This window comes from Cervus elaphus, chromosome 9, assembly GCF_910594005.1.
Source record: "Cervus elaphus chromosome 9, mCerEla1.1, whole genome shotgun sequence".
NCBI classification, from domain to species: Eukaryota; Metazoa; Chordata; class Mammalia; order Artiodactyla; family Cervidae; genus Cervus; species Cervus elaphus.
Genome location: NC_057823.1, coordinates 68,402,666 through 69,485,659, shown reverse-complemented (window position 1 = coordinate 69,485,659; position 1,082,994 = coordinate 68,402,666). Strand labels below are relative to the sequence as shown.

General features: G+C 39.9%; 9 protein-coding genes, 6 long non-coding RNA genes, 1 other non-coding gene and 2 pseudogenes across 19 annotated transcripts; 11 read left to right on the top strand and 7 right to left on the bottom strand.

The window, feature by feature from the left end:
• Window positions 1–24,990: 24,990 nt before the first annotated feature.
• LOC122700489 (60S ribosomal protein L37a) lies at window positions 24,991–25,366 on the bottom strand. Its single transcript, XM_043913401.1, has one exon. The coding sequence runs from the start codon at window positions 25,334–25,336 to the stop codon at window positions 25,058–25,060; it is 279 nt and encodes a 92-aa protein (XP_043769336.1). The 5' UTR covers window positions 25,337–25,366; the 3' UTR covers window positions 24,991–25,057.
• Window positions 25,367–30,419: 5,053 nt separating this feature from the next.
• On the top strand, window positions 30,420–45,920 carry LOC122700811 (hepatitis A virus cellular receptor 1-like). Its single transcript, XM_043913853.1, has 6 exons — window positions 30,420–30,463; window positions 33,063–33,382; window positions 34,419–34,514; window positions 37,535–37,590; window positions 43,061–43,097; window positions 45,683–45,920. Exons 1-6 carry the CDS (start codon window positions 30,420–30,422, stop codon window positions 45,685–45,687), a joined length of 558 nt encoding a protein of 185 aa, XP_043769788.1. The 3' UTR covers window positions 45,688–45,920.
• A 154,374-nt stretch (window positions 45,921–200,294) lies between these two features.
• Window positions 200,295–228,548, top strand: LOC122700486 (hepatitis A virus cellular receptor 1-like). The gene is made up of 10 exons (XM_043913397.1): window positions 200,295–200,402; window positions 203,510–203,567; window positions 205,445–205,774; window positions 208,925–209,140; window positions 215,449–215,664; window positions 216,618–216,713; window positions 219,612–219,667; window positions 223,400–223,472; window positions 224,347–224,383; window positions 226,615–228,548. The coding sequence occupies exons 2-10, from the start codon at window positions 203,522–203,524 to the stop codon at window positions 226,715–226,717; spliced, it is 1,173 nt and encodes a 390-aa protein (XP_043769332.1). The 5' UTR covers window positions 200,295–200,402; window positions 203,510–203,521; the 3' UTR covers window positions 226,718–228,548.
• An 18,036-nt stretch (window positions 228,549–246,584) lies between these two features.
• LOC122700485 lies at window positions 246,585–250,206 on the top strand. Its single transcript, XR_006342784.1, has 3 exons — window positions 246,585–246,711; window positions 247,429–247,484; window positions 250,126–250,206. It is a non-coding gene; the product is annotated as an uncharacterized LOC122700485 (long non-coding RNA).
• Window positions 250,207–257,886: 7,680 nt separating this feature from the next.
• Window positions 257,887–282,670, top strand: LOC122701012 (hepatitis A virus cellular receptor 1-like). The gene is made up of 8 exons (XM_043914034.1): window positions 257,887–258,382; window positions 260,402–260,734; window positions 267,642–268,013; window positions 270,690–270,788; window positions 276,340–276,395; window positions 278,904–279,012; window positions 279,893–279,929; window positions 282,168–282,670. The coding sequence occupies exons 1-8, from the start codon at window positions 258,337–258,339 to the stop codon at window positions 282,268–282,270; spliced, it is 1,155 nt and encodes a 384-aa protein (XP_043769969.1). The 5' UTR covers window positions 257,887–258,336; the 3' UTR covers window positions 282,271–282,670.
• LOC122700484 lies at window positions 272,788–273,202 on the bottom strand (annotated as a pseudogene).
• Window positions 282,671–324,237: 41,567 nt separating the features above from the next.
• On the top strand, window positions 324,238–351,230 carry LOC122700483 (T-cell immunoglobulin and mucin domain-containing protein 4-like). The gene is made up of 8 exons (XM_043913396.1): window positions 324,238–324,363; window positions 328,580–328,921; window positions 331,122–331,391; window positions 332,990–333,076; window positions 347,044–347,090; window positions 348,640–348,733; window positions 350,097–350,136; window positions 351,075–351,230. Exons 1-8 carry the CDS (start codon window positions 324,306–324,308, stop codon window positions 351,145–351,147), a joined length of 1,011 nt encoding a protein of 336 aa, XP_043769331.1. The 5' UTR covers window positions 324,238–324,305; the 3' UTR covers window positions 351,148–351,230.
• A 32,503-nt stretch (window positions 351,231–383,733) lies between these two features.
• LOC122700482 lies at window positions 383,734–387,440 on the top strand. Its single transcript, XR_006342783.1, has 3 exons — window positions 383,734–384,408; window positions 384,831–384,892; window positions 387,403–387,440. It is a non-coding gene; the product is annotated as an uncharacterized LOC122700482 (long non-coding RNA).
• Window positions 387,441–410,917: 23,477 nt separating this feature from the next.
• Window positions 410,918–426,497, bottom strand: LOC122700479 (annotated as a pseudogene).
• Window positions 420,163–430,478, bottom strand: LOC122700480 (hepatitis A virus cellular receptor 1-like). 4 transcript variants are annotated; one of them, XM_043913392.1, is made up of 4 exons: window positions 430,216–430,478; window positions 425,880–425,937; window positions 423,522–423,854; window positions 420,163–420,710 (listed from the first exon to the last, which is right to left on the bottom strand). In XM_043913392.1, the coding sequence occupies exons 2-4, from the start codon at window positions 425,923–425,925 to the stop codon at window positions 420,691–420,693; spliced, it is 399 nt and encodes a 132-aa protein (XP_043769327.1). In that variant the 5' UTR covers window positions 425,926–425,937; window positions 430,216–430,478; the 3' UTR covers window positions 420,163–420,690. The 4 variants fall into 4 exon arrangements, with proteins under 4 accessions (XP_043769327.1, XP_043769329.1, XP_043769328.1 ...); XM_043913394.1 differs by having other exon boundaries at window positions 430,240–430,478; XM_043913393.1 differs by having other exon boundaries at window positions 425,880–426,075; window positions 430,240–430,477.
• A 10,659-nt stretch (window positions 430,479–441,137) lies between these two features.
• Window positions 441,138–445,030, top strand: LOC122701056. The gene is made up of 4 exons (XR_006342907.1): window positions 441,138–441,193; window positions 442,748–442,841; window positions 443,951–443,989; window positions 444,929–445,030. It is a non-coding gene; the product is annotated as an uncharacterized LOC122701056 (long non-coding RNA).
• A 16,944-nt stretch (window positions 445,031–461,974) lies between these two features.
• Window positions 461,975–566,813, top strand: LOC122700478. Its single transcript, XR_006342782.1, has 3 exons — window positions 461,975–462,097; window positions 462,517–462,580; window positions 566,726–566,813. It is a non-coding gene; the product is annotated as an uncharacterized LOC122700478 (long non-coding RNA).
• Window positions 564,830–565,761, bottom strand: LOC122700477 (exosome complex component RRP43-like). Its single transcript, XM_043913389.1, is given in 2 exon segments — window positions 564,830–565,644; window positions 565,647–565,761. Coding segments are annotated over 2 exon segments (825 nt in total). The 5' UTR covers window positions 565,759–565,761; the 3' UTR covers window positions 564,830–564,931.
• Window positions 566,814–596,193: 29,380 nt separating the features above from the next.
• Window positions 596,194–1,022,239, bottom strand: SGCD (sarcoglycan delta). Its single transcript, XM_043913387.1, has 8 exons — window positions 1,021,951–1,022,239; window positions 999,476–999,664; window positions 835,842–835,943; window positions 758,677–758,764; window positions 751,522–751,641; window positions 708,948–709,020; window positions 606,082–606,205; window positions 596,194–604,709 (listed from the first exon to the last, which is right to left on the bottom strand). The coding sequence occupies exons 2-8, from the start codon at window positions 999,662–999,664 to the stop codon at window positions 604,536–604,538; spliced, it is 870 nt and encodes a 289-aa protein (XP_043769322.1). The 5' UTR covers window positions 1,021,951–1,022,239; the 3' UTR covers window positions 596,194–604,535.
• On the top strand, window positions 626,730–639,449 carry LOC122700476. Its single transcript, XR_006342781.1, has 4 exons — window positions 626,730–626,806; window positions 629,732–629,911; window positions 632,115–632,187; window positions 639,335–639,449. It is a non-coding gene; the product is annotated as an uncharacterized LOC122700476 (long non-coding RNA).
• TRNAC-ACA lies at window positions 769,550–769,621 on the bottom strand. Its single transcript has one exon. It is a non-coding gene; the product is annotated as a tRNA-Cys (tRNA).
• LOC122700475 lies at window positions 864,398–865,514 on the top strand. The gene is made up of 2 exons (XR_006342780.1): window positions 864,398–864,699; window positions 865,368–865,514. It is a non-coding gene; the product is annotated as an uncharacterized LOC122700475 (long non-coding RNA).
• Window positions 882,867–883,872, top strand: LOC122700474 (NADH dehydrogenase [ubiquinone] flavoprotein 2, mitochondrial-like). The gene has a single exon (XM_043913388.1). The coding sequence runs from the start codon at window positions 882,892–882,894 to the stop codon at window positions 883,639–883,641; it is 750 nt and encodes a 249-aa protein (XP_043769323.1). The 5' UTR covers window positions 882,867–882,891; the 3' UTR covers window positions 883,642–883,872.
• Window positions 1,022,240–1,082,994: the final 60,755 nt, after the last annotated feature.

Below are 1,082,994 nucleotides of genomic sequence, written 5' to 3'. Positions count from 1 at the left end.
AGTCTGGATCCTCAGAGATGTTCACGGAGTTACACAGAGAAGAGAACAGGGAGGAAGGAGACAGGTGGCCAGGAGGGTGAAAGGGGGAATCAAAAGGAGAGAGACAGATCCAGCCAGTAATCAGTTCCCTAAGTGTTCTCCACAGCCCGGAACACACAAAGAGATTCACATAGTTGGGTAGAGAAGAGAAGGGGGAGGGAGGAGATAGAGCTGACCTGGTGGAGAAAAAGGAGAGTCAAAAGGGGGAGAGAGCAATCAGGCCAGTAATCTCGCTCCCAAGTAAATATGGGTACTGAAGATTGGGTTCTTAAAGGTACAAAATTGATAACAATTACCAAAATGCAAAGATTAAAAACTAGAGGTTACAGTCTCAAAAATACAATATTAAAAAAACAAAACAGTCACAAAGATTATAAAAAATATATATATACATATGAACTTTGCTTTAAAAATTGAGTCTTTTTTTTTTTTTTTGCAAGGTAATAATAGGTTATAAAATGAAAATTAAAGGGGTAAAGGAGGAGTTGAAAATTAGAAAAAAATTTAAGAAAATTTAAAAAATGATAATAGTAAAACATATATCTAGGACTTTCTCTGGAGCTGTTGCAGACAGTGTGGGGTCAGTTCATTTTCAGATAGTTCCTTGATCCAGCTTATACTCCTCAAGATCTATAGGCCCCTTCCTATGGAGTCAGTGGTAACTACAGGGTTTTAATCTATTGCACCTGTCACTTCCAAAGTGGTTACCTCTGTTTATTTTAGCTTCTTCTGTTTGCTGGTCTCTTCCTTGTCTAATTTCTGCCCTGACACAAGGCGGTGGTGGTGGTCACTTTTTTAGGCTCACTTGTTCATTCGTGCTATGACGAGGGAGGAAAACTGCAAACAAGTATCACTGGCCTGTGTGGGGAGTGCTCGCAGTGTCCTGCCACACTGGGTTTGCCCCTGCTCATGGTGTGTGTGCTTTCCCAGTCTACACTGCTCAGCCTCTAGGTTGCTCTGCCGGGAACTGTCTGTGGTGGGCCCTGGGTTGCATGCACTTCCCAGGTCTAAGCCGCTCAGGTTCAGGTTCTGGGGTACTCCACAAAGGCGCAGACTTGGTTTGGCCTGCGTTTTCTGCCCTTCCCAGGTCTGAGCAGCCCAGGTGGCCAGGTATTTGGAGAGCACAGTTGCCAGCCCCCCATTGGGGGCTACGTCTTAACGCCTCCCCTGTCCCAACCCCTTGGTTTTCTGGATGTACAAGGGGCGTGCCTTCTCAGGTGTGCTGTGTGTCTCTTCTGGGGAGCTGGTCTCTGGTTGTGACCCTTCCAGTGGATGTCAACCATCCAGAATCCCAAGAAGTCTTGGTTAGCAATGAAGCCTGCTTGCAGTTTGGTAGAGGATGCCTTTCTGGGGGTCGCGATTGCCCCCTTCCGGCTCTGGCTGCCCTCGCCTGCCTGTCTCCGGTGGGGATGGGCCAGTCTATAGTTGGCTATTTCTGCTCAGTCCTTTGTTCTGTGAGGGGGCCTGGTGATGTCTCAGGTTAGGGCTTTTCGCAGGATAGCTATCCCACAGTCTGGGAAGCTATCTCAAGTTCAGTTCAGTTCAGTTCAATCACTCAGTCCTGTCCGACTCTTTGCGACCTCATGAATCGCAGCACGCCAGGCCTCCCTGTCCATGACAAACTCCCGGAGTTTACTCAAACACATGTCGATCGAGTCAGTGATGCCATCCAGCCATCTCATCCTCTGTCGTCCCTTTCTCCTCCTGCCCCCAATCCCTCCCAGCATCAGGGTCTTTTCAATGAGTCATCTCTTCGCATGAGGTGGCCAAAGTACTGGAGTTTCAGCTTCAGCATCAGTCCTTTCAATGAGCACCCAGGACTGATCAGCTTTAGGATGGACTGGCTGGATCTCCTTGCAGTCCAAGGGACTCTCAAGAGTCTTCTCCAACACCACAGTTTAAAAGCATCAATTTTTCGGTGCTCAGATTTCTTCACAGTCCAACTCTCACATCCATACATGACTGCTGGAAAAACCATAGCCTTGACTAGACGGATTTTTTTTTGGCAAAGTAATGTCTCTGCTTTTTAATATGCTATCTAGGTTGGTCATAACTTTCCTTCCAAATTAGTTCCCTCAGATTGCCACTGGGGCATGTAGGCCTGGTCCTTACCCTAAGCAATGCAGCCTGCGCCTCCTTGTCCAGCCCCTGCTAGCCAGTGGCCAGTGCGAGCATCAGGGGTGCTTCTCTGCTGGGAGTTGCCGTTAGGCATGTAATCTCCTTTTGAAGAAAATGGGCTGCCTTTCTGGGTGCCTGATGTCCTCTGCCAGCATTCAGAAGTTTTGTGGAATTTGCTCAGCCTTCAGATGTTCTTCTGATGAATTTGTGGGAGAGAAAGTGGTCTCCCCATCCTATTCCTCTGCCATTTTACAACTGCCCCCAAAATGTTTTTTTACTGGCTCTGATTCTTATCTCTAATGGTTTAATTCTCAAATGTAAGTTATTTGATTGTACTTCTCTTTCCCTATGATAAGGAACTGTTAATATAGGAACCAACCCAAAACTAGATATTATAATTATTAGCTTATATCGATTAGAATGAATACTCTTTAGTCCTTTCAAACCACAGGATTAATAATAGCTCATTATTAGTAATAGCTCACTGATTAAAAATCAGTGCTTACCATGTAACAAGCATGTTTTTATATTTATCATCATCACCCTCTTATAAGGTAGGTAGTACTGTTATCCCCATTTTTTACAGCAGAGGAGAGTAACACTTAGAGATGGTAAACTTTCAAGGTTTTTCTCAAGGTTTCAGAATCAGCAGGTGGCAAAGCTATAATTCAGATTCAGGCAGATTGATTCTAGTACCTGTTTTCTTATTTTGTAAAGAACATAAATCTTTTAAATTCATGAATCAACAATCACTTCCTTCTATGCATTTTCTATCTTATTTATTTCTTATGTGTGGTTCTTTAAAGAGGGGTAGCAGGTTCCTTTAACACTGGGTCATGGTCAAGGTTGCAGCATTTGTTATTTTCCTCCATTGTGGCACTCAGCAAACGTTTTACTTCTCAGTTACTTATGTTTATTTTTAAAAAATAATTACAATTTGTATGAGATAAACTGTATATTTAAAATGTGTCACTTAATGAACTTTTGTAGATGATTTCACTCAGGAAACCATCACCACAATCAATGACCAAACACTTCCATCACTCCGAAAGCCTCACGGACTTTAATAATTGTGATATATTCTCTTCTCTTTGGGGCAGAGGCCAAGGCCTTGTACCTCTATTATTTTAGTAGCCTTTCTTATTCATCAGTAAACATCAACTGTGTGTAGGATTACAAATGATTCCGAAACTTCCCAGGACTGAAGAGGGGGTCCTAATATGTGGGTTTTCAGTGCTAAAACTGGGACAGTCCAGGGAAAACAGGGATGAGCTGCTCATCCTGTGTGGCTTAAAGCTTCCAGATGCTTTATGTGCATGAAATCCTCATAATTACCATGTTGAAAAAGGTACTAATATTATTCTCATTTACCAGTTGGAGAGCCATTGTGTTGAAAGGTTAAGTAACTTTTAGTGCAAGGTGACAGTTAATTGATTAAGGATTTGAAACCAAGGCTATCCTGCTTACCTTTTTTGTTATTCTGCTGTTAATGGTAAATGAATTGTTCAGAAGAATAAGCTACTCACTCCCACTTACCTGAGTTTATAGAGAGGTAGCAGTGGAGTTTGGGAATTGACCACATAAATATGGAGTCTACAGGTTGATAAGGAGCATTGATAACACCCACTTTTTTCAGTTCTGCCAAGGGCTGTTTATTGGGAACCGTTATGGTTTGTGTAAAAGGGTTTGGAAAGAGGTTGATGAGGAGTAGGAGAAGTCATGTTTTGTACACACATGTGATTACTGCCAAAACTCAAAACATGACTACTTAGAAGAATAGATGGGAAAGTTGTGTACAATTTGCAGTCTTTTCCCTAGAAGCTGCTAGAGAAAATCACACAACTGGGGTGACATGTTTTTAATCATGACATCAAAGCCATAAATTGGCACTAAGAAATGTGCAGCAATCTTGTATCTTCTTATTGCAGTGTCTGAGATGAGCATCACATATTTCACTGTTGCTCAAACCTCCCTGCCTTCTCACTGCACTGATGAAGTATTAAAAGCCTGTTTCAACTACTTTGCCATAGCCATCACTTTCTTCTCCCTTTGATTACTTTCTCCAGAATCATCTCTCTCTCCATTCCTATTTATGCTTTTTTTTATTAGTGTAAAAATAAGATCTAGTTCACACATTTCTCTCCAGCTACTCCCATTTCTCTCCTCTCCTTTACAGGCATATTTCTCAGATGAGTTATTCCTACATTTCATTCCTCTGTACTCTTCAAACACCCCGAACCCCATTTAGCTTCTATACCTGAATTGCCATGGAAGTAGTTTTAGTTCAAGCTCAGTGATCTCCATTTTGATAAACCCAGTAGATACCTCTGTCTTCAATGCAGTACATCCAGCTTTCAGTAATATTCAACTCAGTTGACCCCCACTCATTCCAAAAATGTCTTCCTTCTCTCGACTTCTGAAGCACCACTCTTACTTTGGCCACTCCTTTTCAGTCATTTTTATTATTTTCTCTTCTTCAGCATGATCTTTAGTTGTTGAAGTTCCCCAGAGCTGGTGTTTTTCCTCTCTCCATACCCTCTGGTTGATGATAACCTATATTTCCATAGACTTAAATGTCATCCTTAGTTTCTGTCTTCAGCACTCAAGGGTGTTGGTACTGATTGTCCAGCTGTTCAGGTGTCATATCCACTTATTTGTCTCCCACCTTAATGTGTCCAAAAAGGAGCTCTAGAGTCTATATTCTGCCTTTTTAAAACCCTACCCCTCCTTGCTGGGTCTTCATCATAGTGTTTCACTAGCATCCAACTGGTTGCCTCAGCTAGAAGTCATCCTTGAATTCTCTCCTTCTTCACTCCTAACACACAGTCCCAACTACACGCAATCCACATTCACTTCTTGCACTTTTCCCAAAACATATCTAAAATCCATTCATGATTCTGTGCCTGTCTGTCACTACCTTACTCGGAGGCAGTTCATGACTTACCTGCTCTTTTTTTCATACGTCCTTTTAGTTCATTCTCCACATAGCAACCAAAGTGATTTTCTTGAAACCCAGTTATATCACATTTCTGGACTTCGGTTATTTCTTATGTCTTAGGATAAAACCCAAGCTCCTGATTATGACTTCTAGGGTCCTGTAGTATCTAGCCCAGCCTCCATTTCAGACCTCATCTTGTGCCACTCTTTTATTCCAGTCATGCTTTCAGTTTCAGCCACTTATCACCATCTTTACCAGGGCTTTACTCAATCCAGATGCTCACCCTGGTTCTTCATTTGGCTGACTCATTCTCTTCTTTGAGAACTGAGCTTGAAGGTCATCTTAGTGGTATGTATCTGTTCATTCCATACTCCTAATTTATCTCTCCTCCCCTTTTCCCTTTGGCAACCATAAGTTTGTCTTCTGTGTCTGTGAGCCTGTTTCTGTTTTGTAAATAAAACTATTTGCAGTGTTTTTAGTTTTCACATATAAATGATACAATATCTGCCTTTCTCTGTCTTATTTCACTCAGTATGATAATCTCTAGGTTAATCCATTTTGCTGCAGTACTTTTCTTTCTGTCACATCACAGTTTGACATTATTTTATTTTTTCTATTTACTTTTTTTTCTTAAATGCCTCCCCACTGGAAGACAAGCTCAATGATATCAGGGCTCATAATTCATTTTCTGTGCCCCTGGTGCTTAGCATCCTACCAGATATGTAGTAGGCAGTTGCTATATTTGTTAAATATGAAAACACATCTTTATTACTTTCTATCATGGTTTAAGTAATAAACCAAGACACATATCAGTGGTTTGATGTAATTCAATCTTAACTGGTAGACCAGATTTCCCTAAACAATCTTTGCCTCCAGTTAGCCCATTTTGTTTTTTATCTCATTTATTTTACTAAAGCTTTTTAAATTGACTATTCTTTGCCTTCCTACTTAAGGTATTCTGATAGAAAAGTGAAGATACAAAATTCCACGTAAGAATAATGTGTAGGGGAGGAGAAGGTGGGAATCTTGGATGACCCTTCAGCTGATTGAGCACCTACAACACCCAGGTTCTAGGTAGCCATTGTTTCCAGAAGTGAATCTACTCTCAGAGCTTTTTATAACCCAGCCTGGTTCTTCTTAACTCTGATTGCCTATTAGAATCACCTAGGGCACTTAAACATATTTGTCTACCCCAGAGCAAATGAATCAGAATCTTTGGGGAATAAGGTCTGATCATAGTGAAAAAGTGAAAGAGTTAGTTGCTCCATTTTGTCTGACTCTATGTGGCCCCATGAACTGTAGCCCACCAGGTTCCTCTGTCCTTGGAATTCTCTGGGAATGAATACTGGAGTGGGTGGCCATTCCCTTCTCCAGGGGATCTTCCCAACTCAGGGATCAAACTCGGGTCTCTTGCATTGCAGGCGGATTCTTTACTATCTGAGCCACCAGGGGACACTTATTGTTCTAAAGACTTTCTAGGTAATTGTAATGTACAAACAGTTGGAAACTGCTTGTCTATAATATTGCAGAATTAGTCTCCATTCCTAATTTCAGTACACTACACACACACAAAGCTTATATAACTTTTACTGGGTTTTTGTGACATTTGGTACATGGGCAGAATGAAATATATTTTAAGAAAAAAAATGATTCTGTCCACTGAATACTATCTGAACCACTAGTAATTTTAGACTAAGTCCAGGTGGTGCTCGTGGTGAAGAACCTGCCTGTCAGTGCAGGAGACATAAGAGATGCAGGTTCACTCCACGGGTCGGGAAGATCCCCTGGAAGAGGGCATGGCAACCCACTCTTGCCTGGAGAATCCCATGGACAGAGGAGCCTGGAAGGCTACAGTCACTAGGATCATAAAGAGTTGGACACGGCTGAAGTGACTTAGTATTCACACACACTAGATGGTATAGTTAGGAGGACAAAATAGCCTGCAGTAAAAACGTCAAATAAGACCAAAGAGAACATTTAATCATCATGTCTTTAGATGATCTCTAACCAGTATTTATAAGAGCTGAAACCTGAAATGTTGTAATATCACTTGGTAATATTTACATTTACATGTACTACCAGTTCATTCTTTATGAAATTATTGGGTTAGTGTTGTATTTCTACCTATAAATGTAAACTCCATAGAAAATTAGGAACTTATCTGCCACATTAACAACTGTGTTTCCTAGTGAATACCTCGTTCTTAGTACACACTTCATAAATATTTGAGGATTAAATGGATAAATGTTCCTTACAGCAGCCCTGTGAGAGAAAATTAATTCTTCCCATTGCATAGATGAGGACCCTAACACCTAAGTTTACTGATATACAGCCTCCAGGAGCTTTCTATGTTTTGTTCACGGTTGTATCTCTTGATGCATGGGCTCAGTGTGTAGCACACTAAATAGTTCTTGAATGAATAGATGGAAAAGGTAAATCTGACAGCCTAGATCATATGGATGGTAAGGCAAAGGTAATGGCAACCCATTCCAGTACTCTTGCCTGGGAAATCCCATGGACAGAGGAGCCTGGTGGGCTATAGATCCAAGTCTCACTGGATCTATACACATTCCTTTCACTTTTTGGAATTGTTTAATCCCACATAATAATTAAAATAACAGAGCAATTTGAGCATGTTCTTTGATATTTTGTTACATTTACTTTGTTTCTCTCTTTACATATACAATTTTATTATTTTTCTGAACCATTTGTACAGGTGTTTCAGACATCTTGACATTTCACATAAACACTTTAGTCTGTACTTCCTCAGAATAAGTATATTCTCTTAGATAACACAATTCCACTTTTATACCTAAGAAATTTCAGATTAATTTGAATTTGTACAGATTATTCCCCAGACTATTTCATTGCTATTTTATGTTTTCCCTTCCTAGTCAGGACCTGATCAAGGATCGTATACTGCCTTAGTTGCTAACTCTTCAGCAAAGCCCGTTCTCTCAATTCTATTACATGTTGTCCAGAAAATGCTTAACTCAACTACAATACTTTATTTCCACAGCTTCATCACTTTGGCCAACCTTTCTCCTTCAGGGTTGGCAAATACAGCAGCAGAGTGGAGGCACCCAGAGGAAAACATCTATATCATTGAGGAAAACGTATATGAAGTGGAGGATCCATGCGAGTATTACTGCTCCGTCAAGAGTGGGCAGCAATCCTAACAGCCTCTGGGCCGCTGTCACCTTTCAACGCCACCAGACTCAGCCACTTCATTTTGGGGCTTGGTGTTGTCTTCTTTGAAAACGTGAGATGGCTCAGCTGACTGATTTTAGAAATTCTGTCCTTGGCCACCAAGCAGAGTTTTTCCACATTTTAAAGATAACTAGCTCACTCGAGGATTGAGCTGGGACCTGTGTGGTAATACACAGGCACTACATTGCCTCTGTGTTCCATCCCCCCAACTCAGAGACTGCTAACTGGGACATTAGCGCTCAAGTGGGCTTTTACAGAGAGTAAGAATTCTTAATATGGGAATTCTGGAATTCTAGATATTCAATTACATTTTTGTCCATCAAACTCCTGAAAATACAGGGGAAATTACGTGCTGAGATATATGTGTGTCTTTTTCCATGCAGGAAGTCTAAAGGGGTCACTGATTCTCAAAGAGCTCTGTGATCCACAGAACAGGTTAGGAAACTACTGGAGTAGGACTAGATCGTCTTGATTCCCTAAAAGCCTCACGTTTTATACTTCTTGAATGTTGACTCTGCAACAGTAAGTGCCAATGCACAGTTCTCCTTGGTTTCAGTTAAGAAGATGGCCCAGCAAGGCCTGTGGTGTGGCAGATGCTCCTGGAGAAAAGGGAAGTACGATCAGTGTGTGTTGACCAGTTTTGCCTGGGGAAAGGGAAAGGGATCTTGAAAGATCTCTGACTGACTTCTCCATTCATGGAGAAACATGGAGCAGTGTTTTCCATAAAAGAAGAAGCAGTGACTGGGACAGAAATTCTGTTTCCTGGTGGAAAGTAGGTAAAGGTCTCTAGCCATCTTTATTTGTCAGAGTCAGATCCCTTTGTGCTTCGACAATGGTCCTTAAGCTTCAGTGCCAAGATGGTAGAGAGTAGGTCCATCTTGCCTGTTTTTTTCCTCCCCAGTTATGGCACAACTCTTTGTTGTGCCATATGGCACAACATAATAGAGATTTACTTAATACCTTTGGAGTGAGAAAATTAAATAAGCAGAAAGGTAATTTTCTGGAAAAACTTTTCCATTGGAGAGTTCAGATAGAGCTCTTGTTCACTTGTTGGGGAACTCAAAAATACTCTTAAGCCCCTGTTTCTGGTCTTGTCCAGCTCTTAGTTTCTCAGCATCTTCTTCCAGCTCAGGCCCTGGAAGTCTGTTACTCTCCTGTCTTTCTCCTTTCTGCTGGATGAATCAACAGTAGAGATCTGCCTGAAAATGGCCATCTCCGGGTGATGACTAAACTGCTACTGTGTTGCATGCAGGAGATGTTGGTCACCAAGGATGCAGGCAGCCTGTTGTTACAGTGTCCAGGCTGCATCTAGACAGGATTGGGAAGCATTGGTTTTCTACTGGAGATTTGAAAGGGAGATCATTTTGCAGAGTTTCAGTCAGTGGCTTTTAAACAAGCTGAAAAATTAATCTTAAGTGTTTTTAATTTATGAAATTCTAGATGGAAGAGGTTTCAGAACACATTTAAACCAGGTCAATGATTGCCCCACAAAAGGGATTCTTTCTTTTTTTCTTTTTTTTTTCCAAAAGGGATTCTTATCCTAAGAAAATCTTTAAACAAGGATATATATATATATAAGAACAACTATTGCAACATTATTTGTGAGAGACTTTTTCCATGATTTGGGGGATAGCTGGTTATTGTGGTATTGTTAACACACTGGAACTGTTAAAAAAAAAAAAATTAGGTGGCTTCATCATTGAGTTGTTTTGCTAGTTCAACAGATACTAAGTGCTTACCTTGTGCCAGGTTCTCTGGTGCTGGGATCACAGAAACCAAATAGACACATCCCTGACCCCATAAAATTTGTGACTGATCTGATAGGAAGGAGGATTTCATTCATTCATGCAGTGAACATGTTTTGGCACCTACTTTGTGCCAGACAGTGTTTTTGTTCCTAGAAATATAGCCGTGAAGGAAACAGACAAAATCCCTAGTTTCACAGAGCTTATGTTACTTGTTAAAGGAGAAATCTATATTGCTAATAAAAAGAAAAAGGTTCTAGAATAGTATAGTTAGTTCTATTTTTTTCTTTTACTGTAAAATATTCCAGAAGTAATTCCAAAGTTAATATGGTTATTCCACAGGGGCAAATAGTCAAGAGTTTCACTTTTTCCTTTTATGTGCTTCTATAACTGATTGAATCATTTTCTCCATTTTTTTGTAAGAAAAACATTGATTAAGTATGATCGCAGTGTTTTCCTGTCCACCCTCCTTCTCATAGAAAGAAATGAAGACTTTGGATAAGTTCAGGGTCACAGTCAGCAGTAGTGTGTAGCATCACTCTAGATGTGTCAAGAGTGGTTCCAGCAGGGATTGGGACCCTGGTTTTCAGGGTAGGATCAACTCTGTATCAGTCATTTGTAATGAGGAAGATGGCAGAAAGATAACAAGCTATCATGGAACCCCCAAAGGGTCTGGGTGATGACAAGTAGTAACTTAATTAAAAACACTTCTTAGAAGTGACTTAGAAAATTTTCTCCCAGATCTCTGCCATAGACACCCACAGGGCCTGAAGAGGTTCCCTGATCTTTTCAGACTGAAAATGTAAGATATTGCCATATTTTATCTGCCTATCACTTTTAGTGTTAGAATTCCCAAGGCAGAAATTCCAAGTGGTTTGACTTGTCATTCATTTATTTGGGAACATCCCCTGATGCTTATTTCCATTTAAATTTAATTTTCAATTAAGTTTGAATTTTTTTTAACTGCATACAAATTAGTTTTGTCTCTAGATTTCTACTGAGAAAGTCTTTCCAGAGGTAAGTAGAGATGCCCTAGATCTGTAATTTTAAATATTTTCATCATTCTTTTCTGGAACTCAGCTGGAAAGAGGGGAAAATGAGAGAGGCAGCTGGAACACATGGTCAGAGAATTCTCAAGTTTAAGGAGAGCTCAGATTTTAACCAGTTTTCAGTAGAAAAGTTGTGCAGTGGAGAATGAGTCAGAAATGTGACTTTCAAGATTCTAGATCCTCTACATCTTTTTTTCAGTTGTATTGCCTGTAATTATAAAGGTCACTCATTTACATAGTAGCAGTTTTCTTTCGTAAATTCTTAGTCAAGCTCCTTCTGCTTATGGTGTGACTCTTTTTCCAGAGAAAGTAGTGATGTTTAAAAAAATTATTTAAGCTATGCAGGTGTGGTTGTGGTGGTAGAATGTCTGTTTAAACACCCACATTATTTTTAATATAATTGGTTTGTCAGTGGGTCACCTTTGGAAAATATTTTGTTAGAGCTTTATAGTCTATACTTAACAACATGTTTCATGATAATCTGACATGTTGTCCTTTGTAATTTCTACATTTCATGCCTTTTAAACCTACCTCATGTAAAATAAAAGTATTTTTACACTGCAATTCTGTGTTTAAATTTATCTTCATTTGGCCAGTTCTGAAATAACCATATATCTATATATCTATATCAAATCTGTTTTTAATTTTGTTATCCAGTTTTACCTGCCATTCCTACTCATTTGGATGCTGAGTTTAGTTCTTGTTCTGGAAACCTTTAAGTAAAAAGTAACACCTGTATAAATATAGATGAAGGTTGTTATACTAATAATATTGATTTTTGATTGATTTTTTAATCTCGAAGTTCACGATGACATCTTAGCAAAAATCTCCTGACCTTGGTGTTGCTTTAGTCCGAGGGCTGAAGTAAGGAGCCGATGAGGCAGCAAGGAGAAAGTGAAGGAGCTTTGCAAACTTCTAGCTGCCCAGGCCTCAGTGAAGTCCTTGGAGAGGTGGCACTGTTCCTGTTCTCTGAGCAAGCCTCCTACTCCAGCAACAATTCCTGGTACCTAAGCAGTAGCCAGACAGCTTCTAATCACCAAGGGAGAAACGAGTTTTCTGAATTGTCGGAATTTCAGGTGGGAGCTAAGAAATATGATATTTTGTAATCCTAGCTGCCTTGTTTGAAGCAAATGTGTTTACAAGGAACTGTGGGTAGGTGAATTACTTTACAGCAAGTACTTTGAGACTCCTAGTAAGAATCTCTAAGCAGAAGATACATCTTGTTAGAGTGCTTGTTTTCCTCACTGTTGTTTTTTTTAAGATTTTATTTTGAACTAATTTGAGATTTGCAGAAAAATTACATTGATAGTACAGAGTTCCTGTATTCAGCATTTTTTTTTTTTTTTTTTTTTTTTGCTGTTGTTAACAGCTACAACCGTGGTACCATTTATCAAAACTAAGAAATTAAGACTGACACATAATATTAACTAAACTATATATTTTGTTTGGATTCCTTCTCTGATTTTTAAAATTTTAAATTAAGTGCTTTCTGAAAAATAATTAAAGGTGCAAATCCCTATTTCCTGTCCTCTCCATCAAAATTTTTCCCCAGTACCACTCCCTAGGAACAGACCTAGGTCAGCACTGTCGAGTAGAAATGCAGTGTTTTTGTTTTCTTTCTTGTTGTTGTTCTGTTTTTTTTTTTTTTTTTTTCCCTTCATTTTAAGTCTTTACAGTTCAGTGAGTATTTTCCACTTAGAGGACATCTCCATTCTGACTAGTCCCTTTTAAGTGCTCAATAGGCACATGTGGCTAGTGGCACTAGATTTTGGAAAGTTCTGGGCTATTCTCTTATTTTCTCTCTCTCTCTTTCATTCATACACACACACGGTAACCTAATTTTTTCAACTACTTACAGAAGCTCATCATTCCCTGTGAGAATGGGACAACAGCCTTTACTTAGACAGCTATATGGTATTAAGTAGGACAAAGGTGCTTAATCTATTAAATCACTTCCCCACACATAGATGTTTAGTTTTTTTTTCCCCCCATTTCAAATATACAAAAACCTATGTGCATTTGTATACTTCCAATATTTATGATTCTGGACATGGAATTGTTGTGTCAAAGGATGTGATTGTATTTGAAGAATCATGATAATAGAACAATAGCATATTTTTAAAGAAATATACCATTCAGTATATGACTAACTGTATGTTTTTTCTGAAGGCAGTCATTTTTGAAAGCAATTTATTTCAATAGTATTCCTTTCACTCGAAATAATTCATTTTTGATTTTTGACGTTTGAAGATTTGAAATTTTAAAATGTCGACATTGTTTAGCAACATAGCTAGTTAACAAACAGAGGGTTCTGTTGTCAGTGTGGTAACTCCCAATGTTCACTACAAATGTAGTGCCTTGACAAAACTTTTGACAAAGCTCAGCATATATTTTGAATAACTTCTACTAGCACAGGAGTTGAACAGGTGTGCAAGTCTTGCAGTGGGCTTGGTTTGGAAGAGTACTGAGTCCTGCAGAAAATTCCCTTAACCTTATCTGATGAAAGCCCAGTGCTATCATTTTTTTTTTGTTGTTTTTTGATCCACCCATCTTCCCTAATGGATGCAGAGGAAATGACTTACAATCATGTGATAATGCAGGAAGGAACATAGCTAAAAGTGAAAGTTTTCATCCCCAAACAAATCACTGATGTCAGTGTTTTTAAGTAGAAAAGATTGCTTGGATTTTGGGGAGGAAGAAAAAGGACCCATCATCTCATAATTTGGGGAGATGTTCTGTTTTACACTAGGCAGTGCCCTCTAGCTGTGTGAGCAGGAGCTCACTTAGCTCACATTCCATTTTCTGACATCCTCTCACTCACAACTGCAAAACCTGGAATGTCAATGGACATGGTATTAATATGTGAGAGAGGTATATAAATTGTATTGGGACACAGTGTAACTCGATTCCTTTATTTTAAATTGAAGTACAGTTGATTTACAGTATTATGTTAGTTTCAGGTTTATAGCAAAGTGATTCACATATGTGTCTGTGTGGATGTATTTCAGATTCTTTTCCAATATAGTTTATTGCAAGACAATGAATACATTTCCCTATAGTGTGAAATGTAAGTCACTCAGTCATGTCTGACTCTTTGCAGCTCCATGGACTGTGGCTTGCCAGGCTCTTCTGTCCATGGGAAGAATACTGGGAGTGGGTAGCCATTCCCTTCTCCAGGGAATCTTCCCAACCCAGGGATCTAACCTGGCTCTCTTGCTTGCAGGCGAATTCTTTACCATCTGACTCACCAGTTTCCTATGCTATACAGGTAAAACTTTGTTGCTTGTCTATTTCAATATAGTAGTGTGTATCTGTTAACTGCATATTCCTACTGTAACTCCACCTTGCCCTTTGGTAACCATAAGCTTGTTTCCTATGATGACTTCATTCATACTGAAAGTGGTGGCTTGTTTTACTAAACTTTGAAGGGTGGAGATTGTGGGTTTGCTTTGTCTACTTAAAATGTTCCATTGGTTAGTATGGGATGCTTGATGAATATTTGGTGAAATAAATGGGAATTCCCTGGCAGTTCATTGGTTAGGACTCTGAACTTTGCTTGCAGAGGCTGTGGCTTTATATCCCTGATTGGGGAATTAAGATTCCACAAGCTGAGTGGTGCAAACAACAACAACAAAAAACATTGGTGAAATAATGTTTGTTGAGGAAGAGGAACAGTGGAGTAGGGGTAGGTGAACCTGGCTTTCACTTCTATATTGGTCCCGAGTGACTTCTGTGAGTCCTCTCCTCTATTTCTCTCTGGCCCTCAGTTTATTCACATACAGATCAGGAGGTTTGGCCCCACGTAGTTAAAGTCCCTTCTTGTATAAACAGTCTCAAAGTTCATATGACCTCTCAGGCCTAAAGTCTGACCCTAAATCAAGACCTGGACTGAATCTTTTAAAAATAACCTAGCTCAAAAAGAATAAAATTCCTAGAATAAAACTGCCTAAGGAAACAAATGAAACAAGTCAGAGAAAGACAAATACTCTATTACTGAAATAACTTACATGTGGAATCTAAAAGATAAACAGACTAGTCAATATCACTGAAGAGGAAACAGACTCACAAATATAGAGAACAAACTAGTGATTACCAGTGGGAGAGGGAATGGGGGAGAGGAAACAGTGGTAGGGGGTTAAAAGGTATTAACCACTAGGTATGAAATAAGCTACAAGGATATATTGTACAACACATATTGTACAACAGCCAATACTTTGTAATAGCTGTAAATGGAGCATAACCTTTAAAAATTGTGAATCACTACGTTATACACCTCTAACTTATATAATATTGTACATCCACTCTACTTCAATTAAAAAATAAAAGCAGCCTAGCAGAAAGTAAATTTTATTCCAGATCACTAAAATCTCCCGTTAATCTATTTAGTGACTGGATCAAATCCAGCCAAAAGACTGGCAGAGTAGAGTTTAACTTCTAAAGATACTTCCCAACATTCTCTGGAAAGATGTGGCAAAGAGTTAAGGACTAACTAGAATTCCATCTTTATCCATAAAGAGAAAAGAGACAGAATCAGTGACAGACCACCAGAGAAGCTGGAAAGCTACCTCCTAACTCATCTGTAAGTGCAATCCTCTGGAAAGTACTGTACTTCTCTTCAGCTCAGCAAAGGGGTGTATTGACTGAGTCACACAGCTTTTGTTTGTTTTTTTGGTCCCCCTGCATGGCTTGTGGGATTTCCCAATCACAGATCGAATCCAAGTACATCGATGGATGTACTTACATCCACCTGTAAGTACAATCCTGTCTTACGCTGAAGAGAAAACTGGAACTTTGCTGCTTGAACTTTCTCAGTAAAATATGGAATCTTCATACAATGATGAATGAACCAATAGAAATTGGGTAGTTCATATAAAATGGATTTGTATCTCTTGAGAGAGGAATCCTCATTTAAATAGAATCATGGACTTACACATTGGAATTGTTCAAGCTTTTCCTGGGCAACATCAGTGAGGGAAAGAGAGAGGAAAAGAAACCTGAGCAGAAGTGTGTGGTACCTTTGGAGGAAGGAATACTCACTGAGGCTCACTTGAAAGCTGTGTGGGAAATTCCATGAGGGTTCAGTGGTAGGACTCAGAGCTCCACTGCAGGGCCGTGGATTCAATCTGTGATTGGGAAACTAAAATCCCAGGAGGCAGGCAAGGGGAACAAACAAACAGAAGCTGTGTGAGTTAGAGTCAATACATCCCTTTGCTGAGTCTCTCCTTATCTGTTAGATGGGTGTTATATAGTATAAAGGAAATGAGAAGGAGTATGTGTATCTCTGTGAACAATTTTGTTCATCAATCTGTGGTTTGTAAAGTCAAATATTTCTAAAATGTAAAGGGGGAGCCTGATATTTTCTTCTGGCTTTTTGCAGGTCCCATTGATGGGATTATTTAAATACTGGAGAAGATTTAAAAAATAGCTATCCTCTGATGTGAGTTCTTCCTCATAGTTGGCAATTGCAGATAGCTGGAGAGCATTGGCCTCCTGGGCTGGTCTTGCTTTCATGACCCCTTGGTTTCTAGTGGCACCTCAGCACTTCCAAATGGTCATGTTTGAGTCCCTCGTCCATGTGCTCTTGAAGATGTGCTATCTCCAGTCATGTCTAAGTAGAATCCCCTAGTTGGACAGTGAATTCTGTCCCTCTGTTGCTCCATGCATTTTTTCCTTGCCCATGTCAATTCTTCCACTCATTCATCTCCAGATCATACAAACATGCTGTTATTTTTATCATCTTTCTCTTAACCCTACTTCCAAACTCCCCCTTCCTTTTATTTTTTGTCACAAAATTCCTTGAAAGAGTTCCCTGGCTTCAATTTTTAGTTCTCTTTTGATTTTCCTTTTCCTTGTAAACGCTTTTCTTGAGATGTAACATAGATTGCGAAAGTGGACAGTCATTCAACTATTCTTTACTGAAACTGCTTTTATGAAGTTCATTAATGATCTCCAGCTTGCTCTGTCCTATACACAAATCTCATTCCTTATCTTTGCGGCATTTGATTCATGATCATTGCCTCTTTGTTAATGCATTTGTTTCACATGGCTGCACTAGGATCCCATTTACTTTTTACATTTCTTCCTGCTTCATGGGCTTGTTTCTATGTGTGTGACAGTGCCTCTTCCACCTCCACCTTTTGCACAAGGCCCCAGGCCCTAGTCCCTAAGCCAAGGACATTCCCTGAGCATCAACTCTGGTTCATGGCTTTAAAATCCTATTTCTATGCTGATGTCTCTCAAATAAGTATTTTCAGCCCAGATCGTCTCTCCTGAACAGTTTTCACTTGGGTGTCTGAGAAATCTCAAACACAACATGTCTGAAGTCCACAATATTTCCTCCCAAACTGTTACACACAGCTACCCCGATCTCATTTGGTGGTACCTCCAGTCTTTCCAGTTACTCAGGCCACATCGCTTGGAGTCATCTTTAGGCTGTTACTCCACACTCTGCAGGAAGCCCTGCTGGTCCTGTGTTGAAACAACCAGGGCCTGAGCTGCTCTCCCTCCTCTCCTCTGTTAAAAACATATAATCATACGTCTTGGTTTTATGGAAGGGTTGATTTTTAGCAAGTAGTTCAGGGCACAGCATGTGTGAGGGCCCAGCAACAGGAGGGAGCTTGTGTTCAAGTAGGTCGAGGAAGCTATAAGACTTGGGCCTCCTCCAAGCAAGGCCTTCTTCAGACTGAAGCACCCCCAGACAGAAATATTGCAGTAGGTTCCAGACAGGTCCTCATGCTTCTCACCATAGTGGCCCCTGCATTCCTTCTCAAAGGTGAATCTGATCCTCTCATTCTCTGTGCCTGCACTGGGGCTTCATTACCTGTGGAGTAAGCAGCTGGAAATTCATGTCTGCTGCCTGAGCCTTAACCCTCAACTGGGATGTATATTTAAGGGGTCTAGAAAGTTGATTCTAGAGTAGCTAGAATAGCTGTTGAATAGCTCAAATTGAAAAACTCCATTGTGCTGTTTGGGAGCCTTGAGGACATAGTGGGTGCTCCCAGGGGAGAGAGCTTGTCAGAAAACTCTGGCCTATGGAATTGTACACTTACTGCACATCACAGAGCCTTGGTTCTATGTCCCTGTCTTGGCTCTTACTCATCATTTCTTCCACTTAAAACACCCTTTGGCTATTTCCCATTCTCCAGTTGTGAAGCTCTTATGGCACATTTTGAAGAGACTTCCCCCCATCCAAAACCCCAGCCCCTGCCAATGAACAGTCTCTCTCTGTGCCATTGTACTTTCATACTTTATTCAGTCAATACCTGTCAAATCCCTAACAAGTTTTCAGGGATAGAGAATGAAAGGGGGAGGCCTACATTGAAGGGGTTTATTTATAGTCTATGTCGAGTGCCATCCAACATAGCAACCATGTTTGTCTATTTAAACTTAAATATAAATCACGTTAAATGGAAGAAATAATTAATTCTTTGATTGTAGTGGCCACAGTACAAGTGCTTGCACAAAACCCATAGAGCTTCAGCATCATAGAAAGTTCTATTGGATATTACTGTAGAAGAGGGAGGAGAGATCGATTTCTCTCTTTCTCTCTGTCTCTCTCTCTCACACACAAATACATCATAGGAAACAAGGTAAATAAATGCAGAGAACTGAATAAAAGGCATTGACTGGTTGGCTACTTTAGATAGAAGGGCCAAGGGACTGTCTGAGAAGGTGAGATTTAAGCAGGGATCCTAATGAATAGAAGCGATTTGAAAATGATGGGGTGAAAGAATTGGGATCTAGGGAGAAGCACCAGTTGGGAAAAGGTCCTAAAGTAGGGATACACTTGAAGGAACTCCAGTTGTTGGAGTCCTGTGGGCAAGGAGAGAATGGTAAAGGAAATCTGAGAGATTGGCGGGGGCTAGGGCTTTGTAAATCTGAGTAAGTAGTTAGATATTTTTTTTTTTTTCCCCTGAAAGAACCATAGGAGGGTTGTAAGTCAGGTAGTGATGTAGTCCAATTATAAGTTTATCATTTTTATCATTCTGCCCAATTTTATTAGTTGCTTCCTTATCCCTGTCTCTGCCTGATTGCACAATTCTGGATATTTTTCTTCCGTGAGGCAATGAATCATGCCATGTTACTGTCAATATATTATTAATAAGAATGTTAGAATTGAATTAAATTAGAACATTTTTATCACTGATATACTGGGCTTTGGCCATGTCTCCCAGATAAATAAGGCATGGCCTACTTTTGTATGAGGCCTTTCAGATTTTCTCCCCTAGCCTTTGGTGCTGATTGAAGTGGGGTCAAGAGTGTCCCCTCCAAGAGTATAGAGGCACTGAAAAAGAGGAAAGCGTGTATCCAGAAATACGCTACTCCTTGGCAGAACGCCGCTCGTCGCCTCCTTGAATTCCCGTGCGTAGCCCATAAAGCTGCGCTGTGCTTAGTTGCTCGGTTGTGTCCAACTTTTTGCGACCCCTCGGAGGACTATTATAGACATATAATCATACCTCTTGGTTTTATGGGAGAGTTGACTTTTAGCAAGTAGTTCAGGGCACAGCATGTGAAGGCTCAGCAACAGGAGGGTGCTTGTGCTCAAGTAGGGCGAGGAAGCTTTAAGACTTGGACCTCCTCCAACCAAGGCCTTCTTCAGACTGAAGCACCCCCAGCCAGGGCTCCCACAGCCTTGTTTCTCATAATAAAAATTCTTATGAACTTTTATAAAATAGAGATAGAGCAAGTATTTTCAGTGCTATTCTCCAAATGAGGAAATCTAGTGACAGAGCTGTGATCTGAACCTGTCTAGTCCAGACTCTGCTTCCTGAAACATTCTCCTGATACCACTCAGTAAGATGTGGCCTGAGACATCCTGTAGAATGAATGGGTAGGTGTAATTATTTGCATTTTTGCTTAATTCTTGTGGCTTCTAAAGAATGTTGCTCCCCACTTGGCTCTACCAGGATTGAATCTGTAGCCACCACAATAGCTGACTTTCAACACACCCTGAAAGGAGTTCAGGGCAGAGATCAGGAATGAGGCATTCTGTGCTCTGGGAAAACTGGCAGAATGGGCCTTCAGATGATATTTTTGAGAGAAAATTTTATGAATCCTAATTTCTTTCATCTTTCCATCCTTAGAAAAGCACTAAAACCAGTTAACTGAGATGTCTGTTCCTTGTGACTGGCAACCTTCTACTGTGTGCCCTTGATGGCACAGCTTCAATATCACAGACATGCCGACATCCCCTCCCTCCACCCCACCTCTTTAGAGCAGTTCTTCAGAGCTCTCTGAGAGGCCATCTCCTTGTACTCAGTAAGTCTCCAAATAAAACAGAAACTCACAGGTACACTGTGCATTATTATTTCAGTTGACCGTTTTGGGGGCCATGAAGAGACACAGACCAGACTTTCCTTTGCTTGAACTTTATGAGGATCAAGAGCCCTTGGTACTTCCAAGACCAGCAGGGTCTCTTGTGTCTGTCTTCATCCTCGACGAGTCCAGATGAATTTGAGTAGACCTTTCTTGGTTCTCACGTCTCCTGCTTATTGACTGATGATCCTGAGTTTTATTTGGCAGTGTATAACTGATAGCTGCTCCCCTCTCCCCCACCTCCCCAAAGTTGGAAGACACTGGGAGTTTGGTTGAAAGAGACTGGAAAAATCTGGATTGGCTGATTAGGAGGGAAGTTGGACTTGTTCCTCCTAGGAGAAGTTTGCATTTCTCTTCTGGTGCCTTGAGATGTAAAGACTTTACCAGGGCCCTCAGGAGCTAGTATCTAGGCCATCTTTAATTTCTGAGACTAAGAAAAAAAAGGGAGAAACCTTTTTAAAATCCGGGCAAGTAAACAACTTATTCCAACCGTTAGTTATTGTAATACCTGATTCATGACTAAGTTTTAAAAATGAAGCTATGAAATCTCCAGTTGTATCTGTCTGTATGTCTGTGTGAGCCTTATTGATATGATATGTCTACCTCTGGAGAGCATTACCAAATTTAACTTGTAAATGAATTCTATTCACCTGACTTAAAGAAAATTAAATACTCACATAGATTCTCAGAAATATAAAAGAAATTAACCTGAATGAATTTTAGGCTCATGTGAACTAAGAAATACTCAGTATTTAATATTTGAAGTAAAAGTAAAAATGTGTCAGTTTAATTAATATAGACATGTTTTTAGAGCCATCAACATTAAATGTAACACTTTTATTATACCTAGATTTACTATAATAAGATCTTCTTGTCAGCAAGAAAAATAACTTGGTATGATGAAATTTTTTTATAAAATATAAGTCTGTTAACTGTAAATGAGATAAGAAGTTTTAGGTAAATTCTTCAGATATAATCATGTTTTAGCAATGTCTGCTTATAACTAGTCTCTCTAAAATTTGGCAACTTGAAACTTTAGAATTTTCCTACATTAAATTGAATGTAGAAAGTTTATTAAATATCAAGTCCCCTTCCAAATTAAACAAGGTAGCTGAAACATTAATTACTGAATGTAGACATCATTTTGCAGAGAAACTAAAGATTCAAGACTATTAATAAATGCATTTGGTGCCACATTGAGACATTTCTCTAAGAAAGCACATGTATTTTAGAAATTATGTTCTTTAGTAACTAAGTCTAGTCCAACTCTTTGAGACCCCATGACTTCAGGACACCATGTTTCCCTGTTCTTCACTATCTCCCAGAGTTTGCTAAAATTCATGTCCATTGAGTTGGTAATGCTATCTAACCATCTCGTCCTCTGCTGCCTTCTTCTCCTTTTGTCTTCAATCTTTCCCAGCATCAGGACCTTTCCAATGAGTCAGCTCTTCACATCAGGTGGCCAAAGTATTGGAGATTCAGCTTCATCATCAGTCCTTCAATGAATATTCAGGGTTGATTTCCTTTAGGTTTGACTGGTTTGATCTTCCTGCAGTCCAGGGGACTCTCCAGTCTTTTCCAGCACCACCATGTGAAAGCATCAGTTCTTCAGTGTTCAGCCTTCTTTATGGTCCTATTCTCACATGACTACTGGGTAAACCACAGCTTTGACTATACGGACCTTTGGCATCAAAGGGATGTCTCTGCTTTTTAATACACTAAGTTGGTCATAGCTTTTCTTCCAAAGAACAAGTGTCTTTTAATTTCATGGCTGCAGTCACCGTCCACAATGATTTTGGTACTTGAGAACGAAAATCTATCACTGTTTACCTTTGCCCCTTTCTGTTTCCCATAAAGTGATAGGCCTGGATGCCACGATATTCAGTTCAGTCTCTCAGTTGTGTCTGGCTCTGCAACCCCATGGACTGTAGCACACCAGGCTTCCCTGTCCATCGCCAACTCCCAGAGCTTGCTCCAACGTGTGTTCGTTGATCTGTGATGCCACCCAACCATCTCATCCTCTGTCGTCCCCTTCTTCTCCTGTTCTCAATCTTGCCCAGCATCAGTGCCATTTCTAATGAGTCAGTTTTTCACATCAGGTGGCCAAAGTATTGGAGCTTCAGCTTCAGCATGAGTCCTTCGATTGAATATTCAGGACTGATTTCCTTTAGGATTGACTGGTTGGATCTCCTTGAAGTTCAAGGGACTCTCAAGTGACTTCTCCAACACTACAGTTCAAAAGCATCAACTCTTCAGCACTCAACTTTCTTAATGGTCCAACTCTCACATCCATACATGACCACTGGAAAAACCATAGCTTTGACTAGATATACCTTTGCTGGCAAAGTAATGTCTCTGTTTTTGAATATGCTGTCTAGGTTGGTTATAGCTTTTCTTCCAAGGAACAAGTGTCTTATAATTTCATGGCTGCAGTCACCATCTGCAGTGATTTTGGAGCCTAAGAAAATAAAATCTGTCACTATTTCCACTGTTTCCCAACTATTTGCCATGAAGTGATTGAACCAGATGCCATGATCTTCACTGTTCAAACATTGAGTTTTAAGCCAGCTTTTTCACTCTCTTCTTTCACTTTCATCAAGAGGCTCTTTAGTTTCTCTTTGCTTTCTGCCATGAAGGTGGTGTCATCTGCATATGTGAGGTTATTGATATTTCTCCTGGCAATCTTGATTCCAGCTTGCGCTTCATCCAGCCCAGCATTTCACATGATGTACTCTGCATGTAAATAAGCAGGGTGACAATATATAGCCTTGATGTACTCCGTTCCCAATTTTGAACGATCTTAGTCTTTTCATGTTGAGTTTTTATAAATAGTATTTCAAGTTTGCCAGTCTATGGGATGCTAAAGTAAAAGACAGTATGTAATTGCTTGCTTCTCAGTTTTCACTAGAAATTAAGGTTTTTGAAAGTGGATAATTTCAGGACTTCTCTGGTGGTTCAGTGATTAAGATTCTGTGCTTTCAATGCAGGGGCCTGGGTTTGATTCCTCGGGGAACTAGACCCCATGTGCCCCAACTAAGAGTTTGCATGCTGCAACTAAAGATTCTGCATGCCCCAATGAAAACCCAATGCAGTCAAATAAATAAGTATTTTTAAAATTTTAATAATTCTAAGTATTAGACCATAAAGTTAATATGGAAAGCAGCTTTGTATGCAAATAAGAAGATATAGGAAATAAAAATGCATTTTATTAAGGAAAAAGAAAATAATTTGGTTCTAATGCTAGTTATTTCTAAATAAGAAAGAAGACACAGATTATTATAAGTATAGAAATGTGTAGGGTTGAGAGGAAAAAAGAAACTAGAAAGGATTTTATGTTTGGGCAGAATTAAGGTTAGAATTAATTTAATTGGGCAAATGAATTTCAATATTAAAGGTAAAATGGCACAAAACCTGAATTTGATTTCTCTCTATTAAGAGGGAAGAGTTTTCTTAAGAATATTGATCTGCCTTTTGTAACAGATTGTTAACTTTCTTTGTATTTTAAGTAATTTTTTATAACTTTCTGTATTTGCCTTTGAAATATTTTATTGTTTCTTGGTTAAGTGAATAAGTATTGTTTCACAGTGATCTCTGATGCCACCTGACAAAGTGTTTTTTTAAAGTCTTTCGATATTTTTGGCAAACTTGTGAGAGATCAAATTCTACTTGAAGTTCATTTGACCTTTAGCTTACTTTGAGATTTTCCAGAAGGTCCTGAAACACCTAAGGGAATTGTTTTCTCTCTTTATCAAAGATAAAAATATTAAACTAACTAGGCCTATAGAGTATGTTAGATTGCATGGGAAGCATGTCAAAGGGATGGTGATAAACGTCATCTTTAGGCTATATTGGACAGGAAAATGTTTTAGAAACTCTAGAAATTATTGGAATTCCTAGGAATCTGGTATCTTAGTAAAATGTTATCAGTCTTAATTCTGATTGTTATCTTAAAGCGTTCTGTCACAGGAGTAAAAAATTTGCCAATTGCATTACAATTGGATCTTTAACAATGTCTTTAAAAATCTTTGTTGTTCAGTTATTGTTTGATCCTGATACCTTTGCAAAAATGCTTCATTTTCAAGAATATTCACAGAAAGGATTTTTAACAAGTGCAGGCTTTAAAAAGATTTTAAACTGCTAACAAAAGATAAAGAATTAGTTACATAGGACTGAGTGAACTGATGAACTTTGTTACAGATTTTATGGTTTTTCTGGTCTGAGATATTACTGCTTGTTAATTTGTTTTCCAGATGTAAGGAAACCTTTCCCCTTAAACTAATTATGACTTACAGCAATTTGGTTAGTGATACCTTTGTAAGCAAAATTGAAACATTTATCTTTTATTTCCACCTGATCCCTCCAAAATTGTAAACCCTTAGGTTGCTAGCAGACTTATCAAGTATATAAGAAAGTCCACCTCCTGACAGTTGTAGGAATCTGAAGACACTCTGGAACACTGAGAAGAGAGAAATTAATCCAGATCTATAGGTATCACAGGTAGGATCTGATGGCATGCCCTTGGGATGACTTTTCTCGCCTTAAGAAAGAAGCCTTTTAAAAATTCAGTCTGAGATTCTTTTTTTTTTGTTACATAAATTAACCCATTTATTATAGGCTAGCAACATTATCAAATGGTGGTGCTTCTACTGGTCCTTCAATTCCTTCAGTCTTCTGATGGCAGACTTTACTGTGACAGCAGAAGTGGTGTTGTAGGTCCAGGCACCACCAGCTACTGTTTTCATGCAGGAACCACAGTGCCAAATGCCCACAGCTCTTCTCTTCATCTTGGTTTTGCCACAGAAAGAGCAGGTATACTTGGCGTGCTGGCTGATTTCAATTTTCTTCACCATTTTCCTGAGGGAGGCACCATAACGGGTCCCGTATTTGCCCACGATTCCAACCTTCTTGGTGCGTTTCGCCATGTTAACGCAACCTAGATCCGAGCCCAAGAGCTGAGATTCTTTATTAATGTTCAACTTAAACCAATTTTTAAAAGGATTGTATGATCAATTACACTTATATAAGTAATCAGGCCAAGTTTACTGAAAGCAGACTTATTTTTGCAAAAAAATTATTCTTAATTTCACTATATTTGATAGATGTCAGCATAATTTTAGACAGAAAAATTACATATATGGATATTAAATTCTAGTATTGTTAATTTTGGTCTGTACTTACTGACCAAGACTCACTTTGGAGATAGACCCCTGTTGTTGGTTTACATATTTGTAAAGATTGATTGAATTATTAAAAGGATACTGTAGGTTTGTTTTTGAATCTTATCACTGTAATTTGTCTATGAATGAATATCAGATGCCGCTTGAGCTATAACCAGAAAATTATGCATTTTGGAAAGGCATCATTTAAAGGACTGTCTCCAACCTCGATCAAAGGACACTTGTTAGATACTCTTGATTAGCTCATGAACAGAACAAACGAAAGAAATTGATTTTTGGATTTGTATTTTCCACTTAGGATGATTTCTTGCACTGGAGTCCTTAGACTCACCTTAAAACAAAGTTCAAACAGAGGAGAATCTACACTCACACCAAGACAAAGAGAAGACAACATCAGAAGTGGACAGCTATCCCTAGATTCCCGATCTGACCTGTATGATTAGTTATAGTGTTTTCAGCATAATAGTTACATTAGATAATAATGTCATATTATATAATTATAGAAATATGGATATAATTATATAATTATTTTTGATAATTACTTGTACCTTTTCATAAATGCATGTTTTTTTTTTATCATGGTATAAGTCTCACACAGAGTTTAAAAATTAATCCAATTATTAGGCTTATGATCAGTTACCTAATCTAGTACTTCTGGGTTACCTTGGTGGATTTCTCCTCTCCACAGGTCTAATTGGATGACCCTTAGGAAATTGATTCCAGAAGAAAGCTATAGTTCTGTTTGGGTACTATTGATATTCCTAGATAGAACTCCCTCACTTGGCCAATCAATGGTGCTTTCTCTGACCATGGTTATAATATGAATTTTCCTTTAAAGTTACTCAAGCTGAATAATAACAAACTAAATTTCAGTCAGCAAATATAACTTCCTTATTATTAGGAGGGACCCTCCTTCAGTTACAGGGTGGATTTATATGACTCCCACCAGATTATTTAAATCATTTAAGCTTAAAAGCTCCCTTACATTGGGAACAGTTAAACTAAGGATAATCAGCCTAATAACACTAGAGGGTTAGGCTGGATGCCTTGTGAACAATACAAGTATTTCATTACCTTTAAGACAGTGATTTGTACAGGACAGATTGAGTCAGATGAGCTGGTAATATACTGGATCACACCTAATTGAAACTCTTGGCCTGAATATTTACTTATGACCCTATTAATGCTACTAGGTATGTTATTTGCATTTGCCTATTTTACAAGATTGTGATTTCTTGCATTACTAAATGTGTGACTAAGTCTCTGATAAAAATGATGACTAGGCAACTTGGATATATACATTTGTTTAAGAGCTACACATGTGTATATTTATTTATGAACTCAAGATTGTTATGGTGTAGCTCTACATACAGGAAGAAGCAACACGGGATTCTGCTTGGACTGAAACAGATTTGAAAGACATGTGGTCCAAAGACTTTTGTCTACTCTTAGCAGTGCCTAGTCCAGTAATACCACACTGAAGATCATCAGAATACTGGCCTGACTGAGAAAAGGTATTCTCTGCACTATGGGATAGAGTGGCCATGAGCTGCTTCCTAAATCATGGTTGAATTTATGACCATGAGGGGGTACTGGCAGCTAAGGAGTGTCTCTAGCCATCTGGATCTGTAAGAATTAAGTCACTAGCCCCTGTAGTCACTGATACTCCATTTACCCTGAAAGGAATTCAGTGCAGTGATCCAAAATGAAGTCCTCTGTGCTCTGGGAAAACTGGTAAAACAAGCCTTCAGATAGTTAGATGTTTGCAGGAGAAACTTTTATGAATCCAAGTTTCATCTTCCTGTACTTAGAAAAATGCTAAAGGCATTAATTGAGGTATTTGTTTCTTGTATCTAGTGGCAACCTTCTACTGAGATGTTTGATTGTTCTCCACAATCACATATAAGCTTATCTCTCCACCCCTCTTGGGCGTGGTTCCTCAGAGCTATCTGAGAGGCAGTCTCCTGAGCCATAAGTGAAACTCACAACTCTGAGTTCTTAGCTCAGTGGACATTTGATTGTTTGACTAAGGCTGGGGAGTAGCCATTGTGACCACAAGGGAAGAAGTATCCTTCTCTCGCCAGAAAGCCAGGTGACTCACCTTCAAGGCTAAGGATAAGTGTAGCTTTGCCATGGGAAGTCTGGGCTTTGCTCTGGTGTCCCGCTGAGCCTTCCTCTCCTTTCCTTTGTGTTTGCTCCATTGTCTCCTCTCCCTTGTCTCTTGCCTGTCTGTTGGAAGGGGCAGAGCTCTCAGTCACCTGGAGCAGACAGAGAGCGGAAGCATTTGCAAGTGTGGTCTTGCTTCCAGCAGGCAGGCTTGTGGGATTCACCCTGTAAGGGTGAAAGGAGAAGCTGCCATCTGAGAATTAAGACTTGTTCTGATCCCATCTGATTGAGGGCCACACCAAGCAGTCTGCTTTCTCTTTCCTTCAGGCCAATAGCATCATGCATCCTTGGGTAGCCATCCTGGGCCTCCTACTCCTGCCAGGTAAGTGAGTAAGTGGATTGTGCTCTGGAACCCCAAGGATGTAGGGGGAGGCGAAGGGGGTATGTCGGTTTGGTGTAGGGGGTGTGTGGGTGCGGTGGAGGAAGGTAGAGGTTAACACCTAGGGCTTTGTCAAAGGTAATGGGATCCACTAGTGAGCAAAGAACCAAGCTGAAAATTTAAGTGAAAGAAATTGCTTAATGCTAAGAATTTAAAAATCTATGGGTAAGTGAATAAGGCATGCTGCAGTACAGTACAGCTTATGTTGCCATTTGTGTTTAAATTAAAAAAAAGAGTAGGTAGATGGTTGTGTATGCACGAACTACTCAAGTATATTTAAGAAAGCGTAACTGTGGACGAGGGTAGGAAGACGAAATGGGGATGGGTGGGAAGAAGACGAGTCCTTTATTGTACCTTTTGTACTTTTTGATTTTTTTAACCATGTGTAACTGTTTCTTTTAAAAAGAAATGATATTTTAACTTCCCTGGATTTCCAGTGGTTAAAACTTTGTGTTTCCAATGCAGGAAGCACAAGTTCTATCCCTGGTGGGGGAACTAAGATCCCACATGCGGTGCTGTGTGGCCAAAAAAATTTTTTTAATGAATAAACAAAAAAATTTAATTTTTAATAAAAACAATTATTTATCTCATATCTTAACATTCTGTGAGATAGGGGAAATTTTTAGGAATAAACATAATCATTAAAAAAAATCTCTAGAGGTAGGAATATGAGGAAAAGTACATTTTAAAATTATATTCTGCAACAAATTTCTATAATCAGCATAAATTACCTTTATAATTCAAAAATTATATTAAGCAAAATTAAATATAATCAGAATTACGGTAATGAAAACTAGACTTATTTTATATAACAATGAATGTTTTATTCCCAGAGCATTTTCCAGGCTTACAATCCAGTTCTAACTATGACTGGTTGTTGAATCTCAGATTTCTTTTAAGGACCACTCAGACTTCATTTGGCAATACAGTTTTTTAAACCACTAGTGCAGGAGAGAGTTTTCCTGCCTGTTTGTGTTTAAGAGGTAAAGTTTACTATTTGAATGAATATTGTCCAATTGTTTGATTTCCCCTGGCTAACTGGACAGTGCTCCATTGCAGGACAGTCATCAACTCACAAGAAGGGATCCCTGCTTGAATGTTTTTTAATCATCCTAAATCCCATGCTGGGCTTCCCAGGTGGCTCAGTGGTAAAGAATCCACCTACCAATGCAGGAGACATGGGCTTGATCCCAGAGTCGGGAAGATCCCCTGGAGAAGGAAATGGCAACCCACTCCAATATTCTTGCCTGGGAAATTCCAGGAACAAAGCAGGCTGGCGGGCTACAGTCCATGGGGTAGCAAAGAGTCCAATACAACTTAGCAACTAAACAAAACCAACAAAGACCATTATAAGCCTCATTTCCTTCTGAGAGTATTATAAACCCTTTTTTCTAAAAACTGATTTCTAAAGAATTTACTCGGCTTCTGCCTTCTAGCCAATGATGCTGTAAGTAGAATATTCGCTGTTTTTTCTTTAACTTAGAGAAGATTTGTGAGGTGAAATTTTTTGCATAGCCATTTAAAAATTTGCAATGAAATTGAAAATCAAAATTTTAGACGCAATACAGTTTTTAAATCAGATTTCAACTGAGACTGTGATTGAATCTAGGGGAGAGGAAAAACCACCTGTATGTATTAACATTTAGTAAGCAGATACCTGTCAAACACAGGATGAAATGCACACACACTGATGCATTACTGGAGTGTTGTTTGTTTCACACCTTTTGGAGAGGAATTGGAATCATATTCACCAAAAGACTGAACATATTTCTGCCCTTTATCCTGATACTTTCTCTCATAAATCTGTCCTATTAGGAAGTAATCCTGAATACAGAAAAATGTTTATAAGATGTTTCATCCTCAAATATATCTGGTTAATAATAACACTGCTAAAGAATATGTTTACAAGAAAAATGCATATATTAAATTCAAAAACTCAAGATATGGTTAGATAATTTCAAACCACATAAACTATATAAAGAACAAAATGAAAATAAAATTAAAGTTAAAATTTTGAGACCGCATGCTCTGGTATCTCTTTATTTACAGATGGTGTAACCTCTTACCACCGAGTGACTGGAGTGGCGGGTCAGTCTGTCACTCTACCCTGCTACTATAATGGTGAAGTCACAAGCATGTGCTGGGGCCGAGGGGCATGTCCTTGGCTTAATTGCGGAACTAACATCATCTGGACTGATGGTTACAGAGTCACCTACCGGAGGGATGGACGTTACCAGCTAAATGGACATATTGGTGGAAGAGATGTGTCTTTGACCATAAACAATGCTGCCCTGTCTGACAGTGGCTTGTATTGTTGCCGAATTGAGGTGAGAGGGTGGTTCAATGACATAAAAACCACCCTAGAGTTGAGGGTAAATCCAGGTGAGCTTATCTTCCTACTTCTTTGATCACTTCCTGTGGGTTCCCAGAAATAAGAGTTTTTCTGTCTGATATTAACTTTCTTTCCCTTTAGTAGGGAAAGAAAAGTTCCCTATGATATTGTTTTCTAATAACTCTTCAACTGAATATCTTGTATTTGTGTAGAGTGAAGTGTTAAGACTATCTTGTATTTGTATAGAGTGAAGTGTTGAGTAACCTTGATTCAAGACCATAGGCTAGAGGATCTTCCCAGTCAGCAAACTGTCTCCTGAGCAGTGCTTCAGGAATAGTAGTTGGTTCATGAAAAAGCATTCACTGTTCCACACTGAGATATAGTGAGTATTTTTATGGAGCTGAATTTCTTCTTCTTGAAAATCTGACCTTTTCTCTGAGGTCATTTCTTCAGAGATTTTTCAAATATTCTTTGTTAAGAGTTTAAGACTCAGAGAGAGTTTCACACATACAAAACAGGTAACATAAGGTCCTGTCAAATAGATGTATCATTTGGTTTTGACAATTGTCAATGCGATTTTGTGGCATATACATTGAAAGAGCCTGTATAGTTTCATCCCCTGCCTCTGCCCTTGGATTTTTTGAAGCAGAATTCACACCATATCATGGCTAAGCTGGTTAAGAATCAGCCTGCAAAGCAGGAGACCTGGCTTCGATCCCTGAGTTGGGAAGATCTGCTAGAGAAGGGAATGGCTACCCACTGCAGTATTATGGCCTGGAGAATCCCATGAACTGTATAGTTCATGGAGTCACAAAGAGTTGCACCCAACTGTGTGACTTTCACTTTCACTCACATCATATCACTAAATGGCTTGTTTAAAAATTAAAATCGCCCTATTGCCATATGAGAATATTTTCATCTCATGAGCTGTTCACTTTTGGCTTTTAAGAATTTTGTGAAATGCAAAATCTGGGAAGTTTATGTTTTTCTATGTTGATGTAGACATTTTAATTTTTCTTACCACTTGGTGAAAGGAGCAGGTTCTAAGGATTTCCTGGTTTCTGGTGCTCTTTTATAGTAAGTATTCTCCCACTAAAGTTTCTAATGAAAACAGAACTCAATACTCAGAGCCTTTATAAGCTAGTTCTCTTTTTTAATCTAAATGAAATTGATATTTCAACTTCATAATTTTTCCTAACTTCATCAAGGACACTTAGGTTATTTGATGAAGGCAAGTAAAAGAAGGTCAATTCTGATGCAGAAAATAGCTGACTCTGGGGAAACATCTTAGAGTCAATTTAAGACAGCCAAAAGAATCTGGGACTATACAAATGTGGCAGAAAGCTGTGTGTGGAGAAGAGATTATTTTTGGAGTTGTGAAATTATATGAATGGTCTGGCAGAAGAAAGAAATTAATAGGGGACATTTATAGTGCTTATAAATTCTTTAATAGATGAATATTTGCAAATTTACCGCTGTGTCCAGTGGGAAACGGGTTCATAACTGAGCCAAAATGACTTTCTGCCTCCAACCCAATACTTTACTTAAGTTTTCTTGCACTTTTCACAGAGTGCGCTTACTTTCAACCTCTCCTAGTGCTCTTCCTCAGCAGCTTTTCCTAGCCTTAGTTTCCTACCTTCTTGCTTAGGAAATATTTACTCCTGAGCAAGACACGTTAGTGAAACAAACTGATTAAATTTCCTCCTTGTTATACTCCTTTGATCAGGTTTTTTTCTTGCTTCTTCTTTTTTTTTTTTTGCTTTCATTTCAAAATGAAGGGAGAGGATGGAGACTGCACTGTTCTTCAAAATCTTTAACTACACTATTAGACCCAGGTCAGCAAACAGTAGTCATAGGACCAGATCAGATTATAAAATAAGCTCACCAACACTTTTTTTTTAATAAATAAAGTTTTATTAGAACACAGCCCCATCCATTCATGTATATACTATCTATGACTCTTTTCAGGGCTTCCCAGGTGACAAATGGCATCTGTGTTATCCAGCGTATGTTAATGATGTGGATTAATCCACATTTAGGATGCAGATATGTTGGGGGGGTACCCTTAGAACTGACAGAAGCAAATACTATTTACTTGGTCAATATTCTGGTCCTTGAGAACTACTATTGGGTTCTAGTCATGTACTGCTGAGTGGACAAAGATAGCTTCATGCTCTAGACACTTTTTCTCTCCCTTACAGATGTTTATGAAGATATGTAAATCTGATATGTATGACTGGTCTTTACAAAGTGCTTCAACACAAATCCCATGTGTCATTTTTTAATATCAACACTCCCGCAATATCATCCTTTAAGTGCAGCTGTTGCCTTGTTGTGACCATGTCTAAACTCCCTCCTCAGTCACAGGTTCTAGTTGACCAATGACTAGAACTTGGAGTTCATGGGAGATAAGTGCTGAGTTCTACCTGGGGACAGTCTCCTTGGTTGTGTTGGTGCACAGGCCCAGCACTAGTCTCTTGTTTCATGCTGCTTGATGAATCCTTGCTTTCATGTTGATTTCTAGCTCCACCTACAACAACCACCACCACCACCACTACTACTACTACAACAACAACCACCACTACTACTCCAAGAACCACCACAACCACCACCACTACTCCAAGAACAACCACCACTACAAGAAAGACAACCATCACTACTACTCCAAGAACGACTACCACTATTCCAACAACCACCACTACTACCCCCCAAACAACAACCACCACAACTTCAACAACCAGCACCACCACTACTCCAACCACAGTGGTCACCACTGCTCCAACAACCACCACCATTGCTATGCCATCAACAATCAACACCACCACTCCAAACCTGACGGTCACCACTGCTCCAGTGACAACGAGGTCCTCTACTTCTCTTCCAGTGCCAGCACCCACAAGGGACCTCCAGCCAGGTAAGCAAAAGTACTTCTAAGTGCAAGAGTTTTTAAAGGAGAGGATATACTACATCCAGGGCACTATGTTAAGGCAGATGTACAATCTAGGGTAAGGATTCTTAACAGGTTTCCAAACCTGGCTTCACAGAATCTGTGAACCACTTGTACCCTCTTATATTCATCTTTTGTATCTTTAAGCATTTTCAGAGTGAGAGGGATCTGTGGGTTTTATTAGATTCTCAAAGGAATCATTAATAGCAAAAAAAAAAAGCCAGACCACTGGTCATGGACATCTACAAAGGATGGTGCATTCAGCCCAGTTTAACATAGAATTATGAGGAAAAAATAAGGGTGCCAGAACAGGGCCAAGTGAATCAGATTCTGTCTTACAAGGAGCTCTGAATAGAAAACATTTAATCCATTTTGAAGCCTAACCCAACACTTGAGGATAAGATTTCAGTGAAGTTAATGTTTACTCTGTTTCCAATGTCAGGAAACATGCTAACTGCTTTATAAGTATTAAGCCCCTTAATTCTTATGACAACCCCAGGACTGATGCTAAAGTTGAAGCTCCAATACTTTGGCCACCTTATGTGAACAGCTGACTCATTGGAAAAGATCCTGATGCTGGGAAAGTTTGAAGGCAAAAGGAGAAGAGGGTGGCAGAGAATGAGATGGTTAGACAGTATCACTGACTCAATGGACATGAGTTTGAGCAAACTCCAGGAGACAGAGAAGGACAGGGAAGCATGGCATGCTACAGTCATGGGGTTGCAGAGTCGGACATGACTTAACAACTGAACAACAAAAGAAGTATAAGAAGTGAAATAATTAATTCTGTTGTTAAGCTCTCAGTTCATTATCTAGATCAGATTTATTCATGATAATGAAATGCCTACATAGCAGGGTCATACGTTAAGGGCATCTATTAATATATTTCTAAGAAAGAGTCAAAGGGTAATTTCTGATTTAGTTCTGTTTGTTATTTCTGCTGGGGGTGTAAGTTTTCCTCCACCAATTGAACACTATTTTTCCATTCTTGTCATTCCTATAGCTTCTTTATCTTCTCCAACTCAGACAGCAGAAACCCAGCCTACTACCGTGTATGAAACAAACATAACCAGCTCACCATGGCACTCTTGTTCAACAGGTAACTTCAGTTTCTTTCCTGAACACCTGGGAGCTTTCAAATTTTGATAAGTATTAGCACATTGTTAAGAGCACATATTCTGAAATAAGAGAAGCGTGACGTCAATGCCATATGACTATTCCACTCAGCTATGCAACTTAAACAAATATCTTATTGCCCTCTTTGAATCTGGTTTTATCCTTTGGAAAATGGATGGAATATCACTTATTCTTACAAGCATTATTTGAGATAAAGATCTTGGGACACAGTTACAGGGTAAGTGATAGAGTGGCCATTATGACTGTTACTTAGAATGTCTGGAAATATGTACATTTGAGTGACATAGGCAGCTTGTATGATTTGGGACCATCTACATGCATATCCACATTTTTCTAATAAAATGAATCAGCCTTGCCTTTAAACTTATTTCTAGGCATACTTCCCTGGACAGAGCCTTAAAACAATTAAATCCTAACTAGTCCAGACCAAACTGGTCATGTGTTTATGTTTCCTCTAAGCCCCAGAAACTACACAGAGCCAGGAGGCTCCCCTGCTGCTGTGTCAAGCTTTCATTTCACATGGACACTTTGCGTTGGGTTGAAGACATGGACACCAGAACCAAAGAGGCAGGTCCCACTAGGATTGTGCTAGTCCACTCCGAAAGTCTCCCAGTTCTCCCTTGTTTTGGAAAGTCCATATTCTTTTGAAATGTAAGATTAGTCTGTTTTTCCTACAATGGAGAAAGATGATATTGAATTGTCATCTTTCTGAGCTAACTCTGTTACCCATGGTGGCAAATTTAGAGAGCACCACATGTGACCCCTTTGTAATGCAGAACTGGCTTATTTGTCCATGTGCCTGTGAAACATCCAAACAAGGTCAGACTTTGTAAGACCTGTGGGTATGATTTATCATGCTCAGGAGTTGCTAATCTGTAGCAAACACCCAGGGTGGCCATCTTTGCAAATCAGTCAAGGAAGCTCTTAATTGAAAATGGACATGCAGCAGGACTCAGAGAGGGACCGATTTAATTGGGATTAGCTAATAGTGACATTTGATTTTGAAAGTGGAATCCTTGGTGTGAACTGTTTCTGGGCACAAAAACAAAGAGAAAGCAGATAAAAATACATGTTAGAGCAGGTGGAGCAACCGTACCCCACTCTTTTAGGCTAAGAGGAAGAACAAAGTAGGAAATGGGAAATTGTTCTCTAAAATATGTCACTAAAATCTGGTCAAGGTAGACTTGCCAGCATGAAACAGACATTGGAGCAGCTGTGTCCCCACGACTTCTGTGACTGCTACTGTCCTGGCAGCATCACTGAGGCCCTTCAGCCAAATCCTCACAGTGTCCAAGTGGTAGTTCAGTGGGTTAAAGCCTCACAAAGCAAAGAATGTTAGTCCAGAAGGAGTTTTGGTTTCATATGGCCTGCAGCTACCTTTTCAGATGCATGTGCCAGCAAATTGTTGTATAGTATCTTATTTAATTATCTCAGGCAGGTTTATTTCTTGCTATTGTTAGACTGACGAGGACATTTAGTTCTACTTTGGAGACAAACAGCTTCCAATTCAACTATCCGCCCATGGGCAGTTTCAAGCTGCATGCCCATGGACAAGTTGTTTCATTCCTCACTACATGTTTGTAAGGAATGAAGGACATGATATTTGGAAAATCCATTGAATGGTGTCCCTTCCCCATTGCTCCTACTGTTATATAAAAACATAATTGTGATACCTGATATTTGTTTAACATGGTGTTAAGCACCTTACATGCATCATCTAATGTGACATATATATATAATGTGTATGTAAAGGATATTGATCAAGGTCACATTGGTAAGTGACATGTCAGTACTGAAGTCAAGTTTTATCTGACTCAAGTCCTTGCTATTTTTTTTTACAACATCACTCATTCTATAGCTTAAGGATTTAAGGTTATAACATAAATCATACCCACAGACTAGACTGTAGGTACTGTCTTTATCTCTTAAAGAAGTAGTGTTGGAATGTTTCAATTGTAGATACAGTAATGTAAATTTTGAGAACTTAGGGGGATGTGGTTAGTTCATTTTCACTACCATTAGAAAATGATGGTATTATAGCTCTGTCAGTAGTATGGGAATCTCTGAGACCTGCAGTATTTTCATTGAATGGGAATATAATGAGTGTGGTGGTTATGAGCTGAGGCTATTGTCTTTTAGTAGAGTTGGAAACTTCAACCATTTCAGCACCTCATCTAAAATTTTGGATTAAGAAAATTGGTATAGGGATGTAAAGTGCTTGTATATAATAGATACTCAGTAAAGAGAGAATTCTGTATTAGACCTATAATTGCTTAGAAGGGCCAACAGTATATGTTCTGTGTGACAAAAGAGATATTTCAAAACACTATTAAAATTTGGACATTCAAAACTTGAAGAAATAATATCCTTTTATATTGGGATTTTAGGTATACTGGTGTTGGAAGTGATGTAACATATTTTCTAAAGCAGATTTGGATCAGTGTCTGGGCACACAGGCATATAATGTAGGAGTTGGATGCCACCTGTTTGAGGTATCTTAGTGCATTTCACTCACATTTTGAGTGTAAAACCAATGTAATGTTCATTTTGAACAGAGTGGTTCTGCTCTTTGGATGTGTAATGACCTCTGAGCACTCACTGGAAGTTTCTGAGCTGCCATGAAAATATTGATTATTTATCTGTAATTGGTAATTTTTAACCTAGTTCTGAGAATGGGTTACTCTGACTTGTCTAAAATTTCAGTAAACTTTCTGTGAGCATGCATTTTTTTTTCCCACAGGGAGAAAAAAAAGGGTTCATTTTCAAAGTGTCCATGACAAAATGGTTAAGAAGCACATCCTTACTACTTAAATTAATAAATGTTAGTAACTTGGTTTTAGTCTTGGGATGCCTACAGCATTAGGCCATATGATTATTCAACTTTCCCTTCGTTCCCAGAAGACAGTGTGAAAATATTTGGTACTTGCAGGGAAGTTCAATATCTTTTTGTAATTCTTTTTAATTTTCTTTCATGTTGAGCAGATGGAAATGGCACTGTAACACAGTCTCCAGATCCCCATTGGCATAACAATCAACCTGTAAGTATATTCCTTCCTATTTTATTAGCCTGATTCACTTATATGTCTCTTCTGGAATAAAGTTACATTTAGAGATTATTATTGTCAGATTAGTCCACAGATTGATTTTTTCTAATTTAAAAAATAAAGGAAGAAAATAATTTGACTCTTCAATAGGGATACTTTAATTAATTTTAAAACTCTATATAGATGCACTAGTTTGTTAGAAATACCTGAAAAGTGATATTTTACTCTACACACACATATACACCCACAACAGAGTTTCTCCTGACAAGAAAATAAGAAAAGAGGAGTGAATTATTTCAGGCATAGTGAATCAACATTCAGTTCAGTTCAGTTCAGTCACTCAGTTGTCCGACTCTTTTCGACCCCATGAATCGCAGCACGCCAGGCTTCCCTGTCCATCACCAACTCCCAGAGTTTACTCAAACTCATGTCCATCGAGTCGGTGATGCCATCCAGCCATCTCATCTTCTGTCGGCCCCTTCTCCTCCTGCCCCCAATTCCTCCCAGCATCAGGGTCTTTTCGAATGAGTCAACTCTTCACATGAGGTGGCCAAAGTACTGGAGTTTCAGCTTCAACATCATCCTTCCAATGAAAACCCAAGACTGATCTCTTTAGGATGGACTGGTTGAATCTCCTTGCAGTCCAAGGGACTCTCAAGAGTCTTCTCCAACACCACAGTTCAAAAGCATCAATTTTTTGGCGCTCAGCTTTCTTCACAGTCCAACTCTCACATCCATACCTGACCACTGGAAAAACCATAGCCTTGACTAGACGGACCTTTGTTGGCAAAGTAATGTCTCTGCTTTTTAATATGCTATCTACGTTGGTCATAACTTTCCTTCCAAGGACTAAGCGTCTTTTAATTTCACAGCTGCAATCACCATCTGCAGTGATTTTGGAGCCCCCCCAAATAAAGTCTGACACTGTTCCCACTGTTTCCCCAACTATTTCCCATGAAGTGATGGGACCAGATGCCATGATCTTAGTTTTCTGAATGTTGAGCTTTAAGCCAACTTTTTCACTCTCCTCTTTCACCTTCATTAAGACGCTTTTTAGTTCCTCTTCACTTTCTGCCATAAGGGTGGTGTCATCTGCATATCTGAGGTTATTGATATGTCTCCCAGCAATCTTGATTCCAGCTTGTGCTTATTCCAGCCCAGTGTTTCTCATGATGTAGTCTGCATATAAGTTAAATAAGCAGGGTGATAATAAACAGCCTTGACATACTCCTTTCTCTATTTGGAACCAGTCTGTTGTTCCGTGTCCAGCTCTAACTGTTGCTTCCTGACCTGCATATAGTTTTCTCAAGAAGCAGGTCAGGTGGTCTGGTATTCCCATCTCTTAAAGAATTTTCCACAGTTTATTGTGATCTACACATTCAAAGGCTTTGGCATAGTCAATAAAGCAGAAATAGATGTTTTTCTGGAACTCTCTTGCTTTTTTGATGATCCAGCGGATGTTCGCAATTTGATCTCTGGTTCCTCTGCCTTTTCTAAAACCAGCTTGAACATCTGGAAGTTCATGGTTTACGTATTGCTGAAGCCTGGCTTGGAGAATTTTGAGTATTACTTTACTAGTGTGTGAGATGAGTGCAATATACGGTAGTTTGAACATTCTTTGGCATTGCCTTTCTTAGGGATTGGAATGAAAACTGACCTTTTCCAGTCAGCTATTTCAAATCCTGAAAGATGATGCTGTGAAAGTGCCACACTCAATATGACAGAATATTTGGAAAACTCAGGAGTGTCCACAAGACTGAATTAACATTACACACCAGGAAAGACTTAGATCATTGTTAGAGAAATGATATGCCTTGAATTGATGTAGTGGCATTGGGGCCATCCCCACCAAAAATATGTCAATGAAAGTGTGATTCCTTAAACATAGGCCTCCTAATATCCTTTTCCAACCCATTTTTCCTCCTATAGAGAAAATTTGAGGCCACTGCTGAGTCTTTCTATATAAAATCCTACCCATATGATGACATATTAAGGTCCTAAGGTCTTCAACAACTTTGTGATTCTATAATTTGTTCTAACACTTTTCCCGCAATTAGCTTGGGAAAAATCCAAGGGACTATAGTCTCATGATGTTCATCAAAACCTCATCTTTGTGTGTAAGTTAGAAGAATTTATTAATGAGAGTTTTACTTTTGGCTCCCTTGGGTGAAACAACTTTCCTTTCACTTTGTGCAAATAACTCTTAGAAGCAAAAAACTTGAACAGATTCAGGTATGAGAGTAATCTTGATTGCAAGTGGTGAGAAGTTGCAGCATGGACATTGTAAGAGAAATTCAAGTTCAAGCAAAGTGGGGTTAATGTGACATCAAATGGCCTTATATTGCATAACTTAGTGACAAAGAGAACACTACCACATAGGAATGATATGAAAGATTAATCACTCTGATGATATGGGTACTGATTGATCTGATGGATATGGGCTGAATTTGTTTGTGCTTGTTAAATAGCAGAACTGCCACCATGTAAATGTCCTGTCAGTCAGACTTATGCTAGTTTAAAAAAAAGAAACAAACACTCTGAATGATAAGATTGTTTCTGACCTCAGTTATCTGCAGGACAGGTATATTTAGTAGCAATTAATCTCTTCTATATAATATAAGCAAGATAGAAGCAAGTTCACAATAGGTGGTGGCCCAATCGTGGGCTTTTTGTGTCTTTACCGTGAAGATATCAAGGTGTCTCCCAGGTATCTTGAAACCAAGCAGCATATATTTCCACGCAGTAGGTCAACTTCTTGAGCTGCATCTTAAGGAGAGAATGAACATATACATAAAGATGTATAAAATAAGATATACATTGCTGCTGTTTATTATCATGAAAATGTGACAAACAACCTAAACATTCCATAATAGGAGATTAATTACTTATCAGTTAAGCATGCCCATTTATTGCCATTAGCAATGTTGTCACTGCAGTGTACTTACTGCCATGAGAAGACAGTGTCAATTGTTAAATGAAAAAACTAAGTTTTCAAATAGCATTGGGACTTCCCTGACAGTCCAATGATTAAGAGTCCATGCCTCCAATGAAGTAAGTACAGGTTCGATGGCTGATCAGGGAACTAAGATCCCACATGCCATGTAGCATTGCCAAAAGTGGAAAAAAAAATATATATATATTTAGTATATATAGGTTATAGATACAAAATAAATGATGTTACACTGTAGTATACATTGAATACGGTAACTGTGTCTGTTAAGAAAAGTACTAGAAAGATAAAATTCTAGAAGTGTATGTAATGAAAAATGGTAATAGTAACTATTTCTGGATGTTGAAATTATGGTTGATTTTTGTTTTTCTTTCTTTATCCTGAGCTACATACTCTAAAATAATTTCCAGTTTTTATGCAACATAATATTTTTTAAAAAGCAAGCAAAGACTGCTTCCTGTAACCCTGTGTTCTTTCTAACTGCTTTACCTCCCACAAGGAAGGTGATAACACAGCTTTTCCCTCCCAAGGCACTGACTGTTTTCCATTTAGGCAAGGACAGCTCAGAGGCTAGGCCACCCTCCTCTGTATTCCTCATAGTGTTTATCACGAGGTACCTAAAGTACCTTTCCCAAAACCCTATTTATTCTGTATTTGACAGAAAAAGAGGTTTGGAGAGGCTAAATAACTTGCTAGGGTCACAGAGCAACTAAATAAAAGTTAATCTGGGATTCTGACTCCAGAGATTAAACTCTTATGCAGGAGGAGACTTGAGACTTAATCTTTTTCTCTGATTTTCCACTTCCTTTCTGTTCAAATACCTACCTGGTGGGACATCTTTAGAATTAGAATTAAGCTATGTAAAGGAGGTAGGCATGATGGCCTGGTAAGTTTTGGGTTTACTCTAGGACGTGATGATCCCTCACACTAGGAATTTTTTTCCCAGTTGCACAGCATTTTAATTGTTAAGCAGAGCCATGAATCTGAGCAGCTACTTTCATGCCCATTTACAAAGACACAGAATCTTGAATTCTAGTTCAAAAAAGTGTTTTAATTAATGGCCAGTTTCAGGAACTGAACACATTCAAATAGCACCACCATGGCAACTTATATAGGGACCAAAATTGTTTTTTATTAGCATCATAAGAGGATTATTTATGAAAGGAGCTTATTATTTTTACAATATGTATAAACTATAATAATAAAGCACACTCATTTGAAGCATACGGTTTGAGTTTAACAAATCTGTACCCTTCTCTAAATACCACCGCAAGTAAGATGTAAACATTTCCACCACCCCCAAATACAGTTTGAATTTTGCATTGTCTTAGAATTTCATCATAAGGCTACAACTTTACATCATCTGTACCTTTACCCCTCATGATCCAGAACTAGCCAGGGGCCAATAAACAATAATGTGTCTGGGTATATTATTTTCTGAAATGTTTTCTGCCTATAACTCTAACAAGATTGTTTAATTTTTCTGTTTTGTGTTTGATCTGCTGATGTTTCTGTAGCCTGCAGCGCTGGCACAAGAAACATGGATGAACACCAACAAGGGAGTCTACATTGGAATCTCTGTTACTGTTTTGGCATTATTGCTCATGTTTGTGGTTTTCTGGATTAGGAGAAGTAAGTCACCTCAGGACTGAAATATTGAGGAATATTCTTGAGCCCACAGGAGTATTCTTGAGCCAAATGCATGTAGCTGTACATTCCATGTGATATCAGTTTCATGTAACTTCCTTGGTTCTTACCTTGTTCTTTCCTTATTTTTTATTTATCTGAAATTTACTGTTCCATAAACATGATATTTAAATTATTCATAGGAGAAATTAAATATGGAGAAATAAGCACTGGTTGTGTAAAGCTGATTTTGGAAGTCAAAAACCACTGTAATAATACAAAATTTGTTCCCTCCCATTTTGTTCTTTTCCAATTCCATCAATAACAAATTTTTAACCCTATGGGTTAAAACTGTTGATGGTTTTATAACACCCACTTAATAAAAGAAGCACAAGAGACATTTAGAAGGGTACATGATTTCAGTGCTAGGAGAAGAACAAAGGGTTTCAGATGACAGTCATCCAACACCTCCTGGTCTCCTTTCACTAGTTGTGTGTGTATGTGTGTGTAAAACCTATCATCTATGAGAGAAGTGCAATATTCAGGGGTTTTTTCGGTGAAATATAATGGCATAATGTAAGCTAGGGCATGTAGGTCAATACACTAAACCTACGAATCACAAGATACTTTATACCAAGGGGCTTACTTGGCTCCTGGAGATTCAAGAGAAGTTACCTGGAATTATCAGGTTAGGGTCCAGATTGATTTTTTTCTCTTTCTTTTTAAAAATTTTCTTTCTTGTAAATGACATTTTTTTTAGACTCTGAGAGCTGCACTGATCTTGCTCATATTAAAGTAATAATCATAATAATATATTGGTTTGAAAAAAAATTCATGAACTCTTTGGCTTGCATGTTTAATTTTCTCTTCATTTCCCCCTCAATTTAGGGTATTTTTGCCTGGGTAGCAAAGTGGAGCTACTACGGTAAGTTTGAAATGGTTTGTGCTAGTAATGTCTTTTGATGTTCTTACTCTAGTAAACATACAGAAAATTTCTCTGTCCCTCTCCTCTTTTCCTTCCAAGTTCTCCATTTTATACTCTGGATCCTGAAAAATCTAGTATATAGAGCACCTCCATTGTTGTTCAACCTTCCAGTGATGATTTTAGCATCTCTATGGTGCTGCTGCTTCTGCTGCTGCTGCTAAGTTGCTTCAGTTGTGTCTGACTCTGTGCGACCCCGTAGACGGCAGCCCACCAGGCTCCTCTGTCCCTGGGATTCTCCAGGCAAGGAGACAGGGTTCCAGGGTTGCCATTTCCTTCTCCAAGCATCTCTATATTTCCCTGGAATTGTGTCATAACTACTACAGAAATAACACCTCAAACCTTATCTCTTAGAGCACGTGAACTAAATTTCAGGTATTGTTTCAGGGATCATTTGAATGGGTTGTTTAGTTCAGTGCTTCGTTTATTGCATGTCTATTGAATCTATTATATTCAGAAAAGATGAGCAGAACAGACAGGAAACATATAAATGAATAAGCAGGGCCTTATAGAACTTCCAGAGAAATACCATGGGGAATACAGGAGCAGGGCAGTAGGCTATGTGAGTGAGCTCCAAAGAAGCAGAAGGCAGCTCTGCAAAAATCTGGAGGAAGACACCTCCAGGCTGAAGACCTGTGAAGGCAGGAGGTAGGGACATCCCTCCAGCTCCCCACAGTTCCCACCTCCCCTATTGTTCTGTAACCAGCCTGCTCTGTTCATTTACGTTAGCTGTCTGGCCTCACAGGCATTTCAATTTACAGTTTTTGCAAATTTACCCCTTCACGCAATAAAAAATTAAATCTTCTTTGTAAGCATCCCTGCAGTCATTTCCCCAAACATCTGTAAAGATAGGAAACCACTACCTACTTCCAACCATATAAACTGCTTCATCTGGTCCATCTTGGGCCTTAAGCTAAGTCTTTCTTTGATTCTGAATTCGTCCCTCTTTAACTGCCATCCATTATTCTTAGTTCTCTTTCATTGAATGTTTGTACCCAATCTTTCCTACATCTGAGTTAATCACATGAAGCAAGTAAGTAAGTAAAATCGCTCAGTCATGTCCAACTCTTTGCGACCCCATGAATTGTAGCCTACCAGGCTCCTCTGTTCATGGAATTTTCCAGGCAAGAGTACTGGAGTGAGTTGCCAATTCCTTCTTCAGGGGATCTTCCTGACCCACGGATCGAACCCAGGTCTCCAGCATTACAGACAGACGCTTTACCGTCTGAGCCATCAGGGAGGCCCTAATCACATGAGGCAGTACACAAAATACGCCTTGAATAATCACCAGCAATAGCAAGTGTTCCATAGACACTGGATTTTATATTGCAGACATGCCCTTCACAGTAATAAACCTGTGGCACAGGCAGTAGTATTATTCTCAGTTTACAAATTAAAAAACAGTTTTACAGATGTTTAGTGGCATCCAAGGTCACATCACACAGCAGGTCTCTTAGAGTCCAAAACCAGACTTTTAGGAGTTTTTGGCTGTCGGCTTCCAAGAGTGGAAAAAACATAAGCACACCCTACAAACAGAAAAGCATGAATGATAACATACTTTTAGTTCATTTTTGTTCTTTCAATGTTTGCTTCTTTAAAGTTTCAGTTTTTAATAATCTAATTAGAAAAGAAAATATTTATTGTAGAAGATGCTGTATAATATAGAAAAGAAAACAAAACCGAAGCAAAAAGGTGTATTTTTTCATGATGTTATTTTTCGGGCAGCTATATCAGGTTGACTCATTTTGAGCTGCTGACACCTAACCTGTTTCCACACATGTATGACTAATCTGTTTAAAGATCGGAGCTGAGTGAAGATTCAGTGCATTTCATATCATTTCTGGACAGGCTTAGGTAATAAAAATAGTGACTACAGGCAACTTCTAAAAAAGCATTGATATCAAAACTCCACAAATGACCTTTGTGTACACTTGATGTGTGAGTCTTCATGTTATAAAACTCACCTAACCCAGGGCTTTCTAATTTTGACTGTTAAGGCAGGCTGTGAGTTTTGACCCTGTGATCTAGAACACACTTAGGTGAAGCAATACTATTTTACTACATCTGATATGCTCTGATATTTTGTATACTTATATGTATTTATCTTAAATACAGGATACATACCACTAAATAATATTTGCTACAGGGTCACATTCCTCAGCTAGAAAAACACCAGCCAAACCATTTCCTGCCCATCTTTGAGACTGTGCATCCTGGTTTAGTACTTCAATTTGATGTGTGGTATTTGTCTTCTTGGATTATAAATTTTTGTGTTCTATTGCACGAGTGTCTTGAAAGAGACCAGTGTGAGTTTTTTGAAACCAAAAGGTGTGACTTTCTACCTCCTTATAAAAAATTATTTCCTGTAACTTCATATTCATAATTCTGGAACTTCTATTCATTTCATAGGATGTTTGAATGGGGCTCTGAGAAATGCACATACCCAGGCTTGAATGAAAATAAACAAATATGCTGCTCATACTTAAGAAGTGATCTTCTTTTCTCTTACTCATGTTATTCTTTTACAGCGTGATTCCATTGAAAGATTCTCACATTGGAGCTTTGAAAAATGCAGCTCTGAAGCCTATCCAAGCAGAAGACAATGTCTACATTATTGATGACTATCACTAAGTCCTGGATCCAGATTCTAAGGTGTTATCCCTTGACTGTAGAAGACAGTGACCAGATACCGTGTCAGAGTCCGTTCAATCAGCTGCATAATTTTCCAGTCAGTTTCCCATGGCATTGCTATGAGTCAGGGACACTGGGTAGAGTGTTGCTAGCTCAACTGTGTAAAGTCAACCTCTGTCACAGAGTTCTAATTTTTTATACTAAATTGGCTCCAACCTTCTGATCATTGCAGAGGTCTCTTCAAAAGATTAAACATACTTCTTAGAATTGTACATTCTGTTTAGATCTCATGAATCTTTCCATCATGAATTCTCATTGGGAAGATAGAAAAAAAAAAACAAACACTTCTACCTCAGTTACCAAGGCTGTCAAGAATATCTGAATTCAACTTAGAATCAGGACATGTAGTCTGGGACTTAAAGAATGTAACATGCAAGCATTTCATGATTGTCCATTTTTCTTTCTTTAAAATCCAAATGTGATAGTGCTCAGGGTCCCAAAGGTTTCAATTCATATTGTGTACAGATTTTTATTTACCCAATAGAAAATGGAGGTGAGTGTGATTTTGCCATTATAGACAAATTTGGTTTCTCAGGGTTCTGAAATACAAGGCATTTTGCTTTCTTTGGGAGGAGGATGGTATTTGAGCAGTTTGAAGAAGCAATGGTATTGAGTAGACCATGAATACACCAGGCGAAGAAAATCAATAGCCATATAATTTATGATATTTTGCTATATCAGTGCCACAATTCTAGGTGCTTATGTTGATAACTGGCAGGCTCTGAATTTTAGAATGAGGCAGGGCAGAAATAAATGCAAGGAAAAAAGAGAGGGAGGGAGTAGCAAAACAAGCTTTGTGTTTTAGAAAATAGAGTTTGCAAATATAATAGTATTGTTTGAGAGTGTTACCAGTTTCTACAAAATGCTAAACTGTCCTCAAACCACTTTGATTTTTAAAATTGTTTTGGAGGGATAAAAGGTCTTTTTCATATTGAATCAATACCTGTGTTATATTTCTTTCTCACAACTCAATTAAATTTTGGTTTTCCCAGAAGTATTAGACAAAGGCTAAATGTAAGGATAATTTTAATCATTTAGAAGCATTTCTACATGAGCAGTTAAAAGACTGGAGATTAATTTCACTTTTAGTAAACCCTGAAATAACTCATGCTTGAGTAGTTTGGGGGACATTCAAAGCTACTCACACCAAAGTGGTCCGTGAGGGCTGGATGCTTTTTTTTTTTTTTTAATATAAATTTATTTATTTTAATTGGAGGCTAATTACTTTACAATATTTTAGTAGTTTTGCCATATATTGACATGAATCTGCCATGGGTGTACATGTGTTCCCCATCCTGAACCCCCCTCCCACCTTCCTCCCCATCCCATCCCTCTGGGTCATCCCAGTGCACCAGCCCCAAGCACCCTGTCTCATGCATCGAACCTGGACTGGCAATTCGTTTCACATATGATAATATACATGTTTCAATGCCATTCTCCTAAATCATCCCACCCTTGCCCTCTCCCACAGTGTCCAAAAGACTGTTCTATACATCTGTGTCTCTTTTGCTGTCTCGCATATAGGGTTTTTGTTACCATCTTTCTAAATTCCATATATATGCGTTAGTATACTGTACTGGTGTTTTTCTTTCTGGCTTAGTTCACTCTGTATAATGGGCTCCAGTTTCAGCCACCTCATTAGAACTTATTCAAATGTATTCTTTTTAGTGGCTAAGAAATATTCCATTGTGTATATGTACCACAGCTTTCTTATCCATTTGTCTGCTTATTTAGTATATCTAGGTTGCTTCCATGTCCTGGCTATTATAAACAGTGCTGCGATGAACATTGGGGTACACGTGTCTCTTTCATTCTGGTTTCTTCGGTGTGTATGCCCAGCAGTGGGATTGCTGGTCATATGGTAATTCTAGTTCCAATTTTTAAAGGAATCTCCACAGTGTTCTCCATAATGACTGTACTAGTTTGCATTCCCACCAACAGCGTAAGAGGGTTCCCTTTTCTGCACACCTTCTCCAGCATTTATTGCTTGTAGACTTTTGGATAGCAGCCATTCTGACTGGCTTGAGATGGTACCTCATTGTGGTTTTGATTTGCATTTCTCTGATAATTAGTGATGTTGAGCATATTTTCATGTTTGTTAGCTATCTGTATGTCTTTTTTAGAGAAATATCTGTTTAGGTCTTTGGCCCATTTTTTGATTGGGTCGTTTATTTTTTTGGAATTGAGCTGCAGGAGTTGCTTGTGTATATTTGAAATTAATTCTTTGTCAGTTGCTTAATTTGCTATTATTTCTCCCATTCTGAAGACTGTCTTTTCACCTTGCTTATAGTTTCCTTTGTTGTGCAAAAGCTTTTAAGTTTAATTAGGTCCCATTTGTTTATTTTTGCCTTTATACTAGTACTCTGGGAGGTGAGTCATAGAGGATCCTGCTGTGATTTATGTTGGAGAGTGTTTTTCCTATGTTCTCCTCTAGGACTTTTATAGTTTCTGGTCTTACATTTAGATCTTTAATCCATTTTGAGTTTATTTTTGTGTATGATGTTAAAAAGTGTTATAATTTCATTCTCTTACAAGTGCTTCACCAGTTTCCCCAGCACCACTTGTTAAAGAGATTGTCTTTTCTCCATTGTATTCTTGCCCCCTTTGTCAAATATAAGGTGTCCATTCGTGCATGGGTTTATCTCTGGGCTTTCTATTTTGTTCCATTGATCCATATTTCTGTCTTTGTGCCAGTACCATACTGTCTTGGTGACTGTAGCTTTGTAGTAGAGCCTGAAGTCAGGCAGACTGATTCGTCCAGTTCCATTCTTCTTTCTCAAGATTGCATTGGCTATTCGAGGTTTTTTTGTATTTCCATACAAACTGTGAAATTATTTGTTCTAGTTTGATGAAAAGTACCGCTGGTAGCTTCTTAGGGATTGCCTTGAATCTATAGATTGCTTTGGGGTACTATACTCATTTTCACCATATTGATTCTTCTGATCCATGAACACGGTATATTTCTCCATCTATTTGTGTCCTCTTTGATTTATTTAACCAGCATTTATAGTTTTCTATATATAGGTCTTTTGTTTCTTTAGGTAGATATAGTTCTAAGTATTTTATTCTTTTCGTTGCAATGGTAAATGGAATTGTTTCCTTAATTTCTCTTTCTGTTTTCTCATTGTTAGTGTATAGGAATGCAAGGGATTTCTGTGTATTGATTTTATATCCTGCAACTTTACTATATTCATTAATTAGGTCTAGTAATTTTTGGTGGAATCTTTAGGGTTTTCTATGTAGAGGATCATGTCATCTGCAAACAGTGAGAGTTTTACTTCTTCTTTTCCAACCTGGATTCCTTTTATTTCTGATTCTGCTCTGATTGCTTTGGCCAAAACTTCAAAAACTATGTTGAATAGTAGTGGTGAGAGTAGGCACCCTTGTCTTGTTCCTGACTTAAGGGGAAATGCTTTCAATTTTTCACCATTGAGGATACTGTTTGCTGTGGGTTTGTCATATATAGCTTTTATTATGTTGAGGTATGTTCCTTCTATTCCTGCTTTCTGGAGGGTTTTTATCATAAATGGATGTTGAATTTTGTCAAATGGTTTCTCTTTATCTATTGAGATAATAATATGGTTTTTATCTTTCAATTTGTTAATGTGGTGTATTACATTGATTGATTTGTAGATATTGAAGAATCCTTGAATCCTTGGGATAAAGCCCACTTGGTCACGATGTATGATCTTTTTAATATGTTGTTGGATTCTGTTTGCTAGAATTTTGTTAAGGATTTTTGCATCTATGTTCATCAGTTATATTTGTCTGTCATTTTCTTTTTTTTTTTAATCATTAATATTTGTGCCTATTTATTTATTTTTTTTAAATTAATTAATTTTAATTGGAGGCTAATTACTTTACAATATTGTAGTGGTTTTTGCCATACATTCACATGAATCAGCCATGGGTGTACATGTGTCCCCCATCCTGAACCCCCCTCCCACCTCCCTCCCCATCCTATCCCTCAGGGTCATCCCAGTGCTCCATCCCTGAGTACCCTGTCTCATGCATCGAGCTTGGACTGGCAATCTGTTTCACATATGGTAATATACATATTTCAATGCTATTCTCTCAAATCATCCCACCCTTGCCTTCTCCCACAGAGTCCAAAAGTCTATTCTTTACATCTGTGTCTCTTTTGCTGTCTCACATATAGGGTCATCATTACCATCTTTCTAAATTCCATATATATGTGTTAATATACTGTATTGGTGTTTTTCTTTCTGACTGACTTCACTCTGTATAGCAGGCTCCAGTTTCATCCACCTCATTAGAACTGATTCAAATACATTCTTTTTAATGGCTGAGTAATATCCCATTGTGTATATGTACCACAGCTTTCTTTCCATTTGTCTGCCGATGGACATCAGGGTTGCTTCCATGTCCTAGCTATTATAAACAGTGTTGCGATGAACATTGGGGTACACGTGTCTCTTTCAGTTCTGGTTTCCTTGGTGTGTATACGCAGCAATGGGATTTCTGGGTCATGTGGCACTTCTATTTCCAGTTGGTTTTTTTTTTTTTTTTTTCCAGTTTTTTAAGGAATCTCCACACTGTTGTCCATAGTGGCTGTACTAGCTTGCATTCCCACCAACAGTGTAAATGGGTTCCCTTTTCATTTTCTTTTTTTTGTGGCATCTTTGGTTTTGGTATTAGAGTGATGGTGGCCTCATAGAATGAGTTTGGAAGTTTACCTTCCTCTGCAATTTTCTGGAAGAATTTGAGCAGGATGGGTGTTAGCTCTTCTCAAGATTTTTGGTAGAATTCAGCTGTGAAGCCATCTGGTCCTGGGCTTTTGTTTGCTGGAAGATTTCTGATTATAGTTTCAATTTCTGGGCTTGTTATGGGTCTTTAAGATTTTCTATTCTTTCTGGTTCAGTTTTGGAAGGTTGTACTTTTCTAAGAATTTGTCCATTTCTTCCAAGTTGTCCATTTTATTGGCATATAGTTGCTAATAGTAGTCTTTTATGATCCTTTGTATTTCTGTGTTGTCTGTTTGGATCTCTCCATTTTCATTTCTAATTTTGTTGATTTGATTCTTCTCCCTTTGTTTCTTGATGAGTCTGGCTAATGGTTTGTCAATTTTATTTATCTTCTCAAAGAACCAACTTTTGGTTTTGTTGATTTTTGCTATGGTCTCTTTTGTTTCTTTTGCATTTATTTCTGCCCTAATTTTTAAGATTTCTTTCCTTCTACTAAACCTGGGGTTCTTCATTTCTTCCTTTTCTAGTTGCTTTAGGTGTAGAGTTAGATTATTTATTTGAGTTTTCTCTTGTTTCTTGAAGTAAGCCTGTATTGTGTGAACCTTCCCCTTAGCCCTGCTTTCACAGTGTCCCATAGGTTTTGGGTTGCTGTGTTTTCATTTTCATTCATTTCTGTGCATTTATTTTTTTATTTCTTCTGTGATTTGTTGGTTATTCAGCAGCATGTTGTTCAGCCTCCATGTGTTGGAATTTTTAATAGGTTTTCTCCTTAACTGGTATCTAATCTTACTGCATTGTGGTCAGAAAAGATGCTTGGAATGATTTCAGTTTTTTTAAATTTACCAAGGCTATATTTATGGCCCAGGATTTGATCTATCCTGGAGAAGGTCCCATGTGCACTTGAGAAAAAGGTGGAATTCACTATTTTGGGGTAAAATGTTCTATAGATATCAGTTAGGTCTAACTGGTCTATTGTATCATTTAAAGTTTGTGTTTCCTTGTTAGTTTTCTGTTTAGTTGATCTATCCATAGGTGTGAGTGGGGTATTAAAGTCTCCCACTATTATTGTGTTACTGTTAATTTCCCCTTTTATACTTGTTAGCATTTGTCTTACATATTGTGGTGCTCCTATGTTGGGTGCATATGTATTTATAATTGTTACATCTTCTTCTCGGATTGATCCTCTGATCATTATGTAGTGTCCTTCTTTGTCTCTTTTCACAGCCTTTGTTTAAAGTCTATTTTATCTGATATGAGTATTGCTACTCCTGCTTTCTTTTGGTCTCTATTTGCATGGAGTATCTTTTTCCAGCCCTTCACTTTCAGTCTGTATGTTTCCCTTGTTTCGAGGTGGGTCTCTTTGTAGACAATATATATAGGGTCTTCTTTTTGTATCCATTCAGCCAGTCTTTTTTGTTGTTGTTGTTGTTGGGGCTTTCAACCCATTTCCATTTAAGGCAATTATTCATAAGTATGATCCCATTGCCATTTACTTTGTTGTTTTGGGTTCGAGTTTATAGACCCTTTCTGTGTTTTGTGTCTAGAGAAAATCCTTTAGCATTTGTTGAAGAGCTAGTTTGGTGGTGCTGAATTCTCTCAGTTTTTGCTTGTCTGTAAAGCTTTTGAATTCTCCTTCATATCTGAATGAGATCCTTGCTGGGTGCAGTAATCTGGGCTGTAGGTTATTTTCTTCCATCACTTTAAGTATGTCCTGCCATTCCCTCCTGGTCTGGAGAGTTTCTATTGAAAGATCAGCTGTTATCCTTATGGGAATCGCCTTGTGTGTTATTTGTTGTTTTTCCCTTCCTGCTTTTAATATTTATTCTTTGTGTTTGATCCTTGTTAATTTGATTAATATGTGTCTTGGGGTGTTTTGCCTTGGGTTTATCCTGTTTGGGACTCTCTGGGTTTCTTGGACTTGGGTGACTATTTCCGTCCCCATTTTAGGGAAGTGTTCAACTATTCTCTCCTCAAGTATTTTCTCATGGTCTTTCTGTTTTTCTTCTTTTTCTGGGACTTCTATGATTCATATGTTGGAGCATTTATCATTGTCCCAGAGGTCTCTGAGGTTGTCCTCATGTCTTTTAATTCTTTTTTCTTTTTTCCTCTCTGTTTCATTTATTTCTAACATTCTATTTTCTACCTCACTAATCCTACCTTCTGCCTCCCTTATTCTACTGTTGGTTCCCTCCAAAGCTTTTCTGATCTCATTTATTGCATTATTAATTATATATTGACTCTTTTTTTTATTTCTTCCAGGTCCTTGTTAAACATTTCTTGCATCTTCTCAATCCTTGTCTCCAGGCTATTTATCTGAAACTCCATTTTGTTTTCAATATTTTGGATCATTTTCACTATCATTATTCTGAATTCTTTATCAGGTAGATTCCCTATCTCCTCCTCTTTTGTTTGGTTTGGTGGGCTTTTATCCTGTTCCTTTACCTGTTGGGTATTTCTCTGCCTTTCCATCTTGTTTATATTGCTGTGTTTGGAGTGGCCTTTCTGTATTCTGGCAGTTTGTGGTTCCTCTTTATTTAGAAGTTCCTCTCTGTGGGTGGGGTTGGACGGGTTGCTTGTCAAGGTTTCTTGGTTAGGGAAGCTTTTGTCAGTGTTCTGGTGGGTGGAGCTGTATTTCTTCTCTCTGGAGTGCAATGAAGCGCCAGGAGTGAGTTTTGAGATGTTAGTTGGTTTGGTGCGACTTTGGGCAGCCTGTGTATTGAAGCTCAGGGCTATGTTCCTGTATTGCTTGAGGATTTGTGTGGTATGTCTTGTTCTGGAACTTGTTGGTCCTTGGGTGGTGCTTGGTTTCAGTGTAGGTATGGAGGTTTTTGATGAGCTCTTATTGATTAATATTCCCTGGAGTCAGGAGTTCTCTGGTGTTCTCAGGATTTAGACTTAAGTCTCTTGCCTCTGGTTTTCAGTCTTATTCTTACAGTAGCCTCCAGACTTCTCCATCTATACAGCACCAATGATAAAACATCTAGGTTAATGATGAATAGTTTCTCCACAGTGTGCGACACTCAGAGAGGTACACAGAGTTACATGGAGAAGAGAAAAGGGAGGAGGGAGATAGAGGTGACCAGGAGGAGAAGAGGGGGAATCATAAGGAAGAGTGCAAGCTAGCCTGTAATCACCTCCCTATGTGATCTCCGCAATCTGGATCCCTCAGAGATGTTCATGGAGTCACACAGAGAAGAGAAGAGAGAGGAAGGAGACAGAAGTGGCCAGAAAGATAAAATGGGGAATCAAAAGGAAAGAGACAGATCCAGCCAGTAATCTGTTCCCTAAGTGTTCTCCACAGCTGAGAACACACAGCTGGGTAGAGAAGAGAAGGGGGAGGGAGGAGATAGAGGCGATCTAGTGGAGAAAAAGGAGAGTCAAAAGGGGGAGACAGCAAGCAGGCCAGTAATCTTGCTCCCAAGTAAATATGGGTACTGAAGATTGGGTTCTTAAAGGTACAAAATTGATAACAAATACCTAAAAGCAAAGATGAAAAATCTAAAGGTTAGATTCTCAAAAATACAATATTAGGAAAACAAAAAAAAGTCACACAAATTATAAAATATATATATATGTTTGATTTAAAAATAGGGTCTTTTTTAAAATAGGTAATGGTTATAAAAATGAAAATTATAGGAGTAATAGAGGACTTAAAAATTTAAAAAATTTATGAAAATTTAAAAAATGCTAATAGTAAAAAAATGTATCTAGGACTTTCTCTGGAGCTGTTGTGGACATTGTGGGGTCAGTTCATTTTCAGATGGTTCCTTGATCTGGCTTATACTTCTGAAGATCTGTAGGCCCCTTCCTATGCAGTCGATGCTAACTACAGGGTTTTAATCTATTGCACCTGTCACTTCCAAAGCAGTTCCCTCTGTTTATTTTAGCTTCTTCTGTTTGCTGGTCTCTTCAGTGTCTAATTTCTGCCCTGACACAAGGCGGTGGTGGTGGTCACTTTTTTAGGCTCGCTTGTTCATTCGTGCTATGGCGAGGGAGGAAAACTGCAAACAAATATCGCTGGCATGTGTGGGGAGTGCTCGCAGTGTCCCGCCACACTGGGTTTGCCCCTGCTCATGGCGTGTGTGCTTTCCTAGTCTACATGCTCAGGCTCAGTTGCTCTGCTGGGAACTGTCTGTGGTGGGCCCTGGGTTGCATGCACTTCCCAGGTCTAAGCCGCTCAGGTTCAGGTTCTTGGATACTCCACAAAGGCGCAGACTTGGTTTGGCCTGCGTTTTCTGCCCTTCCCAGCTTGGAGCAGCTCAGGTGACCAGGTGTTTGGCGAGCACAGTTGCCCCCCCTGTTTGAGGCTGCGTTTTAAAACCTCCCCCATCCCAGACCCTCTGTTTTCTGGGTGTACAAGGGGCGCGCCTTCTCAGGTGAGCTGTGTGTCTCTTCTGGGGAGCTGATCTCTGGTTGTGACCCTCCCAGTGGATGTCGACCATCCAGAATCCCAAGAAGTCTTGGTTAGCAAGGAAGGCTGATGCAGTTTAATACAGGATGCCTCTCTGGGGTCGCGATTGCCCCCTTCTGGCTCTGGCTGCCCTCATCTGCCTGTTTCTGGCGGGGGCGGGCTGGTCCACAGCTGGCTAACTGCTCAGTCCTTTGTTCTGTGAGTGGGCCTGGCAATGTCTTTGGTTAGGGCTTTTCTCGGGATAGCTATCCCACAGTCTGGGAAGCTATCTCAAGTTAGTTCAGTCAGATTGCCCTCGGGGCATGTAGGCCTGGTCCTTACCCTAAGCAATGCAGCCTGGGCCTCTTTCTCCAGCCCCTGCTTGCTAGTGGCCTATGTGAGCATCTGGGCTGCTTCTCTGCTGGGAGTTGCCGTTAAGCATGTCATCTCCTTTTGAAGAAAATGGGCTGCCTTTCTGGGTGCCTGATGTCCTCTGCCAGCATTCAGAAGTTTTGTGGAATTTGCTCAGTCTTCAGATGTTCTTTTGATGAATTTATGGGGTAGAAAGTGGTCTCCCGTCCTTTTCCTCTGCCATCTTAGGACCGTCCCCAAAATGTTTTTTCCTGGCTCTGATTCTTATCTCTGGTGGTTTCATTCTCAAATGTAAGTATTTGATGGTGCGTCTCTCACCCTGTGATAAGGAACTGTTAATATAGGAACCAACCCAAAACTAGATATTATAATTATTAGATTGTATCGATTAGAATGAATACTCTTTAGTCCTTTCAAACCACAGGATTAATAATAGCTCGTTTTTAATCAGTGCTTACCATGTCACAAGCATGTTTTTATATCTATCATCCTCACCATCTTATAAGGTAGGTAGTACTGTTATCCCCATTTTTTACAGCAGAGGAGAGTAACACGTAGAGACGGTAAACTTTCAAGGTTTTCTCTAGGTTTCAGAATCAGTTAGTGGCAAAGCTGGAATTCAGATTCAGGCAGATTGATTCTAGTACCTGTTTTCTTATTTTGTAAAGAACATAAATCTTTTAAATTCATGAATCAACAATCACTTCCTTCTATGCATTTTCTATCTTATTTATTTCTTATGTGTGGTTCTTTAAAGAGGGGTAGCAGGTTCCTTTAACACTGGGTCATGGTCAAGTTTGCAGCATTTGTTATTTTCCTCCATTGTGGCACTCAGCAAACATTTTACTTCTAAGTTACTTATGTTTATTTTTAAAAAATAAGTATACTTTATATGCATTAAACTGTATGTTTAAAATGTGTCCAACTTAATGAATTTTTGTAGATGATTTCACTCAGGAAACCATCACCACAATCAGTGACCAAACACTTCCATCACTCCGAAAGACTCATGTAGTTTAATAATTGTGATATATTCTCTTCTCTTTGTGGCAGAGGCCAAGACCTTATACCTGGTAGCAGTTTTCTTTCGTAAATTCTTAGTCAAGCTCCTTCTGCTTATGGTGTGACTCTTTTTCCAGAGAAAGTAGTGATGTTTAAAAAAATTATTTGAGCCATGCTGGTGTGGTTGTGGTGGTAGAATGTCTGTTTAAGTACCCACATTATTTTTAATATAATTGTTTTTTGGGTGGGTCACCTTTGGAAAATATTTTGTTAGAGCTTTATAGTCTATACTTAACCACATGCCTCATGACAATCTGACATGTTGATCTTTGTAATTTCTACATTTCATGCCTTTTAAACCTACTTCATGTAAAATAAAAGTATTTTACACTCCAATGCAGTGTTTAAATTTATGTTCATTTGGCTAGTTCTGAAATAACCATATATCTATATATCTATATCAAATCTGTTTTAAATTTTGTTATCCAGTTTTACCTGCCATTCCTACTCATTTGAATGCTGAGTTTAGTTCTTATTCTGGAAACCTTTAAGTAAAAAGTAGCACCTGTATAAGTATAAATGAAGGTTATTATACTATTAATATTGATTTTTGATCCATTTTTTTAATCTCAAAGTTCACAATGACATCTTAGCAAAAATGTCTTGACCTTAGTGTAGCTCTAGTCCGAGGGCTGAAGCAAGGAGCCGATGAGGCAGCAAGGAGAAAGTGAAGGAGCTATGCAAACTTCTAGCTGCCCAGGCCTCAGTGAAGTCCTTGGAGAGCGGGCACCGTTCCTGTTCTCTGAGCAAGCCTCCTACTCCAGCAACAATTCCTGGTACCTAAGCAGCAGCCAGACAGCTTCTAATCACCAAGGGAGAAAGGAGTTTTCTGAATTGATGGAATTTCAGGTGGGAGCTGAGTAATATGATATCTTGTAATCCTAGCTGCCTTGTTTGAAGCAAATGTGTTTACAAGGAACTGTGGGTAGGCAAGTTACTTTATAGTAAGTACTTTGAGGCTCCAAGTAAGAATCTCTAAGCAGAAGATATATCTTGTTAGAGTGCTTGTTTCCCTCATTATTGTTTTTTTTAGATTTTATTTTGAAATAAATCGCGATTTGGAAAAAAATTGCAATGATAGTACAGAGTTCCTGTATTCAGCAGATTTTTTTAGGTTGTTGTTAACAGCTTAAATCACCATGGTACCATTTGTCAAAACTAAGAAATTAAGACTGACACATAATATTAACTAAACCATAAATTTTGCTTGGATTCCTACTCTGATTTTTAAAATTTTAAGTTAAATGCTTTCTGAAAAATAATTAAAGGTGGAAATCCCTATTTCCTGTCCTCTCCATCAAAGTATTTCTCCAGTCCCACTCCCCAGGAACAGTCCTAGGTCAGCACTGTCCAGTAGAAATGCAGTGTTTTTGTTTTCTTTCTTATTTTTGTTTTTTTTTCTTCATTTTAAGTCTTCACAGTTCAGTGAGTATTTTCCACTTAGAGGACATCTCCATTCTGACTAGTCACTTCTTAAGTGCTCAATAGCCACATGTGGCTAGTGGCTCTAGATTTAGAAAAGTTCTGGGCTATTCTCTTATTTTCTCTCTCTCTCTTTCATTCATACACACACACGGTAACCTAATTTTTTCCACTACTTACAGAAGCTCATCATTCCCTGTGAGAATGGGATAACAGCCTTTACTTAGACAGCCATGTGGTATTAAGTAGGACAAAGGTGCTGAATATATTAAATCACTTCCCCACACATAGATGTTTAGTTTTTTTTCCCCCCCATTTCAAATATACAATAACCTATGTGCATTTGTATACTTCCAATATTTATGATTCTGGACATGGAATTGTTGTGTCAAAGGATGTGATTGTATTTGAAGAATCATGACAATAGAACAATAGTATATTTTTAAAGAAATATACCATTCAGTATATGACTAACTATATGTTTTTTCTGAAGGCAGTCATTTTTGAAAGCAATTTATTTCAATAGTGTTCCTTTCACTTGAAATAATTCATTTCCTATTTTTGACGTTTGAGGTTTTGAAATTTTAAAATGGTGACATTCTTTAGCAACATAGCTAGTTAACAAACAGAGGGTTCTATTGTCAGTGTGGGAAGTCCCAATGTTCACTACAAATGCAGTGCCTTGACAAAACTTTTGACAAAGCTCAGCATACATTTTGAATAACTTCTACTAGCACAGGAGTTGAACAGGTGTGCAAGTCTTGCAGTGGGCTTGGTTTGGAAGAGTACTGAGTCCTGCAGAAAATTCCCTTAACCTTATCTGATGAAAGCCCAGTGCTATCATGTTTTTTTTTTTTTTTTTTTGACCCACCCATCTTCCCTACAATGGATGCAGAAGAAATGACTTACAATCATGTGATAATGCCGCAAGGCACATAGCTAAAAGTGAAAGTTTTCATCCCCAAACAAATCTCTGATGTCAGTGTTTTTAAGTAGAAAAGATTGCTTGGGTTTTGGGGAGGAAGAGAAAGGACCCACCATCTCATAATTTGGGGAGATGTTCTGTTTTACACTAGGCAGTGCCCTCTAGCTGTGTGAGCAGGAGCTCACTTAGCTCACATTCCATTTTCTGACATCCTCTCACTCACAACTGCAAAACCTGGAATATCAATGGACATGGTATTAATATGTGAGAGAGGTATATAAATTGTATTGGGACACAGTGTAACTCGATTCCTTTATTTTAAATTGAAGTACAGTTGATTTACAGTATTATGTTAGTTTCAGGTTTATAGCAAAGTGATTCACATATGTGTCTGTGTGGATGTATTTCAGATTCTTTTCCATTATAGTTTATTGCAAGACAATGAATACATTTCCCTATAGTGTGAAATGTAAGTCACTCAGTCATGTCTGACTCTTTGCAGCTCCATGGACTGTGGCTTGCCAGGCTCTTCTGTCCATGGGAAGAATACTGGGAGTGGGTAGCCATTCCCTTCTCCAGGGAATCTTCCCAACCCAGGGATCTAACCTGGCTCTCTTGCTTGCAGGCGAATTCTTTACCATCTGACTCACCAGTTTCCTATGCTATACAGGTAAAATTTTGTTGTTTGTTTATTTCATGTATAGTAGTGTGTATCTGTTAACTGTATATTCCTACTGTAACTCCACCTTGCCCTTTGGTAACCATAAGCCTGTTTCCTATGATGACTTCATTCATACTGAAAGTGGGGGTTTATTTTCCTAAACTCTCAAGGGTGGAGACTGTGGGTGTGGGTTTGCTTTGTCTACTTAAAATGTTCCATTGGTTAGTATGGGATGCTTGATGAATATTTGGTGAAATAAATGGAAATTCCCTGGCAGTTCACTGGTTAAGACTCTTAACTTTGATTGCAGAGGCTGTGGCTTTATATCCCTGATTGGGGAATTAAGATCCCACAAGCTGAGTGGTGCAAACAACAACAACAAAAAACATTGGTGAAATAATGTTTGTTGAGGAAGAGGAACAGTGGAGTAGGGGTAGGTGAACCTGGCTTTCACTTCTATATTGGTCCCGAGTGACTTCTGTGGCTCCTCTCCTCTATTTCTCTCTGGTCCTCAGTTTATTCACATACAAATCAAGAGGTTTGGCCCCACGTAGTTAAAGTCCCTCCTTGTTTAAACAGTCACAAAATTCATATGACTTTTCAGGCCTAAATTCTGACCCTAAATCAAGACCTGGACTGAATCTTTTTAAAACAGCCTACCTCAAAAAGAATAAAATCCTAGAATAAAACTGCCTAAGGAGGTGAAGGACCTGTACTTGGAAAACAACTGAAGATAATACAGATGGAAAGTTATATCATGTTCTTGGATTGGATGAATTAATATCGTTAAAATGTTCATACTACCCAAGGCAACAACATTTGCAACAACATACTACCCATTTACAACAACAGCTTGGATGCATTTGGAGGGTATTATGCTTAGCAAAATAAGTCAGAGAAAGACAGATACTCTATTACTGAAATCACTTATATGTGAAATCTAAAAGACAAAACAGACTAGTCAATATAATTGAAGAGGAAACAGACTCACAAATATAGAGAACAAACTAGTGATTACCAGTGGGAGAGGGAATGGGGGAGAGGAAACAATGGTAGGGGGTTAAAAGGTATTAACCACTAGGTATGAAATAAGCTACAAAGATATATTGTACAACACATATTGTACAACAGCCAATACTTTGTAATAGCTGTAAATGGAGCATAACCTTTAAAAATTGTGAATCACTACGTTATACACCTGTAACTTATATAATATTGTACATCCACTCTACTTCAATTAAAAAATAAAAGCAGCCTAGTAGAGAGTAAATTTTATTCCAGATCACTAAAATCTCCCGGTAATCTATTTAGTGACTGGATCAAATCTAGCAAAAAGACTGGCAGACTAGAGAAGTTTAACTTCTAAAGATACTTCCCAACATTCTCTGGAAATGTGTGGCAAAGAGATAAGGGCTAACTAGAATTTCATCTTTATCCATAAAGAGAAAAGAGACATAATCATTGACAGACCACCAGAGAAGCTGGAAAGCTACCTCCTAACTCACCTGTAAGTAAAACCCTCTGGAAAGTACTGTACTTCTCTTCAGCTCAGCAAAGGGGTGTATTGACTGAGTCACACAGCTTTTGTTTGTTTTTTTGGTCCCTCTGCATGGCTTGTGCACAGATCGAATCCAAGTACATCGATGGATGTACTTACATCCACCTGTAGGTACAATCCTCTCTTACGCTGAAGAGAAAACTGGAACTTTGCTGCTTGAACTTTCTCAGTAAAATATGGAATCTTCATACAATGATGAATGAACCAATAGAAATTGGGTAGTTCATATAAAATGGATTTGTATCTCTTGAGAGAGGAATCCTCATTTAAATAGAATCATGGACTTACACATTGGAATTGTTCAAGCTTTTCCTGGGCAACATCAGTGAGGGAAAGAGAGAGGAAAAGAAAGCTGAGCAGAAGTGTATGGTACCTTTGGAGGAAGGAATACTCATTGAGGCTCACTTGAAAGCTGTGTGGGAAATTCCATGAGGGTTCAGTGGCAGGACTCAGAGCTTCCACTTGGGGGGTGTGGATTGGCTCTGTGATTGGGAAACTAAAATCCCACAAGGCAGGCAAGGGGAACAAACAAATAAACAAAAGCTGTGTGAGTTAGAGTCAATACATCCCTTTGCTGAGTCTCTCCTTATCTGTTAGATGGGTGTTATATAGTATAAAGGAAATGAGAAGGAGTATGTGTATCTCTGTGAACAATTTTGTTCATCAATCTGTGGTTTGTAAAATTAAAATATTTCTAAAATGTAAAGGAGAGGACTGATATTTGCTTCTGACTTTTGCAGGTTTGATAGTATTCTTGTATGTGTTAGCAACTTGATCTTGCAAAGATTAGCAAGTACAAGTTTGCCTTGGAGTTTTGTTAGGCTTGGGATAGAAGGAAGGGTGTGGCTAGCTAGGTAAGTCTTTTTTGGGCAGCTTTTACAGTTTCAGCTTTGGTCTTAGGAAACGCCTGAATGCTTTAAGATGGGGAAGATAAATGATGGGATTATTTAAATACTGGAGAAGATTTAAAAAATAGCTATCCCCTGATGTGGGTTCTTCCTCATGGTGGGCAATTGCAGATAGCTGGAGAGCATTGGCCTCCTGGGCTGGTCTTGCTTTCATGATCCAGAGGCACCTCAGCACTTCCAAATGGTCATGTTTGAGTCCCTCGTCCATGTGCTCTTGAAGATGCGCTATCCCCAGTCATCTCTAAGTAGAATCCCCTAATTGGACAGAAAATTCTGTCCCTCTGTTGCTCCATGCATTTTTTCCTTGCCCAAATCAATTCTTCCACACAGTCATCTCCAGATCATACAAACATGCTGTTATTTTTATCATCTTTCTCTTAACCCTACTCCAAACTTCCCCTTCCTTTTATTTTTTGTCACAAATTTCCTTGAAAGAGTTCCCTGGCTTCAATTTTTAGTTCTCTTTTGATTTTCCCTTTCCTTGTAAGCGCTTTTTCTGAGATGTACCATAGATTGTGAAAGTGAACAGTCATTCAACTATTTTTTACTGAAACTGCTTTTATGAAGGTCATTAATGATCTCCAGCTTGCTCTGTCCTATACACAAATCTCATTCCTTATCTTTGCGGCATTTGATTCATGATCATTGCCTCTTTGTTAATGCATTTGTTTCACTTGGCTGCAGTAGGATCCCATTTACTTTTTACATTTCCTCCTGCTTCATGGGCTTGTTTCTATGTGTGTGATGGTGCCTCTTCCACCTCCACCTTTTGCACAAGGCCCCAGGCCCTAGTCCCTAAGCCAAGGACATTCCCTGAGCATCAACTCTGGTTCATGGCTTTAAAATCCTATTTCTATGCTGATGTCTCTCAAATAAGTATTTTCAGCCCAGATCGTCTCTCCTGAACAGTTTTCACTTGGGTGTCTGAGAAATCTCAAACTCAGCGTGTCTGATGTCCACATTATTTCCTCCCAAACTGTTACACACAGCTACCCTGATCTCATTTGGTGGTACCTCCAGTCTTTCCAGGGCTTCCCTGGTGGCTTAGAGGGTTAAGCGTCCGCTTGCAATGTGGGAAACCCAGGTTCAATCCCTGAGTTGGGAAGATCTCCTGGTGAAGGAAATGGCAACCCACTCAGTATTCTTGCCTGGAAAATCCCATGGACGGAGGAGCCTGGGAGGCTGCAGTCCATAGGGTCACAAAGAATTGGACGTGACTAAGCGACTTCACTTTCAGACCACATCGCTTGAAGTAATCTTTCAGCTGTTACTCCACACTCTGCAGGAAGTCCTGCTGGCCCTGTGTTGAAACAATCAGGGCTTGAGCTGCTCTCCCTCCTCTCTTCTGTTAAAAACATATAATCATATATCTTGGTTTTATGGAAGGGTTGATTTTTAGCAAGTAGTTCAGGGCACAGCATGTGTGAGGGCCCAGCAACAGGAGGGAGCTTGTGTTCAAGTAGGTCGAGGAAGCTATAAGACTTGGGCCTCCTCCAACCAAAGCTTTCTTCAGACTGAAGCACCCCCAGACAGAAATATTGCAGTAGGTTCCAGACAGGTCCTCATGCTTCTCACCATAGTGGCCCCTGCATTCCTTCTCAAAGGTGAATCTGATCCTCTCATTCTCTGTGCCTGCACAGGGACTTCATTGCCTATGGAGTAAGCAGTTGGAAATTCATGTCTGCTGCCTGAGCCTTATCCCTCAACTGGGATGTATCTTCAAGGGGTCACAAAGTTGATTCTAGAGTAGCAACTGTTGAATAGCTCAAATTGAAAAAAATCCATTGTGCTGTTTGGGAGCCTTGAGGACATAGTGGGGGCTCCCGGGGGGAGAGAGCTTGTCAGAAAATTCAGTCCTATGGAATTGTACACTTACTGCACATCACAGAGCCTTGGTTCTATGTCCCTGTCTTGGCTCTTACTCATCATTTCTTCCACTTAAAACACCCTTTGGCTATTTCCCATTCTCCAGTTGTGAAGCTCTTATGGCACATTTTGAAGAGACTTCCCCCCATCCAAAACCCCAGCCCCTGCCAATGAACAGTCTCTCTCTGTGCCATTGTACTTTCATACTTTATTCAGTCAATACCTGTCAAATCCCTAACAAGTTTTCAGGGATAGAGAATGAAAGGGGGAGGCCTACATTGAAGGGGTTTATTTATAGTCTATGTCGAGTGCCATCCAACATAGCAACCATGTTTGTCTATTTAAACTTAAATATAAATCACGTTAAATGGAAGAAATAATTAATTCTTTGATTGTAGTGGCCACAGTACAAGTGCTTGCACAAAACCCATAGAGCTTCAGCATCATAGAAAGTTCTATTGGATATTACTGTAGAAGAGGGAGGAGAGATCGATTTCTCTCTTTCTCTGTCTCTCTCTCTCACACACACAAATACATCATAGGAAACAAGGTAAATAAATGCAGAGAACTGAATAAAAGGCATTGACTGGTTGGCTACTTTAGATAGAAGGGCCAAGGGACTGTCTGAGAAGGTGAGATTTAAGCAGGGATCCTAATGAATAGAAGCGATTTGAAAATGATGGGGTGAAAGAATTGGGATCTAGGGAGAAGCACCAGTTGGGAAAAGGTCCTAAAGTAGGGATACACTTGAAGGAACTCCAGTTGTTGGAGTCCTGTGGGCAAGGAGAGAATGGTAAAGGAAATCTGAGAGATTGGCGGGGGCTAGGGCTTTGTAAATCTGAGTAAGTAGTTAGATATTTTTTTTTTTCCCCTGAAAGAACCATAGGAGGGTTGTAAGTCAGGTAGTGATGTAGTCCAATTATAAGTTTATCATTTTTATCATTCTGCCCAATTTTATTAGTTGCTTCCTTATCCCTGTCTCTGCCTGATTGCACAATTCTGGATATTTTTCTTCCGTGAGGCAATGAATCATGCCATGTTACTGTCAATATATTATTAATAAGAATGTTAGAATTGAATTAAATTAGAACATTTTTATCACTGATATACTGGGCTTTGGCCATGTCTCCCAGATAAATAAGGCATGGCCTACTTTTGTATGAGGCCTTTCAGATTTTCTCCCCTAGCCTTTGGTGCTGATTGAAGTGGGGTCAAGAGTGTCCCCTCCAAGAGTATAGAGGCACTGAAAAAGAGGAAAGCGTGTATCCAGAAATACGCTACTCCTTGGCAGAACGCCGCTCGTCGCCTCCTTGAATTCCCGTGCGTAGCCCATAAAGCTGCGCTGTGCTTAGTTGCTCGGTTGTGTCCAACTTTTTGCGACCCCTCGGAGGACTATTATAGACATATAATCATACCTCTTGGTTTTATGGGAGAGTTGACTTTTAGCAAGTAGTTCAGGGCACAGCATGTGAAGGCTCAGCAACAGGAGGGTGCTTGTGCTCAAGTAGGGCGAGGAAGCTTTAAGACTTGGACCTCCTCCAACCAAGGCCTTCTTCAGACTGAAGCACCCCCAGCCAGGGCTCCCACAGCCTTGTTTCTCATAATAAAAATTCTTATGAACTTTTATAAAATAGAGATAGAGCAAGTATTTTCAGTGCTATTCTCCAAATGAGGAAATCTAGTGACAGAGCTGTGATCTGAACCTGTCTAGTCCAGACTCTGCTTCCTGAAACATTCTCCTGATACCACTCAGTAAGATGTGGCCTGAGACATCCTGTAGAATGAATGGGTAGGTGTAATTATTTGCATTTTTGCTTAATTCTTGTGGCTTCTAAAGAATGTTGCTCCCCACTTGGCTCTACCAGGATTGAATCTGTAGCCACCACAATAGCTGACTTTCAACACACCCTGAAAGGAGTTCAGGGCAGAGATCAGGAATGAGGCATTCTGTGCTCTGGGAAAACTGGCAGAATGGGCCTTCAGATGATATTTTTGAGAGAAAATTTTATGAATCCTAATTTCTTTCATCTTTCCATCCTTAGAAAAGCACTAAAACCAGTTAACTGAGATGTCTGTTCCTTGTGACTGGCAACCTTCTACTGTGTGCCCTTGATGGCACAGCTTCAATATCACAGACATGCCGACATCCTCTCCCTCCACCCCACCTCTTTAGAGCAGTTCTTCAGAGCTCTCTGAGAGGCCATCTCCTTGTACTCAGTAAGTCTCCAAATAAAACAGAAACTCACAAGTACACTGTGCATTATTATTTCAGTTGTCCGTTTTGGGGGCCATGAAGAGACACAGACCAGACTTTCCTTTGCTTCAGCTTTATGAGGATCAAGAGCCCTTGGTACTTCCAAGACCAGCAGGGTCTCTTGTGTCTGTCTTCATCCTCGACGAGTCCAGATGAATTTGAGTAGACCTTTCTTGGTTCTCACGTCTCCTGCTTATTGACTGATGATCCTGAGTTTTATTTGGCAGTGTATAACTGATAGCTGCTCCCCTCTCCCCCAGCTCCCCAAAGTTGGAAGACTTTGGGGGTCTGGGAGTTTGGTTGAAAGAGACTGTAAAAATCTGAATTGGCTGATTAGGTGGGAAGTTGGACTTGATTCTCCTAGGAGAAGTTTGCATTTCTCTTCTGGTGCCTTGAGATGTAAAGACTTTACCAGGGCCCTCAGGAACTAGTATCTAGGCCATCTTTAATTTCTGAGACTAAGAAAAAAAAGCAGAAACCTTTTTAAAATTCAAGCAAGTAAACAAGTCATTCCAACTGTTAGTTAAAATACTAGTGTATTGTAATACCTGATTCATGACTAAGTTTTAAAAATGAAGCTATGAAATCTCCAGTTGTATCTGTGTGTATCTCTGTGTAAGCCTTATAGATATGATGTGTCTACCTCTGGAAAGCATTATCAAAATTAACTTGTAAATGACCTCTCTTTACTTGACTTAAAGAAAATTAAATACTTACATAGATTCTCAGAAATATAAAAGAAATTAACCTGAATGAATTTTAGGTTCATGTGAACTAGGAAATATTCAGTATTACATTAATATTTGATGTAAAAGTAAAAATGTGTCAGTTTAATTAATATAGACATATTTTTAGAGCCATCAACATTAAATGTAATACTTTTATTATACCTAGATTTACTACAATAAGATCTCCTTGTCAGCAAGAAAAATAACTTGGTATGATGAAATTTTTTATAAGATATAAGTCTGTTAACTGTAAATGAGATAAGAGGTTTTAGGTAAACTCTTTAGATATAATCATGTTTTAACAATGTCTACTTATAACTAGTTTCTCTAAATATTTGGCAACTTGAAACTTTAGCATTTTCCTACATTAAATTGAATGATGAAAGTTTATTAAATATCAAGTTCCCTTCCAAATAAAATAAGGTAGCTGAAACATTAATTACTGAATGTAGACATCATTTTGTAGAGAAACTAAAGGATCAGGACTATTAATAAATGCATTTGGTGCCACATTGAGACATTTCTCTAAGAAAGCACATGTATTTTAGAAATTATGTTCTTTAGTAACTTAGTCCAACTCTTTGCAACCCCATGACTTCAGGACATCATGCTTCCCTGTCCTTCACTGTCTCCTGGAGTTTGCTAAAATTCATGTCCATTGAGTTGGTGATGCTATCTAACCATCTCGTCCTCTGCTGCTTTCTTCTCCTCCTGCCCTCAATCTTTCCCAGCATCAGGACCTTTCCAATGAGTCAGCTCTTCGCATCAGGTGGCCAAAGTATTGGAGATTCAGCTTCATCATCAGTCCTTCAATGAATATTCAGGGTTGATTTCCTTTAGGTTTGACTGGTTTGATCTTCCTGCAGTCCAGGGGACTCTCCAGAGTCTTTTCCAGCACTACCATTTGAAAGCATCAGTTCTTCAGTGTTCAGCCTTCTTTATGGTCCAATTCTCACATGACTACTGGAAAAACCACAGCTTTGACTATATGGACCTTTGACCTCAAAGGGCTGTCTCTGCTTTTTAATACACTGTCTAGGTTGGTCATCTTCAAGGATGGATTCTCCTGCTATCTTCTAAATAAAACAGAGCTGTAACACTGATTTGTCTAAGAGCTATGACACGGTTTGTCCAAGACCCAAGAGCTGTGATGCACCAAGGTCTTTAATGTCCATTGCTCCAAGTTATTGTTATGACGAGACAAGAACCGAGGAACATACACTCGCCTGACATCTATGGTGCTGTGACTTGGGTTTAACCTGGCTGAAACAACCTCTGTGTAGAAGAGGCCAACAGCAGGAGCCCAACTCAGTGAAGCTCCTGTGGTAGAAGCGGGACACGAAGAAATCCCAGAGCAAGGGAAGTGACAAGAGGCCCATCGTGCTGGAAATTGGGACAGCGAAAAACGAACTCAGCAGAAAGCTCATGCGGCTCAGCCTCAGATTCCAGACCTCCAGTTAAGGTAGGAGGTCCTCGCTCCTATGGTTGGAGGGATATGCCTAACAAAATCTTAATTCCTTTACAATCTCTCGTGTCTTGTTTCCTTGAACCCCTCGTGAACAGCCATGCAGCAGTGGGTGCAATTGAGGGACTCTGGAGAGGCTACTCTTTGGCATGTCCCAAAGGCACTATCTGCTGGTCCCCAGTAGCTGTTACCCAAGTCTGTGGGGGTACTTCTGTCCTTACTCTTCTCTGTGCCAAGAATCAGGCCAATGAAAACTGTGAGCACTGGTCAGATATTTAGCAAATTTTCCGGCAGGCTATGGAGGGGATTCCTTGGCATGTTTTTCCCACTGCTTTTTTGTTCTGTCATTCAGCTTTATCCCAGGACTCCAGCCCAGTCAAAAAGTAAGAGGTAGATTTGTTAAGATTTAGAGAGAAGCCATGCTTCAGGGTGTGGGCTATTGCAGAGGGGGAAGGGATCAGGCCATGGAATGTGGTCTGGATAGGTTTTGCAAGTGAATTCATATGCTAATGAGTGGGAGGATCATCTCAGCCATTGGGGAACAACCCACTCCTCCCTCTTTTGACAGTGCCCAGCAGCAGGGCTTCCCTGGTGGTTCAGAGGGTAAAGCGTCTGCCTGCAATGCGGGGGACTGGGGTTTGATCCCTGGATTGGGAAGAGCCCCTGGAGAAGGAAATGGCAACCCACTCCAGTATTCTTGCCTGGAGAACCCCATAGACAGAGAAGTCTGGTAGGCTACAGTCCATGGGGTTGCAAAGAGTCGGACACGACTGAGCGATTTCAGACTTTCAGGTTGGTCATAGCTTTTCTTCCAAAGAGCAAGTGTCTTTTAATTTCATGGCTGCAGTCACCGTCCACAATGATTCTGGTACTCAAGAAAAGAAAATCTATCACTGCTTCCACTTCGCCCCCTTCTATTTGCCATAAAGTGATGGGACTGGATACCACGATCTTCAGTTCAGTCTCTCAGTTGTGTCTGACTCTTTGCAACCCCATGGACTGCAGCACACCAGGCTTCCCTGTCCATCACCAACTCCCAGAGCTTGCTCAAACACATGTCCATCGAGTCTGTGATGCCATCCAACCATCTCATCCTCTGTTGTTCCCTTCTCCTCCAGACCTCAATCTTTTCCAGCATCAGAGCCTTTTCTAATGAGTCAGTTCTTCACATCAGGTGTCCAAAGTATTGGAGCTTCAGCCGCAGCATGGGTTCTTTGATTGAATATTCAGGACTGATTTCCTTTAGGATTGACTGGTTGGATCTCCTTGAAGTTTAAGGGACTCTCAAGTGACTTCTCCAACACTACAGTTCAAAAGCATCAATTCCTCGGCACTCAACTTTCTTAATGGTCCAACTCTCACATCCATACTTGACTAGAGGAAAAGCCATAGCTTTGACTAGATGGACCCTTGTTGGCAAAGTAATGTCTCTGTTTTTCGAATATGCTGTCTAGGTTGGTTATAGCTTTTCTTCCAAGGAACAAGTGTCTTATAATTTCATGGCTGCAGTCACCATCTGCAGTGATTTTGGAGCCTAAGAAAATAAAACCTGTCACTGTTTCCACTGTTTCCCCAACTATTTGCCTTGAAGTGATTGGACCGGATGCCATGATCTTCATTGTTCGAACATTGAGTTTTAAGCCAGCTTTTTCACTTTCATCAAGAGGCTCTTTAGTTTCTCTTTGCTTTCTGCCATGAGGGTGGTGTCATCTGCATATGTGAGGTTATTGATATTTCTCCTGGCAATCTTGATTCCAGCTTGCGCTTCATCCAGCCCAGCATTTCACATGATGTACTCTGCATGTAAGTTAAATAAGCAGGGTGACAATATATAGCCTTGATGTACTCCTTTCCCAATTTTGAATGATCTTAGTTTTTTCATGTTGAGTTATTATAAACAGTATTTCAAGTTTGCCAGTCTATGGGATGCTAAAGTAAAAGACAGTATGTAATTGCTTGCTTCTCAGTTTTCACTAGAAATTAAGGTTTTTGAAAGTTGATAAATTCAGGACTTCTCTGGCGGTTCAGTGATTAAGACTCTGTGCTTTCAATGCAGGGGCCTGGGTTTGATCCCTGGTCAGGGAACTAGACCCCATGTGCCCCAACTAAGAGTTTGCATGCTGCAACTAAAGATCCTGCATGCCCCAATGAAGACCCAATACAGTCAAATAAATAAATATTTTTTAAAATTTGAAAATTCTAAGTAATTAGACTATAATGTTAATATGGAAAACATCTTTGTATGCAAGTAAGAAGAAAATATAGGAAATAAAAATGCATTTTATTAAGGAAAAAGAAAATAATTTTGTTCTAATGCTAGTTATTTCTAAATAAGAAAGAAGAGACAGATTATTATAAGTATAGAAAACTGTAGGTTTGAGAGGAAAAAAAGAAACTTTAGAAAGGCTTTTATGTTTGGGCAGAATTAAGGTTCGAATTAATTTAATTGGGCAAATGAATTTCAGTATTAAAGGTAAAGTGGCACAAAACCTGAATTTGGTTTCTCTCTATTAAGAGGGGAGAGTTTTCTTAAGAATATTGATCTGCCTTTTGTAACAGATTGTTAATTTTCTTTGTATTTTAAGTAATTTTTTTATAACTTTCTGTATTTGCCTTTGAAATATTTTATTGTTTCTTGGCTAAGTGAATAAGTATTGTTTCACAGTGATCTCTGATGCCACCTGACCAAGTGTTTTTTTTTTATTTTTTTTAATTTTTTAATTTTTTATTTTTTATTAGTTGGAGGCTAATTACTTCACAAAATTTCAGTGGGTTTTACCAAGTGTTTTTTTAAAGTCTTTCGATATTTTTGGCAAACTTGTGAGAGATCAAATTCTACTTGAAGTTCATTTGACCTTTAGCTTACTTTGAGATTTTCCAGAAGGTCCTGAAACACCTAAGGGAATTGTTTTCTCTCTTTATCAAAGATTAAAATATTAGACTAACTAGGCTTATATAGTATGTTAAATTGCATGGGAAGCATTTCAAACGGATGGTGATAAACATCCTTAGGCTATATTGTATGGGGACATGTTTTAGATACTGTAGAAATTATTGGAATTCCTAAGAATCTGGTATGTCATAGTAAAATGTTATCAGTCTTAATTCTGATTATTATCTTAAAATGTTATGTCACAGGAGTATAAAAGTTTGTCAATTGCATCATAATCGGATCTTTAACCATGTCTTTAAAATCTTTGTTGTTCACAGACAGTTGCTGTTTGATCCCAATGCCTTTGCAACAATGCTTGATTTTCAAGAAAATTCACAGAAAGGATTTTTGACAAGTGCAGGCTTTTAAAAGCTTTATAAAACTGTTAACAAAAGATCAAGAATTAGTTGCATAGGACTGAGTGAACTAATGAACATTGTTTTAGAGTTTATGGTTTTTCTGGTCTGAGATATTACTGCTTGTTAATTTGTTTTCCAGATATAAGGAAACCTTTCCCCTTAAACTAATTATGACATAGCATTTTGGTTAGTGATACCTTTGTAAACAAAATTGAAACATTTATCTTTCATTTCTACCTGATCCCTCCAAAATTGTAAACCCTTATGTTGGAGAAGGAAATGGCAACCCACTCCAGTACTCTTGCCTGGAAAATCCCATGGATGGAAGAGCCTGGTAGGTTACAGTCCGTAGGTTGCAAAGAGTCGGACATGACTAAGCGACTTCACCTTCACCAGGTTGCTAGCAGACTTATCAAGTAAATAAGAAAGTCCACCTCCTGACAGTTGTAGGAATCTGAAGACACTTTAGAACACTGAGAAGAGAGAAATTAATCCAGATCTATAGGCATCACAGGTGGGATCTGATGGCATGCCCTTGGGATGCCTTTTCTCGCCTTGAGAAAGAAGCCTTTTAAAAATTCAATCTGAGATTCTTAATAAAAAGTTCCACCTAAACCAAATTTTAAAAGGATTGCATGATCAATTACACTTACATAAGTAATCAGGCCAAGTTTACTGAAAGCAGAGTTATTTTGCAAACAAATTACACTTAATTTGACTATATTTGATGGAAGTTAGCATAATTTTAGAGAGAAAAATTACATATATGGATATTGAATTCTAGTATTGTTAATTTAGGTCTGTATTAACTGCCCAAGACTCACTTCCAAGATAGATCCCTGTTGTTAGGTTACATTATTGTAAAGTTTGATTGAATTATTAAAAGGACTCTCTAAGTTTGTTTCTGAAGCTTATCACTGTAATTTATCTTTGGATCAGTATCAGATGCCCCATGAGCTATAAACCAGAAAATTAGGCATTTTGGAAAGGCATCATTTTTTTTTTTTTAATTTATTTGGCTGCACTAGATCTTAATTTTGACACAAAAACTCTTACTTAGCATGTGAGGTCTAGTTCCCTGACCAGGGATCGAACCTGGGCCCTCTGCATTGGCAGCGTGGATTCTTAGCCACTGGACCACCAGGGAAGCACCCAGAAAAGCATCATTTAAAGGACTGTCTCCAACCTTGATCAAAGGACACTTGTCAGATATTCTTGATTAGCTCATGCACAGAACAAGGGAAAGAAATTGACTTTTGGATTTGTATTTTCCACTTAGAAAGAGTTCTTGCACTAGAGTCCTTAGACTCACCTTAAAACAAAGCTCAAACAGAGGCGAAACTACACTCACACCAAGACAAAAGAAGACAACATCAGAAGTGGACAGCTATCCCTATATTCCCGATCTGACCTGTATGATTAGTTATAGTGTTTTCAGCGTAATAGTTACATTAGATAATAATGTCATATTATATAATTATAGAAATATGGATATAATTATATATTATAATTATTTTTGATAATTTCTTGTACTTTTTCATAAATGCATGCTTTTTTTTTTTATCATGATGTAAGTTTTAGAAAGTGTAAAAATTAATCCAGTTGTTAGGTGTATGATCAGTTACCTAATCTAGTACTTCTGGGTTACTTTGGTGGATTTCTCCTCTCCACAGTTCTAATTGGATGACGCTTAGGAAATTGATTCCAGAAGAAAGCTATAGTTCTGTTTGGGCAACTATTGATATTCCTAGATAGGACTCCCTCACTTGGCCAATCAATGCTGCTTTCTCTGACCATGGCTATAATAAGAATTTTCTTTTAACGTTACTCAAGCTGAATAACAACAAACTAAATTTCAGTCAGCAAACATAACTTCCTGATTATTAGGAGGGATCCTCCTTCAGTTACAGGGTGGATTTATATGACTCCCACCAGATTATTTAAATCATTTAAGTTTAAAAGCTGCCTTACTTTGAGAACGGTTAAACTAAGGATAATCAGGCTGGATGCCTTATGAACAATGCATATATTTCATTACCTTTAAGATAATGATTTGTATAGGACAGATTGAGTCAGATGAGCTGGTAATATATTGGATCACACCTAATTGAACACAGGACAGATTGAGTCAGATGAGCTGGTAATATACTGGATCACACCTAATTGAAACTCTTGGCCTAAATATTTACTTATGACCCTATTAATGCTACTAGCTCTGTTACTTGCATTTGGCCTATTTTACAAGATTGTGATTTCTTGCATTACTAAATGTGTGACTAAGCCTCTGACAAAAATGATGACTAGGCAAAAATAAAAAGATGACTAGGCAACTTGGATATATATATTTATTTAAGAGCTATACAAATGTATATTTATTTATGAACTCAAGATCGTAATAGTGTAGCTGTACATATGGGAAGAAGCAACACAGGGGATTCTGCTTGGACTGAAATAGATTTGAAAGACATGTGGTCCGAAGACTTTTGTCTACTCTTAGCAGTGCCTAGTCCAGTAATACCACACTGAAGATCATCAGAATACTGGCCTGACTGAGAAAAAGGTATTCTCCGCACTATGGGATAGAGTGGCCATGAACTGCCTCCTAAATCATGGTTGAATTTATGACCATGAGGGGGCACTGGCAGCTAAGGAGTGTCTCTAGCCATCTGGTTCTGTAAGAATTAAGTCATTAGCCCTTGTAGTCACTGTTACTCCATATACCCTGAAAGGAATTCAGTGCAGTGATCCAAAATGAAGTCCTCTGTGCTCTGGCAAAGCTGTTAAAACAGGCCTTCAGATAGTTAGATGTTTACAAGAGAAAATTTTATGAATCCAAGTTCAATCTTCCTGTACTTAGAAAAATACTAAAGGCATTAATTGAGGTATTTGTTTCTTGTACCTAGTGGCAACCTTCTACTGAGATGTTTGGTTGTTCTCCTCCAAAATCATATATAAGCTTATCTCTCTACCCCTCTTGGGCGTGGTTCCTCAGAGCTATCTGAGAGGCAGTCTCCTGAGCCATAAGTGAAACTCACAACTCTGAGTTCTTAGCTCAGTGGACATTTGATGGTTTGACTAAGGCTGGGGAGTAGCCATTGTGACCACAAAGGAAGAAGTACCCTCCTCTCGCCAGAAAGCCAGGTGACTCACCTTCAAGGCTAAGGATAAGTGTAGCTTTGCCATGGGAAGTCTGGGCTTTGCTCTGGTGTCCCTGCTGAGCCTTCCTCTCCTTTCCTTTGTGTTTGCTCCCTTGTCTCCTCTGTCAGCACCTAGAGTCAGCGTGGGCTCTGAGTGCAGGAGAGGAGCTGTGTGAGTAGGGATGTTTCAGAGGACAGCTGTGCCTGTCTGTTGGAAGGGGAAGAGCTCTGTCACCTGGAGCAGACAGACAGCAGAAGCATTTGCAAGTGTGGTCTTGCTTTCAGCAGGCAGGCTTATGGGGTTCACCCTGTAAGGGTGAAAGGAGAAGCTGCCATCTGAGAATTAAGACTTGTTCTGATCCCATCTGATTGAGGGCCACACCAAGCAGTCTGCTTTCTCTTTCCTTCAGGCCAATAGCATCATGCATCCTTGGGTAGCCATCCTGGGCCTCCTACTCCTGCCAGGTAAGTGAATAAATGGATTGTGCTCTGGAAGCCCAAGGATGTAGGGGGAGGCGTAGGGGGTGTGTGGGTGTGGTGTAGGGGTTGTGTGGGTGTGGTGGAGGAAGGTAGAGGTTAACACCTAGGGCTTTGTCGAAGGTAATGGGATCCACTAGTGAGCAAAGAACCAAGCTGAAAACTTAAGCGAAAGAAATTGCTTAATGCTAAGAATTTAAAAATCTATGGGTAGGTGAATAAGGCATGCTGCAGTACAGTACAGCTTATGTTGCCATTTGTGTTTAAATTTAAAAAAAAGAGTAGGTAGATGGTTGTGTATGCATGAAATACTCAAGTGTATGTAAGAAAGCGCAACTTTGATGAGGGGGGAAGAAATGGGGATGGGTGGGAAGGAGACAAGTCTTTTATTGTACCGTTTTGTACCTTTTGATTTTTTTAACCATGTGTAACTGTTTCTTTTAAAAAGAAAATATTTGAACTTCCCTGGTTTTCCAGTGGTTAAAACTTTGTGTTTCCAATGCAGGAAGCACGAGTTCTATCCATGGTTGGGTAACTAAGATCCCACATGCGGTGCTGTGTGGCCAAAAATTTGTTTTTAATCAATAAACAAAAAATTAATTTTTAATAAAATTATTTATCTCATATTTTAACATTCTATGATATAGGGGAAAGTTTTAGGAATAGACATAATCCTAAATGAAAAAAAAATCTCTAGAGGTAGGAATATGAAGAAAAGTACATTTTAAAATTATATTCTGCAACAAATTTCTATAATCAGCATAAATTACCTTTATAATTCAAAAATTATATTAAGCAAAATTAAATATAATCAGAATTATGGTAATGAAAACTAGACTTATTTTATATAACAATGAATGTTTTATTCCCAGAGCATTTTCCAGGCTTACAGCCCAGTTCTAACTATGACTAGTTGTTGAATCTCAGATTTCTTTTAAGTACTACTCAGACTTCATTTGGCAATACAGTTTTTTAAACCACTGCTGCAGGAAGGCGTTTTCCTGCCTGTTTGTGTTTAAGAGGTAACATTTAATATTTGATTGAATATAGTCCAATTTTTTGGTTTCCCCTGGCTAACTGGACAGTGCTCCATTGCAGGACAGTTATCAACTCATGAGAAGGGATCCCTGCTTGAATGTTTTTTAATTGATCCTAAATCCATGATGGGCTTCCCAGGTGGCTCAGTGGTAAGGAATCCACCTACCAATGCAGGAGACATGGGCTTGATCCCAGAGTCGGGAAGATCCCCTGGAGAAGGAAATGGCAACCCACTCCAGTATTCTTGCCTGGGAAATTCCAGGAACAAAGCAGGCCGGCGGGCTACAGTCCATGGGGTAGCAAAGAGTCCAATACAACTTAGCAACTAAACAAAACCAACAAAGACCATTATAAGCCTCATTTCCTTCTGAGAGTATTATAAACCCTTTTTTCTAAAAACTGATTTCTAAAGAATTTACTCGGCTTCTGCCTTCTAGCCAATGATGCTGTAAGTAGAATATTCGCTGTTTTTTCTTTAACTTAGAGAAGATTTGTGAGGTGAAATTTTTTGCATAGCCATTTAAAAAATGTCAATAAAATTGAAAATAAAAATTTTAAATGCAATACAGTTTTTAAATCAGATTTCAACTGAGACTGTGATTGAATCTAGAGGAGAGGAAAAGCCACCTGTATGTATTAACATTTAGTAAGCAGATATCTGCCAAACACAGGATGAAATGCACATACACTGATGCATTACTGAAGTGTTGTTTGTTTCACACCTTTTGGAGAGGAATTGGAATCATATTCACCAAAAGACTGAACATATTTCTGCCCTTTATCCTGATACTTTCTCTCATAAATCTGTCCTATTAGGAAGTAATCCTGAATACAGAAAAATGTTTATAAGATGTTTCATCCTCAAATATATCTGGTTAATAATAACACTGCTAAAGAATATGTTTACAAGAAAAATGCATATATTAAATTCAAAAACTCAAAATATGGTTAGATAATTTCAAACCACATAAACTATATAAAGAACAAAATGAAAATAAAATTAAAGTTAAAATTTTGAGATGCATGCTCTGGTGTCTCTTTATTTACAGATGGTGTAACCTCTTACCACCGAGTGACTGCAGTGGCGGGTCAGTCTGTCACTCTACCCTGCTACTATAATGGTGAAGTCACAAGCATGTGCTGGGGCCGAGGGGCATGTGCTTGGTTTGATTGCGGAACTAACATCATCTGGACTGATGGCTACAGAGTCACCTACCGGAGGGATGGACGTTACCAGCTAAATGGACATATTGGTGGAAGAGATGTGTCTTTGACCATAAACAATGCTGCCCTGTCTGACAGTGGCTTGTACTGTTGCCGAGTTGAGATGAGAGGGTGGTTCAATGACATGAAAACCACCCTAGAGTTGAGGGTAAATCCAGGTGAGCTTATCTTCCTACTTCTTTGATCACTTTCTGTGGGTTCCCAGAGACAAAATTTTCCATTTGATATTAACTTTCTTTTCCTTTAGTAGGGAAAGTAAAGTTGCCTATGATCTTGTTTTCTAATAACTCTTCAACTGAATATCTTGTATTTGTGTAGAGTGAAGTGTTAAGACTATCTTGTATTTGTATAGAGTGAAGTGTTGAGTAACCTTGATTCAAGACCAATGGCTAGAGGATCTTCCCAGTCAGCAAACTGTTCTTGAAGCAGTGCTTCAGGAATAGTAGTTGGTTCATGAAAAAGCATTCACTGTTCCACACTGAGATATAGTGAGTATTTTTATGGAGCTGAATTTCTTCTTCTTGAAAATCTGACCTTTTCTCTGAGGTCATTTCTTCAGAGAATTTTCAAATATTCTTTCTTAAGATTTTAAGACTCATAGAGAGTTTCACACATACAATACAGGTAATATATGGTCCTGACATATAGATATATCATTTGGTTTTGACAATTGTCAATGCGATTTTGTGGCATATACATTGAAAGAGCCTGTATAGTTTCATCCCCTGCCTCTGCCCTTGGATTTTTTGAAGCAGAATTCACACTATATCATGGCTTAGCTGGTAAAGAATCAGCCTGCAAAGCGGGAGACCTGGCTTCGATCCCTGAGTTGGGAAGATCCCCTAGAGAAGGGAATGGCTACCCACTGCAGTATTATGGCCTGGAGAATCCCATGAACTGTATAGTCCATGGAGTTGCAAAGATTTGCATGCAACTGAGTGACTTTTGCTTTCACTCACATTGTATCACTAAATTGCTTGTTTAAAATTAAAATTGCCCTATTGCCATATGAGAACATTTTCATCTCAATAACTGTTCACTTTTGGCTTTTAAGAATTTTGTGAAATCCAAAAGTTTGGGAAGTTTATGTTTTCTATCTTGATGTAGACATTTTAATTTTTCTTACCACTTGGTGAAAGGAGCAGGTTCTAAAGGATTTCCTGGTTTCTGGTGCTCTTTTATAGTAAGTATTCTTCCACTAAAGTTTCTAATGAAAACAGAACCCAATACTCAGAGCCTTTATAAGCTAGGTCTCTTTTTTAATTTAAATGAAATTGATATCTCAGTTTCATAATTTTTCCTAACTTCATCAAGGACACTTAGCTTATTTGATGAAGGCAAGTAAAAGGAGGTCAATTCTGATGCAGAAAATAGCTGACTCTGGGGAAACATCTTGGAGGCAATTTAAGAAAGCCAAAAGATGCTAGTGCTATACACAGGTGGCAGGAGGCTGTATGTGGAGAAGAGATTATTTTTGGAGTTGTGAAATTATATGATTGGTCTGGAGGAATACTTTTTTCAAGTGATGAAGAAAGAAATTAAGAGGGGACAATTAAAGTGCTTATAAATTCTTTGATAGATGAATATTTACAAAATCACAGCTCTGATAAGTGGGAAACAGGTTCATAACTGTGCCAGAATGACTCTCTGCCTCCAACCTACTTAAGTTTTCTTGCTCTTTTCACAGAATGAGCTTACTTTCACCCTCTCTTAGGGCTCTTCCTCAGCAGCTTTTCCTAGCCGTAGTTTCCTAGCTTCTTTCTTAGGAAATATTTGCTCCTGAGCAAGACACATTAGTGAAACAAGCTGATTAAATTTCCTCCTTGTTATACTCCTTTGATCAGGTTTTTTTCTTGCTTCCTCTATTTATTAGATTTCATTTCATACTGGAGGGAGGGGATTGAGACTGCACTGTTCTTCAAAATCTTGAACTACACTATTAGACCCAGGTCAGCAAACAGTAGCCTTAGGGCCAGATCAGATTATAAAATAAGGTCACCAACAGTTTTTTCTTTTTAAATAATAAAGGTTTATTAGAACACAGCCCCATCCATTCATGTATATACGATCTATGACTGTTTTCAGGGCTTCCCAGGTGGCATATGGCATCTGTGTTATCCAGGGTATGTTAATGATATGAATTAATCCACATTTAGGATGCAGATATGTTGGGAGGGTACCCTTAGAACTGACAGAAGCGAATGCTATTTATTTGGTCAATATTCTCGTTCTTGGGAACTACTATCTGTGTTCCAGTCATGTACTGCTGAGGGGACAAAGACAGCTCAGGCTCTAGAGACTTTTCCCTTCCTCACAGATGTTTATAAAGATATGTAAAACTGATATATATGACTAGTCTTATGAAGTGCTTCAACACAAATCCCATGTGTCATTTTTTAATATCAACACCTCCCGCAGTATCATCCTTTAAATGCAGCTGTTGCCTTGTTGTGACCACATCTTCACTCCCTCCTCAGTCACAGGTTCTAGTTGACCAATGACAAGAACTTGGAGTTCATGGGAGATAAGTGCTGAGTTCTACCTGGGGCAGCCTCCTTGGTTGTGTTGGTGCACAGGCCCAGCACTAGTCTCTTGTTTCCTGCCGCTTAATGAATCCCTGAATTCATGTTGATTTCTAGCTCCACCTACAACAACCACGACCACCACCACCACCACCACCACTACTACAACAACCACCACCAGTACTCCAAGAACCACTACCACCACCACCACTACTCCAAGAACCACTACTACCACCACCACTACTTCAAGAACAACCACCACTCCAAGAAAGACAACCGTTACTACTACCCCAAGAACGACTACCACTATTCGAAGACCTATATCTACTACCCCAAGAAGAACAACTAATCGACAAACTATTAGAATGACCACTACTACCCCAAAGACAACAACTAGAAGGACTCCAACAACCACCATGACCACTATTCCAAGACCAACCACCACTATAAGAAAGACAACCATTACTACTACTCCAAGAATGACTACCAGTATTCGAACAACCACCACTACTACCCCCAAAACAACAACTACCAGGACTCCAACCACCACCACCACCACCACCACCACCACCACTCCAAGACCAACCACAACTACAAGAAAGACAACCATTACTACTACTCCAAGAATGACTACCACTACTCCAAAAACCACCACTACTACCCGAAAAACAACCACTAGGACACCAACAACCACCACCACCACTACCCCAAGAACTACCACGACTACAAGAAAGACAACCATTACTACTACTCCGAGAATGACTACCACGACTCCAAAAACCACCACTACTACCCAAAAAACAACCACTAGGATACCAACAACCACCACCACCACTACACCAAGAACAACCACCGCTACAAGAAAGACAACCATTACTACTACTCCGAGAATGACTACCACTACTCCAACAACCACCACTACCACCCGAAAAACAGCCACCGCTACAACTCCAACAACCACCAGCACCACTACTCCAAGAACAACCACCGCTACAAGAAAGACAACCATTACTACTACTCCGAGAACGACTACCACTACTCCAAAAACCACCACTACTACCCGAAAAACTACAAACACTATGACTCCAACAACCACCACCACTACTATGCCAAGAACAACCACCACTACAACAAAGACAGCCATTACTACTACTCCAAGAATGACTACCACTTCTCCAACAACCACCACTACTACCCGAAAAACTACAACCACTACGACTCCAACCACCACCACCACCACTACTCCAAGAACAACCACCACTACAAGAAAGACAACCATTACTACTGCTCTGAGAACGACTACCACTACTCCAAAAACCACCACTACTACCCGAAAAACTACAAACACTAAGACTCCAACCACCACCACCACCACTACTCCAAGAACAACCACCACTACAAAAAAGACAACTGTTACTACTACTCTGAGAATGACTACTACTACTCCAACAACCACCACTACTACCCGAAAAACAACAACCACTACGACTCCAACCACCACCACTACTCCAAGAACAACCACTACTACAAGGAAGACAACCGTTACTACTACTCTGAGAACGACTACCACTACTCCAACAACCACCACTATCTCCAAAAAAACAACCACCACAATTCCATCAACCACCACCACCACCACTCCAAGAACAACCACAACTACAAGAAGGACAACCATTACCACTACTCCAAAAATGACTACCACTACTCCAACCACCACCACCACCACCACATCTACTCCAAGAACAACCTCCACTACAAGAAAGACAACATTTACTACTATTCCAAGAATGACTACAACTATTCCAGCAAACAAAACTACTACCCCCAAAACAACACTCACCAGGAATCCAACAACCACCATCTCCAGCACCACTACTCCAAGACAAACCACCACTACAAGAAAGACAACCATTACTACTACTCCAACAATGGCTACCACTCTTTCAACAACCACCACTACTACCCCCAAAAGAACAACCACCATGACTCAATCAACCACCTACACCAGTACTCTAAGAACAACCACCACTACAAGAAAGACAACCTTTATTGCTACTCCAACGATTATGAATATTCCAACAACAACCACCACTACTACTCCAAAAACAACCAACACTACTCCCACTACCACAAACACCACCACCACTACTCCAAGAACAAATACCACTACAAGAAAGACAACCATTACTACTACTCCAATAACGAGTACCACTATTTCAACAACCACCGTTACTACCCCCAAAACAACAACCACCACAACTCCAGCAACCACCAACCCCACCACCACTACTCCAAGAACAACCACCACTACAAGAAAGACAACCATTACTACTACTCCAACAATGACAACCACTATTCCAACAACCACCGCTACTACCCCCAAAACAAAAACCACCACAACTCCAGCAATCACCACCACTACTCCAACCACAATGGTCACCACTGCTCCAAATACCACCACCACTGCTGTGCTAATGACAATCACCACCACGACTCCAACCATGATGGTCACCACTGCTTCAGTGACAGCGAGGTCCACTACTTCCACTCTTCCAATGCTAGCAACCAAAAAGGACCTCCAGCCAGGTAAGCAAAAGTAATTCTAAGTGCAGAAGTTTTTAAAGTAGAGGATATACACCATCCAGAGTACTGTGTTAAGGCAGATGTACAATCTAGGGTAAGGATTCTTAACAGGTTTCCAAACCTGGCTTCACAGAATCTGTGAACCACTTGTACCCTCTTATATTCATCTTTTGTATCTTTAAGCATTTTCAGAGTGAGAGGGATCTATGGTTTTTATTAGATTCTCAAAGGAAACATTAATAGTAAAAAAAAAGGCCAGACCACTGGTGGTGGACATCTATGAAGGATGGTGCATTCAGCCCAGTTTAACATAGAATTATGAGGAAAAAATAAGGGTGCCAGAACAGGGCCAAGTGAATCAGATTCTGTCTTACAAGGAGCTCTGAGGAGATCATTTAATCCATTTTGAAGCCTAACCCAACACTTGAGGATAAGATTTCAGTGAAGTTAATGCTTACTCTGTTTCCACTGTCAGGAAACATGCTAACTGCTTTATAAGTATTAAGTCCCTTAATTCTTATGACAACCCCAGGACTGATGCTAAAGCTGAAGCTCCAATACTTTGGCCACCTTATGTGAACAGTTGACTCATTGGAAAACATCCTGATGCTGGGAAAGATTGAAGGCAAAAGGAGAAGAGGGTGGCAGAGAATAAGATGGTTAGACAGTATCGCTGACTCAGTGAATATGAGTTTGAGCAAACTCCAGGAGAAGGACAGGGAAGCATGGCATGCTACAGTCATGGGGTTGCAAAGAGTCGGACACGACTTAGCAACTGAACAACAAAAGATGTGTAAAAAGTGAAATAATTCTGTTGTTAAGCTCTCAGTTCATTATCTAGATCAGATTTATTCATGATAATGAAATGCCTACATAGCAGGGTCATACGTTAAGGGCATCTATTAATATATTTCTAAGAAAGAGTCAAGGGTAATTTCTGATTTAGTTCTGTTTGTTATTTCTGCTGGGGGTGTAAATTTTCCTCCACCAATTGAACACCATTTTTCTGTTCTTGTCATTCCTATAGCTTCTTTATCTTCTCCAACTCAGACAGCAGAAACCCAGCCAACTACCGTGTATGAGACAAACATAACCAGCTCACCATGGCACTCTTGTTCAACAGGTAACTTCAGTTTCTTTCCTGAACACCTGGGAGCTTTCAAATTTTGATAAGTATTAGCACATTGTTAAGAGCACATATTCTGAAATAAGACAAGTGTGAGTTCAATGCCCTAATGGCTATTCCACTCAGCTATGCAACTTGAACAAATGTCTTATTACCCTCTTTGAATCTGTTTTTATCCTTTGGAAAATGGGTGAAATATTACTTATTCTTCCAAGCATTATTTGAGATAAAGATTTTGGGACACAGTTATAAGGTGAGTGTTAGAATGGCAACTATGACTGTTACTTAGAAAGTCCAGAAATGTACATTTGAGTTACATGAGCTTATGTGATTTGAGCTTATATTATTTGGGACCATCTACATGCATATCCACATTTTTCTAATAAAATGAATCAGCCTTGTCTTTAAACTTATCTCTAGGTATACTTCCCTGGACAGAGATTTAAAACAATTAAATCCAAACTGGTCGAGACCAAACTGGTCACCTGTTTATGCTTCCTCTAAGCCCCAGAAACTACACGGAGCCAGGAGGCTCCCCCACTGACTTGTTGAGCTTTCATTTCACATGGACACTTTGAGTTGGGTTGAGGACATGGACACCAGAACTAAAGAGGCAGGTCCACTAGGATTGTGCTATTCCACTCCAAAAGTCTCCCAGTTCTCCCTAGTCTTGGAAAGTCCATATTCTTTTGAGATGTAAGATTAGTCTGTTTTTCCACAATGGAGAAAGATGATATTGATTTGTCATCTTTCCCAGCTAACTCTTTTATCCATGGTGGTAAATTTGAAGAGTGCCACATGTGAACTCCTTGGTAATGCAGAACTGGTTAATTTGTCCATGTGCCTGTGAAGCATCCAAACAAGGTCAGATTTTGTAAGACTTGTGCATATGATTCATCATGCTCAGGAGGTGCTAATCTGTAGCAGACACCCAGGGTGGCCTACTTTGCCAATCATTCAAGGAAGCTGTTAATTGAAAATGGACATGCAGCGGGACTCAGAGAGGGACCGATTTAATTGGAATTAGCTAATAGTGCCATTTGGTTTTGAAAGTGGAATCCTTGGTGTGAACTGTTTCTGGGCACAAAAACAAAGAGAAAGCAGATAAAAATACATGTTAGAGCAGGTGGAGCAACAGTACCCCACTCTTTTAGGCTAAGAGGAAGAACAAAGTAGGAAACGGAAAATTGTTCTCTAAAATATGTCACTAAAACCTGGTCAAGGTAGACTTGACAGCATGGAACAGGCATTGGAGGAGCTGTGTCCCCACGACTTCTGTGACTGCTACTGTCTTGGCAGCATCTCTGAGGCCCTTCAGCCAAGTCCTCACAGGGCCCGAGTCACACTTCAGTGGGTTAAAGCCTCACAAAGCAAAGAATGTTAGTCCAGAAGGAATTTTGGTTTCATATGGCCTGCAGCTACCTTTTCAGATGCATGTGTCAGCAAATTGTTGTATATTATCTCATTTAATTCTTTCAGGGCAGGTTTATTTCTTGCCATTGCCAGACTGAGGAGGACATTTAGTTCTACTTTGGAGACAAACAGCTTCCAATTCAACTGCCCGCCAATGGCAGTTTCATGCTGCACACCCATGGGCAAGTGGTTTCATTCCTCATTACATGTTTGTAAGGAATGAAGGACATGATATTTGGAAAATCCATTGCATGGTGTCCCTTCCCCATTGCTCCTAATGTTATATAGCAACATAATTGTGATACCTGATATTTGTTTGACATGGTGTTAAACACCTTACATGCATCATCTAATGTGACAACTTTATGAGACGGGTGCTATCAACAGCTTGTAGTTCAAGGTTACCCCAGGTAGAAATATAGATACATACATTTACATGAATATTTATGTAATGTGTATGTAAAGGACATTGATCAAGGTCACATTGGTAAGTGACGTTTCAACACTGAAGTCAAGTTTCATCTGACTCAAGTCCTTGCTATTTTTTTTTTTACAACATCACTCATTCTATAGCAAAGAATTTAATGTTATAACTTAAGTCATACACAGAGACTAAACTGTAGATAATGTCTTTGTCTCTTGAACAAGTAGTGTTGGAATGTTTCAGTTGTAGATACGGAAATGTAAAGTGTGAAAATTTAGGGTGATACGGTTAGTTCATTTTCACTATCATTAGAAAATGATGGTCTTATAGCTCTGTCAGTAGTATGGAAATCTGTGAGACCTGCAGTATTTTCACTGAATGGGAACATAATGTGTGCGTTGGTTATGAGCTTAGGCTCTTGGCCTTTAGTAAAGTTGGAAACTTCAACCATTTCAGCACCTCATCTAAAATTTCAGATTAAGAAAATTGGTATAAAGATATAAAGTGCTTGTATATAATAGATACTCAGTGAAGAGAGAAGCCTGTATTTGACCTTTAGTTGCTTAGAAGGACCAACAGTATATGTTCTGTGTGACAAAAGAGATATTTTAAAACACTATTAAAATTTGGATATTCAAAACTTTAAGGAATAATATCCTTTTACATTGGGATTTTAGGTAGTATAAAGTATACTGGCCTTGGGAGTGATGTAACATATTCTCTTTCTTTTTTAAAAATTATTTATTTTATTTTATTTTGACATTTCTCAGTGATTTTATTTTATTTATTTTTCTTTACTTTTTTTTTAAGGATCTGATTGATTGATTGATTGATTTTTTTACTTTACAATATTGTATTGGTTTTGCCATACATTTACATGAATCCGCCACAGGTGTACATGTGTTCCCCATCCTGAATCCCCCTCCCAACTTCCTTCCCATCCCATCCCTCTGGGGCACCCCAGTGCACCAGCCCCGAGCACCCTGTCTCATGCATTGAACCTGGACTGGTGATTCATTTCACATATGATAATTTACATATTTCAATGACATTCTCCCAAATCATCCCACCCTCGCCCTCTGCCACAGAGTCCAAAAGGCTGTTCTATACATCTGTGTCTCTTTTGCTGTCTCACATACAGGGTTATCATTACCATCTTTCTAAATTCCATATATATGTGTTAGTATACTGTATTGGTGTTTTTCTTTCTGGATTACTTCACTCTGTATAATAGGCTCCAGTTTCAGCCACCTCATTAGAACTGATTCAAATGTATTCTTTTTAGTGGATGAATAATATTCCATGGTGTATATGTACCACAGCTTTCTCATCCATTCATCTGCTGATGGACATCTAGGTTGCTTCCATGTCCTGGCTATTGTAAACAGTGCCGCGATGAACATTGGGGTGCACGTGTCTCTTTCAGTTCTGGTTTCCTCAGTGTGTATGCCCGGGAGTGGGATTGCTGGGTCATATGGCAGTTCTATTTCCAGTTTTTTAAGGAATCTCCACACTGTTCTCCATAGCGGCTGTACTAGTTTGCATTCCCACCAACAGTGTAAGAGGGTTCCCTTTTCTCCTCACCCTCTCTAGCATTTATTGTTTGTAGACTTTTTGATAGGAGCCATCCTGACTGGCGTGTAATGGTACCTCATTGTGGTTTTGATTTGCATTTCTCTGATAATGAGTGATGTTGAGCAGCTTTTCATGTGTTTGTTAGCCATCTGTATGCCTTTTTTGGAGAAACTTTGTTTAGTTATTTGGCCCAACTTTTTGGACCAAAACTTTTTGATTGGGTCTTTTATTTTTCTAGAATTGAGGTGCAGGAGTTGCTTGTACATTTTAGAGATTAATTCTTTGTGCATTGCTTCGTTTGCTATTATTTCTCCCATTCTGAAGGCTGTCTTTTCACCTTGCTTATAGTTTCCTTTGTTGTGCAGAAGCTTTCAATTTTAATTAGGTCCCATTTGTTTATTTTGCTTTTATTTCCAATATTCTAGGGGGTGGGTCATATAGGATCCTGCTGTGGTTTCTAAAGCACATTTGGATCAGTGTCTGGGCACACTGGCATATAATGTAGGAGTTGGATGCCACCTGTTTGAGGTATCTTAGTGCATTTCACTCACACTTTGAATGTAAGACCAATGTAATGTTCATTTTGAACAGAGTGGTTCTGCTCTTTGGATGTGTAATAACCTCTGAGCACTCACTGGAAGTTTCTGAGCTGCCATGAATATTTTGATTATTTATCTGTAAGTGGTAATTTTTAACCTAGTTCTGAGAATGGGTCACTCTGACTTGTCTAAAATTGTCAGTAAATTTTCTGTGAGCATCCTTTTTTTTTTTTTCCAATAGGGAGGGGAAAAAAAGAGTTCATTTTCAAAGGGTCCATGACAAAATGGTTAAGAAGCACAACCTTACTACTTAAATTAATAAATGTTAGTAAATTACTCTTGGGATGCCTACAGAATTAGGCCATATGATTATTCAACTTTCCCTTTATTACCAAAGGCAGTGGGAATATATTTGGTGTTTGCAGGAAAGTTCAGTATCTTTTTGTAATTCTTTTTAATTTTCTTTCATGTTGAGCAGATGGAAATGGCACTGTGACACAGTCTCCAGATCCCCACTGGCATAACAATCAAACTGTAAGCATATTCCTTCCTATTTTATTAGCCTGATTCACTTATATGTCTCTTCTGGAATCAAGTTACATTTAGAGATTATTATTGTCAGACTAGTCCAGAGATTGACTTTTCCTAATTTAAAAAATAAAGGAAGAAAAGAATTTGACTCTTCAATAGGGATACTTTCATTAATTTTTAAAGTCTATACAGATGCACTAGTTTGTTAGAAATACCTGAAAAGTGATATTTTACTCTAGACACACTTATACACACCTAGGACAGAATTTCTCCTGCCAGAAAATAAGAAAAAAAAAGAGTGAATTATTTCAGGCATAGTGAATTAACATTACATACCAAGAAAGACTTAGATCATTGTTAGAGAAATAACATGCCTTGAATTGATGTAGTGGAATGGGGGCCATCCCCACCAAAAATATTATGTCAATGAAAGTGTGATTCCTTAAACATAGGTTCCCTAATATCCTTTTTCAACCCAATTTTCCTCCTATAGAGAAATTTTGAGGCCACTGCTGAGTCTTTCTAAATATAATGCTCCCCATATGATGACATATTAAGGTCCTAAGGTCTTCAACAACTTTGTGATTCTATAATTTGTTCTCACACTTTTCCCAGTTAGCTTGGGAAAAATCCAAGGGACTATAGTCTCATGATGTTCATCAAAACCTCATCTTTGTGTGTAAGTTAGAAGAATTTATCAGTGAGATTTTTACTTTTGGCTCCCTTGGGTGAAACAACTTTCCTTTCACTATGTGCAAATAACTCTTAGAAGCAAAAAACATGAAGAGATTCAGGTATGAGAGTAATCTTGATTGCAAGTGGTGAGAAGTTGCAGCATGGACATTGTAAGAGAAATTCAAGTTCAAGCAAAGTGGGGTTAATGTGACATCAATGGCCTTATATTGCAAAGCTTAATGACAATGAGAATACTACCACATAAGAATGATATGAAAGATTTTAATCACTCTGATGATATGGGTACTGATTGATCTGATGGATATGGGCTGAATTTGTTTGTGCTTGTTAAATAGCAGAACTGCCACCATGTAAATGTCCTGTCAGTCAGACTTATGCTAGTTTAAAAAAAAGAAACAAACACTCTGAATGATAAGATTGTTTCTGACCTCAGTTATCTGCAGGACAGGTATATTTAGTAGCAATTAATCTCTTCTATATAATACAAGCAGTATAGAAGCAAGTTCACAATAGGTGGTGGCCCAATCGTGGGCTTTTTGTGTCTTTACCGTGAAGATATCAAGGTGTCTCCCAGGTATCTTAAAACCAAGCAGCATGTATTTCCACGCAGTAGGTCAACTTCTTGAGCTGCATCTTAAGGAGAGAATGAACATATACATAAAGATGTATAGAAAAAGATATACATTGCTGCTGTTTATTATCATGAAAATGTGACTAACAACCCAAACATTCCATAATAGGAGATTAATTACTTATCAATTAAGCATGCCTATTTATTGCCATTAACAATGTTGTCACTGCAGTGTACTTACTGCCATGAGAAGACAGTGTCAATTGTTAAATGAAAAAACTAAGTTTTCAAATAGCATTGGGACTTCCCTGACAGTCCAATGATTAAGAGTCCATGCCTCCAATGAAGTAAGTACAGGTTCGATGGCTGATCAGGGAACTAAGATCCCACATGCCATGTAGCATTGCCAAAAGTGGAAAAAAAAATATATATATATTTAGTATATATAGGTTATAGATACAAAATAAATGATGTTACACTGTAGTATACATTGAATACGGTAACTGTGTCTGTTAAGAAAAGTACTAGAAAGATAAAATTCTAGAAGTGTATGTAATGAAAAATGGTAATAGTAACTATTTCTGGATATTGAGATTACGGTTGATTTTTGTTTTGCTTTTTTTATCCTGAGCTGCACATTCTGAAATGAGCTTCCAGTTTTTATGGAACATAATATTTTTTAAAAAGCAAGCAAAGACTGCTTCCTGTAACCCTGTGTTCCATCTAACTGCTTTACCTCCCACAAGGAAGGTGATAACACAGCTTTTCCCTCCCAAGGCACTGACTGTTTTCCGTTTAGGCAAGGACAGCTCAGAGGCTAGGCCACCCTCCTCCGTATTCCTCATAGTGTTTATCAGGAGGTACCTGAAGTACGTTTCCCAAGAACCCTATTTAATCTGCATTTGACAGAAAAAGAGGTTTGGAAGGCTAAATAACTTGCTAGGGTCACAGAACAACTAAATAAAAGTTAATCTGGGATTCTGACTCCAGAGATTAAACTCTTATGCAGGAGGAGACTTGAGGCTTAATCTTTTTCTCTGGTTTTCCACTTCCTTTCTGTTCAAATACCTACCTGGTGGGACATCTTTAGAATTAGAATTAAGCTATGTAAAGGAGGCAAGCATGATGGCCTGAAATGTTTTGGGTTTACTCTAGGATGAGATGATCCCTCACACTAGGAATTTTTTCCCCAGTTGCACAGCATTTTAATTGTTAAGCAGAGCCATGAATCTGAGCAGCCTTTCATGCCCATTTACAAAGACATAGAATCTTGAATTCTAGTTCAAAAAAGTGTTTTAATTAATGGCCAGTTTCAGGAACTGAACACATTCAAATAGCACCACCATGGCAACTTATATAGGGACCAAAATTGTTTTTTATTAGCATCATAAGAGGATTATTTATGAAAGGAGCTTATTATTTTTACAATATGTATAAATTATGATAATAAAGCACACTCATTTGAAGCATATGGTTTAACAAATCTGTACCCTTCTCTAAATACCACCGCAAGTAAGATGTAAACATTTCCGCCACCCCCAAATACAGTTTGAATTTTGCATTGTCTTAGAATTTCATCATAAGGCTACAACTTTACATCATCTGTACCTTTACCCCTCATGATCCAGAACTAGCCAGGGGCCAATAAACAATAATGTGTCTGGGTATATTATTTTCTGAGATGTTTTCTGCCTATAACTCTAACAAGATTGTTTAATTTTTCTGTTTTGTGTTTGATCTGCTGATGTTTCTGTAGCCTGCGGCGCTGGCACAAGAAACATGGATGAGCACCAACAAGGGAGTCTACATTGGAATCTCTGTTACTGTTTTGGCATTGTTGCTCATGTTTGTGGCTTTTTGGATTAGGAGAAGTAAGTCACCTCAGGATTGAAATATTCAGGAATATTTTTGAGCCCACAGGAGTATTCTTGAGCCACATGATTTCAGTTTCACATAACTCCCTTGGTTCTTACCATGTTCTTTTTCTATTTTTCATTTATCTTAAATTTATTGTTCCATAAGCATGAGAATTTATATGTGGAGAAATAAGCACTGGTTGTGTAAAGCTGATATTTGGAAGTCAAAAGCCACTGTAATATACAAGATTTGTTCCCTCCCATTTTGTTCTTTTCCCATTCCCTCAATAACAAATTTTTATCCCTATTGGGGGTAAAACTGTTGATGGTTTTATAGCATCCACTTAATAGAAGAAGCACAAGAGACATTAGGAGGGTACATGATTTCAGAGCTAGGAGAAGAACAAAGGGTTTCACATGACAGTCATCCGACACCTCCTGGTCTCCTTCCACCAGTTGTGTGTGTATGTGTGTGTAAAACCTGTCATCTATGGGAGAAGTGCAATATTCAGGGTTTTTTTTTTTTTTTTTCAGTGAAATATAATGTCATTAAAGTAAGCTAGGGCATGTAGGTCAATACACTAAACCTACGAATCACAAGATACTTTATACCAAGGGGACTTACTTGGCTCTTAGAGATTCAAGAGAAATTACCTGGAGTTATCAGGTTAGGGTCCAGATTGATTTTTTTTCTCCTTCTTTTTAAAAATATTCTTTCTTTTAAATTAATTTTTTTTAGACTCTGAGAGCTGCACTGATTTTGCTCATATTAAAAGAATAATCGTAATAATATATTGGTTTGGAAAAAAATCTCATGAACTCTTTGGCTTGCATGTTTAATTTTGTCTTCATTTTTCCTTCAATTGAGGATATTTTTGCCTGGGTAGCAAGGTGGAGCTACTACGGTAAGTTTGAAATGGTTTGTGTTAGTAATGCCTTTTGATGTTCTCACTCTAGTAAACATAAGGAAAACTTCTCTGTCCCTCTCCTCTTTTCCTTCCGAGTTCTCCATTTTATACTCTGGATCCTGAAAAATCTAGTATATAGAGCACCTCCATTGCTGTTCAACCTTCCAGTGGTGAGTTTAGCATCTCTATGCTGCTGCTGCTGCTAAGTCGCTTCAGTCGTGTCCGACTCTGCGACTCCATTGACGGCAGCCCACCAGGCTCCTCCCTCCCTGGGATTCTCCAGGCAAGAATACTGGAGTGGGTTGCCATTTCCTTCTCCAAGCATCTCTGTATTTCCCTGGAATTGTATCATAACTGCTACAGAAACAACACCTCAAACCTTATCTCTCAGAGCATGAGAACTAAATTGCAGCTATTGTTTCAGGGATCATTTGAATGGGTTGTTTAGTTTGTTATTTGATTTCATTCAGTGCTTCGTTTCTTGCATGTCTATTGAATCTCTATTATATTCCTAAAAGATGAGCAGAACAGACAGAAAACATATAAATGAACAAGCAGGGCCTGATAGAACTTCCAGAGAAATACCATGGGGAATACTGGAGCAGGGCAGTAGGCTATGTGAGTGAGCTCCAAGGATGCAGAAGGCAGCTCTGCAAAAATCTGGAGGAAGACACCTCCAGCCTGAAGACCTGCAAAGGCGGGGGGTAGGGACATGCCTCCAGCTCCCCACGGTTCCCACCTCCCCTATTGTTCCATAACCAGCCTGCTCTGTTCATTTACGTTAGTTGTCTGGCCTCATGGGGATTTCAATTTACAGTTTTTGCAAATTCACCCCTTCACCTTCATTTAATTTAATAAAAAGTTAAATCTTCTTTGTAAGCATCCCCGAAGTCATTTTCCCAAACATCTGTAAAGGTAGGAAACCACTACCTACTTCCAACAAAATAACCTGTTTCATCTGGTCAGCTTGGGCTTTAAGCAAAGTCATTCTTTGACTCCAAATTCCTCCCTCTTTAACGGCCATCCATTATTCTTAGTTCTCTTTCATTGGATATTTGTGCCCAATCTTTCCTCCACCTGAGTTAATCACATAAGCCAGTCCACAAAATTCACCTTGAATAATCTCCAGCATATTGCAAGTGTTCCATAGACGCTGGATTTTTTTTATTGCAGACATGCAGCAATAAACCTGTGAGACAGGTAGTAGTATTATTCTCAGTTTACAAATTAGAAAACAGTTTTAGAGATGTTAAGTGACATCCAAGGTCACATCACATAGCAGGTCTCTTAGAGTCCAAAACCCAGACTTTTAGGAGTTTTTGACTGTCAGCTTCCAAGAGTGGAAAAAAAATAAATACTCCCTACAGACAGAAAAGCATGAGTGATGATATCCTTTTATTTCATTTTTGTTCTTTCAATGTTTACTTCTTTAAGGTTTCAGTTTTTAATCATCTAATTTGAAAAGAAAATGTTTATTGTAGAAAATGCTGTATAATATAGAAAAGCAAACAAAACCAAAACAAAAAGGTGTATTTCCTCGTGATGTTATTTTTCGGGCAGCTATATCAGGTTGACTCATTTTGAGCTGCTGACACCTAACCTGTTTCCACACATGTATGACTAATCTGTTTAAAGATCGGAGCTGAGTGAAGATTCAGTGCATTTCATATCATTTCTGGACAGGCTTAGGTAATAAAAATAGTGACTACAGACAACTTCTAAAAAAGCATTGATATCAAAACTCCACAAATGACCTTTGTGTACACTTGATGTGTGAGCATTCATGATGTAAAACTCATCTAACCCATGGCTTTCTAATTTTGACTGTTAAGGCAGGTTGTGAGTTTTGACTCTGTGATCTAGAACACACTTAGGTGAAGCAATACTATTTTACTACATCTGATATGCTCTGATATTTTGTATACTTATATATATTTATCTTAAATACAGGATACATACCACTAAATAACATTTGCTAAAGGGTCACAGTCTTCAGCTAGAAAAACGCCAGCCAAACCATTCCCTGCCCATCTTTGAGACTGTGCATCCTGGTTTAGTACTTCAATTTGATGTGTGGTAGTTGTCTTCTTAGATTATAAATTTTTGTCTTCTATTGCACGAGTGTCTTGGAAGAGACCAGTGTGAGTTTTTTGAAACCAAATGTGTGACTTTCTACCTCCTTATTAAAAATAATTTCCTGTAACTTCATATTCACAATTCTAGAAGCTTCTATTCATTTCATAGGATGTTTGAATGGGGCTCTGAGAAATGCAAATACCCAGGCTTGAATGAACATAAACAAATAGGCTGCTCATACTTGAGAAGTGATCTTTTCTCTTACTCATGTTATTATTTTACAGTGTGATTCCATTGAAAGAGTCTGTCATTGGAGATTTGAAAAATGAAGCTCTGAAGCCTATCCAAGCAGAAGACAATATCTAAATTATTGAAGACTAAGTCCTGGATCCAGATTCTAAGGTGTTATGCCCTTGACTGTAGAAGACAGTGACCAGATACCGTGTCAGAGTCCTTTCAGTCAGCTGCACAATTTTCCAGTCAGTTTCCCATGGCGTTCCTATGAGTCAGGGACACTGGGTAGAGTGTTGCTAGCTCAACTGTGTAAAGTCAACCTCTGTCACAGAGTCCTGATTTTTTATACTAAATTGGCTCAAATTTTCTGATCATCGCAGCTGCTTCTGCTGCTAGTCGCTTCTGTCGTATCGGACTCTGTGCGACCCCGTAGATGGCAGCCCACCAGGTTCTCCTGTCCTTGGGATTCTCCAGGCAAGAACACTGGAGTGGGTTACCATTTCTTTCTCCAATGCCTGAAAGTGAAAAGTGATAGTGAAGTCACACAGTCGTGTCCTACTGTTAGCGACTCCATGGACTGCAGCCCACCGGGATCCTCCATCCCTGGGATTTTCCAGGCAAGAGTACTGGAGTGGGGTGCCATTACCTTCTCTGGATCATTGCAGAGGTCTCTTCAAAGCATGAAACATACTTCTTAGAATTGTACATTCTCTTTAGACCTCATGAATCCTGTTTTCCATCAAGAATTCTCATTGGGAAGATAGAAAAAAACACTTCTACCTCAGTTACCAAGGCTGTCAAGAATACCTGAATTCAACTTAGAATCGGGACATCTAGTCTGTGACTTAAAGGACTTAACATGCAAGCATTTCATGATTGTCCTTTTTTTTTTTTTAAATCAAGTGACTCCAAATGTGATATGGCTTAGGGTCCCCAGTTTCAAATCATGGATGTGTACAGGTTTTTATTTACCCAATAGAAAAATGGAGGTGAGTGTGACTTTGCCATTATAGACAAATTTGGTTTCTCAGGGTTCTGGAAATACAAGGCATTAAATGCTTTCTTTGGGAGGAGGATGGTATTTTAACAGTTAGAAGAAGCAATGGTATTGAGTAGACCATGAAGACACCAGAAGAAAATCAACAGCCATATAATTTATGATATTTTTGCTACATCAGTGCTACAGTTCTAGGTGCTTATGTTGACAACTGGCATTCTCTGATTTTTAGGATGAGGCATGGCAGAAATAAATACAAGGGAAAAAGAGAGGGAGGGAGTAGCAAAAGAGGCTTTCTGTTTTAGAAAATGGAGTTTGCATATATAATAGTATTGTTTGAGAGTGTTACCAGTTTCTACAAAATGTAAATTGTCCTCAAACCACTTTGATTTTTAAAATTGTTTTGGAAGGATAAAAGGTCTTTTTCATATTGAATCAATACCTGTGTTATATTTTTTTCTCACAACTCAATTAAAATTTGGTTTTACCAGAAGAATTAGACAAAGGCTAAATGTAAGGATAATTTTAATCATTTAGAAGCATTTCCACAAGAACAGTTAAAAGACTGGAGATTAATTTCATTTTGAGTAAACCCTGAAATAACTCATGCTTGAGTAATTTGGGGGACATTCAGAGCTACTCACACCAAAGTGGTCCATGAGGGCTGGATGCTTGTTTTTGAAGGCAATATTTTTGACATTTTTGTTAAATTCTTGGCAATTAAAATAGGACCTCTGAGTAAAGGTTATATGGTCAAAGAAGATTGCTAAACATTGTATACTAGTTTTCACAAATGGGGCCAGATTAATCTGATTAAAAAAAAATTATGTTCCAACTACAATGTGTGTTTTTTTTTTTTAAACCAAGACAGCATGCATAAACATGCAGATTTCAAATTAAAGCCCAGATTTGTAACTTGTCAGGAAAACCCTGACAACCTTGGGCGGCAGCCCTATGCAGCCAGGGCCCCACTAGATGGCACCACATCCCTCAGGCCTTGCCTTGCCTGCAGCCTCGTTTGTTACCTGCTTTGTGTTTTGTGGGCCTTTGAATTTATGATTCATGCTCTATTTTCCGTTTCCTTCTGGAAGTTTTGTGATGGAACATTACAGGTTCAGGGAATCTGCTTAACTTGAATTGAGCATTTTCAAAATGTTGGAAACCCCTGAGCACAATGACTACTGGCATACCCGTAGCATTCTGTGAAACAAGTCATGCAGCTTAGTAGAAAGCAGCTGGTACACAGAATTAGAGACTGTCCCTGAGCTCTCATTCTGTCTTACCAGGAACATTGGATGACATTAGAGTGCTGCTGCTGCTAAGTCACTTCAGTCGTGTCCGACTCTGTGCGACCCCATAGACGGCAGCCCACCAGGCTCTCCCGTCCCTGGGATTCTCCAGGCAGGAACACTGGAGTGGGCTGCCATTTCCTTGTCCAGCGCGTGAAAGTGAAAAGTTAAAGTGAGGTCACTCAGTTGTGTCCGACTCTTCGCGACCCCATGGACATTAGAGTAGGTCATTCTTAATGCCTAATTTTTAATATATTTTTAAATGAAGTATAGTTGATTTACAATGTTGTCCTGATTTTTTTTACACCTATTAGAAATATTTCCACACATACATTTGTGTAGTAGTATTTCCAATGACATGTTATTTGCGAGAAAAATAGAAGTAAAACAAAAGAAAAACACTACAGAAATTCAGATTGTGTCTGTGTGTGTGTGTAGCTTGTAGTATAGGAGATCTATCATCAGTGGTCAGTATATAATTTCTGTGGTATTGCATTCAGAGGTCTCTTGCTATATGGTCCCTTATTTTTTTTCCGGAAAAATGTATCTGGTTTAGAAAAACTGATAATGGGTAATTTGGCTATCATAGTGTAGACAATTTTTTTGATAACTGAGGGGAAGAATGGGCTTTTCAGGTGGTGTTAGTGGTAAAGAATCTGCCTGCCAATGCATGAAACTCAAGAGACACAGGTCCCATCCCTGGGTTGTGAAGATCCCCTGTAGTAGGAAATGTCAACCTGCTCCAGTAATCTTGCCTGGGAAATCCCATGGACAGAGGAGCCTTGTGGGCTACAGTCCATGGGGTTGCAAGGAGTTGAACACAGCTCACTGACTGAGCACACACACTCAAGGGGAAGAATGGGTTAGAAGGAAGGATGGTAAGGTATTTAGCTAATATAGCATCTGGTCCCATCACTTCATGGGAAATAGATGGGGAAACAGTGGAAATAGTGTCAGACTTTATTTTTTTGGGCCCACAGTCACTGCAGATGGTGACTGCAGCCATGAAATTAAAAGAAAATTAAATTAATTATTAAATTAAATTAATTTAATTAATTAAAAATTAATTTAAAATTATTTAAAATTAATTAATTAAAAATTAATTTAAAATTATTTAAAATTAATTAATTAAAATAATTAATTTAATTATTAAATTAAAAGGAAATTAAATTTCCTTCCTTGGAAGGAAAATTATGACCAACCTAGACAGTATGTTAAAAAGCAGAGACATTACTTTGCCAACAAAGGTCGATCTGGTCAAGGCTATGGTTTTTCCAGTGGTCATGTATGGATGTGAGAGTTGGACTGTGAAGAAAGCTGAGTGCCGAAGAATTGATGCTTTTGAACTGTGGTGTTGGAGAAGACTCTTGAGAGTCCCTTGGACTGCAAGGAGATTCAACCAGTCCATCCTAGAGGAGATCAGTCCTGAGTGTTCATTGGAAGGACTGATGCTGAAGCTAAAACTCCAGTACTTTGGCCACCTCATGCGGAGCGTTGACTCATTGGAAAAGACCCTGATGCTGGGAGGGATTGGGGGCAGGAGGAGAGGGAGATGACAGAGGATGAGATAGCTGGATGGCATCACCGACTCGATGGACATGAGTTTGAGTAAACTCCGGGAGTTGGTGATGGACAGGGAGGAATGGCGTGCTGCGATTTATGGGGTCACAAAGAGTCGGACACGACTGAGCGACTGAACTGAACTGAACTGAACTGAAATTATTTTCTGTGGGTATGCCAATAATATAGAATATATTGACCTTCATTTTTGTCTTTTGAGATCATCGAGATTACATTTTCTACAATCTGCTTATGACATTAGGATACTGGTATAATTAAAACCAGGGCTATCCTGGTGGCTCAGTAATAAAAGAATCCATCTGCCAATGGAAGAAATGTGTGTTCGATCCCTGAGTTGGGGAGATCCTCTGGAGAAGGAAATGGCAAACCCACTTTAGCATTCTTGCTTGGGAAATCCCATGGACAGGAGTCTAGTGGGTTACAGTTCCTGGGGTCACAAAAGAGTCAGACACAACTTCGCGAGTAAGCAACAACAACAACATAATTAAAACCATATATTTGAACTTAGAAATTTTGCACATTTTTAAATGTAGAGGAACCAGTCTTTCACTGATGGCTATAAAGATATTTTTGTGAGTACATGAAAGCATGAGGGACTCCTCATCACAAGTTTCATTTGTATGAACACGCATTAATTGAACACATTTTTGTTTTCATTTTCTAAAGTGACATATTTTCTTTTCCTCATCATTTACTTGAGGCCAGTCATCCTCAACTTGCTGTGGACTCTCAGGACAAGGATAAACGGGACCAGATTTGAGAGTCAAGGTGCCTGGCACTCCTCTAGGTGCTGAGATGAAGCAGAGAACAACCCTGAGTTCCAGTTCCCGAGGAAGTCTATTCAGTAGGAAGGAAACCCCAACCTCATCAGTTCTGGTGCTGATGATGAGAAGCAAAAAAATGTAACACACTGATAGAGCTGAACTTCTCAAACATGGCATTTGGGTCCAGATAATGCGCTTTAGGAGGGGACTGTACTATGCATTATGGATTGTTTATCAACGTATCTGACCTCTATTCGCTAGAGGGCACTTGTTTTCCCCCTACCCCAGCCCCACCCCTTGGTAGTGACAACTGCAAAAGTCTGTAGACATTACCAGTGTCTCCCTTAGAGAAAATATCACCCTTGGTTAAAAACTGCTGTGATAGAGGATGCCTGGAGGGCATGGGGATGTGGCGAACTGGTGTAGCTTTAGCTGGAATGGTTAGGAGCTGCCTCTGGGAAAGTGGGCATTTTGAGATGAAACCCAAGGAATGTGTAGATGGCAGAGATGTGGAAGAAATCCAGCAAGTGCAAAGGTGCTGAGGTAGAAAGAGCTTGTACATTAAGAGGGAGAAAGTAAGGTGTGTTTTAGTGTGGCTGAGGCAGAGTGACTGAGGAAGACTGAAAAGAAATGAAGCTGGAGGATCATGTACTGTTTCAGGTACTGATGCAAAGGGCTGTATGAATGTATCTGTTGGAGGAGAATCCCATTCTTGGAATAGAAAGCACTTTTGCTATCAAGGATTAAGCCTGCAGAGTATATTTTAACATTTATTAACATGCTTTAGGTGATACTGTCCTAAGTTCAGATGTAAAAATCCAGTTTGATTGGCGTGACAGGAGAGGGTACCTGAGGAAAGACAGGGTAGGGTCCTGGCAGTGTGGGGCTTTCCATAGGACTGTGTGAGGATGCCAGGCCTATGAAGGTGGGTCCTGGAATAAAAGGGCCAAAGTTTGACTCCAAAGTTTGAATCACATGGACCTGGAAGCAGCTGACCCAGTCTTCCTAGACTTACAGCTTTGAATCAGTAGACTGGAGTAGGTGCTGCCTCAGCTAATTCATGATGGATTTTTAAAATAGTTATGTGTTTTAATTGCATTTTTAGAAAACAATGCATCAAAATTATGATTTAATGGATATTATTTAGGATGACTACAATTTTAGTTAACCTAAAACAACTTGAGTGAATAATGGCAAAAAGACAATGTGAGTTTGGCAAAGGTTGTGCTGATGCCTGAAGCCTAGGAGACCATGAGTTAGATTGGGGTCCCAACCTCTGGACCTTGCACTGGCACCAGCAGGAGTCCTGTTAGGAAACTGGCCACCCAACAGGAGGTGATTGGCAGCAAGCTTCATTTGCTGCTCCCTATTGCTCCCCAAGAATTGTATTGCCACCTAAACCATTGCTTTCATTGCTGCCTAAACCCTCCCCTGCCCCTCCACCACAGAAAAATTGTCTTCCAGGAAACCGGTCCCTGGTGCCAAAGGTTGGGGATTCTTGAGTTAGATCAACTGGGAACTCATTAGAATACAGATTCCTGGGGTCTGCTCCTGGTGATTCTGATTCAGTAAGAAAGGTGGCACCTGGGATTTTATTTCTTATTTATTTAAATTATAGAAGATAACTGTAAGTAATAATTTAACAGCAAAGAGTCTGAAAGAATAAGCTTTCTTTAGCAATGCAGCTCCAGAAGTTTCACTTCTTCCTCTTCCTTTTCTCTTTGCTAGCTAGAAATCTCTTAAAATACTTGGACCCTGTTGAAAAGACCTTTTAGATTAGAGGAGGGGTAGAGCTATTGACAGGGAAGGAGCCAGTTCAGTAACCAGCAACAATGACAACGATAAAAATTTAGTCTACTTCTTCTGTCAGAGTCCATTCTCAAATTGTCTCTGTGCTGTCATATGTGCTAAACTTACTCCTTTTCAGTTCTTACAATAATAACTCTTCTCAAAGCCTCTTTGCTAGAGAAACCAATAGAATAAGAAAATCAATCAGTTCAGTTCAGTCTTTCAGTCGTGTCTGACTCTTTGCGACCCCATGAACCGCAGCACGCCAGGCCTCCCTGTTCATCACCAACTCCAGGAGTTTACTCAAACTCATGTCCATTGAGTCAGTGATGCCATCCAACCATCTCATCCTCTGTTGTCGCCTTCTCCTCCTGCCTTCAATCTTTCCCAGCATCAGGGTCTTTTCCAATGAGTCAGCTGTTCGCATCAGTTGGCCAAAGTATTGGAATTTCAGCTTCACCATCAGTCCTTCCAATGAATATTCAGGACTGATTTCTTTTAGGATGGACTGGTTGGATCTCCTTGCAGTCCAAGGGACTCTCAAGAGTCTTCTCCAACACCACAGATGGAGAAGCATCAATTCTTCAGCGCTCAGCTTTCTTAATAGTTCAACTCTCACATCCATACATGACTACTGGGAAAACCATAACCTTGACTAGACGGACCTTTGTTGGCAAAGTAATGTCTCTGCTTTTTAATATGCTGTCTAGGTTGGTCATAACTTTCCTTCTAAGGAGTAAGCGTCTTTTTATTTCACGGCTGCAGTCACCATCTGCGTGATTTTTGAGCCCCCCAAAATAAAGTCTGACACTATTTCCACTGTTTCCCCATCTATTTGCTATGAAATGATGGGACTGGATGCCATGATCTTAGTTTTCTGAATGTTGAGCTTTAAGCCAACTTTTTCACTCTCCTCTTTCACCTTCATCAAGAGGCTCTTTAGTTCTTCTTCACTTTCTGCCGTAAGGGTGGTGTCATCTGCATATCTGAGCTTATGGATATTTCTCCCAGCAATCTTGATTCCAGCTTGTGCTTCCTCCAGCCCATTGTTTCTCATGATATACTCTGCATATAAGTTAAATAAGCAGGGTGACAATAAACAGCCTTGACGTACTCCTTTTCCTATTTGGAACCAGTCTGTTGTTCCATGTCCAGTTCTAACTGTTGCTTCCTGACCTGCATACAGATTTCTCAAGAGGCAGGTCAGGTGGTCTGGTATTCCCATCTCTTTCAGAGATTTCCACAGTTTATTGTGATTCACACAGCCAAAGGCTTTGGCATAGTCAATAAAGCAGAAGTAGATGTTTTTCTGGAACTCTTGCTTTTTCAATGATCCAGCGGATGTTGGTAATTTAATCTCTGGTTCCTCTGCCTTTTCTAAAACCAGCTTGAACATCTGGAAGTTCACGGTTCCAGTATTGTTGAAGCCTGGATTAGAGAATCTTGAGCATTACTTTGCTAGTGTGTGAGATGAGTGCAATTGTGTGGTAGTTTGAGCATTCTTTGGCTTTGCCTTTCTTTGGGATTAGAATGAAAACTGACCTTTTCCAGTCCTGTGGCCACTGCTGAGTTTTCCAAATTTGCTGCCATATTGAGTGCAGTGCTTTCACAGCATCATTTTTTAGGATTTGAAATAGCTCAACTGGAATTCCATCACCTTCACTAGCTTTGTTCATAGTGATGCTTCCTAAGGCCCACTTGACTTCGCATTCCAGGACATTTGGCTCTAGTGATCACACCATCATGATTATCTGGGTCGTGAAGATCTTTTTTGTACAGTTCTGTGTATTCTTGCCACCTCTTCTTAACATCTTCTGCTTCTATTAGTCTGTACCATTTCTCTCCTTTATTGAGCCCATCTTTGTATGAAATGTTCCCTTGGTATCTCTGATTTTCTTGACGAGATCTCTAGTCTTTCCCATTCTATTGTTTTCCTCTATTTCTTTGCACTGATCACTGAGGAAGGCTTTCTTATCTCTTTCTGCTATTTTTTGTAACTGTGCATTGAAATGGGTATATCTTTCCTTTTCTCCTTTGCTTTTGGCTTCTCTTCAAATCAATGGAGGAGATTAATTTACAGTTAAAACTATTTTTTAACTTCTACTTGTTTTATTTTCTAAAAGAAATATTTTCTGAAACTTGAGGTAGCAGGAAGTTTAGATATCATTGTGTACAGTCTCCTCATTTTACAGGAAGTAGATGGAGACTATATTGTTTAGGTTTCACTCTGATCTTTTTTTTTCTCTCTAAATTGTGTTTTTCAGTTCTTCTATTATGTAACTATTCTTGAAAAGAGTTGTTGCTCTTTGATTCACAGTGTCTGGCTTGGGTTTTTGTAATAGAAAAACATTTTCTTTTTTCAAGGGATGAGGTTCAAACTCATCAGGATCATTTCTATTTGAAAAATAAAATGTTTGGCTTCCCTCACTTAATGCACTACATTTTCCTATATCTTTGGCCTTTCTTGTGTCACTCTTTCTTTTTTAGGGGAAGAAATAGCCTTATTCCTACTAAGGTAAACTTTTCATGTGTGTTCATTTTCCCCCTTTGTTTTATAAATTCTTTTAAACAAAGTAATCTATATTAATATAATACAAAATAGAAAGTAGGGATTTCCTGATGGTAAAGTGGTTAGAATTCAGCAATTTCATCACAATAGCCTAGATTCAATCTCTGGTCAGGAAAATAAGTCCCTGCAAGCCATGTAGCATGGCCAAAAAAAAAAAAAAAAAAAAAGTAGCTGTCAACAGCAATTGCTATCTCCACACTAATTTTCTAGAAATTATGAAGTATAAGTTAATTAGCTATAGAATATATAAGGTTATAATTACCCAAATCAAGGATGCACAAAATCTTTATGAAGAAAAATTTTAAACACAAGTAAGCTTGACATACTAAATTTCTGACTGAATGACTTAACATTTGTAAGATGTCATTTATTCCATATTCTATCAGGTCATTCAAGCTATTTCAAGAAAATTCAAGAAAAATCTAACAGGAACTTTTCTCCTCCAATTTTATTGAGATATGGTTAACACATAGTATTGTACTAGTTTTAAACATACAACATGATGATTAGTTATTTGTATATATTGTAAAATGATTACCACAGTCAGTTTATTTAACATTCATCACCTCACATAGTTATAATTTATTTCTTCTGATGAGAACTTCAAAGATTTACTCTATTAGCAATTTTCAGATATATAATATGGTATTGTTAACTTTTCTCACCATGTTGTACATTACACCCTCAGAATTGACTTATCTTGTAACTGGAAGTTTGGACCATCTGACCACCCTTGCCCATTTTGCCCACAGCCCATCCTAACAGGACTTTTTTTAAGTACTCAACAATTGAATCTAGAATCTTCATGGAATTATAAAGTACAAAATAGCTTTAAAATATGTTTTAAGAGCTAAGGGAAGTGGGAGAGGTTAGCGTCACCCTTCTTTATATTAAGAACTGATACAAAGCTGTTATAATAAAGAATGTACAAGAACAACAACAAGAAGAAGAAATCCCAGTGCATCAGCGTGAACAGAACACACACATATTTACATAATTTATCTCCTTACCTAATATTCTACATAGCTTATGATAGAGATAGAATCACTAATCAGCAAAGAAAGAATGAAGTTTCCGAAGACAGTAGTCAGAAAACTAGATTACTATATGCAAAAAATAAAGTTGAATCTTTATGTCATATGTCATACCATTTATATGATGAATTCTAGAGGAATTGAAGACCAATTACAAAGGTGAAATTATAAATAGAAAAATTATAGGCAAGTATTAAATAATTTTGGAGTAGGAAAGGAACTCAAATAAGTACTTCAAGGCAGAAGCCATGAGGATAAAACTTGATGGGTTTTAATATATCATTAATTAGGATTTCAGTTCAAAGAAGTCTTCAATGGACAAAGTTGGCAGAAGGGTGATGTAGCAGAAGGAATTACTTGAACTCACTAGTCAAAGAACTCAAAGGGACAGAGAATCATTTTACATCTGTCAGCCTGGCAAAAATTCTAGAGGGATCATATTGTTAGCAAGGCTGTGGGGAAACTGGTGGGAGTAAAACTGCAGTTGTTCTGGAGAGAGCTTTGTCAGTAGGTGTTGAAATTAAGTGACTAGCCTGTAATTTAACAATCTCTTATGTGGATTGTTGTTGTTTAGTTGCTAAGTCATGTCCCATTCTTTGCTAACCCCATGGACTGTAGCCTGCCAGGATCCTCTGTGCGTGGGATTTCCCAGGAAAGAAATCCTGGGTTGCCATTTCCTCCTCCAGGGGATCTTCCTGTCTCAGGGATAGAACCTGTGTCTCCTGCATTGTAGGCGGATTCTTTATCACTGAGCCACCTGGTAAGTCCCTTGTCTGGATACTTACCCTTATTATAGTCATCAGTTCTCTTAAGGATGAAAAGCTAGTTTACCTACAACTCCCTACTAACACACACATACAACATAAATGTTTCAATAAACAACCTCATAAATGTCCTGACAAGGACTTGAGAAAGAGTTTCTTAGGGGTAGGTATCTTGCATGTGTTAGTAGGGAGTTGGAGGTAAACTAGGTGTTCATCATTAAGAGAGCTGATAACTATAATATGGAATATGCCTACAGTGATATTTTATGCAGCAGTTATAAATTGTAATTTAAGATAAATGTACTTCTGGCATGACAGTTACAGCTAAAGAACATTGAGTTGAGTAAACAAGGAAGCAGAATGAGATCTATAGCCAAATATTTTCCGAGTTTGAAGCATAATATATAAAGCAATACTACATACCTTTCATGTATAAATCCAATGATATTTATATAATATATTAAAGGAAAATTGGAGTAGGTGTGGCGATAAAAGGGAAAATATGAAAAGACTTAACAGACGTGAAATGATATTGTGCCTTAAACTAGGGGTCCCCAGCCCCCCAGGAACTGGGCCATGGAGAAGGAGCTGAGTGGTGGGTGAGTGAGCAGAGCTCCATCTATATTTATAGCTGCTCTCCATTGCTTGCATGACCACTTGAGCCCTGCCTCCTGTCAGATCAGACACAGCATGATAAATATAATGTGCTGGAATCCTCTTGAAACCATCTCCAGCCCACAACCCCTGCCCCTGGTCTCTGGAAAAAATGTCTTCCACAAAACTAGTCCCGGCTGCCAAAAACATTTGGGACTGCTACCTTAAACTGGACAATGAACCCAACTCTGCACGTGTGAAAAACTATACACATTTACTCACACAGAGAAAATTTATTCATTCAACAGATACTTGTTGAGCACTTGCTTGAAGACAAATAATATCACCCAACCTCACCAGACAGAAGTAACTATTTTTGACATTGTGTACACCTGTCATATTGTGTACCTCCTTCTCCTATGTTTGAATCTTTGACTAACAAAAACTATACTTTTCTGCCAAAACACATTTTCTGTTTTGAATATAATTCCCAGTGCTACAGAACTGGCTTTTCCCCCATCCTCAAAATAACCCATTCTCTTGACCACTGTCATCTGCCTTTCCTGACATGTTTTTTGTGTCAAGACAACATCTTCAAATAACTTACTTTCACATTTACTTCTCAACCTGAAACAGTTGTCTTATCTTCCCAGGTTCTGTGAATGCTGTTTTCTCAGAGATTGCCAATGGTTTCTTAATTTTAATCAAGTGGAATTTTCTCCATTTAAATAAATAAGCATTTATTGTTTATACATTTTGATATATAGCATGATGCCAAGATCTAGGTGTTGGGGCTACAGGAAGACTTTAGTTCAGTCCCTGTGTTTTGGCAGATCACACTCTGTTAGGAAAGTAGAGGAGGAAATGGAAAATATTATGTGATGTTCTAATTACAGAGATCAGATGTGTCCAGGTTGCTACTGGAGCTCAAGGGGGAACTTTGGATTTAGGAGGACATTTTGGAGAAGATTCACCCTGAAAGTTGAAGGGTGAACTGGTTAAATAACGTTAAGGAATTCTAGATGATTAATAAGTAGCTCTCAAACCTACCTGCACATTTGTTTTAAAAAATACTCATGCTTAGGCCCCATCCAAGACCAATGAAACCACAGTGTCTGGGGTAGAAGCTGGGCATGTATTTGATGTTCCTCTTGTGATTCAAAGGTGCAGACAGATCTGAGAACACGAGCAAGGATAAAGGAGTCAGAGTGGTAGTAAGTGTCAGAACTTCTAATCCTGGACTGTCTTACTTCAAATACATTTTTAACCCCTTCCTTTGCTGCTTCCACACAACTGCAGTAGTATTAGGATGCATGATTGACCATATCAAGTCAAGAGACTATATCTGACATCATGGAGGTGGAGCAAGCTCCTTCACCGTGAGTTAGCTGAAATATTTGTAAAAGCAACTATCAATAAGTTTTCTGTATTCAAATTGAGTTCAGTTGCAACAGACAGCCAGCTATATTCAACTGCAGTTCCACAATGTAGTGGAGCTTGAAAGTGGTGATTTCACTACTATATTTGGGCTGCTTCCTAGGTGGTATAGTAGTAAAATATCCACCTGCCAATGCAGGAGATACAAGAGGTGTGGGTTTGATCCCTTGTTGGGAAGATCACCTGGAGTAGGAAATGGCAACCTCATCCAGTATTCTTGCCTGGAGAATCCTAAGGACAGAGGAGCCCCGCAGGCTACAGTCCATGAGTCTCAAAGAGTTGGACATGACTGAGCACGCATGCACACACACACACACACACACACACAGGATACCTCCAGGGGAGCTGAATGGTGTACTTTTTTTTCTTACATCTAATGCTCCCACTTATAATTTGTTAACCCAAATTCTGGACTTGCCAGAAGAATGAGTTGAATTTCAAAGATTTTAGCACTTCCTGTGTATTCAGATGGAAGCCATCTTTCATCTTCAGAGGTTAAAATCGATGTAACAATAACTCCTTGAACTAAATCAGAGTATGTATATGCCCAGGGTCCATTTCTCCTTTCTATTTGTGGAGTTCCCCATGTTTAGGATCATTTTTAAGGCCTATTGACTCTGGCCAGTTTCTTCCTGTCTTTGGAGGAAGCCATTGCTTGTAAATTGAAACAATGTTTCCTAATTCTTTGTGTTTTCAAAGTTTACCCATAAATAGTTTCATTTAATCCCCAAATCAACTTTAGGGCAAATGGATTATTCAACTTTATTTTACAGATGAAGAAATTAAGGTTCAGAGAGGTGAGACAAGATTTCACACATATTTCTGAAATATTTTTATCTCCTGACAGCCATCCTAGTTTTCCTTCAACTTGGTATTAGTTTCTCTTTCATGGGTAAAATATTCATTCATTCTTTCAAGAGGAACTTATCTGTTAGAAGCATTGGAAAAGCTGTGTGGAGTGCGTATAAGTAGTATCTTGTCTTGGAAGAGGGATCTGTTAAAGAAGGTGCTGTAGGACTTCCCTGGTGGTACAGTGGATAAGATTCTGCCTGCCCGTGCAGGGGACTTGGGTTTGATCCCTTGGTCTGGGAAGATTCCACGTACCCGGGGCAACTAAGCCTGTATGCCACAACTCTAGGAGCCTGCACACTCTGGGGCCTGTGAGTCACAACTAAAAGTCCTGTGCCACAACTACTGAACCCAAGTGCTGCAACTACTGCGACTACATGAAGCCAGCATGCCCAGAACCAGTGTTTCTCAGCAAGAGAAGCCTCCACCATGAGAAACCTGTGCGCCGTAATGAAGCTGTGTACGCCTGCCCACCGGAGCTGGAGAGGACCCTTGTGAAGCAAGCAAGAGACAGAGCAACCACAAGCAAACAAAGAAATAATTAAAAGAGAGAGAGAAGGTACTCTTTGTTGTTCACTTAGCAGCCTTTCTCCTCCTTATACTTGACCTCAGGGGCTGAAAGTCCTTTTCCCTGGCTCAGGTGATGTTACTGGTTACTTTAAATCAGTCATACACGTCTCATAGGTTGGACTTGAGAATTGACCGGTAGCCTTGTTGAGGATAATAAGTTATCAGACGAAGTTTGCTTAAAAGATCTTCCCTTCTCCAGTGAAAATAATGGAATGCTGAGGAGAAAGCGCTTTGAGTCCCCTTTCTTCTTAAGATGACCTTGATGTCCACAAGTACATCAGCCCTACTGGGACCATGTTATGATGAATCAATAGGGAAGAACAGAAAGAAAAGAGCCTGGGTCCTTGATATATTTGAATCTGTGGGTTGTCTACATCTACATAGAGATGAGTGGATTCAACTGACTATTTTGGAAACAAATATATAAACAAATTCTTATTTGTGTTAGAGTTCTCTTTCATTGCTAGTTCACCCCAGCCATTTCTGAGGGACTTCACTCCATTCATAGCCCTCATTGCTCAAACTGCAAATGGAATTATTGTATCCTGCACAGTCTTTCCTCTCATGACCCTAGGGTGCCAACCACAGACTTGCCAGGGAACTTCAACTTAAGTTCTGCCATGGGAAATGAGAACCAGAATTCTCTTTCAGGGCCATGGAACTTATAAATGAGAGAATGAGTCACAGAGAGGTGACTTGAGAGCTGAGTTGAGGGTCACAGAGAGGACGTGGGGCTGGGATGTGTGATGTGGACGAAGAGCAAGCTGACGTCATGAGGAGCCTGGTAACAGGGAGAGGTTCAGAGAGGAGCAGAGAGAGAAACCTGAGAGAGAGCAGGGCAAGAGATGCCTTGGAGGTTCCTGATGGGATAGTGATTCTAGATCAGGAGCGCCCTTGTCAGGAATTAGCTCTTCCCTGGGGCAATATGAGTGACTCTCTGTTCTTGTCCTCAAGTAAGCTCTAGCTAATATACTAGATAACAAAAGTTATATTGTGAGTTAAAATTTTGATATTTGTAGTGCCCCTTTCTTTGCATATATAGTGTTAAAGGTAATACTTCTTTACAGGTTTGTAGTTGGGATTATATGTGAACAACACAGTACTTGGCACATAGTGGCAACTGAGTGTTATTAATAGAATACTATTAATATACTCCCTTTCCATTTCTCTAACAATTAGGGCTGTATGCAGTTAGAAAGGACTACTTGGAAGAAAGATGCACGCAAAGGCTTGACCACATGTATCAGGTGTTGGATGGATGGTAAATAGTGATCTTTCCTTTGCTGTTCTTTCCGAAGTTCATGATTCTCCATATCTCTTAACTATACTCTTCCAGCAAACTATCTATTTTCTTTGCCTGTACCAATCCCTAAAAAGGAATAGGTTAAAATGATTGGTTGTACCCAACTACTCAGATGCTGGACTGGATCCACACAGATTGAGGAAGGAATGGTTCCACAAGGAAGAGCTATTGAGTAGACAATGAAAAGATACACACTGCAGCTGGTCACTTTGTCTTCTGTGCTCATCCAACACTGCCTGAATAGTAGCTACTTGAATAATAATTAACATTTGTTGAGTGCTTACTGTTTGCCTGGAACTTTGCTAAATGCTTTCCATGAGCCATCTCATTTAGTACATTTAGCAATCCAAGATGTAGGTAACATTATCTCCATTTTGCAGACGGGTAATTGTACACAGAGTTTAAGTCAGTTGCACATAGCCACACAGCTAGTATGTGATCAAGATGAAATCCAGGCAGTCTGATTTCTCATCCTACAGGAAATCACAGAAAGTACAGAAGCGATGCCAGGGTCATGGATAAGAGGAAGCTTGCTGAAGAGATCCTCATGGTTGACAATAAACAGGATAGGCTACCCTTCTCCTCCCACTAAGAGAGCCCATAAAAATAGCCTCCTTCTCAGGTTAAAGTCATTTCGTGATCTCAAGAGTCATAGACTGTACAAGGTGGAAGAGACTTAGCAATCGTATAACTAGTTAATTCTTAAAAATGCTGCCAATTGTGTACTTTTTTTTTTTTTTTAATAAGTATTACTTTCCAGTCCAAGATTCACACACAGTAGATTCTCTGTCCATGGAATTTTCCAGGCAAGAATACTGGAATGGGTTGCCATTTTCTTTTCCAGGGGATCTTCCCAACCCAGGGATCGAACCCAGCTCTCCTGCATTTCAGGCAGACTCTTTAACCCCCTGAGCCACCAAGGAAGCCCATAATCAACTATACTATACATTAATTTTTTAAAAAATAATGAGTTCCTTTTTGTACTCATGACAGTGTCCATACTCCTTCATGTGACTTTGCAAACCTTGGTGATTTGAACGCAGCCTATGTTCCAGACCAACATCCACTGGATCATAGAAAACTCAAGAGAATTCCAGAAACATATCTACTTCTGCTTTATTGACTATGCCAAAGCCTTTGACTGTGTGGATCACAAAAAAACTGTGGAAAATTCTTCAAGAGATGGGAATACCAGACCACCTGACCTGCCTCCTGAGAAATCTGTATGCAGATCAAGAAGCAACAGTTGGAGCTGGCCATGGAACAACAGACTGGTTCCAAATTGGGAAAAGGTACATCAAGGCTGTATATTGTTACTCAGCTTATTTATCTTATATGCAGAGTACATCATGGGAAATGCCAGACTGGATGAAGCACAAGTTGGAATCAAGATTGCCAGGAGAAATATCAGTAACCTTAGACACATAGATGACACCACCCTTATGGCAGAAACTGAAGAGGAACTAAAGAGCCTCTTGATGAAAGTGAAAGAGGAGAGTGAAAAAGTTGGCTTAAAGCTCAACATTCAAAAAATGATCATGGTATCTGGTCCCATCACTTCATGGCAAGTAGATAGGGAAACAATGGAAACAGTGACCGGCTTTATTTTCTTGGGCTCCAAAATCACTGCAGATGGTGATTGCAGCCATGAAATTAGAAGACGCTTGCTCCTTGGAAGTAAAGCTATGACAAACCTAGGCAGCATATCAAAAAGCAGAGATTACTTTGCTGACAAAAGTCTGTATAGTCAAGGCTATGGTTTTTCCAGTAGTCATGTATGGATGTGAGAGTTGGACTATAAAGAAAGCTGTGCACTGAAGAATTGATGCTTTTGAACTGTGATTTTGGAGAATATTCTTGAGAGTCCCTTGGACTGCAAGGAGATCAAGCCAGTCCATCCTAAAGGAAATCAGTCTTGAATATTCATTGGAAGGACTAATGCTGAAGCTGAAACTCCAATACTTTGCCACCTGATGTGAAGAACTGACTTATTGGAAAAGACCCTGATGCTGGGAAAGATTGAAGGCAGGAGGAGAAGGGGATGACAGAGGATGAGATGGTTGGATAGCATCACCGTCTAGATGGACATGAGTTTGAGTAGGTTCTGGGAGTTGGTGATGGACAGGGTAGCCTGGCATGCTGCAGTCCATGGAGTCTTGAATTGGACATGACTGAGCAATTGAACTGAGCTGAACTATGTTCCAGGCTCTTCAGTTGGTACTCACACTTTTTCTTTCTGATTTCAAGCCTAGCCATAGTGAAATACACACACAAACATACAACACTTCCCTGATAGCTCAGTTGGTAAAGAATCCTCCTGCAATGAAAGAGACCCCAGTTTGATTCGTGGGTTGGGAAGATCTGCTGGAGAAGGGATAGGCTACCCACTCCAGTATTCTTGGGCTTTCCTTGTGGCTCAGCTGGTAAAGAATCCACCTGCAATGTGGGATACCTTGGTTCGATCCTTGGGTTGGGATGATCCCCTGGAGAAGGGAAAGGCTACCCACTCCAGTATTCTGGCCTGGAGAATTCCATGGACATAGTCCATGGGGTCTCTAAGAGTTGGACGCGACTGAGTGACTTTCACTTTTCACACACACACACACACACACACACACACCCCAGTCATAAACCTTGGATCAGTACAAGGTTTATGATGTCAGTGTTAGTCTACATAAAGCCCTGTTTTATTTGTTAACTTTTTGGGAGAAAATGTTTAAGTTGTACTTTCCCTTTTTAATATTATAATATACACCTTTAAAAGGTTTAAGTGAAAGTAAAAGTCATTTAGTCGTGTCCGACTCTTTGAGACCCCCGTAGACTGTACAGTCTGTAGAATTCTCCAGGCCAGAATACTGGAGTGGGTAGCCTTTCCCTTCTCCAGAGGATCTTCCTGACCCAGGAATCAAACAGGGGTCTCCTACATTGCAGGTGGATTCTTTACCAACTGAGCTATCACGGAAGCACTTAAATGGTTTAAGTTTTTTAATAAACACCTAAAAAGCTGAAATTCTTCACTTAGTCTGAAGTGCCTTGCAGCTATCACCACAGATATGCTCCTCCCTCTGCCTGAAATTCTTTCTACCCCACCCCAGTCCTCTCCAATGTCACTTTAGGTCTAGACTTAGATAGTGCCCTTGACTCTCCTTCCAACTTTAAGACTGGGCCAGGATTCTTTTTTAATCTTTTCCAGAACACTAGTGTCCTGTCCTTTCCCTATCACATCTTATCATAATGTACTCTATTGTCTATTAACTTGCTTGTCTCCCATTAGGAAAAAGTGAAAGTGAAGTTGCTCAGTGTCCAACTCTTTGTGACCCCGTGGACTGTATCCCAGCAGGCTCCTCTATCCATAGAATTCTCCAGGCAAGAATACTGGAGTGGGTTACCATTTCCTTCTCCAGGGGATCTTTCTGACCCAGGGATTGAACTCAGGTCTCCTGCATTGCAGGCAAATGCTTTAACCTCTGAGCCACCAGGGAAGACCCCTCTCCCATTAGGAAGCACTAGCCTTTTATCTTATTGAGGACAAGGATGGCTGGGCTAACATTGCAGCCTGTCACATAGTAAGAAGTAAATATATAGTTCAGAGGTTGACAATTCTTTATTGTTAAGACAAGATTGTAAACAATTTTGGCTGTGTGGACCCTACTGTGGTTTGCATTTAGTCAGCTCTGCCATTTCAATGTGAAAGCAGCCATAGACAATAAATAAACACATGGGCATGGCTGTGTTGCAATAAAACTTTATTTACAAAAATAAAGCTGATGATGGGCTGACTGTGGTCCATGCACCATAGTGCACTGAATCCCCAAAATAATTGATGAAGAAATGAACAAATGAAAATGAACAAGTGGGATTACATTTAATGAGTTGAATTACTGGCTACTATAAACAGCCCTTTATCAGAAAACTTGGATTCTATTTTCTTTCTATTGCTTAAAAGACTTGTATCCTCTGTGCCTTCAGGGCGTTGTGTTTAAAACACCCTGATAATTATCAGTATTACCTGATAATACTGCTTCTGCTTAAACATTTGAAGCTATCAGGTCCTGAAGGTCAAAATCTATGTCTTATTTGTCTTCACTCCCAGAGCCTAGAGGCTACAAGAAATCCCGCCTGCCTAGAGTAAAATAGGTGAGAAACTATAGTTGGGGTGAAGCAGTTTATTTGGTGAAGCAGGTAGTTTGACCAGATAATAGTGTAAACTCTTACAGCTGGGAAAACTTTAGTCATCCAGCCAAATTACCACTCTACAGTATTCCTTCTAGGTTTAGACTTGGGGTCTTTTGATTCCAGGTGATAGAAGACTCAACACAAACTGGCTGAAGCTCCAAGAGGATTTTATTGTCACAGTGATGTGCCGTTTTTCAGGAGCTCAGACCGTGTCAGAGTTCCAGGGTTTCTCTGTATCTCCACTTGCCTCCTGTTTGATTAGTTCTCTTATCAGGCAGACTTCCCCTGTTGGTGGCACAATGACTAATATTGGCTTCAGCCTCATGTCCTCACTGTTCAAAGCCCAGTGGGAAACAGGGAAGTCCCTGCTTCTCAAAAGCTCCAGTGAATGTGACAAGACTGTATCCTTGCCTTTGTTTGGATCACCTGTCCATCCTTGAGCCAATCACCACAAATGAAATCAATGCCAACTCAACTTTGTTGACTGCTAAAGAGGGAGAGTTGGTTCTCCAGATGCAAACTGTTTACCACAGAGAGAAGGTGGCAAGCACATGAAGCATCTAGGATTGTTATAGCCCCTCTCCCAAAAATAGTTTGCTTTCATACAATGATAAAATTAATCATTCAATATTAGGATATTTGTGAATTCCCTTAAGTCTGCCCACTGATCTTAGGAAGAGAAGGCAACCAAGCTTATTCCCTTTTTCCAGTGTGTGACCCCTTCTATTTACTATTAACATTTTCATTTCTAAAATAAAGGTATATTTATTCTTTATTTATTCTTTAAAGTATATTTATTCTTTAAAGGTTATTCTTTAAAAGTTTAATTCATTTTAGAACAGCTTTAGGTTTACAGTAAAATTGTGAAGAGTATCCAGGGAGTTTCCATGGACCTAATACCTAGTTTCCCTTATTGTTAACATCCTCCATAAATACTGGTATATTGGTCTTCCCTGGTGGTCCAGTGGTTAAGAATCTTCTTGCCAATGCAGTGGACACAGGTTCAATCCCTGGTCTGGGAAGATTCCACATGCCATGGGGCACCTAAGCCTGTGGGCCACAACTACTGAAGCTTGCACGTACTGAAGCTTGCATGTCCTGCAGCCCATGCTCTGCAACAAGAGAAGCCACCACAAGGAGAAGCCTACACACTTCAGCTAGAGAGTAGCCCCCATTCACCCCAACTGGAGAAAAGCCCGGGTACAACAAAAAAGACCCAGTGTAACACAATATTTTATCAAAAGTGGTATATTTGTGACAATTATTGAATGAACATTGATAATTATTATTACCCAAAGTCCAAAGATTCCCATAGTGTAAACCTGTTAGCCTTTTTCTCTTCCAAGATTCTATTCAAGATAGCACATTGCATTCAGTCATCATGTCTCCATTGGCTTTTCTTAGCTGTAAGTTTTTTTAGATCTTCCTTATTTTTGATGACCTTGACAGCTTTGAGAAACTCTTGTCAAATCGTTTGTAGAATGCTCCTCAGTTTGGCTGTGTCTGATGGTTTCCTAGTATCTAAACTTAGGTTGTGGTTTCTGGGGGGAAACCACAGAGGAAAAGTCCATTTACCTTACATCTCTCAAACTATCAACATGACTTACCTAGGTTGATGTTGCTCTTGACTGCCTGCCTCAGGCGGTGTTTGCCAGGTTTCTCCTCTGTAAAATTAGTCTTTTTTTCCCCTCTCCATTCTGTATTTTTTGAAAAGAAAATCACTGTGATCAGCCCACACTTGAGGAGGGAAGTTTTACTTCACTTCACTGAGGAGGGATATCAATTATTTGGAATTCTTCTATGAAGAAGATTGATCTCATCCCCCACATATGTATTGATTTGATTATTTATTGTATCATTATGGACTTTTTATTTATTTATTTTATTATCTATCTGAGGTTATAATTCAGTGCTACTCAATTTTGTTGTTCAGAATTTTCCAGCTCTGGTCATTGAGAGTTCTTTTGGCTATCTCCTCAGCCCCTTTAACAATCCTAGTGTTAAGTTATGGATTTTTTTTTTTCCTGAGCATGCCATACTTCTTACTACTGCAAGTTACTTCAGGCTCATCTTAAATATTTGCCTTAGTCCCAGAATCAGCCATTTTCCCAAGGCACTCTAGTTCCTTTTGTTGGAGAGCAGTTTTGGAAATGAAGATCTGGGTGCTAGTTTTGTTCAATATGTAATTTAACAGGTACTATAAATAATATAAATAATTCATCTAAGTTATTTAGGGAAACATAGCTAGTTTAAAGGGCTACTTAGTAAAAATATAATAAGTCCTTTTCCTATTCCTTTTCATAGAATTTTAACTCTAGTGTTTTCTTCTGTTTTTCACCTCCACATTACTAATCATGTGTTTATGCTAGTATGGGTTGGTCAATTTGAACAATCACTATTGACATCTTATAAAGGCAAACAGGATTTGATTGTGTTGCACCACCACCTGACTTTCTGTCTGCCCATCTTTCCAATGTCATCAAATTATAACTTTGTGTTAAACCTGTAAATCAGAGTTTCTATTATTATGAACAACTTCCTGTGACTTTTGAGAGCATTCCTACATTATTTTTTCTTGTCTATTTAGAAGACCAATATTATTCTGATTCTAAATCCTTTCAATGAAATATCTTTTTGTTTGTCTTCCTTCTGGAGTCTTTTAATGTCTTCTTTTGTCTAATATTCTTATATTTCATGATAGTTCACTATTTTTGTGAGGATCATTTAATTCATGAGTTTATCATTTGGTTGGCTGTCCCAGTTTGGAGACTCATGTCTTTTGGGTATGAGAAATGCAAAAAATTTTTTTATTAATTTCTTCCTCTCTATTTTTGGTTTTAATATTCTGAAACACCCCTATCTCTTTTTAAGTGCTGATTTTTTAGCTCTGATTTTTTAAAATAGTTTCTCTGTTCCTTCTCTTTACTAGTGTTAGGTTTTGTTTGTTCTCTTCTGCTCTCTGTCTTCTTTCTGTATCTTTTTATTACTGAAGACTTTCCTGAAGTGTCTGGAGATCCTCAGTTATCCATTCATAGCTTAAAGTGACATCCTAATCACTAATTAGGAGAGATGTATGCATGACTGAAGGTTTCCCAGGTGGTCCAGTGATAATTTGCCTGCCAATGCAGGAGATACTAGAGATGCAGGTTTGATCTCTGGGTCGGGAATATCCCCTGCAGCAGGAAATGGCAACCTGCTCTAGTGTTCTTGCCTGGGAAATCCCATGGACAGAGGAACCTGGTGGGCTACAGTCCACGGGGTCCCGAAGAGTCGGATACAGCTGAGTGACTGAGCCCAGCACATGCATGATTGAGACTCACGCTCTGGTGACTTTATTGAAGGGGGCTAGGTCGATATTGTTGGGGGCATGCAAATTTCAGTATCTTTGAGTTTTGTGCTTGGGCCATTCAGTTTATTCAGTGATTATACCCCCTAGTTTCCTGGGAATGGGGTAGGAAAAGGATTCCATAGTTTAGTGAGCATTCAGTGGAAAGACTGAATCTCTCTACTTTCATCTATTTCCCCCTGTTATGGCTTCTCTGAGTCCAGTGCCTCACTCAAGATTTGTAATTTTATGAATCCTTCAGTGTAAGAAATTTGAAAGTTAAAGGCTGATTTGACTGGTTTCAATCAAATGAGGTTTGATTGTAAATCAAAATCTAGAACATTTTTACATCCTTAAATTCCCTCCCTGAGCCTAGATAGGAGCTAGCCACTGATATGCTTGGTCTTGTGGTACATTGCCCTGAAGGTCACAGATCAAAGGAGTGTGTAGTGATTAAGATCAGAGGCTTTGGGATCAGAAAGTTTTGGCCTTGAGTTCTGTTTCTGAAACATTTTTGCCATGAATGTCAACTAAAGCTCCCTTAAGCTTTAATTTTCTCATCTGCTAAATGTAACTAAATTATTTTCTTCTTAGGATTGTCATAATTAAATAATACATCTATATCACATAGCAGAGTGCATGACATATGATTAAGCATTCAATAACTAATGATGATGAGATAAATCTGTTTTAGAAAACACCTCTGATAGGTAAGCTTTGATTTTATTCCTCCTTTAACTGATTCTGTGATCCTGGATATATCATTGACTTCAAAAAGTCCAGAAGGGTCATCAATATCATCTAGTTCAAGCCCTGAAATCTAGCTCTTGAGTTGTCTTGTGTGGTCTTCCACATCAAGTGGGTTCTCTAACAAATGGTGGAATTGGGCCCAGAACTTGGGCTTGTTTATTACCTGAGCCTGCCTGGTAACTATTACCGTGTGTGTGTGCCAAGTCGCTTCAGTTATGTCTGACTCTGTGCTCCTATGGACTGTAGCCCACCAGGCTCCTCTGTCCATGGGTTTCTTCAGGCAAAAATACTGGAGTGGGCTGCCATGCTCTCCTCCAGGGGATCTTCCTAACCCAGGGATCGAACCCACATCTCTTATATCTCCTGCATTGGCAGGCAGGTTCTTTACCACTAGAACCACCAGGGAAGCCCAACTATCACCATATACTTCCTCTATTGAACCTGTTCTTTCCTTGTCCAATAAATTCTACCAGTGTTTTTGGCTTATGGGATGGTTGATGACAGCCTTACTTTTATTTCTCTATTATCAGGGCAAGGAAACCAAGGGATTGGATGAGGGAGAACCCAAAATGGGAGCAAAGCCAAATTCCCACATAACTTCCCTTTGGCTCCATGAGGAGTTTGTGTATGAGCGGCCAGTGGGGAGGGTTAATTGCATATGATTGTGAGCTGCACAGTAGCTGCGAGGCCCATGGTTGATGCACAGTTTACGAGCATGCATACACACAGAGTAGGTGCTCATGTACATGTAGGAAAACCCCCTGCATGAGTGGACGAAGGAGGACATGCATGCTCCACATGTCTGCACACACACTAATGGCCAGGAGGAAAGCTCAGCACATTTGATCATACATCCCAGATTGAGGGAGGCACTCGGGAAACGGAAGATTGTGAGGCGAAAAGAGAAACGAAACCTCAAGGTCCTGCCCTGTCAGCATTAACTGCAGTATACGAAATGGAATTTAGCCAGCCAGCCAGACTTCTGGGGCCTGCCATCAGCCAAAATGTCCAAAGGGCCTCTGATTCTCTGGCTGGTGATTGAACTTGGGTGGTTTTGTCTGAGTAAGTGTTCTCAGTCCTTCCATCCAGGAGTCCCTGGAGGCTTGGCACCCTGTTTTGGATTTCCATGGCTGATCTGTAAAGCAGAAGCCCATTTCATCCCTGCACCCACTCAGCTTCTCTTCTTGGAAGGTCTCTCCCCCTGTTTGTGACACACGGTTTATCCTAAGATTGGTTTGGATGTTTTAGGATGGGCTTATTTACATTCATACCAGAAATGGTAATTTAAAAAGGAACATAGAGATAAGGGGTGGGATAACATGGGGAAAAGAGACATCCCTTACAGATGCTACTAGCACAGCCAGAGCCAGAGGAATTTGTTCTGCTAAGAGCTCTTACTATAGTACTTGTTTCTCTTTTATTTGGGGGATTCCCTGGTGGCTCAGATGGTAAAGAGTCTGCCCACAATGCAAGAGACCCAGGTTCAATCCCTGGGTTGGGAAGATCCCATGGAGAAGGAAATGGCAACCCACTCCAATATTCTTGCCTAGAAAATCCCATGGCACGAGGAGGAACCTGGCAGGCTATAGTCCATGGGGTCACTACAGTCCATAGGGTTGATCCTCATTTTCTCTTTATTTTTAGGAGCTTTTTGTTTGCTTCTGGTTTGTTTTATTTTGCTGGGTGTTAGGTGTCCAGGTAAGGTTTACATTTTCTGCACATCATTTCCAGGTTTTGGATGATGCAAATGTACATACTCAATGTGTACCAGTACAGATCTTCACATCTTGATGCTATAGGATAGGATGCTCTGGGCTGAACTGAAGTCACATCTTGGCTAATTATCATTTGACACTAGCAACTATGGCTCTTCCAGGTAAGAAATGAGGAACCTGGATAAGACCAGGTTTTTTGTTTGTTTGTTTTAACAATCAATGATTCTAGGACTAGACAATATCAAACATCCCCTGTTGGGGTCCTTTAATGGACCGGAACCTGGTGGTACGGAGTCGACGATAAAAAAGTAAAAGAGAGAAAGAGAGAGAGAGAGACAAAAAATGACCCGGGGACCTAAGCTCTGATGGAGCAAAGGTGCTTTTTTTCTATGAGTATATATCGGCTGTGGTACAAGAAACTTCTTTCGGGAATGATAGAGATCAGAAAACCAAACGTACAGCAGCCGTTACCAAGGGAACAAAGGGTAATGTTAGTCACAAGGTCAGGAGACAATCCATATCTCAAGAAAGGGGAACGAGACTAAGCAGTTTTGTCCTAAAGAGAATGTTTACTAAAGGAGACCCAAGCCTGCCTCACACAATGACTTCAGTCCCTGGGAGCAGCGTGCTGTTCCGCTTGAAGAGGGACAAAGGACTCATGAGAGACAGCATGTAGGAATCCTCTGTCAAACACTCCCTGACAATCCCCTTCAATTTTAAATGTTCATAGTTTATTCACACGAACCTTCAAAATTTCTACATGAGAAAACACCTACATTCCAAAAAAGAGAAGGCTTTGTCCTACTGTTCATTATAACTTTCCTTTATAACCCTATGCACCCTCAGGTCTCCACCTAAGTCAGGCTTTTCCTGTCTACCTGTAGCTGCCAAACTGGCTTAAGTGAGTCTGCTATGAGATCCTGTCCTTCCTGGAGTCCCTCCATTAAAGAACTTGTCACCCTGTAGTAATTGCTCATTTAACTACCTCAGATACCCTGTGGGAGCTAATGGAATGAAAGCAGTTTCTGTCACTTTCTTTATCAGTGTTTTTGCCTGGTCTAATCTTGTCCTGGGGACTGGAGGTATGCAGAGTTTGGCAATGCTGGTGGTTGCTATAATCACCCTTCCTGCTACAGACTAGACACTAAGTGAGTGAGCCTCTTCAACTCTACTTGAAGAAGGCAGTGCCTGGTGGATGATCTGTTTTTTTATTTTTTGTGCCGTTTCTAAACTGACCATTTTCGAAAACAATGTCTGCTCAGACTCAACAAGGATCAAAGCTGAATATGCTCTTCAAAGATGGCAAATCAGCTTGCCTCAGGGACTAAGGATTCTTGGGCTCTGTTCATAGCTGGACTAGCATCTCAGAAGGCAGGGTCTTGTTAGCCATATGCATAGAAATTTTTTAGGTGATTCTCATAGGCTCTAAAATTTGAGAAGAACTAATGTGGATACTCCTAATTAGGGAAATATCATAAGCATTAGTGTATTTTTCTCCCAAAGAAACTTTGTGAGACAGTAAGTATTGTTTGGGTATGTGGAAAACAAATGATGCAAATCCAAGTCTTTGCTTTTGAACACTTATATAACCAGCTGTTGGCATTGCTTTATAAAATATGGATTGGCCTCAAAACACCATGAGGTCATTTCTAAGTTCACTTGAAACTAATGAATCTTTCTGGTCTATTAGGATTAATGGAAATTTGGTATATTTAAGAGATGGTGGCATGTGTAGAGGAACTGCTACTAATGAACCCAAATTCACATGTTTAAGGGGTAAGTTGTTCAGGCATGACCCAACTTTTAATCTGAAAGAGACTACATTTTCACCATACATTACACAATTTGAACTCACTCTTTTTAGATTTTGATTTTTCCTGTGGAAATAACACCTAGCACGAGTTTTATCCTCTTCATGAGTTTTTCAACTTTGCAATATACTGTTGTTAACCACGGGTATGATGTGTGCAGCAAGTTTCTAGAGTTTATTTCTCCTGGTTGACTGAAATGTTATTTTGGACTCACTTTTGATGGGCTCATTCATTTACTAATTCAGTCCGTATTTTGGAAACACCTGCTATGTACAGGCCACTGTGGTAGGTATTAGATTTGTAGCAGAGAACAACATCAGTTTCAGTTTTCCCCTTGTGGAGCTTACAGTGCACTTGGAGAAGCAGACATCACATAACAATTTATCATTTTCAAAGATTATTCTAGCCAGTATATGAAGAACAGATTGGAAAGGCCAAGACTAGACTTAATAATCACAGTTATCATTGGCATTTTAATGGTCCAGGCTTGTGGACTAACCAGATGAGGCAGCAGAAACACAGAGAAATGGACAGATGCCAGCTATGTCGGTGGTGTTTCCCTCTTCCTCCATCTCCACTTAGTACCCGATGTATCTTGTATTGGTTACAGCCCCCACAAGTACCCGCTCAGTAACCATTCACTGTCCAACCACCACCACCACCACCCCTGGCATGAGGACACCCACAGCTGTTCTTCCAACACACCTGACCTGACTACACCTGACCTCAAAACCACACCACCGATTCAGATGAGAACCACTGCTGTGCTCGCGAACATGGCCTCCACATGCTCTCTGACAGCACCGAGCCCCTTTCCTAAGGAAGACAGGATGCTGCTGAGCCTGAGCCTTCCATCAAGTGCCCATCCTCATGGCAGGTACCTGGTTCAACTGTCCATTCTTTCCCTTCTGCTGCTCAGATGTACCTTGGATCCCTTAGCAGACGGTTCTCCTACTGAATGGGGCAGGCCCACAATTTGGTCTATGGCATGCGTGTCTGTGTGTGAGTTTTCCAGCGCTGTCATAACAAATACCACAGTCTGGATGACTTAAACAACAAATGTTTATTACAATTCTGGAGGCTACAAGTTTGAGAACAAGTTTCATGAGGGTTAATTTCTTCTAAGGACTTTCTTCTGGACTTAAAGATAACATTTTTCTTCCTGTGTCTTAATGTGGTCTTCCTCTGTGTGTTTGTGTTCTAATAATCTGTTTTTGTAAGAACATGAACATGAGTCATATGTGATTAGGGCTCATCCATATGACATTGTTTTTAACCTTAATTACTTCTTCTGAGGTGCTATCTCCAAATACAGTCACATTTGAGCTACTAGGTGTTAGGGCTTCAACATATGAATTTGTGAGTGGGATGCAGGCCACACATTTCATCCCATAACACTGTGTGTGTGTGTGTGTGTATATAGTTTCATAAAATTGTTCCTTTTTGTTGTTTTTTTATATTCTTTTTTCCTTTGTGTTTCTGAAAAGCCACCATATTTGGTGTTTTTTTGTTTGTTTGTTTCTTTTTTTAATTATTATTATTATTTTTTTATTTGTTGGAGGCTAATTACTTCACAACATTTCAGTGGGTTTTGTCATACATTGACATGAATCAGCCATAGAGTTACATGTATTCCCCATCCCAATCCCCCCTCCCACCTCCCTCTCCACCCGATTCCTCTGGGTCTTCCCAGTGCACCAGGCCCGAGCACTTGTCTCATGTATCCCACCTGGCTGGTGATCTATTTCACTATAGATAATATACATGCTGTTCTCTTGAAACATCCCACCCTCACCTTCTCCCACAGAGTTCAAAAGTCTGTTCTGTACTTCTGTGTCTCTTTTTCTCTTTTGCATATAGGGTTATCATTACCATCTTTCTAAATTCCATATATATGTGTTAGTATGCTGTAATGTTTATCTTTCTGGCTTACTTCACTCTGTATAATGGGCTCCAGTTTCATCCATCTCATTAGGACTGATTCAAATGAATTCTTTTTAATGGCTGAGTAATATTTCATGGTGTATATGTACCACAGCTTCCTTATCCATTCGTCTGCTGATGGGCATCTAGGTTGCTTCCATGTCCTGGCTATTATAAACAGTGCTGCGATGAACATTGGGGTGCACGTGTCTCTTTCAGATCTGGTTTCCTCAGTGTGTATGCCCAGAAGTGGTATTGCTGGGTCATATGGCAGTTCTATTCCCAGTTTTTTAAGAAATCTCCACACTGTTCTCCATAGTGGCTGTACTAGTTTGCATTCCCACCAACAGTGTAAGAGGGTTCCCTTTTCTCCACACCCTCTCTAGCATTTATTGCTTGTAGACTTTTGGATAGCAGCCATCCTGACTGGAGTGTAATGGTACCTCATTGTGGTTTTGATTTGCATTTCTCTGATAATGAGTGATGTTGAGCATCTTTTCATGTGTTTGTTAGCCATCTGTATGTCTTCTTTGGAGAAATGTCTGTTTAGTTCTTTAGCCCATTTTTTTGATTGGGTCATTTATTTTTCTGGAATTGAGCTTCAGGATATAAAATTAACACACAGAAATCCCTTGCATTCCTATACACTAACAATGAGAAAACAGAAAGAGAAATTAAGGAAACAATACCATTCACCATTGCAACAAAAAGTATATTTAGGAGTATATTTAGGAGTATATCTACCTAAAGAAACAAAAGACCTATACATAGAAAACTATAAAACACTGATGAAAGAAATCAAAGAGGACACAAACAGATGGAGAAACATACCGTGTTCATGGATTGGAAGAATCAATATTGTCAAAATGGCTATTCTACCCAAAGCAATCTATAGATTCAATGCAATCCCTATAAAGCTACCAACGGTATTTTTCACAGAACTAGAACAAAGAATTTCACAATTTGTATGGAAATACAAAAAACCTCGAATAGCCAAAGTAATCTTGAGAAAGAAGAATGGAACTGGAGGAATCAACCTGCCTGACTTCAGACTCTACTACAAAGCCACAGTCATCAAGACAGTATGGTACTGGCACAAAGACAGAAATATAGATCAATGGAACAAAATAGAAAGCCCAGAGATAAATCCAGGAACCTATGGACACCTTATCTTCGACAAAGGAGGCAAGGATATACAATGGAAAAAAGACAACCTCTTTAACAAGTGGTGCTGGGAAAACTGGTCAACCACTTGTAAAAGAATGAAACTAGAACACTTTCTAACACCATACACAAAAATAAACTCAAAATGGATTAAAGATCTAAATGTAAGACCAGAAACTATAAAACTCCTAGAGGAGAACATAGGCAAAACACTCTCCGACATAAATCACAGCAAGATCCTCTATGACCCACCTCCCAGAATATTGGAAATAAAAGCAAAAATAAACAAATGGGACCTAATGAAACTTAAAAGCTTTTGCACAACAAAGGAAACTATAAGTAAGGTGAAAAGACAGCCCTCAGATTGGGAGAAAATAATAGCAAATGAAGAAACAGACAAAGGATTAATCTCAAAAATATACAAGCAACTCCTGAAGCTCAATTCCAGAAAAATAAATGACCCAATCAAAAAATGGGCTAAAGAACTAAACAGACATTTCTCCAAAGAAGACATACAGATGGCTAACAAACACATGAAAAGATGCCCAACATCACTCATTATCAGAGAAATGCAAATCAAAACCACAATGAGGTACCATTACACTCCAGTCAGGATGGCTGCTATCCAAAAGTCTACAAGCAATAAATGCTAGAGAGGGTGTGGAGAAAAGGGAACCCTCTTACACTGTTGGTGGGAATGCAAACTAGTACAGCCACTATGGAGAACAGTGTGGAGATTTCTTAAAAAACTGGGAATAGAACTGCCATATGACCCAGCAATACCACTTCTGGGCATACACACTGAGGAAACCAGATCTGAAAGAGACACGTGCACCCCAATGTTCATCGCAGCACTGTTTATAATAGCCAGGACATGGAAGCAACCTAGATGCCCATCAGCAGACGAATGGATAAGGAAGCTGTGGTACATATACACCATGAAATATTACTCAGCCATTAAAAAGAATTCATTTGAATCAGTTCTAATGAGATGGATGAAACTGGAGCCCATTATACAGAGTGAAGTAAGCCAGAAAGATAAACATTACAGCATACTAACACATATATATGGAATTTAGAAAGATGGTAATGATAACCCTATATGCAAAAGAGAAAAAGAGACACAGAAGTACAGAACAGACTTTTGAACTCTGTGGGAGAAGGCGAGGGTGGGATGTTTCAAGAGAACAGCATGTATATTATCTATAGTGAAACAGATCACCAGCCCAGGTGGGATGCATGAGACAAGTGCTCGGGCCTGGTGCACTGGGAAGACCCAGAGGAATCGGGTGGAGAGGGAGGTGGGAGGGGGGATTGGGATGGGGAATACATGTATTCCATGGCTGATTCATGTCAATGTATGACAAAACCCACTGCAATGTTGTGATGTAATTAGCCTCCAACTAATAAAAATAAATGGAAAAAAAAAAAAAAAAGAAGAAGATAGTTTGAGTGAACTACAAAAAAAAAAAAAAATCAGGGAAGTTTACATTTTTCCATCTTGATGTAGACATCCTAATTTTCCTTACCACTTGATGAAAGGCACAGGTTCTTCAGGATTTCCTGGTTTCTGGTGCTCTTTCCTAATAAATGTTCTCTCACTAAAGTCTTCTATTAACAACAGAACATGATATTTTTGGCCTTCATAATCTGTTTCATTTTTAATTTAATGAACTTGATATTGCAATCTCCCAACTTTTGTACTTGGCTTGTGCCCTTGATGAAGGCAAGTAAAATGTCACTTCTGATGCAGGAAATAACTGACTCTGGGGAAACTACCTCTAGGGGGCATTTTAAGGAAGCCAAAAAAGGCTGGTGGGAGGAGGCCACATGTAAAGAAGAGAATTTTTTGGAAACTGAAATTATATGATTGTTCTGGCTGAATATTTTTAAAAAATAACATAGAAAGAAATTAATAGGAGACTTTTAGTGCTCAGAAATTCTTTAGTAGATGAATATTTATAAAACCACTGCTCTGTTCAGTGGGAAACAGGTACATAGCTGAATCAAAGTGACTCTCTACCTCCAACCCAATTCTTTGCTAAAGTTTTCTTGCACTTTTCACAGAATGAGCTTACTTTTCAACCTTATGTTAGGGCTCTTCCTCAGCAGTTTCTTCTACCCTTAGCTTTCTAGCTTCTTTCTCGGGAAATACTTACCGCCAAGGAAGACAAATTAAAGAAGCTGATTAGGTTTTTTTCATTGTTACAGTCCTTTAATAAGATTTTTTGCTTGGTTCCTTTTTTCTCTGTATTTTATTTCAAACTGAGTGGATTGGAATTCACACTTTTAAAAAAACTTCTGATTACGCTATTAGAACAGGCTCAGCAAACTGTAGCCCCAGGACCAGATCATATTATAAAACACTTCCACCCACAGTTTTATAAATAATATTTTATTGGAAGACAGCCACACTCATTTGTTTATATTCTGTCTATGGCTGTTTTCACATTGAAAGATTTGAGCAATTACCACTGAGATCACAGGACCCCCAAAGCCTAAAGCATTTACTAATGCCTTGTACATAACAGGCACAAATAATTGTGGAAAAAAAGTTTTTCTTCTTTAAGGCAAAAATTAGCTAGTTCCCAAATTAATTTGACTTGATCCCTCAAAAGATATTCATGTCAATTGTCCCCTATTCAATAAACTTGGGATTCTAGTTTATAGTTTGTAGGGTTGAAATTTAAGAATACTTCTTGTAGGCAAAAAAAGATATCTGGTGAATAAAAGCTACACATTCTTGATTCAGGCCTGCAATTTTGCCTTTATGCCAGCAAGCACAGTGTTTTGGCTTAATCCCAGTTTCAATTTTCCCTGGGTAGCTCTGAGGACTTCAGTAAGTGGTTTGGAATCCTATACCATTTCTAACTCTGAAAAAAGTCTAAATTATTGCCTATTGTTATTATCTCTCCAGTAGAAAAGAGCCTTAAAATGTCTGGCTCACTTTCTATCCAAAAGCCTAAGGCATCTATTATCTAGCATATGGTGTTTGTGTGTGTGTGTTGTTTTTCTTTTAAGTTGTGATGTAGTTGATTTACAATGTTGTATTAGTTTCTACTGTAACGAGAAATGAGTCAGCTATATGTATACAGATAACCCATCCTTCCTGGTCCTTCCCCCCATCCACCCTTCCATCTTACCCCTCCGTCACCACAGAGCACCAAGCTGAGCTCCCTGTGCCACATAGCAGGTTCCCACTAGCTATCTATTTTACACAAGGTAGCGTATATATGTCGACCTGAATCTCCCAGTTCATTCCACCAACCCCCACCCCTCCCTCTGTCCACTTGTCCATTCTTTACGTCTGCATCTCTAATCCTGTCCTGCAAATACGTTCATCTGGACCATTTTTCTAAATTCCATATATGTTTTAATATATTATGTTAATATTTGTTTTTCTTTTTTTGACTTACTTCACTCCATCTGACAGACTCTATATCCATCCACCTTTCTACAGATGGTAATGGTGTGAATTAATTTGCATTTAGGATGCAGGTCTATTGAAACAGTACTTCTAGGACTGACTGAAGTAAATGCTATTTATTTGGTAAATATTCCAGTTCTTGGAAACTACTATTTAAGTCCTAGTCATACACCACTAAAAGGACAAAGACAGTTTCAGGCTCTAGACATTTTTTCCTATCTCACAGATGTTTATGAAGATACATAAATCTGATATGCATGTCTAGTCCTTATGAAGTGCTTCAATACAAATCCCAAATGTCATTTTTTATATTGACACCTCCCGCAAATATCATCCTTTCAATGCAGTTGTTTCCTTGTGACCATGTCTTCATTCCCCCCTCAGTCACAGATTCTAGTTGACCAATGACAAGAACTCAGAGTTCATGGGAGATGAGTCTGAGTTCTGCCTGTGGACAGTCTCCTTGGTTGTGTTGGTTTACTGGCCCAGCACAAGTCTCTTGTTTCCTGCAGCTTAATGAAGCCCCGCTTTCATGTTGATTTCTAGCTGCACCTACAACAACAACAATAACTACTACTACTCCTCCAACAACAACCACTACTTCAACAACCACCACTACTACCACCACTGCTCCGACAACCACCACCACTACTCCCACAACAACCACCACTATTCCAACAACAACGACCACTACTACTCCAACAACCACCACTACTACCACCACTATTCCAATAACCACCACCATTCTTCCAACCACCACCACTACTCCAACAACAAACACCACCACTTCTCCATAAACAGTCACTACTACTACTCCAACAGCAACAACCACCACTCCAAACTCCACCACTACTCCAGAAACAACCACCACTACTCCACCAGCAACCATCAGCACTACTCCAACAGTCACCACCACCACTCCAAAAACAACCACCACTACTCCAGTAGCAAACAGCACTACTCCCAAAACAACCATTACTAGTCAAACAACCACTACCACTACCATTACTCTCACAACAACCACCCCTACTTCAACCACCACCATTACCACCACTCCAACAACCACCACCACTACTCCAAAAATAAGCACTATCACTACTCCAACAACAGATACCACCACTAAGACAACAACCACTACTCCAACAACAGCCACCACCACTCCAACAATGACCAGCACCACTTCTCCAGCAACAAGTACCACTATTACTACTCCAACATCAGTAGCTATGATGAGGATCTCAACAGCAATGACCCCTACTACTCAAGCAACCATGACTACTCCAACAATGACCAGTGGTATTCCAACAACAAAGTCCACCTCTACTCCAAGAAGAACCACCACTATTTTAACAACGATTACCACCACTACTACTCCAATAACACATGGAGTATGTTGATGAGAATGATGATACATACATGGAGTATGTATGAGAATGATGATAACCACAATCATTCCAACAACGACCACCACTATTACTCCAACTGCAACCTGGAATAGTTCCACCACAATTACTCCAAAAATGACAACCACCACAACTCCAACAAGGAACACCACTACTGTAACAACCACAATGGTCATCACTGCTCCAGAGAAATGAGGCCCTCTACCTCTGCTTTTTTAATGCCATCACCCACAAAGGACTTCCAACCAGGTAAGCAGATGTGCTTCTCAGCCCAGAAGGCTTTAAAGGAGAGGATATAGACCATCCAGGGGCACTGTGTTAAGGCAGAAATACAATCTAGGGTAAGGATGCTCAACAAATTTCCATACCTGGTTTCACAAAATTCTGAAACTCCCTGCCCCCTCTTACATTCACAATTTTTATGTCTAAGCATTTTCAGAATGAGGGGGACTTATGGCTTTTATCTGATTCTCAAAGGAATTCATCAATAGTTAAAGAAAGCCAGACCACTGATTTGGATGTCTATGTATGATAGTGAATTTGGCCCAGTTGAATATAGACTTCAGAGGAAAATATGTGGAGTGCCAGAACAGGCTCAGGTAAATGAGACTCTGTCCTTACAAGGAGTTCTGAATAGAGATGGTAATTTATTTTGAAACTGAAGCCAACACTTGAGGATAAAATTTCAATGAAGTTAATTTTACTTTGTTTCCTGTATCAGGAACCATGCTAACTGCTTTACAAGAATTAAGCCACTTAATTCTTATGACAACTCTATGAATTGTAGGTGTGACTCAATCATATTATGTATTCCTGAGGCCCGAGGAATGAAATGTAACCTCATTGTTGACAGTCATATGACTAGAAAATGGTTGAGTCTAGATGTCCCCGTTAGTTTGAATGTTGGGCCTTTTCTGCCTTCTATTATGAACATAGAGCTTATATTTGGGTGAACTTCTGATCTGATATCATCACTGGAAAGGACTTCATATTGAAAAGCCCTATCTTTTCAGATTGTCAGTAACTTACATAGTTTTACATACTTCATCACTGAAAAGCCTTGTCTTTCCAGGTTGTCATTGACTTACATAGTTTTGCTGCTAGCATCCTTTAATTAATTTATGTAGCAGAGAAATGTTATTTATACTGATGAGAATGTAAACATCAGTACTAAGGACTTAAGAAACTTAGAATCCATATGTTTGTTTTTTCAATTCAGGCTACATGATTCATGCTTCAAATTTTAGTTAAATAAAAGTTTTGGTTTAATAGAAATGGAAGTTAATTTCCCTTATGGGTTGGGAAATAGCTTCTCATTCTGAGGACATGTTTACATTCAATCATTCTATTTTTAGAATTAAAAGGATAATGTTTTAGTGAACATTCTCTCTGACATGGCTCTAGATTCAGAGGAATAACAGAAATGTCACAACCTTTTAGCTAAAAAAGTCTGATGGAGCATATTGATTTACCCTCACTCCCATTCAACCATATGTGTATTCAACTTGAGAAATCTGAAGGATTAGATTTTGGACAGAGTTTGGAAGAGAGGTCTTTAGGTTAAAACTGGGATTTTAGAGTCATAAAAGTTTGTAAAAAAAAAAAAAAAAAGAAAAGAAAAGAAAAGAAAATCTTAGTTCCAGGCAGCAAACACACTACATCTGTTGACTTTCTCAGTATTGGTTTAGCTTCTTAATAGTTTGTGCTGACAGAAGTAGATGGATTAGTGTTCCTGGTTTGGGGGACATGTGTAAGCTATGGCCTTTGTTTAAAGCAGAGTTTCAGAAGGAGAGTGTTAGTGTATTTGTCCATGTGACCTCCTGGGGGGTATAATTCATTGAGTATTATACGTATCCTGCTGGAGATGGTTGGATGGCATCACTGACTCAATGGACATGAGTTTGGGTAAACTGTGAGAGTTGGTGATGGACAGGGAGGCCTGGTGGGCTGCAGTTCATGGGGTCGCAAAGAATCGGACATGACTGAGTGAACTGAACTGAACCGATGATTTCCTGAAGAGGTTGAAATTAGAGTTGAACTTTAGCAGATCTAGTTTTGCTAGATCTAGTGCAGGGTCATTTATGTTTACATGCATTTCCTCTCTGTGCTCTGTGCATCTGTCCATACTAGTTACCTAAAGTATTTCTGTAATAGTTGGAAGTAAACTCATAGGAGCAAGGAAGAAAAAAATGCCCACAAAGATGCAAACTAGGGAAAGAAGTTAAGCTCAAGAGTTCTTTTGCACAGATTTAAGAGGAATGAAGGCTCTGATCATCTGATTTTCTTTTATTGTCCTGTCCTTAGTTCCTAAAGAGAGTCATATCCTGTTATAAACTTGAGAATTAGGGGAAAGCAAAAACAAAATTAAAAAGCCATTACCTTGGAGATTCCTTTAAAAACTAGGAATAAATCTACCATATGACCCAGCAACCCCACTACTGAGAATATACTCTGAGAAAACCACAGTTTTGCAGGAGACAAGTGCTCGGGTCTGGTGCACTGGGAAGACCCAGAGGAATCGGGTGGAGAGGGAGGTGGGAGGGGGGATCGGGATGGGGAATACATGTAAATCCATGGCTGATTCATGTCAATGTATGACAAAAACCACTACAATATTGTAAAGTAATTAGCCTCCAACTAATAAAAATAAATGGAAAAAAAATAAATAAAAGAAACGGGTACCCCAATGTTCATTGCAGCACTATTTACAATAGCCAGGACATGGAAGCAACCTAGATGTCCATCGACAGATGAATAGATAAAGAAGATGTTATACATATATACAATGGAATATTAGTCATAAAAAGTATGAATCTGAGTCAGTTCTAGTGAGGTAGAAGAACCTAAGCCTGTTATACAGAGTGAAGTAAGTCAGAAAGAGAAAGACAAATATTGAATGTTTACAAATATATATGGGATCTAGAAATATAGTATTGATGAGCTATTTGCAGGGAAGGAAAGGAGATGCAGAAGTAGAGAATGGGCTTGTGGCACAAGCTGGGGAGGAAGAGAGTGGGACGAATGGATGAAGTAGTACTGACATGTGCACTATCATGTGGGGCATGGAGCGCTGGGGAGAAGTTGCTGTAGAACACAGCGAGCCCAGGCCTGCACCGTGTGATGACACAGAGGGTGGGACGGGTGAGGGATGCGGCTCAGGAGGGAGGGGATGTGTGTGGTTGTGGCTGATCTGTGTTGCTGTCTGGAGGAAGCCAACTCAACATTGTAAAAATTAAAAACAAACAAAAGAAATGACCAAGAAACACACACACACGAACAAAAGACAGCTCAGAATAAGAGAAGAGGTGATGCTGAAATGTGAAGTCCATGGTGAGGAAGTGGAAAGAGGAAGACCAATGAGGGGCAATAAAAGAAGCCCAGCTCTAAAATTCTGTGGCACTCTCAGAGGAAGAGATATAAAGATCTTATTAAGAGGCAAGGGGTCAACTCTTAAGGTAAGGTGAGAGGTCTGATGGAAAATAAAGAAGAGATTTCAAGAAGGGAAAAGGAAATATAGCTCTGAGAATTCTTACTGAAGCTTTTTGTTGAGAAGTGGAAGATTAGTCAGATAATACAGGAAATCATTTTTATGAAAGGAGTGACCAGAACACAACTGCAGAAGGATCCAGGGTACCAGGGACATTGCTTCATGGCTCATTACCAAGACTGAGACATTGGACAGTACTATTACCTGGAAGGGACCTCAAGGAATTGAATAATTTTAGTATGTTTTCTGTGCTGGTCAATGTGTGCATCTCCCTGGAAAGACGTGTGGATGGATAGTTAGGAACTTGAATAAGGTCAGCAAATCCAGATTGGGTTTCTTGTGAAGGGAGGAGTGTGGATTAGTGCAGGCTATTCTCCACAAAAGTGAAATGTCATTAGTATGAATAAAAGTTTAATTGCGAGTCCTGATTACAATGCACTGTTGTAGACCTTAGGGGGATCCTAGGAGTATAAAAAGTGAAATAATTCTGTCTGTTGGTAGGCTTTCCAGATCATTGTCTAGATCAAATTTATTCATGATGATGAAATGCCTACATGTCACTGTAATGCCTCAAGGTTATTTGATATTTCTCTAAGAAAGATTTGAAGGATAATTTCTGATTTTAGCTTTGTGTTTTATTTTTGTTGGAGGTGGAAAATTTCCTCCATAATTGTATACCATTCTTCCATTCTTATCATTCCAGTACCTTCTTTATCTTTTCCAACACAGACAGCAGAAAACCAGCCTACCATAACACATGAAACCAATATAGCAGGCTCATCATCACACTCTTGCTCAACAGGTAACTTCTGTTTCTTACCTGAACACCTTGTTTAACCATTTCAGGTCAGTGTTCTCATCTCTAAAATGGGACTGAGGAAATTTGTATAAGCATGTATAAAGTGCTTTGTATATGCTAGATAATCAGCAAAAAGAGAATCCTGTATTTGACCTATAGTTGCTTATGATGTCCAACAGTATATGTTCTATATGACAAAACAGATATTTCAAAACATTACTAAAATTTGCACATCAAAACTTCATGCTATAATATCTTTTCATACTGGGGTATTACGTCATTTAAGATACACTGGCCTTGGGGCTGATGTAACGTATTTTCTAAAGCAAGTTTGGATCAATGGGTAAGCTGGCATATAATGTAGGACTTAGATGTCGCCTGTTTGAGGTATCTTGGTACATTTCATTCATGTTTTGAATGTAAAACTAATTTAACATCCATTTTGAAAACAGTGGTTCTGCTCTTTGGATGTGTAATGGCCTCTGAGCACTCACTGGCAGTTTCTTAGCTGTCATGAAAAAATTGATTTCTACCTGTGCTGTGCTTAGTCACTCAGTCATGTCTGACTCTTTGAGACCCCATGAACTGTATCCCATCAGCTTCTCTGTCCATGAGATTCTCCAGGCAAGAATACTGGAATAGGTTGCCATTTTCTTCTTTAGGATTTGCCATTTCCTTACTTTATCTACCTATAAGTGGTAATTTTTAACCTAGTTCTGAGTCTGAGCTACTATGACTCCCCTAAAACTATATGTAAACTTCCCATGAACATGCATTTTCACAGTTAAGGAAGGAAAAAAAAAAAGGTTCATTTTGGAAGGGCCCATGATAAAATGGTTAAAAAGCATAACCTTCTTAACCATTGATTTTAAGTTAGTAAATATTATTAATTTGGTATAACTCTTGCAATGCCTACAGCATTCGGCCATATGATTATTAAACTTTTCACTCATTACCAGAAGGCCTGTGAATGTATTTGGTTTACAGTGAAACTTCAGTATTTTGTTGAGCAGATGGAAATGGCACAGTGACAGTCTCCAGATCCCCTTTGGCATTGCAATGGAAGTGTAAGCATATTCCTTACTGCTTTATTAGCCTGATTCACTTGTATGTTTCCTTGGAAGCAAGTTACATTTAGAGAGTATTATTGTAAGTCTTGTTCACAATTGATTCTTTCTCATTCACAAAGTAAAGGAAGAAAAGAGTTTGACTCATAAATAGCAATGCTTTCATTGATTAAAGCATTCATTAATTTTAGAAGTTTATATAGATGTATTAGTTTGTTAGAAATACCTGAAAAGGGATATTTTAATCTACCTTTCCCTTCTTCACACACGCAGTACAGACTTTCTCCTGACCAAAAAAATTAGCAACAAAAGAGTGAAGTAATTCACAGATAATCAGATACTATCAAGGAAGATTTTAATCATTGTTAGAGAAATAACATACCTTGAGTTGATGTGGTGGGATGGGGGCCATCCAAACTAAAAATATTATGTAAATGAAAGTTTGCTTGCTTAAACATAGGACCCCTAATGTCCTTTTCCAACCTTATTGTTCTCCTATAGAGAATTGTTGAGGCACTGCTAAATCTTTCTATATGTAAACCTTACCATATGATGCCTTATTAAGATACTAAGGTCTTGAACAACTTTGTGATTCTGTAGTATGTTCTCACACTTTTCCACAGTTAGCTTGAGAAAAAGCTCAGGATGTTCATCAAAGCCTCATCTCTGTGAGTAAGTTACAATAATTTCCAGTAGGATATTCTGGCTTCCTTGAGTGAAACAACTTTCCTTTCATTATATGCAAATAACTCTTAGAAGCAACACAAATGAAGAGATTAAGGAATGAAAATAATCCTGATCATAAGTGGTGAGTAATTGCAGCATAGCTATTGTAAGTGAAAGTCAAGTTCAGGAAAAGTGGGATTATTTAGTGTGAGGGCAGGTGGCATTATGTTGCATACCTTAGTGGCAATGAGAAACCACCACATAGGAATGATATGAATGATTCTAACCACTCTGATGGTATGGGCACTGATTGGTCTGATGGGCACTGATTGGTCTGATGGGCACTGATTGGTCTGATGGATATGGGCTGAATTTGTTTATGCCTGTTAAATAGCAGAAGTGCCACTGTGTAACTGACTGTTACGCTCCTGAATACCCAGATTCACCCTGGATTAAAAAGAATTCTGAATGCTGGAATTGTTCTTAAACTCAGTTACCTGCAGGACAGGTATGTTTAGCAGCAAGTAGAAAGCAGTTCACACTAGGCGGTAGCAAAATCTTGGACTTTTTGTATCTTGACTCTGGAGATGTCAAGGTGTCTCCCAGATGTCCTAAAGCCAAGCAGCATACATTTTAACCCAGTAGATCAACTTCCTGAACTCTCTCTTAAGGAGAGAATTGTACAAATATGTGAGAATGTGTAAGAAAAGATGTCCATTAGTGCTATTTATAATTATGAAGGTGTTATAAACACTCTAAATGTTCAGTGATAAGGGATTAATTACTTTAGTCACTTAAGGATGCTCACTTATTGCCATTAATAATGTTGCCACTGCAGTGAATTACTAACATAAGAAGACAGTGTCAATTGTTAAGTGAAAAAGCTAACTTGTTAAACGTTATATATACTGTATATTGAACATCGTCACTGTCTGTGTTAAGAAAAGCACTAGAAGAATAAAGTCCTGAAAGAGTATGTAATGAAAAATACTAATAGTGGTTGTTTCTGGATGTTGAGTTTATGTTTTATTTTTGTGCTCCTTTCTTTATCTTGAGTTGCACATTCTGAAATGAACCTGCAGTGTTTATGTTAGTATAATATTTTTAAAAAGGAAACAAAGCCTGCTTCCTGTAACTCTTTGTCCCACCTAACTACTGTCCCACCTTCACAAATAAGGTGATAAGACAACGTTTCCCTTCCAAGACACTGGCCTTTTCCCCTTTAGGCAAGGACAAGTCAAATGCTAAGTTACCCTCTTCTCTATTCCTATTAGTTTTTATCAGGAAATACCTAGTGTACCTTACCCAAGTACCTTCTTCAATTTGCATTTGACAGACAGAGAAACAGAGATTCAGAGAGGCTAAATAACTTGTCCACGGTCACACAGCAACTGAGTAAAAGAGCTGGGATTCTGACTCTAGAGTTTAACCTCTTATGCAGGAAGAGACATGAGACTTAAATCTTTCTCTGACCATTCAGTTTGTTTCTATTAACATCCTACCAGTGGGAACTCTTTAGATTTAGAGTTAAGCTATGTAAAGGGGCAGAGCATGATGCCTGGTCTATTTTGGGTTTATTTCAAGAGGTGATGATCCCTTATGAACCACACTAGGATATTCAAATAAACTGTATTTTCTTCAATTGCTCAGCATTTTAATTGTTAAGCAGAGCCATACATCTGAGCAGCCACTTTCAAGTCCATTTATGAACCCATAGATATTATCTTGAGTTCTCCTGAAAAAAAAAGTGTTGAATCAAGAGCCAAATTAAAAAATTGAACACATTCAGATAACATTGAATAATACCACATCAGTTTATATAGGAACAGAAATTGTTGCTGCTTTCTAATAAGAGGATTATTTATGAAAGTGGCTACTGTTTGTTGCTCAGTTGTGTCTCACTCTTTGTGACTTTTTGGACTGTAGCCCTCCAGGCTTCTCTGTTCATGGAATTCTCTAGGCAAGAATACTGGCATTTGTTGTCATGTCCTTCTCCAGGGGATCTTCCCAACCCAGGGATCTCCTGCATTCCAACCCAGGTCTCCTGCATTGTAAGCAGATGCTTTACTGTCTGAGCCACCAGGGAAGCCCCCTTATTTATGGAAATACCTTATCAATTTTTTAAAGTATACATTTAAAAATACATATAATAATGCATATTCATTTGAAGCTTAGAGTTTCAGTTTTGACAAATGCATAGACTTCTTTAAGTACATTTACATATGTATATACAACATACATATAGTGTATGTTGCAAAATATACAACATTTCTACCATCCCAAATACATTTTGAATTTTAAGTTGTCTTAGAATTTCACCATATGGCTATAACTTCAGATCATTTGGTCTCACCCCTCATAATCCAAAACTAGCCAAGGGCCAATAAAATAAATATGTCAGGGTGCATTGTTTCCAAAAATGTTTTCTACTCATAATTCTAACATGATTGTTTTTTTCTTTTAATCTGCTGATGTTTCCTTAGGCTGTGACACTGACACAAGATACTTGGATATGCATCAACAAGGGAGTCTCTATTAGAATATCTGTTACATTCTCGGTATTATTCCTCACAGTTTTGGTATTCATGATTAGTAAAAGTAAGTCACCTCAGGACTGTGCCCACAAGAGTATTCTTGATCTAATCTGCCTATAACCCTACATTCCACATGATTTCAATTTCATGTAATTTTCTTGGTTGGTTCTTACATTATTCTTTTTTCTTTTTTCTTTCTCTTATTGTCCCATAAAGAGAAACATGTTATTTAAATTCTCCATAGGAGAAATTAAATATGGAGAATTAAGAATTGGTTGGGTAGAGCTGGAATTTGGAAGTCAACAAAGCAGTATAATATATAAGATTTGCTCACTCTTCATTTTCCCCTCCCCTCAAGACCAATTTCTGTCCCTATAGGGGTGAAATTGTTGAGGGTTTTACAACACCCACTTAATAGAAGAAGCAATGAGATATTGGGAGGGTACATGATATCAGGGCCAGGAAGAGAATGAAGGTTTTCGCAAGGCAATCATCCAAATTCTCCTGGTTTCCTCCTACCAGTTGAGTGTGTGTGTTTAAAACCTGTCATCTATGAGAGAAACACAATCTCCCACTTTTTTTTTTACAGTGAAATATAATGGCATTAAAGTAAGCTATGACATGTGGGTAAATACACTAAATATTTCATAAATATGTGTTGCTTTACATTAAGGGGCTTATTTGGCTCCTAGATTAAAAAAAAAGTTACCTGGAGTTGTCAAGGAAAGGATCCACAATTATTTTCTTTCTCTTTCTTTTTAAATATATTCTTTCTAAAAATAAATTAAAAAAATATTCTTTCTTCTTAATTAATTTGTCAGGCTTTGAGATTTGTACAGATTTTATTCATATTGAAGTAATAACAGAAATAAAATACTTGTTTGGAAAAAACATCTCATGAACTCCTTGGCTTACATGTTTAATTTTCTCTTTATTTCTTCCCCAATTTAGGTAATTTATTCTTGGGTAATAAGTTGGAGCTACAATGGTAAGTTTTAAATGGTTTGTGTCAATGACTCTTTTAACAATTCTTACTCTAGTAAAAATTTCTCTCTCTCTCTCCTTCCTCTATTCCTTCTGAACTCCCCATTTTATACTCTGGATCATGAAAAATCTAGTATATAGAGAACCTCCAAGGCTTTTCAACCTTCCAGTGATGATTTTAGCGTCTCTGTATTCTCTGCAAATGTGCTAGAACTGCTACAGAAACAGCACCTGAAACCAGACCTCAAAGAGCAAGAACTAATTTGCAGGGTTTTTTTTTTTTTGATGGGCCATGAGAATGGGTTGTTTGGTACATTATTTGGTTTCATTCAGTACTTTGTTTATTGAATGTATATTAGATGCCTATTCCAAAGAGATGAGCAAAAGAAACAGAAAACATTAATGAATAAACAGTATACTTTTAGAACTTGCAGAGAAATACCATGGGGACTAGAGTAGCAGGGCAATAGGTTATGTGAGTGAGCCCCAAAGGAGCAGAAGGCAGCTCTGCAGAGATCTGGAGGAGGACAGCTCCAGGCTGAAGATGCACAAAGGCAGCGGGTAAGGACGTGCCTCCAGCTCTCCATGGTTCCCACCACTCCCTGTGGCTCCACCCCAGCCTGCTCTGATCAATTAGTTGCGTGTTCTCATAGGCATTTGAATTTACAGTTGTACAAATATACTCCACTTCCTAATGAAAAGTTAACTCCTCTCTATGCATCCCTGTAGTCATTTCCCCAAACACCTGTAAAGGTGGGAAACCACTACTTACTTCCAAATCTAAACAGCCTGCAGCATCTGGTCCAGTTTGGGCTTTAAGAAAGGTTTTTCTTTGATAAAATCCACCCCTCTTAGTCCATCATCCATTATTCCTAGTTCTCTTTCTTTGGATATTTGTACACAGCCTTTCCTATGTCTGAGTTAATCACATGAGCCAGTCCACAGAACATGCCTTGAATAATCCCCAGCATATTGCGAGTGTTCCATCGATGCTGGCTTTTATTATTGCAGTCATGCCCTTCATAGCAATAAACCTGTGAGATAGGAACTAGTATTATCCTCAGTTTACAGATTAGAAAACAGGATTAGAGATGTTAAGTGACATCCAAGGTCACATCACAGAGCAGGTAAAAGACTCCGTCTTAGGCCTATTAGAGTCAAAAACACAGATTTCTTGAAGTTTTTGACTGATTCCAAAAATGTATGAAAAATATATTCTCTATGAGAAGAAAAGCATGGAAGATAGCATCCTTATAGTTCATTTTTGTCCTTTTACTGTTAACTTTTATTAAAGTTTCACCTTTCATCACCTAGTTAGAAAATACTTATTTTAGAAAATATTGTATATTATAGAAAAAAAAGCAAAACAAAACAAAAAGGAGCATTTCCTCATGATGTTACTTTTTGGGAAGCTATATCACGCTGACTCATTTTGAGCTACTAACATTTAAACTGTTTTCACACATATATGACTAATCTGTTTAAAGATCATAACTGAGTGAAGGTTCAGTGCATTTTATATCATTTCTGGGCAGACTTAGGTAATAAAAATAGTGACTGTGTACAAATTCTAAAAAAACATAGTTGTATGAAAGCTCCACAAGGCCTTTTCATACACTTGATGTGTGAGCGTACATGGTATACAGATCGTATAAACCGTGGCTTTCTAATTCTCACCATTAAGACACAGAAAGATTTCTGATTCCATGATCCAGTATAGACTTATGTGAAATAATCCTATTTTACTATATCCAGTATGCTCTTATATTTTGTATACTGATATATATTTTTCTTAAATACAGGATATAGATGACTAAATTACCCTCGCTAAAGAGTTGCAGTCCATAGTTGGGAAAAAAACCCAGCCAAACCATTTCCTGGCCATCTTTGAGAATGTGCATCCTGGTTTAGTACTTCAGTTTGACGTCTTATATTAGTTTTCTTAGATTTTTCCATTTTTGTATTCTGTTACATGAGTCTCTTGAAGGAGACCAGTCTTGAGTTTTTTTAAATGACTGCTGAGGGTTTCTACCTCCCTATTACACAGACTTTCCTGCAACTTCATGTTTACAACTCTTGAAGCTTCTATGCATTTCATAGGCTTGTGAATGGAGCTCTGGGAAATGCAAATACCCAGTGTGCCTCAACATAAACAACTGTGTTGCTCATACTTGAGAAGTGGTCTGCTTTTCTCTTATTCATGTTATTCTTTTTGCAGTGTGATTCCACTGAGGGGCTCTAATGTTCAAATTTTGAAAAATGCAGATGTGAATCATATCTGAGCAGAAGACAGTGTCGACATTATTGATGACCAACTTTAAGTCAAGGATTAAGATCCAGTGGCCTTCTAAGGTGTTATGCCCTTGACTGTAGAAGACAGTGACCAGATATTACCATATCAGAGTCCTTTCAAGCAGCAGGACAATTTTTTGGTCAGTTTCCAGTGGCATTTCAAGGAGTCAGGGACACTGGATGTAGCTCATCTGTGTACAGTCAAGTTCTGGCACACAGTCCTAATTTTTTATACTAAAAGTGTCTCAATCTTCCTTGTGATTGGAAAGCTTTCTACTAAACATGCAATGTATTCTTTGGAATTGTATATTCTCTTAAGTCCTTACGAATCCTGTTATCCATCAAGAATTCTCATTGTGGAGACAAAAGACACTTCTATTTCAGATATCAAGGCTGTTCAGAACAGCTGGCTACAACTTAAAATCAGCAAATCCAACTTGAGATTAAAGGATTTAACATGAAAGCATCTCATGATCCCTTTCTTCATGGTTTTCTTTTTTTTTTAATTAAATGACTTCAAATGTTATATTCCTTAGGACCACTCAAGGGTTTTAAATCATGGGAGTGTGCAGGTGTTTTTTTCTTTTTTTAACTTTACCATTCAAGTACCACCTTTATTTTATGTTATTACACACACACACACACACACATAATGATATTAGCATTTTAATATAATGACATCCAATAAGGCAAGTCCTCACACTATTCTTTTTCATAATGTCCCTGCCTATTCTTGTTAATTTCTTTTTACAAACAAGCTTTTGATTATTTTATAAAATTCCAACATAGTAAATCCTGTGTATTCTAATTTAATTTAGAGAGATGATTCTTTGTGATATTAAATCTTCTCATCAAATAACATGGTTTATCTTTTTATTTATTTATTTTATTAAATTAATTTATTTATTTTAATTGGAGCCTAATTATTTTACAATATTGTAGTGGTTTTTGCCATACATTGACATGAATCAGCCATGGGTCCCCCATCCTGAACCCTCCTCCCACCTCCCTCCCCATCCCATCCCTCAGGGTCATCCCAGTGCTCTGGTCCTGAGCACCCTGTCTCATACATCAAACCTGGACTGGCGATCTGTTTCACATATGATAATATACATGTTTCAATGCTATTCTCTCAAATCATCCCACCCTCTCCTTCTCCCACAGAGTTCAAAAGTCTGTTCTTTACATGTAAAGGACCATAAGGGCCTTTCTAATTTTGAGTTGGCATTTTTGGTGATCCCAATGGTCCCTAAATTTTTTTGCACACAGCCACCAGTGTAATTGGAACCAGGATCTGATTGTGCTATGGGAGTTGAAAATCCTCCCACTGGTCCCCAGTGGGTACAAGTCCCTACTCCATCACAAGCCCCTCGAAGTTTCTCCCTTGTCCACTTCATGCAGCCCCTCCATGCGGCACTCCGGCAGATAGAAATGCCTCAAAACCCACTCTCCACTCTGTAGGTCAACATGTCTTGGGGAGATGCTTGTCACCTGTCTCTCCACCAGGCATGCCCTCCCTCAAGGTTCATCTCAGCCTTAGCCTCTTCATACTTTCTCACCTCATCCCTGTAGACAGAATGCATCCCCTCCCCTGAACCCTTCTGTGCAGCCCATTGTAGTCTCTCCATGAATAATATGGAGCACTCCCATGTGCCAGGCATGGTGCCAGCGCCTAGCTCAGGTCCCTCTGCAGGAGGCCGGCACCCCACCTAGCTTGTGTGGCACCTAGGGGTGAATTACAGAGAGGCCCCCTCCTCCTTCTGGCTGACAGAGCCCTGGAGCCAAGGCAGAGATGTGTCAAATAGAATCTCTAAAACTGTAACCATAAATAGTGACCCTATAACCTGGTCCTGTAATGTGAGAGGTGTTCAGGTCATTGATGCTTGTTATACTGAGCTCTTTGAGGGAAGTGTATGTAGTTTCCTAGTATCCAGTTTACACAATACTTATCCATGACAATTAATGAACACATTGACTAAAAAAATGTTCCCTAGAGCCTTCTAGTCAGGGAACGGATAGTTGGATGGCATCACCAACTCAATGGACATGAGTTTGAGCAAGCTCCAGGAGTTGGTGAGGTACAGGGAAGTCTGGCCAGCTGCAGTCCATGGGGTCACAAAGAGCTGGACATGACTGAGCAACTGAACTCAGAGCCTTCTTGTGTGTGCTGGGGTGGAACTTGCTGGAGTGTGAGAGCCTGTGTGAACCCCAGCGACTGAGACTAGTAATTTTCAAACTTGATTGCATATTAGAATCACCTGGGAACTCAGACCCTGACCAATCAAATTAGGATCTCAGCAGCTGGGGCTGAGGTAGTGTTGTAGTAGTCCAGTTGGAGAGCCCGTTGAAAGAAAATTTCCAGGGGCAGAGTATTACAGAAAGTGAATTTACTAAGAAAAAAGAGCAGAGATAATGTAGGCACTGGGAGCACAGTGGGCCAACTTCCTAACAGGTCAGAGAGAGGTGACTGTTAGAACAGCAGGCAAGCTCAAGGGAAAACCAATGCTTTTCGTGGGTGGGCTAGTAGCCAATTTTTATAGCCTCTAAACAAAGAAAATTCCTGCTGGAAAGATGGCATCATCCTTGGTGACTGGTCAGGGTGCTATAGGGTGAGTACCAGAGTGGGTATTTTTGCCTAATAGGGGTAACGGAGCTGGCCAGTAAGAAGCAGGGGGTTTTTGGCAATGGTTACAATGGGACTTGTGGGATTTATCCCTGGGCTGGGAAGATCCTCTGGAGTAGGAAATGGCAACCCCCTCCAGCATTTTTGCCTATAAAATTCCACAGACAGAGGAGCCTGGTGGGCTACAGTCCATGGGGTCGCAAAGAGTCAGACAGCACTAAGCTAATGAGCACCCCCCCGCCCCCCCCACACACACACAGTGGGGCTCAGTCACTTCCAGAGTTGGCCTTAGTACAAGGCCTCACACCTGTAACCTTCATATGGGACGCCAAAGGTAGTGTTAAACTTTTCAGTCTCCCCAGGTGATTTCAATGTGTAGTCGAGGTTGAAAACCGCTGACCTAGAGACTTGGAAAAGGCAGATGACAGCAGATTTTCTTGTTGTGTGTGACAAATGCTCTAGAAAAGTGTGAAAGATACAAACTAAAACAGGAACACATCAACACCGTCTGGTCCGGGGCAGGTGAGCCACCAAATGGGGAGAGGGCAGGACGCCGGGTGACAGCAGGTCTGTCCTCCATCTGGCTTCCTTAGCAACCACATGATGCTGGTGCAGCCCTGGGAACGAGAAGTCTGGATGCTGCCATGCTTTTGTAAGGCTTCTCCGGAAGCTGGCCCACAGCTGTCTCCTTTGACCGTCCCTGGACCTCCAAAGTACTGAATGTTTTCTTCCAGCAGTTGTAGAAACAAGCAAAGTAGAAAGTCCCCTTTGGCCTGTGAGGAAGTGCTCTAAGGTAACCCTCTGTGTTTTGTGCTGTCGATGCTGAGATGGCGTGTGCTCTGTCTGGCAGTTTCTGCACCTGCTGGAGCCAAAAAATACTTGGGTTATGAATGATTCACGTATTTCTCAATAGACTATTTTTTAGAGCAGTTACAAGGTCACAGCAAAACTGAGCAGGAAGTTCAGGGAGTTCCCATATGCCTGCCTCCCTCTCCCCAAAATACACAGCCTCCCCACCATCCACATGTATCCCAAGCCTTGTGTATCAATGTTGGTATATTGATGAACCAATATTTACACATCATAATCAACTGAAGTCCATAATTTATTGGAGTTCAAACTTTGTGAGATGCTTTCTAAAGGTTTGGACAAGTGTATCATTATTTGTATCCACCATTACCATATCATGCTAAACAGTTTTATTGCTCTATTTACTGCTCTAAAAATCCCCTCTGCTCCACCTATGCTTTCCTTCCTCGCCTCAAACCTGCAACAACCACTGACCTTTTAATTGTCTCCATAGAAAGATCATATGTTTTCTGAGATTTCATGTCGTTGGAATTACAGAGTATGAGCCTTTTCAGATTGTCTTCTTTCACTTGGCAGTATGCAGTTAATGTTCCTCTGTTTCTTTTTGTGGCTTCATAGATCATTTCTTTTTATTGTGGAATAATATTTTTTAGTTTAAATGTAACAGTTTGTTCATTGACCTATAGAAGGACATAATAGTGGCTTTCACATTTTGGTAACTATGAATAAAACTGCTAAAAAAATTCATGTGCAGGTAAAGGAGCACGATGGATGGGTTGTATGGTAAGAGTTTGTTTTGTAAGAAATTGCTAAACTGTCTTCAAAAATCGCTAAATAGCAAAATAACATTTCTTAATTCTCATCAGCAATAAATGAGAGTTCCTTTTGCTCCACATCCTTGTCAGCAGTTGGTCTTGGATTATAACCATTCTAACTTCTTTTTTTTTTTTTTAATTATTTTTTTATTGAAGGGTAATTGCTTTACAGAATTTTGCTGTTTTCTGTCAAACCTCAACATGAATCAGTCATAGGTATACATATATCCCCTCCCTTTTGAACCTCCCTCCCATCTCCCTCCCCATCCCACCCCTCTAGGTTGATACAGAGCCCCTGTTTGAGTTTTCTGACCATATGGCAAATTCCTGTTGGCTATCTATTTTACATATGGTAATATAAGTTTCCATGTTACTCTTTCCATACATCTCACCCTCCCCTCTGCTCTGCCCATGTCCACAAGCCTATTTTCTATGTCTATTTCTCCACTGTTGCCCTGTAAATAAACTCTTCAGTACCATTTTTCTAGATTCTGTGTATATGTGTTAGAATACGGTATTTATCTTTCTCTTTCTGACTCACTTCACTCTGTATAATAGGTTCTAGGTTCATTCACCTCATTAGAAATTGACTCAAATGTGTTCCTTTTTATGGCTAATATTCCACTGTGTATATATACCACAAAATCTTTATCCATTCATCTGTCAGTGGACATCTAGATTGCTTCCATGTTCTAGCTATTGTAAATAGTGCTGTAGTGAGCATTGGGATACATGTGTCTCTTTCAATTTTGGTTTCCTCAGGGTATAGGCCTCAGAGTGGGATTTCTGGGTCATATGGTGGTTTTATTCCTAGTTTTTAAAGGAATCTCCACACCATCTTCCCTAGTGACTGTATCAATTTACATACCCACCAACAGTGCAGGAGTATTCCCTTTTCTCCACACCCTTTCCAGCATTTATTGTTTGTAGACTTTTTGATGAGGGCCATTCTGACTGGTGTGAGGTGATATCTCATTGTAGTTTTGATTTGCATTTCTCTAAAAATGAGTGGTGTTGAGTATCTTTTCATGTGTTTGTTAGCCATCTGTATGTCTTCCTTGGAGAAATGTCTGGTTAGGTCTTTTTCCCACTTTTTGATTGGGTTGTTTGTTTTTCTGGTATTGAGTTGTATGAGCTGCTTGTATGTTTTGGAAATTAATCCTTTGTCAGTTGTTTCATTTGCTATTATTTTCTCCCATTCTGAGGGCTTTCACCTTGATATCGTTTCCTTTGCTGTGCAAAAGCTTTTAAGTTCAATCATGTCCTAGTTGTTTACTTTTGTTTTTATTTCCATTACTCTAGGAAGTGGGTCATAGAGGATCTTTCTTTGATTTGTCATCGAGTGTTCTGCCTCTGCTTTCCTATAAGAGTTTTATAGTTTCTGGTCTTCCATTCAGGTATTTAATCCATTTTGAGTTTATCTTTGTGTATGGTGTTAGGAAGTTTTCTAATTTCATTCTTTTGCATGTAGCTGTCCAGTTTTTCCAGCCACATTTATCGAAGAGGCTGTCTTTGTCCCGTTGTATATTCTTGCCTCCTTTGCCAAAAATAAGGTACCCATAGGTGCATGGATTTATTTCTGGGCTTTCTATCTTGTTCCCTTGGTCTATGTTTCTGTTTTGTGCCAGTAACATACTGTCTTGATGACTGTTGCTCTGTAGTATAACCTGAAGTCAGGAAGCTTGATTCCTCCAGCTCCATTCTTCTTTCTCAAGACTGCTTTGGCTATTTGGGGTCTTTTGTGTTTCCCTATGAATTGTGAATTTTTTTTGTTCTAGTTCTGTGAAAAATGCCATTAGTAATTTGACAGGGATCACATTAAATCTGTAGATTGTGTTTGGTAGTATAGTCATTTTGACAATATTGATTCTTCCTACCAAGGAACATGGAATATCTCTCCATCTGTTTATGTCATCTTTCATTAGTGTCTTATAATTTTCTGTGTACAGTTCTTTTGTCTCCTTAGGTAAGTTTATTCCTAGATATTTAATTCTTTTTGTTGCAATGGTGAATGTGATTGATTCCTTAATTTCTCTTTCTGATTTTTCATTGTTAGTATATAGAAATGCAAGTGATTTCTGTGTATTGATTTTGTATCCTGCAACTTTGCTAAATTCACTGATTAGCTCTAGTAAATTTCTGATACTATCTTTAGGGTTTTCTATGTACAGTATCATGTCATCTGCAAACAGTGAGAGCTTTACTTCTTTTCCGATCTGGATTCCTTTTGTTTCTTCTTCTTTGATTGCTGTAGCTAGGACTTCCAGAACTATGTTGAATAATAGTGGTGAAAGTGGACACCCTTGTCTTGTTCCTGATCTCAGGGGGAATGCTTCAGTTTTTCACCATTGAGAATAATGTTTGCTGTAGGCTTATCATATATGGCCTTTACTATGTTGAGGTAGTAGGTTCCTTCTATGCCAATTTTTTGAAGAGTTTTAATCATAAATAGGTGCTGAATTTTGTCAAAGGCTTTTTTCTGCATCTATTGAGATAATTATATGGTTTTTATCTTTCAATTTGTTAATATGGTGTATCACATTGATTGTTTTCTGTATATTGATGAATCCTTGCATCCCTGGAATAAATCCAAATTGATCATGGTGTATGAGCTTTTTGATGTGTTGCTGATTTCCATTTGCTAAAATTTGTTGAGGATTTTTGTATCTATGTTCATCAGTGATATTGGCCTATAGTTTTCTTTTCTTGTTTCGTTTTTGTTTGGTTTTGGTATCAGGATGATGGTGGACTCATAGAATGAGTTTGGAAGTATTCCTTCCTCTACAATTTTTTGAAAGAGTTTTAGAAGGGTAGACATCAGTTCTTCTGTAAATGTTTGATAGAATTCTCCTGTGAAGCCATCTGGTCCTGGGATTTTGTTTTTTGGGAGATTTTTTTTATCACAGTTTCAATTTTAGTGCTTGTAACTGAATTTCTCATAACTTCTATTTCTTCCTGGTTCAGTCTTGGAAGATTGAACTTTTCTAAGAATCTGTCCATTTCTTCCAGGTTATCTATTTTATTACCATATAGTTTTCCATAATAGTCTCTTGTAATCCTTTGTATTTCTGTATTGTCTGCTGTAACCTCTCCTTTTTCATTTCTAATGTTGTTGATTTGATTCTTCTCTCTTTTTTTCTTGACAAGTCTAGCTAAGGGTTTTTCAATTTTGTTTATCTTCTCAAAGAACAAGCTTTTAGTTTTATTAACCTTTACTATTGTTTCTTTCATTTCTTTTTCATTTATTTCTGCTCGGATCTTTATGATTTCCTTCCTTCTACTAATTTTGGTGTTTTTTTTTTTTCTTTTTTTCCCCAGTTGCTTTAGGTGTAAAGTTAGGTTGTTTATTTGATGTTTTCTTGTTTCTTAAGATAGGATTGTATTGCTATAAATTTCCCTCTTAGAACTGCTTTTGCTGCATCCCATGCATTTTGAGTTGTCGTGTTTTCATTGTCATTTGTTCCTAGGAATTTTTTTTCTTTTTTGTTTCTTCAGTAACCTGTTGGTTATTTAGGAATGTGTTGTTTAATCTCCATGAGTTTGTGTTTCTTACAGATTTTTCATATAATTGATATCTAGTCTCATAGCATTGTAGTTGGAGGAGATGCTTGACACAATTTCAATTTTCTTAAACTTACTGAGGTTTGATTTGTAACCTAAGATGTGGTCTATCCTGAAGAATGTTCCATGTGCACTTGAGAAGGTCTATTCTTCTGCATTTGGATGGAATGTCCTGAAGATATCAATGAGATTCATCTCATCTAATGTATTATTTAAGACTTGTGTTTCCTTATTAATTTTCTGTTTTGATGATCTGTCCATTGTTGTGAGTGGGGTGTTAAAGTCTCCTACTATTATTGTGTTACTGTCAATTTCTCCTTTTATGTCTGTTAGTGTTTGTCTTATGTACTGAGGTGCTCCTATGTTGGATGCATAGATATTTACAATTGTCATGTCTTCCTCTTGGAATGATCCCTTGATCATTATGTAGTGTCCTTCCTTATCTCTTGTAATCTTTATTTTAAGGTCTATTTTGTCTGATATGGGGATTGCTACTCCAGCTTTCCTTTGTTTCCTATTTTCATGGAATGTATTTTTCCATCCCCTTACTTTCAGTCTATGTGTGTCTTGAGGTCTGAAGTCAGTTTCTTGTAGACAGCATATATAGGGGTCTTGTTTTTGTATCCATTCAGCCAGTCTGTGTCTTTTGGTTGGAGCATTTAATCCATTTACATTTAAAGTAATTATTGATATATATGTTCCTATTGCCATTTTCTAATTGTTTGGGGTTGATTTTGTAGACCTTTTCCTTCTGTTGTATTTCCTGACTATATAAGTCTCTTTAACATTTGTTGTAAAGCTGGTTTGGTGGCACTGAATTCTCTTAACTTTTGCTTTTCTGAAAAGCTTTTTATTTATCTATCAATTTTGAATGAGATCCTTGCTGGGTACAGTAATCTTGGTTGTAAGATTTTTCCCTTTCAGTACTTTATATATATATCCTGCCACTCCCTTCTGGCCTGCAAAGTTTCTGGTGAAAGATAAGCTATTAAGCATATGGGGTTGCCTGCCGGCAAATGAACTGGTCGAGAACTCAATTACCAGAGTACCTAGGAAAATAAGACTCAGAAAGACGGGGTTGAGAGGGACGGCGGAGTCCGCTTGCGTCTGACTCCGCAAACTTTATTAAAGAATACCACGCCTATATATATGCTAACAGGAGTTACTAAGAATAGATCGAGGGTTTGCATCGTGCAGAGCTACAGATGTTTTAAATTCCCACACTTAAGATCAGTAAAGCATTAATTACCCTAGCGCCCGACATGATTAAGATCAATAGAACTAGATAGAAAACAGGCTTCATCAATAGAACATTAAACAGATGGAAAACAGGTTTTGAGCATGATGAGTTTATCAGCACCAGGAAAACAGGCAAAAGCTCACTGGGGTGTTTTTTCCCTGAAGGAGACAAATGCCAGTCTATACTTTAACAAGAAGGGGTGGCAGGACAAAGAGAGACCTTTTGTTCTCTCTTAGGGCCGTAAGGGGCCTGTACGTTCAGGCCGGCTCCCTGCAGTTTCCCTTTTGTTACTTGTTGCTTCTACCTTTCTGCTTTTAATATTCTTTCTTTGTGTTTAGTCTTTGTTAGTTTGATTAGTATGTGTCTTGGTGTGTTTCTCCTTGGGTTTATCCTGTATGGGACTCTTTGTGCCTCTTGGACTTGACTGACTCTTTCCTTTTCCATGTTGGAAAATTTTCAACAATAATCTCTTCAAAAAATTTCCCATACCCTTTCTTTTGTTCTTCTTCCTCTGGGACCCCTATAATTTGTATGTTGGTGTGTTTGGTATGGTCCCAGAGGTCTCTGAGGCTGTCCTCAGCTCTTTTCATTCTTTTTAGTTTTTTCTGCTCTTCAGAAGTTATTTCTACCATTTTATCTTCCAGCTCACTGATTCGTTCTTCTGCTTCAGATATTCTGCTATTGCTTCCTTCTAGAGTATTTTTAATTTCAGTAATTGTGTTGTTTGTCTCTGCATGCTTATTCTTTAATTCTTGCAGGTCTTTGTTAATTGATTCTTGCATTTTCTCCATTTGGTTTTCAAGGTTTTTGATCATTTTTACTATCCCTATTCTGAATTCTTTTTCAGGTAATTTTCTTATTTCCTCTTCATTTATTTAGACTTCTGTGTCTCTAGTTTGTTCCTTCATTTGTGCAGTATTTCTATGTCTTTTTTTTTTTTCTCTCTCTTTTTTTAAAATTATTGTGTTTGAGGGCTCCTTTTCCCAGGCTTCAAGGAAAGTTGAATTCTTTTCTTGAAGAAGATTGAATTCTTTCTTCCTTTTGGTTTCTGACCTCCTAAGGTTGGTCCAATGGTTTGTGTGAGCTTCATATAGGGTGAAATTTGTGCTGAGTTTTTGTTTGCTTGGATTTTTTCCTTCTGATGGGCAAGGCTGAGTGAGGTGGTACTCCTGCCTGATGATGATTGGGTTTGTATTTCTGTTTTGTCTGTCATTTAGATGAGGCATCCTGCACAGGGTGATACTGGTGGTTGGGTGATGCTGGGTTTTGTATTCAAGTGGTTTCCTTTGTGTGAGTTCTCACTATTTGATACTCCCTAGGGTTAGTTCTCTGGTAGTCTAGGGTCTTGGAGTCAGTGCTTCCACTCCAAAGGCTCAGGGTTTGATCTCTGGTCAGAAATGAAGATTCTGCAAGTGGTTTGTTATGGCATTAAGGAAGAGTAAAACAAATAATCCAAAAAAGATGAACCCCAAATGGCAGTTAGAAAATCAGGCAAACATTAATTAAAATAATGGAATATACACATATACATATATACCCATGAGCAAAGTGAAAACAGTCCAACAAAAATAAAGTGCTGTAGATTGATCTGGCAAACAAAGGAAATAAAAAATTTTACTTATCAGTTAAGAACAAAGCTAACTTAAGCACAAAATGGAAAACAAAACTAAAGCAGGTGCCAATTGGGGAATAAAGCAATGAACACAAAACTAACAAATATGTTGAGAGGAAAGGAAATAAAGAAAAGAAAGAAAGAATAGATATGCAAAGTTAAATAGAGATAGATGAAGATTTATATACATTAAAGATTAACTGCAAGGGGGAAAGAACAGTTGGAAAGGCAAACAGGGAATAAATGTAGAAGAAATATAATAGGTTTAAAAAATTAAAACTTACAATTATAAAAAAGAGAAAAGAAAAAAAACTGAGGAAGTTAGAAAAAAGGGGGAAATAAAGGAAAACTCCACAGAACTGCAAAAGCCCAATGTAGAGACAGAGGTTTATAATAACAGTAGAAACTGACTGAATATACACATATACAAATACACCCATAAGCAAATCAAAACAGTCCAACAAAACTTAATTACAATAGATTGACCCGGGGAACAAAGAAAACCAAAAATTATATCTACCAGAACAAAGCTAATTAAAGCACAAACTGGAAAACAAAACTAAAGCAAGATGCCAATTGAGGAATAAAGCACTGAAAATAAAACTAACAAATATGTTGAGAGGAAAGGAGAGAAAGGAAAGAAAGAATAGATATGCAACATTAAATAGAGGTAGATAAAGAAGATTTATATACTTTAAAGTAACTGCAAGGGGCAAGGAACAGTAGGAAAAGAAAACAAAGGAATAAATGTAGAAAAAATAATAATAGGTTTAAAAAATTAAAGAGAAAAGAAAAAAAGGAAAACTCTACAGAACTGCAAAATTCCAACGTAGAGGTAGAGGTTTATGACAACAATAAAAAACATGACTGAAGAAAAAGGGGGGAAAAAGCTCAAAAGATTAATTGAATTTCATATAGTGCCGATAAAATCAACAACTACAACAGCGTGGGGAGAAGAGGAAAAAGAAAAGAAAAAAAAAATCCAGAAGAATCTACAGAACAAGTCAAAATATAAGAATGATGAAGTTTTTCTTGAGTCACTGCTGTCAGAGTCCTTTCCCACACTGGGAATCCCAGTTCACCTCACCTCCCTAGGATGCCCTCCAACACTATACTGATCTCTGGACCTGCTGTGGGGGCTGCTCAGATTCTAATCTGGTCCCATATTCTGCCTCCAATGTCCACAGCTATCAGAGCTAGTGCGTTTTCTTTTGTGGGAGCTCTCAATGGCCTTTCATATACTCCATAGACACAGTCTGCTTAGTTGATCATGTGGATTTAACCATGTGCTAAAAGCAGCTTGTGCAGCTGGTGGAAAGGTTTGGGGTCTTCTTCCTTAGCCACACTGCCCCTGGGTTTCAAATGTGGTTTTAGTTCCACCTTAAATGTGGGCCATCCACTGGGGTTTAGCTCCTGAGGCTGCCCTGGAGGACTTGGGTTTGACCCTGTGAGGGCCAGGTGTGGAGGCGGTGCAGTTTTTTGGGTTGCAGGGATTCTTGCAACACCAGGTACTCAGGGGAGTTGGTGACTATGGCAGCAGGAAATATAGTGTTCTAGAAAGGTATGGCAACCAGTATTGGCCAATATGCTCCAGTATTCTTGCCTGCAGAATCCCCTCTCTGACAGAGAAGTCTGGCAGGCCACAGTCTACAGGGTTGCAGAGTCGGACAGGACCTAAGTGACCCTGTGCACATAAACACAAGACTTTTTTTTTTTTTTTTGCCTGTGGCAGCTCTGCCCCAGTGAGAGTTGAGCGTGAAGGTGATGCAGCTGCTTGGCTTGCAGGGACACAAACTGCCTCCGTGGCAGGAGTTATGGCCCTATCAGAGTCTTTTTTTGAGCCTCTTGTAGCTGGCAATCAGAATGCCTCTTTGGCCAGTCTTTCTCCACAGCTCTGCCTGTTCAGGCACTTAAGAGGGCTCTCTTGCCTGGGGTCCTTCTCTGTTGTCCAGCACGTCAGGCACATAGAGGGGTCCCCCTGGCTGGGGTCCTACTCTGTAGATTGGCACATCAGGAACTTAAAGGGGCACCCTGGGTGGAGTCCTACCCTGAAGTTCAGTGCGTGAGGCGTTTGATGGGCCAGTCTCTCTATTTTTCAGCTGCTCATGCTGGCGTGTGGGGAGAGAGAGGCTATGGTGATGGCTCCACCTCCTACGCATGACTCAGCAGCATCCTCTTGCTTCCATGGCTGCCTGGTTTTCCTCCACAGGCATTTCCCATCATGATCTCCTCCCTCAGATCCCCTCGATCCGTCTCTCCGCAGTCAACAGCAGCCCTCACACTGAGATTGTTCCACAGTCCCTAAACTCCAGCTCCCAGCCATTACCCCTTCCAGAAGACCCACCTTCCTGCCCAGCATATGTATGGCTGTGGCAAGGACTGTCTGATTCTCATTCCATTTAGGCTGCCACAGATCAGCTGTTTCACTCTCAGCCTTAAATGTTTCTCCTCTGACTCAGACAATTGCTCCACTGTGGGGATCAGATCCCTGCTTCAGTTCCCCCACTGGCCAAGGGTAGGTCCAGTCCTACTAATACTCCTGTTTTTTCCCCTAGTTCCTTCCTCCTACTGAGTTTTGCATGGTTCTATATTTTTTTTTCCCTCTGGTCAGGTCCTCCTGTCAGCTGTCAGCTGATGTTCTGCATGCACTGCTGTGTCTGAAGGTGTATTCCTGATGTATCCATGGAGAGAGATGTACTCCACGTCCACCTACTCCTGCGCCATCTTGTTCCTCCTTTAACCGTTCATTTTTTTCAATTAGCATTCCCTGATAACATATCATGTTGAACACGTTTTCATATGTTTATTTGCCATCTCTATATCTTCCTTGGTGAACTATCTATTTAGGTCTTTTGACAATTTTTAATTAGGTTGTTCATTTTCTTATTGTTCAATTTTAAGAGTTCTTTGTATATTTTACATTACAGTTCTTTAAGAGGTTTGTTTTTGGCAAGTATTTTCTCCAAACCTGTGGCTTGTCTTCTCATCCTATTAACAGTGTCTTTCATAGAGTAAAAGTCCTTAATTACAATGAAGTTCAAGTTGTCAATTTTTTTTTCCTCTCATGGGTCGTGTCTTTGGTGTTGTACTTAAAAAGTCATTGCCATATATAAGGTTATCTAGATATTCTCCCATGTTGTAATCTAGGAGTTTTATAGTTTGGTATTTTACATTTGAGCATATGATCCATTTTGAATTTTTTGTGGCAGGTATAAGGTCTGCATCTAAATTCATTTTTCGATGTAGATATCCAGTTATTCCAGCATCATTTATTTAAAAAAAAAACAACCATTTCTCCATTGAATTGCCTTTGCTCCTTTGTCAAAGGTAATTTGACTTTATTTGTGTTGTTCTCTTTCTTGGCCCTCTATTCTGTTCCTCTGATATATTTTTCTATTCTTTGGCCAGTTGCATACTGTCTTTGTTGTTGTAGCTTTATAATAAATCTTGAAGCTGGGGACTACCCATCTTTGGACTCTGTTCTTCAGAATTGTTTTGACTATTCTGAGTCTTTTGTATTTCCACATATACTTTGGAATCAGTCTGTTATTATCAATAAAATAACTTTCTGGGATTTTTTTTATTGAAATTGCATTGAGTCTAAGATCAATTTGAGAGAAACTGTCATCTTAACATATTGAGTTTCCTGATCCTTGAATACGGACTAGCTCTCCATTTATTGAATTATTTTATTTTTTTCATCAGAGTATTATAGTTTCCTTATATTGATCTTATACATATTTTGTTGATGCCTAAGTATTTTTTGTGTTTGCTAATGTAAATTGTATTGTATATTTAATTTCAAGTCCTGATTTTTCATTGCTATTATATAGGAAAGCAAGACTTTGGATATTAACCTTGTATCTTGTAATTTTTATTTAATCGCTCATTAGTTTCAGGAATTATTTGGTCAATTCTCTGGAATTTTCTATATGCGCTATCATGTCATATGTGAACAAAGAGAGTTTTGCTTTTCTTCTGAATCTGTATACCTTTTATTTCTTTACTTGTTTTTCTGCATTAGCTAGGATGTCAAGCATGATGTGGAAAAGGAGAGCAGATAACCTTACCTTGTTTCTTAACTTAATGGAAGATCACCTCGTTCAGGCTTTGAACAAAAGCCATGACTATGAGAACTTTAAATAATATATCTTCATATATGCACATTCCGGTCTCATGTACATCTCCAGCCTTCTCGGGTTTTTTTGGGAGGGCAAGAGGAGGGGGTTGTCCCCTCTGCCATTTGAGCATAACAAACAAAGGCCCTTAAAAACTTTCCCTTGATGATTTGATGCTTTAACAATCTCTAGGTAACCCCCTTCCCCTTTCCTTTACATCTGAGTCAAATTTTCTGTCCAAATGTCCACTTCCTTGCCTCCAGTTTACTCCTGAAACTAATGCAACTGACTCTACTCCTCCACAGAAGCCATGAAGCAAAAATTTAATGAAAGTGCAGTGGGTATTTCTCAGTCTTCATCATATTTGACCTCTGACCAAGCCATACTTCCTACAACTCTCTTTCCTTTTGCTCTCAGGAAGTGGTGCCATTTATCCTGATTTTCTTCCTAACTTTCTACATTTGTTCTTACTACCTGTGGCTGGACCCTCTATCTCTATCTGCCTAAGTGCTAGTGTCCCCAGAACTCAATCCACTCCTTGCTTCTTTCTTGTCAGCTCCCTCTTTACTGGAGATCCCCAGGTATCTTATCTGTTACAGTCATCTCTCTCTCCTTAGCTTTAGGCCCAGTTGTGAACTGCTGACCGGGCTTCTCCACCAGTATATCTCAAAGGCAAGCTACAGTTACATTCCCACCAACAGTGCTCAAGGTTTTCCTTCTCTCTCCAGTACTTGTTATTTCTTATTTTTTGATGATAGCCATTCTGACAGGTGTGAGGTAATATCTCATTGCAGTTTTGATTTGCAGTACCCTGATGATTAGTAATGTTAATCCTCTTTTTATGTTTCATTGTTGGCCATTTGGATGTCTTGGAAAAAATGTCTGTTCAGATCCTCTATCCATTTAAAAATTGAGTGCTTTTTGCTATTGATTTCTATATGTTCTTTATATGTTTTGAGTATTAACCCCTTATCAAGTTATCTAAGTTTCCCATTTGGTTCCAATGGTCTGTGTTTCTATCCCTTTGTCAACACTGCACAATCTTTTTTTATTCTTAATTTCTTTTAACTTTTTATTTTGTATTGGGGTATAGCTGATTAACAGTGTTTGATAGTTTCAGGTCAACAGCAAAGGGACTCAGTCATACATACACATGTGTCCATTTTCTCACAATCTCCTCTCCCATCCAAGCTGTCACATAACATTGAGCAGAGTTCCATGTGCTATATATTTGGTCTTTGTTGATTATCCATTTTAAATGTAACATTGCATAATCTTGATAACTGTACCTATGTAATTAATCTTGATATGGAGTAGACTTATTCCTTCCACTTTATTTTACTTTTCTAAAATTATTTCAGCTATTCTAGTTCCTTTGTCTTTTCATGTAGATTTTAGAATAATCTTCATTTTTACAAAAATATTGCTGAGATTTTGGTAAGAATTGCATTAAACCTATATATCAGTCTGGGGAAAGAGAAATGACATCTTTACTCTGTGGTCCAACTCATTAACACAATATGTTTCTCAGTATATTGACATCTTCTTTGATTAGTTTCCTCAGCATTTTTGTAGTTTATAGCATACAAGCCCCATATATATGTATATGTGTCTCTGTGTTCCTTGGTGGTACACAGAAATAAAATGGTGTATAGGAATAAAACCAATTTTTATATATTTATCTTGTATTTTGCATTATTGCTGATCTCAGTAATGAGTTCTAGGAGTTGTTGTTTTTAAAGATTGCTTGGGATTTTCTATATAGACAGCAAATCATGTTATCTAAAATTGGGACAGTTTTAATTCTTCCTTTATAATCTGTATAGCATTTGTTTCCTCATCTTGTCTTATTGACCTGGATAGAATGTTAGCTCTGTAGCTTTAGAATAGACTTCCCTGGTGACTCAGACTAAGGAATCTGCCTGCAATGTGGGAGACCTGAGTTTGACCCCTGGGTTGGGAAGAACCCCTGGAAAAGGAAATGACTACCAACTTCAGTATTCTTGCCTGGAGAATTCCATGGACAGAAGAGCCTGGAAGGCCACATCCTTGGGGTCACAAAGAGTCAGACGGGACTAGGCGATTAACACACAGCCTAAGTACAGGGGGAATAGGCATCCTTCCCTCCTTCCCAATCTTCATGGGGAACATTCACACTTTCCCCTTTAGTATGATGCTATTTTTAGGAATTTTTTTTGTACATGCTTTTTATTATGTTGAGAAAGTTCTCCTCTCTTCCTATCTAAGAGCTTTATTCACCCATGGGTGTTTGAATTTTATCAGAAGCTTTTTCTGGATCAATTGATGTGATTTTATTATTTTTCTTCATTAGTCTTTTAATATGGTGAATTACACTGATTTTTAGTGTTGAATCAGCCTTGCACCCTTCAAATAAACTCCATTTGGTCATAGTGTCATAGTGTATAGTTTGGTCATAATGTATAATTCTTTTATATGTTTCTGAATTCTAGTTTCTAATATTTTATTAAGGATTGTTGTATCTATATTTTTGAATGTAGCTTTCTTTTAAATTTTGGTATCTCTGTGTTCCTTGATAGTATATAGAAATAAAATAATACATAGAAATAAACCAATTTTTATATTTTTTGTCTTATATTTTGCATCTTTGCTGAACTCACTTCCAAATTCTAAGAGGTTTCTTTTTTTTTTTTTTAAGATTCCTTGGGATTTTCTATATAGACAATCAATCATGTAATCTACAAATAGGGACAGTTTTAATTCTTCCTTTTGGATCTGTGTATCATTTGTTTCCTTGTCTTGCCTTCTTGCCTGGATAGAACTTTAGCTCTGTGTAGCATAGGAATGGGGAGATCAGGCATCTTTCCCTCCTTCCCACCCTTTGTGGGGAACATTTACTTCTTCCCCATTACTGTGATGCTATTTGCAGGGACTTTTTTCCTTTGTGCATGTTTTTCACTATGTTGAGTAAGTTTTCCTCTATTCCTATCTGTCTGAGAGCTTTATTCATACATGGGTTTTGAATTTTATCAAATATTTTTCCTGAATCAATTGATGAGATTTTATGATTTTTCTTCTTTAGACTTTTAATATGATGGGTTACACCAATTGATTTTTTAATGTTGAATCAGCCTTGTGCCCTTGAAATAAACTCTATTTGGTCATAGTGCATAATTCCTTTTATATGTTGCTGAATTCTATTTTCTAATATTTTATTAAGAATTTGTGTATCTATAATCTTGAGTGTATTCTTTTTTGTACTCTTTATCTGGCTTTGGTATCAGGGTAATACCAACTGCATAAAATGGGGATATTCTACTTTCATTTTTTGGAAAAGATCATGTAGGATTAATGTTAGCTTTTCTAAGTGTTTGATAGAATTCTCCATTGAAGAGACAGAAAGTAAAGTTAAAAAAAAAAATGAGAGAGAGAGAGAAAAGAATTTTCCAGTGAAATCTTATGTGCCTACAGATCTTCTGGAGACATTTTTAAATTATAATTTCAATTTCCATAATAGTTGTAGGCTTATTCATATTATCTATTCCCATTAGGGTGAGATGTGATAGTGTTTTTGAGGAATTGGTCCATTTCATCTAATGACTAGTTTATCTATGTAAAGTTATTCTTAGTATTTTCTTATTATCATTTTGGGGGTTCCAGGGCCTATAGTGATATCCTTGGTTTCATTTGTGTTGTTAGCAATTTGTGCCTTTTCTGTTATTTTTTCAGTTAGTCTTGCTAGAAGTTTGTCAATTTATTGACCTTTCTAAAAAGTCAGCTCTTTGTTTCCTTGACTTCCTGCATTGCTTTTTCACTTTAAATTTCATTGATTTCAGTTCCTATCTTTATTATTGTCTTCCATCTTTTAGCTTGGGTTTGTTTTGTTTCTTCTGCTCATCTTTTTCTAGGTTTTTGAGGATTGTCTTAAATTACTAATTTGAGTTTTTTTCCTCTTTTCTAATGTATGCATAAAACTATTATAAATTTCCCTGTCTGTGTTGCTTTAGCGCTATCCCACAAATTCTGACCTAATTTTTATTCAGCTCAATGTATTTTTAAAATTCTTTTGAGACTGTTTCTTTCATCTTTGGATTATTTAGAAGTGTGTTATTTAATTTTTAAGTGCTTGAAGAACTTCCTGTAATCTTTTTATTATTAATTTCTGGTTTGATTCCATTGTGAGCAGGGACTATACTGTGTATGATTTTAATTCTTTTAAATGTGTTGAAGTTTGTTTTATGGCTTGGGATGTTCTCTGTCTTGATATGTGTTTTGTGGTAACTTGATGAGAATGTATTCTGCTATTTACAGATTTTCTGAATGTTGATTATATCCTGTTGTCTGATACCGTTGTAGAATTCTATATTTGTGATGATCTTATGGCGAGTTATTCTGTTAGTCATTGAGAGGGAGTGCTGAAGTCTCCAACTATAATCATCAAATTTTCTACTTCTTTTTGTTCAGTCAGTTTTTCCTTCACATATTTTACAGCACTGTTGTCTGATGCATATGGATTTAGGATTGCTATGTCTTGCTGAGCTAGCCCTCTTATCTTTATACAACGTCTTTTTGTGTGTCTGAATATTCTTTTGTCTGAATTCTACTTTACGTGATGGTAATATAGCCACTCATACTTGCTTTGATTAGTTTAGATTAGTGTTTGCTTGATAGATATCTATGTTAGTTTGCTAGGGTTTCCATAGCAAAATACCATAACCTATCTTTAGAAAGCATCCTGAGATATAGAATGTTGTAAACAGAGTGTGATGGAGGCTTAGTCACTAAGTCATATCTGACTCTTGCAACCCCATGGACTGTAGCCCCCCAGGCTCCTCTGTCCATGGGATTTTCCAGGGTGTAAACTTTGACTTTCTGCAGGTTCTTCAGCCTCTCCAAACCACTTTCTTCAATGATAGAATGCCTGGCCGGCTTCAGGGTGTTCTTACATTAGAAGCCCAAAAACCTGGGAAAGGAGGCAAAAGATAAATTAGAAACAACATGTAGACATTATAGTTGAACAAGTAGGGTTGTTAGACACTCCTTTTCAATCCAGAGATTCAGGAAGCCCTCAGCACAGTAATGTCCACCCACTAACTGAGACACACTGGGCAGTCACCCTAGGCACAGTTCAGATTGTGTCATGTGGGCACCCTCCCCCATGCCCATGGTAAGGGGCACCCGAGGCTGGGCCAGGACACAGCTGTGAAAGGAGGACCTGACTTCTGGCACCTCGCCTTTTGCCCTTTGGGTTTCTTCTCCTTGTGTGGCCACCCTACTTTTTCCACTTCTTATTTCCAAAGGACTTCCTCCTCCTAGACACCTCACCATCTTCTCACTGGTTCTTACTATATATTTATTTGGAGTTTTTGTTTGAGGGGGGGTGGGTTAGTGACCAAGTGTCCAAGCTCTAACCTGACAGTAGAATCTGACTCTGCTACTTATTTTATGTGTCTTCGGGCAAGAAATTAACAATTCTCAGACTGTTTCTCCAAAGTCTTATTAGAAACAGAAAATGTGGACTTGAAGGATTTCCAAATATTTAATATGACTGTTCTGCTGGGTTTCCAATGGTAGGATTTGGGGCTGAAACTGAGGAAGTTTTTTCTTCTCTCCTTTCTCCTACTTTCCAAGTATTTAGCAGAGAGCAGTATTAGAGTAATTTAGAGGGTATATGTTTTCTGTGAACTGTTATGTAAAGTTTAACACAGCTAAAAGAAATCAAAGCAACAGAGAGCAATTTATTTTTGTCTTTACTTATACCCACTCCCTCATTTATGCAAGGGAAATTATCATGAGCTGAATGAATTTCAAAGTTGTTCATGGGAAGATGTTTTGATATCAGAAAAACCTCTGTGCCAAAGGAAGGCAGCACTTCCAACTTTATAGAAAAGGGAACTGAGGCACGGACAAAATTTGGTGATTTACTCAGACTTTTCTACCCTTTAACTTGTGACATGCTAAGCCTGTGCTGTGTATCTCTAATACTCATTTGTCTTTGGTTGGTTTTCTGTTTTCTTCCTTTTTAAATCTGTTGCTTTTATACAAGAACATAATTGTTATACAAAAATTTAAAATGTGGATTTTTGACGAAAAAAGGAACCCAAAGTTGCTTGTTTCCTCTGCTCAGAAGAGGTTATTGTTAACAGCTCTCATATTACTTCAGGCTTGTGTCTATGTAGGTTTCTTCTTACAAAATGGGTTAAGATTGTGCATGATCATTTGTATCTGGATTGTCACACTCAACCATGAGTCAACTTCCTCATTCCTATTGTGGAGAATAGTAAGGATGCACTTGTAAAAATCCTTGTAAATGGTTGATGAATCTTTATACGGATGATTCAGTCTGACCCTTCATGTTTATGGCACATGCCACTCAGGTTATTTTCAGTTTTATGTTATTATTTGTAATAGTCTTATATTTACTTTTAATAATTTATTTGTGTCTCCACTTATTTCTAAACCATATTTTTACATTTTGAGATGGTCACGTGATTTAAGTTTTACTGTTTTTCAGAAGCGTAACTTTGGTTTCTTTCCAAGTTATCTTGGAGATCTGGGAAGGGAACTGGACCTGATATAGAAAGGAGGAAAGGAGAAATGGAGCTCATCCAGGTGAAAAAAAAAATCTGTTATTCAAGACACTCTAGTGATGGACTTTGTACTTTGTCACACTACTTTTTTATTTGAATGGGTTGTGGGGGGAGTCTTACCTCACCAAAGAGGAACTTTGAGTAAGAATTTGACAGCAAAGTGTCTGAAAGAATGAGCACTTTCTTTAGCAATGCAACTCCAGAAGTTTCACTTCTTCTTCCTCTTCTCTTCCCAAGCTAGAAAACTCTTAAAATACGTGGACCCTGTTGAAAAGATCTTCAGTAATACAGTAGGGTTAGAGCTGATGACAGGGAAGAAGCCAGTTCAGTAACCAGCCACAATGACAGCGATAAAAATTATCCAATTCCTCTCCTAAGAGCCCTTCTCAAATTGTCTCTGTGCAGTCATATGCACTAAACTTACTCTTCTTGAATTCACACAAGGAATAACTCTTCTCAAAGCCTTTTTGCTAGAAAAACCAATAGAACTGGAGAGTCAGTTCTCCTCCGATGGAGGAGATTCAGTTCAGTTCAGTCACTCAGTCATGTCCGACTCTTTGCGACCCCATGAACTGCAGCACACCAGGCCTCCCTGTCCATCACCTACTCTCAGAGTTTACCCAAACTCATGTCCATTGAGTCAGTGATGCCATCCAACCATCTCATCCTCTGTCATCCCCTTCTTCTCCCGCCTTCAATCTTTCCCAACATCAGGGTCTTTTCAAATGAGTCAGCTCTTTGCATCGGGTGGCCAAAGTATTGGAGTTTCAGCTTCAGCATCAGTCCTTCCAATGAATAATCAGGACTGATTTCCTTTAGGATGAACTGGTTGGATCTCCTTGGTCCAAGGGACTCTCAAGAGTCTTCTCCAACACCACAGTTCAAAAGCATCAATTCTTCAGTGCTCAGTTTTCTTTATAGTTCAACTCTCGCATCCATACATGACTACTGGAAAAGCCATAGCCTTGACTATATGGACCTTTGTTGGCAAAGTAATGTCTCTGCTTTTTAATATGCTGTCTAGGTTGGTCATAACTTTCTTTCCAGGGAATAAGCGTCTTTTAATTTCATGGCTGCAATCACCATCTGCAGTGATTTTGGAGCACAAAAAAGTCAGCCACTGTTTCCACTGTTTCCCCGTCTATTTGCCATGAAGTAATGGGACCAGATGCCATGATCTTAGTTTTCTGAATGTTGAGTTTTAAGCCAACTTTTTCACTCTCCTTTTTCACTTTCATCAAGATGCTCTTTTAGTTCTTCTTCACTTTCTGCCATAAGGGTGGTGTCATCTACATATCTGAAGTTATTGATATTTCGTCCAGCAATCTTGATTCTAGCTTGTGCTTCACCCAGCCCAATGTTTCTCATGATGTGCTCTGCATATAAGTTAAATAAGCATGGTGACAATATAGAGTCTTGACGTACTCCTTTTCCTATTTGGAACCAGTCTGTTCCATGTCCAGTTCTAACTTTTGCTTCCTGACCTGCATACAGAGGCAGGTCAGGTGGTCTGGTATTCCCATCTCTTTCAGAGGGGATTAATTTACACTTAAAAATTTTTTTTCACTTTCACTCTTTCATTTTCTTAAAGGAATATTTTCAGAGATTTGAGGTAGAAGGAAGTTTAGATATCATTTAGTACAGCCTCATCATTTTATAGATGAGAAAGTAGGTAGAGAATATATTGTTTAGATTTCATTCTGATCATTGTTTTCCCTTTTGCTCTAGAGTTTAAATTGTTCAGTTCTTGTATTATATAACTCATCTTGTAAAGGCTTGTTGCCCTGGTAATTCTTTGATTCACAATGTCTGACATCAGTTTTTTCTAACAGAAAAGCACTTTCTTTCTTCAAGGGATGAGGTTGAAACTCATCAGGCTTATTTCTATTTTGAGAAATGAACTGTTAACTTCCCTCATGTAATCCTCTACATTTTCCTATATCTTTGACCTTTCCTGTGTCACTCTTCCTGTTGCAGAGGAAGAAATAGCCTTATTCCTACAAAAGCAAACTTTTCACGTGTATTCTTTTCCCCCATTTTGTTTCATAGTTTTTTAGCAAAGTAATCCATGTTCAGTTCAGTTTCTCAGTAGTGTCTGATTCTGCAACCCCATGAATCGCAGCACCCCAGGCCTCACTGTCCATCACCACCTTCCGGAGTTTACTCAAACTCATGTCCATCAAGTCGGTGATGACATCCAGCCATCTCATCCTCTGTTGTCCCCTTCTCCTCCTGTCCCCAATCCCTCCCAGCATCAGGGTCTTTTCCAATGAGTCAACTCTTCGCATGAGGTGGCCAAAGTATTGGAGTTTCAGCTTTTGCATCAGTCCTTCCAATGAACACCTAGGACTGATCTCCTTTAGGATAGACTGGTTGGATCTCCTTGCAGTCCAAGGGACTCTCAAGAGTCTTCTCCAACACCACAGTTCAAAAGCATCAATTCTTCAGTGCTCAGCTTTCTTTAGTCCAACTCTCACATCCCTACATGACCACTGGAAAAACTTGAATACAAAATAGTAGTGGGGATACCCTAGTGGTCCAATGGTTAAGATTTGGTACTTTCATCCCTGTGGTCTGGGCTGAATTCTTGGTCAGGTGTATAAGACCCCACAAGCCACATAGCACTGCCAGGAAAAAAAAAAAAAGGTAGCTAAAGTGTCAACTGCAATTTCTATCTCAGCAATAATTGTCTAGAAAGCATAAGGAATAAATTACATTAGCTTTAGGAAGTATAATGTAGTAATTAACCTAATCAAGGATGCAGAAAACCTTTATGAAGAAAAGTGTCATGAAACATAAGAAAAACTGATGTACTAAGTTCATGGACTGAATGACTTAACATTTATGAAGATATCATTTCTTCCTTAATAAATTATCATTCAAGCTAATTCAATAAAAATCTAACAGGGTCTTTTTCCCTCCAATTTTATTGAGATATAATTAACACATAGTATTGTACTAGTTTTAAATGTACAACTTGATGATAGTTATTTGTATGTGTTATGAAATGATTACCACAATAAGTTAACAATCATCACCTTACATAGTTACAATTTATCTTTTGTGATGAAACCTTTTAAGATTTACTCTCTTAGCAACTTTAAGATATACAATATAGTATTGTGAACTTTTTTCTCCATGATGTACATTATATCCTCAGAACTGATTTATTTTATAACTGGAAGTTTGGACCTCCTGACCACCTTTACCTATTTTTTCCACTTCCCATCCTAACAGAGTCTTTTTAAGTACTCAACAATTATATCTAGAATTTTCATGGAAATATAAAGTATAAAATAGTTTAAAAATTTTTTAAGAAGACCAAAGAAAGTGGGAGAGTTTGGAGTTACTCTTCTTAATATTAAAGCTTGATACAAAGTTGTGATACTAAATACTGTAGAAGAACAACAAAACCCCCCAGCACATCAGAAACAGAATAGAATACACACATATTCACACAATTTATCTATTTGTCTAATATTCAACATAGCATATGATAGAGATGGCCTCACCAATCAGTGAAGAAAGAATGAACTTGTAGCAGAAAGTAGTGAGAAAATTAGATTACTATACAGAAAAAATAAAGTTCAACCCCTACCTCATACCATGTATATGGTGAACTCCAGAGGAATTAAAGAGCAATTTCAAAAGTAAAACTGTAAACTTAATAGAAAAAATAATGGGAAATATTATAGTAATTTTGGAATAGAAATGGGACTCAAATAAAATCTTCAAGGCAGAATCCATGAGAACAAAGCTTGATGGATTTTAAAATATCATTATTAAGGATTTCAGTTCAATGAAATTTTCAATGGACAAAGTTGGCAGAGACATTATGGAGCAGAAATTACTTGTAAATTTCAGAGATAACATTATACACACACACACAGATTAAGAGAAAAAGAAAATAAATAGAAAAATGGGCAAAGATAAGAGAAGCCAATTCACTAACCAGGGACCATAAAGTGATCAGTAGTGAAGAGATGATTGACCTCACCAGTAGTCAGAGAAATTCGAAGGGAACACAGTAGCATATAACATTCGTCAGCATGGCAAAAATTCTAGAGGGATCGTATAGAGGGATTCTAGAGCTGCTCTGGGGAAGCAGCTCTCAAGCAGAGCTAGTAGCAGTAAAACTGTGCATTTGTTCTGGAGAGAACTTTGTTAGTACCTGTTGAAATTAAGTAAGTGACTAGCCTATAATTTAACAATCCCTTGTCTGGATACTTATCCCAAGAAACTGTTTCTCAAGTCCATGTCAGGACATGTGTGAGGTTGTCCATTTAAATGTTTTTTCTACTAGTGGGGAGAGCTTCCCAGGTGACTAGGAAATAAAGTGATAAAGAATCCGCTAGTGGTAAAGAATCTGCCTGCCACTGCAGGAGATGCAAGAGACACAAGTTCGATCCCTGGGTCAGAAAGATGACCTGGAGGAGTATATGGCACTCCAGTATTCTTGCCTGGAGAATTCCATGGACAAAAGAGCCTGGCAGGCTTACAGTCCATGGGGTCGCAAAGACACATGATAGATCAACTGAGCACATGCAGGGAGGTAAACTACATGCTCGTCATTAAGAGAATGGTTGACCGTAATAGGGAATATGCCTACAATGACATAGCAAAATATTTTGTCAGTTTGAAATATAGTATACAAAGCAATGAGCTTCCCTGGGGGCTCCCTGATAAAGAATCCACGTGCCAATGCAGGAGACTCAGGTTCGATCCCAAGGTCAGGAAGATTTCCCTGGAGAAAGAAATGGCAATCCACTCCAGTATTCTCACCTGGGAAATCCCATGGACAGAGGAGGCTGGTGGGCTACAGTCCCCGGGGTTGCAGAAGAGTCAGACACAACTTAGTGACTAAACAAGAACAGCATACAAAGCAGTGCTATGCATCTTTCAAGGATACTTACATATCCAATGACATTTACACAACACATTGAAGAAAACTTAGTTATAAGGGGAAATATGAGAAGGCTTAACAGACCTGAGATTATATTGTGCCTTAAACTATACTATGAATTCAATTCTGCACCTATGAAAAAATATACACATTCACCCACAGCAAGAACATTTATCCTTTCAGTAAATACTTATTGAGCACCTACTGGAAAAGAGTATCACCCAAACCTTACTTCAGAAATAACCATGTGTGACATTTTGTATACCTGTATTCTTTTCTTCACTTTGTTTTTCTATTTCTGAATCCTTGGCTAACAAAAACTATACTTTTATGCTGAAACACAATTTTTCCTTTAGAATGATACCATTTCCAATGCTACAGAACTGGCTTTTTTTCCCATCCTGAAAATGACCCATTCTCTTGGTCATCATTATCTGTCTTTCTATTTCTCATGTTGAGACTGTGTCTTCAAATAACTTACTTTCACTTCCTAATTTAGAACAGTTGTCATTTCTTCCAAGTTTCCATTAAAAACCACTGTTTTCTCAGAGGCCACCAATGGTTCCTTAAGTTTAATCAAGTGGCATTCTCTCTGTTTAAATAAATAAGCAAGTATTGTTTATACATGTTAATATTTAGCATGATGCCAGGATTTATTGCTGGGGTTACAGGGAGATTTTCTTACAGTCTCCGTGTTGTGGGAAATCACACTCAGTTAGAAAGTAGATTTGGAACTCTTATGTGATGTTCTAATTACAGAGATCAGCTGTGACCAGGTTGCTACCGGAGCTCAAGGGGCTTTGGATACAGGAGAACATTTTGGAGAAGATTTCAGTCTGAGTTTTGAAGGGTGAACCAGTTAAACAACATTAAAGAATTCTAGACAAGTAGCTCTCAAACCTAGCTGCACATAAGGTTTTAAAAGTGCTAATGCCCAGGCCCCATGCAAGACCAATAAACTCACAGTGTCTGGGGTAGAAGCTGGGCATGTATTTGAGGTTCCTCTTACTATTTGAAGGTGTAGCCAGATCTGAGAACCACAGATCTAGGCTGATAAATGAACACAAGAAAGGATAAAGGGTGCAGAGTGGTAGCACATGCAGTTTGTAAGTGTCAGAGCCTCTAATCCTGGACTGTCTTACTTCAAAGAATGTTTTAACCCCTCCTGTTGCTGCTTCCATGTGATCGCAGTGGTATTAGGTTACATGGCATTAGGTTGCAGTGACACAGTTTAGTGATTTAGAACAATACCGCTTTGTTTGTGTTTTTGTTTGCTTCCATGGAGGGTCAGGAGGGAAGGGTTCCCGCTTGATGTCGTTCTCACCCTGCGACTGAGGCTTGTGGAGCTTCCACTGTTTGGAGCCAGTTCCTCTGTCAGCAGAGGGAGAATAGTGAATTGTACACCAGTTCTCATACTTCTACCTGCATGTGACTCATGACGCTCCTGCCCACATGCACAGGCCAGATCAAGCCTGGTGGCCACATCTGATATCATGAGGGTGGGGAATATTCCTTCACCATGTGCCTGAATTTAGCTAAAATACTTGTAAAAATGACTGTCACTAAGTTTTATGAAATCAAACTGAACTCGACTGGATGACATAACCGACTCAATTGACATGAGTTTGAGCAAACTCTGGGAGATGGGGAAGGACAGGGAAGCCTGGTGTGCTGCAGTCCATGGGGTTTCAAAGAGTTGGACATGATTGAGCGACTGAACAACAACAGTTGCTCCAGGCAGCCAGCTATACTCATCTGTGATTCTACAATGTAATGTAACCTGGAAGTAGTGATTTCATTATATTGGGCCAAATAGGATATCTCCAGGGAAGCTGGATGCTTTAGTTTTTTTATCTTATGTCTTTCAATTTCTTAATCCAAGTTCTGGACTTGCCAGAAGAATAAGAGTTGGGTTTCCAAGCTTTCAGCACTTCCTAGATTATTCAGATGGAAACATCTTTCATCTTCAGAAGATAAAATCAACATAACAATGACTCTTTCAACCAATCAGAATATGTATCTGCCCAGGCTCCATTTCTGCCTTTCTGTCTGTGGAGCACCCCACTTCCCCGTAAGGATGATATTTCTAAGGCCCGTTAACTCACGCTGGTTTCCTCCTGTCTTTGTTGTCTGTTTCCATTGCTTGTAAATTAAAACAATATTTCCCAATTCTTTATGATCTCAAAGAACATAAGTAGTCTTATTTAACCCCTAAATCAAGTTTATATTCAACCTTATTTTACAGATGAAGAAATTGAGTTTGACAGATGTGAGACTTGATCTCATGAGATTTCTGAAATATTTGTATCTCTTGACAACCACCTTGATCTTCTTTCTACTCTATTAGTTTCTCCCTTTAATGAGTCAAAGTATTCTTTCATTCACTCTGTTGCTCATCCCACTCAACAAGAAATTATTATTTATTGGAAGCATTCAGCCAGCTGTAGGGGGAGTGCATTCAGGGTCTCTTATTTTGGAGGAGTGCTCTGTTAAAGAAAGTGCTGTTTGTTGCTCCACTAACAGCCTTTCCTTCTCCTAATTGAACTTCTCCTAATTGTACTTTTTCAGAAAACCAGCATATTCCATCCCTTGATCTCTGAGACCATAAACCCCTACCCCAGGCTCAGGGGATGTCGTTAACTGGCCTAAATCAGTCATAGACATCTCATAGATTGGATTAGAGAATTGACTGGTAGCTTTGTTCTGGATAAGTTATAAGAGGAAGTCTGCTGAGAAGGTCTTCCATTCCCCAATGAAAGTCATGGAACAATGATGTGAAAGCACTTTGACTCTCCTTTCTCCTTCCCACAGATGAACTTGATGTCCAGAAGTATGTCAGCCCTACTGTGACTATGTATTGTCATAAATCAGTAGGGTGGAACAGAAAGAAAAGAGCCTGGGTCCTTTTCTAACCTGTAGGTTGCCTACATCCAGATGTCTTCTAATGAGAAGAAAAACAAATACTTTGTATGTTTAGGCTTCTATGAATTGGATTCTCTACTACAGTTGAATGGTTTCAACTGACCATTTTGGTGACATACATAAACAAATCTTATTTGTGGTAGAGTTGTCAGTCATAGCTAATTTACCCCAAGGGACTGTACCCCATTCATAGCACTCATTGCTCAAACTACAAATGGAATGATTGTATTCTGCCCAGTTGGGTCTTTCTCTTCATGGTGATGGCTGATCCTAGGGTGCCAACCACAGACCTGCCAGTGAACTGTAACCTCAGGTCTGCCATGGGAAATGAGAACTGGGGGAACTGGAGTCCTCCTTCAGGGGCGTGAACTTATAAATGAGAGAATGAGTCATTGGACTCAGAGAGCTGAGTTAAGGGTGGCAGAGAGGACTTGGGGCTGGGGTATATGATGTGGACCAGGAGCAAGCTGAAGTCATGATGAACCTGGTCGTGGGGAGAGGTTCAGAGACAAGAAGAGAGAGACACCTGAGAGAAATGCAGAGCAAGTTATGTCTTGGGAGTGCCTGATGGGGCAGTGATTCCTGACCATGAGAGCCCTTGTCAGGAGTCCCCTCTTTTCCGGGTGACTCGTTGTCCATATAAGTGACTCTCTGACCTTCTCCTCATAGAAGCTCTAGCTAATCTACTAGAAAACAAAAGCTATACTGTGAGTTAAAGTTAACAATTCCAACCCTTCTTTCTTGCTTATAGAGTATAAAAGGTAATACTTCTTTACATGTTTGTAGTTGGGATTATATGTGAACAACACAGTACTTGGCACATAGTGGCAGCTGCATGAATGTGAATTCCTTTCATTTCCCTAACAACTAGGACTGTGTGGAGCCAGAAAGGACTACTTGGAAAAAAGATGCAAGCAAAGGCTTGACCACATGTGTCAAGCTTGGAAGGTTGGTAAATTAGTGATCTTTCCTTTGACTTTGTTTCCAAGAGTCATGATTCTGCACATCTCTGAACTAGCTTCTCCAAGTAAATCAATCTGTTTTGTTTGCCTTGTACCGATCCCTACAAAGGAATGGGTTAAATGATTGACTCTGCCCACCCTCAGATGCTGGACTGGATCCACACAGATTGAGGAAAGGATGGTTCCACAAAGGAAGGTCTGTTGAGCAAGCAATGACAAGATACATACTGCAACAGATCATACTGTCTTCTGTGCTCCTCCAACACTACCTGAATAATAGCTACTTGGATAATAAGTAACATTTTTTGGGTGCTTACTATTTGCCTGGTAGTCTACTAAATGCTTGCTTTTTTTTTTATCGTATTTTTTTTCATTTATTTTTATTAGTTGGAGGCTAATTACTTTACAACATTGTAGTGGTTTTTGTCATACATTGACATGAATCAGCCATGGATTTACATGTATTCCCCATCCCGATCCCCCCTCCCACCTCCTCCTCCACCCGCCATGGACCATCTTATTTAGCACTAACAGCAATCGGAGATATAGGTAATATCATATAATAGATAATATTATATAAACAGGCAATTGTGCACAGAGAAATTAAGTAAGTTGCTCATAGCCACACCACAGCTGGTATTTAGTCAAGATGGAATCCAGGCCAGTTGGATTTCCCACAGGAAACCACAGAAATTACAGAAGCTGATGCATGGGTCGTAGATGAGAGGAAGCTTGCTGAGGGATCCTCATGGTTGACAAATAAGCAGGAGAGGCTACCCTTATCCTCTCACTAAGCAAGCCCATAAAACAGCCCTCTTCTCAGGTTAAAGTCACTTCCTGATCTCAAGAGTCATACTGTACAAGATGGATGAGATTTAGTGATCTTGTAACTAGTTAGTTCTTGAAAATGCTTCTAGTTGTGAAGTCCTTTTTTTAAAAAAAAAAATGTTTTATTTTGAGGTTCAAGGATCATACATAAATGACAGAAATCAACCACACTTCAGTTTAAAAAAAAAATGAGTACCTCTTCACTCTCATGACAATGCCTATACTCGTTTACTGTGGCTTTTCAGGGCCTTGATAATTGGACTTAACCTTGGAACTCAAGTTGGAAGTATTCCAACTTCCTGACTTGGCACTTCCACTTCTTCCCTCCTGATTTCAAGTCCAGTTATAGTGAAATATAGGCACATATGTATCAATCATAATCCTCGGATCGCTACATGGTCTCAGCATTAGTCTACAGGTGTGCTAAGTCACTTCAGTCGTGACTGACTGTGCCTCTACGGACTGTACCTCTCCAGGCTCCTCTATCCATGGGATTTCCCAGGCAGAAACACTGGAGTGGGCTGCCATCTCGTTCTCCAGGGGATCTTCCCGACCCAGGGCTCAAACCTGCATCTCCTCTGACTTCTGCACTGCAGGCAGAATCTTTACTGCTGAGCCACCAGGGAATTTTTAAATTTTTTTGAGAGAGCATTAAGTTCTAGCTTTAAAATTACAATATACACCTTTAAGTGGTTTAAGTAATATAATAAGTGTCTGAAAACCTGAAATTCTCCTGTTAGTCTGAAGTGCCTTGTAACTATCACCGCTGATAAGCTGCTCCCTCTGCCTGAAATTCTTTCTACCCCACCCCAATCCTCTCCAATGTCCTTTAGATCTAGACTTAAGAGTGTCTTTGACTCTCTTCTACCTTTCACACTGGTAGGTTTCTTTTCCTGACACTCCCATAGAGTTCTGTCCTTTTCCTGTTACATCTTTTCACAGTGTGCTCTAGTGTTTGTTAACTTGATTATCTCCCTCTAGGAGGGACTAGCCTGTGAGCTTATTGAGGACAACAATGACTGCCTAACATTGCAGTTTGGCACAAAGCAAGAATTCAATATGTGGTTCAGAGATTGACAGTTTTTACTGTTAAGATTGTAAGCAGTTTTGGGTATGTGGACCATACAGTATCTGTTTCATTTACTTAATTCTGACTGCAGTATGAAAGCAGCCATAGACTGTAAGTAGACACATGGGCGGGGTTGTATTGCAATAAAACTTTATTTACAAAAATGGAGGATGGGCTGGATGTGGTCCACGGGCCATGGTGTGCTGACCACCCCTCTACTATAATTGATAAAGAAAAGAATAAATGAAAATGAATGAGTGGAGTTAGATTTAACCAGAGAGGAATTACTGGCTACCACAAAGAGCCCTTTATCAGAAAACTTGGATTCTATTTTCTTTCTATTACTTAAAAGACTAAGATACTCTGTGGCCTCCAGGACCTTCTCTTTAAAATAGCACCTGATAATACTGCTTCTTTTTAAAGATTTGAAACTATCAGGTCCTTAAGGTTAAAATCTATGTCTTATTTGTCTTCACTCCCTGAGCCCAGAATGTAGAATTCCTACATGCCTAGAGTATAAGAGATGACAAACACTAGTCGGAGTGAAGCAGGTGTTTGGTGAAGCAGGGAGTTGGACCATGTAATAGTAAAACCCCGTAAAACTGGAAAAACTTTAGTCATCCAGCCAAACTGCCACTATGTAGACGTCCTTTTGGTTTAGACGGGGGTCTTTTGATTCCAAATGATGGAAGACTCAACAGAAATTGTCTGAAGCCCCAAAGGGAATTTACTGGCACATTGCTATACCTTGTTTCAGGGGCTCAAACCACGTCAGAGATCCAGGGTCTCTCTTTGTCTCCACTTGCCTTCTGCCTGACTAGTTCTCTTATCAGGCAGGTTTCACCCATTTGTAGCTTGATGACTAACATTGGCTTCAGGCTCCCGTCCTCACAGTTCAAAGCAGCTGCAAAGACAGAATTGATTCCATTAGCTATTGCTGCCTAAGTGCGTGGGTGCTCAGTCGTGTCTAACTCTTTGCGACCCCATGGACTATAGCCTGCCAGGCTCCTCTCTTCATGGAATTTTTCAGCAAAAATACTGGAGTGTGTTGGCTTTTTCTCCTCTCGGGAATATTCCAGACCCAGAGATGGAACCTGCTTCTCTTTTGTCTCCTGCGTTGCAGGCGGATTCTTTACCACTAGCGCCACCTAGGAAGCCCCTTAGCTATTGCTAGTAATAAGTATTTGACTCACTTGCTGTAAGGAGAGATGCTGTGAGGATCAGTGCTATACAAAAACCCATTCAGAGAAGTACAGACGTGGCAGGTCAAGGGGAGTTCTCTAATGCTCTTAGTTTTGGAGTCTCCCATGTTCATACTGGTTTAGTAAATCCAGAAAGTATGCTGGTCATAAAGAGAGGTACATTTTCTGAAGTAATCAGCTTCTTCCAGGGAGTTACCTATAAATTACATACAATACTTCCAAGCCAGCCTAGAGAGCTGAGAGGCTAGGGAAAAGAAATTGGCTTCTATGGAGAAATGGTGTCTTTCTAGATGTGAACAAGCTTTCTCTAAACTCAGATCCACTTATTTCTCGAGCACTTTCTAAGAGAAAATATGAAAATAGTTGTATGTTCACCACAAACTTCTCAGCTTATTTCTGGGATATTATTTGAGAATATCAAAATTGAAGAATTATGTCACAGATTATGTTTTTAATGCACTTTGAAGGAATACTATACAATTGATAAAGTGACTGATATTTTCAGATCTTTCTATTATTTCTTTTGCTCTGAATTTTCTCAAAACGGCATCTTTGTCAAGTTACAAATTTGGATCATGTTAAAACATTTGAACATGAACCAGCATAGAGTATCTGAAAACAATCATAATTTGTTTTCTATAACAAGGATTAATTTGTTTCAAATTATGCTCATCTGTAGTAATATTAAATTTTACATTATATTTTCTAACCTAAAGTAGGAAGCAATAGTTTACCTTACTTAAAGAACTGTTTTGAAGCATATTTGGTAACTTTGAAGTTAAAAGAAAAGCTCAAAACATCTGCAGAAATGTAGGAGCTGGATTATCTCTGGGGAGCTCAGTCTAAAACCTTAAACCTTATTTTCTGGATACTGAATCTGGAAAATTCAGCTCTTCAAATTTAAATTCGTCAAAGAGGGAATTACTTGGGTGACATTAGATGAATGACTTTTCACCCCTTGCTAAGGTAAGAGTGTCAGTATGGTAGACAAACATAGTAGGACCTGCATGGTATAGAAGTGAGACTGTTCTTTAGAAGAGAGAGATTTTAAAAGACATAATTAAATACAGAGATATACCATATTCATGCACTGGAAAATTTAATGTTATTGTAATGCCATTTCTGCATTTCTCCACAAGTTGACTTGTGGTTTTAATTCACTCACAATCAAAATGACAGAGGACTTTTTGGGTTTTTTTATTGTTGTTGTTCATTTATGGAAATTGAAACATATCTGAAATTTATATAAAATATAAGTAAGAAAAGCCAAAACCATCTAGAAAAAGAAGAATGTTGAAGAGCTCATACTACCTAATTTAGTGTAAGCTACAGAATCAAGACAGTATACTATTCATATACTATTCATATATATTAATAGTATATATATATTCATATACATATGAATATATGTATACATATATTGCATACATATACATATTCATATTCATAATATACTATTAGCAAAAGAACTGCCATGTTGAATGATAGCACAAAGTAGTAAATCCAAAAAAGGACTCAAGCATATATAGCCAGCACACATAGACTCAGTTGACTTTTGATAAGGGTGTCAAGGCAGTTTGAATGGGGAAAAGAAACCTTTTTTTCTACAAATGATGCTGAAAAAACCTTATTTTTTTTTTTTTATTTTTTTATTTATTTATTTTTTTTTTCCAGTGGGTTTTGTCATACATTGATATGAATCAGCCATAGATTTAACCACCTCATACCACACAGGAAATTAATTTAAAATAAATCAGAGGCTAAAAATTGAAACCTTAAACTACTAAACTTCTAAAAGAAAATAATTTGGGATAACTATAATCTCTTTAAACTCTAAAAGCTTTCCTTTTCTCTGATTTTTCCTATTTGTGTGGTTTCTCCCTTCCTTCTCTTTTTTCTTAGAAGACACTAGTTTTGTTGTTGTTTTCTGTCTGTTCTCTTCTGCTCTCCCTGTTGTCTTTATATCTTTTTCACACTGTATACTCTCCTGATCTCAGAGATCCTCAGTTCTCCATTCATATCTCAAAGTGATGGCCTAAACACTAATTAGGAGGGGTGCATACATGACTGAGACTCTTATTAATCTGATGACTTTACTGAAAGGGGATTGGGTATATTGTGGGGAGTCGCAAATCTCAGTATCTTTGAGTGTTTTATTTGGGCCATTCAGTTTTCTCAGAGATTACATCCCCCAGGTTCATGGGAGTGGGGTGGGAAAAGGATTCCACAGTTTATTGAGCATTCAGTGGAAAGATTTTCTCTGAATCCCTTTGTTTTCATCCTTTCCTCACTGTTTCTGGCTTCTCTGAGTCCAGAGCCTCACCCAAGATTTGTATTTTCATGAATACTTCAGCGTGAGAAATTTGAAAATTTAAGGCTCATTTGGCTGGTTACTATCAAATGAGATTTTTTTTTTTTAATCTAAAACATTTGTGCATCCTTAAATTCCCCCTCTGGGTATAGATAGGAGTTAGGTGCATTGCCCTAAAAGTCACAGATCAAATGGGTGTGTAGTGATTAAGATCAAGGACTTTGGCATCAGAAAACCTTGGTTCAGCTCTGTTTCTACATTTTTGCTGTGAATATCTTTACTTGGTTCCCTTAAGCTTCAGTTTCCTCAAGCTTCAGTTCCCTCATCTGTTAAATGGGAAAAATAATTATATTTATTTCTTAGGGTTGTGAGAATTAAATAATACATCTATATCTCATAGAGTACCTGACATAAAGTTAAGCCTTCAATGACTAATGATGATGAGATAAATCTGTTTAAGAAAACACATCTGGTTGATGAACACTGATTTGATTCCTCCTCTGATTCTGTGGTCCTGGATATGTTGTTGAATCCATAGAGTCCAGAAGAGCCATAAATATCATCTAGTTCAAGCCCTGAAATCTGGTCCATGAATTGTCTTGTGTGCTCTTCCCCATCAAGTGATTTCACTAGAAGTGGTGGAATTGGGCCCAGACCTTGGCTTGTTTGTTACCTGAGCCTGTCTGGTAACTATCACCATATGCTTCCTTTATTGAACCTCTTCTTTCCTTGCCCAATAAAATCTAATGGTGTTTTGGCTTATGGGATGGTTGATGGCAGCCCTGCTTTTATTTCTCCATTATCAGGACAAGGAGGCCAAGAGGCTGGGTAAGGGAGAATCCAGAATGGGAGCAGAACCAAATTCCTGCCTAATTTCTCTTTAGCTCCATGAGGAGGAGTCTGTGTGTAAACTACCGCCAGCAGGGAGAGTTAATTGCATTTGAGTGTGAATTGCTCAGTAGCCAGGAGGACCATGGCTGATGCAGTTTACAAGCATGCATACCCACAGCATAGGTGCTCATGGATGTGTGGGAAACCCCCTACATGTGTGGACAGCAATGCCCACGTATGCCCACACCATCATTCCACATGTCTGCATACACCCTAATGGCCAGGAGGAAAGTGCTCAGCACATTTGATCATACATCTCAGACCGAGGGAGGCCATTCAGGATAAGGAAAGAGAAGATTATGAGGCAGAAAGAGAAATGAAACCTAGAGGTTCTGCCCTGTCAGCATTAACTGGAGTGTAAGAAATGGAATTTGGACAGACAGACAAACTCCTGACATCTGCCAACAGCTAAAATGTTCAAAGGGCTTCTAATTCTCTAGCTGGTGATTGAACTTGGGTGGGTTTACCTGAGTAAGAGTTCTCAGTCTTTCCATCCAGGAGTCCCAGAAGGCTTGGCACCCTGTGATGAATGTCCATGGCTGATCTGTAAAGCTGAAGTCCATTGCATTCCTGCATCCACTCAGCTTCTCTTCTTGGAGGGTCTCTCCCTTTATTTGTGATATAGGGTTTATCCCGAGACTGGTTTGGATGTTTTAGGGTGGGGATATTTATATTCATACCCAAAATGGTAATCGGAGACACGGAGATATGGGGTCGGATAACATGGGAAAAAGAAATGGCCTTTGCAGGTGTTGCTAGCACTGTCAGAACAAGGGGAATTTGTTCTGCTAAGAGCTCTTATTATAATTCTTATTTTTCTCTTTATTTTAGGAGTTTTTGTTTGCTTCTTGGTTCCTTTTATTTTGCTGGGGGTCAGGCAACAAGGTGAAGTTTACCTTTTCCGCATATCATTTCCAGGTTTTGGATGATGCAAATGTACATACTCAGTGTGGACCAGATTAGACCTTCACATGCTGATGCTATAGGGTGAGATGCCCTGAACTGAGTTGAAGTCACATCTTGGTTATTATCTTTTGACACTGACATCCATGGCCCTTCCAGATAAAAAAGGAGGAACATGGATAGAACCAGTTTTAATAACCCATGACTCTAGGACTAGACAGTATCTAATGTCCTTTGCAGTTTTAACAGTTCATAATTCCTGTACATGAATCTTTCGGATGTGCTGCATGAGAAAAACGGGTATTCCAAAAACCAAGCCCTTGTCCTGCTGCTCTTTGTTCCTTTCTTTCCTCTGTAACTCCATGCATCCTCAGGTCTCCATGTAAGGCAGGCTTTTCCTGTCCACCTATAGCTGCCAAAGTGCTCTGAGTGTGTCTACTATGTGTCTGCTGTCCTCCCTGGAGATCCCCCATTAGAGAACTTGTCACCCTGAGGTAATTATTCATTTAACTGCTTCTCTCCCCAGATACCCTGTGGGAGTTAATGGAATGAAAGCAGTTCCTGTCACTTTATCGTTTTTTTTCCCTGGTCTATATATTCTCCTATGGGCTGGAGGTGTGGAGAAAGGTTTGGTGGTGGTTGAACACTGATTGGGCTTCTCCAACCCTCCTTGAAGAAGGCTGTGCCTGGTGGCTAATCTGTTTGCTTGTCTTTTGTGCCTTTTCTGAAGACAGTGACTGCCTGGGCTTATCAAAGATCAGAGCTAAATGTGCTCTTAAAAGTTGCAAAATCAAACCCTTCACTAGGTAGATGATGAAATTGAGACCCAGACTGGGGAAAGGACTTGGTTAAGTTCACCAGCTAGAGAAGGAACCCAGCTGGCCCCAGAACCGAGGTTGTACCCACCATTCTGGGTAATTCCTGAAAAGAGAAATTGATTTAACATCCTTGATTCCTGCACTCCAGGATAATTTTGCAGCTGAAAAGAACAGTTTCTTTCCTATTTCTGAATTCTGATATGCTTGGTTATTTGTACTAATAGCTTATTTGTTTCATGTGGCATTTAATACTCTACCTCATGTGAACCTGAGAACTATTTCTGAGGCAAGCATGATCTCTCCCCTTTGCCACATAATGAGGTCAGGATTATTGTGGCTTTCCTCCGGAGAACACAAAAGCAGTAACTGGCAGAATGAGGTTTTCATTGTAAGCGTAATGGTTTTTTTCTGCCACACTTGCTTCCTTTTTTAGCATTAATTTTTAATCAAGTCAGTAATACAGAAACACCCTTGGTGAAACAATTAAAATGTTATAAAGCTAAAATCCTCTCTGACTACTACCCTCAAGCCCAGTCTCTTTCCTCTGATCAAGGAGATGCTGACACAGTGAGTTGGGTGTCTGTCCCATCAGCCACTTTTCTATACATTTACTTTTATATGTCTGTGCCTGCAAATCCTGCAAATTGTTTATGTTTTTTTTTTTTTAGTGGTTTTGTATTTTAGGTGACATTTTGAAGTCTCCCTCTCTATGTGATGTTTTCAAATCTCCTGTTTTCAGTAAGGCTTGGAGTTTTCACGCCAGTGGATACAAATCTGTCTAATTCTCTTATCCTTGTACATGCTGTTCCTTGGAAGAACTGTGCCATAGGTAAGCCACTCCCCATATACACATATTCATTCCATTCCCACACATATGACACTGCTGGTAACATTTGCAAATAGGTTTCCTTGTGCGTGTGTGCTTTTCTAGAATAGATAACAAACCATAAAATTGCTCTGGCTTAGCTAGGTCATGTGCATGTCAAGTATTAACCAAAACTGCCAAATTGCCCCAGAGTGTGGGTGTACAAATTCATACCCCAGTTTACTCCAGTTTCCTCCAGGAGGCCAAGTCATTTTCTAGGCCTCTGTCAGGCCAATACTTGATATATCAGTGTTCTAAATTTTTTCCAGTCTAATAGGTGAAATTTACTGGCTGCTCATATTTCCTTATCTATGAATGGGGACTTAAATAGGTACTCCTCCAAAGAAGATACGCAAATGACCAAGAAACAGATAAAAATGCCATTAGCCATTAGTGAAATACAAATCAAAACCAAGAGATATCACTTCACACCTACTAGAATGGCTAATTTTTTTTTTTTTAAGGAAAGTAACAAGTGTTGGTGGCGATGTAGAACAACTGCAACCCCTGTACATTGGTGGTGGGAATATAAAATGGTGCACCCACTGAGGAAAATTGCGTGGTAGTTCCTCAAAAAGCTAAACATAGGATACCCCATGACCCGACAATTTCATCTTTGGTGTAAAACTCCAAAATTCCTAAGCAGGGAGTTTAACAGGTACTGTACACCAGTGTTCATTGCAGCATTAGCCACAATACCCAAACAGTGGGAAAAAACCCAAGTGTTATCCAACAGATGAATGGATAAATAAAACATGCTGTGTACACAAAAAGGAATGTTATTCATCCAAAGAAAGGAATGGAATTCTGATACATGCTATAACATGCATGAAACTTAAAACATTACACTGTAAGAAATAAGCCATATGTAAAAGGACAAATATCATATGATTTCACTTATATGAAATATCTAGAATAGGCAAATTCAAGTTAGAGTCCAGGTAGAAACCAGGGCATTTTTCATAGAGGCTTCATCATTTGGTGGAAGTGGAAAGCCCCTACTATAAACTAAGATATACAAGATGGATTTAAAATTCAAATAGAAAATAGCCCAGTTAATATTTACATAAACATTCAATGCATTGTCTACATTGCACATTCCTGATGTTCTAAAATCATGGTTCAGGTTCAAAATGGTGCCCTTACCATGGTCCAAGATTCTCCATCATACTGGAAATCCAAAGAGGTGGCTGGTACCAAAGACATAAATGAGAGGCAGGAAAGGATAGCAGATGATAACCATCAACAGATGCACAGAAGCCGCAGAGTGTCAGCATCAACTTAGAGTAATTTATGATGAAAAACAGAATGAAGCCAAAAGCCAAATCTCAAAGGTATTCAAGAAAATCAGCTGTGAATCAGGAGGGATAGCTGAGTAAGAACCACAGACAAAGTGGGCAACTCCCTGGAGTTGACCATGGTAGACCACAGAATAGCAAAATCAGAGCCAAGCACCGGGCCCAAAGATAAACAAAGATAAAGCAGGGTCAGAGTTCAGAAGAGGCTGGTGATGCAGAGGGGTCAGGAGTTGGGAGGGGTAATAGCAGAACTGTGGAACATGGGCGTCTGAGCCACTCTAGATGGTCTGTCGCCCCCTGCTTCAGAACTCCACCTAGGGAGGTTATAAAAACACAAGTAACAGGACCCAATTCCATATTCATACACTCAGGATCTCCTGGAGGTAGGAACCAGGTATATGCATTTTTAATATGTTCCCAAATGGTTCTGAGGCTCCTTAGAGTATGATAAATGTAGATAAGGGGACATTCCCCCAGCTTCTCAGATAGACCACCAGTCCCTAGGTTCAACATTAACCCACAGGATCAGTCTTCATTGGGGGCATGCAGGTCCTGCCAGCAAGTTTTAATAAACACAGACTCTGAGCTTGTGGGGCTGGAGAGGGGACTATGACAGTAGCACCTACTAGTCACGGGGCACCCACCCTGTGCCATGCTTTCCTGGCATTGCTACACTTAATGCTTACCTATGAGGAGAGCCCCATGATCAGGCCCAATTTATAGATGATGAAGCTGAGACTAACAGAAGAAACGCAGTGTATCCTGGGCCTCCTGGCCAGGCTGGAGCAGCTTCAGGTTCTGGGCCAGTTTGACTCCAAGACTCTTTGTATATACCGAGGTGTTACAAAATGTTTCAGACATCATTGTAAAAAGTTGGGGGAAGAAAAAGGTGGGAGATCAAAGAGGAGGTTGCAGTATTAGTTGACTGTGAGTCTTTGGTTAATGGAAAAAAATGTTTTTCACCACAGCAAACCCAAGGCATTAATGGGGAAGCAAGACTCTGCTGTCTTTTCTTGATCCTCCAGCCAGAGGTATTGTCAGGTTACATAATCTCTCTCTCTTTTTTTTTTTTAATCTCAGTGAAGAAGGGTCTAAGATTAAGTTTGGGAAGAGATTGAAAACCAAAGCTCAGAGGAATAGATTAAAATGATGCTGAGGCATCCTGAATCACGAGGGGAAAAAATGACAGGACTTTGTTGATGGAGCTGCTGAAGGAAGATAAGATGCTGAAGGCATCTCAGAGGGATAGGAGGGCTGGGTTGAGAAAGAGAACAGCAGAGAGAAGAGATAACTGGGTGGAGAGCAGAGATAAGAGGCTGGGTGAGGCAAGGCCAGGGAGGAAGACCAGACTGGATTTTCCAGTCTGGAGTCTCTCCAGCACTCTGCCTTTCTCTTTCTTGTTTGTCTCTCAGAATATATCTTAAAAGGGAGGAAGGAGACCATATTTGTTGTATATTTGTACTATACCTTAAATGTTCAATTCTGATACTCAGTCTCTGTGCTTGAAAACATAGTCACATTTGCTGCTAAATCTAAACTCTCATCTCTTCAAGACTGTGAGGCCCAGGCCCCAGACCCTCTGGCATTGTGTCCTTTACACGCCCCCCTCCTCCCATTTCCAGCAAATTTGGAAAACTTAGCACTGGCCACAGAACTGGAAAAGATCAGTTTTCATACCAGTCTTAAAGAAGGGCAGTGACAAAGGATGTTCAAACTACCACACATTTGCACTAATTTCACATGCTAGCAAGGTAATATTCAAAATCCTCCAAGCTCGGCTTCAATAGTACATGAATGGAGAACTTCCAGATGTTCAAGCTGGATTTAGAAAAGGCAGAGAAACCAGAGATCGAATTGCCAACATCCATTGGATCACAGAAAAAGCAAGAGAATTCCAGAAAAACATCTACTTCTCCTTCATTGGTTACACCAAAGCTTTTGACTGTGCGGATCACAACAAACTGGAAAATTCTTAAAGTGATGGGAATACCAGACCACCTTACCAGCCTCCTGAGAAACCTGTATGCAGGTCAAGAAGCAACAGTTAGAACCAGTCATGGGACATGGGACAACAGACTGGTTCAAAACTGGGAAAGGAGTATGTCAAGGCTGTATATTGACACCCTGCTTATTTAACTTATATGCAGAGTACATTCTTCACAATGCCAGGCTAGATGAAGCATAAGGTAGAATCAAGATTGCCGGGAGAAATATCAATAACCTCAGATATGCAGATGACACCACCCTTATGGCAGAAAGCAAAGAGGAACTAAAGAGCCTCTTGATGAAGATGAAACAGGAGAGTGAAAAAGCTAGTTTAAATCTCAACATTCAAAAAACGAAAATCATGGCATCCGGTTCCATCACTTCATGGCAAATAGATGGGAAAACAATGGAAACAGTGACAGACTTTATTTTCTTGGGCTCCAAAATCACTGCAGATGGTGACTGCAGCCATGAAATTGTGAGGACCAGATGGTTGGATGACATCACTGACTGAACGGACATGAGTTTGAGCAAGCTCCGGGAGATGGTGACAGACAAGGAAGCCTGGTGTGCTACAGTCCAATGGTGCCTCAAAGAGCTGGACACGACTGAGCAACCAAACAGCAATGACTACAACAGCAACAACCCATTTCCAGGTTGGTTTCAGACAGACGTAGGCAGAAAGAACACCTGGTTTTGCTGAGGTTATTAGGGGGAGACCTACAACTCCCAGCTGACTATCTATCCTTCCGACCTCACACACGAGCGTAATCACTGGGAGGTCACCCTAGCACTGTGTGGGCCTGGAGGGGCCAGGGCACAGGGCGGAGCTTTGGCTTTGGAGCTGTTCCGCAGCTTGAGTCCCAGTATCTGAGCTCGCATTTCCTTATCTCTCAAGCAGGGATCAGACTGGCAGCTCCCTCACAGAGTGCTTGTTATGATGAAATAAAATAATGCACATACAGTGATTAGGGCAGTGCCTGGCACACAGAAGTGCTCAAATCTTGTTCGTCTGACTGCTGGCCCTGTTAGTAGGTGCAAGTGCAAAGGTGGGTGCACATGGCAGGCACCCCATGAAGATGATACTGACCCCCTGGGTTGAGGAGTCAGGATGCTTGATTCTAGTTCTATCTCATTCACCATCGAGGGAACCAGGGGTGTCACTGGAACTGTCTGTGCTTCCATTTATCTCCTCTATAAAATGGAGCTGTGCCCTTCCTCTGATGCAGACTGCTATGTGTTTGAAAATGCTTAGGAAAGTATGAGACAGCATAGAAATACAGAAGTGGTCATTTCCATTACTCTAACACTGCACTTTTGCCAAGCTGACCACTGACTACTGAGCTTATCAAACTTCCTGTAGCTAAGAATTATTAGTTGCTATAATTTGCCTTCACCTTCTAAAGTGGAAAGTTTCCTCTTTCTTCCTTTGACCTGGATACTGGCATCAAAGGCACAGCTGCAAGGAAGTGTGCAGGCAGAATTCCAAACTTTCATTCTTTTTTCTCTCATCATTCTTTTTGCTTCTCAGGTACATTAGAAGTGATTCAAGTCTCTATATTATGCACTTAGCCTAATAAAGCCAGAAACGGCTTTATAGACTATAAGATGTCTGGAAACAAGGACTAGGTCTGTCTAGGTCGTTCTTAGACGCCAGTACCTAATAGGGCCCTTGGCACATAGGAGACATCCAGCACACTTTTGTCAGATGAATGAATGTGGTTGAAATCAAGATTGTTTACCCAACAGCCACCCCCAGTTTCTTCCATACAGACTGATCCTAAGTTTTGGCTGAATGGCAATGTGCACAGCCTGTAATGATTCTTGTAAAATAGTTCCAGATAGCTCAGTCCCCCTTGCTAAAAGGTGGGTCTGTGACCCAGTGAAATAAATGGGCAGTGAAATATATGGGGAAGTCTTCTTGTTGATTCTAGGAAATATTTCTCTTTTGGATAAAAGGTAAGTATCATATTAGAGGAAAAGTCCCATTTCCCATCTTCTTTTTCCTTTCTGCTTGGGATGCTTTTGTGGATGGGTATACTACAGCTCTGGCAGCCATCTTGGGACCAGGAGGGAAGAGTCTAGGAAAGTCAGAGAGACTCTAACATCTCATTGTCAACTAAAGAATGTCACTCCCCATCTGGCTCAACAAGCATTGAGTAACTGCTCCTCTAGCTGCTGACCTTCATCAACACATCCAAAGGAAGTGCAGGGTGGAGATCAGGAATGAGTCACTCTGTGATCTGGGGAAAAGGGCAGACCAGGCCTTCAGATCGATACTTTCAGGAGAAAAATTGTATCAACCAGGATTCTTGCATTTTCACGTACTTAGAAAAGCATTAAAACCATTAAGTAAGGTATCTGTTCCATGTGACTAGCAGTGACCTTCTACAGAGATGTGGGCTTGGTTGACAAACTCCTTCACCAAATTCACATATACATGGGGACTCCCATTATGTTTAGGCACCAGAGGGCACAGGGTTGCCCTTTGACCAAGCTCCTTCTTCTGCACAAAGCTTTCCACTGAACCCTTCATCTACATTTGTCTTATCTTGGTGCCATCTCCTTACTGTCCCTCTCATATCTCTGAACAGATTAGTGGCACCACCTTGTCCCCCTAGACATTCCTTCTCTGTTGATCTTTGCAGTTTTCTCATTATCACTTTCCACAGACCAACTATTATATCTTGGGTTTTAACTACTTTAATGGGTCTCATCCACAGCCGTTGGGACATTGAAGTCATTACCTTGTCTCCTCAGATCTTCCTGAGCAATCTTATTGATCATTTCTTGGAGCAAAATCACGTGGGGGTATTAGACCCATGTAAACTTGTAACTTGGCCGAGCGTTATCCTGATTAATTAGCAACACTGCTTTCTGGTGCAAAGCCACCCTCCCTGCAGACCGCGCTGTGCTGTGCTGAGTTGCTCAGTTGTGTCCATGGACTGTCGTCTGCCAGGCTCATCTGTCCATGGGGATTCTCCAGGCAAGAATACTGGAGTGGGTTGCCACGACCTCCTCCAGGCCCCTAGGGACTGGTGCTTTGCAAACATGTCTATATACCAGAATTACCTGAGGTGCTTTCAAAACTCGTGAAGCCCAGGACATGTCAATTAAACCAAGAGAGCAGAGGTCAATCCAGCTTCAGGATTTTTTTAAGTTCCCCACAAGATTCCAGTGTACAGTCACATTTGAAGATCAGTGCTTTAGACAAGTACTTCTTGATCTTTAATGTGCATGTGAATCACACAGAGGCCTTGTTTAAATGCAGATTCTGAGGGTCTGGGATGCCACTGATATTCTGCATTCCTGACGAACTCCAAGGTGATGACAACAGTTGTCTGATGCCCACATTTTGCAGAGAAAGGGTCTTGAATCTAGATTTAGTAGTCTATTCTAATGCTGGATCTGAAATTAAATTCCCCTTATGTCCAATTGCAACGTCACAGGAAAAAAAAAATACATTGCCTGCAATAAAGCCAAGGGCAGGGGCACTGAATTGAAAAAGTCAGGAGTGTTGTTGATCTCCAATTTGGTTATGGACGTGGGTTGACAAATTATCCCACTCTATGGGGGACTGAGGGAGGTTTTCAAATGCCAGGATTTTGAGTCTTAAAACTGGAACAAGTTCATCACCATAGTTAGAGGTAGCGTCCCAAAGAGCAACAGCCAAGTTTTGCACTTCAGCATCTGATTCCTCTTTCTTGGAGCAGGAGGGAGTCCCATAGGGTCAAGTGTTTGCTAGGAAAGACAGCTTAAGGAGAAGAAATGAGAGTTGCAGGCCCAACAAGAACTTAAAGAATGTGACTTCAAAAGAGTAAAGAATCACGCAGATCCAGATGGAATTAGAAATTTTCAAGGACAATATTATCGCATGGCCCTAGAGATAAGTCTAGGGTACATGGTTTAGGTTTCTGCTCTACCATTCCTTTCCTGTGTTTCCTGGGGTAACTTATTCCCCTTCTCTGGGCCTCAACTTCATGAGCTAAGAAATGGGTGTTGAGTTGAAGGATGTGAAGGGTCTTTCCTGCTCCCATACCCCCTAGCTCCTTATGCAACATGGATAATACTACCATTGCAGAAGTACATCTTTACAGTGTAATTAGAAAATGAACCTTCAGATTTGGGAGCAGCCGTCTCTAGGGCTCCCCAGGCACCTCCACAATGGCATTAGAATTTATCATATTCAGGAACACTTCCCTTTTCTGACCTCTGATGTTCAGAGCGCCAAGAACTCATAGTGCTTTTTTTCCTTAAGACTGTAACATGTATACAAATCTAAATGAAACTCTATCTCAGATACAACCTTTTGGTTACAAGTGGCTTCCTCTTTCTGCTCTTGCCTCCATCACAGGGAACCCACTTCTCAACATTTTTTCTTTAGATGGACAAAGAGTCTCCCCAGCCACCCATTGCAAGATTCCAGTTAACCTTTCATTAAGTTTGCTAACAGCTAGCTTCAGCTCTTTATAACTTAGTTCAATACATTCCCATTTCAATGGGTCCCACCTGGCTTCCTTAAGGTTACTGCCAGCTTCTCCACTAGCAGCTTCCTCCACAAATGCAAATAGACTCTGAGTAAATAATATGGGAGCAGGGGAAGACTAAGCTATAAAGGGGTTGGCATTGCAGAACCAGGGTTTCCCTGGTGGCTCGGTGGTAAAGAATCTGCCTGCCAGTGCAGGACCTGGGCTCTATCCCTGGGTCTGGAAGATCTCCTGGAGAAGAAAAATGGCATCCCACTCGAGTATTCTTGCCTGGGAAGACCCATGGACAATGGTGCCTGGCAGGCTACAGCCCATGGGGCCGCAAGAGTCAGACAGGCTTTAGCAACTAAACCACCACCACAGGGAAGTGATTCTGTCTTCTAGGCCCCCAATACAGTGGATATTAGGAGGTTGTTTGTAGATGCTACCAATTCATCCTGATGGCCCAGAGAGGGAAAGAGGAGCCAGCACCCCAACCGCCTGCTCTGATCAAGGAGTCTCAGCGTAAGAATTCTGGATGTATTCATTTCTTTATCCTGTGACTCCCATCCTCCACCCCCTCGATCTTTGAAACTCACACTGGCTGCCTTTATCCAGTTCGAGGATGTTATTTACCAAGTGTGGTGTGAGCGCCCGTAAGTGGACACACAACATTCCATGTCAGTCTAGGCCACTTCGCTCCCACATCTTCATTCCTCCGTATCAGCTGCCCGGCCTCTGAGTCCCCCACTGCAGCCTGGGGCAGAGCCTAAGGGTGTTTCCTCTAAGTCCCCTTGAGTGGAAAATAGGAGACTGGAATCTCACGTCTGCATTTGGAAGATTCCTCTGCCACAGCATGGAGGACAAATTGGAGAGGGAAAGGAGCGAAGCTGGTGAGTGTAGTTAGAAGCTACCCTAAGGCTCCAGCAGAAAGTGATGCTAGCTTGACTGAGGGCTGATGACTCCCCTGGGACCTTGGGCACCGGTTGCTGGAAACTCTGCCCCTATCCTCTACTCCACCTCCGTGGCCATGCCAACCATCATGGGGCCCTGGTTACAGAAGAGTCTTTCCTTAAAATCTCCACCCTCCTCTTAGGGATTATGTGCAGCCAGAGTTCTCAAACTCTAAGACTCATCTTAATCACTTGTTAAAGTACAAATCACTGGGCTCCAACCTGGGGTTTCTGAGTCAGTAGGTGTGGATGGGCTTCTCAGGTGACTCAATGGCAAAGAACCTGCCTGCCAATGCAGAAGACATAAGAGACACAGGTTCAATCCCTGTATCAGGAAGATCCCCTAAAGGAGGGTATGGCAACCCACTCCGGTATTCTTGTCTGTAGAATCCCATGGACAGAGGAGCCTAGCTGGCTACAGTTATAGGGTCATGAAGAGTTGGACGCGACTAAAGTGACTTAGTAAGCAAGCAAGGTGTGAGGTGGGGACAAGAATGTGTGCCTAACAAGTTCCATGTGATGTTCAGGCTGCTGGGCTGAAGTGCCCTGTTTGAGAACCTCAGAGCAACAACAGTGGTTCTCAGCCCTGGTTGCATGTTAGAACCACTTGGAGCATTAAAAATAAGTAAATAAAATAAAATCAGATGCCCTGGCTACACTCAGACCAATTACAAAAGAAACTCCTAAAGGGTGGGACTCAGGAATTGACATTTTAAAAAAAAACAATCCAGGTAATTACAGCGTTCAGCTAAGGTTGAGAGCTACTAGGCTGGAGGCTACTAGGAGGTTATTACTAGTTGTAAAACACTATGACTATGGATTTAAGTGCTTATAAATCCGACCAAGGCGTTTCAGAAACATACTTGGTAAAGACTGAAGATGGCCTCTTGCGAAGATACTCATTGAGCTGAGATGTTCTGTTTAGGGAGCATGGGATTTGCTGTCATCCCTTCTAGCCAGACCCAAGTTGGTGGTGGTATTGGTGGTGGTTTGAGAAGGTGGGTAGGGAGCATGAGCTAAGTTAGGATGGGGTGTCTCATTAACCCACAACATATTAAAACTTGACCGTTTGTACAAGGTCATCTAGTCTCACCCCATTTTCCACACTGGGACACTGAAGCCCTGGACATGATTCTAGATCCATCACCCCCCATCCACCCATCCCCAGGTTCTAAATCTGAATTTAGCCTGCTTGTCATTTCCAATATTTTGAGTTAACATAGAGCAGAAAGCCAAGCAAAATAAAGCAACCTGTGTGCTGCTAGTTATTTCCTTCCTTCCTTCCTTATTAGTCCAACCCTGCCACTCATCTTGGCACCAGGTGAGTGAGGCAGAAGGCTTGCTGCCCTTGGCAGGAGGTTCTCCAAGTGCTTGGGTGGGAGGGGGTGCTTTTATTAACTGCTCTATTTGTGTGAATTAACATTGGAGGAGCCTAGAGGCTGTTGTGGATGAGTCATAAAACTGGTATTTTTTTTTACCTCTCTTTAAGTAATGTCAAGAGAGTAAAAATATAAAGCATGGCTACCTGGAAAGACTGTGCACCTATTTTGTGAGTGTGTCTACTGCCCCAAACATACCAGGAAGTATTTCTGGCAAATTTCTTTCAGACCCAGTTGACTTCCCACATTTCTTCCCAGCCGGAGGCCTCTCACTGAGGTGCACATTCTTTCCATTCAGTCAATGACTGCTTGTTTTAGCCTCTCTCCATGGTTCCTCATGCTACTGGCTCAGAAAGTGTTTAAATAAACCTGTTCTTATTGCAGAGCCAGTTCCCATGGACTATATACTTAGAGAAACTGATCTGGACTGCCTCACAGTTATAACTACGGGCTGGCTCTCTATGAACATCCACATCATTCACCTTAGTGTACTCTGATGACCTCTTAGCTATTTCCAAAATTAAATTTCTCAAGCAAGAATTAAGATGTGACAAAATATGAATGGAAAAATAATAGAAAATCTGGACCTTTTAGAGGTCAGTCAAAATGATGGTGTGATTCCATGTTGTTTCATTCACTATTGAGGACAGTCAATAACCCAGGGATGCTCACACCACACCCAGAGTGAGGCACTGAATTCTTAATGCTGGGCATAAACAGAGATCTAAAAGCAATATAAAGCAAAGTTAACAAGGGTAGGGAAGGGGCCATAAGTCATGTCCCATAAACAAGGCAGTTTAGAGAAACATGAGGTTCTCTAGGTACCAGAAGCACTGCTGCCAGGTAGTAGAGAGTTTAGACCTGTTCTGTGTAATCACAGAGTTCAAACAGGACCAACAGGCAGATACTGTCTAGACACAGAGCTTGTTTTAAATATTTCTAAGTCTCAGAAGTGCCCCTAGATTGAATGGACTTCCTTAGGTGTGGTAGTGAGTTCACCATCACTGGAGGCATTCAAGTATACTGTGGAAGATAACTCATTAGTGATGCTACATAGATTAAGCCATGAGACAGGCAAAGTTTAGTCTCTAACTTTCACTTTGTGAAATTAAAGCATGACTGGATTAGGGACACCAATATGATAGGTGGCTATTTGTTTTTTAAACAAAAACTTCTAAGACGTATTTTGATGATTCACATGTCATACCTGCATCATCAATCCTAAGAAAAAAAGGTACATTACAGTGTGAAAAGACCATCTTTATCCTCACTTCCACAGAGGACATTTTTTACCTTCTCCAACATCGTCTAGCCTGTAAAGAGAGAAGAGAGCCTACTGATGAGAACACAAAGACCAGCAGCCAGTGGATGCTGCTAAATTACAAAATGACTAACCAAGGGCTGTTAGAGTCAAAATGGCTCAGAGTCCATCCAGTCCAAGCCTCTCATTTCACAGATGGCAAAACTGAGGCCACGGGAGATAAAGGGCATTTGCCAATCTAGTATAATAAGGGGATTTAAAGTTTCTGTATTAGCAAAACATAAAATCATGATCTTAATGTGTCTCTTTACCAGGAGGATCTTCAAGTATGACTTTGAAAAGTTACCTTTCCCTACTTATTAATATTTACTTGCTAACAGATACTGTGGTATTGGTCAGTTATTAAGAAAGGAAGGTCTTTATCACAGTTTATACCAAATCCTTTCATTTCTTTTCTAAAAAGCTATATAGGAGAACAGGTATGCAAAATCCCTTTCCAGAGAGTTTTCAAATTATGTTTTTTTAAAAAGACAAAACAAAAAATCTGCTCCCATTGCCTAATTTGGTAGGGGACTTAAAACCCAGGAATGACACCGTACATGTTTTTTCATTTTCCATACTGCTAATGCTCCTTCAATGAACTCCAGTTTAACAATGACCTTTTGAAGTGAGTCACCCAGAGTTGAGCAAATAATGGGTAGAATGGCATATCTCCTTCCTTCTTTTGCGTGTCATACTTCTGTCAACGGAACCTGCCACTATATTTGCATTTGGGGCAAATACCACAGTGTTAACCAAGACAGGTTAATGTGAGCTGAATCCCCACATCTTTTTTTTTTTTACCTCTAAGGCCACCTCGCCAACTCTGTCTTTAATCAGAATGCAAGCCCAAGGCATTAAACCGCCGAGTGGTGCTTAATCATTGTAACAGCTTGTACAGACATCACAGCAATCAGGCATGCAAGATGGATTACCTGGTGTGTTTATGGAAACAATTGGTTTTCATGAACTTCCCTGAAAAGACAAGGCCGTGTTAGAATCAGAGTAGCTGTGCTTATGTGAACGAAATGCTGGGGCATGCACAGAGCAATCTTATGAAGAGCAGAAGTGGTCCAAAGATGGGAACTTAGGAAGTGGATTTGACAGAGAAAGCCACTCCTTTCCAAGATCAGATGATTCTTCTTTTGGGTTACTGCCCACCAGCTGCAAAGTTGTCTCAATATTATAGACAATGGTGTTAAGCTGCTTTTGTGTAGCATGCAGGGATTGAACCTGACCAGGGATCGAACCCGTGTCACCTGCAACGGGAGTGCAAGTCTTAACCACTGTACCATCAGGGAATATTCTTGATTTATTTGAATTCAAGTACTCACTTGGGTTTTAGAACACTTCCTGTGCACATGTACCCAGAATTTCCCAAACTGTAACATGTGTTTGTATTGAGAGTTAATGGCACATTTCCACTAAGCTCCAAATTTCCCTCTACAGTATTCACTAGGGACAAGTGTGGAGGCACACAAGTTTCACTATTGTTGTTCAAACAGGCTGAGATGGTTACTAGTAGTCAGAACTGCTCACTTACTACTAACTTCTGTTAGTGACTACAGAACAATTTTTTCCCCCATTTTTAAAGCACCATTTCACATGTTCAGAGATGTGGAGTGATTTGCCTAAGATCACACAGCAGTGCAGAGAGAGCTGGGACTCACCCACAGGTTTCAGGAATATTATTAAACTGTGTCCATGGTATCCTGGGCTTCCCCAGTGGTGTAGTAGTAATAAATCAGCCTGTTAATGCCAGAGTCCAAAGACCCTGGGATTCAATTCCCAGGTCAAAAAGATCCGCTGGAGTAGGCAATGGCAAACCACTACAGTATTCTTGTTTGGAAAATCCCATGGACAGTGAAGCCTGGCTGGCTACTCTTCATGGGGCCAAGATGGAGTTGTCAGTGGGTAAACTTAGGGGGGAATGCAAGAACCACCTGAAATTATATATGTGTGTGTATTATACAAATATACATATATATATACACATATACATATATACATACATATACATATACTATATATGTATACAGTGTGTATGTATCCACACATTTGTCTGTGGAAAAAGTCTAGAACTTCTGTTAGATTCTCTAAGATTTCTGCAAAGCCCCAAATAAGGAACCATAATTCAAACACAAACAACAGGAACAACCACAATTAAAATTCTCATAGGTTTCCTACTCCCAGGTAAAGGCAGTCTGTTAAGGGAATATGAACTCTTGTCCCTCTAAGTAGCTGGGAATTCAGATCATTGTGTCGAGCCTGAGGATTAATTTCATTTCTCACTTGGCCACAGGAATGTGTGGAATGGTCCCAAATTGCTTCTTATAGTCCTAGCTTCCCTCTTGGGTCCAGACCCTGAAGACAGCACGAGGAGACCCATCTCACTAAGTCATTTCCTAAATAAAATCCAGTGACACGAGATTAAATCTCTTATGATTATGCCTTAGCCTCACTTTTACTGCCTCAATAACATCCCAAATCCTTTTTGTCTAGTCCTTTCCCCTCTCAGTCTTCTGAGTAGCAGTAGGTAGAGGTTAAAAGACCTCAGCTGGCAAGTGTAAGACTCATAGTTATGTACCAGCTCCACCATTGTATGCTTTTTGTTTTTTAGAATCTCAGGTTCTTGTTCTAGCCTTTTCGAAATCTATTTCCTGGTGGTGAATGAGAGCCCTCATGCGGGACTCCTATCCCCTCTCCTCACTGCATCTCTGCTGCTCTTCCTACTCACACACCTTCATTCTCAGGCCAGGCCGGCTGAGGAGCAAGAGGCCACATCTACCAGCTCCCAACTGAGTTGGTTCCTTCCAAGTTCAGTTCAGTCGCTCAGTCATGTCCAACTCTTTGCAACCCCATGGACTGCAGCATTCCAGGCCTCCCTGTCCATCACCAACTCCCTCGGAGCTTACTCAAACTCATGCCCATTGAGTCGGTGATGTAATCCAACCATCTCACCCTCTGTCATCCCCTTCTCCTCCCACCTTCAATCTTTCCTAGCATCAGGGTCTTTTCCAATGAGTCACCTCTTCATATCAGGTGGCCAAAGTATTGGAGTTTCAGCTTCAGCCTCAGTCCTTCCAATGAATATTCAGCACTGATTTCCTTTAGGATGGACTGGTTTGATCTCCTTGCTATTCAAGGGACTCTCAAGAGTCTCCTCCAACACCACAGTTCAAAAGCATCAATTCTCTGGTGCTCAGCTTTCTTTATAGTCCAACTCTGATATCCATACACTACTGGAAAAACCATAGCTTTGACTTCCTTAGAGCTTCCTTCCAAGTACAGAGACATTTTTTTTGGTTTTATGGCTTTTTGTTTGTTTGTTTGTTTTTACTGCTGATCACACCAGGGGGAAAATCAGTGATGAGTTGGCAAACTTACTTTCGCTTACGGAAGTGAAAAAACCTTTTTAAAAAACATGGTAGTCATTCTTGACTCACTATTAGAATAAACTTGAGGTTCTGAAAGGTTTTCACTGACTCCTTTTTGCATGGCTCTACAGAACTCTCAGTTACAGGTTTTGTTTCTCTGGGTGGACATCTTTAATCTTCTGATAGCCCTCAGTTTTTTTATAATATTCACATGACTCAATCTAGAGGCCTGTGCTCTATAATTTGGGCTTCCCAGGTAGTACTAGTGGTAAGAACCTGCCTGCAGGAGATATTAAGAGAGACAGGTTCAATCCCTGGGTCAGGAATATCCCCTGGAGTAGGAAATGCCAACCCCACTCCAGTATTCTTGTGTGGAGAATCCCATGGACAGAGAAGTCTATAGGGTCTCACAGATTTGGACAGGACGGAAGCAAGTTAGCACACAGGCAGACACCACTCTATAATTTAGGCTCAGAAATCAAGTTTTGCTTGAAAAAGAGCTGTGGTCAAGTGTGCCATGCAAGGCCTTCCTGATTTGTATTATTTATTTTATAAGACATCTCCAAGTATGGATCTCCTGCTCCAGGGCCCTCCTCTGCTTTGAAGGTGTTTGGTCTGCAGACACCATCTGAAGAAACCCTACCTAGGCTGGCAAATCCTCACCTCCGCTCTGTGGCTGCCTAAATGGAGCTCAGGGATGTGGAGTGACTTTCCCAAGATCACACAGCAAAGCAGAGGGAAAACTGAGACTCATACTCATGTTTCAGAGGCTTTAAATTTGAGTCTAGGGACTCCTGGGGGTGGTGTTGTCAGTGGGAAACTGATGCTAAATTGAGGCTCAGACAAGGCCACCGGGTTGAGAGAGGGCTTGCAGTGAGTCAGGGAGATTGCAGATTAGAGGCCAGTTCTCTTATTCCACATAGTTAACCTTTGTCCCAGGACTAGCAGACTCTCTCTCTCAATGGAGCTCCCTGAGGGCAGATTTTCCTATTTGCTCCTCAAATATCAGGCTTCAGTTTTTCTCAGACACAAGGTGTCTCATTATGCTCATCAACAGCAAGAAGTCCAGGCAGTAAATCATTTCAAATCCCACACATTCAAATACGCATGAGGACTTGGCTGTCCACCGAGGAAAACTGGAAAAAAGTGAAACCTGCTCTGGTAATCATCAAATTTTCCTTTCTTTGTGATTGTTACAGTAGTTTTTTCTTGGTCCCAGGGTTGGATGGTGGGGGAGTGGAAATGGGGGACTTTTAGGAGCATTTGCTATCTTACTGTGTCTTTCTGTTTTACAAAACCAGCCCAAGCTTCATGGTCCAGAGAAAGCTGTTTTTTTCCAGCAAATCGAAGGATTCTCAGAGGGAAAAGTGGTTGGAGATGAGATTTTTATATCTTTATCTTGGCATCTCATTTGGATACATGGAAATAGGTTGCATGATACTTGGTAATGGCCTTTCAAATCTATGATTCATTAAACATGGCTTAACTGGTTGGTTCTCCGTGCAGGGCCCAGACATACCCAAATGAGGAAGCCTTGACGTCTGTCCTTAAAGAGGTTTAGAGACAGGCTGTGTACAGCCAACAACCATCCTGTGGGATTTACTTTGGGGCAGAGTTATGAAAAAGTGCCCTGGGGACCCAAAAAAGGGAGAGAAGTGTTCTAAGTGGGAAAGGAGGGCCAGGATGTTTCTCTCAGAGATCCTTGAATTGATTCTTCATGGATGAGAACATTTCATTGAGCAGAGAGAACACAAAGGGAGAACAGCCTGAGCAGGGATAAAGGGACGGATAAGAGTGTGAAATCTTTGGTGATTGATTAAGAGCCTAGTTTAATCTAATGGTGACTAGGGAGCCAGGAGTGGTCTCGGTTCTTAAAGGACTTCATTGATGGGCTGAAGAATTTAGATTTTATTCCAGGGTCTTAAGGAACCATTCATGTGTTTGGATTAGGGAATGGTATTTTCAGTTCTGTTTTTGGAAAAATTGCTCCTGTAAAGTCTATGGAAGCTATGTTGGAGTGGAGAGGATGGTAAACAATCTGCCTGCAATGCGGGAGACCCGGGTTGGAACCCTGGGTCGGGAAGATCCCCTGGAGAAGGAAACGGCTACCCACTCCAGTATTCTTGCTGGCAGAATTCTATGGACAGAGGAGCCTGGTGGGCTTCAGCCCATGGAGTCCCAAGGAGTTGGACAAGACTAAGTGACTAACACTTTCACTTTCCATAAGCCTCTATGCAGAGAGGCTCCCCAGGAGGTTCCTGCTTTAATCCAGACAGGAGAGGAGTGTCTCCACTAGAGTGACAGCAGCAGTAACAGCAGAGAAGGGACAGAGCCAGAGCCATTAGGACTTGGAATTGTGAGGACTTAGTGGCTGGAGTAAGAAGGAAGGATGGGTGAGTCTCTGTACTTGGGAGATTAGCTGATGTGATGGGTTCACTGGTAAAAGAACCCTGGGAGAAAAAGTGAAAATAATTTGGATTTTCTTGAGTTTGAAGTGCCCCTGGGTGATGTTGAGCAGGCAGTTGGAAATGTGGGGCTGAGTGGACTTATGGATGCCTAAGTGGGGTTTGGTGTCTGATGATTGGCACCTCCCTCTGATCAAATAATCATTACTATGATGATACAGTGTAATTGTGAATAGGGACTTCCCACTATACCAAAGCTTTCATAGTTATTATCTCATAGGGGAGAGTTCTGGGCTATCTATGTAATTCTGGGAGTCACTGATAATAAAAAACAATTACTGAGTGCTTTTTATAGGAAAGGGCTGGGCCTGATGCTTTTGAGGGCATTATCTTGTTGTGAGGCCTCATCCAAATGTTTGAGGAAGATTCTATTATTACATTCATAATAAAGGAGAAGAAACTGAGGTTTGCAGAAATTAAGATATTTGCGAGTTAGAAAGATGACGTTTCAAAGTGGACTCTCTTGATTGTACTGAGACCTGAAATGAGTTTTCCATACTGCCACACCGGTCCTGGACGCACGGTATAGGGTTAAAACTCTCTCCTTCACGTAGGAGGAGTTAGTGATGGAAGACTCAAAGAATAAAGAAGGTGGTCTTCTCCCCTCCTCTCTCTTCCTTTGATTATAAAAATGTCACCCACTAAATACTCGGTACAGCACAAGACTCGTCTGTCAGCTTATGAGTCTCACAAGCATCCTATTCTTGTGAACCACTTCTTATTTATCCCTTTTCAGCCTCTGGCTGAATTCTTTCTGTGCTATTTGGAGAACAGGAGCTCCTCAGAGCGCCCAAAACACCACCTAGTGGTTTCAACTGGCAACCACAACTGACAGTAGATAAGAAGGTCACTGATGGGTCCTAGTGGGGCCAAGGGACAACGGAGTCCAAAAGTTCTGGGAAGGACACTCTGCCCATGGCCAACAGTATTAAGCAGGCCGATCACCCCTGAATGATTTGGGACTCTGATTGGGTACCTAGGTACAGACTATAGAAATGATGATTCGATGTGTAAAGACAGGGAACCAGGGGAACAGTTGGAATCAACTTGGGTTTTCACAGAAAGGTAGCAGGTATATTTGGAGATGTAAAGGGGATCTTTTGGTTGGTACATGTGACAAGGGGTGTGATATGTTAAGAGGAAGAAATTTTACCTTTTGGGTTGCTTCTGACAGGATTTGGCAATCTATACTCATCTTCCTAATTCTAAGAGTTTTCTTCTACATTCTGTGTGTATCCCTGATAAAATTCAAGTCTGTAAACTTACACTTTTTAACTAATGCAGACATATTTTTAGCATCATCAACCTTAAGTATAATACTTTATTGTACCTGGGTTTTCTAAAAGTTAGTAAGTTCACTTTATATTTGTTGTAAAATTTGAAAGCAAGAAAATTAACCCCTTATTGTCAGACTTTTGCCAGTCTGATGTCCTTGAAGCATGACTATTATCTGCTCCTAAATGAGAAAAATTAAGATAGATTTTTAAAAAGCTGTAAATTAAACAGTCAGGAATGTGGGAAATCCAAGACGGCCACTTGTCTTTTCCCGGCTCCGTGGCAAACCCCATTCTTCATTTAATGGGTTAAAGCCTTTTTTGGCTACAAGACTGGTATCCTCACAGTGAAAACAGAATGATTAAAAATGTGTTTTTCACTTGAGGTATACTTTGACTGTTTTTAGCAATCAAAGTACCTACCTTATTGGAAAAATTATACAGGCCTATGTGATCAATCTGGCAGTCTTATTTTATGAACAGATTAATCTTAATTTGGCTATATTTGATAAAAATGAGGGTAATTTTAGAGAAAAAGATTGTTTTAATAGGTATAAAATTTTAGTTTTGCTACTTGAGGTATGTATCTACTGTCTGAAACTTACTTTTCCAATAGTTCTTTGTTGCTATGTTATATTGTTATAAAGCTTAAATGAGTTATTAAGAAGGTATTCTAAGCTTGTTTCTGAAGCTGGTCTTTGGATTGAGACTAGATGCCCATAGTCTATTACCGGGGGATTACACATACTATCATTTAGAGGACTGTGTCCAACCTAGATGAAAGGCCTCTTATCAGTTTTCTTAAGTATATGATGTACAAGGAAACTGATGGGAATCATTTTCCAAGACTTAAGGTCCTGCCTGCCTGCTAAGTCGCTTCAGTTGTGTCCAGCTCTATGCGATCCTGGGGACTGTAGCCCACCAGACTCCTCTGTCCAGGGGATTCTCCAGGCAAGAATACTGGCGTGGGTTGCCATGCCTTCCTCCAGGGGATCTTCCCAACCCAGGGATCGAAACAAAGTCTCCCACATTGCAGGCAGATTCTTTACCAGCTGAATCAGCAGGAAGTCCAAGAATAATGGCTGGGTAGACTATTCCTTTTCCAGGGGAACTTCCTGACCCAGGAATCAAACCAGGGTCTTCTGCATTGCAGGCGGATTCTTTACCAGCTGAAGCTACCAGGGAAGCCCAAGACTAAAGCTACTTCCTCCTAATTACTTGAAGTGCCCAGCGGAGGACTTCCTGAGCCCTGATGTCAGTCTTCCCCTCCCTCCAACCCTTATAAGCGCTGATCCTTTATTTTCAATTTTCAGCAAGACCAGTGTCTGCTCACTGTCAACACCACTGGGACACCTTCTCTACTATTCCTTTGCGGCAATTTCTCAGGGAGTAACATCTGCTTGGGAGACCACTTTGGAAGGAACAACATCTAAAGTTGTAAGTACAAATCTTGGTTAAATTACACAGTGGATTTTGACATGGGAAGGAAACTTTTGGATAGCTAACTACTGCTCGAGTGCACCCCGCTGCTGCAACAGGAGCTATCTTACAGGCAGGAGCCCTTGCTCTAGCAGAGGCTATTATCCCCGGGGAAAACACACCCAAGGCTGAGGAATGACCTCCACTAACAGGAGCTCCTAGGTACCCCAAGTTACCCAAGGGACTCAATCCCAGCCTAGCTGGCTGAGAGCATACCAGAGCAGTATGTTACCAACCAACTGCTCCTATGGTTCTTCCTCTGAGAGGACTTTCTCATAAAAATCAAGAAACAAACGTGTTTTCTTTGCTGTTTGATCTAAGTCTGGCAGAGGATAAATTGAGAGGTTTTTCTGAGGACTCTGAAATTTTCACAAAGAAGCTTACCTGGGGGGAATCTCACCTGGGGGGATTTACAGATTTTATCCCACCGCTACCCTCCTAAGAAAGAACAGCACACAGTACTGGCAGCCAGAGCCCACGCTGACCGAGTGGAAGCCCAGGCCCAAGAGGGCCACGCAGTACACCAGGTGGAAAACAGTGCTTTCCCTGAGGCAGATCCACACTGGGGACCAGATGAATTGTAATGATAGAAATAAGTAGGACCATAGGATTAATTATTTATTAGTGGGTATGAAAAAGCTTATAGTGAAACCCATCAATTATGAAAAAAGTGAAAGAAGTCCAACAGGGGCCAGAGGGAAATCCTGCAGCTTTTCAAAGGAGATTAGTGGAAGCTTTTAAATAGTACCCAATGTGGATCCCTCCTCTCCAGAGGGACAGGTCCTTTTGGCTATACATTTCATAACCCAGTCTGCCCCAGACTTCAGATGCAAAATTCAAATAGCAACTGCTGGAAGGAGGAGGTCCTCAGACCTTTTGAGCAATTTGCTCTAGTTGTCTTATTTGGTTTTCAATAATAGGGATATGGCCGAAAAGACTGAATGTGTCCAGAGAAATACACAAAAGGCCCAAATGATGGCAGTGGCCCTGTTCACTCACAGACCATGAAAGGGAGGCCAGACTTTCTGGGTCATTTGACTGTGCAAGACCGATGGGTATCCAAAATCAATGTGCCAGGTGTGAACAGAAGGGACACTTGAAGGGAAATTGTGATCAATGAGCTTTTAGAAAACATCCAGGACATTGAAAGAGAGAATGCCCCAGATGCCAATGAGTGACAGGGGGCCCTTGGCTATTGACAGTTTCATGATCAGAAGACTGAGGTCGCCCGAAGCCAAAGCTGACTTTGCCTAGAGAGACCATCTACATAACTAATGCCAAACTTCAGGTGGTCATTGATGTGGAAGGCCACTTAGTAGAATTTCTTAGAGATACTGGTGGAACCTTCTCTGTCTTAACCCAGAGGGTTAGAAATCTTAACAACCGTAAGAAATATATAATGGAAGTGTCAGGAGAGAGACAGAGGTACACTTTCCTAAAAACCCTTTTGTACAACATCAATGGCCAGTTGTTTTTGTATTCCTTTCTGTTTGTGCCTGATTGTCCTATCTCTTTAATGGAAGGTGGTATGGTGGTTTAATTGCTAAGTTGTGTTTTATTCTTGCAACCCTATGACCCTTGCCAGATTCCTCTGTCCATGGGGTTTCCCAGGCAAGAATACTGGAGAGGGATGCCATTTCCTTCTCCAGGGGATCTTCCCAACCCAGGGATCAAACCCAGGTCTGCATTACAGGCGGATTCCTTAATGACTGAGCCACCAGGCAAGTCCTATCTCTGTAATGGAAGGGACTTAACTAAATTAGGGGCCACTCTGTTTCCTGAGGGACAAGGAAGCAACTCTATCACCAATTGATATTAATAGAAAATAAAGAACAGATTAACAGAGATAGAAGACTTAATAAGCCCTGAAGTATAAAATATTAAGATACTGGGCCTAATAAAAAAACAAACAGATTAAGGACTTAAATGACCCTTTTCCAGATTTAGAAACTGTTTTGGAAAAATGTTTTGGATCACCAAATCATGGTTATAATCTTTTTTAATGCTTAATTTCTTTTCATTTTTATCTTTTGTAAATCCATCCTCCAAAGCTTAACATCTAAGAGAACTAAAAGGATGATACTAATTGGTTTATAATTCTTACAACAGAAAAGAGACAGTCAGCCAGGTGTTTTAGTCCTTCCCCAGGCAGGCCTACATCCAATCTCAGAAGGAAGCAATTAATGATTCATTGTTACCTCTTACCCACTTTTAAGCATAAAACAGTAAACATCTGGAGTAGGAAATCATAGGGACAAAGTAAAGGGACATGATAGTGATTTAATAGTTAATCCCATTAGGTAATTATATGTAAAGAAAAAAGTAAGAGAGACCTCTGTAAGTTAATGATCACCCAAGAAAAAAATGGAAAAATCCTGAAACAATGTGGGCTTCCTTGTCTCATAAAGCAGAGCAAGTCACTTAGCAGCATCAAAGCCAGACCTGCTTGCCAAACAACAAATCCAAGCTAACTCGCTTAGCCATAAAACCGTTTAACAGGAGCATAAGACATGCCTTCAAACTGTATAGCAATAGTGGAAAATAGGGCCTAAAACCTGCCCAGTGACGTGAACAAGGTAATGACCCCTAGGACATGCTCCCAGCACACACACACACACACACACACACACACACACACACAGAAATAATTTATGGAAAGGTGACATTTCAAAGTGAATGACCCTCACTGTTCTGAGACCTGAAATAATTTCTCCATAGTTCCATGACAATCCCAGATGCACCATATAGGGCCAAAAACTCCCCTACCCAACTTGTAGGAGGAGTTAGTGATGGAAGACTCAAAAAAAGACAAAGAAGGTGGTCTTCTCCCCTCCTCTATCCTCCTTTGATGATGAAAATGTAACCCACTCAGTACTTGGGGTGGCACAACACTCACCTGCTGGATCCGATGCCTCACAAGCATTCTATTCTCATAAATCACTTCTTTATCACTTTGCCTCTGGCTAATCCTTTCTTGGAGCCCCCAAAACATCACCTAACTGTTTTGATTCTGATACTATATGGTGGCAGGACACACTAACCAGTTTGCTTTCTCTTTCCTTCAGGACAATAGCGTCATGCATCCTTGGGTAGCCATCCTGGGCTTCCTACTCCTTCTGATAGGTAAGTGAACAGGTGGGCTGTGCTTTGGAAGCCTGAGGATGGGGGAGTGTAGGGGCTGTGTTGGTGATGAGGCAGCGGAGGTGTTCTAGGGCTTTGTCAGAAGGTAATGGGGTCACCAATGAGCAAAGAACAAGGCTGAAGCCTTAAGCCAAAGAAATTGCTTAAATACTAAGACTTACAAAATCTGTGAGTGGGTTACAAGGCATGACGCTGTACAGTATGGTTTATGCCACTGCCCGTATTTAAACAACAAAAAAATATGGAGGGATGGGTAGGTAGATGGCTATGTATGCATGAACTGCTCATGTGTAGGTAGGAAACAGTAGCAGCTGTTATCACAGTGTAGAAGGGGATGAGAAGAAGAAATGGGGATGAGGGGGGAAGGAAAGAGTCCTTTACTGTACCATTCTGTGCTTTTTGATTTTTTCAACTGTGGGCAAATATTTCTGTTAAAAAGAAAATATTTTAATTTCCCTACTTTTCCAGTTGTTAAGACTCTGTGCTTCCAATGCAGGGTGCAGGGGTTCCATCCTTGAATGAGTAATTAAGGTCCCACAGACCATGCTGTGTGACCAAAAAAATTTTTTTAATAAATAAAATATTTTAATTAAAAATATCCTATGAGACAGGGGAAATTTAGGAATACACATATCCTAAATTTTAAAACAATCTCTAGAGTTGGGAATATGAGGAAACATATTTTTTTAAATTATACTTCTAGAACAAATTTTTATATTTAGCCTGTATTACCTTTGTAATCCAAAAATGATACTAAGCAAAATTAAATATTACCGGAATTCCAGTGAAAAAACTAGACTCTTATTTTATGTATCAATGAGTGTTTTATTCCCAGAGCACTTCCCAGAGTTACAGCCCAGCCCTATGATTAGTCATGAGACTCAGATTCTTTTATGGACCACTCGGACTGCATTTGACAATGTAGGGATTTTTAAGCCACTGACTCAGGAGAGAGGTGTTTTTGTTTGTTTGTTTTTTAAGAGGCAACATTTAGTATTTGACTGAATGTTCTCCAGTTTTTTGGTTTCACCTGGGTAAGTGGACTGTGCTTCCTTATACATTGCTCAAGAAGGGATCCCTGCTTGAATTTATCTGGTTGATCCTTAAGCCCATGATAAGCTTCAGTTTCTCCTGAAAGTGTTATAAACTCAATTTCCTAAGAATTGATTTCTAAACAGCTTAGCTTTGGCCTTCTAACCAATAATGCTTTAAGTAAAACTTTATCTCTGCTTTTTTTTTTTTAAATTTGATTAAGAGCAAGGTTATGAGGTGATTTAATTTGAAAGAGCTATTTATTTATTTATTTTTGTTTGTTTTTGTTTTTTTTGAAAGAGCTATTTAAAAACTTACAATAAAGACAAAATCAAAACTAAAAATGCAAAAGAGTTTTTAAAAGAGATTTCAACTGAGATACTGACAATCAGGGGAGAAGAAAAGCTACATGTATGTGTTACCTATTTCATAAGCAGATACATGTCAAAAACAGAAAGAAATACACACATATTCATGTATTACTGTTATGGCATTTATTTCAAACCTTTTGGAGAGAGATTTGGTCTTACTACCAAGAGATTGAACATATTTCTCCCTTTATCCTGAAACTTTCTCTCAGAAATCTATCCCATTAGGAAGTAATTCTGAATACAGAAAAACATTTATATGATATTTCATCTAGAAATATATCTAGTAAATGATAATGCTGCTAAAGAATATGTGAATGTAGAAAAATGCTTATCCTAAGTTTTAAAAACTCAAGATGTTAGTCAGATGATTTCAAACCAAATAAGCTATATAAAGAAAAAACTGAAAGTAAAGTTAAAATATTGAGACCCCATGCTCTGGTTTCTCTTTATTTACAGATGGTGTAACGTCTTACCTACATGTGATTGGAGTGGAGGGTCAGTCTGTCAGGCTACCCTGCTCCTATAAAGGAAAAGTCACATCCACGTGCTGGGGCCGAGGGGAATGTTCTTGGTTAGACTGCAAAAATACCATTATCAGTACTGAGGAATACAAAGTCACTGAACGGAAGAATGAACGTTATAAGCTCAAGGGAAATATCGGTGGAAGAGATGTTTCTTTGACCATAGAGAATGCAGTCCCTTCTGACAGTGGCTTGTATTGTTGCCGTATTAAGAAATGGTTTTTCAATGATGAAAAAAACATCATAAAGTTGACTATAAAGCCAGGTGAGCTTGTCTTCCTACTTACTTTGATCACTTGCTATGGGTTACCCTAGATAAAGAGTTTTCTATTTGATATTAACCTCTTCTTCCTTGAATAGGGAAAGAAGAGGCTCCTATAATCTTGTTTTCTAATAACTCTTCATAGGATAACTTGTATTTGTATAGAATGAAGTGTTAACACTAACCTTGATTCAAGACCATAGGCTAAAGAAACTTCCCAGTCAGCAAAATATCTTCTAAGGCAGTGCTTTAGGAGTGCTAATTGATTAATGAAAAAGCATTCACTGTTCCACTGAGATATAGTGAACATTTTTATGGAGCTGAATTTATTCCACTTAAAGAACTGCCCTTTCCTCTGAGATTATTTCTTAGAAGAATTTTTAAATGTCCTTTCCTAACTTTTTAGGAGTTATAGAGAATTTCAAATGTATAAAGTAGGTAATATAACGTCTGGTCAAGTATTTGTATAATTTGGCTTTAATAGTGGTCAATTCAATCTTGTTGCATATATATTGTATGAGCCTTTATACTATAGAGTTTTATCCCCTCCTTCTGCCATGTCTTGGATTTTATGAAGCACATTTCACACCATATCACTAAATTAGTCAGATGAGTCACTCAGTTGTGTCCGACTCTTTGCAACCCCATGAACCGCAGCACGCCAGGCCTCCCTGTCCATCACCAACTCCCAGAGTTCACCCAAACCCATGTCCATTAAGTCGCTGATACCATCCAACCATCTCATCCTCTGTTGTCCCCTTCTCCTCTTGCCCCCGATCCCTTCCAGCATCAGGGTCTTTTCCAATGAGTCAGCTCTTCGCATCAGGTGGCCAAAGTATTGGAGTTTCAGCTTCAACATCAGTCCTTCCAATGAACACCCAGGACTGATCTCCTTTAGGATGGACTGGTGGGATCCCCTTGCAGTTCAAGGGACTCTCAAGAGTCTTCTCCAACACCATAGTTCAGAAACATCAATTCTTCAGTGCTCAGCTTTCTTTATAGTCTAACTCTCACATCCATACATGACTACTGGAAAAATTAAAATGGGCTTATGTCAGTATGAAAACATTTACATCTCAATAAATGTTCACTGGTAGCTTTTAAGAGTTTTGTGAAATAAAAAAATCAGGGAAGTTTACATTGTTCCATCTTGGTGTAGACATCCTACTTTTTCTTACCTTTTGATGAAAGGACAAGATTCTTTAGGATTTCCTGGTTCCTGGTGCTTTTTCCTAATGAATGTTCTCCCACGACACAGAATCCAATACCCAGTCCTACATAAGTTATGTCTCTTTTTTGCATTAAATGAAGTTGATATTGCAGTCTTCCAACTTTGTATTTTGCTTGCATCCTTGATGAAGGCAAGTGAAATAAGGTCAATTCTGATGCAGAAAATGCTGGCTCTAAGGAAACTGCATCTAAGAGTCAATTAACAGAAGCCAAGAGAGACTGACCCTAGAGACATGTGGAAAAGAGACAGCTTTTCAAGAGATCATTTTGGAATTGTGATATTATATGATTGGTCTAGCTGAATATATTTTTTAATGACATAGAAGGAAATTAGGGAAATTTTGTAGTGCTCAGAAATCTTTAAGAGATGAATATTTACAAATTCACTGCCCTGTCCAGAGGGAAACCAGTCCATAACTGAGCCAAAGTGACTCTCTGCCTCCAATCCAATTCTTTGCTTAAGTTTTCTTGCACGTTTGACAGGATGAACTTACTTTTCAACCTTCTGTTAAGGTTCTTCCTCAGCATCTCCTTCTACCCTTAGCTTCCTAGCTTCTTCCTCAGGAAATATTTTCCACCAAGGAAGACAGTTAGTTAAAAAAGCCAAGTAGACTTCCTCCTTGTTATAGTCCTTTGGTCAGATTTTTTTGCTTGCTTCCTCTTTTTGTCTAGATTTGATTTCAAAATGAATGGAGGGGATTGGGATTGAACATTTCATCAAAACCTTTGACTATACTCTTAGACCAGGCTTGGCAACCTGTACCTCCAGGACCATATCAGATTATAAACAGGCTCAATAGTAGTTTTATAAAGTTTTATTGAAACACAGCCTCAGCTAGTATATATATGTATATATGCCTCAGTTTATATACTGTCTATGACTGTTTTCACACTGACAGATTTGAGTAATTATCACCGAGATCACAGGGCCCCCAAAGGCTAAAATATTTACTAATGCCTTGTACATAAATACTTGTTGAAAAAAAAGTTTTTCTTCTTAAAGGCAAAATTGACTAGTTTCCAAATTAAGCTGACTTGAATCCCTCAAATGAGTTTTCACAGCAGTTGTCTCATATTCAAGAGACTTGATGTTCTAATTTACATTTTGTAGAGTTGAAAATCGAGAATACTGCTTGTGGGCAAAATAGATGTCCCTTAAGAAAAAAAGTCCACATTCTTGAGTCTACCCTAAACTTTTGCTCTTGTGCCAGGCACTGTGTTTTGGCTCACTTCTAATTTCAGTTCTTTCTCTGGATGTCTCTGAGGACTTCAATAAGTGGTTTGGAATCCTACAGGATTTCTGGTTCTGGAAAGCGCCAAAGTTTTTACCTGTGGTTATTATCTCTCATGTAGAAAGGAACCTTAAAACATCTAGTCCACCTTCTAACCAAGTGCATAGTGCATCTGTGTTGTCTAGCGTATGCTCTTGGTGTGAATTAATCTGCATTTAGGATGCAAGTCTTTTGGAAGGGTACTCATAAGGCTGACTGATAGAATGGCATTTCTTTGGTAAATATTCTGTTTCTTAGGAGCTACTATTTAGGCCCTAGTCATATATCACTGAAAAGACAAATGCAGCTTCAGGATCTAGACATTTTCCCCTTACTCACAGATATTTATTTAGATACATAAATATAATATACATGACTAGTTTTTACAAAGTGTTCAGCACAAATCCCAGGTATGATTGTTTTCAGGTCCATACCTCCCCAGATTTTGTCTTTTCAATGCAGCTGTTTTATTGTTGTGGCCATGTCTTCACTCACCCCTCAGTCAGAGATTCTAGTTGACCAATGATGTGAACTCCGGGTTCATGGGAGATAAGTGTTCATTTCTGCCTGAGGACAGTCTCCCTGGTTGCATTGATTTACCGGCTCTTATTTCCTGCAGTATGATGAATCCTTGCTCTCATGTTGATTTTAGCTCCACCTACAACAACAGTGAACCCCAGTATTACTACGGAAAACACGAGGACCAATACTGAGACTCCAAGAACAACCAACACCGCTACTCCAAAAGGGAACACCACTATTCCAGAAAGGGACAGCACTACTATAGTAGTCACGAATCCTCATATGACAACGGGGGCCTCTACTTCTGCCCTTCCAATGCCCACTCCCACAAAGGACCTCAAGCCAGGTAAACAGTTGTGATTCTGAGCCAAGAAGCCTTTAAAGGATTGGATGTAGACCATTCTGGGCACAGTGTTAAGGCTGAGGTATAGTCTAGGGTAAGGAGTTTTAATAGGCTTCCATATCTGACTTTAGAGTTTCTGAACTCCTACCCCTGATAGCTCAGTTTGTAAAGAATCTGCCTGCAATGCAGGAGACCCTGGTTTGATTCCTGGGTTGGGAAGATCTGATGGAGAAGGGCTAGGCTACCCACTCCAGTTTTCTTGGGCTTCCCTTGTGGCTCAGCTGTGAAGAATCTGCCTGCATTGTGGGAGACCTGGGTTCGATCTCTGGTTTGGGAAGATGCCCTGGAGAAGGGAAAGTCTACCCACCCCAGTATTCTGGCCTGGAGAATTCCATGGACTGTATAGTCCATAGGGTCACAAAGAGTCAGATGACTTAGTGACTCTCTCTATCACTATACCTTGTTACATTCACCTTTTGGAAGTACAAACATATCAGAATGAAGGACTTGTGACTCTTTATCTCATTCTCACAGGAATTCATTAATACAAATAAAGTTAGACCACTGATCTTGGACATCTAAGGAAAGGTGGACTTGGCTGAGTTGACATGTTGTTATGAGGGAAAAGTAGAAATGCCAGAACAAGGTCAGGTAAATGAGAATCTGTCCTTACAATGAGCTGTGAATAGAGATCACTTCAGCCATTCTGAGGCCTAATCCAACACTTGGGGAGAAAATTTCAGTGAAGTTAATATTTATTCTGTTTCCTGAGTCAGGAACCAGGCTAACCACTTAAGTATTAATCCACTTAATTCTTACGATAACCCTATGCACTGTAGGTGTGACTCAATCCTACTTTATATTTGTGAAGACTGAGACACAGTGTCTAAGTTCATCGTTGGGAATCATATGAATAGAAAATGGTTGAGTCTAGATTGTCCCATTAATTTGAATTTTGGGGCCTCTCTGCATTCTATCCTGATCATAGAGCATGTATTTGGATGAATTTATCCTGATCTGACATCCTCACTGGAACCACCTTTATACAATTACCCTGTCTTTTCAGGGTGTCAATGTCTTACACAGTTTTGCTTCTAGCACCCTTTAATATATTTATGTAGCAGGAAATGTACTCATGCTGTAATAAAGTAAACATCAGATTTAAGGACTGAATAGATTTAAAATGCACGCGTTTGTTTTTTCAACTCAGGGTCCAGAGTTTATACTTCAGATTTCTGTTAGTTAAAAGTTTAGGTTTAATACAAATGGAGAATAATTTGACTTATGGGTGGGGAAATAGCTTGCCATTCAGAAGACCTGTTTATGATCAAATGTTCTATTTTTTGGATTAAAAAGATAGCTTTTACCTTTGGAGATTCCTAGAGCCTCCCCAACTCTTTGACACTTTGAAGTGACTCTGGAATCTGAGAAGTAACAGAAATATCACAACCTCTTAGCCAAACACGTCTGTTGGAACACATTGATTTCCTTTCACTCACACTGAACCGTGTGTGTATTCAACTAGGAGGGATCTGAAGGACTGGTCATTGAACTGAGTTTGGAAGAGAGGTCTTTAGGTTAAAACTGGGAATTTAGAGTCATGAAAGTTTATTTTTAAAAAAGTTTTCTTCCAGGCAGCACACTAGAGCTTCTGTTGACTTTCTCAATATTGATTTACTTTTTAAATTGATTTAATAGTTTGTGTCTACTGAGTGCATGGATTAGTGCTCCTGGTTTGAGGAACACGTGTAAGTTATGGCCTTTGTTTAAAACAGAGGTTCAGAAAGAAAGTCTTGGTGTATTTGTCCATAGGACCTCCGGGTGGATAAAACTCAGTGAGTATTACATGTATCCTGATAATTTCCCTCAAAGTCTGAAATTACAGTTGAGATTTACAGGGTAGAAAGGAGGAGAACACTGAAGAAGATCCACTGCAGGGGCATCTGTCCTCACATCCATTCCCTCTCTCTGCTCTGTGACCCTGTCCATGCTGGTCACCTAAAATACTCCTGCACTGGTTGGATGTGAAATCACATGAGCCCACCTGCTCCTCCCCCGTGCTGTGTTAACAAATCTCTTCTCTATGTCTGTGTCTCTATTGCTGGCCTACAAATAAGTTCATCAGAGTCATTCTTCTACATTATCTTCTGATTAAGATGAAATGTATTTTTTTTAATAAATAAACAAAAATTAAGTCATTAGGAGCAGTGGAGAAAAGAAAGATGCCCACAATGACCCAAACTAGAGAAAGAAGTTAAGCCAAAAAGGTCTTTCACAGATTTCAGTTGAATAAAGACTCTGATCATCAGACTTTCTTGTTGCCCTGTTTTTAGTTCCTAAAGTGAGCCACATCCTGTTGTAGATTTGAGCATTTGGGGACGCAAAAACAAACAAAAGAAAAAACCGAAATGCTACTACCAAAAGCAATGACTAAACAAAGAAACGAAAAACTCCACAAAAAAACAAAGACTGCTAAGAACAAGAGTAAAGGTGATGTTGAAATGTGAAGTCCACGGTGAGCAAGTAAAAAGAAGACCAATGAGAGGCAATAAGGAAAGTCCAAGTTTGGGAGCTCTTGTTCAGGCAGCACCACTAACCTGCCTGGAAATTCTTCGGTTCTCTCAGGGGAAGGGATATAAGAATCTTACTAAGAGACAAATGATCAACTCTGCACATCAGATGAGATGTCTGATAGAAAGTGAAGGAGAGATTTCAAGATAGGAGAAAGGAAACATAGCCCTGAGAAATCCCAGTGAAGTTTTTTAGTGAGAAATGAAAGATGAGTTAAATAACACGGGATATCTGTCCTGTGAAAGGAGTGACCAGAACACAACTGCAGAAGGACAGGGTACCAGGAACATTGCTCTGTGGCTCTTTACCAAGACTCTAACTTTGGACAGTACTTTGCCTTAATGTAACCTCAAGAACTTGGATATTCTTAGCTGATTTTCTGTGCTGGTTAATATGTGCATCTCCCTGGAAAGATGTGTAGATGGATAATTAGGAACTTGAATAAGGTCAGGAAATCCACATTGTTGTTCTTGTGAAGAGAGTGTATTAGTGCCAGCTCCAAGGCCCTGGTCCATGAACATTTAATATCACTGGTATGAACTCAAGTTTAACTGGGTGCCCTTCTTAATATGCACAGTTGTAGGCTTTATGGGAATTCTAAGAGTATAAAAAGTGAAATAATTCTGTCTATTGTTAAACTCTCCACATCATCATTTAGAGTAGATTTATTAATAATAATAAAATATCTATATGGCAGGGTAATACCTCATGGCCATCCTTAAATTTTTCTCTAAGAAAGTATCAAAGAGTAATTCCTGATTTTAGTTTTGTTATTATTGTTGGAAATTTTCCTATGCAAATTATACATTATTCTTCCTTTCTTGTCCCTCTTTATGCCCCAAATATTTCTTGTTCCAAACATTATGAGCTAAAAGGAAATATTTGTGAAATTAATATTTCTTTGAGCACAGAGAGTGCAGTTCTTCTTGACAGTGGCTTGCATTGCTGCGTATTGAGAAGAGAGGGTAGTTCAATGACATAAAAAAACATCCTAGAGTTGTGTATTAAGACACGTGAGCTTGTATTCCTATTTACTTTGATCACTTGCTGTGAGCTTCCGTGGTTTTTTGTTTGATATAACTTCTTCTTTCATTAACAAGGAAAAAAGAGGTTCCTGTAATCTTGTTTTCTAATCACTCTTGGTATAAAATAAGTTTATCTACACAAATAACTGTATTTGTGTAGAATGAAGTGTTAACACTAACCTTGATTCAAGACCATAGGCTAGAGGAACTTCCCAGTCAGAAAGCTATCCCCTAAAGTAGTCCTTTAGTAGTGCTAGTTGGTTCATGAAAGAGCATTCACTGTTCCACACTGAGATATAGTAAAAATTTTTATGGAGCTGAATTTATTCCACTTGAAGAACTGTCCTTTGCTCTGAGATTATTTCTTAACAGAAATTTTAAATATCCTTTCCTAACATTTTAGGACTTACAGAGAATTTCACATGTGTAAAATAGGTGATATAATGTCTGGTCAAGTATTTGTATAATTTGGCTTTAACAGGGGCCAATTCAGTCTTGTTGCACATACATTGTATGAGCCTTTATACTATAGAGTTTCACCTCCTCCCTCTGCCATGTCTTGGATTTTTTGAAGCACATTTCACACCGTATCACTAAATTACTTCTTTAAAAATTAAAATGGGCTTATTGCAATAAGAAAACACTTGCATCTCAATAAATGTTCACTGGTAGCTTTTAAGAGTTTTGTGAAATAAAAAAATCAGGAAAGTTTACATTGTTCCATCTTGATGTAGACATCCTACTTTTTCTTACCTTTTGATGAAAGGACAAGATTCTTCAGGATTTCCTGGTTTCTGGTACTCTTTCCTAATGAATGTTCTCCCACAAAAGTCTTCTATTGCAAACAGAACACTATATCCAGGCCTACATAAGTTATGTCTCTTTTTTGCTTTAAATGAATTTGATATTGCAGTCTTCCAACTTTTTATTCTGTGTCCTTGAGGAAGGCAGGTGAAATAAGGTCAATTATGATGCAGAGACCATGACCCTAGCGAAACTGCATCTAGGAGTCAGTTAACGGAAGCCAAAGAGGCTGACCATAGAGACATGTAGGAAAGAGACAGCTTGGGAGGAGATCATTTTTGGAGTTGTGATATTATATGATTGGTCTAGCTGAATATATTTTTTAATGACATAGGAGGAAATTAGGGAAATTTTGTAGTGCTCAGAAATCTTTAAGAGATGAATATTTACAAATTCACTGCCCTGTCCAGAGGGAAACCAGTCCATGACTGAGCCAAAGTGACTCTCTGCCTCCAATCCAATTCTTTGCTTAAGTTTTCTTGCACTTTTGACAGGATGAACTTACTTTTCAACCTTCTGTTAAGGTTCTTCCTCAGCATCTCCTTCTACCCTTAGCTTCCTAGCTTCTTCCTCAGGAAATATTTTCCACAAAGGAAGACAGTTAGTTAAAAAAGCCAAGTAGACTTCCTCCTTGTTATAGTCCTTTGGTCAGATTTTTTTGCTTGCTTCCTCTTTTTGTCTAGATTTGATTTCAAAAAGAATGGAGGGGATTGGGGTGCACTTTTCATCAAAACCTCTGACTACACTTTTAGACCAGGATTGGCAAATTGTAGCTCCAGGACCAGATCAGATTGTAAAACAGACTCACCAACAGTTTTATAAATAAAATTTTATTGAAACACAGACTCAGCTATTCACTTATATACTGTGAATGGCTATTTTCACACTGATAGATCAGAGCAATTATCACTGAGATCACAGGGCCCCCAAAGGCTAAAATACTTACTAATGCCTTGTACATAAATACTTGTTGAAAAAAGATTTTGTTCTTGAGGGCAAAATTGGCTAGTTTCCAAATTAAGCTGACTTGATCCCTTCAAATGTGTTTTCACAGCAGTTGTCTCATATTCAAGAGACTTGATGTTCTAATTTATATTTTGTAGAGTTGAAAATCGAGAATACTGCTTGTGGGCAAAATAGATGTCCCTTAAGAAAAAAAGTCCACATTCTTGAGTCTACCCTAAACTTTTGCTCTTGTGCCACTGTGTTTTGACTCACTTCTAATTTCAGTTCTTTCTCTGGGTGTCTCTGAGGACTTCAATAAGTGATTTGGAATCCTACAGGATTTCTGGTTCTGGAAAGCGCCAAAGTTATTACCTGAGGTTATTATCTCTTATGTAGAAAGGAACCTTAAAACATCTAGTCCTCCTTCTAACTAAGTGCATAATGCATCTGTGTTATCTAGTGTATGCTTTTCGTGTGAATTAATCTGCATTTAGGATGCAAGTCTTTTGGAAGGGTCCTCATAAGGCTGACTGATAGAATGGCATTTCTTCGGTAAATATTCTGTTTCTTAGGAGCTATTATTTAGGTCCTAGTCATATACCACTGAGAAGGCAAATGTGGCTTCAGGATCTAGACGTTTTCCCCTTACTCACAGATGTTTATTTAGATACATAAATATAATATACCTGACTAGTTTTTACAAAGTGTTCAGCACAAATCCCAGGTATGATTGTTTTCAGGTCCATACCTCCCCAGATTTTATCCTTTCAATGCAGCTGTTTTATTGTTGTGACCATGTCTTCACTTACCCCTCAGTCAGAGATTCTAGTTGACCAATGATGTGAACTCCGGGTTCATGGGAGATAAGTGTTCATTTCTGCCTGAGGACAGTCTCTTTGGTTGTATTGATTCATAGGCTCTTATTTCCTGCAGTATGATGAATCCTTGCTCTCATGTTGATTTTAGCTCCACCTACAACAGTGAACCCCAGTATTACTACAGAAAGCACAAGGACCAGTACTGCCGAGAATCCAGGAACAACCAACACCGCTACTCCAACAGGGAACACCACTATTCCAGAAAGGGACAGCACTACTATAGTAGTCACGAATCCTCATATGACAACGGGGGCCTTGACCTCTGCCCTTCCAATGCCCACTCCCACAAAGGACCTCAAGCCAGGTAAACAGTTGTGTTTCCAAGCCCAGAAGCCTTTAAAGGATTGGATATAGACCATCCTGGGCGCAGTGTTAAGGCTGAGGTATAGTCTAGGTATAGTCTAGCCTATTAACAGGCTTCCAAATCTGGCACTACTAACTTGCCTGGAAATTCTGTGGTGCTCTCAGAGGAAGGGATATAAGAATCTTTTTAAGAGACAAATGGTCAACTCTGCGGATGAGATGAGATGAATGATAGAAAATAATGGAGAGATTTCAAGAAAGGAGAAAGGAAACATAGCTCTGAGAAATCCCAGTGAAGTTTTTTTGTTGAGAAATGAAAGATGAGTTAAATAACACAGGATATGAGTCCTGTGAAAGGAGTGACCAGAACACAACTGCAGAAGGAACCAGGGTACCAGGAACATTGCTCTGTGGCTCTTTACCAGGACTCAGACTTTGGACAATATTTTGCCTTAATGTAACCTCAAGAACTTGGATATTCTTAGTTTATTTTCTGTGTTGGTTAATATGTGCATCTCTCTGGAAAGATGTGTAGATGGATAATTAGGAACTTGAATAAGGTCAGGAAATCCAGATTGGGGTTCTTGTGAAGGGACTGGCTTAATGCCAGCTCCACGGCTATGTTCCACAAACATTTAATATCACTGGTATGAACCCAAGATAACTAGATGTCCTTCTTAAGATGCACTGTCGTAGGCTTTATGGGAATTTTAAGTAAATATAAAGTGAAATAATTCTGTCTTTTGTTAAGTTCTCTAGCTCATCATCTAGAACAGATTTCTCTATGACAATGAAATAGCTATATGGTAGGGTAATCCCTGATGGCCATCCTTGATTTTTTCTCTAAGAAAATGCAAAAGGGTAATTCCTGATTTTAGTTCTGTTATTTTTGTTGGTGGTGGAAATTCTCCTCCACAAATTGAATCCCATTTTCCATTCTTGTCATTCCTGTAGCTTCTTCATCTTCCACCACGCAGACTGCAGGAACCCAGTCTACCTGCACACGTAAGACAAGTGTAACACACCCACCAAGGCACTCTTACACAACAGGTAACTTCAGTTTCTTTTCGGAACAGCTGGGAGCTTTGAAGTTTTGATAGATATTAGCACATTGTTAAGAGCACATATTCTGGATTAAGACAAGTCTGAATTGAGTGCCAGTACTGATTACTCCAATTAGCTACGCCACTAGAGCAAATATCTTACCATCTTTGAATCTGTGTTTACCCTGTGGAAAATGGATTGAATGTTACTTATTCTTATGAGGATTAACTGAGATAAAAATCTTAGGGCACAGTTAAAATGTAAGTGATAGAGTGGCAATTATGATTATTACTTAGAATGTCTAGATGTATGTACAACTGAGTATATATGAAGCTTGTCTGACCTGAAAATATCCGCATGCATATCCATATTTTTCTAAATTAAATGAACCAGCCTTGATTTTCAACTTATTTCTTGGCTCACTTCCCTGGACAGAGCCTTAAAAGTATTAAATCCAAACTAAGCTGGTCCAGACCAAACTAGTCATCTGTTTGCATTTCCTCTAAGCTCCAGAGACTACACAGAGCCATGAGTCTCCCCTGCTGTCTTGTCAAGCTTTCATTCCATGTGGACACTTTGAGATGGGTTGAGGACATGGACACCAGCACCAAAGATGCATGCCCCTCTGAGATTCTGCTATTCCACCCCTAAAGTACTCCCTATTCTCCCTAATTTGGGCAGGTCTATATTCTTTGGGATGTAAGATTTGTCTGTCTTTCCTGTGATGGAGAAAGGTAATGCTGAGTCCTGTCGTCTTTCCCAGCTAACTCTGTTACCCATGGTGGTAAATTTGGGGAGTGCCCCATGTGAACCCCTTTGTAATGCAGAATTGGCTTATGTGTCCTTGCACCTGTGAAGCATCCAAGCAAGGTCGGGCTTTGCAAGACTCCTCATGAATATGACTCATCATGCTCAGGAGTTGCTAATCTGTAGCAGACACCCAGTATGGCCTACATTTTGCCGATCATTCAAAGACACTCTTAATTGAAAATGAACATGCAGTGGGACTCAGAATGGGACCAATTCAAATTGGGATTAGCTAATAGTTACATTTGGTTTGGAAAGTGGAATCCTTGGTGTGAACTCTTTCTAGGCACAAAAACAAAAAGAAAGCAGATTAAAATACAGGTAAGAGCAGCTGGAGCAATTCCACCCCGCACTTTTAGGCTAAGAGGAAGAACAAAGTAGGAAATGGGAAATTGTTCTCTTAAATATGTCACTAAAACCTGGTCAAGGTAGACTTGCCCGTGTGGGACAGACATGGGAACAACTGTGTCCCCATGACCTCTGTGACTGCTGCCGTCTTGGCAGCATCACTGAGGCCCTCCGGCCAAATCCTCACAGTGCCCGAGTCACACTTGAGTGGGTTAAAGCCTCACAAAGCAAACGGTGTTAGTCCAGAAGGAATTTTGGTCACCATATGGCCTTTTACCTACCTTTGCAGACAAATGTGCCAGTAAACTGTTGTATATTATCTCACTTAATTCTTCTAGGGCAGGTTTACTTCTTGCCATTGCCAGCCTGGGGAGGACCTTTAGTTCTGCTTTGGAGCCAAGCAGCTTCCAATTCAACTGCCCACCCATGGCAGCTTCAAGCCTCATGCCCATGGGCAAATTGTTTCATTCCTCACTGCATGTTTGTAAGGCATGAAGGACATGATATTTGGAAAGTTCATTGCATGGTGTTCCCCGCTCCATTGCTCCTATTATTATATAACAACATAATAGTATAGATAGTATAGTTGATATTTTTCCAATATGCTGCTTAGCACCTTTCATGCATCATCTAATGTGACTACGCTCTGAAACAGGTGCTATCAACAGCTTGCAGTTCAAGGTTACCCAAGTTAGAAAATTATATATTTACATGCATACATATGTAAATGTATATGTAAAGGACCTTAATCAAGGTCACGTTGGTAAGGGACATTGTCAACACTGAAGTCAAATTTTATCTGACTCAAATCCTTGGTGTTTTTACAACATCACCCATTCTGTAGAGTGCTTGGTATAGAATAGATACTCAGTAAAGAGAGAATTCTGTATTTGGCCTATAGTTGCTTAGGAGGGTCAACAGTATATGTTCTGTGTGACAAAAGAGATATTTCAAAATGTTATTAAAATCTGAATATTCAAAATTAAGACATAATATGTATATGGATACTACCTAAAACTTTAATATAAAAACACATTATATTACAGGATAGTATGTTATATTTATGATATATGTTATCTCAGCCCCAAGGCCAATGTAGGATAACTATATACATATATATAAATAGTATATATATAAATATATACACACTATATATACACTATATTTGCCTTGGGGGCTGATGTAGCGTGTTTTTTATAGCACTTTTGGATCAATATCTGGGCACATTGTCACATAATGTAGGAGTTGGATGCCACCTGTTTGGGATATCTTAGTGCATTTCTCTAATATTTTAAATGTAAAACCAATATACCATCCATTTGCACAGGGCAGTTCTGTTCTTTGGTATGCAGTGGCTTCTGAGCACTCATTGGCAGTTTCTCAGCTGTTGTGAAAAATCTGACTACCTACCTTAAATGGTAATTTTTAACCTAGCTCTGAGAATGGGCCACTACGACTCCTTGAAATTGTAGGTAAACTTTCTGTGAACCTGCACCTTTTTCCACAGAGACAAAAAAGGGTTCCATTTTGGAAGGGACCATGATAAAATGGTTAAGAAGCACAGGTTGCAGGTTAAATTAGTAAATGTCATTGACTTGGTATAACTCCTGTAGTGCCTACAGTATCTGGCCATATGATTATTCAACTTTTCTCATTCATTACCAGATGGCAATGGGAATATACTGGTGTTTGCAGTGAAAATTTAATATTTCTTTATAATTCTAATTAATTTTCCTTCTTGTTTAGCAGGTGGGAATGCCACTGCAATAAACTTTCCAAGTGCTGTTTGTTGTAGCATTCAAACTGTAAGCATATTCCTTTCTATTTTTTTAACTGGGTTCACTTGTATGTCTCCCTAGAAGCAAGTTACATTTAGAGATTATTATTGTAAGACTAGACTAGTCCATAGATTGATTCTTTGTAATCCATAAAACAAAGTAAAAAATGAATCTGACTCTTAAATAGGGATACTTTGTGCTCAGTCACTGGGTCATGTCTGATTCTTTGCAACCCCATGGACTATAACTTTCCAGGCTCCTCTGTCAATGGGATTGCTCAAGCAACCCCCTAGAGTGGGTTGCCATTTCCTCCTCGAGGGGATTTTTCTGACCCAGGGATTAAACCTGCATCTTTTGAGTCTCCTGCATTCGCAGGCAGGTTCTTTAGCACTGAGCCACCTGGGAAGCCCAGAGATGCTTTAATTAATTTTAAAAAGTTTATATAGATGCACTAGTTTGTTAGAAACACCTGAAAAGTGGTATTGTACTCTACACACACACACACTCTATATACACACCCTCTACAGACTTTCTCCTGGCAAGAAAATCAGGGAAAAAAGAATGAATTAATTCAAGGATAATGAGTAACATTATTACCAAGGAAGATTGTGATCCTTGTTAGAGAAGTAACATGCCTTGAAATGATGTGGTGGAATGGGGGCAATCCCAACCCAAAATTTTATGCTAATGAAAGTGTGCTTGCTTAAATATATGCCTCTAATATTTTTTTTCCAAGTTAATTGTCCTTCTAGAAAGAAATTTTGAGGCCACTGCTAAGTCTTTCCATGTACAATCCTCCCCATATGATGACTTATTAAGGCCCTAAGGTCTTGAACAACTTTATGATTCTGTAGGATGTTCTCACACATTTTCACAGTTAGCTTGAGAGAAAAATCTAAGGAGTTCTAGTCTCATGAAGTTCATCAAAGCCTCATCTTTGAAGAATTCTTTGAAGAATTTATTAATAGGACATTTTCTTTTGGCTCCCTTGGGCGATACAACTTTCTTTTTATTGTGTACAAATAACTCTTAGAAGCAATAAACAAAAAGAGTTTAGGTATGAAAGTAATCGTGATCATAAGTGGTGGGTAATTGCAGCACGGCCATTGTAAGAGAAAGTCCAGCTCCAGAAAATGGGGTTATTTAGTATGAGGTCAAATGGCCTATGCTGCATGCCTTAGTGACAGAGAACACCACCACAAGATTTTAATCACTCTCATGGTATGGGTACTGACTGATCTGATGGATATGGACAGAATTTGCTTATGCCTGTTAAATAGCAGAACTGCCACCATGTAAGTGACTGTTGTATTTTTATATAGTCAGATTATGCTGAATTTAAAAAAGAAACAAATATCCTAAATGATGAAATTGTTCTTAGCTGCCAGGCAGGTATGTTTAGCAGAAAGTAAAAGCTATATCTGGGCTTCCCTGGTGGCTCAGTGGTAAAGAATCCACCTGCCAATGTGGGAGATGTGGGTTTGACGTGGGAAGATCCACTGGAGAAGGAAGAGGCAACCCACTCCAGTATTTTTGCCTGGGAAATTCCTTGGATGGAAGAGCCTGGCGGGTATAGTCCATGAGGTTGCAAAAGAGTTGGACTCGACTTAGTAACTAAACCACAACAACAACCAACAAGCATTATAGAAGCGAGTTCACAACAGGCAGTGGCAAAATCATGGGCTTTTTTGTGTCTTGACTCTTGAAGGTGTTATAGTGTCTCTCAGGTATCCTGAAAACCACGCAGCATATATTCTGTCCAGTAGTAAATCCATTTCCTGAACTCTACCTTAAGGAGAGAACTGAGCAAATATGTGAAGATGTATAAGAAAAGATGTTCATTGCTGCTATTTATAATCATGAAAATGTTATAAACAACCTAAATGTTCAATAACGAGATTAATTACTTAGTCAATTAAGCATGCCCACTTATGCCCATTAACAATGTTGTCACTGCAGTGTATTTACTGACATGAGAAAACAGTATCAATTGTTAAGCGAAAAAAATAATTTTTAAAATAGTGTAGGGACTTCTTTGATGGTCCAGTGGTTAAGACTCCATGCTTTTTATATAGACGTCACAGGTTTGATCCCTGGTTGGGGTACTTAAACCCCACATGCTCTGTGATATGGCCAAATATATATATATATATATATATATATATATACACAAAAATAAATGAAATACTGCATATGCTGTAGCATATACTGAATATGGTCACTGTTTCTATTAATAGAAATATTGGAGAAATAAAATTCTACAGGAGTATATTTAATGAAAAATGGTGATAGTGACTTTTCTGGACGTTGGAATTATGATTGATTTTTGTTTTCCTCTCTTTATGCTGAGCCACATATTCTAAAATGAACCTGAAGAGTTTATGTAACATAATATTTTTTAAAATGAAGCAAAGCCTGCTTCCTACCATCCCATTTTCCATCCAACCACTTTACCCCCAACATGTAAGGTGATAACACAGCTTTTTCCTCCCAAGACACTGGCCGTTCCCCCTTTAAGCAAGGATCGCTCAGAGGCTAAGCCACTCTCTGGATTCCTCATTTTGTTTGTCAGGAACTACATAATGTACCTTTCCCAAGAACCTTATTTAATCTGCTAATGACAGACAAACAGAGGTTCAAAGGGGTTAAATAGCTTGTCTAGTGTCACACAGCAACTAAGTAAAGTTAAGCTGAAATTCTGGCTCCAGAGTTTAAACTCTAATGCAGACTTAATGTGAATAAACTTCAGACTTAATCTTTTGCTCTGGTCTTCCACTTTTTCTCTGTTAAGATACCTTTCCTGCAGGCCATCTTTAGGATTAGAGTTAAGTTATGTAAAGGGTCAGACATGATGCCTGGTGTATTTTGCGGTTTACCACAAGAGGTGATTCCTTATAAGGCACACCAGGAGGCTTAAAAAAACTGTATTTTTTCCAATTGTACAGAATTTTAATTTTTAAGCAGCACCATATATATGAGCAGCTACTTCAAATCTACTTATAAAGAAATATATAGAATCTTGAATTCTAGTTTAAAAAAAATAAAGAGTTTTCTAACAAAAGGCCAAATTCAATAACTGAGCACATAAATGTAATACCACCATATTAACTTATATATGAACAAAAATTGTTTTCTAGTACCATAAGAGGATTATATATGAAAATACCTTATTAATTTTTAAAAATATATGTAATTTACATATAGTAAAGCAGACTCACTTGAAGCTTATAGTTTGAGTTTTGTCAAATGTATACACACCTTGCATGAGACAAGTGCTCCGGCCTGGTGCACTGGGAAGACCCAGAGGAATCGGGTGGAGAGGGAGGTGGGAGGGGGGATCGGGATTGGGAATACATGTAAATCCATGGCTAATTCATATCAATGTATGACAAAACCCACTGGAAAAAAAAATAATAATAAAAAAAAAAAGAGGAAAAAAAAAAATGTATACACACCTGTAAATACTACCCCAAGAAAGATATACAACATTTCTACCATTTCCAAATACATTTTGAATTTTAAGCTGTCTTAGAATTTCCCCATATGATTATAAATTCAGATCATTTGGTTTCACCCCTCATGATCCAGAACTAACCAAATATTAGTAAAGATAAATGTGTCTGGGTACATTATTTTAAAAAATGTTTTCTATCATAATTCTAACAAGATTTTTTTGTTTTTTGTTTTTTTTTTTTTGATCTGCTGATGTTTCATTAACCTGTGGTGCTGGCACATTATCCATGGATGATCGCCAATAAGGGAATCTACATTGGAATCTCTGTTATTGTCTTGTTATTATTGCTCATGGTTTTGGTATTCATGATTAGCAAAAGTAAGTCACCTCAGGACTGTGCCCACGGGGGTATTCTTGAGATAAGCTGCCTGTAGTCCTACATCTCACATGATTTCAATTTCACACAACTTCCTTGATTATTTCCTTGTTCCTTTTTAATCTTAAAAATATTTTCCCATAAAGAGAAACATTATATTTAAATTCTCCATAGGAGAAATTAAACATGGAGAGTTAGCATTGGTTGGGTAGAGTTGGGATTTGGAAGTCAAAGACCAGTATAATATATAAGATCTATTTACTTCTCTTTTTCTCATTCTCTCCAGAACAAATTTCTGTTGTTATAGGAGGTAAAATTGTTGAGGGTTTTACAGCACCCACTTAACAGAAGAAGCTCATGAGACTTTGGGAGGGTACATGATTTCAGAGCTAGGAGGAGAACAAAGGGTTTCACAAGAGTCATCCAGCGCCTCCTGGTCTCTTTCCACCAGTTCTGTGTGTGTGTGTGTGTGTGTGTGTGTGTGTGTGTGTGTACAAAACCTGTCATCTATGGGAGAAAACAATCTCTCATTTTAATTACACTGAAATATGGTTGTATTAAAGTAAGCTAGGGCATATGGATGAATATACTAATCATAATAAACACAAGATACTTAATAAAAAGGGGCTTATTTGACTCCTAGAGATTCAAGAAAAGTTAACCTGGAGTTATCAGAGAAGGGTCCAGATTGATTTGTTTCCTCCTTTTTTAAAGCATTCTTTCTGTTAAGTTAACTTTTTTAGGCTCTGATGTCCATACAGATTTTGTTCACATTAAAGTAATAACAGAAATAATATGCTTGTTTGATTTTTAAAGAAATCTCGTGAACTCTTTGGCTTACAAGCTTAATTTTCTCTTCATTTTCCCACAATTTAGAATCTCTTTGCCTGGGTAACAGGATGAGGCTACTACGGTAAGTTTGAAAGATTTTTTTGTCAATGCCTTTTGATGTTCTTACTCGGGTAAAAATGCGGAAGATTTCTTCGTTCCTCTCCTCTTTTTCTTCTGAGCTCTCCATTTTATACTCTGGGATTCTGAAAAATCCAGTTTATTGAGCACCTCCACTGCTGTCCGACCTTCCAGTGATGATTTTAGCATCTCTATTTCCCTGAAATTGTGCCAGAATTGCTACAGAACAGCACTTCTCACCTAACCTGTTAAAACAAGACACTAAATTGCATTTTGTGTGATGGGCCGTTTGTACGAGTTGTTTGGTTTGTTATTTGACTTCATTCAGTGCCTTGTTTATTGAATTCTTATTATATTCTCTGAAGAGATGAGCAGAACAGACAGAAACATATAAATGAATAAGCAGGGAACTTATAGAACTTCCAGAGAAATACCATGGGGAATACAGAGACAGACAATAGACTATGTGAGTGAGCCCCAAAGGAGCAGAAGGCAGCTCTGCAAAGATCTGGAGGAGGACAGCTCCAGGCTGAAGATGCACAAAGGCAGCAGGTGGGGCCGTGCCTCCAACCCTCCGTAGTTCGCAGCCTTGCCCTTTGTTCCACACCCAGCCTGCTCTGCTCAATTACATTAGCTGTGTGGCCTCATAGGCATTTGAATTTACAGTTGTGCAAATCTATCCCTCTGGCCAATGAAAAGTTAAATCCTCTTTGTATGCATCCCTGTAGTCATTTTCCCAAACACCTGTAAAGGTGGGAACCCACTACCTATTTTCAAATCCAAAGAGCCTGCTTCATCTGGTCCAGTTTAGGCTTTAAGCAAGGTCTGTCTTTGATAAAATCCATCCCTCTTAGGCTCCATCCATTACTCCTAGTTTCCCTTATTTGGATGTTTGTATACAGCCTTCCTTATGTATGAGTTAATCTCATGAGCCAGTGCACAGAACATGCCTTGAACAGTCCCCAGCATACTGCAAATGTTCCATAAATGCTGGCTTTTTATTGCAGGCATGACCTTCACAGCAATAAACCTGTGAGACAGGCACTTGTATTAATCTCAGGTTACAAATTGGAAAACAAGTTTAGAGATGTTAAGTGGCATCCAAGGTCACATCACACAGCAGGTAAAAGATTCCATCTTAGGTCCTTTAGAGTCCCAAACCCAGACTTTTAGGAGTTTTTGACTACCTGCTTCCAAGAATGGAAGAAAAGAAATACTCCCTATGGGCCAAAAAGTATGAAAAATAGCATCCTGTTAGTTCATTTTTGTCCTTTCACTGTTAAGGTTTTTTTAAGGTTCACTTTTAATCTCATAATTAGAAAAGAAAATATTTATTGCAGAAAATAATGTATAATATAGACAAACAACACAAAACAAAAAGGAAAAGTTCCTCATAATTTTATATTTGAGGAGCTATGTCACATTGACTTATCTTGAGCTACCAACACTTAAACTGTTTCCACAAATGTATAAGTAATTCATTTAAAGATCAGAGTTTAATGAAAATTCAGTGCATTATATATTATTTCTGGGAAGGCTTAGGTAATAAAAATTGTGACTATATATGCATCCTAAAAATGCAACGATATCAAAACTCCACAAATGACCTTTTCACATACTTGATACATGAGTGTGCATGTTACAAAATCAGGTAACCCATGACTTTATAATTTTCCACATAAGACATGGTTAAGATTTTTGACTCTATGATCCAGTGCAGATTTATGTGGAACAATACTGTTTTATTATATCCAGTAGCTCTAATATTTTGTATACTTAGATATATATATTCACCTTAAATATAAGATATAGATGACTAAATAGATTTAATTTGACCCTCACTAAATAGTCTCAGTTCACAGTTGGAAAAACACCAGCCAAACCAGTTCCTGACCATCTTTGAGAATGTGCATCCTAGTTTAATACTTTAATTTGAAGCCTGATATTAGTCTTCTTAGATTTTTCATTTTTTTATTCTGTGATATGAGTCTCTTGACAGACACCAATTTCAGGGTTTTTTTAAATTTTATTTTAATAACTGCTGAGATTTTCCATCTCATTATTAAGACTTTCCTGCAACTTCATGTTGACAACTCTGAAAGCTTCTTTCACTCCATAGGCTGTGGAATTGGCATCTGGGAAATGCAAATACCTGATCTTGCCTGAACATAAACAACTATGCAGCTCATACTTGAGAAGTGGTACTTTTCTCTTACTGTGTTATTCTTTCTGCAGTATGATTCCATTGAAAGATTCTCAGATTGGAGCTTTGAAAGATGCAACCATGAAGCCTGTCCGAGCAGAAGACAATATCTACGTTATGGATGAAACTCTCTAAGTCACGGGTTGAGATCTGGTGGCCTGCTAAGGTGTTATGTCCTCACTGTAGAAGACAGTGACCAGATATCACCATGTCAGAGTCCTTTCAAGCAGCAGGACAGTTTTTTGGTCAGTTTCCCATGGCATTCCAAGGAGTCAGGGATATTGGGTAGAGTGAGTCTAGCTCATCTGTGCACAGTCAACCTCTGTCACACAGTCCTAATTTTTTATACTAAAAGTGGCTCAGTCTTTCTGGTCATTGGAGAGCCCTCTCCAAAACATGAAATGTACTCTTTAGAATTGTACATTCTCTTTAGACCCTTTGAATCCTATTATCCATCAAGAATTCTCATTGAGAAGACAGATAACACACTTCTACTTTGGTTAACAAACTGTCAAGAAATGAATACAACAAAATCAGCAAACCCAACTTGGGACTAAATGACTTAACATGAAAGCATCTCATGATTCTTTTTTCTATTTAAGTGACCCCAAATGTTAGATTCCTAAGTACATTAAGGGTTTCAAATCATGGGAGTGTGCTGGTTTTTATTTACCCATTGGGAAAATAAAAGTGAGTGTGATTTTGCCATTAGAGGTAGGTCTGGTTTCTCAGGGCTCTGGAAATAGAAGGCATTAAGTGCTTTCCTGGGGACCAGAATGGTATTTTAGCAGTTAGAAGAAGGTAGGGAAGTGAGTGGTCCACAGAAACACCAGGGGAAGAAAATCCATTGCCATGTGATTTACACTGTTTCTGCTACATTGGTACTACAGTTCTAGGTGCTTATGTAAACAACTGGCAGGCTCTAATGGAATCTTAAGAATGTGGCAGGGCAGAAATAAATATAAGGAAAAAAGAGGGGCAGAGTAGCAAAAAAGGCTTTCTGCCTTGGAAAAGCGTGTTTGCAAGTATAGTAGTGTTTTTTGAGACTAATCCAGCATTTCCAAAACTTGTTTGAAACCCCTAAGCACAGTGACTGCTGACATACCCAGTAGCATTCTGTGAAACAAGACCTGGGGCATGGGAGAAAGCAGGTGGTACTCAGAATTAGAGACAGAACTTGAGTTCTAATCCTAACTCACACCAGTAATATTTGGATGGCATTATGGTAAATCCTTCCTTATGCCTAAATTTTTAATATATTTTTAAATGAAGTGTAGTTAATTTAGAGTGTTGTGCTGATTTTTTTTTTACACATATTAGAATTATTTTCACACACACATTGGTGTTCAGTGGTAATTCCAGTGACATTTACTTTTGGGAGAAAGATAAAAGTGAAAAAGACTACAGAAATACAAGGTTTTGTGTGTGCTTGTGTGGAGTCTGTAGTGATAGGAAGGAGATCTACCATCAGTGTTCAGTAAATAATTTCAATAGTGCTGCAAATCTCTTGGCATATGGTCCCTTTTATTATTTTTTGAATTACATTTCTGTTTTGGAAAAGTCTATACTGGGTAATTTGGCTCTTATCTTATACTGTAGAAAAATTTGTTTACAACCAAGGGGAAGAATGATTTATAAAGAGGGAAGGGGAGGTATTTAGTTAATACTAAATTATTTTCTGTATATATATCAATCATATAGAAAATACTGACTTGCTTTTGATCTTTTGAAATGATGAGCTTACATTTTATACAGTTGATCTTGGGGCATTAGGAGACTGGTGTATTAATAATTAAAATCATATATTTGAACTTAGAAAATTTTATGCATCTTTAAAAAGTAGATGAACCAAGCTTTCACTAATGGCTATGAAGATAATTTTATGAGTACATGAAAGTGTGAGAGACTTCTTATCACAACTTTCATTCATATGTACACTCATTAATTAAACACACTTCTGTTTTCATTTTGGAAACTGACTTGTTTTCTTATTTTCATCATTTACTTGAGGCCAGGCATCTTCAACTCCTTGTGAAGCTCTGGGCTTCACAGGACAAGGGCAAGTGGGACCAGAGTTGAGAGTCAAGGTGCCTGGAACTCCTCTAGGTGCTGGGGATGGAGCAGAGAACAACCCTCAACTCCAGTTCGCAAGAAACTCCATTCAGTAGGAAGGAAACTGTGGCACCATCAGTTCTGGTACTGATGATGCTAAGGAAAAAACAGGTACACTGACCGAGCTGAACTCTTCAAACATGGCATTTGGGGCCAGCTAACCATTTGTGGGGGATTGACAAGGGGTGCTAGTGGTGAAAAATCTGCCTGCCAGTGCAGGAGATTCAAGAGACGTGAATTCAATCCCTGGGTTGGGAAGATCCCCTGGAGTAGGTAATGGCAACCCATTGCAGTATTCTTGCCTGGAAAATTCTATGGACAGAGGAGCCTGGCGAGCTACAGTCCATGGGGCCACAGAGAGGCAGACACAACTGAGCGACTAACCACACACACACACACACAACCCACAGTAGGAGGGCTGTGCTGGGCGTGTGGGACTATTTGTTAGCATTCCCGACCTCTGCCCACTAGGGGGCACTTGTGTCACCCCAGGTAGTGACAACTGCAAACGTCTATAGGCCTTACCAATGTCTCCTGTGAGGCAACGTCACCCTCGGTTAAAAAATGCTGTGATAAGCCTAGGCTGGATGCATGAGACAAGTGCTCGGGCCTGGTGCACTGGGAAGACCCAGAGGAATCGTGTGGAGAGGGAGGTGGGAGGGGGGATCGGGATGCGGAATACATGTAAATCCATGGCTGATTCATGTCAATGTATGACAAAAACCACTACAATATTGTAAAGTAATTAGCCTCCAACTAATAAAAATAAATGAAAAAAAAAACCCAAAAACTATGTAAGCCAAAAAAAAAAAAAAATGCTGTGATAGAGGATGCCTGGAGGGTGTGGGGGTGTGGGGAACTGGTGTAGCTTTGGCTGGGCTCATCAGGAGCTGCTTCTCAGAAAGCAGGGACTTTGAGTGAAAGCCAAGGAATGTGTAGGTGGCCCCTGAGGGAAGAAATCCAGCAAGTGCAAAGGTACTGAGGTAGGAAGAGCTTGTATATTAAGAGGGAGAAAGTAAGGTGTGTTCTAGTGTGGCTGAGGCAGAGTGAGTGAGGAAGATTGAAAAGAAATGAAGCTGGAGAATTGTGTGCCGGTTCAGGAGCTGATGCAAAGGGCTGTATAAATATATCTGTATGAATGTATCTGAGGAGAATCCCATTCCTGGAAATCAAAGCCTTTTGCTATCAAGAGTTAAACCTGCAGATTACATTTTAACATTTATTAACCTGCTTGGTGATACTGTTCTAAGTTCAGATATAAAAATCCAGTTTGGTTGGGGTGACAGGAGAGGGTACCTGGGGGAAGGAAGGGGATGGATCCTAGCAGCGAAGGGCTTTTCAAAGCACTGTGTGAGGGCGCCCAGGCCTAGGAAGGAGGCTCCTGAAAGAAGAGGGCCAAAGTTTGAATCACATGGGCCTGAAGGCAGCTGAATTCATTCTTTCTAGACTTACAGCTTGGAATCTGTGGAATGGAGCCATTGCTGCCTTCAGCTAGTTCGCGATGGATTTTTAAAATAGTTACATGTTCTAATGTACATTTTTAGAAAATAATGCATCAAAACTATGATTCAGTGGATATTTTTTAGGATGACTAAAATTTTAAAGTTAACCTAAAACTATTTGAGAGAACAATGGCAAAAGACAATGTGAGTATGGCAAAGGTTATGCAAATGTCTGAAGCCAGAGAGGCAATGAGTTAGACGAGTCGTCCCAACCTCCTGGGCCATGAACCAGTTCGGTCCAAGGCCTCTTAGGAACAGGGCCACAGAGCAGGAGATGAGAGAGAAAAACTTCATCTACTACTCCCCATTACTTCCCATAGATTGCATTACAGCATGAACCATCCTTCCCACCCCATCCCTGGAAAATTTGTCTTCCAGGAAACAGGACCCTGGTGCCAAAAAGGCTGGGGATTGCTAAGTTTGATCAACTGGGAACTCGTTAGAATACAGATTCCTAGGCTCTGTTCCTAGAGATTCTGATTCAGTAAGAAAGGAATTTATTTCATGTTTGTTTAAATAACAGAAGGTGACTTTAGAAGTAAAAATTTGACAGCAAAGGGTCTGAAAGAAAAGTTTTCTTTAGCAATGCATCTCCAGGAGATTCATTTCCCCCTTTTCCTCCTCTTTTCCCAAACTAGAAAATTCTTAACATGCATGGGCCCTGTTGAAAAGAGCTTCAGTAGTAGAGTGGGTGTAGAGCTGATGAAAGGGAAGGAGCCAGTTCAGTAACCAACCACAATGACAGCGATAAAAATAATCACGTTTCTGTCCCAAAGTCTTCTCAAATTGTCTTTGTTCAGTTGTATGTACTAAACATATTCCTCTTGAGTTCCCACAAAGAATAACTCTTCTCAAAGCCTCTTTGCTAGAAAAGCCAATAGAACTGGAAAGTCAGTGGAAGAGATTAATTTACAGTTAAAATTATTTTTTTCATTTCTACTCTTTCATTTTCTAAAAGGAATATTTTCAGAGCCCTTCAGTCCAGTTCAGTTCAGTCGCTCAGTCGTGTCCGACTCTTTGCGACCCCATGAATCACAGCACGCCAGGCCTCCCTGTCCATCACCAACTCCCGGAGTTTACTCAAATTCATGCCCATCGAGTCGGTGATGCCATCCAGCCATCTCATTCTCTGTCATCCCCTTTTCCTCCTGCCCCCAATCCCTCCCAGCATCAGGGTCTTTTCCAATGAGTCAACTCTTCACCTGAGGTAGCCAAAGTACTGGAGTTTCAGCTTCAGCACCAGTCCTTCCAATGAACACCCAGGACTGATCTCCTTTGGATGGACTGGTTGGATCTCCTTGTAGTCCAAGGAGTCTTCTCCAACACCACAGTTCAAATCATCAATTTTTCGGCACTCAGCTTTCTTCACAGTCCAACTCTCACACCCATGCATGACCACTGGAAAAACCATAGCTTTTACCAGACAGACCTTTGTTGGCAAAGTAATGTCTCTGCTTTTTAATATGTTATCTAGGCTCAGATGACACCACCCTTATGGCAGAAAGTGAAGAGGAACTAAAAAGCCTCTTGATGAAAGTGAAAGAGGAGAGTGAAAAAGTTGGCTTAAAGCTTAACATTCAGAAACTAAGATCATGGCATCTGGTCCCATCACCTCATGGGAAATAGATGGGGAGACAGTGGAAACAGTGTCAGACTTTATTTTTCTGGGCTCCAAAATCACTGCAGATGGTGACTGCAGCCATGAAATTAAGACGCTTACTCCTTGGAAGGAAAGTTATGACCAACCTAGATAGCATATTAAAAAGCAGAGACATTACTTTGCCAACAAAGGTCTGTCTGGTCTCAGAGCCCTTAGGTAGAAGGAAATTTAGTTATCATTTAGTACAGTCTCGTCATTTTATGGATGAGAAAGTAGGTGGAGAATATATTGTGTAGGTTTCATTCTCATCTTCGTTTTCTTTTTTGCTCTAGAGTTTAGATTGTTCCTTCTTATATTATATAACTCTTCTTAAAAGGGTTGTTGCCCTAGTAACTCTGACTCACAATGACTTTCCTGGGGTTTTTCTAACAGAAACATATCTTCTTTCTTAAACAGATGAGGTTCAAACCCATCAGGATTATTTCTATTTGAGAAATGAACTGTTCAGCTCCCCTCACTCAACCCACTGCATTTTCCTATAATTTTTATCTTTTTTGTGTCACTCTTCATATTATAGAGGAAGAAATAGCCCTATTTCTACAGAGTCTAATTTTTCACTTGTGTTCCTTTTCCCATTTTGCTTCATAAATTTTAAAACATTAATCTATGTTAATTGAGTATAAAATAGAAAGTACCAAGGATTCCCTGGCAATCAAGTGGTTAGAATTCAGTGCCTTCCTCATGCTGGCCAGGATTCAATCCATGGTTGGGAAAAGATTACCCTGCAAGACAATCAGCAAGGCCAAAAATTAAAAAAAAAAAAAAGTAGGTAAGATGTGAATAGCAATTGTTAGCAATAATTGTCTAGAAAATATAAGGTGTAAGTTACAATAGCTATAGGAAGGTGGTGTTAGTGGTAAAGAATCCACCTGCCAATGCAGGAGACACCAGAAACATGTGTTCAATCTCTGAGTCAGAAAATGGCAACACACTCCAGTATCAGTGCCTGGAGAATTCCATGGAGAGAGGAGCCTGGTAGGCTACAGTCTGTGGGGCCGCAAGAGTCAGACACAAATAAGCGTCTGAGCACAGAGGAAGTATAAGGTAGTAATTAACCTAATTAAGGTTAAAATTACTCTCTTAGCAACTTTCAGATATATGATATAATATTGTGAAACTTTGTCACCATGTTGTACATTATATCCTCATAACTGATTTTATCTTACACCTGAAGTTTTGATCGTCTGACCGCGTTTACGCATTTTGCACCCCCATCTTAACAGGATCTTTTTAAGTACTCAACAATTGAATCTAGAATTTTCATGAAAGGTTTAAGTATAAAATAGTTTTAAACTTTTTTAAAGAAGACCAAAGTAAGTTGGAGAGTTTACAGTTACCCTTCTTTATATTAAGTCCTGACACAAAGCTGTCATAATAAAGAATATGTAAGAGAAACAAGACAAAGCCCCAGTGATTCAGAGTAAACAGCATAGAACACACACACATTCACACACATTTACTTACCTGTCTAGTAATCTATATAATATATGATAAATTTTCGTCACCAACCATTGAAGAAAGAATGGACTTATATCAGAAATTAGTGATAAAAATAGCTTACTATATAGAAAAAAATGTTGAATCTCTACATCATACCACATATATCGTGAACTGGACTGGAATTAAAGAACAATTTCAAAAGTAAAACTATAAACTTAATAGAAAAAGTATAGGGAAATACTACAGTAAGTTTGGAGTAGGAAAAAATACTCTTAAATAAGACCTTCAAAGCAGAAGGCATGAGAATAAAGGTAGATTTTAACACATCATTATTAAGGATTTCAGTTCACTGGGAAAAGCTGGCAGAGGGATGACAGAACAGAAGGAAGTACACTTGCAATGTTCAGAGTGGACACTGCTAGTGTTGCTTAGTTATTTCAGTCACGTCCAACTCTGTGTGACCCTATTGACTGCAGCTTGCTGGGATCCTCTGTCCATGTGATTCTCTAGGCAAGTGGACTAGACTGGGTCTCAATGCCCTCCTCCAGGGAATATTCCCAGGGGATTAAACCTGGGTCTCCTGCATTACAGGCAGATTCTTTACCTCAGAGCCACCAAAGAAGCCCAGAGTTGACATTATCCATACATAGATTAGAAAAATGGGCATAGAGGAGAGAAGTCAATTCACTGAAGGGGAAATGCAAGCAGTTACCAGTAAGTGAGGAGATTATTAAAGTCACCAGTCGCCAAAGAATTCCAAAGGGAACACTGTAGCACATTTTATCTGTTGGCATGGCAAAAATTCTAGAGGGACCATGTTATTAGCAAGGCCATGGGGAAACACAACTCTTATGCTCAACTGGTAGGAGTAAAGCTGTGCGGTTGTTCTGGAGAGAAATGTGTCAGTATGCGTTGAAATTAACTGCTTGACTAGCCTATAATTTAACAATCCCTTTTCTGTATATCAACCCCTATGAAACTATTTCTCAAGTCCATGTCAGGACATGTATGAGGTTTTCTGTTCAAACATTTTTTGTGTGTTAGCAGAGAGTTGGAGGCAAACTAAATGTTCATCCTTAAGAGAACGGATGACTATGTAGGGGATATGCCTACAATTATGTATCAAGCAGCAGTTAGAAACTCTAAGATAACTGTATATATGGTAATCTAGCTATAGCTCCGAAGAAGGCAATGGCAACCCACTCCGGTACTCTTGCCTGGAAAATCCCATGGACGGAGAAGCCTGGTAGGCTGCAGTTCATGGGGTTGTGAAGAGTTGGACATGACTGAAGTGACTTAGCAGCAGCAGCAGCTATAGCTCAAGAACGTCTGTTTGAGTAACAAGGAAGCAGAGAGATCTATACATATCAAAATATTTTGTGAATTTGAAAAATTGTATACAAAGCAATACTATGCATTTTTCAAGGATAGTCACATATTCAATGACATTTAACATGACACATTAAAGAAAAATTGGGGTAAGTGTGGAGATATAAAGGAAAATCTGAGAAGGCTTAAGGTAATATTGTTCCTTAAATTGCAAAATGAACTCGACTCTGTACCTGTGAAAAAATACACACATTCACACACAGAAAGAACATTATTTATTCAATAAATACTCACTGAGCACTTGCATGAAGACAAAAAAAATCACCAAAACCTAACCACATAGAAAGAACCATTTTTGACATTTTGTATACCTATGCTGTTTTCTCTACATCCTTTTCGTATTTCTGAATCTTTGACTAACAAAATTTTACTTTTCTGCCAAAACACATTTTCCCTTTTGAATAATACCATTCCTAGTGCTATAAAACTGACTTTTTCCCATCCTAAAAATGACCCATTCTCTTCATTATTATCATTTGCCTTGTATTTCTTGTGTCAAGTCATCATCTTCAAATAATTTACTTTCAGATTCACTTCTAAACCTAGAATGGTCATAATTTCTTCCAAGCTTCCATTTATTTTCTCAGAGGTCACCATCAGTTACTTAATTTTAACCAACTGTTGTTTTCTCTGTTTAAATAAATCAGCATTTATTGTGTATATACCTTGATACGTAGCATGATGACAAGATCTAGGTGCTGAGAATACAGGAAGATTTTAGTACAGTCCTTGTGTTCTGGGAGATTGGGAGATCAGACTCCGATTGGAAAGTAAATGTGGAAATGGAAAATCTTACGTGATGTTCTAATTACAGAGATCAGATATGACCAGATTGCTACTGGAGCTCACGTGGGAACTTTGGGTTCAGGAGAACATTTTGGAGAAGATTCAGTCTGAGTGCTGAAGGGTGAACCAGCTAAATAACGTTAAGGAGTTCTAGACAAGTAGCTGTCAAACATAGCTGCACATTTGGCTTTAAAAGTGCTAATGCCTAGGCTCCACCCCAGACCAATGAAATCACAATGTCTGGGGTAGAAGCTGGGCGTGTATTTGAGGTTCCTCTTGTGATTTGAAGGTGCAGCCAGATCTGAGAACCACAGATCTAGGCTGATAGAGGAACACGAGCAGGGCTAAAAGGCACAGAGTGGTAGGACATGTGGACAGTAAGTGTCAGAGCCTCTAATCCTGGACTGTCTTACTTCAGAGAATGTTTTAACCCCTCATATTGCTGCTTCCACATGACCGCAGTGATGTTAGGACATGTGACATTACGCTGCAGTGAAACAGTTTAGTGGTTTAGAATAATACAGTTTTGTTTGTATTTCTGTTTGCTTCCATGGATGGTCATAGTGGAGGGGTTCTTGCTTCACTTCATTCTTGTCCTGGGACCCAAGCTTGTGAAGCTTTCACAGTTTCAAACCAGTTTCTCTGTCAGGGGAGGGAGAATAGTGAGTTGTACACCAATTTTTACAAACTTCTATCATCTATTGGGAATACTGGGGTAGCTGTAAGGGGTACACATGCATGGCCTCTTGTCTTGGAGGAGTGCTCCACTAAACAAGGTGTTATTTGTTGCTCAACTAACATCCTTTTTTTCTCCTATTAGAACTCTAATACTTATTCAGGAAGCTAGCATATTCCATCCCTTGATCAGAGACCCTAAGTTCCTACCCCAGTTTCAGGGGATGTCCCTGCTTGGTCTAAACCTGTCATAGACATCTCATAAGTTGGATTAGAGAATGGACTGGTAAACTTGTTCTGGATAAGAAGTGACAGAGGAAATCTGCTTAGAAGATCTTCCTTTCCCCAATGAAAGTCACAAAACAATTATGTGAAACTGCTCTGACTCTCCTCTCCCCTTCCAAAGGATGAACTTGATGTCCAGAAGTACCTCAGCCCTGTTGTAACAATGTTGTAGCAAACCAATAGGGTGGAACATAAGGAAAAGAGCCTGGGTCCTTGGTATTTTTTAATCTATAGGTTGCCTATATCCAGATCTCTTGTTGTGAGAGGAAAACCCTCTGTGTGTTTAGGCTTCTGTGAATTGGATTCTCTGTTGCTCACGTTTGAATGGATCCTTAAGTGACTTAACTGACTATTTTGGTGACAAACATAAATACACTCATATTTTTGGTAGAGTTCTTGGTCATTGCTGGTTCACCTCAACCACTTCTGAAGAACTGTACCCCATTCATAGCCCTCACTGCTCAAACTACAAATGGAGTGATTGTATTTTACTCAGTAGGGTCTTTCTTCTCATGGTCATGAATGACCCTGAGGTTCTAACCACAGACCTGCCAGTGAACTACAACCTGAGGTCTGCCATGGGAAATAAGAACTGGAGAGACTGGAGTCCTCTTTCAGGGCTACGGAATTTATAATTGAGAGAATGGGCCACTGAGCTCAGAGCTGAGGTGAGGGTCGCAGAGAGGACTTGGGGGCTGGGATGTGTGATGTGGAGTAGGAGCAAGTTGAGGCTATGAGAAAACTGATGATGAGGAGTGGTTCAGAGAGGAGCAGGAAGAGAAAGGCAGAGCAAATGATGCCTTGAAGATTCCTGATGGGATAGTGATTCCTGACCATGAAGGCCCTCGTCGGGAGTCACCTTTCCCCCGAAACAGTATGAGTGACCCACTGTCCTTGTCCTCAAGTAAGCTGTAACTAATACACTAGAGAGCAAAAGCTACATTGTGAGTTAAACTTTTATCCAATCCCTCTTTCTTTGCGTACATAGTATAAAAGGTAATAATACTTCTTTATAGGTTTATAGTTGGGATTATATGTGAACAACACAGTACTTGGCACATAGCAGCAGCTGGGCGAATATTACCTCCTTTCCATTTCCATAATAATTATGGCTGTGTGGAGCTAGAAAGGACCGCTTGGAAGAAAGACACAAGCAGAGGCTTGATCACATGTATCAGGTTTTGGATGGATGGTAAATTAGTGATCTTTCCCTTGACTTTCATTTCCAGGATTCATGATTCTCCATGCCTCTGAACTAGCCTCTCCCAGTCAACCAGTGTATTTTCTTTACTGTATACTAGTCTCTACAAAAGAATGGATTAAATTATTGATTGTACTCATCGACTCAGATGCTGGACTGGATGGTTCCACAAAGGAAGGGCTATTGAGCAGGCAGCGCCCACTGCAACAGGCCACTCTGTCTTCTGTGCTCTTCCAACACTACTGGAATAGCAGCTACTTGGATAATAATTACCACTTGTGAGGTGTTCACTATTTGCCTGGTAATCTGTCGAATGCTTTTCAAGGACCTTGTCATTTAGTACTCACAGCAATCCAAGAAGTAGGTATTATTATCTGCATTTTATACAGGGATTATTGTGCACAGAGAGGTTAAGTAAATTGCTCATATCCACACAGCTCATGGGTGGTCAAGATGGAATCCAGGCAGACTGATTTTTCATCCCATAGGAAATCACAAAGTACAGAAGCAATGCAAGGGTCACAGATGAGAGGAAGCTTGCTGAGGGGATCCTCATGGTTGATGATAAGCAGGAGAGCATACCCTTCTCCTCCTATTAAAAGAGCCCATAAAAACAGGCCCCTTCTCAGGTTAAAGTCATTTCCTGATCTCAAGAGTCATAGACTGTATAAGTTGGAAGAGATTTAGAGATCTTACAACCAGTCAGTTATTGAAAATTCTCCAAAATGTGAGATTTTCTTTTTTTAAAAATAAGATATACTCTCAGGTTCAATTATAATATTCAAAATATAGAACTCAACAATACTTCAATTAAAGGAAAAAATGATGAGTTCCTCTATGCTCTCCTAACACAGTCCATACCACTTCATATGGCTTTTCAGGCCCTTGGTGTCCTGACCCCAGCCTGTGTTCCAGTCTCTTCACTTGGCACTTCTACTTCTTTCTGATTTCAAGTCCAACCATAATGACAAACTCACAGCCATCAGTTGTAATACTTGGACCACTATATGATCTCTTTGTTGCTTTACCCATAGCTCTGTTTTATATTTTTAGCTCTTTATTTTGTACAAAACATTTAAGTTCTACTTTTATTTTTAAATAGTATAATACAGATATTGAATGGTTTAAATACTATTATGAATACCTGAAACCTGAAATTCTCTAGTTCGTCTGAGGTGCCTTGCAGCTATCACCACTGATAAGCTCCTCCTTCTATCTGAAATTCCTTCTACCCCCGCCCCAGTCCTCTCCAATGTCCTTCTGGTCTAGACTTAGAAAATATTCTTGACTCTCCTTCCACCTTTGAGACTGGGCTAGGATTCTTTCCTACCACTCCCAGTGTTCTGTCCTTTCCCTGTCACATGTTATCACAATGAGCTCTGTTGTCTGTTAACTTGCTTGTCTCCCACTAGCAAGCACTAGCCTGTGAGCTTATTGAAGACAAGAATGGCTGGGTTAACACTGCACCCTGGCACAAAGCAGGAACTCAATATATAGTTCAGAGGTTGAGAATTCTTTACTGTTGAGACAAGATAGTAAACATTTTTGGCTGTACGGGCCATGTTTTATCTGTTGGATTTACTCAACTGTGTGTACAGGCTTAGGTGCATCACGACATGTGGGATCTTCCTGGCCTAGGGATCAAACCTATGTCTCCTGCATTGGCAGGTGGATTCTTTACCACTCAGTCACCAAGGGAAACCCTGGACTGTCTTCATTTTTGATGACCTTGAAAGTTTTGAGAAACATTTGTCAGATGCTTTGTAGAACACCCCTCAATTTGGTTGTATCTGATGGTGTGTTCTAGGGGGAGATTGCAGAAATAAAGCTCCGTTTACCTTACATCTCTCAAATGTCAACACCTCTGTTGACATTGATCTTGACCGTCTGCCTCTGGCAGTGTTTGCCAGGTTTCTCCACTGTAAAGTTAGTATGTTCTTCTCCCTCTTCCTGCAGAACTTGTTGGGAAGAAAATCACTGTGCCCAGCCCACATTTGAGGAGGAGGGGAGTTTTGCTTCACCTCTTTGAGGAGGGAGTATTTACATCAATTATTTGGTACTCTTCTGTGTAGTAGATTTGTCTCTTCTCCCCCACATATGTATTGATTCAATTATTTATCAATATGGACTCATAGTACACATTGTCTACTAAGGATTATAATGCAGTACTACTTTATTTTGTTGTTCAGACCATTCTAGTTCTGGTCACGGGGAACTCTTCCTATTGTCTCCTCTGTCCCTTTAATAATCCTATTGTTAAATTATGGATTTTTTTTTAAACATTTCCTACTTCCTAGTACTGCAAGATGCTCTGGAGACTTTTAATATTTTTTTCCTTATGTCTGAAATTCTTACATTTCACGATAACATACTACTCTTGTGCAGTCCTTTTTATTCATGCAGGCTTCCCTCAGAGCTCAGTTGGTAAAGAATCTGGTTCAATTCCTGGCTTGGGAAGACCCGCTGGAGAAGGGATAGGCTACCCATTCCAGTATTCTGGCCTGGATAATTCCATGGACTATACAGTCCATGGGGTCACAAAGAGTCAGACATGACTGAGCGACTTTCACTTTCACTTTTTATTCATGAAATTTAGCATTTGGTTGGCCATCCCAGTCTGTAGACTCATGTCTTTTGGGTATTAGAATTAAGAAAAATATTTCTTTAACAATTTCCTCTTCTATATTTTCTATTTTAATATTTGGAACACCCCTAGCCATTTGGCTTTATAGATGGGTTATATTTTCTAGAAAATTTCCTTTATTTTTCAAACATTCCATAAAATTTGGGGATAAGTACAAACATTTTAATTTCTAAGAGTTCTTTCTTTTTCTAAGTTAACTTTTTCTTTTTTATTTTTAAAATTTATTTTTAATTGGATGATAACTGCTTTATAATGTTGTGTTGGCTTCTGCCATATAACAATGTTAATCCTTCATATATATACATATGTTCCTCCCTCTTGAACCCCTTCCCCACTTCCCATCCCACCCTTCTAGGTTGTCACCGAGCACAGGTTTGATTTCCCTGTGTTATATACATCAATTTCCCGCTAGCTATCTATTTTACATATGGTGTTGAACATGTTTCAATGCTACTCTCTTGATTCATCCTACTCTCTGTTTCTCTTGTAGTGTTCACAAGACTGTTCTTTATGTCTGGATCTCCTGCCCCTCAAATAGGTTCATCAGTACCATTTTTCTAGGTTCTGTGCATTTGTGTTTAATATATGATGTTTGTTTTTCTTTTTCTGACTTAATTTCACTTTGTATAACTGGCTCTAGGTTATAGTTTCTCTGTTCCTTCTCTTTTTTTTCTTGGATGAGACTAGTTTTGGGTTGTTTCTCTGTCTGCTTGGTTTCTTCTACTCCCTCTACTGTTTTTTATCTTTTTCATACTGAGTATTTTCCTGAAAAGTCTGGAGATCCTTGGTTGTCTGTTCATATCTTAAAAGTGATGGCCTAAACACTAATTAGGACAGATGCATGCATGACTGAGATTCATGCTCTGATGACTATTGAAGTGAGATTGGATGATATTGTTGGGGGGCAAAGAAATCTCAGTATCTTTGAATGTTTTATTCTGACCATTCAGTTTATTCAGAGAATATATTCGCCAGGTTCCTGGAAATGAGGTGGGAAAGGATCCCACAATTTAGTGAGCATTCAGTGGAAAGATTTTCTTGGAATCACTCTATTACCATCCTTTCCCCCCTGTTCTGGCTTCTCTGAGTCCAAACTTCACCCAAGATTTCTATTTTCACTAATCTTGAAGTGTGAGAAATTTGAAGGGTTAAGGTTCATTTGGTTGGTTACAATCAAAAGAGATTTTTTTTTAAATGCTGGAACTTTTGTGCATTCTTATCCAATAGCAAAGAAAAGCAATGTGAAAGAATGCTCAAGCTACCATACAATTGCACTCATTTCACATGCTAGCAAAGTAATACTGAAAATCCTTCAAGTTATGCTTCAACAGTATGTGACTGAGAACTTCCAGATGTCCAAGCTGTATTTCAAAAAGGCAGAGGAACTAGAAATCAAATTGACAACATCCATTGGATCATAGAAAAAGCAAGGGAAATTGAGAAAACCATATACTTCTGCTTCATTGACTACACTAAAACCTATGACTGTCTGGATCACAACAAACTGGGGACAATTCTTAAAGAGATGGGAATACCAGGCCACCTTACCTGCTTTCTGAGAAACCTGTGTGCAGGTCAAGAAGCAACAGTTAGAACCATACATGGAACAATAGACTGGATCAAAATTGGGAAAGGAATACATCAAGGCTGTATATTGTCACCCTGCTCATTTAATTTACATGCAGAGTACATCGTGTGAAATGTTGGGCTGGATTAAGCACAAGCTGTAATCAAGATTGCCAGGAGAAATATCAACAACCACAGATATATGCAGATGTTACCACTCTAATGGCAGATAGTGAAGAGGAACAAAAAGGCCTCAGTTCAGTTCAGTTCAGTCACTCAGTCGTGTCTGACTCTTTGCGGCCCCTCGCAGCATGCCAGGCCTCCCTGTCCATCACCAATTCCTGGAGTTTACCCAAATTCATTTCCATTGAGTCAGTGATGCCATCCAACTATCTCATCCTCTGTCGTCCCCTTCTCCTCCTGCCTTCAATCTTTCCCAGCATCAGGGTCTTTTCAAATAAGTCAGCTTTTTGCATCAGGTGGCCAAAGTATTGGAGTTTCAGCTTCAGCATCAGTCCTTCCAATGAACACCCAGGACTGATCTCCTTTAGGATGGACTGGTTGGATCTCCTTGCAGTGCAAGGGACTCTCAAGAGTCTTCTCCAACACCACAGTTCAAAAGCATCAATTTTTCGGTGCTCAGCTTTCTTTATAGTCCAACTCTCACATCCATACATGACCACTGGAAAAACCACAGCCTTGACTATACGGACCTTTGTTGGCAAAGTAATGTCTCTGCTTTTTAATATGCTGTCTAGGTTGGTCAAACTTTCCTTCCAAGGAAAGAGCCTCTTGATGAGCGTGAAAGAGGAGAGTAAAAAAGTTGGCTTAAAACTCAACATTCAAAACATGAATATCATGGCATCCCGCCCTATCACTTCATGGCAAATAAATGGGGAAAAAGTGGGAAAAGTGGTAGATTTTCTTTTGGGGGGCTCCAAAACCACTGCAGATGGTGACTGCAGCCATGAATATAAAGACACTAGCTCCTTGTAAGAAGCTATGACAAAATTAGCCAGAGTATTAAAAAGCAGAGACATAACTTTGTCAACAAAGATTCATATAGTCAAAGCTATGGTTTTTCTAGCAGTTATGTACAGATGTATGTGTTGGACCATAAAGAAGCCTGAGCACCAAAGAATGGATGCTTTCAAATTCTGGTGCTGGAGAAGACTGGTTTGCTGTTGCTAGACAGAAAAGAGATCAAACCTGTCAATCCTAAAGGAAATCAACCTTGAATATTCATTAGAAGGACTAATGCTGAAGCTGAATCTCCAATACTTTGGCCACCTGATGTAAGAGCTGACTCATTGGAAAAGACCCTGATGCTGGGAAAGACTGAGGGCAGGAGGAGAAGGCAATGACAGAGGATGAGATAGTTAAATGGCATTACCAATTCAATGGACATGAGTTTGAGCAAACTCTGGGTGATAATGAAAGACAGGGAAGCCTGGCATGCTGCAGTCCATGGGATCACAAAGTGTCTGACATGACTTAGCAGCTGAACAAATTCCTTCTCTATAGCTAGATAGGAGCTGCCACTGATATACTTGGTCTCATGGTGCATTGCCCTAAGGGTCACAGATCAAAGGAATATATAATGATTGAAATCAGGAGCTTTGGGATCAGAAAGTCCTGGCTCGAGTTCTGTTTCTGAAAATTTTGCTATGAATGCCAATTACTTGGCTCTCTTAAGCATTAGCTTCTGCATCTAATAAATGAGAAAGCAGTATTATCTCTTTCTTAGGGTTGTGAGAATTAAATAATACTTCCATATCATGTACTAGAGTGCCAGGCATGTAATTAAGCATTCAATAACTAATGATGATGAGATAAATATGCTTTAGAAAATACATCTGATTGGTGAGCATTGATTTGATTCCTCACCTAACTGATTCTGTGGTTGTGGATATATTGTTGAATCCATAGAATCCAGAGGGTTAGAAATATCGTGAGATTTAAGCCCTGAAATCTGGTTCATGAATTGTATTATATGTTCTTCCCCATTAAGCTGTTTCACTAAAAAATGGTGGGAATGGGCCCAGACCTTGGGCTTGTTTGTTACCTGAGGCTGCCTAGTAGCTATCACCATATGCTTCCTCTATTGAACCTCTTCTTTCTTTGCTCAAAAAAAATCTAATGGTGTTTTTGGCTTATGGGATGGTCGATGGCAGCAGTGCTTTTATTTCTCTATTATCAGGTCAAAGGGCCCAAGGGCCTGGGTGAGGGAGAACTCGGGATGATAGAAGACCTAAATTCCCACCTGACTTCTTTTTGGTTGTCATGAGCAGTCTGTGTGTGAACTCCTGCCAGTGGGGAGAGTTAATTGCATTCGATTATGAGCTGGATGGTAGCCAGGAAGACCATGGCTGATGCAGTTTGCGAGTGTGCACATGCACAGTGTAGGTTCTCACGTACATGTGGAAAACCTGCTACACGAGTGGACAAGTGCACATCCACACCACTCTACGTGTCTGTTACACATAATAATAACCAGGAGAAAATTGCTTAGCACATTTCATCATACATCCCAGATTGAGGAAGGCCATTCAGGATGGGGAAAGGGAAGATAATGAGGCAAAAAGAGAAATGAAACTTCAAGGTTCTGCCCTGTCAGCATTAACACGAGTGTAAGAAATGGAATTTGGACAGACAAACAGACTCCTGGGGCCTGCCAACAGTCCAAATGTTCTAAAGGCCTCTGATTCTCTGGCTGGTAATTGAACTCAGGCAGCTTTATTTGAGTAAGAGTTCTCAGTCCTCCCATCAGGAGTCCCTGGAGGCTTGGCTCCCTGTGATGAATTTCCATGGATGATCTGTAACACAGAAGCTCACTGCACTCCTGCATCCACTCACTCCACTTTGGAGCCACTCTCTCTCTTTGTGACTCAGGGTTTTTCCTGAGACTTGTTTGGGAATTTTCAGTTCAGTTCAGTTAAGTCGCTCAGTCATGTCTGACTCTTTGCCACCCCATGGACTACAGCCCTCCAGGCCTCGCTGTCCATCACCAGCTACAGGAGTTTACTCAAACTCATGTCCATTAAGTCAGTGATGCCATCCAACCATCTCATCCTCTGTTGTCCCCTTCTCCTCACATCTTCAATCTTTCCGAGCATCAAGGTCTTTTCCAACAAAGTTCTTCACATCAGGTGGCCTAAGTATTGGAGTTCAGCTTCAGCATCAGTCCTTCCAATGAATATTCAGGACTGACTTCCTTTAGGATGGACTGGTTGGATCTCCTTGCAGTCCAAGGGACTCTCAAGAGTCTTATCCAATACCACAGTTCAAAAGCATCCATTCTTTGGCACTCAGCTTTCTTTATAGTCCAACTCTCACATCTATACCTGACTACTAGAAAAACCATAGCTTTTACTAGACGGACTTTTGTTGGCAAAGTAATGTCTCTGCTTTTTAATATGTTGTCTTGGTTGGTCATAAATTTTCTTCCAAGGAGCAAACATCTTTTAACTTCATGGTTGCAGTCACCATCTGCAGTGATTTTGGAGCCCCCCAAAATAAAGTCTGTCACTGCTTCTACTTTTCCCCCATCTATTTACCATGAAGTGATGGGACCAAGATGCCATGATCTTAGTTTTCTGAATGTTGAGTTTTAAGCCAACTTTTTCACTCTCCTCTTTCACTTTCATCAAGAGGCTCTTTAATTCTTTGCTTTCTGCCATAAAGGTGGTATCATCTGCATATCTGAGGTTATTAATATTTCTCCCAGCAATCTTGATTCCAGCTTGTGCTTCATCCAGCCCAGCGTTTCTCATGATATACTCTGCATATAAGTTAAATAAACAGGGTGACAATATACAGTCTTGACATACTCATTTCCCTATTTGGAACCAGTCTGTTGTTTCATGTCCAGTTCTAACTGTTGCTTCCTGACCTGCATACAGATTTCTCAGGAACCAGGTCAGGTGGTCTGGAATTCCCATCTCATTAAGAATTTTCTACAGTTTGTTGTGATTCACACAGTCAAAGGCTTTGGCATAGTTAATAAAGCAGAAGTAGATGTTTTTCTGAAACTCTCTTGCTTTTTTGATGATCCAGCAGATGTTGGCAATTTGATCTCTGGTTCCTCTGCCTTTTCTAAATCCAGCTTGAACATCTGGAAGTTCACAGTTCATGTACTGTTGAAACCTGGCTTGGAGAATTTTGAGAATTACTTTGCTAGCGTGTGAGCTGAGTGCAACTGTGTGGTAGTTTGAGCTTTCTTTGGCATTGCCCTTCTTTGGAGTTGGAATGAAAACTGACCTTTTCCAGTCCTGTGGCCACTGCTGAGTTTTCCAAATTTGCTGGCATATTGCATGCAGCACTTTCACAGCATCATCTTTTAGGATTTGAACGAGCTCTATGGGAATTCCATCACCTCCACTAACTTTGTTTGTAGTGATGCTTCCTAAGGCCCACTTGACTTCGCATTCCAGGATGTCTGGCTCTAGGTGAGTGATCATACCATGTGGTTACCTGGGAACTTTAGGGTGGTGATATTTATGTCCATATCAGAGATGGTAATTTAAGACACAGAGATGAGGGGTCAGATAACATGGAGAAAAGAAATGTCCTTGGCAGTTGTTACCAGCAGAGTGTTCTAGCAGAGGAATTTGTTCTGCTAAGAGCTCTTACTATAATCTTTATTTTCTCTTTATTTATAGGAATTTTTGCTTGCTTCTTGGTTTGTTTTATTTTCCCAGAGGTCAGGATTCAAGGTGAGCTTTATATTTTCTTTAGGATAACACAAATGTACACACTCCGTGTGGACCAGTACAGACCCCCACATCCTGATGCTATAGGGTGAGATACTCTTGGCTGAGCTGAAGTCACATCTTGGTTATTATCCTTTGACGACTATGGCCCTTCCAGGTAAGAAAGGAGGAACCTATATAAGACCAGTTTTAACAATCCATGACCCTAGGACTAGACAGTATCTAATGTCTCTTGCAGTTTAAACAGTTCATAGTTTCTGCATATGAAACTTTCAGATGTGCTGTATGAGAAAACACCTGTATTCCAAGAAAAATTAGCCTTTGTCCTACTGTTCTCTCTGCCTTTCTTTCCTCTATAACTCTCTGCATCCCGAGGTTTCCACCTAAGTCAGGCTTTTCCTGACCACCCTTAGTCTCCAGACTGGTTTAAATGTTTTTGCTGTGAGTTCCTGTCCTCCTTGGAGGCCCCCACTTTAGAGAACTTGTTGCCCCATAGTAATTACTCCTTTAACTACCTCTCTTCCAAGACACCCTATGGGAGTCAATAGAATGAAAGCAGTTCTTGTCCCTTTTTTTTACCATTGTTTTTCCTGGTCTATATATTGTTCTTGAGCTGGAGGCATGAAGGGTTTGGTGATGCAGATAGTTGCTATGACCACCTTTCCCGCTGTTGGCTGGACACTGATTAAATGGGCATCTCTAACTCTACCTGAAGAAGGCAGCGCCTGTTTTTATTTGGTGCTTTTTCTAAAAGACGGGTTTTGAAGTCAGTGACTACTCAGACTCATCAAGCATCAGAGGTGAGAGTGCTCTTGAATGATGTCAAATTAGCCTGCACCAGGGACTGAGGATCCTTTGTCTTTCTCCCCAACAGGACTGGCATCTCAGGAGGCAAGGTCTTGCTAGCCATATGTGTAATAAGCTTCTCAGGTGAGTCTCATACACTCTAAAATGTAAGAAGAACTGATGTGAATGCTTCCAATAAGAGAACTTTCATAAGCATTATGTATTTTTCTCTCAAAGCAACTTTGTGAGATAGAAGGTATTATTTGGATTTGATGAAGATAAATGATGCCAATCCAAGTCTTTGCTTTTCATGCCTGATATAACCAGCTAGTAATATTATTTTATAAAATACTGGTTGACTTCAATACTGTATGACGCCTTCAATATTCTATGAGTTCTAAGTTCAGTTGAAACTGATGATAAGTTTCTGGTCCATTAGAGTTAATGGAAATTTGGCATATTTAAGAAAGGGTGGTATATGTAGTAATGCTAATTCAGATGTTTAGGGGGTGAGTGGTTTTGACATGAATCAATCTTTAATATCTGAAAGAGACTACATTTTCACCCTATATTATAATCTTTGAGCTTGTTTTTTTTAGATTTTGATTTTGATTGTTGAAAGAACACCAAGAATAAGTTCAACTATCTTCACACATTATCAACTATACAACAAACTATTGATAACTATGGGTACAATGTGTGCAGTAAATTACTAGAGCTTATTCATCTTGCTTAACTTAAATGTTATATTTAGACTCACTTTTAATGGGCTTGTTCATTTACTCATTAATGTGGTGTTTTGGGAATACTTACTAATCTACAGGACACTTACTATCTATTATCTACCAGTATCCTGTAGATTAGTAGATTAGTGTCCTGTAGATTAGTAACAGAGAACAACATAAATTTCAGCTTTTTGCTCATGGAGCTTATAGTGTACTAGGAGAAACAGGCATAAAATAATAATTTGTCACTTTCAAAGATGACTCTAGCCACTCTGTGAAGAATAAGTTGGATAGGCCAAGACTAGAATTAAGAAAACCAATTTTCATGAACATTTAAAGGTCCAAACTGTGGACCAGATGAGGCAGCTAAAACACAGAGAAATTGAGGGATGCCAACTATACCTGTGGTGTTTCCCTCTTCCTCCATCTCCACTTGGTACCAGACATACATATCTTCTATTGGTTATAGCCCCTACAACCACTCACACCCAACTACCACCACCGCCGAGATCATGCCCACAGCTGTGTTCCCAAAAACAGTCATGACTACACCTCACAACCACAAAACCACTTCAGAGGAGAACTACAGCTGCGCTCGCAGCCATGGCCTCCACATGCTTTCTGACAGCATCAGGCTCCCTTCTCGAGGAAGAGGTGACACAGCTGACCCTTGAGGCTTCCACCGAAGGGCCCATTCTCCCCGCAGGTACCTGGCTCACCTGGCCATTCTTTTCCTTCTGCTGTTCAGATGTATCTTGAATCCCTTGGAAGAAGTTTCTCCTACTGAATAGGGCAGCTCAGCAACTTGCTCTAGGGTCTATGTGTGTACGTATATGTGTACGAATTTGCCAGGGCTGTCATAACAAACACCACAGACTGGGCCACTTAAACAACAAAAGTTTACTTCTCACAATTCTGGAGGCAAGAAGTCTGAAACCAAGGGGTCAGCAGGATTGGTTTCTTCTGAGGCCTTTCTCCTTGATGTCTGCCTTCTCCCTGTGTCTTCATGTGATCTTTCTCCTTTGTGTGTCTTTGTTCTGATTTCCTCTTTTTGTGAGAACATCAGTCATATTCAAGTAGAGCCCATCCATATAACATCATTTTTACCTTAATTATCCCTTTTAATGTGCAGTCTCCAAATATAGTCACATTCAAGGTCCTAGGTGTCAGGGCTTGAACAAATGAATTTGTGGGTGGGGGCCACACAATTCATTACACAACTCTGTGTCTGTGTGTGCGTAGTTTCATTAAATTGTTCTTTTACATTTCTTTATGGTTTCCTTTTGTTTGTTGCTATTTTTTTTAACCTTTGTACTTTTGAAAAGTCAGCATTTTGGGTTCTCCAGTTGCTCTCCCTCCAGGAGACTTGGAGATACTAGTAAAGAACCAGGAAATGTTACCCTCGGTCAGAAGAGTTCCATCCTGCCAGGGCTCAACTGTTTACTTAGGCATTAGAGGAAAGACCTCTAGATGCCTTAAAATATCCCTTGATGAACTGATTCTACTTGTCTTTTTTCTTTCTTCCTTTCTCTCCCTCCCCTTCTCCCTCTCTGTCTCTCTCTATTCTTCCTCTGTCCCTCCCTTCCTCCTGAAACCTTCTTAATACTCTATCTTGGAACTCTCACTGAGTCACTAGCTCCATTAATTATGAGGACTTACCAGAGCTCCCACCATCTTTCAACCTCTGATTCTGAGGTAAGATTTTCAGAAAAGAATCATGAGATAGCTTGAAGACTTAGGCATTTTGGCTGCCTCAATAGGGGCTGGATTAATTTAAACAACTTTATAGTGTTGAATTGGATAATTCCATTATACTATGAGTAGTGACCTAAGGTCCAATTTTTATATGTAAATTTTATTCCTTTGGTCTTTAAAATCATCATCTTAGAATACAACATTTGCAGTTTTTCACCTAGATTCTAAAAATTACTTAAAATCATTGGGAAAAAAATTAAAGTAAACATTGAAAAGTAAAAAGACAACTATAAAAATAGTTCCAAATCCCACCACTCAGCACAAATACTTTTTAACTGCGTTTATCAAACTTTTCTCTCATCCAGGATCAGAAAGTGTCCTCTCCAGGACCTCTCAGAGAAGCACAGAGGCGATTTCGGGAGACACTGCCTTGCTCACATCCAAGGGTACGTGGATGTGGTTCTCTTTCTTTCCTCTCCCCTTGGATTGAGGGGAAACACTGAACAGAGTGTCACGAGTCAGATGACTAGGGATGACTGTTGGGTCCTGTGAGCCATGAAGCCCTCCTGGGACACACTGGTGTCAAGACAGTGTCTGTGGCTTATTCCTCCTTGTGGATTTTAGAGAGTGAGGGAGACCATTGACTTGATTCATTTGTGCAGTTCTCCATGGTAGATCATCTCTAGAATATTTGCCTGTCCACTCTAGGCTGGGTGGAGCTCGGCTATCTCATCCCATTTCCAAATATACTGGTCTTCTTCCTTGAAGCCCCAGAGGGTGAACTCACTAGACCCCTGGACTCTGATAGTAGAAGGAGCGTTCTTTCATTCATTTGTCCTTTCCTCCCTCTAGCCAGACTTTTTTAGGTGTTTACTAGGGTCCAGGGGCAGAGAATATCCTGAAAATAATTTAAATCCTTGGAGGTGCTAGAGGGGACTGCCTGGGTTTGATTATCAGCTGCTACTACTTTCCCCTAGGGGTCTCTGGCCTCTGTTGTGTAACCTCACGCATACAAAATTTAGATGAGTGCCTGGCTAGCTAGTAGACATACAAAAGGTAGTTGTTACCTTAGTGAAGCTTATATTCAGGAAGAGGAAAACAGACTTCCATGAGGTAAGTAAATCAATGCTTGTGAGAGTAGAATGTAGGGGGGCAGTGAAGTAGAATGGTTCATGTGTGTTCTGGTGTCCACTGCATGATGCCTCTTCTCTGCTGTGATTTTGGCAAAGTTCCTTAATCTCTCTGTGCCTTGGCTTCCTCACTGGTCAAATGGGAATAATGAAACCCCAGTCCTTATCTCTTTCTGGGGATTAAATGAGAGAATGCATGTAGATCACATAGAACACTGTCTGCCATGTACTAAATAAAAGGTTTACTCAGTAAACCTTTGCTCTTCTTTTTTTTTTATGACAGAAGTCAGTTTAGGGCAACTGTGGGGCCCCCCAGATAGGAATACAGCCATTTACCTAAGTTTGCTTTCTCTTTTCCTTTTTTTCCCCCAGTGTCTAGAGTTTGGGTTCTGCAGTTGAAATCCCAGACTTTGATGCAGGAAGTGAATGACTTGGTGACTTCTGAGTCAGGAGATAAGGGGACTGTGCTGCTGTGAGGGATTTGCCTTTGGCCATGGGAATAGTCTGTCACCTGCCTGCTTGTCTAGGATTCTGCTTTTTGGGTAGCACTGTGGTCACAGCCTATATCCTCCTGCAAGTTGGGATAAGAGTGAAACAGGCTAAGAACATCAGCGCTGGCTCCTTGCCTTCTCTGCCTCATTTCTGAAACCAGTCTTGGGATTTAAAGCTAGGACTGCTAGTAGGAAAAACCCACATTCATCTTTCAAAATGTTACTAATTTATTTTAAATTATACAGACAGTTCAAAAATATATTTTCGTTAGATAAATGTCTTTAAATGTAGAAATAGCATGCTCTTTGACTCCCTGTCTTTAATCCCAGTTCCTCTCCAGATTAATGATGGACATTAGTTGAAGGTGATGACTGTTCAGATCTTTTCCTAGTCCCTGATGTATGGAGTTATGGAAATATACAGCATTATGTGTAAAGTTCTGAAATATACTTTCAGCCTTCTGCATGTTTATTCACCTAACATTATACATTGGACCACTTTCTTTATTGGTCCATGTCGAGCTTCATCACTATGTTAATTTGCTGTGTAGTCTTTTGTACTTCCCTGGTGGCTCAGAAATAAGGAATCCGCATGCAATGCAGGAAACACAGGAGACACAGTTTCGATCCCTGGGTCAGGAAGCTCCCTTGGAGGAGGAAATGGGTTGCCATTTCCAGTATTCTTGCTGGGAAAAATCCCATGGACAGAGGAGCCTAGCAGGCTACAGTCCAAGGGGTTGCAAAGAGTCAGATAGGACTGAGCCACTGGGCAGGCATGCTGCCTCACCCAGGCCATTTTTTCTTACTATGGATATTTATAGTATCCATTGTCCATTGAGGGGCATTTAGTTGTTCCAAAGCTTCATTCTTAAATAATCTGCACTGAGCATCCTTGTAGGTATCTCTTTAAGTGATTAAGCAAGTGTCTGTCTAGCTAGGACAATGACCAAGAAGGAGAAATGCTAGGTTCAAAGAAATGTGTGCTTTTAAATTTAATATCTTTTATAAAATTTTTCTCCTGATAATTTCATTTCACTTGATAAACCCTGGGAGAGAGAACACTTGTGACCATACCCGTAGGTGGCACTGTTGAAGAGGCGGTCTCTTGGTCCCTTTGTGACATCTACTCAACCAGGGCTTACTGAGCACAGATCATGTGCTGGTGTGGGGTCAACTGTTCTCATGGGCCATGTCATCAATCCCTCTTAGCAATGCTTCTGTCTCTCTTTGACATAGATTTCTCAAGGCTGCATAACTCTTGGTTGCCAGATCCAGGAAGTCTTGCTCTGATTCCATACTTTTAGGTATTATTTTATTTTGCCTTATCCTCCAGTCTGAAATAAAACATTATATTTTTGTCATTGACCTTCTTTTTCCCCCACGGTATTTGTAATGAAACATTTATAATCCATACTGAGGATTTAGGTAGGTGTTAGCTGTTGTATAAGTGTTTTAACATGTATTCTCTTATTTACATCTCACAATGACCTTCTAGCCAGGTGCAAATATTATTCCCACTTTCCAAGTAAAGATATGGAAGATCAAAGAGTTTATTAGAGAAGCTAACACATACTGAAGTCTGTCATTGTTTTAACATTATACATTTTACATATATTAGCTCATTTGGTTTTTGACAAAATATTATGAAATAGATATCATTATCACTTACATTTTAGAATTCATGAGGGTTATACAGCTTGTCTGGTAGATGATAGACCTTGATTTAACTCATGTCTGCTCAATTCTGGTGCCATTCTGACATCATGCCAGTGCCCCTGCCCAGTCTACTCTCTGGAACCACTTATTGAATAAAACTTCATTTGCATAAAAATGCTTTCAGCCTATTCAGAGAACCTGCATGCCTCTGTGGGATTTTTCTTGCTTTGGCTAAATATTCCCAATACCTTCCTAGTTTCTTCATTCAGTTTTTGGGTGGCAAGTGGATGGTTGAAGGCCACTTTAAACATAAACACACACACACACACACACATATATAATTGTGTATGTATAAAAGTCTAGAACTCTTATTAGATTCTCCAAGAATTCTGCAAAGCCCCAAATGATGAGGAACCTAATTCAAACACAAACAAACAGCAATACCAAGAACACAATTTACATTCTCATAGGTTTCCTAGCCCCAGGTAAATGCAGTCTGTTAGGGGAATATGAACTGTTACACCTCAGTTAGATGGGAACTCAGATCATTCCACTGAGCCTGAGGATTAATTTCATTTCTCATTTGGTCACAGGATGTGCGAAATGGTCCCAAATTGTTTCCTACAGACCCAACATCTCTACTGAGTCAGGAGCCTGAAGCCAACATGAGGAGAACCACATGACTAAGTCATTTCCTAAACAAAATCCAGTGGCCTGAGATTAAATTCCCTGTGTTTATGCCTCAGCCTCACTTTTACTACCTCGATAATATCCCAAATCCTTTTTCTCTAGTCCTTTTCCCTCCCAGTCTTCTGGTAGCACTAAATGGAGGTTAAAAGACCTCTGCTGGCAAGTGTAAGTCTCAGCTCCACCATTGTATGCTTTATTTTTTCTTTTAAAATCTCAAGTTCTTGTTCTAAGCTTTTCTAAATATCTTTCCTCAAAATGTACCATGGAGATGATAGTACATGTTTCACAGGGCTATTGACTTAGGAAATGCATGAGGCCAGTGCCTGGTCCATAATTCCTGGTGGTGAATGAGAGCCCTTGGGTGGGACTCCCACCCCCTCTCCTCACTGCATCTCTGCTGCTCTTCCTACTCACACACCTTCATTCTCAGGCCAGGCCGGCTGGGGAGCAAGAGGCCACATCTACCAGATCCCAGCTGACTTAGTTCCTTCCAAGTACACAGACATTTTTTGGTTTTATGATTGTTTTTTTCCACTGTTCATCACACCAGGGGAACAGCTGATGAGTGACAAAATTACAAACTTGAAGAAGTGACAAAAAAAAAAATTCTCATGGTAGTCATACTTGACTCACTATTACAATAAATCTGAGTTTCTGAAAGCTCCACTGACTCCTTTTTACATGGCTCTACAGAACTCTCGGTTTTGTTTCTCTCTAGGTTTTATTCCTCCGGATGGACATCTTTAATCATCTGATGCCCTTCAGTTGTTTTGTCCTTCTCACATCACTCAATAGAGAGGCTCCATTCTATGATTTAGGCTCAGAAACTGGTTTGTTTGTTTTGTTTTGTTTTAAGAGCTATGGTCAAGTATGCCATGCAAGGGCTTCCTGACTTGTATTATTTATTTTATAAGACATCTCAAAGATGGATCTCCTGCTACAGGGCCCTTCTCTACTCTGAATGTGTTTGGTCTGCAGACACCATCTGAAGAAGCCCTACCCAGGCTGGCAAATCCTCACCTCCGCTCTGTGGCTGCCTAGAAATGGAGCTCAGAGACATGGTGTGACTTTCCCAAGATCACACAGCAAAGCAGAGGGAGAGCTGAGACTCATTCCTCGGTTTCAGATGGTTTAAATTTGGGCCCATAGACCCCTGGGGGTGATGTTGTCAGTAGGAAACTGATATTAAATTGAGGCCCAGAAAAGGCCAGTGAGGTGAGAGAGGGCTTGCAGTGAATTAGGGAGACTGCTGAGACCAGAGGCCAGTTCTTCTGATCCCATGTGCAATTACTGTTTGTCCTATGACTGGCAGCAACTATCTCTCAGGAGAGCTCCCTGAGGGCAGGTTTTCCTATCTGCTCCTCAAGTATCAGTATTCACTTTTTCTCAGCCCTGAATTGGATCTTCATGCTCATCAACAGTATGAAGTCCAAGCAGTTTTTAATGCACCCCAAACGTGCATGACTTGGCTGTCAATCTAGGAAAACTGGAAATAAAGTGAACACTGCTCTGATAATAGTCACATTTTTCTTTCCTTGAGGTTCTTACAATAGGTTTTTCTTGGTCTCAGGGTTGGATGGTGGGAAGTGGGCATGGGGAACTTTTAGGAGCATTTGTTCTCTTACATGTCTCTCTGTTTTACAAAACCAGCCGAAAATCCACAGTTTGAGCAAGCTGGCCTTTCCAGCAGATCAAGGGATTCTTAGAGGGAAAAGTGGTTGGAGATGAGATTTTATATCTTTTTCTTGGGACTTCATTTGGATAAATAGAAATATGTAGCATGATACTTGGTAAACACCTTTCAAATCTATGATGCATTAAACATGGCTTACCTGGTTGCTTCTCTATGCAGGGACCACAACATGTCAAATGAGGAAATCTTGACCTCTGTCCATAAAGGTGTGGAATACACAGTCTGGGGTGAGCAAATAACCAGTCAGTGGGCTTTGTTTGGGGGTAGAAGTATGAAGAAGTGCCCTGGGGACCCAAAGAAAGGCGAGAAGGATTCTTTTTTTTTTTTTCCCTCTGACTCTTCGCCAGGACTAAGGAGGTCACTGCTTATCTGCAAGTCTCTACTGAAGGGCCTTTTTCCAGCTTGGGAGCACTTTGGGACCATAGTCAAGGCAAGTCCAAACCCCTGGATTCAACCTTCAACTGGTGATGGATGGGGAGCTGGGAGATAAATGCCCCAGTGCCTTTGTCTGTGAGTTGGAACAATTCTGTCTCCCACCACTCTAAGCAGCCAAGGTGCCTAAGCAGTAACTTGTTAACACAGTTTTCATTGGCTTCCTTCCCTCTCTGTCTCACTTCTTCACTATTTTCCTGGGATGACTTATAAAATAAACTCCTTCCACTCAAATCCTTCTCAGAGTCTGCTACCAGGGAATCTAAACTATGACACTTACCAGAAACATCCTTCTAATTACTGAAAAATATATTTACTCCCTGGAAATGGCAACCCACTCCAGTATTCTTGCCTGAAGAATCTTCATTGACAGAGGAGCCTGGCGAGCTACAGTCCATGGTGTCACAAAAAGTTGGACACAGCTGAAGTGACTTAGTATGCATGAACCCATAAAATTCCTAGCTAATACTATAAACCCTGGATTACCCCATATGGTAGCACTATCTACATGCATGACAATTTTGAGGACTTGAAATACATCTGGTCCAAATTTGAGATGTGCCATAACTATAAGATAAGATACACAATAGATTTCAAAGACAGCAAAAAACATCATTTGTCTCATTAATGATTTTTATATTGTTTACATGTTAATATAGTATTTTGGACACACTTGTGTAAAAATGTCTTACTGATATTATCTTTCTTTTAAAACGGCTACTACAAATTTACCTTTACAGATGTGGTTCACTTTACATTTCTATGGACAGGACTGCTATAACCAACGGCTCTGGCACCACAAATCTCTCACATTCAAGAAAGTGAAAGGTTGTTGCTGAACGATAAGACGCGGGATTCTTGGCCTCCGGAGGAGATGAATTCAATCCAGGGCCAGAGACGAGGCTGGATCGCTCAGAGCTTTTGTGTAATAAAGTTTTATTAAAGTATAAGGGAGATAGAGAAAGCTTCTGAGATAGGCATCAGAAGGGGGCAAAAGAGTACCCTGAGAAGGATTTTAATTGAGATAGGAGGGCCGGGATAATTTCTCTCAAAGATCCTTGAATTGGTTCTTCATGGATGAGAACATTTCATTGAGCAGAGTGAACAGGAGGGGTAACAGTCTGAGCAGAGATAGGGGGACTTATAGGAGCATGGAATCTCTGTGATTGTTTAAGAGTCTAGTTTAATCTAATGGGGACAGGAAACTAGGAGTAGCCTAGGTTCTTAAAGGCTTTGATTGATGGACTGAGGAATTTAGATTTGACCCCAGGGTCCTAAGAAACTGTTCATGTGTTTGGAGAAGGGAATGGCACTTTCAGGTCTGTTTTTGGAGGTATTGTGCTGGCAAGACTGTGGAAGCTGTATTGGAGAGGAGGAGGCCTGGAGGCAGAGAGGCTCCCCAGGAGGCTCCTGCTGTTACTCAGACAGGAGAGGAGTTTACAAGCTAGAGTGACAGCAGCAGTAACAGCAGAGAAGGGACAGAGCCAGAGCCATTAGGACTTGGAATTGAGATGAGCTGGTGACTGGAGTAAGAAGGAAGGATGACTGATTCTCTGCACTTGGGATTGTAGGTGATGTGATGGTTTCACTGGTAAAGGAACCCCAGAAGGAAGAATGAAAAATATTTGGGTGATCTTGAGTTTGAAGTGCCCCTGGGTGACGTCTAACAGGAAGTTGGAAATGTGGGGCTGGGTGGATCTACAGATGCCTTGGTGGGGATTGGTGTCTGATGACTGGCACCTCCCTCTGATCAAATAATCATTACTGTGATGATACAGTATAAGTGCTGAATAGGGACTTGCCACTATACAGAAGCTTTTGTATGTAACATCTCATAGGGGAGCATTCCGGACTATCAATATTATTCTTGGAGTTGTTGATAATAAACAATAGTTACTGGGTGCTTATTATAGGAAAGGACTGCGTTTGATGCTTTCAGAGCATTATCTTATTGTGAACCCTTGTGCAGATGTTTGGGGTGATTCTATTATTACATTCATAATAAAGGAGAAGAAACCGATATTTGTAGAGATTAAAACATTTGCCAGAGTTGGATATGTGACATTTCAAACTGAACAACCGTCATTGTCCTGAGACCTGGAATAATTTTTCCATAGTGCCATGACAGTGCTGGATGCACCATCCAGGATCAAACATTCTCCCATCCAAGAAGACTAGCAGTGAAAAGGAAGCTGGTCTTCTCCCCTCTCTTTCTTCCTTCGGTTATACAAATGTAACCCAAAGTCCTTGAGGCAGCACAGTGGTCACCTGTCTCCTTGTAAGTCTTACAAGCATCCTATTTTAATGGATCACTTCTCATCTATCATCCCTCAGGCTCTGGCTCAATTTTTTCTGTGCTGAGGCATAAGGAACCTGAGCTATTTGGAACCCCTGGAAAGGCACCTAGTGGTGTCCAATCTGATACCATCTGCCTGGGAGCGTACAAACCAGACAGCCTTCACTCTCCTTCAGGCCAGTAGCATCATGCACCCTTGGGTAGCCATCCTGGGCCTCCTACTCCTTCTGACAGGTAGGTGAACAGGTGGGCTGTGCTTTGGAAGCCCTGAGGATGGGGGAATGTAGAGGGTATGTAGGTATGGTCAAGCAGGGTAGATTTCTAGGGCATTGTTTAAAAATAACGGGGTCAACTAGTGAGCAAAGAACAAGGCTGAAACCTTAAGCCAAAGAAATTGCTTAAACACTAAGAATTATAAAATCTAGAGCTAGATGAACAAGGCATGATACAGTGCATATGCTGCCATTTGTGTTGTTCATGAGTATGCATGAGCTACTCATGTGTATGTAGTAAACAGTAACCATTGTTATGGAATGGAAGGGAATGGGAAGAAGAAATGGGGATGGATGGGAAGGAGACGAGTCCTTTATTGTACCATTCTGTGCTTTTTGATTTTTTTTAACCATATGCAACCATTTCTTTAAAAAGAAAATATTTTACCTTCCCTCTTTTCCAGTGGCTTAAGACTCCATGCTTCCAATGTAGTGCGTGTGGGTTCCATCCCTCACTGGGGAACTAAGATTCCCCATCTGTGCTATATGGGAATTTTTTTTTAATAGATAAAATATTTTAATTCAAAACATTCTATGAGAGAAGGGAGAAAATTAGTGATAGATATATCCTAAAATTTAAAAACAATCTTTAGAGGTGGAATATGAGTAAAAGTGCAATTTAAAATTATACTTCTATAACAAACTTTTAAAATCAATATGTATTAGCTGTGTGACCCCAAAATGATATTAAGCAAAATTGAATATTATCAGAATTCCAGTGAAGAAAATACTCTTATACTATATAACAATGAGTGTCTTATTCCCAACGCACTTCCCAGATTCAGCCTAGTCCTAACTATGAAAAGTGAAAGTGAAGTTGCTCAGTCGTGTTGGACTCTTTGCAACCCCATGGACTGTAGCCTACCAGGCTCCTCCATCCATCCATGGGATTTTCCAGGCAAGAGTACTGGAGTGGGGTGCCATCGCCTTCTCCAGGGGATCTTCCTGACCCAGGGATTGAACCCAGGTCTCCCACATTGTAGGCAGACGCTTTTTTTACCATCTGAGCCACCAGGGAAGTCCTGACTGTGATTAGCTGCTAAATCTCATATTTCTTTTAGGAACTTTTTGACAATGCAGGGTTTTTAAGCCACTGCCACAGGTGAGACTTTTCCTGCCTGTTTGTTTCTAAGAGGCAAAATTTAGTATTTTACTGAATATTCTCCAATTTTTTGGTTTTGCTTCAGTAAGTGGACTGTGATTCATTGTACATAGCTCAAGAAGGATACTTGCTTGAATATTTTGGGATGACCCTAAAGCGTATAAGACTCAATTTCTCCTGAAAGTATTATAAACCCATTTTCCTAAAAACTGACTTCTAAAGAGTTTACAAGACTTCTGCCCTGTAGTCAATGATTTTTAATGAAATATTAGACCTGTTTTTTAAAATTTAAATAAGAGAGGGTATTATGAAGTGACTATGTTCAATGGCCATTGGAAAATTCAAATAAAAACTGAAAATCAAAACTTTGAATGCAATAGAGTTTTTAAACCAGATTTTAGTTAAGACAGTGATTAAATCTAGGAGAAAGGAAAAGCCACCAGTGTGTTTTGCATATTTAATAAACAGATACCTGTCAAATACAGGATGAATATCCACATACTCATACATTACTAGATGTCATTTGTTTCAATCAAATCTTTTGGAGAAAAGTTTGATCATATTCACCAAAAAGGCTGAACATATATTTGAGTTTTATCCTGATATTTCTCTAGAAAATCTGTCCTATTGTGAAGTATAGGATGTTTTCATCAAGCAAGAAAAATGTTTCTATGATCTTTCATCTTCAATCACATCTAGTAAATAGTGATGCTGCTGAAGAACATGTTAACATGGAAATTTGCTTATACTAAATTCTAAAAACTCAAGATACAGTCACATAATTTCAAACCAAATAAGCTATATGAAAAAAATTAAAATTATTAAAATTAAAATATTGAGACCGCATGTTCTCATGCTCTGGTTTCTCTTTATTTACAGATGGTGTAACCTCTTACCATCAAGTGACTGGAGTAGCGGGTCAGTCTGTCAGGCTACCCTGCTCATATACTGGAGAAATCACAACCGCATGCTGGGGCCGAGGGGAATGTTCTTTGCTGGGCTGCGGAAGTAACATTATCTGGACTGATGGATACAAAGTCAGTTTTCAGAAGGACAGACGTTATCAACTAAAAGGAAATATTGGTGAAAGGGATTTGTCTTTGACCATAGAGAATACTGTCCTGTCTGACAGCGGCTCGTATTGCTGCCGTATTGAGAAAAGAGGGTGGTTCAATGATATAAAAATCATTCAAGAGTTGAGTATAAGGCCAGGTGAGTTTGTCTTCCTACTTCCTTTGATCACTTACTGTAGGTTCCCAGAGATAAGAGTTTTCTGTTTGATATTAACTCCCTCTTCCTTTAATAGAGAAACAGGAGGTTCTTATAGTTTTGTTTTCTAATAAATCTTCAGTAGAATAACTTGTATTTGTGTGGAGTGAAATATTAAGACTAATCTTGTTTCAGGATCATGGGCTAGAGGACCTTTCTAGTCAGCGTCTCCTAAAGCCGTTCTTCAGGAGCTCTAGTTGCTTAATGAAAATGCATTCACTGTTCCACATTGAGGTATAGTGAACATTTCTATGGAGCTAAATTTATTCCACTTGAAGAACTGCCCTTTTCTCTAGATCATATCTTAAAAGAATTTTTAAATGTTCTTTCTTAAGAACTTTTTAAGACTTACAGAGAATTTCACATATATAAAATAGATATTTTGAAAACAGTCAACACAGTCTTATTGTATATACATTGTTCAGTTCAGTTCAGTCGCTCAGTCGTGTCCAACTCTTTGCCACCCCATGGACTGCAGCACGCCAGGCATCCCTGTTTAACACCAACTATAGGAGTTTACTCAAACTCCTGTCCATTGACTAGGTGATGCCATCCAACCATCTCATCCTCTGTCATCCCCTTTTCCTCCCACCTTCAATACTTCCCAGCATCAGGGTCTTTTCAAATGAATCAGCTCTTCGCATCAGGTGGCCAAAGTATTGAAGTTTCAGCTCCAGCATCAGTCCTTCCAATGAATATTCAGGATTGATTTCTTTTAGGATGGACTGGTTGGATCTCCTTGAAGTCCAAGGGATTCTCTAGAGTCTTTGCCAATACCACAGTTCAAAAGCATCAATTCTTCAGTGCTCAGCTTTCTTATTAGTCCAACTCTCATATCCATACATGACTACTGGAAAAACCATAGCTTTGACTAGACAGATCTTTGTTGGCAAAGTAATGTCTCTGCTTTTTAATATGCTGTCTTGGTTGGTCATAAATTTTCTTCCAAGGAGCAAGCGTCTTGTAATTTCATGAATGACTGCAGTCACCATCTGCAGTGATTTTGGAGCCCCCCAAAATAAAGTCTGTCACTGTTTCCACTGTTTCCCCATCTATTTGCCATGAAGTTATGGGATAAGATGCCTTGATCTTAGTTTTCTGAATGTTGAGTTTTAAGACAACTTTTTCACTCTCCTCTTTCAATTTCATCAAGAGGCTCTTTAGTTCTTCTTCGCTTTCTGCCATAAGGGTGGTGTTATCTGCATATCTGAGGTTATTAATATTTCTCCCAGCAATCTTGATTCCAGCTTGTGCTTCATCCAGCCCAGCATTTCTCATGATGTACTCTGCATATAAATTAAATAAACAGGGTAACAATATACAACCTTGACCTACTCCTTTTCCTATTTGGAACCAGTCTGCCTTTTCATGTCCTGTTCTAACTGTTGCTTCCTGACCTGCATATAGATTTCTCAGTAGGCAGGTAAGGTGGTCTGGTATCCCCAACTCTTGAAGAATTTTTCACAGCTTCTTGTGATCCACACAGTCAAAGACTTTGGCACAGTAGCTGTTCTGTAAAAGCAGAAGTAGATGTTTTTCTGGAACTCTCTTGCTTTTTTGATGATCCAAAGGATGTTGGCAATTTGATCTCTTGTTCCTCTGCCTTTTCTAAATCCGGCTTGAACATCTGGAAGTTCACAGTTCATGTACTGTTGAAGCCTGGCTTGGAGAATTTTGAGCGTTACTTTACGAGTGTGTGAGATGAGTGCAATGGTGCATTGAGTTTGGGCATTCTTTGGCATTGCCTTTCTTTGGGATTGGAATGAAAACCGACCTTTTCCAGTCCTGTGGACACTGCTGTATTTTCCAAATTTGCTGGCATGTTGAGTGCAGCACTTTCACAGAATCACCTTTTGGATTCGAAATAGCTCAACTGGAATTCTATCACCTCCACTAGCTTTGTTTGCAGTGATGCTTCCTAAGGCCCACTTGACTTCGCATTCCATATGTCTGGCTCTAGGTGAGTGATCATACCATCGTGGTTATCTGGGTCATGAAGATCTTTTTCGTATATTCTGTGTATTCTTGCCATCTCTTCTTAATATCTTCTTCTTCTGTTAGGTCCATACCATTTCTGTCCTTTATTGTGCCCATCTTTGCATGAAATGTTCCCTTGGTATCTCTACTTTACTTGAAGAGATCTCTAGTCTTTCCTATTCTATTGTTTGCCTCTATTTCTTTGCTTTGATCACGGAGGAAGGCTTTCTTATCTCTCCTTGCTATTCTTTGGAACTGTGAATTCAAATGGGTATATCTTTCCTTTTCTCCTTTGCTTTTTGCTTCTCTTCTTTTCTCAGCTATTTGTAAGGTCTCCTAAGACAATCATTTTGCCTTTTTGAATTTTTTTCCCTTCAGAATGGTCTTGATCCCTGCCTCCTGTATAATGTCACAAACTTCCATCCATAGTTCTTCAGGCACTCTGTCTATCAGATCTAATCCCTTGAATCTATTTCTCACTGCCACTGTATAATCATAAGGATTTGATTTAGGTCATACCTGAATGGTCTAGTTGTTTTCCTTAATTTATTCATTTTAAATCTTAACTTGGCAATAAGGAGTTCATGATCTGAGCCACAGTCAGCTCCCAGTCTTGTTTTTGCCAACTGTATAGAGTTTCTCCATCTTTGGCTGCAAGAATATAATCAATCTGATTTCAGTATTGACCATCTGGTGATGTCCATGTGTAGAGTCTTCTCTTGTGTTGTTGGAAGAGGGTGTTTGCTATGACCAGTGCATTCTCTTGGCAAAACTCAATTAGCTTTTGCCCTGCTTAATTCTGTATTCCAAGGCCAAATTTGCCTGTTATTCCAGGTATTTCTTGACTTCCTACTTTTGCATTCCAGTCCCCTATAATGAAAAGGACATCTTTTTGGGGTGTTAGGTCTAGAAGGTCTTGTCAAATTTCATAGAACCATTCAACTTCACTTTCTTCAGCATTACTGGTCAGGGCATAGACTTGGATTACCATGATATTGAATGGTTTGCTTTGGAAATAACAGAGATCATTCTGTTGTTTTTGAATTGCATCCAAGTACTGCATTTTGGACTCGGTTGTTGACTATGATGGCTACTCCATTTCTTCTAAGGGATTTCTGCCCACAGTAGTAGATACAATGGTCATCTGAGTTAAATTCACCCATTGTAGTCCATTTTAGTTCACTGATTCCTAAAATGTTGATGTTCACTTGTGCCATCTCCTGTTTGACCACTTCTAATTTGCCTTGATTCATGGACCTATCTTTCCAGGTTCCTATGCAATATTGCTATTTACAGCATCAGACTTTACTTCCATCACCAGTCACATCCACAGCTGGGTGTTGTTTTTGCTTTGGCTCCATCTCTTCATTCTTTCTGGAGCTATTTCTCCACTTTCTCCAGTAGCATATTGGGCACCTACTGACCTGGGGAATTCCTCTTTAAGTGTCTTATCTTTTTGCCTTTTCATTCTGTTCATGGGGTTCTCATGGAAAGAATACTGAAGTGGTTTGCCATTCCCTCCTCCAGTGGATCACGTTTTGTCAGAAGTCTCCATCATGACCCGTCCATCTTGGGTGGCCCTACGTGGCATGGCTCATAGTTTCATTGAGTTAGATAAGGTTGTGGTCCATGTGATCAGATTGGTTAATTTTCTGTGATGGTGGTTTTGTGGTTTTCAGTCTGCCTGCCCTCTGATGGAGAAGGCTAAGAGGCTTATGGAAGCTTCCTGATGGGAGAGACTGACTGAGGTGGAAACTGGGTCTTGTTCTGATGGGCGAGGCCATGTTCCGTAAATCTTTAATCCAATTTTCTGTTGATGTTGTGGGGCTGTGTTCCCTCCCTGTTAATAACCTGGGGCAAACTAGGTGGAGGTAATGAAGATAATGGTGACCTCCTTCAAAAGGTCCCGTGCACGCACTGCTCTGCCCAGTGCCCCCAGGCCTGCAGCAGGCCACTGCCAACCCACGCCTCCCCCGGAGACTCCTGGACACTCACAGGCAAGTCTGGGTCAGTCTCTTGTGGGCTCACTGCTCCTTTCTCCTGGGTCCTGGTGTGCACAAGGTTCTGTGTGGGCCCTCCAAACAACAGTCTATTTCCCAGTCCTGTGTAAGTTCTGGCAGCTCTATGGTGGGGTTAATGGCGACCTCCTCCAAGAGGGCTTATGCCATACCCAAGTCTGCTGCCCCCAGAGTCCCTGCCCCTGCGGCAGTCCACTGCTGACCCTTACCTCTGTAGGAGACACTCAGACACAGTTTTGTCTCAGTTTCTGTAGGGTCTCTGGGTCCTGGTGCACACAAGGTTTGTTTGAGCCCTCTGAGCATCTCTGGCAGGTATGGGGTTTGATTCTAAATGAGATTTCACCCCTCCTACCATCTTGCTCGGGCTTATCCTTTGCCCTTGAACATGGGGTATCTCCTCAAAGTCGTTCCAGTGCCATGCAGCTGCTGCTCCAGCACCTACCATCTTGCTGGGACTTCTCTGCCCTTGGAAGTGGCGTATCTCCTCGAAGTCACTCCAGCGCTGCGCAGCCGCCGCTCTACTGGAGTGGGTAGCCTTTCCCTTCTCCAGGGGATCTTCCCAACTCAGGGATCAAACCCAGGTCTCCCACATTGCAGGCGGATTCTTTACCAGCTGAGCCACAATGTAAGAGCCTATATAGTTTCACCCCTTCCCTCTGCTCTGTCTTGGATTTTTTGAAACAGGTTTCACACCTTATTGTTAAATCACGTTTTAAATTTAAAATAGCCTTATTGCTCTATGAGAACATTTGCATCTCAATAGCTGTTGACTTGTGGCTTTTAAAAATTTTGTGAAATTCAAGAAACTAGGAAGTTTACATTTTTCCATTTTGAGGCAGACATTCTAGTTTTCCTTACTGTTTGATGAAAGGATCAAGTTCTTCAGGATTTCCTAGTTTCTGGTGCTCTTTCCTAATAAATGTTCTCCCACTAAGATCTTCCATTGACAACAGAACCCAATGCCCCTAGCCTTCTTGAGCTATGTCTCTTGTTTAATTTAAATGAGCTTGATATTACATTACAATCTCCCATCTTTTGTACTTGGCTTGTGTCCTTGAAGGAAAGTAAAATAAGGTCAAGTTTGATACAGCAAATAGCTGACTCTGAGGAAAGTACATCTAGGAGGTAATTTAAGGAAAATAGGCTGGTGCTAGAGACATAGTTAAGGAGGTAGCATATGGAGAAGAGATTATTTTTAGAGTTGTAAAATTCTATGATTGGTCTGGCTGAATATTTTTTCAATGATACAGAAAAAAATTAGTAGGGGACTTTTATAATGTTTAGATATTCTTTAATAGATGAATATTTAAAGTCATTGCCTTGTACAGCAGGAAACTGGTCTATAACTGAGCCAAAGTGACTCCACCTCCAATCCAATTCTTTGCTTAAGTTTTCTTGCACTTTTCACAGAATGAGCTTACTTTCCAAACTTCTGTTAACGCTGTTCCTCAGCATCTTCTTCTACCCTTAGCTTCCTAGCTTCTTCCTCAGGAAATATTTACAACCAAGGAAGCGACATAGTTAAACAAGCCAATTCAATTTCCTCCTTGTTACAGTCCTTTATCAGATTTTTTGCTTACTTCCTTTTTTTGTCTAGATTTGATTTCAGACTGAACGGAAGGGATTGAGATTGCTCTTTTCGTCAAAACCTCTGACTACACTCTTAGACCAGAGTCAGCAAACTCTAGCTCCAGGGTCAGGTCAGATTATAAAACAGGCTCACCAACAGCTTTACAAATAAAGTTTTATTGGAACATAGCCACATCCATTTGTTTATATTGTGTCTATGGTGGTTTTCACATTGACATATTAGAGCAATTACCACCAAGATCTCAGGACCCCCCAAAGCCTAAAATATTTACTAATGCCTTATACATAATAGGACTCACAAATACCTATTGAAAACATTTTTCTTTTTTAAGGCAAAAATTAGCTAGTGTCCAAATTAAGTTGGCTTGAATCCCTCAAAATAGTTTTCACACCAATTTTCCCCTATTTAAGTGACTTGAGGTTCCAATTCATAGTTAGTAGAGTTGAAATTTAAGAATACTTCGGTGCAAAAAGATGCCTGGTAAGAAAAAAAAGTACTTATTTTTTATTCAACCCTACAATTTCTGCTTTTGTATCAGGCACTGTGTTTTGGCTTAATTCTAGTTCCAGTTCTTTCTCTGGGTAACTCTGAGGACTTCAGTAAGTGGTTTGGAATTCTATACCATTTCAGACTCTGGAAAGAGTCAAAGTTATTACCTACTGTTATTATCTCTTAGGTAGAAAGGAACTTTAAAATATCTAGTCTCTCTTCTAACCAGATTCAAAATGCATTTGTGTTATTGAGTATATGTGAATGGTTTAAAGTAATCTGCATTTAAGATATGGTTCTGTTGGGAGAGTACCCCTAAGACTAATCAAACTGAATGCTGTTTTTCTGGTAAATATTTTGGTTCTCAGGAACTACTATTTAGGTCCTCGGTGTACACCACTGAGAGGGTAAAGACGGTTTCAGGTTCTAGACATTTTCTCTTTCTCACAGATGTTTTTGAAGATACATAGATTTGGTATGCACAACTAGTCTTTACAAAGTGCTTCAATACAAATCCCGTATGTCAGTTTTTTTTCTTTCAGCACCTTCTGAAATTTCATCCTTTCAATGCAGCTGTTTCCTTGCTGTGACCATGTCTTCACTCCCTCCTTGTCACAGATTTTAGCTGACCAATGATGAGAATTTGGAGTTCATGGGAAATAAATACTGAGTACTACCTGGGGACAGTCTCCTTGGTCATGTTGTTGCACAGGCCCAGCACACTGCTCTTGTTACCTGCAGCTTATTCAATCCTTGCTTTCATGTTCATTTCTAGCTCCAACTACAACTACAACAACCACAACAACCACTACTCCAACAACTACCACCACTACCACTACTCAAAGAACAGGAACCACCATTACTCACAGAAAAATGACCATGACTACTACACCTCGAAGAGAAACAACCAAGGCTATTATTCCAACAACGACCGAAACTAATCAAACAAAAACTACTATTCCAACAGCCACCATGACCAGTACTCCAATGACAACCACCACTATTCCAAAAACGACTACCACTACGACTCCAGTAACAACTACCACCACTACTTCAACAATCATGACAACGACCCCTGTTCCAATGACAGCGAAGGCTCCTACCTCTGCTCTTCCAATGGCAACACCCACAGAGGACTTCCAGCCAGGTAAACAGATGTGCCTCTGATCCTAGAAGGCTTTAAAGGAGAGGAGATTTAAAGGAGAGGAGGATGTCAGAACAGGTCCTGGTGAATGAGATTCTGCCCTTTCAAGGAGCTCTGAATAGAGACCTTTTAATCCATTCTGAAGCCTAACCCAACACATGAGGATAAGATTTCAGTGAAGTTAATGCTTACCCTATTTCCTGTGTCAGGAAACATGCTAACTGATTTACAACTATTAAGCCACTTAATTTTTATGACAACCCTACCCATTGTCAGTGTGATTCAATCCTACTTTATATTCCTGAGGACTGAGGCACAGAGTCTGGGTTCATTGTTGTTTCTGTTCAGTCATATGAATAGAAAATGGTTGAGTCTAGATTGTGCCCATTAATTTGAATGTTGGCCTTTGCTGCATTCTATACTGAACATAGACTTTATGTTTGGATGAGTTTGTTCTGATCTGACATCCTCACTGGAAAAGTTTTCATACAATTACTCTCCTTTTTTCAGGGTGTCAGTGACTTACACATTTTGCTTCTAACCTCCTTTGTTCATGTATCAGAGAAATGCCATTTATACTGATGACAAAGTAAATATCAGATTTAAGTATTATGCAATTTAAAATGCATATATTTGTTTTTTTCAATTCAGGCTACAGTGTTCATACTTCAAATTTCTGTTAGATAATAGTTTAGGTTTAATATAAATGGAGAATATTTTTTAATTATAGGTGGGGAAATAACTTCTCCTTCTGAGGACATGTTTGGGTTCAAAGTTTCTCTTTTTAGGATTAAAAAGATAACTTTTATATGGAGATTCTCAAAGCCTCCACAACCCTTTGGCACTTTGAAGTGGCTCTGGAACTGAAGAGTAACAGAAATATCACAAACTCTTAGCCAAAATATCTGAGGGAACACATTGATTTCCCTTCACCCCTGTTGATCCATGTGTGTATTCAGTGAGGAGGGATCTGAAGGATTTTCAAGTTGAATTTGGAAGGAGGTCTTTAGGTTGAATGTGGGATTTTTACAGCCATAAAAGTTTGCAAGAAAAATACACTAGAGCATCTGTTGACTTTTTCAACATTGATTTAGCTTAATAGTTTGTGCCTGCTGAGGTGGCTGGAATAGAGCTCCTGTTTTGAGGGCATGTGTAAGTTATGGCCTTTGTTTAAAGCAGAAGTTCAAAAGGAAAGTGTTGGTGCATATGTTCATGTGACCTCCTAGAGGGAGTATTAGTTGAGTCTTATACATGTCTTGATAGCTTCCTAGTGAGTTTGAGTTTAGAGTTGAACTTTACAGTATAGAAAGGATGTTAGCACTGGAACAGATCTGTAGCAGGGGCATTTGTATTTGCATTCATTCCCTCTCTGTCCTCCTCGCCCCTGTCCATGCTAGTTGCCTAGAATACTCCTGAACTGATTGGAAGTAAGGTCCTAGGAGAACAGGAGAACAGGAAAATGCCCACAAGGACCAAAACTACAGAAAGAAGTTAAGAACAACAGGTCTTCTGCACAGATTTAAGTTGAATGAAGACTGTGATCATTTGATTTTCTTTTATTGTCCTGTTCTTAATTCCTGAAGAGAGCCATATCCTGCTACAAATTTGAGCATTAAACAAAAGCAAAACCAAAAAAAAAAAAAAGAAATCTACCATCAACAACAGTGACCAAAAAAATCCCATAAAAACAAAAATTTTAACAGAAAACAAAAGATAGCTCAGAACAAGAGAACAGGTAATGCTGAAATGTGAAGTCCATGGTGAGAAAGTGGAAAGAAGACCAATGAGAGGCAATAGGGAAAGTCTAGGTTTGGGAACTCTTGCTCAGCCAGTGCCACTGCCTTGCTCTAAAGTTCTGTGATGCTCTCAGAGGAAGGGATGTAGAAATCTTATTAAGAGGCAACTGGTCAACTCTGCAGGTCAGGTGAGATGTTTGATAGAAAATAAAGGAGAGATTTCAGGAAAGGAAAAAGGAAACATAGCCCTGAGAATTCTCAGGAAAGCTTTCTGGTGAGAAATAGAAGATGAGTCAGATAACATAGGAAATCAGTCTTACGAAAGGACTGACCAGAACACAACTGCAGAAGGAGCCAGGGTACCAGGAACATTGCTTTGAGGCTTATTACCAAGACTCAGACAGTGGACAGTACTGTCTCCATAAAGTGACTTCAAGAAATTGAATAATCTCAGTATGTTTTCTGTGCTGGTCAATGTGTACATCTCCCTGGAAAGATGTAGATGGATAATTAGAAACTTTAATGAGGTCAGCAAATCAAGATCAGGGTTGTTGTGAACAAGGTGAATTAGTGCCAGCCCCAAGGCCATGCTCCACAGAACTGAAATGTCATTAGTATGAATAAAAGTTTGGTATGAATAAAAGCTTAATTGAGTGTCCTATATAAGATGCTCTGTTGATAGGTTTTAAGAGGATACTAAGAGTATAAAAGGAGAAATGATTCTGTCTATTGATAAGCTCTTCAGATCATTATCTAGGTAATATTTATTCATGATAATGAAATACATAAATGGCAGGGTAATGTCTCAAGGGCATCCTTGAATATTTCTCTAAGAAAGAGTTAAAGGGTAATTCCTAATTTTAGTTTTGTTTGCTATTTTTTGCTGGAGTTGGAAATTTTCCTCCATGAATTGAACAACATTCTTCCATTCTTATCATTTCAGTACCTTGTTTATCTTCCCCAACGCAGGCTGCAGAAACCAAGCCTACCACCCCATATGAAACAAATAAAACTTGCTCACCATCGTACTCTTGCTCAACAGGTAACTTTGTTTTCTTTCCTGAAAGCCTGGGAGCTTTCAAATTTTGATAAATATTAGCACACTGTTAAAAGCACATATTCTATAGTAACACAGGTCTGACTTGAGTACCTACAAAGGCTACTCCAATTAGCTATACAACTTGAACAAATGTCTTACCCTCTTTGAATCTGTGTTTATCCTTTGTAAAATGGATGGAATTTTACTGATGTAGAATTCTTTCAAGGATTTAAATTAGATAAAGATTGGAACATAGTTAAAAGGTAAGTGATATATAGACTGGCAACTATGACTGTCATTTAGCATGTCCAGAAATATGCACACCTGAGCAACATAGATAGCTTGTAAGATTTAGGAACATCCACATGTGTGACTGCATTTCTCTAAATTAAATGAACCAGCCTTTTCTTTAAATGTATTAGTAGGTTTAATCACCTGGACAGAGCCTTAAAAAGCTTAAATCCAAATTAATCTGGTCTAGACCAGACTAGTCACTTGTTGATGTTTCCCCTAAGCTCCAGAAACTACATAGAGCCACAAGGCCCTCCTGCTGCCTTGTTAAGCTTTCATTTCACATGGACACTTTGAGATGGGTTGAGAACATGGGCAGGAGAACCAAAGAGGCATGCCCTACTAGGATTGGGCTATTCCACCAGAAAAGTCTCCCTGCTCTCCCCAATTTTGGAAAATCCATATTCTTTTCAGATGTAAGATAAGTCTTGTCTTTCCTGTGATGGTGAAAGGTGATGCTGAATCCTGTCATCTTTCCCAGCTAACTTGCTACCTGTGGTGGTAAATGTGGGGGTGTGGCACATGCTGAACTCCTTTGCAATAAAGAGCTGGCTTATGTGTCCTTGTGCCTGTGAAGCATTCAAACAAGGTCAGGCTTTTCAAGACCCCTCATGCAAATGACTCATCATGCTCAGGAGCTGCCAATCTGTAGCACACCCCCAGTATGGCCTACCTTTTGCCAGTCATCCCTGGAAGCTGGTTAATAGAAAATGGGCCTGCAGTAGGATGCACAGAGGGACCAATTCATTTGCGAATCAATCTCTAAAATATGTCATTAAAACCTGGTCAAGGTAGAGATTTTCAGAATGGAACAGACATTGGAACAGCTGTGTCCCCGCAACTTCTGTGACTGCTGCCATCTTGGCAGTGTCTCTGAGGTTCTCCAGCCAAATCCTCACAATGCCCAAGTCAGACTTCAGTGGGTTAAAGCCTCACAAAACAAAGAATTTTAGTATGGAAGGAATTTTGGTCATCATACGGCCTGCCACCCATCTTTTGACAGACAGATGTACCAGGAAACTATCACTTGTCATTCATTAGCTACGTCATGTCTGATTCTTTGTGGCCCCATAGTCTGCAACATGCCAGGCTTCCCTGTCCTTCACTATCTCCTGGAGTTTGCTCAAATTCATGTTCAATGAATTAGTGATGCCATCTAACCATCTCATCCTTTATCACTCTTTTCCTTTTGCCTTCAGTCTTTATCAGCCTCAGGGCCTTTTCCAGTGAGCCGGCTCTTCACATCATGTGGCCAAAGTATTTGAGTTTCAGTCCTTCCAATGAATAATCAAGATTGATTTCCTTTAGGATTGTCTGGTTTGATCTCCTTGTAATCCAAGGGACTCTCATGAGTCTTCTCCAGCACCACAGTTCAAAAGCATTGATTCTTCAGTGCTAGTCTTTATGGCCCAATTGTCACATGCATACATGACTACTGAAAAAAACCAAAGCTTTGACTCTACTCACCTTTGTCAGCAAAGAGATGTTCTGCTTTTTAATATGCTGTCTAGGTTGGTCATAGCTTTTCTTCCAAGGAGCAAATATCTTTTAATTTCATGGCTGCAGTCACCATGCACAGTGATTTTGGAGCCCAAGAAAATAAAATCTGTCATTGCTTCCCTTTTTTCCCCTTCTATTTGCCATTAGGTAATGGAACTGTATGCCATGAGCTTAGTTTTTTTTTTTCCCCCTCTAAGGCATTGTATTTGTACGTATTACATCCCTAGAAAAAGAATCCAAGGATTTTCCCTCCTGTATGTTTTTGTCTTGCTTCTTCATGGTCCATGATACCAACTGAGGTTGTCAGTACAATGAAACCAAACTGACAGGATGGGAACAGGTTATTTTGCCATTTTTCTAGATCTTTGAGTTGCACATCAAATCTGGGGCTGATCACTCCACACTTATTTAGCCTGCCTGTGAGGTTCACAACAATTTTCCCAGCCCTGTGATCATCAATGATTTCAAATTCACCAATGTAACCATGCTTAATCATCACTGTTAGAAACCTGACGATGACCTGGAGCACGGCCGAATAAGGACCTGGCGTTTGCCTCTCTTTTCGGCATTGTTGATGCTCTTGAGAGCATCAGCCAGGACATTCATGCACACCATTCTGGCGGCACGGAAAGATGGGAGCTTAGTTTTTCAAGTGTTGAATTTCAAGCCACCTTTTCAATCTCCTCCTTCAGCCTTATCAAGAGGCTCTTTAGTTCCTTTTCAGTTTCTGCCATTAGAGTGGTATCACCTACATATCCGAGGTTGTTGCATTTCCCCTGGCAATCTTGATTCCAACTTGTGATTCATCCAGTCTGGCAGTTTACATGATTTACTCTGCACGCAAGTCAAATAAGCAGGATGACAATATGTAGCCTTGTCATACTCCTTCCCCAATTTTGAACCAGTCAGTTGTTCAATGTGCAGTTCTAACTGTTGCTTCTTAACCAGCATACACATTTCTCAGGAGACAGATAAGGTAGTCTAGTACTCCTGTCTCTTTAAGAATTTTTCACAATTTGTTGTGATCTACACGATCAAAGAAGTCAAGATCAAACCAATCAATCCTAAAGGAAATCAACCATGAATATTCATTGGAAGGATGGATGCTAAAGCTGAAGCTCCAATACTTTGGCCACCTGATGTGAAGAGCCGACTCATTGGAAAAGACCCTGATGCTGGGAAAGATTGAGGGTGAGATGAGAAGGAGACAACAGAGGGTGAGATGGTTGGATGGCATCACTGACTTAATGGACATGAGTTTGAGCAAACTCTGGGAGGTGGTGAATGACAGGGAAGCCTGACATGCTGCAGTCCATGGGGTCACAAAGAGTCAGACATGACTTAGTGACTGAACAATAACAACATAATCAAAGGCTTAGCATAGTCAATGAAGCAGAAATAGTTTTTCTGGAATTCCTTTGCTTTCTCCATGATCCACCTAATGTTGGCAATTTGATCTCTGGTTCCTCTGCCTTTTCTAAACCTAGCTTGGAACGTCTGGAAGTTCTCAGTTCATGTATGGCTGAAGCCTAGCTTAAGGATTTTGAGCATAACCTTGTTACCATGTGAAAGGGTTATCCAAGTCATTAAGACTTTTTTGTATCATTCTTCTTTTGTATCATTCATCATTCTTGCCAACTCTTTTTAATCTCTTCTGCTTCTGTCAGGTCCTTACTATTTCTGTCCTCTATCATGCCCATTCTTGAATGAAATGGAGAAAGGGAAGATATACCCAACTGAAAGGGAAAGCTATATCCAACTGAATGTAGAGTTCCAGAGAATAGCAAGGAGAGATAAGAAGGCCTTCTTAAACAAACAATGCAAAGAAAACATCATCTCGTTTAATTATTTCAGGGCAGGTTTATTTCTTGCCATTGCCAGACTAAGGAGCCTGTTGAGTTCTGTTTTGGAGACAGACAGCCTTCAGTTCAACTGCCAGTTACTAGCTGTGTACCCATGGGCAAGATGTTGCATTCCTCACTGCAAGTTTGTGAGGAATGAAAAATAAGATGTTTGAAAAGTCCATTGCATGGTGTCTCTCCCCACATTGTTCCTATTGTTATATAATAACATAATAGTAATAGCTGATATTTGTCTAACATGGTGTTAAGCACCTTATATGCATCATCTAATATGACTGCTTTATGAGATGGGTGCTATCAACAGCTTGTAGTTCTAACTCTTACCCTAGCTAGAAACATAAATATATACATTTATGTGCATGCATACATAAATGTGTATGCAAAGGACCTCGATCAAGGTCACATTGTTGAGGGACATTGTCAACATTGAAGTCAAGTTTTATCTTACTCAAGCCCATGCTGCTTTTAGAAATCACCCATTCTATACCTGAAACACTTACCTAAGGTTATAATACAAGTCATGCACAAAGCCTAGACTGTAGATATTGTCTTTGGCTCTCTAAGAAGTACTGTCAGAATAATTAAAATGTAAACACAGTAATGTAATGTGTAAAACTTTAGAGTGGATATGGTGGATTCATTTTCACTGCCATTGCAAAATGACATGCAAAAGTTTTGTTAGTAGTTAAGGATTTTCTAAGACCTTCAGTATTTTCATTGGATGAGAATGTAACTTGTGTAGTGGTTATAAACTGAAGCTCTTGTCCCGTTCTATAGTTGGAAACTTCAACCATATCAGGACTACTTCCTCGGCTGTAAAATAGGATTAAGAAAATTGGTATAAGAATATAAAGGTCTTGGTATATAATAGATACTCAGTAAAGAAAGAATCCTGTGTCTGACCTATATGTCAGATAGGTTGATTAGGAAGGTCAACAGTATATGTTCTGTGTAACAAAAGGCATATTTCAAAACACTATTAAAATTTGAACATTCAAAACTTTAAAGCATAATATTCTTTTACATCAAGATTTTAGGTACATAGCATCCTTGTGTGTGTCTGTATGTGTTAGTTGCTCAGTTGTGTCCAGCTCTTTGTGACACCACGGACTGTACCACCAGGATCCTGTGTCTGTGGAACTCTCCAGGCAAGAATACTGGAGTGGGTTGCCATTCCCTTCTCCCGGGGATTATCCTGACCTGGGGGTTGAATCCGGGTCTCCTGCACTTCAGGCAGATTCTTTATTATGAGCCATCAGGGAAGCCCATATAGTATCCTTAGAAATTCTGCATATATTGGATATGAGGATATTACATTAGTTTTGGGGCTGATGTAGCATATTTTCTAAAGCTCTTTTGGATCAACATCTGGGCACACTGGCACATAATGTAGGAGTTGGATGATACCTGTTTGGGATATCTTAATGCATTTCACTCACATTTTAAATTTAAAGCCAATGTAACATCTGTTTTGAAAAGTGTGGTTCTGCTGTTTGGTGTGCAGTGGCCTCTGAGCACTCACCGGCAGTTTCATAGCTGTCATGAAAAAACTGGTTACCTACTTTAAGTGGTAATCTTTAACCTAGTTCTGAGAATGGGCCACTATAACTTCTAAAAAATTGTAGGTAAACATTCTGTGAACATATACTTGTTCCCATAGACGGAAAAAAGGGGGTCCATTTTGGAAGGGTGGGTGATGAAAATGGTTAAGAAGCTTGGTTTACAGGTTAAATTAAATAATGTTAGTTATTTGATTTAACTCCTGCAGTGCCTACAGCATTTGGCCATATGATTATTCAAGTTTTTATTCATTACCATAAAGCAATGTGAATATATTTGGTGTTTGCAGTGAAAATTCAGTATTTTTATAATTCTAATAAATTTTCCTTCTTGTTGAGCAGATGGGAATGACATTGTGACAGAGTCTCCAGATCCCCTTTGGCGTTGCTATCAAGTTGTAAGCATACTCCTTCCTACTTTCTTAGCCTGATTCACTTGTATGTTTCCTTGGAGGCAAGTTACATTAGAAAGTATTATTATAAGTCTTGTTCAGAGTTGATTATTTCTAATTCATAAAATAAAGGAAGAAAAGAATTTGACTCTTAAATAGGGATGCTTTAATTAATTAAAAAACTTATATAGATGCACTATTTTGTTAGAAATATCCAAAAAGTGATATTTTACTCCACACAATCACTCTACAAAATGTCTCCTGGCCATAAAATTAGAAAAAAGAGTGAATTAATTCAAGGATAGTGAATTAACATTACATATCAAGGAAGACTTCGATCATCATTAGAGAAATGGCATGCCTTGAATTGACATGGTGGAATGGGGGCCTTCCCAACCAAAAATATTATGCAAATCAAAGTGTGCTTGCTTAAACTTAGGCCTCCTAATATCTTTTTCCAACCCAATTGTATCCTCCTATTGAGAAGTTTTGAGGCCACTACTGAGTCTTTCTACATGTAATCCTCCCCATTTGTTACTGGTGTTTAGCCACTAAGTCTTGTCCAATTCTTTGTAACCCCATGGATGGTAACCTGCAGGCTCCTCTGTCCATGAAATTTTCCAAGCAAGAATACTGGGGTGGGTTGCCATTTCCTTCTCCGGGGAATCTTCCACACCCAGAGATCAAACCCATGTCTTCTGCTTGGCAGGCAGATTCTTTACCAATGAGCCACTTATGAAGCCCTGATCCTCCCCATATGATGACTTTTTAAGGTCCTAAGGTCTTGAACAACATTGTGGTTCTGTAGGATATTCTTATACATAGTTTGAGAAAAAATATAAGGAGCTGTAGTCTCATGATGTTCATTAAAGTCTGATCTCTGTGAGTAAGTTCGAAGAATTTACCAATAGAATATTTTCTTTTGGCTCACTTGGTTAAAAAACTTTTCCTTTTACTATGTTCAAGTAACTGTTAGAAGCAACAAACAAAAAAAGTTTAGGTATGAGAGTAGTCCTGATTGCAAGTGGTGAGAAATTGCAACACGACCACTGTAAGGGAAAGTCAAGCTCAGGAGACGTGTAGTTATTTAGTGTGAGATCAAATGGCTTTATGTTGCATACCTTAGTGACAATGATAACACTACCATACAGGAATGATATAAAAGATTTTAGCCACTCTCACCAATCAGCTATGGGCACTGATTAATCTGATGAATATGGATAGAATTTGTTTATATCTATTCAATAGCAGAACTGCCACTGTGTAAATGACTCTAATATTGTTATACAGCTAGATTTATGCTGGATTTATAAAAAAAGAAACAAATATTCTGAAAGGTAGGATTTTTTTTTTACCTCTAGGACAGGTATGTTTAACAACAAGTAGACTCATTACAGAAGCAAGTCCACAATAGGCAGTAGCAAAATTGTGGGCTTTTTGTGTCTTGACTCTGAAGATGTCAGTGTCTCCCAGGTATCCTGAAAACCAAGGAGCATATATTTTGTCCTAGTAGTAAATCAATTTCCTGAACTCCACCTTAAAGAGAGAATTGAACAAATACATGAAGATGTATAAGAAAAGGTGTTCCTTTGAGATGGGGAATACATGTAAATCCATGGCTGATCATGTCAATGTATGACAAAAACCACTACAATATTGTAAAGTAATTAGCCTCCAACTAATAAAAATAAATGGAAAAATAAATAAATAAATAAATTTAATTTAATTTAATTTAAAAAAAGAAAAGAAAAGATGTTCTTTGCTGCTATTTATAATCATAAAAATGTTTCAAATAACCTTAATACTCAATAATAGGGATTAATTAATTAGTCAATTAAACATGCCCACTTATTGCTATTAACAATTGTTGGCACCACAGTGTACTTACTGACATGAAAAGACAGTGTCAATTGATAAGTGAAAAACTAACTTTTAAAATAATGTAGGGACTTCCCTGGAAGCCCAGTGGGTAAGACTCCACACTTCCAACGCAGGGGTTCGCAGGTTCCATCCCTGGCTGGGGAACTAAGATCTCACAGGTTGTGCAGTACAGCCAAACGTGTATATATATTTTTAAAAACATCAGAACTAAAAAATGTGTCAAACTTACATGAGAAAATTTTTTTTTGTTTTACTATCATCAGAATAGTACATATGGGAATAACTTATTCATTTTTAAAAGTATTTATAATTTATATATTATAAAACAGGCTCATTTGAAATGTACAGTTTGAGTTTTGACAATTGTATACACCACTATAAATACCATCACAAGCAAGATATACATTTCCACCATCCCCAAATATATTTGAATTTTAAATTGTCTTAGAATTTCACCATATGATTATAACTTCAGATCATTTGGTCTCACCCCTCATGATAAAGAACTAGCCAAATGTTAATAAATGTATCTGGGTAATTTATTTTAGGAAGTGTGTTCTACCCATAATTCTAATAATATGGTTTTATTCTGTCGTTTTTTATTTTGTTTTTGATCTGCTGATGCTTCTTTAGGGGCTGGTAAAAGGTCCTTGGATGAGCACCAACCAGGGAGTCTCCATTGGAATCTCTTTTGCTCTCTTGGTAGTATTGCTCGTGTTTGTGGTATTCTGGATTAAAAAAAGTAAGTCACCTCAGGACTGTGCCCACAGGAGTATTCTTGTGCCAAACTACCTGTAGCCCTACATTCCATATGATTTTGGTTTCACATAACTTCCTTGGTTCTTACCTTGTTCTTTTTTATTTTTATTTATCTTAAAATTATCTTCCCAGTGAAGAGAAACATGATACTTAAGTTCTCCATAGGAGAAATTAAATATGGAGAATTAAGGATTGGTTAGGTAGAGTTGGGATTTGGATATCAACAAACCAGTGTAATATATAAGATTTGTTCACTCCTCCTTTTCCCCTTCCTTCAATAACCAATTTTTGTTCCTATAGAGGGTGAAATTGCTGAGAGTTTTACAATACCCACTTAACAGAGGAACCAAATGAGCCATTAGAAGGATGCATGATTTCAGGACTAAGAAGAGAACAAAGGGTTTCACAAGGCAGCCACCCAGGGCCTCCTGGTGTCCTTCCACCAGTGTGTGTGTGTGTGTGTGTGTGTGTGTGTGTGTGTGTGTGTAAAACCTGTCATCTATAGGAGAAGCACAACCTCCCATTTTTTTGCAATGAAATATGATTATATTAAAGTAAGCTAGGTCATGTGGGTGAATGCATTAAACTTAATAATCACAAGATACTTTCCACTAAGGGGTTTATTTGACTCCTAGAGATTCAAGAAAAGTTATCTGGAGTTATCAGGGTAGAGCCCAGATTGATTTGTTTCTCCTTCATTTTAAAAATACTCTTTCCTCGTAATTAATTTTTTCAGTGTCTGATATCTGTACCTATTTTTCTCATATTAAGGTAATAATAATAATATACTTATTGGGGAAAAAAATCTCATGAACTCTTTAGCTTATATGTTTAATTTTCTCTTCACTTCTTATCCAATGTAGAATATCTTTGCCTGGGTAACAAGGTGGAGCTACTACGGTAAGTTTGAAAGAGTTAGTGTCAATGCCTTTTGATATTCTTATTCTATTAAAAATAAGGAAAATGCCTCTGCCTCTCTCCTTTTTCCTTCCGAGTTCTCCATTTTGTACTCTGGATTCTGAAAAATCTAGCATATAGAGGATCTCCATTGCTGTCCAACCTTCCAGTGATGATTTTAGTGATGTGATGAGAACACAGGTCTGTGTTTACTGCAAATGTCCTAGAACTGTACAGAAACAGCACCTGAAACCAGACCTTTTAGAGCAAGAGAACTAAACCAGATATTGTTTCATGGGCCATTTGAGTGGATTGTTTGGTTTGTTATTTGATTTCATTCATTGCTTTGTTTATTGCATGTCTATTGAATCCCTATTATATTCCAAAGAGATGAGCAGAACGGACTGAAAACATATAAATGAATAAGCAGGGCACTTATAGAACTTCCAGAGAAATACCATAGGGAATACAGAGCAGGGCTATAGGCTATGTGAGTGAGCCCCAAAGGAGCAGAAGGCAGCTCTGCAAAGATCTGGAGGAGGACACCTCCAGGCTGAAGACCCACAAAGCTGGGATGTGCTTCCAGTTCTCCACAGTCCCACCATCCCATATTGTTCCATACCCAGCCTGCTGTGCTCAATTACATTAGTTGTGTGGCCTCAAAAGCATTTGAATTTACAGCAGTGTAAAGCTACCCCACTGCCCAATAAAAAGTTAAATCCTCTTTGTATGAATCCCTGTAGTCATTTGCCCAAACACCTGCAAAGGTGGGAAAACACTACCTACTTCCAAATCCAAATAACCTACTTCATCTGGTCCAGCTTGGGCTTTAGGCAAAGTCTTTCTTTGATAAAACCTATCCCTCTTAAGCCACCATCCATTATTCCTAGTTCTCTTTCATTGGATGTTTGTACACAGTCTTTCCTATACCTAAGTTAATCACATGAGCCAGTCCACAGAACATGCCTTGAACAATGACCAACATATTGCAACTGTTCCATAAATGTTGACATTTATTATTGTAGGCATGCCCTTCACGTCAATAAACCTGTGAGACAGGCACTAGTATTAGTCTTAGTTTACAGTTTGGAAAACAGATTTAGAGATGTTAAGTGACATCGAAAGTCACATCACACAGCAGCTAAAAGACTCCAAGTGTAGGTCTCCGAGAGTCCAAAACTCAGACTTATAGTTTTTGACTATCTGCTTCCAAAAATGGAAGAAAAATAAATACTCCCTATAGGCAGAAAAGAATGGAAAATAGCATCCTCTTAGTCCTTTCACTGTTTAAATTTTTTAAATTTTCACTTTTTATCCCCTAATTAGAAAAGAAAATATTTATTGTACAAAATACCTTATAACACACACAAAAAAACCAAAATAAAACAAAGCTGAGCATTTCCTCATCATGTAATTTTGAGGGTAGCTATTAATTTATCACATTGACTTATTTTGAACCACAGACACCTAAACTGTTTCCATACATATGTGACTAATCTGTTTAAAGATCAGAGCTGAGTGAAGATTCAGTGCATTTAATACCATTTCTGGGCAGGCTTAGGTAATGAAAATAGTGACTGCATACAAGTTCTAAGAAAGTAGCTGTATCAAAGCCCCACAAAGTACCTTTTTGTACCCTTGATGTGTGAGTGTACAAGCTATAAAAGCCACCTAATGCATAGCTTTCCAATTTTGACCATTAAGACACAGTAAGATTTTTGACTCCATGATCTAGTACACACTCAGATGAAGCAATGCTATTTTATTATATCCAGTATGCTCTGATATTTTGTATGCTGATATATATTTATCTTAAATATAGGACATAGACCACTAAATAGATTTAATTTAGCCTTCTCTAAAGGGTCACAGTTTTCATTCAGGAAAAACCAACCAAACCATTCCCTGGCCATCTTTGTGAATGTGCATCCTGGTTTAGTACTTCATCTTGATGTCTGATATTTGTCTTCTTACATTTTCAATTTTTGTTTTCTGTTACATAAGTCTCTTGAAGGAGACCAGTCTGAGATTTTGAAATGACTGCTGAGGATTTCTATCACTTTATTAAACAGACTTTCTTAAAACATCATATTCAGAAAATCTGGAAGCTTCTGTTGACTTCATAGGCTGTCTGAATGATGCTCTAGGAAATGCAAATACCCAGTATTGCCTGAACATAAAGAACTGTGCTGCTCATCCTTGAGAAGTGCTTTTCTCTTAATCGTGTTATTCTTTCTGCAGTGTGATTCCCTTGAAGGAGTCTCATGTTGGAGCTTTGAAACATGCAGCTCTGAAGCCTATCCAAGCAGAAGATAATGCCTACACTATTGATGACTCTCACTAAGTCGAGGGCCCAGATTCCAAGGCATTATGTAGAAGACAGTGCCCAGATATCACCATGTCAGAATCCCTCAAGTAGCAGGAGAATTTTTCCATCAGTTTCTGATGACATTCCACGGAGTCAAGAACATTGGGTAGAGTGAGTCTAGATCATCTGTGCACAATCAACCTCTGTCACACAGTCCTAATTTTTTATACTAAAACTGAGTCAATCTTTCTGGTCATTGCAGAAATCTCTCCAAAACATGAAAGGTACACTTTAGAATTGTACATTCTCTTTAGATCCTATGAATCCTGTTATCCATCAAGAATTCTCATTGGGGAGACAGAAAACACACTTCGACCTTGGTTAATAAAGCTGTGGAGAGGAGCTGACCACAACTTAAAATCAGCAAATTTAATTTGGTACTTAAAGGACTTAACATGGAAGCATTTCATGATTTTTTTAAATTGACTCCAAATGTTATATTCCTTAGGACATCAAGGGTTTCAAATCATGGGAGTGTACAGGTTTCTATTTACCCATTGGGAAAATAGAAGTGAATGTGATTTTGCCATTATAGGTAGATCCGGTTTCTCAGGGCTCTGGAGATAGAAGGCGTTAAGTGCTTTCCCTGGGACCAGAATGGTATTTTAGCAGTTAGAAGAAGGTAGGGTAGTGAGTGGTCCTTGGAGACACCAGGGTAAAAAAATCAATTGTCATGTGATTTACACTGTTTCTGCTGCATTGTTGCTACAATTCTAGGTGTTTATGTAGACAATTGGTAGGCTCTGATGGAATTTTTAGAATGAGGCAAGGCAGAAATAAATACAAGGAAAGAAAAGAGGGAGGGAGTAATAAAAGAGGCTTTCTGTTTTGGAAAAGCCAGTTTGCAAATATAATAGTCTTCTTTGATCATGTTACCAGTTTCCACCAAAAGACTAAACGTCTTCAAACCACTTCAGTTCTTAAAATTATATTGGAAAGATAAAGGGTCTTTTCCATATATAATCAATTCCTGTGTTATATCTTTTGCACAACTCAATTAAATTTTTGTTTTTTCCAGAAGAGTTAGTCAAAGACAAAAAGTAAGGCTGGTTTTAGTCACTTTGAAGTATTTTTGCATGAACAGTTAAGAAGGCTGGAAATTAATTTCACTTTGCATAAACCCTGAAATAACATATTCTTGAGGTTTTTGTTTTTGTTTTTGGTGGGGGGAAGGGTAGTGGTGTTCAGAGCTGCTCACACCAAAGTGGTCCATGAGGGCTGGAAGGTTGTTTTTGAAGGCAATGTTTTTTAAACTTCTGCAGAGTTGTAGAAAATTAATAGGACCTCTGAATAAAGATTACGTGGGCAATGAAGAGGTGATGCTAGTGGTAAAGAACCTATCTGCCAATGCAGAAGACATAAGAGACGTGGGTTCAATCCCTGGGTTGGGAACATACTCTGGAAGAAGGCATGGCAATCAACTCCGGTATTCTTGCCAGGAGAATCCCATGGACAGAGGAGCCTGGCGGGCTAGAGTCCATAGGGTTGCAAAGAGTCAGACATGACTGAAGTAACTTAACAACATGTGTGCATGGGCAATGAAGATGGCTAAACATTGCATACTAGTTTTCGTAAATGGAACCACACTGATCTCGTTTAAAAAATAATGTTCCAACTACGATGTTTGTTTGTTTTTTAATTCAAGACAACATGCACAAACATGGAGATGTCAAATTAAAGCCCAGATTTGTAACTTGTCTGGAAACATTGGGCAACATCCCTATGCAGCCAGGGCCCCATTAGATGGCACCACATCCCTCAGGCCTTGCCTCGCCTACAGCCTCATGCTTGTTACCTGCTTTGTTACTTGTGGGGCTTTGAATTTATGATTTGTGCTCTCTTCTCCAAGTCCTTCCTAAAGTTTGTGATGGCACATTACAAGTTCTGGAAATCTGCTTAACTTTGTTTAATCCAGCATTTCCAAACTTTGTTGGAATGCCCTGAGCACAGTGACTACTGGCATACCGAGTAGCATTCTGGGAAACAAGACCTGGGGCAGGGGAGAAGGCAGGCAGTACTCAGAATTAGAGACAGGCCCTGAGCTCTCATCCTAAAGTGCACCAGGAACGTTGGATGACATTAGAGTAAATCATTCCTTATGCCTAATTTTTAATATATTTAAAAATGAAGTATAGTTGATTTACGATGTTGTGTTGATTTTTTTTTTTTCATCTATGAGAGTTATTCCCACACTTACATGGGTGTACAGTGGTAATTTCAATGACATGATATTTGTGAAAAAAATGAAAGTGAAAATCACTTCAGAAATACAATGGTTTTTCTTCTGTTTATAGAGTTTCTTGTGATAGGAAATCTAGCATCGTGCTCAATAAAGAATTTCAATGGTATTGCATTCACAGGTTTCTCATTATATGGTCCCTCTTATTATTTTTCTGAATAACAGTTCTGTTTTAGAAAAATTCATATGGGTAATTTGGCTATCATTTTATGCTATAGAAAAATTTGTCAATAACTCTCTCCTCCTCTCCGAGGGGGAGAATGGATTAGAGGGAAGGAAGGGGAGGTATTTAACACTAAGTTAACATTAATTTCTTTCCTTTAAAAATGCCAATTAAATAGAATGTATTGAATTTTTTTTTTGAGACCATTGAAATTCCATTTTCTCCTGTTGGTCTAGGGACATTAAGACACTGGTATAATTAAAACCATATATTTGAACTTAGGAAATTTTGCTCTTCTTTAAAAGCAGAAGAACCAGTCTTTCACTGATGACTGTGAAGAAACTTTTGTCAGTCCTTGAAAGCATGAGGGACTCCTCATCACAAGTTTCATTTGTATGCACTCTCATTAATTGAACACATTTTTGTTTTCATTTTCTAAAGTGACATATTTTCTTATCCTCACCATTTACTTGAGGCCAGGCATCTTCAACTTGCTGTGGGCTCTCAGGACAAGGGCAAATGAGTCCAGATTTGAGAGTCAAGGTGCCTGACACTCCTCTAGGTACTGAGGTGGAGCAGGGTACAGCCCTGAACTGCAGTTCCCAAGGAGCTCCATTCAGTAGGAAAGAAACCCCAACACCATCAGCTCTGGTACTGATGATGAGAAGGAAAAAGCATAACACTGCTGCTGCTGCTAAGTCGCTTCAGTCGTGTCCGACTCTGTGCGACCCCATAGACGGCACCCACCAGGCTCCCCCGTCCCTGGATTCTCCAGGCAAGAACACTGGAGTGGGTTGCCATTTCCTTCTCCAATGCATGAAAGTGAAAAGTGAAAGTGAAGTTGCTCAGTCGTGTCCAACTCTTAGCGACCCCATGAACTGCAGCCTACTAGGCTCCTCCATCCATGGGATTTTCCACTGACAGAGCTGAATTTCTCAAACATGGCATTTGGGTCCAAATAATGCATTGTGGGAGGGCACTGTGCAAGCATTATAGGATTGCTTATCAACATACCTGGCCTCTATTTGCTGGAGAATATTTGTGCGCCGCCTCCCCCCAACCCCCCCAACATAGTGACACCTGCAAATGTCTGTAGACGTTACCAATGTCTCCTTAGAGGAAATAACACCCTTGGTTAAAAACTGCTGTGACAGAGGATCCTTGGAGGGCATGGGGATATGGGGAATTGCTGTAGCTTTAACTGGGTTGGTCAGGAGCTGCCTCTCAGAAAGTAGGGATTTTGAGTTGAAACCCAAGTAATGTGTGGGTGGCAGACATGTGGAAGAAATCCAGCAAGTGCAAAGGTCCTGAGGTAGGAAGAGCTTGTATATTAAGAGGGAGAAAGTAAGGTACGCTCCAGTGTGGCTGAGGCAGAGTGAGTGAGGAAGACTGAAAAGAAATGAAGCTGCAGAAATGTGCGCTGTTTCAGGTGCTGACGCAAAGAGCTGTGTGAATGTATATGAGGAGAATCCCATTCTTGAAAATGAAAGCATTTTTGCTATCAAGGGTTAAACCAGCAGATTATACTTTAACATTTATTAACGTGCTCTAGTGATACTGTCCTAAGTTCAGATATAAAAATCCAGTTTGGTTGGGGTGATGGGAGAGAGTGTGTGTGGAAAGAGAGGGTAGGGTTCTGGCAGTGAGGTGCTTTCCATAGAGCTGTGTGAGGGCATCCAGGCCTAGGTAGGTGGGTCCCGAAATAAGAAGGCCAAAGTTGGGACCACAGAGACCCAGAAGCAGTAAACCTGCTCTTCCCAAAACAGCTTTAAATCAGTGGAGTGGACCATGTACTATCTTCAGTTAGCCCACAATGGACTTTAAAATAGTTATGTCTTTTAACATGCAATTTTAGAAAACAGTGCTTCAAAACTCTGATTTAGTGGACATCACTGAGGATGACTACAATTTTCAAGTTAACCTAAAACAACTTGAGTGAACAAAGGCAAAAGGACAATGTGAGTATGGCAAAAGTTATGTAGATGTCTGAAGTCAGAGAGGCAATGAGTTAGATCAACTGGGAGCTCATTAACATACAGATTCCTGGTCTCTGCTCCTAGAGATTCTGATTCAGTAAGAGAGATGAGACCTAGACATTGTTTTTGTTTGTTTAAATTACAGAATATAAGTGTCTACAAATTATTTTACATTTTTACATAAACATTCAGATTTCATGAAAGAATATACAGAAGTAGAGCATGCAATAATCCTTTATTTCTACTTTATTTGAACAGTAAATTTCAGGAAATGGATATTAACCCTTTATATTTAGACTGAGTGGGTATTCTGATGGACTTTAGAAGGTAAAAGAAATTGCTCTGAGTCCCTAAAATTTAGGAACACCCTAACAATGTAGGGGAAGCGTATTTTCTCTCTGGTTTTCATAGCCTAGCTTTGCAGAATTATTTCTTCTAGGTTCCTAGTACTCTCTAGAAGGAATAACAGTTTACCCTTTGTTCTCTGTCTGATCAAAGTGTTTTTGCAGTTGGTTGTGGGCAGCTTTGAGGGAGGAAGTCTTAGGATACAAAACTTCTCTAGACTTTGTTTCTTCTTTGACTCTTGATTACATCAGAAGATCTGAAGAAGTAAGACAAAGTCATTGCTGCACCTACTGCAAAGGTAGTGACAGCTGAGAAAAATTCAAAATTTACTAGCATTGGTGTAGAATGTGAGCAGGGTGGATATGGGGCTGCAAGAGGAATAATCTAACACTAGAATTCCCAAGGATCTAACTGTAAACTTCCCTTGGCAATTCTCAAAGAACCTAAGAAGCTTTGCAACTCTGTTGGTGTTTTTGATGATCCCAATATCCCCTAATTTTTTTTGCACACAGCCACCAGTGTAATCGAAGGAACCAGGATCTGATTGTGCTATGTGAGTTGAAAATCCTCCCACTGGTCCCCAGTGGGTACAAGTCCCTACTCCATCACAAGCCCCTCGAAGTTTCTCCCTTGTCCACTTCATGCAGCCCCTCCATGCGGCACTCCGGCAGATAGAAATGCCTCAATACCCACTCTCCACTCTGTAGGTCAACATGTCTTGGGGAGATGCTTGTCACCTGTCTCTCCACCAGGCATGCCCTCCCTCAAGGTTCATCTCAGCCTTAGCCTCTTTACACTTTCTCACCTCATCCCTGTAGACAGAATGCATCCCCTCCCCTGAGCCCTTCTGTGCAGCCCATTGTAGTCTCTCCGTGAATAATATGGAGCAACTCCCATGTGCCAGGCATGGTGCCAGCACCTAGCTCAGGTCCCTCTGCAGGAGGCCGGCACCCCACCTAGCTTGTGTGGCACCTAGGGGTGAATTACAGAGAGGCCCCCTCCTCCTTCTGGCTGACAGAGCCCTGGAGCCAAGGCAGAGATGTGTCAAATAGAGTCTCGACAAACTGTCACCATAAATAGTGACCCTGTAACCTAGTCCTGTGTATGGGAGGTGTTCAGATTGATGACACTTTTTATTTATTTTTTTTATTTATTTATTTATTTTTTTTTATTTTTTTTTTTAGTGGAATGCAGTTTATTACATCGGCGGGCCCAAGGCAGAGTCTCCTCTTAGCCAAGGACCCCAACCAGCATTTGTGAAAATCTTTTATACCCCATGTGTCCAAACCCACTACCCCAATTCCCTTGAGACTTACATAAACAAAGGAAGGGTAAATACAACTACAATAACCCCATCATTCACGTGTTATGTGTTCAAACAGTCAATAATCAATAAGCCCGCAGTTACATTCCAAATAGTTAATAACTGATAAGCCTGTGCTTACATTCTGATAGATAGTGTCCGGAGGCAGGGGTGATTAGTGTCTGTTTTCTCTTCTTCAAGATTCCCTGCCCAGAAGGGGCTCTTATCCTTCCATTGTCATTCCCACAGGCACTAAGCACAGAGTTCAGAGTCCACTGGAGAGGTGGCCACACACGATCAGCACAGACAGGCCTGAGATGGAGTCCAGGCCCTATGAATTCCTTCTTCATTCCCCCCTCTTGATGCTCTTAGTTTCCATAACGAGCATCATTTATTGAGATATATTGTACCTTAGCCCTCCTGCCACCCACATGAGAGAATGCTATCAACCTCTGGGTTACAAAATTCACAAGGCATTGTAGGAAGCAGGGCCCACAAAGCAGTATGATCAAGATTACTATAACAACAGTTCATTAGACATGGCTTTCACTTGATTTTGCATATCCTCCAAGGCAGCAGATACATCTTCAGACAGGTCAGGGATGTACACACCATTCTCCAAAGTCCCTCCTTGGGCTGCTGTGAGTATGTCTAATGCCATCCTATTTTGAATTACTGCCTTCCTCATCTGAATCTGTTCTTCATTCAAAGCTTGAATGGCTTTCGTACTGTGATGACACTTTTTATACTGAGCTTTTTGAGGGAAGTGTATGTAGTTTCCCAGCATCCAGTTTACACAATACTTATTCATAACAATTAGTGACTAGGATAGAATAGACTGAAATAATGTTCCCTAGAGGCTTTCTGTGTGTGCTGGGGCTGAGATGAGAGCGGAAGAGTGTCTCAAAACTAGAAACTAGCCCTCTTTATGACCGACTGGGGTGTAGGAATTTGTGTGAATTCCACTGGACTCTGAGACTAGTCATTTTCAACCTTGATTGCACATTAGAATCACCTGGGAAGCCATGCCCTGACCAGACAAATTAGGATCTCAGCAGGGGGGGCCCAGGTAGTATTAGTCTTTTCAGTCTCCCCAGATGATTTCAACGTGTAGTTGAGGTTGACTGGAAAAAGGAGATGACAGCATATTTTCTTATTGTGTGTGTGAAGCCCTCTAGAAAAGCCTGAAAGATACAAACTAAACAGGAACACATCAACACCGTCCGGTCCGGGGCAGGTGAGCCATCAAATGGGGAGAGGGCAGGACGCCGGCGACAGCAGGTCTGTCCTCCATCTGGCTTCCTTGGCAATGGCGTGATGCTGGTGCAGCCCTGGGACCAAAAGTCTGGATGCCGCCACCCTTTTGTAAGCCTTCTCAGGAAGCTGGCCCACAGCTGTCTCCTTTGACCGTCCCTGGGCCTCCGAAGAACTAAATGTTTTCTTCCAGCAGTTGTAAAAATAAGCAAAGAAGAAAGTCCCTTTGGCCTGTGAGGAAGTGCTCTAAGGTAACCCTCTGGGTTTTGTGCTGTCGACTGCTGAGATGGCGTGTGCTCTGTCTGGCAGTTTCTGCACCTGCTGGAGCCTAAAAATACTTGGGTAGTGAACGATTCACATATTTCTCAATAGACTTTATTTTTTAGAGCAGTTTCAAGGTCACAGCAAAACTGAGCGGGAAGTCCAGGGAGTTCCCATATGTCTGCCTCCCTCTCCCCAAAATACACAGCCTCCCCACCATCTGCGTCTCTCCCAAGCCTTGTACGTTTGGTACAATTGATGAACCAATATTGACACATCATTATCAACTGAAGTCCACCGTTTACATTGGGGTTCACTTTGTGAGATGTATTCTACAGGTTTGGACAAGTGTATCATTACATGTATCCACCATTACAATATCATGCAGAATGGTTTAACTACCCTAAAAATCCTCTAGGCTCCACTCATTCATTTGTTCCTCACCACAAACCTGTGATAATAACTGACCTTTTAATTGTCTCTATTGTTTTACCTTTCCAAGATTTTGTGTAGTTGGAATTATAGAGTATAAAGCCTTTTCAGGTTGACTTCTTTCACTTAGCCATATGCTTTTCAGTTTCCTTTGTTTCTTTTTGGGGCTTCATAGCACATTTCTTTTTTGTGTGAATAATATTTTATAGCTTAAATATACCACAGTTTATTCTTTGACCTATTGAAGGATATTTTGGTGGCTTCCAATCTTGGTCACTATGAATAAAGCTGCTATTAACATTCATGCTCAGGTTAATGAGCATGTTTGAGGGACTGTATGGAAAGTGTTTAGTGTTGTAAAAAATTACAAACATGTCTTCCAAAATCGCTAAATAGCAAAATAGCATTTTTTCTTCCTACAAACAATGAATGAGAGCTCCTGTTGCTTCACATCCTTGCCAGCAATTGGTGGTAGATTATAATGATTCTAATAGGTTTGGTCACCTGATATGAAGAGCCTACTCATAGGAAAAGACCCTGATGCTGGGATAGACTGAAGCCAGGAGGAGAAGGGAGCAACAGAGGATGAGATGGTTGGATGGTATCACCGACTCACTGGACATGAGTTTGAGCAAACTGGGAGATAGTGAAGGACAGGGAAATGTGGCATGCTGCAGTCCATGTGGTCACAAAAAGTCGGACATGACTTGGCGGCTGAATAACAACAATAGGTATGTAGTGGTGTCTCGTTTTTGTTGTTGTTGTTGTTTTGTTTGTTTATTAGCTGTGCTGGGTCTTTGTTGCTGTGTGCAGGCTTTTCCTAGTTGCAGCGAGCAGGGACTATGCTCTAGCTGCTGTTCATGAACTCCTCATCGTGGTGACTTCTTGTTGCAGAGCATGGCCTCTACGCATGCAGACTTCAGTAGTTGTGGACATGAGTTTAGTGCCCCATAGCTTGTGGAATCTTTCTGGACCAAGGATCAAACCTGTGTCCCTACACTGGCAGGTGAATTCTTCACCACTGGACCCTCAAGAATGCCCTCTCATTGTTTTAACTAGCATTCCCAGTAACACATGATATTAAACATGTTTTTCTGTGTTTCTTTGCCTTCTTTTTATCTTTGGTGACATTTCTATTTTGATCTTTTGACCATTTTTTAATGAGGTTGTTCATTTTCTTATTGTTGAGTTTTAAGCATTCTTGTATATTTTACATTAGAGAGAGAGAAACATGTGTGCTCAGTCATGTCTGATTCTTTGCAACCCCAGGGACTATATAGCCTGCTAGGCTTCTCTATCTATGGAATTTTCCAGGCAATAATAATGGAGTGGGGTGCCATTTCATGCTCCAAGGATCTTCTCGACCCAAAGATCGAAACCAAACTCTCTTGTATCTTGGAAATTGGCAGGTGGGTTCTTTACCACTGGCACTGCCTAGGAAGCCCAATATTTTACATTATAGTCCTTTATCAGATATGTTTTTTGCAAAGTGTTTTCTCCCAATCTTCAGCTTGTCTTCTCATTCTCTTGACAGTGTCTTTCACAGAGTAGAAGTCTTTAATTTTAATGAAGTCCAGCTTACCATTTTTTCTTTCATAGGTCATGTCTTTGGTATTGTACCTAAAAATCCATTGTCATATACAAGGTCATCTAGATTTTCTCCTGTGTTATAATCTAGGTTTTACATTTGGGAGTGTGATCTATGTCAGGTATAGGGTCTGCATCTAGATTGTTTTTTTTTTTTTTTTTTTTTTTTTATGTAGAGATCCAGTTATTCCAGCACCATTTATTGAAAAAAGTAATTTTTTTCATTTTCATTTGTCCATTGAATTCCTTTTGCTCCTTTGTTAAAGATAATTTGACTTTATTTGTGTTTTTCTCTTTCTTGGCTCTCTATTCTGTCCCAATGATGTATTTTTCTATTCTCTGGCCAGCAGCATACTGTCTTGATTCCTATAGCTTTATAATAAATCTTGAAGTTGGGCAAATTCAATCTTCTGACTTTGTTCTTCAATATTGTTTTGTCATAATAAAGGATAGAAATAGTATAGACCTAACAGAAGCAGAGATATTAAGAAGAGATGGCAACAGTACACAGAACTATACGAAAAAGGTCTTTAGGACCCAGATAACCACAATGGTGTGATCACTTACCTAGAGCCAGACATCCTGGAATGCGAAGTCAAGGGGACCTTACGAAGCATCACTACAAACAAAGCTAGTGGAGGTGATGGAATTCCAGTTGAGCTATTTCAAATCCTAAAAGATGATGCTGTGAAAATGCTGCACTCAATATGCCAGCAAATTTGGAAAACTCAACAGTGGCCACAGGACTGGAAAAGGTCAGTTTTCATTCCAATCCCAAAGAAAGGCAATGCCAAAGATTGCTCAACTACCACACAATTGCACTCATCTCACATGCTAACAAACTAATGCTCAAAACTCCCCAAGTCAGGCTTCAACAGTACATGAACCACAAACTTCGAGATGTTCAAGCTGGGTTTAGAAAAGGCAGAGGAACCAGAGATCAAATTGCCAACATCCATTGGATCATCGAAAAAGTAAAAGAGTTTCAGAAAAGCATCTTCTTCTGCTTTATTGACTATGCCAAAGCCTTTGACTGTGTATATCACAACAAACTGTGGAAAGCTCTTCAAGAGAGATGGGCATACCAGACCACCTTACCCGCATCCTGAGAAATCTGTATAAAGGTCAAGAAGCAACAGTTAGAACTGGACATGGAACAATAGACTGGTTCCAAATCGGGAAAGGAGTACATCAAGGCTATATATTGTCACCTTGCTTATTTAACTTATTTGCAGAGTACATCATGAGAAATGCTGGAATGGATGAAGCACAAGGTGGAATCAAGATTGCTGGGAGAAATATCAGAAACCTCAGATATGCAGATGACACCACTCTTATGGCAAAAAGCCAAGAAGAACTAAAGAGCCTCTTGATGAAAATGAAATAGGAGAGTGAAAAAGTTGCCTTAAAACTCAACAGTCAGAAAACTAAGATCATGGCATCTGGTCCCATCATGTCATGGCAAATAGATGGGGAAACAGTGGAAACAGTGGCAGACTTTCTTTTGGGGGGCTCCAAAATCACTGCAGATGGTGACTGCAACCGTGAAATTAAAAGACACTTACTCCTTGGAAGAAAAGTTACGACCAACCTAGACAGCATATTAAAAAGCAGAGACATTACTTTGCCAACAAAGGTCCATCTAGTCAAGGCTATGGTTTTTCCAGTAGTCATGTATGGATGTGAGAGTTGGACTATAAAGAAAACTGAGCACTGAAGAATTGATGCTTTTGAACTGTGGTATTGGAGAAGACTCTTGAGAGTCCCTTGGACTGCAAGGAGATCCAACTGGTCCATCCTAAAAGAAATCAGTCCTGAATATTCATTGGAAGGACTGATGTTGAAGCTGAAGCTCCAATACCTTGGCCACCTGATGTGATGAACTGACTCATTTGAAAAGACCCTGATGCTGGGAATGATTGAAGGTGGGAGGAGAAGGGGATGACAGAGAATGAGATGGTTCGTTGACATCACTGACTCAATGGACATGAGTTTGAGTGAGCTCCAGGAGTTGGTGATGGACAGGGAAGCCTGGCGTGCTGCAATTCATGGGATCGCAAAGAGTCAGACACGACTGAGCAACTGAACTGATCCTGAGTCTTTTACATTTCCATATACACTTTGGATTCAGTTTGTTATTATCAATAAAATAACTTTCTGGGATTTTTATTGAAATTGCATTGAGTCTAAATCAAGTTGAGAGGAACTGACATCTTAAGAGTATTGGGCTTCCTGATCCATGAACATGCAACAGATCTCTGTTTATATAATTCTTTCTTTTCAGAGTATTGTAGCATCCTCATATTGATCTTATACATATCTTGTTAGGCTTATGCCTAAGTATTTCTGTGTTTGTTAATATAAGTGGTGTTTTATTTTTGATTTCAATTCTTAATTTTTCATTGCAGTTATATAAGAAAGCAACGGACTTTGGATATTAATGTTGTATCCTATAACCTTGATTTAATTGCTTATTAGTTTCAGGAATTATTTGATCACTTCTTTGGAATTTTCTATGTGGGCTATCACATTATATGTGAACAAAGAGAGATTTGCTTTTCTTCTGAATCTGTATACCCTTTATTTTCTCTTTTTGTCTTTCTGCATTAGCATGAATATCCAGTATAATGTTGAAAAGAAGAGCAGATAACCTTACCTTGTTTCTTATCTTAATGGAAAAGCACCACGTTCAAGTTTTGAACAAAAGCCATGACTATGAGAACTTTATAAGATATATTCATATGTGCACAATGCCAGTCTCATGTATATCTCTAGCCTTCCGCTTTTTATTGGAATTATCTCCTCTGCCTGTGAGCGTGACAAAAGCTCTTAACAGTTTTCCCTTGACCATTTGATGCTTTAACCATATCTAGCTAACCCCCTTCCTCTTTCCTTTATATCTGAGCCAGCTTTTCTGGTCCAAATGTCCACTTTCCTGCCTCCCATTTACTTTTAAGCTAATGCACCTGGCTTCTGGCTCTACTCCTCCATTGAAGCCATCAAGCAAAAGTTCATTGTGAGTGCAGTGGTTATTTCTCAACTCTTACCACTTCTGACCCCTTTGTAGCATTTGACCCCACTGACCAAGCCATGCTTCTCACAAGTCTCTCTTCCCTTTTGCTTTCAGGAAGTGGTGCCATTTATCCTGATTTTCTTCCTACCCTTATGCATTTGTTGTTACTACCTGTGGCTGGATCCTCTTTCTCTAATTTGCAAAATGTTAGTACCCCCAGAACTCAATCCACTGCTTGCTTCTTTCTTGTTACCTTCTCCCTCTTTACTGGAGATCTCTGAATCTCTATTACAGTCGTATCTCTCTCCTGAGTTTTAGGCCCAGTTGTGAACTGCTGACTGGGCTTTTCCAGCTCTATTGGGCTTATCTGTGTGTGTCTATTTCTGGGTCTTCTATTTTTTAATTGAGATAATGTTAACATATCATTATATTAACTTCAGGTGTACAAGATAATGACTCAATATTTCTATATATTGCAAAATGGCATACACAGAAAAGATTTTTTTCTTGTGATGAGGACTTTTAGGGTCTACTCTCTTAACAGTTTTCAAATATGCTGTACAATATTATTAACTGCAGCCACTGTGCTTTACTTTATATCCCCAGAGCTTAATTATTTTGTAACTGGAAGTGTGTATTGCATCTTTTTCACTTTTACCCCTTTCTTCTGTCCCCTAACCCCCATGTCGGGTAACCACCAATCTTCTCTGTATCTATGAGCTTTTCTGTTGTTTAATTTGACGTATAAGTGAGACCATACTTTGTCTTTCTCTGTCTGACTTATTTCACTTATCACAATACCTCTAAGTTCTATCCATATTGTTCTAAATGGCAAGATTTATTTCTTTTTTATGGTTGAATAGTATTCCAGTGTGTTTCTGTGTGTATGTGTGTGTGTAGTGTAAATTATAAATATATATATATATAGATAGATAGAGCACTTATTTTTAGGTGACTTTATTTATCTAATATTTATTTATTTGGTTGCACATGGTCTTAGTTGTGGCATATGGACTCTTTGATCATTGCAGCATATATGTTCTTTTAGTTGTGGAATGAGAACTCAAAGTTGCTGCATGTGGGATCTAGTTCCTAGGCCATGCCTTGGGAGCATGGATTCTTAGCCACTGGATCATATCTTTTTATACATTCTTCCACAGATAGACTCTTAGGTTGTTCCATACTTTAGCTATTGAAAATAATGCTGCAGTGATCACCGGGCTGCATATATCTTTTCAAATTGGTGTTTTCATTTTCTTCAGATAATTTCCCAGAGTGGAATTGCTGGATCATATGATAGTTTTATTATTTTTAATTTATTTGAGGAACCTCCATAGTGTTTTCCATAGTGGCTATACCAACTTACATTCCCACAAATGGTACTCAAGATTTTCCTTTTCTCCACATCCAGTCCAAGACTTGTTATTTCTTATCTTTTCCATAATAAGGTGTGATGAGATTTTGATTTGCATTACTCTGACAATCAGTAATGTTAATATTGCTCTACTTGTTGGCCATTTGGGTGTTTTTGAAAAAAATGTCTGACAACATCCTCTGCCGTTTAAAAATTTGTTTTTTTGCTATTGAGTTTTATGTGTCCTTTATCTGTTTTGGATATTAACCCCTTATCAGATATCTGAGGCCTCTGTTTGGTCCCAGTGGTCTGTTTTTCTATCCCTCTGTCAACATTGCACAATCTTGATCACTGTAGCTTTGAAATTAATCCTGAGATTGGATAGGCTGATTCCACCAACTTTGTTCTACTTTTCCTAAATTGTTTCAACTATTCTAGTTCCTGTGTCTTTCCATGTAAATTTTAGAATAATCTTCATTTTTTTGCTTTTTATTTATTGATTTTAATTGGAGTCTAATTACCTTACAATATTATATTGATTTATACAGAGTGAAGTAAGTCAGAAAGAGAAACACTAATACAGTATATTAACGCATATATATGGAATTTAGAAAGATGGTAATGATGACCCTATGTGTGGAACAGCAAAAGAGACAGATGTAGAGAACAGTCTTTTGGATTCTGGGAGAAGGTAAGGGTGGAATGATTTGAGAGAATAGAATAATCTTCATTTTTACAAAAATTTTGCTGAGATATTGATAAGAATTACATTAAACATACCAATTTGGGGAAAAATAATTAACATCTTTACTGTGTTGTCCAACTCATTAACACAGTATGTCTCAATATAATTAAATCTTTGATTACTTTGATTACTTTTGATTACTTTGATTACTTTCCTCAGCATTACCTGTAGCTTTCAGCATACAAGTACTATATATATATACATATATATATAATTCAACCCTCATGTATGAATAAAGTTTCATCATATATATATGTATATATAATATTTGCCCCATTCCTTTTTTTTTTTTTAGCAATTTTAAAGTTTGATGTCTCTGTGTTCCTTGCTAGTATATAGAAATAAAATAATACATAGAAATAAACCAATTTTTGTATATTTTTTATCTTGTATTTTGCATTTAGTTGAACTCACTTCTGAGTTCTAGGAGGTTTCTTTTTTAAGATTCCTTGGGATTTTCTACATAGACAATCATGTAATCCACAAATAGGGACAGTTTTAATTCTTCCTTTCGGATCTGTACATCGTTTGTTTCCTTGTCTTGCTTTATTACCTGGATGGAACTTTAGCTCTGTGTAGCGTTGGACACAACTGAAGTGATTTAGCAGCAGCAGCAGCAGCATAGGAATGGGGAGGGCAGGCATCTTTCCCTCCGTCCCACCCTTTGTGGGGAGTATTTATTTACTCCTTCCCCATTACTGTGATGCTATTTGCAGGGACGTTTTTCCTTTGTGATGTTTTTCACTATGTTGAGTAAGTTCTCCTCTATTCCTACCTGTCTGAGAGCTTTATTCATAAATGTGTGTTGAATTTTATCAAATGTTTCTTCTGAATCAATTGATGTGATTTTATGATTTTTGTTCTTTAGCCTTTTAATATGATGGGTTACACCAATTGATTTTTTTTGTTGAAGCAGCCTTGCACCCTTGAAATAAACTCCATTTGGTCATAGTGCATAATTCCTTTTATATGTTGCTGAATTCTATTTTCTAATATTTTATTAAGAATTTGTGTATCTATAATGTTGAGTGTGTTCTTTTTTGTACTCTTTATCTGGCTTTGGCATCAGGGTAATACCAACTTCATGAAATGGAGATGCTCTCTCCACTTTCATTTTTTAGAAAAGCTCATGTAGAATTAATGTTACTGTTTTTTTAAGTGTTTGATAGAATTCTCTATTGAAGAGACAGAAAGTAAAGAAAATTTAAAAAAAGAGTGGAAAAAAAAAGAATTCTCCAGTGAAATCATCTATGCCTATAGATCTTCTGGAGGCATTTTTTAATTATGAATTCAATTTCCATAATAACTGGAGATATTCAAATTACTATTCCAATTTGGGTGAGTTGTGATAGTATGTTTTTTGAGGAATTTGTCCATTTCATGTAATGTCCAGTTTATCTGTGTAAAGTTATTCTTCAGTTCAGTTCAGTCAGTTGGTCGTGTTCGACCCCATGTACTGCAGCATGCCAGGCCTCCCTGTCCATCACCAACTCCTGGAGCTTACTTAAACTTATGTCCATTGAGTCGCTGATGCCATCCAGCCATCTCATCCTCTGTTGTCCCCTTCTCCTCCCACCTTCAATCATTCCCAGCATCAGGGTCTTTTCAAATGAGTCAGTTCTTCACATCAGGTCATCAGTCCTTCCAATGAACATTCAGGACTGATTTCCTTTAGGATGGACTGGGTGGATCTCTTTGCAATCCAAAGGACTCAAAATCTCAAGAGTCTTCTCCAACACCACACTTCAAAAGCATCAATTTTTTGGCACTCAGCTTTCTTTATAGTCCAGCTGTCACATCCATGCATGACCACTGGAAAAACCATAGCTTTGACTAGATGGACCTTTGTTGGCAAAGTAATGTCTCTGCTTTTTATTATGCTGTCTAGGTTGGTCATAGCTTTTCTTCCAAGGAGGAAACGTCTTTTAATTTCATGGCTGCAGTCACCATCTGCAGTGATTTTGGAGCCCCCCAAAATAAAGTCTGCCACTGTTTCCACTGTTTCCCCATCTATTTGCCATGAAGTGATGGCATTGGCTGCCATGATCTTAGTTTTCTGACTATTGAGTTTTAAGACAACTTTTTCACTCTCCTATTTCACTTTCATCAAGAGGCTCTTTAGTTCGTTGCTTTTTGCCATAAAGGTGGTGTCATCTGCATATCTGAGGTTATTGATATTTCTCCCAGCAATTTTGATTCCACCTTGTGCTTCATCATACTAAAGTTATTCTTAGTATTTTCTTATTATCATTTTGGTGGCAGTAGGGTCTATAGTGACATCCCTGGTTTCATTTGTGTTATTGGTAATTTGTCTTTTATGTTATTTATTTGTTTATTTTGGTTAGTCTTACTAGAAGTTTATCAATTTTGTTGATCTTTCAAAAACACAACTCTTTGTTTCCTTGATTTCCTATATTGTTTTTCTGTTTTAAATTTCATTGATTTCAACTCCTATCTTTATTATTTCCTTCCTTCTTTTGGCATGGTTTCCTTCTGCTTCCTTTGGGTTTTTTTTCTCAACTTTTTTTAAGGTTCTTGAGGTTAGAGTTTAGATTACCAATCTGAGTATTTTTCCTCTTTTCTGATGTATGCGTAAAATTCCTATAGATTCCCATCTCCTTGTAGCTTTAGCTGTTTTCCACAAATTCTGACATAATTTTTATTCAGCTCAATATATTTTGTAATGTCTTTGATCCATGAATTATTTAGGAGTGTGTTGTTTAATTTCTGTGTTTGAAGATTTTCCTGTTATTTTTGGCTTAGGGCATTTTCTGTCTTGATGTGTGTTTTGTGGTAACTTGATGAGAATGTGTATTCTGCTAGTTATGGGTTTTATAAATGCTGATTACATCCTCTTGGATGATAGTGTTGTTGAATTCTGTTATATCCTTAATGATTTTATGTCTAGACATCCTTTCAGTTATTGAGAGGTGATGTTGAAGTTTCCAACTAGTATTGTGAAATTTTCTTTTTCTTTTCTTTTCAGTCAGTTTTTGCTTCACGTATTTTACAGCTCTGTTATTTGATGCATATGCATTTAGGATTTTTATGTCTTCCTGGGCTGGTCTTCTCATCTTTGGATAGTGTCCTTTTTGTGTGTCTGGTAATATTCATTGATCAAAAGTCTACTTATATAATGGTAATATAAGCATTCGTGCTTTCTGTCTTGATTGATATTTAGATTGGTGTTTGCTTGATACATATCTTTATTCATTTGCTAGAGCTGTCATAACAAAATGCCATAGAGCTGGGTGGCTTAAAAAATATAAATTTATTTATTTTTTCACAATTCTGGAGTCTAGAAGTCTAGGACAAGACATCACCAGCTTTGCTTTTTCTGAGGTCTCTCCTGATTACAGATAGCTGCCAAATCTCACTGCGTCTTCACTCCATCTCCCCTCAGTGAATTTTTGTGTCTTAATTCCTCCTTTTGGGATATCAGCCATATTGGGTGAGGGTCAATCCTAAGGATCCTCTTAACTTAGTTTTCTTCTTTAATGGACTTATCTCCAAATACTGTTACGTTCTGAGATTCTGGGGATTAAAACATCAACATTAACTTGGGTGGTAATACAATGCAGCAAATAACAGTGTATTTTTCCTATCCTTTTGTTTTCAACCTGCTTATATTTGTACATTTGAAGTATAAACAGCATATAAAAAGAAGACCTTTTGGAGGGGGCTATGTTGGGTTGTATCATGTGGGATCTTTTCATGTGGTGCGTGGACTCTGATTGTGGCACATGGGCTCAGTACTTCTGCTGCTCAGGCTTAGTTCTTCCTTGGCATGTGGTCTCCTAGTTCCCTGACCAGGGAATCTAACCCATGTCCCTTGCATTGCAAGGCAGATTCTTAACCCCTAGACCACCAGGGAAGTCTTCAAACTGGTCTTGCTTTTTAAATCTACTCCCTTCTCACCTTTCTTTTTAAAAACATGTATTTAGGCCATTTTTACTTAGTGTTATTATTGATATGTTAAAGCCTAAATCTCCCATTTTGTTTTTGTTTTCCTTCTCTTCTCTTTTTTTCTATTTTCTTTTTTTTTCCTTCTTGTGGATTACTTGAACATGGTCTAGAATTGATTTATCTATAGCATTTTTGAGTGTATCTCTTTGTATAAAGTTTTACTGGTTTCTCTATCTATTGCATTATGCATGCATAACTTATGGCAGTCTACTGTTGTCTTATTTTATCAATAGTGTAGAAACCTGAACTTCCTTAACCTTCTATTTCTGTTTGTCTGAAATATTTCCTTTACGTTAGCTAAGAACCTCAGCAGATAGTGTTATAAATTTGATTCAATAAATTGTTAAGCAACAGAATATTCATCAATATTTTTGGTTAACTTCTTTCTTCTCTCTGATTTTCCTTCATTTATTACTTCCTTTATGCTTAGATAACTTCCTAAGTCATTCTGTTAAAGTAGATCTGCTAGCAACAGATTTTCTTTCATTTTAGAGTGTATTTCTTTTCCCCTTTGTTCCCATAAGTATTTTTTCCAGACACCGAATTCATGTTTGACAGTTGTTTTTTTATCACTTCAAAATGTCTCACTTTTTTTGGTCTCCATGGTATCAGATGAAAAATTCACTGTCACTAAAATTTGTGTTTCCCCATAAATAAACATATCTCTTTAGCTGCTTTCCAGATCTTTTCTTCATAATTTCAGAAATTTGAGTTGATTTTTCTTGGTGTGGAATTATTTTTTTTATTTCCCTCCTTTCAGGCTTTCTCAGTTATTGGAATCTGCAAGGTTATGTTTTTGCCCAGTTGGACCATTCCTTTTTTTTTTTTTTTTTTTGGCTGCTATGGGTCTTTGTTGCAGCACACAGACTTTCTCTAGCTGTGGCCCTCAGTCTCTAGGGCACACAGGCTTAGTAATTTCAGCACACAGGCTCCTCTAGTTGCAGCAAGTGGACCTAGTTCCCTAGGCATATAGGATCCTAGTTCCTGGACCAGGGATAGAACCCTTGCACTGGAAGACAGATTCTTAACTGCTGGACCACCAGGGAAGTCACTGGGCCTTTACTTCTGCCCATTATTTCAGTTCCGCCCCTTCTGTCCTATCCTTTTGAAATTCCACAGAAGTGATTGTTGTGATCAATCAGGCCACTGAGACTCTGTTATTTTTCAATCTATTTTCTCTGTGTTACTTGGACTGGGTACATTAATCTATCCTCAAGTTCTCTGCTTCTCTATTATCTCCACTCTCATATTGAGTTCATCCATGTGGCTTTTATTTCAGCTATTTTATGTGTCATATTTTTCAATCCCCTGGTTGTCATTTGGTTCATTTATGTAATTTCCATTTATTTGTTCTTAATTCTAGACATTTTTAGGGACAAGGATACTTCTTTAAATGATGGCATTTACTTCTTATTAGGCATTTCAGTACACATCTCTAAAATATTAAATAAAATTTGTGTGCAGTTACCACTATTGCACCTAAAATATATAGTGGTAAAACTTTAATATCAGCCCATATTTCTTTATTTCTCCCAACTATCTGTTTATGATTGAGTGATTCAAATCAGTACTCAAGTAAGACCCTCAGATTGCAGATCTTTTAAGTTTCTTGTCATCGAGATCAGGGACTCTCCCTTTATTTATGCCTCTGATCTGTTGAAAAACGAGATGAGCTCTTCTGCAAAGTGTCCTACGTGGTGGGCTCTTCAGACTGTTTCATTCCCTTTAAATTGTAAGTTAGAGCTAAATGCTTGATTAGATCCAATTTCAATATTTTTGTTAAAAGTATTTCAAAAGTGGTGTTACTAATATGTTATATCTAATAACTAAATATTTGAAGGCATTGACTAACTATCCAGTAAATAAGGCTTATTTGTTATGTAAATAAGTTATAACATATCCTTACAGTGTGCAACTAATCCTGAAGATATTAAAAATATAACGTAAAAGATGATTTAAAATTAAAATTTGAGACCATGAAACATGTTCATAGTGCAGTAAATTTTAAAAGCTGGTCACTAGAGCATAGGTGGTGAGGTGGTGATTATGACTGGCAGGATCTGCATCACAGCACTATCAGTCAGTGGTGGGATCATTAGCTATTTGTCCTGTATTCCTTTGTAGGAAATAAAACAGAGAGACATAATGATCATACATTACCTTATAATAATCCCGATATTATACCAATGCAAGTTATGTTTAAACCACAACCCCAGAAACAGAATGGTATAAAGAAAGTGTAAACCTTGGCTTCCTGCAGGTTCCTCAGCTCCTCCAGAACAACTTCTTCAAATGCAGAATGTCTGGCTTGCTTTAGCGTGTTCTAACATTAGGAGCCCATAAACCTGGGAAAGGAGACAAAAGATGAATGAGAAATGACATGTAAAACAACACGTAACCGCTCCTTTTAACCCAGAGATTTAGGGAGCCTTCAGCACACAAATGCCCACCTCTCCCCACCATGATTGAGACATGCTAGGTGGTCCCTGCACCCTAGGCACCATTCAGACTATGTCACATGGGCACCGCCCTCATGCCTACGGTAAGGGGCATACATGGCCAGCCAAGACACAGCTGTGAAAGGAGGACCTGACTTCTGGAGCCTTGCCATTTTCCCTCTGGGCTTCTTTTCCTTGTGTGGCAACCCCACCTTTCCAACTTCTTATTTCCAAAGAACTTCCTTCTCACCATCCCCTTATTGGTTCTTTGTCAATGTTGTTGTTCAGTCACTAAGCTGTGTCCGACTCTTTGTGACCCTATGAACTGTGGCCTGCCAGCTTCCTCTTTCCTCCACTATTTCCCAGAGTTTGCTCAAATTCATGTCCATTGAGTTGGTGATGACATTCAACCATCTCATCCTCTGTCACCCTCTTCTCCTCTTACCCTCAATCTTTCCCCACATCAGGGTCTTTTCCAACAAGTCAGCTCTTTGCATCAGGTAGTCAAACTTTTGGAGCTTCAGTTTCAGCATCAGTTCGTCCAATAAATACTCAGGGTTGATTTCCTTTGGGATTGATTAATTTGATTTCCTTGCAGTCCAAGAGATTCCCAAGAGTCTTCTCCAACACCACAATTTGAAAAGTATCAATTCTTTGATGCTCAGCCTTCTTTATGGTCCAACTCTCACATCTATACATGACTACAGCAAAAACTATGGCTTTGATGGCAGAGTGATATCTCTGCTTTTTAATATGGTCTTTAGGTTTGTCATAGTTTTCCTTCCAAGCAGTAAGGGTCTTTTAATTTCATGGCTGCAGTCACTGTTCACAGTGATTTTGGAGCCCAGGAAAATAAAATCTGCCACTGTTTCCACTTTATCCCTATCTAGTTGCCATAAAGTAGTGGGACCAGATGACATGATCTTAGTTTTTTGAATGTTGGTTTTTAAACCAGGTTTTTCACTCTCCTCTTTCACCCTCAACAAGGGTTTCTTTAATTACTCTTCACTTTCTGCCCTTAGAGTGGTATCATCTGCATATCTGAGGTTGTTGCTATTTCTCCTGGCAATCTTGATTTCAGCTGTTTCATCCAATCCAACATTTCACATGATGTACTCCACATTGAGGTTAAATAAGCAGGGTGACAATATACAATCTTGACCAATTTTGAACTAGTCATTTGTTCCATGTCTGGTTCTGTTGCTTCTTGATCTGCTGTTTTTCAGGAGACAGGTAAGGTGGTGTGGTACTCTCATCTCTTTAAGGATTTTCCGCGATTTGTTGTGAACCACACAATCAGAGAAGGAAATGGCAACCCACTCCAGTATTCTTGCCTGGAAAATCTCATGGAAGGAGGAGCCTGGTAGGCTACAGTTCATGGGGTCGCAAAGAGTCGGACACGACTGAGCGACTTCACTTTCACTTTCACACAATCAGAGGCTTTAGTGGAGTCAATGAAGCAGAAGTAGATGCTTTTCTGGAATTCCCTTGATTTCTCCATGGTCCAAGGAAAGTTGGAAGTTTGATCTCTGGTTCCTCTGCCTCTTCTGCCTCTTGGAAACCCAGCTTGTACATCTGGAAGTTCTCAGTTCATGTACTGCTAAAGCCTAGCTTGAAGGATTTTGAAAATGACCTTAATAGCATGTGAAATGAGTGAAATTGTGTGGTAGTTTGAACATTCTTTGGCATTGCCTTTCTTTGAGATTGGAATGAAAACTGATGTTTTCTAGTCCTGTGGCCATTACTGAGCTTTCCAAATTTGCTGGCATATTGAGTGCAGCACTTTAACAACATCATCTTTTGGGCCTTAGCTAAATCCTCAAATAGCTCAGATGGAGTTCCATCATCTCCACGAGCTTTGCTCATAGTGATGCTTCCTAAGGCTCACTTGACTTCACTCTCCGGGATATTTGGCTCTAGGTAAGTGATCACATCATTGTGGTTATCTGGATCATTAAGACCTTTCTTGTATAGTTTTTCTTTATATTCTTGCCACTTCTTTTTAATATCCTCTGCTTCTATTATATCCTTACCACTTCTTTCCTTTATTGTGCCCATCTGTGGCTCAGCTGGTAAAGAATCCACCTGCAATGCAGGAGACCTGGGTTCTATCCCTGAGTTGGGAAGATCCCCTGGAGAAGGGAAAGGCTACCCACTCCAGTATTCTGGCCTGGAGAATTCCATGGACTGTATAGTCCATGGTGTTGCAAACAGTTAGACATGACTGAGTGACTTTCACTTCACTTCATTTAGCATGAAATATTCCCTTGATACCTCCAGTTTACTTGGAGAGATCACCAGTCTTTCTAAAAATATTGTTGTTTCCCTCTAGTTCTTTGCATTGTTCATTTAAAAAGACTGTGTCATGGGGCTACCCTCCCCCACCGAAGGACACCAAAGGCCAGTCATGATACAGCTGTGAAAGGAGGACCTGACTTCTGGCTCCTTGCCTTTTGCCATTTGAGTTCTCCTTGTGTGGCCATCCCACCTTTCCCATTTCTTATTTCCGAAGGACTTCCTCCTCACCATCCCCTCATTGGTTCTAACTGTATATTTATTTGGAGCATTGGTTTGAGGTGGGATGGAATAGTGACCAAGTGTCCAGGCTATAACCACACAGTAAAGTCTAGCTCTATCATTTGTTGGCATGTGTCTTAAGGCAAGTAATTAATTCTCAGACTCAGTTTCTCCAAAGTATCATTAGAAATGGAAAATATGGACTTAAAAGCTTTCTAAATATTTAATATGCTAGTTTCCAATGGTAGGATTTGGGGTTGAAACTGATTAATTTTTTTCTCCTCTCCTTTCTCCTCTCTACTCTCCAAGAATTTAGCAGAGAACTGTATTAGAGTAATTTATAAGGTATATGTTTTCCTTAAACTGCTATGTAAAGTTTAACACAGCTAAAAGAAATCAAAGAATAAATAGCAGTTCTTTTTGTCTTTGCTTACACCCAATCCCCAAATTATCCAAGGGAAATTCTCATTAGCTGAATGCATTCCAAGGCTGTTTCTTTGTACTTTGTTTCATTTTAAAAGAAATGCCTTTAAGAAATATTTCTTACATTTCTATAAAACTTTACATTTTAAAATATATTTTCACAAACTTTATTAGATAGTGATTATTTTAAGTTCGCTGTTTGCTTTATTGCAGTAAAATTTGCATACAATAAGATTCACCAATTTTAAGCGTTGGTCATATTGGCAAAATGCATACAATTATGTAAACACCACATTCAAAATGCAGACATGCCAGCACTCCAGCAAGTTCCAATAAGATTCACCAATTTTAAGCGTTGGTCATATTGGCAAAATGCATACAATTATGTAAACACCACATTCAAAATGCAGACATGCCAGCACTCCAGCAAGTTCCCTTGTCCCTCTATGCAGACAATCCCCACCCCCCTCCCCTTACTTCCATCCTCAACTAAGCCACTACCGACCTAATAAACTTCTGTCTCTGCTGTCACATGATTTTGCAATCTGGGTTTTTCACCCAGCATAATATTTTTGAGATTCATGTTGCACATATTGGTAATTTGTTCTCTTTTACTTTATTGATGATTCGAATTTTAGAATATGTGAACAATCCAGCTTTGGGCTACTGAGAATAATGGTACAGACATTGATGTATTCATGGACATGTTTGTGGACATGTCTGTGGATATGTTTTCATTTCTGTTGGGTAAATACCTAAGAGTGGAATTGCTGAACCTCACAGCAAGTGTATGTTAACTTATTAGTAACTGTTCATGGGAGAATGTTTTGACATCATGAAAACTCTGTGCCAGAGGAAAGCAGCTCTTCCAATTTTACAGAAAAGGAAACTGAGGCATGAAAAAAAAGTGGTTATTTACTCAGACTTTTCCACTCAGAATTGTGACATGCTAAGACTGGGCCATTTGAAAGATATACCCATTTGAATGCAGAGTTCCAAAGAATAGCAAGGAGAGATAAGAAAGCCTTCCTCAGTGATCAATCTAAAAAAATAGAGGGAAAAAATAGAATGGGTAAGACCAGAGATTTGTACAAAAAAATTAGAGATACCAAGGGACATTTTCATGCAAAGATGGGCACAATAAAGGACAGAAATGGTATGGACCTAACAGAAGCAGAAGATATTAAGAAGAGGTGGCAAGAATACACATAAGAACTATACGAAAAAGATCTTCATGACCCAGATAACAATGATGGTGTGATTACTCACCTAGAGACAGACATCTTGGAATGTGAGTCAAGTGGGCCTTAGGAAGCATCATTATGAACAAAGTTAGTGGAGGTGATGGAATTCCAGTTGAGCTATTTCAAATCCTAAAAAACAATGCTGTTAAAGTGCTGCACTCAATATGCCAGCAAATTTGGAAAACAGTGTCCACAGGACTGGAGAAGATCGGTTTTCATTCCAATCCCCAAGAAAGGCAATGCCAAAGAATGCTTAAACTACCGTACAATTGTCCTCATCTCATACACTAGCAAAGTAATGCACAACATTCTCCAAACCAGGCTTCAAGAGTACATGAACCATGAACTTCCAGATGTTCAAGTTGGATTTAGAAAAGCCAGAGGAACCAGAGATCAAATTGCCAACATCTGCTGGATCATAGAAAAAGCAAGAGAGTTCCAGAAAAACATCTACTTCTGCTTTATTGACTACACCAAAGCCTTTGACTGTGTGTATCACAACAAACTGTGGAAAATTCTTCAAGATATGGGAATACTAGACCACCTTACCTGCCTTTTCTGGGAAATCTGTAGGCAGGTCAAGAAGCAACAGTTAGAACTGAACATGGAACAACAGTCTGTTTCCAAATCAGGAAAGGAGTACATCAAGGCTGTGTATTGTCAGCCTGCTTATTTAACTTATATGCAGAGACATCATGAGAAATGCCCGGCAGAACAAAGCACAAGGTGGAATCAACATTGCCGGGAGGAAATATCAGTAACCTCAGATATGCAGATGACACCACTCTCATGGCAGAAAGTAAAGAAGAACTAAGGAATCTCCTGATGAAAGTGAAAGAGGAGAGTGAAAAAGTTGCCTTAAAACTCAATACTCAGAAAACTAAGATCATAGCATCTGGTCCCATCATTTCATTGCAAATAGATGGGGAAACAGTGACAGACTTTATTTTCTTGAGCTCCAAAATCACTGTAGATGGTGATTGCAGCCATGAAATTAAAAAACGCTTGCACCTTGGAAGAAAAGCTATGATCAACCTAGACAGCATATTAAAAATCAGAGACATTACTTTGCAAACAAAGGTCCATCTAGTCAAAGCTATGGTTTTTCCAGTAGTCATGTATGGATGTGAGAGTTGGACTATAAAGAAAGTTGAGTGCCAAAGAATTGATGTTTTTGAACTGTGGTATTGGAGAATACTCTTGAGAGTTCCTTGAACTGCAGAGATCCAAGCAGTCCATCCTAAAGGAAATAAGTTCTGAATATTCATTGGAAGGACCCATGCTGAAGTTGAAGTTCCAATACTTTGGCTACCTGATTCAAAGAACTGACTCATTGGAAGAGACCCTAATGCTGGGAAAGATTGAAGGTGGGAGAAGAGGGGGGCAACAGAGGATGAGATGGTTGGATGGCATCACAAACTCGATGGACATGAGTTTGAGTAAGCACCGGGAGTTGGTGATGGACAGGGAAGCCTAGCCTGCTGCAGTGCAGTCCATGAGGTCGTGAAGAGTTGGACATGACTGAGCAACTGAACTGAACTGAAGGCTGGGCCAGTAGTTCTAGTATTCATTTGGCTTCAGTTTATTTTCTGTTTTCTTTAAAATATTTTGCTAATGTAAGAATATAAGCTAAATGTTACAGAAAATTTTTAAAATATAGATTTATAATGGAATAAGGAACCACAAATCACCTTTTCTCTGCTCATAGAAGAGCATTGTTAACATCTTTTATACTACATTGCCTGGGAAATCTCATGGACAGAGGAGCCTTGCAGAATACAGTCTATGGGGTTGCAAAGAGTTGGACATGACTGAGCAACTAATACTTTATGACTTCAGGCTTATGTCTGGGTGTGTGTTTTTCTTCTTACAAAATGTGCACAATCATTTGTATCTTTAATGTCATACTCAATCACAAATCATTTTTCTCACTTCTTTCAAGGAAATCTTTTTACCTCAATAAGGGTACACCTGTAACATCCTTTTAAATGGTTGCTGAATCTCTATATAGATGATTCAGTCTAACTCTTCATATCTATGGCACATGACACACATTATTTTCAGTTTTGTGATGTTATTAGCAATAGTCTTGTATTTGTTTTTAATAATTTATTTGTATCACCACCTTTTTCTAAACCATACTTTTGTGTTTTGAAATGGTTATTTGATTGAAGAGTTACTGTTCTTCAAAAGTGTAACTTTGGTTTCTTCCCAAGTTACCCTGGAGATGTTGGTAAAGGGGTTAGATCTGCTATTTTAGATGGACTAATGAAAAGATGGGGCTCATTTAATGGAAAATATATTTATCTGTTATTTAAGACACTCCCAGTGATGGGTTTTGTACTTGTCACAAATATTTTTTTAACTTGAATATGAATAAAAAGTTTTGCCTCACAAAAGAGGAACTTTGAGTGAAAACTTGGCAGCCAAGTTCTGAAAGAACAAGCTTTCTTTAGCAATGCAACTCCAGAAGTTTCACTTCTTCCTCTTCCTCTTCTCTTCCCAAAGTAGAAAACTCTTAACATATAAGGTCCCTGTTGAAAAGACCTTCAGTATTAGAGTGAGGGTAGAGCTGACGACAGGGAAGGAGCCAGTTCAGTAACCAGTCACAATGACAGTGATAAAAATAATCCAGTTCCTCTCCCAAAGCATCCATTCTCAATTGTCTCTGTGAGGTCATGTGCACTAAACTTACTCTTCTTGAGTTCCCACAAAGAATAACTCCTCTCAAAGCCTCTTTGCTAAAAATTCAATAGAACTGGAAAGTCAATGGAAGAGATTAATTTACACTTAGAATTTTTTTTCACTCCCACTTTTTAATTTTCTAAAAGGAATATCTTCAGAGACTTGAAGTAGAAGGAAGTTTAGATAACATTTAGTACAGTCTCCTCATTTTATAGATGAGGAAGCAGGTGGAGAATATATTATTTAGGTTTCATTATGATCTTTGTTTTCTTTTTTGCTCTTAAGTTTTAGTTTTTCAGTTCTTGCATTATATATCTCTTCTTGAAAGGAGTTGTTGCCCTAGTAACTCTGACTCACAATTACTGACCTGGGTTTTTCTAATAGAAAAGCATTTTCATTCTCAAGAGATGATGTTCAAACCCATCATAAATTTTCATAAAATTTTTAAAGAAATATAATCCATTTTAATTGAATGCAAAATATAAAGTAGCTAAGATTCCAACAGCAATCACTCTCTCAGCAATAATTGTCGAGAAAATATAAGATAGAAATCATGTTGGTTATACAAAACATAAAATATGTAGTAAGTAACCTAAGCGAGGAGACACAAAACCTTTATGAAGAAAAAATTGAAAATATATTATAGAACAGAGGAAAACATGATGTATAAGTTCATAGACTGAATGACAACATTTGTAAAGATATCATTTCTTTCTTAATCCATCAGACTTAGCATTTGTAAATATATCAGCTTCCTTAATCAATCAGGTCACGAAAGCTAATTTAATAGAAACATAACAGGATGTTTTTTCCTCCAATATTATTGAGAGATAGTTAACATATAATATTATATCTAGATATTTACATACAATGTAAAATGATTACCACAATAAGTCTAGCTAACATTCATCATCTTACACTGTTAGAATTTATCCTTGTGATGAGGACTTTTTAAGATTACTCTCTTATAGAAACTTTCACATATACAACATGGTATGGTTAACTTTTGTCACCATGTTGTACATTATATCCTCAGAACTGATTTATCTTATAACTGAAAGTTTTGACCTTCTGACCACCTTTACAGATTTTGCCTACCTTCTGTCCTAACGGGATCTTTTAAAGCACTTAACAACTGAATCTAGAATTTTCATAAAATTATAAAATATAAAATAGCTTTACTTTTTTTTTAAAGAGAACCAAAGGAAGTGGAAGAGTTTAGAGTCACCCTTCTTAATATTAAGTCCTGATGCAAAGCTGTTATAATAAACAATGTACAAGAACAACAAGAGTCCCGAGTGCACCAGAGTAAACAGCATAGAACACACATAGATTCACAAACATCATCTGTCTAATATTTTACACAGCATATGTTAGAGATGGTGTAACCAATGAGTGAAGAAAGAATGGACTTTTAGCAAAAAGTAGTAAGAAAACTAGCTTCAGTTCACTTAAGTTCAGTCGCTCAGTCATGTCCAACTCTTTGCAACCCCATGGACTGCAGCATACCAGGCTTCCCTGCCCATCACCAACTCCTGAAACTTGCTCAAATTCATGTCCATCGAATCAGTGATGCCATCCAGTCGTCTCATCCTCTGTCATCCCCTTCTTCTCCTGCCTTCTATTTTCTCCAGCATCAGGATCTTCTCCTATAAGTCAGTTCTTTTCATTAGGTGGCCAAAGTATTGGAGCTTCAGCTTTAGCATCAGTCCTTCCAATGAATATACAGGGCTGATTTCTTTTAGAATTGACTAAAACTAGCTTACTATATATAAAAAATAAACTTTAATCCTTACCTCATACCATATATATGATGAAATCCAGAGGAATTAAAGACAAATTTCAAAAGTAAAACTACAAACTTATTAGAAAAAAACAGGCAAATATTGTAATAACTTTGGAAAAGGAACTCTCAAATAAGATCTTCAAAGCAGAAGTCTTGAGGATAAAGTTTGGTGGACTTTAATAAATGGTTATTAAGTATTTAAGTTCATTGAAGTAGGCAATGGGCAATGCTGGCAGAGGACTGATGTAGCAGAAGATATTACTTGTAAATTTCAGATATGACATTACAAACACACACACTCAGATTGAGAGACAGAAAGGAAACAATTTGAAAAATGGGCAAAGATAAGAGAAGTAAGTTCACTGAAGGGGAAACACAAGCAGATGCCAGTAGGTGAGGAGACTATTAAAGTTAATAGTAGGCAGAGAAATCCAAATGGAACAAATACATTTGTCAGCTTGGCAAAAATTACAGAGGGATCATATTGTTAGCAAGGTAATAGAGAAACAACTCTCATATACAGCTGGTATAAGTGAAACTATGAGTCATTCTGGAGAGAGCTTCAATACATGTTGAAATGAAGTGTGTGACTAGTCTATAATTTAACAATTCTTTGGATATCTACCTCTAAGAAGCTATTTCTCAAGTCCAAGTCAGGCCATATATGAGGTTGTTTATTGAAATTTTTTTTGTGTTTCAGGGAGTTGGAGATAAACTGTGTGTTCTGTCATTAAGAGAACTGATGGCTATAATATGGAACATACTATAATGATATACAGCAGTTAGAAACAATGAGAAAAATGTACATATGATAACATAGTTATAGCTCAAGAACATCAGACTAAGTAAACAAGCTGAATGAGATCTATGGCAAAATATTTTGTGGGTTTAAAATATAATATACAAAGAAATACTATATATCTTTCATGGATACTTATATATCCAATGACATTTACACAATTCATTAAAGAAAAATTGGGATCCATGTGGAGATTAAAGGGAAGAGCTGACTCATTGCCTAAGATCCTGATGCTGGGAAAGATTGAAAGGCAGGAGGAGGAGTGGGCGACAAAGTATGAATGATTGGATGGCATCACTGCCTCAATGGAGATGAGTGTGAACAAATTCTGGGAGAAGCCTGGTGTGCTGCAATCCATGGGATCACAAAGAGTCGTACACGACTTAGCAACTGAACAATAACAACAACAGACCTGAGATGATATTATGCCTTAAACTGTGCTATGAAATCAACTCTGTGCCTGTGGAAAACATACACACATTTACTTACACAGAGAACATTTATTCGTTCAACAACACTTATTGAGCATTTGAAGACAAAAAAAAATCACCAAATCTCACCACATAAAATTAACCATGTTTAACATTTTGTATATCTGTGCTTTTTTCTCCACCTCCTTCTCCTATTTCTGAATTCTTGACTGACAACAATTATACAATTCTGCTGAAACACATTTTTTTCCTATTGAATAATATCATCCCCAATGCTACAAAACTAGCTTTATTCCCACCCTGAAAAATGACCCATTCTCTTGACCACCATCATCTGCCTTTCTACTTTTGGTATCAAGACAACATTTTCAAATAACTTACTTTCACATTCACTTCTCAAGTTGCCCCTTCTTCCAAACTTCCACGAAAGTTGTTTTTTCAGAAGTTGACAATGGTTTATTTTTTTTTTTAATAAAGTAGTATTTTCTTTGTTTAAATAAATAAGCATAGTTTATATATGCCCTGATACGTAGCATGTTGCCAGGATCTAGGTACTAGGGCTACTGGAAGATTTTAGTACAGTCCTTGTGTTCTGGGAGATCACACTCTGATTGGAAAGTAGACATGGAAATGGATACTTCTATGTGATGTTCTAATTAGAGAAATCAAATGTGACAAGGTTGCTACTGTAAGTCACCTGGTAACTTTGGATTCAGGAGGACATTTTGGAGAAGATTCAGTCTGAGTGTTGAAGGTGAACCCCTTAAATAATATTTAAAAATTCTAGACAAGGAGCTTTCAAACTTAGTTGCATATCTGGTTTAAAAAATATGAATACCTAGGCCCTACCCAAGACCAATGAAATCACAATGTCTGGGATAGAACCTGGGCATGTATTTGAAATTCCCCTTGAGATTCGAAGGTGCAGCCAGATCTGAGAATCACAGATCTAGGCTGATAGACAAATATGAGTGAGGTTAAAGGGTGCAGATGGTAAGCCATGTGGATAGTAAGTGTCAGAGCCTCCAATCCTGGACTTTCTTATTTCAAAAATGTTTTCAACCCCTCCTGTTGCTGCTTCCACACGACTGCCGTGTTTTTAGGACACGTGACATTATGTTGAAGTGAAGCAGTTTAGTGGTTTAGAACAATACAACGTTGTTTGTGTTTCTGTTTGCTAAGGGTCATAGTGGAGGGATTCATGCTTGATGTCATTCTCGCAATGGGACCCAGACTTGTGGAGCTTCCACTGTTTGGAGCCAGTTCCTCTGTCAGCAGAGGGAGAATAGTGAATTGTACACCAGTTCTCATACTTCTACCTGCATGTGACTCATGATGCTTCTGCCCACATGCACAGGCCAGATCAAGCCTGGTGGCCACATCTGACATCATGAGGGTGGGGAATGCTCTTTCAGCATGAGCCTAAAGTTAGCTGAAATATTTGTAAAAGTAACGATCACTAAGTTCTCTGATATCAAATTGTGCTCAATTGCCACAGGAAACCAGTTACATTCATCTGCCATTCCACAATTTAATATACCCTGGAAGTAGTGACCTCACTATATTTGGGCCAACTAGGATATCCCCAGGGGAACTGAATGCTGTACTTTTTCTTTCTTACATCTAATACTTGCACTTTCAATTTTTTAATCCAAGTTACGAACTTGCCAGAGTCGTGTTTCCAAAATTTCAGCACTTCCTGTATTATTCAGATGGAAACCATCTTAAATCTACAGAGGGTAAGTTCAGAGTAACAGTGACTTTGAACTAATCAGAACATGTATCCACATAGGCTCCATTTCTGCTTTTCTATTTGTGGATTGCTCCCACCCGCCAACCCATCTCAGCCAAGGACAATTTCCAAGGCCTGTTGACTCATGCCTATTTCCCCGTATCTTTATTTCCTTTGCTTGTAAATTGAAACAGTATTTCCTAATTCTTTATGGTTTCAAATAATTTACCTATTAGTAGTTTCATTTCATCCCCAAGTCAAATCTATAGTGAATGGATTCTTCTTCTTCTTTTTTTTTTTTTTTACAGATGAAAAAATGAGGTTTAGAGAGGTGAGATAAGATCTCAGGAGATTAGTTTCTCTTTTTCATGAGCCAAAACATTCTTTCATTCATTCACTCAACAAGAAATTATTATCTATTAGAAGTGTTTGGCCAGCTGCAGAGGGAGCGTATTCAGGGTCTCTTGTCTTAGAAGAGTGCTCTACTAAAGAAAGTGTTGTGTATATTCTGCATAGTGGGGTCTTTCTTCTCATGGTCATGACTGATCCTAAGGTTCTAACCAGAGACCTGCTAGTGAACTACAACCTAAGATCTGACATGGGAAATAAGAACAGGAGGGACTGGAGTCCTCCTTCAGGGCTATGGAATTTATAATTCAGAGAATGGGCCACTGAGCTTGGAGAGCTGAGGTAAGGTTCACAGAGAGGGGCTGGAATGTGTGATGTGGACCAGGAGCAAGCTGAGGTTATGAGGAAACTGAGGAGGAGGAGTGGTTCAGAGAGGAGCAGGAAGAGCAGAGCAGAGCAAGTGATGCCTTGAAGATTCCTGATGGGGTAGTGATTCCTGACCATGGGCCCTCGTCGGGAGTCACCTTTTTCCTGGGACAGTGTGAGTGACCCACTGTCCTTGTCCTCAAGTAAGTTCTAACTAATACACTAGAGAGCAAAAGCTATATTGTGAGTTATATTTTTACCATATCCGACCCCCCTTTCTTTGCAAACATAGTGTAAAAGGTAATACTTCTGTACAGGTTTGTAGTTGGGATTATATGTGAACAACATAGTACTTGGCACATAGTGGCAGCTGAGTATTACTTCCTTCCCATTTCTCTAACAAGCAGGGCTCTATGGAGCTAGAAAAGACTACTTGAAAGAAAGATGTAATAGAGGCTTGACCATAGGTATCAGGCTTCGGATGGATGGTAAATTAGTGATCTTTCTCTTGACTTTCATTTCCAAGATTCATGATTCTCCGTGCGTCTGAACTAGCCTCTCCCAGTTAACCAATTTTCTTTACCTTGTACCAGTCTCTACAAAAGAATGATTTAAATGACTGGTTGTACCCATGAACTCAGATGCTGGACTGGATCCACACAGGCAGGGATGGCTCCACAAAGGAAAGGCTGTTGAGTAGGCAGTGATGAGACACACAGTGCAAGAGGTCATCATGTCTTCTGTTCTCAACACTACCTGAATAGCAGCTACTTGAATGATAATTAACATTTGTTAGGTGTTCACTGTTTACCTGGTACTCTGCCAAATGGTTTCCATGGATCATGTTGTTTAATACTCACAGCAATCCAAGATGTAGCTACTATTATCTCCATTTTACAGAGATGTAGTTGTGCTAGGGACTTCCCTGTAGCTCAAACGGTTAAGAATCTGCCTGTAATGAAGGAGCTCAGGGTTCGATCCCTGAGTCGGGAAGATCCTCTGGGAGAAGGAAATGGCAGTCCACTCCAGTATTCTTGCCTGGAGAATTCCAGGGACAGAGCAGCCTGGCGGGCTACAGTCCATGGGGTCGCAAAAAATCAGACACGACTGAGCGACTAACGCATCCACATTCATCATTCACAGTTGTGCACAGAGAGGTTAAGTAAATTGCTCACAGCCACACAGCTGGTTGCAATTGAGAAGGGATCCAGGCAGTCTGATTTCCCATCCCACAGGAAATCACAGAAAGTATGGAGGCTAATGCAAGGGTGATAAATGAGAGGAAGCTTCCTGAGGAGATCCTCATTGTTGACAATAAGCAGAAGCTACCCTTCTCCTCCCACTAAGAGAGTCCATAAAAACAGCTCCCTTTTCAGGCTAAAATCATTTCCTGATCTCAAGAGTCATAGACTGTATAAGTTAGAGGAAATTTAGAGATTTTACAACTAGTTAGCTCTTGAAAATATTTCCCAGTTATGAATTTTGAATTTTTTTATAAGTTTTACTTTCAGGTTCCATGATCATACACAAAAATTAGAAATCAACTATATTTCAGTTAAAAAAAAAAAAAAAAGACAATGAGTTCCTCTTTGCTCTCATGACTCCTTCATGTGGCTTTTCAGGTCCTTAGTGATCTGACCCCAGCCTGTGTTTCAGCATCCTAACTGGTGCTTCCACTTCTTTCCTCTGACTCAAGTCCAGACATAGAGAAATACACCACCACCCCCACCACCCCCGCCAACCCCTCAACACATATCAATAATACTTGGATCACTCCATGATCTCACTGTTAGTCTACAAAGCCCTGTGGGTTTGTTTGTTTGTTTTTTTTTTTAATCTTCTTTTAGAGAGGATGTTTAAATTCTACCTTTTCTTTAAAATATTATAATATGCATATTTAAGTGTTAGTAGCTCAGTCATGTCAACTATTTGAGACCCCATGGACTTTAGTCCGCCAGGCCCCTCTGTATATGCAATTCTCCAGGCAAGAATACTGGAGTGGACTGCCATTCCCTTCTCCAAATATTCATCTTTAGATAGCTTAAATAATATAATAAACACTTGAAAACCTGAAATTCTTTAGTTAGGCTGAAGTGCCTTGCAGCTATCACCACTGGTAGGCCCCTTCCTCTGCCTGAAATCCTTCTACCCTACCCCAGTCCTCTCCGATGTCCTTTAGGTCTAGATTTAAAAAGTGTCCTTGACTGTCTCCTTCCACCCTTGAAACTTGGGCTAGGAATCTTTTCCTAACACCCACATAGTGTCTGTCCTTTCCCAGTCACATCTCATCACAGTGAGCTCTGTTGTCTGTTAACTTGCTTGTCTCCCATTAGGAAGCACTAGCCTCTGAGCTTGTTGAGGACAAGAGTGGCTGGGCCAACATTGCAACCTGACACATAGTGAGAACTCAGTATATTAATTTAGAGGTTGACAGTTCTTTACTGTGAAGACCAGATAGTAAACATTTTTGGGTGTGTGGACCATATTATATTTGCCACATTTACTCAATTCTGCCTCTGCAGTGTGAAAGCATCCAGAGATAATAAGTAAACACATGAAACACATGAGCATGGTTGTGTTGCAATAAGACTATTTTTTTTTTTTTGCATGGGCTGGACCTGGACCATGGGCCATAGATTGCTGACTCCCACTATAACTGATGAAGAAATGAACACATAAAAATGAATGAGTGGGATTACATTTAAACAGAGAGGAATTATTAGCTACCACAAGGAGCCCTGTATCAGAAAACTTAGACTCTATTTTCTTTCTGTTACTTGAAAGACTTGTATCCTCTGTGGCTTCCAAGGCCTTGTCTTAAAATGGCACCTGAAGATACCACCTCTCCTTTAAGATTTGAAACTATCAGGTCCTTAGAAGTAATCTGTTTTATTTGTCCTTACTCCCAGAGCCCAGAGTCTAGCAGAATTCCCACATGCCTAGAGTAAAATAGGTGACAAACACTAGTTGGGGCAAAGCAGATGATTGGTGAAGCAGATAGTTGGACTAGATAATAGTATAAACTCCTAAAACTGGGAAAACTTTAGTCCTCCAGAGAAATAACTGCTATGCAGAGGTCCTTCTAGGTTTAGACTTGGGGTCTTTTAGTTCCAAATGATGGAAGACTCAACACAAACTGGCTGAAGCCCAAAGGGAATTTACTGGCACATTGATGTGTGTTGTTTCAGAGGGTCAAACCGTGTCAGAAATCCACTCTAGGGCTCCACTTGCCTTCTACTTGACTGGTTCTCTTATCAGACGGGCTTCATCCATTGGTGGCATGATGACTAAGATTGGCTTCATTCTCTTGCCCACACAGTTCAAAGCCAGGTGGAAAACAGGGACCTCCCTGTTCTCAGAAGCTCCAGTAAACGTGACAAGACTGTATCCTTGGCTTTGTTTGGGTTGCTGCTCCATCCTTGAGCCAATCGCCACAAATGAAATCGATGCCAGCTAGAACTTATTCTCCAGAGGCAAACTTCATGCCCATGAAGTGCATACACTGTATACACAGAGGAGGTGGCAAACACATGAAACATCTAGAACTGCACCCCTCCCCAAAATAGTATGCTTTCATAAGATGATACAAGTTGCTGCTGCTGCTAAGTCACTTCAGTCGTGTCCGACTCTATGCGACCCCATAGATAGCAGCCCACCAGGCTTCCCCATCCATGGGATTTTCCAGGCAAGAGCACTGGAGTGGGTTGCCATTTCCTTCTCCAGTGCATGAAAGTGAAAATTGAAAGTGAAGTCACTCAGTTGCATCCGACTCTTAGTGACCCCATGGACTGCAGCCCACCAGGCTCCTCCATCCATGGGATTTTCCAGGCAAGAGTACTGGAGTGGGGTGCCATCGCTTTCTCCAATGATACAAGTTAACCATCCAGAATTAGGATGTTTAAGAATTCCCTGAAGTCTATCCACTGAAGCTATCTTAGGAAGAGAAAACATTCAAGCTTATTCACATTTTCTAATGTGGGCACTTCTAAATACCTAATTACTATTAACATTTTCACTTGTAAAATAAAGGTACGTGTACTTCTTTAAAAATAAACTTAATATATTTTAGAACAGCTTTAGAGTTATAGAAAAATTCTGAAGAGTGTAGAGGGAGTTCCCATATACCCAATATTGAGCTTCCTCTATCGTTAACATCTTCCATAAGTGTGGTGTATTCATGAGTTACTGAGTGAACACTGATAATTATTATTACCCAAAGTCCAAAGATTTCCTTAGTTTTTATGTAATGGCCTTTCTCTCTTCCAGGACTCTGTTCAGGATACCACATTACTTTCAATCACCATGTCTCCAGTGTCTCCTCTTAGCTGTAAATTTTTTTAGACTCTCCTTATTTTTGGTGACCTTGACAGTTTTCAGAAACACTTGTCAGATCCTTTGTAGAAAGTCCCTCAGTTTAATTGTGTCTGATGGTTTCCTTGTGTCTAGACTTAGCTTGTGAATTCATGGGAGGAGACCACAGAGGTAAATTGTGTCCCATTTACCTCACATCTCTCAAACTGTCAACATAGTTTCTCTCTCTTGACATTTATCTTGACCTCCTGCCTCAGGCAGTGTTTGCCAGGTTTCTCCACTGGAAAGTTGGTCTTTTTTTTTTCCTCCCTCTCCATTCTGTATTTTTAGGGAAGAAAATCTCTATGTCCTGCCCACACTCGAGGAGGGGAGTTTTGCTTCACCTCCTTGAGGGGTGAGTATCTACATCAATTATTTGGAATTCTTCTGTGAAGATTTGTCTCTTCACCCCCACAAATGTATTGATTCGTTTATTTACTATATCAGTATGGACTCATAGGTTTTTATCATTTACTACTTTGGGTTATAACACAGTACTACTTTTGTTGTTCCAGCTTGTTGTTCCAGATTGTTCCAGCTCTGGTCATTGTGAGCTCTTTCAGTTGTCTCCTCTGTCCTTTTTTAATAAGCCAACTTTAAATTAATCGATTTTTTTTTTCTTGAGCATTCTCTACTTCCTAGCACTGCAAGAAGCTCCAAACTCATCTTAAATATTTCCTGCCTCACTCCCAGAATCAGCCATTTTCCCAAGATGCTTTAGTTCCTTTTGTTGGAGAGCAATGTTGAAAACTAAATTCTGGGTGCTAATTGTGCTCAATATGTACACTTAAGAAAATGTATTCTAAATACCATAGAGTATGCTAAACTATTTAGAAGAATCTAGATATTTTAAAAGACTTATTGCTAAAAATGTAGTCAATTTCATAATTCCCTTTGCATAAAATTTTTTTTTTTTTTTTAAATTTTTTTATTAGTTGGAGGCTAATTATTTCACAACATTTCAGTGGGTTTTGTCATACATTGATATGAATCAGCCATAGATTTACACTTATTCCCCATCCCGATCCCCCCTCCCACCTCCCTCTTCACCCGACTCCTCTGGGTCTTCCCAGTGCACCAGGCCCGAGCACTTGTCTCATGCATCCCACCTGGGCTGGTGATCTGTTTCACCATAGATAGTATACATGCTGTTCTTTTGAAACATCCCACCCTCACATTCTCCCACAGAGTTCAAAAGTCTGTTCTGTATTTCTGTGTCTCTTTTTCTGTTTTGCATATAGGGTTATCATTACCATCTTTCTAAATTCCATATATATGTGTTAGTACCTTTGCATAAAATTTTAATTTCTTGAGATCTTTCTTTTCTTCTTGAAATATTGTTTTTACATCTGTATTACTATTACTATGCTTATGCTGATATTGTTTGGTTAATTTGGACATTAACTATTGACCTCATATAAGGGCAAATAATGTTTGACTCTCTTCCACCACCACCCTACTTTCTGTCTGCCCATCTTCCCATGATGCCATATGACAATTTTCTGTCAAATCAGTAGCAAGATTTTCTGTTATTGTGACCATCATTTCCCCCTCTGACTTTTGAAAGCATTCCCGCATTATTTTCTAGATTATCTACTTAGACCAATGCCTTTCTGATACTAAACATTTGCAAAACAATATGTATTCTTTGTTTTCACTCTGGAACCTTTTAATATCTTCTCCTTATGTCTAATATTCTCATATTTCATGATAACATACTATTTTTGTGGGGCTCTTTTTTCATGAAATTTAAGATTTGGTTGGCCCTCCCAATGGAGACTCCTGTTTGTTAGTTACAAAAATTAAGAAAGCTATTTCTTTAATAATTTCCTCCTCTCTGTTTTCTGTTTTAATATTCTGAAACATCCCTAACCATTAGACTTATAAATAAGTTATGTTTTCTAGAAGACTTAAGTTTGTTTTTCAAACCTTCCACAAAATTTTGGTGTGAGTATAGTCTTTTTAGTTTCTGAGATCTCTCTCTCTTCTCTGATGTTTTCCTTTTTATAGTTTCTCTGTCCTTCTCCTTTTTCCTTGAAAGATACTTGTGATTTTTTGTTTTGTTTTCTTTTGCTTTCTTTGATGTCTGTGTACCCTTTTCATATGGAAGACTTTCCTGAAATGTCTGGAGAAGGAAATGGCAACCCACTCTAGTACTCTTGCCTGGAAAATCCCATGGACGGAGGAGCCTGGTAGGCTGCAGTCCATGGGGTCGCTAAGAGTCAGACACGCTGAGCGACTTCACTTTCACTTTTCACTTTCATGCATTGGAGAAGGAAATGGCAACCCTCTCCAGTGTTCTTGCCTGGAGAATCTCAGGGACGGGGGAGCCTGGTAGGCTGCCGTCTATGGGTCAGACACGACTGAAGTGACTTAGCAGCAGCAGCTGGAGATCCTCAGTTGTCTATTCATACCTAAAAGTGACGGCCTAAACACTAATTAGGAGAGGTGCATACAGGACTTAAACTCATGCTCTGATGGATGGCTTTATTGAAGGGAGATTGGGTGATATTGTTAGGACAATGAAAATCTCAGTATCTTTGAGTGTTTTTTTTTTTGGACCATTCAGTTTATTCAGATATTATATCCCCCAGGTACCTGGGAATGAGGTGAGAAAGGGTTCCCCAGTTCAGTGAGCATTCATCGGAAATGCTTTCTCTGAATCCCTGTATATTCATCCCTTCCTCCCTGTTCTGCTTTCTCTGAGTCCAGTGCCTCACCCAATATTTGTATATTCACTAGTCCTTCAGTGTGAGAAATGTGAAGGTTTAAGGCTCATTTGGTTGGTTACAGTTAAATGAGATATTTTTTTAAAATTCCAGAACATTTGTGCATCCTTAAATTCCCTCTCTGAGGCTAGACAGGAGCTAGACACTGATATGCTTGGTCTTATAGTGTATTGCCCTAAGGGTCACAGATCAAAGGAGTGTGCAGTGATTAAGATCAGGGGCTTTGGAGTCAGAAAGTCTTGGCTTGAGTTCTGTTTCTACTATATTTTTGCTGTGAATGTCTTTCTTTAGCACCCTTTAGCCTCAGTTTCCTCATCTGTTAAATAGGAAAAATAATATCTATTTCTCAGGGTTGTGAGGATTAAATATAATACATCTACATCATTAGCATTAGCAGAGTACCTATCATTTAATTAGGCATCCAATAACTAATGATGATGAAATAAATCTTTTAGAAAACACATCTGATAGGTGAGCACTGATTTGATTCCTCATCTAACTGATTCTGTGGTCCTGGGTATATTGCTGAATCCATAGAGTCCAGAAGCGCCATAAGTATCACGAGATTCAAGCCCTGAAATCTGGTTCATAAATTGTCTTGTGTGCTCTTCCCCATCAAGTGGTCTCACTAGAAGTGATGGAATTGGGCCCAGACATGGACTTTTTTACTACCTGAGCCTGTCTGGTGACTATCACCATATGCTTCCTTTATTGGCTCTCTTCTTTCCTTGCCCAATAAACTCTAATTGTATTTTGGCTCATGTGATGGTTGATGGCAGTCCTGTTTTTATTTATTTTTTTAAATTTAATATTTTTTCTTTAAACTTTTTAATTTATTTTTGGCTGTACTGGGTCTTCATTGCTGCACATGCGCTTTCTTTGGTTGAGGTGGGTAGGGGCTACTCTCTATTGTAGTGTGAAGGCGTCTCATTATGGCGATTTCTTGCATTGCAGAGATCAGGCTCTAGGGTGAGTGGGCCTCAGTAGTTGTGGCATGAGGGCTTAGTTGCTCCGTGGCATTTGGAATCTTCCTGGACCAGGGATCAAACCTGTGTCCCTGGTACTGGCAGGCAGAATCTCAACAACTGGGCTATAGGGGAGTTCAACCCTGCTTTTACTTCTCCATTATTAGGGCAAGGGGGCTAAGGTTCTGGGAGAAGGAGAACCCAGAATGGCATCAGAGCCAAATTCCCAAGTTCCCACAGTGTATGAGTATGCATGTACATAAGCATAGGTGCTCATGGACATGTAGGAAACCCCCTATATAACTGGACAACGGAGTACATGCATGTCCACACCACCACTCCATGTGTCTGCACACACACTAATGGCCAGGAGAAATGTACTCAGCACATTTCATCATACATCCCAGATCGAGAGAGGCCATTCAGGAGAAAGAAAGGGAAGATTATGAGGCAAAAAGAGAAATGAAACCTAAGAGGTCCCACCCTGTCAGCATTAACTGGAGTATAAGAAATGGAATTCGGACAGACAGACAGACTCCTGACATCTGCAAACAGCCAAAATGTCCAAAGGGCCTCTGATTCTCTGGCTGATGATTGAACTTGGGCGGCTTTGTCTGAGTAAGTGTTCTCAGTCCTTCCATCCAAAAGTCCCTGAGGACTTGGCACCCTGTGATGGATTCCGATGGCTGATCTATAAAACAGAAATCCATTGCATTCCTGCATCCACTCAGCTTCTCTTTTTGGAAGGTCTCTCTCCCTATCTGTGATGCAGGGTTTATCTTGAGATCTTTGGATATTTTAGGGTGGGGATATTTATGTTAATACCAGAAATGGCAATTTAAGAAGAAATATAGATAAGGGATGGGATAACATGAGGAAAAGAAACGTCCTTTCCAGGTGTTACTAGCACAGTAAACGCCAGGGGAATTTGTTCTGCTAAGAGGTATTATTATAAATCTTATTTTATCTTTATTTTTGGGATTTTTTTATTTGCTTCTTGGTTTATTTTATTTTGCGGGGGTTCAGGTGTCCAGATAAAACTTACATTTTCCACACATGGTCTCCAGGTTTTGGATGATGCAAATGTACACACTCAGTGTGGATTGGTACAGACCCTCACATCCTGAGTTATAGGACGGGATGCTGTGGGCTGAGCTGAAGTCACATCTTGGTTATTATCCTTTGACACTGAAGACTATTGCCCTTTCATGTAAGAAAGGAGGGACCTGGATAATACCAGTTTTAACAATCTATGACTCTAGGACTAGACAACATCTAATGTCCCTTGCAGTTTAAACAGTTCCTAGTTTCTGCATATGAATCTTTCAGATGTGCTTCATGAGAAAACACCTGTTATTTCAAGAAAACAAACCTTTGTCCTACTGCTCTTTGCTTATTATTTTCCTCTATAACTCCATGCATTCTCAGGTCTCCAGCTAAATCAGGCTTTTTCTGACCACCGGTAGCCTCCAAACTGGTTTAAGTGAGTCTGCTATGAGTTCCTGTCCTCTCTGAAGTCTCCCCATTAGAGCACTTATTGCCCTGTAGTAGTTGTTCATTTAACCACCTCTCTCTCCAGATACGATATGGGAGTTAATGGAATGAAAGCAGTTCCTGTCACTTTCTTTATCATTGTTTTTGCCTGGTCTTATCTTGTCCTGTGGACTGGCAGTGTGGAGGCTTTGGTGATGGTTGCTGGTCACCTTTCCAGCCACTGGCTGGACACTGAGTGAGTGAGCTTCTCCAACCCTACTTGAAGAAGACAGTGCCTGGTGGATGATTTCTTTTGTTTTTTCAATTTGTGCCTTTTCTAAAATGACCCTTTAGAAGACACTGACTACTCGGACTCATTAAGGATCAGCGCTGAATCGCTCTTCAGAGATGCCAAATCAAACCCTTTACTCTGTCAATGATGTGATTGAGACCCAGATTGGGGAAACACCTTGGATAAGGTCACCAGCTGGAGAAGGAACCTGGCTGGTGCCAGAACCTAGGTTGTACCCACCATTCTGGGTAATTGCTGAAAAGAGAGATTGATTTAATTTCTTTGTTCCAGGATAATTTTGCAGCTGGAAAGAACAGTCTCTTTCCTATTTCTACATTCTGATATGCTTGGTGATTTGTCTTAATGCTTATTTGTTTCATGTGGCATTTAATGCTCCACCTCATGTGGACCTGAGGACTATTTCTGAGGCGAGCATGTTCTCTCCCCTTTGCCGCATGAAGATAATGAGATCAGGATTATTGTGGCTTTCCTCCAGAGAACAAAAAAGCAGTAACTGGCAGAATGAGGTTTTCATTGTAAGCATAATGGGTGTGTTTCTGCCACGCCTGCTTCCGTTTTTTAACATTAATTTTTAACAAATAAGTAATACAGAAATACCCTTGGTGAAACAATTAAATTGTTATAAAGCTAATATCCCCTTTGACACTACTACCCTCAACCCCAGTCTCTGATCAAGGAGATGCTGACTCAGTGAGTTGGCTGTGTGTCCCGTCAGCCACTTTTCTATCCATTTACTTTCATATGTCTGTGCCTGCAAATCCTGCAAACTGTCTTTTTAATGGTTTTGTATTTTAAATGTCATTTTGAAATTTCCACTTTTCATGCATTAATAAGCCTTGGAGTTTTCACATCATTAGTTATAAATCTGTCTCATTCTATTAATCTTGTATGTGTAGTTCAACGGAAGGATTGTGCCGTAGGTTAGCCGCTACCCATATACACATGTTGATTCCATCCCACACATATGACCTGGCAGTAAACATTTTCAAATTGGCTTCCTTCTGCCTGTGTGCTTTTCTGCAGTGGAAAACACACCATGCAATGTTTCAGGCTTAGTTCCATTCTAGTGTTAACCAAAACTGCCAAATTACCCCAGAGTGTGGCTGTACCAATTCACATCCCATTTCACTCCAGGTTACTCCAGTCATTTGCTTGACCCCTGACTGGGCAACACTTGTTATTATCACTCTTCTAAATTTTTGCCAGTCTGATAAGGGAAATTTACTGGCCACTCGTATTTCCTTATCTATCTATGAATTGTCTGTTTTGTCCTTTGCCAGTTTGTTTCTATCTGGAAGAGGCTTTCCTTGGTGAATATGGGGTGCCTCCTTCTGTACTGTGATAGTTGGGAAAATAAACTGTTGAATCTCCAGTGGAAATAATTCTGTCACTTATTTTTCAAATTAATGTACCAACTAGTTCTGAGAACAAGCTCATACTTTAGAAATTATTGGGTTTTGGTGCACATGTTCTGCACTGCTATGACAGTTGAGGATGATGACAATTATTCCCCACCCCGCCCCCCACCCAGCCCACCCCCACCCCTCAGCTCCATGGGGTGGGGCAAAATGGGCTTCTATAGCATGTACAATGTGTGGACTATCTCCACTGCAGCAAGGAAAAGAGACGGCAGGTTAAGAGAAGGTCCCAGGCAAGTCTGAATTTACAAGGACCTTTCATCCTGAGAGCAAACTTTGGAAAACCCAGTGTGCACATTGTTTGGCTTACTCCCTGGGCAATTGTTAGGACTCATGCTCATCTTCTCTTAGATAAGGACAGCTGGAAGCTGCTGACTGCTATGCCAGGGAGGAACACGCTGCTGCTGGCCATGTCGTACACAATTTAGCCGTCAGGGTTAACAGAGGTAGTGAAGACTACCTATAAGAGGTAGTCTTATAGGAGGGCACCTTGAAGAAAACAATGAACAGAGATCTAGGTACCCAAGAAGGAGCGGGATGTCGTCCTGACGATCTGGAGCTATGGCCTGCCTGGCTGTCCCTTCAATAGCTTGGTTTGATTGAGAACAATCACTGATGCTCAGTTAAACCAGAGGGCTAAATATTTGTAGCAGTGGAAAAGTTTCGTAGATTCTCAGAGATGGAAGTTATCTTAGAAAAGGCACAGAGCGAGTGTTCAGTGACCTTGGTTGTATACATTGCCATGGGCCTCAGTCTTGAGACTCTGACTCAGGGTTGGGCAAGATAACAGGTATTTTTAACAAGCTCCCCAGGCCATGCTGATGATCAGTTGAAGCTGGGAAACACAGATACTGCATTTTTAAAATGGTGATATATTCCATTGCATATAGCTAACACGATCAACCTAATCTTCCAGCATCTTTAAGTCACAGCTGCCATTCTAAAGAATTCCTATGATTCCTCTCCAGTTCTAACTTAAAAAAAAATCCACAAACTTCCACCTAATTTCATACTCTCTAACAACAAACAAATGGTCTAGAGCAATTAATTTCCAAGCAAATTCCAGGAGATAGTGAAGGACAGGGAAGCCTGGTGTGCTGCAGTCCACGAGGTCACAAAGAGTCGAACACAACTTAGTGACTGAACTAAGTACACTCTGCCATAATACACTCTGGGGTAGAAGACAGAGGGAGACCCATCTGAGGCATTCGCGTCAGCAGTACACAATCACTGCCTATTGACATACACTGGCTAGAGTGCTACTCACACCTGTTTATATGAGTTAGGGCAGTTAGATTAAAGGGTCAGAATTTTCCACTGGAGAATTTGTTTTATTGAATGGTACTCAAGATCAGCAAATCCACAAATTAGCAAATTAATCAGCAAATCTGCAGCAGAGATGGGTTCAGACTCGGGTAGTCAGCTGTTCCCACTTGAGGGATAGCAGAGTGTGAAGTTTGGAGTTTGGTGGCAACAAAGGACAGGCCAGAATTTGGGCTAAAGAAACATATACAGTACAACCCTCTTCATCTTCCTGGAAGCATCTGCATGCATGATCCCTGTGCTCCTGTGGAGCATATTTGAGAGATTTCAATACCTCACAGCTTAATTTTCTCATCTTTCCTCACAGCTCCAGCGGCATCACAGACTGTCATCAGAGGATTTTTGGGTCAGTCAGTGACTCTGCCCTGTACATACTCATCCTGGTCTCCGAATGGTAATAGTATGTGTTGGGGCAAAGGCGAGTGTCCCAACTCCAAATGCAATGACGAGCTTCTCTACACCGATGGGACAAAGGTGGTCTCGAGAAAGTCGTCAAAATACCAACTTCAGGGGATTATCCAAAGAGGGGATGTCTCCTTGACCATCATCAACACCAGCGAAGGTGACCAGAGTGTGTACTGCTGCCGCATAGAGGTGCCTGGCTGGTTCAATGATGTGAAGATGAACATCCGCCTGGATCTGCGGAGAGGTGAGCACCCGGGGCTGTGTCTGTGGGTGGAGAAGTTCGTGTTCACGGGTCATGGAGTCAGAGGGTGGCGGCAGAGAGACCGAAGCTGCTTAAGCAATGAGTGGACTGATTCAACCTGAGACGTGTTTGTGATTAGAGGAGCCACAGTCTGGAGCAATTGCCTGTGGGAGCTGAGGAACCCACAGAAACGAATGAAAGGGTGGAGGGTGAGGAGTAGGGGGTAGGGAAAAGAACCAGTGAAATTCAAAGTCAATCTGAAGAGGGCAGCTGCTTCTTATCTAGGGAACTGAAGAAATTTGGGCCAAGGGCTTTCAGATCTGTCAGTTTTTATGTGGACTGTATTGATTTTTGCATGTTGGCAAAGATTACAAAATTTTTAAAAACACTGGGTGAACAAAATAAAATGTTTTGTTCATGCATTAGCTTCATCCATAAACCAATGGTGGGCTACTTCCAGTGAAGGAAAAGGGCAGAAGATTTGGAGACAATCATAAATAGCAGTTTTCAGGTGGTCTTTCCTTCTGCTACTATCAGCTGCTTTTGATAAAATTTGAAATATGGCAGAACTCCTAAAGATTTGAGCTGCATGCATGCATGCAGGGTCTATGGTTGAATTATGTAAACAATAATCACCATTCCTGCTAGTCTGGAATGGAGCCTCTCAAAGTCAGCTCTGTGCTCAGCCTGCACCAAGGACCAAGGATTCTTGGGCTCTGTTCTTAATTGGACTGGCATCTCAGAAGGCAAGTTCTCACTAGCCATATGCATAAGAAGCTTCTCAGGTGACTCTCATGGGCTCTAAAATTTGAGAAGAACTGATATGGATGCTTCTAGTTAGAGAACTTTGATAAGCATTAGTGTATTTTTCTCCTAAAGCAACTTTGTGAGATAGAAGGTATTATTTGGATTTGTTGAAGATAAATGATGCCAATCCAAGTCTTTGCTTTCCAAACCTGATATAACCAGCTATTAATATTATTTTATAAAATACTGGTTGACCTCAATATTCTATGAAATCATTTCTCAGCTCACTTGAAACTAATGATGTCTTTCTGGTCCATTAGGGTTAATGGAAATTTGGCATATTTAAGAAAGGGTGGTATGTATAGAATATCTGTTGCTAATGAACCCAAATTAAGAGGTTTAGGGGGTGAGCAGTTTTGGCATGAATCAATCTTTACACTCTTTGAAATTGTTTGTTTTAGACAACAATTTATTTAGACCTTTAGAAATTGCTTGTTTTATTGTGGAAAGAACACCTAGAATGAGTTCTATTCCCTTCACATTTTCAAGTGTACAATAAACAATTGTTAACTTGGGTACAATGTGTGCAGCAAATTTCTGGAGCTTTTCATCTTGCTTGACTGAAATGTTAGGCTTGGGTTTCCTTTTGATGCAATCATTCATGCCACATTTTTGCAACATCTACCAGGTAGATCTACTGTAGATCTACTAGGAACATCTGCTAATACCATGATAGGTAATAGATTTGTAGCAGAGAACAACATAAATTCCTGCTTTTCGCTTGTGGAGATTACAACGTACTAGGAGAAGCAGACATTATATAACAATCAACAAAGAAATGTATCTTTAGGAAATGCTACAAAATCTGTGGTCAAGTATGAGTGTGCAGAAAACATTGTTATTGTAGACTGTGGATGACCTCTTTGCAGAAGTGACCTTTTAGCTGAGACATGTGGTTTAAGGAGGAGTCAGTCTAAGGAAGAGAGGGGCTAGGAAGCAGTTGGTACAAAGTTCCTCCAGAGGGAAGGTCAATAATATAGTTGAAGAACTGAAGAAAGGCCCATGGGCAAGGGAATGTGAGAAGAATTGAGTGGAGGCATGAGGTTGAAAAGAAAGATCCAGATCAAGTGGGGCCCTGTGGGTGGGGTTAGGGATTGGATCTTCACCAGAAGGGCAAGGAGAACTCAGTTAAAACAAAGTTTTAAGTTGGGGGACTGACATAATTAAGTTTGTCATTGTCAAAGATTACTCTAGCCAGGGTGTGAAAAATAGGTTGGAAAGGCCAAGGTTTTGAGTTTAGAATCCCAGTTTTCACAGGCGTTTTGATGGCCCAGGCTCATGGACCAGGTGAGGCTGTAGAAATACAGGCAAAGGGATGGATACCAGCAGTTATCTGTGGTGCTTCCCACTTCCTCCGTCTCCTCTTGGTACCGGACACATCTTCTGTTGGTTATAGCCCCCACAACCACGCGCTCAACAACCACCCGCCACCCAACCACCACCACCGACACCACCGCTGCCGTGACAGCATCCACAGCTGTGCTGCCAACAGCAGTCGTGACCGCCTCTGAGCTCACATCCACACCACCACCTCAGATGAGAACCACAGCTGTGCTCACAACCACGGCCTCCGTGTGCCCCCTGACAACGCTGGGCTCCCTTCCCGAGGAGGACACGACACTGCTGACCCTGGTGCCTTCCACCGAGGGGCCCATCCTCACGGCAGGTAGCTGGCTCACCCAGCCATCCTTTCCCTTCTGCTGCTCAGGTGTACCCTGGATCCCTTGGCAGAGGGCTCTCCTACTGAATGGGGCAGCTCGGCAACTTGTTCTAGAGCCTGTGAGTGTGTGTGTGTGTGTGTGTGTGTGAGTGTGTGAGTTTGTCAGGGTTGTGCACCACAGACTGGACAGTTTAAACAACAAAAGTTTACTTCTCACAATTCTGGAGGCAAAGAAGTCTGAGACTGAGGGGTCTGCAGGGTTGGTCTCTTTCGAGGCCTTTCTCCTTGATGTCTGTCTTCTCGCTTTGTACTCACATCCTCTTTCTCCTTTGTGTATCTGTGTTCTGATCTCCCCTTTATGTGAGAACATCAGTCATATTTGAAGAGGCCCATCCATATGGTATCACTTTTACTTGTTTAAAGGCTCTATCTCCAAATACAGTCATGTTCTGAGTTACTGGAGATTAGGGCTTTAAATATGAATTTACAAGCAGGGGTGGGAGTGACGTGGAGGTGGGAATTCATCCCATAACTCTGTGTGTGCATGTGTGTGGGGGTGTGTGGTTTCATTAAATTGTTCCTTTTCATTGTCTTATGGTTTCCTTTTTTGTTCCTATTTTTTTCCCTTGTGTTTTTGAAAAATCAGCATTTTTAGTTCTCAACTTGACCTCCTAGGAATCTTGCAGATACTTAGTAAAGAATCAGGAAATGTTACCCTGGGTCAGACACCAGTTCCATCCTGCCAGGGCTCAACTCTCTGAAAGACCTCCAGATGCCTTAAAATATCCCTTGATGGTGAACTTCCTTCCTTCCTTTCTTTCTCTCTTCCATCCCCTCCTCCCCTTTCTCCCTTTCTCTTCCTCCCTCCCACCCTCTCTCCTGAATCCTTCTTGATCCTACACCTTGGAACTCTCACTGAGTTACTAGCTCCATTAATTATGGGCCCTTGTCAAAGCTCTCACCACATTTCAAACTCTTAATTCTGAGGTAAAGACATTAGAAAACAATCATGAGACAGCTCGAAGGCTTAGGCATTTCAACTGCCTCAGTAAGGCCTGGATTAATTTAAACAACTTTACAGTAATGAATTGGCTAATTCCATTACACTGTGAGTACTAACCTAAGGTCCATGAACCCTAAGCAAATTTGTATGTTTTATTCCTTTAGTCCTTAAAATAATCATCTTCAAATACAACATTTACAGTTCCTCTAGATTCTAAAAATTACTTACAATCCTTGAAAAAAAAACTCGAAATATATGTTAGTCGCTCTGTCATGTTTGACTCTTTGCAACCCCATAGACTATAGTCCACCAGGCTTCTCTGTCTATGGAATTCTCCAGGCAAGAATACTGGAGTGGGTAGCCAATATGTCCCTTCTCTAGGGGATATTTCTGACCCAGGTCTCCTGCATTGTAGGCAGATTCTTTGCATCTGAGCCAGCAGGAAAGCCTCAAAATATACATAGGGATCGGGGGCCATTTTTATAGTTGTCTTTGTACTTGCCTAAAATAAACATAGAAAACTACAAAAACAACTATAAAAATTTCTTGGCACAAGCACCAACTTTTAGCTCCCTTTCATCAGACTTTTTTTCTCTTCCAGAACCAGAGACTGTCCTGCTCCCCAGGACCTCTCAGAGCAGCACTGAGGCGACTTCTCACCGCAGCACTGCCTTGCTCACATCCAAGGGTACGTGAGTGTGGCTCTCTCTTCTTCTTCCCTTGCCCCTTAGGTTGAGGGGGAACTCTGAACAGAGTGTCATGGAGTCTGATGACTGAAGACGACTTTTGGGTCCTGGGAGCCATGAAGCCCTCCTGGGACACACTGGTGTCAAGACTGTGTTTGTGGCTTGTTCCTTCCTATGGATTTTAGAGAGTGGGAGAGACCACTGACCGTGCTTCATTGGTTCAGTTCTCCATGGTAGATCATCTCTAGAATACGTGCCTGTCCACTCTAGGCTGGGTGGAGCTCTGCTATCTCATCCTATTTCCAAACACACTGATCTTCTTTCTTGAAGCCCCAGAGGGTGGACTCACTTGACCCCGTGGCTCTGTATAGTGGAAGGAGTGTTCTTTTGTTCATTTGTCCTTTCTTCCTCCTGCCTGACTTCTTTAGGTATTTATTAATACTAGGGTCCAGGAGCAGAAAAAGGGCTCCTCAGGTCTCTCAGTGGTAAAGAATCCACCTGCCAAGCAGGAGATGTGGGTTTGATTCCTGGGTCAAGAAGATTCCCCTGGAGAAGGAAAGGGCAACCCACTTCAATATTCTTGTCTGGAAATCCCACAGACAGAGAAGCCTGGTGGGTTATGGTCCATGAGGTCGTGAAGAGTCAGACACAGTTTAGAGACTAATAGCCACAGCAACAGCAGCAAGGGCAGAGAATACCCTAAAATTAATTCACAGCTTTGGAGTTGCTAGAGAGGACTGCCTGGGCTTGATTATCAGCTGCACTACTCTTCCCTGGGGTTCTCTGGCCTCTGTTGTGTAACCTCATGCATATAAAAATTTAGATGAGTGTCTGGCTAGCTAGTAAGCATGCAAAAGGTAACTGTTATCTTAGTAGGTAACAGGAGGATTCTTTACCACCGATTCACTTTTTCTTAGCCCTAAGGCAAATCATTATGCTCATGAACAGCATGAAGTCTAAGCAGTAAAATCATTTCAAATTTCAAGCACCCAAATATGTATGAGGACTTCTCTGTGAACCCAGGAAAACTGGGGAAAAAAAGCAAACCCTCCTCTGGTAATCGTCACATTTTCCTTTCTTTGAGATTTTTACAGTAATTTTTTTTTGGTCCCAGAGTTGGATGGTGGGGTAGTGAGGATGGGGGACTTTTAGGATCATTTGTTCTCTTACTGTATCTCTCTGTTTAATAAACCAGCTCAAGCTTGACAGTCCAGAGTAAGCTGGCCTTTCCAGCAAATCAAAGGATTCTCAGAGGGAAAAGTGGTTGGAGATGAGATTTTATATCTTTATCTTGGCACTCCATTTGGATACATAGAAATATGTAGCATGATACTTGGTAAAGACCTTTCAAATCTGTCATTCATTAAACATGGCTTACCAGGATCAAAATGATGAAGTCTTGACCTCTGTCCTTAAAGGAGTGGGAGAGACAAGCTTATGTGGAGCGAGCCACCATCCAGTGGGCTTTGTTTGGGGGTAGAAGTATGAAGAGGTGCCCTGGGGACCCAAAGAAGGGAGAGAAGGATTCTAACTGGGAAAAGAGGGCCAGATGATTTCTCTCAAAGATCCTTGAATTGGTTCTTCATGGATGAGAAAATTTCATTGAGCAGAGTGAACAGGCAGGGAGAACAGCCTGAGCAGAAATAGGGGGACTTATAGGAGCATGGAATCTCTGATTATTTAAGAGTCTAGTTTAATCTAACAGAGATAGGAAGCTAGGAGTAGCCTAGATTCTTAAAGAACTGATTAATGGGTTGAAGAATTCCGATTTCATTCCAGGGCTCCAAGGAACCATTCATGTGTTTGGAGTAGAGAATGGCATTTTCAGCTCTGTTTGGGGATAACTTGCTCTGTAGAAAGTTTTAGATGTACAGGAGGGGAGTAAACCCAGAGGCAGAGAGGCTCCCCAGGAGGCTCCTGCTATAATTCAGACAGGAAGGAGTGTCTCGACTAGAATGATCACAGCGGTAACAGCAGAGGAGGGACAGTCAGAGCCGTTTAGGACTTGGAATTGAGGAGACTCAGTGGCTGGAGGAAGAGAGGATGACTGATGCTCTGTACTTGGGAGATTAGCTGATGTGATGTGTTCACCAGTGAAGGAGCCCCAGGAGGAAGAGTGAGAATCATTTCAGTGGTCTTGAGTTTGAAATGTCCCTGGAAGATGTCTAACAGGAAGTTGGAAATGTGGGGCTGGGCAACCTACAGATGCCTTGGTGGGGATTGGTGTCTGATGACTGGCACCTCCCTCTGGTCAAATATCATTACTGTGATGATACAGTGTAAGTGCTGAATAGGGGCTTACCACTATACCAAAGCTTTCATACATATCATCTCATAGAGGAGAGTTCAGGATTGCCGATATAATTTTGGAAGTCATTGATAACAAATGACAGTTGCTGAGTGCTTTTAGGAAAAGGCTGGGCTTGATGCCATCGGTACATTATCTCATAGTCAGGCATTGTCCAGGTGTGTGAGGAAGATTGTACTGTTACATTCGGTATAAAGGAGAAGAAATTGAGGTGTGGAGAGGTTAAGACATTTGCCAGAGTTTGAACCCCAGGTCTCCTGGCTGTTGAAACTAAGCTCTTAAACCCTTCACTCTATTGTCTCATTAGCAGAGGGGGTAACTGAAGATCCTTTGGCATTGTCTGAATGCCCTACGGGAATGGAAGGATGAAGGCAGACTCCCCACCTCCTTTACAGGAACAAGTACCTTGAGAGAGGATGTAGTGAAGGCAGAAAAGCCAACTGAGGATGCAGAGAGAGCCAGCAAAGGTACAAAGGTCTCTGGGAGACAAAGGTTATGGAGTGTATAGGTAAATGTGAGGAAATTCTAAATGCTGGTTAGTAGGATGAGGTGTTTAGACAGTGACCATGAACTATGGCCGGAAGACCATTAAGGAAACAGGGTAAGCTTGTGGGTGGACACCCTAAAGTCCAATGCTGAGCAATTGTCAGAGAAGAAATGTTAGGTGTTCTTTCAAGGAGTTGGAGGGTGAATATTTAGAGAGGAGGCAGGGTGAGGGAGAAGGCTTGTCCTTGTATAGGAGAAAGAGAAGCAAAAAAAAAAAATGGGAGAGGCAGGGTTTGCGTCTCGATGTGGAGATAGGAGACAAGGGAGCTAGGTTGGTATAAATGAAAGGGGAAGCACAATCAGATCTCATGTTGACCTCCCAGGGAGGTAGGAGAAGACTGGGGAATCAAGACCTTGAACTTTGGGATCATCCAGCCCATCTACACCAGGCCTGGCGATGGGCTGGAACCACAGGGAACTTATTCAAAACATAGATGGCCCTACTCTGTCCAAGACAGAGTAAAGTAAGTCAGGAAGAGAAAAACAAATATTGTATACCAACGCATACATGTGGAATCTAGAAAAATAGTATTGATGAACCTATTTGCAGGGAAGGAATAGAGACACAGACATAGAGACACAGTGGGGGACTGAGAGGGTGAGATGAACTGAGAAGGTAGCATTGACATATATATACCACAATGTGTAAAATACATAACTAGTGGGAAGCTGCTATGTAACACAGGGAGCCAGCCTGGGACTCTGTGATGACTAGAGGGGTGAGATGGAAAGGGGCAGGGAGGCTCAGAAGGGAGGAGATGTGTAAATACATATAATGTGGCTGGTTCACACTGTTGTAAGGCAGAACCAACACAACACTGTAAGGCAATCATGCTTCAGTTACAGACAAAGCAAGCCAGAACAACAAAAGATTTGCAGAATGAGGACCTCTAAGGGTCTCGGGCTAAGTCCAAGGACCTGAAGCCCAGCCCTGGCCCCAGAGGGCATATAGGAACTGCCGGTGTGGTAGACTCTCTTTATTCTGCACGGAAGGAAACAGGCACAGAGGCACAAAAAAAATCAAATAGAAGATGAAGTAGGTCATACGTAGGACTCTCTTCTGGCTCCTGAATCAGAGCTGTCCCGCCTTCGCTGCACTATTTCCTTGAAGCCAAAATTGAGCCCCGTCAGAATTTGACACTATCTGGGCCCTCAGTTTATCAAGGGCATAAAGGACTTGTAGGAGGAATTGGCACCAAGTTCTGCAGAAGGAGCAAATGAAGACAGGGGAAAGAAGCTAAGCTCATTTTCACTCACAAATGCCAGGGTTAGGAGGAAAGAAATTGGATGCAGCTGATTTCAAAGGCAACATCTTTCGCGAGGCATTAGCCGATTTGTTTTCTCTCAGGCCCCGTGCTCTTCCTGCGCTGGAATCAGTCGGGAGGCCGGCAGTCTGGGGATAAAGGGAAAAGGACAAAAAGTGGATTCTCAGGATGCTTCTCTCAATAGTGTTACACTGTACCAACCGTACAAATGGTTTTTTCTTTCATTAATAAAGTTGGAATTGAATTGTGTAATTCTAGCATGTTCACCTTCAGAAAGGTCAACCAAATAAGATGAAACAAAGTTGCCAAGCTCTAGGGGAGGTATGTCCCTGGTAAGGCAATCAGAGAGTGAAAATGAAATTACATACCAGCCACTGAAACTAGAACTTGAGGCTGGCTCTAAGAGGGTCCTCACCCACGGTCAGCCAGGTGAGCTGGGTGATCACTGCAGACCACACTGTCCCTCGGACACCAAGTCAGGCACTGGAGACATTCCTGGTTTCACAGGAGGGTGGGATCAGTGGATAAACCACAGCGAGCTCTGTGAAGAGGTGAGGAATCCGTTCTCCCACTGTGAACAAATCAATGAACAAAGGTACCAATGCCCCTTGGCGAGAACCTCCCCACACTTGTGGAATCTTAACTCCTGTGATACCCAGACGCAGAAGAGGAGAATGGAAGTGGAATTTCTAAGCAGACACAATTGTTCTACCTTTAGTAGCATTTGGCACTAGCTTTGCCCCTTTGGGCAAAATACGAGACCTCTCTGGGCTTCAGTTTCCTTCTCTTTCAATGATTCTTCCCAAGTTTACTTACCTCATAGATTCATTTTGAGGTCCAAATATGAAAATAAATGTGAAAGTGCTTTGTGTATTTTCAACTACTTCCCTTACTGTATCAGCGGCAGCAGCAATATCAATAAGAATAATTTTTAGAATCTCTTTCCAGAAACTGCACCCATCTAGACAGCAGAGGGCTAGGGTTCCATTCCAACTGGGCCACTTGCCACTGCGCCGTGCAACAGCGTGGTCAGTCACCCTCCAGCACTGATCTTTTCAGAGCAAGTGTGTGTGAGCTCTTGCTGTATATTCCGAGGGCCACAGCACCCGGAGTTTTAAAAGAGCTTGGGCTCTGCAGGTGGAAAATCCTGGCTCTGAAGTTTGCTTTCTGCTTTGCTAGCTCTGTCAGTTGGGCCAGTTGCCTGACTTCTCGAGGCCATGACTCCCGCTGTGAGATGAGGACAGCCATGGTGTCGCACAGAACACTCTGAGATCAAACGTGGAAAAACACCGGGCACTGTGCTGGGCATCAAGGAGGCACTTGGTACCTGGTATCCACTTATTACAGTTGTTGCTAATAATCCAGAGGGTTCTCTGTGAAATGTGCACCTTGCCCGCTCCCACAATAAAGATCAGCTGGTGGGGGCAGAGCAGGGATAGGCGTTGCCCTACAGAGAGGAGTCCAGGGGGGAAGGAATAGGGATGAAGTCTTGTCTGTGTTTCACCGAGACATGCAGATACCAGCACGTGAAAGCAGTAGCCTGAGGTGGTGACTCTGGGCTCTCATAAGGATGAGGACGCTTGTGCTGCTGGGGCATCCTTGGAGGCAGTGGAAGTTGGAGGCACAGTTTGAAACTGGGTGACTCTTAAATAATGATGTTCTAGAATCTCTGGTGTCCTTCTGTTACCTCATCTGTGTGAAATGCGAAGTCATTGTTTCTCCCCCTTTATGAGCCACTTTGGGCACCGATATTTAATTTGCTTTCTGTTTCCTTTCAAAATTAAGTAGATCCTACCCAATTTTGCCCTTGGAGGTAAGGAATGCCAGGTTCACATAGGTGATGCTCTCTTGATTGATTGAAGTTCACAGTACACTTGTAGATTATTCAGAGGTCTCCAAAATTTAAAGAGAGCATGTGAATTCAGTAGATGACTCTTTCTATTTTCAAAACGTGTTTTGAGATTCCAGATCTGTCTTATGCTGCCAAGTGAGGTCAGAAAATATGGGTTCTGGTCACTCACTTTCATTGTTACTCATCACTGTGAAACCTTGAGTGAGTGACACTGTCTCTCTAGATTTAAATTTTTCTCGATTAAAACAAGGGAACCAGAGGAGATAACTTTGAATTTCTTTCAAATCTAAAATATTCAGACTTTGGGATCCTTTTGCTGTCCTTTGGATTTTTAAGGCCATACCACAACTAGTCCACAAGGTGGCAGCATAAGCCAACTGTTACCTATGAAAGGTAAGAAACTTCTCTGAAGTCTTGAGGTTGTCACTTGTAAAATTCTGTGCTGCTGCTGCTGCTAAGTCACTTCAGTCGTGTCCGACTCTGTGCGACCCCATAGACGGCAGCCCACCAGGCTCCCCCGTCCCTGGGATTCTCCAGGCAAGAACACTGGAGTGGGTTGCCATTTCCTTCTCCAATGCATGAAAGTGAAGTGAAAAAGTGAAGTGAGGCCGCTCAGTCGTGTCTGATGCGACCCAATGGGCTGTAGCCTACCAGGCTCCTCCGTCCATGGGATTTTCCAGGCAAGAGTACTGGAGTGGGTTGCCATTGCCTTCTCCTTTAAAATTCTAGGGGTGTGTTAAGATTGCACCATGGAACTAACTTATTTCATAGTTAAATTTGTTTTAAAAGTAGAAACAGATGAGTCCCAGTGTCTATGAATTCAGTAACGAGTCAGCATACATAATATATGCACTGAGAAGATAGTGCCAGGTACTTTCTGGTGTGAAATTCAATGGTTAGAGCGTTCATGTTTTCAAATACTATCTTAATATGCCCTTATTCTTTTCTATCAGAGTGGTTACCATCATGATTTTTTGAGTCATTCGGAGTTGGGTTCAAATTTCCCTTTATTATCTGTGTTACCTCAGGTGGAGTGGTTTAAATGTTCGGCCTCAGTTTACACATCTGTGAAATGGGTTTCATAAGCACCGAAATGAAATAAGTTATATGAAGTGCTCATCCCTATGCTAGGCCTGCTAAGGTGCTCAGTAACTGATTCTGAGAAGACGGTTCTAGGAATTTGGAAGCACATTTCTGCTAAAAGGCTAGAAATAGGGGCAATTTTCAGAATGGATTCTTAAAAAATTTTTTCTAGCCTAAAAATTCAATGCCATTCCAGAACTGCATAAAGCACATGATTTCATTTGAGTAAGAGAGTGGGGTCTAGTCTACCCCCTCAGACATAAAACCACCTTCAAAGGAACTCTTCTTATCATCTTAGGGTCTGAAGGCTTTCAAAATTGTGCTCAAAACTCATGGCATTTACTGCTTCCACAGATGTTGTTTCTGCACTGGTAGATTCACTTACCAGTAGTCAGCAAACCTTTCTGTGAATGGCCAGCTAGTACACCTTCAGGCCTTACAAGCCCCCATGCTGTTCTCTGCCTCAGCTGCTTAACCCTGCCTTAGCACTGCAGGAGCAGCTGGAGACAACACATGTGCAAATGACGCCTCCAGGCTTCCACAGCACTGTCTCAGTGGACACCGAAATGTAAATTGCCTGCAGTTTTCATGCGTTATGAGTTCTTCTTTTGGTTTTTCCCCTCCCAACCATTAAAAAATATAAAAAGGATTCTTGACTCTGGGGCTGTGCAAAGACAGGTGGCAGGGGAATCTGGCCCTTAGGCCATCCCTTGCAGGTAACTCAATCCAGACTGTCCAGATAGTAGATCTGGACAGTTTCTTAGAAAGGGCAGCTGTGAGTTTATTTCCATAGGTTCATTTTCCAGAGTGTGCACTAAACATCACCCCCTACCCTACTAGATGAGAAGCCCTCTGAAGGGAAGGGATATTTTCATGCCATACTGTTTAAGTTTAAACTTTATTTTTCATGTTACGAAATAAATACATGCTCTCATAAAAGAAAAAGTTAAAACTATAAAATGGAAGTTTCTTGTTTTTCAAATATTTCCCCCAGTCCTCGCCCTAATGATTGAGATCAAGGGATAATTACTGTAACAGTTTGTGTTATGTCCTCTCAGATCATTTTTTTTCCCTTAACAACGTAGTATAACAGCAATTTTTAAAAAAAGTTTTTCAAATTGTTTTCATAGTCATTCTCTCTATATTCTTTTAAATCGTGCTTTAAAGTTCATTCAACATTTTTTTTTCAATAAGTCTTTACTGCCAGGCTACTACATATCATGCATAGATTAGATTGAGCTATATAAAATGGCTGGTATTTAAGTCATTTTTTTAAAAAAACTTCTTATTTTGAAATAATTTTGGACTCCCACAGACTTGCAGAAAACAGTACAGAGAGATCTATACATTCCTCCAGCTTCCCCTAGTGGTAAGATCTTACATTACAGTGAATTATCAAAAAGAAGAAATTTACATTATGATAATACAATTAACTTGACTACAAGTTCTACTTGGATTTCACCAGTTTTTATAGGCACCCATTATTATAAAAAAAAACATATTTGACCTGTTAAAGCAACTGATATGTATATCCTATTTCACCTTTATATTCCTTAGTACTCAGATCTTGAGAGGTACCTTTTTTCTAGTAGCACCACAAACCCCTTCTTTGGCTGCAGGTAAATGAGTTTCTAACAGCTATCTTCAAAGTTTCACTTAGAATATCACTGTGGTCCAGCTTCAGATAAATGACACACACCCCAACAGTTTTCCCTTAACTGAGGCATTTTGCAGAGTTTCTAGTAATAGACCTAAGATACACAGACTATTTTGAGCTTCCCTGGTAGCTCAGTAGTAAAGAATCCATCTGCCAATGCAGAACACAAGAGTTCGATCCCTGGGTTGGGAAGATCCCCTGGAGAAGGAAGTGGCAACCCACTCCAGTATTCTTGCCTGGGAAATCCCATGGACAGAGGAGCCTGGCAGGCTACAGTCCATGGGGTCACAAAGAGTCAGACACGACTTAACGACTAAACAACACAGAACATTTTATAAAGTTTTCACATTTGAGAAAATTTAGAAATCATTTAAAGTATTAATAAAAAAATTGATTTGCCTACAATATTTCCACTCAAAGTCAGATATAGTTAGCCTTTTGGATTTCTTTTTAGGTTTCTTTGGGAAACAAGAGCTATTTATGTGTTTGTATATATATTTTGAGTATTTATGTATTCATTCCCTATACTAAGTATAGCTTTATATCCTTAAAAAAAAATTAGTATGTAATAATTTTCTCAGGTCATTCAAATACTTTGTAAAAATTCATCCAGAGATATAAAGGTTAAATGGGACATAACAAAATCAGTTGGCAAAATAGCAGCATTTTGAGATGAATAAACTGTGGCTTAGAGAGAGAAAATATCTTGCCCAAGGTCAGAGAGCCAGGAAGTCTAGGGGAAATATTTAGTGGTGGTAAAGCATTAGGGAGGCTGATTGGTAGTCTCACTGTCCTCTGAGGTCTAGGGCTGATTTTTTAACAGAAATTCCATTTTATCAGAGTACCCATGCATACCCAGAACTCAAGAGCCTAAAATTTAACCAGAAAATCATACTAACTGATAGTGAGAATCTAGCTGCCAAGGGGTCCCAATTTGGTTTTTTTTGTGTGTGTAGATACATTCGCACCTTGTAGGAAAATCAGATATTAATCAGAAGCATTGGTGAGTGCCTTTACCTGGGAAAAGCATGGTTAATTTTTAAGATTCTTTTGTTGTTGTTATTACAATTTTACTAATTTAAGATCGATACTACACATATGTGGCCAAAGTACAAAGCGTACAAAGAACTTGTAAAGAAAAAGTAACTTTCCTTTCATCCCTTGTGCAGACCCACTGTTGTCCAGGAAGATCTTCTAGGCCAGTGTCTCTGTGTTAGCTTTCTGTTGCTATTATAACAATTTACCAGAATGGTAGTCCCACGGACGGAGGAGCCGTCGGTCCCTGGGTGGCAAAGAGTTGGACACAACTGAGTGAGTGAGCCTGAGTGGCTTAAAACAGCACAGATTGTTATTTACAGCTCTGGAGGTCAGAACCTAAAATCAAAATGTCGACTGGGCCACTTTGCTTCTGAATTCTCTAGGGGAGAATCGAATTCCTTGTCTTTTCCAGCTTTTAGATGTCACTTACTTTGTTTGGCTTTGGACCCATTCCTCCATCTATAAGTCAACAACAAAACACCTCCAAATCTTTCTCTCTGACCTTTTTTCCCATCATCACATAACCCAACTTTGGCATTTTGACCTTCCTCTTATAAGGATACTTGTGATTGCACTGGGGCTGCTGGCTAACCCAGGGTAGTCTTCCCATCTCAAGATCCTTCACTTACTTGTATTGCAAAGTCTCTTTTGCCGTGTACATATCCCAAATTTCAAAGATTAGAACATTATTTCTTTGGGTGTCGTTACTCTGCCTACCACAGTCTCCAAGCAACTCATTCTTTCCCTCTTGACCAGAATAATAATGTATTACAAGCGGTAAAACATTTATTGACAGTTTGTTCAATCACACCTCCACCTAGCATGTACATGCTGAAATATATCCCTCTCGGATAAATGTTGCAAGGATTCAATTTAATTAAATATAAACAGGAGCTCTCAATTTCCTCACTCCCAGTGGATGGCCTTGCACAGTCCAGGTGAGCACTGAGTCCTCTCTGGAGACCATTGTTCTGGACCATCCCTTTTCTAGATTGAATGCAAATCATTATACTGATCATTCCTTCTTGCTCAATGTGACATGTGGTTTCTAGATTACAGTTGTGCTTGAACTCCACTGTAATAAGAGTTGTTAAGAGCATAGATGTTGGTGTCCATCTGACAGGTTCAAATTCCAGCCCCACCACCTTCTACCTGTCTGATCTTGGTCACATTGCTCAACCCTTGGAACCTCAGTTTCCTCACTGGCAATATGTGACAACATCTTCCCTGCAGGGTTGTTCCTGACGATTAAATTTTCAGTGGAATGCTAGTAATAATATGATATTAGATTAATGCTCTTTTGAGCTTAAATGCCAGGCCTTTCAATTCCATTTAGTCTTCTTACATGTGCTCAGCACCCATTTCCTGATTCCTTCTTAGGCTCTCTCATCCTTTTATGTCAGTTCCCTTTCATCCCTGCATCAGGTTCCCAGGGCTATGGTAATAGTATCCCAAACCAAGTGGCTTAAAACAATAGAAATTTATTCACTCACAGTCCTGGAGGCCAGCAGTCTGAAATCCAGGTGTCAGCAGAGCCCTGTCTTCTCTGAATTCAGGTTCTAGAGGAGAATATTTCATTGCCTCTTCCAGCTTCTGGTGCTGTAGGGATTCCTCAAGACAAAGAAAATTCCTGCTGGAAGGTTGGAGTTAGGTGACTGGTTGGGGCACTAAAGGGTGCTTACTGGAGTGTGCCTCTTTGCCTAACTGGAAGTCAGGAAGCTTGTTAGTGATGATCAGGGGTACTTTTGGCAACGGTTACAAAGGAGCTCAGTCAGTTTCAGAGGTCACCTTGGTTCTGGGCTCTACTTCTAAGGCCTTGGTGCAAGGCCCTGCACCTGTGGTCTGGGGCAGGATTCAACAAGATTTTGGGAGGTGTGGGGACAATATTCCACCTACTACAGTTGCCCCCTGACAGAATTACTTTTCTGGCAAGTTCTGGGAGGGCCCTGCCTTCACCTGAATGGGCTCGTGGCAGGATTCAGGGCCTTGAGAGTATAAAGCCAGCAGAACCCAGAAGACAAGAAACAGCAGTCTGCACCTGACTCCCACCCCTGCCGTTAGCATCGCTGCTGTTCACGAGGAAGAACAGCCAACCATACACGTGTATTTCTTGTTGCTTTTTGGTGTATAACGCTGCAGTCCTACGAGGGCTTCCATTCGGGTTTCTGGCATTTTCAGAAGAAAAAGGGGGAAGAAAAGGAGAAAGAGAAGAGAAAGTACTCTTTGGTATCACTCAACAGTGTTTGTCTCCCTTGAGAAAACTCCAGTTTAAAATACAGATTAGCTCCTACAAAACCAACCCAGGCTGACTTTTCTCTTTGATGGTTTCAGTTTGGGGCTTACCCATCAAAATGATTGTAACACAACAGGATTCTGTCAGACCAGGGTAGGAATTTTGAATATTTACCTGCAATTTCCAGCTCTAGGGAATAATAACTAGGAGAAAAACAGCATTAACTAAATTGCAGGATATGAAAACATGCTGAATATCCCCCCTCCTAGTTTTCTGCTCCTAGGCATTCTACAAGTCACTTTCCCTTGAAACATGCTCTCTTGTATGAAATTATAAACCTTACAAAATCTGTCACATTTCTCCTTTTGCCTTGAGTGCGAGGAAGCTTGGGGGAAACAGTGATCAACTTCAAGAATGCTTAGCCTGGATATTTGTTACATTCGGGCCTCCTCTGTGTGTGGCTCTGTATTCTGCTTCTCTGGGAAGTTTTCCCGCACAGGTGCCTTTGCCCCCCTGCGGACGTTCTCCCCGCCCTGGGACCCCACTCTCACTCCTGCTCTCTGCCTGCCTCCGATTCCTTCTCCTCCACCTCCTCTGACCTCCTCTTTCTGGACAGCAGCCCTGGGTTTCTTGTACACTCTGAGGTCCTGATGACTCCCAGAGCAGGATCTCCAGCTCCAACCTCTTCCCCAGTTTGATTCTGATTCAAATCCGTCAGCTGCTTATTATGCAAATTGTGTTTGCATGTTCCTGGGGTACCTTCCATCAGTGACTCTAAATTTGAGCCCCTAACCTTTCTCCCCCTGCCTTGCACATCTGCTCTTCCCAATCTGCTGACACTGGGTCAGGCAATGGCCCAGTGTCACGAGGAGGAATAAGCTTCAAGTTATCTGAGACTCATTTCAGTTCTGAGACTAACTCAGCTTTGAGTTATCTGAGACTTATCTCTTCCAGGAGATAGTGAAGGACAGGGACGCCTGGGGTGCTGCAGTCCATGGGGTCACAAAGATTGGACACGGCTTAGCTACGGAACAACAACAACCCTTCTCTAATGTGCTGTAAATTTCACATGGGTGGGGTCATGCCATATTCATCTCTGCATTCTTATAATGCCCAGCACCATGCTTAGTCCTTGGTAGATTCTGTTTTCCTGGTTGAACTCAACTATGTTACAAATAAATGATTCCATGTCTCAGCTTAAATTTCACATTCTCAACAATGTGACCCTCGAGAACAGGTCAGCCATCCTTATGATATATTCCTCTGATATCTTATACTATTTCTGCCCAGAGTTTTGCACAATTACTTTTCCTGGTATTCACAGTATTTGTTTAAATTTGGCTGTCTGTACTAAGTTGTAAGGGACTTACTAAAGAGCCTTTACTGATGGCTCAAAGGTAAAGAATCCACCTGCCAATACAGGACACAAGGGTTCCATCCCTAGGTCAGGAAGATGCCGTGGAGAAGGAAATGGCAACCCACTCCAGTATTCTTGACTGGGAATTCCCATGAACAGAGGAGCCTAGCGGGCTGCAGTCCCTAGGATCGCAAAAGAGCCAGACAAGACTTAGCAACTAAACAACAACTAAGTTGTAAATTCCATTGAGAAGGCCAACAGTACAGCTGGAATAGTGCATGGCCTATTATAAATGCTTAATAAAAATTTGTTAACCGATAGACCGAAAATTTTTCTTTCAGGATAAAAGTCCTGAATTTACCACTGGTGGTTAAAGAAAAATTAGATTTGATTGCCTGGTGGCTTAATGACTCACTCTACCCATCTATAAAATGGAGATGCTCCTGGGGGATAATATTAGACAGCAGATGAACTTTAGATAGAAACATATCAAAACAAAAATGGATAAATAAATTATGCAAAAAAGGAAAACCAGGATTAAAAGATTAAGCACATCAACTAAAATGTTTCAGGATGTAGCATTTTATTCTCCCATAGGAAATATAAGCATTATTTTCTCTTTCTCCTCAGCACCTGAGACATCATTTCTTGTGCAAAATGAAATCGAACCAGAACAGGTAAAAACTTGCATGAAGTATTTTGAAGTATGACTTAGAGTTTTAAAATCCACAATAAACGTTTGCAGAAATGGATTAGGGGACGCATATCTGTCCAAGGGCAAAATGCATTACAACTGTTATGAAATAGTGAAGGAATCTGTAGACACTCTTGGCAGAAATGACATTGATATCATCAATTCTAGATGTATAGATGCTTTGAAAAGAAAAAAAGAAATATATATATATAAACGTCGAAACCATTCTGCGGCCCCTCTGGTGGCCCGGGATTAGGGACATCCTACAGCATCAACACCGGTCTCCAGCTTTCCTCTTATTCCCTGAGCTTATCCGCCATTCATTTTTATTATCACAGAAGTGACTCAAACTGCTTCACGGGAATCCTTCAGGCAGTATAAACAGCCTATAAAGGAAAAGTGAAGGTCTCACCCCTGCTTCCTTCTTCCCTTTCTCTCTCCTCAAAGAGAGGCGACTGCTCTGCCTTTACTGCCTTGTAAGAGAAGGGACTGGCAGTTGAAGGGATGCAGGCTGGCCTGGCCAATGGGACCTGGTGTAGCCCCCAGGGAACTGGATGCTGCCCATAGAGCGGTGCTTCTTAGACTATTTGGCATCAGGACCCCTTTATATTCCTAAAAATTAGAACTGAGAAATTAAAAACTATGAATTCATTAAAAGGGATAACAAATATGTTAACGCAAATAATATTTTATGAAAAATAAGGACGTTTCCCAGGACTTCCCTGGTGGTCCAGGCATAAAGACACTGTGCTTCCAATGCAGGGGGTGTAAGTTTGATCCTTGGTTAGGGAACTAAGATCCCACATGCTGTGTGGCGTGGCCAAGAAAACAAACACAAATAACCTACTTTTTCCTGAATGAAAAAACTATTAGTGAGGAAAGTGGCATTGTTTCATTTTTGCAAGTCTTATTAATGTCTGGCTCACTAAGGGATAGAGGATCTCATGTCTGCTTTCATATTACATCATCAGAGCCTCAACACCCTCACATCACAGGTCATAGAATCACAACCTCTGGAAAACTGGAATGCAGGTCTCATGAAAGAATGACAGTAAAAATAACAAATAATGTGTCCTGAAAATCATTTTGATCTCATGGAGAGATCCACTGGCTATACTTTGGGAATCACTGCTGCAGAAAACTTGAAATTGAGTTCCACTTTCTCTTTTACCTGGTTACCTCTAGAAGTCTAAGTCAGCCAGGAGAAGAACTGAACAGGGTAGGTTGAACTGAAAGGATTTAGGCAATGGCCAGCAAAGTGACTTGACAGTGGAGAGCACAGCTCACAGCAATCTGCCTGATGCTGAAGAGTTAGGAAAATTGGGGGGCTCTGGGTGAAATGTTTCAGATACTCCAAGATTTTTTTTTTTAAGTTTAACTTGTAAGGCTGGCTTTGTTGTTGAGATGCGTTGGGCAAAATGTGGTGGGCTGCAGGGAAAGGGGGACACCACTGGCAGGCGTGCTGGTGATGGCAAACAGGGAGGATGATGTTGGGAAGTGAGTGGCTAATGCGCCTCCCTGTGTCTCACCAGCTGAGAATGACCAGCAACAATGAGCTGCTCATGATCATTGCTCCCTCCCTGGGATTCGTGCTGTTGGCACTGCTTCTGGCGTTTTTCCTTCGAGGTAAGGAGGGCAGGACCAGGTGGGGTGAAGCCTTTCAGAGCTTTGGAAGCTCCAGGAGGATCTGAGAGTGGATGGATTTTGCTTCCTGCCCCTGTCTGCTCTCCCCCACCCCATTCCTTAGAGTCCCACTTCTATCATTACCCTCATCTATCAAGGAGGATAGCAGGTAAACTCATTCTCCCTAAGATGCCAAAGGCTTTGAGCATCACCTCCTGATAGAGTTTATGTTTTGAGAAAGAAAAACAACATAAAATGAGAGCATCTTTGTTTATTGGACACTTACTTTGTGTGTTTTCTGATGCTGTATTTTTGACATCTCCTAATTCATTTCATCCTCCTGACTCCCTTAAGTGGGAAGTACTGTCTTATCACTGTCTTGGGGTGGAGGACTCTGCTGGTTGGGAATGTCTTCAGGAAGAGAGCCATGAGTCATCCTAGTCTTGTATTTGTTACCTTAAAGTAAAACTTCCTAACCTAAGACTCAGAGAGAGAACCTCAGAGAGAACCAGCAAACTCTTTGAAATGGTCACATCTGTATTTTTCAGGGAGTAGGGTCCATGATTGTCATTAGATTCTCCGGCTGGTCCACAACCTTCTATCTTCCCTCCCCCATCTTCAAAAAAAAAAAAAGTTTTAAAGCAATGCATAAGGAAGTCATGAACCAGGGTTTATTGTTTTCATGCAAAGTACAGGCACATAAAATGGTCCTGGAAAAATGGGGGAAAAAATTTCTCTATAGTCATTAATAGAAGCTGGTAGTAAGTGAGGATCTCTGACTAGCAATAATCATCTCAACCTGTTTGAGCAACAATAGTGAAACTTATGTGTCTCTACACCTATCCCTAGTGAACCCTGCAAAAGGAAATTTGGAGCTTAGTGGACATTTGCCATTAACTGTCATACAAAGTCATGTTACAGTTTGGGAAATTCTGGGTATATGTCCTAAGGCAGTGTTTTAAAACCCAAGTGAGTAACTGAATTTAAGTAACTTAAGAATAAATCCGCTTAGGGAATTCCCTGATGATCCAGCGGTTAAGACTCTGAACTTCCAATGCAGGGTGCACAGGTTCAAACCCTGGTCAGGGAACTAAGATCCCATAAGCCATGCTGCATGGCCAAAAATAAGGAACTTAAAACCGTTGTCTATAATGTTGGAACAATCTTGTAATTGGTGGGCAGTAATGAGGGGCCAAAAGAAGTAATCATCTGATCTGGGAAAGGAGTGGCTTTCTCTGCCAAGTCCAGTTCCTAAGTTTCCACCTTCGGACCACCTCTGCTCTTCATAAGGTTGCCCTGTGCTTCCCCAGCATTTTGTTCACATAAGTACAGCTACTCTGCTTCTAACATGGCCTTGTCTTTTCAGGGAAATTCGTGAAAGCCGATTGTTTCCAGAAACACACCAGGTAATTCATCTTGCATGGCTGATTGCTGTGATGACTGGACAAGCTGTTGCAAATGATCAGATACTATTCAGTGGTTGAATGCCTTGGGCTTGCATTCTGATTAAATATAGAGTTGGAGAGATATGGCCTTAGAGGTAAAACAGTTGTGGGGACTCAGCTTACATTAACCTCTGCCTTGGATAACACTGTGGTGTTTGTCCAATATGCAAATATATTAGCAGCTTGCATTAACAGAAGTATGACACACAAAAGAAGGAAAGTGATATGCCATGCTCCCCATTATTTGCTCAACTCTGGGTGACTCACTTCAAAAGGTCATTGTTAAACCGGAGTTCATTGAAGGAGCATTGGCAGCACGGAAAATGAAAAAACCATAAACAGTTTCATTCCTGGGATTTAATTCCTCTACCAAATTAGGCCACAGGACCAGATTTTGTTTTGTCTTTTTGAAAAAAACAGTTTGAAGAGTCTCTGGAAAGTGATTTTACATATCTGTCCTGTTACATAGCTTTTATGGAAAAGAAATGAAAGGATTTTGTGTAAACTGTTATTAAGAACTTCCTTTCACTTAATAATTGCATCAATATTACAATATCTATAAATAAGTAAATATTAATAAGTAGGGAAATTGAGGGCTAGCAAGGTAACTTTTCAAAGTCATACTTGGAGATCCTCCTGGTAAACAAACACATTTAGATAATGGTTTTATGTTTTGCTAACACAAGAACTTTAAATCTCCTTATTATAATAGATAGGCAAAAAGCCTTTTATCTCTTGTGGCCTCAGTTTTGCCATCTGTGAAAGAAGAGGCTTGGACTGGATGGACTCTGAGCCATTTTGACTCAAACAGCCCCTGGTTAATTATTTTGTAATTTAGCAGCATCCACTGGTTGCCGGTCTTGGTGGTCTCACCAGCAGGCTCTCTTCTCTCTTTACAGGCTAGACGATGTTGGAGAAGGTAAAGAGGTCCTCAATGGAAGAGAGGATGAAGATGGTCTTTTCACACTATGATGTGCCCCTTTTTCTTAGGACTGATGATGTGGGTAATGACACGTGAATCATCAAAATAAGTCTTAGAATTTTTTTTGCATCCATCTATTGCCCTGGTGTCACTGATCCGTCCTGCTTTAGGTTCACAAGGGGAAGTTAGTTTAGAGACCACACTTTCTCTGTCTCATGGCTTAACCTCTGTAGTGTCACTGCTGTAGTAGTGACATGTAGACTTAGAGTGTCACAAGTCCACTTGAATGCCTTCAGTGACGGTGAACTCACTATTGCACCTAAGGAAGTCCATTCAATTTCAGGACACTTCTGAGACTTAGAAACATTTAAAACAAAGTCCCCGGAATCACACCATCATTTTGACTTACCTCTAAAAGGCCCAGATTTTCTATTATTTTCCATTCACAATTCTGTATCTTTAAAGATGACCATGGTGTCACATCTTAATTCTTGCTTGGGGAATTTAATTTTGGAAACAGGCAAGAGTTCATCAGAGTAAGGGAAGGTGAATAACATGGATGTTCAAACAGGGCCAGTCCCTGGATGATGTGACTGAGGCAGTCCAGATCAGTTTCTATGAGTATATAGTCCATGGGAACTGGCTCCTCAATAAGAACAGGTTTATTTAAACACTTTCAGAGTCAGTAGCATGAGGAACCATGGAGAGAGGCTAAAACAAGCAGTCATTGACTGAATGGAAAGAATGTGCACCTCAGTGAGAGGCCTCTGGCTGGGAAAAAATGTGGAAAGTCAGCTGGGGCTGAAAGAAATTTGCTGAAAATACTTCCTGGTATGTTTGAGGCAGTAGCTACTCATGAAATAGGTGCACAGTCTTTCCAGGTAACCATGCTTTATATTTTGACTCTCTTGACATTACTTTAAGAGAGGGAAAACGTACCAGTCTTATCACTTGACCACTACAGCCTCTAGATCCCTCCACTGTTAGTTCACACAAATAGAGCGGTTAGTAAAAGCACCCCTCCCATCCGAGCACTTAGAGAACCACCTGCCCAGGGCAGCCAGCCTTCTGCCTCGTCACCCGGTGCCAAGATGAGTGGCAGGGTGGGCCTAATAAGGAAGGAAGGAAGGAAATAATTAGCAGCACACAGGTTGCTTCTTTATTTGGCTTGGCTTTTCCCTCTATGTTAAATTAAATAACTTAATAACCAGCAGGCTAAATTCAGATTTAGAAAACTGGGAATAGGTGGCTGGGGCTATGGATCTAGAATCAGGTATAGGGCCTTAGTGTCCCCATCTGGAAAATGGGATGGGACTAGATGACCCTGTACAGATGGTCAGGTTTTAATATTTTGTGGGTTAATGAGACATCCCATCCTCACTTAGCTGATGCTCCCTACCCACCTTTTGAAACCACCACCAGTAACACCGCTGACTTGGGTCTGGCTAGAAAAGATGACAGCAAATACCATACCCCCTAAACCTAATGTCTCAGCTCAGTGAGTATATTCGTGTTTTGCCAGGAGCCATCTACTATCTTTTCCCAAGTGTGTTTCTGATCCTTGATCAGATTCAGAAACACTGAAATGAATAATCACAGTATTTTACAAATAATAATGTCCTCCATGAGCCTCTAGTAGTAGCTTTCAACCCTAGCTGAACACTGCAATTATCTGGGGAATTTTTATGTTGATTCCTGAGTTCCACCCTTTTAGGAGGTCTCTTGGTAATTGATCTGGGATGAGTGAGCTGGGCATCTGATTTTATTATTTATTTACTTATTTTCAATGCTCCAAGTGGTTGGCAAGAACCACTGCTCTCACTCTGGGGTTCTGAAACTGGGCCCGTCAGACCAGCAACGCGAGCATCTCCTAGAACCTGTTAATGACACGCATTCTCCTCCCCACCTCACACCTACTGACTCAGAAACCTGAGAAGAGCCCAGAGGTCTGTGTTTTAATTTGTTTTAAGTTAAGATGTGCGTTAGAATTTGAGAACTATGGCAGCATATAATTTCTAACAGGAAGGTGGAGATTTTAAGGAAAGACTCTTCTGTAACCAGGGCCCAGTGATGATTGGCATGGCCACAGAGGTGGGGTGGGGGTGGGGTGTTCGTTTCCAGCAGCCAATGGCCAAGGTCCCAGTGGAGTCATCAGCCCTCAGTCAAGCTAGCATCACTTTCTGCTGGATTCTTAGGGTAGCTTCTAACTACACTCACCAACTTCTCTCCTTTCCCTCTCCAATTTGTCCTCCATGCTGTGACAGAGGAATCTTCCAAATGCAGATGTGAGATTCCTGTGTCCTATTTTCCACTCAAGGGGACTTAGAGGAAACACCCTTAGGCTCGGCCCCAGGCTGCGGTGGGGGACTCAGAGGCCGGGCAGCTGATAGGGAGGAATGAAGACGTGGGAGTGAAGTGACCTAGACTGACATGGAATGTTGTGTGTCCACTTACAGGTGCTCACACCACACTTGGTAAATAATATCTTCGAACTGGATGGCCACAAACTGGAACAAGGCAGCCAGTGTGAGATTCAAAGTTCTAGGGGGCGGAGGGTGGGAGTCACAGGATAAAGAATGAAAACATCCAGAATTCTTACGCTGAGACTCCTTGATCAGAGCAGGCGGTTGGGGTACTGGCTCCTCTTTCCCTCTCTGGGCCATCAGGATGAATTGGTAGCATCTACAAACAACCCCCTAGTATCCACTGTGTGGGTGGCCCAGAAGAGAGAATCGCTTCCCTCCAGAAGCTTAAAACTTTAAATGAGACAAAGCCCACATAGGAAACGCAATAGGCGGGAACCAGTGTCATGTTTCCCTTTCCACAAGGAAAGACTTTAGTGGAGACAGGGCTCTGACAGTTGTTTTTCCACGGTAGGACCACAGTCAGACCTGGAGGATTTAGAGCAGCCTAATTCTGCAACCTGGACCTTGGCCTTTCTAGGCTAAGTGAAAGAGAGAACATCTCATCCTTAGAAGCATTTGCTGTGTTCCAGGGTCTCTACCACATTGAAACATATACATGACCGTGTGTAAAACAGGTAACTAGTGGGAAGTTGCTCTATAACACAGGGAGATAAACCCTTACTCTGTGACAACCTTACAATCAAGAGGGGACATATGTATACTTACAGCTGATTCACCTTGTCCTGCGGCAGAAACCGACACAACATTGTAAAGCAATTATCCTCCAATTAAAAAATGAAGGCAGGGTCACTGGATCCTCACAACCGCCCAGTGAAACAGGTCTATTATTCTCCAGAAAACAGAAAAACAGAAAGAGCTGAAAGAATTTGCTCATAGTCCTACGCCTGTGACAGAGCTGGTCTGGAACCAGGCCTGAAGGACTCCATGCTCTCACCACTACCCCGTCCTTCACCATGACATCCCTTGTTTAAGACTTCACACATCTAAAACTGAGGCATTGACCAGAGTTGGTCTGAATTAGATTTTAGTTGACTCAGATCACCAGGGCAACCTGAGAGTTATGATGGTTGTCCAGCGCCAACCCCTTTATAGCTCAGTCTCCCCCAGCCCCCATGTTATTTACTCAGAGTCTATTTGCATTTGTGGAGGAAGCTGCTAGTGGAGAAGCTGGCAGGAACCTTAAGGAAGCCAGGTGGGACCCATTGAAATGGGAATGTGTTGAACTAAGTTATGAAGAAATGAAACCAGCTGTCAGCAGGCTTAATGAAAGGTTAACAGGAATCCTGCGATGGGTGACTGGGGAGATTCCGTCTCTCTGAAGAAAACAAAAGGTTGAGAAGTGGGTTCCCTGCCTGGAGGCAAGAGCAGAAGGAAGACACTTGTAACCGAAAGGCTGGGTCTAAGATAGAGTTTCATTTAGATTTGTAAACATGTTACGGTCTCAAGAAAAAAAAGAAATAAAGACATGTGAGTTCTCGGCTCTCTGAGCATCAAAGGCCAGCAAAGGGACATGTTCCTGAATATGATGAAGCTATCACTGCCGTGCAGGATCCTGGGGAGCCTCAGAGATGGCTGCTCCCAAAACAGAAAGTGGGCTCACTATCTAATTGTGCTGTTCGTGTGTACTTCTACCGTGGTAGCTTTATTCATGTTGCATAAGTCATTGGGGGATGGGGAAGCAGGAAAGACCCTTCACATCCTTTGATTGAACTCCCATTTCTTAGTTGCTGAACCTGAGGCCCAGAGAGGAGGAATGGGTTACCAACTGGGCTATACAGAAAGCCAGTGCTAGAACAGAGAGCTAAACCACAAACTCTAGATTTATCTGTATGTACTACGTGCTATGCTCACTCATGTCTGACTCTTGCAACCCCATGAACTGTAGCCCGTCAGCCTCCTCTCTATATGGGATTCTCCAGACAAGAATACTAGAGTGGGTTGCCATTTCCTTCTCCAAAGGATCCTCCCGACCCAGGGATCAAACTGTGTCTCCTGAGTCTCCTGCATTAGCAGGCAAATTCTTTACCACTGGGGAGCCCCAGGTGATAGGATAAGAGTATCTATGGCCAAATGATAATCTTCTCAGAATTTTCTAATTCCACTTGGATCTGCTTGATTCTTTACTCTTTTGAAGTCAGATTCTTTAAGTTCTTATTGGGCCTGCAACTCAGATTTCTTTCCCTTATGCTTGTCTTTCCCAGCACACACGTGACTCTGTTGGACTCCCTCCTGTTCCCAGAAAGGAGGAATCGGACACTGAAGTGCAAAGCTTGACTGTTGATTTCTTAGAGCTGCCACCGTTAACTAGAGTGACCAATTTGTCCCAGTTTTAAGACTGAAAATTCTGGCATGCAAGAACCTTACCACCTCGGTGTCCAAGAAACTGGGATGGTTGGGCAGCCCAAGTACATAACTAAATTGGAGATCAAAAGCAACACTCCTCTGAGTTCTATAATAAAATGTCCTTGCACTTGGCTTCACTTCAGGCATTTTTTTTTTCTGTGACTTTGCAATTGGACCCAAGGGGAGTTTAATTTTGGAATGGTGGCCCAGACTGTAAAGAATGTGCCTGCAAGGATCCTGTGTCAGGAAGATCCCCTGGAGGAGGGAATGGCTCCCCAGTCCAGTGTCCTTGCCTGGAGAAGTCCATGGACAGAGGAGCCTGGCAGGCTATAGTCCATGGGGTCTCAAAGAGTTGGACATGACTGAGTGACTAACCCTTTCACTTCCAGCATTGGAATAGACTACTAAATCTCTATTCTAGACCCTTGTTCTGCAACATGTGGGCCTCAGACAGCTGTTGTCATCACCTGGGAGCTTGTTTGGAATGCAGAATATCAGTGGCACCCCAGACCTTCAGAATCTGCATTTTAACAAGACCTCTGTGTGATTCACATGCACATTAAAGATCGAGAAATACTTGTTGAAAGCACTCATTTTCAAACGTGTCTGTACACTGGAACCTTGTTGGGAACTTCAAAAAATCCTGAAGCTGGATTCCCCTCTTCTCTTTTGGGTTAATTGCCATGGGGGAGACCTGGGCTTCAGGAGTTTTGAAAGCACCTAGGATAATTCTTCTATACAGCCATGTTTGCAAACCACTGGTCTGCAGGGAGGGCAGCTTTGCACCAGAAAGCAATGTTGCTAATTAATCAGGATAACTCTTGCCCTAAGTTACAGGTTTATGTGGGTCTAGTACCCCCATGTGATTTTGCTCGAAGAAATGATCAATAAAATTTCTCAAGAAGATCTGAGGAGACAAGATAATGACCTCAATGTCCCAATTACTGTGGACAAGGCCCATTAAAGCAATTAAAAACCAAGATATAATATTTGGTCTGTGGAAAGTGATAATGAGAAAACAGCAAAGATAAACAGAGAAGGAATGTCTGAGGGACAAGGGGATGCTATTAGTCTGTTAAGAGATATCAGAGGGATAATGAGATGGCAGTAAGATGACAAGGGAAATGTGGAGAATGGGTTCAGTGGAAACCTTTGTGTAGAACAAGCAACTTGGTCAAAAGGCAACCCTGTGCCCTCTGACACCTAATTGTGATAGGAATCCCCATGTATATGTGAATTTGGTGAGAAGAGTACAACAACCAAGCACGCATCTTTGTAGAAGGTCACTGCTAGTTACAAGGAATGGATATCTTAGCAGTGACATCAGGTCCCTGTTGGTCACGAGGAACAGGTAATGGTTTTAGTGCTCTTCTAACATGTGAAGATGCAAGAATCCAAGTTCATAAAAATTTTCATAATTAGATGAAAATATCTAATTATCAGAAGGCCTGTTCTGCCCTTTTCCCCAGAGAACAGAGCGCCTCATTCCTGATCTCCACCCTGAGCTTCCTTTGGATATGTTAAAGATCAGCAGCTGGAGGGGCAGTTACTCAATCCTTGTTGAGCCAGATGGGGCATGACATTCTTTAGCTGACAATGAGATGTTAGAGTCTTTGTGACTTTCCTTGACTCTTCCCTCTTGGTCCCAAGATGGCTGCCACAGCTCTAAAATACCCTTCCACAAAAGCATCCCAAGCAGGAAGGAAGAGGCAGATGGGAAATGGGACTTTCCCCCTAATGTGATACTTACTTTTTATCAAAAAGGGAAATATTTCCTAAAATCAACCAGAGGACTTCCCCATATATTTCACTGCCCATACATTTCATTGGGTCACAGAGCCATCCTTTAGCAAGGGGGACTGAGCTGTCTGGGACCAATTTACACCAATTATTATAGGCTGTGTACACTGCCATTCAGCCAGAACTTAGGATCAGTGTGCATGGAGAAACTGGGAATGTTTGTTGGGTAAACAATCTTGATTTCAACCACATTCATTCATCTAACAAAAATGTGCTGGATGTCTCCTATGTGCCAAGGGTCCTATCCAGTGCTGGGGTCTAAGAATGAACTAGACAGACTTGTTCCTCATTCCCAAACACTTATAGTCTCTAAAGCCAATTCTGTCTTTATTAGGCTAAGCGCAAAATACAGAGACTTGAATCGCTTCTAATGTACCTGAGCGGCAAAAAGAAGGAAGAGAGAAAAAAAAATTAAAGTTTGGAAATCAGCCTGCACACTTCTTGCAGCGGTGCCTTTGTGAGGCTGTGCCATGACAGGCAGCCTAGATTAGGAGTAGGCCTGGTTTTCCAGGGTAACATGATTATCAGGCCACCTGGAGCCAGCCAATCAATATGCACCCAGTAAGGAAAAGGGAACCTATCAGGGGAAAGCTGAAAAGCCCACGAACACCCAAGTTTGAAAAAAGCCCTTGAAGGTTTGAGCCAATAAGATTACTTTGCAAACATGTAACCAATCCGCTTAAGCCAGCTACCAACTGCTTATGCACACCTTATAAATTGGGTAACAGCTAGGGCTCAGCACTTTCTGACCCTGCACTACTGTGTTGGTTGCGGCAGTGAGCCCTGACTTGAGTCAGCAATAAACTTCCCTTTTTTTGTGAGTTGCATTGTCTTGGAAGCCTTCTCTCTTCCCGCTCGGGGATTCGGACATCGGGCATAACATTTGGGGGCTCGTCCGGGATCCCTTGCCCTGGGAAGGAGAACACTTTCAGGACAGAGGGGAAGGATAAATAATAGCACCGGTGCTCAGTCAGTTCAGGAAAGTCCAGTGTAAATCCGAGGCCCTGCTGAGAAGCAGGAAGGTATCTGGCGCAGGAGAAAGCTTTCTATAAAAGGGGAACAGATTGGACGTTCCAGCCGGCACAAGACCAAGGCCAGCGAGCGCGCTGGAAGGCAGCCAGCTCTGCAGGAAGGAGAGTTCCTCTCCTGATCCCGAGTCTGGTGAGCAGTGGACGCCATTCGGTAAGGTAAACCTTGTACCGGGGGGCAAGAAAATTCAGGGGGCCCAAAAACCCAGCGCTGTGTCGTCGGCCGACGTTTATCTGTCCGTGTGTTTGTCTTCGGCTCTCCGTGTTTGTGTGTGTGCTGGCATTGTCTCTGGTCTCCCTTTTCTGGAAGCCCAGGGAAAAGTCCTGTAATGCCTGGGTGTCTGTAGGTGGCAGGAGACGTCTGTAAGTCCACCCCTTTTGCCCCCCTTTCCTGCCTCCTCGTCCTCCTTCTTTCAACCTGGCTTCCTTTCCTCCTTTTGAAATCTTTGGAGACATCTGAAGTTTTGTGTCTCTATAGAAGGTTTTCTGAGAGACTGTATTCTTGTATTTAAGGGAGTGTCTGATGAGGACTGCCAGGTTTATATGTGTGTGTTTTAACTCTGTTCTGTGTTGTGATTTGTGACGGCCATTTTGCTTTGTCTGGCCACCATTTGGACCTGCCGCCATTTTGTTAGAACTTGATTTTCTTTTCCTGTGCCGTGAGACCATGGCTCTCAGGAACACTTATCTAGACCATCTCTAACTCCTGAGACTGAGAGAAAAAGGAAAAAAGCCTTTAAAAATGTTATTTATTTCAACTTTTTTAATAAACTAGTAAATTTTATATTGTAATATCTAATTCATGACCAAACTTAGAAAATGAAGCTAGATCTTGCACTGTGTCTGTCTAAATATGTTTTGGTATGTCTTTGTCTCTGGAAAATATTTTTTAGGTTAATTTGTAAATGAGCTCTATTTAATTGGCTTAAAAAAAGGGGGTAAGTGCTTACAAATGAAATAATTCTAAATTAAACAATAAATTCCAGGTTTAGGTGAACTGGGAAATATTCAGTACTAAATACCTGATATTAATGTTTGTTGACCTATCTAATATAGACATGTCTTAGAGTAATTAACATCAAGTAGAATATTTTCATTGTACCTAGGTTTAATAAGTTAAATATTATACCTATTACAAGTTTGTCAACAAGGAAATTACCTCGAGTGAAAAAAACTTCTAAAAAATGTAAATGAGGTATGAGTTTGTATATAAACTCTATTAAGAATAATTATTCTTTAAGAATATCTGTCAGCAACCTAGATGCCCATCAGCAGATGAATGGATAAGGAAGCTGTGGTACATATACACCATGGAATATTACTCAGCCGTTAAAAAGAATTCATTTGAATCAGTTCTAATGAGATGGATGAACCTGGAGCCCATTATACAGAGTGAAGTAAGCCAGAAAGATAAAGAACATTACAGCATAGTAACACATATATATGGAATTTAGAAAGATGGTAACGATAACCCTATATGCAAAACAGAAAAAGAGACACAGAAGTAAAGAACAGACTTTTGAACTCTGTGGGAGAAGGTGAGGGTGGGATGTTTCGAAAGAACAGCATGTATATTATCTATGGTGAAACAGATCACCAGCCCAGGTGGGATGCATGAGACAAGTGCTTGGGCCTGGTGCACTGGGAAGACCCAGAGGAATCGGGTGGAGAGGGAGGTGGGAGGGGGGATCGGGATGGGGAATATGTGTAAATCTATGGCTGATTCATGTCAATGTATGACAAAACCCACTGAAATGTTGTGAAGTAATTAGCCTCCAACTAATTAAAAAAAAAAAAAAATCTGTCTACAATGGTCTCCCCAGATTGGCGTAACTTGAATTTCTAAGGGTTGTGCTAAACTAAGTATTGGAAGTCTATTAAATAATTAGGTCATTTCCAAATGAAATAAGATTTTGAAACACTTACTACTAAACACTGATTTCCTTTTACAGAAAAACTAAAGATATTTGGGACTATAAATGAATAATGTTCGATGCCATCCTAAAATGTTTTAAGAAAGCAAGAGTTTTAGAAATTATCACTGGTATTTATGCTCACCAATCTATAAAATGCTAATATAAAAGTTAGCTCTTGATTGCTAAAGGAAAGCAGGAAGTGTGCTTTCAGTAAAGTATGAAAAAATACTAAAAAGAGTTAAGCATGATCAGGATTTTCTAAAATTGGATTACAATTAGTTAGATAAGTGGATTTTGTTAGGAATGACATGGTTGTAAGAAAACTGCTTAGAGCCAGTTAGGTCCAAGATAGCTGAGCTGACTTTCACTCGACCTTGAGCCTTGGTATTTACTCCCATTGTGACATATCAACAAGCTAAATGATACACCCATCAACATTGACTAAATCTGACCAAATGTTCTAAAACTTTTAATTGATCTTTTCAATAAAACTTCCTAAACTGAATTCTTTTGAAGTTCCTTTGACATCTAGCTAACTTTGGGGTGTTTCAGAGGGCCCCTGAAACACCCCAAAGAGGGATATTAAACTGTTTATTTGGTTGGTTAAATTACATGAAAAAGATTATCAAATGAGTAATAAATCCACTCATGTTATAATGTATGAAAAATTACTAATACAGATATCCTAGAAAGTATATGGAGTTCTTAACATTTTGATACGTCTTGGTATTCTAATGAAAAACCTGATGACTTCACAAAAGTTAACAAAGGACTGAATGAACCAGCGAATATGCTTATAACTTTTATGGTTTCTATCTGAGAAATTACAGGTTTAAATCGTGTGTTTTCCAGGAATAGGAAAAACCTTCCTCTCAAACTAGTTATAAAAATAATTTGGTAAAATTACACTGAAAGGTTGGGCATGTTGAGGCATGCCCCGGAAGAGTGCTGCAGACAAGTTCCGGAGGCTGGCTAAACTTCCGGGGGCCAACCCCCTGCAGCCCGGTCCAATCAGGTGCCGACACGGAGCCCTTGGACAGCAACTGCCGCTGTAGCCCGCGCTTTCTTCCTTATATGGGAAGACCTGGCTTGGACCCCGGCCCTGGCTATAAAACCTCTCCCCACCCCTCATACCTCGCAGACTCCCTTTGTCTCCTCGCTCACCGCCCCACCCCGGGAGTTCTGCCCGAGTGCGACCGCCCAATAAAGGCCTTCGTCAATGGTCCTTAGAGGTGGCCCTTTCTTCCCGTGGTGTTTTCTAACATCTGGCGCCCAACATGGGGCTCGAGGTGAGGGCCCCCGGCACTCGCCGTTGAGGCCCCCTCGAGCTCCACTGCCGCGGTAGCCCCGGACCCAGGCGGCTGACCAACCCCCTGGACGGCAGGATACGGGGTAAGTCCCTTCAGCTTTGGGGCCTGCCCTCCCTGGCAACCACCTCCTAGGGCCCAGTAATGGGTTAGCACTTACTGGGCCCTCCCGGTCACCAGCTGGTGGGGAGACGTCCCCAGCGGCTGAGTAGACCTCCGGCTTCGGCCTTTTCCGGTCACCAGCTCGTGAGGAAGACGTTCCGAACGGCTGCACGGACCTCCGGCTTCCCTTGACATGTCCGAAGACGTTCGGGAAGCGGGGGTTGCTTCCATGCCCCGTTGTCGCCATGGGATCGACAGCCTCCAAACCCGATCCCCAATACTCCACACCCTTAGAGTGCCTGCTGGCTAACCTGTGGACCCTAAGACTAAAGGGATATATCCGCCCCAAGCGGGTCATTTTTCTGTGTTCACAGGCCTGGCCTCAGTATTCCCTAGATAATGGCTCACAATGGCCAGCCACAGGGACACTAGACTTTGACGTCCTCCATGATTTAGATAATTACTGCCAGAGAACGGGAAAATGGTCTGAGGTCCCCTATGTTCAGGCCTTTTGGGCGTTGCACTCTCGACCCACCCTGTGCACCACGTGCGCTCCCAGCCAAATCCTACTCACCATGGCTCACGCCCCCCGACTCCACCCTCCTGGGCTAAGCCAACTCCTCCCGTCTCTGAGTCCTCTGCTTTCTCTGTTCCCCTGGAAGATCTGGTGGCCCCCCCTCCCTATATCTCTCCCACGGCCCCCACCCCTTCCTCTCCAGTTCCTGCTCCTTCCCCATCCACTCTGACCCCTTTTGCCTCTGCCCCCGCCCCTGAGACTCCACCACCGGCCCCGGATCCTCCGGCCCTTAACCCTATTTTGTATCCTCCCCTCCCCCCCGTCACTCCCTCCCCTTCTCCGGTTAGCTCCCACACTCGCTCTCACAGCAACCCTCCAGGTGCCTCCCCTCCCCCTCCCCCAGCCCCGCTACTCCCTCTGCGACAAGTCGCTGGAGCTGAGGGTCTAGCCCAGGTCCACGTCCCCTTCTCTCTCCAAGACTTAGCACAGATTGAGGCCAAACTGGGATCCTTTTCCTCCAACCCCACTCAGTACATTAAGCAGTTTACTGGTCTGACCCATGCCTACGCCTTAACATGGCAAGACATATATGTCATCCTGGGGTCTACCACCACCCCCGAAGAGAGGCAGCCAAGGCCATTTGGATGGCAGCCAAGGCTCAGGCCGACCAGCGGCACTGTGCCAACCCCTCCCCCGAGCGCCCCCCGGGAGCTCAGGCAGTTCCTGACACCAACCCTGATTGGAACTACCAAGAAGGGGGTGGCGGCCAGCTGCGGGTACACTATATGATAGAGTGTATCCTCGATGGAATGGAAATGTCCTCTCATAAGGTAGTAAACCTCCTCAAACTAGATGAGGTGACTCAGGGGCCCGACGAAAACCCAGCCATGTTTCTTAATCGGCTGACTGAGGCCCTTGTTCAATACACCAGACTGTCCCCTGAGTCCCCCATTGGAGCAGCTACCTTGGCCAATCGTTTTATCTCCCAATCCACACCTGACATCTGAAAAAAACTGGCCAAGGCCAAGGACGGCCCTCAGACCCCTATTCGAGACCTGGTAAAAATGGCCTTTAAAGTTTACAACGCCCGTGAAGAAACTGCTGAGGCCAGCCGAAAGGCAAGGCTCCTAAACCAGCAAACCCGGGCCTTGGTAGCGGCCCTGCGGCCGGCGGCGGGCTCGGGGCCCCAAAACCCCCCTCTGGGGGCCTGCTTCAAGTGCAGCCAAGAAGGACACTGGGCCAAGATGCGCCCCAATCCACGGCCTCCTTCCAAGCTGTGCCCGTTGTGCAAACAACGAGGACACTGGGCTAGTGACTGTCCCCAGGCCTCTCGGGCCCCGACCTCTAGGGGCCGGGGACCAGAGCGCCCCAGGGAGACCTCCTGCCCTCCTCCGGCCTTGGAGCTGCTGAGCTTCAACGATGACTGACGCCGCCCAGACTCGGGGACCCCAATAACCCAAGCCGAGCCTAGGGTAACGCTCCAGGTAGTGGGTAAGTCCATCAACTTTCTAGTTGATACAGGGGCTACCTATTCGGTCCGTCCCTCTTTCGGGGGCACTTTACGTCCTTCCCAGGTTTCGGTTATGGGCATTGACGGCCAACCCTCGTGTCCGCTCCAAACCCAACCGCTATCCTGTCAATTAGATTCCTGCCTATTTACCCACTCCTTTTTGGTCATCCCCTCCTGCCCTACTCCTCTCTTGGGAAGAGATATACTCGCTAAGCTGAAGGCCACTCTTCACCTAACTCCAGGATCGGCTCCCACGTCAGGGGCCTTCCTAATGTTACTTGTTGACCCTCCAACCTCTTCTGTTAATCCTGAGGTCTGGGACACCTGAGTCCTGGTGGTGGCTCGGCACCACCCTCCAGTCCTCCTCCGGCTAAGGGACCCCACATGTTTCCCAGCCCGGCCCCAGTTTCCTTTGTCTACTCGTAACCTCAGGGGGCTAAAGCCCACCATCGACCGTCTCATGGGACAGGGTCTTTTGATCCCCACGACTTCCCCCTGTAACACTCCCATCCTCCCTGTTCGAAAGGCTTCAGGAGACTACTGGCTAGTGCAGGATCTCCGCCTGATCAACGCGGCGGTGGTCCCTGCCCATCCACTTGTCCCTAACCCCTACACTCCTCTTTCTTCTATACCTCCCAAAACCTCTCATTTCACCATTATTGACCTCAAGGATGCCTTTTTTTACCATCCCACTCCACCCTGACTGCCAATTCCTCTTTGCTTTTACCTGGACTGACCCTGACATCCAGCTGACCACACAACTCACATGGACTGTACTCCCTCAGGGGTTCAGAGACAGTCCCCACTACTTCGGACAGGCTCTGTCCCAGGACCTGGCCAGATGCTCGCTCCGCCCTAGCACCCTCCTCCAAAATGTAGATGACTTGCTCCTTTGCAGCTCCTCAGAAGAGACCTCCCGACAACATTCTGCAACTCTTCTTAATTTCCTCGGTTCCCAGGGTTACAGAGCCTCACAATCTGAGGCCCAACTGACTCAGACTTCTGTTGTCTATCTAGGCCTCCAAATCACCCCTACCACTAAGGCCCTGACAGCAGATCGGTGTAGCCTCCTCAGGTCCATCTGTCCTCCGGCCAACGGAGACCAGATATTGTCCTTCCTAGGACTGACGGGGTTCTTCCGACACTGGGTTCCAAATTACGCCACCCTGGCCAAACCCCTATATGCCGCCGCTAAAGAGACTCCCACAGGACCGCTGTCTTCCCCCACCGAAGTGGCTAAGGCCTTCCACGCTTTATGCTCAACCCTATTGGCTGCACCCCCTCTCTTTCTCCCAAATCCCAACTATCCGCACCATCTATACACTGATGAAAAGGGAGGGATAGCCTTTGGAGCCTTGGTGCAACCGATTGGCCCCAAACTGCTGCCTATTGCTTACATATCCAAACAACTTGACCCCACAGCCAGGGGATGGTTCCCCTGTCTGCGGGCACTAGCGGCAGTGGCAACATTGTACGCTGATGCTAAAAAGCTGATTCATGGTCAACCCCTGACCATCTTCTCACCTCATCGCCTTGGCGATCTTTTAGCCTCTAGATTTCTCTCTGACCTCAGCGAATCCAGGCTCCAGCAGTTTCACCTGGTATTTTTGGACAATCCGCAAGTTTCTGTGAGTCGCTCTCCACAATTAAACCCGCTTTCTTCATTGCCCTCCCTCCCCCTCTCCTCAAAACCCCCAGCCCACTCATGTTCAGAGGTCCTTGAGTCCCTTATGCAACCACCTCACAACCTGTTTTCCGAACTTCTACCAGATCCAGAGCTAACTTTGTTCGTCGATGGGAGCTCAAAGCGAGATCCCAATGGGAACCGAAGGGCGGCTTATGCTGTGGTAACCACCCGGGAAGTCCTAGAGGCTCAGCCCTTGCCACCCGGGACGACCTCTCAAAAGGCTGAACTAACAGCCCTAACTAGAGCCTTACACCAAGCAAAAGGAAAAAGGGCCAATATTTACACAGGCTCCAAATATGCCTTCTTGATTGCCCATTCTCACGCAGCAATCTGGAAAGAACGGGGCTTCCTGACCACTAAAGGATCCCCCATCTGTAATGCCCCCCACATTATTTGACTGTTAGATGCCTTATCTCTGCCCAAAGAGGTCGCTATCATACACTGCAAGGGACACCAAAATACTCATGACACTGTCGCTCTGGGTAATAATATGGCAGATCAAGTGGCTCGACAAATCACCTTACAACAAGCCCCCGAGCCCTTGCTGACTGAGATCCACCCTCAACCCAGATTATTCCAGCGAGGAAGCCAGAGCCTTGCTGGCACAGGAAGGGACTCAGAGGCACCCGTCGGGATGGATACTACTCCATAATAAACCGGTGCTTCCTGAGCGCCAGGCTAAGGCCATAATATCCCAAATCCACAATACCCTCCACATCGGACCAAGGGCTCTTTTCCTTTCTCAGCCCTGTCTTTTCTCCCCTACATCTCAGACAGACCATATATGCTGTCCACTGCTCCTGCCTAACATGTGCTTCCACCTCTCCTCAAGGAGGACTCCGACCCCCACAGGAGACTCATAAGCTAAGGGGACATATGCCCGGACAGGATTGGCAGATAGACTTCACCCACATGCCCAGACATTGAACCTACCGTTATCTGCTGGTCTTGGTGGACACCTTTTCAGGATGGGTCAAGGCCTTCCCCACCGCCCGAGAGACGGCAGCGGCGGTGGCAGAGGTCTTGATGACCCATCTCATTCCCAGATTTGGGTTGCCAAACTCTCTCCAGTCTGACAATGGGCCTGCATTCATCTCACAGATCTCCCAGCAGGTGGCTACGGCCCTGGGCATCGACTGGCATCTCCACATCCCCTATCGGCCCCAATCGTCAGGCAAAGTAGAATGGGTGAACGGCATCATCAAGACGCACCTGACCAAGCTTGCCTCAGAACTGCGACTGTCTTGGGTCGACCTCCTTCCTCTGGTGCTCACTTGCATTCGCACCACACCATACTCCAAAACAGGTTTGACCCCTTTTGAACTGCTCTACGGCAGGCCCTATCTCCTGACTCACCTCCCAGAGGGAGAGGCTCCCCCACTCGTGGGGTACCTCCCCCTCTTCTCCCTGCTACGATCCTTGCTGAGAGAACACGCAGACCGTGTCCTGCCACAACCAACAGACGACGAGGGGCCAACTCAGCCTCTGGCCCTGGGAGATCAGGTACTGCTAAAAGCCTTGAGTCCCCACCCGCTACAACCTCGCTGGATGGGGCCCCATACTGTAATCCTCACCACTCCCACGGCAGCCAAACTTCTGGGACACGAGCCCTGGTATCACCTGACCCGGCTCAAACGAGCTCCCCCAGGTCTCCCAGAGACAGGGGAGGCCCCGGCCCAGGCCACTCCTCCCAATTACTCCTACCGCTCCACCCTCACGGGGCCGACCAAACTGACCATCACCCGAACCCCTCTGTCGTTGATCCCAAAATAATTGAGGGACCACATCCCGATATCCGATGCTGACCTGGCATCACCCGCTGTGGCTGCTAACAGTCACAGCTCTGGCCATACTTTTTGCCATTGGATTAGCGGCCGCGGCCCCCCGCGATTGGTCCTCCACTCTTCGACTGTCCCTGGCCCTCACATACCTAGCCATCTGCTTCCTACTCCTGGGGTGCTATTCCCTTGGGACACCCTGACCTGGTTACCAGCTCCATCCCTACGAGACCCACGGGGCTGATTGTCCGCCACACCCCCTTCACCCCAACCTCAGAACAATGCGGGACTCTCTACTCTGGGTTACTCTGGGGGTACTGGGGGCCCTGGAAAAGGGGGGCACACCTACCAAAACCCCCACCAGCCTTTTCAAGTCACCTGGATCTTAAAAAATGGAGAGACCTAAGTCATACCTGAAACCAGGGGGTGGTGGGTATGCTCACAGACTGGGCTGACGCCCTGTCTCCATTTGGCTGTCTTCGACCAGAGCAGGGAATTCTGTGTCATGGTAGTGGTAGTACCCAAGATTACATACCACCCAGAAGAGGTCCCCTACAACTTTTGGGATCAAGATACCCCAGCTCCTAGACATAAGAGGGAGCCCGTTACAGCTATTACTCTAGCAACACTGTTCGCCCTGGGGGCGGCCGGAACGGGTACGGGCATTGCTTCCCTGACCACACAACATCAGGGCCTGATCACCCTGAGAGTCGCCATTGATGAAGACATTGCATGAATAGAAAAGCCTATGATGGCCTTAGAAAAATCCCTAACCTCTTTGTCAGAAGTAGTGTTACAGAACAGACGAGGCCTAGATCTGATCTTTTTTACAACAAGGGGGCCTCTGTGCAGCCCTCAAGGAAGAGTGTTGCTTTTACGCAGACCATACAGGGGTAGTAAGAGAGTCCATGGCCAAGGTAAGAGAAGGACTAGAGCGCAGAAAGAGGGAAGAGGAAGCCCAGCAAGGTTGGTTCGAATCATGGTTCCAAAACTCCCCCTGGCTGACCACCCTGCTCTCGACCTTAATGGGACCACTCATAATCCTCTTGTTGCTCTTAACTTTCGGGCCCTGTCTCTTAAATAAGCTCTTGGCCTTTGTCAAACAGCGGCTCAACACGGTCCAGCTGATGGTGTTGCGACAGCAGTACCAAGGGCTTCCAACAAACACTCTGTGACAAAATTAACGGCAGACACTCCCTGTCATCCTGGCCACACCCTACCTCTCGCCACCCCCGTTCAGCAGGAAGTAGCCAGAGAGAACTGGTGCCCCTTGTCCTATTACAAAAAGGCCGGGATGAAAGGTCGGGCATGTTGAGGCATGCCCCGGAAGAGTGCCACAGACAAGTTCGGGAGGCTGGCTAAACTTCCGGGGGCCGACCCCCTGCAGCCCGGTCCAATCAGGTGCCGACATGGAGCCCTTGGACAGCAACCGCAGCTGTAGCCCGCGCTTTCTTCCTTATATGGGAAGACCTGGCTTGGACGCCAGCCCTGGCTATAAAACCTCTCCCCACCCCTCATACCTCACAGACTCCCTTTGTCTCCTCGCTCACCACGCCCCCCCCCCCCCCCCGGGAGTTCTGCCCGAGAGCAGCCGTCCAATAAAGGCCTTCGTCAACAGTCCTTAGAGGTGGCCCTTTCTTCCCGCGGCGTTTTCTAACATATACATTATAAACAAAACAATTATATTTTCTCTCTATCTGACTCCTCCAGAAATTTGAAACTCTTAGGCTTCCAGTAAGTTTATCAAATGAGCTAAGAAGGTTATCTCACTAACAGGTACAAAAATCTCAAGGAATTTTTGAGACCTTAAAAAGAAAACAGTTCACCTAGATTTGTTAGGCAAAATCTGTGATAAGCCTTTGGTGTGAGTTTCCCAGCCCTGTTTTATATTAAAAGTTCAGTCTGAGATCCAGTAAGTGTTTCAGCAAAATAAAAAGTCTATGATCAATTATGGTTATATAAATCATCAGATCAAAATTAGTGAAAACAGACCTATTTTGCAAGCAAACTAGCCTTAATTTGGTTGTACTTGATAAAAATGAGGGTAACTTTAGGGAGAAAAAGATATTTCAAAAAAATGTTAAATCCCAGTTTGTTAATGGAGGCTTGCCTGTAGTAAGACTCATTTCTCAGATAGTTCTTTGCTGTTATGTGATATTAATGTGAAAGTTTATTTCTGAAGCTTATCTCAGTAATCTATCTTTGGATGAAGATCAGATGCCTCATGACCTGCAACCAGGACTGGAAAAAGACATAATTTAAGAGACTGTCTCCAACCTGGATGGAAGGACTTTTTATCAGGTACTCTTAACTAGCTCATGCACAATGAAACTGAAGAGAAATTAACTCTTAGATTAATTCCCACTTCCAAAGGCCCCTACACTGGATTGGTCTATAGAGAAGACAGCTGACCTGATCTCACCTTAAAATGATGCTCAAACAAGAGAAACTACACTACACCAGGATGAGAAGACAGCAACATCAGAGGTAGACAGCTTGCCCAAGATGCTGGATCTGATTCGTATGATCGTTTATAATGTTTTCTTGACTTCTTAGACCTTTGCATATAAATCAAATGCTTTTCTATCATAGGCCTGATTCTATGCCAGTTTTAGAAATCAATCCAATTGTTGGGTTTGTGGCCAATTACCTGTATCTAGTTCTGGGTTACCTTGGTAAATTTCTCCACTACAAGACTAACTGGTTGGCCCTGAGGAAATTTACTTTAAAAAAAATTATAGTCATATTCAGGTCACTGTGATACTACCAGATGAGATCCCCTCACTGGACCAATTAATAATGCCTACTCTGACTCTGGCCATAAATTTGAGCCTTTTTCTGTTCCTCAAGCTCAATCAGAGCAACAAAAAGTTTCAACAAAGGAAAAAGAATTATCCCACAATTATAAGATGGATTTATATAGATAACACCAGGCTATGGTAATTTAGGTTTAAAGTCTCTGTGTTGAAAACAATTATATCATGCTAAGGATAATCAGTCTAATAACACTAGAAAACTGGGCTATGTGCCTTATAGATGGTGGTGCCAATGTATAATTTCCCTGAAAGATAAAGATTCGTACAGAGTAGACTAAGTCAGACGACCTGGGATATACTGGGCTACATCTAATGGAAGCTCTTAAGTCTTACTTGTGACTCTACTAGTACTGCTGGCTATGTTCTTTGTATTTCACCTGTTTTACAAAATTGCTATTTCTTACAGTGCCAAATGTGTGACTGAGGCCTCTGATAAAATAATATATAGTTCCCTATGAGATCGATGATGATGGCAGTGTAACTCTAGATATGAGAAAAAGCAACAAGAGGGAATGTTTTCCTGGACCAAGAGGCTAGTAAGACAGGTGGTCCAGAGAATTTTGGATACTGTTTTATGGCCTAGTCCAGTAACAGCACATTGAGTGGCCTGTCAACAAAATCTTTGCCAAACCTGAGAATGGACATTCTCACCACCGTGGGATAAAATGGTCATGAAATGCCCCCCTCAAAATCATGGTCAAGTTTATGAGCAAAAAGCGGCTCTGCCAACTGAAGATTGACACTTGCCATCTACATCTACAGAGATTATATCATAGCCACTGCAACTGCTGACTTTCAACGGCCCTGAAAGGAGTTCAGGGTGAAGATCAAGAATGAGGCGCTCCGTGCTCTGGGAAAAACTGGCAGAACAGGACTTCAGATAGTTAGATCTTTTCAGGAGATTTTATGAGTCCCAATTCTTGCATCTTCTCATACCTAGAGAAACACTGACATCATTAATGGTGCCATCTCCTTTGGCTATTAAGGAAAAATTTTACAATTAAAAGTCAAAATAGAGTACTCAGTTATGGTTCAGACATCCTGAGAAATAACCAGGTGTTACTATGGGTGTAATTTCAGATTAGACATTGTATTGCTAAACACTTGAGTTTTCCGAGTCATGTCAGGCTTAGATGCCAACATTCTCAAAACAATGTCTCCTGGAAGCTAGTAACTTCTACCTTACTTTTTATAAAACTAGGCAACTGGCCACCTGGCTACAAGTCTCCCTGAAGTGCCAGGTCCAGACTGGGTTTCAGACCTATTCTTCTAAAAGAAAGAGATTTATTTTGTCTATTAAAATTCCAGTTATCCCTCCTCTAGCTACTACTAACTGGGTATGTTACAACAAAATGCCAGACCAAGGGATTGAGATTTTAATCATACAAGGCTCAAATCTAGGACTTGGAACTCAGGAATACTTCCAATTTAGTGTCTCTTCTCCAGGCTGAGGCAGTCCTATGCCCCATTTTGACAAGAGATTATCACAGTCACAGTTGCCCTGTTCCCTAAATTAAAGCTGAGCAGGACTCTGTGGGGTGGCGACTCTGGAGTACAGACCTGCTGTACTGTAAAATATAGGCTTTATTCAGCTTCCTTGACCTTCCCTGAGTTCCAAAGGGTAGATTCAAACAATTGCTAATCAGGGAAGAGAAAAAATACAGAAACAGAGGGAAAACAATCAAATGGTGGTACAGCCTTGAGACTGTACCTGGTTCTTACTCAAAGAACTGGTCCTGGTTCTTACTCAAAGAAATATGCATAACAATGTCTTTTGAGTTCTTCTACAGAACTGGAGCCCCCACCCAGGTGAAAGATGGTAACTACAGACTAAACACAAGATTCCTAGAACACAGCTCTGTTGCTTGACCACCAGCCAATCACCCCAAATGTTGCCTCCTGTTTCTGGGGACCAGTGATGACCATCCTGTTAGGTCTCCTGTTTGGCCCCTGTCTATTTTATCTCTGAGAGGTGCCAACAGTTTCAAACTAAGTTGCTGTTATTACAAGAGAAAAAGCTGGTCTCAGATATAAAATACCCCAACTTAGGTCAGGTATAGAGAGACTTCTGCTCTGCTAGGCAGGCCTACACCCAGGCACAGCAGGAAGAAGTTACAGAAGAAAGAGACCTCCGCCCCAATTCCCAAAAAGCATCTTGAGTATGAAGTCTCTCAAGGGAGAGTTGTTAGGGAAAACACACTGCCTGTCCGTCCACCTAATGTTACTCAGATCTCAGTATTCGACTGCCCCCACAGATGATATAGAAGACCCATGATTGGGCCTTCCACAGAAACAACAAGACAGGGGGGAATGTGAGGCTGCGCCATGACAGGCAGCCTAGATTAAGAGTATGCCTGGTTTTCGAGGATAACATGATTATCAGGCCACCTGGAGCCAGCCAATCAATATGCGCCCAGTAAGGAAAAGGGAACCTATCAGGGGAAAGCTGAAAAGCCCGCGAACGCCCAAGTTTGAAAAAAGCCCTTGAAGGTTTGAGCCAATAAGATTACTTTGCAAACATGTAACCAATCCGCTTAAGCCAGCTACCAACTGCTTATGCACACCTTATAAATTGGGTAACAGCTCGGGCTCAGCGCTTTCTGACCATGCACCACTGTGTTGGTTGCAGCAGTGAGCCCTGACTCGAGTCAGCAATGAACTTCCCTTTTTTTGCGAGTTGCATTGTCCTGGAAGCCTTCTCTCTTCCCGCTCGGGGATTCGGACATCGGGCATAACAGCCTTTGATGCCAGTGCCTGGAGTCAGTGGAGGAAGGAGGAAACATTGCACCCTAGGAGTTGAAGGCAAATTAGAGCAACAATTCTTAGCTACAGTGAAAGTTGATAACTCAGTAGTGAGTGATCAGCTTGGTAAAAGTGCAGTGTTAGAGTAATGGAAGGGACCACTTCTGTATTTCTATGCTGTCTCATACTTTCCTAAGCATTTTCAAACACATAGCAGTCTGTGTCAGAGGAAGGACAGAACTCTATTTTATAGAGGAGATAAATGGAAGCACAGAGAAGTCCAGTGACACCCCTGGTTCCCTCGATGGTGAATGAGATAGAACTAGAATCAAGCATCCTGACTCCTCAACCCAGGGGGTCAGTATCATCTTCATGGGGTGCCTGCCATACGCACCCAGCTTTGCACTTGCACCTACTAACAGGGCCAGCAGTCAGATGAATACGATTTGAGCACTTCTGTGTGCCAGGCACTGCCCTAAGCACTGTATGTGCTTTATTTTATTTCATCATAACAATCACTCTGTGAGGGCGCTGCCAGCCTTATCCCTGTTTGAGACATGAGGAAATGGAAGCTCAGATACAGAGTAAGTCCTCTGCAGCTGAGCTGGGACTCAAGCTGTGGAACAGCTCCAAAGCCAAAGCTCAGCCCTGTGCCCTGGCCCCTCCAGGCGCACACAATGCTGGGGTGACCTCCCAGTGATTATGCTAGTGTGTGAGGTGGGAAGGGTAGTCAGCTGGGGGTTGTAGGTCTCCCCCTAATCACCTCAGCAAAACCAGTTGTTCTCCTTGTATATGTTGTCTGAATACGACCAACCTAGAAATGGGGCGGGGATGATGCCATGATGAAAAGGATACGATGCCAGAGGGTCTTAGGCCTGGGTCTCGCAGACCTGAAGAGACAGGATTAGATTTACCAGCAAATGTGGCTATGTTTTCAGGCACAGAGACAGCGATCAGAATTGAACCTTTAAGGTATACTACAAATATGGCCTCCTTTCTCCCTTTTAAGATAAACGAGAGATAAACAAGAGAAAGAAAGGCAGAGTCCTGAGAGCCTGCGGAGAACCCAGTCTTCCTCCCTGTCCTTGCCTCACCCCGCCTCTTATCTCTGCGCTCCACCTGGTTACCTCTTCTCTCTGCTCTGTTCTCTTTCCCAACCCAGCCCCCGTTTCCCTCTGAGATGCCTTCAGTGTCTTATCTTCCTTCAGCAGCTCCATCAACAAAGTTCTATCATTTTTTCCCCTCCTGATTCAGGATGCCTCGGCATCATTTTAATCTATTCCTCTGAGCTTTGGTTTTCAATCTTTTCCCAAACTTAATCTCAGACCCTTCTTCACTGAAAAAAAAAAAAAAGGCCCAAGGAGATTACATAACCTGACACTCCCTTCTGGCTGGGGGATCAAGATGACTAGAGGAGACAGTCCAGTCTTGCTTCCCCATAATGCCCTGGGCTTGCCAGGGTGAAAAAGGTTTTTTCCATTAACCAAAGACTCAGAATCAACTAATGCTAAAACCTCCTCTTCTATGCCCTACATTTTTAAAACAATTGTTGAAACATTTTGTAAACTGTGGTATATGGAAAGAGCATAGGTCTTGGAGTCAAACTGGCCCAGAACCTGAAGCTGCTCCAGCTTGGCCAGAAGGCCCAGGATATGCTGCTTTCCATCTGTTAGTCTCAGCTTCATCATCTATAAATTGGGCCTGATCATGGGGCTCTCCTCATATGTAAGCATTAAGTGTACCAGTGCCAGGAAAGCATGGCACAGGGTGGGTGCCCCGTGACTAGTAGGTGCTACTGTCATAGTCCCCTCTCCAGCCCCACAAGCTCAGAGTCTGTGTTTATTAAAACTCGCTGGCAAGACCTGCAAGCTCCTAGCATGGATCAATCCTGTGGGCTAGTGTTGAACCTGGGGACTGATGGTCTACCTCAGAAGCTGAGTGAATAATCTGTAGTTATAACAATTTAGAGAGCATAAGAAGCATCTGAAGTAAAGTGAAGTAAAGGTCGCTAAGGCGTGTCCGACTCTTTGCGACCCCGTGGACTATACCATCCATGGAATTCTCCAGGCCAGAATACTGGAGTGGGTAGCCTTTCCCTTCTCCAGGAGATCTTTCTGATCCTTGGAATCAAACCAAGGTCTCCTGCATTGTGGGCAGATTGTTTTTTACCAACTAAGCTATCAGGGAAGCCCATAAGAAGCATCTGGGAACAATGCTAAAATGCATATTGTTTGTGGCTCACTCACTAAGTATGTCCAGCTGGTTGTGTCTGATCCCACAGTCCGCAGCACACCAGGTTTCCTGAATTTTCTCAAACTCATGTTCATTGACTTGATGACATTATCCAACCATCTCATCCTGTGTCGCCCCCTTCTCCTCCTGCCCTCAATCCTTCCCAGCATCAGGGTCTTTTCCAACGAGACGGCTCTTCACATCAAATGGCCAAAGTGTTGGAATTTTAGCATCAGTTCTTCCAATGAATATTCAGGGTTGATTTCCTTGAGGATTGACTGGTTTGGTTTCCTTGCAGTCCAAGGGAGTCCCAAGAGTCTTTTCCAGGCCCACAGTTTGAAAGCATCAATTATTCAGCACTCAACTTTCTTTATGGTCCAGCTCTCACATCCATACATGACTACCGGAAAAATCATAGCTTTGACTAGATGAACTTTTGTCAGCAGTTATCTCTCTGCTTTTTAATAAGCTGTCTGGAGATGCTGATTCAGTGAGTCTGGAATTCTGTCCTATGACTTGTGTTTTTTATAATTTCACTCAGTAGAGCTCTGAAGCAGGGTGCAGGAGACCCTCTAGGGCGGCTCAGAGGCCCACGTTCACATAGTGCTCCTATTATCCTTCCCAACTCCTGACCTCTCTGCCTGGACAGCCTCTTCGGAACTCTGACCTTGCTCCATCTTTATCTTTGTGCCTGGTGCTCGGCTCTGATTGCTCTTCTGTGGTCCACCATGGTGGACCCCAGGGCGTTGTCCCCATGCCTGTGGTTCTTTCTCTCAGCTATTACTCCTGGTTCACAGCTAATTTTCTTGAGCACCTCTGAGGTTTGGCTTTTGACTTAATTCTGTTTTCCATCCTAAATTCCCCCAAGGTAATGCTGGCCCTCTTGTGACTTCAGTACATCTGTTGATGGTTGTCATTTGCTGTCCTTTCCTGCCTCTCATTCGTGTCTTTGGTACCTACCAGCCACCCCTTTGGATTTCCAGTAGGATGGAGAATTTTGGACTATGGTAAGAACACCATTTTGAACTTGAATCATAATTTTAAAAGACCAAGAATGTGGAATGTAGACAGTGCATTGAATGTTTATGTTACTGTATGCTGAGTTATTTTCTATTTGAACTTTAAATCCATCTTATATATCTTGGTTCATTATGGGGGTTTTCCACCCCTACCAAGTGGCGAAGACTATAAGAAAATTGCTCTGGTTCTATGTGGATTCTTCCTTTAAAAAAAAATTTGTCATTATGTATACACACACACACACACACATATAGAACATAAGATTTGCTATTTTATCCATTTTAATGTATAATTCAGCAGTATAATTACATTCACAGTGTTGTACAATAATATGTACATTATATATTTCCAAACCTTTTTAATCATCCCAAGCAGAAACATGGTAACTGTTAGGCAATAACTCCCCATTCCCCACTTTCCTCAGCCCCTGGCAACTGCCATTCTACTTTCTGTCTCTCTGAATTTGCCTGTTCTAGACATTTCATATAAGTGAAATCATATAATATTTGTCCTTTTATGTATGGCTTATTTCATATAGTGTAATGTTTGTAAGTATCATCTATGTTGTGGCATGTATCAGAACATCATTCCTTTTTATGGATAACTCATATTCCATTGTATGTATACACCATGTTTTGTTTATCCATTCATTTGCTGATGGACACTTGGGTTGTTTCTACTGTTTGGATATCGTGAATAATGCTGCAGTGAATACTGGTGTATAAATATCTGTTAAAGTCCCCGCTTAATACTTTTGGAGATGTATATCTAAGATGAATTCCTGGGACATATGGTAATTCTACATTTAGCTTTTTGAGGAACTACCATGCCATTTTCCTCAGTGGGTACACCATTTTATATTCCCACCATCAGTGTACAAGGGTTCTAGTTGTCCTACTTTCTCATCAACACTCTTCATTTTCTTAAAAACAAACAAGTTTAGCCATTCTAGTAGGTATAAAGTGGTACCTCCTGGTTCTGACATGCATTTCACTAATGGTTAATGACATTGAGCCTATTTTTTGAGCCTTATGTTTATTGGTCATTTGTGTATCTGCTTTGGGGAAGCATATATTTAAGCTCTTTTCCTATTTTACAATTGGATTTGTCTTTTTGTTATTGAGTTGTAGACATTCTTTATATATTCTGGATACTCATTTCTTATCAGATACATGATTTGAAAGTATTATCTCCCATTCCATAAGTTTTCTTTTCACTTTCTTGATAATGTCCTTTGCACAAAAGTTTTTAATGTTGATGAAGTTCATTTTGTCTATTTGTTTCTTTTGTTGCTGGTTATCTTAGTGCCATCTCTAAGAATTCTTATCCAAACCCAAGGTAATGAAAATATACCCTGGTGTTTTCTTGTGAGAGTGTCTTGTCTTAATCTTTTGTTGTTGTTGAAACAGAGCTGATTTACAATATTGCGTCAGTTTCCGGTGTACAGTAAAGTGATTTAGTTATGTGTATATATATTCCACTACTTGAGGTCTTTTCAGCTCTTTTTTGGTAGTCCTCTGTCTCTGTCGGTTTTTACTCTTGTTGTCTTAATTTCTTGTATGCCTGGCTATCTTGATTGTATGAGCCCTGGTATAATATGATCTTCTCCAGAAAGAACTTTTTGAATTTGCTTTTTCTAGGCTTTTTGTCACCAGTCTAGGGTTACCATAATTCATCTTCAAAGCCTGAAGTTTCTTGAATTACTTAGATGACTTGGTGACAGTTGCAAGCCTGTTTTACCAAAGGTTCATCCTTATCCTGAGGGTATAGCCCATTTTGTCCTAGTTTATGCTGCATAGTGGTTTATCAAAATCCCTCACTCTGGTGAATTCTAGACCTTGACACTTTCTCTCTGACTTAATCAGGCAGCCCAGAAAAATTGCAGATATCTCTTCCAGATCAGAAGATGCTTCTATGGCAAAAGAAACTTCAAGTTTTACTATTATGTCTCTGGTTTGGCATATTCATTAGTTTTAGATCTAGTGGTTTTTCATTATTTTGTTAGCTCTTTGATATTTTAAAGAATATTTTAAATTGTTTTGTTCAGGTTTTTTTGTGTCCTTCATTGGATGGTTGGTGTAAATTACCTAATTGATATTACTTAATCAACTCATCTTGAAAATGTTTATTTTCCCAGTAGCCCTGCCAGTGTTATTAATAAAACCAGTTTCTTTGAAACAAAGGTAAACAGAATGAAAAGTTATGTTTAGTTTCACAATAAGATGATAAAATATGCTTAATAGCATACCTTGATTTATTCTCAATCTAAAAAGTCTATTTCCTGGTCTGTCATACATTTAATGTGGAGGACAGCAGACCAAAGGGGATTCGATGTCTTTCTAGAAAAGAGTTGAAGAACTGCCATTGGGAAGAGAAAACTGTCTTGTTCTATGTGATTCCAGAAGGCAAAGGACTGGGAATGGAAATTCCAAAACTCAATTTACATCTAAGTAAAGGATTGCTTTCCTAAGACAAGTTAGAGTAATGGTCAGTGGTGAATATTGTGTAGAGTAGGATTTTGGTCACTAGGCATTCATTTGTTCTGCTTTTCTATTTGGACGGACTCCTTCAATACCTCTCTTCTTCCCTTTCATTATCATTCCATTGCAGCTGACTCATCCCCCTGCCAACTGTGGCATGTACACTGAGCCTGGGATATCAGAGCACTGCACAGACCTACCCCACTTCTCACAATGTTGAATGAATCAGGGATGGGCCCCAGCCCAAGTTAGGCCAATTAGAGCCAAAAACAATTCTGGGTTTCTTTGAGTTATCGAGGTGTGGAGCTTTACCTACTGGCTCTGAAGGACAAAACAGAGGGCTGCAGCTGCCGTTGTGCCACCACAAGGGGAGTCCACTTGAAAAGAAGAGCGCTCAGAGTAAATATGGGAATAAAGATTAAACCCTGGTGACATTGATGGAGTCTTGACTATGCCAAGACTAAAAGTATGAAGTTAGATTATTCATGTTCTGAGATATGATGCAATAAATCCCCATTTTGCTTAAGCTAGCTTGAGTTGAGTTTTCTGCCACTTGAAATAGAAAGAGCTTTATCAAAAATGGGTGGTAAAGCCCCAACTCACAGCATTTACACAGAAGAGGATGACCAGCCTTCAGACTAAGTTGGAAGGGGCGCCCAGGTTGTGTGAAAGGTTGGCTTTGAGGACTTTTGGCTTTCAGTTCTTGGCTTCCCCAAAACTCTCCATTATTTGCTTTTGTCCTACTCAGTAGGCTGGTAGTTTCATAGAGACTCCCAGAGGACTGCATTAGCTATCTCTCAGGACTGAGTAATATAGAAGTTAACATGTGCCCAGGCCTGGGATGCATATTTAATGAAGAAATCCATAATGTTTAATCCTGAAATGAATGATTTATAGAGAGTTGGGTTATTCACTTGGCACTTAATTTAGTTGTCTTGTTTAGCCAAAGCAAGGCTTCCTAACAGGATTTTCGTCATAGCCTTGGCTGAGTAATGAGTTTCTTTGCCAAGATGAGTTATTGATTAAACCTTTGTATCATCTGCCTGGCAAATTAAGGAAACTGTTTCATTTTAAAGATGTCCATATTCAGACATATATGCACAAAAGATGTTTTGAGTATTGTCATTTATTTCTCCATCATTTAATCATCAAAGGGTATTTATGGAAACTGGATCTGAGCTATATCACGGTGTTGTGTTATTTTGAGACCCCAATAAGTAATAGTCCCCATCTGTGGATATAAATGTTTTCTCTCCTTTTGTTGTTATAATTATATACATTTTAGGTCCAGATGTTTAAAAATAGGAAAATTTCTTTTCAAATCAATATAATACCAAGTACTTGATAATGATGACAACAATTTTATGATGTATTTAATTTTTTAAAATGTTTTATCTCAATTTCCTCAATGTTTAATAGTTAATTAACACTTAGCATGTACCAAGCATGTTGCTGGGAACATTACATGGGTTATGTTATTTAATTTTCATGCCTTCCTACAAACTAACCACTATTAATATCCCCATCTTAAAGTTAGAGAAATGGAAGGGCTGAGAGCTGGGAGGATAACGAGCTTCCCCAAAACCACGCAGGCTCACATAGAGCTAGGGAGTAAACCCAGATGTTCTGACCCTGGAACCCAAGCTTTTAACCAATATCCTAAACAAAGTCCACAAATCCCATGGTTATTAAACATTTATGGCCATCTGCATGGGAATCTCACAATCTATCAGTAATCTTTGTGAAGTTATATCATCATTATCTCCATTTGTCAGAAGGGGAAAGTAAGAGACAGAGAGACAAAATGACAAGTAGTCACATTGCTTTCCATTTGACTATAATTTCTTTTGTTATCAATCGAAATCAAAGTGTTAGCGCTGGATTAGACAGGACTTTGACTGAGGCTAGAAATCATTATTTTGAGTCCCTTCACAATACTTCATACAGTTATAATAGAAATAAAATTTAAACAATAGGTGCAGATATAAAACAAAATCAAAGCATTTCATTTTCTCAAAATCAAACTAAGCCTGTAGCCTGGGAGGCTGTAGGGAAAGTACATTTCAGTCATTTCTGGAGGCTCCATTCCCTTTCCCTCGGTCACATCCAAGTTTTGGAGACATGAGTTATTGCTGGAAGGCGGGGGAAATAGTTCTTTATTTTCAATCCATTCTAGACTGCACTGAGATCCCCATTACCAAGTCTGAGTGGGGAAAGTGGAATCTCTTGAAGACAAATGTCTCAGTTCCCTTTGTGCCAAGGCTTTGTTCCAAGAATATTTGTTCACCCAGGTGAGATCTTCAAGGACTGGAGTCCAACTCCCCCAGTGCCCTGGCAGGCACTCCACTCTCCAAAAGCAGACCACATCTATTGAATCTAACACAGCAGAAGTCTCTACAACTTTGTGGATTATCTCCATCTCCTGCCCATACTTGGGGCATCTCGTCTTTTTTTCCCTCTTGCTTTAACCCTTCTATTGCATTGGCACTGCTCTATCTCTGCTTGTTTTGCCTGTGCGCATGTTAGGTCACTTCAGTAGTGTCCTGCTGTTTGTAACCCCATGGACTGTAGCCTGCCAGGCTCCTCTCTCCATGAGATTCTCCAAGCAAGAATACTGAAGCAGGTTGCCATGCCCTCTTCCAGGGGCTCTTCTTGGCCCAAGGATGGAACCCTCATCTCTTATGTTTCCTGCATGGGCAGGCAGGTTCTTTACCCCTAGTGCCACCTGAGAAGCTCTCTGCTCTTCTTGACACCCTCCAAGTTCGCCAAGTACAAGATCCTGGAAAAGAGAAGTTAAGAACATTCTGGGATCAACTTCTCTTAACTTTGCAATGCAAATTCCCCAGAAGCAGGAGAGCACAAAAGTCCCATTACCTGGTCTGGGTGTCAGGTTGAGACAAATGAAAGAACAAAACATGGACTATATCTCAATAAACATCCTGCCATATGATGTGATCCTTTCACTTCCTTCTCAAAGAAGGGAACCAGCAAAATAGCCCTAATTAAGTCCTGCCCTTCCACTTCCAGAATATTGATTTCAAGTCCAGGTACTCTGCTTTAAAAGGGTTGTGAGCCTACTAAAGAAATGCGAAACATCTTAAGAGGAACTGGGAATGCTTAATTAGGGAACACCAGCTGAAAGGCTATGCTAGAGAAGAGGAGTGCTGAAGGGCTTTATAAGGAAGAGACAGTCCTGGTAGGTAGAAGACCAGAAAGTTGCTCTGTGGTCCATAACCTCAGGGAAACTTCTAGAGAGTGTCACTCGAGTGTATGCTCCTCGGTTCTTTGTCTCGTCACAACAAAAATTTGGAGTGACGGACATTAAAGCCCCTTGGCGGGCCACAACTCTCGGAGGACAGACCGTGTTATAGCTCTTAAATAAATTAGTGTTACAGCTCAGTGTTACAGCTCTATTTATTTAGATATTAGCAGGAAAATCCATCTTTGAGGCGTGAGGGCACGTTGATCCAAAGATGCGAAGAGAAGATCACCCCATCGCGCGGCGGGGGCGGCGGTGGGGGTTGTGGGCGGAGAAGAGGGCTTTGGCTCCTCTTTTTATGTTTTTTTGTTCCCCCTGGGCCTGTCCTATGCAAATTGGGCTTAGGCAGGAGCATTGTTTGTTTTACCTGAGGTTCTCACTCCGGTCCTCGGACCTTCCTTTGTTCTATTTTCGCCGGCTTTCCCTTCCAGGTCTTTTAGCCACTGCCATTTTGGACTCTTTTTCCCTATTCTAACTACCTAGCAAGAGCAAGTGGAATGGTGTGGCTGCTATTGGTTTTACTAAAGATGGTGATATTCAGAGCCTGAAGGACTATATATCAGTGCATTATAAAAGGGCTATTTAAATATATTTTGGACTTCTCTGGTGGCTCAGTGGTAAAGAATTCATCTGCCAATGCCCGAGACTCGGGTTCAATCCCTGGGTCAGGAAGATCCCCAGAAGGAAATGACAACCCACTGTAATATGTCTTGCTCAGAAAATCCCATGAACAGAGAAGCCTTGTGGGCTACAGTTCCTGGAGTTGCATAAGAGTTGAACATGACTTAGCAACTAAACAACAACAAAAATATAATTTAGGCTACTTGATCTTTAAGGATCCAGTTTAAGGAGACATTTTACCCCAGAATTCTGTGTTAACAATAATCAGCTGTGCTGATAGCCACTGTGGCTTGTCTTTATCCCTACGTGACAAATACCAAAATGTAGGAGCTGCTGCTGCTAAGTCGCTTCAGTCGTGTCCGACCCTGTGCGACCCCATAGACAGCAGCCCACCAGGCTCCACTCTCCCTGGGATTCTCCAGGCAAGAACACTGGAGTGGGTTGCCATTTCCTTCTCCAATGCATGAAAGTGATAAGTGAAAGTGAAGTCACTCAGTTGTGTCCAACTCTTAGCGACCCCATGGACTGCAGCCTACCAGGCTCCTCTGTTCATGGGATTTTTCTGGGCAAGAGTACTGGAGTGGGGTGCCATTGCCTTCTCCAAAATGTAGAAGACAAGAAGAATAACAGAAAAGCAGGCCCAGCAAGGGCCACAAAAGAAATTTATAATTATTGATAAACTGGATGCTATAAGGCATGGGACTCTTGAAAGAAGTCCAGAGGGAACAGTTCATAATCTGAAAACAAGATATGATCCTGGGGTCGGAAAACCGACCCCAGACTGTTTCTCAACTGGCGTCTCAGAGTCACATGATTTATGGATCTGGTGGATAATCTGTAGATAAGAATATTAGTCTTAGTTACTGATTTGTTATTGATTACTGTTTCTTAATTACTCAGTGGTTAATGATCATTTTGTTCTTTGGCCCTGAAGGTCACATGAGTTATAGTTTAACTCCCCGCATATTCTTTCATTCACAGCTGAAAGTATAATAAAGTTGGCTTGGATTTAGTTTCGGCACCTTCACCTAGGAGCGGTGTTGGTCCCCTGATCCTCGCTTTTCTCAGAATTCTTGGGTTTTGTTTCTCATTCTCTTGCTGTCGGTCTCAACACCAAAACAGCTAAACTGTTTTCATCTTCACAGACTCTGTATGTGTACGTGTGTGTGTGTGTTATCCTTCTTTCTGGAAAGGGACAAGGTGTATTGAGGAAAGCTCAGACTTTCAAAAATCTGTGTCTCTAAAGTTACTAAGAGAACTCGCTGAAACAGAAATCTGAGAAATGCAGACCAGCTGGCCCCAAGTAAACGCACAGTCTTGTGGCAGAGTGATGTGTGGTTTAACACAACCAGGGAAGTCAGAAAGAGCTAAAGAGGCTTTCCCACAGGGGCTGGTGCAATCCAGGGATTAGTAAAGGGGGGAGATGGGAGGGAATTTTTATCTGTGATCTAGAGACCTCTTAGTGGAGATTCTTTTTCTCAGTGAGAGAACTATAGACCATCACTGCCTAGGCAAAGGCTTAGAAGACTGTCTGGTTCTGAAGTCTTCATGTTACTGATGAGGAATGTGTGATCAGAAAGGGTAGAGGACTTGCTGACAGCAGACCAAGTTCGAGATTCAGCTTTCGTTGCAGCTTTCCCCACCTTCTTTCCCTGGCTGCATGGTGAGCTGGGGATGCTATGCTTCTCTGCAGGAGTATCTTCCAAAAGTCAAGATTTGAGAAAATAGTGAGTTTTGAACATTTTGTAAGGTGAGGCTAAAAAAGGGAGGGCCTCCCCCTCTTTTCTGCTTCTTTAAATTCAATGCAGCCAGCATTTCCCAGTCCTGCCGCTCACCCTCAGTGCTCCTCACAATGTGTGTGCCTATGCATTGCCTGAGGGGCTTGTTAAAATGCAGATTCTGTAGGTCAGGGGCTGGCCTATAGTTCTGAATTTCTGACATGCCCACAGGAGCGTCTACAGCTTTTCCTGGTGATGGGGGGCTGCCACTGAGCCCAGACTCAGCCCTCTGTCCCTCCCAGCCTCCTAATGACCTGCAGCTGGTGGGCTCACCTGTGGGGGTGGGCGGCGGGCACGGATCCCACGTGGACTCATTAGGGGAGGGGAGGGGGGCAGCCATTTTCAGTCAGTCTGCTTCTCTTTCTGCAGAGAGAGCTGCCCAGGTCAGAGTTTGGTAACAAATCTCCTGTTGAATGTTCAGAAGAGGCTCTAGGTAAGTTAGTTTGGCAGCAGCTACTGTCGCCATTGGTTCCTACTACATTTAATTCTCCAGTCTCTCAGATACTATGGCTTAACAATGTTTGTTGCGTGGAATTAGGACAAATTCACAGATCGAGGCTTTGGGGGCATCCTTACTACTCTGTACAATCAAACTGAGTGTGTCTAGACCTTCAGACTATTAATACTTGCCTTTCCCCTCTCTGCCCACCCTTCACCCCACCAAGAAAACCTATTTGAAGCCCGCAGAAGTTCATTCTGAGAATTTCATTATCATTGTGCCATTCATAATTCGCTGCTTAACCTCTGTGGATGGCAGCAAGTGCGGTTTTGAACAGTCCCACTGGAATAAAATCACAGGGTTAATAATCTCTGCTCTTTGTGAGTAATTGGAAAAATGGTATCCTGGAAACAAGCCATTAGCAGAAAACTATTTTTTAACCAATTTCCATAGAATATAAGAAGTCAAACAGTGACTAGAATAATTTCACTGTGAGTTATGTTCCCCCTGACGCGTTCACAAGTGGGGCAAATCTACGGGCACTGCATTTCTGAGACTGACCACTTAAAACTTAAAAACAGCATTCAACCAGAGCTGTTTGATAAAAGTACAACCACCTACAGCCCCTTTCCTAGCTGAAAGAATGCCGTACACACCACTATGCATTTTTCTTCTTAGTGGCACCAAGTGTAGTGTTGGGTCCATCCCAGCAGGCACAGATGAGCTTCACTGATCTTTCTTTTAAGTGTTGAATGGTGCTGAACTGCATGGGAAGTCTGTAATTGAATAACCGTCACAAATTGGGTTGGCTTTTTAGATGTTCCCCAGGGTTTTGAGGAATCCTTAGGAATATATGTGCTTAGTTGTGTCTGATTCTTTGTGGCCCCATGGACTGTAGCCTGCCAGGCTCCTCTGTCCATGGAATTTTCCAGGCAGGAATACTGGAGCGTGTTGCCATTTCCTACTCCTGGGGACCTCCCTGACCCAGGGTGGAACCCACATCTCTTGTGTCTCCCACATTAGCAGGCAGGTTCTTTTACCACTGGGCCACCTGAATGGTGCTGAACTGTATGGAGTCCATAATTGAATAACCATCACAAATTGGTGGACTTTTTGGATGTTTCCCAGTATCATGAACTTGCAGTTTCAGGGAACAGAGTGGGAGACACAGAAGGAAGCTCATGGTTCCCTGAAGCTAGATGACGTAACAGTCTGGGTGAAAGATATTCAGATGCAAACTTTGGAGTCATCTAGAAGTTCTAACTGAGAGAAGACGTTTCTCCCAGACTGGGAGCTGTGAAGACAGAGGGGAACTAAGAAGGCTGTTGTGGAGGCAGAGGGATGAACCACCAGCACTGAGGTTCTGGGAGATGGGCTGAGAGGGTGCTCTCTCCGGGCTGGGGGAGAGCTGCTGTGGCATCAGGGGCAGCGTTCACGAGCTAGTAGTGCCTTCACCTAGGGAGAGGGGCCCTGGGGTATCAGGTTAACCTAGCTACTGGCTGGCACTGTCGCTGAGCAATCCAGGTAGAAGGGGAGAGAGTTTGCTAAGGGAGGGAGGCTGGGAATACGGAGAACCATTTCCCATGCTGGCTTACTGAGCAGGGCTGCTCCTAAGAGCCAGCTGTGGGTTTTGCTCTGTTTTTGCAGCAGGTGGCATACAGTTTATTTATGTGGAGGAATCTGCTGTTTCAGTACCTCATGTACAGTTAAAGCGGCCTGAAGGCTGGCGGGAACCTGGTGAATTTTAGCTGTCACTTGGGTTCCTAATTTGCAATAGCCTGTTACCTGTGTTAGCCCTACGAGGGCTGCTGTTCTGCTGTTGCGAGAAGCTGTGTTCCAAATGTCATTCCTGAATGCATGTTCCATACAGAGCATCTTATGCCTGACTGCTCCTTCTGGGGCTTCCTTGCATCCATCATCTCACACCCCTGCTGGCTCATCCGCTTCAGGCCCTCGCTATACCCTGTCTATCACAGTAGCCTCCTGACTGGCTTCTCTGCCTATGGTGTTTTCCCCCTCCATTGGTTCATCGAAGGCCAAGGTTTACAGGGAGCTGTTTAAACTACCACTTCAATCAAGGTCCTTACTTTCTTCAGAACCTTTGATGGCTCACTTTGCCCAGAGATACCATCACCATGCCTGAGCTGGACATTTAATGAGTTCTGTGGGCTATCTGTCCACCCCCACATCCCTTTCTAGGTAGATATCTTAACAAACAAACAAACAAACTTCTTATTTTGTATTGGGCTATAGTTGATTAACAAAGTTGTGATAGTTTTAGGTGAGCTACCTCTTCTCATTTCCCCCAGTGCCTGTGACTTTACTTGACCTTAATGGTGAGAGAAAAGTCTAAAATCCAGGTCCCCATCCCTGCCTTTCTGGTTTATCTCATTGCTCTTCATCATACAGGGCAGACAATTTCAAAAGCAAACTACACATCTTTAATAAATCAGAATATATTGAGTATTGGCATTTTCTGGATTAATTACCTTTCCTAATCTCAGATATGCAGATGACATCACCCTCATGGCAGAAAGTGAAGAGGAACTAAAAAGCCTCTTGATGAAAGTGAAAGAGGAGAGTGAAAAAATTGGCTTAAAGTTCAACATTCAGAAAACTAAGATCATGGCATCCAGTTCCATCACTTCATGACAAATATATGGGGAAACAGTGGAAACAGTGGTAGACTTTACTTTCATGGGCTCCAAAATCTCTGTAGATGGTGACTGCAGCCATGAAATTAAAAGACTCTTGCTCCTTGAAAGGAAAGTTATGACCATCCTAGACAGCATATTAAAAAGCAGAGACATTACCTTGCCAACAAAGGTCCATCTAGTCAAGGCTATGGTTTTTCCAGTAGTCATGTATGGATGTGAGAGTTGGACTATAGAGAAAGCTGAGCACCGAAGAATTGATGCTTTTGAACTGTGGTGTTTGAGAAGACTCTTGAGAGTCCCTTGGACTGCAAGGAAATCCAACCAGTCCCTCCTAAAGGAGATCAGTCCTGAGTGTTCATTGGAAGGACTGATGCTGAAGCTGAAACTCCAATACATTTGCCATCTGATGCAAAGAGCTGACTCATTTGAAAAGACCCTGATGCTGGGAAAGATTTGAGGGCAGGAGGAGAAGGGGACAACAGAGGATGAGATGGTTGGATGGCATCACCGACTCAATGGACATGAGTTTGGGTAAACTCCTGGAGTTGGTGATGGACAGGGAGGCCTAGCCTGCTGTGGTCCATGGCGTCACAGAGTTGGACATGACTGAGCTACTGAACTGAACTGCACTGATACTAAATATAAAATAAAAACTTTAAAATATCAATGAATTTGAAAATATAATTTAAAAAAGGAAATTTGCTTCTTGGAAAAGATTAATAAAATTGATAAATATCTGTCAAGAGTGATTACAAAGAAAAGTTTTCCAGAATTAAGAATGTTTATCATTTGAGGTTTTAGAGGTTTTAAAAATAAAAACATTTAACTTTAGATAAAATGTAGAAGGTCTTAAGGGATCATTGTACCCATCATATAACCTAAAAACATACCTGAATCTCCCCCATCATGTTTAAGATATAGAAGACTTGCAGACAAAAGTAGTCTAAGGAAATTAAATTACAGACAAGTTTAAGGGATTTCTAGGTGAGCAGATACCAGTGGCCAAATTCTAGTCTGCAAAGTCTCCCAGGGGCCAGTTTTGCTGGGATACTTGCAGACCTTGTGAGCTGGCATGAATAGACTGAAATCAGAAGCTCCAAAGGCAGGGAATTTGTTCTTGCCTGCCAACCTTCGCCAAAAGAGCTTTGCTGAGTGTGTGTCAGGGGCATGGAAGCTGAACTAGAAAGCAGAGGGAGCATTCTGCATCCAACAGTGCTTAGATCGCAAAGTCCTACTAGAGGGAGTAACTTATAAGAGACACAGGATAGAACAAGTTAGATCTAAAGACCTTTGAAAATGCGGAGGGAACCTAACCAAAGCTGTAACTCTGCCACAATTCAGCTCGAATCCTGATCAGATTGTTAAGACGGACTCTTCTGTAACTTACTGACAAGGGAAAGGACATGCCTTCACTTGTACAAAATAATATTTACTCCAAAGACTACAATTTTTTTCATAACACAATTGTGGGAATGCAATAAAATGTGAAAGCAGTGTAGAAACAATATGATTCCTAATTAAGAGGAAAAAACTGTCAATAGGAGCAGACTGAGGAATGGCTCAGATATTGCAATTAGCGAAGACTTTAACGAAGGGCTTCCCTGGTGCCTCAGATGGTGAAGAATCTGCCTGCAATGCAGGAAACCCCAGGTTCGATCCCTGGGTCAGAAAAATTCCCTGGAGCAGGGATTAGTTACCCACTCTGGTATTCTTGCCTGGAGAATTCTATGGACAGTGAAGCCGGCAGGCTGCAGCCCATGGGGTTGTAAAGAGTCAGACAGGACTGAGCGACTATCACTTTTCTTCACTTAAAATAGCTATTAAAATATATTGAAGAAATTAGAAGAAAAACAGACAAAATGGACACAAAAATGAGAATTTTAAGAGAAAAGTAAAATTTCTACAATAGAACAAAGTGGAAATTTATAACTGAAAAATTATCATATATTAAATGTATTTAATGTATTCAAAGTAGAATGCACATAGCTGAGGAAAAAAATATCAATTATTTCATCCAGGTCATAACTGTCAAACTAGTTTAAACCAAAAATAAAGGAAAAAAATTTAAGCACAGACATAAATTCTTACATGCAGACAGAAAAAAATAGGTAGGTTATATTCAGGAAGACAAACATAACATGATAAATAATTTTCATCAGAAAACAAATGCAAGACAAAAGACAACAGAATTGACTTCTGTAAGTGCTGAAAGAAAAAAAAATTGGAATTAAAATAAAAGTCTGTATAAAGACAGTTTTAGATAAATGAAAACTGAGACAATATGTCACCAGCTTTTTAGGCTAAAAAGGAACAATCCATGACATCAGCACAGATCAGCCACACAAATCTGCAGACTAGACCAGAAAGATCAAATACAAGCAAAAATGTGCAATAATAGTTTTAAAAGTTAAAAGTAAATTACTGGATATTTTTTAAAAACCACAATAAGAACAATATATTGAGTTCATAATACATGTGGAAATAACATGTATGACATCAATAGCATATTTGGAGAGAAAAATAAATGTAATTATACACTTACAAAGTATTACATTGCTCATGGAGTAGCAAAACAATAATTCAATTATCTTGATAAGTGAGGTAAAAATTGAGGATGTTTATGGTAATCCCTAGAGCAGTGGTTCTCTACCAGTAGTAATTTTTCTTCCAAAGGAACATGAGCTACTTACTTCTGGCTATTTCATTTTGGTTGGGAGAGATGGGGATGTTTCTACTGTCATCTAGTGGGAAGAAGCCAGGGTTGCAGCTAAAAATGCTACAATGCATAGAACAACTCTCACAGAAAGGAAACATCTGGATTCAAACATCAAAGTGCCTTGAGGTTGAGAAAGCCAAAATACAAAGTGGTCACTGAAATAACCATTAAAAAAGGTATGGGTGCAATGAGGGGGCTGGCTTCATCTGGAATAATTTAAAAAAAAAAAACACATGATTAATCCAAAAGAAGTCAAAGGAGACAAAAGATGGGACAAATAAAAAGATAACAAGCCACTAGACGTAACAGTAAATATGTCAATGATTACATTAGATTTTTCTTTTACGGACAAATACTCCATCAATTGGCCTAAAGTGGTTCATAAGACAGACAGACTGGCAGGCAATCTGGCAGACAATCTTTGCAGACAGACTTGAAAAAATAAAACTATCTTTTGTTTATAAGATACACTTTAAATATAAGTGCACAGATAGGCTGAAAGCAAAAGAATTGGAAAAATACACACTCTAACCATAAAAGCTTGTGTGACTCTGTAAACATCTGACAAAGCAGGCTTTAAGAAAAAGAGTGTTGACAAGTAACTTTGCATAATAACAAAACAGTGGTTAATCAATCGGATATCATTCTATATACATAAATAATGTCATTTCAAGATGCGTGAAATGAAAACTAAAGCTAGATTTGATAGAGCTGAGAAGATAAAGACAAACCCACATAGTCAGATGTATTATCTCTCTCAGAAACTGAAAGAGCAGTAATCAATAGAAAAAAGTGTTTAATAATCTGAATTTAGGTACAGAAGATTTCAAACAACACTGTTAACCAATTTGACCAAATAGATGTGCATTTAATATGACAAACAACAGCTTCAGAAAAGAGTCTTTTCAAATGCTCAAGGAACAGTCTTTAAAATAGACCATATGTTGCTCTATAAAGCCGGTCTCAAAAGTTTAAAAACAATGAAAGTGAAAGTCCCTCAGTTGTGTCCAGCTCTTTGTGACCCCATGGACTAGTCCATGAAATTCTCCAGGCCAGAAACTGGAGTTGTTAGGCTTTCCCTTCTCCAGGGGATCTTCCCCACCCAGGTCTCCCTCATTGCAGGCAGATTTGTAACAAACTGAGCCATAGGGGAAGCCCTAAAACAATGAAAGAAATTTCCTAAAGTTCCCTGCCCAGAAGTCAATGATAAAGATAACCAGAAAATCTTCAAACAGTTTGAAAATCAAATAATATATTTCTATCCTATAACCCATGAGTTAAAGAAGAAATAATATTTAAAATCTGAAAACAATTTAAAGGAAAAACAATGACAATTCAACATGTCAAAATTTATGGGATGGAACTAAAGCAGTTTGGATGAAATTTTATTGCTTTAAATACATATATTAGAAATGTGTTTAAAATCAATTATTTAAACTTCCTTCTCATAAAACAATAAAATTGGGGCAGGCAGTCAGTGTGGAAAGAAAGAGCAGAAATCAATGAAACAGAAAAGAGACAATTGAAAAAGCAGAAAAAAAAAATGAGTTCTTTGAAGAGATCATTAAAACTGAACTTCCTTGTAAGACTCATTAAAAAAAAAAGAAAATACAAACTATGACTGTCAGGAGTAAAAAAATAACACCACTACATATATTGAAAGATAACAAGAGAATGTTATAAACAAACGTCATGCCAATAAATTTGTCCAGCTATATGAAATTAACAAAGTGCTTGAAAACACCTTACCAAAACTGACATCAGAAAATAAAGAAAAACTAAGTATTTCTGTATTAGTTACCATTCCACAAAGTAAATTCCTGACCTGATGGCTTTGGTAGTATTTCTGCCAAACACTCCCATACACGTGAATAATACTAGTCTTGTGCCTGTGTGCTAAGTCACTTCAGTTGTGTCCAACTTTTATGTAATTCCATGGACCACAGACCACCAGGCTGCTCTGTCCATAGGGTCTGACACAAAGTTATTCAGAGATGAGAGATAAAAGAAACAATTTCCAACTCATTGTATGAGGCCAGCATTATCCAGATACCAATATCCAACAAAATTTTTATAAGAAAAGAAAAGATATAAAATCTCTAAAAGAATACATCAGCAAATAGAATAGAGCAATACATAAAAATGGATTATATATACTGACCAAGGGAGTCTTAGCTCAGAAACACAAGGTTAGTTTAACCTTTAAAAATCCATTAAATAGAGATATATTCCATATTCATAAATTGGGAGATAAACTATTATTAAGATATCAATTACCCTTTCCCCAAAATTAACATATAAAGTCAATGCAATCACTACCAAAATCCCAATAGGCTTTTTTTTTTTTTTTGCAAATATTGACAAAGAGATACTAAATTTGTTTAAAATATAAAAGATCTAGCCTAGCTGTGGGTTTCCTTGGTGGCTCAGACAGTAAAGAATTCGTCTGTAATTTAGGAGAGCTGGGTTCAATCCCTGGGTTGGGAAGATCCCCTGGAGGAGGGCATGACAACCCACTCCAGTATTCTTGCCTGAAGAATCCCCATGGACAGAGGAGCCTGGCGGGCTGCAGTCCACGGGATCACAAAGAGTCAGACATGACTGAGCGACTAAGCACAGCCTAGCTATGAAAATCTTGAGAAAAATAAAAAGTTACACTACTAAATTTCAAGACATTCTATAATACTTTAGCTATTAAGACAGTGTGATATCGGGAACAAGAATAGACATATAGGTCAATGAAACAGTCTAGAGTATGAGGTAGATCTACACACATTTGGTTGCTTTATTTTGCCAAAATTATGGAGAAAGGAAGGCCTATTCAATAAATGATGTTGGAAGAACTGAGGAAAAAAAAGAACTATACTACTCTACACATAAAAGTTAATAATATAAAGTAGATTGTGAATTTAAAGTTGAAAACTATAAAATTCTAAAATAAAACTTTTGTGCATGTCTTCATTTTACTGAGGCAGACAGAAGTTCTTAAACAAAACACAACACAAATTATTTTTTAAAAAGCTATAATTGACTTAATCAAAACTAAAATCTTCAGCTCATTAAAAGATACCTTTAACAAAGTGGAAAGAAAAGCCACAGATCAGGGGGAAATATTATATATCTATATAAATATGATATATATAGATACATAGATATGACAAGAGATTCATGCATAATGTGAAAACAACTCCTATAAAACAGTAAGAAAATGCTCAATGTTTAAAAAATGACATAAACTGCTATGTATAAAGTAGATAAGCAACAAGGATATATTGTGCATCACAGGCAAATATAGCCATTATTTTGTAATAACTTTAAATGAACTATAATCTATAAAATACTGAATCATGTTGTCCATCTAAACTAAAATATTGTAAATCAACCATACTCCAATAAAAATATTCTAGAAAAAAATGAGCTCTCCTTCCCTCACGTTTACTGTTTCAAATGGCTTGAAAAGGGACTGCCCCAAGAAGATATTCAAAAGGCCAATAAACATGTGAAAAGATTCTCAACTGTATTCTCAATGGGGAAATTCAGATTAAACTAAGGAATACTACTGCATTTGCATCCATTATTAATGCTAAAATTTAACACATCGACAAAACCAAACATTGGAGGGTGTGTGGAGAAATTGTGAACATTATGTATTACTGGTGGAATATACAGTGGCTCAACCATTCTTAACAACTGTCTATTAGTTTCTCATAATGTTAAATTTATACCTACCCTATGACCCTCAATTCTATGCCTACATATATTGTAAAAGAAATGTCATATATCTACAAAAATATTTGTACAAGAAGATTGATAGAAACTTTGTAATAATATAAAATAAGCTATCTGTCCATTAATAGAAAAATTGATTTAAAATTTGTACTATATTTATATAATGGAATATCATATGGCAGTAAAAATAAGAATACTTATGAATATAAGAATATAAAAATATAAATATAAAAATAAGGATATAAATCAATATAAAAATAAAAATACATTACTGATGAACATAACACCAGATGAATCTCAAAAACATTACAGTCAGAAAAAGAAGTCAAGCAAATATATATACTGTTTATCTGTTAATATGTATTATTCTGTTTATATAAAATCCAAGAACAGATAAATTATTATTTTGCTTTGTATATCAGAATAGGGGTCACCTTGGGGGCAGGTGTGAGTATCAACTGGCAAGTTTTATGAGGGAACTTTCTGAAGTGTTAGATCTTTATCTGGGTGATTTTTATACATGTATAATCATAGATTAAAAACTTAGTGAGCTATATACTTAAGACTTGCACATTTTACCTTATTTAAACTATACTCAGTTTCAAAAGAGATAATAGGAGGAAATTATGAACAACTTTATGCCAACGTATTTGAAAGTTTAGTTGAAATGGAAAATTTTTTCAAAAGTTATATTTTAAAAGTATACATATTCATCTATCTAATAAAGCTGTTTAATCTGTAATATATTGTCTATGACAAACAAAACTCCAAACCTAGGTGGCCTTCGCCTATGGCTTTCTTCTAAGCATTTATGGAAGAAATAACAATAATATTACACAAATTTCACCAGAAAATGGGAAATGAAGACTTTTAAATTGGTTTTCTCAAACTAGCATATCTTGATGCCAAAACTTGACAAGGACATTACTAGAAAGCCAAACATTAGGGCAGTATCTCTCATGTTTAAGATCTTAGGCACAGAAATTTAAAATATGAGCAAAATAAATACACCAATAAATATATAGAAGATATTACATCATGATTAAGTCAGATTTATTCTAGAAATAGAACATTAGCTTAACATTTGAAAATCAATCATTGTGATTGCCACATTGACAGAAAAAAATATCAACTCAGTAGATAAGCAAACACTTTTGATAAAATTCAATACCCATTCATAATTTTATTTTTGATTTCCCAACCTGGGGATTGGCAAAAAGCACTGGGAATCCCCAGGGAATCTGATTTTGAAGGACAATGGGATTTGATAACAGGATTTCCACATGAATGTGGGAAACAGAGAGTCTTAGAGTGCACCAACCAAACTTTGTATGCACCAGGATACAGGGAAAAGGAGCAGTGAACCCACAAAAGACTCAACCAGGCCTGAGTGTTTGAGGGCCTCATGCAAAGGCATGGGTCAGCAGTGGCCTGATGCAGAAACACAGGCACTGGAAGCAGCAGTCCTGGGAGACACACGTTGGAATGAGTCCTTTTAGAGGCTGCCTTTAGCCATACCATAGAGGCTATGGGCCGTCTCAGACCGAACCAACAGAGAGGGAGCACAGCCTCACCCAACAACAGAAAATTGGATTAAAGATTTACTGAGCCTGGACCTTCCCACCAGAGCAAGACCTCGTTTTCCCCACAGCCAGTCGCTCCTATCAGGAAACTTGCACAAGCCTCTTGTCCTCATCCATCAGAGGGCAGACAGAAGAAGCAAGAACTATAATCCCACAGCCTCCAGAACAAAAGCCACAATCACAAAAAAACTAGCCAAAATGATGGCATGGATCACAGCCTTGTGTAACTCAATAAAGCTATGAGCCACGCCATACAAGTTCACCCAAGACGTATGGGTCATGGTGGAAAATTCTGACAAAACGTGGTCCACTGCAGAAGGGAATGGCAAACCACTTCAGTATTGTTGCCTCAAGAAAACCATGAACGGTATGAAAAGGCAAAAAGATATGATACCAGAAGATGAGCCCCTCAGGTCAGTAGGTGTCCAATATGCCACTGGGGAAGAGCAGAGAAATAGCCCCAGAAAGACTAACAAGGCTCGGCCAAAGCAGAAATGACACCCAGCTGTGGGTGTGTCTGGTGGTGAAAGTAAAGTCCAGTGCTATAAAGGACAATATTGCATAGGAACTGGGAATGTCAGGTCCATGAATCAAAGTAAATTGGATGTGATTAAGCAGGAGATGGCGAGAGTGAACACTGACATTTTAGGAATCAGTGAATTAAAATGGATGGGAATGGGCAAATTTAATTCAGATGACCATTATATCTACTGCTGTGGACAAGAATCCCTTAGAAGGAATGGGAGTAGCCCTCATAGTCAACAAAAGAGTCCAAAATGCAACATTTGGGCACTATCTCAAAAACAACAGAATGATCCGGGTTCATTTCCAAGGCAAACATTTAATATCACAGTAACCCAAGTCTATGCCCCAACAACTAATGCCAAAGAAACTGAAGTTGAACAGTTCTATAAAGACCTACAAGATCTTTGGGAACTAACACCAATAAAAAGATATTATTTTCATTATGTGGGAATGGAATGCAAGAGTAGAAAATCAAGAGATATACGGAGCAACAGACAAGCTTGACCCTGAAGTGCATAATAAAGCAGGTTTTTTATTCCAAGAGTACAAATAGTACAGAAGTACAAAAAAACTTAAAAGACTTTTGCCAAGAAAACACACTGGTCATAGCAGAGCCCTCTTCCAATAACATAAGAGACATCTCTACACATGGACATCACCAGATGGTCAATAACAAAATTAGATTGATTATATTCTTTGTAGCTGAAGATGGAGAAACTCTATACAGTCAGCAAAAGAAGACCTGGAGCTGACTGTGCCTCAGATCATCAGCTTCTTACTGCAAAATTCAGGCTTAAGTTGAAGTAGGGAAAACCACTAGACCATTCAAGTATGACCTAAGTCAAATCCATTATGATTATACAGTGGAAGTGACAAATAGATTCATGGGATTAGATCTGGTAGAGTGCCAGAAGAACTGTGGACAGAGGTTCATAACACTGTATAGGAGGCGGTGACCAAAACCATCCCCAAAAAAACAAAATGCAAGAAGGCAAATGGTTGTCTGAGGAGACCTTACAAATAAGTAAGAAGAGAAGAGAAACAAAAGGCAAAGATGAAAGGTAAAGATATACCTAACTGAATGCAGAATTTCAGAGACTAGCAAGGAGAGACAAGAAAGCCTTCTTAAGTGAACAATGCAGAGAAATAGAGGAAAACAACAGAATGGGAAAGACTAGAGATCTCTCCAAGAAAATTGGAGATACCAAGGGAACATTTCATGCAAAGATGGGCACAATAAAGGACAGAAAAGGCAAGGATCTAACCAAAGCAGAAGAGATTAAGAAGAGTTGGCAAAATTATACAGGAGAACTACACAGAGAAGGTCTTAAGGACCTGGATAACCACGATGGTGTGATCACTCACCTAGAGCCAGACATGGTGGAGTGTAAAGTCAAGTGGGACTTAGGAAGCATTACTATGAACAATGTCAGTGGAGGTGATGGAATTCTGTGTGCATGCACGCTAACTTGCTTCAGGGTGTCCGACTCTTTGCAACACTATGGACCACGGCCCGTGAGGCTGCCCTGTCCATGGCATTACCCAGGCAAGAATAGCGGAGTGGGTTGCCATTCCCTCCCCCAGGGTTTCTTTCTGATCTTGGGATTGAATCCATGTCTTTTACGTATCCTGAATTGGCAGGTGGGTTTTTTCTTTCTTTCTTTTTTCTTTTTACCACTGGTGCCACCTGGGAAGCCTGATGGAATTCTTGCTGAGCTATTTAAAATTCTAAATGATGATACTCTGAAAGTACTACACTCAATATGCCAGCAAATTTGGAAAACTCAGAAGTAGCCACAGGACAGGAAAATGTCAGTTTTCCTTCCAATCCCAAAGAAAGGTAATGCCAAAGAATGTTCAAACTGCAGTACAACTGCACTCATTTAACATGCTAGCAAAATAATGCTCAAAATCCTTCAAGCTAGGCTCCAACAATAGGTGAACTGAAAACTTCCAGATGTACAAGCTGGATTTAGAAAATGCAAAGGAACCAGAGATTAAATTGCCAACATCCAGTGGAGCAAAGAAAAAGCAAGAGAATTCCTGAAAAAACATCTACTTCTGCTTCATTGATTTTTTTCTCACTTTATTTTTGCTTCCTTTTATTCTTCCTTCCATTTATTCTTGCTTCCTTTATCATAGATTAATTGACCATTAAGTGTGGACTTAATTATGGGCTCCCTAGCTTGTTCCATTGATCTATGTGTGTCTGTTTTTGTGCCATTACCATACTGTTTTGATTACTATAGCTTTGTAGGATGATTTGAATGTAAAGAGCATGATACCTGTGGCTTTGTTCTTTCTCAAGAGTGCTTTGGCTATTTGGGGCCTTTTGTATTTCCATACAAATTTTAGAATTTTTTTTTCTAATTCTGCAAAAAAGGTTTCATTCTTAATTTTTTTTAACACATTTGCAAACTACAAATAGTAGGAAGCTTCCTTGATTTGGTATTATGTCTAATATCTTAATGATAAAATTCTGAAAAATTCCTCTTGCTGTGTAGAAATGTACAAAGATGTCAGCTATCACTGCTCCTATTTGACTTTGTAAGGAGTCCTGACTAATGAAATTAGGCATATAAAAGATGCAAACATCATGGAATTTGGAAGTGAGGAACTAAAACTATGTAAAAATCCAAAAGAATCTATAAATTAATAGAATTACTAAGTGAACTTAGCAAAATTGCTGAACACAAGGTCAATATACAAATTTCTGTTGCATTTTTCATTCAAGCAAGACCCAGAAATGATAAAAAGGAAATATAATGTAATTATACTATTATTTATAACAACATAAAAAACAATCATATGTATGGGATAACTAGCAACAGATAAAGTCTTACAGAGAACTATAAATATTGCAAAGAGAAATTTTAAAAGATACAAATAAATAAAAGGAAATAATCCATGTTCGAGAATTAGAATCTTCAGTGTAGTAAAGACGTCTCCTTCTCTCAAACTTATCTGCAGATTCAATGGAATCCCTATCAAAATACCAGTAAGCTTCTTTTTTTAAAGAAATTGACACGTATTCTAATACATCTGAAAATGCAAAGTGCCAAGATAAACTCAAATAAAAAGAACAAAGTTGGAGAATATATTACTAGGTAACAATATTTATTTGAAGTACTAGTAATTGAAGTGCGGAACTGGCATGAGAATATACACACAAAGCACAGAAAGTAAAGAGAATTCCTAAGTAGATCCACACATTGTTTTGGTTACTAGACTTATAACAAAGGAGAAAAGTATCTTTGAAATGCAGTAAAGAAAAGATAGTCCTTTAAAAAACTCTGCTAGATTAAATGGATATCCATGCTAATAAAATCTCATGGTTGCCATTATTTTCCCCATTTTATAGAGGAAGATGATGGCACCGAAGAGGAGAATGCTGTTAACTAAGACCAAACCGCTAATAAAGCAGAGCTACCCAAAAGGTGTTAGTCCCGGTTACAGGCCAAGAGTTTTATACACACTGTCTCATTTGACTCCTCCAAATAGCCTTGTTTTGTCAAAAGTTTGTACATAAGAAAATAAACTAGAAGTTAAGTAACTTTCTTCCCACAACCTGTGATAGGCAGAGGGAGCAAACCCGTCTCTGAAAAGATGCCCATGTCCTAATCCCCCAGAACATGTGAATATGTTACTTTACATGGCTAAAGAGACTTTGCAGATGTGTATGGATCTTCAGATGGGGGAGACCATGCTGGATTATCTGGATGCGCCAAATGAGGTCACAAGGGAGGCAGAAGGGTCAGAATCAGAGAAGAGATGTAACCTTAAAAGAGTATGTCAGAAAGAGTGAGTTAAAGATAGTACATTGTTGACTTTGAAGATGGTGGAAGGGACCTCAAGCCCAGGAATGTACGTGACCTCTAGATCCTGGAAAAGGCAAAGAAATGGATTTTTCCTAAGAATTCCTGGAGGTAACAAAGCCCTGCTGATATCTTGATTTCAGCCTGCTGAAGACCAGAAGACTTCCGACTTCCAGAATTGTAAGGTAATAAAATTTTGTGTGACTATGTTTGTGGTAATTTGCTAAGCAACAGGAAACTAATGCACATAACCAATTAAGATTTGCTTCCAGGTTTCTCTGTCTCCACAGCCTGTGCCTTTAATCACAGGGAACATACCTTAATGGAATTACTGTAACAGGAAAGCAAAGCATTTAACAGAATAGTTTGCCCTACAGAGATCTTTGGTGCTATCTAACTGATCATTGATCATGGTGTCTTTGAAATAGGTGGCAAATTACTAAAGCCTTTTTGATTTGTGTAAGAATTACAGGCATACTTAGCAACTGTCAGAATCTTCATCAAGTGAGAGCTCTGTGAAATCACTCACCTTTCTTTAAAATATATCTAAGTATACAGACATGTGAAATGTGTACATATATACATGCCTGTGTGTGCACATGTGTATGTACATCCACACCATACACGTTTGTCAAGATCTATATAGCTATGCATACAGATACATGTATGTACATACAAATGGATGGATATGTTTGCACTTTATAAACAGTGCTTCCAAGGAGGAGAAATGAGTTCCTAGTGGGTATGGGTTGGAAGCTTTTAATTTTACAATTAGATATCCTTGTGTCCCTTTTAAATATTGACTCATTTAACTGTTTTCCTTTTAAAAGCATACACATGAAATTTTATTTTAAAAGAACTATTCTATTATATCTTCATCAGGAAGAGTTAAGAGAAACTCCATGTGGTTCCCCCCCCCAACCCCTGCCCAGGACCCTCAATGTCACCCAGCATTCACTTTTTCCACTCTCTGCCTTGAGACTGTGAGACCTCCTCCTCCTGCATCCTTTGTCCCTCTTCACCCATATGCCACCCAGGCCCTCCTAACTAGCCCCCAGCCCCGAACCTCTCATTTCCCATGGCTCCCTACATAAGTCAAGGATCTCCCCTTGCCCTTCTTTGCTGGCTTTATTTTTCCCTGTAGCATTTATCAGTATCTGGTACACTGATCTGTAAACACCAGCTACTTCCAAATCGTGAGGATTGCCTGACCCCTCCACCGGAGAGCATGCTCCACGAGGACAGGGATTCTTGCCTGCCTTGACAACTGCAGCCCAGCACGCATTAAAGTACCTGACGTGGTAGGCTCTCAGTAAATACTAGGGAAGGAAACGAGAGAGGGAGGGAGTGAAGGAGTGACGGAAGGGTCAGTGCTTTGCTGGGAATCCCAGTTCTGCTGTCACCGAGGAAAAGAAGAGATGAGCAGAGAGAGGTCTGTTCTTTATGGCCACCCATCCATCTGTCTGGCATGGATGGGTAGAAAGAAGAAACTGCTATTGAGACATGTGTCCTCTGCATTAGGTCAGGTCCCCTCCACCCACCACTGCCCTGTGGCACCTGCCGCAGCAGGAGCACAACGAGGAGGATGCTGGGGGTGACCCACCAGCCAAGAGGTTGGGGTGCAGGGTAAGGGGCTCATGGCCTGGTAACCACCTATGTCAGAGAGGGGCCACATGGCGGTCACATTCACAGGCCAGAGAGCACCATGAACAGCTGGGTGAGAACTTTCACGCTTCTCTAAAAGGAGGAACAATCCTGTGGAAAGAGTAACTGAGAACGATGCTTGGAACTTGAAGCATGATTTGTGTTAACCAGGGAAAGTGATTCAGGGGATGAGGCCCTAACCTTTCTCATATATAAATATGCCCCCCTGGAAGTAGGCTTGTTTCTAAGAATACCACCTGTGAAAAGTTACTGAATCATTTAGTAAATAGTGGCTGAGCACTCTGCTACATCAGGCACAAGTTTAGTGCCTGAGTTCAGAACACTCAACAGGACAGAGCAGTCTGTATGGAGCCTTTGTTCCAACAGGACAGGCCGGCAATGAAGAAGCCACCCAAACAACAGACACCGTCTTTGAAGGCTGTGCTGGGCGCCACAAACGAGATGATGAGAGACAGCGGGGAGCCCTCTTTGAGGACAGGTGTGCAGGAGGGCGGGGCAGAGAGAAATAGGGCGCCTCCCGGCCCCGGCTTCCCCTTGCACGGTGCTCGGGATGCTTGCTCCCCTCCAGTGGTCCTCAGAAGACCCCTGTGGCACTGTGGTATGTGTGTGAGCTGAGAACTGAAGGACGGCCTGCGAAGATCTGGGAGAGGCCCTCTCTCAGCGGAGGCGACAGTTAGTGGAAAGGCCCTGCGGCTGGGAAAAATGGGCGACGCTCAAGGATCAGAATCGAGGCCAGCATGGTGGCCGCACAGGAGCAATCTACGCGGAAAATGGTGCGGAGTGGAGGCGTGGGACGCAGGCTGACACCCACGACACTAATATAGGGGACAGATGCAGCATCCATCCACTGGATAGGCCCTGGGGAAGCCGTGCTAGGAGATCAGAGAGGCAGGTGGAAGAGTTTTGACTTTATCTCCTGGCTTGAAGACATTCACAAACGATGAATATGCCATGACTTATGACTAATGCCAAAAAATTAAGCCTGTTCTCCAATATTGCTTGTCCCTAATATGACTCTGAGCTTCCCAGGTGTTCAAGTGGTAAAGAATACACCTGTCAATGCAGGAGATGCAGGCGGGAGATGCAGATTCAATCCCTGGGTCAGGAAGATTTCCTGGAAGAGCAATTGGTTACCCACTCCAGTATTCTTGCCTGGGAAATCCCATGGATAGAGGTGCCTGGCAGGCTACAGTCCACAGGGTCACATAGAGTTGGACAGAACTGACCATGTGCACACACATACAATATGACCACACTAAGGACTTCCCTTGTGGCTCAGCTGGTAAAGAATCCACCTCAATGCGGGAGACCTGGCTTCTATGCCTAGGTTGGGAAGATGCCCTGGAGAAGGGAAAGTCTACCCACTCCAGTATGCTGGCCTAGAGAATTCCATGGACAGTCGATGGGGTCGCAAAGAGTCAGGCGTGACTGAGCAACTTTCACACTTTCACACTAAGGACACAGAAATGGATACACCAGAAATGTTTGGTCCTTACATGAAAACATCTGCAAGCAGAAGCAGACATCTACTTCTGCTTTATTGACGATGCCAAAGCCTTTGACCGTGTGGATCATAACAAACTGCGGAAAATTCTTCAAGAGATGGGAATACCAGACCACCTTACCTGCCTCCTGAGAAACCTGTATGCAGGTCAAGAAGCAACAGTTAGACCTGGCCATGGAACTACAGACTGGTTCCAAATAGGAAAAGGAGTATGTCAAGGCCGTATATTGTTATCTTGCTTATCATATGCAGAGTACATCATGCAAAATGCTGGGCTGGATGAAGCACAAACTGCAATCAAGACTGCTGGGAGAAATCCCACTCCTGGGCATACACACCGAGGAAACCAGAGCTGAAAGAGACATGTGTACCCCATTGTTCATCACAACACTGTTTATAATAGCCAGGACATGGAAGCAATCTAGATGCTCATCAGTAGAGGAATTTGTAAGAAAACTGTGGTACATATACACAATGGAATACTACTCAGCCATTAAAAAGAACACATTTGAATCAGTTTTAATGAGGTGGATTATACTGGAGCCCATCATACAGAGTGAAGTAAGCCAGAAAGAAAAACATCAATACAGTATACTAACTCATATATATGGAATTTAGAAACATGGTAATGATAACCCTATATGCAAGACAGAAAAAGAGACACAGATGTATAGAACAGACTTTTGGACTCTGTGGGAGAAGGCGAGGGTGGGATGATCTGAGAGAATAGCATTGAAACATGTATATTATCAAGTGTGAAACAGATCAGCAGTCCAGGTTTGATGCATGAGACAAGTGCTCAGGGCTGGTATACTAGGATGACCCAGAGGGATGGGATGGGGAGGGAGGTGGGAGGGGGGTTGAAGATGGGGAACACATGTAAATACATGGCTGATTCATGTCAATGTATGGCAAAAACCACTACAGTACTGTAAAGTAATTCAATTCAGTTCAGTTCAGCCGCTCAGTCGTGTCTGTCTCTTTGTGACCCCATGAATCGCAGCACACCAAGCCTCCCTGTCCATCACCAACTCCCGGAGGTCACTCAAACTCATGCCCATCGAGTCAGTGATGCCATCCAGCCATCTCATCCTCTGTCGTCCCCTTCTCCTCCTGCCCCCAATCCCTCCCAGCATCAGGGTCTTTTCCAATGAGTCAACTCTTTGCATGAGGTAGCCAAAGTACTGGAGTTTCAGCTTCAGCATCAGTCCTTCCAATGAACACCCAGGACTGATCTCCTTTAGGATGGACTGGTTGGATCTCCTTGCAGTCCAAGGGACTCTCAAGAGTCTTCTCCAACACCACAGTTCAAATGTATCAATTTTTCAGTGCTCAGCTTTCTTCACAGTCCAACTCTCACATCCATACATGACCACTGGAAAAACCATAGCCTTGACCAGATGGACTTTTGTTGGCCAAGTAATGTCTCTGCTTTTTAATATGCTATCTAGGATGGTCATAACTTTCCTTCCAAGGAGTAAGCATCTTTTAATTTCATGGCTGCAATCACCATCCGCAGTGATTTTGGAGTCCAAAAAAATAAAGTTTGACACTGTTTCCACTGTCTCACCATTTATTTCCCATGAAGTGATGGGACCAGATGCCATGATGTTAGTTTCCTGACTGTTGAGCTTTAAGCCAACTTTTTCACTCTCGTCTTTCACTTTCATCAAGTGGCTTTTTAGTTCCTCTTCACTTTCTGCCCTAAAGGTGGTGTCCTCTGCATATCTGAGATTATTGATATTTCTCCCGGCAATCTTGATTCCAGCTTGTGCTTCTTTCAGCTCACCGTTTCTCATGATGTACTCTATATGAGTTAAATAAGCAGGGTGACAATGTACAGCCTTGACGTATTCCTTTTCCTATTTTGAACCAGTGTGTTGTTCCATGTCCAGTTATAACTGTTCCTTCCTGACCTGCATATAGGTTTCTCAAGAGGCAGGTCAGGTGGTCTGGTACTCCCATCTCTTTCAGAATTTTCCACAGTTTATTGTGATCCACACAGTCGAAGGCTTTGGCATAGTCAATAAAGTAGAAATAGATGTTTCTCTGGAACTCTCTTGCTTTTTCCATGATCCAGCGGATATTGGCAATTTGATCTCTGGTTCCTCTGCCTTTTCTAAAACCAGCTTGAACATCTGGAAGTTCTCGGTTCATGTACTGCTGAAGCCTGGCTTGAAGAATTTTGAGCATTACTTTACTAGCGTGTGAGATGAGTGCAATTGTGCGGTAGTTTGGGCATTCTTTGGCATTGCCTTTCTTAGGGATTGGAATGAAAACTGACCTATTCCAGTCCTGTGGCCACTGCTGAGTTTTCCAAATTTGATGGCATATTCAGTGCAGCACTTTAACAGCATCTTTCAGGATTTGAAATAGCTCAACTGGAATTCCATCACCTCCACTAGCTTTGTTCATAGTGATGCTTTCTAAGGCCCACTTGACTTCACATTCCAGGATGTCTGGCTCTAGGTGAGTGACCACACCATTGTGATTATCTGGGTCATGAAGATCTTTTTGTACAGTTGTTCCATGTATTCTTGCCACTTCTTCTTAATATCTTCTGCTTCTGTTAGGTGCATACCATTTCTGTCCTTTAGCAAACCCATCTTTGCCTGAAATGTTCCCTGGATATCTCTAATTTTCTTGAAGAGATGTCTAGTCTTTCCCATTCTGTTGTTTTCCTCTATTTCTTTGCATTGATCACTGAGGAAGGCTTTCTTATCTCTTCTGGCTATTCTTTGGAAATCTGCATTCAAATGGGAATATCTTTCCTTTTCTCCTTGGCTTTTTAATTAGCCTCCAACTAATGCAGATGGTGACTGCAGCCATGAAATTAAAAGACACTTACTCCTTGGAAGGAAACTTATGACCAGCCTAGATAGCATATTAAAAAGGAGAGACATTACTTTGCCAACAAAGGTCCATCTGGTCAAGGCTATGAGTTTTTCCAGTGGTCATGTATGGATGTGAGAATTGGACTGTGAAGAAAGCTGAGCACTGAAAAATTGATACTTTTGAACTGTGGTGTTGGAGAAGACTCTTGAGAGTCCCTTGGACTGCAAGGAGATCCAACCAGTCTATCCTAAAGGAGATCAGTCCTGGGTGCTCATTGGATGGACTGATGCTGAAACTCCAGTATTTTGGCTACCTCATGCGAAGAGTTGACTCATTGGAAAAGACCCTGATGCTGGGAGGGATTGGGGGCAGGAGGAGAAGGGGACGACAGAGGATGAGATGGCTGGATGGCATCACCAACTCAACGGGCATGAGTTTGAGTGATCTCCGGGAGTTGGTGATGGACAGGGAGCCCTGGTGTGCTGCAATTCATTGCGTCACAAAGAGTCAGACACGACTGAGCGACTGAACTGAACTGAACTGAACTGAATATAAATAAATGAAAAAAAAAAGAAAGATTGCTTTGAGAAATATCAATAACCTCAGATATGCAGAGGATACCACTCTAATGACAAAAATTGAAGAGGAACTAAAGAGCCTCTTGATGAAAGTGAATGAGGAGAGTGAAAAAACCGACTTATAACTCAACAATCAAAAAAAACTAAGATCAGGGCATCTGTTCCCAACACTTCAAGGCAAATAGATGGGGAAAAAGTGGAAACAGTGGCAGGTTTTATTTTCTTGGGCTCCAGAATCTTGGTAGATGGTGACTGCAGCCTTGAAATTAAAAGATGCTTGCTCCTTGGAAGAACAGCAATGGCAAACCTAGACAGCATATGAAAAAGCAGAGACAAGATTTTGCTGACAAAGGTTCATGTGATCAAAGCTATTGTTTTTCCAGTAGTCATGTATGGATGTGAGAGTTGGACCATAAAGAAAGCTGAGCTCTGAAGAATTGTTGCTTTAATATGTGGTGCTGGAGATCAAACCAGTTAATCCTAAAGGAAATCAACCCTGAATATTCACTGAAAGGTCTGGTGCTGACCCTGAAGCTCCAATACTGTGGCCACCTGATGTGAAGAACTGTCTCACTGGAAAAGACTCTGACTCTTATAAGGATTGAGGGCAGTAGGAGAAGGGGCAACAGAGGATGAGATGGTGGGATGGGATCATTGACTCAATGGACAGGAGTTTGGAAGATAGTTGAAGGACAGGGAAGCCTGAAGTGCTACAGTCCATGGGGTTGCAAAGAGCTGGACATGACTTGGCGACTGAACAACAACATTACAACATAGTGTATATTACATTAATATATTTTATATGTTGCAAAATTGCCACTGCTATTTACATAAGACTAGTTACCATTTGTCAATATACAAAGTTTTGACAATACTATTGACTATATTTCCTATGCTATACTTTACACCTCCCCAGACTTATTTATTTTGTAACATAAAGTCTGTACTTTTTATTCACCCTCACCAATTTCACTCATCCCCCCCCAGTTTCTCCTCTAACAACCACCAGTTTTTGCTCTGTGCCTATGGGTCTGTTCTGTTTGTTCATTTGTTTTGTTTGAGCCGATATATAAGTTAAATCATATGATATTCGTCTTTTATGTCTGACTTATTTCACTTGGCAAAGTACCCTCTAGGTCCATAAATTTTATCACAAATAAGATTTCATTCTTGTTTATAGCTGAGTAATATTCCGTGGTATATATACCATGTAATCTTTATCCATTCATCTATGGATGGATACTTAAGTTACTTCCATATCCTGATTACTGTAAAGGTAATTTTGCAGTCAATGTTGGGGTGCATATATCTTTTTGATTTAGTATTTTGTTTTCTTTGGAAAAATATCCAGAAGTATAATTGTTGGATTATGGTACTTCTATTTTTTTTAAGAACCTCCATATGTTTTCCATAGTGGTTATGCCAATTTACATATCTACCAACAGTGCACAAGTGAACCATTTTCTCCACATTCTTGCCAACACCTGTTATTTTTTGTCTTTTTCATAGTAGCCATTCTGACAGGTATGAGGTGATATTTTATTGTGGTTTTAATTTGCATTTCCCTGAAGATTAGTGACTAGTGGCCACAGGAGTAGAAAAAGTCAGTTTTTATTCCAGTCCCAAAGAAGGGCAATGCCAATAATTGTTCAAACTACCCCACAATTGCACTCATCTCACACGCTAGCAAAGTAATGTTCAAAATTCTCCAAGACAGGCTTCAACAGTATGTGAACCATCAACTTCCGAATGTTCAAGCTGCATTTAGAAAAGGCAGAGGAACCACAGATCAACTTGTCAACATCTGTTGGAACATAGAAAAAGCAAGAGAACTCCAGAAAATCATCTACTTCTGCTTTATGGATTATGCCAAAGACTTTGACTGTGTAGATCACAACAAACTGTGAAAAATTCTTCAAGAGATGGGAATACCAGACCACCTGACCTGCCTCCTGAGAAATCTGTACGCAGGTCAGGAAGCAACAGTTAGAACTGGACATGGAACAGCCGACTGGTTCCAAATGAAGAAAGGAGTACATCAAGGTTGTATATTGTCACCCTGCTTATTTAACTTATATGCAGAGTACATAATGTGAAATGCTGGACTGGTTGAAGCACAAGCTGGAATCAACACTGCCGGGAGAAACATCAACAACCTCAGATATGCAGATGACACCACCCTTATGGCAGAAAGTGAAGAGGAGCTAAAGAGCCTCTTGATGAAAGTGGAAGAGACGAGTGAAAAAGTTGGCTTAAAGCTCAACATTCAAAAAACTAAGATCACGGCAACCAGTCCCATCACTTCATGGTAAATAGATGAGGAAACAATGGAAACAGTGACAAACCTTATTTTCTTGTACTCCAAAATCATGACTGCAGCCATGAAATTAAAAGACGCTTGCTCCTTGGAAGAAAAGTTATGACCCAACTAGACAGCATATTAAAAAGCTGAGACATCACTCTGCCAGCAAAGGTCCATCTAGTCAAAGCTATGGTTTTTCCAGTAGTCACATATGGATGTGAGAGTTGGACTATAAAGAAAGCTGAGTGGTAAAGATTTGATACTTGTGCACTGTGGTGTTGGAGAAGACTCTTGAGAGTTCGTTAGACAGGAAGGAGATCAAAGCAGTCAATCTTCAAGGAAATCAGTCCTGAATATTCATTGGAACGACTGATGCTGAAGCTGAAACTCCAATACTTTGGCCACCTGATGCGAAGAACTGACTCACTGGAAAAGACCCTAATGCTGGGAAAGATTGAAGCCAGGAGGAGGAGGGGGCAACAGAGGATGAGATGGCTGGATGGCATCAGCGACTCGATGGACATGAGTTTGAGTAAACTCTGGGAGTTGGTGAGGGACAGGGAAGCCTGGCGTGCTGCAGTCCATGGGGTCACAAAGAGTCAGACACGACTGATCTACTGAACAACACACTCAAAAAATGAAGGAATCAGTTTTGCTGGGCATTCATTTCAGAGTCTCTCCCTTCCTAGACATAAGTACTCAATCTAGATAAAAATAGGCTCTTTCTTTCAAAGCCTGTTTCTTCCTTCATTGACTCTCTCTTTTACATCAGGAACAGTTTGCACACTGCCAGCCGTGCTGTCCAATGGCTGGGCTGTGTGCTCATCCTCACCACCTCCCAGCGAGAACGCCAGATCAGGAGTTAAGTGAGCTGGAACTGGGAGTCCTCGGAGACCAGCTGCGAGCTCTGGAGTAGGTTCTGCCCAGCCTGGACTCCCCCTTCCTGCTGTGTCCAATGAAGCTGTCTAGAATTCACTGTCTCTCTAAAGCCTCTGCCATCTCTCTAAGCCTGAGGACAGCTTTCTCATCCTCTCTGCACTCGGTCTATGAAAGGGGCAAAAGTCCTCAGGGTTGGAGAGACCCCTGCCTGCTTTCCCTCCTGTGTTTCTTGCCCCAGTGCATTCACAACAGGAAATTATGCAGCACTGAGAAATTGGTACTCATAGAACTTTCCAAACCTCTCCCAGATCAAGTGAAGTTAAATCTGGATACTTAACCTTTCTGGCCTATACCAAATCCCTCCAGCTACACCGAGCAACTTCTCCTTGAAATAAAAAAGGGATACAGTCACAAAAGATAAGTTAATCCTAAGCCTCTTCCAAAGGACCTTCCCTCACCCCTGATAGAGCCAAACGATTAGCCCAGGTTGGCAGATGATCAGCAAAAATTCCAAGTAAGAAGAGAAAACATTCAAATGTTAGAGATTTTAGCCTGTTGTTCTGCAAGTTCCATATCTTAGCCCACAATTTTGTTTTTTCTTTAAGTTTGAGCCAACTAATATATAAATGAAAACATTTTACATAAAAATTCAGATATATTTCTCTCAAAAAAATCTGAAGACCTACCTGTGCTCAGACTCCATCACCTTGCTGACATATAATACCACTGCCTCTTTACCCTCTTCCCATTGTTTCCCCAACATGTCACCAAGGGAGAATGTGCTTCGTCATGCTTGTACCGCCTTTCTGTTGTTGTTTTAAGGCAGAAGAAAATCTGTATCCACACTGGTAAAGCCAGATATACATCAAATGGACTGATCAAGACAAATGGAAAATGGTGTTTTTCTAAGAGGAAGAAGAGAACATTGCTTCTTGTGTAAGCAAATGTGAACCCACATGAATGTTTTATCTGCCTTCCCCTGTGAACATTTAAATTTGAGAGAATTTGGGAAGCTTAGGTGTGGGCTTTCCTGGTGGTTCAGATGGTAAAGAATCCACCTGAAATGCAGGAGACCCAGGTTCAATCCCAGCTTTGGGAAGAGTCCCTGGAGAAGGGAATGGCTACCCACTCCTATATTCCTTTTTTTTTTTTTTTTCTCTTTTTTGTATTTTCACATTTTATTAGCTACAGTATAGACCCTGCTTCCTCTCCCAAACCCCCCAGGACAGGGTCAGGCCTTCCCAGGAGCCCCTGCCTCGCCGCCTGTGCCCGCTGAAACTCCTGCTGCAGCTAAGCAACTGTCTCTCTGTTGTTCTGACTGCCGCTCTAGGTCCAGGAGCTGGGATTCATATCACTTAATCTCAGCCGTGATGTAGTCCAGCCTTTTCCCCACTGTGGCCCGAGCCTCCCCCAGCTCCTCTTTGACCAACACGCGCCCCAGAAGTTTAAACACCAAGTTGGACCCATCCAGCAGGGCCATTTCCTCCTTCATGATATTATTTTCTGTTAGTTGTGCCTCTAGTTTCTGCCTCCCTGACATGGATTTACTCAAGTCCTTCTGCAGCTATTGATATTTCTCCACTTATCCCTGCAGCTTCTTCTGGATTAGCTCAGTCATGGCGGGGACGAAAGCCCCCGGCCTCAGGGAGTGGCAGGCGAGACGGAACCCCGAACCCCTCAGCCGAACCGCTTCCCGACTCATGCTCTCCCTTCAGTATTGGTCCCCACCCCTATATTCTTGCCTAGAGAATTCCATGGACAGAGGAGCCTGGCGGGCTACAGTCCATGGGGTCACGAAGAATTGGACATGACTGAAGTGACTTAGCATATAGAGTATGAAAAGACAATACTGACACCCAGTGGTCCATTAACCAGCTCCCGTTCAATGTCCTAAATTCCTGAGGAGGGCTGGGTACTCAGACTCAGACAGAACTGTCTTCAGGTTCTAGAAATATAGGAAAGAAAAGACCACCAGTAGCTAATGACAATAAAGCAAACAAATAAAAATAGCATGCACTGTTTTGTCTTCTAAACCTTTCTGATGGGGATCTGGCTAAATCTTGCTTTGGCTCAACTATCTCCACTATACCAAAAGCATTTGTATTCAACAATGTATTTCTCTTACAAAACGGAGACAATTATGCTTTTGAAAATGCAAGACTTCTTCCCCAAGAGGTAAAAGCTCAAAACCCCTGATATCTTCCATAATGATTTCTTTTGTTTATTAATTAGTCTTCTAGGCACTGAAAAGTAAATAATAAATACCTAAGATTATGCATGTGTGCCGGTCGCTTAGTTGTGTCAGATTCTATGTGACCGTATGGACTGTAGCCTGACAGGGTCCTCTGCCCAGGGGATTTCCAGGCCAAGAAGACTGGAGTAGGTAACCATTTCCTCCTCCAGGGGATCTTCCTGACCCAGGGGTCAAATCCCTGTCTCCTGGATCTCCTGCATCGCAGGCAGACTCTTTACCACCTACCCATCAGGGAAGCCCCTAAGATTATTAGGACAGAGAATCTGTTAGACTTCTTTGTGAACCTCCCACCACAGCCCCAAATCCTTCAATCTGGACTAATAGTGAGGTTACCACAGGAAGGAGAGCTGAGGCAGAACTGGCAGAAGAATCCATTTTGAGAGCCTCTTTTATTTCCGATGGGCTAATAGTCACCAGAGTTTTAAAATCAGTAAGATCTAAAATATAATCTTTGATAACATTTAGTCTGACTGCTGAATGAAAGAAAAATAAGTTAAAAATATATTTTAATAATTATTGTTTCACATCTAAAGCCTTTGAGAAAAAAAAAAAAAAGCAACCTGGTCTTCCAATCATAAGCTGACATCTCAATGTAATACTCTAAATTGGACTTCAGAATAATAGCACTGTTGAGAAATGTAGGAAGACATGATACAAATTAAAAAATATCTAAAGTTCCTGCCATTTTATTAGAGGAAAAATCACCAGCTCGTATCATGGCATAAATGAAAGGCTCAAGACACATGTTCAGGTCTACATAGAGGGAACAGATTCAGAGAGTCTCTCTTCTCTCAGAAACAACAAAATCAAGAAAATCGACAGTGCTGAAAAGAAATCAGCCACAACCAAACAAGGAAATCAAACATCAAGGTCTCTACAAGGCAGAAGGAAGGAAGAAGACTGGCTTCTGTCCTATCCCCAGAGGGCAGTGAAAGTCCTAAGAATGTTCCTCAGTATTCCCAAATTGGACAGGAAATGCAAGAAAAATGATATCCTTTTTGTCTCTTTTGACCTCAAGGAAGTAATTAGAGCTTCTCATACAGCTCAATTGGTAAAGAATTTGCCTGCAATGCAGGAGACGGGGTTTCGATTCCTGGGTTGGGAGGATCGCCTGGAGAAAGAAATGGCAACCCACTCCAGTATTCTTGCCTGGAGAATCCCATGGACAGAGGAGCCTGGCAGGCTATAGTCCATGGGGTAGCAAAGAGTAGGACACAACTTAGGGACTAAACCACAACCACCAAGTGTTTAGAAATAACATTGGTTAGGAGAAAGAAAAGGAAGTGAACAGTCACATGATCCACTGGTGCAGAATCATAGGCTACTGAACTCTACGCTCAACTGAAGGAATCGTCTAGAAGGTATCACCCTATGCTTCATTAACTGGAGCAATCCCAGGCATGGGACAGAAAATGAAATTTAAGGAAAAGGAACAGAAACCAGTACCTCTAAGAAAGACTGCACCAACCCCAGGTGAATCCTTCCCCCATCACACACACAGAATAGAGAGAGGGAGAGGGAACACAGGGCTTGAGCCTTTCAGCTGTAGCTGGAAGATAAGTCAAGTCTCAGGTAATGGTGGAAAGAGGGTGGGGAGAATTCTCTCAGGCTGTAGGTAGTCTGCAGAGCAGCTATTTTAAGCAAGAGTCATGCAACAGGGATTGAGGTTTTAATGTAAAAATACCTAAGAAAATACAGCATGAGAAAGAAATTTAAAAGATTAATATTTCGGTTTCACAGAAAACATACCCCAAGGATCATTCCCAAGTGCTTTGTCCAGTGGAAAAGATTAATGAGAATAAGATTATTTGAAAGCAATAAACAGAATATAAAACCTCTCAAAGTCCAACCAATAAATCTACAGAATTAAATATAAAGGGATATGGCCAATGGAAGGAAAGAACTTAATAACCCAACTAAAATAATACTGTTTTAGAACTAATGAATACATTAGAAACAGCAAGAAAGAGAATGGGTAAAAATTGAAAGAGAAATTCAGGTCATAGAAGAAAGACAAGGTAATCATAGATATGGAGGGGGGAAATGAAGTTTATGAAGAGCAGATGTTACATAAGAGAAAGTTCTTTTTATATTCTTTTTAAACTTATTTTTTATTAGAGTATAGCTGATTTAAAATGCTGTATTAGTTTTCTGTTGAACAGCAAAGAGAATATATACACACATATATACACTCAATTTTAGATTCTTTTCCGATATAGGTCATTAGAGTATTGAGTAGAATTCTCTCTGCTATACAGTAGGTTCTTATTATTTATCAGTTTTATATGTAAAAGTGTTGGGGTGGCGACCGAGAGCGCCAGGCTGCGACGGCGCAGGAGCAGCGCAGAGGAGCTTCCCCAGGCCAGAGACCAGGGGCAGCGGCCAAGAGCATCAACCCCACCTCCAAGGAGCGGTGGCTGCGCAGGCGCAGGAGGGCCGAGAGGAGCTACTCTGCGTTCAAGGTCAGAAGGGGCGGCCTTGAGAAGATACCCCTCGTCCAAGGTAAGGAGCAGCGGCTGCGCTTTGCTGGAGCAGCCGTGAAGAGCTACACCACATCCAGGGTAAGAGAAACCCAAGTAAGATGGTAGGTGTTGCGAAACGGCATCAAAGGGCAGATACACTAAAACCATAATCAGGGAAAACTAGCCAATCTGCTCACACAGACCACAGTCTTGTCTAACTCAATGAAACTAAGCCATGCCGTGTGGGGCCACCCAAGACGGACGGATCATGGTGGAGAGGTCTGACTGAATGTGGTCCACTGGAGAAGGGAATGGCAAACCACTTCAGTATTCTTGCCTTGAGAACCCCATGAACAGTATGAGAAGGCAAAATGATAGGATACTGAAAGAGGAACTCCCCAGGTCAGTAGGTGCCCAATATGCTACTGGAGGTCAGTGGAGAAATAACTCCAAAAGAATAAAGGGATGGAGCCAAAGCAAAAACAATACTCAGTTGTGGATGTGACTAGTAATAGAAGCAAGGTCCGATGCTGTACAGAGCAATATTGCAAAGGAACCTGGAATGTTAGGTCCATGAATCAAGGCAAATGGGAAGTGGCCAAACAGGAGGTGGCAAGAGTGAATGTTGACATTCTAGGAATCAGCGAACTAAAATGGACTGGAATGGGTGACTTTAACTCAGATGACCATTATATCTGCTACTTTGGGCAGGAATCCCTTAGAAGAAATGGAGTTGCCATCATGGTCAACAAGAATCTGAAATGCAGTACTTGGATGCAATCTCAAAAATGACAGAATGATTTCTGTTCATTTCCAAGGCAAACCATTCAATATCATGGTAATCCAAGCCTATGCCCCAGCCAGTAATGCTGAAGAAGCTGAAGTTGAATGGTTCTATGAAGACCTACAAGACCTTTTAGAACTAACACCCAAAAAAAATGTCCTTTTCATTATAGGGGACTGGAATGCAAAAGTAGGAAGTCAAGAAACACCTGGAGTAACAGGAAAATTTGGCCTTAGAGTACAGAATGAAGCAGGGCAAAGGCTAATAGAGTTTTGCCAAGAGAACGCACTGGTCATAGCAAACACCCTCTTCCAACAACACAAGAGAAGACTCTACACATGGACATCACCAGATGGTCAACACCGAAATCAGATTGATTATATTCTTTGCAGCCAAAGATGGAGAATCTCTATGCAGTCAGCAAAAACAAGACTGGGCGCTGTCTGTGGCTCAGATCATGAACTCCTTATTGCCAAATTCAGACTTAAACTGAAGAAAGTAGGGAAAACCACTAGACCATTCAGGTATGACCTAAATCAAATCCCTTATGACTATACAGTGGAAGTGAAAAATAGATTTAAGGGACTAGATCTGATAGACAGCCTGATGAACCATGGACAGAGGTTCATGACATTGTACAGGAGACAGGGATCAAGACCATCCCCATGGAAAAGAAATGCAAAAAAGCAAAATGGTTGTCTGAGGAGGCATTACAAATAGCTGTGAAAAGAAGAGAAGCAAAAAGCAAAGGAGAAAAGGAAAGATATTCCCATCTGAATGCAGAGTTCCAAAGAATAGCAAGGAGAGATAAGAAACCCTTCCTCAGCAATCAGTGCAAATAAATAGAGGAAAACAACAGAATGGGAAAGACTAGAGATCTCTTCAAGAAAATTAGAGATAAGAAGCGAAAATTTCACACAAAGATGGGTTCGATAAAGGACAGAAATGGTATGGACCTAACAGAAGCAGAAGATATCAAGAAGAGGTGGCAAGAATACACAGAAGAACTGTACAAAAAAGATCTTCACTACCCAGATAATCACAATGGTGTGGTCACTCACCTAGAGCCAGACATCCTGGAATGTGAAGTCAAGTGGGCCTTAGAAAGCATCACTATGAACAAAGCTAGTGGAGGTGATGGAATTCCAGTTGAGCTATGTCAAATCCTGAAAGCTGATGCTGTTAAAGTGCTGCACTCAATATGCCAGCAAATTTGGGAAACTCAGCAATGGTCACAGGACTGGAAAAGGTCTTTCTGCCATTAAAGTGTTATCATCTGCATATCTGTGGTTGCTGATATTTCTCCAGGCAATCTTGATTCCAGCTTGTGAGTCATCCAGCCCAGCATTTCCTATGATGTACTTCTCATGTAAGTTGATGAAGCAAGATGACAATATACAGCCTTGACATACTCCTTTCCCAATTTTGAGCTGGTCAGTTTTCATTCCAATCTCTAAGAAAGGCAATCCCAAAGAATACTCAAACTACCGCACAATTGCACTCATCTCACGCGCTACTAAAGTAATGCTCAAAATTCTCCAAGCCAGGCTTCAGCAATATGTGAACTGTAAACTTCCAGATGTTCAAGCTGGTTTTAGAAAAGGCAGAGGAACCAGAGATCAAATTGCCAACATCTGCTAGATCATGGAAAAAGCAAGAGAGTTCCAGAAAAACATCTATTTCTGCTTTATTGACTACGCCAAAGCCTTCGACTGTGTGGATCACAACAAACTGTGGAAAATTCTGAAAGAGATGGGAATACCAGACCACCTGACCTGCCTCTTGAGAAACCTATATGCAGGTCAGGAAGAAACAGTTATAACTGGACATGGAACAACAGACTGGTTCCAAATAGGAAAAGGAGTACGTCAAGGCTATATATTGTCACCCTGCTTATTTAACATATATGCAGAGTACATCATGAGAAACGGTGAGCTGGAAGAAGCACAAGCTGGAATCAAGATTGCCAGGAGAAATATCAATAATCTCAGATATGCAGAGGACACCACCTTTAGGGCAGAAAGTGAAGACGAACTGATGAAAGGAAAGAGGAGAGTGAAAAAGTTGGCTTAAAGCTCAATATTCAGAAAACTAACATCATGGCATCTGGTCCCATCACTTCATGGGAAATAAATGGGGAGACAGTGGAAACAGTGTCAGACTTTATTTTTTTGGGCTCCAAAATCACTGTGGGTGGTGATTGCAGCCATGAAACTAAGAGACCCTTACTCCTTGAAAGGAAAGTTATAACCAACCTAGACAGTATATTAAAAAGCAGAGACATTACTTGGCCAACAAAGGTCCGTCTGGTCAAGGCTATGGTTTTTCCAGTGGTCATGTATGGATGTGAGAGTTGGACTGTGAAGAAAGCTGAGCGCCAAAAAATTGATGCTTTTGAACTGTGGTGTTGGAGAAGACTCTTGAGAGTCCCTTGGACTGCGAGGAGATCCAACCAGTCCATCCAGAAGGAGATCAGTCCTTGGTGTTCATTGGAAGGACTAATGTTGAAGCTGAAACTCCAGAACTTTGGCCACCTCATGCGAAGAGTTGACTCATTGGAAAAGACCCTGATGCTGGGAAAGATGGAGGGCAGGAGGAGAAGGGGATGAAAGAGGATGAGATGGTTGGATAGCATCACTGACTCGACGGACATGGGTTTGAGTGAACTCTGGGAGTTCAGATTCTCCATTGATTCAGAGGTAAAGAATCCCCTTGCAATTCAGGAGCTGTGGCAAGAGCCCCAGGTTGATTCCTGGGTCAGAAAGATCCCTGGAGAAGGAAATGGCAACCCACTCCTGTATTCTTGCCTGGGAAATCCCATGGACAGAGGAGCCTGGAGGGCTATTGTCCATGGGGTTGCAAAAGAGTCAGATGCAACTTAGTGACTAAATAGCAACAACCTGTTTTTATATCCTTAAGACAGAAAATCTCTGGAGTAGTGCTGTGGTTTAAACTGTGTTCCCCAAAGAAACATACTAAAGTCCTAATTGTTTAGTACCTGTGAATGTGAATTCATTTGTAAATAGTCTTTACGGATCTAGTCAAGTTAAAATGAGATTACACAGTAGGTATAATCTAATCTCTCTTTTCCTTATACAAGAAAACAGGGATATTTGGAAGAGAACCTGTGTGAAGACAGAGAGACCCCTCTGGAAAGACAGCCTAGGGAACTTGGAAGCAGGGATTTGAGCACTGCACCTACAAACCAAGGAGCACCAGGGACTGCCAACCTTCCCCGGGAGCTAGGAGAGGAGAAAGGACAGGAGATGCCCTCAGGGACAATCAACACCACTAAGATCCCTCTTTTCAGCTAGTAGCCTCCAGAACTGTGGGAGAATAAATTTTCATTGTTTCAAATCACTCAGTTTGTGGCACTTTGTTACTGTTACAGATATACCAGGAAACTAATACAAGTAACAATGCCTACAAATGGAACAAAAGAATAAGTTATTTAACTATGTACTAATAAGTACTGTTTAATGAAATCAAATAAACTAGAAAAGTACAGATGGACAGGATATACCATATTCCAGAAAGCCTAAAAGAGCTGATGGACACCAACAACTACCATGGTTAAACAATGAAACTCCAATAATGAAAAAAAAAATTTTTTTTTTCAAACCTGGAGGCAGAAAAAACTCAGAGGCTCTGATAATCTCTGACCCCTTTTCTTGAAGAATAAAATGAAAAATTGTCTCTGATGAAATGATGAAATCCAGTCAATCAAGCAGAAATCAAAATTGACCTCAGCTATGCAGAAGAAGCTCAGACAAAACAATGTAGGATGAGTACTGAACCAATTTAAATGTAGTACTAATAAAAATAACACTGGGAGTTAGGGTTGGGAAATATAAATCTTCATAGAAATTTTATAAATCTTAGCGAAATATTTTAAATATTATAAAATGTATTAAAAAGAAACTATGTTTTGAGGGAAGGACACGAGTCAATGAATACTGGATATAATTCAAATATGAGATTAAAAAATAATGAATCTAAACTGTTTAATGTTTCACCTCATTTTCTTTTTTTTTTTTTTAACATTCAACAATTTTTAACAAATAGTGATCAAGACACACACAAAATTAGACATTGTGTTTGACACCAGGAAGCCTTTATGAGTAAGACACAGTCCCTGACTTCCAAGGTTTATATTTTGACAAAAATAATAAATCTGATGTTTGAACTTTATTAGATTTTTATATTGGCATCATCATGGTTATCAGGGCTTGCCAGGTGACTGAATAGTAAAGAATACACCTGCTAATGCAGGGAGACTTGGGAGATGCAGATTCAGTTCCTGGGTCAGAAAAATCCCTTGGAGTAAGAAATGACAAGCCACTCCAGTATTCTTGCCTGGAAAACTCCATGGGCAAGAGAAGCCTGGTGGGCTACAGTCCACAGGGTCACAAAGAGTCAGACACAACTGAGCATGCATGCACATCATAGATAACTCACAACCTAGTATTAAATAGACATTGGTCAAGGTGTTTTATACATGTATTATGGATTCTGTGCAACAGAGCTACAAGAAAAGTAGATTGTTATCCTCTTTATATGCTCTAAGAAATATTTACCTAAAGGTCATTAACTTCAAGCTCACCTCCACTTCTTTCTGTCAAATTCTCCTAAAATTCAATTTAATAGTTGTTTTGTGTGCATGAATGAAACAGGAAGAGGAAAAGAAGAAGGACGGGAACAGAAAAACTGGAATCCAACTTCAGCCCAACTATTCATTAGCCGTGTGAGGTCCTTCATTTTATGAATCAACTTGAATGGGGATGCCCAGATAGGTGGTAAAATATTATTTCTGTACATATCTGGAGGGTATCTCTGGAAGAGATTAACATTTGAATCCGTAGAGTGAAGAAGACCTCCCTCACCAATTCAAGTGAGCATCATCCAACCCATGATCCCAACCAGTGCAGGTGAGCATTATCCAATCTACCCAATAGAACAAAAAAGCAGAGTCAGGGCACATTTTGCTCTCTTTGCTTTAACTGAGACATCCATTTTTTTCCTTCTCTTAGATATCTGCACTCCTGGCTCTCAGGTTTTGGACTCAAATTAGGATGTATTGCCCTCCCCACCCCTAATTTTCAGAAGTTTAGATTTGGAGTAAATTATATCACTGTGTGTCCTGGTTCTCCTGCTTGAGGGGCAGATTATGGGACTTCTCAGCTTCCAATCCCAAAGAAAGGCAATGCCAAAGAATGTTCAAATAACCATACAATTGCACTCATTTCACATTAGAACAAGGTTTTACTGAAATCCTTCAAGCTAGGCTTTAGCAGTACGTGAACAGAGAACTTCCAGATGTACAGGCTGGATTCAGAAAAGGCAGAGGAACTGGAGATCAAATTGCCAACATACGCTAGATCATAGAAAAAGCAAGGGAATTCAAAAAATGTCTACTTCTACTTCATCGACCATGTGAAAGCCTTTAACTGTGGATCACAACAAACTGTGGAATATTCTTGAGGAGATGGGAATACCAGATCACATTACTCGTCTCCTGAGAAACCTGTATGTGGGACAAGAAGCAACATTTAGAACCAGACATGAAACAACGGACTGGTTCAAAATTCAGTTCAGTTCAGTTCAGTCACTCAGTTGTGTCCGACTCTTTGCAACCCCATGGACTGCAGCATACCAGGCCTCCCTGTCCATCACCAACTCCAGGAGTTTACTCAAACTCATGTCCATTGAGTTGATGATGCCATCCAACCATCTCATCCTCTCTCATCCCCTTCTCCTCCTGCCCTCCATCTTTCCCAGCATCAGGGTCTTTTCCAATGAGTCAACTCTTCGCATGAGGTGGCCAAAGTTCTGGAGTTTCAGCTTCAACATTAGTCCTTCCAAAGAACATTCAGGACTGATTTCCTTTAGGATGGACTGGTTGGATCTCCTTGCAGTCCAAGGGACTCTCAAGAGTCTTCTCCAACAACACAGTTTAAAAGCATCAATTTTTCAGCACTCAGCTTTCTTCACAGTCCAACTCTCACATCCATACATGACCACTGGAAAAACCATAGCCTTGACTAGATGGACCTTTGTTGACAAAGTAATGTCTCTGCTTTTTAACATGCTGTCTACGTTGGTCATAACTTTCCTTCCAAGGAGTAAGTGTCTTTTAATTTCATGGCTGCAATCAACATCTGCAGTGATTTTGGAGCCCCCCAAAATAAAGTCTGACACTGTTTCCATTGTCTCTCCATCTATTTGCCATGAATAGATGTGAAGTGATGGGACCCATGAAGTGATGGGACCAGATGCCATGATGTTAGTTTTCTGTCTGTTGAGATTTAAGCCAAATTTTTCACTCTCATCTTTCATTTTCATCAAGAGACTCTTTAGTTCTTCTTCACTTTCTGCCTTATGGGTGGTGTCATCTGCATATCTGAGGTTATTGATATTTCTCCCGGCAATCTTGATTCCAGCTTGTGCTCCTTCCAGTGCAGCGTTTCTCATGATGTACTCTGCATATATGTTAAATAAGCAGGGTGACAATATACAGCCTTGATGTACTCCTTTCCTATTTGGAACCAGTCTGTTGTTCCATGTCCAGTTCTCCCTGTTGCTTCCTGACCTGCATATAGGTTTCTCAAGAGGCAGGTCAGGTGGTCTGATATGCCCATCTCTTTCATAATTTTCCACAGTTTGTTGTAATCCACACAGTCGAAGGCTTTGGCGTAGTCAATAAAGCAGAAATAGATGTTTTTCTGGAACTCTCTTGCTTTTCTGATGATCCAGCAGATGTTGACAATTTGATCGCCAGTTCCTCTGCCCTTTCTAAAACCAGCTTGAACACCTGGAGGTTCTTGGTTCATGTATTGTTGAAGCCTGGCTTGGAGAACTTTGAGCATTACTTTACTAGTGCGTGAGATGAGTGCAATTGTGTGGTAGTTTGAGCATTCTTTGGGTTTGCCTTTCTTAGGGATTGGAATGAAAACTGACCCGCTCAAAATTGGGAAAAGAGTATGTCAAGGCTGTATATTGTCATCCTGCTTCGTCAACTTACATGAGAAGTACATCATAGGAAATGCTGGGCTGGATGACTCACAAGCTGGAATCAAGATTGCCTGGAGAAATATCAGCAACCACAGATATGCAGATGATACCACTTTAATGGCAGAAAGTGACGAGGAACTAAAGAGCCTCTTGATGAAAATGAAAAAGAAGAGGGAAAAGCTGGCTTAAAACTCAACATTCAGAAAACTAAGATTACTACACAGCAAATAGATGGGGGGAAAAGTGGAAATGGTGTCAGATTTCATAGTTTGGGGCTCCAAAATCAATGTGAATGGTGACTTCAACCATGAAATTAAGACACTTGCTCCTTGGAAGAAAAGCTATGACCAACCTAGACAGCATATTAAAAAGCAGAGACCACAATTGGCCAACAAATGTCCATAGAGTTAAAGCTATCCTTTTTCTTGTATGGATGTGAGAGGTGGACTGTAAAGAAAGCTGAGGGCTGAAAAATTGATACTTTTGAACTGTGGTGTTGGAGAAGACTCTCGAGAGTCCCTTGGACAGCAAGGAGATCCAAACAGTCCATCCTAAAGGAAATCAGTCCTGAATATTCATTGGAAGGACTGATGCTGGAGCTGAAACTCTAATACTTTGGCCACCTGATGTGAAAAACTAACTCATTTGAAAAGACCCTGATTCTGGGAAGTATTGATGGTGGGAAGAAAAGGGGACAACAGAGGATGAGATGGTTGGATAGCATCCCTGACTCAATGGACATGAGTTTGAGTAAACTCCTGGAGTTGGTGATGGGCAGAGAGGCCTGGTGTGCTGCAGTCCATGGGGTGGCAAAGAGTTGGACACGACTGAGCGACTGAACTGAACTGAACAATGTATATACAACAAGACTGTGTTGACTGTTGTCAAAATATCTATCTTATATATGTGAAATTCTCTGTAAGTTTTAAAATGTTAAGAAAAAACATTTAACAATTCTTTTAAGATATGATCTAGAGAAAAGGGCAGTTCTTCAAATGGAATAAATTTAGCTCCATGGAAATGTTCACTATACTTCAGTGTGGAACAGTAAATGCATTTTCATTAAGCAACTAGAATTCCTGAAGCATTGCTTTAGGAGATGCTGACTGGAAAGATGCTCTAGCCTATGATCCTGAATCAAGATTAGTCTTAATATTTCACTCCAGACAAATACAAGTTATTCTACTGAAGATTTATTAGAAAACAAAACTATAAGAACCTCTTGTTTCCCTATTAAAGGAAGGGGAAGTTAATATCAAACAGAAAACTCTTATCTCTGGGAACCTACAGAAAGTGATCAAAGGAAGTAGGAACACAAACTCACCTGTCCATATATTCAACTCTTGAATGATTTCTATATCATTGAACCACCCTCTTTTCTCAATACGGCAGCAATACAAGCCACTGTCAGATGGGACAGCATTCTCTATGGTCAAAGACAAATCCCTTTCACCAATATTTCCTTTTAGTTGATAACGTCTGTCCTTCTGAAAACTGACTTTGTATCCATCAGTCCAGATGATGTTACTTCCACAGCTCAGCAAAGAACATTCCCCTCGGCCCCAGCATGCGGTTGTGATTTCTCCAGTATATGAGCAGGGTAGCCTGACAGACTGACCCTCTACTCCAGTCACTTGATGGTAAGAGGTTACACCATCTGTAAATAAAGAGAAACCAGAGCATGAGAACATGCGGTCTCAATATTTTAATTTTAATAAGTTTAATTTTTTTCATATAGCTTATTTGGTTTGAAATTATGTGACTGTATCTTGAGTTTTTAGAATTTAGTATAAGCAAATTTCCATGTTAACATGTTCTTCAGCAGCATCACTATTTACTAGATGTGATTGAAGATGAAAGATCATAGAAACATTTTTCTTGCTTGATGAAAACATCCTATACTTCACAATAGGACAGATTTTCTAGAGAAAATATCAGGATAAAAGTCAAATATATGTTCAGCCTTTTTGGTGAATATGATCAAAATTTTTTCCAAAAGATTTGATTGAAACAAATGACATCTAGTAATGCATGATTATGTGGCTATTCATCCTGTACTTGACTGGTGTCTGTTTATTAAATATGTAAAACATACTGGTGGCTTTTCCTTTCTCTTAGATTCAATCACTGTCTTAACTGAAATCTGGTTTTGAAACTATATTGCACTCAAAGTTTTGATTTTCAATTTTTATTTGAATTTTCCAATGGCCATTGAACATAGGCACTTCATAATATCCTCCTTTATTTAAATTTTAAAAAACAGGTCTAATATTTTATTAAACATCATTGACTAGAAGGCAGAAGTCTTGTAAACTCTTTTGAAGTCAGTTCTTAGTAAAATGAGTTTATAATACTTTTAGGAGAAATCAAGTCTTATGGGCTTTAGGGTCATTCCAAAAAATTCAAGCAGGGATCCTTTCTTGAGCAATGTACAATGAATCACAGTCCACTTAACCCAGGCAAAACCAAAGAATTGGAGAACATTCAGTAAAATACAAAATTTTGCCTCTTAGAAACAAACAGGCAGGAAAACTCTCACCTGTGGCAGTGGCTTAAACACCCTGCATTGGCAAAAAGTTCCTGAAACAAACATGAGATTTAACAGCTAATCATAGTCAGGACTTCCCTGGTGGCTCAGACGGTAAAAAGCGTCTGCCTACAATGCGGGAGACCTGGGTTTGATCCCTGGATCAGGAAGATCCCCTGGAGAAGGAAATGGCAAATCACTCCAGTACTCTTGCCTAGACAATCCCATGGACGGATGGAGGAGCCTGGTAGGTTATAGTCCATGGGGTCGCAAAGAGTCCAAAAGGACTGAGCAACTTCACTTTCACTTTCATAGTTAGGACTGGGCTGTGAGTCTGGGAAATGCTTTGGGAATAAGACATTCATTGTTACATAGTATAAGAGTATTTTCTTCACTGGAATTCTGATAATACTTAATTTTGCTTAATATCATTTTGGGATCACAAAGCTAATGCATATTAATTTTAAAAATTTGTTATAGAAGTATAATTTTAAATTGTACTTTTATTCATATTCCACCTCTAAAGATTGTTTTTAAATTTTAGGATATATCTATCACTAATTTTCTTCCCTCTCTCATAGAATGTTTTGAATTAAAATATTTTATCTAATTAAAAAAAATTTTCCCATATAGCACAGATGGGGAATCTTAGTTCCCCAATGAGGGATGGAACCTACACCCACTTCATTGGAATATGGAGTCTTAAGCCAATGGAAAACAGGGAAGGTAACATATTTTCTTTTTTAAAGAAATAGTTGCATATGGTTAAAAAAATAAAAAAGCACAGAATGGTACAATAAAGGACTCGTCTCCTTCCCATCCAGCCCCATTTCTTCTTCCTGTTCCCTTCCATGCCATGATAACAATGGTTACTGTTTACTACATACACATGAGTAGCTCATGCATACACATGAACACCACAAATGGCAGCATATGCACTGTATCATGCCTTGTTCATCTAGCTATAGATTTTATAATTCTTAGTGTTTAAGCAATTTCTTTGGCTTAAGGTTTCAGCCTTGTTCTTTGCTCACTAGTTGACCCCGTTATTTTTAAACAATGCCCTAGAAATCTACCCTGCTTGACCATACCTACATACCCTCTACATTCCCCCATCCTCAGGGCTTCCAAAGCACAGCCCACCTGTTCACCTACCTGTCAGAAGGAGTAGGAGGCCCAGGATGGCTACCCAAGGGTGCATGATGCTATTGGCCTGAAGGAAAGAGAAGGTTTTCTGGTTTGTATGCTTCCAGGCAGATGGTATCAGATTGGACACCACTAGGTGCCTTTCCAGGGGTTCCAAATAGCTCAGGTTCCTTATGCCTCAGCACAGAAACAATTGAGCCAGAGCCTGAGGGATGATAGATGAGAAGTGATCCATTAAAATAGGATGCTTGTAAGACTTACAAGGAGACAGGTGACCACTGTGCTGCCTCAAGTACTTGTGAGTTACATTTGTATAACCGAAGGAAGAAAGAGAGGGGAGAAGACCAGCTTCCTTTTCACTGCTAGTCTTCTTGGATGGGAGAATGTTTGATTCTGGATGGTGCATCCGGCACTGTCATGGCACTATGGAAAAATTATTCCAGGTCTCAGGACAGTGAGGGTTGTTCAGTTTGAAATGTCACATATCCAACTCTGGCAAATGTTTTAATCTCTACAAATATCAGTTTCCTCTCCTCTATAATGAATATAATAATAGAATCACCCCAAACATCTGGACAAGGGTTCACAACAAGATAATGCTCTGAAAACATCAAACCCAGCCCTTTCCTATAATAAGCACCCAGTAGCTATTGTTTATTATCAACAACTCCAAGAATAATAGTCTGATATTATTATAATAGTCTGATATATTGATAGTCTGGAATGCTCCCCTATGAGATGTTACATACGAAAGCTTCAGCATAGTGGCAAGTCCCTATTCAGCACTTACACTGTATCATCACAGTAATGATTATTTGATAAGAGGGAGGTGCCAGTCATCAGACACTGTTGAGACCTGCACGACAACAGGGTTTCCGAAAGCGCAATACGGCAAGAGAATATGAAACAAGACACAAGAATTCAGAGAAAGGTGAGGATCAGGGGACCAACACTGCTCCAAGGTGAAGGTGCTGAAACTGAATCCAAGCCAGCTTTATTATACTTTCAGCCATGAATGAAAGAATATGCGGGGAGTTAAACTATAACTCATGTGGCCTTTGGAGCCAAAGAACAAAATGAACACTAACCACTGAGTAATTAGGAAACAGTAATCAATAACAAATCAGTAACTAAGACTAATATTCTTATCTAGAGATTTTCCACCAGATATGTAAAACATGTGACTCTGAGACGCCCATTGAAAAACAGGCTGGGGTCAGTCTTCTGACCCCAAGATCATATTTGTTTTCAAGATTATGAACTGTTCCCTCTGGACTTGTTCCAAGAGTCTCATGCCTTATAGCATCCAGTTTATCAATAATTATAAATTTCTTTTGCGGCCCTTGCCAGGGCCTGCTTTTCTTTTATTCTTCCTATCTCCTACATCTCCCCCTTTTTGATTTTGCACATGATGAGAAATGGTGAGAAATGCTTGTTGCTGTTGTTGGCTTCATTGTCTCTTGATCATTCTTCTCCAGGCTATACAGAAAAATAAACACATAATTAATAGCAGTCCCATAACCAGAGCAATTCCATATCCAACTGTCTTGATCTGTTTTAAGGGATTAAGAGAAAAAGATTATTAGCAACAGTATCAAGAAAACCTGATCCAGAAATTACACAAAGATTTTTATTAAAAGCTTTTAATATATCTTGTTGTAGATATTGAATATCTACAGAAATATTATCTTGGTTCAATTGGTGTTGTTTAACTTTATCCCATTTGAATTGAGTCTTATTATATTTGAAAGCCGTTACACAAAAGGAAGTATAGTTCCAATCACATCTTAGTCTCACCTGTTTTTGTAAACTGACTAGTTGATACCCTAATAAAATAACAGATTTTTGAAGGTCGGCCACTTGGGAGGCCAACTTTCCATCAATTTTTTGTTGAGTGGTCCAAAGAAAATTGGCATCTTTATGCCATTCTTATACAAAATGAACTGTTTGACAGATTTATGAAGAGCCATTCCGGCTATGGCTGCCGTAGTGGTAATAGCTATAATGCCTAAGATGGCAGCAATTAGCAATCCCAGAAAATGTTTAACACGTTTAAGATTTTTCAATATTTCTTCAATAACATACAATGCAGGGCTTTCTTGCCAAGGTCATTGTAAATCGACTGGAACCCATAGCCAGGTCTGGTTTTGAGAATGTAAATACTCTGCCAACTTTCATTAAAAGGAATGGTTTTATTTACACATGTATAAAATGAACAGGTAAGACATGTTACTAATCACAAATTGGGATCATATTTTGCTAGTCTGATCATAAAAACAAAAGGAATTCTTACACAAGTCTGAATAGTGTGGGTAGAGATTTTTGTAAAATTAAAGGTAGCTTTTCGGTCATTTAAAATATATTCAGTATATGGTTCCTTCCAAGTGATTAGTTCTTTTAATGCCATGGGTATTTTCCATATTTCATCATGAATAGGATAATGATCTAAAGGAGGCACAGGGGGAGCTAATCCTATCCCATGCCATATGAGGGGTTGACTAGCATAAGTACTAATTGTCTTATCTTTATATACCCATGGGGAAGACACTTTAGATTCTATAAGTTTGGGGTTCCTCAGGGTCCCCAATCAATAATGGAGCCTTCTGCAACATTTAATAATAAGTGACCTTCTGAGCCTTTGCATAATTTCCATTTAAACCAATTTTCAATACCATGGCTAATTTCAGCAACACAATCAGGAAGATCAGGTGGATTCATCATGCTGGAAGTTTCTTCTTTTTCTAAAAAAGTAAGGGCAGTTAACAGAAAGAGGGAAGTCTTATCATCATTTGATTCTTTGACAACTGACAGCCACTTTTGATACCCTGTTTTAAGACATATACTTCCAAAACCAATACAAATAGGAGTGGCATCAGAGCCAATAGTATAATTTATCAACTGACTACCTTCTTCCTTTATAGTCTTTTTTCATGTGTCCCAATTTTTCATTTTGGTGACATCTCATATCTGTCTTTTTATTAGCTTTAGATAATGCTTGAGCCAGAAGTTGCACTTTATATGGTTCTGACCCAATATCTTGGCAAACTTTAAGATATTCTTCTAGAGGGGCACCCAGTGCTTTGAGAGGCTGAATCACCTTTTTACATTCTGAGTTAGCATTGTCATATGCAAGAACTTGAATCAGCAAATCTCTCAAACCAGGTTGTGCAACTATTTTATTTAACTCTTGACATAACCTGACAATAAAATCTACATAAGGTTCCGCATTTGATTGTTTAATTTGTGTAAATGAAATCAAGGCTTATCTGGGTGGATTTCTTCTCTCCCAGGCTTTTAAACATCCTTCTCACTTGAGTGAGTAACTGATCATCAAATTGTAACTGAGCTTGAATGCCAAAATGTGCCCCACTACCCATTAATTGATCGAGTGTTATATCAACTGGCAGGTTGGCTGTTGCATTTCTGCGAGCTTGTTGATTTGCTTCATCTTGCCACCAGGTCCTAAACTGTAAAAATTCTGAGGTGGATAGACAAGTTCTGGCTATCATTTCCCAATCACAAGGAATTAACTGTTCAGCTTGTGAAAGTCCCTGAATTAGTCCCATGGTATAAGGAGAATTAGTTCCATATTGGGTACATGCCTGTTTTATCTCCTTTATAGTTTTAAATGGTATGGCATTATAATCATAATGCATTCCTCCTTGTGGGAATTGAGGATCTGGTGGGATTTGAGTTACAGCCACAGGGAGAACTAAAGCATCTTCATCCCCCTGCAACTGTGCCATACAAACTCCTTTTGTAAAGGCGTCATTTTGTTAGGCACAGTTATCTGTGGTTTAAAAGCAAATCCATCATCCCAAGGGGTTTCAGGATTGAAAGGAGGGGGCTCGACCAAAGGTGCAGTTGGTCGAGTGACAAAGATCTGTTTTGACTTCTGTCATTCTTTTGGCTCTTCTTTTTCATTTTTATTGTTTCTCTTCCTCATCACCTATGTTATCATATAAATTCATTTCCTCCATTTGTTCTTGTATTTGTTCTCCAGAATCCCCAGAATCCAAGGTTTCAGTTTGCAGCAGTCCTGAAGCTGTGCCAATAAGATTCCCTACTGACCATACAGACAGAAGAATCTTTTTGCCGCGTGGGTAGGCACAGCGCAGGCAACACATAACTTCTTCCCATTCCTCATGCCTCAAAGTCCCTTTATCTGGATCTAGCCAGTAACAATATTTTTCAATGGCAGAAAACAATTCTTTAAAAGAGGAGTAAGATATCTCGACCCCCGAACTTTTTAACAAAGTTTTTAACACTTACATATAGTCACTATGCTAAGAAGGATTTTGCCCCATCTTTACCCTGATTGACAAATCCGCAGGGGTGTACTTACAGCGTACTTTCCTTCTCCGCCTACCTGGCCGGATTTCCCTGTGTTCTCTGCTGCTAGGAGCTAGCCTCACAGGCTGGATTCACTTTTGGGTCCCTGTTTGGGCGCCACTTGTTGAGACCCGCTCAACAAGCAGGGTTTCCAAAAGTACAGTACTGCGAGAGAATATGAAACAAGACACAAGAATTCAGAGAAAAGTGAGGATCGGGGACCAACACCACTACAAGGTGAAGGTGCCGAAACTGAATCCAATCCAGCTTTATTATACTTTCAGCCATGAATGAAAAAATATGCTGGGAGTTAAACTGTAACTCATGTGGCCTTCAGGGCCAAAGAACAAAATGATCATTAACCATTGAGTAATTAAGAAACAGTAATCAATAACAAATCAGTAACTAAGACTAATATTCTTATTTATATATTTTCCACCAGATACATAAAACATGTGACTCTGAGACTCCCGTTGAGAAACAGGCTGGGGTCGGTTTTCTGACCCCAGGATCATATCTTGTTTTCAAGATTATGAACTGTTCCCTCTGGACTTGTTCCAAGAGTCTCATGCCTTATAGCATCCAGTTTATCAATAATCATAAATTTCTTTTGTGGCCCTTACTGGGGCCTGCTTTTCTTTTATTCTCCCTGTCTCCTACAAGACACCAATCCCCACCGAGGCATCTGTAGGTCCACCCAGCCCCACATTTCCAACTTCCTGTTAGACATCACCCAGGGGCACTTCAAACTCAAGATCACCCAAATAATTTTCATTCTTCCTTCTGGGGTTCCTTCACCAGTGAACCCATCACATCACCTACAATCCCAAGTACAGAGAATCAGTTATCCTTCCTTCTTACTCCAGTCACCAGCTCATCTCAATTCCAAGTCCTAATGGCTCTGGCTCTGTCCCTTCTCTGCTGTTACTGCTGCTGTCACTCTAGCTTGTAAACTCCTCTCCTGTCTGAGTAACACCGGGAGCCTCCTGGGGAGCCTCTCTGCCTCCAGGCCTCCTCCTCTCCAATACAGCTTCCACAGTCTTGCCAGCACAACATCTCCAAAAACAGAGCTGAAAGTGCCATTCCCTTCTCCAAACACATGAACAGTTTCTTAGGACCCTGGGGTCAAATCTAAATTCTTCAGTCCATCAATCAAAGCCTTTAACAACCTAGGCTACTCCTAGCTTCCTGTCTCTGTTAGATTAAACTAGACTCTTAATCACAGAGATTCCATGCTCCTATAAGTCCCCCTATCTCTGCTCAGACTGTTACCCCTCCTGTTCACTCTGCTCAATGAAATGTTCTCATCCATGAAGAACCAATTCAAGGATCTTTGAGAGAAATCATCCCGGCCCTCTTTTCCCAATTAGAATCATTCTCTCCTTCCTTTGGTTCCCCAGGGCACTTCTTCATACTTCTACCCCCAAACAAAGCCCACTGAGTGGTTATTTGCTCACCCCAGCCTGTGTATCCCACAGCTTTATGGACAGAGGTCAAGACTGCCTCATTTGATATGTTGTGGTCCCTGCATAGAGAAGCAACCAGGTAAGCCATGCTTAATGAATCATAGATTTGAAAGGCATTCACCAAGTATCATGCTACATATTTCTATGTATCCAAATGAAGTCCCAAGAAAAAGATAAAAAAATCTCATCTCCAACCACTTTTCCCTCTAAGAATCCTTTGATTTGCTGGAAAGGCCAGCTTGCTCAGACCGTGGAGCTTCGGCTGTTTTTGTAAAACAGAGAGGTCTGGTAAGAGAATAAATGCTCCTAAAAGTTCCCCAAGCCTACTTTTCCACCATCCAACCCTGAGACCAAGAAAAACTTATTGTAAGAACATCAAGGAAAGAAAAATGTGACTATTATCAGAGCAGTGTTCACTTTATTTCCAGTTTTCCTGGATTTACAGCCAAGTCATGCACATTTGGGGTACATTAAAAACTGCTTGGACTTCATACTGTTGATGAGCATGAAGATCCAATTCAGGGCTGAGAAAAAGTGAATATTGATACTTGAGGAACAAATAGGAAATCCTGCCCTCAGGGTGCTCTCCTGAGAGATAGTTGCTGCCAGTCATGGGACAAACAATAACTGTACATGGGATCAGAAGAACTGGCCTCTGGTCTCAGCAATCAGGGTCCCTAACTCACTGCAAGCCCTCTCTCACCTCACTGGCCTTTTCTGGGCCTCAACTTAATATCAGTTTCCTACTGACAACATCACCACCAGGGGTCTATGGGCCCAAATTTAAACCATCTGAAACCAAGGAATGAATCAGCTCTCCCTCTGCTTTGCTGTGTGATCTTGGGAAAGTCACACCATGTCTCTGATCTCCATTTCTAGGCAGCCACAGAGCGGAGGTAAGGATTTGCCAGCCTGGGTACGGTTTCTTCAGATGGTGTCTGCAGACCAAACACATTCAGAGTAGGGGAGGGCCCTAGAGCAGGAGATCCATCTTTGAGATGTCTTATAAAATAAATAATACAAGTCAGGAAGCCCTTGCATGGCATACTTGACCACAGCTCTTTTTCCAAAAAAAACAATGTCTGAGCCTAAATCATAGAATGGAGCCTCTCTATTGAGTGATGTGAGCAGGACAAAACAAATGAGAGGCATCAGAAGATTAAATATGTTCATCCGGAGGAACAAAACCTAGAGAGGAATAAAACAGAGTTCTGTAGAGCCATGTAAAAAGGTGTCAGTGGAGCTTTCAGAAACTCAGATTTATTCTAATCGTGAGATTTTTTTTTTTTTAATTTTTGTCTCTTCCCCAAGTTTGTAATTTTGCCACCCATCAGCTGTTCCCCTGGTGTGATGAACAGTGGGGAAAAAAATCATAAAACCAAAAAATGTCTCTGTACTTGGAAGGAACCAAGTCAGCTGGGATCCAGTAGATGTGGCCTCTTGCTCTCCAGACGGCCTGGCCTGAGAATGAAGGTGTGTGAGTAGGAAGAGCAGCAGAGATGCAGTGAGGAGAGGGGGTGGGAGTCCAGGCACTGTCCTCATGCATTTCCTAAGTCAACAGCCCCATGAAACATGTACTATCATCTCCATGGTACATTTTGAGGAAAGAGATTTATAAAAGCTTAGAACAAGAACTTGAGATTTTAAAAGAAAAAATAAGGCATACAATGGTGGAGCTGAGACTTACACTTTTCAGTTGAGGTCTTTTAACCTCCACCTAGAGCTACCCAGAAGACTGGGAGGGGAAAGGACTAGCAAAAACGGATTTGGGATATTATTGAGGTAGTAAAAGTGAGGCTGAGGCATAAACACAGGGAATTTACTCTCAGGTCACTGGATTTTGTTTAGGAAATGACTTAGTCGTGTGGGTCTCCTCATGCTGGCTTCATGCTCCTGACTCAGTAGAGATGTTGAGTCTGTAGGAAACAATTTGGGACCATTTCGCACATCCTGTGACCAAATGAGAAATGAAATTAATCCTCAGGCTCAATGGAATGATCTGAGTTCCCATCTAACTGAGGTGTAACAGTTCATATTCCCCTAACAGACTGCATTTACCTGGGGCTAGGAAACCTATGGGAGAAGGCAATGGCACCCCACTCCAGTACTCTTGCCTGGAAAATCCCATGGACGGAGGAGCCGGTAGGCTGCAGTCCATGGGGTTGTGAAGAGTCGGACACGACTGAGCGACTTCACTTTCACTTCTCACTCTTATGCATTGGAGAAGGAAATGGCAACCCACTCTGGTGTTCTTGCCTGGAGAATCCCAGGGACAGGGGAGCCTGGTGGGCTGCCGTCTATGGGGTCGCACAAAGTCAGACACGACTGAATCGACTTAGCAGCAGCAGCAGCAGCAGCAGCAGGAAACCTATGAGAATGTAAATTGTGTTGTTGTTATTGCTGTTTGTCTGTGTTTGAATCAGGTTCCTCATCATTTGGGGCTTTGCAGAATTCTTGGAGAATCTAATAAGAGTTCTAGACTTTTATGCATACACAATTATATGTGTGTGTGTGTGTGTGTGTTTATGTTTAAAGTGGCCTTCAACCATCCACTTGCCACCCAAAAACTAAATGAAGAAACTAAGAAGGAATTGGGAATATTTAGTCAAGGCAACAAAAATCCCACAGAGGCATGCAGGTTCTTTCAACAGGTTGAAAGCATTTTTATGCAAATGAAGTTTTATTCAATAAGTGGTTCCAGAGGGTAGATGGGGCAGGGGCACTGGCTTGATGTCAGAATGGCACCAGAATAGAGCAGACATGAGTGAAATCAAGGTCTATCATCTACCAGACAAGCTGTATAACCCTCATGAATTCTAAAATGTAAGTGATAATGATATCTATTTCATAATATTTTGTCAAAAACCAAATGAGCTAATACACATAAAATGTAGAATGTTGAAACAATGACAGACTTCAGTATGTGTTAGCTTCTCTAATAAACTCTTTGATCCTCCATATCTTTACTTGTAAAGTGGGAATAATATTTACACCTGGCTAGAAGGTCATTGTGAGATGTAAATAAGAGAATACATGTTAAAACCCTTATACAACTGCTAATACCTACCTAAAGCCTCCGTATGGATTATAAATGTTTCATTACAAATACTATAGGGGAAAAGGAAGGTCAATGACAAAAATAGGATATTTTATTTCAGACTAGAAGATAAGGCAAAATAAAAAAATATCTAAAAGTATGGAATCAGAGCTAGACTTCCTGGATCTGGCAATCAAGGCTTTGCAGCCTTGAGAAAGCTATGTCAAAGAGAGACAGAAGCATTGATAAGAGGGATTGATGACATGGCCCATGAGAACAGTTGACCCCACACCAGCACATGATCTGTGCTCAGTAAACCCTGGTTGAGTAGATGTCACAAAGGGACCAAGAGATCTCCTCTTCAACAGTGCCACCTATGGGTATGGTCACAAGTGTTCTCTCTCCCAGGATTTATCAAGTGAAATGAAATTATCAGGAGAAAAATTTTATAAAAGATATTAAATTTAAAAGCACACACATTTCTTTGAATCTAGCATTTCTCCTTCTTGGTCAATGCCCTAGCTGGAAAGACACTTACTTAATCACTTAAAGAGATACCTACAAGGATGCTCAGTGCAGATTATTTAAGAATGAAGCTTTGGAACAACTAAGTGCCCTTCAATGGGCAATGGATACTATAAGTATTCATATAAAAAAAAAATGGCCTGGGTGAGGCAGCATGGCTGCCCAGTCGCTCAGTCCTGTCTGACTCTTTGCGACCCCTTGGACTGTAGCCTGCCAGGATCCTCTATCCATGGGATTTTTCCCAGCAAGAATACTAGAAATGGCAACCCATTTCCTCCTCCAAGGGAGCTTCCTGACCCAGGGATCGAACCTGTGTCTCCTGTGTTTCCTGCATTGCATGCGGATTCCTTATTTCTGAGCCACCAGGGAAGTACAAAAGACTACACAACAATTTAACATAGTGATGGAGCTCTACATGGACCAATAAAGAAAGTGGTCCAATGTATAATGTTAGGTGAGTAAACATGCAGAAGGCTGAAAGTATATTTCAGAACTTTACACATAATGCTGTATATTTCCATAATTCCATACATCAGGGACTAGGAAAAGATCTGAACAGTCATCACCTTCAACTAATATCAATCATTAATCTGGAGAGGAACTGGGATTAAAGACAGGGAGTCAAAGAGCATGCTATTTCTACATTTTAAAAAATTAATCTCTAACGAAAATATATTTTTGAACTGTCTGTATAATTTAAAATAAATTAGTAACATTTTGAAAGATAAATGTGGGTTTTTCCTACTAGCAGTCCTAGCTTTAGATCCCCAGACTGGTTTCAGAAATGAGGCAGAGAAGGGAAGGAGCCAGCGCTGATGCTCTTAGCCTGTTTCACTCTTATCCCAGCTTGCAGGAGGATGTAGGCTGTGACCACAGTGCTACCCAAAGAGCAGAATCCTAGACAAGCAGGCAGGTGACAGACTATTCCCATGGCCAAAGGCAAATCCCTCACAGCAGCACAGTTCCCCTATCTCCTGACTCAGAAGTCACCAAGTCATTCACTTCCTGCATCAAAGTTTGGGATTTCAACTGAAGAACCCAAACTTTAGACACTGGGGGAAAAAAGGAAAGGAGAAAGCAAACTTAAGTAAATGGCTGTATTCCTATCTGGGGGGCCCCACAGTTGCCCTAAACTGACTTCTGTCATAAAAAAAAAAAAAAAAAAGAGCAAAGGTTTACTGAGTAAACCTTTTATTTAGTACATGGCAGACAGTGTTCTATGTGATCTACATGCACGGTCTCATTTAATCCCCAGAAAGAGATAAGGACTGGGGTTTCATTATTCCCATTTGACCAGTGAGGAAGCCAAGGCCCAGAGAGATTAAGGAACTTTGCCAAAGTCACACAGCAGAGAAGAGACATCATGCAGTGGACATCAGAACACACACATGAACCATTCTACTTCACTGTCCCCCTACATTCTACTCTCACAAGCATTCATTTACTTACCTCATGGAAGTCTGTTTTCCTCTTCCTGAATATAAGCTTCACTAAGGTAACAACTACCTTTTGTATGTCTACTAGCTAGCCAGGCACTCATCTAAATTTCATATGCGTGAGGTTACACAACAGAGGCCAGAGACCCCTAGGGGAAAGTAGTAGCAGCTGATAATCAAACCCAGGCAGTCCCCTCTAGCACCTCCAAGGATTTAAATTATTTTCAGGATATTCTCTGCCCCTGGACCCTAGTAAACACCTAAAAAAGTCTGGCTAGAGGGAGGAAAGGACAAATGAATGAAAGAACGCTCCTTCTACTATCAGAGTCCAGGGGTCTAGTGAGTTCACCCTCTGGGGCTTCAAGGAAGAAGACCAGGGCATTTGGAAATGGGATGAGACAGCCGAGCTCCACCCAGCCTAGAGTGGACAGGCAAATATTCTAGAGATGATCTACCATGGAGAACTGCACAAATGAATCAAGTCAATGGTCTCCCTCACTCTCTAAAATCCACAAGGAGGAATAAGCCACAGACACTGTCTTGACACCAGTGTGTCCCAGGAGGGCTTCATGGCTCACAGGACCCAACAGTCATCCCTAGTCATCTGACTCGGTGACACTCTGTTCAGTGTTTCCCCTCAATCCAAGGGGAGAGGAAAGAAAGAGAACCACATCCACGTACCCTTGGATGTGAGCAAGGCAGTGTCTATGAAATCGCCTCTGTTCTTCTCTGAGAGGTCCTGGGGAGGACACGTTCTGATTCTGGATGAGAGAAAAGTATGATAAGTGCATTTAAAAAGAAGTATTTGTGCTGAGTGCTGGGATTTGGAGCTATTTTTATAGTTGTCTTTTTACTTTTCTATGTTTACTTCAAATTTTTTTGCCAATGATTTTAAGAAATTTTTAGAATCTAGGTGAAAAACTGCAAATGTTGTATTCTAAGATGATGATTTTAAAGACCAAAGGAATAAAATTTACATATAAAAATTGGCTTAGGGTTCATGGACCTTAGGTCACTACTCATAGTATAATGGGTTTAGCCAATTCAGTGCTATAAAGTTATTTAAATTAATCCAGCCCCTATCGAGGGAGCAAAAATGCCTAAGTCTTCAAGCTTTCTCATGATTCTTTTCTGAAAATCTTACCTCAGAATCAGAGGTTGAAAGATGGTGGGAGCTCTGGTAAGTCCCCATAATTATTGGAGCTAGTGACTCAGTGAAAGTTCCAAGATAGAGTATTAAGAAGGTTTCAGGAGGAAGGGAGGGACAGAGGAAGAATAGAGAGAGACAGAGGGGGAGAAGGGGAGGGAGAGAAAGAACGGAAGGAAGAAAAAAGACAAGTAGAATCAGTTCTGGGTCGTGAAGATCTTTTTGTACAGTTCTGTGTATTCTTGCCACCTTTTCTTAATATCTTCTGCTGCTGTTAGGTCCATACCATTTCTGTCCTTTATTGAGCCCATCTTTGCATGAAATGTTCCTATGCTATCTCTACTTTTCTTGAAGAGATCTCTAGTCTTTCCCATTCTATTGTTTTCCTCTATTTCTTTGCACTGATCACTGAGGGAGGCTTTCTTATCTCTCCTGGCTATTCTTTGGAACTCTGCATTCAAATGGGTATATCTTTCCTTTTCTCCTTTGCTTTTCGCTTCTCTTCATTTCACAGCTATTTGTAAGGCCTCCTCAGACAGCCATTTTGCTTTTTTGCATTTGTTTTTCTTGGGGATGGTCTTGCTCCCTACTCCTGTACAATGTCACAAACCTCCATCCATAGTTCATCAGGCATTCTGTCTATCAGATCTAGTCTCTTAAATCTTTTCTCACTTCCACGGTACAGAACTTCACGACACAGATAATCACAAAGGTGTGATCACTCACACTCACCGCTGGACATCCTGGAATGTGAAGTCAGGTGGGCCTTAGGAAGTATCACTATGAACAAAGCTAGTGGAGGTGATGGAATTCCAGTTGAGTTATTTCAAATCCTAAAAGATGATGCTGTGAAAGTGCTGCACTCAATAGGTCAGCAAATTTGGAGAACTCAGCAGTGGCCACAGGACTGGAAAAGGTCAGTTTTCATTCCAATCCCAAAGAAAGGTAAGGCCAAAGAATGTTCAAACTACCGCACAATTGCACTCATCTCACATGCTAGTAAATTAATGCTCAAAATTCTCCAATCCAGGCTTCACAAAGTTCTGGGAGGCCCCTGTCTTTGCCTGAATGGGCTTGTGGCAGGATTCAGGGCCTTGAGAGTGTAAAGCCAGCAGAACCCAGAAGACAAGAAACAGTAGTCTGCACCTGACTCCCACCCCTGCCGTTAGCATCGCTGCTGTTCACGAGGAAGAAAAGCCAACCATCCAAGTGTATTTCTTGTTGTTTTTTGGTGTATAACGCTGCAGTCCTACGAGGACTTCCTTTCGAGTTTCTGGCGTTTTCAGAAGAAAGAGGGGAAGGAAAAGGAGAAAGAGAAGAAGAGAAAGTACTGTTTGGTATCACTCAGCAGTGTTTGTCTCCCTTGAGAAGACTCCAGTTTAAAATACAGATTAGCTCCTACAAAACCAACCCAGGCTGACTTCTCTCTTTGATGGTTTCAGTTTCGGGCTTACCCATCACAAATGATTGTAACACAACAGGATTCTGTCAGACCAGGGTAGGAATTTTGAATATTTACCTGCAATTTCCAGCTCTAGGGAATAATAACTAGGAGAAAAACAGCATTAACTAAATTGCAGGATATAAAAACATGCTGAATTTCCCCCCTCCTAGTTTTCTGCTCCTAGGCATTCTACAAGTCACTTTCCCTTGAAACATGCTCTCTTGTATGAAATTATAAACCTTACAAAATCTGTCACATTTCTCCTTTTGCCTTGAGTGCGAGGAAGCTTGGGGGAAACAGTGATCAACTTCAAGAATGCCTAGCCTGGATATTTGTTACATTCGGGCCTCCTCTGTGTGTGGCTCTGTATTCTGCTCCTCTGGGAAGTTTTCCCGCACAGGTGCCTTTGCACCCCTGCGGACGTTCTCCCTGCCCTGGGACACTGCTGTCACTCCTGCTCTCTGCCTGCCTCCTATTCCTTCTTCTCCTCCTCCTCTGACTTCCTCTTTCTGGACACGCAGCCCTGGGCTTCTTGTACACTCTGAGGTCCTGATGACTCCCAGAGCAGGATCTCCAGCTCCAACTTCTTCCCCAGTTTGATTCTGATTCAACTCCGTCAGCTGCTTATTATGCAAATTGTGTTTGCATTGTCCTTGGGGTACCTTCCATCAGTGACTCTAAGTTTGAGCTCCTCACCTTCTCCCCCTGCCTTGCACATCTACTCTTCCCAATCTGCTGACACTGGGTCAGGCAATGGCCCAGTGTCATGAGCAGGAATAAACTTCAAGTTATCTGAGACTCATTTCAGTTCTGAGACTAACTCAGCTTTGATTTATCTGAGACTTATCTCTTCCAGGAGATAGTGAAGGACAGGGACGCCTGGGGTGCTGCAGTCCATGGGGTCACAAAGATTGGACACGGCTTAGCTACGGAACAACAACAACCCTTCTCTAATGTGCTGTAAATTTCATGCGGGTGGGGTCATGCCATATTCATCTCTGCATTCTTATAATGCCCAGCACCATGCTTAGCCCTTGGTAAATTCTGTTTTCCTGGTTGAACTCAACTATGTTACAAATAAATGATTCCATGTCTCAGCTTAAATTTCACATTCTCAACAATGTGACCCTCGAGAACAGGTCAGCCATCCTTATGATATATTCCTCTGATATCTTATACGATTTCTGCCCAGAGTTTTGCACAATTACTTTTCCAGCTATTCACAGTATTTGTTTAGATTTGGTTGTCTGTACTAACTTGTAAGGGACTTACTAAAGAGCCTTTACTGATGGCTCAAAGGTAAAAAATCCACCTGCCAATGCAGGACACAACGGTTCGATCCCTAGGTCAGGAAGATCCCTTGGAGAAGGAAATGGCAACCCACTCCAGTATTCTTGACTGGGAATTCCCATGAACAGAGGAGCCTAGCGGGCTGCAGTCCCTAGGATCACAAAAGAGCCAGACAAGACTTAGCAACTAAACAACAACTAAGTTGTAAATTCCATTGAGAAGGCCAACAGTACGGCTGGAATAGTGCATGGCCTATTATAAATGCTTAATAAAAATTTGTTAACCGATAGACCGAAAATTTTTCCTTCAGGATAAAAGTCCTGAATATACTACTGGTGGTTAAAGAAAAATTAAATTCAATTGCCTGGTGGCCTAATGACTCACTCTACCCATCTATAAAATGGAGATGCTCCTGGGGGATAATATTAGACAGCAGATGAACTTTAGATAGAAACATATCAAAACAAAAATGGATAAATAAATTATGCAAAAAAGGAAAACCAGGATTAAAAGATTAAGCATATCAACTAAAATGTTTCAGGATGTAGCATTTTATTCTCCCATAGGAAATATAAGCATTATTTTCTCTTTCTCCTCAGCACCTGAGACATCATTTCTTGTGCAAAATGAAATCGAACCAGAACAGGTAAAAATTTGTACACTCTGAAGTATTTTGAAGTATATGTTTATGAAGTATATGAAGTATAGAGTTATAAAATCCACAATAAACGTTTGCAGAAATGGATTAGGGGACGCATATCTGTCCAAGGGCAAAATGCATTACAACTGTTATGAAATAGTGAAGGAATCTGTAGACACTCTTGGCAGAAATGACATTGATATCATCAATTCTAGATGTACAGATGCTTTGAAAAGAAAAAAAGAAATATATATATATAAACGTCGAAACCATTCTGCGGCCCCTCTGGTGGCCCGGGATTAGGGACATCCTACAGCATCAACACCGGTCTCCAGCTTTCCTCTTATTCCCTGAGCTTATCCGTCATTCATTTTTATTATCACAGAAGTGACTCAAACTGCTTCACGGGAATCCTTCAGGCAGTATAAACAGCCTATAAAGGAAAAGTGAAGGTCTCACCCCTGCTTCCTTCTTCCCTTTCTCTCTCCTCAAAGAGAGGCGACTGCTCTGCCTTTACTGCCTTGTAAGAGAAGGGACTGGCAGTTGAAGGGATGCAGGCTGGCCTGGCCAATGGGACCTGGTGTAGCCCCCAGGGAACTGGATGCTGCCCATAGAGCGGTGCTTCTCAGACTATTTGGTGTCAGGACCCCTTTATATTCCTAAAAATTAGAACTGAGAAATTAAAAACTATGAATTCATTAAAAGGGATAACAAATATGTTAACGCAAATAATATTTTATGAAAAATAAGGACGTTTCCCAGGACTTCCCTGGTGGTCCAGGCATAAAGACACTGTGCTTCCAATGCAGGGGGTGTAAGTTTGATCCTTGGTTAGGGAACTAAGATCCCACATGCTGTGTGGCGTGGCCAAGAAAACAAACACAAATAACCTACTTTTTCCTGAATGAAAAAACTATTAGTGAGGAAAGTGGCATTGTTTCATTTTTGCAAGTTTTATTAATGTCTGGCTCACTAAGGGATAGAGGATCTCATGTCTGCTTTCATATTACATCATCAGAGCCTCAACACCTTCACATCTCAACCTCTGGAAAACTGGAATGCAGGTCTCATGAAAGAATGACAGTAAAAATAGCAAATAATGTGTCCTGAAAATCATTTTGATCTCATGGAGGGATCCACTGGCTATACTTTGGGAGTCACTGCTGCAGAAAATTTGAAATTGAGTTCCACTTTCTCCTTTACTGGTTACCTCTAGAAGTCTAAGTCAGCCAGGAGAAGAACTGAACAGGGTAGGTTGAACTGAAAGGATTTAGGCGATGGCCAGCAAAGTGACTTAACAGTGGAGAGCACAGCTCACAGCAGTCTGCCTGATGCTGAAGAGTTAGGAAAATTGGGGGGCTCTGGGTGAAATGTTTCAGATACTCCAAGATTTTTTTTTTTAAGTTTAACTTGTAAGGCTGGCTTTGTTGAGATGCGTTGGGCAAAATGTGGTGGGCTGCAGGGAGAGGGGGACACCACTGGCAGGCGTGCTGGTGATGGCAAACAGGGAGGATGATGTTGGGAAGTGAGTGGCTAATGCGCCTCCCTGTGTCTCACCAGCTGAGAATGACCAGCAACAATGAGCTGCTCATGATCATTGCTCCCTCCCTGGGATTCGTGCTGTTGGCACTGCTTCTGGCGTTTTTTCTTCGAGGTAAGGAGGGCAGGACCAGGTGGGGTGAAGCCTTTCAGAGCTTTGGAAACTTCAGGAGGATCTGAGAGTGGATGGATTTTACTTCCTGCCCCTGTCTGCTCTCTCCCACCCCATTCCTTAGAGTCCCACTTCTATCATTGCCCTCATTGCTGTGAGTCATCCGAGTCTTGTCTTTGTTCGCTTAAAGTAAAACTTCCTAACCTAAGACTCAGAGAGAAGACTCCAGGGAACCAGTAAACCCCTTTAAATGGTCACATCTGTATTTTTCAGGGGGTAGGGTCCATGATTGTCATTAGATTCTCCAGCTGGTCCACAACCTTGTATCTGCCCTCCCCCATCTTCAAAAAAAAAAAAAGTTTTAAAGCAACGCTTAAGGAAGTCATGAATCAGGGTTTATCATTTTCATGCAAAGTACAGGCACATAAAATGGTCCTGGAAAAATGGGGGAAAAAATTTCTCTATAGTCATTAATAGAAGCTAGTAGTAATAATAGAAGCTAGTAGTAAGTGAGGATCTCTGACTAGCAATAATCATCTCAACCTGTTTGAGCAACAATAGTGAAACTTATGTGTCTCTACACCTATCCCTAGTGAACATTCAGAAAGGAAATTTGCAGCTTAGTGGACATTTGCCATTAACCGTCATACAAAGTCATGTTACAGTTTGGGAAATTCTGGGTATATGTCCTAAGGCAGTGTTTTAAAACCCAAGTGGGTAACTGAATTTAAGTAACTTAAGCATAAATCCGCTTAGGGAATTCCCTGATGATCCAGCGGTTAAGACTCTGAACTTCCAGTGCAGGTGCACAGGTTCAAACCCTGGTCGGGGAACTAAGATCCCATAAGCCATGCTGCATGGCCAAAAATAAGGAACTTAAAACCATTGTCTGTAATGATGGAACAATCTTGTAATTGGTGGGCAGTAATGAGGGGGCAAAAGAAGTAATCATCTGATCTGGGAAAGGAGTGGCTTTCTCTGCCAAGTCCGGTTCCTAAGTTTCCACCTTCGGACCACCTCTGCTCTTCATAGCAGAGGTTGCCCTGTGCTTCCCCAACATTTTGTTCATTAAGTTCAGCTACTCTGCTTCTAACACGGCCTTGTCTTTTCAGGGAAATTCGTGAAAGCCGATTGTTTCCAGAACACACCAGGTAATTCACCTTGCATGGCTTATTGTTGTGATGACTGGACAAGCTGTTGCAAATGATCAGATACTATTCAGTGGCTGAATGCCTTGGGCTTGCATTCTGATTAAATATAGAGTTGGAGAGATATGGCCTTAGAGGTAAAACAGTTGTGGGGATTCAGCTTACATTAACCTCTGCCTTGGATAACACTGTGGTGTTTGTCCAATATGCAAATATATTAGCAGCTTGCATTAACAGAAGTATGACACACAAAAGAAGGAAAGTGATATGCCATGCTCCCCATTATTTGCTCAACTCTGGGTGACTCACTTCAAAAGGTCATTGTTAAACCGGAGTTCATTGAAGGAGCATTGGCAGCACGGAAAATGAAAAAACCATAAACAGTTTCATTCCTGGGATTTAATTCCTCTACCAAATTAGGCCACAGGACTAGTTTTTTGCTTTGTCTTTTTAAAAAAAACAGTTTGAAGAGTCTCTGGAAAGTGATTTTACATATCTGTCCTGTTACATAACTTTTTTGGAAAAGAAATGAGAGGATTTTGTGTAAACTGTTATTAAGAACTTCCTTTCTCTTAATAATTGCATCAATATTACAATATCTATAAATAAGTAAATATTAATAAGTAGGGAAATTGAGGGTTAGCAAGGTAACTTTTCAAAGTCATACTTGGAGATCCTCCTGGTGAACAAACACATTTAGATAATGGTTTTATGTTTTGCTAACACAAGAACTTTAAATCTCCTTATTATAATAGATAGGCAAAAAGCCTTTTATCTCTTGTGGCCTCAGTTTTGCCATCTGTGAAAGAAGAGGCTTGGACTGGATGGACTCTGAGCCATTTTGACTCAAACAGCCCCTGGTTAATCATTTTGTAATTTAGCAGCATCCACTGGTTGCCGGTCTTGGTGGTCTCACCAGCAGGCTCTCTTCTCTCTTTACAGGCTAGACGATGTTGGAGAAGGTAAAGAGGTCCTCAATGGAAGAGAGGATGAAGATGGTCTTTTCACACTATGATGTGCCCCTTTTTCTTAGGACTGACGATGTGTGTAATGACACGTGAATCATCAAAATAAGTCTTAGAATTTTTCTCAAATCCATCTATCGCCCTGGTGTCACTGATCCGTCCTGCTTTAGGTTCACAAGGGGAAGTTAGTTTAGAGACCACACTTTCTCTGTCTCATGGCTTAACCTCTGTAGTGTCACTGCTGTAGTAGTGACATGTAGACTTGGAGTGTCACAAGTCCACTTGAATACCTTCAGTGACGGTGAACTCACTATTGCACCTAAGGAAGTCCATTCAATCTCAGGGCACTTCTGACACTTAGAAACATTTAAAACAAAGTCCCCGGAATCATACCATCATTTTGACTTACCTCTAAAAGGCCCAGATTTTCTATTATTTTCCATTCACAATTCTGTATCTTTAAAGATGACCATGGTGTCACATCTTAATTCTTGCTTGGGGAATTTAATTTTGGAAACAGGCAAGAGTTCATCAGAGTAAGGGAAGGTGAATAACGTGGATGTTCAAACAGGGCCAGTCCCTGGATGATGTGACTGAGGCAGTCCAGATCAGTTTCTGTAAGTATATAGTCCATGGGAACTGGCTCCTCAATAAGAATAGGTTTATTTAAACACTTTCAGAGCCAGTAGCATGAGGAACCATGGAGAGAGGCTAAAACAAGCAGTCATTGACTGAATGGAAAGAATGTGCACCTCAGTGAGAGGCCTCTGGCTGGGAAGAAATGTGGAAAGTCAGCTGGGGTTGAAAGAAATTTGCTGAAAATACTTCCTGGTATGTTTGGAGCGGTAGCTACTCGTGAAATAGGTGCACAGTCTTTCCAGGTAGCCATGCTTTATATTTTGACTCTCTTGACATTACTTTAAGAGAGGGAAAAGGTACCAGTCTTATCACTTGACCACTACAGCCTCTAGATCCCTCCATTGTTAGTTCACACAAATAGAGCGGTTAGTAAAAGCACCCCCTCCCCCCCCCGAGCACTTGGAGAACCACCTGCCCAGGGCAGCCAGCCTTCTGCCTCGTCACCCGGTGCCAAGATGAGTGGCAGGGATGGCCTAATAAGGAAGGAAGGAAGGAAATAACTAGCAGCACACAGGTTGCTTCTTTATTTGGCTTGGCTTTCCCCTCTATGTTAAGTTAAAATAACTTAATGACCAGCAGGCTAAATTCAGATTTAGAAAACTGGGGATGGGTGGCTGGGGCTATGGATCTAGAATCAGGTACAGGGCCTTAGTGTCCCCATCTGGAAAATGGGATGGGACTAGATGACCTTGTACAGATGGTCAGGTTTTAATATTTTGTGGGTTAATGAGACATCCCATCCTCAGCTCCTACCCACCTTCCAAAACTACCACCAGTACCACCACTGACTTGGGTCTGGCTAGAAAAGATCACAGCAAATACCATGCCCCCTAATCCTAACATCTCAGCTCAGTGAGTATATTCGTGTTTTGCCAGGAGCCATCTACTATCTTTTCCCAAGTGTGTTTCTGATCCTTGATCAGATTCAGAAACACTGAAATGAGTAATCACAGTATTTTACAAATAATAATGTCCTCCATGAGCCTCTAGTAGTAGCTTTCTACCCTAGCTAAACACTGCAATTATCTGGGGAATTTTTATGTTGATTCCTGAGTTCCACCCTTTAGGAGGTCTCTTGGCAATTGATCTGGGGTGTGTGACCTGGGCTTCTGATTTTATTATTTATTTATTTATTTTTAATGCTGCAAGTTGTTGGCGAGAACCATTGCTTTCACTCTGGGGTTCTGAAACTGGGTCCTTCAGACCAGCAACCCGAGCATCTTCTAGATCTGTTAATCACACGCATTCTCCTCCCCACCTCACACCTACTGACTCAGAAACCTGAGAGGAGCCCAGAGTCTGTTTTAATTTGTTTTAAGTTAAGATGTGCCTTAGAATTTGAGAACTATGGCAGCATATAATTTCTAACAGGAAGGTAGAGATTTTAAGGAAAGACTCTTCTGTAACCAGGGCCCAGTGATGATTGGCATGGCCACGGAGGTGGGGTGGGGGTGGGGTGTTCGTTTCCAGCAGCCAATGGCCAAGGTCCCAGTGGAGTCATCAGCCCTCAGTCAAGCTAGCATTACTTTCTGCTGGATTCTTAGGGTAGCTTCTAACTACACTCACCAACTTCGCTCCTTTCCCTCTCCAATTTGTCCTCCATGCTGTGGCAGAGGAATCTTCCAAATGCAGACGTGAGATTCCTGTGTCCTATTTTCCACTCAAGGGGACTTAGAGGAAACACCCTTAGGCTCGGCCCCAGGCTGCGGTGGGGGACTCAGAGGCCGGGCAGCTGATAGGGAGGAATGAAGACGTGGGAGTGAAGTGGCCTAGACTGACATGGAATGTTGTGTGTCCACTTACAGGTGCTCACACCACACTTGGTAAATAACATCTTCGAACTGGATGGCCACAAACTGGAACAAGGCAGCTAGTGTGAGATACAAAGTTCTAGGGGGCGGAGGGTGGGAGTCACAGGATAAAGAATGAAAACATCCAGAATTCTTACGCTGAGACTCCTTGATCAGAGCAGGCGGTTGGGGTACTGGCTCCTCTTTCCCTCTCTGGGCCATCAGGATGAATTGGTAGCATCTACAAACAACCCTCTAGTACCCACTGTGTGGGTGGCCCAGAAGAGAGAATCGCTTCCCTCCAGAAGCTTAAAACTTTAAATGAGACAAAGCCCACATAGGAAACGCAATAGGCGGGAACCAGTGTCATGTTTCCCTTTCCACAAGGAAAGACTTTAGTGGAGACAGGGCTCTGACAGTTGTTTTTCCACGGTAGGACCACAGTCAGACCTGGAGGATTTAGAGCAGCCTAATTCTGCAACCTGGACCTTGGCCTTTCTAGGCTAAGTGAAAGAGAGAACATCTCATCCTTAGAAGCATTTGCTGTGTTCCAGGGTCTCTACCACATTGAAACATATACATGACCGTGTGTAAAACAGGTAACTAGTGGGAAGTTGCTCTATAACACAGGGAGATAAACCCTTACTCTGTGACAACCTTACAATCAAGAGGGGACATATGTATACTTACAGCTGATTCACCTTGTCCTGCGGCAGAAACCGACACAACATTGTAAAGCAATTATCCTCCAATTAAAAAATGATGGCAGGGTCACTGGATCCTCACAGCCACCCAGTGAAACAGGTCTATTATTCTCCAGAAAACAGAAAAACAGAAAGAGCTGAAAGAATTTGCTCATAGTCCTAGCCTGTGACAGAGCTGGTCTGGAACCAGGCCTGAAGGACTCCATGCTCTCACCACTACCCCGTCCTTCACCATGACATCCCTTGTTTAAGACTTCACACATCTAAAACTGAGGCATTGACCGGAGTTGGTCTGAATTAGATTTTAGTTGACTCAGATCACCAGGGCAACCTGAGAGTTATGATGGTTGTCCAGCGCCAACCCCTTTATAGCTCAGTCTCCCCCAGTCCCCATGGTATTTACTCAGAGTCTATTTGCATTTGTGGAGGAAGCTGCTAGTGGAGAAGCTGGCAGGAACCTTAAGGAAGCCAGGTGGGACCCATTGAAATGGGAATGTGTTGAACTAAGTTATGAAGACATGAAACGAGCTGTCAGCAGGCTTAATGAAAGGTTAACAGGAATCCTGCAATGGGTGGCTGGGGAGACTCTGTGTCTCTGAAGAAAACAAAAGGTTGAGAAGTGGGTTCTCTACCTGGAGGCAAGAGCAGAAGGAAGACACTTGTAACCGAAAGGCTGGGTCTAAGATAGAGTTTCATTTAGATTTGTAAACATGTTATGGTCTCAAGAAAAAAAAGAAATAAAGACATGTGAGTTCTTGGCTCTCTGAGCATCAAAGGCCAGCAAAGGGACATGTTCCTGAATACGATGAAGCTATCGCTGCCGTGCAGGATCCTGGGGAGCCTCGGAGATGGCTGCTCCCAAAACAGAAGGTGGGCTCACTATCTAGCTGTGCTGTTCTTGTGTACTTCTACCGTGGTAGCTTTATTCATGTTGCATAAGTCATTGGGGGATGGGGAAGCAGGAAAGACCCTTCACATCCTTTGATTGAACTCCCATTTCTTAGTTGCTGAACCTGAGGCCCAGAGAGGAGGAATGGGTTACCAACTGGGCTATACAGAAAGCCAGTGCTAGAACAGAGAGCTAAACCACAAACTCTAGATTTATCTGTATGTACTACGTGCTATGCTCACTCATGTCTGACTCTTGCAACCCCATGAACTGTAGCCCATCAGGCTCCTCTGTACATGGGATTCTCCAGACAAGAATACTAGAGTGGGTTGCCATTTCCTTCTCCAAAGGATCCTCCCGACCCAGGGATCAAACTGTGTCTCCTGAGTCTCCTGCATTAGCAGGCAAATTCTTTACCACTGGGGAGCCCCAGGTGATAGGATAAGAGTATCTATGGCCATATGATAATCTTCTCAGAATTTTCTAATTCCACTTGGATCTGCTTGATTCTTTACTCTTTTGAAGTCAGATTCTTTAAGTTCTTATTGGGCCTGCAACTCAGATTTCTTTCCCTTATGCTTGTCTTCCCCGGCACACACGTGACTCTGTTGGACTCCTTCCTGTTCCCAGAAAGGAGGAATTGGACACTGAAGTGCAAAGCTTGACTGTTGATTTCTTAGAGCTGCCACCGTTAACTAGAGTGACCAATTTGTCCCAGTTTTAAGACTGAAAATTCTGGCATGCAAGAACCTTACCAACTCGGTCCAAGAAACTGGGATGGTTGGGCAGCCCAAGTACATAACTAAATTGGAGATCAAAAGCAACACTCCTCTGAGTTCTATAATATAGTGTCCCAGCGCTTGGCTTCACTTCAGGCATTTTTTTTTTTTTTTTCTCTGACTTTGCAATTGGACCCAAGGGGAGTTTAATTTTGGAATGGTGGCTCAGACTGTAAAGAATATGCCTGCAAGGATCCTGTGTCAGGAAGATCCCCTGGAGGAGGGAATGGCTCCCCACTCCAGTGTTCTTGCCTGGAGAATTCCATGGACAGAGGAGCCTGGCAGGCTATAGTCCATGGGGTCTCAAAGAGTTAGACATGACTGAGTGACTAACCCTTTCACTTCCAGCATTGGAATAGACTACTAAATCTCTATTCTAGACCCTTGTTCTGCAACATGTGGGCCTCAGACAGCTGTTGTCATCACCTGGGAGCTTGTTTGGAATGCAGAATATCAGTGGCACCCCAGACCTTCAGAATCTGCATTTTAACAAGACCTCTGTGTGATTCACATGCACATTAAAGATCAAGAAATACTTGTCTAAAGCACTGATCTTCAAACGTGTCTGTACACTGGAACCTTGTGGGGAACTTAAAAAATCCTGAAGCTGGATTCCCCTCTGCTCTCCTGGTTTAATTGCCATGGGGGAGACCTGGGCTTCAGGAGTTTTGAAAGCACCTAGGATAATTCTTCTATACAGCCATGTTTGCAAACAACTGGTCTACAGGGAGGGCAGCTTTGCACCAGAAAGCCGTGTTGCTAATTAATCAGGTTAACTCTTGCCCTAAGTTAAAAGTTTATGTGGGTCTAGTACCCCCATGTGATTTTGCTCGAAGAAATGATCAATAAAATTTCTCAAGAAGATCTGAGGAGACAAGATAATGACCTCAATGTCCCAATTACTGTGGACAGGGCCCATTAAAACAATTAAAAATCAAGATATAATATTTGGTCTGTGGAAAGTGATAATGAGAAAACAACAAAGATAAACAGACAAGGAATGTCTGAGGGACAAGGGGATGCTATTAGTCTGTTAAGAGATATCAGAGGCATAATGAGATGGCAGTAAGATGACAAGGGAAATGTGGAGAATGGGTTCAGTGGAAACCTTTGTGTAGAACAAGCAACTTGGTCAAAAGGCAACCCTGTGCCCTCTGACACCTAATTGTGATAGGAATCCCCATGTATATGTGAATTTGGTGAGAAGAGTACAACAACCAAGCACGCATCTTTGTAGAAGGTCACTGCTAGTTACAAGGAATGGACATCTTAGCAGCGACACCAAGTCCCTGTTGGTCATGAGGAACAGGTAATGGTTTTAGTGCTCTTCTAATATGTGAAGATGCAAGAATCCAAGTTCATAAAAATTTTCATAATTAGATGAAAATATCTAATTATCAGAAGGCCTGTTCTGCCCTTTTCCCCAGAGAACAGAGCGCCTCATTCCTGATCTCCACCCTAAGCTTCCTTTGGATATGTTAAAGATCAGCAGCTGGAGGGGCAGTTACTCAATCCTTGTTGAGCCAGATGGGGCATGACATTCTTTAGCTGACAATGAGATGTTAGAGTCTTTGTGACTTTCCTTGACTCTTCCCTCTTGGTCCCAAGATGGTTGCCACAGCTCTAAAATACCCTTCCACAAAAGCATCCCAAGCAGGAAGGAAGAGGCAGATGGGAAATGGGACTTTCCCCCTAATGTGATACTTACTTTTTATCAAAAAGGGAAATATTTCCTAGAATCAACCAGAGGATTTCCCCATATATTTCATTGCCCATACATTTCATTGGGTCACAAACCCATCCTTTAGCAAGGGGGACTGAGCTGTCTGGGACCAATTACACCAATTATTATAGGCTGTGTACACTGCCATTCAGCCAGAACTTAGGATCAGTGTGCATGGAGAAACTGGGAATGTTTGTTGGGTAAACAATCTTGATTTCAACCACATTCATTCATCTAACAAAAATGTGGTGGATATCTCCTATGTGCCAAGGGTCCTATCCAGTGCTGGGGTCTAAGAATGAACTAGACAGACCTGTTCCTCATTCCCAGACACTTAGAGTCTCTAAAGCCATTTCTGACTTTATTAGGCTAAGCGCAAAATATAGAGACTTGAATCACTTCTAACGTACCTGAGCGGCAAAAAGAAGGAAGAAAGAAAAAAGAATGAAAGTTTGGAATTCAGCCTGCACCCTTCCTTGCAGCGGTGCCTTTGATGCCAGTGCCTGGAGTCAGTGGAGGAAGGAGGAAACATTCTACCCAGGAGTTGAAGGCAAATTAGAGCAACAGTTCTTAGCTACAGTGAAAGTTGATAAGCTCAGTAGTGAGTGATCAGCTTGGTAAAAGTGCAGTGTTAGAGTAATGGAAGGGACCACTTCTGTATTTCTATGCTGTCTCATGCTTTCCTAAGCATTTTCAAACACATAGCAGTCTGTGTCAGAGGAAGGACAGAACTCTATTTTATAGAGGAGATAAATGGAAGCACAGAGAAGTCCAGTGACACCCCTGGTTCCCTCGATGGTGAATGAGATAGAATTAGAATCAAGCGTCCTGACTCCTCAACCCAGGGGAATATCATCTTCATGGGGTGCCTGCCATATGCACCCAGCTTTGCACTTGCACCTACTAACAGGGCCAGCAGTCAGACGAACACGATTTGAGCACTTCTGTGTGCCAGGCACTGCCCTAAGCACTGTACATGCATTAATTTGTTTCACCATATCAACCTCTCTGTGAGGGAGCTGCCAGCCTCATCCCTGTTTGAGACATTGGGAAATGGAAGCTCAGATACAGAGTAATTCGTCTGCAGCCGAGCTGGGACTCAAGCTGTGGAACAGCTCCAAAGCCAAAGCTCAGCCCTGTGCCCTGGCCCCTCCAGGCGCACACAATGCTGGGGTGACCTCCCAGTGATTATGCTCGTGTGTGAGGTGGGAAGGGTAGTCAGCTGGGGGTTGTAGGTCTCCCCCTAATCACCTCAGCAAAATCCGGTATTCTCCCTGCATATGTTGTCTGAATACGACCAACCTAGAAATGGGGGAAGGGGGGTGATGCCATGATGAAAAGGATACGATGCCAGAGGGTCTTAGGCCTGGGTCTCGCAGTCCTGAAGAGACAGGATTAGATTTACCAGCAAATGTGGCTATGTTTTCAGGCACAGAGACAGTGATCAGAATTGAACCTTTAAGGTATACTACAAATATGGCCTCCTTTCTCCCTTTTAAGATAAACGCGAGATAAACAAGAGAAAGAAAGGCAGAGTCCTGAGAGCCTGCGGAGAACCCAGTCTTCCTCCCTGTCCTTGCCTCACCCCGCCTCTTATCTCTGCACTCCACCTGGTTATCTCTTCTCTCTGCTCTGTTCTCTTTCCCAACCCAGCCCCCGTTTCCCTCTGAGATGCCTTCAGTGTCTTATCTTCCTTCAGCAGCTCCGTCAACAAAGTTCTATCATTTTTTCCCCTCGTGATTCAGGATGCCTCGGCATCATTTTAATCTATTCCTCTGAGCTTTGGTTTTCAATCTCTTCCCAAACTTAATCTCAGACCCTTCTTCACTGAAATGAAAAAAAAAAAAAAATGGCCCAACGAGATTACATAACCTGACACTCCCTTCTGGCTGGGGGATCAAGATGATTAGAGAAGACAGTCCAGTCTTGCTTCCCCATAATGCCCTGGGCTTGCCAGGGTGAAAAAGGTTTTTTCCATTAACCAGACTCGACTAATGCTAAACCTCCTCTTCTATGCCCTACATTTTTAAAACAATTGTTGAAACATTTTGTAAACTGTGGTATATGGAAAGAGCATAGGTCTTGGAGTCAAACTGGCCCAGAACCTGAAGCTGCTCCAGCCTGGCCAGAAGGCCCAGGATATGCTGCTTTCCTTCTGTTAGTCTCAGCTTCATCATCTATAAATTGGGCCTGATCATGGGGCTCTCCTCATAAGTAAGCATTAAGTGTAGCAATGCCAGGAAAGCATGGCACAGGGTGGGTGCCGCGTGACTAGTAGGTGCTACTGTCATAGTCCCCTCTCCAGCCCCACAAGCTCAGAGTCTGTGTTAAAACTCGCTGGCAGGACCTGCAAGCTCCTAGCATGGATCAATCCTGTGGGCTAGTGTTGAACCTGGGGACTGGTGGTCTACCTCAGAAGCTGAGTGAATAATCTGTAGTTATCACATTTTAGAGAGCACGAGAAGCATCTGAAGTAAAGTGAAGTAAAAGTCGCTCAGTCGTGTCCAACTCTTTGCAACCCCATGGACTATACAGTCCATGGAATTCTCCAGGCCAGAATACTAGAGTGGGTAGCCTTTCCCTTCTCCAGGAGATCCTCCCAATCCAGAGATCGAACCCAGGTCTCCCACATTGCAAGCGGATTCTTTACCAGCTGAGCCACAAAGGAAGCCCAAGAATACTGGCATGGGTAGCCTATCCCTTCTCCAGTGGATCTTTCTGACCCTTAGAATCGAACCGAGGTCTCCTGCATTGCAGGTGGATTTTTTACCAACTAAGCTATCAGGGAAGCCCATAAGAGGCATCTGGGAACAATGCTAAAATGTATATTGTTTGTGGTCCAGTCCCTAAGTGGTGTCCAGCTGGTTGTGTCTGATCCCACAGACTGCAGGACACCAGGCTTCCTGAATTTTCTCAAACTCATGTTCATTGACTTGATGACATTATCCAACCATCTCATCCTGTGTTGCCCCCTTCTCCTCCTGCCCTCAATCCTTCCCAGCATCAGGGTCTTTTCCAGTGAGTCGGCTCTTCACATCAAATGGCCAAAGTGTTGGAATTTTAGCATCAGTTCTTCCAATGAATATTCAGGGTTGATTTCCTTGAGGATTGACTGGTTTGGTTTCCTTGCAGTCCACGGGACTCCCAAGAGTCTTCTCCAGGCCCACAGTTTGAAAGCATCAATTATTCAACACTAAACTTTCTTTATGGTCCAGCTCTCACATCCATACATGACTACCGGAAAAATCATGGCTTTGACTAGATGAACCTTTGTCAGCAGCTATCTGTATGCTTTTTAATAAGCTGTCTGGAGATGCTGATTCAGTGAGTCTGGAATTCTGTCCTATTTCTTGTGTTTTTTATAACTTCACTCGGTAGAGCTCTGAAGCAGGGTGCAGGAGACCCTCTAGGGCGGCTCAGAGGCCCACGTTCACACAGTGCTCCTATCATCCTTCCCAACTCCTGACCTCTCTGCCTGGACAGCCTTTTCGGACCTCTGACCTTGCTCCATCTTTATCTTTGTGCCTGGTGCTCGGCTCTGATTGCTCTTCTGTGGTCCACCATGGTGGACCCCAGGGCGTTGTCCCCATGCCTGTGGTTCTTTCTCTCAGCTATTACTCCTGGTTCACAGCTAATTTTCTTGAGCACCTCTGAGGTTTGGCTTTTGACTTAATTCTGTTTTCCATCCTAAACTCCCCCAAGGTAATGCTGGCCCTCTTGTGACTTCAGTACATCTGTTGATGGTTGTCATTTGCTGTCCTTTCCTGCCTCTCATTCGTGTCTTTGGTACCTACCAGCCACCCCTTTGGATTTCCAGTAGGATGGAGAATTTTGGACTATGGTAAGAACACCATTTTGAACTTGAATCATAATTTTAAAAGACCAAGAATGTGGAATGTAGACAGTGCATTGAATGTTTATGTTACTGTATGCTGAGTAATTTTCTATTTGAATTTTAAATCCATCTTATATATCTTGGTTCATTATGGGGGTTTTCCACCCCTACCAAGTGGTGAACACTAAAAGAAACTTGCCCTCGTTTCTATCTGGATTCTTTCTTTGAAAAAAATTTGTCATTATGTATATACACACACACACATATAGAACATAAAATTTGCTATTTTATCCATTTTAATGTATAATTCAGCAGTATAATTACATTCACAGTGTTGTACAATAATATGTACATTATATATTTCCAAACCTTTTTAATCATCCCAAGCAGAAACATGGTAACTGTTAGGCAATAACTCCCCATTCCCCACTTCCCTCAGCCCCTGGCAACTGCCATTCTACTTTCTGTCTCTCTGAATTTGCCTGTTCTAGATATTTCATATAAGTGAAATCATATAATATTTGTCCTTTTATGTATGGCTTATTTCATATAGTGTAATGTTTATAAGTTTCATCTATGTTGTAGCATGTATCAGAACATCATTCCTTTTTATGGATAACTCATATTCCATTGTATGTATACACCATGTTTTGTTTATCCATTCATCTGCTGATGGACACTTGGGTTGTTTTTACTGTTTGGATATCGTGAATAACGCTGCAGTGAATACTGGTGTATAAGTATCTGTTAAAGCCCCCGCTTAATACTTTTGGGGATGTATATCTAAGATGAATTGCTGGGAAATATGGTAATTCTACATTTAGCTTTTTGAGGAACTACCATGCCATTCCTCAGTGGGTACACCATTTTATATTCCCACCATCAGTGTACAAGGGTTCTAGTTGTCCTACTTTCTCATCAACACTCTTCATTTTCTTAAAAACAAACAAGTTTAGCCATTCTAGTAGGTATAAAGTGGTACCTCCTGGTTCTGACATGCATTTCACCAATGGCTAGTGACGTTGAGCCTATTTTTTGAGCCTTATGTTTATTGGTCATTTGTGTATCTGCTTTGGGGAAGCATATATTTAAGCTCTTTTCCTATTTTACAATTGGATTTGTCTTTTTGTTATTGAGTTGTAGACATTCTTTATATATTCTGGATACTCATTTCTTATCAGATACATGATTTGAAAGTATTTTCTCCCATTCCATAAGTTTTCTTTTCACTTTCTTGATAATGTCCTTTGCACAAAAGTTTTTAATGTTGATGAAGTTCATTTTGTCTATTTGTTTCTTTTGTTGCTGGTTATCTTAGTGCCATCTCTAAGAATTCTTATCCAAACCCAAGGTAATGAAAATATACCCTGGTGTTTTCTTGTGAGAATGTCTTGTCTTAATCTTTTGTTGTTGTTGAAATAGAGCTGATTTACAATATTGTGTCAGTTTCCAGTGTACAGTAAAGTGATTTAGTTATGTGTATATATATTCCACTACTTGAGGTCTTTTCAGCTCTTTTTTGGTTGTCCTCTGTCTCTGTCGGTTCTTACTCTTATTGTCTTAATTTCTTGTATGCCTGGCTATCTTGATTGTATAAGCCCCAGTATAATGTGATCTTCTCCAGAAAGAACTTTTTGAATTTGCTTTTTCTAGGCTTTTTGTCACCAGTCTAGGGTTACCATAATTCATCTTCAAAGCTTGAAGTTTCATGAATTACTTAGATGACTTGGTGACAGTTGCAAGCCTGTTTGACCACAGGTTCATCCTTATCCTGAGGGTATAGCCCATTTTGTCCTAGTTTATGCTGCATAGTGGTTTATCAAAATCCCTCACTCTGGTGAATTCTAGAACTTGACACTTTCTCTCTGACTTAATCAGGCAGCCCAAACAAAATTGCAGATATCTCTTCCAGATCAGAAGATGCTTCTATGGCAAAAGAAACTTCAAGTTGTACTATTATGTCTCTGGTTTGGCATATTCATTAGTTTTAGATCTAGTGGTTTTTCATTATTTTGTTAGCTCTTTGATATTTTAAAGAATATTTTAAATTGTTTTGCTCAGGTTTTTTTGTGTCCTTCATTGGATGGTTGGTGTAAATTACCTAACTGATATTACTTAATCAACTCATCTTGAAAATGTTTATTTTCCCAGTAGCCCTGCCAGTGTTATTAATAAAACCAGTTTCTTTGAAACAAAGGTAAACAGAATGAAAAGTTATGTTTAGTTTCACAATAAGATGATAAAATATGCTTAATAGCATACCTTCATTTATTCTCAATCTAAAAAGTCTATTTCCTGGTCTGTCATACATTTAATGTGGAGGACAGCAGACCAAAGGGGATTCGATGTCTTTCTAGAAAAGAGTTGAAGAACTGCCATTGGGAAGAGAAAACTGTCTTGTTCTATGTGATTCCAGAAGGCAAAGGACTGGGAATGGAAATTCCAAAACTCAATTTACATCTAAGTAAAGGATTGCTTTCCTAAGACAAGTTAGAGTAATGGTCAGTGGTGAATATTGTGTAGAGTAGGATTTTGGTCACTAGGCATTCATTTGTTCTGCTTTTCTATTTGGACTGACTCCTTCAATACCTCTCTTCTTCCCTTTCATTATCATTCCATTGCAGCTGACTCATCCCCCTGCCAACTGTGGCATGTACACTGAGCCTGGGATATCAGAGCACTGCACAGACCTACCCCACTTCTCACAATGATGAATGAATCAGGGATGGGCCCCAGCCCAAGTTAGGCCAATTAGAGCCAAAAACAATTCTGGGTTTCTTTGAGTTATCGAGGTGTGGAGCTTTACCTACTGGCTCTGAAGGACAAAACAGAGGGCTGCAGCTGCCGTTGTGCCACCACAAGGGGAGTCCACTTGAAAAGAAGCGCTCAGAGTAAATATGGGAATAAAGATTAAACCCTGGTGACATTGATGGAGTCTTGACTATGCCAAGACTAAAAGTATGAAGTTAGATTATTCATGTTCTGAGATATGATGCAATAAATCCCCATTTTGCTTAAGCTAGCTTGAGTTGAGTTTTCTGCCACATGAAATAGAAAGAGCTTTATCAAAAATGGGTAGTAAAGCCCCAACTCACAGCATTTACACAGAAGAGGATGACCAGCCTTCAGACTAAGTTGGAAGGGGCGCCCAAGTTGTGTGAAAGGTTGGTTTTGAGGACTTTTGGCTTTCAGTTCTTGGCTTCTCCAAAACTCTCCATTATTTGCTTTTGTCCTACTCAGTAGGCTGGTAGTTTCATAGAGACTCCCAGAGGACTGCATTAGCTATCTCTCAGGACTGAGTAATATAGACGTTAACATGTGCCCAGCCCTGGGATGCATATTTAATGAAGAAATCCATAATGTTTAATCCTGAAATGAATGATTTATAGAGAGTTGGGTTATTCACTTTGCACTTAATTTAGTTGTCTTGTTTAGCCAAAGCAAGGCTTCCTAACAGGATTTTCGTCATAGCCTTGGCTGAGTAATGAGTTTCTTTGCCAAGATGAATTATTGATTAAACCTTTGTATCATCTGCCTGGCAAATTAAGGAAACTGTTTCATTTTAAAGATGTCCATATTCAGGCATATATGCACAAAAGAAGTTTTGAGTATTGTCATTTACTTCTCCATCATTTAATCATCAAAGGGTATTTATGGAAACTGGATCTGAGTTATATCATGGTGTTGTGTTATTTTTAGACCCCAATAAGTAATAGTCCCCATCTGTGGATATATAAATGTTTTCTCTCCTTTTGTTGTTATAATTATATATATTTTAGGTCCAGATGTTTAAAAATAGGAAAATTTCTTTTCAAGTCAGTATAATACCAAGTACTTGATAATGATGACAACAATTTTATGATGTATTTAATTTTTTAAAATGTTTTATCTCAATTTCATCAATGTTTAATAGTTAATTAACACTTAGCAGGTACCAAGCATGTTGCTGGGAACATTACATGGGTTATGTTATTTAATTTTCATGCCTCCCTACAAACTAACCACTATTATTATCCCCATCTTAAAGTTAGAGAAATGGAAGGGCTGAGAGCTGGGAGGGTAACTAGCTTCCCCAAAACCACGCAGGCTCACATAGAGCTAGGGTATAAACCCAGATGTTCTGACCCTGGAACCCAAGCTTTTAACCAATATCCTAAACAAAGTCCACAAATCCCATGGTTATTAAACATTTATGGCCATCTGCATGGGAATCTCACAATCCATCAGTAATCTTTGTGAAGTTATGTCATCATTATCGCCATTTGTCAGAGGAGGAAAGTAAGACACAGAGAGACAAAATGACAAGTAGTCACATTGCTTTCCATTTGACTATAATTCCTTTCATTATCAAGCGAAATCAAAGTGTTAGCGCTGGATTAGACAGGACTTTGACTGAGGCGAGAAATCATTATTTTGAGTCCCTTCACAATACTTCATACAGTTATAATAGAAATAAAATTTAAACAATAAGTGCAGATATAAAACAAAATCAAAGCATTTCATTTTCTCAAAATCAAACTAAGCCTGTAGCCTGGGAGGCTGTAGGGAAAGTACATTTCAGTCATTTCTGGAGGCTCCATTCCCTTTCCCTCGGTCACATCCAAGTTTTGGAGACATGAGTTATTGCTGGAAGGCGGGGGAAATAGTTCTTTATTTTCAATCCATTCTAGACTGCACTGAGCTCCCCATTACCAAGTCTGAGTGGGGAAAGTGGAATCTCTTGAAGACAAATGTCTCAGTTCCCTTTGTGCCAAGGCTTTGTTCCAAGAATATTTGTTCACCCAGGTGAGATCTTCAAGGACTGGAGTCCAACTCCCCCAGTGCCCTGGCAGGCACTCCACTCTCCAAAAGCAGACCACATCTATTGAATCTAACACAGCAGAAGTCTCTACAACTTTGTGGATTATCTCCATCTCCTGCCCATACTTGGGGCATCTCGTCTTTTTTTCCCTCTTGCTTTAACCCTTCTATTGCATTGGCACTGCTCTATCTCTGCTTTTTTTGCCGGCATGCATGTTAAGTCACTTCAGTGGTGTCCAGCTCTTTGTAGCCCCTTGGACTGTAGCCTGCCAGGCTCCTCTCTCCATGAGATTCTCCAAGCAAGAATACTGAAGCAGGTTGCCATGCCCTCTTCCAGGGGCTCTTCTTGGCCCCCCTCATCTCTTATGTTTCCTGCATGGGCAGGCAGGTTCTTTACCCCTAGTGCCACCTGAGAAGCTCTCTGCTCTTCTTGACACCCTCCAAGTTCGCCAAGTACAAGATCCTGGAAAAGAGAAGTTAAGAACATTCTGGGATCAACTTCTCTTAACTTTGCAATGCAAACTTCCCCAGAAGCAGGAGAGCACAAAAGTCCCATTACCTGGTCTGGGTGTCAGGTTGAGACAAATGAAAGAACAAAACATGGACTATATCTCAATAAACATCCTGCCATATGATGTGATCCTTTCACTTCCTTCTCAAAGAAGGGAACCAGCAAAACAGCCCTAATTAAGTCCTGCCCTATTCCACTTTCAGAATATTGATTTCAAGTCCAGGTGCTCTGCTTTGAAAGGGTTGTGAGCCTACTAAAGAAATGCGAAACAACATCTTAAGAGGAACTGAGAATGCTTAATTAGGGAACACAAACTGAAAGACTATGCTAGAGAAGAGGGGTGCTGAGGGGCTTTATAAGGAAGAGACAGTCTTGGTAGGTAGAAGACCAGAAAGTTGCCATGTGGTCCATAACCTCAGGGAAAATGGAATGGTGTGACTGCTATTGGTTTTACTAATGATGGTGATATTCAGAGCCTGAAGGACAATATGTCAGAGTATTATAAAAGAGATATTTAAATTTAATATTTTTGACTTATCTGGTGGCTCAGTGGTAAAGCATTCATCTGGCAATGCCCGAGACTCGGGTTCAATCCCTGGGTCAGGAAGATCCCCAGAAGGAAATGGCAACTCACTGTCTTGCCCGGAAAATCCCATGAACAGAGAAGCCTGGTGGGCTACAGTCCCTGGATTGCATAAGAGTTGAACATGACTTAGCAACTAAAGAACAACAAAAATATAATTTAGGCTACTTGATCTTTAAGGATTAACTTTAAGGAGAAATTTTACCCCAGAATTCTGTGTTAACAATAATCAGCTGTGCTGATAGCCACTGTGGCTTGTCTTTATCCCTACGTGGCAAATACCAAAACAGCTAAACTACTTCATCTTCACAGATGCTGTATGTGTACGTGTGTGTGTATTATCCTTCTTTCTGGGAAGGGACCAGGTGTATTGAGGAAAGCTCAAACTTTCAAAAATCTGTGTCTCTAAAGTTACTAAGAGAACTCGCTTAAACAGAAATCTGAGAAATGCAGACCAGCTGGCCCCAAGTAAACGCACAGTCTTGTGGCAGAGTGATGTGTGTGTGGTTTAACACAACCAGGGAAGTCAGAAAGAGCTAAAGAGGCTTTCCCACAGGGGCTGGTGCAATCCAGGGATTAGTAAAGGGGGGAGATGGGAGGGAATTTTTATCTGTGATCTGGAGACCTCTTAGGGGAGATTCTTTTTCTCAGTGAGAGAACTATAGACATCACTGCCTAGGCAAAGGCTTAGAAGACTGTCTGTTCCAAGTCTTCATGTTATTGATGAGGAATGTGTGATCAGAAAGAATAGAGGACTTGCTGACAGCAGACCAAGTTTGAGATTCAGCTTTCGTTGCAGCTTTCCTCACCTTCTTTCCCTGGATGCATGGTGAGCTGGGGATGCTGTGCTTCTCTGCAGGAGTATCTTCCAAAAGTCAAGATTTGAGAAAATAGTGAGTTTTGAACATTTTGTAAGGTGAGGCTAAAAAAGGGAGGGCCTCCCCCTCTTTTCTGCTTCTTTAAATTCAATGCAGCCAGCATTTCCCAGTCCTGCCGCTCACCCTCAGTGCTCCTCACATTGTGTGTGCCTATGCATTGCCTGAGGGGCTTGTTAAAATGCAGATTCTGTAGTTGGGGGCTGGCCTATAGTTCTGCATTTCTGACATGCCCACAGGAGCGTCTACAGCTTTTCCTGGTGATGGGGGGCTGCCACTGAGCCCAGACTCAGCCCTCTGTCCCTCCCAGCCTCCTAATGACCTGCAGCTGGTGGACTCACCTGTGGGGGTGGGCGGTGGGCACAGACCCCACGTGGATTCACTAGGGGAGGGGAGGGGGGCAGCCATTTTCAGTCAGTCTGCTTCTCTTTCTGCAGAGAGAGCTGCCCAGGTCAGAGTTTGGTAACAAATCTCCTGTTGAATGTTCAGAAGAGGCTCTAGGTAAGTTAATTTGGCAGCAGCTACTGTCGCCATTGGTTCCTACTACATTTAATTCTCCAGTCTCTCAGATACTATGGCTTAACAATGTTTGTTACGTGGAATTAGGGCAAATTCACAGATCGAGGCTTTGGGGGCATCCTTACTACTCTGTACAATCAAACTGAGTGTGTCTAGACCTTCAGACTATTAATGCTTGCCTTTCCCCTCTCTGCCCACCCTTCATCCCACCAAGAAAACCTATTTGAAGCCCGCAGAAGTTCATTTTGAGAATTTCATTATCATTGTGCCATTCGTAATTCGCTGCTTAACCTCTGCGGATGGCAGCAAGTGCGGTTTTGAACAGTCCCACTGGAATAAAATCACAGGGTTAATAATCTCTGCTCTTTGTGAGTAATTTGAAAAATGGTATCCTGGAAACAAGCCATTAGCAGAAAACTATTTTTTAACCAATTTCCATAGAATATAAGAAGTCAAACAGTGACTAGAATAATTTCACTGTGAGTTATGTTCCCCCTGACGCGTTCACAAGTGGGGCAAATCTACGGGCACTGCATTTCTGAGACTGACCACTTAAAATTTAAAAACAGCATTCAACCAGAGCTGTTTGATAAAAGTACGACCACCTACAGCCCCTTTCCTAGCTGAAAGAATGCCGTACACACCACTATGTATTTTTCTTCTTTGCGGCACCGAGTGTAGTGTTGGGTCCATCCCAGCAGGCAGAGCTGAGCTTCACTGATCTTTCCTTTAAGTGTTGAATGGTGCTGAACTGCATGGGAAGTCTGTAATTGAATAACCGTCACAAATTGGGTGGGCTTTTTGGATGTTCCCCAGGGTTTTGAGGAATCCTTAGGAATATATGTGCTTAGTTGTGTCCAATTCTTTGTGGCCCCATGGACTGTAGCCTGCCAGGCTCCTCTGTCCGTGGAATTTTCCAGGCAGGAATACTGGAGCGTGTTGCCATTTCCTACTCCTGGGGACCTCCCTGACCCAGGGTGGAACCCACATCTCTTGTGTCTCCCACATTAGCAGGCAGGTTCTTTTACCACTGGGCCACCTGAATGGTGCTGAACTGTATGGAGTCCATAATTGAATAACCATCACAAATTGGTGGACTTTTTGGATGTTTCCCAGTATCATGAACTTGCAGTTTCAGGGAACAGAGTGGGAGACACAGAAGGAAGCTCATGGTTCCCTGAAGCTAGATGAAGTAACAGTCTGGATGAAAGCTGGTCAGATGCAAACTTTGGAGTCATCTAGAAATTCTTACTGAGAGAAGACGTTTCTCCCAGACTGGGAGCCGTGAAGACAGAGGGGAACTAAGAAGGCTGTTGTGGAGGCAGAGGGATGAACCACCAGCACTGAGGTTCTGGGAGATGGGCTGAGAGGGTGCTCTCTCCGGGCTGGGGGAGAGCTGCTGTGGCATCAGGGGCAGCGTTCACGAGCTAGTAGTGCCTTCACCTAGGGAGAGGGGCCCTGGGGTATCAGGTTAACCTAGCTACTGGCTGGCACTGTCGCTGAGCAACCCAGGTAGAAGGGGAGAGAGTTTGCTAAGGGAGGGAGGCTGGGAATACGGAGAACCATTTCCCATGCTGGCTTACTGAGCAGGGCTGCTCCTAAGAGCCAGCTGTGGGTTTTGCTCTGTTTTTGCAGCAGGTGGCATACAGTTTAGTTGTGTGGAGGAATCTGCTGTTTCAGTACCTCATGTACAGTTAAAGCGGCCTGAAGGCTGGCGGGAACCTGGTGAATTTTAGCTGTCACTTGGGTTCCTAATTTGCAATAGCCTGTTACCTGTGTTAGCCTTCGTGTTCTGCTGTTGCAAGAAGCTGTGTTCCAAATGTCATTCCTGAATGCATGTTCCACACAGAGCATCTTATGCCTGACCACTCCTTCTGGGGCTTCCTTGCATCCATCATCTCACACCCCTGCTGGCTCATCCGCTTCAGGCCCTCGTTACACACTATCACAGTAGCCTCCTGACTGGCTTCTCTGCCTATGGTGTTTTCCCCCTCCATTGGTTCATCAAAGGCCAAGGCTTACAGGGAACTGATTAAACTACCACTCCAATCAAGGTCCTTACTTTCTTCAGAACCTTTGATGGCTCACTTTGCCCAGAGATACCATCACCATGCCTGAGCTGGACATTTAATGGGTTCTGTGGGCTATCTGTCCACCCCCACCTCCCTTTCTAGGTAGATATCTTAAAAATAAAATAAAGAACTTATTTTGTATTGGGCTATAGCTGATTAACAAAGTTGTGGTAGTTTCAGATAAACTACCTCTTCTCATTTCCCCCAGTGCCTGTGACTTTACTTGACCCTAATGGTGAGAATAAAGTCTAAAATCCAGGTCCCCATCCCTGCCTTTCTGGTTTATCTCATTGCTCTTCATCGTACAGGGCAGACAATTTCAAAAACAACTACACATCTTTAATAAATCAGAATATATGAGTATTGGCATTTTCTGGATTAATTACCTTTCCTAATCTCAGATATGCAGATGACACCACCCTTATTGCAGAAAGTGAAGAGGAACTAAAAAGCCTCTTGATGAAAGTGAAAGAGGAGAGTGAAAAAATTGGCTTAAAGCTCAACATTCAGAAAACTAAGATCATGGCATCTGGTCCCATCACTTCATGGGAAATAGATGGGGAAACAGTGGCTGACTTTATTTTTGGGGGCTCCAAAATCACTGCAGATGGTGCTTTCAGCCATGAAATTAAAAGATGCTTACTCCTTGGAAGGAAAGTGATGACCAACCTAGATAGCATATTAAAAAGCAGAGACATTACTTTGCCAACAATAGTCCATCTAGTCAAGGCTATGGTTTTTCCAGTGGTCATGTATGGATGTGAGAGTTGGACTGTGAAGAAAACTGAGCGCCGAAGAATTGATGTTTTTGAACTGTGGGGTTGGAGAAGACTCTTGAGAGTCCCTTGGACTACAAGGAGATCCAACCAGTCCATCCTAAAGGAGATCAGTCCTGGGTGTTCATTGGAAGGACTGATGCTGAAGCTGAAACTCCAATACTTTGGCCACCTCATGCGAAGAGTTGACTCATTGGAAAAGACCCTGATGCTGGGAAAGATTGAAATTGGGAGGAGAAGGGGACAACAGAGGATGAGATGGTTGGATGGCATCACCGACTCAATGGAGATGACTTTGGGTAAATTCTGGGATTTGGTGATGGACAGGGAAGCCTGGTGTGCTGCAGTCCATGGGGTCGCAAATAGTCGGACACAACTGAGTGACTGAACTGAACTAAACTGATGTAAGATGTTTATATTTTATTGCAGTGTAGCTCTCTCTTGGGGCTTCCCTAGTAGCTCAACGGTAAAGAATCTACCTGCCAATGCAGAAGACGCAGGTTCAATACCTGGGTTGGGAAGATCACTTGAAGGAGGGCAGGGCCACTCACTCTAGTATTCTTGCCTGGGGAATCTCATAGACAGAGGTTCCTGGTGGGCTACATAGAGTCCATGGGGTCTCAAAAAGTTGGACATGACTTAGCGACTAAACAACAAGCTCCTTTTCTAAATAAAGAAAAGTCATCTTTAAGGCACAGTGCGTGGGAGCCATAGGAAATCCTGAATCACTGTAGCTATCACATACTTCTATGGAAAAGAGAAAGAAGAGAAAGAATTTTTGAGCTAACAGGTTAAAACAAGAACATAAGACAGGCTTGCATTCATGACTCTTCCACATTAAAGTTAAATTGATGAAAAGAGAAACCCACAGAAAACAAGCAGGTACTCACATACATGACATCCATCCAAGAAATGCCCTTTTTCATGGACTTTTAAAAAAATTTGTTGCACTTCTGTCAAAGCAAACCAGAGCAGACAGCAGTTAAAATGCTAAAAACATATTTACTCAGGAACTATTGCAGTAGGTAAACAGAGACATCAGTGTAGTTGTGTTCACTTCTAAAGGTACCATGGATGAGTTAGGGTTTAGAATTAAGGGGCTGGATGGGAGTCAGTGGGTGGGAGGTTACTAAAAGTCAACATCAGGGGCCAAGAGGGATTTCTGGCTAAACCCATTTAATAGGATTTTTGCTGAAGGCAGGCCAGGGTGATCATTATCACCTGGTAGATGGAAGGGGATGAGGAGTTTGATCAGAAAACAGTTATCCTCAGAGGATGGGAGGTGGTTCTAGGAGAGTTAGCTAGATTCTCGCTCTTGAGAACAAGGTACAAGGATGAGGCTGAGCTGAGGGCTTAGAGGAGCTGGAGTGCACTTTGGTTAAGAGAGTCTGTCAGTTTCTTGCCTTTTTGGCCACAGTGTTTGTGATGACTGTTTTTCCAAAATGGCTTCCTGCTTTGCCCTGGATATTAATGTGAACAATGGCCCTACTTGTGTATGTGTATACGTATGTGCGTGCTAAGCCCCTTCAGTCGTGTCCGACTCCATGTGATGCTATGGACTGTAGCCCGCGAGTCTCCTCTGTCCATGGGATTCTTCAGGCAAGAATACTGGAGTGGGTTGTCATGCCATCCTCCAGGGGATCGTCCTGACCCAGGGATCGAACCTGTGTCTCCTTTGACTCCAGCATTGCAGGTGGATTCTTTAACTCCTGAGCCACTAGGGAAATCCCGTATATGTGTACATACACACACACATATGAAGTTTGGTGTCCTAAGGCTTTGCCCAGGCCTCGTAACACACTGAAGGTGGTCTCAAGAGAATACAAAAAGGATTTTTGTTCTTGCTTGAGGATTTTGGTTATTTTCAATTGGAGGAATTTGAGATCTTCCTTTATTAGTCAAAGAATATTGAAGCCAAACTGACTTTGATTCACTTAAGCCTTGAAAACTCTCCTCTCCACCACCTGGCAAACTTTTCAAAATAAGATCATCTACTCATTTACCATCTGCAGTTTGCAGCAAGACGATATCCCTCTCCCTATTTTCTGATGACTACCTCTTGAGGATGGAGGAGAGGCCTTGGGAAGAAGAGTGAAATAGCGCTGTGGATTGAGAGGTGACTGTGTTTAAGCAAACCAAATAGATACCAATAGCATATTTACAAATATCTCATCATGAGCGCACTTCATCCCCAGAGGGGAAATAATTGAGTTGAAGATCCGTCTTATTGATTTTTGTCTGATGCAGTTATTTTGATTTGCGTCCAAGTTGTTGTTGTTGTTTTTTCACCACCAGGAAGTTTTACTTTGCCAATATGCTTCACAGGAAAGTACTGAAATAGAGTTGCTTCTGCTACTAAGTCACTTCAGTCGGGTCCGACCCTATGCGACCCCATAGACAGCAGCCCACCAGGCTCCCCCATCCCTGGGATAGAGTTGGGGGTGTGGAAAAAGGAGTAATGCATTTTTCTATGGTATAACTTTACTGTAGAACAGTAGATTTATAACTCAATCACTTCCAGGCATTTCTCTTTGGGGGGTAGGTTGGGGGGGCAGTTACGTTTTTCCATGGGGATAACTGGTATTTCTATGCAAAGTAATTTAAAATAGTTATGACTAGCTTTAAGGCATGCCAGATAATTGCATTTTTTTTTTTTTACGTTTTTTTTTTTCCTCTCCTGAAATTTTTTTTTTTTTTTTAACTCTAACAGTGAATTTTTCTCTGCCTTTTCCTTGTTTGCCTCAAATATTTGTTGAATAGATTTGGATAAACACATGGGCAGCTCTCAGCTTTACAAAAGGAGAGGAGATGGAAAGAATATCCTTGTGCTTGGCAGCCTTTTTCCAGGACTGAAGCTAGTTTCTCTGGTTCTTCTGGAAGATGACTGTCAAAAATAGAGAAGGAGGGACTTCCTTGGTGGTCCCATGATTAGGATGCTGTGATTCCATTGCAGGGGGCATGGGTTCAGTCCTAGGTCGGGGAACAAAGATCCCACAAGCTGAGTGGCATGGCCCAAAAAAGGAAGAAAATAGAAAAGGGATTTTTCATAGCTCAAAATTGACCCTCCTTTTGTTTTGGAGGGGGAGTAGGACAAAATCTTAGTTTTAAGTGTCATATGGTATTAAGAAACATTTTAAAAAATTATACGCCTGGGCAGCCAAACCATAATTGATATTTTAGAGAAATTAAATGATTGTCTCCTAATGAATCCCTAATAATACTACTAAAAATATGAAAAAGAGGGACTCCTTGGTAGTCCAGTGGTTCGGACTCAGCACTTTTCATTGCCGAGGGCACAGGTTCAATCCCTGGTCAGGTAACTAAGGTCCCACAAGCTATGCAGTCCACAAAAGAAAAAGAAAACTCTGCCATTACAAGCTTATTTGAGGGGTGTGTGTAATATATATATATATTTTTTTTTTCATTTTCCCTTGATGGTTATTAGCTATAAATTGGTATTCCCCTTGCAGTCGTATATACTGCTGTAAGTGCTTTCAGCTAGAAAGTCTCCATACTTAGGACCTTAGCTTTGTTCTATTCACATTGTGTTAATCTTTTGAGTCAAGCTGATTTTTGTGTGTGTGTGTGTGTGTGTTTAAAATTCTTGCGGAAGAAGAAAATACTCTGGATGGTAAGAGAGTATTGCTATTAAAATGCAACCTCAGACCTGTTCTACCAAAACACTGAAAAAGTGACTGGGCATCACTCCATCATTGATCCTGTGGGCTTGTTCACAGCACATCTCAGAGAGACCAAATGAATTAAAAGAGGATCATGAATTGCTCTGAAAATACCACAAGAACACAGAGTCTTGAAGGCTCTGTCCTTTTTCACCTTTGTACGATATTGATGGATCAGGTGTCAGGGAGGGGGCATGACATGAAGGCAGATTTTTCCTTCCTGTTGCCAGTGACTCTGCTGTAGTAGAAAAGTGAGATGCAAATACCCAGTCTTTAATGAAGCATACTTCTTTTCCTTTCTATTTCCTCTTCTTGAATCTAATAATGGGGTGGGATTTGGGGAGCTATAAACAGGCAAGGAATGAGAAGATTTCACTGTAATATGTTGTTATTGATAGGGCCTTCCAGGTGGCTCAGTGATAAAGAATCTGCCTGCAGTGCAGGAGACCTGGATCATGAAGATCCCCTGGAGAAGGGAATGGTAACTCACTTCTGTACTCTTGCCTGGAGAGTTCTATGGACAGAGGAGCCTGGTGGGCTACGTCCACAAGGTTGTGAAGAGTTGAACATGACTGAGCAATTGACACACACCCCTCTAGGTATTGTGGACCACTTGGTTACACAGTAAGAGCAACTCATGGGAAGACATAAACGTTAACCAAAGAGTGCTCCTAATGTCAGAAATGCTAGGATTTTATGGACAGAGAAGCTCTTCCTGAGTTGCTGAATATCTTTAGTCTCTGCCTTCTGGGTATGCTCCCACCAGCTCATCTCTCTGCTCTTTTGAGAGCACAGAGCAAGAGTTAGAATCCTGCTTTTGGATTCTGATAGAGTACTCCTTGTCCACTAACCAATACAAGTATGATGAGCTTATGGTAATGAAAACCTGATGAGGATGAAAAAACTTGCTAAACTACATTGTAAGAATGTATCAAGTACAATCAAAGTATAATTGGGGGTTAATGGTTGGTATTGGCATTAATAGTAATATTTTGGTTCTCAGTTGTCTAACAGCTTCAGCAGTCAAATTGAAACCTACTGTTATTAGAGATGGGGTTAAGTATCATAAGGATAACTAGGATTGGATGGTCAAAACATGCGGCTTCAAAATCCTTCCTTAGTCATGTGTGATCTTGGAAATCCTGTCACTTTCCCACGTCTGGGCCTCAGTGAACCCATTTGTTAAATGGACTTGAAAACTACTTGCTCCAGTCCCCCTCAGGTTATTGGAAATGCACAGAGGTATTTTTTGACCATCACAATGGTAGGGGACTATATGGCTGGCATTTAGCTAAGAAGGCAGGCAAACATCTCGTGAAGCAGGGGACTTGAGTGCACAGAAAGAGTCTCATTTAAAATGCTAACTGCACCCCAGCTGAGAAACATGTAATGGTCTTAATCTGTGTTGTATTCAGAATAGTCCATGAATAACAGCTCACGAGAAATGGGGCTAAGGGTTGGAAACAAGAAACCATTGCCAGAGAACTTCTTGATCTGATTTGATTTTTTTGAATAAGGTACTTTTATAGGAAATAAGAAAACACTTTCAGCCAGCTTTAAAATTCCTCATGGGTTATACTGGCCTCTAAGACATTTGTAAATCCCCTTTTTGTACTTCCTTGTTTTGTTTCTCAAGAAGCACTTGGAATATTTCATGAGACACACATAACCACGATAAAAACAAAGTGCTCTCATTTCCCCTAGCGTGTCCCCGGGTGTGTGGAGACTGCCCCAGCCAGAGCAGAGTGAGGAGTCCAATGTAAATAGCAGACTTCTACCTCTGCATGTGGCTCGGAGATTGAATTTTTCAGAACAAAATCAAATAATATTTTATGAAAACAGTCACCTTGGTTCCAAAATGATGGGCTAAAAATGCTCATTTCCCCAGGAACTGGACAAACCTAAGGTCAGGAATCAGAGAACGGAGAGCATTGCTCCAAAAGGCCCATTTCCTCATTTAAGGTAGGGGATTTTATGGTATGAAAGACTTACTTGAAATCACATGGTAAGTTCCTGTACCAAGCCAGCCCCAGAATGAGCATCTTGGTTTTGTACCATACCTTCTCTAGGTTTCTTCTTAGCAAACTCTGATCATAGGTGAAGCCCTAACAGCCACGATCAAGGTGTAAGGGGCCTAGGTGCCCACCAACTAGCCAGCATCTAGTGTCCTAGCAATCTGAAGTTCCCTGGTACACGACTGAGGTTTGCAGAGACACCAAACAGCCCTGCCTTGGTTATCTTTTGGCAGGAGTCCTTGCCTATTTCATGAAGATTGCTGTGGTAAATGGCAGATACACAGTCAACTTAAATAATTCGGATTCATTAGCTTGTGTAGTCAGTAAGGATGAGAGGTATTGTGAGATGCAGGGCTCAGGGAAGCCCATCTAGACTCACACCTCTCTCTATTTGCTTCTCCACTGTCTCTCACCTCACTGAAGGTGGGTTGTGTGTGTCTGCAATGAGCATATTGGTCAGGAATGTTGGCTGTCCTGGACTTGGAGCTTTCTCGTACCATGGCAGCCAAGTCAAGAGATAATAATTCTTATGAATTTCAGCAGATAGGCTTGAAGGAGAGATTCTGTTAGGCTGTATTCTGACCCTGAGCCAACTGCCATAGCCTTGGATCTGGAGTGCCCTCACCAGGCGAGAGGCTTAGTTGGCACCTCAGAGCTTAGGGGACAGGCGGGGCTATTTCATGGTTTCATCACCACGGAGAAAAAAGTGTCGGTTATCCAAATATGTGAATATTCACAGATTAGTCCAAGCTAAGGGATTGAACATAGAATATACTTAGGACTAGAGTTTTAAAAAAAATGTAGAGTAAGGTATGAATAAATGAAGGAATGGTAGGTGGAGGGGGTAGGACTTGAGCTGATGTTGAAGGTTTGGGAAGGAATAGTTGAGGCTTTGCAAGAGCAGATTTTGTCAGGGTCAGTGAGGGGATGAATCTGATGCTACTGAACATTATCAAAGAAGACACTTGGTCTTATATAGCATGTATATTTCTAGGCTCCTGTGTTTCTCCTAAGCACACAGTAGATGCTCAGCCATTCATGTAGTTGAATGCTGATTAGCTATATAGTAGTGTGGCTATTGCTACAGGCTTCTATGCAGACACTGCTTAATTTTCCCTATAAATGGCCAGATAGCAAATATTTTCAAATGAGTATTTGAGTATTTCTCAAATGAGTAAATGAATATTTCTGTGAACCCCTGGACTCTGCCATGATAGTGTGACACCAGCCATAGACAACAGTAAACAAATGATCATGTGGCGTTGTAATAAAACCTCATTAACAAAGTCGGGTGGTGCACTGGATTTTGTCTGCATTAGTTGATTCTGGTTCTTACTCATCTCTCTGCTTCCCCTCTTAACCAACTCCAAGCCACTCAGCTGCCAGTGAGCTCCTTTATAAGGTGTATTGAGAACATGTTACTCCCTTGCAACTAAGGTGTGTAGGGGCTGCCATATTTGTTTTAGATAAAAGGCCAACTCTTTCCCGTGTGTCTAAACCCTGGCCGGGCCCCTGACTGTCTGTCGAACCTCATCTCAGGTCCTTTTCCTCCTCAATGGTGTGTATCAGCCGATCTTGCCTTGCTCTACCCTTAGGACTCTCACAGTCCTGTCCTACATCAGGTCATCTATGTGTCCAGTGACCTCACCTGAATTGTTCCTTTTGCTTCAGTTCAGCTAGGTAGGCCATTTGTGATCACCTTGTCTAAACTGGGTGAAGCCCCCTTGCCGTTATCTTCTATCTGAACGCTGTTGGCTTTTTTTCAGAACACTTATCCCATGTGTAGTTATTTACTCCTCAGTTTGTTTACTTCTTGTCCCTTTCTTCCATTAGATTGTGAGCTGGAGGAAGGTAGAGACTGTATCTCTTCCATTCAGCTTTATGTCCTTAAGGCCTGGAAATGTACTAGGTATACAGTGGAACACTCAATCAGTCTTTGAATGATTGATTGATGAGAAGACAGGAGTTTTCTTCCTTATCACAGTTTCACTCAACTTCTGATTAAAAATAGAGCAGATTATATCACACAAATCAGGCTGCCTAGAGCTTCTAGTTCTCATGCCAGCTGGTCTCTCTCAGCAATTTGGGTTTATTTTCAAAATTATGATATTGCAAATGAAAAGAAAAGGCTAGAGTTGTGTGCCTACCACCCAGCTGCTACTATATCTGTGTTTGTTTTAGATTTTTCTGTCTTATAAACATTTTAAGTTAATTTTTCAAACTTAGACATTTATAAATCAAGTCTAAAATTTTTTAGAGCAATTATTTTTTTTTCCTTGGACTTTGTGTCTTGGAGTAGAAATTGTTTTTGAGCAAATCCTAGTAAAGACCAGGTCTTTTTTAGCACACAGTTCTTAGGCCAGTACATATTCTCTTCATTCTAAGCATAGCAGTTTACTATCTTCTGCCTACTTTTCCATGAGAATATGAAGCCTGATGATAGCAAGGCACAGTTACCTCATTTGGGGGAGTTTTCAGTTTTATTGTAAGTAAGAAGCCGGTTGCCAAAAAACCTAAGGTAAGGAAACAGACTGAAATTGGGCATAAAATTTAACTGAGTCTTCTTACAGGCAAGGAAGAAAAAAATAGGGCTGTCTTTCATGGTCTCATAAAAAGAAACAGCAGTTCTCCAGAAGTCAAACTGTTTTCCTTCTTTAGCATAAAAGAACAACTTTCATTTGTCCAGTTCTCGTGTTTATTCAGCGTTTTTGCCATATCCACTGACAGCCCCCTTGTTCCTTGTTTCTCCCCTTCCCCCTTTTTCTTGGTTTGAGGCTGCCCTTCGTGATGGTTGTCGTGATGGATAAAGCCCTCAGAATGGCCGCAGCGCCTTTATTAGTCCTGGGGTGAGCAATAGAAAGAACGTGATGTCTGCAGGAGGGTTACTGTGACGTGCCCCCGGTACCTGCAGGAGGTGATTTTCAGACATTCAGTCCTGAAAACTCACAAAGCCTGGCTGAGCCACAAGAGGTCAATATTTAATATTTTCCTCATTTTAGCAGATGGCAAGGTGAACCACAGAGCAGCTAATGACTCTGACACTCAGGAGCTGCCATCAGAGATTCTGATAAGCCTCAACCTGTCAGTCTTAAGGTTGCTGCCTGTGGAGGACCTTAGATAAGCCCTCTCTTGTGTGCAGGGAGAAAACTCTTTCACCACGGGAAAATCTGACAGAGAGCCCCAGCTTAACCCAGTGGTGAAGACCTGGGCTTAACTCCCACTGCAGCAAAGTACTAGCTTTGTGACCCTGAGCAAGTTACTTAGCCTCTCTGCACTTCATGCAATTTCCTCGCCTGTATGTTAATACTATAATAGGAACATTAATAGCATCACCTCATTTGAGTTGCTCTGAGAACTGCTTGTGATAGGCTCAGCACAGTGGCTAGCATCTTGTGGTCGTGGTGGAGGTTTAGTCGCTAAGTTGTACCTGACTCTTGCGAACCCATGGACTGAGACTGCCAGGCTCCTCTGTCCATGGGGATTCTCCAGGCAAGAATATTGGAGTGGATTGCCATTTCCTTCTCCATAGCAGATTGTTGTCTTGATAAACGTTAGCCGTAACTTGACACCCGTGGCTGCTCTGTTTGGGGCCCTGCCTGCTGTTCTCCCCTGCTACTCACTAGTTCTTTGCCTGGGATATTTGCACAGGACGCCTAGGACTTTTCAGAGCACCTTGTGAACACACTGGTTTTCCCCTGGGGTTTTTGGATTTCTTGGTCAGTTGAGGACCCACAGGCTTGTCCTTCCACAATGAAGTTACTGTTCATGCACTCCTTCTGTCATGCACAGCCTGGAGTGCATCCTTTCCTTCCAGAGTGGGACGGGGGCAGACTAGCCAACTTTTCTGGCATGTCCACTGTTGTTTAGTTCCTAAAAAGGAAGCTGCAGAAGCTTCTTGTCTTCCAGAGGACACACTATTTGCATCTTTAAGGTTTGCTAGAAGGTGGGGATCCTCGCCTGGCTCCCCTCAGCTTGTAGACCTAGTACCAGCAGAGAACTTCTTGAAATGTGATGCCAACACATCACTTATAGCATCAGATGCCAGAGATTTTCTCACAGATGTCCTTGGAGGCTGTTAAAAAATAAACTTGTCCAGCACCTCACCTTCTTTTTTTTTTTTCCCTCTTCATCTCTTCATGCAGGTCCCATGCTCTTTGCTGCATATCCCCTGGCAAATTGACAGCACCATCTAACTTCTTGCTTCTCTCTCCTGGCTTACTGTCTGTTTCTGACTATCTGGCTTCAATCTCAGGCCACCCTACAGGGGCCCATCCATCATGCCTGCACCACAGGCTGGTGATTCTCCCCAGAACTGGGCTGTTCAGTTTCCATCTGACCAGCCAGGTTCATCTTTTTCTCCTCAAAGATTTCTCCTGTCACACAGCTGCTCTTCTCTTAATCATTAAACCCCAAGTCACCAGGGTTGTTGACAGCCCTGATGTGCCCATCATTTAAGGAAGCCAAGGTGTCCCAGTATTTATGAAAGTTGTTTTGCATAGATGGGCGCAATGGAGATGCCAGACTGAGATAATAAGAAATACATATATATAATGGCCTTTGAACCTGGTTCATGATACAGAGTGCCTATATTCCTTGGGATTTCTTGTGTAAAGTCAGGGAGGGGTAGCTTTTGTTTTAATGAGGTGAATCTTGGTGGGCTCCTGGATGGAGTTGGTCACCAGAAAGACCAAGCCGCTTTTAGCCCCACCCCTGATTCTCCAGAGAGGGAAGAGGGGTTGGAAATGGAGTAAATACTTGACCATGCTTGCGTGAGGAAGCCTCCACAAGAATCCCAGTAGATGGGATTTGGGGAGCCTCTGTGTTGGTGAGCACATCTATATGCCAGGAGGCCTGGTGGTGGACTCCAGCCTCATGGGAACAGAAACTCCTGTTCTTGGGACCCTTCTGGACCTTGCCCAGTGTATCTCTTCTTCTGGCTGTTCATCTGTATCTTGATCCTATCTTTTATTATGTAATAACCTGGTGAATTTCAGTATTTCCATGAGTTCTGTAGCTGTTCTAGCAAATAATGAAAATCAAGGCAGGGGGTCATGGGAACCTCTGGTTTGTAGCCAAGTTGGACAGAAGTTGTGAGTAACCTAGGGACCTACTGCTTGAGATTGAGGCCTAAAGTGGTGGGGTTGGGGGGGGGGCAGTCTCCTGGGACTGAGCCCTGGCCTTGTGGACGCTGTGTTAACTCCAGTTAGCGTCAGAATGGAATCCAGTTGTAGGACACCCAACTGCAGTCACAGAGAATTGCTTGGCGTGTGGAAACGTGCACATCTGGTGTCAGAAGTGTGGTGGTAGTGTAAGCATAAATGAGAAACTCAGAAATATCTTCTTTACACAGAGGCTTTCTGTATTTCTTGGGAAATTTAGCAGATTGAGTTGACTATGTAAAAAATTATTTTATTTTTTATTATTTAATCCTATATATCAGGTTTATGCCTATTGTTTTTAATTTTTTATTTTTTGAACTTTATTTTTTTTACCGAAGTATAGTTAACAATGTTGTGCCAGTCTCTGCTTTAAAATGACTCAATTACACAAATAAATACATTCTTTTTTATTTTTGTACATTCCGTTTTTATATTCTTTTCCATATATTCACAGGATATTGAATATAGTTTCCTGTATTGTGCATTAAGACCCTGTTGTTTATCCATTCTAAATGTAATAGTTTGCATCTGCCAACCCCAAACTCCTACTCCATCCTCTTCCAACACCCCTACGCCCCTACCTTGGCAACCACAAGTCTGTTCCCTATGTCTGAGTCTGTTTCTGTTTTGTAGATAAGTTTATTTGTGACCTATTTCATATTCCACATATATGTGATATTAAATGGTATTTGTCATTCTGTGACTTATTTCACTTAGTAATTTCTAGTTGCATCCAAGTTGCTGTAAATGGCAATATTTTGGTCTTTTTTTATGGCTGAGTAGTATTCTATTGTATATATGTACTGCATCTTTATTTCTTGATGGACATTTAGGTAATTTCCGTGTCTTGGTTATTGTGAATAATGCTGCTATGAATACAGGGATGCATGTAGACAGATTGAGTTTTCCATCCTTTGAAGCAGCCTACCACCCTGCTCCAACATATCGTCTGATGATTGAATCTTAAGAATTCTGAAACCTATCATAATTTTCTTACATAGTTTTTGAAGAAAATACCTTACTGTAGGGAGATATTTGCCAACTGTCCTTAGCCTGTGAATCTATGTCTCCAGTGATAATTGTTTCTTTCCATCCCTACAAACAAGGGCAGGTCTGATTGAAGAAGTTGTTCAAAGATCAGGGTATGGCCCCAGTTCTACCACTTACTCAACAAGTGCTTCCATATAAGTTACTTTCCTTTTCTAGACTTAGTTTTTATCATTCATAGAATGAGAATTATTGAGACTTAAAGGTGGCTAATGAGGTTTAAAGGTGATGATATACTTAGCATAATATCTGACATTTAGTAGGAACTCAACAAATGTGAGCTTTTAAACTGGCCCCATGTCTATTCAAAGAGAAGACTGAATATGATGACCTTTAAGTAAGACATCTGCATTTCATTGGGTGGATTGATTTATCTTTTAATTTTGAGATAAAAATGAAAAAATATTTAAAGAATAACATCAAAGTTTTTTCTCACCAATCAGAATTAATATTATTGCCTAGATGGTTGACATCCCAACATCATTTCCACCTAGAATGATTTGTCTAAAGCAATCATGCTGACCTCAATTCCCTTGCCAATATTTTATTTAGGAATGAGTATATTTGGTTTGGGAATTAAATGAGTAATGCAATACTGGCCTTGAAGACATAAGGGAAAATTTGTTTGTGGACTTTTATTTATTTACTTTTAAAATTTAATTTTTTTTAGACACCATAAATATTTTATATTGGGGTACAGCTGATTAACAATTTTGTGATAGTTTCAGGTGAACAATGAAGAGACTCAGTCATACAAATACATGTATCCATTCTCCCCCAAACCCCCTCTCATCCAGGTTGTCACATAACATTGAGCAGAGTTCCATGTACTGTACAATAGGTTTTTATTGGTTATCCAATTTAAATATAGCAGTGTGTACATGACCTTCCCAAAGTCTTTAACTCTCCCTTCCCTTGTTTGGGGACTTTTAGAAAGGTTTTGTAACTTATGGGAAAGAAAGGTAAGAAATTTACCCTTTCTGTCTGCATCATTACTGTTTTTGATGTGATGTCTGGAATGCTGGCAGCCATATTGTGGCTATGAAGAGTGTCAGCCTGAGGGGAAAAGCTACCACACTTAGGAGGGCAGAGTAGAGGGAGAGAACAAACCTGGTGTCTTGATCTTGCTGTCAAACTACAAAGTTAATCAAACCTGAAAACAACCCTACTTTTGAATTTCTACTGAAATTCAAATAAACTGAAGACTTTATTCAGATTCATCAATTTTTCCACTGGTGTCTTTTTTCCTATTCCCATGTCCAATCCATGATACCACATTGCATTCAGGCCCTTCTCCTTTCTCTCCTCTCCCTTCTCTCCACTTTTTTAAGAGAATGTCTCTGAGTTTGTATTTGCCTAATGGTTCCCTGTAACTACATTTGAGTTAAACATTCTTGGCCAGGACACCCAATGAGTGATTCATGAGTGAGGGTATCACATCTGGTAACACCTGGTGTCCATCTATGTTTCCTTTGTAGTGGTAATTTTGATCACTCAGTTAAGGTGCTATCTGATTTCTCCACTGTACTATTTGATGTTTCCCCCTTATAGCTAATAATAAAGCCTGGGCAAATATCCTGCTCCTCATGGAAATTTCCCTATAGATTTAATATTCATGGATCTAATCTTTATTAACATAGTTGCGAATGTAATTTTCTAGCTGCAGCATGCCCTGCATTTTCACTGTTCAGCCCTTAGCATTGTAGTGTAATTAATCTACTTTATTTCCCTATCTATATTTTATAGAAAAGAGCTCATAAATTCTTATATTTTCTCTCAGTGGTTTATAATTCATTACTGTCCTTAATTATTTTGGTGCCCAAAGCTGCCTTCTGTGCCCCTGTGACGTGCTCTCATCACTTTTTCCATACTTCCTTACTTTCTGGTCTATTCCAGAATATTACAGGTTTATCTTGTCCCAAACTAGCATAAACCTTGGCATCAGAATCAACCATGGTTTCTTTCACTGGAGAAGGATGTTAGAGACCAATCTCTAAGTGTTAGGTATGCCTGTTACTAGTGGGTAGTCTTTGCTTCATTCAGTGATGAGAGTGAACTTTAAGATTTTTGTCTTGCTCTTCCAACTAGAATTTATGATTTATTATAGAAAAAATTTGGCCTTGGAGTACAAAATGAAGTAGGGCAAAGGCTAACAGAGTTTTGCCAAGAGAACACACTAGTCATAGCAAACACCCTCTTCCAACAACACAAGAGAAGACTCTACACCTGGACATTACCGGTCAATATCGAAAGCAGATTGATTATATTCTTTGCAGCCAAAGATGGAGAATCTATACAGTCAGCAAAAACAAGACCGGGAGCTGACTCTGGCACAGATCATGAACTCCTTATTGCCAAATTCAGACTTAAACTGAAGAAAGTAGGGAAAATCACTAGACCGTTCAAGTATGACCCAAATGAAACCTTACCTTACGATTATACAGTGGAAGTGACAAATAGATTCAAGGGATTAGATCTGATAGAGTACCTAAAGAACTATGGACGGAGGTTTGTGACATTGTACAGGAGGCGGTGATCAAGACCATCCCCAAGAAAAAGAAATGCAAAAAGGCAAAATGGTTGTCTGAGGAAGTCTTACAAATAGCTAAGAAGAGAAGAGAAGCAAAAGGCAAAGGAGAAGAGGAAAGATATCTCCATTAGAATGCAGAGTTCCAAAGAATAGCAAAGAAAGATAAGAAAGCCTTCCTCAGTGATCAAGGCAAAGAAATAGAGGCAAACAATAGAATGGGAAAGACTAGAGATCTCTTCAAGAAAAGTGGAGATACCAAGGGAACATTTCATGCAAAGATGGGCACAATAAAGGACAGAAATCGTATGGACCTAACAGAAGCAGAAGATATGAAGAAGAGGTAGCAAGAATACACAGAACTATATAAAAAAGATCTTCACATCCCAGATAATCATGAAGGTATGATCACTCACCTAGAGCCAGACATCCTGGAATGCGAAGTCAAGTGGGCCTTAGGAAGCATCACTGCAAACAAAGTTAGTGGAGGTGATGGAATTCCAGTTGAGCTATTTAGAATCCTAAAAGATGATGCTGTGAAAGTACTACACTCAATATGCCAGCAAGTTTGTAAAACTCAGCAGTGGCCACAGGACTGGAAAAGGTCAGTTTTCATTCCAACCCCAAAGGAAGGCAATGCCGAAGAATGCTCAAACTACCGCACCATTGCACTCATCTCACACGCTAGCAAAGTAATGCTAAAAATTCTCCAAACCAGGCTTCCACAGTATGACCCATAAACTTCCAGATGCTTAAGCTGGTTTTAGAAAAGGCAGAGGAACCAGAGATCAAATTTCCAACATCCGTTGGATCATCAAAAAAGCAAGAGAGATCCAGAAAAGCATGTATTTCTGCTTTATTGACTATGCCAAAGGCTTTGACTGTGTGGATCACAACAAACTGGAAAATTCTTAATGAGATGGGAATACCAGACCACCTCACCTGCCTCCCAAGATCTGTATGCAGGTAAAGAAGCAATAGTTAGGACTGGACATGGGACAACAGACTGTCCAAATCGGGAAAGGAGTACATCAAGGCTGTATATTGTCACCCTGCTTATTTAACTTATATGCAGAGTACTTCATGTGAAATGCCAGGCTGGATGAAACACAAGCTGGAATCAAGATTGGCAGGAGAAATATCAGTAACCTCAGATATGCAGATCTACCACCCTTATGGCAGAAAGCAAAGAAGAACTAAAGAGCCTCTTGGTGAAAGTGAAAGAGGAGAGTGAAAATGTTGTCTTAAAACTCAACATTCAGAAGATCATGACATCTGGTCCCATCACTTCATGGCTGATAGATGGTGAAACAACAGAAACAGTGAGAGACTTTTTTTGGGGGGGCCCAAAATCACTGTAGATGGTGACTACAGCCATGAAATTAAAAGATGCTTGCTCCTTGGAAGAAAAGCTACGACCAACTTAGACAGCATATTAAAAAGCAGAGACATTACATAGCCAGCAAAGGACCATCTAGTCAAAGCTATGGTTTTGCTAGTAGTCATGTATGGATGTGAGAGTTGGACTATACAGAAAGCTGAGAGCCAAAGAATTGATGCTTTTGAACTGTGATGTTGGAGAAGACTCTCGAGAGTCCTTTGGACAGCAAGGAGATCAAACCAGTCAGTTCTAAAGGAAATCAGTTCTGAATATTCATTGGAAGGACTGATGCTGAAGCTGAAACTCCAATACTTTGGCCACCTGATGCGAAGGACTGACCCTTGGAAAAGACCCTGATGCTGGGAAGGACTGAGGAGAAGGGGACAACAGAGGATGAGATGGTTGGATCACATCAGCAACTCAATGGACATGAGTTTGAGTGAGCTCAGGAGTTGGTAATGGACAGGGAAGCCTGGTGTGCTGCATTCCATGGCATTGCAGAGTCTGACACGACTGAGTGACGAATCTGAACTAAATAGAACAGAAACAGTGATGGACGTTTCTCTGACTTTAAAAGCAATTGTCTCAGTCTTTCCAGTACTAAGTATAGTATTTGTTAGATGTTTCAGATGTATTTCCTTTATCAGATTAAGGAATTCCTATAATGGCACCCCACTCCAGTACTCTTGCCTGGAAAATCCCATGGACGTAGGAGCCTGGTAGGCTTCAGTCCATGGGGTCACTAAGAGTTGGACACGACTGAGGGACTTCACTTTCACCTTTCACTTTCATGCATTGGAGAAGGAAATGGCAACCCACTCCAGTGTTCTTCCCTGGAGAATCCCAGGGACGGGGGAGCCTGATGGGCTGCTGTCTATGGGGTCGCACAGAGTCGGACACGACTGAAGTGACTTAGCAGCAGCAGCATACATATTTTACTCATGGAGTTTATCATAATTGTTTATTTTTATCAGAATTTTTATTATATATAATAAGACTATCTTTTTTCTTCTATTACTGTCAAAAAATTATTCATATAGTTAACTAGTTGCTGAATCCCCTTGCTAATGTTTTATTTAGGATTTTTTAACCTTCTTTCCCCCATTTTACCCTAAATTCACATTTTAGGAATTTTCCTGTCTGTTTTCTGTGCTTCATTCTGGGTAATTTCTTCATATCCATCTTCCAAACTACTACTAATTAGCAATGTTTGGTCTCTATTTGTCATACCTATTGAAACTAATGTATGGTAAGTATGTACCATTATGTATATAATACATTTCATATATAATAATAAAATATTTTCATTTCTAAGTTATTTGGTCCATTTTTGAAACTGCCAGTTCATTTTTGATAGTCTTCTGATTCCATCTCTTATTTTTAAAATCATAAAGTGTCATTTTAAATTCTTAACCTGATTCTAATATTTCAAGTCCTTGGAAAAAGAAGAGTTCAAATCTGTCATTGTTTCTGCCTGCCAACTCTCCTTCATGGTGCTTCCTTTCCTCATGTGTGTGGTAATTTTTGGTGGTGAGAATTAATGAGGTTGATTTTAAATTGAAGGCGGTGTCTTCCAGAGAGAACTTATAATTATTTGCTTATGATGTGAAACAAGTAGGGCTGCCAACAGTGGGGACACTTTAGTTCATTCCAGAGTCTCTGGTCTATTTTGTGAAATTTAGATTGAGCCTCCACCCTCCACTTGCTATTGACTGAAGGTCTAATCTTAGAATCGAAACCCTGGCTGTGTAAAGTCCCTCACTGCACAGCTAGACCACTCCTGTGTGCTTACTGCTCGTGGTTCTAATTCAGTTTTGGCAAGGGGGAAGCAGTGGAGTGGGAACACGCATGTGTTACTTCCTCCTTGTGAAGTACTTTTGCTTCCTCTGAGTCCGACAGTGAAATGGAAAGTGCTGTGTGTGGGAACTAGTTGCTTTGAGGGGATAAGAATCTATCCATAATACTGCTGAAAACAGATTGTCATTCTTCTTGATTATGTTTTGGTGACTTTCTAAAAAAAAAATACTTTTTCATCTAAGATGACAATATGCAGTGGTAAAAGAGACAGGGCTAGAATAATTTTAATTATCATTTCCATCTGGAATGGGGAAGAATGAGAGGTCTTCCTGGTGTGGAGTAGTCCCTGGTGTGGAGCAATTTTGAAAGGCTCACATTTTCAGGACTTCCTGGCTTGTTTTTGGACGATGTTTCTTCACAGGTTTCCATTCTGCTCCCTTGGAGTATTTCCATTGCAAATTGTTCTTCCCAGAGCCTGTCTCTGCTTTGGGGGAGAGTGTTCTGTTTGCAGTATTCTTAATCACAAGTATTGTGGCTATAGGCATGTTTATACTTTTCTTGGGAGCTAACTCAGCTCCTTTCTTGACAAGTGATGTTTGGCAGCCCAACTGTTATTTCAAGTCTTAAACAGTCACTTACTTTTAGTTCAGGCTCTTGACAATACAATACTCTTAAGAATTCGGTAGTCATCTTAGCCATTGGATTCCACTTGGTCCATGTGCCAGTAGCCACTCTCATCTTTTAGTAAGTTCTTTATAAGGACATGATCAAGCATCTAGACAGATTAAGAAGCTGGGCTGTGGACCCAGAGTGATTCATACCAGGATCTGTCTCTGCCATTTATGAACTCTGTCATCCTAGAGAAATGATTTAACTTCTTGATACTTTAATTTCTGCATCTGTAAGATGGGAATAATAACAATAATGCCTTACATTTTGTGGCTAATTGTAAGGATTTACTGAGAAAATGCATACAAAAGAGCTGGTGCAGGGTAAGTATTGAGTTAAATGACAGCTGTCATTGTCAGTGTTTATATGATCACATCAGAAAAGGAGTTCTTCAACTGCCATTTTCTAACAGAGCTGCAAGCCTTTGTTCATGCCCTGTGTCTGGCCTGTAGGCACTTTGCCTATCAAAATTCTGTTTATTTCTCAAGGCTCAGATGAGTTACCACTGTTGCTATTAAATTTTCCCTCTCCTGTCAGTCAGGTTTCATATATTCCTCTGTGTTTCCACTGCAGTTGTTTCTACTTCTGTTCATCACTTATTTAACTCTACTTTTTATTAGGATGGGTTATGCATCTACATATTTTAACCACAAGAGGGCAGACCTGTCCTTATGTCGTTGTTTTCTTTCCTGACAACTTGTACAGGAATATTCTCTCCTAATACTTGGGAGACAGGCTTTGAACCTGGGACCTTTGCTGCAGTACTGCAATACTTGCACCTGGACACACTTATCCTTGAGCAACAAAATACAAAGAATGTATGGGACTAAAAGTAACTGGGTGCATACACAGTTAGGACAAATTCTGGCAAAAGATAGAGATTAAAAAACCAGCTGCCACTTTCGAAGAGCCAGGAGCAAAAGCAGGGTACTCTGCATGCCCCCTGCACACAACACCACCAGAGGGGTGGGCAAACCACCTAAGCCACCCCTCTGACTCGACCTGTGGACACACCCTTACCCTCACCCCGTATAAGGAACAAACTCCCCCCCAGCTCAGGGAGAGAGCAAGCAAGCAAGGAACCTAATGTTTATTCTTCCTCCCCTCTGCTATAGGCAGAATCCCCAGTAAAGTCTTGCCTGAATTTGTCTGACCTCTAGTCAATTTCTATTGATTGGAAAAGGCAAAGAGCCCTGGTGGGTAATACTTGCATTGAATTGAATTCATAGGAGAGATGTCACAAAAGGACCAGCAATGTGTCCCTTGGGACCATGTTCAGCTATTTGTTTCAGAAACCTGTCACAACTGCTGAACAAATGCAGGGTTTATTTTTCTCATACAGAAAATCTTGAGGTGAAGCTAGTGCGGCTGTTGAAGGATGCTTTCAGGAACACAGGCTCCTTCTTTATTCCTGGCCCACTCTCCTTAGTGTGTGACTCCCAGCCTCATGGTTACAAAAAGGCAGAGTCATCTCCAGGCATCATATCACCAGCCAAGGAACAGTAAGAGCGAAGGACAAAAGATAAAAAGGCCCCAGCATCCAGTCACTTTGAAGGAGGCCTTCGGGCAGCTCCACCAATGACTTACACATGTTTCATCGGTGGGGACTGGGTCATGTGACTGCCTTTAGCTGCAAAGGAGGATGGGGATTGAGTATTTAACTAGGTATTACTTTAAGCAAGCAACATTAGCATTCTGGTAACAAGGGATACAGGAAATAAGTATTGGCTTGGCAGCAAGTGGAAGTATTGTTCACATTGTTTTGTTGTTGATGAAAACAGTAAAAGGTGTCTTGGACAGTGTGAGGAGAAAGGACACTGAGCAGGCTTGCAGAAATGGAAGAAGGATTATCAGAGTTTGGGGAGGGTAGGTGCCTGGATAGCTCTGGGAACTCCAGCGGTAGGAATTTGTGGACTTTGTCTCTAGGGTATTGCCATTCAGCTGACTCAGTCATAAACCAGGCTCCCAGCCACTTTTTTCCAAACTTCAGATTTCTGGGATAGAGGATTTGGCCCCTAGTTTTGACTTGTTCTCTTTGCTTTGTCTGTATGGCAGGATCACAGGGCGCAGAGATGGCCTTTGGGCTCTGCCTATCCCAGTGTTAGAACTTGCTCCCAAAGAAAAGTGAATTCTGGAGGGCTGGGCAATTACACTGTTTGGTTCAGTGTAGAAAAACTGAACCCAAGGGCTAGAATGCAATTTTGCCAGGTTATAGGCTGGCAAATTTTAGAATTCATCCAAGGATTTCACTCCCCAGTGAGTTGACGGTGTGTTAGAATGATGTTTATATTTCTGGTGATAGATGAATAGGTTTATTTGACATAAAAAAAAACTGTCAAGCTGGGGATTTATTTATTAAACTGGCTAGAATTTAGCTGAAACTGGTAGTGAAAATACCAGGTCCATGGATGGCCAGAAGGTAAGAATTCCAGTCTGCTGGGCATTGTACCTGAAACTCAGTTAGTGACAAGAGACTCTTATGTTGAAAAATTCTGGTATTTTTCCAGATTATCCCTGGGAAAGGGAGACAGGGATAAACATTCTTCTATCACCATGCCAGCTTTTTCCTTTCAAGGACTTAAACATGAAAATGCTTTTCTATTGTAAAAATTCTATTATTTCCTTCATTGCAGATCTGTTCATTTTTACACCAGGTGGTTTGGGAAGTAGAAGATAGGAAAGGTCATGCATTTGTATGCTTGCTGCTTTGGTTATTTTTCTTCATCAAAGGACATTTGTTTTTGTTCAGTCGCTCAGCAGGCAGGCTTCCTTGTCCTTCACTGTCTCCCAGAGTTTGCTCAAAACTCATGTCCATTGAACTGATGCTGCCATCCAGCCTCATCCTCTGTCATCCCCTTCTCCTGCCTTCAAACTTTCCTAGCATCAGGGTCTTTTCTAATGAGTTGGCTCTTCACATCTGGTGCCCAAATTATTGGAGCTTCAGCATCAGTCCGTTTGTTCTCCTTTAGATTGACTGGTTTGATCATCTTGCTGTCCAAGTGACTCTTTCTCCTGCACTAAGCAGTGAGTCTTTGGCACTCAGCCTTCTTTATAGTCCAACTCTCACATCCACACATGACTCCTGGAAATACCATAGCTTTGGCAAGACGGACATTTTTCGGGAAATTGATGTCTCTGCTTTTTAATACACTGTCTCGGTTTGTCATAGCCTTACCTCCAAGGAGCAAGCATCTTTTAGTTTCATGGCTGTAGCCACCATCTGCAGTGATTTTGGAGCCCAAGAAAATAAAATCTGTCACTGTTTCCATTTTTCCCCCATCTATTTGCCATGAAATGATGGGACCAGATACCATGATTTTAGTTTTTGGAATGTTGAGTTTTAAGCCAGCCTTTTCACTCTCCTCTTTCACCTTCATCAAGAGGCTCCTTAGTTCCTCTTCACTTTCTGCCATAAAGGTGGTGCCATCAGCATATCTGAAGTTATTGGTATTTCTCCTGGCAATCTTGATTCCAGGTTGTGCTTCATCCAGCCCGTAATTGCGCATGATGTACTCTGCATATAAGTTAAATAAGCAGGGTGACAATATACAGCCTTGATATACTCCTTTCCCTATTTGGAACCAGTCTGTTGTTCCATATCCAGAGTTAACTGCTGCTTCTTGACCTGCATACAGGTCTCTCAGGAGGCGGGTAAAGTGGTCTGGTATTCCCATCTCTTGAAAAAATTTCTACAGTTTGTCATGACCCACACAGTCAAAGGCTTTAGTGTAGTCGATGAAGCAGAAGTATGTGTTTTTCTGGAATTCCCTTACATTTTCTATGATCCAATATATGTTGGCAATTTGATCTCTGGTTCCTCTGCCTTTTCTAAATCCAGCATGTAAATCTGGAAGTTCTCAGTTCACGTACTATTGAAGCCTAGCTTGAAGGACTTTGAGCATAATCTTGCTAGCATATGAAACGAGTGCAAATCTGTGGTAGTTTGAACATTCTTTGGCCTTGCCCTTCTTTGGGATTGTAATGAAAACTGACCTTTTCCAGTCCTGTGGCTACTGCTGAGTTTTCCAAATTTGCTGGCATATTGAGTACAGTACTTTCACAGCATCATCTTTTAAGATTTGAATTAGCTCAACTGGATTCCATCACCTCCACCAGCTTTGTTCATAGTAATGCTTCCTAAGACTCATTTGACTATACACTGTAGGATGTCTGGCTTGAGGTGAGTGATCACACGATCATGATTGTCTGAGTCATTAAGACGTTTTTTGTATTGTTCTTCTGTTAATTCTTGCCACCTCTTCTTATTATCTTCTGCTACTGTTAGGTCCATACTATTTCTGTCCTTTATTGTGACCACAGTTGCATGAGATGTTTGTTCCCTTTGTATCTCTAATTTTCTTGAAAAGCTCTCTAGTCTTTCCTATTCTATTGTTTTCCTCTATTTCTTTGTATTGTTTACCTAAGAAGGCTTTCTCGTCTCTCTTTGCTATTCTCTGGAACTTTGCTTTCAGACAGGAATATTATTCCTTTTCTCCTTTGCCTTTCTCTTCACTTCTTTTCTCAGCTATGTGTGAGGCCTCCTCAGAGAGCCATTTTCCCTTCTTGCATTTCTTTTTCTTGTGGATGGTTTTGATCACCACCTCCTGTACAATGTTATGAACCGCCATAGTTCCTCTGGCATTATATCAGATGTAATCTCTTGAATCTATTTGTCACTTCCACTGTAGAATCATAAGGGATTTGATTTAGGTCATACCTGAATGGCCTAGTGGTTTTCCCTACTTTCTTCAACTGAAGTCTGAATTTTGCAGTAAGGAGTTCATGATCTGAGCCACAGTGAGCTCCTGGTCTTGTTTTTGTTGATTGTATAAGAGCTTCTCCATCTTCAGCTACAAAGAATATAATCAATGTGATTTCAGTATTGACCATCTGGTGATGCCCATGTGTAGAGTCATCTCTTATGTGGCTGGAAGAAGATGTTTACTATGACCAGTGTGTTCTCTTGGCAAAACTAACTCTGTTAGTCTTTTCCCTGCTTCATTCTGTACTCCAAGGCCAAATTTGCCTGTTACTCTGGGTATCTCTTGACAGCCTACTTTTGCATTCAGTCCTCTATAATGAAAAGAACATCTTTTTTTGGTGTTAGTTCTAGGGGGTCTTGTACGTCTTCATACAACCATTCAACTTCAGCTTCTTAGGCATTACTGGTTGGGGCATAGACTTGGATTACTGTGATACTGAATGGTTTACTCTGGAAACGAATGGAGTTCATTCTGTCATTTTTGAGACTGCACTCAAGAACTGAATTTCGGACTCTTTTGTTGACCTTGAGGGCTACTCCATTTCTTCTAAAGGATTCTTGCCCACAGTAGTAAATATAATGGTCATCTGAATTAAATTCGCCCATCCCTGTCCATTTTAGCTTACTGATTCCTAAAATGTTGTTGTCCTCTTGCCATCTCCTGTTTGACCACCTCCAATTTACCTTGATTTATGGACCTAACATTCCAGGTTCCTACGCAATATTGTTCTTTACAGCATCGGACTTTACTTTCCACTGCCAGACACATCCACAACTGGGCTTTGTTTCCACTTTGGCTCGAACTCTTTATTCCTTCTGGCACTATTTCTTCACTCTTCTCCAGTAGCATATTGGACACCTATTGACCTGAGGGTTCATTTTTAGTATCATATCTTTTTATCTTTTCATACTGTTCATGGGGTTCTCAATTCAAGAATGCTAAAGTGGTTTTCCATTCCCTTCATCAGTGGATCACATTTTGTCAGAACTCTCCACCATGACCCTTCAGTCCAGGTGGCCCACAGGGCATGGCTCATAGTTTCAGTGAGTTAGACAAGGCTGTGATATATGTGATCATTTTGGCTAGTTTTCTGTGACTGTGGTTTTCATTGTGTCTACCCTCTAATGGATGCGGATAAGAGGCTTGTGCAAGCTTCCTGATGGGATGAGCTGGCTGTGAGGACAACTGGATCTTGCTCTGGTGGGCAAGGCCATGCTCAGTAAATCTTTAAGCCAATTTCTTCTGATGGGTGGGGCTGTGTTCCCTCCCTGTATTTTGGTCTGAGGCCAAACTATGGTAAGGTAACGGCAACCTCCTCCGAAAGAACTTCTGCTGGCTGTGCCTCCCAGGACTGCTGCAGTCAATGTCCCTGACCCACAGCAGGCCACAGTCGACCCACGCCTCCACTGGAGACTCCCAAACACTCACAGGCAAGTCCTGGCTCAGTCCTTTGTGGGATCCCTGCTCCTCTGTCCTGGGCCCTGGTGCACACAAGGTTTTGTTTGTGCCCTCCAAGCGTCTCTGGCGGGGATGAGGTTTGCTTTTAAAGGTGACTGAGCCCCTCTTACCATCTTATTGCGGCTTTTCCTTTGCCCTTGGATGTGGGGTATCTTTTTTTGGTGGGTTCCAACATTTTCCTGTCAGTGGTTGCTCCACAGCTAGTTGCAGTTTTGGTGTTCTCGCAGGAGAAGATGAGTGCATGTCCTTCTACTCTGCCATCTTTGTTGTGCCCCCTAGAATCATGGTAAGCAGCAGGAGCTTTGAAGTTGGACAAATCTGGATTTGAGTCCTTGCCTCTCTACTCACTGGCCATATGATCATGGGCTAATAAAGCCAATGAACTTCAGCCATACTGAATATGATAGGTATTGTCCAGCATTAGTACTTGCTAGTATATTTTTCTTGTGTGTGGTCTGCACATATAATATCTGATGCCTTTGTCCTGCTTTTATGACTTAGCACTATGTCTTGGAAGTCTTCTCTTATCTAATCGTATAAGTTGACTTCATCTTTTTAGTTGTTGCACAGTATTATAATATACGATGATGCTGTCCTTTATTGAATGCATTATTTGTCAGTGAATGTTTAAGTTGCTTCCAAATTTTATAATAAATATTATAGATCATACTGTGGCCTTAGCTATTCCTCTAGCTATTCCTCTTAATACATGTATGAGAATTTATCTATTGGGATAAATTGTTTGAAGTATAATTGCTAAGTCAAAGGACATGTGGATTTTAGATTGTTATGGATGTAGTCAAATTATCCTCCAAGGAAACCGTATCAGTTTACACTTGCACCACTAATAGCAAAGGAAAGCCTGTTTCTTACACCCTTACTGACACTGCATTTTCAAATTTGTCAGTATTTGTTAATATGATAAGTGATATTTCATAGTTTTAAATAAAATTTCCTTGATTTTGAATGTGCATTTGTGCATATGCTTATCCATTTGCAATTTTTTTCTGCCAAGTGCCTAACCATATTATTTCCTCTTCTGGGTGAGTAAAAGAGAGTTTGTTCTTCTGACATTGATTTGTCAGAATGTTTTTGTGAAGGGAGACGTTTGACTTTTCTCTCATGTTGCATTTTCCTAGCACTTTTGTTTTTACTGTTTATGATTTTAAAATTTAATGTAATCATAATTCTTAATCTTTGAGGCTTTGGGGTTATATACCTTGCTTTAGCTTTCCCTACTCCAATATAACTCTTTTTAATTGCAATGTTTCCTTTGGCTTTCACAATTTTACTTTTTATTTTAAACCTATTGATCCACTGGAACCCATTTTGGCATAAATAGTGATGATACATCTCTATTTTTTCCCCCTGGCCAATTGTCCTACCACCATTTATTCAACAATCCACATTTTCTCACTGCTTTTAAATTCTATTTACATGTAAGAAAGTCTGTGTGTGTGTGTGTGTGTGTGTGTGTGTGTGTAGGATGATGGGGCTGCTTGGATGTTTCTTTGATCCATTGATCTCTCTCTTTGCCTACAAAAAGCAGTTTGAAAGTTACAAGTACTGTCTAATCTTAAGTTTATACCTTAAATTTTATTGACAGCCTGAGCTTAATAAAAGACATTAAGGCTGCTTTATTTTATTATATTTTTGTGAGCCTATGTATCAAATCTGTAAGCAATGCAGTTATGTGACGGATTCACTGTTTGACCTGGCAGACGAAACAGAGTTGGGTAAAAATGGGGGGGAAAGTACATTTTACGTTCAAAGAGCCATTTTTTTCTATAATGAATTACCTTGGAGCTTTGAAAAATGATGGGGCACATAGATAGCAAAGGAATTTATGAAAATTGGTGAGTGTTAAGGACTCAGGACCATTGTTCATCATTCACTATATGCTTTGTTTACACAGATCAAGGCCTGTTTTCACTCTGTAACATTACCTGCTTTCCTAAGTGACTACGTTGTTGGCATTGTCATTCCTCGGGGCCTTTACACACATCGCTTACCTCTGCCTGTAATGCTCTTTTCTCAGGTAGCTGCCTTCTAGTGTTCTAGCTTCTGCCCAAATGTCCCCACGTCACAGAGGTCTTTCCTAGCCAACCTACCTAGAATGTACTCTTAACTTGTATTATTGTCCTTCAGAGAACACAAGATTCCTTACATATACTTATTCCACCTTCCCCATGAGCTTGGCACATAGGTAGCCTGGCAGAGGCACATTTAAATATTTGTGGAATGCACAAATATACATTGACATTGCCTTATCTTGGCGGCTATTGCTAGTGTGCAACTAAGAAGTAACTGAAATGGAAGTGGTACTAACCAGGGTTCTTGGCTATTCCCCATGAACAGAAATTTACTAGAGGCCAGACAAGAAATTCAGGCAAGGCTTTCTTTTGGCCCCTGAGGCTGCAGAGGGGAGGAGCAAAAAGAAGTAATGGTTCCTTTGCTTGTTCCCCAGGGTGTGGAGTGAGCTAGTTCCTTACATGTGGTGAGGGTAAGGGTGTGTGCAGGGGTCGGGCCAGAGGGGCGCCTTCGGTGGTTTGCCCACCTCTCTGGTGGTGTGTGTATGTGTTCAGCAAGGCGAGCTCAGTAGTCTGCTTTTGTTCCTGACACCCTGTGGCAGTTGGGTTTTTTCAGTCTTTCTGTATCTTTTTGTCCATATTTTGTCCCAGCTGTTCATGCAGGCTGTTATTTTTAGTCCCTTGTGGTTTCTTTGTATTTTGTTGCTGAAGGAGACATTTGTCCAGGTGCAAGCACTGAAGCAAAGGATCCCGGGTCCCGGCCTGTGTCAAAAAGAGATTTGAAATTCCTTTATTTTAAACCAAAATACATTGGGCAATGTGCAACCCATACATTGGGTTTCCCTAGTGGCTCAGTGATAAAGAATCTGCTTGCCAATGCAGTAGCTGTGGGTTCGATCTCTAGGTTGGGAAGATCCCCTGGAGAAGGAAATGGCAACTTACTCCAGTAATCTTGCCTGGAGAATCCCATCGACAGAGGAGTCTGGCAGGCTACAGTCCATGGAGCTGCAAAGCATAGGACATGACTTAGCAACTAAACAACAACAACTACCCGTATGTTAAGTCCAGAGGAAGTTAATTCTGCCCTGATGGGCATTTGTGTCTGTCAAAGAAATGTTATTTCCTATGAGAGGGAGTGCTGAACTAGACAGCACAGGGGGCCATGACTCCACCAGGCACTGAAAAGCCAGCAAGTGGTAGCCAGCTCTCAGTTTCTCTGTATGCTTGTCCAAAACAGCACATGTAGAAACTGGCTTTTTTTTTTTTTTTTTTTGTAGTGCATGAGAACCTCACATCACAAAACCCTGAGTCTCTACTTGTCATTCTGTATTCTATATGTCTTGTCTATATGTATTCTATATATTCTATATGTCTTGTCTCTACTATACCCATTCATTTTTTTCTCCATTGGTATGATATGGAAGATGAGAAAGCAAGTTTCACAAATACATTGACGTTGTTATTTAATGGCTTAGAATCTGTGGTTTCATGGAGACTTTCTTTTTTTGAGACTTAAATACAAAGAATTTGGAGTGACGTTTACTTGTGGTTAGAAGGGTTTTTTATTTATTTTATTTTATTGGTTAGGAGATTATCTTAAGGCCATATTTACAAAGCAGGGTTGAAAATTAATTTAGGAGAGATGACTGACACAGACTTTCACAACTCTAGACCATGTTCTGTCTCCAGACCCTTAGCTGGGAGAGATGGATGAGGGAAATCACAGAACAGGCGGTCTCAAGGTTTAGAGCCTTGAGGGCCACCCAGCCTGGTCCCAGATGACTTCCTATGTAGTATTAACATGAAATTTCTTGAATTCTGAGTCTGAGACAGGATCTCCTCTGATCCCCTGAAATGCACTTGGCACATTGTTCCATGATAATTGCCTTAGTTATGACTTTTCAAGCTGAAAGAGAAATTCTTCTCCTTGGTTTAAGAAAATAAGTTTTTTGGACAGCTTCAGAATTCTCACAGAACCTAGGGGAAGTGACCCCCAAGTGAACTGTATGAGGTACCGGGAACAGAAGTGCGGGGATGTGAACAGAAATCCAATAGCTGTTCTTTTTAGTTCCTTGGGGGCTTCATTGACTCTTGTCTTCACTTCTCTCTGCACAACCCCCATGCTCTCTCTCTTGGCCCACTAGCTTTCTATGCTTCTGTGTACATGGTGGAAAATAGCATCACCATAGTTCCTGAGCTTACAAGCCCAACAGCAGAAAAACATTAATGAACAGATTTTAATTTAATTCTGAACTCAAGAGAGCAAGATCTGATTAGACCATCTTGGGTCCATGTTTTCATCCTAGCCCAGTCAGCCATGGCCAGAGATTTGAGGTCAGCTGGAAGAAGTATGCCCCTGAGATTACACCCCTGTGAGAAGCCTTCCCTGGGGAGGGAGCCACTGGCTGGGCAGACATCCCAAATCTGTCATTATAACCAATACTGTAAATCACATCCCAACATATTTAGGTATCTGAATATTCACTATCTCAGAAGTATAATGAGAAAAGAGACTAAATTGATTTCATTATTACATCCCAACACCTAGTAGAATATTGACTTTAATTTAAAATATTAGGCAGATATTCTCAGTATCATAAAAGTTGACTACTCAGAGCATCAGCAGAATCGAGGGAAGTTTCTCATGTTTCTGTATGAGGTGTAAATGCCAGAGCAGACATACATGCTAGTTTTGTGATCCAACATGTGTATCATTATGTACAATACTGAGCTCAGTTTTGGCTGTTGTGGGTCATTACTTCCTCTGCTTGTGCAATTTTATTTTTGACAGTTCTTCATTTCTCAACTTTCACTTTTCTCCCTTTCAGAAAGTCTCCTTGTCTCTACTACCAACACCTTCTCCTATTCCTCAGACATGACAGCAAGGAGGTTTTCTGTCCATCTGGCCAGAAATCTCACATACGTCTGTGGGTATATCTGTAACTTATTTTTCTACACATGATGATATTGGTTGCTGGTCTTTCCAGGTCAACACACACATCTACCTCACTTTTCCTGACAGTTCAATATGAAAAAACATTTAAATGTGCAAAAGGTTAAAGTTTACCCATTTCATAAGTTCCACCATTAACATTTGACTGTATTTGCATTTTCACATATCCATTAAAAAAAAAAAAAACCTTCTAACCACAAATAAATGAAAAAAATCATTTTTTTATGCGTTTAAAATAAAGTAAGTGGCTGACACTGATAAAATTCCCCCTAAGTATTTCCTATGCATATAATTAACTAGTTCAGTGTTTGCTTACATTTTACCTGTTGGGAGATAGATTTTACGTAAAATTAAGTTGACAAATCTAAGTGTAACATTTGATGAGTTTTGATGCTCTGTAACCCAAATCCCCATAAAGAAACAGAATTTTATCACAACTCTAGAAAGTATGTACTCTTTGATGTTAAGATTTGTTTCAACTTAGTATGATGTTCTTGAGATTCATCCATGTTGTTGAGGATAGCAGTAGTTTATGTTTTGGTTTGGTTTTTTAAATTGGCAAGTAGCAGTACCTTTTATGAATATATTACAGTTTGTTCATCTATCTTCCTCTTCGTAGACTCCTGGGCTGTTAACAATTTTTGGCAATTATGAGTGGAACTGCTGTGCATTTACTTGCATGGGTCTTTTGTGGACCTATTTCACTTCTGTTGTGAAAATACCTAGAATTGGAATTTCTGGGTCACAGGGTAGACAGTTTTTAAAAAGAGATAGCATTGCCTTATATAGAGAAACCATAATTTAGCCATTCTCCTGTTGATGGACATTACGAGTATTTCCTTTTTTTTTTTTTTGCAATAACAAGTTTGTTATAGAAAATCTCTTCCTATATATGTTTTTGCTTTCTTAAGAAAGTGAATCCACAGGTAAGTTACTAGCACTGGAATGACTGAAAGCTGACCTTCACATTAAATTACAGCCTACTGGGAAGGTGATCTGAGGCCATGCAACTTGAAATGTGCTTGCATCAGCAGTAGCAGCATCCCCTGGGAGCTTCTCAGAAGTGCCGACTTTTCAGCCACACCCCAGACCTACTGAATCAGAATCTACAATTTAACCAGATTCTTAGGTGTTTCCTGTTGCTGGGAAAGATTGAGGGCAGGAGGAGAAGGGATGACAGAGGATGAGATGGTTAGATGGCATTACTGACATGAGTTTGGGTAAATTCCAAGAGTTGGTGATGGACAGAGAGACCTGGCATGCTGCAGTTCATGGGGTCACAAAGAGTGGGACATGACTGAGCAACTGAAAACTGATGCATTCTCTAAATGAAATAAAATTAGCGGTAGGGGTGTTTTAGTTCAAAACCTTTAATTAGCTTTCTATTAACTTCTCATGGAAGGTATGGGATTTCAAATGGTTGAAGCTCCTTCATATATAAAAGCAAAACAGTTGACTCATGATCAGATTTGATGATGAATCAAGAAGCATAAAGTTGTAAATGCTCACGATAGGATAAAACCTCCAAGCTGATTTATTTTAGAGGCCTTCTAACCAAGCATGTTCCTCATGAAGTCTTATTCTAGGAGTGTTTTCTGGTCACTATCAAGGCTAAGGGCTCCTTGACAGGGCTCTGGAGTTAATCACTGCACCTTGCTCCTGCACCATGAAGTCATTTTTAAGAATTCTACTTATATACTGAAATTCCAGCAATATCCATCCTAGATATGTAAACTTTTAGTTTGAAGAATTAAAAACCTACAGAAGAGTTGACAATTTTAATTTACAAGACAGTTTAAAATTATATAATTTATATAGATTAATATTAATACAGTGACCATTTATGTAGCTTTTATGTATGTTTGCAAATAATTAGCATGTTGCCACCTCTCTTTCTTTCCATGTACACACACTCAGCCATACACTTGTTTATGGGTATTTTACTGTGTTTTTATTGAAATACTTGTCAACAACCACAAGACCTGCAAAGAGGACCCTGAATTTCAGAAAGGAACTCAGGCTGGCTGATTCCTTGGTGACAGTCTTCTGAGACCCTAAGTAGAAGACCTAACTAAGCCACTCCAGGACTCCGGACACACAGAAATTGTGACGCCGAAAATGTGTGCTTTTTTAAAGTCACTAAGTTTCTGGTAATGTTTTATTCAGTGACAGAAAACTGTTTTCCTATCTTATGTTATTTGCCATGGGGAGCTGGTGGTTCCTCCCTTCAGGGCAGCCTATGAACACAGCATCCTGCTTCCTCAGAGCAGTGACTGAGAGGAGCTAAAGAGTGCAGCAGGAAGGACGTCCTGGTCTTTTTACAGCCTAATCTTAGGAGTGTCAGCCCGTTACTTGTGCTGCGCTCTGTTGATCAGGAGCAAACCTTCCTTACACACATGAACGTGTGCACACATAGGACCTGAGCACATGCACACACTAAATGGAGTGTGTAAAAGTGAGAATATCATCTGGGACGATCCCTGGGAGTCATCTGGGAATCTTCTACAACAAAATTGTCATTTCTGCTTGGTCTCTTTTGGTCTAGAATGTTTCCCCATCTTTTTCCTTCCTGAATCTTTTATACCTCAGTTGTGTTATGTGTTTCATCATCTGAGTTTATTCTCCTTTCCTTTGATAATATTCAAATGAAGCATTATTGGTAAGACCATTAATGAGCTATGCTGTATACTTTTACATATTTATCATATTCTTAGGTATGAATGTTATAGATTCAAAAACCACTTGTACACATTTTTTTCCCTCTGAAGTGTCCGTCTATGTCATCTTTCCATTTATGTATTAAATCAGGTTTCTCTTTCTAGCCCTCAAGAGTTCCTTACTTAGCTGTGAGATTAGGCAAACATTTTCTCTTAGCATGTCACTTGCATTTTTACTTTTATTATAATTTTTACCATTCAGAAATTTTAATTTTTATGGGGTTAAGTTGAACAGTTTTTCCTTTATATCTGAATTTTTCCCACACCAGATATAAAGGGATTCACCCAGATTTTCTTCTAAAGTGTATGAATGTGTGTGTGTGTATATATATATATAGTTCCATTGTTTTGGTTATATCTCTGATACATTTGAAGTGCTATATTCCAGTTTATTTGTGAGAAATGGACTAAGACTTTTTCCTCCCAAATATCTATCTTTCTCCTAGTGAATGGCTATCTCACACAATTTATTAAAAACACATATTTCTGTTTCTTACTGATCTGAGATGCTACCACCATCATATATGAAATTCCATATCTACTTGGGTCTGCTCTGGACTTTCTGTACCATTGTCTTACCATCTATTCAGCTGCTCCTCCTGCATTCTTTTCATTATGGAAATTTAATGTTTTCATATTTGGGAAGACTAACTCACACTTCTTTTTCCCTCAAATTCTTAAAAAGCTAATTGTGCATGATTTTTTCCCTATGAAGTTTAAATCTATTAGTAAAACCATCCATGTAGTTCCAGAAAACAAACATGTTACCTTTAAATTTAGGATAATATATGCATTTATATGAACATCATCACTGAGAACAAACATTAGCATCACTACGAACAAAGCTAGTGGAGGTGATGGAATTCCAGCTGAGCCATTTCAAATCCTAAAAGATGATGCTGTGAAAGTGCTTCATTCAATATGCCAGCAAATTTGGAAACCTCAGCAGTAGCCACAGGACTTGAAAAAGTCAATTTTCATTCCAATCCCAAAGAAAGGTAATGCCAAAGAATGTTCAAACTACTGCACAATTGCACTCATCTCACACACTAGCAAAGTAATGCTCAAAATTCTCCAAGCCAGGCTTCAACAGTACATGAACCTTGAACTTGCCTGGTGGGCTACTGTCCATGGGGTTGCAAAGAGTTGGACACAACTAAGCAACTCAACACAGCGCAGCACATATATAAAATTTATCATCCTAATCATTTTTAGGTGTACAGTTCAGATCTATTAAATATATTCATAATGTTGTCCAACTATTACAATCATTTATATCTACAGCTCTTTTCATCTTGTAAAATTAAAATACTTGTTAAATAATAACTCTCCATTTTCCCCTCTCTCCAACTCCTGGCAATCACTATTCTACATTCTTTCTCTCTGGATTTGACTATTCCAGGTATCTCATATAAGTGGAATCAATCTTTTTGTGACTGGCTTATTTCACTTAGTGTAATACCCTCAAGGTTCATCCATATTGTCACAAATGGCAAGATTTCCTTTCTATGACTGAATAATATTCCATTGTATATATACACCACATCTTTAGCGATTCATCTCTCCAGTTGATGCTTAGGTTTTTCCCATATCTTGGCCTTCTAAAATAATGCTGCAATGAACACAGAAGTGCATATATCTTTGAGTTAGTGTTTTTGTTTTCTTTGGATAAATATCCAGAAGTGGAATTGCCAGGTCAGACCATAGTTCTATTTTTAGTTTTTTTAAGGAAACTCCATTGTCTTTTCTATAGTGACTGCACCAATTCACATTCCCACTAACAATGCATGAGGGTCCCTTTTCTCCACACCCTCACCAACACTTGTCCTCTCTTGTCTTCATGGTGATAGCTCACTGAAGTTTTGATTTGCATTTTCCTCAGGATTAGTGATGTTGAGCTTTCTCATGTAGCTTTTGGCCATCTATTTGACTTCTTTGAAAAATGTTTGTTCAGATCTTCTGCCTATGTTTAAAATGGATTTTTGTTTGTTTTCTGCTGTTGTGTTTTATGAGGTTTTTATATGTTTTAGATATTAACCCCTTAGCCAGATAGATGATTTGCAAATACTTTCTTGCATTCAACTGGAGAAGGAAATGGCAACCCGCTCCAGTATTCTTGCCAGGAAAATCCCACGGACAGAGAAGCCTGGCAGGCTCCAGTCCCTGGTGTCGCTAAGAGTCGGACATGACTGAGTACTCAACATATTCTCCCATTCAGCAGGTTGCCTTATCATCTAGTTGACTGTTTTGTTGTGCAGAAGCTTCTGAAGTTTATGTAGTCCTACTTTATTTTATGTTGTTTTGCCTTTACTTTTGGTGTAAGATCCAAAATATAATCTTCACCTAGACCAATGGCAAGGAACTTAACATCTATGTTTTCTCGTAGATGTTTTATGGTTTCAGGTTTTAAATCCCTTAATCCCTTTTGAGTGAATTTTTGTGTGTGAGGTAAGATAGGGGTCTAGTGTGATTATTTTTGCATGTGTCTGTTCGGTATTCCCATCACCATTTATTGAAGAAACTGTCATTTTCCCATTGTATTGTTGGCCCTTGAATAACAGGGGATTTTGAGTTTTGGGCGTCCACATATATGTGAATCTTTTTCAATAAATTTATAGTTGGCTGTTTGTATTCACAGATTCTGCGTCTGTACATTCAACCAACCAGCAAACTTAACACATGTTCTGTGGTTGGTTCTGTGGTTGTGAAATTTGTGGATATGGACAGCTAACTATGGTACTTGAGTATCCAAGAATTTTTTGGTATCCATGGCAGATCCTAGAAGCAATACCCAATGGATACGCAGGGAGGGCTGTATATTCTTGGCTCCTTTGTTATAATTAACTTGACCACATTTGGGTGGGTTTATTTCTGGACTCTCTTCTCATGAGATTTTCTTTATAAGTCAATATGAAAATATTTTTTTCTAATAGATGGATCAAGTCTTTTTACATTTACTGATATGACTGTTATGTTTAGTTTCAAATATCTCATATATATTTTTAAGCTTTTTATTTTGTATTGGGGTTTAGCCAATTAACAATGTTGTGATAGTTACAGGTGAACAGTGGAGGGACTCAGCCATGCATATACATGTATCCATTCACCTTCAAAAGCCATTCCCATCCTGGCTGCCACAACATTGAGCAGAGTCCTGTGTGCTATACAGTAGGACCTTGTTGGTTATAAATGTTAAATATAGCAGTATGTATATGAAATAACTCATATTCTCTGTTTAGTTTTCTGTATTTTTCTGCGTGGTCTTTTCTCTCACATATATTTTTGTTTTTGAAGGTATATATTTTGTGTTAATGGCAATCTTGATATTAATGCCTTTCAGCATCCACCTGTTTCCTCTGAGGCAATCATTATTTTACTTCTCTCCCTCTCTTCTTCCATTTTTAAAATTGTAATATGCCTACCTTGACAGAACATTTAACATTTACCTACTTTTCTTCTATATTTATCTGCTTTGTTTTGGTCTCAGGTCTGTAATTAAATGTATTTTTCATATGTAAATTAAAGAACCACTAGTCCTTTGCCAAATCTTCCTCAATCATTTTTTGTTTGGATGATGAATAGTTCTATTTCATGTTTAAAATTGTTTTTTGTCTTCAATGACTCCAGTTATAGGTTTTTTTGGGTCTTTGCTTCTCTTCTATGCCTAACATTTTTCTCTCTAATTCATTTTGCCCTATTTCATTTTCATTCTTTTGGTCTTCTTTATACACCAAGTCACCTCCACCCCTACTCTCCATTCATACACACACAAGCATTGGCTTCCAGATCTGCCACCTGTTTCTGAGCAACATCAGACCTTTTCCTTCCTATTTCCTGCTAGCCAGTTGGAAGAAAAGTACGACAAACCTAGACAGCATATCAAAAAGCAGAGGCTTTGCCAACAAAGATCCGTATAGTCAAGGCTATGGTTTTTCCAGTGGTTGTGTACAAACATGAGAGTTGGACTGTAAAGAAGGCGGAGCACCAAAGAATTGATGCCTTCAAAATGCGGTGCTGGAGAAGACTCTTGAGAGTCACTTGGACAGCAAGTAAATCAAACCAGTCAGTCCTAAAGGAAATCAACCCTGAATATTCATTGGAAGAGCTGATGGTGAAACTCCAATACTTGGCCACCTGATCCAAAGAGCCAGCTCTTTGGAAAAGACTAGGATGCTGGGAAAGATTGAGGGCAAGTGGAGAAGAGGGCAACAGAGGATGAGATGGTTGGATGGCATCACTGACTCAATGGACACGAGTTTGAGAAAACTCCAGGAGACAGTGAAGGACAAGGAAGCCTGGTGTGCTGCCGTTCATGGGGTCACAAAGAGTCGGACATGACTTAGCAACTGCACAACAGCAGTTGTGTGCAGTTGAACTGCTACATGAGGTCTCAGTTCATTTTGAGAATGTGACTACTCAGCTTTGGCTTCTCTTTGTGCAGAAGCAGTTTTGTCTGTGTTCCCCCATGTTAGTATCCAACTGGACTCTTGTTTTCCACATGGTCCTATGTGGCTCTGCTCTGATATGGACTCCAACTTGACACTGCTGTCAAATGTTTATTTCTTTACTCTAGATACACGTAACTTGTAGTTGAAAGCATTACCTGTTTCCTAGTACAAAAGGATGGATTTTAATTCATGTTATGTTTATTGGAATAGTTTTCAGAAGATGAGCAGAAAGATTCTTATTTTTGTAGTTGTCATAATTTCTTGAGGAAACCCAGAAATTAGTTTTTTTATTTTCAATTAGGACTTTACTGCTAAAATATACAAAATTATCTTGAAATTGCTGATCTATTTAAGAAGATCCTGTGTGGGGGCCCATTGAAGTATAGTAGTGTCTTATGTTTGAATACAGCCAGTGAATATCAATTCCAAAGTTGGTTACTATTTTTTAATTAGTAATAATGTTCTTATTTGTTCTTAATGGATTTTTCCATGTAGCTTTTTCTGATAGTACCTAAATTCAGACCTTTGGGGTTATATACCATAGTGAAAACTCTTTTCCAGCAAATGAATTTTATAGTGTTTGATAATTAAAAATCATGATCACAAGGGTTCTCTTTTTCAGAATAAGCGGTTTGTAATTACTACAACCTTCTTATTGCTATTAGGTATAGAAATGAAGTTTAACACATGAGCATGTTATAGGTGGGAGCCTTTGTGCTTATTTCATTAGTTGTACGTAGCCAGACTGTTTTCTCATGAAAGAGAACTCTATATAAACTGTCTTCTTAGTTTAGAGCTGCCTATTTTCTTTATTGAATAAAATTTAAGCACATATTTTATAAAACCAAAGTCTAGTTTTTAGGCCTCTCATTGTTTATGTGTATGGTATAATTCCAGATGAGCCCTGGAAAACTCACAACTTTATGAGTTTGGAATCTGAATGGATGTACCTCTTTATCTTTAAAAATGCCCATTTTGAGTGTTTTACTAGAAGGTCTCAACTAAGAAAGTACTAGTAGATGTGAGAACAGTGCAATAATAATGACTTACAATCCAAAGAAGGCCAAGAAGCACGTTAGTTTTTAATATTTACTGTGGAGATCAATGGAGACTTAGAGGTGAAATTTGTTTTAACTTCATCTGGCTTGCTTTCTTTGGCTTTTTATGGGTTTCTCAATCATTTTGCTTCTCTGCTATAGGAGGCTTTTATTTGCTGATAAGGACTGTTATAACCAATTTCAAAGTTGGAGCAGTAAAGTTACCATTACACACAAGGTTTGTGTTACCATCTGGGCTAAATGCATCCTGTCTTCAGTAAAACCAGCAGAGGAAGGACAAAGGCAAGGCATTACAGGGAAGTCTCCTAGAGGGCAAGTGCCCAGCAGCTCTGCAGCAAGGGGAAAGGTTTTGTTACAAATCAATTGAGTCTGCTTTCTTGTATCATTTACTGACTTCTACCTACAGGCTCTAAAACCCTAATGAAAAGACAATTTGTAAGAAACATGAACACTAAACCTTAGCCAAAGGTAGTCTTTTAACCTGCTGACCCTAGAGCTACTAAGAAAGTTAAGAGCTCTTAAGAGATATGGTCCCTTTATGGCTTCCCTACTGAAAGTTAATTCTCCTTGAAGAGCTGCTAGGTTTTTTTTTTTTTTTTTTTTTTCCTTTTTTGTATTTGCTCAGGAATTTTGAGTCTTGAGGTTCTGCCATGCTGGCTTCCTCCACCAACAGTCATTGGCTCTACTGCAGGTGACCCTCGAGGCATCACTAATCCATGGGTCTCCCTTCCTTCCTGGGACTGCTGATGTCGTCACTGCAGGCTTACCAGGGTGACTGACTGCCCTTCTGCCTTAACGTTGGCTTGTTTTTGTTTAGTCACTAAGTCACATCTGACTCTTTCAACCCCCTGGACTATAGCCTGCCAGGCTCCTCTGTCCATGGGATTTCCCAGCAAGAATACTGGAATGGGATGCCATTTCCTTCTCCAGGGGATCTTTCCGACCCAGGAATTGAACCCATGTCTCCGGTCTCCTGCATTGGTAAGTGGATTCTTTATAACTGAGTCACCAGGGAAGACTAACTCTTGGCTTAGACCCTCCTAACGGGCACCCCACCCAACTGAGGCAGACTTTACCCAATGATGAATGGCATCTGAAGGAGTTTGGGAAATACTCCGAGAAGAACAATTGTATTTGCCTAGACTGGCAGGAGCATGGCTTCTTGACTAGTTCTGGCTCAAGTCCATGTGACCAGAGCCAGTTTGCTTCTCATGATTAAAAAACCCTGAAACTTTGTGCTTCAGCTGCTGCTGCTGTTGCTAAGTTGCTTCAGTCGTGTCCGACTCTGTGCGACCCCATAAACTCAAATTGCACCCCACTGTTCCATTCTTTTTCCTCCCCTCATCCCCCAAAGAGAAGAGAGGAACATTTTCCAACTTCCTGCCCTATTATTGGTATTGTTACAAGATAACTGAAAGAGTGGATATTCACTCCCTCCAAGGTTATAGGTACCTTTCCCACAGTCTGGGTTATTTGGTCTTACAGAGCACCCTGTGAGCCCTAGGAGCGTCAATACCAACTCAGTCAAGTTTGAGTCTTATAGCCTCATCTCACTAAAGATTTAAATCTCATCTTTAATAACCTTATAGTATGGCTAGTGCCTGAAGAAGGGGGTGAGAGAAGAGGTTTCATTAGGCTGGAATGATAGAATTTGTTGAAAGATGGTCTATTCAGCCTTCTAAACATATCTATCAATAATTTCTCAGCATTTCTTCACTTTTAATCCTCATTTTCAATTTATCTCCTCTTTTATCCACTCATACTACCTACCCTTTCCCTTTTGTTTTTAAGGTGTCCTTTCTCCTTTTCTCGTATCAAATGATACGTTAGCCATGAAGGCAATAGAAGTGATCTATTTGTCTATTCCTCCCTTTGGGCAATAATATCTGTAGTTTAAAGTAAAAAATGTCTCTCTTTCCCTTAGTAATTTCATTTTGTCATCACCTCAAGCCAAGTTTATCTCTTCCATTTATAACTCCCTCAAGTCATGCTCTGTATATATGATCATATTCTGCCTAAAATGTGTAAATGAGTAACCTATAGACTATTTAATATGTCTCAATGGATTTAATTTAGAGGTACCATAGGAATAGTTAATTATACTAACAAAACAAAAGCATTCATTAACAAATGAAAAGGACAAAACCAGGCATGACATTTCTTTCTATTTAAATGTTTTTCAAGGCTCACTGTGGTTCTGAGGAATTTACAATCTTGAAAGCATTTGGAAATGCTACCTCCCTCAATGTATAAAAAGTAATAACCATAAAATTTATATATACAGTACCAGGGAAATGAAGATGTATTTTAAGGAAGAAATTAATACTTCACATAAATCTGCTTGGTAGTGAAAACCTTTTTTTTTTTTTTTTTGACCCCGAAGAGACCTATCAGTATTTTCCTAGTAATAATAGGATTTTTTTTCTAAAGTGTTTGTCATTTGTACTAATGGTGCAAAGGAATGGTATAAAACTGCTTATACCTTGTGCTAAGTCACTTGGGTCATGTCTGACTTTTTGCAACCCTATGGACTGTAGCTCAGCAGGCTCCTCTGTCCATGGGATTCTCCAGGAAAGAAATCTGGAGTGGATTGCCATGCCCTCCTCCACAAGATCTTCCCAACCCAGGGATCAAACCCAGGTCTCCTGCACTGCAGGCATATTCTTTACTATCTGAGCCACCAGAGAAGCTCGCTTAGAGCTTAGAGAAAATCAAAGCAATGGAACCAAGTCTTATTAGTAATCACCAAATTCTTTACAGTGATACATGGACTTTATATACATGCATACATTTACATGTATGCATATATAAGGTTGATTCTCATTACTCACTATAGGAAGTTACTCCAAGCACAAAGTGAATGAATACTGAACCATTACTCTTAGGTGAAGTATAGGGTTATGTTCCTATGAGCCTCTGATCAAGACTTTTTTATCACCCAATCATCCTGTAATCTTACTATATATGCGTTTCAGTTTGTGTGTGCTAAGTCACTTCAGTTGTGTCTGACTCTTTGTGACCTTATGGACTGTAGCCCTCTGGGCTCCTCTGTCCATGGGATTTTCCAGGCAACAGTACTGGTGTGGGTGGCTGTGCCCTGTTCCAGGGGATCTTCTCAACCCACAGATTGAACCTGTGTCTCTTACATCTCCAGCATTGGCAGAAAAGTTCTTCACCGCTAGTGCTGCCTGGGAAGCCCCATGTTTCAGTTTAAAGGCACTTTATTTAATATATGTTGCTGATTCATTAACATTGAACTGTTGGATAACAGCATTATAACTCATGCCTGAAAGAAGCTTACCTGACTCATGTTTTCTACATGAGGCACATGACAGCCTTCTTGCACTAAGGGAAGCTAGATAGCACTTCAGGACTCTGCTTGAAGGCTGTTTTAAACAGCAAAAGCACCAACAGAAAGCTTAAAGGTGCAACAGTAAATAGACTGTATAAAGGACACTTATTTACATGACAGCTGAAACATGAAGGCAGCCTGTTGCCTTGTTCTGTCCCATCTCAGACTATGTGCATTGGTTGGCTCAATTTTTTCAACACACTGCCCGTGTCTCTGAAACACCTTGAAAGTACCACAGTATTGATTTTGGAGTTACAGATGAGATTTAAGAAATTTAGGCAAATTCACAGATAAGAATCTGTGAATAATGAGGATTGACCATATATATGTATATTTAAGTATATGCATTTATATGTACCAATTGCATCTAAGAATGTTTTTGATAAATTATTAAAACATATTAAATAAGTTTTGCTCCATGAAAATATTATTTTTAATATTCTGGGTGACAAAAAGGAAACTACACATAAAGCAATTCTCCTACATACCAAAACACACATGTGATTGGGTTGTAAGCTAAACTGACCACTAGTATTCATTCCCTCATATCTCAGTTGGCAAAGAATCTGCCTGAAATGCAAGAGACCGCGGTTCGATTCCTGAGTCAGGAAGATCTGCTAGAGAAGGGATAGGCTACCCACTCCAGTATTCTTGGGCTTCCCTTGTGGCTCAGCTGGTAAAGAATCTGCCTGCAATGTGGGAGAGCTGGGTTTGATTCCTGGGTTGGGAAGATCCCCTGGAGAAGTGAAAGACTACCCACTCCAGTATTCTGGCCTGGAGAATTCCATGGACTGTATAGTCCATGGGGTCACAAAGAGTCAGACATGACTGAGCAAATTTCACTTTCACTTTTCTTGGAATATCACTTTTACTTGAAGCAGTACGTTACAGGCTTTGTTTTTCAGTCTTAATTATTGGTAAATAATTTCTTGACAATGAAAAAAGTGAGCTGATTGCTTAAGAAAAACATTGATATTTGCCACCAATGATAAAATTCAAATTTTGGCAAATACATTTCTACCACCATGAGTTTGGTATCTTTTCAAAGCATAAACTTCTTGGATGAGATGGTGATGATATTAACATTTTTAAATTAACATTATATGATGAATGTTGCAAATATCTATGTGTGCTAAGCTTCTTCAGTTGTGCCCAACTCTTTGTGACCCTACGGACCGTAGCCCACCAGGCTTCTCTGTCCATCACCAACTCCCAGAGCTTCTCAAATTCATGTCCGTCGAGTCGGTGATGCCATCCAACCATCTCATCTTCTTTCGTCCCCTTCTCATCCTGCCTGATTCTCCATACAACAGTACTGGAATGGGTTGCCATGCCCGCCTCCAGGGGATCTTCCCAACCCAGGGATCGAACCCATGTCTCTTACATCTCCTGCATTGACAGGTGGGTTCTTCACCACTAGAGAGAATTTGGTAAAATAAAGTTCATTGATACAGTTTCATATTTCTGATTATAGCTAACCTTTAAGAAACTCCCCCTTCTTTAGTTTAGCTGTAGTATAAACAAGAAAATCCATGAATATCAGAAAAGACTATTAAAATACTCTTCCATTTTTCATTTGCATATCTGTATGAGGCTGGATTTTCTTCATATACTTTAACCAGAATAATATACACCAAGAGATTGAATGCAGAATCAGGTAACAGACTCCAACTCTATTCTATTAAGCTAAACATTAAAGAGATTGGCAAAAATTTGAACTCTTCTCTCAGTGTTTTGATTAGGAGGAAAAGGTTATAAAAATTTGTTAATATGTAATGCATTTATTATTAGTATTTAAAATTAGTAAATATTTAAAGCATGTAAATAAAAACATCTTTTAGAATTTAATTTTCATTTTAATATGGTAAATATTAATAGATCTATATCACTTAAAAATGAAAAAAAGCTCTTAGGACTCCTTGATAGGTTCTGAGATCAAGAATTGGGAACCACTGCTTTTCTATGTAACTACTATATACAAACATGGAGGATCTGTCTCTAGATTGGCTGGACTAGCTTGCACCAGAACATGTCTCATGCCTACAATGAAAAGAGTTCAACAAAATATAAAAACAGTAATATGTTTGAAAGAGTCAGAGAGCAACCAAATCAGTGAGGAATTGAGGGGCCAAGGTCCAAGAGAGAAGGGAAATATGTTGAGTGAGGTTAACATTCTATAGTGCTTTATTCCTAAAGGCATTCGTTGATTTTTAATTGGCATGAGTGGGGAGATTGAGAAACTGAGTAGAAATTTTAGCAAACTTACAGGTATGCGGAGACAAAGTTGGCATTTTAGGGTAATAAATCATCTAGGACTTGAGAGGCCAAGGTCTCAGAGAAATGGAAAACTAGCATCATGAGTCCAGCATTCTGTACTTTCTCCTTGGAGCATTCCTTGGCTTCCCAGGTGCAAATTAGCTTAAAAGTAAGCAAGGTTGTCAATATTTTCATTTTGCTAGAGAGAAAACAACTGTAGTTCAGAGTCTGCCAAGGTAAAAGTGTCTTGGTAAACACTCAGGCTTTTCGGTTGGGACCCCTGAAGGACCATTCCCTAGGAATAAAGGGGAATGAGGAATATATCGGGCTATTCAAAGACAAATTCAACTTTGATTTGCTTAATTCTTGATTGGGTTAAGGTGAGCAGTTTCTGCTTTAAATGCCTGTCAGAAGCTAAAGAAAATCTCTGGAGAATTAAAGCATTATCCAGAGCTTTAGATAAAAATACAGATAATAGAAACAGACTAATTTGTGATCCAGATATTGATGTTACCAGGTAAAAACTTCAAAATAATGAACTATTTCATGAGAGACCTGAACTTTATTATTGCTTAGAAGTTCTAGAATTGAAAGTTGCAATAGCTGAAATTAAGAACACAGTTAATTTATCACCCTGTTAGATATCACTGATCTGGAAGATCAGAAAAAATAAACTTACATTCAGAAATAGTGAGGAGAAATGGATTGAAAATAGAGAAAATGAAATACAGGCAGAATAATGTGAAAAGGGCTAACATGCATGTGATCTAAGTTGTCTAATGAGAAGGGAAGAGAGACAGGGACAAGAAATATTTGAAAAAATATTGGCAGAGAATTTCCCCCAACTGATTAAGGATGTCAAGATATCAAGCCACAGATTAAAGAACAGTAAGGATAAATCTAAAGAAGGCTACACTTACACACATCTTTAAACTATTGAAAGCCAAAGACATTGAGAAAATTACAAAAGCAGCCAGATAGAACAAAACACACACACGTGATTGAAGCCAAAAGATAATAAAATGCTACTTTAAAATTGCTAAAAGATTAGCTATAGCCATTGACAATATCCTTCAAGTATAAGGTTAAAATATAAAGACATCTCAAATGAACAATAACAACAAAAGAATTCATCATTAGGACACTCACACTGGAAGAAGCACTAAGAAAAATGGAATATGGAATATGATCTCAGAAAGGAACCTAGAAACATAGGAAAAGATTGATAGAGAAAAAAATGGTAAATACCTGGGTACACACATCAACATTAGTACAGAATATGGGAGGGCCATGTGAATTATGTGTATGGATTTTTGTGTTGTCTGGGAAGTGGTATAATGAATTAATTTCCTTGAGATTTACCATGTCAGTGACATATCCCGTAATCTCTAGGGTAAAAGAATAGTGAAGGCTAGCAAACAGAGAAGAAAAAATGAAACAATAATACATTTGACTGAAAAGGAGAAAAATGGAAATATTAAAAGCTGAGAGAAGTAAAAAAAAAAAGGAAAATTGTATATTTAAATCAAACTATTGGTAATTAATGGACTAAATATTTCAATCAGAAGGCAAAGCTGCTCTGACTGGATAAGAAACAAAATCCAACTATATGTTACTTACAGAAGGGATATTTGATGAAGGGTACAGAAAGATTGAACACAAAGTTGGATAAAGGTAAAATGTTTTATATTTGCATGTTTAGGAATGTAAAATTACTATTTAATCTTTTGTAGTTACCTAGGGTCCACTTTTATTGCTTTTAGGGTTAAATACTTATCAGATTGGTCTGTCTTAGATTTGATTTAAATGTTTCTCTGAAATTTAATATGTCACATTTGTTTAGTTAAGCTTTTTTCATTTTGGATTTCAAGCAAATATGAAAAAAAAATTTTTTTTAACTGTATTTACTTATTTATTTTGGCTGTGCCGGGTGAGCTGCATGGGCTTTTTCTTTGGTTGTGGTAATCGGGGACTACTCTTAGTTCCGGTGCACAGGCTTCTTATTGTGGTGGCTTCTCTTATTGTTGTGGACCACGAGCTCTAGGGCATGTGGGTCTCAGTAGTTGCAGCTCCCAGGCTCTCGGGCACAGGCTCAATAGTTGTGGTGCATGTGGTTCAGGGGCTTAGTTGCTCCACGGCATGTGGGATCTTCCCCATCAAGGATCTAACTCATGTCTCCTGCACTGGCAGGCAGATTATTTACCACTGAGCCACCAGGGAAGCCCCAGAGGCAGATTCTTATCCACTGGATCACTGGGGAAGTCCCCCCAAATAACATCTTAATTTAATATTATTGATTCATGGCTAATCTTTTTTTTTTTTTTTTAACTATATCCCCATCCTTGGGTTATTTTGCACCATTGCTGGATGTCATTTCATCATTATTTTAGTATATATTACAAAACATAAGAACTCTTTAAAAATAACCATACTATTATCATGCCTTAGAAAAACTAAAAACACCAGAGACTGGTGATGGGGTATGGGGAGTGATTGCTAATTGGTATCGGGTTTCTTTATGAAATGACAAAAATGTTCTGGAATTACACAGGGGTAGATGGTAGCACCACTTTGTGAATCTGCTAAAAAAACGAACAAACTTATAATTTTATAAGAGTACATGTAATTGTATAAGAGTAAATTTTATGATGTGTTAATTGCCTGGAAAATCCCATGGACGGAGAAGCCTGGTAGGCTACAGTCCATGGGGTCTCAAAGAGTTGGACACGACTGAGCAACTGAACTGAATTAAAACTAACATAAGTATCTCCTTGGTATTCAGATAACGGTTTTTTTATTTTTTTTAAGTTTTACTTATTTATGGCTCCTGCTGGATCTTCACTGTTGCCTGGGCTTTCTCTGGTTGCTGCGAGCGAGGATCACTCTCTCAGTTGCTGTGCTCAGCTTCTCGCTGGGGTGGCTTCTCGTGTTGTGGAGGATGGGCTCTGGGCCCTGAGGGCTTCAGTAGCTGCAGCTGGCAGGCTCTAAATTGATAGCTCAGTAGTGGTGGTGCATGGGCTTAACCGCTCTACAACATGTGGTATCTTCCTGGACCAGGGATTGAACCTGTGTTGCCTGCATTGGCTGGCAGATTCTTAACCACTGGACCACCAGGGAAGTTACAGAGATATGGTATTTTAAATTAGATTTTTCAGTTATCATTTTACAAATTATACTCCTAATATGTCCTCCTATGTGGAGTTTGTTTGGAAAATGTCTAGGGTCCATTGGTGTGGTTACATCTAAGAAAGCCAGATTCGTAATTAAAATTTTTATGTCGTCTTTGGGGAAGGCTGGTATTTTTCTTTAGAAATAGATAAAACTCTTATGAACTTCAATATAAAACACCTGAACTTTGATGTGAAATCCATATTTGAGGAAGGCCAAGACTTGTTAGGTGTTATTTAGAAATTTTCCAGTCTGTCAAATAATACTACTGTGAATTTTAGAATCCTCAGCCATTGTAGAAATAAAGTCATCCACAACTGAATTAGGCCTCCAAGAATCTATAAGTCTGTATTTCAGTTTTTATGATACAATGGTGGTTACAACTACCATTACTAGCTAACATTTGAGAACTACTTATGCATTGTGCACTGAGCTAAGTGCTTTAAACACATCATCTCCTTGAGTTTACACAGCTAATCTCTAGAGGAAGGGTAGAGATAGTGAAATAATTGTACCGTCTGTCTAGGCTACCCACTCATCATCTCCTGGATTTAGCCCAAGTTCATGTCCATTGAATCAGTGATGCCATCCAACCACCCCATCCTCTGCCACCATCTTCTCCTCCTGTCCTCAATCTTTCTCAGCACCAGGGTCTTTTCCAATGCGTCGGCTGTTTGCACTGGGTAGCCAAAGTATTGGAGCTTCAGCATTAGTCTTTTCAATGAATATTCAGGATTGATCCCTTTAGGATTGACTGGTTTGATCGCCTTCCTGTCCAAGGGACTCTAAAAAGCATATTTCTAGCGCCACAATTTCAAAGCATCAATTCTTCTGCTTTCAAGCTTCTTTACAGTCCAAGTCTCACATCCATACATGACTATTGGGAAAACCCTAACTTTCACTGTATGGAACTTTTTTGGCAAAGTGATGTCTCTGCTTTTTAATATGCTGTCTATAGCTATGGTTTGTCACAGCTTTCCTTCCAAGAAGCAAGTGTCTTCTAATTTCATGGCTGCCGTCACTATCTGCAGTGATTTTGGAACCCAAGAAGAGAAACTATGATACTGCTTCCACTATTTTCCCTTCTGTTTGCATGAAGTGATGAGATCAGATGCCATGATCTTGGTTTTTTGAATGTTGAGTTTTAAGCCAACTTTTTTACTCTTCACTTTCACCCTCATCAAGAGTCTCTTTAGTCATCTTGAGTTTCTGCCATTAGAGTGGTATCATCTGCCTACCTGAGGTTGCTGATACTTCTCCTAGCAATCTTAATTCCAGGTTGTAACTCATGCAGCCCAGCATTTCATATGATGTACTCTGCATATAAGTTAAATAAGCAGGGTGACAATATACAGTCTTGTCATACTCCTTTCCCAATTTTGAACCAGTCGTCTGTTCCATGAAGTTCTAACTGTTGCTTCTTGACCCTCATGCAGGTTTCTCAGGAGACAGATTAGATGGTCTGGTATTACCATCTCTTTACGAATTTTCCACAGTTTGTTGTTATCCACATAGTCAAAGACTTTCGAGTAGTCAATGAAACAGAAGTAGATGTTTTTCTGGAATTCCCTTGCTTTCTCTATGGTCCAGTGAATGTTGGCAATTTGATCTCTGGTTCCTCTGCCTTTCCTAAACCCAGCTTGTACATCTGGTAGTTCTAGATTCAAGTACTGTTGAAACCTAGCTTGAAGGATTTGGGGCATAATCTTACTGGCATGGGAAGTGGGTACATTTGTCCAGTAGTTTGAACATTCTTTAACACTGCCCTTCTTTGGAATTGGGTTGAAAACTGAACTTTCCCAGTCCTATGAGCACTGCTGGGTTTTCCAAATTTGCTGATATATTGAGTGCAGCAGTTTAACACCATCATCTTTTAGTATTTGAAATAGCTCAGCTGGAATCCCATCACCTCCACTAGCTTTGTCCCTAGTAATGCTTCCTAAGACCCACTTGACCTCACAGTCCAGGGTTTCTGGCTCTAGGTGAGTGACCAATCTGTAGGGGTTGAGATAACCAGTCTAAGATAATGTTCTTCTGTGTATTCTTGCCACTTCTACTTAATCTCTTCTACCTCTGTTATCTTTACCTTTTCTGTCCTTTATCATGCCCATCCTTACATGAAATGTTTCTTTCATATCTCCAGTTTTCAAGAAGAGATGGCTAGTCTTTCCCATTCTATTGTTTTACTCTATTTCTTTGCATTGCTCATTGAAGAAGGCCCTCTTATCTCTCCTTGCTGTTCTCTGGAACTTGGCTTTCAGTTGAGCATGTCTTTCCCTTTATCTCTTGCTTCTTGTTTTTGCTCATTTCAGTCGCTCAGTCATGTCAGACTCTTTGTGACCCCATGGACTGCAGCACGCCAGGCTTCCATGTCTATTACCAACTCCCAGAGCTTCTCAAACTCATGTCCATTGAGTCAGTGATGCCATCCAACCATCTCATCCTCTATCGTCCCCTTCTCCTCCTGCCTTAAATATTTCCCAGAATCATGGTCTTCTCCAAGGAGTCAGTTCTTCACATCAGGTGGCCAAAGTATGGAGCTTCAGCTTCAGCATCAGTCCTTCCAATGAATATTCAGAACTGCTTTCCTTTAGGATGGACTGGTTGGATCTCCTTGCAGTCCAAGGGACCCTCAAGAGTCTTCAACACCACAGTTCAAAAGCATCAATTCTTCAGCTCTCAGCTTTCTTTGTAGTCCAACTCTCACATCCATACATGACTACTGGAAAAACCATAGCTTTAACTAGATGGACATTTGTTGGCAAAGTAATGTCTCTGCTTTTTAATATGCTGTCTAGGTTGGTCATAGCTTTTCTTCCAAGGAGCAAGCATCTTTAAGCTCATGGCTGCAGTCACCATCTGCAGTGACTTTGGAGCCCAAGAAAAATTCTCTCACTGTTTCCACTGTTTCCCCATCTATTTGCCACGAAGTGATGAGACCAGATGCCATGATCTGAGTTTTCTGAATGTTGAGCTTTAAGCCAACTTTTTCACTCTCCTCTTTCACTTTCATCAAGAGGCTCTTTAGTTCTTCTTCACTTTCTGCCATAAGGGTGGTGTCATCTGCATATCTGAGCTTATTGATATTTCTCCCAGCAGACTTGATTCCAGCTTGTGCTTCATCCAGCCGAGCATTTTGCATGATGTACTCTACATATAAGTTAAATAAGCAGGGTGACAATATACAGCCTTGATGCTCTCCTTTCCCTATTTGGAACCAGTCTGTTGTTCCATGTCCAATTTTAAATGTTGCTTCTTGACCTGCATACAGATTTCTCAGGAGGCAGGTAAGGTGGTCTAGTATTCCCATCTCTTGAAGAATTTTCCAGTTTGTTGTGATCCACACAATCCAAGGCTTTGCCGTAGTTGATAAAGCAGAAATAGATGTTTTTCTGGCTCTCTCTCTTCCTCTCTCGATGATTCAATGGATGTTGACAATTTGATCCCTGGTAGCTCTGCCTTTTCTAAATCTAGCTTGAACATCTGGTAGTTCATGGTTCATGTACTGTGGAAGCCTGGCTTGGAGAATTTTGAGTATCACTTTGCTAGCGTGTGAGATGAGTACAGTTGTGTGGTAGTCTGAACATTCTTTGGCATTGCCTTTCTTTGGGATTGGAATGAAAATTGACCTTTTCCAGTCCTATGGCTACTGCTGAGGTTTCCAGATTTGCTGGCATATTGAGTGAGGCACTTTACCACCATCATCTTTTAGGATTTGAAATAGCTCAACTGGAATTCTATCATCTCCACTAGTTCATAGTCATGTTTCCTAAGGCTTACTTGACTTTGCATTCCAGGATGTATGGCTCTAGGTGAGTGATCAAACCATCGTGATTATCTGGGTTATAAAGATGTTTTTTGCATAGTTCTTCTGTGTATTCTTGCCACCTCCTCTTAAAAATCTTCTGCTTCTGTTGGGTCCATACCATTCCTGTCCTTTATTGTGCCCATCTTTGCATGAAATTTTCCCTTGGTATCTCTAATTTTCTTGAAGAGATCTCTAGTCTTTCTCATTCTATTATTTTCCTCTATTTCTTTGCACTGATCACTGATTAAGCCTTTCTTAATCTTTCCTTGCTTTTCTTTGGAACTCTGCATTCAGATGGATATATCTTTCCTTTTCTCCTTTGCCTTTCATTTCTCTTCTTTTCTTAGCTATTTGTAAGGCCTTCTTAGACAACCATTTTGCCTTTTTGCATTTCTTTTTCTTGGGGATGGTCTTGATAACTGCCTCCTATACAATGTCAGGAACCTCCATCCATAGTTCTTCAGGCACTCTGTCTATCAGATCTAATCCCTTGAATCTATTTGTCACTTCCACTATATAATCATAAGAGATTTGATTTAGGTCATACCTGAATAGTCTAGTGGTTTTCCCTACTTTCTTCAATTTAAGTCTGAATTTGGCAATAAGGAGTTCATGATCTGTGCCAGAGTCAGCTCCCAGTCTTGTGTTTGCTGACTGTGTAGAGCTTCTCCATCTTTGGCTGCAAAGAATATTATCAATCTGATTTCGGTATTGACCATCTGGTGATGTCCATGTGTAGAGTCTTCTCTTGTGTTGTTGGAAGAGGGTGTTTGCTATGACCAGTGCGTTCTCTTGGCAAAACTTTGTAGCCTTTGCCCCGTTTCATTTTGTACTCCAAGGCCAAATTTGCTTGTTACTTGAGGTATCTCTTGACTTCCTACTTTTGAATTCCAGTCCCCTCTAATGAAAAAAGAACATCTTTTTTGGGTATTACTTCTGGAAGTTTTTGTAGGTCTTCATTGAACTGTTCAACTTCAGCTTCTTCAACATTACTGGTTGGGGCATAGGCTTGGATTTCTGTGATATTTGAATGGTTTGCCTTTAAGATGAACAGAGATCATTCTGTTGTTTTTGAGATTGCACTGAAGAATTACATTTCGGATGCTTTTGTTGACTATGATGGCTAATTCATTTCTTCTAAGGGATTCTTGTCCACAGTAGTAGATATAATGGTCATCTGAATTAAATTCACCCATTCCAGTCCATTTTAGTTCACTGATTCCTAAAATGTCAATGTTCATTCTTGCCATCTCCTGTTTGACCACTTCCAATTTGCCTTGATTCATGGACCTAACATTCCAGGTTCCCACATAATATTGTTCCTTACAACATCGGACTTTACTTCCATCACCAGTCACATCCACAGCTGGGTGTTGTTTTTGCTTTGGCTCCATCTCTTTATTCTTTCTGGAGTTATTTCTCCACTCTTCTCCAGTAGCATATTGGGCACCCTCCGACTTGGGGAGTTCATCTTTCAGTGTCATATCTTTTTGCCTTTTCATACTGTTCATGGGGTTCTCATGGCAAGAATACTGAAGTGGTTTGCCATTCCCTAATCCAGTGGACCACATTTTGTCAGAACTGTCCACCCTGACCTGTCTGTCTTGAGTGGCCCAACATGGCATGGCTCATAGTTTCATTGAGTTAGACAAGGTTGTGGTCCATGTGATCATTTGATTACCTCTCTGTGATTCTGGTTTTCATTCTGTCTGCCCTCTGATAAGGATAAGAGTCTTATGGAACCTTCTTGATTTGTAGAGACTGACTGTGGGGGAAATTTGGTCTTGTTCTGATGGGCAGGTCCATGCTCAGTAAATCTTTAATTCACTTTTCTGTTGATGGGTGGGGCTGTGTTCCCTCCATGTTTTTTGACCTGAGACCAAACTATGGTGGAGGGAAGGAAGAAAATGGCGACCTCCTGTCTCACTCAGTGCCCCTGACCCTGCAGCAGGCCATTCCTGGACACTCATGGGCAAGTCTGGGTCAGTCTCTTGTGGGGTCACTGCTCCTTTCTCCTGGGTTCTGGTGCACATAGGGTTTTGTTTGTGCCCTCCAAGAGTCTGTTTCCCCAGTCCTGTATAAGTTCTGGTGGCTCTGGGGTGGGGTTAATGGCAACCTCCTCCAGGAGGGATTATGCCACACCCACACCCTTTTATCCTCAGCTATTTGTAAAGCCTCCTCAGACAACCATTTTGTCTTTTTGCATTTCTTTTTCTTTGGAATAGTTTTGTTCACTGCCTTCAATATGATGTCATGAATGTCTGTCCATAGTTCTTTAGGCACTCTGTCTACCAGATCTAATACCTTGAATCTATTCATCACCTCTACTGTATAATCATAGGGAATTTGATTTAGGTCATACCTGAATGGCCTAGTGGTTTTCCCCACTTTCCATAGTTTAAGCCTGATTTTTTCTATAAGGAGCTGATGATGGTCTGAGCCACAGTCAGCTCCCAGTCTTGTTTTTGCTGACTGTAAAGGGCTTCTCCATCTTCAGCTACAAAGAATGTAATCAGTCTGATTTCAGTATTGACTATTTGGTGATGTCTGCACAAGGACATTGCTACAATCATCCCATCTCAACTCCACCACTGAACTTTCTCTAATAGGTCATTCCTATTATCAATGGGACAGGTTATTTCTCACATCTAAAGTTTTCTTGACCCTCCTTCCCCTATGTCCTTGTCAGTGGCACTCCATTTTTTGTTCCCCTTTACAGCAGAATTCCCTGGAATAATCATCTATGCTTGTTGTCTCTAGTTTTTATTTGTTTTTTGGTTTTTTTTTTTTTTTTTTTACTTCCCTCTTAGCCCTCTTGGATGGCATCATTGACTCAGTGGACATGAGTGAGTAAACTCCAGGACAGTGAGGCCTGGCATGCTGCAGTCCATGGGGCTGCAAAGAGTCAGACACTACTGAGAGATTGAACTGAACTAATGCAGAACTGAAACATATAGTGCCCGATGGGCAGGTCTGCTCTGGCTGGAGCATTCTCTGTGGGTGGGCTCTGCCGTGAAACAGAGTTTGATGTATGTATGCATGTACTTTATTGTAGTGTAATCACTTTACAGTGATGTGTTAGTTCCTGCTCTGTAACGATGTGAACCAGCTATATGTATACATATATCCCCTCCCTCTTGGACCTTCCCCCCACCCCTCACCATCCCACCCCTCTAGGTCACCACAGAGCACCAAGCTGAGTTTCCCTTGCTTTATAGCAGATTCACACAGATTTAAAATTACTTATCTAGTTTAACTCCCTTATTTAACAGATAGGGAATCTCAGGCTGAGAGAGATTTACTGTGAAGCCAGAAGTTTCACCTGTCCCTTCACCTTTTTGGGTTTTGCTTTCCTCAAATTTAAAAACAAGCTTGAACTAATTCACCTCTGACCTCTCTTTGGTGAGGAGTGAAGTAAACATGGACTGTGTGAAACTAATGTCAGTTAATCAACTGCTATGTGCTAGTGTGAGAAAACACAGACTTGGTGTTGTGTTTGTCTCAAGTAGTCCAGACACATCTGATTTCTGATATTCCAGCAATTACAAGGTAAGAAATTTCAGGACAACACTGAATTTATAATGTGCCTGAGCTCACTTTTCCTAGCAATAGACATGGCAGGTAGGTTTACACACCCTCATTTCTTTTAATTAGCTCATCTCTGTGTGAAGTAGCCAGAGAAGTCCTTCCTATTTACAACTAAACAGACTATTGGCAACTGCTTTGCACAAAGTAACAACAAGCAAATGACATAGTCAAGACTGAAATCTAGGTCGAGTGCTCATTATGACAACTCTTCTTAAATTAAATGATATGAAAATGTGTATGAACTCACCCAAGACCTTATAAATATTTATGGATCTGGCCAAAATTATTGCAGAGTGTTTTGTTTTCATTATTAATAGCATATGCACATAGTACCTGTCTGTACCCAAGGGAGAAGGATGTTAGAAGGTGATAGGGTTGTTCTCCCTGAGTGTGAGATACTTGGCTTCTGAAAGTAGCTTCAAGAGGCAATTGTAAAATGCTATGATGTGCAAATAGATGGGGAGACAGTGGAAACTGTCAAACTTTATTTTTTTGGGCTCCAAAATCACTGCAGATGGTGACTGCAGCCATGAAATTAAAAGACACTTACTCCTTGGAAGGAAAGTTATGACCAACCTAGACAGCATATTAAAAAATAGAGACATTACTTTGCCAACAAAGGTCCATCTGGTCAAGGCTATGGTTTTTCCAGTGGTCATGTATGGATGTGAGAGTTGGACTGTGAAGAAAGCTGAGCACCGAAAAATTGATGCTTTTGAACTATGGTGTTGGAGAAGACTCTTGAGAGTCCCTTGGACTGCAAGGAGATCCAACCAGTTCATCCTAAAGGAGATCAGTCCTGGGTGTTCATTGGAAGGACTAATGCTGAAGCTGAAACTCCAATACTTTGGCCACCTCATGGGAAGAGTTGACTCATTGGAAAAGACCCTGATGCTGGGAGGGATTGGGGGCAGGAGTAGAAGGGGACGACAGAGAATGAGATGGCTGGATGGCATCACCGACTTGATGGGCATGGGTTTGAGTAAACTCCGGGAGTTTGTGACGGACAGGGAGGCCTGGCGTGCTGCAATTCATGGGGTCGCAGAGTCGGACATGACTGAGTGACTGAACTGACTGACTGACTGATGATGTGCAAACAATTAGAGAAAATAATTTTTTAAGGAGAGTTTGGTAGAAGATTGTTAAATCCTGTATTTTGTTCAGGATTCATACTTGTACTATCCACTCTTTTCTGTTGTCTTCATAACTCTGATATATTGAGGATGACCGGAAGCATTAATCTGTGGCCATTTCATCAGTCTCCTTTTAAAAAGAAAGGCCATTGACCCTTAAACTATATTAAACATTCAATTTTTATGGTCAAATTGAGATTCTTCACAAATATAGCTAATTAAATTTGTAGATGATCTACTGTCTGGATTTATATGGGAGCCTCTGATTGAAAATGAGCTATAAAGCACATATTGAGTGAGCACCACCCAGCCTCCACCTGCCAGGCAGCTATTTCTGGAACAGTCTTCTTGTCCTGTTTCATTGCATAAGTGTGTGTTGGTGGCTGAATGAGTCAAGTGTGGAATTTGCCAACTCTTCTTCCTCTGATCTCTGATTCTTGTCACCCTCCAGCCAATTTCCATCCCCTTTTCTCATCTTCTCTTTCCAAACTCTCCCCTTACGTGATTGCCCATCTGATGTCTAATGAACAGTTCAGTCAACATGTTAGAAACAAAACTTTTGGTCTTTAGCATCACACAGTTCTTTTTCCAGGCTTCCACATCTCAGTAAGTGGAGCAACCCATCCTGGTACTCTGGACAAAAATGTTGGACTTGCCCTTAATTCTTTCTTCACTCATCACAAATTGAATCTATTATTAGCAAGTTGTTTTCAGGTCACCCTCTATGATATTTCCAAACTGAGGCTCTTCTCCCCATGACACTATTTCAAGGGGCTCCCAAGCAGAGAAGTCAATTTCATGTGTGAAAAAGAAATTCCTTTGGTGTGGACACATTGTCGAAAGGCTGCTATTTCCAGCTTGAATCAGCTCCATTCCAAGCTGGGCCATGGCTGATTTTGACCCTACTGTGTCCCCGGGGTTGGGCATACTTGTTGTACTGTGGGGTCTCGGCAGCACACTGCCACCTGCTGGTCCAAGCAGCCTCTTCCAATTCCCTATGCATCTCCTTCTCCAGTCTTGTTCCTCTACAATCTTTTGCACACATCATGGTAAAATCAGTCTTTAAAAATCATATATCATGTTATTTTGCCTTTTAAATTAAAATCCTTCGTTGCTTCCCTGTTATGCAGCATGAAACTCAGAATGATTGAAGGCCTTCCACGACCTGGCCCTTGATCACCACTCTCCATCCTCACTCTTCTTGGACACACATGTCCTTCCTAGTCTTGAATATGCAAGGCTCTTGCTGCCTGGGGGGCTTTATATACCTTTCTGTATTTTTAGTGTAAAGCATTTCTTTTGCTAGTTTTATAAAAAAATTTTATTGACGTGTAGTTGATTTACAATGTTGTGTTATTTTCTGCCATACAACGAAGTGACTCTGTTATACATACACACACATTATATATACTGTACACTTTTTCATATTCTTTTCCATTATGGTTTATTACAGGATATTGAATATAGTTCCCTGTGCTATACAGTAGGACCTTGTTGGTTATCCATTCTATATAGAATAGTTTGCATCTGCTAATCCCAAACTCCAAGCCTTTACATCTTGAGATGATTGATGCTTCCTCTTCATCTTGTTATCAGTTTAAATCTCACATCTTTGTGGGGTGTTTTTCATGACCCAGGTATCTAAACTCAGTACACCAAATGCCCTGCCACCGTCTCTCTCTCCTTGTTACATCATCACCCAGTTTTATTTTTCTTCATAGTCTTGAACACCATCTGAAATTAGTTTGTTTACTGTCTACTCCTTACAGGTTATAAAACCCCTTGGGGGCAAAGAAGTTGTCTGTTCATCGTTATTTCCTTAGTACTCAAATGGGTGTGTGGCACACACTTGGCTTTCGAATACTGACTGAATCGCAGGGAGGGGGAGGAGTCAGAACACGCAGTTAAGGACCAGTGGAGAGGATAATGACATGCAGCAAGCATATTTGGAAAAGCTGATTGAAAATACATATTCATAGAGCAAACTTGAAAATAAGTCCACCTTCCCTCTCTCCCTTCATCCTTTTCCTGCGGTCTTTCACTTTGAGTGGGGCTTGTTTGTGTGTGTGCTGGATCATTTGCTTCCAGGGGACTCTGACTGTGAATATCTCCCCTCCCACGCAGAGAGTAAGACCTTCGGACTGGGGGAACTTTCTGCAGAAGGACTCCTCCTGGCTCCAAGATTGGATCTCGCTGTCATTTGCTTTCCGGGCACAGTAGAGCCAAGTAGCATTGTTTAACCTTTTGGAAGCTGTGTATGAAATTTACATTAGTGGGGTGTTGCTGTTTGGTTACAAACCATTTATCCCGTGAATATCAATGTGGCCGTTTGCTCTGAGAAATTATCTTCTATCTTTTGAGAGGAGCTGAGGAATCCATAAAAATGTACAGAGGAGAGGAGAGACAGCCCCACTTCCTCTAGCATTGCTGGGGAGAATGATTGGGGAGCAAGGTGACCTGCACCTAGGAAGAGTGCTGTGGAAATATTAATTTTCCCTCCACCGGGGCAATTTTGAATACATATTTTGGTTTAGTTATTTTAAAATATATGAGTGTCTATCACAGAGCCTTATAAAAAGTAGACATTTAATAAATACCTGCCCCATCAGCTGTTTGATATTTAAGAATACTTATTAAACAGAAAACTCATTCAGTAATTAAGAAGAAATATGAACACGCAATTAAGGTAATGTCATCCCAAATCTATAATTCATCACTAAGGACTTTTAAAAATTTTCTATTTGAGTAGATGCAAATGACCAGAAAAGGGACTTAAAAAAATTAATAGACTTTATCTTCCAGAGCAGTTTTAGGTTTATAGAAAATTGAGCTGAAAGTCCCGAGAGTTCTCATTTGCCTCTTTCCCTTGCCTCCTCTCAGGTTCCTCTGTTAGGACATCTCACATTACTTATATTTATTCTACAATCGATGACCCAATATTGATACATTATTGTTAACTAAAGTCTATAGTCTTTGTATAAGGATTAACTCTCTGTGGTATATGTTCTATGGGTTTTGAAAAATATGTAATGACATGTATCCATCATTGCAGCATCATACAGAATAGTTTCACTGCCCTAACCATCCTCCAATGCCTCCTCTCTCATCCCTTCCCACCTCTCCTACTGAAACTCCGACAATTGCTGATTTTTTTTGCCTTTAAAAAAAGATGGTAAAATAAACATAAAACTTCTATTTTAACCAATTTTGAGCATACAATTTAGTTTTATTAACTACATTCAATCACTAATCTTCTACTGCCTCTATACTTAAACATATTTTCTAGAATGTCTTGTAATTGGAATCCTACAGTCAATCCTTTCCAGGCTGGCTTCTTTCACTAAACAATGTGCATTAAAGGGGGCTATGGTTTTAATCATTTTATCTGAAATGGTATAGATGCTGAAGACTTTAATCATCAGGACTTCCATCATGGACATAACTCCAGCAGACATGCTGTCTGCAGTGAGGCTGGCATTGGCAAGGGATAGTGGAGAAACTTGGAAACTTAGATTTCAGTGTCAGTCATTTAGCTAAATGATTTAGAGCAGAAATAGAGTAGCTAACTTTTATTTACATGCACAGACTCTTGGTAGCTAGTGATTCTGGCCTTTTAAATTTCATGCCATCATTGTTTCTGTTTATTTGGATATTAAACTTTATGTCATCTTTTGTATTTTAAAATGTCTGTCTCCCCTCTTTGTAAAAGGAATTCAAAGTGGCTTTGCTTTTTCCAATGAAATAGAGAAAGAAAACTGAAATGATAAAAGTATTAGCATCAAAATTGTGTTGTAGTAGTTAATCTTTTTGGTGAGGGCAATTTTTTGTTAGTAAGATCAGAGTACTTACAGAGTAAGTAAGATCTTTGTCGGTAAGATCAGAGTTCCCTGACAGACTTAAAACCAGAAACTGAACTGTTCCTTCACTGTACCATAATTTGAATGATCTGAACTTGTAATAGGGGCAGGGAGTAGGTGGTAAGATAAAAGGAGGGAGAAGTAGGCTGAGTCGAAGGAAATACTGAAGATGCCTTGGTGTTACCAGTAGCCACCTAGTGGTGATAATGAAACAGATACACAGGTGGTACACAAACAGGATGAGTTAAAGTATCCCAACCTCCTGTGTGCCTGGCACTTGGGTGGATGCTAGAGATTTAGGGATGAACAGAATACAGCTCCTGCCCTGATGAGCTGACATTCCAGTGGGGAGTTCTATAGTAAACAAGAAAATGAAAATGAATTTAAACTTGGGAGCGCTGGGGAGCAATGTGATGAAGAGAAACAGAGTAAACCTTCCAGAGTGGTCCTGTGGGGTCTACTCTAGATAAAGTGGTCAGGGCAGGACTCTTGGGGGTGGTGATGTTTGAGTAGAGAGTTATTAGTAATGGAGATACCAGCTATGTGTAGATTTGGCAGGAGATTATTACAGGCAGAAGGGACATCAGGTGCAAATGTCTTAAGGCTGGAATTAGGTTGGCATTTTCAAGGAACAGAAGATGACCAATCTGGTTTAAAAAAAAAAAAAAGCACACGAAAAGGGATAAAGACTGAGTTTGGAGGGGCAGACAGAACAGAAACCAAATGATGATAGGTTTGTAGGCCAAGCAGAGAAAGGCGCTTGGAATTTATTCTAATGTGTTAGGAAGCTACCTGGGGGGTTTGTGAAAGGCAATGATATGATTGTATGTATGTGTTGGTGGGGGGAGGGGAGGCTTCTCCCGGTGGCCCAGTGATTAAGAATCTGCCTGCCAATGCAGGAGATGCAGGAGACACAGTTTGATCTCTGGGTCAGGAAGATCCCTTGGAGGAGGGCATGGCACTCCACTCCAGTATTCTTGCCTGGAGAATCCCATGGACAGAGGAGCCTGGTGGGCTACAGTCCATGGGGTCACACAGAGTCAGGCATGACTGAGTGACTAAGTATGCACACGTGTGTATGTATGTATAGAATATCTTTTGGCTGTGCCCCGTGACATGTAGAATCTTAGTAGCCTAACCAGGGATTGAACCTGTGCCCTCTGAATTGGCAGCACAGAGTCTTAACCATTGGTCCACCAGGGAAGTCCTCAGACTTTTTTATTTTTAAAAAGATGATTTTGTAGTAGAAATTGACTGGAGCAAAGGAGGCAAAAATAGAATAAGGAGGCCACCTGGAGGCTGTTTTGATTGTCTAGATGAGAGCTAAGCAAGGCCTGCAGTAAGGGGATGACCAGTGGTCGTGGTTGGAAGTAGTTTCCTACAGTATGTGAAAGTAGAACTGACTCGCTGATGGATAAGAGACTGGCGATGCGTGGGATACAAAGGGCCTGAAGGTTCAGGAGGAGAATCTTGACATCTTGCTGGAGTGAGGGGAAGCCTTGCTGGGTTTGAAGGATGGCTAAGAGGAGATGATAGGAAAGGACATTGCAATTGGGAACTGCCATGAGCAAAGGCACGGATGCAGAGAGGTGAGCATTATGTTTAGAAAAATGCAAAGTGAGAGTCTGGAGTTTACTTGAGAAAAACAGGGTGTGGAAAGTCTACAAAGGGAACTTAGGACTAGATTGGGAAGGGTCTCCAATGCTGTGTGCAGATATTTGATTTCTTAGAGTAGCCAACGGGGGAGCTGTATTTGTGAGGAGTGTGCTCAGTGGCAAGTAACTGAAGCTTTCTAAGTATCTTAAAGAGGAATTTAATTTTCTCTTATCCTTAAAAATCTGGGGGGAGTCCGTTTGGGATGGTAAGGCTGCTCATGCCTGCAAGGATCCTGGTTCTCTCTTTCATCTTCAATATGTTGCCTTTCATCCTCATGCTTGTCACCTCCTGCTGTCTGGTTGTCTCCTGTACCAATGTGGGCATTATCTGTACTCTGGGCAGAAAAAGGGGGCCAAGAGGGCAAAAAATAGCAAAGGCTGTGCCAGTCCCTCCTCCTTTCAATGTGGTAAAATATATGTAACATACAATTTGCCATTTAACTATTTTAAATGTATAATCTAGGGGCATTAATAACACATAATGCTGTGCAACCATCATCAGTATCTACTTCCAAAATGTTTCCATTACCCTAAGTAGAAATGGTGTAATTGTTTATCAGTAACTCTCATTCTTCCCCCTGCTCCCAGCCTTTGGAAACCTCTAACCTACTCTTTGTGTTTGTGAATTTGACAGTCTCTTTTGATAAGGAAAATAAATACTACCAAGAATCTCAGTTCCATAGCTTTATGACTGATATTTTTATATTGCCTTTTTGGATTTTTCCTTTTCCTTCACACCTTCCCTTCCCCTCCCTCCTATCTCCCCTTGACTTTCCTTGGTTTGTCATTTTAGGGCATTGTTGAAGGAAGGTCTGTGGAGATGGATGATTTGGAAAGAATGTAGCAGATTCTCAGAGTGAGAAAAACATAGAAGCAGAGGCCTGTATACAAAGATAAGTGGAGGAAAGAAAGCACACAAGGGTTCTGGTCACCAATTCTGATTCATGGAAGGGTTGGCATTCCCAGGCTGCCAAGCTGTTCTCTGACATCAGCTGGCTGTCCTGTGGTTCAGCTCAGTCTTCACACTATTTTCCTGGAGATGGCATCACATCCCACAGGTTGAGGGCTCAGTTCTGTAGGATTGCAGCTCCTCCCCACGCTGCTGATGACAGGTACAAGTCCAGGTTGTCACTTGAGCTTCTGAACAACTGGCTATAGATTAGAGCTTCTAACAACCCTCCTCTTGGGTTCTGCTTATTTGCTGGAGTGGCTCGCAGAACTCAGAGAAACATTTTATTTACTAAATTGTTGTTTGTGGTTCGATTGCTGAGTTGTGTCTGACTCTTTGCAACCCCATGGACTGTAGCCCGTCAGGCTCCTCTGTCCATGAGGATTCTCCAGGCAAGAATACCAGAGTGGGTAGCCATTCCCTTCTCCAGGGGATCTTCGTGATCCAGGGATCAAACCTGAGTCCCCTGCATTGCAGGCAGATTCTTTATTGTATGAGATTCTTTACCATCTAAACCACCAGGGAAGACCTTATCAAGCAAGGAGTAGGGGTGGCTAATGCTCAAAAGACCCGAACTCTTGAATGGCTTGGGGAAGAGGTTTTAAAGGTGAGCTGAGGGAAAGGCTGATGCGGAACAGGGTCAGAAGAGGGTCAACTAGTGCACGTTTGTTTCTGATTGGTGGGTGGCAAAAACCAGGTGAGGCCACAGGGCTTAACATTATCAACCTTCAGGCTCCAGCTGGTCTGGGGACCACATGCTCAGAGTCACACTCCTCCTAGTTGGGGTCTAGTTTCTATAAACTAAACAACTGAGGGATGTGCGTTAGACTTTATCTTTACTGTTGAGACATAATTAGGAGTCCCTGAGACTGATTTATTGTTTGAGTTTAGGGATGTTTCTCTACCTGATTGTCCTTTGTTTCTGCATTCCTTAATTTTCCCCATCAGCTGCTTAGGCTTACTTGTCTCTCTCTGCTCACAGATGCCCTAGGATACTACAGTTTATTCCCACAGGTTTTTTTTCTAATCACTGGTAAGTAGGGCATGCCCTAGGGTCCTGTCACTGGGAAGTCCTCTACATGTGTCTACTTGATTTCAATTCAACCTCTAGTCCCTCTTCCTTCCCTAGATATCAGGAAGTGGGTGGAGTGGGCAATTGAACGTTCCAACATCTAATTACATGGTTGTGTTGACTGAAACAAAAAATGTACAGTCTAATAGTTGAAAATTATGTTTTCTTTGGTGGACAAAACTGAGGACTTAAGCCTGGGACACAGCCCCTCAGATATCTCTGAGGGACTGCTCTGAAGAGGTAAGGGAGGTACCCGGTTTATGTGAAAAATACCAGGTGATAGAATATCAAAAAATTACTGGTAATTAAAGAAAACCAAACATCTCAAGTTAAGGAATCCAGGGCCTTTCTGTGTTATGTGAAGATGCAACAGTCTGGGCTCACTGAAATCATTCCTTTCATTTGCACCTCAGCTATCTAGAGCCAGCATCCTGCTCTTTTCCATCCTGAGTGCCTTCAGGGTACATCCTTGGGGGTGGGGGGTGGCTGCAGTGACTAAGGGCTTGGCAGCAGGCATCAAGCTAGTCTCCATCTTGAGTTCCCTCGGGGCTCCTGGTCCGTGCTGCAACTCTTGATGGCTACAGCATCCTTTATTTACTTACTTGGCAGGCAACATTTTTTCATTGATAATTGGTTCTCCTGGCAACAAGCCTTCATCCCTAAGTGTGATCTAAGTCACTCATTAACATAGCAAAACACCTTTGTTCTCTCATCATTTGGGATATTCACTTAAGTATTCTGTGTTAGAATAGAGAGGAAGACCAAACACATATTTCTTATTATAAATCATAATAGCACAAGTCAGGGAGATTTTAGTAGATAGTTGGGTGTGAGGTATGGAGGAAAGTGAAGGGTTCGGGGTGGCATCAGGCTGAGAGATAGACCAGAAAGAGAGCAAAAAAGAGGTAAGGAGTGTGTTTGACCTGATGCATTGGATCTCCTTTGACTCACATGAGAACTTATTTCTACTTTCAGAACTGTTTCTTTGATTTCAGCCTTTCTTTTTTCTTTAATTATGATACTGTGGCAAGATTTGGCTATGGAATTTGCTTGGGCCTCTGATAGGTAGATATTTACAAAAGGGAAACCATATTACTCAGAAAGGGAATATTTCCTGCCTTATCAGTAAACAAGGGATGTCAGAGTCATCAGACATTACAGCCTCCACCAATGGTGAGCTGGTGAGCCCTGAGGAGACTGAGGAAGGAAACTGAATATCTGCCATCTAGCAACCATCAGACTGCCAACACTCTCTATAGTGGCTTGGGGTGTAAAAACACAGGATACTGGCCCCAGAAAGCTGAGGTATATCAAAGGAATGATTTCAGTGAGCTCAGACTCTTGCATCTTCCCAAACATAGAAAAGCGCTAAATTCCTTACGTTGGGATTTCTGACTTTCTTTAAGACTAATCTTTTGATGTTTCCACTACCTACCCTTTATTGCAAAACTCCTATATATCCGAGCTCCCCACTCTCCCTTGCCTCCTTGAAGTAGTCCTTTCAGGGTCACATGAGATGCTATCTCTTGGGCTTGAAGTCCCAAAAAGTCCTGCTGAATGAAACAGAACTCTCAACTTTGAGGTTGTGAATTTTTTAAGTAGACATCACAAATGATTTTTTTCATTGCTAGGATTTTTTCCCCTTATATATATGGCTTTGCTTGTGTATTCTTGGAGGCTAAGAGGCCAGCAAACAAAGATTTCATTTTCATTCATATCTTCATCCATCTCATCCCTCCTATCCCAACCTCCAGACGTAGGCCTAGGACTTTGCCAGAGGAGACAAGTTCTCATCTGCTTGCAAGAGTTTGCTCTCTCAGTACAAGAAGACTTTCCCTACTCTGGACCAATCACCATTTGGGGCTCTGCTTGGATGTGTCCTTTCATTAAGAAGCATTCCATGTGTATCATTTCTTTTTAGATTCTGCAGTTATGCAGTACCATTCAATATTTCTTTGACTCACTTCACTCAACATGATCACCTCTAGGTCAGTCCATGTTGAATGCTGCCCAACCCTCTTCCTTACATGTCCTTCTGGGGCTGCCAACATAGGTCCTCTGTTCATCGGATCATAGCACACAGGGTTTCATATGAGGTTCAGTTTGGAGTTCAGTTTCCCTGGGCTCATGTTTCTCATCCATGTGAGACTTTGAGTCAGCCACTTTCTCTCAATCTTGTTAATCTTTCATCAATTAATATTCTGTTAGCTAACGCTCCCAACACGTGTCTGCGTGTGACCATTTCCCCACATCCTTGCCAACGATGAACATGATACTTAATGGTATTACACAAGTACCAAGGACTAGGAACTGTTGCAAGTCTTAAATGAAACAACATATACATTCTTGCTTTGTAACCTCAGGTGAATTATGTAACTGCCATGTGCCTTACCTCCTCATCTTTAAAATGAAGATAATAAATATTTCCTTCAGATCTGTTGCCTGGAACCCATAATAGGCACTGAATACTGCATATTTCATACTAGCAAGTGAGCTGCCCAGATTTTGCTCATGTAAAACATCTAATAAACTGCAGTCATTATTTTGGCCAGAAGATTATAAACTTGGAAGGCAAAGGCTCTGTCTTATTCATCTTGGATATCTTGGTGTTTAGTACTTTGGCTTGCCTGTAGATCTTTATGATTATTTGTTAAATGCATCCTCTTGAATTTCCAGCATCCCTGTGGAGCTGGAGAGAGAGACGAGCCTAGGACAAATATCTGGGAGGCAATCAGAGGTCCTTGTCAAGGTGGAGAGGTCAGTGCAGTGGGAATCCTCAGAATTGTCAGTAGCTGTGTATTGTCAGAGAAGAATTGTGAATTCTGTGAATTGTCAGTCCATCACCCCTTGTCTCTCTTGGTTGAAAACTATATGCCAGCTTCTGAAAGAGGTGTCCATTGTCTTTTTGTCCTTTTCATTTTTGCGTGATTAAAATAATCTTGGAAGTTTTCCACATTCGGCGATTGATCAAATTGCTTCTATTCTTCTCACTCTGAGGAGGCTTCATGGGAGGCGAGTACATGGGATCAAAAGAGAAAAATGCCCCCAATGACAGTTTTATTGTACCAGCCAGTCTCTGCAGATGCTAGAATGATCCAGGTCTAAATCTGAGTTTTGGGCTTAGTGAGTAAGTTGCTTCTCTCTGAGCTTTACTTTATTCATTGCAAGATGTGACTCTGTCCCCTACCCTTGCTCCAATGTGATATTACTTGGTAATTCTTTCAGTATGGATAAAGGTGCTGCAACTCCTAAATATAAAAGGAAATCCATTTGCGTTACTGAAGATTAGATTAACCGTATCTGAAACACAGAAATGATGGCATAAATAAGATAAACATTTGTGCTTTTTTAAAGTCCAGATACAACCAGTTCAGTTCTAGGATGGGGGGTGTGGGGAGCTTAGTTGCTCAGTCCTGTTTGACTCTTTGTGACCCCATGGACTATAGACTGCCAGACTTCTCTGTCCTTGGAATTTTCCCGGCAAGAATACTGGAATGAATTGCCATTTCCTTCTCCAGGGGATCTTCGTGGCCCAGGGATCCAACCCCTGTCTCCCATACTGGCAGGTAGATTCTTTACCAATGTGCCACCTGGGGCAGGGGTAGCTCCATCATCATCTGAGATCCAGGCTGCTTCCAGCTCCCTATTCCTGCCTCCTTAGAATTGAGCCCCATCCGCATGATGCAAAATCCTCCAGTCATCACTTGATATTCTAAGCAGCAGGGGGATGGGGGCAAGGAGGGGGAACATACTCATTTCCTTCATAGTCTCTTCTCCTGAGTTGCACAAAATCTACTTATAACCCATTGAGTTATGGCATAGTCACATGGTCAGTCAGCTGCCAAAGAGGTTGGGAATAATAGTTCTTATCCTGTATCTACTGGCCTGAAATCGAGTTCTGTAATTAAAGGACCAAGAGGCAAACTGATGTGTGGACAAATAGCACCATCCCTCTGCTATGAGGTGCAGAATAGTCCTGTGTCTAAGGTCACACTGTATCACTGTGTATTAGTTAGGGTTCTCTAGAGAAATAGAACCAATAGGATATACGTATATACACTGTATATGTGTATGTATATGTACACACACACATACACAGAGAAAGAAACAGAGATTGATTTGTTATAAGAAATGGCTCATATGGATATGGGAGCTGTTGTTCAATAGAATCTGTGACCCCATGAACTGCAGCATGCCAGGCTTTCCTGTCCTTCACTACTTCACCATCTCCCTGAGTTTGCTCAAACTCATGTCCATTGAGTCAGTGATACCATCCAACCATCCCATCCATCGTACCCTTCTCCTCCTGCCTTCAATCCTTCCCAGCATTAGGGCCTTTTCCAATAAGTTGGCTCTTTGCATCAAATGGCCAAAGTATTGGAGTTTCAACTTCAGCATCAGTCCTTCCAATGAATATTCAGGACTGATTTTGTTAAGAATTAACTGGTTTGATCTCCTTGCAGTACAAAGGACTCTCAAAAGTCTTCTCCAACACCACAGTTCAAATGCATTAATTCTTCAGCACTCAGCCATCTCATACAAGATGCCTGGTCCATGTCTCACATCCATACAAGAATACTGGAAAAACCACAGCTTTGACTATATGGACCTTTGTTGGCAAATTGACGTCTCTGCTTTTTAATATGCTAAGCTATCTAGATTTGTCATAGCTTTTCTTCCAAGGAGCAAGTGTCTTAGTTTCATGGCTGAAGTCACCATTCACATTGATTTTGGAGCCCCAAAATATGAAATCTGACACCATTTCCACCTTTCCCCCATCTATTCACTATGAAGTGATCTTAGTTTTCTGAATGTTGAGCTTTAAGCCAACTTTTTCACTCTCCTCTTTCACTTTCATCAAGGAGCTCTTTAGTTCCTCTTCACTTTCTGCCATTAAAGTGGTATCATCTGCATATCTGTGGTTGCTGATGTTTCTCCAGGCAATCTTGATTCCAGCTTGTGAGCCATCCAGCCCATCATTTCGTATGATGTACTTTGCATGTAAGTTGATGAAGCAGGATGACAATATACAGCCTTGACATACTCCTTTCCCAATTATCAACCAGTCCGTTGTTTCTCTTTGGGTTCTAAAAGTTGCTTCTTGTCCTGCATACAGGTTTCTCAGGAGGCAGAAAATGTGGTCTGGTATTCCCATCTCCTCAAGAATATTCCACAGTTTGTTGTGATCCACACAGTTAAAGGCTTTCGCATAGTCGATGAAGCAGAAGTAGATTTTTTTTTTTAATTCCCTTGTTTTTTCTATGACCTAGTATATGTTGGCAATTTGATCTCTGGTTCCTCTGCCTTTTCTGAATCCAGCTCGTACATCTGGAAGTTCTCTGTTCACGTACTGCTAAAGCCTAGCTTGAAGGATTTTGAGCATAATCTTGCTATCATGTGAAATGAGTGCAATTGTATGATAATTTGAACATTCTTTTGGCATTGCCTTTCCTTGAGATTGGAAGCTGAGAAGTCGCATATTCTGCCCTGCAAGCAGGAGAACCAGGACGCCCAGTGGTATAATTTAGCCCAAATTTAAACTTCTGATAATTAGGGGTGGGGAGGAGAATACATCCTAATTTGAGTCCAAAACCTGAGAGCCAGGAGTGCAGATATCTAAGAGAAGGAAAAAAATGGATGTCTCAGTTAAAGCAAAGAGAGCAAAATGTGCCCTGACTCTGCCTTTTTGTTCTATTGGGTGAACTGGATAATGCTCATCTGCACTGGTTGAGATCATGGGTTGGATGATGCTCACTTGAATTGGTGAGGGAGGTCTTCTTCACTCTATGGATTCAAATTTTAATCTCTTCCAGAGATATCCTCGCAGATATGCACAGAAATAATATTTTATCACCTATCTGGGCATCCCCATTCAGGTTGATTCATAAAATTAAGCATCTCACACGGCTAATGAACAGTTGGGCTGAAACTGGATTCCAGTTTTTCTGTTCCCTCCTCCTTCTCTTCCTCCTCCTGTTTTATTCATGCACACACAAAAAAACTATTAAATTGAATTTTAGGAGAACTTGACAGAAGGAAATGGAGGTGAGCTTGAAGTTAATGACCTTTAGGTAAATATTTCTTAGAGTGTATAATGAGGATAATAATGTACCTTTCTTGTAGCTCCATTGCACAGAATCCATAAGACATGTATAAAGCACCTTGACCAATGTCTTTTTAATACTAGGGTGTGAGTTACCTATGATGTGCATGCAGGCTCAGTCATGTCTGACTCTTTGTGACCCCATGGACTGTAGCCCACCAGGCTCCTCTTGCCCATGGAATTTTCCAGGCAAGAATACTGGAGTGGCTTGCCATTTCTTATTCCAAGGGATTTTTCTGACCCAGGAACTGAACCTGCATCTCCCAAGTCTCCTGCATTAGCAGGTATATTCTTTACTATTCAGTCACCTGGCAAGCCTTGATAACCATGATGATGCCAACATAAAAATCTAATAAAGTTCAAACATCAGATTTATTATTTTTGTCAAAATATAAATCTTGGAAGTCAGGGGCTGTGTCTTACTCATAAAGGCTTCCTGGTGTCAAACACAATGTCTAAAACATGATCACTATTTGTTAAAAATTGCTGAATGTTAAATAAAAGAAAATGAGATGAAACATTAAACAGTTTAGATTCATTATATTTTAGTCTCATATTTGAAATATATCCAGTATTCATTGACTCATGTCCTTCTTTCAAAACATAATTAGTTGTCTTTTAATACATTTTATAATATTTAAAATATTTCACTAAGATTTATAAAATTTATATGAAGATTTATATTTCCCAACCCTAATTCCCAGTGTTATTTTTACTAGTACTCTATTTAAATTGGTTCAGTACTCACCCCGTGTTATTTTATCTGAGCTTCTGCATAGCTGAGGTCTATTTTGATTTCTGCCTTGATTGGCTGGATTTCATCATTTCATCAGAAACAATTTTTCATTTTATTCTTCAAGAAAATGGGTCAGAGATTATCAGAGCCTCTGAGTTTTTTCTGCCTCCAAGTTTGAAAAAAAATTTTTTTTTTTTTGCTTCTTGGAGTTTAATTGTTTAACCATGGTAGTTTTTGGTGTCCATCAGCTCTTTCAGGCTTTGTGGGATATGGTATATCCTGTCCATCTGTACTTTTCCAGTTTATTTGATTTCATTAAACAATTCTTATTAGTACATAGTTAAATGACTTATTCTTTTGTTCCATTTGTAGGCATTGTTACTTGTATTAGTTTCCTGGTATATCTGTAACAGTAACAAAGTACCACAAACTGAGTGGTTTGAAACAATGAAAATTTATTCTCCCACAGTTCTGGGGGCTACTAGCTGAAAAGAGGGATCTTAGTGGTGTTGATTGTCCCTGAGGGCATCTCCTGTCCTTTCTCCTCTCCTAGCTCCCGGGGAAGGTTGGCAGTCCCTGGTGCTCCTTGGTTTGTAGGTGCAGTGCTCAAATCCCTGCTTCCAAGTTCCCTAGGCTGTCTTTCCAGAGGGGTCTCTCTGTCTTCACACAGGCTTGCTTCCTGGTGTCCCTGTTTTCTTGTATAAGGAAAAGTCAGATTAGATTCCACCTACTGTGTGATCTCATTTTAACTTGACTAGATCCACAAAGACTATTTACAAATAAATTCACATTCACAGATACTAAATAGTTAGGACTTTAATATATCTCTTTGGGGAACACAGTTTAAACCACAGCACTACTCCAGAGATTTTCTGTCTTAAGGATATAAAAACAGGTTGTTGTTATTTAGTCACTAAATTGCATCTGACTTTCTTGCTACCCCATGGACAATAGCCCTCCAGGCTCCTCTGTCCATGGGATTTCCCAGGCAAGAAAACTGGAGTGGGTTGCCATTTCTTTCTCCAGGGGATCCTCCTGACCCAAAAATTGAACTTAGGTCTCCTGAAAAGATATTAATCTTTTTAACTTCTTTCTCATGCTGTATTTTCTTAGGTATTTTCACATTAAAACCTCAATCCCTGTTGCATGACTCTTGCTTAAAAGAGCTGCTCTGCAGACTACCTACAGCCTAAGAGAATTCTCCCCACCCTCTTTCCACCATTGCCTGAGACTTGACTTATCTTCCAGCTACAGCTGAAAGGCTCAAGCCCTGTGTTCCCTCTCCCTCTCTCTATTCTGTGTGTGTGATGGGGGAAGGATTCACCTGGGGTTGGGTGCAGTCTTTCTTAGAGGTACTGGTTTCTGTTCCTTTTCCTTAAATTTCATTTTCTGTCCTGTGCCTGGGATTGCTCCAGTTAATGAAGCATAGGGTGATACCTTCTAGATGATTCCTTCAGTTGAGCATGGGGTTCAGTAACCTATGATTCTGCACCAGTGGACCATGCGACTGTTCACTTCCTTTTCATTTCTCCTAACCAGTGTTATTTCTAAATACTTGGTGGTGGTGGTTTAGTCACTAAGTTGTGTCCTACTCTTTGCGACCCCATGGACTATAGCCTGCCAGGCTCCTCCGTCCACGGGATTCTCCAGGCAAGAACACTTGAGTGGGTTACCATTTCTTTCTCCAGGGGATCCTCCTGACCCAGAAATCGAACCTGGGTCTCCTGCATTGCAGGCAAATTCTTTACCAACTGAGCTATGAGGGGAAGCTCCGATTACTTCCTTGAGGTCAAAAGAGACAAAAAGGATACCATTCTTCTTGCATTTCCTGTCCAGTTTGGGAATACTGAGGGACATTCTTAGGACTTTCACTGCCCTCTGGGGATAGGACAGGAGCCAGTCTTCTTCCTTCCTTCTGCCTTGTAGAGACCTTGATGTTTGATTTCCTTGTTTGGTTGTGGCTGATTTCTTTTCAACACTGTTGTCTTTCTTGATTTTGTTGTTTCTGAGAGAAGAGAGACTCTCTGAATCTGTTCCCTCTATGTAATCCTGAACACATGTGTCTTGAGCCTTTCAGTTATGCCATGATATGAGCAGGTGGTTTTTTCTGTAATAAAGTGGCAGGAACTTTAGATATTTTTTAAAATTTGCATCATGTCTTCCTACATTTCTCACCACTGCTATTATTCTGAAGTCCAATTTAGAGTATTACATTGAGATGTCAGCTTATGGTTGGAAGACCAGGTTGCTTTTTTTTTCCCCCGTCAACGGCTTTAGCTGTGAAACAATAATTATTAAAATACATTTTAAACTTATTTTTCTTTCGTTCAGCAGTCAGAAAATGTCACCAAAGGTTATATTTTAGATCTTGCTGATTTTAAAACTCTGGTGACTATTAGCCCATCGGAAATGAAAGAAGCTCTCAAAATATATTCTTCTGCCAGTTCTGCCTCAGCTCTCCTTCCTGTGGTAACCTCATTATTAGTCCAGATTGAAGGATTTGGGGCTGTGGTGGGAGGTTCACAAACAAGTCTAACAGATTCTCTGTCCTGATAATCTTAGGGGCTTCCCCGATGGGTCAGTGGTAAAGAATCTGCCTGCGATGCAGGAGATCCAGCATCCTGATCCCCTGGGTCAAGAAGATCCCCTGGAGGAGGAAATGGTTACCTACTCCAGTCTTCTTGGCCTGGAAATCCCCTGGGCAGAGGAGCCTGTCAGGCTACAGTCCATACGGTCACATAGAGTCTGACACAACTAAGCGACCGGCACACATGCATAATCTTAGGTATTTATTATTTACTTTTCAGTGCCTAGAAGACTAATTAATAAACAAAAGAAATCATTATGGAAGATATCAGGGGTTTTGAGCTTTTACCTCTTGGGGAAGAAGTCTTGCATTTTCAAAAGCATAATTGTCTCCGTTTTGTAAGAGAAATACATTGTTGAATACAAATGCTTTTGGTATAATGGAGATAGTTGAGCCAAAGCAAGATTTAGCCAGATCCCCATCAGAAAGGTTTAGAAAACAAAACAGTACAGGCTATTTTTATTTGTTTGCTTTATTGTCATTAGCTATTGGTGCTCTTTTCTTTCCTATATTTCTAGAACCTGAAGACAGTTCTGTCTGAGTCTGAGTACCCAGCCCTCCTCAGGAATTTAGGACATTGAATGGGAGCTGGTTAATGGACCACTGGGTGTCAGTATTGTCTTTTCATACTCTATATGCTAAGTCACTTCAGTCATGTCTGATTCTTTGTGACTCCATGAACTGTAGCCCACCAGGGTCCTCTGTCCATGGAATTCTCTGGGCAAGAATATTGGAGTGGGTAGCCATTCCCTTCTGCAGGGACTCTTCCCAATGCTGGGATTGAACCTGGGTCTCCTGCATTTCAGGTGGATTCTTTACCATCTGAGCCACCAGGAAAGCCCACACCTAAGCTTCCCAAATTCTCTCAAACTTAAATGTTCACAGGGGAAGGCAGATAAAACATTCATGTGGGTTCACATTTGCTTACACAAGAAGCAATGCTCTCTTCTTCCTCTTAGAAAAACACCATTTTCCATTTCTCTTGATCAGTCCATTTGATGTATATCTGGCTTTACCAGTGTGGATACAAATTTTCTTCTGCTTTAAAACAACAGAAAGGCTGTACAAGCATGATGAAGCACATTCTCCCTTGGTGACATGTTGGGGAAACAATGGGAAGAGGGTAAAGAGGCAGTGGTATTATATGTCAGCAAGGTGATAGAGTCTGAGCACAGGTAGATCTTCAGATTTTTTTGAGAGCAATATTATATCTGAATTTTTATGTAAAAATTTTCTCATTTATATATCAGTTGGCTCAAACTCAAAGAAAAAACAAAACTGTGGGCTAAGATATGGAACTTGCAGAACAATAGGCTAAAATCTCTGAGCTAACACTTGAATGTTTTCTCTTTGGAGTTTTTTGCTGATCATTTGCAAACCTAGGCTAATTGTTTGGCTCTATCAGGAGTGAGGGAAGGTCCTTCAGGAGATGCTTAGGATTAACTTATCTTTTGTGACTGTATCCCTTTTCTATTTCAAGGAAAAGTTGCTCAGTGTAGCTGGAGGGATTTGGAATAGGCCAGAAAGGTTAAATATCCAGATTTAACTTCACTTGATCTGGGAGAGGTTTGGAAAGTTCTATGAGTACCAATTTCTCAGTGCTGCATAATTTCCTGTTGTGAATGCACTGGGGCAAGAAACACAGGAGGGAAAGCAGGCAGGGGTCTCTCCAACCCTGAGGACTTTTGCCCCTTTCATAGACCGAGTGCAGAGAGGATGAGAAAGCTGTCCTCAGGCTTAGAGAGATGGCAGAGGCTTTAGAGACAGTGAATTCTAGACAGCTTCATTGGACACAACAGGAAAGGGGAGTCTAGGTTGGGCAGAACCTACTCCAGAGCTCGCAGCTGGTAGCCGAGGACTCCCAGTTCCAGCTCACTTAACTCCTGATCTGGCGTTCTCGCTGGGAGGTGGTGAGGATGAGCACACAGCCCAGCCATTGGACAGCACGGCTGGCTGTGTGCAAACTGTTCCTGATCTAAAAGAGAGAGTCAACGAAGGAAGAAACAGGCTTTGAAAGAAAGAGCCTATTTTTATCTAAATTGAGTACTTATGTCTAGGAAGGGAGAGACTCTGAAATGAATGCCCAGCAAAACTGATTCCTTCATTTTTTGAGTGTGTTGTTCAGTAGATCAGTCGTGTCTGACTCTTTGTGACCCCATGGACTGCAGCACGCCAGGCTTCCCTGTCCATCACCAACTCCCGGAGTTTACTCAAACTCATGTCCATCGAGTCGCTGATGCCATCCAGCCATCTCATCCTCTGTCGTCCCCTTCTCCTCCTGCCTTCAATCTTTCCCAGCATCAGGATCTTTTCCAATGAGTCAGTTCTTCGCATCAGGTGGTCAAAGTATTGGAGTTTCAGCTTCGGCATCAGGCCTTCCAATGAATATTCAGGACTGATTTCCTTGAAGGTTGACTGGTTTGATCTCCTTCCAGTCCAAGGAACTCTCAAGAGCCTTTTCCAACACCACAGTGTGAAAACATCAATTCTTCAGTGCTCAGCTTTCTTTATAGACCAACTCTCACATCCATACTACAGGAAAAACCATAGCTTTGACTAGACGGACTTTTGTTGGCAAAATGATGTCTCAGCTTTTTAATATGCTGTCCATGTGGATCATAGCTTTTCTTCCAAGGAGCAAGTGTCTTTCAATTTCATGACTGCAGTCATGATTTTGAAGCCCAAGAAATAAAGTCTGTCACTATTTCCACCATGAGGTGATGGGACTGGATGCCATGATCTTAGTTTTTTGAATGTTGAGTTTTAAGCCAACTTTTTCATTCTTCTCTTTCACTTTCATCAAGAGCCTTTTTAGTTCCTCTTCACTTTCTGCCATAAGGGTGGTGTCATCTGCATATCTGAGGTTGTTGATATTTCTCCAGCAATCTTGATTCCAGCTTGTGCTTCATCTAGCCCAGCATTTTGCATCATGTACTCTGCATATAAGTTAAATAAATAGGGTGACAATATACAGCCTTGACATATTCCCTTCCCAATTTGGAACCAGTCTGTTGTTCTATGTCAAGTTCTAACTGTTGCTTCTTGACCGGCATACAGATTTCTCAGGAGGCAGGTCAGGTGGTCTGGTATTCCCATCTCTTGAGAAATTTTTCACAGATTGTTGTGATCTAAACAGTCAAAGTCTTTGGCATAATCAATAGAGCAGAAGTAGATGATTTTCTGGAATTCTCTTGCTTTTTCTATGATCCAACAGATGTTGAAAATTTGATCTCTGGTTCCCCTGCCTTCTCTAAATGCAACTTGAAAATTTAGAAGTTCATGGTTCACATACTGTTGAAGTCTGGCTTGGAGAATTTTGAGTATTTCTTTGCTAGCGTGTGAGATGAGTGCAATTGTGCAATAGTTTGAACAATCATTGGCATTGCCCTTTTTTGGGATTGGAATAAAAACTGACCTTTTCTAGCCCTGTGGCCATTAGTTACTAATCATCAGGGAAATGCAAATTAAAACCACAATGATATATCACCTCATACCTGTCAGAGGGGCTATTATGAAAAAGACAAAAAATAACAGGTGTTGGCAAGAATGTAGAGAAAAAGGTTCACTTGTGCACTGTTGGAAGATATGTAAATTGGCATAACCACTATGGAAAACATATGGAGGTTCTTTAAAAAATAGAAGTACCAAATAATCCAACAATTCTACTTCTGGATTTTTTTCCAAAAAAAACAACAAAATACTAAATCAAAAAGATATATGCACCCCTACATTGACTGCAGAATTATTTACAGTAGTCAGGATATGGAAGTAACTTAAGTATCCATTTATAGATGAATGGATAAAGAATACATAGTATACATACAATGGAATATTATTCAACTATAAAAAAAGAATGAAATCTTATTTGTGATAATATTTATGGACCTAGAAGGTACTCTCCCAAGTGAAATAAGTCAGACATAAAAGACAAATATCATATGATTTAACTTATATATAGGCTCAAACAAAACAAATGATCAAACAGAACAGACCCATAGGCACAGAGCAAAACCTGGTGGTGGTTGGAGGGGAAGTTGGGGGAGGATGAATGAAATTGGTGAGGGTGAATAAGAAGTACAGACTTTATGTTACAAAATAAATAAGTCTGGGGAGGTGTAAAGTATAGCATAGGAAATATAGTCAATAATATTGCCAAAACTTTGTATATTGACAAATGGTAACTAGTGTTATGTAAATAGCAGTGGCAATTTTGTAACATACAAAATATATTAATGTAATATACACTATATTGTATTGTTGTTGTTCAGTCACCAAGTCATGTCCGACTCTTTGCAACCCCATGGACTGCAGCACTTCAGCCTTCCCTGTCCTTCACTATCTCCCAAACTCCTGTCGATTGAGTCGATGATCCCATCCAACCATCTCATCCTCTGTTGCCCTGTCTCCTACTGCCCTCAATACTTACAAGAGTCAGAGTCTTTTCCAGTGAGACACTACTTTGCATCAGGTGGCCAAAGTTGGAGCTTCAGGGTCAGCACCAGACCTTATAGTGAATATTCAGGGTTGATTTCCTTTAGGATTGACTAGTTTGATCTCCAGCACCACATATTAAAGCAGCAATTCTTGTTCCAACTCTCACATCCATACATGACTACTGGAAAAACCATAGCTTTGATCACATGAACCTTTGTCAGCAAAGTGTTGTCTCTGCTTTCTTATACGCTGTCTAGGTTTGTCATAGCCATTCTTCCAAGGACCAAGAATCTTTAAATTTCAAGACTGCAGTCACCATCTGCCATGATTCTGGAGCCCAAGAAAATAAAACCTGCCACTGTTTCCACTTTTTCCCCATCTATTTGCCTTGAAGTGATGGGACAGATGCCCTGATCTTAGTTTTTTCATTGTTGAGTTATAACTCAGCTTTTTCACTCTCCTCTTTTCACCCTCCACAAGAGGCTCTTTAGTTCCTCTTCAATTTTTGTCATTAGAGTGGTGTCATCTGCATATCTGAGGTTATTGATATTTCTCCCAGCTATCTTGATTGCAGCTTGTGCTTCATCCAGCCCAGCATTTTGCATGATGTACTCTGCATATGAGTTAAATAAACAGGGTAACAATATACAGCCTGGACGTATTCCTTTCCCAATTTGGAACCAGTCTGTAGTTCCATGTCCAGTTCTAACTGTTGCTTCTTGCCCTGCATACAGATTTCTCAGGAGGCAGGTAAGGTGGTCTGGTATTCCCATCTCTTGAAGAATTTTCCACAGTTTGTCATGATCTACACAGTCAAAGGCTTTGGCATAATCAATAAAGCAGAAGTAGATGTTTTCTACTTTTGCTTGTAGATGTTTTCATGTAAGGACCAAACATTTCTGGTGTATTCATTTCTGTGTCCTTAGTGTGTAAGTGTGAAAGTTGCTCAGTCGTGCTTGACTCTTTGCGACCCCATCGACTGTCCATGGAATTCTCTAGGCCAGCATACTAGAGTGGGTAGGCTTTCCCTTCTCCAGGGGATATTCACAAGCTAGGGATAGAACCCAGGTCTCCCACATTGAGGTGGATTATTTACCAGCTGAGCCACAAGGGAAGTCCTTAGTGTGGTCATATTGTATCTGTGTGCACATGTCAGTTCTGTCCGACTCTATGTGACCCTGTGGACTGTAGCCTGCCAGGCACCTCTATCCATGGGATTTCCCAGGCAAGAATGCTGGAGTGGGTAACCAATTGCTCTTCCAGGAAATCTTCCTGACCCAGGGATTGAATCTGCATCTCCCGCCTGCGTCTCCTGCATGGACAGGTGTATTCTTTACCACTTGAATACCTGGGAAGCTCAGAGTCATATTAGGGCCAAGTAATATTGGAGAACAGGCTTAAGTTTGTGGCGTTAGTCATAAGTCATGGTATATTCACCATCTGTGAATGTCTTCAAGCCAGGAGATAAAGTCAAAACTCTTCCACCTGCCTCTCTGATCTCCTAGCACGGCTTCCCCAGGGCCTATCCAGTGGATGGATCCTGCATCTGTCCCCTGCACTAGTGCCGTGGGTGTCAGCCTGCGTCCCACGCCTCCACTCCGCACCATTGTCCGCGTAGATTGCTCCTGTGCGGCCACCATGCTGGCCTCGATTCTGATCCTTGAGAGTCGCCCATTTTTCCCAGCCGCAGGGCCTTTCCACTAACTGTCGCCTCCGCTGAGAGAGGGCCTCTCCCAGATCTTCGCAGGCCGTCCTTCAGTTCTCAGCTCACACACATACCACGATGCCACAGGGGTCTTCTGAGGACCACTGGAGGGGAGCAAACGTCCCAAGCACCGTGCAAGGGGAAGCCGGGGCCGGGAGGCGCCCTATTTCTCTCTGCCCCGCCCTCCTGCACACCTGTCCTCAGAGGGCTCTCCGCCGTCTTTCATCATCTCCTTTTTGGTGCCCAGCACAGCCTTCAAAGACGGTGTCTGTTGTTTGGGTGGCTTCTTCATTGCCGGCCTGTCCTGTTGGAACAAAGGCTCCATGCAGACTGCTCTGTCCTGTTGAGTGTTCTGTCCTCAGGCACTAAACCTGTGCCTGATGTAACAGAGTGCTCAGCCACTATTTACTAAAAGATTCAGTAACTTTTCACAGGTGGTAATCTTAGAAACAAGCCTACTTCCAGGGGGGCATATTTATATATGAGAAAGGTTAAGGCCTCATCCCCTGAATCACTTTCCCTGGTTAACACAAATCATGCTGCAAGTTCCAAGCATCGTTCTGAGTTACTCTTTCCACAGGATCGTTCCTCCTTTTAGAGAAGCGTGAAAGTTCTCACCCAGCTGTTCATGGTGCTCTCTGGCCTGTGAATGTGACCGCCATGTGGTCCCTCTCTGACATAGGTGGTTACCAGGCCATGAGCCCCTTACCCTGCACCCCAACCTCTTGGCTGGTGGGTCACCCCCAGCATCCTCCTCGTTGTGCTCCTGCTGCCACAGGTGCCACAGGGCAGTGGTGGGTGGAGGGGACCTGACCTAACGCAGAGGACATATGTCTCAATAGCAGTTTCTTCTTTCTACCCATCCATGCCAGACAGACAGATGGGTGGCCATAAAGAACAGACCTCTCTCTGCTCATCTCTTCTTTACCTCAGGGCCAGCAGAACTGGGATTCCCAGCAAAGCACTGAACCTTCCGTCACTCCTTCACTCACCCCCTCTCTCATTTCCTTCCCTAGTATTTACTGAGAGCCTACCACGTCAGGTACTTTAATGCGTGCTGGGCCGCAGTTGTGAACAAGGCAGGCAAGGATCCCTGTCGTCGTGGAGCATGCTTTCCGGTGGAGGGGTCAGGCAATCCTCACGATTTGGAAGTAGCTGGTGTTTACAGATCAGTGTACCAGATACTGATAAATGCTACAGGGAAAAATAAAGCCAGCAAAGAAGGGCAAGGGGAGATCCTTGACTTATGTAGGGAGCCATGGGAAATGAGAGGTTCGGGGCTGGGGGCTAGTTAGGAGGGCCTGGGTGGCACACGGGTGAAGAGGGACAAAGGATGCAGGAGGAGGAGGTCTCACAGTCTCAAGGCAGAGAGTGGAAAAAGTGAATGCTGGGTGACATTGAGGGTCCTGGGCGGGGGTTGGCGGGGAACCACATGGAGTTTCTCTTAACTCTTGCTGATGAAGATATAATAGAATAGCTCTTTTAGAATAAAATTTTGTGTGTTTGCTTTTAATAGGCAAAACAGTTAAATGAGTCAATATTTAAAAGGGACACAAGGATAACTAATTGTAAAATTAAAAGCTTCCAACCCATACCCCCTAGGAACTCATTTCTCCTCCTTGGAAGCACTTTTTATAAAGTTTCTTCTGTATTTGTTCAAGGGCATTTCATTCACATACATGCAAACATATCCATCCATTTGTATGTACATACATGTATCTGTATGCATAGCTATATAGATCTTGACAAACGTGTATGGTGTGGATGTACATACACATGTGTACACACAGGCATGTATATATGTACACATTTCACATGTCTGTATACTCACATATATTTTAAAGAAAGGTGAGTGATTTCACAGAGCTCTCACTTGATGAAGATTCTGACAATTGCTAAGTATGCCTGTAATTCTTACACAAATCAAAAAGGCTTTAGTAATTTGCCGCCTACTTCAAAGACGCCATGATCAATGATCAGTTAGATAGCACCAAAGATCTGTAGGGCAAACCATTTTGATAAATGCTTTGCTTTCCTGTTACAGTAATTCCACTAAGGTATGTTCCCTTGTGATTAAAGGCACAGGCTGTGGAGACAGAGAAACCTGGAAGCAAATCTTAATTGGTTACGTGCATTAGTTTCCTGTTGCTATAGCAAATTACCACAAACGTAGTCACACAAATTTTATTACCTTACAATTCTGGAAGTCGGAAGTCTTCTGGTCTTCAGCAGGCTGAAATCAAGATATCAGCAGGGCTTTGTTACCTCCAGGAATTCTTAGGAAAAATCCATTTGTTTGTCTTTTCCAGGATCTAGAGGTCACGTACATTCCTGGGCTTGAGGTCCCTTCCACCATCTTCAGAGTCAACAATGTACTATCTTTAACTCACTCTTTCTGACATACTCTTTTAAGGTTACATCTCTTCTCTGATTCTGACCCTTCTGCCTATCTTGTGACCTCATTTGGCGCATCCAGATAATCCAGCATGGTCTCCCCCATCTGAAGATCCATACACATCTGCAAAGTCTCTTTAGCCATGTAAAGTAACATATTCACATGTTCTGGGGGATTAGGACATGGGCATCTTTTCAGAGATGGGTTCACTCCCTCTGCCTATCACAGGTTGTGGGAAGAAAGTTACTTAACTTCTAGTTTATTTTCTTATGTACAAACTTTTGACAAAACAAGGCTATTTGGAGGAGTCAAATGAGACAATGTGTATAAAACTCTTGGCCTGTAACCGGGACTAACACCTTTTGGGTAGCTCTGCTTTATTAGCTGTTTGGTCTTAGTTAACAGCATTCTCCTCTTCGGTGCCATCATCTTCCTCTATAAAATGGGGAAAGGAATGGCAACCATGAGATTTTATTAGCATGGATATCCATTTAATCTAGCATAGTTTATTAAAGGACTATCTTTTCCTTACTACATTTCAAAGATACTTTTCTCCTTTGTTATAAGTCTAGTAACCAAAACAATGTGTGGATCTACTTAGGAATTCTCTTTACTTTCTGTGCTTTGTGTGTATATTCTCATGCCAGTTCCGCACTTCAATTACTAGTACTTCAAATAAATATTGTTACCTAGTAATATATTCTCCAACTTTGTTCTTTTTATTTGAGTTTATCTTGGCACTTTGCATTTTCAGATGTATTAGAATACGTGTCAATTTCTTTAAAAAAAGAAACTTGCTGGTATTTTGATAGGGATTCTATTGAATCTGTAGATAAGTTTGAGAGAAGGAGACGTCTTTACTACATTGAAGATTCAAATCCATGAACATGGATTATTTCCTTTTATTTATTTATATCTTTTAAAATTTCTCTTTGCAATATTTATAGTTCTCTGTAAGACTTTATCTGTTGCTAGTTATCCCATACATATGATTGCTTTTTATGTTGTTACAAATAATAGTATAATTACATTATATTTCCTTTTTATCATTTCTGGGTCTTGCTTGCATGAAAAATGCAACAGAAATTTGTATATTGACCTTGTATTTTGCTAAGTTCATTTAGTAATTCTATTAATTTATAGATTCTTTTGGATTTTTACATAGTTTTAGTTTCTCACTTCCAAATTCCATGCTGTTTGCTTCTTTTATATGCCTAATTTCATTAGTCAGGACTCCTTTACAAAGTCAAATAGGAGCAGTGATAGCTGACATCTTTGTGATATCTACATAGCAAGAGGAATTTTTTGGAATTTTGTCATTAAGATATTAGACATAATACCAAATCAAGGAAGCTTCCTACTGTTTGTAGTTTGCAAATGTGTTAAAAAATTAAGAATGAGACTTTTTTCACAGAATTAGAAAAAATAATTCTAAAATTTGTGTGGAAATACAAAAGGCCCCAAATAGCCAAAGCACTCTTAAGAAAGGACAAAGCCACAGGTATCATGCGCTTTACATTCAAACTATCCTACAAAGCTATAGTAATCAAAACAGTATGGTAATGGCACAAAAACAGACACACATAGATCAATGGAACAAGCTAGGGAGCCCATAATTAAGTCCACACTTAATGGTCAATTAATCTATGATAAAGGAAGCAAGAATATAAAATGAGAAAAAGCCAGTGAAACAGAAGCAGACTTTTTTGGGAATTCCCTCGCTTTTTCTCTGCTCCACCAGATGTTGGCAATTTAATCACTGGTTCCTTTGCATTTTCTAAATCCAGCTTGTACATCTGGAAGTTTTCAGTTCACCTATTGTTGGAGCCTAGCTTGAAGGATTTTGAGCATTATTTTGTTAGCATGTTAAATGAGTGCAGTTGTACTGCAGTTTGAACATTCTTTGGCAATACCTTTCTTTGGGATTGGAAGGAAAACTGACACTTTCCTGTCCTGTGGCTACTGCTGAGTTTACCAAATTTGCTGGCATATTGAGTGTAGTACTTCCACAGTATCATCATTTAGAATTTTAAATAGCTCAGCAAGAATTCCATCAGGCTTCCCAGGTGGCACCAGTGGTAAAAAGAAAAAAGAAAGAGAAAAAACCCACCTGCCACTTCAGGAGACATAAGAGACATGGATTCAATCCCTAGGTCAGAAGGAAACCATAGAGGAGGGAATGGCAACCCACTACAATATTCTTGCCTGGGTAATGCCATGGACAGGGCAGCCTCACAGGCCGTGGTCCATAGTGTTGCAAAGAGTCAGACACCCTGAAGCAAGTTAGCATGCATGCAACACAGAATTCCATCACTTCCACTCACTTTGTTCATAGTAATGCTTCCTAAGTCCCACTTGACTTTACACTCCAGGATGTCTGGCTCTAGGTGAGTGATCACACCATCGTGGTTATCCAGGTCATTAAGACCTTTTTTGTATAGTTCCCCTGTATACTTTCGCCAACTCTTTTTAATCTCTTCTGCTTTGGTTAGATCCTTGCATTTTCTGTCCTTTATTGTGTCCATCTTTGCATGAAACATTCCCTTGGTATCTCCAATTTTCTTGGAGAGAGCTCTAGTCTTTCCCATTCTGTTGTTTTCCTCTATTTCTCGGCATTGTTCACTTAAGAAGGCTTTCTTGTCTCTTCTTTCTAGTCTCTGAAACTCTGCATTCAGTTGGGTATATCTTTCCCTTTCATCTTTGCCTTTTGCTTCTCCTCTCTTCTTAGCTATTTGTAAGGCCTCCTCAGACAAACATTTTGTCTTCTTGCATTTCATTTTCTTGGGAATGGTTTTGGTCACTGCCTCCTATACAGTGTTATGAATCTTTGTCCATAGTTCTTCAGGCACTCTACCTACCAGATCTAATACCTTGAATCTATTTGTCACTTCCACTATATAATCATAATGGATTTGATTTAGGTCATACTTGAATGGTCTAGTTGTTTTTCCTATTTCAACTTAAGCCTGAATTTTGCAGTAAGAAGCTGATGATCTGAGGCACAGTCAGCTCCAGGTCTTCTTTTTGCTGACTATATAGAATTTCTCCGTCTTCATCTTCAAAGAATATGATCAATCTAATTTTGTTATTGACCATCTGGTGATGTCCACGTGTAGAGATGTCTCTTATATTATTGGAAGAGGGGTTTGCTATGACCAGTGTGTTTTCTTGGCAAAAGTCTTTTAAGCTTTTTTTGTACTTCTGTACTCTTTGTACTCTTGGAGTAAAAAACCTGCTTTATTATGTACTTCAAGGCCAAGCTTGTCTGTAGCTCCAGGTATCTTTTGATTGTCTACTTTTGCATTCCAGTCCCCTATGATGAAAAGAACATCTTTTTATTGGTGTTAGTTCCCAAAGATCTTGTAGGTCTTTGTAGAACCGTTCAACTTCAGTTTCTTTGGCATTAGTTGTTGGAGCATAGACTTGGGTTACTGTGATATTAAATGATTTGCCTTGGAAATGAACCAAGATCTTTCTGTTGCTTTTGAGATAGCACCCAAATGTTGCATCTTGGACTCTTTTGTTGACTGTGAGGGCTACTCCCATTCCTTCTAAGGGATTCTTGTCCACAGCAGTAGATATAATGGTCATCTGAATTAAATTTGCCCATTCCCATCCATTTTAATTCACTGATTCCTAAAATGTCAGTGTTCACTCTCGCCATCTCCTGCTTAATCACATCCAGTTTACCTTGATTCATGGACCTGACATTCCCAGTTCCTATGCAATATTGTCCTTTATAGCACTGGACTTTACTTTCACCACCAGACACACCCACAGCTGGGTGTCATTTCTGCTTTGGCCGAGCCTCGTTAGCTTTTCTGGAATTATTTCTCTGCTCTTCCCCAGTAGCATATTGAACACCTACTGACCTGAGGCACTCATCTTCTGGTATCATATCTTTTTGCCTTTTCATACCGTTCATGGTTTTCTTGAGGCAACAATACTGAAGCGGTTTGCCACTCCCTTCTGCAGTGGACCACATTTAGTCAGAATTTTCCACCATGACCCATACGTCTCGGGTGACCTTGTATGGCGTGGCTCATAGCTTCATTGAGTTACACAAGGCTGCGATCCATGCCATCATTTTGGCCAGTTTTTTTGTGATTGTGGCTTTTGTTCTGGAGGCTGTGGGATTATAGTTCTTGCTTCTTCTGTCTGCCCTCTGATCAATGAGGACAAGAGGCTTGTGCAGGTTACCTGATAGGAACAACTGGCTGTGGGGAAAATGAGGTCTTGCTCTGGTGGGAAGGGCCATGCTCAGTAAATCTTTAATCCAATTTTCTGTTGTTGGGTGAGGCTGTGCTCCCTCTCTGTTGGTTCGGTCTGAGACGGCCCATAGCCTCTATGGTATGGCTAAAGGCAGCCTCTAAAAGGACTCATTCCAACGTGTGTCTCCCAGGATTGCTGCTTCCAGTGCCTGTGTTTCTGCATCAGGCCACTGCTGACCCATGCCTTTGCATGAGGCCCTCAAACACTCAGGCCTGGTTGAGTCTTTTGTGGATCTTTTTTTGTGAGTCTTTTGTGGGCTCACTGCTCCTTTTCCCTGTATCCTGGTGCATAGAAGGTTTTGTTGGTGCACTCCAAGATTCTCTGTTTCCCACATTCATGTGGAAATCCTATTATCAAATCCCATTGTCCTTCAAAATCAGATTCCCTGGGTATTACCAGTGCTTTTGCCAATTCCCAGGTTGGGAAGTCAAAAATGGTATTGAATTTTACCAAAAATGGCATTGAATGGGTATTGAATTTATCAAAAGTGTTTGCTTATCTATTGAGTTGATCATTTTTCTGTTAATGTGGCAATCACAATGATGGATTTTCAAATGTTAAGCTGATGTTGTATTTCTAGAATAAATCTGACTTAGTCATGATGTAATATCTTCTATATATTTATTGGTGTGTTTATTTTGCTCATATTTTAAATTTCTGTGCCTAAGATCTTAAACATGAGAGATACTGCCCTAATGTTTGGCTTTCTAGTAATGTCCTTGTCAAGTTGTGGCATCAAGATATGCTAATTTGATAAAACTAATTTAAAAGTCTTCATTATTTCCCATTTTCTGGTGAAATTTGTGTAAGATTATTGTTATTTCTTCCTTAAATTCTTGGAAGAAAGCCATAGGTGAAGGCCACCTAAGTTTGGAGTTTTGTTTATCATAGACATTATATTACAGATTAAATAGCTTTATTTGATAGATGAATATTTATACTTTTAAAATGTAACTTTTGAAAAAATTTTCCAACTAAACTTTCAAATACGTTGGCATAAAGTTGTTCATAATTTCCTCCTATTATCTCTTTTGAAACTGAGTATAGTTTAAATAAGGTAAAATGTGCAAGTCTTAAGTATATAGCTCAGTAAGTTTTTAACTATGATTATACATGTATAAAAATCACCCAGATAAAGATCTAACACTTCAGAAAGTTCCCTCAGAAAACTTGCCAGTTGATATGCACACCCGCCCCCAAGGTAACCCCTATTCTGATATACAAAGCAAAATAATAGTTTATCTGTTCTTGCATTTTATATAAACAGAATAATACATATTAACATATAAACAGTATATATATTTGTGTTTGACTTCTTTTTCTGACTGTAATGTTTTTGAGATTCATCTGGTGTTATATTCATCAGTAGTGTATTCTTATTTTTACTGCCATATGATATTCCACTATATAAATACAGTAGAAATTTTAAATCAATTTTTCTATTAATGGGCAGATAGCTTCTTATTTTAAGTTACTACAAAGTTTCTATCAATCTTATTGTACAAATATTTTTGTAGATATATGACATTTCTTTTTACAATATGTGTAGGCGTGAAATTGAGGGTCATAGGGTAGGTATAAATTTAACATTATGAGAAACTAATAGGCAGTTGTTAAGAATGGTTGAGTCACTGTATATTCCACCAGTAATATATAATGTTCACAATTTCTCCACACACCCTCCAATGTTTGGTTTTGTCAATGTGTTAAATTTTTGCATTAATAATGGATGCAAATGCAACAGTATCCCTTAGTTTGATCTGAATTTCCCCATTGAGAATACTGTTGAGAATCTTTTCACGTGTTTATTGGCCTTTTGAGTATCTTCTTGGGGCAGTGCCTTTTCAAGCCATTTGAAATAGTAAACGTGAGGGGAGGAGAGCTCGTTTTTTTCTAGAATATTTTTACTGAAGTGTGGTTGATTTATAATAGTTTAGATGTACAACGTGATTCAGTATTTTATAGATTATAGTTCATTTAAAGTTATTACAAAATAATGGCTATATTTGCCTGTGCTGCACAATATATTCTTGTTGCTTATCTATTTTCTACATAGTAGTTTGTGTCATTTTTTAAACACTGAGCATTTTCTTACTGATTTATAGGAGTTGTTTTCACATTATACATGAGTTTCTTGTCATATCTATGTATCTATATATATCTATATAGATATGTATATCTATATATAATATTTTCCCTGATCTGTGGCTTTTCTTTCCACTTTGTTAAAGGTATCTTTTAGTGACCTGAAGATTTCAGTTTTGATTAAGTCAATTATAGCTTTTTTAAAAATAATTTGTGTTCTTTGTGTTTTGTTTAAGAACTTTTGTCTGCCTCAGTAAAATGAAGACATGCACAAGTTTTATTTTAGAATTTTATAGTTTCCAACTTTAAATTCACAATCTACTTTATATTAACTTTTATGTGTAGAGTAGTATAGTTCTTTTTTTCCCTCAGTTCTTCCAACATCATTTATTGAATAGGCCTTCCTTTCTCCATAATTTTTGCAAAATAAAGCAACCATATGTGTGTAGATCTACCTCATACTCTAGACTGTTTCATTGACCTATATGGCTATTCTTGTTCCCAATATCACACTGTCTTAATAGCTAAAGTATTATAGAATGTCTTGAAATTTAGTAGTGTAACTTTTTATTTTTCTCAAGATTTTCATAGCTAGGCTGTGCTTAGTCGCTCAGTCATGTCTGACTCTTTATGACCCCGTGGACTGCAGCCCTCCAGGCTCCTCTGTCTATGGGGATTCTTCAGGCAAGAATACTGGAGTGGGTTGTCATGCCCTCCTCCAGGGGATCTTCCCAACCCAGAGATTGAACCCAGCTCTCCTAAATTACAGATGCATTCTTTACTGTCTGAGCCACCACGGAAACCCATAGCTAGGGTTTTATATCTTTTATATTTTAAACAAATTTAGTATCTCTTTGTCAATATCTTAAAAAAAAAAAAAGCCTATTGGGATTTTGGTAGTGATTGCATTGACTTTATATATCAATTTTGGGGGTAAGGTAACTGATATCTTAATAATCATTTATCTCCCAATTTATGAATATGGAATATATCTCTATTTAATTGATTTTTAAAGGTTATACTAACCTTGTGCTTCTGGGCTAAAACTCCCTTGGTCAGTATATATAATCTGTTTTCATGTATTGCTCTATTCTATTTGCTGATGTATTCTTTTAGAGATTTTATATCTTTTCATTTCTTTTCTTATAAAAAATTTTGTTGGATATTAGTATCTCGATAATGCTGGCCTCATTAATGAGTTGGAAATTGTTTCTTTTACCTCTCGTCTCTGAATAACTTTGTGTCAGACCCTATGGACAGAGCAGCCTGGTGGTCTGTGGTCCATGGAATCACATAAAAGTTGGACACAACTGAAGCAACTTAGCACACAGGCACAAGACTAGTATTATTCACGTGTATGGGGGTGTTTGGTAGAAATACTAAAGCCATCAGGTCAGGAATTTACTTTGTGGAATGGTAACTAATACAGAAATACTTAGTTTTTCTTTATTTTCTGATGTCAGTTTTGGTAAAGTGTTTTCAAGCACTTTGTTCATTTCATATAGCTGGACAAATTTATTGGCATAACGTTTGCTTATAACGTTCTCTTGTTATCTTTCAATACCTATGAAACTGAAGTCGCTCAGTTGTGTCCGACTCTTTGTGACTCCATGGACTGTAGCCCACCAAGTCTTCTCCGTCCATGGGATTTTGCAGGCAAGAGTGCTGGAGTGGGTTGCCATTTTCCCAGGGGATCTTCCCGACCCGGGGATCAAACCCGAGTCTCCGGCATTGCAGGTGGACGCTTTACCAACTGAGCCACCAGGGAAGATACTTAGTGGTGTTATTTATTTTTACTCCTGATAGTCATAGTTTGTATTTTTGTTTTTTCTTAATGAGTCTTACAAGGAAGTTCAGTTTTAATAATCTCTTCAAAGAACTCTTTTTTTTTTTTTTCCTGCTTTTCCGATTGTCTCTTTTGTTTCATTGATTTCTGCCCTTTCTTTCCACACTGCCTGCCTGCCCCAATTTTATTGTTTTATGAGAAGGAAGCTTAATAATTGATTTTAAACACATTTCTAATATACATATTTAAAGCAGTAAAATTTCATCCAAACTGTTTATTAGTTCCATCCCATAAATTTTGACATGTTGAATTGTCATTGTTTTTCCTTAAAAGTGTTTTCAGATTTTAACTATTATTTCTTCTTTAACTCATGAGTTATTTAGAAATATATTATTTGATTTTCAAACAGTGTTTGAAGATTTTCTGGTTATCTTTATCATTGACTTCTGGGCAGGGAACTTTAGGAAATTTCTTTCATTGTTTTAGGGCTTCCCCTATGGCTCAGTTGGTAACAAATCCACCTGCAATGAGGAAGACCTGGGTTGGAAAGATCCCCTGGAGAATGGAAAGGCTACCAACTCCAGTATTCTGGCCTGGAGAATTTCATGGACTAGTCCATGGGATCACAAAGATTGGACACAACTGAGCGACTTTCACTTTCACGTTCATTGTTTTTAAACTTTTGAGACTGGTTTTATAGAGCAACATATGGTCTATTTTGAAGAGTGTTTCTTGAGCATTTGAAAACACTTTTCTGAAGCTGTTGTTTGTCATATTAAATGCATATCTATTTGGTCAAATTGGTTAATAGTGTTGTTTGAAACCTTCTCTACCTAAATTCAGATTATTAAACACTTTTTGCTATTGATTACTGCTCTTTCAGTTTCTGAGAGAGATAAGTTAATACATCTGACTATGTGGGTTTGTCTTTATCTTCTCAGTCCTATCAAATCTAGTTTTAGCTTTTGTTTCATGCATTTTGAAATGATATTATTTATGTACATACTTAGAATGACATCTTATTGATTAACCAACCATTTTGTTATTATGTAATGTTACTTTATTAATACTCTTTGTCTTAAAGCCTGCTTTGTCAGATATTTACACAGTCACACAAGCTTTTATGGTTAGAGTGTGTATTTTTCCAATTCTTTTGCTTTCAGCCTATCTGTGCATTTATATTTAAAGTGTATCTTGTAAACAAAAGATAGTTTTATTTTTTCTAGTCTGTCTGCAAAAATTGTCTGCCAGATTGTCTGCCAGTCTGTCTTATTATGAACCACTATATGCCAATTGATGGGGTATTTGTCCTTAAAAAAAAAAAAAATCTAATGTAATCATTGACATATTTACTTTTATGTCTAGTGGCTTGTTATCTTTTTATTTGTCCCATCTTTTGTCTCCTTTGACTTCTTTTGGATTAATCATGTGTTTTTTAAAAAATTATTCCAGATGAAGCCAGCCCCCTCATTGCACCCATACTTCTTTTAATGGTTATTTCAGTGACCACTTTGTATGTTGGCTTTCTCAACCTCAAGGCACTTTGATGTTTGAAACCGGACGTTTCCTTACTATGAGAGTTGTGCTATGCATTGTAGCATTTTTAGCTGCAACCCTGGCTTCTTCCCACTAGATGACAGTAGAAACATCCCCATCTCTCCCAACCAAAATGAAATAGCCAGAAGTAAGTAGCTCATGTCCCTTTGGAAGAAAAATTACTACTGGTAGAGAACCACTGCTCTAGAGATTACCATAAACATCCTCAATTTTTACCTCACTTATCAAGATAATTGAATTATTGTTTTGCTACTCCATGAGCAATGTAATACTTTGTAAGTGTATAATTACATTTATTTTTCTCTCCAATTATGCTGTTGATGTCATACATGTTATTTCTACATGTATTATGAACTCCTCAATGTATTGTTCTTATTGTGGTTTTTAGAAAATATCCAGTAATCTACTTTTAACTTTTAAAACTATTATTGCACATTTTTGCTTGTATTTGATCTTTCTGGTCTAGTCTGCAGATTTGTGTGGCTGATCTGTGCTGATGTCATGGATTGTTCCTTTTTAGTCTAAAAACTGGTGACATATTGTCTCAGTTTTCATTTATTTAAAACTGTCTTTATACAGACTTTAATTTTTTTTTATTCCAAATTTTTTTTCTTTCAGCACTTACAGAAGTCAATCCTGTTGTCTTTTGTCTTGCATTTGTTTTCTGATGAAAGTTACTTATCATGTTATGTTTGTCTTCCTGAATATAACCTACCTATTTTTTTGTCTGCATGTAAGTATTTTATGTCTGTACTTAAATTTTTTTCCCTTGTTTTTGGTTTAAAACAGTTTGACAGTTATGACCTGGATGAAATAATTGATATTTTTTTCCTCAGCTATGTCCATTCTGCTTTGAATATATTAAATACATTTAATTTAATATATGGTAATTTTTCAGTTTTAAATTTCCACTTGGTTCTACTGTAGAAATTTTACTTTTAAAATTCTCATCTTTTTGTGTCCATTTTGTCTGTGTTGTCTTCTAATCTCTTTAATGTATTTTAATAGCTATTTTAACTGAAGAAAAGTGATAGTCGATCAGCCCTGTCCGACTCTTTACAACCCCATGGGCTGCAGCCTGCCGGCTTCACTGTCCATAGAATTCTCCAGGCAAGAATACCAGAGTGGGTAACTAATCCCTGCTCCAGGGAATTTTTGTGACCTAGGGATCGAACCTGGGGTTTCCTGCATTGCAGGCAGATTCTTCACCATCTGAGGCACCAAGGAAGCCCTTAGTTAAAGTCTTCACTAACTCCAATATCTGAGCCATTCCTCAGTCTGCTCCCATTGACAGTTTTTTTCCTCTTAATTAGGAATCATATTGCTTCTACACTGGTCTCACGACTTTTTATTGCATTCTCACAATGGCGTCATGAAACAAATTGTAGTCCCTGGAGTAAATATTATTTTGTACAAGTGAAGGCATGTCCTTTCCCTTGTCTGTAAGTTACAGAAGACAGAAGTCTTAACAAATTGATCAAGATTCGAGCTGAATTGTGGCTAAGTTACAGCTTTGGTTAGGTTCCCTCCACATTTTCAAATGTCTTTAGAACTTACTTGTTCTGTCCTGTGTCTCTTATAAGTTACTCCCTCTAGTAGGGTTTTGCGATCTAAGCACTGTTGGATGCAGAATGCTCCCTCTGCTTTCTAGTTCAGCTTCCATACCCCTGACACACACTCAGCAAAGCTCTTTTGGCGAAGGTTGGCAGGCAAGAACAAATTCCCTTCATTTGGAGCTTCTGATTTCGATCTATTCAAGCCAGCTCACAAGGTCTGCAAGTATCCCAGCAAAATTTCATGTTCAGTTTTTCACTGGCCCCTTTGGAGACCTTGCAGAATAGAATTTGGCCACTGGTGGTATCTGCTCACCTAGAAATCCCTTAGACTTGTCTGTAACTTAGTTTCCTTAGACTACTTTTGTCTGCAAGTCTTCTGTATCTTAGATATGATGGGGGAGATTCAGTTATCTTTTTAGGTTATATGATGGGTACAGTGGTCCCTTAAGACCTTCTACATTTTATCTGAAAGCTAAATGTTTTTATTTTTAAAACCTCTAATGGTAAATATTGTTAATTCTTGAAAAATTTTCTTTCTAATCAGTCTTGCCAGATATTTATCAATTTTATTAATCTTTTCCAAAACGCAAATTTCCCTTTTTTCCTATATTTTCCATTTCATTGATATTTTAAATTTAAATTTTTATTTTATATTTAGTTTCTGTTCAGTTCAGTTGCTCAGTCATGTCCTACTCTGTGACGCCATGGACCGCAGCAGGCCAGGCCTCCCTGTCCATCACCAACACCCAGAGTTGACCCAAACTCATGTCCATTGAGTCGGTGATGCCATCCAGCCATCTCATCCTCTGTCATCCCCTTCTCCTCCTGCCCCCAATCTCTCCCAGCATCAGGGTCTTTTCCAATGAGTCAACTTTTCCCATGAGGTGGCCAAAGTATTGGAGTTTCAGCTTCAACATCAGTCCTTCCAATGAACACCCAGGACTAATCTCCTTTAGGATGGACTGGTTGGATCTCCTTGCAGTCCAAGGGACTCTCAGGAGTCTTCTCCAACACCACAGTTCAAAAGCATCAATTCTTCTCCGCTCAGCTTTCTTTACAGTCCAACTCTCACATCCATACATGACTGCTGGAGGAGCCATAGCCTTGACTAGATGGACCTTTGTTGGCAAAGTAACGTCTCTGCTTTTTAATATGTTGTCTAAGTTGGTCATAACTTTCATTCCAAGGAGTAAGTGTCTTTTAATTTCATGGCTGCAATCACCATCTGCAGTGATTTTGGAGCCCAAAGAAATAAAGTCTGCCACTGTTTCCCCATCTATTTACAATGAAGTGATGGGACCGGATGCCACGATCTTAGTTTTCTGAATGTTAAGCTTTAAGCCAACTTTTTCACTCTCCTCTTTCACTTTCATCAAGAGGATCTTTCGTTCTTCTTCGCTTTCTGCCATAAGGGTGGTGTCCTCTGCATATCTGAGGTTATTGATATTTCTCCCAGCAATCTTGATTCCAGCTTATGCTTCATCCAGCCCGGCCTTTCTCATGATGTACTCTGCATATAAGTTAAACAGGGTGACAACATACAGCACCTTGATGTACTCCTTTTCCTTTGTCTGTTGTTCCATGTCCAGTTCTAACTGTTGCTTCCTGACCTGCGTACAGATTTCTCAAGAGGCAGGTCAGGTAGTCTAGTATTCCCATCTCTTGAAGAATTTTCCACAGTTTATTGTGATCCCTACAGTCAAAAGCTTTGTCATAGTCAATAAGGCAGAAATAGATGTTTTTCTGGAACTCTCTTGCTTTTTTGATGATCAGCAGATGTTGGCAATTTTATCTCTGGTTCTGCTGCCTTTTCTAAAACCAGCTTGAACATCTGGAAGTTCAAGGTTCATGTACTGTTGAAGCGTGGCTTGGAGAATTTTGAGCTTTACTTTACTAGCATGTGAAATGAGTGCAATTGTGTGGTAGTTTGAGCATTCTTTGGCATTGCCTTTCTTTGGGATTGGAATGAAAACTGACCTTTTCCAGTTCTGTGGCCACTGCTGAGGTTTCTAAATTTGCTGGCATATTGAGTGCAGCACTTTCACAGCATCATCTTTTAGGATTTGAAATAGGTCAACTGGAATTCCATTACCTCCACTAGCTTTGTTTGTAGTGATGCTTTCTAAGGCCCACTTGACTTCACCTTTCAGGATATCTGGCTCTAGGTGAGTGATGACACCATCATGATTATCTGGGTCATGAAGATCTTTTTTGTACAGTTCTTCTGTGTATTCTTGCCACCTCTTCTTAATATCTTCTGCTTCTGTTAGATCCATACCAATTCTGTCCTTTATTGAGCCTGTCTTTGCATGAAATGTTCCCTTGGTATCTCTAATTTTCTTGAAGAGACCTCTAGTCTTTCCCGTTCTATTGTTTTCCTCTATTTCTTTGCACTGATCACTGAGGAAGGCTTTCTTATCTCTCCTTGCTATTCTTTTGATTTATAATATTGTGTTAGTTTCAGATATACAACTGATTCAGTTATACATATACACATATCCATTCTTTTTCAGACTCTTTTCCCATATAGGTTATTAAAGAATATTGAGTAGATTTCCCTGTGTTATAATGTAGTCTTAGTTGATTATTTGTTTTATATATAGTATTATATATATGTTAATCCTAAACTCCTAATTTATCTCTCCTCACTTTCTCTTTAGTAAACATAAGTTTGTTTTCTATTTCTATGTGTCTATTTCTGTTTTATAAATTAAATTCAATTGTATCCTTTTAGATTCCACAAAGAAGTGATGTTTTATGATACATGTCTTTATCTGACTTACTTCACTTAGTATGATATCTAGGTCCATTCATATTGCTGCAAATGGTATTATTTCATTCTTTTTCATGGCTGAATAGTATTCCATTGTATATATGTACCACATTTTCTTTGTTCATTCTTCTGTCCGTGTACATTTAGGTTGCTTCAATGTCTTGGCTATTGTAAATAGTAGGTGCATGTATCTTTTCAAATTATTGTTTTATTGCATATATGCCCAGGAGTGTGATTTCTGGATCATATGGTAATTCTATTTTTAATTTTTTAAGGAAACTATGTATTGTTTTCCATAGTAGTTATACCAATTTACATCCCCCCCCCCCAACAGTGTAGGAGGATTCCCTTTTCTCCATCCCTTCTCCAGCATTATTGTTTGTAGACTATTTGTCATTGATATTTTAAATATTTCCTTTAATATTCTCTTTAATATTTCCTACTTTCTTGCATTTAGTTTGCTATTCTTTTTCTGGTTTCTTAGGAGATAATTATTTGCTTTTTCAGATTATTTTTCCTAAAACATGCATTTGACACTATACATTTTTCTACAAGCATTGCTTCAGCTACATTCCACAAATTCTCATGTCTTTGTTTTCATAGTTATTCAGTTTGGAATACTTTTTCATTTGCTTTGTGCATGAGTGCGGGCTAAGTCACTTCAGTTGTGTCTGACTCTTTGCAACCCTCTGGACCCTGGCCTGCCAGGCTCCTCTGTCCATGGGAGTCTCCCGGCAAGAATATTGCAGTGGGTTTCCCTGCCCTTCTCCAGGGTATCTTCCCAACTCAGGGATTGAACCCGTGTCTTTTAGGTCTACCTGCATTGACAGGCGGGTTCTTTACCACTAGCACCACCTGGGACCCATTTCTAATTTGCTTTATTCTCTGACTTACGGATTATTTAGAAAAGACTTGCTTCATTTATAAACATTTGAAGATTTGGTAGTTATCTCTTGGTTACTGATTTATGTCTTAATTCCCCCGTAGTTAGAAGATACATTCTTACAGTGAATTTTGGTGAAACTACTATGTACACTTCTGTAGGTATTCAGCATACTATTTTATACACACACCCCTCCCAATAAGATCACGTTAGTTTATTGAATTCATAAAATATATCTAATTCTTTTTCTGTTTGTTTTACTAATGACTGAGAAATGTGAATTATTCTCAAGTTGTATGACTGTGTACTTTTATTTCTTCTTTTAGTTTGGTCAGTTTGTGACTTAAATTATTTTGAGCCTATGTTATTAGATGTGTGCACATTTATACTGCAGTCAAAATTTATCTTTTATTATTACAAACTATGTCTCTATCACTAATACTTTTCTCTTGAAGTCTTCTTAGTTTTAAATTAGTATGTTTATATTCAGTTCAGTTCAGTCACTTAGTCATGTCCAACTCTCGGCAACCTCATGGACTGCAGCATGCCAGGACTCCCCATCCATCACCAGCTCCTGGAGTTACTCAAACTCATATACATCAAGTCGGTGATGCCATCCAACCATCTCATCCTCTGTCACGAAAGCTTAAAAAAATTTTAGCTCCATTTACCATTCTCCCACTTTTTGTGTTATTATTGTCACATTAAAATTATGTATAAAATATATCCAATCATGTGTGTATGGTAAATTTATATACAATTTATTCCCACAAGATGTACTTTATTAGTCAATATTCATTTAGATTTAACCATATATTTACCCTTTCTGGTTCTCTTCATTTCTGCATTAAAGTTCTTATTCTACCAGGAATCATTTTCTTTCTGCCTAAAGAACTTTCTTTAGTATTTCTTTAATGACATTTTGCTAATGATGAGTTATCTTGTTTTTAGGGGGATTATCTAGAAACATTTGTCACCTTAAATGCTGGCTTTTTTGGTAGTCCTGAGCTAATTTACTTTGATCTTTGCAACCTAGTGAGATTCATAGAACCTCTTAATTGCGACTTTCTGATCTGCCCCTCTACTTTTCTCTAAAAATGCACAAGGGTGCTGTAGAGGGAAAATGACAAATATGTGGGTATTCTCAATTTATTTTCTTTCTCTTCAGGATCTTGATCTACTGAATCCTGGCTGCCTTAATCCTCTGTAAATGTACGTAGTCCAGAGCTTTCCTTCTTCTTTTGCATAGCTTTTTACAGTTGTTCTTAATGGAAAGTTTAGTTTCAATCACACTTCTTTATCATAGCTGGAAATAGAACCCACATGTTCTTGTTTAATAATACATATGGATTAAATAACTTCTCCCCTTTCATTTTATGACCTCTCAGATGTTTTCCCACAGCTCCTATAAAGCTCATTGAGTCACTTATCTCTAGATTAAAAGACTAAAATTCTTTAGCTTATGTGACATAATCTCCTGACCCATCATTACTCTGGTTCCCCATTTAAGGTCGGGAAGATCCGCTGGAGAAGGGATAGGCTACCCCTCTAGTATTAAAATAATCCGCCTGCAAGGCAGGAAACCTGGGTTCAGTTCCTGGATTGGGAAGTTCCTCCAGAGAAGGGACAGGCTGCCCACTCCAGTATTCATGGGCTTCCCCGGTGGCTCACTTGATAAAGAATCCACCCGCAATGTGGGAGACCTGGGTTCAATCCCTGGGTTGGGAAGATCCCCTGGAGGAGGGAAAGGCTACCCCCTCCAGTATTCTGGCCTGGAGAATTCCATGGACTGTATAGGCCATGGGGTCACTGGGAGTCAGATGTGACTGAGTCACTTTCACTTTCTTAAAACAGATAACACAAAATTATGACTTGATTTTAGAATAAAAATGTTTACTTTTAAATTCCTGATCTATCTCATGCTAATTGCTTAACCATGAACAAATTCATTTATTTGAGCTTTTGATTTTTTTTTTTTTTAATCTGCAAGGTAGAGGTTATTACCCAGTCTGTAAGGTCTTTTTCATTTAACCATCTGAATTATAGTAGGAACAGAAGAAAAGGTAGCTACTACAGTTACTTTCATTTTTGCATACTTGGTCTTGAGAGGTCATATATTTGGGATATACTTGAGACGGCATATATTTGGGATTAATTCCTCATGTTGTTGTCACAAGTTTGCTGAAATTTTTCTTTAAATGTACCTACTTTAGTTATTCAGTTCCATAAAAACTGTAGGATCATTTTCAAAGAAGGTATAAATCTGAAGATATGTTTTGCCTCCTCCTTAGCACCTCCTTCATCTTAGCTAAAGTGATTCAAATGGGAGTAAAGATGTTTCTGACAGCATTTTAACCACAGGAATAGCATTTAAACAGTAGTGTTCTTCCCCCTTTCCAGAATGACTCTTTATCAGGATTTTACTTGGCTTCCCTTTATTTTACAATAGAAAATTAATGATGTTTTGGATGCAATCTTAAGCCAAGGTCAGCAGCAGCTGCTGTGCACTTGTTTGAAATGCCTATTTTCTTCCACTCATTTCTGACCCTTCAGAATCCTGTTATCAGTGCCTGCACATTTTTTGGTAACTGATTGTCATTACATTGTAAGGATGCTGCCTGGATGATTGCTCCTCAACCAGAGATGTCAGCCAGCTGAAACATACCAGGAGAAAACAAAGGACATTCCTGACTTGGGGAAAAAATGGAGCAGGGGAGATTTACATGTGTTTGACATTTATATTCTTTTGAGTAACTTTTGTCTCTTTGAAAATTCCCTGAACTTACTACCTCAAGCAGAAAAATGGAATTGAAATATGAGGGAGAAAAGAAAATCTGCTTTGAAGATGGAGAGTCAGGATAAAGAATTAGATGGTCTCTCTGAATACATTTTTTGGTTATAGGAAAGGACAGAATTGTAAAATTAACAAGGTCACAGTATCTTTACTTCCTGATGTGTTGGAAAATAGTAATATAAAACCATACTACATCTGAAGGCTTGTTCTACAAGTGCTTCCTAATAGCTTCTGTCTATCTCTCCTTTGCATCAAGATGTGCTGCTGCAGGTTTTATTTATTTTTTTTTTTTCATTATCGATCACATATAAGGAGACTGCTTTGAAGAAAATTTTACTAATGTATGGCGGTCCCATGTTTCAACAATAGAAATTTCTTTGTATGCTGAGCTTCTGATCTCAAATGGTGGAATATCACATGTTGTTATGGTTTGGTCACTAAGTCCTGTCCAACTCTTTTGAGACCCCATGGACTATAGCCTGCCAAGCTCCTCTGTCCATGGGGTTTCCCAAGGCAAGAAAATGAGAGTGGGTTGCCATTTCCTTTTCCAAGGGACCCTTCCGACCCGGGGATCGAACCCATGTCTCCTGCGTTGCAGGTGGATTTTTTACCACTGAGCGACTAGGGAATCTCACATGAAGATGATTAAGCCCCAGTGGTGGCATGAGCACCCTGACCTCAACCTTTATGTCACTTTATAACAAGCGCAGAGGTTATCACCGGTGTGTGCTCTCTAGACTAAGATGAGCAGAACTTACTTTTTAATAAAGTGTTGGTGAAAGAGGGTGATCCTTTTAGAATCTTATATTGCACACAACTTTCAGCATCAGAGGTTTTCTCTATTGACTTGAAACCATTGATGCTTTCTTCCATTATCTAACTCTCAATATGTAAGATGCCTAAGAACACAGTACCTGGGTGCTGCTGTTTCTATAGTTAAAGCAGTTTCTAAATTTTCAAACACTCAAAACCTTTTGCAAATAAGTTTTCTTTGGGAGTCCAATGTGTTATATATACGTGTGTGTGTGTGTGTATGTATGTATGTGTATATATGTATATAGAGGCGTGTAGCTGATTTACAATGTTGTATTAGTCTCTTGTGTACAGAAAAGTGATTAAGTTCTATGTATATATATACATATTTATTCTTTTTCATAGTCTTTTCCATTATGGTTTATTTTTTTATTTTTTTTGTAGTTTGGTATTTATTTAGTATAAAAGGTTTGTGCACAGTGTAACAAATACAGTTTTTACAAATCTGTTTTGAAAATGTGGTTGCTCATTTGGGTTTCATACTCTTAAGTACTTCATCCATCAGTTTTTTTACTTCTTTGTGTCTTGTAACCGCTCGGCTCATACAGTCTTGAAGTTTAGATCCAGTCAGTCCACTTCCACCTGGTTTGTGAAGACTACAGAGCCTGCCTTCTTCGTCCATTACAACTGTTAAGGTTCCAGTTGCCAGATGTTCCTCCTCTTCCGTAGGATCAACTATAAGCAGAGTGTCATCAAACACAGCAAAGGAAGTTGCAACTGGATGAGTTCTAATATTCAAATAACTTTTCTTCTTTAAATTAACTTCTGCTAAAGCAGTTTCTTCATTTATAGTAACTTCAGGCAACTGTACATTTTTTAAAGCTGCTAACAAAGCAAAGGTACAAGCATCCAAAATGTTTCCATCATGGTTGAGGCAAATGAGATCACAGTACAAAACCCAAGCAAGCTTTCCTGGAGAGATGCATAAGTCTTCTTTCTGAATTATCTGTGAATTTTCAATGACATCTGCAATGAACTGGCTGGCCACTTGGGCCTCTTCTCCAGGAGGGCCAGACCGAAATCTCCAGGAACACAGAGGTGACAGATCCACATTAGGAACAACATATCCTTTATCAGGGGCATCTGTTGGTGGTGCTGCAAATTCCGCTTTAATTCCACAAATTACTGTAGTATTTCCCAGCTTCACTAAAGAAGAACCATCTGCGGTACCAATCGAACGTTGACAGTTGTGGTTCTGAATTCACCAAGTTCTCTTCCATCAGGACGGCAATTCTCTTTCAGAAATCTCCTGTAATACTCCAGAGGTTCCACAGTTTTGAACCCAGCCGCCATCTTCCGCCCCCCATTATGGTTTATTAAAGAATATTGAATATAGTTAGTTCCCTGTGCTATATAGTAGGACCTTGTTGTTCATCCATAAATAATAGTTTTTTTAAAAAGAATATGGTTGATGCAGGATGATAACTCAAATTTCTGCCCTATTGCCCTCTCCTTCACCTTAATGATATCCCTGCTGCATCTTACCAGTATCTCACAGGTTCCAGGAAACAAGTTTACAAAACAGTATTGTAAGGAAGCCCAAGAAGTATTTGCTTTCTCAGAAGAGGGTTGCATTGGCTAGGGCCAACTTAAGTAACACCATCATTGCAGGGGAATGTAAGTTTTTCCTCTTGCCTTTCCACAAAATTAAGTTTGGGTTTTTTTTCAGAAAGATTTGATAGTTTTTGAATTTTAATATTTCCATTAACCTACAGTCCCAGAGCATTTTTACACTCTGAAAGATATTATCAGAGATCATGTGAGTATTTTTCAATTTTTCTCATCTCCCCAAATGACTTCTATCCAGTCACATATGCAGGCATCACTGTAGGGCATATTTAGCTTTTTGTGAATTTTTATGAATTTTAACCAGGGTTTCATGCAGTATAGAAGATAGAGCTGACTAGTATAAAATCCGTGTTTATGAAGTGAAGTGCAAAACATTTGTTTCCAGCTTATGAAATCTATGCCAGATGGGCTGCAAGAGAGATGAGGATCCCTGAAGAACCACAGAATTATATGTATCTGCAGACTGACCATTAGATGTAGACCTAATGAATCCTATTTGGGACTTTTTGAGTTTGAAATGAGTCAAAGTCCAACAGTGGCTTAATCAAAATAAATTTGTTGGTTCATGTGACCGAAAAGTCAGGGATTGGGGCCATTGTCAAACTTTGGATAGAGTCATCCAGTATCCGTCCCTCTTGCTTTCTGTGCGATATTTCTCCATCTGAGCTAACCCGAAGTTCTCATTCCACAGGTTGAATTCATCCAGACATCAGGTATGAGGCAAGATTTAGAGAAGTGACACTGCTGCAGTTTTAGGCTTAAATCAACCACAAAGAGCAACTCCAGGGGTAAGAGTTTCTTTTCCTACCATGAGACTAGAAAATCCCAGGGACAGTTTCTGTTGGCAAGTTTGCGTCACAGTCCCATCTGTGGGCCAGTCAGTGGTCAGGAAGCCTGATGTTATTTTCAGTCCTGTTTCCCTATCAAAATATTCTTTTAAAAAATTATTGAAGTATAGTTGATTTACAATGTTGTGTTAATTTTTGCTGTATGGCAAAGTGACTCGGTTATACAAACATGTATGTATTTATATGTATAGTTCATACACTTTTCCATTATGGTTTATCACAGGATATTGAATGTAGTTCCTTGTCCTATATGGTAGAAACTTGTTTATCCATTCTATATATAATAGTTTGCATCTGCTAATCCCAAATTCCTAATCCTTAACTCCCCTACTCTTCCTCCCCTTCAGCAACCACAAGTTGATTTTTTGTGTCTGACTGTTTCTCTTTCATAGATATGTTCATTTATGTTGTATTTTAAATTCCATGTATAAGGGATATCATATGGTATTTGTCTTTCTCTTCATTGCTTCACTTAATATGATGATTTCTAGGCCTGTGCATGTTACTGTAAGTTGGAGTGGGTCCCATTTATTTTTGCTCTCAGTTCTGTTGCCTTGGGAGATTGACCTAAGGAAAACATTGGTACTGTTTATGTCCGAGAATGCTGCCTATGTTCTCCTCTAGGAGTTTTATGGTGTCATGTCTTATATTTAAGTTGTTTAGCCGTTTTGAGTTTACTTTTGTATGTGGTATGAGGGCATGCTCACACTTCACTGATTTACATGAGAGCGTCCCAACTCTTCCAACATCACTTGCTGAAGAAACTTTCTTTTCCCATTGTCCATTCTTGCCTCCTTTGTCAAAGATTAATTGTCCTTTGGTGTGTGGGTTTATATCTGAGCTGTCTATTACATTCCATTGACCCATATGTCTATTTTTCTGCCAATACCACGCTGTTTGATTACTGTAGCTTTGTAGTATTGTCTGAGGTCTGGGAAGGTTTTATCTCCTGCTTTGTTCTTTTTCCTAAAGATTGCTTTGGCAATTTTGGTCTTTTATGGTTCCATATAAATTTTGGGACTATTTATTCTAGTTCTATGAAAAACGTCCTTGGTAATTTGATAAGTTTCACATTAGATCTGTAGATTGCGTTGGGTAATATGGCCATTTTAACACATTGTTGACTGGAGATATTTTATAGTTTTATATCTTCTGTTACATGAATATTATTGACCAGAGGCATATTGCAATGTTTTTATGGAATGATACAATTAACATCACGTGTGAAGTTGTCAGAGCTTAAAATTGATCATGGTTCCTTATGTAACTTATGATTATCATTATCATTCACATTTTGCTCCATTAGGTTTTTGTTCCAACCTTGTGTATATTGTAAATGCAAGTGTATTACCACCAAATTTTCAAAAATGACACATTGAGAAATTTTGAGTGAAATTGAATTTTTTTGGTAAATTTTATGCAGATACCTTTTATGATTGTCAGAGTGACATATATACTAGTGTCTCAGAAAATGATAGTTCTAGAGAATATTGTTCTGATTCAGACAATGTGAATATTAGAGCAACCAAAAGTCAAGAAACCTTAGTGATTGATTCTGATTAAAAAAGCGCAAATGAAACTCATGGTGCTGGAGAAGACTTAACAGGTGTGTTAGGTGTAACTATTGAATGTAATAACCTGCAAAGTATTAGTGAGATAACAGAATTAATTTATGGCTGGCCAAAATAAAAGTTGCTGGCCATAGGCATTAGTTTCTGCAAGAATCCGATGGTCAGGAATGAATTTACAAAATTAATTCTTCCAATCAAAGAGCATGGTATATGTTTCCATTTCTTTGAATCATCTTCAGTTTCCTTTATCAATATTTTATAGTTCTCAGGTTATAAGTCTTTCATCTCTTCAGTCTGGTTTATTACTGAGGTTTTTTTTGGCTGTGATTTTACAAAGGATTGTTTATTTATATTATATTTCTGATATTTCACTGTTTAGTGTAAAGAAATGCAACATATTTTATATGTTAATTGTGTTTCTGACACCTTGCTGAATTTATCAGCTCTAGTAGTTTTGTGTTGGAGTGTTTATGGCTTTCTGTATATACTATCATGTCATTTGCATATAATGACAATTTTACCTCTTCCCTACCAATTTAAATATCTTTTATTTCTTTTTCTTTACTGATTACTATGGTTAGGACTTCCAACACTGTTAAAGAGAATTGGTGAAAGTGAGCATCTTGTCTTGTTCCAGACTTCAGGGAAGTCTTTGTTTTTCATCCTTGAGTATTATATTGGCTGTAGGTTTGTAATGAATAGCTTTTATTATGTTGAGATATGTTCCCTATGCACCCACTTTTGTAAGAGTTTTTATCATAAATGGATATTGGATTTTATTGAATGTTTTTTTCTGTATTTTTTTAGATGATTATGCAGTTTTGTCTTTTCTTTTGCTTATATGGTGTATCACATTGATGGATTTGCAAATATTGAACCATGTGACTGGGGGTTGAATCCAACTTGATCATCGTATATGATCTTTTATGTGTTGTTGGATTCAATTAGCTATACTTTGTTGGGAATTTTTGCATCTATAGTCATCAAAGATGTTGGCTTGTAATTTTCTTTTTTGTAGTTATGATGGCTTCATAGAATGTCTTTGAAGAATGTCATGAATTCCTTCTTCAGTCTTTTGGAAGAGGTTGAGAAGGATTGGTATAAGTTCTTCCTTGTGTTTGGGTGAATTCGTTTGTGAAACATCTGGCCCTGGACTTTTGTTTGTAGGCAGTTTTTTAAATTAGAGATTCCATTTCATTTCTTGCCATCTGTTTGTTCAAGTTGTCTGTTTCTCCTTGATTCAGTTTTGGTAGGTTGCATATTTCTAGAAAGCTATCCACATTTCTAGATTGTTTAATTTGTTGGCATATAGTAGTTCATGGTATCCTTTTGCAATTTTTTGTATTTCTATAATATCAGTTGTGATTTCTCCTCTTTCTTTTCTCATTTTGTTTATTTGGAATTGTTGCTTTTCTTTGTAAGCCTGGCCAGAGGTTTGTTAATTTTGTTTACCCAGATTTGGCTTTATTGTGTTTTTTTTTTCCTACTGTTTTAATCTCTATTTTATTGATTTTCTCTTTGACCTTTATTATCTTCTTTCTTCAGCTGACTTTTGTTTTTGTTTGTACTTTTAAAATTATTTTAGGTGCTATGTTACAGTGTTTGAAAATTTTCTTTTTTTTTAAAGAAGGCCTATATCACTATGAACTTCCCTCTAAGAACTGCTTTTGTTGCATTCCATGGATTTTGTATGGTTGTGTCATTCACCTCAAGGTATTTTTAAATTTCTTCTTCATTTTCATCATTGACCCATTGGTTTTCTTGCAGCATGCTGTTTAGTCTCCATGTTTTTTTCTTGCTTATTTTCCTGTGGTCATGTTCTAGTTTCATGCCACTGTGGTCAGAAAAGATGCTTGAAATAACTTCTGCACACTTAGATTTGTTGAGGTTTGTTCTGTGGTCTAGTGTGTGGTCAATCATAGAGAATATTCCATGTGCACTTGAAAAGAATGTGCATTCTGCTTTTTGGTAATGTAATGTTCTGAAAATATCAATTGAATCTAATTGTTCTATTGTATCATTTAGGATCTCTGTTGCCTTGTTAATTTTCTGTCTCGAAAATCTGTCCATTGATGAGTGGAGTGTTAAAATCTCCTATTATTATTTTATTTCTATCAGTTTCTCCCTTTATGTCTGCTCATATTTATTTTATGTATTTGGGTTCTCCTATATTGTTTTTGTCACTAAGTCATGTCTGACTCCTGTGACCCCATGGAGTGTAGCCTGCCAGGCTCTTCTGTCCGTAGGATTTCCCAGACAAGAATACTTGAGTGGGTTGCCTTTTGATGAGTGTAGTATCCTCTCCTTGTATTGGTCCTTTTACTATTACATAATGTCCCTCTTTTTGGGCTTCCCCAATGGACATGAGTTTGAGTAAACTCCAGGAGTTGGTGATGGACAGGGAGGCCTGGCACGTTGCGATTCATGGGGTCGCAAAGAATCGGACATGACTGAGCAACTGAACTGAACTGAACGAACTGATGGCTCAGACAGTAAAGAATCTGCCTGTAATGAGGGACCTGGATTTGATCCCTGGGTTGGGAAGACCCCCTGGTATAGGCCATGGCAACCCACTCCAGTATTCTCATCTGGAGAATCCAAGGACAGAGGAGCCTCAAAGGCTACAGTCCATGGGGTCGCAACACGTTGGACACAACTGAGTGACTAAGCACACTTTATCTTTCTTTATCAACTTTGTTTCAAGTTTATTTTGTCTGACATGAGTATTGTGACTCACTTTCTTGTCATTTCTGTTGGCATGGAATATCTTTTTCCATCCCCTCACTTTCAATCTATGTATCTCCTTTGCCCTAAAGTGAGTCTCTTTTACGCAGCATACTGTAGGCTCTTCTTTTTTTTAATCCAGTCTACCACTCTGTGTTTTTGATTGGAACATTTAGTCCATTGACTTTTAAGATAACCATTGACTGATATGTATTTATTGACATTTTAAACCTTGTTTCCCATTGATTTTATATTTCTTCCTTATCTTTGTTTGTTCTTCCTTTTGTGGTTTGATGATTTCCTTTTATATTATGCTTATGTTCTCTTCTTTTTGGCTTTTGTGAATCTATTGTAAGTTTTTGATTTGTGGTTACTTTGTTTTTCAAGTATATTAACCCTTTCCTATATCTATTTGCTTTAGACTGTTCCCTTGTGACTCAGTTGGGAAAGAATCCACCTGCAATGAGGGAGACCTGGGTTCAATCCCTGGGTTGGGAAGATCCCCTGGAGAAGGGAAGGCTCCCCACTCCAGTATTCTACCCTGGAGAATTCCATGGACTGTATAGTCCATGGGGCTGCAAAGAGTCAGACACTACTGAGTGACTTTCACTTTAGACTGTTGGTCACATAGCTCAAACACTTTCTTGGGAAAAATGAATCTACATTTTCATCCTCTTCCACATTTTATGGTTTTGATATTCTCTCTTAGATCTTCATGTCCATCCTTTTACATTTCATTTTGGTTATATTGCTTTCTCGCAAATATTTTTATTTTTTTAAATGTGTATACTGGCTTATTTATTTACTTTCCAATTGTGTTTTCCTTTTCGCTATAGATTCCTACTTATTTTCTATTTAGAGAAGACCATTTAAGAAGACCATATTTCTCTTAAGATAGGCTTAGTATTACTGTATTCTTTCAGTTTTTGCTCATCTGAAAACTTCTTTCTCCTATTCTACATGATAGTCTTACTGAGCAGACTAGGTAAGGTTGCAGATTTTTCCCTTTTGAACTTTGAATACATTGTGCTGCTCCCTTCTAGCTTGCAACATTTCTGTAGAGAAATGAGCTTGTAACATTATGGAGGTTCCCCTGTACTTAACTCTGTTTCCTCTTGCTGCCTTTAGAATCCTTTATTTAAATTTTGCCATTTTTATTATACTCAGTCTTGGTTTGGATCTCTTTGGTTTTGTCTTGTTTTGTCTTGTCTCTGTGTTTCGTGTACTTGGATATCTGTTTTCATTTTAGGTTTGGAATGTTTTCAGCCATAATTTCTTCACATACAGTTTTGTTCTCCTTTTCTGTTTCTCCTCCTTCTGGATTCCTTTATGTGTAGACTGGAATGCTTTATATTATCCCATAGGTCTGTTATATTGCTTAATTTTTATTTTTTCTTTTGTCTTTTTGTTTACTGTTCTGTTTCAGTGATTTCCAACATTCTATCTTCCAGATAACTTATTCCTTCTTCTGCATTATTCATTCTGCTATTCATTGCCTTTAGCTCAGACTTTAACTCAGCAAATGAAATTTCTAATTTTTCTTGGCTCCTCTTTATAGTTTCTAGCTCCTTTTTACAATAATTTGCATTTCTATCAACAACTCTTCTTAATTCCTTCACTTTTTCATTGTTTCCTTTTTGCACTCAGAGTCTATTAAACTGAAAGTGATAGTCACTCAGTTGTGTCCTACTCTTTATGACCCATGGACTGTAGCCTGCCAGGCTCCTCTGTCCTTGGAATTCTCCAGGCAAGAATATTGGAGTAGGTAGGCATTCCCGTCTCCTGAGGATCATCCCAGGTCTCCTGCATTGCAGGTAGGCTCTTTACCATTGAGCCACCAGGGAAGTCATCAGACTGAAGAGGTCTGTTTCATTGTTTGTTCTTTAAGGGGAATTCTCTTGATCCTTTATGTGGGAGTGGTTCCTCTGCTTCTTCGTTTATTTATATTTCTCTTGCTCTATGAGTTTAGGAGAAACAATTATCCTCTGCGGTCTTGAGGGCTATTTTTATGTGGCAGCATCCCAGCGTAGCCTGTGTGGCTTTAATGCAAGCCCTTACATGCAAGGGCTGTTTCTCGTCTGCCTCCCTGCAGCCGCTTTTCTCAGGGTATGCTGGCCCTTATTCCCTTGACAGGAGGTTTGACTAGTCTTATGGTGACCAGAGCCTGCAGTGGCTATTGTGAGGGGCCTCTTCACTCTGTGGTTGCTGCCACCTTGTCAGGGGCCTGGTCTGTGCCCTAGTTGTTGGAGTGGAGGCCCCCAGATCCATTTCTGAGCTCTGAGTTGTGGTGTAAGGTGGACGGGATCTGTCCACTGGTGGTTGTGCCCTGTTGTGTCACCTGTCCCTTGCTGTGCAGGCTCACAAAATACCCTGTTGTTGGCATTGCCCTTGGCCCCATCTCAATCTTGGATATCCCAGAAATTGGCCCTATCCCTCAGACATTGTTTTCACAAGAGCACCGGCACAGATCCACTGAAGTCAGGTCCTGGAACTGCCGTCGTCCGGCCCTTGGCCCCACTGTGGGAGCTGTGGCGGCAGCTCCGACCCTGGCCTGGCCAGCCCCGACTTGTACATGCCCACGAGGCCCGCAGCTCCTAACACCGGGCGCTTCCCAGGTGTGGCAGCACCACTGTCCTCTCACATGTCCTGCAGGGCTGAGTGTATGAAGCCAGTAGCAGAAGTATAATCTGGCTCATGCAGCTGCAGGCAGCGTTCATCTCTGCATCCTAAATCTTACAGCCCCTGGGGCTCAGCTGTGGTTTCAGTCCTGCCTCTGTGAGTGGGCAACCCACTGATGTCTGTTCCTGGAGCCTGCTGAAGTGGTGACGGGCGTGAGAGCCCGTGGAGGTGGGGAGCTCAGAGGCAATGTGGGGGTGCACTCTGCTGGAACCCGTGGAGGCAAGGGCTAGCACACGGAAAAAGAGATGTTAAAGGCAGCTCCGCCCTTCCCGTCACACACCTCTTAGCAATAGTACTGTGCTTCTATGCGGGTCTGGACTTCTGCAAATACATGCCCCGCCCCCCCAACCCAAGCTGGGTTGCAGCCGTAATGCACTCTTGTCCCTTCAGGCTGTCTGCACAGCCAGCAGCCGTCCTCTCCCTGGGTTTGTCCTCTAAACCCTGAGTCCCAGCCTGCCTGTACGAGCGGATGTGGATCTTAGGCTGGAGCATACAAGGTACTGGTATAAAGCCTCCTCTGCACGGTTCTGTCTGTTCCGCTTGTTGCAGACTGGTTGTTGTGCTCTCCTCGGAGCCTCTGAAGCTCTCTTTCTGTCCAGGAGGCTGATCTCCCTGCCAGCAAGGGGGCTTCCTGCGTGCAGGGACCTTTCCTCTTTTTTGGCTTCCTCCCAGGGGTGCAGGTCCCATCCCACGTCCTGTTTTCTTCTTTGTTTTATCCTGCCCAGTCACAAGGAGATTCTTCCTTGTCCTTTCATAGGTTTAAGGTCAGCTAGTGTTCAGTAGGTGTTCTGTGGGAATTAGTCTATTTGTAGATGTATTTCTGATGTATTTGTGGGAGGAGGTGAGTTCTCCATCCTCTTACCCTACCCTCTTGAATACCCACCCTATTCTTCTAATTTACCTCATTATATTTACCTCATGTCCCTCAAGACTGAGGTCAACCAAATCTTCTGGCTAAGTCATACTTAAAAATGATATTTAATTATGTTGCTGCTCTGAAATAATACTTGGATTTTCATGGAACTCTCCAAAGACCTCATGCAGATTTTCGGAATAAAGACACAGAGGCCACTTGGAATTCATGTGACTCTATCAGGAAGAATGAGAAGCAAAAATCAAAGCAAAACCAAGCAAGAAATCTGAATGGGGTGAACAGTAGGTATAGTCTTCTTGGTAATCCAGAAATGGCAGCTATTTAACATGCAGACCACCACTGCCCTTTGTGGGCCCTTGGCAGACATCTGTAATCAATCACACTGCTCTTTCTGCTAAGCCTCAGAATCTCTTCAAAAGAACCCTCTAGGAACTGACTTTTGACATTCAGTGTAAACTTATTTAGCATTACTGTCATAACCAAAATTCTCCATTCTTTACCATTTTCTTTTGTTCTTTTCCAACATTCAGAACCTTAGGGGCATCTTGAAAGTTCTGAAAATATATGGATTTAAATTTCCTAGAAGAGTCTGTATGCTGGAATCACAGGATACTGCTCTCGTTGTTTCTGTCTCATTTAAAAGAAGGAGGCAATCGACTAAAGGAAAAGACTTAGGATGATGAGACAGAAAAGCAGCTTTGGCATATTTTACTTCTTTTGGTTTTCTTCTGAAAGCCATCCTTACAATGCTGTTACTGAATACCCGGCAAATTCTTATTGATGTTAAGAAAGAAGCCCTCTACCCCTCACATAGCTTATTATCCACATTAACATCGCTCTACTATTATACTTTCTTCATTAATTTAAGTTTACTCTTTTGGAAAATGCTTGCCCAAGAAAATAAATATTGCAAATAACTTTATCATGCATTCTGAAGATCCACCAACTCTTCCAGTAGGGAAAAACAGTAGACGAGTTTACATCCTAAGATCTTTTGAGCTTGCCCCCTCAAAATTCCACTGTCTTGTGTCCACAAATTCCAAAGTACTTTATCACAATTCTTACCCAATCCTAACCAAACTCCCTGCATTGAAAGACATGCTTCTCGGTAGACTTAAAACATCATGAATGTTCTCAGCTTGCCCTCTTCCCTTTGTGAGTGTATGAAGACTCTTTGAAGGTAGTGTTCTCACATTAGGAAGAAATAAAACTTTGTTGTATCAAGTTCTTTGGGTGATATTTTAGGGGAACCACTGTATGACAATGTCAAAGTCCCTGAGCTATAAATTTAAGTTCAGGTGAATGCAACCAGTGCTTACTGAACAGTTTTTACTAGTAAACTGCCTATACCTAGAATTTCAGTGGAAGGAGCTTAAAAGATGAGTAAGACACACCTGCTCTCTAAATCCTCCAACTAGTCGAGATATACCAGACATATGAGTGCCATAATAAATGTTACCAGCTGGGTTGTTTAAAACATTTATTTATTTAGCTGGCTAGTTACCTGTCCAGGTCTAAGTTATGGCATGCGGGATTTAGTTCTCTGACCGGGGATCAAACCTAGGCCTGCTGCATTGGGAGTGTGGAGTCTTAGCCTCTGGACCACCAGGGATTTGCTATCAGCTGGTTTTTAGATATAGCCAGTGACTTTTGAATTCAAACCAGTATTTGAATTATGACAGGTGACCTGGTCTGTACCCCACCCCACTTTTTCTTCCACTTGTTTCCTTCCTCACTGACTCTTTTTGGCATATTTCTAAGAAAACAGCTGAGGAGAGGGGACCCACCTCTTACCTAACTAAATTCTTCAGTGTACATTTTCTTCTTTGAAATAATACCGTTCTAACGTATCCAAATGCCAAATACTTTAGTACTGAAGTATCCACCTGCCAGAATGCCAGAGTCTAGCTGGGAAGCTCAGTGAGAGTTTCTATGAAGATCAGATGAGAGAATAGTTCTCTTTCTTTTTATAAGACTGAAGAGTGATGCCCCAGGCTGTGCATCCTAATGTCTAGGTAAATAAGCAATACCATATTATTTAAAATCAGGATTAAAGCTTTAAGCAGACATGGCATGTGTCAAAACAGAAAACACCAGTTAACATCCAGGATATAGAGAAAAGTGCCTTTGGTAAACTATAATTTCTTTTTACATTAGGGAAGAGGTATACTGCTCTTCTCCAATTTAATGTCTTTAATGGATTTCTTTCTAAATGTAAAAGTAATAAATGCACATTTGAAAAAGTTTGTGAAAGTATAAAACTGAATTAAAAAGAAAAACACAAAGAGCTTGAGGGATCTTTCTAGGCCTTTTATTTTTTTATATTAATGTGTTCACACGGTTCAAAGTGTCAATTCAGTTCAGTCGTTTAGTCGTGTCTCTTTGTGATCCAATGGACTGCAGCACGCCAGGCTTCCCTGTCCATCATCAAGTCCCAGAGCTTGCTCAAACTCATGTCCATCGAGTCAGTGATGCTATCCAACCATCTCATCCTCTGTCGGTCCCTTCTCCTGCCTTCAAACTTTCCCAGTATCAGGGTCTTTTCCAAGGAGTCAGTTCTTTGCATCAGATGGCCAAAGTACTGGAATTTCAGCTTCAGTATCAGTCCTTCCAATGAATAGTCAGGGTTGATTTCATTTAGGATTGACTGGTTTGATCTCCTTGCTCTCTAAGGGACTCTCAAGAATCTTCTCTAACACCACAGTTCGATAGCATCAATTCTTCAGCGCTTAGCCTTCTTTATGGTCCAACTCTCACATCCACACATGAGTACTGAAAAATCATAGCTTTGACTAGACAGATCTTTGTCGGCAAAGTAATGTCTCTGCTTTTTAATATGCTGTCTAGGTTGGTCATAGCTTTTTTCCCAAGGAGCAAGTATCTTTTAATTTCATGGCTGCAGTCACCATCTGCAGTGGTGATTTTGGAGTTCAAGAAAATAAAGTCTCTCACTGTTTCCATTGTTTCCCCATCTATTTGCCATGAAGTAATGAGACCAGATGGCATGATCTTCATTTTTTGAATGTTGAGTTTTAAGCCAGATTTTTCACTCTCCTCTTTCACTTTCATCAAGAGGCTCTTTAGTTCCTCTTCACTTTCTGCCATAAGGGTGGTGTCATTAGCATATCTGAGGTTATTGGTATTTCTCCCGGCAATCTTGATTCTAGCTTGTGCTTCATCCAGCCCAGCATTACACATGATGCACTCTGCATATAAGTTAAAAAAGCAGGGTGACAATATACAACCCTGACAGACTCCTTTCCAAATTTGGAACCAGGTGTTGTTCCATGTCTGGTTCTAACTTTTGCTTCTTGACCTGCATACAGGTTTCTCAGGAGGCAGGTAAGGTGGCCTGGAATTCCTATCTCTTTAAGAATTTTCTACAGTTTGTTGTGATCCACACAGTCAAAGGCTTTGGCATAGTCAATAAAGCAGAAGTAGATGTTTCTTTGGAATTCTCTTGTTTTTTCTATGATCCAACATAAATATATAGACGTTCTCAGTTCATGTACTATTGAAGCCTAGCTGGTTCAAAATGTGCTTGTGCTTTAATTTTACATCATATGTTTTTCAGTTAATTTTACATACAAATTTGTACAGTTCCTACTGTTTCAGGTCATTCACATTCTTAGAAGACATGTTTTTTAGTTATCATATAGAGTATTGTAATGTATTTGTACCATGATAATATATTATTTCCCCGATGCTGAATCTTGATATGGTTTCTAGCTTCTCTCAATGATAGGCTGCTGCTGATAGGCTCTCATTTTAGTACTAAATATGGTGCATTTTCTCTGTCAGTTAGTTTATTTCCTACTTCCATGCTAGGCTTGTATCGTAGGCATACAGTCTAGAGCACAGTTTTATAAGGAATAGTTTAAAGAAGGTATTAATTAAACTCTAATTCCAACTCTATGGCCATGTTCCTCTGATGCTGACAAAAACAGGGGAACTTGAAAATTAAGACATTGCTGACAAAGGGGAACTTTGTTGCAGACTTTGCTCTAAAGGTCAGAGGCTTATGCAAAAATAACCATCCAGATTTATCACATCTTACATTTTAGTATATTGCTTTAGCTATCTTGTTTTTGTTTTTTGTTTGTTTGTTTAAGAAACTAGAGCATATGAATATAGTTCAAACTCACTTTCACCCCCTCTCTGCCCTGACAGAATTAAACACAATCCTAAAGTTGGTGAGAATCCTTCCTATCCAATTATCCATATTTTTATCCTTTTAAGAAACATATGCAGGTATTAAAAATGGAAAATAATATTCTTTAGTGTACTTAAATTTTTTTTCACTGTTGCCAACTTGTATTTATCATCCTTAGTTTTTGCTCAATTGTTGTTTTGGAATGTTTAACCAAAGGCTTATCATTTTAACTGCTGTGTGATTTTATTGTATAAAAATACTGCAGTTTGTGTACTCATTGATTTATTGACAGATAGTTAGATTTTTCTCCTCTTCTATTTCCCTACTAAGCATGGCAAACACATGCTTAATAATTGTCTTCCTGCATGTCTTTTTTGGTGGGTACCATTTTCTCCTGGGTGCGTACCTAGCAGTGGATTTGCTATGTTAAATGGCAGACACATTTACAGCCTTCTGATCTTCACTGCGAGCTTGCTTCCCAAGGTGATTATATCACATTACTTCCTACTGCCTTTGTGTGAGAACTCATCCTTGTTCACCGCTGTTATTGTCAGATTTCCTGCTTTCAGCCAATCTAAGTATGCGATGCTCTGTATTTGCAGACTGCATTTGCATTTCCTGTTCCTGGTGTGGTGGACATCTTGTCCTGTATGTTCTGGTCCTTAGAAGGCTCTTCTTCACTGCATTTCCTTTGCTTGCCCCCTGTTTACTTTCTGTTGGGTTGTCTTTTACCTTTTATGAGTTGTTCACATATTCTTGATGCCAGTTGAGTTAAATGCTTTTTAAATATCTCTTTTCAGTCTGTGACTTGTACTTTTACCTTATCGAATTATTTGTTGTATAGAAGTTTTAGTTTTTAAACAAATCAAATTTGCAGGATTTTTTTTTTTTTTTTTTTTTGCTGTTGTTTCCATCATCTAAGAAGTCCTTTCTGTCCTGTTGAAAGAAAACTATATTCTGATAGGTTCTGCTAAAAGTTTTAAGGTTTGCTGCTCCCATTTAGATTTTCATCCACTTAAAATATATTTCAGGAAATGTTCTGTGGTATAAATACATTTTGATTCTATTTTTCCATACGGGAAAAATTTCCCCAGTATCATTTATGGAATACACCACCTCTTCCACCAGTTTGCAATACCACTTCTGTCATTGTCCAATTGTTCAGTTATGTTTGCATTTGCTTCTGGGTTCTCCAGTCTGTTCCTCTGGTCTGTTTGCCTATCTCTGGTTCAACATAGCATGATTTAATCATTATAGTTTCGTAGTAACTTTCTCTTATAGGGAGAGTTCTTCTGACTTATTATTCTTCAAAATTGTTGTAGATATTCTTGGCCTATTAGTCTTCTGTAGATTTTACAATCACCTTATCAAGTTGCATGAGAAACTAGGATTTTTACCAAAATTGCATTGAAAATTAATATTAGTTTGGGGAAAATAGACTTTTTAATGACAGTGAATCTACCCATGTACTAATAAGGAATATCTTTCCATTTATTAAAAATTCTTATATTCTATAATAACAGTTGGTTATTTTCTTCAGATAGAATTAATATAGTTTTGGTGAGATTTATACTTAAGTACTTCATAGATGTTGTTACTAGGCTAAATGGGGTAGTTCATCCTATTATATTTTCTAATTGTCTTTTGCTAATATATTGAACATTCTTCATTTTTATTTTGGAATCATGTATTCAGAAAATGTGCTGATCTCTCTTATTGACTTTATCACAAAGTTATGTTTAAATTAGTTTTCTGAATCTATCAGATAACCAAATGGTCTCTTTCTTTCTCTCCTCTGTCTTTTCCAGATAGCATGGTAAGTTACATTAATTCTTTTTAAATGTTAAAACATTTTTTGCATAACCGGAATTAACTCCATCTCATCCTGATATTTGCCTTTTCATTTAATTGCTAGAATCAACTTGCATTTTTAAATTGTGGTATACTTAATATAATGTAAAATTCATTTAAACCATTTTAAAATGTACAAGTTACTGGGGAAAACACCAAACTATTTTCCCCAGTGGCTGCACCATTTTACATTTCCTTTGAGCTATGTATGAGGGTACCAGCATCTTTACAACTTCACTCACACCTCTTGTTTTCTATTTCTTTGAGCATAGTTATTCTAATGGGTGTGATGTAATATTTCATGGTGGTTTTACTTTGCATATTCTTAATGACCATGATGTTGAGCATCTTCTTATGTGCTTATTGGTAATTTTATTATTTCCTTGGAGAAATGTCTATTCAAGTGTTTGCTCATTTTTAAATAAGGCTGCTGGTCTGTTGTTTTTGAGCTGTAGGTATTCTTTATATATTCTGGATACTAGGCCCTTACCAGTTATGCAGTTATTTTTTTTCCTGTTCTTTGGATTGTCTTAACACTTTCTTGATAGTGACTTCTAAATATATGTTTTTAACTTTAATGAAGCTTAATTTATCTTCTTTTTTTTCTTTCTGTTCTTGCTTATGCTTTTGGTGGCATAGAATTGGAAACATTTTGTTAAGAATTTTTTTCATGTATCATCATGAAAGAGATTGGTCTGTAACTATTTTTCTTGTAAAGTCCTTGTTACACTTTGGAAATAGGTTGTTCTGGCCCTACACACAAAAAAAATGAAGGTACCTTCCTATCATTAACATTTTCTAGACACTTTTGCAAAATATTGCAGTTAGTTATTGCTTTGATGTTTAGAAGAATTCACTGGTGAAAAACTCTGGGCCTTGAGAATTCTTAGGAAGTTTCAAATAATGAATTCAATCTCTTTAAGATATTTAGTTACTCAGAATTTTATTCCATTTTGTCGACTTTGGTAAATTGCATTTTTGAGGAATATTCCATTTCATCCAGATAGTCAAATTTATTGATATAAAGTCATTCATAATATCCTCTTGTGAACTTTCTCATGCCTGGAGACTCTGTAATAATAACCTGTTTTTCTACATTGTTAATTTGTGTTTTCTTTCTTTTTTCCTTAATGAATTTTGTAAGGAGTTATCAATTTGTTAATCTTTTCAGAGAAAAACCTTTTCTGATTTTTTTTCTGTGTATGTTTGTATCTACTTTTTGGATTTCTGTTTCTATATTTCTTTCTAAGTTTGATTTGCTTTTCTTATTCTAACTTTTTAAGGTAGATTTCTTATTTTCTATTGCATACCCTTAAGATCATACATTTCCGTATAAACACTATTTTACCTATAGCCAACCACCCTCAAACTTTTTTAAATCATAATTTTATTGAGAGATAAATCACAAAGCACAAGATTCACACTTTTGCAGTGTACAGTTTTGTAGCTTTTAGTACATTCACAGAGTTGTGCAATCATCACCACCATCTAGTTCCATAATAACTTAATTACCTCAAAGAGAAACCCCATAAGCATCAGCAATCTCCTTCTTTCTCCATTTCACTGATCTCTATCAACCATGGACTAACTTCTGCTTTTATAGATTTGCCTATTTTGGACATTTCGTGTAAATGGAATCATGTGATTTTTGGCCTTTTGTGTCTTGCTTCTTTCATTTATCATGTTTTCGTCATTCATCTATGTTGTAACTTGTATCAGTAATTCATTCTATTTTATTGTCAAATGATATTCCATTATAGAATATGTACTATATATTTTAAGAAACTACCAAAGTATCAATCAATTTCCCCACATCATTAACAAATACTTGGTATTGTCTATTTACGAAAGCCATTCTATTAGGTGTGAAAAGGTATCTCATTGTGGGTTTTGGTGTACATTTCTGTAATGACTAATCAAATTGAACATCTTTTCTAGTGCTTACTGTTCATTTTTATACCCTGTTTGGAGAAATGTTTATTTGAATCCTTTAGCCATTTTATAATTGAATCAGCTATTCTTTGATCCTTTTTTTTAACTTTCTTACCTTTTAAAATCCTCCTATGGTAACTTTTGCAGAAGGAAATGGCAACCCACTCCAGTACTCTTGCCTGGAAAATCCCATGGACGGAGGAGCCTGGTAGGCTACAATCCATGGGGTCGCAAAGAGTCGGACATGACTGAGCGACTTCACATTCACACATTCACATGGTAACTTTTATTATTCTATGAGTTCATCACTTGGTAGTTTTTCTAGAGGTCTTCTAGAGGGTTTCCCATCATCCTATATGTGTGTGTATATACATTCAATACAGTGTGTGCAAATTAATTTTTTTCCTGCTCTATATCTAATGATTTAACTGAATATAGCATTTTATCTTGATAATCACGTCCCATGAGTTCAAGTTTCCCTTGAAGTTTTAATGATACAAGCTGGTGGTATTTATTGTTATCTCCTTGTGGGTAATAACACTTTTCCCTTTCTCAGATAACCTTTAAGATTTTCTCTTTGTACATTATTTTGGCACCTTTATTTAAATATGTCTATTTATAAATTTATTTTTATTTATCTTGTGCAGTACTCTGTATGTTAAAATTGATAACTCTTGCTTATCTTTTTTCCTGAAAATCTTTAGTATATCTTTTTAAATATTCCTTCTCCAACATATCTTCTATTTTTCTGACATTTCAGTTAGACATATACCGGTACCTCTGTACCTAATCTCCATTTCTCTTAATACTTTAAAAATTATTCCTTTTCATGCTGCACTCTATTTAATACTAATGTTCAATTTACTAATTCCCTTTTTGACAGAGTTTATCTTTTCCATTAACTGTTTATTTCAAACAGTGATTACTTTTTATTTCCAAAAGTTCTACCTGATACTTTCATAGAAGTCTTTTCTTTTTCTGCTTCATATCTGTTTTCCCATTTTAAAGATGTTTTTGTTTGGAAGATTAACTACTTAAAAATCTTTTCCAGATGATTCTATAATATTAATTCATCTGGATTGAATTTTTCAAGTTGTCGCCTTATTGCTTGCCCATTTAGTATTGTGTGCATGTGCTGAGTTTCTTCAGTAGTGTCCTGACTCTGCAACCCCATGGACGGGAGCCCACCAGTCTCCTTTGTCCAAGGGATTCTCCAAACGAGAATACTGGAGTGGGTTGCCATTTCCTACTCCAGGGCATTTTCCTGACCCAAGGATTGAACCCACGTCTCTTATGTCTCCTGCATTGGAAGGTGGGTTTTTCACCACTAGTGCTACCTGGGTAGCCAGTTTCACTTATATATTTTGGATTCCCCACCACTTCTCTTAGTTTCAGATTTATGTTTTGATGGCTTTCTTTGACTGAAAATTTCATTTTTAAAATCTAAGTTGTCTAGAGCCTCCAAAAGTCCTGAATATCGAACTAAGTTTTACATTACTTTCCAAGTCTTCTCCCCCAGAGCAACATCAGGGAAATTTTGGATACTTCCAGGTGCTTGTAATGAGGCTTTATCTATTATCTTTACTCTGTAGGCAGGAAGTTCCTCATTACCTGTTGTGCAGGCAGAATCAGTTGTAAGCATTTTCCCGTCCTCTTGCATCCTACCTTCCTTAATTTTAAGCAGTGAGGGTATTGTCCACAGACAACCTCTGTTCCTGGGCATTAAGAACTCAAAAGCTTTAGTCTCACAGATTTTGAATTCTTATCAGTTTCTGCTTTATATATGTTTATCTTCTTTTTAGAGGCCATCTTACCACTTGTTAAGTATTTAGAACAGAGTGTGGGCGTTAAAATGTAAGCTCATTACATCATCTTGACTGGATGTGGAAGCATAGGAATCTTTGCTCAAGTGGGGGATTCTGGTCCCCGGATTCCAGCCTCCAGTCTCTGGTATGGCATAACATGTTTTTGGAAAGTTTGGTCCCGCCCTGGCATGGTGTGGTGAGAATTGTCTGCTACTACTGACCTCTGTCTCCTCCTTAGTAACCTCGCAGGTTCTCTGTACTCACGCTTCTTGTTAGCCTCAAAGGCACCCCCTGTACCCTTTGTTTATCTGTTTTTTATTACAAACCTTGAAGGTCAATTAAGGAAGCCATCCTTAGTGGCTAAAAAAAAAAGCATTCTTTCTTGGAGGGAAGGATACTATTCAGACTGTTCCAGTGGATAAAAAGGTAAAAGACAGCAATTATATTCCATATGTCTCACTCACAGAAGAACTGAAGAAGAGCAAAGTATCTTAACATTCAGTCTTTTTAAGTAATGAAATTAATTGCCTGCTTCACTTTTCTAAGAACTTGGTCAATGAATGGGTGGGCTGATCATGTCCCATTCAGAATTGGTCACAGTTGAGAAATAGTATACCGAGCACCATGTGAAATTACCCGATGGGAGGGCTAGTGTAGATCATTCAATGGACACCTTCATTTTACAGGCTCAAGGCTTATCACAGTCACAAATAACTAACTACTGGTCAGAAAGGAAACGAGGTTGATTTGCCACATTTTGAAGGAACAGTGGCACTTGGGCCTGGAACCCCTTTTATGTGATTAGTGCTCAGTAAATAGACATGCACTGAAGAGACTCTAGATCGTCCTCTGCTGGGCATATACACTGGATAGTCACTAAGTCCCCATTTGTGTCTTATTTTATAAAGTTATTGTGACAATTAAGGGGGATAATTTAAAAGGATTATTTGGCAATTCATAGGAAGACCCTGTTTGGCAGAGGCAGGAAAAGCATAAGAGAAAGGTCACTGCCTTTTTGCCAACTGTGCTCATTGTATAAACAAAGAAAGATTGATGGATATCCAAAGCAAAACAACACCTAAAGGAAGAATCAAAGAAAAGGAGAAAGTAGGAGTCAAGGATGGTGGTATACACTTACCATCCTGGTAAAAGAGTTGGTTGTGGGTTCCTTTTTGTTTCTCTGTGGAAATGTTTTTATAACTATCAGAATCTCGATAGATCTGTCAGAGGAATGAAATCAGTAATGCAAATTTTGAAACGTATGTCAGAGATCTTTCTGAGATACTGTGAAATCACTAAATGTTCATCAAAATGGAAAATAAAGATGGAATTAGGAGCCCTCTGGTTTAATTTATCCATTATTGATTGGTGAAGTTCATGTTTCCTGGAGTCATGTGGAAGTCATAGGGCAGGCTGGATGCCTGAGCCGCATGGGGTTCTAGAAGGAAATTGGACAGGTAATTGGTGATGTGTAGCCATCATCATGGTCTTAGAGTATGGACTCAGAACTGGATGGAGTCAGAATGGAGAAATAGTCACTGGAAAGCTGACTGATTTGACCACCAGAAGGTCAGTGGTGACCTTTTTAGAGATCAGTATAATTAGACCTGCTGCTGCTAAGTCGCTTCAGTCATGTCCAACTCTGTGCGAACCCACAGACGGTAGCCCACCAGGCTCCCCCATCCCTGGGATTCTCCAGGCAAGAATACTGGAGTGGGTTGCCATTTCCTGAATGAAAGTGAAAAGTGAAATGAAACTGAAAAGTGAAATGAAACTGAAAAGTGAAAGTGAAGTCACTCAGTCATGTCTGACTCCTAGTGACCCCATGGACTGCATCCTACAAGGCTCCTCCATCCATGGGATTTTCCAGGCAAGAGTACTGTAGTGGGTTGCCATTGCCTTCTGTGATAATTAGATCTAAAGACAAAAATTGTTGTTGTTCAGTCTCTAAGTCATGTCTGACTCTTAGTGACCCCATGGACTGCAGCACATCAGGCTTCCCTGTCCTTCACCATCTCCCAGAGTTTGCTCAAACTCATGTCCATTGAGTCAGTAATACCATCCAACCATCTCATCCTCTTTCATCCCCTTCTCCTCCTGCCTTCAATCTTTCCCAACATCATAGTCTTTTCCAATGAGTCGGCTCTCTGCATCAGGTGATCGAAGTACTAGAGCTTTACCTTCAGCATCAGTCCTTCCAGTGAATATTCAGGATTGGTTTCATTTAGAATTGACTGGTTTGATATCCTTGCTGTCCAAGGGACTCTCAAAAGTTTTCCAGCACTACGGTTCAAAAACATCAATTCTTCCACACTCAGCCTTCTTTATACTCCAACTCTCACATCCCTACATGACTACTGGAAAAACATGTTAATATGCTGTCTAGTTTTGTCATAGCTTTTCTTCCAAGAAGGAAGTGTCTTTTAATTTCATGGCTGCAGCTTGCGTACTCATGGACCAGTGTATTCTCTTGGCAAAACTCTGTTAGCCTTTGCCCTGCTTCATTTTGTACTAAAGGTCAAACTTGCCTGTTACTGCAGGTATCTATTGACTTCCTACTTTTGCATTCCAATCCCCTATGATGAAAAGGACATCTTTTTTTGGTGTTAGTTTTAGAAGGTCTTGTGTTCAACTTCAGCTTCTTTGGCATTAGTGGTTGGGGCATAGACTTGGATTACTGTGATGCTGAATGGTTTGCCTTGGAAACGAACCAAGATCATTCTGTCATTTTTGAGATTGTACCCAAGTACTGCATTTCAGACTCATTTGTTGACTATGAGGGCTACTCCATTTCTTCTAAGGGATTCTTGCCCACAGTCGTAGGTATAATGCTCATGTGAAATAAATTCATTCCCATCCATTTTAGTTCACTGATTCCTAAAATGTCAATATTCATTCTTGCCATCTCCTGCTTGACCACATCCAATTTACCTTGATTCATGGACCTAACATTCCAGGATCCTATGCAATATTGTTCTTTATAGCATCAGACTACTTTCACACAGACACATCCACAACTGAGCGTTGTTTCTGCTTTGGCTCAACCTCTTAATTCTTTCAGGAGCTATTTCTCTGCTCTTCCTCAGTAGCATATTGGACACCTACTAACCTGGGGGACTTATCTTCTGGTGTCATATCTTTTTTGCCTTTTCATATTGTTCTTGGGGTTCTCGAGGCAACAGTACTGAAGTGGTTTGCATTGCCTTCTCCAGTAGACCTAGTTTTATCAGGACGCCCCACCATAATCCATCTGTCTTGGGTGGTCCTACATTGGCTTGGCTCATAGCTTCATTGAGTTACACAAGGCTGTTATCCATGTCATCATTTTGGTTATCTGTGTGTGATTGTCATTTTCATTCTAAAGGCTGTTAAATTGTAGTCCTTGCTTCTGTTTTCCCTCTGATGGTTGAGGGTAAGGCTTGTGCAAGCTTCCTGATGGGAGGGACTGGGCAATCTGGGTCTTGCTATGGTGGGCAGAGTCATGCTCAGCAAATCTTTAATCAAAATTTCTGCTGATGAATGGGGCTGTGCTCCTTCCCTCTTAGTTATTTGGCCTGAGGCAATCCTAGAGTCTACAGGCTCTGTGATAGGGCTAAAGGCAACCTCCCCAAGGATTTTGCCAACATATGCCTCCCAGGACTGCTGCTGCCAGTATGCCTGTCCCTGAAGCAGGCCACTGCCGACCCACATCTCTGTAGGAGACCCTCAAACTCTCAGAGGCAGGTCTGACCCTGTCTTTTTTGGGGCCACTGCTCCTTTTCCCGGGGTTCTGTTGTGCATAAGATTTTGCTTGTGCCCTTCAGGCATGCCTGTTTCTTTCTAGTCCTGTGAAAGTTCTGTAATCATATCCTGGAGAATATTTGTAAGTGTGAAAGTTGAAGTAGTTAGTATGGACTGTTTTCAAGAATTTGGGTGGTAAATTTTCTTGAGATGAGCAGGGTTGAGAGAATACATTTGGATTGTATGTATTACAGGAGAGATTTGACTATGTTGGCATGCAAAATATAGCAAGACAGGGAGAAAAGGAAGAGGCTCAAGAGAAGAAATATACTTTTTTTCAAGGAAAAGAGTGAATATACACACGATGTTAAGGAAAACTACAGAAGAACTGAGTGGGGATGGATAAAGTTTTCAGGAGCCCATATAATTGGGGTTAGAATTACTGGCGTTCTTTATGGGAAACCTGGTCTTAGACACTGGTCTAGCTCAGACACAGGACTAGTTACAGCAAAACCAATGCCCTTCCTTGGTGTTTATACCCACCATCAGATGTTAAACTCTTCTCTTGCTGAGAAGCATAATTTTATTGGCAAATACTCCCTTGACTATTCAGGGAAAGATTAAGGAATAAAAACTAGTTGGGTCAGATTATAGAATCTGGCAGATAATTCACTTTTAAAAGGTAGAGAAGAACCCCTGTGGTAACTGTCTATAATACTGGAAGTGTTAGTCATTCAGTTGTGTCCAACTCTTTGTGATCCCATGGACGGTAGCCTGCCAGACTCCTCTGCCCATGGAATTCTCCAGGCAAGAATACTGGAGTGGGATCTTGCCTGGGTCTCATTCATTGCAGGCATATTCTTTACCATCTGAGCCACCAGGGAAGTCCCATAGTACTGGAGAAGGGATTAATTATTGGGATCTGAGGACCTTGGTGGATTACTTATGATGAAGTCTTTTATAAAGAGGAGAAGTCTGATGTTGAAAGAGGAATCATGCATTGCAGTGTCATGGGAACTAAGGGGAAATATGTTCTGAAGCCTAGAAATCATGGGAAGGATGGATTAAAGATGTATTAAGGCTATGTGAAACCACTTGAAATTACCGGCTATAAGATCTACCTTGACAAAACAATCCTAGGATATGGAGGCAGGAGGAGGTTGAGGGGGAGTTTGAGGGATGAGAGTAAATGAGAAGAGCAGTGGTCAGATGATCAGAAAGAGTTTCCAAGACTGGAGTGCATCAATTATCACTCTCACAATTTAAGGTAGCTATAAAGTTCAAGTTGTGGTAAAAGTTTTCCTTGGGTTCCCCCTTTAAGTCTCTTGAAAGGGGAAAGGGTTGGATCCTTCCTTACCTGGTCCTTACTTGAAGTCCAGTAGGGGAGCCAAGTTCCTACAACCTTGGTGCCCAAATAGAGCTTAGATGTGTGGTCTGTTCTTTGATATCAAATCTGTAGTCAAGCTTTGTAACCATCACAGGGCCCAGAAGAACATTTTCAAAGATCTTATAAAAAAATGAGAAAATGTGAAATGGAAAGGGAGACCACCTTAAATCCCTAGGTGTTCTCTGTGTTCAGAGGTCTTTTCAAATTTGACCCATTGGTTGAGTTGAATAAATAGACTGAAAATTTTAAGTTAATAATTTTTTGGCAAAATTCGAAAGAGATTTCTGTTCATTCACTTTACAAAATCAGCAGTTATAAAGTCAGCATGCATAAAAAAAGTTTAGGAAAACAAATATTCAACCATATTCATACCACCTTAATGTAACTTAAAATTATCAGTGGTTCCTTTTCATCCTTAACAATACATATATATTCTTATATATATATGTATATATTTTTGTATATATGTATATATTTTTATATATGTATATATATTTATATATGTGTATATATATACGTTCATATAGCTGTAATTAGTTTTCATGTAATTTTAGGTCTTTTGACTTATTTTCTTTTGTCCTATGGTTTCTAAAATTATTTTAACATTTATACGATTCCATGAATTGAATATACCATGATTTATTTACCGAATTGTTGGGGAAAAGGCAAATTCCAAATTTTTAACAAAAATAAACAACACTGCAATAAACAATTTTGGCCTGTGTGTTTTCCTTCATGTAGATTGTTGGTAGTGTCAAAGTATGTGTTATTAAAACTGTTTTACAGATAAAGAGCAGATACTAGTCTTTTTTTAAAAGTTTATTATACAAACAAAAACACAGGAATGATAAAACTATACCTGCAGTACCACTATCTAAATATAATCACCTTCAGTTTCTTGGAAGTCTTGAGTCAGGTGTATACGTCATTTTACACACACAACATTGCATCTTGCTTTACTGTTAACTCCTCATAACCCTTTTAAAGATATTCCATCAATTGAACCAAACCATGGTCTGTTAGTCTTCCCTTTCAACTAGTTAGGTAGTGCTGCTATTTTTTTCCCATCTTTAAATCCTATTGCAGTGTTTATTTATCACTGTCACTAACAACTTTTTCCTATTTACATATTGTTGCTTGGAGGAAGATGGGATTACTGGGCCAAAGTGTATGAAGATTTTTATGACTCATTAAAAATATTGGTGAATTACTTTTTGAAAATTTATGCCAATGTCCACTGTAACAATGTTGAGATACGTATGTCTCACATTTCGTTTTTGATAGAAAATGTAGGCAAGTTCTTTTTTCTTTTATTCTCTGTTACATCTTCCAATGTTTTAGAAGGAAAAAAGTGTATATTTTTGTTTGTGTGGATTATCTGTTCAGTTCAGTTGCTCAGTTGTGTCCGACTCTTTGTGACCCCATGGACTGCAGCATGCCAGGCTTCCCTGTCCATCACCAACTCCCAGAGCTTACTCAAGCTCATGTCCATTGAGTCAGTGATGCCATCCAACCATCTCATCCTCTGTTGTCTCCTTCTCTTCCCCTCTTCAGTCTTTTCCAGCATCAGGGTCTTTTCCAAGGAGTCAGTTTTTACTCATCAGGTGGCCAAAGTATTGGAGCTTCAGCTTCAGTATCCATCCTTCCAATGAATATTAAGGACTGATTTCCTTTAGGATTGACTGGTTTGATTTCCTTGCTGTCCAAGGGACTCTCAAGAGTCTTCTCCAACACCATAGTTCAAAAGCATCAATTCTTCAGTGCTCAGCTTTCTTTATAATCCAACTCTCACACCCATACATGACTGCCGGGAAAACCATAGTTTTGACTAGATGAACCTTTGTTGGCAAAGTGATGTCTCTGCTTTTTAATATGCTGTCTAGGTTAGTCATAGCTTTTCTTCCATGACCAACCTGTGTGGATTACTTGTTTATTACTGGATCATTTACTTAGTGATGTCTTGGTTCTTTATTAACTTGCATGGGTTCCTAAAAACACAGAATTTTTAACCATTTCTCTTCTTTAATGCTATTATTTTACTATCTTAAAAAGAGTTCTCTGTGTGCTCAGACATATCTGACTCTTTGTGGCCCCATGGATTGTAGCCTGCCAGGCTGCTCTGTCAATGAGATTCTCTAGGCAAGAATATTAGAATGGGTTGCCATGTCCTACTCCACGGGATCTTCCCTTCACAAGGATCGAACCCACATCTCTTATGTCTCCTGTATTGACAGGTGGGTTCTTTACCACTAGTGGCACCTGGGAAGCCCCATTGTTTTTTACTGTTTTAAAAAGAGTTCTCTGTGAGGCGTGGTGTGGGGAAAGCAAGAAATTAGAGAATTGTGTATTTGAATATGTTAGTCTTCTTGGCAATTTCTGTTGTCATTCTTCCTCACATCATAGGTTGGTTGCTTGTCAGTTTCCTATTATTTTTATCTTTTCCATATTACGTGGTAGTTGGCCTTTTTAGATCTCTGTTTATCCTGCTAGACTCTTGAGATAGTCAAGAGAAAGGAGTGTGTGTTACTCATTTAGAAGAGAATAAAGACTCAGTCGATACTAGATGAATAAAGATATTTAACTCTGACCCTCTGGAGGTATTTTAAGGGGGGAATCTGAGACTTCCCCTCCCTACCCTCACCAAAACAATTGCTGATCAGTTTCCCCAGTAACAATCAAATACTTAGAACTTTTTCTGTTGGTTTGTAATGGCCTTCCAGCTACCTGTTCCCCTGGCACCTCATTAGTATTTCATATCTGCAGCTATTTGTTTCATTGTCAAGGATGCTCACTTGTATGTTGAGTGCAGAAGTCACCATCTTGTTCTTGCTCTCTGTTTTGGAGTGCTTAAGAATAAAAAGTAGATTGAAGTGATACATTGATATAAGACAAATTCACAAATTCACTTGAGTCTGTGTCTGAGTTTTCTGGTCTGTTCACCCATTTCTGTTTATGTACCTGCCACTTGGTTGGGCTTAGGTGGTGAAATGCTGAGGAGGCTCTGCCTTTGTTCTTGAGCTCTTGTTCTAGTGGTGTGAGTAGAAGAATTGACAGGTTGCTTCCGTACAAGGGAAGCCTTGATAGAGGTTTGTTCAGACTTCCCTGAGGATACAAAGGACTGCTCACTCCACCGAGAAGCAAGTCAGAGAAACCTTCTGAGAGGGAAGATGTCTGAGCCAGGTCTTAGAAGGTGAGCTGGGGTAAGCCAGGATGAAGAAAGGAGAGGGTATTTTTTTGGTAGGGAAATAATGCCAAGTGCAATTGATCTTTCTTTTTTGTTTTTGGAATATGGCTATCTTCATCACTGCTATTTTGTGCTTTTAAATAGCCTGTTAGGTTTGCATCATTTTAGTGGCTTTTTGTATGCAACATTCCTTGACTTTTTAAAAAAATTATTTTGCCTGATAAAATTTAGAATTATTTTTACTTTCAAGAAAATTTCTGTTGGGATTTTGATTGGAATTTTGTTAAACGTGTAAAATAACTTGAAGGAGATAAAAATCTTCATCAATTTTAGTCTGTTCAGCTAAGAGTTGGTCTCTTAATTTTATATTTATCTCTCCAGAATTTTTACATTTTTAAGCATAGGTTACAGCAAATCTATGGTAGTTTTTCTTTATGAATAAATTTATGAATGTTTATGCATATACATTATATGTAAAATATATGAGCTAATATCAGAAAAAGTATGTCTTGAATATAATTTCCTAAGCAAAACTATTTTATTTTTATTTAAGAAACGAGCACTAACTTTAACTTTTTAAATTTGAGCTGATTTTTAAAATTGTACATGATTGGGGTCTTCTATTTTTCTTAGAATAACATGTCGCTTATAGCATTGGAACTTTTACATATCGCTTAAGCCTGCCTTCATGTTTTTCAATACTTAGCAGTTTTGTCTTAGGTTTTTGTTTTCTACTTATTAAGATGTAAAATTTAGAATTATTAATAGGGCTTCACTGGTGGAATTTAGAATTATTTATGCCATCTTATGTATATTATTTATATTTGTTCTTTTGTTGATTATTCTGAAATCTTAAGTTGAATGTTTTGTTTATTCATTTCCCTATGATAAGTTTAAATGCTTTTTATCATGCCAGAAGACTGCTTTGGCCAACAGCATACTTTGTAGGGTTTTTCATTCTTTAAATAGGCTAATCACTAATTAGTTAGGAAAATATATTTCAATCTGAAATTCCTAGGGTTTTATGTTAAATATACCATCCATTTCTACTTTCAGAAAATATAGACTGAAGAGTTTTTTTTTTAATGTTTTCATTTACAGATTATTTTATATGATCATAGGACTGTCAAAGGGAAGTGTTTTGATGACATGCATAGGGGAGTGTATGTGTTTTGTGTGTATAATGGTTTTCCAATTTGTAAGTTATAAAGAGCAATTATATTTGTCAATTATTTTCCTTATTCTTTTTTTTTTTAAATTTTCCTTTTTCTTATACTTCAAAGTTGTGGATTTTGGGTTTTTGTTACTTGCCTGTTCAGCATAATGTTTTAATTATATATATAGTCAGCAAGACAGGAACTTTATTATTATATATCATCATAATTAAGCTCTCCTACTATAAAATATTTTCTTTTTATTTAAGTTTTTTAAGTTAATTTTGCCCACCAAGTTTTTAAGTGCAGTTCTTGACTTAGTCTTTTAATAGATTAAACTAGATGATTTTATGTTACAGTTGCTACCTTGATTTAGTATCTGCTGTCCTCAACTTTGCCATTCCAAAATGCTTGCTTTCAATTAAAATATACCATAATTTGGAAGATTGTATTCTCACATTGTATCTGCCCATTTTACATTCTAAGTTTTTCCTTGACATATCTCACAAGGATTCTATTATTATGTTTAATTACTTGTGCCAGGGAGTCTCAAAGTAGATCTCATTTCTCCATTGATGGGTCAGGAGGGTCTTCAGTGGGGGCTGTAAACTGATCCAAACACCAAATATTTGGTGTTATTGAGGATAATTAAAATTAGCATACACAGACTAAAATTAGCCTGTCATTGAACTTAACTGGAGAAGCAAATTCATACATTCTATTCACAGGGTTTTTCCCCTGAAATTTATGTATTTCTATGCACTGACTCCCATTCCCTGGCTCTGTACCTGGACTCTTTTCCTTGGGTAAAGTAGGGTTTGATGGCTAACTGAACTACAGAGTTTTCACATCTTTTTCAAAGGAGTCAAGTTGGAGGAAATGTAAAAGTTGCTGTTTTATACCTCTTTGCCACTTTAAAAGAGTTCCTTCTGTGAAGGAAAAGGAATAGAACTCTTTTTAGCTACTCAGTATTTCATCTGTTTTGTAATTTTGTATTAACAATCATGTCAATTAGTTTAAGTCACCAGTAACAGCCTTTCTCTCTCCCTAGTGTTTCCTTCTCATTTTAGCCATGCTTCAACATGTTTTTCACCAATGCATCTTGAATGGTGACTTCTCTGACTTCATTCTCTTTGATTTAGATTTCTTTGGTAAGTTTTCCCCAAAAAAGAAACCATGTACTAAAATTACTGCACCCCACTTGTGAGTAAAATTTTCCCTATAGCATTTTACCTTTTGAGGATTCTGTAATGTTGCTTCAGCATCATTTGTAGTCAGCAGCTTAATTTGATGGGAGGTAACCTATGATGAAAGTACAATGGGGAATGCATATGGGTTCTGTCATGTACTGGATATGTAAAATAAAATTTGTCTTAGATTTTCTAGATGAGAAAATGACATCTCTACCTTAACATGTAATTGTGAGAATCTATTCATATGTCATTACTCCTTTATAAACTTTAAAAATAAATAAAAGCATTCTAGGGTCTCAGGCTGATAGGTAAATAGGTAAATCACAGTACAACATAGGATTATAAAATAAATTAGAACAAATTAATGGGGGACTTAAGAATGATAAGGACTACAGAGAAAAGATGACATGGGGATGGGATCCTGAAGGATGATATCCTGTGATAGGGTGGTGCGACTTGGAAGGGCATTCTAGGTGGATGGAATAGTATGTTAAAAAATGTGGTACTCTGGAAGGCCAGGAGAGTGAGATGCTGAAATGGAGGATTGACTGTGGTGTGTAATGCCATGATATCCTTCTGTCATACATTGTCCCCATTTGGGGAGCACGGTTAGGGTATTCTGTGGAAAAGGATAAAAACTGGACCAGGGATGGGCAACTGGCTTACAGGTGGCTGATCCATAGGCTGACCAGGAATGCTAAGGTATCCTGATTAAAAATGCGGAGCAAGCAGACTGGCTTCTTCACTGATTTAGAGACAGGAGTGGTAAACTACAGCAGAAGGAGCCTGTCCAGGTCTTTAGGAAAATGGTAGAAGATGGCTGTTCCCTTACCTTCTCCAAGTCCTGGGGACTCGCCAGTTCTAGGCAGGTGTTACCTTATAATAAGCTCTCTTTCATAAAGCAGCCTGTGTGAATCTCTTCCTAAAAACAAAAATGACTTAATAACGTGTTAGGCCACTGATCAAAGAGAAGGAGAAGAGAAGTTAACCTTAAAATTTATTTCTGTGGCAGAGTCAATAGAAGTAACTGTTTTATCAACTGTGAAAGTGGAATTCCCTAAAGAAGTGGACAAGGGTGCTTTCCTTCTTACCAATCATTATTTTTATTAATATACTTTACAAGACTGCAGTTGAAATAATATTAAATACAAATTTTTTATACAGAAAGTGTAATAAAGTTAAAATAGTTCCTTGTAATTCATAGCATTATTGCAATGCTTACAAAATTTTTGCATAGAGTGTGCAAGGATTGATGTTATTCAAAACAAAACTAAAAAGCTCTTCTTACATCACACCCAAATCCAGAGAAAAACAAAAAACCAAGTTTTAAAATAAAATAATCCAAAGGCTGAACTCAATTGCTTTAGGGAAATGGGGTTCCTTTTTCAAAATCTCCAAGCAAATAGGACTTTTATGACCTTATCTTTACTGTGAAAGCACCAGAATCTGGCTTCTCCGGGAGTGTGTTTAGCCAGCACAAAGATGGATGGTTCCCTGCCTTTCCTTTCTCAAACCTGATTTCCTGAAGAAGTGTGCTTCTGCTTCCTTGTGGCCTCAAAAAGAGAGAAGCTTGACTGGGCAGGTGGCTAACAGATTGCAAACTCTATCACTGCCTCACCAAACACTACCTATAAATCAGGTTAGTTTTGTGTCCACCCCAAATTCAGGTTTGCAGACTCTTGCTTCTACTTTGCCAAGATCTCCTGTCTCTGCTAGGGAACCTGAGTGCTGGCTCTGGTGATGTTAGTTCCATGAGACCCTTTAAAGATACCCCTTCCTAATTTGCTGTTTGGATGCATACATCAGTAAAAGAAAATCCCTGAATGACTTACCCTAAAGCAGGATATTTGACATTTTTAGTTCATCCCTTTACTAAGGTTTGAGAGGTGGCAGAGCCACGGGAGCATGCCAGGACCCTGGTTAGCACTGGGATTGACTGTGTCAGGAGCAATGAGAGGCTCTGTCTGCAGTCCTCCAGGGTCAGACGTGTGATGTGGAGAACACACAGAAAAAGCAGGACAGACCCACCCTCTGCCACCGCGCCACTACGAAGCTCTGGGTGGGGGCAGACTAACGGGAGCTGCACAAGGGCATACTAGTTTAGCCTGTTCCGATTGTCCCTGGCTGAGTTAATTCTTCAAAACGATTTTAAGTCTTTGAACTCTTAGAGATCAAACCCTGATCCCTTGGCTTAGAAGATGAAAGTGCCCCAAAGCCACGAAGCTATAAGGACCTTCAGATGCACTCATCTGCTCCCTCAGTCACTGGGATGCCACCAGCCTCTTTGCTGAAACTAGGACACGGGTGTCAACCGTACAGGTTCAAGGTTAAAGGGTGCTGCTGTTGCAACAAGAATTGGCAGGTGGGTCCCCTTTCCAACGCAGCTCAATTGGTAATGATGGCCTGAGTGCTTTGGTAAGAAAAATTCTGCACGTGGGGTAGGTGGGGTTATGGACCATTCGTGATGACTGACCAGGTACAGGGTGTGAGATTCAAACCATTATCCCAGCCAGAGGGGCCAGCTTGGTCCTGAATGCCTGGTGCTAACTGAATTCTTGCCAGTCTTATTTTCTTGTAGGGAAATACAGACAGTTGAGTTCCTTTCTATTTGATTCTCTCCTGGAGTCTTGCCACTACTAAATGTAGGGAAGAATGATAGCCACCTAAAATAAGACATTTGTCTTTTGAAGTGAAATACAGGGGAAGAAGAATTGTATGAGCAGAAATGCTTATCTGTGTAGCCTCAACTATAGATCATTGAGGATTAAAGTTTAACTCTTAAATGTAAGGCTGACAACCCAGGCATCTTTCAATTTATAAGGAGAAGGAGCTTGATTTAACAAGAATCATAAAGCAAACTATTTGGTTTTTTTTTTTTTTTTTTTTGGTACCAGATTCTGTTACTCAGACCTTCTATATTTTTACCATAGGTATCTGTCTTTTGGTGCTGGATACTGTCACTCATGAGACAAGATAGAAAGAAAGGAGATACAATTTTATAGTCTCATCCACACAAGAAGGACTAGTTAAAAAACTGGTAGGAGACATTTCTTAACAGCTTGACAAATAGCTTGACCTGCTGGTGACTTCACAGCATAGTGGTCTGGAGTTAGACCCGCATTCCAGCTCTGCCTTTTTCTAACTAGTGACTTTGAGCAAGTTTCCCAGCCTTTCTAAGCCTCAGTTTCCACATCTGTAGATTGGAACTATAATGGAACCAAACTCAAAGGATTGTTTTGAGGATGAAATAAGTGGATGAATATAAAACACTCAGCACAGTGGCTAGCACATAGTGCTCAATGAATACTAGTTCATAAAAATTATCATTATAATTGGAGAAATAGAACTCAGCTCTTGCCATGTTTTAGAATAGGCTGTGGGTCCAAGGAGACCTCTCTGACCTTATGCAAGATTCATGGGTGTGATTTGAGAAGAAGGTTCACAACTTGCTCAGATCCTCAAAGAAGCTATGACATCCCCCCAAATTGCTAATCGTGAATTATATAAATATGGTGACTAAAGAAGCATCAGTGTCTTCCTGGTCATCAAATATCTTTTGTCCTTAGACAGTACTTTGCTATACTGCTCCTTTGTAACCTTATGGATCAACTTGGGATGTAGGAATTCTGAGTTCTCTCTGATTTCACCAGAATAATGCACATATAGAATTAGGCTGTGAAGACAATAAAGAAATGGGATTACCAGATGAGTCTAGGAGTGCAGAATAGATTTTAGGTAAGACAGGTCTTCTCTCTTGCCTGAAAGAGGGCAGCTTGTTTTATTGTCCGACCTTAGGTCATGTTCAGTGATGGAGCAAAATCCCTTCACTGTCTAGTGAGGGTGTCTATGTTCCTAACAGGGTGTTTTGGAATACTATTCTGGTTTCCCATTGTGGCAGCTGGATTTGAACTCTAAAAATACTTCCTGTTGATAGCGTTTTCCTCTGTTCAGTTGAAAACCTCATGGAGGTGGAACTGATATTACCACTGTTGGGCAGAAGTTAAGAAGTCAGCATTGCTGTTGGTATGTTTGAGACTATTTACTGATGGATTTGGTTAACATCCTTAATACTGTTCTAATATCACACCTCTTGTTGCATCCTTTGAACTGCTCTTTTTTTTTTTCAGGGGAAGATGCTAATATCCTAATCTGTCAGTACCTAAAGAAAGGAAGATGTGGGGTTGGATAAAACCAAAGAAAATAGCCCATAGATCATGGGTCACCCCCAAGGGGATGTTTTATTTTATTCTTGTGCTCTAACAATACTCAAAACGAGGACCTCCCACAAATAATTCCTTTCCCTTTGCCATTCAGACCTGTCTTGAGAAATTTCAAGGACTCCATTATGAAGAAAGCTTTTAAGAACCATAGAAATCACATTGCTTTTGAAAGTGCTAATGTGTGCGGTGTGCTGTGCTGGCTGAAGCAGCGGGCTTCAGAGCGCTTTATCTCTTATCAGTGGTTTAGCTTTGTGAATGAGAAATTCAGAGGCAACTGTGTAATTTGAAATTCTGATTACCACAAAGAAAGAGATGCATCTGACACCCCAGTGCAGTAGCTTTGACTATTTTAATGGAAATATGTTGGGACTAGGGGGAGCTTTCCACTGAGGAAAAGGTGATGAAAGACCAAAAGAGAGACATTTTATCTTTGAGATAAAAGGCCTGTTTTCTAAGGTTGTTTCTTTTATTATGACTTTTCCCCTCTACCTGCTACTGGGGCACCATGCAAATGTTTCATTCCAGGAACTGCTTTGTTATTCTTTTTGTGCCTAAGATTTCTCAGAGCAAGAGAAAGAGAGAGAAGGGGTCTTGTTTACAACCTACTTAAATGGGATTTTCACCTTTCAGAGAGCCTTAAAAAAATAAGGATCTAATGCTTAAATGGACCTGTTTACTTCCTTGGTTCAAACATCAGGCTACCTTTTGCCTAAAATAAATCAAGATATTCTCATGTAGCTGCTCCTGTGAAGGCCAGTTTAATCCTCTTTTAGTTGAATCCAGATAAAATGCTGAAGGACTCCTTTAGCTAATGTCGATTAGGATCTAGTAAATGGTGGGTAAAAAAAATAAACACCTTTCCTTCCCTAACAGGAATACTAGTACTTACAAAGAATCATTCATAACTGATGTTATTTTAACAATATTGAATGTGAAGTCCTGGATTAGCAATAGGGGTGCTCACTGAAGGGACAAATCTCTGGAAGGAACCTGCCTTACCACGCAGAGGCAGAGATGTTGGAATTCAAAGTAGGTCTTTCCTGTACTCCTATTACACCAAAGAACAAAGACCTAGCTCCTTGAAAACAACATCAAGGCAGTCTTTCCCACTGAACTCCAACTCCCCAGTAACAGCTTCAAGAAATAATTCTGTATTTTTTCTTCTTACATATTTTAAGATATTCCTTTGAATATTTCAAAGTATTTATTGGTCCTGCCAACTCTTCAGGTCTGATGTAGTCATAAGAGAGCAAGTCTGCCGTGGGTGTGAATAATTGAGGTGATGGATGCCAAAAAGATGTGTTAAGTCAAAAATATTCTTCAGAGGACCATGGAATGGACATCTTTCTGGAATATGAGAAGGTGAGAGAGAAACCTCTAGGCAGAGACTGCAGAAATAGTCTCTTCAGGAAAGAGATTCTAGATATAAATCAAAGGACCCCCTGCTTCACTTCATGTCACACGATGATGCTGACCCGAGGAACCCCTATATATCAAGGGTCCTAGGAAAACCTTTTGGATGATCACAGCTCTCCTCTTTCACTCAACCCTTCCCTAAGTCCATCTTCCCTCTTCCCAAGAATCCTGTGAGCCTGTGTTTCTCAGAAAAGTGGATATCTTTCACGTGCAATGTAAGGTGGAACATCTTTTCTATAACCACATATTTATATTTCCAAGCATGCCTGGAAATGTATTGCTATCACCTGCTTTCTCTCCTGCTGTGTCCAACACAGATGAGACTACACATGACCTCTATGCCAAGCATCAGCAAACTTTTACTGAAAAACCAATTAGTAACTGTGTTTTGTGGGCCACGAGGTTTCTGGCACAGACACCCAACCCTGCTGGCCCAGTATGCAATCAGCTATCCATAACATGTAAGTGGATGGATGTGGCTGTGTTAAAATAAAACTTTATTTACAAAAACAAGTGATGAGTCCCATTTGGCTTAGGGACCAGAGTTTGTTGACCCCTGTGCTAGAGTCAAGACTCAAGCAATCTTTGGTCTGTGGTGCTGGGCATACAATGAAAATCAACCAAGGGAAACTGACCTAAATGAAGTTAAAAGCCAGTTCAAGTTTATAGGTTCTGTCTCTTGGGTAACAGAAAGATAAAGCTTCGTATCAAGTTTCCACCTAGACTGATGACACCAAAAGGGCTTTTGAAAACCTCCTTCATACTAGTCATCTCTTAAGACTCAACTTTAACAACTTATTAGCAGATATCCAATAGAACTAGGTGCTAAACATTTGGAGATGAAACTTTCCTAAAAAATATTAAAATACTAGAACTTCTAGAATATTGAAAATTCATTTAAGCTCTTCATTATGCCACCCACCGCTTAATATTCTGAGAGATGTGATTGTCTAGAAGATACTGTATATAAAGATTAGAAAGAATCTCATTGTTATAAATTAAAATTATCAGATTTTAATGTAAAAGAGATTTTTTTTTTTCCAGAATTCAGGTAAAATGTTTTGTCATGACCAGGGACATGGAGGAAGTTAGGGGGGAAAATGTACATTGAGGACTTAATATGCATTTACCGAATTCTAAAGTCTGAACTGAAATACATAATTTAATCCATGCCAAACTTCCTGCTCATTACCTATATTGTAGTCACTTAGCACAAATGAAAATCAGAATTTTATATCGTGTCTATCCCCATAGGTGCTTGATTTCTATTCTTGGTTGCTATTATTGTTTTTATTCTATTTGTGATCTGAGTACCTTTAGAATGAAATTTTGCAAATGGGATCATACCACTCCTTTTTATTGGCATAAAATTCCCAAGGTGCTCCTCTCAGACTTTCAGTTAACAATTAGAAAAAATTAGATGAAAGAGCTCAGTGAACCTTCCGTTTCTTTGTCATCCTTAGAACAGGTACTTGAGATGACAAAATGCAAAGATGGTTTGTCTGTTGAAAAAAAAAACCAACAAAACACAAAACCCCTTTGTCTTCAGTTATGTAGCCACAAAGGGCCTCATAACTACTGCTGATCTGAAAGATATGGGGTAGATGCTCCGAGTTGCCAAGGAGGGCCTTTCTTGGCTTGGAATAACCCTGGATATGGTGCATGCAGATTCTGGCAGTGTGATCCTACATGATATAAATAGTACTGAGCCAGAGCAACTGGATTTTTTTTTTTTTTTTTACCATTTTCTTTTTTAGACCCTAATGCTGCAAAATAAGCAATCACATGGTCTCACAGTTGAGCAACCCAGTTCTTCTGTATGGATATTGAGGAGGAGTGACTGGAGGGAGCCAGGGGTTTGGGAGCCAGCAGAGCCACTGGTCAAGCTAGAACCATCCCTCTTCCCCCCACTGCTAAGTGACCAAGCAACACACAGTTTGTTTTTACCTCCCATGTGTGCAATCTCAGCCCCCCGATGCTGGAGTGTCATCTCAAAAATACCAAACCTCTTATTCATTTTCTATGGCAAATGTCACCTCTGCTTGTGAAGTAAGAAAAAGTAGAACCCTGTTGAGGAAAAAACAAATGCCATTCAGGCCTACAAATAAGACTTCATTTAGGACTGTGGGGCCACTGCTTGCCAAGTGGCATCCAGGGCGATAGGAGTCAGTCGGTTATGTCTCCCTTCCGGGCTCTTCGGAGTCCACATCTTTCAGTCATTTGGTTGTCTACCAGCTTTTAAGATGCCCGGTCATTATTTTACCCTTTCCCTCCAATCACCCAAAATAAACTACAGGTAACAACAAGATAAACAAGATGTGCTTCTCCTTGCTGAGTGCATTGACGTAAGGCACAGGCACATTTCCCCCTCTTTGAACAGAGACGGTGTAATCTCCTGTCCCAGCACAAGAGCTGGCCAGGGTGACCCTGGAGTGTGATGATGAAAGTGGGGTGATGGGAGGTAGCTGATGGCGGGAATTAGGGAGCTGCTGCCACATGCAGGGGAGCAGGGACCACTGGGCCCCAGGGGACACAGCGATTCTAAGGAAGACACTTGACTCTTGTCTGGAGTAATGTTCAGTGAACATTCCTGGGGCACATGGTACTTCATGGCTGTGATTCTTGGGTCACTATTCTTAGAGAAAACGACAGTCAATTTAGGAAAATGAATATCCCAATACTGAAAAACTAGGTAAGAAGACTGGAGGCAGAGAGTTTGTGCATGCCTTTAAAAATAAAAGGCATGCCTCTAAATGACCTACCAGTCCCCAGAAACATATGTAAAAATAATTCTGTTCCCTATGCCACTCTTTGACTTCCGCCTCCAAACAGCTTCTCATGGGGGTAGGGGGTTCCATTCTTAAGGATTTGGATTGACCTGATCATTTTGGGTACGACTCCACTGCATAAAATTCAAAAGTGAGGATGTAACAGACTTTGAGCCATTTTTTGCCTTTAAACAGAGACATATCGGCCATTTATTCTTAGTCTGTCAGGCCACTGAGTAGCTTCCAGCCGACTGGGGAGCAGCTGTTGTCCTATTTTGTGCTGATTTACAGCTCCTGTTCTGACTGTGGGATAATATGTGAGTTTGAAGGAAGGAGGCTAGCAGGAGTTGGGAGAGTCATTCAAACTTTGCTAAAATCCATCCTCCAAATTCCTACAACCATGAAAGCCTGGATGCATTTGGATGCCAAAGTAGCACAGCCAGTCTGAGTTCCTCTGTCTGACTTCTAGAGGGACTTGACTTGAAGAGGGAGAAGATGGCTGGCTGTGTGGAAGCTCATAAAGGGAACTAAGGGTCTGCTTTTACTACAAGGGTCTTAGCCCCTGAGGGCGACTTGCAAATTCCCGCCATCACTGCCTTGTGATGACACTAAAGGCAAAGACAGGCTGTTACTCAAACATGTAGGCAGATATTCAGTAAGTGTCAATACACTGTGTGATTCAGCAGGGTCTGGAGAATATTAGGTCCAAATTAGTGTTTTGATATTATCATGTATGTGACAGGGTTGGGATAGCAATGACAGTGGATATCACAGGGTCACCCATGGTTCCTTTTGTACTGAAACCTCATTTTATACAGAGGATATATATATTTATTTATATATATTTATATATATTTATATCCACCCACACACGCAAACACACTCACGCATACACGCACGCACGCACATACACACAAGGTCTTTGATAGGCTTTCCGTGTTCTAGTAAAAATAGCTGGCAGCCAGGGTCTAAAGCCAAAAAAGGCCTGGATGCTGCCGACAGTGTCCACTACAGATGGTCTCTCACAGGCAGACACTTGTGTTTATCTGACAGGTGGAACCGGCTCCTGCCTGGGACAGGAATAACCTCCCGTTGGCGCAGACGCAGATCTCGAACACCCTCTGCCTCGCTCCTGCGGGCGTATAGGATCCATGAGGCAGTCTAGGTAGCTTGATTTTCGCAGCATCTAACTTAATCTAAAGAGAGGAAACAGGAAGGAAGAGTCACTTATCCTCTGGACATTCCAAAACAGTGGATAAGAATGTTCAGTTGAAATCAAAGGAACACCAACCATGTGCTCAGCATTGTTGACACTGGGAATTCAGGGATGAATAAGACAGGTCGAGTCTCTTCCCTCCCAGAAGCTTGTATTCTAGTCAGTCTGTGTTGCACTGGCAATGTCTTGCATATATTAGCATTTTGTAATAGCATACCATGTGGAATGTGAACGGATTCCTAGAGTGATGTAAATTTGGAAATGGTAGGGTAACAATTTTCTTTACTATTCTTTACTATTTTCTTTTCTTTGCTATGCTCAGCCTCTCTCTACATTTAGGTATGGAGTGGGGCTTCAAGAACATGCAGCACTTCCGGTCTTAAATGTCAGGATTACAACTGATCCCTCCAGCGTCCAGATTCTGATAGCTATAAATTGCATCTGTGATGTAGTCACTCCTTCTACATGTGTGTGGTTTGGAGTCTGCAGCTGTCTGTGGAGACAGTTTTGATAACTGAAAGCTCTATCTGACTTGCTCTTTTAAAACAAATATAGCACATGCCAAACCAATCAAAAGTCGGGCTTAGTGAACAGAGGCAGGTGGAGACTGATAACCTCTAAGTAGATATGGAAAGTGGAATAGACAGTTGCTTTAAAAACATTTTTCCTCTTTAAAAAATCTTAAATGGAAAAATTCACTTATGAATAGGATGAAGGCACTTTCAAAAGTTCGCGTTTGAATTGTATTTTCTTTGGGGATTTGGCTTACCTTGCTTGCAAAAACACAAGCAGCTCTTTTGTTCACCACAGTGAGACTGTATTGGGGTAAGAGAATGAATATTTGCAGCCTCTTGTCTCTCAGCCTCTCGTTGCCTAGCTAAGTTTTGACTTGTTGTGATTGGGATAGCTGTTAGATCTTACTTTTCCATTTTCGGTGAAAGTAAATGCATACAATGTATACTTAAAAATGACTACAAGTAAACTAAGCTTCTCTTTAAATAATCTTGTGTGTTTTACAGTTTAATTATACCAGACAACTAAATCTATTTTAAGGTGATGAGAGGGTTTGGAATTAGCGTTCATTTTTACAGCCGTCCTTATAATTCTGTTTTTTGTAATATGTGCTATTAGCTCAGCACTTTACAAATAATGAGTCATAAATTTTATGGGTTGTGGGTTTGGCTTATAATTGTGTTGTTCAATATATGTGATCCAGAAATAAAACCTCCTGATTGGCTCTTTTTGTTGTTACACTGTAGGATCAACGTCAGAGGCAAAGGAGTGCTGTGTCTTAGGAATCGTTGGCCTGCTGGAGCTGTGTCTCTCTGGGCTTCTGTCCCTCTCACGCCTACCTCTCCATCTTTGGACTCCAGTCTCAGCTCTGTTCTGCAGGTGGCTTCCATGTTGCCAGCTTCTGCATTTATTTCGACTCCTTTTGGGGCCTCCATCACCAGAGACCGGGTCGGGGACTCCAACCTGAAATATATGCAAGACTAAGAGTCAGGATCCCATTTCACTCTTTTAGTAAATTTAGGAGGAAGCTGATGCTTCTGAGCATTGAGATGACACTTCAGTATCTGATCAGAAAGTGATTCTACCTTTGCTTCACATGCCTGATCAACTTTATTAGGGTGGACATAGCATATCTGGGCTTTATCTACATTGCACATCATAAAGATTGTGAGGAAGGTGTTCCAGGATCCTAGTTTTGTTCTGTCTTACACCTAGTTGATTGTTGCTTCATTAGCATGGTTAACCAAATTCTTACATAAGTTATCTCTGCTGCTGCTGCTAAGTCACTTCAGTCATGTCCGACTCTGTGCGACCCCATATACGGCACCCCACCAGGCTCCCCCATCCCTGGGATTCTCCAGGCAAGAACACTGGAGTGGGTTGCCATTTCCTTCTCCAATGCGTGAAGGTGAAAAGGGAAAGTGAAGTCGCTCAGTCGTGTCCGACCCTTAGCAACCCCATGGACCGCAGCCTACCAGGCTCCTCCATCCATGGGATTTTCCAGGCAAGAGTACTGAAGTGGGGTGCCATTGCCTTCTCCAAAGTTATCTCTAGAATAAGGCAATTTCGGGTCTAAACTGAGATTCCTGAAATTGATAGGTATTCTTTCCCCTTTGCCCTACTTTCTGCGTCTTCCTGGAAACAGGTAGAGGTTAAGAAAATAGACCTAGGAGTTGGACATGACTGACCCAAGCCGTGGGGCTGCCACGGTGTGACCTTGGAAAGTCCTTCTTTCCTCCTTTCTTTTCCAAAATTTCTCAAAGCCTCAGTTTCCTCATGTCTAAAGTGCTCCAAGTGGTGCCTGGCACATTGGAAATGTGTGATTAATATGTGTTAATCATTACTATTACTGCTGTGACGTTGTTATGACACTAACAAGTCATAAAGAAATCTCAGGCCTTACTCAAATAGTCAGTTGTCAAAAGAAGACTCAGGATAGATGAGTTGTTGCTAGAAGTAAGAGGGAAGTGATTTAACTATAAAGGGGCAGCATAAGGAGTAGATGCTTTTTTGGTGACAGACTGTTCTTTGTCTTGGTTACAGTGGTAGTTACGTACCTCCATGTGTTTATAGAAACTCTTTGGACTAATTATACTATCCAACAGTGAATTTTATTGTTTGTAAATTAAGTTGAGAGAAGGGAGAATCAGCCACACTCTGTGCTAATTATTGGCACAAAAGAGGAAAATGCTTCATAGAAAGTTTTTTGCCTATCTTATTTTATGCAAAAAATATGAACTAAAACTCATCCTCTAAGTATTCCAGATTTTAACACTATCACCCAGTTGAACTGAATGAAGATCCTCTTACCTGTTACAAATAAAGTATTCCAACTTAGAAAGCATAGCCCTCAGCAATGGCCACCAAAGCACTCTAAATCAGATCAATTTTCTGCATTTATATTTCTCCACTCCTAATTTTCAAACACTTTGAACGTGTTTAAAAGGAACATCACATCATTCTCTCTGCCAACCGCTGACTCCATTTGCTTCCACCAGCCCCCATGGGTAGGACACATTCTCATGGGCATCAGTAAGTGGCAAGAAGAGCAAGGCACCAGTGGGGTGCCCTCCTGAGTGATTTCAAGCCATGTTGCACAGAGGCCAACAAAGGGTTCTTCTCCATTTCCCAGGTCTGGGTCCCTGAAGTCTCTAGTCCTCTGGAAAGGACTGGCTTCAGCTTCTCTCTCAGTCCTCCTTTCCCTCGTGACCTCACCCCTTTGTGTGTGGCAAAAATCCCCCATCCTACCCCTTCCTCCTCAGAAGATCTTCACCAAGTTGCTGCTGAGCTGGGTATGGTTCCACCTCGAATTATGGCGAACTTCTTTTGCCTGTGGTTTTTCTCACTAGAACATCTGGACAAGGAAGGGGGTCTTGTCACTAGAACAGCAGAGAATGACGTGTCTGAAGTGCAGCCTTGTCTAGGACTTAATCCAACACAGTTGAGCTCTTCCTATAGCTTACTTCTAAAATCTGCCAATGGTTTCCTGCCATTTTCATTTGCTTCTCTCCTGTATGGTCTGGCTGACTCATACCCCTTATCCTAGCATTGCCTAACCTTCTGTTTTCACTAATATTCACCCCATGGCATAAACTTCCCTTCTGACAATACTGCCGACTCACCTCCACATTCATTCACCATCTTCTCAATGGCACTGCCATTCTCCACCTTGCCCAGGATACGGTCCTCAAACCATCTTCTCTCTTTCCCTTTCCTTTGACCTTCTCTCCTTCCCTTATTATAATGGTTAACTCAGCTTTTTAAAATAAATTGGAGTATAATTGCTTTACAATGTTCTGTTCATTTCTGTTGTACAATGAGGTGAATCAGCTATATGTATACATATAGCCCCTCCCTCTTGAACATCCTACCCACTCCCCATCGCGCCCCTCTAAAGTCCCCACAGAGCTTCGAGCTGAGCTCCCTGCACTTCACACTAGCTGTCTATTTCACACGTGGTAGTATATATGTCAATCCTACTCTCCCAAATCGTCCCACCCTTCCCTGCCCCAGCTGTGTCCACATGCCCATTCTTTACAACTGAGTCTCTAGTCCTGCCCTGAGAGTAGTGCACAACTTCTCCGTCCATCTCTAATCTGGACTACTGAAACCTCACAAGTTTTGTGTCTAACTCCTCCTTTTTTCCCCAGTGTACTTCACGCACAAATATATCTTCCTGAAGTCACTTTTTAATATGCCACTTATCACAACCCTTGCAAGTTTCTTAGAAAAAACAGGAGCTACTGGACGTATCCAACCATTGACAGCTTGGTGTGACCTATTTTGTTAGTGTTAGTTCTTGCCACAAACATCAGCTCTGCTTTATGGAATACTTACTAGGTGATTGGGCTCTGCAGGAAGTGTTTTATACTGTGTTATCTCTTTTGGGCATGTGTGTGTTCAGTTATGTCCGACTCTTTGCAGCCCCATGGACTGTAGCCCACCAGGCTCCTCTGCCCATGGAATGTTTCATGCAAGAATATTGGAGTGGGGTGCCATTTCTTACTCTAGAGGATCTTCTTGACCCAAGGATTGAACCTGGATCTCCTGCATTGGCAGGCAGGTTTTTTTTTTTTACCATCGTACCACCTGGGAAGCCTGTTATCTCATTTAATCCTGACAAAGTCCTATGCCTTTGACACTCCTTTAGTCCTGATTGTACAAGCAAGGGAAACTAAGGTGAATGGCTTGCTTAAGGTTGTACTCTAGTAAAAGGGCAAAACCAAGACTCAAACCCAAGTGTGTTATCCAGGGTATAATATCAGTGCCAGGAACACTGGACTTCTTTCCTGTGCCTCATGTCTTCACCCCACGCTTTGTAAGTAAATGCCAACTCTCTCTTCACGGAATTAGCACTTTTATTTCCAAAACCAACCTCTGAAAACAAGGGTAAGGTGATAGGGAAACTTATTTCCTACCCTAAATGGTTTTCACAACTTACTGAAATGGTTGACATCAGTAACATCAAATTTAGGATATAGTGAATGTATTCATATTTGCTGTATATTATTCAAGGTGAATGGCTGATACAAAATGATAGTTGAGGGGAACATTTCAAGATAGAGAAACAATGTCTGGAGCCTGGAGAACTTTATCAGCTGGAGCGTTGGCTTTTCAGACAGACTCAGGAATTCCTTTTACTCTCACCACCTCCTGTGGGCTTTGAAATCAGCAGGAGGGCTCCCAGGTCAGAGAACTGAACTCAGAATTGACTGCTGACTCTTTCCCTCTCACAGCTTTGGAAGTGACAAGAAATGCGGCTACTCTGTTTCCTAGTGTCAGAGGCTCCAATGAGGTAGAAATGGCAATTCCTTGGCCAGAGACCAAAGGGTAACTGACTTTGTGTTTCAAACCCCATCTTAACATCCTCTATTGTTCAGGCAAACTTAATAGTATGTGCACATGCTAAATCCTTCCAGTGTGACAAAAGCTCCTACAAGAGCCTGAAGGGCCCGCACAGAGCAGACAAAGCACTCTTCTGGTGATTTCAGTCAATTTCTGACTATAGATTAACAACCATGACTCTACTGCTTCGTTGGTTATTGAGCAGGGAAAGTGGAGGGAGGCTTCCTCCTGATTTGGGAGGTGGTGAAGACAACTGAGGGTCCTGTTGGCTCTTTGAAATGAATACAGCTCCCAAAAGGAGTAAATGTGACTCCTCTGGGAGGACTGAAAGAGCCTGAAAATAGAAGGAAGTCTAGGAAAGGAGGTCCAAGGCTAGGCCGTGCTGTCCAGAACAATGGTTCTCAAACTTGAGCAGCAGAATTCCCTGCCAGGCTCCCCTGAGTTACATACAGTAGGTTCGGGGTGGTGCCTGAATGCCTGCACTATTGGCAACTCACAGGTGATGTTGAAGCTGATAGTCTGGGGACCACACTTTGAGAACCACTACTCTGAAACAACGTTGTCATACCAGATGCCCACAAAGACTGGAGAGGTAATGTCAGTGGGTGACCCATAAGAAAGCTCGAAGGAAAACTAGTCTCTGAGCAATCATAGATGGCAAGTGATGGAGATGCTTTGGACAGGAGGCAGCTGATATTCTAATCTGGCCTATTATTGCCAGGGCTACTGGTGGAAAACAAAAATTTATTTCAAATCATTAAACTTTTGGAATTGATGCAAAGATTTCTCCAAATATAAATATGGTAAAAAGAATGACATTGCCATAGATATTGTGTGTCTGTGAACGTGCTTAGTCACTCAGTCATGTCCACCTCTTTGCAACCCAATGGACTGTGTCCCGCCAAGCTCCTCCATCCATGGGATGATCCAGGCAAGAAAACTGGAGTGGGTTGCCATGCCCTCTTCCAGGGGATCTTCCCAACCCAGGTATACTCACCACCTACTTAGGAAAAAAAAAGTTCTTTGTAGTTCCCTGAGGTCCTTTTCGGAGAAGGCAATGGCACCTCACTCTTGCCTGGAAAATTCCATGGACGGAGGGGCCTGGTAGGCTACGGTCCATGGGGTCGCTAAGAGTCAGACACGACTGAACGACTTCACTTTCACTTTTCACTTTCCTGCATTGGAGAAGGAAATGGCAACCCACTCCCACGTTCTTGCCTGGATAATCCCAGGGACGGGGGAGCCTGGTGGGCTGCCGTATATGGGGTCGCACAGAGTCGGACACGACTGAAGTGACTCAGCAGCAGCAGAGCTCCTTTTCCTAATTCTAATCCATTTCCTTCTCTCAAGAGTAACTAGTACTATGAATTTTGCTTTTCTTGCTTGTTTTGTTTTTGTTTGCTTTTTCTTGCTTTGTTTTCTTGCTTTTCTTTGTACTATTACATTACTACATTTGCCTGCTTAAATGATAAATTGTTCACTATCATGTGTTTTTGAGTATGCACAGAATGATTCCAGTTAGTGATTTATTTATTTTTGGCCTCAACAGTTTGTTCCTGAGGAACAGCCATGCCCAACTGTAATTTATTCAATTCCCTTGGGTTAATCACACATCATGATTTATTTGTCCATCCTTTTGCTGGACATTTTGATTGATCCCAAGTTTTTTTTCTACTAAGTCATTTCTGATGTGGATCCCGGTGTTTATTTGTAAATTTTCTTTAGGACACACAGGTTAAGAGTGACATTGCTAGCTCCTAGGGTATGCTTATCTACAGCTTTATTATTTTCCCACTAGTAACATATAGAGTTTATTCTATTTATTCTGTTTATTCTATTTCTTGCTCACATTTGATATTGTTCATTATGAAATGAGTGTGAAATGGGATGCTATTATCTTTTAAATATGCATTTCCCAGTTTAGTAATGGAGTTAAGCATCTTTTTATTTGCTGGTAAGCCATTTGGGATTCTTCTTCAGTGAGATGTCTTTTGTTTTTGTGATATTGTGTGCATTGTAATCATGCTTGATGTATTCTGAAAAATAATTGTTTAGCAGTTCTATGTATTGATAATTCCTTCTTTTGAGGCAGTAACTTATCTTTTCATTTTATGCTGAGCATCTTTGGTGAACAAAGTTTTATATTTTAATGCCAAAAATTTTATTATCTTTTCCTTTAGCATTTGTGCTTTCTGTGTCTTATTTGAGAAATCCTTCCCTACACTGAAACCATAAAGTTCTTCAATATTATTTTTAAAACTTCCGTGTTTTGCTATGTCTCAAATTTATTAGGTATTCATGTTTGTGTATGGTCTGAGGTTGGGATAAAAACAGATGCAGGTGAAGGATCTCAACATCATATATTGAAAAGCCTATATTTAGTTCTTTCATAAATGATGTTGCCAGACACTTATGGGTCTTTCTAGTCTATTTCATTATTCTATTCATCTATCCCTGTGATAACAATTAAGTGTTTTAACTTACTACAACTTTTAAATTCTTTACATTTCATAAGACAAGTCCTCTTATGTTGCTTTTTCAAGACAGCTGTTAGGTAGTTAGAATAGGACAAAGCAGTCCAGAATGGCAGTGGCTAAAAGACAAGGAAGGGAAAAGCCCACGAAACTAGAACAAAGAAAGGTCCGAGGACCAGAGTGAGGACCTCAGGTAAAACAAATAGCACTCCTGGCTAGCCCAGTTTACATAGGGTAGGCCCGGGGGAGGAGGAAAAAAAAAAAACAAAAAAAAACATAAAAAGAGGAGCCAAATTTGGGCCAGGGGCTTTTCCCTTCCTTGTCTTTTAGTCACTGCCATTCTGGACTCCTTTTTCTTTTTTTTTAAGGTTTTTTTTTTTTTTTCATTTATTTTTATTGAAGAAGTGAAGTGAAGTTGCTCAGTCGTGTCCGGCTCTTTGCGACCCCATGTACTGTAGCCTACCAGAATCCTCAGTTCATGGGATTTTCCAGGCAAGAATACTGGAGTGGGTTGCCATTACCTTCTCCATGGACTCCTTATTATTCTAACCTCCTAATTTCAGAATCAAATGAAGGAAGACCTGTTGGAATTTTGGTTGGATTTATGTTCTCTCCATGATGATTTCATCTGTCTCTACTAAGTTTTCTTGGATGTATTTCAATAAAGTTAGACTTTTTTTTTTTTTTCTACATGGATTCAGCATATCTCTTGTGTCTACTGAAAATGATATTTTGGTTAAAAAATTATTTCTCTTACACTTACTGCTTTTTCCTATTATATTGAGATTCAGGCTTTTGTTCCTTGTTTTCGATATGTTGATCTTATAGTTAACACCTAGGTGAGTAAGGCAGGAGGAGAAGGGGACAACAGAAGATGAGATGGCTGGATGGTATCACTGACTCAATGGACGTGAGTTTGAGCAAACTCCAGGAGATGGTAAAAGACAGGGAAGCTTGGCATGCTGCAGTCCATGAGGTCACAGAGTCAGACATGACTGAGCAACTGAACAACAACAAGTTATCTTATTTTTCAAAATTTGCACACAGGTTGATTTTGGTTGTCTTGTTATGGTTTACTTGCTAAATCATGTCTGACTCTTTTGGAATCCATGGACAGGTTCCTCTGTCCATGGGATTTCCCAGGCAAGAATACTGGAGGGGGGTTGCCATTTCCTTCTCCGGGGGATCTTCCCAACCCAGGTTTACTTGGTAGGCACTAGTTATTTTATGACAGTTTTATATCTTTTGATTTCTTTTACTTTCTATACTGTTCTGTCTAGGATTGTCCAATACAGTGCTAATTAAAAGTGAGGAAATGGCAATCTTGCCTTTTCCTGACTTGAAAGGGAAAGCTTTAAAAAATTCACCATTAAGTAAAATTTTTTTGTTCTAGGGTTTTATTTTTTTCCCCCTGAAATACTTTTTATCATGATGAGAGAGTTCCTTTCTATTCTTGTTTTGCTAAGAGTTTCTATCATTCATTACTGTGAATTTTATCAAGTACCATTTTATTCTTCATATTTTGAGATAATATACTTAATATATTAATGTGGTAAATTATGTTAATTTTTCAATAATCCACTCAATTTTTGGTATTAGCTTAACGTTGTCATTCCGCCTGCAATGCAGGAGACCTCGGTTCAATCCCTGGCTTGGGAAGATCCCCTGGAGAAGGGAAAGGCTACCCACTCCAGTATCCTGGCCTGGAGAATTCCAGGGACTATACAGTCAGGGGTCACAAAGAGTCAGACATGACTGAGTGACTTTCACTTCACTAACACTGTCATTAAATATCATCAATACCTTTGTCAAGTTCTTTCACTTTATTCTGAAAATTTTAATGAAAGATTAGATTTATTTGCCTCCTGTATATTTAAAATCATTGAGAAACCTGCACATTGAATGACCTATTTTTCCATTTAAAGTTAATTATAGGATTATACATGTTTTATGCTTCTTCTCAGGTTGACTTTGGCAAGTTATCTCTCTTCTTGGTATTTTTTCATTTCATAAAGAGGTTTAAACTTCTTGGCAAAGCTTTTTATAATATTTTCATTTTAAAAACCATCCCCAACATTTGTAGTTATGTCTTTTGTTGTTCCAAATATTTATATTCGTGTCTTCTTTTCCCCTTGAGCAGTACTGTCAATTATTAATATTTTCAAAGAGCTAACTTTTGCTTTTGTCAACCCTGTGTTATGCTTATTTCTTGTGCTCGAATTTTCCTTGTCTTTTGTTCTAAATAGAACTGCAGAATTATTCTAAGTAAGTTCTAAAATGTGTTGCCACCTTAGTTAATTAAAATGTTCTGCCTTCTTAATTTTTAATATTTTTATTTAAGGATATGCATCTTGGGGGCAGCATACCAAAGAAGTATTAATAATGTAGGTGTGAATATTTTGCCATTTTAGTATAATTTCTCCTCTGGTAAGTTTTATAGAAGGACTTTCCTTAATTTCTAAATATGTAAGATTTTCTAGTATATATTTCTACTATATATTTTAATCATTATTTTTAAACTAATAATCTTATGATAGTTAAAAATATTCTCTTTAATAGATCATTTAAAAATGGAGACTAGATTTTTGGTACAGTATATGTTAATTTTTACAAATATTCATGGCTGTCTGAAAAGAATATGTGTTATGCAGTTGTTGGTGCTATGTTCTATGTCTATTAACTCAAGATATATACCTGTTTGATCTATCAGTTATAAAGAGAGGTATTTATTAAATACACACCAGCTTAGGATTCCATGTATAAAAACAGTTGTATTTCTTAATATTGTTTTTTGCCTTAAAAGCCATTTTGCCTATTAGTATAGTTGTTCTCACTGTCAGTATTTTCCTTGAACACATTATTCTTTTACATATCATCCATTCTGTATGGTTTATATTTTAGATGTGTCTCTCATATAACTGGATTTTTAAAAAAATTTCAGATGACTTTTTATTAAGGAAAAATGTACATACAATGAAATGCACAGGTTTTTTACTTTTACTGAGAAATAAACATTGTCTATATTTGTACAACATGATGTTTTAATACATGTGTATATTGTGAACCAATTCTCGCAGTTAATTAACCTATCCATCACCTCACATATTTACCTTTTCCTCCCATGTGGTAACAATATTTAAAATCTACTCCTTTAACAAATTTCAAACATATAATAGAGCATTATTTAATAACTATAGTCATCACTGTGCTGCACACTAGCCCTTCTGAATTCATTCAGCTTATAACTGAAAGTATGCACCCTTTATCCAGTCTCTTGTTAGTAGATATTTGGTTGTTTTGAGTTTGGGACTATATTGCATACATCTTTATGAGGATAGAGTTTTTCATTTCTCTAAAATAAGTAGCTATGAGTAGAACTGTTAGGTTATAGCATAGGTGTGTCTTTAAGAAATGTGTTAAGACAGCATCTAAAATAATCCCCAAAGATCCTGGCCTCCTGGTATTCATGCTTTTAGGTGATTCTATCTTCTAGATGTGGGCTGGATATGTTGTTCAGTTGCTAAGTCATGCCCGACTCTTTGTGACCCCATGGACTGCAGCATGCCAGGCTTCCCTGTCCTTTGCTATCTCCTGGAGTTTGCTCAAACTCATGTCCATTGAGTCGGTAATGCTATCTAATCATCCCATCCACTGCGGCCCCCTTCTCCTGCCCTCAATCTTTCCCACCGACAAGGGTCTTTTCCAGTGAGTTGGCTCTTTGCATCAGGTGGCCAAAGTATTGGAACTTCAGCTTCAGTATCAGTCCTTCCAAGGAATATTCAGGGTTGATTTCCTTTAGGATGGACTGGTTTGATCTCCTTAGCACCACAATTCAAAACCATCAATTCTTCAGTGCTCAGCCTTCTGTATGGTCCAACTCTCACATCCATACATGACTACTGGAAAAACCATAACTTTGACTATACAGGCCTTTGTTGGCAAGGTGATGTCTCTGCTTCTTAATATGCTGTCTAGGTGTGTCATAGCTTTCCTTCCAAGGAGCAAGTATACATAGTGGTTTGCTTCTACACAAGTTGAGTGTGCCAGGGTGTCACTTAGGAGACTAGCTTTAAAAAAGACTGTGGCTTCCATCTTGGGTTTGTGCTCTTATTCCCTTTCTCAAAGAGATACTATGCTGAGCATATCTGAGAAAATGGGGGAGCCCATTAGCCTGTGAGGAACTAAGGCCCTCAATCCAATAGTCTACGGGAAGCTGAGTCTTACCAACAACTGCATTTATAAATAGATCTTCCTCAAGACAAGCATTTGAAAAGATCACAGCCCTGGCCCACAGCTTAACTGCAACCTGATAATTGATCTTGAGTGAGAGGCATCACTAAATTGCACCCAGATTTCTGACCCACAGAAACTGAGATAATAAATGTCTTGTTTTCTAAGCTGCTGAATTTTGTACCATCATAGATTAATACAATAAGAAAACTGCCAAAGTGTTTTCCAAGATACTTGTGCAATTTTATATTCTTACCACCAATACTGATGTAATTAAAGCTATTCTAGTGGCTATAAAATGATTCTTCTTTACAAGTTTCATTTTCCTGATGACTAATCATGTTGAGCAGCTTTTCATGTGTTTATTGGGTATTCAAAGATGTTCTTTTGGGAGAGATCTATTTAAAACTTTTGTGCAAATTTTTTTAAACCATTGGATTATTTGGTTTTTTTGCTATTGATTTGCTGTATATGCCAGGTAAATTTTTTTTGTGTGTATATATCAACATATCTCTGAAAATTCAGATACATTTTCAGAAAATTCAGATATGCATGTATATCTGAATATGTTCATATATCTAAAATCTTTCTACTTATCTATCTGTATAAAGTATTTTCTCCCAATCCATGACTTACTTCATTTTTAAATAATGTCTTCTGATGAGTGTCAATTTATCATATTTTTATGTTTAGTACTTCTGTACCTTCCCTAATAAATCATCACCTACTCCAAGGATACATAGTCTTCCATGTCTTTTGCTAGAAGCTTTATAGTTTTAGTTTTACATCTAGATTTGTAATCCATCGTGAATTAGTTTCTAAGAATAGAGTTGAGGTTCACTTTTTCCCCAGTAGGTTTATCTAGTTGTTCCAGCACCATTTACTGAAAAAAAAAAAATTAATCCTTTCTCTGTTGAATAGCACTGATGCTTTTGTTGAAAATCAATTAACCACATCTATATAGACCTATTTTTACACTCTCTATTCTGTTCTGTTTATCTGTTCGTCTCAGTTCAGTTCAGTCGCTCAGTCGTGTCCAACTCTTTGTGACCCCATGGACTGCAGTATGCCAGGCCTCCCTGTCCATCCTTATGCTAACACCAGACTGTCTTGTTTGATATAACTTTGTAAGAAGTCAGAATTAGCTAAAGTGAGCCCTTTAGCTTTTGCAAAAGGAAAACACTGGTTTAGCTTTTCTAGACTCTTTCCTTTTCCATATGTCTTAAAGGCCTGTAGGCACTTTGACTGGGATTGTGTTGAATCCATAGATCAATTCTGAGCAGAGTGGATACCTTAATAATATTGAGTCTTTAATGGATTTTCTTTTAAAATGTAGCACTCCAGATATTCTTGATTTATCTGTATGTACTATTAGGTATTTTGGTTCTGTGTTGTTTAATCCAGTCAGATTATTGCTTATTCAGTGTTTATGTATATCTATTAATATGCATTTCCACTTTCTATCTTTATTTTTTCTGTCATCGTAAACCTCCCTTTCTTAAAATCAAGAAAAGTTTTGACATTTTCTTTTAGTGAGAGTTTGCTGGGGCAAATCCTTCGTTTTGTTTTTCTGAAATGATTTTTTAATCTGCCTTCTTCAGTAAAAGAGATTTTCCTTTGGATGCATCACGCTGTGCTGATTGTCATTTTCTCTCAGGACTTGAAGATCATTCCTCTGTATTCTGGTTCTCACTATTGTGGTTAAGTAGTCAGCTGTCAATCTATCTTCAGTTCTAGAACTTCTATTTTGTTCTTTTCTCTCCACAGGCTCTTTTGCAATGTTATTTTGATATGCCTAGATATGGATTTAATTTTATTTACTCTCCCTGAATTTTTTTTTACTCTCTAAATTTGTAGTTTTGTGTCTTTCATCACTTCTGAACAACACTCAGCTGATATGTCTTTGAAAATTGCTTATGCCCTGTTCTCTCTCTTTTCATGCTGAATCTTGGATTAGACATTTGTATTATTCTGCCGCTCTGCTTCCTGGATGATTCCTTAGACATAGTCTCATGTTCATTTAATTTTCTTTTTATTATTTTTCATCACATCCTGTGGAGTTTAGCTTTTTGAGATTATATTTTCATTTTTAGAAAATCTCCATTGCTCAGTTGTTAGCAATTTTTATATTCCTTTGTTTTTTATTCTTTCAATTCTGTTTCTCTACTCATAGTGAACATATTACTTTATATTTTCTCTGCTAATTCTCATACCGGGAACTTCTGTGCATCTAAATTGGCAGCCTTGTTTCAATGCTCTCTTGCTCATGGTGCATTGCTTCTGAGGACATTCCATACTTTTTGCCTCTGTGGCTTTCTGTGTCTTGGATCTTAATTTGCTGAAGTTATCAGAGACCTACTTTTAAGGTGATTTTCTCTAGAGAGGCATCTGATTTTCTCTTGAGAGGCATCTGTTTCCATTGGTCACTGATGCCACCTTCAGTTTGGGCCTAGTGTAAACTAATTTCTTTCCTTGAGGTCTCAGAACCAACCAGGTAATATGAATTCAGGCAGAGGGAGGGTCAATTTGAAGTTACCAAGCCTTGGAGAAAGTTTTCTCTCCAGTGCTGAAGTTAAAAACTGGCTATTTCCCTTGCAATCCTCAGGTGGAAAAGTCAGAGGAGGGCAAGACCAGGTAGGCTGAATTCTATTTCATCTGTACGTTGAGGGTTTGGTACATTGGGGTCCCCTTTAAATCTGCGGTATCTCTAAATGGATTACCTCCATCCAGTGGACACTGAGATTTTCCTTGTTCCCATGTCCCTCAGTCCATAAAACAAGCTGAATTTCATCTAGTTCAGTAAAATCTATAAAGTTATGGGTGACTTCCATGCTCAGGTTACTTCTCTGGGTTCCTATGTTTTAGCTTTTGGACTGTGCCTAATCATACATCATTTCTAGCTCATGCACACATTTAAAATATTTTAAAAATATTTTTGCCATTGGGTTTAATTCTTTTCAACCAGAACAACTGGTCAAAGGACTTGCACTACTCTACCATTGTACTCCAGAGGTCCAGGTTTCTGATTTTTGAAATGATGGACTTGGAAACTGTATAGTAAAATCAATTCAGCTTTAAAGGTTGGCAAATTATTATTATTTTCATTTCTTATGTTAAGAAATGTTTCTTAGTGTTTCCATTAAAATTATTTTATATTCAAATATAGTTGATTACCAATGTGTTAGTTTCTGGTGTATAGCAAAGTGCTTCACTTAAACATCTATATGTTCTTTTTCAAATTCTTTTCCCATTTATGTTATTACAGAGTACTGAGCAGAGTTCCTTGTGCTATACACTAGGTCCTTGTTGGTTATCTACTTTAAATATATTAGTGTGTACACGCCAATCCCAAACTCCCAATCTATCCCCTCCTCCCCGCCACTCCCCATGGTGACTGTAAATTCATTCTCTAAGTCTGTGAGTCTGTTTCTCTTTTATAAATAAATTCATTTGTATCATTTTTTAAGATTCTGTATATAAGAGTTACAATGATATTTGTCTTTCTCTGATTTAACTTAGTATGATAATCTCCAGGTCCATTTATGTTGCTGAAAATGGCATTATTTCATTCCATTTAACAGCTGAATAATATTCCATTGTGTATACGTACCACATCTTCCTTATTCATCTGTCGATGGACACCTAGGTTGCTTCCACGTCTTGGCTATTGTAAACAGTGCTTAAATGAACATTGGTGTACATGTATCTTTTCAAATTATGGTTTTCTCTGATATATGCCTAGGACTGGGATTGCTGGATCATATGGTAGCTCTATTTTTAGCTTTTTAAGGAGCCTCCATACTGTTCTCCTTAATGGTTGTAATTTACATTCTCATCAACAGTGTTTTCTCCACACTCTTTCTAGCATTTATTGCTTGAAGATTTTTTTAATGATGGCCATTCTGACTGGTATGAGGTGATATTCTCTTGATTGGCATATCTCTGATAATTATGTTGAGCATCTTTTCATGTGCTGCTTGGCCATTTGTATGTCTTCTTTGGAGAAATGTCTAGTTAGGTCTTCCACCCATTTTTTATTAGGTTGCTTGTTTTTTTGATATTGAGCCAACTGAGCTGTTTGTAAATTTTGGAGATTAATCCCTTGTTGATCCCATCATTTGCAGATATTTTCTACCATTCTATGGGTTGTTTTTTCATTTTGTTTATGGTTTGCTGTGCAAAAGCTTTTGAGTTTAATTAGGATCCATTTGGTTCTTTTTGTTTTTATGTCCATAACTCTTGGAGAAGGATCAAAAAAGATATTTCTGTGATTTGTGTCAAAGTGTTCTGCCTATGTTTTCCTCTAAGAGTTTTATAGTATCTAGTCTTACATTTAGATCTTTAGTCCAATTTGAGTTTATCTTGTATATGGCATTAAACAATGTTCTAATTTCATTCTTTCATCAGTGCAAGAAAAGGAGACAGGAGTCTGTGGTTATGCAGGTAGGAGAAGACTCATTTCATCATCATACCCAAATCTAGCGTTTGGTGATGGGTTAGCCACAAAGATAGGGAACAATGTAAAAAGAACACTCACAGTGTCTTGTGGATTGAGTTTTAGAGAAGTTGATTGGAAGGTGTTTGAGAACATTAAGTGACCAGGTGGATATACAGGGCTAAAGGCAGAAAAGCGAAAGGCGTGTTTGATCATGGTTAGTAGTGTATATCTGTATTGCTGTGGCAATGGTATAGTTGTTTATACACTCCAAAACACAGTCCAATTCTATGGAGTGGCAGCTGAGTTGGTTTGGCTGGTGAGACTAGGAACTATTTTTATGGCCAAGTCAGGATGGTGTCCTCTGAAATCATCTCTTTCTATAGCTGGGGACAAAGAAAAGTCCTGACCAGAGTCCAAAGTTCCCAGACTCTCCTGGTTCCCCTCTGACATGGTTTCTTAGGTCTAGTGTGGCCAGGGAATATGACAAGGAGAAAAACTGGTTGTGTCTCTTAGGTTAATGAAACCCTGGAGAGATGTTTCCTCTGTCAAAAACCACTGTTTCCTGGCACATTTCTGCATGGATTTGAAACCTCCTCTTCTCCGCTCAAATTTCATTTCAAGGACCTGTGAAACATCGGCTGGTGATACTTGGGAATGTCATGAATCAAAAACCCCCACAAAACTATAAATGCTATCACAGGTCTGTTTTTAAATCTCAGAGAATAATTTATTTGCTCTTGGCATTATCAGTTTGTTCTCCCCGTTTCAAGCTCATTTTTTGTTAAAATTGTTTTTGTAGAAACAGTGATTACTTATCCAGATTTCTTGTTTTCATTTCCTTCATCATAAGTATCTACATTAATCACTTCCAAACCGAGACAAGTTTTTAGATCATATTTTGTTCCCATCCTCAGAGAATGGAGACAATGGCGTTTGTTACTTTGGGGAATGACCTTCGAAACATCATAAAAACCAAGTAATATATGTGGTAACTGAAATAAGTTAGCACCCCCCTTCTTAGGAAACAGCAGACTCACAATGACACCAACACCTAAAATGACTGTATATGTTCTAAGTTTGACGAAAAATCTAACACAAAGTTATAATAGAAAGGAAAACGATTTAGAAAGAACTGGTGGGAGAGAATATAAAGTTCGTGGTATTCTGGTTAAAGAAACTGCTTTTAGGGAGTTCTTGGATTGGCTGATGTTAGGGACTAGGAAATTTCAATTTGGTAAGAACCACATGGAGGACCTTTCAAAACCTGGGTCACATCTCACACAAACTAAATGAGAATGCTGGGACATTGATATGGTGATGGTTGAAAACCACTGACTTAGCAGATCTATGTGTGCGTTGTAGATAGACAACCTTTACTATGGAACCCTACCATCCTACTGATGAGAACAGAATAGTAATTCAGGTTGTGACCAGAGCAGCTAAGTTGATAAATGGAAACGTCAGTGCCTACTGAATGGGCCCATTGTACTATCTGAGCAACTGCATTTCTATGTTGTTTATCCAATGATAATATATATATAAAACTTCAATCAGTGGGATTCGTTACTCAAAGAATGTGTGTAACTATCAAACAATTTCTTCATTGATCTGAAGTTCATTGGCTCTCGAGCTCAAAGTTGAATTCCTATTTAAAGAAAAGTGCTTTAAAAATTGCTCCCATATTTTAGTTGGGCTGTTTGAGAAACACTAATAAACCAACAGTAATTCTTAAGAACCTGATTTGAATCAGTATAGTGGGCCATTTAAACTAATGCTGAGAGAGATTTTGATGCTTGACAACTTTCAGAGCATGGTATTGGGTTCCCTTTCTGTTGTCAACTTGAAAATTCATAATTGAATTTTCAATTGAAGGGATAATTTTCAACTGAAAATCTTTAATTTTCAGTTGATGTGACATCTGACTTCAGTTTCCTAAAAACCACTGTGACTCACCCTGTAATTTTGAGTTATGCTTTTACACAGCCTGCTTCAAAGTAACCTCAGAGGTCTCAAATGAAAGCCCAATGTCAAGTTTAGCAACATAATGAGATTCACATGCCATTAGCAAATGCATATTTTAAACCCTGCATGTTGGGCGCTTTTCATATACTTAACCCCATCTGGTATTCACTACTAGCCCCAGGGAGATTTAGAGAGGTCATATGTCATGGTCCATTCTCAATGTCTGCATCTCCATTGTTTTCCTGCAAATAAGTTCATCAGTATCTTTTCTACATTCTGTTCGGTTAAGTTCAGTCGCTCAGTCATGTCTGACTCTTTGTGACCCCACAGAGTGCAGCAGGCAGGGCCTCCCTGTCCATCACCAACTCCCAGAGTTTCCTCAAACTCATGTCCATTTAGTCGGTGATGCCATCCAACCATTTCAGCCTCTGTCATCCCCTTCTCCTTCTGCCTTCAATCTTTCCCAGCATCAGGATCTTTTCCAATGAGTCAGCTCTTCACATCAGTTGGCCAAAGTATTAGAGTTTCAGCTTCAACATCAGTCCTTCCAATGAATATTCAGGACTGATCTCCTTTAGGATGGACTGGTTGGATCTCCTTGCAGTCCAAGGGACTCTCTAGACTGTTTTCCAACACCACAGTTCAAAAGCATCAACTCTTGGGTGCTTTCTTTATAGTCCAACTCTCACATCCATACGTGACTACTGGAAAAACCTTATAGCCTTGACTAGACGGACCTTTGTTGGCAAAGTAATGTCTCTGCTTTTTAATATCCTGTCTTGGTTGGTCATAACTTCCCTTCCAAGGAGCAGGTGTCTTTTAATTTCATGGCTGTAGGCACCATCCACAGTGATTTTGGAGCCCCCCAAAATAAAGTCAGCTACTGTTGCCATTGTTTCCCCATATATTTGCCACGAAGTGATGGGACCAGATGCCATGATCTTAGTTTTCTGAATGTTGAGCTTTAAGCCAACTTTTTCACTCTCTTTCGTTTTCATCAAGGGGCTTTTTAGTTCCTCTTCACTTTCTGCCATAAGGGTGGTATCATCTGCATATCTGAGGTTATTGATATTTCTCCCAGCAGTCTTGATTCCAGCTTGTGCTTCTTCCAGCCCAGCATGTCTCATGATGTACTCTGCATATAAGTTAAATAAGCAGGGTGACAATATACAGCCTTGACATACTTCTTTCTCAATTTTGAACCATTCTGTTGTCCCATGTCCAGTTCTAACTGTTGCTTCCTGACCTTCATACAGATTTCTCAAGAGGCAGGTCAGGTGGTCTGGTATTCCCATCTGTTTAAGAATTTTTCACAGTTTGTGGTGATCCACACAGTCAAAGGCTTTGGCATAGTCAATAAAGCAGAAATAGATGTTTTTCTGGAATGTTCTTGCTTTTTTGATGATCCAGTGGATGTTGGCAATTTGATCTCTGGTTCTTCTGCCTTTTCTAAAACCAATTTGAACTCTGGAAGTTCACAGTTCGCGTATTGTTGAAGCCTGGCTTGGAGAATTTTGAGAATTACTTTACTAGTGTGTGAGATGAGTGCAATTGTGCAGTAGTTTGAGCATTCTTTGGCATTGCCTTTCTTTGAGATTGGAATGAAAACTGACCTTTTCCAATCCTTTGGCCACTGCTGAGTTTTGTGTTAATGTATGATATTTGTTTTTCTCTTTCTGAGTTACTTTACTCAGTATAATAGGCTCTAGATTTATCCACCGTACTATAACTGAGTCAAATTCATTCCTTTTCATGGCTGAGTAATATTCCATTGTATAGATGTACCACAACTTCTTTATCCATTCATCTACTGATGGACATCTAGGTTACTTTCATGTTCTGGCTATTGTAAATGGTGCTGCAATGAACATTGGGGTACATGTGTCTTTTGTGGACACAGTTGAAGAAGGAGAGGGTAGAATGGATTTGGAAAGTAGCACGAGCATATATATATTACCATGTGTAAAACAGACAACTAGTGGGAAGCTGCTGTGTAGCACAGGGTTCCCAGCCTGGTGCTCTGTGATGATATTGAGGGGTAGGATGGAGGCTAACGGAGGAGGGTACATTTAGTTATGACTGATTGGCGATGTTGTACAGCAGAAACGAACACAACATTGTAAAGCCATTTTCCTCCAATTTAGAAAAGTGTAAGTAGGAGATTGCACCATTTTCTGTTACAGTCTCAAAGGGAAATTAAGTCAAAGTTCATCCATTTCTTTAAAAAAAATAAAAGAGAAATGTCATGGTCTAGGCCACATGCCTAGAGTTGTAGATCAAATCCAAGCAACCCAGTAACTTGTGATGTAATATGGAGTCTCCATAGTGGTACTCCACATTTATAAAACAAGCACCCTAGTTATTCTGAGGTTTTCTTCAATAAGACTTTCCTGCGGACTTGAGGCCTTCCTGTGCCCCTGGACAGCTGGTAGATCCACTTGTCTCCATCCTCTACTATGCTTCTTGGTATGTCTGTCCCCTTCTCACCCTTCCGTTCCTGCAGGCCACTGAGACAATTCGTAACTACTTGTCTGTTTGCCTGTTTTAGTCTCTTTCTTGCTCTAGACTAAACTCTACAAATGTAGTAATTACACTATATTTATGCCCAGCATCAAGAATGTTACCTGGCATTCAATAATTATTTGTTGAATCAATGCCCCTCTTAGATTTCTATTACCTAGCATTGAATATAGTGCTGTGAGTATGTTCTGAGTAAGATTCAAGACAAAAAAAAAAACCACTCTCCCCTTACCATCTTGGTATGATTCTGGACATTTATTATTGCAGTCTAATAACATTAAATTGGAGGTCACATGAGTGTTCATACTGAGTTTAGACGCAAACCAAATTTTATATCTATCTCTCCCTTAAGTTTGTGGCCCATTTTGCTAGTAACTGCCCCATTCTGACTTGTTCTATTAGGGTTGTAGCTGGTTTCATGTAGTATGTTCCTTTTAGATTGTCCATGAAGGCCATAGATCCCCCTCTTAAATATTTTGATCTTTCTTGGATAGGAATAGAGGATAATGTTTAAAGTTTAGAATCACGATTTTGAATCCAAGCACCTCCAATCTGATGGGTGTTTGACTTAAACAAAAAAGTCTTACCTACTTTTCCAAAGTGTTTATTGAATTTGTTACAATACTGCTTCTGTTTTATGTTTTGTTTTTTGAGCCCTGAAGCATGTGGGATCTTAGCTCCTCGACCAGGGGTCAAACCAGCAACCCCTGCACAGCAAAGTCTTCACTGGATTGCCAGGGAAGTCCCTAACTAAGCCTTTTTGAGGCTCAGCAGTTTCTCATGCTCTGTAGGGATAAGAGTATCTCCCTCCCAAGACTGTTAGGAAGCTGAAATGTGGAAATATAGATGATGAAGTTTTCATCAAGTACACAGTATGTGGTGATAGCTTATATTACTGTATTTATCCAGATAAAAATGAAATACCTATTCATTTCCACTCCTAAACTGGTTAGAATAGATGATTTCTTTTCCATTTTTCCCTCCCCTAAACCCCTCTGGGTTTCTTAACATGTCATTATCCACAGGAGACATCCTGGTTTACATAGCAGCCCCATGAAGACTTTGAAAAAAGCTTGGATGTCAAAAATTTCAAAGGTAAGTGACTTAAAAGTCCATTTTTCCTCCATACTCTATTTTTACTGTTTTAAGATTTACTAAAATGTCAATGACTTTGAGAGGGGAAAACTCTTGACAGGTTTTGGGTAGAATTTGTCAGTTACTTCTGCCAGAGGTAAAAACTGATCACAAATATTGTGCATTAGGAGTCTAACATGGGCTTCCGAATGGTGATCAGATGCTTGGATTTTGCAGGAAATCCCGTTTCTCAGAACCTGAGGTTTCCAAGTTGACTGACTGCATATAAAACTACAGACATCATAATTGCTCTTTCCAGAGAAACTCTCTCTCTAGTTCTGCTCCCTGCCATCTCCAAAATATTATATTCCTCGCATCTGGAGATTCTTTCTCAAGTGAGATAAAAACCAAATAACTGATTTGCATATCAAAGAAATGATGAACATTTCCACACTATTAATGAGAGTAATAACTTTCAAGTCTTTTCAATAAGACCTAATGTTCTCAGAACGTTAATGACCCATGCAGCTAACCTGACTCCACGTGTAACAAAGAGCTAGGCTGTCAATTATTTTAATTAAGAATGAAAATTAAGAAATATTATTTAGATTTCTCCTTTAAATGAAATCACTAGCTTTGATCAGAACTGGAAGTCAGTTCAGCCCCTTGGCACTAACTTGCTACATGGCCATGGGGACCTGGTCTCCTGCGCACATTGAGGCGATGGGGACAGCAAATGGAAAGCTGCCTTGCTCAGCCCTAAAATATACCTCATTACAGATTGTGGAAGGTGAATAGCAAATGAGTGTGTGGCCTGACATGATTATAATGAAAGAGCCCTCCTACCCTGAGTAAGGTTGTCACGATCTCTTCATCCTCAGTGCTAACAGTCAGTAGACATCCTAAAGAATTCTCTGTGTCTGTTTACATGTTGTAACTCTGGGCTTCCCAGGTGGCTCAAGTGGTAAAGAATCAGTGTGCTAGTGTAGGAGATGGCGGGTGTAAAACCTGGGTTGGGAAGATCCCCTAGGGGAGGAAGTGGCAACCCACTCCAGTATTCTTGCCAGGATAATTACAGTCCATGGGGTCACAAAGAGTCGGATACCAGTGAAGCAACTGAGCACGCATCCATGGGAACCTCTATCTGTGGGGACCTACAGGTGAGCTACCGAGTTCCTAGAAGACTAAAAAGTGAAAGTTAATGTTTCATATGTGAATAACTGTGCTTAATTCAAGTTTAATTTTATAAAAGCTATTTTATATAAAAGTATAGCTAAAAAATATTGCGTATTTACCATGTGTTCAGGAAAACAATTCTAGAAGCAAGTCATTACACCATTATATTATTGTTAACAATCCTAGTTTGAAAGTGAGTTTTGTGGGGGATGATAAGCCTAAGGTTACATCACTAGGAGGAAGCAGCAGGGATGTTTGAACCACAGCTCTCGCACCAGAAAGCATACTTCTAAATGCTACTCTAAAACTGCCTTGATTGACTGGGAAGGAACGTTAGAGTAACAGGATGAAGTGTTAGGGCTTGAGGGTAAAAGTAAACTATAATAAAAACTTACAGAGCGCTTTATTTGTACTGAAAGGCATTTTAAATAATGTGTGTGTGTTTAGTTGCCCAGTGTGTCCGACTCTTTGCGACCCTTTGGATTGTAGCCTGCCAGGCTCCTCTATGGGATTTTCTAAACATGTACATTACCATGTGTAAAATAGAAATTTGCTGCATGATTCAGGGAAATTAAACTGGGGTGCTGTAACAACCTAGAGGGGAGGGAGGTGGGAAGGGACATATGTATACCTATGGCTGATTCATGTTGAAGTTTGCAGAAAACAAAACAATATTGCACAGCAATTATCCTTTAATTAAACATAAATAAATTTAATTAAAAAACACGGGAGTGATTACCATTTTCCTCCTTCAGGGGATCTTCTGAACTGAGGGACATCAGCACCTGCATTGCAGGTGGAGTCATGACCTGCTGAGCCGTTGCAGAAGCCCTTTAGATAACATAAAGTGAATGGTTTTCTATATGGTTTTAATTGAAATTTTCTATTTTGGGTCCAGCCATAAAATAAATAAGCTAGTTAATAGCTAGTTTACATACTTTGGAATTTTTCACAACCCATTTTAGGGACCCCCTTTTAGTCAAAATAATACCATAGGAAGCTAGAAATAGTTTTGAAAGCAAAATGGAGAGAGGCCAGTGGTTCTTTCTTGGGCTCAAAGTAGTTAGCTTGGGAATTATGTGGGAACCAGTGGCTGAACAAACAAGAGGGCATGCTTTGAGAGTGATTTGTGCATGTTTAATAATGATGACTACTATGTACTGGGGCTTTCCTAGTGGCTCAAACGGTAAAGAAACTGAGTGCAATGTAAGAGACATGAGAAGATCCCCTGGAGAAGGGACTGGCAACGCACTCCAGTATTCTTGCCTGGGAAATCCCATGGACAGAGGAGCCTCGTGGGCTACAGTCCACAGGGTTGCAAAATCGGACACAACCGTGACTAACACTTTCACTATATACTGAACATCTATTATGCTTTTGGATTTTCACATGGTCTAGGGAATCCTTAGGACTTCCTAAGCAGTATGTGGTAGAATTCCTATTAAACAAATGAGGTTCAGTAAAGTGGAATGATTCGTGCAAGGCTACCCAGGTACTGACTCTCAGAGGTGGGACTCAGGTAACCAGGACCTTTTGGCTTCAAGATAGCCTTCTCAAAGCCTTCCACTGAATTATTATCATAGAGGACTCATACTTTCCTGTGGGGCACAGGACCCACTGAAAGTCCAGTGTTTCTTTGACATTTCTTGCATGTATCTTTGAAAGGAATATGATGTAGTGCATTTCATAGTATAAAATATCCCTATTTAATAGAAAAACAGTGATTTAATATATAATTAAATTATTTGATTTCTACCTTAAAATTTTTAGGCAAAACAATTCTCCAGGAAGATATGTCAACTTTGTCCTGTGGTGTTCTGGATCCTAATTTGAGAATCACAGCACTGAAATAAAGCAGAGTAAGGAGACACAGAACTTGGGGCCTGACATTCCACACCGTGACTGTATGATCTTGGATAAGAGCTCACCTGCCCCAACTATAAAATAAAGGTAATGAGGATTCTAATAGTCACTTTATAGAGCTATGATTATATAGCACAGGTCAGAACAATTCTATCATGATACAGTTGTGATAGGCAGAGAAAAGCTCTTGAACGTGGCTTGATTATCAGAGATGTAGAAAGAAAATTGTTTAATTCACTTCTCTTCTGCCATTGTTTTGCTATTTCAGTTGGTCCTCTGTTAAAAGCATGATTTTATCTCAATCTGCAGATGGCTTTTGGGGATTATTTTGCTCTCAACAAACTGAAATGAGGAACTAAGTGGGATTGTATTACTCTGTATAAGTAGCTCACAAAGTCGTAAAACTCTCAAAATAATTATTGATCTGTTTTTACCTCAGAGCCTTTAGTTTGGACTGAAAAGGTTTCTTTAGTCATGGCTAGTGTTGAGAAGGGTGCACACTTCTCTGTTCTTCATGCACTTATTTTCATCACATAACAATGGAAATGGTGGGGGGGGGGAAATGCTGGTATAAACTACCTTTGCTTTTACAATGCAATTTAAATAAAAGCATACCCTGGAACTCAGGATGTCTCCTCAAAGGCTCAGGATAGCAAGACCCTGAGAGAGATGGTAATCATACTAAGAGTACTAAGTATAGTATTCATTGTGGAGAAGGAAACGGTAACCCACTCCAGTATTCTTGCCTGGAGAATCCCATGAACAGAGAAGCCTGGCAGGCTACAGTTCATGGGATCTCAAGAGTTGGACACGACTTAGCAACTAAACCACCAGAGCATTCATTGAGCATCTCTTGTATAATAAGAATTTGTTTAAAGCCTTTGTGTATATCAACTTGTTTCATGTCTATCATCACGTCCATTCAGCCAAAGTGACAGACCTTGTAGCCCAGTCTCTTAGGACTTTGCTCCAAACCACCATTAGAAACATTTCTGTTCATATGTGTGGGGGATTGTCTTTTGAGGAATATAGAATAAACCAGGGTCTTGTCATAAGGCAAATTATGAGAATAGAGAGGTATTTGACCATAATGAGAAGGTCTAGACCCCACAGGAAAGCCAATAGCATAATAATAGGCTATCCTTTCATCAGTCACAACAAAGTAAAAACTTCTTAGAAAAAATCCAAGAATGATATGTAGTATATACCATATTTTGATGTAAATTCTTTATACGGTGAAGATATCTCTGCTAACAATAGTGTTTATCAAGATTATTTATTACAAGGCATTAAATCTTTTTTTTCAATTACTTTCTAATGAAATGTACCAATTACCTTTTGAATGGTGACATATGACTGCAATCTACTCCAGTGGGGATAAATTTTGCTTATACAAGGTTTCAAGGGCTCCCTCCTGAACTACATTAATTACCGATGTAAACAAAGACAGAGGATTATCATCATCTTTATCGATAAATCCTGAACTTCATTGCAATATAATTCCCCAGGTTAGATAACATTAATCATCAGTTAATTTCCAACAGTTATGGTGCAAACCTACAATAAAAGGGATGTTTCTGCAACCCAGCTGATTTTAGAGCATGTTTATTAAATGTCGTTGAATCCTGGGGTAATTGGATAAGGTCACAGAGCTGTTGTGCACAGTGAAGTTGAAAAAATAATGCTCTTAGGTAACTGGTGGGCCACCTGTTGGCTAACATATGAATAACTACTATTTCAAAGAACCTTGTCTGGAGGCTGAAGTATAAAGGCTTTTACTAAGGCTAAGCCTTTGAAGCGGCTCCACCTCTTACAAAAACTTTGTCCTTATAGGCTATTACCTAAGTAAGAAATTAGGAGGGGAGACATGAAGAAAGTATCATGACTATGAGAAGCCCCAGTATCTGAGCAAAGAGAAGTCTATCCACCTTGGTCAACTGCTTCCTTCCCATTCTATGGTATCAGGTCACCACGGGTTTTAGAAAAGGCCTTGGTATTTGTCAGGAAGTCATTTTTCCTTCTTTCTGCCGATCTTTTGGTCTTTAAAAAGTTCTCCAAGCTTTGGTTTAGCCTCTGCCATCTGATGATAATATTGGTACAGACCTTTCAGGCTTTGGGGGAGGATTAAATGAGATACTGATGGTAAAACACTGAAAACAGCCCCTGGAACATTTTGACTTCAAAGATGTTAGCCATTTGTCAATGCAGTCAAGTAACTTCCTAAGATAAAGCAAAAACTTTTACCTGTTCTGATCTCCTCAAACTACCTTCTGTATTTTTACTTTGAAAGGAAACTTCTATAAAAGACAGAAGGTGATTCATCAAGCGAATTACATTGATTACCTTCCCTGTTGGCCACTGAGGTAGGTAATTTATACATATAATCTTACTTAGTCTGTGGCTTAAAATATATAATATTAGTATTGTTTATGGAATGAGACAGAGGAACAAAAAGGATTTATTTACCTTATAGAAAATACAGGTAAGCAACAGAGATGGGATTCAAACTTCTATCTAACTTCAAGGTTTTTATTCTTTGCAGTATGCTTAAGTACATATATGCCTGGAAGTACCAATATTCTGACATTATTATGTCATCTGAATTTTTACCAACATTTTGAATCACTCAAAGAACTTGAGTGTTCTTGAGTTCTTTCTGTCTTTGAGAATTGACCAGAGGATCATATTGGTTGGTCTGCATTCTATCACATCTGCCATTAATCAAATATTAATTGATTAAATATAGAGCACTGTTCTAAAGAAATTTACTAGTTTATGTACTAGGCATGTGCTAAGTGTTGAGATTATATAATTAAGCACTATTTAAGAGATTCTTTTACTCTCCCTGTTTTGTGTATGGGAAAATTGAGGCACAGAGAGGTTAAACAACTTGCCGATGTTCACATAACTAAGGTAGCGGCGAAACTTGAATCTGAACTCAAGCACTCTGGTTCTGAAATTGGTGCTCATTACACTGATTCACCTAGAGAAGACAAACCTGTAAACTTACAACTGAAATATGGTATCAAGAACATTGATTGTAAGAGAAGTCAGACAAGGTAGAGGATATAAGCTGGGAGTGGGGAGCTTGGGAAAGTCTCCCAAGGAGAAAGGAACAGGAGATGGGGATTTCTTCAGGCAGAGCAAGTGTAAGGAGTGTGTTATGCATGAATAAGAGAGTGAGGTGGGGATTGGTAGTGGTGAAATAGGGGCTGAAGAGGTGAGAAAAGGCCTTTCAGATCAAGAAAGGGGTGTGGAATCTGTCCTCTGAAGGGTCTTTAACTGGGAGTGATGTGGTGGGATGTGTTTGGAGAGACCACCTGTCTTAAAATATTACAAGGAGTGGCAGGCAGGTTAGAGGGGCTGATATAGAGGGAGAAAATGCCATCCAGATTGATGTTTTTATGTTGTCATTTACTAAGCATGACAACACAGGATGGAGGCAGGTGGAACTAAGGGCCTGGCTTGTGGCACTCTCAGGAAAGATGAGTGTCTGAGTGGGCAGTTGTATCAGGGTCTGAGGTTCACCACCCTCACAGGTCTTTGAAAAAGAAATAAAAATGCAAATAGGTCTAAAATATTTCAGAGATTTTCAGAATTTTAAGCATAGCCACCTTCAAGATGGATTACATGAAAATCATACTTAGACACAAGACAAGATCAAACAGTGACACAAATACAATTGAGAGGTGTAACACTCTTGGGGAGATGACTAGAATTTGAAAAGGAAATATGAAGATCCAGTACCAGGTTTTATTAGATGCCAGGAAAATGAGTTAGAAAATATGGTAGACAGGGACCATAAGATTAATAATTAACCAAGGAGAAATATGGATGTACAAATTAATACCCATCAAGATAATTAAGAGTTGATTGTAAAACAGAGAGCTTTTGTTCCCTTCAAAAATTGGATGAGCGTTAATTATACTGTGTTGCAGACATGTTAGTCAATTGGTCAGGCCTGTTTCTGTCCTTTTTTCAGAAATTCTGCCCCTGCAGCCTCTGCAGTGGGCTGTTGTAGAAAGATGCCCTGTGTTGGCATGTTTGCACTAGGGTTGGCATATGTTGCAAGATGTGTCAATAGGGTTTTTTCCCTGGAGACTTGGAGTTGATTATGGGACTAGCCTGTCTCTGTTGAGCACTCTGACTAGGACTGAGGTGGTCAGTTTGTTTCATTTACAACAGAAGCAGGGAATAGCCATATACAGAGAAAGGATAATTGCCTTACTTCCAGATGGAGTCCCCATTCCTATTCATGGAGTCCACCTACCTTTTGATTTTATCTGATATTCCTGTGTCTTATAAACAATTGATTCTGTGCTAAGACAGCTTTTATTAGATACCCAAATGGTTCTAAGACCACCTCTTAATAAATCCAGAAGCTCAGAAAAGGGTGTCTCTAGCCCAACCTTCCAAGGATAAATTGCATGCTGCTCTTTGCTCTAGCATGATCCTTTCTTGCCATAGCCAGTCATTCTGAGTGTTGTCATTCTAGGTAATTCCTTAGAACTCCAGACTTATGTTACTTATCAATACTTCCATTATTGTTTCATCTCAGACATTCAAACTCAACATGTCCCCACTTTAACCATGGTGTTTCCTCTCCAGATCTGCCTTTTCATGGTGTTTGCTAGTCCAATGAGCAGCACTGCCACTCTTGATCACTACCTAGGATGCATTCTTGATACAGCAAGAATGATACTTGCCTGTGGAGCAAGGCATGAAAGCCTTATTAAAAATGAGCACTATGGCAGAAAAATCTTACAGCAGTTATATTTTACCACAAAAATGCACAAAAAATACATTCTCAGTAAGGCTCACTTGGAGATCTCAAGCTGGAGGATATTTAAGGAGAGAGATTTCTCAAGTATCCCCAGATCCTTTCTGAAGGATGGGCGTGGGTTGATTTCTATGTGGTTCTGTCTATTCAGATGAGGTCTATATGTTTTCAGAAAGTCACAAATGAGTACTTACCCTCTAAAAATAACCCTTTAAAATGCCAACACAAAGGACAGGATGAAGATGGCAGAGAAGCAGCACGGGAAGCTCACCTTCTCACATGAAAACAAAAAATACACCTCCACGAGGAGTGACTCACACAGAATATCTACTGAACACGGCAGAAGACCTCAGACTTCTGAAAGGGCAATGAAATGTCCATGTAAAGGAGTAGGACAAAGAAAAACAGGAATCAGTAAGGGAACGTACAGGACCTGCACCTTGGGGAGAGCGCTGTGAAAAAGGAAATGTCCCCACACCTTGGAAAGATTGCTTAGCAGCAGGAAGATCAGCCTGGGTGGAGGGGGAGCTTGGAAGCCAAGGAGGAGAGTGCAGCAACAGGTTTGAGGAGGGCAAAGCGGAGAGTAACAGGCACAGAAGGTGGGCACAGCTGCTCTGCACCCCCGGCCGGAGATGCGGGTCCATCATAGGAGCTTCTTTCCCTGTCGCTACCCCCAGGCAACAGGACACTGGCTCCAGGGGACTGGCGTGGGTAGGTGCCAAGCTTTGTCCCAGGAGCATATGGGCTCCAATCCTCCCTAGGCAACAAAAGCCTCAAGAGCATCCTTGAAGGCCAGAGGGGCTTCAGTCAGGAGCTCCACAGTGCAGGAGGAAACAGACACTCCAGTCTTGGAGGTGCTCCTGGGGAGATGAGGTTGGCTAGGGCTCACTGGTGGTGGGGGGAGGACAGGGGTAGTAGAGGCTACAAAGAATATTTGATTACCTTGAGCTGTTGCAGCGGTCGCTATTTTGGTGATGGAAAAGGATGGAAAGTCCAGAGAGAAACCCACGCATTTATGGTCAAACTAACCTATGACAAAGGAAGCCAGAATATACAATGGCGAAAAGACAATCTCTTCAATAAGTAGTGCTGGGAAAACTGGACTACATGTAAAAGAATGAAATGAAACTCAAAATGGATCAAAGACATAAACACAAGGCCAGACACTATACATACAAAAACTCTGAGAGGAAAACATGGGCAGAACACTGACATAAATCACAGCAATATCTTTTTGGATCCACCTTCTGAAGTAATGGAAGTAAAAACAAACAAATGGAACCTAATTAAACTTAAAATCTCTATACGGCAAAGGAAATCATAAACAAAATGAAAAGACAACCCACAAAATGGTAGAAAATATTTGCAAATAAAGCCACTGACAAGGGATTAATCTCCAAAATATACAAAAAGCTCATGAAACTCTGTATCAGAAAATCCAGTAAAAAAATGGGCAGAAGATCTAAATAGACATTTCTCCAAAGAAGACATACAGATGGGAAAAAAACACATGAAAAGATACTCAACATCACTACTTTTTAGCGAAATGCAAATCAAATCACACCGGTCAGAATGTCTGTCATTAAAAAGTCTACAAACAATAAATGTTGGAAAGGCTGTGGAAGAGAGAACCCTCTCACACTGTTGGTGGGAATGTAAACTGATGCAGACACTGTGGAGAACAGTCCACATAAAACTAAAAATAGAGCTATCATATGAGCCAGCAATCCCACTCCTGGGCATGTGTCTACAGAAAACCATACCCAGGAAAGAAAACCTGCATCCCAATGTTCACTGCAGCAATATTTACAACTGCCAACACATGGAAGCAACCTAAATGTCCATCGACAGGTGAATGGATAAAGAAAATGTGGTAGATAGGTAAGTACAATGGAATATTAGCCATAAAAACAAAATATTGCCATTTGCAGCAACATACATGGACCTAGACATTACCATGTTCAAACAGAGAAAGACAAATATAATATCACTTATATGTGGAATTAATTAAAAATGATACAAATGAACTTAGTTATAAAACAGAAACAGACTTACAGATATCAAAAACTCATGGTTACCAAAGGGGAAATGTGGGGCAAGGGATAAATCAGGAGCTTGGGATGAATATATACACACCATTATATATACAATAGATAAACAAGGACTTACTATATGGCACAGGGAATGCTACTCAATATTCTATGATGACTTATATGAAAAAAGAATCTGAAAAAGACGAAATATATGTGTATGTATGGTCAGGAAGCAACAGTTAGAACCAGACATGGAACAACAGATTGGTTCCAAGTAGGAAAAGGAGTACGTCAAGGCTGTATATTGTCACCCTGCTTATTTAACATATATGCAGAGTACATCATGAGAAACGCTGGGCAGGAAGAAGCACAAGCTGGAATCAAGATTGCCAGGAGAAATATCAATAACTTCAGATATGCAGATGACACCACCCTTATGACAGAAAGTGAAAAGGAACTAAAAAGCCTCTTGATGAAAGTGAAAGAGGAGTGAAAAAGTTGGCTTAAAGCTCAACATTCAGAAAACTAAGATCATGGCATCTGGTCCCATCACTTCATGGGAAATAGAAACAGTGTCAGACTTTATTTTGGGGGGCTCCAAAATCACTGCAGATGGTGATTGTAACCATGAAATTAAAAGACGCTTACTCCTTGGAAGGAAATTATGACCAACCTAGATAGCATATTAAAAAGTAGAGACATTACTTTGCCAAAACAGTCCATCTAGTCAAGGCTATGGCTTTTCCAGTGGTCATGTATGGATGCGAGAGTTGGACTATAAAGAAAGCTGAGCTCAGAAGAATTGATACTTTTGAACTGTGGTGTTGGAGAAGGGGACGACAGATGAGATGGCTGGATGGCATCATCGACTTGATGGACATGAGTTTGGGTGAACTCTGGGAGTGACTGATGGACAGGGAGGCCTGGCGTGCTGTGATTCATGGGGTCGCAAAGAGTCGGACACGACTAAACTGATAATTGAATCACTTTGCTAACAACATTATAAACCAACTATACTCCAATAAAATTATTTAAAAAATGAAGTAAGATTAACACATATTTGAAAAGAAAACACACTTGCTCTCCCTTGCCTCTTACATTCAAAAGACCATGATACCCACTGGTTTTCTCTTTGAGATCTCTTAAATCTGTCACTTTGTTTCTAAACCCGTTGCTATCATTCTGGTCCAAGTAAGAAAAATCTTTTCTGTGAATCACTGTAATAATTTTCCTGTAATAATTTTGTCTTCACCATGGTCCCCTCCAATCCATTCTCTACATTAAATCCATTCTCTCCTTAATATCAACTAGATCCTACTACACACACACACATACACACACACACACATCTAGCTTAAAACATTTCAGTGGAGCCTCACTGCTCTTATGCCAGAGATGGAAATTCTTTACATGACTCACAAATCCCTATATTATCTGGATTCTCCCAACCCCTCAAGTTTCATCTCTGACCTCAATCCTCCTTACACCTTCCTACATATGTTTGTAACTATTAGAATTTTACATTTATTTGTGATTTCCTGCTCCCTAGAATATTAAGTGGAAAAGGGAGGGATTTTTTTTTTCTGATCGTGTTGTTCACTTCTACAACCCTTTGGTAGAATGGTGCTAGCAGGTTGCAGGTCCACAGGAAATATTTGTTGAATTTATAAGTGAAGGAATGGTCACCACTGCTATCCTAACACCTAGCTCAATCACTGGAATGTGCAGACACTGAAAAAAATGCAGAGGAGCAGGACTGAGATTACAGTTCAGTGGGATGCACGTGAATGACTCTTTCCCTAATCTTGCCTCTCAACTTCAGATAATCATGCCACTTCCCTTTCTTTCCTTGTAGTATTCATGCTAGATACATCATTTAAAAATACAATTTCATCCAGCTCTAAGCTTTTCATTGGATTTTATATAGGCATTAAAGGAGCTTTTAATCCTCCCTAAGCAAAAGGCCATTTGGAACTCTACTTGAAGCAGGTATATTCTCTTTCATATTTAGTTTACTGGCAGGTAAAGACTATGCAAAAAGCTTTCATTCTCAGTGTAGACTGATTTGTGATTCAGAGACTGTCCGAACACTTAGGAGACAAGATGGAGGCAAGAAGATGGCTAGTTCCCCACACAAAGGGGACTGGATGGGTTTGTTCTGCGTAGCCCCAGAGCTAAGTCAGAGAATCGGGGTTAGAAGTAGCAAGATTTAGCTCACTGGACTATAACACATTCTGTTAATGGAATGGGCTGCCTTAGGATGTAGTGAGGCCAATGGCTAGGTGTCAGGGAAGTTATGAGAATGATTCCAGAACAGCAGGAAATGCTGGGTAAGAGGACCTCCACACTTCCTCCTCTGAAGTTCTCTATTTGGTATAAAATGCTGCATTTTAAGCTTAGAAAGAGGTAGTAAAACACAGGGTGATGAGAGGAGCTGAACAGCCACAGAAGAATTGTGGTGAATCTGAGTCTGTAGCCCAGAAAACAGACCAAGACCAAAGCCCAGAGTAGGGGCTGTATAGACTTTATCACAACACTGTCACTGGGGATTTGATTGCTGTTGAGACAAGACAAAAATTATTAATGTGTGAGTGTTCACAGCTTTCCCTTCTCTCCATGTCAGCCCCCAAATAAGGCCTTGCCTTCCCTGTTTTTTTCCCAACGGATTTACATTTGCTGCTTTTTTTCCTTCTACAGCTTTCAGAATGGAGAAAGACTAGAGACAAATTTGGTCTACCTAACAAAATCCAGACAAAGAGGGGTGCAGATGAGAATCACCCACCATGTGGGCTGCAGCGCGGGCAGAGTGTTCTTTGGAAACAGGCATGGAATAACTGCCTTATGAGGTGGGCTAAGGAGAAGATGGGGGTGACAGTGAGAGATGCTAAAGACTGTTAGGTGGCTTCCCCATTATGTTCTTTGAGATATGTGAGTAAAGAACAGAATTTAGTCACAGTTTCCTTTGTCTGTCAAATGTGATTCCCACTCTAGAAATAAACTAGAGTACATTCAGGCCTTATAAGGATTACTCAGTCATTCAAACAATAATAATCCATTTCTCTGTGATCAATGGCTCTTGTTCTTCATAAGTCCAGTCTTGGTGGTCCTGGGATTCAATGGGAAAGTGAGAGTCTTTTGTTTTTTTCATTTCTGCTGGTGACCTTGCTTCTATTTCACTAAGATAAAGACAGCAGAAGAAAACTTCCATATGTTTCCATCACCCAGTCAACCTGCATCTATACTCTCCTTCCACCAGGTCTAGCTCTCCATACACCCAGGTTAAACCCTGCAATTACATCCTAGCTCTTCCCTCCCTTAAGAGCTCTCTCTTCTTTCCTGTATCATCCTCATTTAACACATTTGTTGTATTATCTCTGTGGATCCCAAATACCCCTCCAGCTACTGCTTAACTTCTTTCTCTCTGATGTTACAACTTCAAATAGTTGATTATTTTTGCTGTTTCCAGCATGGAGACAAATTCAGTGGTTCAGTGTCAGTCTCATTAGCCAGTCTTGGCAGTAATTGATACTGTCCATCATGCCTTTCATTCTGAAATGTACAAGGCTGAGCTTCAGGGACACCTCTCTCTCAATTCCTCTCATATCTTACTGGTAGTTCCTCCTTATTGCCCTGACTTCAATCAAAACTCGCTATGCAGCTGATTTTATTGCATTTCTTGGCCTAGATACACTCTCTACATGGATGACTCCCTCACTGGCATCTGTCTGGGCTCTGCCCTGAACTCTAGACTTGTGTCTCTCGGTGCTTACTCAGCTTTTCCACCTGGATATCCACGGGCATATTAAACTTAACACATTGCACCTAAATTCCTAATTTCTGCAGTCCCAGCCCCTATGCCTGTGATTCTATTGCAACTGTCTCTATCTCTGTTGTCTGTAACCTCATCTTTCCAGTTGCTTAGGCAAAAATCACTGGGGGTTATCACTGACTCCTCTCCCTTACAGTCACGCAGTATTATGTCAGAAAATTCCACTGTCTCTGCTTTCAGTATACATTTGGAATCCAAGCACTTCTCGAAAAGTCTAGTGCTACCACCTTGGTCTTAGCCACCATCTTATCGTCCCTGGATTTTGCAAGCACCTATTTAACTGGTTCTTCTTGCTTTTCTCCTCACAGAAGCCAAGATTTTTAAAGGTGGCACATCTGAGTCAAAGCAATCCTTAGAAGGCAGGCTTTAGGAACAAAAGGTACCTTTGGGTGAATTAGAAGATAAACCTCTCTAGAAGAATATGCCTTTGGGTCAGGTGCTGCAGGGGGCCCTCTGCTGGATCCCCTCTGATTCTTGGAAGCCTTGATTTCACTGCTGGGTTCAAAACGCACAAGTGGACACCATGTCACCCGGCCTTCACAACCATTCAGAAGGACTTACAGCACTGGCCACCTGCTGCCTCTGTACCCTCCTTGCTGGACTGTGCTGTCTTTGGTCACTCTGTCTTAGCCACATTAGTTACCTTGCTGTTTGCTGAACACACCAAGCTTGCTTCCACTTCAGGGCCACTCTCCCCCTTGAAGACCTTGTGAGGATGGCCATGACCAGTGGATGTTCTGAAAACTTGCCTTCATCTACAAGAACAATTTAAAATCCTGGGTCCTGGCTATCTCCTCCCCATAACCTTAATACTACTAAAAGTTCTGATTATAAAGATTAACACCATCTACCACTAACTGCATTTCGGTGCTGGGCCTTCCATTTAGGTGCAGTTCCCTCATAATTTACTAAGGGAATACAATGTACTAGGTTCACTAGGCAGCAGTGTTAGATGGAATCTTGTCTTCATACAGGTTACAGTCTGTGATAGTTAATTTTATGTGTCAATTTGGTTAGGCCAGGGCACCCAGACATTTGCTCAAATGTTACTCCTGATGTTGCTGTGAAGGTATTTTTTTTCAAATGAGGACTAACATATCAGTAGGCTCTGAGCAGAGGAGATGACTCTTCATAATGTGGGTGGGCCTCATCCCATCATCACAAGCCTTAAGAGCAGAAAAAGACAAACCTCCCTGCAAGGGGAGAGAGCTCTGCCAACAGGCTGCTTTTGCACTCAAATTGCCACTCTTCCCTGGGTATCCAGCCTGCCAGCCTACCCTGCAGAGTTTGAACTTGCCAAGCCTCCATGGTGTGAACCAGTTCCTAAAAATAACCCTCTTTCTTACCATGCACCTATCCTCTGGGTTCTAATTCTATGGAGAAACCTGACTCATACACAGTCGAAGGAGAAAGATCCATTCAAAAGTCATTACTTTACAATATTGTAGTGGTTTTTGTCATACATTGACATGAATCAGCCATGGATTTACATGTATATTGTAAAGTAATTAGCCTCCAACTAATAAATGGAAAAAAAAAAAAGACAAAACTAGTAAAAAGGAAAAAAAAAGTCATAACCATCAATGAAAAATTAGGACTACAAATACGACTAAGTAGAAATGCACAGGGTTAAAGAAATCCACATTAGGGAGATTTGCCCTCATTAGGGAGGGCATAGAAGGCTCTCCTAATGGGGCAACTCTTGAGTTGTGATGTAAAGGATAAGGAGGTGTCAGGAGGTGAAGCAGGGGGCAGGAAAGAGCACTACAGAAAAGAATTTGTGAAAAGACTTGTGGCCTTTTTCCTTTTAATCTTTCTAGGACTTGGAGAGAGATACTGCTATCATCCCTGTTTTATGGATGGAAAAAAAACACCCAAAGGTGAAATACTTTGTCCAAAGCCATAGGGGTCGATGTGGCAGAGCTGGAATTGGGAACTGACCTTGGACTCCAAGCTGTCCTCTGAACCCCCAAGCTTCCGTGCGCCATGCAGTGTGCCCCAACCTTTTTGGTACTGGCAATTAGTTTCGTGGAGGACAATTTTTCCACAGACCCCAGGGTTAGGGGAGTAGTTTGGGGATGATTCAAGTGCATTACATTTACTGTGCACTTTATTTCTATTATCAGCTTCACCTCAGATCATCAACCATGAGATCCTGGATGTTGTGGACCCCTTTCCTAATGGATGCAGCTTAAAAAGTGGTGATATTTTCAGTTCATTCACTTATTCCCCCTGCCTGCTCCATACATAAACACTCTGGGCCTTGTGCTAAATATTGGGTGTTCAGAGATGAACATGAGGCAGAATTTAGGGAAACAGACACCTCTGTTTCAATGCAGCTTACATGGATGAGACCTCCTTTTCAAGAGGAATAGAGAAGGTATGATGGAGTAATAAGTGCCTTTGAGCTACATTTTGAAAAATGCTGTTTCAATTGTCCCAAGATTTGTTTTAATCAGATATGGCGAGCCACATTGAAATGGCTGTCATGAAGGAAGATGCTTGCTATATGTTCACAGATTCCCTAGAAACAGGAGGCATGACATGCCACACAGGGAAGCCAAAGAGTCAGTCAGAAGGCAAAGGGAGTGAGGGAAAGCTGTGGGCAAGAGCCTTTACTCGGCTTTCTATGGGAAGAAATGGGCAAGCCAGAGGAGGGGTGGCTAGTCTGAATAATCTCGGCAGGTCCCTGGGGCACGGGAGCTGTCTCTAGGTCTCTGGAACCTGGCCCTGACAGCAGGGAGTGGTCCAGAATATAAAGCCTGACAAAGGAAGGGGTGGACGGCGGGTACGGACTCTAGATTGGTTGGTTTGCACAGGAAAGATGTGTGCTTGCAGGCAGATGAACTATATCCTGTCTCTAGGAATTAGCTACCTCTGAGAGGAGTGGTCCTAGCAAGGCCCAGAGATGTCAAAGCATCAGATACAAAAAATAAAGATGGGGTTAATATAGATGCAGAGGAGCAGGCGTGGGCAAGGCAAGCTGAGTCACACACAGAGCCACCGGAGCGTATGAAGCCTGGGGTTAAGGGGGCCAACACAGCAGGGTGCAGCCGGAGAAGAGCACCCACAAGGAAGGGTGGGCGTTGGAATTGGAATGAAGTGCCTCCAGGAGGAACCGAGATTTTTTTCCCTCCTAGTAATGAGGCACTGTTAAAGGCTGCACAATTAGACTTATTGGTTAAGAGACAGAATGCGTGTCTTGGAGGCATCCCATATAAAATGACCCACTGGCAACCAGCCTAGCTTTTCCGAGCATCGCTTTAAGTGGAACTCCTTCAGACGCTATTGGCTCTCAACCTGACATTCAGGTAAATGCTTTCAATATCTTCCTTTTAGAAATATCCAACGTATTAATTTCACACACAAGGAGAAATCATATTAAATCTCACCACATAATTAGCCAAACCACAAAGACATAGTCTGAAACAAAGATGATTTACGTGGTTTTCTAATTAACCCTTGAAAGGTTTAATTAAAAAGCACAATTTGTAGGGAACCTGTTTAGGAGGAGTTGGAGCTTTAACTTCCTGAAGGTGTGCTCTCAGAGCATCCCCATTCCTCCATTCAGGGTGGGAAGAGTAGCTGCAATAAAGGCACAGCTCCCCCACATGGTACTGTCTGGGAGACAAAGAGGTAAGGAGCTGCCATTTTAGGGAACAACTTAAAACTGCCTACTGCCTCAGTGCAGGAGACGCAGAGGACACAGGGGCAAATGGGCAACTTGGCAAACGGAAGATAACAGCGCAATCGGATGGAGCAGTTCCTCCACGTCCAGCTCTGTGCTGGCCACTTTGCAGAGATACCGCAATGTTCCTCAGAGCTCCTGTGTGAGATACATGGTGCTAGTCCTGTTTTCCAGATGGGAACACTGAGGTACAGAGGTGTGAGGCAGAGCTAAGGCACTGTCTGACTTCAGCGATGTCACTTCATCATATTCAAGTACCCCCTGGAAATTGGGGAGAAGCTAGAGAGTGCAAGAAGAGAAAACCTGCATTTATTAATACACCTGGCTGAGATACTTCCAGTCTCAGGTTCACTTTCCTAAAAAGGGGATGACAAAGCCTTGGAATGTAGTTGTGAAGCCCAATAAAAGGATGCATGTGAGCCTGACACGGGTGAGCATAGCAGCGGTTTCAGTTACTGTAAATTCTTCTGCCTGTGCTGTCATTATCAACATCAGGCAAGCTTAGTGGGTCCCTTTGACATCGAGGTGTTTAGGAGCATGCGGGGTAGCTTACAGACCAATCCAAATGGAAGGGAATTAAAAGAGGCTGTATTTCAAACATTTCTAGCTAAAAAGAGTATTTTTCAGAAATGATATTAGAACCAACATTGCTTCTTCAAAACATGTTGTCAGTGCTCTACTTAAAACCACACAAAAGCTTCCTAAACCCACTTTAGCGTTACTTTCCAAATCCTCCCTTTGGCTACATCTGAGACCCTGCAGGATCTGGCCCGCCTGCCTCATCTTGCACCACTCTTGCCTTGCTAAGTGGTAAAGCGAAGCAGCCCTTTGGCATGATGGCCCCTTTTCTGTATCTCAGACGAGTACTCCATCTACGCCAGGCGGTATGCAAAGGACTGATACGTGGATGATCTCAGTTAATCCTCACGGCAGCCTGATGCGGTGGGTGCTAATGTTATCTGTGCTTTACAGATGTGGAAACTGAGGCCCTGACAGGTTAACTAACTGGCCTAAGACATCGTAGTTAATAAGTGACAGGATGATCATTCAAACCCAGGCATTACTGCATCACAGCCCAAACACTTAAACTTTACCCTCTCTAGTATCCCTAAAGTTTGACCTTGCCTGACTCCCAGAGTTACTCCGAGTAGATGTTTATTAAGTGAGGACAGACTGATGGGGAGAAGGCAACATGGATTAAGCTCACTCAGGCTTGGGAGAAGCCAGTGAGAAGAGCAAGCCAAGTCTGAGCCCCTGAAGGAGACAATGTGTAAATTCTAAACATACCAGCAAGACGTGTCTACCTCTCTTTGCAGCTGTCTCCTGCATAATCATCACTGAGTTTGAAATTTGACTTCACCAACCAAACAGCCCTTCACTAATGAGCATCTGCCAGCCTTAAAGGCTATAATCTCCTGTCCTTTCCATTTCTTCTACTCAATTTCTGATGATTCCGTTGAGGTTAATCTACGTTGTTCATCTTACCTATTTCTGACCTTCTTTTTCCCATTATTACTCTTTAATTTAGGTCCAAGACAAGTGACAGGCAATCAGAGGAATGCCCAGATGTGTAACAGGTTTTCAGTGCAGCTTCACCACCATGTAGGCTGTGGCTGTGAACCAAATATCGGCTCTCACAGCTCAGTGAGCGCTGTCCTGGGCTTTCAGGACTATGAAAAATGTAATATCTTTTTCTCTAGTCAGCAGTAGCAAGGCACAGACATCCAGCCCCAAGTACTCACAGAGATATATATAGTTCTCACGAGTCTGACACCAATGGCCTGGGATGAACTCAGACAAGTGGCCAAGAAAAATAAAGGTTCATCAAAAGGGTACACACTCTTCAACAAAGATTTGTGTTTTGTTTGACTGGCTTGATTTGAAAAAAATACAAAAACAAAGATACACTTCAAGCAAACATCTGGAAGGTCTACTTGATATAATCAATAAAAGTTGGTATGGAATCCTTTAGAAGGTCTCACTAGATTAATACACACAGTTGATTCTCATTATTCATGACAGCTATGTTCTGTACAGTCACAATGAATACTGAAATATCAAAAACTGAACCATTATTCCTAGGGGAAATACAGTTTCGGTTCCTACAAACATGTAGTCGTAACAATTCTTTGTCAGCTGATCAAAACATTATCCTGATTTATGTTTAAAGACAGTTAACATATATATTAATATTGAATATATTTATTTACATTGAGCTCATGGGCAGCACTATAACTCATGCGTGGTGAAGTTTATCTGATATACATCTTTTCTCTGCAAGGTACATCACAGCATTCTATGCTTAGGAACACTAGCTAGCACTTCAGTACTATGTGTAGAGGCCAACTTAAATAGCAAAATCACTTTTAAAAAGTGGCAATACAGAGACCACAAAAAGGATAGCTGTTTCTAGCATGAGAGCTAAAATAATAAGGCAGAGACTTGCCTAGGCCAGCCTCCACTGAAACATGTGCATTTGAGTGACTCAGAGTTTTCACCACTCTTCATACATCCATGAAATCAACAACACATAGTGATTTTTGAGTTCCAAATAAATTTTACGTGAGTAGGTGAATTCACAAATAGGGGATCCAAGAATAATGAGGATCGACTGTAAGTATTACTCTCAAGCTTGAGATTCCTTTTATATATGTTGGCATGAAGAGGTAACTGGAATATTGACCTGACAGGATCGAGGACCTGATCCATGAATAGCACAGTGATTTAGCTCCTTAAGCTGATGTGGGTTGGTGAAGGGAGAAGGCCAGGGCCAGCAGGTGATGCACATCCTATTGCTTAGGTGAGAAAATACTAGAGGTCAGTTAAGGAAGTCAAGTGCTTATGGACATTTTGGGGAGTCTCTCCAACTCACATTGGCCCGCTTTCCTTTTTAACTGCCTGGTGATCCCTAATCATAGAAGCTGAGCCTGTATTTCTATAATGATTCACTCATCATTGAGTACCTACTGTGTGTGGCCAATGTCTAGATGATGAGAATACAGAGGTGAACAAGCTCCTCATGAAACTTCCATTCAAGCTTGGGGTAATAAGCAAGCAAACAAGATAGTTTCCCTTTATCTTAAATGCCATGAAGGAAGCAGTGAGGGGACAGCATGGAGAACCAGGCTACTCTGGAAAAGGCGTGGGGATGTCTCTCAGAAGGAACCTATAAAAGGGCATGCCAGCCTAAGAGAGAGTATGTGTGAGCACAAGGGCATGGTGTGCACCATGATGGCACAGGCTCATCCTGCCACACAGGAGGAGGAGCAATGAGGGCAGATGAAGCAGAGCTCAGATCCTAGCTTAACTGTTTCCTAAAAAATTGGATTCTGGGCCTTAGCTTCTGTGAGAAACCCAGTAAGCTTATAATACATTTCCCCCCCTTAACATGAGTGTAGTTTCTTATGTTTGCATTCAACACTTTCCACATAACAGAAAAGTTGATTGGAATAGGTAAGTAGGAACATTACCTTGGCTAGGAAAATAAACTATCAAAAATGAGTTGATAAATAATGACTATCTTATCTGCCTCCATAACACTCCCAAGTGCCAATAGCTCATAAATGTTTCTTAAGACCTGCCAAGCCTGTAGAGTTACCCCCTCCTGTGACAACTGGCCAGACTATTAGGCTATCATACTTCTGCAGAGATACTTATTTATGATGTATTTCACTTTGGGGAGTTTCAGGAAGTCATTAAAATATAAGACCTGATAAAAATAAATGCATGTACTGGATTAAAGTTAAAATAGTAGCTTCCAGGGATCTCTCACTGAGCAAGGCCAGGTGAGGGCTTGGGGACAACCTTTCGCTGAAGCCACAGCAAGAGGTAAAACACGGCAATTACCAGTGCCAACAGCAGGGTCATCCTCCAGCAGCATATGATGGATTGAAAGTTCTTATGTTGTTGCTGATGGCTGCCAGAGCTGCATGCATCAAAAGCTACTTTCCCCCTCTACTTCATTTTCCCACTTATCTCTGCCTGTTCTATGAGGGTGATATTGAAAGATACATTTGTAGGAACTTCATGTTCACTTGGCAGGAAGCCATCCATACTGCCTTCAGCAGTTTTGACTAGGCAGGGTATTCTAGAACTCTACCTTTGCAGGGCAAATACTGCAAAGCACCCCAGAATATTGCTTTGGACTTAGAAAGTGAAGGTACTTTTTGAAGTACCTGGTATAACCAAGTGATTTTACCTCCCCCACCCCATTTTTTTTTTTTTTTTTCTGAGAAACTCTTTTCTTCTAAGGGTGTTAGAATTGGCAATGACATCCAACCATTATTTACTGTGCATATATCCTTCACCAAGCCTTGATCTACACAGAAATATATGCATCTTTTGAAAAAAAAATTAAACCTCCTGGCTTTGTTTACTATTATTCTTGAACCCAATAAGAGGGGTTGGAGGGAAGAATCTTCATATTCCAGGCACTTCTTATCATCTGGTCTAGATCATTTCCTATGATCCTCAGTGGACAAAAATGACAAAGAAATGGAAGTTTAAGAAGCAGAGCCCCCCCCCGCCCCCACACACACATTCCCCAAATCCCACAGCTGCAGTATTATATAAAGGTTTTGGATTGCAGTCTGACTTTTTTACTCCTTGCTTCTCAACCTCTTCAATGAAAAGTCCCTGATGGCTGGGAGATGTGAAGCTGAATTTTAGAGATGTAGTTGGCTTTTCATGTTGATTCCCTTCCCAAATCCGTAGAATAAAGCGGAAATAATACAAGCAGGAGGAAGTCTCGATGGTTCCCTCCCAAGCCCAAAATGAAGATAACCAAGAAGTTTCTTGTCTGGCAGTGCTGCTGATAGGTAAAAAAGGGAGAAACAATAGTTGTGTAATATTCATCCTTTATACACGTTGTAGTTCAGGGGAAGGAAGAAAAAAAAACCAGAAGCTTCCCCAGAAGCTCTCAGGCATGCATGATCATTTTAACCCTTTTCATATTGCTTTGAAGTCTTTCCCCAACATTTCAATCTTCTCAATCTTTCTTTTCTGCACAAGCCCCTTTCCCCGTCCCTTTCCAGGTTTCTCTCAAGGTAGATCTGATGAAGCATTGAGCCACTCTGACTCTAACTGCTAAATTCATGTAGATTCTCTCACTACACTATTGTTTGTACAGAGAGGATGTTCATTATCAGGTAAATGAGGAAGGGGAAAAGTAGGACCAACTTAACTTCATGGAAACCCTCTGCTCCTTTTGAACAAATTTCAAATGATATTTGTAGCTAGCTCATTTCTGTATTCTCTGTGGAAATACTCTGTGATTTCAAGTTCTTCCCTACTGTTTGTCATCACATGATCTTTGTGACCTCTGCATATTGTCCTGAGTTTAGGGTGAGCACAAATTCATTATACCTACTAATCTACTCTGACAATTTTTCCATCTACTCAGTTCTGCCCATCCAAAAACCCAAAAATGAACTGATAAACAAATTCCACAAGGTAGCAGGATACAAGATGAACATACAGAAATCAGTTGTATTTTGTTACATGAACAATGAAATATCAGAAAGGGAATGTAAAATTGTCCCTCTTAAAATCACACTAAAGAAATAAAATTCTGAGGAATAAACTTGACCAAAGAGGTGAAAGACTTATATCCTGAGAATAAAAGAAACTAAAAATGATTCAAAGAAATGGAAAGATATCTTATGCTCTTGGATTAGAAGAATTAATACTGTTAAAATGACCATACTACCCAAAGCAATCTACAGATTTAATGTGATTCCTATCAAACTACCCAGGACAATTTTCCCTGAATTGGAACAAATAATCCTACATTCCTTGTCCCAAAGAAGATAACCAAGGAGTCAGTACAATAAAAACAACAGAAAGTGAAAGAAAGTGAAGCCGCTCAGTTGTGTCCGACTCTGCAACTCTGTGGACTGTGGCCTACCAGGCTCCTCCATCCATGAAAGTTTCTAGGCAAGAATACTGGAGTGGGTTGCCGTTTCCTTCTCCAGAGGATTTTCCCCACCCAGGGATCAAACCCGGGTTTCTGGCATTGTGGACAGATACACTACCAAAAAACAACAGTGTTTTATCTAAAAACTATTATATACCAAAAGTTCTGAATTCAATTTCTCTTGGTTAAAAAGGTAGAAGTAACACCAATAACCCCAATAAGCGCCAAGAACTAGCAACAACATGACTTTATCCTTGTCTTAATCAAAATGGTAGAGTGGAAAAGGGAATGGCTTTGTTATTTTATTATTTAATGTCTCTCCTAACAGCAAGAATTCTACACTTTGGGAAATACTGACTAGTACAATCTTCTATTGTTGAAGAAACTATAGCTTAGAGAAGTGAAGTGCATTGTTTATGAATGACACAGCCAAACTCTGAAACCCTTTCTAAAACCTTAATTAAGTGCTTTTTCAAGTACACAACAATTCTCACTTGAAAAAAAAAATGACATTTAAAGGTTATTTTTCAGTTTCCCTGTCATGATTGTTTACCGTTATTGATTCAACCTACATCATTAATGGCTTGTTCAATAATCTAGCTCAGAATTAGTCTCATGTTAAGATTATCTATAAAAGCAAGAAAAATATAACTGCTTATTATAAACTATGACCTAATATTTAGAAGCAAGGAACAAATATTTCACATTTAGTTCATTGTGTTCTTTTCGAGCTTTCATTTGATTCTGTCCATTTTGATCTTATTCTTTAAGTTACCTGGAATAACCATAACACCTGTTATCTAAAATAACCATGACATTTTTCTTGTTAAAAGAGAAAAGGTGGATCCTTATTGTAAGATCTGACAGTCCACTAAAATATGTAAAAATTGAGTACATTTAGGGACTGAGAGTACTAATTAAAACAAAGGAAATGGAGGTGAATGCATGAAGCCAGATAACGTGTTCCATGACATAGTGGTTGGCAAAGATTTATAATATATTCTTTGTACCACACTAGTCCACAGACAAGAATAGATGGAAAGACCAATGAAAACAAATACTAATTTCTACCCCAAAATATCTGGCCTTTGATGAAAAGATGCTATACCAAAAGCCTAAGGTTCGGGTATTTGACAGGATAATAGGACTGCCTCCTATGATTCTGTAACCCTTCTTTCTATTTAGGTAACAGGTACAGTATTCTATAAAAATTACTTCACATACAGAATGACAAGCAGTATGCAGGCAATAGACAATCAAACTTTTGACATTTGGATATCAAAAGGACTAGTTAGAGTATGAACAATGAGTCTCAAAGACCAGTTGAAGAGTTAAGGCAACATATCAGCAGACTGAATCAACAATGTTCTGGATAAAGGAAGAAAGGTGTACCTCACAAGAGGAGAAGAAGGATAGATAATGAAGAATTCAAGACAGTTCCCTAGTAGCTATTTCCTGCCCCAGCAAAGTCCAAGTGCAGGAAGGGGCAGAATGTTGAAGCCTTCAGCTAACTCTGGGCAGTTTGAGAGCAGAGGGACCATCTACCCTCATCCCCCTTCCTAGGAAAGGCTAGAAAACTATCAAGAATCCAAGAAGAAATGACTGCCTGAGGGATCCCACAGACAGACTGAAGGCATCTCAGTGTGCTTCTGAGCATAACACCGGAGGAAGCAAGATGTCCCACCATCTAAAGGCAGCAGGAATGTGACACAGATGAATGGACAAAGGGAAGGGCTTCCTGCCAGGATTAGGGGATGCAGTTCTATCCTACCGGCACCAGTGGCCGAGGGTCAGGAGAAATCAAGGCATCTTGGCAGATGTCAGTGCAGGTGGAGAATGACAAGGACTCAACTGCCACTACCCAGTAGTCTTGTCATGTTACTAGTACTCCTACCTTAACTGAGACACAAAACCAGAGTAAAAACGGTCAAAGATAGTGATATCCTGAATTAAATAACCACTTTATGCTATCCATAAGAATAGAGGTTCTAGGTAAGTGAAAAAAAATCATCTGCTTTTTATTCCAGGTTGGAAATTACACCTGCTATGTTATATACACATGCCTCCCTGGTGGCTCAGATGGTAAAGAATCCACCTGCAGTGCAGGAGACCTGGGTCCAGTTGCTGGGTTGGGAAGATCCCCTGGAGGAGGGCATGGCAACCCACTCCAGCACTCTTGCCTGGAGAATCCCATGGACAGAGGAGCCTGGTGGGCTACAGTCCATGGGGTTGCAGAGTTGGACATGACTGAGCTCAGCACAGCACACAGCATAGATACATATAATTTGAGATGATTTACTCAGAAGACAAATGATACGCTATACTGTAGTATCTTTCATAGAAATGGGGGGAATTAAGGGTTTAAATATACCCTTCAACTGGCTTTTACTTTAGAATCACTGAGAAAATGGAATATGATTGCTCCAGGTTGATTGGGGTATTTTAGCAAACACATTTGAAATCACTGTGAATAGAAACAAGGCACTACAAAACAGTGGTGAAGGGCAAGATCTAAGTCACATCATTATTAAAGGACGGGCCAAGACACAAAATCAAATATTAAAGTTCCTTAAATTAAAGTAATGAGGGACTAGTCAATACCTGTGATCATGGAGTCATGACAAAGGAACTCATCTTCTCTGAGAGGTATGCAGTGTCTATGCAGAATCGATGCAAGCTAGTCACACACAGCTCATTGCCAACACTCCAAATATTGAGTTTTTCCTAATTAGTACTGGCTGAATTTCTCTGACCTTCAGGTAGGAGGGACTCACAAGGTTATCTATAAACTGAGAGGATAATCACACTTCAGGTGCTGCGATATCCCTTTAATAAAGCCTTGGTTTGTATCAGTGGGTTCAGGCTAAATTATGCTGCAGTAACAAGGGTCCAGAATTTCAATGGCTAAAAACGACAATTTGTTGATCTTGTGGCGAAAGGGAAGAGAGAAAATGGCAGAATCAAGCAATGGCTCTGAAAGTTTCTGGTCAGAAGTAGCATTTGTCACTTTTGCTCACTCTTCATTGTTCAATGCAAATCATGTGATTCTTGACATGTGCAAGACGGTGTAAATCTCCAGGGAAGGGAGACAAGTATCTTTTACAATATACAATTTACCTTACATATCCTGGGAATGAGATAGTTGGATGGCATCACCAAATCAATTTACATGAGTTTGAGCAAACTCTGGGAGATAGTGAGGACAGGGAAGCCTGGCATGCTGCAGTCCATGGGGTTACAAAGAGTTGGACACAACTTAGTGACTGAACAACAACTATGAACAACAACAATCTTTATTTCTATTATCACAAGTGGATTTCTTTAGCAACCTACACTAAAATTATTATAACAAAAGGTGGCTCTATTTAGAAACTGGAATTTTATCTTGTGAGAAGAGAAATATCTACTAGCATTTGATATATAGAAGTTTTTTAAAAAAGTTTGCTGAATCCTTACAATGCATGGATTATTATAAGTCAAAGCCCTTCAATGAAGAATAAAAATGTCATTTCTGTTCTTCCAATCTATCTCAACTTTCACATCAGATTTGGTTCCTTGGGTTGATATTATAACAGGGAGAAAATAACAGGTATGTTTATGAGGCTAGTACTTCAGAATTTTTTTAACAGGTAAGCTACCTTCAGGTGAATGGTGATACCTTGAGGATGACTACATTTAAAAAAAAATGTGGGAAAGCAAGGTGAGGTAAGACAACCTTCTTAAACAAACAACACAAAGAAATAGAGTAAAACAATAGAATGGGAAAGACTAGAGATTTCTTCAAGACAACTGGAGGTATCAAGTGAACATTTCATGCAAAGATGGTCTCGATAAAGGACAGAAAAGGTAAAGCCCTAAGAGATTAAAAAGAAATGGCAAGAATACACAGAACTATATAAGAAAGGTCTTAATGACCTGAATAACCACGATGGTGAGGTCACTTACCCAGAGGTGGACATCCTGGAATGTGAGGTCAAGTGGGCCTTAGGAAGCATTACTACAAACGAAGCTAGTGGAGGTGATGGAATTCCAGCTCAGCTATTTCAAATGCTAAAAGATGATGCTGTGAAAGTGCTGCACTCAAAATGTCAGCAAGTTTGGAAAACTCAGCAGTGAACACAGGGCTGGAAAAGGTCAGTTTTCATTCCAATCCCAATTAAGGGCAATGTCAAAGAATCTTCAAACTGTTGTACAATTGTGCTCATTTCACATGCTAGCAAGGTTATGTTCACAATCCTTCAAGCTAGACTTCAGCAGTTACATGAACCAAGAGCTTCCAGATGTACAACCTGAGTTTCAAAGAGGCAGAGGAACCAGAGATCAAATTGCCAACATTCATTGGATCATGGAAAAACTAAGGGAATTCCAAAAAAAAATCTACTTCTGCTTCATTGACTGTGCTAAAGCCTTTGACTGTGTGGATCACAACAAACTGTGCAACATTCTTAAAGAGATGGGAATACCAGACAACCTTTCCTGTCTCCTCAGAAACCTGTATGCAGGACAAGAAGTAACAGTTAGAACCAGACATGAAACAACAGAATGGTTCAAAATTGGGAAAGAAGTACAACAAGGCTATATATGGTCACCCTGCTTATTTAACTTCTACGCAGAGTACATCATGCAAAATGCTGGGTTGGATGAAACACATGCTGCAATCAATATTGCCAGGAAAAGTATCAATAACCTCAGATATGCAGATGATACTACTCTAATTTTGCAAAAAGTGAAGAGGAACTAAAGAGCCACGTGGCAAGGGTGAAAGAGGAAAGTAAAAAAGCTAGCTTGAAATTCAACATTCAAAAAACTAAGATCATGACATCTGGTCCCATGGCAAATAGAAGGGGAAAATGTGGAAGCAGTGACAGACTTCATTTTCTTGGGCTCCAAAATAACTGTGTATGGCGACTGTGGCCATGAAATTAAAAGACGCTTGTTCCTTAGAAGAAAAGCAATGACAAACATAGACATCATGTTCAAAAGCAGAGACATCACTGCTAACAAAGGTCCATACAGTCAAAGCTATGTTTTTTCCAGTAGTCATGTACAGATGTGAAAGTTGGACAACAGAGCAGGCTTAGTGCTGAAGAATTGATGCTTTCGAACTGTGGTACTGGAGAAGACTGGAGTGTCCCTTGGACTGAAAGGAGATCCAACCAGTCCATCCTAAAGGAAATCAGTTCTAATATTCATTGGAAGGACTGATGCTGAAGCTAAAGCTCCAATACTTTGGCCACCTGATGCAAAGAGCTGACTCATTGGAAAAGACACTGATGCTGGGAAAGATTGAAGGCAAAAGGAGAAGGGAGAGTATGAGATGGTTAGATAGCATCACTGACTCAATGGATATGATTTTTAGCAAACACTGGGAGATAGTGGAGGATATAGGAGCCTGCATGCTGCAGTCCATGGGGTCACAAAAAGGTGGACACATCTTCAGACTGAACAACACCACCATCAGACTTTCATTGTATTTTAATGATATGCAATTTAGACCACCATTTAAAGCAATAGACATGAAGATAGAGCTGTCCAGGTGGTGATAGAGGTAAAGAACCTGCCGGCCACTGCAGGACATATGAGGTTGGGTTTGATCTCTGGGTCAGGAGGATCCTCTAGGGGAGGGCATGCAACCCACTCCAGTATTCTTGCCTGGAGAATCCCATGGACAAAGAAGCCTGGTTGGCTACAGTCCATGGAGTCGCAAAAAGTCAGACATGACTGAAGTGATTTAGGACACACGCACAAACATGAAGATACTGTACTATATATTAGTGATCATTGCATAATTGATGCCTGCTTTATGAACAGACTTGAGTAACCTACTTTCCAATTATACTATAGTATTTTATACTTTGAAAAAATGTTCATAAATAGTTCCTATTTTTTGAACATTTGAAAAAAGACCTTGGAGAGGGTGTGAAGAAAAGGGAACCCTCTTACACTGTTGGTGGGAATGCAAACTAGTACAGCCACTATGGAGAACATTGGAGATTCCTTAAAAAACTGGAAATAGAACTGCCACATGACCCAGCAATCCCACTTCTGGGCATACACACTGAGGAAACTAAATCTGAAAGAGACACGTGCACCCCAATGTTCATCGCAGCACTGTTTATAATAGCCAGGACATGGAAGCAACCTAGATGCCCATCAGCAGACGAATGGATAAGGAAGCTATGGTACATATACACAATGGAATATTACTCAGCCATTAAAAAGAATTCATTTGAATTAGTTCTAATGAAATGGATGAAACTGGAGCCCATTATACAGAGTGATGTAAGCCAGAAAGATAAAGACCAATACAGTATACTAATGCATATATATGGAATTTAAAAAGATGGTAATGAAAACCCTATATGCAAAATAGAAAAAGAGACACAGATGTACAGAACAGACTTTAGGACTCTGTGGGAGAAGGCGAGGGTGGGATGTTCTGAGAGAATAGCATTGAAACAATTATACTATCAAGGGTGAAACAGATCACCAGCCCAGGTTAGATGCATGAGACAAGTGCTTAGGGCTGGTGCACCGGGAAGACCCAGAGGGATGGGATGGGGAGGGAGGTGGGAGGGGGTATCGGGATGGGGAACACGTGTAAATCCATGGCTGATTCATGTCAATGTATGGCAAAAATCACTACAATATTGTAAAGTAATTAGCCTCCAACTAATAAAAATAAATGAAAAAAATAAAGACCTTTAGGTTAACAAAGGGACATCTGTTGTTTCTGTGTGCCCCCTATTTATCTAGCCACAGTAAATAGAATTTCTTTAGGGATCTACCCCTTCCTTATATTCAGATAATATGATTTGAGTGGGTCTATTTTTATGGCCAGGTCAGACATGACCCATTCCTGGCCAATCTGAGCACTGTACTCCCTTGGCAGCACTGATTCAGGAATAAGTATGTGATCCAAGTTAGACTGCTGGGGTTTAATTCCAGGATTTTTATTGAAACCTCTGAGAAAGGATTCTTGCTTTCTTTTTATTTTTCCCTGAGTGAAGTAAAGATGGGATGGAAGTCTGGGAGGTGTGTTGTCAGAACTAGGGGAGAGCCTTCCAGAGAATGGAACCACGCAAAAGAACCCAGAGCTCAGAAATGGAAAGAGGAAACTGGAGATTACATTCTACCATTTGAGAGCCTGGATCGAGAAATGTCTGGGCATATCACCTGCCATGCTTTTCAGCTATGTGAGCTAATCATTACCATACCCAGAGCCCTTGAAAAGTCAGCTTGACTTAGGAGTTCTTTCACTTGCAACCAAAGTTCTTACTAACACATTTGTCTACGTGGTAGACATTTTTCATGTCTCCCTCTGTGGTAATAGACAATGGTCCAAGAAAGAGTGATGGGTCAGAGTTATAGGGTACCATGTAATTCTAAATAAATTGCAAATGCCATGGTTTGCGGAGACCTTGCTCTCAGTGAAGCATTATGGTGAGAGAAGATTATAAAATCCATACTGGTATGGATTTTTTCTCATCTTCATCTCATTACGTTCCTTTATCCTGTGCTTCTATATTGAGAATTCCCTGTTTCTGTATCCTCAAGATCCAACACTGAATATGGAACAAACTAGGTACAAGATAAACAGATGAACAAAGGAATGGAATAATATTTCCTATTAAAATTGTTGCCTGGCATAGTGCAAACTGCATTTAAAGTCAAATCCTTTTATTTCAATAAGTTTTTGCAATATAAGCTATTAAATTCTTAAATATACATTAAAAAGTAATACCATTCAGAAAAAATTCCAAATAACAGCTGTTAAATGACTTAGATAAATACATGAAGTGTAGGAAATTTCAGACAGAAGGAATAACTTAAGTTAAAAAAAAATAACAGTATGGACAAACTCAGGGGCATATATTTCAAGGTACAGAATCATTCAGTATAGATTTGAAAGTAATATTGTTTGCTGTTTAAAACATTTAAAAGTATCTCTTTCATAGTTTTCAATAGGTGAAGAGTCTGGGATTTCATGACTTGGAAGCTAATGAGGTAGCCTGAAGATCATATGATGCTCCTGGGTCAGACACAAGAGATTACTGATGGTACTGCAAGCAGCATAAACATCATCATACCACTGACAATTTCCCTTATCCTAAATCTCATGGGTGGGAGCGGTGCAAAAAATGGGTCCTGATGGACGTCTGCAAGTGCAGTGCCCTGTCTTACAGGAGAGGAACCCTGAACTTAAGGAACTCAAATCATCTTAAATGGGCAGCAACTTGCCTGTCCTTTGCTCTGGAGAGAGATCATCATTATACTATTCAACAGTAAGCATGGCTGCCCTATGTTCCGGAGGAGACACTTTATTTCCTAAAGTTGTTCACTATGTAAACATCTTTCAGAAAAGAGTTTGGAAAAAATGCACCTAGACTTACAAGACTCACAAAAACACAAGAGACCCAAGAGAATTGTATCCCACTAACAGTAACAAAAAACCTAAATTAAAATGAAGTCAGACTTTATTAAACTGTGGATGTTTAATTTCCCCTCAAACAGATCTCCTGCCATATCAGAAACAGAAGTTGTATAGAGTCATTTTGACTTTGGAGCTTCCTGAAGGATAAAACACAAAACACTTATTACTTTTATCTCTTTAAACTGAGAAGCATTTCCCAAAGAAAGTTTGATTCTTTCGGCTTTGGTTTCACTAGGTTGCGTTTCAATACATTTCTCTCTGAGTTTGTTTGGGAATGACTTAGAGAGGGAAAATACACACATTTTTGCTAGACTATTAACTTGATGCCCAGGTAGAATTTATGATAAAGGGGTAAAAGAGTTCATGGAGAGATGGATGTTCAGCTGAGAAACGAGTTGTTAAGAAGACGGGAAATATAGATTGGCACTTTTAGAAGAGGAAAGTTAACTCCAGGCAGGGGGTTCACTGGAATGAATGAAGCAAATTTTACCCACCCAGCCCTTAAACACTTTTAAACAATAGCTGCAGTGCTGAGTCAACATTTTATTACTAATAGCATCCTGTAATACCCAACACAGACACATCTAGAGCCAGAAAAATATCTGAGAATTTCAACTGACTGATAAAACCTTTATCTGCATATGCCCCATACATAAATAAGGTAAACAGAGGAAGATCATTGAAGTCCTTGAGAATCCAATCATAGACACAACTCTACTGTGAAGTATACTCAGTCGTGTCTGACTCTTTGTAACCCCATGGACAGTAGCCCACCAGGCCCCACTGACCATGGAATTCTCCAGGCAAGAATACTGGAGTGGGTTGCCTTTCCTTCTCCAAGGGATCTTCTTGACCGGGGATTGAACCTGGGTCTACTGCATTGAAGGCAGACTCTTCACTGCCTGAGCCACCAGGGAAGACCAAGACTAAAGATACAACTCTAACATAATCTCAAAAAAAAAACAGGAAAAAAAACCCCCGAAAAACTTGCATTGGTTCTTTGGATTGTCTATCTAATACTTGAAACTTTTTTGGATTTTACCTTTTTGTAAAAGTATAAAGAATTGGGAGTGAATTTATTCAATTCTTTATTTAAAAAACAAACAAGCATAGTCAGTGCATGGAGATGCTATCATTTTCTAGCTTTGTTTGTAAACATAAATGACAATGTTGGTTACTACATATCTCCAAGTTCTCAAATTCTAGAGGGTACTAGAACTCCTACGACTCTGCTCTCCCAGGGCTGAATGTATTATCAAAACATCATTTTAAAGTGAAAATCTAGGTTAAACCCCTTTTACAATTCTTCAGAGGCCTTCCATTTCACTGAGGATGATGCGCTACTTCCTTAAAAGCACTCATCTGGTCTTCCCTGGGTACCCCTTTCTCTTTTTCTCTCTCTTTAGCTCCTCCTCCCAGTTAGATGATTTTGAGCAAAGAAGTGGTATGATCTGGCTTTGACTAAAATACAGAAAGTATAAACAGTCCATTGTGGAGGCAAGAGGATGAGTTAGCAGGTAATTGCAATAATTCGGGCAAGACAGAATGGCAACATGAGGTAAGAGAGCAGTGGTTAGATGCCAGATTTATTTTTAAGAGAGACGCAACAGAATTTTCTGGCAGACTATACATAAAACATGAAAGAAAGAGGAATTTTTTTCCCCTGAGCACCTGGAAGAATAGAATTATCAGTTACTGAGACAGAAAAGATGACAGAAGGTCAGGCTTGGTGGAAAATTAAGAATTTATAGTTAGTATTTGAGATATCCATTAGACATTCAATAGGGAGAGTGAGTAACTATGTAGGTATACAAATTTGGAGTTCAGGAGAAAAGTTCAGGGCTAAAGGTAAATAAGTAAGTCATTACTTATTTAGAGTTTAGAGATGGTATTTAAAACCATAAAGCTGGATGAGATTATCTAGGGAATGATTGTAGATGAGGAGGTTGCAGGGTTGAGTCCTGGGCATAATTATGATTAAAGGGGCAAGGAGATAAGAAATAGCCAAAGACATGGAGAAGGAGAGCCAGCAGATCAGGACGTGAATCTAGGGAGAAGGTGCCTGAAGGACAGAAACATTTTTAAGAGTGAGAGAGTGGGGAGAAGGAAATGGCAACCCACTCCAGTTTCTTGCCTGGGAAATCCCATGGCCAGAGGAGCCTGGTGGCCTACAGTCCATGGGGTCGCAAAGAGTCAGACATGACTGAGCGATTTCACTTCACTTCTTTACCACCAGGACCACCTGGAAAGCTCCAAATACTTGAAGAGTGAGGGAGTGATCTATAGTGTCAAATGCTCATAGTAAGAAAAGGACTAGAAACACTGACCATTGGATATGTCAATGTGGAAGATAAGGGGCAGATCCAGCTTTGTGGGGCCCAAGGTTTATATAATTTGAAGACTCTCTTTGAGACAGAGAGATGTAACTTAAGTTCAGGGTCTTGAAAGCACTTGTAAAAATGAGGATCACTGAAGCACAAGCTTTATGAGAGTCAAGGTCAATTCACATCTGGCGATGGTCACTGAAGACTAGAAAATGTTCTCTGGAGTGGGGGAGAAAGCCTACCTGGAAGGGAGCAAGGAAATATGGGAGGACAGAGAGTGCAGACAGCCTTTTCAAGACGTTTTCTTATAAGGGGGGAAAGAAATGGGGTAGCCAGGAGTGATACAGAGGTTAAGGGAAGATTTATCCTATTCCTTATCTTACTTTTCCTAGCTCAGACATGAGACCACTGATCGGAATGACCCATAGGGAAAAAGCTGAAGATACAGGTGAAGGGTGGTGGCCAATTGTTAGACTAATATCCTTGAATGGGATAAGTAAGGGGACGGGATTCAATGCACGAGTAGAGGGGCTGTTTTAATGAGAAGTATGGGCAGTGGATCCCGGCAACTAGAGGAAGGCAGGTGGGAAACACAAGTAGATGTCGTGGTTGAAATGTGTGGCCATTCTTGATTGCATCTATTTGTGTGTGTGTGTGTGTGAGAGAGAGAGAGAGAGAAAAAGGAATCAAGCCATCAGAAAAGAGGTAGGCATAGTGAGGGGGCTATTAAAGTTCTGAAGAGAAAAGAATAGTCTGAAGTAACTCTAGGACTCTGAGAGAATGGACTAGCGACATGCTGGAATGTCTCGGCTCTGTACCTATAACCCAGCTGAGGTTGGGGCTTGTGACATTAGCGAGAGACTGGTTAATATGATTGTATATTCTTCGCTGGTGGAGAGTCTGATGCCTCAGAGAAGAAAGAGGGCAGGCAGAGAATCAGATTAACCAAGGATGGCACATAGATAGGGTGGGCAGAGGCAATTGCTAAGCCTACTTTCCACATTTCACCCAGACTGGATTTCCCTTATTCCTTGAGGCTCTCTGGTCTCTGGCTCTTCCACTAGTGCCCCTTCTAAACACTGCTCCCTACTGTTAATTGGAACAACAGACTGGTTCCAAAGAGGGAAAGGGGTACATCAAGGCTCCCTGTTATTTAACTTCTACACAGAGTACATCATGAGAAATGCTGGGCTGGATGAAGCACAACCTGGAATCAAGATTGCCAGGAGAAATATGAATAACCTCAGATATGCAGATGACACCACCCTTATGGCAGAAAATGAAGAAGAACTAAAGAGTCTCTTGATGAAAGTGAAAGAGGAGAGTGAAAAAGTTGGCTCAAAACTCAACATTCGGAAAACTAAGATCATGGCATCTGGTCCCAAAACTTGATGGCAAATAGATGGGAAACAGTGACAGACTTTACTTTTGGGGGCTCCAAAGTCACTGCAGATGGTGACTGCAGCCATGAAATTAAAAGATGCTTGCTCCTTGGAAGAAAAGTTATGACCATCCTAGACAGCATATTAAAAAGCAGAGACATTACTTTGGCCAACAAAGGTCCGTCTAGTCAAGGCTATGGTTTTTCCAGTGGTCATGTATGGATGTGAGAGTTGGACCAGAAAGAAAGCTGAGCACTGAAGAATTGATGTTTTTGAACTTTGGTGTTGGAGAAGACACTTGAGAGTCCCTTGGACTGCAAGGAGATCCAACCAGTCAATCCTAAAGGAAATCAGTCCTGGATATTCATTGGAAGGACTGATGCTGAAGCTGAAACTCCAATACTTTGACCACCTGCTGTGAAGAACTGACTCATTTGAAAAGACCCTGATGCTGGGAAAGATTGAAGGCAGGAGGAGAAGGGGACGACAGAGGATGAGATGGTTGGATGGCATCACCGACTCAAAGGACATGAGTTTGAGTAAACTCTGGGAGTTGGTGATGGACAGGGAGGACTGGCGTGCTGCAGTCCATGGGGTCACAAAGAGTCAGACATGACTGAGCGACCAAATTGAACTGAACTGAACTGTTAATTCAGCTAATTACTACTTAAATACCAATTCCTCTAGATCCTCAGACCAGACTGTAATAAGCTTCTCGGCCACTCTGACTTCCCTCTTTCATTACAGGTGACCCTTGGTAATTATTTGGTCAATCTATATCTTTCATACATGACATGGGGCTCTCCAAGGCCAGGAACATGTTTTCCACCCCAATCAATCTTTTTTGGTGACTGGCAGAGCATGGTTGCATGTAGTATAGTCATATGATTCATGTATCCCATGCAAACACTGTCATTAGAACCAAACTTTGCTTGTTGGGCTCCAGGATGCCAAGGCCCAGGAGTGACGGGGCATCAAGTCAGTGAAGCCACAGTAAGAATGACCAAAAAAGAGGTGGTTGATTTCTCTATAATTTTCAAAAGCAAATGTGTATATACCCCCAATCAAATAAGATATACTTTTCAATTGAACAAACATTTATGGAACATTCACAGGTGCTGTGGGCTATGCTAGGTGTTTTTATAATTATTATCTCATTTAGTTATTAAAACAAATACCTTGATACATGTTAAGCCCATAGGGATTTAATATCAAAAGAAGTCTCAGGTGTGTAGGAACACTACACCCACTCTCTGATTCACAGGAACTTAAGTTACTTAAATATCGAATGATTTGGCTGCCCAGGTATATGCATTTAGGCAGCCCTTTGCTCCACATTTTAACTCGGTGACTATCAAACCTTAGAGTGCATTAGAATTATTGTAAAGGGTTGAACATATAAAGCCATGTACTACAGACACAATTTCAGAGATTTCCAAAGGTAATTTTTAAAAACTAGAATTTGTTCTCTCAGTACTGCTGACTTTAAAATCTCATTCCCTTATAATTTTCTATTCCTTAGGTATAACAACTCAACAGAAATGTGTTGAATAAGAAAAATAAAATACCTCAATTAGAATAGTTTGTTTTCTGTCAAAACTACTGAATGAAATAATTATTGGGAAGCTATTAGGTACAATAATGGTACAAAGGTGGAGTGCACCACCTTCTGGAAACAGGTGGGCAAGTGGGTAAATTAAAAGACAATAGTGCAGGCTTCATACAAAGATACAGAGATGCTGGGGACAGCCCAGGAATGAGTGATGCTTTAAGATAAACAGGAACTAACCTGATACAGAGAATCAGGGGGTGAGACTATGAGGATGCCAGGTAAAGGAATAACAAGTTCAAAAGCACAGGGTATAGGAAAAATAAAACCAGTCATTACAGTTTCTCTAGGAATTTTTCAGGACTAAATTTGCTGAAGGAAAAAACCCTGGATTTCCCCTAAAGTTCTTCATATAGAAAATGCCTTCATATTCTTTCTGAGCTTGAACATGTCTTTCTCATTCAAAAGAACAGGACCCAAATGTGTTTTTGCAGTTGGAGTCTATAAGATGAAAGTTGGTGACCAAAAAGTAATTATCTTATGGTTGTAAAAGAAAGTTTGCGGTCCTTGTTCTTGGGAAGTCCATTTCACATCAATCTTATGTTCAGCTCATATGAACAAGTTGTGCCATTAATTGAGCGATGATTCTGAGTGAGATGTGGATTATAGGAAAGGTGAAATGTCCTTGGCCACTGCTGAACACTCTTGGATATTTCTCATGAGTTCTTTCCCTTGTATCTCATGGCCGATTTGAAAAAACAAGTTCTGGTGCTGACTTGTCCTTTAAGAAGTAGCTGATTATAGTTCCTGAAGAGTCATTATAAATTCTACTACTTTTTTGATGTACTCAACTGAGAGCATGGCCCTAACTTGTGACCCTCTTACTTGCAAGGATATCTCTTGATTATAATGCAAGGTAATTCAGAAAAATCAAGAACAATGGTCTTTTGTTTGTGAAGCAACAGCCAATTGCTTTTAGAGATCAGACAGAGATTCCAATTAGCACCTTGAGAAGCTAAGTAATTTCAAGCTTTAGAAATAGACAAAAAATTATCAAATTCTGCATGTGGGCACAGAGAGTAAAGAATTGGCTTTTTCTTCCAAACTAATTGATTGTGTGATTTTGTGTCATCAGTGGTTGTCACTAGCTGTTACAGTAGAACAGAGGGTTTGGCAAAGCAAGATGACCAAGAGCGTAGACGTGACCCCCAACAAGTTTTCACCTACTTTTACCATGCCACTTTTTCCTACTAAGAAAATAGAGTGGCCCAGGCTATGTCATGATTCCCACAAAAACCTCCACTCTCAATGTCTGCTGCTGCTGCTGCTAAGTTGCTTCAGTCGTGTCCGACTCTCTGTGACCCCACAGACGGCAGACCACCAGGCTCCCCCATCCCTGGGATTCTCTGGGCAAGAACAATGGAGTGGGTTGCCATTTCCTTCTCCAATGCATGAAAGTGAAAAGTGAAAGTGAACGTCGCTCAGTCATGTCTGACTCTTCATGACCCAGTGGACTGCAGCCTACCAGGCTCCTCCATCCATGGGATTTTCCAGGCAAGAGTACTGGAGTGGGTTGCCATTGCCTTCTCCACTCAATGTCTAGGCAACTATTTTCCACACATTATTGTCTCTGCTTAGTAATAACTTACTCCTAAGTCTACTTAACTAGGAATGAGTTCAGAGTCCTTCATTTCAAATCCAAGTAGAGTCATAAGATGCCATACCTATTAGAAGAAGATAGTGGCAAGACCAACAATCATGGTGGTTGTAGCCCATTCTCTTCTTGACTTTTACATGCAAATATTACTCTTAGAATCTTTTAAACACTTTGTTTGGTTTTATTTTTAAACTACTACTTATTAGATATTTCTTAAGTACCATGTGATATACTAAATGCTTTGCATATATTTTCTCATTTAACCCTAATATTATAATGAGTCAGATAATGCTGACTTCCCTTTTATATAGATAAAGAAAGTTTATAGAGGGTAAGGAACTTGTCCAAGGGCACCCAGCCATCAAGGGTAGAGTCATGAGTCTGAGGCTGGTGTGTCTCCAAACTGTGTGCTTTAAGACTCTGCTCCTCTGAAACAAACTTGCTGTGCCATCATCAGTTGTGTCTTGTGGTAATGAGTAATTGTCGCCAGGGATGTGCAAAGAACAAGCTGAATATCATCTGTTCAGAGCATTGCAAAAGGGATTGCTGCATTAAGTAGCAGGTTGGACCAGGTGGCCTCTAAGGCACTGTCCAACTGACTCTTACATATTGATAAAAGGTTAATATATTTTTTTACATTTTAAATGTCTTTATTTTTTAATTGAAGGATAATTGCTTTATAGAATTGTGTTGGTTTCTGCCAGACAGCAAAATAAATCAGCCATAGGTATACATGTGTCCCCTCACATGTATAGATGATATATTTTCAAAGCTGGCCTTGGGATACATAGAATCGGTGGCCATGGTAGAACACTGTGGGTGCCATTAGTGAGGGAGCAGAGGGAAAAGAAAGAAGTGATCACCCAGAGAATTCTTCATTTTTTTCACTACATTATCCCTGATCCTGGCCTGCTTAAAAATGATCTGTCCTTGTCACTATACTGTACACCTGTGACTTACATAATATTGTACAACAGCTATACTTCAATTTTGAAAATATTGTTGGTCCTGTAAATAAACCTCTCATTCTATTTGATCTTGTCCTGGTGAGTGATTTCATGCCTTGAAAGAAAGTATGGGGGATCCCACTTGAGTTGCAGTGAGGTCTGTAAATTATCCTAACATACCGCCATGCTACTGTTCTTGTGTTAGAATACAGCACCCCCACCAAGTTGAAAGATGTTCTCTAATTTATAAACAAGCAGAGAGAACAGCAGGATAGCAGAGCTAGGTCAATTATAATAGCAAATGTGGATGATCCACCATCCCCAGAGAAAGCCTTCATTACACACCAGTCAAAAATACTAGGATTCTGAAAAAATGAAATGATCCATCTGAATGGTTACACCCCCATCTCTTTCTTTCTCCTCACTTGAGGGTTTAAAACACCTTCTTTGTACCACACATCAGTTTTTATCCCATAATAGAAAAGTCCTAAGCTATATGTTAGATCGTCCATTTGTCTGTGCATCCATAAATCCACTCTACTATTTTCCAGGCACTGTTCTGAGCACTAGGGATATAATAGTGGACATGATGAAAGTGATTCCTGCTTCCACAAAGCTCACAGTCTGGTGAGGAGGCAATTATGATAGAGTGCGAAACAGCTGCGATAAATTTCATGCTATAATATCAGCCCATGGCAGGGGCTCTTAACTCACATTTGGCTGGTCAAGGAAAATGTCATGGAAACAGCTAATGTCTGAACTGTTTCCCCAAGGATGACTTGAAATTCTCTACGTCAGATATGTATCTAGGTATGACATTCGGGGGAGAGAGGCAAAGAGTAATGCAGAGTCGTGCAGTACAGGAAACGCGAAGGAAGACGACAAAGCGTAATGTTCGGGGAACAGAAAACCTCCTAGGAGTTTCCATACACCTCCTCTTACACATAGGGTCCTGGAGAGCTGTGCCACTTCTTTTATTTTTTTTTAATCTAAATAGTTTTAGACAGCTTTATTTAGACATAACTCACATAGCATAAAATTCACTGATTTAAAGTACATAATTCAATGACTTCTATTATATTTAGTAAGTTGCTACAGTCATCTCTCTTAGAATATTATCATCATCATCATTTAAAAAAAAAAAAAAACTCCTTAGCAATCACCCCATAAGGCAATTGGTCTTTAAACTTGAATGTAGCCGTCAGGTATACAAAAGCATAACTGGCAGTTGCTATCTAATAGGTAGAGAACAAACACCCAGAAACCTAAACTTCTGGAATCAAGGATGGTTTTCCATGTCTGTAAAATCTGTGTGGGTACTCACGCACATGGAGAGTGAGCGGCAGGAGAGAGAAGAGTGTTCTAAGAGTCCCCCGGATAAAGTCAGAAATTTCACTTTCAGCTCTAGCATAGACTCTTGTAAGAAGAGGTATATAATTACGAGCATTGATCTCTTGAGAGAGGGTTTTCTTTTCTGTTTGTGGGCTTGATAAGCCAGAGACATGGAATAGCAAGAGGAAAAAAATTTGGAAACTCCAAGAATGCATAAGAACAGCTTTCCTACCCAAAATAGCTTAACAAATGGCTGTCAAACAACAAATGGAGGGGGAATATGTTCACAATTTAGATCTTGCCTATGGCCCAGGGCTCTAGGACACTGGTCAAGAACAGGGTTAGTCAACTAAAACTCCAGATAGGTCCTGGGGATGGTTCCAGGACAAAACTGACCACTGCTTAGCTTCTCAGATATCATGAGAGGAAACTAAAGATCTCAATGAGCAATTCCAGGTCTTTCTTGGTGTCTGACTGACACTGACTGAGTGGCATAGCTAAGGAGATATTTCTTCTTTCCTGGCTCTACCTGGACAGTTTCAGAGAGTCTCAAAGTGAGTAGCATCTTAAAATTTCCCAAGTACCAATAAGAGAAGATAAATCATTAAAAACTGGATGGTATGACTTGAGAGTCCTCATAGTTGGAGTGATGAAAATACAATGTTTCATGAAACTGGGATAGGTACCAATGAGGAAAATCAGTGGCTTCTCTCAAGTGACTGGACATGTACTAATGGCCTTGGGCCAGACATCTTCTTCCAAGACAAGAAGACACAGAACTCCTCCCTAAAACTTACATATCTCCATTAACTGATTTATATTAGTCCTTGAAAACTAAACTCAATTACTACCTCTTTATGCAAACCCAACTCTAACTCATGATAATCTCTGCTTTCTCCAAACATGTAGCCCTTACTATATCAGTTCTTTTCCACCAAGAAACTAATTCTCATTGCTCATTTTCTTTTCATCTCAACTCACAAATTAGTAGTCAGACTCCAGAGATGGTAGTCTCCTCCAACAGAAGAACATCCTGTATAAATACCTGGTTAATAAAACCCAATGGTGGTTCAAAATCCAGGTTTTGGAGTCAGGATGGTCTTCATTTGATTCTTGGGTCTGCTATTTGGGCAAATGGTTCAGTTTTTCTAAACTCTGCTTTCTAGTTCTATAAAGCAGGTACAGACATTCACCCCACTCCAAGTGTTTTAAGTGCAACATGATAATATTATCAAATATTTACCACTGTTTTACCTTGTATTTTCTCTCACTTTAGCCATCATCCTTTCCATCCAAGGGCCAGGCATATTTTGCTTATGGTCTCAGAAATGATATACCATGAAAATACTCAGAGAAAATGAGTCTTCTGGTGCCTTTGAATGTGAAAAGCTTAGAAGATGAGGGAATTGGAATTGACTCAAGACATGATGAGTAAGAGTAGGCCTTTCTCACTCCTAGACCAGAGAGAAGTTGACTGTCCTTGGGGAGGAATGAAAGATAGAGGCAGGTTGTGACGATTTGGACACTGCTCAATCCTATATTCTGCTCTGTAGGCCGAGCCTGGAGACGAAGGAGTTGGCGGGGGTGGGGGCGGGGAGGGGGAGAGAAAGTTAAGTTTATGGTACCTAATTAATGTTAGAAAGAGCCCAAGAGGGGCAAGACCCTGGGAAAGGTTGGCTAGCTGGTGTTTTCAGGCATTAAGTCATGAACTTTAGAAAATTTCTTTAGGAGTATTCTCTGCCTTTAGGAAATTTCTCTGCCTCCAAGTGATGCAAGAACAGAAAAATTAACAAGAGTGGTGTGCAGATACGACAAAGAATCTTTGGACATAAAAGAGCCTTGCAGACTCCTTGCAGAAGTAGGGGTATCTCAGTGGTGACATGTGATGACCAGGGGCCAGATAAGACAAGGGCATCTCACTGGATATCAGCAGGGGAGAAGATGTCAAGTGTTACACAGGCATGCTCCCTCACTATAAGATAAGCCCTGGGGAAATTATTCTGAATCCCAAATGGTAGTTTAAGTTTTGCATTTTAGTAGAATAGGAGCTAAAATTAGATATTAAGTTGCTACAGAAAAATAAATATTTTACATCTTGTACATTTGAGTTGTAGTTGAAATGTATACACATTACATGCCATAAAATACTAGGACATGTGGTAAATGCTCAATGTTTTATCTAGCAACCAATAACCGTTGCAATAACTATATTAGACTACACCTTCAGAGTGTATAGCAGAGGTCTGCAAACTATATCCTATGGGCCAAATCTAACCACCTATTTTCATAAATAAATTTTACTGGAAGATAGCCATGTCCATGGAGGAGGAAATGACAACCCACTCTAGTATCCTTGCTTGGAGAATCCCAGGGACAGAGGAGCCTGGTGGGCTGCCATCTATGGGGTCACACAGAGTCGGACACAACTGAAACAACTTAGCAGCAGCAGCCAAGTCCATTTGTTTCACATTGTCTATGGCTACTTTTGAGCTACAATAACAGAGCTGAGTAGTTGCAACAAAGATCATATGTCCCTCAAAAACCTAAAATATTTACTCTCTTGTTCCTTATAAAAAATTTTTGCCAACTCCTGGTTTAGAGGCTCAGTTATTTTAGGGTATAACACACACAAAATCTCTCTCTCTAAAATACATGCACACATATACATACACATGCACAGTATTAGTTAAGAGTTTTCCAGAGAAAAAGAAACAAAAATATGTATGGCTATGGATAGATTTATTTTAAGGAATTGGTTTATCAGATTATGGACAGTGACAAGTTCAAACTTCAGGGTAAACCAGAAGGCTGGAGAAGAGACGTTGTACAAATCACTAGGTAGTCTACTGGCAGAATTCTCTCTTTGGGGGAGGTTAGTCTTTTCCTACTAATGCCTTTGATTGATTAGTTGAGGCTTACCCACTTTATGGAGGGTAAGCTATTTTACTCAAGTATACTGATATACATTACTTTGCCAACAAAGGTCCATCTAGTCAAAGCTATGGTTTTTCCAGTAGTCATGTATGGATGCAAAAGCTGGATTATAAAGAAAACTGAGCACCAAAGAATTGATGCTTTTGAACTGTGGTGCTGGAGAAGACTCTTAAGAGTCCTTTGGACTGCAAGGAGATCCAGCCAGTCCATTCTAAAAGAAATCAGTCCTGAATATTCATTGGAAGGACTGATGCTGAAGCTGAAACTCCAATACTTTGGCCACCTGATGTGAAGAACTGACTCATTTGAAAAGACCCTGATGCTGGGAAAGACTGAAGGTGGGAGGAGAAGGGGATGACAGAGGATAAGATGGTTGGATGACATCACTGACATGAGTTTGAGTAAACTCCGGGAGTTGGTGATGGACAGGGAGGCCTGGCATGCTATATAGTCCATGGGGTTGCAAAAAGTCGGACACGACTGAACAACTGAACTGAACTGATTTAAATTTTAATTCCAAGTGAAAAAAAAAATGCCTTCACAAAAACATTTAAAATAATGTATCTGGGTACATGGCCCAGTCAAGTTGATACATAAAATTAACCAACACATATACACAAACATAAACACGTAACCAGTAATGTCCTCTGAAACCAAGGAGGAGAAACCAAGGACATACTCTCTGTATTCCTAACAATTTCATTCAACTTATTTTGATTAGTTTGCACTTAAATTAGTTAATCAGAATATACAGATCCTGCATAATACTCAGTTCCTCAATGCTCTGAGAAACAATGAATTTTGTTACAACAATTCACATATTTTTCCTGAGAATGATAAAGTAAATATTTCACATTTCACACCCTGGTCATTTTGGTATAGCACCACCACAAAAAGGCTAAGTCTAAGTGGATTTTTATTTAAATCAGCTGGCATAAAAGATGACACATTTCTTTTTTCTCTGTGGGGAAACCAGACGGCCCTAATTAATAAAATGTATCATATCAATCTTCAATTATGTCTCAGTGGGGAAGGAGAATAATGCAGTCTGGAAGTCTTTAGACCTCAGAGAATGATGTTTTAATTAAATAAACATGTTTTTAGTTTTGTATTTAGGAAACAGCTTTAAAAACAAAGCATTGGGGTCTGATTTAAGGGAAAAGACTGAAATGTAAAAATCTTTGTTAATAGCATCCTATTTTGTCCTCACTTTTGTGAAACAGGTATAGCAGTACACGCTCTCTCTCTCTCACAGGGTTAGTATAAAAAAAAAACATGATATTTAGGGGAGAATTTTGAAAATTGTAAAAGACTATTATGCAAAAAATAAAGTGTCCAGAACACTCTAGCTGGTCACAGTTCAGATTTGAGTATCAGTAGCCAAAAATGTTAAGAAGAAAAAAAAAAAAAACCCTCAGTGAATGCTGAAAATGAAGGCAAAGCAAAGGCAGGGAGATGTAATTAAACAGAACACAGGACTCCAGTGCTCTCACCTCATCTCCCAGATCCAGAGTCAGCACTTCCTCTGAAAATTACAGTGACCTGGGTGAAGAGGTTAGTCCTGAAGTTTGGACTCAAAAGCTCCCACTGCTGGAAAACTTTAATTAGACAACATACTGCAACCTTAGTCATCTGGGATGTTATATTTTACCAAACAACCATGGACTCTCCAAGACCTTAGAGTTCAAAAAGTCCAGGTTATAATTGCAGAGACCTCCAGGGACCAGGCAGGGGATGTAAGAATTGTAAGAGTGAAATATGTCAGAAGTCACTGCAAGGACAGAGAGAAATGGAAACTAGCCCTTAACCTCACTGTCAGGGAGACAATAAGGAGTGGTGCTGAGCAGGGAGAATAGATCATCCATCCTTTCTGAAGGCAGCAGCTCTTTTGGAGATTTTCAATTCTTGCCATTTAAAAGAAGGGTTCAGAAAAGATGAGAAGTCTCCCAATTTTTAAATATTGGCAGCTGATTCAAATGAAAACAACACAATCCATATGCTAAAGGATGTGTCTGCAAGCTATCAGCTGAAATTTCTGATAGTCTACCCTTCTCGTTTTATTAACAAGGAAATAAGATCTGAGAGAAGTGACGGCTGGGGATAGCAACCAGCCAGTTACAGGTCAAGCCCCCTGCTTCCTCTTCTATTCATTATTATAGTATGCTGGCAGATGTGCTGGTGTCCCCAGGATGTTGATTTTTTAATGTAAATATCTAACTGCCTCCAAATATTTATGAACTTAAGAATGTTTTCTCATTCTCATTTCCAGCTTCCCACTCAGTTCTAAAGGTAGAAATGAAACTATTGTGAAAGATCCTAAAGGTGGTTTTGAGGTCAGATCACGCACTTCCTCTCTAAAGCCTGGGGATGTAGGACACGCTGGTCTCTTTCTCTCCAGGCAGTCAGAGCATGTAATAGGATTTCTTGCCTTCCTTATTTCCATGGTCATAAATATTAGCTCTAAACTCACTTGTTCCCCTCCAGGTGTCTGTTCATGGTTTTTGTCAGGCTATCCAAACTTCATGTCACTACTAGACTTGGGTTTCAATGACAACTTTAGAAAAAGTGAAATCTACCAAAGGGAACATCAGAGTTATGTTAAATAAGGTAGAGGGCGCTCAGGCATATTGAAAGTCTTATTTCATTCAAACAGCAAATTATTTCCTCAAGTGCCTCACTTTCTGTCTGCCTGGCCTCAGACTCATCACTTAGCGTGTGTGTGCCTCAGTTGGTCTTGTGAAAACAATGTCCTGCAGGGCTCTGGATGAAAGGAGGTGATTATACTGAGTGTGGTGTCTGACACAAGGCTGGCACATGGCAGTTGCTGGCTTAGCCTGAGGATAAGCCTACTTAGAAGTGCATACATTATAAACTCCATCTTCAAGTTCCTACATAACATTTCCATAGACTTATTAGACTACAATGTAGTTAACTGAAGGTTTTGTTTTAATGAACCATTTTTAGACCCTTTAATAAACAGCTCGGTCTGTTTGTGCTGAAAAACACTGAACAATTTAAAAGTATTTATTGTATAACAATGGAGGCATCCTAGGCAAGGTCAGAAACTGGTCCAAAAACGGCTCGTGAATCCATGTGCCATGACTATTGAAGCATGCACTCTAAAGCCCATGCTCTACAACAAGAGGTCACTGCCATGAGAAGCCTGCACACCACCACTGGGGAGTAACCCCTGCTCGCCATAACTAGAAAAAGTCCACTCATAGCAACAAAGACCTATTACAGCCAAAATAAATAAACAACTTATAAAATGGCTCATTAATGCTATGATGTCTGGGATTTTCTTCTTAATAAATGGGGAAGGGAAAGTAAAGACTGGCTATGAGTTGCTAATTGCTGAAGCTAGGCAATAGGTACGCAGGGGCTCGTTGTAAATTCTTTAGTAAATGTCTCGAACATTCCATAATAAAAGGAAGAAGAAAGCCTATGTACCATGGAGTCTGCTCTTCAAGTTGTTTCAAAATGTAGTCCCCCCACCCGTCTGCCATTGTGTCACGGCAGGTACCGGGAGAACAAATGTCTAGCACGTGTGCCATGTGTCCCCACACTCTCACTCATGCAAACATGAATAATCAATCATGAGATCCCTCCTGTCAGGACTCTGGGCAGCTACTGTCAATAAAGAAGTTACTAGATGAGAAGAAAACTTTTTACTATCAATGTCTTGTAAACCAGAAAGGTCATCATTGCATTTAACTGCATTTTCTGTAGGACCTTGTAGAGTCTTAGGATGATGTGTTTAGGATTACAAATATTGGTATTTCAGGAAGTTGGGCTGAATAGGAGGATTTCTTTTTTTTTTACAGTGAGCGTCTCATTGATTTTCATACAGCTACAAATCTAGTTACCTAGTCACAAGCTGCGCTTCTAGCATATTAATGTCAATTCCACACATCAAAATTTCCTTTTCATCATTTTACATTAACAGCCTTCCTTTTAACATTCCAACACAGCTCATGCAATTTTGATGAGTATTTTTATCTTATTTGCATTATCTATATGGATGATGATGAGCAGATGAAGCTCAGTGCTAACATATATTCGTTTTCTACTTTTAGTTTTGTCCAGCCCATCCAGCACACACAGATTCTCAGGCTTGTGCGGCTCCTGTTGCTGAGATCCACACAGCTTAGTCTGAATGGCAGTGAATCGCAGCCTGTTGGCGCGCTCTGACTTGACACCTGTATTTGTGTGACACACAAGCTAAGAACAGGCTTTAAGTTTTAAATGGTTAAACTGAAATCTAAAGAAGAATAACACGTAATGAAATGAAAATCATTTAAAATTTAGGTATCACGGTCCAACAATAATGTTTTTGGGGAACCTATTTGTTCTTGAACTTACTATGGCTGTTTTCAAACAATAATGGCAGAGTTCAGTACTGGTGACAGAGACCATGGGGCCTGCAGATGCTAAAATATTTCCTATCTGACCCTTTACAGAAAGTTTCTTGACCCTTAATTTAGCTGAAGTCTGCACAAAGGACTTCTTGCAATGATGGGAATGCTCTCTTTGTGGTCCATCAGAGCAGCCACATGTAGCTACTGGGCACTTGAAAGGTGCCTAATGTGGCTGAGGAACTGAATTTTTAATTTTACTTGATCTTAATTTAAATTTAGTGGACATTACAGTTCTTGTCTGCCTATAATGGCAATTTGGGTCCCATCTTGACCTTCCAAAAGTATCCTGCCACAACCTTAACCTTCTGACTTTACCATTCATCCTATTTCCCTAAATTTCATTTTTTTAAGTGACTATTGAATTTGTTACAATATTGCTTCTATTTCATGTTTTGTTTTTTTGGCTTGTAGGATCTTAGCTCACCATCCAGGGGTCAAACCCATGTTCCCGTGCGTTGGAAGGCAAAGTCTTAACCACTAGACCACCAGGGAAGTCGCTGCAATGTACCATTCTTGATCTTCACTTTGTTGGCATATTTTCTGCATTAGACACATATTTTCTCCTTCATGCACTTCTGAAATTTCTTCCTATCTCTATTTATTGCAGGCTCTTCTTCTTCATAAAAAGAAGCACTTGTTAATGAAATAGCCATGTCTTCTATTTATAACTGTTTTCCTGACAATAACTTTTACTCTTGTGGCACCAACTGTCATGACGAAGCAGATGGCTTTCGTATCTGAGCAGTGTTCCCAAAAGTCTAACTGCTTGCTGTGCGTCTGTAAACAACTCACCAGCATATAAACTCAAGCTTATCTACTTTTTGCCACCCTGCCTCAGCCCCCGGAGCAATCTCTTTTTTTCTTTATATTCCAATAAAGCTTCAGTTGCAAGACTCATATGCTTAAGAGTCACCTTTTGGTTTCCTTTCCTTTACTCCCAGCTGTATTCAAGGAGTTGCCATCTTGTTTATCTTCTTCAAATACAGTCTCTCCTATTCATTCCTCTTCTCTAGCCTCACTACTATCTCAGCATCATCTGTTTTGCTTTAATCACGACTTACAAATAATAAAACAAAAATAAAATAGGGTGCTGACTAAGAGCAAGGTCTCAAGCCAGGCTGCCAGGGCTGAAATCTCAGCTCTTTACTGGTTCTGTGATCTTAATAAGTTACCTAACCTCCCTCTTCCTTGGTTTCCTCAACTCTAGAAGAGTGCTAATATGGTACTTACTTCTTAAGAGTAAAAAAATATGAGAATTAAGCAAATTAATATTTGTAAAGCATTTAGGACCTTGCCTGACTGATAGTACATTTTAAATATGCATTTAAATAAGAATGGCATACTTTTTAAACATGAAAATGCTAACAGCTGTTTGATATGATGAAAGGGATGATAATCTTTTACCAAAATGTCATAGACAACTACAAGCAATATGCCAGCTTCCACATCCAGTTTGCTTCTCTAGTCCACCATGAATAATAGCATCTATCAGATAGTTCTGGAAACAAAGGCTTTCAGTAGTGACCATTTCTAGTGCTTAAGACACAGAATTTTTTTTTAGTGTGATGATTTTTAAATTGAAGTACAGTTGATTTACAACATTATATTAGTTTTTGGTGTCCAACACAGTAATTCAATAGTTTTATAGATTATACTCCGGAATTCCCAGGTGGCTCACTAGTAAAGGCTATACCTGACAATGCAAGAGACACGGGAGACACTAGTTTGATCCCTGGGTCAGGAAGATTCCCTGGAAGAAGACATGGCAACCCACTCCAGTAATCTTGCCTGGAGGATCTCATGGACAGAGGATCCCGAGGGACTAATCCGTGAGATCACAGAGTTGAAGATCTCAACTCTGTGAGATCTTCTTGGGATCACACAACTAAGCAACTGAGCACGCATGCATAGATCATAGTCCATCTAAAGTTTAAACAAAATAATGGCTATATATTTCCCTGTGCTGTACAATATATCCTTGCTACTTAATTATTTTATACATTGTAGTCTGTATCTCTTAATCCCCTTCTTCTATCTTGCCCCCTCCCTCTTCCCACCAGACATGGAATTGATTTGAATTATCTCTTGAGTTTTGAATCATCTTCCCGCCACATTTCCTACCTCCTGTTTCTCTACTCAGAATTTCTCCTACACACCAAGTTGGAGTATCCTTTCCACAAACAGCTCTGAGGACTTCAGTTAACTGCAACAGAGAGGAGGAAACCCCAAACTCTCAGTCTAGACGGAGGGGTCTTCCATTTGCCTACCTCACTGACCATCTCAGTGTTTCTCTCCTTGATCCAGAGATTATGCTGCATCCTTCCCTCTCTTTGGAAATCCACACTTCAGCATCCCTTCATGACCAACTCAAATACCACCTCTCCCTGAACTCTGCCCTCACATTTCTCTGCCTCTTCTGAGCTTTCTGAGTATGATCAGTTTAGTTGCTCAGTCGTGTCTGACTCTTTGCGACCGCATGGACTGCAGCACGCCAGGCTTCCCTGTCCTTCACCAACTTCCGGAGCTTGCTCAAATTCACGTACATCGAGTCGGTGATGCCATCCCACCATCTCATCCTCTGTCGTCCCATTCTCCTCTTGCCTTCAGTCTTTCCCAGCATCAGGGTCTTTTCCAGTGAGTGAGTTCTTTGCATCAGGTGGCCAAAGTATTAGAGCTTCAGATATCAGGTATTTGAGTATGATGCCAGTCACCAGATTCCTTTCTGTGATAGTTACTGTTCTTCCTGGATGGTTCCTCCTTTGGTACAGAGGATGAGGTTTTGAGAGTTTGGGGAATTCTACTATACCCTGTATCTAAAAGGCTATCATTGAATGTGTATCACTGTGTCCCAAAGAAGCTGAGGAGAGCTATACACCTGATATTTTAAAAACATTGGACTATTTGGACTAACTTCAGATTTAGAGAAAAGTTGTAAAAATAGTAAGGATAGTTTCTACATATCCATCAGCCACTTTCCCCTAACATCAACATCTTATTAATATAAAACCATGTTGCACTTGTCAAGACTAAGAAATTAACACCAATTCAATACTATCAACTGAACTATACTCAGTGTATTTGGTTTTAACTAATTTCTCCTTATGTCCTTTTTCTATTTAGAAGCGAATGTAGGATATACATTGCATTTAGTGTCTCGTTTTGAGGTCTAAATGAATATATTGTATGTATTATAAAGGAAAGGATGTAGAATTTGAGAATAGATAGAAAATCTAGGTATGAGTCATGTTTTAAAGAAACATGTGTGTGATTTTGAAACAAACTCCGAGTTTCGGTGTTCCTACCTGTAAAGGAATATGGTGGAACTGATGAGTTGCTTCGCTGCCCAGAATCTATTTTCCTTTTCTCACAGCACCCTGAGTTCTTTTTGGTATTTTTTTCTCACCAAATAAAGTTCAATGGAGCTATAACCTGAGGTACATTCTCCCTGAGACAAGTGGTAGCCGTGGAGACCAAGATAACCAGTAGACCTGGCTGAAATATGACTTTAAAGGAGAAGGACAAAGGGATGGAAACCAGGTAGAGGCTGTCCACCCTAGCAGTGGCTTCCTGGTCCTACTCATCCCATTTCCAGGATGTCTTCTTTCTGAACTTCTAACACCACCTTATTTCTTCTATGTCTTTGGGCCTCATTTGCTAGCCTTCTGTTGATTTTGGAAGCTTCTTGAAATCCTTTCCCAAAACAGTGTTTCAGTTAAGTCAGTCAGAATGTGTTTCTCTTGTCCACTACTGGAGAACCCTAATTTAGAGAACAGGCACAGTAGCTGCTCTTTTTGTTGTAAAGATTAAACAAGCTAATATCTTTGAAAATTCATTATCAACAGCCTAATAGATAAAATCCATTTGGTTAACCTTTCATTCAACAAAGATTTAAATACCAAATATTTATACAGGCCGGCCACTCTGCTAAAAATAGCAAGTGTTTAAAAAAAATTATCAAGGCAATTCAACACTGAAGTGTTCTGCAACTCTTCTTGTTCTGCAGCAAGATGGTGAGGGGTGTGTGTGTGCGCACACATGTGCATGTGTATGGTGGGGGGCATTGGGAAGGGGTGGGAACAGATGTCAGCATGATTTCTCGAGCATCCTATAGTGGGTGAATCTCCTGGTCACAAAGGTACTCAAGTGCATATCCGGGAATTAGTTCTGTGATGAGGAGAGGGTATCACGTCTCCTTCCTCCAGCAGGCAGTAACAAGGTGATCAACTTGGGAGGGGCAAGGTCCATGGTCACTGGCACTAAAGTGAATGGCATGTTTCCCTGGTGCTGGAATCAGGCTTGAATTCCTATCAATACAACTTGTCAGTGAATAGCGCTTTATGATGCAAGTTGATACAGAGGGAAAGAAGGGTCAGTGAATGCAAGTGTTGTATATTTATTTCCCTGGCTGAGGCTGCTGATTTCACCAGACACATTAGCTGCTATCTCCTTCACTGTGCAGCTCTGATAACAGAGACAGTTGGGGTTCATTCAAAGTTGAGGAAAAAGAGCCTCCAAGAGCACTTCAGTTCAGTGACAGAATGCCAGCACACACTGAATTTTCTACCTCCAGTCAACAACTCCCCTCCCTCCTTCTCTATGTTCTGTTTCATGACCCCTGCTAAATGGTTTCTAAAGAAGAAAAGAAAATAACAGGCAATTGAAAGATGCAAAGGCAAGTTTGTTTTTCTTGAATGTGTCTTTGTAATTCTGACTTCCGGGCTGCTTCAGTCCAGATCAGAGACCATGTCTCAGCTCTAGAGACCCTCCATTGGTTCAAATGCCAATTCCTCCTGCTGGTTAAGAGGGGAACACTGAGATGCTACAGCCTTATCAATTGCTACCGCCATGTGACTTAACTTCCTGGAATTCTGTTACCACATTTCGCAGCCTCTGGCCTGCTCTGCTTTCTCTGTTAATCTGTCTTCTCACTTTGTCACAGTAGCGTATTTCTCTAAATCCACGATTAGTCTATGTGGACGATCGTTGCAGTGTCTAGTAAGGTCTGAGTGCCTCTGGAGCTGCTGATTGCTGGAGCAGGTGCCCCTGATGGAAGGCCACTGTGTGAGGAGCCGCTCAGAGCATGGGATAGCTTTGAAAAATGGGACTGTCCCCGGAGGGAATCAGACAAGTCAATAAATCACAGCCACAGTTGTGAAATCCTGACAGACGCTCACAATGAGGAGAAGTGGTCAGTTTTAAGGACTGACCCTGGGAAGTCTTCAAGATCAAATTCTCTGTAGCTTTGGCTTTGCCCACAGAATTCCCTAAAGCAAAGTGGATCTGAGATTTCGGCAGAACCAACCCCAGTTACTCAAAGGAGTGAAACCAGTAACCTGGAAGTACCATGCTCAAATCATCTGATGGATCTAAAGCAAATTGAGTCATCAGCCACAGCTTTGTCCCCTGGACACTTACAATCTTGTTATCAACTGGGGAAACTCTGTACCAAGGACTGCGGCTATTCTGTGTTCAGTAGGAATCCTTCTCCAGGATGAAGAGAGCTGAGTCCCATGGTGTACTAGATACTAACCTGCTTAGAGGGACTATCCATCAAGGCTCTCCTGCCAAGAGAGCTGGTATCTGTGCTAATTATTCCAGCAACTCTGGCTTCTAGCAGGACTGCAGGGTAAACGAGGGAACAGGTAGGAAAGTAGTGCGTTACAGGTGACTATTGTGGTCCTAACATTCCCTGGTTACATGCCTTATGGAGGTGCTGAGAGAAAAGTGGACCTCTGAGGGTCAGTCTGGCCTAGTGGTCTTTAGATTTAGACAAATATTTAAGGTCAAATGAACTACTTAACTTGCAGCATGACCTGGATTAATAAATTCCTCAGCCTCTCCATGCCCCTGTTTCCCTATCAATGAAATGGGGCTAAAAATAGTACCTAACTCACGGCATCATTTTGATTGTTAAATGTATGTAAAGTATTTTGCACAGTGTTCAGTATATAATTGCCACTCTTCTTAGTAATTCATGGAAGAGTAGTATTCTTTCTGAAGTGTTTTTCACCTGCTTAGAAGAAAGAGTGTTACAGTCAAGCCTCGTAGCATCAGAGAACATCAGCCCAGCTTGACTGAACTTCAGTAAACATTTGTTAAGTAGCTGCTATGGATCGAGGTTACTGCCAAGACACTAAAGGAAATGACAGTACCCCTGTTGTCTTCCCAACTGTACTATAACCTTCTTGACAAAGCATGCACGCTTGAAGGAAACTTAGGAAGGTAGGCCAAGGCAGCCCATAGGCAAGCAGGTGGTTCTTGTTGAAACAGCCAAATTCCTAGGAGCTGCAAAGCAAAGATATTCATGATGGCCCGTTTCCCCTCCTCTTCAACCACTTCATGGGATGCTTCATCAAATGCTTGGGAACCACTAAAGCATCCTACCAAGCACAGCGCCTAAGCCCATTTCCCTGCAGCAGAGTGGCATAAGGGCCAAAGATTCAGAAACAACACATAATAACACCAATGACTTTCCACGTCAGATCCACCTCCCTCCGTGTTTCCTCTGCCATCTTCCATCTCTCGATTGTCATTGCCTTTCAAAGGCAAATCTAACTTGATTTGGTGACAGCTGCCCTTGGCCAAGCAGCCCATGTGAGTTTTCTTCCAGCCCACCTACTCCCTTGCTGGAGCGCCCAAACAAGTGTCCCCACCCACTTCCTTTCAGCATCTGCCCTCTGCTCTAAGGGCTTTTCAAAATTCCACTTGCAGGGTTTGAGCACATCTACTCCTTTGGGAAACATTCTTCTTCTTTCTTGTTTCTGTAACTTAGCTCCTCTGTGAGTTCCCTTTCTTCCTTCTAGTCCCTGATGTGCCTGTCTTTTCACTTTTTGTTCTCTTGAGATGCCATCTGCTCCAGCCTGGCCTTCTCTCTATAATGCCTTGTTCCATTGCTTCCTATACATTTTTATTCATCTGGCGCCGTTTCTTCAAAGAAAATGAAAAACTCTGATTATTCAGCCTTAAGCCCCAACCATTCCCGACAAGCTTCCTATTTCTCTGGCAACACATTTCTCTATGATTCTTTTAGGCTTCACATCTTAGAATGATGTTATTCATTCAATAAATACTAATATATGCTAGAGGCTGGTAAGTTTTGTGAATGAGGCATAGGCTGTCCCCGTCTTTCCTCAGCCTACCCAGGGGGAAGGAAAGTCTCAGCATAGAAACACAACACAGAACAATTACTATGATTGTATTAAAGACAAACTAGTTTGAGGGTTCAGAGAACCTTATAGGAGATGTTGTCTGAACTCAGACCCAAAGAATAAGGAGCAGTTATGCAAAAAGAGGATATAGAAGTATCCTAGGCAGAGGACTAGCGAAAGATCAAGTGGGCTGAAAAAGAATTTGACAATCTGGAAATAATACACTTTAGCTGGGGTCCACAGTACAGGAAAACAAAACAGAGGGAAGGGCATCAAAGACTATTTATTCCCCATGTAAAGCATATGGCCATGACCCTGGGAAGTGCACATTAACATGCTTTCTTTCTTGTCACAGCATTGCCACTTCATCATCTCCCCAATCCTTTTCTACCTAGAATACCACCATCCTTTCTTGTGCTAAGCCTTGATGGTCTGAACTCTAGTGTAGCCTTTGAGGTGTTCAAACTAACATTTTAACTAGTACTCAAGTGTAGATCATTAAATATTTTAACTAGAACACAGTTTGGCAAGTAACAATGTTCTGCCTGGGAACTTATTCAGCCATCCATCCATCCAAGTTTACTAATGACCTACTGTGTGCCAAGCCCTGTGCAGATGATAGTAAGTAAACAAGCTTCACCCCTGCGTTACAGATCTTACAGGTTTGTGCAGGACACAATTAATAACTAAACACATGAGTTACAGTTCACCGCATTGTCATTTTTACCATTTGGTCTCTTCTTTCTGTGTGGTTTCACTGGCTCAACCTTAACTCTCCAAAGTCTCCCTTGAATAAGGATAATTAAATATCTCTGTGTGCCTATGCTTTGGTTTGCTTACCAAACGTCATGGATGCCTTATGAGATGAATCTGCTATGATTGTTCTTTTAGAAATAAGGCAAGTGACCATCCAAGAGGGTAGGTGATTTGCAGAAGATCATATGACTAGTAAGTGGCATAGCTAGAGTCTCAACTCAGGTCTCTGTAGTCCAGAGCTCAGGGTCGTCTGCAGGTGCTTAGATGATTATCAAGGGCTGACTTGTGGTTCTCATTAATTAAATTCCCAGGTAGTAGGGTTTTTGGAGTTGAGGCATTTAGACCCACATCAGGCACAATGAAGGTGAGAGTGGTTCTCTCATCAGCAAAAATACAATTGTGTCTGCAGCATTACCTATCTCCTCTCAGAGTTAACTGGACAAGTTGGCTCCTATTTAACCTCACCTGTTTATCTGTCATTCAACAAGTACTTATTGAATAACTATTATGTGTTAGGCACTGTATTAGACATTAGGGATAAAAAAGAAAGAAAATGATTCTGCCTTCACAGTGCATTTGGCTAATCAGGATTACAAACATGAATAAACAAGCCTAAAAGCGTATGTGCAATAGGAATTGGAAGTAAATGCTCTGGAGAAATGGAGGAGAAATGTGGGGGCTATAGGAGCTCAAGGCATGGGGTGGGGCCTGAGAAAGTAATGCTTAAGTTCCACAAAAATATAAATGAGGCAAAAGGGAGGGGATTGATGAAGTCTTTGATGGAAAGGTGTGTGTCTGACTCATAGTTCAAAGAGCTTATCAATTCATCACAATCTTACAGAACGAACAATCCCACCTTCAGATATTTCCCATGTTCCAGTGTGGCTCCCTTGGTAGAACTACACATCTTGATAAGTTGAGCATTACTCCCTTTAATACTTTTGGCTTGGCTATCACTCACTCAGATACTCTGACTTCCTGCTCTTAGAGAAACATGGCTTTTCCCCCCATATTTTGTCATAGTTTTGATACCAACCTCCTGCACTAAAATGCTCAGTTGCTTTAATATTTTTGCTTTTTGGGGATTCCAAGTTAAGCTTCTCATGTAAATGGGGCACGGGGAAGGGAAACACTGTCATCACCCTTGTTAGTCACCCATCAAACCACTGTGCTCATGGACACCTCCTGTGTTGGTGCTTTGGAGACCCTGGGAGCTGATACTACACCCAGAGTCATTATTAAGTGCTATCAAGTGTAAAACTAAGTTTCACCCAATCCTTGACCCCTAATACCTCAGAGCCATAGAGAACCCAGCCCCTGCTGATCAAATGATGTCCTCCGTCTCTCATCACAGGTGGACATGCTGGTTTCCCTATACATTTCCAATTAATTTTCTTCCTAGTGCTTTAATATCCCTTGCTTATATTGCCTTCTTTTTCTTTAACTTGGTCACTTGTGGTCAACTCTAAATCAGTTATTGTATAGCCTGAAGATACTGCTTTTTTGGCAGGAGCTAAAAAGATTTTTGTACTTACGTAATTTGATTTGGGAGGACTGGGGTAAGGCAAAAGTCAACAACTTTTTGTTTGCTTTTTTCACTGTTCCAGCATGAATGTTTTCTAAAGAATCCCCTTCTTGCTCCTCACCCACAGTAGAAGCTATTCAACATGTATGTTTCTACAGATGCTTTCTATAATCTTTTTTGAGAAATATTCAGGTGCTTAACACATCCTATGAGAAAATGCAGCATTTTATTTCTCAGTAACAAAAGATCTACAAACTTACTACCCATGTTTTTACACCATTATAGCTATGGCACTGCATTTATTTTTTAAATTAAACTGACATCCTATATTATCTTTTATCTTTTAAAATTTAGATATCTTCATATAAGTTGGCAACAAGCTTCATATTTGATTTGCACTAACTAATGTCTTGAGACATGCACCAGACAGAAAATGCACCCAGCTTTTCACTCTTTATACACATTTTAAGTTGGTTTTCATTAAATCCAGTGGCAGGAAACATGTTATTTTAGCTACAGTGAACGCCTTCATTATGCAAGCCCTCAAAATTAAATAAAAGACTGGTGAGATTATATTTTCACGATGACAGCATTTTGTTCGGCTACTTCACTTGAGGTAATTCATTTTAGGTAGATAGCTTAGAACCAGAGTATTTTCCCCCAGTAAACCCAAGCTGAGAATTAATCAGGAACATGGCTAACAGTGAAATGTTAATCAGTGAAAAAAAATCACTTTAGTAATTAATAGGACAGCAATTCTTTTACTTTGAGCTGCTTGCTCTCCCCATTATCTATAGGTAAAAATCCAAATTTTTTGGCACCTCATTCAAGACTTTTCATATGCCCCTCCGGCATCATCTTCTATCACTCTTTGTCTCAAAGAGTGACTCTACTGACATTTCGTCACACTTCCAACATTTCATGCATGTGCTTCATGTCTCCATGTTGTACCAAATGATGCTACCTCTCCCTAATGGGTTGCTTTTACCTTCTCTTTCTGGTGATTTCCTACTCATCTTTGAGACACATAACACATGACTTTTAATCTGTGTTCTCAGTTCATAAACTCATTACAAGCTTTTACCTAGGCCTGTTATAGAGCTGAAATTTGAATTTAGCAGGCAATTCACTGAGGTAGGGAACATGATTTAACCATCTTTGAGTTCAAAGTGTTTCTAAGACAGGCTTACTAGTTCAGTGGATAAAGCACATGACTTTAAAACACAAACAGCCTTCTAAAACCAGTAGAGTGCATTGCAACCTGGATTTTCTTATATTTGGTATTAGCATCCTCATTTTGAAAATGAGAATACAGAAACTCAGAGGAATTAAGTCCTTAGTAACAAGTAATAGTGCTAGGATAGCCTGACTCTAATGTCAAGATTCTAATAGTCTGATAACAGGCTGGTATGTGAGTGATTAGAAATTACAAATGAAATGCTCTCAGAGGTGGTAGAGTACTAAAAAGTTCCCAGACCTGGGAATTATGAGACTTTGTTTTCAGGACTGACCACCTCACTTAGCAGAGTGACTTGAGGCAGGTCACTCTCCCTTTCTAGGCCTAGATTTCCCCATTTATAACCTGAGAAAATTGGACCAGTTCATATACAAGGGCCATATACATCTTCAGCTCTTATGAATTTTTCTCTGTTAATGGTTTCTTCTTACATGCAGCCTACAGAATGCTTACGAGATGGAAACCAGCTACAACAGTGAATTACTAATTCTAGTTTAGATATTTGTAGTAAGATTTAAAGACAAATTCTTAATGCTTTCCCCAGAATTTATCTTAGGGAAGGAATTCTCTTTGGGCAAAACTTTGATGTGCAGCTTGAGGGAAAAAAATAAGACCCTGAGGGTATGGGTCTGTAAGAACATGAGTTATCCAAAAGATACCTAAACTTATTGGCACTGGAAAGGACCCAGAAATCTGAGGGGCAGGAGTACAAAGTGGAGAGAGACCAAAGAAAGAGAGAAAGAAAGACTGCTCTAGAGAAAAGGGAGGACCAGGTAACATGGCGTAGAGAATTTTGGGAATGAGAATATTTACTATTGAACTTTAGCTTGTTTCCCTTTTTCATAACTTTTGTAAAATCTTCTGTATACACCAGAGCTTTGTGTGAGTAAATCTTTTTGGTGGAAATTAAATTAAAAAAAGAATACTGCGATCCATGTTCCCATTAGTGTGTTTTTACATAGACAGCTTGAGCAGGACAGTGAGATGCCCTTAGGGGCTCAAACATAGTTATCCAGGTACATGTGTACATGTGTGTGGAAGGGCGATTCACATCCTTGGCATAAACAATTTTCTAGTACATGCAACAGGTGTCTTGTTCTTTAAAAAATCACTGTATTGTCACAATTTTCTGACAGACGGAAGTGACCTGAGGAAGTGTCTCTAATTTGTACAAACGGAGCATATGGTCTAGTGGTAGTTCTTAGACTTAAACTGAACACATTCACAGAATAAAAAGCCAAAGTCAGAGGTGATCACAAAACTAGAAGGAGGTTCCTTAGGAAGGACAATACATTTTGCTCAATCTGGCAAAAGGAGTTTTTCATCAGTCACTCTTAAGTAGATATTAGGGGACAGGATAATGTCTTTTGACATCTAAGTAACATAGGGACAAAGCAGTCCTTGGTCACTCAACAGAAACCCTCTACAATGCTACTTTCTACTTTGTGTATCAACACAGGCTTGCTTGTGCCTTTACGTGAATAAGAGCTGGAATAAACACTGGTGTGCACAACACTGCACTGGCATCCACAGAATTATCCAGGGGTGTAATCAACGCTATAACGAGGAAATTGTGGGCTGCGCAGGTGTAGAAGATACTTCAGCATTTTTCTCCCACCCCCAATTAAAATGTGAATAGGGCATAAGCTGCTCACTCTGCACATTTTCTGTATTTGGTGGACAAAGACAGAATTCTCAATTGCTTGTATACTCTTCTCTTTTATTGCTTGGTTTACAAGCAATCATATCACCCCACACAAACTATAATTTCCTCTTTGTTATCTTTGCTTCCTTCAGACAAACATGATTCACTGAAGAAATAATAATGAACCATTACCTTTGATGTAACGGCTGCCTGTTCGGTAAGAGATGGGAGTGTGCCAAGACAGGAGATTAATGTCACATTAAGGAAAGCAGAGTAAATTTCACTTCTGGATGATGTGTGCATCCTGCAGTTTGCTGTTTACTTTTCCATATACTTATCTAAAAACTCTAATGATCTTTTATTTTGGCACAGTGGCATGTAGACTCTCACCTATTATAAGGTCGACTGCACAGCTACCGTAAGAACTTCACTCCAGTAACTTATAATCATTGATTTTTTCCATTCATTCACTTACTCAACCTACCTATTCTTCCATCTCTCTAGCCATCCACTTACACGAGTTTTACTTAGTATCCACTGATGTGCAAGGCACGGTTTCAGAATTTACAATCCTTAGTGTGTATATGGTGATGAGAGTGTGTGACATGGTACCTGTCCCCTTGGAACCCACTTTTCAACCTTCTCTACACCCTGGAATCACCAGGCACGTTCCTGTAAGTAGCTCCTCTGCCTCCTTTTTTTTTTTTTTGAATCATCCCCGTTTTCTTTAGACCTTAATCATAAAATATGAAATCATAAAACAACAGTTAACTTAGCTCCTGATTTCTGACTTACTAAATATTCACAATACCTTACCTAACCTGTTGATTCCTTTCCTGGATTAGAAGGAGTAAGAATGAGGAATTAAGTAGTTAACCAATGACTGACTCTTAACGCCTAGCTTCCCCTCAGTTAGGGCAGGTGGACCATGAAGGCAAGAGGACACCCAATTGCAGACAGACCATGTGAGCAAGACAGCATTCCAAAGATCAGAAGTCAGCAGGTTTGCACACAATGGAAAGCTGATGAAGAATAGTACCTCCTGCCCTAATGATGAACTGAGACAATTTCTCCTATTTCCCTTTAAAAAAAAACTGTTAATGGCTGAGCAGAATCTTTGCAGTTGGTCTCCTGAGAAAAGTCCACCATCTCTCCAGATTGCCAGCTTTTCTGAATAAAGTACAGTAGGTCTCCTACATATGAACCTTCAAGGTGACAACTTTCAGAGCTGGGAATGCGCGTCTGGTTCGAGCCATGAACCGGAACCATCAATATCAGGTGTGAGTGAAATTGTAGCTTGCCCTCTGTTTCCTACGGCTGATGATCCTTCAGCTCTGATATCTCCCACCTCCAGCGGTCAGTAACTCTTCCTGCCCGTTCACCCTGTGACAACCCCTGTATACCAGCTGTTGTACTATACTATTGAACTTTTCAAGGTACTGTACTGTAAGATTAAAAATGTTTTATTTTTTGTGCTTTTCTTTTATGTATTATTTGCGTAAAAAGCATTATAGACCTATTACAGTGCAGTACTATACAGGTGATTTTGATAGCTGAGTGCCTAAGCTACCTTTGTTGGACTTACAAATGTGCTCCCGGATTGGAACTTCTTTGTTTGTAGGGGTTTTTCTGTATCTTTCTTTTCTACTGAAACTTGCCCCTCAATTTATTGGTTGTTGAACTGTGAGTGTATGAACCTATGTTTGGTTATACTCTAAACAACACCAACATCTGGGTTGTACCTTTAGAAATTTTAATTTAATTGTTTGGGAATAGGGACTAGGAATCAGAATTATTTTCCAACTCAAGTGCTTCTAATATGAAAATCGCTGGCTTAGTGTTTGCAACCCAGTAAGGGAAATAAATAAAAAACAAGTGAATAAATGAATAATAATTACACGATGCAAAAGGTCTTTAAGAACAATGCTTTATGCCTTCTGGTTGGCTCCAGCAAATCTCTATTTTGAGTTAAGTCCCAAAGATTGGTAGATTGTGACTGAAAAGTAAACTTTGTTGATCTGCTTTTGTGTATTTTCCCCATGCTATGGATGTGTTTGTAATAACAGACATTTCCTCATTTGCCTCATTTGTGGCAAAATATCAGTGAGGCAATGGCCAGAAAGATGAATCTGGGGCTTTTCCTGCTGTTGAAGGAGGACAGAACATACCACCCCAAAGTATGCCTGTCTTGCATAAGGATTATTCTTAGCTGATTATTTTTCAGAAACCATAGACATAGGAAAAGCTCTGAAAACCAAGTAGAAGCTATCCTTCTGTAAGAGACATTTGCATTTCTAAAGGAAATCTCCATTTGTAAGGGGCATCTCTCCCTACACCAGGAAGAGAAGGATGATCAGATCCATGGAAACAGCACTTGGACCTGTGTGCTATTCGTCCACTAGACCTCATTCATAGGGTATGGTCAAGTGACAAAGCCTTTCGGAAAATCCTCCTAGGATTTTCTAGCGTTTGCTTTTCATGGCCACAGAGGTGTCTAACTGTTATTACCAAAGAGAATTAGGTCTATTAGGAAAGCAACAGCAGTCAGTATATCTTACAGGTTAATCTTGCCCAGCAGTAGGGTGCAGGCAGAAAGCAAGAGTTCAGTGGCAGCAGCCTGTGGTTGTGAGATAAAAATCCATTCAACCCTCATGAGAAATAAGCACTCGTTGTGGCCTTCAGGGGAAGAAAACAGTATAACTCCTAAGGGTGTACTTCAATGGAGGGTCAAAAACTTATGGGCATATGTAAAAATAAATGGGCAAAACAGTCAATGTGAAAATTTAAAAAATCCAAAACCTCATAAGAGTTTAACTGTAATTTCAGTTTCTTGCTAGAATTATGAGAGAGCCATTGGGCCCGATTTTGATCCACATCCTTTTGTAAGTGTGACCCTTGTCATCCAGGTGGTCAAGACCAGTGCCCATAATTGGTTCCATAGTAGTTTCTGCAAGTGAAAAAAGAAGGCTGGCTGGTGTCATACTTGGCAGTCTTCACTTTGCTCCAAGGTGGCAGAGTAGAAGGACATGTGCTCCTCTTCTCCTGTGAGAACCCAAAACTGAAACTCAGTGCTGAACAACCATTGATGGGAGAATGTTGGATCCCACCAAAATAAGATTCCCAAGTCCAAGGACAAAGGAGAAGCCGCAGCAAGACAGTATGAGAGGTGAAATCACGTTTACAATCAAAACCCCTCACCCGTCAGAGATGCTTGCCTCAAACAAAACCTTGTGTGCACCAGGACCCAGATTTTCCACAGAGACTGAGCCAGACCTGCCTTTCAGTGTTTGAGTGTCTCCTGTGGAGGCATGGATCAGCAGTGGCTTGCCACGGGGACAGGGACTCTGGCTGCAGCAGACCTGGGAGCCCTGGCTTATGGTGTAAGTCTTCTTGGAGGAGGTCACCATTAGCCCATCAACAGAAAATTGGGTTAAAGATTTACTGAGCATGGCCCCAACCATCAGAACAGGACCCAGATTCCTCCACAGACAGTCCCTCCCATCAGGGAGCTCCCACAAGCCTCTTATCCTTATCCACTACAGGGCAGACAGAATGAAAACCACAATCACAGAAAACAAACTAAATTGATCACATGGATCACAGCCTTGTCTAACTCAGTGAAACTATCAGCCAGGCCACGTAGGACCACCGAAGATGGACGGGTCATGGTGGAGAGTTCTGACAAAACGTAGTCCCTGAAAAGGGAATGGCAAAAAGTATTCAGCATTCTTGCCTTGAGAACCACTGAACAGTATGAAAAGGCAAAAAGATATGATACTGAAAGATGAACTTGCCAGTTCGATAGATGCCCAATATGCTATGGAATAAGAATGGAGAAATAGCTCCAGAAAGAATGAAGAGATGGAGCTAAAGCAAAAACGATGCCCAGTTGTAGATGTAATTGGTGATGGAAGTAAAATATGATGCTGTAAAGAACAATATTGCATAGGAACCTGGTCCATGAATCAAGGTAAATTGGAAGTGGTCAAACAGGAGATGGCAAGAATGAATATTGACATTTTCGGAATCAGTGAACTAAAACAGACTGGAATGGACAAATTTAATTCAGATGACCATTATATCTACTAATGTGGGCACAAATCCTGTAGAAGAAATGGAATAGCCCTCATAGTCAACAGAAGAGTCCAAAATGCAGTACTTGGGCGCAATCTCAAAAATGACAGAATGATTTCTGTTTGCTTCCAAGGCAAACCTTTAATATTACAATAATCCAAGTCTATGCCCCATCCACTAATGCTGAAAGCTGAAGTTGAATAATTCTATGAAGACCTACAAGACCTTCTAGAACTAACACCCAAAAAAGATGTCCTTTCCATCATAGGGGACTGGATGGCAAAAGTAGCAAGTCAAGAGATACCTGGAATAACAGGCAAACTTGGCCTTGGAGTAAAAAATGAAGCAGGGAAAAGGGTAACAGAGTTTTGCCAAGAGAATGCATTGATCATAGTAAACACCGTCTTCCATCAACACAAGAGATGGCTCTATATCTGGACATCACCAAATGGTCAATACTGAAATCAGATTGATTATATTGTTTGCAGCTGAAGATGGAGAAACTCTATACAGTCAGCAGAAATATGTCCAGGAGCTGACTGGCTCAGATCATGAACTCCTTATTGCAAAATTCAGACATACTTGAAGAAATTAGGGAAAACCACTAGACCATTCAGGTATGGCCTAAATCATATCCCTTATGATTATACAGTGGAAGTGAGAAATAGATTCAAGGGATTAGATCTGATAGAGTGCCTGAAGAAATATGGACAGAGGTTTGTGACATTGTACAGGAGGCAATTATCAAGATCATTCCCAAGAAAAAGAAATGCAAAACGGCAAAATGGTTGTCTGAGGAGGCTTTACAAATAGCTAAGAAGCAAAAGGCAAGGGAGAAGAGGAAAGATAACACCCATTTGAATGCAGAGTTTCAAAGAATAGCAAGAAGAGACAAGAAAGCCTTCCTCAGGGATCAGTGCAAAGAAACAGAGGAAAACAATAGAATGGGAAAGACTAGAGATCTCTTCAAGAAAATTAGAGACACCAAGGGAACACTTCAGGCAAAGATGGGCACAATAAAGGACAGAAACAGTATGGACCTAACAGAAGCAGAAGATATTAAGAAGAGCTGGGAAGAATACACAGAAGAACTACACAAAAAAGATCTTAATGACCTGGATAACTATGATGGTGTGATCACTCACCTAGAGCCCAACATCCTGGAATGTGAAGTCAAGTGGGCCTTAGGAACCATCACTATGAACAAAGTTAGTGGAGGTAACGAAATTCCAGTTGAGCTATTTCAAATCCTAAAAGATGATGCTGGTAAAGTGCTGCACTCAATATGCCAGCAAATTTGGAAAACTCAGCAGTGGCCACAGGGCTGGAAAAGGCCAGTTTTCATCCCAATCCCAAAGAAAGGCAATGCCAAAGAATGCTCATACTACTGCATAGTTGCACTCATCTCACATGCTAGCAAAGTAATGCTCAAAATTATCTAAGCTAGGCTTCAACAGTGCATGAACCAAGAAATTCTAGATGTTCAAGCTGGATTTAGAAAAGACAGAGGAACCAGAGATCAAATTGCCAACATCCATTGGATCATAGAAAAAGCAAGAGAGCTCCAGAAGAAAATCTACTTCTGCTTTATTAACTGTGCCAAAGCCTTTGACTGTGTGGATCACAACAAACTGTGGAAAATTCTTAAAGTGATGGGAACAGCAGACCACCTTACTTGCCTCCTGAGAAATCTATATGCAGATCAAGAAGCAACAATTAGAGGCAGACATGAAACAACAGACTGTTTCCAAATTGGGAAAGATGTATGACAAGGCTGTATATTGTCACCCTGCTTATTTAACTTATATGCAGAGTACATCAAGCAAAATGCCACACTGGATGAAGCACAAGCTGGAGTAAAGATTGCCGGGAGAAATATCAATAACCTCAGATATGCAGATGACACCACCCTTATAGCAGAAAGTGAAGAGGAACTAAAGAGCCTCTTGATGAAAGTGAAAGAGAGTGAAAAAATTGGCTTAAAACTCAACATTCAAAAAACTAAGATCATGGCATCCAGTTCCATCACTTCACAGCAAACAGATGGGAAATAGTGGAAACAGTGACAGACTTAATTTTTGGGGGCTCCAAAATTATTGCAGATGGTGATTGCAGCCATGAAATTAAAGACACTTGCTCCTTGGAAGAAAAGATATGACCAACCTAGACAACATATTAAAAAACAGAGACATTACTTTGCCAATGAAGTATATAGTCAATTTTGGTTTTTCCATGGTCATGTATGGATGTGAGTTGGATCATAAAAAAGCTGAGTGCTGAAGAATTGATGCTTTTGAACCATGGAGAAGATGCTTGAGAGTCCCTTGGATTGCAAGGAGATCCAACCAGTCTATCCTAAAGGAAATCAGTCCTAAACATTCATTGAAAGGACTGATGCTGAAGCTGAAGATGCAATACTTTGACCACCTAATGCACAGAGCTGACTCACTGGAGAAGACCCTGATGCTGGGCAAGATTAAAGGCATGAGCAGAAGGGGATGACAGATTGCATCATCAACTCAATGGACATGAGTTTGAGCAAACTCCAGGACCTGGTAAGGACAAGTAATTCTGGTGTGGTGCAGTCCATGGGGTCACTAAGCATCAGACAAGATTGAGAGACTGAACAACAAATATTGAGGGAAGGGGGTTGTACCTTCACCTGTTCACTTAATCCCCACTTGGCTGAAGCTATGAGATTATGATGTGACATGAAGCAAAACCCTCCATACTTCATTCACTAAAAACTGACCTTAAACTTTGGAATGAATCCCTGAATTATAGAATGCATTGTAATAGCTCCTCAAGCAGCAAGAGTAGGACAGGTTTATTCCATTATGGTTGTGTGTCTCACAAATGATCCTCACTGAGCAGCCCAGTCATCTGCAGGGGTGAGTAATCAGGAGCCCAGTGCCTCCTGCTCTTCATTTTAATCTCACTCATCATGCACATCTGTATTCAAATGCTGAAGGGCATTTTCTTCATTTCCCAAAGAGCTTCCAATGAAGACCACAGGGAGAACCATAAATGAACAGACAGATGCATCATGATAAGAAGGGTATCAACTCATTCCTTTAATCAGTACACAGTCAATATTCTCCATCATGAATAACTAATAAGTTTCTCAACCCCTTTCCTCAGATGTCATTGCAAAAATCTATCTGAGGACTGTCATCTGCACTTAATGAGGGGACAAGCATCGTAATTAAGTTTTAAGCTATTTCTTCAGCAGGCAGTTGCCAGTAAGTGTGAAATGACTATAATTCACATCTTTAAGACCCTGAATTTATTAGCATCTATTTTTTATTCAAAGTTAGGGGTATGTGCTTGGATTGTCAAAGGGTTTCAAATTTTTCTGTGCTTTGTTATTCCAGAGTGAGTGTGCCTGAGCTCAGATGCAAGGCAAGGAAAATTATCATTAATGAGTCAGGTTGTGTTTTTGAAAAAAATCCAAAGACCTGGAAACTCATCTTCCTTTGTGAATAGAAAGCAACCATGAAATAGAGAACTGGGTGAAAGGGGAATTTATTCCTCTGAATTATGATAACTATTGTTGAGAAAATGAATAGGGATTGCAGGCTGGAGGCTTCACGTTAAAGCAAAGTTCTACTGGAGTGTGACTATAGCAGAACCTTGGGCAAAAAATAAATCTAAAATTTTGAAACTGTTTGTGAAAGAAAGAAGAATAGATTATTCTCCTTTGGAAATGACTTAGGATGAATAGAAGAAAGAAAGGCATGGGATAAATAAGCACCATGGCCAAAATGAGACACTCCAGGAGACTTCGATGGCTCTCCTTTACAAAGAAATGTAAAAGAGGCAGTTACTCATCGTTCTGCTGGCTGAGCAAATACTTTTGGAGGGAATGAATTTGTGATGATTCACCTAACCTAAACCCCTTTGTGGGCAATGGCAAATGTGGAAGATATCTGAGCCAATGCATGGAAAAATAAAGATGAGTAGGGGCTGTGTGCGTTTGTAACAGGAAGACCAGTAGGAGCCCAGGGTATGCCAGACTGTGCCAGAGTGTGTGAAATTTAAACTGAGAGTTAACAAATGAATAGGATGATTCATAAAGAGTAGAGAAGAATGTTTCAAGAAAAGAGAATAGCACGTACAGCTTCTAAGACACTGTCAAGGAAACCAAGGAAAGGGAGAATGGTTGTAGCCTGCAAACTGAGGAGGCTTTTGATTCAACAGCAAACTCAACACATATGTCTATCTCTGCTTGTTCCAGAAATGCTAACACAACTGCAGTAAATGGACCAAAAAAGGCACAAATCCACAAAGATAAAGAAAAACATTGAATAGGAGCAGAATATACCACTCCAAAATACATCTCTTTGACATAAGGGTTATTTTAGGCTGATGATTTTTAAGAAACAGCAAACAAGGGAGAAGCTCTGAGAACCAAGCAGATGTTACTTTTCTGTAAGAGATGTTTACATTTATAACTAAAATCTCCATTTGTAAGGCGTCTCCCTCTCTGTACCAGGTAAAGAAGGCTGAATTTCTAGAAACTCTTATCAATGCAGAAGGCAATGACAAATCTGCATAAAACCTTACCTTTGTTTTACTGTGCTTTTCCTGATAATATTCCATAACTGGCCTCCCCTGCACTCCTCATCCAAATCTTTTGTTATTAGCTAGAGATGATATTTAAGGTGTTGGCTTGGGCCATTTCAGGGAGTTACTGTTTTTCTGGGTACCTCCCATGTATATAGGAGGTACACATGTCATTAAACCTTTTTTTCCCATATTAATCTTTCATTATCAGGGTGTCTGAGCCAAGAACTTATAGAGGGAAAATTACTTTTCCTTTCCCACAATTTTGGCAACGCAGATGGAACTTTTTGAGATATCACACTTGTTCTAGAGCCTGCAGATGAGATCCTGGAAAACTGGCAGAAGTAAGAGAAAACTAAGAATTTTTACCAAAGTCAGCTCTGCTGAATTTCACTTTGCAGTATTCTTTAGGTCAAGAGAGGAAAGTAATAATGTCTTGCTCCTTCCTTTTCCAGTGTAGATTAGAAGGAGAAACTATTTGTGTGAGTAAGATCCTTGGGTATAGCAAGTTTGGTAAAGTACGATTTACTATGAGAACTCTTGTTTTCCACTGGTTCTCTTCCTCCCATATGGTCATCTTTTCCTCTTGTCTCTGTCTTTTGTTTTACTTGTCATAAGGAGGAGAAGCATAGGTACAAGGTTTTCCTTTCATCTTGTTCTATGTCTTGAGAGCCTGGCTTTGTGACGAGTGAGAATATTCCACTGGTCTCCACCAGCCAGGGGATGCATGTCCAGGCATGCATCTGGACAACAGCTGAATAGACTGTGAATCCAAGAGGCAGTGTTCTCTTGGTTCAGTTGTGCTACTGAAACCAAACCCTGTGGGCACACCGCTCCCTCCAACACTAGTGCGGCAATGGGGCAAGATCCTGGTTCCTCCTGAAGGAACACACCTAAACATATCTTTGAGTTCTTCTGCAGGAAGTAAGGCCCTCAACCCAAGTGGAGCGGAGCACGGAGCACTGCCCCGTTACCTCACCACCAATCAGTCAGAAGAAAGTCACATACCCTGCTGCTCTCATCCCAAATTTTGCCTATAAAAACCTCTTCCCAAAACTTTAAGGAATTCAGGGTTTTTGAGCCTGAGTCACCCGTTCTCCTTGCTTGGCCCTGCAATAAATCTTTCTCTACTGCAAAATCTGATGTTTTGATTTGTCTGGCCCTACTGTGTGGCAGGCACACAAACTTGTGTTTCATAACACCAGTTCTGGGGGGACGGGTTGTCACAAGGGGTCCGAGTCCATAAGGGGCTTTCGCTATCTCAATTTTTATTGCTTTGTTAGTACAGACAAGTCCTATTCCAGTGCCACCTGTCCATTGTCACAGATTAGCAGGCTTGTGACTTGAGGCTTCTCACATATTTATGGGAAATCAGAGATGCTGTTTCCACTACACCATTCTTATTTGCCTGGGGCAGAGAAGGTCTTTGCAGAGGGAGAAACAAACAAAACAAAAGATTGGAAGGAGGGGCAAGTGTAATGAGAGATGAGAAGCTAGAGCCATCATGTGGGGCCAGGTTAACCACTTTAAGGTGGTGTGTGAAAGTTTTTGCTTATCTTCAAGTCAGGGGGAGCCACTGAAGAACAGCAAACAAAGGAGTGAACTTTAGCACAACTAGGCACATAATTCAAGGCTAGGAAGCCAGGCAAATTTATTTAGTTCTTTCTAAGATGGTCTTAGTTTTATTTATGCTATGTTGGTTCTTGAACAACGCAAGTTTGAACTGTACGGGTTCACTTACCTGTGGATATTTTTCATTAGTAAATACTACAGTACCATACAGTCTGTGGTTGCTTGAATAAGCAGATATGGAGAGCCAACTATAAGTTATCTGCAGGTTAACCCCTGCATTGTTCAATGGCCAACTGTATATTCTATCAAATCATGGAAAATTCTGGATTAAGAAAACATATGACATCCAGTGACTGGTGTTTTTTGTTTTTTATTTTACTTCTAGATCTCAACTTACTTCAGGTAAAAACCATTTGTCAGCTTGTTCCTCTAAACTCTCATTACTCTTTGTTTTGAAAAGGTTATAATTGGAGTAAAACAAGACTGGCTTCAAGCCAGGATCATGAAGGGTGTAATTAAACAAGATTTTCTGTCTTTCTACCCAGCAGGGCAATACTACTGGGGGGAAGGAAAGAGAGATTCAGAAGTAATTGTGTGTTTTTCAAGAATAATAGAACAAGCTACTGGCACACACTTTACATAATAAATGGCAGCTACTGACATTTTAATCAAACTAGAAACAATCATAAAGTCAGGATGCTCTGTGTTGAGGCAGAAGGGAGCCTCAACTCAGGAATGCTGGCAGATATATACACATGCCCAATCTGATCTAAAAGACCAAGAGCTTAGCACTTACTTCATAATGTCCTGCCTGCCCTGACGACATGGATAAAAGTGCAATTTTATATACCCCTCCTGGTTATGGTCTTATCTTTTGAACACTTTTTTTTTTTTTCATATTTTATAGCCTTAAGTTAAAAAGTTAATCTAAAGGATAGAATTTGAATTTTTAAAGAAAGCCACTTGTCTTAGATAATGATAATGTGTCACACTGCCTCTCAAATTCAGACAAAAATGGGCTGGCCATTATAGGATGATCAGATGCCTCACTGAACAAGACTGATGACTCTAGCTTTTGTAGACAGTCCAGTAATGATTTTGAGAGAAAGTCTTGTGAAATGTTTTGGTTATTAAGGCATTTCCCCTCATATCTTATGGACTTAAAAATCCAGGACCAGTCTTGGCGAGCACATTGAGAGCATCAGATCTAGATCATAATTCTAATCAATGCTCACTCAAAACTTGCAGATAAAGATGCTTTTGCTCATATCTAGTGGTCCCTACAAGACACAGAGGAAGACTCATAGCCTGGGAAGCTTGGTAAAGTCATGTAGCTACTTTGTGACTGGCATGATACCCTGTATTGCAAGCTGAAAGTGAAAGTGTTAGTCACTGAGTCATATCCAACTCTGCGACCCCATGGACTGTAGCCCACCAGGCTCCTCTGTCCATGGGATTCTCCAGGCAAGAATACTGGAGTGGGTTGCCATTCCCTTCTCCAGGGGATCTTCCAAATCCAGGGATCGAACCCAGGTCTTCCACATTGCAGGCAGATTCTTTACCATTTGAGCTACCCAGGAAGCAAGTATTGCAAGCTGGCCAACATAAAAAACCATGCTCATCCATGAAAACAAAAGGCATTTCTTTATTGTTCTTACCTGACTTAATTTTTCTCTCAATCTTACCCTTTTGGATTGTTGAGGAAAAAATTACTCTATTCTGGCGTCCTCTCTGTAATTGAGAAGTTTCAACTTTCTCATTAGGATAAATAATCAGTCTAAATTTTGTTCTCCTTCTTTCATATATCATTATGGATATGGCAGAAGTGGGCTTATGTGAGCATGTGGTGACAGGAACAGAGCAAGTTGAGATTCTAGGAGATGTTGCTTTGATCTACATCAGGCTAGAACTTCATGCCCGAGTCCTCGCTGGATAAACTATCTCTGGGCTCCCACAGTACCCACTGAGCCAGGACTGAATGGTACGGTAGACCCTGAGATCTGGGCAGATATCCCATTGTGCCAAACTGGAATGTCTTCTTTGGTGCTCTCGGCCCCACTGCCGTGATGCTCCCCAGGACCAGCCAGCTCACATTATCAGTTAGCCAAGTGCATTCCTTGACACAACACTACATAAACACTTCTACAAACTGCCTTTCCCCCACCTACTACCCCTGGAACTAAGTGAGATTCCAGATTGCTGACCTAGGTCCCCTTTTCATCTCTTTCCAGTGGGTTGTGGGATCGCCTGCAAGTTGGTTTCCTCTTAGGACCCCAAGTGAAAATGCACAATGCCCCTCTGGTTTTGACTTTCTAAACCCTACTTAATTGGTTTCTACCCTTCTTGAATCACGAAAGAAAGGTCATCAGGACACATATTTCACCACCTGCTTTTTGTATATTTCCTATCTTCTTCCCACTATTCACCAGAGACCAGAAGAGATGAACTTTCCACTTCTTCTTCCTGTCTGGATGGGACTCACCTATGTCTGAGCCTCAGTTTTCCCTGTGATGTTATCTGTCATCTATCGTTCTCTAGCCTTTAATGATGGAATCATAATATAGAGAGCAGATGAACACAGACTCATGGGTTTAATATCTTTAAGATGGAATATCTATCACAGATATGAAGCTGTTGATAAACAAGGCAAAAGGAAAGGTGAAGATACCTTAAATATCTCCTGTCCTTTACCTCTTGTTGTTCTCCTTATATATTCTAGGAGGAACATGGTGAAAAGGGTAACTGGAGAAAGACTGGCCATAAGGAGGAAAAGGGAAATATATATAGAAGAATGAAAACTCTAGTACTGATACTAATAGGAACACACGAGAATAGTGACTGGATGTTGGAATATAGGAGGAAGAGGAAGTGAGGAAGAAAAGGGACATATATATATACTGACTGGTCTTGAAGATGCACAAGCTGTATTAGTTTTGTGATTTTAAACTGGACAGTATTAAAGTCAAGTGGACCTCATTAAGCCCTGGCCTGTGGCTCTCAGATCTTGTTTTTCTTGGCATGCCCTATGAAATGTGTGAAGAGAAGAGTTGTAAGGTAGTCACAGACATTTTTGGCAAAATGAGAAAATGGAGACAATACAATGACAGTTAATACAGTTAACTGAGATTGTCCTGTATTCAATTATGAGACTGTCTTTTATTCTGTCTTCTTATATCCTTTTCTTATATAAAATGCAGTTAATAGTAGATGGAAATACTCAATAGTTTTTTGCTTTTGTCTTTGAGAAATAATTGCTGGTCACCATGACTTGAAGGAAACTTTTTATGGGTTGAAGAAATATTAAACTCTGGAAACTTCCATCTGAGTTCTTGCACCCCTATGAGAGCGAGTTTCTTGAGGGTTCTCCAAATAGTAAACATGTATCAAATTAGTATTCACTGAACTTTTCCTCCATTCTAGGCACTGGGGCTAGGAGAACTTAAGACACCTGTCTAAGTTCAGAAAGCAGACAATCATAGAGGCCAAATTCAAAGCACAAGCTCTTCAGGGGAAAAGTTAGGGAGTTTGGGATGGATATATACACACTGCTAATTGGCTATCCTCCAAAACAAAACATTGAAAAAAGAAAAAGCACAGGCTCTTGACCAACAGGGACACTGTGCTATTATCTGGCCTATTATATTTTTTTCATTTCTCTTTTGATTCACTTCAATATTTGTGCTATATGATCGAATAATTCCAAATCTAATACATGCAAAACAGAACTACAAAAAATTAGTCTAAGTGTATGAAGTTAGGGGGTAGAAGAGAGGGAATAAGAAATAAAGAAAATTACAGAACATGTCTGCAAAATGTTTAAAGGGAGAAAATTAAAAATTTCCTTCACAATGGTATTCCCTCATTGACCACGCACCATAGCTGAAAGCTCAATACACAGCTTCTTACCTCTTTGCTGCCCTCCCCACTCCCACCAGCTCTTTCTTTGTATTTCTGTCTTTGTCTCAGTGTGTGTGTTTCTTTCTCTTTACCTGTGTGTGTATATATATTTTTAAATCAGACCATTGACCAATTATTTTTGGTATTGTGAATTTTGAAAAGGACAAAGAAGGGAAGAGGATTGCCAAGCCTCTAACTAAATGAACCCTGAAGCTCTGACAGACTGTTCTTGTCACTTAAATTTATAAACCACTGACAGCCAATAAATACTTAGCTGACTATAGACATTTAAAAATACAATTAAAGAAAAATCAATTCATTTTTGTCAACTTGTGGAAGCTTTGCTAATCCTTGTTTCCCAATGAGACACACAAACTTTAAATTCAATTTCCAAAGGAGTCAGATTTAGTATCTACTTGGTTTAAAAAAAAGGGGGGGGGGGCTTCCCTTATGGCTCAGCTGGTAAAGAATCTGCCTGCAATGCAGGAGACCTGGGTTCTATCCCTGGGTTGGGAAGATCCCCTGGAGAAGGAAAAGGCTACCCACTCCAGTATTCTGACCTGGATAATTCCATGAACTGTATGGTCCATGGGGTCACAAAGAGTCGGACATGACTGAATGACTTTCACTTTCACCTTGGTTAAAAAAAAGTCTTACCAAATGGTTAAGTGCATTATTGGGAGCCATAGAGGTATTTTATAATTTTTCAGTTTTATCATTAAAATCCTGGTAATATTATGGAAAAAATAAACAGTAACAAACCACCACCGTACTTGGGACTGTAGAATGGGTTTGCTGTCACTGAAACTTTCATTTCTGAATTCAGTTAAATACTGTTGAAGCTTGTAAAATTTTCAGTCTTTTGTGACCATATTTGAAACTGCATTCATGAAATTTTTTTTAAGAACACAGCGTTATAAGGAAATTACTGTGTAAATAACACAGTAACATTCTTGGGAGATAGAGAAATAGGTTGGGGTACTTTCCCCTATATTAATAAGGCTGTAGAGAACTACATTTTTGATTTCTGAGATGTATTTCTGCTTTTTTTTTTCTTCTGGAAACTAAAATGTTATTTCCTTTGTGAAGCGTATTTAACTCATTTAGGTAGGTTTTGTCATTCTCTGTGTTTCCTCTGATTTGATTCATACATCTACCCTAGATCTCATTACCTAGTAATTTGAAGTTCCTTTCCATTTTATTCTCCTTAACTATAAATTATTTGAGTATGCATTTAGCCCTACATTCAGAGTATTTAGCGCACGTCTTGACTCTTAATAAAGTGTTAATAAAATACTTGGTATAAACAAACTAAAAAGACAACCCCAGAATGGGAGAAAATATTTGCAAACAAAGTGACCAACAAGGGATTCATCTCCAAAATATACAGCTCACATATAGTTCTATATAAAAAAGAAATCCCAATCAGAAAATGGGCAGACTTCCCTGGTGGGACAGTGGATAGGTATCTGCCTGCCAATGCAGGGGACTCAGGTTTGATCCCTGGTCCGGGAAGATTCCAATGCCGCGGAGCAACTCAGCCCAGGTGCCACAACTACTAAGCCCACACTACAGAGCCTGCAAGGCACATTAACTAAAGCCCATGTGCCTAGAGCCTGTGCTCCACAAGAAGAAAAGTTCCATAGTAAGTATGGAAAGAAAAGCAGTGAACCAAAATGCAGCAGAGAGGAAGCTACCATTCCTATAGCTGAGAGTTGAGAGCTTATCGGAAGAAATGTCAGAGGCCTAAAATTTGCCTCTTATTCACAAACAAGCAAACAAACAACAAAAAACAACAGACCAAACAAAACAAAACAAAAACTCTCCAACAGCCAAGAATGGAGTTTGAGGAAACAAATGTTATCCCAACAGAAAAGGTATCTACAATAGTTCGATTTTTTTTTTTTCATGTTTGATTGGCTGGGGAGCTGGGAAACATTGGGTGGATATTTCAGTTTTACTTGTTTATCTGAGAAGTCAATCTAAGTATAAATAAAGCTGTGACCTTTTAATTCAGTTTGTTTCCCATTAACAAGGCCAAGAAAATCTAGGTATAGAATGTTATTTTTAAAGAAGAGAACAAAAATTCTCATTAGAAACATTCCAATTGAACTTCAGTGTGAGTTCTAAAGACACACTAACTCACATCTCCACAAATAAATTTTCTGTTAAAATCCTTTGTGTGTGTTTCTCAATCTATAAGACATTCAGGTGACTGCATCCTTTTAAACAAATCTTATATAAAATAAGATTATATGGATACAATGTTAATTTCATGATCATGATCTTCTAACTGCTTCTAATTGCAAAATTCAGACTCAAACTGAAGAAAGTAGGAAAAACCTCTGGGCCATTCATGTACGATGTCAATCAAAATCCCTTGCGATTATACAGTGGAAGTGACTAATAGATTCAAGGGATTAGATCTGACAGAGAGCGCCTGAAGAACTATGGACAGAGGTTCGTAACACTGTACAGGAGGTGGTGATCAAAACCATCCCCAAGAAAAAGAAATGCAAGAAGGAAAAATGGTTTTCTGAAGAGGCCTTACAAACAGATGAGAAAAGAAGAGAAGCTAAAGGGAAATGAGAAACGGAAAGATATACCCAACTGAATACAGAGTTTCAAAGAATAGCAAGAGACAAAGAGCCTTCTTAACTGAACAATGCAAAGAAATGGAGGAAAACAATAGAAAAGTCTAGAGATCTCTTAAAGAAAGTTGGAGATACCAAGGGAACATTTCATGCAAAGATGAGCACTATAAAGGACAGAAGCAGCAAGGACCTAACAGAAGAAGAAGAGATTAAGAAGTGACAAGAATACACAGAACTGTTCAAAAAAGTCCTAATGATCAGGATAACCATGATGGTGTGCTCACTCACCTAGAGCCAGACATCCTGGAGTGTGAAGTCAAGGGGCCTTAGGAAGCAGTACTACAAACATAGCTAGTGGAGTTGATGGGATTCTAGCTATTTCAAATCCTAAAAGATGATGCTGTGAAAGTGCTGCACTCAATACGCCAGCAAATTTGGAAAACTCAGCAGTGGCCACAGGACTGGAAAAGATCAGTTTTCATTCCAATCCCAAAGAAAGGCAATGCCAAAGAATGTTCAAAATACCACACAATTGCACTCATTTCACATGTTAACAAGATAATGCTCAAAATAGTTCAAGCTAGGCTTCATCTGTATGTGAACTGAGAACTTCCAGATGTACAAGCCAGATTTAGAAAAGGCATAGGAGCCAGAGATCAAATTGCCAATGTCTGTAAGGCTCATAGGTAAAGCAAGAGAATTTCATAAAAAACATCTACTTCTGCTTCTGTGACTATGCTAAAACCTTTGATTGTGTGGATCACAAAGAACTGTGGAAAATTCTTAAAGAGAAGGGAATACTAGAACACATTACCTGGCTCCTGAAAAACCTGTATGCAGGTTAAGAAGCAACAGTTAGAACTGGACATGGAACAACACACTGGTTCAAAACTGGGAAAGGAGTACATTAAGGCTGTATGCTGTCACTCTGCTTATTTAATTTACATGCAGAGTACATTGTGCAAAATGCCAGACTTGATGAATCACAAGCTGGAATCAAGATTGTCAGGAGAAATATCAATAACCCCAGATATGCAGATGATACTACCCTAATGGCAGAAAGCAAAGAGGAACTAAAGAGCCTCTTGATGAAGGTGATAGAGGAAGTAAAAAAGCAGGTTTAAAACTCAATATCATAAAACTAAGATCATGGCATCTGATCTGATCACTTTATGGCAAATAGATGGAGGGGAAAAATGCAAACAGTGGCAGATTTAATTTTCTTGGGCTTCAAAATCACTGTGCACGGTGACTGCAACCATGAAATGAAAAGATATTTGCTCATTGGAAAAAAAGCTATGACAAATGTATATAGTATACTAAAAAGCAGAGACATAATTTTGCCATGTAGTCCCTTTAATCAAAGCTATGGTTTTTCTAGTAGTCATGTTCATATGTGAGATTTGGTGCATAAAGAAGACTGAGCACTGAAGAATTGATGCTTTCGAACTATGGTGTAGGAGAAGACTCTTGAGAGTCCTTTGACCTGCAAGGAGATAAAACCAGTCAATCCTAAAGGAAATCAACTCTAAATATTCATTGGAAGGACTGATGCTGAAGCTCCAATACTTTGGCCACTCATTGGGAAAGACCCTGAGGCTGGGAAAGATTGAGGGCAGGAGGAGAAGAAGGTGACAGAGGATGAGATGGTTGGATGGTATCACTGACTCAATGGACATGAGTTTGAGCCAACTCCAGGATATAGTGAAGGACAGAGAAGCCTGCCATGCTGCAGTCCATGAGGTCATAAAGAGTCAGGCATGAGTTAGTGACTGAACAAGGTAACAATATTAATTTCAAAGTTGTGATAAATTTATCATGAGTATGTTAGATGTTAACATCAGAGGACTATCAGGTGAAAGGTACATGTGAATTGAACCATTTCCATGAATTTTGCAACTCTTCTTTAAATTTAAGCTATTTATTAAAAAAATGAAAAATAATGTAAAGGGATTAGACATTTGAAGCAAGAAGTAACCTAGCTTTTTAGGGACAGCAGAGTTCTAGAATTAGCTCAAGGCCACATTGCAGGCTTGCAGTAGGTGCCTGACTCTCAGCTCAGGCCTCTTTCCCCTCTATCTTGCTGCCACTAGGGACTGACTGTTTCTGCTTCACCTGAACAGTTCAAAGTGCAACCTGCTGGTACAAGTCCAGGGAACCCCCTTGGATCACTCTACTTTTCTACAACCAGGAAACACACCAGTGTTAGGGCAGTAAAACTGACCCAACTTTAAAGCCAGAGGCCAGAAGACTTAGTTAGCCAGTTCATTACCTATTTACTCAATATCCAAAGTCAATACCAGTCAATAACTGGGAGTAAAAATGCAGCACCATTAGATGGAAAATGTGAAACATTCACAGACACTTTGGTCTGGGCTAATCTATCTGATTATTCTTTCAATTGGTCAGAGGTTCTGCCACAAAGTGTCATTAAAAAAAAAAAAAACTTCCAGAAGGACAGAGGGGCCAAGTGATCACATTCTAGCCTCCTGATTCAGTTCAAGCTATTTCGCATCAACACAATCTAAACAGGGGCAAAAAAAGACCAGTTTTAGGGATACATATTAAAGTCTTTTCTGCTTCCTGTAAGAAAATGTTATTTCTAGCCACTATAGAATATGCTTATCATTTTAGAATAAATGATGAAAAGCAACAATGTCCTGAAATTTTGTATTTCATTGCACTAAACTTACATTTACTTGTAAATTTTAGAGGTTTAATTTTTTTTAAGGCAAGTTTCAAGGTTTCCAGAGGCTGTGTGCAGAGGACAGGAAGTGCATCCACCTCTTTGTAGGAGCAAACACTCTGTCCTCAGTTCTTCAGGATATGGATCTCTACAGTGGGCTAAGGCTCAGATATAGTTTTTGTTTAGTTGTCTGGTATGATTGTGTTTGTTTTTAACTATAGGAGATTTATTTTTCTGTTTTAAGCAAAATTAGCCTAAATCCCTATTTCCCAAGTCTTCCAGTAATAATTTGTTGCATAGAAAAAAGTATGTATGATATTTAGAGTTCAGCATCTTTTAGACAGCACTTAACTTTGAGCTGATCACTGTAAATTAGTCACCAGTTGTGTAAAAAACAAACAGACAAAAAATCCAACCCCCTCCTCAAATAAGCCCCCCGCTCCTAAAGAGGATTGTGAAAAAAAGGGACCTGGGCCACCCATTAGCTTGGTTGAAAGAATTCTGACATTATAGCCATAAGGATTCCATGCATTTTCAGAGAATGAGCTCCCTCAGAGTTCTAAAATGCAGGGTTTTGGGGGTGCATTTGCTTAAAAGATTCTAGCTTTAGCACATTAATATGAAACACAGGATCTCATCAGCACAGAGTCAGGCAACTTCTGGCCTCGAGAAGCCCTGCTGAAAAGTTATTCCAGTAAAATGTAAAACGTTGCGGTATGGTGTGTAATTTAAAAAATACAGACCATAGTACATGAGATTTTGCTAAGAAAAGGTTCTCACTCCCCACCAATTATCCTCTTCCATTGGCCCGATTTATTTCCCTGTATTCATAAAGACTTACAGGCTTGGCAAGAATGCTATGGTTTTGTAATGAGGTGATATATTCTCTACTTACTGAGGATGTATTTCTGTTTAAGGAAACACCTGCTTCAATGTGGCTGCTGCTGTTTTAGCAAAATAGAGATCTTGGGATTGGTTGTCAAAGAGAAGATGTGACTTGTGCAATACAGATACATTTACTTATAGTTGATGTCTTTATGAAAGAGTTATTCAGGGCTATTTATGGTGATTTATGACTGGTCTTAATTAAAAGAAATATGAGAAATGGAGAAAGCTGATATTCACTGAATTCTTCATGGCTATAAGTCCATGGGGCTGGAGAAGACTTTTGAGAGTCCCTTGGACAGCAAAGAGATCAAACTAGTCAATCATAAAGAAAATCTACCCTCAATACTCATTGGAAGGACTGTTGCTGAAGCAGAAGCTCCAATACTCTGGCCACCTGATGCGAAGAGCTGACTCATTGGAAAAGACCCTGATAATGGGAAAGGTTGAAGGCAAAAGGAGAAAGGGGCAGCAGAAGATTACATGGTGAGACAGCATCACTGACTCAATGGACATGAATCTTGGCAAACTGTGGGAGTTAGAGGAGGACAGAGGAGCCTGGCATGCTTCAGTCCATGAGGTCACAAAGTTAGACACAACTTTGTGCTAAACAACCACCTAAGTCCACAGTGAAAATTAGAGTTATATTTGTATCATCATACCATTTTATATGTGTTTCTTTAGGAGGGCAGGGGGTAGCTCTTTGGTGGTAGGGATGGTTTTTAGGGTCTCTCTCTCTCTCTCTTTGTCCATCTGTATGTCTATTGTTCTTTTTGTTCTCCATAGTTGTTTGCCATAAGTACATGGCATTGCAGAGCCCTTTTCTGCTAAAAGCAGCATGCTTATGAATATCTGATTAACACCAGTTTATGGAATATCCATAGAACCTAGTCCTAGCACCAAATCATTCCAGAAAATAGCTTGATATATATATATAAAGAAAAAAAGTATCGTATTTACTGTTCAGCTTCTTTTAGACACCACACTTCTTTGGGCTGATTAGCACCAATTACTGACTAGTTCTCTAATATGAGAGGATTATTGTATCACAAAATACATCATGATATAAGCATTGCAAATGAATGAACCTTAAATCTTATTAGAAGACTGGCAACCTCTTCCTCCAAACTCTCAACTTTAAGTACTCAGAAAAAATGTTTTCATGGTTGTAACTTATCTTCACATCCTTTATAACCTCTCACAGTTTATATAATCATGACACTATGACATCATAGGTATTCAAAATGGATCATCAATCAGTTGTACAGAGAGAGCAAATAGCCACTTAATCAATGCAAACCATAGTCAGAAGTTTACCTTAGTTCCTTGAAGGGATCTGCCCTGACATTAGGTGTCTCTATAGATTTAGGGAACACTGTGCCCTCTGCTCCTGCAAACAAAAGAAAAAAGCAAACAGAGGTTGGAGTGTTGGATGGGTCAGCACAATGAATGGAGTTAAATGTGGTGAATCCTTAATACAAACCAATACACATGTATCTGCCACTGACTCTAGGGCACGTCTCTGTGCTAGGAGAGCATTGAATCAACTCATGCAAACAGTCTTTGAAAAAACTAGGAACTTCTTTTGAATTTGTTCTTGCTGAGATCAGAGTAAGGTCATGAGGCAAATACCATGTCGACTTAAAAAAAAAAGATGCCTAGGAATGACATAGTCTGAATCTTGTCTCTCATAAAATATTAACAGTTGTCCAACTGGAAGTGTTTTGAAAACCAGCAACTGGAACTCTGTTACTGCAGCAAAGGGCACAAATCACATAACACATATAACATCTAAGCAGTGGGTTAGATGGTGGAGAATACTGTAAGACTATAAGGTATTTGCCTAATGAAAATTAAGCCAATATTTTTCAGCAAATCAAGTTCTACACTATTATCTTGAAATCTTAAACAAAAGAGAACACTATGAGATCATTTAAAGTTCAGCACTTTTACAATTTGAGTATTAATATTTATTCCCAACCCAATCTAGACATTTAGCTCTTGATTTTGCCATAAGCTTTTATCTTTACAATTTGTCAACACCAGTTGAATCTTTCCAGCCATAAAGATTGTGATTATCTGATTTGTCCACTCTCAAAGTGTCTTCAAATCATTTAAGCCTCAGTTTATCACAGACAATTGCACTGGATATTTGTTTTTCAATTAAACTTAGGCAGTATCCTGTACTCTGTGTAATGGTGTTTACTTTTATATGTTCAGTGTACTTCTTTGATGCTGTAAGAAGGGGTGGAATAATATCTTGCATTCATATGTGAATTTCAGGAATCCTCTTGCACTGTTATAACGTGTAGAAATCCTCCATTAACCACTATTATTCCAAATCCAGGCTTGGAATACTATACTAATGAGTCTATGAAATAGACTCATTACTAATATATAGACTCATTACTAATAATAGACTCATTACTAAATATACTCATACGTCTATGAGTATATTTAGTAATGAGTCTATCATTGGAAGAACTGATGCTGAAGCTGAAACTCCAGTACTTTGGCCACCTCATGCAAAGAGTTGACTCATTGGCAAAAGCCCTGAGGCTGGGAGGGATTGGAGGCAGGAGGAGAAGGGTATGACAGAGGATGAGATGGTTGGATGGTATCACCAACTCGATGGACATGAGTTTGAGTAAACTCCAGGAGTTGGTGATGGACAGGGAGGCCTGGCGTGCTGCGACTCATGGGGTTGCAAAGAGTCAGACACGACTGAGCGACTGAACTGAACTGAACTGAATGAGTCTATGAAAATGAATTGATTTTTGTAGCAACTATGGAAACATTTATTTGATAGGAGTGACAGACCACAAGCAAAATGAGAACATTTTTTTCTTCCATAATACTATATATGGTCACTAAAAGAATATTCTGGTGAATATTATTATTAATAAGATTAATAACATCATTCTGTGAATAATAACTATCATGCTCAGCTAACATTTTTGAGTAACTACCACATTGCTAGATACTGTCATATATATATGTATATATATATGTTGTATATATATAATTTATTCACTACAACAAGCCCATAAAATTGACAGTTCCAAGTGGCATAGGGGCACTTCATGTGGGGACATTTAAGATCTTTCACTGCCCATAGACACTTTTACTATCTAAGATCCCAAATCACATCATTTCAAATATATAAAAATGTACCCACAAGCCCCATTAAATTCTATTTTTGGTATAAATTTTCATAAGAATGTTCAGTTTTATTATACATATATTAGTTATTTTTCTCCTGTGATTGAAGCATTATTGTGTTCTTGATAAATGTGATGCTTAATTTTATGTGTCAACTTGACCAGATCAAAGATGTCCAGATATTTGACTAAACATTTCTGGATGTGTCTGTGAGGGAATTTCCAGATACGATTAGAAGTAGCATTTGAGTAGGTGGTCTGAGTAAAGTAGTCTGCCCTCTCCAATATGGGTAGGCATCATCCTATCAGATGAGGGTCTGAACACAACAACAAAGTGGAAGAAGGAAGTGTTCAGCCCTCTCTGCCTGACCCTATGAGCTAGAACATTGAGCTCCTGCTGTCAGTGATCCTGGTTCTCAGACCTAGACTGAAATTGACACCACTGACAACCCTAATATTCAGGCATTTGGACTCATACTAAACCACACCACTGGGCTTCCTCAAGTCTCCCATTTAACAGACACTGACTGTGGGACTTCTCAACCTCTGTAAGTATGAGCCAATTTCTTACAATGAATCTCTTTCTCTATACAGACCTTGTTGGTTCTGTTTCTCTAAAGAACTCTGATGCAGTGACTGAATAAGAATGGGGTAGTTTACAAATTACAATGTAGCTTTTGTTACATATGTGTTATATTTGGTTTTACAGAATATCTATTTTCCATCTCCAACATTTTTGGGGTCTTTTGAGGGGCACTGTGGAGGCTGCCAAGTAGATAAAACAGGATTGCAGAACAGGACAGTGACTGGCACATCAGAAGGTGGCTCTGGGCTGTCTGAAACCCAAGACCATGCCCTCAGCCACCTCTCAGCACCACCTCGCCTGTCACTGAACAACTCTCAGCTGCTGGTACCGCAGTCCCTGCAGTTAACAGGGGCTTCCCTTTGACATTCTTAGAGATGCTTAGTTCTTAGTCATTTGAACTCTATTTAAAAGTGTCTCTATTTCTATGTAATATATATAATTTAAAGGAACAATTATATGTCTCAATAAGAAGAGAATTATTTGTTTATTTATTGTCTATACTCTCTAGTCTCAGCTCAAATCTCTTTTTCCTCTACCAAGAATTCCATGAAAGTTGCAACAGAAAGACTATTACCTGTTTCCAAATCAGCTGTCATTGTCTGACACACTCCCATGGCAATGAACACTGCCCACGGACAGCTTTCATCATTTGAATTTTTACTAGAATGCTGTGAAGACTCATGTTTCACCTCTTTCTCATGCCCATCATGTTAAAAGACCTTTGAAGCCAAAGAAGATCTATTTTTGCAACTTCTGCAACTGTGCCAAGTACACACACAGTATAGCATAGACTTATTCAGACCAATAATCCCAAAACAAAGAATGGCAAGCTCTTAGGAACAATGAACCTCAAAAGCTTGGGCCAATTTTTTTTTTATTTTTTATTTTTTTTATTAGTTGGAGGCTAATTACTTCACAACATTTCAGTGGGTTTTGTCATACATTGACATGAATCAGCCATGGAGTTACATGTATTCCCCATCCCGATCCCCCCTCTCACCTCCCTCGCCAATTTTATATCCCATCCAAACTTTGTGCTGACCCTATTTACTTGTCGAGTACAGTAACAAAACTTCATCTGCTACTTTACTTCTTACATCTTGCTGGACTAGGCTCAAGAAGAAATTCCTCTATTGTAGCTGGGGGAACTGAGGTCTGCCACCCTTCTAAAGCAATGCCAAGGAGGAAAAAGTGTGACAACAGCGCATCCAGTACATTATATATGCTCATTCTCTGTGTTTGTGGGAAGAAAGAACACCTGAGCTGGGGTCCTCAGCTCACTGACCTGCAATCACATCTGCTGGCTAGGAACATGTCTTGCTCTGTGTCATAGCCTCATCATCTAGCACAGGGCAGGTGCTCTGTGCTAGATGACAGAATACTTGTAAGTACTCACTTGTGAGTACTTACAAATACTTGTAAGATGACTACAGCACTCATGAGGTACTGAGCACAGACTATTTGGGGTCTCCCTTGGAGACAATCATCTCATTTCTTCAACTAGACTGAGCTCAGTGTGGGCAGGGTCAAGGTCCAATAGAGAATACAACCAGACTTGACTTTAAATTTCTAAGACTTCTACTGGATTCATTTCAATAAGTACGCCACTTCTATAAGAGAACTAGTTTACTGTTCTAAAACTCCTCATGTCTCACATATTAAATGAACTTTCACAATCACGACCCAATGCATCTTAACTATATCTCTAAAATAAGAGTATGCTTATAAAGGAATGCTATTTGGGTTAAATATAAGTATTTCTTTAAAGTAAAATACAATCTAAAGGCTTGCATTTTTTTTTCACAGACCAAGAAACTTGCTTATCCTGTATATAAGAGAACTGGGGCTAAAGGCATGTTTAGCTCGTGGTCCTACGGCCAGTGAGTGCTAGAGCTGGGCTTCACATCTGGGCATCTGACTAAAGAACCCACGTTTAGCCATGGTGCCCTAGAATCTTGTTTTCTCAGTACCAGTCAACGTGGTACTCACGGAAGGCAAGCCAGCAAAACCCAGAGGGGCTGAGCTCTGATAGGGAGAGAAGATGAGTGACTGATAGGTTCTGATGTGGATCAAAGTCAAGGGCATGACACTCAAGCTCCTTCAGCTTCCATCATCCAACCAGGTGCCCTTTGATTTTGTTTTTGCTGGACTTCGGCCACAGGGGTCCATATGTCCCATATGCACTGGAGGACAGACTCATGCATATAATTTTCCAGGGGGAGGTAACAAAATCTCTCACTAGCTAAGTGACCTTGGACATAAACCTCTCTGATGCTCAGTTTTCTTCTCTGAAAAGAAAGGATACTGATAATACCTTCAACTCCCAGGGATCTTGGGACACTAAATGAGATTTCTGATCCATAGCAATCATCAGATGACAGTTAATAAAATAATACTACTCTTATGAAAATGTCCATGAACCCTAGTCTTTCCTCCTTTTATCTGGGTCCTCTATGACTCTTAAAAATGAAATTTTAAAGCATGTACTAAAACCTAGAAATAATTGCAACTGTCTTCATTTGATCATCAGAAAAACCCTGGGAAAGAAGGACTATTAATTTCTGTTATTATGGATGTAGAATGTGAGATTCAGAGATGTCAAAAAAATTTCCTAGGTCACATATGAAGAGGGAGAACCAGGATTTGAATTCCAGCATTTCAGCTCTGAAACCAGTGCCCTTGACCCTACTGTAGACCCTCACTCAGCAGATTCAGTAACTCTCTACTTGCTCATCTTTTATGAAACATGAAAACACACCCACGTTATAGCCTCAAGTAACACCTGCTAAATTCCTTAACACTTGTCTTCTAAAAATAATTCCCATGTACAATGAAATGAGATAACACATTTCCGAAAGACCATTTCTTTCCAAGTCCTATCCAATTTCTTGTTTTCACACTATTTTTCACTTTCCCAATCTGCAGAGTGGACAATCATCCATCAGGAGGAATTCCCCCATCCCACTCTCTATCCATTCTTAGATAATAAAGTATTATCAATTTTATTATTTCAAAAAGGTTTCTATTAAAGCCATACCCACTGATTCCTTCTTTTGACACAATATAATTTACTGGCAATAAATGTTCATAAACAGTTTGAGTGAAAAATCCATAAAGCCATTTCAGTTTTATTTTAAGTTCCATTTAATATCCCTCAAAAATGATTCCATCAATGTGTTTCCATTAGCTGGTTCTCTGCCCAATAACTTAATTCCACACAATCAATCAGGAACTTATAGAGCATGTGACAGGATCTTTCTAAAGTGTTTTGAATCATCATAAAGATCAGCTCAATGGCTCTTTTTTCCTCCTAGCACAGGTAGGGGGTAAACTCACCAAAAAAAAAAAAAAAAGTCTCAAAGTCTCTAATGCACTTTGTTGCCATAGTAACAAAAAGCCAGCTTCCCTTCTCTGGAAAGTATACTAAAGTTCAGAGTTCAGTTTAGTCATGCTTTTCCCTCGAAGTGTTCTGTATATCAAGAGACCTGAAATCCAGTCCTACTTCTGCAATGCTGGGAGAATCACATAACCCTCTGGGGCCCTTGACTTCCTTCAATATAAAATGAGGGGTGGGATGAGAAGTATCAGAGCTAAACTGTTTTTTCCCCAAATTGAAAATTTTATAAGGTAACAATCTAATCTAAACAGAAGACTGTCTTTAGTCACCTTCATTTCCTACCAGGAAAACAGAGCAACCCTGGGGGGGGGATGGCGGGGGAGAGAGAGAGAGAGAGAGAGAGAGAGAGTGTGTGTGTGTGTGTGTGTGTGTGTGTATGTGCTCAGTCATGTCTAACTCTTTGCAACCCTATGGACGGTAGCCTGTCAGTCTCCTCTGTCCATAGAATTCTCAAGGCAAGAATATTGGAGTGGGTTGCCATTCCCTTCTCTAGGGTATCTTCCCAGACCAGTGATCAAATCCATCTCTTCTGTCTCCTGCATTGGCAGGTGGATTCTTTACCAGTGTGCCCAACCCTGGAATGGAATACCAAAGGAAAATGCTAAAAATATCTCAGTATCTAAGGAAAAAAGCAAATTAAAGGAGGGAGACGTTTGTCCAATTTATTTCTTTTTCTTTTTCTTTTTTTTTTCCATTTATTTTTATTAGTTAGAGGCTAATTACTTTACAATATTATTGTGGTTTTTGTCATACATTGACATGAATCTGCCATGGATTTACATGGGGGGGAAGACATTTGTCCAATTTAAACTGCAATTAATTAGTAGAAATAATCACCAGAAAATAGATTGTAAGAGATAAATGGTAGAGAGCAAAGTTTATTGTAGATGAGACTAAAATAAAAACCTGATTTGTAACTCCTTACTGATCTAGAGCAAATTCAATTTTATAAAAATAATAAACATTAAAGTACCTAAATCTGTACATGTTGAAAACAGTCATGGGTTAAATACTAGAAGAAAAACTTAGATTACAGAAAATTGGACTTGAGAGAAACATGAGACACAAAAGAAAAAATTGATAGAAGATATAATTAGCAACATTGGAGATCAAGAAATATATGATAAATCAAATTTTTTGTTGTACATGGAAAAGGACTACTGTTACAGGCACCAATTAGAATAAAAACTTTTAAAATGGGCAGACATGGTTTATGAATACTGTTTAGAAAACTGATGAAGGAATTAAACAAGCTTAATGGGTTTGCTCTGCTAAATTCCTTCTTGATATACATTCTTTAATATGGACATAATTATGATCAATGCTTTTGTATTAATGAAAATAGACTAAAAATCATCTTTTTGTTAAAACCATGGAGCTAAAATGTTCAACAGGTTCCATATGTGAGTTAAAATATCTGATGATCACTGTTTGAAGTCAACCGTTCTAAGTTTTCCAATTCCTGTTGCTTGGATAGATATATCCTGATTGACAGTCCTTAATAATAACCATATTTTACCTGATAAGATAAGGTTCTATTTTTATATCAATACTAGATTATAAAACAGAGAAAGAATGTCAGTCCAAAAAATGGTGATAAGAAAATAGGAGAAAGTATGATGTGATTTCTTGAAATAACTGAGAACTGGGAAACCAAAGACCTGATTTTCCATAAGCTTATAGCTGACCTTTGGCAATTTACCCTTAGGTCTTGTTTCCCCATTTGTTATACAAAGTAGGGGTGGTGACTAGATGAGGCCACCTCCAGTCCTGCTATTTTACAAATCTCCAGATAACCTAGTTGGATGAACCCAATGGCCCAGAGGGGCAGGGAAGGTAGGCTTGATAAGCCCAAACTTAAAAGTATTTAACAAATATGTATTAAGCAGGGCACTGTAGAGGTGAACTAGAGAGACATGGAGCTTATAGACCAATAGAATGTAGTATGTTCCAGGAAGATACAATGGCAAGTTTAAAGAATCAGCAATTAAATAATCTCAGAAATAAAATATACTAGTAACAAATGGTGATAAAAGACTTGAAAGGAAAATCAAACATGTCTTTGAAAGTAAAGAACCTGGAGCCACAGGTTGGTCTGGCAGGTAAATTTCCCTGAAAAGGGAAAGTTTTGCTGATATTTAAGTGATTAGTAATGACCTAGTCAAGAGAGGGAAAAGACTACACAAACATGGCAGGGTAGGGAAGCTGAGGTCAATAAGGAAGACTGGTGTGGCCAGACCATATTTATCACAGGTGAGCAGTGTGGAATGACACTGAAGAGAGAGGTTGACCAGGTAGTGCAGAGTCATGGTGAAGGTATATATATATATGTGTGTGTGTGTGTGTGTGTGTGTGTGTGTGTAATGTATATTTTAAAATATATAAATATACATAAATTTTATATATTATATATACATATATAGATAATCTATATAAAATATACATATATATATTTGGCCACATGAGATGGTGGCCAAATAAATATGAAATGGGAACATCCCATGGTGAAAAGTATTAAGCAGACCTGAGCAAGTTGGCATTTTTCAAATATTGCCATGGCAGCGTGTTATGGTCGGCAATTTGCATCCCCCTAAAAGTCACATGCTCCAACTGTAACCCTCACCAGAACTCAACCATGCTGGTGCCCTGGTTTCAGATCTCCCAGCCTCCAGAACAGTGAGAAAGAAATGTCTTGCTGTTTAAGCACCCAGTCTCTGGTATCTGTTATAGCAGCCTGAGTTGTCTGAGACATAGTATCGTGGAAAAGACACTTGTGGAGGGCAAAGGTATATGAGGCAAAGCAGGGCAGACATGACAACAGGCTGCACTAAAGAACTGGCAGTCAGGTGGAGAAATGTGGATGAGTTAGGAGATATGTTGAGAGGAAAACCAATGGGATCTAGTGAGGTGCTGGATAAGAGGGAGACAGAGGATGACCACAGGGTCCAATGGAACAGCTGAAATTGTGGTCAAAGCCAAGTGATTAATACCCAAAGCCAGCTGTGCCCAAGGCAACCTCACACTTCTCCAATAAAATCTAGCTTCTTTGACATTTGGTATTTTAACTGCAATTGAAATTGCCTTTATTCAATAACAGAAGTTGTTCTGCATCCAACTGTATTTTTCCTGTGGAGGTACAGGTAACATGACAAAGAAAAATTTAAGTCTCTTATAGAGCTTATAAACATTAAAATAAAACTATGAATAATGTAATAATTCTTTGAATAATGCACATTGTCTTCTGTGAAAGATAATTTTCTGGTTACTCTAATGTTTTAGCTGAACACATGATCATATGTCTCCCATTGCTTAAAATATTCCTAAAATACACGAGATAATTGTTTTTGCCTCTCTAAGTCCAGGCTCGTGACATGGTTACACTTTGATACTTAATTCTATAATATCTGAGTGAGATCCATTTTTCCTGAAAACCAATCTTCTCTACAGCATATTACCCAAGGTATGTATGAGAGAGTGAATGTGGGAGAGATGATCACAGGAAATTCCTTAGAATTTTTCACAGAAACAGTGGTATTGTATTTAGTTCCTATCATGAAAGTTTGACTTTCTCTTAATAGTATTATTCAGTGAAAAATTCTTTTCAAGGAGTGAGTTGGGTTATGTTTAATCAACAGTTTAAAGTGAATCAAGTAATAAATGAGATTGTAGAGTTTTCACATATTTCAGGATTAACCATTGAATGAGGCTGTCAATTTCTGAAAGCCATCCCACACATGAGCAACAGACAGATAGATGCAAGGACTTTTTCCAACTTTTAGTGGAAAAAGTCACTTGAAGTAATAACTTAATCCCATTGTGTCTCCCTGTATGCTGGTGGCATTTAATAAACTGCTAACATAAAACATTTGTGGTCATTACAAGTTGTTTCTAGAATATGCACCAAATACATTATTTTTAGGAATCAGGACAGATTTGCCTAACCTAAAAGTGACAGATAATTAATTAATTCAACAAATATAGAGGGCCTACTCTATACATGGGTTGGTGGGGAAAACAGGTTCAGACTTTCTTCTTTATGGGATCAAAAAATAGAAAATCTATAGCCACTCTAAGCATTGCAATATTTGTTGTCTATAAATATTAAACAATTATGTACTATGTGTATGGCACAATGTTAAAGCAATATTCACTGTGAAGCTTTGATCTCTGCCCTTTTATCTAGTATTATTATAGTTAGAAAGATATTCAAGAGCAAATTTAAATTGATTTTTCATGAAAATTAGTATAAACCATGCACTCTCAATGAGGGTAATGCAGTCCCCAAAGATACAAAAATTGGTCTTGGAGCCAAAATGAATCTTAATCCATTCAAAGAAAAAGTACAAATATATATATACACACACACATTATTTATTATACTATAGTTTCATTGGAGGGGTATAATTAGGAGAATAAAGAACTGAAATGATTGCTTAGAACAGTGATATCAGACAAAAGGGTGAAGAACTTTTAAACCCACTGCTGAGATCTACTGCTCAGAAAAAAAATCTCGGAAATAGTCTTTTCAAAATATTCAGGCTCATTGGCAATGCAACTGGTCACCAAAGAGTTCTGATGGAGATGTACAATGAGATGAATGTTGTTTTTATGCCTGCTAACACAGCATCCATTTTGTTGCCCAAGGAACAAGGAGTAATTTCGACTTTCAAGTCTTATCTATCTTAAGATTATAGCTGTCAGAGAGGGTGATTCCTCTGATGGAACTGAGCAAAATAAATTTAAAAATTGTGGAAAGAATTCACCATTTTAGATGCCATTAAGAACATTCATGGGAAGAGATCAAAATATCAGTTTTAACAGGAATTTGAAGAAACTGATTCTAACTCTCATGGACGACTATGAAGTGTTCAAGACTTCATTGGAGGCAGAAACTGCAGATGTAGAGGAAATAGTAAGTGAACTAGAATTGGAAGTGAAGCTGGAATATGTGACTGAATTACTGCAACCTCATGATAAAATGTTAACGGATGAGGAGTTTCTTCTTATAGATGAACAAAGAAAGTGTCTTTTCTTCTTTTGTTGGCCTGGCCATGTGGCATGTGGGATCTTAGTTCCCTAACCAGGGATCGAACTTGCACCCCTCGCATTGGAAGTGAAGTCTTTACCACTGGATGGCCAGGGAAGTTCCAGAAAGTACTTTCTTGAGATGAGATTTGCTTCTGGTAAAGAGGTTGTGAAGATTATTCTGATGGTAACATAGGACTTAGACTATTACATAAATTTATTTGATAAAGCAGTGGCAGGTTTTTAGAGTACTGATTCCAATTTTTGAATAAGTTTTATTGTGGATAAAATGCGATCAAACAGCATTGTGGGCTACAAAGAAATCATTCATGAAAGGAAGAGTCAATCATTGTGGCAAATTTCATTGTTAAGAAATTGCCATAGCCAACCCAGCATTCAGCAACCACCACTCTGATCAGTCAGAAGCCATTGACATGGAGGCAAGACTCTCCACCAGCAAAAAGATCATGACTCAATGAAGGCTAAGATGATGGTGAGTGTTTTTTCCCTTAGCAATAAAGTATTTTTAAATTAAGGTATATATACTTTTTAATATAAGGCTATTGCACACTTAACAGACTATAGTATAGTGCAAACCTAAGTTTTATATGCACTGGGAAACCAAAAGATTTGTGTGACTAGCTTGATTATGAGATTCTCTTTATTGTGGTCGTCTAGAACCAAACCCATAATATCTTCAAGGTAAGTCGTATACTCTATAGAAGGCATTATAGGGGGTCAAGAACAAAAGCACATCAATCAGTTGGATGACTATTTCAGTAGGCCAGATGAGAAATGATGATGGCCTACACTAAAGAACTCACAGTGAAAAATGGAAAGGGTGAATGTGAGAGCAAGTGGAGAATTGAAAAAACATAGTAATATGAGAGGTGAATGAGTGACAAATGCCTACATTTTGGTAGAGGGAAGCATAAGTTTGATTTTGGCTCTGTTGAAAGTATCTATGGAGTTCCCAGATTAAGATATCAGCTGTTACAGCTCAAGGTATATTTCTCAAGGCAGAGTTCTAAACCATTGGGATATAAATTTAAAATCAATAAGATACAGAAGATCATGAAAACCAAGAGAATAGATGAAATTAATCAAGAAATGATTACAGTAATATCAACAGATGGCAAGGTCAGAATTTTAAGGGATTCTGACATTTAAAGTTTGGGTATGGGAGGATAAGCCATCAAAAGAAACAAAGTAACTGGCCAGAGAAACAGAAATGGAGTAACATAGGAAGTCAAGAGTGACAAGTATTCCAAGAAGGTGGGAGAAGTTACCTATATGCTTAATTGGTACTTAGAGGGAAGAAGGATTACAATGTCCATGAAATTTAACAACATGGGGGTCATTTACATCATATGAGACATTCGATGAAGAGTTGGAAGTGGACTCTTGTGGGTAGAGGAGTAAGTGGGAAGAGAAGAAATGGTTATAACAAGAGTTCCTACTTTGTGACAAGAAAATTATAGTAAGACAGTTGAGCATTAAATACTGGATATTAGATATTAAGACACAGCTATGCTTAGCAACCAAAATCGATAGGAGCCCAATCCCCTGGAGAACGGAATGATCACCCACTCCTGTATTCTTGCTCAGAGAATTCCATGGACAGAGGAGACTGGTGGGCCCCGGTCCATGGAGTCACAAAGAGTTGGACATAACTGAGCGACTAACACTTTCACTTTTCTACTTTCAAGTCTGTTTTAAGGTACAGGCTGAGTAAAGGGGAATTTTCTCAATTGCTTTGATGTGAGCAAGCAGAATGTGGATACTTGGGTTCATCTAGGTTGGAGATTTTAACAGGTATGCACATTGAAAGTAGAATGTAACAAGTTCAGGATTGCACAGGAAGACTATGAAGAGGAATATGATATTGGGTAACTCATTTAGTTTCTTCTAGCCTCAGTTTCCAGCTTTGAGGAACAAGGATAATACTTCTCTCATAAAGCTATTGTGAGGATCTAAAACATGTATTAGAGAATTGTCCTCTAATATATACATATATATATTCTCAGTATATATATTCTCTAAATACATAGTGCTATGTGCACCTAGTACATTACAGTGCTCAAAATATGGTAGACATTATTATGTATTAGAATAGTTGATATTGATGAAAAAAATAGGCCAGAATTACCAAAAAACACTGAATAATTTGAATCTTAACAACAGAGAAGGATGAGATGTGTTTTCTTTCAACTACTCTAGCAGTGTAACTGAACCAACCATACCATCAAGGTGAGCACTTTAAATAATTGTGTAGAATGTGAAACCACGGAGCAATTTAAGATTCATGTATAAAAAATATTCTGGCAAGATATGAAGAGACAAGTAGTTTAATTAAACAAACTCTACTCTAGAAACCAACAGACCAGAACTCACACTTGGTGTACCATTAAACCAAAATTGGAAAAACTAAAAGGGAGCATTCAAGCAGCAAGCAACCTCATTTCAGTTTCTCATGACTACATTATTGTTGATAGTAAATAAAACCACACAACGAAACAAATAACTTCAACACACTGGCTCTGTACTGCATTGATGGAACACCGGAATAAGGCAACCTTGGAGTCAGGACAGTATATGAACAACAGAGCACCAGCAACAGATGTTTGACCAGAAAAGCAGAGTTGAGAATGATAGAGGCTCCTTGGCTCTCACAAATAATACAGTATGTGTCCCCTGAATGGGATGAATGTGGCATTCCACTCATAGCTGCCTCTGGGTCTCTGTCGGCAGGTGTCCAGAATCAGGCCACCAGTGCCTGATGGGAGAGATGGATATGAAACGTGTGACCAAGCTAAGAAAAGCTTGCCCTTCTACTTGGGAGTAGGGTAAGATGGGAGCCTTGAAAGCACTGCTTCCTCTGAGTCTCAGTTCTCAAGTGTCTCTCGCAGTGTGAGAGCAATCGTGACTCTGAGAGGCAATGGAGGCTGGTGAGACCTAAGAGAACAACATGCACATGATTTTAAGGGTTTCTGGTCATTGAAAGAGTAGGTGAACTCTTTGTTACTGTGGCCAAGCAGGCTGGAGGTGATGTTTTCCTATGGAGAAGGAAATTGAAACACTAATTGAGGACCACAAAGAAACACTGCCTAAAAAATAATTGGAGAAACTTACAAAGTCATTTTCAGGTGATGAAGAAGATAATGACTTGAAAAGTGAAACCAGCAAGTTGAAATCATAATGAAAGCACTGAACGTCTGAAAGCATTAAAACACTTGAATGATTAAATTTCAGAATATAATATACAATGAAGGCCTCAAAATCAACAGATTTTACAGGTGACTTAAATGGTAATATTTTCTGTGTGACTTTTACCTTATCCACTGAATTTATCCCTAATATGGCCAGCATGTTACTCTATCAACACCTGTTTTTCCCTGACAACAAAAATACTAGTATTTCATGGTAGCAAAATGCTCAGCTAAATAATCACTTTATCAGACTCACCTGAAGCAAGGGGTGGCCATGGCATGATTTTATCTAATGAGACATAGGTTGAAGTCTACCAGAGTGAGGCACTGGGCAAGCTTTTACTGTCCTAATAGAAAGCTACAAAATGCTGCTGGTTCCATTCTTCTGTCTACCTGAACATCAGCATAAAATCTGGAGTGGTAACCATCTTCCTACCATGAGACAAAGACCCATAGGATTTCAGGTATGTTGTGTCAGATGACTAAGCCACCAGCAACTGTCTCCCATCAGACTTCTTAAGGGAGAAAAACAAGTCCCTACTTATTATTTGTTGGAGTCACCTTACAAGAATCTGTTATTCATCTCTTCCTAAGGTTCACTACCATTTTACTTGAGACTGAGCAGAGAGGAGAAGAAAATTGACCCTTTAAGAGGCAGACTCTTCACCTAGGTGTCTATATTTTTTTCCTACACATCCAAATGACCCAACGTTGGAAACCACTGTCACTGGACCTTCATACTATACTTAAGTATCGGATTGCTGGGTGGGGTTGTGTTTTCCCACTGGCTTGCCTTTGCTCGTGTTGTTCTCAGCCAGAAAGTACCTATCTGTCTTTTTCAGTGTATCTCATCCTTTAAGGCCTAGCTCCAGTACCATCTCCACAGTGAAGCTTTCCCAGGTCTTCTCTGTTATCACTAACTGCTGCTTCTTTTGTGCTTCCAAAGCACACAACTAATATCTGGGGTGGTGCTCATTTCCCGCTATCTTGTGAGATGGTTTGCTGAATGTGTTTTCCCTTCAAAACAATGTAAGCTACTTAAAGTCAAGAACCACACTGTGGGGGTCTCTGTGCTTTTCTAGACAAGCAGCTGCAAGCAAACTTAAATGCTTTGGGTTTCATTTCACTTAAGCAGGGGAAGTTGCAGAGTGAAAAAGAAGCTTCTAGAAGGGAGAGGTATGAACTGGTCAGTATCAGCTATATTGTACTGTGACAGCCTTACAGTTGTTTGTCCAGGAAAGCAAATGGTTACATGGTCTCAGTGGGACAGCCTGATACCAGCTCTGTAAGACCTATCTCTTGTAACCTCTTCAATTAACTGCATTCAGCACAACTTCCCAGAGCCTACCTATGGCAGGCTTCTTGTCTGATTTACACCCTTTAATGAGTTCCTGTTTTCTACAACGGGAAGCCCAACATTTTAACATGATGTGATCAGGCCTAGTCCATCTCTTTAGCTTTGTCTGTGGCTTGATAACTTTTTAAAAGTACTAATTTATTTTTGCTATTCCCATATTTTTGTCTTCCCTCCATTCCAAGTATAAAGTTAGGCCCTTTGCATAGTTTTGCTGTTTCTTTCCACAAAGTAAAATGTATTCTTTGTAGCAGACTTCCCAGGTGGTCCTAGTGGTAAAGAATCTGCCTGCCAATATAGGAGAATTAAGAGATGCAGGTTCGATCAATGGGTCAGGAGGATCCCCTGGCAAAGGAAATGGCAACCCACTCCAGTATTCTTGCCTGGAGAATCCCATGGGCAGAGAAGCCCGGCAGGCCACAGTCCACAGGGTCGCATAGAGTGGGACACGACTAAAGCAGCTTAGCGCAGCATGGCACATTCTTTGCGGTATATAGCTTTATGAGTTGTAACACAGAGTCCTGTATGAACCACCAAATGCAAATACAGCACAATCTCTTCACTCTAAATCTCTTTGAGCTCCCTTTTTGGAGTCAATTTTCTTTCAAGCCCTAAGTACTGGCTCCCACTGTTCTTGGACTCCGTAGTGTTACCTTTTCTAGAATGTCATACAAATTCAATCATTCAGTAGAGAGTGTGAGGTTTGACTTTAACTTAGCAAAATGCTTTTGCATTTCATGACAGAAGGTTTTCAATGGATTAAACGCAGAGCTGCCTTGAAATAGTGACACAGACGTAGAGAAGAGACATGCGGGCACATTGGGGGAAGGGGAGGGTGGATGAATTGAGAGAGTAGCACTGACATATATAAACTACCATATGTAAAACAGACAGCTAGTGGGAAGCAGTTGTACAGCACAGGGGGCTCAGCTCGGTGCTCTGTGGTGACTAGAGGGGTGGGACGGGGCGTAGGGGTGAGGTTCAAGAGGAAGGGGATATATATAATTATGGCTATTTCACTTTGTTGTAAGCAAAAATTAACACAATATTGTAAAGCAATTATACCTCCAAAAACGACACGAAAATAAGTAATAAAATTAATTAAATATTGAAAAAAAAATGGCAAAGCTGTCTTAAATCATCAGCTAATCCTGTTCCATCTAAAGGCCTAAACTTAGTGAGATAGTGTGCTGGTTATCCTACAGGTGAGGGGGAAAGAGAGGAGTGCTTTTGAAGGAAGCCAAAGGGAGAGGTGAATTTTGCCCTTGGTTTACAAGAACCCAGAGATCTAAGATCCTTTGAAGTCAAGAGTCACCCCTAGGGAAGTGACAGACTCTCAGAAGGGACAGCAGTGTCTTGAAGCCAGGACTCGCTGCACAGGGGCCCAGAGCATCAGCAAAGATTCGTTGACTCTGCACGGCATGAAAGTTGAGAGTTGACATACTTTCATTGACCACACAGGCCAGGAAAACGAAAATATCAGATGTGATCTTACTGGACCAAAAATTACTATGCTTGTTCACATTTTCTTGATGCCACATATTCTTTTCCATTCCTGAGCAACCCAGTAATGATGGGGATGAAATTTCATACCAGACCATTGTGGGAGTTAAGAGTCACGTTTAGAGAATGAAAGTCCTATCAAGTGCTGACATCTATTAAGTGCTTATTATTTGCCAGGCATTTCTCCAAGTACTTCACTTGGGAGTAACTCATTTAATTCTCATGGTACCTCTGTGCGGTACACAATATCATGTCCCAATTTTTAGATGACAAAAGTGAGGGGCAGAAGGGATTCACAGAGGGTGAGTATGGCAACCAGAATCTGAACTCAGGCAAATGTGGCCGCAGAGCCCAGATTCTTAACTCCTTGCTGAACCTGTTGCTCCTTCTACTATGAGCTTGAGAATTAAGAGTCATACTCCCCACATATCCTCCTCCAGACACAGACCACCCCAGAGTAGTATTGTCCAGTTATGCACATTCTACTCACAACCACTTCTCAGCTGAAGGGTCACCTCGGTGCTCTTAAATTTGAGTTGCTACCTGGCCACACCTGGCCAGTCAGAGTCTAGTTTGAGAACTGAAACTAAGCAACACAGTGAGTAATGTTGGTGAGTGACAGATACAAGACAACTAACATTTTCTGCTTTTATAGATATAGTCTCTTTCATTTTCCTGGTAATCGTATGAGTTGAGAAAGACTGACTCAGGCAGGTTAAGTAGTAAGCTACCCACTGTTACAAAGATAGTTAACATAGAGCTGGGATAAAAATTGAGACAAACAGCTTTAACCATCAAAAATGTGGTTGGGTAACACATATATATGGAATTTAGAAAGATGGTAACGACAACCCTATATGCAAAACAGAAAAAGAGACACAGAAGTACAGAACAGACTTTTGAACTCTGTGGGAGAAGGTGAGGGTGGGATGTTGCGAAAGAACAGCATGTATATTATCTATGGTGAAACAGGTCACCAGCCCAGGTGGGATGCATGAGACAAGTGCTCGAATCTGGTGCACTGGGAAGACCCAGAGGAATCGGGTGGAGAGGGAGGGGGTAGGGGGGATCGGGATGGGGAATACGTGTAAATCTATTGCTGATTCATGTCAATGTATGACAAAACCCACTGAAAAAAATAAATAAATAAATTTTAAAAAAAAAAATGTGGTTGGGGACTTCCCTGGTGGTCCAGTAGTTGAAAATCCTCCTGCCAATGCAGGGGGCAAGGGTTTGATCCCTAGTCCAGGAATATCCCACATGCCATATGGGGCAACTAAGCCCATGCACCACAGCTACTGAGCTAGAGCCCTAAAGCCATAGGCCCTAGAGCCCGCGAGCAGCAATTACTGAAGCCTGTGGGCCTAGAGCCTGTGCTCTGTGACAAGAGCAGCCGTGGCAGTGAGAAGCCTGCACACTGCAATGAAGACCCCACACAGCCTGAACAAATAAACAAATAAAATATGGTTGGGGCTGGCAGTCATGCTGAAAGGTACATAAGAAGTAGCATCTCAGTGAGAAAATGTGACAGAATGGAGCAGAGAAAAAAAAGAGGTCACATGGCCCCGAGGGGCAGAGGAAACACCTGCAGCCTAGAGGCTTCCCTGTTGATTTCATAATACTTGACAACGTGGATAAGTAGCCTTAAGTGAGTCTTAAGAGCTTAGCCTCTTCAAAGAGAAAATACCACTAAGTAGGCAGCTCTTCAGTGAAAGGAAGTCGAGGCTTTCCAGTTCCCTTGCTTTTCAACATTAAACCAGAGTCAGTGCAACTGTCACAGTCTTGAGTTTCCATTCCCCTTTGCTTCTAATGTTTCATAACAGGTATCAAACCTTGGCTTGGCATTCAACTTAGATTAGGAAATATAGCTATGGAAAAAAGGTTAGTAAAAAGAATGAAACTTCTTCAATTGTGTTCTTTATCATTAATAATTTTTGAGACTTAGCAAGAAACAAAGTCTGGAAAAAGAACTTCAAAAGAAGACACTACACCGGCCTATGACCAAGGTGAGAGTTGAAGGGTGACAATGTCTTTTCCTGTTTAAACTTCCTCACTTTACTTTGATATTAGAACAATTATTTGCGTTGGGGAAACCAACTAGGGCTGATAATCACTCGGCCTTCCCCACCACTTACACACATACAGGAGGGAATGTGATCCAGGCTGGCCAATCAGAATATCTGATTCCCCAGAAAGAGCCTTTGCTCTAAGACCATGTGACACAAACAGGGCCAATAAGTTCTTTTCAAGGGGTTGCTGTGGCTGCCTAGACAACAGTGTTCCTGTCTCATTCGTTCTGAGATGATGTCCAGTAAGGAGCTGCCCGAAGGAAATCTCTGTAGGGGGACAGATGTTAAAAGCACCAGAATCTGTCTGATCTGAAATTTTCAACTATCTACTGAGTGGCCACATTCCCATCTTTTGTATTTTTAAAAAAAAATATTTTCTTTAAGCTAGATTAATTTTGTTTTCTTCACTTACAATTGGAAGCACCTTGAATAATGCATTATTTTCCTCATGGGGTGGGGGAGTCAATTTTATGACTCTCCCTAATAAGCCACACCACTAAAGAGAGAAGAACTGCTCTCTGGAGCCCACAAACAAGTCTGTCTTTAGAGAGAGATTATTATTTCTATACTTCAAATGCCTGCTCAATATTAAATGGAAATCCACAGGGCAACAAAGCCAGTCAATTTTCACTACCAGACAACAGTTGTGAAAGTGAGTATGCTTGAAAATGTCCTTCCCGTGTGACTTGGTATAAGATGCCTTTAGCATCTCTCTCTGTTTAACAAGTCGGGGGCAAGTCTATTTTGTGAGCTTTTCCCTCTACTCCTAAAAACAGTGCCAATGTCACACAGTAAAAAAAAACAAAAACAAAAAACTGATGTCTATGAGGTCTGAATCAGTCAAAGAGTATGTTTTTACATGTACAACTGATTTCCTTTTAAAGAAGAAAGAAGAAAAAAAAAAAAAAAGCAGGTGTCAAAAACCCAAATCTGCGGAGTTTTATAGCTCGATTTGGGTATTTGCTAAGTGTATTGTGTACTGCTTTGTCAATCCAAGTGACAGTTCATCAATACTAATCTGATTCCAGTTGACTCTTCCTTTTCCCTAAACAGGATTAAGGTATACTATCTATGAATATATTTTATCCCAGGCTGTAAATCCATATGCTTTAACGTAAATACATTAGTATCTCTTTTTAAACAGAATGCACTGTGTATACAAGGAAATAAAGATGAATTACCAAGTTGCCCTGAAAAATGCCTTTCTGATGCACTATGAAAATGTTCCAGCTTTCAAGGCAATAGTAAATAGGTCAGGCATTTCCCCTCATTTTATACTGTGATATATCCCAGGCTCAGGGAGAACCTATTAACACACAGAATATCTAATGGATAGAGTGTCCTTCCTGGTCTGGAGCAGGTGAATTTTTCTTTTCTTTTTTCCTCTGTTTGGTTGTACCTTCATTTCTCCCTTCAGTTGATATTTATTTAATGCCTGCTTTATGGGTTAGGCAATGTCCTAGGTACCAGAGATGACAATGGTGAGCAACAGTAATAATCTCTATAGACCCCCACAATTTGCCCTAGTGTTTTCCAATTTGTTCACAAATTGGGTCAATACACACCAAGGGTCAGGCCTTCTTATCCTGCACCATCTCACCTGTTCATGCTTACAAGATCTGGGTTGAAACAATAATGACTTCATCTTCGAATATCACTTTGCAGTTTGTGAAGACTGTCATATACTTTTTCATTCTCATAAACATTTTTGTGAAAGAAGCATAGGAACTGAACATAACTGACTAATTTAAGGTTGAGAATCTAATAAGATAGTACACCATACTACGAATATCCAATGACTATGATAGTATCTACCTCCCAAGTAGTTGTAAAGCTTCAGTGACTGAACACAGGTTTAGCACTCAGAACTGGACCTGGCATACAATGAGGATGCAACAAATGCTACCTGTGATGATGACACTCTTATTTAGAAACAAACATAAACCACTGCCACTGTCAATCTGTCCAATAAACGATGGGTGAATGGCCCATTAGATGGCCATTTGCTCATCATTTATTGTGTGTCAGGCACTGCAAAAATGCTGAGATTCTGTGTTAAACACGCCAAAGTTTCCACTTTTCTCACAGTCTACAGAGAGATTTTTCAGTCTTGGCATTTGTGCTTGTTAACAGTTTCACCCATTACAATAGCAGAGTTGAGTAGCTGTGACAGAGAACCCACGGTCCAGCAACATAAAATAGTTACTATCTGGCCCTGTACAGAAAAAGAGAGTCCTGGCCTGGATTCTTATATTTTTATATTCTCTTAGCTGTTCTCTATTATCATCCCTTGGAATTTAAGAAATAGAAGGTGATAGTTTACTTATATGGGCTAATCAACTTGTTTATATCTGATGATATGCTGTAGATGCAGAAAATGACTTTATGATTCTGGTCTTACTGATTTTTCCAGAGGAGTTCTTTCTATTGCCCTCTACAGGTGGCTGGATAACCCTGTGAAAATACTCTTCCAAAGCATGAACTCACTCTTCAGTGGTCCTGCTGTTCTCTTCCTATTTGCTGTCTCCTTATTAGGCCCCAAACATTTGCAGCTATCCTTGGATCCCTTATGATCTCATGCTTGGCCCAATTTTTTTCCCATTATGTGACTCATAGGGCAGAGAATACCATTCTTGTGTTTCTTTGCTAGAGTTCTTCTTTATCAGCATTATTTTGGCTTTTACTTCTGAAGTCTGGGCTGGCTGATATGTTATTGGGCAGTTAGAATTTTTCTTTTTTAAATATTAGTTTGCACAAGTATTTTCAATATTCATTTAACTACTGGCTTATAAGAAATGTTCAAGGTTCCAATAAGAACAGTGATTGTGTCTAACCTGAATCCAGGCACTTGCACTGTATTATGTAATTCAATCATTATAACAACTCACAAGTTAGGTACTATAATCGTCTCCATCTGTGGATGAGCAAACTGAGGTTTTGAGAGAGAAAATTAATTTTTAAATGATAAAATATAGTTAATTTATTGAGAATTTAGTAATATATCTGAGGAACTGCAGTTGTAACAGGGGTGGGACAGGCATGCGGCTGTTAGCTAGTGATAGCAGTCCCTCGCAGCCATTGGTTGATGCCAAAGTGGGCCTCTCCCCTCTCTGGATAAATGAAGCCCGAAATTGGACTAAGGGAAAATGGTTTTTTGAGATGTTAACCTGCATCTTCTCAGTCTGCTAGCATTCCAATTAAAGTCAGTATCCTTTACCCCAACAACTTAAGTTTCTAAATTATTGGCCTGTTATGAGGTGAGCAGAGTGAGCTTGGGCTCAGTAATGTGGTAAACTTTACATGTCTTATTTCCCAACATGACTGTCTCAGAAAGCGCAACCGGCCTCTCCATCGGGCACAAAAGGCTCAGTGAGGTTGCTGACTGGCTCAGGATCCCACCACTACTAAGTGGGCACACCAGGCCTGGATACCGAAACCTGACTGAGGCCAGGAGGCTGTGTTCCAGCGACTCCCATTTTAAACCTATACTGTGGTTCACTCACAAAAACACCCATCTCTTCCCTCTACCTCCTCACTGAGTCAAATGTGATGCCTCCATGCAGCTTGCTCATTGAGTAATAAGCTTATAATGTTCTAGGTATTTCCTTTCTGTGGTTTGGTAATTAGGACGGTAGAAGGAAAAGTAATTAAATAATACTGACATTATTGAAATATCAATAATCTCAGATATGCAGATGATACCACCTTTATGGCAGTAAACAAAAAGGAACTAAAGAGCTTCATGATGAAGGTGAAAGAGGTGAGTGAAAAAACTGGCTTAAAACTCAACATTCAAAAAACAAAGATCATGGCATCCAGCCCCATCACTTCATAGCAAATAGATGGGGAAACAATGGAAACAGTGACAGACTTTATTTTCTTGGGCTCCAAAATCACTGCAGATGGTGACTGAAGCCACAAAATTAAACGATGCTTGTTCCTTGGAAGAAAAGCAATGACAAACTTAGAGTATTAAAAAGCAGAGACATCACTTTGCTGACAGTGGTCTGTATAGTCAAAGCTATGATTTCTCCAGTAGTCATGTAGGGATGTGAGAGTTGGACTATAAAGAAGGCTGAGCACAGAAGAATTGATGCTTTTGAACTGTGGTGTTGAAGAAGACTCTTAAGAGTGCCTTGGACAGCAAGGAGATCAAAACAGTCAATCCTAAAGGAAATCAACACTGAATATTCATTGGAAGGACTGATGCTGAAGCTCCAACACTTTGGCCACTTGATGGGAAGAGCCAACTCATTGGGAAAGACCCTGATGCTGGGAAAGACTGAAGGCAGGAGGAGAGGGAATGACAGAGAATGAGATGGTTGGATGGCATCACTGACTCAATGGACATGAGTTTGAGCAAACTCTGGGAGATGGTGAAGGACAGGAAAGCCTTGCAGGCTGCAGTCCATGAGGCTGCAAAGAGTCAAACACGACTGAGTGACTGAACAACAAAGAAGGAAAAGACAAAAGCTGTCATAGTGAGGCCTTCAAATCAAATATGTATCAGCTTTAAGCTCTCAAGGATACCCAATACCAATGATTTCTTATCTCTTATTTTAAAAATGAACCCTAGTGCAAGTTCTGATCTATAACAGAAGATAAATATTAGAACTCCTGTACATTAAGAAATATATGCTAAAAAATGAGAAATCATCAGATACACTACTGAGGTTGACTAAAGATATTCTAAGATCCCCTTAGATCTTCAACTTACAAGGAATTTCAAACCCTATGTTTTGTTAACTAAACTGAGTCATTCTTAGCTCTTGTCATTTCATCTTTATAGCTGATGGGATATAGTCTTTCTATATTGCAAATTGTGCTTCTATACTTTATTAAACAGAAATGTAGCTTTAATTTATAGTAGTGTGGATATTAGAACTTGGGTCTTTTAACCCAAGGTTAGGTATTTTTTTCTATTACATGTTGTAGCACAGTTCTGATTAAGATGTTTGAATACTGGTGCTCTCATCTTGAATTTCCAATCAGACTTACTGTTCTGGGCTTAGCTCTGCATCTATAAAGTGAGCATAACCTACTGTCCATTCTATGGCTCAGGTTATGAAGACCAAATGAGGGGTGAATGAGCTTTTCAACCTGCATAGCAAAATACAAATACTCATGATAAATGGTAGTATTCAGCAATCTCCCTGTATCAAATAAACTCTCCTTTTTAATCTTTAAAACCTGTCCCTTGTATAAGTAGGTCCCATTAAAGTCAGATAAGTAAGCTTAATACATAAGACTAAAGGCAATACTTTCATCTAGGTAAACTTACTCTGTATGTTTTTATAGCTCTCAAAATGTCCCACTCCAAGGTCTAATTTTAGGGACACTGAACACTAACATATGAATAAGCCCAGTCTCATTTTCTGAATCTTCTTACTCAGGCAATGCAAAAACACCTTCCAGATTTTCATGACAAATGGAAACAGCTCAAGAAGGCTCACTAAATGGATGACACTGACATCCCTGCAATCCATTACAGCAAAGGACTTTCAGAGTCCCAGGGACCCCACAAGAACTATCCTCCTTTCAGACAACTGATCATAACTTGAGGAATCATTTTAGGATTGGCCCAAATCAGCCCTAAAGGAAGGAACGGAAATGTTACTGATTTTGGCACATCTCACAGTTTTAAAGAAGCAGATCCAACTATGAGACCTGTTATGAATGCTACTGCAGTAGTCTTTAAGGCATGCCACCTAATATACAACTTAGTATTTGCCATTTTAAATGCCTGGGATGACAGGTGCGGTCTATCCTTTGCCCTGGAAAGTGAAGGTTTTTCTACTGACTAAACAACATTTGTTCTCATTGAAAAGGGGGTTGGGAGGAAGCATCAGAAACAAGTGATGTATAATAAATGTGAAAGATATAAAGCTGAGGCAAATGCATATGAGGTCCTTAACAAATGTCAGTAAAGTCACGAATGCCTTTTTAATGCCTATTTCAACTGTGTGTGTGTGTGTGTGTGTGTGTGTGTGTATGTCTGTGTGTTAGTCACTCAGTCGTGTCCGACTCTTTGCGACCCCAAGGACCTGTCAGGCTCCTCTGTCCATTCTGAAGGCAAGAATACTGGAGTAGGTTGCCATTCCCTTCCCCAGGGGATCTTCCCAACCAAGGGATCAAACCCAGGTGGCCTGCGTTGCAGGCAGATTCTTTGCCATCTTAACCACCAGGGAAGCCCCGACTATATATAAGATTATCTAAATAAGGGAATGCATATCTATCCTATATGACAAGCATTACACATGTTGTATCAAGAAATAACAGAACTCATTTGGAACATCTTGCCCAGGCTGCTCCAATCCTTACTTCACAGACAAAAGTAGGGCATCGCACTGCTCCAAATGAGAGACAGAAATTCAAACCCTTACTCCTGTTACTTCTGTTTCCTCCAGTCCAAAGAGCCATCTCCTGCAGAGCTCCCATCTTTAGTCCTTTGCTTCTGCCACTACTTTAGGGCCCAGCCCCGAGCTACAGAGACAGCAGGATCAGCCTTACCAATGACTGACATTCAGTATGGGCCTGCTGTGTGTATGGCCTACTATCAGGCACTCTGGAAGGGGAAAGAATGTTATCTATAACCTTGAGAAATCAGAAAGAAGGACACCTAATCTTCTGAGGGGATGAAGGGCAGAGGACCAGAGATACTCGAGTTTATTTATAGAGGGCCTCACTCAGCATTCTGTACACCTTTACTCTGGCTGACGGCTTCTCAAACTTAGTATTGTTACTACTGGGGGTCAGACAATTCTTTATTGTGGGAGCTGTCCTGTGCATTATAGGATGGTGAGCAGCACCCCTGTCCTCGAACCTTCATGTGCCAGGAGAAACGGCCCCACCTCCTTCACTTCAAGTTGTGACAATCGAAGATATTTGTTGACATTCATATACATTTCTACTGGGGGGTGTGTGTGTGTGGCAAAATCACCCCTGTTGAGAATGACTGTTTGATCCCAGGGTGTTGTGATATCCTCTTCCTAACAGCTCCAAGCTGATCCCATCCTCAGAATTTAATCATAGTGTTAGCTCTATGTGCCAAAGGAGGCCTTTTCATCTGCTCCATGATATTAAACATAAAATAACATAGACATACCTCAGAGTTTGGAATTATGTCTTATTCTCAGTATATTCCAGCTGAATCCCCAGCTTAATGTAGAGATTGCATGTTAGTGCTTGCTAAGTACTTACAAGGAGAAAGGGAAAGATATACCCAACTGAATGCAGAGTTCCAGAGAACAGCAAGGAGAGATAAGAAGGCCTTCTTCAAAGAACAATGCAAAGAAATAAAGGAAAACAATAGAATAGGAAAGGTTAGAGATCTCCTTAAGAAAACTGGAGATATCAAATGAATATTTCATACAAAGATGGGCATGATAAAGGACAGAAACAGTAAAGACTTAACAAAAGGCAGAATAATTAAGAAGAGGTGGCAAGAATATACAGAAGGGCTGTACAGAAAAGACCTTGATGATCCAGATAACCTTGATGGTGTGGTCACTCACCTAGACCCAGACATCCTGGAGTGTGAAGGAAGCACTGCCACCTATAAAGCTAGTGGAAGTGATGGAATTCCAACTAAGCTATTTAAAATATGATGGTGTTAAAGTTCTGCACTCAATATGTCAGCAAATTTGGAAAACCCAGCAGTGGCCACAGGACTGGAAAAGGTCAGTTCTCATCCCAGTTCCAAAGAAAAGCAGTGCTGAAGAATGTTCAAACTACCAGACAACTGGGCTCACTTCCCAGGCTAGTAAGGTTATGCTCATAATCCTTCAAGCTAGGCTTCAGCAGTACTTGAATTGATAACTTCCAGATGTTCAAGTTGGGTTGAGAAAAGGCAGAGGAAGCAGAGATCAAACTGCCAACATTCCTTGAATCATAGAGAAAGCAAGGGAATTCCAGAAAAATGTCTACTTCTATTTCATTGATATGTGAAAACCTTTGACTGTATGGATCACAAAAAACTATGGAAAACTCTTAAAGATGCCCCTATGGACACCAGACCATCTTGCCTTCCTTCTGAGAAATCTGTATGTGGGTCAAGAAGCAACAGTTAGAACATTACATGGAAAAGCTCACTGATTTAAAATTGGGAAAGGAGTAAAGTATATTGTCATTGATTATTTAACTTCTATGCAGAGTACATCATGTGAAACGCCTGGTTGGATAAGCTATAAGCTAGAATCAAGATTTCCAGAAGAAATATCAACTACTTCAGATATGCAGATGATAATACACTAATGGCAGAAAATAAAGAGGAACAAAAGAGCCTCTTGATGAGGGTGAAGGGGAAGCGTGAAAAAGCCGGCTTAAAACTTAACATTCAAAAAAGTAAGATCATGGCATTTGGTCCCATGACTTCATGGCAAATTGAAGGGGGAAAAGTAGAAGCTGTGATAGATTTTCTTCTTGGGCTCCAAAATCACTGCAGATGGTGACTGTGGCCATGAAATTAGAAGACACTTGCCTCTTGGAAGGAAGGCTATGACAAACCTAGATAGCATAGACATCACTTTAAAAAGCAGAGACATCACTTTGACAACAAAGGTCTGTATAGTCAAAGTTATGGTTTTTCCAGTAGTCATGTGTGGATGTGAAAGTTGAACCATAAAGAAGGCTGAACGCTGATGAATTGATGCTTTTGACTTGTGGTGCTGGAGAAGACTCTTGAGAGTCCCTTGGACTCCGTAAGATCAAACCTAAGTCAATCCTAAGGGAAATCAACCCTGAATACTCATTGGAAGGATGGATGCTGAAGCTGAAGCTCCAATACTTTGGCCACCTGATGTGACGAGCTGACTCATTGGAAAAGACTGATGCTAGGAAAGATGGAAGGCAAAAGGAGAAAAGGGTGGCAGAGGATGAGATGGTTGGATGGCACCACCGATTCAGTGGACAGGTACTTGGGTGAACTCAGGAGATGGTGAGAGACAGAGAGGCCTGGTGTGCTGCAGTCCATGGGTTTGCAAAAACTTAGTGACTGAACAACAAAAACACATCAGAGTAAGGGACCTCGCCCGGGGCCTACAGACACCTGGGACTCATGGTTAGAACTCAGGGCATCAGAGAGCTCTGAAGGGGCAGATTTCACATCATTATTTTCCTTAATCCTTAAATTAAATCTAGAATGTCCTTTGATTAGCATGTAGAAAACGATCTGCAGTAATTATCTCCATGGGGCTGTGTCATCAATAGAAATTACAGATTATTTTATATCAGAATAAAATTGTTGTGTACCTCTCAAAAATATCATTCACGCTCATCACTGCTTTGAAATGAGGGTAATCATGAGGCCTATAACAACATCTTTTAAGGTGTTTGTTACAAAGAAAGACATGTTACTACATCACAAAACTGTCTTTTATATATTGATGACTGTCTAACATTGGTCTTGTTTGGTAATTTTGTATAATGGGATAAAAATACAATTCTGAGAAGTGATCTTCAGCCGCCTGACAAAAAGTTCCATAGCAGAAAAAGGGAGATGCTTGCTTTCAAATGACCATTCAATGTAAGTATCAGGTAAGTGTTCAGAGATCATAGCCCATGTCTCAGTAGTTTCTGCATCATCCCCAGGGTTGCCTGGGGAAGGATCATACTCACAGCAGGGTCTGACCACAGTTACTGTGAGGTGTGGGTGACATATCTTGCCCAAGTCAAGGTATGATATCTGGGCAGAAACACACATTAGTTGAGGAACCTTGGGCAATCTCTTTTTACCTCCAAGAGCTTCAGTCTCTTAATCTCTAAGATGGATATTTGCAAAGTTCCTTTCTCTTTTCTCCCTATCTTGAGTACCTTTTAGTATAGTTCTAAGAATCAAATAAGATGACAACAAATATTCAGATCTAACTCAACGCTACTATGCAAAGGGTGACTTTACATTCAGTTCCAGGATTCCATGAATTCTTGTGCATTAGCCCATCTGTGATTTGTGGTAGCACAGACATTCCCTGAAACTGACTTCTCACACTTGACCCCAGTTCTCTGGGTACTTTTAGGGTACATGTTTTTCTGGTGCATTTCTCAAATCTCATACTCTAGCTTAAGTTCTCAAAGGCAGCAGAGACCATGCATTATAAAAACAATTCCCTGGCACTTTACACTGCTCCACTAGAAATCGTTTGATCAGAGTTTGCTAAGGAGACACATATTTTCAGAGTCCTGGGAGGAAGAATTAGGCCAGGGGAACTTGTTCATGCAAGGATGCTCTCATTAAACACACAGTTGAAGCACTAGAGCCTGAATACTCCCCAATAACCAATCAGCACGACAGATAGGAAGTCGAGAGGAAAACTCATTTTCCTTGGCAGCTGAGACATATTTAACAGCCAAAGGAGAGAAGCACATTGCCTTCCTCCATAGCTCATAGGCACCTTGCATATTGATTTCATATCAGCCCCCTCCTTTGTTTGCTTAAGCGCAATCTCTTCCATAAGCCCAGGATACAATACAAGTATCTGAAATGTGTTCTGACCTCTGATGGGCTCCCATCAAGCAATTCAGCAGGAGGAAATGCACTGTGTCCAGACCTCATTTTGGCCACACTTGTGTTTTTTCCAACTGACATAATCCTGCCCTTTCTCATGTGGAAAGCCTGTTTCTTTTGGGCTGAGAATGCAAAAAGAGCAATGGGAGTTGTGAGCACTACAAGTCTTGTAGAACAAGATCATGACTTTCTTTTTGGAATGTCTTTGAATTAAACCACCAAGCATAGACCTCATAGGTACATCTGGTCCTCTGATTACTGGATCTGCCCAACCCACCCCCTACTGCTGATTGTCCTCACAGCACCCTGGAAATGACAAATCAGATCTTGTCATTCCCTAATTTGAAGTTCTTCAGTGTCTCTCCAGTATTCTTAAGTCAATATCGTAATACACAGTGCCCATTATAATACTATGGTTTTACAATAGATTTATACACATGTACATCTCCTTAAGTATATGCTTACATACACACATATATATCACATATATAACAAATATATATATCATAAATACAAATGAAACATAAATAATATAGACATGTATATTTGTAGCTACATATATGTGGCATATGTTAAAAGTATAGGCTCTTCATACTGAAATAATAAACTACACACTTCAAATGGGTTAATTGTAAGAAACATGAATTATATCTCAACAAAGGTATTATTAAAAAAATAAATATGTGCTCTAGAGTCTGATTATCTGTGTTTGTATCTCATGTCTGCCATTTAACTTGTGATGTAACACTGGGGAAACTACCTTTCTATTTGTCAGTTTGTTCATATGTAAAATAAGTATTAAAAAACCTATCACAGAAGGCCTTTGGAAGAATTAACACATGAAGAGATTTGAAGAGTACTTGGCATAGAATTAGCATTTAATATATTAGCATTTAATAAATGCTAATCGTTACGTTTATAGCTTGTCTTTTGTCATGTCTGGGCACCCTACTCTTCGACCTCTACCCTCTGGCTGGGTTAGACTCCTGAAACTTTTCCTGAAAGGTCATGCTTCCTCAGGATTGAGTAGATGCCAGTCCACACCCAGCTCCTCCAAGTCCATTTTTCTCAATTAACTCCTATTTGTCCTGCCAGCCTCAACTTAATCACCATTTCCTTCAGGAAGATTTCCCTTATTTGCAAAATTAGGTTAAAACCGCCTAATTTTATGTTTCTATCCATCATATACTACTCCCATGATGATACATTCTTCTCATGGAGATGTTTAAAACATCTGTCTTTCTTGCTTGGCTGTGCATTGTAGAAACGCAGGGGGCATGGGTGTCCTTGTGGTCAGCACAGCAGTTGACCAGAGTCAGCGCTCAACTAATACTGGCTGAATATGACTGAATTTCTTTTTTGTAGTTTTGTAATTTTTGTAGAGAGAACTGCTTACACTATGGTTTGAATAATGCCAAGAACCTTCCTACTGAAGTCACTTTCTTTCTTTTGCAACCCGTGAAAAGTTTCCGTATCATAAATAACTTTTAAGTATCCAACTCTACTTGACTTTTCTCTTTGGCTTACAGCATGAAAATCCTCTCAAATATTTCTGTGAACATTGTAGCCACATCCTGCCCAGGATACTGCCAAAAGGAGAAAATCCCTGGGAAGCTCTAGCAGAGCCCTGAGACATCGTCTTAATTCAGGATTTTGGAGAAATAAGCAATTCCTATTTACACTATGCTGATAATGACAAGCTCTTCCCCAAAGATAAATTCAAATATGCTTATTTGCTGAGGAAAAAAACAAAAAAACAAAAAACAATGGTAGCTCATCCCACATCCTTTACCACAGAGCTGGGCTTATGCTTTTGCTGACCCTGCCATTTAGGCAGCTGTTGCTCACTCACCCGCATCTGCAAAGTCTACCTTTGCCCCAGCAATCACAACCTCTTCTCTAGAATGTTCGGCAGGTCACCTTCACAGACTTGATCTCCTAACCCCTGACTCCAGGACAAACTGCAACCAAGGGCTGCCTTCCTTTTTTAACTTAAAAAAAAATTTTTTTCCCCTGCTATTTAATATTTCACTGGGTGTGTGCTGCTTTGGTACCACTGCTAGACTATAACTGACTGTGATCGAGGAACCTTTGCACTGTGTTCCTCATCCCTGCATGGACTTTGATTGGTGTCAGTTGCACAAATGCTGCTCTGTAGGAATTTGTAGGAGGAACTGGCATCAATACATGGGGTACTTTGTGCTGTACTTAGCACTGTGCCAAGGACTTTCCATGTATCATGTAGGTACTCTTATCACCCTCATTATAAGACGAGAACTTGAGGTTTTCAAAGATTGAGGAGCTTACCCAAGGTTGTACTGGGAGAGCTAGGAGTGAAGTCCAGGCAGTCTGTCTCCAAAGCCCATACTCAGATAACCATCCTGCTTTCCAATACTACCGTCCCTAAAAGAAGAAACTTGGGCATTTGCTTTTCTATTCTGTGTCCTGAAGGGTACTGGATATTTTCTCTTCTGTCTCTCCTCATTTCTTTTGTTCAGGATCACCCTCACTGCCTTACCTGCTGTTCCTGGGGAAGACAGGGTATCCAAGGAGTTAAGATTCAAAAAGTAGTTCATGGCAAAAGCTTAGAGCAAGGTGGGAGGGAAAGCATAAAATGTATTTTTAGCGTCCCTTTTTTCCCACTCAAATAAGCAGAATTAAACTCAAGTCCCTCCAATAAAGGAGAATAAAGTTAATTTCCTTTCCTACTCTGCACACTGAGAGTTTCTTATTCACATTGTCATTTCATTAAATTCCTACTGTCACCATGGAATACAAACATTCCCCTTGGCCTCTGCTGGGAAGAAAGGAAAAAAAGAATTCAACTCAGGTGACTCCTGGTGGCATAAGAATATTCTCCAACAACAATGAATAGAACTAATGAGAATGGAGACTCATTAGCTAGACTCTTTGGTAAAACTCTTGCCATTGAAGATGGCCTGCTGGAAGCTCTTGAATAGTTTGTCTCCTAGTCTGAAAACACTCTTTTTTTGGCATTAACTGGCAAGAAGACAGCTTTGAGGATGAAAACAAACCAACAGATGCCTGAAAGCACATTAGCTGTAGCTTGATAGAGAAATTAAATTTGTCTCGGTTCCACAAACAAAAAAACACACATAGCCCTCTCTCAGTAAGTGCTGGAATTGGTTCTCTTACAAGCAGCCAAAGACTGAACCTCAACAACTCTTTAATCAAACTAGAAAGCTGACAAATGTCCCCAACTGCCTTTATTCCCTCTTCCCTCCATCCCCACATATAGATAAGGAAGACACGGCTCAGCAAGTGTGGGGGTTGGCTAAGGCAATGTCTTTCGGCCAGTTTGGGATGTTTACACAGAATGACTAATCCACCCTGCTGATGTGAAATCACATCTCCCTCCTGCCCAGAGGAAAAGCGTGTGCGGCTATGCAAATAGGTTTTCCTCCTGCATCAGTTATCAACCCCTAAGTGTGGGGGGGAAAGCTGACCTGTCCCAGTTTAAGATGCCTGGGCACATGGATGGATGAACATATGAAACCAGGCAGTGGAATCACCCAGGCTTTGAGATTTGCTCTTTTTTATTTTTTGGAGACTTATAAGAATTGTACTCCCAGGAGCCTTTCCAAAGAAACCTCTGAAAGCTCATTATTATTTCTCTATTGTAAAATTGTGCCTTTTCTCATTAAGTATCTCTGGATTATTAAGGTTGGGGCTGTTCATCTGAGACTCTTTTATATGCGACTTTCTCACTACATTATTTATGGGAGAATGTATCTTTATGATCTAATATATTATTTCTGTATGCCTCTAAATAATAAACCAACCTTGGAATGAGGTGCCAGAACTCTACAACCAGCAGTTCTCTGTAAAGAGTTGAATCTCCAGCAGATGAGCTCTGCTGAGGGTAACACAGAGCAGGCCCAAATGTTACTATTAGGTTGGTAAACCTGCTCTCCCAAGCATCAGTGAACTATTCAGTTTTTACCATCACAGGAGAGGAAGTGTGTCTACTTTTTCATATATAATCCTGCAACCTTTCTCATGTTTCCTGCTACTTACTGATGGAATATTTCATCCCATTCAAAAGAAGAGAAAGAAGAGGAAAAGATAGAGACAAAGGAAAAGGGGAGAGGCTGTTTATTTAGCACCCACAAACACAGCCTGAATGATTTGAGTAACACAGCCAACTGCAGGTAGCTGGTAGCTATGGCAGAACCCAGTTATGCCACATTCTAAAGCCTTTAAGTTCCTTTTCAAGGAGAAAAGCAGAGTGGATTAAGAAAAGTGTAAGAACACAATTTGAGAGGAGGAAGCTCTCAAATTCTGAAGGTGCCTCCAGAAAGGCAGTCGTGTCTCCAGTCTTGAGCCTCTACCAGAGAAAGAGAAGGGGTTTGTTTTGCTGGTAGTCTATTTGACATGCTTCTCTAAATTCTTGCTCCCGGATGCCCTCTTTGACCATCTCTTCTCTGGAGTCCACCTGTTCAATCTGTACAAATGGTTCTCTGACTCTTCTGCTAAACTCTTCAGAAAAGCATGTCTTGTGGCTTTTGTTTTGGCTGGCATTCCCCACCAGACACTTGGCCTCTCCCTTCAAGAGGTGTTTGAGCAACAAGAGCCAGTGCATGTTCAGTTCAGTTCAGTCACTCAGTCGTGTCTGACTCTTTGCAACCCCATGGACCGCAGCATACCAGGCGTCCCTGTCCGTCACCAAGTCCCGGAGTTTACTCAAACTCACATCCATTGAGTCAGTGATGCCATCCAACATCTCATCCTCTGTCATCCCCTTATCCTCCTGCCTTCAATCTTTCCCAGCATCAGGGTCTTTTCAAATGAGTCAGCTCTTTGCATCAGGTGGCCAAAGTATGGGAGCTTCAGCTTAAGTTTCAGTCCTTCCAATGAATATTCAGGACTGATTTCCTTTAGGATGGACTGGTTGAATCTTCTTGCAGTCCAATGGACTATCAAGTCTTCTCCAACACCACAGTTCAAAAGCATCAGTTCTTCGGCACTCAGCTTTCTTTATAGTCCAACTCTCACATCCATACATGACCACTGGAAAAACCACAGCTTTGACTATTCATCATCTATCCCCAATTGCCACTGCTCTTGTACATTTCTCTTAACAATGCCACAGCCGTCAGGCTGACATGGTGCACAACACTAGGAACATCTCAACTTCCCTCCCTTTTGACTTTCCACATCTAGTTCATTGCCAGATTTGTTTTCCTTCAAGATGATCCTTCCCATTTGTTCTCTCTTTCTCTCCTAGTTTAGGACTTTATGAATCATCAACAAAGGTATTATAATAATCTCTTAATTTAGATGCAAGGTCTCACTGCCTCTGTTTCTCTCTACTATCCAGATTGGTTATCTAACATTCCAAGGTTCAAAAATTACAGTCCTTTCATGTAACAAATATTACCAAGCACTTATTAAGTACAGACACTATTCTAGACTCTGAAAAACAGAAGTTCCTGGTGTCATGAAGTATACATTTTGATGAGTTAGACAGGATAAAAAAATAAACACACACACACACACACACACATATATAAAATACACTATGCCATGTTGTGATACTTGTTATGAAGCGGAATAAAGCAGGTAAATGTACAGACCAGGAGTTGACAAACACTTCCTGTAACGTGCCAAATAGTGGGGCGTATGATCTGTCTCAGCTACTCAACTCTGCTGTTGGAGGGTGAAAGCAATCAGAGACACAAATGAGCCTGGCTGCGTTCCAGTACAACATTATTTACAAAACCAAGCAGCGGCTGTGGCCTGATTTGACCCACAGGCCATGTTCTATCAACTTCTGGTATAGACTTCAATAGCAGGAACATGCTATTTTTTTAAGGCAGTCAAAGGAGACCTCTTTGATGAAATGTTATTTAAGACATAAAGAAGGAACTCCTTTATACATAGATTGGAAAAAAGAATTCCATTCAGAGGGAAGAGCAAGTACAGACGATGGACGGTGAAAACATGCTTGGTGACAAAGTAAGGAAGCCAGGGTATCTGGGCCTGAGCAATCAAGGGGGAGAGAACTCACAGAGCATCTTCCACTGACACCGTTCATAATGCCTGGGTTCCATCACCGCATGCACAACAGTTGTGATTTTCCATGATCATGCCTTTGATTATTATAATAAAAATATACTGAATATTTGCTATTTTTCTTTGCCTAGCACCCAGTCCTCCTCCTGGTAACAGCACCTCGATTTTCCTTTTGAGAATGGACCATGCTCTGTCTCACTCTCAGGCATTTCCAATCAAGCTCCAACAGTGGGAGACGAGCCAGGCTGTGCTATACAGCAGACTTCATCAGCCAAGTCAAGACGGCACATTCAAGGATGGGCATATGGTCCCAGTCAGTCCAGTCAGCAGAAAAAAGAGGACTTTGTTGGATTTATGTTAGGAAGGTAAGCACTCCTCCTGCCTACCAGCAGAGGTAGACACAATACAAGATTGGAAAACAGAGCTGAGACTGTAAGTGAAAAAGGGAAACTGAAGGTTGGCCACATTATTTGAGCTAATGGATCTAGCCTGAAGCTGCTACCACTGAACTTTTCTACCACACAAGGCAATAATCTCCCCACCACTGGCTTTGAGTTAGATTCCTAGAATTTACAACCAAATGAGTCCTGACAGATAAACATGCTATTCCATTTGCAAAGAAAGCAATCTCCGTATGCATTCCCCCTATCTCAGTACATACTCAAGACCTAGTTCAAACACACTCTTCATTTAAGAGACTCTCTAAATTCTCTCTGGGATACCACCCTTTTCCATCTAGATGCTGTAATTCTAGAGTCACTTTGCTTCTATCCTTCTATGAAGCTTGTTTTCTGCTTGGGCTCTCAGATATTTGCACATGTGCTTCATCTTCCTGATAAGACAGTTCCCTGAATGAGCAGGAACAGTGACATTCATCTCTGTATCTCCATGACTACAACAGTGATGTGGAGATATCTTATACATAAGTGTATATGTGTGTATATACGCATATATATATATATACACACACACACACACATATATGATACAAACATATATTTAATGAATAAACATTACTAAGAACACCCTCCTCTTTTTATCATAAATGTCAATTGCCAGGCTGCAGTACAGAATCTCATAAAAAACTAATTCAAATGGCTAAATGCATCATCTGATGTGGTCCTAAAAAAAAAAATAAAAGCATCAGACGACATTTAAATTTCTATAAATCTTATGCTAATTTAAATGGCTTTAGATTTAATTAAAAATGTTTTTCAGTTGATAACAATGTAACTCGGATAATTAGCATCAAGTGGCATCTAGAGGACATATTTAAAAAAACTAATCTACAGTATAAATAGACCTAATTAACAATTAGAATAACGCTTTATAACTGTGCTTTGTTTACAAAGGCTATAATGTCCAATTCATTGTTCAATGAAATTGGTCATTAATGAAGATCAAAGTTATGTTTTCTCTGGTGTCTCCATGAAGATGCCTCTAAGATGTGCTGGCTTTTATGATGTCTACATTTGATGCTTTTTAAAGACCATTCCTAACTGGTATTTCATATCTTTGTTCTGTAATTAAAGTTAGACTGTACCATGGCTCATCGTCCATGCCAATTTGACACCTGTTTGGTAATTAAATGAGCAGACTTGGCTATAAACTTAAATTCTCTTGTGTAAGATCTAAAAAGACACCTTTGTAATATGGAAAATGTAAGGTTGACAAAGGCATTGAAGCCCATGTGAAGAAAGACAGGATCTGGTACCTGAAGGAAAGTGAGACTTTGAAGCCTAGGGGGATAGAGGCCCATGTGGAGAATCAGCAAAGTAGGCACTAGAGGGTGCAGCGTATGATAGGGTAACAGGTGAGTTTGGCTACAAGTGATGAAGTGAGAGTGATGGAGATACTTTCGTGCAGAAAAGTCCAGACTCTTAAAATTTGGAACTAGAAATGAGAAGACAGTTCAAGGCAAATACAGATTTGAGGGTCACCTGAAAAGGGCAATGACTGAAACTGTATGTAAGTATGGGATTTTCCATAAATGTGAAAAGAGAAAACTAAGAACTGACCTGGAGGAAAGTCTGCATATGATGCCAGGAGTGAATCCGCGTCACTGAGCAGGTGAAAGAAGAGTTAGTGTAGGAAGCAGTGGAACAGTTACAGATGTGGGAGAACTGCGGGAAAAGCAGTGTCTCTCGAAGCCAGAATGGAGGGGAAGAGCTGGAGAGCTGCCCAGGGCTCCTTCCCCCTCGGTGCGATGCTCCATGTCATGGAACTGAGGGAAGCTGAGGCTTCTATGATGGAGGCTGGGGTTTCCCTGGTGGGGCTAGTCGTAAAGAACCCATCTGCCAATAGATGCCTGAGACAAGGGTTGAGTCCCTGGGTCAGAAAGAGCCCCTGCAGGAGGGCATGGCAACCCACTCCAGTATTCTTGCCTGGAGAATCCCATGGACAGGGGAGCCTGGCGGGCTACAGTCCACGGGGTCACAAAGACTCGGACGAGACTGAAGCTACTTAGCCTGCATGCACGTGACAGACACACATGACAGACGCATGTGACAGAGGTCATCGAGCACTGTGGGTAAGCCTGCCTGCATTCAGACCCTGCCTCTGCCAGTTTCTCTTTGTGCAACTTTGGGTGTGCTTCCCATCACTCTGAGCCACAGTCTGTCCCTCTGTCAATCAAGCTGAGGAGCCAGGTTCCTCTAAGGCTGTGATGTGGACCAAATGCTGGCACTCAGGGCAAGTGATTGGCATCTTGCAGAGAATAAGCCCTCAATCTGTGTTAGTTATATTTATTTTGGGACTTTTCTGGAGCAAAGTGGAAAAAGCTGAGCATGAACTCAACGCAGAGCTACTAGCCAAGTGATGGAAAAATTATTTAGTTGTGATCATCTTAGGTCAGTGGTTCTTTAGCCTGTAAATCAGAATCACTTAGGACTTGCCCTACTCTTGAGTTTCTGATTCAATAGGTCTAGGGTAGAGCTTGATAATTTATGTGTCAAACAAGTGGGTCAGAGTTGATGCTCCTAATTCTAGGGCCATGCTCTGAGAATCACTGTCTTTGAATGAAAGGGAAGACCCTACAATTTTGGGAAATCAACTCAGGCCTTCAATTCCTCTCATAAGTAGTTCCTATGTTGCAAAGGTGTTTTCTTTTTTGACCCTAACTGGGTTCAGAAAATCTACCAGTCCAAACTTAACCGATACCTGAACATTCCTACAAGTCCTAAGACAATTTCTGAGTACCTTTTTCTGAGAACCTAAAAGAGCTTTGTAAAATTTTAGGACTTGTTGGGTTCCCTGACGCACAAGTGGACTAATAAAACCCATCACTAACACTACAACAGTCAGCATCCTGAGGACCAAATACTGTGCTGATCCTCAGTACATATACTGTACCATCTAGTTCTCATAACTCCTGTGAGAGTCAGGACGCATGATTCAAATGTCACCGTGTCACAGAGAAGAAGGAAGCCTAGAAAGGTAAAGTAATGTATCTCAAGGCACTGGCCGACAAATGACAGAAATCAGGATTAAACCAGTTCTCTCAGCTAGTCAACCAAACAGCTCTTGCCTGACTTCTTTACCCAGGAAAGATGCACATTATGAAAGATCAGCAACTATTGTTTGCCTCCACAATTCCTCCACATCTTTTTCAGGGTAAAAGACTCTAGATAGCTAACTGTTCTATATGAGGTATGGTTACTAGTCCTTTAGCCAGACTATTCAAGGTCTTTGGAGAGTGCCCAAGGTGGTCATTGCCCTGAAAACTGAATAGGTGGGTGTGGTTATCCAGAGAAGAACATAAGCAATTGTCCTGAGCCCATGGGTTAAGCTACTGTATCTAAGAGACATTATTTTCTTAGTAATACTATTATCTTGTACTGCTTATTCTTACTCAACTATTCAACTAAAATAACTGATTTATTTACATAAGTTTCTTACTATATTCATTCATTCTTACTTCTGTTCTTTATTGTGTTCCTCTCTCTTTGCTTTACACATGTAGAAACTAAAGCTTAAAGAGAAAAATAAACTTGGATAGGGTCACTCAGATTCTGAATATCTGAGTGAAGATTCACAACCCAGGTATGTTAGATTCTACTATAAAATATGTATCCAGACTCCAATCTCCCAAGAGCTTGTGCAGTCTGATGACTCAAAAAGACAAACTTCTCATTAAGCTGAGAATGAAACTGCCTAAACTTCTCGTTCCACACCATATGGTTGAATCCCAGATGACAGGAAGCTCATTTCTGCAACACACGAGGCTCATTTCACTGAGTAGGACGTGAGACTTGTGGGGTGGTCATTTCCTCATCTTTTTAGCACTGAAAGCAGCAGTGGTATTTATTATGATGCTTCCTTTCAAGATTTTTACACACACACAAAAACAAATGCTTCTGATGATGAAGAGAGGCAGATTTATCCTAAAACATTGTGCAAGTGAAATATCACGAGCATAAGAAGCAACAGCAGCAAAATTATCCACCTGTCTTCAAGCAGCCAAATACTACAATCATCTTCCAACCCTTAGTTTATATCACGATGGAGGAGGGGAGTTCTTAAATAATACCATCATAATACCATCATAGAATTTTGCATACAAAGATGAAACCACGGTGTTTGGACATCTAAAGTATCTTTGCAAAGTCAGATTTTAAAGCAACGGGGTGATTCATGAAGGTTGAGAGACTAATGTGAAGTGCCAGTCACCATTTTTTTTTTTTTTCCAGCCACCATTTTTATGAAATGATTGTGGCATGAGATGTTAGCACTTTTTCCCCTGGGTAAATATTTTAGAGCTGAAATAGCAAAATACTCTGTTGAATAAGAAGATAACCTAAAGTTTCTGTGGTTTTTTTTTTTTTTCCACAAAAACTTAGAACATAGAAAGTGCTATTTTTATGAATAATAGAAAAAAATTATCATAAGAGTTGGCAAAGATCGTAGAGCTATTATTTATGTGTAGACATATGCATTGAGGCTAGTGTTCATAGGCAAGAATTTGAACAACAGTCACACCACTTATTGGTACTTCATCTTGGTAAGTTTCTTCACCTTAGTTCACTCATCTAAATGGAACCAGTTTCACAAGACAGCAAAGTATAGTGCTTTAATGTGAAGCAGTCTGCATTCAAATACCTGTATGTGAATCCTATGGCTCACCCCTTCCAACAGTTCAGCTCCATCCTCTGTAAAATGAGGGTGATAAGAAGGGTGCCTGCCCCCAAAGGTGCTGGTGAGGTCTAAAGGTAATCATACACACAAAGTGTGGCACTTGGATCATAGCAAGTGGTCAGTAGACTTTACTCTTTTTTAAAGGCTATCTACTTGAAGGGCTTTATAAATAAGTTCTAAGAGGCCTCCCAACAGCAAGGGGGTGAGGAAGAATGAAGATACACAACTTAACCTTTAAACCTTAAAAGCCTCATCCACCACCCAGAGCCGTGCTCTTCTTTTACATATTTTATTGATTGGGGTTTGGTATGAAATTTCATTTTTAAAAGTCTCTGTTGCTAAATTTTTAAAAAATTGCTTGAAACTTCTGCTCTAGACAACTCTCATTTTACAGACAGGAAAGAAGCAAGGCCCTGAAAGACGAAAGCAGTTGTTTCAGATTACATCCCAGTGAGCACCTGACAAGTTGACAGGTGATTAGACCGTCCCTGGCTCACTGCCTCTGTACCTGGCCCTCCCATGCCACTGAGCTCTGTCAGGATGGCCATGGCCATCTTCTGACTCTGCTGAGCCTGGGGCTGGTCGGAATGATGCTATAGTTTTGAAATTGACAGTGGGGAGTGAAACGGGATCGGTTAGAGTGACGGGGAAGTAAGGGGGTAAATACAAGTGGGAGAGTAGAAGCGTGAGGGGGTGTGAGTTTTTGTGTGCTTGTGTGTGTGTGTGTGTGTTATTGTATTAGGCACTCAAGATCTACTCAGTTTGAGAGCCTGGTAGAATATCTAGTTGAAAAAGACCTAGAACTCAGGGAAGATGCTGGGTCTGGGGATGGAAACTTAAGAGTCATCCAGCAAGAAACTTAGCTATGAATGTATATTATACCAGAGAGACAGACAGACAGACCAAATTGATGGACTAAGGATGGAGGTGATGACGAGCAGAACACAGTGCTAATGGAGAAGAAAGATGCAACTTCTTTCAATAATAATGCAGACAACAAACAATAAGATCAAGTAAAAATAACATAGTAGTTTAAGATAATAACAGCTAGTACTTAGCGAACACTTGCTATTTTTTTAGCCACCTTACTAACAAATTTACATAGATTATTTCATTCAATCCTAGCAATCTCAGAAGGTAGATACTTCTATTACTCCCACTTTATAGGTGAGCAACCACTGAATGAACACTATTTTGTATTTGGCACTGTGACATGTGTGTATAACATGATCAAATATGATCCGGTTGAACCCTAGGGAGAACTTGAGAAGGCAGATATTCTTAGCTCGATTGAGAAGAAAAAGAAACTGGCTCAGTGGTGTTGTTGTCTAAAGTCAAGACACACAGTTAGTAGGTGACAGGGCAGGAATGAAGAGCCAGGTTAGCTTTAGGACCAGTACTCTTAACCCACCCTGCTAGACTGTTTCAGTGGACAGTCAAATTCAATGATTTCAACAGTGGAACCAAAAAAGAAATTCCTGCAAATGTTTTTACAAATAAATTCTTGGGTCTTTCCACCATGACTTCTAATTTAGTAGAAGCTTGGCTCTATGAACCTCAACTTTTCAGAAGTTCCTGAGGTGATTCTTAATTTATAACCTGGTTTGGTGATCATGATGACAATGTAAACAAGTCTTGACTGCTTCTTGTAGGACTGCCAATCTGTAAGGATTAGTGCACTTCCTGATATGAGCACACATCCCCACTGGAAGTTTGGTGTTGGCAGACATGCCATGAAGACTCATGATTCGAGAAATTTTTAAGGTGAGAGCTGGGAGGTTCCTCTTCCCTATTTTATGACAGTAAAATTACCTTTATAGGTAATTGGCCTAAATCACTCTTATAGACACCATTTCACTGTGCCTATAAAATGTACACAGTAGCATCAAACCAGTTCAATGACTGAAGTTTCCTTACCTAAAACTCGTAATCTCTCGGCTCCTACAACCACTTCATTGTTATCTGCAGAGAAGAGCAATTTTCCAGAAACCGTCTTTACCTCAAACTTTTTGCCATAAGCTTCTACGGCTTTTGGCCCTAGAAGGGGGAGAGAGAGAATACATTAGTCCCACTACATTCAATTTCAAAGAGCTTTTCGCAGAACATACACATCTGACAAGATTGTATTGGACTTTAATATAAGTGGATTGGTTTTCAGAAGTCAGCCGTGACAACCAGCCTCGTGACTCTAGCCATGTCTTGTCAATTACTTTTAATCATACGCTCTCTGGCTGATTTTAAAAACAATCAGCTCCTTCCTCCAAATGAATGCTTGAATGAGATTTCCCTCAGCTAACCACCAAATTACTGTCAAATATTGTAGATTTGGGCTTGTCTTTATGAAAGCACAGAACACTCACCACCTCTTGATGGACTGGCATTTCTTTGGCTAGCCCCAACTGCTGGAAATGGCCAAAGACATGCCAATTCTTCAAGAGGTGGTGAGTGTTCTCTGCTTTCATAAAAGGGCATCTTTAAATTCAGCTGAAATCTGTCTCATTCTTTACCCTTGACCCACTGGCTGTTTTTGACACCAGACAAGTATATAACTCATCTTCTAGCAGAAGAGGCTATAATATATTGTAATTGTCTTGAAAGCTATTGAATCTTTCATGCTGGAATTTCACTCAATAAAAAATAACTTTTAGAGGGCTTATCTATAACAACAGATGCTGTGCTTGAAGCTGGGGCTATAGTAGTGGTGAAAGGAAGACAAAGTCCCTGACCCCTCAGCACTTACCTGCCAATATACATTAAAACATGTATTAGTAAATCAAACAGAAAACCACAGAGAGTTTCAGGTACTACTGCTGCTGCTGCTAAGTTGCTTCAGTCGTGTCTGACTCTGTGCAATGCCATAGACGGCAGCCCACCAGGCTCTGCTGTCCCTGGGATTCTCCAGGCAAGAACACTGGAGTGGGTTGCCATTTCCTTCTCCAATGCACGAAAGGAAAAGTAAGAGTGAAGTTGCTCAGTCATGTCTGACTCGTAGTGACCCCTGGACTGCAGTCCATCAGGCTCCTCCATCCATGGGATTTTCCAGGCGAGAGTACTGGAGTGGGTTGCCATTGCCTTCTCCTTAGGTACTACATAAAAATTAGAACAGGTTAGTGAGTTAGAATTCTTAAAGAAATGGACCTACCTAAATACCAGAAGTTCAGAAGGTTCAAAAAGTTCAACCAAAGAAATGCATCAGGATAACCTAGGGGTATAATCATCCTCAGTGATCCTACCTGAGATCAAAAAGGAATTTATCTTTTGGTCTGGAAATTCATATAGAAAAAAATTTGAGGGTAGAGTCCAGAAAGCTTATATTTTCCACAAAACCACCCAGGAGATTCTGATACAATTCTCCCTTAGTGTCTGTGGGGGCTGGGTCTATGATACCACTGGATACCAAAATCCATGGATGCTCAAGTCCCTTATATAAAATAGTGTGATATTTACATATAACCTATACATATTCTCCTGCATGCTTTAAATTATTGAATTATTTAGGATACCTAATACAATATATGCTGTGTAAATAGCTGCAAATAAAGTATCAATGCTTTGTAAACAGTTGCCAGCATGGGGGAACATTCAAGTTTTGCTTTTTGGGTCTTTCTGGAATTTTTTTCTCCAAAATATTTCTAGTTGTAGTTGGTGAATAGAAGAATGCAAAACTCCTGGATGTGGAGGACTCACTGCACAGCATTTTTCTTTCTAGTTATTTTTCAAGACAGTGTCATTTATTAGTAAAAAGTAGTAATGAAAGGGCCTTCAATGCCTTCCATGTAAAGATCACTAGGAATACACTTGGAGTTAAACAAAGTGGATTTTTAGCTCATGGCCATAAGAAAGAACACACACCATGGGGAACTGTGGAGTTTCTCATCAAGAAGAAAGAACTTATAGGATCTGGCCCTTTATGACAGGTTATGTGGGGGAAGAGCTTTAGGAAGAGAGGCTTTGTTCTGGATTAGACACTGTCAGCAACTGACAGTAAATTTATGATTTGCATTTTAGTGAATCTTATCCAGAGGAGGGACCAGAACAATGCTAAAACTGTAATAGATAAACAGTAGTCACTCATATTAGAGGGGGATAGAGGACAGTTTGGTCATTCTTGTGGTTTGGAAAAATGTTTCTACTTTTAATCTATGTTCAGACATGATCACAGTTGTGTTTGCTTTTTGTTTTGTCTCTATCCTTCAAGGTCACCAAGTGGCCTTGTCTGATGTTGATGTTCTGTGAAATTCTGTTCACACAGAACACCAAAGCTTGGCTGATAGAGCCAGGTCGGCCCCTGGACGTCTGGTGTCTGCCACTCTACTCTTTGGCAAGACCATCACACTATCAGAAGACCGTCAGAAGGTAAAAATTATGTCCCAACTTTCTCATTTTCTGGTAACATGACTTTGAGAAAATCATTTGATCTTTCTGAACCTCATTTTCTTTATCTTCAAAATTGTGCTACTACCATCGCTTCTATCTACCTCAAAGAAAGGTTAAAATGACTGAATTATACTGTGTTTATACAGAGAACTCTGTAGGTGGAAAAGAGCTGTGAAATGTAGGGGGTGCTGCTTTTGTGATCATCACCTCTGGGGTCATGACCACAGCCATTTTTCTAATGCAGTGTTCTCAATACATTGAAATGAATGAAGGGTGTCCATCTCTGAGTGAACTTCCCTCTTTCACATCATTATGTCAATTCAGCTGGCCCTCCGACAAAACGAAGGACACTGAAGAGGCTCTTTAATGAGTGGGGGATTGAAACAGCAGACAGCGCACACATTTCCAAATGGCATGGCACTAGGACGCTGTCTTCTCTGACTGCCATCATGCTGGATGTGAGAATGTGTGCGCTAAGTCATTTCAGTTGTGTCTGACTCTAGCGACCCTATGGACTGTTAGCCCACCAGGTTCCTCTGTCCATGGGATTCTCCAGGCAAGAACACAGGAGTGTGTTGCCATACCCTCCTCCAGGAGATTTTCCCAACCCTGGGATTGGATCTGCGTCTCCTGTGTCTCCTGCGTCTCCTGCATTGGCAGGCAGGTTCTTTACTGCTAGTGCCACCTGGGAAGCAAGTGACAGCAAAGCCAAGGGCTCCCTCAAGGTCACCAAGTGAGCTAATGGTAGATCTGCATCTGGAACTGTGGCCTCAGAATTGTTCCATGGCAGAAAAGGCATGTTTACTTGTCTGGAAATGGAAAGGAGGCTGGTACGATGAGAAGAGGAGCTCTTGAGGACGTGAGGTATTAGGAAGCTAGAGTCAAGGATGAGAGGCTTGTAAGGATGGACATGTACAACGAGGGTTTGGGATTAGGCTGCTTAAGGATGGCTAAGATGCAGCTATCTTCTTGGTCACGGCAAAACCTTCAATAAAACCTGTATTACTTGGAAATGCTTTGAGAATGTTACTTTTTCTTTTTAGGGTGAAGACTGCAGATAAGGAGGTCTAGTGATAATGAACGAATGAATGAATGATCTCAGCATGGACATGGGGTGAGTGCAATTTGCCGAATCTGGCTTCATTCAGATATGGTGTAATGATTTGGGAACACAAACACCTGGACTGTGCTTTCAAGGACTTGAACAAGACCATGAGACATACTCCCAAGGAGTCAAGAACACTGGCCTGTGTGTAAGCTGAGTTTTCTCTGAACCTTATAACGGTGTGTGAGATGCAAGTGCATGTACTGAAGAGATGACAGCCAACAGAGAACATATGACAATTAAGTTATTTTGTTTTTCAGGCCTTCTCAGAATACAAAAAGGGCTTTACCCCGGGGCCAGAATCATTTGGGTATAAAATCTCAGTAGTTGGTGTTTTAGCCAAAACCCCACAGAGAGACCACTGGCTCCATGGTGCAGATGGCTTGTTCTGTTGTTGATTTCACCTGGGGCTGCCAAACCTCCTTGGATGTCGGTGAAATCTTTGGGGGAAAAAAAAATTCTACAGAGAAAAGTAAATGGAGCTGGAGACCGCTCAGGAGGTCTCCTGGCAAACTCATTGTTCCTCTCTGGGATGGAAAAGATCATTATTTGTAACCTGAAACTAATTTTCAGTTAATCCCTTTCTGCTCACAGTGGTCTATGTGTGAAGCAGCTCTTCAATTCACCTCCTCCATCAGGGTACACCAGCTGTGTCCCAGTCCTGCCACTGCCATGCATCTGGAAGCTGGAAGGACCTGGGGCCATGAAGCCTCGTTTCTTTCCTCATCCCCTTCATTCCGGGGCCTTTCCCAGTCTGGTCAGATGCCGTGGCAGACTTCTACAACTTTCCTCTCTGTAGATCAGAGGGCTCCCCCTTTGCACCTACTACCCAGACAGTACTAAACCAGCAGAGGCATGAGTCAAATTTGTGAATGAGTCAAATTTGTGTATGTGATCTCGCCTGGGAACCTAACCATCGTTTAGAACATTGTTTCTTGTGAAAAGATTATCTGAATTGCTCACACTAGAATTCCTTCTCGGCTTTTGAGACATTCATTAGGTAATAAGCAGGAGAACTCTTGAATCCTCAGGATTGTCTTAATAAACCTGGCTGCTTGGGCAGCTGGTAGCGTTTGCTGTCAGGAAAGCTGAAACTCCAATATTTTGGCCACCTCATGCGAAGATTTGACTCATTGGAAAAGACCCTGATGCTGGGAGGGATTGGGGGCAGGAGGAGAAGGGGACGACAGAGGATGAGATGGCTGGATGGCATCACCAACTCGATGGGCATGAGTTTGGGAGTTGGTGATGGACAGGGAGGCCTGGAGTGCTGCGATTCATGGGGTTGCAAAGAATCGGACACGACTGAGCGACTGAACTGAACTGAACTGAAGCACACCATAGTACTTTGGCCACCTGATGAGAAGAGCTGACTCACTGGAAAAGAGCCTGATGCTGGGAGGGATTGGGGGCAGGAGGAGGAGGGGATGACAGAGGATGAGATGGCTGGATGGCATCACCGACTCGATGGACATGGGTTTGAGTAAATTCTGGGAGTTGGTGATGGACAGGGAGGCCTGGCGTGCTGCGATTCATGGGGTTGCAAAGAGTTGGACACGACTGAGCGACTCAACTGAACTGAACTGAACTGAAGCACACCACAAAGTGTAACAGGCCTTAGGAGATATTTTCTCCTGGAACTGCTCTGTGCTTTCCACCATGTGTATCAATGTGAAAGGAGAACCCTGAAGAAAAACCTTAGGGAGTCTGTGCTTGGGTATCTATGTTGGAGATTCTTTCTAGACATATGCACTATCCACTCTAGAAGTCATCCTGAAAGGCTGCTACCAGCTGGTGTTAGGCTGACTTTTGGCCCATCTCCTTTGCTATCACCTTGGGCCTTACCTTAAGAGGTAAACAGGGGTCTCTACTCTGGGGTCTGCCCTGAGCAGGGGAGACAGAAAGAAGATAGTGGAGGAGAGAGGGATGAGAGAGATAACAATGGAAAAGGAGGAAAAGGAGAGAGAGAGGGGGGAGGGAGGAGGAGGAAGAAAGAAGGAATTAGAGAAAGAGGGAAGAGGAGGGAGGAAATGGGGGAGGCAGAGGGAGACCAAGGGAGAAGGAGAGATGGGGAGGGAGAGAGGGGTGAAGAGGGAGAAGAGAGGGGAGTTGGAAGAGAAGTAAAAAGTGGGGATGGGGGGGGAGGTGGGGAAGGAGAGGAGGGAGAGACTGACTCTTCCTGAGTAACAGTCATGCATCCAATTCCAGCTTTATCAAAACAAAATCTCTCAAGTCAACCAAATCTCCCACTGCAAATAAATGGCAAATGATCAACAGGCTAAATAAGTTCCTTTTGAATGCGGGAATCTGGGAGCTGGAGGTCGGATTTATTTCCCTCCTGGAGGCAATTTTCACACATGCTGCTTAAATCATTGCTTACTGAAGCTGTTTATTTAATTATTTAGCATCGTGACTGCGGGCCAGATGTTAGAGAAGCCAGACCGCTGAGCCGGGCACCGACTGGAGAGCTTGTTGTTTATGGATTACGGCATGGCCACAGCAGCTCCTCCAAGGGGAGCTGGTCCAAGTCACCCACTGGCTGACTGCATCCCTCCAGACACCCACATCCTGCAGCGGGAGACTGAGGCACCCGCCCCCACCCCTGTCCCCGCCCCAGTGAGAGTCTGGGCACAAAGGCACCTGCCTCCCTGTGGCATGTTGATGAGTGGAGCTCCAGATGTTTCAGTCCCAGCTATCTATCAGGACATTCAGGCAACTGGCTTCTCAAAATGTCCATCTGTATACCTCTCTCTCAGCCCTGAAGCCAAACAAATGGCATTTTCTGTCTGGAAGTCTAACAATGCCATTCAGACATAGTCCCTTTCCCCCATTCGCTATGGCGGTGCACAGAGGATCCTGTTTACTGCTGTTCATAACCTACAGAGAGGGTAATACCACCCAACACATTATGTGACCATGAGACCCGTGTTCATCATTACAGTTGTTATTGTGAATAACCAATCCTTGTTTAAATTTCAGGACTATGCAGCTTAAACCCCACTGAGTGCTTTCCACGGCTGTTAGAAGCAGATCTGCTCTATTAAAAGGAACCACAGAAACATATTCGAGGTGGGGGGGGGAACACAGCTGCATCTCGCAATGGAGCTAGGTTCAAAGTCAGCATGTACGGCAAATATGGCACCAATTCAAACTATCACTACAAATCCTTTTTACAATCCATAAAGTATGATGTGCATGGTTTTGTGTATGCTGTGCTATCTCCCAATTAATTCAACACAGCCAGCCTTTCCTGCGGCACTGGAGGAGAGAGCTTCCCCGTGGCTGAGCACCCGCTGAAGCAGCTGGCTGGTGTTGAGGGGCCATGCTACATGAAAAATTGTTTATTCTTCCTCCCTACGCCCTAAATGAGCATCATCAGATTTGCATAAGTTAAATGTGTGTATAGAATGAGCGTCTACCCTTGAGTAGCATCATGGAACACATGCTTTGTTCTCTTTTCTGAGGCTGTAAAATGTGTGAGCAGACGTTCCTTCTCAGATACATCACACGGTGCTTCATTCACCCTTCCATTCAATGCTTTCTGACGGCTTAGCCTGGACCAGGCACTGCTGAGTTCTTTCTTTTCTTACCTGTTATCAGCTGAGTTAGTACTTTAGTCTGTTCATTGAGGATGTTCACTGTAACATTTCTGGCAGATTTGAAGTATAGGGCGTTACCCTGTAATAAGAAAATAAGAGAAACACATGAAAATAGATTTCTTTTTTTTTTCCATTATAGGTTCTTATAAGATATTGAATAAAGTTCCCTGCACTATAGAATAGATCCTGTTTTTTTATTTTATAGATGATGACAAAAGATTTCTAAATAACTGTAATCCCAACTCTCCAAGGACTGAACTGATCTTTGTTGTTTTTTTTTCTTTTTTTTTTTTTTTTTGCTGTTTAGTTGCTAAGTCATGTCTGACTCTTTGCAATCCCATGGACTATAACCCGCTAGGCTCTTCTGTCCATGGGATTTCCCAGGCAAGAATATTGGAGTGGGTTGCCATTCCCCTCTTCAGAGGATCTTCCCAACCCAGGGATAGAACCCATGTCCCCTGCCTGGCAGGCAGATTCTTTACCACTGAACCACCTGGGAAATAAAATTCTAACTGGTGTATCTTTATTTGAAAATCCTAGTTGTTTAATCATCCCCACATATATGATAATTAATTGGCATTCAGCCAACATGGATTTTCCCCAAAGAGACACACAGATAGATAGATATACTCAAAAGAGATTTCATATACACATACACACCCAAATTTGTTCAATCCAGGACTACAAGAACACAGAGCTGTTTAGCTCTTGTTGTAGATGCTAGTTAGCTCTGATACATGGGATGATCAGGAATGATGATAGTTTCCTAATTTCACCCTGTCTAGTTGACCAGTTTCTCCAAAGGAATCATGCAGAGCCCTTAGTGGAGAGTAAATGCTTGTGTAAAACACACTAGGTCCACCCCTCCAGCAGGTCCACCAGCTGTGAGAATCCAGGCGCTCTGTGGGAGGATGGTATGCTTTTCTGTAGAGATGTTTGCCACATGTGGACACACAACCCAGGAGATCCAGCATCTCCAAGAAGACCTCTGCCTCCCCTTTTTTCCTTTTCTTTATCCAGAGTTATTTTCTTCCAGGCATCCTCTACCTTCAATCCATCTCCTTTTTTTTCCAAAAAGGGCACCTGATTCCTCTTCCACATGGTGGCAGACATTTCTGAGAATGACTCAGAACAAACACTGGCATGCTTGTTCTATAAAGGTCCTGATAATACATATTTTAGGCTTTGTGGGACATATTGTCTCTGTGTTAACTACTCATATCTGCTGTTTTAGTGCAAACCAGCCATAGACAAGACGTTGACAAATGGGTATGGCTGTATTCCAATAAAACTTTCTTCATGGACAAAGACAATTGAATTTCATATAATTTTAAACAATATAATCTTACCATGTCATAAAATATCATTCTTCTCCCCCCTCCCCCTTATAAAAATACTATCGATTCTTGGGTTGGGAAGATCCCTTGGAGAAGCAAATGGCAATCCGCTCCAGTATTCTTGCCTGGAAAATCCCATGGCACGCTACGGCCCATGGGGTCACAAGGTGTCGGGCACGACTGAGCGACTAAACCACTACCACCACCGAAAACAATCTCAGTTCACTGGCCGTTTGAGAATAGGCAGACATAGGCCATAGTTCGTCAACCTTCAACTTAGTTGTTCTTCTTTGCTTGGAATAAACTAAAGCTATAAAACAAAGGATGACTCTCTGACAGAATATGTCAATAACCAGATAGTTGTTATTAGAAAAAAGAAAGTGGGTAGTCATCCTCATCTTTTCAAACCCTTGTTGCCACATGGCATCTGCCTGAAAATTCAGTAAAGCCACTGTGGATTGTCTCAAATACAGAGAAACCACTGTGCCATGAATTGTGAGGAAAATGAAGATGGGAAAGACCTCCTTCACCTTCAAGGTCTTATGTTCCAGTGGGGACAATGACACAGCACACACCCCTACAATACCAGGCACGGGACGGCAAGGGTGATTAGAGAGTGCAAACTGTGTGCTGAGACTTTCCCGAAGGGTGACGCTAATCATGGCTTAAGGATGCGCAGAGAGAAGCAAAGGGGGTAGTCATGCATGAGCTGAATTTCCCAAGGCAGGATAGGATTTTCCCAAGTTGGAAGAAAAAACAAGAAAGATTATGGACTCTCTCATCTCTTTTGCCTTCTAAAACTGGTAATTCGTGGGCCCAGCCCAGTCCCTGTAGATGGTGAAGAGGCACGGTTGTGCTGACTGCAGCTCAGGTCGAGGTCTGAGTTGTTTTCACCAGAGGCAGAGGGTGTGTGGGAAGGCCACCACCAAGGCATTGTCCACACACTGATGGTTAGAGCCATGGGCCCTCTCACCCAAGGTTAACTGTTAAAATGGATGGACAACTCACTCAAGCCCTGAGGAACCAGCTAACCTTGAGTGAGGGCTCTTGTCCTAGTGCTGAGGGAAGAGAGAACAGACATATCCAGGCAAGCACTGATTCACTGACCTCCACCCTCCATTAATGGCTTGAAATTAAAATTTTGCCTGGTGAATAAAGAATATTATTTTTTGTTCTGTTTTTTAATTGGAACAGGGAAGAAGAAATACACTGAATCTAAAGTTGGCATAGTTCTTTTTTCCCCTGTCCATTAGAAAACAAATATTAACCAAAAGTTGTTTATTTTTGCCATTGCTTCTGGCAGTGCTTAACTCTTCTACTGAAAACTTAAAAAGTAAGCTTTTTAAGTTCAAGCAATGTGAGAATTCAGAACTTGGAATCTGCAAGGGGGATATAGGTTTCTAGAAGTTAATGTACTAACTCTTCATATAATGAGCAACCTGATGTCAACAAAGGTTCATCTAGTCAAGGCTATGTTTTTTCCACTGGTCATGTATGGATGTGAGAGTTGGACTGTGAGGAAAGCTGAGCACCGAAAAATGGATGCTTTTGAACTGTGGTGTTGGACAAGACTCTTGAGAGTCCCTTGGACTGCAAGGAGATCCAACCAGTTCATCCTAAAGGAGATCAGTGCTGGGTATTCATTGTAAGGACTGATGTTGAAGCTGAAACTCCAATACTTTGGCCACCTGATGCGATGAACTGACTCATTTGAAAAGACCTTGATGCTGGGAAGGATTGAGGGCAGGAGGAGAAGGGGACGACAGAGGATGAGATGGTTGGATGGCATCACCGACTCCATAGACATGGGTTTGGGTGGACTCCGGGAGTTGGTGATGGACAGGGAGGCCTGGCGTGCTGCAGTTCATGGGGTCGCAAAGAGTCGGACACGACTGAGCAACTGAACTGAACTGAAACTGCAGAGAGAGGGGTGACCCGGAATCAGAGACCTGGATAAACTCCACAGTCACTGACCAGTGTGTGATTGTGAGCAACTTAATTGCCCTGTGGTTCATTCTCTGCAGCGCTGATAGCAGCAGCAGCAGCTGGGGCTGACATAACTGAGCCCTCTCTATGAGCCAAGCACACAGTAGAAGCCCCGGAGTCAAGCTACCTAGTTTCCAATCTCTACTACATTCCAGTTGGCTGACCGAGCGAGTTAAGCCTTCTAAGTCTCAAGTTTCTTGATATGTGATATTGCACATATTATTATTAAGTTATTAAAATACACATCTGATTACAATGATTAAATTCTATATGTAATAACCTTCTATGTTCCAGGCACACAGTAAGTCCCCTCTAGTTGGTAGGGTTGGCGGACAGGGTGGACAGGGCAGGTCAGTGACAGAGGCAGGAGGAGGAGGGGGTTGGGGGAAGAAGAAAGAATGGAGGGCGGGGAAGATGACCTTTCTTTGTATATCCTCATCCTTACAATCCACCTGTGAACTAAGCTTTGGGTATCTTCTACATCCACAATTCTGTTTCCAGATTTCAAAGGATCTCCCTATAGTTGTAGGTTTTTCACTATTATCTTTCAAATGCCAGTATTTTCAAATGTACCTGCCTGTCCTTAATATTCACAAAATTCTATTAAGGAGGAAAAAAAAAATCTCCTAACAGCTTTGATTAAAGTTTACAGTGAGAGATAAAATACAGCCAGCCATTCCCTTTTATTGCTATGTCAAAATATAATATCTTAGCATTAATTGATCTGTTGTGCTAACATGCTGGCAAACAGTCTTTGTTACATCAGGATTTAAACAAAAAGCCTCATTCTAGCCTGGGACACCTTGCTGTGATCCTCCCAAATACCTGATAACAGAAAGGTTGCTGGGAAAACAGCAGGAACCACCAGCTAACAAACTCTGAAGTGCCTCCCATGACAGCTGGGTCAGTGCCATTGTATTTGTTCTCTGGCTTGGCTGACTGAGGTTAAACCAGGGAAAAGCCCAAGAAAAGCACCCCTGGGGTCTCTGTGGTATCAGAATGAGTACGGGAAATACTTCCATGTCTGAGGAGATACTAAATGTGCCCATTCAGCAGCTTCTATTTCCTGTCTCCCTCCCACTCCCCACTGTAGCCCCTGGGCCTGGGTAGGTTAATTTCTGCTGCAGGACAGTCTGCTCTGAGGCCAGTGAATTTCCCTAACTAACCTCAAGGCAACCATCCAAGGACAAGGGGACTGTGGGCAACCAGGGGGAGGCTTAGCTTCGCCTACTGGAAAGGAGTCCGGCAGACCCAAAACTGCTGTGGATTATCAGAGATCTGGACCGGGGCAAGTCAGTCAGGGGCCAATCAGCCCAGATTCTCCTGGACACAGGCTGAGGCTGTGTGGGACATGAGGAAGAAGGCACTTAAAATTTCCCCCACTTCGGGACAGCAGGACAGTCCACATCAGGGCTCTGCTCCAACACCTAAAGCCTGTAGCGTTTGGATGGATAAGAACCCCCATTAATTTGCTTGTCTAGAGCACAACAAGCAGAACAGAATCACACCTTTTCTTGATGATTCAGGACCACTCAATAAACATTATTTGTCCCACAATGTTTTCCAGGGGTTACTGTATGCAGGTGGCTATTTGAACACTTAATGGCTCCATCATGCTGACATTTTGAAATTATCTGTTCTTATATGAAGACAGTCTATATAAACATCAAATACTCCAAAGCTTATATTGAAGAGCAGTGGTTCACATCTCTTACCATCACAAGAGCTTTCAATTTGCCAGGATTCTCCTTCAGGTACTTCCCTCCCTGTGGCCCAAAATACGCTCTGTGCTCTCTCTTGATTGATTGATTTTAGATATTAACCACTGAATTTCTGCAATGGTATGGACTCTTGCATACAACTTTGGTCAAATCAATATTCAGAATCTACATTATTAAGGTTATGTGTATATTGTCCACAGCTAAACGAAGTCAAGCTCTTTAATTACATTTCCTTTTCCTTTCTTGCCCACTATTTTTTTCTTTTCATAGAATAGATAAATGCTTCATGTAAAAAATGCCTTTTTTCCCCTCCTAATGTTGAATCCTTTTTCTGAGGTTCTATTTTCTAGGAAATAACCTCAGCTTTAAAGTTCCAATATTTCTGCTGATTAAAAAAAAAAAAATTCTACTACCATACCTGTAATTTTCAAAAGCTTTTTCTTATTCTTTGAACCTTCCTTTTATACCATCCCTTCTTTGTTTGATTGACACATTATCCTCTCTTTGGGGCTTCCCTGGTGGCTCAGATGGTTAAGAATTTGCCTGCAATGCAGGAGACCTGGGTTTGATCCCTGGGTTGGGAGCATTCCCTGGAGAAGGGAATACCAGCCTCCCACTCCAGTATTCTTGCCTGGAGAATTCCATGAACAGAGGAACCTGGCCAGCTACAGCCCATAGGGTCACAAAGAGTTGGACACTGACTGACTGACTAACACTTTCATTCTGTCTTACAGGGGAATAAAAAAGCTCTTTGGAAGCTCTGTGTTTCTGGAAGGGTAAACCCTGCCATAGTGTACTGTAGTGGGGAATTGGCTAATTCAATGGAGAACCTCCAAATGTCAGTATCTGTGGGCAGTCAGTACCTGTGGGCTAGTTTCATCAAAGAGGGATTCTCTAAATTCCTGCCAGGCAGGTGGTAGATATAACCTTAGAAATCAGTTCTGATGGTGGAGGGGGAGAGGGCTGGATATGTTGCTGTTCATTGAACAGACTTTCCTTCAAACCTGTTTTCAGTGCTTCATGTCTAACAACCAGAGCCTAGAGTTATTCTGGCTTAACTTTTTTTTTATTTGAAACATAGTAAATTTACAATGTTGTGTTTCTGGCATATAGCAAAGTGATTCAGTTTTCTATATGTATATTCTTTTCCATTATAGTTTATTACAAAATATGGAATATAATTTCCTGTGCTATACAGTAGGACCTTGTTGTTTATTATATATATATAGTATGTATCTGCTAATCTCAAACTCCTAATTCATCCCTCCTTTCGTTCCCCTTTGGTAACCACAAGTTTTGTTTTTTTCCTATGTCTGGAAGTCTGTTTCTGTTTCATAAATAAGCTAATTTGCATCATATTTTAGATTTCACATATAAGGGATATCATATGGCATGTATTTGTCTTTTGCTGACTTACTTCATTTAGTATGATAATCTCTAGGTCCATCCATGTTGCTATAGATGGCATTATTTCATTATTTAAATGACTGAGTAGTATTCCATTGTGTATGTGTACCACATCTTCTTTATCCATTCATCCGTCCACAAACATTTAGGTTGCTTCCATGTCTTGGCTTTGTGAATAGTGCTGCTATGAACATTGGGGTGCATGTATCATTTGAATTGGAGTTTTTCTTTGTAGGCAGCATATTGTTAGACAATCTGCCACTCTATGTCTTTTGATTGGAGCACCTAGTCCATTGACATTTAAGGTAATTATTGAGAGGTATGTATTTAATGCCATTTTAAATCCTGTTTTCTAGTCGATTTTGTATTTTTTCTTTGTTCCTTTCTTTCTGTTTTCTCTTTTGTGGCTTGATGGTTTTCTTTTGGATTATGCTTCAGTTCTCTTCCTTTTGGTTTTTGTAAACCTACTGAATGTTTCCTCATTTGTGATTACCCTGTTTTTCAAGTATGTTAAACCATTATCATATTTACTTGCTTTAGACTGGTGATCATCAGTTCAGTTCAGTTCAGTCACTCAGTCGTGTCTGACTCTTTGCGACCCCATGAATCGCGGCACGCCAGGCCTCCCTGTCCATCACCAACTCCACCACATGAGTTTACTCAAACTCATGTCTATCGAGTCGGTGATGCCATCCAGTCATTTCATCCTCTGTTGTCCCCTTCTCTTCCTGCCCCCAATCCTTCCCAACATCAGGGTCTTTTCCAATGAGTCAACTCTTCGCATGAGGTGGCCAAAGTATTGGAGTTTCAGCCTCTGCATCAGTCCTTCCAATGAACACCCAGGACTGATCTACTTTAGGATGGACTGATTGCATCTCCCTGCAGTCCAAGGGACTCTCAAGAGTCTTCTCCAACACCACAGTTCAAAAGCATCCATTTTTCAGCACTCAGCTTTCCTCACAGTCCAACTCTCACATCCATACATGACCACTAGAAAAACCATAGCCTTGACCAGACGGACCTTTGTTGGCAAAGTAATGTCTCTGCTTTTTAATATGCTGTCTAGGTTGGTCATAACTTTCCTTCCAAGGAGTAAGTGTCTTTTAATTTCATGGCTGCAATCACCATCTGCAGTGATTTTGGAGCCCCCCAAAATAAAGTCTGACACTGTTTCTATTTCCCATGAAGTGATGGGACCAGATGCCATGATCTTAGTTTTCTGAATGTTGAGCTTTAAGCCAACTTTTTCACTCTCCTCTTTCACTTTCATCAAGAGGCTTTTTAGTTCTTCTTCGTTTTCTGCCATAAGGGTGGTGTCATCTGCATATCTGAGGTTATTGATATTTCTCCCAGCAATCTTGATTCCAGCTTGTGCTTCTTCCAGCCCAGCGTTTCTCATGATGTACTCTGCATATAAGTTAAATAAGCAGGGTGACAATATACAGCCCTGACGTACTCCTTTTCCTATTTGGAACCAGTCTGTTGTTCCATGTTCAGTTCTAACTGTTGCTTCCTGACCTGTATATAGGTTTCTCAAGAGGTGGGTCAGGTGGTCTGGTATTCCCATTTCTTTCAGAATTTTCCACAGTTTATTGTGATTCACACAGTCAAAGGCTTTGGCATAGTCAATAAAGCAGAAATAGATGTTTTTCTGGAACTCTCTTGCTTTTTTGATGATCCAGCGGATGTTGGCAATCTGATCTCTGGTTCCTCTGCCTTTTCTAAAACCAGCTTGAACACCTGGAAGTTTATGGGTGGTCATTTAGGTGCAAACAAATTCTAAAAAAAAAAATCTTCATTTTTTTACTTCCCTCCCCAACATTTTATGATTTTGATCTCCTCATTTACAACTTCATATTTATCCTTTTGCTGTTCATTGCAGTTATCATCACTTTCACACACACAAAAATTTAACCTATGTACTGGCTTAAGTGGTTTATTTTCCAATTGTGCTTTTTCTCTTTCCTATATATTCTTGCCTCTTTTCTATTTACAGAAGACTTTTTAATCCTTCTGGATGGCTTAACATTCTAGATAACAATCCTGCTATCTTCTGCTAGGCTGGAGAGGTTACTTCCTAGCTGGGTTAGTTGAGGATGGGATCTGGGTACAGATGCTGAGTTCAGTTGGTCTTTATGCAGATTTTCCAACCAGTGCCTTTTTTCAGCCTCACTTCAGAGTGCATCATGACCACTGTGGACTCTGGGCACTGCACCTCAAGTGCTTTGTGGAAAAGTAACCCTGTTCTACTGATTCTGGACAGTGACTCTCAAGTCTTCAGGAATATCTAGCTCCTGAGACTTTCCGGGCTCTGTATCATGGATCTTCTTCCTTGATTTATTTATTTTCTTTCACCGCATGATTGTAGAGTCCAGCTCTGCCTGGTCAGCCCTGTCTCACTGACTGTCTATCATCCCTTTCCATCATTTTTCTTTCTCTCTCTGTGACAATGTAAGCTTACTCCTTTTTAGTTTTGTCTTCTTACTGTCTTTTTTGAATGAGGTTTCTGATTAAGCAGAGGCTTATCATTTCTCACTGCTATCAGTCTATCTCTAGGGCCACTTCTTCTGCTTTCTTAAGTGGAAAAAGCAGGTTAAACTGTGTAAGTCAAGAGCAAATATTGTCTAGTCCAGGACCCAAGAACTTCTCTTAAGCATCTTATGTATACTGAATGTTTAGAACATATTATATACTATCCTTGGCCCTGGACAACAGGAAGGGAGAAGCTCCTTGTCCATCAGGAAACGAAAAATAACCATGACAATAATGCAGTATCCCTTCCATTGAGATCTATGCTGTCCAGGTATGAAGGGCACAGATTTTAATATTTGCTTTTGATGCCAGTTGCATCAACACAGTCTGTTCTGAAGTTATTTATCTTCATAATCCTACCTGGTAGTGTGTTTTCTTTGCTCTTGGAGGAACTAACAATCCGATCTGGGAATGCAGATAAACAGAGAAAAGCCCAAGAAAGCACATAAAGAATTTCCACATTCAGGGCAGGTTTTCAACTCTCAGTGGGAATGAGGTTCAGCGAAGGAAGGGATCAGTGTGGCTGGCATCCTGCAGCATCTTCCCAGAGGAGAACTGGGCTGGCTTCTGCCTTATCTGCCTAACAAAATGGCACAGCAGTTTACAATAGCAGAGCTTCTACTTAATGTTGGCTTAGAACACAGGGGAGCCTGGCCTGTGGAGTAACGGTTCTGAGTGCAAGCTCTGGAGTCAGATTTGGGCTGGAATCCTAACTATTTTATTAACTGTGTGGCATTGGGTAAATCCTTTTGGAGACTCACTTTTTATATTTAGGAAATGAAGTTAAAGGCTACCTAATGCTGTTGATATGAGGATTAAAAAAGACAGTATGTGTCAAGGGCCTAGCACAGCAGCTATGAAAATGGTACATAAACTATAACAAAGAAACAGACAAAACCTACAGAAGGAAGTTTTCTTAGAAAACAGCCAATTTAGGACAGGGGCAAGAAATATGAAAGATGAGCCTGGAACATCTTACAGGGTCAGAAGGAAGGAAGTGCTCAAAAACAAGCAAACAAAATCCAGAAAAAACACCCCATAATTATGGGGGACCATGTCAAAGGAACACTGGAGACAGACTGAAAAAGCTCCCAATGGCCAAGTTGTGAAGCCCAATGTGAACAACAAAATAAATATTGCAGCATTTAGTTATTACCCAAGGTATAAAAAAAAATAAATATCCATGAGTCCAGTTCTGATATAAATACATGATTAAAGAGATAAATGGGGAAAAAATACAACTCTCCTATGTAGAAGAATTCCAAACATTTTTCCAAACATAATTCTCTGCTCTTTAAAGATAGATACACTTAGTGACTTCCTTTAGAAGAGTACAGCATGGAAGATGGACAGAAACGTCACAGAGGAGAAATCTGACAAACACCATTTCATCCAGGGGATCCAGGTCAACTTCAACAGTGGTAAGTCATGTTGATATGAGGGATACTTTACCTTGGGATACTTTCCAAATAGGACAAGGAGTACGTCAGGGTGTATATTGTCACCCTGCTTATTTAACTTATATGCAGAGTACATCATGAGAAATGCTGGGTTGGAGGAAGCACAAGCTGGAATCAAGATTGCCGGCAGAAATATCAATAACCTCAGATATGCAGATGACACCACCCTTATGGCAGAAAGTGAAGAGGAACTAAAAAGCCTCTTGATGAAAGTGAAAGAGGAGAGTGAAAAAGTTGGCTTAAAGCTCAACATTCAGAAAACTAAGGTCATGGCATCCGGTCCTATTGAAGTGAAGTGAAGTCGCTCAGTCATGTCCGACTCTTTGCGACCCTGTGGACTGTAGCCTACCAGGCTCCTCTGTCCATGGGATTCTCCAGGCAAGAATACTAGAGTGGGTTACCATTCCTTCTCCAGGGGATCTTCCCAACCCAGGGATTGAACCTGGGTCTCCTGCATTGTAGGCAGATGCTTTAACCTCTGAGCCACCAGGGAAGCCCGATTACTTCATGGCAAATAGATGGGGAAACAGTGGAAACAGTGTCAGACTTTATTTTTTTGGGCTCCAAAATCACTGCAGATGGTGATTGCAACCATGAAATTAAAAGACGCTTACTCCTTGGAAGGAAAGTTATGACCAACCTAGACAGCATACTAAAAAGCAGAGATAGTAGTTTGTCCACAAAGGCCCATCTAGCCAAGGCTATGGTTTTTCCAGTGGTCAAGTATGGATGTGAGAGTTGGACTATAAAGAAAGCTGAGCACTGAAGAATTGATGCTTTTGAACTGGGGTGTTGGAGAAGACTCTTGAGAGTCCCTTGGACTGCAAGGAGATACAACCAGTCCATCCTAAAGGAGATCAGTCTTGAGTGTTCATTGGAAGGACTGATGCTGAAGCTGAAACTTCAATACTTTGGCCACCTCATGCGAAGAGTTGACTCATTGGAAAAGACCCTGATGCTGGGAGAGATTGAGGGCGGGAGGAGAAGGGGACAACAGAGGATGAGATGGCTGGATGGCATCACCGACTCAATGGACATGGGTTTGGGCAGACTCTGGCAGTTGGTGATGGACAAGGAGGACTGGTGTGCTGTGGTTCATAGGGTCGCAAAGAGTCAGACACGACTGAGTTACTGAACTGAACTGAACTTACCTAGGTAGTCTTGCTCTTCAAAACCCATTCCGCTCATCTGATCATGAGAAAAACATCAGACAAATCTTAACTGAGGATCATTTTGTAAACACCTGAGCAGTACTCCTCAAAATGGTAAGGGCACTGAAACCAAGGAAAGTGTGAGAAACTGCCATAGCCATATATAACCTAAAGAAGCATGACAAACAGAATGTGGTATCCTGGATGAGAACCTTGGATATAAACAGGACATTACATAAAAACAAAGGAAATCTGAAAAAATGATTTATTTTAATCTAGCAACAATGTATCAATATTGGTTCATTAACTGTAACAAAAGTACCATATTAATGTTAAACACTAGTAATGGGGGAGACTGGCTACCGGGTATACAAGAATGCTCTGCACACTCTTAACAACCTTTCTGTATATATAAAATTATTAAAAAATTTAAGTGGTTTTATTGGAATGCTGTATTAGGCTGCCAAATTTCAAGATCCAGAATTTTAGGAAGAGACCTTGGAAGGGCACTCATCTCTGAGAAGGCAGGATGCTTTACACACTATGGACATGTGATTTCACTCTGAAGTAGATCTTGTTATTAGAAAATTCTCCCCTAAACAAATTTATGTCCACAGGATTTTATTATTGGCAATATTAGAGTAAACAATAGTGGAGGTGTCTCTCACAGCCAATTCTCTACCCAGGGCTCTTTACACACACTCTTTCTTTTTTTAAAATTTACATTTCTTTTGTCTTTGTGAAGTGAAAATCGCTTAGTCATGGCCAACTCTTTGCAACCCCATGGACTATACAGTCCATGGAATTCTCCAGGCCAGAATACTGGAGTGGGTAGCCTTTCCCTTCTCCAGGGGATCTTCCCAACACAGGGATGGAATCCAGGTCTCCTGCATTGCAGGCGGGTTCTTTGCCAGCTGAGCCACAAGGGAAGCCCTTTTGTCTTTATAAGCTCTCATTCTCCCCCGGTCAGGTTACAGAACACAGGGTGGTCAGAAGTCGCCGGCTTCTTCTGTGGTAGGAATCACAACGTATTGGCTATTCTGATCAATGTTCACTAAATAATACTTTCTAAAAAAATTGAAGTATAGTTGACTTACAATGTTCTATTAATTTCTGCTATATAACAAAATGATTCAGGAATACATATACCTGCATTCTTTTTTATATTTTTTTCATTGTGATTTATCACGGGATATTGAATATAGTTCCCTATGCTATACAGCAGGACCATGTTTTTTGTTTATCCGTTCTATATATATGTTTCCATCTGTTAATCCTAAACTACCAATCCGCCATCCCCCCAGCTCCCTTGGTAACCACAAGGGAGTTTCCTATGTCTGAATGTATTTTTAATAAATACTAACTCTTGATCTGACTCAAACAAGCAAACTGACACAAACTTAGGTTTGCCATTAATATCATACCAAGAGGTAGTTTGTAAGTATAACTTCAGCAAGCATCAAATGTTTTCATTATCATTAATATTTTAAGTAGGATGTTTTAGTTATCTTTGAGTTGATCCTCATGAACTGTAGCCTACCAGCTCCTCTGTCCATGGAATTTCCCAGGCAACAATACTGGAGTAGGCTGCCATTTCCTTCTCCAGGGGATCTTCCCAACCCATGGATCTAACCCGGGTCTCCTGCATTGCAAGTGGATTCTTAATCAACTGAGCTACCAGGGAAGCCCTTTAAAAACATGACAAATATGGAGGAACAATATTATTATATGGCCATTTCTTGGAATATCTTTTTATAACGATGCTTTTGTGGATTTCTATTGTTTTTAAAACGTTTTCCAATCATGAATAATGAAGATACGCTGTGAAGCACTTACTCACACTAAGCTGGGAGCTGGTCCAGTTTTTCCATCACCACATTCCTGTTCAGATACTCTCCATGATGTGCCCAAATTTGGGTGCATTTAGGTCTCTCTGGATATGTAAGTAAATTGAACTGCTCTGTTCAACAATTCTTTTGAGGTGTCATGTTAGCATGTCAAAACTGGAAGTGGACCGCCAGCTTTCCCAGTGCTTGTTACATTCCTGGCATCCATCAGGCTTTCAATAAATATTTGCTGAATAACTGAATGCTCAGATCAAATTAAAAGTCAACAGAGACTGAGAGTTGTCAACAAAAGAAGCAATTAAATGAAGGTTGACATCAGCTGTCAGAGTTTTCAAAAGGCAAGCCAATAAGCATGGCTGATGTGATAAACACAGGAAACAGAGGGGTGGGAGGAGGCAGTATAGACCTGTAATCAACAAAGACTTGTTCACCACCTACTGGAGTGCAAGGAAGCTCATGCAGTACAAATGAGTGCTGAATGTTGAGACTCTAGATGACAGGGAGAAGCAGAGGCGTGCATCGTTACCCTCAATTTTTATTGACATAAAGGTTAAATTGTGCCTGTGATTTTCCCTGGGCTTGTAGCATCCTTCTGGCATATGGTATGGAATATAGCTTCTTTTAATCAGCATTTGTTCATTTCATGGACATTTCAAAGGTTATCTTCTAGACATAAAGCACTGTGCCAAGTTCTGAGCATAGTACTGCTCTCCTGGAGGTTACAACCCCTAGTGGTGAGGATGGACATGAAATGAAAAGTTCCTTCAATGATTATATAATTGCAATTGCAACGAGTACAATAAACAGCAAGTAGAAGTTGAAATGAACACACATGCAAGAGAAACCTACCCTAATCTGGGCAGTCAGTGAAGGCCTTCCTAAGGGAGAGACACTGTGGTTGAGATCATAGGAGTGAATAGGAATTAGTTAGCTAAACCCGATGAGAGAAAGAACTTTCCAAAGAGTGATAGACAGGTGTGCTGGCCCTTAGGCAGGAGGGAGCTTGGCATTTTTAAGGGACAGAGAGAAAGGTCAACATGGAAGGAGATTAAAGATCAAGGGAGAGAGGGAAACACATCCCCCAAGTCTGCCATTGGCTTTGCTAACTCTGTCCATGCTGTCCTCTGACCAATAGGGATGTTTGATTGTGATGTAAGAAAACTCATTTGTTTTTCCTTAAGGATGGTTCTTTGGGGTTTTACAAATAAATCTTTTCCAGCCTTAGTTCTTTTTCTATACAGTAAGTCCTCTACATAAGAACCTTCAAGCTGTAAACTTTCAAAGAAATGAATGTGAGTTTGCCTGTCCAATTATGTAAGGCAAGAGTGAAACTGCAGCTTGCCCTCCATCTTCAATTACTGACGATCCTTCCGCTCTACCATCTCCTACCTCCTCTGTCTCCTCCAGTCAATAATTCTTCTTGCCTGTTCACTCGATTCCAACCCCTGTATGCCAATTGTTGTGCTGTATTACTGTACTTGTCAAGGAACTATACTGCAAGACAAAATGTTTTCTTTATTTTTTGTGTTTTTTATTTCATATATTTTACATGTGTGAAAAGTATTATGAACCTAGTACATACTATATAGCTGATTGTGTTAGTTGGGTACCTAGGCTAACTTTGTTGGACTTGTGAATGTGTTCCCAGAACAGAATTTGTTCATATACAGGGGAATTATTGTATTCTACTCTACCCACATTTGGGTTTCATCTCTCATACTAAGTCCTCATTGCCCGTGGAATCCTCTTTGGTAAATACTTGAGGTGGGAATTCAAATGGAAGCCATTTTCCTTAACACTATCTACCAACAGATTATTTTCCCTTTTAATAGGTGGTACTGTCTTTAGCTCAAATATACATAAGTCTGTGCCAGAACCTACTAGTTTATTTTATTGTCTGTCTCTTTGGGCATCTATACCATACTCTTCTATTTCTATGGTTTATGGTACATCTAAATATCTGATAGATTTGTCTTCCCTTTTTACTCTTAGATGCCACTTAAATGATACTAGACTTTCTCCAGAAGTGGGAAGTCATCAACGGATTTTAAGCAAGGGAGTGACGTGAGCCTCTTTTCACCTTAACCTCTGGTCACTCTAGCTACCCTGTGAGGATTGATGTGAGAAACCAGGTGGGAAACTACTGCAGTCGTCCAGGTGGGAGAAGATGGCAGCTAGACCTGGAGTGGGGATAGGGAAGATGAGCAGAGAGGCTAAACATGTATTTCAGAATTCATAAGTGTCTGGGCTTGGGAATGAGGAAGGGGCACAGTCCAGGATGGCTCCTATGTTTCTGGGCAACTGGAGAGGTAGTAGGCCATTCACTGACCCAGAGAACAGTGTGGAAGAGAGAGAATACTTGAAGGGAGAGTTTGGCAGGTGGAAGGTCGAGGACTTAAGAATTCAGGCTGGGGCACAGTAAGTATGAATTGCTTCAGGATCTGCTAAATTGAGGAGCAAAGTTGCCATTTCTTTCAACTCTACATTCTATCTTTAAGTTCCACTGTACATCCACAATGAATACTATAAGCTCCTTTAGAAAAATGTTCACAATTAAACTATCTCAACTGACAAAACTCACACAGAAATCTGTGCACTTTCACGTTGATTCTTTCTGGCAGCTTAAATTTTGCTTTCTACTTTCTCTAGAAATCATCACTTGGGATCCTATGAGAGGGCAGACATATAATAATGCAATCATTAACTTAAAGGTAACATTTCAAGTCAAATTTCTCATAGTTTGAAGGTTACAAAGAACTGAAAGAGACTTCTTAGGAAGATAAAAGGCAGCGGTTCTTCCAGTCTGGTGTGGCGGTATGCATGTGAGTGTGTCCAGAAGATGATGGAGAGGAGGGTTTCTAATGATATATACAATAAACAAGTCAGCAGGAGACATATAATTATGAGTTAATTTAAATTTGCTTGTCAAGGTTCCTGAAATGTAGCTATCTCCATAAACTGAAGTCACCCGGTTGAGTCTAACTCTTTGTGACCCCATGGACTGTAGCCCCCCAGGCTCCTCCGTCCATGGGATTTACCAGGCAAAAATACTGGAGTCGGTTGCCGTTTCCTTCTCCAGCAGATCTTCCTGACCCAGGGAACAAACTCAGGTCTCCTGTGTTGCAGGCAGACTCTTTACCATCTGAGTCACCAGCTACCTCCATAGCAGAAAAGAAAATGCTGGTGATTTTCTTCTATGGGGGGGTAAGGTCAGATCTGAGGGTTAAATGGGATACCTTGGCTGAGAATGACTTCTTGCACATTCCAATCAAAGAGTCCAAAGGGACATATTGTAACCTGGATTCAATTCTGAGAGGGTGCAGCTATTGCAGAGACTGTTTTGGGCATACAGAAAGAAACAGATGTGTTATACCTGCTTGACTGGGGATACCAAGGTCAGTCTTGGTTACCCTTCTAGTTGCCCAACATAGTGCTAGAAACTGTAACAGCAGTGTAAGAGGCCACCTAGAGCTTGTGCTGTATTTGGAAAGAAAACCTTAAAATTGAAGCAAGACTCCAAAACCAGTGTGACATTGGAGACAGACTGTGAAGAGTCACCTGACGATGTCTAATTCACTCTCCTACACATCATCTCAGATGACTCTTTCATCTTTACAGCATATATCGTGATGCCAGCTTCAGTAACTGACTGAACCATCTTTTGGCATTTCCTAGTATTTTGCAGAAAACTTTTCCATAATATGTGAGTAGCTTCTTCAAAATAAAATAAAAACCTGCAGAAAAAGATTTTGTAGGGGTAGGAAAGTTCAGTAAATTCAATGCTACTTCTAACTTCTAGCTGCATAATACTTGTTAGTCTATGATCAGCTCTAAGAAGTCCCACATCAACATAATTTGTTTAGCTTTGTGTACCCAGGAGTTCTAAAATCTACTTAATCCTATAATTTTATTTTTCTGAAACTGCATGTTGACAGAAAACATGGGAGGACCCATGTGGGGAATGGTACATTACTGGTTGCTTTAAATGACTTAAGTATCTCCGGCTTTCTCTCTTTAAAAACCAACAAAGGACTTTTTAGCAGAGAAGCTGACACATGGCAGACTCTCAATAATGCCTACTGGACTGATTCATGTTTGTAGTCCTAGTGAGCAGGTGTTATAGACATTTTATAGATAAGAAGACTGAGGTTAGGTGTGGAGTGCGACTTGCCCAGGCCTGCATGCTGGTAAATGACAGAGAGAGAGAACTTGGGACTCTAGACATGAGCACTTTCCCCCAGTCCTACTGCTGTGGGACATATAACCTGAACAGAAAGAGTAGGAGCTGTGATGAAGGGAAGAGTTTGGTATCAGCTGGCATAGTTAGGGCAGTCTTCACAGAGCGGGAGGGAGACATGACCAGGGTTCTGAGAAAGCCAATAAATAGTGAAATCCCTCGGTACTGGGAGGCAGCACAATCTTTTCTCCACGAGGTCAAGCTAATTTCAGTATTATAGCATTAAAACTCAATAGGCATCAAGATAAAGATAAGCTTCACTCATGGAAGTTTGTTTTTCCTAATACAGAAAGCAACAGATAAAAACTCTTTCACTCCTGTTCTTTGCTATAGAAACTTCAGGGGCCAAACTCGCCTAGCTTTGGGGCATATTTGCAAACAGGGCTCTTCCTTGCAGTGACCCATGAGCACCCACAGACTTCGGAGCACCAGTCTGGCTGTGTGGTAGCCCCCGCACATTCCTCAGCTCAGTTTGTATGCTTTCCTCCCTCCATCAATGAGGCCTTTAGCTCTGGATCTTGACCTTTCAGAGAATGGCGCGTGGCCTGCGAGGGAGGCAGAAAGCATCTCTGAGGAACAATCTGGGTCAAGATGATATGAGCCTTGCAGACAGAAGCAGGCGCAAGTGGAGGCTGGCGTTGCTGACATGGAGAGAGAGGCAGTTGCTGCTTAGGCCCAGTTTATGGCGTGGGAGCGTTGCAATGTGATTTGTTTTGCAAGATATATGCCCAGCCCAATGCTAAGGGACACAACAGAGACTTTGCCTCTTAACGAACCAGTACTAGTGATACAGAAACAATCCAAGCAACCCCTAACCCTGGGTCACGCGAGCCTTTCCTTGTGCTGTGCTGCTGTGGTGTGTTGGGCTTTGGAGCCATGCAGCCCTGTGCTGAGACCCAGCTTGGACATCTCTGAGTTAGGGGCCCTAGACCACACAGTCTGGGTTTTCTCTCTTGGAAAATGGGGCTAATTATGTGTGAAGTGGAGATGTTAACTGTAACTCCCTTACAGAACTGGAAGGATTAACTAAAATAGCACAGCTAAGGAATTTAGCGTCATGTTTGTACCTTTAAATGTATGTATATATATTTAAAAGAGTATTAGGTCACTGATGTTGACAGTTGAAAGCTCTGTCAGCCCCAATACACTGGCAGAGTTATGAGGACGTGAAACATTTCTGCTTGTCCATGGTGGTTAAGAGCCTAACTTTAGGCAGATGAGCTGAGCATAGAACATGGCTCTTCAAGACACTAGTGATGTGAACGCATGCAGGCAACTTAACCTTTTATGTGTCTTAGTTGCCTCATTTATTAAAACGGAGAGAAACTAGTAAGTCAACACATGCAAGACACACAGCACGGTGCCTATTAAAGAGTAAGAACTCAGCACATAGTAGCAGTAACTGATGTAAGAGGACAAGAAGAATGTCCTGCATAGCATTTGTGTCTAGGTAGAGTAGATGACTCTCTGGAGTGATCAAGGAGGCATGGAAGGCATCCTGACCACAGAAAGGGGTCTGAAGGGCCCATGGTTGAGGCTCCTTACATGTAAGCCTGCCTCACCATATGCCATGGAGAACTAGGTGAGTGGAGGATGGAGACAGGGTATGTAACTGTTGGTTCAAAGTGAGGACATGAACACAAATTCCATATGGGACCTTAGAACAGGTCTGCCTGGATAGGTATTTCATGAAGGGTAGGCAGAAAAGGAAAGGGAGTATTCAAACAAAATATCTCACACTTGAGGCACTGTTTGCACTTTGTATGCATCTAATTATCAGATTTACAGAAGGGTTAAGCAGTAATAATCCCCAGGTTACATGGAACCTGACCTAGAACCCAGGCTGGTAATCAAAACAGTGCCGGGACTTAATGTTATGCTCCCTGGGTACTGACAGCTCCTAAGAAGTGGAAGATAATATGTGACTTTAATTTTCTTGTTCAAAAAAGAAAAAAGAAATGAGCACACATTATTTTCACAACCATATAAAATTGTGAATATACAATATGTTAATCATCAAGAATATCATGAATATAAAATATAAAAACATACTCATAAAATAACATGACATGTCATTAAATATTTAAAGTTACAGGCAATATATAAGTTTCTTAAGTATTTTTGTCTGTTCTTAATTTCTTTTTTGGCAAGACAAAAATTTCTAATTTCATGGGCAAGTCAAAAGGGAGAGAAGAGGAATGATTTTGTAGTGTGTCATTAATCTTTGGAGAAGAAAGCTCAATTTTTGTAGAAAAAGCATATATGTCTCCACTCCCCTCACTTAGCTAAGTAATGTCTACATTATATGAGCTTGTTGGAAAAGGGGAGATGTCTAAAGAGGAAATCAGCTAAAGTAAACTTTGATTAAATTGGTAAAAGTCTACAGCGGTTCAAAAAGATATCTTCTTCATCCTGTAGAAAAGTAACATCATGTGGTCAGGTACTTTGGCTTGTGGGTGCTAACATAGCTTTCCACTATAAGAACATGGCCAGAATTGATATGAGGTTCCAACTGAAATGGAGAGATCAGTACATGCTTTGATACACTCCTGTACTCCAAGCCTATAGCAATGTTACAGTAACATCAACAACAAAAGCAATAGGAAGAGAAAAACCAATAAGTCAGAGTTGGACTCAGAAAACATGCAACTCTTCACATCCACCAGAATGACAAATGTCATCATCATCATCACCATCAACAGAAAATAATAAATGTTGGCAAGGATGTGGAGAATCAGAACCTTCAAACATTGCTGGTGGGAATGAAAATTGGTACAGCCACCATGGAAAACAGTTCGTCAGCCTCTCAATAAGTTAAACATAGAATTACCATATCATCCAGCAATTCTACTCTGTGGTATAGACCCAAAAGAATGAAAACAAATATTTAAAAAATATATATATACACAAATGTTCATTGTAGTACTATTTACAATAACCAAAGGGTAAAAACATCCCAGATGTCCTGCAACAGATAAATGTTAAAAAAAAAAAAAAGTTGTATGTTTATATAATGAAATATCTTTCAGCCATGAAAAAGAATGGAATGCTGATACATGCCCCAGCAAGGATGGACCCTGTAAACATACTCAGTAAAAGAAGCTAGACATAAAATGCCACATACTGTATGATTCCATTTATATAAAACATCTAGAAGATGCACATCCAGAATAGGGACAGAAAGCAGATTAGTGGTTGTCAGGATGTGGGGGGAGAGGGTACCAGGGAGTGACTGCTTAATGGATACAGGATTTTTGTTTGTGGTAATAAAAAAAAAAAAAAAATTGTCAACTGGATGGTGCTGATGGTTACATAACATTGTGAAGGTACTTAATGCCACTGAATTGTATACTTTAAATTGATTCAAGAAGTAAATTTTGTTATGTGTATTTTCCCACAATTAAAAAAAAAAAGGACAACCATGTGCATGGTCTAGAAAAAGAACCACTAAGTGGAGTGTGGGCTACAGGCAGGGGCCTGTTGACAGGTCTAGAAGTGGGCCATAATGACTGTGTACTTAGCTCACCAAAGAAGAGGAGACTTCAAGAGTTCTCTGTGAACTAGAGACTCTCCTGCTAGGAGGTTTTAAAACAGCAGGATCCTGTGAAGGAAGAGAGTTGAAAAATCTGGCTTAAGCTTCAACATACAAAAAACTAAGATCATGGTATCTGGTCCCATCACTTTATGGCAAATAGAAGAGGAAAAAATGGAAACAGTGACAGATTTTGTTTTCTTGGGCTCCAAAATCACTGCAGATGGTGACTGCAGCCACAAAATTAAAAGATGCTTGCTCCTTGGAAGAAAAGCTATGACAAACCTAGACAGTGTTTTAAAAAGCAGAGACATCACTTTGCTGACAAAGGTCCATACAGTCAAAACTATGGTTTTTCCAATAGTCATCTATGGAAATAGAATTGAACCATAAAGAAGGTTGAGAGCTGAAGAATTGATGCTTTCGAATTGTGATCCTGGAGAAGACTCTTGAGAGTCCCTTGGACTTCAAGGAGATCAAGCCAGTCAATCCTAAAGAAAATCAACCCTGAATATTCATTGGAAGAACTGATGCTGAAGCTGAAGCTCTAATACTTTAGCCACCTGATGCAAAGAGCTGACTCACTGGAAAAGACCCTGATCCTGGGAAAGATTGAGAACAGAAGGGGGAGGAAGAGATAAGATGGTTGGATGGCATCACTGACTCAATGGACATGAGTTTGAGCAAACTGTGGAAGAGAGTGAAGGACAGGGAAGCCTGGTGTGATGTAGCTCATGGGGTCACAAATAGTTAAACATGACTTAGTGACTGAACAAAAACATAGACCCTGTGGGGCCCTCCTGGGTACAAATCCTTTCTGTGTCCCCCATTTCTTGTTTGTAGGAAATAGGCTTCATTCAGCCTCCTTGACCTTCCTGAGTTCCAAAGGGCAGATTCAAACATTTGCTTCTCAAGGAAGGGAAGGAATGCAGAAACAAAGGAAGAGGCATGAAGAAACAACAGTGCTGCCTTGGGACAGAGTCCTGGTTCCTCAAGAAATAAGCATACCAATACCTTTGTGTTCTTCCCTAGAAACTAAGGCTTCACCCAGCTGGAGGATGGAAACTTTAGGCTGAGGAGAAGATTCCTGGAACACTATCCTGTTACCTCACTACCAACCAATCGGAAGAAAAATCTGTACACAGTGGAAGATAAGGAAGACTACGATGCCCTGCCCAAAGGATTCTGCCTCTAAAAACTCTGATGTTCAAACAGAATCTTATGAATTGGCCTTTGGAGATAAGTCCGTCTTCTCCCCAGGTTGCTGACCTGCTGAATAAAGCAACCTTTCTGTTCTCACCAGCACTTGTCTCTTGAGTATTGCCTTCCAAGCAATAAGAAGGCAAAGCTGAGTTCAGTAACAGTTTGTGTGCTGGGGATGGGGAAGAGGAGGAGTGTGTGCTAGGAAGCTTGCTGCTGCTGCTGCTAAGTCGCTTCAGTCGTGTCCGACTCTGTGCGACCCCATAGACGGCAGCCCACCAGGCTCCGCTGTCCCTGGGATAGCTTAGTAGAATGTTAAAAAGGACCAATGTCTATATTATATGTAAGGGGAAGATATAATTAGTTAGTAAGCATATGTGTTGTAAATTAAAGTGGTCATTAAGCAAATTGAAATACAAGCTATGGTCCTGAAACAAGCAGAGAGAGGAGAAAGAGAGGGAAGAGGAAAAAACAAATTCATCCACCAGAAGAAAAGATAAAATTAAAAAAAAAAAAATTAAAAAGAAGCCAAGAGAATAATAGAGAAGAAATACAAACCAAGATTGTAAAAGTTAAAAAAAAATCTTTTATATATATAAAATATCAAAGTAAATGTTGTTTATGAAATAAAATAAAACCACATGGAAAGGCTGAAAATAAAGAAATGGCAGAAAGATATACTATGCAAATACTTACTAAGAGAAGACTGGTGTATCAATGCTAGTATTAGACAAAAACTAGTATTTAAGGCAAAAGGTATTAATGTTTAAGCAGAAACTACATATAAAAACTCAAGGATCTAGAAAATCATGACTAGACACTTAACTATCAATGCAGCTTTAAAACATTAATTAAAAGTTATCAGAAGCATGAAGCAAATTTGGCAAACCCTAGGATGAGATAATCACGATGGTGTGATCACTCACCTAGAGCCAGACATCCTGGAATGTGAAGTCAGGTGGGCCTTAGAAAGCATTACTACAAACAAACCTAGTGGAGGTGATGGAACTCCAGTTGAGCTATTTCAAATCCTCAAAGATGATGCTGTGAAAGTGCTGCACTCAATATGCCAGCAAATTTGGAAAACTCAGCAGTGGCCACAGGACTGGAAAAGGTCCGTTTTCATTACAATCCCTAAGAAAGGCAATCCCAAAGAATGCTCAAACTACCGCACAATTGCACTCATCTCACACGCTAGCAAGGTAATGCTCAAAATTCTCCAAGCCAGGCTTCAGCAATATGTGAACCGTGAACTTCCAGATGTTCAAGCTGGTTTTAGGAAAAGCAGAGGAACCAGAGATCAAATTGCCAACATCCGCTGGATCATCAAAAAAGCAAGAGAGTTCCAGAAAAACATCTATTTCTGCTTTATTGACTATGCCAAAGCCTTTGACTGTGTGAATCACAATAAACTGTGGAAAATTCTGAAAGAAATGGGAATACCAGACCACCTGATCTGCCTCTTGAGAAACCTGTATGCAGGTCAGGAAGCAACAGTTAGAACGGGACATGGAACAACAGACTGGTACCAAATAGGAAAAGGAGTACGTCAAGGCGTATATTGTCACCCTGCTTATTTAATTTATATGCAGAGTACATCATGAGAAATGCTGGGCTGGAGGAAGCACAACCTGGAATCAAGATTGCTGGGAGAAATATCAATAACCTCAGATATGCAGATGATACCACCCTTATCGCAGAAAGTGAAGAAGAACTAAAAAGCCTCTTGATGAAAGTGAAAGAGGAGAGTGAAAAAGTTGGCTTAAAGCTCAACATTCAGAAAACTAAGATCATGGCACCTGGTCCCATCATTTCATGGGAAATAGATGGGGAAGCAGTGTTGGGCTTTATTTTGGGGGGCTCCAAAATCACTGCAGATGGTGATTATAGCCATGAAATTAAAAGACACTTACTCCTTGGAAGGAAAGTTATGACCAACCTAGACAGCATATTAAAAAGCAGAGACACTACTTTGCCAACAAAGGTCCGTGTGGTCAAGGCTATGGTTTTTCCAGTGGTCAAGTATGGATGTGAGAGTTGGACTGTGAGGAAAGCTGAGTGCTGAAAAATGGATGCTTTTGAGCTGTGGTGTTGGAGAAGACTCTTGAGAGTCCCTTGGACTGCAAGGAGATGCAACCAGTCCATCCTAAAGGAGATCAGTCCTGGGTGTTCATTGGAAGGACTGATGTTGAAGCTGAAACTCCAATACTTTGGCCACCTCATGCGAAGAGTTGACTCATTGGAAAAGACCCTGATGCTGGGAGGGATTGGGGGCAGGAGGAGAAGGGGACGACAGAGGATTAGATGGCTGGATGGCATCATCGATTCGATGGACATGAGTTTGAGTAAACTTCGGGAGTTGTTGATGGACAGGGAGGCCTGGCGTGCTGTGATTCATGGGGTCGCAAAGATTTGGACCCAACTGAGTAACTCAACTGAACTGAACTGAACTGAACTGAGGATGAGATTTTAAGAAAAATCTTTTAGAAAATTATAGAGACTGCTGACCAAATAACATCCAAGATTTGAATGATTAATATTTAACTAGTTTGAACTAACACACGTGTAGACCCTGCACCCAACAAGTTGAGGATCTCCATAATTTTCAAATACACTAAAGCGTTTACAAAAATTGACGTGGTGCTAGTTCACAAAGGAATTTCAAATAACCAGTGTCATACGAAACACATTTTCTGACTGCAGTGCAATTAAATTATAAATCAAGTTAGACAGATAATTAAAAACCAACCTATCTTGGACATACAAAAATAGCTGTTGTCGTTCATATTGATTTCCCTGCGTCTACTCTTGCCCTCCTAAAGTCTATTATAGCCCAAACAGTCAGAGTAATCCCTTTTAAATTCGACACAGATTATGTCATTCCCATGAGAGGAAAGAAAATAAAATCCTCCAGTGGCTATCACAACTAGTCTTGTACTTAAACTCCTTACTACAAGACTCTGTGATCTGGTCTCTTTCTCTCTCCAATCTTTATTCCCTCCCAGGCCCCTCCCACTATTGTATGTCTACTCCATGGACACTAATTTCCTTTTCTTCAAATAAACCAAGTGTCTTCCCCTCCTGATACATTTGCATTTCCTGTATCTTGCTTTTGGAATGACCTCCCTAGATATTCACCTGGCTAATGCAGTAACCTCTTCATTCTCTGTTTATAAAGAAAGAGCAGAATGCTCTCTTTTTCTCCATTTACTTTGGCACAACACAACATGTATTATGTATCTATTTGATTATGTGTGTGTGTGTTTAACCTATCTCCTCCTACTACAAAAGATCACTCAGGGCAGGGACTTTGTTTTGTTTACCATTATGTCTCCAATGGCTAAAACAGTGTCTTGTACAAGGTAGATATGAAAAATGACTGTCATATGAATGAAAATCATATTGCCTTGTGTTCACTGGACTGATCGCCAGAGAAGTCTACATGGTTTAGATGGGATTATCAATACCTAAAAGAACAAAGAGCAGGAAGATGGCCTTCCTTTAGCATATATCAGTTCAGTTCAGTTCAGTTCACTCAGTTGTGTCCAACTCTTTGCAACCCATGGACTGCAGCACATCAGGCCTCCCTGTCCATCACCAACTCCCAGAGTTTATTCAAACTCATGCCCATTGAGTCGGTGATGCCATCCTACCACTTCTTCCTCTGTCATTTCCTTCTCCTCCTGCCTTCAATCTTTCCTAGCATCAGGGTCTTTTCAAATGAGTTAGTTCTTCACATCAGGTGGCCAAAGTATTGGAGTTTCAGTTTCAGCATCAGTCCTTCCAACAAATGTTCAGGACTGATTTCCTTTTATAATTGACTAGTTGGATCTCTTTGTGTCCAAGGGACTCTCAAGAGTCTTCTTCAACACCACAGTTCAAAATAGTCAGAGAACATCTGGGATACTGCGTTCAGTCTAGACTCTACACATTAACAGAGATAGGAAAAGGCGAACAACCAAGATGGTAAATACAGTATGGTCAAAAAGTCTGTAAACAATGGTGTATATACATAAAAATGGCTCCATGGTATTATATGACAATGCATGATGTATTATGCGACATGTTCAATGTGTTTCTCATTAGCAATGCCTAGTTCAATGAACTGAGAAATTGCAATAAATGTGGTGTATTAACAAATTTTACTCCAGCCTGCATAGTATCTATGATGTATTGGCTCATATGATTCTTGTCTCTTTATTATGCAATAAGCCTACATTTTTAGCATGTCAGAAGAGTTCATATCTGGCACAAAGGCAATCCACTGCATGTGTTCACATGTCCAAAGCAGGTTTGGAGATGATCAGTCGAGCAGACGCTCACCACTCTGGTGTGGAATGGTAGAGCCACTAAGCAAATTTCCAGCTAGTCAAGTATGGGTATTAACTGGTCATGCATGTGTTCAAATATGTCAGGCAGTCATTTATGTTTCCAGACTTTCTGGTCACCCTGTGTATTCTACAACACTTCCAGTGATTCAGTGGGCAAAGGATAGTGACTGGGGGTAGAGATGGCTATGATAAGGTCTCTGGAACTAGACTACATGAGTTTGAATTCTATCCCTACTTCTTGGAAGCTCTATATAAACCTGGAAACATTACTTAATTTCTCTGTTGCTCAGGGTCTGTATCCATAAAACAGAAATAAAAGTGACCCTATACTATAGGTTATTATGAAGATTAGATAATGTGAGAAAAACAGTGCGAGCAGTGCCCACTGCAAATCCATTATTAGCCACTATTGTCAACATGGCTAATCACCATAATCATAATAACAATGCCATCATCCAGCACCTATCATTCACTGACCAAAATATCCAGGTTGCTTAGTTAAAATTTTCAGGAGAACACTGAATTTGTCATGTTTAGGGGTTTACACATTTCAATAAGCTTCATATCATGCTTTGGAAAAATTACTAATTCTTAGCTTATTTTGTTAATCATGACACTTAAGGCATGATGCAATACTAATGGCAGTGGATAGCTAGTTTTATGGTTAACTTCGAGTATTTTTTGAAGAAATCAGTGTTTAAACCAGTGAACTTTGAGAAAGCATATTACCATGTATAATGTGGGTATGCCTCATCTAATTAGTTGAAGTCCTGTATCGAACAAAACGCTGAACTCCCCAAGCAAGAGAGAATTCTATAGCAGATGACTTTTGGACTTGAGCTGTACTTTGACCTCTAGCCTATCAGCCCACTTTGTATATCTTGGACTTGCCAGCCTCCATAATCTCCTGAGCCAATTTCTTAACGTTATGTGTGTGTGTATGACCGTATGTATGTTTGTGTCTATCCATCTATCCATCTACCCATCCACTCACACACACACACACACACACACACACACCTGGTTTTATTTCAGTGGAGAATTGTAAATAATACAGGCAGTAAAAATAGTGGGGTAGGTGAATACTACTACAGAATTATTTCATATGAGAAAAGATGCAGAGAACTGAGGCAATCTAGCCAAGAGAAGGCTAGCTTAAATGTAAGAGCTATCTGCAAATAAACAAAGGGCTGTTATGGGAAAGAGAGACTGCATTTATTCTGGATGGCTCTGAAGAATAGGGCTATCTCAAATAAACAAAGGGCTGTTATGGGAAAGAGAGACTGCATTTATTCTGGATGGCTCTGAAGAATAGGACAATCTGTGGGTGAACCACAGATGTAGACAGATGCCAAACTGATGAGAGGAGAACTTTCTAACTGCTAAGCTGTTCCAAACAATGGAATGAGAGGAAGAGGCCTTGTTTCCCAAGGTTTGGGACTCAGTAGTATTCAAGATGATTTTAGGTGTCACAGAACACGGCATTACATATAAGAAAATCACTGCCTGCCAAATCTCTTCTACCTGTTGGGATGTTAGAGATACTATCTCACTCTGAGCACACAATGAAATCAATATCTCCCTAGTACTTCCATATTTTCATTACTACCAAAGGCAGAATTGGCTTCAAGCTTACTACCCTGCTGTTTATAGATATTTTTAAAATCTGTCTTCTACCCATGGAAAATCACACTAGTTTTCACTTAGAATAATATTAATTTCTCTTTTAAAGCATCAAAGAAGCAAGGAGTATTGTAAAAGGAAAACATTAAGTAAAACTAGTGAAAAGGATATATTGTTATGTCAGGAGTACACAGATGACTATACTGTGGGTGACACAGGATAGAGGACATTTAAGCAAAGGCTAGAGGACCACAGACCACCACGTAGATTCAGCCTAGGTTGAGAATGGGGGCTGGGGAAGTTTTAGGGTAAGATTCTTTTATCCTGACATGTGATGATTCTATTGAATATTGCATCCTGTCCCTTTAAAGCTGGTGTTATTTTACTCCAATAATAAAATAGAATGCCATCTAAAACAGGTAAAATAAGCCAAGTAAGTGACTTTCAGATGTAAACACCAGAAATACCTTCAGTTTGGTAGATATCTATCAGTTTTTTGAAATTAAGTTTATGCACATTTTTGAAAAGTACTGTCTGAATAGAACACCAACAAAATTAGGTTTTCACTTCTTTGATTCATGCAATTTGATCAGCAAGCACATGTAGGACCGTAATGACGGATGGATCTATGATATGAGTTGAAAGAGAATAATCCAGTACTGGCAGGTTTTTTCTTTAATTATTGAAATTGAAATGACTTTCACTTATAATTAGTTTTATACATTCTTTGAAGAACTGTCAAATTGCATTTCCCCAAGGTTAATATTTGAACAAATCTATTACTTTACTGTGGAAAGTTAAATTTTCACAAAACCCAAATACAACCCAAAAAGCAAATTGTTGTGCAAACAAAATGATTAGCTTAATTTAAGACAAATGAAACATAATAAATGAGATGAAAATATACAGTGAAAAACACTCTACATTTACAATTCTATGCAAGAAATGTCAACAGAGATTTCTGCTCTGTGAACTGTGAGATTGTCCTGTTAATTTAGAAAAATCAGTTTCTGAGTCTCTGAGCCTTCAGATCTGTTTTTCCTTTAGAGTCTAGGAGCTCAGAAGGAATTTTCTACTTTTCAGCCTCTTCTTTATTATGAAATGACGTGATTTCTAAAATGCAAGCAGCTAATGTGCTATAAGATTCTCAAAATATGTTTTGATTTATAAACAGATGAATGGATAAACAGAATGTGGTATATACACACAGTGGAATATTATTCAGCCTTTAAAAAGGAATTAAATTCTGACACATGCTACAACATGGATACACTTTGAGGACATTGTGTTAAATGAATTAAACCAGTCACAAAAAGACAGATACTGCATGATTCTACTTACACAAATTACCTACAAGAGTTAAATTCCGTAGACACAGAAAGTTGAGTGGGGTGTGCCAGAAGTCAGGGGCAGACAGGGATGAGGACTTAGTGGGTACAAAGTTTCAGTTTTTCAAGATGAAAAGAGCTCTGGAGATGGACGGTAGAGATGGTTGCACAAAAATGTGAATACACTTCATTGAACCGTACATGTAAAAGTGGGTTATTTTAAGTGTGCTTTACCATATTCAAAAATGTTTTAAAAATGCACCGTGACCTTGTGAGAGCATATAAAAAAAGTGTTTTGATATAACTGTTCATTCTTTTCTTTCCTTATTTTCCAATAAATCAATTCACCAACCATTCAACAGACTAGCACCTCAGAGGACAAAGTTCTACCAGTAAGTACCATATATAACTTGTCATTTGATAAAGATTCCAGACAGAAGACACTGAGTGTGGCAAGTCTCTTGAGAACAGTTCTGAGAGTCTCATGGCACTGGCCACATCCTCAGAGCATAACTTCAGTGTCAGATGCAACACATTGAACTTGCAGCTGTAACACTTTGCAAATGTGAGACTTTGGGTACATTAATTGGTCTCTCTATGCCTCAGATCTTCTGTCAAAAATGGTTAATAATTATTTCTATCTCCTAGGGTTGTTGAGTCCTTTTCACAGTGCCTGTATCAGAGTCAGTGTTAATAACTATCTGTCATCACTATCTTCCTCCTGTTAATAGCTCTTTAAGTTAATTAGGCAAATATTATATTATAACCAATAAATTAAAGGTAGGTAGAAAGAAGGATCTTTGCATGATATTCAGATTCTGATCCCTTTTTACCATCCATGGCTCAGACCACCCTTACCTGGTCCCTGGAATTCTGAACAGCCTCTGTCTGGTCTCCCTGCCTTTAGCCTCACCTCCTCTCCCACCCTCTGCACCATTGCTGTCCTAAAATAGCAACTGAAATGGTCCTTTTGAAAATCTAAGCTAGATAATGTGTTTCCTTTGCTCAAAATCTTTCAGTGTCTCCTCCTTTCCCTAAGAGGAAATGCCAAAGCCTTTACAAGGGCCTGCAAAATCCTCCATGGGTCTGGACCCCATTACCTGTCTGATCTCATCTCTGCTGCTGTCCCTGTTCTTGGTCACTGTCTCACACACATGGGGCTTCCTGATATTCCCCCACATAAAAAGCATGATCCTGCCTCAGGGCCGTGGCACCTCAGCCTGGAAATTTCTCTCAGCAAATGTTCTCATAGCTAATTTCTTCACCTCCTTCATGTCCTCAAGTGGTAACTTTTCAGGAGACCTACTGACCACCGACCTACCCTGGACCAACTTAAGTCTGCAACCTCTCCCACCCACACTGGCCCTTCGTGTTCTGCACACTGCGCTCCAGTTTTCTTTTCTTTCCCACAGTAATGATTGCCTTTTCTCATGGCACATAATTTACTGAGTTTCTATGTTTATCGGATTTTTTATTTTCTTTAAATTTTTAAAAATTGAGGTAAGGGTAATTTGTAAGTTTCAAGTGTACAACATAGTGATTCACAATTTTTAAAGGTTATACTCTGTTTATATTTTTCATAAAATATTGGCTATATGCCTGTGTTGTACAGCATTTTATGTTTATTGTCTGTTTCCTTCCACTAAGCCCCAAAGGTATAGGATCTTTCTGTCTTTAATGTATCTCAAGTTGCTAAAACAGTGCCTGGCACATTACAAGTGCTCAGGAGATATTTGTTAAATGTAAGAAAATATGTCATTTACTTACCAAGTTCCTGACATGTACAACATAGATGCTTGGGGCTCTGCATGAGTTATCTTATTTAATCTTCCTGTTGACCCTTTAATATGATTAATACTGACCCTATTTTTAAAGAGAATATAGCTGAAACTCAGTGCAAGAATTGAAGTAATATCTAAGATCATGGATATGGGACCTGGAACTTAGACCCAAGTCCCTGACTCTAAATTTAGCATTCTTTCCATAAGAGCACACCTTAGGAGCAAACAATAGTTGCTCCAGTCATGTCCAATTTTTTGTGATCCCATGGATATACCCCACCAGGCTCCTCTGTCCACGGAATTCTCCAGGCAAGAATACTGGAGTGGGATGCCATTCCTTCAAAGAGGTAGGGGACATATGTATACCTATAGTTGATTCATGTTGGTGTATGGCAGAAACCAATAAAACACTGTAAAGCAGTTATTCTCCAATTAAAAATAAATTTAAAAAATTTTAAAAAGACCACATCTTAGTACATCAATGAAAGAAATAAGGTTACATGTAACAAAAATTGGCCCATTTATGGATTGCATCTGCACTGGAAGGGCTAACTTGAGGAACCTGCCTAGACACTGAGAAAACCACTCAAGTCCATTGAGTACCATTAGGTTGATTCATTGTACATTCAGAGAAGCAGGCAATACTGACCCTACCGTAACAGAAACAGTTCTGATCTATGTTTCTAACCCATCAAAACTAAGTTATTCAAGCCTGAGGAGTCAGTAAACAACTTTCTAAGAGCTTCCCTGCTTTGTTTATTGGACTAACATAAGGCTGAATATATTTCAGACAGTCTCTTGCTATTTTTTTGCTTGTTAATTTCTTTCAAATGAAGAACCATTCTTTGTTTTTACATATTCAGGCAAGCATGAATATTTCTAACAATAGCTTAAACATGGCTTGAGCCAGTCCTGGAAGAATCTTCAGAAAGTCAGACCCAGAATGGTCCTCCAAGATCATCTATTCTGACTTCCTTATTCGCAGAGGAGGAAAACTCAGGGCCAGAGTTGAGAAACAACTTCAGAGAAGGCCCAGAGTATGGAAGAAGAATCAGCCCTTGTCAAGAGAAGGACAAGGCGTTCTATATGCAAGTGTGAGTTCCTGCATGGAACATCTGTCCACATTTTCTCTAATTTCATCTTATCCTAAATTAAGATTGGTTTTTCCTGTGCATTTCTCTCTTCCACGTGGAGTGAATCCTAATTAATGTGGTTGCCGTGGAGCCTTCATGACTAATAAATAACTAACAGCTATCATTATTGAGTATATATGTTGTACTAGAGTTAGAGCTTTACATGCATTGAACCATTTCAATACAATAACAATCTCATTAATTATGAAATTTATTATCCCTCATCTGTTTTTCAGGTGGGGAAAGTAAAGATCAAGGACACCAACTGAGTCATCTAATTTCATCCAAAGAACCACAGGCAGAAGATAAAACTGGTCAGAAAATTGTCTAACTCCAGAGCCAATTTCATAATTACTACATTGCATTGTTTCCTTATTAAAAATTCAGTTAAACTTTGTTTTCTGAATCTCTGGATTCCATGAGTCTCCTTCATCATGTCATAAATACAGCCCATAGTTGCATTAATGCCACCCCCATACGGAAACTCATGTCAGCACTTAGCAGGATTTCTGGGTATAGCCCAAAGTAACTTTGAAAAATGGGAGGATTTCTTTCCAGATTTCCCTCTTCAACCAGATGATGCAACATTATATAAATTTAATTACATTGCATTGACAATAAGGGTTTTTCCACTTTCAAGGGGTTTTGTAATTCCTCTACAGCTGAGAATTTGGGGGAGGGAGCAGTTCTGGCCGAGGGAAGAAAAATTACATTACAGCATGTTTGCTTCTATTAAGGGATGTAAGAGGAAAGTGTTACATCTGGCTCCATTTCCTTGCCAAATTCTTTAATTGTTTTGTAATGAGAGAGAAAAAGAAAACATAAAGGTGATGAAAGAAAACTGACAGAAATAACTAATCATGAATAAAACAAGCTCATAACAGAATCCTAACTCCGTCACCATGGAAAAGCACATTTATAATAATATTTCTCTACTCTGATCTCTATTATCACTGGAGGCTTTTAATGAAAATTTCTGATATTGATCTTTTAACTCTCCTGTTGGATAGAACAATATGAAGATACCCATAATTTTTATCTCCTACGATTGATAAATATCATTAGAGAGGAAATAATACTTCTTTAAAATGATCCAGTGTTCTCAGTACCCTTGTTTTTTTTTTTAAACTTTAATATTAATTTACTTTTGGTTGCACTGGCTCTTCATTGCAGCATGTGGGCTTTCTCTAGTTGTGGTAAACAGGAGCTATTCTCTAGTTGCGCTGCGAAGGCTTCTCATTATGGTGGCTTTTCTTATTGTGGAGCACAGGCTGTCAGCATTCAGGCTTCAGCAGCGGTGGTGTGTGATTCTAGGGCACATGGGCTTCAGTACTTGTGGCACACAGCCTCAGCAGCTGCAGCTCACAGGCCCTAGAATGAGTGGGCTTCAGTAGTTGTGGCAGATGGGCTTAGTTGCTCTGCAGCATGTGGGATCTTCCTGGACCAGGGGTCGAACCCATGTCCCCTGCATTGGCAGGCTGATTCCTATCACTGCACCACTAGGGAAGTCTTCTCAGTACCTTTAGAATCTGGAGTTAAAAATTCTTTGGGGACATGCCTGGGAAGAAAACTTTCCTTATAAAGGCATAGATCTCCAAGAGACTCAAGAGCAGAGGGTACACAAGTTTCCTATGGAAGTGCAGAACTTGGCATCTTGCCTAACATCACCGTTACCGAGATACATGCAAAACCTTTCATTTTTCCCAGTACCTCAGAGATGTCCACATCATTGTTCCCATTTCACAAATGAAGAAACTGAGGAGAGTCAGGTAACATACTCCAAGTCTCACGCTACAAAACAGTGAACTTGAAACTTCTTATTCCCAATTCTGTGCTTTTAATTATTGTTCTATTCTGACTCTCGTGGCAATTTGCCACTGTAGATTTTTTTTTTTTTATGAAGAAGTAACCTCAATCTCTATCTAGACAGCACTTATCATTTTGTTTTTGTTTTCAATGCTGCAACATGTACTGAACCCAAGTTCCTCTCTGCAAGCTTAGTAGTACAAGTAAGACCCTGCTGCCTGGCCCATTGAGAACTTCCTTGTACTGCACAGTGTGAAGGAGCACCACACGTAGGCTAAGCGCAGGAAGAGGACAGTGGCAGATGGGGAATCTCAGTCTGATGGCTTCATGATGGAAAACCTCCTGGTCTGAGAGAATCAGGGGTGCCTTTGAAACGGATCAGTGTTCCTGAGGCTAGAGGCTAGGACGCTCATCTTTCTTCCACTAGAAAGAGGTCGCCCTTCATTCACATGCTCCTCCTCTGGATAACTAAACAAAATCTTGATGGTCCTTTGTTTTTCTCTGCATTTAACCTCCACTCTAATGGAAAGCTCATGTTACTGAGTTGTTATTATGTCCCAGGCACTATGAAACCCTTTATGGTACCTCCTTTCATCTCACAGCCACCTGATGAAATTTATAAAAGGACCATTCACATCTTAGCAAAAATAAAATGAAAACAGAGAGGGAGAGGGGCTGTCCAAGATCACCTAGCTACTAAATAGTAGAACTGGCATTCAACCCCTATCTGTTAAGAGTCCAGAACAGGAACTCCTAGCCCTATTCTCTGCATAGCAAACGACCGTGGCACTCATCAAATGCCGCCTTTTCCCCTTCCAGGTACTCTCAGTCCTATTCACCCAACTCAAAACTAATGAGTACAGAACTTTTTCTTAGGTTTTCACAACAATCTGAATTTCTTGTTTTATTTTTTGTTTGTTTTAAACTAGAGCCATCAGCAAGTGCAGAGAGAAATGAGGCTCAGAGGAACACTGAGGATCTGGAAGCTTTTCTGCTTACAAAACTGGACCCCTTGATTGGTATCTGACATTCCTTAGATACAACTTATTTCATTCATTTAGGGTTTTGTTCTTTCACCATAAACATGTACCAGAAAAGGCAACAGTCCTCAGTGACCATCTCTGCCCTGCTTTGGGACTGAGCTATACACATCCTTCCCTAGGTGGCAGCTTTAGGCTCAGTGTATTAGATGATGAAACACGTAAGGATCATAAAGACATCTGATCTACTTTCTACCCCCATCACTTTGACACACAGTAGGAAACCAAAAAGGTGGCTCTTTGTATAAATGATATCTTCATGGATACTTGCAAGTAATAACTCAGAAGAGTGACAAAACTAATGGTGACATGATAGTGAGCTGACTTTTGATTAAAAGAAATAATAAGTCACCAGGAATGACCATGGTATGTTGAGTACTTAGTACAAGTCAGGTGCTATGTTAAAACTTTGCATGGATGATACAGTTTTGTCCTCTACAACAACACAGGAGAGAGGTTATATTGCTATTTCCAGCTTATAGACGAGAAAGCTGAAGCTGGAGAGACTAAGTAACATGAGCAAAGACTTAGAGCTCATAAGTGGTAGAAATGAAGCTTCACATCAAGAAACTGGAGTCTAGATTCACAGACTCAGATAATGAACTTACCGTTACCAGGGTTGAGGGATAGGGGGAAGGGATACAAGGATAGTTGGGGAGTTTGGGAGCGATATGTACACACTGCTGTATTTAAAACAGATAACCAACAAGCCTGGTGTCCTGCAGGCCATGGGGTCACCAAGAGTCAGACACGACTGAGCGACCGAACTGAACTGGCTGAATCAACAAGGATTTACTGCACAGCGCAGGGAACTCTGCTAAGTATTACATGGCATCCTAGATGGGAGGGGAGTCTGGGGAGAATGGATACATGGGTATGTATGGCTGAGTCCCTTTGCTAATGAAACTAGCACAACATTAATAATTGGCTATAATCCAATATAAAATAGAAAGTTTTAAAAAAAACCTAAAAAAAAAAGAAAAGAAATTGGAGTCTAGACACCACACAATTAACCTATATCCCAAACAGCCTTCAAAAAAAATTAGAGACTTCCCTAGTGGTCCAGTGGTAAAGAATCCACCTAGAAGTAAAGGGGACATGGGTTTGATCTGTGGTCCAGGAAGATCCCACATGCCATGGAGCAACTTAAGCCCATGCACCACAACTGCAGAGCCTGCATGTCTAAAGCCTGTGCTCTGCAACGAGAGAGGCCACTGCATGGGAAGTCCAGCCACCACAACTAGAGAGTAGCCCCCACTCACCACAACTAGAGAAAGCCTGCAAGCAGCAACAAAGACCCAGCACAGACACAGAGTTAAATAATATCTTCTTTTTAATTAATAACTCATTCAACCCATTCATTCAACAATTTTTCCAAGTGTATTCTTTGCCCTAGGTACTGATATTAGGCAACAGGAATACAAATAAAGCAGACTCCTTGCCCTAGAATGATGATATTTCCCTTATTTTATGAACATCTATCTAAATCAGGACATAATGTGAGAATTTTCACAAGCTTACAGAGAATAGCAGGCAAAGACATTAACTGGTTTAGATATTAAGTTATTGAAAATCATACGATATAAGCAGTAATTGAGACCTATCTATTGTATTAGATGAGGCCAGGAAAAGAACATTATGCCCAGCTTAATAAGGAATACAGGGGAAGCATAATGGAAGGCTTCCTAGAGATGGTGATATTCTGCTGTAAGTTACTGTTTTCAAATCTAAAATGGTCATGTGCTTGACACGAAAGTCATACAAATCTAGTGACAGCAGAAAAATTGCCTAATAATATTCTAGTACAAGGGCAAGAGAACCGTAGTGTCAGATAGTAAATATCTTAGGCTCCATAGGCCATATAACTACTGTCATAACTCCTCAACTCTGCTGTATTGTGAAAACAGTCACAGACAATACACAAATGAATGGGTGTGGCTGTGGCTCAATAAAACTTTATTTATAAAAACAAACCACCCGCTGGATGTGACCTGGGGTCTGTACTTTGCCAATTCCTGTTTTAGTGTGAAAAATTATAACTGACAATAGCAGTGTTAGTTCTAACTCTCCCTGAATTTATGAATACCCACAGGGTCAGAGGTACTTATTGGTGCAGAAATCCTGGTAAATTAAATAAGCTTCTGATCCCAGCATGCAACTTGCCTAATTATGACTAACACCTCCCATCTTTATCAGAAAGAAAAACATTCTGTGAACAACAGATGGTGTTGCTATGGAGTCTTCAACATCCTCCTCAGCTGCAGATGTAACTATGTGGTTGCAGGCTGAAAATGATCAACCAACTGATGACTTCCTGGGAAAATATTTAGAAGATAGAAATATTCTGCAGATGGGAATTTTAGATCCACGGTTGATTTTGTCAAATAAAGAGTATCCACTAGTCAAAAATGGAAAATGAAAAGCACTCATCCTTCACAGCAGAAAAAATACACTGAAAGTGGGGAAAGCATTGGCAACTAAGAACAGAACAACCAAGACCCCATTATCACTCACAATGTCCTCTTAATTAAGTGACATTATGTCTGTAAACAATAGAAATTGTTTAAGAAAGGTCTAATATAGTTCTCAAGCAAGCCAAGAGTAAAATGTATATAATTTGACTTCACATTGGTTCATGAAAAAGTAAAAGTGTTAGTTGTTCAATAATGTTTGACTCCTTGTGACCATGGACTATAGCCCACCAGGCTCTTCTGTCTGTGGAATTCTCCAGGCAAGAATACTGGAGTTGCCATTCTCTTCTCCAGGGGATCTTCCCAATCCAGGGATGAACCCAAGTCTCCCACATTATATGCTAGATAAAAGTTTGTGAAATGAACAGGACTGTTTTTTTTTTCTGTTTTTACCCCAGAAAAACAGAGAAACTAGAGGGATATAATTAAATAAAGTGCCAACCCATGAGGATCTCAGCTTTAGTTGAAAGCTGTTTTAAGCCATGGCTAACCACGGATAATTTCCCTGATTTGCAGATGTCTATTGTTCACCGAGTGATACAGCAAAGGAAGAAAAAGTCTTCAACAGGGAAATAAGGATGGGCAGAACTGAGTTGGATATTGGGGTAGTGAGAATCTAGAAAATCACAGGAAAGGATAACTCCTTAAAAAAAAAAAAAAAGATGATCCTTCAAGGGAGAGACTATGACAAAAATGATATGGGAGATTTTAGGTGACAAATAACCATGAGTAATTTAATCTTCTTAAGGGGCTTCCCACTCTACTAAGGAACACAGTAAGATTGTCTGCGCTTAGCTTATTTGGAGGGAGGTAAATGGGTTTATGGAGCCTGATTCTGGGTCCATTCCAAACACTATATCAGAAAATGTTTTAGGTATCAAGTATTCAAGTAACTGCTCAGGAAATTAAACACACATATGAAATTTGATTATTGACTAAAATGGAATTTACAGGCAGAAAAGATCAACCTTCAAAAGAAAAAACACTTAAAGCTTAAGATATTTTTGAAAATAATTTCACTGATGATAGAATTTTTAAAAACTCTTAGGAATAAGAATATTTCAAAACATTGTTGATCCAAATAAGTGGAAAAACCTTTGTTGTCCATGGACTGGAAGCCTTGATACTGTTAACATGGCAATATTCACATAACTGATCATATTCAGTGCAATCTCTACTGAAATTTCAACAGATATTGGATCAGAAATATACATGCTGATCTTAAAATTCATGTGGAAAGGCAATGGATTCTAAATAGCCAAATCAATCCCGAAAATGATAAACAAGTTTGGAGGCCTCATATTTGCCAATTTCAAAACTTATTATGAAACTACAGTAATCTGGTATAGGAACAGACATAGAGATCAAGGGAATAGAATCAAGAGTCCAGACATAAACTCATACATTTACAGCTGGTTTTCAACAAGGATACCCAAATTATTCTGTGGGGGAAATAGTCTTTTGAAAAAACGGTGCCAGGATAATTGGGTCTCCATATGCAAAAGAATTAATTCCCCACCCCCACCACAAGCCATATTAAAAAGTTAGCTAAAAATAGACTGAAGATCTGAATGTAAGAGCTAAAACTATCAACTCTGATAGTAACATCTGGGTATAAATATGAATGGCATGGGATTAAGATTTTTTGATGATACCAGAAATACAGCAAAGAGAAAATAGATAAATTGAAAGTGAAAGTGAAGTCACTCAGTTGTGTCTGACTGTTTGTGATCCCATGGATTGTAGCCCACCAGGCTCCTCCATCCATGGAATTTTCTAGGCAAGAATACTGGAGTGGGTAGCCATTTCCTTCTCCAGGAGATCTTCTGATAAGTTGAACTTCATCAAAATATAAAGACATTTTTTGGTGCCAAAGGATACTATTAAGAAAGTGAAGACAATTCACAAAATTAGAGAAAATATTTACAAAGTTACATATCTTAAAAGGGTCCAGTATCCAGATTACATATAGAACTTTTGTAACTAATGAAAATGATGAATAATCTAATTAAAAAGTGGACAGCAGATTTGAATGCACATTTCTTCAAAGAAGATATACAAACGACTAACAAGTACATGAAAAGATGTTCAACATCATTAGTCATCCAGGAAATACATACAGATACCACAGTGAGATAACACGTCATACTCATTAGAATGACTACAATAAAAACAAAACAAAAAACACCCCAGAAAACTGAAGACATGAAGCAATTAGAAAACTTTTAATTGTTGGTGGGAATCTAAAATGACATAGGCATTGTTGAAAACAGTTTTGCAGGTGGTTCCTCAATAAGTTAAACATAAAGCCATCATATGACCCAGCAATTCCACTCCTAGATATGCACCCCAACCGAAAACATTTGTTCACACAAAAACTTGGACATGAATATTCACAGCAATATTATTCATAATAACCAAGACATGGAAACAATTCAAATGTGTATGAACTGATGAATGAATAAACAAAAATGTTGTATATCCAAACAATGGAATACTTCAGTCACAGGAAGGAATAAAATGCTGGTACATGCCACAGTGTGGATGAAACTTGAAAGCATTATGCTAAGTGCAAGAAGCCTGACACAAAAAGCCACATATTATATATGATTCCACTTAAGTAAATTGCAAATTGGCCAATTTATAGATACAGAAAGCAGATCAGGGGCTGTCAGGGCATGGTGGTTGGGAAGAGAGAATGGACAGTAACTGCTGAGGGGTATCAGGTTTCTTTGTGTGGTGATGGGAATGTTCTGGAATAGATAGTGGTTATGTTACACAATATAGTGAATATACTAAAATCCATTGAAGTATAAGCTTTAAAAAGAAACTTTTTATATTATATGAATTATATCTCTATAGGAAGAAAGATTATGAAGACATAAATGTGAATTTATAGGCAGAAAAGATGAATATTCAAAAGGAGTAATACCTAAAGCATAAGAGATTTTGAAAAATAATTCTGATGGTAAAAAAATTTTTGAAAAACTCTAGGAATAAATTTAACCAAAGAAGCATAAGACATGTACACTTAAAATTACAAAATGTTGTTGAAAGAAATTAAAGATCTAAATAAGTGGAAAAACCATCATGTGTTCATGGACTGGAAGACTTTATACTGTTAATGTGTCATTATTCACCTAACTGATCCAGCAGATTCAGGCAATGCCGATGGAAATTCCAACTGATCATGGTCTTGTCTTGAAATGGATAAAATCAGGGGACCTTTTTCAAAGTTTGCTAACAAGTGATCTTAGGGCATCTAAAAGAAGATATACATTTGTATGGTTTGATATCCTTTATGGGGAAATGAATTAACAAGTTAGTTTTGGTAAGGGTTTAGACAAATTAATAGATGAAAGAGGGTTCTGAAAAAGAATCTAAAAGTATTTTGGGCTGATGACAAACAGAGAAAGCTGTGTTCCACTGTAAAATGGTCCATATTATTATTGTTATTATCATTAATAATTATTGTTATCTCAGAAATAACAGATGGAGGGTACTCCAGGAGTGAATTCTTATTTTCTAATGAGCTGATCCTTATTCTTAGTAGGTCAGCTGCTTTTCCCCATTTACATGGCTTCCAGACCCATTTGTACTTGAACCATACATTTGGTTAAAAAAAAAAAAAAGTCTTCTGTATATACTTGGTTCTAATAAAAAATGAATACATAATAGAAGCATGCTTGCTTTCAGTTAGTTGTCAGAAAAAAAAGTACAGAATGTGAGATCCTACTAGGGCAGGGATGGCAAAGAGGAAACCATGGAATCACCAGTTCTCTACCCTGATGCTTAGCCTAAGGCAGGCATTGTTTATCAGTAACCATCACAACCCCTCCTTTCTCTACTTGGCTCAGATTCAATTTCCCAATTTCTCTTTACATGTACTGTAGGCAGACAGGATCAAGCCTTTTGAATTGGAAACCAAGAGGAAAACTATTTACACATTTGTCCTATAGGCTCTCACCCAGATGTCACCAGGGAAATGAAGAGAGAAGTGGATGTCTGGAGAGAAACATGTGCTTATCTGTCTGTGGCATGAGCTCCAGTTGACTCTCAACATTGAATGTCAGATCCATAGAGGGGAAGATCTGCTTACAGCTGTCCACACTGCGGACCTTTGCCTGGGCAGTGCATCAGAGACGCCCTTCCTTACAATAAAACAAGCCTAATCAAATGCCCCAGTGATAGGTCAGGTCAACTGAAGAGGAAAACAAAGAAGAACTTCATTCATTCCTATTAGTCAGGAAAGGCTTTATGGCAAGAAGACAGGCTCATCTGTCCCTTGAAGAATGGGAAAATAATTGGTAGAAATTATGAGGAAAAGTAAAATGTAGGAATTCATGGAACGGAAAAGCAAGGAAATGGAGAATTCTGGATCAAAGCGTATAACAACAAACAATGACGGAGACAGTGCTAGACTAGGGTGTCTAAGAACTGGATGGCACGTGACTCGGTTAACCGAAGAAACATGGAAAAGGAGAAATGGCTATGGTTTCTTTCTTCCTTCCTTTTTCTTGCTCTCCTCCTCCTTTCCCTTTTCTCCTTCATTCTTTCCATTCCATGTTTCCATGCATTCAATAACTATCAAATTTTCACCATGGGTCAGGCATTAAAGATAAAGAATACAAAACAGAGAATTCTCTGTCCACTTCCCATGGACAAACACATTCAAGAGAAGGAGCCAAAAAGGATAGACTTAACTGTGACATTCTGAGAGCAAAAGTCTAGGAGATCAGAGAAGATCCAGGTGTGTGGGTATATGTATATAGGTACAGAGTGGAGTGAGACAGAAGGAAAGTAAATAATATGTCTTGAACTGATCAGTGCTAAGAAAAAAAAATACAACAATTTTTTAAGTGTTGGGAATGGTGAATTTTTCAGTGGAATGACACTCTGACATCCTGAGAATTTGGGCAGAGATCTGGACAAAGAGAGAGGATGAGATAGATATCTCAGCTAAAAAACTTCCCAGGCAGCAAGAAGAGTAAGGGCGCAGGCCCTGAGGGAGGGGACACTTGTATTCCTGGGGTGGGGGGAGGGTACTGCACAGGTTTTGGTGACTATGGTCAAGGTCAGAAAAGATCTCAGGGCACGACCCTGTTCAGGTATGGAGAATAAGGATAATAGCTGAGGCTAGACGGGATACTGGAAGGGCAAAATGGTCATGCCATGAGGAATATGTATACACAGTGAGATGCCCCTCCGTGAAAACTGTCTCTCTCTCTCTCTGAGTTATTTACTTAATTGAAGCAAAGGAGATGATGCGCTGAGATAGAAAAAGTGAAACGTTAACTGCCAATTTTGTAGAGCATGATAATCCCTGAATTCAATACCACATGCTGATTCATGTCAAAGTATGGTAAAAACCACCACAATACTATAAAGAAATTAGCCTCCAATTAAAATAAATAAAGTAACTTAAAAAAAAAAAAAAAAAGCACCGTGCTCAGTTCCTAAATTTCTATTTGCTAATACAGGACCATCTTTAGTCCACAGGGGAAAAGTTCCTCAGTAGGTCCTGGTTTGACCCTTAGCTCAGACGGAATGACAGGCCAAGAGAGGGGGCTAAGGGAGAGGAAATCTAATAATGATGTTTTATTTCAAACGACTCCTCCACAACAGAAGCCACTTGTCTGCACAAGCGAACCAATAAAATTGAGTCATAAACCTCCCTCCACTGACTCTGGGAGCAGGAATGCTTGGTGATGTATCTGTGACCACGGGAGTCTGAGGATAAATCGATGGACATAAAGTCAGCTCTCCCGGGCTGCCAGTGTGCCCCAGGCTCACAGTGGCAGTGAGGGTGGGGGTGGGAGCGGAGCAAAGCCTGCCTATAGCTTATCACCAAACTCACCAGAATTTGAAGCAATTATCCCAAATAGGCACCAGCATCTTTTCTGTTTTTGCTCAAAGTTGAAAAGTCCTTATCCTGAAATGCCCCTTTTCCCAGCTCTATATAATCAAATCCTCTGTGTTCCTTAGAGAATAGATCAATTACCGTTTCCTCCTCACCCCTCCATGCCTTCCCCATTTACTCAGATAAGAAATACAACTTATCTATACTTCTCTTAGGTTCCGCGCATTTGCAACCTTTTATTCTTTTTGTTTGTTTGTTTTCTTTGGCTCCATGTGAACTTAACCTGCCAGGGATACAGTCCACCCAAGCCCACTGCAGTGGAAGCACAGAGTCCTAACCACTGGACCACCAGGAAGTCTGCACTTATAACCCTGAAGGGTGGTTATGACAGGGAGCAAGGTGGTAAAGAGCTTTACCAAAGACTTACTGATTTTAAACCCTAGATTCACCTCTTTTTAACTCTGTGCATCAGTTTCTACTTAACGTTTTCTGTACCTCAACTTAAGCCCTCTGCAGCATTGGTCTCATAAGGATAGAAATCTCATGGGGCTTGCTGTGAATGAGTTAACGTATGTAAAATATTTGGAACATGCACGCTAGTGTCTGATGTTTAGCAAAGGCTCAGTACTCTTCTCGTTTTTATGATGATGGTAATGGTTATTTGTGTTGAGTTTTCACTTGCCTATGAGACAGTAAATTTCTTGGGGGCAGTCATTACTTCTTGTCTACCTCTGAAGCAGAGTGATTTAGCAGAAAGTCTTTGGACACCACAGTCAGATTAGACGACAGGATTTCAGTTCAGCTATATATGAGCTCTGGGTTTAGGCAACGGTGTGGAAAACCAAGAGCTTGAGAGGCTATTAATAAACAGTTTGTGTTTAAACAAAGCACCTAATGATCATGTAACCAAAGAAACTGATGCCCTCATTATCGGCAGACACACAGTGCAATGAGGTGGCTAAGTGGATTAGACAAGATAACACACATCTATCTAACATGTCCTATTGCATGCTCTTTTCTAGAGGAGCACCTAAGCCTTGTAAATGCTAAGTCCTTCTAGGTCCCTATCCTCTGCCTCACCTAGGAATCTCAGTACTGTAGGGGCACCAAACCAAGTTCATGCCCTGCACAGAGCAGGTGCTTGAGAAACGTGTGTTTAATGCAATGGGTGAATATTTGTAGGCAAGTATGCTAAATGGTAGAATCACATTTTTAATACATCTTGAAAATCCAGTGCTATAATACTCTTACATGTTTGCATCTAGGCTGACAATCTGAGCTTATCCTGCTTTGATGATGGACATATTCTATGTTCTGTTTTGCTAACAAAACAAAACAAAATATGGAACAGATGTTTTCCTTTAGTACCAATCTGTGATTAAAGATGATATTATATTTTGGGCAAGGTAAATATTTAAATGCTCATGGAATAGTGAACATTTCTAAACATACTGAACATATTTCTCTGATTTAAGTTGACATTTTAAAAACTTGTGGACATTGCCTGTTGACATAGGAAAGGGAATGAGGTAGTGGGAAGAAAAAGATCGTCAAAACAACTTCCTGTCTGAGTTGGCAGCTTTTGTAAATTGGCAGGTCTTTAAATAGCTCAAAGCTGGGCTAAATTTCAATCCTGTAATGCTTAGCCAGATATAGAGTATTTTATGAGTGCTATTTAAAATCCTTCTAGAATGCTTGGAGCAGTCATCTCCTCCTACAAGATCATGGGCATCTACTCTGTTCTTCCAAAGGCCTCTCTACTCCTCTCCTCACTCTTTTTACTCCTAGGGTTCACTAACAGTCACCTCACCTACCATCACCAGTGATGGTTCATCAAAGCTCCCAGACACCTACCACTTGATTCAGTGCTGTGTGTACTGTCTCATTTGACCCTTTCACCAGCTTATGAGGAAGGTTTTACTCTTCTAATCTTATAAACAAAGGAAATAGAACACACATGAAAAGTGATTTGGCTAAGATCACATGCCCAGCAGGTGACTGAGCCAGCTCTGTGTTCAAGCTAGACCAAATCTCTCACATCTTTGAATTAATTATCCACATCTGATTTCCTTCAAGATGACAGTCCTTGGCCCTCTCTGCTCTCTTCTCTCTGCACACATGCTCAATACATTCTTCCTGTGAGAGTTCTCACGATTCAGCTTATAGTCAATTTGGTATTTTCACTGACCCAAACACTAAACGCATCTGAATGGTGATTAGCTCAAAATGCATAAGGTTTTACCCTGAACTCATAAAATTTCATACTTGTCTGATTATCTTTTTTCCTTCTAAAGATAGCATGGGGGATATTATGGTGAAGAATCCCACATCCACTTTACAAAACAGATCTTGGCTATATCATCAGAGAGGCTCAGGGAATGGGGTGTAGGGTAGGGTGCTAAGTTAGTTTGGGCCAGGAATTCACAGACAGAGGATTTCTGATGGTTCCTGGGTAAGAAACATTGTTAATCTGTCGTGCATCTGGCTATTTTTCTATCCCTGGACACAAATAATGAAGCCATCAGACACATTCCCTACTGATAGCCATCTGATAACCCAGAGGGGAACAAGCCCAATTCTGTGGGTGATATGTCCAAAGCTCAGGAATAACTGAGCCCATGATGACACTGAAAGCTACTGAATCAACCAAAACTGGAGTCTAACTTATCTCAAGACCACATATCAAGTGAACTAACAGGTTCTCTCCTTTTCAAGTTTGCAATATTTGATACTTGCAGCCCAAAGCATTAAGAATATCATAACTGACAGAGATTTTAATCTCCTTCTGTTTACACAGACCAGAGTCCTTGAAGTCAAAATTCAATCTTATCACTCTTTCATTGATGTAAAAATCATATCAATATTGTTTCCACTTTTACCTTTAAGTACAGTGATTCCTCTTTATCAAACACCTCTGGATCACCTTAAATGGTTCACCACCAAGGTCATTTTTGTCCCCGAGTGGGGCATATGGCATTGTTGGGAGAGGGAGTGTTCACCTCTGGTGGTAGAGGTAAAGGGTGCTGCTAAACATCCTACAACATGATGGCTTATCTATTCCCAAATGTCAAGATATTCTTTTAAATAAATCATTAAATTAATCATTCCAACAACACAAGAGATGACTCTACACATGGACATCACCACATGGTCAATACCAAAATCAGATTGATTATATTCTTTGCAGCCAAAGAAGGAGAAGCTCTATACAGTCAGCAAAACAAGACCAGGAGCTGAGTGTGGCTGAGATCATGAACTCCTTATTGCCAATTTCAGACTTAAATTGAAGAAAGTAGGGAAAACAACCACTAGGCCATTCAGGTATGACCTAAATCAAATTCCTTATGATTATACAGTGGAAGTGACAAATAAATTCAAGGGATTTGATTTGATAGAGTGCCTGAAGAACTATGGACAGAGGTTCCTAACATTGTACAGGAGGCAGGGACAAAAACTATTTCCAAGAAAAAGAAATGCAAAAAGGCAAAATGGTTGTCTGAGAAGGCCTTACAAATAGCTGAAAAAAGAAGAGAAGCTAAAGGCAAATGAGAAAAGGAAAGATATATCCATTTGAATGCAGAGTTCCAAAGAAGGGCATGGAGAGATAAGAAAGAATTATTAAGCAAAAAATGCAAAGAAATAGAGGAAAGCAACAGAATGGGAAAGACTATCAATCTCTTCAAGAAAATCAGAAACCAATTCATGCAAAGATGGGTACAATAAAGAACAGATGCAGTATGAACCTAACAGAAGCAGAAGATATTAAGAACAGGTGGCAAGAATACACAGAACTATACAAAAAGTATCTTCATGACCCAGATAACCACGACTGTGTGATCACTCACCTACAGCCAGATGTCCTGGAATATGGAGTCAAGTGGGCCTTAGGAAGCATCACTATGAACAAACCTAGTGGAGGTAATGGAATTCCAGCTGAACTATTTCAAATTCTAAAGGATGATGCTGTTAAAGTGCTGCATTCAATATTCCAGCAAATTTGGAAAACTCAGCAGTGGTCACAGGACTGGAAAAGATCAATTTTCATTTCAATCCCGAAGAAGGGCAATGCCAAGGAATGTTCAAACTACTGCACAATTGCACTCAGTTCACATGCTATCAAAGTAATGCTCAAAATCCACAAAGTTAGGCTTCCATAGTACATGAACCAATAACTTCCAGATGTTTAATCTGGATTTAGAAAAGGCAGAGGAACCAGAGATAAAATTATGAACATGTGTTGGACCAAAGAAAATGCAAGATAATTAAAAAAAAATCTAATTATGCTTCATTGACTACACTAAAGCCTTTGCCTGTGAATCATAACAAACTGGAAAATTCTTCAAGAGATGGGAACACCAGACCACTTTACCTGCCTCCTGAGAAACCTGTATGCAGGTCAAGAAGCAACAATTAGAACTGGACATGGAACAGTGGACTGGTTCCAAATTGGGAAAGGAGTACGTCAAGGCTATATATTGACACCCTGCTTATTTAACTTATATGCAGAGAACATCACTATGAAATGCCTGGCTGGATGAAGCACAAAACTGGAATGAAGATTGTGGGGAGAAATATCAATAACATCAGATATGCAGTTGACACCACCCTTATGGCAGAAAGTGAAGAGGAACTAAAGAGCCACTTGATGAAAGTAAAAGAGGAGAGTGAAAAAGCTGGCTTAAAACTCAACATTCAAAAAACGAAGATCCTGACATCTGGTCCTATCACTTTATGGCAAAAAGATGGGGAAACAATGGGAAAATGACAGACTTTCTTTTTTTGGCCTCTAAAATTCCTGCCAATGGTGACTATAGCTATGAAATTAAAAGACACTTGCTCCTTGGGAGAAAAGCATGACAAACGTAAATAGTATATTAAAAAGCAGAGACATTACCAGACAAAAGTCCATATAGTCAAAGGTATGTTTTTCCCATTTACCATGAATGGATGTGAGAGTTGGACCATAAAGAAGGTTGAGTGCCAAAGGATCTATGCTTTCGAACTGTGGTGTTGGAGAAGACTTTTGAGGGTCCTTTAGACTGCAAGGATATCAAATCAGTCAATCCTAAAGAAATCAACACTGATTATTCATTGGAAGGATTGGTGCTGAAGCTGAAGGTTCAGTTTTTGGCCACTTGATAAGAAGAGTCAACTCAATGGAAAAGACCTGTTGCTGGGAAAGATTGAAGGCAGGAGGAGAAGGGCACAACAGAGGGCAAGATGGTTGGATGGGATCACCGACTGAATGGACCTGAGTTTGAACAAACTCTGGAAGATGGTGAAGGTCAGGGAAGCCTGACGTGCTGCTGTCCACGGGGTGGCAAAGACTCAGACATGACCAAGTGACTAGACTACAACAAAAATTAATTATAAAATATTTTTATATAAAAGAATTGGGACACAAACACAGTCTTTCTTGTTTGAAATTCAGTGTATTTCTTCCTGCATAATGATGCCTTACTACTGCATCTAGTCACTTGCCCTGGGATTATACCAAATGCTCTATGCATCTCACCTCCTAGATATCTTCAATTTTCCCTGCTATTTCTTTGCTTGATAACTAATGATGGCTACTAGGGCCCTCTGCAACAAGTCCAGATACTTTTCCTGCCCTTCAAATCCTGGCTAATTTTTGACTATTCCATATTATTTCTACCTTACAGTATCATATGTTACAAATTTTCAAAGTCTAGACAAAATTCAATTTATTCTATAAAGCTTTCTTTAATTATCTCAGACCGCGATGATCTCCACTTTTGCGTTCTCTCACATTTAGTGCCATAGAATTCAGTGAAACAAAATAACCTAAAAACCATTCAGCATCTGGACTTCCTTTATAGATAGCAAAGTCCATGATGGAGGTTAAAGAGCTCTATTTTATTTTGTTCTGTTGTTCACAAGCATCTACCACAGTAGTAGGCACAATAATGTTCAAAGTACTTGCTAATAAAATACACACATGTATATATACATGCCCATTGGCTTACCAACTAAGAAGGTAAATTTTATGTAAGAGATAGAGATTACAAAAAGAGAAGAAAGAAAAATGATCCCTGACACTTGTAGATGTAACCTAGATATAACATATAAATCTTAATCTCTCTTTATAATTCCTCACAGAACCACAGTACCTAACCTTAATTTCCCGATTATATTTCATGGGATGTTAACAAGTATCCCATGCTCAACTTAATTTGAAAAATGAGTTCAATAAAATTAAACATTTCTTTACTCCAGAGCATCTGAGAATAGGCCAATGCTAGAATCTAAGATGTGCTTTGTTTTCCAAATGTTATCTCTGGGACGTTTTGGAAGAATATTTATCCTTGCCAGATAATTTAGAAACACTGATATAGACTAATGCTTCCATTTTTCAAATGAAGAAACTGATACCCACATGACACATTCACTAATTAGTTACAGAACTCGGAGCCAAAGTCATTGGCTTTGGTTTCTTGTGGTTAACTCCATCCTCATTCCATTTATTTTGTGACCTCAACTCTCTTTCAGCATCCCCTAGTGCTGGACTCCGCCATCTGCACATGCAAGCGGGCAAGCCTCCACCTCCAAATGCCGTGTGACAAGCTGGGCATGTGTGGCTCCCATTTGCTAGATGATATAAAACTGAGGCTTCAGAGAGGCTCAGTATCTTGGTCACAGCCATGGTTGCAGTGGCAATGCTGGGACCAGAACCCCGAGGTCCTGACTCCACATTAACATATTGCGATCACTGCATTCCTCTTCCTTTGCACGGTAGCCATAGCTGTAACTTGTTGATAAAGACTGGGCATGGGAAGGAAATCTATTGCCCCTGGCATTACTTGCAAACACACAGAAGCCTCATTATATTATTACGTATTTCATTTCATGGGATACATACTTAAAAAAATGTACTACCTAGAATGATGGTATATTAAAGGAAGAAGACATCTGAAGAACTATCTGGTTCAACCTCTTCATTTCAGTCGAAGAAACTGAGGTGCTCAAAAGGAGAGAAAGCTTAGTTAGTGGCAGAGCCAGTATTTAAATAGGTCACCCGGTCAGAAGACAGCTTAGACTTCTTCTCTTACCAACTGTGCAACCTTGGGCAACTCACTTCATCTCACTAACACGTCTCCTTTCCTAAAAAGTGAGGCTATTCCTTTCTGCTGTAGAGTAGAGTGAATAAGCTCTATGTATATGTGTCTCCCCTCCCTCAAGGACCTCCCATCCATTCATGTAGGTCACCACAGAGCACGGAGCTGAGCTCCCCGAACTGTTACTAAAGGAATATGTTCAAGCCTTCTAGTTTGATCATTTTTTTCTTTTCTAATTCACAAAAAGTATTACATTAAAAAAATATATATCCTTACGAGGAAAAAAAGAGGCTATTCTTATCTAGCTCTGAGTGTTAAGATTAAGGGAAACAGGGACTTTCCTGGCAGCCCAGCCGTGAAGACTTCACCCCAATGCAGGGGTTGAGAGTTCAACCCCTGGTCTGGGGCCTAAGAGCCCACTTTCCTCCTGTCAAAACAGAACAGAACATAAGAGAGAAGCAGAGTTGTAACAAATTTAACAGAAACTTTAAAAATGGGTCAAAAGGTTAAGGGAAACAAAGTAAACACTAGCTAACATGGTCAATGATAATAGAAGTTACTAGAGTCATTCTTACTATTAGTACCCTTATGTGCATACACGTTTAAGTTCCTAACTCAGAATAGTATTAACCATTATCAGCATCACTTCCGGATAAAACCTCCCAATGCCCATATTTATGGAGAAAATGTTGTGCTTGTCTACTGTAGTTTCTTTTTCTTTGGCCTTTGAAAAAGCTGCCTTTTGCCTTTTTGGCCAAGAGTAAAACCACTGTGACCTTTACCTTTGTTTTGCCCGTGCATTTGTTGCTGCCAACATGCTAGCATTGGTTTTATTTCAAACTTGGTGGAAACAAAACTCAAATGTCTTCATGGGCCAAAATAATAGTGAGTGGGGATGCCCAGGATTGCTAGGACTATATCCATGTACCTGAAAACCTTCACATCCAACATTTGAAGGCACACGGATGGGAACACTACCTATGAAGTTCTCATGTAGGGGCTGAGCCCAAGATACTCAATAAGGTAAAACAAGCTATTTTTACTTTTCTCCCTAGAAAAATGTCCTTTTCTTTTCTTCCTTGCTAGACTCTTTTTTCAGTATCCAGACAACAGTTACTACTATACTGTCCTGTGCCCAATCTGTAGTGGGTGGTCATAATTCAGAAAATTCTATTAATACTTTTAGTGAATGAAGAGACTGCTTCCTCTGGTCACCCACAGCTTAACCCTGATCTGGAACCTTCTGGGGCTCTCACTGTGGATTGTTTGGACAGCTCCAATGGAGAAACATGGGATGTAGGAGAATGTGTACCCATGGCTAGACATTCTATATTTGCAGGGAAAGAAAAGATTGGGAACTGGTTTCCATAATCTGGCAATTCTCAAATAATTTGCTTATTTAATTGAGAGGTTGACAGGTAAATTGATATCCAGGTAGGCTGAGTGATCTACCCAAGTTCCCCTAGGAAATTACTCAAAGAACTGAGGATTATAAGGCCAGTTTTAACTGACTAGGTGAGCTCTTTACTGCAAAATATTCCAGTTTCTTGCCCTGACTACAGAAAACGAAGAATAATGATGAAACTTGTGTTTTGCCTTTCTTCAACACTGTTGCTAATATCACCTAGACTGCTGCATGTAACATAGACTAAGTAACCAATTCCTTGTTGGCTTGAAATAGAGGTCCCTCTCCTTATTTCATCGTTACACACATACTTTGCTTCTCAAAGAAGAGATTTAATTCAGAAAGTCCCTCTTTACTAAAATACACCCTGCTGAACTTTGCAAGCTGCTTCCTGAAAAGATGCTGTTTATCTCTCAAATCCTTTAAGGACAAAACTTCAGTGGAAAAGAAGCCAGTCTGCCCACTGGACTGATTCCACAGGGTCTACCAGAGTTTGTGGACATTTTCCCAACTTCACAGAATAGTTATTTCAGTGGCTATTTTTTGGACACTTGTTCTAAAAGCAAACTCATTTAAATAGGTTCAGTAGTTAGAACTACTGCTTTAGAGCACCAAAGAGTATCTCTGGGACACTCTGAATATGACAGACTTCACTTATGATAAGGACAACTTAAGCACTTAACTGTGTGTTTGGCACTTGGCACAGCCTCTTACTTTTATTATCCCATTTAATCCTCACAACAAACTCATATATTATTATTATTATCTCTAGTTTGCAGAGAGGGACACTGTATTTCAAGGAGAGCTAGTGAGTTGCCCAAGGTAAAAATGCCCAAACCTGAAATGGATTAGATCCAGCGAACATTTCCTTTCACAAAAGCACCATGTTGTCTGAAGTCTCCAGATTAATCCTATGATTCAGAAGCCCTCTTTTACTGAGCTTTTTCTAAGAAAGACCTGAAGTTGCATGATACTTAAAACTGAGTAGCACTTAGCAAGCATTTGTTGAACAAGTGAATGGATTCTCTTGCACTCTTTCTTCATCTGGATCCATGATCGTCAATGGGGGCATCTAGCAGATGTTTTCAGAGAAGGCAATGGCACCCCACTTCAGTACTCTTGCTGGAAAATCCCATGGATGGAGGAGCCTGGTAGGCTGTGGTCCATGGGGTCACTAAGAGTCGGACACGACTGAGTGACTTCACTTTCACTTTTCATTTTCCTGCATTGGAGAAGGAAATGGCAACCCACTCCAGTGTTCTTGCCTGGAGAATCCCAGGGACGGGGGAGCCTGATGGGCTGCCGTCTATGGGGTCGCACAGAATCGGACACGACTGAAGTGACTTAGCAGCAGCAGCAGATGTTTTCTGACTGTCATGATGGGTATTTACGTGAGGTGCTACTCACTTCTACTGGGTAAAGACCAGTAATCCTACAGGGCACGGGAGAGCCTATTGTGAAATAGATAGCTAGTGGGAAGCAACTGTATAGAAGAGGGAGCCTAGGTCAGTGTTCTGTGATGATCTAGAGGGGTGAGATGGGGGGTGGGGTGGGAAAGAGGTTCAAGAGGGAGAGGATATATGTATACATGTAGCGGATTCATCTTGTTGTGCAGAAAGAACACAACATTGTAAGGCAATTATACTCCAATTGAAAAAAAAATTATAAAAGAATTGCCGGGAGCCACTGTGGGAGATCCCGCCCATGACGAGGTCATGAAGAAAATACCGGGCAGGCGAGGCCGTCCGGGACCCCATCCATGATGAGGTCATGAGGAAAAAACCTGACAGGCAAGGCCGTCTAGGATAGGGGACCCTACAGGTTGGCCTCGGCCTCTACCCCACCCTGTATCCTCCCCCCTTTTCTGTTGTTGTTCTTGTTTGCCCTGCTGCGGATCCTTGTGTTGCCTGCCGAGAGCTCTCCTGCTCCTCTTTCACTGGATAAAGACCAACTTAAAACCCTAATTAATAAATCTCCTGGATGCTGGTACCCTATGAAGGGGCCAGGGATGAAAGAAATGCTTCAATTCAAACCCTTTTGCTGGCATTCTGGCTTGTTTGATAAATGTGTGCTCTCATTGCACAAAATGCTCATGATTGTTCTAAACATCCTAAGCACAGGACGCTAACAAAAGAAACTATTAAGCATAGGTCCCTCTGCGGGGTGAGAAAAGCCCCACAAATATTATAGCCACAAATGTGCCTAATAGAAAATACTTTAGATAGAGATTAGCTGGCGACTTCTTGCAGATAGTTAACTTTTAGACTAAGAGCCCGTTTTGTGCCATATCTGCTGTTTTTGCAGTTCTTCACATTTCTGTTCTGTAAAAATGTAATCCTATCTAGTTCCCATAGAGATGACACCTATTAGAAAGAAAATAGATTAATTACCAAAAAACCAGGGTGCTACTGAAGTTGCTTAAGTCACAGCAGGTGCAAGCCATAAAATGTTAGCAGGCCTGAAGGCCAAATGATAAGAAAGACTCTTGTGAACAAAAAGTATGTGGGTGACATCCAGTTTCTGTTGAAGGTCAAGTTGCTGTAATGTTTTGAGATGACCTGTGTGTAAGCAACATGCACTTCCCCCAAAAAGATGTTGTAAGGGGTATAAAGGGGCCGTGCAAAAATAAACTCCAGACTCAGCCCCGAGCTTTGTCTCACTCACTCTCTCATTCGCCAACGCCGTTCATCCTGAGGGTTCCCCTGGATCCTGCTGGGGCTGGACCCCGGCAAAGAATCCCTTTTGGTTTCTAGATCCATGAAATGGCCTTGCCTTCATCTGGACTTCAGCCTTTCATTTAAGTCTTAAGTTGTATGTGTATGCTGTGTTGCTCAGTTGTGTCTAACTCTTTGTGGCGCCATGGACTGTAGCCCACCAGGCTCCTACGTCCATGGAATTTTCCAGGCAATAATACTGGAGTGAGTTGACACTTTCTGCTCCAGGGGATCTTCCTGATCAAGGGATTGAACCCACATCATCTGCCTCTCCTGCATTGGCAGGCGGATTGTTTACCACTACACCACCTGAATTCACATACCTAGTTTATATGGTCTGCAAGTCCTAATCTCTAAAGACTGGGGACTAATATCAGGCTCTCCTGTTCAGAATTTCTTGTTCTATAGTTGCCCCTGGTTTGCTGTAATAGTCTGGACAGTTTTTTATTTTGAGCCACTGCAAGGTTGCCAAGCAGAAATCACAAGATGGGTTATTACTATGAGGAGACAGCACAGACAAAAATGGGTTTCTCTAAATTTGGAGTGACTAAGTAGGAATGCTGGTTGTATAACTCATTAGCATGAAGGCAAGTTACTCCATATCTCTGAGGCTTACTTTACTCTTTTCTTACCTGCATATAGGGATAATAATAGTACCTGCTTCACTGGGTTTCTAGAAGCATTATGTGAATTAATATGCATAATGCATATTACCTGACAGTATATGAAAGAGTACTTAATTGTTTTCCAAAAAGCTGATTGCACTCATACAAGCTGGTCTCAGAAAGTAATGTTGCACTCATGCAATACAGAGAGATCATTCTGATAAACTCTTGCATTTAGATGTAGAAATCAAAGGTGACCATGTTTAATACATCCATTTCAAACTAAACCATCTTGAAAGGGAAGACAGTCACTATATATAGGTGAAATGGTTGGATTAAGAAAAAAGGGACTATCAGAGGCTGTGTCAATATGGGGAATAGTATATTTCACCTAAAAATATTTTAAACAATCACAGCCTTTGCTCCCTCCCAAAATAAACACAAATATTTACCTATGTGTGTGCATGCATACACACACATACATATACACACACCCTCCAAATTAGGCCTGTCTTACAGTTTGTAAACTCTACCCCTGAGTTATAATAACTTAGTCTGTAAGGTTCTCTTTCCATTTCAGCTACATGTAGCCCTTTGTCCAAGGTAAAGACAGTCAAACTCTAAGTGCATTAGATGCAGAATAGTATGCTCCAGAGCATGTTATAAACAAACATACACAAAGCTAAATATAACAGAAGTCAAACATATGATGTAATCCTCTGAGCAGCTGAGTATACAGGGAATTCTCTCCCTCTCAGCTCTTCTAATACCAGTGATTTGGAACTTCTGGTTAGCATCTTTTAGCATGGCTTATATTTAAAGTTTCAAACAGTTTAGGGCGGGATGGGGAGAATGCATGCTATATGCCACCAAGTTTACTGGAGAAGGGAGGAAATAAATGTTTTCTAAATTTATCATTAATATTCTGCCTACTGTTTTGATATACCCATCTTGAAATATACCATATATATATATATATATATTTTTAGATTCACTAGCCTTTGAAACCTTTGACATATCAATAAAGACAAATGTTTGCACTGATGACTCAAATCTATTACTTAAGCAGCATATAATGAATATTCAACAGATACCTAGCATAATGCTAGTCACTTTTCAAGAAATAAAATATTGAGCACTTTGGCATTATGTCAGCTCTTGGAAACAGCATGCTATTGCAGAAAGAGATGAGGCTTCAGAAAGAGATAGATCTGGTTCATTTATGGTTCCCTAATTTGCCAATTCTATGACCTTTGGCGAGTTACTTAACTTTCTGAGACTTTGTTTCCTTGTATGTAAAATGAGTATGTCATGATTTTTACTTTATAGGATTGCTATCAAGTAGATTAAATAGCATATGCAAGGTTAGCATAGTCCCTGACGTAATTTAGGGCCTCCATACGTGTTAGGCCTCATTTCCTTTCCCTTCTTGTGATGCCTTCCTCCACTGCCTCAGACCCACACTAAGGATTTAACTTATGACCTTGGCAAGACTAACATATTTTTAAATGCATTCCAACAGAAAGCCAAGAATCATCACTTACTTCTCTTTCTCTTCTTCTTCCTGCTGTCCAGACTCATCTTAGCAGCTCAGTCAACTGTACCCCAAAAACACTTTCCAAATCCCTCAACTTTCCATCTTCTTTGCCACCATTCCATTTGGAACTACTGCCATCTGTCACTCAAAGCCCTGAGCAGGTGCCTCTGTGATCTCTCAGCTCCCACCTCTGCTCCCTCCTATGGTCCATTTTTCCTCTATGCATCAGTCACCACAAACCAAAATATATCCTTTGTCAGCTTAAAACTTTCCCTGACTCGCTAGCTCATTTGGGATAAAACCCCAGCTCGTCAAGTTGACCTGTACAGACTTGCTTGCATGTGTTGTACTCAACACACTGTACTTGAGTACAAGTTATCCTCAGCTTGTACAACTTTCTCCTTTCCTCACTCCTCTAAATGTATTAGTCTTTCTGCTCGTTTAGTGTATCAAGCTGTTTGCCTTAGAACTTTTTTTGCATTCCTATCCCTTTGATTTGAAACATTTTTCTCCCTGTTCTTGCCATGGCTAGCTTCTATAACAATATCTAAATTAGACTCTCCTCTGTAATTTGTCACCATCTCATCTCATTTTGTTTTCTTCATAGCTCAATTGTTAATTACTCATTTTTTGTTGTTGTTTATCCTCCACTCATCCCCTGTAGAATACTGACTCCATAGAAACTGGAAAATATTTTTCCTTTTGAAAAATTGTATCCCTAGCTCACAGTATCCAGCCTATCACTGGAGTGGGGAATGTGCTCAATATATATTTGCAGAAAAAGTAAATAACTGACAGCCATAAAAATTATGCATGACCACCATGTTGACAGCAAAGCAACTGGGTAGATACTACACTTCTGCATGAGTGCTTCGAACATGGAAAACATGGCCATCAAGATTTGACCTGCCCTTTGGTGAGACAAAGCAGCAAACTGCGATGCAGAGTAAGGATCAACGGATACTTGTTAAATTAATCATGAGTTTAAGGTACAGGAGAATTTAATGTTCAGGATTCTCACGTAAATGTTCAGGGAGGACTAGAAGTACACTTCCCATTTAAATGATGTGGCCTAGCTAGGGCTACACATACAAAAGCGGAGACATCCTCTTGGAAGACACCCACATTCTGCACAAATATAAATATGGAGAAAAGCGAAACAAAACGAAAAGCATCTGATATACCAATTACCTCCCCCAGAGAGGAAGATATAATTCTTACACTCCATTAAATAACTTGCTATTAAATACAGAAAGAAACCATAAATAAAATGATGAATAATAATAACTTCTACCATTTGAGTACGTAGCATGCCCTAGGGACTGTGCTAAGTGCTTTACATACATTATTTCTGCCTGACTTCTAAGCCACACCAAATTTGGGATAATTAGACAACGTGCTATCATGGTCAAGCATGTGGACCTTGGAGTAAGGGAGTCTAGGGTTCAAGTCCTAACTGCCTGAAAAGCTTCAGACAAATTAAGAACTTCTCAGAACCCATTCGCTTTCTTCCCTACAGCACTGGCAGTCATTCACAGTTGAGAGGTGCTGTGGATGTAAAACAGCAAATCCATTATTCACTTAAACTGTGCGTGGTACTTATAGGCTCCTGACTCCAAGAGCTCAAACTCACAGTTTGAAATTGAGGAAAGCATCACTTTGTGAGGTTGAGCAATTTGCCCAAGACCCATATGGTTCCAAAGACTGTGGTTTTTACAATACACCTCTTGCCCTAGAGATAAATCCATCTTTGAACTGTGTCAGAGCGGAAACTCATAGACAGAGGGAGAACCAAGAGTGCTAAGTCCAGCAGGCACACTCTCCTTTCCCTACAGCTCTCAGAAGCATCGCTCAACACACAAAGGGTGGACTCAGATATGCACAGAGCAAGGTGTATTCTTTGACATGATTTTATGACCACAAGGAACCCTCTGACAGGGTCTTCCTAAAGGCTCTGCCAAAAGGCCAGAAAATGCTGTTTTGAATTCTGAATTCTCTGTAACTCTTTCCCATAATGCACACATCCACTGAATTTAATATATGAAACTGTTAGCTATTATCTATAGTTTTATTGCAATAAATTCCAATTATGAATTACTTAGAAAAGAATTAAGAATGAAACAGAGAAATTTGAAAAGATGAAGGGAGAGTACAAATCTTGCAAAATTGGGCCAGGTCAAGACATCCCAGTGGATGACAGACCTCTCTTCCCAACTCCTTCCCTCTCTCTCTCTTTCCTTAACTCTTTCATCCATTCAGTAATAATTTGTTGAGCACCTACTCTGTGCCATAGAGTTTAGTCAGATGTTTACTACAACAGGATACAAACAGAAGTAACTCAGAGTGTTTTTAAAAGTATTACCTAACAAGCAGTACTTCCAAGAAGAAAGGAAGGGGGTTTAATTCACATTGATGTCACAAACACTTGCTAAGTGCCTGCTCTGCACAAAATACTGGGAGCAGAATACCCACAGAGCCCCAAGAACAGAGATGAGTAACTGAAATGGCAGCCAACTCATATGCAGCATCTCAAGCTGATCATGAAAGAGAAGTCTCTAGGAATAGGACATAAAAGTTGTTCTGGCCACTCATCCTCAAATACTCCAAAGTAACCGAGTCAGTGAAGTACAGTATCAAAAGAAAAAAAACGAACAAAAGCAGAACATATTCAATTCTAAATGCTGACCACTTTCACTGGAAGCAACATCTTTTCATTGTAGTTTTCTCATCTGTTCTTCAAATATTTGCCTTCTGCCTTTAAAAAATTAAGTCAATTTTTCCAAATGACATCACTATACTATGGAATGGAATCACCTTCAGCCAACCACTTAGCTTACCTGACTCTATGTTTGCTTTGGCTAATGTATTATTCTAAACATCATGAGGGCTCTGAGAAAGCCAAGGATTTATTAACCTAGACATCTTCTGAAAGCACACTGGAACAGGCCTATTGAAGCTCAGAAGTGAGAGAAATATATCCTCTCTCCTTTAGTTAGTTCTTACAGGAAGGAAAGTCAGTGTGCTTCTCTAGGCCCAGAGCAGTGAGATGGCAAGGAAAGTCGTAAAAGCAGAATCTCTCTTCCAGCCAAGTGGCGTTCTTGTTTTTCTTTCTACTCACTTGAATATCCATTTTCTGGATTCCATCATGGTGTTAAGAATTTTATATATAGTATACGGTAGGACTAGTCAAGCCAGCACTCTTAACCATTTTACCGTTAATGCCAGCCAGTCACAGGAAATCTTCAGAAAGATAGTAAAAACAGGTTTTCCATCAGACTTTGCATGCATGCTCAGTCACGTCCAACTGAGCATGGGGAGTTGAGGGGATGTGTGAATATATATTTTTGGTGGGGGGCTGCTACTTTCTAATCTCAAGTCCATTGAGAAAAGGCATCATTGAACCCACTCTGAGATCCTGACATGTGCTTCTCATCTCTGAAGTCATCACAGACGTCTAATCCAGAGGGCACTGCAGGGGAGGGCTGCTGATTTAGGAAGGGCATGTATGCTCTCAGAGTTTTCCAGTTCAGTTCAGTCACTCAGTCGTGTCCGACTCTTCACGACCCCATGAATTGCAGGATGCCAGGCCACCCTGTCCATCATCAACTCCCGGAGTTTACTCAAACTCACGCCCATTGAGTTGGTGATGCCATCCAGCCATCTCATCCTCTGTCATTGCCTTCTCCTCCTGCCCCCAATCCCTCCCAGCATCAGGGTCTTTTCCAATGAGTCAACTCTTTGCATGACGTGGTCAAAGTATTGGAGTTTCAGCTTTAGCATCAGTCCGTCCAATGAACACCCAGGACTAATCTCCCCTAGGATGGACTGGCTAGATCTCCTTGCAGTCCAAGGGACTCTCAAGAGTCTTCTCCAACACCACAGTTCAAAAGCATCAATTTTTCAGCAGTCAGCTTTCTTCACAGTCCAACTCTCACATCCATACATGACCACTGGAAAAACCAGGGAAGGCTGTTTTCCACAAAACAGAGGTAGGCCAAATGGGAGAGAGCTGTCTTAGAGACATCAGAAGTCCTACTGAAGGGGACTTCCTGGGAGGCAAGAAGTTTTCATGTGGAACTGAAGGAGGGGTGCGGTACCGTGTCCAGGAATGGAATGCTTCACCTGCTTTTCCATAGGAGCTGTAGGAGATGTAAACATCTCCAGGGCCAGGAATCTACAAAGACTCCAGGAAATGCTTCATGAGGGAGGAAGACAGTTTAACCATCTACCAGTCCAAGAGGGTGCAAAGGCACCCAGTCAAGTAACAAATATCCTACCCTCTACCATTACCACTACCCTGGTAAGGTCTTAAACTCTAGCCAGCAGCTAGTAACTCAGGAGATAAGAGCAGAGACAGCCAGAATGAGTCCTACCCTTACTTCCAAAGGTAGGGAGTCACTAGCTAAAGGCTGTATTTAGGGAAAAGAAATAAATACTTAACTTTGAATGAGGTTTGAAGTGATAAATAGGTCACATGAGACATCTAAAATTTCTGAAGTGACCTGTACTTTGTCCCTTAAATACCACCACACTCTTAGCTTTTAAGTGGGCTGAATATTCACTAGGAATTGCCCAAGTTTTTATGCAGGAGAGAGAATGGAAGACCATTCTCAAGTCAAATTTGAAAGGAATAGTGAAGACAAAAATAAAGTTACATTTTAATTGTGAGTTCTATGTAATTACAAGTTAAATCTTTTTGTTTTACAAATTGCTTATTTATTCAACACGTATCTGCTGAGTGAGTGCCAATCACTATGATGGACAATGAATACAACAGTGAATAAGTCCTAGAATAGGACTCCTGCAACAGAACTACAACAGAACTCTGTCTTCCTGCACAAAGTTCACAAAACAATGGGATAGAATGGTGGCTTTATTGACATACTCTGTTTTCAAAACAGACTAATACACAGACAGAAAGCACATGCTTTGGGGTGGTTCATACCTGGATTGGAATTCCTACTGCTCCACAGATGAGCTGGAAAAAATTACCTAACTATTTTACACTTCAGTTCTCCTTGCCTACAAAATGAACATAATATTGGGTCAGTCACAAAGCTTATTTGGGTTTTTCCATAAGATGTTATGGGAAAAACCTGAATGGAAATTTTGGGCAACCTAATATAATCAACCTTTTAAGACTGCTAAGAGGATTTAAGGAAAATATACAGCAAGCATCTAGTATACTCTTTGACCTATAACATCTCAAAAAATACTAGGGGACGTTACTGACAAGATAGTGGTATAAAAAGTAATCCTTTAGAATCAGACAAAATAAATGGATATTGCCATTAAATATACCATCATAAAAGTTAAAATGAAAGATTCACCAGAAAGTATTAATCCTTCCTAAATAATTTACATCTTCCTACTCATCTTTCTTATACTTGGTAAAACCTCCCATTCCACTGTCTGTAATACTTTTATTTCTTGAGCTTTAGTTATATAAATAATCAGTACCATATAATCAAGGATTCAATCATCTCATTTCCTATGCTTTAATTGTCTTTTTGCACAAAGTCTTACCTCCCAAATTATACTATAAAAGCTCACTGAAGACAGAGCAGGCAATAATATGCAGCTTATTTGCTAGAATGTTTTAGATCTTCAACAAATATACAACAGAATTAAATAGAAAGGACTTCAGTTTTAAGTTGTGTCAATGTGTAAAACCGCAGGCTATTCTGAGCTGCCACTGTAAGCACGAACACAAACATGGCAGGCTTCATAATCACTTTGTAAACTGGAAAAACACTCTCAGGGTCAAAGCAGAAATCTTTCTTTGCATCAAAGGTGCAAGTCACCTTTGATGAGAACTTTCTGGCCTTGAGGTGGGTTCCACACACCATGACAATGACAGGTAGATATAGAACAAACTTTCTCAAACAATTCTTCAAGTTGAATTTCAACATGGAATCTCATTGAGTCTGCCGATGGCATTTTGAAAGAATTTCATTAAATGTTGCTAACATGTCATAAGCTCTCTTAAATGGAAGGGTAATGGCTCATAACATTTGTAAGCTTTTTAATTTCATGGAATATGAGCAGCATAATCAGGACCTAATAAAGTCAATCAATTGTGCCAAGTGGGGCTACCTACCTTTGCTTTTGTTTCTATTTTCCTGTGGGCACACCCTGTGGACCAAGAAGCAAGAGTCCCAGCATCATTCTTTAAGGCTAACACTGGGATGTGACGTCCTGAACCTTCTCTGCTGAAACCATCACAGCAGCATTTGCATGCGTGAGATGAACAGACACCTCTTGGGAAATGGCTTTTGCTTCTGGGAACGAGAGATTTCCCTTTCCATTTGCCTCAGCTCAGAAGGTGCAATTCTGGTAGGATTCAAAATCAGTCATCTGACCAATGTAACTGGAATTAATAAATGGAGAGGAATATAAGAAACCTTATTTATATTTTCAGTGACACAGTGGTGCCCAAACTGCTAATCCTTTAAGACCAGTCCCCAGGTTTCTTCTACCACAAAGCCTTTAATTACGATAGTGACCATTTATAGAGGCTAAACGCCAGACACTGATCTAGGCATCCTGTACATGTTTTCTCATTTAATTTTCAAAACAACTCTATGATGCTATCTGGCTACCTCAGATTATATACAGAGAAACTAAAATTTGAGGTATCAAGTAACATGGTCCAAGTCACAAATCTAATGAGTAGTAAAGCCAAGCTTTAAACTTTGGCCTGACTCTAAAGCATGGCTACTTTCCTTTGTTTCTTTGGCCACACCATGCAGCATGTAAGACATGGGACCTTATTTCCCTGATCAGGGATTGAACCCATGCTCCCTGCGTTGGGAGTATAGTCTTAATCACTGGACCACCAGGGAAGCCCCTGGGTACCTATGTTACCTACACAATCACCCTGATGCAAGCCTCTCCATGGGAAGGCACATATCTAGAGAGAAGATTTTCATATGCTGACAAGAGGGCACCAGGTTGGGTGATGATCCAGGATAGCTGAAGGCTAGAGAGAAAAACGGAAAACTCACCCACAGTTGAGGAAGAAAGCACTCATCAAAGGTGGAAAAGTGGAACTGGGGGTAACAAAACCCGCTTAGGACAAGGTCATACACAGAAAGCTGACTGAGAAGTGAGGAAGGCTGGGAACAGGCTGGGAAATGGAGTAGGGGATGGGCGAGGGCAAGCAGTGTTACACTATGACTGAGAACATATATAAGGTTAGGGTTTCACTGCTGCGTGCGGATGGCTACACAGGTACGGCAGCCAGCATCTGATGACTCAATGGAGTTGGGCAGGACCAGATAAACTCATCATATAAATCTTTACTGAAGAGAAAACAGAATGATGGGCATATAGATGGTGTCCAAACACAATGTTTTCATTTAATTATGAATTATACAAATGATCAGGAAAACATTCAGCTATTCCCTAGGCTGCCATTAATTACTACTGGACTAAGAAAATACACAAATTAACAGTGTTACACTGGATGATATTTACACCCACCATGATAGCTGAAAGTGATAATAGAAAGTGTTCATCTTAGAAGAAAATTTTATCTAAGAACACTTACTGCATTTGAGCATTACTATATTTTTAACTATATTGCAAATATGTCAGTTTTGGTTGTTAAGAAATGAAAAAACAGTTCAAAGAATAAGAATGGTAGTGGGATCTTGAACACAATATATATAAGGAACTTGTAAAAGAAGCTGAATTTAGAATGAAGAAGAGATAATTCTTTCTTCAAAGGGGTTCCCAGAGGTAATTAAGCCTAGAGGCCCTAAGGCATACATTATACATAATGAGTTAACTTCTCTTTTATGAATCTGGGATGGTACTGGATATTTAGAGAATTGGAAGAATTAAGAAAATAGTCACTCATATTTTCCATGTTCTGTAGTTACAGATAAGGAACCGGAGTTAACAAAGGCCAGGGCTTTGGAAATTTGGAATTTCTGTAGGTTTTTATTGCTTCCTATTACCTCCACTTTGGCGGGCTTAGAGTGAGAAACCAGAGACTTGTAGTCTGAGGTTCTGGACAAAGTCATATCTGCAGAATTTAAGATCTCTAGAACATCATGATAATGTTTGGAATCAGACTTCATTAGCACATGGATCTTTGATTATTTCCAAATAGACACTATAATTCTAACAGAAGGCAAGGCCAAAGAACAATAATGGTATAGCAGGAGATGGCACACTTTAGGGTATCTGTGGTTGGAATGGGGAAAAATTGGCCTCAACAGGTAGCTGTGACTGCAAGAAGCCTATGCAACAGAACAGAAGCCATCTGTAGGGGAGTGAGGAATGGTCAGAGAAGCAGCTATTGACAAAAGAAAGAAAAAAACAAAAACAAAAAACAAAGATACTCTCTTCATGAAACTAGTAAGTGTCCTACATGTTTCTTTGGGTTACAGGGAAAGCAAGTTAGACAAACAGCATGGGCCAATACTTATGTGTTGCCCTGAGATAATACAGTATTTCAGTTAAGAATGTGTGTTAGAGTCAACATGGTTTTGAATAGTAAATGCATGTTTTTCCTTAAGCCTTCAATTTGACTGCTCATCTCTAAAAGGAAGATCAAAATGATAGGTCCTTTTTAGGGATACTCTAAGGAATGAATGAGATAATTTTACATGAGAACTGTGGCTATTAGCTATTTAAACATGAGGGTTTAATCTCATATTACTTGGATTCAAATTCAACAAATATTTCTGAGCAATTACTATGGGTGAGACTCTCTGGGAGGTGATTTTGAATCTATCAGTTCACTTAATCTCTATGACAACAGTTCCATTAAGATGATTTAAAGTTAAAGATATTCAGTATTAGAACAGCCAAATCTGACAGGTACTTAGCAACATTAATGTTTCCTTATCATTCTCCACCTCCTGGTTGCCATTTGCTAGTCATCCCTGCAACAGAACGGTCCAGGCATCTGTGGAGTGTCTTGTCTTCTTCTTCTCAGCCTAACCTCACTGGGTCTACTAACCATCATATTTACTTTACAATGTTGTGCTCATAAGCCCATGGACGCTGTACTTTGTGGTGACATAAAGACTTTTCAAGGGTAATTTTAAAAACAAATGTGCTTTTGGCCATAAGGGCCAAATTTAAAAGTCAAATTCATAAAACTTTATGATAAATGAACATTGCTGACTCCTGCAGGATCATAAGCCCTATGTTAAGCTGTGGTGGAAGGAACCCTAATATAAACAGTCCCTGCTTCTTCCACCCACTTAGAGTGGGCAACTGTCCCGTACAATCCAAAACTGAGTTGGTATCGGCCATCTTTTTATGCTAGCTTTGCTGTAATGTAGCCACATTGTATTTTGTTTTCAATAAACTTCTTCCTGTCCTTCCTAACCAGAGTGCTGCTAAGATATGGTCAAAGAAACACTGTGATTTAGCAAATTCTCTGTGGCAGCCACAGAAAGCATGGGGGTAGATTCCACATCTCAGAAAATGCACACAGTAAGGCCAGTCCAAAAAAAAAGAAAAATCAAGATTGCTATAGAATAAATGAAGAGTCTTGGTTTGTTAACAACTAAAGTCAGAAACAAACATGGGCACTATATATCCATCCAGTGATATGACTATTTATGCACTGACAACTTAAAAATAAAGCTAGCTCCATTTCTCATCTACCGATGAGCTACTACCTGAGGATAATTTGTCTTCCCATAAAAGTCTTCTCATACTAAAAATGTAACTACCTGAGCCTTAACTGAGTCCTAAAACCAATCTACACAGCTTGAAGCCTGCAATTATCCTACCATCTGTACTTGTCTATGACTGTAGAGAGATAACTTTTTATTTCTATGACTCTGATGTTACAAAATGGGAGCTGTGGTTTACTAGTTGGCAAAATCTACAATACTGCACCAAGCAAAGAAAAAAACAGGGTAGAGTGTTTGCCCTATCCTTCCAACATGGTGATTTTCATCACTATGTACCTCTTCCTCCTCATCTCCCTCCAGAATGTAACAAGTCTATCTGCAAAATATTTATCAATCTTAAAAGCTTCATTTACTTTGTGAACCATTTGGTATTTGCCTGGAGGCAGAATCATTGCTGATAAAAACAGAAACATTCATGATATGGAGAGTCCCACACTCATAATTTAGGCAACCGCCACTTAAAACATCACTGGTAATAATTTACAGAGCAATGCGTCAAAAAACTACACTCGGCTGATGATGGAGAGCACAAAATCAAAGAGTGAGTATTTGCTTATAATGTCACATGGCAAGGAAGTGTGTTTTCAGCCTCTGAAATTATATCTCCTGAAAAATTATCAGTGTTTTTTGATAATGAACAAGTTTTCTTAAAATTAAGACTAATGGTGCAACACCCATAGCAATTACAAAGTGTTGGGTGCAACAAGAGTTTCTGAGAGATGAGTATGTTTTGATCGAAGCATTAAGAAAACAATTTAAGTGACTCTTTTGCCAAGCCTTTTGCCTAGTCAAGAACAAAATGTTTATGAATATATTAAAATGCCCTTCTTCCTTTTTTAAAATAAATTTTATTGGAATGCCCTTCTTGCCTGGATAATCCCATGGACAGAGGAACCTGGCAGTCTACAGTCCATGGGGTTGCAGAGAATCGGACATGACTGAGCAACTAATACTCCCACTATTTTCAATTCTTCCTGAATGCTAACTTCTCGCTCCATTATTCTCCCCCAATATGCAACAAGTATTATTGGCTGTGAGATGCCACCTAACCAAAATAGTACTTATTCCTACCATTAACAGCCACAGTAGATTCTGGTATGTATTCTTCTGTCTTCAGTATCGTTTATGAAATGAGCAGGAAGCAGTCTCATATCATATAGTCATTATACCAGAAGAGTGAAAGGATGTGATGTGCCACAGTGATGATGTAGAGAAGCTCACAGTTTGAAGGGCTGGAAAGTGTTAAATTTCATTATCTTCACCTTTCCTGTAACACACAGCTCCGTACTTCTGAGCTTCCATTAGCCAGGGCTGGCATGAATCAAGGCTTACAGCAGCGCAAAAGAGCCAAGTGGGGCAAGACGGGCTTTCAGTACCCTTAGGACCACTTTAACCTCTTTCACCTGTCTGTCCTACTCCCCATGGTTTCCTACAACACAGCTGCTCACACCCTCTTCTACATAATATGATACTTAGCATGCAGCTGATAAAGAAAATTAATCATTCTAAAGCTCCTATAAAAAGAGAAATTTGTCTTTATCTCCCTACCTGAGAAGTGTTAGAGAATCTCTGAGTCAGAAGGATCCTAAAAAAGTAATTTATTCAAAAAAACAAATGACAACAATTCTTTCTTTTCATAAGACAGGCACTAGTTGGAAACCAGGGAAACAGTGGTAAACAAAGCAAATGATAATACTGATAAATTTTAATGATCATAAATTATCATATTGAAATTTTTATAGTGCTTTATGCTCAAAATATTCTACACTCAGTGACATTTATGTAATACATTTTACATAATTATATAAATAAATTAACTCTTATGATCCCATAATATGCTTATGAGGTAGTGCTATTATTAGGCCCATTTTACAGATTGAGAAAGTAAAGCCCAGAAAAGGTCAAGCATTACACAGCTAGTAAATGGTGGAACCAAGTTTAAATCATGGGAAGCTGTGTTTCAGAACCTTCTCTTATACATCACTTAACAATTGCTTTTCTAAACCGCTATAATTATGGAGATGATGCAGTATTAAGAAGCAAATAGTCATTCAGTCATTTAGTCATGTAATATGCACCTATAGTATAGAAATAGAAATTAATATACCTAAGTATATTAATACCTAAATAATATGATATGATAGGATGGCAGAGAATAAAGTTACTAGTTAAGGGATTAAAATCTGACTTCAAAAAGGTCCCATGGCTTTAAAAACAACATTGCAGAAAACCACTGAGCACATCCAACCTCCTTTATGACAGACACACAGAGAGGGGAGTGGAATGACTTGTTCCAGAGCTTGGTGCTAACCCCAGCAGGACAAGAAGAGCACCCAGACTCCCCAACTTTGACTCTAACACTCTTTCTGGAAACACATAACTGCCAGCTGCAACTCTCCTCCCACCCAGGACACAGTATTTATATCTAGAGTGTAGAGACAGAAGGTTTTATCCAAGTGACTTTCTCTCTCTGTTTGGAAACTTTATAACCAAACTCCAGGCTTATCAAGAGCAATGCACAGATGTTCCTGCCTGTCTCCTGTATGTATTAAAGTATCTCCACCTCTGCCTCCTGTTCTAATTTATATTTGTCTCAATCTTAACCAATTGCATCTTTTCTTACTCTGTCCCTGTACATATTTCTTACAAGTTACTTTAAATACTTTGTGGAAATGTGTATTCGCATGAGGGGAAGGGTACTTTCAGTAGAGGACTGGCATGGATACAAATTTCCAAGTCTTCTAACAGATGAGATTCTAATGGTGAACCTTTGGGCACCACAGCAGACAAGAAAGAATTCTGGGGGCAGCCTGCTTTCCCAGTGGTCCTTAAACAATACAATGACATTCTCAACCTCATTTGAAGTTTGGACCTAGCTCTTCTATGAAAACTCTAGTTACAGCTGAGATCTGTTCAAAGCCCTCAGTAACTTCTATTTCCAGCATGATCTTCATTCAAGTAAAGTACACACAGTCAATTCCTCCCAAATTAAAGAAAGAACAAAAACCCCATCAGCCCATTTTAATTCTCAGGCAACCAAAAGCCTCTGAATAACTGTCTGTTTCCCAGGATAAGCAAACAAACAGACCGAAGGATTAAGCATCGATCTATTCAAAGTTTGTGTGTCTGGTTAAAAAAGAAAAAAAAAGCAAGCAGCTGTTTCACTCCATTGTTCACAATAAACGATGACACATAAAAAGATAGATACATTTCAGGAATGGCAATCTGCTTCTTGGTGCAGATGGTTTTGTAGATGACCCTCTCAATTTTTAATAATCTCTATAGTTTACATATGAGCTAAGAAATGCAAAGATGCCTAATGCACCCCTCTGACTTAATACAAATCACTTTTATTTACTTGGGCAATACTTCATGGTCCAGTTAACTTTTTAATTAAAGACAGCAATGTGCTCATGTTCCATGCAAGTGGCATGGAAAATACTGTTTTTGTGTGCAGTATGTTCAGCTGGGACTGAAGCTGTTCTGTGTACTGAGAAGACACCACGGCTTTCGTCTGGTTTGTAAACTAACCAGAGACATGGCTCCTCTTATTATAACTAACTTGTCAGTGGAGCCTCTTCAGGCAAAGCTTGTGCTCGTCTGTCATCCATGTTACTTTATTCTGCCTCATGGAAAGCATGCCAAATCCAAATTTTCAACTTTCTTCCCCTTGTCCGCTTCTTTCCCAGTCATGCACAGTCATGGTTAAAGAAGAAAGACAAAGAGGTGTGTTCTAGGAAACCCAGAGTGGAGAATGACCCTGGCGTGCCAGAACCTTAGCCTCCGGAGGCTCTGAGGCTGCTATCTCCTATCACTGAGCTTATATACTATGTCAAAACCCATAGGAGCCAGACAACTAGAAGAAACTGGGCCAAAAGAGACACACAGGAAGTAAGAAGCACTGAGTCACGAGTGACTACAAATTCGAAGAAGTCAACTTAATTTCTGAACTACTGCATGATGAGATAGATAACATTCTCTGTGCCATAAACCAGGAGCAGTGCATCCTCAAGGGATTTCAGGGGCTCATTATATAAACAAGCTAAGCAGGTCAGGTATGAGACAAGTGGTGACTGTGAGACAATGGAGAACAATACACTTCTAAAGGAGGCACCGTCTACTGAGCTCCGGTCCTCATGAATATTAAAGTACTCTGCCAGAGTTTCTGTGTGGTTTTGTGTGTGAGAATCAAAAAATTACATATTTTAAAACATCACATCTTCAGATACTTAAATATTAGAAACAAATTCACATTCAAAGGAAAGCACTGTGTGAAGCAAATAAACTGGGCTGGATTCAGTTTGTAAATTCTGTCATAAGCCTTCAGATCAGTAGCTGACTTCATAGTTTATAAGGTGGGTCACTTAAATTACTTAGTTTCACCCTCACCAATAACTTGATAAAGTAAAGAATATCATTTCAGTGGTTATATCAGCCATCATTAAGGTAGGTCCTGCTGCATTATCCACAGTTGTTACCAGTTTTCTTTTCTTAATGCTTTCGAATTCTCTTGAGAACTTACTGTGCTTTGCAGTTAAGTTATTCCTCATGAGAGGAAAATGGCCATGTATAACCCAACCTATTGCACTAAAGACAGTGTCATGAGAAGATTAATTACCACATACGCTGTGTGTTGATGTAGAAGAAAATACTGAAATCCTGGATTTCAGTTCTCACTTTTGCTAGGCATAGCTTAAGTAAGTTCAGATTCCTTTTGTGAGCCTTAGGGCTCCATACATTAAATGAAGTTACTGGTTTAATTGAATTCTTAGCGACTTTCCACTTTCAGCCTAGATATGCCTTGTTAATGCAGGCTGATAGAATAAGTCTCAATTCATATCATACTAAAATCAAAATGGGATTTTAAAAACAGCTTTCCATAAAACAAAAATGATTTGACCATTTGGTTCAGAGGAAGTTTAAACATCAGATGAGATCACACACTACATGATGATGATGCAGATAGTGACAATCGTCCTTGTCATCAAATCATTTTCACATAAATGTAAAAATCCAAGGTGAGGCTGAGCAGCTCAGAGTTTCAATGAGTGCCTAGCAGTTTCTCAGCTTTCATAAACATTGACAAAATGGGATACCCTCGAAATCCATTTTATATCTGGAATTCAGGCCTCTCAGGAAATAACATTCAGACTAGTGTTTATAAAGCACTGGAATATGTGTGTGTTAATCTCTATATTATTATGGTTTGCTTTTTTGTATAATAAAATGAGTGGAGATGTCATTCCTGGATTAAAGAATATAAACCTTTTAAGGTACTTAGCATATACCAAGATCTTTTTTTTTTTTTTTTCCAGAAAGACTGCCAGTAATCTATGAGTGCAGGAGCCAGCAAAAATTTTTAAGCAGAAGCATGGAAAATAAAGTGAGTTGAACATTGATAGAGTATAACTCAGTGAGAGAAAAATTGAAGACTAAAAGCTATTGAATATGAAAAGAGTTTCCTTAGAGATTTTCACTGAACTTGTGATTAAGAAGACATGGAGAAGAGGATGAGAGACCATTTGGTTCAGAGGAAGTTTAAACATCAGATGAGATCTTCACTACATGATGATGACACGGATAGTGACAAATCATTGTCCTTGTCATCAAATCATCATTCACCATCATCAACATCATCATCATCAGGGGATGGAAGTAAGAGCAAGAATGCCCATTCTGGAAAACTCACTTCATGTCAGTTTCTGTATTAAGCACTTAACAAATATTACCTTATTTATTTACAACCACCAGTGATGTAGGTATTAGTGTCACCTCAGTTGCACAGGTAAGAAAACAATAATTTGCCAAGTTAAGAAATTGCTCAAAGATCACTCACGGGTTAAACAGTAGCTCTGGTTGCCACCCAAGGCCAGTGATACAGCATGTGAGCTTGATGATGGTGCTATACTGACTCTTGGTACAGGCAACTTCTAAGAACGCCATTTACACATGATTTCATTATGCTATATACACAGTTTTTGGTAGGTAGAACATCTTAAAATAGGTGAGTTTTTAATAGATAAAAAGTATGAAAAATATAGAAATATCCTTAAACTTTATACAATAATTTTCCACTTTATCCTGTTAAATCAATTTTTGTATCCCTCCTCCAACTTTTCTTTCTATCCTCTCCTCTCCAAAATGTCCAAATTCAATACAGCAATGGGCGAGGACCCCTATACACACTCCAAGTATAGTTTGAGGGGAGTATGGAGATAACTCACTGTGCAACTTTCCCACTCGTGTAGGTCTGAGGCAGAGTATTTGCTCAATAAATGCTGGCTTCCCTTCTCTTGTCACTTCACATTAAATTTGGTAAAAACACTATCTAGTTCCACCATCATGGGAAGCAAGGTAAGATGCCTCTCTGAAAAAGCAGGGATCTGCTACTTGTATCCAAAACGATACTCTGTGATGAAAGGTCTACTTAGAATTCATGCATTCAGTCTATCTACTGGCAGCTTGTGCCAAAAACCCGTAGTTGTATTTTGCAATTATAAAGATGCCTACCACACTGAAATGGGATTTAAATATAGTGTTAAGGGCATTAAATCTCTTAAGTTTATAAATTTCTGTGCTAATGCATTCAAATAGAATTACTAGGGACGGGGTGGTCTCTGAACGGGATGGTAGAATAGTTAATTTAGTGTGTCCTTTTCAAGCAATTTCCTGACCTGCATGATATTATACCACTTAGAAGCTATGCGTCCATGTAGCTAAAGCTAGAGAAAGCCAGGTCTTTCACTGAATTCCCAGATGAGAGTTTTTACAGAGATGAACATTTTCTCATTAATTTATCTTCCTAAGTGATTGCTATAGCACTAATCAATTTGTAGTGACTTTTCCAAGGTTGCAACCTTCAATAATGAAATCAGATACTGTATTGAACATAGTGTAGATTGCTGAACCAATTTCAGCTCCTCTCAGATCAATGAAACACAAAACCAAAATGAAGTCAAGAGTTGCTTCATTAGTTATCCTCACTTAGAAGAGCTGAGTAATCTTGTTCAACTGGACGCTGATCTCTTTTCAATGAGAAAAACAGAAGGAGACAGCCCGTGAAAGAGAAACAGCCACAATCTATGGCAAGGTGACAAGGCAGACTATCCTACAGAGCAGAATCTCCCAGAGGTGGCATGCGTGCAATGGTCAGGTGCATCAGAAAACAACAATAGCACAGTAAACTGAAGATGCCAGAGAAGAGAATGGAAAGCTACTGCATGTGAGGTTCTTGTGAGCATTATATGAGGCTCTGATTCAGGAACTGTGGCAAATTCCACTGGTTACCTGCTCATCAGTCAGTCTCTCTACCTTCTTTGCTCGCTGAATCCCAATTTTGTTCAGCTGGCAATAATTCCTGTGCTTGAGGTGAGGAGAGACCTACAGAGAAAATCCCTAGCTTGTAATATTATTCTTTTGCCTCAGTGAGAAGTTTGGATTTTATTCTAGGTGTAATGGGAAGTCAACAGAGAATCCCTTGCAAAGTGGCTTGATATTGAAAAGGCTATTCTGGCTACAGTTTGGATAATGAGGCTGAGTGAAAGGCAGCAGAGACAGAAGAGGTTACAACAATGAGAGCGGATGGTGGCTTGAACTAGGGGGGTGCCATGCAATGGAGAAAAGTAGATGGATCAGGGCACATCTTTCAGGTAGAGGCCAAGAGACTTTCTGATGGGTTTTATCATATATACACATTGTATGCCCTCTTTTCTTCATTTAGAACACATTAATTTTGTCCTTAGAAACATATAAGCTAAAAGCTGTGTGTGTCTGTGTGTGTCAGTTGCTCAGTCATGTCTGACTCTTTGTGACCCCATGGACTGTAGCCCACCAGGCTCCTCTGTCCATGGAATTCTCCAGGCAAGAATACTGGAGTGGGTTGCCATTTCCTTTTCCAGGGGATCTTCCCAACCCAGGAATCAAACCCGGGCCCCCTGCATTGCAAGCAGATTCTGTACTATCTGAGCTTTTAGAAAGGAAAACTAATTTCTGAAAAAATAATGGAAAAATAGTGAATTTTAACCCTTTAATTTTCTTTAAACAAGGACTTGAAAGCATTGGATTTAACTCACTGCTTTAAGTTTTTCCAAGACCATCATTATTTTTTAAGCTTCTAATTAAGTGCATCTTTGCCTTGGGAATAGATGACTATTGATTTTCAGATAGCTTGGGTGACATATTTGCTAAAAGTCCAATTCCTACATATGGGCCTAAGAGATATACCAGGTACCCTTTTACAGGTCTTCTAAGACATGTGTCTCAATTTCTTTATATGGCTCTAATTCTCCACCAGGGAAACTTATTTAGCAACATTTTTCTTAGCACATATCAACTATTCTACCCATGATCTTAAAATCTGTTCTCTTATATATAAGAAATCTAGCCAGATCACTGGCATACTTATAGAAATATAGCTAATATAGGTCAGAGGGGTTGACAAACTACAGCCTGCAGCCTATTTTTCTGTGGCCCTTGAGATAATTTTTTTTTTTTTTTGGTAGTTTTAAAGAATTATGAAAGGGAAGGAAAAAAAAAGATAAAAGTATTTACTACCTGGCCCTTTACAGAAAAAGGGACACCACCATTAGAGAGAAAGGACAAATACAAATTAATGAGATAAACTAGTTTAATCTAGGTAAGATCATTAACCCATTGTATATTTAGTAACTTAAATGGATGATTTAACTAACCAACTTGCTAGGTTGTATGTGCTTAGTTGCCTAGTCACGTCCTACTCTTTGTGACTACATGGACTGTAGTCCACCAGCCTTTTCTGTCCATGGGATTCTCCAGGCAAGAATACTGGAGTGGGTAGCCATTCCCATCTCCTGGGGACTTCCAGACCCAGGGATTGAACCCGGGTCTCCTGCACTGCAGGCAAATTCTTTACCATCTTGAGCCATCAGGGAAGCCCACTTGCTAGGTTAGGAAAAGTAAATATAAATCAAGAGCTATGAACACAATAGTCATTTCTTAAATGATTGAAATTAACTGTTCAGTCCAATGCAGAATCCTACCCCAACCCTCCTCATTACAGTTTTATCCAATTATTCCTTCTAGGATATAGCTTCCACAGAAACAATGGATACGTTTATAATATTTTTGGTACTTTAAGCCAGTATGGTACGGAGTCCCTATCAAATTTCATAATCACTGACTGGGTGACTGAATTAATTTGGTCTTCTTGCTGATTTTAACATTATGGCTCCCTCTCTCTCACCAGACACAAAAGGAAGTAAACTTGCTGGCAATTCAGTAGTTGCGTTCAGTTTATACAACTTGGTAGTTTAGATAGCACTCAGATAAAATTACCCACTGCCTCAACATGCTGAATTTCATTAATCGATGCACACAATGCAAATGGTGCTTTGGAGAACTTCCATGTTATTTGTTCACAGGTGAATGAGAACCAATCCCAGGCAGAGCAAATACATTAATAATCCTTTTCAACCAGAACACTTCACCACCCCACCAAAAAGCAAAAATGAAAGCTAAAGAACAAATAACACCAAAATATACTCAGAACAAATACTAATTTTGATGATATTGGCTAATAAAATCAAGGTGTCTAGGGATCACTTCATCAAGACTTAAAAAAAAATAAAATAAAAAGAATGAGAGAAAGAGCTTTGGTAGAAGGCCATGGTTAACAGAGAAGCTTTCTTTTTTTTTTTTTTCTAACAGATGAGATTTTGAATTGGATTTCCTGAGTTGAAATCCTTGCTCTGCTGGTTCATAAGAATGTGGCTTGGAACAACCTACTTCTCCAAGCCTCAATTCTTTAATCTGTAAAATGAAGACAATAATAAACATCATCCCATCGGACCAATCTGTGAATTATATTAGATAATATAACCCATTAGAACAGCAAAGTGCATGGGACAGAGCACACACTCTAGTGTGATCATTTAAATGCCATTTTTGAGCATAGCTGTTAATATATTAAATTGATTCTAATCAACCTTTGCCATACTGTCCACATTCTTCATAAAAAATTCTAGTTCTTTAGGACTATTTCTAAAGAGGGCTTTGAAATACTCGACAATTAATAGCAATAGGAAGACTTTCTTGGACTTGTATAGTACTTTAATGTACTTCCACATTTATTTTCTTGTTTTCTTTGCAGCACAATCTAGAAAGTTCATTAATAAAGGTTATCACTCTCTATTTGGCACGGTTGGAAACAGGCTCAGAGAGGTCATCTCATTTGTACTACAGAGGCAACTGCATTCAAAAGTTCAGGTTCAAAGGCATCTTACTAGGTACATTGCTACCCCTTCCCCCAACCTTTTATATTCAGTCAATGGCAAGATAATTTCCCCCCAGATTTAGATTCAAGAGAAACAATGATTCCTTCTCCCAACAGAAACTTACTGGTCGGGACTGGATTTCTTTGGCGTAGAGAGGTTGCAAGAATTCTGAGTCTCCTTCTAGCTTTAGACCTTTTTCTGTGATTCTCAAGTTTCCCATTCCATCCTAAAATAGAGGCACAGAGAGAACAGGGAAAATTTGATTAGTCCAAATTTCAAAAACACCTGAGGTTTTCAAAAATTGAAACAAAAGTATTGCCTTTTTTTTTTTTTTTTTTTAAGAAGGTGGAATGAGAGGAGGTCAAAATGAAGACATAACATACTAGGAGGCATTGTTCAGTGTGATTATGCATATTACCCTCTTTGCTAACTTATTCTGAGAAAATCTATTTCAAACAATCTTGGAAAATTGAGTAAATTTTTCAAGCAAGCAAAAATCTAAGTAGCACAGATGAAAGGGACCCTTTTGATTAGGATGTGGTGAAAGAATGGAGGCAGGAGATGAGTGTGGAAAGAAGAAAAAGATGGTTTCCCAAGTTAAAGTAAAAGATCTGATTTCTGAAACTATGCAGAAATGACAAACTGCAGTCTGTTGGTCTAATCCATCCTTTGGACATGGTGTTTTTGGCTCACAAAATATTTAAGGAGTCAAATTATTTACTAACATTTTTATTAATACTTTATTATTGGTGGACTGCCGTCTATGGGGTCGCACAGAGTCTGACACGACTGAAGCAATTTAGCAGCAGCAGCAGCATGGAAATATTGAAATATAAAAGTAGAAAGGATAAATAGCAAACACTTATGTAGTTGTCATTCATCTTCAACAATTATCAACTTATGGCTACTGTTCTCTATTACAGCTACTATATGCAACTCCTTTATTTAAATATAACCATAATACCATTACCACAGCAAAAAGATAAATAAAATTGCTGCTAAATATCATCAAGTACCCATGGTCAATGTTCAAGTCTCGTGAATATTCTTCTCTTTACATCTTTTTGTTTGAAATCAATTCCCTATTGCAATTGCTTGATACATAAAATACTAGATCTTCTCCTTCAGTCATTTCAGTCGCTCAGTCGTGTCTGACTCTTTGCCACCCCATGAATCGCAGCACACCAGGCCTCCCTGTCCATCACCAACTCCTGGAGTTTACTCAAATTCATGTCCATCAAATCGATGATGCCATCCATCCATCTCATCCTCTGCCGTCCCCTTCTCCTCCTGCCCCCAATCCCTCCCAGCTTCAGAGTCTTTGCCAATGAGTCAACTCTTCGCATGAGGTGGCCAAAGTATTGGAGTTTCAGCTTCGGCATCAGCCCTTCCAATGAACACCCAGGACTGATCTCCTTTAGGATGGACTAGTTGGATCTCCTTGCAGTCCAAGGGACTCTCAAGAGTCTTCTCCAACACCACAGTTCAAAAGCATCAATTTTTCAGTGCTCAGCTTTCTTCACAGTCCAACTCTCACATCCATACATGACCACTGGAAAAACCATAGCCTTGACCACACGGACCTTTGTTGGCAAAGTAATGTCTCTGCTTTTTAATATGCTCTCTAGGTTGGTCATAACTTTCCTTCCAAGGAGTAAGCGTCTTTTAATTTCATGGCTGCAAGCACCATCTGCAGTGATTTTGGAGCCCCCCAAAATAAAGTCTGACACTGTTTCCCCATCTATTTTCCATGAAGTGATGGGACCAGATGCCATGATCTTCATTTTCTGAATGTTGAACTTTAAGCCAACTTTTTCACTCTCCTCTTTCACTTTCATCAAGAGGCTTTTTAGTTCCTCTTCACTTTCTGCCATAAGGGTGATGTCATCTGCATATCTGAGGTTATTGATATTTCTCCTGGAAATCTTGATTCCAGCTTGTGCCTCTTCCAGCCCAGCGTTTCTCATGATGTAGTCTGCATATAAGTTAAATAAGCAGGGTGACAATATACAGCCTTGACGTACTCCTTTTCCTATTTGGAACCAGTCTGTTGTTCCATGTCCAGTTCCAACTGTTGCTTCCTGACCTGCATACAGGTTTCTCAAGAGGCAGGTCAGGTGGTCTGGTATTCCCATCTCTTTAGATCATCTCCTTAAATCTCCTCAATTTCTGTCACACATCCACACACAAAAACACACTGATTTGGTAAACAAGATGACATTTTTTCCAACAGCATTTTCCCCAGTTTAGATTTTGCTGAACTTTCCCATAATTTCATGTCATGTGTTCCTCTCTCTCCTGAATTTTCTGTAAGTCAAGAAGCTTGAGGAGATTCAGGGTCAGTTTTCTAGGAAAATACATCCTAGAAAATTAAATGCATTAGTTTTCTTTTGTTACCATCACCAATAACCACAAACTCAATGGTTTAAGACAGCACAAATTTATTATCTGTATGTTAGAAGTCTAACTCAGGGCTCAAAGGGGAAAATCAAGGTGACAGCAGGGCTGCTACACTCTTTTAGAAGGCTCTAAGACAGACCCATTTCTTGACATTTTCTCATTTCTCAAGGCTGTCTACTTTCCTTGGCTTGTGGCCCCTTCCATCTTCAAGTCACCAATGGTTGGTTGAATCTTTCTTACATCGAATCATTCTGACAATGAATTATCTGTCTCTCTCTTTCACATTTTTTTTTTAATAACTCAGGTACAGATTTTATTCAGATTTCATAATTTTTATAAGTTTTATTTTCTTTTTTAAAAAACTTTTAAAATTTATTTATTTCTAGTTGAAGGATAACTGCTTTACAGTATTGTACTGGTTTGGACACTTAAAGGTCACTAAGCATATAAGGATTATCTATTTTAAGATCACCTGCTTAGCAACCATAATTCTATTATAACATTAATTCCCTTTTGCCATGTAATGTAACATATTGATGGATTCTGAGATTAGGACATTGATGGTTTTAGAGGGGAGGGCATTTTTCTGCCTACTACATGCTCTATCAGGAAGCAGTGAACATATTTTGCCAGATGTCATAAGCCACTGGTGATTGACAGGATCCATTATTTCAGTAGAGATTTCAAACTGGTGATAAAATAATTATTTCTTAATTTATTATCTGGGGTATTGCATCAATAGAAATTACATATCATCAACTACATGTTTACCCTAAATTATAATTTTATGAAAACTTGATAGATGCTTGATTTTTCCTCCTTTATTGATTAATGTTCAAAATTTGAATTGGTTACCTAATATTCTCCAAAGATGACCAAAGGTTTTCTTTTTAAAAAATATCATTATGAACATTTGGTTTGCTTCATTCCAGTGCAGTTTTTATTCCTATTGAAGTTTAAACTGTTCTCTTCTTGCTCTGAGTGCTCTTGCTCAGTGGGGGTCTCTTCAAGTCCTTTAATTAAGACTCAGGTATCTTTAACCACCCTCTTGTTTCTGGCATGGTATGATGTTCTAGGGTTTTCTTACATAAGTCTTGCCCCAGCTGGAACCAGCCATTTCTAGTAAGAATCTGGGTTCATTTCAGTGGGAAATGGTATTTAGATACCACAAGCTGAGAGCTTGTTTATGTGACTGGCCCTTGTTTATACAGAGCTAGAAAATGAGTTCTGCACATGTTACAAATGGAATATACCATGAATTTTCATGAAGTTTCAATTCAAACTTAGGCCTTGAAGGTTTTCATTTAACCTCATGGATCTTACAATGTTATTACCTATTTTCCATACCCCAAATCCCTGTTTTCAATAACATCAATATGACTACTCATTTGATTTAACCCATAAGACACAAAGAGCAGCTTCAGAAAAACCAATGCCACTACCATACTAACATTATGATTAAGAAAAGCAACTAAAATTTTGCCCTTAAAATATCTTGAGTATGTAAACTATAGTCAAATGGCATTTTAAAGTCATTTAAAATAGTTCTATTCTGAATGGTTATGTCAACAACCTCTTGTCAGTTAGGTTCAACTGTTTCATCCCTGCCCACCCACCCGCTGCTTCAATTTTTCATGAATACTTTTTTAAAGTCTTGTTTTGTTATAGATTTGTTAACTATTTAGATGGCACCAAAGTCAAATCTATAAACCAAGATACATTTAAAGAAGTCTAACTTCTGTCACATTATATTTCTTTCTTTTCCAAGTAAAGGTGTGTGTTTGTATCTGTATCAACCAGGGTTCTCCAGAGAAACAGAACTAATAATATGCCTGTGTAGGTATGTATGTACATACATCCACATGCATGTACATACATCCACATGCGTGCACACACATTCATTCACTCATTCATTTTAAGGACCTGACGTAGGAAGTTACGAAGATTGACAAATCTCCAGATCTGCAGACAGCAAGCTGGGGATTCAGATTAATTAAATAAACCATATGTTATGTATATATATATTATTTAAAATATATATGAATATATAAAATACACTAAAAATTTATTCCTGCATTTTCCCAAAACCATTTGAAAAGTACAAAGTCCAAATGAAAACTTCAGGTTTTTAGCATCTCATGAAAACTGAAAGCCTTGGCAAGTCCGAGTCTGCCTTCTCACACGGCTGCCACTGAGGTAAAGAGCAGCCTGAATCAAATGCTCTCTAGGTCACCACAATTTTCACCCAACCTACATCACTAAGCTACATTTTCTCAGACTCCTAAAGCTTCTGACTTAAGTCAACCATAGCTTCTCTCCAGCACTGCCATTGCTCTGTACCTCAAAAACCTATAGACACTGTGTGGGGGTAGGGGGGCTTTAAGTGACCAAATGGAGGATGCACATTTTTTTCCAATTTTCCTTTATAACAGCACTTCAGTCTATGGATGAGAACAGATCTTTCTGGTCAATATTGTTCTTTCATGGATAGCAGGCCATCTGTATATTTCTATTGTTGTTACTTGTAGGGACAGCTTTTCCAAGAGGGTCCTAGACTGGGCAAGTAACCCCAGTGTGAGGGGCAGTAGGCTGGAAGGCATGCCCATATCACACTAGCATTAGGGAGTATCCACAACAAAGGGAAAAAGCAAAAGCAAATATCCACACAGCCCTCCCCCCACCAAAAGGGTGTATCAGTTATTGTATTTTGGGTTATTATGATGATTTCCATTAACTGGAGAAGCAGACCTTTTCATAGAAATGTGACAGAGAAAGCAAACCTGATTCCAGGTTGGATCTATTCCCTTAGTTCTAACCCTTGAGCTCTCTGTTGCCTGTACTTAGTCATGATGGTCTGCACTTTTATTAAAGAATGTCGACTATAGACTGAAAAACATGGGATAGCTCATTCTCAAGGTGCTGGCCTTTAAAGGTATATCACTTTCCCATTCATATAAAGGTAAAAAATTGCAGAACAGAAAATACCAATTATGTTGTTATAGGTTTATACTAACATTCCTACCAGACCCACATGGACAGATGCAAGAACAAAGGATTCCTGCAACAACAAGCCATTCCCCCCACTTTTAGTATAAAAGAAGCCTAAATTTTAACTTGTGTAAGATGGTTCTTTGGGACCCTTGCATCTTTCCCAGGTAGCTCAATTGGTAAAGAATCTGCCTGCAGTGCAGGAGACCTGGGTTTGATCCCTGGGTTAGGAAGATTCCTTGGAGAAGGAAATGGTAAACTACTCCAATGTCCTTGCCTGGAAAACCCCATGGACAGAGGAGCCTGATGGGCTGCAGCCCATGGGATCGCAGAGTCAGGCACGACTGAGCGACTAACACTTTGACTTGGGACCCTAGCACACCATCTTCTCAGTATGAAGACTTTCTGAATAAAGTCACTCTTCCTTGCCTCAACAACTCATCTCTCAATTTCTTGTCCTGTCTTATGGTGAGCAATATAAGCTTGGACTCTGTAACAGAAACACATACTAAACCTGACATCTACAGATAGACTTTTGTTGTTAAGTTCCTCAGTCATGTCTGACTCTTTGCAACCCCATGAACTGCAGCACACCAGGCTTCCCTGTCCTTCACTGTCTCTTGGAGTTTGCTCAAACTCATGTCCACTTAGTCAGCAATGCCATTCAACCCTCTCATTCTCTATCACCCCCTTCTCCTCCTGCCTTTAATATTTCCTAAATTAGTTTATTTTTTTCTGATGTGTATTTATCAAACCAAATGGAACTCCTAAACATTCTTAAATAAAAGATTATATTTGGGGTAATCAGCAAGCTAATTTCAAATAAATCTCCTTCCTCTCTTATAGTTCATTCATAAATACCCTATTTATTTATTGATGACATACTATGTGCCGATTACTATACTCTGTTTTTTAGGCTTTAATTTCATTTTCTTTATTATTATTGAAATTACCATGCTACTTCTTGATTTTAACTATAAGAAAACAATCATATAGATGCAAAAACATTTGGCTACAAAATTGTTCACCGCCATTTCATTTTATAAAATAAAAACATGAAAAATTAGAAAATAAAAGTTTCACGTTAAAAGGGTAAATATGCTACAGTGGGATATGACGTAGCTCTTGTAAAGGAATATTTAAGAACACAGGCAAATATTCACAGTTCATTATTAAGTGAAAAAAATCGATTAACAAATACATATGTATATTTCATACCATTTTTATAACTATATATACATAGTTATACATATACATAAATGTACTTAAGAGGAAAAATTCTAGAGAACATTTCCTAGGAAAAAAATTATACAAAAACATACATTTAAATGTTAAGTTTAGCTATTTTTGTATGCCTAAAATACGAGTATTTTTTATTTTCTTCCTTTTGCTTATCTGTACTATATAATTTTCTGTAACAACTTTCATATTTTAAGAGGTTATAAAATATTTTCACATTTTAAAAATCAATCTTTATAAAAAATCTATACTATGTCATATATTTGATGCTAGTGGTAAAGAACACGCCTGGCAATGCAGGAGTCATAAGAGATGCGGGTTCAATGCCTGGGTTGGGAAGATCCCCTGGAGGAGGGCAAGGCAACCCACTCTAGTATTCTTGCCTGGAGAATCCCATGGACAGAGAAGCCTGGTGGGCTAGAGTCCACAGGGTCACACAGAGTGGGATACGACTGAATCGACTTAACACACATGCATCCTTACATTATTTAAAGTCATCTCAACGGTCCTATGAGATAGTCATTATTTTCCTTATTTCACACATGAGAAAATTTACTGGTAAATAACTTATTCACTGGTAAGTGACTCAATAAAAAAGGCTGAGTGCTGAAGAACTGATGCCTTTGCACTGTGGTAAAGGAGGAGACTCTTGAGAGTCCCTTGGGCAGCAAGGAGATCCACCCAGTCCATCCAAAAGGAACTCAGTGCTGAATATTCACTGGAAGGACTGATGCTGAGGCTGAAACTCCAGTACTTTGGCCACCTGATGCGAAGAACTGACTCATTGGAAAAGACCCTGAACGCTGGGAAAGACTGAAGGCAGGAGGAGAAGGGGACGACTGATGATGAGATGGTTGGATGACATCACTGACTCAAAATGGACATGAGTTTGAGTAAACTTCAGGAGATAGTGAAGAACAGGGAAGCCTGGCAAGCTGCAGTCCACGGGGTCGCAGAGAGCTGGACACAACTGAGCAACAACAGCAACAACTCACTCACAGTTACAAACCTGGTTAATGAAGGAATCAGGAATTTAAACCCAAGACTATCAAATTCAGACTATATACTTTTACTCATAATTCTAACCCAATCTAATGTACATTTAAAGTATCTTTCTTAATACCACTTTGATTTTCACTTATTTGGTTGGTGTGCTCAGCAACTGTAGAGAGGGTTATCTCCAACTGCAAGACTAACACCATCCAGTTTTATGGTCAAATACCTTTATTCCATCTTCCCAGAGTCTAAAGGCTCTTTATTACAACCCAACTGCCTCCCATGGGACTATACACAGGCTAAATCATCTGCTATTTCTGGGAATCCTACTGTGTGCTTAACTATGTGCTGCAAGCCATGGGGAGGCAGAAAGAGGAACAGCCCTTCTCAAACATGTCCTCCGAGCTGTTTATAATACAGGTAGCACAGAACCAAAGAAGAATAGTCAAGGAAATATAAGAAAGAGCAACATTTGAGAAAAGCTCATCTAATCCAGCAGTCAATTAACTCCTTTGTAATAGCGGTTTAACTTTTACTTCAATGCCTTTTTTGGTAAGAAGTGTGTGTGCTCAGTCGCTCACTACCAATTTGCCAAATGCTGATTGTTTCTTCCATTTATAGATTCTTCCCACACTTGTGCCTCGTCACTTCATTATTCCACTTTCTGTCCCAGTCCCTAGGTCTGCCCAAGATATGTGGTGGGAAAGCTCTTTCCAGTAGTGTGAATTATTGTCATTGTGCATGTGTGCGCTCAGTTGTATCTGACTCTTTGCAACTCTATGGTCTGTAACCCACCAGACTCCTCTGTCCATGGAATTTTCCAGGAAAGAATACTGGAGTGGGTTGCCATTTCCTCCTCCAGGGGATCTTCCTGATCTAGGGACTGAACCCCGGTCTCCTGCGTCTCCTGCATTGACAGGTGGATTCTCTACCACTGCACCACCTGGGAAGTCCCTGAATCACTGTGATTAGCCTCTATTTGCAAACTGTAACACAGACTACAGTAGCCAACTAAATATGTTCTCACATTAGCATCTCCTTGATAGCTCTGGAACAACCAGACTGGATTAAATGCACACTGAAACAGCTTGAGAAAAGCTTTATTTAAAGCTATTTTACTTTAACTGCACAAGAAGCTACGGGTATTATTAAGATAGGAGTTTTATGTCAGTTGTGAATCAAAACTTCCTTCCCAGTAAGATGGAAAAAGAAGCATTGAGAAGATTCACAATCATTCCCAAAGTAATTAGAAATAGACCGTTTTATTTTTCCCTCTCTTCAAATGGCAAAATGTCATTCTTTGAAGGAAGCACGCTCTTCAAATGGCAAAACGTCATTCTTTGAAGGAAGCACGCTCTTCAAATGGCAAAACGTCATTCTTTGAAGGAAGCACGAAAATTCTAGCAGCCCACTAGCTGGCCTTGACTGAGCCAACACCATCCAGCCAATGGCCCTACATTTGACAAAGTACACTTGGGACAGAAGTGGGAAACCAGGACCCACTGTCCCAGTGAGGGAATGGTCTCTGCTGACCTGTCAGTACAGTGTCCCCTGTGCCTACCCCCTGCCTAGCACACAAGAGTTTTCACAAACACATAAGCAAATCTCATTATTTTCCCAGGCCAAGTTAGAGTGACCCCTTGTAAGGTCTTCTGGAGGAGACAGGGCCTGGGAACAGGTGCAGAGGTGGGTGGAATCTAGAGAATCTCCCTCTGGGCTGGACCAAGGATGGTGGCATTTGCTCTTCATATTTTATCTGGGTCAAACAGTCCAGTTGATTGTTTCAAGTGGCCAGTTTTCCACAAGATGAGTCGAGAATAAATGCAGAGATTTCAGAGTGGCAGGACAATAGACGGAAATATTAATTTGTTTCTTTCTTCATATCTCCCATGTCAGACCTCAGCCCCTTTCATCACCATTTGATAGGTTCTCAGGCTTTATAATCATGTGGTTTAGAGATTTTGAGAGCAAAGAAGCAGAGGCGGCCTGAAAGCACTGGGGTTTCTTATCATTTGTAAAAGGTAACTCTCAATAAATGGACTGTGTCAGGCATGTTGGGCAGGGAGGCAAGTAGAAGATGAGATTTATTTCCACTGGGGATGGAGAAGACATCTATGATTTCTATGAGTTCTGGAGACTATTGTCCTGCCAGCATCCCTAGGGGAGTTAGGACATCAGAGATAAATGGCTGCAGGGCTCCAGCCTCGCCAAACTACCCCTTTCTGAGGACTAGCAGAGAGATCCCTTTTCAAGATGGAAAGGGACCATAGTTCTCTCAGCCACTGTCCGTGAAAGACAGTGACTAGTGCCCTCCAGGGCTAACCCAGTAGTGCTGGGCAAAACACTGAGATGTCCAAACATCCCGAGCGCTGTGGGATGCCCTGTTGGCCCTTGTGGAAGGAGTGATGAGAATCAGTATTACGTTCCTCTAAAGAAAGTATTATTTCTTGCTCCTCTCATTTTCTTGCTGTATCAGCATCAAACAGGTTTTTAATTCTATCAGCACATTTTCAAGCTTGAAGTAATGCCAGGTCCTATTTTAGTAAGCAGGTCTCAAGAGGAGCTCTCGTTGTAACAGTTTTAATGGTAGGCATCACTTGGTTTTGATCAGAGTGAAACAACTGTATCTGCACACAGATTGCTTCAGAAAGGCAAGCTTCAGGAGAGATGGGATTTTGTTGTCTGTACTCTCAATTCCTACAACATCGCTTGACTCATAGGATGTGCTCAGCAAATATCTGTGAAGTATCATAATGTCATTTCAAATAAAGCTGTATTTTGAAAGGTATACTGTGGGAACTGCAAAGATGTTAAAAGCACAACCTGTCCCTTGAGCAGATTTCAAAATACAGCAAGAGTTCTCAGCTAGGGTGGTATACTGCCGAATGGGTGAAAACTGGTGCTTGCGTGAAGATGAAAATCACACTCTTATGTATAAAGGACAAATATGCTTATATATAGAGTGCATACACAGTATATTAATATAATTAAAATTTCATGGTGAGAGGAGTGAGACAATTATGGGAGGGAAAAGTCTAAAAATGCTCTAGGGAGGGGGAGGCAATAATGAAAAGGAAAAAGTTGAGAAATACTCCACCAGAATGTTACAGATTTTGAGACTGCCCCACTTTCCTCCCTTTAATCCATAAGCGGTCACTTCTGCCATTCACACACTGAACCATCCTCTCAGCTTGTAAAATGCAATCACACGGTAGCAGCACAGGTAAAGCAGAAACTCCTTGATGTAGGATTTAACACCTTCTTCCTCTGGCACCAGCCACTTCTCCAGCCTCATCTCTTATCAGTTTCCCTTCGCTCTGTCACAAAGCAGGCTAGCAATTTCTCCCAATTCTTTCCCTTTTTAGTTTTCACTAATGTCCCTCCCTTGGCCAACAATGCTCTTCCTGACCCTTCTGCCTCTCTCTCCAGTCCCTTGGTTTTGGTCAGATGTCTCTTCCGGGTCTAGGGGCCCTTCTCTGATGTGCACACTTCGTGAGCACCTCCATCACAGCATTTACCCACGGCAGTACAATGATCCACCGACATCTGTGTCCTTCCACTCGACTTCAAATTTCTTGAGATGAGTGGTAGTGTGTCACTCATTACTCCATCTTTCAGGCCCAATATATTGTCTATAACTAAATATGTGACTGCAAGAGCAATAAAAAAGTAAGCTAGAGAGAGCTCAAATGGGATGCATCGATGCAAATGAAAAGCAATAACAAAGTTACCATTTCTACAAGCATTAGGCAGAGCACTTGACTGACACGTCCATTAATCCTCATTATAATTCTAATGGGTGGGCAAGGTTAGCCCATTTCATAGTTGAGAAAACTGATGTTCGGACACCCTGATAGTCTAATTATGAAATTTAAGTCCTTCACTACCACACTCCATACTGCATGGTTAAGATCCAACTGTTTGCCCAGCCCTGTGTTAAATGCAAAGTGATGAGGAACAAAGATCGAGTCCCTCCCTTCTAGGAGCTTCTCGTTTAAAAGACAAAACACAAGTAACACACAAAACAGTGAGGGTGTGGAGATACAGGGACTCATACACCACTGGTGGGAACACAACGTGGGGGCAGGCACTTTGCAAAAGGATGTGACTGTTCAAAAGTTAAACACTCAGTTACCACATGACCCAGAAACTCCACTCTTAGCCATCTGCCCAAGATAAATGAAAACCTATGCTCACACAAAGACTTGAACATAAATGTCCATTATAGTAAAATTCTTAATAGTCAAAAAGGAGAAACAAGCCAGATGCTCACCAACTGATGAATATATAAAATATTCTATATCTATGCAATGGAATACTATTTATCAGTGCAAAAGCAATGAAATGATCCATGCCACGACACAGATAAATCTCAAAAACATTATGCTAAGTGAATGAAGCCAGACACAAGATCATGCATTGTATGAGTCTGCTTATATATAACATCCAGTGAGGCAAATTTATAAAGGTAGAAAGTAGATTAGCAGTAGCTGTAGATTAGGACTGAGGAATGACTTTAAAAAACCCTAAGGAATTTTACTGAGATTACAGAACTGCTCTAAATTTGGAATGTGATGATAGTGGCCAAAATCAGTAAATTTACCAAAAATCACTGAAATCACACTTAAAGGACTGAATCTTATAGTGTGTAGATTTAACCTTAACAAGTTGTTGTTGTTTTTTTTAATTTTTTAAAGAGTAATATACATGCAGTGGTATTCCAAGAAAAAAGAAATCCAGTTCAGGAGACATGACATGTGCTTTCAAATTCTCCAAATCAATAAAGAGAACAGGTTCAGAGACGTGTGCTGGGGCAAGAGGTAGCAGATTCAAGAGGGAACTGGTAAGAGACAACTCCATTATTTGTCCTCACCTGGTGTGCAGTGATAAAAGAAAGATGCTGGCAAGTGTTCTGTTCCCATCAAGGACCAAGCCTGGGGAAGGAGGAGCAGTGTGAGGGAAGACACAGCAACTGCATTAGACCCAGGAAGTATTTACTGATCAAGTCAATTACATTGTGGGTAGTCGAGAAAGGTTGCTATTGATCTTTTCCAGCAAGCATTAAATATTGGACCGTAATTGGTGCTGAATGACAACACAACAGCAAAGACCAGATGACCCCTCAGTGTCTGGGTCACAGGTTCTGATCCTTTGTGTCAGTTGCTATATAATCTCGACTTTATATGTTCCTTCTTTTACCATTCATGTCAACTTAGCCTATAGTTTTTCTTTCTTTGCCTTATTACTTCCCAGTTATCACCAAAGCTAAGCCTCAAAGACTGGTTAGAATAGTGTGTGTGTGTGTGTGTGTGTGTGTGTGTGTGTGTGTGAGAAGGGGGCATATAAGACACATACATCTGTCAAATTGCTTTGCTGCCTTACTGAGTCAGAATTGTGATTTCTCATTTATGAGAAATCTCATATATAACATCTCATTTATAACATCTCATCAAGTTGTTTTTAATGATTTATAGGTCCGAGGCCATGGTATTTGAAGCATTCTATATTTCCTGGATGCCAGTAGTAATGTATAGATGGGCATCCTTTGTGCTATAATTTTCCTGGGGATGACACAACCAGCCAAAGAGAGGGAATTCCTCTCCCATGCATACACACAGGGAATAAACCTCATTCTCTTTATTTCTAAATGACTTTGTTCCTACTTGTTCTTTAGGGCATACCTCTCAGTTTCCTTGAGAAGCCTTCCATGATATTCCTCAACCTTTTAGAAACCACCTTATCTCAGTAATGGGAACACATAAATATGTACACACAGCATCATGGTATATTGGCTAAGAATATGAATTCTAGAATCAGACTGCATAGTTACAGTGCTAGCTTGACTACTTACCTTGCTAGTACCCTGACATATTTCACTCTCCTTATATGAATACTTAGAAGATAATAATATTTTATAAACAGAGGATTAAATCAGACAATTCCTGTGTATAAGTCAAAATACAACAAATTCCCAGTGGCTTCAAATGATAAAGATTTCTTTCTTACCCAAGCTACATGTCTGTGGAAGTTTAATGATAAAGCAACTAGGGCACAGAATGACAGAGCAACCACCACTTTGAACACCCTGCTGCTCTCTGCATCTTTAGGCACATGTACATCTATATTTCCCAACCCACCTATGACAGGCTTGGCTATGAGATATGGCTTGTGAAATGTGTCTGTGTGTGCATGCTAAGTTGCTTCAGTTGTGTCCAACACTTTGCGACCACATGGACTGTAGCCCGCCAGGCTCCTCTGTCCACGGAATTCTCCAGGCAAGAATACCGGAGTGGGTGGCCATTCTCTTCTCCAGGGGATTTTTCCAACCCAGGTAGTGAACCCACATCTCTTATGTCTCCTGCATTGGCAGGCGGGCCCTTTATCACTAGTGCCATGGGCATAAGTCAATTCATAGCAGATGCTGTAACAGTCAGAGCATGCTCTATCATGCTCGCCTATTATTTTCTCTCTCTCTAGACTGCAAACTTCAAGCAGCAGGAATAGTACCTTAACTGTCTTTTTATCCTAATCACCTGTCATGAACCCTGACACAGAGCAGGTAGACAGTAAATTTTGACTGAATGGATGAGAAGTCTTCTGTCAGCTGCCAAGAACTGTAAGTTAGATCTCAAATGAAGTCAAGTCTGGTTGAAAAGCCAACATGTCCCGGGTACCACTCACCCAGACCAGTACTGTATTTGGTGACCGTCTAGGAAAACAGATCAACATGGGGATCATTGTGTGCCTCAAGACATGGGTTAAAGATTATCTTTAAGGAACATTTTCAAGGAAATGTAAGCACATTCCTAAGAATCATGAGAGGAGTACAGACAGCACTTGGGCTTAGCCTTGTGACCCTTCCACTAGCCCTCGGTGCAGACTTGGACAAGCCTAGCTGTTCTGCCTCTGTTTCCTCCATTTCATGATGGGAAGCTGGACAGTATGAACATTAAGGTCTTTTTCACTTTAAAAAGTCTTATTCTATGATGCACAGGAAGGAGATACTCTCTGGACAACAACAAATTACAGCTGTCACTGGGAACTGGTGCCGGCAACCCAGAGAGGCTGCAATTAGCATGTCCTGTGTGACTTGCGGTTTTGCCAAAGACATTCTTGCAAAAGCTCTTACAAATCACTCCAAATGTACACCCAGATCTGGGGAGGATTTAGGAATAAAAACCAATGCCAACACATTGTTCTGAAACAGAAACTTGTAAGCAACCTTTAAAAAGAGACATTGGCGGAGAATTTATTGATTCTTTGACGGGAAGAAAATGAGAGATGGATAATAAAGTATGAGTTGCTATATCCCCTGTCTCAGGTGAAAAATGTGAGCTTATGAATCCTGAGCTATTGTTGATAAAGGAGGGGACTCATTTATCTTAAGGAGACACATAAAAGAAAATAAGTGAAATATGATTAGACTCATGCCACGTGTTTAGATTAAATTCCTACCATGGCATTCCCTGCTGCTTGGTGAATACTCCCCACTAGTAAAGCCCGATTAAGACACTGGCCTGAGTGATATTAAAAATGTATGCTGTGTAAATCCCTTTCAAAACAGATCCTTTCAGCAGGGTATGCACCCCAAGGGAGCCAGCTGTCCTGCCTTCCCTCTATTTTGATTAGGAAGAGTTGTCAGTTGTACACGACAGTGTCTTTCATGAGACTTCAAGTTACAGCTTCAAAGAGTCTACTGCCTTTTTGATACTTGTAAGAAAGGTTTCAAGGGATAAGTTCAGAAACAGGAAGGCTGGCACGTGCCCTTCTGGCACTAGAGCTGTGTTACCTTTAAATTTGGCCCTTCTGTTCAAGTTTTGATGTCCAAATTGGCCTTCCAAAGGATGTACTCCCAGTCTTCCAGATGTGTTTCCAATTCCCACAATTACCCTTTGCCTTAAACTAACGAGAAGCAACAGTTGTCCAGGGAAGATGTCTAGGGCTGCTTCCCTTGTGTTTACTTCTAAGGCATAATATTCCTCTCACATTATTTCATGCACATGTTCTCAAAAGAGTATAACAACTGAATATACCACAGGGAATCACTGAATGCTCAGAGAATCCCATTTGCTCAGTCGACAAAGTCATGCACTTTTTTTATTCAGAGGATTACACAAGCAAGAACTATGAAGTATTGTGAAGAGGACTAAGGCAGCATAAGAGGGTAGAAGGTGAGGAGGGAAGAGAATTCCAATTTTTGATAGGAGGTCCAAGAATTTATCTCTGAGAAAACACCCAAATGAAGTGAGGGGGCCAGTCATAGGAAGATCCATGGATAGAGGGGATGAGCCTGGCATATCTGAGGAACTCTAAGAAAGCCATGATGACTACAGTGGAGTCACATCTACCTCTACATAAGATGGAGAGTAGTAGGAGCTGAATCCCAACAGGTTGTAAGGGACCAGATCTTGGAGAAGAAGCTGCTAAGGAGTCTGGAGTTTTATTCTCTACCTGGCTGGTGACAAATGAACGTGTCAGGAAAGGGAATGCTGAGAACTGGTTTCTATTTTAACTTAGATAAATTCCAACAAGATTTTTATGAAAGGACTAGATAGAAGTTTGATGAATTCACTACCTCAAGTTAATTTCAAAATTGTTTTCTAAAAAGAGAACTTGCTGATAATTAATTCTGCAATTTTCTTCAATTTTAATATTTTTTGGAATGTATTTCCCACTTCCTTTGCCTAGCCAAATTCAGAGATCACAGTGATCAAGACCATGAGGACTGGAATCAGAATGATTCATTGTTGAGTTCAGGTCCCATACTAGTCATTGAACCTTCCCTGAACTTTTTCCAGTAAAATGGGAAGCATGTTATCACTCTTTCAGGATTCTGTGTGTTTGTGTGTGTATGTGCTCATGCGTACACATTTGATCTGCTTAAACGCAGTGCTTAGAACACTACAAGTACTCAACAACACCCTATATCAAACTATGCATCACTCCATCCCCTGGATCCCGCATCCATCTCCTCTTTCCTTCCTTTTCCTGACTATCTTCTCTGATCTTCCACGGCTGTCACACTCTTTAACACAGAATTTCACTTACTTGATTCGATATGCATGGAGAGGCTTGGTAAGAGAAGGAAAAAGAGGGTCAGTTACAGGGCTGCCAGTGTCAAGAGGATGGAGAATGAAGGAGATAAGGGGCAGTTGTGAAGAAGGTAAGGGAGTTTGCCACTAAATTTTTCTCATACAGTTACTAGTACAAAGTGAAATGTTAGAGCTCACCCAGTATCTTAAAGTTAGTAAACCAAGAAGAAAGGAAAGGGGGAAGGATGTTTTAGGGTTTGCTAAAATTGAGTCTGTCTTCCTATCTGGTCAAGATAGTTCTTTAGTAATTTCAACATAAAGAATTAAATCATCAAATATTAAGAGGCTGAAGCAGATTAACGGGATTCTATTTACCTTTTATTCTCTTTTAGATAACCATGCCAGATATTACTTGTACCCCCATCCATCCCTTAAGAAGGGCATCTTGAATAAGTCTGAACAGTTCAGGAGATCCAGAATTGGGATAATTCTCTGGGCAAAAAGAGCAGACAGAGGAGATTAAAAACTCATTGTGAACCCAATCATAACCATTTTTTAATCCTTATTTGAGATGATAGCTGTGATGGTTAATTTTATGTGTCACCTTGACTGGGCTATGGGGTGACCAGATATTTGATATAACACCATTCCAGGTATGTCTGTGAGAGTGTTTCCAGATGACATTAACATTTGAATAGGTAGACCTACTAAAGCAGATTTCCTTCCCTAAAGTGGGTGTGCCCCCTCCAAGCAGTTGAAGGCCAGAATAGCACAAATGGGCTAATCATTTCTCTAGTCATTAGGAATTTTTCCACATTTAAACTGAAACGTGGCTCTTATAACTGGAGCCTACTGGCCTTCGGACGGGAACCACATTATCAGTTCTCCTTGGTTTCCAGCTTACCAACTGCAAATCTTGAGACTGTCCAGCTTCCATAATCACATGAGCCAATTCCTTACTACCAATTGCTATATACTTCCAGATGTTCAAGCTGGTTTTAGAAAAGGCAGAGGAACCAGAGATCAGATTGCCAACATCCGCTGGATCATCAAAAAAGCAAGAGAGTTCCAGAAAAACATCTATTTCTGCTTTATTGACTATGCCAAAGCCTTTGACTGTGTGGATCACAGTAAACTGTGGAAAATTCTGAAAGAGATGGGCATACCAGACCACCTGACCTGCCTCTTGAGAAACCTGTATGCAGGTCAGGAAGCAACAGTTAGAACGGGACATGGAACAACAGACTGGTTCCAAATAGGAAAAGGAATACGTCAAGGCTGTATATTGTCACCCTGCTTATTTAACTTATATGCAGACTACATCATGAGAAACGCTGGGCTGGAAGAAGCACAAGCTGGAATCAAGATTGCCGGGAGAAATATCAATAACCTCAGATATGCAGATGACGCCACCTTTATGGCAGAAAGTGAAGAGGAACTAAAAAGCCTCTTGATGAAAGTGAAAGAGGAGAGTGAAAAAGTTGATTTAAAGCTCAACATTCAGAAAACTAAGATCATGGCATCTGGTCCCATCACTTCATGGGAAATAGATGAGGAAACAGTGGAAACAGTGTCAGACTTTATTTTGGGGGGCTCCAAAATCACTGCAGATGGTGATTGCAGCCATGAAATTAAAAGACGCTTACTCCTTGGAAGGAAAGTTATGACCAACCTAGAGAGCATATTAAAAAGCAGAGACATTACTTTGTCAACAAAGGTCCATCTGGTCAATGCTATGGTTTTTCCAGTGGTCATGTATGGATGAGAGAGTTGGACTGTGAAGAAAGCTGAGTGCCAAAAAATTGATGCTTTTGAACTGTGGTGTTGGAGAAGACTCTTGAGAGTCCCTTTGGGCTGCAAGGAGATCCAACCAGTCCACCCTAAAGGAGATCAGTCCTGGGTGTTCATTGGAAGGACTGATGTTGAGGCTGAAACTCCAATACTTTGGCCATCTCATGCGAAGAGTTGACTCATTGGACAAGACTCTGATGCTGGGAGGGATTGGGGGCAGGAGGAGAAGGGGACGACAGAGGATGAGATGGCTGGATGGCATCACTGACTCGATGGACATGAGTTTGAGTAAACTCTGGGAGTTGGTGATGGACAGGAAGGCCTGGTGTGCTGCGATTCATGGTGTTGCAAAGAGTCGGACACAACTGAGTGACTGAACTGAGCGGACTGATGTGCACACATTCTATTGGTTCTGTTACTTAGGATAATCCTGGCTAATCCATTAATAGAGAAGTCTATTCCCAAATTCAGTTTCTGAATTAAAGGAGACTTTTAAAAAGATTCGTCCATGTTACATAACTCTTCAGTTGCCACACACCCCTTAAAGATATGACCAAATCACACTCTTGGAGAGACCTAAGACTTTCTCAGCCTCTGCTTGTGAACAATAATCACTATTGTCATAGCCTGATAATCCTTCTGTGTCCCATGAGAGGGAAGCCCTATTATAGGACAGTATTAAGAGTTATCAAGGGCCCAGTCAGACCTTCACTTGGTTCTCTCCCAGAAAATGATGTCAGGCTTAAGATTACAATGTGAAAGAAAGCTTCTTCATGAAAGAAGAAGCTATATCGCAACTAGACAGAGCTTATGGTAATCTTGACATTGATGGTAATGGGGCTATCACAGGTACTGGGAAATTAATTCTCTAATACCATGTACACTGGTTGGGTAACAGGAGATGAGATGATTGGATGGCATCACTGACTCAATGGACATGAGTTTGAGCAAACTCAGGGAGATAGTGAAGGACAGGGAAGCCTGGTGTGCTGCAGTCCATGGGGTCGCAGAGTTGGACACGACTTAGCCAGTGAACAGCAACAAACCAGTTGTGAATAGATCAGTACAGGTTTATAATTACTATAGCCAGCTAGAAAGAGGGTGCTTCTTCATGTTCTGTTAGTGTTCTACATGCTTATAGAAGGATCTTGAGAGATTTGCCTTTATTTTCTTCGTGGCTCTTTCTATGATTGTTGGACATAAGGAAGACATAGAATGATTTGTACATTCCTATATTCTCTACAGTTCAACTATGTAGGAGAGGTTAACAAGCAAGAGATTACCTTCTCTTATACTCAAAACATGGCAGAAAGAAAGAGATGCATAAAATAGAAGTGGAAAGAATACAATATTTCTCAGGTCATGCTTTAAAGTTATAGCAGAGGAGACATTAAGTTAACTAGAAAGTGTTCATCTAAGGAGCCCTTGTTCTTCAGGAACAACAGATAAATGCATTATGGTAACGCTTCTTGCACTTTTAAAACTCTTTGTATTGGGAACAAGTTTTTTTCAAAAAAGTTACCTGACAGACATTCCTCATTCGCTTCCTTGCACTTTCAATTTTGACTCAAATCCTATTATTCACAAGATATGAATTGGCCAGTAGGAACATTTCCAACAACAATATTTCAGAATTAAAATCTAATTTAACCAAGATGACCCCTGGCAATCATCAAGCTCAGGTAAAAGTAATCCCTTCAACATAAATGGCCATGTGTTATTCATTCCGTCCAGAGTGTTCTAGGAAAAGTATCCAATCATTTCTTATCATCTAAGCTGCCTTTCTTATCATATAATAACTTATAATGGGCAAGCTTTAAAAAAAAGTGTACTATACCACCATAACTAATATATGTGTGGGAATGAGATCCAGTCTTGGAAACACACACAAAAAAATTCATTTTAGAGTGGTTGAATAAGAGGGGAGGATGAATAGTTTGAAAAAATGTGCAGTTTAATATGTAATCATACAATGAAGATGTTAGCTTAGGGAATAACTCAATACTTTCTTCCTTAACTTCAGGTTTTAAAATGCCCATTTTTATGGAGCAGGCAGTGACAACTTTAGCATCAAAAAGATTCATCCTTATATGCCAATTCTACTCTTTTTCACTTATGTGACCTGGGGCAAATCACTTAATATTTTGCACTTCAGTTTGCTCAAAATCAACAAGCTATCACAGTATATAAGGCTATGTTAAGTGATCTGGCATAGAAAGTGGCAAACTATAGGTGTTTTATCAATACTATTTCCTCACTTTTAAAGTAGGCCTTAACATGGTCTGTCTTTTTAGAAAAAAAAAAAAAAATCCTTCTTTATGGGTAGAGATTCTTGAGGCTAGGATTATTACAGATTTTCCCCATCTTTCATAATAATGTCACGTGCTAGAGAATGTGTTCTTTAGTGGATCCAGACTAAAGCTCATGGAGTTATTTCCCTTAGATTCTGGCCTGACATAATGGGACTCACCTGAGTTACTTTCTGTATGTTGGAAAAAACCTGGTTTGTGGGATGTCAATTTCAGTATTCACAAAGTTTCTTTCTGTTGCCATAGATTTAAGCTTTCAAACCCTACAACATAACATCTCCATGGAGAAAGCCATGCTAACTGACACAAGGTTGCTTCCTTTCTCATCTGGATTTAGCTCCAAAGTCTGGGTTATGGTGGATGAGATTAACTCTAAATTCTACCTCCAAGTGAGTAAGAATGTTAGTGCAGATGCCCAAGAGCTGGTTCTAATCTCCTGGATGACGTCAGCTTTGCAAACTTGAAACAGAGGAACACTATAATGAGTAGTGGGGTTTTACTGAAATTCAATACCTAGAAATGTGCTTGCTGTACCTGCTTTTTTTAAATTAAGATCAAAACCAGACATATGAAACAAACTGCCTGGCCTGGCAGGTAGAGAAGAATGCACCTCAGGTTAGATAGATAAGTGGTGTTGGACTCTTATTTTCAGAGTCACAGCAACACACATTACTCGCCAGATAGCATGTGACAAGCACTGGACTTTACAGAGGCTATTGATCTCAGGAGAGAGGTTAAGAAATATAGAAGAAAAGGAGGCACCTGAACTTCCCTCCAGAATTGACTCCACGTACAAATGAAACTGCAAGATTTCTGGACATCTCACTCTTTTCAGCTGTCAGCGGGCAAAGACAAAAGAAGGGAGGTAATGTGAACCACTGTTTTGAGTATCAGGAGTCAGTAGCATTTAAGATGGGCATACTGAATCAACTGCAATTTGTATCAGTTCCCTCTCCAAAACCTCAGGGTGACCCTTTTTCCCTCACAGTCAGACATCTAAGATTTGTTGTCTTCTAAAATGTCAGGAGGCTGATTCCTGTTAAATATCAAGCATATATATAAGAAAAGGAAGAATTCTTTTGGACTTTTAGCCAAGTCCATGATCTCAGGGGCCTGCAGGCAAAGTCACTGCAGCCACACTGGCCTTCCTACTTGTCCTCTGAACACATCAAACAGGTCCAACATTAAGACCTCTATCCTTGCTGGTCCTCCTGCCTCAAATGATCTCCCCCAAGCTTTCAACAAAGCTGGCCTCTTCTCTTAATTCAACTCTTTCTCAAATGTGATATCCTTCAAGAGGTCTCTCCTGACCTCGACATGTAACAGAGCACCTTTGCTTCATCTCTGCTAGTGGACTGCTCAGTATCTGACATTCCACTTTTACTCACTTGTGTATCACTGGTGCCACAAAGAGAGACAAAACACTTTGTTTATTGTTGAAACAATGTCTGACATATAATAAGAGCTCAATCGGTACTTTTTTTTTTTTAAGTAAATGTGGTATCTTTGATGAATCATTAAAGCCAAGTCTGGGCTTCCCTGGTGGCTCAGACAGTAAAGAATCTGCCTGCAATGTGGGAGATCCATGTTTGACCCTGGGTCAGAAAGATCCTCTGGAGAAGGGAATAGCAACTCACTCTAGCATTCTTGCCTAGAGAACTCCATGGATGGAGGAGCCTGGTTGGCTACAGTCCATGGGGTCGCCAAGAGTCGGACACAACTGAGTGACTAAGACTTTCACTTTCAAAGCCAAGTCACTGTGTATAAGCTGATTACAAACCCTGGGATTCCTCTCTCTCACCATGCCTTTAAAATGCTTTGTTGAAAACCATCAGGGAGTTCGGGCTTTCTGAGGATTAAGTGTTCTGGACTCCATGTACAGCACCTTAAAATAAACACTGATTTTTCATTCGCTACAAACCAGTGTCAGTAGACTGGCTTTACTGTGCATGGGTGAGCAAACCTAAGTTTTGGTTTGAAAACATCTACATATAAAACTAAAGCATTTTAGAGCAAAAAAGAAATTTTGGAGATGATGTAAATCAACTTTGCCATTTTAACAGAAAAGTAAATGGGGGATAAGGCTCTGCGGTTTACCTGCCCACAGTCACACAAGTTGTTACTGGCAGGGCTACGGCCATAGTTTAGTCTCCTGACCCCTCATCCAGTGCTTGTTCCACTTTAGCTTTCTGTCAGTACTGAGCAAAGCCCAAATCAGTCAGACCTGAAAGTTAGCATGGAACAGGACAACAGAAAATGTCAAGCAATGAATTAAAACACAGACCTTATCTCACTCCAGAGTTGTGTTTGCAGAATCCTAAAAATTTAGGTCGTCAGGAAGAACATCCCAGATAAAAAAATCTCAACATTCCTCCAAATATTTTGAATTTGTTTTAGAGACAGAAGGCCCTAGCAATCATTAAGTGCAATTTTGTAATTTTGCAGAGGATGACATTGATCTTAGAGAGGTTACTTCCCCAATTTCACACAAGTGGTCAAAATGAAGACCCAAAAATTTAATGAAATGATTTTTATACTACTCTATACAGGTGATCCCAATTGTCTGACAATATGTGTTTTGAAAAAATTGTTTTGAAAAAATTCTTTATTGTGCTAATCAAACAAAAAGGATTTGCTAGCATAAAATGGTGCAAAGGAAACCAAACATCTAGTAAAAACACTCTAGAGATGATATCATTTACTCTATAGCAACTGAAAAGCAATTCTATTTTTCATTTGACAAATGAAATAAGTGTAGGTCAAATGCAATTCTCCAAACCAGTGTTTAATATGGGGCTCAAGGCACCGGGGGAACTTGCCTATGGTTTGAACTAGAGTAGATAACTTAATAAATTCTTGTTGGGTGGATAAATGGATAAGTGAATGAACAGAGTAAATAAAAGACCTATGTTAGAAATATAAAAGGAAAAGAGATGGGGTAAAGTGTAGAGCTCTGATTCATGGAGCTGAGAATTAAGATGAACACTGGGTGTGACAACAGACCAGCACCCAAGCCCCAGCTGACCCCAAGCCAGGCAGCTCCAAGAGAACCTCTAAACCAGGGGTTCATGTTGAACCAATGGCTCAAATAAGGAAATAAGTTCCTAAATTAATAAAAATTTATATGTTGGGTGTGAAGGGGTGGAGGAAGAGGGAACAAACAAACAAAAACCTTGCTGAGGTAAGCCTAACCCTCCTTCTTAGAAAGTGAAGAGACCGAAAAAGTCACATTTTGGACCATATTTTCTGAAATCACCTTAACCAGTCTCTGGCTATAGTATTACAGACAAGTAAATTAATCCTGTCCCACATTTCATGCTGTTTGAATACATGAACTGTACCTGGTAACCATCAAACTAAGACTGGAACAAATAGCATTCATGGGGTAAATAATGCAGGTGGGACAGCAGGTCAGGCTAGGCCAGCTAGATGGCAATGATAAAAGTGAATATTTCAACTGACTGAGACACTCCTCCATCCAACTCTGCCGCCATCCACATCAAGTGTTAGTCGCTCAGTCGTATCTGACTCTGTGATTCCATGAACTGGAGCCAGCCAGGCTCCTCTGTCCATGGAATTTTCCAGGTAAGAATACTGGAGCAGGTTGCCATTTCCTTCTTCAGGGGATCTTTCCAACCCCGGGATTGAAGCGGGGTCTCCTGCATTGCATGCAGATGCTTTACCATCTGAATCACCAGGGAAGACCCACATCAAAAGTAGGTACAAGTGTTAAAGAAAAATTCAAACCAAAACTCCTGCCCCTTATACTCATCTTTCTGTCACTGAAGCTTGGCAAAATACTACTCAAGATAAAACACCTCCAGCTCAAGTTTTTAATAGAAATGCATTTATCCTTTTGTTCAGTGGCCTTCTGCATGAGGTCAGCTCTTCCCCATCCAACCTCTTCTCCTTGGAAATTCTCCTGCTATTCACCTGCACATCCCTTCTGCTAGCTCACAGGCTCGAATGCCAGTTCTCTTTCTGCCTTCTTGGTCCCACTCTATACTACTCCTGGGATCACAGGAGGAATAACAGCAGGCTTCCACGGAAAGTTCTTCCACTCACTATTGTACGGCCTTCAATGAATGGTTCTCAATCACGGGTGGATCTGTTCCCCAAGCAGACATCTGGCAATGCTGGGAATTATTTTTGATTGTCATGATTTTTTTTTTGGGGGGGGGCGGTGGTTAACAGCATCGAGTGGGCAGAGGCTGGGTTGCTGCTAAACATGCCTAGAACAACCTCTGACCATAAAAATTATTTGGTCCAAAGTGCTGAGATGGAGAAACTCTGTCCCAGACTATTCAAACATTGTAGATCTCCATTTTCAAACAGACTAAAAGGATAATAATATCTTCTCTGCCTAACTCAGTATCATGTAGGGAAGACATCTTGATAAGTATAAGCTTATGCATGTAAAGTGTTTTAAAAAGTATCTTATAAATTTACTTTTGTTTTTAGCTCCTGATACCTCTTCAGATTATGTAAAGAGGATTAAAAGTGCTTATAATCTTGCTCATTTACAATATTATCTTCATATTTTACTTTAGAGAGGATATTTACTCGAAAGAGAACACAGAGTTTCTCTCACCAAAGCCTAGTGAGCAAGCATTACTGTCCCTGTTTTTGAGATAAAATAATTGACGGAAGGAACATCTGCCACTTTCATCATGGAAAAAAGAAAAACATTGAGAGTTATAATATTTTGATCACTGATTCAGTAATCATTATTTGATGTCTATATGTGTAAACCAATAACAGTAACACAATGAAAAACTATTACCTATTTCTTACAATATACTAGACAATGAGCTAGATGTTCAGTATAAACTGACTGCTTATAATGACCCCTGAGGCAAGTCCCATTGTTATGCACACATGCATAAGTTTCAGAAACAAGTTATTTGCCCAAGGAATTTGCCCAAGTAAATGATGAGGCTGAAATTTGAAATCAAGCTTGTCAAAGTTTAACGGCTGGACTCAAATACTATGCTGTACTATGCCTGACACTGAACGCATATTCTAGGGATTGGGAGTAGAAAAACAAAAGGGCTAATCAGACACAGAGACTGCCCTCATTATCTAGCAGTTTCCTAGAAGAGATAAGATCTGATTAGGAAGGGAGACAAGATTAAGTGTCAAAGATGGACCAATGACATTCCAGAATGGGATTCTAAAATTTAGAGCATAGACATGTGCATTCAAAGTACTGAAATCAGAATGAGGGAGAAAATGAAGCAATGCATATGACTTCATGAATCTTATATTAATATATAGTATAAAGATTACCTAAGAAAATATTAGAGCATTAATTTTTTAGAACACTTATTTAGGTATCTTTGAGCACATTATTCTTAATTACAAGAGAGAGTTTGCATAGTGGAGGTGGCATGAGTTAAAAGTAAATTTGAAATAACTTTTCCTTATAGACAGGTCTAAGCCAATGGTGTCCAAGAGAAAAACAAATACAAGCTGGAATTTTTGAATAGCCATATTACAAAGTGAAAAGAAACTATTGTTTCATCATGTAACTAACTTAACTTTTTTCTTCTTTTTAGGTGCTAAGCCTTCAAAATCTGGTGCATGTTTTATGTTTACAGAATATTTTAATGTAGACAAGCTACATTTCAAACCCTCCATAACTTTACATGTGGCCCATGGTTATCATATTTACCATATCAGACAGTGCAGATTGAAGCCTTTTCTCTTTTTTGGCATTTCTTTTCAGGTTTTAATTTCTGGAAACTTCCAGTAAGAACCCAAATCACTGTGATCATTTGGGCTGCAGTGACCTACTCAGTCTCTTTTACCTCACATAAAGGTAAAGTTAAAGTTAAGTCTCAGTTGTGCCCGACTCTTTGCGACCCCGTGGACTGTAGCCCACCAGGCTCCTTAGTCCATGGGATTCTCTAGACAAGATACTGGAGTGGGTTGCTTTTTTACCTCACAGTACTGGAATTTAAATCTCCATCCCCAGTATTGAGTCTTGGCTCAGAGATTGATATTTCAGGCCCCACGGCAGCCAGTTTCCCCAATTTAGCATCTTATTAAAGCCTCCACAGTCAGATGGCCAGGCTTGGGAGTGGGAAAGGAGGAAACTTCTTCTTGCAGGGGCCTGGGACCAGATGACTGGCTCGGTGGGTTGTGCTGGTTCCTGAGTTACCAGCCTCTGTGACCCCAGCAGGTGGTATGTGGGATACGTCGGGATTAAAAAGGCAAAAGGAAGCATAGGGTCCCTTCACAGCCTTGCTTGTAGAAGACAAGGTGATTGGAGAAAACTGATCATGGATCCCCCACCCTGGGTTCAGCATCTAGGTGTGCCTCTTCCCCAGGTGCTTCTATGAAATACATCTATTAAACAGTCTTTTTATTAATAACTTGTTTTTGGAAGGGATCTGAAATTCACTGTAGAAATATTTTCATTCTTCTTCACTAAATTCCCATGAGGGCAGGTACTATTATTATCTTTCTCTTTTGACAAATGTAGATGAGAAAATCCCAGGATCATGTAGATCAAGAGACATACAATAGCAGAAGTTTTAAACTAGGTGCCTGTGAGATATTTTGGGCAAGCAGACGTAGTTTTGGGGTACAGTTAGTGTTTTAAATCCCTGGGTCAAGAAGATCCCCTGGAGAAGGAAATGGCAACAGACCAGTATTTTTGCCTGGAGAATCCTATAGATGGTGAGGACTGATGAGCTACAGTCAACAGGGTTGCAGAGTTGGACATCACCAAAGTGACTCAGCACACATACAGTGTTTTAAATAAAATATAAAACAGAACAAACACTAAGCCATTTAGATTGTGGGTTTCTTTGGAAAAATCTTAAGATTTAGCAAAATAAAAGGCTCAAATTCCTACATGATTACAATTGGTAAAGCTGAGTAGCCATTTTCCTTTTCTTGCGGTCAGAGGCTCCAGGTTCAGAGCATCATAGTCCCCTGACCCCTAATAGTCTCTCCCTGTCTCTATCCATTTGTTACTGGCTCCTCCTTGTATTTTTAAGATTAAAGCACTAGCTCAATGCATCAAACTTTAATTAAGAGTGTTTACATTTCTTAAATGGAGGAAACTTGAGGTTATCGGAGTAAAGGCCTCACTGTGGAATTTCAAATACCAATATTCTAGGTGAGAGGAAAATATTTTTGTTATGGATCTTACCTTGGCTTCAATACTGTATCTATTAATATTATTCTAATCTTCTCACCAACATTATGGAATCCATTCTATAATTGTGTTCAGTTCATCAAATGACAAAACCAACACTGAGAGATTTAGAGAGGTGTTGAAAGCCATGCTCGTATAACACTATTAGCAGATGGGTTGGAATTAGCTCTCCAGGCTATCTTTGTACTGCTTGATAGTGTCCCTCTCATACAATTCTCAGTGAATATTGTGACCTTTTACATACATAGTGTTCTGTAGGGATGGCCTTTCAAGGCAGTAAAACCTGAGTGTTAATACCTAATGTGCCTTTTAAAACCTTTGAGAAAGTTCCTTAACCTTCTGAGATTTAGCTTACAGAATTTTCTAAAAAGCACAGTGATTTTCAGTCATGGAAATCTCAGGAAGAGTAAAGTAATTAGCATTATTCCTAGGAGAGAGTACAGTTTCAGAAAATGTTGATTTCATTTCCTCTCCCCTCCAATCTAGTTAACTAAATAAGCTAGTTGAAGTTATGGTAATGACTCATCTATAATATGTGGTGGAAGCCATGCAATTTGGGTAGAACTGACTCCTCTCTCAGCCGACTCAGACCCATCAAGGTCGTTTGATTCCCCTTGCACAGTGATTGGTTCATATTGGACATGAGAAATAAGTTGGTTCAATCAGAGTGAAGCCCAGGGTTTTTAAGCGAAGTGAGCCAGGGCAGAGAAGCTCTTTTAAGCTATAAATATTTGGTATGCAAATATGATGCCTGGGGCAGTTGCTTTCATTTTGCTATCATGAGTGGACTCCATCTGAGGAGATGCCAACTAAAGAGAACCACAAACCTGAGGAAATCCCAGAAGAAAAGAATAAAAATTTTAATCAAATCCTTATTTTCTCTGGATTTTTCTATTACCTATCAGTCAAGTACACTCTCTCTAAACCATGCAGAGTGTTGTGAACAGTTGAAGGTACTCTTGTGGTGCTTCCCTATTGACTGCCAAGAGTATTCGTCACAGCAAATTGTCTTCTTGTTGTTTCAGCCATCCCCAAGTAGGTGTGGAGAAGAAGTATCAGGTAAGATAGCTGGATGACTGGTCTTTCCACCGTCATCACGACAGCAGCTGGTGGTGTCTACTTTCGTTTAAAGTCATATAACTTCATATTTTGGGGTCAGAGTACGTTACTACTTTGTGGAAAATGCTGGGAAAACCGGGAGTCAGATTCTGGCACTTAATTTCAGTCAGGGACCTGCGAGTGGGTGGTTTCCATGAACTGTGCGTTCCACTTCTCTAGAAGAACACGATTAGAGAAGCGAAGAGGAGGAGTGAGATCATACCAAGACTTTCAGAAAAGCCAGGGTAACTGTTTCCCAGTGACTTTTCTGTCTTGTCTATTCATATGCCATTGTGTTGGGATGAAAAGGGAGCTGTAGGGGTTCTTGGTGTTGTGAGCTCAAGTAAGATACCACATATCTGGATGTGAGTACAAGGAGTGTATCCTCCGAAGGTCTTAGTGCTTTCAAGTTAAAGGCAGCGGTCCCCAAATCAAATGCCCAGAGGTGGGCAAGGGACTTTGATGAATGAAATGGACACCAGGTGGAGGCCTGGAGAGAGTGCAGACCCTGCCAGGGACATAGCTGCTCAGCTCTAATTAAACAGCTTTTTAAAATAATCTTTACGTTTTTTTAATGTAACATTCTATTAATTAAATTTTTTTTATCTCTCTCTCTCCATAATGAGAAGATCAAATAAAACACTTGGATGGAGGGCTTTAGTTCTCAGGCCAAAGACAACTGAGGAGCTGGCTGGATTACCAGAAAAGATTAAGAGGTGACAGCTCTTGGCTCCAAGGCTGCAAGAGGAGAGTGACTGAGCAAGATGGAGAAGGTCTGTGTTTCTGTGGATGGCTTGAACACAGATGCCTCAGGGTACACGTTTCCCTGGGGTGGCTGCAGAGATCCCTGTCAGGACTGAAGTAGTTCTGGGTTTCCACAAAATTTCTGTGACTGAGAGTAGCAGTGAGGTAGCAGAGCTGCCTGCAGAGCTACCTGATCTCACAAGGACCCTCCTCGCAGGACCACCCTTAGGGTCTGTGGATGAAGCCACCTCCTGGCTTGAGGGAGGGAGCCCACTCAAATTCCTGATTTACTCTGCTCATCAGTCTCAGTGAGGGTCCAATCAGAAATTAAAGAAAGATAAATAACAAGAATAAATTTGACAAGCCATGGAAGTCATAGCTGTTACCACAGAAATAGTTATTTCCACTTGATGGCTGAAGTGAGCATTAGAATTGCTATTCAATACTCTAAGTTCACAGAGCTAGTTAAAGGCAACATTTACACTCAAATCGTAGACTCCAGTCTCAAGTCCCCATGATCCATGCTGCCTTTCCCAGTATTTTCTGTAGTTCCACATTTTTTCCTATCCTTTATTATCTGTGCACTCCCTAGATAGTGGTGGCAGTTTGATCTAGAGATACCAAGAGCATTTGATTAAAATACTGTTTTTCTCTACTCTCTGTTAACTGTCTACAGAATGATTATTACAGAGAACAGTCTTTGAGAAATATTGCATTATGCAGCTAATGACATAGAAAATAGGTGATTTGAAGGTAAATTTTCACTTCCCATTTTACCTCCATTACTATTAGTGCTGTTCATGAAAAGAAAATTTAGATGAAGTGTCTATGGCCCTAACTTCACATTTTTTGGCTGCTCTTAAATATTTTTAAACTGCATGCTGTGAGATTCTGAGTCCAGTTATTATGTAATCAGAACCACTTTCCCAAAAAAGCCTTTTCAAATTGTGAAATACCATCTACTCTAAAATATGTACTCAGATTCCTGCAAAGTTGCTTAATCTTCGGAGGTGTCTAAGTGATGACACCAAGAGGCCAATGCCATGGAAAGAAGAAATTATTTCTTTTATTTCCTGAGAGAAGGGGGCCTACCATACCACGCAGGGCCACATGGGGAAGTACCAGATTTGGTCAGGGAGAAGCAGGAATGAGGGGGGAGCCTAGGTCAGAGCTTTTATTGGGTTTTCTCTAGGAAAGACAAGGCAAGGCAGAGTAAACAGACTAGGACTGGCTGTTTGCAAAATTCCAGTGGACTCTGGATTTAGGGGGTGGCTCTGTTTGTCTGACACCTCACTCTGGGATGCTTTCCAGCAGGGGACATACTGAATTTGTGTGTGAAAGTCAGAAAAGGAGATGGTAGGGACTAGAGACTTGGGACTGCATGTGAAAGGTATGTTCCTAGGCAAGTCATTGTTACCATTGTAAATTACAGCTGATCCTTGACCAAGATGAATTTGAACTGTAACTGCACAGGCCCACTTATACATGGCTTTTTTTCAATAAATACATACTATAGTACTATATGATTCACAATTGTTGAATCTGCAGATGCAGAGCCATAGGTAGGGAGGGCCGATTAAAGTTATATGCAGATGTTCAACTGGAGAGGGGTTGGTGCCCTTAGCCTCTGTATTGTTCAACAGTCTATAAATAGTCCTGGGAGGAACAGTCTTTTCCTGTATCTGCAAGGCCCCTAAATGTCAGACCATCAAGAATAGGAAAAAAAAAAAGAACTATAGTTAACTATATAATTAGTTCTGTGTTAAATGGATGTCAAAGAGGCAAATACAAAAATCTAAACACACATATGTCGACAACCATGGCCATCAGCCAGGAAGAGGCAGTTGTCCTCTTCCTCTTCTTATCAAGGCAAGAGTTAGTGAGAGATCCCTACAAAATCCTCCTGAGATAAAGTCCCCATAACAAAAATCAAGATCAGAGAACACCTGCACCAACAATAGCACTGGTCAAGGAAGACCCTTCTCCATCTTTTCCTCTTCTCCATGAATCACTGAAATGAGATTGTTTTTGTGACTTGATTTGTCCAGATGACTCTATCTGACTGACCAGCAAAGCTAGGCAGCCTATCTTACATTCATCCAAGGTCAGGGGAAAGACTGGGTATATCTAGTGGGTTCTAATGGGTTACACTGCATTTGAGAGATAACCTTGCTGTTGGATAGCATCTTAAAAGTCTCACTTGCTTTGTTCAATGTACTCTTCCACCACAGTATAACACGAAAAACACATACATATCTAAACAAATGCTACATTCTGTTGGTTCCATTCTACTCAATGGGGTTTAACAACACTGAGTCCGAAGTATTCCTTAGAAGTAAAACCAGAATATAGAAAGAATTGAGTTCAACATGCTTTTCCAAACCACTTCTCACTTCATTTAGCACTGACAATTGTGTGGGTTTCCTTTCTTTTCTTAAGTTCACCGAATTAACACTCAGTGTCTAAAATTGTTGCTGCTTGCAGTTCAAGGATATTGGAAGTTCCAACAAACCTTCTCCTAGGCCCATAAAATAGCTTTCTCTAAAACAGAAATCCCTGCTGAAATCACAGAACTAAGATCTATTTTGGGACAAAGCTGTTACTTAGATCAGCGATACCAGCTGGCCTGGATGTATATTTTTAAACAAAAGGATTTACTTTACCTATCAGATAGTACTTGATGAGGATTCCCAGAGTCATCGTCATATGAGGCTGCCAAAATGGGTTCCTCCCTTGGATGACAAATTCCCTCTACAGCAATGCTGATGAAGTTGGGGGATTTACTACTCACTGTACGCCAATTCCCCTGTGTGCAACATTTAGCCACAGAGACATTACTCTATGCCCTGTTTTCTTCAGGGCATTTTCCTTTCTTCTGTTTCAGATATAATTCTTCTACACCCTGATCTCAAAATGAACTGCAATTGCCTCTCTTTAAAAGTTTTAAACTTTAAGTTTCCTTATGGCCATGTTTGTATATAATGATTACACCAGAATTTAGTTTTTCTGGATGTTAGGGGTAAAAAATAATGATTACTGAATTGTTCATCTCTTCTAATCACTCCCTTTCTCAGCTCTTCTGTCACATTCATTCTGTTTCCACTTTGGCTGCTCCCACCTGCGCACACTGAGTTCATCTCTGGAAATGCTTTCGTTTCATTACTGTATGGATTTTATGAATGTTTCAAAGATTAACTCAACACCATTTTTATGGTGTTAAAATGCAAACCACAGAAATGTAATTGGAAGATGTTAAGAGATAGGCAGAAAAGTAACTGGACAGTGCAAACCCTATGTTGTCTTCCTAAACCTCAAGTTCAAGAACCAGCACACAGGGGGCTACTTGGAAGTGATCCAGTTCTTGGTGTGGTTTGTTGATAAATCACATGGAGATTTGGGCCTGCTCTGGCATTAGCGATGAGGAAGAGGCCACAATTGACTGCTGCCTTCAGGCAGGGCCAATCACAATGAAGTAGAGGATTGCCTCTCTGATTTCTCACTCTACAGCCCTGGGGATCTTCACCTTAAAACCCCAGTGCATCCTATTCCAAGAAATGTGCTACCCCTTCTGTACATCTTTTTCTGCCTTCTCTCTGCCTTTCTCAGGTCTGGCCACTTCCTTCCCCCAAGTGCTTTATTGCTCTTCTTTCTGTGCCCTCACCCAAAACTTCCAGGATTCAAACAGGCCTCCTCATAACCGCAACACACTGAATTGATTGCTTGAAGCTGTGGAAGAAATATACATTTCTTCAGAGCTTTCCAGGAATTGTGTGCAGCTCTGGTATTTTAAGGAGCGTTTGCTTCGTTATAGCAGGCTTTGCTAAAAGTGTTGGGTTGGGGTAGGGACTGGAAGAAAATAGAAGTCATAGAGTATGTTGTCTCCTCCTATCTTTTGGATGGATTGAAGTCCTTTTGGAGAGATGGGAAAGAGGAATAAGCTGATAGAACTAGTCAGAACAGATTTCTAAATAAGACATGGGCTGCTTTGTGGCCCACAAGAAACAAAAAGGCACAGAGCAGCAAGGGGATTTTTTTCCTCTTCCAAGTGGATCCCAAGTGTCCTCTGACCTCTTCTAATATCACTAGCCTTGGCAGAACCCAAACATTCAACCATCATCATGAGCTATGGCATGCTGAAGACAGGCCATGACACAGGAGAGCCACTTCCAAATGGGGCTGTGGGCAGAAGTAGTTAGTTCAGGCAAGAAGAAACAAAGTTGAGGGTTGGGTGGGGGCTGCAGGTGAAAGGCTGATTTGTGGGGACAAGGGAGGGTCCCCTTTGTGGACGGTTGAAAGAACAGATAGAATTACCTTGAAAAGAGGGCAGCTGGTTGTAATGAAGGCAGGGAGAACCTGTGTCCAACATATACTGGCATAAAAAAGAAGAGGTGGGCTTGCTGATTGTCAGAGGCAGGTGGAGCCTGCCATATCTTGCAAGTTAGTGGTGCAGGAAATTAATATGATTAGTGATCATTTTTATAGCACTTAACTGCATACCAGTCACTTCACTATAATCTTTTTGTACACTCATTAGCTCGTTTCATCTTTAAAATGACGCTATAGTATCAGTACTATTATCATCAGTATTTTGTAAGGCTTGAAGTGGTTTAGTGTTGATAAATCTCCAAAGTCACATGGTTAGGAAATACTGAACCCTTGAGACCCAGTGTGTGCATACCAAGTTAATGCTACCCTAACACATTGAAAACTAGGCCAAACGGACTCTGGACACACACTGAGCATCCTTCCTTCCTTATATCCTGAGTTACGAGGTTCCCTTTCTACCGGTTACCCCAATTATCCTTTAAAAAATCTCAAATTAGAGAGAGCACATCTCTAAACTAGTTTCTGCTTCAATCAGGACCCAAATTAAATCTGCTTTCCTTCAAGCCCAGCTGGCTGCTCTTTCTGTGACCAGCTGGAGCAGCTCCTGCCTCAGCAGAGAGCTGTTGGCGGGCTGGGGTGGCCCACGTTCAGGACTCCCTGGCCGGCTGCTGGCAGATGCCGTGTTGAAGAAATGACACATGCTGCCACAGCAGCGCTAAGCAGTCTGTCCAAGCTGCCTGCCCCAGGAGAGGAGAGTCTGCAGCCAGGCCCCAGATTTAGAGCCAGGGTGGGCAAGAAGCACGTGGAGCAGCAGTCCCCAGCGTGGCTGAGGGAGATCCTAACACATGGTGCTTGCACAAGGCTGAGTCATGGCCAGGAAGAGTTATCTGGGACCGCGGAACTCCACAGCGACTAGCCCACAGTTTTTCCACCTTGTACTTCAGACATGTGAGGCCTGACAGTTCTCCGTGGCAGGGACTGTGCTGTGTGGTGTGCTCCGCACAATGTCTGGCAGCATCCCTGGCCTCAACCCTCTACATAGCAGCCATATACCACTCTCTGATCACTACACTAATAGTGATGATTGAAAATATCTTTGGGCACGGCCAAATGCCCCTTGGGGGATAAAATCACCCCTAGTTGAGAAACAATGTTGTTTCTGATCGTGACAAAGTCATTGCATGACAAGGAGAACTGAGTTAGCTAAGGAGTCAGGAGATGTGAGTTCTAGCCTCCACGTAGCTCTTGCTAACTAAACAACTGTGGGAAAGTCCCTGCTGCTCTCTCGACTTCAGTTCCCACATCTGGACAATGAAAGAGCTGGGGAAAATGATCTTTTAATTTAGGATCATTCCTAGAATTTGTCTGAAGCTTTTAATACTGCCCCCCTCCAGAAAAAAATCTTAGCCACAGTTGAAAACTGGTGTTAGAGGGATTCAAACTCATCTAGTTTATTTACTAGTTTATTTCTTGGCACACAGCACTCAAAGCCTCACGGATATGACAGAAATAATTCAATTTATATAGGTCAACATTCCTTAAAAGGTGGTCAATGGACCATCATATGAAATGCTGCTTAAAAAACACAGATTCTTCAGCTCAAAGCCAAATCTACTGAATATCTGCAAGATGAGTCCTGGAAATCTGCATTTTAATAAATTCCCTGGGTAATTCTTGTGCATATTAAAATTTGAGAGCCACTGATTAGATGATGCTCCCAACGAATTTACCATCTATTTGGACAGAAAAGAATTGCAAAAATCTAAAAAAAAAAAAAAAAAAGAAAAAGAAAGAAAAGAAAAATCTTTAAGTAAAGGTGCTAAGTGCTGCAAAGATGCTAAAAGGGGTTGGGGGGAGGAAATGGCTGAAACATTCACTCAAACCTTCAATGAGATCTTAGTTGGGACTTCCTAGTTAAAATTACCAATTTAGGCATTGGGTAAATTAAGTGCATGGTATTAGATGACCTTATTTGAATCCTACCAGCCATTTTCTTTTTGTTTTTCATTTTAAGAACATTTATACACAGTGAAATTCAGAGGTTATAAGTTTGCAATTTAACACATCTTGACAAACAGAGACTTATGAAACCACCATCTAAATGAATACTCTTACTTCCAAAGTCCCCTAGTTTCCCTTTCAGTCAGTTCCTAAATCCTACAGACAACAGTTCTGATTCCTAGCACATAGTTTAGTTTTCCCTCTTCTCGAAATTTTTATAAATGGAGTCATACAGTATATACTGTTTTGTGTCTAATTTCTTCTACTTAACATAATACTGCTTTAGATTCATCTGTATTGTTGTGTGTATCAGTAGTTCAGTATTTTTTAATTGGTAAATATATATATGACTTCCCTGGTAGCTCAGATGGTAAAGAATCTGCCTGTCATGTAGGAGACCAGGGTTTGATCAGCGGGTCAGGAAGATGCCCTGGAGAATGGAATGGCATCCCACACCAGTATTCTTGCCTGGAGAATTCCATGGACAGAGAAGCCTTGCAGGCTACAGTCTATGGGGTCACAAAGAGTAGGGCATGAATGACTGACTGACACACACACACACACATATATATACACTACAATTTATCCATTCTTATGTTGATAAATATTTATTTCCACTCTTTAATTATTATGAAAAAGCTGTTATAAATATTCTTTTGGAAGTCCTCTGTGGAAATATATTTTAATTTCTTTCAGCTATTTAGAAACAGAGTCTTCTGCATCATAGAGTAGATATATGTTTAACTTTATAGGAAAATATAAAATAATTCTGCTACGTGGTTGTAATGTTTACAGTCTCAGCACCATATGAAAGTTCCAGTTACACCGTATCCTTAGCATATAGTGATCTTTTAATCACTGACATGTGTGGAATACTATTTCATTGGTGTTTTAATTTGGATATCCCTAGTGACTAATGGGACTTCCCAGGTGGTGCTAGTGGTAAAGAACCTGCCTGCCAATGCAGAGACATAAGAGACATGGGTTTGATCCCTGGGTCAAGAAGATCCCCTGGAGAAGGGCATGGCAACCCACTATAGTATTCTTGCCTGGAGAATCCCATGGACAGAGAAGCCTGGTGGGCTATAGTCCACTGGGTCACAGAGTTGGACATGACTGAAGCGACTTAGCACGCACAGTGGCTAATGATGTTGAGGATCTTTTCATGTGTTTATTGGCTAGTCACAAACTTTCTTTTGTGCAACATTTACTTAAGTCTTTTGCCCATTTTTAATTGAGTTGTCTTTTATTGTTTACTGTAGCCATTCTTTATTATTGATATCAGTTCAGTTCAGTCCAGTTGCGCAGTCGTGTCCAACTCTCTGCAACCCCATGGACTGCAGCACACCAGGCCTCCCTGTCCGTCACCAACTCCTGGAGTTTACTCAAACTCATGTCCACTGAGTCAGTGATGCTATTCAACCATCTCATTCTCTGTCGTCCCCTTCTTCTCAATCCTTTATAAAATACAAGTATTTTCATATTTCCTCTTTATTACAAGGTGCTCAAGAAATAAATGAATATGAATTTGGAGAAAACCTGTTCACATCCAGAAAGAGACCATTTTCACATATAAACCAATTTCTTCTCCCTAGGCTCTCAGCTCCCTAGCTTGGCTTGGAAGTATTGTTATGTTATTTACATGTAACTCCCTTGCTAGAAGCTGACTACTTCATAAAATATGCCTCTCTTTATGATGAGCATACTTTCTGAATTTAGTAAATCAATATGAATGTGGGAGACTCTAGAATTTGCAGCATTAGAGAACTCTGCTTGACCTGCCACGTCTGTTCTTCTCTGAATGTGCTTTTCTTCAGCTCCGGCCCTCAGAGCATCTCTCCTTACAGCAAGTGAATCAAGTGCTCATTACTAGCAATAGCTAATGGGCTCAATTCTGTCTTTGCAGCTGCTTTCAGTCCCTATCAAATGGATGTCTAGGTGTCACTTGATACCAACTCATGGAAAGGACTGATGCCAAGAAATCAGGCATAATCGTGAATTATCCTGGGGTTATGGAGAGGACTAAATGGTGTAATACATATAAGTAATTCTTTAGAAAATTATCTGCAAAATGGTAAATACATATTAGCTACTGCATGTTATTATTATTATTATTTTTTTTTACCATAGGATCCCTACCCAGAATCATTAAGGAATAAGTTATTTCACATATCCTGCTTTTCCCAAGTACTGAAACTCACATCTTTAATTTCATCCTTTCACATGAGAATTTTTAGTATCTGGAAATATCACTAAAATATACTACTATACAATTTTGGCTATCTCCTTAAATATGGTATACTAATTTAAGGGAACAATTCTTGATCACTTGGATTATCATCATAAGCTATTATAATTCAGGCTACAAAAGATCTCCTCAAAGTATATGAACACTTTGTCTAATGGCATGGCTTGTAAAGCAGTTTGGGTCATGGATCCCCCTGAGAAGTGAATAAAAGCTATGATTCTTTACTCAGGAAAATGTACATATGGATAAAAACAAAATCCCAAAGCCCTAGCCTCTAATATGCACAGTTTTAAGAAGACTTATGTGCCCTTAAAGGTCACTACATGTCTCTAGGAGGGCCCTCAAAACTCATGCCTCATACTAAGCAATGATGAGGAGAAGGAAGAAAGGGATGAGCCTCTACAATATGCCAGCATTCTGCCCTATGCTAGGCACTGTGCCCTATTCTCTGCACAGTCTTTCAATCTTTGCCTAAACTCACTAAAGATGAGAGTTTCAGGATGACAGAGGATGAGATGGTCAGATGGCATCACTTATGCAGTGGACATGAACTTGGGCAAACTCCAGCAGATGGTGGGGGTCGGGGAGGCCTGGTGTACTGCAGTCCATGGAGTCATGAAAAGTTAGACATGACTTGGTAACTGAACAACACAACAGGCACTATGTGAGGCTTCATGTGCATACCATATTTAATCTTACCAGTCTCATGAGGTATATTCTGCTTATGTCCATTTTTCAGATGAGAAAACTCAAGATCAGAAAATATGCAATATAATACACCGAACAATTGAACAGAGGGAATTATCAAATTCTAGAGCCCAAAGTTTTGTCACCAATGCTTTCTAGGTCCTCCCTTTTCTTCTTCCATTATTCCTAACAGGAATTAAAATTCAACCATTCATTGAGCACCTATTTCATGTCAATCAATGATGTACAGTCTTTATATGTAAAATCTCAGTTAATCCTCACAACTGCCATGCACATGGTCTAAATAAGTATTTTTAACTCTGATCATCATAAAAACTGAGGCTTAAGCTAAAACAACCTTTCTAATACAAAATAAACAGCTGAGTCTGGATTTGAGTCCAAATTTACTCCTACTAATAGGAAAGAACAAGTCTGATTCCATATTAGATGTGTTTCTTTAGCTCTAACCCTTGGGCTTTGTTGCCTGTGTTTAGTCATGTTAGCCCTGCATCTTCTGTAAAAGAATGTTGACTCTAACCTAAAACATTCAGGATAGCCTATTCTTGGGACTCTGACCTTTAAGAGTCCATTCCTACAGAGACAAAAAGTTGCAGAACAGAGAGTAACATTTGTCTCATTGGAGGTTTATTGGAACATCCTGACCTAACCTATGTAGAAAACCACAAGAGCAAAGGATTCCTACACCTAGAAGTCTGCAACAACTAACCATGCTTCTTCCTCACCTTGCCTTTAAAAGTGCTTTGCTGAAACCCTCTGAAGAGTTTGGGGGGTGTTTTGGGTCATGAGTCACCCATCTCCTTGTACGGCCCTGCAAACTTCCTCTGCTCCAAACTCTGATGTTTTGGTTTGCTTGGATGACTTGCATTCAGTAACACTCCAGGCAATGTCCTTCCCTTTCCTCTTACTTCTAGGAGCCACCACTATTTTATATACACAGTCACCAATATACACCAATTTAGCCATTTGTTTCCTAGGCCAAATTTGATGATAACTAAGTTCTGACTTCAGGAGGTTGTATAAGGCTTTCCTCTCCAGTCATGAACAGACCTTATAATGCATGGTGTCAGGCTTACCTCTGATTCAGCTGAGGCTTAGTTCTTGGGAAGATCTTTCTGCTTCTCCTACATAATTATTTAATATCCTCTGTCTTTATGAAACTGCCTGATTGGCCCCAGGAATCACAGGGAGAGACCTTCTACAGCTTCAGATTAAAAGGAGAGCTGCAGAACATAACTAGGTACGTTGTCATGTGCAATTTCTGCTTATGATTTATATAAGGACACATGTTGATCCTCAATAAAGATGCTTTGCTTTATGAGTATTTTACTTTTCCACACGAGGTGGTCTCTGAGAACACTGAGGTGTGACCACAGCATTTTGTTATCTTATGCTTGAATTCTTTCCTTGGTACAGTGCAGAAAAATATGATGGCTTGTTCTCCTGAGATGAATCTTGAATAACTAAGACTTTGAGGAGTTCTTCTGTTTGGCTATCTGGAATGCCACAAAGGCTATCACTTACCTCTTCTCCCTCTTGTTCACATTCTCTAAGGGACGGTTCACAGAAAGTGGATGGATAAAATTAAAATTCATTTCAATTGTCAATAATTACTAAAGACAGGAGTCAGGAAACTAGGACCTAGGAATCAAATCCAGCCTGCTGCCTGTTGTAAATAAGGTTTTATTGGAGTACAGCCATGCACACTGATGTGTACATATATGTGAGTGTGTGTGTGTGTGTGTGTGTGTGTGTGTGTGTGTATTGGCTATAGGTATTTTCACACTACATTAGTAGGTTCAAGTAGTTACAAAAAAAAACAAAGACTATCTTGATCTACAAAGCTTTAAATGTTTACTGTCTAGCCCTATTCAGAAAATATGTTCCAAACCCCAACATGTTTATGAAAATAAACATATTGCATAATAAAAAGCCCGCTCTGGCTTTAAAGTTAAGTGTTTCTTCTCATTTTGAAATATTCTTCAGTTCAGTTGCACAGCTGTGTCCAACTCTTTGCGACCCCAAGGACTGCTGCATGCCAGGCTTCCCTGTTCATCACCAACTCCCAGAGCTTACTCAAAGTCATGTTCATTGAGTCACTGATGCTATCCAATCATCTCATCCGCTGTTGCCCCTTCTCCTCCCACCTTCAATCTTTTCCAACATCAGGGTCTTTTCTAGTGAGTCAGTTCTTTGGATCAGGTGGCCAAAGTACTGGAGTTTCAGCTTCAGCATCAGTCCTTCCAATGAATATTCAGGACTGATTTCCTTTAGGATGGACTGGTTGGATCTCCTTGCAGTCCAAGGGACTCTCAGACTCTTTTCCAACACCACAGTTCAAAAGCATCAATTCTTCAGTGCTCAGCTTTCTTTATAGTCCAACTCTCACATCCATACACGACTACTGGAAAAATCATAGATTTGACTAGATGGACCTTTGTTGGCAAAGTAATGTCTCTGCTTTTTAATATGCTGTCTAGGTTGGTCATAACTTTCCTTCCAAGGAGCAAGCGTCTTTTAATTTCACAGCTGCAGTCACCATCTGCAGTGATTTTGGAGCCCTAAAAAATAAAGTCAGCCACTGTCTTCACTGTTTCCTCATCTATTCATCATGAAATGATGGGACCGGATGTCATCATCTTAGTTTTCTGAATGTTGAGTTTTAAGCCAACTTTTTCACTCTCCTCTTTCACTTTCATCAAGAGGCTCTTTAGTTCTTTGCTTTCTGCCATAAGTGTGGTGTCATCTGCATATTGAGGTTATTGATATTTCTCCCGGTAATCTTGATTCCAGCTTGTGCTTTATTCAGTCCAGCATTTCTCATGATGTACTCTGCATATAAGTTAAATAAGCTGGGTGACAATACACAGTCTTGATGTACTCCTTTCCTGATTTGGAAACAGTCTGTTGTTCCATGTCCCGTTCTAACAGTTGCTTCTTGACCTGCATGCAGATTTCTCAGGAGGCAGGTCAGGTGGTCTGGTATTCCCATCTCTTTAAGAATTTTCCACAGTTTGCTGTGGTTCACACAGCCAAAGACAGAACTCTCTTGCTTTTTCGATGATCCACTGGATGTTGGCAACTCAAATTGGAAATATTCTTGTGGCACTCCAAAGGTATCATGGGTGCTGTACCCACTGTGTCTAAGAAAGTCAGTCCTGCCTCCAGCTTAAGATGTATAGTCCTCAGCAGCCCCTATTCAAAAGATGAGGAAACCAGATCTTAGAGCACCTGAAGTTCTCCATGTAAGACCACATAGCTAGCAAGTACCCAGAACCAGGTCCTGCCTGGCCCAGGAAGGCAAACTCTTGATCACTTTGCTGTACATTTTCTCTCCCTTGTCATGTCCTGAAATGACTGTGGGAAGAGTTATATGACTCCAGAACCACCAGAAATGAAAGAAAAGCTTTTCCATGAAAGCACTTGGGCTGAGTGCCTTATGGTCTGTCCTCATTATTCTTAAAGCTAGTCGGCAGTTTAATTAGTGTTTGTAAAGTGTTTTCAAAATAAATAGTTGTGGATATGGATAAGATATATTTATTTCTTGGAATGGTTTCTCTCCCTAGAGTCTTTACCAAGAGTTGAGATGAAATTGTCACTTGTCCTTGTTACTAGTCCTCTTAGTTCCTCAGTTAAGGAAACACTGATTTTTTTTTTAGTTGCATGTGTTCACTAAAATATATGATTCGGCATTTTCACTCTCAGAAAATATTGAAAAATAATTTAAGCTGCCTTCCTGTGTTATCTATAACTTGTGTAGGACGTTGCTGGCTGCAGAGAAAGCTTGGGAAGGGGCACAGAAATGAGAGATTGGAAAGATATGGTCCCAAAGGGAAAGGAATAAGTATACTGCTTTCTTTTTCTTCACAAATACAGATCAAATAAGAGCTTCTGAAACAAAAAGGAAATGCCGCTTAGCATGGAAGCCTGAGCATCTAGAGGAGCAAGTCCAAGGGACTGTCTGCTGAGTAGACAGAACAAGTGCTCAGAGTTCATCAATGCTAACCAGTTACCAGCATCTGCGTGCCATCATCTCAAGGATTCCAGCAATGTCCATGGCTCGAAAATCTCTCTTCATCCAACTTCCTTCAATTGTTTGTCTTTGGATCGAGACTTTGAATCGATTACATTGGTGCTACATTGAGGGTTAGGTTGTGAATGTATGGGGAAGGTCACAGCTAACTTCTGATGCAGGTTAGAGAGAGAAAGAAGCGGGAGAAGTCTTACGAGATACAGGTCAAATGGGAAAGGCAAAGAGATGCCCATGGGGGCCTCTGGGGGAGAACACTCACTTAATGACTCAGAGAATAAGAGAACAGAAGGAAAGATGGAAATGTAGTGTTTGCTTGTATTTAAGGAAGTGTCTACACACAAATTTTACCAGTTTCACAATGTTCCTATGAAAGTTACTACAACCAGTTTTAACAAGTTGCCCCCTAATTTTTGCCCCCTGAATTGACATGCTGCATCAGTTCCTTCCACTAGGATACAGAAGAGTCCTTTACTATCTCAACTCTCAGACTATACGGCAATGGTATCAGCATCACCTAGTTCCACCCCAGACCTCCTGAATTAGCATCTGCATTTTCACTGGCTGCCTAGTGACTAATATAGACATGAGAGTTTGGGAAGCACAGTCTACGGTATACTTGAAGTGCTGATCTATGCACTGGGAAGACCCAGAGGAATCGGGTGGAGAGGGAGGTGGGAGGGGGGATCGGGATTGGGAATACATGTAAATCCATGGCTGATTCATATCAATGTATGACAAAACCCACTGGAAAAAAAAATAATAATAATAATAAATAAATAAATAAATAAAAGGTAGGTGGGTGATCTCCGAGAGGGAATCCTGAAGGCGGTAACCCTGACCCGCTCTGGTAAACATATGACTCATAACAAAAATGTGTGTGAGTACTTAGTAACATCCAATTTATTCTCAAGTTACAGCTAGGACTCTAGAGACTCTGCTCCAAACAGAGCTCAACAAATGTAAAATGTGTAGAATGACCTTATTCCATGTAGCGTTTCAGTTCAACTGCAGAAAAATGCTGTAAATAATGTTAGAGCCAGGGAACTGCTGGAGTCTTGACTTAAAAAAAAAATCAATAGCAACACAAAAGCCTTTCAATTATTTGGGGGCCAAAACACCTCTGCCACACTCTGCCTACTCCTAAATGTCAGTACAGTATTTGACAAACTTAATATGGAACACTCATGAACTGTGATGTGTTATATAAGTCATATTTGCTCAGGGGGAAAAGATAGCTGGAGTAGGAAATTAAAGCACTATTCCATTTGCTTCTAAAAAAGGAAAGTGAAAAGTGCAAGTTGGTCACTCAGTCGTGTCAGATTCTTTGTGACTCCATGGATTGTAGCCCACCAGGCTCCTCTGTCCATGGAATTCTCCAGGCAAGAATTCTGGAGTGGGTTGCCATTTCCTTCTCCAGTGGATATTTCCAATCCAGGGATCAAACCCAGGTCACCTGCATTGCAGGCAGACACTTCATCAACTGAGCCACCAGAGGAACCTACCCTTAGGTCTAAAAAAGGGGGATCCAGTAAATGCCTGGAGAATCCCAGAGATGACAGAGTGTGGTGGGCTGCCGTCTATGGGGTCGCAGAGATTCGGACATGACTGAAGTGACTTAGCAGCAGCAGCAGCAGTAAATGAAGTAATCTTACTTGCCACTGCTTTGATTTCTACAAGAGTGCAACCAAGAAAAAAAATTCCCTATATTTCTGTATATGTCTATTCTCAAAATGCTTTCATATATAAAAGGGTGACTGGGAGCATGGGTTCACATCCGGTTCTCCCACTTACTGACGGTGTTACTTGGAGGCAAACGACACAGCTTTTCTTAGTCTCACTTTCCTCAGTTCTGTAAAACGAGTATCATACTAATAGCTATTTCACAGATCTGTTGTGAATTTTAAAAAAGAGAATACATATAAAGTGTTTAGCATAGTACCTAGCACACAGTAAGTGTAGCTAAAATCTATCTACCATCATTATCATCAGCTAAGTAGTTTTTATTACCCTTATTTTGATGAAACACCGAAAAGTTCAGAGACCCATAAAACATCATGTAATTTTAGGATGAGGAGAACAAAGACCTCATTTCTTCCTTCTCAACCTCACTAGTGGACACTGCACAGACCTCAGTGCAAACCACATCATCTGTATTTATATTCATCCCAATATATATACAGTTCAGACAAAAAAATATATTTCAAAGCACAATAGTCATAGACCCTTATTACAAGTTCATCATTTGCTTGACAACCAAGAATTATATGTTGGCCCTCAAGAGGACTTCTTTGGGAAATGTTAGCACCTTTTCTTTGCTGCTGTTAATACACGCTTTACTCTAATGTTTCCCAGGGATGATCACACCTTTCCAAAGTGCCATTACAATCTTTCCAATATAGAGTAGCATTTGATAGAAGAGAGAATGGACTTACTTTAGGGCTGAGTTTTCTCAAAAATAACAGACTCTTAATGAATCTGGATATAATTAATCAGAATCAACCAGTCAGTTAATTCAGTCACTCAGTCATGTCCAACTCTTTGCAACCCCATGGACTGCAGCATGCCAGTCTTCCCTGTCCATCACCAACTCCTGGAGCATACTCAAAGTCATGTTCACCAAGTCAGTGATGCCATCCAACCATCTCACCCTCTGTCATCCCCTTCTCCTCCTACCTTCAATCACTCCCAGAATCAGGGTCTTTTCTAGTGAGTCACTTCTTCACATCATGTGGCCAAAGTATTGGATCTTCAGCTTCAGCATCAATCCTTCCAATGAATATTCAGGACTGATTTCCTTTAGGATGGACTGGGTGGATCTCCTTGTAGTCCAAGGGACTCTCAAGAGTCTTCTCCAACACCCCAGTTCGAAAGCATCAATTCTTCTACACTCAGCTTTCTTTATAGTCCAACTCTCACATCCATACATGACTACTGGAAAAACCATAGCTTTGACTAGGTGGACCTTTATTGGCAAAGTAATGTCTCTGCTTTTTAATATGCTGTCTAGGTTGGTCATAGCTTTTCTTCCAGGGAGCAAGTGTCTTTTAATTTCATTGCCACAGTCACCATCAGCAGTGATTTTGGAGCCCAATAAAATAAAGTCTGTCAGTATTTCCATTGTTTCCCCATCTATTTGCCATGAAGTGATGGGACTGGATGCCACGATCTTAGTTTTCTGAATGCTGAATTTTAAGACAACTTTTTCATTCTCCTCGTTCACTTTCATCAAGAGGCTCTTTAGTTCTTTGCTTTCTGCCATAAGGGTGGTGTCATCTGCATATCTGATGTTATTGATATTTTTCCTGGCAATCTTGAATCCAGCTTGTGTTTCATCCAGTCCGGCATTTTGCATGATGTAATCAGAATCTATACTATGATAATTGTCTATTCTGCACAATTCCACACAAGTTTATTGCTTAAAAATTACATTACAGCTTTCCTTCTTTGGGGAATATTAATGTAAAAACAAAGAAAGGGTCTGTATTCTAAACACTTGGGTTCTACCCATAAAATAAAACATTCCTCACTGCTGTCTGCTGCCACCTCTACTCCCAGCCACTCAAAGTCTGCTTAATTCCCTTTCATGAAAATTCTAACCAAGCATAATTATCTGATTTCTAAACACAGAGGAAAAGATACATTATAATTAAAGACACCAAATTTTATCTCCCCTTCTGAAATTCAGTAAAGTTAATTTATTTCCTCTCTTTGGATCTTGATTTTCCTAACAGTAAATAAAGATAATTAAGCTAAATAATTTCTTTGGTTTCTTTCAGTTCTAAAGTTATGTAATCCAAAAAAATAAAAAAAATAAAGTTATGTAGTCCTATGACTTTTAGTATCTTACACTGGAATAAGTAGGGAAGTGAACAAAGTGAAAATTAAAAAAAAAAAAAAGTATACAGATTCAGTCTAAGTTAACTGCGAAAGTTTTTGTTTTTGTTTTTTTAATAATTGTTCCTTAAGGCCAGGAGCTGGACTCTTAGAAATATAAAAGTTCAGCACTGACTGCTTTTATTTTTATTTGCAGTTTTGCTTCCCAAGTGACTCAGTGTAAAGAATCCACCTGCCCAGGAGCCCCGCAGTTTGGCCAGCCATGTTCCTCTCCGCGGCACTACGGGCCCGCGCAGCCGGCCTCGCCGCCCACTGGGGAAAACATATAAGAAATCTGCATAAGACAGCTGTTCAGAATGGAGCTGGAGGAGCCTTATTTGTGCACAGAGATACTCCTGAGAATAACCCAGAAACTCCATTTGATTTCACACCAGAAAACTATAAGAGGATAGAGGCCATTGTGAAAAACTACCCGGAAGGGCATAAAGCAGCAGCTGTGCTTCCAGTTCTGGATTTAGCCCAGAGACAGAATGGATGGCTGCCCATCTCTGCTATGAACAAGGTTGCAGAAATTTTAAAAGTACCTCCAATGAGAGTGTATGAAGTAGCAACTTTTTATACAATGTATAATCGAAAGCCTGTTGGAAAGTATCACATTCAAGTCTGCACTACTACGCCTTGCTTGCTCCGAAACTCAGACAGCATACTGGAAGCCATTCAGAAAAAACTTGGAATAAAGGTTGGAGAGACTACACCTGACAAACTTTTCACTCTTATAGAAGTGGAATGTTTAGGGGCCTGTGTAAATGCACCAATGGTTCAAATAAATGACAACTACTGTGAGGATCTGACACCTAAAGATATTGAAGAAATTATTGATGAACTCAAGGCTGGCAAAATCCCCAAACCTGGGCCAAGGAGTGGATGTTTCTCCTGTGAGCCAGCTGGAGGTCTTACCTCTTTGACTGAACCACCGAAAGGACCTGGGTTTGGTGTGCAAGCAGGTCTTTAATTTATATCCAGCTGTAAATAAGTCAGTGGAGAAATATGAATCTCCTATCTACCTAAACTTTTTATATTACTTATTCATTTCCATCTGTGTACACCTTGCTTGTAACCTAGCAACTTACAGCTGTTAAGTATCATGTCAGAACTTCAGAGCATCATTTTCAACTGCCTGTTCACTTACCAATATTAGGGTACTGTGAAATAAAAATTCTGTCAAATTTCAAAAAAAAAAAAAGAATCCACCTGCCAATACAGGAGACAGGGGTTCAATCCCTGGGTCAGGAAGATCCCCTGAAGGATGAAATGGCAACTCACTCCAGTATCTTATCTGAAAAATCTCATGGACTGAGTGGCCTGGCAAGCTACAGTTCACGGGGTCGCAGAGTTGGACATGACTGGGTGACTAAGCACACAACATGGGACTATAAAAGCCAAGGTCTTATTTGAACAGGAGGAAGAATACAGAAGATTGCATCATTTCCTTCTTCTTACCCCCTCTCCTCATGCTCTCTCTCTCCCTCTGTGTCATACAATTGAACATGGATATATAAAATTCATGCATGATACTGTTCTGTTATATTCAACTTTTCATTTATTTTGTCCTTCACCCATAGTCTACTCGTGGTCTGCGTCTGTAATAGCTGTAAGAACTATAAAGGTGGGAAGCTCAAGGTCTCAAGGCATGATTAGGGTCTAAACTTTCTTGATTTATTGTAGAGTTCTAAGGACAATGCAAAATTGATTTATCCATGAATGAAGGAAATAAAACGTGCGCTTGGTCAATCACAAAGGATATTTTCAGAAGTCAAGCCAGTAAGTATAGGATTCCCAATCCGTGATTCCTTCCTAAAGGTTTATTGCTCCCTGAGTACTACTGGCATAAAGGTCTTGAGATTTAATTGTTTGAAACGAGATTGTGAAAATTAACTTCAGAATAAAAGTTCATATCTTTCCTGGGACATCAGAGGGCAAAGGACCAAAAAATAAAAAAGAATGAAAGTCCATGGCAAAAATGAATCTTCCAGCAATATCTTATATATAAAGAAGTTATTTATAGGATGGATGCATAATTTCTTAAGAAAATTGGACTTCATCATAGCTGTCTTTGTTCAAAAGCTAAAATTGTTTAATTCTAGCCAATTGTTTGTCATTAAACTTTATTGTCATTTAATAGTAATATAAAGTACTTATTTTCTTTCTTTCAGAGTTTCTGGTAATGCTATCCCAATTCGAAAATCTAATGAGAATTTGGTGTTCATTTTGACATTTGTTGGATTAACTAGACAGGCAATATCAGATAAATCCAACTCCCTAACTATATGCAATTTCTTTTTACCGTTAAAAACACCATACATTCTTGAGAATGCACTGCACCTCTTATGCCACAAATATAATTTATTAGGGTGTAGTCCCTTTACAATACTGTGTTGGTTTCTTATGTAAAATGAAGTAAAACAGCTATATGTACACATATATCCCCTTTCTCTTGGATCTTCGTCCCATGCCCCCTCCCAAATCACCTCCCACCTAGGGTACCACAGAGCACCTGAGCTTCCCGTGCTACTTAACAGGTTCCCACTAGCTATTCATTTTACACATGGTAGTATATATATATGTCAATCTCAACTTCCCAATTCATCCCACCCTCCCTCCCCCCATGTCCACATGTCTATTCTCTGTATCTGCATCTTTATTCCTGCCCTGCCAATGTGTTCATCAGAACCATTTTTCTAGATTTCACATGTATGCATTAATATATGATATCTCCTTTTACCTTTCAGAGTTACTTCATTCTACAATTTGAGGCAACACCTATCAAATTACCAATGGTATTATCCACAGAATTAGAGCAAAAAATTTTACCATTTGTGTGAAAACACAATAGCTCAAATAAGCAAAGAAATCTTGAGAAAGAAAAATGGAACTCGGAGAATCAGGCTCCCTGACTTCAGATTATACTTCAGAGCTACAGTAAGCAAGACAGTATGATACTTGCACAAAAACAAATATAGATCAATGGAACAGCATAGAAACCCAAATATAAATCCACACGCCTATGATCACCTAACTTATGATAAAGGAAGCAAGAATACACAATGGGGAAAAGACAGTCTCTTCAATAAGTGATGTTGGGAAACTGGACAGCTATATATAAAAGAATGAAATTAGAATAATCGCTAACACCATAAACAAAAAATAAACTCAAAATGAATTAAAGACCTAAATGTAAGGCCAAACACTATAAAACTCTTAGAGGAAAATATAGGAAGAACATTCTTTGGCATAAATCACAGCAAGAATTTTTTTGACCCACCTCCTAGAGTAATGAAAATAAAAACAAAATAAACAAATGAGACCTAATTAGCTTTAAAGCTTTTGCACAGCAAAGAAAACCATAAATGAGATGAAAAGACAACCCTCAGAATGGGAGAAAATATTTGCAAACAAAAGGAACTCACAAGGGATTAATCTCTGAAATACAGAAACAGCTCACACAGCTCAATATAAAAAAAATAAACAATCCAATGAAAAACTGGGCAGAAGACCTACACAGTCTCTTCTCCAAAGAAGGCATTCATACACTTCTTAGAATTGAAATTACAAAGGGGAAAGAGCTGTCATAAGAAATGGATGATCTGGACAGTGGCAAAATCTCACATTGAAAGTTATTTAGATTTAGTAAAAGTCTAGTCAAAAAAAAATTTATTTTCATGAATACTTCTGGAAGTATGCTCTGAAAACACTTTCTCTATGAGATGTTCTGGAAAAATAAAATCGGAATCTCTACCTACCAACCTATACTTCAGCCTTCTACCTGAGTGTATATATGTGTGTAAATATTCAAACATATTGAATTAATTTCTTTCTGCGGTCAAGTCATCTTTGGAAATGTTATACACTCCATTCAGTTCTTAGAGAATGATAACTTTATGGTAGTTTGTTCAAGGTTCTGAGAAGCCTGTAATCATGTAACCCTTTTAACTTTATTTATTTGAAAACTTGTTGGGCTATGGAACCATCATTTCATGAGCCATATTTTAACTTCCTATAGAGTACACTATAGGACATGCTATCATAATCTATCCTTTAATTTGGAAATATGGGGTTGTGGTCTCCTTGATTAAACCTTCAGCTCAATCATTTCAAACTTTAGAATGAACGAGCTTATAGATAATAATCTCCGGAACAGCTATCCACTCATTCAACAACACTGTCCCCACACATTCTCCACACCAGACCCTTCTGATCACTCTGTGCGTGGCATGGATTATTAAGACCACACCTTTTACCTTCCCCATTAGTTAGAATCCTGGTCAAATACCATTTCTTCTGTGAATTCTATTGCAATGCCTATGATCAAATGGATCTTTTCCTTCTTTGAACTCCAAAAGCACTTAGCATTTCCACAATTATGATAATGATTTATAAATCTTTTAATATGTCTGAGTCTTGATTTGATGCCTAATTTTTTTAAGCTCTTAAAAGGGCAGAACTCTATTTCATGTATTTAAGACTCATAGCCCTAATGTGGTCTTAGTCAAATAAATCATCATTCACTTGACATATGCAGCAACACCGAACCTTCTGCCCTTATAAATTACATCATCCTGGACTGCCCACAGATGAGAGCAGCTGTCCCTTTCTTAAAGTGCAGCAATCTATACTGCATTTCTCAGTCTATATTTATAAACAGGAAATTAACTGCCTTCCATCACTGTTCTAATTGACCTTCAGCTTAGGTTTGAAAGGAAAGACCTCAGTCAAACAGGAGGCTTTATTGATGGTATCAATCCATTAATGGCGCCTTTGGTTTCCTTATAATGGTGCCACAGGCAATAAAGAAACACATTTTGGTAGTCTGGGTGGTGGGGGTCAGTTTGGCATCTCAAAAATAAAGGTTCCTCAGTAAATCAGCAGGGAAACTTTCAGGCCAATACTTATTTCTTGCTTGAGTTCAAATCTTGAGGAAACATCAAAATGAAATCCAAGCTAATTTGAGAGGGAAACAGAAGCAGCTAAATGTCTGCTGTGCAATTGGACTGAGACCTTTCCAAATCAGCTTAGTTAATGCTGCAAAACTGCCTCACTAAAATAGAAAACAGCCAACATGTTAACTGGCCATTTCTAATTCTCAGTGCACTGATTGAGTACTAAATGCATTATATTTACTCCTTAAGTCACTACATACTTGTCACCTTGCTACAGACACTGCTAGGAGAAGACATGGAACTTAAAAAGATCTTTGTAGAAACACAAAGGGCTCTTAGTTTCTTTTTGTGCAAAATGGGACTAGAGGTTTCTGAGACTCAGGGATGTCAAACAATCCAAAGATATGCAGCCAAAATGAGAAAGAACAGTCACTTCCCTTGGCCTTCACTTAGTTAAGCATTTCTTAAATGAAGAGACAATATTTTTAAGCAAATTTTCCAAGTAATTCTCATGCACAGAGATTTGAGAAGCATTATTTTAAGGAATTAGAATGACAGCAATAGTGAAACAGACTATAAACACTCCACTCAGACAGTAAGCTTTCTTCTAGAAAACTTGCGTGCAAGAAACATATCTTCTCTCTATATGTTCAAGCATTCAGAATAATGTGAGTTATGTAATATATACACAATTATATACAATAAAATGGTGGACAGGAGAAAGGGAAAACACAAAGACAGGAAGCAGATAGAAAGGGCAAAAAAAAGAATTTCATTCAGAGTGCTTGGACAGGTTCATTTTTCTCTTGAGCATAGCATGCAATCAAGAATTCTCTCCACTGTTACATGCTATCTTTTGAATGAAAAAATAAGGTAATCTTAATGTATTTTCAAAGAGCTTTATTTTATTCTTCATTTTTCAGGTTGAATACCTTCCAAAAAAAGTCACTATCTTTAGCCTCTAACAATCTTCTGCTAAAACGGGTTATCTTTCTAAACTGTTTTGAGTTTCAAGGAAGAAACTAAAACTTTTTGAAAACTTACTTATGTGCCCATCACAGAGCTAAACACTTTACAAAAGTGCTCTGTCATGTCACATTCAAAATACCCTTGACAAGAAGTCACCCTTATCTCTATTTTACCAGTGAAGGTGATGGTGATGATGATGACTGAGCTCTTCAAAAACAACTGGGTTTATCCTTTATATCAATCATCTCATTTAATTTATATACCATCTGCGTGCATGCTCAGTTGCTAAGTCATTTCTAACTCTTTGTGATCCCATGGACTATAGCCCACCAGACTCCTCTGTCCATGGGATTCTCCAGGCAAGAATACTGGAGTGGGTTGCCATTTCCTTCTCCCAGTGATCTTCCCAACCTAGGGATCGAACCCAAGTCTTCTGCATTCCCTGAATTGGCAGGCAGATTCTTTACCACTGAGCCACCTAGGAAGCCCATACCATCTGCATGAAGGTAAACTTTAAATTACTTTTTTATAGGTAAAAACCAGGGGGATTAAAGATAATAACCAAGAGCCTGGACTGGATTCAAGGTCTAACTCTGTCATTTACACATATATAACCCCAATGAGAAAAGGTTCAGTGGTCTATCTCCTCCTCTTCCACATGGGGAAGGAAAGTCTCCCAACCAAGCATGAATAGGACATGAGGGACATTTACCCTTTATTATCCATACACAAGAAACTCATGGGGAAAGGGTCCTTCTTTCGAATCTTCTAAGGTTACTCTGTGCCCTAGGCTCAGACACCACTGGGCAGGGAGATATAAGGCAAAGGTAGACATAACAGTGGGTTTAAAATAGAAAAAATTATTTTACGTCTGTGTTTTTCTTAGTGTGAGCCAAAAACAATGGTATAAATTTGGTGTCCTAGTGAATATCCCATCATATCCAAAGTGCCCATTTAGGGACGTGATATTTGATATATTTTTTAGTGAATGTGTCAAATATTTGCTTTTTGTTCTTTCATTGAAATGGCTTCTTATTTAGCTTTTTAAAGTCATTAAAAAAAATTCCTGTGAATTGCATATTTAATCAGTAGATGTCAAGTCAGCCTTTTATACGTGCCAGAAACTATTTTTAGGGGACAAAAGTTATAGCAATAGTGACTAACTTGAAGAAACAAAGCAGTTTTTTTTTTAAGGCTATTTTCAGAATTGTTTGTATTAATGAAGAAAAATAAGGTGTCCATATTGAAATCTTTACTATTTAGAATAAATACATCATCTGAACAAAGTATAATAGTTAAACACTGATTTTTCACACATGGGGAAGCGAATCAGAAAGTTAGCAGAACAAATTTGCTTTAGGTCTGTGTTCCAGTCAAATGCTGATAACTGAACAATGCTCAAATCCAGAAACTCAAAATACTTCCTCCGGCAGAGGCTTCCATCAAGGCATGTTCACTGAAATCAAATTACTTTTGGATTAATGTAATTTTTTATTACAACATATAAAGTACAATTTTGTCTATATTCTAACCAACAAAGCAAACATAATTATTAAAAAGGTTTCAGCTCAAAATCTGAATTAATGAATGAAATCTGCCAAATGTACTTATTTCCCAGGGCTGTCTTAACAAAGTAAGGCAAATACGGTGCTTAAAAAGAGAAATGTACTGTCTCGACGTTGCGGGATGGGTTGGTTGGGGGTCAGCTAGAAGTCCAAAATCAAGGTGTGAGCAGAATCTGAAACCTCTAAGGGAAGACCCTTCCTTGCCTCTTCCAGCTTCCTGTAACCCCAGGAGCTCTCTTTTCCTTAACAGTTCATTCATCAGTTATTTTTACCTTTTGCACCTTACATTTATGCAGCAAAGAATGAGCATGCTACACCTTCACTGATGTATCCAAGTTCATCTCATCTACCTTCTCCTCTCTTCCCAACAGCAGAGCATAACTCAGGAAGTTCTCCGTCACTTAATAACGAAAATCATTTTCCTTCAGGGCCCAGTAACTTGTCAATCCTGAGACTTTACCAGAAGTACTGTCAATGTTTCCATTTTTAGCAACATTCTGCTTTTGATAATGTAGGTTTTCCCCAGGACAAGAGAAACTTTCTCTGCAACTCTCCTATCCTCTTTCTGAGCTCTCACCAGAATCACCTTTCACATTTCTATTTCTATGAACAACCTCTTCGAGGTCATCTAGACTTTTTCTATCAAGTGTCCTGAAACACTTTGAGCCTCTGTTTTTTACCTGATTTCAAAGCAATTTCTGCAGTTTTTAGATAGTTGTTGCTCCACTTGCCGGGACCAAATCTGTATTACTTTCATAGAGCTGCCAGGGCAAAGTAATATGAACTGGGTGACTCAAAACAATAGAGATTTATTTGCACAGTTTCGGAGAACAGAAGTCTAACTTCAAAGTGTCTGTAGGACCATGCTCCCTCTGAAATTCTCAGCAGAATCTTTCCCCACTTCTGTTGGTGGGTTTGACCCTTGGTGCTCTCTGGCCTGCAGCTGCATTGGTCTGATCGCTGCCTCTGTGGTCACGTGACATTTTCCCTGTGTGTCTGTCTTCACAGGGCATTTTTTCACTTCTTCCAAGGACACCAGTCATATTGGATTAGGGCCCAACCTAAAGATATCTGAACTTCATTACATTTCAAATCCAGTTCATAGTCGAGGGTACCAGGTGTTACAATGTCAACATATCCTTTTGGGTGGGGGGACAATTCAACCCGTAACAGTAAGCATGCCGAGTGTCAACTAACTGTCTCTCAACTCTGAATTCAATACCTGCTTTCTTTCAACTGGCCAGGCTTTCTGTAATTAGCTCTCCTCAATGGCTTTGAGCTCTCCTCAATGGCAATAGCATTGAGCTTCCCTTGGAGGGACACACAGGGAGAAGGTCCTTTGTTCTTTTTTGCTACTGTGCTGTGGATCGGCATTGTGGGTGTGAGATTTCCAGTGGAGCTGTGACCCAGCCACCTGCTCAGAATCCCTTGCCACACTGCAGCCTTTGCTCAGTTTGACAGTAATAACCTACCAGCAGCTTTCTTGACAGAGACGCCATAAGCTCCAGGACTCTGCCCTCCCCAAATCCTGCTTTTTTAATATAGGTCCACACTCAGCTTTCCTGCAGTCAGGAAGATCCCATTCATATCACTAGTCATCACTCCCTCTGCAGGCTTATCCAATGTATGGCTTACCATACCCTAGGACCTCCTTCACCTGCATACTCATACCACCTGGTCAGGTGTACCCCCTTTGCCCTTCAGAAGACTGCCTGCCACTTGCTCAGTGACTACAGACCAGCTCTGATCCAGATCAACAAGCAAACTCCTCTACTATCCAGTGGGCTGAAACATACCTGTAATCAGGAAGAACAAATCTGACTCTATATTAGATCTGTTCCTTTTCCCATGCTTATTCATGCTGACTCTACACCTTTTATAAAAGAATGCTGCCTATAGCCTGAAAATGTACAGGGTAGCCCATTCTCAGGGCTTTGACCTTTAAGAGTCCATTTACCTAGAGATAAAAAGTTGAAGAACAGGGAGTAATATTTGTCTGCTGGAGGTTTACAGTAACACCATGACCTGAAACATGTGGACAGCTACAAGAACAAAGGATTGCTATACCAAGAAGTCTGCAACAATGAACCATACTTCTCCCTCACCTTGTCTTTAAAAGTGCTTTACTGAAACCCTTCAAGGAGTTTGGGGGCTTGGAGGGTCACAAGCCACCTGTTTCCTTGCACAGCCCTGCAATAAGCCTTTCTCTGCTCCAGACTTCAGTTTGTTTGTTTGTTTGTTTGTTTTGCCTCACTGTGCATTGAGCACATGAACTTGCATTTGGTAACATACCCTGTCCTATATAAAGTCTGAACCCTGACCCTGGGGAGAGGGTCCCTTCCAAGTCTGGCCTTTGTTGGGTGCTCTCACTCAGCCCTAGGGCACCATAGGGAGGTTCCTTACATTTTACAGCTACTCTTTCATCAGAAGTTAATAACTTTCTTACATTAAACCTTCCCTCTTCAACTTGCTGTGTGGTCTTTATCTCATAAGTGGATTCATACTGATACGAAAAGCTTTTATTCAAACTTCTCTTATGTCCACTAGATTGGCAACACCCTGAACATAAAGAATGAAATAGCAGCATCTTAGGGTTAGGAAGCAAAGTAGAAGATCTTGAGTGTAGTCCTTTCCAGTATAATACATCTTTTTCGGTTTTTTTTTTGTTTATTTTTTACTGAGGTATGATTTATATACAGGCACTTCAAGGCTGTATACTGTCACCCTGCTTATTTAACTTATATGCAGAGTACATCGTGTGAAATGCCAGGCTAGATGAAGCACAAGCTGGAATCAAGATTGCCAGGAGAAATATCAATAACCTCAATATGCAGATGATACCACCCTTATGGCAGAAAGCAAAGAGGAACTAAAGAGCCTCTTGATGAAGGTGTAAGAGGAGAGTGATAAAGCTGGCTTAAAACTCAACATTCAAAAAATGAAGATCATGGCATCCGGTCCCATCACTTCATGGAAAATAGGTGGGGAAACAGTGGAAATAGTGACAGACTTTATTCCACTGGGCTCCAAAATCACTGCTGATGGTGACTGTGGCAATGAAATTAAAAGACACTTGCTCTCTGGAAGAAAAGCTATGACCAACCTAGATAGCATATTGAAAAGCAGAGACATCACTTTGCCAACAAAGGTCCGTCTAGTCAAAGCTATGGTTTTTCCAGTAGTCATGTATGGATGTGAGAGTTGGGCTATAAAGAAAGCTGAGCATCGAAGAACTGATGCTTTTGAACTGTGGTGTTGGAGAAGACTCTTGAGAGTCCCTTGGACTGCAAGGAGATCCAACCAGTCCATCCTAAAGGAAATCAGTCCTGAATATTCATTGGAAGGATTGATGCTGAAGCTGATGCTCCAATACTTTGGCCACCTGATACGAAAAGCCAACTCATTAGAAAAGACTCTCATTGGGAAAGATTGAAGGCAGGAGGAGAAGGGGATGACAGAGGACAAGATGGTTGGATGGCATCACCGATTCAATGGACATGGGTTTGAGCAAGCTCTGGAAGATGGTGAAGGACAGGGATGCCTGGCATGCTGCAGTATATAGGGTCACAAATAGTCGGGCTCAACTGAGTGACTGAACAACAACAAAGTGTTTATCTTTAAAAGTATGCAATGCTATGAGTTTTGACAACTATATTGACCTGTGTAAATACTACAACAATCAAGATATAAAACATTTCTATCCCCAACAGACTCCCCATGAAACTTTATAATCCATTTCTTCCTACCACCCTCAGTCCCGCACAACCACGGATCTGCTTTCTATCCCTATAGATTAGTTTATATTATCTGGAGTTCTGCAAATGAAATCTTACAACATATATTCTTTTGCATTTGGCTTCTTTCACACAAGTTTAACAATGTTGACATTCATCTATGTTGTTAGCTATATCAGCAGATCATTCCTTATTGTATGGAATTTATTCTCATCCAGCCTTCCCCTCCAGCATGCAAAGCACTGCATAGGAGAGCCCAGGCAGTATTTAAACACCTGTCCACATCTGCATGCACTGCACCTGGGTTCCCACTGAGGGTGTGGACATGAAAAATGGACTACTATGGCTAATCACAGCAGCCAAGATGCCAGCAAAGGTGGAAAAATTCAACCTTCAGGAAAAATGGGTAACCAACTTGCAGCCCACTGAAGCTTTCTGAGCGGAGTAAGACAGAATGATATTGAAATACAGTGGCAATTGTTTATGGGGCTCATCTGACCAGCTGCCAGGGTGTGAAGGGTAGTGAAAAGAGGGTCCTCACAGTAAGTTTGCTCCCAGATGCTCCCATCCTCCTTCCCGTCTGGAGAACACACAGTTTCAGGCTTTCAGAACCTAAAAATACATACAACCATCCATCTTAACAAATCCAAACAATCCCAGTCTGGGATACACAGAGTTTATAGAAAGCCCAGCTTTGGAGAAATTAAGTTAGTAAACTTCCTTTTTCATTTTCTTGATCTTGTTATTTCTCACCTTCTGGCAGATTATCAGTCTACCTCTTTATGCTTATTTACCCAATTACCTTTACTTAATTTCTTTATTCACTCATTCATTCATTTAGCTTGCCAACTTATGTTGACTATGCCTGTTGCTACTGGAGAATCAGTGTTGAGGAAATTCAGACTGATTTCTCCCCTTACAAAGTTTATGGTTCAGTGTGGGGGAGAAAAAACAAAACAAAACAACATGACCCAAATAACCTGACAAATGATGATAAAGTAAATACTGAGAAGAACAAAACCTGCTGCATTTTGTCTAATAAACTTATCTGATCCCAGAACTCTCTGTAGAATAAAACCCACTCAATTCTATTGAGCTAATCTCTTGAAGGACACTCTAGTAGGAGGTGTGGACTCCATCATAAAAAGGGACTGAGCAGATGCTTCGAATGCTATGATAAAACCCTCACAAAAAAACAAAGTAAGTGCTTGGCACCTTCTTGCCTACTTTAAGCATTCCTGTGAATGAGATTATTCCTGCTGAAATATATCACCACGGGCAACTGCCTGTCCTTAGAACAGGCAACTGCCAAGACTGTAAGTCTGTGTATCTGCAGAAATGTCCCAAAAACTAATTTCTGGGCAATGTGAGATATTCTAAGATATTTCCAGCTCAGGCTGTTGTACTCCGTGAAAGGATGGGGTTGCCAAAGGTGTCCCATGGAGAGCACGCTGCTATTCAGAAATGTACAGTAGACCACACTAATAAAGAAATTAAATAACTGCTTTCCACTGTCATGCTCTGATTAAGAAATCAATACCATCCATCCCCAATAGAGTGTTCTAATTAATGTGATCTCATTTTACTTTGTGAAAACTCAGGCAGGTGGTCATACTGAAATTGATGTTTTATGTAACACGTACAGCGTGGGACTCAGCGAGTGCAAGGAGCAGGGATGTGAATGGGAAGCATCTTGGGGGTGGTGGGTAACAATCTAGGATATGTGTTTGAATAGTTGAAACCATCCCATGATACTTGTGCTGCAGGAAGTTCTGGGTTCTCATCACTGGCAGTTTCACACAGAGAAAGGATGCTTAGCCTTGAGGATGCTGTAGAATGGCATTTTACAAAGGTAACAGAGAGCAGGCATCAAGAGTGCAGACCTAGAGGGGCTTCCCTGGAGGTCTGGTGGCTAAGACTCCACGTTCCTAATGCAGGGCGCCCAAGTTTGATCCCTGATCAGGAAATTAGCTCTCACATGCCACAACTAAGAATTCAGATGCCCTAACTAAAGAGTCTGCATGCTGTAATGGAGATCAAAGATACTGTGTGACACAACTAAGACCTGGCACAGCCAAATAAACAAATGATAAATATATAAAAGGTACAGACTTAGAGCTAGACAGACCTGGATTTGAATTCTAGCTTCTGAGTTTGAAAACTGGCTTGACACTGAGCAAATTTGCTAATCTCATTCACTCTCATATTCCTCTCTTTTAAAACAGATATTAAGAATAGTATTTCAGAAAACAAGCAAACTGATTGAAAAATGGGACAAAGACCTTTACAGCCACCTCTTCTAGGAAGACATACACATATATGTGTGTGTGTGTATATATATGGTAAAAATAAGCATATGAAAACATGCTCACATCATATGTTATCAGGAAATGCAAATTAAAACACCAGCAACATATCACTACACACCTATTAAAATGGTCAGTTTCTGGAACACTGACAGCTCCAACTGCTGGTAAGGATGTGGAGCAACATTCATTGCTAGTGGGAATGCAAAATGGTATAGCCAATCATTTTAATTCTATTTCTATCTTTGAAAATACTTGATTTAATGTATTGTATTATTACACCACATCTACTCTAATGGAACCAAAATTTCCTTGCCTTTATATATTATTTAGGAGCCTGTGATAGATTCAAGAAAATAAAATTGCCTTCTCCCCACACCTAGGTATTCACCTATATGTTGTGTCACCTCCCTGTGGTGGATTTACAAGGCCAAGCTATGTGAAGAAATAAAGTTATCACTAACCAAGGATATGAGAGACCAAGAGTTAAAAGCAATCTGTGTGATTCAGGCCTTTTAATACTGAGAGATGGTGTCTGCTGGTCGCTTCACCCTTCTTCTTTCTTTCTTTTTTAAAAAATCTTGTTCCATGCCTCCATATTTATCTTTTTCCTATCAATCTGTTTATTTCAGTGCACTTCAGACTGAACCATATTGCAGCAGTCGGCTTCCCTGGTGGTTCAGATGGTAAAGAATCTGCCTGCAATGCGGAAGACCTGGGTTCAATCCCTGAGTCAGAAAGATCCCCTGGAGGAGGAAATGGCAACCTACTCCAGTATTCTTGCATGGAGAATTTCATGGACGGGCTATAGTTTATGTGGTTGCCAAGAGCTGGACATGACCGAATGACTAGCAAACAATTTGTAAGACAGTGCAGTGGTTTCTTACAAATTAAACATCCTTGCACCACAGATTCCAGCAATGTTGCTTTATGGTGTTTACCCAAGGGAGTTGCAAACTTATGTCCATACACACAAAAAATACCTGCACACGGATGTTTTTAGTAGCTTTATTCATACCTGCCAAAACTTGGAACTAATGAAGATGTAATTCAGTTGATGAGTAGATAAACTATGGTACATTCAGACAATGGAGTATTATTTAGTGCTGTAAAGAAACGAACCATCAAACCATGAAAGGGCATGGAGTAGGAACATTACACAATTATTACTAAGTGAGAGAAGCTAATTTGAAAAGGCTATATACCATGTGATTCCAACTATTTGGCACTTTGAAAAAAGCAACATTCTAGAGACAGTAAAGAGATGAGTGGTTGCCAGAGTTTGGAGGTGGGAAGAGGAGGTGGGAATGAATACAAAGGAGCATGGGGTTTTTAGGGCATTGAACATACTTTGTATGATACGATACCATAAATGATAGATACATGTCATTGTTCATTTGTTCAAACTATGGAAAGAAAAACACCAAGAGTGAATTGTAATGTTAACTATGAACTTTAGGTGATTGTGATGTCTCCAGGTAGATTCTTCAAATGTAACAAATGTACCATTCTGGTGGGGGATGTTGATAGTCAGGGAGGCTATGCATGTACGGGCTTCCCTAGTGGCTCAGACAGTAAAGCGTCTGCCTGCAATGCGGGAGACCTGGGTTCAATCCCTGGATCAGGAAGGTCCCCTGGAGAAGGAAATAGCAATCCATTCCAGTACTCTTGCTGGAAAATTCCATGGATGGAGGTGCCCGGTAGGCTGCAGTCCATGGGGTCGCAAAGAGTAGGACACGACTGAGCGACTTCACTTCATGTGTGTGTGAGGGCAGGGAGTGTAAGGGGGGGGTCTCTGTACCGCCCCTCAATTCTGATGTGAACCTTAAACTACTTACAAAGTCAAGTCTTAAAAAAAATGATCTATGCCTCACAGAGGTAATGCAAATTAAATATGACAATGTAGATAAAATATTTAGCATAGTACCTGACAGGTGAGTACTCAGTAACAAGTAGTGATTACTATTACCTAAAACTTTTTAGTGATATTATTACTTTTAAAAATAACAGCCAGGTTGCCCTTTATGGTATTTATATTTTATGAGGCATGATCAGATTACTGGAGAAAGATGAATTTCAATTAAGACAACATGACCATAACAGGACTAGAAAATTTGGTTAGGGGGTTTAGGAAGTATAAATTATCCCTGGTCACATTGCTATGTTCTTAGACTATCAAATCAGCACTCATCTGTGTGTTACATTGTGTTACAGGATCACAGAAACTTCCATGTGTCGAAAATGGTCAGATAAGTGGCAATTTTATATGGTTCTATTTATATGATCCAAATCATACCTCACTATCTTATTTTTAAGGAAAGAGTTGATCATTAGAAGTAGTGTAAATGAACATCAGAAAAATATTTATCTCTGTAATTCTACAGAACTCCCAATAAAACACTGTTAAAATCCCTGTGGACTTCTTAAAAGTTACTTTCTTCCATCTCTAGAGTTCTGTTTGCATCTGTTCAATACCTTCCTGCTTTGAGCACCCTGGGAATAGCACCTATGGTCTCTATCATTTCCTGTGGAAACAAGGCTAAAGTGCTAGGTCTGCCACTATTTGATACATGACCTTAAGATAGCTGCTTAATTTGCCTAGGTCTCATTTTCCCTATCTGTAAAATAAAGGTATTGGAGAGGAGGGCTTCCAGATCTCTTCCAACTCTAAAATTTCATGATTCTATAGTTGGACTCTAGTGAGAGGGGCCTGGGATTCATATTCTTTTCTATATTAGTTCATCCTCAGAAAATCATTCCATTCCAGAAATTTCACCAAGGGCTAATTTGTGCAACAATTATTTCTACTCCGCCATCCTTTCCCCAAATCCTAGCTCTTTGGGCCAGTGAAGGGAGGTCAAATTCTAGCCATCTGTCCCCTTCTCCTAGGATAAATTTAATTAGGACAGTAAGCCTGTTGGGAGAAATCACAAAATACATTTCAAACCAGGAAATGAAAGGGACTTTTAAATACGATTTGTTTTCCTCTGCAGTCCTGAAGCTGGCCAAATGTACACGTTTGTCCTTCTTTTTCACTTTATAAAATTAGTGTGTCTCAGTTTTCTTAAGCTGTCATATCCCTCTCTACACTTTCAGGTCCATCAGAATTTTCACTACTACAGTGAGTTTCCCTTACCCTCCTATTCCATGGCAACTGTCTTTGTGACTTACTTTGTCTTACGGAAGCTTTTCCCAAACAGCCTTAACTTTTCTAGTATCTGCAGAGGACACTGAGTTATGCTACACAATACCTTGTCTTCCTTCTCTGACAAAGAGTAAGACCATTTTGCTTTGGGGGTAACATCTTCTGAGCCTCTGGAGGTGGAGCTCAGGACTTTGGTGGAGCCAATTTATCCATTTAACCAGTCTCTTTCTCAGCACCAACCATGTGTCAGACACTGAGGATGCTAGACTAGAATCATAAGGTTCTTCCTCTTTTAGAACTTACATATTGCTTTAGAACTCCTAGAATTAGAAATTGTGCTTTTGAAATTTCCCATCCCCAGCGACTAGCATACTACATTGGCACATTCTACATACCCCCAATCCCTGCAAATATGGTTAAGGAATTAATAATTAAAAGTATCTCAATAGCATGTGATGGTAGGAATATAACGTGTTGTATGACTGCATGTGTGTGTGCATATGGGCGAGTGACACTATGGAGTTATCACTGTGTTAGGACTGCTTCTACAGTTGTACATGAATAAGTCACGTAATCCTTAAAGTAATCCTATGTGCTTGATACTATGATGATGCCAGTCTGCAGAGAAGGAAATCAAAGAAATCAAAGGACTTGTCCAGGTTCACAGGGGCAGCAGACAGTATGAGGAGGATTTAAACCCAGCAGTCCAGCTCCTTAGACCTCACTGTAATCATGCTACTGCGTTGCCTCATTTCTATAAGGACTCTAGACTTATAAAGTGACAATACAAATAAAAGTGGGACATTAGAGTTTTACTATTCCATTCCCAAGTGAAAGGTGGTATTTTTTATTTTCTATTTTTTTCTCATCCTCAAATCAAATGAATATACTTCAGAGTAAACTCCTATTTTGTAATCATTTTGACTTTATGGTTCTCATTTCACCAAGAAGATGGAAGCCCAAGATCTAGAGATTTATATTTAGGGCTGAATATAGTCATTTTGATAAAAACATGAAAAGAAAAAAAAAAACAAACACTGGAGATCAAAATACCCCAGTGCATTATACAAACACACACACACACACAAATCACAATGAAAACTGAGATATCTGACCTCCTTATGGAGACCCACAAGATCTTTCTAAAATCCTCTGAATCAGAAATCATTGTTAAGAACTGGAAACCAGCAGTTTCTAGCGTAACCTTTTAAGTCAGGGCCTCTCAGTAGCAAAGGAAATTCATCAGCCAGCAGTCCATGGAGCCCTGTTTACAGTCTGCAGGAACATTCATTGGGCTATTATGAAGAACGCTAATGCTCTCAATTACACCTAAATTAAGATAAAGCAGTAACCTAGTTACTGTAAAAGTGGTTTTATTTATAGACAGCAATTTAATCTTTAATATGCAACCACCATCTGTAAAACTACTTAGCCCCATCTATCCCATTTATGTCTTTATTATCCTCTTGTAAAAACACATGGAGCATTCTTGGTTATAGATGCGAAATGACTTCTTTCTGTAACACTTTTTTAAGCTTAAAAATGTTGATGTAATTACAGTGGATAGATACATTTTCGTGCTGAACGTGCTTCATCCATTACACAGTATAATGAAATTAATCACAATCTCTACAGAATGGAAAAGCGATTTATGATAGCTAAAGAGGAGGACCATTCTCCTCTAATAGAAGTGTTTGGGTGGCAAGGACCTCTGGAGAAAGGGGTGGAGGCACAGAAAGATTCCCATGCTTAGGATGGTCAACCTTTTCAACTAAATTGTCTCGCAAAAGGAAGCAAACCTCTGAGCGCGGGGCCAGCTTTGCTCCATCAGCTGGCATTGTTGGAGGCTCGGCTCTGAAAGTGCAAACTGTCTCTTGTGTCGGAACACATCTGGAAGCCGAACCAGCTTCTAAGCTCAACATTTCAGCAGAGGCAGCCTGTCTATTCCCAAAGATAGAACTCTTATTTTCTGAGCAGGGTTCCTGAGCTCTTGAGGGGATATACAGAGCCCGACAGTTACTGTCATTCCTTTAATGATGATTAGTTGACAGCTGGAAGGAAAAGCCAACAAACAAACATACACACAAACAGAAAAAGTTTTGAAAATCTGGTAGGACATCCAAAACCAACAAGAATCTTTTTAAAGCTCACCTTTAGAAGGCAGAAAATCTCAATTAGCTGAGATTCTTATTGATAAAGGTAGAAGATTTCTGTAGCCAGATGAGGAACTAGAGACATGATCTAATTCACAGCTTCCTCTCTGCCTCACCAATAGAGGATACGATTATCTGTGTTTTTCCACTGTGCCCTGACTCAGTGACCCATACTACACATGGCACATGGGGTGAAATTGAAATGCAATGGCATGCCAAGTCATTCCTCATATTTACACCTTAAGGAACTGAATCCCAGAGAAGTTCTGTGACTCTCTCAATGACACGCAGTAAGTTAATGCCAGAGAATAGAATGGATCCTGTGTTCCCTGTCTATGGTCCTTAAGTCTTTACAAGCATATTATTTACATGCAATCAGCAATGATCCAGGGTGTAGTGAAATGTAAACCTTCAAATACAAGAGATGGACAAGAGTTCAGCCTTTAATCAGCCGAATCCAACCTCTAATACTCACAGTCCAGACAATGGGGACAGAGATCCAGTCTACTAATTTGTGGGGTGGGACCACTGTAGAATAATGCATTGCTGTAGCTGACTCATGTTCTAAAAACTGTTTGCAAAAAGAAGTTAGCCATTCATTCTACCAAGGGTCTATGAAATTATTATTATCCTTTACAGTACTAACCTCAAATTTGAGCATATATTAAAAGCAAATAGCCCACAAATAGGTGAAAAGAAGGCTACTTTCATGAAAATCCAATCCCCTCTAAAGCAGATCCAATTTTTCTTGTGCTTCAACACAAGCTTATTGTTCAGTTGCTCAGTCATGTCTGACTCTTTGTGACTCCATGGACTGCAGCACGCCAGTCTTCCCTGTCCTTCACCATCTCCCAGAGCTTGCTTGAACTCATGTCCATTGAGTCAGTGATGCCATCCAACCATCTCATTCTCCATCATCCCCTTCTCCACCTGCCTTCAACCTTTTCCACCATCAGAGTCTATTCCAAATAGTCAGCTCTTTGCATCAGGTGGCCAAAGTATTGAAGGATAAGCTTCAGCATCAGTTCTTCCAATGAACATTCAGGACTGATTTCCTCTAGGATTGACTGGTTGGATCTCCTTGCAGTCCAAGGGACTCTCAAGAGTCTTCTCCAACAGTTCAAAAGCATCAGTTCTTTGGCATTCAGCCTTCTTTATGGTCCAACTCTCACATCCATATATGACTACTGGGAAAACCATAGTTTCACTATATGGGCCTTCATTGGCAAAGTAATGTCTCTGCTTTTTAATATACTGTCTAGGTTTATCATAGCTTTTCTTCCAAGGAGTAAGTGTCTTTTAATGTCATGGTTGCAGTCACCATCCACAGTGATTTTGGAACCCAAGAAAATAAAGTCTGTCACTGTTTCCATGGTTTTCCCATTTATTTGCCATGGAGTGATGGGGCCAGATGCCATGATCTTAGTTTACTGAATGTTCAGATTTAAGCTATTTTTCTTATTAAAGAAATAGCAACTGCAACTACATCCTGAAACTGTTTTATTTGTTCTTCTGTTTATTACCTGCAAATCACCACTAGGAACATAAACTCTAGAGGGGAAGGAACATATTCTATTTTTAGCACATCCCCAACATGTGGCATGGTATTTAATATAAGGTAAGGACTTAAACTCCATTTATTAGCTTAAATAATGAATAAAATTCAAAGCATTTCTAATAGAAGGCAAAGGGCTTTTACCCATACGGATAACTAGAGAATGAGAGCTTATTAAGCAAGAATTATAAATGATAGTTATAAAGATGCCTTGAAAACTTAGGGAATTTCTTATAACATATCACGGAAATAGAACGGAGATGGCTACAAAGCTGCATGTATAATGTGGACTGAAATACACCCTAGTAGCTGCTGTACCTTTGAATTTTATCCTGCAGGGTATACACATTGCTATTGAAAAATGAAATAATTTCACAACCATCTAAAGAATTTTTTCACTCCAATTTTCCTATTACAGTTAAGAAAACAGACTTCCAGAGATGTGGAGATATTTGGAAGGTCCAGAGGTGGGGAAAGGTAGAAATTTAAAACTGGGTATCCCAATTCTATTTCAATGCTTTGTACTCTATTAGCCTCACTCCTAGTGTTAAGAGTATCTTTAGAAATTTTACTGTTTAATGCAATCAGAGCTGCAGAACATACTAACTGATCCACATAAATTTCATTAGCTCAGAGGAAACAAAATACACAATTTCTTAGAGTTATACTCAGCAGGTAAAGAATCTGCCTGCAATACAGGAGACATGGGAGGCTTGGGTTTGATCCCTGGGTCAGGAAGATTTCAGAGAGTAGGAAATGGCAACCCACTCCAGTATTCTTACCTGAAAAATTCCATGGACAGAGGATTCTGGTGGGCTACAGTCCAGGGGGGTCAGAAAGAGCCAGATACAACTTAGAGACTAAACACACACACCTGCCTCTGAAGAAACGACCCTGCCGCCACCTTCTGAGTTACAACTAGTGCGGTCCTAGTGAAGGCTGTTAAACTGTTCCTGCCGCCCCAGAAAAGGCACCATTATTTGGCGCCAAAGTGGACTGCCAGATTTAGAAGCTTCCAGCTCTCACACGTAACCTGCCAGCTCCCTCCTTGGATAAGGAGTTAATTTCACTGTTAGGGCACAGTCACAAGAGTCAATCCTCCCATCCAAACCAGCCACTTCTAACTTGGGTAATTGTGAGCAATTTACCCAATTGTAGCACTCAGGGAGCGTGTGAAATTAACCCCAAAGCCTGATGATGCCCTAGTCATAAATTGCAGGGAACTGAGGTAAGGAAACTGCCTTGACTGGATTCCACAAACATTTTTAGGGGAGATTCCCCTGCACTTATGCAGGTGACCAACAGGTCTCTGATTATAGAACCTACAGGGGAAGAAGACTGAGCTACATGGTCATGGAGAATTTTGATTGTAAATGCAAATTTATCTTTGCAATCATCTTTCAATTAGTCACATTCAAGAAGAACTGTATAGATAATGCAAAGCCTCTGACTGTGGGAATCATCATTCATTTTGGTTTTGTACCATATATACTGATTAATGAAGTAATAATTGTTAATATGTACTCAACAATAGCATTTATCATTAAGCATGCACTGTGCGCAACACACTGTATTAAGCTATTTACAAACTGTCCTCCTGAAGGGGCGTTCCCTCTGAAAACCAAGACAACGGAAGAGAGGTTCATTAACTTGTTCAAGGACACACAGCTACCAAGCAAGTGATGGATTCAAATTCATGTCTGTTTGCCTCCAAAGCTGTACGTTTGACCAGCATACTATACTTGTTAGAGGTTCCTTTCCTGTATGCTCAGAGTTGCTTTCCTCTGTTCAGAATAGGTGGCTGATAATGTGTTGACTTGAAAAACATTCCTTCAAGGCCACTCCCACCAAAACTCATCTTAATCCCTTCTACTAAAGGGCCTGAAATCCTAGGATTAAAGTTTCAGTGCTTTAGAGTTAAGAGTTTATTAGCTGCAAACAGCCCATTAAGATGCTAATGGATCTCAGATATGATACCAAAAGCACAAGTAAGAAAAGAAACAAGTCAATTATTTGTACTTTATCTACTTTACCAAATTTAAAAACTCATTGTGCTTCAAAAACACAATCAAGAAATTAAAAAGGCAATTCATAAAATGGAAGGAAATATTTGCAAATTAGTTGTGTGGACTAGTGTCTAGAATACATAGAGAATAACAACAACAAAAAAAGATGACTTGATTTCTAAAATGGGTGGTGGGGGGAAGGAGGTGAAGACATTCGTCCAAAGAAGACATATCAAATGGCCAATAAATACATGAAATGCTGTTTAGCATAACCAATCTTAAAAATCATCAGTCTTTAGGGAAATAAAAACCAAAACAACAATGAGATATCACTTGCATCCAGTAGGATGGCAATAATAAAAAAAGATGAAAAATGAGTGTTGGTGAGGATGTGGGAAAATTGGAATCCTTTTATGTTGCTGATGGGACTGAGAAACAATACAGCAACTATGGAAAAGAGTTTGGCAGTGTCTCAAAATATTACAATTAGAGCTAGCATAGGATCCATCATTTCCAGTCAATACCAAGAAAACAAATGCCTGCACAAAAAAATGCCAACGAATTATTCATAGCAGATATTATTCCTGACAGCCATAGGTAGAAACAACCCATATGCCCACCAACCAATAAATGGATAAACAAAATGCAACATTAGTCATAAGAAGGAATATTATCCAGCCATGCAGGTTTCACTCCTTGAATACAAGGCATGAAGTACCAAGGTCTGCTATAACATGACTGAAACATCATGCTAAGTTGAGAAAACCGGACACAAAAGACTGTATATTATATGACTTCATGTCTATGAAGTAAGTGAAAGATTAACTCAATAGAAACAGATGCAGAGCAGTTGGTGGACACCAGGGACTTAGGGAATGTAGAGTGACAGTGTACGGGGTGCAGGGTCTCCTTGTGGGATGAGGGCAATGTTCTGGAGCCAGGCTGGGGCATGGGGACAGCAGGTGCATAACATTTTGAATATATTAAATACCACAAAATGGTTAACTTTAAAATAGTTAATTTTAGGTTATGTGAATTTTATGTCAACACAAAGAGCAACTTACTTTCTGTAGGATGAGTCTTCTATGAGTTCTGGGCCTCAAACAATTGAGTGGAAGCAAATTGTTCATTTCTATCTTTTTCCAAGAAATCTGATACAACCAGGCAAGGTATTCAATAAGGATGCAACCATAAAGGATTCCTGGATAATTATGTGTAGCATCCTGCACAGTGAGCTCTTAGTTTAATCAAAATTTTTCTGTGCAGTGCTTTTCAAAAGCTCATGCCAACGGCTTAAAAACAGGGCTAAGAAAGACTCACCCATGAATTATCATTGGGGCTAGAGTGAATATCACCCCCAATAATGTTGAAAAATAAGTTCTTGATAGCTTAAATTTCTTCTTTTCATGCATAAAGCAAAGATATACAAATAACATATAAACAGATACATAATGTATCTATCATATTAACACTTCCTGGTGGGAGGGCATGGTTTTGAAAAAAAACATAAGCAGCATCCTCAAGGGACAATGATGTATAAGGTGAATAAAAGGATTGGGAAATATCCCTCTAGATCAGAAAGAATACCAAGAACAATTCATTTCTCTTGATAAAGGGGTAAGCTTTTTTAAGGAGGATTCTTCAAGTAAAAAGTATTGTTAACCATCTAGGTAAAGAAAGTGAAAGTGAAAGTCACTCAGTCATGTACAACTCTTTGCAACCGCATGGACTATACAGTCCATGAAACTCTCCAGGCCAGAATACTGCAGTGGGTAGAACACTGCCAGAGTACTGCCTTTCCCTTCTCCAGGGCATCTTCCCAACCCGGGGATCAAACCCAGGTCTCCCACATTGCAGGCGGATTCTTTACCAGCTGAGCTACAAGGGAAGCCCAAGAATACTGGAGTGGGTAGCCTATCCCTTCCTTCTCCAGGGGATCTTCCCGACCCAGGAATCGAACTGGGGTCTCCTGCATTGCAGGCAGATTTTTTACCAACTGAGCTATAAGGGAAGCCCAACCATCCAGGTAAATAGCATATATGTCTTGAAGACAATGTCCTAATACTAGTTAAGAGAACAGACACCCTGGGTATTCTACTTCCTAGCTGCATAACATTGAAACACTAAAATCCTCTCCGAACCCACATTTCTTCCAATGGAAAAGGGGATGGGGTTGCCCATTTCATTGGATTACTGTATTAAATACATGTGTTTATACCTTGGAAGCTACTTGGGCCAGTGCCTGGAGCAGCCTAAGTTCTCTAGAAACTGAGTCAGCTGGTGTTCCTGTTTCTACCACCTGAGGGTGTGGAGTAGGGGCTGTACAGACAGATGACCTGGGCTTGAATATTCCTTCCGACTCTGGGCAATGTACTCAACACTTCCTGTCTTCAATAAAGGAAATAAAATAACCTCCCCTAATCAATGTTTGAAGATTAACTTAGGAGTCAGTTCCTGGAAAGAGTCAGACATGCAAAGTCTGACTGGACTGAGCCACTCAGCACACACACACACACACACACAATTCCTAGAAAGTTTAAACAATGCCCACCACCTAAAATGCATTCAATAAATTAAGTTGTTATGACTGTTGTTATTATTATTTGATTACCATGGCAGTTATTATTATGATGGACCTACTCAGCAGTCATAATTAAATGAGGTGCTATATAGAGTACAAAAGACTGATAAACATGTAGAGAATGGGACACCATTTGGAGAGGATTCCCCAGAAGGAATGGAAAGGACAAATGACATGGCAGGAAATGACCATTTGCTAAAAAGCACAGTAGAGATTACAGTCCTCCAAACTCATATAAAGAGGGGAGCAAAGCATGAGCTGGAGGAGCAAAAGAAGGCTTCTTGGGAGGCGAGGGAGATAAGGTGAACTTCCCTTTCTATCATTTAGAAATATCAACACCTCTTCCACTACAGTCATTTTGTTGCTACCTATAAAAACAATCTTTTGAAAAAGATCTTTCCATCTTTATGTATCTTCCCACAGACTTTCCTCCCTGGCTGCCAATTGCCCACCTGAAAGCACATAGAAAACGGAGCCAAAGTCCACCTCACAGAATAACAGGTCCTTAAGCTACAGTGACTGCCAGAAAATGCCAGCTCTCAGAGCAGGAGCATATGGTGAAAACCGCCAGAAAGGCGGTGGTAATTTTTACAGCAGGTTATTACTACACACCTCCTTTGAGAGGCCAATTCACAGCTTGTCCTCAACACTACATTAATTCATTTATGGTTTTCCAAAAACGCTCGATTTCCTACTGTCCCTAAATCTGACAAATATGCTCTCCTAATTCAAAACCCTCACGGAGATCCTTAAACTCCCAATCGAGCGTGATGCCAATTCCAGGTTGCAAAGCCAGCCTTCCTGATGCGACGCATCCTCTAGGTAGCATACTTAGGCATAAGGCTCCAGTCTCTCCAAATGCAATTTTCTTCAGGCTGCCAGGATTCGCATAGCTTCTCTGCTTCAAACCTAGAAAATGTGCAGCTAGAAACAATTTGGAGTGCTTACTCAAACATCCCCTTGTAACAGGTCCAAAGAGATGATTCCAAAACTTTAACTAGGTTATCGTTTCCAAAAGTTAAAAAATATACATTGTGTGTATATATAGGCACACATATACACACAAGTACTTATTTATACTCATCTATCTATATCTATCTATCTAAAAAGACAATAGCTTCACTTTTGAAAGTGGAATGTACACACTTCTTTCATTTCTCTTCATTGTCACTGCCTCCTCTGGTCCAGATTTAAACATGTAGCAGTAAAACTGAGATTTTCCTTTGTTGCTAGATAAATATCAATCATTTCCATCTGCTACCAGGACTTTGTTTTCTTGAGAATGATATAAAATTTAGATGCTAATGCAACAGTTTGCATTGTTTAATCACAGCAATAAAACAGCATTCATATGCTATAAAATTTGCAAGACATACAAAGAAATGTTAACTTCTACCTTAGCAACCTTTGTGCCATCTGTCATTTAGTAAAAATAATCACATAGCTTTGGGCATGATATTCACATGGAAGACTGTCAAATTTGCCTTGCCAGACACAATATTGTGAAAGGAATTAAGATGATTCTTTCATTTAAATTCATTTAAATTCCACAATAAAAAATTGCTTACCACAGTTTAGGAATGCTCCTCTTTGGGTTGTAATGGGAAGATCAGAAAGCCCAACTAAAATCATGAGCTATTGTATTCCAAAGTGTGATGTGTGGATGACTGATTATATATAAGATGACATATGAAGATGGCATTTAAAATAACATTTTAAAGTAGGTATTAGAAAAAAAAATGACTTGTACAAACTTAAAATTACAGAAATACCATTCAGGATAAATCCAATTTATAAAAAGTCCATTTGAAGGAAAATGTTTGGTATTTGAATGCAGCAAAAATCATGATGACTGGACGTGGATGAATAAAATACAGAACACAGAGGAATAAATGGCGGTTCAAAGCATAATGTGCTCCCATTCCATGAAACTCGACTTCCTAATTGTCTGCTAAATCTTAAAAGCGCCCATACTCTGACGTTTTGACAAGAACCTCTCCCTGAACTAGACTGAGTTGCTTATCTATAAAGGAGGACTTTCTAAGAGGGGTGGATGTTAGTTATCTGAGAACTATCAGAAACTCCATATATTTCTAATTCTTTAGGAAATAGGAGAGAATTTGAATCTTTCTCCTCACCAAAGTGAGGTATGGCAGCATCACTCTGCTCCTTCACTGGGTAAATCACAGCGCTGGGAGCACAGTGTAGGAGGGAGGTGATGAACTTGAATGAAGGCACGAGTTCTCACGCAGCCTCTGCCACTAATGTGCTCTGTGACCTTAGGCAAGTGTCTTCTCATCTGGTCATCTCAGCCACAGTGGTGGATTGGAAGATCTTCAAAGAACCTCTTAACTTCCAAAATTTTATTACTTCTAACTAAGCTTCTGTAGCATCAGAGATAAGAATTGGAATCCTGTACTAGCAAAGCTTGATGTCAAAGTTTTTAGGAATGTTCTTGCAACATGACCTTATTACTCACTTCTTACGATTGGAATCCATGTATTTATTCCTTCCTTCCTTCATTTATTTCATAAATGCATATTGAGTACTTGATGTACCTGTCCATTCTTAAAGGAGCTGTGAGAGTAAGACCGTGTTTTCATTTTACAATATATAGGAATCATCTAAGAAACTTGCTAAAATCCACTTTAAACCTCTTCCCCCTCCCCATCTGGGAAACAGCCAAAAGATTTGAATTTTTAACAAACAATCCAGGAGATTTTGATGTGAGTGGTAACAGGATCACATTGTGAGAAACTGTATTCTAGTGAGAAAGGCAGGAAATCAGGCAGATTTAATCTGAGTGACAGCTGTCATGATAAATATAAGCTTATGGTGCTGGGCTGGGTGCAAAGACGAAGTTCTCACTGGGTGTGGGAGCCTGGGATGGCTACTTAAGCACTGGAAGATGAATAAAATTGCACCTCAAAAGGAGAATCAAAGGCTTTTGCACAGAAAATACCTTAGGCAAATAATGGGAGCCAAAAGTCTCTCTGTTAGCCCACAGAGGATTCTCCAAAGGCTGAAATTGAACAATGTTTCCCACCTCAAACATCTTTAGAAGTATCTGTAGGATTAATAAATGGAGGAATGAATACATTAATTTAGTAAGTGGTTAATAAGCCATGGATGTCAGCATAATTAGATGCTGGTGACACATGCTGGTAACAGGATACAGAAATTGCAAGGGAATGCCTGTATCACATCACTTGCCAAAGACATATTCAAGATTATACAAAAAAATCATTTTAGGGCTTGATGTAGGAAGGGCTGATATCTAAATAGCACTCATTAATTCTAGCGCTTCCACAGGCATCATCGTATGCCAAGAAGTAAAGTCATATTGTATCTGTCCATTATATAGATTTTTCATTTTCCTCACAATTACAAGTACAGCTAGATCATAATCTTTTGAGATAAATGTTTCTGTAAAAAAATATCTGGGATGTCTTAGCCTAGGGACAAAAGTGGGGGTATACCTTTCGTAATTCTTAATTTACACATTATGCTCCATCAACTACACAGGGAATGTGGTGTCTCAATTACAAATTAGATGCTAGGCTGTGTGACTTTGAGCAAGTGATAAAGCCTCTCTGTGCCTCATTTTTCTTCTTGTAAAGAGAATGACATGAATTAAATAATCCCCAAGAACTGCTTCGAATCTGACAGTCCATGAATCAAAGTAAAAGAACATTGCTAGAGGAATTAATTAATCCTCTGGGGATGAAATGAGATAAGCATTTTCTTTTATTCTACATTGCTCTGCAGATGATCTCCCCTTTACAATAATCAGGGCTGAAGAAAAAGCCCATGTGACATGCTGAAGTGTAACTCGACTGTTTTCTAAAGAGATACAGTAAATTGAGGAATGATTCTTCAAAGCCGAGATGGCTTTCCTGGCAGCTATAATTTTACCTCCTCAGTGACTGAGGCAATTTTCTCCTCCAGCTCTCTTACACACCTTTAATGAATACATGTTTCTTTGATTAAATTAACATTTTTGTCTAGCTAATTAGCCTGAAAAACCTATGCTGAACTGATCTGGTAGCAACTTCATTACTGCTCATCGGCGCATGTTTGCGACCCATCACTGTCAGCTCGATGTCTAATGATTAGGGGGACATTAAGTTTGGCTAATTTGGCTTTCTGTGTCCATCACCACGTTCTCGGTGATGAGCCAATCTCCACCCTGAATCGACCCTGCTTGACAGTGACAGATGTTTTAATCACAGGTTTTTATTCATTACTGTCCATCAGCGGTGCCGGCCAGGTTTGCACCAAGTACCTTCCTTCGAAACCAAAACTAATTAAATACTACCTTCATAATTACCTTATATAGTTACCCTTCCCTAAGTGGGCTGATATGACAAGAGCTGAAAAATAAAGCCTTAAATGAGATTGGAGAGGGAGTTCCTGCTGTGCTGAAATGCATTTCCATCTCCATGTTTAATAAATAGTGTGTCTGTGGGGAGCTGTCCCTCTGCCCTAAGTGCAACGTTCAGAAATGAGCATCTCGGTGTTGCCCATTACACACCAGCCAGGTTATGGGATCCATTGCTTTCTTAGAGCTTTGATGTTTTAATAAGATTATGTACATAAAGCACTGCAAGAATGCCACTGAATCTTCATTACAAATGTAATCAACACTTGCAGACCCACACTTCCTATACTGCTTTTCCAAGTGGATCTGATGGTGTTGGTTTTACCCTCAACTACAAGAGTGGGATTGTGGCCTGGGCATAGCCAATGAGCATTAGCCATCTCCTGGTACCTGTGATTGGTTATGACCTAGTGTGTCACCAAACTGAGTTCAATCTTAGGCAATACAACTTAATTCTGGGCATCTCAGGTCGAGCAATGTTCAAAGCTTCCCCTGTTTTCCTAAGGCACTTACACACCCAGAGACAGCAAGGTCAGTGACTACCCTCCCCACCTTGTAACCACAAAGGGCGATGTTTTTGAAAAAGGGGCTTCTGTGAAGGAAAAAGGTGCCTGAAAGCTAGCCAGAGAGAAACCAATTCGTGTCAGCATCGTTTCAGCCCTTTATGTAGCTTCCCACACTGACAGACCTACTCCTACAGTTTTCAGTTTTATGCCCTGGTAAAAGACCTTTGTGCCCAAAGACACATGCAGCTAAAGGAGCCATATCTGATATAAGCCCTTTCTAAATATTCAAATCGCTTTTACATTAGCTACCCTAGGTGATCACCCCAACAATACTGTTCAGTTAGTAGAGAAGCCATGGTTAGCCTCATTTCAGAAACAGGATTGAGGAATAAACACTTGCATAACCAAGGACAAACCAAGCCAGTGCCAAGCTGGGGCTTAAGGTGGATCAGTTGCCAATGTGGTTCTTTGTTCTCCTGCTTTGTCCATAGTGATTTGTTTCTCCAATTGGGTTTGCCCTCTCTTCGTGAGAAGAGAGTCTGGGGACAGCGGTAGAGCACACGCACGAGAAAACGTGCTTTGGCATTTGCCTGGTCAAATCCCTGTCCCACCATTCACCAGTTAGGTGGCATCTGGTGAGTTTAACATCTACACACATTGCTGTTCACACCTATGATGGGAATAATAGATGTTGAGTGCTTAGCGCATAGCCGGGAGTTCTTTCTCAATCAGAAGAGAGACACATTTTCTAAACTGACGGCAATATAGACATTAAACTCACTTTATATGTGCTGCAATACACATTTTAGCCTTTTCTCTCGGTGGGTCGAAATACCCTTCATCTAAGCAGTCTAAGAAAAATGTCCCTTGCTTTGGACTGTTGCAATGGCTACACCTTGTACTTATGTCAGTTTCATTACTTAAGGTTGTTCCCAGAAACTGCTTCCAAAATAAGAAATAAAACAACAGATCTAACTATTTTCATCAAAGAAAGGGACTGTCAAATCTTCTGTGTCTAATTTTTAGGGACAGGCCTAAATTAAAGGTAGAGATACTGTCAATTTTTGAAAGCAGCCTAAGAAAGAGATGGCTTTCTAGGAAGACTAGGGTACATTTTGGTTCTTTTTCTTTTTAGCCCAGTGACCTGGAACAAGTTACTTAACTTCTCTAAGCCTCCGTTTCTTCATTTTAAAAAGGGAATACCATCATCTGCTTTCCTACCATTGTGTACACTGACAGATAATGAAAATAAGTGCTGAGTAACAGTTAACACAGCAAGGCATGACTACTATTCTTTAACAGGCCTACTTGTAAGGATGGCCCTTGGCTGGAGTCTGTGAACTTGAATTTGAGGAGCTTCCCACCATTTTCAGAGTTGATAAGAATGGCCTGCTATTCCTAAACTATATAAACAGCACCGTTCATGCTGTTCATCTGCTTTCCTTCTGGAATTCTGGTGGCTCCCAGGCACAGGCTGCCTTCGTGACCAGTCCCAGTAAAAGCCCTGGACACTTAGTCTCTAATGAGCTTCACTGTTTGGCAACACTTAACAAGTGTTGTCCCAGTTTGCTGCTGGGAGAATGAAGTGCATTTGGTGTGACTCCGCTAGCAGAGGGCTCTGTGTGTTTGCATGTGGCTTCCTCTGAACTTTGCTTTGTGTACATTTTTCCTTTGTTGATTGTGCTTGGTATCATTTTCTAAACTAACTTACAGCCCTGAGTGTGACCATTCGCTGAGTCCTGGGAGTTCTATAAAATCACCAAACCTGGAGGTGGTTTGGGGGACCCTCAATACACAAAACAGCCAATATATAAAAAACACACAGTAAATAGATGTATTTATCACTGTTATCCTCTTCATATATTGATGTGATTGCTCTGAATGAAACTGTAGGCAGCAGTGATACCAGTGTGGTGAGACTGAAATTCTGAAATGCTTTCCTATCTCAGCTTCTGTTTAACAGGAATGGGTAAACAGTGTATATTCCAAATAAATCCTCTCATGTTATCTTAAGGGTTTACATACAAGGATATTCACAATTGTGTTACTTGTTGAGTGTCAGAGGCCATTTGGGTTCTTGTGAATAGGAGAACACAAAGGCAAATGCTCTGTGTACATTATTGTCTGTCTTTCTGCTGAGTTGTTCAGTTGTACCCAACTCTTTGCTACCCCATGAACTGTAGCCCAAAAGGCTCCTCTGTCCATGCAATTTTTCAGGCAAGAATACTGGAGTAGGTTGCTATTTCCTACTTCAGGGGATCTTCCCATCCTGTACCTGGCAAAGGAGTACAGCAATAAACAGCAACAAGGTAAGTGAAAAAAGTATGAAAAAAAAATCACAGCGTAATATTGTTCGTGCAAATTAAAGATATGTGCATATAAAACAACATGCATTTTGCAAGAGCATATGCAGTAAATGATACTCAGTAACTATCTTAGAATGATTTTCTATGGTGGGGGAAGAGTAGTGGATGTAGTATATGAGAATGAAAGGAAGTAAATGCATACAAACTGAAGAGGAGAACCTTGTACAGATCCATGATAAAAATAGGACATGACTGGAACAATCTGATTAACTCAACTTTCTGCATCTGGGATTCAAAACAAATCTACTTCACAGTCTGACTACAATGACAATGATGATGATGACAATAATCCTATTAGCTAAGGTTAACTGAGCCACATGGAGGAGATACTCACTTTTCAGATATCACTGTACGTAATTCTCAGCACAGTTCTATGAGGAATGTACTGTCAACATCCCCACTTTACGAAGGAGGAAGTTGAGGCATGGAACAGTACAGAAACCCGCCAAGGTTCCACTGTTGCATGGTTCTTAGAGTCAATATGCAAACCCAGCTTGAAGTAGAACCACGGAGTTATTACAAGGATGCTGAGGTTCAGCCTGTGCCTACGGGACCATGAGGTCATGGGGCTTCTCTTGCAAGGGCACCCTCCTTCTCTCTTCCCCAACTCTTAAACATTATTTTTCAACATACATACACTAAAGGCCGGCACTATTCCAGAAAGACAGAGGTAAAATCCTTACAAAGAAATGATGCTGTCTAGGAGTGGGACTGCTACATCATATGGTAGCTCTGGTTTTAGTTGTTTCAGGAATCTGCATACTGTTTCCCATAGTAGTTGAAGAAGAGGTGGCGAATATATACAATGGAATGTTAATCAGCCATAAAAGAAAATCAAAACAATGACATTTGTAGTAACATGAATGGACCTAGACATTGTCATACTGAATGAAGCCAGATAAAGACAAATACCATATGCTATCACATATATATGAAATCTTAAAAAAAATGGTACAAATGAACTTACTTAGAAAAGGCAAATAGAGTAACAGATGTAGCAAACAAAATTATAGTAACCACAGGAGAGAGGGAGGAGGGATCAATTGGGAGACTGATCCTGGGGTTGACACACACACATTACTGTCCATGGGGTCACAAAGAGTAGAACACGACTCAGTGACTGAACAATAACATTTATAAAACAGACAATTAATAAGAACCTACTCTACTCAATACTCTGTAATAACTAATAGAGGAAAAGAATCTAAAAGAGAGTAGATATATGTCTAACTGATTCACTTTGCTGTACAGAAGAAACGCAACATTATAATCAACTATACTCTAATAAAAATTAATTCAAAAAAGAAATGATGTAAGATGCTAGGCATACATGCATACCCAAGGTACCTGGGATGCTTGGAGACCTGTACTCTTTGCTTGTGTAACTATTTCTAAGTACCTTTGTGAAATGGACTTATGTACTCTTGTTAAGACTATTCCTGCATCATGAATTTGGTGTTCAAGTAAGTCAATTAGTTTGTGAGTAAATACTGTTGGCCCCCAGTTTTCACGACTTGCAGATTTTTTGATCTCTGTTGGCACAAAATTCTCTTTAGTCCTCCTAACAACCTATGGACGGAGAAGGAAATGACAACCCATTCCAGTATTCTTGCCTAGAGAATCCTGTGGACAGAGGAGCCTGGTAGGCTGCTGTCTATGGGGTTGCACAGAGTCGGACATGACTGAAGGGACTTAGCAGCAGCAGCAACCTATGGAAGGGCACATTAGCCTCACTTTACATCAATGGTTCTCAACTAGAACCAGGGGGGAACTGGTCCCACCGGGAAGAGGTGGCAATCTCTGAAGATGTTTTTTGCTTATGACAACAGGGGAGGAGGGTGTGCTACAGAAATCTAGTGGGCTAGGGATGCTACCTCACATCCTACAAACATAGGACAACCCATACAATAAAGAATTGCCATTGTCATTGTTCAGTCACTAAGTCATGTCCGACTCCTTGTGACTCCATGGGCTGCAGAATGCCAGGCTTCCCTATCCTTCACTATCTCCCTGTGTTTGCTCAAATTCATGTCCATTGAGTCGGTGATGCCATCCAACCATCTCATCCTCTGTCATCCCCTTCTCCTTTTGCCCTCAATCTTTCCCAGCATCAGGGTCTCTTCCAATGAGTCGGCTCTTTGCATCAGGTGGTCATAGTATTGGTGCTTCAGCTGGCCCAATATATCAAAAATGCTGTTATTGAGATACTCTGCTTTATACATAAGGAAATCAAAGAAGGTATTTAAGGTATATAATAAGGTATTTATGAATTTGGAGATATGAGGACAATATGTTATCTTGCTTACAAATATCAAGGTGCATGTTCCTTTCAATGACTCTCTTTCTATCTCATATGTGGATTTCTTTAAACAACTGCTGTGAAACTGCTGCCATCAATTATATTTGAATGGAAGGTGGGAAAGCAAAAAGTGGATCCCTTTGACAGATGTCTGTTTGAAAACAGGCTTGACTTTGATGTCTGAGAAAGAGGAACAAAAGACAGAAGAAAAAATAATAACTTTGTTATCGGGTCACATCATTCTGACAGAACCAGATCGGTTAGATCCCACATTTGGGGAGCGAGATGCAATACTGTGTTTCAGACACTGTGATTGTGCCTTCCATAGCTTGATTTTTATTTTTACTTGGGCTGCTACTCACTGCAAACAGTTCTCCCAAATGAGAAATTCCAAGTCCTCAAAAAGCAATCGGAACGGAAAAAAGAGGCCCAGTGATAAGATCAAGATATGAACTATCAACCCTGGCTACTGGGCAAGACATTTAACTTTGTGACCTTCATCAGAAACCACATTAGTGAAGTGCTGATAAAACACTCTGAGCTGATGGGCGGAAGGTGTAAGTTTCCACAAACACTTCATGGACTCCCTGGCCCAGCATAATATGAGCCCCTACTTATCTCTGTAATTTCTGGAGGGCACTTGCTGTCAAGTCACGTTTATCCCAAGTGCTGGGCCTCATAAAAGCTTGCTTGTTGGGTGTTAGGATTAATCCTTAAACCAGAGCGTAAGCAGAAAACTCTCCAAAGGCAAGAAGAAGCAAATGAAGGAATTCTCCAGGTTTTATAAGTAGCATCTGTGATTTTGTAACAAGCCTTTCTGGCCACAACTGAGAACTTCATGTGCATATTACTAAAGGGTCTCATTTACTTGAGAGCCATCTAAGCAATTAAGACTCTGTGATTATTGAGAAGTGACCTGTCTGCCCACATGGTCACTCACTCTCTCCTTCAGACTACACGCCCACTTGGAAGGCTGTTGTACAAATATAAAGACGATGCTAGAGGACTCGAAAAATCACACATGTGGCTGCTTCTGTTGTTGCAGGCATAGTCCTACTGACCTATGTTTGTAAAGTTCATTGACTTTGGTAAAGAAAGCTGTCAGTAGTTGCAAAATAAAATAAAGATAACTCAATACCTTGGAGTACCAAACACCAAGGGCAACACATTGGGGATGGGAAAAATATAAGTTTAACAACGGGTACCAGGACCCCTCAAACAAGATGGATATCTGTAAGTGATTCAATGCTCAGGAGACTGCTGTGAGAGGTGAGGCACTTGGACTGATGGAGAGAAGGGCCTAGCAATATGGGGAGGGTAGGCTCTGCAGAGATACAAGGCCATTTAGAAATTTCTGGGGAATGGGCAGAGTCAAATATATTTAAATTATTTAAATATATTTACATTATAAGGAATTTGTGATGCAAGCTACTCCTCTCATTGCAAATCACATGTAATAGTTTGCTGGACCCATAGCTTCATGTTGGTGGAATTCAGAGGAAGGATGGGTTGCAAAGTGACCAATTTACAATTTACAGAATGGTTTATCCGTGTGAAGATCCATGTGTGTGCATGCTAAGTCGCTTTAGTCGTGTCCAACTCTGTGCTACCCCATGAACGGTAGCCCTCCAGACTCCTTTGTCCACAGGGATTCTCCAGGGAAGAATACTAGATTGGGTTGCCATGCCCTCCTCCGTAGGATCTTCCCAACCCAGGGGCTGAACCCACATCTCTTATGTCTTCTGCATTGGCAGGCAGATTCTTTACCATTAGTGCCTGGGAAGACTCATAAACTGTGCTAATATAGCAAGGCAAGAATTTGGAACTAGAAGTGGAAAGAATAAGGATAAGTCTCTGTTCTCCATGAATTCCTGAAGATACCAAGAGAGCTGCTAAATTACTCAAAAGGGGTATAATAGGAGGTTTCAGTTCAGTTCAGTTCAGTTGCTCAGTCGTGTCCGACTCTTTGCAACCCCATGAATCACAGCACGCCAGGCCTCCCTGTCCATCACCAATTCCCGGAGTCTACACAAACCCATGTCCATCGAGTCGGTGATGCCATCCAGCCATCTCATCCTCTGTCATCCCCTTCTCCTCCTACTCCTAATCCTTCCTAGCATTAGGGGCTTTTCCAATGAGTCAATTCTTCACATGAGGTGCCAAAGTATTGGAGTTTCAGCTTCAACATCGTGTAAGAGGTTTACATGTAATTTAAATCTCAAATGGTAGATTGCCTCAGCAGACATCTGGGATACAATAATAATAATAATTGCCATTAAGCTTTACTAGAATATAAGCTTCATAAGGGCAATGATATGGCCTGATTCTTTTCAAAATCTTCATTCCCAATAATTTGTGCGCTGCAAGGCACATACTAGGAGGAGATGGGGATGACAGAGGATAAAATGGTTTGATGGACATGAGTTTGAGCAAGATCTGGGAGTTGGTGAAGGACAGGGAAGCCTGGCATGCTGTAGTCCATTGTGTTGCAAAGAGTCGGACACAACTGAGCAACCGAACTGAACTGAGGCACATACTAGAGGCTTACTAAATATTTGTGTGCGCATAAAATATTTTCCCAATTTACAGATTAAGAAACCAAGGCTAATATAAGATGGTCAGCTCTTCCAAGGTCATAGTTTATAGATTCAGAGTCAGGATGCAAGTCCATGCTGTCAAAATGTTGCTATTTATGCCATCCCACAGGAAGTTCTACAGCCTGGTTATTACAATGCTTTAACTGAGCTGACCTAGGAAAGAACCCATTAATACACTATGTAATGTAGGCTGGGTTATTACCCTCTTTATTAATGAGAGCTTAGAGGGCTTGAGAGAAATTAGGCCATTTCAATTCTACATCCCCCATGCACTTTCTCTGTGCCTTCTTAAAACAGTTTTCTGTAAAGTATTCCATTGGGACCATTTGGAGTTGTTATTATTTTAGGCTCTACTGAACTAAGCATTTGATTTAGGGGAGATAACAGGTTTGAAAGAAAGACATCAGGAAACTTAAACATAACAGATGCTTATTTGCAGACACCTGATTGAGCTGAATTGAAAGCCCCTGTCTAGATCCTAAAAGGCATAAATGTCAGTTGACTAGAACTGAATCATAACCACTCTGAAGCATGGATCACCAACAGATAGCCATTTCAGACTCATAACATCCCAAACGGCTCTCTGTCTTGTCAACACTACTGAACAGGAACATAATTCTTACAGTGGGAAGGAGCTTTCATTTCTAAGAGAGATTACCTGGAGCTTGTAGCTAATTGTCTTGGCAATTATATAGCAAAGATTGCCTTCAAAAAGCCACCAAGGAGATACCACACTGATTTCTTATCTGGGAAGAAACCTGAACATGCTTGCCCTAATGTGTGGAGAAGATGCACAATAAATTTCTTTGTAAGGGAGAAATTGAAGGAAATTGACTTCAGTTGAAATAATTTTTTACATAAGTTGTATAGTAGTATCAGGCAAAGAAACTCACAGCTCTGTAAAATTCACACAAAAGTAGTAACCTGAGTTAGTTGGAACATTACAGAGCATTCTTTTAAGATTCTATAAGCTCCTAAAGCTTAGTAAAAATGCCATATGAACAAGTTTCATTTGGTACTTCCCTCATGGTTCACATACATGTTAGCCACTTAACATTCAAAATAGCTCCCCTTTCATTTATGATATACTCAACATTTTTATATGTAAAATCACATGGTAGAACTTAAATGGATGTTTTTAATCTGACTTCATTCAAACTATAGAGATAGGTCTATCAGTGTTCTGGACAACCTATATGGATATAGACAGAAGTAGGATATAAATACCCAGAGAAGGAAGACTTGGGAAGGAGAAAAGATGATCATGTTGAGGGCAAAACTGAAGAAAGTATTTTTGCAATGTTATTATGGGGAAAAGGTTGAGGAAACTAAAGCCAGATATACCAGGGCCAGTGGACTGTCTTCAAGTGTTTTGGAATGGGAGAGACTGAGGTAGAGGATGGGATTGATTATGTCACAGAAGTCCCACTATCTCGTTAACAGAACTAACAGCTCTGCTATCTCTTAGCGTGGAGTTACCCTGGGCAAGGATAGAAAAAAAGAAAAAGCCCATTGTATTCATTTACTAATTCATTCTCAACGTTTAGCCTGCATTCACATAAACATGTGCTTTCCTTGGCAACTATCACTTACGGAAATGGGAAAAACAAAAATTCTTCCTGTAATGATGGAAAGGAGTTAGGTCTTAGCTCAGGAATACGTTTAAAAGATGTTCCAGTATAAAAGCTAGGTCATGCATCAAGACAACACTGTGTTTTCTTGTCCACTTGGGAAAAATGACATGTTGCAAGAGACAGCCACAAATCCCTATCTCCTCTTGCATCTCAAGCACCAGCCAATTGCTTACCTACCACCATCTCACCCTTATTGCATGCCAGCAACTAGAAGGACAATTTTATCACATTTAGAATTGCTCCACGAATAGCATCCAGATGCCATTCTGAGAGGCAGCATTCCTGTTTCACAAAACTACAAATCTTATTCTAAAAAAAAAAAAAAAAAGTGATGGAGGTGCTGGTATCAGAGACTAAATAAAGATCCATATCTTTTTCTCACCAACAAACTCTCAGTTCCTAAACTTCCTTTTGTGGCTATGCTCTGGGGAACAGAAGGTAGAATACTGAAAATTCTCTGTAGACATGTAATCTAGTATCATAATACTGCTGGTAACAAACTCTTCTTCATTTAGTTAAGACATATACATCTCTTGCTGTTTAAGAGGCAAGTAACTGAGGTTGTTACTTCTGTGTTAATTGAATTCACAAATGAAAAAGTTAACCCGTGTGTTCAAGTGCTCATATGTATATGTCATTTCTCAGTAGTCAGATCATGAATGACAAATATGTCTGAATTCTGTAGGTGGTTGGAAAACACCCCCAAGAGTGAACTGAGATATACCTCTTAATTGTAGTAAGCTAACAAAGTAGCTGCAGAAGGCAATGGCACCCCGCTCCAGTACTCTTGCCTGGAAAATCCCATGGACAGAGGAGCCTGGTAGGCTGCAGTCCATGGGGTCTCTAGGAATCGGACACGACTGAGCGATTTCACTTTCAATTTTCAGTTTCATGCATTGGAGAAGGAAATGGCAATTCACTCCAGTGTTCTTGCCTGGAGAATCCCAGGGATGGGGGAGCCTGGTGGGCTGCCATCTATGGAGTTGCATAGAGTCGGACACGACTGCAGTAGCTTAGCAGCAGCAGCAGCAACAACAAAGTAGCTATAAAGTTTACTGCCACTCTGAAGCACCCAAGTGGCAATGTATCTCTAGAAACACAATGGAAAGAGAATGCTGAAATCAACACTTATAAAAGAAGAAAGTTCAACACTAGATTTCATTCTGAATGGAAAATAAATGATAATGCCAAATATACAACAGTCTAACAGCAGACCAGAGGACTCAAGGGAAAGCTGAAACGTTTTCACTTGAAATGAGCTTCAGTTCAGTTCAGTTCAGTCCAGTCACTCAGTCGTGTCCGACTCTTTGCGACCCCATGAATCACAGCCTGCCAGGCCTCCGTGTTCATCACAAACTCCCAGAGTTTACTCAAACCCATGTCCATCGAGTCGGTGATGCTATCCAACCATCTCATCCTCTGTCATCCCCTTCTCCTCCTGCCCCCAATCCGTCCCAGCATCAGGGTCTTTTCCAGTCAGTCAACTCTTCCCATGAGGTGGCCAAAGTACTGGAGTTTCAGCTTCAGCATCAGTCCTTCCAATGAACACCCAGGACTGATTTCCTTTAGGATGGACTGGTTGGATCTCCTTGCAGTCCAAGGGACTCTCAAGAGTCTTCTCCAACACCATAGTTCAAAAGCATCAATTTTTCAGTGCTCAGCTTTCATCACAATCCAACTCTCACATCCATACATGACCTGGGCTTACCTTGGCACAAATCATTTTCAATGGTTGAAAGTTCTTAGGCTGGAGATGGTAGTAGATGTTAGCTTTTGCTTTTAATTTTTAAATATCCTGTGCCTAACCAATTTCATTTTGGAGTATCCCCCATTTATATGTAAAGACAGGGCCTATGTTTCTTTATGGAAGATGCAGGGGTCAGATTCTCCCTCATCAGTCTCAAGCAGCAAAAGCATAAGTGCATGAACTCAAATGGATGATTGCAAACCTCCTTCCTGGCACTATGACATCCTATGAGGTCTTGAAGATATAGGACTGGTCTGAACTCACTCCAGGTGATGGTAGAAGAGACTGTGCCTGCACAGCAGGGACAATATCCTGCAAATGAGGCTGGAGGTACTTCCTACTCTGTGGCAAGAGCAGGAGTTGCCAACAGGACCCTGGTTCTATCACCTAACCAAATCCTCCTACCCCTGCTCACTGATTCTTGGACCCTAATAGCCTTTTGATTAGGATCAGCATTGATTTATGTTTCTTGCAGCTACAAATATCTTAACTGATGTTGATTTATCCCATGAAGGTAGAACTCATTTACATATGGCCTTTCATTTGAAAGCACAATCATGTTCACTACCACACCGAGCACTGTGATGGGTATCAGAAAACCTTAAGCATCATATCCGTAATTGATTATCAGAATGTAAAGCAAGGCTTTTTATCTTTTTGAATTTTAATTTCTCCATGTGCAAATCTGGATAAAAGATTTAGCATGCATGATTTCTGAGATCTCTGAGTCTACAACCTGTTTGATCCTCATAACGGTCTTTTATGTTGACAAGCCAATGGGCAAATGTCACCCAACCCCTGTCTGATACTTTTCCATCCTCTCCATGCCTCTCAGAGGGGAGAAGAACTGAGACAAAGGGTGGGGGCAAGAAATCATAGTATGAAGTTGACAGCTGAGCTCTAGACCAGGAACAGTTCAATTTCTTAGTATCCACTACTAGGAACTGAATTGTGTCCCTCCTGTCAAGTTCATATGTCAAAGCCCTAACATGCCTCCATCTCTTCTGCATTGGAGATAGGGCATATAAGGAAGTGATTAAGATTAAATGAGGTCAAGTGTAGAGCCCTGATCATATAGAACAGGTGCCCTTATTAAAAAAAAAAGAAGAAGAAGAAGAAATAATGCCAGAAACTCTTTGCTCCTCTACCATCATGTAGAGACACAGCAAGAAGGCTGTCATTTCCAACCAGGAAGAGAGTCTTCACAAGAAAGTGAACCCTGCTGCACCTTGATCTTGAACTTCCAGCCTCCAGAACTATGAGCAACTAAATCACCCAGACAGTGGTATTTTGTTATGCTGGACTGAAGAGACTATGACAACACCCAACACACTCTCTGAAAATTGCTTTCAAATAGTAAGCAAACTTCAAATAATTCATTTGCTTTCCCCATTTGCCTGTGAGGTATTTTTGTCATCATTATCCCAAAGTATTTATAGAGTGTTCTGCATTTTCAAGTGCCCAAGATCATTTACTAATGACTAGAGAGGAATGCTACTGCCTTGCTTCTTGGGATATTACCTCCAAAAGTGAAACAGAGATGGAAATAAACCTGTGGCATTTGGAACAAGGGTAAAAATAGAAAAATTGAGGCTTTTCCTTGGGTGATGAGATGAAAGAATCCAACTGAAACATTTGCAGCATCATTGCATTATCAACATACAATGTGTTCTGATAACAGGTTTCTCAAATCAGTTTTGTTCCCTAAAATGAGTTTTTAATAAAGGATTGTTCTCTCCTGCCCTTTCTTTTACTTCCTGAATACAAGAAGTACACTATGGAATAATTTTCTTAGCAAAGAAAATCTAAGAGCATGATATGGGATTGAAACTCCATTTGACCTAACACCAAAACTGTGCATTCTTCAAACTCATTAATAGTTTACAAAGAAAAAGAATAAAACAATCAGGTGCCATTTTTCACTTATTTAAATGATTAAATTTTTAAAAGAACACAAATTTCTTGCTGGAAAGATTTTGGTGTCATTAGTGTCCTCTAAGACTATAGATATCACTACAAATTTGCCTAAAGTTTTGGATCTGCCTAAGGCTGAGAACTTCCTGTAAATGACTTTCTTATGAGATCAACAGGACAAAGGAGAGCAGAAACATGAAAAAGGTTTGCCCAGGATCACACTGCAAATTAAGTGATTTATATTCCTAGCATACAGCACGGGACCTCTCATATCGTGGGGCCCTTGTGAGGTATTTGTGAATGGACAAACAAACAAATGTAGATGTTAAAGCATTTTGTCTCCCTCCTAGATATTACACCAGGGTAGTTAAAAGGAAGAAATGCTTATAGGCCCAGTGATATTTATTGGAGAGCTTAATGGTGGCACAGTGGTTATAACCATTGTGAGAGACAACCATGGAGAACAGACTTTGGGACAATCTATTTTCTCCTTTCAGTTCTGTTTATTAATATCATATGATAGGAAAAATACTAAGGGCACGTTCTAATCCAGCACAATATCAAGCAAAAGAAGTCCAATGCTTTGATAATGCAAAATTCAAGTAGCAGAGAAATACCAGGCCAGAATGAGTCCTTAAGTTTTTTATATTGGAAAATTTGCATTCCCTGAGGATTTCCATGGAGCGTCACCTTCTTCTAGAATATGAGATTAAGAGTATAACTCAAGCTAGAGCTTCACTTCAGATATTCTTCCAGACTGAAAAGCCTCATGATTGAGGGTAATTACACTCTGTTCTTGTATATATTCCATTAGTTTAATTCTATACTTCTCAGGGTTGCCTCCAAGGAACATAAGACCAGCAATTGCTCTAAAGGCACAGTAAAAAATACAGTTAAACATCACTTATTTGGATGAGCCACCCAGAATTGGTGCAAAGTCTGATTTTTCTCCTTTAAATAAGGAAGTATATTCACTCTATTTCTGGTTATAAAAGCAACTGTTGCTTTGTATAACAAGTGCTGGTAAAATCACTCCATTATTGCATTTCTAAAGTATAGTCAACATTAGACAATCTGGTTTACATCCTTTCAAATATTTAATTATTGCTTAATAACAAATTATTTCACACTCTCCATAGATTATAACCAAGGTCTGCAAACTCCATTCTGTGGGCCCACTGCCTGTTTCTGGAAACAAGAGTTGTATTGGAACACTGCCACACTCATTTGTTTATGTACCGTCTATGATTGCTTTCACACTAACGCAGCAGAGACCTGGAGTTGTGACAGAAACCATATGGCTTTAAAGCTGAGAATACTATCTTTTTTTTTTTACAGACCATGTATGCCAGCCTCTCCTGTATATCCTTTACTTCCTATCAATATTATATCAATCATATACCATTTATGACCCTGCTCAATGTCATGTGGTAGCCTAGATGGGAGGGGAGCTTGTGGGAGAGTGAATACATGCATACGTATGGCTGAGTCCCTTTGTTGTCCACCTGAAAATATCACAATGCTGTTAACTGGCCATACTCTGATACAAAATGTTTTTTAAAAAAAGAATATCCATTTACAATGATTTTTATCTTATCTTATCTACCTAATTCTTTTGAAAAGATACACAGTATTGAGTTGCACAGCATTTTTATAGATGAACATATATCTTATTGATGGGCATTTATTTTTATGCATTGGGTTTATAAATTTCAAGCAACAGGGAATCCATGAAAAATCTGAAAGTGGTGCTTGGTAGAAATGTACAAGAAACTTGGCTTAATAGCTGTACAGAAATGTCTGTAATGAGTTTTGATAGTGAGTCTTCCTTTGAGGGCTTGGGGACAGTTTAATACTATCACTTTAAGTATTCTCCCAGCAATCCTGATTTTAGGGAAAGGGATCATCAGGACATCACATTACTATGTTACATTCTTACAAAAGAAACGGGCTGCAATGCAAAGTTGGAAATTCGGCCTTTTGAAAGCCCAGAGATTTTGAATAACCTAAATTCACATGAAGGGTTTTCTCTCCCATGCAGCACCACTGTAAGGAAAGCATCCCACATGACTGTCACCTTAGAAGTCTAAGCACTGTGTCTTCCATTTTGAAGTCCCAAGCTTCTTGCTAAAGTATTTACTTCAGTTAAAAAGGCTTTTTTTCCCGACTTTTCTAGCTTCAGGCCTGGGAGGCTAACTCGTAAGGAATCCATTTTGAATGTTTTGCCAGCAAAGGCAATGCCTGTTTTTCATGCTGAAAAGGCTCAAGAACCAGATAAATGCTAGTGATGTCATTGAGCAATTGTTTTAAGAAATTAGAAGTTTCAACTTTAAAAAAAAAGGACCCTTCAACTGCTGGAACATGCTTTGTCCAACTTGTTGAGCTTAAAAGATGAAATGCCTAGTAAGTCTAAAAAAGGTGTTACGTTTGGTCTTCATTGTGCTGTGTGTGTCTATTCAACAGCTAAATTGAGCTGTCCCAGATATGCAAGTCTTCTTCCTTCTCATCTGTTTAGTCTTAGCTTAAACATCACCCCTTCTAAGAAGGCTTCCTAGTTCATCCAACTCCAATAGCGGTCTCCCCTTACTCTTTATCCTCCTTCTCAGCTCCTGCTAGTTTTTAGTTAAAGTGTTTATCACAATATGCAATTATTTATTTTCCCATTCACATTTTTTTTTTACTTTAATCTATGCCACTGGGCTATGAGACCCATGAGAGCAAGAACCAGGTCTGTTTGGTTTATTCTAGCTTCTGCTATGATTTTTACCACCTGACATATGATGATTACTAAATATGTCACAGAATGAAACACCAGGCTGTAAAAGTTCTCTGTGTTAAGTCCACTGACTCTGGAGACAGACGGATCACATTTGAACATCAGCACCTCTGTTACGAATATGAGACTTCAGACAAAATTAACTTCCAATCTCTGTCTCCCTTTCCTCATTAGTAAATGAAAAAAATAATAAAGGAACTTAATCCAAAAGATTAAGTCATGAGACACACAGAAGGTCCTTAACAAACATTTAACTTTTGATGCTCTTTCTTTTACCATATTATTTTCAATTTGTAAACATGAATAGGGGGGAAAAAAAAAACTATTACAGTAAGTCCCTTATATCTGAACGAGTTCTGTTTTGAGAGCGCATTCTTAAGTTCAACAGAGTTGGCCTAGGTATTCAACTAACACAATTGGCTGTATAGTACTGTACTGTACTGGAATAAGTTTATAATACATTTCACACAAATAATACGTAAAAGACAAACACAAAAATAAAGAAAATATTTTTATTCTTTCAGTACAGTACCTTGAAAAGTACAGTAGTACAGTACAACAACTGGCATATAGGTGTTGGCGTCGAGTGAACAGGCAAGAAGAGTTACTAACTGGCTGAGGTAGGAGACAGCAGAGCTGAAGGATCATCAGCAACAGGAGACCGAGCGCATGCTGTAATTTCACTCACTCCTGATGTTGATGGATCACACATTTGCACCTTTGGAAGTTCACAACTTGTAGGTATGTATATAGGGGGCTTGCTGTATGTGGTTTGGATGCATATAATACTACAATTTTTGGAAACTCTTTTATGTATGAAGACTAATTCTATGATTAAAAAATTCTTGTAAATGTGGTCAACTGAGGGTCACGCTAATAATTTTGAGTGGAAATGATGAGGAAGCTAAAGGTCTCCACACTGTGTGTCTCACCCAGGTGGGATGTAGCCAAATTGGGTGCTACCCTGATTTCCATCCAGTCCAGCATTTCAACATTCCACTTCCCAAAGTCATTTTAAAAGAGTGAACATCAAACACAAAGGTGAAACATATATTTTACTGAAGTCTACCCTTGAATGTGTGACTTAAAAATACTAGCCAAATCCCAGAAACTCCCTTATTGAATTCTCCTCTTTAAGGAACATAAAAATTGATCAGGTCGTGAAAATTCGAAGTAAATGGAAAAAAGTAATTTTCAGACTTTTCTTGCTGGCTTTCAGGTCAGGAATAACAAAACAACTGTAACTCACAAGTGTATTTTATCAACTTTTCCTCCTGTGAAGCAAGAAAAACAAAATAACCAACTTTAAAAAATGACATTACCACTGGCCTGAGCATGGATAAGAAGTTGTTTGCAAAGTCTGTGGTATATGCATCAGTAATTTCAGCAGTATTCACTTTGGGAGGCATCCAAACACCTCTGGAACTGAAGAATAATAGTATTAAATGTCTACTCTGTGCCAGAAACTGTGCTGGGCCTTTTCATACAATCTCATCTTACAAAGGTGCTGGTAGGTGGACATTGTTTCTCTCTGCTTTATGGTTAAGAAGCAGAGATTCAGAGAGGTTAACTGACTCTTCATAGGTCTCAAAGTACACAACAGGATGAGCTGGGATCTGAGACTGGTCCTGCCAGGCTCCAAAGTGCCTTTTTCCTTCCACTGAACAGAACTGTCCCTGCTTCATTTCTCAACACACTTGGGGGATAATAATTGGAACCAGGAGTTGACAAACTTGAGCCTATTTCCAACTGCTGCTGCTTCATCTGATCCCTACTTCCACTTACCCCAGAAGGGCTGCCTGCTTGTTCTTGCAGTTTACAAAGAGAGTGGGGAAGAAAATGATTCATGAGCTAATTTCTGCAAAGCAGATGGAATCTCTTGGAGAAAAAGGTTCTGTGCAGGGGCCAAGAAACAAATGGGGCAACCCCTAAGAATCAGATGGTGCAAAGTTGCAAATTCCATGAAAATAAATCTAGAAAGTCACCAACAAGGGTTTATTAAGCTTTTGCTGTGTAGCTGTTCAAGAGCCACTAAGCATAACAGAAGAAACACAGGCCACAAAGAAAAAGTCATCATGAAAACAAACAAATAAACAAACACACATGTACAAGACACACAAAGAATACCATTTTAAAACAACACAAATACTGTAAAATAATTTGCTAATATGTGTTTATACACTAAATGTGATATAGTTCCAATTATAGACTGGCATAGTAGGGTTTAGATGAGTAATTATCTTAAAATCTCTCGTATATTTTCATTTCATGGAGTCAGATTAGATCTGGTCCTGGGAGAAGAAGAGGGTTTGGTCAAGAGAAAGGAGGGGGGGTATTGGGATTCCAGAAAGGAGGAGTTGGAAAAACTGTAGAAATCATAGACTGCAGTTTGTGGAAAATAAAATAAAATAAGGACCCTTCCATGGGTTAAGCAGTTCACATAAGGAGGCAATAGGCAGTAAAACAGCAATGGCAGTGGAAAGGCAGGTTGAGGCTGACCTGTGCATGAACTTGACAGTCCATCTCGACTTTCAGGATTTAATTCTCTACGTTAAAGACAGCAGGGGTGAGGAGGGGGGAGATGCTATGATATCAACTGTTATCATTTACTGAGCATGAACTCTGCATTAGGTACTATGCTATGGGCTTGGTATTTTTCATTCTGACACCAGTCCTGAACGGTCATTTACGACAATCGCAATCTTTAAGTTGAGGAAACTGAACCTCAGAGAGGTTTGGAAGCCAGATGAAAGTTATCCAGTTCATCAATAGCAGAATAAGGATTCCAGTTAGGTCTGACAAATTCAAAGGCTATACTCTTCCAAAACCTTCACCACTGCACAGTGTTTAACTATCTAGTATGTGTGCCTGGAGTCTACAGAGTACGAGATCAGGGGAAGCTGGAGGAAAGCATAATAACAAAATTACAAATGGGATGAATGCCTCTTGCTCTAGTAATAAAACAAACAAAAAAACCTAAACAAAACAAAAAACCCAAAACAACCTACCTGGGGTTTAAAGTGGTATGGAGCATATAATAGCCAACATATGGGAATTACTTAGTACATGAACAGATAGGACCATCATTTTGTTTAATGCTCACAGTATCTCTTGGAAGTGGAAACTATTATTCTTATTACTGTTATTATTATCATCCCTATGATAGATGAGGAAACCAGAGCTTAGACAAGTTGTTTATCAAAGGCCACAAAACTATTAAGAGGCTGGCATAAAGTCAATACAACTAAACTATCTTCAGAATGGGAGGGAGAGGAGTGGGGTGGCAAGGTAAACACAACAAACGAGGACTCAGCAGGGCCTGCTGATGGGTTGAAAGTGAGCAAATAAAAGCAATGGGTGACTCAAAGTTTATGCTATGGTCTGAAGCTTGGGAGACCAAAAGAAGTGTGTTATCTCTAATAAAAAAAAAATATGGAGGAGTCACCCAATTGGACAGGACAGAAAAATGCTGAGTTATTTCAAAACAGAATTTGCCCCCCACAGGGTAAAGTACACAGTGACATCAAGGAGAAGGAAAGAATGAACAACTGCTATTGGATTTAGGTATCAGGTCATTGGTTATTCAAAGACAGAGGAAGGAAGAATGGGGTTTGCAATGGGTTAAGGGGTGAATGAATAGCTGATGAGGCAGTGGACACAGAGAAAAACGGTCTTCTCTTGCAGTGTAGTCAAAGTAAAGTGAGAAACTAATCACAGCTTCAGGACTCTGAGTGAGAGTCAAGGAAAGTCTACTTTTTTCCCGGCAGAGTAAAGGAGTATTAAGTATATTTAAATGTATTTTTTAATGTATTTTTTAATCATGGTACTGTGTAATGTCTGTCTTCCTACTGCCAAGGGAATACAAGCTCCATTCATTGGGGAGAAACTATGATGCCAGAGCCCAGAGATGTAAGCAACAGAGAGGTTGTCACCTGTGGGTGTGGACACACAGACTTAGAGAAGCACAGGAACTCATCTAAAATCACTTTCTGCAAGTAATGCACCTGGCCCTGAGGCTCTCAGTGTTCACTGTGCTTCTTCCCAAGACAGAGTGGTCTTAACTTTGGAAAAGAAAGGCATAGTTTCCTCTGCCATGGAAGAGAATGTCTACAGACAGAGCGATGCTTTGAAGATGCACTGAGGAGGTTATGTCAGGAAGAAGGGGAACAAAGAGAAAGCTGGCAGAGGACCAGGCGTGCCGAGAAAATGGAAACCAATCTGGATCCCTGCTCAGGAAACTGCTGAAGGAAACTGAAGCTGCCAGGGTTGCCATCGTTGTGAGTCCTGTGTGTACAAGTCTGGAGTGTGTAGGGGAAGTGGCATCATTTTGTTTTCACTGCCTGCCTCCCTTGTAAAATGCTTAAATTATCGAGAAAACTTCATATTTAAAGATGAAAGAATAAAAAAGGTTAAGGTGCCAGTGATGAGCTTTTATTAGGCTGTGGTATGATTTTATAATTTCAAATTACGTATTCAGTGCTGATATAAAGTAAATATTATCTGGTACAGCTTCTCTTTCCCGACATTACCATTCCTGAGGTGGATATTTTTACTCCCCAAACCAAGTATTAAATGTCACTATTCTCTGCTTCAAGGGAGAGATCTTTCTTCTCCACGTGTGTTATATGTGATGCCATAAGGCTGCAAGGTTGTGAAAATGAGCTTTGAGAGTTGAATGTATTAAAACCATTCCTCTAAATACTCCATAATGGCATAGAGCAGACTTCATCCAATATTTATTAAGTAAGTGGAATGAAACATCAATGATACAATAAAACCCCTGTATGACTGAGAAAGAAACAGAATTACTCTCCTCCTCCCTTTATTTCCCCCACTCTGTGGGAATGCTGTTTGGGTTTTTTTCCTTGCAATTCTCCTTTCCCCTTCAATGAAACAAAAGCTGAATTCAGTGCCCTCCTAATGAGGCCATTACTGGCCTTAACATAGAAAATTTAATTTAGAGTAGATTAGAATTTCCTTTCAATGTTCCTTTCCTTTGATCCTTGTTTCCCTTTGCTATTATGTAATTGCTCATTTATTAAGCTTAGGTGTGTCCTACATTTTTATGAGGCACTGGGAATATACACTAAGATAAAGAGAACACAATCCTGACCTCACTGAGGTTCACAAACCAATGACAGAGACAGATGTGAAGAAAGTATGTCAGGAAGAAATGAGAACTCTCCCAGAGCCAGTGCAGAAGGAGCTGGGGGCCCAGGTGTCAACACAGCATAGGGGTGAAGAGATGGACCTTGACATTATAAGCACAGGCTTTGGATTAAAATGGTCCCAGGCTTAAGCTCTGGCTTAGGAGCTATAAACACTCAGGCAGGTAACTTAACCCTCTTAAGTCTTGACTTCATCCCTTGTTAAAACAGGGATAATGTCCACCTCGTTGTATTGCTGTGAGCATTGTGGGTGATAACTAGTATGAAGTGCTCAGTACAAGGAAGGTACTCAAGAAATGTTTACGAAAAATCCCACTGTTTGGGAACTCAGGGGAGTCTGCATGGAGGTGATACAGGACTGGAGTCTGGAAGGGTAAATGGAGAAATCACTAGATGAATGGCACTGGGAAAGACAGTAGGAACGTCCACTCCAGAACAGGCAGTCACGGGGCCCAGGAGAACTGTCAGCAGATGGAGAGAAGTGCATCAGCAGGGGCAGAGGAATAGCAGCGGGGGTGAGGCTGGAAGGGGCCAAGGGCCTGGTGTGCCGCCAGAGCTGATGCGTCCCTGTGGTTAATGAAAAGCCACTGAACAGCGTCCATGCTCCTGATCCAGGAATCATAACAGGATGTCTCCAGGAAGGACACCACCACTGACAACCCGCTTCCCTGCTGTCTCCAAGGTCTCTGGCTCTCAGGTTATTTCTTGCTTTATAAAGAATTCCTAACAAGTCGACCATATTCTGAATACATGATAGTCATTCAATCTTTATTGACATGGACCAGCTGCTATTCAAATTATTTCTCTCTGTGAAAGAGGGATTTATGCCCAGAGGGCCCCCTCCCTTTTTTTCTTTCTTCTTTAGCAAAAATGGGGCCAAATATAGCAGGTGATGTCTAAATACAGGAGTGGATAAATAATCAAAAGGTGAGTTGATCAGCTTTATTTAGTAGTACGTTTTGGTCCCTACTTGTAAAATCAATCAATCCAAATTTGCATGGGAACATCCCCCTGTATCTGACATCATGGTCCTGTCTGGAAAGCTTTAACTGGGGATGCAAGACACAAAGTGTAAAACATTATAAGCTACACAGCATTCAAAACTATCTGGACAAGAAAATAAAAGTTATGACTCAGGCACAGATGTTAAAAACTCACTAAGTGGAAGGAGATTTCTCAGTGGATGGGAGTGAGTGGATGGAAGTTGATTTGACATGAGCTTTGGAGAAAGGAAGCATTTAATGACAAGAGGAGAAAGGACATTTTCAGTCCCTGATTTTTAGACTTGGCAACTGCACTGATGACTAAAATTGCCTAACAAACCATATAAGGCAGGTGACAGTTAACACAGCTTTGTATACTTTGTATTTCTGCAAAGTAAAATCATTTCATTAAACATAGGAAAATGTATTCTCTACTAGCATTAGTGTTTCAAAAAGAGCAATAATATCCTAACATTCACGATGAAAGGAAAGCAAACCCAGAATAAAGATCACATAGTCATTTTCTATTGCTGTGCAATGGATTATTACCATGAGTTTGTGGCTTAAATCAACACCCATTTATTTAGCTCATGGTTGCTGAAGGTCAGAAGTCCAGGCATAGAACTGGATTTGCTTCCCAGGATCTCAGAAGGCTTACATCAAAGTTTCAAATGGCTTGTGTCCTTTTCTGGACCTCAGATCATTTTCCAGCTCATGTGGTTGGGAGGAGAATTCAGCATTTTGCAGCTGCAGGACTGAGGCTTCCTCTCTCTTTCTGGCTGACTGCTGGGGGCTGATTACAGGCCCTAGAAGGTACTCTGTCACCTCCACATCCCCTCTTTGGCACTTCCAGTTTCGGAATTTCTCAGTCTTTGATCTCTATGTGTGTGTGGCTAAGTCACTTCAGTCATTTCTGACTCTTTGTGACCCTATAAACTGTAGCCCACCAGGTTCCTCTGTCCACGGGATTCTCTATTGATCGCTATACTTGAATGTAAAAGGTTCATGTGATTAGATCAGGCCCACCCAGATAATCTCCTTTTTTGAGTAACTCAGACTGAACTGATTAGTAACTTGGATTACACATGTGAAATTCCTTAGGTCATATAACAAAACATGACACAGTCATAGGGATGATACTTCATCATATTCACATGTTCCTCCCTCATTGAAATGGAGGAAATTCTGTAAGATGTGAATATCAGAGAGTGAGGATCTTAGGTGGGGGGAATAGGTTTCTGCTCCCAAGAAAGGAAGCAACACTATTTTATCAAAATATTATTGATACAAAGGGTATCTTTGTGTTGTGTGTTAGTTGCTCAGTTGTGTCCAATTCTTTGCGACCCTACGGACCAGAGCTTACTTTAAAAATACAAAGCTAGTGGAGGTGATATAGTTCCAGCTGAGCTCTTTCAAATCCTAAAAGATGATGCTTTGAAAGTGCTGTACTCAATATGCCAGCAAGTTTGGAAAACTCAGCAGTGGCCACAGGACTGGAAAAAGTCACTATTCATTCTAGTCCCCAAAAGGTCAATGCCAAAGAATGTTCAAACTGCCACACAATTGCACTCATTTCACATGCTAGCAAGGTAACACTTAAAATCCTTCATGCCAGGCTTCAACAGCATGTGAGCTGAGAACTTCCAGATGTACAAATTGGATTTTGAAAAGGCAGAGGAGCCAGAGACTAAATTGCCAACATCCATTGGATCACAGAAAAAGCAAATGAACTCCAGAAAAACATCCACTTCTGCTTCATTGACTATGCTAGAGCCTTTGACTGTGTGGATCACAACAGACTGTGGAAAATTCTTAAAGAAATGAAAATACCAGACCACCTGCCTTCTGAGAAACCTGCATGCAGGTCAAGAAGCAACAGAACTGGACATGGAACAACAGACTGGTTATAAAATTGGGAAATGAGTATGTCAAGGCTGTATATTGTAACCCTGCTTATTTAACTTCTACGCAGCATTATGTGAAATGCTGGGCTGGATGAATCTGAAGCTGAATCAAGACTGTTGGGAGAAATATCAACAACCTCAGATATGCAGATGACACTACCCATTATTGCAGAAAGTGAAGAACAAAAGAGCCTCTTGATGAAGGTGAAAGAGGAGAGTGAAAAAGCTGGCTTATAATTCAACATTAAAAAAAACTAGGATCATGGTATCTGGTCACATCACTTCATGGCAAATAGATGGGGAAACAATGGCTATAGTGAGAGACTTAATTTTCTTCGGCTCCAAAATCACTGAGGATGGTAACTGCAGCCATGAAATTAAAAGACGCTTGCTCCCTGGAAGAAAAGCCATAACAAACCTGGACAATACATTAAAAAACAGAAACATTACTTTGCCGACAGAGGTCCATATAGTCAAAGCTACGGTTTTTCCAGTAATCATGTACGAATGTGAGATTTGGACCATAAAGCCCCGAAGAATGGATACTTTCAAAATGTGGTGCTGGAGAAGACTCTTGAAAGTCCCTTGGACAGCAAGAAGATCAAATCAGTCAATACTAAAGGAAATCAACCCTGAACTGGAAGGACTGATGCTGAAGCTGAAGCTCCAATACTTTTGCTACCTGATGCAAAGAGACGACTCATTGGAAAAGACCCTAATGCTGGGAAAGGCTGAAGGCAGGAGGAGAAGGAGGAGACAGTGGATGAGATGTTTGGATGGTATCAACAACTCAATGGACATAAGTTTGAGCAAACTCCAGGAGATGGTGAAGGACAGGGAAGCCTGGTATGATGCAGTCCATGGGGTTGCAAAGAGTTGGACACACTGATCCATTGAACAACAAAACAGAAAAAGGTTTTATATTGTTGTATAAAACCAATTTTTCACATAAGTAAAAGAAAATTACACAATCTAGCACTGACTTCTGAAGAAAGGTGCATATGGAAAAATCCTTTGTGGGACAAGCTGGGGTGACCGTGCTGCTCTTATGATTTGGGGAGTGGGAGGAGGGGGAATTTGAGATGAAAGATGGGAAATGCAAGAGGGAAAAAAATTAGAAATGAGACCTTGGATGCAGCAGGGGAGGAAAGCAGAGGAGGGGAGATGGTCCCAGGGTGGTGTGACTTCGGAAGGAAGACAAAGCTGATGAAAATGTCAAGGTCTTTGCTACTAGAGATGCTCTTGCTCTGGCTCCCCTACAAAATCTTCAGTAGAATCTGCATTTCTAAGATTCTCCATGTGGCCGGAATTTCCCTGACAGATGCAAAGAAGTGCAATTCTGTGTCAAAGATGGTGCAGGTCAAGCACAGAGAAATGTGGATGAAGACAGCAACACTGTACACACCTACACACAGGTAAGTTGAAAGGAATGGAAACAACATTCTGAATACAATTTGTGCTTGATTTTGAATATTCAAAGAATACTCTCTGGTAGCTTGGATGGTAACAAATCTGCCTGCAAAGCTGGAGACCCAGGTTTGATCCCTGGCTGGGAATGATCCCCTGGAGAAAAGAATTGCTACCCACTCCAGTATTCTTGCCTGGAGATTCCCATGAACAAAGAAGCCTGGTGAGCGATCGTTCTTGGGGTCGCAGCGTCGGACAGGACTGAGCAACTAAGCAGAGAGGTGGCAGGAAATCTTAAGCCCTTCTCCAAGTGCTTTTCCATCTTCTCCCCAAAGATCTGGAAGTACAAACCCTCCACAGAGCAGAAGTTTAATGGCAAGGACTACCAATAAATTTGAAAAGTGCATCAGTCCCTGTGAAGCAGTGGGGGATTCATCTGAGAGCGACGTCCATGGGGATGACGGTTTGAGACGTAGACGCAAAAACAGGGAACAAGAAGCCCAAGTCTTCCACAGCTTGAACATCCAACAAAGAGCTTTCCAAATATCCCTTAGTCTATCATTATGTATTCCTTACCACTAGCTCCGAAGGGAGGTCATTACAACCGTCTCAGTGAGTTCGAAAATACAGGGAATTGTGGAGGTTAAATGACCTGCCTGGGGCTGCTGCGCAGTATGGAGCAAAGTTGAGATTAAAACTCCCCAGTGCCTATGCCCTGGGCCTTTGTGAAACCTTAACAGAGATCAAGTTCTCAAAAACCAGCAGCTTTTTCTCTGGGAAACAGGATTATGGGAAATTGTACCAGGGATGGAGGAACTGTGATTTGAAGGGATGCATTAGAGGCAACTTGACCCCAGGCTTGAAACCTCTTGTCTTGGTTTCTTATCATGATAGCTGAAATGCAGGGCACTGGCTTTTCGTCACCGGAGACAATGGATGGAAGAATGAACAAGGGGAGCATACTTCTTATAAATACAGAATTATCATGTGATCCAGCAATCCCACAATGGGGGATATAGCCAAAAGAATGGAAAACAGGAGCTCAGATATTTATATGCAAATACTTAAAGCAAATTATGTCCAAAAGCCAAAAAGTATGTCCATTGATGGATGAATGGATAATGGAACTTGGTTGATGAACACAATGAAATACTACTCATGGTTAAAAAGGAATGGGATTTTACCATATGCTGCCACATGGATCAACCTTGAAGACATTATGCTAAGTGAAATAAGCCAGTCACAAAACAGCAAATATTGTATTATTTAACTTAGATAAGTCTCATCGAGTAGTCAAATTTATAGTCATATAAAGTAGAATGGTGATCAGCAGGGGCAGTGGGGAGGAAGAAATAGGGAGTCATTTAACGGCCACAGAATTTCAGTTCAAGATTATGAAAAATTTCAGGAGATGGATGGGTTTCAGGATGCATGATGGTGCATCTACTTAACACCAAAGAATTGTACACTGCAGAATGGTTGAAATGGTAAACTTTATGTCACCATTTTTTTAAAAAGGGAAAAGAAGACTATGACTACTGATTTCCTATGTATATGTCTCCACTTGACTGCAGGGCCCAGAAGGCAGAGAGGACGTGTTTTGTTTATTATCACGTCATCAGTGCTGCAAACAATTTCACACACAGTAGGTTCTAGATAAATATTTGTTAACAATTTATTGACCAGAGACATATTCAGATGTGTTTTGTTACCTGAATGTTATTGACCGGAGTGCTTCAATATTCACTTACATAACAAATCACCAGCCACAGGCATTAGTTTTTGCAAAAATCCCCTAATCAATAATGTGTTAAGTTAGTGAACTAGCCCTGGACCACTCGTGTGGATTGATACCACCTTGCAGTATCAGTCAGACAGGCTCTCTCTCCCACAGTGCTGTGCCTCCAGATTCCCCACCTTTCAGTCCTAACAACCCAGAGAAGAACGCCATTGGATAGGACAGACTCTTAAAATACTGAACAAATATAGAATAGGTCATCTGTAATTCCAGTTGAGCTATTTCAAATCCTGAAAGATAATGCTGTGAAAGTGCTGCACTCAATATGCCAGCAAATTTGGAAAACTCAGCAGTGACCACAGGACTGGAAAAGGTCACTATTCATTCCAATCCCAAAGAAAGGCAATGCCAAAGAATGCTCAAACTACCACACAATTGCACTCATCTCACAAGCTGGTAAAGTAATGCTAAAAATTCTCCAAGCCAGGCTTCAGCAATACGTGAACCATGAACTTCCAGATGTTCAAGCTGGTTTTAGAAAAGGCAAAGGAACCAGAGATCAAATTGCCAACATCCGCTGGATCATCAAAAAAGCTAGAGAGTTCCAGAAAAACATCTATTTCTGCTTTATTGACTATGCCAAAGCCTTTGACTGTGTGGATCACAATAAACTGTGGAAAATTCTGAAAGAGATGAGCATACCAGACCACCTGACCTGCCTCTCGAGAAACCTGTATGCAGGTAAGGCAGCAGCAGTTAGAACTGGACATGGAACAACTGATTGGTTCCAAATAGGAAAAGGAGTATGTCAAGGCTGTATATTGTCACCCTGCTTATTTAACTTATATGCAGAGTACATCATGAGAAATGCTAGACTGGATGAAGAACAAGCTGAAATCAAGATTGCTGGGAGAAATATCAATAACCTCAGATATGCAGATGACACCACCCTTATGGCAGAAAGTGAAGAAGAACTAAAGAGCTTCTTGATGAAAGTGAAAGAGGAGAGTGAAAAAGTTGGCTTAAAGCTTAACATTCGGAAAACTAAGATCCTGGCATCCGGTCCCATCACTTCATGTCAAATAGATGGGGAAACAGTAGAAACAGTGGCTGATTTTAGTTTTGGGGGGCTCCAAAATCACTGCAGATGGTGATTGCAGCCATGAAATTAAGACACTTACTCCTTGGAAGGAAAGTTATGACCAACCTAGACAAAGGTCTGTCTAGTCAAGGCTATGGTTTTTCCAGTGGTCATGTATGGATGTGAGAGTTGGGACTATAAAGAAAGCTGAGCACTGAAGAATTGATGCTTTTGAACTGTGGTGTTGGAGAAGCCTCTTGAAAGTCCCTTGGACTGCAAGGAGATCCAACCAGTCCATCCTAAAGGAGATCAGTCCTGGGTGTTCACTGGAAGGACTGATGTTGAAGCTGAAGCTCCAATACTCTGGCCACCTCATGCGAAGAGCTGACTCATTTGAAAAGACCCTGATGCTGGGAAAGATTGAGTGCTGGTGGAGAACAGGATGACAGAGGATGAGATGGTTGGATGGCATCACCAACTCAATGGACATGGGTTTGGGTAAACTCCAGGAGTTGTTGATGGACAGGGAGGCCTGGCGTGCTGTGGTTCATAGGGTTGCAAAGAGTCAGACACGACTGAGCGACTGAACTGAACTGAACCATCACAATAGTATACAATAGAGCACTTTTAATTTTTCAAGAATTTTAATGACATCCAATGGATTCCAGTCGTCCCTGGTCATTAGCATCAACTAGAGAGCAGGAGACCCTGGTTCAATTCCTGGGTTGGGAAGATCCCCTGGAGAAGGGATAAGCTACCCATTCCAGTAGCTTTCATGGGCTTTCCTGGTGGTTCAGATGGTTAAGAATCTGCCTTCACTGCAGGAGACCTGGGTTTGATCCCTGGGCTGGGAAGATCCCCTGGAGGAGGGCATGGCAACTCATTTCAGTATCTTGCCTGGAGAATCCCCATGGACAGAGGAGCCCAGGGGGCTATAGTCCATGGGGTCGCAAAGAGTCAGACATGACTGAATGACTAAGTGCAGAAAGCTTGTTAAAAATATATATTATCTGGTATTACCCTCCTATATGATTTGGTAGGTCTAAGATGGCTCCTTGGAGTCTAGATGTTTAAAGAAATTATTTTACTGATGTATAGTTAATGCACAATATTGTGTTAATTTCTGATATACAGCAAAGTGATTTAGTTATACATGGGTGTGTGCTCAGTCACTCAGTCATGTCTGACTCTTTGTGACCCTGTGGACTGTAGCCCACCAGGCTCCTCTGTCCATGGTATTCTCCAGGTAAGAATACTAGAGTGGCTTGTCATTTCCTCCTCCAGGGATTGAACCCACATCTCTTGCATCTCCTGCACTGGTAGGCAAATTCTTTACCACCTCATCACCTAGGAAGCCCTCAGTTATACATACATACATACATATATGTATGTATGTATATATATGTGCATATATATATATACATATATATCCCCTTTTTCATATTCTTTTCCATTATGTTTTATCACAGGATAATGAATATAGTTCCTGGTGCTATGTAATAGGACCTTGTTTATCCATTCTATATATAATAGCTTGCATCTGCCAATCCCAAACTCCCCATCTCTCTCTCTCTCTCCCACTGGGAATCTGGATTTCTGTTCGTGGGTTTGCTTAAGTGGCTGCACAAATAAGCTGAAAAACCTCTGCCTTCATTACTCAAAGAGTATGTTTTTCTTCCCAAATGATAAGCTCCAGGAGGGTAAGAAATATGTTTATATATGTTGAATGTCACCTACTGCATCTAGGAGATTAATTAGTGCTGAGCTGACTGAGTAATATGCAAACAGCACCAGGTCACCCTACAGTCATCTCCCCCATTCCACCATCCCTAAACCCAAAGATCCAAATGCAGCTCTTCATCCTCATGCAGCAAAATGTATAAATACAAATATGTACAACTACACTGCCTTTTAGAGCGATATTAGCAAGGACTTATTATTCCTCTAGATCCACATCTGTTCTTTCAAATACTTGGAACTCAGCACACTTATGAATAACACATTTCAAGTCACAAGAGAGTCTGAGAGGCAAAAAGCTGCAAGTTGTCAGGGCCAAGCAGTGTGTGTTTAAACTAGGATAGCTGCAGAGACAAAGCATCCGGGTTGCTTTAAACAATAATAATGCTTATGATGTGAGTTATAAAACAGTACTTTTCCAGGCATTATAGGTGTGCTCAAGCCCATTTTACAACTAGGAAGAACAGGTGCTATTTTTTGATACTCCGTCCCTCAAATTTTGAAGCCCCAACATTATTATTCAGGAATGATGTACATTAATTTTTAGAAATTTATTTATTTTTAATCAGAAGACAATTGCTTTACAATATTGTGTTGCTTTCTGCCATACATCAACATGAATCAGCCATAAGTATATGTCCCCTCCCTCATGAACTTCCCTCCCACCTCCCACCCCATCCCACCCTTCTAGGTTGTCATAGAGCTCCAGATTTGAACTCCCTGTGTCAGACAGTAAATTTCCACTGGCTATCTAATTTTACATATGGTAATGTGTATGTTGCAATGCTACTCTTACAGAATAATTAAGCACATTATTTGTGCTTCAAAGAGATCTCTGCCCAGATGTCCCTTTTACAATGTGTGTACACTAATTTATAACTCATTGACAACTGAGGGTGAACTAGGTCAGCATAACCTCAAGTCAGACAGAACTCTAAATTTAAGATGACCTTTAGTTAAACACTTTAGAGAAATGGTGAAAACAGTATCTTTTCTCCAAGAGTCAAAAATATACCTTCATAGTGGCTCTCAAAGTGTAGTCAGTGGACCAGTCATGTCAGCATCACTTGGGAACGTGTTAAAATTCTCAGGTCCATTAAGCAAAAAAAAAAAAAAAAAAACCCCAAAAAACTGGGTGTGGAGCACGGTGATTTGTATTACAACAGTCCTCTAGGTGAGCCTGATTGAGAACCACTGTATTAGAAGGCTTGCAATAATGAAACATGCCTACTTAAAGCAGTATTAGCCAAACACATTTGCCCCAGACCCCTTTTCCATGTAATACCTATCAACTTCCATGAAATCTACAGTTTCATTAGAAATAAACTAAACGGGCAAAGAATCTGATTAAGAATAGATACATGTATATGTATAACCGAATCACTTTTCTCTACACCTGAAATTAACACAACATTGTAAATCAACTATACTCCAATTAAAAAAAAAACAACTGCCACACCATATTCTGAAAGCCCAAAATATATTAATTGCACAACTGGCAACTTACAACGATAAGAACAACCGTCTATTGCATGACACTAAATGCTAGACCCCAAGAATACCATGGTAGATGTGACAATCTCTTCCTCCTCAGGATGTACTGTCTAGTATGGAGGACAGATCAACAATGAACATGTAGGGAAGGCTATGAATGAAATGCACACACTGTGTAAGAACATGTGAGGGAAAATGGAGAGGGATGATGGACAATTTAACATGACTTGGATCAATCATTTGCTTTGCAACCTATTCTTATCCTTCTCTTGTCTTCACTGCCTTGGCCAAGAGGACTAAAACACCTGCCTCTAGCAGATATAGAGACTACTTCACTCAGATACACTTTCAGGAAGCCCCAAGACATAAGGCTTTAAGAAGGTCATGGTCATCAATGAAGTTGGTGCTATAAGCCTGAATGCTTTGACCTCTAAAAGTCATATTCAGAAATCCTAACCTCCAAAGGTGATGGTATCAGTAGGTGGGGCCTTTAAGCAGCGCTGGTCATGAGGTGCTTAAGTCTTTTATGAATGAGACTAGTATCTTATAAAAGAGACTCTGCAGAGATCCCTTGTCCCTTCCCCCGCAGGAAGGTTGGCCATCTGCATCCTGGGAGAGAGCTTTCACCAGATGCTAAATCTGCTGGCACCTTGATTCTGGACTTTTCAGCCTCCAGAACTGTGAGAAATGAATTTCTGTCATTTATAAGCTACCCTGATATATACATACCCTGATATAAGCTTCCCTGATAGCTCAGTTGAAGAATCTCTCTGAAATGTAGGAGACTCCGGTTCAATTCCTGGGTTGGGAACAAACACTGGAAAAGGCTACCCACTCCAGTATTATTGGGCTTTCCTTGTGGCTCAGCTGGTAAAGAATCTGACTGTAATGAGGGAGACCTGGGTTCGATCCCTGGGTTGGGATGATCCCCTGGAGAAGGGAAAGGCTACCCACTCCAGTATTCTGGCCTGGAGAATTTCATGGACTGTATAGTCCATGGGGTTGCAAAGAGTCTGACACGACTGAGCAACTTTCACTTTCACTTTTCATAAGTGGTATTTTATTATAGCAGCCCAAACAGATTAAAACAGTGGCCAGTACAGCCACCAAACACATGCTTACAGGAGGCTGTTTCTTCCTAGGTCACTGTTACTCAATTGATCTTCTGAATCTGCAAAGCCAGACCTCTGGTGCCATGGGTCTGCTGCTTGGAATGTAGTTCAGTGCGGGGGAACTGATCAAGAGAATGTTATTTTTGCTACAAAGACAACAATAGCCTGGATGTGCACTTTAAGAAATCTATAGTCAAGTCATACTGCCAGGTACAGTGAGCTCCTTTCAAACAGGGGGTTTTGTCAGTTGTGTTCACTGACATATTTCCAGATTCTAAAACAGTGCCTGATGCACACTAGGTCAACCAAATATTCATCTTTACTTGTTCAGCAAAACCTCTGTGTCAATCTTGTTGTGATCCATATATTAGTAAGAGGAGGCTAATTGCTAAAATAGAGTCAAAATATATAAAATACAAATACAAGAGAGGTGAATTTTCCAACAGAACTTTCTGCAATAATGGAAATGTCCTTTATCTGTGTTGTCCAATATGACAGCCACTAGTCACATGAAAATATCAAGGACTTGCAAGGTGGCTAGTGTGACTAAGGAACTGGAGTTTAAATTTTAATTAAATTATAATTAATGCTAATTATTATAATTTTAACTATGGCTAATGGCTACCATATAAGACAATACACCAAAAGATCCAGACTTATGGGTGCTTAACCATCCTCAGTATATGGTATTCCAGGTCACCCTGGATGTTCTCTATCCAGCCAGTTAGAAGAGGAAAAGAACATGGAAAAGTGCGGATAGAGCAATTTTATGGGTCAGACATGTAGGTGGTAAACTGTATTTCTGTTTATCATCTATGAGTGAGAATTAGTCACATGGTCATAACCAGATGCAAGAAAGTCTAGGCAATTTAGTCCCTGGTATGCAGTCACCCACCATCAAGAACTCAATGTTATAAAAAGGGAGGTTCCCTATTACTTTAGTAAACAGCCAGCCATCTCTACCACACATGACTATGAGAAAAGAAGATGGTTTTCTAGGATCCTCTGTTCCCCACTCCTCGCATCAACCCTAGTCATTGAATATTAGAGCTATTAGATTGGTTACAAACCAATAGATCATTTCATTCAACTGTCCATCAGATGTGCAGGCTGTTCATACTGAAACATCTATAAAGGCCGTCTTGTTCCAAACAGGTTCGTGAAAAAACCTACAGGGAGGACTGCTCTGTCTCACCACATCCCTCACTACAGTTTTTCAATTTCTGTTTTCCTTCAAATCAAAGTTAACTGCATTTTCTCATAGAACCTGGCTAGGTGATGATATTAATCTGATTAACATTTGCATGTGAATAAGAATACCCATAATTCTATCACTTGATACTGTCAAGTCTTGGAGATGATAGAGGTACATGTCAAACTAAGGACTTTAATGCCTGAGCAGAAGGAATGACCGATAAGGGCACTCCAGGCAGGGCCTTGGGGGAGCTATTAATCTAACCAGGAGTGCCAGCTCTCATAGTCTGGGAACACTTGTTAAAATGGGTTAAAAAGATTTGAATGTTGGCTGAAAAGCATAAGGGTCCTGTGTTAATAAATCCATCCTCTGCCAGCCTCAGGATAGATTCCAAACCATCCATTCATTATCAGGAAAGAAGGAGAATAAAAGATCCCTTTGCCCCAAAATTCATCAAGGGGGCTTCTGCCCTCAGTTAAGAGCTGCCAGAAATCACTTTACCCTGTTTCACTGGAACTCAGCACTTGAAATATCAGTCACTTTGCTGGCAATGACTTATGTACTATTTTGGAGAGGGTTCCATATTGCTGGTTAACTTATCTTATGTTTGAGGTCTTGTCTCTCTGTAGACTCTCAGCTGCTAGGGGAGACCAGGACCTCATTCAAGCATGTGAATCTCTGAAGCACTGGGCACTGTGTCTGGGATATCATGACACACAGGGAGGATATACCCGCTCAGCTTGGCCAATAGGGTCCACACAACTATTCTGGACAATCTGAGTTCCCATCTGGCTGTGTGGACTAAGAAAATCACCTTCCCTCTCCAAAGTTCGAATTTATCTTCTAAAATAGAGTTCAGGAAACTATAGTCTGTGGGCCTGTTTAAAGTCATGGCCTGTTTCAGTACAACTTGTAAGCTAAGATTTCTTTGAAAAATTCGGGGCTGGTGCACTGGGATGACCCAGAAGGATAGGATGGGGAGGGAGGTGGGAGGGGGGTTCAGGATGCAGAACACATGTACACCCGTGGCTGATTCATGTCAATGTCTGGCAAAACCACTACAATACTGTAAAGTAATTAACCTCCAATTAAAATGAATAAATTTATTTTAAAATTAATTAATTAAAAATTTTAAAAATTATATTTTACTATAAAAAAGTTAATAAAAAACAAAAAGAAACAAAGTATGCAACTGAAACCATATATAGTCTTCAGAGACCTAAAGTTTTTATGATTGGCCCTTTATAGGAAGAGTTTCCCAGCCCCTACTCTAAAATGAAGACAACAGACTAGAACAAGTGTTTTTGCTCTTTTAAATTTTGTTTCCTCTCCACCACCTCCTCACCAAAGGAACCATCTCTCTAAAGAATTTATAAGTCTGGGTAGTAAACGGATAACGCAAGTGCCAAGCCACCTAGGTTGATGCAGGGTGGGAGCTTGGTCAATATCCTTTCCTCTGGGCTCCTTAGCAAACCTTTCAGGCTCCTATAGGACAGTTGGAAAGCCTCAGACAAAGACAATCAGCAAATCCCACCCCCTTCTTGGCCCAGATATTCTTTTTTGGTGGGGAGGAAACAGAGCTTGGCAGTTAGTGCTTAAGCATGGGAGTCAGAGTATTTGGGCTGAGTCCTGACTTTATCTGCTATTATCTATAGGCACTGATCATCGCTTTACCTCTCTAAAGCTCTATTAACCTCAAAATAGGAACCACAAAAGTAATCTACCTCTAGGGTTGCAGTGAAGGTTAAATGAAATAATTTCATGGACAGCATTTAGTAGAAGGTCTGGCAACATATGAAGATATCAATCCATGGAAGTTATCACAACTATTAGGAGAACACACTCTTTCTTTTTCTGTCTCTTACACATGCCTTACTCTTGTAACAGCTTCAACAATACTGTCCAGAGGTCAACAAGTTCCATATCGTAAGTACCTACCATGCTTCACATTCAGAGAACCTCAATACATATTAACCAATCAATACTGCTGGCAAAGGGCTCAGCATTCTACAGCTGAGAAACCCAACCAGGGTGTGAAATATCGTCCCTGAATTCCTCTCCATCACCTGGCTTCCCTAAGCCCAAAACCCACTAGATACCCTTTGCATTGCAATAATAAAAATGCACACAAAACCACATATATAAATAAAATATTTTGCTGCTAATGAGAGGCAAGCCAGCAGTTTTCTCATCACTCCTGTGACAAGTTTATGTGGTCTCCAATTGCAGTCGAAATATTTTTGCTATTTTCATGATTTTCCTGGCTTCCATCCCAAGAAATTAATCATTTCTACAGCACTGGGGAAAAGCTGAGAAATAGCAAGCATGACTGAATGACATGATAGTATATTCTCTGCACCCATGCTGAATCACTCTCTGTGCAAGAAATTAAATCATTGCTGGGGAAAATGTCTTGCTGTGGTCAGGAAAGTATGGAGGCATAAGTCCTCCAGGGCTCTTGCTTCCTGGGAAGTGGCCAGGTAGGTGGACTTCAGTTCTTTTGAGTTTCACAAATGATAGGTGAAGAAGGACGAACTTCCTCAAGGTCCTGCGGATGTGCCTAAATTCACATCATGATGTCATTGGGTTGGCAGGAAATAGTTGCCCTGGCAGACCAACAGAGGTTATGACTGAGAGACTTCTGTGACCCAGTTTGAAATCAGCGAATTTGACCTAGAAGAGACTCATCATCTAGTCAGTCTCCTCACTTTGCAAGACACAGGCTTTGAAGACAGACATGTGAATTTGAGACTCTGCCTCTTGTTACCAAATCATTAACCTCTCTACCATCCAATTCCTCTTTGCAAATGTTACCTTCTTCACAGCAGTGCTAAAAGGATGAGAGACACAGTTTAGCCCAGAGCTAGGTACATGATAAAAGACTAACTATACAAACAGACAGTGGCCAGACCATATAAACAAAGATGACTTTGACCTACAGTTAAAACAAGCTGCCCAGGAAACCAACCCCTTATTGACAGTAACACACTCAGGAAGACAGCTCTGCTATAAATGAAATTTGCAAGAAGGCAGACTGCTATCTCTAGTGTCAATATAGGAAGCTAAACAATCATTTCTTTAACAGTCAGCCCCACATAGCCAGGACTTAATAACTGACAGCTTCCCTCCTTTTGTCCCCACTTCCAACTTAGAACAACCCAAAGAAAGCCAAATAAGCTCCCCTGATCAATCACATAGACGCCTGATCTCAAGTGAGTCTGCCTACAACTTTGTCTCTCCCACAGCCTCCAAAGCAGGGATTTGGGAAGCTTTCATATTTTTCTACCTGCCTTTGAGTCTTTGCCAAACCACAAGTGATGGTGACCAACTCTCATGCTACAGCAAACTCTGAAAAAAGAGCCTTTGCTTGCTTCTATTTGGTTGGTCTTCCTTTCCTTCCACCATGTATACACGACTACCTTGCACATTACCTGCACAACCATAAATATGTTCTCATACAGTGAATAAAGAAAAAATAGACATCTTCGAAGACAGTGTTGTGATTTGCAATCTGCTGAAAAACTCAATGAACGAAGAAATCATCACCACAATGTCATTAGTCAAGCTTGTTCTAGCCAGTGAGAATACTAAGAAGACTAAGTTTGTATTGTGTTGATCTTTCAAGAGTTTGCCCGACTGTTCCTTCACTTGCTTACTGGCTTTATGAATGGAGCAGAAGCAGAGCTGGCTTCTCCACGTAGCACGGCAGGCACAAAGCCAGGGGTCCAAAATACTTTTAAGGACCCACAAAAATGGTTTCCTTTCTTTTAAAATCAAAAGGAAAAAATTAGCTTTAGGTGGAAGAAAATAATTTATGTGTATTAGTACACTTTTTTTTTTAATACCTACACTGTGCAGAATATATTTTTAATACATATTGTGGACCAGTTCCGTTGAGTTCAGGCCCTCAGTCGTGTCCGACTCTTTGCGACCCCATGGACTGTAGCACGCCAGGCCTCCCTGTCCATCACCAACTCCCGGAGTTTACCCAAACTCATGTCCATTGAGTCTGGGTGCCATCCAACCATCTCATCCTCTGTCGTCCCCTTCTCCTCCTGCCTTCAATCTTTCCCAGCATCAGGGTGTTTTCCAATGAGTCAGTTCTTCACATCAGGTGGCCAAAGTATTGGAGTTTAAGCTTTAACATCAGTCCTTCCAATGAATACCCAGGACTGATCTCCTTTAGGATGGACTGGTTGGATCTCCTTGCAGTTCAAGGGACTCTCAAGAGTCCACTCCAACATCACAGTTCAAAAGCATCAATTCTTCAGCAGTCAACTTTCTTTATAGTCCAACTCTCACATCCATACATGACTACTGGAAAAACCATAGCCTTGACTAGATGAACCTTTGTTGGCAAAGTAATGTCTCTGCTTTTTAATATGCTGCCTCGGTTGGTCTTAACTGTTCTTCCAAAGAGTAAGTGTCTTTTAATTTTATGTCTGCAATCACCATCTGCAGTGATTTTGGAGCCCCCCCCAAAATAAAATCTGACACTGTTTCCCCATTTATTTGCCATGAAGTGATGGGACTGGATGCCATGATCTTAGTTTTCTGAATGTTGAGATTTAAGCCAACCTCTTCATTCTCCTCTTTCACTTTCATCAAGAGGCTCTTTAGTTCTTCTTCGCTTTCTGCCATAAGGGTGTTGTCATCTGCATATCTGAGGTTATTCATATTTCTCCCAGCAATCTTGATTCCAGCTTGTGCTTCATCCAGCCCAGCATTTCTCATGATGTACTCTGCATGTAAGTTAAATAAGCAGGGTGGCAATACACAGCCTTGATGCACTCCTTTTCCTATTTGGAACCAGTCTGTTGTTCCATGTCCAGTTCTAACTGTTGCTTCCTGACCTACATACAGATTTCTCAACATGCAGGTCAGGTGTTCTGGTATTCTCATCTCTTTAAGAATTTTACACAGTTTGAAGCTCACTAAAGCAAAAGTGCCTGGAATCTTCAAAAGTCTTAATATGGCCCTGGTCAAAGGAAATATTTGCCCTTTTTGTGGAATACTAAAGCAATGGTTATTATCACTTATCAATTTCAGGCTCTCCACCCACACATAATCTCTATTCTATCCTGGTGATGCTCAAATTGATCTTTCAGCTATTGTCTGGTACACTGACCCTTTCAACTCATTCCTTCTGTAGGTACCAAACCTGGTATGTTCAAATAAAGAAGAGATCATTATTCACTTGAAAAAACTAATTTAAAAGCTTTGTTGGCCTTCCACAACTATTAGGATCACAATCTGGTCCCAACTGATAATTCCGTTTCACCACTACTGTCACCTCCAGAAGTTCCCCATCCTTCATGCAGGCATGACTACATGATACCTGCCCAGGTGCCCCTCTGCCTACTGAGAGCCAGTACATTCTGCTAAGATCCTGCTTCACAATCATATTCTCAGTGAAATCCTCTCATGTATCCAACATGAGATGTTCCCTCATCTCATTCCCAAAGCACCATTGTATCAGAATCGACTGTAATCAGATAGATATCCATCGATCTTAGAACGTAGCCTCTTTAAGGGCATAGATCAGATCTTATCCGTTTCATTTCTGAATGTCAATAACTGACAACTATTAAGTGACATGGCCAGAATATAAAACTCACTCACAGCATTGGTATCAGAAGCTAAGTCACCAGACTGCTGCTTTCTCCTTCTTGTAGTTTATCACACAACGTTTTAACAGTAGCCAGACAGACCAGGGAGGCAGATGAATGTTCTGGATGTCAGGCATTGAAGTAAAACAGTGCTATGCGAATGAATATTTAAAAACAGGCTCCCCAGGAAGAAAAAAACAACAACAAACAACCCAAACCAAAAACAATCCTCCCAATTCACAGCTTTTGCCAATTGTTGTGATATAAATATACCCACCCTGGCCAATTTCAAGCTACTATCAACTTTACTTAACTGAACCTTAAAGAGTTGAGAAGAGATACTTCAGGTATACTTGCAGTATATGTATGCAGTATTTCCACATACAGTTGTCAGTCTAAACAACCTCCAGAACATAAAAAACTACACAATGCAATAAAAATAATTAATAAGTGGTGTTTTTTGAGTACTTATTATCCTTATTTTAATTAATTTACTTAACTTTACACTCATAAATAAATTTAACTTTAATAATGAGTACATTTAATAACTTATTTAACTGGCAAAATTCCATAAATTTAACAATTGGCTCTCATGAACCAGTGCAAGCTGTCTCTAGCGCCCCACAGATAGCAGGAAGTGGGTTTAGATGGAAACAATAGGAATGTTATAAAAATAAATACCCAGAACACTTGAGGGTTTAGATTGACAACAGAGTAAAGGCACTGTTTAGATTCTATTTTATTAGCTAAGCAGGTCTTCCCTGTCCTGTGCTTTGCTGTGACATGTCGCTTTTATCATATGTGTTCAATGCCTCCGTCTCTCACCAGACTGTAGGCTTTAAGAAATGGAGGACCTTATCTACTCCTCACTGCTGTATTTCTGGTGTCGGGTTTTCACTGTGTGGATGGAGTAAATACGTGAGCATCTTGTTGCCACTCTATCACTTTTACTTGGAAACGATAGGGGTGATGCTGCGAGACAGATAGCAAGGGACGTAGGGTTTGAGAAAGGAACCATAAAAGGGTAAGTCTTCACTCAGTGTGATCTAAAGTTGCTTGCATCTGAGAAATTCCTTAGAAGGCACTGAGAGTTTGTGTGCTGAAAGGACCAAGGCTGCAAACAGGAGTCAGTTGCCATGCTTTTTTTGAATAGTTTATATATACAGAACTAGAGGTTAACTATGAACTAAAAAGAAGCACAGTGTATAATAATGTAATAAGCAATCTAAAGCAATATTGTACAAGAGTATTTTATTTTTGTCCACAGTTTAAGAACAAAGTGTCATTAAAGAATATTTTAAACTTGGATTTTCTTTTGCCTTGCATAATTTCAAAGCAATAATAGTAACAAGTACAGATATAGAACTACCATATACCATGCGCTGTTAATGCATTTAGTCAGAAAACAACTCGCCAATGTATGGATTGTTATTATCATGAGCAAACTGAGAAACAAGGAATTTAAATAACTTGGCCAAGGTCACATAGTTAGGAAGTAATGGCCGTCTGGCTCCAGAGTATCTGCTCTTAATCATTATGCTATATAGTACAGCTGACAAAACAAACAATGTCCAGAATGTCTAGAATGTCTTTGGAACTCTATCACTCTGGAATCAGTCCCAGTTGTCATAAGCAAGAGTTTTAATCTTCTTAGGGGATCTCTGGGGTAGACACACAGTCTCTGGACAAGATAAGGAACAACCCAAGTTTAGAGACATGTGAATGTCTTTCTTAACCAGTGGAACAAGGCTCAGGAATTCCTGCCAGCTGTCTAACTTTGGGTAAACCTTTTAGAACATCATTTCAAATGGAGATATGTCCTGTAGGTGGACGAATTTACTAAGCCTCCCAGATTAGGTAGCCAACAGGAGGAGCATGGGAATAAAACACAAAGGAAGCTTATCTTTGAAAAGGTTTGGGGAAATAAAGCTTCAGAAAGTTTTGCATCTTCAGATGTTTGAATGTTTGTGTGTGTGCACTTGTGGGAGGATGGTGGGAGGGAATGTACAAGAAGGGGAATGTGACAGGCTCACTCTAGAGAAGGATCTTGTCTTTCTTCTCCCGAGCCCATGACAAAGTCCAACCAACATTTTAGGTGTGATGCCATTTTAGCAGATGCACAAATAACTGATTTTTATGAGGCTAGCTTTGGGACCTTCTGGTTTCAAAATTTTATATGTCAAAATAATATCTATATTAGGTAGGTTTTCACTTTCAGAGATATTTAGGGAGATATTTAAAATACAAATGCATCTTCATCATCCCTTTTCAGTTGGTAAAAGTTATAGATTAATAAAATCTGGTAAAAGTCACAGATTAATAAAACCATAGAAGGTTACCAGAGTGGAAATATGAAAATTTAGAAGTTAAACTTATTTTGTTAAGAAAAAGAAGACTTTTTTTTTTTTTTAAAGTTAGAGGGAGTGGTCTAATTAACTGATCTAAACCCTTAGCTGTATTTTAAGAAAGCCCATGGATGGATTCTGGCACAAAGCCCATGGATGGATTCTGGCACAATGAGGTCTTCAGACTTCCAAATCCAAGATCAATTTGTAGAGAAACAACAATCAGTCATTAATTGATTTCCGGTTCTATTCTGCTTTAAAGGACACCCCTAGGCCCTTGAAAATAAAATAATCTGTGATTGGGCACATTTGATAGTAGTTTGATTGCTGTCCATATCAAATTACTAGGTTTCCCAAAGACTGCCATTGGCCTGGCATCTGATGCTTGAATGAATCTGTCTACTACATTTTATCCATTGACTGTCTTTCTCTAATGAATCAGGGTCCATGGCACAAACAAGAGGTGTTCAAGGAAACTATCATCAGCAGGTTTGTTAAAAGAGCAAATGATTTCTGTACTCATATCATGAATATCTTAATAGTCACCTTGCTTATTTTTATACAGTTGCTTCTAATAATAATTCAGAATCACAGATTAGTGATGTTGTCAACAAAAAGTGGATACAAAACACAATTTACATATGACTTTTTTGCAGACTGACACTGTGAAATCTAACTTACAAAGTTCTTACATAATTTGTGATAAAGTATCAGTATCCTGGAAACTGACTTAGCACAACTTCATACTTTTGAGTGTTACTTAGAATCTCCCTTCCTTCTCTCCTTTTCTAAGAAGAGTCTGAATGAAAAGGGCCAAGCACAAGAACTACATTCAAAGAAATCTCTGCTTTCAGAGATATCAAAACTGATGAGGTCAATTTTAGATCATAATATGAATGTTGGCAGTGGGAAATTAATGCCCTCCACCATTTTGTATATTTGCTTCATGCCAAAGACAATGCTCATTTCTCCTTTACCACGTGCATTCTCCCAAATAAGGTCATTTTTCTTGAGGCTGTTTTGGGGCACTTTTTTTTTTTTTGGTTATAGAACAAGTATTTTCTTTCCAACATCTCAGAAAATTATTTAGTGACCGTACTCTCTGCCAAACAATAATTCTGCTCTTATAAAGCAATGTCAGGCTTCAACATCTATTCTTCATCTGCTAAGACAGAGTTCGCAAAGAATATTTCATCTTCAGCTTGGCCCTGTTAGTCCTTCAACTCAGCTCATAGGTGTAATACATCATGCCTGGAGGCCCTCTGGTATTATATAACCTCCCACGCATAACTTGAATTAGCAAGGAAATGACATATTTATATAGCAATTAAAAATATGTTTAGCATTCCCTGAGGTGCCGCCCCTCCCAATTATTTAAGCTAAAAGCACATTAATCATCTGGCAGGGTATACTACAATAGAGATAGCAGGTGTTTCTGTATCCATTGCTTATCACGACACAGGGAAACAGACCTGAATTTACACAACCTGGACCAGTCACCACACATTGATTATACTTACACTTGGGCAAAGCATGCTCTTTTCTTCAGCAACATCATTTGGAGCTGTCACCTACCCAAATACATGAAGCTCATATGCTTTCATGTCACCGAATTCATGATAAGATCATTTATTACTGAATATGAACAAGAGGAAAGGGAAAGGCAAGCCTATTCTCAGAGGTGTTCTTTATTTGAAAGTCTATCCCTGACAGATCTCCAATGCTCTGAGATCCCAGAACCTGTTAGACATTTTGGAATGTTCATTCCTGACTGCTCATGGCATTATTTTAAAAGCACACTTTTAACTGCTGTACACTTCCCCAAACATAACAAAAACAAGAAACAACATTGGATAAACACTCCTTAACTTGGTTGAACATTCTGAAATACTTCGAGTGTGCTAAAAATCTGAAATTAAAAGATGCTTGCTCCTTGGAAGCAAAGCTATGACAAACCTAGACAGTGTATTAAAAAGCAGAGACGTCACTTTGCCAACAAAGGTCTGTATAGTCAAAGCTATGGTTTTTCCAGTAGTCATGCACCAATATGAGAGTTGGACCTTAAGGTAGGCTGGGCACCAAAGAATTGATGCTCTTGAATTGTGTTGCTAGAGAAGACTCTTGAGAGTCCCTTGGACAGCAAGGAGATCAAACCAGTCAATCCTAAAGGAAATCAACCTTGAATACTCATTGGAAGGACTGATGCCGAAGTTCCAATACTTTGGCCACCTTATGCAAAGAGCTAACTCACTGGAAAAGATCCTGATGCTGGGAAAGACTGAAGGCAAAATAAGATTGAAAGGAAGCAGAGGATGATATGGTTAGATAGCATCAGTGACTCAATGGACATGAGCTTGAGCAAACTCTGGGAGATAATGGAGGACAGAGCAGCCTAGCAAGCTGCAGTCCATTGGGGTTGCAAAGCGGTGGACACGACTTAGCCACTGAAGAACAAAAATAATGGGGGGCATGCTAAAAATACTAGGATGAGCCTAGGTGATCCCATGGTAATGACAATCAAGACTGGATGACCAAGTGCATTATAGGAGCACACCAACCCTCTGTTATCTAGAACACTCTCAAGTCAGAGACAGGGAAGGAGCCCTGGGCAGCTCATCATTAGCAAAATACCGTCCACATTTTTAAGGAGCTTTGTGTTTCAGAAAACACTTCCACTTACTTCATTTCATGCAGGCATGTAATAACATTATAAGAGATGATTGAGACCCTCTTATTTACAGTAAAGTGACAATTTCCTGAATTTTATCTGATTTTTTAAACAAGGTACATATTTAAAAGTTGCAGTCAAACTCAGATATTTATGCTTAAGTCTATCATAAGTGACACAGTGGACGATGACTGTAATAACTGGATGTCCAGACTGTACTTTCACCATGTGCGGTATTGTTGTTGTTCAGCGCTAAAACATATCCAACTATTTGCGGCCACATGGATTGCAGCACACCAGGCCTCCTGTACTTCACTATCTCCCAGAGTTTGCTCAAATTCATGTCCATCATGTCAATGATGTCATCCAACAAACAGCATCCAATGATGCCATCCTCTATCATCCCCTTCTCCTCCTCTCTTCAATCTTTCCCAGCATCAGGGTCTTTTCCAATGAGTCAGCTCTTTGTATCAGGTGGCCAAAGGACTGGAGCTTGTCTCAGCATCAGTCCTTTCAATGAATATTTGGGATTGATTTCCTTTAAGATTGACTGGCTTGATCTCGTTTCTGTCCAAGGAATTCTCAGGAGTCTTCTCTACTACCACAAGTTGAAGGCATCAGTTGGAAAGACAGTTACTCAGAAACTAAATAATTAAATGTCCACTCCAGTGTGACTTAATGTCCAGGCCAGATTCCTTCCCTAATCACCTAAAGCCTAGAGTGAAAAAGTTTTCACACAAACACGGCACAATTTGTCTTTATGGTTTTATATCAGACATTAGCCTAGAATCCAAAATTCTTAGACTCTCTAAGCATCTACCTTAAAGCATATCTGATGCCACTGACTATAATAGTTGAGGGAAAATACCTAGGCAGTTAGCTATATGTGACCTTTTAAAATTAGTATTTATTAAGGGATCCTTTTTAGTGTTCTTCTCTATAGATAAGACCCCAAGGATTTTATTGTTTTGGAATTTAACTAATTTAACTTTTTTAAAACCTATTTGTGCATGTATTCAATTACTAAACACAGGTTAACTGTTCTAGCTCCACTTCCCCAAACAGTGTATGGTATACAGAAGAATCTCAATGAACAAGGTAGATAGGATCCTTATTCTCATGGAATTTCAATCCCAGCAGGAAAGGACCAAGTCATCAAGCAATTACACTATAGTGTGAGAAAGCCTTCGATAGGAAACGTCTATGATGATATGAAAGCATTCAGAAGGAGTGTCTAACTTAGATTTAAGGGATCAAGGAAGTCTTCCTGGAAGAAAGGACTTCTATGTTAAGAGACAGTGGAAGTATAAGAGCTAAGAAAGTAAGGACAGAGTCAAGCAGTGTTCCCAGAAGAAAGACCACATACTCAAATGCTTGGAAGTAAGGAACAGCATGAGTTTGGGAATGAGACACCCCTGGCTTTGATTCCTGCCTCCACTATTACTACTTACATGATAGAACATTCCCGACCTTCTGATTTAACAGCTGAACCTCACCAGAGCAGACCTCATCTTCATGGTCGACTTTGAAATCGCTACCAAGGAAGACCCGCACAGCTTCTACGAGCTCAGCGTGGCTTCCCTGTGACCGAGTGAGGCTGCCTTTTCTAGTCCCCAATTTCTGTAATAGTAAAATTAATATTTAACATTTATTTATTATTAAAATGTGTGGAAAGTACGGACTTATCAAGGGAAAGTCACTAGTGTGAGGCTGGAGGAAGTCCAAAGAAGTCAGATGGCTGAGAGGTGGAACCAGGAGGGACAGAGGCATGGCTTGTATTATGAAATCAAACACTAAGCATGAAAAAACTAACAGCTGGAAAGCAAGAATAAAAACCCTGCAGACTTTATCAAGTTATGAGAGCTAAGAGAGATAATATGAAAATAGTGTTTATAACAATAATAAAAAAAAATATGCAGCACTTACTGTGTGCTGAATGTTTTACACAGATTATGTCATGCAGTCTGTAACAGAGAAGAAAAACCTGACTTCATATTGCTAGTGTTTAGTCCTGCCAGCCCTACACCTTTCTAAAGAATGTTACCTATAGTCTGAAATATGCATGATAGCTCATTCTCTAAGGCTCTGCCTCCCACACTTGACCTTTAAAGGTACAATACTTTTCCATTTGTGTAGAGACAAGAAGCTGCAGGACAGAAAATAACACTTGTCTTGTTGGGAGGTTTACAGAACACTGTGATCAGACCTATGGGTATAGCTGCAACAACAAAGTACGAAGAATTCCGGCACCAAGAAGTTTGTGAGGAAGAAGTTAGAGACCTTCCTGGTGGTTTAGTGGTTAACAATCCCCCTGCCACTGGAGGGGACATGGGTTCAGTCCCTGGTTGGGGAAGATCCCACACGCTGTGGGACAATTAAGCCCACGTGCCACAACTCCTGAAGCTCGCGCACCTCGAGCTCAGGCTCTGTAACAAGAGAAGCCATCCCAAAGGGAAGCCGGTGCACTGCGGCAGAGAGCAGCCCCAGTCCCCCGCAACTAGAGGAAGCCCACCCACAGCAATGAAGACCCAGTGCAGTCAAAGTAAATAAATAAATACATTTTTAAAAAGAATCTGAATTCTAACTTGGGTATGATAACTCTTTGAGACACTAGTCTACCATCTTCTCCATCTGCTGGCTTTATGAATAAAGCTATTATTCCCTGCTACAACTTGCCTCTCTAGCCTTTCCATTTATGGCCTGCCATGGGCTAAGTGGTATGAGCTTGGACGAGGTAATAAGTCCCTCTAACAACTATAGGATGAACACACAAGTATTACTCCAGTTTATAGATGATAAAACTGAGGCAAAAGAGGGTTTAAGTAACTTAGACAAAGAGTCTTAAATGGTGGAGCTGGCATCCACTCCTGAGCAGACTGCCTTTAGAACCACAATCGTAACCATGAACGATGCTTCCTTAACTGTTAAGTACCACACTCTTCACTGATCCCTTTCTGGTCTAAGATGCTATGATTCTATGACTTCTATAACAAAGTATGCCTTTTAACACACACACTACTAGCTGTGGTATGCAGCAGAAAAACATATTAAAAATATCCCTTGATGATAAATACATAAATGCATGCTTACTTACATGAAGGCATTTATTGGTCTGAGCAAAGTACCACATTCACATCGGCTTCTAATGTTTGCATTGTAATTCAACTGTTCTGTCACGCCCTGTGCTCAGCCCACCCAAATCACTATCTCCAAGGCAGAGATGGGTATTTGCATTCTGTCAAAGCTGAAGACAGATCTGATTTTCCTTGCCCGAAGAGTGAAAAATGATACTCCAACTTGATTATGACTCTCAGAGGGCACCTATTCTCTGCACCAGGAACCTTAATTTTCCTTTAATCAGTGTGGTTTGTGTGTGTGCGTGTTTTAATCCGAGTTGCTTACATAATGATGAGAGGAGTGTTCGAGCTACCTTTGCTTTGCAGCTGTACCATTTTCTAACTTGAGAACCTCATGACTTTTATTTAGAGACCCTCAAAACTACTACAAAGTCACAGTTAATTCACAAGCCTAATTACCTTGGCCTCCACCCTGGCTTCTTTTGATACCTCCAGCTCAATTCTTCCCAGGCTTTTTGTTCTGTGGTTTCTCAACTGCTATTATTTTTAGCTGATGTCATGGGAGAGAAAGGCACGAGACTATTTGGAGAATTTTTTCAATTGACTCTCAATTTATTCTGTAACCTACACTACAGAAACCATATCTCAAATTCCAGTGATACAGCTCATGCAAGACTGCTCCTTCTTATGGGAAGCAAAAGACACTCCAATACAGCTTTGATTTACCCTCGTGTGTTTTCTCAAAATTCACAATTGGAACAGAAACCACAACCTGTCTATATACAATTCCAGACTCTGTACTATATTATATTCTTTCTTTACGTAAATTCCTTTGCGTCACATAAAAATCTTGTGCGATTAAGTACTACTAACTGCCACTTTGCAAATAAGGAAATTGAAGTTCAGAAATGTAATACCACACGGCTAGGAAGTAGTTCAAACAGTATTTAAGCCATTATCTATTTTGACTTCTACAACATATATTCTAAACATCTGCTTCTTGGGTGTCAGAACCACAAAACACAAATAAAAAAATAAACCTTCTAGCCTTGTAAATCACAGTGCTTTGTAGAAATCATTTTTTAAGATTGTTTTTAAACAAATGAATGACTTCTTGAAGAGCATATCCCTCAAGCTTTTGTAAATTCATCCTGGTCAACTGCAAGCTGAATATAGAAGATTATGTTTAATTTTTTTAAGAAGAAAAAAATATAAAACACAAACTATGTACTGATCATTAGGGGCCTCTAAAATTTGGTTAAATAGGATAGCATTTTTTCTATCTGGATGTGACCTGGGTAAAGTCAATGCAGTACAGTACACTACCTTCTCCATTATTGCAGTAATTCTGTTGTGACCCAGAGGGAACACAGATGAGCCCACAGGATCCTGGAAAGATATTCTAAAGCAGATATTTGCCATCATGATTTCCACTGAGAACATAAAATGCAAGGGTTGGGTTCAAGCTTTAACCACCAATAACTCTAGGGAACACACAAGGCCACAAACATGGGGCCTGGAATGAGCTCTAGATCTGCATGAGTCCAAATTCTGGAAGTCTTTGCTTTCATTCAAATGCAGGACGATAGTATAAAACAATAGATGCATTAAGCCTAAAAAAAGCTCTTACATAGGACCACGTGTCATTTGCACTCAGGTATTGCTTTTTCTTTGTATCTAAGATAATGGCCTCAATTTTGAAGGGAATCTACTAAGTAAAAAGACAGGTGTTATCCTGCATTAACCCTTTGTCCCCCCTCAAAATAAGCATCCTATCCAATAGCAAATCCTGTCAACAGTAAAAAATAATTCCTCCCTACTTTACCATCATTATCATCTCACAGCTGGACTATTATAATAGCCTCCTACCTCATCTCTATTTCTCCCCTGCTATTCTGCACTGCATTCTCATCACAGCAGCCATAGCCATGCTGATAAAAAGGATATGTGGTCATTCCTCTTTTGCAGAAGTGGCTTCTTCTGTCACTCAGAATACAGTGATTTACAGATACTTTATAATTTGGCCCTGGCTAACTCTCTGATCTTGCCCCTAACGTTCTGTCATCACACTGCCTGAGCAACACAGGACACTCTTATTTGTTTCTTGAACATGCTATTCACACACCATCTCAGGACCTTTGCACATGCTGGGCCCTCTCATGCAATGTTCTTTGCCTAGACATCAGCATACCTAACTCCCCCTCTTCTTGGAGGTCTTTACTCAACGTCACCTAAATGAGGCTTTCCCTGGACTAATCTAAACTTTTAACTTCATTTCACCAATGACTTTCTAATCAACATCTGTTTTCTCTCCTTTGCAATATCAGTATCTAAAATACCATGTGTTTCTTTTCCTTTTATCTTTCTTAATGTCAGATAACACATCAGAATGCAAGCTTTATTGGGGCATTTTTTTGGCCTTTGTTTCTTTTGCATCTTCAAAATCTAGAATAGTGCCTGGCACTTATTAATAATGGAATGCTAAAAGAATAACCAAATAAAATAATTAATGTACAGGTTTGTGGGCAAATAAGTAAGTAGATGGATGGAGGTAGATGCAAATGGCACAAACTAGGCAACTGGTAACTTAATGAATTAAAAAATGGATGAATTATAAAACGGTGGTATCTAGGATGGTGGTATTATAGGTGATTTTTATTTTATCCTTTAGGATTATCTATGTTTTATCATATTTATATATGATGAAAATATAAATTATTTTTCACTTGTAGAGAACTTTATAAGATTTTTCCACATACCACATCTTGTTTTATCCTCAGGGTGGCACACCAAATAGATTATATTCCATTTTACATGTGAAGAACTGATGCCAAGAGGAAATAAACTGATTATCAAAGAGCTCACAGCTACTAAATAACAAAGATTGAAAAAAAAAAGAAAAGATTGATTCTTTTGTTTATGCAAAGTGATGGGAAAATGTCAAGCAAACTGTTCCTTGAAAAAAGGAGATTTATATCAGAATTTCTACACTTGAGGAGCTTATCGATGGTAAAAAGGTTAGAGAGGTCTAGACTTGAGCCTGGATTTACATAATGCTGGACATAGAACTAAAACAAAACTGATTATTTTAAATTGTGTTAAAATATGCCTAACATAAACTTTACCATCTTAATCATTTTAGATCTATAGCTCAGCAATATGAAGTACATTCACACAGCTGTGCAGATATCACCACCATCCACTTCCAGAGATCTTTTCACCTACTGAAACTCTGTACTCAATAAACAAAAACTGTATTTCCCCCCACTTCCTATCTTCTGGCATCCACCTTTCAGCTTTCCTTCTGTTATGAATTTGACTGTGCTAGCTACTTCATATAAGCAGAATCAGCTTTGTCCTTTTGTGATGGGGTTACATCACTTAGTATAACATCATCAAGGTGCATCCATGTTGCAATATGTCAGAATTTCCTTTTTTCTTAAAGCTGAATAATATACAACTGCATATATATAGAATGATTTGTTTAACCATCTATTTGCCAATGGGCACTTGGGTCGCTTCCAACTTTTGACTACTGTAAACAGTGCCACTATGAACACTGGTGTACAAATATCTGAGTCTCTGCTTTTACTGCTTTGGGATATATATCTAGAAGTGAAATTGTAGGATCATACAGCAATTAAAAAATAATTTTTATAACAAAAAAATTGTGTACCTAATAGGTATTATTGAAAAGAGCAGGAGTTTAAATCTGTACTTCACTGGGCTTGAATGTAAGCACACATCAATACACTCTTCCCAAAGTGCATTCCTAGCTTTATTTTTAGTGAGAATAGACATTAATGTATCCTACCATCTCCTGAGTTTCTATTAATGCACTAGCCTCTGGGAATTCAGTAGTGATTAAGACAGAGAGAGTCCCCATCTTCATGGAGCTTACCATTTAGAGAAGGGAGGCAGATAATATTACACAAATAATAGCAAATAACTGCTTTATGACTATGATATGCACTGTAATGAGAAAATACAATGTATTATAAGAATATTGAACAGGCTAACCTTTGGTGTGTGGGGGTGGGGTGCACAGAGGCACCTCCTCCAAGAATCAGGGTAAGTTTTACAATCTAAATCAGAGTTCAGTACCTACTAATTATCAATTTATTTTGCAGTGTAAACAACCGGTGTTGAGCGTCATTAGATCACTCCCTCCAAATTTTATAACCATACTCCAAAGATTCAGAATAATGTTGGCAATATTCAGATGCTCATCAGATGAATTAATTAAACTAATTAGCTTAAAGTTTAATTAAATAGTAGCTATTAACTTCATTATCCCCATAACACTGATTTTTTTTTAAGTAGTGATTTGGGATTTTACATATAATTATTTCCCTCTTTAATGTTCTTTTACCTTCTATTGCAGTGGTTTAAAGATGTGTATATCTTACGGGAAACTGTTGGAGAAGTGAACTTTTTATTTTTTTCTTTTTGTCATTATTTTCCAGTGATTGTCAGTTTTGGTTCTTATCTGTTACCAGCCAATAAGTGACCAAAGTAAAACCTGGAGATTCAAAGGCCACAGAGTTCCTATAACAAACAACAAACCTGACTCCATATTGAATCTATTTCTTTAACTTTAACCTTTGTGCATTTTTGCCTGTGTGTGGTCCTGTTTGCTCTGCCCCCTTGTAAAAGTATGTGGTTTACAGCCTCAAACATACAGGAGAGCCCATTCTTAAGGCTCTGGCCTTTAAAGATATATCGCTTTCCCACTAATACAGAGATAAAAAGTTGCATAATAGAGAATAACATTTCTCTTCTTGGAGACTTATAGGAACATTGAGACCAAACCTAGGTAGACAGCTTTAGCAACAAAGGATAAAATATGCCAGCACCAAGAAATATGTAACAACCACAAATTATACACACACAAATACAGGTTGGAGAGACAGCAAGGTTTTCACCAAAAACTTAGGTTCACTTTTCCTATTATGGAGCTGCTGCTTTGAAGCAGCTTCCCAGCCTGGAATAGCACATCCAGCCTTCTTCCACAGTCATGATCCTGTGGCTGAATTCTCATCAATGGAACATGTATGTAAACAATACAGGCCGTTCTCAGGCAAATTTCCTTCACAATTCTTTGCCCTCTCTTGTTCTTTCCCTGGATGGAGGCAACACCGAAGGTGATTTGGTAGGTCATTGAAATAAAAATGGCAACACTTCCTTCAATCTGGGCTCTTAAGTAACTGTGAGGAGAAGAGCACCCACCACTTTGCCACTGTATTTCACGAGAGTAAGAAACAATTTTGCTGTTCACTAACATGGGATTTATCTGTTTACTATTTAGATGCCGTCTCACAGCAAGGCACTGCTGTGAAGTCATGGGTCCTATCTTTGATTGCATATATAGGAGAAATCAGGAATATTTTAAGTCTAGATATTATACTTTTTTTGCTATAGTCCTTTTTGGTGTTCCAAATGACAACTGAGTAGCCCACAATTAAAAAATAAAAGAGAAGAGAAAATTTTAAAAATAAAATAAATATTGTGAAAATTCAGAATGGGGTTTCACAAACTGAATGTTGTAGGTAGTTGAGGACACTGGTCAGGTTATTGCTAAATTGGAGAAATTCTGGGTTAAACAAATCATCAGGTTTCCTTATGGTGTAAGTATGTAAGTGCTCATACTTCATCTTTTATAAGCCAACATATTCCGTAAATCTCCAAGGAGCCAACTGAGTGAGGGAGGAGTGAGTATTGTGTCAGTATTGTATAAGCTTTTCCCCAACGTTGAACTCAAAATCTTTATATTTCATAGCATTTCCTAGAATAAGCTTTTTATGAAGCACACTTGGGAGAATACTAAAACAGCACGCTCTTAGTCTCGAGGAGTGATCACCCTGCATCGTCTCAAAGTTTCCTAGTGACTACAAGGGGGAATAGGGGGCCACAGATAATATTACTAATGTTTTAGAAAACGTTTAAACGTGGAAAGGCTATTACTGGGACGACGGATGAAGTCTGAATCTGGACTGTGGATTAGATAATTGGAGCAATTTGAAGCGGCCTACAGTTTGATTATTTCACTCTGCTTATTAAGAGGATATCTTTCTTAAGAAATACACATGAAATATTTAAGAGCAGAGGGACGTGACTATCTTCACTTTATTCTCAAGCTTTTTTTAAAGCATATAGGGAGGTAGAGAGAAATGCAGTGGGAGGGAAAGAAAGAATGAGAGAGGAAAAAAAATAGGAGGCATGGGTAGGAGAATCCTAAGAAACTCTGCCTGAAATTTTGCTAGAGATTTGGTATTTTACATGTACATGAAAACATACACATAAAGGTTTCCAAAAAAAGAGTGTGAAAAGTGATGTCCTGTAGGAAGTGGGTTCAACATTCATTTGGCTGTGCTTCATTTCAAACACATCACACATGTTTATTTAAAACTGCCCTTCTCAGACCGGAATGCCACCAGCAGGAAAATCTGTAAGTTTTGACTTAAAATGGCTCTTATACCAGCTACAGAGGTGGTATGCTGTCACTGTTTGGTGGGCAAAAAGATGTTGCTCCTTCCATGTTATTTATTCATACAGGAGGCTTCTGCTTTAAGAAATAATTCAGATTCTTTTTAAAATATTACTTTGTTTATAGCAAAAATCAGAAACAGTCTCTTTTATTATATAGAAATAAAGGTCATAAACAAGTTGCTAGGTTTCTATTGCTCTAGGAGGAGAATGAAAATGCAGTAGCTGCTGATCAAGAGAAGTATTCATATTTTGCTGCCAAGCCAACGTGACTGGCAGTGATTACTCCACCAAATACTTCTGTTTTGTGCTATACTTGGTCATTTATCTCTTTCTCTAGAGCTTTGAAGATCCCCAAATGCCAATTATGTTACCAAGCCAGGCATGGGTGGGCCTGGTCCAAAGACACCTTCTGTGATAGTTTCTCGGTAAGAAAGCCACTCAGAGTTCAAAAATAGATTTTAGGCTAGAGAGTGAAATGAACAATCTGAACACTGAGGTCACCAATATGCCCTTTTGCATTATGAACACTTTCTTCCCTCCTCAGGTCTTTGTTCCCTCTTTCTCTCGCATCATTACTCTCCACATGGTACCATTTGCATCATAGTTACTGCTGCCACAAATAGAAATAAAAGGTCTGTTGCTACCACATCTCCGCCTCTAGCTTCTATTCAATTTCTCTAGTTCCCTTCTCAGCAAAGTATCTTGAAAGAAGCATCTAAGGTCTTGGTTTCTACTTTCTCATCAATATAACACATTCTGAGAGGTTGTTCTGTGCCCACCTCTACATATTAACCATTGGGGGATGTGCTCCTCTCGACAGCCACAAACATAACACAAACTCCAATAAAAATATTCACAAAAAGATGACACCCCTTGGCCTGACTTAACAATAGCCTACCCCTGACTTTCTGTGCTTCTTTTTACTGTTTAAATGGTTTTAGGATATCTGAAGTGGAGAGGTAATCTTCCGATTAAAACTGCTATCCACTCATTTTCTTTTGGTGATGAAATTCTTGAATCTTAAACATTATTATTATAGTCAGAGTCATGGTGATTTCTGGAAATTTAAGAAAATTTTGCACATGGTGACATTCTCTAAAATTAGGCCTAATTTCTTCTGGATAATAGATGCTTTCACAAAGATGGCAAAAATTCCTGGTGAATTTCCAAAGAAAAAAAGTGTAATAGGCTCTTGTTAAATTAATTCTTAAATGGAGTGATTTTTTCCAAATATAGACTAGCCTTGGGCAGTCTTAATGCATTACTTACTTTTAAGTGATTAAAGGTAACTCCTACTAAATCAATAGAAGAAAAGATGCTAAAGACGAAACATTAAAACTAAAATTAGCATTGACTAAGGATAGATATAAAATAATATGAGATCATGTTTTTCTTTAAAAGTCCAACAGAATTATTGGAGGTTAAAGAAAAAGAAATGGGAAATTGAAAATGTAATTGGATTGGCAAATGTCCTCCCTTACAGATATCTTTCAGAGGAAATTATACTCTTCCGTAAATCACCTAAAAGACATGAATGCTAACACCAATATAAATGAAGTCTCTTTTAATGTCTGGACAACTGAATGCTAATTGATTATTAACTGTGAATTTAAACACCAAATATCTTAATGATTAAGAATCACAATTCCATTACTCTGGGATGGTACAAGAAGATGCAAATGATCACTTTTCTCTACATTTTATAAAATATCACCTTCCTTAGGGTATCTCAGGCAGAAAACACAAGGGCAAAGAATGATACATGACTGAAATCTTTCTACATTTCCCTAAAGGAAATAGAACAAGGACATGCAAAAAACCCATTCAAAGATCTTTAAGCTTGAAAGAGATGCATGGAAAATTAACAGAATAAGTTTCACTACCCAAAGAGTAGTAAATCTAAGGTGTTCAGTACTCTGACAAAATACTGAACACTTTCAAAATCTTCAAAGTATTTAATTCATAGAAGTCAGGGTTAAGTCCCATTGTTCTGAGGTAACTAACTTAAATAGCCCTATGTTTCCCTAAAACATGGATTAAAAAAAAAAAAAAAAACTGCTATCCCTATGTTCAAGGAATCAAATTATACGTTGATGTATATACATCACTGACAAGAAATATATACAAAATAGTCCACAGGAAAATATTAACCTTGATCATCTATACTACTATCATTATTGAGCAGCCGAAATTGAAGAGGTGAAAAAATCCAGAAGCAACTGAAGACAACTTTTTGGAGAAGGTAAACCAAATGAGCCCTGACTAATAGCTTCTTAATGGACTGCAGGAAGTGGGGAGAAGACAAGAACTATCCTAAAAGTGACCCACTTTTGATAACTATAGACCATCTTTCCTCATCGCATCACACAACTATTAAAAGATGTATCAAAGTAAACCAAGCAATTCAAATAATGGATAAACATATCATAAAGACACTACAAAACGTAAGTTCTACTATGCCATATCTTTTGAACAACCTTTAAAGACTGTTGCTGTTTAGTCACAGGTTGTTTAAATCTTTGAAAGTCCATGGATTGTAGACCACCAGGCTCCTCTTTCCTCCACTATCTCCAAGAGTTTGCTCAAATTCATGTCCATTGATTTGGTGAAGCTATCTAACCATCTCATCCTCTGCTGCCCCCTTCTCCTTTTGCCTTCAGCCATTCCCCGCATCAGGGTCTTTTCCAATGAATCGACTCATTGCATGAGGTGGCTAAAGTATTGGAGTTTCAGCTTCAGCATTAGTTCTTCCAATTAATATTCAGGGGGGATTTCCTTTAGGATTGACTGGTTTGGTCTTGCAGCCCAAGGAACTCTCAAGAGTCCTCTCCAGCATCACAATTTGAAAGCATCAGTTCTTCAGTGCTCAGCATTCTTCATGATTCGATTCTCACATCCACACACGACAACTGGAAAAACCATAGCTTTGACTATATGGACCTTTGTCGACAAAGTGATGTCTCTGCTTTATAAGATGCTGTCTAGGTTTGTCATAGCTTTCCTTCCAAGGAGCAAGTGTTTTTTTAATTTTATGCCTGCAGTCACCCACTGCAGTGATTTGGGAGCCCAAGAAAATAAATCTGTCACTACTTCCACTTTTTCCCCTTCTATTTGCCATGAAGTGATGGGACCAGATGCCATGATCTTCCTTTTTTGAATGTTGAGTTTCAAGCCAGCTTTTCACTTTCCTCTTTCACCCTGATCAAGAGGCTCTTTAGTTCCTCTTCACTTTCTTTCATTAGAGTAGTATAGCTGCATATCTGAGGTTGTTATTTCTCCTGGAAATCTTGATTCCAGCTTGAGGTTCATCCAACCCATAATTTTGCACTGATGTACTCTGCACAGAATTTGAATAAGCATTGACAATACACAGTCTTGATGTACTGCTTCCACAATTTGGAACCAGTCAGTTGTTCCATGTCCAGTTCTAACTGTTGCTTCTTAGTACATATATAGGTTTCTCAGGAGACAGGTGAGGTGATCTGCTACTCTGGTCTCTTTAAGAATTTTCCAATTTGTTGTGATCCACACAGTCAAAGGCTTTAGCGTAATCAATGAAGCAGAAGTAAATTTTTTTGGTGGGGGAATCTTCTTGCTTTCTCCATGATCCAATGAATGTTGAAAATTTGACCTCTGGTTCCTCTACCTCTTTGAAACCCAACTTGTGCAACTGGAAATCCTCAGTTCACAAAATGCTGGAGCCAAGCTTGAAGGATTTTGAGCATTACCTTGCTAGCATGTGAAATAAGTTCAATCATATGGTAGTTTGAACATTCTTTGGCATTGGAATGAAAACTGACCTTTTCCATTCCTATAGCCACTGCTGAGTTTTCCAAATTTGCTGACAAATTGAGTGCAGCACTTTAATAGCATTATCGTTTAGGATTTTTAAATAGCTCAGCTGGAATTTCATAACCTCCATTAGCTTTATTTTCAATAATGCTTCCTAAAGCCCACTTGACTTCACATTCCAGGATGTCTTGATCTAGGTGAGTGACTACACCTTCATGGTTATCCTGGTCATTAAGACATTTGTATAGTTTTTCTGTGTATTCTTGCCACCTCTTCTTAATCACTTTCTATTTTTGTTAGATCCTTATCATTTCTGTCCTTTATCATGCCCATCCTTGCATGAAATGTTCTCTTGGTATCTTTAGTTTTCTTCAACTGATATCTAGTTTTTCCCTTTTTATTGTTCTCCTTTATTTCTTCGCATTATTTGTTTAAGATGGCCTTCTTATCTCTCCTTGTTATTCTCTGGAATTCTGCTTTCAGTTGGGTATATCTTTCCCTTTCTCCCTTGCCTTTGGCTTCTCTTCTTTGCTTAGCTATTTGTAAAACCTCCTCTGACAACCACTTTGTCTGCTAGAATTTCTTTTTCTTTCTTTAATGATACATTTCACCATGTTCTTTAATTTCTTTCTTTTCTATTATAATTTCAAACAATCGGCTAACCTAAGTTCAAAGAAGGACCAGTAGAGAATATAAGTTCATCATTGTCAACACACCTATAGATGCCCAACTTTGCCTCACAAGTCTTGAGACCTTGACTGTCCATCATTAATACTAGCTGTTTCATTTTCTGGTTACTAAAAGAATTAAAGAAAAGGCAGTATATTTTTAAAAGGAAATATAAAACTGATAGGGTCATGAAGCTGGCAGTCACCATAGAAGAACTTGAATCCTTAGTCGGTGGCTACACTAAAGTCAAAATTCAACATATAAAAGGCAGGTAAGAATAGTCACCACATCCTTTTATCTTTTGCTTCATAAAAGTCAATAATAGACTAAACATAGGGTCCAAAGACACGGAGATCACAGGAGCACCATACATCTCCCTATGTGGATGGCAAAACATTCCCTGGAGGGTGTGAAAAGTTAAGGATACAAAAGGAGGGGCAGCTCGATAAGGGAGCCTTTCAAGTTAGGCAGAGGAATATTGTCTTCATATAGCTGGCAATCAGGAAGTGATGGCCACTTGAGGACAGAAGCGAAATAGCACATAAGAAGGATTAGTTGGGCAAGGTCACACATGCAGAGGCCGATAGGAATTAGAAGAGATTAAAGAGGGCCTGATTGCCAGTGGTTGAAGTAACAATGGAAGAGGAAGGCAAGAAAGGAGAAACATTGAAAAGGAAATCAATTTTCCCAGTACTAGGGGACACAAAATGCTGACTCGGAGTCAGCACTGCAAACTGGGTTCTGGAGGCACTTGTGTTAGCAACCAAGGGGGAGACATGAATTCTCATTCCAGGCTGACATCCCTGCTTCCCTTAGGGATCCCTGCTTCCTTCAGGGATGTGACATACCTGATGCTTCCATATCTCTCTTCTCTCCTGTCTGTGGCTCTCATCCATGATATGTAAATGGGTTCCTAAAGGAAAACTTAACTCATGCCAAACAATGTCCCACACTTACAGCCTTTCTCCGTTTCCACTCCTTTTAAGAAACATGAAAGAAATAGTGTTTCCCTACATTGATCCTAAAACTATTTTTCTTAGTATATAATAATCAATTTACACTGGGGAAAAATCCTAAAAATTTTTAAGTAAAAAAAAAAATACATATATATACCTGGTTTTATAAAAACCAAACACCAGAGGACCATCTGTTTGAACTGACCTTCAGTGAGTCCAGTCGCTCAGTTGTGTCCGACTCTGTGACCCCATGGACTGCAGCACGCCAGGCCTCCCTGTCCACCACCAGCTCCCAGAGCTTACTCAAACTCATGTTCATCACGTCAGTGATGCCATCCAACCATCTCATTTTCTGTCATCCCCTTCTCCTCCTGCCTTCAATCTTTCCCAGCATCAGGGTCTTTTCAAATGAGTCGGTTCTTCACATTAGGTTACCAAAGTATTGGAGCTTCAGCATCAGTCCTTCCAATGAATATTCAGGACAGTTTTCCTTTAGGATTGACAGGTTGGATCTTCTTGCAGTCCAAGGTGACTCTCAAGAGTCTTCTCCAACACCCCAGTTTAAAAGCAGCAAATTTTCATTGCTCAGCTTTCTTTACAGTCAAATTCTCACATTCATACATGACTACTGGAAAAACCATAGCTTTGACTAGACAGACCTTTGTTGGTAAGGTAATGTCTCTGCTTTTTAATATGCTGTCTAGGTTGGTCATAGCTTTTCTTCCAAGGAGTAAGCATCTTTTAATTTCATGGCTGAAATCACCATCTGCGGTGATTCTGGAGCCCCCCAAAATAAAATCTCTCACTGTTTTCATTGTTTCCCCATCCATTTGCCATGAAGTGATGGGACTGGATGCCATGATCTTAGTTTTCTGAATGTTGAGCTTTAAGCCAACTTTTTCACTCTCCTCTTTCACTTTCATCAGAGGCTCTTTATTTCTTCTTCGTTTTCTGCCATAAAGGTGGCGTCATCTGCATATCTGAGGTTATTGATATTTCTCCCAGAAATCTTGATTCCAGCTTGTGCTTCTTCCAGCCTGGCATTTCACATGATGTACTCTGAATGTAAATTAAATAAGCAGGGTGACAATATACAGCCTTGATGTATTCCTTTTGTGACTTGGAGCCAGTCTGTTGTTCCATGTCCAGAACTGTTCTCAATCCTACTTAAAATAATCTTTAGTCATGGAAATATAGGCACTGTTCTCTGTATTTAGCAGAAAGGTAAGAAAATGAATTGAACATATTTGTAGTTGCAGGTTTCCTTAATAAGGGAAGGACTAGGATAAAAGGAAGGACTAGGTTAAAAATAGAGATCTAAGCTGATAGCTACATTTCATTAAAAAAATCTTTTTTTTCCCCCTCCAGTCCATGAATCATTCACTTTCTGTTTCCAAGTAGGAGAAAAAAATACAATGAATCCTCTATTGGCCTCCCACTGAATCTTAGGAAATAGAGTCGAATTATTATTAAATGTATACTGGTCTGCTGATTACATTAATTCTTATTTCTCATCACTCTTGTTTGGTCAGTTCACAAAACTTTACCCCTCCACTTTTAGTTGGTTTCTAATAATGTCATAAAATGGTCTCTATTTAAGAAGTCCAGAAAAAAAGCATCATGCATCCACCTGTACTCCCTCTTGGTATGTGTATGTTTCAGCCTTGGAATGTGTATGTGGATTTTGTATTGACAATCCCAGGCAGATGACAAACAGGTTCTTATATCAACATTTACTGGAAACTTATTTTCAGACATCATAACATCATAATAAATGAATTAAAATGGATACATCATTCATCAGACACCAGCGTGCAGAGAATAGTTACATGCTCTTCATGAAATATTATGCAAACTCTGAAAGCACTCCTAGACAGACAGGTTACCTCACCTCTCCAAGCCTCAGTTGGCTCATTCATTACCTTGTGATAATAGTGCTTACTTCTTAGGCTTCTGGCAAGGTACCTCTTAACTATGTCTAGCACACAAGGCATGTTCCATATTCTTCATTAGCAATGCACATCCCTCTGCTGGAGAGTCATCCTCAATCTCATCATCCCTGCCTCTCCCCGCAATCCTGTGTCTCACCAGCCTCTTTGCTTTTCTTTACATTGCCAACGAGGGGTCTCCTGCCATAGAGTGGTGCTTCCTGAGTCCTGTTTGTAATAAATCATTATTCTCCCAAGGTCACTGAGCAGAATCTGTGATCTTAATCTTGGAGGCAGGTTTCTGGAGAGTGACTGACCTTTAAGGAAGGCGCCCTCTGAGAGCACCTGACTCAAACCATGAAATGCTGAATCATTAACAATTTAAAGCAGAAAAGAATTTAACCAAGTTAGACAACCTGTAATAGCTCCTGTGACTGGGGCCATTAGGACCATTTTGGTGTCATTCAGGCCAAACTAATGACTGTAAAGAGAAGGTACCTGAAAACAAGTAGATGGATTCCACTTTACTATTTCCATTTTAAAACTCATTTGGAATTTATCTGGTGTGTCTTCCTAGGTTGACCTTTTTTCCCCACATCAATCTGTTCTAATTAGTCAAATAGTTTTTAGCCACCAAAGTCTATTAAAAATACCTTTGCACACTGACTATTCAGAGATTGTACAACAGAAAAGCTAATGTTAGAAACATAATTTTTTTTTTTAGATGACCATCAAATATAAAGGTTAATAATGCAAACAGAGGAGAGTGGCATAGATAGGGGTGGTGAGGGTTTTGGGGAAATAGGGCACACAAACCTCTTCCAAAGGCTTCCCATAACAACAACAACTTGCGATACTCTGAAGGCCCAATAATACATTCTGATAGCCAGTTTGGTCAACTACCAGCCCATAAATCCTGATTTAACTCAAACCCTTCATTGCATGAATGGAAATTTAACTCAGAGGACTCTAAGAGGACTGTCTTAGGCCACATTAGATACAGACCTGCCAATGGGATTTCTTGACTCCTAATCCAAAGTCCTCAATTTCATCTTCTTTATTTTTTTTTTCCATTTATTTTTATTAGTTGGAGGCTAATTACTTTACAATATTGTAGTGGGTTTTGTCATACATTGACATGAATCAGCCATGGAGTTACATGTATTCCCCATCCCGATCCCCCCTCCCACCTCCCTCTCTACCCGATCCCTCTGGGTCTTCCCAGTGCACCAGGCCCGAGCACTTGTCTCATGCATCCAATCTGGGCTGGTGATCTGTTTCACCATAGATAATATACATGTTTTGATGTTTCATCTTTAAAATTTTAATTTTATTTTTAGTTATGGTACATATGCTTAGTTGCTCTGCATCACATGGGATCCTCCTGGATCAGGGATCAAACCTATGTCTCTGCATTGGCATGTGTATTTGTCACCACTGAGCCACCAGGAAACCCCTTACTTTCATCTTCGATTTACTCCTGTACCCTTAGGTGGCAGGAGGAAATAAAATATCACAAATCCAAGTCTCCATGGAGCATCAACTATGCTCACAGTTCTAAGCCCTGGGGCATGAGGTAAAGAGATCTCAATTTATAGCCTTTGTCATGAAGTGGGTAGTACTCTCTTTTGTTAAGCCTAAACCCTCTCTCATACCCACAGCCATACCCACCACACAGGCCTGAGTTAGAAGATGTCCCAGGGAATGATTTGGTCCACCCCACTGCCTTAGATAGATAAAATGTTACTGCCTTTTAAGAAATAGTGCTCCAGAGGTCTCAAAGGAAGGAGAAAATTACTGTGAGCAGCAAAGAAGCCTGTCCTAATGCTTTTAAGGAGAGAGGTTTCCCCTGAAACAGACATTTCATACTGAAAAATAAAACAAAAAATCATAAGTACAATTACATAAAGAATATAGTACAGACTATTCATGTGGAAGCCACTGAAGGGAAATCCCAGTTTTTGGTTAGTAAAGGTGGGTCTTTTGTGTTTCTTGAGAAGTTTCTTATTAAAAAACAAAATATTTTTTAAAAAAGAGTATTTTAAGTCCCAAAGTACTAAGAACAATGGTTTCCACATAAGGGCACAGATTCCACAGCATTTCTGAAGGTCAAACTTTGCTCAGAAAAGACATGCTATTTATCCCTGGCACAATACTCATGCTGAATGACCAAGTCCAAGTGGCACCACCAGAAACCGTTGAGTTTACGATAGCAGCCAGAGCAGAGTGGAACACACCAGACTCTATCTCCAAGGTGGCTCCATCACGGACGAGCCTGCCTCTAACTTCCTGCGGGGTTGTGGTTAGAACCAGTAACCAAGGCTGCTGCACAGGAAATCCAGGGTGGGAATCATCCACACTGTATGAGGGGGCGGTGTGGAATGTCCAAACGACCCTCCCTCATCAGAGATCTATGACTAACTGGCGTTCTGCATATTCACATATGCCATGAAGCTACATGACTGTTTCCATGTTAGAATTAGTATTTAATTAGACTGAGTCTTTTAAATTCATCTGAACACCCTTCATGCTTGTCTGTCTGTTTAGTGCTTTCTGTCACTGATTTTTGAATTACAATTTCTTCCTCGCTTGCCAGCAGGTTTAGGAAAAACGTGCCCTTAAGTTTGTTTTTAAGATTAAGTTCAAAAATAAACAAATGGGACCTAATTAAACTTAAAAGATTTTGCACAACAAAGGAAACTGTAAGCAAGGTGAAAAGACAGCCTTCAGAATGGGAGAAAATAATAGCAAATGAAGAAACAGACAAAGGATTAATCTCAAAAATATACAAGCAACTCCTGAAGCTCAATTCCAGAAAAATAAATGACCCAATCAAAAAATGGGCCAAAGATCTAAACAGACATTTCTTCAAAGACATAAAGATGGCTAACAAACACATGAAAAGATGCTCAACATCACTCATTATCAGAGAAATGCAAATCAAAACCTCAATGAGGTACCATTACACGCCAGTCAGGATGGCTGCTATCCAAAAGTCTACAAGCAATAAATGCTGGAGAGGGTGTGGAGAAAAGGGAACCCTCTTACACTGTTGGTGGGAATGCAAACTAGTACAGCCGCTATGGAGAACAGTGTGGAGATTTCTTAAAAAACTGGAAATAGAACTGCCATATGACCCAGCAGTCAACTCCTAGGCATACACACCAAGGAAACCAGATCTGAAAGAGACACGTGCACCCCAATGTTCATCGCAGCACTGTTTATAATAGCCAGGACATGGAAGCAACCTAGATGCCCATCAGCAGACGAATGGGTAAGGAAGCTATGGTACATATACACCATGGAATATTACTCAGCCATTAAAAATGATTCATTTGAATCAGTTCTAATGAGATGGATGAAACTGGAGCCCATTATACAGAGTGAAGTAAGCCAGAAAGATAAAGACCAATACAGTATACTAACACACATATATGGAATTTAAAAAGATGGTAACGATAACCCTATATGCAAAACAGACAAAGAGACACAGATGTACAGAACAGACTTTTAGACTCTGTGGGAGAAGGCGAGGGTGGGATGTTCAGAGAGAATGGCATTGAAACAAGTATACTATCAAGGGTGAAACAGATCACCAGCCTAGGTGGGATGCATGAGACAAGTGCTCAGGGCTGGTGCACTGGGAAGACCCAGAGGGATGGGATGGGGAGAGAGGTGGGAGGGGGGTTCAGGATGGGGAACACATGTAAATCCATGGCTGATTCATGTCAATGTATGGCAAAAACCACTACAATATTGTAAAGTAATTAGCTTCCAACTAACACAAATAAATGGGAAAAAAAAAAATCTTTCCCTTAAAAAAAAAAAGATTAAGTTCACATTTCACTGACTGTCAAAGTGAAGTCTGAAGACAGCAATAGCTTTTTGTTTTCTTTTGTAATTGTGCCTATGTAATATACAGAATTTTGTCAAAATTTACATCTTCCTGCCCCCATTTCTGCATGCCCTATCTACTGCTTATGGGTCCTTGTGGATCCACAAGGATACATGTGGATCTTGGATATATGTTTTTAGGGATTTTTTTTAATATTTTACTTTTTTTTGCTTATAATTGTATTTGATAATTTACAGAAAAAAATTTAGAAATATTTCACCTGTAAGTGGTTTTAAGGCTTACCCATCAGTTATTTTATATCACAACTCTCTCGTTTGGGGGGTTTTCATTTGTATTTAGTTTTAGTTGGCTAGATCAAACAGAGAAGATAGAAAGTATGTTTTGTGAGGCTTGAACTAGTCAGAGAGCATCTCAGGTTTTCTAAGATAAACAATTTATCTGACTATATATTCTTGGGATTCATATTTCCCTTTGAAAATATGTAGATATTCCATTGTTTTCTGATTTACTTTAAAAGAGAATACTTTGATTAGCACAACTTCTGTTTTTCTATAAATTTTTTTCTGTTTTTACACTGGAAATACCTATTTTGCCAGGATGGACTGAGATGCATCTATTACTTTATCTGGCTCTCAATGAAACCTTTAAATATGACTAGCTCAGAAAAATATTCCTTGATTATGTCTTTGATATGTTAGTCTTTGTTATCATCTGTTCCTTGAGAATTTCTACAGGTTTTGGGGAAAAAAAATTCTGTAACTCATTCTCTATTCACTATGCAATCATCTTTATTTTCTTTGACTTTGTCACTTTTTCCCTTATTTGTTCTAGGAAAGCACTTCATTTTTATTCTTCACTTAGCTTTTTCTCAGTATGAATCCTTTGCTGAGTCTGTAGTGGGTTTTAATTTCATTATTGGCTTTTGGTTCCCTTACAATGTTTCCTATGTCATTTTCCTTGATTCTATGACCTTTTTGTCTCTTCTGACCTGTCCTTACATATTTTCATTCTTCTGCCACTGAGAAATCACAATGACCTTTCCCCATTTCACCACTACCTGCCCCTCAGTTTTCTCAATCTTTTTATGATTTGTAAATACATCATTTGCAGCAGGATGCTTTCTCTCATGTCTTCAAGATGATGTTCCTGCTCTTCATCATGTAGTTGCCCCCCACATAGGCTCCATACTGCTTCATCTACAGAAAGGGGAAGGACCTATCCATGTGTGATGCTGCTCCTGGGTGTACCCTCTGTCCCCATGGACACTGACCGAATGTCCTTCTCACATCTATAGCTTGAACTTTGTTTAGGTATCAGGAAGGCTCTCATCTCTCACACTCTGAGCAGAGGAAATTCAGGAAGGACAACTTCCAGTTTGCTTGGTCACTCACGAATCCTAGTGCTTTCTCTTGCTTAAAGAGATTTCTACATGGGAACTGCATCTCCCAAAACAAATGATGTCTTGGCCTTTTCCTATTTGTGGCAGTTGTTTTTGGGAACTGTGGCCTCTCACTAGTTTGTATCTAGGTTTATGTATAAATGTGTGTGTGTGTGTGTGTGTGTGTATAGTTGCATGCATATGTGTGTGTTCATGTATGTGCATGCATGTACAAGTGCATGCATGTTCAGTCATGTCTGATTCTTTGCAACCCCATGGACTGTAGCCTGCCAGACTCTTCTGTCCATGGGATTTTCCAGGCAAGCATACTGGAGTGGGTTGCCATTTCCTCCTCCAGGGGAGCTTCCTGACCCAGGACTCAAATCTGTCTCCTGTATTGCAGGCAGATTCTTAACCACTTGAGCAATGTATGTGTACGGGTATGTACAAATATGTATATGATGCATGCTTGTCTACATATGTGTATTTGTGCATATATGTATGCATTTGTGTTTTCTGTACATATGTATGCGTAAACATGTGTGTGTTTTCCCTGTGGGGTTAGAGTAGTAGTCCCCAGCCTTTCCAGCAACAGGGACTGATTTTGTGGAAGATGAATTTTCCATGGATGAGTGGGGGATGGCTCAGGTGGTAATGCAATCGATGGAGAGCAATGAGGGTTGGCAGATGAAGTTTCACTCACTTGTTCACTATTCATTTCCTCCTGTGTGGCCCACTTCCTTCTGGGCCATTGACTGGTACTGGTACCATGGGGACCCATGGGTTAGAGAACTGAAGAGCAGATTGACTAAAAATGGCAACCACAAAGAAAATAAGAGGAAATGTTCATCTTCCCAGCTGCTACTGATACTAGATTTTGCACCCAGGGCCCAAATACAAGTCAAAGTTAAAGCATCTCCTAAGAAACTTCGGCTGTGTGGCACAGGAGCTACCCCACGTCCAAGGTCAGGAGCAGCAGCTGAGAGGAGATATCCCACGTCCAAGGTAAGAGAAATCCAAGTAAGATGATAGATGCTGAGAGAGGGCATTAGAAGACAGACAGACTGAAACCAATCACAGACAACTAGCCAATCTGATCACATGGACCACAGCCTTGTCTAACTCAGTGAAACTAAGTCATGCCATGTGGGGCCACCCAAGATAGACAGGTCATGGTGGAGAGGTCTGAGAGAATGTGGTCCCCTGGAGAAGGGAATGGCAAACCACTTCAGTATTCGTGCCTTGAGAACCCCATGAACAGTATGAAAAGATAATATTTCCTGTATGCAAGTCAGGAAGCAACTGTTAAAACTGGACATGGACCAACAGACTGGTTCCAAATAGGAAAAGGAGCACGTCAAGGCTGTATATTGTCACCCTGCTTATTTAATTTACATGCAGAGTACATCATGAGAAACGCTGGGCAGGAAGAAGGACAAGCTGGAATCAAGATTGCTGGGATAAATGTCAATAACCTCAGATATGCAGATGACAATAGCCTTATGGCAGAAAGTGAAGAAGAACTAAAGAGCCTCTTGATGAAAGTGAAAGAGGAGAGTGAAAAAGTTGGCTTAAAGCTCAACATTCAGAAAACTAAGATCATGGCATCTGATCCCATCACTTCATGGCAAATAGATGGGGAAACAGTGAAAACAGTGACAGACTATTTTGGGGGGCTCCAAAATCACTGCAGATGGTGATTGCAGCCATGAAATTAAAAGATGCTTACTCCTTGGAAGAAAAATTATGACCAACACAGACAGCATATTATAAAGCAGATACATTACTTTGTCAACAAAGGTCTATCTAGTCAAGGCTATGGTTTTTCCAGTAGTCATGTATAGATGTAAGAGTTGGACTATAAAGAAAGCTGAGCACAGAATAATTGATGCTTTTGTACTGTGGTGTTGGAGAAGACTCTTGAGAGTCCCTTGGACTGCAGGGGGATCCAACCAGTCCATCCTAAAGGAGATCAGTCCTGGGTGTTCATTGGAAGCACTTATGTTGAAGCCGAAGCTCCAATATTTTGGCCACCTGATGCAAAGAGCTGATTCATTCAAAAAGACCCTGATGCTGGGAAAGACTGAGGGCAGAAAGAGAAGGGGATGACAGAATATGAGATGGTTGGATGGCATCACTGACTCAATGGACATGAGTTTGGGTGGACTCCGGGAGTTGGTGATGGAAAGGGAGGCCTGGTGTGCTGTGGTTCATCGGGTCGCAAAGAGGCAGACACGACTGAGCGACTGAATTGAACTGAACTGAAAGAAACTTCTAAAGAGGGGAGGATTCTGTATTTCTGATGGCTGAACACACAGTATCTTTAATTGTGCACTTAGATGCAATTCCATAAAATTTAAAGGTTCATGAAAATTCTTCCAAGAGTTTGGTGAGAGATTGACTGTCATTCCTAGTTTGATGATGGAATAATTTCTCATTTTATGTTTTATTTTAGAGATTTTAAGTACATCATTAAGAGAGACTAAGGAAGACACAATTTTTAAAACCTCATGTCCCTTTTCTCCATTTTCCCCCTTCCAGATGTTTACAACTCCAAAGATTAAAACTACCTGAGATATAACTTGGCTCTATGTGTTTTTGAGCTCTCCATTTTATCAGCATGTACCAGGATGCCCAGAGGGGACAAGTAGTGTACCCAAGGTCTGAGAGCTTGTAACAAAGCCCAGACCATAACTCAAGTGCCTTGATTTTAATAACAATGAGACTCCACTTGGCTCTGGAAAGAAAATGATAATGATTGCTATTTAGAAAAGCTACCAAATATATGTATACTTTTGCTCTACCAATCCTTAGGGACAAGAACAGTGACTCTCATTATTCTTGAAGCACTGTCCTGTCACTAACAATAGCCACTTCCCATTTCTTATCCTCTGAAATGAGCAAAACTCCCACAAAGGTAGGAAGGCTGTCTTCACACATATAGGGGAAAATGACCTTCCTAGAGTCTGTGTACAAGACTAAGAAGATACTGAATCTTTACAGATCCTTTGAAAATTATGTACAATCTGGATTTCTTTTTTCAACTGCTTATGACTAGCTGCAGTCAAGAGATGGACCAAAGCTTTTTCAATTCATGCAATCACCATACACTTTTCATTCCAACTCTAAGCCATGCGCATCCCCCAAAGCCAATTTTGCAAAGTGCCACATTCTTTTGAAATATTCCATGGATTTCATTATGCATTTTAAAAAATGTAGCCCTGAAGCTAATAATAAGATAGTCACTGAAAACATGTTCCTTTTGAATTGGCTCTATAATACTGGTTGTTAATGAACCTTGGAGAAATACAGCAGGAAGAGCACTTTTCAGATTTAAAATGCATGTACACTGACCATCTTGAAGCAAAAGTCACTCTAAAGTCAAGAGGCTCCTGGAGCTTCTGCTGTTATCACTGCAGAACAATGCAGTAAATTCAGCACCATGAGATGAACCTGTGATGCTTTCCAACCATCCTCATCACTTCACTTGGGATGACCTTCATTTTTATTCTGCTTTCTTACCTCCTTGCACAGGCCATGTGTACTCAGCATGGGACTTGTGATTCATGTCCAAGCCAATGATCATAATCATGCTCCCTAGCCACCACTACCGGCCCAGAGATGGGCATGTGACACCATTCGGGCCGGTGAGACAGATGGTGAGTTTTGCTTGGTGCTCCTGGGAAACAACTTCTGGGTCTTTTAAAAGATCTCCAAAAGCAATAACCACACCCTTATAGAAAATGAACAGAGAGGAAAGAGGAGAATTGCACTACCCTCAATGTATAGGCAAGGCTTTTTAAGGAAATAATGAGGAAGCTATAAGAAAGTTTAAATTCCTGTCAACTGAGAAGGTATGTTTTTACAGAATAATTTCTTAATATTACAAATGGCTTTCTAAAGACTTCTGCAAAGGGAACAGTTTCTGTGGCAAGAGAATCACTCTCAGTGTATGGTAAAGTCATCACTCTTCTCTGGAAGAGAAATTCTGGAAATATCAGGAGATTTAAAAAAATAATAGCTACTCTTTTTGACATGCTGCTGATCAATGTAATTTGAACTGTCATTCAAATAGACTAAAAAAGCCTAGGTAACTTTCTGAGAAGCAGTGGGCTAAGGAGAATGTATCAGAATCATTTATCTAATTTTTCTTCTGGGTTTCCATCAAAACAAAAGCAATGCTATTCTAGTACACTTTTTTCATTACATTTTCAAAACATGAAACATGGGTTGCTGAGGTAATCACTGACTTCCATGATAAAAGTCATAAATCAAAGGAAAGAGTAATACTTTTAGAATTATGCAAGTTGATTTCACATTACCAGGGACGACTAGAAACACAGATAACCTGAAAGCTGACATTTAGAGGTCAGCAGAGAAAAGATGACTATTTGCATGGGAAAGCTATTTATGCAATTAAGTGAAATTAATTATGCTTGTATAAATTTTATAAACACATTACAGATCTGGATTTTGGGCTAATTAAGCTTTAATTTAGTTGAGAAACTTACACCATGTAAGCTTTTATGAGAAACCCCTGGTCATCCACTGAAAGGAAAGAGGTAAAATCATAGTTTTTAGGAACCATCTGGAGAAATAAACAATTTAGGATAGCTCTAAAGACAGAAATTACAGTCAATTATCCAAGATGTAAAACTATAGTTTGAGGTTATGCTGTCCTTCATTTTCTCAAGAGTACCCCTTAATTAAATGCAAATAATCAAAAATGGCAATTAATAGATTGCTATAATTCCCTGATTAGATAGTGGAGCCCATTTACAATACTTGTGGACTATGGACTCTGCAATAAACCAAATGAAATGTATATTCATAAATTCCTCTCCAATGTGTCCCTTATTTAAAAGTTTTCTATGGTGGTGCCACCTCAGAAGCTAGCCAACGATGTTAGCAGCTGTCAAACCATCACCAATATTTATAGGACGTCTGAACAATCAATCTTCCTGACAGATAGGGATACTGGCATTGAATGGCCAAGCTACAGGCACAGGACTTCCACAAGGGTGAGACCTTTGAACCACCTGAAGTAAGTATCAAATCACACAAGTCAGGAACAAGCTTTTAAAAGCTTCTCATAAAAGACACAGGGCAGAGCAGGTGCCCAAGTGCAAGTATGTTCCCCTTAATGCGGCTTATGAGGCTGTGCCCTCCCACCATCAATACTGAAGAGTGACCTTCTCTTCACACCTCTGTAGGGGACTGACTACTCCATGCCTTCTCCCCATCTAAGGCTTTGAACTTGCCTCTCCCTATGTCTAGAATCCCCCTCAGTTCTTCTAGGCTGTCACAACCCATTCTTTGGGCTTTTTCTAAACTTCACTTCTCCAGAGACACATGCTGATGTGTGTCTGAAGCAAGACATGCCCAGTTATGCAGGGCCACATCTTTCAGAGGACATACCAGAATTTATATTTTGTTTATTAACTAGTTTGTTTCTCATTCTCTGAAATGGTTATTGTTTCCTGTGTTTCACACAGTTCTGTTTCAAGTTCAATCAGCAATAATACATTCAGAAAAAGTCCTGGAGTGACTGTAATTCTTGTAGTATAGATGATTTTTCAGCCACACCCAAGTTAAATATGCTTTTAAGACTCCATTAGTCATTTCTTTACAAGTGAGCTTATGAATCTGTGCTGAATTTCTGCAATTGAATCCTCTTTTCCTCTTTGTAAGGTGCTTCTCTTAAGTGTCCAAGTTGACAATGATAATAGTAAGCATTCACTGGGTGTCTACCACACTCTGTGTTCTGGTTCACCCCAATCTTAAACACAACTCCCGAATTGCATTACTGCAAACAAGTAAAGTGAAGCTCAAAGAAGTTAAGCTTCTTGTCCACCATCAATCACTTGGCTCACCAGTAGCAGAGCTGAGGTTTGAATCCAGGTCTATTTTCTCAAGTGCCTGTAAACCACAACTCCCACTTCTTTAACATCACATTTTTCACACGTCAGGATCCTTCCAAAGCATCAACTGGCAGCCTGACTTCATAACAACTCTGGACAATGACAGCATGATGGAAAATGAGTGAAGAAGCTGGGCAGTCTAGACTGGAAGGATTTACTCCTACATATTTAAGTCTGCTGATGTGAGGCCTCTGAACCTCTTAAAGCTCAGTAAGTGATTTGTACAATATGAAAGGGAATAAGGCCCATTAGAAAACACCAAAGCGAATTTCTCAATATACTATGTAGGAAGCATACTGCCAGGTGGGAGTAAGAAGTATTCATCTGAATGTGTGGACACTTAGAAGGTTCTAAAATCAGAGTAGGTGTACTGCAGACCATCAGCAGTATATATACTGCTCACACACACACACACACACACACACACACACACACAGAGTCAAGGGCTCCTTCATGAAGCCTTGCTGCTGACTCTTGGAGCCATCCCACTTATGCCATGAGGATGGGGACTGGAGGCTCTGAGGAACAGACAGTGATCTCTCAGCCTGGAGAGTACCGAGGAAGGGTGTAAGATGCTGTTGTTAGGAGTTCTGGGCTCATGCTTCCCTTCATATCCCAGCTCTGTCATTTACTGAAACCAGGTGAAAAATAACTTGACCACTCTTTGAAGCCTCAGTTCATTCATTTGGGAAAGGGAGAGAGTTAAAGGACCCGTCTTCTAGGGATGAAATAATATACCCCATGGGAGGTGCTCAGTATCATGCCCAGCACAGAATAAGCTCTCAGTACATGTCACCCTACTGATGACAATAATCTATATGCAAATACAGGAGTTAACATACCTATGAGTGGCCAAATTCTGTTTGTAGCAATGAAAAAAGCAAAAGACTTGTTCTAAATAAACTCCCTTTTTCTAATACAGAGAGTATTTATATTCAGTGTGAGGAATTATAGTCTGGATTTATCCTTATAGATGAGGTCCCCAATTCAACCACACTGTAGCCAAGTGGTCCTTAAAGAAAGCAACTATGATGACACATTCTTACTTCTTTTTTATGATTTTCTTCTCTTTTTCATTTTAGCTCATTATTTTTACTTTTTTGAATCTCATAAGTATTACCTAAGTACATTCTCCTTGCAAAATGTCACTAGAAAACAGTACAGCAAAGCAAAGTCACCTTCCACTGTCCTCTCCCATCTGCCTCATCATCCCACCTCTCCCCACTGTCCAACTCTCCCAGTGGAGACTACTGTATCAGATATTCAAGGGATCCACATACTAGATTGCCATCACCTCTTACTCCACTCTTCAATTTCATTTTTAGCATGTATACAATTGTGTTGTCTTGGAAATCTCCTCCTTGATTATGGCAAGTCATCCTCTCTGTACATTCTTGAAGCATCCACTCATTATAGTGGCATTTCTGTACTTATTTGTTCAATCATATGATCAAGTCTCTCCTGCTAGATAGTAAGCTCTCTCTGAGGAGGGCCCCCGTTTACTTCTGTTCACTGCTGTACCTCCAGCCCCTAGTACAGTGCTTTGCCCACAGGAAGAGTTCAATAAACATTTGTTGAGTAAATGTTACTTATTCATTAGGTGGTCACAGTTGGTAACTAAACTGACAAGAGATTCGTAGACTTCAAATAGAAACCAGTCACTTAATTGGGACCTGGAAATTATTTTTCAAAGAAAATCACAAAAATCAGAAGTTCTCCACCAGTGAATGAACAAGATACAAATTATCCCTGCTCTCATGGAAACCTCCTTGCCAAGAACTGCATTGCAGGTTTCAATTAAGAAAATAAAAATTTGCTCATGTGAACCAAGAAGCATTCACTTCTAAAACAGCAACCAACTATGTATGACATGAAGCTGGTTTAAGTCAATGAGTGACCGAGTGACCCAAAGGATCATTTCCTCCTATCTTTGGATTTTAGGAAGAGCACTATTTTTTTTAAACTTAGAATTAAGAGAAATTTCAGAGAGAAAACAAGCTTACTTAACATGGCCAACTACAGACAGTGCATGAATGATCAAAACTCCGTCACTGGCCAACCTAGATACAATGGCTAGCTAAGGAATGAGAATGTACCGAGTCTTTGACCAAACATCCCATAGATACTGACTCAAGGCTTCCCTGAGTTTGCAAAAGGCAAAGCTCTACAACTCACTGTCCATTCTTGTTAATTCTAAAGTTGGAAGGTTGACTGTAGTAGTTATTAGGCATGAAACCTTAAGCAGATCACTGACCCCCAGTTGCCCCTTTAATCAAGAGGGTAAAATTGCATTATCCCTGCTATGTCTCTCCCATGGGGATGCTGGTAGAGACTCGGGTAATGCAACAAACATGAACCAATGTTCTAAGGAGTCAAGATCTTTTACAAACATAACAGTGGTTATGAGGCTTGAACGGAGCTCTGTTTTCTCTTACTGTGTCCCTTGGTAAGTAGTAGTCACTTAAAAACACTTGCTGAAATACAGTGATGACTATTACATAAAATGTAGTAGTAACAATTTTATGGATTTTTTTAAACCTCTGTGTGTGTGTGTGTGTGTGTGTGTGTAGGGAACAACACATTGGGACTCCATTACATTAGGTCCTTAGTAAGTGGCTATGGAATGATGCAGTGCTCTATTGTTTTCTACTGAAAAAGGCTTAAATTGTCCTCAAGTTCCACTCACTAACTCATCCTGTATCAATACAGCATCTACTAGTAGCAAACCTAGTGTTATGAGATGCTAATATGTTTTTATATTTAATAAAGCTGACCAATAATTAAAAGCTGGCAAATAATGCATATTTTTGGCTATACAGGTATTCCATTTAGAAGGTTTAACCATTAAATATAAAGTTTATACTCCTGAGAATTTTTTCTATTCTTTAACTCCATTTTTAACAAAGCAACGCCTTATTTAGTTAGATGATTCACATGTGGCTTAGTGAAGGCAGAAAAGTAATTCAAAAGGTAACTAAACCATGATTCTTATAACACAGGTACTGGTTCTGTAGCTAGCAATATTAATTGCATTCCTTAAAATATTCCTGAAGCTAAAACTGCCTGAAGTAGTCAATGACTGAACCAGTTCTGAAGTAATTTTAAAATGTGCATTCCTTATTACTCCTAGATACAACAGTGACTATCAGTGCCATTGAAGATTCTGCCAGTAAACACGTTACTAGTTATATCTATTTTTTGACAGCAAACATTTCTGAAAAAGTTAAAAGCATAAACTTTCAAGTTCAACATACTTGCACAGATGTATGTATACATACAGATAGTATGCCCTTGTATATGTAGTAAGTAATAGATACACAAACTATTACTATTACTTACTAGCTGAAAAAGGCAGTAAGAAAGCAGGTTAAACAAGCTCTGAGCTTAGTTTTCTTATAGATGAAGGGGAGATAACAGCACACCCCTCACGGTGTCACTGCGAGGAAAAAAGAGAGAACTCAAGTAGGCCCTTAGCACTGTGCTCAGTACAAGGTGTGATGTGTGCATCGTCAATGGCGGTTGTTCTTGGTGGTGGTGGTGGTGGTGGTGGTGTGCCGGACCATACAGATCTTCCTGGACTTACAATAGGGTCAAATTTTGAAAAGCTCACTATCTGTTGCAAATATGATAAGTCAAAAATGCATTTGGGACTTCCCTGGTGATCCAGTGGTTACGACACCGACTTGCAGTGCAGGGAGTGTAGACTCAATCCCTGGCTGGTGAACTAGGATCCCACATCCCACCATGGCGTGGCCAAAAAAAAAAAATATATATATATATATATATATATACCCATATATATATATATATATTGCTTTAAGCCATTAAAAAAATGATACAAGATACAATTAATATAACTAAGCTACCAAACATCACAGCTCAGGCTCTCCAACCTTACATATGCTCAGAACATTGACAGCAGCCTACAGTGGGGCACAATCATCTAACCCAAGACTTATTTTAGAGAATGGGATATATCATGTAACTTATTAGATGCTGAACTAAAAGGGAAAAGCAGAATAGGTCATAGTGTACCAGTCATTTATCCTTGTGAGGGCATGGCCGACTGGGAGCTGGAAGCTGCTGCACCCCAGAGACAGAACCACACCACCCACCTCTAGCGTGGGAAAAGATAACAATTTAAAACTGGATCTACTGAATCCACACAACTCTTACAACATGAAGTTGAAAAGTCATAATTCAAACCATCCTAAGTTTGGGACCATCTGTACTTTCCAAAGGTGGCCAGAACCTTACCTCCTACAGCCACCACACAAATGATCACAAACTGACAGGTTAAAACAGAAGACATTCATTCTCTAATATTTCCGGAGGCCAGCAGTTTGAAATCAAGGTGTCAGCTGGGCTCCACTGCGTCTGGAGGCTCTAGAGAGGAATCCTTCCTCGCCCTTCCCATCTCCCAGCGTCTGCGGGCGTCTGCTGTAGTCTCCAAACTCTGTGCCTCTGGTCACACAGCCTGCTTCTCTTCTGTCCATGTCAAATCTTTCTCTGCCTTACTTTTACAAAGATCCCTGTCATTGGATTTCGGGTCCGACTAGAAATCCTCATCTCAAGATCCTTAACCTAGATAAGACTAAATAAGGTAATACAAAGTTCCAGGGATTAAGATGATGCCCTATGTTTTAGAGGATACCATTCAACCCATAACAATTTCCCATCCTACAAGTTCCTCTAGAACCTTGCAACTCCCTCATTGTAGAGGGGATTCTGTGTGCCTTCCCCTTGAATTCTGGCAGGATTTTGTGTCTGCCTTCACAAACAGAGTGATGTAGTGATGCTACCCGACTTCTGAGTCTAGGTCATAACAGCATTAGGCACTTCAACCTCATTTAAGTGGAACACACATCCTGGAACCCAACTACCAGGAGGACAGGAAGCCCGCACGAGCCTACATGGAGGGGCCATGTGTAGGTGTTCTGGCTTGCAGAGGTCCCAGCTCACAGTCAGCATCAACGACCCACACATATAAGCACGCCTCCAGATGGTTATAGTCCTAACTGTTGAATCAACACCAGTCATGGAGTCTCCTCAGCTGAAGTCCTAGACATCAGAGGCCAGGCTGAAGTTCCCACTGAGGTCCACCCCAAATGGAGAGTCCTGAGCAAAATAAATGATTGTTCTTGTATTCAGCCACTACGTTTTGGGGGTGGTTTGCCATATAACAATAAATAAGAGACTAATTATTCATTAAATAGTGGAATGAGTTAAGGTTAAAGATTAAAAAAAAATAACAACAGTGCATTAGAAATATTTCCTGACACTGAGCATCTTGGATTTTTGTCTAAATGTAGTGGGAGCACACACAAACACATACACTTTTAGAGGAAAAAGTGATTCAGTCTCTCTCATTCTGACTGACCATATGGGAGGATCCCTTAATTAGAAATTATATGAGCTATAGTAGACCTTATATATCATTTGGTCGAACTCTATATTCTACAGGTTCAGAAAATAAGACTCAAAAGTGATCCCAGTGACTCCCCCACTCAGTACAGCTCTTTACCCACAAAAGATCCTCACAAAAGGTCCTCTATCCCAATCTCACTACCTATCCAGTCAGGAATACTGAAAGGAGGGGAGTAGCAGAGATTGGGTGTGAGGAAAAGGAGCAAACTGCTATAAATGTAGTTATTTGGGGCATCTGTTCAACAGATGGTAATCTCCCTTCTCTGGAATGAGTGAGTGATGGTTACTCAGTCGTGTCCGACTCTTTGTGATCCCATGCACTGTAGCCTGCCAGGCTCCTCTGTCCATGGATTTTCCAGGCAAGAATACTGGGGTGGGTTGCCATTTCCTTCTCCAGGGGATCTTCCCGACCTAGGGATCAAACAATGGTCTCCTGCATTGCAAGCAAATTCTTTACCCCCTGACCCACCTGGGAAGCCTTGTTTCTCTAACTTCTGTTTGAGGGTTTTGTTTGTTTGTTTACTTTCCTATCTTAGGCCTATGACTCCAGGCCCCGTCAGGAAGATCCCCTGGAGAGGGAAATGGCAACCCACTCCAGTATTCTTGCCTGGGAAATCCCAAGGACAGAGGAGCCTGGTGGGCTACAGTCCAAAGGGTGGCAAAGAGTTGGACACGACTGAGCAGGCCAGGCCTTAAAGACTGTCTAAGGCACAGAAAGGCAAGGCACCAATTGTTATATGGAAGGAAATGAAAAATCTTTTTCCACGTTCACTTCACATGCTCTCCATGACCTGTCTGAGAGGTAGGCTCACCGATTTTAGACCTGTTTTGTAACAGAGACCTTCCTGCATTAGTGGAAATGCTTTCTATCTGCTCTGGTGAGGATGGCTCGCTTCCCTGGTGGCTCAGAATGTAGTCTGCCTGCAGTGCGGGAGACCTTGGTTTGATCCCTGGGTTGGGAAGGTCCCCAGGGAGGAGGGATCGAACCCACATCTCCGTATCTCCTGCATTGCAGGTGCATTCTTTACCATGGAGCCACTGGGGAAGCTCTGAATAACCTTTCTGCTGTGGAAGGACTGGTCTCTGAGTTCACAGTGGTAAAATGCCTCTTGGGATTCAGAACTTCTCTCCTATGATTGCTTAATGCCTCAGTAAGAGTGGAGAGATCCCCATAATGTGGTTGCAACTTCTGATTTCTAAGAGTCATTCAGAGTTCACAGCAGCATGACCAAAAAAGAACTACAAATTCCTTCTGGGAGCAGCTATATGTGATGGAAGAAGACAGAAATCCAGACAGATTTTTCTGACATTCTTTTTCTCAATTCTAGAATCACAAATAAAGTGAATTTCGAGTGTATGGAGATGATAATAAGTGGGAAAGGTCATAAATATTATCCAAATAATAAGTTAATGTTGCACAGTGATTTGTTTATAATTGGAACTCAAGTTTCCCAGTTTGACCTCCCAAGAGTATCTATAATTTGCATCCTGTTGAACTTGACCGGCATCAGCGCCTGCTCGCCTCTTTCCCCACGCACTCCGCTCTCCAGAGGCCTGGCCTCTCAGCACTGGAAGGAACTACAGTATCCGAGGTGACCCGTGTTTAACATCCCTGCATCCAGGCTACAGTCACAGCGCGTTCTCTGCGTTAAACACCATTCAAAAGGTCCTTCTCTATCCTTTAAGCCTCAACCTAAGGAGCCTTCCAGGGCCTTCTACCTTTGACTAATTTCTTCTTTCACACTCCCTTAAAAAGTCTGTCACTTAGGGGAACTTATTAAAATTTCACATGTTTCTTCTTCTTAGTAAATTACACTCTATTAAAGTACAGGATTTTCTTTGTTATAATCTTTAATGACCAGAAAAACCACAGTGCTGCACAATGTGCTTATGAAATACCAATCAAACTGTAGCAAAAGCGCCCAATAAATTGTACAAGTTTGTAACAAGCTTGTTTTATAGCATTTTGCAGTAATTACAAGGACTAAAATCATCCTTGAGGATTTGCATTCTTGCAAAAGGTATAAAACACAGTAAGCTTCAAACTAAATAGGACATGACAGAGCCGTATCCCAGGACTTTCATGGAACAGAGTGGATTTTTGTCCTGTGTTTTTCTGCATTACAATGTTTATGCCGCCTTAAAAATAACATTGTGGTCATTTTTCAGCTTGATGAATTTGAGCTAATGGATGAAAAAGTAACCTCCAGAGACAGAGCACTGAGAGATGGAAACACAGTGTTCTCAGTATAAAAAGCCTTTCCAAGTTCTCAAGTGACACTGGCATCAGAGCTGAAGCAATTGCTATTCACAATACATTCATTAACAATGTTAAGTGAAAGATACAACTAAAGCCAATAATATCATTTTCTCCCATTTCCTGAGCAAATCTGTATATTAACTAGGATGATTTCTCCTGCTTCTTGTCTATTTCACACTCCTGACTTGTGTAATTAAAATGTAGCAGGTAGTTGATACACAGGAGGGAGTGTCTGTATTAAAAATACCTTTTCATAATCAAATTCAAGCACTCATCTCATTTATGGTCTGTCTACCTTAATAAATCAACTAATACTTCATTTTAAAAGCCATATAAAGCTCTATTAACTCATCTTTACACACTAATTTAAAGTGATGGGCTATTCATAAATTTTTTGCATTCATTTATTCAATAAACATTCTAAATATCTACTATATACTAAGGAAGTTGTTGAACGCTGTCACTATAAAGGTGAATAGTTTAAGGTTACCATCTCTGCAGGGGAAACAGGAAAATAAAATAGTGCAGTTCTGCATGTCTCCCCACCGCAGGACACCAGATACAGCAAAAACAAAAGAGTTGCCAGGTTTATCTGGGAGGACTTCTGAGAAAATCTGAGAAATTAGAGAAAAGCTTAAAAAGAGCATGTGTATGGAAGATCAAATATAGGTGTGATTTTCAAGCAAATTTCTGACCTTATGGGAGGGAAGTCCTGGCCCAGCTGCTTGATGAGCAGGACTGACCAAATGATTCTACCCGCCCAGGTCACAGCTGATGGGGCATCTCCTGTGGTCCATGCACAATAAGCAAGTACAACATGATGTATACAATCTGCTGAGCCAGTGAAGTCCCCTTCTCTGGAACTTCAAGTGGGTTAACAGAAGGAGACTAGGGTGGGGAGAGGTGGGGGCAGAAGGGGAAAGTCATTACAGAGAAACAGTCAAAGGCACACACATGTTGAAGATGCCAGGAAGCAGGAAACGGATAAACACAGGAGGTAACTGGTAGGCCCACAAAGGTAGAGGGATCCTGGCCTGCCAACAGAAGGAAATGTTTCAGGGCAATACCAAGGCCACGTGGTCCAGTAAAATCAGAGGATGGGCATCACCAACACTGCCATTGGTTCTTAAGAGCACTCTGGGTCCCATGGCCATGAGACCCACCGACGCACCAGGAGAGCCCCTGTCCTGTTTCCTCTGCAAGTATATCCTCACTCCCTTCTGCTTGAGTTAGTTTGACTGGGCCATGGCTCCTCAATCCTTCTCCAAACAGATGATGTGTCAGTGTTCTGAGTTATGGAACTCACTGCCCATTCTCTCTGGCTTTTACTGTTTTACACTGTGTCCAGTTTACAAGTATTAGAATGCCTTCCTCTGACCCTCAATGGATCTTTATCTTACTTTAGGGTAAATAAATCATGTTTTAGACACTGCACTGAACAAATTCAATTTGTCTTCATGAAAAATAGCACTTGGAAAATGGGCAGCAGAGTGTACTGATTAAGAGTGCAGGCTCAAAAGCCAGACTCCTGTGACCCAATCTCAGCTTCAGCGCTCACTGACTGTGTGACCTTGGACAAGTTATTGCACTTCTTGGAACCTCCTCATCCCATTTGTAAAACATGCATGATAGTAGTGTCTGCTTCATAGGAATTTTTATGGAGATTATACAGGAACATTACAAAGTAAGTTCTGTTTTAGTTTTTATTAAACAAATGGACATTCTCTTCTTAATCATAGATACAATGGTTTGGATTTTGTAATTTTAATGAGTGGCAAAAGAAAGAGAAGTTAGACGATCTGCTAAACGCTAGTATAGCTAGCTACAATTTATCTAGGACATACTGTGTGCCCAGCACAGACCAGGTACTTGACATCCATCATCTCATACATGTGGTCTCTATAAAATACTCAAATGTGTTTGACAATAACAAACACACATTGAAAGCTGACTGCATACCAGGCACTGGTCCATGGCTATAAATATGAATAGAATACAAGCCCTGCTCCTGAGGAGTTCCCAGTATGGTTGGGATGCTCAAGCTGGGTCAGGCAACTTCATCATCATCTTTGGTTCAATCAGCTGCAAGATGAGGATGTTTGAAGAGGTGGCTCAAGGTCCCTATTTCATCTAATAATGAATGATTTCACACTCATCGGAAAGCAAACTTTTTAAGCTTTGCCACTAATAAGCACTTGTGCTAAATGACACTGTAGACAATCAATACTGCAGTATTTTGGGAGGTCTTTGAGCCCAAGTTATTTGGATTGGGCTGCTGGAACACACTGGTAGAAGCAGCAGCCCTCTACAGAGAGAGATCTCACATGGTCAAGGTCAAGCTCCAAAGACAAAACTGTAGTGTTCAAACAGGAAGATGCCTTGCAGTCCTAAAGGACACCTAATTCACTGCATTCATTTCTGTACTGAGCATCAGAAGGAAAAGGTGTAGTTCATAGCCCACTAGGTGTCCCATTGACACTCATGCTAGAGATTTCTGCACTGCCCCACAATCACAGAGATGAATAAACCATATTCAAGACTAACACTGTTTGGATTCAAACCTCTACTCTGCCACTTTTTAGCTATGTGATCCCAAATCAAGTTATTGAGCTTCTCTCCTCCCTCTGAAGTTGGTATCATAATACCAATCCACATAAGGATTAAGTTAGATATTTACAAGTTGCAATGGCAGAGAGCCTGATGCAAAATGAGCCTTCAATAAATGATGATGATGATGATAATGACAAACACTAAAAGAAGGCATTTACTTTGGAACAAGCTCCTTTCCTAAACACTTCACATTTATCACCTCATTCACTCTTCACACAATCATATAAACAGGTGGGTATTGCTATTACTCCCAATATATGGCAGTACAGAGAGGTTGAAAAATTTGTCAAAGTAGCAGAACTCAGATGTGAACATAGAGCATCTTTGCCCTGAGTCTGAGCCCCTAACCACTACCCTGAGTGGGGTCTCCTATGATTTTCTGTCCCCAACACGAAATCTTCCTACAGGTCAGGTGCTAACTCAGAGTCTACACACCAACCTATGACACAGATAGCATTATTCAGTTTGCATTAAATGTTTATATAAACATAACAAGGGAGTATAACAAAAGATGGAAGCAGTGAAGGGAGAGGTCATTGGCTGTAGATAAAGAGAACTGAGTTAAGGACTGAGTTAAGGACATAATTATCAGGAACTACTCCACGCAGGAAAAGTCAGTGGATATCTTGGATGGGAAGCAAATTTGTGATCTGATGACATGGGGCAGGTTACAAAGGTAATGAACCACTTCAGCAGCTTTAGAGTTGTGTTGAAAAGCCAGGTCATTGTAGCAGTTAGCTAGAGGAAGACGACATGAACATGAGAGGCTGAACTGAACTTAACTGAACTGACTGTATGTTGTGGTATAAAGGGGTAGGCTTTGAAGTCAGTCACCAGTTCTTTGACTTACTAGCTGTTTCCTTTAGAAAGTCACTCAACTTCTCTGAGCCTTGGGCTTTATTTTACTAAAACGCAGACTGTAATACCTAATTTGTAGGGTTGTTTGGAAAATTAAACAAGATAATTTTTTTTAACTGCCAAGCAGTGACTAGCACATATTTAGCACATGCTTAATAAATAATACTAGTTTCCTTGTAAAGCACAGTGTGTGATAAACTATGAGAGCTGAACCTATGGGTGTTTAAAACATAGGTAAATTAAACACTCTTCCAAGTAGGGGAAAACACTAGAAAAGAGTAGAAGACTGTAATTCTGTCTTGATTAATAATGAACAGCAGAGTAATCTGCTAAAAGCAGAGGGAAAAAAATTCATTTTTATTCTGATTTACATCTGGGACAAATAAAACTTGGTTGGATGTTTGTCCAGATTATTATAATGGAAGGACTCTTTCAGCATAACCCTTGGGGACAGCATAGAATGCAAATCTGACACCATAGAAAATTCTGGATGTCCGATATTGGATAAACTGCCGAGTCCTCAGAAACACTTGCAGATGACATAGCTCTTGGTTTGCCATTACTCAGAGGGTTTGATTAAGGTGTGAACTTTTCCAAATCCCAAATTACTAAACATTCCAGGTGTACCAAATAATCAGTCTTTCCTCTTGACAATCATCCAGAATCCTCACAGAAACTGCTTCATTCCTATCACACTGGATTTTGCACTGTGTTCACCCCACACTCACCAATGTAATATTGGTGAACACCTCATTCTTTCTCAAGACATTCACTGTCAGTAAATTATTATTTGTGGAATAGAATTACAATTCTAAAGGGATATGCATTATACAGTGATTTATGGAGAATATGTTTTTACCATCCAGGGAAAGACCAATTTTCTGACACTTCAGCTCTATTTGCTCAGAAGCATTAGTCTTACAAAATTATCCATTATGACTAATAATGGCATTATTCTCACCTCAGTAAGTACTTGGTTTGGTAAATCTTTAAGAACTCTCAACTTGGGCAATCAATTTAGTTAACTACAGGAAATAGCCTATTTTATATAGATTATTACCTTAATATCATATTGCTCCCCAAACTCACATAACATTCAGAGTGAACTGTAACTCAATATACATTTACATAGACATCTCACTATTGAGCCTGCCAGATGAAACATACTTGAGAAGCCAGATTTGTGTAATATCACAGTTATCTAGGTTTGAGTTCATATTCTCCACCACATTCACCCTCTAATCTTTCAGGTTCTATACATTAACTTCACGTCAAACTATGTCAATATAACAAAAACAGCCCGAAACAGGGAATGAGAGGGATACATGAGTCTCAGCTAAATTTCAGTGGAAAGATAATGAATTCCATCTTGTTCTTCTTGTCCCACCATCCAACCATCTCACTATCAAGAACCCGGAGTATTCCAGAATTATCTTCCAATCCCTCAACAACTCATATCCAAACACTAGCTGAGGTTGAGGTATGTCACTTCCATCTTTTAAATGTCTTTTGAACATTTATTCTTCATTCTACTGCCCTAGCTTCACTCTTCTATTTATATTACAATATAGAATTTTTCTACTTTAAAGTTTTTGAAATATGAAATAAAAACATCACAGAACATGTATATTGACAAATGACAACTATAGTCCCTTGGACTTAAGGGCAGATTCATGACACCTTTTCAAGCCTTAAACTTTGAGACACTTTCTCCATTATATTGCACCCTTATACGAGCAAGTATCTAGACTACAACTTGGATCATACCTCCCTCTCTCTCTTTCACTTAAAACACTTCTCTGATTTTTTTTTATATAAACTAAGTTCAAGTTCAAAAAAATGTTTACAGATTCTAATTCAGCAGTAGAACCTAATATGCTCCAATATTCTAGAACATATCATCTTAGACCCCTACAATACATTGGAAATTGACCTGTATCATCTTCAAAACTTAAAACTGCAATTCAGAAGCTTAACTTCCTGGTGCTTACTGCAAATATTAAAAAGTGAACCATTCTCCATCATTAAAATGTCTATAAATAACATATGCTGGAAAGCGTGTGGATAAAAGAGAACCCTCTTACACTGTAGGCAGGGATGTAAGTTGGTGCAGCCACTACAGAACGTCCCTCAAAAATTAAAAATAGTTACCACAAGATCCAGAAATCCCACTCCTAGACAAAGACATAATTTAAAAAGATACATGCACCTTCATATTCAGAGCAGCACTATTCACAATAGCCAAGACATGAAAACAACCAAAATGTCCATCAAAAGATGAATGGATAAAGAAAGATGTGGTAAAAATACACAATGGAATGCTACTCAACCATAAAAAGAATGAAATGCCTTTTGTATCAACATGAATGTACTTAGAAATTATCACATTAGGTAAATCAGAAGGAGAAAGACAAATATCATATAATGTTACTTATATGTGGAATCTAAAATATGGAACAAATGAACTTATCTGAAACAGGAACAGAATCACAGAGAACAGACTTGTGGTTGCCTGGAGGTAGATAGGAGTGGGAAGGACTGGGGGTTGGGGATTGGCAGATACAAGCTATTATATGTAAAACAGATAAACAACAAGGTCCTATTGTATAGCACAGGGAACTATATTCCATATGTTATGATAAACCATAACAGAAAAGAAAGTGAAAAAGAAAGCATACGTATGTATAACTCAATAGTTTTGCAGAAAGTAACACAGCATTGTAAATCAACTATATTTCAATTTTAAAAGTGAGCCCTTTTGATGCACTAACACTGGTTTATGTAATCCTCATGAGTCAAGTGCCAATAGCCCCTCTCATGAGTGATGAACAAAGGCCCACAGAAAAGAGATGCCACCCCTGCTATTATCAAAGTTCATGCTGCCTGGGAGACACATGTAAAAATTATTATCTGGAGTGATCAGTAAAATAATACAGACATAAATGGAGCTACAGGAGCATCAGGGAGGAGTTACACCAGGCAGAAAATGAAGAAAGGCAGCCCGAGGAGAAGAAATGGCCTGAGAAAAGGCAAGAAAGTCTACCTGTGCACAGATGTAAGGGATTAAAAATAAACTCTATTATTCAGGAAAGACAAATATCCACTATTCTATTTTGGATTTTCACATGAAAACCTTACTTTTAATTATGTTACGGTTACATTTCCTTATCACACAGGAGTTCTTTTATACTGCCAACATAATTACTTACTTTTGACATTACCAGAGGAAAAGAAAGCATTTTTAGGACTATGCTCTCACTAATACAAGAACTTATATATACTGTTACAGTCTTTACAAAAGCTCTAGGGAAATACCTCAGAATAACTCCAAAAATCTTTTTGCCAAGATTTTCTTTTTATTTGAACTTCAACAAGCAAATGTCCAATCTGCTGCATGGCCCTAGGTACCAAGATCACGAATTTCTTCAAGGAAGTATAAACACAAATTCTTTTAAAAAAAGAAAAAAAAAAGTGACATGGCTATATTCCTCTCCTTCTATTCCTAAAAATGGAGGAAATGATCCATTAACTATCAGGTGTAAATAGATACTGAAAATTCTTTAATGTTCTCCAAAGGCTAATTTAACACTGATGTTTCAACCTTTACCTCACAAAAACCTTCTTAATTACTACTAAAATTAAAAAAAAAAAAAACCACAAACTTACTACTTTGGTCTTTATCTCATCCTTCTCCCTACATTATTTACTCAAATTATTTGTAAGTTACAGGCTATAGAAACACAGTTATCAAAATGTAGGGAAAACTCACATGAGGATCACAAAAGGAGAGAAACACCTCACAATTGGATTACCAGCCTCTGAAGAGCTGAGATTTAAAAGAAATCAATCTTCACATGTAATCTGAACAGCAACACTTTTCCCCCACCCCCATCAAAACCACTGCTTGTAGGTTATTTTGAATTTTACTACCATCACTTTCCACATTCTTTTTTCTTCCCCCATGCTTTCCCTTCCCCAAAAAGAGCTAAAGAAAACTGTATGGTCTTACTTACAATTGTGAAGTTCATGACTTTGAGAATCCAGATGGTCATGGCCAAGTTCACCAGTATTAAAATCATCAGGAGTAGGACAAAGAAATACAGGCATCTTTTCCGCCAGCCATAAATCCCCACTTTGTATACCTGCGGCCCCTCAGAGCTGGGCATGGTGGCCCGGTGATGGGTATACTGTTCCTGAGGCATCTGAAATAAATCAGCCGAGAGAGAAGCACTCATGTTAAACTGCGAGGAGAAAGAGCGGGGGAAAGAATAGGAAAAAATCAACTTGAAGACATGTGGCTGACTGCTGTCTGTATGTTTCTGCCTTCCTGACAAATCTAAAATCTGTATCCTCTGGACAAAAGTGGCTCCTCTGGATGCATGCGTGAGCCCTCTTTTTTCATGCAGCCATCTCTCATCATGCGCTCTGAGATATCCACATACATATCGCAGGTGGAGAGGGACCCACAGGAATTCACTTTCCAAATGATTCTTAGAACTCCGACATCTTTATGAGGGAGACACCCAAAGTCTTCAGGGTAAAATTGAGAATTCACTTGCAAAAGTAGATTAACCTCTACAGTTCACTGTGCTGGTGTACTATGCTACTTGGCTTCCCTAGTGGCTCAGACGGTAAAGAATCTGCCTGCAATGCGGGAGACCCGGGTTCAATCCCTGGGTCAGGAAGATCCCCTGGAGAAGGGAATGGCAACCCCCCAGTATTCTTGCCTAGAAAATCCCAAGGACAGAGGAGACTGGTGGACTACAATCCATGGGGTCGCTAAGAGTCAGACGTGACTGAGCAACTAACGTTACGCTACTACTATTTAGGCAATTGATTTGGGGTAAAATGATCTCCAAAGAAATTATTCTGTATTGCCAGAAAGTGGCAAATCAGTAGCAAAATCAGTCCATGGGGTTTGAAAAGAGTCAGAGGTAACTGAAGCGCAGCACAGTGGCAAAAGTAACAATTTTGACCCTGCCTTCCAGAGTTCAAGGAGGTGTTGACGTGCTCACTTGATTCAGGAATCCTCCAAAAGTGATAGCCTGTGTTTAAATGCCTCCCTTGACAGAGATCTCACTACCCTTTCAAGTAGTCCTTAGGAGTTAGATGATTCTAATTCTTAACAACACATTTATTTAATAAATATAAAAGAGTCTGAAAGTCAAGTAAGGTATGACTATGCACTCCAGGAGCTTACAGGCTAACGGGAAAAATGAACTAAACAGTGATTATAGTAGAGTGAGATAAATTAGAAAAAAAAATCTGCCAATATTAAGTAATATACCAATCCCCTTTAAAGTAAGGAAGGTTTCCCCAACCCCTGCTGTTGACACAAATTATACTAGCACTACTAATTAGGTACCAACACAAACCTAAGTAAACATCACTTCTATAAAATTCTCCAACCAAAACAAATTTTAAAATGAAATACAAACAAAGTTACCAGTGCGTATTGTTCAAAATGGAAAATAAGTGCCTACTGAGAAGAATGATGATCTGCAAAACTACACAGCATATTGTGGTAGCAAGAGCTTTAGCACAGCATCTTCTGAGCACAGCGTCCCTGCTCTGCCATGAGCCATGCGACACAGCCCTGCTGCTTTTGTCCATTCAAATGGCCGCACAACTTTTATTTTGCTGTTTTTTACCTCATTTGGCCCTCACGTAGGCATACCGTATTCTCTAGGAATAAGGCCGTTCTCCACTTATTTTCATCTTAGTCAATAGCAATTACGGGGGTGATAAGTGGTGCCAAGGTGACCATGTGACAGACAAACTGTAGACCCTAAAATCGCACCCTTGGTTATGATGTCATCTTCTGGGTGGTTCAGAATATAATCACTGTGTGGTTTTTAGCTAATCACTAAAATGCACACATAAAATCTAAAAATCCCCCGGAGAACCCATGGCCTTTATACACCAGTGGAATTCCATTTGAAAAGCCAAATGAATTCTTACTTAAGGTCTATTCAAATGTTCAGTGAAGACCTACACACATTTATGCCATTCTGAATACTTACCTAGCACCAAAATCAGGCTCTAAAATGAGTATATGTTTAAACACATGTGTGTGGAATGAATAAGTAAAAAACAAATGAATGCATGAATGCTGAGCAAATGCTGAATGTTTTTCCACCCACTATAAAATCTACTGCCACCTGGGGTTGTCCAAGCCAAATACCAGGAGAAAGTTCTTATTTGTATCCTTGCACATTTCCACTTCTGGCTCCCAAAGCCCTGAGTTCCCAACCAAGCAGTGAGTGTCACATTATGAAAGTATCTCAATGGTATTACTCAGCCCCTTATAATTCTGCAAGTCGGGGTATTTGAAGCAACATGGGAACACAGCAATGTCATCTCTCACTGACCATTTCACACACTAAGATCAATAAGAAGGGAAGAAAATGTCTTATAAGTCTGAAGGAAATTAGACCTTTCTTTTCCAAGGAATCATATTCCATAAATTAAACTAAATCTTAGAATCCTATTTGCAAGATTCTTTGATTCTAATCAACTAGTTTTATACATCAGCTAACTTAACACTAGAGAAGCTGACCCATTTGTGTGTTGCTCCAGAGTTTGTGGGGGGTGGGTGGCAAGGACAAAAATAGCTGTTTTTGACCCTTGTAGGTGTGAAGAACAAGGAGAAATTCTTGACAAACCAGTATACAGAAGCTAGCGAATATTGCCACCACACCCTGTGCCTTTTCTCTAACATTTGTCCCAATCAATGGAGGGCATTATGTAACTTAGCTATCAAATGGAAATGAATATTCAATAAATATTTATGTAGTTGTGGATATGGACATTACACATGTGATTTCTTTTCATACCCAGGTTATTTGAACTTGACAGTTGCAATGACTATCTCCACTTAGGGTTCACAATACTGATGCCCATCAGAAGCACCTGTGGTGCTTTTAAACCACCTACACTCAGGTTAACAAAATAATAATCACAAGGGTAAGACCCAGGCATTAGAAGTTTTAAAAGTTCCCCAGATAATACTTAAGTGTAGACAAGGTTACATACCATTGACCTAGAATAATGTCTCAACCCTGATTAAGCAGTAGAACCCCAAACAAGCTTTTAACCGATACAAAATCAAATTCTGAGTGCTACAATGGAATTGGAAAGCTCCCCAGGTCATTCCAGGCATTTGGGACAAATAATCTAAAAAATGCCCCTTTTGTTTGGTTGTTTTTTATTAAGCCAGATGCCTTCCTTGCTGCCGCTGCCTCTTTTTTTTTTTTTTTCATTAATTTGTTTGGATTACAGTTTATTTACAATGTTGTATTAGTTTCAATTGTATAGCAAAGTGAATCAGTTGTAAATTTCCTTTTTCATAATGCAACTATTTCAAGGTAAAAATATCTTAAAGTCTAGCATATGAAACTACAGAGCTCCTCTGCTTAAAGGAAGAGTGAGGACTTGGCCACCCTTGAAGCACTTTTGCAGACCCTTTGGACTCCTAGAAACCACTAACTTTGCCCCAGTGTGAACTGACCAGCTGAGGAGCTAAAAGCCAGCAAGCCAAAGTAGTGACCCTTGAGAGGGGATCAGAACCTATATTCTCGGATACACGGTGTAGGGGCAGATTATGCATGTCATGAGGACTCCTGGGTCTGAACCGTATTACCAGCCTACCTTAAGGAGTCACATTAAAAAAAAAAAAAAAATTCCAGTCTGCAATTCAAGGAAGGAGGGAGGGAAGGAGAAAGCAAGGGAGAAAGGGACCCATTTTGTACAAATGATTATAACTTATATGTGGAATCTAAAAAAGTTGGTGCAGATGAACTTATTTACAGAACAGAAATTCTGTTATGGATGTAGAAAACAAGCTTATGGTTACCAAGGGGGAAAAGGGGAGAGGGAGAAACTTGGGATTGACAATACTATATATAAAATAGATAACTAATAAAAACCTGGTGTGTAGCACAGGGAACGCTATAGTCTGTAATGACCTTTATGGGGAAATAGACTAAAAGAGAGTGGATCTATGTATAACTTATTCACTCTGCTGTACGTCTGAAACTAATACAGAATTATAAATCAACTATACTCCAATAAAGTTTTTTAAAAGAAAAAAAATACAAAGTGTTGCCAGCAAAACAATAAGGTAATGGATACATCTGTTATCAATAATTCTGCTTAGAAGAAGAAAATTTAGATAAGCTGAGTATATTGAATTTTCTAGTAAAAAAAAAACTGAAACATGTTGAAATAATAAAAATTTAAGAGGCAATCCAGACTCCAATCTGTGTTTCTTTTGGTCTTTCCTGAAAGAAATCTGCTGCACAGGGAACGAAGTTGTAGTTTCAGATTCTCCCTCGTCCAGTCTCTTCCACAGCCTTCAAAGGGGCCCTCCCTGGTAGTGTATTAACCTCATCACACATTTTTTGTAAAACCAACTAAAATAAGATGAAAAAGGCTGTCTTTTTCAACTTCCCTTTATTTTGGGTGGCGTTGGCAGATTTACATGCATTTTGAAGGTCCAAATAAGAGGAATCGGAATTGGGGGTTCACATAGTTTAGATGATATGTATTTATATGATTTGTAGCCACTTCCCTGTAGAGGTACATTATGCCAGCTCCCCATGTGTAAGAATGTCTTCCAGGAATTCTCCTTCCACCCTTGATGCCAACTCACCAAGCATGGCATCATGAAGGTACAGGACCAAAGGACACGTGGCCATGTAAATAAACATGTCCTCTGACAGCAAGCCCCAGACACACGGGGATAGCAGAGGAGCCAGAAGCTAGCTGGAGATTGCTTTTTTCTAATCATCAGTTATTTAAAATTTCAAGCATAGAATTCAGTTTTCATTGACACCCAGTCAAAACAGAAATTCTATCCTGTTAAGAATACACTCAATGCAGCACAGAAAACAAATGTTCCCCACAGTTTTCCTTTTTCTATGGGAACCATGGAAAAGAGAATCAGAATTCTTGTGTTTTCAGGGTGTGTGCACTGTCTGTCTGTATTCTGTAAGTAAAGTTGCATGCTATATGCTTCACAAACATCAATATTTTTTTAAGTTTTATTGAAACTGGAATAGGAGACAATTACCTTTCTACTGTCCGTACAGAAAGTGATAGTACCACATATAACTTGTGTATGACAAGAGTTGTCATACTAAGAGGCAATCAAAGGATATGCAACCAAAACTGTAGAAGAAGTATGTCAGACACATAATTATGAATGTTATTTTTCTGGATTTTATAATAGTTCAGCTTTTAAAAATTAAAAATTTAAGTCCGTTTCTCATTTTAAGTACATGGTCATCTTTATAAACTTGAGTTTGTATTTCTAATATTGTTTTCCTTAAAATAGTCCCACAATTTATTTAAGTTTCAGGCTTCATAAAACCTGGAGAGTCTTCTGGTCCCTCCCATAAAGAACCTCAAGCATACACCAAAACTTCAGTAGAATACCATCATAATACATCACTGCTTAGCTGAGCTCAGGAAAAGTGAAAAAAGCGCAAGCGTTAGTCACTCGGTTGTATTCGACTCTTCACAACCCCACGGACAGGCTCCTCTGTCTGTGGAAGTCTCCAGGTAAGAAGAGTGGAGTAGATAGCCATCCTTTTCTCCAGGGTATCATCCCTACCCAGGGGATGGAAACTGGGTTGCCTGCATTGCAGGTGATTTCTTTCCCATCTGAGCCACCAGGGAGCTTGATAAAAGGTACAACTATCTACATTCCACTGGTAGGGATTTTCTGACTTTTGAATGTGCAAGAACCACCCTGGCAAACAATAAATGCAGATTCATAGGCTTTGCATCACGGAATAATCACTTTGGTGAGACGTAGGCACATTAGAGAAATCTGTATTTTTAGCAAGCATCAAAATTGATTCTGGATACAAAAGGCCCAAGGACCATGTTTCAAGAACCCAACTTTACATCCAACACAAAAAAAGCATCCCAGGGTCCACCTTTACCTCTACTTCTGTTACTTCTCACCAGATTACCCATTCCCTCACATATCCTAAAGGCATGCTTTCCCATCCCTCACATTTTCGCTGCATTCCTACCCTGGAGCTTTCATTTCCATCATCCTCTTTAGCAGTGTACTGAGTACAACATTTTTTGCAGTCTTCAGTGTTTTGTGCACAAATCTCTTCATCATTAAACACAATCTTAGCTTACCTTTGTAATTTTTTCCACATGTTGCCTAATTTTACTATCATTGATGCCCAGGGTCCCCAGGCCCTTGACAAATACTAAAAACTTCATATTCTCATATATCTACTGAAATGGCCCATTCAAAAATCACTAATTATGTCCCTGGTCAAAATTCAATGTCCTTTCCTTGGACCTGCTGAAGCTTTGGGTATTGACCAACATCTGCTTCTCCCCTGGAAACCTTGTCCTTCTTTAGAATTCATGACACTTCTATCCCAGGGCCCCTTCCTTCTGTCTCTGATTTCTGTCTTTCCAAACTCTCCTCTCTGCCTCTTTATCCTAAGCTCACATTATGAGTCAGTGTTATCTCTCCCATCTCAGAGACAATGGCCAGTGTTATACTTTCATTCTGTAATTCTATGAATATTAAACTCAACTTATCACTTTCACTTCAGCTTCCATCTCAAGTTAAACCTCTCTAAATGTCTTCATCCTTCTATTCCCTCATCAAACAAATTCTATAAACTGCACAGAGTCAAGATATCACAAGGAAGATTTACCTTGCCTTCAGGAAGCTCACAGGCTGAGTGTTAGGGGACTTTGAACAGCAAGTGCTTAAAGAAACAAAGTGAACCATGTAAAGTGTCTACACTGAAATATATCTAGTAATGGGAAAAAGATTACCACAGGACGAAAATTATTTTATATAGACTCAAGATTCATTTAGAGAGAACTATCTAAGGATGCAACATTTATGCTGAGATATGAAGGACAATAAAAGACACCAAAGTAAGGGAAGTGGGAAAAGAATGATTCCAGGAGGAAGAAGGAAAGCAAAGGCAACGGCCCCAGTGTGGACAAGGTCTGTGTGACTCATTGTATTGAGTGAAGCAGAGAAGAGCATGAGATGAGGCTGAAATGCTGGCTGGAGTCAGATGATGCTGGGCCTTGGAGATAGTTATAAGAGATCCAAATGTTATTGAAGTGTCGGTGAAAACCAAAGGCCAAATCTAAAGCAAGGGAGTAAAAAGCTGATTTATAATAGTATAGCAATGTCTAGATCACAATAGGTACAAAATAAATATTTGTTGTTTGATGTGATTTACCATCTTGATTTTCCCTCCATCTATACCAATTATGCATCAAAAATTCTCAAAAATTGAATATTTTCAATAATGTAATTATACATGTTTGCAAAATTACATATAATAGCATGCTTTGCTCTGCTAAGTCACTTCAGTCATGTCTGACTTTGCGACCCTATGGACCACAGCCCACCAGCCTCCTCTGTCCATGGGATTCACCTGGCAAGAATACTAGAGTGGGTGGCTGTGCCCTCCTCCAGGGTATCTTCCTGACCCAGGGATCGAACTTGTGTCTCTCAAGTCTCCTGTAATGGCAAGTAGGCTCTTTACCAGCAGTGCCACTTGGGAAGCCCCATAATAGCATACATTTATTCAATGCACAAATAAAAATCAAGCCAATGCTAAATAGCAAAGAATATCCTTCAGTAAAACTAAACAGTTATAAGATCAGAAGGAAAAGAATGAAAATTTATACAACTTTTCTCCCTTACCTAAGGCACATGCAACTATATTAATGTTAGGTAGGATTAACTCCAAAGCATTACTTTACTCCTTCATGAGGCTATTTTCAATGTTCACCTGTTCATAAACAAATCCAGGTGACTTAAAGATACCTTGTTTCTTTGCACACAAAATGCAATAGGATTACATTTCCCAGAGAACAAATGTTGTAAACTTTGAGTTGCTTTGCTATTAATAAAGAGGAACTGCCAATCATCAGGGCAATGTCATAATATAAAAATCACCCATAATGATGGCTAATTAAATAGTTGCCAAGAATAATAGACATGGAATTTCCAAAGAAAATCATTCTGGATGGGTATTTTAAAAGCCTGATTTTGAGCTGTAACCTCATGGTCTCACACATTCAAATTTTCAGACACAGGATCATGCAGTATTACTGAAATCATGATCTGGACACTCATTTAATGTGACAGTCTCAAGGACAGCATCCATTTTTATGACTTGGACTTGTGCAGAACTTCCTGGTTGTGTGGTTGGTTTCACTTCTGTCACTGATCACACTACCGAGACTTGGTGACTTGGCTAGCATGAAGATTTTTTCCAATGACCTCACAAAGGCCCAACATCAGTCATAGGAGCCATATAATTTGTACAAAGGCCATGATCACTATGAAGTCTTCACAAAGATCCTTGAGCCAAGCTCAGCCTAAGTGATACCTTGGTCCTGTAGCTGTTGCTCTTCCAATTCAGGAGGTCACATTATATGCCTAGCTTAAGGCTCTTCTACACTGAGTCTCACAGTGTTAAATCCAACAACTTTGACAAGCCTTTGACATCTTAACACAGAAACTGGCCTTATCATACTCAAGTGGTCATATCCACGTTCACTCCCCTTCCTAAATCTATTTATAGTAGATACCAGATAGTTACCAGAAAACCTTATATTGCTCTCCTTCCTATATTTTATCAGTTGATATAAGGATGATGGAAGGTCTTTGGGCAGAAACATACACAGCTGGCCTCCTTCATGAGGCTGAACTCCTATTCTAGAAGAACGCTGTTAGAAACCATCACTTTCTGTGTTCAATGTTTTTGTTTCAGTTGGGTTCTTCGTCAGGAGAAGAACAAATATTTTCTTTCTTTCCTCCCCAAATAGAAGAGATATCTAGAAAACCATTACAGTATCTGCATTATCAGTCATCTGTGGAAAATGATAATGTTTTGAGGGATGATTTTAAATAAAAATCAATAAACTTTCTAAAGACACATCAGTGCTATCAAGTTTCTTGAAGCTTTTTCTTTGCAGCTTGTAAAATTTTATGGGCCATGATCCACTTACTAATAGGGTAGAGATGAGGATAAGGAGGCTTTGGGAGGCATTTTATTAAGGCTTGCCAGACTCTTCCACCCCCGCCCCCCCCCCAGGCTTCATAGTGTCTTGTTCCATAAGGGGGTTTATGGGAGTGCTAATGAGTGCAATTCTCTGTACAGTCACATACCATGGGAAAAAGAAACATAACAAAACACAGACCTGGCAGGTGAAGGGAACCCCAATCCCAGTCTGTTTTTCAACAGGAAAAAAAAATTGTGACCATCTACTATGTTGTCACCCTGTTTATTTATAATGAGAAATGCCTGGCTGGATGAGTTTACAAGCTAGAAATCAAGGTAAGAAAGAGAAACATTAACAACCTCGGTATGCAGATACCACTCGAATGCCATAAAGCAAAGAGCAACTAAAGACCCTCTTGATGATGGTGAAGGAGGAGAGTGAAAAAGTCAGCTTAAAACTAAATATTAAACAAACAAACAAAAAAAAAACTAAGCTCATGGCATCCAGCCCCATCACTTCACGGCAAATAGAAGGGAAAACTGTGGAAGCAGTGATGGATTTCCTCTTATTGAGCTCTAAAATCACTATGGATGGTGACTGAAGCCATCAAATCAGAAGATGATTGCTTCTGGGCAGGAAAGCTATGACAAACATAAACAGTGTGTTGAAAAGCAGACATATTACTCTGCTGACAAAGGTTTGTACAGTTGTGAGAGGTGGACGGTAAAGAAGGCATGCGTGCATGAAAAATCACTTCAGTCGTGTACGGCTCTTTGTGACCCTATGGACCCCAGCCCATTCAAGCTTCTCTGTCCATTGGATTCTCCAGGCAAGAATGCTGGAGTGGGTTGCCAATTCCTTATCCAAAAGAAGGCATAGCACCAAAGAATTGATGCCTTCAAACTGTGGTGCTGGAGAAGACTCCTGAGAGTCCCTTGCACTGCAAGGAGATCAAAACACTCAATCTTAAAGGATATCAACCTTGAATACTCATTGGAAGGATGGATGCTGAAGCTGAAGTTCCAGTATTTTGGTTACCTGATGTGAACAGCTGACTCTGTGCTTTCCTGATGCTGGGAAAAATTGAGGACAGGAGAAGAGGGCATCAGAGGTTGAGATGGCTGGATGGCATCACCAATGCAACAGACATGAACTTGGGCAAACTCCGGGAGGTGAGGGACAAGGAGGCCAGTTCTGCAGTCTGTGGGCTCACAAAGAGTCAGACACTACTGGGCAACTAACAACTATGTGCCAGTTACCACAGTAGAGCCTGGGGCTATACAGGTCTCCAAAAGAATAAGTAGGGTATGTCTGTCTTTACTAAGCTTGTATTTTTAATGAGACAGGTGGATAGTAAACAAGTAAATGGATGAAACCATTAGAACTAGAGTAGGTGGGAGGAAGTAAACGAGGCAGTTTCCCTGATAGAGAGTAGGGGGTGACCCACGCTGGTCATGGAAGCCCCCTGACCAAGGGGCCACTCAAGTGAGACCTAGAGTTAGAAGTTTTCTGGCAGGGGACAGAAGCAAGTATCTCAGCCTTAAGAGCATCCTCAATGGAAGCAGGACAGTCAGCAGGGTGGGCACTGAATGAGCTCAGATCAAAGAGTTGAGAGAGGGGTTTGCAGAGAGAGACTGTGGATTAACTATACTCTGCTTCAGCCTACAGTAATAGTTCAGAATTAACATGGCTGACCAATAAATACATTCAGCTATTTAGAAATAAATGATATAAACCAAGTGAGCTAGGGTTAATGCTGCTATGGCATGTTAGAATTTCCAGAACACTTAAAAGTAAACAGGAATTACATCACTGTTTACAACTGTAACCAGTTTATATAAATAGCAAGCATAAGCAAGTCCTCTCCCAGGTTCATTACAGTTTCTAGAATTTATTGTAAATCTGAGTCATTTTGGATGATTCTGGCACATAAATAATTTTACATTAGGCATGTTAATTTTTGAGGTTTCAGATTTAAAATGATCTGCTTTCAAGGTTGTTTTCACTCAGCCATCCGTACAAGGTTTTAGTCTTGGATTGCTAATGTTTGACACAGTTTTGACAATTGTAACAACACTGTACTTTTAGCTTTGATTTAACAATCAACATTTTTTACTTGTAAAATCTGCCCAGAAGAGTGAATGTCTATTTGTATAAAATGATCCAGGAATGGCATTTCCTATTTAAATAAATATTTGGACTAATTGTAAGTTAGGTATTACATCTTCTAGTTTTTCAAGAATTTGAACAGGTTAAGTGTTGAACAGTTTTACTGAAAAAAAAATTAGACAAGTGCATATATTTAAAAGAGCTGAAGGAGATACAGTTAAAATCTCTTTTTCATTTACACATTCAGCCTTTCTCCACAGAGGCAACTATTACCAACTTCTTTCTTATCCCTATATAAATGTTCAATACACATGCAGGCTTTACGCAATATGTACACTCAAAGCATCTATACTCACATTTAAATTTTTCTTTTTTACAAAAAGAAGGGGATATTTTCATTCTTTACTGTTCCCAATCTAACTTGATTTACTTAGCTAGCTCAGTGATAGTCCAATAAAAAACATAAAAATCTGTTTTTTAAGTTAGCTTAAAATTGTATGGTACATGATATTTAACTCAACCAATTTTGGGGGGTGAACATAGGTTGTTTCCACTAGTTTTCTGATACCAGTGCTTATTTAAACAAATAAATACCTAACTGGGTATTGCTATGCACTGGCAGTAGTCATTAAGCAGTAAAAGGCAGAATCCCTGCTTATTGGTTCTTACATTTTAGTAGAAGAAATGACAGACAGACAAGCAAATATCGAGCTTGTCATACTTACTCTTGGGAGAAGTCCTATGAACAAAAGCATAAAGCCAGAGCAGGGGACAAAGACTGGGGAAGTCCTTGTCTGTAGGACGGTCAGGGAAGCCTCTCTGTGGTAGAAATATTTGAGGGAAAAACATGAATAAGCAAGAGAGTAAAGCATGAGGACATTTGGGAGTGCACTCCAGTCGGAGGAAACAATACCAGCAGGTGTATAGGCCCCGAGGCAAGGGCTCACTTGGCATGTTTCAAGAGCAGTATGGATACATCAGGGCATACACAGGGGAGAGTGTCTGAAAGTAAGCTTGGAAGTGCAGGCAGAAGGGCTGCACCTTGGGTCTTATAGGCCAGTAACACCGCAGGTATGACATTGACTGTGATAGTAACTATCAGAGAACCAGGGCATAAGAGTGATCAGATTTTCCCTTTGGAATTCTTCTCATTCTCTAAGGAACATACTGCAGGGGACAGGAATGCCAGTAGAGAAACTGGGGGCTTGTGACTCCTGCAGTCACCCAAAGAGGGTGACAGTAGCTCAGATTTGGGTGGAGGCTGAGTGGGAATGTGACCAGTTGCTATATTTAGAAAGTAGAGCTAAGAGAATTTGCTGTTTCCCAAGACAGAGAGCATGTGTAAGTAAAGGACAGGAGTCAAGGAGAACGCTAGGGTTCCGGCATGAGCAGCAGGGTGAATGATATTGCCCTTTATCAGGATGGAGAACCTTGGGAGACCAGCGGCTTGTGGAGCGGGGGCGAATGGAGTCAAAGGAGGGGCGGGGAGATAGAGCTCTGTTTAGTCATGTTGGTTTTGAAATGCACAGAAAAATCCACGGGGGTGGAGTCACAAAGGCACTCAGAAATGAATCTGGAATTCAGGGGGAAGACAGGGCTCAGAAATGAAATGTGTAAGTTTTCTGCATATAAGTAAAGCCACAGGAATGGGTTACACAGGTTTCACAGATGTCCCAACAGACCTCTCAGAGAAGACCTGAGACACTGAATTGCTAGGTTAAGGTAGGTTTGAGTGTGTGTGGGTGTTGTGTAGATATTATCATCAAAGACTTTCTCCAAAGTACAAAACACTTTATATTTAAATTCAAAATCCTTATCTCTGATGAATTAGAAGATATTTCAGTATAATTATGAACATTCATTCTCACTGTCCTAGAGATTTAGATGTGTGAGGTGTCAGTTGAGGTCGTTTCAGACAGAAATATCTTTGTGAAACACACATACCTATCTGTACTAGGCATTATCAGATACATTAGCTCATACATTCCTGACAGCACTCTAGGGGATCAATCTTATTAAAACTATTTCATAAATTAAGATACTGAGGTCCTAAGGAATGATGGGATGTTCTCAAGGGCTCCTAACTAGTAAGTTGGTTGGGGTCTGGACTCAATTTCTGTCTTTCCTTCCATTAAACATAGAATGAGGCAAAGGCTTAACTTTTGCTGAAAAGGATGCAAGACATTTAGAATTACCATTTAGATATATTTAGCATGGGGTGTATTTTAAAAGGGCATATGCACTGCTACCACCTGACAAATTTGTGTTTTCCTTCAGGTCCTCCCATTGCACTACTCGAGGCATTTAGGACACATTGATGAGCAAAGCCACAGATTCCTAATTTCAAGGCAGTGGCAGGAGGCCATGATGGGAGAGATAGCTAAACAACATGAAAACTATGTTTGAAACTTATTTTCTAAGAGAATGGGGGCTACAAATAAAAGATCGAAAAATAAAAAGACAGGAAAAGTTCATAGATAAGCAGTGCTGGGGGTGGAGAGCTGGGCAGGTTCAAATTTTAAAAGCATGAGAAAGGCTGACCTTATGGAGAAAGCAGTATCTGAGCAAAGACATGAAGGAACCTTGATAGTCAGGGAAGATCTGGCTCTGCATGCCACTCATACATCATTCTAAACATGCTCCTAGACACTGCACTGAGAACCAGGAAAGAACATGAACTGAACACCCTAAACAAGAAAAGTAATTTTAAATACTGATAGCAAATTTAATAGTGTCATTTTCACAGGCAAAGGGCACTGCACCCACCCATCGTGGCCTCCTCTATAACCTTTTCAGCTACGTTATGGTACATAAACCCAGAGCTTCTCATATCCTCAAGGATGATTCTGATCAGAACCAGACGATGATGACTGCAGTTGGGCCACTACAGAGCTTCTGTGACTTGGGGACCAAGCTGTGCAATAAAATAATGAACATGACTCAGACATGTTCTGACTCAGACTGAGACACAGCGCTTGAAGGGAACAGACTACATAAAGTTCAAGTCACAGTTACAGGTGAGAAAACTAGGTCCAGGGAAGTGAAGTGACTTCATCAAGGTCACAGAGTAAGTTAGTCAGAAGACGGCTGAATTGAAAACCATCATGTTTCCCACAAATTTCAGGCTTTAGTCTTTTCAACTGAAACATCTATTTGACATCACTTTCATCAACAAACATTCAACTGCCTTTTGAACAATACTCAAAAGCAAACAGCAACAAAACTAGGTTTCCTAACACAAAGAATACAAAGCTGATGATAAATACTTGCATGATGGTTAACCGTGTACTAGACTCTGTTCTAATGCTATACTGAACCTATTTAATTCTCATAGACATAAACTTACTATCCTGATTTTACAGTTAAGGCAACTGAGAAACAGAGAGTTTAAGCAACCTACTTGAAGTCATTCAGCTTGTTAAAGACAGCAAAAATCTGAACCCAGAGTGCCTGAGTGAAAATTCTGTTCTAGTTCTCGTGTTAAATGCTTTCAGATATGTGTGTCTACCTGGTCAGAAAAGTGTGATTACTAATTAAGAACTTATTTTTGTTAACAGTTATAGCTAAAATTTCTTAACACAGATACTAATTTTAAGACAATTCTTCATAAACTTTTTGAGTGACTACTATATCTCAGCCAGGGCACATGTTACTCTAATTACAGGCATTTTTCACCCAGGTAATAAATTATCTTTGATATTTCTCTGAAACCCATATATTTTTACAGCATCATGAAAAACAGCTGCAACAAATTAGGCACACCCTTCTATAGTGATTCAATAGTTCCAAAAAATAAGCATTGATCCCATAAGGTTATCCCTTGACAATTGCGTTTGGCAAGGATCTTGAGCTATTACCTGTGCTCTTATATACTTGCAATAAAATCTGTGGTCTGAAACAAAAAATCTCTTCATCTCATTTTTAGTCAAGAAATAATTTTTAAAGATTATTTCTTTAAAAAACAATCAAAGTGTCCAGAAAGAAGCAGGATAACAGTAACAGCTAAAAGTTATTACACACTTTGCATGCCTTCACACATGTCTATATATACACATGCTCATATGTATATATGTCTACTGAGGTACAACTTACAACTAGTCAAACACACTGATACTCACTATGCAGCTTGAGTTTTTATAAATCTGTATAAAAAAAATTCACTCAAGACAGGGAATCCTTCCATCACCCTAGAAAGTTCCCTTATGTCCCTTCCTCATCAATCCTCACCCCCAGTAGCAGTGATTGTTCTAATTTCCATCACAATTGAAATTTTTAATCCTAAGTGCAATTCTATGAGGTGGTGATTCCAAAGAATGTCCAACTTTGAGATCCATGCTCTTGGCCACTATGTTGTTCCACTGTATTTCTTCCCAATGGACACTTAGCCCATCTCGATGGTATCCTCTGAGAGAATAAAGGCATGATGTCTTAACTTCTCTTTCAAGTATCTAGAATATACTGTAGGTACCACCCTTGAAAGAACTGAAAAAAATGGTCAACTGAATGATTTTCTATATTCTGTGTTTCAGATGAGACACACTATTGAGAGCTTACTGATGTCACAGAAGGCAGGCAGGATCAGTGAATGAAGTGGACATGCGCCTTCTCAAAACAACAAACACTGCTCATTTTCCCAACTGATGCACCATGAGAAATCAGGCCAGGGATGCCATTCTCCAGCTTCTTCTACATAATCTAGAGATCTAAATTTGTACATAATACCTCAGTACATGTAAGTGCTTTGTAACTAAGTGGATGTAAACAACAACCAAAAACACTTCATGAGTCAAAATGTGTCCAGAGGCCAGCCCTGGATTGCCAGTTTGGGACCTGGTATTTGCATTCTTGGCCTAAGAAACACCAGGATTAGCTTCACCAGTGACAAAAGGGAGACCACAAACCTCTGTAGGTCACAGCCAGCCTAGGAGGTAATGTTTGTCATCATGTGGTAAAAATTCTGCTGTCCAGACTCTGGTCTGTTGCCAACACTCCTTCCCACTGAGGGAAGCAGATGACTTTGGTAAACATCGTAAACAAACAGAAGAAAAAAAAAAAGAAAGAAAGAAAGAAACTGGCATTGGGAAGAGGAAAGCAATAAAAACACAGAAGGAAAGAGCTAGAAAGAGTATAGAACAGTAAAGAAGACAGCTACAGGTAAGAAAAGGAAGCAAAGGACAGGCACCTCTAGGTCTGAAGCATATTCCTTCACTGACTATGCCGGCCCAGAACCACAACCCCAACTGGAGTTGGGACAACAGGGCAGTGGGAATGATGGAGTGGAGAAAAGAGCTCATTTTGATATTTATTTACTCTGAGCTTTATGAGACCAGTTTCAGTGCTTAAATATTTTGACCGTGGGAAATAATGGCAGGGTTTCTAGGAATTCCAAAAAATATTATTTGAGATTCAGAGAAATCATCAGAGAGTCCAATCCTGTCAAGTCTGATCCTGGCAAGGCTCTGTGGTCTGAACAAGAAGGAAATTTCTAATCCCCAGTGATATGGTTTTTATCAGGAAACTGTGCGTGCTGTAATAGGTGCCACTGCATTACTGGTTAAAAAGAAGAATAAAGCTACCACTTCCATATCCACCTACATACCCAGAGTTCCACTGAGACAACAACCAGCAAAGATTCTGAGCAAACCAATCTCAGAGGATTTATACCCTTAGTGAACCGTTGTGACACGTCCCTCCCCCAGGCCTGCAGACTTGCTCAACAGGTCACAGCTTACATGACTTCCTTTATAGAAGACAGTTCACACTTGACAAAAGGAATCCGAAACCATAAGAAAGATGGTTACCTTTCTGTGTGGTAGCAAAGGTGAAAGAAAAAGGACAGTGGAATTGTCAGAGAAATTAAGGTGACAAAGAAAAAATAACCTGGATCATTCAGCATAAAACTCCTCTGCTGATTGTCTCAGTGCTTCATTTTATCATCTGTTATGCCTATTTCCTTCTTTGCCAGTTTGCCTCATGCGGAACTAATTTTAAATATATACAGCTAACATACTTACGTCTTTACCATGTGCAAGGCATCAAGCTAAGGACGTTCTAAGAACAAGCTCACAACATACTATGAGGTAGATGCTACCATGTTCATTTTAAAGATGACATAATTGTGGCTCATGGACAGGATGTAACTTGCCCAAGGTCACACACCCAGGGTCACAGTCCAGGTTTGTGTACCTCAAAACCTAAGCTCACTTCACAGTGTAAACAATTCTCTCTCTGCTACAAGATCATCCCCCCTCCCACTCTTCTTTCTTACTGTCCTGCTTCTTGCTTACAATAACCCTCCACTCCCTGGGTTCACAGGTGTCCTGTTCATACAATATGCCCCTGTTAGATGACTGGAATCGAGTTTAGGGAATTGTATTTTTGTCAGGAGGAGGCTGCCTAGACTGTGTTCAGAGAAAGGGTAAAGAGAAAGCTGCAGGAAAAGACAAAGGAGAGAGAAAGATTTTAAGACGTTCATAAAGAAATTAGAGTTTGAGAATGAAAAAAACAGTAGCATGTGAGAGAAAACACTTTACAGGCATCTGATCCCATTTTACAGTTGGAAAAACTGAGATTCAGCTCTTAGTAGACTCAGGACCTTTCCCAAGATTTGTGGCCCCCACTACTCTTATTCCTTCTCTTCACCTCAGTTCTGTACCAAGTCCTCCTACCACCCTCTAATGCGCCTTAGGAGTATAGCAATGGCCATGGGTTACAAAGTACAGAGATGTAAATGTGGCCCAACCCGAGGAGACTGGAGATGATAAACAACGCCCCAAGCTGCTTTGCAGTATAGTGAGGTTCTCCATCACTGAATGAACTGGTGTCACATCTGGCTGACATCTGTCAGTGGTACTATAAATAGCACTTGTGTAGTAAATAATGATTTAGCCCCATCAGTGTAAAACAAACTCAGTTCTAAAGACCAATGTCTGGTTGGCTTCAAAAGAATAACTTGAGGAGTTTTTAAAAATAGAGGGATTCCTCAACTCTAATCTCAGAAATTTTGATTCAAGAGGTTTTGAAAGACCATGGAACCAGGTGATTTCTGAGGGCCCTCCTACTACTAAGATTCTATTATGTTACTTTCTCTGACATAGCTTCCAAAGTATCGCCTGTCATTACTAAGCCACACACGTAACAAGTAGTTGACACTAGACTCAGAGTCAAGGGACAAGAAGCATTGCCATTGTCTCTGAATACCCGTGTTCTCCCAGCAGGTAACATATCTTTTCTAGTCTCAGTGTATGACTCTTTAAAATAGCAGCAAAAGACGGTTGGAAGAGTTCTAAAACTCTTGATCTGGACCTGTGGGCTCCTATTCCACACTCAGAGGGCCTCTACCCATCATAGTACTATAACTGCATGGGACCAGTAGGCACATGACCCAGTTCTGGGTATATTCTGAGACATGAGGAAGTCTATGTGGGAGGGCATCCCTTCCTGATTAAAGAGACAAAGGTTCATGAGAAGTAGTTTTCTTCTTCATGTTTTGCCATTTTTGTTCTGACTTGAACATGACACGTGGAGATGAAAAAATGAACAGAAGGAAGCTGTGATCTTTGGAGACACCGCTCAGCTGCCACAACAGTCCTGGACTACCCAGGTGTAATATACATCACATGCACAAAAAGTGAAGTCCTGCATGTTCCAACTCTATGAACAGGGTTTCTCTTTGCAGCCAAATGGAGCCTTCACTGATATAGCACTAAAACTCTCTTCAAATGAAATTTCTTGCAAAACCCCAATATATGAAACAAATAAAAGTGGCTATACTGTTTAGAAAAATGGACGGGGTGTTTCCAGAGCCATTTCCTCCTAAATTCCTGCAGAGTTTCCTCCATGGAACCAGAATTGGTCAAAATCATTACTTCTCAAGGTAGAGTCTCCAAGGCTCAGGGATTCTCAGATTTTCTCCAGACTCAGAGAGTTTTCTGCCAAGTTTGTTCTTGTGTTTTCCTTTCTTATTTCTTTGATGTGCTTATTTAATTTTTTTCAAATTTTATCCTAGGAAATACAGATCCAAATCATGACCAGTGGCTACTACTCACGGTTTTGGTGTGTGCATTTGTATTCAATGTACAGTCATTTAGCAACAAGTGATTTGATTCCAATTGTCATGACTAGAGAAAGAAGTAGAGTGTGATATAACACAAAATGACGTATTCCTTCAAGGTGCACATCAAAGGATATCTTGGCATGCAAATGAAGGTACATTTGAAGAGAAAAAAAGTCATGGAAGAAGCAAGTATGCATCCAGGATATAAGAGTATAAGTGTCTGGAATTAGAATAATCTTCAGTTCCATGTTCATGGTGTAAACCTTATTAAATTCTAGTAAAGGATCCTCTAGACTTCCCAAGTGACACCAGTGGAAAAGAATCTGCCTGCCAATGCAGGAGATATAAGAGATATGGGTTCGATCCCTGGGTCAGGAAGCTCCCCTGGAATAGGAAATAGCAATCCACTCCCATATTTTTGCCTGGAAAAGTCCATAGACAGAGACTGGGAGGCTACAGTCCGTGGCGTTACAAAGAGTCTGACAAGACTCATGCTCACACTAAAACACCCTCTATATTAAGAAACAAATGTTGAAAAAAAAAAAAGAAACAAATGTTGATAACCTGAATATTGTTAGATACTTTTCTCTGTATTTAATTAATATATTTTAGTGTTATGGATGCTTAAAAATTATTAAAATAAAGAGGCAATATCTAAGTGTGTATTTTGGGATTTGTACATGTTTAAATAACAGTATAATTAAAACAGTGGGAGCATGGACTTTCTCCAGCCCTGTTAAAAGGGGTCTTTATATCACTGAAGCGCAGATTCTGGACTACAGGATGTTAAGCCTTAATCCTTTCCAGATGGTCAATTCCATAATTCCATGAACCTTCTCACCTTATGGAATATTAAATACTTTCACCAACAATGTGGTATATACCCTTGGAGATGTTTTTAAAATAAAAAAGAGATAAAATTAAGTTCATGAATTGCAGTAAAGCATATGTATCCTTCTATTAATATATTCCTTTTCAAAAGTTTGTCTTCAGGATGAAGCATCCATGGGCAAGCCTTGGAACAAGCTCTGCCCACTGCCACCCCTCCCCCATCTCCACCTGGCCCCTTCACTCATCACTCCCAGCAGAAATATCTCTGGACGGAACAAATATGGGTTAAAAATAAGGCCTTAAGAGCCTGCTCCCTCCTCACTTAGGAAATCTGAACCCTTGGGCAATGCCATTCTTACAAAATGTGTTTTCTGATTACTTCCATAAGGCAGAGCATGGTGGACGGATCATGGGGTCTTCCATTGTGAACAGGGTAAAACAATTCTGCTCACCAAGGCCATGGTTTAGCCACACATTTCACCCTGAACCAATCAGTGCCCACTGGGCTTTGCTATTCTAGCATGTATGTTTCATTCCTTCCAGCTTGTGTTGTGGCTTCTCCTCCCTCCCTGTCGTTTGTACCTCTGCCCTGGGTTTCTTCACCTCTACCCTCCTTCACCCCTCTTTCTTTTTTTCAAATGTCAGGGGAGCTTGATTTCCACCTCTCGTACTTCTCAACGAGGGAAACTATAGAGTTTCTTCCAAGTTTCAGGCAATGTTGTGCACAGCCCTGCAACGTGAAGTTGTTATTTCATGCCTGCTCAGCTCAACATGCAGTAAATTTAGAGGAGCATGACATTAGAGCTACAGAGTCTCCTTTTTCACTGGCAGTGTGTTTGGCTGTGGTTCACATTGGTTCCCAATCTGTCTTGGCATCTTACTGACTCCATAGGCAACCCAAGTGTAGTCACTGTTTATCCTATCTTCTTTCCCCTTTTGGGAATTATTCCAAACTCTCTTCACTCCAACCCAAGCCAAGCCAACCCAAAGATGACGTTCATGAAGAAAATATTTGTGTGCCATTTCTCAGAATAAGAATTCCTGCTGCCAGTCATTTCTTAATTCCCTCCTCCAAGTGCAGACTGTAGAGAAAGTAAAATTGCAGACTGAGAGGGCCGACTTGCCACTGACTAAACACAATGCCTGCACACGTATCCTAGGTCTTATGCAGACAGATACGAACAAGTCTAGGTTCGCACTCTTTACTCACCCACTAATCTAACTCTTTACTATCAGATACTTGTTGAGATATTTTAGAATAAAAGTAAACACAAACTTCATTGAGGTCCACCCTAAGAGGTCTAGCTACTCTTCTGCTTTTCAAGAAGCAGCCACAAATCCATTCATTCATCTATTTCTCCAACCATACTCCTGGCCAAGCCCCTTTTGGAAAACACCATTGTTGTCACTGATGGCTCTGCCAGAAATCACAAAGCTCTAGTGAGATTTGGTCCAGCTCTTTCAGAATTGAACCACTTCCTTAAATGCATTTATATTATATTTTGCATTTTCTAAATGCTAAATGTAGGATAAGGTGTAGCTTTTGTGGAGGAGGGGTAAAAATCAGTTGTATTATAATTGATATGTATGAAAGAGAATTACCTAAAATTTGTTATTTTTAAAAGCACTCTCTTCAGTAAGGTGCAAAATAGAATAAATTAAATAAAATTCACACAGTTACATGTCTATCTTTTAACTGATTTTGAGTAAATTACTGCCTTCTGTGACTCTATAGTTGTCTATGCTTCATAAAATAATGAAGTATTTTTTATTGGAGTATAACTGCTTCACAACATTGTTACAGACGTATTTTCTGAGAGAACTCCCAGATGCTTCCGCAACTCAGAAAAACTGAAAATTATTATCGAAACAGAATTATACATGTTGATCCAGCATATTTCTAGGCAAATATATCACTGAGCTCCTTAATGACAGTCGAAACCCCGTATGATAATAAAAGATGCCAGGATCTCATACGCACAGTTTCTATTCCTACACCCTGAAAGCGTAATCCAAAATAGAAACTTCAAATCCCGATTCCCTCTAAAATGAAAGCCATTTTCTGCTATAAATGCCCCTCTCCAAACTCTCATGAAGCGAAGAACACAGACAGTTTCATCTAAAATTATCTTCCCTGTCAATGAACTGTCCTTTCTCGTAGAAAAGTTACAGAAGGTTGGAACAGGGTGACAACACAAGAGTTCACAGACTTTTCTTTCTCACAGTGGTGTTGCCAGTTCAATCCCAACTTTTCAAAGCGTCTCTGCCCTGCTGAAAACCACATTTTGGAGGGGCCTGGGGGAGAAGAAAAGATTACATCCCCACACCAGCCGTTTAAGTGATGAAGTTCTAACTTGTTCCCACACATACACACCCCCCCACCACCACCCACAAAAACTCGGAGTGCTTCCAAACAAACAGCAGGTAGAAAGTGAAGAGAAAGCGTGGAAACGCAAGGACCGAACAGTCCCCTACCTCTCCTCAGCCTCACAGCGCTGCTGATGAATCCCGCAATCCAGGCGTGTGTGGAGCGGCTGGAAGGAGGCAGCCACTCGGCCTGCCGAGGGTGAGCAGGCCCAGTCTGCGTTCAGAAGCTGCCCCAGTCAGATTTTCCAGCTGCAGAATCGCAGCCAAGTCCCTGCCCATGCCTGAAGAATTTCCTGAACAGCATTCCCGTTCTTTTTCTGACTGCTTTGAAACCGTACTCTGTACTTCAATACAGCTTTGTCAGGCCAACTCCCAGCTACTGGGCTGCCTCCAGCTCTCAATGGGAAACACATGTGTCCAGCACAGACGCGCTCCCCTGCCCCAGTGCCCATGCGTCCGCTGGGCTCACACAACCACAAAGGCAAGGGCTTCTAGAGCCAATGCTGATTTCTCAGCCATTCTGCACACGGCCTCTGCTCTGGGGTGCTAGATGCTGGAGCTGAGTCTCCTCTTGCTGCTGCTCCATGCCGCCCCTTTTCAACTTTCTCCTTCCTTTCACAGTCCCCAGCTGATGACCCATGTTAGCTCCCCCAACTCCCCAACTCTTGCCAGCCCTGATTAAAAGCCTATTACAACTGAGAGGTGGGAATTCTGATTTGATCTCCCTACCTGCCATTGCCTCTATCTTTGCTCAACATTTCAATTGTTGGAGGGGGAACAATATTTTTAGCATTTTCAGACTGGTTCGGCACTTCTGAGTTGTTCCCTCATCCTGATGTGTGCATCTTTTACTGATGTCACTAAAAATAATGCAATTATTTTTCAGGCACTTTTGTGGCTCTCTGCTCTATAACGAGGCTGGTCTGAAAATGTAATATTTTGCATGCTGGTGTAATGGGTGTTGTGTAATGCAGACTGTGTAATACTTTCTATAAGGAAGTGGAAAGGAGAAAAAGAATGTACCTTTTATCAGGATGTGTCCTAATTCTCTGCACCTGTGATTATTCTGGATGGCACTCCATCAATGTCTTATGTACATTCTCCTGGACCGTGTGGTCTACCTTTTCATAAAACACTAAAGGAAATTTCTAAAGATATGAAGAGGACACCCCTCTTCTCCCACACTGAAAACCCCTTATCTAAAAAGCCAAAGCTAAATTGTCAAAAGTAACATTGTAGAATAAGATGATTTAAAGAGAAAGCCTCGATTATTCTGAGCTTTTTTTTCCTTTCTTTCTTTTGGGTACTAATATTGTACTTCCAAAATCATATCCCACTAGCAATTTATTTTGGAGAACTGGCTTGCCAGATTTTAAAAGTGCTGTGTGTTCTGAATAGATTTGCTGTGATCTGAGGTTTAGCATCCAACTGCAATGGGTTCTTTCAGGAGAATTCGACTTTTGCCTTGGGAAGCAGTGTCTTTGGAAGGTGGGGTGGGGAAGAAGCACGTATACCTCTAAGGTTAGGATGCAATTATAGAATCAGAGAACTTCAGAGGAGGAGGGTACCCCAGAGACGATCTGATACAAATTGTTTCAATCCTTCATTTTGCAAAGGAAGATGGAGGTCCACATGATGAAATGACTTGTCCAGGGGTGCAAAAGACTCTTAATATTATAACTGAGACCAGAAAGTAGGATTTGGGTGAATTTTCCATGTATTTTCTCTATCCCAGCATCATTTGGGAAAGGCAGGATCATCTAACCTTCACAAGAGAAGGCTTATAATCTGATGGCCCGGATATAATCTTAGCTCTCTCTCTTAAAGGCTGTGAATCCTGATCAGTTTGTTTGACCTTTCTGGGCCTCAGTTTTCTTATACGTAAAATAGGGATAACAACAGACTCTACCTCACAGAATTATTAGAATTTGATGAAATAACTCATGCATACTGTCTATTAGAGTGCATATAAATACATTTTGGTTTACTTTTCCATTTATTGAATTGAGCAAAAACCAGACTCTTTCTCTTACTGAAAAGCAATGTTGTACTCTCACATTTAGTTTGAGTTCCTAGAATCAACTATCTGATTGGCTAATTGACTTTTCTGCCAACTACCCTTTATATAATAGGGGTCTACCACCTTAAGCATAGACAAGCGTCCTAATGCTGTATTGGAACATTAGCCAACCACATGACTACTCATCATTTATTCTCTACACATAACACTGAAGTCTTTCCTCAAGATTAACTCACAGGCAAGGTAAACAATGAGACCAAATTTGCAGTCAGTTATATGAGGCTGAACAAAGTGCTATTTGCAGAGAACTGGACCTTCTCTCGGAACCTTAAGAGCTCAAGATTACCATTCTAAAAATAGAAGACCATTAACAATTGCAATTCCCATGTTTGGTGATGGGCAATGCTCTAAATTAACAGCAACAACTACAAAATAAATCCCCTAAGTCAAGGAAGAATTCCTATTGTGGAAAGGGTGACTACAAATTCTAAAGAATCAGATTTCTATCTGAGGTTCTAGAGCCTTTGTTTCAAAAGAAATCATAACAAGTGATTCATGAACTTATTAATCATGTCAAGATGCCCAATTTCTTTTGGGGAAAAAAGAGGTAGGGTAGTTCTTAATTTTAAAACAAAACAATGGCAAAACAAAAACAAAAATCATAGAACAACTGGAAAAACCAAGGTCAGACTTTATACAAGCGCAGAAAATGATGATTTAATTCAAAGGACTCTGCTTTGAGACATGCAATGTCTCTCCACAGACTAACTGCATGGCTCCTTTCAATTTGTCAATTTGAAGAGGGATAATTCACTATGAGACACCATTCATTACTACTAGCTGGAAAATTCTAAAAAGTTACTTACCTCTTCTAATGTTAAGAAAAAGTGTCCAAAACTTGAATTATCAGACTAGCAAGTGGTCAAATTCTGTCAAACTCATATGTGGCAATTGTTTAACATGCCCTCTTAAGAATTATTTAACGGAAATGTGCTTTGTTTGATACATTGCTGACAACTGAATAAAGATACCAAACATCACCTGAAGGAAGCCTTTAAAGTAACCAGAGTTAGGAGCCTAAAATCAAATAGATTTTGATTCTGTGGGAATGGGATAGGAACCAGGTAAAAGTATTTTGTTTTGAGCTCCAGACTACCCACAAAATGATCTGGCCAAAACCAAAATGATTTTAGTGTGAGCCAGACTTAAGAGTCACTAAGTTTCCATGTCCTGGCTATTATAGACAGTGCTGCGATGAACATTGGGGTGCACGTGTCTCTTTCAGATACGGTTTCCTCAGTGTGTATGCCCAGAAATGGCCATCAGCAGAGGAATGGATAAGGAAGCTGTGGTACACATACACCACGGAATATTACTCAGCCATTAAAAAGAATTCATTTGAATCAGTTCTGATGAGATGGATGAAATTGGAGCCCATTATACAGAGTGAAGTAAGCCAGAAAGATAAAGACCAATACAGTATACTAACACATATATATGGAATTTAGAAAGATGGTAACGATAACCTTATATGCAAAACAGAAAAAGAGACACAGATGTACAGAACAGACTTTTGGACTCTGTGGGAGAAGGCGAGGGTGGGATGTTTAGAGAGAACAGCATCGAAACATGTATATTGTCTAGGGTGAAACAGATCACCAGCCCAGGCTGGGTGCATGAGGCAAGTGTTCGGGCCTGGTGCACTGGGAAGACCCAGAGGGATCGGGTAGAGAGGGAGGTGGGAGGGGGGATCGGGATGGGGAATACATGTAACTCTATGGCTGATTCATGTCAATGTATGACAAAAACCACTACAATATTGTAAAGTAATTAGCCTCCAACTAATAAAAATAAATGGGAAAAAAAAAAAAAGAATCACTAAGTTACAGTGACAGCTTAACTTTTCCAACATAAACCTATGTGTGTCCCTCTATGCACTCAAATTCTTAGATGGCTTGCCACAGCTTGAAAGGGAAAAATGGCCATCATCACTCAGACTTGAAAGGCCTGGCTTGATCTGGTCCTTCGTCTACGTCTTCAGTCTCATCGCTGTCTGTCTCCCTCTTCTTCCAGTGCTTCAAAGAAATCACATATCTTTCTACTTGAACATCTTTTTTTTTAAAAAAAGCTACTCTCTCCTGAAAATACACCTCCACTCTTATGTTTTCTTCTACTTAACTACTATTCAATCTTTAAATTCATATTCTGTTATCACTTTCTCTGGGATTCAGGTATCTGAACCCCAGAACTAAAAATCCCCTGCTATATACATCCCCAAACTTGCACTCATAGATGTGATTATGTATTTATTTGTATTTTTGTTTGAATCATGTTAATCTTTCCTGCTAAAAAATACTCTCCCTTCAGGCCTGAAACTAGCCTTGCTTTCTCCCTACTGTATTCTAGTTCTGTGCATACTGCCTAGCTTTTAGAAAGTGTACAATAGATATTTTCAAGTAAGCGAATGCAGTTTTTTAATCCAAGTCAGGAAAATGCATCTAACTCCTTTGTTTTTTAAATCTCAAATTTTCAAACTTCATTTAATTCTTTTGACATGTTAAATTATTATATTATATTGTACTCAGAATACTGAGTTTTTCTATAAGGTGTAAATATTTTTAAAAACTAATAAGCCATCCATATGTTTATCTAAAAGACTGTGAGAAATTATCAAGTCAAGTGCCTGACAAAGCCCTTAAGGCCTCAGGTACAGGTACTGTTATCAAGCCCAAGCTTGTACTGCTTGCTAAATGATGGGTCAATAAAGGCAGAGATGAAGTATTAGGGAAATGAACACTGACTTTATTCAGGAAGCCAGCATACCAAGCAGATGGTGGTCTAGTGTCCCAGAAAACCATCTTACCAAGAAAGTTTTGGTACACATACAAAATAGAACATTACTCAGCCATAAGAAGGAATGCATTTGACTCAGTTCTAATAAGATAGATCAACCTAAAACCTATTATACAGAGTGAAGTAAGCCAGAAAGAGAGAAACGAGTATCATATACAGGATATAGAAAGATGGCACTGATGAACCTGTCTGCAGGGCAGCAGGGGAGATGCAGACATAAGAGAACAGACTTGAGGACACAGTAGGGGAAGGAGAGGGTGGGATAAATTGAGAGAGTAGCATTGAAATGCATACATTACCACATGAAAAATTAGACAACCAGTAGAAATTTGCTGTATGGTGTAGGAAACTCAAAACCCATCCTCTGTGACAACTTAGAGGGGTGGGATGGGTGGGATGGGTGGGAGGGAGGTTTCAAGAGGAAGGGACATAACATATACCTATGGCTGATTCATGTTGATATATGGCAGAACCCAACACAATACTGTAAAGCAAAATTATCCTCCAATTAAACATTTTAAATTTTAAAAATTTTTTAAATCCTCCAATTAAAAATTTTAAAATTAAAAATAATTTTAAAAAATAAATAGAATGTAGTTTACTCCAAGGAAAAAAAAGGTAGGATTCAAACTTCTTTGACATTAAAAAGAAAGGGGGTATGTCTGGATGTTGCAAACTTTTTGGTGGCAGAATCCTTTGTGTTTGCTGCTGTCCTCTTAGGTCTGGTCACATTATTCCTCCAGTCCTCCTACAAGACAAAGGTTATGCCCTGTCCTACAACTTTCTGTCTCTATTGTAATGGAAAAATAGTATACCTTTAAAGGTCAGAGCCTTGAAAATGGGCTCTCCTGTGTATTACAGGCTTTAGGCAACATTCTTCTACAAAAGCACAAAGCCAGCATGACTAAGCACAGGCGACAGAGCACAAGAGCTAAGTCGCTTCAGCCGTGTCCGACTCTGTGAGACCCCACGGCCTGTAGCCCACCAGGTTCCTCTGTCCATGGGATTCTCCAAGCAAGAATACCAGAGTGGGCTGCCATTTCCTTCTCCAACAGAGCACAGGAGTTAGAGCTAAATGAATACATACAATATGCAGTCAGGTTTGGTCTCCCCTGTTACAGCAGCATGCTTATGATCGTTGAGTAGAGGATCTGCTCTGCCGTTACTTGAGAGGCAGGCTGAGTGGAGATGAAATCATATAGAGGCACACAGTACTTAAGGCACAGTGAGAAGAGAGGCATTGGCCCGGACCCTTCTGGTTACAGCAGTCAAATCAGCCTAAAGAAAAAAGCTGAGGTTCCTAAATCATACTACCCTAACCCCAAGCGGATCTTAAGGTGGGATGGAATGTAGCAGTTAAAACATAACCAAGGCTCTACCTTCTTGTCTGGACTTCATTCTCAGCTTTGCTTGCTCACTGGGCAGTAAGATGACCACAGGTGGTCCCAAGCACATCGTCACAGAGCAAGTAAAAGATATTTTTCAGAAAGGATGTTAGGTATGCCAGTTTGAGCCACAAGGTTATACCTGAACAAAACCCTATGACCAGGGGAATGAGACCTGGCTTCAATTCCTGAGTTGGGAAGATCCCCTGGAGGATGGCATGGCAATGCACTCCTGTGTTCTTGCCTGGAGCATCCCCATGGACAGAGGAGGGTGGTGGGCTCCAGTCCATTTGGTCACAAAGAGTGGGACGCGACTGAGTGACTAAGCACAGCACAGCACATGAGACTCTGTGTGGTCCATATTCAGCTCATGTGCCAACCCTGGCAACTAAAGGGAAGGAACCAGCTCCATCTCCAACATATGAACTAGCAGGCTAGTTGGGAAAGTCGGGAAGCTCCCCTGAAGAAGGGAATGGCTAATCACTCCAGTATGCCTTTCTGAAGAATTCCATGGACAGAAGAGCCTGGAGGGCTACAGTCCATGGGGCTGCAAAGAGTCAGACTTGACTGAACAACTACCACTTTCACATTCACAGCAGTCAAACAAAAGCCTGGTGTAAACTATGATGGTATGGCACCAAGACATATTCATAAGCCTGCCAAGGGAAGGTTCTTTAAGAAATACGAAGAGGCAATATTTTAACCAAAGGACAGAAAAAGTATTTTCTGTGTACAAGCCCAAAGCAGCTGAATTAGAGTTAAACTAATGGCAGACAATTAGAAGAGTAACATTCTGCCAGCCTTTCATTTGAGGGTTCACTTCACAGATAATATCTGATGGGAAATGACATTCACTCTGCTTTGGCTCTTCACAACAGGCAGGGCAAATCCAATCCTGCTTTTCAATGGTCAAGGGCAAAATTATCTAGTTGACTTTGAAGAGACTTTTTTTCATGGAGGGAATCTGGACCAGAAAGTTTGGCTCAGAGACAAGTCAGTGACCCACAGTTTCAGAATATCTCCACTGGCCAGAGATAATGTCTAAGCTGAAGTCATTTTCTGTCTTGGAAATTCAAATGTATAGTACACAACGAAGGATTCTCAAGTTAATCATGACTCTGAGGAGGAACTGACACATTTGGTAATTTAATGTGATGAGTAATGAAACACATTAAAATACGTATTTTCTAAAGAAGTCAATTAAACAGTGAAAAGCAACTACTGGTATAGATAGTTCCATTCATTCTTTCATTTTAAGCACAAAATATTGATTGAATCTTCCAAATTTCATTTTGGTCCACAATTTCTCATTGTATTACAGCTTGCTGAAAGTAAAACTCTTGAAATATCACATTTTTATTTGGAAATAAAATTTATGGATCAATAAAAATGGGCCTGATGCCATGATAGGCATTCCATGCTACACAGAAATAAAAAATAAACCTGTACTTGAAAAAAATGATAGCATCACTCATCTTTATTTTTACAGTCACATCAATGCTCAATGATACAAAACATAACACTGGATTCAGGAATCCCAAACTAATTATAAGCCTTCTGAATGACTATTGCTGCTTCAAAGCAAAGGCCAAGCCTCAAAATTCAATCCCCAAAACCAGCACATGTACACCAAAAAAAAAACAAAAAAAACAAAAAAACACCAAAAACTGCTAAGGAAAGAAAATATATTTCAAGTCATTTCCTCTTTAAAAGGAGTTCATTCATATATGTTATAGAGACATAATTGAGCACATCTACCACTACCATGAGTGAGTGAAAGTCACTCAGCCATGTCCAACTCTTTGCAACCCTATGGATTATACAGTCCACGACTGGAGTGGGTAGCCTTTCCCTTCTCCAGAGGATCTTCCCAACCCAGGGATCAAACCCAGGTCTCCTGCATTGCAGGCAGATTCTTTACCAGCTGAGCCACAGTGGTGTATGGCATATAATAGTTGCTTAATAAACATTTAGCATTTTATTAATGATGAACAGTGCTGTTAATAAGAAATATTTCATCATTGTCAACCAAACAGAAGCTGAGGAAGTTTATCACCACTGGACCTGCCTTATAAGAAATATTGGAGGTTTTCTAGTTGAAATGAAAGAAGCCTACTAAACATTAAAAATTAAAAGTATAAAAATTACTGGTAAAGATAAATATACAGTCAAATTCAGAATACTCTAATACTGAAATGGTGGTACATAAATCATTTTAACTCTGGTTTCAAAGTTAAAATACAAATGCATTTAAAAAAACTACAACTACAATAATTTGTTAATGGATAAACAAAAATGAAACTGTAAAGTGTGACATAAAAACAATGAATTTGGGAAGAGAAAAGTAAATGTGTAGAGTGATTTTGTATGCAATTAAAGTTAAGTAGTTATCAGCTTAAAACAGAGTTTTGCAATTGTAAGATGTTTTATGTAACCTTCATGATAACCACAAAATGAAAAACATGAAGGACACCAGGCTGAAAGTGAAGGGATGCCAAAAGATAGTCCATGAAAATGGTAATCAAAAGACAGCTGAAGCAACTATACTCATATCAGACAAAATGGACTTTCAGTCAAAATCCATGACAGGAGATAGAAAGGTCATTGTACAATGATAAACAGGACTATTCGTCAACAGGATATAACAGTTGTAAATATCTATACTCATCATTGGAATATTTAAATATATAAAGCTAGCGCTAACACAACTCAAGGGAGAAATAGGCAGCACTATAATAGTAAGGGGCTTCAATAACCCACTTTCAACAATGACTAAATCCCCCAGAACAAAAAAAACTCAGCAAAAAAAGGTTATGAAAAACATTACAGACCAAATGACCCTAACAGACATATGGAGAACATTCCATACAAGAGTATCAGAATACATATATTTCTCATGTGTACACAGCACAATGTCAGGGTAAGTCAGATATTGGGCCATAAAACAAGTCTTAGCAAATTTAAGAAGACTGAAATCATATGAAGGATTTTTTTTTTCTGAGCACAATGGTATGAAACTAAACATCAATAATAGGAAAAAAGATGAAAAATTCACTAATATTCTTTAGCAACCAATGGGTCAAAAAAGGAAACAAAAGGGAAATAAAAAAGCACTTTAAGACAAACAACAATGAAACACAACAGACTAAAACTTATTGAATGTGGCAAGGCAGTTCTAAGAGGAAAATTTACAGTGATAAAGGGAAAAAAATCTGAAGCAAACAACCTAACTTTATACCCAAGCTACCAGAAAAAGAAGAACAAACTAAGCCTAAAGTTAATAGAAGAGGGTAAATAACAATGATTAGGAAAGAAATAAAGGAAAGAGAGAGTAGAAAAACAGAAAACAGCAACAAATTAAGAGTTTTTGTTTATGATAAACACAATTGACAAATCTATTGCTACAATAACAAAGAAAAGAAAGACACAAATAAATAAAATAATAAACCAAAGAGGATACATTATAGCTTATACCACAGATACACAAAGGATCAAAGGAGACTACTATGAATAATTATATGCCAAAAATTTGACAGCCTATAAGAGATAAATAATCCCTATAAAGATACAATCTACCAAGACTGAATCATGAAGAAAGAGAAAATCTGCACAAAATAATTACTAGTAAGGAGACTGAAGCAAGAAATCAAAAGCCTTGAACAAAGGTAAGTCCAGAACCAGATGGCTTCAGGAGTGAATTCTACCAAGCAGTGGGAGCAGAATGAATGTCAGTCCTTTCCAAACAATTGAAGAGGAGGAAACAATTCCAAATGCATTTTACAAGGCTAGCATATCAAAAGCAAGTAAGGACACTACAGGAAAATTACAGCCCAATATCCCTGACAATAGCTTCCCAGATGGCGCTAGTGGTAAAAGAACCCACCTGCCAATGCAGGAGACATAAGAGACAGTTTCGATCCCTAGGTTGGGAAGATCCCCTGTAGTACATGGCAACCCCCTCCAGTATTCTTGCCAGAGAATTCCATGGACAAAGGATCCTAGCGGGCTATACTCCATAGGGTTGCAAAGAGTCAGGCATGACTAAAGCAACTTAGCACGCACACACGCATCACTGAAAAACATAGATGTGAAAATCCTCAACAGAACACTAGCAAACTGAACTTAAGAGCACATCAAAAGGATCATACATCAGGATTAAGAAGAATTCATCCCTGGGACGCAAGAATACTTTGACATATGCAAATAAATGAAAGTTATGCACCACTTTAACAAAAAGAAGGGCAATAAGCATATAATAATCTCAACAGATACAGGAAAAAAGCATCTGATGAAAATTTAACATGTTTTTGTGATCAAAACTCCCAACAAACTAGGTAGAGGAGAAGGGATGTAAAGGACCTACCTCCACTTAATAAAGACCATATAAGACAAATCTTCAGGAAATATCATACTCAACAATGAAAAGCTAGATCAGGCACAAGTCATAGATGCTCACTCCACTTCAATGTATCACTGGAAGTCCTAGTCAGAGCAATTAAGCAAGAAAGACAACCAAAAAGCATACAGATTGGAAAGGAAGATGTTAAATAGTTTCTGTATGCAGGTAATGTGATTCTATATACAGAAAACTTTAAAGAGTTCACCAAAAATTCAGTTAAACTGAATACTGTATAAACAGTATACAAAAATCAGTATATGAAGATCAATTGCATTTACGACACTCTAAAAATTTCAGGGTATGACTTATTGTATCATTTCTTCACTGACTTGGGCGATTTCTGCTGGAAATCACTTTCTGAAATGCAATTATTGTTCCACGATGCATTGTCTGGTTATCTACTTCTTTAGAAGTAGGTCCTTTTTCAGAACCTGTGTACATGTTAGTAAAAGCTAAATGGAAATAGATAAGGCTATTAAAAAATTAAAACATAGGTCCCAAAACAAAATATTACCATTCTAAGTTAAACTTTAACCCTGCTCTTAACAGAGCAAGAACTTATTGACTATCTGCTGGGATGGATGGGAGTAGAACACCTCGGTAATTTCAGTGGATCACAGGGTTCAGTGGCAAGGCAATTTTCCCCAATGTTTCCATCTTGATCAGCTTCAAGAGTCTTTTAATATCTTGATCCTCATTCTCCTATAATTAGCAGAAACTGTTAGAACTAACAGGCTCTTCCCAAGCTGGCTGAACTACATTATTATCCTATCCTAGGACAGAATATGGATTGTTGTTCATAGAAATAGACTTCATATAAAACATACTTAGTGGCTGTAGTGACATCCTTTACCACTCACTCCCAAAATCAGGAAGCAGGGAGAAGCATAACTATTAAATGGATGAGAACAGAAATGCAAAAGTCAGCAAAAAAAGACAGACTGATTACCTGATACACATACTCAACTCCAAAGATACCATGTTGGCACATCTAATAGAAAGAATGGAATATCTAAAACATCCTCCATGGATGCAAAAGATGAAAGGAAAATCACAGAAAGGGAAAAAGTGGGCAAAATTCACTCAGGCATTGCAAGAGGGAATTTTAACTTTGGATTCCACTTAAGCAGCTGTTCCATGCAAGGAACAGAGAGAGATACAGTAGATACAACAGATGGGGTTCATTACTCTCAAGGCATTTATGCCCTTCACTGGGAAAACTTTGAATATCTCTGGTATCACTGACAGGACAACTGGGCTGATTTAGCCTGATCCTGTTAAATTCTTTTTATCAAACTTTTTGTTTGGATTTCAAGTACATTATCTTTTTCATGTGCTAAGCTGCTTCAGTCCTGTCCGACTATTTGCAATGCTATGGATAGTAGCCTGCCAGACTCCTCTGTCCACGTCATTCTCCAGGCAAGAATACTGGAGTGGGTTGCGACGCTCTCCTCCAGGTGGCTGTCCCAAACCAGGAATGGAACGCACGTCTCTTATGTCTCCTGCATTGGTGTGTGTGCATGCTAAGTCACTTCAGTCATGTCTGACTCTGTGCGCCCCTATGAACTATAGCCTGCCAGGCTCCTCTGTCCATAGGATTCTCCAGGCAAGAACACTGGGGTGGGGTACCATGCCTTCTCCCTACATTGGCAGGCAGGTTCTTTACCACTAGTGCCAGCTGGGAAGCCCCACCTTTCTCAGCTGTTGTTGCTGTTGTTTAGTCCCTCAGTCGTGTCTCTTTGTGACCGCATGGACTGCAGCATGCCAGGCTTCCCTGTCCTTCACCATTTCCCAGAGCTTGCTCAAACTCAAGTCCATTGAGTCAGTGATACCATCCAACCATCTTGTCCTTTGTCATCCACTTCTCCTCCTGCCTTTAATCTTTCCCAGCATCAGGGTCTTTTCTAATGAGTCAGTTCTTTGCCACAGATGGCCAAAGTATTGGAGCTATAGCTTAAGTATCAGTTCTTCCAATGAATAGTCAGGACTGAGTTCTTTTTGGATTGACTGGTTGGATCTCCTTGCAGTCCAAGGGACTCTCAAACGAGAAACCAAAACCAAAGTTAAAAAGCATCAATTCTTTGGTGCTCAGTTTTCTTTATGGTCTAACTCTCACATCCATACATGACTACTGGAAAAACCACAGATTTGACTATATGGATCTTTTCAACAAAGTAATGTCTCTGCTTTTTAATGCATTGTTTAGGTTTGTCATAGCTTTCATAGCTTTTCTTCCAAGGAGTAAGCATCTTTTACTTTCAGGTCTGCAGTCACCGTCTCTAGTGATATTGGAGCACAAGAAAATAAAAAGTCTGTCACTGTTTCCATTGTTTCTCCATCTATTTTCCATGAAGTGATGGGACCAGGTGCCATGATCTTAGTTTTCTGAATGTTGAGTTTTAAGCCAGTTTTTCTCACTCTCCTCTTTCACCTTCATCAAGTCTCTTTAGTTCCTCTTCACTTTCTGCCAAAAGGGTGGTGTCATCTGCATATCTGAGGTTATTGATATTTCTCCCAGAAATCTTAATTCCAGCTTGTGCTTTATCCAGCCTGGCATTCTGCATGATATACTCTGCATATAAGTTAAATAAGCAGGGACAACATACATCCTTGATATATTCCTTTCCTAATTTTAAACTAGTCCATTGTTCTATGTCCAGTTCTAACTGTTGCTTCTTGACCTGCATATAGGTTTCTCAGTAGGCAGGTAAGGTGGTCTGGTATTCCCATCTCTTTAAGAATGTTTCACAGTTTGTTGAGATCCATATAGTCAAAGGCTTTAGCTAGTCAGTGAAGCAGAAGTAGATGTTTATGTGGAATTCTTTTGCTTTTCCCGTGATCCAGCAGATGTTGGCAGTTTGATCATTAGGTTCCTTTATTGGTACGTAGATCTTTCTAAACAGAGAGTAGATGTAGCTACCTCTATCCACCCAACACTTTTTTGTCACTCTAAATTAAAAAAAACAAAAACAAAAACAAAAAAACCCCCAAAACTTATGTTTCTAATGTAGACATGGATCTTCTGAGGTGAGTTAGTGTGAGTCTGCCATTGAGATATAAAACCTCTCTTGCTGAGCTGATATAATCACTTTCGTAGATTGACGTGATGAAAGACTTTAGGGAAAGAAATTTGCCCATGAATAATCACAATAACACCTATAAATTTCCAGACCTAGGGTGAAGAATAATACATTAGCAAGGGTTTATAGCTAGAAGAATGGGTCAATCCTTTTACCACTCCATTTAACACATTTATAAGAGGTCATGTGAGCTAAGCTACTTCATGTAATCCTCTCACCACGCTATTATTTCACATCAATATTTTATTTTAAAGAAACTGAGATTCTATTATTATATGAGCTCCAGCAGCACTGAAGTTCAGTGTAAAGGGTGAAGTCAAAATCAAGCTTGTAGTAAAATAATCAATAAAATCTCCACTTTTTAGGAGCCTGAGTCAAAATATAAACCATCTCCACATTGAATAAATGTATTAGGGATTCTGGAGATATTTTTGGAGTTTACTGTAATTCAAGACTTCACGTGAATACTTTACTTGATTTTGAAATTGTAGCCTTTTAGGGTTAAGGCAGGAACTTGAAGGTATTCTTTATATTCAAGTATGGAAAGTTAAATGAGGGGAAAATTTTGTACTTGCCATCATGTTTGTGATTTGCAGGGGTTAGCATGGCTTTGCTCTGTGTTGCAACTTGACAGATTAAGATCATTATCCTGGTGCTGTTACCTCTTAGCCAGGAAAGCATACTTAAAGCCTCTTATCCCTGAGTCTATGTATGTAAAGGGGGAGAAACAGCAGCCATCTCACAAGACTGTACAAGGGTTAACATAATAGTCTCAACAAAAGTAGTTTTAACATACACAACGGTAGCTAACATTCACTGAGTGCTCACTAAGCGCCTATGTCGTAAGTGCTCAAATATTACCAGACATTACTAAATTCTGCACAAACAGAATTTTTTTTTTTTTTTTTTAGTAATCCTACCTAAAAGCATTTAGAGCATCTGCATTATTTGGTAGCAAAAGTCTACTGCCAGTGTGAACCAGTCTACCATTATTTAACTATTAATAATTTACTAGTGACGAAATTATTACAATTCCATTTCATTATGATGTACTGGATACATTTATATTCTTAAGCTCATTTTCATAGCGATACATAACAGAAGAGTGTCATTCTAGCTTACATTAAGTAAGAAGGTAAATGTATAAAATAGGCAGCTAGTGGGAAGCTGCCGTATAGCACAGGGAACTCAGCTCGTTGCTATGGTGCTCTGGAGGGACGGGATGAGGGGTGAGCGGACGGCTTAAAAGACAGGGGATAAATGTATACGGACAGCTGATTCACTCCGTTGTACAGCAGGAACTAACACAATATTGTAAAGCAGTTATAGTCCAGTAAAAAATTTTTAAAAATAAGAAGGTGATAGAAGAAGTGAAGTGAAAGTCACTCAGTCGTGTCCGACTCTTTGCGACCCCATGGGCTATATATAGTCGATGGAATTCTCCAGGTCAGAATACTGGAGTGGGTAGCCTTTCCCTTCTCCAGGGGATCTTCCCAACCCAGGGATCAAACTCAGGTCCCGAACCTAGGTCTCAAACCCACATCTCCCGCATTGCAGGCAGATTCTTTACCTGCCAAGCCACCAGGGAAGCCCAAGAAGGTAATATTCAATACCAATTCCTCTATGTGTGTTGAGTCGCTCAGTTGTGTCTGACTCTTGGACCATTTGGGCTGTAACCCACGAGGCTCCTCTGTCCGTAGGATTTTTCAGGCAAGAATACTGGAGTAGATTGCCATTTCCTCCTCCGGGGGATCTTCCCAACCCAGGGACTGAATCCATATTTCTTGTGTCTCCTGCATTGCAAGGGGATTCTTTACCCCCTGAGCCTTTGGGTAAGACTATTCAATGTCAATTCTTCTACAGATCTTCCTTTAATACCAGCTGGATCCAGGACTGCAATATGACGTATCTGGGTTTTGGCCATCACTTTCTGTCTCTCTGACTCCTCTTAGTCCCTCAACAATACACTCTCTAGACAGTATTCACCTCTGTGTTCAGATAAACTATTTAAAGCTTCCATTTCTCTTACAGATTCCTAACAGGAATTAAAAGGCATTGGGTGATCTCCATCTTATACCTTCTGCAAAACATTCTGGAAACAGTTTACAGGTCCCTTCTTATATGAAGACTTCACTTTATCCATTTTCCTCTGGACCCAGCTCTATCTTAAGCCTTCTGTTACATGCTCCACAAAATTCTTAGAATTGCTTCCTGTCACACTAATTGCCTTTTTTTTTTTTTAATCATTACTGCTTATTCAACCTGTGAATGTTCATTTAGACTGTCAGCCCTGGAGGACAAGCATTGTGTCTGTCTGTTCATTCATTGAAGTCAGAGCCATGCCACCACTTGGGACAGAGTAGATACTACAGTCATTGCTGGATAAAGGAAGGAGGAAGGTGAGAAAGGTTGTACCAAAAGTCAGCCAGAAAATATTAGCGGTAGAGACAGTACTTGTGGATTGAAGCACTTAAAACAAAACAATACTTATAATGTAGTTCATGAGTTGGATTCATACAATTTAATCTTAAAAATGTTAACCTGTGCTCTGCTTAAATACTTAAAGTGCTTACTGACCAATGTAATTTTCATTTAAAGCTTACTCTCAGGCTTAGTCTTTGTAGACTGTTTCAGGAGACAGAAACTTTTAAACTATGTTAACTAATACCTTGAATATCACATCCTAGAAGTTCAATCAAAATAAACTCCTCAAAACTAATGATCTTCCACTAGACTTAGCCTTCTGTTTGTTTAATATGTATTTTTGACTAAACTGGATTTTTCCTTAAAAACTGTTTGTTGTTACTAATTACGGGAAACTTGAGATATCTCATCACTAACTCAATGATTACTGAACTGCAATTTCTGGAGAGTTTCAGAAAATATTAACTAAGCTTTTCAAGATGTACAAAAAGACAATGTTAGATTATAGACACCTAAATATGTAATAGAAAAATATCAGAATGCCATGGGCTGTGCTGGATTTCTTGTGTACATTTTCAAAGACGCCAAATTGAACAGCATTTACAAATTCAATAAAGAGCTGTGTTAGCAGAGAAAACATGCATTTGAAAGTGAAGTCTGCATTTAGAAATAGAAAAACTATTCTTGGACTTATTAAATGGAGATAGCTACTACCCTCACAGTCTTTGTTCCCAGTACCCTAAAATGGTATTAGCCAACTGTACTCACCATTGAAATAACAACATCCAGCAGCCCTTAAGACTCAAGTAGCTTCACTACCTCAAATCTGATTGCTCACAATTCTGAGGTACTCTAAAGACTTCAGGAAACTCGACCTTAAAGGATATTACGTTTTGTATCAAAAACTGAAGATGCTTAGAATCTTTTCATTAACATAACTTTACACATAATCCTAGCAGCCAACACTGACTGTGTCCACTGTGCACCAGGGGCTTGAATTACATTCTCTCTCTTTATCACACAAAAACCCTGTGTGGTTAGTATCATCTCAGATTGATATCTATTTTTTTTTTTGTAAAGAGTCAGATACTGAACATTTTAGGCTTAGGACATTGCAGTTTGTTGAAGTTTCTCAGCTCTGTAGTTACAACTGAGAGTAACCATGGACATAGGATGGGTGTGTCTCATTCCAATGAAACATTTTCTGAACACGGACTTGTGAATTGTATACACTTTTTGAACTTTGTGAAATATTATTTTTCCTTTTGCTCTTTGCTTTCAATTATTTAAAAACATAAAAACCATTCTTAGCTCATGAGCCTTATTAAAATAGGTAATAGGCTAGATATGGCCTGGGGTGGGGGGCATAGTTTGTCAACCTCTGAAGTATCTAAATATTTCAAGGCAGGGAATTATTGCTCAGGGAGATAGCTCCTAGAAAGTACAGAGCCAGTTCTGACTCTAAGGCCCTTTCTCCTTTCAATTCCTATGTCTCTGTGTCATCATTATATTCAATGCAAAGGCTAAAATCTTCCTTTTAAAAGACCTTAAAATGACTCACAAGTGGATTAGGCTTGAGTTGATATGTTTCTTCTTCAAGTAACACTAAATTCAACTGCAGATTATTATCTTCAGTGGAGCTTTTTAGTATCATTTGGAAGGGAAATGGTTCTGGCAAATCAAAACTAATAAATTATGCCTATAATTACTCATTGGTCCTTAAAATGAAAACAAGTTAGTTTTCCTATTACTGTACTTTTTATTTTTATATTCTAGGACTGGCAAATGACTTTGTTGTTGTTGTTGTTAAAACTAGAGACTGTTAAAGCCAACTTCTGGAGAAAAGAAGAGAGAGAAAGGAAGAGAAGGTGTAAGAAATAAAGTATAAATTATGTTCTGTGTTAAAATTTTCTTTTAAATTTAAGTCTTTCAAATGGTCTCACACATTTCTTAGAAGAGATGAGGAGGACAGAAAGAAACATGAAAACAAATCTGGTTGGAAAAGAGGAGACATCGAGAGGACATTGTAAATAAATAAAGCTTGAAAGGGGTGAAAGAATAAAACAGTAGTTCCCTAGACAGTGTCTATGGGAGAAAGGATCTTAGAAAATCTTCTTCCAGGGCTAGTTCAATTACAACAGATAAATAAGGAAATGGTAATAATTTCAACTGGGATTCCAAGTTGGCACTAGTGGTAAAGAACCCACCTGCCAATGCAGGAAATGTAAGAGACTTGGGTTCTTTCCCTGGGTTGGGAAAATCACCTGGAGAAGAGTTCGGCATCCCACTCCAGTATTCTTGTCTGGAGAATTCCATGGCAGAGGAGCCTGATGGGCTACAGTCCAAAGGATGGCAAAGTGTCAGACACAACTGAAACAACTTAGCACAAATTAATTTCAATTATTTTTTTTTAAGAGTTAACTACTCACCAGGTACTGTGCTAAGTGTTTTCCATGTATAATTTAACCTTTAGGACACCCTTATGAGTAGGTGCTGGAATTTTCTGTTTCATAAATAAAGAAACTGAGGTACAGAGAATTTAAGTGGCTGCCCCAAATCACAGTGGAGGCAATCTCAGGAACTAACTCAGGCTTGCATAAGGATAAAGTTTGTGTCCCTAACTGCTATGCTAAACTGCTTCCTGTTCCTATTAATGAATGTGAAATTAAAGTAGAGTGGTGCTATGATTTAATATTTTATATGAGTAATGGACTAATGTAATTTAAATAGCACTCTGTAATTTATAAAATGCATTTGCACACATATTGCACTTGCATTTTGCTATGTGGTAGTTTAGTATTACCTCCTTCTAAGTATATCAGTGAGGAAATTTATGTTCAAAGAAGTGATTTGGTCAAGGTCATAGAACTGGAAGCATCAGGGTAGTGGAAGAGAAAGAGCCACCTCTATCTATTTATTTGGGAACTCGGACCTTGCCACTTAAGTTTTGCACAAACAAACTCTTTCTGACTCTAGTATCCACACCTGAAAAATGGAGGTAGCTTTAACTTTTCAGAGTTTTTCTCAGCATAAAACAAACTAACCTGGATTTCTAAAAAGAGAAAACATTTTTTTTTCTTTTTTTGACCTGATACTGGAAAGCTTAAAGTGACTTAAAGGATAAAAGACTAGGAGAGCAGGGTTTCCAAACAGTTCGCATTGCAAAAAAGAATGAAGCAATAGAAAGAGGATCCTGAGAATGGTTTCCAAAGCTAGCTAATTATATGGTGTGAAATAAGACCCGTGATGCTTGATTTTTCAGAGCTTTGCATCCAATATGTATTGTGAACCTCTAAGAGGCGACTAACATGGAGAGCATTTCCTAAGCCTGTATGACCATTGCCTTTTGTAAAATGGAGCATTTCATAGGATTAATGTTCGATAGAACACAACTTCAAAAATTCCACCGCCGAATAAGGTTAGCTAACAAGAACTCTCCTGGTTTTAATCAGTGCCATCTCATCAACTAATTACCTGACATCAATAATGTGCCCGTCTTGTGCTAGAAGGCCATAGTGACAGGAAAAAAAGTAAAAAGAAAAAAAAAAATGTCTATAGGGCTTTTTCTGCAAGACAAAGAAATGGACATGTCATGTAAAGGAATAATACTCTAAGATCAGAAAGTGGGATCCAAGGGGCCAGTTTCTAGATTCAACCAAGTTAATCAGGGAGTGACACAGAAGTGAAGGATGAAACAAATTTCCTGGAGCTGATGGCGGCAACCTGAAACATATTTGAGAGGAAAAAAAAAAATAGTTGCCTAAAGACATGTTTATTTCAGAATCCAAGTTTCTCTTCCACTCATCTGTGGCAAAGAGCTAACAACATTTCTTTTCATCTTTGGTTCCATGAAATCACTGGCACAGTGACATTGCAAGTTATTTATTTATTTTTTTTTTTACTGTGTTGGAGACACAGTGACTCTCATGAGTTAAAAAAAGCCTCCTCTCTTCTCCTCTGGACAAATACTGAACATAACAGTGCTCTTCACAGTATACCATGTAGAGCTTATTGTAAAAAATAAACACTCCAAATCATCAACAAAACCCAGTGAAAAGAAAGTGAAAGTCACCCAGTTGTTTCCTTACTCTTTGTGACCACATGGACTGTAGCCCAACAGGCTCCTCTGTCCATGGAATTCTCCAGGCAAGAATACTGAAGTGGGTTGCCATTCCTTTCTTCAGAGGATCTTCCCAATCCAGGGATTGAATCTGAATCTCCTGCATTACAGGCATATTCTTTATCATCTAAACCATCAAGGAAGACCAGAGAAGAATAAACCCAGAGAAGCTGCCAAATAAAGTTAATTTCAAATGGGCAAAGAATGTTTCTTCCATACTGGAGTCCAGTGGGCAATAGGAAGCAGCCCTAGAAGTGCACATAGAATCATGTAAAAATTCTTAGTTCCACTCTGTTAGACGCTTTATGTGCCAAGTGATGGCCTCAGAATTCTTGATTTCCTTAGGTCTTTGACAACTACTCAGAAAAGACAGGGAAAGAGAATTCAGTGGCAGAAAAGCTCCCAAGAGTTCTTCTACCCAAATGACTATTTCCAAACTGCTTCCCATCATGACAACTTCCCTGGCTTATGCCTGTTAAAAGATGTTCTGGGGTTCATGACTAAGTGTCAAGATTCACCTTGTATAACTTGTATGCTTTAGATTCTCTTAGTCTTCATGTAATATTTTAACAATTTATTCTAACTCAAACATATGCCTGCAAATCAAGACCACTACCAGCATCATACACAGTGTAGAGGCAGGGTCTGGAGTCTGGCATATAAAATCTCTAACCTTTAAAACAATACCAACAAAGGGGATGTGTATGTGCCTGCTCTCTCTCACATACACAGACATGCGCACTTTATCTTTGTGTGTGTGTAAAACTACGGTTCCAAGAAGGTAACGTGTCCAAGGCCATCTGGCTGGTAAGAACCAAAATACAGAGACACACTGAGATTCCACAGACCCTACCACCTACAGTCCTTCCCCTCAGCCAGACTGCCTCCGTTTTTCACTATCTTTCTGCCATAGAGATTTTAGTCTTCATTTTATTTCTTTTTGTGTCCATCCTTTCAGACATTTCCACACTCCTTTCTCTCTCTAGACATATTTCTAAGCCTTCTTACTACCTTCTAGTTCATACTTTCACAGTGAGATCCTGACATAAAACATTAATATATGTTGAAGGGGAAAAAAGAAGCTATAGGATAAAACCTCAAAGAAAGCAGCATGATCATCTTTAGGGAACGGTATAATGGACTTCTACTTTCCATGTGATTATTAAATAAGTTAATACTTGTAAATTCTTAAAACAGAGATTCAACAATTTTTTTTAAAGTCTATTTGAGTTAGAACCACATTAGATCAAATGGTTAACTCCCAGGCTCCAGCCCAGACCTGATGAATAGAAATATCTGGGGATAGAGCATGAGAATCTATGTTTTGATCAATTTAAGAGATTATTTTGCACGGCAAAGTTTGAAAACCTCTATTACAGTTACTGGGGAAAAAAACAATGTGCAAATTTAAAATCTTTTTTTCATATGCTATGGCTGAGCCCCTCCACTTCATTTTTCTTCATTTCACTGTTTACCTGAAAATGTGCTCTGTGGTTACCCTCAGTTATATTTTCCTTCTAGAATTTAAACTCAAAGAAGCACAGTTTTTTCTCTTTTCTTCACTGCCATTTTTCTCTCTACTAGTACCTATTAAATGATCAATAAATGCTTGTTGAATAGATAAACAGAGGAAAGGGGACCATTCTATGTTTAGCCTCTCTCCCCAGCAGACATCCACTGATGGGTCTTGTGAACTTGCTAAACACTCCATTTTTATCATCCTTCTTCTGTATGATACTGTAAGCTCAAAAGCAGTTCACATCCTTTCTTGACTCATCCTCAAGTAATGCCCTAAGTAGTTACACATATGAATTAACAATTCAGGAAACAAAAGCTCAGAATAGTTAAATTAGCAATCCATTTCCTAAATGAAAGAACCAACTGGGATAGAACTCAACAATTTTCATTCTACAGATAATGTCTTTTCCTCACAATACCAGATTTTCATCCTAATCAACTATTTCTTTGTGGCTAAGCCCTGATTCTTTAAGTAGGGTCCCTCACAATCAGCATCACTTGAGAATTTGTCAGAAAGTCAAAATCAGACACAGCTACAGACCTACCGGGTCAGAAACACTGAGGAGTGGTCCAACTATTTGTTTTAACATACCTTTCAGGTGATTTTTGGTGCCAGATCAAATTTGCAAAGCACTGAGTTGGGACAGCAAACTGCTGTTAAGATGAAAAAGCTATTTCTAAGGAAGAGTACACTGAACAATGGTCACTAGTAATCAACACAGGTAAAGAAATTCATGAGATGAGCAGGTATCACAGTGGCAGCAGACAATGGAGTAACATTCTTGGTACAGTCAGTCCAATGGTGAACGTTATTTTTAAAAAAGCTAGGAAGAATGGATGCCAGAATATGTAAGTGTCAACAAAAGTTAAAGAAAAGCACAGGAGACCGATCTGTTGATCACATTGAATCAGAGTAGAGCTTGATTTGTGGCCAAGAAATACAACTCAGTTTTTCAGTTTCCAAATACCACTTATGAATGAAATGCTTACATGGATCTTTCCTTGGGACCAATACTGATTATCATCTCTTTTAATGGATTACACAGTCTTGGATAAAGACTAACCATTCTCCTGAAGACCACTGAGTGTGTTTCCAGTTATTTAAATGTCCCTATTGGATACAAAGTTTCCTGGGGAATAATTTAAGGAAAATAGGTCTGCAGAGTCTGTTATTGGGCATAATTGGAAATGTCCTATTTCATCTTTCTAGCAACAGTCACTTAATCACCTAGAATAATTTTTGAAGCACAATATATGGGCAAAGAATATCTGATGATACCATGTACATTCATCTTCAAAAAGAATATGCTTTCTCTACTTAAGATATTTACCAGTTGGATTATCTACTTTTATTTTAAATTTTAAATATGCAGTTGACTGTCTTGGACAGTGAAGGCAGATACAAAGCATACTAATTTCTCTCTTTAGAAGAAGGAAATTTCCTTTTCCTTTCTAAGAGAAAATAGTTTTAAGAATGCATATATATCAGACTTAGAGAATCAGAGTGAAGGATAAAAACACCCATTGGCCTAAATCAGTAATTTTTCAGTGAAGTATCTAATAGTACCCAACCACATTAAAACAAATTAAGCCATTACCTGTTCCATCTATAAGGCAGTTAAATACACACTGCTGCTTTACAATTTTCCCCACTACCAATGGTAGAAAACATTATTTAACTAGGTCAGCCATGATCATGTATCTAAGCCATTCATTTACTCATTTGCTCATTTAGCAAAAGTTTGAGTGCTTACCACAAATCAGAGACTATGCAAATTATGAAGAATATGATGTTCCATAAAATAAAAAGTCCTTCTCCTTACACATACAAACACTCTAGTTCTATTTTGTTGCTTCAGAAAACAAAATCACAATAAGCACATCAAAGTATACTAGATTATGCCATACAAACATTCATCTTGCCTTCCTCTTATAGAAGCATCCTCACTTTGCTTGGGAAGCGAGCCCTTCTCTGTTTCCGGCTTACTTGGTTTGATAGCTTGACTGCGCTCCTTAGTGCCAGAAATGGTCACATGACCAAGGGTTAGTCTGTCAACATATTCTCTTCACTGATGATTGGTTCACATCTGAAATATGACCTGAACCATGCTAATGAGACTCACTTGTGGAATCTATATTGGAACTACTGGGAAACATGCTTTATCTGCTGAAATTGCTAGATTTTTAGATGATTTATGCCTGGAACTCTTAGAGTTACTATAGTGAGAGAGCCTAAGGTAGAATAAGGAAATCAAGTATGAGAAAAAACAAAAAATGTGACCGACATCATTTGATCCATTTCCTGGCTCTAGCCATGCCTGAAGCTGGATTTACCTCTAGATTTAAATTAGAAGGCACACACACACACTCCGTATCATTTTTCCTGCCTTAGCATTTTTTTAATCTGACATTTGGTACATTTTGCATATTATTTTCTGTTAGGACCTTCCCCTTCCCTCCCCACTCCAACAAAATATAATGCTCATGAAGACCATTTCTGCCCCGCCCCTCATCCCAGGACAAGGTCTATTTTGTTCACTACTGCATCAGTGCATCTAGATAGGACTGAATATATGACAGCCACTCAATAATTATTTTTCAAAAAATAAATAGGAACCATTTTGTTCCTAGCCTTCCATTCTGTTATTCCCATCATCTCCTTTCCCACCCATCCACAGAGGATATACACCCAGTGATCCTGCTACTCATTGACCCCAAATCCTCTTAGGATCATCATTGCTTGTATTCAATTTATAAATTGTTTTTCACATTTTTCCCTCAATGTTAATTATCAGAAAGAGGTATAAAAATAAGTAACCAGATTTTTATTTTGCATAATTCATAAAAATCATCCCTGAGTTAAATTAATAACTCATTCCTTAAATGAATATGCTGTTGTTAGAAGCTAATGTTTATATTCCTAAATGTAACAGTCTCCAAAATACCAATATGTAAGTTCCTGTCCTTCTCTCTCGCATCTATTTTTCTATCAACATTACCTAGTTTCTAGAATCCTGTAATACTCAATAAATGTCTGCTGCACACTGAATGTTGAATAGATGTGAGTTAATTGGTTAAAATTTCACTCTGTAACACTATATTGAGTTTTCACTAACGCCTGTGTCTTTAATTCTGGGAACTGCCTCCTAATTAAACCACCTCGCTCTATGGGTTTGCTCTAATAATGACATTTGATTCCAACTAATACAATGCACTGGGAAAACTAATTCACTGTAAAAATTCCTCCACATTAAAGGCAACAAGGGTGGAGCATATTGGGTCAAAAAAGTTACTGGCAGGAATTGTATTCTTAATTCTTTTTTCCCTGACACTGAAGTGTGCCCCCTCTGTGGATTGCCTGTGCTTGTACTAACTATGTAAATGTATTTATGATTGATTTTTAAAATAGCACACCAGGGTATATTCAGCCCCCGAACAAGAAAAATATCATCCAACTGTAAATATCCAGTGGAGCAATAAAACTGTTTCTTCTCTGCCCTGCATAATTGCAGAAGCCAAGGAGAGAAGGAATGCTTCCCCAAATCTGGCTTCCCATTAGATTGAATAAATGTCAACTTGAAAACCAGGAAACAAAAATGCCATTATGAGGTCTTCTGAAATATAAAATATTCAAAAGGCTCTGCAGCTCAGGAAGAATTCCTCAAACTGCTTGGCACTTTCCAGCTTCAATCTGCAGGTGAATGTTTTAAAAGTTTCTATTCTAATTGCACACTGTTATGTGTGTGCTCCTATTCCCAAATCAGACACTCTCTGGGTTTCCAGGGGTAATGGCATTGGATGCCTATTAATACAATGCTCTAGGAAATTCAATCTGGTGGATAAGCAGTTCTCAGCATCATAAGAGGCAAAGTAGGGGTACAGCACTGTTGCCAGTTGTCGGTGGATGTGAGTTTCTTTCTTTTTTAATTCTCATTAATACGTAAACAAAAAGGTGCACTGCTAAAGTGGGTACACAGTGATCAATGCTGTTGTTCACTGTTCAGTCACTAAACTGTGTCTGACTCTTTGCAATCCCATGAACTGCAGCACGCCAGGCTTTCCTGTCCTTTACTATCTCCCAGAGTTTGTTCAAACTCATGTCCATCGTGTTGATGATGACATCCAACCATCTCATCCTCTATCACTCCCTTTTCCTCTTGCCTTCAACCTTTCTCAGGATCAGAATCTTTTCCAGTGAGCCAGCTCTTCACATCAGGTGGCCAAAGTATTGGAGCTTTAGCTTTAGCATCAGTTCTTCCAGTGAATATTCAGGGTTGATTTCCTTCAGGACTGACTGGTTTGATCTCCTTGCAGTCCAAGGGACTCTCAAGAGTATTCTCCAATACCACAATTCAAATGCATCAATTCTTTGGCACTCAGCCTTCTTTATAAATTATCAGTGTAATATCTCATATTATCTGGGAGGAAGGAGAGACTGGACAATGCATTAGAGAACATTCTAGTGATAAAATATTTTAACAAAGGAAAAAAAAATCCCTGTACAGTCTTCAATAATATTCAGTATATAACTCAGGCTCCAATCACTTCACAGAGTAGTAGATTCCTATGTGGATTATTTGGAGGCCAGCAGTCGTGGGTGGGTTCTATGTGGAGCCATTGTCTTTGTCTGAATGTACAGTTATACTCTCTTTGTAGTTTTTTGAAGATTCCCATCCAGGAGAAGTAATATAGGAGGTGTACCTTCTTCACACTTATCACTTTCTATCTCCGTTTTCCCAATAATAAAATTATCTAGAAAAGAGCTTAGCATAGTCCTTCCTCATGAAGAACAGTCGAGGGTGTTCACACTTTTCCAACACCTTTCATAAACACTTTCTCAAAGGGGAATGGATTCTGGTGGATATGAGAAGCAAACACCAACCACAGAATCCTTTACTACTCCTTGTTTTTGTTTTTTATAAAGGTGTAGGTGGCTTCTGGATGTGAGAGTTGGACTGTGAAGAAAGAAAGCTGAGCACCGAAGAACTGATGCTTTTGAACTGTGGTGTTGGAGAAGACTCTTGAGAGTCCCTTGAACTGCAAGGAGATCCAACCAGTCCATCCTAAAGATCAGTCCTGGGTGTTCATTGGACGAACTGATGCTGAAGCTGAAACTCCAATACTTTGGCCACCTCATGCAAAGAGTTGACTCATTGGAAAAAACCCTGATTCTGGGAGGGATTGGGGGCAGGAGAAGGGGATGACAGAGGATGAGATGGCTGGATGGCATCACCGACTCAATGGACATGAATTTGAGTAAAGTCTGGGAGTTGGTGATGGACAGGGAGGCCTGGAGTGCTGCAATTCATGGGGTCGCAAAGAGTCGGACACGACTGAGCGACTGAACTGAACTGAACTGAGGTGGCTTCCCTGATGGCTCAGCAGGTAAAGAATCTACCTGCAATACAAGAGATATAGGAGACACCGGATCGATCCCTGGGCTGAGAAGATCCCCTAGAGTAGGAAATAGCAACCCACTCCAGTATTCTTGCCTAGAGAATCACATGGACAGAGGACCCTGGCGGGCTACAACCTGAAGGCTTGCAAAGAGCCAGGCACAACTGAAGGACTAAGCACATAGGTAAATTGGATACACAAAACTATTCGATTTTGCATCTTTTAAATTTTGAAGTCCTTGAGTACATTTCTCTTATTTGTTGTTTTTCTGTATCACTCCATTTATGACCTGTCTATTCATATACCTTGTCCATTTCGTCACTGGATTATGTGGGCTAAGTATTTCTTATGCTATCATGTTAACAAGGTAGGTGAAGTTGAGATCTAATTTGGAGGAAATCCAGAGAAGATCTGTTGGGAATATGTCCTGAGTGTTAGATTTGTTAACAGCATGATCTAAATCTGAAAGAGAAACTACTGATTGAATATTTAAATTTTCATTAGTACAGGCTACAGCTCTCTATTCGATTTCCTACATGGAATTCCTTATTTCTATTGTAAAGTCTACAGAATTGAACATTCTGAACAATGTGGCAGGTTTCTGGATATTTAAAAGAACTTATTACCCTTTTTGTTTCCTACCCTGCCCTTACTGGACTATCATCATTGATAACAAGCTAAGCCCTCTCCAGCTACATGCAGAAGCCCAAGCCAGTAAACATCCTTCTAGTTCAGGTTTTCTCAGCCGTGGCATTATGGACATTTTGGGTTAGATAATTACTTGTTGTGGGGGTATCCTGTGTGTTGAAGGATGTTTAGCAGCATATCTGGCTTCTTCTCATGAAACACCTCAGTTGTGATAACTAACTTCAGACATTGCCAGATATCCCAAGAATAAAACTGCCTCCATTTGAAAACCACTGGTTTGATTTGTACAGAAAAATCTTTAATAGTCTTCAAACAAAACTGCTTCCAGTTGAAAATGACTAATCTTGTTTATACATAGAAATATTTGATAGTCTTCAAGATGGAAACTCAATCCTGTGCCAATGCAAGCTATTTTTCCCAGTGAAAAATCAAACCAAGACAAAAACCACACAAAAAGAAATCAAAGGTGAGCAATTTGACATGGAAGGGTACACTGGAATAAAATGTTGAGTTATACCACTGATAACTTTTGAAAAGCTAACTATATTACACAGTCTGTCCTGTGGTTATACTTCTACAGAAAAATACATTAAAAAACAACAACAACAACAACCTACAATTTCCAGGAAGATAGATTTGAAAGGTACTTGTGAAGCTGCCGCAAAATGACTGCACCAAGAATTACTTCACTAAAATAACTGTGATTCGAGTTCCATATCCCACAAGGCCTCCCTCTTAATCACTCCTGACTTCCAATCCATCACCAAGTCTTTTTAGGTTTTGCCTTAAAAAAAGTATTTTGAGTTGATCCTCTTTGTTTCCATGTCCTTCACCACCTACCAGATGGGGTCCTCATCATTTCTTATGGGGGTGAAATCTTCCTAAGTAGTTTCCCTAAGTCCACCCATCCCATTTTTATCAATACAAGCAAGGACAGCCAGAGGAAGCTTGAAAAACATGTCACTCCAATTACATCAGCCCTGTGTCTTAAACACTTTGGTAATGTCTCACTGCTTGAGCATGAACCCAAAGTTCATATCATAGTTCAGAGACACTCCAGATGAAGGGCTCAGCCTATACCCAGCTATGTTATCTGCCATCTTTCCCCCTTGCTCACAACGCATCAACCACATTGATCTCCTTTCTGTCGCTCTCCCACCTCAGTCTCTTCACACACACTCCTCGCTCTGCCAGAATGCTCTTATTTCTATTCTCATGACCAGTTCCTTCTCCAGCATCACCCTCCCTTTTCCTCTAATCTTATGTTTTCCTTTTTTGCCCCTCTCTTTTACCAACCTATTATTTTCCTTCATAACACACATCTCAGTTCAATGCTTCATTGACTCCGTATACAACTGCGTGCTTAACATCCATCTCACAAATCAAATTAAAATTCTACGAGATCAGGAGTCACGTGTGTCTTGTTTGTTGGATGACAACACAGTGCCTCATGCCCAGCACATGTGAGATACAGATAAATGGAGATGTGAATGATGATTTGCCCCTCAGTCATCTTGGCATCTATAAGCCCGGTAGAAAAAAAATTAGCTTCCCTATAAAGCTGAATATCCTCCATGGAGGCTAAAGCCACCTCATTATCCCAAAGGAAAGCAAAGATCTGGACTGCTATTTCTCAAGGTAGAGGCAGGGGGATAAATGAGGCTTGATGGCAAAACCACTCAGGGCTTCCCTCACCTCTTCAAAGGGCAAAACTGATCTATCATTTGTCACCCAGGTACTCTCTTTCGTCCTTTTACTCCCTAAAGTTTTATTACGCTGTGGTCAATATTAGGCAGCGAATGCTGCAAAGGGGAAGAGGCCAGCTCAGAGAGCCCACAACCTTCTTTGCATTTTTATGTCCTTCATTACAACAAGTGGGCTATTTTTATACCTGTTAGCTGCTAACAATTGGCAAAACCTCAAGCTTGGAATAAAATATGACAAGGGCCAAGAGAGGTAACAATAACAGTGCTTGTACTGTAGCCAGCTTGCCATTAATAATAGCAGGGAGAGGGATCAGGAGCAGAAGGAAGCCTCTTGGAAGCCAGCAAAGACACCATCTCAGGGTAGATGGTTACCCAGTCCACGCAGCACTGCCACCCAGCTCACTCCATCCCCTCTCTCTCTGGCTTAAAATCCTTCAACATAGTGAATCTAGAACCAGAAAAGCCTCATGGCCTGGCAGGGCCTTATACTTCCTAACGTAAAACAACCATAAGATGTTGATTTCTTACAAATAACATAACACACCATTTTGAAACTTTACAAAGTTCTTTCAAGACAATATATTTGCACATGAGAGAAAAGGGGCATCCACAAGGATGTCCCTTGCTTTGTGGATTAATAACGAAAATGTGAAAACAATCTACATGTTTATCATAGAGGAATGTCATATAGATTTTGGCACATTCATGCCTTGGAATGTTACTAAATGATGCTCATTCATTTTACATGTCAGTGATTGCTAGCTGACATTGTATGTATTTTATTACTATTGATACATATCTATTATACATTGTAAGTGGATTTAAGGTCCATTTCCATTACTAAAATGCAAGACCACGGGGGTATAGAATCTGTGCCCAAAACAGTTCTAGGCACATAACAGCCACACAATAAATGTTTGTTGAATGCATGAAGAATAAATTAAGACTATGTCACCACTAAAAGAGGACAGTAAATCCACACAAACTGACACAGAGAGAATTTTAAAACTCTTATTTGTTAAAAAAAAAAACATACAGGGAGTGTGTGGTACATGCCACCTCTGCAGCACTGAAGGACATACTAGAAAGACAGGAAATTGATTCCGAGTGCCCAGTTACCACATCTTCACAAGGTCAACTTATTTATCCTAATGAGACGCTCAAAACCTCAGCTAAGGTTTCGAAATCCAAAGCCTCTTATAAAATGAAAGAAAAATGAAAGAAATACTGTTACAATCTTTTTGCATCATTTCGACCCTTCTTTGCATGGGTGGTTTGCCACCTAGTGATGATACCAAAGTGTCTTTTAGAATAAAATGGACAAACTCAGTAGATGCTGAGCCTCCCTGTAAACAGAGAGATTCTGTATTCTCTCTCTCTCTCACACACACACACACACACACACACACACACACACACACACACGGAGGGCAGGGAGCAAAGAGAGAAACAGATGAAACGAGCAAGCCTGGCAGAAACAAGCAAGAGCTGACCAGGACACAGAAGATTATAGACTAAAACGGCCCTGAGTATAGGTTCAACATTCTGGTCAAATTAGGTTGAAACCACTTGATGTAGCTACAGGACCTTGGGTAAGGCATTTATTCCCTCTGAAGGTCAGTGTCACCATCTTAAAGAATGGGCATAATACCTCAAACTAACACAGTACCATTTTAGGGACAATTTATATTGTCCTACAATACAAGCACCTGGCACAGGGCAAGTATTGAATATGTGACAGTTACGTAGCTGTATTTGAGGTTCTAACGAGGAGGTTCACGTTCTGAGGGTACATGTAGGATTGCTGCATTTGCAAGTCATCCTCTAGACCAATATGGCACCTCAATTATGACATATATCTCACTATTTCACAAGGAAGGGGCCAACATGGGCTGTAAGGACAGTTCTTTCAAACTTATTTTTATTCATGATAAACAATTAAAAGCATGCCAGGTAGAAGAGAATGTCTGTCTCTTCCAATCCTCACCTACTTTCCACCTTTTCCACCCTGGCAATTCTGAAGCCAGAACAATGAAATGGGGGCTTGAATAATGCTACCCAATGAAGAAACGGAGGCAGACACTCTTTATGGCATCATTTTGTACAAGAGCAGTAGCCATCATGAAGCACTATGAAGATCAGATTTCATTCACTTTGTACTTTGGGTTTGTTTTATGTGTACCCACTCCAATAAAAATGTTTTAAGCATATATTCCTACTATATGAATATTTATATATTATACATATGTCCTCTGTACTAATATAGTATATACACCTTATAAATATTTTTAATAGATACTTTAAATGGATGAGAAAAAGAATCAAATAGAAATTCTGGTGCTTGATTCTGTACCAATGGGTGGCTTGTTCATATCCTGGGATGGGAGGGTCCCTCAGGGAGGAACCATCTTTTAGATACTCCTCTCTGAGACCTTTGTACCCTTAGGATGGGGTGGTTTGCCCATTCCCATTCTTGTCTAAGCAGAGACGGCTGAGCTGGGGGAGCACAGGGTTAAGACATGATGTCAATTCTACCCTCACACACGTTTTATTTGGCTCAAGTTGTTTTTTTGTTTCAGTTGCCAACATTTTACAATCAGGATATTTCTTTGACCTAAAGAATTAGGAAGTCCAGAATACTGGGTCCCTGTGTCTACTACTGTATGGTTGCACCTGAATATCAGTCATGTACTACCCTTTAATACAGTCTTTGACAAACCTGCAACTCTCACTTGCCACACATGCTCTAACTCTATAGGTATTTGAGTTTGCAACAACTCATAAGATTCTGGGAGCCTTGGGCCAAAAGAAAAAAAGGGAGGAATATATCTAAAACCAGAGAAATTTGACTCGCCAAGGCTCCACATCTGGTAGAGAAGCAGGAACACGGCAGAGATTAATCATGGGTTTTCAAGCCACCCTGGGTTTTCAGATACTGTGATCTCTATTCATTTTACTCTGCTACTGAAGCCAGATTAAAGGGCTATCTGAACATTCTTCCTGATCTAGTATTTGTGCTTGCCCATATAAGAACAGAACCCTTTTGCATGACAGCATCATGACAGCCACATGAGAACCTTAGTCTAAGAGTTCTCCTAGGAACACTTGTCAACAGAACCTCCCTGTTTTGAACCAAGTACAAAAAGTTAATTTAATGAAAGCTCTACACTCACACACCCACTATGACTATAAAGAGTACCATGCTGCCTAATGATGCGGGGGGGCGGGGGGATGCGGAGGATAATGGATCCCCCATTTAGGGGGATGCGGAGGATAACTCCCACTTATACTGAGGACCACCAATAAACTGTTCTCCCATTGCTCCATAAATCAGGGTCCTGTGGCAAACAAACAACCTATCATTACTTGAAATTTCGCTATTTTGTTAAACATGAATTTTTGCATTACTCTTGATTTTTTAAAAAAAATCTGATGGGAAGGGGGAATGGGGATTTGGTGTTTAATGGGGACAGAGTTTCAGTTTAGGAGGGTGAAAAATCTGGGAGATGGATGATGGTGAGCGTTGCACAATAATGTGAATGAACTTAGTGCCACTGGCTTGTACAGTTAAATATGGTTAAAATAGAATGTTTTATACAACTTTTACCACAAAAAAAAGCATTAAAACAAAATTTGGCATTGAAATAGGATTAATCTGAATGCCATCCCTTGAAGGATTTTGGCATCCCCTCAACTTTTGTGCCTGATGTTAATGCTTCATTCTCTCCCTGTGGCTCTAGCCTCACCCTGGTAGCAGGTCTCTATCTCAAGCCACAGAGCCTAGTGCCAAGGTTAAATGGGCTAAGCATTTTCTTGTTTTTTTTGTTTTTTTTTTTTACCATATCCAAGGGAGGCTCTAGCAGCACCCCCACATTCAGGCCACTGCACCCCGTGGATGATGAGGGAGCTCCTGCAAGACATGCTTGGCCCAGGGTACATGGCTTTGGAATTACATTTAATTCCTGAGGAGAACAGAATTGGGACTCCTCACTTACTTACGCTCTGAATAAGAACATGACAACCTTACAAATGCAGCAGTAGCTCTCACACTACTAATTCTGGCCAATAGGAACTTATTTTTAATTTTTTTATCAGGTTTTCTCATTCTCCTGAGATCCTTGATAACCCCCAAATGACTCATCTCCACCTGCCAGCAGTCAGTTCTTTCCCACTTTTAAAAATTCCAAAGCCAAAGGTTCAAAGTGCCCTGCATAGCAAATATTCAAGACTCCTCTTCTCCCACAGCAGAAAGGGTGCTAAAAATTCTTTTCCTTTAGATGATGAGACTCTTTGAAAGGTCAGAGGAGAGATAAATTTAGCACGGGCAGTAAAATGGAAAGATCCCATCAGGGAGTTCCAGTGGAGCCCAATTAGAAAGGTATGCTGGTGCTAAGACTGCTCTATTGATCCCAAGTGAGAGAAGTCACAAGTGAGCAGAGAGCTGACAAAGTGCTGGGACTGAATTTCTAGCGCTGTCACTGTCTTCTCCCTGTCCCATTGCTTCCTATTGACATGCACGAAAGATGAGTTCAAATCAGCCTGTTTAGGTTTCTGCTCTTTTCTTGTATCTGAGCAAAGACAGACTGTAAATAAACAAAACAAGCAAAACAATTATTTTGCATTTGCTCTTTCAAGTTAAGGGAATGCTAAGGAAAGAAGAGGATCCACGGACTGGTCATTATGGAGCTGGCACGTGGGTAAAAAGAAGGAAATGATCCTCAATGTGTCCAGCTGTCTTCCCTTGCCTCCCTACCACCCGACTCACTGACACCACTTCTACTATTTCTCTCTTCTATGCAGAGAAACCATCCTAAGGAAGGTATAAGGAAAGTCAAGGTCCAATTTCTCCAGGGCAATATTTCACTCTAAAGCAAAGGCCCACAAACCCTTTTTCCCAAAGCCCTGTATTAAATATCTGGAGTTTTGCAAGTCATACCATCTCTTCACAACTACTAAAGTCCACCATTTTAGCACTCAAAAGGAACAGCGAGAAACAATACATAAACAAACAAATGTGTCTGTGTTTATAACAAAAACAACTTCATAAAAACAGGCTATAGGCCACAGTCTGCCTTCCCCTCACAATGCAAATGCCATTAAGTTCCCCTTGACTCTTGAAGATTAAAAACAAAGAAAGCAAGCAAGATGCAGAAATACAGTCTTGGGCAGGAAGCAAGACTTAGTTTTTTGCACAAACAAAAGGCATTCCTCAGTTTTGGAACCATGCGTCTGTGCTCTTCTTACGGATGGTGTTATACTGGAGACCCTTTCTTTGGGTCTCCACAGGACTCTTAATCGAATAGAAAATTCTAAGACAAGTGGAATTTTGCTTCTGCTAAGAAAGGAAAGCAAAAGTTTCACATGAGATTGCATCCTTTCTCATTTAGACATGAGCTTTATGTCAAAAGTTGCCAGAAGTCATGGTCTGTTACCAGAGTGATGGTAAGTTGCTTGGGCATGACCTAACTGGAAAAATATAGCAACCCATGGGCTTACCCACTGCATCTGTTGCAAAATTCGCCTGGGCCACTGCTTCATTTAGCTAGCTAACTTTAGACTGAGAGTAAGGGGACAGGAGGAATTCATCATGTTCTCTGCGACATGCTCTTGGATCATGGTCTCCTCTCAGAAATAGCTTCCCAAGGGCTGTTCTCTGTGGCAAATAAAAAGTCACAGACATATCTCTTTTATTCTTAAGCTAAAAGATACACCAAAGCAGTCATTTTTAATACTTTCAACTCAGGGATGACTTCAAATATTTAATAAAAGCTATATACATGTCAGGAAAAACAAACACACAGAGGTTTATATGTCATTTTAAAAGGCTTTGAACACTTGTCCCCCATCCTCCAAAGCCTATCTACAGATCCCATCATAAGAATTTCCTATCTCAGAGAGATGATATTTTTTCTTAGCATCAGGTGAAACCAGAGCAAGGGTAGAGGCCAATCCACATTTCCCCCACAAGCTCCACTATCCCCCCAGATAGCATGGCAGCAAGCCGATCCTTTTCCCACTTGGAAAGACCATGGAAACTCAGCCCTAAGTGCCAGAGCTTTCTCGGGAAGGTCCTTCACTAAATCAAACTACTCCTAATGCTATCTAAGCACATACTAAAACTGGAAATATTTTTCACCAAAGTCCTTATCCAGTGGCTATTTACAGGGATGATAATAAGAGTAGTTGTTTATTTTTGTGGAGTCCCTTGAGAAGAATTGAGATGGCCTTTCTTTCTTCCAAAAAGCTACCTCCATTAGAAATTCATTATCTAATTTTAATCCATTTTATCAATATCAGTGGTAGAGGAAACATGTTTAACCTTATTTAGTATTTGAATGTTGCTTGACTCAAATGTTGATGCTAATGTTAAAAGAATTTTTATGGTTCAGGCTAAAAACAAAGCCATTCAGTGTTTATTTTTTAGATAAAACCAGTACGAAGAAAGCAGTTCAGGGTATTCTTTCCTGCCATCTATATGACCCTGGACCAACACTAACAATAGCTAACATTTCCTGAGGGTTAGTTCCTTTATAAAGTGCTCTCACTGTGTGAGGTGACTTAGTCCTTTTCATAGTCATATCCAATAGGAGGTGAAGACTGACGCTTAGGGACAGGAAGGGACATGTTTGGTAATGTGTAACTATTGGTTTGTCTACAAAGTTTGTTTGGGTCTTTCCATAAGATGTTATGTAGAAAACAGGAAATTCAAGCCTTACTTTCCATAAGATGTTAAATAGAGAACAGGAAATTCAAGCCAGGGTCCTCAGACATCAAGCTCTGAAGTCTTACCTATATCAGACACTTTAAGTGCTACAGCTGTCTTAACCCTACCTCCATGGGGCCACAGAGAGGTCATTCAATTTTGGGGGCTTCAGTTCTAAAATTTAACATTGAAACTAGATAACTATCTCCAAGATACCTATCATCTAACTTATTTCATAAAGTATGACTTCTTTTTACTTTTCATAGTATCATTGCCTTGGATCACTTTGTAAAAAATTATTTATTTATTTAAATTGGACGTTAATTACTTTACAATATTGTAGTGGTTTTTGCCATATATTGACATGAATCAGCCTTTATGTCATTGTAAATTTCAATAATTTGCAAGTGAAAAGCAAAAGTGTTAGTTGCTCAGTCATGTCCAACTCTTTGCAACCCCATGGACTGTAGCCCATCAGGCCCCTCTGTCCATGGAATTCTCCAGGCAAGAATACTGGAGTGGGTTGCCATGCCCTTCTCCAGAGTATTTTTCCCACCCAGGGATCAAACCTGGGTCTCCTGCATTGCAGGCAGATTCTTTACCATCTGAGACACCTGGGAAGCCCAGATGTAAGCAAAAACCACCAAAAAAGGTTTAAAGATTGAACTCTAATATTAAGTTCTAAATTTGGCTTGGTCAAATTTTTCAGATATAAATTTATTCCCAGGCCATTAGGTTTTGTCAATTTACTTGATGGCGACTCCTTCAGGGGACCTAAACCACTAACAACATGCAGTTATATTCTTCCCAAGGTTTACCTCGGATACTATCTGTGGAGCCACCTTCGTGGAGGCTTGAGAGGGTGCAGGGAAAGAGGCACCAGAATAGAAGGCATCACTGTGTAGGGAGCCCCTCTTTGTTCCCAGGGAAGGGAACTAGAGTTTTGTCTCAGGCTGGCCTCTGACAACCTGCTGCAAAACCTGGAAAGAGGGTGGGGTCAGAAATATTAGGTAGAGAGGCTAATCCAGTTGACAGTGAGTTTTGTGTCTTGGTTTGCCCTTTACCTGTTGACAATTTCATACTTTTTTTCAAATAGTTAGGATAGGGATGAAGGCTTCAGAGCAAAGAATCAATTTTAAAATGTGAAATGATGAGGAAGAAAAGCCATGATGGGTTTTAAAAGAAGTCTTAAAATTTAGAAAGAATGGTGAGAATTCTACTACTCAACATGATGGAGACTTACAATGGAATGGGACAGAGTTACCTTTATTAAGGAAACTATCATTTATTAAATGATCAATCACATGCCAAACTACCTGTTACTAAATTATCTCTGCACAATGAATCAAGGAAATATGATATTTCCATCTTATTTATGAGGAAATTGAGCGTGAGAGAGTTCATGACTGGCTGAAGTTTGCACAGAGTGGGGTGCAGAATAGGGTTGATATTTGCAATAAAATGTCAAAGGGACATGATATGCAGTGTTTCATAACAATGTTTTGTAGCTTACATTGTATATTTGAATGTCCTGTACAAGTCCAGAACAATTTTGACTCTGTTTGAACTCTGTTATTTGATCCTGAGGATGTTTTGACTTCATGGTGGTGAACACCATATTCACATTATACCAACATAGCTGATTTTTTTTTAAATTTTGGAGTTAACTCCATCAAACCAATTTAATTTGCTGACCAGTACTCTATCCAACACAATTAAGTAGTCATTTTTTTCTGGCTTCTTCTTAATTTTTATTTTGTTAAAATTATTTTCAGGTTCAAGCCTTTTCTGAGCATACTTCATGGAGGGTTTTATTAAACATTGTGACCATAGCAATCATCAACTCTTAGTTTTCCTTCAATTCAAGGGTTTCTATTAAGCACAATTTTCCTAGGTCAAAATTTTAGAACATTATTATCTGACCCACAGTCTTTGTCAATTTTACTTCCTGATGACTGCATCTGTTATATGATTATTTATAAGATAAATGTTCAAAAGTTTGCTTTTTCATATTAGCTGATTCATGAAAAAATTGAGCTATTACCCTCAGACTTTCTAGGATTTCTCTTTTGTCAAAAATTAATATATCACATCACTGGTCTAGCTGTTCTGTGTATTACTAATCCCATTATGCTTATGCAGTTGGTGATTTGTGAAGCAAAGAAAAATGTTGGGGTAAAAATGGGAAGGTCAACACATTCTCGTTGAGAAATGCATAATATACTATTGTAATTAGTACTAAATTGTCTTAATTTCAGTGAAGGGGAAAAAGAAAAGTCATTTAACAGTCTGGCAATTTTTTCACTAGTGAGCAAGCTCAAATCCCAGTTTATTTGACTCAAATAGTCAACTGGCAATTAAGTAGCAATGAAACAACTCAAATCTCACAGATGTATAACCAATTCCATGTTTCTGTAAGAAAACACATGATGAACAGGATTAATTATGCTTAATGCAGTCAGTTTCTCAAAAAACAGTAAATTCATCCTCCCTAATTAGCAATTAGGAATAACATTTTCCTATACTTTTTCATATCCATCACCAATATTGTACTTTGGTTTCATTTTAAGCCTTTTTTCTTCCTCCTACAAAGACTAAGAGTAGAATAGAGCTATTTGCATCAGGATATTTAGAATCAGACTGACCAATTTTTCTAAAAGAAGTAAAGAAATTCCAATTATAACAATGGGTAAGGGCTGAGCCTGGAATTCAAAGGCTCATGAAAAGCTACTGTAACTATTTGATTCCTGTAGTAAAGTGTAAATATATCATCCAAAATCAAAAGGATTTGGGTTCAAGTTCATTTCTGCTGCCCTGTCCCTATGGTTACAGAACCACACACTTCTCCCCATTTGTGTAATCTAACCCACTGAATAGCAGTAATGAAACTCAGTCCCTCTAATACTGAGTTCCTCTGCTGAGTTTGTGATTAACCTCTTTATCCAAAACTTCACTCCCTTACTTTTCTTCAACGACCTTCTTTCAATCTTGAAGAGTATTAAAGAAAACGGGGGAGATTAAAACTATATACTGCAAGCCCCCACCACACAAACATCCAAGCAGTGAACTTTCAAAATGAAAAGGTATGTTCCATTAACATCAGGAGTGAGTGAAATTGCAGCATGTCCTCCACCTCCTGCTGCTGCTGATCCATCAGATCTATCGTCTCCTACCTCCTCTCCATCCTCAAGTCAGTCTCCCCCTGCCTGTTCACTAGATGCTGGCCCCTGTATGCGAGCTGTTGTACTTATGTACTCCTGTATTTTTCAAGTTACTGCACTGTAAGACTGAAAAAAGCTTTCTTCATTTTTGTATTTGTTTCTTTTTATGTATTATTGGTGTGACAAGTATTAGAAACCTATTACAGTAAAGAATTATATAGCTCACTGTGTTAACTGGGTACCTAGGCCAACTTTGCTGGACTTAGCAAACTGGACTTACAAACACGCTCTCAGGGACAGAACTCATGTGTATGTAAGGGACTTACTGGAGAAGCCCCTGTGTCCCTTTGGTGTAAAGGCTTTTGCTTTAGTTTTCCAGGTCTCTCTTGAGTCTCTAAAGGCTAGTTCAAGAGTTAATGTAAATTGGTACAGCCACTATGGAGAACAGCATGGAGTTTCCTTAAGAAACTAAAAACAGAGCTAACACATGATCCGGCATTCCTGTTCCTGGGCATATATCCAGAGATAGACATAATTCAAAACGGTACATGCACTCCAATGTTCGCTGCAGTGTTGTTTACAACAGTAAAGGCATGAAAGCAGCCTAAATTTCCACTGACAGACGAATGGTCATATACACAATGGGATGGCGGTGGTTGTTCAGTCACTAAGTCGTTTCTGACTCTTTATGACCCCATGACTACAGCATGCCAGGCTTTCCTGTCCTTCACTATCTCATCTATAAAACAGAATAAAATAATGCCATTTGTAGCAACATGGATGGACCTAGAGATCTTGATAATAATTGAAGTCAGTCAGACAAATATCATGATATCATTTAATATGTGGAAATTAAAAAAAATGACACAAATGAACTTATTTATAAAATAGAAACAAACTCTCAGACTAGAATAATGAACTTATGGTTACCAGGGGAGAAGAGTGGGGGGAGGAGAAATGGGTTGGGAATTTTGGATTGACATGAATACACTGCTATATTTAAGATAGATAACCAACAAGGACCTACTCTATAGCACACTAAACTCTGCTCAATACTCTCCAATAACTTAAATGGAAAACAAAGTTGAAAAAATATATACATATATGTGTATTACTGAAAAGCTTTGCTATACACCTAAAGCCAACAGAACATTGTTAAACAACTATATTCCAATATAAACTAAAAGTTTTTAAAAATAAATTTTGAAAAATTAAAAAAGTATTTTAAAAAAGAGTTAACAATCAGGAAATGTGAAAATGTAGAAACAAAGAATAGCTGTTCCACCAGGAAACTGGCAATAATTTAGACTATAAATTCAACACAATCAGAATCACTGAATAAACAGTTCTCTAAAAGATACACACCAAGGCTTGACACACATTCCAATGTTGTTTTTATAGGAAGCAAACTCCCACCAGAAAAGATGACCAAGAAGGTTTCAAAACTGATGAAAAATATCAACCCACAGACCCATAAACCTCAGTGAACCAGGCAGGTTAAACACAAGGAAAAATACGCCTAAGCCTATTTTAGCAGTCAAACTGCTAAAAAACAAACATAAGAAAAAAAATTCAAAAGGAAGACATTTGGGAGCACTATAATAAAATAAAAACAAGAAGACAGTAAAATGATATTTTTAAAATGTTGAGAGTGGGAAAAAGAAGTGGGATTTTCAACCTATAACTCCATATGCTTTAAAAATTAAACAATAAAAAAAATATGCTCGGACAAAAGGTGAAAAGTGATCTCCAGCACACTCACTACAAGAAGTGCAGAAAGACTTTTCAGGATGAAACTAACTAATATCAGAAGGAACCTTAGACTTTTGAAAAAAACAAAGAGTAACAAAAAAATATGAGTATCTAGGTTAAATGTTAGCTGCCTTTATATAGTTATCTTTATTAAATTTGTTTAAAACACTACTGATTCCTTAAAACAAAAATAGTAATTATTTATTTATTGGCACATGTGGTGATAAAATACAAGATAACAAGAGCACAAAAGGCAAGAGGACATACTTTGCCAACAAAGGCCCAGATAGTCAAAGCGATGGTCTTTCCAGTAGTCATGTATGGATGTGAGAGTTGTGCCATACAGAAGGCTGAGTGCTGAAGAATTGATGTTTCTGAACTGTGTGGTGCTGGAAAAGACTCTCGAGAGTCCCTTGAACTGCAAGGAGATCCAACCAGTCAATTCAACAAGAAATCAATCCTGAATATTCATTGGAGGGACTGATGCTGAGGCTGAAGTTCCAATACTTTGGCCACCTGATGTGAAGAGAACCTAATGCTGGGAAAGAGTAAGGGCAGGAAGAAAAGGAGATGATAGTGGAAGAGATGGTTGGATGGCATTACCAAGTCAAGGGACATGAGTTTGAGCCTGCTCTAGGACATGGTGAAAGCCAGGGAAGTCTGGCGTGCTGCAGTCCATGGGGTCACAAAGATTCAGACATGACTGAGCAACCGAATAGTAACAACATAAAATTTTAACACTGGTTTTAAAGTCATACACTTAAAAAATGACTAAGATAACTTGAAGGTGAATATTGTAAGCTCTAGAGAAATTACTAAAATTTAACATTAAAAATCAATGCAGAAAATAAAATACTAAATATTTAGTATAGTTATATTTATATAATACATATATCACTCGAAGTCTTGAAAAGAATAAAAAATAAAACAAGAAAGACAAAATTAAAGAAATAATATTAAAAGATATAATGTTTAAATTCAACTAATTGATGGTTAGGTTAAATGAAAACAATCAAAATGTGCAATGACCATAACCAAAAAGTTTACACATAATAACTGCTGGAGAGGGTGAGGAGAAAAGGAAGCTCTTCTACACTGCTGGTGAGAATGTAAGTCGGTACAGTCACCATGGAGAACAGTATGGAGACTCCTAAAAATATTAAAAATAGAGCTACCATAGGATCCAGCAATCCTACTCCTGGGCATATATCCAGAGAAAACCCTAATTTGAAAAGATGCAGGCTCCTCAGTGTTCACTGAAGTATTTACAATAGCCAAGACATAGCAGCAACCTAAATGTCCATTAACTGAAGAATGGATAAAGAAGATGTGGTACATATATACAACAAAATACTACTCAGCCATAAAAAAGGAATAAAATAATTCTATTTACAGCAACATGGTTAGCTCTGGAGTTTATTATACTATGTAAAGTAAGTCAGACATGGAAAAACAAATATGATCATAACTCTTAGGTGTAACCTAATTTTAAAAAAATGATACAAATGAACTTCTTTACAAAACAGACATATACTTATCAAAAACAAATGTATGGTTACCAAAGGGGAAACTTTTGAGAGAGGGATAAATCATGAGCTTGGGATTAATATACATACACGACTATATATTAGATGGATAACCAACAAAATCTACTATATGACACAGGAAACTCTACCTAATATTCTGTGATAACCTAGATGAGACAAAATCTGAAAAAGGATTAAAATAAGTATATGTATAACTGATTCACTCTGCTGTACATCTGAAACTAACACAGCATTGTAATTCAACCATACTGCAATAATGTTTTTAAAAACAAACTACGTAAAAGGCACAGATTGCTAAACTGGATAAAAATGTGAAATCCAAATATTAGATGTGTATATGAAACAGTTTTATTATGAAGACAGATATGTGCAAATGTTTAAAGAAACTGTAAAAAAAATATACCATGCGAACACTAAGCAAAAGAAAACTTGTCTTTTTATATTATTTCCAGAAAGAATAGATTGAAAACCAAGTGCTAACAGAAATAATAAAAGGATCAAGTTACCAAAGAAATATAACTAAATATGTATGTATCTAAAAACAGAGGTCCCAGACTCAAAAAGCAAAACATTGTTCAAGTAAAAATTTTAAGAAAAGTCAAATCTATAACTCTGATACTACAGAAACTTAGAAAATAAGAAAAAAAATTTTCTCTTCATTTTATGAGGTTAATATAACCTTGTTAATACAACAAACCAGTAAAATTATCTTACAAGAAATGAAAACATCCCTTGTGACTGTAGACACAAAATACTTATGAAATATTTGCAAATATAATCCAGTAATATATAAATTAGATAATATATCATGACCAAACTGATATATCTTAGGAGCACAAGTTGATATGACACTAGAAACTAAACAAAACATATCACAATATAATTCAAGAGAGTGAATAATCACTTCAACAGATGCAGAGAAAGCATCTGAAAAACATTAACACCATTCAAGACTAAAACCTCAGGAAACTAAAAATAGAAATTTCCTCATGATAAAAGACATTTAAGATAAATATGTATTTAAAATTGTATTTAATGGTGATAGACTTAACACTTCCTAAGATCAAGGAGAAAAGGTAAGGATGTTTACTTTCAATAACCCTATTCAAAGTTTTACTAGTGCTCCTAGACAGTGTAATAAACCAAGAAAAAGAAATGAAAGAGAGAAAATTTAGTAAAGTAGTAAAAATTGTGGTTTATGGATGGTGTGACTATATATCTACCCAGTAGAATTTACAATCTATTTGAACAAATAAGCAAATATAATAGTCACAGTTTATAAAATCAACATTTCCTACCAATGGGCATTAAGAAAATCAACTTAAAATATTTATAATAGCATCAAAATAATCAAATAGCTTAAAATAAACAGGAAATGTGTGAAAAGTTTATAGTAAAAATAAAGTAACACTGAGTGAATTTAAAGAAGACCTAAAAATGGATATCTAAATCATGTTCATAGTTAGAAAGGCTCAATATTTCTAAGATATCATTCTTAAATTGATTTATTCTTAAGGACTCAGTAAAATTCTTAATAAAATTTCTGTAGGCTACTTGACTAAAAACTATTTGGAAGTGCAAAGAATATTGAATAACCATAAAAAAAAACATATCCACAGAACTTCAGTTCAGTTCAGTTGCTCAGTTGTGTCTGACTCTTTGTGACCCCATGGATTGCAGTACGCCAGACCTCCCTGTTCACCACCAACTCCCATAGCTTGCTCAAACTCTTGTCCATTGAGTTAGTGATGCCATCCAAACATCTTGTCCTCTGTCATCCCCTTCTCCTCCTGCCTTCAACCTTTCGCGTCATTAGGGTCTTTTCAAATGAGTCAGCTCTTCACATCAGGTGGACAAAGTATTGGAGTTTCAGCTTCAGCATCAGGCCTTCCAATGAATATTCAGGACTGATTTCCTTTAGGATGGACTGGTTGGGTCTCCTTGCAGTCCAAGGGACTCTCAAGAGTCTTCTCCAACACCACAGTTCAAAAGCATCAATTCTTTGGCGCTCAGCTTTCTTTATAGTCCAACTCACACATCCATACATGACTACTGGAAAAATATACAACTTAGGCTATCTGATTTCAAGACTTGCTATAAAGTTACAATAAACAAGACCATGTAGTATTCATATAAAATAGATGTATATAGAAGTAAAGAATATGGGTAATCATCAGAAATTGCTATCCATTCAATGAGAAAAGTTTCTTTCTAATCTATCATTAGATTAGATAACAACTGGATAGCTTTAGGAAAAAAGTAACCCTTGATCCTTCTCTTACTCCATACACAAAAATTAATTTTGATATGGGTCACAAATCTAAAGATAAAATCCAGAACAATAAAACTTTTAGAAAAAAAATAAGGGAGAATACATTTGTAAACTCTGAGGTAGACAGAAATCATAAAGAATAAAAGATAATTTAGATTTAATCAAATTTAAAAATTTTGCTCTTCAAAGGTACCATTATGGAAATGAGTAGACAAGCTATGGAGTAGGAGAAAGACCTTCATAGGATGTATCTAAAGGAAAAAAAAACGTATCCAAAATAGTCAAAGAGTTCTACAGAACAATGAAAATGACTAATTCAATAAAACAATAGGCCACAATTAAAACACACAATCACAGAAGATAAAGGAATAGCCACTAGATATTAGAAGATATTACAAAGCAAAGCAAACTCAAACTACACTAAGGTATGACTTCACACCAATAGAATGGTTAGCTATTTTTCAATTGAAAATAGCAAATGTTTGCAATGAAATCCTTATACAATACTGGTAAGATTTTAAATGATACAATTACATTGAAGACATTTGGTAGTTTTTTGTCTTTTTTTTTTTTTTTTAATGAAACCATGGTTCTCAGACATTTAAGTCAGGATCCCTTTACTCTCTTAATTCTTAAGAAGCCCAAGGAGATTTTGTTTTTATGGTACTTATCAATATTTACTAGCTAGAAATTAAAATTGAGTACAATTTAAAACATTTCTTTGCTAATTCATTTAAAATAATAATATATTTTAATGAGACACAACAATATTTGTCAAAACAAAACAAAAATTAGTAACAGTGGTACTGTTTCATATTAACAAAGTCTCTTTAAATCTGTCTAATCAAAGACAGCTTGATTTGTATTTCCTTCTCTGCATTCACTCTCTTGATACAGTTTAGGATGAAGCATACGAAGAATGTTTCGCCTTACAGAAAAAGGTATTAGGAAAGAAAGGACTATTTTAATAGCCTTTTTCAGATAAATGGATATTTTTGTAGATGCTAAATGTAGTGGCATTCTTGAAAGTGAGTTGCAATATGGAATCAAACCATATCAATAACATTTTTTGTACTCAATTACATTAAAATCTACTGGACCATCTTACACTAGCAATTGAATTTTACCCTCTGTGTGACTTTTAACACCAGAAAATGACCATTTGGAAAACACTGGTTCTCTGAGTTATGTAGATCTTCCAAACATTGACTAATTATATTATACAATCTTTTGATATCACATTTGGCAATATCACCACCAATGTCATTAGAAATATCGCAAAGTTATTAAGCTCACGATAGCAAATGCATGATTTCTGAAATTCTAAATTTTGCTGCAAAGTTAAACTTTTATCATTGACAACAAATATGGTTAGCTACTGTCCTTGAAGTGACAAGTTTACTTTGTTTACAAGAAAGTATGTCAAATATACAGATCTAAATAATCAGTTTGTCAATTAAAAAAAAAACAACAAAAAATAGCACTCTATGAAAAGAAGTAGCTAGTTCAGCTTGTAACTCAAAACAACTGCACAAGTGCTTTTCCTTAAGATAGCTATTACACTTTCAATATGTAGCAAAGTCCTTGTAGCAGGCAGTTGAAAAGATGAGTATTCAGCAGGTAGTTTTAACATAATGAATTTATTGAGTCATCAAGGGAGTTCTTAATTGAAACCAGTGTACTGAATATATGTGGTAAAGAGTAAACAGTCATACTACAACTACTTGTAAGGCTTTATTCATTTTGTACCTAATGATACTTTTGCATCATTACTGTAAATGTCAACTCAGTGAAAAAGGCAAATGCCTGGTTAGTACTGCCACAAAAATGATTTTAACCTTTGGAAACTTCTGCAATGGTCTTTAGGTGCCCAGAGATCTAAAGACCATATTCTGAGAATGACTGTTTAAAAGTTAAGCATATATCTACCCTACAACCCAGAAATTACATTTTAACATGATTATACAAGATAAATGAAAGTGTATGTCAATCAAAACACTGTAAAGGATGTTTATACCAACCTCACTAAAAATCACTTAGAACTAGGGGAAATGAAAACAAATATTTAGCAGCAGAAGATGTACAAACTGTCATACATCTATAGAATGGAATGACTAAAATATAAAGAAAATTAAACACATGGTAGATGCAACAGCTGTATGTTTTTGTTCAAAACATTATGTTAAAGAAGTAATACATACTTGAGTATATACTGTGCAGTTCCATTTATATGAAATTTAAATACAGGAAAGATTGATCTATGATAATAGAAACCACAGTTCCCAAGGAGATGAGACTGAAATGTGGCTAAACGGAAATTTCTTGGGGTGGGGAGATTAATGCTTTGTACGTCTTTGTTCTTATTTGTTGAAGTAGGAAATGATAATCTATTTCAGTATTCTTGCCTGGAAAATTCCATTGACAGAGGAGCCTGTCAGGCTACAGTCCACGGGGCCACAAAGAGTCAGAAACACTGAGGTACAGACCACACACATTCTTGTTTGTGCTTGTAATTGTTTGGAGTAAACACAATTTTTAAAACAAAGAATAAAATGATTAATATTTGCACATTTTGATGATTCTATCTCAACAAAATATAAATAATAGTTTTATATTTAAATTTTAAAAAAGAGTATAACTCCTTGAGTTTTTTAGGTTTGTTCACCTGGAAAACACAGACTAGACAAACAATGCGCAGTCTATCAATGTCTCTTGAATGAACAGACACACAGAAAAAAGCAAAAGCATATTTAGGTGCATATGGGTAAAATCAGCATTTTCTGTGTATTGGAGATATTTTCACTACCTCATGAATTTACATTTCTACAAAAAAATACTTAATAGAAAATAAGTCTCAATTACTAAACTAAGTGTTCAACTTATAAATTTACAAAAAATAACAGTTCAGAACAAGGGAAGTAGAAAGAGGTAATAAATGTTAGATTTAATAAAATAGAATAGAATATAGATCAATAAAGCCAAAAGCTGATTATTTGCAAAAACTAACAAAATAAACAAACCTCTGTCAAGATTGATCAAGAAAAGAGAAAACATAAATAAAAACTATTATAACTGAAAACAGGACATGACAGAAAAAGTGGGGCTATTAAAGCAGCCGAAAGAACTAACAATGACTTTATGAAAACAATTTTGAAAACATAAATAAAATACCTAGAAAAATAAGTTACCAAACTGACCTAAGAATCTAGCCCTTCAGTGGAAACTAGACAGTGATTCCACATTTGAGTGCTACCAAAATTTCAAGGAACACATTCAAACTTCACATACCTTTCCTCATTTAACAGAAAAGGAGACTCAGGTGAATTTTAGCCTAACACCATATCAGTTTTAGCCTGACACCAAAACAACATGTGAAAGAAAAATAAGAAGTCTACCACACTAATTAATATACAGTTTAAAATTGCTTTAAAAAACTTACCAACATGAATCCAACATATTACTGTAATATATTATAACCATGATAAAATTGGATTTATCTCAACTATGTGAGAATGGTTTATTATTAGAAAACGCACAACTGCTTTTCACAATAATATTAGATTTAAAGAGAAAAAATTAATATGATTGTTCCGATTGATACTAAAAAGTGATAGAATTCAGCATATATTTAGGGAAAACAGAGCTTCCCTGGTGGCTTGGAGGGTAAAGAGTCTGCCTGCAATGTGGGAGACCTGGGTTTGATTCCTGGGTCCGGAAGATCCTCTGGAGAAGGAAATGGCAACCTACTCTAGTATTCTTGCCTAGAGAATCCCCATGGACAGAGGAGCCTGGTGGGCTACAGTCCATAGGGTTGCAATGAGTTGGACATGACTGAGTGACTTTCATTTTCTTAGGGAAAAGAGTACAATTCCTTATTTCATTAGGAACAGAATGTTGCTTAGCCTGATAAATAGTACCTACTAAAAAAATAAACTTGGGCTTCCCTGGTGCTCGAGGGGTTAGGTATTTGCCTGCCAATGCAGGGGACACAAGTTCCGACTCCTGGTCCTGGAAGATCCAATATTCCATGGGGCAAATAAGGCTGTGTGCCACAAGTACTGGGCCCACGTGCCCTGGAGCCTGTCCTCTGCAACAAGAAAAGCTACCACAATTAGCAGCCTATGCACTACAACTAGAGAAAACCTGTGCATAGCAAGGAAGACCCAGCATAGCCAAACTAAAATAAATAAGTGAATACTTAAAAAAATAACCATAGCAAGCACAGTTATAAATGGTTAAACTTTTGAAGCATTCCCTTTAAAATGGGAATGAGTCATGCATGCCAACCGTCACTGTTAGATTTAACCAAATTACAAAGACCCCCAGCATTACTGATGTTGAAGCTAAAACTCCAATACTTGGCCACCTGATGGGAAAAGCTGACTCATTAGAAAAGACCCTGATGCTGCAAAAGACTGAAGGCAGGAGGAGAAGGGGATGACAGAGGACAAGATGTTTGGATGGTATCACTAACTCAATGGACATGAGTTTGAGCAAGCTATGGGAGATGGTGAAGGAAAGCAAAGCCTGGCGTGCTGCAGTCCAAGGGATCACAAAGATTCGGACATGACTGAGCAACTGAACAACAACAGTCATTAAAATAGAACCAGGGATGTAAGAAATCAAAGAAGGAAATAAAACTGACATTATTTGCATATTACACTACAGTTTACATAGACATCTCCTTCCTCAAATATATAGACAATTCATTAAAAATGATAGAAGAGAAGGTGTTTTTTATTATTTACTCTGTAACTGTGACTTCATGGATCTTGCTATATTCAGCTTAACCATTAGTAGAAAGTTTAGATCCTCTTGGAATTTAGGGAAAATATTATTTTTAACCTTGAGTAAGCTGAGTATAAATGATAATTATTTTCAGAATTGTATTGAACCTGTCTTTCAACTGGAAGGCAGTTAAATCTTTTTTTCCCCTTGTTTAACTGAGGTTAACTGACTTAACTTTAGTTTCTGTTATCTGCAATACCTGAATATGAGTCAGACAATTTTTTTTTTAACAATAGGTCTAGACATGTTTCTGATGAATTAATTTACTAGGTGTATACTTTGCATATGTTCAGAGTAGTATTTCAGATGATGGAAAGTTCTAAAGCAATGGGAAGGCCCTTCTGGAGAACTAAAAGGCAAGGGGCAAATTACAAGAGAATAGAGATTTGTTCATAATATGTTTCTCTTCCCTGAGTTTTTTTCTTAGTCTTGAATTCTCATCCCAACACAAGGATACCTGTGTTTGGGGACTGATTTTAGCTAACAGTCCCTTTCCTGAGAATATAAGATTGGAATGGAAAATTAATAGTTTATTTTTCCTGTCATTTGAATAGAGGACTCATTATTGCAGGAGATGTGGGGAGGCCCTACATACGGGGCCATGGTCTGCAAGAGATAGAGAAGCATGGATCATACACTCAAAAGGACAGTCAAACAAAGAAAGGAGTCAGCCCAGAGAGGCACAGAACCCAAGTCACCTGCAGAACTCTGCCCCGCTTCCTGATCACAACTTCAGCCCAACTCTACTTTCTGACACCAGTTCTGTGAGAGACCCTTGTCTCTTTTTAATCAACACTCCCACTTCAACACATATATTGTTAACAATTAAAGTTAGTCCTGTGACATATGATATAATTTATAGGCAGAGTCTGGAAAAAATGGTACAAATGAACCTATTTATAAAAAGCAATAGAGTCACAGATGTAGAAAATAAACTTATGGTTACCAAGGGGGAAAAGCAGGGGAGGGATCAATTAGGAGGTTGGGATTAACATATAAGCACTAAATATAAAACATGTAACTAATGAGGACGTACTGTATAGCACAGGGAATTCCACTCAGTACTCTGTACTGATCTATATGGGAATAGAATACAAAAAAAGGGTGGATATATACACAAAAGATTCACTTTGTTGGACAGCAAAAACTTAACACAACATTGTAAATCAACTATACTCCAATAAAAGTTAATTTTAAAAAAGAATCAAGTGTTTTCACCTCTTAAAAAATTAAACTAGTATTGTGAGCTTCTGCTACTTTTAAGCAAAGAGCCTGGACAAAGACATATGTAGAAAAATAAGATCTTAGTGCATTACAAGGATATTTTATTTTAGCAGAGCAGACGTTAGTGATTTTGCCAGATACTTCCTAAATGGAAGAACCTTATAAAACAGCATTTTGTGCATTTTTCTAACTAGGGCCCACGGACTCCAAGGGCATCCAGCAGCACACTAGTGGGCATTCAAAGGCACAGGATAAACATGCTGCATCTTCCTGCAGTGTCAAGTTTACTAGATATTATGTAATTTAAAACACCTTTCTTTTTTTTACTACACTAAGACTTTGCATGAATATTTAAGATAAAATGCCAGACTTCAGAGAAATTTCTTACTTGTTGGCAGACTGCTTGAGGCTACGTATGAGCCTCATGGGGTCCCCACTGCTCTTCTTTGCCATTAGGGGTTCTTCAGAAGAAAAGTTTGAACACTACTCATGCATTATAATACCAATAATCAGAACAGTCCAGAAAGTAATTCCATTTGCCAGAATGTATAATTTAGTCTCAGATCTTCTTTAAAATTTCTCATTTAATCATTATTATTTTTTAAAAGGACAAATGTGGAGGTCTACAATAGCTTTTGCAAAATCCTACACTATTTAGTCACTCTCATTCCACATATTCAGATTACTGGATCCAAAATACCAATATAAAAAATGAATTAAGACTTCTCTGATGGTCCAGTGGTTGAGAATCTGCCTTCCAAGGCAGGGGACATGAGTTCTATTCCTGGTCCAGGAAGATCCCACATGCCACAGTCCAACTAAGCCCATGTGCCACAACCACTGAACCCACATGCCCTAGAACCTGTCCCCTGCAACAAGAGAAGCCATCACAATGAGACGCTCACATACGACAACTAGAGAGTAGCCCATGCTTGCTGCGACTGGAGAAAGCCTACACACAGCAATGGAGACTCCGTGCAGCCAAAATTAATTCATTAATATTAATGGATGTAAACATATTCAAACTAGAGTTATGAAAACAAGATCACTAACTTTACATATAAACTTCAGGGAATCTTCAAATGAAGGTTTTACTTATAGGAGACGTTGGATAAACTATAGCTTCAGGGTAATGGGGGACTAAATACAGTGTTAATAGAATAAAGTAAATCTTAATGGTATATATCCAATAATAGTAATGACTTGTAAAAGTGAGAAATAAAAGTTACAGGATAAGTCATGTAAAATCAGTTTCTTTTCTGAAAATATAAAACACTCAATGATTCTCTATATTTTCCATGATCATTAATTTAGGAGTATAAAATCTATAGTGAGAGGTCTGAAAAAACTTACTCCAAATGACTAACAGTAGTTGCCTTTGAGAGAACAGGTCTAGGTCTAGACAGCCTATTAACATCTTATTCATATCCTCTGCATGCAAACATGGTCTTCAACTCTTTACAAAAGCAATTACTTTGCAGCCACAATATTTCCAGATCTGCTTTGGGCACTAAGAGATAGAGGGAAAAAATTTATAATGCTGCCTACAATGCACAAGTAAAAACTATCTACAAAATAGAAAGAAAGAAAAAAGAACAGTGATATTTGGTTGTTTTTTTAAAGCATGAAAAGATCTGTTAATGATTTGCATTTTTAATTTCTACTAAAAGATTTCTATACTTAATAACGTAAAATGTGTTTATATTTTAATAACATCTTAACCTAAGTTTCCTAAGATAAGTGTAATTTGGTAAACCACAAAATTGAGCTAAATTCAATAAACTAAAGCAAAAAAAGAAAATCATTAAACTCTCTCCAGAGCAATGATTGTTTTCAAGCTCTTGGTTAAGTGTCTATAAAAAGAGCAACAAGATACTTAGCTGTCTCTTTATTACCACTTCTCCCATTGACTTACTAGGTAATTTCAGATACACTTTATTTTCAGTCTGGAATCAGTTTCTATTGGCACTGACTCCAAACAAAAGAGTTTTAATTTTCTCTGATCACTAACTCCAAACTTCCAGTTCTGTGTCAAACAGTTGTTAGTAACAATTTGTTAAAATATTAGGATACATTAGCTGAGTCTTTCTTAAAGGGATTTCTGGATTTTGTTACAGAATCCTAGGGTTGGTGCATATTATAGACAAAAAATGAATACTGATTATACTTTTTCATTTATCTTTTTATTCCCAGAAAAAATGGAAATGAAGCAGGAGACCCTTATTTAGGGACTCACAGCTCATTACAGGGAGGGCAGGAATGGACATTAATTCTCAGTCCAGGATATCCTTTCTATGCTCCTCTGACTCTGGGCAAATCAAATTTTTTGGAATTTCATTCATTGGATTTTGACATCTTTAAATTGAAGCCTCATTAATTTTCTCAGTGGTCCTTGTGGGTTTTACACGTTTTCCATATAGATCATAAGAAGAATAACTACCACTTCTCCATTGTATAAACATCAGATTTCATTTTGTAAAGGCACCTTGCTATCTGGGAAATATCAGTGGTGACAAAGGTAGTTTTCAATGTTTCTTTATAAATTATGTCTGGCTTCACAGTAAATGCCAAAAAAGAGGAAATCAAAATTGACACTGCTGGTTTTCAAGAGCAAAGAATATCCAAGTAGGAGAATGAATCAAAGTTTCAACGTTCATTACAGTTATAAAATTCTATGGGAGCCCAGAGACAGTCACATCACACAGTTATTTATCTTTTCATTTTTTAATGTGTAAACTATGCAGGCACATAATTTAAAACCTATATAAGCACTTGGCCAGGGAATTTTTCTTACCAATTTGATAGCCATATTTTTTTCAAGGGTGTATTCTTTTATATATACCTTTCTAAAAATAAAGTTTATGATTCTGAGTAATAGCAGGCATTTTAGAGAATTTGGAAAATGCAGAACACATACATGTATCTTCATTTGATTGTGTTCTATTTATGTGCCAGGCACTGAGATAAAGCACATGCAATATTTTGTTCTTCATAATAAACTTATGAAGTAACTTTTATTCCAATTCCTACAGAATTGCATAACTGAACTGGTGGAAGAAAAAGAGACTGCTTGTATAAGGTCACACAGCTAATAAGCAGAAATACCAGGACTCCAAGACTTGCATTAATGTCTTCTAATATCAGATCCTAAGCTTTTTACCTTATATCATCTGTTTGTCTTAGAACTTCTAAGCCTCAGATCATAGAGGAAACCAAAGGGTCTAGACATTTGCTTAATTCCGACTACAGAAGTAGGACTGTTACTATATTCTGCAATCTGGCACCCATTCTCATGAAAATTGTGATTTACTTTTGCTAATCTAATCTATTTTTCAGTCCTCATCTTACGTGACTTCCTCTCAAGTAGCATTTGACGCTGTTACACCTGTCTCTCAACTGAAACACTCTCTTCTCCTTATTTCCATGACACCTCACTCTGCTGTTCACTTCCTATTTCTCTGCCCATCCATCTTTCACACCATTACAAGTTTTCCTTCCTCCACCCAGCCATGAATGCTAAAGCACCTCAAGGCTCAGTCCCAGTATCTCCCTCCTGTCACTCCATACATTACCATTCATACTCAAAGTTTTCATTTCTACTCATCCACATGAGACAATCAAGGAGCTCTGATTAATCCTACAAATACATATACTCAAAGGCATCTTTAAATCTTCAATCCAGCCTTTCAAAGTTACCTTAGAATGCAGTTAAATCTCGAAAAAAAAAAAAAGATGTTTTTCTCTCTAAACCCAATGTCCTTTCAGGGTTAAATAATTTGGTGAGCAACAACTTTATCCCCTTCAGGTAGACAAGATGCCTGGAATCACCATGAACACCAGGTTGCCAAACCCCAGCCATAAAACCCCATCCATACCAATGCCTATCACAAATGGTTTCTCAACTGTTATTATCCTTGTCTAATCCATCTTCACCTCATGCTCAGAGACTTCCACTACCTCATGACTCATTTCCCACAAAACCCCAATCCCTTTTCCACAGTGGTCAGAGTCATCTTTTTAAACTTCAGTGGCTTTATCTTAGGGTAAAGTCCTCAATCTTTATAATTGCCTTACAAAGCCCAGGAAGAACTAGCTCCTCCTCGCCTTTTAAGGTTTCTCTTCTAGTTCTCCTCTCACTCACTATATATCACTGAACTTTGTTTTAAAATCAAGAAGCCATGCAATTTCCCAGTGGTTAAGACTTCGCCTTTCAATGCAATGAGTGTGGGTTTGATCTCCAATCAGGGAGCTAAGATCTCACATGCCTCTTGGCCAAAAATAAAAAGTAACATAAAATAGAAGGAACAAATTCACTGTAACAAATTCAATAAAGACTTTTAAAAAGTCTGCGTAAAAAAATCTTTAAAAAAAATCTAGAATTCAGACTTCGTTCATTTACCTCGAGTATCCCATTCCTCTCCATCACACTCACTAAAATTTCCTCTTTCCTGTGCATATCACATACAAGTATACACTGTTTGGCATCCTTTATTCTCTTTCTCTCTTACCCTCAAGAACGGAGCTCAAGATGTCTTCTCAACAGAAGCCTTTCCTACCCCATCTCTGATTCTGGAAAACCATGTGCTGTTCCTTCAGGATATTTATTTCAGTTTATAATTAGTTTCATTAGTTTGACTGTTTGTTTAATGTTCATGAAGCAGGGACTGGATCCCTAGGCCTACTGAAGCACCAGGCATTGTATGCACTCAATAAACATGAATGAATCAATTTTTGCTTTAAAAAAGGATCCAGTGCGAGAACCAGAGATAATGAATAACACTAAAACTGAAAAGGTTAATTGTTTTCAAAACTATTACTTTAAACAACTAAATAGCTCCCTTGGGGTATTCTGACTGCACCAAGAGTACTGTAGTCTACCAAGCTGTCCATGTTAGAATGCTAAACATCATTTTGATTTCTTCCTTTCTATCAGTTGATCCTCTTGCATTTATCTGCAATATACACCAAGATCCCTTCATTTCTCTCCTCTCAAGCATCACTGAAATCTGTGGTCAGAGGCACTACATCTCTTGATAGGATTGCAATTACCTCTTAACTAGTCTCCCTACTTTCTCCCTCATTCTCCTAAAATCATTTCTCTACTCAGAAACTAGAATTATTACTGAAATTAAGTAAATCAGATCACTTCAAATCCCTATTTAAAAACCTTTAATATTAAAAATATACTCTCTATCATGTCACCATTTTGTTGTTCAGTCACACAGTCATGTCTGACTCTTTGTGACCCCATGGACTGCAGCACGTCAGGCCTCCCTGTCCTTCACCATCTGCCGGAGCTTGCTAAAATTCAAGTCCATTGAGTCAGTGATACCAGTCATCTCAACCTCTGTCATCCCCTTCTCCTCCTGGCTTCGATCTTTCCCAGCAACAGGATCTTTCACAGTGAGCTGGTTCTTCGTATCAGGTGGCCAAAGGATTGTGGCTTCAGCATGTCACCATTACTCTCTATCATACCATCATTTTCTTCCTCTTATCATTACCTTAAATTGTTTATTTTCTGTCCAGTTTTGACAAGGATGTAAACTCCATGAGGGTAAGCATGTACCTACCATTCCAAGCACACAGTAGGTGCTGAAAACTCCTGTTAAGTTACTGAACACATAGTGACTGTAATCTATTTTACCAAAATTATTTTGTAGGAAATTTTGGGAGAGCTCACTTACTGTATAAAGTCAGGGACTCGTTTTACAGGGTCTCACTGAGCTTCAAAAACCAGAGGAAGCTCAAGAAGGGACCAAGAAATGACTTCTAGTGATTAGGCCTCCACAGAATGCTTATTATGTCTTGAATAAAATGTACTTAACAATTCATGACTTTCAAAATTCATATGAAAGGGCCTAATGTGATCCTCTAATTTCCTATTCTTTCCAGTCATAACACCAAGTGTGGCTAACAGGGCAACAGGGTAATAATCTTCATTATCTGTTCCTCTTTTCAAAATTACTTATGAAGTGCTTCAAATGAAAAGGGGCCCACTGGTGCCCCGGGATAGAGAGTCTACGCGGTAGTGCTTTTTTTGTTTATGCTAATTAAGTAGTCTGCAGACCGGTTACTTAGCAATACCCCTCATTGAGATGCACAGTGCTGGGAACCTAATTATATGTTTGAGGCCTAAAGTGGTCATTATTAAGATGTGAGCAGGCAACGTCCATGGACTGTATGCTATTTCTGGGGTCTGGCATGATGAAACTCATGGCACGTACAAAGCCATTTTTGGAAAGATGTGCTGAATTACGCTGTGGTATTTTATTACTGATTGGGTCACAGTGAACACAAAAAAGAAAATTATTTTCTTAAACAAAATTATTCAGGTATATTTGTGCATATTTAAATGTAGTAGAATATACTGGTATCACATCTTTTGCTTGTGGGTTTGAAAAATTTCCCTTAGCTTTAGCATATTCCTTGTTCATGTGAAGCAGTTTCTACCTGCCTTCAACTGGTATGAATACCAACTTCCTCAATCAATCAGCTCAGTATATGTGAAAGAACAACTCCATTGGAAATCACATTTCTTGTGGGCTTTAATGGAACTCATCAATATTGTGTGCTAGGGGGGAAAATCTATAATCTTCTTTTTTTTCCAAACAGAAAACTATTGATTTTTTTCAACAGAATTTTACTGTTTTAAGGGTTCTCTTCCCACTCAAACATCAGTCTCCTGCCATTATCTGTGCAGCAGAGATGAAACTGTGCTGATTTTATGCAAATATAGCTGACCAGAGCTCGCTCCACAGAAGCAAAGCAAACACATGTAAACAACATAAAATATTTAGATCATAGAAACATTAAGAGCGATTTTGGTTATGGGCATCAATTATGTTTAGTGGACAGATCATCTACACAACAGCAAGATGTCCATAATCCTCCAATGTTCTTATAAACAACAAAGAAAAATCATAGTTGGGAATAAAAAACTAGAAATCTGGCATGTCTCAAAGGCAGTCACCATTTAAATGTATCAGATATAAACATGAACTGAATTCTGTTACTGTGGTTGCATATGTAGTTTGCATATTTTCTTCAAGCTTAATCAATATCCATTTTGTCTCACATTTACAAAGCCTCTGTATATTGTCACCCTGCTTATTTAACTTATATGCAGAGTACATCATGAGAAACGCTGGGCTGGAAGAAGCACAAGCTGGAACCAAGATTGCCGGGAGAAATATCAATAACCTCAGATATGCAGATGACACCATCCTTATGGCAGAAAGCGAAGAGGAACTAAAAAGCCTCTTGATGAAAGTGAAAGAGGAGAGTGAAAAACTTGGCTTAAAGCTCAACATTCAGAAAAGTAAGATCATGGCATCTGGTCCCATCACTTCATGGGAGATAAATGGGGAGAGAGTGGAAACAGTGTCAGACTTTATTTTTGGGGGCTCCAAAATCACTGCAGATGGTGATTGCAACCATGAAATTAAAAGACGCTTACTCATTGGAAGGAAAGTTATGACCAACCTAGATAGCATATTAAAAAGCACAGACATTACTTTGCCAACAAAGGTCCATCTGTTCAAGGCTATGGTTTTTTCCAATGGTCATGTATGGATGTGAGAGTTAGACTGTGAAGAAAGCTGAGCACTGAAGAATTGACGCTTTTGATGTTGGAGAAGACTCTTGAGAGTCCCTTGGACAGCAGGGAGATCCAACCAGTCCACCCTAAAGGAGGTCAGTCCTGGGTGTTCATTGGAAGGACTGATGCTGAAGCTGAAACTTCAATACTTTGACCACCTCATGAGAACAGCTGACTCATTGGAAAAGACCCTGATGCTGGGAGGGATTGGGGGCAGGAGGAGAAGGGGACGGCAGAGGATGAGATGGCTGGATGGCATCACCGACTCGATGGACAGGAGTTTGAGTAAACTCCGGGAGTTGGTGATGGACCGGGAGGCCTGGCGTGCTGCGATTCATGGGGTCGCAAAGAGTCGGACACGACTGAGCGACTGAACTGAACTGAATTAGATATTTAACTTAGAGAACATGTGCAGCAATTGTTTTCTGGAAAGCTGATGGAAGACACACATTTGGTTCACCACTGTATCCCCAATGAAGGTAAAAGCCAGTTGCTAATACCTGGGGTGGAGGGATGGGAGGGAAACCGCTGCACTATGAGAGGAAGCAGTGAGATGTTAAGTATATAAAAAAGACATTCAGTATCTTTTCATAGTTGTCTCTCTGGCATTTACTTAACACTGCTTCCTCTAGTACACTTTTATCAATTTAAACAATTTCCCTATCATCATATTACTTTTACAATTTTTGATGATGATCAGACACATTCCTTTTTGTATGAATGGCACCTCTGGGTAATCAAATAGTTATTCAGAGAGAGTTATTCTTTAGAGACATATGCCAATAATAAATGTGTGAGAAATGACATAATTGGAATGTCATCATTTTCCATTCCTTATTGAAACAAAAAAGCCAGGCAATAATAATCAATGGCTTATAAACCCAAAAGGCAAACACCCCACAGGACGTTTTATAATGGATGGACTGCACTCATAACACAAAAATCTGAGGAACAATCTTTAACAAAAAGACAGACAAACTGACATTACGGTCTTCTAAAATGGAGCAATAAGAAACATGTGGACCAACTTCAAAATAAGCCCCCAATTTGAACCTGTACTGGTAAAGCCTCCAGTCCCAAGGGTAGTTTACATGAAACGCAGGGGATAAATGAACACATGAAATAACTCCATGTGATGTAACCCACAAAAATATGGAAGGGAGGGAGGGATAAATGGGGAGACTGGGATTGACATATACACAGTACTGTACATAAAACAGATAACTAATAATAACCTACGGTATGGCACAAGGAACTCTACTCAATATTCTGTAATGGTATATATGGGAAAACAACCTATAAAAAGATTGGATGTATGTGTATGTGCAACTGATTCACTTTGCTGGACAACTGAAACTAACACTGTAGATCAACTATATTCCAATAGTTTGTTTTTAAATCCAGAAGGTAAGAAATTCTAGAATACAGCAAATATCTTTTTTAAAAGAATAGAGAAAGAGGAAGCTTACAGATTACAGAGACAGAAGTTAAACAAATGCAATGTGTAGAAGTTGATTATTCTGAACAAGGCAACTGTAAAAATAATGTATGTGACAAATGAAGAAACTTTAACACTGAATGTTTATTTGAAGAGATTGAGAAATCTTCCTCACATTAATGGTGTGATAGAAATATTGTGGTTAAATCTGAGAAATACACAAGAGATGTTATCATACAGAGGTGTATACCAGGCAGGGTGTTTACTGATGGTTATGATGTTTGAATTTGTTTTAAGTAACCCTTTTAGGGGGAGAAAGCAGGTTTAGATGAAATGATGTTGGCTATGTTTTGAAAATTGTTGAAGCTGCATCATGGGTGCATGGAGGTTCATTCTATTACTACCTGTTCTTATAATTTAAATTCTCCCTTATAGTTTGAAATGAGAGATTCTGTGGTAGGTTCACAATAACAAAGCACAGATCATTTGTTTCATGCTAATATTTATAACTCTCAATACCTAAGGAATGAGCTGTTATAATCTTCCTAGGTTATTCTGTTTTTTTTTTTAATGCTTTTTCATTTTTATTAATACTTAAAATTCAAAAATTCCTAAATGTACAGAAAAATGCCAACAGAGAAAAAAATACCTTTAAAAAAATCCACTAAACCATTTGGCAGCAAGAATTGCCAACCCAACATCCCATTACTATAGAGTACTTTGGTATGTATTTCCTACATCCTATTATACTACTTAAGAATATTCTATAACAAAGCACAGATCCATCAAAGGCAGAAAATTGATACTGATGCATTACTAACATTTAATCCTGAGACTTCACTCTAGTTCCTCCAATTGTTTCAAAATATCTTTTATAGCAATAGAACCCTGATATATTGTGTCTTTAGTATTCTTAAAACTAAAATAGCATCTTATATTTTTTCCTTGACTTACAGGATCATTTGAAGACTACATTCTTCAGGTTAGGTTTGTTTGATATCTCCTCTTGATTAGACTGAGGTCTGCACATTTGGCAGTAAACATCACAAATAATGCCATTTTTATTACTGCATCCCCATCAAATGATTCACAATTAGATTAGTCCCAATGTTTGGTCGCT

Coding starts and splice junctions, on each gene's coding strand:
- LOC122700489 (XM_043913401.1), bottom strand. CDS start 25,336: ATGGCGAAACGCACCAAGAAGGTTGGAATCGTGGGCAAATACGGGACC.
- LOC122700480 (XM_043913392.1), bottom strand. CDS start 425,925: ATGCACCCTTGGGTAGCCATCCTGGGCCTCCTACTCCTTCTGACAG. Junction 423,855..425,879: donor CCTCCTACTCCTTCTGACAG/GTAGGTGAACAG, acceptor CTTTATTTACAG/ATGGTGTAACCTCTTACCAT. Junction 420,711..423,521: donor AGAGTTGAATATATGGACAG/GTGAGTTTGTGT, acceptor TCCCACATACAG/GTTTCTCAGGAGACGAGTAA.
- LOC122700483 (XM_043913396.1), top strand. CDS start 324,306: ATGTCCAAAGGGCCTCTGATTCTCTGGCTGATGATTGAACTTGGGCGG. Junction 324,364..328,579: donor ACTTGGGCGGCTTTGTCTGA/GTAAGTGTTCTC, acceptor CTTTCCTCACAG/CTCCAGCGGCATCACAGACT. Junction 350,137..351,074: donor TGTTTCCAGAAACACACCAG/GTAATTCATCTT, acceptor CTCTCTTTACAG/GCTAGACGATGTTGGAGAAG.
- LOC122700486 (XM_043913397.1), top strand. CDS start 203,522: ATGCATCCTTGGGTAGCCATCCTGGGCTTCCTACTCCTTCTGATAG. Junction 203,568..205,444: donor CTTCCTACTCCTTCTGATAG/GTAAGTGAACAG, acceptor CTTTATTTACAG/ATGGTGTAACGTCTTACCTA. Junction 215,665..216,617: donor CACAAAGGACCTCAAGCCAG/GTAAACAGTTGT, acceptor TCATTCCTGTAG/CTTCTTCATCTTCCACCACG.
- LOC122700474 (XM_043913388.1), top strand. CDS start 882,892: ATGTTCCTCTCCGCGGCACTACGGGCCCGCGCAGCCGGCCTCGCCGCC.
- LOC122701012 (XM_043914034.1), top strand. CDS start 258,337: ATGCACCCTTGGGTAGCCATCCTGGGCCTCCTACTCCTTCTGACAG. Junction 258,383..260,401: donor CCTCCTACTCCTTCTGACAG/GTAGGTGAACAG, acceptor CTTTATTTACAG/ATGGTGTAACCTCTTACCAT. Junction 268,014..270,689: donor CACAGAGGACTTCCAGCCAG/GTAAACAGATGT, acceptor TTATCATTTCAG/TACCTTGTTTATCTTCCCCA.
- LOC122700811 (XM_043913853.1), top strand. CDS start 30,420: ATGCTGCCCTGTCTGACAGTGGCTTGTATTGTTGCCGAATTGAG. Junction 30,464..33,062: donor TGTATTGTTGCCGAATTGAG/GTGAGAGGGTGG, acceptor TACTACTCCAAG/AACCACCACAACCACCACCA. Junction 34,515..37,534: donor ATGGCACTCTTGTTCAACAG/GTAACTTCAGTT, acceptor CATGTTGAGCAG/ATGGAAATGGCACTGTAACA.
- SGCD (XM_043913387.1), bottom strand. CDS start 999,664: ATGCCTCAGGAACAGTATACCCATCACCGGGCCACCATGCCCAGCTCT. Junction 751,642..758,676: donor ACTAACTCAGCTGATAACAG/GTAAGAAAAGAA, acceptor TCCCCCTTCTAG/GGCCAAAAGCCGTAGAAGCT. Junction 709,021..751,521: donor CGAGAGATTACGAGTTTTAG/GTAAGGAAACTT, acceptor TTTTGTTTGCAG/GAGCAGAGGGCACAGTGTTC.